Source organism: Cetorhinus maximus, chromosome 23, assembly GCF_964194155.1.
Source record: "Cetorhinus maximus chromosome 23, sCetMax3.hap1.1, whole genome shotgun sequence".
In the NCBI taxonomy this organism is placed as follows: Eukaryota; Metazoa; Chordata; class Chondrichthyes; order Lamniformes; family Cetorhinidae; genus Cetorhinus; species Cetorhinus maximus.
The window spans coordinates 1-1,022,099 of NC_135901.1; the positions used below are offsets into that span (position 1 = coordinate 1).

At 44.2% G+C, this 1,022,099-nt stretch overlaps 22 protein-coding genes, 4 non-coding genes, 2 pseudogenes and 4 gene segments (V, D, J or C); 17 read left to right on the forward strand and 15 right to left on the reverse strand.

The window, feature by feature from the left end:
* Window positions 1-35,406: 35,406 nt before the first annotated feature.
* LOC144697688 (putative G-protein coupled receptor 139) lies at window positions 35,407-37,932 on the reverse strand. Its single transcript, XM_078569702.1, has 2 exons — window positions 37,863-37,932; window positions 35,407-36,308 (listed from the first exon to the last, which is right to left on the reverse strand). Exons 1-2 carry the CDS (start codon window positions 37,930-37,932, stop codon window positions 35,407-35,409), a joined length of 972 nt encoding a protein of 323 aa, XP_078425828.1.
* Window positions 37,933-184,242: 146,310 nt separating this feature from the next.
* Window positions 184,243-184,314, forward strand: trnad-guc (transfer RNA aspartic acid (anticodon GUC)). Its single transcript has one exon. It is a non-coding gene; the product is annotated as a tRNA-Asp (tRNA).
* Window positions 184,315-276,757: 92,443 nt separating this feature from the next.
* Window positions 276,758-277,443, forward strand: LOC144697573 (Ig heavy chain V region-like). The segment is given in 2 exon segments: window positions 276,758-276,850; window positions 276,979-277,443. Coding segments are annotated over 2 exon segments (495 nt in total).
* Window positions 277,444-278,478: 1,035 nt separating this feature from the next.
* On the forward strand, window positions 278,479-297,538 carry LOC144697689 (Ig heavy chain C region-like). The segment is given in 7 exon segments: window positions 278,479-278,568; window positions 290,687-290,986; window positions 291,200-291,514; window positions 292,139-292,447; window positions 293,162-293,491; window positions 296,790-296,917; window positions 297,056-297,538. Coding segments are annotated over 7 exon segments (1,434 nt in total).
* A 20,319-nt stretch (window positions 297,539-317,857) lies between these two features.
* On the forward strand, window positions 317,858-319,593 carry LOC144698130 (uncharacterized). Its single transcript, XM_078570074.1, has one exon. The coding sequence runs from the start codon at window positions 317,960-317,962 to the stop codon at window positions 318,488-318,490; it is 531 nt and encodes a 176-aa protein (XP_078426200.1). The 5' UTR covers window positions 317,858-317,959; the 3' UTR covers window positions 318,491-319,593.
* Window positions 319,594-320,199: 606 nt separating this feature from the next.
* LOC144697690 (uncharacterized) lies at window positions 320,200-351,431 on the forward strand. Its single transcript, XM_078569703.1, has 6 exons — window positions 320,200-320,287; window positions 322,575-323,421; window positions 333,003-333,626; window positions 333,967-334,154; window positions 342,460-343,188; window positions 350,753-351,431. The coding sequence occupies exons 2-6, from the start codon at window positions 322,684-322,686 to the stop codon at window positions 351,378-351,380; spliced, it is 2,907 nt and encodes a 968-aa protein (XP_078425829.1). The 5' UTR covers window positions 320,200-320,287; window positions 322,575-322,683; the 3' UTR covers window positions 351,381-351,431.
* Window positions 351,432-360,789: 9,358 nt separating this feature from the next.
* LOC144697691 (uncharacterized) lies at window positions 360,790-410,955 on the reverse strand. The gene is given in 6 exon segments (XM_078569704.1): window positions 360,790-363,351; window positions 363,520-363,834; window positions 368,662-368,789; window positions 388,402-388,684; window positions 394,781-395,155; window positions 410,285-410,955. Coding segments are annotated over 6 exon segments (2,430 nt in total). The 3' UTR covers window positions 360,790-362,693.
* LOC144698126 (uncharacterized) lies at window positions 397,179-873,633 on the forward strand. Its single transcript, XM_078570065.1, has 2 exons — window positions 397,179-397,209; window positions 872,046-873,633. Exon 2 carries the CDS (start codon window positions 872,411-872,413, stop codon window positions 873,011-873,013), a length of 603 nt encoding a protein of 200 aa, XP_078426191.1. The 5' UTR covers window positions 397,179-397,209; window positions 872,046-872,410; the 3' UTR covers window positions 873,014-873,633.
* LOC144697692 (uncharacterized) lies at window positions 414,350-415,706 on the forward strand. The gene has a single exon (XM_078569705.1). It carries the CDS (start codon window positions 414,350-414,352, stop codon window positions 415,106-415,108), a length of 759 nt encoding a protein of 252 aa, XP_078425831.1. The 3' UTR covers window positions 415,109-415,706.
* Window positions 417,203-421,037, reverse strand: LOC144698116 (uncharacterized). The gene has a single exon (XM_078570049.1). The coding sequence runs from the start codon at window positions 420,663-420,665 to the stop codon at window positions 419,829-419,831; it is 837 nt and encodes a 278-aa protein (XP_078426175.1). The 5' UTR covers window positions 420,666-421,037; the 3' UTR covers window positions 417,203-419,828.
* Window positions 427,603-431,694, reverse strand: LOC144698112 (uncharacterized). Of its 2 annotated transcripts, none has more exons than XM_078570042.1 (3): window positions 431,572-431,694; window positions 430,029-431,003; window positions 427,603-427,884 (listed from the first exon to the last, which is right to left on the reverse strand). In XM_078570042.1, exons 2-3 carry the CDS (start codon window positions 430,892-430,894, stop codon window positions 427,878-427,880), a joined length of 873 nt encoding a protein of 290 aa, XP_078426168.1. In that variant the 5' UTR covers window positions 430,895-431,003; window positions 431,572-431,694; the 3' UTR covers window positions 427,603-427,877. The 2 variants fall into 2 exon arrangements, with proteins under 2 accessions (XP_078426168.1, XP_078426169.1); XM_078570043.1 differs by lacking the exon at window positions 431,572-431,694 and adding an exon at window positions 431,148-431,503.
* Window positions 434,956-871,778, reverse strand: LOC144698113 (uncharacterized). 5 transcript variants are annotated; one of them, XR_013580453.1, is made up of 2 exons: window positions 871,391-871,778; window positions 434,956-435,040 (listed from the first exon to the last, which is right to left on the reverse strand). XR_013580453.1 is itself a non-coding variant. In XM_078570046.1 (2 exons), exon 2 carries the CDS (start codon window positions 842,704-842,706, stop codon window positions 841,912-841,914), a length of 795 nt encoding a protein of 264 aa, XP_078426172.1. In that variant the 5' UTR covers window positions 842,707-842,818; window positions 871,391-871,778; the 3' UTR covers window positions 840,292-841,911. The 5 variants fall into 5 exon arrangements, 4 of the variants coding, with proteins under 4 accessions (XP_078426172.1, XP_078426173.1, XP_078426171.1 ...); XM_078570046.1 differs by lacking the exon at window positions 434,956-435,040 and adding an exon at window positions 840,292-842,818; XM_078570047.1 differs by lacking the exons at window positions 434,956-435,040; window positions 871,391-871,778 and adding exons at window positions 840,292-842,818; window positions 844,789-844,857.
* Window positions 437,005-441,647, forward strand: LOC144698095 (uncharacterized). The gene has a single exon (XM_078570017.1). The coding sequence runs from the start codon at window positions 437,005-437,007 to the stop codon at window positions 438,427-438,429; it is 1,425 nt and encodes a 474-aa protein (XP_078426143.1). The 3' UTR covers window positions 438,430-441,647.
* On the forward strand, window positions 451,097-461,279 carry LOC144697693 (uncharacterized; annotated as a pseudogene).
* On the reverse strand, window positions 473,438-490,814 carry LOC144698146 (uncharacterized). Its single transcript, XM_078570088.1, has 4 exons — window positions 490,722-490,814; window positions 489,068-490,080; window positions 475,840-476,010; window positions 473,438-475,758 (listed from the first exon to the last, which is right to left on the reverse strand). The coding sequence occupies exons 2-4, from the start codon at window positions 489,728-489,730 to the stop codon at window positions 475,273-475,275; spliced, it is 1,320 nt and encodes a 439-aa protein (XP_078426214.1). The 5' UTR covers window positions 489,731-490,080; window positions 490,722-490,814; the 3' UTR covers window positions 473,438-475,272.
* On the forward strand, window positions 492,037-495,187 carry LOC144697694 (uncharacterized). The gene is made up of 2 exons (XM_078569707.1): window positions 492,037-492,153; window positions 494,456-495,187. Exons 1-2 carry the CDS (start codon window positions 492,037-492,039, stop codon window positions 495,185-495,187), a joined length of 849 nt encoding a protein of 282 aa, XP_078425833.1.
* Window positions 504,996-941,762, reverse strand: LOC144698110 (uncharacterized). 3 transcript variants are annotated; one of them, XM_078570037.1, is made up of 3 exons: window positions 941,676-941,762; window positions 511,354-512,328; window positions 504,996-506,069 (listed from the first exon to the last, which is right to left on the reverse strand). In XM_078570037.1, the coding sequence occupies exons 2-3, from the start codon at window positions 512,217-512,219 to the stop codon at window positions 506,039-506,041; spliced, it is 897 nt and encodes a 298-aa protein (XP_078426163.1). In that variant the 5' UTR covers window positions 512,220-512,328; window positions 941,676-941,762; the 3' UTR covers window positions 504,996-506,038. The 3 variants fall into 3 exon arrangements, with proteins under 3 accessions (XP_078426163.1, XP_078426165.1, XP_078426164.1); XM_078570039.1 differs by lacking the exons at window positions 511,354-512,328; window positions 941,676-941,762 and adding an exon at window positions 507,883-508,041; XM_078570038.1 differs by lacking the exons at window positions 504,996-506,069; window positions 941,676-941,762 and adding an exon at window positions 518,397-518,895 and having other exon boundaries at window positions 511,252-512,328.
* On the reverse strand, window positions 528,961-546,704 carry LOC144698108 (Ig heavy chain C region, membrane-bound form-like). The segment is given in 6 exon segments: window positions 528,961-529,436; window positions 529,575-529,702; window positions 532,834-533,160; window positions 534,394-534,705; window positions 535,324-536,134; window positions 546,614-546,704. Coding segments are annotated over 5 exon segments (942 nt in total).
* On the forward strand, window positions 608,003-608,899 carry LOC144697695 (G-protein coupled receptor 15-like). The gene has a single exon (XM_078569708.1). It carries the CDS (start codon window positions 608,003-608,005, stop codon window positions 608,897-608,899), a length of 897 nt encoding a protein of 298 aa, XP_078425834.1.
* On the forward strand, window positions 661,076-661,148 carry trnaf-gaa (transfer RNA phenylalanine (anticodon GAA)). The gene has a single exon. It is a non-coding gene; the product is annotated as a tRNA-Phe (tRNA).
* Window positions 710,867-722,362, forward strand: LOC144697696 (Ig heavy chain C region-like). The segment is given in 7 exon segments: window positions 710,867-711,032; window positions 716,275-716,574; window positions 716,789-717,103; window positions 717,723-718,031; window positions 718,748-718,939; window positions 722,088-722,215; window positions 722,354-722,362. Coding segments are annotated over 7 exon segments (1,419 nt in total).
* LOC144697697 (uncharacterized) lies at window positions 737,821-741,092 on the forward strand (annotated as a pseudogene).
* Window positions 804,858-812,370, reverse strand: LOC144697574 (uncharacterized). The gene is made up of 2 exons (XM_078569613.1): window positions 811,652-812,370; window positions 804,858-805,434 (listed from the first exon to the last, which is right to left on the reverse strand). The coding sequence occupies exons 1-2, from the start codon at window positions 812,290-812,292 to the stop codon at window positions 805,113-805,115; spliced, it is 963 nt and encodes a 320-aa protein (XP_078425739.1). The 5' UTR covers window positions 812,293-812,370; the 3' UTR covers window positions 804,858-805,112.
* On the reverse strand, window positions 818,047-826,161 carry LOC144697575 (uncharacterized). 2 transcript variants are annotated; one of them, XM_078569614.1, is made up of 2 exons: window positions 826,005-826,161; window positions 818,047-819,360 (listed from the first exon to the last, which is right to left on the reverse strand). In XM_078569614.1, exon 2 carries the CDS (start codon window positions 819,030-819,032, stop codon window positions 818,598-818,600), a length of 435 nt encoding a protein of 144 aa, XP_078425740.1. In that variant the 5' UTR covers window positions 819,033-819,360; window positions 826,005-826,161; the 3' UTR covers window positions 818,047-818,597. The 2 variants fall into 2 exon arrangements, with proteins under 2 accessions (XP_078425740.1, XP_078425741.1); XM_078569615.1 differs by lacking the exon at window positions 826,005-826,161 and adding an exon at window positions 824,671-824,865.
* Window positions 831,645-846,884, forward strand: LOC144697698 (uncharacterized). Its single transcript, XM_078569709.1, has 4 exons — window positions 831,645-833,406; window positions 835,645-836,228; window positions 837,733-837,835; window positions 846,092-846,884. The coding sequence occupies exons 1-4, from the start codon at window positions 831,985-831,987 to the stop codon at window positions 846,881-846,883; spliced, it is 2,901 nt and encodes a 966-aa protein (XP_078425835.1). The 5' UTR covers window positions 831,645-831,984; the 3' UTR covers window position 846,884.
* Window positions 881,842-887,988, reverse strand: LOC144698142 (uncharacterized). The gene is given in 4 exon segments (XM_078570085.1): window positions 881,842-882,632; window positions 882,717-882,952; window positions 886,252-886,503; window positions 886,588-887,988. Coding segments are annotated over 4 exon segments (1,851 nt in total). The 5' UTR covers window positions 887,268-887,988; the 3' UTR covers window positions 881,842-881,949.
* On the forward strand, window positions 895,314-920,413 carry LOC144698092 (uncharacterized). Its single transcript, XM_078570014.1, has 5 exons — window positions 895,314-895,565; window positions 896,837-898,016; window positions 918,779-919,008; window positions 919,096-920,048; window positions 920,206-920,413. The coding sequence occupies exons 2-5, from the start codon at window positions 897,201-897,203 to the stop codon at window positions 920,358-920,360; spliced, it is 2,154 nt and encodes a 717-aa protein (XP_078426140.1). The 5' UTR covers window positions 895,314-895,565; window positions 896,837-897,200; the 3' UTR covers window positions 920,361-920,413.
* On the reverse strand, window positions 898,187-930,602 carry LOC144698090 (uncharacterized). The gene is made up of 4 exons (XM_078570013.1): window positions 930,548-930,602; window positions 927,964-928,016; window positions 907,609-908,715; window positions 898,187-898,202 (listed from the first exon to the last, which is right to left on the reverse strand). Exons 3-4 carry the CDS (start codon window positions 908,604-908,606, stop codon window positions 898,187-898,189), a joined length of 1,014 nt encoding a protein of 337 aa, XP_078426139.1. The 5' UTR covers window positions 908,607-908,715; window positions 927,964-928,016; window positions 930,548-930,602.
* LOC144698145 (uncharacterized) lies at window positions 924,061-934,891 on the reverse strand. The gene is made up of 2 exons (XM_078570087.1): window positions 933,712-934,891; window positions 924,061-925,121 (listed from the first exon to the last, which is right to left on the reverse strand). Exons 1-2 carry the CDS (start codon window positions 934,661-934,663, stop codon window positions 924,196-924,198), a joined length of 1,878 nt encoding a protein of 625 aa, XP_078426213.1. The 5' UTR covers window positions 934,664-934,891; the 3' UTR covers window positions 924,061-924,195.
* Window positions 941,763-963,826: 22,064 nt separating the features above from the next.
* Window positions 963,827-970,927, forward strand: LOC144697577 (uncharacterized). Of its 5 annotated transcripts, none has more exons than XM_078569618.1 (3): window positions 963,827-963,867; window positions 964,288-964,486; window positions 970,143-970,927. In XM_078569618.1, exon 3 carries the CDS (start codon window positions 970,252-970,254, stop codon window positions 970,867-970,869), a length of 618 nt encoding a protein of 205 aa, XP_078425744.1. In that variant the 5' UTR covers window positions 963,827-963,867; window positions 964,288-964,486; window positions 970,143-970,251; the 3' UTR covers window positions 970,870-970,927. The 5 variants fall into 5 exon arrangements, with proteins under 5 accessions (XP_078425744.1, XP_078425743.1, XP_078425745.1 ...); XM_078569617.1 differs by lacking the exon at window positions 963,827-963,867 and adding an exon at window positions 968,465-968,545 and having other exon boundaries at window positions 964,040-964,444; XM_078569619.1 differs by lacking the exon at window positions 963,827-963,867 and adding an exon at window positions 968,469-968,545 and having other exon boundaries at window positions 964,040-964,444.
* A 30,388-nt stretch (window positions 970,928-1,001,315) lies between these two features.
* trnas-cga (transfer RNA serine (anticodon CGA)) lies at window positions 1,001,316-1,001,397 on the reverse strand. Its single transcript has one exon. It is a non-coding gene; the product is annotated as a tRNA-Ser (tRNA).
* A 2,227-nt stretch (window positions 1,001,398-1,003,624) lies between these two features.
* Window positions 1,003,625-1,003,706, reverse strand: trnal-uaa (transfer RNA leucine (anticodon UAA)). Its single transcript has one exon. It is a non-coding gene; the product is annotated as a tRNA-Leu (tRNA).
* Between the last annotated feature and the right edge of the window lie 18,393 nt (window positions 1,003,707-1,022,099).

The following is a 1,022,099-nucleotide window of genomic DNA, read 5'->3' on the forward strand; positions in this document are numbered from 1 at the left end:
AACATGAAAATTAATCAATTTGTACCTTTGTAATGCTTCAGAAATCTATTGTTAGTTGTGCGATGTTATTTTCTAAAAGAATGGCCTCTTTCCTCAATTTTATGCAGGACCCATTTATTGTGTGGCCCATTGCAGGGAATGTAACACAGTGGTACTTACAGCCTTGACTACTGGGGACAAGGCACCAAAGTTACAGTTACGGCAGGTAAGAAACATGCACTAGCTTAATAATTATAATTATATTATAATATAATTATAATATTATAATATATATTATATATATATTAATATATTATAATATTAGAAATAATTATATTTCTGTCTTTATCTTAAATTATGTTTTTTTTTAATTAATTATTTTGGCCATCCATTATAATTAGTGGGCTCTCTAAGTTTGAATGCAAAGTTACTTGTGATTGTGCTCAATATGCTGTTAGAATAAAGCAACTGTTCCAGAGTAAGTGCCGGCCCGGGGTTGAACCTCTGACTAAATTGTTGATGTTATACGGACAGAATCTAACAACAGTAAACAAATGTATTCTGTGGCTGTCTATGTCTCTGGCCCTTTTCATAATATATTGATATTCTTTGAGATGATGTGATACCGTATTATTGTGATAGAGTTGAACATTCGCGAGTCTTCACTGCGAAACACAGAACTATTTCAAATAGACCATTGCTAAGTCCATCATTTGAAATGCACTCGGAGAGCAGGTCGGTTTTATGTCATGTTATTATGTTTTACAATGTGGAGAATTTACCGCGAGCATGTAGTGAGAGAAGAATATTAGAATCACAGATCATTTCAATGCGATTTTATTGAAGAAAGAAAGGCATTTGCCGGATGTGCGTATCTTTTGGAACGATACACAATATGTTGATATAAAAGCAAAATACTGTGTATGCTGGAAATCTGAACTAAAAACAGAAAATGCAGGAACAACTCAGCACGTTTGGCAGCATCCATGGAGAATGAAACAGAGTTAACGTTACGAGACCGTATGGCTCTTCTTCAGAGTTCTGACTCGAAACGTTAACTCTGTTTCTCACTCAATTTGTTAATATTGATGAAGTTTATATTGGAAGCTCTAAATTGAACCGATTGATGGAGTGGAGTGTGATAGCCTCTAAAGCACAAAAGTTATCCGACACAAACAGATGCAAATTTTACATTTTTTCATCTTATTAAAATACAGCAAACATTTACAAAGTTCGGAGGTGATTTAAAGAACGATTTAAATTCGTTTATTCCTAACGTGTGAAATACGCCCTGAGAATAGACGGAGTTTATGCTATATCATTTGTTCAAAAACATGTAATGTTTACAAGGGTGCAAGCAGATTGTAAGACTGCTCATTTTAAATCAATGGAGTTGGATTTGTTTAAAATAAAATAACATTAACCAAATATATTCATATATTGATAGGACACTTAATATTTTAATATTGATAAAGTATCCTGTTAATCTGACTCGAACGCTAAAATCTCGCGAATTACCAGGCAGGAACAGGATTGAAATTGATATTAACTAATGTCTTTATAATACAGGATACATGAACGAATGGATATTATCTTGCACGAATATTAACTGACAATAATTCGAGCTTTTTATCGCATCAAACATAAACAACCTTCTACAATTTCGTTGTAAACTAACCAGGATTACCATGAGTGCAAATTCTGAAGATTTGCAGAGATCATTTAATGATATGATAGTGCCCTGGAGTAATCAAGTCGTTGTGGCGCAGGAGGCCATTCGGGGCATCGAGTGCATGCTGGACCTCTGTAGAACAATCCAGTTAGTTACACTCCAATGCTGTACCCTCGTAGCCCTGTAAGTTTTTTTTCCCTGTCGTGTCAATCCAATTTCCTTTTTCAAATCATTGATAGTCTCCACCTTTGCCACCATATTTGGCAACGAGTCATACCATGCGCTTCAAAAAAGTGTCTTCCTCACACTGCCAGTACCTTTTTGTCAAAAACTTTAAACCACGTGTCCCAAAACTCTTGAATTATTAATTAATGGAAACCGCTTTTCTTTGCTTATCTCTGTGACACTTTCATATTTTTGCACATTTTATCAAATCTCCCCTTACTCTCCTTTACTCCAAGAAGGATAACCCACCTTCTCCAATATAACATTGTAGCTAAATTTCCTCAAGCCTAGAAACTTTCTGGTAAATCCCCTCTGCATCCTTTCATGGACAGTCACATCGTTCCTAAAGTGTGGTTACCAGAACTGGATGCAAAGCTCAATTTTCTACCTCACCAGTGATTTATTAAGGATCAGCATAACTTTCCTGCTTTTGTACTCAATTCCTCTATTTATGACGCCCAAGATCCAAATGCATTGCTAAATGATCTCTCAATATGTCCTGCCACATTCAAAGGTCGATGCATATGGACCTCAGGTCCCCCTTCCATCGTGCACTCTTTAGAACGGTACCTTTAAATCTATATTGCCCCTCCCAGGCTCTACTGCGAAAATGCATCACCTCTCAATTCTGTGTTAAATTCCATCAGAACTTGTTTACCCCTATGCTAGCCCATCTAGTTTCTGTCGCAGCCGTTCGGATCACTCTCACTGTTTGTGACACCTCGAGCCTTGGTATCATCCACATATTTTGAAACTTCATTCCGCATTCCAATGTCCAAGGCATAGAATCTCAATTGATTGCATTTGAACTGCTTTTTACTTGAACAATTTTGCTGATATGCATTATGCACCCTCTATTTTGTTTAATCATATTTACTATCTACCCCTTCATCCAAGGAGCACTGACTTTGGTTCTCCTACATTTTGCTCTTATTGGAATGGAACAAGGTTGCACCGAAAATATCTTGTCCTTAAAATCATCCATTGTTCCGTTGCTGCTTTTCCCCTCAGGCTTTGGTTCTATTTTAACTAAATCCCCTCACATTACATTAAATTTAGTCCTCTTCCAAGTTAGAAGTTTTACTTTAGATTGTTACTTGCTGTTCTCTATTACTAGTCAGAACCATATGACACGATGATCACTTCTATTCAAGTGTTTTCCACAGACATTTAGCCCATGTGATCCATGTCATTACGCAGCACCAAATCCAGTAATTCCTCCTTCCTAGTTGGGCCAGAAGCAGGCTGGATAAGGAATTCGCCCTGAACACATGTCTGAAGTTCCTCCCACTCCTTATCCTTCCCTATAACATTATTTCAATCGACATTTGGGTAATCAGAGAGTCCCAAAATAACTACAAGTATTTACAATCTCTGTGATTTCCCTACAGATTCGCTCTCATTTTTTTGTTTCTCTCTCATCCCCACCTCTCTCTCTCCCTTCCCCCGCCCCCCACCTCCCACCCCGCCCCCCCGCCCACCCCCCACCCCGCCCACTCTCTCCCATTCATCCCTCTCTCTATCTCTCTCTTTCGTACTCTCCATTTGGCCAATAGAATACCCTTCACAGCGTGGTCACCACTTTTCTACTTCTCACCTCGAACCAAATTGATTCTTCTCTTGTCGCCTCAGGACATCCTCTCATTCCAACACTGAAATGTCTTTCCCAGTCAACACTGCGACCCCACCTCCTTTTCGCCTTCCCCTATCTTCGTGCTTACCATATCAGAGCCAGATTTCCCTCATTGTTACTACATCATTGTCCAAACGGATATTTGTGATTGCAACTCACCAATTTTATTCACCAGACTCTTTGCACTCACATACCCACATTTCAAACCTATCTTTGGATTGCCCGTCAACCATTTTAGTCCATTCTATCTGATATGATGCTATTTCGTTCTCTATTAATATTCAACACTCTACCTCAATTTGTGTATTTTATTAACCTTTTCTCCTACGATATTTTGATGTCCACCCGCCCCCCACCCCCGCAAATTTAGTTCAAAACATCTCCAGCAACTCTAATGAATGTTTTTCTTCATTCTTTCATGTGGGCGGCGCTAGCTAGACCACCGTTTATTGCCTATTCTTATTGGCCTTAAGAATCTGGTTATTAGCTATCTCCTTGAACCGCTGCAGTCCATGTGGTCTAGATACACAAGCAGTGCTGTGAGAAAGAGAGTTCCAAGGTTTTAACCTGGTGCCAGTGAAGGAATAGTGGTGTAGTACCAAGTCCGGATGGTGTGCCGTTTGCAGGGGAATTCGCAGGTGATGGTGTTCACATGCATTTGCTGCCCATGTCCTTCTAGGTGGCAGAGGTCACTTGTTTGGAAGGTGTTGTCGAAGGAGCCTTGGGGAGTTGCTGCGGTGCATAATTTAGATGGTACACGCTGCTACCACCATGCGTTAGTGGTGGAGGGAGTGACTGCTAAAGGTAGTGGATAGGGGACGGGGGTCGCAATCAAGCGGCCTGCTTTTTCCTAGACGGTGTCGAGCTTCTTGAGTGTTTCAGGGGCTGTACTCATCCAGGAGAGTGGACAGCATGCCATCACACTCCTAACTTGTGTCTTGTAGATGGTGGTCAGGATTTGGACAGTCAGGTACTAAGTATCTCGCTGCCGAATACCCGGCCTCTGAACTGCCTTTGTTGCCAAAGCACTGCTATGCATTGTCCAGTTCTGTTTCGGGTAAATGGCTACACAAAGATGTTGATAGTGGAGGATTCAGCGGTGGTAATGCCATTGAATGTCAAGGGGAGATGGTTGGATAACCTCGTGTTGGATATGGTCGTTGCTTGGCAATTGTGTGGCGAGAATGTTATTTGCCACTTATAAGCTCAAACCAGAATGTTGTTCTTGTCTTGCTGCAGCATTTGGACATGTACTGCTGCAGTGTCTGAGGAGTCGCGTATGGTGTTGAACATTGTGCAATCATCAGCAAACATCCCCACCTTATAATGGAGGGTGGGTCATTGATGATACAGCTGAAGATAATTTGGCCTAGTCCACTACCCTGAGGCACTCCTGCAGTGATGTCCTGGGACTGAGATGGTTGACCTTCAAAAGCAACCATCTTCATTTGTGCTAAGCATGACTCCAGGATGTGGAAAGTTTTCTCCTGATTCCCATTGACTCCACTTTTGCTAGGGCTCCCTGATGACCTAGTCGGTCAAATGCTGCATTATCGTGAAGAGCAGTCATTCTCACTTCATATCTTCCTTTCTGCTATTTTGTCCTTGTTTGAACTAAAGCTGTAATAAGGCCAGGAGCTGAGTGGCCCTAAGGACCTCAAACTGAGCGCCAGTGAACAGGTTATTGCCGAGTTACTGACGCTTGATAGCACTGTCAATGACACTTTCCAACGGTCTGTTAATGATCGAAAGCAGACTGATGGTTCGGTAATTGGCCTGGTTGGTTTTGTCCTGCTTTTTCCGCATAAGACACACTGGGAAATGTTCCACATTGCCGGATAGATGTCACTCTTGTAGCTGTGCTCGAACGGCTTGGCTAGCGGTGTGGCTCGTCCTGGAGCACAAACCTTCAGTACTATTACATGAATCTTGTCAGGCCCCATAGCCTTTGCAGTATCCAGTGCCTTCAGCCGGTTCTTGATATCACGTGGTTTGAATCGAATTGGCTGAAGACTGGCATCTGTGATGCTGGATACCTCAGGACCAGTCCGAGATGGATTACCCACTCGGCACTTCTGGTGTAAGGTTGTTGTAACTGCTTCAGCCTTGCATTTTGCACTGATGTGCTGGGCTGCTCCATCATTGAGGATGGGGATATTTGTGGAGCCTCCTCCCCATATTCCTTGTTGAATTGTCTATCGCCAGTGATGGATAGAAGTGGCAGGATTTAAGGGCTTAGATCAGATCCATTGGTTGTGGGATTGCTTAGCTTTGTCTATAGGATACTGATTCCGCTCATTGGCACACAAGGTGTCCTGTGCTGTAGCTTCACTAGGGTGACGCCTTATTTTTAGGCATGCCTGGTGCTACTCTTGGATTGCCCTCCTGCACTCTTCATTGAACGATGATTTATGCCCCGGTTTGAAGGTAATGGTGGAGTGGGAGATATACCAGGCCATCAGGTTACAAATTGTGTACATTTGTGCTACTTCTGAAGCCCAGTGCCTCATGTTTGCACAGTCTTGAGTAGCTTTATCTGTTTGAAATCTATCCCAATTAGCGCGGTGGTAGTGGCACACAACATGATGGAGGTGTCTTCAATGTGAACACGTGTGCATTAAGTTAAATCGTGAATTAATTGAGAAAACATTTCCTTTGGAAGGCGTTCGAGTTTATTACCTGTGACTCCAGATTTTAATGCATTAACTTTCTGTTATTTCCCTTGATAGTTTTAGAGGTTACATTTTTCAAATTATTTCATGCAATGTGGGTATCACTGGCAAGGCCAGCATTTGCTGCCCATCCCAAATTGTCCTGGACTGAATTGTGTCCCCTCATATTTCAGAGGGCAGTTAAGAGTCAATCACATTGCTGTGGGCCTGGAGTCACATGTAGAGCAGACCAGATCAGGATGGCAGATTCCCTTCCCTAACGGACATTAATAAACCAGATGGCTCTTTACGACAATCGATGGTAGTTTCATGGTCACCATGAATGAGGCTAGCTTTCAGTAGTTGAATAAATTCCACCATTGCCGTGGTCGGATTTGAACCCTTTTTCCCCCGTGTATTACCATGGGCCTCTGGATTACTAGTCCAGTGCCACTAAACCCCCGTCTCACCCTAAAATTGTTTAATTATATAAATATTTAATTATATTATGATAAGCCAGTGGGCAATCTGGTTACAATGTAAAGGTCTCCTAATTTGCTAACTTCTTCCACCTCCAAAAGCCCCTCTTCCAGACAGCAATCCCGCTGACTGTGAATTACCGGATACAATTATTTTTACAGAAACTAGATCTTACTCAGTTTGCAGCAAAATGAATAGGGAAAGAAACGTTATTCGACGTCAAAGGGAGGTTTTGAAATGAATAGCAGCTTAATTTAAGTGCTTGCAAACTTAATATTGTCGGAAATTTACCATTAACTCAATTAAGATAAATTGCCTTGTTTAATTTGACAAACAATAGAGATTTATCTGCTGAGAGCCCGATTGTTGCACCGCTGGTATCTGTTTCTGTGTGTCTGCTCTGTGTGCGGGTCAGGCATCCACCCGGCTGGTTATAAACCTTTTAGCTCATTCTCGTGTATTTCAGAAAGTGCAGTTCGACGAATTTATTCAAGAAGCTTGTATTTCATAGAAAGGTGAAAGCTTGACATAAAGCTTAAGAAGGCGCCTCACAAGCAAGATCAGTAACCTAGTGTCTGATATATAGAAGGAACAACTTAGAAGCACAACATAAAAGGCATAGAAGGATCTCTAATCTGTTCAGAACCAATGCTGTTTCTGACCCACCGTCCCTTGGTGGGCCAGCTTAATGGAAGCATTGAAGAGTAGGGGGAGCTTAACGATCTCCAGCCAACCTTTTGCTAAAGTTGACCTTACAGCGTATGAGAGAACATTGTTAATGGGACGTTACCCTGTCATCTGTCTTGTGTATCGAGGTAAACGCTGTGTTCAAGCACCGTTAATTTGCATCGAAGTAGTAAGGTTGAAGAACTCGAGTCAGCAATATAATATAAATAGTTTCATCTCCCGAAAGAATTAACCAAACGTTAATGAGTTTAAACTTCCATCAAAGACTGTCATTTTTAAATGAAGAGATTCATTTTGAATATCAGATAATTACTTCATAAGATTTGCCTGACCCTGAGCTCAATTTCAGAACAAAAAGTTTCAGCAAGTACCTGTAAAGTCCCAGAAAACAACGCCTGTTAATCGTAAATATTATTCCAGCAATTTAAATAGACAGCATGGTGTTTCATTCAGTATATAACACAGTAAACAATGCTACATCTGCACTGAGATTTTGGAGGGAACATTACTCCGTATTTAACGTATGCTACACAAGCCCTGGGGATATTCAATGGTACAGTGTAAAAGGATCCTTGTTCTGTTTCTAGCCTGTGTTGTGCCTTACCGAGGAATGTTTGATGCAGACAGGTTGATGGGACTTTATTCTGCGTATAATCAGTGTTTTACCTGTCCGAGGCGAGTTTGTTGGGATGGGACTTTACTCTGTATGTAACTGGCACTGTACCTGCCTGAGAATTTTAAATGGGATATTTGAGAGAGAATATTACTCTGCATCCAATCCGTGCCTGTACCCTGCGAATGCTTGACGGGGCACTGTACGAGGATCTTTACTTTGTATCCAAGCCGTGTTATGCCTTCCCTGATAATGTTTGCTGCAGCAGTGCAGCGGCAGCTTCTTTCGATACCTAACCTATTCTTTACAAAGACGTGAGTACTGACAGTGTGGTGTATTATTGCTCTCTCTGAGACTCACAGTGATGTGGAGCAATCTCACCCCCGTACAAAAACTACTTCTGGACTGCCGCTGGGAGCTCCTGTCTCTTTGGGGTTGGGTAGAATCGCGGGCAGATGTCGCCTCAATGTGCAGCCCGCTTTCAGGCGCTGAAACATACATCTAGAGGAAGCCAATTTAACCTCGGATCAAACTGTCACCCAACTGTTTTGAGAAGCGGTTGTGAAAACAAACGGCAGAATACTATCATGCAGATAGGTCGAGCACAGCTTCAGTCTTCTGATCAGTTGTTTATTCGCTTAATATTTCAAATCAGCTGGGAGAGCGAGGCCGCTGGCACTCAAGCGTCACTCAAAGCACGCCACACAGCACAAGGCTAATGAGACTAAGGCTGCCTGAAGCTCAGGGACACACAGAGACAGCAGACTGACGTCACATAGAAACATAGAAACTAGGAGCAGGAGTAGGCCATTTGGCACTTCGAGCCTCCTCCGCCATTCAATATGATCATTGCTGATCCTCTATCTCAAAGCCATATTCCTGCTTTCTTTCCAAACCTAATATCCAAAAATGTATTAAATTCTTCCTTGAATATACTCAGTGGCCCGGCCTCCACAGCCTTCTTTGGTAGAGAATTCGACAGGTTGAACACACTCTGGGTGAAGAAATATTTCCTCATCTCTGTCTTAAATGGCCTGCCCTGCATCCTGAGACAGTGGCCCCTAGTTCTAGACGCCTGAACCAGGGGAAACACCTTCCCTGCATACAGTCTGTCTAGCCATGTTAGAATTTTTATACGTTTCAGTCAGATCCCCTCTCATTCTTGTAACCTCCATTGAAAACAGGCCAGGTTGAACAAATCTCTCCTCATAGAACAGTCCTGCCTTCCCCAGTATCAGCCTAGTGAATCTTCGCTGCACCTCTTCGATGTGAAGTGTATCCTTTCTTAGGTAGGGAGACCAAAACTGCACGCAACACTTCAGGTGTGGTCTCACCCAGGCCTTGTATAACTGTAGTAAGATATCCTCACTTCTGAACTCAAATCCTCTTGCAATAAAGGCCAACATACCATTTGCCTTCCTAATTGCTTGCTGCACCTGCCTGCTTACTTTCATTGACTGGTGCACAAGAGCACCCAGAACCCTTTGAACATCCACATTTGCCGATATATCACCATTTTAATAACACTCTGCCTTTCTGTTTTTCACACCGAAGTGTATAACTTCACATTTATCCACGTTATACTGCATCTGCAATGTGTTTGCCCACACACACTCAACTTCTCTAAATCTCACTGAAGCCTCCTTGCATCCTCCTCACTACTCAAAGGCCCGCCCAGTTTTGTGCCGTTAGCAAACTTAGAAATATTGCATTTGATTCCCTCATCCAAGTTATCTAGATATATCGTGAATAGCTGGGGCCCAAGAACTGATCCCTGCGGTACACCAGTAGTGTGGCACATCACTGGTCACCTCTTGCCACCCGGAAAAAGACCAATTTATTCCCACTCTCTGTTTCTGGTCTGTCAACTAATTCTCAATCCAGGCCAATATATTATCCCCAATCCCATGTACTTAAATTATGCCGACTAGCTTCTTATGTGGGACCTTATAAAAAGTCTTCTTGAAATACAAATACACCATATCCACTGGTTCCCCCTTACAAGTTATGTCCTCAAAAACTCCAGTAGATTAGTTAAGCACGATTTCCCTTTCATAAATACATGCTGACTTTGTCTAATTCGTTAGTGCTTTCCATGTGTTCTGTTACCACATATTTTATAATAGATTCTAGCATTTTCTCCACTACTGATGTGCGGCTAATTAGCCTGTAATTCTCCGTATTTTTCCCCTCGCTCCTTTTTTAAATAGTGGGGTTACATTTGCCACCCTCCAATCTGTAAGAACTGCTCCAGAGTCTATAGAATTTTGGAAGTTGCCCACCAATGCATCCAGCAATGCATAAAGAACACCGCCTTTAGTTCTCTGGGATGCAGATTATCAGGCCCTGGGGATTGTTCAGCCTTTAACCCCATTCATTTCTCGCGCATGACCTTTTTACTAATACTACTTTTCTTCAATTCCTCCCTCTCACTGGACCCTTGGTTCCCTAACATTCCTGGGAAATTATTTGTGTCCTCTCTTGTAAAAGCTTTTACAGTCAATTGTTATGTTCCCTGCAAGTTTACTCTCATGCTCCATTTTTCCCTTCTTGGTCAACCTTTTTCTCCACTTTTGCTGAATTCTAAACTGCTCCCAATCCTCAAGCTTTCTGCTTTTTATGGCAAATTTATATGTCTCCTCTTTGGATCCTTCATTTCTCTTGTAAGCCATGGTTGAACTACTGTTATAATTTTGTGCCAGACAGGAATGAATAATTGTTGTAATTCATGCGTACGCTCCTTAAATATTAACCAATCCCTATCCACTGTCAACCCTTTCAGTAAGGTTCCCCAATCTATCATTGCCAACTCGCACCTTGTACTCTCACAGTTCCCTTTATTTAGATTCAGGACCCTAGTTTAGGATTCAACTTCTTCACTCTCCATTGTACTGAGCAATTCCATCATTTTATGGCCGCTCGTCCCCCAGGGACCACACACAGTAAGATTGTTACTTAATCCTTTCTCATTGCACAATGCCCAATCTAGGATAGCCTGCTCTCTAGTTGGTTCCTCAACGTATTGATCGAAAAACCATCACGTACACACTCCAGGAAATGCTTCTCCACAGTATTATTACTAGTTTGGCTTTTCAAATCTACATGTAGATTAAAGTCACCCATGATTACAGCTGCACCCTTATTTCATTTGTCTCTAATTTCCTGATTAATGCATTCCCTTACGTTCCCATTACTGTTTGGGGGCCTATAGGCGAACCCCCACCAACGTTTTCTGAGCCTTGGTGTTTCTTATCTCTACACAGGGACTGCAGACTGACGTCAAACGGACTGGTGACTGACGTCACAAGGATACCACCGACTGACGTCACAGAGGAAGCGGGCTTCGGTCACGCGGACTTCAGACTGATGTCACATTGACTGCTGACTGATGACACACAGGCAACAAACTGCACTGCTGGCATCAGGGGACATGGGAGTGAGTAGGCTGGGGATTGTGACGGCAATGGGAAAGATAAGGACAATCGAGCAGACAGAGTAGTTACGCAGATCAGAATGAATAGGAATGTATATACAGAGATAACAGAAATAAACATAATGTTTCTGATAAAATAAAACAACAAATTCTGGAAGAGAATCATTGGAGAAATTGAATGAAAGAAATACCTCAGCAAGACTAATGGGGGTTCCTGTAGGTGCATCTGTTCAATGTTTCTATTGCCTCAATGGTGAAATGTTTGGTCAATGGAGTTGCTCAGCCGAGTAAGGCCTGCTCCATAGATCAGCATTATGCCTGTTCTAAATGTTTAATACGGGTTCTGCTGACTATTTCCTCTTTCGGGAGGTCGCTGCTGCTGTGAAGTCGGGGTAACGGAATTAGCATTGTTCTGTGGAACACAAGTGGACAATGAGGGACTGAATGCGCTCAGCGTGATTGAGGTAAAGTGATGTAGACTGATATAAAACTAAAGGTACTAACACTCACTGAGGCTCAAGGACATAAGGACACAGAATTGCGACTGCTGGGTTTCAGCAGGAAAAATGGGATTGGTTGGGCATCTGGGGTTGTAATGGGAAAGAGGAAGATAGGGAGAAGCGAGCAGAACTGATGCGGAAAATTAGCCTAAATAGAGGCATAATGAGACAGGTAAAAGGAAAACAAAAAGCAGGTTGAAATAAAATAAAGTTATGAAACTGGCACATGGAAGAGAATGAATGAAGAGAAATATGAGCAATATTTCTGAGTAGGTAATTGAGACACGCCCTGGTGTATTAGCTCGTTGCCGGTCTGCATTTAAAGAGTCGAACTCTGTTTACATTACAAGAGGCCCTATCTCAGTTATTACTGCATTAGGGCATGTCCATGTTTATATTTCATTAGGTCCTGTAAATTTAACCGAAGTAGGAAAATACTAAATTAAGGCCGAAAGTGAAGGGTTTGGGAGTGTGCTTAGATAAGTCTTTGAAGTTACAATGTTAAGAAAGAACCTAAAAGAGTGTTCGTGATCCTTGTCTTTATTTTTTAAATAGAGGCATCGCGTACAAAGGCAAGGGAGTGCTGCTCGCCATCACAGAATACTCATTAGGCATCAAACGTTTTGTTAAATATTCGGCATTACATTTTAAGGAAGAGAGAAAGGCCTTTCAGATGGATCAGGAGAGATTCATTAGATTGATACCAGAGATGAAATAATTGACTTCTGCAGAGAGATCAAATAAATGTTGATCTTCTTGCAGCTTTGGGGTTTAAGTGGTAATATGACAGTAATGCTCAAATACATGAAATCATTTGGGACAGAAGGGTGGAAAACCGAACAGACACATTTAAAGCAATTTGCAAGAGCACCAAAATCGGCACAAGAGAAAGCGATGACCAGGAATGGTCTGTCTTAAAAGGAGGTGCAAGCCGACTCAATAGGATAGTTTAAAAGTCAGTTGGATAAATCAATGATGTGCAAACAATTGCATGATTAAAAGAGAATTGCAGGAGAACTGGACCGATTTTGGAGCTCTTTCAACGCTCTGGCACAACATGATGAGCTGAAAGGCCTTTCATGTGTTGTATTATGTGCTGCACTATTTTCTGATTCTATGATTACCCGACCAACTCTTTATATTACCTTAAGCCTCTTTGCATTTGTTACTGCACTCGCTCTCTCTCAGTTAATATGATGCTAGTCCCTGTCTCAGTCATTACGAAACAATATCATGACCACGCTGTTAAATTGCATTAAAAACCGTATCTGCTTAATTATGCTGCACAAAATTCTGTTTATTTCGCATGAGACTATGTATCTACTTGTATTGCACAAGCTTCCGTTTCAGTTATGACTGCAATAGACCACAGCACTGAATATGCTGCACGGGACCATGTCCATTTTTTATTATATTCGATAATGCAACTTTTTCTGTTACATTAGGCTCTGTCTTTATTTATATTAAACTCGACCATTTATTTGGCTATGCTATTTTTGACCATGTCTCTCTTTATATTAGACTAGACCACGTCGCTGTTTATATTACACTATACCCTGTTTGTTTATATTACACTAGACCCCGCCTCTGTTTTTATTAAACTATATCCCACCTCTTGTCTGTTTTACATTAGGCTTTATCTCTGTTTATAATATGCAAGGCCATGTCTCTTAAATTGCACTAAACCCTGCCTTTGTTTATGCTGAACTGGACCACGTCTCTGTTAGTATTATACTAAACCCTATAACTGTTTATATTATGCTAGGTCAAATCACAGTTTATATTCCGGCAAGCTTAGTTGTTACTGCACATGTGTATATGTTTTTATGTTAACCTACACCCTACCGCAGTTATTACTGCACAAGGACTTGTCTCAGTTTGCATGACACTCGTTCATGTTTCAGTTAACCTGTCACTGGGACACCCTATGTCTCTTTCTTTTATATTTCACTGGATGTTGCATCAATTTTTATTATATCTGACATTGTTTTTATTCATAATAAACTGGAGAATGTGTTTGTTTATATCACATGACTGTCTTAGCCATTACTAGACTAGACACTGCCTCTGTTTAAATCACAACGCTGGAATTTCTGATTTTGATTTAATAACAGGCTCTGCTGCTGCTTGACTGTATCAGTTTATATCACTCGAGGCAATTTCTCATGTGTAGCTGGACTAAGCTATGCCTCTGTTTGTATCATACTCAGGCCTGTTCTACTTATTACTGCACGAGACAATGGCTTTGTATCTATCACACGAGACAATCTCATGTTGGCTGTTTATATTACACTAGATCATTTCTTTGTTCGACCAAGGTCACCAACTCCCACACCACTACTCACTCTCTCGCCAAACAATGAGCAGATAGATGACCTTCAGTGAGCCGAATAAGACTCGGGATTTTGCACTGTACAAATCAAATGCCCATTCTTTAAAAAAAAAACTTTGTTCACCGTAAAGGGCTTTTGAGGTGGACTGAGGTCCCGAGAAGTGATGTTTATAATGACACAGCACAGAAAGAGGCCAGTCAATCACCACGGCTCTGCCAGATCTCTGAAAGAACTATCGAGATACTTCAACTTTCCTGTTCATTTCGAAATTGCTCCACCCCCATCCCTTCCCATTTGGAATTTATTCATCAATATGCAGCCAACTTCGTATCAAGCAGAACATTTCAGATTACAATTCACTGCTTGAAAAGGATCTTCGCAGGTTATCAAATGCTTTCTGTTAAATGTCATGGATAAACTTCATGGAGAAAGAATATTTGCAAGGCCATAGTACCATAAGACTTAGGAGCAGAAGTAGGCCATTCGGCTCATCGAGTCTGCTCCACCAGTCAATGAGATTATGGCTGATAACTCCAATGTCCTGCTTTTTCCTCATAACTCTTGATTTCTTGACAGGTTAAAGATCTCACTATCTCAGCTTTGAATATATTTAACGGCCCAGCCTCTACAGTCCTCTGTGGTAAATAATTCCACAGATTCACTACCCTCTGAGAGAAGAAATTCCTCCTCATCTCTGTCTCAAATGGCGACTCCTTACTCTGAGATTGTGAGCTCAATGGGGAACAACCTCTCAGCACCTACCCTGTCAAGCCCCCTCAGGATCTTACATGTTTCAATAAGGTCGCCTTTCATTCTTCTAAACTCCAATGATTACAGGCCCAAACTACTCAACCTCTCCTCATAAGAAAATCCCTCCATCCCCGGGATCAAGCTAGTGAACCGTCTTTGGACTGCCTCGAAAGCCAATATATCTTTCCTCAGATAAGGGGACCAAAACTGTTCATAATATTCCAGGTGTGGTCTAACTAGTGCCTTGTATAATTTAAGCAAGACTTGTCTGTTTTTATACTCCTTTCCCTTTGCAATGAAATCAAACATTCCATTTGCCTTCCCTATTACCTGCTGAACTTGAATGCTAGCTTTTTGTGATTTGTGCACGAGGGCAACCAAATCCCTCTGTGCTGCAGCTTTCTGCGGTCTTTCTCCATTTAAATATTATTCAGCTCCTCTATTCTTCATGTCCAAGTGCATAACCTCACATTTTCCCACGTTATATTCCATCTGCCAAGTCTTTGCCCACTCACTTAACCTGTCGCTATCCATTTGCAGACTCTTTGTGTCATCCTCACCACCGGCCTTCCCACCTATTTCTGTGCCATCCACAAACTTGGCGATAGTACATTCGCTTCCTCATCCAAACCATTAATATATATTGTAAATAATTGTGGCCGCAGCACTGATCCCTGTAGCACTCCACTAGTTACAGTTTGCCATCATCAAAATGCCCCTTTTATTCCAAATCTCTGTCTTCTATTAGTTACTCAATCCTCTATCCACGCTAACATACTACCCAAAACACCATGGGCTCTTACCTTATTAAGTAACCTTATGAAAATCCAAATATATTACACCTGCTGGTTGCCCTTTATCTATCCTGCTTGTTACCTCCTCAAAGAATTCTAATAAATTTGTCAGGCATGATTTTCCCTTCATGAAGCCTTGCTAACTCTGCTTGATTATATTATGCACCTTTAAATGCTCTGATATTGCATCACTTATGATAGACTTTAACATTTTCCCAATGGTGAATGTTAAGGTAACTGGCCTGTGGTTAAATATTTATTGACTCCCTCCCTTTTTGAACAAGGGCGTTACATTGACAGTTTTCCAATCCTCTGGGACTTCTCCGGGATCTAAGGATTCTTGGGAGATCTAAGGATTTTTGGAAGACCAGTGTGTCCACTATCTCTGCAGCTATTTCGTTTAATATCCTGGGATGAAACTCATCAGATTCAGGTGGCAGCAGCCTTTCGGCCCACTAGTTTCATTAGCACTTTTGTCTGGTGATAATGATTGTATTTATTTCCTCCCCTCTCCCCGCCATTTTGCCCTTGATAATTTCATATTTTTGGAATGCTGTTAGTGCCTTTTATCGTAAAGACTGATGCAAAGTATTTATTAAACTCCTCTGCCATTTCCTGGCTCCCCATTATTATTTCCAGAGCCTCATTCTCTAAAGGGCCTAGTTTCACTTTGGCCGTTTCCTATTCCAAGTTCCTCTCGGGCCCTGAGGAGATGTACTTAACCCTGGCACCTGGCAGACAACACAGCCTTCGGGACTCACGCTCACGGATGCAGAGAACAGTATCTATCACCCTAATTAAACTGTTTCCTACCACTACACTCATTTTTTTCCTACCACTTTAATGTTTCCCTCTATCACGGTGCCGTGGCCAGTTCCCCCATCCTCCCTGCAGCCCGTGCTCTCGTCCACACAGCCTCGTGACTCTTGAACAATTGCAGGGGCCGAGGTTCCTCGAACGCTACCCTCTGGGCCCACGCAGCTCCCTCACCTGCAGTCACAAACTCCTGTTCCTGATCACAGACCAAATTGGAATTACCTAATCTCATGGGGTGTGACCGACTCCTGGAGTAAAGTGTCCAGTTAGCTGTCCCCCTCCCTGATGTGGCTCAGTTTCTGCAGCTCGGATTCCAGCTCCTCAACTCAGATTCGAAATTCCTGGAGCTCTCGAACACTTAATACAGATGTGCTCTCTTTGAATCAATTTGGTGTCCAGCAGCTCCCATATGCTGCAGCAGCAGCACATCGCCTGCCCTGCGATCAATATTGTATTTTATTTAATTTATTAAACAATTACTCTGGTATCCCTGCTCTTTTCACTTGAAGAATCCCCTGCTCTTTACATTCTATCGGAATTAATTTTGTGGGGTGGAGTGCTGCTGAGAATGAAAAATGAATGATAGAAAGAAAGGAAGGAAAAAGGAAGGAAGGAAGGAGGGGAGGACGAGAGAAAGAAAGAAAGAAAGAAAGAAAGAAAGAAAGAAAGAAAGAAAGAAAGAAAGAAAGAAAGAAAGAAAGAAAGAAAGAAAGAAAGAAAGAAAGAAAGAAAGAAAGAAAGAAAGAAAGAAAGAAAGAAAGAAAGAAAGAAAGAAAGAAAGAAAGAAAGAAAGAAAGAAAGAAAGAAAGAAAGAAAGAAAGAAAGAAAGAAAGAAAGAAAGAAAGAAAGAAAGAAAGAAAGAAAGAAAGAAAGAAAGAAAGAAAGAAAGAAAGAAAGAAAGAAAGAAAGAAAGAAAGAAAGAAAGAAAGAAAGAAAGAATTAATTCACAATCAACAATGGGATAAAATAGTTTTCAGTGGTGTTAATTGAGTGATAAATATCGGGAGAACCCCTCTGGGTTCTCTCTGTGATCGTAACCAGGGGTTCCTTTACTGTCAACGATGAGAAGGTGTTCAGGATAGATTCATTCCAACCGATAGGAATGTATCGCCAGTCCTTCTAAAATCCTACAGTAGCACATTGTTGAAACGTTAGCCCCTGGGTCTCCAAACATTTTTGCTATAAATAATACACATGAGAAAGCTCACAATTGTTTTGCTACGATTCATTTGCTATGGAGTAACTCTAGGTTCAGAGTCAGACTGTATTACGAACATTGCTTCTGAACTAGGTGTTCTGCCTGGAGCGTCTAGATTCCCCCTCGCTCTGTTTTTTTCCTGGGTCCAGCCTTGGTTTCTCTCACCGTGACTGCCTCGCACAGTAATAGGTGGCCGTGTCCTCGGTTTTCAAATTATGCAACTCAACATAGGTTGTGGAAGATTCAGTTGAAAAAGTGATTAGACTTTGAACTCCAGGCGCGTAATAGGTGTTGTACCCTTTCCTATAAGCAAGTATGGATTCCAACCCTTCTCCGGGGACCTCTCTAATCCAGTGCATATGATGTTGGTTGATATCGTACCCACTCACCGCACAAGACAGTTGGACAGAGTCACCAATGTTTTTGGAGACAGAATCCGGTTGGGTTAGCACAATGCTGGCCCGGATACCTACGAGAAAATTATAAAGGAGCAAATCTAGGTGAAAACAGACATTTTAAAATGCAACAAATTAAACCAGAATATTTAAAATCTTAATGACTCTACGATCAATAAGTCCTCAGCACTCACAAGTAAACCTAACTAGGAACGAACAGAGGTACAGGAACCGCGCCATCATTTGCTTTTTAGGTAAAAGTTTCCCCAGCCTTGTAAAGACTCCCCGACACCGCTTCCTGATTGTTAACTTCAAGCTGAACCGTTCACTTTTTAAACTGGCTGGAACCCAATGTCAGGCTGGGGTTCACCATCTTCCCCTTCAGAAACTTGACTCCTCCTTTGTTTCCTGTTTAAACGCCGCTGTTTCCTAAATGGTAAAAAATTAACCATGAATGATCCAAGTAACCCAAACTTATGTTCAACTTTTCCCGCGACAACGGTGATTCACTTGGTGGCGCTGTTGCCTCTCAGTCAGGCGGTTCTGGCTTCAAGACCCAGTCAATCAGGCTGATTCTGAAGTGCAGAACTGAGGGATTACCTCAATTCCGGAGATGCGCCTTTCAGATGGAATGCAGATAAAATACTTGATTAGATCAGAACATCAGAAGCTGTGTTGGCTGTCATGCAGATAGCTGACTGACTAGGCTTCTCTACCTTAATTTCTGACTTCGTTCTTTGATTCTTTTAAACTTCTGTGGCTGTAGGCCAATTTCCTTAACATCCTGTCATAAGGACAAAGTAAGAGATAAATTTCCCATGATCACATTATTGTCATAACACTGCAAACTTTCTGGAGGGCATAAGAATGTGACAGAGAAGGCTGACAACCTGAAGCTTTTCCAGCATAAAGATAAAACTTTCATGGAAAAGCACAATCCAGAATAACTTGACAGGTTTTCTTCTTCCTTGAGAGAACCTGAGCTCCCAATTATCTTCAAGGTGGCAGGGGAAATCCCTGTTTTGTTAGGCTCCACGGATGTGCGCGCGCAAGCCTTTTCTTTGCTGAAATGCAGCAAATCGCACTACAGATCCCAGCTAACTGACCAGCATCACAATTAATTATTGTGCATTTCCAGAACAAGTCTGACACCATATGTTGATGTCTTAGTAATGAGGGGTGACAAACTATGCTGTTCAAATTAAGTCAAGAGAGTGTGAGAAGTGGGTATGTTTGGTTAAATTATTGCAATGCATCGATATAGATTCATAGAGTCGGAAGAGCATAGAAGAAGTCGGTTTGGGCCCTTCGTGCTTTTGCTGGCTCTCTGGAGGATAAATTCGTCCAATCCTATTCCCAGTCTTTTCCTCGTAAGCTGTGTCTTTTTTTTTTGCCTTTTACAGATAACGACCCAGTTCCCTTTTGAAAGTCCCAATCAACCTGCATTCCAGATCCTAACCATTCGCTACGTGGAAAAGTTTTTCCTCGTGTCGCCATTGATTCTGCTGCCAATTACCTCAGAGCTGTCTCCTTTGGTTATCGAACCTTCCACAAATGGAAGGAGTTTCTCCCAATATACCCTATCCAGACTCTTGTGATTTTGAATAACTCTATAAATTCTGTGATGGTTTAACAATTCTAAAAGCAAATGTATAGTGTTTATTTGTACCAAAATCAATACTTGTTTTAATTGTTCAGCAGCATTTTTGGTCCACAAATGATTTCCATACCCAGATGTGGCCCTCGGGCAAGGATGTTTGCTCATCCATGGGTGTACAGTGCGAGATCTACCCCGCACTTCAAGGAGATCTTCAGGGTGCCCTTGAGATGCTTTCTTTGCCCTCCTCTGGGCCGTTGGCCATTGGAAAGTTGAGAGAAAGGAACCTGGTGGGGGAGACGCTTTTGGGCCATCCTGACACAGTGTCCAGACCACTGTAACTGATTTTGCACAAGTTTTTCCTGAATGCTTATGGAGCTGACTTCAAGAAGGTCACAACTGTTTGTTCAATGGTCCTACCATGAAACCAAATGGCGTGGCGAGTCATTGCTGATGGAAATCCTCTCGAGCTGTTAGGTTTCATTGATAACCAGCCCAGTTCTCACCGCGGTATGGGAGCCTGTTGATGGCAACTGCTCTGTACATTCGGACTACTGTTGACTTGTGGAGGTCTTTTTTGTGAACACTCACTGTCGTAGTTTTCAGAAGGCAAAGCTGGTGATGGATCTCCTCGTCAGTGGTAGCCTTTTGAGAGAGCTGGCAGCCGCTTATTCCGCATTCTCTCCTTCAACATTTATGGCAGGTAGAATACTTGACTGGCCAGATGTGAGTTGAAATTTGAGTTTTGTTTTGGAAAATTTCAAGGGCAGGCTGAATCTCCTGTTTGCAGAATTGAAGAAATCAGGAGTGGTTTGTAAGCTCATCAGACAGTGCACAATGACACCGCAGTCCTATTCAAATTGTTGATAATGTGATGGTCAATTTAATTTTGGTGTGGAGGTGACTAAGTTACAGTTTTCCACAGAAGCGGTGTTTAACACTGCCAGCAGAGGGCCGCTGATCTTTGTTTAGGTGAATAGACACTGTCAGGCAGATTGTAAATAGTGAGGGCGCTATCACACAGCTTTGCTTGAGCCGAGTTCGGATTTCCAACATGTCTGTTTTAACTCTCCCACTCAAGACTATTGCAGTGATATGATCATGAAATAATTGCACGGTTTTGCTGAAAATTCTTGTATATCCAAGTCTTTGCAGCATAACTCACCAAGCCTCGCGATACACTTAGACACGAATATATAAACATTTTCACACTCATACACAGACAAACACACAAAAATGCACAAACGCACCGGCATATAAATAGATATGCAAACAATTGCTATTATCCGGTGGAGATTATCGATCCACATTTAGTTGTGAATTATTTTGGCGCGAATGAGAAAGAGACTCGGTGCAAACAACTCAAGAATTAGATTGATTCTGTCGCCCAACAATGCGTTGGGAGACTTTCTCGGCCAGTTCAAAAAATTCGTGAGGACCATTTGGGAGGGCGAATCTGCTCGTCCCTGAGTCACATGTTGTACTTTTGTTCTTTCTCACTTCTCATATTGAATGCAGCCAGCTCAGCGCCTTCATTCCCCCAGTGCGAACTCCCAGTCTTTAAATGATGAATGCAAGTCCCTGGAAGAAACAGATCGCAGGACGCTTGGGCAGTAACTCGATGCCATTGTGTTTATAGCTACAAGAGAATCTGAATGATCTAAATTGCTGCAATCTGGGGATCTGGGACAGTGAAAGGAAATTGTTAATGTTGCTTCAGCATCAGTGCTCGCTGCTCCCGTTGAATAACCTGCTCACTTCTCATTAGGACTATTCACAGCCTATTTTCAGGAGATACAGACATACAATGGGCCCGAAGGGATTTGAACACAACAATGCGATACCTCATTCATCTGACTGGAATGAGGATTGACGAACAGGTTTGAACAGAATGGGATATTTTGTAAAAGTATTAATGTGATTGCACTAGAGAGGATACGGATGCCATTTATAAGGGTCTTTTCTAGACTGATGGGTATTAGTTATGAAGAAATATTGGACAGTCTTGCCTTCTTTTCGTCGGAAAAGAGGAGGCTGAGGGGAGACCCAAAGGAAGCTTATCAAATAATGAAGGCTTTGAAAAGAGTGGATCCGATTATCTAAGCTCTTTGGTTGAGTGGTCAGGAACTAAGGGGGAGTAGATTTCAGTTAACAAGTGGGAGTTATATAAGGGAAAACGAGGAGATTTTTTCTCACCCAGAGGGAGGTGGGCTTCTGTAACTTACAGCCGGAAAGGGTGTCAGAGGCAGAGGCTTTCATAATATATAACACAAAGGATATGCACCTTCAAGTGTCTTAACCTATAAGGCGACTGATCAAACCTTGAGAAGTAAGTTTAGGCTGGATGGCTAATTACCGGCTGCCGCGTAAACAATCAGCCAATGGCCTCCGGCCCTGCTGTACATTTCTATGATAGTTGAGAGTAGATACTGGGTGAACGGCTCTTGGAAAATACTTCCAATATCTCACGGATAATACTTCAATAATTGACAATATCACTATAAAGTAAACACGACTTCCATTTGTAAATGACGCTTTTACTTCCGAATCCGTTTCTTTAATCAGTTTTATTCAAAAAAGTAACCGAATGACGTTCTCCGTCTGCAGCTCCTGCCACACTGAAACCAGCAAGGTGAACATCGCCATCTCGTGGAGGAATCATGTAACTCCAAGGTACAAATGTTCCATGCCGCCTTTTTACAGTTCACATGATCATTAAGAATAAGGGTTGCGTTTCCGCCCGTCTTTGTTCATTTATCTGGCAAGATCCTAAATCCCAACCGCAATAGCAATTTGCAATAATTCCATAAAGGAACCCAATCGATTTCCCTCAGCTACATTGATCAATGTGTGTTTGCGAGTGTCTGCGTTTGTGTGTGTGTCAGTGTGTGTGTGAGCGTATTTGCGTCTGTTTGTGTGTGTCTGTTTGTGTTTGCGTGCGTCTGTGTGTTCGTGTGTCTGTGTGCGTATGTATGTGTCAGCGTTTGTGTGTATGCGCGTCTGTGTGCGTGTGCGTTTGTGTGTGGATGTTTATGTTTGTGTGCCTGTGTGTGTTCGTCTATCTTTGTGCGTGTGTGTGTCTCTGTGTGTGTTTGTGTGTCTGCGTGCGTGTCTGTGTCTGTGACCGTATGTGTGGGGGTGGTGCCTGTGTGCGTCTGTGTGAGTCGAACTCTGGTTTACGCCGCTGATTCAAACAACCCCCAGTGTCCATCCCCGTCATTATTCAGCTTCAAATGAAGATATGATTATGAAGAAAGTGAACATCAGAGGACTAATGCTTTCATTTCTCCTTAATTCTCTCAGGCAGAGCGTGGAAGAACTTGATTGTGTGTTCCCTTTGTAACTGTGCATTCCATTACTTTCTTCAATGTTTTAAAAAAAAACTAAAGCATAATTAAAACAAACAACACTACCATCCAATGTGGGGATGGAGATTTAAATTTCTATTACACATCAGTTGAGTGATCCGGACTTTGTCGGAGCTCCAACCACAAAGTTTTTTTTCAATTCAAGTGGCAGCGCCACAAGTAACCCTTCCGTAGGGAAGCAGAAGTCCGAGAATTAAGACTTTACTCATATTCCAAAATAACGGAGTCTGCGCAAATTGACTTTAATCGTAAATCGACTAAAACTCACTGTCACGCCCCCTGTTAACAATTTTGAAACTCATATAATTCTCCACGTCTTTAACAGCGACACTTCGGAGAGCTTTTCAACTTCACTGATACTACTGCCGCCTACTGGAAAGAAGCCAGGAATAAATGTGAGTCTGTGCCGGCGGCGGGAATGCCGGCAGACCAGTTCCCGCTAATCACTGATGGTGTGATATTGTCCGAAGAGGATATGGCATGGGGCTGACACAGCTCCATTCCTATGTGTGTCTTAGGGTGAAATAGTTCATTTTGCTCCTGTGCTGGTTAAGGTTTTTGCCACAGTAGAGAAGTGGTCGGTCCTCACGTTGGGACCCGCTAACATGGATGTGGTTCCCTGTTTATTTCTATCCGGTTTTAGCGCTCACTGTGATGTTCATGCACATGTGGAATCCGAATTAAAAAATAACTATCAGGTTCGGTTAAGGGACGAATGTTTCTAAATGTTCTAGATTTCTTCCAGCCAACAGTTCCAGCGGGTGTTCTGTGTGTAAACAGTATTCGGACAGGACAATGGGGGAAGGAGAAGGAGAAGGAAAGTGATGCTGGATTGTCATTTTAAAACAGCAGATATTGCCCATTACCTTTTCTTGTGCTGGCAGCTTCCCGGTCGGACTCCAGTCAACCTGTTGCTTATTGTCCAATATGTCGCCTTATGAGCCGATTTCACGAAGAAGGGACTTAGAAAAGAGCTGAGAACAGAGGGCACGGTTCCGCTGGTAGTTTCTAGGTGGAGCTGTCAGAGGTCGCAGTGTATGACTGCGCTCTGAGACCCTCAGATACACAGCTCCGTGTCCACCCCGTAGAAAAACTTTAATTGCTCTGCCATTTCCTTGTTTTCTCTTCTAAATTCTCCCGCTTCGGACTGTAAAAGACCTACATTTGTCCTCACTAATCCTTTCTTTATTTTTGCATATTTAAAGAAGCTTTAAAGCTTTAACAATTACTTTAGTCCTGTCATCTCGGAGGAAGCATAACTAACTTTCAAACCAGACCGGCTGACCTCCGAATGACGTCACAGAGACAAAAAGCTGACGTTACACATGTTCATAGGCTGACGTCACAAGGCAAATGCTCTGAAGCATGCACATTCCCCTCCCCCAAGCCCAATTAATGTCGAAGCTCCCTCGCAGCTTCACTTTGTGATCACAAGTCCCTGAGTTCCAGAGATCAGAGGGCGCCCTCTGCTGGAGAGCACAAGCCTCACCTACAACATTGGAAATCGGAACAGGTGCAGACAGATAAACACACATTTGCACACAAGGGTACACAGACAGATAGCCACAGTAGATCACACCACAAGAGTTGTCGTTTTGTTTTACATTAATCAAATTGCAGAAACCGTGCAAGCGCAATTTACCTCACATCATCACCAGAGACTCATTCGTCATTTTCCTGTTTTCGATGCCTCAGGCCAATTTCAAAGTCAAAAGGTACTGACGGATGACGAAGCCGTTTGTTCCATCTTAATTTTTTCTTCCAGACATCCCAACACCCCTACAAATCCCCCCAGTTATTACTCAGGAAATTCCCTGGATTTGGACTCTGTAATTTAGAGCGAAGACCTGTTCAACCGGCGTTCACTTTCTGTGCGACCAACAATCAGTTGGTAACAGTCCGAAAACACTGTTTTCGTTTTTCCTCTCAACTCAAACACTTCAAACTGAAGAATCAGGAATCACCCCTGCATTCCCGCCAAGCTTCAATGACCTAATTCTTACTTGGCAGCGAGAACTAAAGAAGGTGCTCATGGAGTATGGTCTGACTGCAACTTTCTACGTTTCCTTCAGGGCTCCCTCTGACTTGTGCCCTTGTTGGATCGATGAGAAGGATCCCATTGGTGTTGTTCAGCCCTCGACTGAATTCTCTGCCCACATACGACATGATTTCAGTTGGACGCAACTGATGGGAAACATTATTAAAGTGTCAACAAAGGAGGACAGATGTTGCAAGATTCACTTGCAGATGGACAATAAGGACCAGAATTAACATTGACGCCCAAATTCCGAGAATGCATGTTTTTTGGTTGTCAATTAAACATCATTTTTTTATCATTTACGATCACCGCAATTCAAATAAACAAAATGCAACATCTACAATATTTGTAACCGTGTTCAGCTCATTGCTCCACGAAGCAAATAACCACTGCACAAGTAAAATAAATTGAAAAATAGAACATTTCAGGAAGTGAAACTCAGTTTGACAGATTCGAAAAATCAAATATACCCGAATGCATCAGTAGGTGGCGCGTCTGCCCCGTTGGGTATATTCCGACAGGAAGAAGACGGAAAGGACAATTAGTAATCGTCAGAAGAAGAAATGTCTTTTAGGGAAGGAAATCTGCCGTCCTTCCCCGGTCTGGCCTACATGTGACTGCAGACCCACAGCAATGTGATTGAACCTTAAATGCCCTTTGAAAAGGGGCAATTAAGGATGGGCAATACATACTTGCCTAGCCAGCGGCGCCTACATCCCATGAATGAATAAAAATACGATTTAATGGTCTGAAGTGCCACCAAACTTTTCCGTGCCTATTTGCCTCATGCAAAGCAAAATGCAACGTAGACGAAATGTGGAAGTAACAAAGAAGTAAATATTAACTTAAACGGGAAAGGGGGAGAACGAATTCAGGATTCAGATGCTGAAGGTGAGGAACAAACTGCTGATTGCCTTAAATAAATTAAAAAATCCGAGGTTATAAACAGTCATGTGGATTGTAGAGCACTTAGAGACAAGGATAAAGCTGCTCATGTCATTGTTGAGAACACAGCACAAACACTTGGACCAGCTTTCTGGTCCTGGACATCATCCGCTTTTCCCAGAGGACTGGTCTGTCGAGTGCCTTTCTGTCTCTTGACCAGGAGATGTTCGACAGTGTAGATCATGATTATTTATACGGGACTCTGCGAGCATTCGTGTTCGGGATGCATTTTGTCGCTCGGATCCGACTTCTGTGCGCTGCCGCAGAGTGTCTAGTTAAGGTTAACGGGTCCCTGAAGGTGCCACTTCGCTTTGGGAGAGTAGTGCGTCAGGGCTGCCCCTTGTCTGGCCAATTGTACTCTGTCTGCTGGAGCCTTCCTTGCGCCTCTTGTGGAGGAGGTTGCCGGGATTGGTCCTGCATGGGCCGGGTTTCGGGTCGGTCGTCTCGGCTTACATTGACGTGTTCCTCATGTTTACTAACCCGGCTGACCTGTGGAGGATGGGCGAGTGCCAGGAGGTCTATTCTGCAGTGTCCTCTGCCAGGATGAACTGGGGCAAGAGTTCCGGACTCCTGGTCGGTCAGTGGCAGATGGATCCCCTACCCGAGGAGCTCAGGCCTTTCACCTGGAGCAGGGCCAGCCTCCTCTACCTGGGGTCCACCTCTGCCCCGCTAAGGAATTCTGCTGGCGAACCGGCAGGGGCTGCAGGCCAAAGTCACTACTCGCCTGTGGCGCTGGACAGGACTGCTCCGAGTGCTGTCTTACCGGGGTCGAGTTCTAGTCATAAACCTGCTGAATTCCGCCATGTTGTGGTGCCGGCTGGTCACTTTGACCCCTCTCCCGGATTTTGTCACAAAGCTGCAGAGAATGCTCGTCGACTCCTTCTGGGACAAATTGCTGCACTGGGTCCCTGCTGAATTTCTGAGTCTCCCGCTTAGGGAGGGCAGTCAGGCGCCCTGCAGTGATACCTTTACGTCAAGCCCCTTCCCAAACGGTGTGCCCTGGCGATGTATTTCCTCCGGCAGGTGCACGACCTGAATTCTGACGTTCAACTCCTGTTTGTAGACCGGAGGGGCCTTCGTGGGTCCATGCAGGCGTCGCCCACCTTTTACCAGGACCTGATCAATACCTGGCACATGGTTGCCTTACGACGGAGCTCTCCGCCGTCAGGAGTAGCGGCTATCGTCAGAGGTCCGCTGCTCAGGAAACCGCACTTCCGCCCTTTTCAGTGGCTGACGGAGAGGAGGGCTGTGGATACTAGGGTGACCAGGATCGGGGACGTGTTGGGTGGTGGAGGAGTGAGCTGATTGATTCCCAAGTATTTGATGCAGCGTGCATCGGTGGACGTCCGGCTCGCGGCCAATGCCACCCAAAAACCTTGCACGGCCATGCTCTGCCATGACGTTTTCCTGGGTCTTCAGGCGGCGCAGGTGAGCTGTTCTCCTCCGTCTCAGTGTACCCCTGTTCGGACTGAATTCCACATTGGCCCCAAGCCTCGAACTCTCCTTCGGGAGCCCATGCTCCACAAGCTGACTCTCCTTGCAGAAATGACCCCCGTGACATTTAGCACGGGATGACGGGGTTTCCTGCATCGGCTTTTGCTGCACACCATTTAGTTCCTTGCCCTCGCCCGCTGCCTGTTACCGGCCAGTGGTGAAGGCCCCCAGTGCGGGGCCCTCTACGGGGATATCCTCCCATTTTTCATCGGGGACCTGGGGTGGAGGGTGCTGTACGCAGCAGTCCCATACAACCGTAGGATGTGTCAGTTCACGGACTCCCAAGATGCCTCTGCTTTTTGCGGCCTTTTGGAGTCCATGGACGCATATTTGAGCTGTTGTATTATGCACCCCATTTTTAGTTACTTGGAAACCTTTACTTCTGCTTTATCTGTGCATCAGTCCCACGCTCCTGATCTATGGGCTCCCAGCTGGAGAGGGGACAGGAGGGAGGAGGACCTCCTCGTGAACCTGCCCCTGCGCCTGGCCAAGTTGGCCATTCACAGTCCAGGCAGATGGCGACCGAGGGGGTCGTCCGACCCGACTGTTTGCCTGTTTTCCTTCGCTGTATTTGCGCTGGGTGTCCCTGGAGAGGGAGCACGTGGTTCCTGCCGGCACTGCCGACGCCTTCCATGCTCGGTGGGCACCGTAGTGACTGGGGTGTTGAATTGAACCTCTTAATCACATTTAGGCTCAATGTTTGCAAGTTTCCTTTAAATTTTGTCTTTCTTTTTGCAGCTTCCCTTTAAGGGGCTGCTTTCTATCCCCAATTTTATTAGGTTATTTGGTTGACTGAAAAGTGTTTACAGCTTTCTACGTTTCATTCAGGACTTCCTCTGACTTGTGTCCTTATTAGCTTAATGCTAACCATTCCATAGGTGATGTTCACTTCTCTACTGCATTCCCTGCTCAAATTGGACTTGATGGGGAGGCGTGGTGTTGTTGTCGCTGTACTAGTAATCCAGGAAGCCAGGATAACGCTTTGGGACCCGGGTTCCTATCCCGCCGTGGCAGTTGGTGCAATTTGAATTCAATAAAAATCAGGAATTAAAAACCCATCTGGTTCGTTTAGGGCACGCTATCCTTCATGTGACTCCAGGCTCACAGCAATGTGGTTGACTCTTAAATGCCCCCTGAACAAGGGGCAATTAGGGATGGGCAATAACTGCTGGCCCAACCAGCGACCTCCACATCCAATGAATAAAATAAAAGAGCAAATGGTCCGAAGTACCACTAAAAAATTCCGTGTCTGTTTGTTTCATAGAAAAAGAAATGTTAAGTAGGGGGAAGGAACAAAGAAGTAAATATTAATTTAAACGAGATAAGGTGAGAAAGAATTCAGGACTCAGGTACTGAAAGTGGGGAACAAGCTGCTGATTGCCTTAAATAACTAAATAATCCAAAATTATAAACAGACATGTGGATTGTATAGCACTTAGAGACAAGGGTAAAACTACACGTCATTGTTGAGAACACAGTTCAAACACTTATCGTCCTCTCCACAGATTCTATCTGACCAGAGAGTTTCCAGCAATTTTTGTCTTTGTTTGAAACACTTGGGACCAGTTTTAGGGCTCTTCTTTCATTTTCTGTTAACCTCCTAGTCAGAGTGTAGGACAGTCTGAGAAAGGTGAAGCGGGGGCGGGGGTTTGGCGGGGGGTGGTGGGTGGGGGTGGGGGTTGGTGGGTTGGGTGCTGGTGGGGGGTAGCGGTGTGAGAGACGTTAATCCAAATACATGAGCAACTTTTTATCAGGGGAGGGAATATTAAGAAGCAGTCTAACAGACAGTGCCCAATCAAGGAAGGTTTTCAAAGGTTAAAAAGAAACAGAGTGAAACCGACTGGACGCTCAGTGGGCAACTAGATGGCGTCAATATCGTTATTGTAAAGGAGAGAGAAAGGTTAGAATATTTATGTATTTTGAGCAGGGCACTGTTAGAGGATATGATGGCCCATGAAAAACCTTGATGGAGACAGAATCTATCAGTAATTTTGAAAGACAAGCGGATAAATATTTGAACAGTAAAAGGAAATTTAAAAAGACAAATATGCAGACCCCAGACAGGTAATTAAGAATAAATGGATAACTCTTTAAGAGAGTCAGCACATATTGGGCCTAATTGCCTCTCTTTGGGCTGTAAAACACTCCGATACTAAGATGGCGAATGGTTCTTTATAGTTTTAAAGTCAACAGAGAACAAACCTGATAAAACAATTTAACCCGTTGATACACCAGAAGCAAAGAAATTCGTGAGCAATGACAGTTCAAGTGGTTTCTGGTTTGGGAAACCGCTAATCGCTCAGTGGCACCGTGAGTTACGTCAGGTAACGACATCCTATAACAATCCAATCGCTGAGAATGTCGCCCATCAGTCTCCAACTGCACGAGGAGAATGTAAACCTCTCCGCTCTCCCTTCCCACCGTTGAAAGTCCTGAGGTCGGCAGCAAGTCTCAGCCTGGAAATCAGACCCTGATTGATTTGCTTTATGTCCATCTTCATCGTCATGAACACAAACCCCCGCAAAGACCTGTTTCCAATTGGAGCCCTGTTGCTATTGATATCGTGTCAGTTTATTTATCTAATCAGACGCTTTTTTTCTCCTAATGTTATAATACCATGTGGTTTGTGAGTGATTTTTCTTTGGTTCACATCCTTTCAGTGTGAGGGTCAGAGTTCCCACCTTGAGCAGGTCGTGTCTTGTGAAGGAGAACAGGTTGAAGCGGACTGTTGGCGTTCGGTTGATTTTGGCTATTCCGTAGCCTGGTATAAACATTGACAGGGGCTTCGACATTTACCGCCTCCATTTACCAGGGGAATGTGACTAAAGGACTCTGCACACTGTCCTTTGACAGAGTGAAGAATTCCAATAGTCTACAGATGGGACCGCGGCCCAGGGCGTCAGAGTTAAGCACTGTGCGATAGGGACGCATTGAGCCAACGGCGGATTCGGCCGTACAGTGTCTTGTTCACTGCCGTGTGTCCGCTGCACCGTTAGCCTTTCCCCAACTCAGGACCCTTGGAAATGCTGGGTGATATTCAGAAATGTTACTTTCCCATGTTTAAACTTCCATCTGGAGAAAGTTACAACATCCTATAGCTGGTATTACAGATACAGAGTATAGAAACATGTTCAGTAAAATTCTGTATGTTTGGTTGTTCAACATACAAAACAGAGATGGATGGAAAACTAAATCTGGCTCTCAGATATCTGGATAGATAGAGAGGAGAGAATAAACAGATAAAGAAGAAGTCAGACACACAGAAAGGCAGGCGGATAGACTGATAGATGAATAGATAGAGAGATCAGTATATATTGCTGACATTTGCAAGCACTTTATTTAATTCTGCTCCCATATATCATTAAGATAATTTTATTCTTGTTATGGCAGCTGCTCCTTGTCACTCGGAGACATTTCAGATATCGATATATCGGAGTACTTTCGGACCAGAACTCGTATTCTGGAATTGGCAGTTCTCCAATCAAGTTCTCGAGTATCTTGACTTCGCATGCATAGATGGAAGAGTTGAGGGAAGGTTCAAAGTATCTATGGACCACGAGAAAGGCTCCACCACTCTCACTGTTAACACACTTCAGCCGTCAGGCTGCGGTCTGTTACAATGCAGTGCGACACCGTGAAACAAAGAGATCAGGAGTCTATGTGAGAACTTACTAGGCATGGGGACTGAGGAGGCAATAAGTCACTGGGTTCATAAATGAGAGACACACAAGTTTAAATCTTTAGAAATCTAATTTAGATGTGTAAATTACACCATCAGTGTAATCTGATAGAATAAAATATTATTTATGTTTACTTAGAAGTTACAAGTTCATTCCTTTCACAATTTCTAGCAAAGTCGGCGCTCAGCGAACCAGAATTTCTCTGCATTCATTCTGCTGCAGCTGTACGAGGAGCCTTTAATTATACAATGTAGATGGAGATTCACCCTGCAGTTCATCCCTGTTCTATCTGCCTGGAATTGTTTGGAGCTTTCATTCTGTATGCAACCCGTGCTGCATTGACTCTGAATAAGAGTACAAGTGTAGAAGGAGATTTCTTTTGTGTCATAAATGTGCCGTACCTGTCCTGACTGTGTTTGATTGGGTAGTGTAGAGGAAGCATTTCTCGCTTAGTAACCAGTGATGCCCCTGATTGATACGCTTGGCTGGCAAGCAGTATTCATACACACACACACCCGCACACAAACACACACACAAACAAACAGACACACACTCAGATACACACACGCTAACGTACACACGCACACACACAAACAAAAAGCGAAATAAACATCACCCTTGACTCATGGACCTATCCAATTTGGATCTGTGCCGCCTTTAATGATTAGGGGAGTGGGAAGGTTCCATTTTTATGAAATTTCCATCCAACCTCAACAATGGTGGAATTATTAATGTGAATGCCGATGAACATGCATTAATGTATTGAGCACACTCGAGAACGGAAATAATCTCACAGTTGATGCAAAAAAGCAACTGTAGCAAATGGAAAACACTAAAGAGAGCAGTTAAAGTAAAAATAAAATCAAATTAACAACATTCATAATAATCTGACGTAATAACAATTCAGCAAAATCATGCAGCAATATTCGGGTAGAAATTAAGAGGCTTTGCGTTTATACAAAGTTCCACTGGATGGCGCTCCAGCACTTCAGCTTTGGCCAAAACTTGCAGAATAAGTTTACCGGTGACACAGCTCACAGATGGGGATTACAGGAAATATCTATGTTCCGTGACACGTCACTCCATGCAATGGTACGTTGAGCGCAAGGGCTTGTACATAAATTGTAGGTGTTGTGGCAAAGGAACATTAAACAGTGAGCTCTGGGAATCATTGTATTTCATGGTCCAATGCCACCGGGTAGCCCGAAGAAAAGGAAGGGCATTTTTATTTCATCCAAATTGGTTCCTCAATGTTTCATAACGAGATACCGGGATATGCTGATAATTTTATGACTTAATGACATTGTTATTATTGGCCACAAATTGAAATTTTGCTGAAAGTGCCTGAATCCCGCCATTCCTTTATTCCCATTAAACACAGATTGACAAATCTTTCTGGCAAGTAATTTCACATTGCCGCCTCCCTCTGTGCAAATAATATTCCTGCATTACAATATCGACTATGCTTGAAAACAAGTTCAGACTTAACGCTGTCTGAGACCCCGAGGACGTAATATTTCGTTGAAAAGTTGGGATGAACCTTGTAACTCCGAGGGGGAAGCGGGATTGAAGGACGGTACTAATTGTCAGCACCGTACGTTGCACATTTAGGGGCAAAAAGTGTTGTGTGAAAGTTTACTAATTCATGGTGGAGTTATGCCCTACCAATTCCGTGAGCGTGTGTATATGTAAGTAAACTATGTACTACGTTGTATTATGCATGTTTGCGTATTTCGTTTGTGGAGCACATGTGCATGCAAAGCACATAACACATCATTCTGAATATTTGTAAATGCATGTTCCTCGCAATACCACACTAGATCTTTACTTATTTCATACTGAACAAGGCAATGATTTTGTTGACGTCACACCAAATCCGTTTTCAATTATTATTGTATTTGAGTTTGAACGTGTTTACGTAATACAAGTCCCTGTAGCAGCCACCATAATATAATTGAATTGTACATGCGGTTTGAGGGAGAGAGGAGAGGACCTGAGACGAAGTTTTTAAACTTAAATAAGGTCAATTATGTAGTCATGAAAGCTGAGCTAGATAAAGTGAATTGGCAAATTAGGTTATGCGATAGGTCAATAGAGATGCAATGGCTAATATTTAAGTGGTCATTTCAGAATGCACAGAATAGATACATTCAAACGAGTAGGAAAAATCCCAGGAGACGGACACACCATCCATGGTTAACTAGAAAGGTTAAATATAGCATCAAACTCAAAGAAAAAACATAGAATTGTGCCAAGATAGGTGGGAGACCAGAAGATTGGACAAAATGCAATGAACAGCAAGGAATGACTAAAATATTACTAGAAAATTAGAGTATGAGGGAAAGCTAGCCAGAAATATAAAAACAGCGTTTAAAATTGTTATAAAAAGTGTATAAAACTTGTTTTATAAATACTTAAAAGAGAGAAGAGTTAACAAAGTGAGCTTTGGTCGCATAGAAAGTGAATCTGGGGAATTGATAATGGAAATCACGGAGAAGGCAGATGAATTAAACAGGTGTTTTGCATCAGTGTTCACTACAGAGGATAAAAGTAACATCACAGAAGCAGCTATAAACCAGGAAATGGAAGTGGCGAAGGAAGTCAAGAACATTACAGTCACAAGAGAAGTGGCACCGAGTAAATTGTTGGAGCTGCGGTCTGAGAGGAGCCCGGGTCCTGATGGACTTCATTCTGGCGTCTTAAAAGAAGCGCCTAGCGAGATAATTCATGCATTGGTTGAAGTTTTCCAAACTCGCTAAATTCAGGGAAGGTCCATTCGATTGCAAGATAGCAAATGTAACTCCATTATTCAAAAAGGGAGGGAGACAGAAGGCGGGGAACCACAGGGAAATTAACTTAACATTTGTCGTAGGGAAAATGTTAGAAGCTTTTATTAAAGAAGTTATAGCAGAGCTCTTGGATAAGCTAAAGTTTATCAGGCAGATTCAACATGGTTTTGTGAAAGTGAAATCGTGCTTAACCAATTTATTGGAGTTATTTGAGGAAGTAACGTGTAGTGTGGATCAAGAGGAACCGGTGGATGTGCTGTACTTAGATTTGCAAAAGGTATTTGATAAAGTGCCGCATCAAAGGTTATTGCAGAAAACGAAAGCTCACGGTATCTCGGGTAACATTTTGGCATGGATAGAAGGTTGGCTGGCTAACAGCAATCAAAGAATAAGCATAAATGGATTGTTTTCAGGTTAGCAGGATGTAACGATTGGTGTGCCACGGGGATCATTGCTGGGACCTCAACTGTTTATAATTTATATAAATGACTTGGATGAAGCGATTGAAGGGATGGTTGCCAAATTTGCTGATGACTCAGATGTCAGTAAGAAAGTAAGTTGCAAAGAGGACATATGGAGGCATCAAACAGATATAGATAGGTTAAGTGAGTGGGCAAAGATCTGGCAAATGGAATATAATGTGGGAAAAAATCCCATTTCATCAAATACTTTCGTTTAAGTAGAAAGATTAACGTTGATGGGGAGAGGGTCGCAGTGAAGCAGGCGAACGAAAGAACGAGATAAAGAAAGAAAGAAAGAAAAGAAAAAAGAAAGGAATGAAGGAAAGAAAGAAAGGAAGGAAGGAAGAAAGAAAGAAAGAAAGAAAAAAATGGAAAAATGAAAGAAAGAACATCCGTTTATAGAGAGCCTTGAACGACTACAGGATTTTCCCAAAGTGCTTTACTGCCAACTAAGTATTTTCCCATTCTAATGAAGGAAATACTTCCGCAAATGTGCAGAGAGCAATATTCCACAAATGTAATTGAAAAATACTCAGATAGCTGCTTTTAACTGGTTTAAATGAGGGACAGTTATTGTAAGAAGCTGGGGAAAGCTCTTCCTGCTCATTTCTGAAATTCCGACCGTGGGTTGCTACATTCGATCTGAGAGAGCAGATACTCACAGTGGTTTAACATCTCATCTAGAAATGCAGCAATTGTGTTAGTTCGGTATTTCTTCAGGGACACAGGGGGACTATCGGCACTGGAGTATGGGCCTGAAATCTCACAGATCCAGGAGCTAGAAAGCAGCACTTTCTGATTCTGGAGAGAGAGTGTGCTACACATTGAACTACTCTGATGGAAGTGAAGCAACGCGAGGACGTTTTAGCGTTTGTTTACCGTTTAAACCAGCCAGTGAACGTGGTGACGGGCCACATCAAAACCTTTCTCAGTTCCTCTCGGAACTTCTTCTGGGCCACCGCGTAGATGAAGACGTTGTTGCAGGAACTGACTAACTGGAGCATGTTGGCTGTCTCCTGGAGGATGTACTGCGGGTCATTGAAATTTAGGCTCTTGAAGTAGCCCTTACCTGTAATCCGCACGTAGAGGAAATGTCCGACATAGGTGGCCCACAGGAGGAGGAAGCTGAGTGCAATGGAAAAGAGCAGGATAATGGATCGCTTGCGATTGACCATCTCGGGGTCTCTGTGACTCTTGGTGCCCCGGAGCCTCCTGCGGGCTCTGATGGCCGCTAAGATGTGCCTTACGGTCAGGGCATTGAGCAGCAGAATGAGGAAGAAAGGGAGAAATGGGGTTAAGATGCGGTCCAGCCAGTCATAGGCCTGCCAGGCGGGCAAAGTGAAATAGGTGGATTTGCGGTCGCAGAACCAGGGTACCCCGTCCAGGATGTACAAGGGCTGGCAGACGAAGTACAAAGGGGCGTTCTTGACGCAGCTCAGGGTACTGACCAGTCCTATAACAAGCACCGCAGTTTTCCCGGTGCAATACCTGGTCTTCAGGCCCTGGCAGCAGATGGCCACAAAACGGTCGATGGTGAAGGCGACCGTTAGCCAAACTGAGCCATCCCGGGTGGCAAAGACCAGCATGATGCTCACTGCGCTTGCTGGGGTGGTGGACAGGACACTGTCTCGAAAGTAGATCCGGCCGATCCGGTTGAGGATTGCGGCGGTGATAATGACCAGGAAATCGCTCAGCGCTATCGCCACCAGGTAGCAGGTGATGCACCGGGAAAGTCCACACTGTCCTCGGGATAGGATTATGATCGCCACCACGTTAGCTGATAGATGAACGTGAGGGATAAAAAGAGTGAGATATTACCGAGTGAACTGCAAACACCATCTACTGCCTTATCCACTTAGTTACTGATACCCTCCTAATCCGTCCCTTTGCCATCTCTAGACCACAAATCTTCCAAAGCCATTGGTAATTGTAAAACATCCAATGCTGGATTAGACGTGTGTCAATCCAGAAGGCATTGCAATCTGTTCCCACCACAATCTCAGCTCTCTGGTCACTGAGTCAGACCCCGGGGCTATTTATCCAATTTAAGTTCATCTGAGACAGCTGCCGATACCCACATTCATACCAAATCCCGTCGGTCCATCAACCCTACGCTCGCTGATCTACATCGGGCCCCATTCGGCAACGTCTGGGTTTCAATAACCTCGCCCTTCGAATTTCCAACCCCCCCCCCCCCCCACCCCCCCCCCCCACCCCCCCCTCCATAGTATCGCCACGGCCTGCGCTGTAACATTCTACAACTATCTGAGGCCTCAGCGTACCTCCAATTCCGCCCTCTTGTGTGTATCCCTGAAATTATCATTCCTTTAGCCTCGAAAATGCCTTTAGCCACTGAAGCCCTCATCTCTGAAATTCCCGCTCTCAACTTTTCTGTCTCTCCTTCCTTCTTTAGGATGTTCCTCATAACCTAACTCTTTGTTCAAACTTTGGGTCAAAAATCTACTTACGTCATTCGGTATCAAATTTGTTCAAGTTCTTGTGAAGCATCCCCACCATAAGTACTGCAATGGCTGAAGAAACAAGGGCAACTCCACCTCCCAAGTGCAAACTAGAGATGGACAATGCATTTTGGCCTTGCCAGGAGCACCAATGTCAAGCTAATGTTTAAGAAATATAATTATCCAAAGTGTAGGAAACCTACCAGCACAAGCCAAACATAGAATAAATATCTTCAATCTCCACTTATTTCTCTTAAACATTCCCATGATCAATTCCATAACTACATTAACAATGGGGATTGCCCAGCAGGAACTCGCTATATTGTAACTATGACACCCCTCCAGAAGTCGCACTGCACATTCATGTAAAAACTAAATGTATTTTTACATTACGATTCATATAACATCATGATTGCATTGTATTATTTGTTTTCCGACAATAAGAGCAGGACACGAAAATGCATTTGACCACACCATGATACACTATTATTCCACATAACAGTAAAACACTAGGTTGCATTTCACTATATTAGAATAAAACCTAATGTTCAATAATATAACAAAATATTGTTCAGGCAATGTCATAACTTTCAATACATATTTTGGTAATCTAATAAACTATCTCTATAAATGTGCGGCAAAATATTCTGAATAAAATCTTGTAATGATTCAGCATGGAAGTGCAAGTAATTGACATTAATTTACCATAACACTGTATAATATCATATAATGCACCTATATATGTATATATGGCCACCTGGTTTGATTCTCTTACACTCAGTCAAAAAGTCAGCCCGATCCTGAAAGGGAAGGTGTAAAATTTATGGACACTTACAAAAAAATAAATAACTTAATTGTGATCAATTACCTACCTGGGGCACCAATAATAGCGAGAATCGGATAGCAAGTGGCAAAGAAGAGGCCATTCGCTGGTCCGTGCATCCTCTTTCGCAGACTAAAAAAAATCCAGGGAGCTGTAGAATTTAGCACTGCGTCACTTTCAAAGCGTTCCTCCTTTATTCCAAGTGAGAGTCTCTAGAGGGATAATTAAGTTACAACATACACCTTTGATACGGTTCTGTGAACAAACAGATTGACGTCCTGTTTCTTGCATTTGTAGCATTGGGAAGGTGGATGATCCCATTACACTTACAGGCGAGCTGTTGGCTGCAAATTCTGTGGTTTCCCCCTCTCCACAAACGATGCCTTTATGCCGCCACAAAGCAGAGCCCCTGATGGTAGACACTGAGCTGATGTCCTATCTCCAACAGAAAATCTCCTCTTCCCATCTCTATCACGTGCCCAATTATTTCGTGTTTTTAGGTGTCAGATTAGTCCATGTTTTTCTTTATTGATAAATGGTTTAGTGTTTAATGCTTTAATGTTACCTAACTGTTTTAATAGTTTTACAGCTGAGCTATTTGAAACCACTGTTAGCTATCAAGGGATGACATCTAAAGTGGAGACCATCACACGGAACTTCTGGGCCATATGGAAACTGCAGAACTGTTCGTTTTTCCTGATAAACCACAAATATAAGAGGCTCAAACTACAGAGTTTCTGATACAGATGCAGTTGACAAATGGTTTGGTGCAATATAAACAGAGGCATTGTCAGGTGAATTAATAACTGTAAAATAGATTCGAAATATAGAATCAAGTGCGCAGGCAATGCAGACACGGTTAATGTAAAGTAGAAAGATGCATGTTCCAGTGTGATAATAACTGAGATAGAGCCGATTGGAAGGTGAACAGTGACAGGTGTAATGTAATATAAAAAAGAGACATGATTTCCTTTCGGTAACAATTAAGAAAGAGCCTAGTGCAATGTAAACTCACGCATGCCCGAATGGAACATTATACTTTCTACACTCCACCCTGCTCTCAAGCCCATATGTCCGTCCTTGGCCTGCTGCAATGTTCCAGTGAAGCTCAACGCAAACTGGAGGAACAGCACCTCATCTTCCAACTAGGCAATCTACAGCATTCCGGACATAATATTTAGCTCAACAACTTCAGATCATGAACTCTCTCCTCCAACCCAACTCCCTTTCCGATCCCACTTTTTCCAATAATTTATAATTTTTAAAAAACATTTTTCTTTTCCCAACTATTTTTAAATTTATTTCGATCTATAGTTTTATCTCCACCTTATAGCCCATTTCGATCCCTTCCCTCCATCCCACCCCCACTAGGGCCATCTGCCACTAACTTGTCCTGCTTTTTACCCTTAATATCCCCATTAGCACATCCCTTAGATAATATCACCACCGTAAACACCCCTTTGTCCTTTTGTCTATGACATCTTTGGCAATCTCTTCTTTGCCTCCAACTATCACTGGCCCTCTATCCAGCTGTACCTGACCCAACCCTTCAACCAGCTTATATTTCACCACATTTCTATGTTTCTTTAGTTCTGATGAAGAGTCATACGGACTCGAAACGTTAACTGTGTTCCTCTCCGCAGATGCTGTCAGACCTGCTGAGTTTTTCCAGCTCTTTTTGTTTTTGGAACATTACACTTGATGTCTTATAGGAATCTAGACAAGACCTCCTGCAATGAGAACCAAGAGGGGGTCTTGCATAATAGAATGAATGGCGTGGTCTCGTCAAGTCATTACTGGACATGGCTTAGAAGAATGCAACAGTAAATGAAACAGGGTCAATGTGATGTATATGCGTCGCTCAATGCAGTAATAACTTAATAACTGGTAATAACTGGTGCAATCTAAATAAGGACATGGTCTAGCTTAATGTTGGCAGACGCAGGATTGAGTGTAGTGTAAACAGGGATATGATATGTTGTAATATAAGCTGTAACAACGATGAACAATGACATTGTCTAGAGTAGTACTAACTTAAAAAGGGCCGAGTGTAATGGAAACAAACGCATAGACATAGACATAGAAAGGGTCTCCTGTCATATAAACAGAGACAAGATCGAGCGCGATAATAATTGAGACAGGGTCAATTGTTATACAGCCAGAGTTAGAATCTTGTGCAATGATTACTTGGATAGATGGCCGTTTTATTAATCAAGAAGTCATGGACTAGAACAGTCATAATCAGGGCCTGGTGAAACAATAAATGGGACAGAGCCTACTGTAATAATCAAGGATCCAGAGACTAATGAAATAATAGTGAGGGTCTGTAGAAACATAACCACAGGCAGAAGGTAATGTGCTAATCAAGGAGACAGGGACTAATGAAATAATAAACAGGTCTGGCCAAATACTATCAGAGTCACACGGAAGTCTATCTATCAACGACAAAAGGCAGTAAAATAATAATCAGGACCTGGCAAAACACTAACAGGGGCAGAGCCTAGTGCCCCAATCAAGGGCGGGATTAGTCAAATTATAATCCGGACCTGGTAAAACACGAACAGAGGCTCAAATTTCATTGCAAATTTAATCTCACGATTTAGTTTCTGCGCAAATGGCGCCGAAAGCTGTGACTTCTCTTGTAAGTTCCATGCTGATCTGTAAATCGGTCGGCAGGAAAACGGTTATTTAAAATGTGAGATAGGCAGTTCTTTTGCCCAGAGATAAAACAATAGCCAATTTATAACGAACCTGGTGGATATTAGCACAAAATGATAAACAACGGGCACTATGATGAGAGTCATGTATTTAGGTGAATATAATGACATTGCGGATACCCTGTTGTGCTGGAATGTCAATAAGAATATCGAATATGTTTCTGTGAAATGCAGTCGACTAGTTCTGTGTAACTTCCCGTCAGCCTTGCTTGTATGCCGCACAGTCATCCACTTTTGTGCGGCCAGACGCTATCGGGAATTCCCCGTTTTTTCCGTTATTGACATTTCGAGGTCTGCCTGCAATATTGCACAGTCCCTTTCCCATCAACTCTGTCATGTCCTGGAGTCTTTACTCGCAGAGTCTGTCACTGTTAATGATAATTCTGAATATTACAGAACTGGAAATCAGTCCTCACTGAATTGAAACATCATTTTAAATGCAAAATGAGAGAGAGAGGTTTGTTTTTCGCGTATGTTGTATATATCTGCCTGGATATTGTCAATGGGCTGTATCATATTGCACGCTGATCCTCAGCTGCTGGACTGAGAGAAACAGTCCCTCAGGCTCTCTCCTTCAGATCAGGCATTTAACCCAGATCCCGTCAACCCCTTCAGAGTGTTAACGAATTCCCAGCAGTATTGTAATGAGACCACCCAGTAAATACACATGGAACCACCTCCGAGCTCCTTACTACAGGGGGAAGAAGGGCAGCAGCAGCTACTGACAGAACCACGCCCATCTCACACAGCCCTGTTCAACAGAGAAATGTGGAAGGGGATTTAACATCCAGCTCCAATGAAGCGAGAGATAGCTGTCAGCTTCCTTCATTCTGCCTGAGGGTTATTCACACAACACACAACCAGAGACCGTGGATCCGTGCGGCCCACCATTGATCTCGCGGACACTGCCCTCTGCAAGTGAACACTAGCCCACATTAAGCAGGGCATCCTAAACTGTGTGTCGCGCGACATCCAGTGGGGTTACGAGGCCGGATTCGGGTGTCGTGAGTTCCGAAGCAGCAACAGACTGAGTGCAACAGCTCCGCCCCCTTTGAACCCTCGGTTTATTTAAACGGCAGGCGTGACCTAATTTACCGATTTTCGTGCCTGAAATCTTTCAGTCCAGCTCTGAGGTCCGGCCTCCCAGTGCAGCCCAGGGCTGCAGTCTCCAACTCCCCGTCGTATAAACCCTCAGCTCCTGGCAGCAGAACGATGAGAATCCTACTTGTTTTCACACTGTGTGTCTGTTTACCCCGTGAGTACCGATCACACAAACCGACATTGTGTGGATTTCATATTAAGCTGCCCGAGTCCATCCAAATTACAGACACTGTCTGGGGGTTTAACCCGGTTCTCTGATTCGGCTCTGATGGTCCATTAAACTCTCTCTGTTTAATTTCCAGGAGTTTTCAGTCAGTCAGTGACACAAACCCCGGCAGCGGTGACCAGGAAGGAGTGCCAGTCTCTCACCATCACCTGTGTTTTCCATGCTGGTTATTGGGATATTTTCCAAACGGGGTTTTTCATCAGACAAACCCAGACCCGGGCAGAGTGGGAGCGGGTCTCCGACGGTGGGATATTGTTTGTGTCAATGAATAAAACAGAAAATACATTTTCGTTGGAAATGCGGGATGTGAGAGTTGAAGACACTGCCACTTATTAATGTAAATCTCAGTACTACGTTACACAGCAACAGGCCTCGGCTTCCCGCGATACAAAAAACTCTCACTGCAGATTATCACAGAAACAAGTGAAAAAGCGGAATTAATCTGCCGTTAAACGCCCACAGTTCCGCCTCTCACCGTGTACCCCACAGTCTGGTTTAGAATGAGATTGGGTTATAGCCATGAACATCTTGAGTTTTAAAACTACCAAGTGTGTGCGGATGGTGAAGGCTTCCCAGGGGTTGGTGTCGGTGAAACAGAGGAACATAGAAACGTAGAAATAGGAGCAGGAGTAGGCCGTTCGGCCCTTCGATCTTGCTCCGCCATTCAATATTATCATGGTTGATCCTCGATCTAAACACCATATTCCCGCTTTCTGTCCATACCACTTGATGCCACTAATATCCAAAAATGTGTTGATTTTTACTTGAATATACTCAGTGACCCGGCCTCCACGGCCTTCTTTGGTCGAGAATTCCACAGGTTGACCACCCTCTGAGTGAAGGAATTTTCCTCATTTCGGTCCTAAATGGCCTTCCTCGTATCCTGAAACTGTGGCCCCAGGTTCTAGACTCCCCAACCAGGGGAAACATCCACCCTGCATCTAGTCTGTCTAGCGCTGTTAGAATTATATGTGTTTCAATCAGATCCCCTCTCATTCTTCTAAACTCTAGTGAATACAGGCCCTGTCGAACCAATCTCTCCTCATACGACAGTCCTGCCATCCCCAGTATCAGCCTACTGAACATTCGCTGCACTCCCTCTACGGCAAATATCTGCTTTCTTGGGTAGAGAGACCAAAACTGCATGCAATGCTCCAGGTGTGTTCTCACCAAGGCCCTGTGCAACTGCAGTAAAACATTCCTACTTCTGAACTCAAATCCCCTTGAAATGAAGGCCAATATACCATTTGCCTTCCTAATTGCTGCACCTGCCTGGTTAGTTTCATTGGATGTTGTACAACGACACCCAAACTCCTTCGTACATCTATATTTCCCAATTTATCACCATTTAAATAATACTCTGCCTTTCTGTTTTACACACCGAAGCGTATAACTTTATGTTTATCCATGTTATACTACATTTGCCATTTGTTTGCCCACACACACACACAACTCGTCTAAATTGCCCTGAATCCCCCTTGCATGCTCCTCACATCTCACAACCCCGCCCACTTTTGTGTCTTCAGCAAACTTGGAAATATTGCATTTGGTTTCCTCATCCAATTATCTATATATGAATAGCTGGGGCTCAAGCACTGATCCCTGCGGTAAACCACTAGTCACGGCCTGCCACCTGGAAAAAGACTCATTATTCCCACTGCCTGTTTCTGGTCTGTCAACCAATTCTCAATCCAAGCCAGTATCCCTTTTGCCCACTAGCCTCTTATGTGGGACCTTATCAAAGCCTTCTAGAAATCCAAATACACCACATCCACTGGTTCTCCCTTATCTATTCTACTAGTGACATCCTCAAAAAACTCGAGTAGGTTAGTTCAGCATGATTTCCCTTTCATAAACCCATGCTGACTTTGCCTAATCCCGTTGAGGCTTTCCAAGTGTTCAGTTACCACGTCTTTTATAACAGACTCTAGCATTTTCCCCACTACTGATATGAGGCTAACTGGTCTGTAATTATCTGTTTTTTCTCTCCCTCCTTTTTTAAAATAATGGGGTTAAATTTGCCACCCTCAAATATGTAGGAACTGTTCCAGAGTCTATAGAATTTCGGAAGGTGACCACCAGTGCATCCAATATTTCCAGGGCCACTTCCTTTAGAACTCTGGGATGTGGATTATCAGGCCCTGCGGATTTTTCAGACTTTAACCCCATTAATTTCTCCAGCACAATTTTTTTCACTAATACTGATTTCCTTCAATTGCTCGCTCTCACTGGGCCCTTGGTTCCCTAACATTTCTGGGAAATTATTTGTGTCTCCATTTGTGAAGGCAGACCCAGAATATGTCTTTAATTCTTATGCCATTTCTTTGTTCCCAGTTATAGTTTCCCCCGTTTCTGACTGTTTGTTTACTAAACTTTTTCTCTTCGCATATTTATGGAAGCTTTTACAATCAGTTTTTATGTCCCATGCAAGTTTACTCTCATACTCCATTTTCCACTTCTTGATCAATCTTTTTTCCAGTTTTGCTGAATTCTAAATTGCTTCCAACCCTCAAGATTGCAGCTTTTTCTGGAAATTTTTTATGTCTACTCGTTGGATCTAATGCTATCCCTAATTTCTTTTGCAACCCATGGTTGAACCATCTTTCCTATATTATTTTTGCTCCAGACAGGAATGAATAATTGTTGTAATTCATGCATACGTTCCTTAAATATTAACCATTGCCGATCCACTGTCAGCCCTTTTCGTAAGGTTCTCCAATCCATCATTGCCAACTCTCCCCTCATAACCTTGCAGTTCCCTTTATTTAGATTCAGGACACTAGTTTCGGATTCAACTCCTTCACTCTCCATCTTAATGAACAATTCTATCAAGTTATTGTAGCTCTTCCACCAGGGACGCTGCACAACAAGATTGTTAATTAATCCTTTCTCATTGCACAATACCCAGTCTCGGATAACCTGCTCTCCAGTTGGCTCCTCAGTGTATTGGCCTAAAAAACCATCGCGTCCAGACTCCAGAAAATCCTCCTCCACAGTATTATTGCTAGTTTGGTTGTCCAATCAAAATGTAGACTGAAGTCACCCATGATTACAGTTGTATCCTTATTGCAAACGTCTCTAACTCAGTAATTTATTTTCCAATTTCTGAATGGCGATTGGTAATGACTGATCCCAGTTACAAACCCCTAACACCAGATGGGATCCTGTTCTAACAGCTGGAACCGGGAACCGCAGTCCCCGCTGTTTAACTAATGTCCCCACATCTCACCAAGTACCCGCGGGTATTTTATACTAACTTGTAACATAGGCAGTCACAGTGGGAGAGAGCAGGGCAAATATCTTTTTAAACATTAATTCTCCGGGCCCGGATAATGAATTGTCGGGTTGATGTTAATATCCTTGTAATCTGGTTATATTTCATTGTAATTTCCACCATTCAGTTTTCTTTATTTGATATTTTTCTCAGTTTATATGAAGCGAATATCGCATTCCCGGGACCGTTTACTCAGAGCTCAGGGCCTCACAAAGAACAGTTTGAACCGATAGAGACTTTGAAACATTGAATATTTATGATTCATTTAAACCCGCTGTATAATTGTGAGGTGTCTACTGCCTGATCATGATTTCCCGGCAGGTTGAGTTGTCAATGGTTCTTGTACCTGTGAGAGTGGTCTGCTAATTTTGTAGATGGTTCCGGGATGGTGGTGACTGTCACAGCCGGAAAGTGACTCTAAAGCCCGCGTGTTGCAGACTGTGCCAGATAATGTTCACCGTCAGATTATTATTGTGATCAACATCGTGTCAATCACATCGAAGCTTAAAAAAAACGATTTTTAAGGGATCTTTTCCTTTGCAGGCTTCGATTTGGGAACAGGAAATTATTCGACAGTCGGGTCATTTTACCCGCCATTTGCTTCAATTGTCTTCATATACCCAATCACTTTCCTCCTTCTCCATCCTCAGATCGAAATGTGAAAGTTTGGATCTGCAGACACTTCTCTACATTGAATGTCGATGTTTGAGAGATGGGATTGCTGTAATTTATCTGTATCTCTGATTACTGTGAATTAAAAACTCAAAGTGCAGTGAGAGAGTGAGGATGATGCATTAATCTTATAAAAGAGAACAGGGACATAAGGAAACAATTCTAAACTGAGAGAATGTTCATTTAGAACCAGCAAGAAATAATTCATCGAATGGGAAAGAACGATTGGATTATCTCTGGGCCGTTCAAAGTACAATCCGAGCCCAGGGTGGTGGGTGGTGTTTATGGAGAGAAGGACTCCAGTTTGGAATGCTGTGTAAAGTCTGGCCTCTTACTTAGGGAAGGTTCGACATGCTTTGCAACAAATGTTCATCAGGCTGATTCCTGAGGTAAAGGGATTGCCTTATGAGAAGGGATTGAGTAGGCTGGGCCTGTGTTCCCTGGAGTTTACAGGAATGAGGGGCGATCTCATGATATCCTTAAGGGGCTTGAGAGGGAAGATTCTAGGTGGGAGCTTCCTCAGGTTGGAAAGTCTATAACTGGGAGCCACAGTTTCAACATAAGGGGTCGGCCATTAGAACTGTGAAGAGAGAAGTTTCAGTCAATGCTGATTAATCACAATCGCTTTCATTTCGATCATGCTGGGCGCAGTGATGCTGATACTTATTGTCCCGGACAGTCAATTTTGGAAACTGATTACCTCACTGAAAATAAATGTTCACTCGGGGTGTCGCTCACCAAGGAAAATAGAAGCACAAATGTAACATACATCATAGAACCATGCCGAGAAGTAGGATGATATTCGGCCCATCGTAGAGGTGCTATCCCTTTCAAAGCGCAATCCAATTTTTACCAAAACGCATGTATTTCCTCATGAGGCTGTACATTTTTCCTGTTGCAGTAGAGATACATCATCCGTTTGAAAGTTCCCACTGAGTCTGTTCGCACCAACCATTTTGATTGTGCAGTGCAGATTGGAAAAATTCTCGATTCAAAAGAAAATTATCATCTCTGCACTTAATCACATTTGAATGACTGTGAATACGGTTGTAACAGGCTTCAAGTTAAGAAAAACGAACTTTTCATGTCATTGACAAATTCTCCCAGGTAAACAATGGCTAAGCAAACAAATAATGTTCATTTTTCTATTCTCCAGATTCCAGTTCCCTGGTGTCTTGGTGCCCACCTCTACACACCTCTGCTGTCGGTGACACCACTACTTGAAGCTGTGAATGTTCAGGGTTAGATCACGGAGAGAGCTGTACAGAAACTTGAACATGGTGGGATTACAGACACACAGTGATACAGAGCGCGGAGAGAGCTGTACAAAAAACTGAACATGGTGGGATTACAGACACATAGTGATACAGAGCGCGGAGAGAGCTGTACAAAAACCTGAACATGGAGGGATTACAGACACGCAGTGATACAGAGCGCGGAGAGAGCTGTACAAAAACCTGAACAAAATGGGGATACCAGATACACAGTGATACAGTGCACGGAGATTTTCGATGATAGATAGATAGATAGATAGATAGATAGATAGATAGATAGATAGATAGATAGATAGATAGATAGATAGATAGATAGATAGATAGATAGATAGATAGATAGATAGATAGATAGATAGATAGATAGATAGATAGATAGATAGATAGAGAGAGAGAGAGAGAGAGAGAGAGAGAGAAGAGAGAGAGAGAGAGAGAGAGAGAGAGAGAGAGAGAGAGATAGATAGATAGATAGATAGATAGATAGATAGATAGATAGATAGATAGATAGATAGATAGATAGATAGATAGATAGATAGATAGATAGATAGATAGATAGATAGATAGATAGATAGATAGATAGATAGATAGATAGATAGATAGATAGATAGATAGATAGATAGATAGATAGATAGATAGATAGATAGATAGATAGATAGATAGATAGATAGATAGATAGATAGATAGATAGATAGATAGATAGATAGATAGATAGATAGATAGATAGATAGATAGATAGATAGATAGAACGGCTCATCTATGTTGTCATCTCATTCTCCCAGCACCTTTCCTATAACCACCTCTGTCCCTCATTGAGCCCAAATAAAATGCAATAATTACACAGCTTTCGTCTTCTGCTAATCCTGTCTTTTGACAGTACTTGAGTGTGTGTGTGTCGATAATTGTCAGGAATCATTCAGAAGTTCACTACTGTTTACAAACGACTACTTTGAACAAAATAATAACACTGAATAGAGCTCGTTTAGGAGAAAGCACGATTATCTTTAACATTTACGGCTCTGAATTGTTCCTCTGGTGAGGTTTTTGTGTTCAATCCTTTCAGTCATCATGTGCCTCAAGCTGAAGATTTAAACATTGGTTTCGACAAGCTGCCGGGTCCGGCCCTTGCGTGTCTGTGTAAATGGAGAACTGTCGGTAAGAATGAGAGGGAGCAGATTATTTTCTGTTCCTCTGAGAGATGCAGCATTGACCCTGCAGATATCAGTAATCTCTGGAGTCCGCCATGATTGTCTTCCCCTTGGGTATAACAGCTCTCAGTCAGGTGGAGTCAGTCACACGGGCCTCTGTCATGATGTTTCCGCTCCGTTTTTACCACACAAATCCCTGGGTCACTCACTATAACACAGAAGCCTGCGCTAAGGCCCTAAACATCATTGCTTCCTCGCACTTTCACATCCTATAACAGTCAGATGTTTATTAGAACCCCTGCCTCTCTTTATGTAAGATTACCAGCAGCCTCTGTTATTGACACACCGGAGCCGGCCTCTGTGAATATTATTGGACCAGGCCCCAGTCTGGCCCGGGCCCGGCAGTCAGAATTCCCTTTGCAAATCCAAGGAGGGAGATGTTGTTTGTATTTTTGGAGAGGGCGGGAAGGTGAAAGCAGCAACAATGTCCCAGGAACACGTCCTTTGCTGGATGGAGAAACTGTCCAGAGTTTCTCTGTCTTTAATTCCTCCTCCTGAGTGTAAGAAAATAATGGATAAGAGAACAGAAAGGCTAACATAAAAACTATCACCGTGAGCACTGGGAGTTATTAAATGGTCAACTCTCTGGATTGAGGCTTCAACCCACAACCGTTTGACCCAGGGGTAAAAGTGACGCTAATTCGTCAATGCTGACATGATGTATCCCCAGTTCCCATTGCATTAGTACAACGGCAACATATGACAGATGCTAGAAATCTGAAATAAATACCGAATGTGCTGGAAATCCTCAACAGGTCAGACAGCAGGTGTCGAGCCTTTATGTTTTCCGGGTCGTCATATTTTTTGCAGCCTTGGGGAAAGTGTGGAGAGGCGGGAGGATTTTGGAGGCTAATTAAAAACCGGCGTTCTGTCATACGAACACTCTTCCCGTGGTGAACGGAGCCGGGAGAGGAATTTGAAAACGGATCTTACAGCTCAAAAGCAGGAGGACCACCAACTGTACCACTCGGGAGTGCAGTGGCTGTGGAGAGAAGCAGAGTTAAAGTTTCTAATCGATTACCCCGGTTCTGCTGAAGGGTCATCGCCATGAAACGTTCACTCTGTTTATCGCCACAGATTCTGCCTGACCTGCAGAGTAATTCCAGAATGTTATGTTTTATTAGCCATTACACTAGACTGTGTCATTGTTATTGCACCAACTCCATCCCATTCATATTTCAGTGGTGCTTGACTCTGTTATTGGGCATTATGCAAAAGATTTGCTACTGTATCAATTGGCGCTGCCTCACACACACTATTATATCAGACCCAACTTCGATTTGGGTGGATCAGGTGCTGACCGTGTCGTTATCACATTGGACCCAGTGATGTATTCAGTGATGCACTGCAACCTGCTATCCTCTGTGATCATCAAACATTGCACTAATTACACAGAGCTTTACCGTTTTTAATCTGTTCCCTATATTCAATCTCATTGTATAAAACGCTGTCTCTGTAATGGTTGCACGAAGAGCCTACATATCATTCAAATTCTAATGCAAACCTCTCTCTTTATTTCTGAAAACCTTGTGCCGATCAGTTTGCAATAGTAACCTGATTCTGATATTGTTAACGTTGACCCTGTTTCTTCTACTGTTTCGCCATGACCTCTTTCAGTTGTTATTTTATACAAAGTGTTTTTGTTATTATGATCATACAAATATCGGTTCATTCAATGTTATACCAAGTCCTCCCTCTCTCTTATTCCTGAACTCGCCAATTTCTCTGTTTATTTGACTCCTTGGGCCAATTTGTGTTATCACCGCACTAGCACATGCCTCTGTCTGTACTACACTAGGTATTGTGCCTGTTATTACTTGCACTAGCCGATACATATGTTTATATTACACCAGGTCCTGTCTCTGATATTACTGCACGGGCCCATATCCCTGGTTATATAACACCAGGCCTTGTCTCTGTTATTACTTCATTAGCTGATATCTCCTTTTATATTAAACCAGATACTGTCTCTGTTATTAATGCAGTAACCCATATCTCTGCTTATGTTACACCAAGTTCGGTCTCCGTTTATACTCGACTAGGCCCTAGTTTATTTTCGTTAAGATTACATTGAATATACAACCTGCAGTTACACCAATCCCTCCAAACATGATTCGAGCGGTTGTGGTGGAATTTGTGAAGATAACAGTTTAAAAAGTGGAAATAGAAATAGTGAAAGTCTCTGGAGAGCAGCAGGAGTTTCAATCCTTCCCATCAACAGGAATAATAAATCGGAGAATTACAGGTGTATTAGTCTCATGTCAGGTGTAGAAAAAGTTTGATATTTGCCATCACTTGCACAAATCATCACACATTCGAGATTATCAGGAGCTTCTGTGAGATATTGAGGTGATCATTTGTTAATAAACTGCAGGTTATTCTGGATGTGATTTACTCCGCTTTCCAACTGATCACCGGAGACAGATAAAGCACCTTAGAAACGAAATCGTCAGTCTGACATCACTTTATAAACAAATGCTCACAACAGACTGGTTATCAATAAATACTTACAGTATTAAACAATCTACAATTTAAATAAATGCATAGTTTTGGATTTGAACACAATCACTGAAGGCTGGAATGGACTGAAAGTTGTCACTGGGAGGAATGAAGAGAACTTGCGGAAAAAAATCTCCAAAGAGTGTTATTAGACAACAAGAGATTCAAAATGAATAAGGGACTGTCTCAGAGAGAGAGAGAGAGCGGGGGTGTGGGGGCGGGAGTTAGATGGTGGGTGGAGAGAGAGCGTGAGAGAGAGAGAAAGAAAGATTGAGAGAGAGAGAGAGAAGAGGTTCAGTGAGTAAGACGCTGCCTCAGATAGAGAAAGAAGGGACATTCAATGAGTTTGGTGATAAACATGCTGGTCTTAGTGACGGAAGTGTCAGTATGACATCACTTTCTAAGCAAAAGTACACAACGAAACATGCTATCAATAAATGTTTACAGCACTAAATAATCCGCAGTGACAGTTTGAGTAAAAGAAAATTAAATATTGAAACGCTCAGGTAAAGATCATCATTTATCTTTGAGAAACGGCGGTATAAGCAAGAAGCATGTTTTTTTTTTCTATACGGCACACATAACTGACCAGATCTGATCTATAACTTCTTTGACTAAAACTAAATGAAAATAACTATCAGGTGCTGCAAAGAACGGGTCCTCCAATACCGCCCGTTTTAGGGCAACGCCAGGGAACAAATCCCACCTCAACATCTTTGTGTATAATATTATCTCTCCAACTCACAGTTGCAGTAATCACAGAGACATGGCCCAGCGTAGAAATAACTAGGCAGGGTTAGCGCACTAAGTATTGGGTCAATTGATATTAATCCTCTCTCGGGGCTCGAACAATAATGATTGATTCGGCACATGGATTAATAACGCCGTAGAAAGGGTCTTGTGCAATAATATCTCAGATTGCCTAAAGTGTAAGATAAACAAAAACATGATCTAGTGGAATAAAAACAGGGACAGGGCGAGTGTAATAAAAGGAGATGTCTGGATTAGTGCAGCAGCAACTAAGACAGGGTTTAGCGTTGTATATACAGGCGCTGGGCCCAGAGCAGTAATAACTGAGACTTACTGCATGTAATACAAACAAAGCCACGGCCGAATTCAGGAGCAGCTGAGGCGAGGCCGAGCACTGAAATAACTGAGGCAGGAACTGGTGTAATATTATCATAGACATAATCTATTTCAGTAGAAACAAAGTCAGGGTCTGGTGCAGTAATGCTGAGACAGGGCCGAGTGCACCAATTATTGATACAGCATCCACAGTAATACAAACGAAGGCTGGGCCTAGTATCAGCAATTATTGAGCCAGGATTTAGTGCAGTAATAGCAGACTTGGCCTTGTGTAGTATAAATAGAGACATGGCCTACACAGAAATAACAATGACAGGACCTATTTTAATATAAACAGAGGCAATGCCTAGTGTAATATAAGCTGAGACAGGGTCTAGTGTAATATAAACTGAGACAGGATCTAGTGTAATATAAACTGAGACAGGGTCTAGTGTAATATAAACTGAGACAGGGTCTATTGTAATGTAAACACAGACGTGCTCTAGTGTAATATAAACCGAGACGGGCTCCAGTGTAATATTATCTGAGACGGGGTCTAATGTAATAGAAACTGAGACAGGTCGAGTGTTATGTAAACTGAGATAGGATCTAACAGAATATAAGCAAAAAGGTGATCTAGGGTAATATAAACAGAGGCATGATGTAGTGGAGTAAACAGTGAGGCTGTGCCGAGTGCAGTAATAATTGAGACAGTGTCTTGTGTAATATGAACACCGACATGGTCTAGTTCAGTAATAACTGAGGCAGGATCTAGTGAAAGGAAACTGACACGGGGTCTGCTGCAGTTTCAGCTGATATAGGACCTTGTCGAATATAAACTGAGACAGAGCCTAGTGCAATAACTACCAACACAGGACCTGGATTAATATAAACAGAGATGTGGGCAAGTGCAGCAATAAGAGAGAGGCACGGTATTATACAATAATAACAGTGACATGGCATCGTGTGATATAAACAGAAACATAGACTGGTGCAGCGTTCGCCAACACAACCCTTAGTTTAGTATAAATATGGCAGAGTCCAGTAGTGCAATAACTGAGACAGAGCCTCCTGTCATGTAAACAGGAACATGTTCTGGTTTCGTATAAGTAGAGACAAGTACCAGTGCAGTAACAACTGAGACATGGACTATTGTCATATTAGCCAAGACATGGTTTAGTGCAGTGATAACTGAGAGAATGTATAGTGTAACATGGTCTTTGTCCTGTATATTGACTGAGATTGACCTATTATAGAAACAACTGAGACACAACCTGTTGTAATATGATCAGAGACGTCACTGAATGTAATATATATAGTCAAAGGTCAAGTTTAATATGAACTTGGAAAGGGTTCAGTGCAGAAATGATTGAGACAGTGCTTGTTTCATTTTATGTCAGTATTCACTGTTTCACTGCCATCTACTGGACGGACTCTACTATTGCAGATGTTGTGAAAATGTCGATTTTCGTTGCTGCTTCCGACATTAATGATAGAATGATAGAATTCTTACAGCGCAGGAGGATGCCATTCGGCCACTACTGTCCGTGCTAACCCTCTGAAGGAGTAATTGACCTTGCGCCACAGCTTTCCCCGTAGTCCAGCATCTTTATTTTCTTTTCAGATAAGGATCCGGTTTCATTTTGAAAGCATCAATTGTCCCTCAATCCACCACACTGTCAGACAGTGCATTCCAGATCCTAACCACTCACTGCGTGAAATGTTTTTCCTCTTGTCTCTATTGCTTCTTCTCCAGATTATTTTAAACCTGAGCCGTCTGGTTCTCAATCCTTTCACCAATGGGAACAATTTCTCCCTATCTACTCTGCACAGGCCCTTCATGATTTTTAATATCTCTATCAAATCTCATCTAAACTTTCCCTCCTCAAACGAGATTAAAGCCAGCTGCTCCATTCTTTTACATAACTGGAGTTCGTCATCCCTGGAACAATTTCCATGAATCTTTCATGTGCCCTCTCTCATGCCTTCAAATTCTTTCAAAAATGTAGTGCCCGCAATTGGATGCAATTCTCCAGTTGAGGCCTAACCAGTGTGCCACACACGTTTAACATAACCTCTTTGCTTTTATACGCTTTTCCTCTGTTAATAAAGCTCAGGATGTTGCATGCTTTATTAATCGCGCTCTTTCAACTTGTCCTGCCAACTTCAATAATTTATATACATTAACACCCAGGTCACTCGGCTCCAGCAGCCCCTTTGGAATCATATCCTTCCTTTTATATTGTCTCTCTGCGTTCTTCCTACCAAAATTTCATCTGTCACTTGTCCGCCCTTTCGACCAACCTCTCGACGTCTTTTTGAAGTTCTAAACTATCCTCCTCTGCTTGCTTGTCCCTACAACCACCCCACCCCCCCCAACTTCTCTCCCCCCACACCCCCCACCTTAAACCAGCTTATATTTCACCCCTCTCCTAAAATTACTCAGTTCTGTTGAAGGGTCATGAGGACTCGAAACGTCAACTCTTTTCTTCTCTGCCGATGCTGCCAGACCTGCTGAGTTTTTCCAGGTAATTCTGTTTTTGTTTTGGATTTCCAGCATCCGCAGTTTTTTGTTTTTATCTCAGAGATTTTTTCTTCATGGAACCACCTGAAATGTGGTGGCGGTGATTTACTCCGATTCTTCAGGTGCTACAGAGCCTCCGAGGTCGGAAAGATGGGATCTTAAGCTGAAATGTGTGTGTGTGAGCGAACGCATCAGATTTACTTACAAGTGAAGTCCACAAAGATAAATAACCATTGTTACCTATTATGTTCCAGGTTTTATTTTATTGAAAATGTATTTGCTGTTCGTTTAATGTCGTTAACATTGATTGAGAAGACATTGAGCATTCCCTCACCAAGGAATACCTCTGTTCCTAGAATTCTGTTGGCAAAAGGACTAAATTATTCGAAGGATGGTGAGCATATACCCACCAGTCTCTGCGGTTCAGTTTTAAGTGCTTCGCTCAGCATTAAATAGAAGCTCCTGACATAAACGTTGAGAGTGTGATAAGTTGTGCAAGTGATACTACCTATATCTGACCTAAATTTACTCAGTTTTAAAATCCCGATTTATTATTTCCCTTGCTTGGAAAGGACTGAAACATTTGCTGCTCTACAGCAAGTTTTACACTGTTTCTCTTGTCACGTTATTCCTTCTTACCCCGTTACATTCATCATTTCCGCCTCAATGTCTTCCAAATCCTCGGGTATGATGTAGTGAAATAATAGTTAAAAAAGCAGCTTTACATAATATAAAAGGCCCCATGCTCCAGAGCAATATAAGTGGGACAACTGGACAGAGTCTGATCCATTATCAACGAAGACATAATCTCCAATGGGCATAAATTGCTGGACTATGGGGAAACAGCATGGGTGGTGGTGTGGGTGGGGGGTGGGGAGGTGGTGGGGCTGCAGGATGTGTGGTGGGGCTGGTGAGAGTGCATGAGGTAAATTTGATGGTTTTTTTAAAAAATGCTGGTACAATCCTGAGGAACTGAAAGACCTCCTTCCCAGCCGGGAGCACGGGTTCATTCTAGAAGTCTATGAATAATTGGGTCAATCCAACACTTTTCATTTTGCCCCTATACTTCATAAAAAGGAAAAGGAAAAAAAAAGAATATATATATATATTACAGCGCTTTTCACGATCACCGGAAGTCTCCGAGTGTTTTACAACCAAAAATGTATTCACGGTTGTAATGTAGGAAACACCGCAGCCTGTTTGAGCACAGCAAGCTCCCACAAACCGCAATATGATAATGACCAGGTTATCTGCGCCTTTGCGTATTTTAAAATGTTTATTGACTGATAAATGCTAAGGCACCGGGGATAACTCCCTTGCACTTCCAGATGGAATAGTACCATGGGCTCTTTCACATCGACCTGAGAGGGCAGATAACACCCAGTTTAATGTCAGAGGGGAAAGTGCTGCCAACTGAGCCACAGCTGACAACCAAAGTCCCTTGTGAATGAATATGACATAAATAAATATAAATCCAGGCATCCAATGGCTCAACTTTATACATAGGTACATAATTAAATCAGACTGAAGCTGGCCCCAACGGTACCACAAACCCTATCGTAGAGTTCCGCTGGTAGTACAGGCACTGACTGTAGGTGTGATCTTGAACCTGACAACATAATAGCTCCTTCACTGTGTGAGTTGTACTCTAAGATCCAACCAGTTTGTAGGTTAACCAGAACTTCACAGTAATTCAAATGATTTGTGGCCAACTAGCTGATTTCCTTAAACAAAAGAACATTCATTGGGTCTTGAATCGTTACAGAATTGGAGACCATTAATAGATTGTGAAACACCAATCGATAAGGAGTGGCGAAAGGGTTGAGGATTATTGATACAGTGAGAAACATCATTCAGTTGCAAGCCATCGATTGCATGGGAAAGTTGAAGGTTTGGAACTATCAATAGATCAAACCATTCATAGATTGAGGCACAGCTGATGTTTATTAAACACGATCAATGGCAAAAATACCAAGAAATATAAATTGGTTTGCAATATGACAGCCTGGCAACACCTATTGTTACGAAAGTAGAATAATTTAATAATATTTTTCTGGTTTATCGTAAAGTAGGTTTATGGGAGTGAGTATAGTTGGTTCTGCCTGTGTAATTTAAATGCATTTGGAGTCAGATCGACTGCAAGCTTGGAATTATCAAAAGAAGCTAGGTGTAGAAATATGTTTGAAATGCGAATGAATAAATATGGGCGCTGGCTTAGCATGCAAGGAGGGAAGGGAGTTTGCCTTTTTAGATAAATGAAAGGGTTGTATGGATTTTAAGTTCACAAGTAGCCAGCTAAGCAAGGCTAAGGAGTGTGTTTATTTTTCCCAAAGGTTACTGATAATATTGGAACATGAATTTTTCTTTATTATGGGAAAGGTACCACTCCAAAGTCATATGGAACAATAGAATTTACGTAATAAAGACAGATAAAATTACATAAAGGAGAATGAAAGGCTATGTGAGGCGAGGACCATGTAAGATCTAACAGGAGTGTGTGAAACAGCCTTCGAGAAGCCTCCAACTTTTTGTGCATAAGCCGGCTCGGTCCAGTAACTGAAGTTGGAGCAAACCATTTGCAATTCCACTGCCAAGTGAGTACTGGGTTAACTTGCTGGTTTTCTTTGAAATCTAAAATCACTCTGCCTGGGAGGGTGGTGGAGGCGGGTTACCTCACATCCTTTAAAAAGTACCTGGATGAGCACTTGGCACGTCATAACATTCAAGGCTATGGGCCAAGTGCTGGTAAATGGGATTAGGTAGGTAGGTCAGGTGTTTCTCACTTGTGGGTGCAGACTCGATGGGCCGAAGGGCCTCTTCTGCACTGTGTGATTCTGTGATTCTATGATTTTGGACTGCTGCCTTAAAGGGGGTGTGTAACTGAGAGTCAGGTAAATTCAGAATTTTAGGATTTGCTACAGTATTGTGTAATAGCAGTATTATATATGTATTTTAATTTAATTTTTAAAATCTCTAAAAGCCTTAGTGGACTCTTCACCTCTGAAGCCAGTTCATTCATCTTCTCATAATAATTACAAATTGAAAACCTTTGTGATGGCGTGACCACGTTTCCTTTGTGGATTTGGTTGGCCTGGCCACATATCATCTGCTACGCCATAACACATGGATCTGGAACTATCTCTCCATTCGAGTGTCACTGTTTCTGTTAGTTGGCACAACGACAGTTACTCCTGATAGTGGGACATTGAACATGAATGACAATGTGCACAGAGCAGGTAGTTATCCTCGTTAAAGGTAGAGATCATCTTCTGCAATGCGGGAGGATCAATTGTGTATTAAGGAACTCTGTGCTGTTTACCCCAAAACATTTCCCAATACAATATTAATGACTATTAATAACAATATTAATAATTAATTTTGCCGCAGTTTTGAACATTCGCACAGGGTTTCAAGGTATAAATTCGGAGCAGAAATTTGTGTGGAAAGGTAATTACTGAACATTCCCACATTGATTCCTCGTTGGAGGTTTCATATCACAACACCATTTCCCTCCGATCCTAAAACGTCTCACAATACAACTGCAACCGTATGAAAAACATGAGCTTGGATTCATATTGTCCCAGAGAGCACTGACCCTGTATTCATGTTCAAAACTGTGATTGAAATCACTTCAGCCACTTCACCAACTCAGTTCTGTCCAGTTCATGCACCATGTCCGATCTAACCAGAATCTCCATCGCGGCGATCCTGAGCACATCTCAACGGAGTAATGACCTCACCCATCCAACTCGTGAAGAATTGATTCTCTGCACGAATGTACTGAATGGAAAGCTTCTAGGGAGTGTGGTTAAAGGGGTTAAGGGCTTTTGAATTTGCGACAACAATCTGTAATAACCATCGGATATATTTCATTGTGACAGTCGGTTTTCAATCAATATTTTGCCGTAAAGAAAGTCATAGTTCATGCACGTTTTTCACGTGGTGTTCAGAATGTTGTGACTGCACCAGAATCACAGAGCAGCAAGAAATTACCAGGGAAATGTGAAAAAATGTATGTATTCAACCATCTGCTATGTTTCTGCTGCGATTGAAGTAATTTGTTTGAGGATATGCTGAGTGTTGTACATGAAAAGGCCGCATGTTGCACATGTTATAATCCCCGATTCTCATCACAGTCATGAAACCGCTTTCTAACTTTGAGATGAAGATTCAGCACCACCAGAAAAGGATCATCAGTGCCGCAGGGATATCTCCAGGTTGCACTTGGTGACATTCAGTTCGTCAGCTGTCAACAGCCAAGGAATTGGAATGATCCAGAAAATCGGGAAGGTCTGAAAGCACCAGTCCGTCCGTCCGTCCGTCCGTCCGTCTATATATTAATTCATCTATTCGTTATCTGTTGTTCATTACGTTTCCATGGTTAACCATGAAATCATTTCTGCAGGAGTGAGTTCTGGAGGTTCAGCCGGACAGTGGTCAACAGAAGCCCAATAATTGGAAGGAATCTCGATGAGCATAAATTACGTCTATTCAACTTCCGATGTGAATTATTTTTTGCAGCTTCATCGTCAAAACCAGAATCCGGCTCCAGCTTTCGTAATTCGGGCACATTCTTGTGGAAAGAACATTAAAGGTCGATTTTCAGTCATTCGAAAAATACCCAAGAATATAGCTGCTTTCACCTTGTTTGTGATTCAGGTCGCTGACAACCCCGTGTATTACTGTGTGCTGAGACCCTCAGTGAGAAAGGCCTCGGGACAACTCGCACCGTTCCCGTGTTTTGTGAGATCAGTGAAAATAAGATTCATTAAATTCGGCCACCAGGTGGCGCATCAGGCCGTGGATTCCCACCTCCTGACAGATACTTTCTTAAAAATACTTGAGGAGAAATTGCGTTTGATCTCGTATTTATGCCCATTAGTATGAGGTTTACTTAGAGACCCATAATTGGGAACTTTATTTCAATGTTACTCAACAGCCCAGCTCCAGTACATTGGGATGGGATGCCCAGTTGTTCTGTTCCCCACGACAGATTCAGCCCCTTGTTTAAACTGATTTCAACTATGAAGGTATCTGTAATTGCAGAATACAACAATTCCCTAATTCTTGTCGCCAGACTGTTTTCCCCAGATTTGAAATGAGCATGAACGTAACACAGTTCTTACAGACCGGCAGAATTATATAATTTCTGTTGAGCGCATTAGTCTTGAATTCAGCTCACTATAGATAGATTTTACGAGTGACAACAGTGCCCGCGGCCGCCTCCCCCATAGTACTGTTTGTTTCTCTCGCTCTGACCTTCCTTGCCTTTCCTGTGATTTGGAAAGTTGTTTTCCACTGTTCCTGGTTTGACGTTGGTTGGATCAACAGTACAGTGCGCCGGGGATCGGCACTTCTGCCCTGACAGAGGATTTGGCGGACTGTCAAGTTACAGACGCAGGGAGCATCATGGGGAATTACATCACACCCGGTCCTCGTCATTTTATCACTTCTTAGTAAGTACATCCTTCCCAGAAAAAATCCGTTATCCCCCTGACTGTTGTAACCCACATGTTATTAATTGTAAGGTGATGCTGCTGATGATGAAGCTACTTCAAATGATGGTGATGATGATCCTGATATTGATGATATCTACCCAACTACTTTATGTTAGGATGGAGCCATCCAGACACAGTGATCGGGTCGGTTGCTGAAATAATGCCGAAGCTGAAATGATGCCGAAGCTGAAATGATGACGAAGACGGCAGTAACACCACGTGATCTGCATCTTCAAAACAAATCTCCATAACCATACAAAGAGTCATACGCACTCGAAACGTTAACTGTATTCCTCTCCGCAGATGCTGTCAGACCTGCTGAATTTTTCCAGCTATTTTTATTTTTGCTCCATAACCATTTGTTCTGGTATAGTCAGCAGCCCGGGCAACATCCACAGCTCCCGAATAATCTGATCGGTGAGAATGAAAACAAGAAGACAGACATTGTTGGTCAATTCTCTTCTACATTTAACAGATATACCAAGATAACGGAGCTAAGGCTCTGATCTGCGACGCAGCCGAGCATTTCTGTGCACAAGCCCCACGGCAGAGATACGGCGGATCCCTTTCAAAATGCCAGAACGAGCGGCTCAGTTAATGCTCAGCAGAGGGCGCTCGAACACCGGGAAACAAGGGCAAATATTCAGCCTTAGTGTCAGATTCAGGCGGAGCTTCCTTAAAGGAGCAAGAAACCGCAACATTCTGTTGGGCCATGACCTCCGAGCTCCAAGGCCGTGTAAGTGGAGGATACACCAAAGATGCGCCGGGGAACACCCCGCCCGGAGTTCCCAGGCAAGGTTTGCACGGCAATTGTCCGGGATGTGGAAACTTCCCATGGGCAATTGCTCTGTACTGGGAACAAACAGAAAATACAATTTACATTGCAAACCTTGAATGGTTCCGATTGTCCTATACCAAGTCTTGCCCAGGAAAAGTTAGAATTAAAACCACTTCTAGCTTCTGGGTAACTTTGTACAGAGCCACACTGACTCCCACGAGTCTCCTTCCACACCCCCGAACTCCCAGGGAGTCCCCCCACCTCTCAGATTCCAACTCCCCCCACGGGACACCCCCAACCCCCGAACCCCCAGGGGACTCCCCGCACCTCACGACTACTCTCAGCCGCCCAAACCCAGCTCCTTATATAAAGAAAGTCCAGCGAATTCAGTAAATAGACGGAGAATTTCTCACCGCCTAGCAGCGGGGGATCCTGTGGATTGTAAACGGAAGAGGGAGACGGAGAGAAAGGAGCATAAATGAAAGCAGAAATGATATAAATAAATCGAGTTAACAAATCCAAGCAGGAAGTAGAAAAGGACAGAGCGGGTTAAAATTATTGAATCGTGCGATGGCAGTGATTGAAAGGAAGATCTGAACATTGTCCCTGTGCACGCGAGTGCCGCCTGCTCCACATTGGGTCAGTCCCACACTTTATACCGAGTGTTTAAAACCTGAACAATATTCCGGTGTCAGTGAGTGAAACCACCTCCTTCCGCCGCCGCCTCCACCATCACCGTCGTATATCGGCTCAGTGCCTGTCTGGCCTCAATGGTTAAAGGCCTGAGAGATTTAGCTGTGAAGATCAGCGAATGAGGTCCCCATGGTGAATAATTTCAGTGCCGTCTGCTCTCACTAGTCAAAGATTTGAAAGATTGAGCAGTGACAGGCGAATGTGTCCCTCGTCTACGGATTAGCCCTGTGTCCGTCTGTGTGCTTTCAGACACCTACACAATGCCGAATATAAAGATGAGACGAAGAACGATGGGCGATGCATAGGGAGTTTGATAAAAATGAGACTCAGTATGGTGATAATGCAGAGAAACACTAACAGAGGGGCATAAATGAAGGTGAGATTGATTACATTGAGTGATAGAGAGACATATTAACAGAGAGAGATGTATAATGCTGAGGTGAGGACAGAATAGCAAAAGGGTATTGATGCAGAAATGTATGTATAAATATAAATGTACAGAAAGTAAACAGTTGATAATGGCTATTCTCCGATATGACATTTGGTGCTGTGAACTGCGGGAAAGGGATCATCACTGCCCTGTATAATACAAATGGACAAGAGAGACTAACACTGACTGAAGTTCTGGGACGCACACACAGTCTGTAGACTCCTCAGTGACACCAGAAAGCATGAAAATTGGAGAATCCTGGAGATTTTAATCAGGAAAATGGGGATGACGCTAAAGGAAACAATGGGAAACAAAGGCAAACATTAGCACACAGCTAACAGAAAAAAACAGCAAATTAAAATAAAACAAACTTGTGGTATAGGAATCTGAGCACCTTTATTGTGACTTGAGTGACGGCCACCTCAGTGCATGAGCTCAGTGCCTGGTTGTACACAGTTACTCAAGGATGAAGCAATACTCATTTATTAGTGCACGGTACAATCCCTCTGTTTATATTAAACCAGAGGTCACCTCATTTATTACTGCACTGCACTGTTACACTAGATGATGTCTCAGCTATTACTGCATTAGATATGCCTCCACTTATGTTAGACGAGACCCTATTTTTGTTATTACTGACCACAACATTTTAATGCTTATGTTTATATTACACTAGACACTGCCCTAATCGAACTACACGAGACCACATCTCACTTTATATTGCATTCGTTCCTTTTTTCAGTTATTTGCAATAGATTGCATCTTTGTCAATGTGATCCTCGGTCATATCTCAGTTCTTATTGCAAGAGGTCATCTCCATTAGTGTTAAGCAACATCCTGTCTCAGTATTACACAATATAATGTCACTCTTTATATTACAATAGCCTGTGTCTCTGTTGACGGTACATGAGACCCAATCCCATTTATTGCGGCATTACACATGCTTCTGCTTGCATTACGCTGGAGCACGCATGAATTACTACTGCTTAAAAAGACTTTGAAGTGTTCGATCAGCCATGATTGTATTGAATGGCGGAGCAGACTCGACGGGCTGAATGGCCTTCTCCTGTTCGTATGTTCCTATGCTTCCAGATCCCGTACTATTGGCATTATTCCGAAGCAGACACTAGCCACCTAGCCAAGTAAGGTAACGAGCTGCTACTTAGTCTTTGTGTATGTTGTGTATATCTGCCAGGATATTGGTAATGTCACTGCACTCCCTCATATTGTAACCTGGCCCCCAGTTGCCGGGCCAGGAAAGATGCCGAGTCTGAGGCGACGACCTTCAGATCAGGAGTCTAACTGAGGTCCCGCCAGTCCGTTCAGGGCGATGTTAAACAATGTCCAGAATATTGGAATAGGAGCGGGGCGGGGGGATTCTCCTGGTGCCCTGGGCCCACATTCCACCTTTAACAAACACCACCCAATACAAACACATGCACCGACCTCCCAGTCCATCTCTGTGGGGAAAGGAAGGCGGCAGCACAACTGGCAGAAAGAAAAGCTCCCCTCCCCCACCCCTGTACACCAGAGTATTGTGGGAGGGGCTTTCACATCCGGATCACAATCCAAATGTAGAGTCAGAAAATTGCAGCCTCCTTTTATAAAACTGTCTCTTATTCACACAACACTTAGCCAGCGACCCGGGAACCGTGCGGCCCATCAATAATCTCAGCGGATCTGCCCTGTGCAAATCAACTCGATCCCCCTAAAGTATTTCAGTCCAGCTCTGAGGTCCGGTCTCCCAATGCAGTCCAGGGCTGCAGTCTCCTACTCCCCGTCATATAAACCCTCAGCTCCAGGCAGCAGAACGATGGGAATCCTTCTTGTTTTCATCCTGTGTGTCTGTTTACCCCGTGAGTACCGATCAAACAAACCGACATTGTGTGGATTTAATATAAAGCTGCCCGAGCCCATCCCAATTACAGACATTGTCTGGGGTTTTAACCGTTCTGTAGTTCGGCTCTGATGGTCCATTAAACTCTCTCTGTTTAATTTCCAGGCTCTTTCAGTCAGTCAGTAACACAGACCCCGGCAGCGGTGACCAGAAAGGAGTGTCAGTCTCTGACCATCACCTGTGTTTTCTCCGGTGCTTCGCGGAATTATTTCCAAGGGGGACATTTCTTCAAACAAACCCAGACCGGGACAGAGCGGGAGCGGATCTCCAGCGGGGGGAGATTTGTTGTGTCGGTGAATAAACCACAAAAGACATTTTCGCTGGAAATTCGGAATGTGAGAGTTGAGGACACCACCATCTGTAAAGCTCAGTACGGCAGCACACAGTGATGGGTCTCGGCTTCCCGCGATACAAAAACTCTTACTGCAGATTATCACAGAAACAAAAGAAAAAGCGGAGTTAATCTGCAGTTAAACCCCGACAGTTCTGCTTCACACTGTCTGCCCCACAGTCTAGCTTATAATGAGATTGGGTTATTGCCGTTAACATCTTGAGCTTTATAACTGCCGAGTGTGTGCGGATGGTGATGTCTTTCCCGGGATTGGTGTCAGTGAATGGGGATTGGGAATGACTGATCCCGATTACAAGCCCCGAACACCAGATGTGATCCTCGTCTAACAGCTGGAAAGGGGAACCACAGTCCCATCTGTTTAACTAAAGTCCCCACATCTCACCAAGGTCCCAGGGGAGTTTAAACTGACTTGTAACACTGTGTGAGCGTATGGGGAACTCACAACGTGAGAAACCTGAGCAAATACCTCTGTACAATTAAAATATAAATTACTTAGGCAAAGATGGTGAATTGTCGGGTTGATGTTATTATCGCTGGAACCTGGTTACATTTCATTGTAATTTCCACCATTCAGTTATCTTTCTTTGATATTTTTGTTGGTTTATATGAAGCGAACATTTCGTTCCCAGGACCATTTACTCAGAGCTCAGGGCCTCACAAAGAACAGTTTGAACCGACAGAGACTTTCAAACATTGAATATTGTTTATTTATTTAAACCCGCTGAATAATTGAGCAGCTTATACTGTCTGATGATGATTTCCCGGCAGGTTGAGGTGTCGGTGGTTGTTGTACCGGGGAGACTGTGAGCGGTGTCACTGTGGAGGTATACCAAATATGCGGATGGATCCGGGACGGTGGTGACTGTCACAGCCGGTAAGTGACTCCAAACCCCGCCGGGTTACAGCCTGTCCCGGGTAATGTTCACCGACAGTTTATTATTGATATCAGTGGAGTTTGGGTGGGATGTGTGTGTTGACGGAATCGGGACCATTATTGGTTTAACGGGCACATCGGGGACAACATCAACATCACGGACTCTCACACTCTGAATCGCTTTGAATCAGCGCAGATTGTTGACAATCCGGACTCCACTCTCGGTGTTAACTGTGATCGAGGGAGCTCTGTCTGTCCCTTAGAGCCCGGGAGCGGGGTCACAGAGCTCTCTCTTGGGCAGCAGATTGCAGTCCGAGCCGCGCAATGTGAATGAAGCACCGGGTCAATAATCTCAACACAACTGCGACCAGTTCGGATACCTGCAACGGCTCGTTCAGTACCTGACCCGGGAGAGAAACGGGAGGGTGACACAACGGACTCCAGATAAAAGAGATCCTGATGTGGGTCCAGATGGAATTTTATTAATAGACAATCAGTGACTGAAATTAGTGACATTGTCCCCTCCATTTTTTCAATTGCCTTCATATAACCATATTTTCCGCCCTCAGACCGAATGTGAAAGTTTGGAACTGCAGACAATTCTCTATATTGTCTGTCGATGTTTGAGACATGGGATTGCTGTAATTTATCTGTATCCCTGATTACTGTGAATTAAAACAGCACAGTGCAGTGAGACCATCAGCATGATGTATTAAACATATAAAGAAGAATATTAATATATGGAAACAATTATAAACTGGGGGAATGTTCATTTAGAAGCATCAATAAATAATTCATCGAAAGGGAGAGAAGTATTGGATGATCTCTGCGCCATTCAACGTACAATCCAAGCCCAGGGTGTTGGGTGACGTGTATGGAGGAAATGACTGTAATGGACTCCAGTCTGGAATTCTGAGTAAAGTTTTGGTCTCTTTATTTAAGGAAGGATCTACTTGCCTTGGAGGGAGTGCAACAAAGATTCATGGGACTGATTCCTGAGATAAAGGGATTGTCCAAAAAGAAGAGATTGAGTAGTCTGGGCCTATGTTCGCTCGAGTTTAGAGGGATGAGATGTAATTTCATGAGAACATCTAACACCCAGGACAGGATAGATTCCGTGTGGGTGTTTTCCCCGACTGGGAAGCCTATAACTAGGGGTCATAGTTTCAGAATAAGGATTAGGCCATTAGAACGGAGAAGAAGAGATATTTCTTCAGTCAAACCACTGTTGTGAATTGCTGACATTCTCAACCTCAGAGAACTGTGTATGCTCAGTGGTTGAGTGTATGGAAGGAAGTGTTCAGTGGATTTCTGGATGCTAAAAGAATCAAGGGATATGGGGTCATTGCGGCAAAGTGATGTTGAGCTAGGAGATGAGTCAGGATATTATTGAATGGAGGAAAAGATTTGAAAGGTGATATGGCTGCTCCTGCTTCTGTTTGTTATATCAAACTCTTAGATTTTTTACATTTCTGAGAAAAGAAATCAGGAGCAATCCATATCTCTGTGGAGAGGTTGAACAGGCCGGGCCTCTTGTCTCTGGGGAACAGAGAAGCAGGAGGAGTATTCACAGAAATCGTTTAAATAATTAATGGATTTCAATGAGGTGTTTGTGGAATCGCTGTTTATTTGTGGGTGTGTCGAGAGCAATGTACCATAAATATAAGATAGTCACTAAAATAACAAATAAAGACGTTAAGAAGAAGGAATATAAAAAGCAGGCAGGTCAGGCTGTGGAACTTGCTGCCGCAGGGAGTGGTTGGAGCAGATAGTATTGATACATTTATGGAAAGACTTGAAAATGCAGGAGGGAGAACGGGACAGACTGACTCAGGGAGCTGACTGGAATGGTCAATCAGATTTCGGGCGGATGGCAACCCCGAACCAACCCGTCCGCAGCAAATGCACATGGATAAATCATTTGAGCCGAATGGATGATTCTGTGTTAAGTGAAATTTAGCGAAAGCTCCGCCCAGAGAGCTCGCCAATCAGTCAATGTGCGGAAAGAATTGAAATTGTCAGAGAGACGGAAGAGGCAGTTCCCAGTGAGTAACAGTAAAACCAATCCGGAAACTGAACAGACTGAATCCAACCGGCAACTGAGAGAGTTTGGGACAAGTTCCCACGATTGCTACGTTCCCATGCAAGAAGCGCAAACTGTACAAAGGAAATGTCGAAAGAAAATCAAACTAAATGTAAATATATCAAAATAAATGGAATTGGAGAAAAATGAAAACTATTGATAGAAGAAATCATGTTTTTTTCAATCGAATATTGATTGAAAAATGTTCAGTCAATATTTCTCCTTCCGATTACTTTTAAAGAATCGTGGCCTCTTAAAATTAAACTGCTACAATCTGAGTGTTGGTAATCATGATGCCAAAATATAGCCGCGGTCCCACATTGCAGACGGTGATTCGGGTGATCGGCCACATCGGCCTCTCAGAATTCATGTTTCACGAAGATCACTGTCACTACCTGGTGAAGGGACCTTTCATTGTATTAAATGTGCTTTAAAATACAAGTTGTATTTTTGGTAGCTGTGAGGCAAAACATGTTTATGTCATGCGCTGTTCTGCGCTGAATCAGGCCAGTAGCATTCAAAATCAGAAGGAAATTGGACAATATTTAACGTGCAAAACATGTGTATGAAGCAAAGAGGTCTTTTCAGGTTTTTTTTTACTGTTTCGATGAATCAGATGAGATTTATGTCTTTGATTACACATTGGGGATCAGCGGCAGCAACTCAAAGGTCGATTCAACAATCGAGCACGTTTGAGTGACGTACAGTCGACGAAATTAGTGTGAAGTTCTGTGCTTGTGAAGATGTTTCTTGGCCCTTTTCTGCCCTTTGGGTACCTGCCTGGATTACTGAGCAGCCCCATGCCCTTGTCCCCGTCAGTTTCCAGGAGCATTTGACCGCGGCCGGCTCGCAAAGTTTATTTGAACAGAACGTGTTGTTAGATCCGGGACAGTTTATGCACAATGACAAGATTTCACAAGGCATTGAGTGTGATCTTGAAAACAAGTCCCAAACACAGTGTCCACCCCAATTTCACTGTCCCTCTGTGTGCGGCTTCATGTTCTAACACTGCAACTGGAAACTGAATAATTCAAACCTGAAAATCAAACATTGCTTACTGGAATCATCCCCTCAAATGTAAATCACAGAGGAAGGTGTGCAGCAGGCATTTCTTTCAATAATGTGGAGAGTTCATTCTTTGTGGTCATTATGTACTTCTGCCTGAATATTTGCAAAGTCACTGGACTGCCTCAAATTGAAACCTGATCCTCAGTCGCTGGAACCGGCTGATCTAAAGCTCCTTCGCTTGGACCAGACGTTCAACTGAAGTCCCACCAGGCATTTCAGAGAGATATTTAATAATTTCCGGCGCAGCCAGCTCTGAAGAAACGTTAATTCTGTTTCACTCTCCACAGATGCTGACAGACTTACCGAGTTTTTTTCCAGCACATTCTGTTTTTTCATGACAGTTGGAATAATATTGGGGAAGGAGGGAATATCCCACATCCCACCCTCATAAAATACCACTTACCAAACACACATGGACGAATCTACCAGCTCATTACTGTGGGGGAATGAGGGTGGTAGACTTCACTAACGGAAACAACCCCAACTCACCCCTCCAACCCCGCAGGACACTGTACATCAGAAAAATAGGAGAGGGGGCTTCACATCAGGCTTATTGACCCCAATGAAGCAGCATGAAACTGCAGTTTCCATTTCTAAATATGTCACTTTATCACGCAACACAGGACCAGAGAGATGGGAACCGTGTGGCCCGTCAATGCTCCGCGGGACACTGTCCTCTGCAAAGAAACTCTACCCTCTAAGGTCTTTCAGTCCAGCTCTGAGGTCCGGCCTCCCAGACCAGTCTAGAGCTGCAGTCTCCTACTCCCCGTCATATAAACCCTCAGCTCCGGTCAGCATAACGATAAGAATACTCTTTGTTTTCACCCTGTGTGTCTGTTTACCCCGTGAGTACAGATCAAACAAACCGACATTGTGTGGATTTAATATAAAGCTGCCCGAGACCATCCCAATTGCAGACACTATCTAGGGTTTTAACCCCGTTCTGTGGTTCGGCTCTGATGGTACATTAAACTCTCTCTGTTTAATTTCTAGGCTCTTTCAGTCAGTCAGTGACACAGACCCCTGCAGTGGTGACCAGAAAGGAGTGTCAGTCTCTCATCATCACTTGCGTTTTCTATGGTAATTCTCATAGTTTAGAGAACGGCCATTTCTTCAGACAAACCCAGACCGGGACAGAGCGGGAAAGGATCTCCAGCGGAGGGAGATTTGTTGTGTCGGTGAATAAAGCAGAAAATACATTTTCGCTGGAAATTCGAGATTTGACAGTTGAAGACACCGCCACCTATTACTGTAAAGCTCAGTACAGATATAGATGTGGGAGCACCGTTTCGAAAGATGCTTATGAAGATGGATCCGGGACGGTGTTGGCTGTCACTGCCGGTAAGTGACACCAAACCGCCATGTGTTACAGACTATCCAGCGTAATGTTCACATTGGGGAGGGGGTGGTCTAGTTGTTATGCCTTTGGACTAGTATTCCAGAGGCCAAGGCCCAAGAGCTGGGATCTCGGGTTCAAACCCCACCAACAGCAACTGGCCGAATTATAAATCAAATAATATAAACCAGTGCAATTTAAAGCTCGTGATCATGAAACCATTGCTGGTTCACTAATGTCCTTTAGCGAATGGAACCTGGTCTAACCCAAATGCGACTCCAGACACAGAGCAATGTAATTTACTCTTCAATGCTCCCTGAACTGATGGCCTAGTCACTCAGATGAATGAAATCGTTACGAAGCCTGAAATAAAAACTAATGAAACCCGGACCCACCACTCGGCATAGCACCTGCTATCGACCCAGGCACCCGAAATGACCATAGCCAAACCCAGCAATGTCCTCCAAACTCTGGAGGCTTGTGCCAAAATTGGGAGTGCTGTCTCACAGTTTAACAAGCAACAGCCTGATAGGGTCACACTCACGGAATCATTCCTTATAGACAATGCCTTATAGACCACCTTCACTATCCCTGTGTGTGTCCTGTGCCACCAGCAGGACAGGCCCAGAGACAGCGGCACAGTGATATACAGTCTGCAGGGAGTTGCCCCTGGGAGTCCTCAATTTGGCTCCAGGCCCCATGAAGTCTCATGGCATCTGGTCAAAGATGGGCAAGGATACCTCCTGCTGTTTACCATCTATCTCCAGCTGAGCAGATGAATCAGTTTTGTCACTTATTGATCATCAAGATCAATGTGAGCGGCAAAGACTGTAATGGACCCCAGTCTGGATGCTGTGTGAAATTTTGCACTCATTATTAAGAAAGGATCTACACGCTTTGAAGGAAGTGAACAAAGGTTCATCAGACTGCTTCCTGAGTTAAAGGGATTGTCCTATGAGAAGCGATTAAGTAGTCGAAGCATATATTCCCTAGAGTTTAGAGGAATAACTGTTGATATAATTGGAACATAAAGCATTCTTAAGGGACTTGACTGGCAGATTCTGGGTTGGTGTTTCTCCAGGCTGGGCAGCCTATAACTAGGGGTCACAGTTTCAGATTACACTCAGTGTTGAGTGTATTCAAGACAGTGTTCGATAGATGTTTGGACTCTGAAAAGAATCAAGGGATATGGGGACAGTGTGGGAATGTGATGTTGAAGAAGGAGATCAGCCACGATATTATTGAATGGCAGAGAATGTTTGAAAGGTGTCATCGTGGCGCCTGCTTCTATTTCTTATATTATTTGCTTTGATTTCTTGCACTTTTGAGAAAAGAAATAAGGAACAATCGACATTTCACGGGAGAGGGTGAGCAGGCTGGGCATCTATCCTCTGGGAAACATAGAACCCCGAGGAGAATTCGGAGAAATCTTTCAAATTATGAATGAGTTCACTGGGGTTGGATGTTGAGCTACTGTTTATTTGTGGGTTATTCCAGAGCAATGGGCCATCAAATACATGCTCCTCACTAACAGAACAAATCAGGATGTTAAGAAAAATAAATTTAAACAAAGACCCTTCAGAATTTGAAAGTTGCTGCCACCGGGAGCAGATAGTAATGATGTATTTGGGGAAAGGCTTGAAAATACAGGAGGGAGAGCGGGACAGGCGGACACAGGGAGCTGGATAGAAATGGGGAGTCAGTTTTCGGGCGGGGCAGGTTGATCTGAAGTGTACACACAGCCATGACTCAGTTGGACCGAATAGCGTTTTCATCTCCTGCAGAACCTGTACAATGTAAAACTTAGAGAAAACTCCGCTCAGAGAACGCGGAGAGAATCAGTCAATGGACGGAAAGAATTGAAATTGTCAGAGAGCGGGAAGAGGCAGCTCCCAGTGAGTAATAGCAAAACCACAGTGGAAAGTGAACAGACTGAACCCAACCGACAGCTGAGAGAGTTTGGGACAAGTTCCCACGATTGTAAGAAGCGCTAACAGCACAAAGTAAATGTAAAAATAAAGGGGAACGGAATGGAAATATTTCAAATTAAACGGAAATGGAGAAAATTGGATCCTGTTGATGGATGAAAATAGGGAAATGGAACGAACGGCAGATTGAAACTCCAGAGCAGTGTTGAACTGCATGTATTTGACCTTTGACCATTGATGTTCACGATCAGTTTGGCCCAATCGGATCATGAATCTCATCGCTTTTTGTTGGACCTTGCTGTGCGCAGTTATGCAACGCAGCTTTGTCATTCTCGATCAATTATTTTTGGAAGCTGATTACATCATTGATAATAAAACATTCCTTCGGGTTTGTCTCTCACCAAGCAAAATAGAAATAGAAATTTAATGTTCTTCATTGAAACATACTGCACGGAAGGATGGAAGTAGGGCACTTGTGTATGGGCTGCCCTTTTAAAAGACCAACCCAATTGTCCCCACTACCCAGGCATTTTTCCCGTATTTTCCCCGCATTATTTTCCTGTTCCTGCACAGATCCATCATCCTTTTGAAAGTTACTGTTGAATCTGCTCCTACCACCCATTCTCATCTTGCATTAAAGGTCGGAAGAATTTGCTTTGTAAAATAAATGATTATCCTCATGTATCATCTTGACCACATTTAATAACCGTGAATACGGTTCGAACAGCCACAAAGTCAAGACAATTTCCGCAAAATCAAGAGCTATTAACAAATTCCCCCGGGTAAACAGTGGTTAGGCCAACAAATAATATTTATTTTTTACCCTACAGATTCCAGTTCTCTGGTATCCCGGAGTCCGCATCTCCAAACCTCTGCTGCCGGTGACACCGTTACTCTAAGCTGTGAATATTCAGGGCTCCGTCAGTACACAGTACACTGGTACCGTCAGTCCCCAGGACTGGCTCCGGAATATTTGCTTCAGAGACACACTTCAGGAGAGGAGAATAAAGAAAACGCTGCCGGGGGTAGAATTTCTGCTTTTATCGATCCTGCCGAGAAAAGCCGCCGGCTAAAGATCGCCAAACTACAATTGAGCGACTCCGCTGTGTATTACTGTGCACTGAGTCGGCGGAAAGCACAGTGATACAGAGCACGGAGAGAGCTGTACAAAAACCTGAACATGATGGGAATACAGACACACAGTGATACAGAGCACGGACAGAGCTGTACAAAAACCTGAACATGATGGGAATACAGACACACAGTGATACAGAGCACGGACAGAGCTGTACAAAAACCTGAACATGATGGGATTACAGACACACAGTGACACAGAGCATGGAGATAGCTGTACGAAAAGCTGAACAAGGTGGGAATTGCACTGCCTCCATAACTCACCATGATGCTCGGTGGACCCTGAAACACGGGCCCCATCTCTCTCTCTCTCTCTCTCTCTTCCTCTCTCTCTTTGTATTTGTGTCAATCTGAAGCTTTTTTATTTCTATCTCTCTATCACTGAATTGATGTGTGTCTTGAAGGGAGTTGAAAAAAGAAATATGCAGGCAAATTAAAGAATATAGTAGCAAACAGAATATTAATAATAGGGATGCACTACCTAGTATTATTTCCCCAAAAGAAGTAGGTAAAGGGGCGAAGGGAATTGAGTTCCTACAATGTGCACTGTTGTCTTTATAAAGCCAAACGTAAAAAAAAACAGCAAGGTAATGGGGAATGAAACAAATCAGGAAGAGAAGTAAAGGCAGGGGAACAGCTTGGCATTGCTGACCATAACATAATATGCTTTAAGATGAGGATAGGGATGGATAAAGTTTTGGTGGAAACCAACTAACCATCTGGTTGATTGAACGGTGGGTAGGTAATCCCATTGAAGCGGGATGGTCGATTGATTGAGGTAATGAACATGAAATTCAACAAACAAATGCTCACGTGCTTTTGAACTCCATTCCTGGGAGTTTGTTTCCCAGTGCTGCTCCTATTTTTGTTGATTAAGGAAAATGGTAAGTTAATGAAGTTAATGGGCAGACCAACTTTGTAAATGCCGAGCAGGCTCGAGGGGCTGAATGGCCTTCGCCTGTTCCTATACAGAAATCTCATGTCTCCAGATGCTGATGTAGGTTTTGGCCGAAAGAGAGAGATGCAGAGACGGGGAGAGTCAGAGACACAGAAAAAGAGAATGATGGGCTGACAGGGAAATAACGAACAATTTATTTTAAAAAAGACATTTTGGCAGAGTGTGTGACAATGATGGATGAGTTGAGGGGTTTAGAAGACGATCTTGGAAAGCCAGTTATTGATGCTTGAAGACTTGGGATTTAATTGAAGGCAATTAGGATTAAACACATTAAATACTGTAGTATTTAACAAAACAATGTCACACAATGGGCGGGTGGATGAACCCCTCCTATTTCTGTGCTACACCTCCCCATTTTCTTATTGTTCAATAAGAAAAATTAATAAATAAAAGGAGATGAGGGGGGAATGCTAGAGACTGCTGCTCTTAACAACCACATGTTCTAACCTTCTAACCTCAATGCCTGAGAGACGTGCAGCTGTTAACCGTTTTCACTGTTCAGTTTCTTAATTCCACACAGAACAGTTAAACGAGCAGTGCGGTCGCTGACAGTTCGATGTTCGTTGATCAGCAGAACCGGATTTAGTCACATTGAAATCACACAATGGGACAGAATTAAAACACAATTTGCTGGACATCAGAAATTGAACCGGAGGATTTTATAGAATGAACTGCGGGCTCTCTCTTTTTGTCTGCATGTTTCTCTCTGCCTCTATATCTTTCTAAATCTGTCCCCGTCTCTGTCTGTGCCTCTCTCCTTTTGTCAATCGCTATCTCCTCTTTCTAAATTTCTGCCTTTGGCTGTGGCACCCTCCGTTGTCTCTCACAATCTCTCTCGCCCCCTCGCTCTCACTCGCTCTCTCAAAAAAACACACACACACACACAGACTTTCTGTTCTCCTCGTCAATATTTGTCTCCATCCTCTGTATCTTTCTCAGTGTCTCGGCATATTTTCCTCCCTTTCTCTCCCTCTGTCTCTCACTTTCTATCTTTCTTTCTACTTTTCCTTGTCTTTCGCTTTCCCTATAGCAGGCTCTTCTCTCATTGTTTCCAACAGAAAGTTACAGTTCTCCCTTTTTTGTTCAGAATCTGAAACATTCGCAAACTGCCAATTAACCTTTTAAACTCCGGATTCAAATTTACAACCGGAAACCGGCGGTTTCTGATTCTGGTGCTGTCAGAGGTGAAGATTCAGTGTTCACAAACTGAACTCCCACCATTCAGGTTATATTGCAACCCAGCCATAGTTTCCGTACGGGGCCTGAATTAGTTTGTATCACTGAATATTCAGCACACAGTAGTAAATTCCACTGTCACTCAGCTCTACATCTGTCAGGGTTAACCTGAAAAAACGACCAGACATTCGGAGTGTTGAAGAGATTCGGCCTCCCACACGCGCTGCACAAACCTTCGAATAGTTAATGAACAGAAAGCAAATGGATGTTTAGATATTGGAGACATCAATGGATACTCGTTCCCTTCCTTCATCCCACCATTATAAAATGAGGCCATTCAGTACATCGTGTCTGTGCAGTCTCTTTGGCAGAGGTGTAAAATTGCACCCACTCCACTGTTCACTCCCCTTTGCCTTGCAAAAGTTTCCATTTCAAGTAGTTACCCAATTATGTTTTTGACAGTTGATATTGAAAATGCTTCCTCCAACCTATCCGGCAGCGCATTCCACAACACAAAAACTCAATGTGTAAATAAATGGCTGCTCAGGGTGCCTCTGATTCTTTTGCAATTTAATTACAATCCAAGTCCTCTGATTACGGAGCTTTCCGCTGCTGGATGCAACTTCCCTTATTTATTCAACCAAAACAACTCATATTTGTCAATATCTCCATCAAACATTCTCTCAATCTTTTAAGTTCTACACAGAACAGCCGCAGATTCTCCAGTCTCTCCAAAATCTAAAGCCCCTCATCAGTTGTACCTTCCCAATAAATCTCTCCCGCACCTTCTCCAAGACGCTCAAATCATTCATCAAATGTGGTTCCAATATTTGTACACAACAGTCCAACTGAGGCCTTACCAGCTTGGTAGAAATGTTTAGCATAGCATCCTTATCCTCTTGGGAAAAACCAAGAATTTAAAATGTTATTGAGAGAAGTCTCAGCCTTCACTACCAACTTCAAACTATTGTGCACATTACATCATATCCATCTCTCTGTTCCTACAGCGCCGATCAACTTGCAGCATTTAGTTTATATCAGATATCCTCATTCATCCCACCAAAATGCATCACTTCACACTTCTCCAGCTTAAATTCAATCTGGTATGTGCCTGGCAAATTGGAATCTCCACGTCCTCCTGAGGTTTGTTACCGTCTGCCTCATTGTTTATTACAAACTGAGACCCCTGTCATCTGCAAAATCTGAGTAACTATACCAGCGGATAGGTTATTACATTATTATGCTTATATGGCTATAACTTGAGTGGAATGTGCAACGAGACCTTGGTATCCTCGTACACCAGTCGCTGAAGGTAACCATGCAGGTGCAGCAGGCGGCAAAGAAGGCAAATGGTATGTTGGCCTTCATTGCGAGAGGATTCGAGTAGAGGAGCAGGGATGTCTTGCTGCACTTATACAGGACCTTGGTGAGACCACACTTGGAATATTGTGTGCAGTTTTGGTCTCCTTATCTGAGGAAAGGAGTGCAGCGAAGGTTTACCAGGCTGATTCCTGGGAAGGCGGGACTGACATATGAGGAGAGATTGAGTCCGTTAGGATTATATTCACTGGAATTCAGAAGAATTAGGGGGGATCTCATAGAAACCTATAAAATTCTAACAAGACTTGACAGTGTAGATGCAGGGAAGATGTCTCCGATGGTTGGGGAGTCCAGAACCAGGGGTCACAGTCTGAGGATACGGGATAGACCATTTAGGAATGAGATGAGGAGAAATTTATTCACCCAGAGAGTGGTGATCCTGTGGAATTCGCTACCACAGAAAGTAGTTGAGACCAAAGCATTGAATATTTTCAAGAAGGACTTAGATATAGCTCTTGGGGCGAAAGGGATTCAAGGATATGGGGAGAAAGCGGTAGCAGGCTATTGAGTTGGATGATCAGCCATGTTCATCGTGAATGGCGGGGCAGGCTCGAAGGGCCGAATGGGCATCCCCTGCTCCTATTTTTTATGTTTCTATGTTTACTGGATTACGGTTTACATATAATTATTATGCATAAATCACTGGCCCAAGTATCGAAGTTTAAGGAAGGCAGTTGTAAACTTCATCCAAATTAAAATGAGTAATCGATTAGATCCATCCAGCTATCCATCCCTCACTCACTTTCACTCCTGTCCAGTCATCTGCACGTCCAGCCATCCTTTCATGTATCAGGCCGTCCGTCCATCTATCTGTCCGTTCATCCATCCATCCATCCATCCATTCATCCATCCATCCATCCATCTGTCCGTCCCTCCGTCCATCCGTCCATCCGTCCATCCGCCCGCCCCTCCATCCATCGGTCCATCCATCCATCCGCCCATCCTTCCATGCGTCCATCCGCCCATATGTCCAACCGTCCATCCGTTCATCCATCCATCCTTCCATCCATCTGTCCTTCCGTCCATCCGCCCATCCATCCGTCCATCAATCTTCCATCGATCCATCCATCCGTCCATCCAGCCATCCATCCATCCATCCTTCCATTCATCTATCCATTCTTCCGTCCCTCTGTCCATCCGACAACCCATCCATCCGTCCATGCATCCCACATAGTTTATTATTCTCTTCGTCACACCATTACCCTCATTCTGTTCGCACCACTTGCCCTCACTGATCAGACGCATGTCTATTTTATGACATATATATATCTTTTTCTCGGTCTCCCTGCTTCTTTCTCTGTCCCTCACCTCATCTTTTTCTCTCTCTGTCTCATTTTCTCTGTCTCTCTCTTCCTTTCCCACTGCCTCTTTCTTTCTTTCTCTCTGTCTCTCTTTCACGCTGCTGGTATGAATAGAAATTCGGAATGTCTGGCGAGGAACTACAGATTGACACAGCACCCAGGTATCTGGGTGTCCTCGTACATGAGTCACAAAATGTGAGCATTGGAGAGACTGTTTTAGAATATTGCAACTGCACAGAGAGTTGATGAGACCACATTTAAGGTACATTGTACAGTTTTGGTGTCATTATTTAAGGAGTATCATAACGGCATGGAGGTTGTTTAGATAAGGTTCAATAGGATGGCTCCTGGGAACAAGGAGTTGACTGCTGACGAAAAGTTGACCTGGTTGGGCCTATACACATTGGAGTTTTGAAGAATGAGAGGTGATGTTTTGGAAACATATGAGGTTCTCAGCAGAGTCAGAGAATAGATGCTGAGATCGGGGAAGCGAGAACTGGGGCACAAAGTCAAAATAAGAAGTCTCCAACAAAACAGTTTTGAGCAAAAATTACGTCTCTTAGAGGCGTTTATTGATAATTTTCTACGCAGAGAGTAGTAGAGACTGTCATTGAACATACCCAAGGCTGAGTTGGACAGGTTTTTGACCGAAAGGGGATGAAAGGTTATAGGCGGCTGGCAGGAAAACGGCGTTAAGACCACAATCAGACAAGAGTGTGGAAAAGGCAGATTCGAACATGCCTTTCAAAAGCCAATTAGATGAACAGCTGAAGGAAATCAAATATCAAATTTATTGAGGAATGTCTGGGTCGAGGGACTTGTTAAATTGTTATTGCAGAGAGAGAATGACAGACAGGCATGAAGAAAGTCACACAGAGAGATGAGCAGAACATACCCGGAGAGGTGGAGAAAGACTAACTGGCGAGAAACAGAACCAGATATAGATAACTGTCGAGTAACTTTAACAGAATGTACATCACTTAGCTTGTGGGGGGTGGTGGTTGAGAGGTGGGGGGGAGGGGGGGTGGTGGGGGGCGGGGTGTTGTGGGGGGTGGCGGTGGTGGCGAGGCTTCCAAACAACTACATATTGTGTGGAGTCAGGATGTCACATTGGAAAGACAGGGAGAACTTTTTGTACGGGCCTGTTGTGGTCTGGTGACGTTGTGTTTTCTATGACATAGCTATACACAGCGTTGTCAGACAATTTCGCCTAGTGAAAGGTTAAGGTGACCGTTCTTGCAGCTTTATGAAAGGTACCATAGAGCAGACGCTTCCCAAATGCGTTTGTTATGACGTGGCAGGTGATGTGTGACAGACGGACCAAATCTACAAGGGAAACTTGGCCACATGACCACAACTGTTTTGCAATTTGTTTTTATTGTGAGAAGTTTTGTGCACTGAATTCAGAAGTAATGAGTCCACTAGTACCTTTAGAGATTAAAAAAAAACTAAATTTAAGCATTTATTAACAAATGAAAAATTTCAAGCACACACATAAGATTGGAGTCAATTAATACTATAACAAATATCAAACTTCCTAATTTACCTGATTTTCGACTACACATCCCCTTTAGGGAACATTCCTAAATAGATTTTAAATTTAAAAAAACAAGCCAGCAAAGCACCCAGTCGACAATAGAATTCCAAAGGGTTTTACCCAACTTTAGCTACTGGACATAGTAGACTTTTGCTCATGTGGCTGGAGGCTTCCCAAGGCTGTTTCACACACTCCTGTTAGATCTTACATACACCCCGCCCCCAACAAAGCCTTTCAGTCCCTTTTATATATGCTTCTCTCTCCTTGATCTGTAAATTCCATTGTTCCATACGTATTTGCAAATTTACTTTCACCATAATATAAAACATTTCATGTTGCCTATGTGACATCTTTCCTTTTGGGAAAAATAAGCACGCTGCATGTCTTGGTTATCTTGCCAGTTGTAAACATCCGACCATCTCTTTGAAATCCAAACCATTCCTTCACTTATCTAAAATGCAACTTTCCTTCACACCGTATGTGCTAAGACCTCATCCATATTTACTCATTAACATTACACGCACCCTTCTACACCTCACTCATTTCGATAATTTCAAGCTTGCAGTCTATCTGACACCCATTTAACTAAATCATGCAGACAGAATCGTACACACCCACCCCCATAAACCTACTTTACAATAAACCACCATAATATTATAAAAATTGTTATAGTTTTGTGTCATGTTTTTCTGGAACTCAATTTATTTCCAATATATATTGAAGTTTTCGCTCTGGGTACTGAAAATACTTGAGAAAGGAAGGATAAATGTGTGATGTCGAATAATTGCAGTTGAAAGTCACACTGCCTCTGTAACTCACCGTGATGCTCGGTGGATCCTGAAACACGGGCCCCATTTCCTCAGTGGGTTGAATGATTGTGAATATCGGTGTCAAACAGATGAAAGGCAGCATGTTATCAGATTAAGAAAGACACCAGCAACAGAGAGTCAGGCCCACAGCATTAACTTCATAAATCCTAGGCCACATGGTGTTGGGCACAATTCACCCTCCGTGTGAACAGTGGAGATACATGAGGCAGCCGCCTGAAAAATGCACAGGAATTTACATCTCTGCACCCGATGAGTGGAAATGGCAGCTTCGATGACAGACTGACAGGTTGTCCGACATTTGTCATTTTTCGTTACCCCCCGAATCAACATCACTGAAGTAGATAACCTGGTCATTATCACTATGTTGTTTGTGGGAGTTTGACGTGGTAAATTGCCTGTCGTGTTTCCCACATATAGGCGCTCGAAAACCTTCTTTGACTGTAAAGTATTTTGTAAAGTTCTGATGTCATGAAAGACGCTGTATAAATGCTCGTTTTTCCTTCTTTATTGTTCTTGAGAGACAGAGTGAGAATCGGAACCAGAAGATGGGACTGAATTCATTATACTGAGTGCAGTGCTAACCGTTAGAATAAAACTCGCTATCAGGATTCTCTCTCACTCTGTATTTTCCTCGCTCTCTTTGTGTGTCTTTGTGTCACTCTGTAGCTCTTTATTTCCACATCTCTAGCTTTGAATTCATGTGTGTCCTGAAGGGAGTTAAGAAAGAAATTTGCAGACAATTCAAGGGATTTACTAACAAACAGATTTATAATCACGGGGCTTGCACTAACTAATATTACTTCGCTGGAAGTAGTATGTAAAGGCGCTAAGGGAATGAAGTTACCATAATGTACACTGGATGCCTTTATAAAGCAAAATGCAAAAACAAACAGCAAAGTAATGAGGAATGAAACTAATCAGGGTGAGAAGTAAAGGCAGGTGAGCATCTAGGCATTGATGACCATAACACAATATGCTCCAAGATGAGGATAGGGATGGGTAACATTTTGACAGAAACCAACTAACCATCTGGCTGATTGAACACTAGGCAGGTAATTCCAGTGAAGCAGGATGGCCAAGTGATTGAGGTAATGGGCATAAAATTGAATAAACGTATGCTCACGTGCATTTGAACTCCATTCCTGGGAGTTTGTTTTATTTTTGTTGATTAAGGAAAATGGAGGTAAGGTACTGAAGTTGATGGGCAGGCCAACAATCCTCTTAGTAAATGCCGAGCAGGCTCGAGGAGCTGAATGGCCTTCTGTTCGTAAACAGAAATATTATGTCTCCAAATGCAGAGGTAGAGTTTGTCCGATGGAGAGAGATGCAGAGAGGAGGAGAGTCAGATACACAGAAAAGTAGAATGTTGGACTGACAGGGAAATAACGAACAATTTATTTAAAGGAAAAATAAATTTTGGCAGTGTGTGGCAATGACAGATCTGTTGAGGGGTTTAAAAGACGCTCTTGGAAAGTCAGTTGTTGAAGATGATTGGGATTTAATTGGGGCAACTGAAGACAATTGCGATTAAAACCATTAAACACTGTAGTGTTTAACAAAACAATGTTGTAGAATTGGCGGGTGTATGAGCTCCTGGTATTTCTGTATTACATTTCCCCATCTTTTTACAGTTTAATAAAAACAACTAATAAATAAATAGAGGTGACGGGGAACTCTAGAGACTGCCGCTCTCAACAACTATACTTTTCTAACCCTCTAACCTCAATGCCTGAGAGACGTGCAGCTGTTAACCGTTCTCACTGTTCAGTTTCTCAATTCCAAACAGCACAGTTCAACGAGCGGTTTCTGCAGTGCGCTCGCTGACAGTTCGATATCCGTTGATCAGCAGAACCGGATTGAGTCAGATTGAAATCACACAATGGGGCAAACTTAAAACACAATTTGCTGGAAATCAGAAATTGCACCGGAGGATTTTATAGAATGAGCGGCGGGCTCTCTCTCTCTTTGACTGACTCTGTTTCTCTCTGCCTCTATATCTTTCTGTCTCTGTACCCGTTTGCCCCTCTCTCCCTTTGTCTATCGTATTCTCCTTCTCTTTCTAAATTTCTATCTTTGTCTGTGCCTCTCTCTGTTTCCTCTCGCAATCCCTCTTTCTCTCTTTGACACTCACACAGACACTTTCTGTTATCTGCGTCAATTCTTGTCAGAACAAAAATACAACAGAAGATCCGAAACCCTTTGACCTTTTCTTCCCTCAGGTTCTACCGCCCCACAGAATTTGAAAATTTCTTTAAGGCGATCTGCATACAGCCCTAATGTTTCGGCTGTTTGGAAACTAGTATCTGAGTGGTGGATTGTCTACATAATTCTATCAGCCATCATTCCGCTTTCATTCATTAGGAGCGCAGACAGTATATGCTGTTTTGAATCCAGCAGGAAGATAAACAGCCCCAATGTTGCTTTAGCGAAACTACTTTGCACACGGAGAGGAAGGAGGTGGTTAAATCGGAGCGCAGAGGTTCCACGGTGGGATTCTGACTTCCGAGTGACTTGATGCATTAGTGTCGGGATGTTTTTTCCTCTATTGTAAAGTCAGGACCAACCTATTTATAGGAAGTGGATTAATCGCCTCGGCGTGGAGAAAGAAATATGGAGGCTGGTTTTAAACATCGTTGCCAAGACTGTAAATGTAGTTATTCTAATGCCCTTATGATTATCCACCTGACAGTTCATGGGCGCTGATGCTTTAGTCATGGCGATCTGACATTTTCTCCCGGGGATGGGTTCAATTCTTTGCTGCACCTGGAAGAGTTTTGAGATTCCGATAAAAACGGGCTTTGAACGGAACCAGGAGAGAGGCCTACCGCCCAACTACACTGAGGAGGGAGACAGGGAATGGAGCAAGTGTGGTAATGCACCAGCGTCGTACAGCCTTTGCCGAGGACGATAACATGTGAAATAATAACAATTAGAAACTGCAGATTTACATTTATACAGCAATTTATACAACCACATTACGTGCCAAAGATCCGTACAGCCACTGAAGTGCAGACACTGCTGTAGGAAACACAGGATCAATTACCCACAACAACATCCCTCAAGGAGCAAAGTGATAATAGCAGATGATGTTTTATTTTTAGTAATGTTGCACGAGAGATAAACATTAGACATGATACCAGCAAGAACATCCCTGCTCTTCTTAGAAAGAGTGCAACGAATATTGTAAGTCCACTTGAGAGGGCAGACATTCGAATTTGACGTTGTATGTGGAGTACGACACTTCCGAAAGTTCAACACTCCCTCGGTATTGGACTAGAGATTTTGAACTCAATACTCGGGAATGGATCTTGGACCAATGATCACTTGACTCAGTGATGTTAAAATTACCACTGAACCACGTGGTTGAACAATAACAATACCGCAACTGTCACATAGTGCTTATATTACTGGACTAGGCATTTAGGTGTCTGGGCAAATGTTCCAGAAGCATCAGGTGAAACATCACCACCCGGGAAATACAAATTAAGTTAACCAAATGTATCTGAACGTGAAAGAAAGACCATCATGATTGTTAATGATGCCCATGAAATCACTGGTGAGTCGTTAAAACCAACCACCCTTCATTGAAACAAATTTATGACCCATATCCAGTCTGGCGTTTATGTGGCTACAGGAATATAGTTCACTATTAACTGCCCTCTGAAATGCCCTATCAAGCCATTCCCCCATTCAGTTGTCAGAAAGAATATTAGGGGCTAACAATAAATATTGGCCTTACCAACGACATCTACATCTTGTGAATTAATTGAACAAAACACATTAAGCCATAAGCAGAGGTCAGCTGTATGCAGATTGTAACATCACTTACATATTGTCCAGAGAGAGACCCACTCAGTAACAACAGGACAACTTTCTAACTGGACTTAAAATGCCTCACAGATGTTGCTTTTGTTTCGATCAGCATCGATATTGCGCCTTCACAAAATAACATGTGAAGAAAATACGATGACAGCATAACTGAAGAGTTGTCACTATCAGGAAAGGTTGAACAGGCGGGTCTCTTTTCTATAAAAAGATGTGGTTGAACGGGCACACAAGAGAGCCCTTTAAAGTCATGAAAGATTTCGATAATGTTGGAGCAAGGTTTCTGCCTGTGGGAGTCCAAAACCAGAGGTCATAAATGTGAAATTGTCACCAATAAAATCCACCAAAGGATTAAACTTAAATTTATTAAACTGGTTGAAATGGGAACTCGATACACTCAGGTTGGCTGAAGCATTAAGCATGCATGTATTTAAATAGAAGATAAATAAAGACCAAACGGCAAAATGGTAAAAAAAATACGCTGATTGGATTAGATCAGGTAGTGTGGGAGAAGGTTCGTGTGGAGCCTAAACATCAGCAGAAACCAATGGGCCGAATGACATGTTTCTGCAAAACAATGTTACCAATAAGCTGTCGGGGGCAATGATATGTGCAAACCCGCATTATCTAACCTAAAGGGCACACGTATTGTTAAAAATATTGTCATGGATGATCTTTGTAGATCAGAATGACTCTGCCCCTGAGCCAGGTTTTTGTACAGCGGGGTCGCTATTGCTGTCACAGTGAGTGCCTGGATTACACAGAAATAGACCGCGGAGTCCGACATCTTCGTCCTTCTGAAAGCGAAATAGCCTCTCTTCTCGGCGATTTCAAGTACAATCTCCAACCGTCCGACAACAACTTTTCCCTTCCCTGTGCTGCTCATGACCCAGTCCAGCCGCCCATTCGGACTTACCCTGTACCAGTGGAAGGCGGATATCTCCGAGCTGCTGTAGCTACAGTAAAACTGCGCCGGATCTCCCGGCTCGACTGTTCTGGAAACGGGCGACTGCAGCACTTCATCCGCAAGACCGCTCCCTGGGGAAACATGAAGAACACCTTAATAATGCTTTACCAATTTTGTTGGATTGGAAAACAAGAGGTTGGGTTCCAGTCGGTCTGGAAAATTGCAAATCAACAATGGCTCATATGAAGACACAGAATACATTGTTCGGGACCAAGTTCACCACTTAATGTGCGAGATATCATCATAAAATCTTGCAGTGCATCGTTGCAACGCCGTCCCTCTGAAAGACACGCACTAGTTCTCTTTCTCTGCCTCTAGAACAGAAACCACATGGACCCTCTGAAATGCATAACCCCACAGTCTGAAATCATATATATATATATATTGCAGTTATATATAAATATTATATGTAATATGCATATAATAAATATACGTGTACACACATATATATATATATATAATTTACATATTATATATATATATATATGTGCATACTGCAATTTTAAAAACTACTGAAAGTTAAAGACAGCAAGAAATTAAATCAGAAAGGCAGGGAAAAGAAGAGAAAGAAACAGAATGAAAGGAAAAGGGAAAAGAGCAAACTAAATGTGAGATAAAAGGCAATGAATAAAAGCAAGGAAGAACTGGGTTGAACTGATGGTTAATGTATGTTTTTAAACAGTTAATAAAATAATGTAACTCGACACTTTTAACGCCCTTCTTCAACTTCCTTTGAAATCAAGGGCGATTTCCTCTGGTCACTATAATTAGATAAGGAGATGATAAACAGAGCAGGACGATTCATTCTGGTTACAATGACCAATGGTGTCTGAATTTTTTTTGAATTTCAAACCTTCTTTCTGATAACAGAAATAATCGAAGTGGCAATTTAGGCTGCTCTGCTACCTTTGTCGCTGTTACAAAGTCAAAGAGGAAATTTTGCCTCCAAGATTTCGTCATTTGACCAAGGCGGGAAATACACTCTAAGCTACCGGTATAACGGAAGGAAAAATGTATCATTTATGATCCATTGCAATATATCGGAGAGTGGACACATTCCTCCTGAAGTTTACTGAACAGGGTTGCTAAGAAGGTTTCTAATGTTGAAAATCCATCAAATACGAATGAAGTATTTGATTCTCTGGTGACACTTTTTTTAATTCATTGCAAACCTGACTGCAATTCGAAAGTCGTTCGTTGGTTGAAAAATGATTGTGAGAACATCTTCGTTGCTTTCTTCCACGTGTTGCTTTTGCTGTGGCTGTTTGACTGTCACCCAACTTTCCAAGGCTTTTCACAAGGAGGAGATAAGGTATGAAGTCGGACCTGTTCTCAAACATTGTGGTCGATGCAGGGTAATAAACACCCCTTTCACTCATCCTGGTCGGCGTCACGTACGCTGAAATCTGGATGCTGTGGATTTTAAAAACGCTTTGGCGCTGCTCTCCCTTGAATCCACAATGGGTGTATACCAGGAGCTCACACAATCAGTGGATTGTATGAACGAATGTTGGAGCATGCGCTGAACACGGGCTGAATCATGACTGAATTCGCTTGCACTGATAATATTCAGAAAGGTTGAGAATCCTGGGCCAAACACTAAGCATCCTTGGGTGTAATTTGAGAATCTTTATATTCAGACAGTTATGAAAATCCAGTGATTGGAATGAGATATAGAATACTCACAGAATGGTAACAGTAAGAATACGTGAGTTACACCCATGGCTGTTTCTCTTATTGTTGGCCGGTGACGACAGGTTACGGCTCTTTTCTTAACTGATGATGGTTATTTTGGAGACCTCAGCATGTGCAAGCATAAAAGCAGATCCAAAGACTCCGCCTCTTACCAGTTGCATTGCGCACGCTACAGGATCGGAAGGAGATAAACAGGAGATTAATATTCGGTTTACATCAATAAGATATATTTCGTCGTGTAAAGATTATGGAACAGAAACAAATTGCTCCCAAAAAGTAATGAGGGATTTTTATATGTGTATGAAATCTGGATGGAGAAATTTACTCAGTTCTGCGCCTTCTCAGTTAGTTGTAGCCTCTTGACCAAGAGAACATATATTTTCAGGTGTAGTTTATAACCATTCGACTTGGTATTTGAACTGTCTTCACTTTTGTTCAGTTTATAAGTTTAATGTTTACAGATCACTGCTCTGAGGCTGCAACTTTTCAGGAAGCTTATGTATCAATCCTGTGAAATTTATCCACGATAGATGACGATAGGACATCGATTGGGAGGTAGGAGGAAATCTGAAAGCAAAACTCAACGTGAACAAGGTCATATTAAGCAGGTTGTTTGAAGACAGGGAGGCCATTGCCAGTTAAGGGGCTAGGATTTTTCTTGAGCCGACATGCTGGAAGCAATGGAAATGGGTTCAACATGCTGTTCACGAATTCGAGCAGTCGGCAGAAACCTCGCGTTGTACAGATGGTAATAATTCGCCAGTTAGAATATTTTTTATACATATTCCTTCACGGGATATGGGCGTGGCTGCCAAGGCCAGCATTTTTTGCACACCTCTATTTGCCATTGAACTGAATGGCTTGCTAGGCCATTTCAGAGGACAGTTAAGAGTCATTGATGTGCCACTGGAGTCACAAGTAGGCCAAACCGGGTAAGAACGGGTGTACCGGGTGATTTCATTTAAGACAAAAATTTAAATTAATCGCCAACATTACTGAGACTAACTTTCAATTTCAACATTATTGTCAATTGCAATTAAATTCTACTGGCTGTTATTTGAACCCGCGCCCCTGGTGCATAAACCTAGGCTTCCAGCTTATCAGCCCAGTGACTCCTCCACCGTCTCCAATGAAGGTTCTTAGGAGGCATTTCCGAGGTGGAAATTGAGTCCAACTCATCAGTTTCAAGGATGGGAGTTAAGAAGAAAACTAAAAAATGTTTTCATTGCTTTTGATCTGGAAAAAGGGGTCTGGGTGGTGATATTTCAGAAATCTATTGCAAATTAAATGAAGTAGAAATGATTCGTACATTATAGTGTTTTAAATTAAGCAGCAGGGAAAAGAAAAGTGAACATAAATTCAAACTGGTAAAAGGTAATTTTAGGGCTGCTATCAGGATATTGTTTACAGAGAGAGCGATGGAGATTTGGAATGGTTCTCATTTAATTGTACAGGAAATTACAGAGAGTCATAATAGATTTTCATTGTTAATTTCTGTGTCAGGCACAGAGGAAGTAGATGTAAGTCATGATTCTTGTCTCTCCAATGAACTCTGAGAATTTTATATAACTGCTGTCATTTAAACTTTGTTCTGACTAGTTTAGATCGATTGTAAACGCAATTTAAAATTACAATCTATTCTAATTTCACGAGTGGGCCTCACTTCTTGTTATTGAGTACTCTGCTTCGTTGCAATTTTAAGAAAATCCCTGTGAATCTCAGTGGAGGCTGTTACTGTTTCCGTTTATTGGTGTGAGAGCGCCCTCTGGTGAGGGTTAATTGGGACTCTCAGCGTGGGTCTCTCTCCAGGATGTGTGATGTCGCTGCATCAGTTTGGACTCCATGGCACAGAAATCCAGGACAGTGTGAGAGATCAGTGTGTGGCTGATCTTCAGCTCAGTATTCCTGGTAATTTTGTTAACATAGAAGAGAATAGATCAGTGAGTGACGTGTAGGTTCCTGTTTACATTACCCCTGATAAGATGAACTATGCATTATGGAGACTGGTCTTGTTTCTGGTTGTACCAGTTCACGAAAGGGCGAGAATTGTTGGTCTTCAAGATACTACTAGGTGTGAAATGACTTCCCCCTTCAGGCGTTATTTTTGGGAAAGGAACCTTCATCAAAACAGACGCGTGGGGAATGGATTTTTATTGGGGAAAAATAATTCTATTATTTCATTGGACGGGGGCATCACTGGCAAGGCCAGCATCTGTTGTCCATCCCGAACTGCCCTTGACAAGGTGCTGATGAGAGTTCCTGAGCGGAGATACAATGAGCAGTGGAGCAACGCTGTTCAGTTTGATGATCCCTGAGGCTGTAACACTGCAGTTTGGTAAATACTGCAGTCTGGTAAATCCTATTTCGGGGCAGGAATACAGATCCTCGTCCCACTCTGCAGTAAGTCTAAACGATGTCAACCTTGGACAGCGGCAGCAATCTGTCCAATAGAACAGGAAGAGTAAACCGGCTCAGACGGAGAGCAACAAACGGAAGCTGTGGCTGGTAACATTTGCCGTTTCAACCTGTTAGCTGCGGCTATTAAGGGAAATATTTAAACTTGTACTGGCATCAGTGCAGATGTCTTTCAATAAAAGAGCTGCTCACTGACAATTCGAGCTACCCACAGCCGATATAAATGCCACGGGATCCGCAGGGATTCGACACAAGGATAGAATGTTTCCAACAACGACCATTTCCTTTTACATTAGAAGGGAAGTTATTGACAGGCTGAATCAGAATGGTAGAGTTTTAACAGTAGAAGAGTTCAATGGTGCTGAGGTGAGCTGCTCATTCCAAATATTTAGAACATATTGACGTTAAATATAACCATATTCACAATAATGTACTAACGATGAGGACAGAGTTCTGAGACTTCAAGTTCAAGTTAATGGCTGAATTTTAATGCATTTTTCTTAATCCTTTAATAACCATTATTAAAGAACACTGTTGTCAGTCTGCGCCCATCTCTGGCACGCAGACGATCAAACCTAGTCGCCTACTGTAGGTTCAGTTCAGCTCTTTGTCTCTGTAGGTCTCAATGCGCAGTAATAGACCGCGGAGTCTCTCAGTTCTGTTTTAGACACTTTCAGCGGGACGGTGCGATTCACGTAATCCAACTCTGCTGAAAAACGGTCCCCCGGAAACCTTCCGGTGTCCTCGCTGTACTTATTCCTCTGCAGCTGATACTCCATGGATCCGCTGAGATACTGACGGTACCGGAATAGGTAATAATTGCTGGTGTTTGTAGCTGTACAATTAGAGGACAGCTGAACATCGTCTCCTTCACTCACTGTGACTGAAGCCGGTGTCTGTGAAACAGAGTCTCCTCCACAATGTCCTTGACATTGTAAGAGTCCAGAGTGGTATTCAATTAAACGATGTCATTTCACTAAGTCTTCCCCAGAATCGGCCCGTTACCCTGAACAATAACCCGAGAACAGAATCAGGGCAGCTAAACATGTATATGTTTTCCGCAGCTCAGGGAATGCACCGGGAAACTTTTTGGACCGATTAAATAAACCTGCGAACAAACGAACATTTGGCAACTTCTCTGGAGATCAGTTCCTCGCCTTCGTTTCCTGTAATTTGGAGGGAAAACTGAAAACTGCCAATGGGTTAAAAACTCGAGTGTTTGTCAAAGTCCGTGGATACCGATGATTTATTTATCTGGGATCAATCCATTCTTACCTATGTGTTGAGCGAACTGCCCGATTAAACGCAATGTTTCGTGACGATGAGAAACACTGTGCAACTTGTGAAACTACCGATTAAAATAACTGCCGCTGTGAGGAATGAATACAAAGTAACAGGAGACATGTTGGCACAGAACTCGTGGCGGATTTGAGCAGGAGGGGCTGAAGTTGAAATTGCTTTAGTCAAGAATTGGGAAGAGATTGAGTAACTTCCGCCACCCTGCTGATTGGTTTGACCCTGGAAGCGTCATGAGTTGACATCCAATCAGCTTAAAACTCTTGTGTCTTCAAATAAACCGACGATCTCACAACTCATTGGATCTCCAATCCTTCGGGGAGAAATGGACAAAGAGAATTTGTTCACCTCAATTCTGAGTACTGGGCGATGATTAAACCTAATGTTGGCCCTTTAACAGATTCAATCTGTAAGGCAAGGACAGAGAAGAAAAACAGTTGACATTGTTCTGGTAGGGAACCCCAATCAAAGGAGCTGCCTCTCTGACTATGCGTACACCCCGCTCCAGATACAGGCAACCAGTGGGACTTGAGGGATTTAAATACAGCAATGCGGTAAATAGAGAAACGCCGCGTTTGAAATGAATTAAATGGTGAAAGGGAGGGAATTGGCTGTTTGATGGATTTTAGTAGAATGGGAGTGTGCGGAAAACGTATTGGCTCAACAATCTTCGATGAACTGATCTTTAGAAATATTCACAGGAAATGTATATTGAAAATAGCCGCGTTCACGTGAATATATTAATTAATCAACAGTATCACAGACATCCATTGGATATTGATTTCTGAATTCAAATTTAAGTGATTAAACAAACACGTCAAGCCTTCATACCCGTAATCTCTCTCATCTAGAAGGACAAGGGCAGCAGATAGATGGGAACACCACCACATGGAAATTCCCCTCCAAATCACTCACCACCCTGATTTTGAAATATATCGCCGTTCCTTCACTGTCACTGGGTTAAAATCCTGGAAATCCATCCCTAACAGCACTGTGGGTGTACCTACACTGCATGGGCTGCAGCGGTTCAAGGAGGCAGTTCACCACCACCTTCTCAAGGGCAATTAGGGATGGACAACACATGCTGACCTGCCAGCGACGCTGAATCTCAATAAATAATAAAAACTCTCAATCTGTAATCCGTTTTGACCCAAAGCACCAAATGAACCATCCTCCTCCTGCCATCTGGTGGCGAGTGCTTGTAAACTTTATGAAGAGAAAGTGGGCGACTCGGAGTGATGTGCGCCAATCAAAATCAGGCACAGCTGATATCGTTATTTAACAGAAGCAAATGACAGGCTTTCTAAATAAATATTTAGTTGTGATCTTCACAACTGATCAGATTTATTCCTTGCGTTGGCAGGAAGAACCACTGTCGTGCGTAATGGCGGGAGTTTCAGTGCGAGGATTGAGCTGTTATTATCATTGTGAGTCTCAAGGAGCAGAAATGAACCGAGGTGTCGCTCAGCTGTAGCCCAGAGATTGCTGAAGTGTAAATATTGTCAAACTGTCGACTTGTCCAGAAAAACGTGTTTTCGCAAAATCCATTTTATCTTCAGAGCTGCTCCGAAATTTAATAAGAATAAACTGTGTTTCAGGCTGTTGATGGTCCCATAAAAATTCGAGATGCCGCCCCATGCAGTAACATAGATAAAGTTTAAAGTCACCGCTTCTTCTTCTATCTTAACAGCGGCCAAGAGGCAGAATCTCCATGACTCAGACCTACATACAGAAAGTGACGAATGTGTGAAATAACATCCTAGCTGGAATTGAAGACGACTACTCCCCTCACTAGTTTGGGGAAATGATTGGGGGCACATTGGGGGAGGGAGTTAGAACCTCTCCGAATTTTTGAGACAAAATTGGCCGCATGGCCTCCCTCATTCTAAATCATCAAATTAACTTGAACACCATGGGAACTGTATAGTGTCTGAAATGAAAATACAAAATTCTGTAGATGCTCATCAAGACTGACAGCAGCTTTGGAGAGAGAAACAGAGTCAACATTTTGATATATCAGAATTAGAAAATAAAGGTACAGAAAAAAAACGGATTTTAAGCAAGCACAGAGGCAGGTAAAGGCGGAAGAGCATAAAGAGAAAAGCCTGAAATACGGTGCAAGGCAAAGGGGATCGTGTCCCAGGAGGATAGCTGTGGGAATGGGACAAGTAAATAAACAAATGATTGTCCTGGCGAAGAAGTAATTATGAAAAGCAAATCCATCAGCAGCAGGTGCGGTCAAAAATGCAAAGAGGAAACATCAAAAGAAAAAAAAACTGTGCGTGGCTTGGAAATTGTCGAAAGGAATCTGGAGGTCGAAAGCTAACAAGTGCTAGAAACCTGCACCTTGCAGTGCCATGGCACCGCCACCAGAGGGCAGTGGGAGCTTATATTGTGTTCAGTGTTGGGGTGAGTTCCAGACTCTGAAATGTGTTCAGCAACTTTATTGATGAAAAAGTGATTAAAGGAGCAGATGTGGAGACAAAGAATTATTATAACATTGACAAGAATTTTATATTGTTCAGCGTAATTTAGTATTATGAGTTGTCAGTGTTGTATTACCAGCGGTAGTTGCAAATATTCGACAGAACAGTTTGCATTGCATCCATGTCGGGAAGCACATTGGTTTAAACTGTAACATGAGATTTTAGGATCAATATTAGGACATTGCTCTTGTCACACTGTGAATGATCCGTGTACAATAAAGCTTCAGCCAGAATGTGTGAGGAAAATACAATGGAATTGTTGGATGCTACAGTGGAACTCACGATGTAGAGACTCCACGGATAAAGGACCTATACCAGAGAGGAATAGCGATTTTCACTTGCAACTAGCATTTGAACTGCAGCTTGGCGGGAATTCTCATGAATAATTGCAGCATGCAATTACCAGTAGGCACCGCCAGAGAGCAGTGTGAGCCAGTGAGAAATATTGAATGTGGGGGGCCCCGTGTTAGCTCAGAGACTGTGAGCCGATGTCACTATGAAGTAGTGAATGTAGGTGGCCAGACATGAGCTCAGAGTCGATGTGAACCGGTGCTTGTGTGAATCCTGAAGCGGGTAGACCACGGGAATCAGCCTCTTTCGTTAGTTCGGCACCAAGGCACCTCTGAGTCTGACCTGAAGCGGGCGTTTGGCTCCTTGTTGAATCTTAATATCCATCTTCTAGTCCGAACGCGATCTCCGTGGTCAATTGCTTCAGCCGGCATTTCATGTGACCTAATAATGCTCTGGATTTACAGAGTCTGTTTGTTCTTATCCATTCTCATCTACACTGAAGTGACCGGTGAAGATGAGGTGACGCAGCTCCTGGTGCGGATAGTTGTTAGTCAAGCGGGAATCGTATCCATGAACTGCACCGTCACCAATGTGATGAACATGGTGCGTTGGTACAGGCAGCTCCCCAATTAGTGTCCCCAACATCTAGTGATGGCCACAAGAGGAGCTGATCAAAACGGGAGGATCACTGCTTCAATCCGGGGAGACAACAAACTGTGTATCCTGACTGTGAGGGACACACGAGTTACAGACACCGCCACCTATATCTGCACCGTGAGCCACAGTGTAACAAGCAAACTGAGAGCTCGTACAGAAACCTACACAGAGTGGGAATTCTGCTCTACTGTGCTTCCACGATCGGTGTTGTGAGTGGCGCGGCAATAATAATTCAAGGGCCGGGTGTGTGTGTGTGTGTGTTGGCAGGGTGGGGGGTGGGCGGGGGTGCTGCGGGTGCTGAGTGGGGTTGAGCGCAAAAGCAACAAAACATAAATAAAGATTTAAAGTGGATCAGAAATGATGAGACAAAAACAGAAAATGCTGGATAAACTCGGCAGGTCTTAGAGCATCTGTGGGGAGAGAAACAGAGTTAACGGTTCGAGTCAGTTTGACTCTTCCTCAGAACTAAAGAAAAGTAAAAATGTGATGAAATTTATACTGTTTAAGGGGGGTGGAGCAGGTGAAGCTGGCAAGAAGACCAGCAATAGGTGGGAGCAATGGAAATATTGACAAAGATGTCAATTGTGCTAGGTGTGATTCCAATCAGTGGAAAGTTTCCCCCCTGATTCCCATTGACTCCAGTTTTGCTGTGCTCCTTGATGCCACAATCGGTCAAAAGCTGGCTTGATATCCTCAGCTCACCTCTTGAGTTCAGCTCTTTTTCCTACGTTTACACCAAGGTTGTAATGAGGAGCGGACCTGAGTGGCCTTTGTGGTGCCCAAACTGAGAATCAGTGAGCAGGGTATTGCAAGATTAAGTGTACTTGAGAGCACCGGCAATGACATTTTCCATCGCTTTGCTGCTGATCTCGGGAAGACGGATGGGGGCGGCAATTGGCCCGTTTGGATTGTTCTTGACTTTCGCGGACGGGACATCCTAGGGTAATGTTCCACATTGCGGGTAGATGTCGGTGTAGGAGGTGTAAGTCAGCAGCCTGTCTCGAGGTGCAGGCAGTTTTGGAGCACAAACCTACAGTGCCATTGCCGAAATATTGTCAGGGCCCTTAGCTTTTGTAGTATCCATGCCGCATTCCGACTTTCCGTTGAAACTGTCACTCTTCCCCCACAACTGCTTCTTACTCTTGTCTGGCAATCCTTGGACATGTTTTATAATCGTTCCACATACTTCACAGGGATTCTGTGAACCCTCACACATCTCCAGACTCTGTCGTTGGGCACCTAGTCAAGAGCCTTCTCTAGATCAACGATTTTAATCTTCATGTTGCATTGACCTGCCCGATATTTTTCCATGGCTTGTCTCAAATTAAAAATTGTCATTAAGATATGTTTCTGCTAGTGTTAATAAATTCTATCCCAGTTATATGCTTTAATGTTCTGGATAAAAGCCAAATAAACCAGCTTTGTGTTAAGCAGATAGTGTGACAATTCATTTAATGGCTCTAACACAAGGTTCTTCCTTTTGAATGGCTCTAACCAAACCCGTCTCCTCACCTCCAGAAACAATTGTGAGCAGTTCATGGAGATTCTTTGTCACTAAGATTTAGATCATAAGATCAGCTTCGTCTGCTGCTTCCCTCCCTTCCACTAGCCCACCAGAACAAATTGTATCTGAAGTTCCTCCTTGTCCGAGCCCTGAACTCACATCTTCCTCCAATGTCTTTCCAGCCATGCCCTGTCAGAGCTCATCTTGTCCATGAGGCCCACCTTCTGCTCCATTGACCTTATGCTCAATAACGTGACGACCATCCAAATTCTCTATGTGAGGTGATATTGGTAACAATTCTATCTCTCGTGTGGTGCTCTCCCTCTAGTCTTTAAATCTAACATCAGCCATTCTGGAATAAGAAACAGCCATTGTTTCCACCGCCTTTGCTAGCTTCCGTCCAATCTCCAATCTCCCTTTCCTCTCCAAAGTCCTTGAACTTGGTGTCCCCCAAGGACCTATCCTCAGCCTACTCCATTTCATATCTACATGCTGGCACAAGGCGACATCATCCAAAAGCACCGTGTTAGTTTTCACATGTACACTGACAACACCCAGCTCTACCTCACCACCATCCCTCTCCATTTACTCCATATTGGAGAAGCAGAAATTAACTTCAATTTAAAATTAGTTAGGCTAAAACTATTGTCTCCAGTCGCCATTAGAAATTCAGTTCCCTAACTCGAGAGTCCAACTGTCTCGCAAAGGAGCCTGTGAGGCTGAACCACACTGTTCAGAATCGTCGTACCTTCTTAATCCCAAGATGTGCTTCCAACCATATATCCACACGATCACTAATAGCACATATTTCCACCTCCATGGTGTCACCCGTCCTCGCCCCGCCTCAGCTCATCTGCTGCTGAAACCGTGTTCCATGCCCGTCTTACCTTTAGACTTGACATTGGCTCATGCAAGGTGATCAGCGGTAGGAATTCACGGTCTGATGCACCTCCTCGTGGTCAGTTTTGAATAATTTCCTTTTAGCTGATCTCACAAAACATAATAACTGTCTGAGGTCTCCTGACGCCTTTCTCAGCGTAGACCTCCACACATGGGGAGACGGTGGTGTAGTGGTAATGCCACTGGCCATTATTCAAAAGCCCAGGCCAATCCTCTGGAGACACGTGTTCAATTCTCTCTATAGCAGCCGGTGGAACTTAAAATTCTAATAAGAAAATCTGGAAATGGTAACCATGGATCTATCATCAATTGTCATTAAAAATAACCTACCACCCCCGCCACTCATTTGTCAAGACGGCTCCCCACCATCAGCCCTAACAGATTGGCAACAAATGCTGACCTCGTGAAAGAATAAAAAAGAAAAGAAACGGCGCTGGAGCGCACTCAAGGCGGAAGGATCTGTGATAGAAAAGCAATCATTAGCTTCGGTCTTTCCATCGGACTGTATGAAAATGGGAACCTTGTTCTGGTTCTGACGATGAAGATGCACGGGATTACTCACATGGATGTCGGATATGTACAATTTATGCTCATCAAGATTTATTCCAGATATTGGACTTCTGTTCACCGCTGCCCGATTGAACCTCCAGAATTCACTACTGAAGAAAATATTCCTGCTTAACGATGGAGCCAGAATGAAAGAAGGATAGCAGATGGACGAACCAATAGATAGATAGATTAGATAACCTGCTTCTTATTTGTAATGACACTTTGCTCCAGAACCAAAGGGGAAAGCAAAAGTTTATTTGATAGATTGAGAGGGATGAGTGTTATAGCATGAGATATAAATAGACTGGGATAGATAACTAGGCAGAGAAATTGATAGAATTAAGGTTCGATAAATAGAGGAGAGTTGCATCAATAATGGAATGGGCAAGCAGACAGATGTAAACATAAATAAGCAAATCAGATAAAACTCAAAAATTGAAAACACGAAACGTCATATTGGAAGCAGTCTCTCTAAACTGGAACATTGCACTTCATCTAGTGTCTCAGTTGACACTTTCGGACTGAAGGGGCAGGACTTGACGCCAGCACATTGAGCCCCTGAAATTTCCTACTTCAAACCAAGAGCCCATTTGCAATGAACTACCGGTGATCATTTTCGTGGTCCGTGTGAATCATCACTGCCTGCGGCCCCAGCACACGGGCTCCCTCTGCTGTTCTGCTTTGCACCTGCCATTTGAGCCCCCGACCCCAGGAATAGGGGAGGATACTGCCTCATCCTTGCCGGCCCAACAGACACAATGTCGTGCGCACATCTCGAAATTACTTCCACACGGAAATAAACCGTTCAATTAAAGATTATCCTTCAAAGGGATTCTCATTCTAATCGTATTGAGAAGCTAATGCTCCCATTTAATGAGGAATACGTTTCTGGATGCTCTTATTGCTGAAATGGCCCATTGCAAGATAATGAAAATATAAAGCGATACCATTGCTGTGTTTCATTCTCAAAGTGTTTCACTGCAGAATCTTTGCTCTCGGAATTTTCTGTTTCGTCTGTCTATGACTGTTTCTCTGCCTGTGTGTTTATGTTTGTCCTTATCTGCATGTGTTTCTATGTCTGTGTTTATCTGTTTATGTGCCTCTATCTGTGTTTGCCCGTATGTGCGTCTATGTTTGATTATATTTGTATGCCTGCCTCTGACTGTGTTTTTATGTCTCTGTGTCTATGTTTATGTTGATACAAATGTGTCTGCATTTCAGTAGATGTGTCAGTAACATGTCTGCTTGTCTACTTCTCTGTATCGGCATGTCTGATTATGCATTCTGTACGAGGTTTGCAGTGAACAATCTTTGATCACTAATTTTAAGACTTCTGTCGCAAGCAACTCAGCCGAATATATATCAAAAACCTCAAAGACATAACTGGAATTATGTTAGCACATATTTAATTTTATGTCAGCGTGTGTGCATATGCCTGGATGTTTTTAAGTGTAAGTGTGTGTATATGCCTTTATGTGTATATGGTTGTGTGTGTATATGGTTGTGTGTGGATATGTCCCTGAACGTGGCTGTGTGTCCGTTCCATTGTGCTTTTATTGTCCGCATGAGGGCGCTGTCTGACCACTTGCTGAAGATCACGGTCCGCTTCTTCAGGAAGCGACTGTTTGAAACAGTAAGGATGGGCGGGCGAAGAAATCCTAACCAATCGTATAAAATCCTCGAACTATTTTTTAATTCCGCCAATTGCAGCTCTGGTACAGACAGTGATCTCTGTTTCTGGAGTGCGGACTGGAACCATGGGGGTGAAACTCTGTCTGACTCTAATTATTGGCCTGATCACAGGTCGGTCTTATTGAACCTCCCTACTAAATTCCGCAGCCCTCATATTATTTCCCATTTCCAGCTCCAAGTGATTATTCTCTTTTTGTTACCCCATCTAAGCCTCTTTGTGTCTGTTATTTATTTTCAGAGATGAGTAACGGAGACTCAGTGTCACAGTCAGAACAAGGAGTCGAAGCAAAAGAGGGTGAAGATGCAGCAATATCCTGCATTTACTCTGTATCGAGTTCAGCTGCAGGCTATGGCTTGTTCTGGTATCGCCAGTATTCACATCAAGCTGCTCAGTACCTCCTCAGAGCCGATAGTTATGGATTTAACGAGACGGCTCCCAGCTTTGAACACTTCAGCGGGGATCTCAACATGACAAAAAGCACCTTTCACTTGTCCATGAAAGATTTGAAGATCACAGACAGCGCCGTGTATTACTGCGCGCTGAGGCCCACAGTGAATGAGGCTCCCTCGTGCCTCGTACAAAAACTAGGCGCAGGTCGACATCAAGAGTTCGGTATTAGGATAACACAAGGGGAAGAATCCCAGATAAAATGTACAGAGATTAATCTCGACAATACAGGCTGATCCGACCCGGTTTCTTTTCTCTTTGAGGTTAAAGCTTGTCCGTGTTGGGAAATGCGATATTTTAATCCAGAGCCAAATTCAATCATTTCCCGACCCCATTAGCACAACCCTGCAGATCTCCCGGTGAATAACATAATTCCCACTGTCAGAGGGCATTTTCGAAGTCATTGTCTCTCAAAGGTGACACATTTTGAAGTTTCTGGGGTAAAAATATTGACTGACTGAATTGAGAAATGTCCCGGTACAAGGTGATCCCCAATGCTACCGTGCCTGAGTTTGGAGCCGGGTGGCTACTTGTCTAGTCCCTGGTAAACTTAATAAGGTATCTATTAACCGTGAAAATGACTGCACAGTGTTCATTAAGAGACTAATTTTGAATTAGTTCACTTCTCATCTCACTGAGAAAATGAGATCTACCTTTCCAAAAAAAGAGACATTGAGTTGTAAAGAAAGCGCGTTAAAACAAGAAAGAGACAAAACAACTGCTAATGTGAGACAGGGCCAGGCAATGAGAAAGACAAACAAACACGTCCAGGTATGGAATGTGATTGGAGAGAGCGGGCTGTGTTTAACCCTGAACGAAGAGTGATTGGTCCACAGCTGACATCAGATTTGAGAGGCCAGCCAATCGCAGCACTGAGTAACGCCCCTCAATTTCCCAATAATTAAAACCTGCCTCCGGTCTGAGTTTACTCTTTGAGATAAGACTAGAAGCAGCAACATATTTTAAACAGTCTGCTGTTTACTGTCGAGTCGGGGGGACTCTGTTTGCTTGACTGATAATAATGGTCGTGCTGCCGGGTGAGTCTGAGCTAAAATCCGCAGTGTGTGTTTCATGGATTATATTTACTCCCAGATTTTTGACACATTCGTTATGTTGCCACAGGAACGAGTGGCCAAGATTCAGTTTCCCAAGAGCCGCCTGAATATCGGTTCAGGGAGTTTGGACGATAATATATTGAATTGCAGTTAGAGAGAAAATTGCGCTGTGCCAATTCTATTCTGGTATGTGCAATATCCCGGGGAAGCTCCGAGATCTTTACTGAGGAGGTTCGGCAATGGGCAGGGAAATTGTCTCCGGATTTTCCTGACCGGTTTTCTACTGATTTAGAGCAAGACATGAAAACTGCTCCTTTAGATATCGATCAGAGCGCTTGTCTCTGACTCTGCCGTGTAGCACTGTGCGTTGGTCCCACACTGTTACAGAGGCGCAGCCAGTCCGTACAAAAACCAGCAACGCACTCTCACTTCCTCTTACTGAATCAGATCGGTGACCTGGACTGTGAATGTTAATTTAAGATAAATCACTTTATCAAGACCAGCTTGTCCGAATTATCTCTTTCGGTGGTACAGAATTTGTGGCATTCTATGTGAGACCCCTCTTTATATCGCCTGTGAGTCTATTTTATTTTATTTTTTTTTTGTAAAAATATACTTTATTCATAAAATATCTTCAATCACATTCCAAACCATTTCAAAAACACCATTACAAGGGTACAATCCAGGTTAAACTTTTACAAAATGTATCACCAGGTGCATCAGTACAAACAATATTACAATCATTTACAGCCTTTCATTTTGAGCTGTACAGCCCGAGGGGCTCTAAACAGTTCCCAGTCTCTCGGTGCGCTGTGGCAGAAAGGTCTTAGACAGCGACCCTTCCCCATTGCGCCTTTGCGGCAGCTGCACCTGTGAGTCTATTTTATGGTCAACGAGAAGCTCTTTTAATGGGAGATTCGAACACTGGTCACAGAACAACTGTAACTATTACCCATTTTCGCTCCACATCAAAGATTGACTCCCTTAAAGAAACTATATCGGCTTCAATGCACTTCTTATTATTCTCTACTCCAGAGCGTAGTCGCTGAGTTTATTTTAGACTGAGGTTGATAGATCTATGAATATTAAGGGAAACTAAGGATTTGGGGATAATGCAGGAAGGTGGATAAGAGTTAGATAGGTAGATTAGAGATAGGTGGTGCTGCAGGGTCGAGAGACCGAATGCCCGACTCCAGCTCTTGTTTCATATGATCTTATGCTCTCTCTCCTTATTTCGAGCTCCATGGCGTCACAGATTGAAGGAACTGTGAGCTGATTGGGTGAATTGAAGGACAAAGAGCAGTGAGCTCAGTCAGGAATGAACCAATCAGGCGCGGGACCTGATGTTACTCAATATCTTCTTAACTCTTCACTAAAACAATTCTGGTTGAAGTCAATCTAAACAAATCCACCATCGGCTCTGCAAACATGTTGACTGTTCATTCTTCACAGCTGCGATTCTCTTAACCGGGAAATTCCCAAGTTACACAATTATCTTCTTGCAGGTTATATTGGCACAGTGATCTTCCTTTTAACTATGTTTTCCCTTTATTTGTAAAGGGTTCCGTTAACTTGATAACCCTGATTGTAATGGTGATAATAAAAAGTTGAAGTTCTGTACTTTGAATTTTCTGCAGACTCGGTGTTACAGGAGCCGGTTGCGGGGGCACAGTTTTAAGGAGACTCGCTGACCATTAATTTCAGCTATTCTGCCACGATTGCAACTGTAATTCCTTACAACTGTACCATCAGGAGGACGAGAAAGCCCCTACAATATTGACCTATAACCATTCCGCTGGGGGTGTTTTCAGTGCAGAGGGCGCGGGGGCTCGATTATCTGCATCTCTCGACACTTCCAAGAGTGAGGAGAATTTCACCATCTGTGACCTGTGCGGTATAATACTGCGGGCTGAGAGACACAGTGACAGGAACCAGAGGGAGCCTTCCTCGTACAGAAACATTGCAGAAACGTGACCAGGTGAACGGAATGGCGGGTAGAGTGGGGAGAGACAAAAAATTTCAAAACATATAGCCGGAATGTGCACATTGAAAGTAAATCCAAATTAGTAACACGCCAATAGCAACAAATGCGGCATTTTGAAATGTTCCATTTACATCGAATACATTCTGAACATAATGTAAAATGTGTTTAGAGAATTCATCCCATTTTGCAACTTAAAGATACAACGGCAGAAATGTTGAGCAAAATAGTTGACCTTGTGTTCCAGCCGTTACAGGGGGTAAACACAACAAACAAATGCAGCATCAGTTATATATCACTGAAGGGACGCGCAGGAAAAAAGAACAAAGGCTTTGCATTTTCATAAAGCCTTACCTGGTGTGTTCAGATTTCGCAAAGCGCTTCCATTGCTCAAACTTTCTGACATTTTAAAAAACATTAAGCTTTAGTATTCAATCGGTTTTCTGGTCATCCGTTCCGGTGCCTCGAACACAGCAGCCTGTCTTTGCAGATTATTCAGTCTATTAATCATTGTTCATCAGCTTCTAATCATGTCTTGCTAATAACCTCTTTGTGCCTGTTTATGTTATAGATTCTTCATTTCAATATATGGAAGTAATTTTAACTTTGAGAGATGTTTAATCAGATCATTATATTTGTTCGGATTCTCCTCACCTGGTGGCCTTATGTCTACACAATTGGCGATTTCAACCTAAAAAAACACATTTGTTCCTTTCACAACAAAAACAAAAATCAAAATACCTGGAAAAACTCAGCAGGTCTGACAGCATCTGCGGAGAGGAACACAGTTAACGTTTCGAGTCCGTATGACTCTTCAACAGAACTAAGGAAAAATAGAAGAGAGGTGAAACATAAGCTGGTTTAAAGGGGGTTGGGTGAGACAGGTAGAGCTGGATAGAGGGCCAGTGATAGGTGGAGATTGCCAAAAGATGTCATAGACAAAAGGACAAAGTGGTGTTGACAGTGATGATATGAGCTAAGAAATGTGCTAATAGGTGACATTAAGGGTAGAATGCAGGACGAGCAAGGTACAGATAGCCCTAGTGGGGGGAAAGAAATATGGCTGTGAAAACGAGTTTTAGTAAACACCTTGTCAAACACCAGGAGAGAAATGGAAAGCAATGAAGGTGAACAAGACAAAAGAGAGAGGCGGAAATCCTGTCGGAGAGAAGAGCAATATTTCTTCAAGGTAGGCATTCCTTGAAGAGAAGTGGCAGTCAATTAAACACTAAGATAAAAGCAAAAAACTGCGGATGCTGGAAAAAGGATCTTGATCCTTTGCCGTGAGTTCTTTCATGAACAGCAGTGTACTGATATAAATAGACCCCGGCCACGTTCATGTGTTTGTATTCTCAATAGTCGTGGTGAGTTATCAGACATTCCCAAATAAACAGCAGGGTTCTGCCCCACACAGTTAATACAGTAATAAGACTGAATCAATATTCAATGTGAATGATTTTAGATGGTGCTTATGTGGATTGTGCTCCAGGTCTGCGCACAGAAGAATGGAGTCACGTGTCAGTGTCTGCCCGCTGTTATAAACAGCCCTCAGCAGACAGCAGCTGTGACCCAGAAAGTTGCAGCAGTTATTGTACGAGGCTTTCACTCGTTCCCATCACTGTGAGGCTCTGTGCACAGTAATAGACCGCGGTGTCAGACAGCCGCAGCTCCGAGATAGTCAATCGGTACGACTTGTCTGTCTGCTGAACTGTATCAGAAAACCGATTCTGAGCGAAATCCGCCTTAAATTCAGAACCGCCGCCCGTGTGTCTCTGGACTGCAAACTCGGGCTGTCTGCCTGGGTATTGACGGTACCAGAATAAGTAATAACCAGCGTCGGTATAGGTGCAGGTTAAAGTGACATCTTCTCCCTCTGTCTGTGTGAGTGAGGATTCCTGCTGAGTCACAGAATCTCCATCGCTCAGATCTGGACACACGGTTAAAAAAAAAAGCGGAAATCAGCGATTAAACGTTCATCTGAACAGAACTGAGAGTGAGAATTCACAGCCAGTGTGACAAACAGTAAATGTAATTTCGAGCGCACAACAGCTCATTCGGCCCAAATGGTCCATCTTCTTGTTTCCAACCCCGAAGAGCATCCTCCCCCCACTCTTCATCTCACTCTCTCAGCAAACCTTACCACCCTCTTCTCCCTCTTCCGGTTATGTCGCTTCCCTTAGTTACAACTAGACTCTTTGTCTCAACTACTCCTTGTTGCATTGAGCTCCTTATTCTAAAAAGTAAAGGTAATTTTCATGAATCCCCTTTGGAGTATTTTCCGTAACTCTTATATTTATAACCCATACTTTAGGAACCCTCCACAAGTGGAAATATATTTTCCGTCGAAATCTTTCTTCATTTTGAAGACTTCTATTCGGTTCCCCCTCAGTTCCTCTTTACCAGAGGACAGAACCCCAGTCTGTACAGTGCTTGCTTAAGTCTAGTACTATAATTGTAACTCGGTTTCATTTAATTTCCTTTTGTAACTTGTATCCGTCTTATTAAAGACCAGAACATTTCACAATAAATCCAAGTGTGGTCAGATCAAGATCCGAAACATGGTTAACATGAATTTTCCGCTTTTTAAATTTATTGCCCCAGAAAATAAACCCATTTTCAAGTTTTAAACTTCTTACCGACAATGAATGTCACCGAGACCACAGCGAGAACGGAGAGCCGCATTGCTGCTGTTCCGGGGGATGTTTTGTATGTCAGAAACCTGCAGAAGGTCGGACAAGAAAAAGCTGAGTCAATTGGCTGAGGCGGATCTGATGTCGCTTCCTGAGGATATGGGATCGAAAGAGCTGAAATTCTTAGAACTGATTGGTCTGATGTGACTCCAGCAGTCGCGAGTCGGTGTTTATTACAGAGAACTGGGACATTAAGGCCGCATTCTCTTTCTGTGACCATATGAATTGGCAGCGGGTCAGACACTGACTTTCATCCATGTGGGACCTGGGTCAAATCCAGGGCAGGGAGAGGGTGATGGTCTTCAATCTGTGATTGGTTACAGGGTGTGGCAGCGGGTCAAACACTGACCTTTCCCTGTCGATTAATTGGGTTCGAAACCAGTGGTTAGGACAATTATTATTTCTGATGGGCACGAAGAACATCAGTGGGTTTAATGTTCCTATTTCTCCTGTACTTAAATCGAGCTCATAAAATGAGTAAAGTCCGCTTCGGGTTTTGGAAACGAGGGCCTTACTATTTTGCGGGGTGTTTGAAGCCGTTTTTGTGGTTGGGCCCAGATATGAACGACTTGTACTGTTTCCATTGCCTGCACATTATGGACCAGAGCAACACCTGGCTCCCCATTCGCCTAAATATTTGTTTTTAAAGCCGTCTGTGAGGAAGGTTTGGGGAGAAACAAATTGAGGCTCAGGGAGAAAAACTGAGGGAGAGATAGAGTTGAATCGCGATTAAACATCCGCAGTCTATATTTGGCTCATGGTTTTCATAGCAGTTTTCATGAAACGGGTATTATACCGGGTGGTTAAGAGTCGCCCATATTTCTATTGGTAGGCGGAACGGGCAAAGACGCTGGATTGCTTTCCCTCAAAGACATTATGGAATCACCACTTTATGACCATCAAACAGTGTCATGTCACCACCAGTATTAGCTTTAACTCCAGGCGTTTATTTCATTAGCAGAACTTAAATTCCTCAAGTGCCGTGGTCTTAATGCAAATCAGGTAGTCGGATTATTAAACTAGTTATCTCAGATTGCCAGACTGGTAACATAACCACTGAATTAGCGGACCCGTACCTGCTGCAGTGCACAAACACGATGTGTGCGCTCGCTCTTGTGCTGATGTGTGGCAAATGGCCTTTTCCTGACAGTTCACTGAATTCTCAAATTACTGAATGATGCTCTTGCTTGATTATGCCGCGTTCTTCTTGTTCTTCTTACCCCTATTATAATATTATTTAATACAGGTTAACCTATGCATGAAATCAGTACTAACTCCAGTTCGAATTCTAGTGATTGTCTTTGTTTATTTTCAATATGCCATACATACCTGTTAATTGATGCCCGTATTAAACATAATGAAATGACAGAGATCCCGGTAAGTTTCCGACTTTTAAATGTCCACGCAAAGAAATCATGCCAGTTTGACTCCTGATTCACACCTAACCTATATAGTGTGGGATTTAAGTGTAGCTGTTTCCATTTTAAGCATGTTTCTGATCAGTCGTTTTTATATATTGTCTATTATAGCTTCTCCTAACACTTCAGCGCGTTGTTTGGGGAACTATTTGAATGGTCGATTGGGAGATATTTGACTTTCTACGTTCTGCATTTCCAGGAACACGACAGAAGGAGACAGAGCGATAACAAGTGAAAGAGGGGAAGGGGCGCAGAGAGACGGAACGACTGAGAAAGAGGGAGATAAAGAGAGAGAAAGCCAAACATAGGTACGAAGACAGAGCCAGAGAAGCAGAACAACATAGGGATACAGGAAGACAGCCAGATCAATTCGTTGATCTACAATTAACATCAATTGGTGCACAACTGTCGTCAGTACTAAGATACCAGCCAATCCTGTCCCTGTGAATCGCCCCCGAGTTTCCAAATACAGGGTAAGTGAAGCCTCCACATGATATCGGTTTACTCTTTCATGTCAGACTAGAAGTCACTCTGTTAGTCTAAATCAGGCACCATGTGACCCCTATATTCCTAATATTGGTCTTGCTGCCTGGTGAGTTTGTTTTTAATGATCAATATCTCTTCCATGGATTATATTCACCGTCAGATATTTGGTTAGTTCTGTAATGTGTTACAGGGACTGATGGCGAAGATGAATTGTCTCAGGGCCCCTCTGAATTAACAGCTCTGGAAGGGCGGACCATAATACTGAACCGCAATTATTCGACAATTGCTGCTCGAACTCTCTTCTGGTGCATCAAGTATCCCGGGAAGCTCCGGGATAGTTATTGAAGGTATACAGCGCGGGAGATACGCCTCAGGATTGTTCAGACAGGTTCTCATAGAATCGTAGAAAGATAGCGGATCTGAAAGAGATTACTTGATCCATCGTTGTCTGCGCCGGCCTAAAAACGAGTCACCCAGTCTAATCCCACTTTCCACTTTAAACTCCAGCCACTTTAAATTTATCGCTGAGTTACCAGTTGAAATCACCAAAATATAAAAATGTAATTGCACAAGTGAGACTTGCCTGTTCTTGTTGAATGTTGTTTTGTTACTATTTGGGGTTGGGGGCGGGGTGGGGGTTGGGTGGGGGTAGGGGTGGGGGTGGAGGACACCCCAGATATTCCCACTGTCGAGGCTGTTTGGGAGCTTAGTTTTGGCGGTATGACAGCACCCTCTGGCGAGCACCAACTGCAAACCTCAGTGTTGGTTTTTGTACGGAGTCCACTTTTCCCTGCACCAGTGTGGGTCTCATGGCACAGAAATACACGGCGGTGTCAGAGATCACGACCTTACCCATCGTTAGCTCGGTGATCTTGGCTGTTTTATCAAACGCAGAATTGAAGCGGGCAGCCAAACCTGGGTTGCGGTTTATTATCCCTCCAATAATATAAAACATGTACTGTGGTGGCTCCCCGGGGTGCTGACTGTACCAGAGCACTGTAGGATTACCAACGTTTGTTTTTAAGGTGCAGTTTAGGGTGACATTGCTTTCCTCTTCAGCAATCTTTTCAAGAACCGGCTGTTCCACTTTGTCTTGGCGGCTCCATTCTAACACAAAATAATAATAAGAGACATCGTTATTGTTAACATCATCATAATTTCACAAACAGTGACATCTGGGTGAGGGTGTTTCTGGGAATAAGAATTTTTCGTGGGCGTGAACACTTACTGAGAAGGGGTACAAAGATTAGGAGCAGTGTGAGACGGTTCTGCATGATGTTCGCTGTGTCTGTAACTGTGAAGTCAAGGGAAACCCTCTGTCGGAGCAGGAGTACAGAATCCCACCCCGAGTCCCCACTGAATTGCTCATCCAATCAATTCCAAGCAGAGAACAAAGGCAGAAAATTCTCCAATAATAAAGGGCAAGGAAGGGGGGTGATACTGACTACAGCAAACCGATGCTGTGGGCGGGGTTATAGCAGGCAGTGATATCACACAATCGGATTCAACTGCAAGGAGGTGAATTCAGTAGTACTGTCTCCTTCGAAAAGGATGTAACTCTGACTCTCTAGGAGGGTTGTGGTAATTCATATTCATTCCATACTGGATACGAGTAAGTTCGGGACAGGAGTATCAGCATTATTATATTATTCAATAATACGCAAATGTTTCATGAATAACCTCTTGAATCCAGGGCTGAATCTACAGGCATCGGGGTTGGAGTGATTCTGAATTAATGGACAGAGAAGTAGCAAAGGACCATCTCCTTAAATTAAAGACTGAAAGAAGAAACTGTGCACAATTCTGTTTACTGAATGGAGACGGGATGATAAGAAACAAGTCAGCAGGGAAATGCGTTGATAAAGAAAAGTGGAATTCAGGCATTATATTGCCATTTGTGAAGCTCGCTTTAATTATAACTTCAAATTTTAAAGGCAAACTAATCGAAACAGCTGTTCTTGATGAATGTTTAATGATCTTTTAACAAGGTCCACCTGATCTCACGGTGGGAATTCAATCATTCCTTCTGTTTTGACGGTGTGAGTGCGCCCTCTGCTCAGCGCTAACTGAAAAACTCTGTGAGTTTTTGTCTGGGACCCGCTATCTCTCTGCAGCAGTGTTGGGTTCATGGCACATCAAAACAGGGCGGAGTTGGAAATCAGCATGTTGCCGATCGTTAGATCAGCGATCTTGGCAGTTTTATTAAGCGTAGAAGAAAAGCGATCAGTGATATCGCTGCTCCTGTACACATTCTCTCCAATATGATTAAACACGCACTCTGGAGGTTGCCTCACTGTGCCAGTACACATAAAAGCTGTGGTTGCTTGCTTTCAAAGTGCAAGTTTGTGCGAAATTAATTTTCTCTTCATCCATTATTTCATGAGCCAGCTGTTCCATTGTGTCCTGGTGGTCCCATTCTAACATTAAAGAAAAGTAAAAACAATAGTCAGTCAACATAATCATCATGATCGCCGTCGCCATTATTTGAACAACAATGACACGTGGAGCACAGCAATCAGGAGGACAATGGATTTTACCGGGAAGGAGATGCTTACTGAGAAACGATATAACAACGAGGAGCGAGTGAAATTTTTCCCCATGATACGTCCTCAGTCTGCAACCTACGTGCAAAAAATCCTCTGTCAAAGCAGAAAGATAGATCCCCGTCCCACTGCACTGCCCACCCAAACAATGAGAAGAATGAATCAGCGGCAGCAATCTGTCCAATTACACAATCGGGTCAGAGCGGGAGCAGCAAACGGAAGCTGTGGGCGGGGATACCGCAGACTCGATATTAAGTGAAGTGCGCGATGACTCTCAGCTGAACTGAGGGAGCGGAAATAGCGACGGTTGAAATTTCACAACTTTGTGACAATCCTGCACCTGCTCACTGTTCAAGTGACAGAGAACAAATAGAGCAGAAGTGGCATGAAGAAACTTGAATCATAGAATTTTAGACCACTGAATTAGACTATTTGCCATCCGTCCCTGTGTCTGTTTGGAAGAGTCATCAAAACCGTCTTTCAACTCTTGTAATTTCCGCATGAGGGGCAAGTTTTCTCATTTTCAACGTACAAAACATTTCCTTGCGAAGGTTACGATCTTCTTCCATCTTTTGGATCGTGCATTTAAGATTTTGACACGGTGTAATAAGTGAATTTCACCTTTTTCTTATCTTTTTTTCTCTGAAAATGGGACTCATGCGTTATCGAATTTTCTGCTACTAGGCACAATAATGTGTGATTTATTACATCAGATCTTTTATCATTTTGAGTACTTCTTTAAATAGCTGAGGAAGGAATAACGCCAGTTTCCCTCGTCTGTTTACACTTAAGGCCGCCACCCTTGGTACCTGCCTGGTGTATTACTTCTAATGTCTAATATCTAATATCTTGTCATTTTGTATGAATATTGGTCCCCTGATTTTTAAACAGTATCATAGAAAGAATTGCATTACTCTCTGGCATAAACATAAAAAAAGCCTGGGTCTGATCAGCTCCAACTTAAATTTCTGGGAAACAATGTCTGACATGCCTGTTTTAATCTGTACACCAATGAACCCTCCATCTACTCAAAGGCCCCATTCTAAAGTCAATCGAACAGAGCTCCCTGAAGAGGGCACTAAGTTCATTCATGTTGATTAGAAAGTCACGTGTGACCAACACCAGAGCTAATAAGGATGGTAGCCTGAGTGAGGTCACAATGGGCCTGGCCCCCTGCAGTGTGAGGTTGAACAATGAGCTGAACAGAGCCTGGGTTCCCTCCCTCCTTCTCACTCTCTGGCCCATTGCATTCACATTCACTGAGAGAGATTCAGTCAGACATGTTGCTGATAATACTGGCCGAGCTGTTGGACAGTAAGTACTGGATTATGTTCATCAAGGCTGGTTAGCAGGTTTGCACGAGGATTTAATGCGGTTAGCGATCGGGTGCATGCATATTATAGACAGCTTGGTAGGTGGGGATTTGTACATACATACAGATAGGCACAGGTTTAGATTTAAGCTCGTGTTTCTCTACCTCCACAGTCGGACTATTTGCAGATCCAGTAACTTAGTCTCCGCTGACAACAACTGTATGAGATGGGGTAAAAGCAAAAAACTGCGGATGCTGGAAATCCAAAACAAAAATAAAAATACAAATACCTGGAAAAACTCAGCAGGTCTGACAGCATCTGCGGACAGGAACACAGTTAACGTTTCGAGTCCGTATTACTCTTAAACAGAACTAAGGAAAAATAGAAGAGAGGTGAAATATAAGCTGGTTTAAGGGGCGGGGGAGGGGGTGGGGGGTGGGGGGTGGGCCAAGTAGAGCTGGATAGAGGGCCAGTGATAGGTGGAGATTGCCAAAAGATATCATAGACAAAAGGTCAAAGAGATGTTGACGGTGGTGATATTAGCTAAGAAATGTGCTAATAGGTGACATTAAGGGTTGAAAGCAGGACGAGCAAGGTACAGATAGCCCTAGTGGGGGTGGGGTGGGGAGAAGGGATCGAAATAGACTAAAAGGTAGAGATAAAACAATGGATGGAAATACATTAAATACATTTAAAAGTAATGGAAATAGGTGGGAAAAGAAAAATCTATATAAATTATTGGAAAAAACGGGGATCAGAAAGGGGGTGGGGATGGAGGAGAGAGTTCATGATCTAAAATTGTTGAACTCAATATTCAGTCCGGAAGACTGTAAGTGCCTAGTTGGAAGATGAGGTGCTGTTCCTCCAGTTTGCCAAGGAAGGACATGTGAGCATGAGAGCAGGGTGGTGTGTTGAAATGCATGTCCACCATGCTCCCCTGCCCACATGTCCACCCTTGGCCTGCTGCAATGTTCCAGTGAAGCTCAACGCAAACTGGAGGAACAGTAGCTCATCTTCCAAATAGGCACTTTACAGCCTTCCAGACTGAATATTTTAGATCGTGAACTCTCTCCTCCATCCCCACCCCCTTTCTGATCCCCGTTTTTTCCAATAATTTATATAGATTTTTCTTTTCCCACCTATTTCCATTACTTTTAAATGTATTTAATGTATTTCCATCCATTGTTTTATCTCTACCTTTTAGCCTATTTCGATCCCTTCCCCCTAACCCCCCCCCCCCCACCCCACCCCAACCCCACTTGGGCTATCTATACTTTGCTCGTCCTGCTTTCTACCCTTAATGTCACCTGTTAGCACATTTCTTATCTAATATCTCCACCGTCAACATCTCTATGTCATTTTGTCTATGACATCTCCTGGAAATCTCCATCACTGGCCCTCTATCCAGCTCTACCTGTGTCCCCCCTCCACCCGCTCCCCCCCCCTCCCCTCCACGTCACCCCTTAAACCAGCTTATATTTCACCTCTCTTCTATTTTTCCTTAGTTCTGTTGAAGTGTCATACGGACTTGAAACGTTAACTGTGTTCCTCTCCGTAGATGCTGTCAGACCTGCTGAGTTTTTCCAGGTATTTTATTTTCGTATTAGATGAGGGTTCGGTGCAGTTATATTGTGAATATAAAACGGTGCTTATGGACTTCAGGCAATGGTATCGGCAGAAACCGGCACAGCCTGCAGGCTGGATAATCAGCAGAACAGTGGTGCTGAAAGAAGGCAAAATCTCAGGACAATAACTGGCGGCTGCTGACAGGTCTACAAAGTCTGGTTACCGCAACATAAGCTGTCTGAGTGTGAAGGCCAACGCGGTCTATTACGGTGCAGTGAAGCACTGCGTCAGGTAACAGCCAAGTCGCTGTACAAAATCCTGAGCGACTACTCACAACACCATAAAGTGCTCTTTTGCGCTTTTATTGGAGGGGAATTTGATCCCAAGAAAGCCCACAGAGAAAGATTGGTAGGTTTATTTCTCAAATAGTTGTATTACTCTCTTGGTCCTTTCCTACGTCAACAGGGAGCCTGCATGGAAATATTGAGACCTAACTCAATGTTTCGAGTTACACCTCCTCAGTTAATATCTCGGATCTCACCCGGAATATTAATGTGCCAGCAGAGCTAGAGAAAGTTATCAGGTGTGCGGTAACTTCAGCCTAACATTACTATCTTTTCTTCCAGACCGTTAACCCAGAGGGATGCAGGGACTCTCACTCTCTCTCTCTCTCTCCCTCTTGCCTGTAACAAAGCACAGAATGCACCAAAGTTTAGGACTAGATTTAGACATGAAATACCCAATGATTATTTAAACGTTGGCCCACTGAACGCATTTTCAGAAGGAACGTGGGGAACACATGGTGTCTGATTTCCATTTTGGCAGGAAATAAAAATGAATATTAAACGGATGTTGACCCTTCTGGTCTGATTTTATAGTGTGAATCCTGATGACGGCAGTATTCACTTATTAGGTGACTGAGGGCCCTTTTCCAGGGAGATTGTTATCAAACTCCCAGTTCTTTGACGAGGGCAGAGGCTACAAATTGTCACCCTTTCCCTCAGAAGGCTTTTCTATGATCCTTATTGCGAGGTAACACCTTCTATCTCAAACGAACAGAAATAGGTGGCATCGTCTGTCACTGAAGTGTTGCTAACATTCAGAGCACTTCACTATGCTAAATTGGGCCAAGCCTTGATACTTTTCCGATCGCTGGTACTACTCGCCTGGTGCTGCACTGTTCAGTCCGGATATTGTCTGTACCATTGTAGGATCCGCCCTGCTACCATGATAAAACAGGTCAATGATACAATGTCCCCTTCTGCAACAACCGCTGACTGTCATGTTCCATCACTGCCAGTTGCATTAGATATAATGTCACATAATTAGTACAAATAACGCAATTCCTTATAACATACAACAATAAAATACAAAATAACAAAATACAAGTTAATAGAATACAGGAAAATGCAATCCAACAGAATATAGCATAATTATATTTTTATACATATGTACATATATATATACATATAGATATTTCGAACCCCGGCAAATCGTGAAATTTGAATTCAATACAAATCTGGGAATATGACGATGAAACCACTGTCGGTTGTCGTATAAACCCATCTGTTTCATTTATGCTCTATAGAGCAGGAAATCTACCATCCTTACTTGGCCTGGCCAACGTGTGACTCCAGTCCCACAGCAACGTGGTTGACTCTTAAATGCACCCTGAACAAGGTCAACTAGGGAGGGATGGGTAATAAATGGTGGCCCAGCCAGCGACGCCCATACCCCATAAACGAATATTATATATTATGCTGTGGTAATATATATTGCACTATATACGATATTATAGTCATATTGTATCTAATGATGTGTGCCGCAATCACGTGGAGGATAGAGTGAGAAATCCAGAGAGGCCACCAATAAAATGAAGCTTAGCTTCATGGCGTGTCCTATCAACTTCGGTAAATTAACTGTCGGCAGATCCAGGTCAGGGTAGCTGCTTCTGGAGAAGTCAGTGCTCTTGCGCATCAATCTTAACGAACACCAGAACACTGTACCCGCTAGAAACAGGCTTCTAGGGCTTCACCTCACAGAGTGAAGTGTGAGGGAGGTTCTCGCTCAGCTTTCTTGGAAGGTGGGAGGAGCGTCCGATTCATTATCCTGAATCAGACCGAATAATGGAAACAGAGAGGACACAAATCGTGAGCAATGATCTCTGTGATCCTCTCAAAGGTGATCATTTAAATCAGGCCACCAGGTGGCGGTGCCGGGTCGCTGTGTCATGTTGCCCCAAAGAATGCTGACTGGCATTTGCTTCCATCTAAATTCACAAAAAAATTATTTTCAGCCCTTCAGTTTGAATTCATAATATTCTATCTTTGCTAATGCTAAAAATTTCATACCTTACTTGAATACAAATAAGATAGCTACTTCAAGTTGACAGTTTTGAATTCAATACATTTGCCATGACAATGGATTACAATTCGGATTGGGTTGGGATTTTTCTGTCATCCAAAATCTGCTTTCACCCGCATACTTCAACCCGAGCTCAATGGTGAAGGGATTTGCAGCTATATAATAACATTGGAATTCATTTCGTGAACCTGGGACTAACATGGTTCTCATAGAGAGATGGAGTTGTATCATTTTTCAATGGACAGATTATTGTTGAAGCAACTTCCTCCCGCCTGTTTTGACCATGTGCTGTACAGGTAAATGCTGCAATTAAACAGCGACCACAGATATGATATCCTTTTGACCCTGCCAATGTCAAGGTATCATGAAAAGATATCTCTTACTGTCAGTATGCAAGGTATTCTTGACTGCATGCCCTGCAAATCGGAACCCGCTCGACTCTCGGATCTCTTTCACCTTCATCTGCAGTTATTATAGCAAAACTAGCAGGTATGTACGTTCTCCATTCTACCTTCCTACTGTTCAATTATTAAGGCAATTTTACATTTTGTTTCAGCTGCGTTAATTGTTTGTATTGAAAGTTTTGCATGTTTGCCTTGCATTAAGACAGGTCCATGGTGAGGGCCAGATACCCTGTGTTTAATTTTCAATGTATTTTCAAAGTGCATCAATCACAGTCAGCAATCTATCTCTGCTTCTACCTCAACAGCAGCTCTTCCTTAATGATCCTCAGAAAGTCATATCGATGGATTAAAATCTGATATCAATCACTGGGCAAGGCAAGTGAGTGAAAGGTGTGGAGGATAGGGAAAGGGATAGTAAAATATGAAGGAAAGATACACCTGAGTGGGGATTTCTGAAGAGGAGGAAAGGGATATTAAAATATAAAGGATGAATACACCCTGAGATGAGATTTCTGAAGATGGGGAAAGGAATATTAAAATATGAAGAAAAGATCTGATGAAATGTGATTTCTGAAGCCATTCACTGTACCTGCGGTGGGGTCGATGATAAAGGAACGAAAGACAATTCAAAATCCTTTTATTTTGTTTCTCTCTGCACCTCATCTTTTTCTAACCTGATTGACAGTTGTAAGTACAGCTTTTCATGCAAAATGGGCGCTAAATTCTTGTTAATGAGTATTCACCCTGCACCTCACCCTGGGAGCTTTGACTCGCCCGAAGCATTCTGTCTTCTGTAACTGGCTGCACAGAGTCGATCTGACACAATCTCTTTTCTCTCTGTTTGCAAACCCAAAGTCTGAAGATTATGGCTGTTTAAATATATCCTTACTTGCACAAAGATGGGCAGAATCCACGACTGAGTTTTAAACAAAATTTTAAATAAACAAAAGCAGGGGTCAGTGCTCGAAATGCTGTTTAAATTAGAGGGAGAGCTGTTTTTTTATTCATTCACGGGATGTGGGCTTCATTGGCTGGACCAGCATTTATTGCTCATCCCTAATTGTCCTTGAGAATTAGGTGGTGAGCTGCCTTCTTTAACCGCTGTTGTCCATGTGGTGTAGGTACACCCACAGTGTTGTTAGGGATGGAGTTCCAGGATTTTGACCCAGCGACAGTGAAGGAACAGTGACATATTTCCAAGTCAGGATGATGAATGACTCGGAGGGGAATCTCCAGGTGGTGGTGTTCCCATCTATCTGCTGCCCTTGTCCTTCTAGATGGTAGTGATCGTGGGTTTGGAAGTTGCTGTCGAAGGAGCCTTGGTGAATTCCTCTAGGTTTGTTTCTCTAGGTTTGTTCAATTACTTTTTCAGTAACAATAGATATCACCGCTATAATATCACGGATCTCGAAATCACTGAGACAAAACACAGAATCGTCCTTAGCTCAATAGTTAACTGATGCTTGAGGGAAATCTCAGTGGAGTCACTGTTCCAACTCTGCTCCCGGTCAGGTCAGCCTTGTGTTTCCTGGTTACAATAATAAGCCACTGTTACGCTGATCTCTAAAGCTGAACCATTCCCCCTATAAGGACACTAAATTTCGCCCAGCTCTGGGTGATTAAATTCACTGACAGCCAGAACATCAAACGAGGTCTCTAAAGCTGAGCCATTCCCCCTGTAAAAACACTGACCGTAGTCCAGCTCGGTGTGTTTACATTCACTGAGGACCAGCTCACCATCTACCGCTCCCACAGCGCCACTGGGGACCGAAAGAAGTCAGGTGAGAACATCCTGAGACACGAAAGCAGATTAGTGACGTTGGGGTTTTAAAACGGGTGTCTTCAAATATCCAACTCCCCTTTTACAGAGCGGACAACAACAATGCGACTACTCAACATCTGGATTGAGTGGGGAGCACTTCTGACAGGTAATTTTGGACAACGCACATTTCATCTTTATTTTTCTCATTTCCCACACACCTTTTAAATGGTCTGATTTTCTTTCTGTTTCAACATGTTGTTCAGATCTAATTCATGGAAATTCTATAAGAGCCGCTGTCCTCAGATGGAAAGGCAAAAGGAGAAGCGGGGACTTTAAGCTGCAGTTATCATATGACACAAAGCAGCTATTGGCTAGACTGGTACAGGCAGCATCTAGGAGCCCAGCTCCAGTTTCTACTGCTGAAATCTACGAGCAGTTATGAAATAAAAACAGATTTTGCCCAAATCCTTTTCTCAGTCGAGCTCCAGACCTCCATGAAATTCACTAGTTTAACCATCTCGGGTCTGCAGCTGACTGACGCTGCCGTGTATTGCTGCTCTCTCAGACTCATAGCGATGGAAAACAGTCTCACACCTGTACACAAACTGTCTTTGAACTGTGACTCGGAGCTCCTGTCTATTTGGGTTTATGTGTAGAATCTCGGGCAGATGCAACCATAATGTTCAGCCGTGCTGTCAGCCGCTCAAGCACAAACCGAGAGGAAACCACATTCATCTCGGATCAAACAGTCACCCAACAGTTTGCAGCAGCGGCCGAGAGAACAAACTGCAGATTGAGGATTCCCGCTGAGTAACAGAATCTCCATCGCTCAGATCTGCAACACAAGGTTAAAGAAAGCAGAAATTAAAGATTAAAAGTTCAACTGAACTGAACTAACGGTGAATTTTCGTACACAATGCTATATAAAATGATATACAAACTGCACCACAGAAAATGGCACCTTACTCAATATTTCGGTGTTTACAATTCCAACGAGCCTATCCCTCTTTATCTCACTCTCTCAGTATATCCTCCTATTGCATTCACCCTCCTTGTCCCTTAAATGCATCAGTTCGCCTCAACCCCTGCTGGTGATAGTGATTTACATATTCCATCCCATCTCTGGATAAATAAATTTCTCCTGAACTCCATGTTGGATCTTTTGGTAACTTATATACCCACAATTTTGAATTAAGTACAAGTGGAAACATCTCCATGTCTACCCTTTCAAACTCCATCATCATTAAAAGAACTCTGCTTGGTTACCCATCTGTCTTCTCTTTAATATAGGAAAGGAGGCCAGTCTGTGCAGTGTTTCCTTTACCTATCACACCTGGAATCATCACTATAATGCCTTGCTGGATTGTGTCTATGCCTCTTTATATTCCTCCTGTAAGGAAGAGGTCAGAATTGCTCACAATAGCTCAAATGTGCATTTTTAACATGAACTCCCTTATTTTTAAATTCATTCCTCCGAAAATTAAACCCTTTTAAAAATGTTAAACTTCTTACGGGCAGTGAATGTCACCCAGATCACAGCGAGAACGGCGACTCGCATTGCTGCTGCTCCGGGAATTCGAGGGACTTTTTGTGTCTCAGAAACCTGCAGAGCATCGAACAAGAATAATCTGACATCATTGGCTGAGGCTGGTCTGATGTCACTTCCTGCAGAACATACGATTGGAGAAGCTGAGATCACTGGATCTGATTGGACTGATGTTATTTCCGTCACTACATGGTGAAAGTCTTTACTACGGAGAACTGAGACTTCAACGTCGCATTCTGCTGATCAGAGAGAAAGACGGGTGAGTTTACACAGCTTGATCTCTAATTGACCTGAGAGACAGCGTGAACTTTAATGAACCGGCATGAAGGTTTTCTCAAAGAAAGAAATACAAGGGTGTGAATGTAGATGGAGATTTTCAGTTATTTCACTCATTATCACAAATTAGACTGAGCTTGTTGACTGTGATGAAGTCGGGTTTGATCAATATCCTACTGCGTTCACACAACGAGTAGATCTTACCTTGTAATTCTGTGTTAGTGGCACACTAAAGGGAGCGTGAAAATACACGGGCAACAAACAGGAGAAACTTCCTATGTATCAGACATTAACAGGCCGGGTTACCAAAAAGACCTGCGCAGGGTTTCTCCTGCTGAATTATGGAGTGAATAAATTGTGCATTTAAACTCACCTACTCAGAGTTGATGGGAGTTGCCTTGTGAACAGATTGCCTGGTGGCTTTACTTGGAGAAGAACGTGCATTCCCTGTATATCGCTATATAGTCCGCTACTCAATTCACTTTGAAATATTGCAGCACTGTTTTTGTACGGGGCCCCCTCTGGTTCCTGTCACTGTGTCTCTCAGCCCGCAGTAATACACCGCGCTGTCAGACAGCCGCAGGTCACTGATGGTGAAATTCCCCTCACTTTTCGAAGTGTCGAGAGATCCAGAAAATCGAGTCCCCACATCCTTTGCCCTGAAATCATTTCCGTAATTCTGGATGTAGATTAAGAAAATGGGGGCTTTACCCCGGTGCTGACGGTACAACTGTAAGGAATATGCAGTAGCAGTGGTGGAATAGCTGTAATGAATGGTCACCAAGTCTCCTTCAAACTACATCGCTGCATCTGGCCCTGTGAGACCGAGTCTGCACCACTGACACCTGCAGAAATTAAAAATTAAGGAACTTTAAGATTTTATTACTTTATCCCAGCTTATTGGGTTAAGTGAGGGAACACATTCTAAATAGGAATAAAACTGAATTAAAAGAATATTAATGATACCTGCAAGAGAAAGATCGTATAACTTGTAGACTTACCGGGTAAGAGAGCTGCAGTTGTGAGAAATGAATAAAAAATAAAACCCAACATATTTACAGCGAGCTGATCGCGGATTGAAACAGAACAGGTAGAATCTGTAAATGTTTCAGTGAAGGGTTGGGAAGATTTTCATTTGTACCCGGTCTCTTCAGAGATTGGTTAATTTCTGAAAGGCTGAACAAGTGATGTCCAATCAGCTGCATGCATTTTGTTTGCGTCAGAGCGTGGTGCAGCGAATCAGCGAAGTCTTCACCCCCTCCAAGGGGACTGAGCCGAGGATTGAACTGAATTCTGGGACTCTCGCAGAGTCAGTGTGAAGTGGTGGCAGTGAGGGGGAATAGCTAATGTTGTCCTTAATGTTGTCCACCAATGCCGGAAACTCGCATTAAAAGAGCTGCTCACTGACCATGGGAAATTCGCACAGCTGATATTAAGAGGAATATTAAACAGATGGACAATAATGGGGTCTGCAAACCAGAAAGTTCACAAAACTAGGCTTTAGCTTGGTTTCTGTTCCGTTAACAGTTAACAATTCAGGGCCAAAATTGATTCAATGAAAAAAAAGTGAGAGTTTTCTGTCGGTTGTTGTAGGGCCTGACAGCGCCTCTCTAACATCGAGGCTCAGCGCACAGTGATAGACGGTAGAGACAGAGACCAGAGAACCGGGAACTGCTCAGGGTCAGTTTCTCTGTGTGCCCAAAACAGCAGAGAACAGGTCGAAGATATCTGGAGACTTATCTCTCTCTCCCTTGTCCTCTTCATTAAATATCGCGGAACTGCCCCGGGATACTGGACATATCAGTAGAAATAGGAATTACGACAGAATGTGGAGCATCTGCAGCTAATATCAGGGTCTGTCCTTCTTGAACCGTTAATTTTGGCGGTTCATGAACCACTAAACCTTTGCCACTCGTTCCTGTAACAAAAACACAAAAGTTTTCAGAATTTTGCGAGTAAATACATCCAATAGAACAGAAACTGATCATTTAAACATAGATTCAACAGGTAGCACGGCTATTCTTATCGATAACAAATATGGGGAGCACATGATGCCTCATGTATACAATGCTAGAGAATAACAGATTTTTTAAATCAGATGACTCTTCCGATCTGACATTAAATAGTAAATTCAGAGAAAGGAGTATATGTTTATTGTGAGAAAGGTTTTCTATCCTTTCATGGGATGTGGGTGTCGCTGGCTGCGTCCGCCTTTATTGCACATCCCTGCTTGTCCTTGAGAAGGTGATGATGATCTGTCTTCTTGAACCGCTGCAGTCCATGTGGTGTAGGTACACCCATAGTGCTGTTAGGGAGGGAATTCCAGGGTTCTGACCCAGCGACAATAAAGGAACGGCGATATATTTCCAAGTCAGGGTGGTGAGTGACTTGGAAGGAAATTTCCAGGTTCCCTTCAATCTGCTGCCTTTGTCCTTCTAGTTGGCAGTGGTCGTGGATTTGGAAGAGGCTGTCAAATAAGCCTTGGGGAATTTCTGCAACGCATCTTGTAGATGATACACACTGCTGACACTGTGCGTCGGTAGTGGAGGTAGTGAATGTTTGTGCATGTGGTGCCAATCAAGCAGGCTACTTTGTACTGGACGGTGTCAAGCATCTTGAGTGTTGTGGGAGCTGCACTTATCCAGGCAAGTGGGGAGTATTCCATCACACTCCTGACTTGTGACTTTTAAATGATGTACAGACTTTGGGGAGCCAGGAGGTGGGTTACTCGCCGCACAATTCCTAGCCTCTGACCTGCTCTTGTAGCCATTGTAATTATATGGCTAGACCAGTTCAGTTTCTGGGGCTTTTCTCTTTGTCAAGGTTGGCTGGTCTCTCAGAACCGCCTACAAATATAAGCCAACCAGTGCTAGTTGTGGGCCAATTATTGATGTCTCCAGCCCAAACTTCCCCTTGCCTAGCTGCGTGAGTGAGACTATCTGTCTGTCTGTTTGTCTCTCACTCTCTCTGTGTCTGTCGATGCTTCGGTGTCAATCCATCTATTTAACACTTCCTCTATCTCCCTTTGACTTTATGTTTGCAGCTCTCTCTCCCGCTCCCCTCCCCGCCCTCCCCATCGCACTCTCTCTCTATATCTCTTCTCCCTCACTCCCCATCTTTCCATCAGTCGTGCTTTCGCTCATTTTGCTTAACCAGCTGGGTTTCTCTTGAATCTTTCTCTCAGCATATTTCTTTCAATGCTTCTCCCTTTATCTCGGACTTATTCTGTCTGTTTAACATGTAGTTTTTCTTTCTCCCCCTCTCTCTCTATCCCCTGATCCCATCCCCCACCCTCTCTATTTGCTGACATTTGAAGCGGAAAATAATGGCAATCGTTCTGATTCTCTGTCAGCACTGCCACAGCTAATGAGCTCCATTACCAGTCAAAGCGGGAGGAGATGAGGGGCACGATTAAGTGAACATGACTGTGGCCTGGTGAGATATCTTTTAAAATATCACCTGAAGTCTTTGCAGCACACCCAAAAACTGACTCGTGCAGAAACTGATTCTGTTATTCATTCAGAAATCTACAGGTCTCTGCTAACACTACGGTTTGAAATATCCGAACTTGACCGTAATTTAAAACGATTGAGAAATTACACTTTTCCTTATTCTGAAAATAGTGATTTTAGCTAGAGAATCCCGATAGGATCAGGACGTATTTTCTCCTGTATTTTCTATGTTAATTCCTGGGTACTCTTCTGATGCGACTTCTGGCTTTGGGTGGGACACTGAATCCCCGTTACACACCTCTGATAATAAACAGAGGATACACGACGGGTTTGACGAAGCAATCACCTCGGGGTCGAGTTGGGAAATTATACAATTATGGGGAAATATTGTATAGAAGTCCCAATATCACAGACCAGTGGTCAGGGTAAAAACCAAAAATAGGCAGAACTTCACTTCCGTGGTGCCAGCCTGAGCTCCAGAATCTGAAACTTTAATCACCTGGGGGGAAATAAAACTGAAACGTCGCCGAGATCTCATCAAATAAGTGGGAATTTCTTCCCATTTGCATCTCGTTGAACAGCCACTTCCTGTCGCTGGGGATCTTGATCAATATCAAGTGATGAGAGAGCGCCCTCCGCTGGACAGCACAAGCCTCACCGAGAACATTGGAAACCCGCACAGATGCAAACAGATAAACACACATTTACACAAAAGCGCGCACAGAGAGATAGACACAGTCGAGACACAAGAGGTTGCTGTTGCTTTAATTAGTAAAGTGCAGAAACCGTGGAAGGGTAATTTGCCTCACATCATCACGAGAGGCTCATTCGTGATTTTGGCGTTATCACTGCGGCAGACCAATTTCACAGTTATAAGGTACTGGCGAACGAGGCAGCCATTTGACCCATTTTAATTTGTTCTTCCAGGCAACCCAGAACCCCTACATTTTCCCCTGTTATTAATAAAGAAATTCTTTGGTTTTGGACTCTGTAATTTAGAGCGAAGGCCTATTCATCCGGCTTTCACTCTCTGTGCGACCAACAATCAGTTGGTAACAGTGCTAAAAAACTGGTTTTATTTTTCCTCTCAAGTCAAACTCTTCAAACTGAAGAATCAGCCTCCTGCATCACCCCTGCACAACCGCCAAGCTTCAATGACCTCATTGGTACTTGGCAGCGATAACTAAAAACGGTATTCATGGAGTATGGTCTGACTACGCCTTTCTACTTTTCATTCAGGACTTCCTCTAACTTGTATCCTTGTTGACTGGATGTTAAACATCCCATTGGTATTGTTCACTTCCCTACTGAATTCTCTGCCCACTTGGGACATGAGTTCAGTGGGATGCACCAAACAAGGCGGGCGACATTTTTGAAGTGTCACGTAGTGAGGTCCAGACGTTGGAGCGTTCACCTGCAGATGGACAATAAGGACCAGAATTACCATCAACACCCGAATATACCGAGGATCTATGTTTTTATTGTTAGTTAAACATAATTTTTATCATTTACTCGCACTTCAAATGAAATAGATAAAAACGCAATATCTACAATATTTACAATCATGTTCAACTAAGTGCCTCACGTAGCAGCTAATCACTCCACAGTAAAGTAAATTTTAAAAATAGGACATTTCAGGAACTGATATCGAGTTTGACAGATTCGACTTACCAAAGTTACCCGAAAAACCAGTAGGTGGCGCATCTGCCCAATTCGGTATATTCCTGCAAATAGAGGAGAGAAAGGACAATTAGTGAACGTCAGAAGAATAAATGAGGTAATGGTCCAAAGTGCCACCAAACATTTCTGTCTGTCTCATACAAAAAAAACACACAATGTAAAGTAGTTGAAAAGCGAAAGGAACTAAGAAATAAATATTAATCCAAACGAGTAGAGGACGAGAAATAATCCAGGATTCAGATGCTGAACGTGGGGAACAAGCTGCTGATTGCCTTAAAGAGCTAAATAATCCGAGATTGTAAACAGGGATGCGGAATGTAGAACACAAAAAGACAAGGATAAAGCTGCACTTATCATTGCTGAGAACGCAGTTCAAACACTTGGGCCAGTTTTAGAACTCTTCTTTCGCTTGGTGTTAACCCGAAAATCAGAGTGTAGCACTGACTGAGAAAGATAAAGCAAGGCGAGGGATGATAATACAAATACTTGAGCTACTGGCGATCTTTTCACCATGAGAGGGAATGTTAAGAACTGGTCTGACAGACTTCCGTCCAATCCAGGAAGGTTTTATCGAGGCAGAATTTATAAGTATTACTTAAAGAGAAAATGGATAATTATTTGTCCAGTAAAAGGGAATTTAAGAGGACAAAACATGCAGACCACAGGCAGATAATTAAGAATAAATGGATACCTCTTTCAGAGAGACAGCACATGGATGGTGGGCCGAATTTCCCCTCTTTTTGCTGGAAGATCTATGATTCTAAGATGGCGAATGGCTCTTTTCAGTTAGAAAGACAACAGAGAACAAATCTTATGGAACGATTTAACCCGTTGATACACCGGAAGCAGAGAAATTCGTGAGCTGTGACAGCTCAAGTGGTCTCTGGTTTGAGAAAGTGCCAATCACTCAGTGGCACCGTGAGTTCCGTCAGATAATAACATCCCATAACAGTCCAATCGGTGCGAATATCGCCCATCAGTCTCCCGCGGTACGAGGAGAACGTAAAGCTCTCCCCTCTCCTCCACCTCCCCACCATTGAGGGTCCTGGGCTCGGCAGCCAGCCTCACTCTGGAAATCAGACCCTGATTGATCCGCCTTTTGACCATCCTCATCGTCACGAACAGAAACTCCCTCAAAGGCCCGTTTCCAGTTGAAGCCCGGTTGCTGTTGAAATATGTGTCAGTTTATTTATCTCATCATTTTTTTATAATGTCTTAATACCGTTAAGTTTGTGAGTGACTTTTCTTTGTCCACAGTGTTCAGTGTGAGGATCGGAGCTCCCACCCTGAGCAGGTGTTATCTCGGGAAGGAGAACGGATTGAACTGGATTATCGGCTCTCGGTTGGTACAGACGGTACCGTTTCCTGGTACAAACACCGACAGGGGCTGCGAAATTTATCGCCTCTATTTACCAGGGAATATGTCCAAAGGACGCTACACACTGTCCTTTGACCGAGTGAAGACGTTCAATACCATATCTATAGTTAACACTGCGGCCCAGGACGTCAGAGTTTGTTACTGTGCGATGGGGACACAGTGAGACAAAGACGATTCTGCTTTCCAATGCCTTGTTCACTGCCGTGTGTCCGCTGCACCGTTAACCTTTCCAGAACCCAGGACCTTTAGAAATGCTGGTGATATTCAGAAATGTTACGTTCCCATGTTTAAAATTAAAGTTACAACATCCTATAGCTGGTGTTACAGCTGCAGATTATTGAAACATATTAAGTAAACATTTCTATGTGTGGTTGTTCAAGTTAAAAAATGAAAAGACGGACAGAAAAATAACTCTTGCCCTCAGATACTTAGATCGATAGAGATGCGGGAGAGAGTTAGAAAAACAAGGAAATAAATATATAGACAGACAGTTGGATAAGTCGATAGATATACAGGGAGACAGGCAGGCACACAGACAGTAAGGCAGGCGAATAGATTGAAAGATGAATAGTTATGTGGTTAGATAGATTAAAAATAGATAAATCGATAGATAGATAGATAGATAGATAGATAGATAGATAGATAGATAGATAGATAGATAGATAGATAGATAGATAGATAGATAGATAGATAGATAGATAGATAGATAGATAGATAGATAGATAGATAGATAGATAGATAGATAGATAGATAGATAGATAGATAGATAGATAGATAGATAGATAGATAGATAGATAGATAGATAGATAGATAGATAGATAGAAAGATAGATAGACAGACAGACAGACAGACAGACAGACAGACAGACAGACAGACAGACAGACAGACAGACAGACAGATAGATAGACAGATAGATATATCGCTTATCTTGCTGGAATCCGCAAGCACTTTATTTATTTCTGCTTGCATATATAATTAATTTTATGTTACTCTTGTTTTGGCAGCTGCTCTTGTCACTCGGAGACATTTCAGATATCGATGTATCGGAGAACTTTCGGGCCAGAACTCGTATTCTGGTACTGGCAATTCTCCAATTAAGCTCCCGAGTATCTTGTCTTCACATACAGAGATGAATTGGGAGAAGGTTTAAAGTATCTGTGAACCGTGGGGTAGCCTCCACCACTTTCACTGTTAACACGATTCAACTGCCAGACTCTACGTTATGTTACAGTGAAGTGAGATACCGTGAAACGAAGAGCATTTATGAGCATAGTTGAACAAGAAGCATATATGAGAACTTACTGGACATGGGGACTGAGGAGACAACAAGTCACGGGCTTCAGGTGTGAGAGACACACAAGCCTTTAGAAATGTAATTTCGATTTGTAAAGTACACCATCTCAGTAATTCGATAGAATAAAATATTATTTCAGATGAGTTAGAAGTTACAAGTTAATTAATTTCACAATTTCGCGCATAATCGGCGCTCATCGAACCAGAATATCTCTACATTCATTCGTGATGGAGTGGACTAGGAGTCTTTGATGGTAGAGTGAAGAGGGAGATTCACCCTGCAGCTCATCCCTGTTCTATCTGCCCTGTAATTGTTTTTAGGACAGTGCAGAGGTAGATTTTATTCTGTATTTAACCCATGCGGTACTGACTCTGGATAAGAGTGTTTGAGCAGTGTAGAAGGAGATTTGTTTTGTATCATAACCGTGGAGCACCTGTCCTGTCAGTGTTTGATAGGGTAGTGTGGAGGGAGAATTTATCGGTGAGTAACTAATGATGTCCCTGAGTGATATGCTTGGCTGGTGAACAGCACGTACACACGCATACACATACACACACATACATACACACACACACACAGGGGTACACACACAAATACAGAAATAGCAAAATACCCATCTCCCGTAATTCATGGACCTATTCAATTTTGTGTCCGCCTTTGATGCTTAATGAATTGGTCAGGCTGATTTTTTAACCAAATTGCAACCTAACCTTATAATGGTGGAATCATTAAGGAGAATGCAAATGAGCATATATTGTCTTAATTAATTGGACACATAAGAGAACTGAGACAAATAATCTCACAATTGATGTAAAAGAGCAACGGTAGCGAATGGAAAAGAATAAATAGAGAAGTTATATTAATAGTATAAGCAAAGTAATAGCATTCATTACAGTCTCACGTAATAACAATTCAGCAAATTCATGCAGCAATATTCGGGTCGAAATTCAGAGTCATTCTTTTCCGCAGGATGGCACTCCAACATTTCACCTTTGGTCAAAACGTGCCGAAGCATCCGTTCACTGGTGCCAAGGAGATAACAGGAAACATCTTTGTTCCGTGACACTTCACTTCATACAATGGTACATTCAAGGCAAGAGCTTGTACATAATTTGCAGGTGTTATAACAAAGCGTTAGACAATGAGCTCTGGGAATCATTGCATTTCATGGCACCCGGTAGTCCGAAGAAAAGCACCAGCAATTTCTTCATCCAGATTGGTTCCTCAATGATTCATAAACAGATGTTGAGATATGATGATCATTTTGTGACGTAATGGAATTTTTGTTATTGGCCACAAATTGAAATTTTCCAGAAACTACCTGGATTTCGCCATATCTTTATTCCCGATAGGCTCAGATCGACAAAACTTCCTGACAAATAATTGTATATTCCCGCCTCTCCCTGTGTAAATAATATTTCTGCCCTACAATATCGACTATATTTGGAAACAAGTATGAACATGTCACTTTCTGAGATCCTCAGATGTAATATGCGGTGGAGAAGTTGCGGTGAATCTTTGAACAATCTCCGAGAAGGAAGCGGGATTAGTCCCTTATTGTGAGCGCCGTACGTTGCACAATTTAGGGGCAAAATGTGGTGTGTGAAAGTCTACTAATTCACACTGGTGTTGTGCCCAACCAATTCTGTGTGTGTGTGTGTGTACGTAAACCACCTACGCATGTGTTGCATTATGCATGTTTGCATAATTCGTATGTAGGTTAGAAGTGTGTACAAAACACGAAATACATCATTCTGAATGTTTACAAATGCATGTTGCTGGTAATATCGCATTAGACCCTGCCTTATTTCATAGATTGCAAGGAAATACCATTGTTTACGTCACACAAGATCCATTTTCAATTATTATTGTAATTGAGCTTGTCTCTGTTTACGTTATGCAAGTCCCTGCCTCAGTTTTCAGTGAAGTAGAGAATGTCCACTTTTATATTAGTTTAGTTCCTATCTCTGTTATTGACTTATTAGATCTTGTGCCTATTAGATTAAACCAGATCATCTTTTAAGAGATTAGATCTTATCCTGTGATTAGGTGAGGGCACATTTTGGCTCTGTTCATGTTACAATTGACAATTGTTTAGCTCTTATCACACTAGGCTGTCCCGTGTCGCTGTTTATGTTACACTGGGCCATGTCATTGTCACTCTGTGTTTCAGACCACCCGCACCCATCAACACCCTTTTGCCAAACAAATTAATATACGACTATGGGACTTTAAGCAGGAGTGGGCCGTTCAGCCCACAGAACCTGATCCACCATTCCATAGTTCATGGCTGATCTGTTTGTGGTCTCTATTCCATATTCCCGTCTGGCCCCTAACTCCCTTGCCTATCAAAAATCTGTCTAACGCATGGTATTAGCACAACATAACTCACCCTTGAATACATTGAATGACCAGCCGCCACTTTTTTCAAGGAAAGAGAATTCCACATACAAACAACCCTCTGAGAGAAGAACAAATCTCCTAAACCCTGTCCCCTAGTTCTGGTCACTCCCACAAGTGGAAACATCCTCCCGGTATCTACCTTGTCAAGACGCAGCACCAGCCTCCCCCCGCCACCCACCCCCCCCCGCCCCCCCCCCACCCCCTCTCAGGCTCCTATATGTTTCACTAAGTTTACCTCTCATTTTTCTAAATTCCACTGGCCATTGATCCAAACTATTCAAGATTTCTTCATAAGATAAGCCCCTCATCCCAAACAACGATCGATGGTTTTCAGTGATAAGCATGGCATTAGGGACCTGCGGCTGTACAAATTTGATTCAAAAAGCACTTTATTCACCGAGAGAGACGGTTCGTGTGGCCTGAGGTCGCGAATATCGCTGTTTGCAACCATAAAGCAAAAGAGCAGATCAGTTGATCACGGCGTGTATGCGCGGTCTCTGAAAGAGCAAGCCATTTAGTTATAGTTACTTGTTCTTAATCAAATGTCGCCTTAGAATTCACTAAACTGACTTTTGAAACTTGTTATTGAAAGTGCGTCCAGCACCCTTTCATGCAGCAGAAGCCAGATAACAATTCAATGCTCAAAAGTCCCACTTCCCATCCCATCAAATACTTTGTTTTAAGTGTTAACCGTAATGTTAGTGGAACTTGTGTCTGTGAAGTGGGAGGAATAAAACAAGAAAGAAAGAAAAAAGAAAGAAAGAAAGAAAGAAAGAAAGAAAGAAAGAAAGAAAGAAAGAAAGAAAGAAAGAAAGAAAGAAAAAGAGAAAGGAAGGAAGATAGATAGATAGATAGATAGATAAAGAAAAATGGAAATAAAACGACCTCAGGATTTTCTAAGGTGTTTTCCTGCCAATCAAGTGTTCCCCCCAGTGTAATGTGGGAAACACTTCAGCAAATGTGCACAGAGCAAGATCTCACAAATATAATTGGAGAAATAATCATACCGCTGTTTTCAATGGTGTTAAATGAGGGACAATTATTGTAGGAACCTGGGGAAAGCTCTTCCTGCTCCTTTTTGAAATTGCGACCATGGGATGTTCACATTCCACGTGAGAGGGCAGATACTCACAGTGGTTCAGTGTCTCAAACAGGAAGGCAGCAACTGCGATAGTTCAGTGTTCATTCAGGGCCAGAGGGACACTGTCAGTATGAGGCTGATATCTCTCAAGCAAGGGAGATACAGCTGAGGACTTTCTGGTTCTGGAGAAAGAGAGAGAGAGAGGGAGAGAGCGAAGGGGAGAGAGAGAGAGAGAGAGAGAGAGAGAGAGAGCTGCTACATAGTGAACCACTGTGGTGAAAGTGAATTAACGAGAGAACGTTTTACCATGTTTAAAACAACCAGTGACGGTGGTGATGGGGCACATCAGCACCTTCTTCAGCTCCTCCCGGAACCTTTTCTGGGCCACTGCATAGATGAAGACGTTGTTGCAGGAACTGACTAGCTGGAGCATGTTGGCTGTCTCTTGGAGGATGTACCGCGGGTCATTGAAATTCAGGCTGGTCAGGTAGCCCTCGCCTGTAATCCAAATGTAGAGGAAATGTCCAACAAAGGTGACCCACAGCAGGAGGAAGCTGAGGGAGATGGCGAAAAGCAGGACAATGGACCGCTTGCGGTTAGCCATCTCCTGGTCTCCGTGACTCTCGCCGCCCCGGAGCCTCCTGCGGGCTCTGCTGGCCGCTAAGATGTGCCGTACAGTCAGGGCGTTGAGCAGCAGAATGAAGAAGAACGGGAGGAAAGGAGTTAGGATGTGGTCCAGCCAGTCGTAGAACTGCCAGGCGGACAAAGAGTAATAGGTAGGCTTAATCGCACAGAACCAGGGCACCCCATCCTGGATGTACAAAGGCTGGTAGGTGAAGTAATGAGGGATGTTCCTCACGCAGCTCAGGGCACTGACCAGCCCTATAACCAGCGACGCAGTTTTCTCAGTGCAGTATCTGGTCTTCAGGCTCTGACAGCAGATGGCCACGAAACGGTCGATGGTGAAAGCGACCGTCAGCCAGACTGAGCCATCCCGAGTGGCAAAGACCAGCACGGCACTGAGTGCGCATGCGGGAGTGGTGGACAGGACACTGTCCTGAAAGTAGATCCGGCCGATCCGATTGAGGATGACGGCGGTGATGATGACCAGGAAATCGCTCACTGCTATCGCCACCAGGTAGTAGGTGATGCACCAGGACAGTCCGCACCGCCCTTGGGACAGGATTACGATCCCCAGCAAGTTGGCTGTGAATGATAAAAAGAGGGGTCAGACGGACTGGAAACGTTGACTCTGTTTCTCGCTCCACAGATGCTGCTAGACCTGCTGGGTTTTTCCAGCGTTTTCTGATTTAATTTCAGATTTCCACCATCCGCAGTGTTTTGCTTTTATCTGAATGAACGATAAATATTGACCTTGTCATGGACACCCACATCCTGCTAATGATTAAAAATGTAATTAACCAAAATTCACAAGGCCTTTCAGCACAATACAAAATCCATAACACATTAAAAATCTTCAATCTCCACTCACCTTTTTCAAACTTATCCATTATTAATTCCTAAGCCCACATTAACAATGAGGACGGTCCAGTGGGAACTCATTATACCGTAACTTTTACATCATTCTAGAGATCGCATTGTATATTTATGTTATTATTGAAAGTATTTTATATTACAATTTATCTAATATATAAGATAACCCTGTAATTATTCACTTTCTGATACATTGATAGGATCAGGGAATGCAGGTCAGTACATTCAGATACTCGATGATCCCCCGCAACACTCAAAATGCTGGATTGCATTTGAAGGATTAGAATAAAATGCAACGTTCAACTATATAACAGGTTAATGTCCAGGCAATGCCAAACACTGCAATTCATATCTCAGCATTCTAATAAAAGGCATTTCTCTAAATGTGCAGCATAATAAATTGAATAATATTTTGTAATGCCCCATAATGCTTGCACAAATAGAGCAGCATAATCGACCATAACACAGTAAAATACCATCCAGAGCACTTATAAACGTTGGAGCTCGGTTTCAGACCCCAACATTGAGACCCTGAAAGTGAAGAGGCCAAACTTCTGGAGATTTAAATCAACACAAACCTTTATTCGGGATCCATCACTTACCAGGGGCACCAATGAGACCGAGAATTGGATAGAAAATAGCGAAGAAGAGGCCTTTCGCTGGGCCGTGCATCCTCTCTCAGAAACTCAAGGAATTACCGAAGCTGTGCACCATAGTGCCCCTCATTTATTCAAAATGTGAGTCTCCAGAGAGACAATTAAGTAACAATCTGCACCTCAGTTACACACCAGTGAACAAACAGATTGACTCACGGTTTCTCACTCCCATTTGTTCCTTTGAGCGAACTGTTGGCTGAAAATTCTGTGGACCCCCCTCCCCACAAGCCGTGCATTTGGGCCTTCATTAGGAAGAGCTGACGATGACAGATACTGAACTGGTTACCTGATCTCGAAGCAAAGACCGTCTCTTCCAATCACTGCCACGTGCCACATTATTTCGTGCTTTTAGGTGTCAGATTAGTCCACGTAGTTTTTTTTCCCGTTTTTTAAACGCTTTAATGTTCCCTAAATATTTTAAGAGACATACAACTGAACTGTTTGAAATCGCTGTTAGCGCTTAACACCCATTCTCCCACTTTCACGCACAGAGATCACAAAATAGGATTTCAAAGAAATAAGAACTGATTACATAAGAACATAAGAAATAATTAACATATAATTGTATTAGAAACACTTCAAAGAAGGTTCCCTCGACTCATTGATGCGAAAAGAGGCTTATCTTATTAAGAAAGTTTGGGCAGGTTTGGCCTATACCCATTGGAGCTCAGAAGAATGAGAGGTGATCTTACTGAAACTTCTAAGATTCTGGAGGAATTTGAAAGGGTTGGTACCAGAAGATTGTTTCCACTTGTGGGAGACACTAGGACCAGGGGACACGCTTCAGAATAAGAGGTCAACCGTTTAAGGCGCAGATGATGGTTGTTTTTGTCTCGAGTGTAGTTAGGACGTGAAATTTTTCCCCCTAAATATCAGTGGAGGATTGGCCATTGAATTTATTCAAGGCAGAGTTACACCGATTTTTGATAGACAAGGGAGGCAAGAGTTATGGGTGGGTGGGGTGGGGTGGGATGGGGTCTGTGGTGGCAGACGGCATAGCGGAGTTGAGACAAAACCAGGGCTGCAATGGTCTTATTGAATGGTAGAGTAGGGCTGAATGACCTACTCCTGTTCCTAAGTCCCATATTCTTATGTTCACTGGACTGTTCTAGCAGATGATTTCTCACCTGCTACTGCATAAGATATGCCTCTATTTACACTACATTAACCCTTATTTTTGTTATTACTCACTACACTGTTTTTATGCTTATGTGTATATCACACTAGACACTCTCTCAGTCGAACTACACTGTACCGCGTCTCAGTTGATGCTGCATTAGTCACTTTTTCAGTTATTTGTAATAGACTACGTCTCTTTTCATGTTACAATGGACAAGGTGATCCTTCATATTACAATAGCTGGTGCGTCTGTTTACGGGACATGAGGCCCTAGCTTATTTCTTAGGGCAGTAGACATATTTCTCCTTGCATTGCGCTAGCCCTGTCTCAATTATTGATATACTAGACCCTGTAACGGTTTATGTTACACTAGGCTATTTCTATGTTACACTGCATTAGGACATGATTTAAGTTACATTAAACGAGGCCATGTATATGCTGACATTGCGCTAGTGCAGCACTCAGACTATACTAAAATCGTCTATATCTTAGTGCACATTAGACAAGGCCATGTCTTTGGTTATATTATCCTGGGACATATCTGAATTAATGTCGCACTTCCCTTGACTCTGTTTAGATTTCAATAGTTCCTGTCGTTGATCTGACCACTCTAAATGAAACCCCTGTTTACGTTACGCTCGACGCCATCTCTAGTCGTTTTATTCCATGCCTTGCCTCAGTGATTACTGAAATTGCCCCTGCCTCTATTTATATTACACCAGGCCATGCGTTTGTTAATACTGTTTAGACTAATTCCTTATTTATACTAAATAGGTTTATAACTGTACGACACATTTAAATGTTTATTTAAAACGTGTTTTACACTCATTATTATTTTCAAAGCAGCATTCTTTAGTTACATTTAAAAAATTCTCACCAATTAGCTGGACGTGTAGAAAAAGTAACTTTATCGACTGCAGGTCTAATCATCGGCCATGTTTGTGTGACGTGATTCCGTTCTTACTTTCCGTTTCTTCCTTTAATGGCCTTTCGGTGACTGCCCGCAATGTTGAGCGGCATTTTCCCGAACTCCGCTGTCAGTTTTGTGAAGCCTTTGACCTCCGCCTTGTCACGGGGTTTCTTCGGTCGAGTGTTGCTGTTGCTGGGTAAGAGATTGCAGAACAGAAGTTAATGACTGTGAACTTTAAAGCAACCGACAAGCACAGGGTTCCCCCAATGTCTATTGCCCTTCCGAATATCGTTTCATTCTGTGTCCCTGCAAACGGAAGTTCTCAATATCCCCAACCTGGAAATCAACAAGCTTAAACTTAAACACCATTATACATGTACCCTACCACAGAGGTGGTGCGGGAAGCATTTTACCAAATGTCAGGGAGAATTGGTTCTTTGTATTCATTCAGTTGTGCGTTGCGCGAGGGCAGATCATGGGCGGATTTTCTGTGGCTTCTTCGTCTTGAGTTGTTTTCTTGGTAGCTTGGTTTGTGGTGGTTTGTCACTGCCTTCCACTCGCAGGAGCAGACAGGTCCCAGGCATATCTCAGCCAGAACACGAATGGAACCCGTGCTGTTGGCATTATTCCGAACCACAAAATCCCAATCCAGCTAACTGAGCTAACCAGCTCCTAATTAGTTTATGTGAATGGTGTGCATATCTGCCAGGATAATGGTAATGTCACTGGGCTCTCTCATATTGCAACCTGGCCCCCAGTTGCTGGGCCAGAGAAGATGCCGGGCCTGAGGCGCCGACCTTCAGGTCAGAAGATTAAATGAGGTCCCGCCAACCCGTTTAGAGCGATGTTAATCAATGTCCGGAATATTGGAACAAGAGCGGGACGGGGGGATTCTTCTGCTGTTCTGGGCCCACATTCCACCGTAAAAAAACACCACCGAATACAAACAATGCACCGACCTCCCAGTTCATTGCTGTGGGGAAAGGAAGGCGGCAGCACAACTGGCAGAAAGAAAAGCTCTCCTCCCCCACCCCTGAACACCAGAGTATTGTGGGATGGGCTTTCACATCCGGACCACAATCCAAATGAAGAGTCAGAAAATTGCAGTCTCCTTTTCTTGTCTCTTATTCACACAACACCTTATTCACCTGTCTCTTATTCACACAACACTTAGCCAGCGACCCGGGGACCGTGCGGCCCATCAATAATCTCAGCGGAACTGCCCTGTGCAAATTAACTCGATCCCCCTGAAGTATTTCAGTCCAGCTCTGAGGTCCGGTCTCCCAGTACAGTCCAGGACTGCAGTCTCCAGCTCCCCGTCATATAAACCCTCAGCTCCAGGCAGCAGAACGATGGGAATCCTCCTTGTTTTCACCCTATGTGTCTGGTTATCCCGTGAGTACCGATCAAACAAACCGACATTGGGTGGATTCAATATAAAGCTGCCCGAGTCCATCCTAAGTACAGACACTGTCTGGGGTTTAACCCTGTTCTCTGGTTCGGTCCAGTAAACTCTCTCTGTTTAATTTCCAGGCTCCTTCAGTCAATCAGTGACACAGACCCCGGCAGCGGTGACCAGGAAGGAGTGTCAGCCTCTCACCATCACCTGTGTTTTCAATTCGCGGCATTACTTGCAAAGGGGACATTTCTTCAGACAAACCCAGACCGGGCAGAGCGGGACCGGATCTCCAGCGGGGGTAGATTTGTTGTGTCGGTGAATAAAGCAAGAAAGGCATTTTCGCTCGAAATTCGGGATGTGAGAGTTGAAGACACCGCCAACTATTACTGTAAAGCTGAGTACAGATACACACAATGATCGGCCTCGGCTTCCCGCCATACAAAAACTCTCACTGCAGATTACCACAGATACAAATGAAAAAATGGAGTTAATCTGCAGTTAAACCCCCACAGTTCCGCCTCACACCGTCTGCCCCACAGTCTATCTTAAAACGAGATTGGATTATTGCCCTTAACATCTGGAGTTTTATAAATGCCGAATGTGTGCGGATGGTGATGTCTTTCCCGTGATTCCTGTCAATGAATGGGATTGGGAATGACTGATCCCAGTTACAAACCCTTAACACCAGATGTGATCCTGGCCTAACAGGTGGAACTGGGAACCGCAGTCCCCGCAGTTTAACTAATGTCCCCAAATCTCACCAAGTGCCCGGAGGATTTTATATTGACTTGTAACACTGTGTGTGTGGATGGGGCAGTTCGCAATGGGAGAGACCTGAGCAAATACCTCTCTACTGTCTGATGCTGATTTCCCGGCAGGTTAAGGTGTCGTTGGTTGTTGTACCGGGGAGACTGAGAGCGGTGTCACTGTGGTGAGTTACAAAGATGTGGATGGACCCAGAACGGTGGTGACTGTCACAGCCGGGAAGTGACTCCAAACCCCGTCGGGTTACTGACTGTCCCGGGTAATGTTCACCGTCAGCTTATTATTGATATCGGTGGAGTTTGGGTGGGATGTGGGAGTTGACGGAATCGGGACCATTATTGGTTTAACGGACACATGGGGGACACTAACAACATCACGGACTGCCACACTCTGAATCGCTTTTAATGAGCGCAGATTGTCGCCAATTCGGACTCCACTCCCGGTGTTCACTGCGACCGAGGGAGCTCTGTCTGTCCCTTAGAGCCCGGGAGCGGGGTCACAGAGCTCTCTCCTGGGCAGCAGATTGCAGTCCGAGCCGCGCAATGTGACTGAGGAACCGGGTGAATAAACTCAACACAACTGCGGCCAGTTCAGATACCTGCAGCGGCTCGTTCAATACCTGACCCGGAGAAAAGCAGGAACATGACACGACGGATTTCGATATATGAGATACTGATCTGGGTCCAGATGGAATTTTATTTTTGGACAATCAGTGACTGAAATTAGTGACATTGTCCCCGCCATTTCTTTCAATTTACTTCATATAACCAATCACTTTCCTCTTTTTCCATCCTCAGACATAAATGTGAAAGTTTGGAACTGCAGACACTTATCTATATTGCATGTAGGTGCTTGAGAGACGGGATTGCTGTAATTTATCTGTATCCCTGATTACTGTGAATTAAGCAACGCAGTGCAGTGGGAGATTGAGGATGATGCATTAATCTTATAAAGGAAAACAGGAACATAAGGGAACAATTATAAACTGGGGGAATGTTCATTTAGAACCTGCAACAAATAATTAATCGAAAGAGAGAGAAGGATTGGATGATTTCTGGGCGCCTTTCAAAGTCCAATCCGACCCCAGGGTGTCGATTGAGTTTTATGGGGGGAAGGACTGAAATGGACTCCAGTCCGGAATGCTGTGTAAAGCTTTGGTTTCCTTACAGAAGAGAGATCAATCTGCATTGGAAGGAGTGCAAAAAAGGTTCATCAGACTGATTCCTGAGATGAACGTATTGTCCATTGGGAAGAGCTTGAGTCGTCTCGGTCTATATTTCCTAGAGTTTAGAAGAATGAGAGGTGATCTCATGAAAACATGTAATATTCTAAAGGGCTTTGACAGGGCAGATTCTGGGTCAGAGTTTTCCCAGACTGAGGAGTATAGAACTCGGGGTCACAGCTTCAGAATAAAGAGTTATCCATTAGAACTGAGGAGGAAAAATATCTTCAGTAGAACCATTGATATGAATCTGTGGCATTCATTTTGTAACTCAAAGAGCGGTGGGTATTCGGTATCTGTGTGCATTCAAGACAATATTCGATAGGTTTCCGGACACTAAAAGTATCAGCGATATGGGGAGAATGCGGGAATGTGACGTTGAGGTTGTAATCAGCCAGGATGTTACTCAATGGCTGAGCAGGTTTGAAAGGTGACGCGGCGGCTCCTGTTTCTATTGATTGGATTCTCTACTTTGATTTCTTACACTTCTGAACGAGGAAGTCAGCAACAATCCACAACTCTCTGGGAAGATTGAACAGGTTGGGTCTCTTTTTTCTGGAAAACAGAACCACGAGGAGAATCCATAGAAATCTTTTCAAGAATTAACGGTTTCAGTGTGGAAAATTGTTCATTTGTGGCTGAGTCCAAAGCAATAGCCGTCAACATATGACAGTCATTAACAGAACAAATAAAACATTTAAGACAAATGACTTTAAACAAAGGTAGGTCAGGATGTGGAATTTGCTGCCACAGGGAGTGGTTGGAAATAGTATTGATATATTTATTGGAACACTTGAAAATACAGGAGGGAGAACGGAACAGACCGACAGAGGGAGCTGGATGGAAATGGTCAATTAGATTCCGGTTGTGTCAGGTTGGAATTGAGTATATACACAGGTCGAATGGCCCATTCCTCTTCCGCATTCTTCTTCCTCTATAATGGAAAACGAAGAGAAAACTCCACCCAGTGAACCGGGGAGAGAATCAACCAATGGGCGGAAGGAATTGAAATTGTCAGAGAGCCGGAAGAGGCAGTTCCCAGTGAGTAACAGCAAAACCACTGCAGAAACTGAACAGACTGAACCCAACCGACAACTGAGAGACTTTGGGACAAGTTCCCACGATTGCAAAAAGCGCAAACAGTAGAAACAAAATGTGAACTAAAGGGAATGTGAAATTAAAGAAATAAAATTAAATTAATAGTACACGTTTGAACTTAAGCTGAACTGGAGAAAATAGGACCCTGTTGATAGAACATAGAGAAATAGAGCAAAAGGCAGAGAGGAATTCCCGTTTGAAAGTTAGGATGGAATCTATCCCCAACACCAATTCATATAGTGCAGTCCTGATCGGAAGAGTTCGCAATGTAAAATAAATTATCACCTCATTCCCCACTTGATCATAGTTCAATAACAGTGAACACGGTTCAAACAAGCTTCCAGCAAATAAAATTACTGCAAAAAGCAGAGCCATTCACGCGATTGAATTCACCTGAACAAACAGTGGTTAAACAAAACGATAATGTTCATGTTTTTTAATCCTCCAGATTCCAGTTCCATAATTTCCTGGGATCCGCCTCTACAAACCTCTGCTGTCGGTGACACCGTTACTTTAAGCTGTGAATATTCAGGGTTCTGTCAGTACACAGTACACTGGTACCGTCAGTCTCCCGGCCAGGCTCCGGAATATCTGCTTCAGAGACACACTTCAGGAGAGGAGAATAAAGGAAACGCTGCCGGGGGGAGAACTTCTGCTTCTATCGATCCTGCCGAGAAAATCGGGCGGTTAAAGATTTCCAAACTACAACTGAACGACTCCGCTGTGTATTACTGTGCACTGAGTCAGCGCAGAGCACAGTGATACAGAGCACGGAGAGAGTTGTACAAAAACCTGAACGTGGTAGGATTACGGACACAGTGATTCAGAGCACGGAGAAAGCTATACAAAAACCTGAACATGGTTTGATTACAGATAGACAGTGATAGAGAGCAGGGAGAGAGCTGTACAAAAACCTGAACATGGAGGGAATACAGACACACAGTGATACATAGCACGGAGAGAGCTGTACAAAAACCTGAACATGGTGGGATTACAGACACAGTGATACAGAGCACGCGGAGAGCTGTACAAAAACCTGAACATGGAGGGATTACAGAAACACAGTGATAAGGAGCACGGAGAGAGCTGCACATAAACCTGAACATGGCGGGAATACAGACACACAGTGATACATAGCACGGAGAGAGCTGTACAAAAACCTGAACATGGTGGGATTACAGACACAGTGATACAGAGCACGCGGAGAGCTATACAAAAACCTGAACATGGAGGGATTACTGACACACAGTGATACAGAGCACGGAGGGAGCTGCACAAAAACCTGAACATGGTGGGATTACAGACACAGTGATACAGAGCACGCGGAGAGCTGTACAAAACCTCAACATGGAGGGATTGCAGACACATAGTGATACAGGGCACGGAGAGAGTTCAATTTCTTGTCCATTTTCGGGATTAAGTTGAAAGGAGGACACACACACACACACAAAGAAAGGGGGTGGGGTGGGGGGGGGTGGTGGAGGGAATCACCTAATCTCCACGAATGTATTGGTAATTGATCTTATAATTTTGTCGCACAGAATAAAGCCGTTAAACCCATCAAGTTCGCACATTCCTTCTGGCTCCTCGGAGCCTTTAATTTTTTTATACTTCCAGCCGCCTACAATACTCCTGCTAAAATAATTCATTCAATTATCCATTATTCAAAAAGGCGATGTGGAGTATTTGGGCATAAATGGTAGAATGTGCCTGACAGCCTGAGAAAGTGATGCTAAAACATCCGGGATCATCGGCTTCATAACAGCGGAATAGAGTCCAAAAGAAAGGAAATGCTACTGATCCTCTGGAAAGCACTGGTTTCCCCTCAGCTGGAGCATTGTGTCCACTTCCGGGCATCGCACTTTAGGACGGGGGTGAATGGTTTAGAAAGGGCGCAGAGAAGTTTACCAGAATCGTCCCAGGGATGCAGAACTTCAATTAATTGAATTGATCGGGGAAACTGGGCTTGTTCTCCATGGAGAATGGAAGGTTTAGGATAGATCTGATAGAGGTGTTCAAAATCATGTCGGTCTGGGCCGAGTAGATCAAAATAAATTGTTTCTATTGGTGGAAGGGTAGGGAGGAAGAACAGGAGATTGGGTTTCGGTTCATTTCCTTGGTGAATTGGCCGTGTAAAGCTGCGGCTCCAGCAATTCAATGCGGCTGCGAAAGCTCCCTCTCTGCCACACAGGGAGTGCGAGCGGCGCTCTGCGAGAATTGTCCGCACGTTCGCGGCTGTGCAAACCCATCGTTTTTCTCCATTCAGACCGAATGTTTATTTTGAAGTCACCTTTCGTATAAATCGAGTTTTCTTATCCACATACAAGTCAGGTATGCACAGCCTGCTGTGTCACACACACACACACACACACACAAGGCCGACTGTGCGTCACAGAAACCTGGCCACCGGTTTTCAATGGTTCAATGCAAAGTCTTGTCAGCACGAAAACAGCACGGTGATTGGCTCTTTCTCCCATTGATTCGAGGTCAGGAGGTCACGGAGTGTCTTCAGACTCCGCCCAGCATAAAAACACCCAGCTGGAAAATCGCTTGACCCGGACCTTGAAAGAGGGGCCCTGCACATCTCGAGCTGTTTCGCTAAGTTTTAGTATTTAGGAGGAATGAATAGTGGTTGAAATATGGATCGGAAGAAAGTTACATTTTTTAACGCATTGATTCAGTAAGGTGGCTAAAAAGCAATTGTTTATTTTCAATAACTAAAAACGATTTCGTACAGTCAACACGTAAAGTAGAAAAAATAGTTTTCGAGGAGTACGTGCCATAAATTCAATGCAATGTTGTTGTAATAAACACAATCTGGATCTTTTTTATCCCTGTATCCTCATAAAGCAAAGCAGATGGACTTGGGAAAACAATTATAAATAGGGCCTGATGAATGCTAACAGAGACAGAGCGCTGTGTAATATCCAAGGAAGAAGTGGCTAATAATGGGGATGAATTAAAACATTCACAGAAAAAGAACATAGCATCATTATCAAGGAGCCTAGGACTGGTACAAAAATATCCTAATATTTCCTTATGTGATTTAATCCCAATTATGTTTTATTGTCCCCGCGTGAGGCGCTTTGTAACACTTAAAATGTTTTAAAATGCTATATTACATGTTAAACATGTGTAAATGCACGTTGCTGTTGTGAGATTACGCTCTGAGTTGTGTGGATATTCGTTGGCTAATGCTGACATAACTTGCATTGTGTGAGTATAATGTGCGTTGTGTGGGGATCCTATATGTTGTGCGTGAGTCTAACTACTATTATGTCAATACATTCAGCAGTATTTGACTCTCACTGTCATTCTGATTCTTACCTGGTCTCATGTCACTGAGCTATGCTGGCTTTCGGCCTAATGGCTAACAATGTTTCTTTCAGTGTCTCACATAAATGAACGTTCCACATGACTAAGCCTACTTTAGACCTGCCCAAGTATTAACAAGTTACATTCAAAACTACACTGGGCTGCATGTGACACCAAAACTCGATAATCGTCTCCCAAGTGTCTCCCAACATTCTACCACCTCCCAAAAAGAACATGGACAATAATTTCTGAACTTGTTTGTTCAGGTAACTGTAACTAATTATGGAAGCTAATTGTCTCTCTGTAGAATTCCAACAGTGTAAATAAGGGTCTGTTTGAGCTTATCACAGAGAATCTCTGTGATCAACTGTCACCGACAGAGACCATCTCGTCTCATAGAAAATGCACGGCCGAATATCTGATGTAGTTTATGCCATTTACTATCCAAGTCTTGCTGCTATTGGAGTTCTGGGTAAGTCTTTGGGCTAAATCATTGATTGGACAAATCACTGTTTTATGAAGCTGGTTCTGTCATTGACAATTAACAATGTGACATAGTCATCTCCTGGTATTTGTTTAAAATCATTTTCTCAGGGGTATACTAACTTTCCATCGCTTTAATATTTCTTTGTTTCAAACTCAAGCATTAATAATGAAATCTCTCAAACACCCAAAACTCTGCGTCTATTCCTTTACACCATCCCATGCCGAGGCTGTTTAGGTTCATAGATTAATTTCGGAAGGTAATATTCTGGTAACCTTTTCAAAACCTATAGTTCACGGCTATTCTTCTACCAGTGAAGAGCTTGAGGATACATTTCCAACGATGCCAACTTTGGGCAGATTTTGACTTTGTGATAGTCTAAAAATAGCAATTGCCGGCGTTATATCTGTCTTGAATTATGGTTCCGTTGTTTTCAGGTGAATTACAATTCTGGAGGGATGTGGAATGAGCTGCAGGTTCATTATCAGCCATTTCACATTTCCGCTTGAAGTTAAGCTTCACCTGCTTGAAATGATTGAAGGGTGAAATTGGCCTTGAGCTGTTTAGCAAGCTGGCTGCCAGCTTTACACTCGATCCAGTTCTCTGTCCATTGACATCAGGGGAGTAGAAATCGGACCGAGTGTGTAACAGGCGGCTCATTCGATCCAGCCCAAAAACGGTTCCTGCCCCATGGGATATCGGGGGCAGGTGGGAATGTGGAATTGAGGCCATAATCAGATCATCCACAATCTTATTGAATGGCAAAGCAGGCTAGAGGGGTCGAATGACCTGCCTCTACTCCTGATTCATATGTTTTTATGTCCTTGAAACATTCACCCAAGGCTACTGAATTAATAGTTCAGTGGCATAGCCACTATAGTAATCTTCCCTTTGAGTTTGGGCTCCTTTTCATTACACCCATCAATTATTATTTCCCATTCTGCTTTAAAATTGCCCTTTAATTTGCCTCAGTGTGGGTTTTCTGTTATAACGAAAGCCCTGAAGTTATGAACTAAATTCAGTCTAAAAAGCAATGCGGAGATCTGATCAGAAGAATCACTGGTGTTAAATGTTTTTAATTACAAAGTCAATCATTATATTACCGAGTAATTTAACAAAAGTAATTATGTTTCAGCTCTTTGTCACTTTCATGAGAAAGCCAGGTGAATATTTACTTGCTGCAGCGACTCCTACTGAGGTGCGGCAACTCTGTTCTAATGGGTGGTTTTGCTACTCTGTGTCCTGAAACATTTTTTCAGGCCAGAGCTGGTTGAGGGAGGAAGGAAATGCTGTTGTTTTGTTTCATACATGACAAAATTCCCGCTAGATAACCGAGATCAGACGCTTTGCAGAAAAATCGTTGAGGCCGAGCAAAGGAATTTACAGTTTAACATGGATCTCTCATGGGAACCAGGTTATATTCCGCGAACGCAAGCTCATGGTTACATCATTGCATTAATGACCCAGAGGCCTGAACCAATGACCCGGAGACATGAGTTCCAATTCTACTACTTAATTTAAATGGAGATAATAAATAAATTGGGAATAAAGTTGTGGTATCAGGAATAGTGATCAGGAAACTACCAGATCATCGCAATAAACTCTACCAAGTTCACGAATGTCCTTCAGGGAAGGAAATCTCCTCCGGCCCATGTATGATTCCAGATCCACAGGAATGTGGTTGAACATTAACCGCCTTCTTAAATGACCCAGAAAACCACTCAATCGGTAGGTGGCGGCTCGCCACCACCCTCTGAAAGGCAATTAGTGATGGACAATAAATGCTGGTGCTCCAATGTCGCCTAAACCCTTTGAATGAATAAATAAAAACCTGGGCGTAGGAGGGGCTGGAGTGCTCACCGTAGTTCCGGGAAACTGGAAGATAAATTTAATCCGCTGTTAATTTGAGAGTCAGGCATTGTGCTGAGCCGTGCACCACTGGAACATGAGCTGAACACATGCGCAGCTACCTGCGTTTAAATGAACAATGGACAGATTCAATGTGTCTGTCATTATGTGCAGCTCTAACTGAGCATGATAAGGTTTTAGTGATAGGCAATGTTTATATATGTGCCAATAAGCTGCAAAATTTGCATTCCGTTCAGTGCGAGGTGAAACGTGATGAATGGGAAATTTACATAGAACCAAACGTTCCCGATGTTGGCGAGGTATAAAATCGGGGAGCTGCATTGGGATATCCGTTTGATGCCCTGGGGATCTCCAGCCAAAATCGGTTTCTGCCCCATGGGATTGAAAGGATATCGGGGGCAGGGGGTAAGTGGAGTTGAGGTAATAATCAGATCAGCCATGACCTTATTGAATGGCGAAGCAGGCGAGAGTGGCCGAATGGCCTGCTTCTTGCTCCTGATTTGTATATTTGTATGGCTCTGAAACATTCGCCCAAGGTTTCTGAATTAATGGTTTAGTTGCATGGCCACCATAGTAACCTTCTATTCATTGTGGTTGCAGGCCACCAATTGGCGTGCTCCATACTTCAGTCGGTCAAACGCCAGAATTCACCGAGTGAAGGCAAATGTCAGGGATAAAGTTGTTCTTTCCTGTAGCTCAGAGTGAGAGGGATTCCCAGCAAAATTCAAACCATGCCGGATTTTTACTTCATTCAATGTGCATTGACCAAAAGAACAATTTCAGCGGCAATACTTGGTTTGACTTCCTAGAGGCATTGAATTGCCTTTTGGCCGATGGGGGGTGAAGAGTGGGGGAAGAACTACGGACATGATGCTGGTTCCATCTAGGTGCGCAGGCTAACGGCTTTTAATTATCTTAAATAACGATTGCTCTGGGCCTCAAACTGTAGCCCCGCCTCTTCATTGGTGTCACAGGGCCTGAAAATTATCGCTCCTATTTTGATGCCCTCTAAAGGCAAGTGGTATCCATGAATATCGCCCCATTTTTATTAGATTAATGCAAATTATATCAGCTTGAACACCAGCAATAAACCAATTTGTTGATTTAATTAATGTCATTAGAACGTTAAAGTATGTCATGCTTCCACACTTAGAGGTAGCAACCGGGATCTGAGATCTCTGATCCAATCCAAGGGACAGCTCAGCACTGAGCACCAAACAATTACTGAAAGTTACTTGATTTAAATGTCTAGATGGGCGATGTGAGATGACCTGCTCGGATCACTGTAATGCCATATATATATGGCAATGTGCTCTTACAGCTGCAGATTTACTTATGGCTCCATTCTCGCTGCAGTGTTACTGACTTTTTTCGGGAAGATCAGACAGGTTGGTGTACAAGAACACCAGAGATAGAAGCAGCAGAAGACCATGTGGCACGTTGAGCCAGCTCCTCCGTTAAATGCAATCATGGCTGATCCTGGGCTTCAATCCACTTTCCGCCCGGTCCACATATCATTTGATTCCCTGAGACGCCAAAAATCCATCTATTCAAGTCTGAAATATTCTCAACAATGAAATATCCACATACCTCTGAGTATAGAATTCCAAAAATGCACAAACCTTTGGATGAAGAAATTTCTGCTGATCTCCGTCCTAAATGATCGCTCTTTTATCCCGAGGGTGTTCCCTGGTGGCTTAGTTTTTCCAGCCAGCGGGAAAATCCTCCGCATATCTATCCTGTCAAGCTCCTTGAGAATAGTTTTTGTTTCCATGAGATTACCTTCATTTTTCTAAATCCCTGACAATATAAGCCTAAATTATTTAACCTTTCAGCGTAGGGCAATAAAGATCTCACCTCAACAGAATGGGAACTGTGGAAACGTAGACATGTCGTCTCCAAGCTAGCAGTATTTCAGACACAAACCATTTGGTACTTCTCCAATTGCATTCACCCGACACATCCTGCTTCCTAAACATCCTTCCGTGGAATCCTAATGAGCCAACTTAAACAATGTCACAGTATACCTTTCAACAACAGAAAGATAATTAATATGTCTATTGTATTTAGAGGAAATGCCGTTTAATATGGTGCGATATCAAAAAGTTGAGTGCCAAAAATTACAAGTAACCTCGAAGCCTTCAGCTGTTATGTCCTATGCTCTCTGAAATTCCCTCCCTAAAACACTCTGCCTCTCTGCTTCACTCTCTTCCTTTAAGCCGCCCCCTCAACCTATCTCATTCTCATTCTTTTTCGCCATTTGACATAGTATCTCCTTATGTGGCTGGATGTCAAATTTTGCTGTATAACTCAACTGTGACGCGTTTGGGCCACTTTTTTACGTTAAAGGCGCTACATAAATGCAGCCTATCCGTGTTGTTTATGTTGAAACAGAGATGCCATTGAAAAGACATTAATCATTGATTTGGTTGTCTTCGAAAAAAGAGGTTGAAGTATCAAAAGCCTGTAACGTTCACGTCCCTGCTTGAACTTTACAATGTTAATTTTGTTGTTTCTCTCAGTTAACGTGTTGGCGATTGTGATCTTATCCCGCGGAAGGTGTGGTCTCTCCAAATGCATCACTCGGTACCTGGTGTCCATGGCAGTGATGGATCTCCTAGTTGTTGTCAGCGCTGTGATATTCAGTCGGATTATTGGCATTTATTTTCCCGTTTTATGCCCATGACTCCAGCCTGTACTCTCAGTACCGTGCTAATCTACGCAGCCACGGAGAGCTCTGTCTGGTTAACCGTCACTTTCGCCTTTGTTCGATACATAGCCATTTGCTTCCAAAAGCTGAAAACAAATGATTTCACTGAGAGAGTGGCGGCTGTGATTATAGGAACGGTCTGCCCGTTAAGCTGTTTAAAAAGTGTTCCTTGGTACTTTATGTATGAACCACTCTATATAATGAACAATGTGCCGTGGTTTTGTAATATAAAATCAAGCTTCTACACTTCACTCGCATGGACAGCCGATGATTGGTTTGCACGTATTTTAAATCCGGGTCTGCCATTCCTCCTAATTCTGTTGTTCAATGCTCTGACCGTCAGGCACATCCTCGCGGGCAGTCGAGCCCACAGGAGACTCCCGGTTCACAGCAGCGGAAAGAAGCAGAGTGATCCAGAGATGGACAACCGGAGAAAGTCAATCGTTTTAAATCTCTACCATCTCGGGAAGCTTCATCCTGACATACGTTGTAAATTTCCTATATGTAAAGATTACAAACGAACTATATTTCGAAGGTTCCAATTTCAATGACCCCAAATTCATTCGCCAAGAAAGTGGAAACATGCTTCAACTCCTGAGCTGCACCAACACGTGTATTTATTCAGTGACCCAGAGAAAATTCAGAGAGGAGCTGAAGAATGCAGCAAAATATCTTAGGAATCTAATTGTGAAGTTAGTAATGTCGGAAAGTCACAGGTTTTAGTTTTGATTACTAGTCAAAATGTATATTTTTATCTCTTCATTTTTCTCCCTGACATGTGGGGTGAAAATGGTCTGGGACAGCGGTGTAAAACGCGCTCTAAACAACCTGTCACCAGTTTGTATCCTGTTTCACTAATGTGTGAAATGAAGAAAATCGTAGCAGATGTAAAATCGACAGCCGGTTCGTAATCGCCAGTCTTGTGTGACCAGTCCCTCCAATCCTGTCCCGCCTTCCTTTGCAGATTTCTCCTTAAGAACATAAGAAATTGGAGTAGGGAGGGCCATGCAATTCCTCCAGCCTGCACTTCATTTAATACGATCGTGACCAAACTTCTATATCAAAGACAGGATTCTGCTCCGTCCTTTTAACCGCTGATTCCATTAGTGCCCCAAAATCCATCAACCGCAACCTTGAATATGCTCAGTAACTGAATTCCCACAGTCCGCTAGCATAGAGAATTCCAAAAATTGGCAACTCTTTGAATGCATAACTTTCTTATCATCCAAGTCCCGCATTCCTTATCATGAAACTATGACCCTTTGTTTCACATATCCGGATGGAGAAACATTTTCTCGATGTCTGCTTGTCAATTTCCCAAAGAAATTGAAACATTTCAATGAGATCGCTTCTCATGCTCCGAAACTCTGAGACTAGAGGCCCATTCCCCTCAATCTTCACCCTGCCTCCCTGGTAGAAGGCAGCTCTGTCCCAGTTCCTTCCTCTGGATACCGAAGGATAATGTAAAGTGATCTGGTAGATTTGCAGGTCTGTAAAGTTCACAAATGAACTCTTAAAAGTGCAGTACATTACTTGGTGATTTATATTTACATGGGTCATTAAAGTATTTCAAACGAATGGGCGAACAGCTGTGAGGAATCATTTACACACCAATGTTAAGCCTTCAAGAAGGAACTTCACCATTGGCACATCTGCCTTCCTGACTATTCCAAGCTCTCGCCATGTTTCCCGAAACGCCTGATTAAGCTTTGACACTGTCTCACCGATACTGACGACCGTAGGGTATCTTGGAATCTTGCCAGCAAACGCAATAAGACGTACAATTTATTTCATGCCACCTCTTTTACACATATTAAGGGGTTTTAGATACTGGGAATTTCTGCTCACCGAATTGAACAAACATGATTTGAAAGCATTGATCACTCTTCAAATATAACCCTGACATTGCTGAAACCTGGCCCTGGGGAGGAGGATGGTTTGTTTCATTAAGGCGTCTTCAACCCCCCATACAAAAACAACCGGGTCTCTTTAAGCCCCTTTGGGCCCTCAAGAGCAGCAGGATTGTATTCCAGCGCAATCTGCAACCTCATGCCCTGGCCTATCCCTCAATCTATCATTACCATATACCCGCTCTATCCCATTAGCTCTGTATGTTTATTTTTCTCAACCCTCATAACATTTCCTTTTAAAATTAGAGGAATGGTGGAGCTTGAAATCATAATCTGGAACCATTCTGATAATTCTCCTCTGCACTATCTCCAGGAGCCTCACATTTTCCCTAAAGTGCGATGAACAGAGCTGGGCGCAATGCTCTAGTTGTGGCCCAAGCAAATCTATTTAAATGTTCAGCATATTATCTGACTTTTGCATTCAATGCCTTTATTAACGAAGCCCAAGATCGACGGTGCCTTTCTAACTGCTCTCTGGATATGTCCTGCCACATTCAAATATCTATCCATATGAACCCAGAAGAGCCGCTGTTCCTGTGAACTCTTCGACTTAGTATATATTGCCTCTCCCTAACCCTTCTGCTAAGATGCTTCACATTTAATTCCGCCTCTGACTTGTATGCCAACCCTTGCTAACATAACCTATTGTATCATTCTCAGTTGTGACGCATTTCAAAATTTGGTAGCACCGGCCAATTTTGAAATTTTACTCAGTAATGCAATACAATGGAATTTCCATATAACAAGACAGTGGCCTTAGTACTGAACGTTGGGAAACACCACTGTCTACCTTGAGCGTTAGCCAAATATGTGTAAAAGTGAGGTTGTCCACATTGGTGGTATGAATAGAAAATCGGAATGTCTGGCGAGGAACTACAGACTGACAGAGTACAGAGGTATCTGGTTGTTCTCGTACACGAGTCACAAAATGTGAGCAAGGGAGAGGCTGTTGTAGAATGTTGCAACTGCACAAAGCAGTTGATGAGACCATATTCGAAGTACATTGTACATTTTGGTGTCATTATTCAAGGAAGATTATACCTGCATGGAGGCTGTTCAGGTAAGATTCAATAGGGTGGTTCCTGGGATCAAAGGGTTGACTTCTGACGAAACGTTGACCTGGTTGAGCCTATACACACTGGAGTTTAGAAGAGTGCGAGGTGATATTTTGGAAGCATATGCGGTTCTCAGCGGGGCTCAGAGAATAAATGTTGAGATCGGGGAAGCGAGAACCGGGGGCACAACGTCAAAATTAGAAGTCCCCAATTTAACAGATTTGAGCAGAAATCTCCTCTCTCAGAGGCGTTTTTTTGATAATTTCCTACGCAGCGAGGAGTAGAGGCTGTGTTATTGCACATATTCAAGGCTGAGTTGGAAATGTTTTTGATCTGCAAGGGGGTCAAAGGTTATAGGAGGCAGGCAGGAACGTGGCGTTGAGGCCACAATCAGACAAGGGGGTGGAAAAGGCAGATTTAAACATGCCTTTCAAAAGCCAATTACATGAGCAGCTGAAGGAAATCAAATTCCATGATTATTGGGGAGTTTCTGGGTCGCGAGGCTCGTTAAATTGTTATTGCAGAGAGAGAGAGAGAGAGAATGACAGACAGGCATGCAGAACGAAATGAGCAGAAGGAACCTGGAGAGGTGGAGGAAGACTAATTGGCGAGATTCTGAAACAGATATCGATAACTGGTGAGTGTCTTTAACAGAATGTTCATCACTTGCGGAGGGGCGGGGGCGATGGTGGTTGGGGGTTCCAAACAATTGCCTGTTGTGTGGAGTCAGGATGTCACATCGGAAAGATGGGAGAGCTTATTTTCCGGGCCTCTCGTGGTCAGGTGACGTTGTGTTTCCTAGAACATAGCTATACACAGCGTTGTCAGACAACTTCGCTTAGTCAATGGCTAAACGGACCGTTCTTGCAGCTTTATGTAAGGTAGCATACAACAGAAGCGTCCCAAAGGTGTTTGTTATGACGAGGCAGGTGATGTGTGCCAGGCGGGCCAAATGCACAAGGGAAACTTGGCCACGCTACCACAATGATTTTGCAATTTGTTTTTATTACAAGACGTTTTGTGCACTGAATGCTGAAGTAATGAGTCCACTAGCACCTTTAGAGGTTTAAAAAACTATATTTAAGCATGTATTTACAAAATAAAACATTTCAAGCACATGCATAAGATCAGAGTTGCTCAAAACGATAGCAAATCTCAAACTTCCTAATTAACTTGCCTTTCAACTACACACCCCCTTTAGAGCAGCAGTCCAAATAGATTTTAAATTTATAGAAAACAAGCCAGCAAGGTTACCACAGCACCCGCTCGCCAGTAGAATTCTAAAGGCGTTTACCCAACTTTAGTTACTGTACACAGCGTACTTTTGCTAACATGACTGGAGGCTTCCCCAAGGCTGTTTCACACACTCCTGTTAGACCATACATACATCCTGCCCCCCCAACAGAGCCTTTCATTTCCCTTTATGTTTCTCTCTCTCTTTGATCTGTAAATTCTATTGTTCCATATGCATTTGCAAATTTATTTTCCCCATAATGTAAAATATTTCATGTTTCTAAAATGACCTCTTTCCTTTTGGGAAAAATAAACACACTGCATGCCTTGGTTATCTTGCCAGTTGTAAACATCCGACCATTCCTTTGAAATCCGAACCACTCCTTCACTTGTCTAAAAAGCAAGTTTCCTTCACAACTTACGTGCTAAGATCTCATCCATGTTTATTCATTAACATTTCAAGCACCCCTCTACTCCTGACTCCTTTTGACAATTTCAAGCTTGCAGTCTATCTGTCTCCAATTTAACTAAATCAAACAGACAGAATCGTACACACCCACCCAATAAACCTACTTTACAATAAATCACAGCAACATGATAAAGATTGTTAAAGTTTTGTGTCACATTGTTTTTTCCAAACTCGCTTTTTTTTCCAATATATATTGAAGTTTTCTCTCTGGGTATTGAATATACCAGAGAAGGGAAGGATGAAGGTATGATGTCGAATAATTGCAGTTCAAAGTCACACTGCCTCCGTAACTCACCATGATGTACGTTGGATCCTGAACCATGGGCCCCATTTCCTCAGTGGCTTTAATGAAAGTGAATATCGGTGTTAAACAGATGAAAGACAACATGTTATCAAAATAAAAAACATACCAGCAATAGAGGTTCATATCCTCAGCAAGAACTACATAAATCCTGAACCATATAGTATTGGATACAACCCACCATCCGTGTGAACAGGGGAGTTACATGAGGCAGCCACCTGAAAATGCACAGGAATTTAAACCTCTGCGACGCATGAGTGGAAATGGCAGCTTTTATGACAGACTGACAGGTTGCATGATGTATGTCAATTTTAATTGCCCCCCCCACCCCCCCCACCCCCACAACCACCACGCCCTCCCCCCCCCTCCCTTACCCCACCTAATCAACATCACTGTAGACTCGGTCGTTAATATATTCCTTGGTTATTATCACCTTGCTGTTTGTGGGAGCTTGACGTACGTAAATGGCCTGCCAAGTTTCCCCTATAAAGACAGTGAATACAGCCCAAAGCCTTCTTTGGTTGTAAGGTGCTTTGCAAAGTTCTGATTTCGCGAAAGGCGCTATATAAATGCATGTTTTCCTTTCTTGTTTGCTTTTGAGAGACAGAGTGCGAATCAGAGTCAGAAGATGGGATTGAATTCGTTACACTGACTGCAGTGTTAACCGTTACATTAAATCCCACTAACAGGACTCTCCCTCTCACTGAATTTTTCTCACTGTCTTTGTGTGTCTCTGCGTCACTCTGTAGGTCTTTATTTCCATATCTGTCTCTCTGGATTGATCTGTGTCTTGAAGGGATTTGAAGGAAGTAATCGATAGACAAATTAATGAATTTAGTAACAGACAGAGTAATAATAATGGGGCTTGCATTGTCTAGTATTACTTCCCTGGGAGAAGTATGTAAAGGGGCTAAGGGAATGGAGTTCCCACAATGTGCACTGGATGTCTCTCTGAAGCAAAATGCAAATGAAAAAGAACAGCAAACAGAAAAACAACAGAACGGGGAATGAAACAAATCAGGAAGAGAATAAAGCCAGAGGAACATCTAGGCATTGTTGACCATAACATAATAATGCTTTAAGGTGAGGATAGGGTGGATAAAGTTTTGACGGAAACCAACCAACCATCTGGTTGACTGAACGATAGGCAGGTAATTCCAGTGAAGCGGGATGGTCGAGTGATTGAGGTAATAGAGATAAAATTGAACAAACGAATGCTCACGTGAGTTTGAACTCCATTTCTCAGAGTTTATTTACCAGTGCTGCTCCTATTTTTATTGATTGAGGGAAATGGAGGTAAGAGTTTGTCCAATGGAGAGAGATACAGAAATAGAGAGTGTTGGAGTGACCGAGCAATTTATTTAAACATAAAGAAATTTTGACACAGTGTGTGACAATGGCAGATGACTTGAGGAGTTTAAAAGACTATTTTGGAAAGGCAGTTATTGATGCTTGAATACAATTAGGGTTTAATTGGAGACAGTTGAGGACAATTGGAATTAAAAACATTAAATACTGTAGTGTTTAAAAAAACAAGGTCGTAAAATGGACGGGTGTATGAACTCCTCCTATTTCTGTATTACATCTCCTAATTTCCTTTCAGTTCAATAAAAACACCTAATAAATAAAGGGAGGTGAGGGGGAATGCTAGAGACTGTCGCTCTTAACAACTACACTTTTCTAACCTTCTAACCTCAGTGCCTGAGAGACGTGCAGCTGTTAACCGTTTTCACTGTTCAGTTTCCCAATTCCACACTGAACAGTTAAACGAGCGGTTTCTGCATAGCGGTCGCCAAGAGCTCGATGTCCCTTGATCAATAGAACAGAATTTAGTCACATTGAAATCACACAATGGGACAAAATTAAAACGCAATTTGCTGGAAATCAGAAATTGAACCGGAGGATTTTATAGAATGAGCAGCGGGCTCTCTCTCTCTTTGACTGTCTCTGTTTCCCTCTGTCTTTATAACTTTCTGCCCCTGCCCCCGCCTGCACCTCTCCCTCTTTGTCTAACGCATTCTTGTCCTCTTTCTAAATTTCTGTCTTTGTCTGTGTCTCCCTCCGTTGTCTCTCTTACTCTCTCACTCTCTCTCACACACACACACACAGACAAATACACTCACACACAGACGGACACACGCACACACACAAACAGACACACACTCTTTCTGTTCCCTGCGTCAACCCTTATCTCCTTCCTCTGTATCTTTCCCAACGCCTCGGCATATTTTCCTCCCTTTCTCTCTCTCTCTCTCTCTCTCCCGCTCTCTCTCTTTATTTCTACTTTTCCTTGGCTTTCGCTTTCCCTACCGCAGCCTCTTCCCTCATTGTTTCCAATCGAAAGTTAAATTTCTCCCGTTTTTGTTCCGAATCCGAAATGTTCGCAAACTTGACTTTCTGTCAATTAACCTTTTTAACTCCGGATGCAAATTTACAGCCGGAAGGAGTCGGTATCTGATTCTGGTGCTGCCAGAGGTGAAGATTCAATGTTCACAAACTTAACTCCCACCATTCAGGTTATATTGCAATCCAGCGATAGTTTCCGTACGGGGCTTGTATCAGTTTGTATCACTGTGAATATTCAGCACACAATAAAACATCCCACTGTCACTCAGCTGCACATCTGTCAGGGTTAAACTGAAAAAACGATCAGATGCTCGGAGTGTTGAGGAGATTCGGCCTCCCAGACGCTCTGCTTCCTGTCCTTGTTCCTCCGAATTCATTTCGATTAAAAGTACCGGCGCCTCTTCTTTTCTTTGTCGGTACCAGAGCAGATCATATGGGTGGCTGTCTGTGGAGTATGAACAGGGCAACACCATACGTTCTTTCTCCAAACATGATACCGATGATGCAGGTTGCTTAACTGTATTTGAATAGCACAGACCTTCGAATAGTAAATGAACAGAAAACAAATGGGCCTTTAGACACTGGAGACATCAATGAATACACGTTCCCTTGCCTCATCGCACTACCTTCGAATGAGGCCATTCAGCACATCGTGTCTGTGTGGCCTCTTTGGCAGAGGCAACAAATTGTTCCCACTCCACTATTCTTCTCGCGAGCTTTGCCTAGCGAAAGTTTCCATTTCAAGTAGCTACCCAATTATTTTTTGACAGTTGATATTGAATCTGCTTCTACCATCCTTTCAGGCAGCGCATTCCACAACACAACAACACACATTGTAAATAAATGGCTGCTCAGGTTGCCTCTGATTCTTTTGCAAATTAATTTAAATCCAAGTCCTTTGATCACGGCGCTTTCTGCCGCTGGATACAACTTCCCTTATTTATTCAACCAAAACAGCTCATAATTGTTAATATCTCCATCAAATCTCCTCCCAATCTTTTAAGTTCTACACAGAACAGCCACAGATTCTCCGTCGCTCCACAAAGCTAAAGCCCCTCTTCATTTTTACCTTCCTCATAAATCTCTCCCGCACCTTCTCCAAGACCCTCAAATTATCCATCAGGTGTGCTTCGCACATTAGTACACAACACTCCAACTGAGGGCGCCCCAGCTTTGTAGAAATGTTTAGCATAGCATCTTATTCCTATTGATGAAGCCAAGAATCTAAAATGTTCTCTACAGAAGTCTCAGCCTTCACTGCCAACTTCAAAGGTTTCTGCACATTACATCGTATCCATGTCTCTGTTCCTACAGCGCCGATCAAAGTGCATCATTTAGTTTATATCGGATACCCTCATTCTTCCCACCAAAATGCATCACTTCACACTTCTCCAGGTTAAATTCCATCTGGTATGTGCCAGGCAAATTGAAATGTCTACATCCTTCTGAAGTTTGTTACCCTCTGCCTCATTGTTTATTAAAAACATTTCATGTCATCTGCAAAGTCTGAGCCAACTATACCAGCGGATAGGTTGTTACATTGTTATGTTCACTGGATTATGATTTTCTGATAGTTATTGTATAAATCACTGGCGCGAGTATCGAAGTTTAAGGATCGCGCTTGTAAACTCCATCCACATTCAAATGAATAATCGATTAAATCTACCCAGCTGCCCATCCCTCATTCACTTTCACCTCTCTCCATCCGTCTGCACATCCAGCCATCCATTCATGCATCAGCCCATCCGTCCGTCCGCCCACCTATCTGTCTGCCCATGCTTCCGTCCGTCCGTCCGTCCGTCTGTCCCACAAATCTTGTTAGTCCCTTCCTCACACCATAGCTCTCCTGGTGTTCGCACTATAAACCCTCACTCATCAGACGCATTTCTATTTTATGAAACTTGTGTTTTAATGGGGCCTGCACCACTCACCTAGTTTCAGAACAAAAATTATAATGGAAGCTCCGAAATCCTTTGACATTTTCTTCCCTCCGAATCTAATGCTCCACAGACTTTGAAAATGTCGAGAAGGCGATCTGGAACCGGACTGCATTCGGCCCTAATGTTTCCGCTGCTTGGAAACTAATGCCTGAGTGGTGAGTTGCCTACATGGTTCTATCAGCCACAATTTCTCTTTCATCCAATAGGACCGCAGACAGAATATGCTGCTCTGAATCCAACAGGGAGAAAAATGGCCCCCAAGTGGCTTTTGCGAAACTACTTTGCACACGGAGAGGAAGGAGGTGGTTAAATCAGGATGCAGAGATTCCATGGTGGGATTCGGACTTCCGAGTGACTTGATGCATTAGCGTCGGGATGTTTTTCCTCTATTGTAAAGTCAGGGCCAACCTATTTATAGGAAGTGGATTAATCGCCACGGTGTGGAGAAAGAAATATGGAGACAGGTTCTAAACATCGTTTCCAAGATTGTAAATGTTGTTATTCTAATGCCCTTATGGTTATCCGCCTGACAGTGCAGGGGTGCTGATTCTATATTTATGGTAATCTGAGATTCTGTACCGGGAACGGGCTCAATGCTTGGCTGCACTTGGAAGAGTTTCTAGTTTCCGATAAAAACAGACGTTGAACAGGACCAGGAAAGAATTTTGAACTACCGCCCAACCACAGTGAGGAGGGTGATAGGGAAGGGAACAAGAGTGGTAATGCACCAACGTCCTACATTTACTGTGGCTGATATGTGAAACAACAATTAGAAACTGCAGATATAGCAATTTTTACCAGCGCATCACGTATCAGAGATCCGTACAGCCACTGAATTGTAGGCACTCTGTAGGAAGCACAGAACCAAATACCCACAACAACATCCCACAAAAGCAATGTGGTAATGACCGGATGGTGTTTTCTTTATAGTAATGTTGCACGAGAGACAATCATTGGGCGAGACGCCAGCAAGAACAGCGCTGCTCTTCTTCGAAATAGTGCAATGGATATTTTAAATCCACCTGAGTGGGCAGACATTGTAATTTAACGATATATGTGGAAGACGACACTGCCACAGTTCTATACTCCTTCGGTATTGGGCGAGAGATTTTGAACTCAATTCTCGGGACTGGGTCTTTAACCCATGATCACCTGACTCAGTGACGTGATATTACCACTGAACCACGTGGTTGAACAATAACAGTCCCGTCACTGTGACATAGTGCTTATGTTATTGGACTAGGCATTAAGATGCCTGGGCGAATGATCCAGAAGCATGAGGATATACATCACCAACCTGGAAATTCAAATTAAGTTCAGCAAGTGTATCTGAACGTTAAAAAAGATCATCATGATCGTTAACGGTGCCCATGAAAGCATGAGTCAGTCGTGAACGCCAACCACCTTTCAGTGAAAGAAATTTCCGAGCCGCACCCAGTCTGGTGTTTGTGTGACTGCACACCCACAAATTTATGGTTCACTATTGACTGCCCTCTGAAATGCCCAGCATGCAACTCAGGCGTCGGAAGGGGAATTAGGGATGGACAATAAATGTTGGCCCTGCCAACAGCATCCACATCTTGTGAATTAATTTTTAAAAAACAACACATTCGCGGCCATAAGCAGAGGCCAGCGGTAGTGCAGATTGTTACAGCACTTACATATTGCACAGAGTGAAACCCGCTCAATAACAACAGGAAAAGTTTTTAAATAGCCTTAAAATGCCTTACAGATGTTGCTTTTGTATGGATCAACGTCGATATAGCGCCTTCACATGGTCCTGATAAAAAAATACAAGGATGACATCATCACTGAAGGGTTGTAACTATCACGAAACGTTGAACAGGCTGGCCTGTTCTCTATAAAAAGATGTGGCAGAACGGTGACACAAGAGAGCGCTTTAAAGTCATGTGAGATTTCGATAATGTTCACAGAATCACACAGTGCAGAAGAGGCCCTTCGGCCCATCGAGCCAGCACCGACATGTGAGAACCACCTGGCCGACCTACCTAATCCCATTTACCAGCACTTGGCCCATAGCCTTGAATGTTATGGCGTGCCAAGTTCTCATCCTTGTACTTTTTAAAGGATGTGAGGCAACCCGCCTGCACCACCCTCCCAGGCAGCGCATTCCAGACCGTCCCAACGCTCTGGGTAAAATGTTTTCCCTCACATCCCCCCTAAACCTCTTGTCACTCACCTGGAACTTATGTCCCCTCGTGACTGACCCTTCAACTAAGGAGAACAGGTGCGCCCTACTCACCCTGTCCATGCCCCTCATAATCTTGTACACCTCGATCAGGTCTCCCCTCAGTCTTCTCTGCTCCAACGAAAACAACCCAAGTCTATCCAACCTCTCTTCATAATATAAATGTTTGATCCCAGGCAACACCCTTGTGAATCTCCTCTGCAGCCCCTCCATTGCAATCACGTCCTTCCTGTAATGTGGCGACCAGGACTGCACACAGTATTCCAGCTGTGACCTCACCAAGGTTCTATACAACTCCAACATGACCTCCCTACTTTTGTAATCTATGCCTCGATTGATAAAGGCAAATGTCCCATATGCCTTTTTCACCGCCCCACTAACATGTCCCTCCACTTTCAGAGATCTATGGACACACACGCCAAGGTCCCTTTGTTCCTCAGAACTTCCTAGTGTCATGCCGTTCATTGAATACTTCCTTGTCAAATTACTCCGTCCAAAGTGTATCACCGCACACTTTCTAGGGTTAAATTCCATCTGCCACTTATCTGTGAAGTATTCGTTCAACACTCTACCGATGTCCTCTGGCCCCACTCATAGATTGCCCCCTTGGTCTCTAATGGGCCCTACTCTTTCCCTGGTTATCCTCTTCCCATTCATATATTTATAGAATATCTTGGAATTTTCCCTACTTTTACTAGCCAGAGCTTTCTCATATCCTCTCTTTGCTCTCCTAATTGCTTTGATAAGCTCCACCCTGCACTTTCTGTGCTCCACTAATACCTCCGCTGATGTGCTCCCTTTGCACCTGCTAAAAGCCTCTGTTTTCCTTCTCATGGTGTCCTGAATATCTCTGGTCATCCATGGTTCTCTGAGTTTGTTACTACTTCCTATCACCCTAGAGGGAACATGTTGAGCCTGTACCCTCCATATTTCCTTTTTGAACGCCCCCCCCCCACTGCTCCTCCGTAGATTTCCCCAGATGTAGCTGCTCCCATTCTACCTTGGCCAGATCCTGCCTTATTTTACTAAAATCCGCTCTCCCCCAATCCAAATTATTTTTTTGCAACTTGTCTATTTCTTTGTCAGCAACCAGCTTAAGTTGTACCATGATGTGGCCGCTATCACTAAAATGATCCCCCGCCACCACCTCAGCCACCTGTCCGGCTTCATTCCTCAGAATTAGGTCCAGCACTGCGCCGTCCCTTGTTGGGCACTCGACATATTAGCCCAAAAGTTTCTCCTGTACACATTTCAAGAAATCCATTCCATCCAAGCCCTTAACACTATGTCTATCCCTATTAATGTTAGGAAAGTTGAAATCAACTAATATAATTACCCTACTGTTATTGTTTCTACACACAAATTGTGCACATATTTGCTCCTCAATTTTCCGCTGACTATCTGGGGGTCTATAATAAACACCGTAGAATGTGGCTGCCCCTTTTTTATTCCAAAGCTCTACCCACAAAATTTCATTCGATGCCCGCTCCAAGATATCATCTCTCCTTACTGCAATAACTGACTCTTTAACTAATAATGCAATGCCTCCTCCTCTTTTACCCCGTCCCCTGTCTCGCCTGAAGATTCTATATACCGGAATGTTGAGCAGCCAATCCTGCACCTCCCCCAACCACATCACTGTCATGGCAAGTATTTCACAATTCTGCATGTCAGTCCTCACCCTTAACTCATCCATTTTACCTGTAATACTCCTGGCATTAAAGTAGAGGCCATCAAGCCTTGACATACTCCCTTGAAGCTTATTGCAGCTGTATTCCCTCTGAGTTGATTGTTTTACTGTATTATGATGTGTCCCGATTCTGCTAACATTTTGTGCCTCCTCCCCCTGCCGAATTAGTGTAAACTCCTCCCAACAACACCAGCAAACTCGCCCGCAAGGATCTTAGTCCTGTTCTGGTTCAGATGTAGACTGTCCCACTTGGACAAGTCCCACCTTTCCCAGAAACGGTCCCAGTGATCCGGGAACCTAAAATCCTCCCTCCTGCGCCAAATCTTAAGCTGCGTATTCGTCTGCGCTATTCTCCTATACATAAACTCGCTAGCACGTGACACCGGACCGGGAGTAATCCAGAGATTACTAGCTGAGACGTCTTGCTTTTTAGTCTACTGGCTAACTCCCTGAATTCTTGGTGGAAGACCTCATCCCTCTTTCTACCTATGTCATTGGTACCAACATATACCATGATCTCTGCCTTGTCACCCTCCCTCTTCAGGATGCCCTGCAGCCGTTCAGTGACATTCCAGACTCTGGCACCAGGGAGGCAACACACCATCCTGGAGTCACGTTGAAGGCCACAGTAGCGCCTATCTGTTGCCCGGACTATAGATTCCCCTATTACTATTGATCGTCCTCCCTACCTCACCTCCTGTACAGACAGAAGGTGTTGCCAGAAGCTTGGCCCTGTCCGCACTCCCTCGAGGAACCATCAGCCTCCAAAATGGAATACCGATTTGCGAGCAGGACCCCAGGTGGCTCCTGAACTACCTGCCTGTTTCTCTTGGACTGCCTGGTGGTCACCCATTCCCTTCCTTCCTCAAGCCCCTTCAACTGCAGTGTGACCACCTCTCTTAACGTGCTATCCACGATGCTCTCAGACTCGCGGATGCTCCACAGTGTTCCCAGCCACCGTTTCAGTTCTGAAGCCCGAGCTTCCAGGAGCTGCAGCTGGACAAAACTCCTGCACACATGCTGGTCCCGGGCAGTGGAAATGTTCCCGGCTTCCCACACGCAGCACGAGGAGCACACCATGGCTTTGAGCGCTCCTGCCATTATTTATCCCTTTTAATTAAACCTTCTAAATCAATTACTCTGGGGCTCTTCTTTCCTGATCCTCGTTACCACAGAATATACAAACTATAAGCCACAAAAAAATCATAAACTACAAGCGATATAAGTAGTAAATACTTACCCGACCTTACCGACTACTTACCAGTCATTTGTCTCCCTTGTAGCCTCTACTGCTGCAACAGGGCAAGACCGCTCTCTGAAGATTTATCTAGTTGGATTGCAAAGAAAAAATGCAAAGAGAACCTCTTCCCCTCTGCGCCGAATTCCCATTGTGTACCAAATTGCCCATATCCACACTCTGGCTGTGCCTCACTCAGGATGAGTTCTCTCCCCTGCTCGTGTGCAAGCACACTGATCGTGTTCGGGCAAGGATTTTGTCTGTGGGAGTCCAAAACCAGAGGCCTAAATACGAAATTGTCACCAATAAAATCCACAAAAGGATTAAACAGAAATTTATTAAACTAGCGACTTGTTGGAATGGGACCTCGATACACTCGGGTTGGCTGAAGCAATAACATTAGATGTATTTAACTGGAAGCTAAATAAAGGCCAAAGGGTAAAATAAAAAAAAAACGCTGATAGTATTAGATCAGGTCGTGTTGGGAGAGGTTCATGTGAGCTTAAGAATCAGCAGAAACCAATGGACAGAATGATATGTTTCTGCAATACAATATCATCAATATGCTGAAGTGGACAATGATATGTGTAAATCCTCATTGTCTAACCTAATGGCCACATGTATTGTTAACAATAATGTCATGGTTGACCTTTTTAAAGCAGAGTGAGCCTTCCCCGGGGTCAGGCTTTTGTACAGCAGGGTTGTTATTGCTGTCACAGAGAGCGCCAAATTAAAGTAAAAATAGGCAAATATCTCCATTGGAGGATATTGGCTCCCAGTGATGCCAATTATCGCATTTCTACCTGAATCGATGATCAAGTCGGCAATCGATATCTCAATTTGCCAGCTACTGGCAAAGGCGGCTGCATCTTATATGCCTGTTCTTCAGCATCTAACAATCAGGCGGCTGACCTGTCTCTCACAGACACGCCTGATATTCGAACTGGTTTTCATTTCGAAATGTCAAAAAGCGGTTGGTGTCTTTTCACTCTGGCGGGGGAGGCATATCTTGTTCTTGTAATGGGTTCAGAGAAACCATTTTACCCCCTGAGACCCAGTCGTTAAAATCTTGGCCAGAGAAAAGAGATAGAGACCGCTCCTTGTGATGGAGGTGACTGAGGTGAGCAATGCCCCAGGCTGATTAACGGCTAAGGCACCCAGGGTTACCGAACAGCAGAATGGACATGAATGGACTTAAATACCCGAGATGACAGAATATATGCCATACGATTGGTGGAACTTAATCCGGAGGAATGTGAGGTGCAAGGGATGTTCACATAGACAGGGTGAATTGATTTAACATTTTTTTTATCACATTTTGTTTAATTATGGGATTCATCAGCACAGCACAGCGGCCGGACATGTGTGAGGAAATTACTTCATTACTAACACAGCGATAGAAACTGAAATCCCTCATTGCTAATCCTAGATTCAGGAAAGTATTTGCAGATTTGCTTCAATAACTATAAACCTGATCACCACTGATCTGATATTAAGCTCTCCGGTGAACGTAGATAGGGGCATGGGAACAGGATGTTCTATTCTATAAATAGATGTTCATCAATTTCACAAAATCCCAACCAATTGCAATTTTTAAATTAAAGTGAGAAGCGTATTAATTCGAAACTGTAAACTTGAGGTATTAAGCTCATTGGTGCTTAAGCAATATCTGAAAATGTTCGATGATAAGTGGACGATAGAATATTAATGAGCATAGAACTGAAAAGGGATTTTTAGAAACTAATTTTGCTAACACAAATGCCAGTTTGTATTGGTTGGTGCAAAGGAAGTGATATTTGGGAAAAAAAGAGGTGTGCCAGCACTACCTTGGAAATCACTGAATTCTCACATGCGGTACAATTATATCACATGCCGATTCTCATTAGGATGAGTATTACATACTTCAATTAGATAAATATATACACGACATTCATGCAGTCTTCATTTCATAACTCGATACTTTCTTGCGTTTATTTTAACGTCCAAACATATATAACGAAAGAAGTGGATGCAAATCAACATGAAACGTTGCAGATTCGAGCTCCTGGTTACCTTGCCACATGCAGTGGGAAGAGATTTTGTCATCATTCCCGCATGTCACATAAGCATTTCAAGTGTAACTGCTGTTATTTCAAACTTTCCTGTGAGCTAAGGAACGATTTTTTGCTATTATTAACGGGGGCTTTGCATTGGAGAACTTGTTGGAATGAGATTCTGAGGCAAGTTCGATTCTCTAAACTCTGCACTTTCATGGAAAACCGAAAAGAGCGGCAGAGCGAACGACTGATAGTGACAGACACCGAGACAGAGACAAAGAGACCGAGACAGAGGCACTAAGAACGCCAGAAAGTGAAAGAGATCCCATCAGACATTATCATTCTTTACAACTCTCAATGATTGGTGCGAAACTCTCATCACTTCTGACAGAATAGCCAATCGTGTCCCTGAGGAAAGCCCCTCAGTTTCCCACTAGGTGATGCCCCTTTCGGACCTGCGTTACGCTTTAAGATCCGACTAGACGGGTGAAAATATTTAGAACAATCTGTTATTTTCTGTCGAACTAACCCAGACACTATGAATTCCCCCGTGTTTCTTCCTGACCTTACTGCCTGGTGAATTCATGTTTAAATAGTCAGTGTGTTACCCATGCGCTCTATTTACTCTCTGAGTTTTGAAATATTCTGGATTTGTGTTCCAACAACAAATAGTGATGATCCAGTGTGACGGGATCCGTCCGAATTAACGATTCGGGAAAGACAGAACATTATTCTGGACTGTAGGTACTCGGCAAACTACCCTGCCCCCACTCTGTTCCGGTATGTTCAGTGTCGCGGGGAAGTTCCGAGATATTGACGGAAGATATAAATCTTGGGGAATGAAGGAGGTTCTCCAATCTTGCCAGACAGGTTCTCTGCTAATTTGCACAATGGAAACAAAACGTTTCCTCTAAATATCGCAAGGATGATTGTTGCCGACAGCGCCGTCTATTTCTGTGCTATGAAGCCCGCTTTGCTGCAGAGAGATAGCGGATCCCTTACAGAAACCCTCACTGAGAGTTCCATTAAGCTCCCACCAGAGGGCCCTCTCGCACCGATTACGAGAAACAGTAATTGAATTTCCACAATGAGGATCACAGGGACATTCTTGAAAGATCATAACAAAACACAACACTCAACAAGAGGCCAGGAACACTTGCAGAATTATATTAGGTGGGTTCAACTCGCATTTTGGTTATAACCGACCCTCATAGTTTTATTTACTTTAATTTGCATAATGCATTTTGCAGCAGTTTCACTGCCTGACTGTAATATTGAACAGCCCTTTCCCATCTCCCCTGTTAGTGCGCTGCAGCCTTTGACCGCGGCCTGTTCACAGGCTTTATTTGATCAGGGTGTGTTGCCCGGTCAGAACGTGTTTATGCACAATGAACAGGTTTCATAAGATAGTGGCTGTGATCTTTTAAACAAACCCCAATTAAAAATTAAGCTTCAGAATGTTTCCTTAATGCTGGAATGTTTTAGACCATAAGACCATAAGATATAGGAGGAGAAATTAGGCCATTCGGCCCAACGAGTCTGCTCCGCCATTCAATCATGGCTGATAAGTTTCTCAACCCCATTCTCCCGCCTTCTCCCCGTAACCTTTGATCCCCTTACCAATCAAGAACCCATCTATATCGGTCTTAAATACACTGAATGACCTGGCCTCCACAGCCTTCTGTGGCAATGAATTCCATAGATTCACCACTCTCTGGCTAAAGAGGTTTTCCTCATCTCTGTTATAAAAGGTCTTCCCTTTACTCTGAGGCCGTGCCCTCGGGTCCTAGTCTCTCCTACAAATGGAAACATCTTCCCCACGTCCACTCTATCCAGGCCTTTCAGTATTCTGTAAGTTTCAATCAGATCCCCCGTCATCCTTCTAAACTCCATCGAGTACAGACCCAGAGTTATCAAACGTTCCTCATATGTCAAGCCTTTCATTCCTGCGATCGTTCTCGTGAACCTCCTCTGGACCCTATCCAGAGCCAGAACATGATTCCTGAGATATGGGGCCCAAATATGCTCACAATATTCTAAATGTGGTCTGACCAGAGCCTTATTAAGCCTCAGCAGCACATCCCTGCTTTTATATTCTAGTCCTCTCGAAATAAATGCCAACATTGCATTTGCTTTCCTAACTACCGACTCAACCTGCAAGTTAACCTTAAGAGAATCCTGAACTTGGACTCATAAATCCCTTTGCACTCCAGATTTCTGAATTCTCTCCCCATTTAGAAAATAGTCTATGCCTGTATTCTTCCAACCAAAGTGCATGACCTCACACTTCCCCACGTTGTATTGCATCTGCCACTTCTTTGCCCATTCTTCTAAGCTGTCCAAATCCTTCTGCAGCCTCCCCGCCTCCTCAATACTACCTTACCCTCCACCTATCTTTGTGTCATCTGCAAATTAGCCAGGATGCCCTCAGTTCCTTCATCTAGATCATTAATGTATAAAGTGAAAAGTTGTGGTCCCAACACTGACCCCTGCGGAACTCTACTAGTCATCAGCCGCCATCCTGAGAAGGACCCCCTTATCCCCACTCTCTGCCTCCTGCCAGACAGCCAATCTTCTATCCATGGTAGTACCTTGCCTCTAACACCATGGGCTCTTATCTTACTGAGCAGCCTCCTGTGCGGCACCTTGTCAAAGGCCTTCTGGAAGTCCAAGTAGATAATATCAATTGGCTCTCCTTTGTCTAACCTACTCGTTACCTCCTCAAAGAATTCTAAATGAATTGTCAGGTATGACCTCCCCTTCATGAAACCATGCTGACTTTGCCCTATTTTACAATGCACTTCCAAGTATTCTGGAATCTCATTCTTAATAATGGACTCTAAAATCTCACCAGCGACTGAGGTCAGGCTAATCAGCCTGTAATTTCCCGTCTTTTTCCTCACTCCCTTCTTAAACAGGGGGGTTACATTAGCGCTTTTCCAGTCCTCTGGGACCCTCCCTGACGCCAGTGATTCCTGAAAGATCACCACTAACGCCTCCACTATTTCTTCAGCTATCTCCTTCAGAACTCTGGGGTATAATCCATCTGGTCCAGGTGATTTATCCACCTTCAGACCTTTCAGTTTTCCTAGCACCTTCTCCTTGGCAATGGCCACCATACTCACATCTTCCTCCCGACTCTCTTGAACTTTGGGGATGTTACTCGTGTTTTCCACCGTGAAGACTGACGCAAAGTGCCTATTCAGTTCCTCCACCATTTCTTTGTTCCCCAATACTACTTCTCCAGCATCATTTTCCAGCGGCCCAATGTCCAGTCTTGCCTCTCCTTTACCCTTTATATCTCGAAAAAAACTCTTGCAATCTTCTTTTATATTACTGGCTACTTTACCCTCATATTTAATCTTCTCCCTCCTTATTTATTTTTTAGTTGTCCTCTGTTGGTCTTTGTAGGCTTCCCAAACCCTTGGTTTTCCACTACTCTTCGCCGCATTGTATGCTTTCTCTTTAGCTTTTATGCTGTCCCTGATGTCAGCCATGGTTGCCTCGTCCTCCCTTTAGTATACTTCTTCTTCCTAGGGATGAATTTTTGCTGTGTCTCCCAAATTACTCCCAGAAGCTCCTGCCATTACTGTTCCACTGTCTTTCCTGCAAGGCTCATCTCCCAGTCAATTCTGGCCAGCTCCTCCATCATGCCTCTGTAGTTGCCATTATTCAACTGTAATACCGTTACATCTGATTCCAGCTTTTTCCTCTCAAATTGCAGGGTACATTCTATGATTAACAATCCCGAGTTTGCTGGTGACAATGAAGAGGCCAGGGTTTTATTCCCACCACCCTCGCCTCCAGAAGCGCAGCCATTCCCCTATCAGGACATTGACTGCAGTCCAGCTCGGGATGTTTCCATTCAATGTCAGACAGCTCACCACCGACGGATCTCACAGAACCAGAGAGACAGAAGGAAGTGAATTGAAAGCACCTTGAGACACGACAGCAAATTATTGAGGGTGGGGATTAGAACGTGCGTCTTGCAATCTGCTTCCGTGATGATCCGCCGCTCGGGTCGGGTTCTGCAGTTTGTTTCTCTCGGCCGCTGCTGGAAACAGTTGGTGACAGTTTGATGCGAGGTGAATGTGGTTTCCTCTCGGTTTGTGTTTGAGCGGCTGACAGAGCCGCTGACATTGTCGCTGCCTCTGCCGCCGATTCTATGCAACCCGCAAGACGGGAGCTCATATTCACAGTCCAAAGGCAGTTTTTGTACAGGGGTGACACTGTTTTCCATCACTGTGAGCCTCAGAGCGCAGTAATACACGGCAGAGTCGGTCAGCTGCAGACCTGAGATGCTCAAACTGGTGAATTTATTCGAGGTCTGGAGCTCTGCAGAGAAACGGCTTTTGGCAAAATCTGCTTTATCTTCAGGACCGTCCGAGTGTTTCCACAATATAAACTCAGGCTGCGAGTCTGGGTGTTGCCGGTACCAGTATAAATAGTTGTAGCTCTCTGTAGTATCATAGGTAGAGCTTAATGTCACCGTTTCTCCTTCTGTCTTAACATCCGAGGACAGCGGCTGAGTGACAGAATCTCCATGAATCACATCTGAAAAACATGTTCAAACAGAAACAATCAGGTCGAGTATCGTTTAAAATTCACGTTTTATCCATTTGTTTAAAATAGGAGGAAATATTAAATGAGGCTGGTCCACATCTACCTGTCAGAAATGATCCCCACACAACCCAGATGCTGAGTAGCCGCATTGTCGCTGTCCGGTCTGTAAAAGGGGAGTTGGATATTTGAAGATACCTGTTCTAAACCCCGCCCTCAATAATCTGCTGTCGTGTCTCAGGATGTCGTCATCTCACTTTCGTGTGTCCCCAGTGGTGATGTGAGGACGTCAGCTGGTGAGCTGGCTCCCAATGCATTGAAACATCCCGAGGTGGGGTTCAGTCACTGTTCTTGTAGGCGAAATGATTTCGCAGTTAGACACGTGGGACAGGAAACTGAAACCTTTCTTTACTTGTAACCGGAAACACGGGATTGCCAATGGGGGTTGTTTATTCCGGCGTCAATTCTTCAGCTCATGTTCCAGTAGCTTTACCATCAGAGCACAGGTAACCGTGGCTCCAGTGAGATGTCCCTCCTCAACCAGTGAAGCTGTGAACTAACAGTCACTCCGTATTTTTCCAGAGTGGTTTTTAAATCCGTCATTTTAAAAAGATGATCCCTGCTGTTACTGAGCATACAACTGAGTAAACATGTAGGATAAACTCGGGCTGTAATTTAGTCAGCGTTACCAGCACTGTCCTTTTCTGTGGTTTGCATTTAAATGTCTGTTTCAATTTGTTCTGCTGAATTCTGACATCCTTCGTGTTGTGATGGTTAATCTAAACCTCCATAATCTACAGGCTTAGAATTTGCGATGAGAGAGAATTTGGGGTGCGGCGCATCGGTGCTATTTTTAGCAATTTACCTCTGATCGGTTTAAAGCGGGCGGGAACAGAGCGCGGACAGCGGGTTCAAATTCTCCAGGGTGAGGTGTAGAGCTTGTTTTCGTTAACAAGAACTCAACACCAGCCGGACTGTTGTTACAACTTTAGCTAGTGTCAGGAAAAAGCAGTGCAGCAGAATAAGAATTAAACCACAGCCGTTTTTAGCTTGTCTTGCGCTCCTTTAACATCCACTTCCACCATTGGTGCAGTAAGAAATATTGTTATCTTCCGCCTTCTGGTGGCTATTCTGAGAAATGTTCAGGCGCCCTTAGTGAGGTTGCACTAGATTCTTTGTTTAAACAGCGACCTGATGCGACAGTTCATATTTATAGGATGTTCAGTTTCAGCGGCCCTGACTTAATATTCTGAGAAGAAACAAATTTATTAATTTATCATTAATGTAAAGACTGCAACAAGGAAGGGGAGGCGGTGGCATAGTGGTATTGTCACTGGACTGGTAATCTAGAGACCCAGGGTAATGTTTCACCACGGCAGATGGTGGAATTTGAATTCAATAAAAACCAGGAATCAAAAGTCTGTTGATGATGATCATGAAACCATTGTCGATTGTCGTTAAAAAAAACCCATCTGGTTCACTATTGTCCTTTAGGCAAGGAAATCTGCCGTCCTTACCTGGTCTGGCCTACACGTGACTCCAGACCCATTGCAAAGTGGTTGACTCTGAACAAGGGTAATTAGAGATTAGCAGTAAATACTGGCCCAGCCAGCGGCACCCATATCCCATGAACGAAAGAAAAAGAATATGGGTAAAAAGTGAAGAAAGACGATGAGAGGAAACAGACAGGGAAATTATATCGAAAGGCAGAAGGTCAGTTAAGGTTCCACAGATGCATTTTTTTTTGTTATAAATGCGAGTTGTTGATGTAATTTTACAAGTGGCCCTCTCCTGTGCTTGCTGAGTGTTGTGTTTCATTGCAGTTTAAATGAACCACTTGTTAATCTCACGGCGGTGGTTGAATTATTGCTTCTGTTTCAGTACTGCGGCCTGCCCTCTAGTGATTCTAACTGGAACTTTCAGTGTGGGTTTTTGTCCGGGATCCGCTGTATCTCTGCAGCATTGTGGGCTCCATGGTACAGAAATACACGGCGGTGTCGCATAACAGCGCTTTGCTAGCCATTAACTCAGTTGTTTTGGCCGCCTTACTAAACATCGAAAAAAATCACTCTGCAAAGCCTGGGTTCTGCTTTGCTATCCCTCCATAGAGATAAAACACAAACTGTGGAGGCTGCCCGGGCTACTGACTGTACCAGGATACATAAGGGCTGGGATCGCTTGTCTTCAAGGTACAGTTTATGGCAACATCCTTTTCCTCTTTGACTGTCATTTCAGATAGCGACTGCTCCACCGAGTCCAGATTACTCCATAGATAATCACAATGTTTATCGTTACATCATCATTACAAGCATTTTGTTATTAATAGTGTTTGGGATACGGCAAGAAGGGGGAGGGTGATTTTTTACTGGGAAGCATACACTTACTGAGAAGCGGTACAATAACGAGGAGTGATCTAAGATAGTTCCACATGATGTTCCTTCCCTGAGTCTGTAACTCTGCAGCCTGTGAAATCCTCTGGCAGTGTAGAAATATGAATCGCCTCGCCACTGCGCCTCTGATTCAACCAATGACAAACAGGGAAAAACAACAACAATCTTTCCAATAAAACACGGCGGGCAAGGCGGGTCAGGGCCAGAACAGCAAATGGAAGCTGTGGGCGGGGCTACAGCGTGCAATGTTGTCACACGTAGGAGTTATCTGCAAGGAACTGAACTCAATAATAATCACACTTCGAAAATGATATCATTTTTCTTCTCTGTGAGAAAAATAGCTTATTCTTCATTCCATATTGCGGTTTCGCAACAGGGGGGTGGGGGGTGGGGGGTTGGGGGGTGGGTCAGGGTTAATATATTATTCAGTAGTATGCAAAATCTTCATCAGTGATAAGATTTGAAATCAGGGCTGAATACATGAGCAGCCAGGTTGAAGCTCTTCTGAAATAATGTACGATGTAGCAGAAAAATCTTTTATCACTTATATTAAAAACTGGAAAAAGTAAATGTGCACAATTTTCGAGGGAGACTGAAGATACGAGTGGTAAGGAACAAATAGGAACGGAAAGAAGTCGAAAACCAAAATAAAGTTTGAATGAAGGCATCACGGATCGATTTGTCAATCTCATGCCTATTATTATTGCAAGGCGCAATCACAGACTAATGTGACTGTTCAGGTGGACGTCACCTGTTATTGTTATTGGGTGCTGTGTTTTGCTGCAATATTCACTCTCATTGTGGAAACTGAATTACCGGTGTGTGCGCGCCCCCTGGTGAGCACTGGATGAAACTGCCTGTGACGCTTTTGTACGGGATCCGCGAAATCCCTGCAGCAGTGTGGGCTCCATGGCACAGAAATAAACGGCGCTGTCGGGGATCAGTGTGTTGTTGATCGTTCGCTCGACAATCTTGTTATTTTTATCAAATGTGGAAGAGAATCGATCATTGATGTCGGTGCCCCTGTGCACATTCTCACCAATAAGACGAAACATGTACATTGGAGGTTTCCAGTGGGCGCTGGCTGTCCCAGTACACAGTAGGGCTGAGATCGCTTTTTCTCAACGTGCAGGTTAATGTGATATTACTTTATTCGTCAACCGTTATTTCAGGAACTGATTGTTCCACCCTGTCTTGGTAGTTCCATTCTAAGATAAATAACAGTAACAGGCAATCAGCACCAGCCTCCTATTGATTAACATAATCATCATTATCGCCATCACTATTGTTTTACCAACAGTACCATTTGGGTTACAGCATTCAGGAGGGGAATTGAGTTTTACTGGGAAGGAAATACTTACTGAGAAGTGACAGAAGGTGCGGAGTGAGACGGTTCCCCAAGGCACTTCCTGAGTCTGTAACTCTGCAGTGCGAGAAATACCCTGCCGGAGCTGAAATACAGACCCCCGTCCCACTGCACTGCTGATCCAACCAATTACAGGAATGGAGCAGCGGCAGCAATCTCTCCAATAATCGAGTCAGAGCGAGAGCAGCAAATGGAAGCTGTGGGCGGGGATACCGCAGGCCCAATATTGGGTGAAGTGTGCGGTGACTCTCAGCTGCACTCGGAACTGATGGAGCCGAAATATCGACAGTTGAATCTCCAGACGTCAGAGTCCATCCTGCACCTGCTCACTGTTCAAGCGACTGAGAACAAATGCAGCGGGAGGGGAATGAAGATACTGGAATTATAAGATCTTAGAGCAAAGAGAGGCTACTCGACATCTGGCGACGGTGCCTCTTTGAAAGAGTTATCCGATTCGTCTTTCAACCCCTGCATTGCCTACATAACCCTCCACCCTTCTCAAGGCATATTCACTTTCCTTCTGAAAGTTATCCTTGAATCTGCTTCCGACGCCCCTTTAGACACCACATTCCAGAATTTAACAAATTACAATGTATTAAATGAATAATATCTATCAGTGGATGTTTTTAATACCTACATCGGGGCGCTTGTGTTATCCACTGTTCTGTCAGTGGGAACAGTTACGTGTGATGTACTGTAACAAAACCACATAATTCTGAGCGCCTCAATTCAGTCTCACCTTTACCTTCTTTGATATAAGGACAGGAGGTCTTGTGGCGCAATGGGTAGTGACCCTGTCACTGAGCTGGAGGGGGCCTGGCCCCTCCAGAGCTTTATGGCCAAAGAAGATTCATTACCTGGTCAAGCAGGTACCGACTTGCAAATTCTTCTTATATACGCCAATGACAGGTTGTAAGAGTTGGAGAGATTCCTGGCCAACCATGTGATGGAATGACATTGGAGCCGCTACCACCACCATTCACAGCTCCATGTGTGTGTGGTTATGACCGTGTCCAGCAGAGGGTAGATAGCTAAAGGTGAGTGTGTGTGTGTGTGATTATGACAGTGTCCAGCAGAGGGTAGAATGCAAAAGGTGTTTGTGCGCGTGTGTGTGCGTGATTCGGGCAGTATCCAGCAGAGGGTAGATTGCTAAAGGTGTTTGTGTGCGTGTGTGTGGGCGTGATTCGGGCAGTATCCAGCAGAGGGTAGATTGCTAAAGGTGTTTGTGTGTGCGTGTGTGTGTGTGTGTGTGTGTGTGTGATTATGACAGTGTGCAGCAGAGGGTAGATTGCGAAAGATATGTGTGTGTGAATGTGTGTGTGTGTGTGAAGGGAACTCTTGAGGAAGCAGAGAGAGAAGGAGCCCAGGGAAATTGAGTTAAAATATGCAACACCAAGATGTAATAGATTCCACCATTTCAAAAAAAGAAGCAGTCATTCAATTTCCCTATTCTTCTTGGCAAGGAGATATACATTTCTTTAAAAATATGTTCCTATTTAACACCTTCTTGCAAAGACAATTAACCATCCGATATCCTTTGCAGCCTCTTAATAGCTTTTACTTTCCAATATAACTCTGTGTCATCGGAAAGCTTCGGTACATTTAATCTGTTCCTTTTCCATCTTGATAACCTCCAGTTGGACATCAGCGGTCCAGGGAATATGTCTTCACCAATCCTGCTCTGTAAATCCGGGTCATTCCCTCTGTAAGAATAGTGAGTGTAATCCAGGCCAGGGCGCTTCGAGTTACTGTCCGCTCCCTCAAAACCTGCCGGTCTCGCCGCACCACAGGGGACACAGGAAGTGAGGTGTAAACATCCTGAGACACGACAACGGGTTATTGAGGGCGGGGAATAAAAGGGTGTCTTCAAATATCGAGCAGCCTTTGACAGGGCGGACAGCGACAATGCAGCTACTCAGCGTCTGGGATGTTTAGGCAGCAATTCTGACAGGTGATCCTGAAGGGAATACATTTCATATTTCTCTCATTTCCCAGGCATGGGTTCAATCAGATTTGAATCAAATGTCGATCTTAACTTCTCTGTTTTAATATATTTTTTCCAGACGGGACTCATGGAGATTCTGTCACTCAGCCAATCTCATCAGATGTTAAGACAGAAGGAGAAGATGTGACTTTAAACTGTAACTATGACACTACAGGGAGCAGCTATGCGTTATACTGGTACCGACAACACCCAGACACACAGCCTCAGTTTATACTGTTAAAGGATGCTAATAGCTAAGAAGGAAAGGCAGAATTTGCGGGGTGTCGCTTCTCTGTACAGCTTCAGGTCGCCACTAAATTCACCAGTTTAACCATCTCGGGTCTGCAGCTGACGGACGCTGCCGTCTATTACTGCGCTTTCAGACTCACAGTGATGAAAATCAGTCTCACCTCTGTACAAAAACTGCCTTTGCACTGTGAGTGGGAGCTCCTGTCTGTTGGGGTTTGTGTAGAATTGCGGGTAGATGAAGCTACAATGCGAAGCGGCGCTGTCAGCCGCTCAGACACACACAGAGAAAGGAAACCACATGAACCTCGGATCAAACTGTCAGCCAACTGTTCCCAGGAGCGGCCGGGAAAATCAAACAAACTGCAGAATCCGATCGGCCAGACACACATGGAAGGTTATCGTATCTGAAAACACCCTGTCTAATCCTCAGTGGTTGTTCAAGATCACCAGTACATCAAGGCTAATGGAGACGGGATACATTCTAAATTGAGGGAGATATCCGAAAAAATAATACACACTGAGGGCGCTCTATGCTTGGTTTAATCTTCACAGGGCTATACTGGGCCTGCCATATAAATACTATGGCTATAAGGGCAGGTCAGAGGCTAGGAATCCTGCGTCGAGTAACTCAGCCACCACTCCCCAAAGCCTGTCCACCATCTACAAGGCACAAGTCAGGAATGTGATGGAATAGTCTCCACTTGCCTGGATGAGGGAAGCTCGCACAACGCTCAAGAAGCTTGACATCATCCAGGATAAAGCAGGCTCCTTGATTGGCACCACAAACATTCACTCCCTCCATCACCGACGCACAGTAGCAGCAGTGTGCACCATCTAAAAGATGAACTGCAGGAATTCACCAAAGATCCTTAGACAACACCTTCCAAACCCGCGACCTCTACCATCTGGAAGGACAAGGGCAGCAGATAGATGGGAACACCAGCAAAAAATAGGACAGCAAAGGAGGTAAAAAAGACATAGATGCATTTATGAACTTTCCTTTATATTGTGAGTTGAAATAAACTACTATAAATCCAGAACTGAATGTCATCTGCATTCAAAGGTGAAAATATGGATAAAGGAGGGAAGACTGTGTGCAAGAGAAGGCAATCCAAGCCCTAACATGCGTGAAAAACCTTAAACGCCTCACAACTCAGTTTTGCGCTGCTTTCTGATATATCAGGGAGGTCTCCTTGAAACTCACTGTGGAGCCTGAATTCTCCCTCCTGCTCATTGGTGTGAGGGAGATCTCTAGTGGGCACTGACTGGCACTCTCGGTGTGAGGTTTTCTTCAGGCTCCTGGAAGACATGTTCACTGTTATTTGTTATTTATTCATGGGATGTGGGCTTCGCTGGCTGGGCCAGCATTTATTGCCTTTGCGTAATTGACCTTTGAGAAGTTGGTGGTGAGCTATCTTCTTGAAGCGATGTAGTCCATGTGATGCAGATTCTGCCAAAGTACTGTTGGGAACGGAGTTCCAGGATTTTGACCCAGCGACAGACATGGAACTGCATGCAGTAAATACTGCATGTATCACAATTGCAATGAAGCACATCAAAGTGAAACAGTTATGTAGATATCTTAAATAAAATTGCGCTGCCTGACTGTCTGTAAAGATTAGGTTGGACTGTCTGTAATGGCCAGGTTGAAATGTCTGCAATGTTCATTGATTGTATTGAAGCACCTCATGATCCACGTAGAAAACTGGAATATGATTTCACTTTTTCTGATTGCCATTTTGAAACGCATTGCAATATTCTTTCAGATATTTTATGAGTGAAGCATATTTTTCCTAAAATCAACTAGGTCACAGGAGGCAGACTCACTAATGGGTGTGGCATAATTACTGATAGCTTTAGTGACTTAGTTCATTTATTACCATCACCTTAGTAAGATGCGAAGAAGACAATAATTGATACAATAGATAAAAGCTTAGAGATCGCGTAAAATACTATCTGAAATGTGCAGGGACAATAATTGAACCCTGCTCCCAGTGAGAGCGGGTACTGTCACTGATACTGTATCTACTCTTTTAGCTGGGAGGTCTCCTGGAAATCTGGCCTGTTTACTGCACTTTGCCTTGTACAACATGCAACGGTCGAATTACCACCACAGCCGTTTCGGGGCAGTTTCCAACTAAGCGGCTTTGATGAGCAACTCTCGCCCACTGAATGCAAGTAGAAATTGCTGGGTTGAAATTTTGATTTCCTCCACCAGGTGGCAGGCAAAGCCTTGATATCCCCCTGCTCCCTGCCTGGAGCCGGCCTCACCCACTGACCAGCCTTGGAATTGTCTGTCATCCAACATGTGCTTCCAAATCCCATTTCGCTCCTGGAATCCACTCGGACTCAATGGGTGGCATTCATCCGCCTGCAGGGAAACGACAGTCTCTGTCCCACTCGCCGGTCCCTGGGAAAAGCAGTGGAGAGTTCAGTCACATTTACTGATCTCACATCCATTCTGTCAATGCTTCCACAATCCGTTATAAGGGGGATCAGTAGTAGAGTAATTAATGCTGCGGATCCCGCACAATCTCCACCACACCTCTGCTAAAACAACGGCCATCAAAGCCCTCGACCCCCACCTTCCGTTTTGAAGAAAATGTGGCTCTTTCTCATTTTGTGAGCTCTTAAATGGAGATGAATGGTAACGTAAACCCATCTGATATACTCCTGCTCCATCTCAGAAGATGGGTCTCGCTCCTTCAGGCTCCTGGGCTTCAAGGCAAACGCCACAGGTTGAAAGGTCAGTCTCTGCCCCAATGGCCAACTGAAAGCCTCCTCGGCGACAGGAGGCCCTCTTCGAACTCGTCTGAGGCAGAACGGACTCCGGGTCCGTGAGGATCCTAGAACAAGGATCTGACTCACCACATCACAGTTCTGTGCAAGACCGCAGAAAGCATTACAGCATTGAGTCCTGAAATGAGGCGAAATGCCACGAGAGTGTGTGTCAGCGCCAAGTGGGCATCAGCATGGCAGTGTGACCTGAACCTCCGGCAATATGTAAGAGACACTTGCACTCAGACCCGGCAGAAAATGCCATCATCGATTGTAATCGGGAATATCGCAACTGATTGAAACTCAGTGCAGTGTAAACACCATCGGTGCCGAGGCTAAACACTGGTCCAGACAAGGACAAAACCGTGGCCCGGATTCATCATATCTGCGACCGCTACATTGACGGGGCCGTACAGATTCTATCTTCACCGAAGTAGAAGTTATGACAATCTCAGTATTGAGAGCATCGGGGCATCAGCCGTTGGTGTGTTTGGTGTTCAGTGAGACCATGGTGGGACGAGACCGAGCGCGCTCATAGAATACCCACTGCGGATTCCCATCAGCCAGTCCTACACAGGTACCATTATGGGGGTTCCTTTCCACAGGCTTCACCCATTCCATTAAGGGAAGGATAAACAGTTTCCGCTGAATGTGCTGACTCCGTTGGTCGGCTGAGTATCATCGAGCCCGCCCATCCTCCCGGTGAAGGGGTTGATAGACCACGGTGAGCGTGTTAATTGCTTTGTGAGGTACAAGTCCACAAGGGCCACGCATTCTGCCAGGAAATGACTCATTGGGCTGTTCTGATGGTGTTAGCTGTTTCCTGAGGTACAGTCCCTCTAGAGATCACTCATTCTGTAAGGAATGTTTTCCACTGGAGTTGAACACCCAGTGTCAGGTTGGACGCTTACGAAAGTGACTCTCAGAAAGAAATGTGCTTCCTCTGACTTGCCTCCACCCGGGCCAGAAGAAGCTGCTGGTCTTCAACCAAACTGATAGGTTCAGGCGTGAACCACAGGAGAAATGAACAGCGGACCAACAAGCCACCTCCTTGTATCCGGTGAACAATATCAATTTCCAGCCAATGAGGAGCGGGGAAAGTTAACACGTGACCGAGACTTTAGATATCCCATCTTTGACTTTAATCAGCCAACATTTTAATCTCTTCACCCGCTTCATTTTCTTCTGTTGTGAGCTGTGTCCCGTTTTTGTATAGACATTGTCATAGCAAACATGTGTTGTGTTGCACAGTTAAAGCTATTATCCGTCATCCTGGCGATGCGAACAGGTAGGTACAGGACAGGTACCCAATGACCCAGAGTGAGTTTTTAATTATTAACCTCGTTGATCCAGTGTTTCATTCCCTGAATATTATTCCAGGTCGATGTCTCCGGAACCGTGTGCTTCAATCTCCCGCTTCGAAAGCAGTCCAGAGCGGGTATTCGGTACAGATAGACTGCAGCTACGACGTGCCCGGCTTTTACGCGATACATTGGTACAGAAAGAAATCCGGTCAGGGACTGGAGTGGATTGCAAAGCGAGCATCGAATGGCAAGGAGAGAAGTGGGCGATTTGAACTGAAACGCGGAGAACGCGGCCAATTGCTCATGGGGGGCAGTGAGGCCGCCGATGCCGCGGTTTATTACTATGCGGCTGAGCCCCACACTGAGGCAACACGCGGCAGTCACTGTACAAAAACTTCGCTCCTGGTTACAGTTCCAGAAGAGCGGCAGCAATCTCTCTGATAACACAAGGCGGGCCAGGAGGCTCCGAGCGTCAACAGCTAACGGGAGAGACGGGCAGGGCTGCCGCGGGCTGTCTGATAAATCCCATTAGGGAGGGTGTTTCATCAGAGATGCTGACGGTCACAGCAGAGATTGTCGGACTGAGGGGGCAGTTAGTCAGTGCAGTCTTTGCTACGTTGGGAGCTTCATTGTCTGTTTGTGTCTCAGGGAACCGAGAGAGATCCTCAGTGTTTATTTCATGCCGTTGTGTTCTTAAAGAACATTGGCATAATTATACAGTAGAATCCGTGCTTAAACTGAAATGTCCACAATGTGGGCAAATTTACTCTCGTCCCAAATTGTAACCAAATATTTATCTAAAAGAATGCGCCTGTGATTCTCCTGCGGGTGACATTCTCCCGTCCTCTCTTGTGCCCAGCATCATAAAGATAACCAAATTCGACGCACAAACTGAAAATGCTGGAAGTGCAACCAGAAACAGAGTGAAGGCCCCAGTCTGCAACTGGTCAAACTGAGCTCAGATGAAATGTCACAGACATGAAACCTTATATCTGATTCGCTCTGCACCGATCCTTCCTGACCTGCCGACTATGGCAATAACTATCTGTTATTGTACCTCAAAATCCTTTGGATGGGAGCATAAAAGCTGATAATTAGACTCGCTGCTGGTGACAGAGACATACCAAGAGAGAGAGTGAATATCCATTCTCATTTCTAAGTGGCTGTGGGCCTAGTGTCACCTGCTGGACAGACCATTCATGAGCCACATGGGTTTTCATAAAAATCGACAACGGTTTTCTCCTGCAGATAATTCAAGCAAGTTATTGCATTCAAATTGCATTATTTGACGTGGTGGGATTCGATCCCTGAATAATATATTGGATCGTTAAATTGCCAGGGCAGGTACAATACCCCTATGCCAGCGCCTCAGCCTTCGCTGAAAAGAGATCAGAAAGGTGAAGGCATGTATGTGACTCCGGCAGTGTCCAGAAAAGGGTAGATTGCTAAAGGTGTGTGTGCGTGTGTGCGTGCGTGTGTGTGTGTTTGTGTGTGTGTGTGTTTATGTGATTATGACAGTGTCCAGCAGAGGGTAGATTGCTAAAGGTGTGTGTATGTGTTTGTGTGTGTGTGTGTGTGTGTGTTTGTGTGTTTATGTGATAATGACAGTGTCCAGCAGGGGGTTGACTGCTAAAGGTGTTTGTGTGTGTTTAGGACACTGCACAGCAGAGGGTAGATTGCTTAAGGTGTGTGTGTGTGAATGAGTGTGTGTGTGTGTCTGTGTGTGTGTGTGCGAGAGAGAGGATCCGGCAGTGTCCAGCGGAGTGTTGACAGCTAAACGTGTGTGTGTGTGTGTGTGTGTGTGTGTGATTTTGACAGTGTTCAGCCGAGGACAGAATGCTAAAGGCATGTGCGCATCCGTATGTGCTTCTGGCAGTGTCCAAAAGAGGGTTGGTTGCAAAATGTGTGTGTGTGTGTGTGTGTGTGTGTGTTTGTGTGTGTGTGCGTGTGTGTGTGTATATGACAGTGTCCAGCAGAGGGTAGATTTCTAAAGGCCATTGCGCATCTGTGTGTGATTCTGCCAGTGTCTAACAGAGGGTTGGTTGCAAAAGGTGAGTGTGCATGTGTGTGTGTGTGTATGCATGTGTGCGTGTGTGCATGTGTATCTGCGCCTGTATGTGTGTGTCTGTGTGTGATTATGACAGTGTCCAGAAGAGGGTTGATTGCTAAAGGTGTGTCTGTGTGTGTGTGTATGTGTGTGTGTGTGTGTGATTTTGACAGTGTCCAGCAGAGGGTAGATTGCTGAAGGTATGTGTGTGTGCGTGTGTGCGTGTGTGTGTGTGTGTCTATGTGTCTGTGTCTTGTGTGTGTGTGGTGTGTGTCTGTGTGTGTTGTGTGTATGTATTTGTGTGTGCGAGAGAGAGAGAGAGAGGAACTCTTGAGGAAGCAGAGGGAGAGGGAGCCCCGGAAAATTGAGTTAAAACATGTCACAACAACATGTAATAAATTCCACCATTTCAAAAAAATTCATTTCATTTATTCATTTCCTCTATTCTTCTTGGTAATATGTTCCTCTTTACCACTTTCTTGCAAAGACAATTTACCATCCATATCCTTTGCAGGCTCATTATCGCTTACTCTCCAACATAACTCTGCATCATCGGAAAGCTTGGAACATTTTATCTGTTCCTTCTCCATTTTGATAACGTCCAGTTGGACAGCAGCGGGTCAGGGAGGATTTCTTCCCCAATCCTGCTCTGTAAATCCGGATCCATTCCCTCTGTAAGGATAGTGAGTGCAGGGCACTTGTCGTTACTCTCCGCTCTCTCAAATCCTGCCGGTCTCGCCACGCAACAGGGGGCACAGGAAGGGAGGTATAAACATCCTGAGACACGACAACAGATTATTGAGGGCGGAGATTAGAAAGTGTGTGTTCAAATATCGAGCAGCTCTTTGACAGGGTACACAGCGAATATGAGGCTACTCGGCATCTGGTTTCTGTGGGCAGCAATTCTAACAGGTAACCGTGAAGGGAATACATTTCATCTTATATCTCATTTCCCAGGCATGGCTTCAATCAGATTTCAATAAGCTGTCGGTCTTAACTTTTCTGTTCTAATATTTTTTTTTTGCGGACGGGACTCATGGAGATTCTGTCACTCAGCCACTCTCATCAGATGTTAAGACAGAAAGAGAAAAGGTGACTTTAAACTGCAACGATGATACCACATGGGGCAACCATAAGCTATACTGGTACCGGCAACACCCAGGCACACAACCTCGGTTTGTACTCTTCAAGGGTACTAAAAGCTATGAAGGTAAAGCAGAATTTGCGAAAAGTCGTTTCTCTGTAGAGCTCCAGATCTCCACTAAATTCACCAGTCTAACCATCTCGGCTCTGCAGCTGACTGACGCTGTCGTCTATTACTGCGCCCTCTGGGGTCCACAGTGATGTAAATCAGTCTCACCCCTATACAAAAACTGCCTTTGCACGGTTAGTGGGAGTTCCTGTCTGTTGGGGTTTGTGTAGAATCAGGAGTATGTGAAGCGACAATGCGAAGCGGCGCTGTCAGCCGCTCAGACACATACAGCGAGAGGAAACTAAATTAACCTCGGATCAAACTGTCACCCAACTGTTCCCAGGAGCGGCCTGGAAAATCAAACAAACTGCATAATCCGATCGGGCAGACAGAGATGGAATGGAATGATACCTGAAGTCCAATCCTCACTGGTTGTTCATTATCACCAGTAAATCAAGGTTAATGGAGAATGAGGGACATATCCGCAAACAGAATACAAACGAGGGTGATCTATGCTTGGCTCAATCATCATTAGCCATATAAATACTGTGGCTACAAGAGCAGGTCAGAGGCTAGGAATCCTGCGATGAGTAACCCACTTCCCTACTCCCCAAAGCATACCCAGCATCAACAAGGCACAAATCAGGAGTTTTATGGAATAGTCCCCAATTGCCTGGATGAGTGCATCTCCCAAAACACTCCAGAAGCTTGAAACCATCCAGGGCAAAGCAGCCTGCTTAATTGGCACCGCATCAACAAACATTCACTCCCCCCACCACTGACGCACAGTAGCAGCAGTGTGTGCCATGGACAAGATGCACTGCAGGAATTCACCAATGTTCCTTCGACAGAACCTTCCGAATATATGGCCTCTACCATCTAGAAGGACAAGGGCAGCAGATAGATGGGAACACCAGCAAACAAATGACAGCAAAAGGTAAGAAAGGATATAGTTGCATTTCTGAAATTCTGCTTTGGTTTATATTGTGAGTTGCAATAAGTCACTTTAATCCAGAACTGATTGTCACCTGCATTCAAAGGGGCAAATATGGATAAAGGAGAGAAGACTGTGTTTAAAGGAAGGCATTCCGAGATCTAACAAGCATGAAACGCCTTCAGCATTTTACAACTCAGTTTTGTGCTGCTTTCTGATATACCAGGCGGGTCTCCTTGAAATTCACTGAGGAGCATGAATTCTCCCACCTCCTCATTGGTGTGAGGGAGCCCTCTAGTGGGCACAGGCTGAAACTCTCGGTGTGACGTTTGCTGCAGGCTCCTGGAAGACATGTTCACTATTTATTTGTTATTCATTCATGGGATATGTAATTCGCTGGCTAGGACAGCATTTTCGGCCTCTGCATAATTGCCCCGTGAGAAGTTGGTGGTGAGCTATCTTCTTGAACTGCTGCAGTCCATGTGGTGCAGGTCCCACCACAGTGCTGTTCGGTAGGGAGTTCCAGGATTTTGGCCCAGCGACAGAGAAGTAACTGCATGCAGTGAATACGACATGTGTCACAATTGCATTGAAGCATCTCAGGCTGCAACCGTTATGTGGATAACTTAAATACAATTGCGCTGCCTGACTGTCTGTAAAGGCCATGTTGATATGTTTTTATTATTCATTGACTGCATTGAAGCACCTCATGATCTATGTGGAAAACTGGAACATGAATTCACTTTTTGTAATGGCCATTTTGAAAACACTTTGTAACGTTTTTTCAAATATATTATGAATAAAGAATATTTTACCTAACATAAATTGGATCACAGGGGGCAGACTCACTAATGGGAATGGCATAATTACTGATAGCTTTAGTGACTTAGTTCATTTATTACTATCATCTTAGTAAGATGTGTGGAAGACAATAATTGATACAACAGAAAAAAGCTTAGAAATGGTGGAAAATACTATCTGGAATGTGCAGGGCCAAGAACTGAACGCTCCCAGTGGGAGCGGGTACTGTCACTGATGCTGTATCTATTCTTTTAGCTAGGAGGCCTCCTCGAAATCTGACCTGTTCACTGCTCTCTGTCTTGTGCTGCATGCGACTGCCGAATTGCCACCAAAGCCGATGCGACTCAGTGCCCATCTAACCGGCTTTGAGGAGTTACTCTGGCCCGCTGAATGAAAGGAGAAATTGCCGGGGTGAAATTTTGATTTCCCCAACTAGGTGGCAGATGAAGCCGAGAAATCGCCCTGCTCCTTGCCTGGAGCCGGCCTCACCCGCTGACCAGCCTTGGAATTGCCTGTCATACAATCTGTGTTTCAAAATCCCATTTCGCTCCTGGAATCCACTCGGATTCAGCGGTTGGCATTGACCTGTCTGCAGGGAAACGCAGTCGCTGTCCCACTCGCCAGTCCCTGGGAAAAGAAGTAGAGAGTTCAGTCACTTTCACTGATCTGACATGCATTCTGTCAATGCTTCCACAATCCTTTCTGAGGGGTGGGGGGCGGGGACAAAGACAGAGTAATTAATGCTGTGGAGTCCGCACAATCTCCACCACGCCTCTGCTACAACAGCAACCCTCAAACTCCTCCGCCCCCACCTTCCCTTCTGATTCAAATGTTGCTCGTTCTTATTTTGTGGCTCTATTTGAATGGAGAGGAAAGGCACCGTGAAAGCATCTGATGTGTTCCTGCTCCATCTCAGAAGATGGATCTCGCTCCTTCAGAAACCTGGGTTTCAAGGCAAACGCCATAGCCTCTGCCCCAATTAACAACTTAATGCCTCCTCAGAGACAGGAGGCCCTCTTCGATCAGGGCTGAGGCAGAGCAGACTCCGGCTCCGTGAGGATCCTCGAACAAGGATCTGTCTCAACACATCACAATTCTGTGCAAGGTCGCAGAAAGCATGACTGCATTGGGTCCTGAAATGAGACGAAATGCAATCAGAGTGCCTGTCAGTGTCAATTGGATTTCAGCATGGCAGTGTGACCTGAATCTGCGGTTATATGTCAGAGACACTTGCGTTCAGGCCCGGCAGAAAATGGCATCATCGATTGCAATCGGGATTATCCTAACTGATTGAAACTCAATGCAGTGTAAACACCAGCGGTGCCGAGGCTAAACACTGCTACAGAAACCGTGGCCCGAAATCCATCGTACCTGCGAGAAGTTATGACATTCTCAGTATTGAAAGCATCGCTGCATCAGACGTTGGAATGTTTGGTGTGCAGTGAGACATGGTGGGGCCCAGACCGAGCGCGCCCACACAATACCCGCTGCGGGTTCCCATCAGCCAGTCCCTACACAGGTACTGTTATGGGGGTTCATTTCCACAGGCTTCGCCCATCCTATAACGAAAGGATAACCAGATTCCCCTGAATGTTTTGGCCCCCTTGGTAGGCAGAGTATCTTCGTGCCCGCCCATCCTCCCGGGGAAGGGATTCATAGACCATGGTGACTGTGTTAATTGCTTTGCGAGGCACAAGTCCAGAAGCGCCACGCATTCTGCAAGGAAATGGCTCATTGGGCTGTCCTGGTGGTGTTAACTGTTTATTGAGGTATAGTCCCTCGGGAGATCACTCATTCTGTAAGGAACGTTTTCCACTGGATTTGAACACCCAGTGTCAGGTTGGACGCTTACGAAAGTGACTCTCATCAAGAAATGTGCTTCCCCTCACTTCCCACCACCCGGACCAGAAGAAGCTGCTGGTCTTCAGGGAAACTGATAGGTTCAGACGTGAACCGCGGAGGAAATGAGCAGCGGACCAACAAACCACCCTCTTGTATCCGGTGAACAATATCAATTTCCAGCCAATGAGGAGCGGGGAAAGTGAGCACGTGCCCAAGACTTTGGCTATCCATCATTGACTTTAATTAGCCACCATTTAAATCTGTTCACTTCTTCTGTTGCAATGTGTCAGTTCCTCGGTAGTATAGTGGTCAGTATCCCCGCCTGTCACGCGAGAGACCGGGGTTCAATTCCCCGCCGGGGAGGAAGCAATATTTTAACAATTACACCAAAAGTAATCTTCTGTTGTGAGCGGTGTCCCGTTTTTGTATTGACAATCTCATAGCAAACATGTGTTGCGTTGCACAGTTAAAGTTGTTATCCGTCATTCTGGCGATGCGAACAGGTAAGTACAGGACAGATACCCAATAACCCAGAGTGAGTTTTTCATTATTAACCTCGTTGATCCAGTGTTTAATTCCCTGCATATTTTTCCAGGTCGATGTCTCTCGGACCGTGTGCTTCAATCTCCCGCTTCGAAAACAGTCCAGAGCGGGGATTGGGTGCAGATAGATTGCAGCTACGAGGTGTCCGGATTTTACACGATGCATTGGTACAGACAGGAATCCGGTCAGGGACTGGAGTGGATTATAAAGCGAGCATCGAATGGCAAAGAGAGAAGCGGGCGATTTGAACTGAGTCTTTCCAAGTCGGAGAAACGCGGCCAATTGCTCATTGTAGACACGGGGAACGCTGATGCCGCGGTTTATTACTGTGCGGCTGAGCCCCACACTGAGACAAAACACGGCAGTCACTGTACAAAAACATCGCTCCTGGTTACAGTTCCGGAAGATCGGCAGCAATCCCTCTGACAACACAAGGCGGGCCAGGCGGCTCTGAGCGTGAAAAGCTAACAGGAGAGACAGGCAGGCCTGCCGCGGGTTGTCTAGTGAATCCCATTAGCGAGGGTCTTTCATCAGAGATGCTGACGGTCACAACAGAGAGTGTCGGACTGAGGGGGCAGTTAGTCAGTGCGGTCTTTGCTACGTGCGGAGCTTCATTGTCTGATTGTGTCCGAGGGAACCGAGGGAGATCCCGAGTGTTTATTTTATGCCGTTGTGTGATGATTCATAAAGAGCATTAGAACACTTAGAACCATAGAAAAGTTACAGCACAGAAGGACGCCATTCGGATCATCTTGTCCATGCCAGCCCGAGGACACCCATTCTAATCCCACCTTCCTGCACCCGGCCCATTGCCCTGCAGCTTAGAGCACTTTAGGTGCAGATCCAGGTTCTTTTTAAAAGGGTTTAATGTTCCTGCCTCGACTACCCACTTGGACAGCGAATTCCAGACACCCACTACCCTCTGCGTAAAAAAGGTCTTTCCCATGACCCCCCTGCACCTTCTGCCACTTATCTTGAATCAATGTCCCCTGGTTCTAGAATTCTCCATCAAGGGAAACAATTTTATCCTGTCCACTCTATCTGTTCCTCTCATAATTTTGTACACCTCAATCAAGTCACCTCTCAGCCTCCTTTGATCTGAGGAAAATAACCCCAACCTATCCAATCTCTCCTCGTAGCTACTCTTTTCTAACCATGGCAACATTCTTCTGAACCTCCACTGCACTCTCTCCAGAGCTATTACGTCCTTCCTGTAATGTGGTGACCAAAACTGTACACAATACTCCACTTGTGGCCTCACCAGTGTTTTATAGAATTTCAACAATATAACCTTACTTTTATATTCTATACCTCTGCCAATGAAGGAAAGCATTCCATATGCCTTCTTTACAACCTTGTCTACTTGAACTGCTGCCTTCAAGGACCTGTGTACTTGTACGACAAGGTCTCTCACTTCATTAGTATAATTATACAGTAAAATCTGTGCTTAAACTGAAGTGCCCACAATCTGGGCAAATTTACTCTCGTCCCAAATTGTAACCAAATCGTTATCTAAAAGAATGCGCCTGTGGTTGTCCTGCGAGTGACATTCCCCACTCCTCTCTTGAGTCAAGCAGCAGAAAGGGAACCAAATTCGACGCACAAACAGAAAATGCTGGAAATACAACGAGAAACAGAGTGAAGGTCCCAGTCTGTGACCTTTCACCAGAAATCTGCAACTCCTCAAACTGAGCTCAGATGAAATGTCACGGACATGAAACCTCATTTGCGATTCGCTCTCCACCGACGCTTCCTGACGGCAGCGTATGGCCATAATTATCTGTTATTGTACCTCAAAATTCTTTGGATGGGTGCATAAAAGCTGATAGTTAAACTGGCTGCTGGTTACAGAGACATATCAAGAGAGAGTGAATTGCCATTCTCATTTCTAAGTAGCCGTGGGTCAAGTGTCACCTGCAGGATAGACCATTTATGAACCAGGCGGTTTTTCGTAACAATTGACAACGGCTTCCTCCCGCAGATAATTCAAGCGAGTTATTGCATACAAATTGCATTATTGGCCAAGGTGGTATTCGAATCCTGGACATTATATTGTGTCGTTAAATCACTGGTGCAGTTACAACTCCACTATTCCAGCGCCTCAGTCTTCGCTAATAAGGTTTCAGAAATGTGAAGGCGTGTTTGTGACTCTGGCAGCGTCTAGCAGAGAGCAGATTACTAAAGGTGTGTGTGTGTGTGTGCTTGCGTGTGTCTGTGTGTCTGTGTGTGTGTGTGCTCATGACATTGCCCAGCAGAGGGTAGATTGCTAAAGGTGTGTGTGTGTGTTTGTGTCTATGTATGTGTGTGTGGGTGAGAGAGAGAGAGGAACTCTGAGGAAGCATAGAGAGAGGGGGCCCCGGAACATTGAGTTAAAACATATTATAATAGCACGTAATATATTCCACCATTTCAAAACAATAAGCAGTAATTAATTTTCCCCATTCTTCTTGGCAAGGAAAATAACCTTTTCACTTCGAAATATGTTCCTCTTTGCCACTTTCTTGCAAAGACAATTTACCACCCGATATCCTTTGCAGCCTCATTATCGCTTATTCTCCAACATAACTCTGCATCACCGGAAAGCCTGGAACATTTTTTCTGTTCCATTAACTTCTCGATTACGTCCAGTTGGACAGCATCGGCTCAGGATGGGTATCTTCCCTAATCCTGCTCTGTAAACCCGGACCTATTCCCTGTGTAAGGATAGTGAGTGCAGCCCAGGTCAGGGCAATTGTAGTTACTCTCCGCTCTCTCAAAACCTGCCGATCTCGCCACACAACAGGGGACACAGGAAGTGAGGTGTAAACATCCTGAGACACGAAAACGGGTTATTGAGGGCGGGGATTAGAAAGGGCGTCTTCAAATATCGAGCAGCGCTTTGACAGGGCGGACAGCGACAATGAGGCTATTCAGCATCTGGGCTGTGTGGGCAGCAATTCTGACAGGTGATCCTGAAGGGAATACATTTCATCTTTTATATCATTTCCCAGGCATGGTTTCAATCAGATTTCAAACAACTGTCGGTCTTAACTTTTCTGTTTTAATATCTTTTTTTTCCAGACGGGACTCATGGAGATTCCGTCACTCAGCCACTCTCATCGGACGTTAAGACAGAAGGAGGAAAGGTGACTTTAAACTGTAACTATGATACTGCAAGGAGCGGCTATACGTTGTATTGGTACCGACAATACCCAGACACAGAGCCCCAATTTGTACTTTTAAAGAATACCGTTAACTATGAAGAAAAGGCAGAATTTGCGAAAACTCGTTTCTCTGTAGAACTCCAGGCCTCCACTAAATTCACCAGTTTAACCATCTCGGGTCTGCAGCTGACTGACGCTGCCGTTTATTACTGCGCTTTCAGACTCACAGTGATGAAAATCAGTCTCACCCCTGTACAAAAACTGCCTTTGCACTCTTAGTGGGAGCTCCTGTCTGTTGGGGTTTGTGTAGAATCGCGGGTAGATGAAGCTACAATGCGAAGCGGCGCTGTCAGCCGCTCAGATACACACAGCCAGAGGAAACCACAATAACCTCGGATCAAACTGTCACCCAACTGTTCCCAGGAGCGGCCGGGAAAATCAAACAAACTGCAGAATCCGATCGGCCAGACAGACATGGAAGGGAACCATATCCGAAGACAACCTGTCCAATCATCACTTGTTCAGTATCACCAGCTTTGTTGAGCAACAGGTTTGATCCCGAGATCACAGCAGACTAAACTGGCAAGTCTATCTATCGCACAGTTACATTACTGCCGCTGCCTTTGTCCAAATTAACAGTCGCGCCGCTTTTGAAATGTTTGGACTTTTCACCATTCCGCCTTTTTATGCTCACTATGAACCAGGAAGACTGATGTGCCAGCAGAGGTGATTAAAGCTCAGAGATTGGAGTTGCTATAGCTGAAAATTACCGGGAAATATACCCACACTGAGAATTCCAATTAGTTCTCACAGCGGAAAAGAGGAATAGCACAAGTGATTCAACCCCCAGAGTGAGAGTAACCGGGCCCTTGTAAACAGGGCAAAAGAACAAAACACTCAAGGTAAACACACGAGGTGCACCAGCACAAATATATAACCTGACATTTTCAACTTCCATTTCTACTATAAATCAGCTTCCAAAATTCATCAGTAGCGCCTTAGATCATCTAATTTCCATCGATGCTCTTTACATGCTTGAATGTCTCATCTTTTCCCCTGACCCCTCACTTTATCTACAATCCTATACATTCCTTCATTCTAGTCCTTAATGTGACGATGCAAACCCTTTATTTCTGACCCGAATATGAGCTAAGTGCCGTTACAACAGAGCTCCCTTAAAGAGAAAGTGCAGACAGGCGATTGAACACAGAGACAATTTCTCACACCCTGCCCACCGACACCTGATCATTCCTCAGAACGGGCAGCAGAGAGCAAAAGAAGCGAATGTTTGTTCTTTGGATCGGGCCCTGGATGATAAATAAAAAAAATGTTTATCCGCCATTATCTCTGAATTGAGAACTCATGCCTCAAATACATCGGACAACAATCATCACTCGGACGCCTTCATCATATCGAAGGCATTCAGTCCAATATCAGGCAATGGGCAGAGCAGCTGAACTCCTGGTCTGGAAGATAGAGAAAACAGTGTAAGATCTAAACAGCAGACACACACTGATATCTGATATCACAGAATAACAGAAATGTTACGGTGTATAAGGAGGTCATTCGGCCCATCGTGACTACAACGGATCTCTGAGCATTTGAACTTAGAACAATCTGTTGTCTTTTCCCCATAACCCTGCACATTGTTTCCATTTAAATAATCACACAATGCCGTCTTAATTGCCTCAATCGAACCTGCCTCCACCATACTTCCAGGCAATGAACCCTAAACCTTAACTGCTCGCTGTGTGAAAAAGCTTTTTTTTGGCACGTCGCATCAGCCCTGTCTTTGCTGGAGATCAAAGCTAAAAGGGAAAATGATAAACTGGCACCGTCCTGCATTTGGTTTCTTTTCCTGCATCACATTCTTGGCTAATTTGTGTAAAAGCTGCGAGGGCAGACTTTCATGCCCAGCTTTCGCTCCCTTCCTGTTATCTAGAACCGGTCCTATCCCTCGCCCTAGGTGTGAGGGTATGAACCAGCTCCATAGGCAATGCTCCCAGGAGCAGTACACAGATGTATGAATTACCGAAAAGCGCCAACGCGTTTCCTCTTCAATTCTGTCCCGAACCATATTCAGAAATCTTACAGCTATGGGAGTTTGAATGTACAATTCCAGCACGAGAACTGATAAGATCGGATTTTAACAAGGGGCTGCCTTCATTCCTTAAGACAATCTTTGTACAGAGTTTCAAATGGTTACAAAGACCCGGGGGCCAAATTTGTCCCTTTAGAGAGTCAGAGCCACAAAGTTGTTGTGTTCCGCTCAATTCCCACCACAAGGAGTAAAGGAAATTCCTGGCGCTTCGACAATTAACATGATCCGATGTGAACCGATGGCCAAAGGAGCAGGGGATCAAAATCAACATCCTTACGTCACGAGAACAAAAACTATTTCCCACCAATCCAAGAGTAGCAAAACCACGTGACTGCAACATTATCTCTGGCTGTTACATTAACCGACTATTGACGTCGTTCAGATGCTCCGTGCTCTGCTGATGTGAGCTGTGCTTCCTTTTCTTACTGACACTTTAATTGCAAGGATGCATTACGCGGTACAAACGAATTTACTCCCTGTCATTCCAATGCTGCTAACATGCAAATATAAGGGGTTTATTCTATCACCTGCAAAGAGTGTCTATTTATACTCACGTTGCTCCAATGTCTCATTGCCTGAATGTTTTTACAGGTCGGTGTCGCTCGGAACAAGTGTCCCAGTTTCCCACAGCGAAAACAGTCCAGAGCGGGGATTCGGTGCAGATAAACTGCAGCTTTGACAGGTCCAGCATTGACGGAATGTACTGTCACAAACCGAAATCCGGTAATGGGGCTGGGGTGGATAATAAAGCGAATATCGGCTGGTAAAGAGAGAAAGGGCCGATTCGAATTGTAACTTTCCACTGAGGACAAACGGGGCCAATTGGTTGTTACGAAGACGGAGAGCACGGATACCGCTGGGTATTACTGTGCAATAAAGCCCCACATTGAGAGGAAAGGCGGCAGTCGCTGTACAAAAAACTCCTTCCTGTTTACAGTCCCGGAACAGCTGAAGCGACCTCTCCAATAACAAAGGGCAGGCAAGACAGGTCAGATCGATAGCAGCAAACAGAAGCTGTGAGCGGGGCTGCCGCTTGCTTTATAAAACCCTTCAGATAGCGGCTATGATCAGAGATTGTGACAGTCACAGCATAAAGTATCCGATAGGAGAAATAGTCACTCACTGAGTGCAGCCTTCGTTGTGAGAACATCTTCAGCATTGCTTAATTGTAGGATTATGATCAACTGCGTCGTTTCGGACATTTTACTGAATGTGTGTGTATTTGATGCTGCTGATCGGGAATTTTAACCTAATTCTCCCATAAAATTCACGTTTCCTCTGAAATCTAAATACTGCGTTATGGATTTCCTCTTGAAATTAATTCTTACAAGTTAGTCAGTTCGTGAGGCCAGAACGAATTTCAGAGAAAGTTTCCACAGAGGCTGGAGTAATATTTTCCTCTTGTGAATCGCAACATAATGATAATTAACTTCCACCGCGTGTCAATCGCCTCGCTCTGATAGTGACAGTGAGTGAAATGAACTGCAAATCTTCAGCTACATTTGAAATGTTATTTAACCTATTTGAGATATTACCGGCATCATCTCACCATTGGTAATTTCACTGGCTGGTATCTAAGCTCCTCTCCCTCTTATCTGCTGAAATCTGTAATGCCCGCCTGAAACAATCAGGAGGCGCCATTCGACTCTGTTGAGGAAAATCACATGGGGAAAGAAACCATTGTTAGTAACAAGGGAGAAACTGTTTGTCCGATTACAACCGCGTTTCTCCAAGATGTTATGGCTGGGCACTTAGAAAATTCATGGCGATCAGGCACAGTCCACATGGTTTTGTGAAAGGGAAATCAAGTTTGACCAATTTATTGGAGTTTGAGGGGCGAGTGCCTTCCTCCTGCTCCTCATTCGTACGTTCGTATGAATATGACTTCATTCATGATGCCATATTTCAGAATTTAGGTTCGACATATGTCTTTAACATGCCATTAGAGCATTCAATTTTAATTGCGTTGGAACCTTCAGTGTAGTTAGAGAATTATTCACTGTTGTCGGGCGGATTTTCACGGCGACTTTCAGCTAAAATAGACTGAGTTCAAAAACATTTTTTTGAATCCGACAAACACCAGCTGAGTTCTAAATAGGTTTCATAATCTTTTGCTTTCCACAAGCCAGGGAGAACTTTGCTTGATTCCCGAGGGAGGAGTGAGAAGCATGTGACGATGGCGTCCTCTGGCGGAGATGATGAGAAATTGCACACCGTGCGGATCCTGGTGAAAACAGACAGTCAGTGTATCTATGGGGGCGTTTCAGTTTCCCATTTATAGGGAGAAGCGTTGTGACAATGCTGATGGTGAATGTCACAGGGCATAAAAATAATCCGATGAAATGGCGATTGGAAATTTGGAGCTTCTGCACGGCGATTTGAGCCTTAATGAACTGTGCAACCTACAGCGACAACCCCAGCATTTATAAAAGTACCTTATGTGTTCCTTCAATTTAACTGGTGCCGGATAACATAATCGGTGTCTACAAGATCCACAGGGTCAAGATATGCATTTTGTTTTCACTCCAACGTTTCCAATGATTCAGTTCTCTGTGTGGATTCAATTTAAATGGCTTTCCGTCCAAAGATAGGACGATGTTGGGTGACATGCCGATTGACCGAGACAGCAGGTGCCATCCGATCAATTGACCGTTCCGTTGTTCCACCATCCATCCAATCAGCGCCGAGCCCGGTTATTCACTGGTTCTTGAGAGCAGTTCAGGGAGCGGGGGAATCGAGCGAAACCCTTCTGTTCACAGCAGGGAATGGGAACAGCAGTGACGCCAATGTTGACATTTGAAAAGGGGCAGTCTTTGAGGTGGGAGAAACGAAGCATTTAATATTATTCCATTGTCAATGCCGGAGATCCCCATCAAAGAAGCTCGACTCACAGGCGATATAATACGCGGAGGGTGTCGCATAAAATTACTACGAGATAACCGTGTTCTGTGAGATCAGATCAAAAAATATATTTTAAAGCCGGCCACCAGGGGGCAGTGAGAGATCACAGTTTCCCACTTTCGTGACCCGCGCATCCACCTAAATAGACTGAAACTTGCTCAACATCAATTATGGCGAAATTGATTTGAACTCACCTCCCAAATTTGCATAATGTCACATGTGAGCTCTGTGTAAATAAGCTGTGCAGGGTTTTTCTTAGACCCAAAGCTGACTTCAACCCTTGTTTTCAACACAATCCATTGATGCAGTTGAATAATATAATAATTCTTCAATTCCTGTCGCTATCCTGCTTGCCCCGACAGGCAGTCAATACGAAAGTAACGTGACATTTGCAAACATACAGACTTATACAGTATTCAAATGAGATGTTATTACTGAATTCAGTTCCTTACAGATTGAGCATTCGTATGCTCACTCTTCCCGCGGTATCCCCGTTGCTTCTCTCCTTCTGGCCAACGTCGCTTCCTCTTTATTATTTTGGAAATTTCCGCACGCCTGCCTTCTTTGGTTCTGTTTTGAGGAGCAGCGTAGTATGGCGGTGATCTGTATTCTTGCTTCCCACAGAGCATTCCCTGCGCCGCTGACTCTGACTGCATCATAAGGAACAGTTTGGCATCTCTTCTCATCAATATATCACCTTCCAGTGATAACCACTCACTCCCTTCCCAGCAAAAATGCATTTCCCCCTGCCCAAATGTCATTACAGGTAAAACGATGATGATGTTGATTCAGGCTATGAGATGATAGTCACGGTAATAATGATGAGCGATCCCGATACATTCACGGAATCCCAGTACCGTTACAGCACAGGATGAAGCCATTGGCCCCTACATTTGGTAGGAGAAACATGGAAAGACAATATAAAATAAAGGATACCATTCTAAAGGGCGTGCAGGAGCAGAGGGACCTGGCTGTAAAAGTGCATAGATTATTGAAGGTGGAAGGACAGGTATAGAGAGCAGTTAATAAAGCAGACAGTATCCTGGACTTTATTAATACGGGCATTGGGTATAAGAGCAAAGAGGTTTTGATGAGCTTATATAAGACATCAGCTGGAGTATTGGGTACAGTTCTGGACACCACATTATAGGAAGGATGTGACCGCTTTGGAGACAGTGCAGAAGAGGTGTACAAGAATGGTTCCAGGGATGAGAATCGTTAGCCATAAATATAGATTGTAGAGATTGGGACTATTCTCCTTGGAGAGAAGGCTAAGAGGAGTTTTAATAGAGTTGTTCAAAACGATGAGGGGGCTGGACAGAGTAGATAGGGAGAAACTGCCTCCACTCGTAAAAGGGTCAAGGGCGAGAGGGCATCGATTTAAAGTGCGAGCGCTGGAAGACACGGCAGTGTTAGTCAGCGACAGATTAGCGATGGTTAGGATGGTGGATTCAGCTGCTGCCTGAATCTCGGCAGAGAAACGCGTTTTAGCAGAATCTGTTTTGCAATCGTCACCCTAAGAAACCGTCCACGGGATGAAGTCAGGCTGTATGTCTGGCTCATCCTGCTATCGGAATAATGCCCGGACTGTCCATGCAGCGTCCTGATACAGTTTAAAGTTACCCCTTCTCCTCCTGTCTAGACACAAGCGGGCAGCGGCTGTAGAAGTTGTTAAGAAGCGGTTGTTTCGGCCCATCATGTCCGCACTGGCTCACCGAATGAGCATTATGACTTAGTGCTATAACAAACGTTGCTACTGTCCCTCTGATTAGAATGTGTTGAGTCGGTAATCACCTGTCAGAAATGTTGCCCACACAACCCAGATGCTGAGTAACCGCATCCCCTCCAGTCACTCTAGAAAAGGGAGTTCACCCGGTCTAATACTCACCCTCAATCATCTGCTCTCAGTGTCTCAGGTGCTCCCCCCCTGACCTCCTTGCCTCCCCAATGGTGCTGTGAGGCCGTTAGGATCTGAGGTGGCTGCTGGCGCATGGATAGACCTATTGACACCTGGAATCAGCTCTCTGTGTCTTAACCTCAGTGTTTCGGCATTCCAGTTAGAAGGAAGCGTTCACTTATGATATTCCTGGTGGCGTTATGACTGTAACTATTAATGGTGTTCATAGACGGAGAAATTTCATTCATACCAGGTAAAAGGCTAATTGGAATCTCTTCAATTTTCAGGTTTACCATGGGTCGAACAATCTATTCATCAATAGAGAAACTGAGTTTGACAGGAAGACAGGCAAAAAAAAAAGAGGCAGAGAGATATAGAACAAGAGAGCGGGACAGGGGTAAAGGGGGAAAACAGTGAAGGAAAGAGTTCGCAGGGCGACGGAAGTAATTTCTGTGCCAGTTCCTACACTATCACTGCGTCAAAATCTTGGCACTACCTCCCTAACAGCACTGTGGGTGTACCTAGACTACATGGACTGCAGCGGTTCAAGAAGGCAGTTCCCAACAACCATCTCAAGGGCAATTAGGGATGGGCAATAAATGCTAGCCCAGTCAGCAAAACTCACATCCCATGAATGAAGTAAAAAGGTAACAATGATTGGTGTTCAGCTGACGCTAGACTCAGGAACAAGCCAATCATTTCCATGGAAAACGCCTCTCTGTCTCTCATGAAGCGAGGCCTGCCTCTGAGCCGTGTTTACTATTCCATATCTGCCTTGCAGGGTCAGCATATTGAAACCCTTCTCTTATTCTGTTCGGAAGTTTGAAATGTTGTTCCCCTTGTTTAATTCTGATAATAATGACCGCACCCATATTGAAATAAATAGTTTTGTGCTACATGCATTACATTTACTCCTGGACATTTCTCCCCTCCTGTTTTCTTGTTACAGGGACGAATGGAAAAGATTCGGTGTTCCAAGGTCAGCCTGAGTTACCGGTGCAGGAAGGACAGACACACCGTCACAATAAACTGCAATTATTCGACAGCGCGCGGTGTCTCCACTCTCTTCTGGTACATCCAGCATCCCGGAGAACCTCCGAGATATTTACTGAAGAGATATAGCTCGGAATCGGGAGGTCGGTCTCCCGATTTATCACATCGGTTTACTGCTGACTTGAACCAAGGGGAGAAAACGGTGCCTTTAAAATTCGCTGCGTCTTGGCTTCCCGACTCTGACGCCGATCACTGGGCGCTGGGACCCACACTGGTCCGCAAGTACAGACAGCCCGTGCAAAAACCAGCAACGGACTCTCACCTCCTCTCGCTGAATCTGATCTGTGATGTGATAATAGAACGGAAAACAATCAGAAGGATATGCAGGTGGTGGAATAAATGCACGGCGTGATATTTAAGTAAATAGGCCCGGCAACAAATGGATGTTTCGCATCTCTTCACTTCACCTCTCCTTTCCCGAAACTCTCCGAGCCGTGCATGCAGAGCTGAGATTGTGTGAGCTCCGTCAGTCCGCGAGAAACGCGCTGCGCCTCTCGGCTCAGGAACGGGTTTGGTTATGGTTCGTTTGGGAGGGAATGATTAGTTCCGTGGACCGCGAGCGCTATTGTAGTTACACGGGGTCGCCACCATAGGTCAGGCAGAGGCTTTACTCACTAGTTATGAAGGTGTCAGCCGAGTTACAGATTGACAGGATAATTTAGTGAATGTCCCATTTTATTCCTGGAAGAATGGCAATAAATCAACAAATTCGAAAGTAGAGGTATTCATTTGAAGCTGTGCTATATTTTACAAATTCAAAGCACTACTAATGTCAATGCCTCATCAATATTTTAATAAGAATCTCATCCAAGAATAGTTGAGGCCATCTGCTGATCGCAGCCTTTCATTCTTCTCAAGCCTTCCAGTCAGTTCCCATTCATTTCCTCCAAATGGAAGACTTCGGCTTGTTGACAGCAAACTGTGTTAAAATCCGCCAAGTTCCGCTCCACCTCCCCATCCCTCTTTGATATCGCCTGAGGCTCAGTCCCTTGTAACAATCACCGATAGACGAATTAGCTGAATCACCAAAGAGGTGGGTGAATTTGTCAATTCACTGAGTACAGCCAATCCTAATTCTTTCCGAGACTTTATCTGGGCCCCACTAAGCTAACGTTAAACGCGTCCTTTGTGATTAAATTGTTAAGCGGGGGTGAGGTGGGGTGGGACTGGGGAAGGAAATCGTTTACAATGCATCTCGAAATACTGGCGTGGGGCGTCATCCTTAGAACAATTTTGCTGTTGCAGCGCACAATTCCGCCTGCTCCCTGATGATGTGGCACTGTCAAAACCGGACATAACATGGCTGTAGAATCACATTCCTTTCTGTCTCTGACACAGGTTTAGTGTTACAGCACAGGGACTTGCAGGAGGGTCAAGCAGACTGCTCACCACCTGCTTCTCAAGGGTAATTAGGGATGGGCATAAAATGCTGACCGAGCCAGCGACGCCCAGATCCCACGAAAGACTAATAAATTGAAAATACGCCAGCCCGTTGCTGGCGACAGTTTGTCCCCGGCGAGAAGGTCTGGATTCTGACATTGTGGCCCGCAGCCAGCGATGAGTTTTGTTGTTTAGTTCAGCCTGGCTTTGGCCCTATCTCTGCTGTGTAAGTTCATGCGGTATCCAAGTATAGATATCACTTATTGGTGCACCTAATGAGACGGCTATTTTCAATCGCCCAACTTATCTTGCAGCACCCACGGCGTTGGCGCCGATTTTGTGCATCTAGGAAATTCGATCAGAACGGTGCGGGAAGGAGAATCGGTGACGCTAAATTTTAGTTTTCCAACAATAGATACAACCCTTTACCTTAAGTGGTACCGGCAGATTCCCGGGAATGCACCGGCGAACCTCTTGGATATTAATCCATACGGCAACGTCTCAGCCAACTTCGGCCTGGAGCATTTACCATCAGGGCTGGGCAGAGAGCGCTGTTTGGCTGAGAATATCTCGGGCGGAGCTGTCAGATGGAGCTCTGTATCACTGCGCTCTGAGATACACAGCTGCACAGCTGCGGGCCTGCCCCGTACAAAAACAGCAGCACAGAATCTCACGAGAACAATGTGTGGCTGCTCCATCCGCCCTCTTCAAAGTTCGAATAGGGCGGTTGCCCGGCGAGAACAGCCCCACAGGACATTTCCCATTGGCTCAGGACAGAGGCCCCAGATTTCAGACTTCTGTCGCTCAGATCAATTAGAGATAAATCTGTCTCTCTGGTCAATTAGAGATAAATCTGTCTCTGAAGTCAATTAGAGATCAAGCTATCTGTCAGGTCAATTAGAAATCAAGCTGTCTCTCAGATCAATTAGAGATCAAACAGTCTCTGAGGTTAATTAGAAATCAACCTGTCTCTCAGATTAATTAGAGGTCAAACAGTCTCTCGAATAAATTAGAGATGAAACTGTCTCTACGATCAATTAGAGATCACACTGTTTCTTAGAGCAGTTAGAGATCAAACTGTCTCTCAGATCAATTAGAGATCAATCTGTCTCTGAGGTCAATAAGAGGTCAAGCTGTCTCTCAAGTCAATTGGACATCAATCTGTCCCTCAGGGCAATTAGAGATCAAACTGTCTCTCAGGTCGCTTAGAGATCGAACTGCCTCCCGGATTAATTAGAGATCCAACTGTCTCTCAGATTAATTTGAAATCAACAACCTCTCAGAACAACTGGAGTTGAATTTGTCTCCCAGGTCTATGGGAGATTCAGCTGTCTGCATGTAGATATCGTTGTCTCTGATCCGTGGAATGCGGTGTTAATCTTTACATTCCCTTAAATAAAAAAACACTTATTGTTAAGGAAGGTCAGAGCAGTCAGAGTCAAAGCACGGAGCTCTATGTGATATCCAGCATAAAGTGACATCAGACCAGATCCAACTCCTTCCGCTCCGATTTTCTTCAGGAAGTGATATCAGGCCAGTCCAGTCTGAGTTGTCCTGAAGGAGGTGACATCCGCTCTCTTTATGTTGGTTATTCTGCAGGTTTCTGAGATACAAAATCTCTCTCTTGAATCCCGGAGCAACAGCAATGTGGCTTCCCCTTCTCGCGGTGGCCTGGATAACATTCAGTGTCGGTAAGAAGATTAAAACATTTTTTTAAAAATGAATTGTTTGCAGAAGAATAAATTTCAAGCGCAAATGCTTCCTTGTAAATTTGTATCCGACAGTGGTTAGACCGGACTTGGAGTGTTAGGAAAATGATAGAAGGGCAAAAGAGTAAATGGAAAAAGCGATTTTCAAGGATGATAGTAGAATTGAGGAAAAATAGCTATCAGAAATCATTGTCCAAGCTGGGGGTCTACTCTCTGCATCGCAAGGACAACCTGATAGAGGTATTTAACACTGTTGAAGCTGTTGTTCAGAGGATTTTTTCACCTCTGGACGATTTAAAAACGATAAATGTAAAGAAGGGAACTGATGAGAAACTGAACTACCCAGAGAGTGTTTGTGATCTGCAAATCAACTTCACAAGGAGGGAAGAAGTGAATAACCTCGATGGATTTAAGGGGAAGCTAAATGAAAGGATTATATAGAAAGGGGTTGAAGGGTATTCAGATGGAGTGAAATAAAGAGAAGTGGGGGATGCTGTCGCCGAGTAAAACGGTGAAATCCATTGTGTCGAATGCAGTTGTATTCTCGGCTCTAAGCGTTGTCTAATTTAATGGAACACTGACTACGATTTACTCTGTCACGTTCCAGGCCTGAGCGCTGGAGATTCTGTTACGCAGCGGGAATCTTCACTGACACAGACAGAGGGAAAAGATGCCACTTTAACATGCACCTATACCGGCGATAGATTTTTCTTATTCTGGTACCGGCAGTACACAGGCAGCCAGCCCGAGTTTGCAGTCCAGAGGTACACCGACGGCGATCCGGGTTATCAGGCAGATTAAGCTCTGAACCGGTTTTCTGATATAGTCCATAAGTCAGACAAGTCGTACCGATTGACCATCTTGGAGCTGCGATTGCGTGACACCGCGGTCCATTGCTGTTCACTGAGTCTCACAGTGATGGATCCGAGTTGAGCCCTCGTACAATAACTGCTGCAAGTTTCAGGGTCACAGTTGCTGTCTGTTGGGGGCTGTTTATAACAGCGGGTCAGACACTGATACTTGATACCATTCCTCTGAGCGCAGACCCCGAGCACAGTCCACACAAACATCATCTAAAACTGTTCCCTGTAACTACTGGTTCCGCCTTATTTACATTAACGATGTGAAGGCAAAACTGGCTGCTCACCATTCCCATTAGCAAAACAAACTCCAGCCGCTTTACTGGAACTAGCCCTACTGGTTTACCACTGTTTCAGAGACAGCTCATAGCAAACAGAAAAGTAATAATTAGTTTAAAATATCAGTCTGCAGTGTAGACAGACGCACGGCAGGTGGAGAAGATTGTAATCATTACATGAATTTGATTAAATATTCCTCAATGTTCAAAAGACTTGGACTCTAATATCATGACACTGGCCTTCCCTCAGATATCAGTGCACTAAAGTAACATGTGCATGGATTACACGGCGCCAGGCTTTTACTTCCATCACAATAGGCTCTCTCTTTCTTTCTGTTATTGCTTAGTAGAGCATACATATAGGTTTATATTCCGCTCTCCAAGCCGTACATTTTTGCAGTGATGCAAAACCTGGATATGGGCTTCGCTGGCTGGGCCAGCATTCATTGCCCTTGGGAAGATGGTGGTGAGCTGCCTTCTTGAACCGCTGCAGTTCATGTGATGTAGGTACCCACAGTGCTGTTCGGTTTTGTAGCGGTTTGAGACAACTGAGTGGCTTGTTCGGCCATTTAGAGTCAACCGCATTGCTGTGGGTTTGGAATCACATGTAAAGGTCACAAAGGACATTAATGAACCAGATGGGTTTTTACAAAAATCTACATCAGATTTCGAGATTTAAGATTTTTATTGAATTCAAATTCAAACTTATGTGCTGTGTTTCAAACCCAGGTCGCCCGATAACTACCCTGAGTCCCTGTTTTACACGTCTAGCGACAATACCACTACGCCATCGCCATCGTCTACCCTTTCAAAGGTACAAAAATGCATCAACCTCACTCCAGATCTGTGAAGCTCAATTACCCTGATATAGCACGAGTTTATCACAGCAATTTCACTTCTACCTGATCCACAATCCGTCACCCATCAAGTAACAGCTTCCTGTGCCTCAGTCTCCCCTGCCCCGGTGTGGGGGAGACCATGGGGACTTAACTGTGTCCAGGCTCAGTGTGGAGGGAGGGAGCATGGCGTGACTTCTGCCATGTGACAGTGTCCCCAATGGTTTCTTCCTGGGCAGGAATGAGGCGTCTGACGCTGAAATCCGAATGCATGGCCTGCTGCCTGGGGATTCCCAGTTGCGCATGGAATACAGACAAACACTGGTCTGTTACTATCATCAAATAAAAGCAAAATACCGCGGATGCTGGAAATCTGACACAAAACAGGAAATGCTGGAAAACTCAGCAGAGCTGGCAGCATCTGTGGGGAGAGAAACAGAGTTAACGTTGTGTATCTGTGTGACCCTTCTTCAGAGGGGGTCTGTTACTCCTGCACAGGGACATTGACCGGGTCATCCTGTCATTCAATTGCTTACAATCCCCCACTTTTTTTCAGTTGAACCTTCATTTTGTTTGTCTGCTTTCTCCCTATGTTTCTTATACCTCTATTAATTGCATATCTTGAGTAATGTTTGCAGTTTTAGTCCTCTTAAAAATGGTAGGGTGCACTTTCCCGAGATAGAACACAACGAATATTCCCTAAACTGGTAAAGGCTCTGAAAAAGAGTCATACGGACTCGAAACGTGAACTCTGCCTTTCTCTCCACAGATGCTGTCAGACCTGTTGGATTTTTCCAGCACTTTTTGCTTTTGTTCCCTTAACTGGTTCCTGGGATGAGGGTATTGACCTGTGAGGACAAGTTGAGTAGGTGAGGCCATTATTCCAGAGAGTTCAGAAGAATGAGGAGTCATCTAATTGAAACATAAAGTCCTTAAGGCGCTTAAAGGGACAGTTCCTGGGAAAACGCTTCCCCTGGCTGCAGAATTTAGAACGCGTGCTCCCAGTCTCAGAATAACGGGTGGACCATTATGAGAGGGATTTCTTCACTCAAAGGGTTGCGAATCTTTGGAATTCCCCACCTCAGAGAGCTTTGTATACTCAGTCGTTAAGCACATTCAACAGAGATGTCGATAGATATTTGGGTACAAAGGAAAATAAGGAATATGAGGTGGGGGCATTGGGGGTGGAGTTCAGGTTGACGTCAGGCATGCGGGAACGGTTTGGAAGAGCGAAATGGCCCGTTCCTGTTCCTATAATTTATTAGATAATACGCTGTCTACTACCCAGAAATGCAGAAAATTGCAGGATACATCCAGTCCACAAATAAAAACAGGAAAATTCGATCCAGTCAATTACTGCCTCACCAGTCTACAAAATCATCAGGAAAGTAATAGAAAGTGTCGTCAACAGTACGACCATGCGGCACTCACTTTACAATAGCCTGCTCATTAATGCTCTGTTTGGGATCTGTCAGCGCCACTTGGCTCCATATCTCACTAGTCTTAGTCTACACAAAGACAAAAGAGCTCATTTCCAGAGGTGAGGTGAGAGCGACTTCCCTTGACATTATAGTAAAATTTTTATCACGTTTGGCATCACAGAGCAAACTGGAAGTCGGTGGGAAGCATGGTGAAAACCCTTCACTGGTTGAAGTCATACCCGGCTCAGAGGAAGATAGTTGTGGTTGTTGGAGATAAATCATGTCTACCCCGGGACTTGGGTGCAGGATTTCCTCAAGGTGGCGCCCGAGGCCCAAATACATTCAATTCCTTCAGTCATGACCTTCCGTCCTTCATGGGGCTCGAAGTGCGGATGATTCCACAATGTTCTGAAATTGTCGAGACTTTTCAGAAACTGAAGCAGTCAGTTCGGCATTCAGCAAGACCTGGGAAATATTGGTTGGTAAGTGGCAAATAACATCCGCTCCACCAAAGTGTCAGGCAATCATCATTCCGGAGAAGAGAGATTCTAAAAGTCTACCATTCCAGGACAACAGCCTTCTCATCTCTGAATCAGCCACCATCGACCTCCTGGCAATTACCATTAACCAGAAACTTAACTGGATTCACCTTTAAAAGCACTGTGGCTACAAGCTCAGGTCGGAGGCTGGGGATTCTGCATAGAGAAACATGCCTCCTGACTCCCCAAATCCTGTCCAATAACTACAAGGCACAGTGAGGTGTGTGTTGGAATACTCTCCAGTTACCGGGATGAGTGCAGCTCCAACAACACTCCAGAGGCTCGACACCAGCGAGGACAAAACAGCCCGCTTGATTCGCACACTCCATTCGCCACTTTAAAAATTCACTCCTTGGCCTAATGAAGCACTGTGGCAGCAGTGTGTAGCATCTACAACATGCACTGCAGCAACTCGCCAAGTCCACTTCCACAGCACCTTCCAAACCCGCGACACTTGGCGGCCTAGAAGGAGAAGTACAGCAGGCGAATGGGGACAACATCAACTCCAAGTTACGCTCCAAGGCTGCAGCTGCAGAGGGTGGTATCTCAAGAACACTTTCTCAGAGTTCTGTTTGGGGGAATGTTTTGTGTGACTAAGTTTAGTTGTGCAACCGTAACCCTGTGCGTTTAAATTTTATTTTATTCTTGCTAATAAAACATTTACTTTAAATGTTTAAAATCTCAAAAGTGTTGCTGAAGTTCTTACTATTGATATCAGTGCATCATATTCTGGTTTTCAGAATACAAAAAAGATTATGGCCCATAAGATAAGTTTCCCTCTGGGGTTTGGTTTGTTCAGCGATTAACACCAGCTGTGGTCATTAAACATTCACTTGGACAGATGTGGGTTAATTAGTGAAAACCATCAGGGATTTGTTAAGGGTAAATCGTGTTTAACTAACCTCCTTGTGTGATTTGACGAGGTAAGAGGGAGGGTTGATGAGATGTACATTGATTCCGAAAGGCATTTGGTAAAGTTTTCTGAGTGACAAGAAAAAGAGCCTAGTTGCGATGGCGCAAGGTATATGTGGGAGTATCCATGGATCGGTGTCAGGTCCATTCCTTTCTTGATATTTCTATATCGATATCTATGCCCCCTCCAAAATATGCAGACATGGACACGCTGTTGGAAAGAGTGGAGAGGTGGCATATTGCATTATATCCAGAAGATTGTGAACTTATTCGTCTTGCTACGAAGAACGTTGACACACAACATAAAATAAAGTGTGCAATTCTAAAGAACGTGCAGGAATAGAGGAGTTTCGAGGTATATCAGCAGAAATAATTAACGCTGGCACGGCAAGCATGCCTAATACTCGGATTCATAAATAGGGACATTAATTGCAAAAAAACCTGAAATTTATGAAAACCTGTGGAAAGCACTGTTTAGGCTGAAATGTGGCGGCCATTTCTGGGAAGTACACTTTAGGAAGGATGTGAAGGCACTGGAGCAAGTACATAAAAAAATCACGAGACTTGTTCCAGGGAAGAGGAACGTCAGTTACATGTATAAGTTGGAGAATCTGCGCCTTCTCTCCTTGGAGGTGAATATTAAGAGAACATTTGATAACAGTATTAAAAATGCCAATGGGTGTGGAAAGAATAGAGAGAGAGAAACTGTTCCTCTTGGCGGACGCATGGGCAACCAAAGGAAATGGGTTTAACGTGACTGTCAAAGGAAGGAACGGCGATACGTGGTAAAGCGTTTGTACACAGCTAATGGCGAGGATGTGGAATGCACTGCCTGGGAGCGTGGTCGAGGCAGTTTCAACACAGGAATTGTATAATTACCTGAAGCAAAAACGAAAGTGCAGGGCTAAGGGGAAAAGGCGGGTGAGTGGTTCTAGGTGAGCTGCACGTTCAGAGATCCGACACTAACATGAGTTCGAATTGCCTCCTCCTGTGTTGTAACCATTCTGTGACTCTATTCTCAGATTTTAATCAGACTGATGGGGGTCAGATTGGATTCATTTCTGCTGGGGAAGCACATTGAGAAAATTCCCTCTGATCTCTCTATGGAAACATTCACTGAAAGGTGTGGCAGTATCATCGCAAATTCGTTCCAGTAGAATCCGTTTATTGTTTATTACCAATAACGACGATAAACAATCTAACCTACAGGGCGATAGTTCAGGGTGAAGAGGGAACCCACATGACAATGATGTTAACGTCCTTGGTGAGCCGTTACACGTCGGCATAAAAATATACAGCACTCAATATGCCCAAGTGGAGCCGATGAAATAAATCCGCAAACATCAGTAATGCTGCTTCTTCCCTCACACCAGAGGCTACTCACTGAAAGATTGACTGCGCCCTCAGATACTTAACACTGTTGGTCAGAAAGCTTCAGATGATCCCTGAACCTCATTTCAATCTTATCTCAATACGTGACGGGCAGATTGGAGATTGTTTCATTGGGCGGGAACATTGAGACCAGAAAATGACGTTAAGAACAGATCCTGTTCCGGTCCGTGTTTGGGCTTTTAAAGGAGCGACAGTTTCGGTCTCTGCAGCGGCCATGCAGATATTCAGCGCCTGGATTGTGTTCGGGGTGTTTCTTGTCGGAAAGGATGACTCCAATCTGATGAAATTTTATCTCGACCTGAAACGTTATTGCTGCTCTCTCCAGGGATGCTTCCTGACCTGCTGAGTATTTCCAGCTTTTGTGTTTTTATTCCATGACTCCAATCATTTCGGGTTAAATGTAAAGTGTTAACATTATTTCAGGAATGCGTTTAACACTAAGTTTTGTCTCCTTCTTGAACACGTGTTACAGATCCAAGTGATGGAGATTCTGTTACTCAGCCGCAGGCATCTGAGAACGGGAGAGAAGGTGAAGAGGTGACTATACGATGTATCTACAGCACTGCAGCAAGCAACTACGTTTTATATTGGTACCGTCAGCAACCAGAGAAGGGTTTCCAGTTAATTATATGGAAACGGTCCTGGGATGCTCAGGAACAGAGAGGAGAAGGTTTTGGAATCCGTTTCTCTGCAGAGCTCCAGACCTCGAATAAATTAACTAGTTTAACCATCTCGGGGCTTCAGCTGACTGACGCTGCCGTGTATTACTGCGCTTTCAGGCTCAGAGTGAAGGAAAGCAGTCTGACCCCCTTACAAAAACTGCTTTTGAGCTTTAGTTGGGAGCTACAGTCTGTTGCGGTTTGTGTAGAGAATCGCAAAGAGTTACAGCCACAATATGTAGCGCGCTGGCAGTCGCTCAGACACACACTAACCTCACTAACCTCGGATCAAACTGTCACCCAACTGTTTCCACTGGCGGCCGAGAGGACAAATTGCGGAATCCTTTCGACCGACAGATTTATTAGAGAGAGAATCTATCTGCCGGTTAAACAGTCCCTGCTTCTGGTCGAATTTTTATTTCCTCCAAATCAGGGCTTCATGGTCAGTTTAGCTAGGGGGAAGAGGCTGCTCAGACTCAAACGTTCCTCAAAGCTGCCGAGAGCACATTATGGAAAACAGGCTGCAAGGCGTAACCAGGGAATGTGGCAATGAGGAGGGGGAGTAGGGGAGTGGTGAGGGGTTGTTGAAGGCGGGACGGAAGATATTTCATGGGATTGAGGAGGATGGGGTGCAGGTGGCAAACTGTCGGATTAAATGTAGAACAGATGGGAATAAATATAGGTTTAAAAAGTCCAAACAGAGAACAGAAAAAAACAAACAGCAGGTAAAAATGGTGCAACAGCACGAAGAGTTTGACAGAATGAAAGATGAACTGACTTCCCAATGTAAGTTACTGAAAGCCGAAAGGTACGTTTTCCTACCCCTGTATATCCTCCGTGTGGAGAATCTGAGCAATGTACCTGCTCAGGTGAGTGTAGCCCATTCTCTGCATAAGCTCAGTGGCTGCCTGGAATTAACGGTTGGGGATCTAAGGTTTTTCGCCGTGGAGGTGATTTAGACATCGGTCAGTGGATCAGCACTTTCACTGCCTGATCTCAATGGTTTAAATCTGAGCATATTTCCCCGGTAATGTGGCTGATTGAGGCACAACTGTGCATCAGCTCACTGCCTGCCTAATCTCAATGTTTAAAGATTTGATAGACGGCGTTACGTAGGTGAGTAAATCCCGCTGCGCCTCTCCCCGCCACCCCCTCCCCCTGCACACACACACACACACTCACAAGCACATACACAGACAATAACACATACGCATACACAAACACATATACTAGCACATACACATACACACTAACACACACACACACACACGCACACACACACTCTCTCTCTCTCTCTCTCTCTTCGTAAATCAGGCTTGCACCTGTACACTTTGAGGCAACTATAAAAATCAGCAACAGGTAAAACTGAGACTGAGCAGAATAATATTGAGAGACTCTCCAGAGGGAGATCGGTAAAGGTGAGACGGAGGCTGAAGTGTTTTAATTAGGAGTTGATAAGATGTTGAGCAATATCCCGGCCTCGCTAAGGATTGGTTCATTCCTGACAGAGCCAACAGAGCTCACCCCAGAGCTCCTTTGTCCTACATTTTATCCAATTAGCTCATAATTTCTTTGTTCTACAATCCATGACATCAGAGGAAGGAATATGGAATCACTGGAAATTGTTCTGACAACAGCAAACTGGACTGAGGAATATAGGAGATTAAGAAGTAGAAGCTGGAGTGCATTAGTTGGTCCTTCATTTGGTCCTGCTCCGACATTCAATAAGATCATGGTCGGGCTACTTCATATCTACCTTCCTGCAATATGGCAGGAGAACTCAGACCCGTGATATGCTCCACCTGCAGGATGTGGGAAATGAGGGACGCTTCCAGCGTCCCTGTTGACTATGTGTGCGGAAGGTGTGTCCAAATGCAGCTTCTAGCTAACCGGATTTCGGAGCTGGAGCTGCGGGTGGACTCATTGTGGAGCATCCGCGATGCTGAGCAAGTTGTGGATGGCAAGTTTCGCGAGGTGGACACACCGCAGGTGAAGATTACACAGGCAGAAAGGGACTGGGTGACCATCAGGAACAGTAAAAGACTCAGGAAGGGAGTGCATGAGCCCCCTGTGGTCATCCCCTTCTCTAGCAGATATGCCGCTTTGGATACTGTTGGGGGGGATGGCCTCCCAGGGAAAAGCATCAACAGCCAAGTTCACGGCACCGTGGGTGGTCCTGCTGCTCAGAGGGGCGGGAGGAAAACAAGTGGCAGGGCTATAATGATAGGGGATTCAATAGTTAGGGGCACAGACAGACGCTTCTGTGACCGCAAACGTGAGTCAAGGATGGTATGTTACCTCCCCGGTGCCAGGGTCCAGGATGTTACGGAGCGGCTGCAGGACATTGTGGGGAGGTAAGGTAAGCAGTCACTGCTCGTTATACACATTGGTACCAACGGCATAGGTAAACTAAGGGATGAGGCCCTGCAAGCTCAGTACAGCGAGTTAGGAGATAAATTAAAATGCAGGACCTCAAACGTAATAATCTCAGGATTACTCCCAGTTACACGTGCTAGCGAGAGCAGGAATAAGAGGATAGACCAAATGACCACGTGGCTGGAGAGATGGTGTAGCCGGGAGGGGTTAAGATTCTTGAGGCACTGGAACCTGTTCTGGGGAAGGTGGGACCTGTACCAACCGGACGGGCTGCATCCAGGCAGAGCTGGGACCAGTGTCCTTGCGGGGACTTTTGCTAGTTCAGTTGGGGAGTGTTTAAACTTGAGTGGCAGGGGGATGGGATCACAGGTGTAGGATCAGATAGGTCAGATTCAGATAAGAAAAATGGAGGTAGAACATTAGCAAGGGACGTTGTGATAGTCAAGGAATTACAGGAGAAGCAAAGTTTGAAAAGTGTCCAGCAAGGGAAATTGACGGTGTTAATCTTTATACTTCAATGCAAGGAGTATTACAAACAGGGTCGATGAGATAAGGGCACAGGTAGACACATGGCAGCAGGATGTCATTGCTTTAACGGAGACCTGGCTAAAGGAGGGACAAAACTGGCAGCTTAATATCCCTGGTTATAGCGTCTTCAGACACGATAGAGTAGGAGATAACAAAGGATGGGGGTAGCACTAATGGTTAAATAATCAATTCCAGTTGTGAGAAGGGATGATATACTAAATGGGTCAACAAACGAGGCTATATGGATTGAGCTCAGAAATAAAAAAGAGGCAGTCACACTACTGGGAGTATACCACAGACTCCCAAATAGTGAAAGAGAGATAGAAGAACAAATATGTAGGCAAGTTTCTACTTGTAAGAACAAGAGGGCAATAATAGTAGGAGACTTCAACTATCCTAATATGAACTGGGATTCAAACATTATAAGGGGTACTGAGGGAGAAAATTCATGCAGTGTGTCCAGGAAAATATTTTCAACCAATTAGTGACAAACCCAGCGAGAGGATATGCAATTCTAGATCTAGTCTTGGGGAACGAAGAAGGGCAAGTGGGCGAAGTGACAGTTGGCGACCATATCGGGGACAGTGATCACAATTCAATTAGATTTAGCATTACCATGGAAAAGGATAGAGATAAGGCAGGAGTAAAAGTCTTGTACTGGGGAGAGACAAATTTTGCAGAAATGAGAAGGGACTTGGCTGAGGTGGACTGGAAAGTACTGCTGGAGAATAAAACAGTGGAAAACCAGTGGGAAGCACGAAAAAGCGAGATGCTAATTGTACAAAATAGACATGTCCCCTACAAAAATATGAGTGGTACTGCCAAATCTAGACCTCCCTGGTTGTATAGAGGAATACAGTGGAAGATCAAACATTGCATATTTCATGTGTTACATCCAGTCCCCGACTTTGACAAATTCTGTATTTTGTTACAGGAACGAATGGCGGAGAATCTCCCCAGGTTTGTCTGAGTTAGAGGTCTGGAAGACAGGTTCGTAATGTTAGGCTTTAGTTGCTGTACATCCGAAAGCTTTCTCTACCTCTGTTCACATATCGATATTTGGGTGAACTTCGAGACACTTACCGAGGAGAGAGAGCTGTGGACATAAATAAATGGCTCAAGATTTCCCAGACCGGTTCTCTTTGATGTGGACAAGGGCAACAACAGCAATAAAACTGCTTGAAAAGCCAACCTGCCAATATTTGATCTCCGTTGGCTTGGGGTCAGGATTCCCGCACGTAAAAGAGCCAAAGAGCACTGAATAGAGCCTGGAACACTCACTCAGGTTTTTGTACGGGGTCTTGGCTCTTATCTGACGCTCTGCCTCACTGCACAGTAATTGACCGGCCCGCCCACCACACTCAGGCCGTTTATATTGAGGTAACCGGACTGTTTAGACTTGTCAGCAGCCATCAGATATCGTCCTGAGATTTCGAATCACTTTAGTGTTGTTGCTTTGCTAATGATCCAACTGGGAGGCTTTTTTTTTTTGCCGATGCTAGGGTATATATCCATGGTTTTGTATTCGCAATATAACTTCACCAAACCCCTTCTGACACGTTTATTGCCACTGGAGATTGTGTTACTGGATCTGCACATTGTCCGTCTGTGATAGAAAGAGGAACAAAAGAGCAGGAGGTTAAACAGGATCGATCTAATTCTGTGTTTAGCTCTGTGAATTTGTATTAATTCCCACCTCCCAACTATCCATAATATGCATATATAGAATCGCTAACAGCATTAAATTCCTCTACAAGCTGCAATTGCATCAATCTGCTAACGTGTCTTGATTACCATAATCGAGTGCTTACTGTCCCAGACAGCGGCTAGTATTATCAGAAACATGTCTGATTGAATCTCTGTCAGTGAATGTGAATGGAATGAGTCAGAGGTTGAGAAGGAGTTCCCTCACCCGCAATCTGTTCAGCTCATTGTTCCACACACATACTGCAGGGGGCCAGGCCCATTGTGACCTCACTCAGGAAACCATCCCTATTGGTTTTACCGTTGGTGACACATGAATTGGTGATGCCCTTGGCGCCCTCTGCTGGTGAATTCTGTTCACTCCGGTTTAGAATGGGGTCATTGACTAGATTTTGGATTTCTTGATTTATATGTTAAAGCGCGAATGTCAGACAATGTCTCTCAGAAGTCTAATTTGGGCCTGATTAAACACGGTCAGTATTGTTTCTCATGCTAATGCCAGAAAGTGATGACAAATGTGGGGACATGGTGGAGTATTAATAATATCACTGGACTAACAATTCAGAGGCCCAGGAAAATGCTGTGGGGACATGGGTTCAAGTCCCACCATGGCGGCGGCTGGAATTTAAATTCAATTAATTAATCTGGAATATAAACACAATCTCAGTAATGGTGATAATGAAAATATCATCCGTTGTTGTAAGGAATGTAGGGAAGGAAATTTGCCATCCTTAACTGGTCTGGCCTACATGTGACTCCAGACCCACAGCAATGTGGTTGACTCCGAAATATGCAGTTTGAGGACAGTTAGGCTTGGGCAGCAAATCCTGGCTTTGCCAGGGTCGCCCCATTGCAGTGTCAATCCTGGGCATCACAAATTAGAAAAGAATGTAAGGCCTTTGGAGAAAGTGTGAAAGCGATACATCAGAATAGTACCATGGGTGAGGGCTCAGAGAAACCGGGATTGTTCTCCGTAAATCCTCTTCTTCAGCTGTCTAGCCGAAAGCAGGTCCAACTCACACAACATACTCTACATCCAAGGACGCAGGTTTCCATCAGCCGTTGCTTGCTCTAAGATTCTATGGTTCGAGTCTCTTCCTGTCCCTCCCACTATTTTTTCTCAGTCACTTGAACAGTGAGCAGGTGCAGGATGGTCAGGGAATTTTGGAGTCTCAACCGTCACTATTTCTGCTCCATGAGTTCCGAGTGCAGCTGAGAATCACCGCACATTTCGCTCAGTTTTGAGTCTACAGTATCACCGCCCACAGCTTCCGTTTGCTGCTGTCTCTCTGACCTCATTGTGTTATTGGAGAGGTTGCTGCTGCTGGTCCATTCCTGTCATTGGCTGGATCAGCAGTGTAGTGGGACGGGGATCTGTATTTCTGCTCCGACAGGGGACTTCTCGCACTGCAGAGTTACTGACTCAGGAAGCATCATGGGGAACAGTCTCGCTCCTATCCCCATCATTATGTCACTTCTCAGTAAGTATTTCCTTCCCAGTAAAACTCCATTCTCCACCTGACTGCTATAACCCAGATGTTATTGTTGGTAAAATAATAATGATGGTGTTGATGACGATAATGTTGATTAACATGGGGCTGATACTGATTGTCGTTTTTATTATTATTTCTGTTCGAATGGATTCATCCACGCACAGTGGAGCAGCCGGTTTCCGAAATAACTGCTGAAGAGGAAAGTAATGTCACACTAACTTGCACCTTCACAACAAGTGATTCTAACCTTATGTGTACTGGTACAGACAGCGCCCCGGGAAACCTCCAATGTACATGTTTCGTCTTATTGGCCAGAGTGTGCAAAGGGACAACGACCTCAATGAGCGGTTTTCTTCCACGTTTAATAAAAATAACAAGATTACCGAGCTAACGATCAGTAACACATTGACCCCCGAAAGCGCCGTGTATTTCTGTGCCATGGAGCCCACACTGCTGCAGAGATATAGCGGATCCCGTACAAAAACCCTCACTAGCAGTTCCAGTCAATGCTCACCAGAGGGCGCGCACACACCGGTAATTCAGTTTCCACAGTGAGAGTGACAGGGAGATTCTGAAAATTGCAACAAAACACAGGACTCAATAGCAGCAGCAGGTGAGGTCCACTTGCACAGTGATATTGGTTTGTGATTGCACCTTGTACTTTTAATAGATATGAGGTTGAAAAATCGGTCTGTGATGCCTTATTTCTCCTTTTTGGTTTTCGACACCTTTCCCTTCCTAAATGTTTCTTACCATTCGTATCTTCAGTCTTTTCTGAAAATTGCGTACATTTCCTTTTTCCCTCATTAATATAAACGTTTAAAAGCTTTTTCTACTATCTTATACATTAATTCAGAACAACTCCGAATCCTGTTGCTCATGTATTCGGCCCTGGTTTCAATCCGCATCGCTGATGAAGATTACGCCTACTATTAAATAATTAATTAACTCTGACACTGCTTTTGCGAGCCTGCTGTCCAGCAATATGGAATGAAGATTAAGCTACAGTTCTTACAGAGAAGAAAAGTTATATAATTTTCGATGGTGTGAATATTATTGAGTTCAGTTCCTTGTAAATAATTCCAACGTGTGACAACACTGGCTGCATTAGCCCGCCCACAACTTCCCTTTGCTTGTTCTCGCACTGACCTGCCTTGTCTGCCCTGTTTCATTGGAGAGATTATTGCCGCTTTTCCCTGTTTGACATTGGTTGGATCAGGAGTCCAGTGGGGAGGAGACCTCCATTTCTACCCTGACAGAGGATTCGCGGAGAACAGAGTAACAGACGCAGGGAGCATCATGTGGGACTATCTCAGTCCACTCGTTATTATATCACTTCTCAGTAAGTATAGTTCCCAGCACAAATTCATTCTCCCCCTGGCTGCCGTATCGCAAGCATTATTTATGGCAAAATGCTTGTCCGGATGATGCAACGTTAAATATCGTCATTGCCTATGTTAGAATGGAGTCTTGACGATTCAGTGGAGCAGTCGGTACCTGAAATGACTGTTAAAGAGGAAGGGAATGACGCCATAAACTGCACCTTGAAAACAAGCGATCCTAGCCCAGTGTTACAGTCAGCAGCCCGGGCATCCCCCACAGTTTGTGTTTTACCCTGTGGGGAGATAGTAAAGCGGAAGCCAAACTTAACAGACCGATTCTCTTCTACGTTTAGTAAAGCTGCCAAAACTACTGAGTTAACGACTAGCAATGCCCTGTTCTCCGACACCGCCATGTATTTCTGTGCCATGAGCCCCACAATGCTGCAGAGGTACAGCGGATACTGCACAAAAACCCACACTGGGTGGGGGGCGGGGGGGGGGTGTTCCAGTTAGAGTCACTAGAGGGCGCTGCCGCACCAATAAAACGGATGCACTAAATCAGCCACCACGTGAAATTCACAGGGATTTTTAAAAACTGAAATGAAACACAACACTGAACAAGAACAGGCGAGTTCCACTTGTAAAATTATTTCAACAGCTCACATCTATAACAAAAATAAAATTTACAGATACACCTGTCGAACCTGAACTGGCCTTCTGCCTTTTAATGTATTTTGCCTTTCCCTTGCCTTTCATCGCCTGTCTTCACTTTTTACTCATAACACTTCCCCCTTTCTTGTTGCAGCCTTTAGTTTAATTATATAAAACCTTTGCTTCTGCTCAGAATATTAAGTCAGGACCGCTCAAACGAACAACCTACAAAAATGAATTGTCACATCAGGTCAGTGCTGAAACACAGAATCTCTTGCAACCTGATGAGCGGCGCCCGAAAATTTCTCCGAGTGCCCAAAAGAGGGCGTCAGATCGCAATAATTCTAACTGCACCAATGGTGGAAATGGATGTTAAAGGAGCACAAGACAAACTAAAAACGTCTGTGGTTTATTTCTTTTTCTGCTCCACTGCTTTTTTCTAACCCTGCTAAAGTTGTAAAAACAGTCCTGCTGGTGTTGTGTTCCTGTTGATGAAAACCCGCTCGACACCTCACTCTGGAAGCTTTGAATCCGCTCCCTGCGCTCTGTTCCCACCCACTTTAAACTGATGAGAGGCAAATTACAAAAAACAAACCACAAATGAGCCGGACCCCAAATTCTCTCTCGTCACAAATTCAAATCCTGTAGGTTATGGATGCTTAGATTAATCATCACGAACAAAACGAATGTCAGAATTGAATAGAACAAACTGAAACAGAATTTTAAATGCAAACTTTAAAGAAGAGGGCAGTTCTGCTAACATTGATTAAATTACAGCCAGAGTTTATTATTTATTTTACTCAGTTGTATGTTCAGTAACAGCAGATATCATCCTTTCAACATGACGGATCTAAAAACCACTCTGGAAAAATGCGAAATGATTGTTAGTTCACTATTTTACTGATTGAGGAGGGAAACGTCACTGGAGTCATGGTTACCTGTGTCCTGTTGGTAAGACTACTGGAACTGGAGCTGAAGAATTCACGCCAGAATAACAAAAACAATCAGCAATCTTATGTTCCCAGTTACAGTAACTAAACAAGGGTTTCAGTCTCCTGTCTCACGTGTCTAACTGCGAAACCATTTCGCCTATAAGAACACTGACTGTAGCCCAGCTCGGGATGTTTCAATGCATTGGGAGCCAGCTCACCAACTGGCGTCCAGACCTCACCACTGGGGACACAGGTAGTGAGGTGAGAACATCCTGAGACACGACAGCAGATTATTGAGGGTGGGGTTTAGAACGGGTGTCTTCAAATAACCAATTCCCCTTTTACAGAGCGGACAGCGACAATGCGGCTACTCAGCATCTGGGTTGTTTGGGGAGCATTTCTGACAGGTAATTATGGACCACACATCTTTTATATTTACTCTCAATTTTCAAGAATTATTTAAACGTGAATTTTAAACAGTCCTCGACCTGATCTTTTTCAGCTTGAACATGTTTTTCAGATCTGAGTCATGGAGATTCTGCCACTCAGCTGCTGTCCTCAGGTGTAAAGACAGAAGGAGATGCGGTGACTTTAAGCTGTACCTATGACACTACAACGAGCGGCTATTATTTATACTGGCACCGGAAACACCCAGATTCGCAGCCCGAGTTTATATTGTGGAAACATTCGGCCGGTGCTGAAAATAAAGCTGATTTTGCCAAAAGCCGTTTCTCAGTCAAGCTCCAAACCGCTTTTCACCAGCAAATTCACCAGCTTGACCATCTCGGGTCTGCGGCTGACTGAAGCTGCCATGTATTACTGCGCTCTTAGACTCACGGTGATGGAAAACAGTCTCACCCCTGTACAAAAACCGCCTTCAGGCTGTGGAAAGGAGTTCCAGTCTGTTAGGGCTGGTGTGGAATCGCAGCTGCAAGGCGCACCGACGCTGTCAGCCGCTCAAACACACAGCGAGAGGAAACCAAATTAACCTCGGATCAAACTATCATCAATTGTTTCCAGGAGCGGCCGAGAAAACAAACTGTAGAATCCGATTCGACCTAGAGACCATCACAGAATCAGATTCGAAGACACGCGTTCTAATCCCCACACCCAATAATTTGCTGTCGTGTCTCAGGATGCTCTCTCTTCACTTCCTTGTGTGTCCGTGGGCCTGGGAGATCCATCGGTCGTGAGCTGACTGACACTGACTGGAAACACCGCGAGACGGACTACAGTCAGTGGCCTAATAGGGGAATGTCTGCACTTGTGGAGACGGGGCTGGGGGGAGGGGGGCTGTAATCCTGGTCTGTTCGTTGTCGCCAGCAAACTATGGATTGTTAATTGTGACAGAAAACATTCCAGCATTAAGGAAATACTCTAAAGATCATCTATATCTGGGGTTTGCTTTAAAGATAACAGGCACTATCTTGTGAAATCTGTTCATTTTGTATAAATACTCTCTGCCTCAGCAACACACCCTGCTTAAATAGGAATATACTTAGAGGGGTAGATGAAGTAAGAGATATTGGCGTACAAGCACACAGGTCCCTGAAGGCAGCAGTTCAAGTAGACAAGGTTGTAAAGAAGGCATATGGAATGCTCTCCTTCATTGGCAGAGGTATAGAATATAAAAGTAAAGATATAATGTTGGAATTGTATAAAACACTGGTGAGGCCACAACTGGAGTATTGTGTGCAGTTCCGGTCACCACATTACAGGAAGCACATAGTAGCTCTGGAGAGAGTGAAGAGGAGGTTTACAAGAATGTTGCCAGGGTTAGAAAAGTGTAGCTACGAGGAGAGATTGGATAGGTTGGGTTTATTTTCCTTAGAACAAAGAAGGCTGAGAGGTGACTTGATTGAGGTGTACAAAATTATGAGGGGAATAGATAGAGTGGATAGGATAACATTGTTTCCCTTGGTGGAGAATACTAGAACCAGGGAACATATATTCAAGATAAGTGGCAGAAGGTGTAGGGGGGACATGAGGAAGAACTTTTTTTACGCAGAGGGTAGTGGGTGTCTGGAATTCGCTGCCCAAGTTGCTGGTAGAGGCAGAAACTCTAAACTCTTTTTAAAAGTACCTGGATCTGCACCTTTAGTGCAGGGCTATGGGCTGGGTGCAGGGAGGTAGGATTAGAAAGGGCACCTGGGTGTCCTCGGGCTGGAATGGACAAGATGGGCCGAATGTCCTCCTTCTGTGCTGTAATTTTCCTATAGTTCTATGGTTCTAAATGAAGTCCGTGAACAGGCCACGGCCAAAGGATGCAGGACACTGACAGGGGAGGTGGGGAAGGGTTGCTCAATATTACAGTCAGGCACAGAAACTGCAGTAAAATACATTATGTAAATTGAAGTAAATAAACTTATAAAGGTCGGTTATATTATAAATGCGAATTGAAATCATCTAATATAATTCTGCAAGTCTTCCTGACCTCTTCTTGTTGAGTGTTGTGTTATATTGTGATCATTCAGGAATGTCCCTGTGACTCTCAATGTAGCGATGAATGGATTTAAATTGAATTGGATTTAAACTAAATTGGCAGGGTGATGGGATCCTGAAACGTAGTTCAACGGGGAGAGAAGCTGAGATGGAATTAGAAGTTAAAACGCTAGTAAGTGAGTCTGGAAGGCAGAGAGATCATAGGCTAGATAAGAAAGAAGAGAGTTTAGCAAGGCTAAATGGAATATATTTTAATGCAGGGAGCCTAATGAATAAGACAGACGAGCTGAGGGCACAGATGGGTACGTGGGAGTACGATATCATAGTTATGATCGAGACTTGGCTAAAAGAAGGGCAGGATTCGCAGCTCAACATTCTTGGATCTCGGGTATTCAGACGAGATCGAGAGAGGGATAAAAGAGGATGGCGGGTCGCAATACTGATCAAGAAATCAATTATAGCAGTGAGGAGGGATAATATCCTGGAAGGATCATCAAATGAGGCCATCTGGGTAAAATTAAAAAAACACAAAAGGGGCAAACACGCTGTTGGGTGTGTACTATAGGCTCCCAAACAGTTAGGGAGAGATAGAGGATCAAGTATTTAATCAAATTTCAGAGCAGTGTAAGAATAATAAGGCAGCAATCGTAGAGGATTTTTACTACCCAAATTTTAACTGGGAGTGTTTTGGTGTGCAAGTTAGGGAGGGAGCAAAATTCTTAAGTTGCATCCAGGGGAACATTTTTTAGCCAGTATGTAAAAAACCCTAACAAGGAAAGGAGGCAGTTCTGGAGCTAATGTTCCTAAATGAGCCCGGGAAGGCGGAAAGCTAATCATTAGGGGAGCATTTTGGGGATAATGATCATAGCTCAGTTAGATTTAGGATATATATGGAAAAGTATAAGGTTGGGCCGGGAATAAAAGTTCGAAACTGGAGAAAGGCTAACTTTACAAAGATGAGATACGATTTCGCCCAGGTGGAGTGGAAGCAGCTACGAGCAGGGAAAACTGTCAGAGCAGTGGGGGACATCCAAGGAGGGAATAGCGGGAGTACAGGGCAAATATGTTCCCGCAAAGAGAACTTGGATTATTCACAGGAAGACAGATCTGCCGATGGTGAATTTCCTTCTTGAAGGCTTAACATTGGGGTGTAAATGATTCCTTACAGCTGTTAGCATATTCGTTTGAAATACTTTAATGGCCAATGTAAATTTGCATCACCAAGTAATGTATTGCACTTTCAGGAGTTCATTTGTGAACTTTACTGACCTGCAAATCCACCAGGTCAATTTACGCTATCCTTCGGTATCCGGAGGGAGGAACTGGGACAGAGCTGTTTTGTGCCAGAGAGACAGGGTGAAGATTGAGTAGAATGGGCCTCCAGTCTCAGAGTTTCGGAGCATGACAAATTATCTCATTGAAATGTTTCAATTTCTTTGGGAACTTGACAAGCAGACACCGAGCAGATGTTTCTTCATCTAGATAGTGTGTAACTAAGGGTCATAGTTTCAGGATAAGGAATGTGGAAAATGGATGATGAGAAATTTAAGAGTCGCCAATTTTTGGACTCTCTATGAGAGCGGACTGTGGGCATTCAGTTACTGAGCATATTCAAGGTTAAGACTGATGGGTTTTGGGGCACTAAGGGAACCAGTGGATAAAGGGACGGAACAGAATCGTGGCTTTGATATAGAAGTTCGGTCACGATTATATTAAATGAAGTGCAGGCTGGAGGAATTACTTGGCCCTCCCTATTCCCATTTCTTATGTTCTTAAGGAGAAATCTCTAAAGGATGGCGGGACAGGATTGGAGGGGCTGGTCACACAAGCCTGGCGATCACGAACCGGCTGTAGATTTTACATCCAGTCCGATTTTCTTCTCTTGACACGTCAGTGAAACAGAATGCAAACTGGTAGCAGGTTGTTTAGAGCACGTTTTACACGGCTGTGCAAGACCAATTTCACCCCACATGTCAGGGAGAAAAACGCAGAGATTAAAAATATACATTTTGACGAGTATCCGAAACTCAAGCCTGTGACTTTCCTAGTTTACTAACTTCACAATTAGATTCCCCAGATATTTTGCTGCATTCTTCACCTCCTCTCGGAATTTTCTCTGGGTCACCGCATAAATACACGTGTTGGTGCAGCAGCTCAGGAGCTGAAGCATGTTTCCACTTTCTTGGCGAATGAATTTGGGGCCATTGAAATTGGAACCTGTGAAATAAGGTTCGTTTGTAATTTTCACATACAGGAAATCTACAACGTACGTCATCCACAACAGGATGAAGCTTCCCGAGATGGTAAAGAGTAAAACAATTGACTTTCTCCGGTTCTCCATCTCTGGATCACTCTGCTTCTCTCCGCTGCTGTGAGCCCGGAGTCTCCTGCGGGCTATACTGGCCGTGAGTATGTGCCTGACGGTCAGAGCATTGAACAACAGAAACAGGAGGAATGGCAGACACGGATTTAAAATACGTGCAAACCAATCATAGGCTGTCCATGCGAGTGAAGTGTAGAAGCTTGATTTTACATTACAAAACCACGGTACACTGTTCATTATATAGAGTGGTTCATACATAAAGTACCAGGGAACACTCTTTAAACAGCTTAACAGACAGACCGTTCCTATAACCACAGCCGCCACTCTCTCGGTGCAATAACTTGTCTTCAGCTTCTGGAAACAAATGGCTATGTATCGATCAAAGGTGAAAGCGACGGTTAACCAAACAGAACTCTCCGTGGCTGCGTAGATTAGCACGGTACTGAGGGTACAGGCTGGAGTCATGGTCATAAAACTAACGGGAAAATAAATGCCAATGATCCGATTGAATATCACAGCGCTCACAACAACTAGGAGATCCGTCACTGCCATGGACACCAGGTACCGAGTGATGCATTTGGAGAGACTACACCTTCCTCGGGATAGGATCACAATCGCCACCAAGTTAACTGAGAGGAACAACAGAATTAATATTGTAAAGTTCAAGAAGGGGCGTGATTGCTACAGGCTTCTGATACTTCATCCTCGTTTATAGAAGACAACCAAATCAATGATTAATAGTTTTTCAATGTCATCTCTGTTTCAGCATAAACAACACGGATAGGCTGCATTTATGTAGCGCCTTTAACGTAAAAAAGTGACCCAAACGCGTCACAGGAGAGTGATACAGCAAAATTTGACATCCAAACACATAAGGAGATATTATGTCAAATGACGAAAAAGAATGAGAATGAGATAGGTTTAAGGGATGGTTTAAAGGAAGAGTGTGAAGGAGAGAGGCGGAATGTTTTAGGGAGGGAATTTCAGAGAGCTTAGGACATAACAGCTGAAGGATTCGAGGTTATTTGGAATATTTTTAGATATTGGATCATATTACAGGACATTTCCTCTAAATACAGTAGACATATTAATTATTCTGTTATTGAAATGTACACTGTGACATCGTTTAAGTTGGCTCGTTAGGATTCCACGGGAGGATATTTAGGAAGCAGGATGTGTCGGGTGAATGCAATTGGACAATTACCAAATGATTTATGTCTGAAATACTGCTAGTTTGGAGGCGACATGTCTACGTTCCCACAGTTCCCATTCTGCTGAGGTGTGATGTTTATTGCCCGACGATGAAAGGCTAAATAACTTCGGCTTATATTTTCAGGGATTTATAAGAATGAGAGACAACCTCATGGAAACAAACACTATTCTCAAGGGACTTGACGGGATAGATATGAGGAGGTTTTTCCCGCTGGCTGGAAAATCTAAAGACCCCGGAAACAGCCTCGGGATAAGAGAGCGATCATTTAGGATGGAGATCAGCAGAAATTTCTTCACTTAAAGATTTGTACATTTTTGGAATTCTATACCCAGAGGTCTGTGGATATTTCATTGTTGAGAATATTTCAGACTTGGATAGACAGATCTTTGGCGTCTCAGGGAATCAACTGATATGTGGACCGGGCGGAAAGTGGATTGAAGCCCAGGATCAGCCATGATTGCATTTAACGGAGGAGCTGGCTCGACGTGCCACATGGTGTTCTACTGCTTCTATCTCTGGTGTTCATGTACACCAACCTGTCTGATCTTCCCCAAAGTCATCAATCACACCGCAGCGAGAATGGAGCACATGTGGTGCCTTATGTAAATCTGCAGCTGTCACAGCGCATGACCACATATATATAGCATGACGATGATCCGACGAGGTCATTTCCCATCGTCCATCTACGTACATAAACAAGATAACTTTCAGTAAATTTTTGGTACTCAGTACTGAGCCCTCTCCTAGATTGGATCACGCATCTCAGAGCCCGGTGGCCACGCTACCTGTAAGTGTGGATGGATGACATACTTTAACGTTCTAATGGCATTAATTAAATCAACAAGTTGGATTATTGCTGGTGTCCAAGCTGATATAATTTGGATTAATCTAATTTTCATGGATGCCATTTACCTTTAGAGGGCCTCAAAATGGGACCGATAGTTTTTAGGCCCTGTGACACCAATAGAAGAGGTGGAGCTACAATTCGAGGCCCAGAGCAATCCTTGTTTAAAATAATTAAAAGCCGTTAGTCTGCAAACCTAGATGTAACCAGCATCATGTCCGTAGTTCTTCTCCCACTCTTCACCCCCATTGGCCAAAAGGCAATTCAATACCCCAAGGGAGTCAAACTAAATACTGGCGCTGAAATTCTTCTTTGGGACAGTGCACAATGAATGAAGTAAAAATCCGGCATGGCTTGAATTTTGCTTGGAATCTCTCTCACTCTGAGCTACAGGAAAAAACAATTTTACCCCTAACATTTGTCTTCATTCCCAGGTGAGTTCTGACGTTTGAGCGGCTGAAGTATGGAGCGTGCCGATCTGTGCCCTGTAACCGCAATGAATAGAAGATTCTAATACCTCTAAACTATTAATTCAGTAGCCTTGGGCGAATATGTCAGGGACATACCATCAAACGAATCAGGGGCAGAGACAAGTCCATTCGACACCTCTAGCCTTCTTCGCCATTCTATAAGATCATGGCTGACCTGATTACGGCCTCAACGCCACATTCCCACCTGCCGCCGATATCCTTTGATTCCCATGGGGCAGAAACCGTTTTTGGGCCGGATCGAATGGAAGAATCTGTCTCATTAACACCAGTCTGGAGATTCCCAGGGCATCAAACGGATATCCCAATGCAGCTCCCCGATTTTATGCCTCCCCAATATCGGGTACGCTTGGTTCTATGTGAATTTCCCATTTGTCACGTTTCATCTCGCACTGAGCGGAATGCAAATTTTGCAGCCTATTGGTACCTATTTAAGCGTTGCCTATCACTAGACCTTATCATGCTCAGTTAGAGCTGCACATAATGACAGAAACATGGAACTTGCCCATTTTTCATTTACACGCAGGTAGTTGCTCATGTGTTCAGGTGTATGTTTGGTCCAGTGGTGCACGGCTCGGCACAATGCCTGACTCTTAAGTTATCAGCGGTTTCGACTTACCTTCCAGCTTTCCAGATGTCGGGTTAGCGCTCTAGCCCCTCCTACACCCAGGCCCTTTTTATTCATTCATTCACTCGATTTGGGCGACATTGGAGCAACAGCATTTATTGTCCATCACTAATTGCCTTTCAGAGGGGGATGGCGAGCCGCCACTGACCGGTTGAGTGGTTTTCTGGGTCATTTAAGAAGGCGGTTAATGTTCAACCTACATGGGCCGGAGTAGATGTCCTTCCCTGAAGGACGTTAGTGAACCGGGTAGAGTTTATTGCGATGATCTTGTAGTTACTTGATCACTATTTCTGGTACTACAACTTTATTCCAGAGTTATTTATTATCTCCATTTAAATTAATTAGTATAATTAGAATTGGAACTCATGTCATTGGCTCAGGCCTCTGGATTATTAATCCGTTCCCGGAACATAACATGATTCCCTTGAAAGGTCTATGTTAAATTGTAAATTCCTTTGGCTCAGCCTCAACGATTTTTCTGCAAACATGTCTGATCTCGGTTATCTACCGGGGATTTTGTCATGTATGAAACAAAACAACAGCATTTCCATTCTCGCTCAACCAGCTGTGGCCAGAGAAAAATGTTTTAGAACACTGAGTAGCAAAACTATTAGAACAAAGCAGTGGCACCTCAACAAGAGACACTCCAAAAATTAAATATTCACCTGGTTTTCTCATGAAAGTGAGAAAGAACTGAAACATAACTACTTATGTTAACTTACTCGGTAAATATAATGATTGACTTTGTAATTAAAAACATTTGACACCAGTGATTATTTTGATCAGATTTCCGCATTGATTTTTAGACTGCATTTAGTTCATAACTTCATGGCTTTCGTTATAACAGCAAACCCACAATGAAACAAATTAAAGGACAATTTTAGCGCAGAATGGGAAATAGTGATTGATTGGCGTAATGTAAAGGGGCCCAAACTCAAAGGGAAGATTACTATAGTGGCAATGCCACTAAACTATTAAATGAGTAACCTTGGCGAGTGTTTCAATGACATACAAACATACGAATCAGGAGCAGAGACAGGCCATTCGGCGACTCTAGCCTGCTTCGTCACTCAGTAAGATCATGGCTAACCTGATCATGGCCACAACTCCACATTCCCACCTGCACCCGATACCCTTTGACTTCCATGGGACAGGAACAGTTTTTCGGCTGGATCGAATGAGCTAACAGTTTTACACTTGGTCCGATTTCTACGCCTCTGATGTCAAAGGGACAGAGAACTGGATCGAGTATAAAACTGGCAGCCGGCTTGCTTAACAGCTCAAGCCAATTTCACCCCTCAACCATTTCAAGCAGGTGAAGCTTAACTTCAGGTGGAAATGTGAAATGGCTGTTAATGAACCTGCAGCTCATTCCACATCCCTCCAGAATTATAATTCACCTGAAAACAATGGAACCATAATTCAAGGCAGATATAACACCGGCAATTGCCATTTTTAGACTAACACAAAATCAAAATTTACCCAAAGTTGGTATCGTTGGAAATGTATTCTCAAGTTCTTCACTTGTAGAAGAATATCCGTGAACTATAGGTTTCGAAAAGATTACCAGAATATTACCTTTTAGAAATCAATCTAGCGACCTGAGCATGGTGTAATGGAATTGGCGCAGAGTTTTGGGTGTCTCGGAGACTTAATTATTAATGCTTGAGTTTAAAACAAAGAAATATTAAAACGACGGAAAGTTTGTATACCCCTGATCAAATGAGTTTAAAGAAATGCCTGAAGATGACTATATCACAATTTTTAATTGTCATTGACAGAACCAGCTTCATAAAACAATGCTTTGTCCAGTCGATGGTTCAGCCTAAAGACTTACCCGGAACTCCAATAGCAGCAAGAATTGGATAGTAAATGGTATAAACTACACCAGATATTCGGCCGTGCATTTTCTATGAGAAGAGATGTTCTGTGCCAGTGATAATTTAGTGATGACAGATATCCTCTGTGATAAGCTCAAACAGATCCTTATTTATACTGTTGGAATTCTACAGAGAGACAATTAGCTTCCATAATTATTTACAGTTACTTGAACAAATAGATTCAGCAATTATTGTCCCTGTTATTTTTGGGAGGTGGTAGAATGTTGGGAGACACTTGGGAGACGATTATCGCGTCTTGGTACCTCATGCAGCCCAGTGTAGCTTTGAATGTAACTTATTAGTGCTTGCGCAGATCTAAAGTACGCTTAGTCAAGTGGAACGTTCATTTATGGGAGACACTGAAAGAAATATTGTTAGCCATCAGGCCGAAGCCAGCATGGCTCAGTGAAATGAGACCAGGTAAGAATCAGAATGACAGTGAGAGTCTAAATGCTGCCGAATGTACTGACATGATAGAAGTTAGACTCACACACAACACATAAGGTCCCCAGAAATTGCAATTTATACTTTATAGGCTCTTTCTCTGTGAATGTTTTAATGGATCCCCATTATTGTCCACTTCCTCTTTGGTTATTACACTAGGCTCTGTCTCTGTTTGCATTCACCAGGCCCTAATTATTTTTGTCTTCCCAAGTCCGTATGCTGTACTTTAAGAGGATACAGCAATAAACAAGATCCGATTGTGTTTATTACAATAACATCGTATTGAATTGATGGCATGTACTCCTCGAAAACTATTGTTTGTACTTTACGTGTTGATTGTACGAAATCGTTTTTAGTTATTAAAAATAAGCAATTGATGTTCAGCCACCTGACTGAATGAATGCATTAAAAAATGTCACTTTCTTCCGATCCATATTTCAACCACTAATCGTCCCTCCTAAATACTAAAACTTAGCCAAACAACTCGAGCTGTGCAGAGCCCCTTTAAGAACTGCGGTTTTACCCCTCTTCCAAGGTCCCGGTCAAAAGTTACACGATTTACAAGCGGGGTGTTTTAATGCTGGGCGGAGTCTGAAAATACGCCGTGACCTCCTGACCCCGGATCAATGGGAGAAAGAGCCAAACACCGTGCTGTTATCCTGCTGACAATATTTTTCCCTGAGCCATTGAAAACCGGAGACCAGGTTTCTGTGACACACAGTCGGCCCTGTGTGTGTGTGTGTGTGTGTGTATGTGATACAGCAGGCTGTGCATATCTGACGTGTATGCGGGTAAAAAGGCTCGATTTATACGAAAAGTGACTTCAATATAAACATTCGGTCTTAGTGGACAAAAGCGATGGTTTGAACAGCCGCGAATTTGAGGACAATTCTCGCAGAGTGCCGCCCGCACTCCCTGTACCACAGATAGGGGCCCTTCCCAGCCGCATTGAATTGTTGGAGCCGCTTCCTTCCACGGCCCATTCACCAAGGAAGAGAATCAAAAACCAACCTCCTGCTCTTCTTCTCTATCCTCCCACCTATAGAAACAGTTTATTTTGATCTACTGAGCCCAAGGCCACATGATTTTGAGCACCTCTATCAGATCTATCCTGAACCTTCCATTCTCCATGGAGAACAAGCCCAGTTTCCCCAATCTTTTCAATTAACTGAAGTCCTGCATCCCTGGGATGATTCTGGTAAACTTATCTGCGCCCTTTCTAAACCATTCACATCCCTCCTAAAGTGCGATGCCCGGAAGTGGACACAATGTTCCAGTTGAGGAGGAACCAGTGCTTTCCAGGGGAACAGTAGTATTCCCTTGCTTTTAGACTCTATGCCGCTGTTATGATGTCGATAATCCCGGATGTTTTAGCACCACTTTCTCAGGCTGTCAGGCCACCTTCAACCATATATGCCCAAAAAGTGCATATCGCTTGTTGAAGAATGGATAATTGAATGAATTATTTTGGCGGGAGTATTGTAGGCGGCTCGAAGTATAAAAATATTAAAGGCTCTGCGGAGCCAGAAAGAACGTGCGAACTTGACGTGTTTAAGGGTTTTATTCTGTGACACAAAATTGTAAGGTCAATTGAAAATACATTCGTGGAGTGATTCCTTAACTCCAGCCCCCTTCTGTGTGTGTGTGTGTGTGTGTGTGTATGCTCCTTACAACTTAAACCCGAAAACGGACAATTATTTGAACTCTTTCCGTGCCTTGTATCACTGTGTGTCTGCAATCCCACCCTGTTCAGGTTTTTTTACAGCCCTCTCCGTGCTCTGTATCACTGTGTATCTGTAATCCCCACCATGTTCAGGTTTTTGTACAGCCCTCTCCGTGCTCTGTTTCACTGTGTGTCTGTAATCCCCACCATGTTCAGGTTTTTGTACAGCTCTCTCCGTGCTCTGTATCACTGTGTGTCTGTAATCTCACCATGTTCAGGATTTTGTACAGCTCTCTCAGTGCTCTGTACCGCTGTGTGTCTGTAATCTCACCATGGTCAGGTTTTTGTACAGCTCTCTTAGTGCTCTCAATCACAGTCTGTCTGTAATCCCACCATGTTAAGTTTTTGTACAGTGCCCTCCGGTTTCTGTATCACTGTGCACCATGTTGAGGTTTTTGTACAGCTCTCTCCGTGCTCTGTATCACTGTGCTGTGCGCCGACTCAGTGCACAGTAATACACAGCGGAGTCGCTCAGTTGTAGTTTGGAGATCGTTAACCGGCTGATTTTCTCGGTAGAATGGATAGAAGCAGAAATTCTCCCCCCGGCAGCGTTTTCTTTATTCTCCTCTCCTGAAGTGTGTCTCTGAAGCAGATATTCCGGAGCCTGTCCTGGGGACTGACGGTACCAGTGTACTGTGTACTGACAGATACCTGAATACTCACAGCTTAACGTAACGGTGTCACCGGCAGCAGACGTTTGTAGAGGCGAAATCCGGGAAATCATGGAACTGGAATCTGTAGGATAAAAAAATGAACACTATCTTTTTGTTCAACCACTGTTTGTCCAGGAGAATCTGTCAATCGAGTGAATAGCTCTGCTTTTTGCAGTAAGTTTATTTGCTGGAAGCATGTTTGAACCGTGTTCACTCTTATGAAAATATGACCAAGTGGGGAATGAGGTGATGACTTATTTTACATCGCGAATTCTTCCGATCAGGACTGCATTGTCTGAATTGGTGTTGGGGATAGATTCAATAGTGACTTTCAAACGGATAAAAGATCTGTGCTGGAAATGTAAATACAAATATAGAGCTATAGAGAAAATTCATGGGCAGTGGGAACAATTGGATTGCACTTTTAAATGGTCAGCGCCTTCACGATGGGCCGAATATCATCCTTTCGTGCTGGACAATTCTATGAATTACATTACATTCCCGTTTCTATTTTCTTTGGTGAGAGGCAAACTCGAGGGAGCATTTTATGTTCAGCGAGGCAACCAGTTTCCTAAAAAACATGTTTGTTGGAGAGGAACACAGCTGTGTGGAATCAATGTGCACAGCAAGATCCAACACAAACCGATGGGGTTCATCAGCACCAATTGGGCCAAACTGAGAGTGAGCATCTCTCGTGGTGAAAGGTCAATCATTTACTGCGGTTTAAAACTGCTCGGGAATTTCTATCTGCCTTTGGCTCTAAATCTTTATGTTCTATCAATAGGGTCCAATTTTCTCCAGTTCAGCTTAATTTCAAATAGGTGCAATTAATTTCATTTTATTTCTTTAATTTCATATTCCCTTTATTTCACATTTATTTTGTGCTGTTTGCACTTTTTGCAACCGTGGGAACTTGTCCCAATCTCTCTCAGTTGTCGGTTGGGTTCAGTCTGTTCAGTTTCCGCAGTGGTTTTACTGTTACTCACTGGGAACTGCCTCTTCCGGCTGTCTGACAATTTCAATTCTTTCCTCCCATTGACTGATTCTCTCCCGGGCTCACGGGGCGGAGTTTTCTCTCAATGTTACATTATCGAGGAAGAAGAATGCGGAAGAGGAATGAGCCATTCAGCCTGTGTATACATTCAATTCCAGCCTGACCCCACCCGAAATCTAATTGACCATTTCCATCCAGCTCCCTCTGTCGGTGTGTTCCGTTCTCCCTCCTGTATTTTCAAGTGTTCCAATAAATATATCAATACTCTCTCCAACCACTCCCTGAGGCAGCAAGTTCCACATTCTGAACTGCCTTTGTTTAAATTCATTTGTCTTAAATCTGTTCTGTTAGTGACTGTCATATGTTGACGGTTATTGCTTCGGACTCAGCCACAAATGAACAATTTATCCACACTAAAACCGTTCATTATTGATGAGATTTCTATGGATTCTCCTCGTGGTTCTGTTTTTCAGAAAGAAGAGACCCAGCCTGTTCAATCTTCCCAGATAGATGTGGACTGTTGCTGATTTCTTTCCTCAGGAGTGTAAGAAATCAAAGCAGAGAATCCATTCAATAGAAGCAGGAGCAGCCATAACACCTTTCAAATCTGCTCAGCCATTCAGTAATATCCTGGCTGATTTACAACCTCAACGTCACATTCCCGCACTCTCCCCATATCCCTGATATTTTTGTGTCCGCAAGCCTATGGAAGTTTGTCTTGAAAGCAAACAGATACTGAACACCCACCGCTCTCTGAGTGACAGAATGCCACAGATTCACAACAATGGTTCTAGTCAAGATATTTTTTCCTTCCCAGTTCTTTATTCTGAAACTGTGACCCCGAGTTCTATACTCCTCAGTCTGGGGAAACTCCGAGCCAGAATCAGCCCTGTCAAAACCCTTCAGTATATCATATGTTTTCATGAAATCACCTCTCTTTATTCTAAACTCTGGGAAATATAGACCGAGACGACTAAACCTCTTCCCATTGGACAATCCCTTCATCTCAGGAATCAGTCTGATGAACCTTTGTTGCACTTCTTCCAATGCAGATTGATCTCTCTTCTGTAAGGGGAACAAAACTTTACATAGCATTCTGGACTGGAGTCTATTTCAGTCCTTCCCTCCACAAACCTCACCCAACACCCTGGGGTCGGATTGTACTTTGAAAGGCGCCCAGAAATCATCCAATCCTTCTCTCCCTTTAGATTAATTATTTCTTGCTGGTTATCAACGAACGGTCCCCCAGTTTATAAATGTTTCCTTCTGTCCCTGTTCTCCTTTATAAGATTAATGCATTACCCTCACTCGCTCACTGCACTGTGTTGTTTCGGTTCATAGTAATCAGGGATACAGATGAATTACAGCAATCCCATCTCTCAAACATCAACATTCAATATAGAGAAGTGTCTGCAGTCCCAAACATTCACATTTCGGTCTGAAGGCGGAAAAGGAGGAAACTGATTGGTTATATGGAGGCATCTGAAAGAAATGGCGGGGACAATGTCACTAATTTCAGTCACTGATTGTCCAATAATAAAATTCCATCTGGACCCACATCAGGAACTCTTATATCTGGAGTCCGTTGTGTCACTGTCCCGTTTTTCTCCCGGGTCAGGTATTGAACGAGCCGCTGCAGGTACCCGAACTGGCCGCAGTTGTGTTGAGTTTGTCACCCGGTACCTCATTCACATTGCGCGACTGCAATCTGCTGCCCAGGAGAGAGCTCTGTGACCCCGCTCCCGGGCTCTAAGTGACAGACAGTTCCCTCGGTCACAGTTAACACCGGGAGTGGAGTCCGGATTGCCGACAATCTGCGCTCATTAAAAGCGATTCAGAGTGTGTGAGTCCGTGATGTTGATGTTGTCCCCGATGTGCCCGTTAAACCAATAATGGTCCCGATTCCGTCAACTCCCACATCCCACCCAAACTCTTCTGATATCAATAATAAACTGATGGTGAACATTACCCGGGACAGGCTGTAACCCGGCGGGGTTTGGAGTTACTTACCGGCTGTGACAGTCACCACTGTCCCGGATCCATCCAAATATTTAGTCTCCCACCACAGTGACAGGGCTCTCTGTCTCCCCGGTACAACAACCACCGACACCCCAACCTGCCAGGAAATCGTCATCAGACAGTAGAAACTGCCCAATTATTCAGCGGATTTAAATAAATAAACAATATTCAATGTTTCAAAGTCTCTTTCGGTTCAAACTGTTCTTTGTGAGGCCCTGAGCTCTGAGTAAATGGTCCCGGGAACGAGATGTTCGCTTCATATAAAGCGAGAAAAATATCAAAGAAAGATATCTGAATGGTGGAAATTACAATGAAATGTAACCAGGTGACAGCGCTAATAACATCAACCCGACAATTCACTATCCGGGCCCCGAGAATTTATATTTAAATTATACAGAGGTATTTGTTAAGTTCTCTCCCACTGTGACTCCCCCTTCCATCCACACAGTGTTACAAGTCAGTATAAAATCCCCCGGGTACTTGGTGAGCTGTGGGGACATTAGTTAAACAGCGGGGACAGCGGCTCCCGGTTCCAGCTGTTAGACCAGAATCACATCTGGTGTTAGGGGTTTGTAACTGGGATCAGTCATTCCAAATCCCCATTCACTGACACCGATCCTGGGAAAGACATCACCATCCGCGCACACTCGGCATTTATAAAACTCAAGATGTTAACGGCAATAATCAAATCTCATTATAAACTAGACAGTGGGGCAGACGGTGTGAGGCGGAACTGTGGGGGTTTAACTGCAGATTAACTCCGCTTTTTCATTTGTTTCTGTGATAATCTGCAGTGAGAGTTTTTGTATCGCGGGAAGCCGAGGCCCATCACTGTGTGTGTGTTGTACTCGTACTGAGCTTTACAGTAATAGGTGGCGGTGTCTTCAACTCTCACATCTCGAATTTCCAGCGAAAATGTGTTTTCTGCTTTATTCACCGACACAACAAATCTCCCCCCGCTGGAGATCCGCTCCCGCTCTGTCCCGGTCTGGGTTTGTTTGAAGAAATGTCCCCTTTGGTAATAAGACCGCGAAGCACCGGAGAAAACACAGGTGATGGTGAGAGACTGACACTCCTTTCTGGTCACCGCTGCCGGGGTCTGTGTCACTGACTGACTGAAAGAGCCTGGAAATTAAGCAGAGAAAGTTTAATGGACCATCAGAGCCGAACCACAGAACGGGGTTAAAAACCCCAGACAGTGTCTGTAATTGGGATGGACTCGGGCAGCTTGATATTAAATCCACACAATGTCGGTTTGTTTGATCGGTACTCACGGGGTAAACAGACACACAGGATGAAAACAAGGAGGATTCCCATCGTTCTGCTGCCTGGAGCTGAGGGTTTATATGACGGGGAGTTGGAGACTGCAGCCCTGGGCTGCACTGGGAGACAGGACCTCAGAGCTGGACTGAAATACTTTCGCGGGGCCGAGTTGATTTGCACAGCGCAGTGTTTTTGAGAACATTGATGGGCCGCACGGTTCCCGGGTCGCTGGCTAAGTGTTGTGTGAATAAGATAAAAGGAGACTGCAATTTTCTGCCTCTTCATTTGGATTGTGATCCGGATGTGAAAGCCCCTCCCACAATACTCTGGTGTACAGGGGTGGGGGAGGAGAGCTTTTCTTTCTGCCAGTTGTGCTGCCGCCTTCCTTTCCCCACAGCAATGAACTGGGAGGTTGATGCATGTGTTTGTATTGGGTGGTGTTTGTTTAAGGTGGATTGTTGGCCCAGGACACCAGGAGAATCCGCCCGCCCCACTCTTTTCCCAGTATTCCGGAGATTGTTTAACATCGCCCTGAACGGACTGGCGGGACCTCAATTAGACTTCTGATCTGAAGGCCGGCACCTCAGACTCGGCATCTTTCCTGGCCCAGCAACTGGGGGCCAGGTTACAATATGAGGAGTCCAGTGACATTGCCAATATCCTGGCAGATGTACACAACATACACAAAGACTAAGTAGCAGCTCGTTACCTTACTTGGCTATGTGGCTAGTGTCTGCTTCGGAATAATGCCAATAGTACGGGATCTGGAAGCATAGGAACATTCGAACAGGAGAAGGCCATTCAGCCCGTCGAGTCTGCTCCGCCATTCAATACAATCATGGCTCATCGAACACTTCAAAGCCTTTTGAAGCAGTAGTAATTCAGGCATGCTCCAGCGTAATGCAAGCAGACATGTGTAATGCCGCAATAAATGAGATTGGGTCTCATGTACGTAAACAGAGACACAGGCTATTGTAATATAAAGAGTGACATTATCTTGTGTAATACTGAGACAGGATGTTGCCTAACACTAATGGAGATGACCTCTTGCAATAATAACTGAGATATGACCTAGGATCACATTGACAAAGATGCAATCTATTGCAAATAACTGAAAAAAGGAACGAATGCAATATAAAGTGAGATGTGGTCTAGTGTAGTTCGATTGGGGCCGTGTCTAGTGTAATATAAACATAAGCATTAAAATGTTGTGGTCAGTAATAACAAAAATAGGGCCTCGTCTAACATAAGTGGAGGCATATCTAATGCAGTAATAGCTAAGACATCATCTAGTGTAACAGTGCAGTGCAGTATTAAATGAGGTGACCTCTGGTTTAATATTAACAGAGGGATTGTACAGTGCACTAATAATTGAGTATTGCTTAATTCTTGAGTAACTGTGTACGACCAGGCACTGAGCTCATGCACTGAGGAGGCCCTCACTCAAGTCACAGTAAAGGTGCTCAGATTCCTATACCACGAGTTTGTTTTATTTTAACTTACTGTTATTTTCTGTTAGCTGTGTGCTAATGTTTGCCTTTGTTTCCCATTGTTTCCTTTAGCGTCATGCCCATTTTCCTGATTAAAACGCCCAAGATTCTCAAATTTTCATGTTTCCTGTGGAGGAGTCTACAGACTGTGTGTGTCCCAGAACTTCAGTCAGTGTTAGTCTCTCTTGTCCATTTGTTTTACACAGAGCAGTGATGATCCCTTTCCCGCAGTTCACTGCACCAAGTGTCATATGGGAGAATAGCCATTATCAACTGTTTATTTTCTGTGCCTTTATATTTATAAATACATTTCTGCATCAATACCCTTCTGCTATTCTCCCCTTGTACTACTAACTGTCATCACCTCAGCATTAAAAATCTCTCTCTGTTAATATGTCTCTCTACCACTCAATGTAATCAATCTCACCTTCATTTATGTCCCTCTGTTAGTGTTTCTCTGCATTATCACCATACTGATTCTCATTTTTATCAAACTCCCTATGCATCGCCCATCGTTCTTCGTCTCAACTTTATATTCGGCATTGTGTAGGTGTCTGAAAGCACAGACAGACACAGGGATAATCTGTAGACGAGGTGCACACTCGCCTGTCACAGTTCAATGTTTCAAATCTTTAACTAGTGAGAGCAGACGGCACTGAAATTATTCACCATGGGGACCTCATTCGCTGATCTTCACAGGTAAATCTCTCAGGTTTTAAACACTCGGTATAAAGTGTGGGGCTGATGTACCGTGGAGCAGGCGGCACTCGCGTGCACAGGGACAATGTTCAGATCCTCCTTTCAATCACTGCCATCGCACGATTCAATAATTTTAACCCGCTCTCTCCTTTTCTGCTTCCTGCCTGGATTTGGTAACTCGATTTATTTATATCACTTCTGCTTTTATTTAAGCTTCTTTCTCTCCGTCTCACTTTTCCGTTTACAATCCACAGGGTCCCCCGCTGCCAGGCGGTGAGAAATTCTCCGTCTATTTACTGAATTCGCTGGACTTTCTTTATATAAGGAGCTGGGTTTGGGCGGCTGAGAGCAGTCGTGAGGTGCGGCGAGTCCCCTGGGGGCTCGGGGCTTGGGGGTGTCCCGTGGGGGGAGTTGGAGTCTGAGAGGCGGGGGTAGCCCCTGGGAGTTCGGCGGTGTGGAAGGAGACTCGTGGGCGTCGATGTTGCTCTGTACAAAGTTACCCAGAAGCTAGAAATGGTTTTAATTATAACTTTTCCTATGCAACTCTTGACGTAAGACAGTCGGAACTATCCGAGGTTTGCAATGTAAATTGTATTTTCTGTTTGTTCCCAGTACAGAGCAATTGCCCATGGGAAGTTTCCACTTCCCGGACAATTGCCGTGTAAACCTTGCCTGGGAACTCCGGGCGGGGTGTTCCCCGGCGCATCTTTGGTGTATCCTCCACTTACACGGCCTTGGAGCTCGGAGGTCATGGCCCAACAGAATGTTGCGGTTTCTTGCTCCTTTAAGGAAGCTCCGCCTGAATCTGACACTAAGGCTGAATATTTGCCCTTGTTTCCCGGTGTTCGAGCGCCCTCTGCTGAGCATTAACTGAGCCGCTCGTTCTGGCATTTTGCCCGGGATCCGCCGTATCTCTGTCGTCGGGCTTGTGCACAGAAATACTCGGCTGCGTCGCAGTTCAGAGCCTCAGCTCCGTTATCTTGGTATATCTGTTAAATGTAGAAGAGAATTGACCAACGATGTCTGTCTTCTTGTTTTCATTCTCACCGATCAGATTATTCTGGAGCTGTGGATGTTGCCCGGGCTGCTGACTATACCAGAACAAATGGTTATGGAGCAAAATTAAAAATAGCTGGAAAAACTCAGCAGGTCTGACAGCATCTGCGGAGAGGAATACAGTTAACGTTTCGAGTCCGTATGACTCTTTGTATGGTTATGGAGATTTGTTTTGAAGGTGCAGATCACGTGGTGTTAATGCCGTCTTCGGCATCATTTCAGCTTCGGCATCATTTCAGCAACCGACCCGATCACTGTGTCTGGATGGCTCCATCCTAACATAAAGTAGTTGGGTAGATGTCATCATTATCAGGAGCATCATCACCATTATTTCAAGTAGCTTCATCATCAGCAGCATCACCTTACAAATAATAACATGTGGGTTACAGCAGTCAGGGGGAGAACGGGTTTTTTCTGGGATGGAAATACTTACTAAGAAGTGATATAATGACGAGGACTGGGTGTGATGTAATTCCCCATGATACTCCCTGAGTCTGTAACTCTACAGTCCGCCAAATCCTCTGTCAGGGCAGAAGTGCAGATCCCCGACGCACTGTACTGTTGATCCAACCAACGTCAAACCAGGAACAGTGGAAAACAACTTTCCAAATCACAGGAAAGGCAAGGAAGGTCAGAACGAGAGAAACAAACATAACTACGGGGGAGGCGGCCGCAGGCACTGTTGTCATTCGTAAAATCTATCTATAATGAGCTGAATTCAAGACTAATGCGCTCAACAGAAATTATATAATTCTGCCGGTCTGTAAGGACTGCGTTACGTTCATAGTCATTTCAAATCTGGGGAAAACAGTCTGACGACAGGGATTAGGGAATTGTTGTATTATTCTGTAATTACAGATACCTTCATAGTTGAAATCAGTTAAAACAAGGGGCCGAATCTGTCGTGGCGAACAGAATAACTGGGCATCCCATCCCAATGTACTGGAGCTGGGCTGTTGATTAACATTGAACTAAAACTTCCCAATTATGGGTCTCTAAGGAAACGTCACACTAATGGGCATAAATACGAGATCAAACGCCATTTCTCCTCAAGTATTTTTAAGAAAGTATCTGTCAGGAGGTGGGAATCCACGGCCTGATGCGCCACCTGGTTGCCGAACTTAATTAATCTTATTTTCACTGATCTCACAAAACACGGGAACGGTGCGAGTTGCCCCGAGGCCTTTCTCACTGAGGGTCTCAGCACACAGTAATACACGGGGTTGTCAGCGACCTGAAGCGCAAACAAGGTGAAAGCAGCTATATTCTTGGGTATTTTTCGAATGACTGAAAAGCGACCATTAATGTTCTTTCCATGAGATTGTGCCCGAATTACGAAAGCTGGAGCCGGGTTCTGGTTTTGACGATGAAGCGGCAAAAAAATAATTCAAATCGGAAGTTGAATAGATGCAATTTATGCTCATCGAGATTCCTTCCAGTTATTGGGCTTCTGTTGACCACTGTCCGACTGAACCTCCAGAACTCACTCCTGCAGTAATTATTTCATGGTTAACCATGGAAACATAATGAACAACAGATAACGAATAGATGAATTAATAGATAGATAGATAGATAGATAGATAGATAGATAGATAGATAGATAGATAGATAGATAGATAGATAGATAGATAGATAGATAGATAGATAGATAGATAGATAGATAGATAGATAGATAGATAGATAGATAGATAGATAGATAGATAGATAGATAGATAGATAGATAGATAGATAGATAGATAGATAGATAGATAGATAGATAGATAGATAGATAGATAGATAGATAGATAGATAGATAGATAGATAGATAGATAGATAGATAGATAGATAGATAGATAGATAGATAGATAGATAGATAGATAGATAGATAGATAGATAGATAGATAGATAGATAGATAGATAGATAGATAGATAAACGGATGGAGGGATGGACAGGTGGAGTGATGGAAAGATGGGCAGATCGGGGGTTGGAAAGATGGATGGATGGGCGGATGTAAAAACAGAAAATGCTGGAAAAGCTCATCAGGTCTGACAGCATTTGTGGAGAGAGAACCAGTGTTAACGGTTTAGAGTCCGTATGACTCTTCTTCATTTGGATGGATGGATCGGTGGAGTGTGGGTGGATGTGCCTGAAAAATGCTGTTCCACATTTTAATCTTTACGATTGACTGCTCCATAACTTACAGCAGGCCCTTTATTCCATTTGTGTCTGTCTGGTGCTTTCAGTCCTTCCCGATTTTCTGGATCATTCCAATTCTTTGGCTGTTGACAACTGACGAGCTGAACGTCACCAAGTGCAACCTGGAGATATCCCTGCGGTGCTGATGATCCTATCCTGGTGATGCTGAATCTTCATCTCAAAGTTAGAAAGCGGTTTCATGACTGTGATGAGAAACGGGGATTATAACATATGGAACATGCGGCCTTTTCACGTACAACAAAGCACTCAGCATATCCTCAACCAAATTACTTCAATCGCAGCAGAAACATAGCAGATGGTTGAATACATACATTTTTTCACATTTCCCTGGTAATTTCTTGCTGCTCTGTGATTCTGGTGCAGTCACAACATTCTGAACACCACGGGAAAAACGTGCATGAACTATGACTTTCTTTATGGCAAAATATTGATTGAAAACCTATTGTCACAATGAAATATATCCGATGGGTATTACAGATTGTTGTCGCAAATTCAAAAGCCCTTAGCCCTTTAACCACACTCCCGAGAGGCTTTCCATTCAGTACATTCGTGCAGAGAATCAATTCTTCACGAGTTGGATGGGTGAGGTCATTACTCCAATGAGATGTGCTCAGGATCGCCGCGATGGAGATTCTGGTTAGATCGGACATGGTGCATGAACTGGACAGAACTGAGTCGGTGAAGTGGCTGAAGTGATTTGAATCACATTTTTGAACATGAATATAGGGTCAGTGCTCTATGGGACGATATGAATCCAAGCTCATGTTTTTCATACGGTTGCAGTTGCATTGTGAGACATTTTAGGATCGGAGGGAAATGGTATTGTGATATGAAGCCTCCAACGAGGAATCAATGTGGGAATATTCAGTAATTACCAGTCCACACAAATTTCTGCTCTGAATTTATACCTTTAAACCCCTTGCGAATGTTAAAAACTACGGCAAAATGAATTATTAACATTGTTATTAATATAGTCATTAATATTATGTTGGGGAAATATTTTTTAGGTAAATAGCACAGAGTTCCTTAATACACAATTGATTCTCCCTCATTGCAGAAGAGGATCTCTACCTTTAACGAGGATAACTACCTGCTCTGTGCACATTGCCATTCATGTTCAATGTCCCACTATCAGGAGTAACTGTCGCTGTGCCAACTAACAGAAACAGTGACAGGCGAATGGAGAGATAGTTCCAGATCCATGTGTTATGGCGTAGCAGATGATATGTGGCCAGGCGGACCAAATCCACAAGGGAAACATGGTCACGCCATCACAAAGGTTTTCAATTTGTAATTATTAAGAGAAGATGAGTGAACTGGCTTCAGAGGTGAAGAGTCCACTAAGGCTTTTAGAGATTTTAAAAATTAAATTATAATATATCTATTGACAAAATAAAAGATTTCAAAAACATACATAACACTGCTATTACACGATGCTGTAGCAAATCCTAAAATTCTGAATTAACCTGGCTCTCAGTTACACACCCCCTTTAAGGCAGTAGTCCAAAATCAGAGAATCACAGAATCTCAGAATCACACAGTGCAGAAGAGGCCCTTGGGTTTCAAAGAAAACCAGCAAGTTAACCCAGTACTCACTTGGCAGTGGAATTGCAAATGGTTTGCTCCAAATTCAGTTACTGGACAGAGCCGGCTTATGCACAAAAGGCTGGAGGCTTCTTGAAGGCTGTTTCACACACTGCTGTTAGATCTTACATGGCCCTCGCTTCACATAGCCTTTCATTCTCCTTTATATAATTTTATCTCTCCTTAATTTGTAAATTCTATTGTTCCATATGACTTTGGAGCGGTACCTTTCCCATAATAAAGAAAAAGTCATGTTCCAATATTATCAGTAACCTTCGGGAAAAATAAACACATTCCTTAGCCTTGCTTAGCTGGCTACTTGTGAACTTAAAATCCATACAATCCTTTCATTTATCTAAAAAGGCAAACTCCCATCCCACCTTGCATGCTAAGCCAACACCCATGTTTATCCATTAGCATTTCAAACACATTTCTACACCTAGCTTCTTTTGATGATTCCAAGCTTGCAGTCTATCTGACTCCAAATGTATTTTAATCTCACAGACAGAACCAACTATACTCACTCCCATAAACCTACTTTACTATAATCCAAAAAAATATTATGAAATTATTATACTTTCGTAACAATAGGTGTTCCCAGGCTGTCATATTGCAAAACAATTTATATTTCTTAGTATTTTTGCCATTGATCGTGTTTAATAAACATCAGCTGTGCCTCAATCTATTAATGGTTTGATCTATTGATAGTTCCAAACCTTCAACTTTCCCATACAATCGATGGCTTGCAACTGAATGATGTTTCTTGCTGTATCAATAATCCTCAACCATTTCAGCACTCCTAATCGATTGGTGTTTCACAATCTATTAATGATCTCCAAACCTGTAACGATTCATGACCCAATGAATATTATTTTGTTTAAGGAAATGAGCCAGTTGGTCCACAAATTATTTGAATTACCGTGAAGTTCTAGCTAACCTACAAACTGGTTGGATCTTAGAGCACAACTCACACAGTGAAGGAGCTATTCTGTTGTCAGGTTCAAGATCACACCTACAGTCAGTGCCTGTTCTACCAGCGGAACTCCACGATAGGGTTTGTGGTACCGTTGGGGCCAGGTTCAGTCTGATTTAACTATGTACCTATGTGTATAGTTGAGCCATTGGATGCCTGGATTTATATTTATTTATGTCATATTCATTCACAAGGGACTTTGGTTGTCAGCTGTGGCTCAGTTGGCAGCACTTTCCCCTCTGACATTAAACTGGGGGCTATCTGCCCCCTCAGGTCGATGTGAAAGAGCCCATGGTACTATTCCATCTGGAAGTGCAGGGGAGTTATCCCCGGTGCCTTAGCATTTATCAGTCAATAAACATTTTAAAATACGCAAAGGGGCAGATTACTTGGTCATTATCATATTGCGGTTTGTGGGAGCTTGATGTGCTCAAACAGGCTGCGGTGTTTCCTACATTACAACTGTGAATACACATCATAAGTGCATTTTTGGTTGTAAAACACTCGGAGACTTCCGGTGATCGTGAAAAGCGCTGTTATATATATATATATATATATATATATTCTTTATTTTCCTTTTCCTTTTTATGAAGTATAGGTGCAAAATGAAAAGTGTTGGATTGAGCCAATAAGTCATAGACTTCTAGAATGAACCCGTGCTCCCGGCTGGGAAGGAGGTCATTCAGTTCCTCAGGATTGTACCAGCATTTAAAAAAAAACTATCGAATTTATCTCATGCACTCGCACCAGCCCCACCACACATCCCGCAGCCCCACCCCCCCCACCCCGCCCTCGGAGGCTCTGTAGCACCTGAAGAATCGGAGAAAATCACCGCCACCACATTTCAGGTGGTTCCATGAAGAAAAAATCTCTCCCCATTTCACACCGGTTGAGTTGGTCATTAAAGTTCCCATCATTCCCACAATGCGCGCCTTGGTCAGCTGTGGCTCAGTTCATAGCACCCTCGCCTTTGAATCAGAGGGTTGTGGGTTCATGTCTCACTCCCGGAAACCAAGAACTGTGATTGTACTCGAAAAGAGTTGCAATCTGTGACTATTGATAACTCGAAAGAGTTTCATGTATGGAGGTGTCAGCTGTGGCTCAGTTCATAGCACCCTCGCCTTTGAATCAGAGGGTTGTGGGTTCATGTCCCACTCCCGGAAACTACGAACTGTGATTGTACTTGAAAGAGTTGCAATCTGTGACTGTTGATAACTCGAAAGAGTTTCTTCGGTTGAAACAAGATCGTCAAGAATTAATCAATATGAATTGAGACACTTTGCTCTTCTCGTGACCTTTAAATGCGCAAATCAGCCACGTTATTCTGCCACAGTTGCACCATAAGTATTAGGAGTTCGCACAGGAGGTCATGAGCCGATACATCAGTAGAAGTGGTTTCTTGATACATTAAGCCAGCGTGGATCTGTTAAGGGAAAATCATATTTAACAACTTGCTTGAGTTTTTTGATGACAGAGCAGCGATGGTTGATGAGGGTAATTTTTTTGGTTTACATGGTCTCCGAAAGACATTTGATGAAATGTCGCACAACAGACTTGTGAGCAAAGTTGGAGCTCACTGGAATAAAATGGACGGAAACATCATGGATTGGGAACTGGCTGAGTGCCAGGAAACAAAGAGTAGTTTTGAACGTTTGTTTTTCGGACTCGGGGAAGGGTTATAATGAAGTTCCCCAACGGTCAGTGCTACAACGCCTACTTTTCATAATATTTATTCATAAACTGGGCCTTGGTGGACAGGGCACAATGTCAAAATATACGGACGATGCGAAATGTGGAAGCATTGCGGGCCATGAGGAGCATAGTTTAGAACTTCAAACAGACATCGAGAGGTTGGTGGAAAGGGCGGACAAGTCACAGATGAAATTTAACGCAGAAAAGGCGAGAAGTGGTTCAGTTTGGTCGGAAGAACGCAGAGAGACAATATAAAAGAAAGGGTACGATTCCAAAGGGGCTGCAGGAGCCGAGTGACCTGGATGTTTATGTGTATAAATTATTGAAGGTGTTAGGACAAGTCGAAGGAGCGCGGTGAATAAAGCATGCAACATCCTGAGCTTTATTAATAGAGGAAAAGCGTATAAAAGCAAAGAGGTTATGTTAAACGTGTGTGACACACTGGTTAGGCCTCAACTGGAGAATTGCATCCAATTGCGGGCACCACACTTTAGGAAGAATTTGAAGGCATGAGAGAGAGGACACAGGAAAGATTCATGGAAATTCTTCCAGGGATGACGAACTCCAGTTATAAATAAAGAGTGGAGCAGTTGGCTTTAATCTAGTTTGAGGAGAAAAAGTTTAGAGGAGATTTGATCGGGATATTAAAAACCATGAAGGGTCTGGGCAGAGTAGATAGGGAGAAATTGTTCTCATTGGTGGAAGGATTGAGAACCAGGCAGCTCATGTTTAAAGTAACCTGGAGAAGAAGCAATGGAGATAAGAGGAAAAACTTTACACGAATTGAGTGGTTAGCATCTGGAATGCACTGCCTGACAGTGTGGTGGATTGAGAGACAATTGATGCTTTCAAAACGAAATTGGACCCTTATCTGAAAAGAAAAAAAATGCTGGACTACGGAGGAAGCAGTGGCACTAGGTCAATTACTCCTTCAGAGGGTTAGCACGGACAGGACTGGCTGAATGGCATCCTCCTGAGCTGTAAGAATTCGATGATTCTATCGTTAATGTCGGAAGCAGCAACAAAAAGCGACATTTTCACAACATCTGCATTAGTAGAGTCCGTCCAGTAGATGGCAGTGAATCAGTGAATACTGACACAAGCACTGTCTCAATCATTTCGACACTGAACCCTTTCCCTGTTCATATTAAACTTGACCTTTGTCTGTATATATTACGCTAAGTGATGTCTCTGATCATATTACAACAGGTTGTGTCTCAGTTGTTTCTATAATAGCTCAATCTCAGTCAATGTACTGACAAAGGCCATATTACACTATACATTCTCTCAGCTATCACTAAACTAAACCATGTCTTGGCTAATATGATAATAGTCCATGTCTCAGTTGTTACTGCACTAGTGCTTGTCTCTGCTTATACGAAACCAGAATACGTTCCTGTTTACATGACACGAGGCTCTCATATTGCACGACTAGACTTTGTCACGTTTATACTAAACTAGGGGATGCCTTGGCTAATGTTGCACCAGTCTATGTCTCTGTTTATATCACACGATGCCCTGTCACTGTTATTATTGTATAATACCGTGCCTCTATCTTATTGCTGCACTTGCCCACATCTCTGTTTATATTAATCCAGTCCCTGTGTTGTAATTATTGCTCTGGCTCTTTCTCAGTTTATTTTAGACAAGGCCCTGTGTCAGGTGAAACTGCAGTAGACCCCGTGTCAGTTTCCTTTCACTAGATTCTGCCTCAGTTATTACTGAACTAGACCATGTCGGTGTTCATATTACACAAGACACTGTCTCAATCATTATTGCACTCGGCACTGCCTCACTTTTTACTCCACGACATCATGCCCCTGTTTATCTTACACTTGATCACGTTTTTGCTTATATTCTGTTAGATCCTATCTCAGTTTATACAAAACTACGCCCTGTCTCAGTTTATATTACATTAGACCCCGTCTCGGGTAATATTACACTGGAGCCCGTCTCAATTTATATTGCACGAGAACACGTCTATGTTTACATTACAATCGACCCTGTTTCAGTTTATACTAAATTAGATCCCGTCTCAGTTTATATCACACTAGACCCTGTCTCAGTTTATATTAAACTAGACTCTGTCTCAGTTTATATTACACTAGGCTCCGCCTCCGTTTATATTTCATTAGACTTTGCCTTTGTTTATATTAATATTGGCCCTGTCATTGTTATTTCTGTGTAGACCATGTCTCTGTTTATACTACACAAGGCCAAGTCTGTTATTACTGCACTAAATCCTGCCCAATAATTGCTGATACTAGGCACAGCCTTCGTTTGTATTACTGTAGATGCTGTATCAATAATTGGTGCCCTCGGCCCTGTCTCAGCATTCCTGCACCAGAGCCTGACTTTATTTATATTGAAATGGAGTATGTCTATGATAATATTACACCAGTTCCTGCCTCAGTTATTTCAGTGCTCGGCCTCGTCTCAGCTGTTCCTGAATTCGGCTGTGGCTCTGGTTGTATTACATGCCGAAATGTTTCAGTTATTACTGCTCTGGACCCAGTGTCTGTATATACAACGCTAAACCCTGTCTTAGTTGCTGATGCACGAGTCCATACATCTCCTTCTATTACACTCGCCCTGTCCCTGTCTTTATTCCAATAGATCATGTTTCTGTTTATCTTACATTGTAGGCAATCTGAGTTATTTCTGCACCAGGCCCTGTCTAGGATGTTATTAATCCATGTGCCGGATCAATCATTACTGTTCTAGCCCCGAGAGAGGATTAATATCAATTGACCCAGTGCTTAGTGCGCTAACCCTGCCTCAGTTATTTCTACGCTAGGCCATGTCTCTGTGATTCCTGCAGTGGTCTTTGTCTCCAACTGTCAGTTGGAGAGATACTATTTACCGCAAAGATGTTGAGGTGGGAATTGTTCCCTGGCGTTGGCCTAAAACGGGCGGTATTGAATGGCCCGTTCTTTGCAGTACCTGATAGTTATTTTCATTTAGCTTTAGTCAAAGAAATTATAGATCAGATATGGTCAGTTATTTGTGCCGTACAGAAAAAAAATCATGCCTCTTGCTTATACCGCCGTTTCTCAAAGATAAATGATGATCTTTACCACAATGTTTCAGTATTTAATTTTCTTTTACTCAACCTGTCACTGCGGACGATGTAACATTGTAAGCATTTATTGTTAACATGTTTCGTTCTGTACTTTTGCTTAGAAAGTGATGTCATACTGACCATTTAGTTACTAAGGCGAGCATGTCTATCACCAAATTCACTGAATATCTCTTCTCTCTCTGTCTGAGGCAGCATCTAACTCACTGAACCTCTTGTCTCTTTCTCTCCTCTCTCTCTCTCTCTCACCCTTTCTTTCTCTCTCTTTCTCTCTCTCGCTCTCTCTCCATCCACCATCTAACTCCCGCCCCCCACCACCCCCGCTCTCTCTCTCTGAGACAGTCCCCTTATTCATTTTGAATCTCCCATTATCTAATAACACTCTTTGGAGAATTTTTTGCTCGTAATTTCCCTTCATTCCTCCCAGTGACAACTTTCAGTCCACTCCTGCCTTCAGTGATTATGTTCAAATCCAAAACTATGCATTTATTTAAGTTGTAGATTGTTTAATACTGTAAGTATTTATTGATAACCAGTCTGTTGTGTGCATTTGTTTATAAAGTGATGTCAGACTGACGATTTCGTTTCTAAGGTGCTTTATCTGTCTCCGGTGATCAGTTGGAAAGCGGAGCAAATCACATCCAGAATAACCTGCAGTTTATTAACAATGATCACCTCAATATCTCACAGAAGCTCCTGATAATCTCGAATGTATGATGATTTGTGCAAGTGATGGCAAAAATCAAACTTTACCTACACCTGACATGAGACTAATACACCTGTAATTCCCCGATGTATTATTCCGGTTGATGGGAAGGATTGAAACTCCTGTTGCTCTCCAGAGACTTTCACTATTTCTATTTCCACTTTTTTAACTGTTATCTTCACAAATGCCACCACAACCACTCGAATAATGTTTGGACGGATTGGTTTAACTGCAGGTTGTATATACAATGTAATCTTAACGAAAATAAACTAGGGCCTATTCGAGCATAAACAGAGACCGAACTTGATGTATCATAAGCAGAGATATGGGTTACTGCATTAATAACAGAGACAGTATCTGGTTTAATATAAAAGGAGATATCGACTAATGAAATAATAACAGAGACAAGACCTGGTGTTATATAACCAAGGATATGGGCTCGTGCAGTAATATCAGACACCGGACCTGGTGTAACATAAGCAGAGATATGGACTACTGCATTAATAACAGAGACAGTATCTGGCTTAATATAAGAGGAGATATCGGCTAATGATGTAATAACAGAGACAAGACCTGGTGTTATATAACCAGGGATATGGGCTTGTGCAGTAATATCAGAGACAGGACCTGGTGTAATGTAAACATAGGTATCATCTAGTGTAAGTAATAACAGGCACAATACCTAGTATAATACAGACAGAGGCATGTGCTAGTGCGGTGATAACACAAATTGGCCCAAGGAGTCATATAAACAGGGAAATTGGCTAGTTCAGGAATAAGAGAGAGGGAGGACTTGGTATAACATTGAATGAACCGATATTTGTGTGATCATAATAACAAAAACACTTTGTATAAAACAACAACTGAAAGAGGTCATGGCGAAACACTAACAGAAACTGGGTCAACGTTAACAATATCAGAATCAGGTTACTATTGAAAACTGATCGGCACAAGGTTTTCAGAAATAATGAGGGAGGTTTGCATTAGAATTTGAATGACATGTAGGCTCTTCGTGCAACAATTACAGAGACAGCGTTTTATACAATGAGATTGGACATAGGGAACAGATTAAAAACGGTAAAGCTCTGTGTAGTTAGTGCAATGTTTGATGATAACAGAAGATAGCGGGTTGCAGTGAATCACTGAATACATCACTGGATCCAGTGTGATAACAACACAGTCAGCACCTGATCCACCCAAATCGAAGTTGGGTCTGATATAATGGTGTGTGTGAGACAGCGCCAATTGATACAATAGCAAATCTTTTGTCTAATGCCCAATAACAGAGTCAATCACCACTGCAATATGAATGGGATGGAGTTGGTGCAATAACACTGACACGGTCTAGTGTAATAGAAAATACAACATAACATTCTGGAATGACTCTGCAGGTCAGGCAGAATCTGTGGCGATAACCATAGTGAATGTTTCATGGCGATGACCCTTTGCAGAGCCGGGGTCATCGATTAGAAACATTGACGCTACTTCTCTCCACAGCCACTGCACTCCCGAGTGGTACAGTTGGTAGTCCTTCTGCTTTTGAGCTGTAAGATCTGTGTTCAAATCCCACTCCCGGCTCCGTTGACCACGGGAAGTGTGTTAGTGTGACAGACGCCGGTTTTTAATTAGCCTCCAAAATCCTCCCGCCTCTCCACACTTTCCCCAAGGCTGCAAAGAATATGACGATCCGGAAAACAAACAGGCTCGACACCTGCTGTCTGACCTGTTGAGGATTTCCAGCACATTCGGTTTTTATTTTAGATTTCTAGCATCTGTCATGTGTTGTCGTTGCACGAATGCAATGGGAACTGGGGATACATCATGTCAGCATTGACGAATTAGCATCACTCTTAACCCTGGGTCAAACGGTTGTGGGTTGAAGCCTCGATCCAGAGAGCTGACCATTTAATAACGCCCAGTGCTCACGGTGAGAGTTTATATGTTAGTCTTTCTGTTCTTTTATCCATTATTTTCTTACACTCAGGAGGAGGAATTAAAGACAGAGAAACTCAGGACAGTTTCTCCATCCAGAAAAGGACTGGTTCCTGGGATATTGTGGCTGCTTTGACCTTCCCGCCCTCTCCAAAAATACAAACAACATCTCCCTCCTTGGATTCGCAAAGGGAGTTCTGACTGCCGGGCCCGGGCCAGACTGGGGCCTGGTCCAATAATAATCACAGAGGCCGGCTCCAGTGTGTCAATAACAGAGGCTGCTGGTAATCTTACATAAAGAGAGGCAGGCGTTCTAATAAACATCTGACTGTAATAGGGTGTGAAAGTGTGAGGAAACAATGATGTTTAGGGCCTTAGCGCAGGCTTCGGTGTTATGGTGAGTGACCCAGGGATTTGTGTGGTAAAAACGGAGCGGAAACATCATGACAGAGGCCCGTGTGACTGACTCCACCTGACTGAGAGATGTTATACCCAAGGGGAGGACAATCATGGCGGACTCCACAGATTTCTGATATCTGCAGGGTCAATGCTGCATCTGTCAGAGGAACAGAAAATAATCTGCTCCCTCTCATTCTTACCGACAGTTCTCCATTTACACAGACACGCAAGGACCGGACCCGGCAGCTTGTCGAAACCAATGTTTAAATCTTCAGCTTGAGGCACATGGTGACTGAAAGGATTAAACACCAAAATCTCACCAGAGGAAAAATCAGAGCCGTAAATGTTAAAGATAATCGTGCTTTCTACTAAACAAACTCTATTCAGTGTTATTATTTTGTTCAAAGTAGTGGTTTGTAAACACTAGTGAACTTCTGAATGATTCCTGGCAATTATCGACACACACACACTCAAGCGCTGTCAAAAGACAGGATTAGCAGAAGACGAAAGCTGTATAATTATTGCATTTTATTTGGGCTCAATGAGGGACAGAGGTAGATTTAGGGAAGGTGCTGGGACAATGATATAGATGAGCCGTTCAGTTGGCCCCATTCCCTGTAATCCTTCAAATTTTAACCCCTTTAAGTATTTATCGAATTCATTTTACAAAGTTACTATTGATCTGATTCCATCAGCCTTTCAAGCTGTGCATTCCAGTTCAGAACAACTCGCCGTGTTAAAAAAATAAACAAATATCCTCCTGCCTTCCTGTTCAAAAATGTAAAATTGCGTCTGCTGGTTACCGACCCTCCTATCAGTTAAAATAGTCTCTCTTTATTCACACTATCCAAATTTTCATGATTTTGAACGCTTCTATTTAATAGGCACACCGAGAGGTTGAGAGATATATACTAGAGAGATAAACAGAGATAAAACTAGGAAAGGAGACTTCAAATGAAAAAGGGGGACGGAATGTTTCAGAGAAACAGAGGAAACAAGTTTCGAGGGAAAGTGTATGTGCAGGGAGTGTGTGCGCGTGGCGGGTGGCGGAGGGTGGTGGTGGGATGCGGTGTTGGTGGGGTGTGGAGGGGGAGTTAGAGTGGGGGCGGGCGTTGGAGCATGACAACGTCAAATGAAAGATAGCAAGATCTCATTTTCCCGTTTCAGGGACTTGAGAGCACAGTGACTGACCATTCGGTTAAATCCTGGAAATGGAAGCTCAAAACGGATCACACAGGCTCATTTGTAAATGTCACCGCAATGTGATCTGTGTGACTCTGCCCTGACTCTGTGGCCAGATATAGGCCGCCTTGACAGATGTTCTCACCAGATTGTGGCCCCTGGATTTATTTTCTGCTCAGAAGTGAGATGTGCGGTTTGGAACCGGCAGCAGAAAAACAGGAAGTTGTGTTACCTGAGAATGAAACAGCAGGCGTCAGTTTCATGTTATCACCGTGAACAGTCTTCCTGCCTGTGAGGGTGAACTCACTCTGACAGCATCAAGAACAACCACACAGATTGCTGCCGGTCTCAGTATTGCATTCACCTCCATTCCCAATTTAAACAATTAAATAAATGAGGTTATTTTGGTTATAACATATTAACCGAAGACGAGATGGACTGAAGGTTATCACTGGGAGAAAAGAGGGGAAATTAAAACAATAATACCGCTCACAGGGGATTATTCTGAAATGGAAAGTTTTAAGAGGGTTTGGTGCCACCTGAGAGAAAAAGAGGAGAGAGGTTAAGTGAGTGAGCTGGTGCCTTTATGGCACTGAATTTTCCTCTGATGAGGCTTTGGCGCTTAATCTTTTCAGTGATAATGTGCCTTCAGCAAAAGATTCAAACATTGGTTGCTCGTAGCTGCCAGATCCGGCCATTGTGAGTCTGTGTAAGTGAGTTAAGTGAAGTCTGAGAGAGGGAATAGAGGATAACTGATTTAGGTGTAGTCTGAGACAGAGGAAGAGAGGGAAGAAGTTCAGTGAGTCATTTGAAAGATGTATTTTCCTTGACAACGGAATGGCCAGCTTGGCATTACTTTCCAGAGCACGCAAGACAATGCATTACCGATAAATATTAATGACAGCATAGGCAGCATATAGATATATGCTCAATAAACTATCGTAACGTGCTAAAAAAAAAATTATGTCTTTTGCAAGCAATGAAGCATGATATGTTCTAGACGTAGCCGCATCCACAACCACAAATACAGCTGCACACATTCACACACACAGCCACACACACAGACAAATGCACACACACAGCCACGCAGGCACACAAACAGTGACACAGACACACACACACAGACACACAGTGACACACACATATGCACACACACACCTTTCACACACAAGAACATTGGTTGTTCGGAGCCTGCGGCCGCCCATTCGCCGGAGGTTGCGGCTTCAGACCCTATCTCTGACAATCAGTGGCCACGCCAAAAGCAAACAGCAATTCCTATTGGAAAAGTGATAAGTATCTGGAAATTAACGAAAACTGTGAGCAATTGCCACTGATCAACTCAAGTATGAATTAGTCATCTCCAACACAATGCAGTTTGTGACTAAGTTGTGCAATGTGCAGTGCAACGTGGTTCACTTTTATTTCTATTCCTCAATCTCATTGATGAAGGGAATGGTACAAGATTCACCCCAACCTTTCAACACAAACATTACACACATCACACTAGAGAATTAGAAATTGCACACAACATCTCATAGTTAGTAACAAGACTAAATGTATTCTTCCAAAACCTTTTTACCGACAGGATGTTATTATTAATGTTACATTTTAAAAAGCAATATCCACCTATCCATCTGGCTCTCTCTCCAGCTCTATCCAGTTAGCAGAGACCTGTTATAGTGCAGTAATAACTGAGACTTGGTGTAGTGTATTAATAAATGGTATAGGACCTTTGCAATATAAGGTGAGACATAGAAGAGTGTAGTAATGAATAAAGCAGCCTAGTACAGTAATATCACAGGATCATAGAATCACAGAACTTTAACGGCACAGAAAGAGGCCATTCGACCCATCTTGTCTGCATCGGTTCTCCAAATGAGCATTCTGACCTAGTGCCATTGCCCTGGCTTTTCCCCGCACCCTTGCACTTTGTTTCTGTTCAAATAATCATTTAATGCCCTCTTGAATGCCTCAATTAAACCTGTCTCCCTCACACTTCCAAGCAGTGTATTCCAGACCTGAACCACTCGTTGTGTGAAAAAGTTTTTTTCTCACATCACATTTGCTTCTTTTGCAAATCACTTTAAACCTGTGCCCTCTCGTTCTTTATTCTTTTACGAGTGGGAACAGTTTCTTCCTCTCTACTCTGTCCAGCCCACTCACGATTTTGAAAGCTTCAATCAAATCTCCTCTCAGCCTTCTCGTCTCCATGGAACACAGTCCCAACTTCTCCAATCTATCCTCATAACTGAAGTTTCTCATCCCTGGGAACATTCTTGTAAACCTCTTCAGCACTCTCTCCAATATCTTCACATCCTTCCTATAATACGGTACCAAGGACGGTACACAATATTCCAGCTGAGGTCTAACGAGGGCCTTATATAAATTCCGCATAACCTCCCTGCTCTTGTACTCTATGCCCCTATTAATAGAGCCCAGGATATTATATGCTTTATTAACTGCTCTCTCCACCTGTCCAGCCACTTCGATGATCTATGCATATATACACCCAAGTCTTTCTGCTCCTGCACTCCTTTCAAAACTCCACCCCTTATTTTATATTGTCTGTCCATGTTCCTCCTCCCAAAATGCATCACCTCACACTTCCCCACATTGAACTTTATCTGCCACTTATCTGCCCACTCCACCAACTTGTCTGTGTCCTCTTGAAGTTCCACTCCGTTCTCCTAGCAGTTTACAACACTCCCAACCTTCGTATCATCCGCAAACTTTCAAATTGTCCCCTGCAGACCAAGGCTTAGATCGTTAATATATATCAGGAAAAGCAAGGGTCCAAATACCGACCCATGGGAAACTCCACAACAAACCTTCCTCCAGCCTGAAAAACATCCATTGACCGTTACTCCCTGCTTCCTTTTTTTTCAGCTAATTTTGTATCCACATTGCTTCTGTCCCTTTAATTCCATGAGCAATAACTTTTCTCACAAGTTAGTTGTCAGGTAAATCCTAATATAATACAAACGGAGACTTTGTGCAATGCAACAGCAGCTCAGAAATTGTCACTTGCAGTATATATAGGGGCACGGCTATGTGCATTAATAAATGAAGCATCATATAATGTAATAGAAGTAGAGACATAGTCTAGTGCAGTAATAACTGAGAAAGGGTCAATTGTAGTGTATATAGAGGCATGGTCCAGTGCATTAATAAGTTAAACTGCAGATAGCGTTATATACACAGATACAGTGCTGAGAGAAAGATAAAAGGAGAAATAGTAAGTAATTGGGAAAACTAAGAGAATTTTATCATTTATTACGAGGGGAATAGAATACAAATGTATGGAAGTTATGCTTCAGTTATACAGGGCACCAATGAGATCATGTTTGGTGTACTGTGTACAGTATTGTTCACCTTATTTAAGGAAGGATGTAAATGTGTTGTAAGAGGTTCAGAGAAGGTTTATTAGACTAATACTTGGAATGGGTGGGTTGTCTATTGAGGAATGGTTGGACAGGCTAGGCTTATATCTTCTGGGGTTTAGAATTGTAAGAGGCGACTTGACTGAAACATATAAGATCCTGAGGGGTGTTGATAGGGTGGATGTGGAGAGGATGTTTCCTCTTGTGGTAGAATCTAGAACTAGGGGTCACTGTTTAAAATAAGGGGTCGCCCATGTAAAACGGAGATGAGGCGAATTTTTTTTTCATTCTCAGGGTCGTGATTCTTTGGGATTCTCTTCCTAAAAAGACAGTGGAAGCAGAGCCTTTGAATATTTTTAAGGCAGATGTGGATAGATTCTTGCTAAGCAAGGGGGCGATAGGTTATCAGGGGTCGGTGGGATGCAGATTTCATGTTACTATCAGATCAGCCATGATCTTATTAAATGGCAGAGCAGGCTCGAGGGCCTGAATGACTTACTCCTGTTCCTTGTTCGTATGCTCGTATGTTCGTATGGCCCAGTACAGTCATCACTGAGACAAGGTCAACAGGTCACGGACAGTGATCACTGAAGCATAGTTCAGTGTAATATAATGAAACACAAGGTGCAGTGAAATATAAATTAAAACATGGTTGTACTACAGTGCAAACTGGAAAAGGGTTAATTGGAGTGTCCACAAAAGCATGGCCTAATGTAGTAGTAACTGGCGCAAGATCTAATGATATAAACAGGAGCAGGGTTAGGTGCAGTGGTAACTGGGAAAGGACCAATTGCACCACATGTAGAGATATGGACGGCTGCAGTAATAAACAAGATAGGGCCCATTGTACTATTAACAGTGACGTTCACCCAGACAACAATAACTAAAGCAAAGTGTAATCTAGCATTTACAGTTACAAATGAGGGCGTGAAACAAATTGAACAGGGAATGTATAGGAATTATTAAAACAGGGCCTTGATTGACATAAACTGAGGCAGGGACTAGCGCAGTGATTCCTGATGCAGGGCCTGGATTATTATATGCTGAGACAGGACCTAGTGCAGTGATTACTGATACAGGGTTTAGATTGATATAAACTGGGACAGGGTCTAGTGAAGTGATTACTTATGCAGGGCCGAGATTAATGTCAATGGAGGCAGGGTCCAATGCAGTAATTACTGATACAGGGTCTAGGCTGATATAGAAACAGAAAATGCTGGAAAGATGCCATCCCATCCTCTCAGTCCCCTCGCCTCCTTCACATCTGTTCTGATGATGCCACTATCCAAAACGATGCGTCTGACATGTCTTCCTTCTTCCTTAACCAAGGTTTCCCACCCACTGTGGTTGACAGGGCCCTCAACCGTGTCCGACCCATCTCCCATGTCTCTGCTTTCACACATTCCTCTCCCTCCCAGAATCATGATAGGGTCCCTCTTCTGATCACATTTCACCCCACCATCCCCGCATCCAAAGGATCATCCTCCGCCATTTCCGCTAACTCCAACATGATGCCACAACCAAACACATCTTCCCTTCAACACCCCACCCCCATCCACCCACCCCTGTCAGCATTCCACAGGGACCGTTCCCTCCGAGACACCCGAGTCCACTCCTCCATCACCCCCAACACCTCATCCCTTCCCATGGCACCTTCCCAAGCAATCAGAGAAGATGCCACTCCTGTCCCTTTCCCTCCTCCCTCCTCACCATCCAAGGGCCCAAATACTCCTTTCAGGTGAAGTACCGCTTCATTGCACCTCCTTCAATTTGGTCTACTGCATTCGCTGCTCCCAATGCAGTGTCCTCTAGATTGGGGACACCAAACACAGACTGGCAGACGGCTTTGTGGGACACCTTCAGTCTGTCTGCAAACATGACCTAGGCCTTCCTGTCCCTTACAATTTCAACACACCATCCTGCTCTGATACCCACATACCCCTCTTTGACCTGTTGCATTGTCCCAGTGAAGTCCAACGCAAACTGGAGGAACAGAAACTCATCTTCTGATTATGCACTTTATAGCCTTAATCATTTATTCATTGTTTTATCCTCTTTTTTATCCCCTTTTTTATTCCCTTTTATATTGTTTTTCCCCAAACACTGCCCCCCCCCCCCACCACACCCCCAAAAGGGCCATCAGTTACTTGTTCCATGTTGTTCTTTCACAGTGTGCTGATTCTGGCTCTACTGTTAACACATTCTGCTTTCTTACCTTTATGACCCTATTAGCACCTACTTTAGCTTTATCACTGCCATTGACACTCACTTTTTCCTTTTACCTATGATATGTTTGGCAGTGTCACCTTACCCCCACCTATTGCTTGCCTTCTATCCAGCCTGACCTGCTCCATCCTGCTTAAACAGCAAATGTCATCACATTTTGAATTCTCTTTAGCTCTGAGGAAGGTCATACGGTCTCAGAAAGTTAGTTCTGCTTCTCTCACCACAGGTGCTGTCAGACCTGGTGTGATTTTCCAGGATTTTATGCTTTTCTTTCAGATTTCCAGCATCCGCACTATTTCGCTTTTATCCAGATTGATATAAACTGAGACAGTGTCTAGTGCAGTGCTTACTAATGGAGGGTCTAGATTATCATGAACTGAGACAGGGCCTAGTGCAGTGCTTACTGATACAGGGTCTAGATTAATGTAAACTGAGACAGGCTCACGTGCAGTGATGACTGATACAGGATCTAGATTAATATGAACCGAGACAAGCTCGAGTGCGGTGATTACAGACACAGGATCTAGATTAATATAAACTAAGACAGGGTCTAGTCCAGTGTTTACTGATACAGGGTCTCGATCAATATAAATTCAGACAATGTCCAGTGCAGTGATTACTGATACAGGATCTAGGTTGATATACACTGAGGCAGGCCATAGTGCAGTGATTACTCATACAGGGCTGAGATAAAAATAAACTAGGACAGGGGCTAGTGCAATGATTACTGATACAGGGTGTAGATCAATATAAACAGAGGCAGTGTCCTTTGCACTGATTATGATATAGGGTCTAGATCAATATAAACTGAAGCAGTGTGCAGTGCAGTAATTACTGATACAGGGTCTAGATTAATAAAACTTGAGATGGGGCCAAGTGCAGTGATTACTGTTACCGGGTCTAGGTTGATATAAACTGATGCAGGGGCTAGTGCAGTGGTTACTCATCAAGGATCTAGACTAATATAAACTGAGACAGGACCAAGTGCAGCGATTAATGACACATGGTCTAGATCAATATAAACTGAGGCAGTGTCCAGTTGAGTGATTACTGATACAGGGTCTTGATTAATATGAACTGAGACAGGGTATAGTACTGTGATTACTGATACAGGCTCTAGCTTGATATAAACTGAGACAGGGTGTTGTGCAGTGATTATTGATACAGGGTCTAGATAAACATAAACTGGGACAGGGGCTAGTGCAATGATTACTGTTACAGTGTCTGGACTAAAATAAACTGAGTCATTCCCTAGTTCTGTCATTACTGATACAAGTTCTGGACCAATATAAATTGAGTTAAGGCCTAGTGCCTTACTGATACAGGATATAGATTGAGATAAACTGAGGCATGGCATAGTGCAGTGATTACTCATACAGGGCCTAGATCAATATAAACTGAGTTAGGGTCTAGTGCAGTGATTACTGATACAGGGTCTAGATTAATAGAACTTGAGACAGGCCAAGTACAGTGATTACTGCTATAGGGTTTAGATTGATATAAACTGATGCTGGGTCTAGTGCAGTGATTACTGACACAGGGTCTAGATCAATATAAACAGAGACAGGGGCGAGTGCAGTGATTACTGATCCAGGGTCTATATAAATATATACTGGGATGGGGGCCAGTTCAGTGATTACTGATACAGGGTCTGGACTCTTATAAACTGAGGCATTTTCTAGCTCTGTCATTATTCATACAGGGTGTGGACTAATATAAACTGAGACAGGGTCGAGCGAAGTGATTACTGATACAGGATCTGGATTGATATAAGCAGAGGCAGGCCATAGTGCAGTGATTACTGATATAGGGTCTAGATCAATATAAACTGAAACAGAACATAGTGCAATGATGACTGATACAAGGTCTAGATGATAAAGACTGAGGCAGGGCATAGTGCAGAGATTACTGATACAGGGTCTAGATTAATGTAGACTGAGACAGAGTCTAGTGCAGTGATTACTGCTACAGGGCCGAAGTGAATATAAAGTAGGACAGAGGATAGTGCAGTGGTTAATGATACAGGATCAGGATCAATTTAAACTGAGGCAGTGCCCATTGCAATGATTACTGAAACAGGGTCTAAATTAATATGAACTGAGGCAGGGCCTAGTGCAGTGATTACTGATTTAGGGACCAGATTAATAGGAACTGAGGCAGGCCATAGTGCAGTGATTACTGATACAGGGTGTAGATCAATATAAACTGAGACAGGGCCCAGTGCAGTGATTACTGATAGACAGTCTAGGTTGATATAAAGTGAGGCAGGGCCTATTGCAGTGATTACCGACACAGGGACTAGAGTAATATAAACTAGGTCAGGGGCTAGTGCAGTGATTAATGATACAGGATGAGGATCAATATAAACTGAGACAGTGTCCATTGAAGTGATTACGGTTACAGGGTGTATATCAGTATAAACTGGGATAAGGTCCAGTGCAGTGATTAATGATGCAGGGTCTGGATTAATATAACATGAGACAGTGTCTTGTGCAGTGATTACTGATCCAATGTCTTGAAACTTATAAAACTGTGATAGTGTCTAGTGCAGTGATTACTGATACATGGTCTAGATTAATATGAACTGAGGCACGGCCTAGTGCAGCGATTACTGATTTAGGGTCTAGATTGATATAAACTAAGACAGGGCATATCAATTGATTGCTGATACAGGGTCTAAATTAATATAGGCGGGGGCAGGGCATATTGAAGTGATTACTGATACAGGGTCTAGGTTAATAGAAACTGAGAGAGGGCAAAGTGCAGTGATTATAGATTCAGGGTGCAGATTATTATAACCAGAACAGGGACGAGTGCAGAGATTACTGAAACAGAGCCTTGATTAATATAAATTGAGACAGGCTCTTGTACAGTAATTACTGATACAGGGTCTGAACTAACATAAACTGAGACAGGGCCTAGTGCAGTGTTCATTGATATAGGGCCTAGATACATATAACTGGGATAGGGGCTCGGGCAGTGATTACTGATACAGGGTCTAGGTTAATATATATTGAGACGGACCTAGTGCAGTGATAACTGAAACAGGGTCTAGATTCATAAAAAAAGCTGAGGCAGGGCATAGTGCAGGGATTACTGATACCGGGCCGAGATTAATATAAACTCAGAGAGGCTCAAGTGCTGTTATTACTGATATAGGGTCCAAATTGATATAAAATGGCATAGGGTCTAGTGCAGTGATTACTGATACAGTGCCTAGATTGATATAAACTGAGACAAGGTCCAGTGCCGTGGTTTGTGTTACAGGGTTGGATGCATATAAAATGGGACAGGGTCTAGTGCAGTGATTACAGATACAGGGTCCAGGTTAATTGAAACTGAGAAACAGTCCAGTGCAGTGCTTTTAGGTTCAGGGTGAAAATTATAATCACCAGAACAGGGTCAAGTGCAGTGATTACTGAAACAGGGTCTTGATTAATATAAACTGAGACAGGCTCTTGTGCAGTAATTACTGATACAGGGTCTGAACCAACATAAAATGTGACAGGCCCTGGTGAAGTGTTCACTGATACAGGGCCTAGATAAATATAACTGGGACAGGAGCTCTTGCAGTGATGACTGCTGCAGGGACTAAATTAATATAAACTGAGACTGGATCTAGTGCAGTGATTACTGATAGAGGGACTAGGCTAATATAAAGTGAGACAGAGTCTAGAGCAGAGATAACAGATGTGGGACCAAGATCAATATAAACTGAGACAGGGTCTAGATCAATATCGACTGAGACAGTTTCTACTGCAGTGAATACTGATACAGGGTCTTGATTAATAAAAACTGAGACAGGGCCTAGTGCAGCGATCCCTGATTTAGGGCCTAGGTTAATATGAACTGAGACAGGCCATATTGCAGTGATTACTGAACAAGGCTCTAGGCTAATATAAACTGAGACAGGACCTAGTGCAGTGATTACTGATACATGGCCTAGATCAATAGAAACTGAGGCAGTGTCCAGTCGAGTGATTACTGATACAGGGTCTTGATTAATATAAACTGGGCAGGGGCTAGTGCAGTGATTACTGTTACAGTGTCTGGACTAAAATAAGCAGAGGCATTCTCTAGTTCTGTCAGTACTGATACAGGTTCTGGACTCATTTAAACTGAGATAAGGTCTAGTGCAGTGATTACTGCCATAGGGTTTAGATTGATATAAACTGATGCTGGGTCTAGTGCAGTGATTACTGGCACAGCGTACAGATCAATATAAACAGAGACAGGGGCTAGTGCAGTGGTCTGGACTCATATAAATGGAGACAGGGTCCAGCGAAGTTATTACTGATATAGGACCTGAATTGATATAAACTGAGGCAGACCATAGTGCAGTGACTAGTGATGCAGGGCCGAGATAAATAAAAGCGAGGACAGCGGTTAGTGCAGTGATTACTGATATGGGGTCTAGATCAATATAAAGTGAGGGTGTCCATTGCACTGATTATTATACAGGGTTTGATTTATATAAAATGAGACAGGCTCTAATGCCAGGATTACTGATGCAGGGTCTGGATCAATATAAAATGAGACAGTGTCCAGTGCAGTGATTACTGATACAGTGTCTAGATTAATATAAACTGAGACAGAGCCTAGTGCGATGATTACTAATACAGGGTCTAGATGATAAAAACTGAGAGAGAGCCTAGTGCAGTGATTACTGATTCAGGGCCAAAGGTAAATATAAAGTAGGACAGAGGTTGGTGCATTGATTAATGATACAGGATCAATATCAATATAAACTGAGAAAGTGTCCATTGCACTGATTACTGATGCATGGCCTAAATTAATATGAACTGAGTCAGGGCCCACTGCAGCGGTTGCTGATTTAGGGTCTGGATTAATATGAACTGAGGCAGGCCATATTGCAGTGATTACTGACACAAGGACTAGATTAACATAAACTAGGACAGTGGATAGTGCAGTGATTAATGATACAGGACCAGGATCAATATAAACTGAGACAGTGTCCGTTGAAGTGATTACAGTTACAGGGTGTACATCAATATAAAATGAGACAGTGTCTAGAGCAGTGATTACTGATCCTAGGTCTTGGTAAAAATAAAACTGAGATAGTGTTTAGTGCAGTGATTACTGATACGTGGTCTTGATTAATATGAACTGAGGCATGGCCTAGTGCAGCGATTACTGATTTAGGGTCTAGATTGATACAAACTAAAGTAGGGAAAATTGCAGTAATTGCTGATGCAGGGTCTAGATTGAAATAACCTGAGGCAGTACATATTGCAGTGATTACTGATACAGGGTCTAGGTTAATAGAACTGAGAGAGGGCCAAGTACAGTGATTATAGATTCAGGGTGCAGATTATTATAACCAGAACAGGGACGAATGCAGTGATTACTGAAACAGGGCCTTGATTAATAGAAACTGAGACAGACTCTTGTACAGTAATTACTGATACACGGTCTAAACTAACATAACCTGAGACAGGGCCTGGTGCACTGTTCAATGACACATGGCCCAGATAAATATAACTGGGACAGGGACTCGGGCAGTGATTACTGCTGCTGGGACTAAATTAATGTAAACTGAGATAGGGCCTAGTGCAGTGATTACTGATACAGGGCCTAGATTGATAAACAAAATGATGCCTGGCATATTGCACAGATTCTAGCTTAATATAAACTGTGGCAGGGCCGAGTGCAGTGATTACTGACACATGGTCTCAATCAATATGAACTTAGACAATGTCCAGTGCAGCGATTACTGATGCAGAGCCTAGATTAATATAAACTGAGGCAGGGCCTCATGCAGTGATAATTGATACAGGGTCTAGATTAATAGAAACAGAGAGAGGGCCAAGTCCAGTGATTACTGATAGAGGGTCTAAATTGATATAAACTGAGGCAGGGCATATTGCAGTAGTTACTGATACACTGTCCCAATCAATATAAACTGAGATAGGTTCAAGTGCAGCATTTACTGATACAGGGTCTGGATTAATATAAAGTGAGACAGGGCCTCGTGCAGTCATTACTGGTACAGGATCTAGATTAATATAACCTGAGACGGGGCTTAATGCAATTATTACTGATAGATGGTCTGGACTAATATAAACTGAGGCAGGCCATAGTGCAGTGATGACTGATACAGGATCTAGATTAATATAAACTGAGACAGAGTCTAGCACAGTGTTTATTAATACAATGTCTCAATCAACATAAACTCAGACAATGTTGAGTGCAGTGATTATTAATACAGGATCTAGGTTAATGTAAACTGAGGCATGCTCTAGTGCAGTGATTCCAGGCACAGGATCTAGCTTAATATAAACTGAGACAGGTTCATGTGCAGTAATTACTGATACAGGGTCTCAATGAATATAAACTCAGACAATGTCCAATGCTGTGATTACTGATACAGGGCCGAGATAAATATGAACTGAGGCAGGGCCTACTGCAGTGATTACTGATACAGGGTCTAGGTTAATAGAAACTGAGAGAGGGCCAAGTGCAGTGATTATAGATTCAGGGTGCAGATTATTATAACCAGAACAGGGACGAGTGCAGTGATTACTGAAAAAGGGGCTTTATTAATATAAACTGAGACAGGCTCTTGTACAATAATTACTGACACACGGTCTGAACTAACATAAACTGAGACAGGGCCTGGTGAAGTGTTCATTGATATAGGGCCTAGATAAATATAACTGGGACGAGGCTCGGGCAGTGATTACTGCTACAGGGTCTAGATTGACAAAAAAAAACCTGAGGCAGGACATAGTGCAGGGATTACTGATACCGGGTCGAGATTAATATAAACGGAGAGAGGCTCAAGTGCAGTGATTACTGATATAGGGTCCAAATTGATATAAAATGACATAGGGTCTAGTGCAGTGATTACTGATACAGGGTCTAGATTGATATAAACTGAGACAAGATCTCGTACCGTGATTTGTGTTGCAAGCTTGGATGCATATAAAATGAGACAGGGTCTAGTGCAGTGATTACAGGTACTCCAGTGCAGTGCTTTTAGGTTCAGGGTGCAAATTATTATTACCAGAACAGGGTCAAGTGGAGTGATTACTGAAATGGGGTCTTGATTAATATAAACTGAGACAGGCTCTTGTGTGGTAATATCTGATACAGGGTCTGAACCAACATAAACTGAGACAGGGCCTGGTGAAATGTTCACTGGTACAGGGCCTAGATAAATACAACTGGGACAGGAGTCTTGCAGTGATGACTGCTGCAGGGACTAAATTAATATAAAATGAGACTAGATCTTGTGCAGTGATTACTGATAAAGGGACTAGGCTAATATAAAGTGAGACAGAGTTTAGTGCAGAGATAACTGATGTGGGGTCAAGATCAATATAAACTGAGACAGGGTCTGTTGCAATGATCACTGATACAGGGTGTAGATCAAAGTCAACTGAGACAATGTCCATTGCAGTGATTACTGATCCAGAGTCTTGATTGATAAAAACTGAGACAGGGCCTAGTGCAGTAATTAATGTTACAGGGTCTAGATTCATATAAACTGAGAGAGCCCCAAGTACAGAGATTACAGATACAGGGTCTAGATTATTATATCCTGAGACAGATCTAGTGCGGAGACTACTGATACATGGTCTAGCTCAATATAAACTGCGGCAGGGCACAGTGCAGTGATTACTGATGCAGGCTCTAAAGTAATGTAAGCAAGACAAGGTCTAGTACGGTGATTAATTATACAGGGTCTAGATTGATAAAAACTGAGACAGGGCAGAATATAACTCTAAAATTGGCTTAGTTGTAGGAGACAGAGGGTGATGACAGAAGGACGCTTTAGTTACTGGAAGCCAGTGTCCAGTGGCGTACCAAAGGGATCTGTGCTGCGTCCCCCATTATTTGTTATTTCTATAAACGATATAGATGACTACATGTGGGGCAGGATTAGTAAGTTTGCGGATGACACAAAGATTGGCCAGTTGGTTAACAGTGATGTTGAGTGTTTTGGGCTACAGGAAGATATAGATGGAATGGTCAAATGGGCAGATAAGTGGCAGATGGAATTTAGCACTGAAAAGTGCGAGGTGATACACTTTGGAAGGAGTAATTTGATTGGAAGTATTCAATGAATGGGATGACACTAGGAAGTTCTGAGGAACAAAGGGACCTTGGCGTGTGTGTCCATTGATCTCTGAAGGTGGAGGGGCATGATAGTGGGGTGGTGAAAAAGGCATATGGGACACTTGCCTTTATCAATCGAGGCATAGGTTACAAAAGTAGGGAGGCCATGTTGGAGTTGTATAGAACCTTGGTGAGGTCACAGCTGGAGCACTGTATGCAGTTTTGGTCAACACATTATAGGAAGGATGTGATGCACTGGAGAGGGTGCAGAGGAGATTCACCGGGATGTTGTCTGGTATGAAACATTTAAGTTATGAAGAGAGGTTGGATAGACTTGGGTTGTTTTCATTGGAGCAGAGAAGACTGAGGGGAGACCTGATCGAGGTGTACAAGATTATGAGGGGCGTGGATAGGGAGCAGCTGTTCCCCTTAGTTGAAGGGTCAGTCACGAAGGGACATAAGTTCAAGGTGAGGGGCAGGAGGTTTAGGGGGCTTTTGAGGAAAAACTTTTTTACCCAGAGGGTGGTGACGGTCTGGAATGCGCTGCCTGGGAGGGTGGTGGAGGTGGGTTGCCTTACATCTTTTAAAAAGTACCTGGATGAGCACTTGGCACGTCATAACATTCAAGGCTATGGGCCTAGTGCTGGTAAATGGGATCAGGTAGGGAGGTCAGGTGATTCTCACGTGTCGGTGCAGACTCGATGGGCCGAAGCGCCTCTTCTGCACTGTGTGATTCTGTGATAATATAAACTGATTACTGATACAGGTCTAGATCAATGTCAAGTGAGACAGCGTCTAGTGCAGTGATTACTGGCACAGAATTTAGATTAATATAAACTGTGACAGGGCCTAGTGCAGTGATTACTGACACAGGGACGAGATTATTATAAACTAAGACAGGGGCTAATGCAGTAATTAATGGTACAGGATCAGGATCAACATAAACTGAGACAGCGTCCTTTCCAATCATTACTGATAGAGGGTCTGGACTAATATAAACTGAATCACGGCCTAGAGCAGTCATTACTAATACAGGGTCAAGATTAATAGAAACTGAGACAGGGTCCAGTGCAGTGTTTACTGATACATGGTCCTGATCAATATAAGCTCAGACAATGTCCAGTGCAGTCTTTACTAATACAGGGTCTAGATTAATAGAAACTGAGACAGGGCCTAGTGCAGTGATTACTGATACAGGGTCAGGATTAATAAAAACTGAGACAGGCCTAGTGCAGAGATGACTGACACAGGGTCTAGATTAATGTAAACTGAGACAGAGTCTACTGCAGTGATTAATGATACAGGGTCTAAATTAATATAAACTGAGACAGTGTGTAGTGCAGTGATTCCTGATATATGGTCTGGACTAGAATAAACTGAGACAGGGCCAGGTACAAGAATTACTTCATCATTGACGCCCATATCCCAAGAACAAATTAAAATGCTGCAAAATACTGCGGATTCGGGAAATCTACAGCAGGGCAAAAAATAGCCACTCAGCAGGTCATTGGGCATCAATAGAGAGAGAAACAGGTGAAACGTTCAGGCCGATGACAGGTGCAAAATCTCCCTTGGTACCAATCTATAGAGCAGGACTGTTCTCCCCACTATCCTAGACCTGTATTCATTCTTCAACTAAAACCACATCTTATCTCGTCATTTTTCGCAGCTCTATTCATGGGAGCTTGCTGTGCACAAATCACCGGATGGAGTTCCAACATTTCAGCAGTAACTAAACTTCAACAAATGTACATCAATGAATTTCAAGGGCTTTAGGACGTCCTGGGGTCATAAGCAGCGTTCTATAAATGCAAATTCTTCCTAAATGTTAACATTTTAAAATGCTAGTTGTGATATGTTGAAAACTCTGAGATTAATGTGATTATAGGTCGCTCCTCTGGCTGCTGTTTTAAATTGTCCATTTTTAATCGGTTAAATCTTCCAACAAATTGACATTCAGTGTAATCCCAGCCTGTTCAAATATTCATCATTGATTGTGACAGTAGAACTTTCAGAATTGAATTATTAATTTAAATGTATTTTTAATTATTTGAAATAAATAACATCTGTTCTAATGGACGTTGAAAAAGTTTCTATTAATTTTGTACCAACTGTCAATATTCTTAAAATAAACCCTTGTTTTGAGTTGAAACCAATCAATAAGTGTCTGTGTTTATCTGGTTTTGCTGCCATGAACACTTCATTGAAATCAGTGAGGCGTTTATGTAAATAAACACAGAAATAGAAGTCCCAGATTAGATTCTGGAGACACAAAAACACAACAAATATTTCCCCACCAACACAGCACAGAAATAGAGTCAAACATGCAAATACATCAACCGATTTCAGTAGCAATTGTTTTTTGGGCATTTTTAAAATCAGTTATATGAGAATTATGTCAGGATGATATCTATGTTCAGAATTAAGAAAGATTCCCACTTATCATGAAATATAATGACACGGCAAATGTGTTTGTAAAGATTTCCTGTACCCTCTCTCTCTCTGTCTCTTTCTCCTCTCTGGTTCTGTGTCTTGTCTCTCCACCATGGGTCACTGTCTTTACTCCACAACATGAAGTCAATGTCTAGCCAATGTATTCTCTCAGCCTGATTCATACACTTCAAACTAAATGGATCTAATGAAATGGATTGGAATCCATAGAGGCAACTTTACTCTAAATCTATTTTGAGCATTCAATGACCTGGGAGTGCTTGATGGGAAACTGCAGATGAAACTTTACTCTGTATCTAACCTGTGTTGCAGCCAGTCGCAAAGATTTGATGTGGCCGTGCCGAAGGATCTTTCCCTGTATCTAACCCGTGCTGTTCCTGCCTTTGGAGTGTCTGATGGGACAGTGTAGAGGGAGCTTTACTTTGCACCGAACCTGCACTGTGACTGCCCTCGGAGTGTTTGATACGACTGTGTAGAGGGAGATTTACTCTGTATCTAAACTGTGATATACCTGGCCTGGGAGTAATTGATAGGGCAGTTTAGAGGGAGCTTTACTCTGCATCTAAACCATGCTGTATTTGACATGGCTGTGTTTGATGAGACAGTGTAATGGGAGATTTGCCCCGTATCTAAGCCCTGGGAATGCCTGATGTGACGGTGCAGCGGCATCTTTCCTCTTTACCTGCCCCCAGTGTCGAGCTTCCTGGGAAATGTCTGATGAAGAGTGCAGAGGAAACTTTACACTGCATTGTACCCTTACCCTACACACCTTGACTGTGTTTGAGTGGACAATGTAGAGGAAATTTTACCCTGCATCGAAACTGTGCTGTACCTGTCCTGGGAATGTTTGATAGCGACAGTGTAGAGGGAGTTTCACTCTGAATCTAAGCCGTGCTTTACCTGCCTTGGGAGTTTTTCATGTGACAACATAGAGGGAGCTTTACATCATTAATCTTGCCCCATGCTACACTTGCGGCTGTTTGATGGAGTCGTGGGCCTTGTCTCTGCATTACACTAGGCCGTGTCTCACCGTATCTAACCCGTCCTGTACCTGCCCTGGGAGTGTTTCATGGTGACAGTGTCGAGGGAATTTCACTCACTTTGACCTGTGCTGTACCTTCCCTGGAAGTGTTCAATATGGCAACGCAGAGAGAGTTTTAAATTTTGTGCCTGGCCCCATGCTGCACCTATCCTGGGAGTGCTTGATGTGACAGTGGACCCGGTCTCGATATTGCATTCGAAGGTGGCCCTGTCCCTGTTTATATTACACAGGCCAGACCCTATCTCTGTTTATATTACACTAGAACCTGTCTCTCTTTGTATTACACTAGGCCCTGTCCCTGTTTATATTACACTCAACATGTCTCTGTTTACATTATACTTGACATGTTTCTGTTTATATTGCAACAGACACTGTCTCTGTTTGCATTACTCTTGGCTCTGTCTCTGTTTATATGACACTCAACATGTTTATATTATACTCAACATGCCTCTGTTTATCTTGCACTAGACGGTGCCTCTGTTCATATTGCACTAGGCCCTGTCCCAGTTGATATTACATTCAACATGTCTCTGTTCGCACTGCACTAGACCCTGTTTCTGTTTATATTGCATTAGACCCTGTCTCTGTTTGTATTACACTTGGTACGTCTCTGTTTATATTACACTCGACATGTCTCTGTTAATATTATACTCGACATGTCTCTGTTTTATTTTTGCACTCGATGCTGTCTTTGTTTATATCGCACCACGCCCTGACCCTGTTTATATTAAACTGGACCCTGTATGTTTATAATACACTAGACCCTGTCACTGTTTATAATACACTAGACCCTATTTCTGTTTATATTACACTAGACCCTGTCTCTATTTATATTACACTGGACCCTGTTTCTGTTTATATTACTCTCGACCCTGCCTTTGCTTCTATTAAACAAGGCCCTGTCTCTGATTATATTATACTTGACATGTCTTTTTATATATTGATCTAGAACTGTCTCTGTATTTCAGCAGATGCTGTCTCAATTTTGCGCTAGATCATGTCTGTATTTAAATTACATTATGACCTGCCTCAGTTATTCTTGCACTGCACAAGTGCAATGACGTGGAAATCGGTTGGGGTGGAAACAGTGAAGATAATACAGCAAGATGGTGGGAACAGTAAGGATGCAAAAATTCTTCCGGGAACAATTATCGTGACTTGTCCTCCCTGCATCCCAGATTTGTGTTCATAAACCACAGATCTCTCTTACCTTGCAGCTGTTGAAATTTAACTACTATTTCTAGGGTCTAGTGCAATAAAGTAAGGGAATATATCAATGTAATATAAACAGAGGACAATTACATAAATAACTGAGACAGGATCTCGTGTTACAGAAACAGAAGCATGGACTAGAGCAGTAGCAATATGACAGGCCCAGTGTCGTATGAACAGAGACACAGTGGAGTGCAGCAATAACCGAGATAGTGTCCAATGTTACAGAAACAGAAACATGGACTACAGCAGTAATAATGAGGCTGGCCCAGTGTAATCTGAACAGAGACATGGTGGAGTGCATCAATAACTGAGACAGGGACCAGTGTTACAGAAACAGAAACGTGGACTCAAGCAGTAACAATGAAACAGTGTAATATGAACAGAGACATGGTGGAGTGCAGCAATATTGATAACAGATGTCCTGAAGTCCCACAGAGCCAGATACAATATGCATGGAGATACCTCCTGGTGACTCCCCTCCCTCAGCTGATGAATCTGAACTCCTTCATCTTTAGCACTACTTGGAAGAAACACTGAGGGTAGCAAGGGCAATGAATGTGCTGTGAATTTGCAAAATCAATTACCATTTGACAAGACCACTAATGACTGAGCTGGATGAGCCCTGAATGACATATCTGTTATGTTAAGTATAATATGGCCAGACTGGACCTGTCACAGATGGTTAGAGAGCCAACACGATAGAAAACCCTATCCCATCTCGGGCCCATCACACTATTGATATAGGTGTGATTGACCCCTGCACTGTCCTTGTTTAAACCAAGGCTGGTATTCACACTGAGCACATTCTCTACTGTGTTGTGCTTCACTGCCGCTGTGCTAAACGCGATACATTCAGAACAGATCTAGCATCTCAAAACTTGGCATCAACGAGATGCTGTTGGCCATCAGCAGCAGATTGATTGCATTCAATCCGAACCTGTGATCTCATGGACCAGAATATCCCTCACTCACACTTTGGTGTACCTATCCACAGGTCCCTGAAGGTAGCAGGGCAGGTAAATGAGGTGGTTAAGAAGGCTTACGGGATACTCGCCTTTATTAGCTGAGGTATAGAGTACAAGAGCAGGGAGGTTATGCTGGAACTGCATAAAACGCTGGTTAGGCCACAACTGTAGCCCTGCGTGCAGCTCTGGCCACCACATGATAGGAAGGATTTGAGTGTACTGCAGAGAGTGCAGAGGAGATTTACCAGGATGCTGCCTGGGCTGGAGGGTCTGAGCTGTGAGGAAAGATTGGATAGGCTGGGGTTGTTTTCCTTGGAGCAACGAAGGTTGAAAGGGGACCTGATGGAGGTGTAAAATATAATGAGGGGCATAGATAGGGTGGATAGGAAGGCACTTTTTCCATTAGTAGAGGGGTCAAAAACCAGGAGGCAGAGATTTAAGGTAAGTGATAGAAGGCTAAGAGGAGAATTGAGGAGAACTTTTTTTCACCCAGAGACTGGTAGGAATCTGGAACTTAATGCCTAAAAGGGTGGTTAAGTATGAAACTCTCGTAACGTTTATGGAGTATTTAAATGTTCACTTTAGCTGCCATAGCCTCCTGTGCCATGGGCCAAGCATAGGAAAATGGGATTATTGTCGTCAGATCTTTGTTGACCAGTGTGGAATCAATGGGCTGAATGGCCTCCTTCTGTGCTGTGAACGTCTATGAGTCCATGATTCGAACACCCAGCCTGGGGACAATGAGGAATGTAGAACAGCAGGTCATAAACAAAACTAGGCATACCTGAAAATGACAAACCATAATGTGAAGCTGGAACACTATACATAATGGAAAACAGATCAAATCTGCCCCCTTGCTACTCAATCAGTCTACTCTCGATGATCAGTAAAGTTATGGAAGGTGTAGCCGACTTGCTCACCAAAACTCAGGCTGGATCCACCCGGATCAGCCAGCTTCAAATCTCATTGTAAACTTGGTCTGAACATGGACGGGAGAGCAAACTTCCAGACATTATGTGTGAGTGCTTTAGTACTTAGTGTCAAAGCAGTGTTTGACTGAGTGTGGCATCAAGAAGCCTTGGGAAGAGGCACGTCAATGGGAATCAGGGGGAAGTCTCTCCATTGCTTGGAGTCACACCGAGCGCGTATGAAGATGTTGTGCTTCTTGGAGACCAATGATCTCAGCACCAGGACATCGTTCGAGGAGTCCCTCAAAGAAGTGTCCTTGGCCCAAACATCTTCAGCTGCTTCATGAATGAACTTCCCTTCATCACTAGGTGAGGAGTGGGGATGTTCGCTCATATTTACACAGCGTTCAGTTCCATTTATGACCTCTCAGATAATGAAACCGTCCTTATTGTTGTATCCCAAACTGGACAAAATTCATCTTTCAGCTGATAAGTTGCAAGTGATATGAGCAACACACAAGTGCCAGGCAATGACCAACTCTAACAATAAAGAAACCAATCATCTCTCCTCAAAGCTCAAAAGGCATTCCCTCCGCTGAAACCCACCATCAACGTCGTGTAGGTGCCACTGAACATAAACTGAACTGCACCAGCCATATAAATACTGTGGCTACAAGAGTAGGTCAGAGGCTGGGGATTCTGTGGTGAATAACTCAACTCCGGGCTCCCCGAAGCCTTTCCACCATCTGCAAATCTGCAAGTCAGGTGTCTGTTGGAAGTTGTTTACTTTCCTGGACGAATGTAGCTGCAGCAACACTCAAAATCTCCACGCCAACCAGGGGAAATCAACCCCTTGATAGGCACCTCATCCCGGAGTTAAATATTCACTCCCTACACCACCGACACACAGTGGCTGCAATGTGTACCATCCACAAGATGCTCTGCAGTAACTCGCCAAGGCCTCTTCAACAGCACCTTCCATACCTGTGACCTCCAGCTCCCAGAATAACAAGGGCAACAAGCACATGGGAGCACAATGCCCTGCATCCTCCTACACATACAACTCTATAGGTGAGAAATTGGTCTTTGGCGCTGGAAAAGCAGGGATATCTGAAATCTAATTCTGCTGACTGCGCTGAAAATGAATATCAAGTGCTGCGTAGCATATACGGCCAATCTGTTACCGCCCGTTTCAGGCTATTGCGATATACCGATTTCTAGCCTAACATTTTTATTTATAATATTATCTCTCATCTCACAAAAACATGGAGTAACACAGCCATAATTGAAACAGAGGCATAGATTAAAGCAAAACACTGTGGATGCTGGAAATCTGAAATAAAAACAGAAAATGCGGACAAACTCAGCAGGCCTGACAGCATCTGTGGAGAGAGAAACAAAGTTAATGTTTCGAGTCCGTGTGATTCTTCTTCATAGACGTGGTCTAGCGCCATAGTTAAAATGATCAGGTTTGGGAAATATAGTCATAGTCAAGATCTAATATAATATGAAAAGAGACAGGGCCTCGTTTAATATAAACAAAGACAGGGTTTGATGTAATATAAATGGAGACAGGGTCCAGTGCAATACAAACTGAGATGGCTTCTAGTGGAACATTAACGAGATGGGGTCTATTTTAATACAAACAGAGGCCTGATCCAGCACAATAGAAATAAAGTAATTCCCAGGAAATTAATAACAGAACCAGGATCCTGTATAACATGGGAGGGGCGATCGTGCAGTGGGAGAGTCACTGGATTAGTGACCCAGAGATCCAGGCCTTTTCCCTGGGGATAGGAGTTTGAATCCCATTATGGCAGCAAGTGGAATGCAAATTCAATTAATAAATATGGAATTGAAAGCTCGTCTCAATAAGGGAGACCATGAAACTATAATCGATTATATTAAACATCCATCTGGTCACCGGTGCCCTTTAGGAAAGAAAATCTGCCGTACTTACCCAGTCTGGAATATATTTATTTTCTTCGCTCATGGGAATGTGGGCAGCACTGGCTAGGCCAGCATTTAATGCCCATCCCTAATTGCCCTTGAGAACAGTGTGGCTTGTTAGGCTATTTAAGAGTCAACTACATTGCTGTGGGTCTGGAGTCACATGCAGTTCAGACCAGACGGCATTAGTGTGAACCAGATGGGTTTTTACGGCAATGTTTTCATGGTCATCATCAGATATTTGAATTCAAATTTCATCATCTGCCGTGGTGGGATTCAAACACAGACCCCAAGCAAATTACTGGCCCAGTGAGAATACAACTGCACCACAGCTTCCCATACATATAACTCCAGACCCACAATTTTGTGGAGCCCCATTCTCCTGTTATTTGTTTAATTGCCCACCACCATTAACGACTGGATGTGACAGGACTGCAGAGGTAAAATCCAATCCGTTGGATGTGGGATCTCCGAGAATATGTGATATGAGTATTGGTATTGACTGGTGCAGTATTAATTGAAACAGCGTACAGTGAAAGCTAAACAGAGGCAGTGTTTGGTCTAACATAAAAATAGATGGAGTCCAAATTAAAAAGACAGAGACAGGGTCCAGTGCAGTGTTAATTGAGACAATCCCTGCTTCATAGAATGTATCCTTCAAGATTTCAAATCCATCTGCTGGCCACACTTTGCAATTGCAGCTCCTGTGAAAATTTCGCTGTCAGGTTCGACCTTTGACATTATTGTATCAAGAATCCATTTCTCAAGATGAAATACTACATCGCCTTCTGCGAGAGGTGTCAAAATTTAACAAAATTCAACTAATTGCAGATGAACGTGGTTGATTAGTGCACGTTAAAGTCAGCACCAGAGTAAAACGGCCCAATTCCTGGTGATGTCTCTTTGTTCATCTTGATTAAAGGGAGGGATGTTGACCAGGGCGCTGCATAGAGACGGCGGGGACTTTAATGTCCACCTCAACAAACATAGTGTTGGGGAGAGTTTATTGGTTCATGATACCACCTGAAAAACGGTTAGGGTCATTTTCTTCAATAGTTCAGAGATATGGAGCCTCCCAGGAAGTCAAGGTGGGAACTTAAGTTGAAGCAGAAGATGCCATTTTGGTCTGTGTGTGTGTGAGGGAGAAAGAGAGAGAGAGAGAGGGAGAAGCAGATCATATTGTTTGCAACTGAATTTCACGAAGATCCTGGAAAAACTTCCATCTATGAAAGGTCACAGACACACAATGGAAACAAATCCATTTCAGATGTGCTGATGGCTGAGGGGGGCCAATTGTTGTGAGGCAGGTTCTGCTGGAAGTGCTGCACATGAAGGTGCAAAATGTGGTTGTGGGTTGTTTTTTTCCAGCGATGGCCTCTATTGCCAAACCGCTGTAGCCATTGGACATCGTGGTGGTTCACGCCAACCCACAGGAGGTGTCGCCATTTTCCTCAGTCATCTGTTAGTTACACTCAGTTCTGATAATCGATATTTAGGGCCTTCACTTCAAGCATCCTTGAAGTGGAGCTTTGGGCGTCCCACTGGTTGTCTGGCTCCAGCTCCCTCACCAAACAGAAAGTCCTTGTGTAAGTGACCATCTTCCATCCTGCGGACGTTCCCAAGCCAACAGCACCATCTCTGTTTCATGACCCCCTAGTCTTGGGAGATTTGCCTTTGACAGTACCACTGCATTCGTGACTTTATCCTGCCTGTACATACCCATAATATGCATCAGGCAGCGAACATGGAAATTGTGGAGCTTCTTTTCTTGATAACTGTAAGTCGTCCATATTACACAGCCATACAGCAAGGTGCTGAGAACACAAGCCTTATAAACCATCAGGTTGGCCCTAAGGATCAGTTTGACGTTATTCCAGGGGAGTTTCATGAATCAGCCAAAGGTGGCAGCTGCTTTCCACATGTGGGTATCAAGTTCTGAAGCAAGGAACAGGCTGCCTGTCACCGTGGAACCCAGGAAGCGGAATTTACTTCCATCCTGGTGTTATTTAGTGTGATCAATGACGGAAATGCAACACCTTGTCCCATGACCAGGGTTTCCTTCATGTTTATAGTCAGGGAGAACAAGTTACAGGCATGGGAGAGTCAGTTCATCAGTCTTTGTGGACGAGTTTCCGGTTTGATGACAAAGTTATCAGCTTCGAGCAATTCTTTGATCAGGATTCAATGTGTTTTTTTCTTCGCTATCTGTCTTCTAGATTGTGCGGCTTGCGGTCTGACCAAGTGTGACAGTAGACTCCTTCCATATCTACAGGGAAGGCAAAGATCAGCAGCATGGGGAAGAAGATGTCAAACAGAGTGGGACTAGGAGACATGGCCTGTTTCACTCCATTCTTCACTCCGAATCTGCCGGAAGTGGAATCATCAATCTGTACAGTGCAGGGCATGTTTTCATGCAAGGAGTGAATCGGACTGAGGAGCTTTGGTGGGCAGCCAATTTTCCCCAAAATCTTGCAGAGTCCTGTTCTACTGACGGTGTCGAGCGTATGGAGCAGATCATGTCCAGAGTATACCTTCCGACATCAACACCACACTGTGCTTCGACCTGCGAATCGACGAAGTCTTTAAAGTATGACCCGAGCAAAGGCCTTCCTCGTGACTCTATGAGTGAGATATTCCTGTAGTTGTTGCAGTCTCACCTGTCGGCTTTGTTTTCAGATAGTGCGATGATTATTATGTTATTCATCTCCTGCAGAACGGATCTTATCTTACAGCAGAGGAGGATAAGGTCGTAAAGGCTGAGAAAGATACATAATTATATGTACCAATTATTATCAATTCACGAAGGTAAATAATTATATTCACGAATTACGATCAATTCACAAAGATAAATAATTATATTCACCAATTGGCATCAATTCATGAAGATAAATAATTATATTCACCAATTACCATCCATTCACAAAGGCAAATAATTATTTTCATCAATTATCATCCATTCACAAAGATAAATAATTGCACGAACCAATTATTTTCAGTATTTTATTTCATACAAAATGTAATTGCGGTTCATGTAATATCATTAACATTGATTGAGATCACATTGACCATTCTGTCAGCAATGAATCACATCTGTCCCAGAATTCAGTGGGAAATGGAATTAAATCAAACCGAGGATAATGAGCAGCTACCCAGCAGCATCTGCGCTTTATTGACAAGTAATCACCTCATCATCACACAGAAACTCCTGATATGGAACTGGAGTGTGTGAGGATTTGTAAAGTGATGGTATGAATAAAGCTACCTGGACTTGATGTTAGTTGATAAATATTTAAATCCAGATTTGTTATTTCCCTCGTCTGGACGGTAATGAAACATTTGCGGCCCTCCATTGAGTTTCACACTATTTCTGTTTCCACAGTAATAATGTTTAGTCTGTAACCTTCATTTATTTGGGTGAGGACATGTTGAATGTTTTGTTGTACATGAAAGGACCACAATTTCCAAGTATTACAATCTTCCACCCTAATCCGAATTATGTACCCGCTTTCTGTCTTAAAGATGATGATTCACCATCAGCAGGGGAGAATCACCAGTAGCGCAGGGATATTTCCAGCCTTCTCTTGGTGACGTTCAGCTCGTTAGTTCCCGATAGCCAGGGGATGGAATTCATCCAGAAAATGTGGAAGGACTGAAGATATTAGACTGACACAAATGAAATACAGGACCAGCTTCAAGATATGAAGTGGTCAAGCACAAAGATGAGAATGGAGACCAACATCTATGGATACATCGATCAATGCATTCACTGATTCCTTAATCAAAATATTCATTCCTGCATCACTGCAGTCATCCCTCCTTTCTTTGACAGATGGTGGTGTTGTATTAATTGTAGTAACCCAGAGACCCAAGCTATTCACCTGGGGACATGAATTCAAATCCCACCATGGCAGCTGGTGGAATTTAAATTCAATTAGAAACCTGGGATTGAAAACTGGTCCAATTGAAGGGAACTATGAAACTATCATCGATTGTGGAAAAAAGTCACCTGATTCACTAATGTCCTTTAGGAAAGGAAATCTGCCACTGTACCTTGTCTGGCCTACGTGCTACTCCAGATCCACAGCAATATGGTGGACTCTAGCTGCCCTCTGAAATGGCCCAGCAAGACACTCAGCTCAAAAGCAATTAGGGAAAGGCAACAAATGATGGCCTTGCCAGTGGCTCTCACATCCCGTGAAAGGGTAAAGGGGCCAAAAAATCACACAAACACACATGTTTTTCTATTTCAAAATGTATCCGCTCTCTGAGTCCTCTCTGATAGTCTGTCTGTAATTCTTTCTATCCATCCATCCATCCATCACAATATTATGATGTGTTGGAGAGATCCTCCAATGAGCCATTGATGCTAACAGGGTGTCAGAAAAGCTGGATAACTTTTCTTTCCTGGGAGATTGGAACAGTTCACATAGGCTCACAGTTTAGAAAAATAAAACTGACTCCAGTGTTGTTGCTGGGTAGATTTGTTATAAATAGGCCTTGTTGACAATGTTAAGGGTTTGAAGTTGGCTTGCAGCCAAGCGGTCAGTACTGAGGAAACAGATCTTTCATTTACTGCACAAACCCGCAGATGCTTCCTGTAAATAACATTGGACATTCGAGCCTCCCTGACTGCACCCGGCTGGCTTGCTGCCAAATACTGTGCGGGACAGATTAGCCTGGATATGTATGAACAAAATGGCATTCAGCAATTCAAACAATATTGCTTTCAGTCACACATGGAATACACATTTTAAATGGCATTTCATCCAAGGAAATATTTTAATGAGTGCCGTGTTCACTGAGATTAAACACGATCAGAAAATATTAAATTGACCATATACTAGTTAATTTATATTATTTCTAAGTAAAGAGCATTCCAATTATTAAAGAACTTCATGAAGTGCGAGAGATCGATCTTGATGGTCCCAATGTCCCAGTCAATGGCAAAAATTAAAAATAAATTAAATTGAATGAAAATTGTTGAATTGCCTTAAACCCGCAGGAATTCCTTGAATATTCTCCGAATTGTGCACCTCATTTAACCTGAGGCGCCTCTTATTCTTGATTAGCATCGTGTACTGTACAGTTTAATTTGTACTGATCTCGATTATTTAACAGTCCCTCTCATAGCTGCCAATAAATGGAGAAATGACCAGTTCCTGACCCGCTTCAGTGGAAGATAAAACATTTATTCTTGTGATATTGTGTAATATGCCCCAAAGTCCTGATATCCTGTGTTCCTAATACCAGTGAATGGTCGACAGCCGGTGGCCAATAGAATTATCTGCAATGATTTGGATGCTGAAGGATAACTTTACTGACCTCCGTGTCCGTTCTGATCCATTAACTTCTCCGTCAAAAGTAAATTTTACGTTTCTCTGTAAACTTACTGTTTAATTATCAGGCAGGCGGGCTTCTTTTACCGCTAATTTTCACAGGGCTGTCTTCGGGTCAGGAGCAATTCGAGAAATGCAAGGAGGGACATTGTATAATGTGAGGGGTTTCTTCTTATCTCTGGACCCAAACTGTATGGCCATAGCCACCCATTTTTTTAGATAATATCACTTTGTTCATCCCCCGCATTTAGTTACATAAATCAATAATAATTCCTATGACTAATGATACTTTATTACTGTAATGAGATAGAGACCCGGAGTTGCTGCAAAACAGGCTGACAGTCCCTGTTAATATAACTTATTTTTTTAGATTCAACCCGCTGTGAAGTAGTGTAGAAATAAATGGACTTAATTTACATTTAAATTAGTCATTGTTATGAACTGATCCTCAACTAGAATTTCACCATTAGAATCCCGGGAGACATTACAATGAATCCATTCAGCCAAATATCCCGATACAGGTAAAATGTCCACTCTTAACAATAACCTATTGTAAATATCTGAGTCCATTCTGTTGGGGATGTGGAAGGTGGGGCGTGGATCCAGTCGCCGCCTCCACCAGGGAATCAACAGGCGGCGCCTGGAAACCCGCCCCCTTCTGCCGGGTATTTAAATGCCGCTCACTGGGGTCGGAATCCGACAGTCCGGGAGCTGGTTTGTTCACTGAGTTCTGGACAGAACCATTTTCCCCAAGTGACCAGAAGGATGAGGTCGGCGATTTCTCTCAGTTTGTTGCTGACTTTCTTATCCGGTGAGTAGTTTTTATTGTCCAAGTCTCTCACTGTTACTGTCTCAGTGTTAGTCTCTCTCTGGAATGTTACAGAGTCAGGAATCACTTCACCAGGATTAATCCTCGGGGTTTTTGATATATTTTTACAGGTGTCAAGTCAGATGTTGTGTTGACTCAGCCAGAGGCAGAGACCGGGCGTCCCGGAGGCACCCTGAGACTGACCTGTAAAACCAGCGGCTTCGATCTTGGCAGCTACTACATGCACTGGGTCCGACAGTTTCCCGGGCAGGGGCTGGAGTGGCTGGTTTACTACTATAGTTCATCAAACAACGGCTATGCCCCAGCAATTAAGAATCGATTTACTGCGTCCAAAGACACTTCAAGGAACATCTTCTCCTTGGACATGACGAACCTGAAGACTGAAGACACCGCCATCTATTACTGTGCAAGAGACCACAGCGAGAGGAACCAGGGCTGGACCCGAACAAGAACAGATCGAGAGGGACTCAACAACTTCTATCATAACCTGACGGTCAGTACTTGTTTTAAATGTAATATTAACTGTAATGATCAGAACCCGACAACAAGTCGCTTCTGACAAAAGTAAAACAGCAAATTTAACAGTAAAACCTAACAAACCAATTGATATAATGGGCTGAGCTTTTGGCTGTGTTTATATTTACTGTTAACAGTTTCCGCAATTACAGACCTGGATATAATGTTCATTTTAATATGTCTGATACTTGGAGGGGGTCACTGCTCATTGGGTTTTATAAATTGCTGCATAAATACTAAACTGGATCAGAAGTAAACGTCTATTTGAATTGAATATTGAGAGGCAGCACTGAACAGAGAGTGGGTGCAGTTTTTGTGCGGGTGTATTTCACTGTGATACTACAGCGGGTCACAGTGCTGTGCACAGCGACATCCTCATACAAAAACCTCAGAAGGAGTTTGTTCAAATTGGTGATCACGATCACAACAGGAAAAGTCAAAGAAAATGGGAGCTAAATAAAATAATGGGTATAAGTAATATTGGTTTGTAAAAATGTATAAAAGTCTTCCGCTTTGTTTGTGTTTACGGACACGCTAAATCTGCACAGAGGCTTTTAAAGAACTCCAATCACATTTATAAATATAATGACCAGCACAGGCTGAAATATCTCACTGATTCATTCTTAGGCGAGTCGGGATCAGGTTTTTGGAAAGGGCAGTGAGATTAAATCTCTGTATTTTACAGTGAACAGTCTGCCGCAGTATTTGACATGGTGTGTCTCACTGTGATAACTGGATGGCACAGCAGTTACTGTCAATACAAAAACCCCTCAGCACTAAATGAGTCTGCCTGGGTCAGTGCTCGCTTTTACAATCCTGCTATATTTACAGTGAAGTATTATTTCTGTCCAGCACTGTCCAAAAAACATGGTTTAAGATGGAAAAGCTGTGATAATTATCCATTCATCAATTGGTGAATTCAATAACATGTGCATTTGTTATTCTGTGAATTATAAAACATGAGGATCATTGATGAATAGCTAAAGATATCCACAAACGCAAATATAATTTCGTGAAGATTCATCGTGATCTTATTTTGCCTCTGACTTATGAATATTTAAAATAATGGTGGATTTCTGACTTTTTCGTGCAGGGACAGTTATTGTATGGCACAGCCCAGGGAATGTAACACTGTGACGGTATGGACTACTGGGGACAAGGGACCATGGTGACGGTGACTGCCGGTAAGAACCACACATTTATTTAGTAACTGTTTTATTTGAGTCTTTGTTTTTTTTTGTCTATTTTAATAATTCATTCAGCCAATGAAACCTGAGTTTGGTGGATTCTGAATGCAGAAGTTTTTACAATGTTTCATGTGATTCTGCTGAAATTGAGTTATATAATTCCGCTGTGTTTTGATAAAAAGTGCTGCTGAGGGATTGAGTCCCTGGTTGTTGTGATTTTGTATTTATCTGCTGAGGATACTGTGTGGCCGGGCTACTTGAAATATCTAACGTTTGTAAAAACAGTTTGACGTTTCTGCAATGTTTAATCTCGGTGACATCTAATGGCTGCGGGTTTTACCATCTACCGCACAAGGGTTTAAATAGATTTGAAATCAAACCCAATATTAACAAAGTATGCTTAAGTTTCAATATTAATTTATTGAACATGATCCGCCTACTCAGAATGCCGTTGACATTATTCCATATTTATGTTTAGTTTAATTATTCATTCATTTGGTGACGAGCGGTTGTCTGGATTCGATATTGAGATTTTCTTGCAATGTTACATTGGATTCTGTTGGAAGTGTTTGTACAATTGAGCTGCTTCTCCATGAAACGGATTTCAGCCCCACAGTGATGTGATTTTGGTGTTTTTCTGCTGAGGAGAGTGTGTGTCCGGGTGACTTTAAATTAGTGGAATTTGTGAAACGGTTTAGCGGTTCTGCATTGTTTCTGCATTGTTTAAACTCGGTGACATTGAGCAGTTACACGTTTTGCGATTGAATCGAAGCAGCCTACGCGTTTGTATCTGCTTGAAGCGCGATTGTAGGCAGAAAACAAACAGGCTTCAGAAATGGGCAAAAAAGCATTTACAGATGTGTTAGAACATTTTGTCTTTATTTTAAGTGATAATTGCAGAGTAAACTAAACCATGGATTATGACGCTCATTCAGAACATAATTCGTTACTGCAATCAGAAACTATACAATTACCAAGTTTTCAAATTGTAGAGTAAAATTAATACAATTAAAACAATTATAATGTATTTCTCCATATTGACGGAACAGCTTTCATATTAACCTAATTGATCATTAATCGCCTTTCACAATTCTGCTGTGCTCTGCGCACAATTAACATGATCGGGAAAGTTTTTAGGCTGGAAACATTTTGTGATTATGCATGAAAAAATTTCAGTAATAATATACTGACTCTACAGAATTGTTCAGTTTCAAAAGAGATTTTGAATTACTTTTTTATATCGCTGATAACATTTGCATTGACTTAAAGAGGAGTTTGACATTGCAGTTTGGCAATATGTCTATTCGGTTATTACATTCTTTCTGTGCAGCTGTAACCACATTATTCCTTCAATGTCATTGGGATTTGGATAGCGAGATAATTGTCACTAATCTAATTTTAAACAGTTTACTGGGGGGTGTAATTCGCTGGCAGTAAAGGAATTGTTCTTACATTTTTTTGAACTGCAGGAAGGTGCAGACCGCATATAAATAGAGACTGACAAGTAAAAGCTTGAAATTCGAAAAGATTAATTTAATTGCAAACATTAGTATTAGTTTTGAATTTAATAACAACATCCTGTCTCCCATAGCTGTGCTGTACACAGATAGAATTATAGGAGAAGAACAGATTATATCTGAGTTTCATGCTTAATTCTTATTAAATATTAAATTGAAGAACAAAATCTGGAGTCAATTTGCCGGTTATATTTCAGTGGCGCAGATGATCTGAATGAATTCTTCTCTTCAAATTGTCTACTGATCAATTTGGATCTTCTTTCAGTGAACAATATATTTAACAATTAAATTATAGGGATTGTTATGTAGGAAGCACTTTCATTGATAATAAGTAACTGCCAGGAACATTTGTTTACACATAACTCGGAGTTAAGGCAAGTTTGATTCAGCAAACAGATGATATTACACCTCATCGACAGTTAATGCGATGTGCCCCCGGCCAGATTTGAAAGTGTTTCAAATATTCAACTCATAAATTCGTCGTGTGAATTACTCGATGAGAATAGATGGAATTTATGATTTCTCAATCCGTTTAGAAACGCATAGTTTACAATTTTGTCCATTAAAACAGAGCAGGAGAAGTAAAAATAAAATAGTAAATATTGATCAGATTTAAGTAAAATTGATTTACTTGCCTGGATGTTACCATGTAGTAATTTGAAGTTTATTGTTTAACAATTTTTCAGTGTCAGGTTGATTTAAATAAACCCCAATTATTTCACAAAGTACCAAGGAGAAACAATTTTCAATTATTGAAAACTATTTTTATTATAAAGTAGAAATCAGCTAACAAGAAAATGAATTGACAATAACAAGATAATTAACTTACAATATAATATTAGTGATAATTAATTCAACATAAATGAACTCCAACAATTAAATAGTATACTGGACATTATAGTGGTGCAAAATCTCAAAGGGTGGAGAGAATTTTGAATTGTATCCAAAATGAATTTAGAAAAGAATACCTTTCTTACTCAGCTGTGCTCAGCTCGATAAGGTGTTTCGCCTCAACGTTTTTATTGGTTATATTTATACCTAAAATCAAATCAAATCAGTGGGTAATCGGTTTTCAATGTGAATGTTTCCTGATTTGTTTAATTCTTACCCTGTCATTGAGTCTTTATTACGGACAACCAATTATCCTGAATCTGTAGTATTTGCTGTGTTCATTTTCAGGGTAACTTAAATCATACATTGTTTGGAGATTTGAGTCAGACGGGGAATTAGATGGACTTCAATGGGAGTTTTGAAATGAAAATCAGTTTAATTTCAAAGAAGTTATAGAATAATTGTAGCAAATTGACCATTGATCAATTAGAATCAAACAGCTTGAATGAAATGGACAGATTGAACAGATCTATCTGCTGGGAACTCGATTGTTGCACCATTTGTGTCTGTTCTGTTTCTGTGCGCATGGTCACTGTGCTGGGACCAGGAATTTTCCTGACTGGTTGTTAACCTTCTGGTTCGTTCTCCTGTATTTCAGGAAGTGCAATTTGATTTATTTCTTCAAAAAACTTGTATCTGTGAGAAATGTGAAAGTTTGACTTTTTGACCAGGCGCCTCAGAAATGAGATACCCAACCCATTGTGACAGTCAGAAAGGGCAATTCAGAAACGACAGACAGACTGTCGAAGGAGGTTTGGTCAATTTTAAGCCAGTGATGTATCTGTCTTGGGAGTGTTCGGTTAGGCAATGCAGAGAGAGTTTTATCCTATTTTAATCTGTGCTGCCACAGTCCTTGACCTATTTGGTTGGACAATGTGGAGGAAGAAATTAGCCTGTATCTTATTTTTAATCCTATCATAGGAGGTTGAGGTCGCTGGCAAGGCCAGCATTTGTTGCCCATCCTAATTACCCATCCTTGAGGAAGTGTTGAAATGCCACCTCCTTGAATAGCTGCAGGTACACTCACAGGGCTGTTAGGTCGGGAGTTCCAGGATTTTGACCCATTGACAGTGAAGGAACGGCGATATAGTTCCAAGTCAGGATGTTCAGTGTCTTGGAGGGGAACATACAGGTGTTTCCAAGCACCTGCTGCCCTTGTCCTTCTAGTTAGGAGAGGTTGCGGGTTTTGAAGGAGCCTTGGCGAGTTGCTGCATTGCATCTTGTATATGGTACACACTGCTGTCACTGTGCGTCGGTGGGGGAGGGAGTGAAAGTTTAAGGTAGTGGATGGGGTACCAATTCTGTGGGCTGCTTTGTCCTGGATAGTATCGAGTTCCTTGGGGTTTTTTGAAGTTTCACACATTGAGGCAAGTGGAAACTATTCAATCCCAGTCCTGACTTGCGCCTTGTAGATGGTCAGTTTTCTTTGGGCGATAGGTGTTGAATTACTCGCCACAGAATTCCCAGCCTCTGACCGGCTCCTGCAGCACAGCACTTATATCAAAACCGGTTTGAACCCTCTCCTGGGCATATTTGATGGAACAATGTAGAGAGAGTTTTATTTTATGTCAAACCGATGCTGTACCTGACCCGGAGTGTTTGACAGTTCAGTGGAGAGTTGGCTTTCTGTTGAGTCCCACCCTTGTAGCTGATGACAGGAGTGTACTGGGGGAGGAGTGGGGGCTTTAATCCATATCTTAACTTGTCCTGTGCCTGACCTGAGAGTCTTCTCCCCGCAGAGGTCAAACAAACTGAATCAGCATCGAACTGTGGGTTCTCTAGCCAGATCTGTGAAAATTAGTTGTTCCATTGCTCGGTTGAAATGACGCACGTTAATTGTTTTTAACAATATTTCTGGAGAGAACGTGTATAAATTTTAATGAATTAATTATGTTTAAGCATTTTGAGTATCAGAAAATCATTGAATGTGAGTTACCTGAACTTGAGCACAATTTCAGAACAAACAGAATCAGGGAGTGACAGTGAGGCTCCAGAGAGCAGCGCCTGTTCTGATCTGATCAGAGGCTGCGAGTTATTTAAACGATTGAAATGGACAATGACCAGGCTCCCGCTCCAAATAACCAGCCGCGGGGGATTTGGGGGAAAAGGAGCCGCCATCAAAAACTGAGTCATTGGATTGCCGCCTGCAAGGGGAGGAATGAATGACAGAAATGAGAGCATAAGGAGGACATTCGGCCCTTCGATCCTGCCCTCCATTCAGTAAGATCATGGCTGATCTACCTCGACACACTCAGTCTCTTTACCACACACCATCACTCGCTCACTCTCTCTGTCGCACAGACTCTTTCTCACACACCTGCACACACTCACTAACACGCACTCTCTCTGATAGACACACACTCTCTCTTTCTCTCTCTGTCACACACACACGCACACACACACACTCACTCTTTCTCCCTCTCTCGCTCTCCCTCTCACATTCTCCCTCTCACACTCAAACTCTCTTTAACACGCACACACCCTGCCTCTCACACATTGCCTCACTCTTTCACACACACTCTCACACAGATACTCACATTCTCTCAGACACATACACTCTCTCAACTACACACACTCTCACACACGTGCACCCTCTCTCCCACACACATTCACACTCTCACACATGCACACACTCTCCATTCTCCCTCTCTCACTTACACACAGACACATAACACTCCGACACACACACACATCCTCATTCTCTCTCACGCACACACAGAAACACAAACACATTCCCTCTCACACACACTGTTTCTCTCACACATGCACTCACTCTCACACTCTCTCTCACACACACACTCTCTCTCACACACACACTGGCTCTCTCTCACACACTTTTCTACATATAACTCACACCCCTACACTCTCTCCCTCTCTCTCTCACACACACACACAGACACACACACACAGTTGCTCTCTCAATCACAAACACAGTAGCTCTCCCTCACACACATTTCTCTGTCTCAGTCACTCTCCCACTTATACTCCCTATGACACGCACATAAAAACACACTCTCCCTCTCTCTCACACACTGTCTCTCTCATTCTCTCTCTCTCACACACACACTCTTTCTCTCCCACACACACACATTGTCTATCTCACATATTCTCACACTTATACTCCCTATCTCACTCACACACACACACACACACACACACACTCTCTCTCTCTCTCTCTCTCTCTCTCTTTCTCTGTCTCTCTCTCAAAAACACATACACTTGCACTCTCTCTCTCTTTCTCACGCACACACACACATTCTCACACAGAGAAGTGGGCTGAAAATACCAATTGCAGAATGAAAATCCGTGAAGCTGCATGCATGTTTATTGTTCCATTTCTGAGGACCTGTTGTGTAAAAGGAAATTACACAGGTGACATCACTATATATGTGGAGAATTTCCAAGTGTTGAACCAAACACAAAGGAACAAGGAAAGGGGAGGGATGTGGCGGAGACCATGGCCTCCTGGATCCTCAACATGGTGCACACTTGGTGCAAGATGCCTGCACGGCCCATCCTGGTTTTGCTGTAACCTTCCCCTCCAGCCCCCTCAGTCTGCCTATTCTCGCACTGACACGGGTTTCTCAAAGAAAGGCATCGGCATTAAAGCAGCTGGCCAGCGATCTACACTGCTGCCTGACTTTACACAGCCGGTGTTACAGAAAGCTGATCAATATGGAGAATCAGGACAGGAACGATGGAGAGGAAGAGGAGGAGGTGGAGGTGTTGGAGCCGAATGGAGGAGCCCCCAGCTCGGCTGTGGACAACAGGCAATGGAAAGCTGAGCCGGAGCGGAAAATCATCCAGAGAAACATCGCCTTGATAAGCCTGCAGCACCTGGGCGCCCTCACTACCCACAATCACTCACCCTGACTCACCATCATTCACTCACTCACCCTCAGACCCTCGCCCTCACTCAATCGCCCTCAGTCACTCACCCTCAATCACTCACCCTCACTCCCTCGCTCACCCACCCTCGCTCACCCACGCTCACTCACTCGTCCTCACTCACTCACCCTCACTCCCTCACTCACCCAGCCTCACCCACCTTCACTCACCCTCATTCACTCACCATCAATTACTCACTAATCTTCACTCACTCACCCTCACTCACTCAGCCATCACTCACTCACGCACCCTCACTCGCCCTCACTCACTCACCCCCACTCACTCACCCTCATTCACTCACCATCAATTACTCACTCACCCTCACTCATTCACCCTCACTCGCTCACTCACACTCACTCACTCACTCACTCACCCTCACTCACCCTTACCCACCCAGCCTCATTCAAACTCACTCACCCACCCACACTCACTGACCCTCACTCACCCACCCTCACTCACCCTCACTCGGGGGTACTCACTCACACTCATTCACTCACACTCACTCACCCATCCTTCCTCATCCACCCTCACTCATCCTCACTCAAACTCACTCACCCACCCATCCTCACTCACCTATTTTCACTCACACTAAATAACTCATCCACCCACCCTCACACATCCACTCACCCTCACTCACATACCCACCCTCACATACCAACCAACCCTCACTCATACTCTCATCTACCCTCATTCAACCACCCACCCTCACTCACTCATCCATCCTCACCCACATTCAGACACCCGCCCACGCTCACTCATCACCCACTCTCATTCACTGCTTCACTCACCCACGCACCCTCACTCACTCAGCCACCCAACCTCACTCAGCCACCCTCACTTTGTCAATCATGCACACGCTCACTCACTCAATCACTTTTCAGTGTGTGGGAGGGCAGGTACTGCGGGGAAGAGAGACCTGGAAGCGATGCCTGAGGCCGAGCAGTGCGGGAAAGTGGAGCAAGGCCGAATGTAGCGACGAGCATTGGTGGAAGCGGAGAGAGCCTGAGGGGTTGGGGGGGAATGGCATAGAAACGGGGCAAAGGTCAGCGAACAGGGAAAAAGGTCAGAGGGCCGGGCGAAATCGCAGACACCCGTGGAGTAAGAGCAGAGAGCTGGAGGAGAAAGGGCAGAGAGTCGGGAGGGGGAAAGGGCAGAGAGGCGGGAGGGGGGAAAGGGCAGAGAGGCGGGAGGGGGAAAGGGCAGAGAGGCGGGAGGGGAAAAGGGCAGGGAAGTGGGAGGGGGGAAAGGGCAGATGGGCGGCAGAGAGAAAGGGCAGAGAGGCGGGAGAGGGAAAGGGCAGAGAGGCGGGAGGGGGTAAAGGGCAGAGAGGCGGGTGGGGTAAAGGGCAGAGAGGCGGGTGGGGGAAAGGGCAGAGAGGCGGGTGGGGGAAAGGGCAGAGAGGAGGGAGGGGGAAAGGTCAGAGAGGCGAAGGGGGAATGGGCAGAGAGGTGGGAATGGGAAAGGGCAGAGAGGCGGGTGGGGGAAAGGGCAGAGAGGCGGGAGGGGTAAAGGGCAGAGAGGTGGGAGGGGTAAAGGGCAGAGAGGCGGGAGGGTTAAAGGGCAGAGAGGCGGGAGGGGTAAATGTCAGAGAGGCGGGAGGGGTAAAGGTCATAGAGGAGGGAGGGGAAAAGTCAGAGAGGAGGGAGGGCGAAAGGTCAGAGAGGAGGGAGGGGGAAAGGTCAGAGAGGTGGGAGGGGTAAAGGGCAGAGAGGAGGGAGGGGGAAAGGTCAGAGAGGCGGAGGGGGTAAAGGGCAGAGAGGCGGGAGGGGGAAAGGGCAGAGATGCGGAAGGGGGAAAAGGGCAGAGAGCTGGGGTAATGTTCAGAGAGCCAGTGCAAAAGATCAGAGAGCCATGGAATAAGTGCAGAGAGCTGGGGGAGAAAGGGCAGAGAGGCAGGAGGGGGGAAAGGGCAGAGAGGCGGGAGGGGGAAAGGGCAGAGAGGCGGGAGCGGGAAGGGGCAGAGAGGCGGGAGGGGGAAAGGGCAGAGAGGCGGGAGGGGGAAAGGGCAGAGAGGCGGGAGCGGGAAGGGGCAGAGAGGCAGGAGGGAGAAAGGGCAGAGAGGCAGGAGGGGGGAAAGGGCAGAGAGGCGGGAGCGGGAAGGGGCAGAGAGATGCGGGAGGGGGGAAAGGGCAGAGAGGCGGGAGGGGGGAAAGGGCAGAGAGGCGGGAGGGGGGAAAGGGCAGAGAGGCGGGAGGGGGAAAGGGCAGTGAGGCGGGAGGGCGAAAGGGCAGAGATGCATGAGGGGGAAGGGCAGAGAGGCGGAGGGGGAAAGGGCAGAAAGGCGGGGGGACAGGGAAGAGAGGGGAAAGGGCAGGGAGGCCGGGCTATAGCGGGGAAAGCCTGTCTAAAGTAGTTATGAGCCAAAGCCCCAGGCGCCCAGGGCCCCACACTCTCTATCTCTCCCTCTCTCTCCCTCATTGTCTCTCCTCCTCCTGAAATCTTTTCCATTCCTGGGAAAAGGCGCTAAGTACCTAGGAGAGAAGGGAGACAATGTCTCTGTGCGCTTCCCCCACGGCTCCCTGCGCCTTTCTCCAGCTGGTGTTCGCTGCCCCTCCAATCACAACCTGTTTGTTTCCCAGTTTTACTGCTGATAGGCCCACTGGTCAGCCTATCTGCCGCTAACGGGGTAGAAGACCCGCCTGTGATTGGAGGAGCAATTGAAGATACGGATACCTTCAACTCCACTTATCCGTCTTACCAGCATTTTGAACAACGGCTCCAGAGGCCATATAGAGGGACTTCGGGGGCCACAATCCAGCCACGGGACACGGATTGGACAAGCCTGTAAAAAAAGGAAAATAAGGAAATGGGCAGAAAAGTTGAACACAAAAATAGCAGAAGCATTTGTTCTAATCTTCCAAACTTCCATAGATTCTGGAAAGTCCCATCAGATTGGAAAATAGAGAATGAGGCTTTTATGTTAAATAAAGGAGGGAAAGGGAAAGCAAGAGACTATAGGCCAGTTAGCTTAACATCTGTCAGAGCGAAAGTGCTGGAATCTATTATTAAGGAGCCTCTCACGGGTCACTTAGAAAATCCAAATGCAATTATGTAGATCCATCATGGTTTTGTGAAAGGGAAATCATGTTTGGCTGATCTATTTGAGGCCCTTCGAGGAAGTAACAAGGAACATTAATAAAGGAGAACCTGTGGGTGTGCTGTATTTGGGCTTCCAGAAGGCATTTGACAAAGTGGCACATCAAAGGTTACTACGCATATAATGGTGTCGGCAGTAACATTTCAGCATGGGTAGAAGTTTAGTAAGTTAACAGGAAACAGAGAGTCGGGATAAATTGGTTATTTTAGGTTGACAAGATGTGACACAGGGATCAATACTGCAGCCTCAACTATTTACAATTTATAACAATGATTTGAATGAAAGGACTGAATGAATTTGCTAAATTTGCTGATGACACAAAGATAGATAGGAAAGTAAGTGGTGAAGAGGGGATAAAGGTCAGCAAAAGGATATAGATAGGTTAAGTGAGTGGGCAAAAAATTGACAGATGGTGTATAATGTGGGAAAATATAAACTTGTCCACTTTGGCAGGAAGAATACAAAAGCAGCATATTATTGAAAGGGAGAGAGATTTGCAGAACCCTGAGGTACAGAGGGACCTGGATCCCTTAGTGCATGAATCACAAAAAGTTACAATACAGGAACAGCAAGTGATGAGGAAGGCAAAGGGAATCTTGTCATCTATTACAAGGGGAATAGAATATAAATGGAAGGATATTTTGCTACAGTTTAACGGGGCGTCGATGAGACCTCGTCTGAATTACTGTGTACAGATTTGGTCTCATTTAAGAAAGGATATAAAAGCATTAGAAGCTGTTCAGAGAATGTTCATTCAAATGATACTGGGAGGTGTTGTCTGTTATCTTATGAGGAAAGTTTGGATAGGCTGGGCCTGTTTCCATTGGAGTTTAGAAGAATGAGAGCTGATTCTATTGAAATATATAAGATCCTGAGGGAAATTGACAGGGTGGATGCTGAAAGGATGTTTCCCCTTGTGAGAGAGACTAACGATAGGGAACACAGTTTAAAAATAAGAGGTCTCTCATTTCAGACGGAAATGAGGGGATTTTATTTTTCTCTCAAAGGGTCGTGGAACTTTGGAACTCTCTTCCCCAGAGAGCGATGGAGGAGGAATCATTAATATTTCAAGGCAGAGGTAGAGAGATTCTTCATTGACAAGGGAGTCAAAGGTTAGCGGAGAGTAGGTGGGAATGTGGAGTTAATGCCACAATCAGATCAGCTATAAGACCATAAGACATAGGAGCAAAAATTAGGCCATTCGGCCCATCGAGTCTGCTCCACCATTCAATCATGGCTGATAAGTTTTTCAACCCCTTTCTCCCGCCTTCTCCCGTAACCTTTGATCCCCTTACCAATCAAGAACTATCTATCTCGGTCTTGAATACACTCAATGACCTGGCCTCCACAGTCTTCTGTGGCAATGAATTCCATAGATTCACCACTCTCTGGCTCAAGAAGTTTTTCCTCATCTCTGTTCAAAAAGGTCTTCCCTATACTCTGAGGCTGTGCCCTCGGGTCCTAGTCTCTCCTACTAATGGAAACATCTTCCCCACATCCACTCTATCCAGGCCTTTCAGTATTCTGTAAATTTCAATCAGATCCCCCCTCATCCTTCTAAACTCCATCGAGTATAGACCCAGAGGCCTCAAACGTTCCTCATATGTTAAGCCTTTCATTCCTGGGATCGTTCTCGTGAACCTCCTCTGGACCCTCTCCAGGGCCTGAACATCCTTCCTGAAGTACGGGACCCAAAATTACTCACAATATTCTAAATCTGGTCTGACCAGAGCCTTATAAAGCCTCAGCAGCACATCCCTGCTTTTATATTTTAGTCCTCTCGAAATAAATGCCAACATTGCATTTGCCTTCCTAACTACCGACTCAACCTGCAAGTAAACCTTAAGAGAATCCTGGACTAGAACTCCCAAGTCCCTTTGCACTCCAGATTTCTGAATTCTCTCCCCATTTAGAAAATAGTCTATGCCTCTATTCTTCCGACCAAAGTGCATGACCTCACACTTCCCCACGTTGTATTCCATCTGCCACTTCTTTGCCCATTCTCTTAACCTGTCCAAATCCTTCTGCAGCCTCCCCGCCTCCTCAATACTACCTGTCCCTCCACCTATCTTTGTATCATGATCGGAGCTATCATCGGAGTCAATGGTGGAGGAGGCTTGAGAGGCCGAATGGCCTACTCCTGCTACTAATCCGCATGTTCATATGTACATACGATTGGAAAATGTCGTAATTACTGTAACTGGTATTCAGTTTAGAGTTCTATGGTCATTATATAGTTACCATTACAAAGGTACTTTCGAAGGGCCGTTGCTATTCTTTGTTTTGGGGGGACGTGGAGAGAGGAGGGGGCATCAGTCAATTTGAACAGAACCAATTTCCAAAACTATAATGATATAAATGACGAGACAACTTCTCTATCACCAAGTGTTGTTGACTCAGAAATAAATGGTGGCGAAATAATGGGGGAAATCCTCTGCTCTTCCACTTTAATCCAATGAAAGGTACGTCATTCACATGACATCAAAATGTTCTCTTTTAGTAATGGGATAGAGGCGGGAAAAGAGGTGTGGGTTTCCAAAGAGGGAACCGACAGGTGAGGGTCACCAAATGATGGAAATAATAAATGAACAAATGTGGGTGTGGGTTTTAGTTGGAATATATTAGGATATGTTTATAGTTATAGTCAAATTTTGAATTGTTTAGTTACTTAATGATCACAAATCACAGAGTCTAACTTGTTCAATCGGCCATTCTTTCCCAGTGACACCGTCTTCGCCCACTCTCTACAGCCTGGTCTCCTCCTGTCAGCAACACAACACCGACGGCTCCGTCACCTATGGCTGTTTGGCGATGGACTACTCCCCAGAAATCACCAGCCTGACCTGGAAGAAAGATGGGCAGCAGATCACCACTGGATTTAAGACTTTCCCGTCAGTGAGAAACCAGAAGGGAACCTACAGCCTGAGCAGCCAGTTAACCATCACCGAGTCAGAGGGGGAATGCAGCAAAATCAACTGTGAGGTTCGACACAGCGGCTCAGACAAGAGCATTGGAATGCAATGTAAGTGTTGGGGAACTTGTGAGAAACAGAACGGCTGTGATTACCCTGTATAGGGCCTTGGTTATAACACATTTATAGTGCTCTGCATAGTTCTGATCCCTGGAAAATCTAGGTTAGTGTCTATTAACGGAAAAAGTCTGTTTAAAAATACGATTTCATTGTATCTGTTATCAATTTCTTCTGCAAGAACTGTCTAACCTGTGTTTCTTGAAGGTGTTGGACCTGTCTTCCCTCCAACTGTTCTCCTCACCGTGAGCTCCAGGGAAGAAATCACAACCAACAAATTTGCAACCGCCGTCTGTTCAATCATCGATTTCCGTCCAAGTTCAATGACCGTGAAGTGGCTGAAGAATGGAAAACCCATGGATTCAGGAATTGTCACCTCTCCCGTCTTTGAAGTGAACGGGAACTTCTCGGTGACCAGTCGGCTGAAAGTCTCCGCTGGGGAATGGTTCACCGACGCGGTCTATACCTGTCAGGTCACTCACCAAGAGGTCACCCAAAGTCAAAACGCCACCAAGTGTGAGGGTAAGAAATACAAACCGAGGAAGCAAGAGATCATTCTGCTCTCCGATGTTACTCAAATCAGGAATTTATTGGAGTTAGTAGAAAGCACGGAACAACTTCTAATTTACTGTCATGTAGTTATTGTTTAATTCCGATGTAAGGGCTGCATTCGGATTGTTCACAATTCAGGATTTTATCACATCACGTCTCTACACTGACGTCACAGAATGTGTGAGGTGGACTTGATATCAGATTTACCCTGAGTCAGCTGATCATATTTGGAGAGGCAGAAGGTGTCTGGAACCCTTCACTGGTAACAGCTTCGGGAGAGAGTGTTGGAAAGTGCATCCACCCTATTTATAAAACAGCTTTCAGTACTGCATTCCAGGGCCCAGGAATGGTGTATTTGTATTGGGACTGGGGCAACATAGATTCATGAGAATGTTACCGGCGCTGAAGGACTTAAATTATGAGAACGATTTACACAGACCAAGCTGGTTTTCCATTGTGTAAAGAAGATTAAAGACGATAGTTAGAGGTTGATATGTCCAAGGTGATTTATTTTCGTTAAGAGTGTGAAGACTGAATACTGCTGTCCTGATTCTGAATGTGAAACTTTGGTTGATTTTCATTTCTGTCTCACAGGTGATTCCCACTGCAACGATCCCACAATTACTCTACTGCCACCGCCAATAGAACAGGTCTTACTGGAGGCGACCGTGACCTTAACCTGCATCGTTTCTAATGCTCCTTATGGAGTCCTCGTGTCCTGGACACAAGAGAAGAAGCCTTTGAAATCAGAGATCGCCGTCCAACCGGGAGAGGATCCCGACAGCGTGGTCAGCAACGTAAACATCTCGACACAAGCCTGGCTGAGTGGGGCTGAGTTCTACTGCGTGGTGAGCCATCAGGATCTGCCGACTCCTTTAAGAAGTTCCATCCACAAGGAACCAGGTGAGCGGTGAGATTGAAGCAATAAGTAGTTCAATGTGTCTATTTCCAGTGTAAATGTCAGGATCAATATTTACTCTTCAGTGTATTCATGGTCTACTCTGATTCGCAATTTCGCCAACTAAACGCTCTGGGCCTGTGGAATTTCAGGGGGAAATTGATAAGTAGATGAATGAACAATGAACTGAAGGCTGTGCCATTGGGTTTAGATGAAGAACGGTGGGAGGAGCCTGGTATGGAGCTTAAACACCAACACAGACAAGTTGGGCCGAATGGTCTGTTTCTGTGCTGTAAACTTTGAGAAACTTTCTCGTCCAACCCCATAAGTTCTCAGGGAAAAGGATTGTGTCCACCTCTGCTCCGAGCTGGAAAACCGGGTAGATCCCAAAGATTTTTATTTATTAATTAATGGGATGTGGGCTTCGCTGGCTGGGCCAAAGGTTATTGTCCATCCCTAATTGCCCTTGAGAAGGTGGTGGTGAGCTGCCTTCTTGAACCGCTGCAGTCCCTGTGGTGTAGGTACACGCACAGTGCTGTCAGGGAGGGAGTTCCAGGATTTTGCCTCAGCGACAGTAAAGGAACGGCGATATATTTCCTAGAAGCGGATAATGTAAACCTTTAATATTCAACTGAAAAACACTTCCCTCATCCTAACCAGCGGTTTCATTGTCTCCGAAATTATCCAGTTTATTGACACTTATTGTACATTTTCTGCAGTTAAAAATCCGCAGGAACCGTCCGTGTCTGTCCTCCTGCCCTCGGCAGAAGATGTCTCCGCTCAGAGATTCGTCTCCCTCAGCTGCTTAGTGAGAGGTTTCTCACCCCGAGAGATCTTCGTCAAGTGGACCGTCAATGACAAGCCGGTGAATCCCGGGAACTACAAGAACACCGGGGTGGTGGCGGAGAACGGCAATAGCTCCTTCTTCATGTACAGCCTGTTATCCATCGCAGCGGAGGAGTGGGCCAGCGGCGCTTCTTACTCCTGTGTGGTGGGACATGAAGCGATCCCCTTGAAGATCATCAACAGAACGGTTGATAAATCCAGCGGTAAACCGAGTTTTGTGAATATTTCCCTTGCACTGATGGACACCGTTAATTCATGTCAATGAGAATCTCTCGTTTACATTTCAAACTTCAATAAAAATATAATAAAGTCCTTTTCTCCAATCGTGATTTAAATGCACAGTCGCTTAATTAGTGTTGTTTTCCACTTTTGCTAATGTTAGAGCTGTTTAGTTAAAATCGGATATTTCCAGGGCTCAGAACCAAGTCTTGTACACCCAGTGCTCCCAGCTCAGATACACCCTGGGTTAGAGACACAGTAAAGCTCATTCATTACGGGATTCTGCAAAATAACATCACCAATTCTCCTCCCACTGAGGAGAAATCTGACAATTTCCCATTTCCGGCAAACAAACTCAGCACATTTAGATCTCGGTGTTGCTGCTTCTCTTATGGTCCATTCCTTTAAAATGGATGCCAGCTTTAAGCTGCTGCATCGCACCCACTGGGAACTGAAGTGAGGGTCACACAGAAACATGTCCCAACAATCCGCCATCAGAGAGAGGGGGAAGGAAAATTGTTAACCCACCGTACCCCCCACTTCCCCAACAGAGAGAGGGGGAGGGGAAATTGTTAACCCACTGTACCCCCACTTCCCCAACAGAAAGGGGGGGAAGGGAAATTGTTAACCCACTGTACCCCCACTTCCCCAACAGAGAGAGGGGGAAGGGAAATTGTTAACCCACTGTACACCCACTTCCCCAACAGAGAGAGGGGGAGGGGAAATTATTAACCCACTGTACCTCCACCTCCCCAACAGAGAGAGGGGGAGGGGAAATTGTTAACCGACTGTACCCCCACTTCCCCAACAGAGAGAGGGGGAAGGGAAATTGTTAACCCACTGTACCCCCACTTCCCCAACAGAGAGAGGGGGAAGGGAAATTGTTAACCCACTGTACCCGCACTTCCCAAACAGAGAGAGGGGGAAGGGAAATTGTTAACCCACTGTACCCCCACTTCCCCAACAGAGAGAGGGGGAAGGGAAATTGTTAACCCAATGTACATCCACTTCCCCAACAGAGAGAGGGGGAAGGGAAATTGTTAACCCACTGTACCCCCACTTCACTAACAGAGAAAACTGAAAAGAAAATTTTTAGCCAATTTTACCACCACTAGCTAAACAGAAAGACGAGGAAGGTCATTGGTTAACCCGGTGTGTCTCCACCTTCTCAGCAGAGAGAACCGAAAAGGAAATTGCTTCGCCAACCAGACGGAGCAAAACTATTAACTCACTGGACTCTCAGTCCCCGAGCAGAGAATCTGGAAGGGAACGGGCCTTTGCTGTAAGGACCCAGTTACCAACAGCAGAAGTCGGCTTCTAGCTTACTGGCCACTGGTTTTAAAGTCCCATCATGCTTAAAATGTTGTAAAATATATATTTATGCAACATAATTTTAAGAAGTTTTCACACTCTTGCTCCTGTTAATCTTATGCTAAGATTGATTTCTCATCATCCGATTCTGAACTGGTTATTAAATCCTCCCTGGGTTGTTCACGGTTCTGCCCCTGAATTTTATGAGGCAGATGGTTGATTGTTTGCATTCGTTCACCTGATATCACCTTGCATCTCACAGAAAACACGTTTATACAGAACATTGAAAATATTCACCAAAATTTTCACTATCAGGGTCAGACTCGGTCGTTGGGACCTTGTGAAACTCGGAAAAATAGTAAAAATGCACACAAGGGACACAAATGGACACACAAAAACATACATACATACACACATAGGCACAGACACGCAGACACAAACACACACAGTACAGGCAGACACACACACATACATACATAGGCACACACATACACACACAGAGGCACAGACACACACACAAACACAGGCAGACACACAAACACACACACATAGACAAATACACATACGCGCACACACAAACACATAGGCACAGACGCACAGACAGACACACATGCGCACACACAATCACATACACACACACAATCACACCCAAACACAAATACACACACAAATGCAGGCACAGGAACACACACATACACAATCACACACACACAAACAGATAAAACCAGACAAGCAGATTCTTACAAGGACACAAATATGCATCATCACACATTCACAATGACAGAAATACAGACGAAAAGACACACACTATCATACACATTAAAACAAGTGCATGGATACACATGAACACATGCACACACATGAGCAGACGACACCCAGACAGACAAACACATAGAGGAACAGACTAACACATTCACAGGCACACATGTAGACACAAACATGAAACACGCTTATACACACGAGAACACAAAAACACACGTTAATACGTATGAAAACATAAACACACATTGATACATAGTTCTAAATATCCATCAACACACAAATGCACACATTAAAAACTCTCTCTCACACACACACGCTGTGACACAGACATTAATATGCTGACACATACGTGGAACACAAAAGGAAACATTAACACTTATATTAGCAGACAAGAACGCATAAACACACATTAACACATATAGTAATAAATAAACATAGATATCAATACATAAATACACACAATAACACACTCATACATACACATTGGCAAAAAAGCAAAATATACATGCAGACGCAGACACAAAAATGCACAAGTCAGCACTCATTGGCAAATGAACACACCTCAATACTCATACACACATATGGACACAGAAACAAAGGGTGATGCAAGGCACGATATACTCATGCACACATACACAAAAGCTAAAGCATGACACAAACGCCAGGCTATTGAAGAAGGTATAATTCAAATGCACTTTTTTAACCAATGTATTCTCCGGCAATTGTCCCTATTACATAATGATCCGAAAAGCACACTGAAACAATGTTCTTACTGAGAAACTGATTTAAGTTAATGACGCACCAAACATTCCCATCACAAATAGACAACCAAGATGGGAACTCACATCCGAGATTTTAAAAAGCAACGTTCACAGTTTCAAAATAAGTTGCTCAGTGAATCTTTCTCGATATCCATCATAATATTCTCCAATAATAGATCGTACGAAATTGTTCGAAAATAAACTGATATTGGAGATAATTTTCTATATTTTCCGACTCGGACTATACGAGGATTGTAAAGGAGGAACAGCTGTGGAGATAGTTACAGAGATAGGTTGCTGAAATTCACGAGCTTAACAGTAGATATATATTGAACATTAAATTAGAGAATACATTAATAACTTAGGAAAGAGTAAAGAGTATATTTTTTAAAAGATATCCAAGATTAATAAACAACCTAATTACATTTCCTCGGTTATATCCTCGCAGATTCCACAGATCGCACCTGGATTGAAGACTCTGAGGATGATAACGGCAACATCTGGACAACCGCTTCCACATTCATCATCCTGTTCTTCCTGAGCATTTTCTACAGCACTGCCGTCACTCTGGTGAAGGTCAGAAGATTCAATCCGCTCACACTTCAGACTGACAGAAGCTATTTGAAAAATCTCTCAATGTTTCATTGATTAAAACACTAAGATAAATGTCCCACATTCTAAACATCTGCTTCATTATTTTATCCTCTTTTGCAGATCAAGTGACCGGTTGAATTTTGGACACCGTAGATTTTCCTCAGCCGTTTATTGAGATCTCCGTATTACGAATTTAAAATATGTCCTCTCGGTGAATCTAAAAATGAAATACCTTCAGTTCATGTTTCCGAATTTATAACTAAGACAGTCATGGACGGTATTTCCGTTTCTCTGTTTGAAATGTGCGAGATAATTATGGCTGTATTGTAATTGTAGTTTATAATTCCCCAGTAGTTTGAATTCCATATGTAAATAAGTAGCTTTTCTCATTCCTCATTCACAATTTTTCCCTTCCCTTTATGTTGAGCTCCGGTTTTCTCTTTCTGGTCTCTGTCACAGCTGTACATACAGTTGGCAGTTCAGAGCGAATGTGTTCTGTTCTCAGTGTGACTCAGTCATCATATTCAGTCCAGTTGACTTTAAAATAAACTTTTCTGTAAAATGTTCTCCAAAATTGTTAATAAATCATGAATGTGAAACGAACTGACTTTGCTGAACTCCTTTCCCCCAGGCCCATCGACACCGCTCCATTTCCCCTATTACACTGTTTCCTCCCCTTTCCCAGATTTTTTTTAACCATTCCTGTTTGGGATGTGAATCAAAAACAGAAAATGCTGGAAAAACTCAGCAGGCCCAACAGCATCTGTGGAGAAAAAAAAGAGTTAACGTTTCGAGTCCTCATGACTCTTCTTCAGAGCCCAAGGTCCTTCAGTGAAAGAGTCACTGCGCCACCCAGCGACCCATCGGTGTTAATACACCTTTACCTCTACCTTTTTATGGCAAACCCCAGAGCCAGGATGATTACACAGCGAGGGGAACCTCGGTGATTTCACTCATACTCAGGTCTGTCACAGTCACATGTCAGGTAATTGTAAACAGCAGGGATCTGCTTCATCAGAGGCCCATACAGGACAGTATATGGAGGACGAAAGTTTCCTTTACACTGTCCCATCTAACACTCCCAGGGTCGGTGCAGCAGGGGTTAGATAGGGAATAAAAGTTTTTTTTTATCTCTTTACCCTTTCATGAGGTGTGGGTGTCGCTGGCAAGGCCGCCCAGAACAGCCCGGCTTCCAAGGCCATTTCAGAGGGCAGTTAAGTGTCAGTCAGGTTGCTGTCGACCAGGAATCACATGTCGGCCAGGCTGGGTAAGGATGGCAGATTCCCTTCACTAAAGGATATTAGTGCAGCAGATGGGTTTTTACGACAATCGGTGACAGTTGTCATGGTCACCATTACTGAGGCTAGTTTTCAATCCCAGGTTTTAATAATTGAATTCACATTCCAGCAGCTGCCATGTTGGGATTTGAACCCATGCGCCCAGAGCATTCGCCTGGATTCTCTCTAATTTGTCCAATTAAACACTCACAAGGCAGAGACGTCACAATCCACCTTCTCAATGCAATTAGGGATGTACAATAAATGCTGGCCCAGACAGCCACGCCTATATCGCATGAATAACAAAAAATGCACAAATACCGCAGACTGAACCGTTGACACAAACCATGAGATGATTCCTAGAGACTAGGGCCGATCTGACACAGACATATTATCGAGCAGTAATCCTGCGAAGTATCACCACAGTTTGGGTCTTATCAGGAACAACGGGGAGCACAAATCGTGGAAATTCCCAGGCCCTGCGGCCTGCCTGACGCAACAAACAACTGAACTCACTAAACTTCACCCCAGGGATCCTCTCTCCCTGCTCCATTCCCTCTGATACCATCCTCCTGAACTCACTGAACATCACCCCAGGGATCCTCTCTCCCTGCTCCATTCCCTCTGATACCATCCTCCTGAACTCACTGAACATCACCCCAGGGATCCTCTCTCCCTGCTCCATTCCCTCTGATACCATCCTCCTGAACTCACTGAACATCACCCCAAGTATCCTCTCTCCCTGCTCCATTCCCTCTGATACGATCCTCCTGAACTCACTGAATATCACCCCAGGGATCCTCTCTCCCTGCTCCATTCCCTCTGATACCAGCTCTGATGGGATGCTTCAAACACACACTCCACTGATTCGGCACAGGCTGTTATGCGTTTTCAGTTTTAAATCAATAAAAAAATCGCTCTGTTCGAGCAATGTGGACATGAGCAAAGAACCCTAATTCTCACACGAGAAATTGAACCCGGGCCACGGCAAGTCCCAGCCACCATGCCAGCACGGAGGCTACCCCGGCAGTTTGATAAACGATACTTTTGCCATTTGTTTTCATTTCAGACCACTTTCTCCTGAGACAAAATGACCTATTCAGCCAATTAAAACAACCATTGCCATTGGCAAGAACATGAAATTGACAGTGTGGTGAAATAGTACTAAAAGCTGTGAATTGCAAAATCCAATTTCCAAAAGCCACCAACCTAATCCCTGCGGCTCCTGTGAAACCGTGCAAGGTGATATCAAATTCCTCCACTTTCATGATACATCTTTCAACTTTCAATCTCCGCCTCAGTCATTTCCAGTTCTATTTAATACCCACGTGGAAATTTAACTCTGCTCCTCGTTCCATGGATTTTGGCCGACTTGCTATGCATTTTATATTATGATAAAGCCAGGAATTCGTGCTCTAATAAAAACAGAGGGTCGCTGAATTTCACAGCAGGTCTGACAGCACCTGTGGAGACAGAAACAGAGTTCACGCTTCCAGTCCATATGACTCTTCTTCAGAACTCAAGGGAGGTAGAAATATGATGCGTTTTATGCTGCTGACGAGGGTGGGTGGAGTAGATGGAGCAAAAAAGTTCAGGGATAGGTTTGAGGTCAGGAGAGATTCAGTAACAAAGATATCATGGAACACAAGTCAAAGGCAACGGGAATGATATTATTAATTATGAAAGCAGGCGTTAATATCTAGACAAAGGTCAGCACTGACTGGAAGCAAAATAGCAGAATGTGTTAATAGCAGAAAAAGGGTCAGCGCTGTCTGAAAGCAAAACAGAAGAACAAGATGCAGACTGGCACTTGGGGGTGTGGAGGCTGCAGGGAAATTAAAATGGAGGACAGAGTTCATAATGTGAATTTGTTGACCTCAATGTTGAGTCCAGAAGGCTGTAGAGTGTCTAATGAGAAGATGAGGTGCTGTTCCTCCAGTTTGCGTTGGGCTTCACCGGAACATTGTAGAAGGCTGAAGACAGAAATGTGAGCGTGAGGGCAAGGTGTGAATTGAAATGGCAAGTGAAAGACAGGTCTGGGTCATTCTTGCGGACTGTGTGAAGGTGTTCTGCAAAGCGGACAGTCAGAGAGTGTTTAGTCTCCCCAGTGTGGAGGAGACCACATTGTGAGCAGAGAATACAATAGGCTGAATTGTAAGAAGTGCAAATAAATCTTTGCTTCACCTGGAAGGAGTGTTTGGGGCCTTGGACGGTGAGAAGGGAGAAGGTAAAATGTTACACCTCCTGCGATTGCATGGGAAGGTGCTGTGGGAAGGGGATGAGGTGTTGGGCACGATAGAGTTTTTGAATCAGAAATTGGTTTTTGGTTGTGATATTTTGCACAACAGCGAGACCGGGAATCAAATTTGGGCGATGAGCGCACCGAATCCTAACCATTAGGTCACCAGGGTGTTTCTGTAACATCTTGTTTAGCGAATTCTACTGTCAACTCAAACATTGGCGTTTTACTTCTACTTCTCTTCCCGAGGCAGTTCTGTGTCGTGTCCTTTGGCTTCAAGGAAATGTTGTACAAACTTTGCCAGCCCTGCTGTTATCCAGTAAGTTCCCAGACAAGTAGTTTTATGAATATTCATTTCAAAGAAAATGAGATAAGTTAGATCACACATATGCATAACATCCAACCCATTAGAAATATTGGGTTCAAAGCAACAAATAGAAATTGATTCTATGATTGCACATCTAGAACTGGAACACACCATCGCACCGATTGAATCCACTGGCTGTTTACATGCTGTTCAGTGAAAATTTCAATCTTCTCGACTTTGTGGCAATTGGGCGCTGAGCCGGTAAGCAGTCTGGACTCAAATAACGTGTGAACATACAAACTAGGAGCAGGAGAGTTCACTCGGCCCTTCAAGCCTGCTTCACCATTCAATAAGATCACAGCTGATCTGATTGTAACCTCCCACCTACCCTTGATAGCCTTTCACCCCCTTGTTGATCAAAAATCTATCTAGCTCTGCCTTTAAAATATTCAAAGACTCTGCTTCCACTGCCTTTTGAGGAAGAGTTATGAAGACTCATGACCCTATGAGAGAAAATAATTTCTCCTAATTTCTGCCTTAAATGAGCGACGCCTTATTTTGAAACTGTGAACCCCCAGTTCCAGATTCTCCCACAAGAGGAAACATCCTCTCCACATCAACCTTGTTAATACCCTTCGGGATCTTAAAGATTTCGATCAAGTCACCTCTTACTCTTTCAAACTCCAGTGGATACAAGCCTAACTTGTCCAACCTTTCCTCTTAAAACAATGAACGCCTTCTTGGTAATGGTCTATGTCATGAAGAGATATTAATGTATTTAATGTTATTGGAAATTATTTTTAAATTGGACTTGTAGTGGGGTCTGTGTCTGTGGGTGTGTCTGCGTGTGCCTCAATTGGATTAAAGCCAGCTAGTATGGGTGTGTTAATGTATAGTAGTTATGAGGTGGAAACAGTAAGGTAGAGAGCACATTTGCATTCTGTTGAATAAACCATTCAAAGATTGGGGGCGAAATCTTGCACCTGGCTAGGAAACACCAAACAATATGTTCATATTACTAATAAGATTGGTGCTATGAAAGAGGTTTTTTGTTAGAAGAGGTGGAGTTCAAGGCCCTGGTGATGCAATGAGGTTTTGCGTTCAAAGGGAAGACTAGGTACATCCAGAAAAGTTTTGTGTGTGGAATTCAGAGGCATGGAAGATCTATGCCTCCTGTAAGCTTACCACTGTGTCTGCGAAGGAACAAATTGAAAAGAACCTCATTTTGATTTCGTAAGATATAATGTGCTGTGTCTGGTGTCTGTTTGGAGTGTATGGGTTATTGTTGCCTTGATGAAGATTAACTCAGCCGTTACCAACTGCCGTGTCATAACAGTCCAGTAACCCTTCTCTGAACTATGCTAACGCATTTACATATTTCCTTAAATAAAGAGGCCAGTGCTGTAAACAGGACTCCAGATGTGTTCTTACCAATGTCCTGTACTTTGCATTCAGTTCATCCCATAACTATTGACTGTACTGAAATAGTTCGGCGTTTTCTTATTCTTTTGGACCGACTGAGCAGCTTCACCTATTCTGAAATGATGCGCCATCTGCTATCTTAATTGCCCTGAGCTTTATATATATCTCTTTCAGCCTATCTGCATCCTCCCCCACTCCTTATCATTAGGCTAAGCTAAAGTTTAATTGTAGGCTACAGCCAGGATCGAACGCGGTACGAATTTTAAGGGTTCTGCTCTAATCACTGAGCTACGGAACCAACTACTGACCGAATTCCAGAAATGTCCATCTCCTCTTGCAACTTTTAAACCTACTGTTATTCCTTGTATCGTTTACCATGAAGATACATAACGAAAGTGAGTGAAGTTTGCGATGGCAAAAATGCGTTCACTACCACAAGGAATTGAACCACATTGACACATGGAAAGGAACACACACAGACATAGAAACCAATAGTGACAGAGGCGTCAGGAGAGACAAACGTCCAGAAAGCAAGGACGTCATCAAATTGGCTCCGTTTTTGTTCCATTTCCAACTGCAAATTTGATGAATGCGGATGAACGGAAATGAAAAGTACACGGGAGAATTTGAAAGATTTTTTTAGTCCATTTACTTGATGATTAATTCTCTAACTCATTCTTAAAACAGGAACAGTGAGAAATGTAATCTGGCAGGATCTGAACCTGTATCTGGAAACTCTAAAGGATTCTCAAACCCATTACCTTAACCACTCAGCTCTGTACGCAGAGGCCATTTAAAGTATAATGCTCTGCTCGTAAAATCATAGAATGGTTACAGCAGAGAACGAAGACATGCAGCCCCACCAATCCCTGGCTGCCCTGCAATTTCCTCGATCTTTCCGACAGGATGGAGCACTGTAGACGTCCTGAGCACACACTAAGGGATTTGACTGAAAAGATGAGCCGTCTGAAATTCATGCAGCGGTGGGATTTAAGACCACACCTCCATGGGGGCTAGAATCTAAATCCAGCGCCTTAGACCGCTCGGCCACGCTACCACAGTGAAAACGAAAATTCCCATTGCCTGGATTGAAAATTTCAATCATCCTCCACTTTGTTGCATATGGGGGGCACTCAGTTACTGACCAATCTGCACTGAAATAAAAAAACACAGAAAGAAACAATCTCCGCATGCATCTTTCCAACCTACTTTTTCTCTCTGGACCTTTTTAACATGAAGCCACACAACTAATGTGAATGGAGTTTGGGATGGTAAAAATGCGTTCATCAGCTCGTGGGGCTGAACCACATTGATATATTCCAGATCCGAACCACTTGCTGTGCAACAGAGAAGCCCCTTTAAAATTGTAACCATTATTTCCTGTTTTCTCTTCTCTTCAACCAAAATGAATCACTTCACATTTCCTTCCATCAAATTTCAGCTGCCACTTGTCTGTCCAAATGGATTTGTTGAAGAGCCCGAAAGGAGAACCGACTCAAACTGGGAATGAAAGCGTGAGAATGAAAGAAGAGAAGTGACGTGTTTTGTAGATCCCGGGGGAAAGGGACTCCAGGGTCAATTCAAACAACATTCCCTGATGAGGGCCAACTCCGGGCGGCAGGAGAGGGAGCGCCGAATATACCATAAGAAACCATAAGACATAGAAGCAGAAATTAGGCCATTCGGCCCATCGAGTCTGCTCCGCCATTCAATCATGGCTGATAAGTTTCTCAACCCCATTCTCCCGCCTTCTCCCCGTAACCTTTGATCCCCTTACCAATCAAGAACCTATCATCTCGGTCTTAAATACACTCAATGACCTATGGCCTCCACAGCCTTCTGTGGCAATGAATTCCATAGATTCACCACTCCCTGGCTAAAGCAGTTTCTCCTCATCTCTGTTCTAAAAGGTCTTCCCTTTACTCTGAGGCTGTGCCCTCGGGTCCTAGTCTCGCCTACTAATGGAAACATCTTCCCCACGTCCACTCTATCCAGGCCTTTCAGTATTCTGTAAGTTTCAGTCAGATCCCCCCTCATCCTTCTAATCTCCATCGAGTATAGACCTGGAAGCCTCAAACGTTCCTCATATGTTAAGCCTTTCATTCCTGGGATCATTCTCGTGAACCTCCTCTGGACCCTCTCCAGGGCCAGCACATCCTTCCTGAGATACGGGGCCCAAAATTGCTCACAATATTCTAAATGTGGTCTGACCAGAGCCTTATAAAGCCTCAGCAGCACATCCCTGCTTTTATATTCTAGTCCTCTCGAAATAAATGCCAACATTGCATTTGCCTTCCTAACCACCGACTCAACCTGCAAGTTAACCTTAAGAGAATCCTGGACTAGGACTCCCAAGTCCCTTTTCACTCCAAACTTCTGAATTCTCTCCCCATTTAGAAAATAGTCTATGCCTCTATTCTTCCTACCGAAGTGCATGACCTCACACTTCCCCACGTTGTATTCCATCTGCCACTTCTTTGCCCATTCTCCTAACCTATCCAAATCCTTCTTCAGCCTCCCCGCCTCCTCAATACTACCTGTCCCTCCACCTATCTTTGTATCATCTGCAAACTTAGCCAGGATGCCCTCAGTTCCTTCATCTAGATCATTAATGTATAAAGTGAAAAGTTGTGGTCCCAACACTGACCCCTGCGGAACTCCACTAGTCACCGGCCGCCATCCTGAGAAGGACCCCCTTATTCCCACTCTCTGCCTCCTGCCAGACAGCCAATCTTCTATCAATGCTAGTACCTTGCCTCTAACACCATGGGCTCTTATCTTACTGAGCAGCCTCCTGTGCGGCACCTTGTCAAAGGCCTTCTGGAAGTCCAAGTAGATAACATCCATTGGCTCTCCTTTGTCTAACCTACTCGTTACCTCCTCAAAGAATTCTAACAGATTTGTCAGGCATGACCTCCCCTTGATGAAACCATGCTGACTTTGCCCTATTTTACCATGCACTTCCAAGTATTCTGAAATCTCATCCTTAATAATGGACTCTAAAATCTTACCAACGACCGAGGTCAGGCTAATAATTCAGGCTGTAATTTTCTGTCTTTTGCCTCACTCCCTTCTAAAACAGGGGGGTTACCTTAGCGATTTTCCAGTCCTCTGGGACCCTCCCTGACTCCAGTGATTCCTGAAAGATCGCCACTAACGCCTCCACTATCTCTTCAGCTATCTCCTTCAGAACTCTGGGGTGTAATCCATCTGGTCCAGGTGATTTATCCACCTTCAGACCTTTCAGTTTTCCTAGCACCTTCTTCTTGGTAATGGCCACCATACTCACCTCCGCCCCCCGACTCTCTTGAACGTTGGGGATGACACTCGTGTCTTCCACTGTGAAGACTGATGCAAAGTACCTATTCAGTTCCTCCGCTATTTATTTGTTCCCCACTACTACTTTTCCATCGTCATTTTCCAGCGGCCCAATGTCCACTTTTGCCTCTCTCTTACCCTTTATATATCTAAAAAAAACACTTGCACTCTTCTTTTATATTACTGGCTAGCTTACCCTCATATTTAATCTTTTCCCTCCTTATTTCTTTTTTAGTATCAGCGTGTTTAGTTAAAACACAGAAGACTTGTTCAGTCAATAACAGCATCCGGTGTGTTCGACATGAACATGAATTGAACAGTGAGGGGAAATTGTGCCACAAGCTGCGGATGGACAACTTTCAATTTCCAAACCCACCAACAGGATCAATGCGGCTCCTCTGAAACTTTCAAGGCAAATATTGATCCTTTATAAGGTGCCGTTCCCAGAACTATCCACAGCCCTCCAGGTGTGATCTAACAAGGGCTTTGTATAGCTGCAGCAAACCTTTCCATCTTTTCTATGACAGCCTCTGTAACAGGTTGTACAGCAAGGGGAATTAGATTATATGGAGCGACTGAGAAAAATGAGGACATGCCTGATCTGAATAAATTTCTTTTGGAAGTTCAGTATGAAATCAGCTGCATAAATACATTTTTTGGTTCAAAAACTATATCGGAATCTAAAGTCCAACTCTTGATGTCATTGGGTCAGGGAAACTTTGTTAATGATCACACAGTGCGCATGGGCATTGCAGAAACTCCTGCACCTCTTTCAATATTGTTTCTCTTCACTCAGAGTTTTCAAAAGGGAGTTGGACAATGACTTGAAAGCGAGAAAAATCAGAGTTATGTAAAGCTCTTTGTAAAATGCCATCATAGACATGGTGGGCCGAATTGTCTCCTAATGTATTGTGTAATTTTATGATGACATTGTTAGATCAGTCTGTCCCCAGCATTCCTATTTATAACAGCTGAATCCATTTCTTCAAAACAAAGACCCAAAGTGCTGCTGCATGGCGGCACAGGTTAACATTGTGGACAGGTCCATTGTGATCTCAGCAGTGTGTCGTTTCTGTAGTGTAGTGATTATCATGTGCATCTAACACACAGAAAGTCCCTCATTCGAAACTAGGCAAAAAAGAAGCTTTGCCAAAAGCCCTTTGTTAAGTGTGAGTTCGCTAATTTACTTGTGTTATAAAAGTCAGCATCATACAGCCACGTGACACCTCTTGTCGAGGTGAATAACATCCAACAAAATAAAAACAGCCGCCATTCCACCACACATGAACAACTGGAAGTTATTAAACATTTCCAACCGTCACTCGGCAGGCCGATTAGTAGTTTGTGCAGTCAACAAAAAAGGATTATTGATGCAGGTTAAAATACTTACTCCCCATCTCAAAGAGTGGCTAACAGCAATGTGTGCTCCTGAAGGCAGATGAAAGCGATACTGTAACTGAAACTGAGGAAATGGCAGACATGCTGCAGAATCACTTTGCATCGGTCTTCAGAATAGAGGGAGAGGAAAAACTACCAGGGAGCCGAGGAAATCGAGACTCAGTGTAGGTCTGGTGAAACCCCTCCTTTCCTATTCAGTCGGGAAAGAAGAGACATGAACGGGATTTAGGCACCAGAATATAAAAGGTGCCATGAGCCTATTTGAAAGAAGATCAGGAGAGTTCTCCCCGCTTCCTGGTCAATGTTTATCCCTCAATCAACTGTTTCCATGTATCCACAATGAATGTCCCTCCCTTTTGTTTGGAAGAAGAAAACTTTTTAGAACAATTGCTAATGCGGTAGCGACGATCTGAAGTTTTAAGTGGGTATCTTGCCAGGTTGCTTTGCATCAGCTTGTGTGGTGTACTTGTTCAGTATTTGGCTATTTGGTTGGTGGTTCGAGTCCATCCACCGGTGGAGTTTTCACTTCATCGGCGTTTATTCTCTCACAGCTCTGGATTGTCAGGGTCCACATTACCTGCAAGAAAATATTTCACAATCGAGGCAAGTGTTTCTGTTATTTAGTGAATTCTCACGCAAGCAATTTTTTTCTCATGTATATTCACGTCAAGTTTAATGAGAAAACGATTAGACCAACCATGTACCTATATCTAACCCATTGGAAATCTATGAAGTCATTGGATTCAAACAAACCCATTCACTCCTCCTCCTCCAGCAGCACAGTGAGTGGGACAGGGAAAAGCAGAAAAGCAGCAATATTCCCGCCCCACACTCTCCAATAACCCGCTGCCAGCAGAAAGCGGCGACTGCAGCTTCGATCAGCGGGTTACTGCCCATCCCTGGGACGCAAGATACTCCAATCCGGGCTCCCAATACACCGAGCACAGGTTCAGGGAAACACAGGTAGATTATATCTCGGTCTATGAAACTCCGAGCAGCATTTACAGAATACCCGAGTGAGTGAGTCACAAATAAAAACAACGACAACTTTCGAAATCTTTTCACTACAAAATTCTTTCCTTTGATTTAAAAGCTGACTGTGGTGAATCTGAAAATGAGAACCATGGGATTTGTGTTATCGACTGACTTGTTTTCCATTGTTTGTCCATCAGATTTGCAACTCAACTTGTGTTGGAGATTGAAGCGAATCTGATTTCAAAATGAGGTCACAAAGCAGGTAAATATCAAATCCAGGAACAAATCCTGAGGAAAATGTATCATAATGTTTGGAAGGAGGTGCAGCTGGGAAGCAGAAGCTGTGAATAATGTTATTGATGATTGATGGGAAAGCATTGGAATCTTGGGCTTCTGGTGGTCAATTCCTTTCTCTACCATTGCATTCAGACAGTATTCTCGCTGTGATAAGGGATATGGACATGTCTTCATCATATGTCCCGCTAGCTCAGTAGATGGAGTTTGAGACCTTGAAACGTCCTCGGTTTGAGCTATTCCTCCAAGGTATCACGGGGCTCAAAGTAAGTCAAAGTAAGCACTCCATTATTCATATCACAATTCCAGGTTTATGAGTTAAAACTGTCCCCAGCTTCACTGGAAGCACGGCAGACATATGGCCGAGTGTACAATGAATGATGATATTTGAAGGGGCAATTTCCAGTCAAACCGCTGCACCAGCAAAACTGCTCAGAGTCAAAGGGTTAGAATAGACACTTACTGGGGAACTGAGAGAAGTGGGTGCAGTTCAAATACAATACAGCTGAGAAAGATCAGATTTATATGGTTAGGAGAAAGCATTGGGAAACTCCTGCTGAACCTTATTCACATCAAAATGAGCGAGGAGGAAAGATTGGATAGGATGGGTCTGTTTTCTTTGAACAGAGGAAGCGAAGGAGATTTAACTGAGGAATATAAAATTATAAAATCGAGATGGAGAAGAAAGAAAGGACCTATTTCCGTGAGCAAAGCAATCAATAACCAGGGGCATGGATTGAGAAAGAAACAAATACTCATATTTGTAAAGTGCCTTTCACCACCACCGGAATCCCAAAGGGTTTTATAGACAATTATGTACTTTTGAAGTGTATTCACTGTAATGTATGAAATGAAGCAAGCTCCCACATACAGCAGCGCATTGATGACCAGATAATCTGTTCTTGCGGTGTTGATTAAGGGATAAATATTGGACAAGACAAGGGACACTGTTAGAGAGTCATAGAGTCATAGAGGTCAACAGCAGAGAAAAAGGCCCTTCGGCCCATCGAGTCTGCACCGGTCAAACAAGTACCTAACTATTCTGATCCCATTTTCCAGCACGAGATCCAGATCCTTGTATGCCATGGCATCGCAAGTGCACATCCAAATACTTCTTAAATGTTATGAGGGTTTCTGCCTCTTCCACTCTTTCAGGCAGTGAGTTCCAGGTTCCCACCACCCTCTGAGTGAAAAAATTCTTCCTCACATCCCCTGTAAACCTCCTGCCCCTTACCTTAAATCTATGCCCCCTGGTTATTGATCCCTCCAACAAGGGGAATACTTCCTTCCTGCCTACCCTATCTACGCCTCTCATAATCTTTTACACCTCAATCATGTCCCCCCTCAATCTTCTCTGCTCCAGGGAAAATAATCCCAGTCTATCCAATCTCTCCTCATAACTAAAACTCTCCAGCCCAGGCAACATCCTGGTAAATCTGCTCTGCACTCTCTTTAGTGCAATCAAATCCTTGCAATAATGTGGATTCCAGAACTGCACGCAGTAATATAGCTGTGGCCTAACCAGCATTTTATACAGTTCCAGCATAACCTCCCTGCTCTTATATTCTATGCCTCGGCTATTAAATGCAAGAATTTCATATGCCTTCTTAACCACCTGTTCTTGGTCAAAATTGTGATTTGGGATCTTGTACATCCAAGGGCAGACGAAGCCTCAGTTTAACATCTCGTCAAAAAGGCATATTACACTCGAAAGTGCGGGATTCCCTCCGTATTGCACTGGAATGTCAGCCTATGCGGTTGTGCTCATGTCTGGCAATGGTGTTTGAGCTCACAATTTTCTAAGTTAGAAGCAAGAGTGGTACCAGCTGACCCATGGAAGACTAAACAATTCAACTTAATGTATCTGGTGGAAGAATTAGAGAAAAGCTGTAGAGTAATTAATTTCACACAGGAGGTGGTGGGGGTCTGGAACTCACTGCCTGAGCTGATCATAGAGACGGAAACCACCATTGAAGTAAAGGAACTAACACATGGAAAAGCATTTGTGGTGCTGTAACCTACAAGGCTATGGAGCAAGAGCTAAAACATGGGATTAGACCGGATTGCTCCTTTTGTACTGGCATGGACATGATGGATCGAATGGTCTCCTTCTGGATCATAAATATTTCTGTTTCATTGTTTCAATGCTTCAATTGATGATTTTCTTTCCCCTGTGCCAGTTGTGTATTTGCTCAATTAAATTTTTCCATAAGTCAATGGAAGAGAAGGAATCAGTTTCCAACGTGGAGCAGAAGAGAAATGGATCAACAGTGAAACAACACATTTCCAATCAGAGCGGAAATAGGTAACAGAAACAGAATGATTCTCCACACCTTTAGTTTCTTCACTCGTCCAATTACCATTCCAATCCATTCACATTGTTTTTGTCTGGCATCCTCATCCCTGGTGTTACTTATTCTCTTCTGTCTTCCACCCAATCACAAAACTTCTCTCCTGCTATTAACGTCTTTAATAATAGCTTCTAATGTTTCCCTTAACGTCTGTCAAGGTCACCATGGTTTTCTGAAAGATAAATCATGTTTAACCAAATTATTGGAGTTCTTTGTAAAAGTCACATGTGCTGTGGATAAAGGGGAACCGGTGGATGTACTGTACTGAGATTTCCAGAAGGCATTTGATGAGGTACCACATCAAAGGTTATTGCTGAGAATAAAAGCTCATGGTGGAGGGGGATAACATATTGACATGGATAGATGGTTGGCATGAATGGGTCATTTTCCGGTTGGCAAGATGTAACGAGTGGTGTGCCTCAGGATCAGAGCCGGGGCCTCAATTTTTTACAATTTATACAAATGACTTGAATGAAGGGACGAAAGGTATGGTTGTTGAATTTGCTGATGACACAAAGAAAAGTAGGAAAGTGAGGTGTGAAGAGGACATAAGGAGGCTAAAAAGGGATATAGGCAGGTAACGTGAGTGAGCAAACATCTGGCAAATGGAGCATAATGTGGGCAAATGTGAACTTGCCAAATGTTGGCAGGAGGAATAAAAAAGCAGCTTATTACCTAGATGGTGAGAGATTGCAGAGCACTGAGATGCAGAGGGGTCGTGGTGTCCGAATGCATGAATCACAAAAGGTATAGCAAGTAATTAGGAAAGCTAATAGAATGTTATCGTTCATTGTAAGGGGAACTGAATACAAAAGTTGGGAGACTATGCTTCAGTTACACAGGGCAGTGGTGAGACCATTTCTAGAGTACTGTGTCCAGCGCTGTTCCCCTTGTTTAAGAAAGGATGTAAATGCGTTGGAATCAGTTCAGAAAATGTTTACTAGACTAATACTTTGGATGGGCAGATTGTCTTCTGAGGGAAGGGTGGACAGGCTAAGCTTGTATCTGGAGTTTAGAAGAGTAAGAAGCAACTTACTTGAAACACATAAGGGTCTTGAGAAGGTGGATGTGAAAAAGATGTTTCCTCTTGTGGAAGAATCTTGAATTAGGACTCACTGTTTAAAAATAAGTGTCGCTCATTTAAGACAGAGACGAGAAGTCTTTTTTTTCTCTCAGAGAGCCTTGAGTCTTTGGAACTTCTTTTCCTGAAAAAGTGATGGAAGCAGAGTCTTTGAATATGTTTTTTCCTTTGAAACGGAGGTAGATAGATTCTTGATAAGCAAGGGGATGGAAAGTTATCGGGGGTAGACAGGAATGTGGAATGTGGAGTTGTGGTTACAATCAGATTAGCCATGATCTTATTGAATGGCAGAACAGGCTTGAGGGGCCGAATAGCCTTCTCCTGCTCCTAATTTGTATGTTTCTATGTTCGTATGTTTATATGTTCGTTCCCTCTCCTCCTTTCCCTGTCTGTGTACTTTGTTGAAATTTATAATACCTTTCTTTTTCTACTTCATTTGATAGTTCACGGACCTGCAGAGTGAATGTTTCAGCTTGCTGGCTTTTTATCCAAACTGGAAGAATTCAGAGATTCAATAGTTTAGCAGTAAGGACAGAGTCAGGAGAAAGAGAGAGCGAGAGGAGGGAAGAACAAACGGTCTTGTGATAGGAAGGCTGGAGCGATTAATTGACAAAGGGGGTGATGATTCAAGGTAAGATTTGGTGATAATGAGACAAATAAATAAACTAATAGGACAAATGAAGAAACAGAAAACACGTCCAGAGGGGGTTCAAACGATAACAGCAGAACCATTACCAACACCTACTGTCCGAAAAAATTGGAGTGTGGTTATGATCTGAAATTGTTGAAATGACTATAGAGTCCATAAGGTTGTAAAGTGTCCGATCAAAGATGAGCTGCTGTTCCTCGTGCTTCCATGGAGCTTCACTGGAACAGTGCAGGAGGCCAAGGACAGAGAGGCCAGAGAATGATCAAGAGCTAGGATCACGCTTGAACACTCAATGGTGATGCTCCACAAGTCACCCAAGCCGGATTTAGTATCCTCAGTGCAAAGGAGACTGCATCATGAGCAGTGAAAACATGATAATGAATAACAAAGAGTAGCAATCACTGCGTCACCAAGAAAGTGTGTTTGGGGCCCTGGAATGTGGGAAAGGAGGAGGTGAAAGGGCGGGTTCTGCATCGGCTGTGCTTGCATGGAAATGGTTCACTGTGATGTTCATAAGAACATGAGAAATAGGAGCAGAGGGAGACCATACGACCATCTGAACCTGCTCCACCATTAAATGATCTTGCACATCCATTGAATCGTTTAGTATGCAAAAAGAAATGGATTTATATTTGAATATACTCAGCAAGAGTGATAGATTCAATTTATTTTCATCTGGAAAACGCACAAAGTGCACATGAATTGCAAGTGCTCCCTATTGCTGCTCGGCAATAAGATTAACAACTTAATCTGGCCTTGTGTCACCGCACTGAAATCCTGCCATTCTCAGACACGCTGTTCTTCATGTCATAATTGATGGATAAACAGTCCACTGTTCCAATGTAAGGCAAGTTTGCAGATGCTCCGTAGTGTTACAGACTAGCTCATTGGGTCTGCTCATTCCATCCCATCTTATATTCAGCTAATGGGGAAAATCAATAAAATACTGAAACATACTGTGATTTGTGGACAGTGGTGAGTTCGGTGCTCAGATTAGCTCAGGTCTCCATGTTTAGAAGCGATGCAAGAAGCGAGCGATGGGGGTGATGCAAGAAAGGTTTATTGGACTAATGCTACAACTGACAGGTTATACCTATCAAGAAATATTGAACAGACTGGAGACGTTTTATGTGGAAAAGTGAGTGAGGGGTGACTTGATCGAGGAATTTAAGATCACATAACTGTTTCTACAGGCCAGACAACTGAAAGGTGTTTCCACTTCTACAAGGACGAAAATGAATATAACTTAGTAATAAATCTAATGTGAAGTTCAAGAGCAGCTTCCTTAACCAGAGATAAAAACGGACAATGCTGGAAATACTCAGTATATCTGGCTGTATCTGGGGATTGAGAAACAGACTCAACGTCCGTCTAATGATGCAGTGCAGTTCTAATGAAAAGTCATTGACCTGAAATGTAAGTGATGTTTCCCTTTCCACAAAAACAACAGATCTGCCGAGTGTTTCGATTCAACAATATCAACTCTCAATGGCTGGATCGTTACCCAGCATTCTCCGCGGGGAAGAATGTGTCCTATCCAGACGACAGGGGGCTTGCTGCGCAGGCGTATTACCGAGCTGGAAGTTGAGCATGCGCAATGCGGTCCCTGATTGGGGCATGCGCAGTGCGGGTTGTGCCTGGAGTGAGACGGAGAAGGAAGAAACAGTCGAGTAAGGTTGAGTAATGGGGTCGTTGAGTGGGTGGAGAGGATTAGAGCCAGGGGAGTGGGCGGGGAGGCCTCATAAACACCCGGAGAATACCTCAAACCCCCACTTCGAAGCTCCCGATCCTGCGTTTGCACGGGACGGGGCGACAGTTGTTGGCCTGCTCTGGGTCACAGGCCTGAGTTAACGGCCGCCATCTTTCCCAGGGGCGAGATGCAGCAGGGCGCATGCGCGGTCATCCCTGTCCCTGTCAGCAAGAGGAGAGAATATTGTGCATTTCTATCCTGGACTGACGGATGGATTTTGGAAACTCCTTTTACAGAGGGTGAGAAGGGGTGAATTTCCACACAGCAAACTCAAACGAAGAGTAATGTTTGTCTCTTCTAAATTTCTATCCTGGAAATTTCTATCTTGGACTGACAATAAAGGTCTTTGTAAATTTGTTTTACAGGGATATTAGAAGTGGAGGATTGACAGACGGGAAACTCAAACCAAACGCCACATCAAGATCTGACAGAGTCACTCGATTCATCAGAACCTGAATATCATCAGCATCTGAATGAGTAATGAAAAAGCTTTGTCTGTTCTGTCTGTGGAAAAGCACCAAGACGCACAAACCCTGGGTTAGACCACACCTAGATAATACATTCAGTTTTGTGCAACAAACTAAGGAAGGATAGAATGGTCTTGGAGAGAGTGTAGCACAGATTTACCTGAGTGATACCTGAACTCCAAGGGTTTAATTACAAAATAGGATTACAGGAAATAACCATAGAGTCACAATGGCACAGAAGAGGCCATTTGTACCATTTAGCCCATGCCAGCTCTCCAGAGCAATCCAGTGAGACCAATTCCCCTGCTCCACATCCCTGTATCCTTGCAAGTTTATTTCCCTAAAGTGCCTATTCTCCTTCACATCCCCCTCTATCCCTTCCCCAAAAACTTAAATCTGTACCCCCTTTTACAATCAACTGATGGGAACAGATTTTCTTTGTCCACCTTATCTAAAGCTCATAATATAGTATACCTCTTTAAATCTACCCTCACCTCTTTGCTAGAACCATTCGTTTAAATCTCCTCTGCACCTTCTCAAGGACCTTTACATCTTTCCTGAAGTGTGGTGTTCAGAACTGGACACAAATACTCGGGTTGTGGCCTAACCAGAGCCTAACAAAGATTCAACATAGCTTCCTTGCTTTTGGTACTCAATAGCTCTATTTATGAAGCCCAAGATTGCATATACCTTGCTAACTGCTCTCTTAATCTATCCTGTCACCCTCAAAAAATCTCTGCACATAAAGGGCCAGATCCCTCTGACTCTGTACACTGTTTCGAGCTGTGCTATGAGGCCACTATTGTCTTTCTCTCTCTATCCTTCCTGTCAAAATCCATCACCTCGCTGTGAGGGTTGTAATCTCTGAAATTTAGAAGATGAAGAGGTGATTTGACTAATGTTTTCAGAATGTTAATTGGAATTGACAGGGTAGGTAGACAGAACTATTTCCACTGGTTGGGGAATCTAGGACAAGTGGGTGGAGTCAAACATAGAATCAGGTTCCAGCACCTTTTCAGGGAGAGAAATGTTGGTGCAGAAACTCCTGAACTCGATGTTGAGTCTAAAGGTCGTAAAGTGCCGAATTAAAAAATGAGCTGCTGTTCCTGGAGCTCCCACTGAGCTTCATTGGAACAGTTCAAGAGGCCAAGGACAGAGAGGGCAGAGTGGGAGTGGGGCGGAGAATTAAAATGACAAGTGACTGGAAGCTCAGGGTCAAGCTCACAGACTGAACAGAGGTTGTTCCACAAAGTGATCACACAATCTGTTTTTCATCTTCCCAGTGTAGAGCAGACCAGATCATGAGCAGTTAATACAGTAACTCAGCTGCAAGAAGTACAAGTAAATCACTCTTTGTTTCATCCCACAAAATCTCAAATATAACCTGAAGGAATATACTTTATTTGGAGAGGAAAGGATACAAAGTAAAGCAAACCGACTACCAGAATATTAAATTTCACCCTAGCCATAAAGATTGTTAACATCAGCAGAAATCGGCCCCAATGTCAAAATCAACATGGTTCAGTCCTCGATGTGATTAACAGCAGCAATAACAGCAGAATCCTGCAGTCACTTGACAACTCACTGGTCTGCCTGCAGGTTGGATGAACGACTGAAGCTCTTTTCACATTCAGAGAAGGTGAACAGCCCCTCCCCTGTGTGAACTCACTGGTGTTTCAGCAGATCCTTTGTGCTTTTCAAATTCTTCTCGCAGTCAGAACATTTATACAGTCTCTCATAAGTGTGCACTCCCTGGTGTGCCCGAAGGTGTGATAAAAATCCTTTCCCACATTCAGTGCAGGTGAACAGCCTCTCCTCTGTGTGACTGTGGCATTGAGTTTCCAAATCTCAGTCAAAGAGTCACAGAGATCCACAGCACAGTAAAAGGCCCTTCAGCACATCGAGTCTGCGCCGGTCAAACAAGTACCTAACTATTCTAATCCCATTTTCCAGCACTAGCTTTGTATGCCATGGCATCGCAAGTGCACATCCAAATACTTCTGAAATGTTATGAGGGTTTCTGCCTCTACCACCCTTTCGGGCAGTGAGTTCTAGATCCCCACCACCTTCTGGGTGAAAAAATTCTTCATCACATCCCCTCTAAACCTCCTGCCCCTTACCTTAAATCTATGCCCCCTGGTTATTGATCCCTCCACCAAGGGGAAAAGTTCCTTTCTGTCTACCCTATCTATGCCCTTCATAATTTTATACACCTCAATCATGTCCCCCCTCAATCTCCTCTGCTCCAGGGAAAATAACCCCAGTCTATCCAATCTCCTGTCATAGCAAAAACTCTGCAGCCCAGGCAACATCCTGGTAAATCTTCTCTGCATTCTCTCTAGTGCAATCACATCCTTCCTATAATGCAGATTCCAGAACTGCACACAATACTCTAGCTATGGCCTAATCAAAGTTTATACAGTTCCAGCATAACCTCCCTGCTCTTATATTCTATGCCTCAGCTAATAAAGGCAAGTATCCCATATGCCTTCTTAGCCACCTTATCAACCTGCGCCGCTACCTTAAGGGACCGGTGAACATGCACACCAAGGTCCCTCTGATCCTCGGTACTTCTCAGGGTCCTTCCATTCATTTTGTATTCCCGTGCCTTGTTTGACCTGCCCAAGTGCATCACCTCACTCTTATCAGGATTAAATTCCATTTGCCGCTGATCAGCCCATCTGACCAGCCCGTCTATATCCTCCTGTAATCTCAGGCTTTCCTCCTCACTATTTACCACCCCACCAATTTTTGTGTCATCCGCAAACTTACTGATCAACCCTCCTACATTCAAGTCTAAACCGTTTATAAATACCACATGACAGATAGTTTAATTCCTTTCAAGATCGCCACATTGACACAGCTTCTCCCCAGTGTGATTGCACTTGTGTTTTAACAAAAGAGAGGATCAGTTGAAACCTTGACAACATGCAGAACACATGCATGGTTTCTCCCTGCTGTAAGTGGTGCTGTTTGTGGGGCAGAAGTGAGTCACAGTCCCAGTGACCAGGAGAGAAAATGATTTACGCATTAATTTTATTCTACTAGAGAAGAAAAAATATTCCACAGAAACTGGAATTGTCTGCTCTGAAATTCTATCCTGGACTGACAGGGATGACTTTGTAAACTCCTTTTCCAGGGCATAAGGCGATGAAAATTTACAGACATGAAACTCAAATCAAACATCACGTCAAGGTCTGATGTTCACTTGATTCATCAGGACCTGAATATCATCGGCCTTTGAATGTAGAACGAGAAATTTTTGTCTGTAGGAAAGGATTTCAAACTTCAATGTGACTGGAAAAGCAGCAAGACACACACATACACCCGAGTGAGAATGATCCAGTGAACTGACTGTGAAAAGAGCTTTAACCAGTTACAGAGCCTGAAAAACACCACATCATTCTCAGCAGAGAGAAAGTGTACCCCTTTTTCTGTGTGTGGACGAGGCTTCAACTGATCATTCAACCTGGAGAAGCACAAGGACACCCGCACCATGGAGAAACCATGGAAATGTGGGGACTGTGGGAAGGGATTCAATTATCCATCCAAGACAGAAACTCATCGATGCAGTCACACTGGGGAGAGACCGTTCATCTGTTCTGATTGTGGGAAGGGATTCACTCAGTTATCTACCTTGTTAACACACCAGCGAGTTCACACTGGGGAGAGACCATTCACCTGCTCCATATGTGGAAAGGACTTTATTAAATCATCTACCCTGACTGAACACAAGCGAGTTCACACTGGGGAGAGACCATTCAGTTGCTCTCACTGCGGGAAGAGATTTGGACGGTCATCCAATCTCATTGAACATCTCCGTGTTCACACTGGGGAGAGACCGTTCACCTGCCCCGTGTGTGGGAAGGGATTCACTTGTTTAACCAACCTCACATCACACCAACTTGTTCACACTGATCAGAGACCTTTTCAATGTTCTGTCTGTGATTCTGGCTTCAAAAGCACAAGGGATCTGCTGATACACCAACGCAGTCATGCCGGGGAGAGGCCCTGCTGTCTGTCCTGAATGATTTCATTTCACTAACAAATGTTGAAATGTTTGCTCCACACCCACAGGGTTTCATCTGTTTAAAGCCACAAACAGAAAGGTCCAGTTTTCTCCTGGAGTTTGAGACAAATCAGCTTCTAAAATGATGCAGAGTTTCAGCCAATGAGGGAGATCCAGGCTCAGCTCCGCCCCTCATTCACTCCGATTGGTTGGAGGACCATCCGATTCGCCTCTTGGTCCTCCAGTCCTGTCCCATATTTCTATTGGTCCGGCGCTGCCGTCAATCACTCCCCGGGCATTGTGATCTGGAGCATGCGCAGTGCAGGTGATGTCCATGGACAGACGCTTGTTTGTCTCATCTTCAGGCGGGAAGGAGGCGGATAAGCGGAGGCAGCGTTAGGGGCAGTGGGTGGGAGGGGAGGCTTCACAAACACCCAGTGGAGGCCTCAACACCCCCAGTAAGAAAGTACCGGGCCCGCCTTTGCACCGAACGGAACGGCAGCTGCGGGCTTTCTCCCGGTGCCAGGCCCGAGTGGACAAATGTGGGTTAATGAAGGAAATGCAGCAATGGGTTTGTTAATGAGAAATCACCTTTAACTCACTTTACTGATCCTGGAGCAGGAGGAGAGCATGGTGTGAATTTCTATCCTGGACTGACAGGGATGGATTTTGGAAACACCTTTTACAGGGGGTGAGAAGGGGAGGATTTACAGACGGGAAAGTCAAACCAAACATCACATTCCGAGCAGACCCGATTCATCAGGACCTGGATATTATCAGCCTTTGAGCTTAAGCATTGAGTTCCAGGTCATTACCACTCACTGTATAAAAAAAAGTTATTCCTCACATTCCCTCTTTATCTCTTCCCAAAATCTTAAATCCGTGTCCATAATTTTTTTTTACAATCAAATAATGGGAACAGCTTTTCTTTATCTACCTTATCTAAACCTATTATTAACTTGTGCACCTCTATCAAATCTCCCCTCAATCTCCTTTGCTCCAAGGAGAACAAGCCCAGTTTCTCCAACCTAACATTGCAACTAAAATCCCTCATCCCTGGAACTATTCTGATAAACCTCCTCTGCATCCTCTCAAGGACCCTCACATCCTTCATAATGTGTGGTGATCACTGGTTTGCACAGACCCAGATGTTCTGTGTTCGTGTCTGTGATGTCATCACGCACCGACAATTGCTCAGTGACATCACCCCGCTCCCCGGGTATTTCCTCAACTGGGAGATTTTTCTCTGACTCCAGTGCTTCTGATATCTTTCCAGCTGCAGGCTCCAGCAGGAGATTTTAATATTGAAAAGTGAAATTGTTTCAGATGTGAGCATTTTTGACTATTGCTTTTCGTAAGAGATTCCATGGCTCTGGGGCTGGTCTGATTCCTCTGCTGTGGATCTGAATCCATGTCCATCCATTGCTCTGTTTCAACTCTCTCTTCCCTGATCACCTCTCTGCCATTGTCTAACTTCCTCTGTCTCTAATAATGAATGTATTTTAGTTCTGTTTAGCATTTTACTGTTTCTTCTGCCGACCATGTCTAAATGAGGTTTCCACTGCTGCCCATCCCCTGACCATGTGCTGCTGGCTTCCCAGCTCTTTCGCTTTTGAGCTTATATTGATCATCAAGTTCTGCACCATTTTTATTGCCTGTTCATTCATTCTACAGACCTGAATAATTAACTCTGTTTCTCTCTCCACCAATACCAGTATATATTGCCAGTCAACAGTTGCTTGTGGAGAAGATGATGTTTGACCTTCTTGAATCGCTGCAGTCCATGTGGTGAAGATGCTCCCACAATGCTGTTAGGTAAGGAGTTACAGGATTTTCACCCAATGATGATGTAGGAAAGGTGATGTATGTCCAAATCAACAGAAAGAATTTGTGTTTATCTGGCACCTTTAACATAAAGCATTCAAGGGCATTTCACAAAATTTTACAAAGCTACATTTAACAATGAGCCACACGATGAGATATCAGGACATAAATTTGGTGAAAGAGGTTGGTTTAAGGTGTGTCTTAAAAGAGAAAAGCAAGTTAGAGAGGTTTGGGAGCAATTTCCAAAGCTTAGGCCATCAATGATGGAGCAATTAAAATCGGGAATGCTTAAGAGGGTGGAATTGGATGAGTGCAGATATTTTGGAGGGGTGTGTGGCTGGAGGATATTACAGAGATAGGGATTATCGCAACCATGGAGGAAAACCATGGCTGCTGATCTTAAAATGTTGCTGCCTCTGAATTGGGAGCCTTTGTAGATCAGCAATCACAGGGGTGATGGATGAACAAGACTTGGTCCAAGTAAGCACAAGAGCAGCAGAGTTTTGGATGGTGGAGATTGAATCTGGAAGGATGGCTGGGAGTGCGTTAGGGTTGTTAAGTCCAGAGGTGACAAAGGATTGGATGATGGTTTCAGCAGCAAATGAGCTGAGACTGGGATGCAGTCAGGCGATGTTACTGAGGTGGAAATAGGCAGCCTTGGTGATGATGCGGATATGTAGTTAGAAACTCATCGTGGGGTGAAATATTTCACCATGGGTGTGAACAATCAGATTCAGTGTCAGGCAGTTCCCAGGGAGAGGGATGGAGTCAGTGACTAGGCAGTGGAGTTTGTAGCAGGGACTGAAGACAATGTCTTCAGTCTTCCCAATATTTACTGAGGAAAGCTTATGTATTGGCGAAAGCGGTGATATGGCAGATTTAAAGGAGAAAGGAACAGCACCTAGAGAGAACTGTTAACAGTATTTGTTAACATGGGAACCAAGAGATGAAGTTGAATATTTAGCAGTTCAAGTGACAAAAGTATTGAGGAAGCAAGAGGTGGGTGTCATGGACAAGTTAAGTTCAGAGTGGGTATATAGGAGACAGGAGAGAAACTAGAGAAAGATGTTCGGGGCTTGGGCAGGGGGAAGCTCCAGAGGAACTTTGGCCAGGTGGGCGAGTGGAAGGGAAGGAAGCAGTGGAGGCAGCTGAATGGATGATCTTGATCTTAGTGACAAAAGTCTGTGAGCTCCTCTCTCTTACTATTGGAAGTGAGGGTGGAGGAGACAGTGAAAAAAGGTTTAAGAAAGATGATTTGCATGAGAGAAAAAGCCTGGGGTTATATTTGCATTGGAGGATGATCCTAGAATAGTGAACAGTTATAGCAGGTGAGAAAAGAAACCTATAGTGCGTTAGGTGCTTCAGCAAGATCTGGGGGTGGATGGTTAAACCAGTTGTCCGCCGTTCAAGTCTGCATCCCTTGGAGCTAAACGAACGGACATGAGGGTTGTACTGGGGGGAGTGTCCAGGGTGAGAGAGAGTCAAGGCTTCACTCGGAACTAGAGCATCAAAGGTGGACATGAGGGTGTGGGTCACCGTTTAAAAATAAGGGGCCACTCATTTATGACAGAGAAGAGGATTTTTTTCTTTCAGAAGGTTGTGGAATTCCCTTCCTCAAAGGGCAGTGGAAGCAGAGTCTTTGAATATTTTTGAGGCAGAGTTAGATAGATTCTTGATAAACAAGGGGGTGAAAGGTTATCGGGGGTAGGCGGGAGGTTACAATCAGACCAGCCATGATCTTATTGAATGGCGGAGGAGGCTCGGGGGTCCAAGTGGCCGACTCCTGCTCCTAAATTGTGTGTTTGTATGTTAAATGGAGGAAATTTCTCCTCATGCAGTGCTAGATGTCAGACGTCAGGACGATGTGTGAGTTGGAGAGGAACTTGCAGGTGAAGGCATTTGTATCCACCTGCTACTCTGGTCCTTCTAGGTGTTGGAGGTTGAGAGTTTGGGAGATTCTGTCAAAGTTCTGGTCGAGTTGTAGATATATAAAATCTCTCTCTCCGCCCTTTGCCCCTCTCACCTCGCTCTCTCTCTCTCTCCACCCATAGAGGCCAGAGTCTTGTGCATGCCCAGACCGGGTGACAGGTTCTTTACCCTGAAGGACATTGGTGATCTAGTTGCATTTTTACGACAATCCAGCAGTTTTCATGGTCACTTTCTCCCAGTGCCAGCCCCACAAATGACCAGATTCATTCAACTCAATTTCACAACCTGCCTTTGCGTTTTTGTGGGTTCTCTCTCACTCCCTTTTTTCTGTTTTCAATCAATTTCACAGGATATTAGAAGGGGAGGATTTGCAGTCAGGAAACTGAAATCAAACATCACATCAGGATCTGGCAAAGTTGTCCAATTAATTGTATCCTGAATATTACCGGATTTTGAACATGGAAGGAAAAAGAACCGTTCACGTTGGAGAGGAACCATACACTTGTTCTGTCCTGTCGAGACACAAGCAGAGTCACACTGGGGAGAAACTGTGGAAATGTGGTGATTGTGGGAAGGGATTCAATTATCCAGTTAGGCTGGAAATTCATCGGCGCATTCACACCGGGGAGAGGCCGTTTACCTGCCCCAAGTGTAGAAAGGGATTCACTACCTCATCCCATCTGCTGACGCACCAGCGCACTCACACTGGGGAGAGACCATTCAGCTGCTCCAAGTGTGGGAAGGGATTTACTCAGTCATCCAACCTGCTGACACACCAGCGGATGCACACTGGAGAGAGGCCCTTCACCTGCTCCGAGTGTGGGAAGGGATTCACCATTTCAGCCCACCTGCTGAGACACCAGCGAGTTCACTCTGATGAGAGACCTTTTAAATGCCCAGACTGTGGGAAGTGCTATAAAAGTTCTGGGGAACTGATGTCCCATCAACGTGTTCACACTGACGAGAGACCGTTCAGATGCTCTCACTGTGGGACTGGGTTCAAGCAATCATCTGACCTCACTGTACACCAGCGCACTCACACTGGGGAGAAGCCGTTCCCATGCTCCGTGTGTGGGAAGAGATTCAATCAGACATGCACCCTTCTGCGACACCACCAAGTTCACACTGGGGAGAGACCATTCACCTGTTCCATGTGTGGGAAGAGATTTGGTCGGTCATCCACACTGCTGAGACACCAGCAAGTTCACAAGTGACTATAGTGATTGGATTTTTCTGTTAATCACATCCAGGACTGAATAGAAGAGCAGCAAGTTCAGGAGAGACAGAATCTGACTGGAGAAGCTGTTTCTCACAGATTCTGTCTCTCCCACATTCGGGGGCAACTTTTTTTCAATGGTCACCCCAGTGACTGAATATTCATGGGGTTTTGGGGGCTTTTGTGGGGAGAGTTTTCCTGCCGCCTCTGTGTATTTTGCAGTTGCTCTGATTAGCATCGACAGTTAGAAAGTGCTGATTAATCCTTGCTGACAATTCTTAGTGACTTCCACATTCTTCACAGTGACACCTCCATCATGAAATTAAATTATCAAGGAAGGTTAAACAAAACAGTAAAATATTTTACCGGCACATCAATAAAAGCTTCATCAATCAACATCGATATTGATGATGTTTGGAAGTCGCTGATTCAATCATTTCTGACACAGCAGCAGCAACATTTGGTAAAGGTGGAACCCACAACAAAGGCTGGTTTGAGACCCACTCAGCAGAGATGAATCTGTCATTGAAGCAAAAAGCAAAGCCAACCTGATGCACAACATAAACCCGACAGCTAGAACACTGCATAACTTGAAAGTCTCCTAGACAGTTGTGCAAAAGACAGGGAGGAGCTGTGTAAGTAAACACTAGATCAGCCTGTGTCAAGAAATCCAAACTGCCTGTCACAACGGGAACTATGTGCCATGTATGATGGGATCAAGAGGGCGCTTGGTCCGACCATCATCAAAGTTGCCCCTCCCATGAAATGGGCAGATGGTGAACTGCTGACTGACAGAAGTGAGCAGGTTGTCACTGGGTTTAACACTGGGAGCTGTAATCCCTGTGAGACAGACATCTCCCAGTCTCTGTTTAACTCTCCCCAGCAGCTTCCTGTCAGGGCTGAGTTGGACGAGGAAACCTCATCACTTGAGCTGAAAAAGGCCATTGATTGTTCAGCAAGCAGAAAGGCAACCGGCAAGGATGGAATTCCAGCTGAACTGCTCAAGCACAGAAAGTCCCATCTACTGTCACACCTTCATCATCTCCTCCTCTGTTGGAAGGTAGGATCCGTTCTACAGGACATGTGTGAAGCAAAAATCATCACAGTAAACAAAAACAAAGGTGACAGAGAAGATTGCAACAACTACAGGGGCATCTCACTCCCTAACGTCACTGGGAAGACCTTCACTAGCATCATGCTTAAAGACTTCATCTATTTGCAGACTGTGTGTATCCAGAAGCAGAGTGCAGTTTCTGTGCTGGCAGATCTACAGAGGACATGATCGTCTCCAAACACCAGCTCCAAGAGAAGTGCACGATTAGTATTTAATCTAAAATGCTGCCAGTTCCTGGGCTGAGAAATGTGAAAAGTTATAATTACTGACTGAAAGTAAACCTTTAAGAATGAATCACAATTGACTTGTACAATTGGAAAAGGCACAAAAAATGTGATTCCCTGAAGATAAGCTTCACCCTTGAGGTTATGCTTCGGAGCTCACAAGTTGTGGGAAGCCCCATCCTCTTTAACACTTTTTGGTCTAAGATGGTTGAAGCTCTGTTTACCTGTGAAAGCTCACTTCTTTAGTTTTATTTTTCTTCAGCTTTATTATAGTCATTTGGAAAGACACCTGAAGAAACACCAAAAAAAACACTAACAGAGATTCATAGAGTTATACAGCACAGAAACAGGCCCTTCGGCCCATCATGTCCATACTGGCCGCACCTATCTATTCCAGTCTAGTTTTCCAGCACTTGGCCAGTGTGGGGCCACTGTATGCTCTGGCATTTCAAGAGCTCATCTAAATACTTCTTAAATGTTGCCCGGGCTCCTGCCTCTACCACCCCCTCAGGCAGCGTGTTCCAGATTCCAACCACTCTCTGGGTGAAATTTTTTTTTCCTCAAATCCTCTCTAAAGTTCCCGCTCCTTATCTTAAATCTATGCCTCCTGGTTATTGACACCTCCGCTAAGGGGGAAAGTTTCTTCCTATCTACCCTATCTCTGCCCCTCATAATTTTGTACACCTCTGTCAGGTCCCCCCTCAGCCTTCTCTGCTATAAGGAAAACAACCCTAGCCTATCCAGTCTCTCTTCATAGCTGAAATCCTCCAGCCCAGGCAACATCCTGGTGAATCTCCTCTGCACCCTCTCCAGTGCAATCACATCTTTCCTCTAGTGTGGCAACCAGAACTGCACACAGTACTCCAGCTGTGGGACCCTTGCTGTTTGTAGTGTACATTAATGATTTAGACGTGAATATAGGAGGTATGATCAGTATGTTCACAGGTGACACGAAAATTGGTGGCGTCATAAATAGTGAGGAGGAAAGCCTTAGATTACAGGACGATATAGATGGGCTGGTAAGATGGGCAGAGCAGTGGCAAATGTAATTTAATCCTGAGAAGCCCACTTGCATTTTAAAAAGCTCTAACATAACCTCCCTGCTCTTATATTCCATGCCTCAGCTAATAAAGGCAAGTATCCCATATGCCGTCTTCACCTTATCTACCTGTGCTGCTGCCTTCAGGGATCTATGGACATGTACACCAATGTCCCTCTGATCCTCTGTACTTCCTCGGGTCCTACCAATTATTGTGTATTCCCTTGCCGTGTTAGTCCTCCCAAAAAGCAAGTTTCTCAGGATTAAATTCCATTTGCCACTGCTCTGCCCATCTTACCAGCCCATCTGGTGGTGGTGGGTGTGGGATAATTCAGGAAAGAGTAAATTCAAAAGCAGCAAGGGAAATGTCAAGCTCCAGAGCAATGTTTGGGTAAAAGTAAGCAGAGTGGGTCAGGAAAAGATAATGAGAATAACACAGGGAACAGAGCATAACCGTCAGGTGGATAAGGGGAAAGCAGTTTATATTTTCAAAAAGCTTTTGATAAGGTGTCACAGAAGAGGTCATTACACAAAATTAGGTCTCATGTGATGGAGACAATATCTTAGCATGTATTGAGGGTCAGTTAACAGACATAAAACAGAGGTTCAGAATAAATGGGACATTTTCAGGTTGGCAGACTATAACTGGCAGGCACCACGAGGATCAGTAATTGGGAATCAGCTATTTGCAATCTATATTATTTACCTAGACGGTGGGACTGAGTGTAACATATCCAGATTTGCTGACAATGCAAAGTTAGGTGGGAAAGTAAACAGTGTGGAGGACAGAGTCCACAGAGGGATATAGACAGGTTGGGTGAGTGGGTAACAACATGGCAGATGGAATACAATGTGGTGAAGTGTGAAGTTATCCACTTCACTGGGGAGAAAAAATAAAACAAAAGCAAAATAATTTTCAAATGGTGAAAGACTGGGAAATGGTTGTATTCAGAGAGACCTGGCTGCCCTTGTACATGAATTACGGAAGCTTAACATTCAGGTAGAGCAAGTAATTAGGAAGGCAACTGGTATGTTAGCCTATATTACAAAGGGATTGGAATACAAGTGTAAATAAGTCTTATACAATTATATGTTAAGTTCCAATAGTTGTTTAGAAATGAAGACCAAAGCCAAGACTAACTCCTTCAGACAGAATTTTATTGCTTGTTATAAAACTCTCCACAGAGCCAACTAGTCTCAACTGTTATCCCTTTTGTACAACCGAATGGGTACTTAGTTAAACAACTTAATAATTAGCAATTGGACTTCTTTAACTGTTTCCTTCCCTAACAGATTCCCCTCTTCTTAAAAATAAAATAACCTTTAAGTTTATATAATCACACAAAAAAAAAGTAATAACAAACATCAGTATATAGTTCTGATGAAGAGTCACATGGACTCGAAACGTTAACTGTGTTCCTCTCCGCAGATGCTGTCAGACCTGCTGAGTTTTTCCAGCTATTTTTGTTTTTGTTTCAGATTTCCAGCATCCGCAGTATTTTGCTTTTATTTTTGCTTTTATCAATATATATTGTTTCATTCAATAAATTCACCTTATTCTCCTCCTTAAAAAAAGACCACACATGTACAGATATGTCCACAGAAAAGGAGTATTTTTTTCTTAAAGAGAAAGACATTCCTCTTTGAAGATCTCTAATCACTTCTTGGAGCTTGCTCCTCTTTTGGTGAAGCAGTCAGATAATTGGTAGCTGCTATCAATCCATTCGATCTTGACAACCTTATTCTCGAGCATCTTTTTTAAACTTGCAATGTCAATTCACAATCTCTTCCCATTAACGCACTTCATAGAGTGAACATTTTCCCAAAGTGACTTATTATCTATGAGACATTCGATAGGTACCGTCCCTGAATACCCTTTTCCATTTAAAACGTCTTCCAGTATCTTTGATAGATAGAATGCCATATCTATCACCTCAACAAGGGCAAGAGTCTCCGCTGCTAACGTACTTTTTACAACTCCTTGCATCTTTTTAGATTCCAATGTCAAAGGGAAGCATTTGCCTTTTTCACCATAAGAAATATTATAAATCCTCCCACACTTGAAAACCCATCATATAGATGTGCATAAGACACATCACTAAACACAATCCATTTCATTTTTCTAACATCACCCAGAGATGGAATTTCAAACACACTGTTCCATTTTTAATGTTGTCAATGATTTGTTTTCCAGAATAATCCCTTCAACCTTGGGATCGTTCATTTTAGTGCTTAATTCCAAAATGTCAGAACTGACATCAAGCCTTGTTTGTTTGCCTAGCCAACTGAGTTGCCCAATTAGACTTCTGCATTCCTTTTTTTCAATTTCAGAAGCCGTGGTATCTTTCTGGGAGGCCCTACCATGACTAATTGCAACGGGATTGATGTTCTCTAAGTAGGATTGCTGATGTAAAAGGATATGTGATCCTTCCTGCCTGATTTCCAATCCAATGTACTTAAATGCAACAAAAGGCTGACTTCCAATTTTTAAACTCCGTTCTGAGCCCATCAATGGCAACTGTTTCAAATTCACTACTACTACCCCACACAAATCATCTAGATGCATCATAAAGATGCCTGCAAGTTCCCTCCATGGTACCAATAAAACATTGCCGGGCCTTCCAACCGAACACTAACAAAACTGACCTCACTGAGAAATACCAAACTCTGGAGGCGTCATTTAAACTGTATACACATTTATTTAGCTTCCAGAGAATCCTTTCTGCGTTTGGCACCTCTTTTGGTGGACGGGGAAAAATTTCCCTTTGAAGTTGGTCTCCCTGCAAAAAAGCAGCTTTAATATCAATGGACTTGCATTCCCAAGCATTTGTAGCTAATAGAGCCAAAAGGATCTCCAACATAACTTTCCCTGCTGTCGGTGAATGTACTCGCGCACCCTGGTCACGCAGTTTTTCTTCAAACCCTCATACCACTGGTCTGGCTTTAGTTTTAGAAGTCCCATCAGGAAGCACCTTTTCCATGCATATCCGCCTATGAGACAGAGCTGGTTGTCCCCTATCTGGTATACCCCAAATTCTTTCCAACTCTGTAGTTCTTGCTGTTTGGCATCCTTTATTAATTTATAGTCTAATTTGTTTGAAACTAATAAGGCTTCTCAATCACATGAGCTTCTGCTCCTTGTTACCAGTCTGTGCTATATTCCTTGACCTTGTTAAGCTATACTCTCTATCCTGCCTTCTATCATGCTCCGGATGTTATGTTTGATCTCCCTCCCATTTATAGATGTTCATTCAACAGTTCGCGATCTCCTCCGAGAGGCATGTTCACTCCCAGGCCCACTGTCTGAACTGATACTGCATTTCCATGCCTTCTACTTTTGTACTTCATGTTTCCAATCCATAGGCCTTTATCTCATATATTTAACCAGTTTTAATATTTCCAGTGGCCTTCCCTGCTCTACCTACGATCATTGCATCCCACCATTGACTGGCTCCTTCTGGCAAGCATGTAACTTTAGTGCCAGCTTTCGACATTCATCCTCTGGGACAAATCGCTTCATCTTCTTTGTCCAAAGTACTGTCTCCATCTTCAGATACCCTGTCAACTTTATCTGCCTGGTCCTCACAATCGTGCAACATATGGGTATGAGAAGCACATGGTTCCTCGTCCCTTCCTACACTTTCTGAACCCGCAAATTTGTAGTCTGTGCCAACTAACCTTGATGAGTGCACCCGAATAGTGTAGTTCCCATGTTGTAAATGATTGTTTTACCATCTTTACTGATAATCTTTCCTGGACCTTTCCTCTCATTAAGTCCTTCTCTCTTACAGTATACCATGTCTCCCCGATTGAAAATAGTTTCTGATGGTCATACATTGTGTCTTAGAGCTCGCCGGATTATTTCCGAAACTTCGGCTTTAAAGAACACTCTTCTACCCGTGTGCAGTGCATTTAGATGCTCAGATAAGGTAGAGCTAATCGTAGTTCCCTCCCAAGCTGGGGGCTGACCATTCAGGGCTGAAGGAATTTTTGGGTTTCTACCGAGAAACCAACTGATATGGACTATAGCCCCCAACCATCTGCAGTGAATTCTTGGCATGGACAGCCCATGCTAGAGCTGATGATAATTTACAGCTTGGTCTATCCACCAATATTTTACGAAGCATCTCATTTATTACTGCATGATTCCTTTCACACACTCCGTTACTAAAGGGGCTTTCAGCTGCGGTATTCATAACTATTATATTCATGTTTTTGTACATATCCACAAGCTCGTCATTAGCAAATTTCCCCCATTGTCGGTGAGGAATTTTGCTGGTGGTCCCAATCCAGTCCCTATCCACTTCTCCATTATCTGATCCACAATTATTTTCTCTTTACTGTATATGATTGTCGGCTGGCTAAACCTTGTTGCCAAATCTACGAAATATAAAACAAAAATGTTCTTTTCTTTATCCCATACCTTTAAATCTATTGTCAGAACTTCATTGAAATGCCCCGCTAAAGGTGGACTCACTATCAGCCGTGACAGTGTCCTTCTGTATTTCTTATGTATGCCACATCTATTGCTTATCTGCTCTGTAATTTTAGTGTACTCTCCATCCCTTAGCAAAATCTTTAACCTTTGCAAAGAAGGATGGACAAACTGCTGGTGCAATTTTAACACAATTTGCTTTTCATCTTCTAAATTCCTATCCCCTGACGCTAATAACACTCCTTTAATCTGCTTAATAGAAAAGTTAGGTTTCATTAAAGGAATACAGTAGTGTCCAGATTGCGTAAATCATAAATCCACAGGTTTTCCAAATGCAATGGGGGCAGGGAGGAGGGCGAGAGCAGAGGGTAATAGAATCCCATTCCACAGGCCCCACATTTACATGGTTTTTCCCTGTTGTGGGTGTCCTTGTGTCTCACTATGTTCAACAATCAGTTGAAGCCTCATATAAACGGTCTCTCCCCGTTGTAAATGGTGCAATGCTTTGTCAGGCTGTGTAACTAGCTGCAGCTCTTTCCAAAGTCATTGCACTGGAACACTCTCACTTGGGTGCGTTTGTCTCGATGCTTTGCCAGTCATACTGATGTTAGAAATATTTTCAAACAGACAAATATTTCTCCTTCCACATTCAATGGCTGATGATCATCTGGTCCTGATGAATCAATTAAGTCTATCTAGAGTCCATACCAACTCTGCAGAGGAATCCAGTCAGATCCATTCCTCCTTTATATCCTCCTCACCCTGCAAATTTATTTCCTTCAAGTGTTCATGGGATGTTTGATTTGATTTTCCCATCTGCAAGTCCTCCTTCTCCAATATGCTTGACAAGACGTTTACTAAAGCCATTACAGTACATACACAATAGAAATTAGAAACTGATATTCCAGTTGACATAAAAAATCCTTTTCCCTCTCAAACTAGAATTCTCCTTCCCTGAAGGTGCTGATTCTCGGGTTCAGTTTCAGAGTCACAATTTGCCTCCCCAATATGTCACCCAGGTATCTAAATCTCTACGCCTAAAGTTAACTAACAATTTTGTTCAAGCGATGTCAAAATCAAATCCAGTGACTTCTACATGTACTTTGTGACAAGGTGGGGTCATTGCGCCCCTCACTCCCACTTTTCATGCCAGTCCCATGTATTTGGAGACCGGGCTGTGGCCCAGTAATGGCAGCCGTAACTCCCACAAGTCCCCGCTTCAGGGAAACCGGTCTATCCACCGCGCAGGCGGGACGGCCCGGGAGTGCGCACGGGCAATGAAGAGAGGGGGTACGCATGTGTGGAGAAAAGCATTTCACGGTGGCCAACATTGGAACACGTCATGGGGTCAAAGTGTCTTCATGCGGGGATTGACCAATGGGAAGAATTGGAGGACCGGAAGGACTCTTGTCTTCCAGGCAATCAGAGCGCGGGCTTTGTGTCAATGAAGATTGAGTTTAACACAGACTAAAATTTCCTCATGTCCAAATCTGTGAGTAAAACACTTTCTTTTCTCCCCCTTTCCATTACTTTTCTCATTCTGGGTTTAAATTGTTGACTTGCAGGAACTGAAGGGAAAGGAAGCGAATCCAGTGAGGGTGCAGACTCTGGAAAGGTTGGCCTACTCTCTCTCTCTCTTAAAGACATTGACATCGTTTGCTCACTCATCTTGGCACATTTGTTTGTCTGGCTAATGTTCACATTTAAAGGGGTCGTTTTCCCAGGGAATGGCTGATATTTAAGGGGACAGTAAATTAATATAGGACAGGTTTAAGTGAAGTGATGTTATGTGGTTCATATTAGACATATTATTTATGGTTTTCCAATTAAGTACATTTATTATTATTTCTAGTCTTGTAATATAGTACTGTAGCTATGTTATATATTTTCAGACAGTCGATATGACACAGAAGGAGTCCATTTGGCAACTAGAGTCCATACCAACTCTGCAGAGGAATCCAGTCAGATCCATTCCTCCTTTATATCCTCCTCACCCTGCAAATTTATTTCCTTCAAGTGCCCATCCAATTTTGAAATAATTGATCATCTCTGCTGCCACCATCCCCATAGGCTATAGGCTGCCTAAATAAAGTTCTTCCTCACATCCTGCGTGTATCTCTAATCAAGTAATACATTACTGTATATTACATGCATCTTTAGTCCAAAAAATATATTATATGTATTAGAATCAGTGAGCATGGACCCGTTGATCAGCATGAATTGTCACCTTCAGAAGAATTGGGGCGGTGTATATTAGGTACAGCAGAGTGAGAATGGAGGGAGAGTGTGTGGGATGGAGATTTACAGCTTTTGGGGAATGAGAGAGGAAAGAATGTTTCATAGAAACTAGAATTGTTTGTTTTGAATTTCTAACCAGTACTGACAGTGATGATTTTTGTAAACTCCTTTCACAGGATATCTGGAGGTGAGGATTTGCAGACTGAAATCTCAAAACAAACATCACACCATGATCTGACAGAGTCACTCGATTCATTGGGATGTGGATGTCATTGGCATTTGAATCTAGAAGGAGAAATGTTTATCTGTTCTGTTTGTGGAGAAGATTTCAAACATCAGTGTGACCGGGAAAGCACCAAAACACACACACACACACACCTGAGTGGGAGTGTTACAGTGAACTGACTGTGGAAAGAGCTTTAACCAGTTACACAGCCTGAAAAAACATCACAGCATTCAAACTGGGGAGAAACCGTAAATGTGCTCTGTTTGTAGATGAGTCTTCAACTGATTGTTGAACCTGGAAAGACAGAAGGACACCCACACCATGGAGAAAAGATGGAAGTGTGGGGGCTGTGGGAAGGGATTCCGTTGCCCGTCTGATCTGGAAACTCATCGACGCAGTCACACTGGGGAGAGGCCATTCACCTGCTTTGTGTGTGGGGAAGGATTCAGCAAGTCATCCACTCTGCAGTCACACCAGCGAGTTCACACTGGGGAGAGGCCATTCACCTGCTCCGAGTGTGGGAAGGGATTCACTCAGTCAACCAACCTGCTGACACACAAGCGAGTTCACACCAGGGAGAGGCCGTTCACCTGCTCTGAGTGTGGGAAAGGATTCACTCAGTCATCCAACCTGCTAACTCACCAGCGAGTTCACACTGGGGAGAGGTCATTCATTTGCTCCAAGTGTGGGAAGGGATTCACCCAGTCATCCAACCTACTGACACATCAGCGAGTTCATACAGGGGAGAGGCCGTTCACCTGCTGTGTGTGTGGGAAGGGATTTAATCGGTTATCCAGCCTGCAGGAACACCAGCGCGTTCACACTGGGGAGAGGCCATTCATCTGCCCTGTATGTGGGAAGGCATTCACTTGGTCCTCCCTTCTATTGAGACACCAGCGACTGCACCAGTGATTACAAGGGTTGATTCTGTTGTTATTGCTGCTGCGAATCACATCCAGGACTGAACCATGTTCATCCTCACAGCTGGACTGGCCGGTCTCATGACCTTGCTTCCAGTGGACTGATGCACTTTGAGACTTGTTGCGAATATCCAGTTTCATCTTTCATTTGGATCACAGAATGAAAGGGTGTTTGGAAGGAAAAAGAAATTCAGTTTGCCTTCCATTTTCTCCCAAAGCATAACTCATTGCCATGGAGATGGGCTGTGGGGGTTAGAATATTTTTTAAACATTTATCTGGATGTTTCTCACGGGGGACAATTACAGATTTGGTCTTGTGTAATTTACAGTTTACTTGGAATTCATGTGAGGGGAAAAAGAAGCTGGAAGATTTGCCTAGTTTGAAGCTAGAGGAAGAAATCTCCAGTGGTCCTCACCGTGAAAGGCAGTTGGCCTTGTGTCAGAGAGCAATCAGCTTGGAAAGAGATATGAAGAGGCTGTGGGAGCCAACTGGGAAAAAGCAGTTGGTCTATCCAAAGTGAGCTGAAGAAGGCAGTGGCATCCTCACAGAGAGGAAGAGCTCTGGATATCTAAATCCCAGACTGGGGAGAAATCAAAGTAAATTCCAGAGGGCTGTGGCATACCTTGGGTTGGCCCCAAAGAAAGTGAATGAAGCCTCAAGATTTCGTAAGGTAAGGGAACCATTGGGGAGGGAGTGGTGCTTTCTTCATTTATTCATTGAGATATATATACAACAAAGTTTGTTTTTGTGTAAAAGCATGAAATTTTGTGGTGTAGTTCTTTCAGTTAATCACTGGCTGTTTAGACTTATCTTTAAACATTAACAGTCCCTACCGGGATTGTAACATTCTAGTTTGTTGCCTGGCGAGAATAGTGACCAGAAACGGTCAGTGAGAATCTCCACAGAGAGCGAGGTAGCAGAAGCCAATCAGTGTCAGAAAGAGATGCCAGCATTTATTGTCCATCCTTAATTGCCCATGAGACGGTTGTGATGATCTTCCTTCTCCAACCGCTGCAGCCCACCTTGTCCAACTTATCTGTTGTGGTATGGTGCAGCTGAGTTTCTTTCTCAGCCATTTCCAAGGAAGGTTAAGAGTCAACCACATTGCTGTGGGTCCCGAGTCACATGTAGGCTAGACCAGGGAAGGACAGCAGATTTCCTGCCCTCCAGGGTATTGGTGAACCAGGTGTAAGAGAATTCCAAAGATTCACAAACCTTCTGAGTGAAAACATTTCTCCTCATCTCAGTCTGAAATGATCGGCCCCTTATCCTGAGTCTGTGCTCCTGTGTTGTAGATTCCTCAGCTAGGAGGCAACAACCTCTCAATGTCTACTGTTCATACCCTGACACTGGCTGCACATTGGCTCCGCCAATTGTCAATTGACCGTCTGGCATCAAAGTGAGGGAGCCACATTCATGATGAATAAGTCAAGGCTGGTTGACCTTGGCGGGCTTCCTGCTGCCCCCAGTTGATGCCGCTAAACCCTCCCCTTGTCACCAGGCTTCCTCCCAGCCGTGGGATCACCATGTGGAGCAGGAACACCGGCTTTGCTCCTTGTGGCACTGAAGCCCAGTTTGGTGCCCACCTGTCCCCCCTCCCACCCAGGCAGATACCAGGGACCTGACATTGACCTCCATGGGGCCTAAAGTCAGAAGCATTTTCAAAGTAAATGCCGATGCTCCTTTAAATTGATGCATTTGTCACTGAAAGAAAAATCCAGTAAAAATCTAATTGTAATTTAGTACAGTGGCTACGTTATATATTTCCAGTTGGAGAGTCGTTACGTCACAAGCAATCCACTCAGTAACTCGGGTCCATGCCGACTCTGTAGAACAATCCAGTCAGTTCCATTCCCTCTCTCTATCCCCGTTCCCCTACAAGTTTATTTCCTTCAAATGCCCATCCAATTTCACTTTGAAATCATTTACTGTCTCTGCTTCCACCACCCTCGTAGGCAGCGAGTTCCAGGTCATGACCACACGCTGAAAATCCCCCCATATCTCTATCTTATTGAGTAGTGTATACGACACACATTTTTAGTTCAGTATATGCATGTGTGTGTATATATATATATATGATATATATCACATTCCTCATACATGGTGAAGAATTCCTTCACCTTTGCCAAGACCATACAGGACTTGCACATCGATCGCAATGCCATGTCCATGTGCTTGTTCAACATTGCGAGCCTATTCACTAATACACCGTTCAGGGAAGCCATAGAGATTTGCACCAAGTCACTATGTCATGGCAATCTAACCCTCCACCATTGTCTGAATCTGCATTCATTGAACTTATGAACTCAATAACTCGCACAGTTGACATCTGATTTAATGACCACCATGCCTGCCCAAATGGATAGTGTTGACATGAAATCCCCCCCCAGGCCCAGCTATCACGAACATCTTTCTCAGTTTCCATGAGAAACACGTCTTTGATGGACTAACCCCTAACCTCCTACCCCTTGTGTATTCCCAAGCTGTAGATGATATACTAGTTATATTTGATTCTGCAGCTGCATCTAAGGTTTCCTTATATATCTTAATGGGTTCCAGCCGGTGCTCAAATTCCCCTTTGAAATGGAGCAGTCAAAGGAGCTCCCATTCCTCAATGTGGTGGTTGAGATACCTGCTAATGGGTTCTCTACTACCGTCTACTGCATGCCTGCCTTCACTGGTTAATATATGTGTTGCGATTCCTACATTTCCACGCACCATAAGATTGGCCTAATCAGCAATCTCGTAAACAAGGCCCTGAGCCATTTGCTCACCATGCAAGCTTGATGCCAAATAGGCTGCATCAAAGCTATCCTGCGGGTTAATGGCTACCATGACCAGACCAGGGGGTCGCTGTATAATCGCGCAAACTCATGAATGGGCCTAAGGCCTTGGGTCCTGAAAATGCCCAATCTACCTCAGATTATCCTGGAAGCATAAGGTGTCTCAAAAATTTAAGCAACACTGTTACTATGCAGTGGCAACATTAGTAATATTCTTCACTAACAGAATGCTGATGTGAAACCAAAAGGACATTCTGTCTACCACACAAATGAGTAACGTGGTATATGAATTTCAGTGCTGGGGTGTTGCCAGGTATGTAGCCCGTATGTCTCAATGACTGGCGGATCATATCAAGCAGCACATCTTTTTGGCTGTTCGCAACAGGCAAAGTACTGACTGTAGTTAACCAGACAGAGCTTGCAAAACTCAGAACATAGTGACTAACTGATGTGATTCTGCAATTGGACAACACTTACTAAACGATCCTGATTGTTCTAAGAATGAAACTAACAACCAATTTAAGATTATCAGTCAGACTCACAGTGTGGCTCACCAAGATTCAAACACCGGGCCCCATTTTTTTCAAACAGAAAGAACATTTCCATTCATTGCACCTTTTTCAACTAAACAGAAGCTTCGGGGACAGCCATTCCCTTGTTCATTCCCCAAGGCAATGAATTGACCAGTCAGAGTCAACTTGTCTGGTTTGAATTTTTAAGAAAAGCTTGGCAGTTACTGTTCCCTGGTGCATTCTCCATGGCGACAGCTCTACCAATCACAGTCCACTTGCCAACCAATCAGCACCCCTTTTTCATACCCGTTGTTCCCTTTGAGATTTGGTATTCTTGTGGATCTATCCTGATGAGGGCAAGATGAAAAGCTTCGACATCATGTCTCTTTTCTCGGCAATACTAAAGTTCTGTACTAGCAAGTGACTACCTGTTAATATCATTAATGTAGTTAATATGTTCCGAAGGAGAGTCAAATTGGACTCGAAATGTTAACTCTGTTCCCCTTTCCACAGATGCTGCCAACCTGCAGAATTTTTCCAGCACTTTGTTTTTATTTCAGATCTCCAACATCTGCAGTATTTTGCTTTTATATTAATCTGACCCTTAAGTGATTTATTTATGGCAGTTAATAACATTTATTCAAGTACAGTGCTTACTTTGTTAATTTGTTAATAAAGTGGTGTTAATTCATTGATATTTGTCTGGACTCAATTTCATTACCATTTTTTATTACTGACTGGGGTCTCCCTCTCTCTCTCTGCGCCTCGTGTTTCCCTCAGCACACTAACTGGGCTATCCATCAAATCTTGGGACATGCATGCTTCATACAAACAGTGAGATGGTGAGCAGGTTATTGCTGAGTAAGCGCTGCCTGATAGCACTGTTGATGAACCTTCCACTATTTTATGGCACAGTTCTAAAGAGTGAGCAGGGACAGAGGCTCCTGCGGGTCCATGTGCATTGATGGTGGAAATGGAAACAACAAGTGATTTCAAAAGGAAACTGGATGGGCACTTGTGGGAAATAAACTCACAGGGCTACAGTGACAGAATGGGCAATGGGACTGACTAGTTTGCCGTAGAGTCAGCACCATGGATTCGATGGGCCAAAAAGACCTCCTTCTCGGTCCTACTGAATCTGTGATCTAAAGAGCACAATTTCAGCTGCTCCAGTCTCTCCAACTGACTGGAGTCCTTCATCCCCAGTACCATTCAGATAAATCCTCTCTCCAGCTTCTCAAAGAGCTGCACATCTTTCCTAAAGAGTGGGGCCCGTATACGGGGTTCCGGTCTACAGTAATACAATTGAAAAGCAGGGAGGTTATGTTGAGCTTGTCTAGAACCATGGTTAGACTACACTGAGAGTAATGTCAACATTAGTGATCTCCATTTAGAACCAAAGAACACTACAGCACAGAAAACAGGCCATTCGGCCCTTCTAGTCTGTGCCGAAATATTATTCCGTTAGTCCCATTGACCTGCATCTAGTCCATAACCCTCCAGACCTCTCCCATCCATGTATCTATCTAATTTATTCTTAAAACTTAAGAGTGAGCCCGCATTTACCACGTCAGATGGTAGCTCGTTCCACACTCTCACCACTCTCTGAGTGAAGAAGTTCCCTCTAATGTTCCCCCTAAACCTTTCCCCTTTCACCCTAAAGCCATGTCCTCTCATGTTTATTTCTCCTAATCTAAGTGGAAAGAGCCTACTCGCATTTACTCTGTCTATACCCCTCACATTTTATGAAAAGGAAATAGAAGCACTGGATAAGGGGCGACAAAGATTCACAAGAATAATTCCAAAGCTGAGAGCATTTAACCCTCAGGAAAGGAGAGGGCTGTTTTTCTCCAGAAAAGAGAAGACTGAAGGGTGACCTGATGGAAGTCTTTAAGATTATGAAGGGGTTCAATAATTCAACAGGGATTTCATGAGAAACCTCTTTACCCAGTGAGTGGTGAAAATGTGGAACTCACCACCACAGTGAGTGGTTGAGGTGAACATCATGAATACATTTAAGGGGAAGCTAGATACATATATGAGGGAGAAAGGAATAGAAGGATATGCTGATGGGGGGAGATGAAGAGGGGTGGGTGGAGGCTCATGTGGAGCATAAATACTGACATAGAGCAATTGAACCGACTGGCCTGGCCCTGTGCTATAGACTCAATGGAACAGAAACAAATGTATTTATTTTAGATCTACCTATAGTGGTAGGAAGAACACTATTTACTATCCAGGATAAAATAAATGTCCTTCATCAGCTTTTGTGGATTATTTCAGTGGAAATGTGCCCACTCAGGCTCAAAGAGCATCTGCCCACTGGAAGCAAAGTCGTGAGACCGGCTAGTCCAGCAGAAAGAAACCCTCCGACCCTCCCACTTCACCAACTGTCAGAATGAACATGGTTCAGTCCTGGGTGTGATTAACAGCAGCAATAACAGCAGAATCCAACTCCTGTCATCACTTGTGAACTCGCTGGTGTCTCAGCAAGGTTGGATGACTGAGTGAATACCTTTCCACACTTGGAGCAGGTGAACAGTCTCTCCATGGTGTGAACTCGGTGGTATGCCAGGACAGAGGATGAAACACCAAATCTCCTCCCACACGCAAGGCAGGTGAATGGCCTTTCCCCGGTGTGAACTTGCTGGTGTCTCAGCAGGTGAGATGACTGAGTGAAGCCCATCCCACACACAGGTGAACAACATCTCCCCAGTGTGAACCTGTTGGTGTGTCAGCAGATGCTATGCCTGAATGAATCCCTTCCTACACAGGGAGCAGGTGAACAGCCTCACCCCAGTGTGAACTCGTTGGTGTGTCAGCAGGGTGGATGAATTACTGAATCCGTTCCCGCACTCAGGGCAGGTGAACGGTCTCCCTCCTGTGTGAACTCACAGGCGTGTCAGCAGTTGGGACGAATTACTGAACCCTTTCCCACACATAGAGCAGGTGAATGGCCTCTCCCCAGTGTCAATATAATTCCAGTGCAGGCAGGGAAGGCAATCCCTTCCAACAGTCTTTTCCATGGTTTCTCCAAGGTGCGGTTGTCCTTGTGTCTCTCGAGGGTTGATGATCGGTTGAAGCCTCATCCACATACAGAACACGTGTACAGTTTCTCCCTGCTGTGAATGGTGTGATGTGTTTTCAGGCTGTGTAACTGGTTAAAGGTCTTTCCACAGTCAGTGCACGGGAACACTCTCACTCGGGTATGTAGCCACACTGATGTTTGAAACCTTCTGAAGCAGACAGACCAGAAAACAGTTTTCCTCCTAGATTCAAAACTGATGAAATACATAAGCCAATGATATTCAGGTCCTGATGAATCGAGTGATTCTGTCAGATGTTGACGTGACCTTTCATTTGAGATTTCTGTCTGCAATCTGTCCTGCAAAATGAGTTCACAAAAGTCATCATTGTCAGCGGAGGATAGAAATTCAGAACAGACAATTTTAGATTCCGTGGAAAACTTTTTCCTCTCTTATTCCCCAAAAGCTCTAAATCTCCACCTCACACACTCTCCATTCTCACTCTGCTGTACCTGTTATACACCCTCCCAATTCTCCTGAAGGTGGTGATTCATGCCGATAGATCCATGTCGACTGCTTCTTGTATTGGACCTTAAAATTTTCATACAATGAAAAACAGGTTCCACAAAATCACCAGCATTTCCCCCCTCAGCATATTTGGCACTAATTCCAGTTACAGAGTCCCACAACTCTCTGTATTTCCCAGGGAGGGTGAAGAAAGTGATTTACTCACAGATGTTGGTCAGAGGAGGAAGTTTTAGTGTTTGCGAAGCTAAAAAGAAATGTTGTTATGTTTAAAATCAAACTACATGACTCGGAAGAAAATAAAGCGAAGACACTTCACAAAGTCCCGTCCCCTCCCCCCACCTTGCATCTGGCAACCCAGCGCGCAGGCGCAGAAAGCACTGCTGACCCGAGCTGCCTGGAGCAGGCGCAGTGCGGCTGCCGCCAGCGGTCACGCTCGATCTCTTTTTGGATCAGGCAGCCGCCGTAGACAAGGTGGGGAGTGGGAAGGGCAGTTCGCCGAGCGGCTTCTCGGCCTGTCCGGAGCCGTCAGCCGGTTACCTGGAAACCTTGTCTCGAGGACGAGGAGGGGGAGGGGGGGACAAAGGGCTCCCGTGTCCGCGCGCCTGGCCTGCAAGATTGGAACCCGAGGACGTCACCGCGAAGCAGTGATTCCCATTGGCTGGTTCAGGTCGGGTTCGATTGTGGACGTAACAATGCGGAAGTTTAACAATGAGCTTCAGGCTAAAACTTCTGTGCAACATCTGTGAGGAAATCAATGTATTTATTGTATGTCTATTTATTTTCTAATTCTGGTCTTAAATTGTTGACTTGCAGGAACTAAAAGGAAAAGAGTTAGTCCAGGGAGGGTGCAGTCTAGAAAGGTTGGCGCAATCTCTACTCTCAAAGACATTGACATCCTTTGCTCTCTCAGCTTGACACATTTATTTGTCTGGCTAAAAGAATGGTCTCTTTCCTGATGTACAGAATTAAAGGGATGGTTTTCCCAGAAGGCTAACATTTAAGAGGACATAGTAAGGTAGGACATGTCTTGTGTATAGATAGCGTACATCTAGTGTCATATGTTACATTCTAGATATTGTTGGTTCTCTGATAAAGTACATTATTTATTTCCAATTTTGTAATGTAGCACCGTATATGTCCAGCTATCGAGTCATTATAGCTTAGAAGGAGTCCATTTAAGGGACAGTAACTTAATATCAGACAGAGATATGTCTAGTGCTGTTATATGGTACATATTATTTATGATTCTCTAATTAGGTACATTCAGTTAATTTCTAGTCTTGTATTACAGAAATGTAGTTACGTTATATATTTCCAGTCACAGAGACATTACGGTACAAAAGGGTGTCCATTCAGCAACTCAAGTCCATGCCGACTCTCTGCAAAGCAATCCAATCAGTCCCATTTCCCCTCTATATCCCCGTTCCTCTGCAATTTTATTTCCTTCAAATCAATTTCATACATCCATCCAATTTCATTTTGAAATTATTGATCATCTTTTCTCCCAATACCCTCTGCGGCAGTGAGTTGCTGTATGTGTGTGTGTTCGGGAGAATGGATCTGCTGATCAGCATGAATTGGCACCTTCAGAAGAATTGGGAGGATGTTTATTAGGTCCAGCAGAGTGACAATGGAGGCAGGGTGTGTGGGACAGAGATTTACAACTCCTAGGGGAATGAGAGAAGAAAGAATGTTCCATTGGTTCTGAATTTCTATCCTGTACTGACTGATGACTTTTGTAAACTTCTTTTACAGGATATTTGAAGGGGTGGAATTACGGATGGGAAACTCAACTGAAGCATCACGTTAAGATCTGATACAGCAACTTGATTCACCAAAATCTGAATATCATCAGTCTTTGATTCCATAAGAGAAAGGTTTGTCTGTTCTGTCTGCATCCATAATTTAAAAAAATTAGTATGACTGGAAAAGCACTGAGAGACACACACACACCCAAGTGAGAGTGTTCCAGTAAACTGACTGTGGAAAGAGCCTTAACCAGTTCCACAGCCTGTTTGCACCATTTACACTGGGGAGAGACCATACACATGTTTTGTGTGTGGATGAGGCTTCAGCTGACAGTCAAGCTAGAGAGAAACAAGGACACTTGCATCATGGAGAAACCGTGGAAATGTGAGGACTGTGTGAAGGCATTCAGATCTCCATCTTTGCTGGAGATTCATCGACGCACACACACTGGGGAGAGGCCGTTCACCTGCTCTGAGTGTGGGAAGGGATTCAGCGATTCATCCAATCTGCTGGCACACCAGCGGGTTCACACTGGGGAGAGGCCGTTCACCTGCTGTGTGTGTGGGAATGGATTCAGTCAACTATCCAACCTGTTGCGACATCAGCGAGTTCACACTGGGGAGAGGCCATTCACCTGCTCCCAGTGTAGGAAGGGATTCACTCGGTTATCCAGCCTGCAGACACACCAGCGAGTTCACACTGGGGAGAGGCCATTCACCTGCTCCATCTGTGGGCAGGGATTCAGTGATTCATCCACTCTGCGGCAGCACCAACAACTGCACAGTGGGGAGAGGCCGTTCACCTGCTCTGATTGTGGGATGGGATTCACTCAGTTATCCAGGCTGCTCAGACACCAGCCAATTCACACTGGGGAGAGACCGTTCACCTGCTCCGTGTGTGGGAAGGGGTTCACTCGGTTATCCAGCATGCTCAGACACCAGCGAGTTCACAAGTGATCACAGTCGTTGGATTCTGTTGTTATTCACATCCAGTGGAAAGGTAGACTGTTTCAGAATGAAGATAGCTCTAACTATTGTGGAAAGGATAGTAGAAATTAAAAATAAAGATACTCCCCAGAGTGGTAAAGAGATAGTGTAGAGGATGGAACTGAGTCAAAAAGACTGATATGTTTTCACAGTCATAGAGTTGGACATTTGAAATCAGATTATTGGAGATTAAAAAGTAAACCAGTGGCATTGGTAAAAGTGGCTGATGTTTCTCCAGAGAAAGTTGCACCAAAGGGGGAAGCTTGTGAGAAATCAATACCTTCTAATGTATTTACCATGGGTGAAAATAGAGACTTGAGGGATTATGAAGGATTTATATTTGAAGAGGAAGTCACTCCATTTTTGTCCAAGAAAGAGCCTGGAAAGATTGTTATCCTTAGAGACACTGGCTCATCTCAGAGCTTATTGTTAACAAAAGATTTAGACTTTTCTTCAAGATGTTCGCTGAACAAAAATGTATTGGTTCGGGGTGTTGATGGGGAGTGTGTGCCTATCCCATTGTGTAAAGTCAGTTTAAACTATGCTTTCGTAGAAGGTCTGTTATTGTTGGTGTTATTATGTATGTAGATTTTATATTGGGGAATGATATAGGCTCCTCTGACAGCACCTTCCAAACCCACGACCACTACCATTGAGAAGGACAAGGGCAACAGGTAGATGGGAACACCACCACCTGGAAGTTCCCCTCCAAGTCACACACCGTCCTGACTTGGAAATATATTGCCGTTCCTTCACTGTCGCTGGGTCAAAATCCTGGAACTTCCTTCCTAACAGCACTGTGGGTGTACTTACACCACATGGACTGCAGCAGTACAGGAAGGCAGCTCACCACCACCTTCTCAAGGGCAACTAGGGATCGGCAATAAATGCTGGCCTAGCCAGCGAAGCCCACATCCCGTGAATTAAAAAAAAAAATAGTAGGTGATATTGTTTTTCCACTTTCTGGGACCGTGATCACAGTTCAGAAGATGTTCCTGTGAGTAAAAAAAACCCTTGCCTATTCGTGACCCGGTTAACCAACAAACTGATACAAATAAAGATATTGATGTGTCCACCCTAGTCATGGACAGTGCAGAGTTAGGAAAAGTGCCTGAAACATCTCAAGATAAAAGCCCACCACAGAAGGAACTAAGATCTAAAAGGTACCCTAAAGGATTAATGACACCGAACACTGAATTATATGTAGCTGCCTGTGCTGAGACAGAACAAGATATAACAGCAGCAGGAGTTCAGGCAAAGGGACGGTTCACAGAAAAAACACTTCAAACTCCAAAATGATTGGAATGAAATAGTTTGTGAGTGACGTGGAAGACTCAAAATGTTTGAAAAAAGAATTGAAAGTCCAGAATGAAGAAGCTGTCAACATCACTGGAAAGAAATTAAATTAAACTCGATCTGAATGAGATTAGGTGAACCGAAAGGATTATAAACTGTTCAAAGACCAGACCACACAGGAGTATCAAAAATTTTTGCTTGAACATAAAAAGCATTTTGTGATGAGAGATGTATATTTTTATATTTTTGTGATGATGTTTTGTGTGTAGAAAGCTGGGGGTGTGTGTCCAGGGTTAATTAAGCAAGGGGGAGGTTACTAGAGACAGGTTGTCTGTGAGGTCTAAGAGATGAAAGGTTAAAGGTGTTAGGTTTGTGCATGTGGTGCAGAGGTTATGGTGGGTTTGAGTTACAAGTAAATAGGTTGGTTCTGAAATTTGCGTTGTGATATCAGTGGGAAATGGGTTTTTCAGCTTTGAATTTCAAAAAGGGAGTTCAGAAGTAACAGGGGACATTTGCATCTAACAGGGATTCTATGAGTAATTAGGGGAAGGCATATTAAATTTTATTGACCCAAAAGTAGAGGCAAAACAGAAAACATGAAATATTTTTATATTTGGAGAAGTTGAGTTTCAAAGAGGTGTTTCAGGACAATGGAACCTGAGATGAAAGGGGAAAAAGATATTTAAGGAAAGGGGTGTTTAACTGTTGAGGGTTGCTGTGGGTGAACCCACTGAGGTTCAGCTTCTCTGTGTGTGTGCGGCTAAGAAACTGTAAAAGTTTAGAATTGGAGGCAGCCACCCAGTGTTAAGCCAGGAGTCTTTGTTTTAGGAAACAGTTTGTTTCTGAACCTTCTTTTGGAATCCCATATCAGAGTGGAAGTACCTGAGAAGTCGTGAGGTACACCTTTATTAAAGTGATAATAATTCCTTGACTTGGATAATGTTTACTGGATTTTTATGGTTAAAATCTATAAGGGATTGTTGCCAAAAAGGTAGTGCAGTCGTGTACTTTTGACCAAGCATATTTTTGAGGGTTGTTCTGTAAGGCTGTTCTAACTTTTATCTTGTGCGCTTAAGTTTTCCTTTTTAATAAATCCTTTAATTTTAAAAATTCTAAAGGTATGACTGGAGTTCTGTGTTTTTGAAGTCAGTAGCTCTTCCTCCTTGTTTTCACAAAAAAAGTTTATGATCAGCGAGACAGACTTCACTCGAGTCTGACTTGCTCAGCAATAACATCAGCTGTGGTCGTAACATTTTGAGTGACATTCTTAAAATGGCAAAAGAAGATTTTTACCAGTGACCTACACAGCAGATTAGCTTGGAAGCATTGGAAAAATAACAAGGGACTGAGCAGCCACAGTCAAGAGATGATAAATGAAAGTTTAACCTCTGAGAATAGCTGGAACTGAGGAGAACTCTCCACAGCACTGTGACATACTTGATGTGCCTTATGAGAGAATCATGGGGAAACTAAGATGTAAACCTGAGGGCACAACATATGTAGTTAAAAACCATATTAAGTTATTAGTACTTGCTTTGTTTAATTCTTTTATATACAATAAAGTTTGTTTTGGTAAAAAAAACAAGTGAAATCTTGTTGTGTAGCTTTATTGGCTAAAATGAGGTGTTTGGCTTTCTTTTGAGCGTAGTGACAATGCCAAGGCCGTTTCTTGTTTCCTCCTTGGTTGGGACGTAACATGTGTCCACATGTCCACTTCATTCTTCCACTGGTCATATGGCTCAGACTCCGAGAGCATTCGTGGGTAATCAGACCCTGACAATTTCCACTTGCTTTCAGCCATTTCTCACAAAAGCTGCTAGGATTGTAGGTCTCTGTGTGAAATCTTATTTTCCTTGCGTTTCAAACCTTCACCATTAGACAAACATTCTCTGTTACCATGTTATAATACTGATAGCCTTATGGTAAAAGAAGAAACTGCAGCCAATCTTTACTTGGTATAGATTTATTCACAGAGTGAAACATTACAGCTATAGGCCTCCTGGTTCCACTCTATGTCAGTAAGTGTCTCTTATACGGGCTTATGTAACCATCCAATCAATGCCCTCCACCTGCAGATACTTAACCTCAATTGATACAATTAACACCAACGGTCAGAGCATCTAAAAGGCTCTAATTGGTGTGACTGCCATGGTGTCTCAGCAGCTCGGATGAATGAGTGATTCCTTCCCACAAACTGAGCAGGTGAACAAATCTCTCCATTGTGAATTCGCTGGTGCTTCAGCAGGTTGGATAAATCACTGAATCCTTTCCCACACACGGAGCAAGTGAATGGCCTCTCTCCACTGTGAACTCGCTGATGTGTCTGCAAGTGGGATGACTGAGTGAATCCTTTCCCACACTCAGAGCAGGTGAACAGCTTCTCCTCACTGTGAACTTGCTGATGTCTCTGCAGGTTGGATGAATCACCGAATCCCTTCCCACAGTCAGAACAGGTGAACGGCTTCTCCCTGATGTGAACTCGCTGGTGTTTCAGTAAATCGTACGACATTCTAAAGCTCTTTGCGCAGTGACAGCAGCTGAACGGTCTCTCCTCAGTGTGAGTTCCTACCTGATGGTCCATCAGCGCTTAGTGTGTAAAGCAGCTCCCACAGTCAGAGCATTGAACAGGTTTCCCATTGGTCTGAGTACCTTGGCGCCCCAGCGGACTGGGCTGACTGAATCCCTTCCCACACATGGAGCAGGTGAATCGCCTCTGCCTGGTATGAATGTGCTGGTGTCTCACCAGGCTGGATAACTGAGTGAATCCCTTCCCACACTGAGAGCAGGTGATTGGCTTCTCCCTGGTGTGAATGTGTTGGTGTGTCAGCAGGAGGGATGAGTGAGTGAATCCCTTCCCACACTCAGAGCAAGTGAACAACCCCTCACCAGTGTGAAATCGCTCATGATTCCACAGGGCAGATGACCGTGTGAATCCCTTTCCACACATGGAGCAAGTGAACGGTCTCTCCCCAGTGTGAACTCACTGGTGTATCAGCAGGTTGGATGAATCACTGAATCCCTTCCCACACTCAGAGCAGGTGAATGGTCTCTCCCCGGTGTGAACTCGCTGATGTCTCCGCAGGGTGGATGAATCAATGAATCCCTTTCCACACACGGAGCAGATGAACGGCTTCTCCTCACAGGGGGCACGGAATCCCTTCCCACAGTCCCCACATTTCCATGGTTTCTCCATGGTGTGGGGGTCCTTGTGTCTCTCCAAGTTCTACAATCAGTTGAAGCCTCATCTACACACACAACACGTGTCTGGTTTCTCCCTGCTGTGAATGTTTTTCAGCTCTGTAACTGGTTAAAGCTCCTTTCATAGTCAGTGCAGTGGCACACATTCACGAGGATGTGTGCATCTCAGTGCTTTTCAAGTTAGATTAATGTTTAAAACCTTTTGAAACAGGCAGACATTTCTCTTTCTAAATTCATAGGCTGATGTCACTCACGTCCCAATGCGTTGGGTAGCTCTGTCAAATCTTGACGTGATGTTTGGTTTGATATTTCTGTCTGTAAATCCTCCTCTTCTAATATCCTGTAAAAGGAGTTTACAAAAGTGATCACTGTCAGTACAGGATAGAAATTCAGAATAGACAATTCAAATTTCTATGGAACATTCTTTCCTCCCTCAATCCCCAAAAGCTGTAAACCTCAGTCCCACACTCTCCCTCTATCCTCACTCTGCTGTACCTAAAACACACCCTCCCAATTCTCCTGAAGGTTCTGATTCATGCTGATCGACAGATCCATGCTCACTGCTTCCTGTACTGGACACAGAGACCTGAAAATCTTCATGCAGGCTGTCAGCCTAATATAAATATGTTTATGTTACTAGACTAAAAATTAGTATAATGTACAGTCCCGTATCACTTGGTTAGAGGAAAAGCTCCATTTATGCAGTGAGTGGTCATGACCTGGTGAAAGTGAAGACAATCAATGATTCAAAATGAAATTGGATGTGCAGTTGAAAAAATGAACTTGCCGGGGAACCAAGATATAAAGGGGGAATGGGGCTGACTGGATTGCTATACAGGGAGTCGGCATGGACTTGAGTTGTCAAATAGAATCCTTCTGTGCCACAATGACTCTGTGACTGGAAATATATAACGTAGCTACAGTACTATATTAGAAGATTAAAAATAACAAAATGTGTTATAGAGCCATAAATATTATACCTAATATGTAACATATAACAACACTAGACATATCTTTGTTGTTATGATTCCCATGGAGACCGATAACGTTAAAATAAACACATTCCCAGACAAACCCAATGGAATGAACCGAAGGACAAGGTTTCACTTTTTTAATTTTTCCTGTAACAATCAAACTAAAATCAACACAAATGAAACATGCATTAACAGACAAGCAGGATTTGAATAGACAGGATAAGTTTGACTTTAAACAGTTTGTACAATAAAAAACAGGTTCCACAAAATCACCAGCATTTCCCCCCTCAGCATATTTGGCACTAATTCCAGTTACAGAGTCCCACAACTCTCTGTACTTCCCAGGGGAGGGAAAGATAGTGTTTTATTCACAGATGTTAGACAGAGGAGGAAGTTTTAGTGTCTGTGCGAAGTTAATAACAAACGCTGTGCTGTTTAAAATTTAACTCAGAAATAAATGAAGGGAAGACATTTTGTAAACTCCCCCCCCCCCCCAGCGCGCAGGCGCAGAAAGCGCTGCTGACCCGAGCTGTCCGGAGCAGGCGCAGTGCGGCTGCCGTCAGCGGTCACTCTCGATCTATTTTTGGACCCAGCCAACCGCCGTAGACAGTGGGGGGGAGGGGGAGTTCGCCGAGTGGCTTCTCGCTCTGGCCGGGGACGTCAGCTGGTTACCCGGAAACCTTGGCTCGAGGAGGTGCAGGGGGAGCGGGAACAATGGGTAGGGGTGGGACTCCCGTGTCCGCGCGCCTGGCCTGCAGACTGCAACCCGAAGACGTCACCGCGGGGCAGAGTGATTCCCATTGGCTGATTCAGGCAAGGTTCCATGGTCGACGTCACAATGCGGAAGTTGGACAATGAGCTTCAGACTAAAACGTCCTCCTCTGGGTAACATCTGTGGGGAAATCAATGTTTCCTCATTTTTATTTATTTTCTAATTCTGGGCTTAAATTGTTGAATTGCGGGAACTGAAGGAAGGAAGTGAATCCAGGCAGGGTGGAGACTCTAGAAAGGTTGCCCCAGGACTCAGTAAAAAGGGTGGTTTGTCCAGGTAATGGCTGGTATTTAACGGGACAGTACAGTAATATGAGAAAATGCTGAGCTGGTTAAACCTTAACTCAATGGAGCTCAGAAGAATGAGACGTGATTTTATTGAAACAAATAGGATCCTGAGGCTGTTTGACAGGGTAGATGCTTGGAGAATGCTTCACCTCGCAGGGGATTCTAGAATTAGGGGTCACAGTATAAAAAGTGTTCTCTCATTTAAGGTGGGGAGGAATTTCTTCTCTCAGAGGGGCATTACTCTTTGGAATTCTCTTCCACAGGGAGTACTGCAGGCTGGGCCATTGAATACATTCAAGGCTGAGTTGGACACATTTTTGACCGACAAGGGAGTCAACATTATGGGGACAGGCAGGAATGTGCAGTTAAGGCCACATCAGATCAAGTAGGATCTTATTGAATGGTGGAGCAGGCTTGATGGGATGAATGGCCTTCTCCTTATCCATTTCTTATAATCTCTCCAGGAAAGGAAGCAGTGAGCATGGATCTGTTCAGGAGAATTGCGACGGTGAATTTTTGGCACAGCAGAATGAGAATGGAGCGATTGTGTGTGGGATAGAGATTTACAGGTTTTAGGGAACAAGAGATGAAAGAATGTGCCGTAGAAACGAGAATTGCCTGTTCTGAATTTCCCACCTTTACTGACAGTGATGACTTTTCTAAACTCCTTTTACAGGATATTAGAAGGGGAGGATTTGTAGTCAGAAATCTCAAACCAAACATCACGTCAAGATCTGACGGAGTCACTCAATTCATCGGGACCTGAATATCATCAGCCTTTGAATCTAATGGAGAAATGTTTGTCTGTTCTGATTGCTTCATAAGGTCTTAAAGTTCAATGTGACTGGAAAAGCATCAAGATGCACACGCCCACGTGAGAGTGTTCTCGTGCACTGACTGTGGAAACAATATTAACCATTTACACAGCTTGACAAAAACATCAGACCATTCACAGCATGGAGAGACTGTACACGTGTTCTGTTTGTGGATGAGTCCTCAACTGATCGTCGAACCTGGAGAGTCACAAGGACACCCACACCATGGAGAAACGGTGGAAATGTGGGGACTGCGGGAAGGGATTCCAGTCCCCTTCTGCACTCGAAATTCATCGACGCATTCACACCGGGGAGAGGCCATTCACGTGCTTTCTGTGTGGGAAGGGATTCGCTCGGTCATCCAACCTGCTGACACACCAGCGAGTTCACACTGGGGAGAGGACATTCACTTGCTCTGTGTGTGGGAAGGGATTCACTCGGTCATCCAACCTGCTGACACACCAGCGAGTTCACACCGGGGAGAGGCCATTCACCTGCTCTGAGTGTGGGAAGGGATTCGCTCATTTTTCCGCCCTGCAGACACACCAGCGAATCCACACTGGGGAGAGGCCATTCACCTGCTCTGTGTGTGGGAAAGGATTCACTCAGTTATCTAGCCTGCTGAGACACCAGCGAGTTCACACTGAGGAAAGACCATTCACCTGCTCTGCTTGTGGGAAGGAGTTCAGTAATTCATACAACTTGTTGACACACCAGCGAGTTCACACTGGGGAGAGGCCGTTCACGTGTTCTGACTGTGGGAAAGGATTCACTCAGTTAGCCAACCTGTTGAGACACCAGCGAGTTCACAAGTGATTACAGGGGCTGGATTCTGCTGTTATTGCTACTGGTATAAGCTACTAGTTCGACCTCAGCTGGAGTATTGTGTACAGTTCTGGGCACCACACTATAGGAAGGATGTGAATGGATTAGAGACAGTGCAGAAGAGGTTTACGGGAATGGCTCCAGGGATCAGAAACTTCAGTTATGAGGATAGGTTGGAGAGGTTGGAACTGTTCTCCTTGGAGTAGGGAAGGCTAAGAGGAGAGTTGATAGAGGTGTCCAAAATTATGAGGGGGCTGGACAGAGCACATGGGGAGAAACTGTTCCCACTCAAAGAAGGGTCAAGAATGAGGGGGCAAAGATTTAAAGTGAGTTGCAAAAGAAGCAAATGTGATGTGAGAGAAAAACCTTTTCACGCAGCGAGTGGTTTGAGTCTGGAATGTACAGCCTGGGAGTGTGATGGAGGCAGGTTCAATCGAGGCATTCAAGAGGACATTGGATGATTATTTGAATGGAAAAAATGTGCAAGGATACGGGAAAAAGGCAGGTCAATGGCACTAAGTCATAATGTTCATTCGGAGAGCCAGTGCAGACTGGATGGGCCGAGTGGCCTCTGATGCCATAACAATTCTGTGATTCTGTTAACCACATCCAGGACTGAACAATGTTCATTCTGACAGTTGGTGAAGTGGGAGGGTCAGAGGGTTTCTTTCTGCTGGACTGGCTGGTCTCTCAACTTTGCTTCCAGTGGGCTGATGCTCTTTGAGCCTGGGAGTGCATATTTCCACAGAAATGATCCACAAAAGCTGATGAAGAAAATTTATTTTATCCAGGATAATAAATCGTGTTTTTCCTACCACGACAGGTAGATCTAAAATATATACATTTGTCTCTGTTCCATGGAGTCTATAGGACAGGCCAGGCCAGTCAGCACAATTGGTCTATGTCAGTACTTATGCTCCACATGGGCTTCTACCCACCCTCTTCATCTTCTCCATCAGCATATCCTTCTATTCCTGTCTCCCTCATGTATGTATCTAGCTTCCTCTTCAATGTATTCATGTTATTCAGCTCAACCACTCGCTGCGGTAGTGAGTTCCACTTTCTCACCACTTGCTGGGTAAGGAGGTTTCTCATGAAATCCCTATTGGATTATTGAACCCCTTCATAATCTTAAGGACTTCCATCAGGTCACCCTTCAGCCTTCTCTTTTCTAGAGAAAAGTCCCCCAGCCTTTCCTGAGGGTTAAATGCTCTCAGTTCTAGTATTATTCTTGTGAGTTTTTATTGCCCCTTCTCCAGTGCCTCTATTTCCTTCTTCTAAATGGAAATCACAAATATTGACACTACTCCCAGTGCAGTCTAACATGGTCCTAAACAAGTTGACCTCCCTAGTATCTAGTGAACTAGCATCTTATACCAGTAGCATAACCTCCCTGCTTCTCAATTCTGTCCCTCTAGAAAGGAACCCTATATATGGGCCAACATTTAAGGAAAGATGTGAAATTCTTTGAGAGGCTGGAAACAGGATTTACAAGATGACAGACTTCAGTTAGTTGGAGAGACTGGAGCAGCTGAAATTCCTCTCTTTATGTCATAGAATCATTAAGATAAGGAATGGGACCATTCAGCCAATCAATTGCATGACAGCTGTCCAGAGTAAACTGGTCAGTCCTATTGTCCCATTCCATCCCCACATGCCTGTAGGTTTATTTCCCACAAGTGCCCACCCAATTTCCTTTCAAAATCACTCCATCATCTCTGCTTCTATCACTCTCATTGGAAGCAGATTCCAGGTCTTTGCCACTCACTTTAAATGGCTACAAGACTCAGAGAGCAGAGATGGAGCACATTAGGCCCATCGTGCTCATGCTGGCTCTTTGAAAAACTACCCAATTAATTCAGTCGCCCTGCAGTTTACTTTTGCTTTCAAAAATCTGTCCAGTTCCCTTTTAAAAGATCGAGCTGAATCTGCTTCTCGCAAAGTTTTCAGGGAGTGAATTCTAAATCACAACAACTTACTGTTCTAAAACAAATAATTCAGGATATAGTGTGTTTGAAGTTTCACATAGCATTCGAGATGGTATCAAAGACGTGATTATTACACAAAATTAAGGCTCAATCTTTATCAATGGTTTTGAGGAAGAGATTGAAATATATCCAAGTTTGTGGACAATCAGAAAAAAATGCATTTCTGTAGCACCTCTCAGGACCACAGGACTCCCTAAAGCGTTTTACAGCCAATGCAGCAGTTTTGAAGTGTAGTCAATGGTATAATGTAGGAAACTGTAGGCAGGTCTGCGTAATGAAATTCAGTTTTAAAAATCAATCGCTTTCATAATATATTCACTGTTATAAGTAACAAGGTCAAGGAAGCCATCTTAACCTCTACAAGGATTGTTGCCTTTTCACATTCTGCAACTTCACTTTATTGACAATATGTTCATTTTGTATTAAAGCCCATCATAAAACATATGATTATTCAGTAATGAGTCTTGATTAAGTTATCATTAGTCACTCAATGCAAAAGACAATTATATTGTAGTGGCTGGATCTTTATTTTTAAACATTAAGACTGGAAAAGGAGACACGTCTAAGCTTTTCATCTTGCACTCATCAGGACACTTGCAAGAATATCAATATAAGGGTGTAACAACAATTTATACTGTATGTGAAGTGGCATTGCCATGGGGAATGCACCACTGATGGTGACTGACAGTTAGCTTCCAAGCATTGTTTGAAATTTAAACCAGGCAGCTTGACCCTGATTGGTCAAGACATTGCCCTGAGGAATGAGTCAGCGATTGGCTGTCACTTATTTTGTTTAGCTGAAACAGACACAATGTATGTACTTGTTCTTTCTGCCTGCAAAGAACAGGGACCTATGTATTAATATATGTAGCTTCCTGTACATACAAAAGTGCCACATTTCAAGCCCAACTGACAATCTTAAATTGGCTGTCAGCATAATTCTTAGCACATTGAAGGTAGGCCTGTGGTAGACCGTGGTAGATAACCCCCTGGCAGATTTCTCAACTCGTACGTCAAGGAAAGGGAGTTCATTTGACTGCTCCATTTCAAAGGTGAATTTGAGTACAGGATGGAGCCTTCATTGGTCAATATACACATTGGGATTCTTACAGCTGCACACACTATAAGACTGGCCCTATCGACAACCTTGTAAATAGGGCGCATCAAAGGCATCCTGAGGAATAATGGCCACCCTGATCAAATTGTTTTGTGCTGTATATCATGCAAACTCATGAACGGGCCTAAGGCCATATAGGGAAATTGATGTTTTTTGATTAGTCTTAGTTTAGATCACATGATCAAATTATATTGATCAATTAACTTTATGGTATATTATCCTTTTAAACTGTAACCAATAGAGGACGTCAGCATTTAATATCATGTGACTCTGCTTAGCTTCACTTGACAGATAAAGGCACTACGGACTTTAGACACAATGGAGGTAACATACTAATGAGTTAATTACAGAACAACTGCTGAAGAGGCCCCTGTTGTATGCATTTCCATTTCACAGAGCCACATTGTGAGAACTTGCCACTTTCAAGGTTGAACGGGCAAGCTTACATCCCCCCACATCGTAATACCTTATCGAAACCTGGTGTTATCAGCAAAGGAAAGTTAGGAAAGATTTATTGTAGAGAGGAGGGAAAGAATAACAACAGCTGTGTTCTACATTAAGCTAGTTTTAATTCATAGTGTTTTCGAAGAAAGCAATTACATTTGGCTCAATGTATTCTTTGTATTAATCTTTGTTGTTACTTTTTATAACATTGTGTTTTGTAACTGTATAATCCTTTTAGACTTTTATCACTCAAGACTATGTAATAACTGAATGTAGAAGGAGACTTTACGACCTTACATTTTAAACACTAATTATTGATATGCACTTATATTTTATATGCACTCTTATAACTTTTAAGTATTACCTATTTTGTAATCTTCTGTAATAGGCCTACATAGTTTTAAGCAACTTTTCTATTCTATCCTTTGTTTTAAAAGTAGAGTAACAATTACCAACAGCACAAAAAAGAAACACCTAGCAAATGGCCTCGAAAGTCACTGATAAAGGTTTTGATTTAATAAGGAACCTGCACCAATTCAGCAAAGTTTGAGACAACCATCTCAAGGTATCATTCATGAGGCATGACAGCATATTGAACAAATAGCCAAGGAAGATATCATAAAACCTCATTTTATCTTGGTAAGAAGTTATTAAAATAACAGAAACAAACTTTAATGAGGAGGATGATCCTATAAGTAACTGGAATTTTAAGGAACCAGTCTGGGGATACTGGTAGGTGACATCAATCGATGACAATCACCCTTGGGAACCAATCACAGATTGATCACACACCCCTTGAGCCACTTAGAAAATAGCCTCGCCTTGTTTAGGCCAATCAGAATGCAATATCATTGATCATACTGTGGATTGTGACTTGTAATGAGTTAATAAGCAGCAGCTTTCACCAAGCCGCGCTGAATTTGAAACTGAAAACTGCTTGTTGGCTGAAAGCAGAAAACCAGAAGGCTCCAGAGAGAGAAAGAAGACCAAGTGTCGACCTGCATCCAAAGCTGAACCGGGAAGCAAGAACCGTAGTACGCCTGTAAAGTCACTGCCCTGCTGTGATAAGTATGAACTTAGAACTTATTAAAGTTTCCTGAATCACTTGTTTCCTATTGCCTGAATGGTTAAAGTCTCAAATGAACAAAATTGGAATTTAAGTTCAAATGGTACTGAGAACTTTCTGCTGTCACTTTCGGCCCTGAAAAGTGCCCAGTCTACCTCAGGAAGGGCAAGGTATCTGAAAAATGTATGCAACAGATGAAGCTAGCAGTTTCATGCTGCTACTATGTAGCAGCAACATGAATGGTAGTCACCACTAACAGAATGCTGCCATCAAGCCAAAAAGACATTTTACCTATCACAGAAATGAGTAATGTGGTATATAAATTTCAGTGCCAGTGTGATGCTGGGTATGTAGGCTGTACATCCCAAAGACTGGCAGATCCTATCAAACTGCATGTCCCAGCCGCTGTTCACAACGGGCAGGGTACAGACTGTAGACAACCAGCCCGTGCTTGCAAAACTCAAAACACAGTGGCCAACATTAGATGTGATTCTACAATTGGACATTTGCTAAGTAACTCTCAATGAACTTAGAATTACACTCACAACCAATTTAAGATTGCCAGTCAGGCTTGCAATGTGGTGCATTGCGTCTACTGGAAGCTACATATATTAATACACAAGGCCCTGTTCTTTGCAGACAGAAAGAACATGTACAAAGATTGTGTCTATTTCAATTGAACAGAATAAGTGACAGCCATTTGCTGACTCATTCCTCAGGGCAATGTCTTGACCAATCTGACCCCATCCAATGACTTACTATTCCCTACTCTGATTCTATCAAACTCCCTAAGTATTCTATTTACCTCGGTGCTACTCTCTGATGTATCCCCCTTATCAGTTAATACTTCACTACTTCCCACTGGCAGTTTTTCTGCTCTCCAATCTGATTTTTCCTTCAGGTTCCTACCCCTCTCCCAATCTAGTTTAAACCCTCCCCAACAGCACTAGCAAACCTCCCAACAAAGACATTAGTCCCAGTCCTGTTAAGGTATAACCCGTCCTTCTTGTACAGATCCCACCTGCCACAGAACCAATCCTAATGCCTCAGAAATCGAAAGTCCTCCCTCCTACTCCATTTCTCCAGCCAAATGTTGAACAGCTCAATATTTCTATTGTTATGTTCACGAGCACATGGCACTGGGAATAATCCTGGGATTACTACTCTTGAGGTCCTGCTCTTTAATTCCCTCCCTAACTCCCTAAAATCTGCTTTCAGGACCTCATTCCTTTTCCTACCTATGTCATTGGTCCCAATGTGCATCATGACCTCTGGCTGTTCACCCTCTGCCAAAAGAATGTCCTGCAGCCACTCTGTGACATCCTTGACCCTGGCACCAGGGAGGCAACATACCATCCTGGAGTCAGGCCTATAGCTGTAGAAACAACTGTCTGCTCCCCTAACTATGGAATCCCCTACCACTATACCTTTTCCACACTTTCTGCTCTCTCTTGTGCAGCTGAGCCACAATCTTGGCTCTTGTTACAGTCCTCTGAGGGACCATCTTGCTCAGCAGTATCCAAAATAGAAAAGCGGTTAGAGAGCAAGATAACCTCAGGGGATTTCTGCACTTCCTGCCTGTTTCTCTCAGGTACGATGGAGATCACCCATTCCCTCTCTGCCTGTGTACTTCTTAGCTGTGGTGTGACCACCTTTCTTAACGTGCTATCCACATAATCCTCAGCCTTGTGGATGCACCACAGACTCCAGCCGCTGCTCAAGTTCCGCAACCTGCAGCTCAAGTTTCTCCAGCTGGTGATACTTCCTGCAGATATAGTCATCGATGGCACTTTGTGCCTGCACAAGTTACCACATCTTGCAGGATGCACATTCCACATGGCCAAGCTGCACTCCCATATCTTAAACTTTATATAAACTGTTTACTACAGTATAGTACAATATAATAACCAACCTGTCACTTACCAATTGTCTCTCTTCTCTGTGGTGAGTCCGGAAAGGCCTATACTTACCAACTAATCAACTTATGGGACTCCTGTCATGTCACTTTTGATTTTCTCTGTAAACTCCTGGCTCTCCCTCTCTCTGCCTTTTTGGGCTCTCTCTTTCTCACTGAACTCCTGCTGCTTTACAGGCTTCCACTGTAGCAAAGTAAGAGTCAGCTACTGCAGGCAGAGAAAAGAAAGAAAATGAAAGGATCACCTCCTTCCCTCTTCACTGAACTCCCTCAACTCACCAAACACCAACTTAAGCCCTCTAATGCAGCCCAAAGCAGAACGGCAGATCAACCGATTCCACCTCCTGAGAGATACTGTAACCGGAGTAATTTTGTCAGTTTTGTTGGCTGTCAATGTAACTATTGTGACTTGACTGTCTATTGTAACAACTGTGATTGGGCCATAGATGGAACTAACAGACGTTAGTAAGCTAACAGGTCAAGAAGCCATTTTGAACTAATCCAGGAGACATGGATGACCAGAGATGTTCAGGTTATGATGAGAAGGAAAAGAGAGGCTTTTAGCAGGTACAAGGGAAGCAAATCAGCAGAGGCATTAGTGGCGTACAGACAGTGCAGGGTGGAGCTTAAGAAGGCAATTAGGAGAGCAAAGAGGGGATATGAGAAACCTCTGGCTGGTAAAAGTAGGGAAAATCCCAAGATATTCTATAAGTATATCAATGGGAAGAGGATAACCAGGGAAAGAGTAGGCCCCATTAGGGACAAAGGAGGCAATCTATGGGTGGAGCCAGAGGACATCGCTCGAGTGTTGAATGAATACTTCATATCCGTCTTCACCCAAGAGAGTGAGGATGAAGGTTATTGAACTCGGGGAGAGAGACTGCAAGGTTCTTAAGCAAATTGATATGGGGAGTGACAAGGTATTGGAGGTGTTGGCAGGCTTAAAAGTGAACAAATCTTCAGGTCCGGATGATTTGTGTCCCAGACTGCTGAGGGAGGCAAGGGAGGAGATCGCAGGGGCTCTGACCCAAATTTTTAATTCCTCTCTGGCCAAGGGGGAGGTGCCAGAGGACTGGAGAAGAGCTAATGTGGTTCTACTATTTAAGAAGTGTTGTAGAGGTAAGCCAGGGAACTACAGGCCAGTGAGTCTCACGTCAGGGAAACTATTGGAGAAATTTCTGAAGGAGAGTATCTATCTCCACTTGGAGAGGCAAGGTTTGATCAGGGATAGTCAGCATGGCTTTGTCAGAGGGAGGTCATGCCTAACAAATTTGATTGAATTTTTTGAGGAGGTGACCAGGTGTGTCGATGAGGGTAGTGCAGTTGATGTAGTTTATATGGATTTCAGCAAAGCCTTTGACAAGGTCCCACATGGGAGACTTAGAAAGAAGGCAAATGTACATGGGATACAGGGTGATTTGATGAGGTGGATTCAAAATTGGCTTAGTTGTAGGAGGCAGAGGGTGATGACAGGATGCTTTAGTGACTGGAAGCCAGTGTCCAGTGGCGTACCACAGGGATCTGGGGATCTGTGCTCGGTCCCCTGTTATTTGTCATTTATATAAATGACATAGATGATGATGCGGGGGGGTAGGATTAGTTAGTTTGCGGATGACACAAAGATTGGCTGGGTGGTTAACAGTGAGGTTGAGTGTCTTGGGCTACAGGAAGATATAGACGGGATGGTCAAATGGGCCGATAAGTGGCAGATGGAATTTAACCCTGAAAAGTGTGAGGTGATACACTTTGGAAGGAGTAATTTGACAAGGAAGTATTCAATGAATGGCACGGCACTAGGAAGTTCTGAGGAACAAAGGGACCTTGGCGTGTGTGTCCATAGATCTCTGAAGGTGGAGGGGCATGTTAGTGGGGTGGTGAAAAAGGCATAAGGGACATTTGCCTTTATCAATCGAGGCATAGTTTACAAAAGTAGGGAAGTCATGTTGGAGTGGTATAGAACCTTGGTGAGGCCACAGCTGGAGTACTGTGTGCAGTTCTGGTCGCCACATTACAGGAAGGATGTGATTGCACTGGAGGGGGTGCAGAGGAGATTCACCAGGATGTTGCCTGGGATGAAATATTCACATTATGAAGAGAGGTTGGATAGACTTGGGTTGTTTTCATTGGAGTAGAGAAGACTGAGGGGCGACCTGATCAAGGTGTACAAGATTATGAGGGGCACGGACAGGGTGGATAGGGAGCAGCTGTTCCCCTTAGTTGAAGGGTCAGTCACAAGGGGGCATAAGTTCAAGGTGAGGGGCAGGAGGTTTAGGGGGGATGTGAGGAAAAACCTTTTTACCCAGAGGGTGGTGACGGTCTGGAATGCGCTGCCTGGGAGGGTGGTGGAGGCGGGCTGCCTCACATCCTTTAAAAAGTACCTGGATGAGCACTTGGCACATCATAACATTCAAGGCTATGGGCCAAGTGCTGGTAAATGGGATTAGGTAGGTAGGTCAGGTGTTTCTCATGTGTCGGTGCAGACATGATGGGCCGAAGGGCCTCTTCTGCACTGTGATTCTGTGATAGTAATATAAACCAGTTACTGCATGAATGGAAACCGGCCAGGAATGATTGAACAAAGTAGTGAGACTCAACTGTGAGACAGTTGAAGGATAAGCAATTAATCAATAGATGTATTGGTAAAGACTGGACATATAACCTGGGACAGAAAGTCTGTAATGCTTACACATAATTTTAAATGTACTAAATGTACATTATAAGACAGTGCATTGTAAAATGATCTTTCACAGACCAATCTAGAAAGATGAGTTGTGCTAAGTCGAAGTCTTTATGTCCTTGGGGAGTAACATAAAGATGGGTAAAGAATAAGGCATTATTCAAGAATTATTAAAAATTAGATACTGAAACATAGGGAGTAGCCCCATTTTATTACTGTGTGGAAAGATGCTCACATATGTGAGAAACAAATTATAAATAAGCAGACAGTTAATTATTGTTTGACAGTTAGGCTAATTTGAGATAAGAAAATATGAGTTAAGGGGATCAAATGAAGGTGTGGAGAAGCCATTTTGCTGGCATGTTATCCACGCACTGAGTGTGTGAGACGGGATTCTGAAAGATCGACTGTCGACGGCCGAGCAGAGGGTTAGTATCACTTCACACCTTCAGCTTGATCACCCGAGGAAGGTATAAGAAGTCTGCTTAGTTGTTAAGCTTTTTCCTTTTACTGTTAATTGAAACTTAGTTTTCTAATTTTTTAACTTGTTACCTTTCTACCTTTTAATTGTTAATAAATCTTTTAAATTTACCATCTGAAGTATTCAGTCTTCTCCGATGATTGAGTCTAGTGTGAACCAAATGATTTATTAGATAATATACAATTGGGAACATCAGGTCAAATGAGTTGTACCCCATAAATTAATTGTAATGCCCTTTACACCATGAGCTCTGATTTTGTGCCGTAACCTTTGATGTGGCACTTTGTCAAATGCCTTCTGGAAATCGAAGTACAGCACATCCACAGGTTCCCCTTACCTTGTTGCTTGTTACTTCCCCAAAGAACACTAATAAATCAGTCAGGCATGATTTCTGTTTCACAAAACCATGTTGACACTGCCTGATTACATTGAGACTTTTTAAGTGCCCATTAGAACCTCCTGAATAATAGATTCTAGGATTTTCCCAATGACAGATGTTAAACTAACTGGCCTGTAGTTTCCTGCTTTCTGTCTCCCTCCTTGAATAGAAGAGTCACATTCATTATTTTCCAATCTGATGAGATCTTTCCAGAATCTAGGGAATTTTGGAAAATTAAAACCAATGCATCTACTACTTCATAGCCACTTCTTTTAAGACCTTAGGATGAAGTCCATCAGGACCAGGGGTCTTGTCAGTTTTTAGTTCTAATAATTTTCTCGGTACACTTTCCCTGGTGCCTGTTATAAGTTCCCTGTAATTGTTTTAAGTTCCTCTCTCCCTTTCACCTCCTGATTCACAATCATTTCTGGCATGTTATTTGTATTCTTTGCAGTGAAGACAGGCGCAAAAATCTGTTGTGTTTGTCCGCCATTTCCTTATTTTCCATTATTAATTCCCCAGACTCAGTCTCTCGAGGACCAATGCTCACTTTACTGATTCTTTTCCTTTTTAAATACTTGTCGAAACTCCACCTGTTTTTATATTTCTAGCTAGCTTTCTCTTGCAGTCTAATTTCTCCTTCTTTATTAATATTTTAGTCATTCTTTGCTGTTCCTTATATTATTTATATGGTATTATAAAAACTGCAGCATTCCAATTGTTGTTGACGGTTCCCGTGTGTTCGGCTCTCAGCTGCAGGCAGCGCCTGGTTCAGTTTTACCCAACACATCTATGTCTGTGATGTCGCATTCATCTCACATTTATAAAGCTACTTTCACGCAATGAGAAACATCCCAAGGGGCTTCACAGGAGTGATGACCCTGAGCCACATAAGGAGATGTGAGGATGTCAAACTGAGGGTCCCGTCTGCTCTCTCAGGCGGATGTGAAAGATCCCATGGCTGCTATTTTTAAGGAGAGCAGGGGCGCACTCCCTGGTGAGGGCAATATTTCACCCTCAACCAATCTGACTAAAAACAGGTCATCTCTGGTCACGATCACATTGCTGTTGTGGAGGTTTACTGCGCACAGAGATGTCCTGAGATGGTGAAAGGCACTTTACAATTCTGTCAACTCCAGCCCGGATACTGTGGTTAGCAACAACACTTGCCCAATATCATAATTAACAAAGTTCACTCCTGAATCTGATTAACAGCAGCAGAATTTGAACAGTGCAGTCACGTGTGAATTCGCTGGTGTGTCAGCAGGTTAGAAGATCGATTAAACCTCTTCCCACAGACGGAGCAGGTGAAGGGCCTCTCCCCAGTGTGAACTTGCTGGTGAGTCAGCAGGTTGGATGAATGAGTAAATCCCTTCCCACACACGGGACAGGTGAAGGGTCTCTCCCCAGTGTGAACTCGCTGGTGTCTCAGCAGGTTGGATGATCGATTAAATCCCTTCCCACACACGGAACAGGTGAATGGCCTCTCCCCGGTGTGAACTCGCTGGTGTGTGAGCAAGTGGGATGGTCGTGTGAATCCCTTTCCACATTCAGAGCAGGTGAAGGGCCTCTCCCCAGTGTGAACTAGCTGGTGTGTCAGCAGGTTGGATGACTGGGTGAATCCCTTCCCACATTTGGAGCAGGTGAACGGCCTTTCCCCAGTGTGAACTCGTTCATGTACAGTAAGTTCAGATGATCGTCTGAACCCAGTTGCACAGTGAGAGCACCTGAACGGTCTCTCATCAGTGTGAATGCGTTGATGATATTGCAGATCCCCAGAACCTTTGAAGCACTTTCCACAGTCTGGACATTTAAAAGGTCTCTCGTCAGTGTGAACCCGTTGATGTGTCAGAAGGTGGGGCGATGTCCTGAACCTCTTCCCACACTGTGAGCAGCTGAACGGTGCATACCCGGTGTGAATGCGCTGGTGCTCCCTCAGTCCATGTGGGTTTTTAAAGCTCTTTTCACAGTCAGGGCATTTAAACTCTCTCTTTTCAGCGTGGACTTGCTGGTGTTTCAGCAGGTGGGATGAGAGAGTGAATCCTTTTCCACACACGGAGCACGTGAACGGCCTCTCCCCAGTGTGAAGTCGCTGGTGTCTCTGAAGGCAGACTAACTGAATGAATCCCTTCCCACACACGGAGCAGCTAAATGGCCTCTCCCCGGTGTGACTGCGTCGATGAGTTTCCAGATCAGACGGGGATCTGAATCCCTTCCCACAGTCCCCACATTTCCACGGTTTATCCCTGGTGTGAACGGTGCTTTTTGCTTCCATGTTCAAAGGATGATAATATTCAGGTCCTGATGAATCAAGTGACTCTGGCTGATTTTGATGTGATAGTGGTTTGACTTTCCAAACTGAAAATCCTTCTAATACTCTACAAAATGAATTTAAAACATAAACAAGGAACTGTGAAACAGAACCGACAAAAACACAAGGACAGGCTGTGACACTGAGGTGAATCAATCTGGTAATTTGTGGGACCAGCACGTGGAAAATGTGACCGTGGAAGCTACCAGATTGTCATAAAAACCAAACTGGTTCACTAATGTCCTTAAGGGAAGGGAACCTGCCTCCCAGTCTGGACCTACACAAGATTCTGGCCTCTACGGGAGAAGAGAGAGTGAGAGGTGGAGGAGGGGAAAAGGAGACGGATTTCATAGATCTGCAATTCAACCAGAATTTGGAAATTCCAAACCCATGGCCCCCACCACCTGGAAAGACAAGAGCAGCTGGTGCATGGAGAAAACCATCGGCTTTAAGACGCACAGCATAGAGTTCACACTGGGGAGAGGCCAGACACCTGCTCCACATGTGAGAAGGGGTTTAATCCATCATCCATCCAGCTGACACACCAGCGAGTTCAGCAATGACTCCGGGGGTTGGATTCTGCTGTTCATCACATCCAGGACTGAACCATGTTCATTCTGATAGTGTGGGTTTGTTTCTGCTGATGTTAATAATCTCTGTAACCGGACTGGTGATTTAATATTCTGGAAATTGCCTTGTTTTACTTTGTAACCCTTACTCTTCAAATGAAGCATCTTTCTTCAGCCTACAACAAACAGTAATTTACTTGTAATTTTTTCCATTTAGTTTCTTTATTCAGTGCTCACCATATGGTCTGCTCTACGTTGGGAACATCAAACACAGATTGGGTGATCACTTTGTGGAACAACCTCTGTTCAGTCTGTGAGCTTGACCCTGAGCTTCTGGTCACTTGTCATTTTAATTCTCTGCTCCACTCCCACTCTGACCTCTCTGTCCTTGGCCCCCTGATCTGTTCCAATGAAGCTCAATGGGAGCTTGAGGAAAAGCAGCTCATCTTTCGATTCAACACTTTACAACCTTCCAGAACTCAACATCGAGTTCAGCAGTTTCTGCACCAACAGGGAGTTGTCAGGATCAGGAACTCTTGACCTGAAAAGGTGCTGGAACCTGATTCTACAGGGAATTTTAAAAGGAAGTTGACAGGGACTTGAGAATGAGGAACTTACTGATTACAAACAGAATGCATGTGTGTGGGTCTAAACATGACTGCTCTTTCAAAGAGACAGCAGAAGCACAAAGGGTTGAATGGCCTTTCTGTGCCGTAAGTTTCTATGATTCTAGGGGATGGCTATTTAGTCCCTCGTGCCTGTTCCAACATGAAATGAAAACGTGGCTGATCTGTGATCTAACTCTATACACTTGCCTTTGCTCCACATCCATTAATACCTTTGGTTAACAAAGATTGTTCAATGTCAGATTTAACATTAACATTGATCTTGCATCAACTGCAGTTTGTGGAACAGAGTTCCTCACTTCTACCTACCTTTGTGTGCAGAGGTGTTTGCTAACTTCACTTCTGAAAGGTTCAGCTCTCATGTTTACATTATGCCCACTATTGCGTTGATATCCTCTTTAACCAGCAATGCAATTCCACCACCTTTTCCTTTTTGTCTGACCTTCCTAAACACTGAATACCCCTGGATGTTCAGTTCTCATCCCTGGTTGATGCAAGATCAATGTTGATGTTAAATCTGACATTGAACAATCTTTGTTAACCAAAGGTATTAATGACATTGAACAGTCCCAGATTCCCCAACTGGTGGAAATTGTTTCTCTCTATCTATCCACTCAGTTCCAATTAATATTTTGACAACTTTGATCAAATCACCCCTTAATCTTCTAAATTCCAGTGAATACAACCCAACTTTGTGTCATCTCGCCTCACAATTTAACACTTGGAGTCCAGGTATCGTTCAGGTAAGTCTGTGCTGCACTCCCTCCAAGGAAAATGTATCCTTCCTGCCCAGAACTGAACACCGTTCTCCAGATGTCGTCTGACCAGGGCTTTGTGTATCCAGATGCTTTTCCAGTCACAGTGATACCTGAAATTAATTTATTAGGAGAGATGACTGAAACTCGGATTGTGTTTCCAGGAATTTATCCAAGATAGAGAGAAATTATTTCTGTTAACTGGGGAGTTGTGGACTAGGGGCATAGTCTAAAAATTGTAGCCAGGTCTTTCAGATTGAAATGGGGTAACAATTGTTGACACAAAAACAAAAGTTTGGAATTCTCTCCCACAAATGACAATTCCCTCACCAATATGGCCACCCATTTACACCCCCACCCCCCACCTTCCCCTCCCAAGATGGTGACAGGCAGTTGCCTGCATAAACCAGGCCTCTTACCAGGGTTTCCAGTCCCACAGCCACCATGTTTTTTTTAATTCTATGATGGGTTGTGGGCATTGCCCATTCCTAATAGCCCTGGAACTGAGTGGCTTGCTGGACGGTTTCAGAGTGAACCACTTCACTGTGGGTCTGGAGTCACATGTAGGTTGGCAGATTTCCTTCCCTGAAGGGGCGCTGGTGAACCAGATGAGGTTTTAAAACAACCCATGATAGTTTTATGGTCACTATTTCCGAGACGAGGTTTATATTCCAGATTTATTCGCTGAATTGAATCCATATCCTCAGAACAGGGTCTCTGGGTTTCTAGCCCAGTGACATTACCACTAGGCCACTGTCTCCCCGTCCTCCGAGCTCGCGTGCGGTTTCCAGGCTCCCCCCGGTTCATAATCTCCACCCGCCCTCTGAGCTCGCGCGCGGTTTCCAGGCTCCCCCCGGTTCATAATCTCCACCCGCCCTCTGAGCTCGCGCGCGGTTTCCAGGCTCCCCCCGTTCACAATCTCCAGCCGTCGGCTTCATTTCTCACCCTTTGTGATCTTAACCCGACCGCCTTCTTCCAGCTCCGATTCCAGTTCTGCGCATGCTACAGTCGCAGCCTAGCCCCGCCCCTCCATCACTCCGATTGGCTCGAGAACCAACAGCAGCCGCGGACACGCCCCCTCCTGCTATTGGCCTGTCGCTGCTGTCAATCAGCCGGGCATTGTGAGCTGACAGGTGGGAGGTCACTGTCGGGAGCGGGTTAATAAACCCCGGGCGGGGGGGGCGGGGTTTACAAATCCCGAATGCGGCGCCAGTTAAACAATGAACATTCTCCACTCTCACTATCCGCCGCTTCCGGCTTCTCTCTGAATCCTCCCAATATACTGAACACCAATGTGTTCACTCTGTTCCAATATTCTGAATGTGAGAATACCTTTACAAAAAGCAATGACCTGCTGAGACACCAGCGTATTCACACTGCACTCTCACTGAGACTCACAGTGATGGAAAACTGTCTCACCCCTGTACACAAACTGCCTTTGGACTGTGGCTGGGAGCTCCTGTCTGTTGGGTGTCAGATAGAAACTCGGCTTAAACTGTCACCCAACTGTCTCCAGGAGCAGCTGAGAAAACAAACTGTAGAATCCAATCGGACAGAATGACCCATCAGACAATCAATGTACAGGTTAAACCTTCCTTCCAGCCTCTGATCAAACACTTCTCCCTTTAAAACCAGGGTTCAATGTTCAGATACACACCGAGACAGAGATTGCTGACACTCAAGAACACTTCCCAGTGTCAAATAATCAGTCTGTTGTGAGTCCTTCACACAAGGGGCTGCTTCCTGGCTCCGTCTCCATGTGTGTCAGCTCACAAGGGCGTGACTCAGCACCGTGTCAGCATCTGACCGCCCCTATATCACGCTTCAGCAGCTGGGGCCCAGGCATCCAGAGTGGGGGAAGTTCTGTATGAGAGTTTCACTGTTTTCTGTCACTGTGAGCCTCAGGGAGCAGCAGTACACTGCAGCGTCGGTCGGCTGCAGCCCCCACATAGTTAATGTGGTTAATTTAGTCCGATTTCGAGCTCTGCAATTTGGCAAATTGGATCCAAAATTGGCTTAGTGGCAGGAGGCAGAGGGTGATGGTCCAAAGTTGTTTTTGTGATTGGAAGGCTGTGATGAGTGGTATACCTCAGGGATACTTGCCTTTTTTAGTCGAGGCATAGAATATAAGAGCAGGGGGGTTATGTTGGAGCTGTATAAAACACTAGTTGGGCCACATCTGGAGTAATCTGTGCAATTCTGGGCGCCACACTATAGAAAGGATGTGATTGCACTGGAGAGGGTGCAGAGGAGATTCACCAGGATGTTGCCTAGGCTAGAGTGTTTCAGCTATAAAGGGAGACTGGATCGGCTAGGGCTGTTTTCCTTAGAGCAGAGAAGGCTGAGTGGGGACCTGATAGAGGTGTACAAAATTATGAGGGGCATAGATAGGGTAGATAAGAAGAAACTTTTCCCCTCAGCGGAGGTGTCAATAACCAGGGGGCGGAGATTTAAGGTAAGGGGCAGGATCTTTAGAGGGGATTTGAGGATAAATATTTTCACACAGGGGATGGTTGGGATCTGCAACACACTGCCTGAGGGGGTGGTAGAGGCAGGAACCCTGACAACATTTAAGAAGTATTTTGGTGAGTACTTAAAACGCCATTACATACAGGGCTGCGGGCCAAGTGCTGGAAATAGGATTAGAATAGATAGGTGCTTGATGGCCAGCATGGACGCAATGGGCCGAAGGGCCTTTTTCTGTGCTGTATAATTCTATGACTCTCTGACCCCGAGCCTGCTCACAGGAGGGATGGTTCCACTGTTACAGACCGAGTGGGAATGACATTCTATTGTGACATTGTGAAAGTTTAATGACATTCTGACGATGCCGGCACACATGAGGTCTACGATTTTAAGGTGCAAGATGGTGTGGCATTACTTTCCTCATCATCTGTCATAAGAGGATCCCCTCCACTATCCACTTTGTCTTGGTTATGTTGACATGAAATAATAGTAATGATCGCCATCATCATCATCATTGAAACCTCTGATGAGTCTCTGGAAAGTCAGCGAGCTCTCTGCAACAGAGAAGATTCCCCACATGTCAAACTTGAAGGTGGATGTTTGAATCTTGAAGCAAAACATGATAAACAACATTAAGTTCACAACCATCATGTTACCGGATATCCGTAATCACAGACAAGTGATATGTCAGTAGCACGTGTATCACTGAGCCCTCAGTGAACCACTGGGTGCATGGGCTGAAACCAAGTTCAAATAATCCCAAAGCATCTCTCTTACCGTGTTCAGTTAATGCTGAGCAGATAGACACATTCTCAGTTATAATACTGAGAGGAACTTTTCAGTCATTTCAAATTGGAGACTGATGAAAATAGAATGAAGGAACATTTGAGAAAAAGAAACTCATCGTGACCATTGGAATGTGTTCTGTCTCGTTCACTGAAAGGCCGAGTGAGTGGTCAGCAAAAGGTTCCAATGCAGCAGGTTGGTCGAGTGATTATGGTGTTGGACTTAGGTTCAGTCAACGAATGCTCAAGTGGAATTGAGCCTCCCACACCCAACCTCCTCCTGGGAGTTTTTTTGCCAGGGTTGTTCCTGCTTTTGTTGAGCGAGGATGATGGAAGTAAGGGAACGATGCTGCTAGGCAGATCAGCAATTCTCTTAGTGAATTCAGAGTAGCGTCAAGGGGTTGAATGACACCCTCCTGTTTCTATTGAAGGACAATATATTTTCCAAAGACTGTAAAGAGTGGGATTGATGGAGAATGGAGAATGATGCAGAATGAGAAAGACAGATATATAGAAAGAGAGAAAGTTAGGTTGGCAGAGAGAAGTAATGATCAATTTATTTCCTAAAAAAGGCAGGTTGGGCACAGAGAGCTTTTGTAAGAATATTTTGTATCTGTCTTTACCAAGGAAGAAGATGCTATATGGCCACGGTGAAAGAGGAGGTAAGTAAAACACTAGAAGTATTTAAAATTGATAGGAAGAAGAGACTAGATAGACAGTCAATATTTAAAGTTAATAATGCACCAGGACTGGATGAGTTGCATCCATGGATAATGAGGGAAGTGAGAGTGGAAATTTCAGAGGCACTGGCCATAATTTTCCAATTTCACTTAGACTCAGAGGTGGTTCCAGAGGACTGGAGGATTGCAAACGTTATAACTTTGTTGAAAAAAAGTAAAGATAAGCCCAATAACTACAGGCCAGTCAGTTTAACCTCCGTGGTGGGGAAAATTCTAGAAGCAATGATTCGGGATAAAATCAATAATCACATCGATAAATGTGGGTTAATTGAGGAAAACCAGCACGAATTTAATCTTATTTATTGGCCATCCGACCCCAGTGTGAAAGCAAAGAAAAACCTGTTCATAATTGGGGTTCTCTATGGCAGCATTTTTACCCAGCATCCCCCGCGGTGGAGAATGTCCCCTGTCCATTACCACAGAGGAGCAGTGCGCAGGCGCAGTGCTGCCCAGTGTTGGGAGCATGCGCAGTGTCAGATGACCAGGGACAGACGCTTCTCTCCCGGATCCACAATGGGTAGAGGGGGGGATGGCGGGGGCGGAAAGAGCGATGGATCCGGCGGGTGGACGGAGAGGCTCCGGAAACATGTTGTGTAAACTGCAAACCCCAAATGAGAAGCTACCGGTTCTCCGTTTGCACAGAGCGGAGCCGAGAGGAAATGTCCCGGTGACAAACCCAGAGCAGGAGGGGAGAATGTTGTGAATTTCTATCCTGGACTGACAGGGATGGGTTTTGGAAACTCCTTTCACAGGGGGTTAGAAGAGGAGGATTTACACACAGCAAACTCAAACCGAGAGAAATGTGTGTCTCTTCTCAATTTCTATCCTGGGCCAACTGATGAATTTTGTAAACCAAAAAAAAAATTACAGGTGTTGGGAAGGTTTGGGTTGGGGCATTTTTTCTTTAGAAAAAGGGAGAGGGAGGAGCTGATAGAGGGCTTTACAATGATCAATGGGTTGGACGGGGTAGATATGGAGACAATGTTTCCACTTGAAATGTCTTCACTCAGAGAGTGGTGAGAATATGGAACTCACAGGAAACCATTGAGGGAGAAAAATTGTGATAGTTTCAACAGGAGACTAGATGAGTACATGGAAGAAAAGGGATTAGAAAGATAAGCTGAAAGGCTGAGATGATTTGCATGAAATGGGGGGAGAAGCATAAAACTAGCAGAACAGTTGGACAGAATGGCCTGTTTGTCTGTTGCATATTTTGAGTATTTCAATTTAAACTTCATTTACAGGGTATTCGGAGGGTTGGATTTGCAGATGGGAAATTCAAACCAAACATCACATCAAGATCTGACAGAGTCACTTGATTCATCAGGATCCGAATATCATTGGCCTTTGAATGTGCAAGGAGAAATGTTTGGCTGTTCTATCTGTGGGAAAATGTTTCAAACATCAGTGTGACTGGAAAAGCACGAAGACAGACACACACACCCCGAGTGAGAGTTTTCCAGTGAACTGACTGTGGAAAGAGCTTTAACCAGTTACACAGCCTGAAAAAACATCACACTGTTCACAGCGGGAAGGGACTGTACACGTGTTGTGTGTGGGTGTGGGGCTGGGCTTCAACTGGTCGTCCAACCTGGGGAGACACAAGGACACCCGCACTATGGGGAAACCATGGAAATGTGGGGACTGTGGGAAGGGTTTCAATTCCCCATCTGAGGTGGAAACTCATCGACGCAGTCACACTGGGGAGAGACCGTTCACTTGCTCCGTGTGTGGGAAGGGATTCACTCAGTCATCCAGTCTCTACACACACCAGCATGTTCATACTGGCAAGAGGCCATTCACCTGCCTTGAATGTGGAAAGGGATTTAATGCTTTGTCAAACCTCCGGACTCACCATCGTGCTCACTCTGATGAGAGACCGTTTAAATGTTCTGACTGTGAGAAGAGATTTATAAGCAGAAAGGATCTACTGACACACCAACACACTCACACTGGGGAGAGGCCATTCACCTGCAATGTGTGTAGGAAAGGATTCACTCAGTCATCCCACGTCCTGACACACCAACTTGTTCACACTGATAAGAGACCTTTTAAATGTTCTGACTGTGAGAAGAGCTTTAAAAGTAAAAAGGATTTACTGAACCATGAACACATTCACACTGGCGAGAGGCCATTCACCTGCTCCGTGTGTGGGAAGAGATTCATTTCTTCATCCCACCTTCTGACACACCAATTTGTTCACACCGAGCAGAGACCTTTTAATTGTCCTGACTGTGAGAAAAAATTTAAAAGCAGAAAGGATCTTCTGAAACACCAACACACTCACACTGGGGAGAGGCCATTCATCTGCTCTATCTGTGGGAAGGGATTCACTCGGTTAGCCCACCTGCTGAGACACCATCGAGTTCACACTGGGGAGAGGCCATTCACCTGCAGTGAATGTGAACAGGAATTCATTGATTCATCTGACCTTCTGATACACCAGCGAGTTCATACTGGGGAGAGACCATATACTTGCCTTGAGTGTGGCAAAAGATTCACTCAGTCATCTCATCTCACTACACATCAACTTGTTCACACTGATCAGAGACCTTTTAAACGTTCTGACTGTGAGAAGAGATTTAAAAGTAAACAGAATCTGCTGACACACCAGCGAGTTCATACTGGGGAGAGGCTGTTCACCTGCTCCGTGTGTGGGAAGAGATTCGCTCAGTCAAGCAACCTGCTGAGACACCAGCAAGTTCATATGCGACAGCAGGGGTTGGATTCTGATGTAATTGCTACATTTATTCACATGCAGGACTGAATCATGTCTGGATGCCTGTTTTCAGTTTTCAGTGGGGTTCCACAATTTGTAGTTTATATCAATGATTTAGACTTAAATGTAGGGGCAATGAGCAAGAAGATTGCAGATGATGTCAACATTGCTGGTGTGGTTGACAATGAGGAAGAAAGCTGTGGACTGCAGGAAAACATCAATGGACTGGTCAGATGACCAGAGCAGAAAATTGGTAAATGTAAATCAATCTGGAGCAGTGTGTGATAATGAAATTGGGGAGGGCAAACAAGAGAAGGGAATGAAAATAAAAGGGATGACGCTGAGAACTACAGAGGAACAGAGAGACCTCGGAGTGCACATCCACAGATCCCTGAATGTGGCTGGACAGGTAGATCAGGTGGTCAGGAAGGCATTTGGGACACTTTCTTGCCTGAGGCCTAGAATATAAGAGCAGGGAGATTATGTTAGAATTGTGTAAAACACTTGTTAGAGCACAGCTAGAGTACTGAGTATGGCCTTGGTCACTGCATTAATCAACTATAAAGTAATCAATTAGCCTAAAACTAAAGACAAATTGATAATTTATCATAGAATTGCAGTCAGTATTCAATTAATCAAATCTAGGGGATAATGATAAAGCTAACTAACAATGGGTTGAAACAGTGAAGAAGTCTGATTTTTTCAGTAAATTAAACTCTGAGGTGTTTAGATGATAAGAGTTAAGAAAAACATTTTTGTTAATTCCCTCTAAAAAAATAAGGTGACTTTAGCACAATGGAAGAAGCTGATTGGTGGGTAGCTGATGAATCTTTATTTATTTTAATGATTAGCTTATTTTGTTTAAATGAGTTAATAATCAGATAAATAAAGGCATGGCAGGGCATCTAATTCCTGTAGAGTGCGCATCCAGTTCCATGTGGGAAAATCAGGATGCATCTCTGTGCTGGACAATCACAAGTGCAGGAAGTGTCATCAGCTGGAGCAGCGGGAGGCAAAGGGGAATGGTCAAGAGGTGGTTTTGGGACCACAAGGCTGTTTCCAGTGGAGTTCTGGATGGCTCAGCACAGGATTCCATGCTTCTGTGGTATATATCACTGCTTTAGACTTTAACATGGGGACATGATTAAGACATTTTCAACCTTGTCATTAACAGTGAGAAAGAAAGCTGTAGACTGTCGGAAGGTGTCAATAGAATGATCAGGTGGGCAGAAAAGTAGCAAATGGAGATCATCCTCGAGAAGTGTGAGGTAATAAATACATTTGGGGAGGGCAAACATGGCAAAGGGAAAGAATATTACTGGTATGATGGTGAGAAGTGTAGGTGAACAGAGGGACATTGGAGTGCATGTCCACAGATCCCTGAAGGGGACAGGCGAGGTAGATAAGGTGTTTAAAAAGGCAGACAGGATACTTTCTGTTATTAACTGAGACATAGAATACAAGAACAGGGAATATTTCTAGCATTTTCGGTTGATGAAAGATCACAGACCTGAAACTCCTCTCTCTCCATAGATGCTGCCAGAGCTGCTGAGTATTTCCAGCGTTTTCTGTTTTTATTATATGATCAGGGAGGTTATACTAGAGCTGAATAAACAACTAGTTGGACCACAGCTGGACTACTGAGTACAGTTCTGGTCAGTGCATTACAGGAAGGATGTGTTCACACCAGAGAGGGTACGGAGGAGATTTATGAGGATATTGACAGGAATGGCGAATTTTAACGATAAGGTTGGGGTTGTTTTCTTTGGAACAGAGGAGGCTGAGGGGAGATTTAACTGAGGTGTATAAAATTATGAGGGGCACAGATAGAGTGGATAGGAAGGACTTATTTCTGTTAACAGAGATATCAATGACTAGAGGGCTTAGATTTAAACTAATTAGCAGATGGTAACCCCCAGGATGTTGATAGTGGGGGATACAGCGGTGGGCGATGGTTGGATTCTCTATTTTTGGAGATGGTCATTGCCTGACACTTGTGTGGCGTGAATGTTACTTGCCATTTGTCAGCCAAAACCTGGATATTGTCCAGGTCTTGCTGCATTTGGACATGGACTGTTTCAGTATCTGAGGAGTCACGAGTGGTGCTGAACATTGTGAATTGTCCTGATGAGTGCAAGACAAAAAGCTTAGTCATGTCTCTTTTTTCACCAATCTTCTGTAATGTGGCTGGTGTTTACTATTTTAATACATCAAATAAATCAGCTTTGTTTCAAATATACAGCGCGTCGTGTGTTTGGTCTCTCTGAGATATCACGAGCGTGTTCCCTTAAATCCACTCAGGAAATGTCTTTAACAGGAAACCAACAATTAAACACATCACATCAAATAATTGGCAAAAATCAGGAACCATTTTTTATTCAATAAGTTATGACCTGAGACGTTCTGCCTGAAAGGGGATAGGAGCAGATTCAATAACAACTTTCCAAAGTGAGTTAGATCTCCAGTTAAAAGGTAAAGTCTGCAGGGCTCTGGGGAAAGGGCAGGGGAGTGTGGGCTAATTGTCAGCTCTTTCAAAGGTGATCACAACCCTATAAGGCAGCTCTATGTCGACAGGAGAAAGGCTGGTGTTCAACTCTCTGAGATAACAAGGAAGTTATGAGAAATCAGAACAAAACACTGGTTCAACCTCAACTGGAGTATTGTGTCCAATTCTGGATACCACACTTTAGGAAGGATGTGAAGGTATTGAAGAGGATGCAGAACAGATTATTGAGAATGGATCCAGGGATGAGAAACTGCAGTTATGAGGATAGATTGGAAAAGATGGGGCTGATCTGTTTAGAGAAAAGAAGATTCATAGGAGATTTGATAGAAAGGCTCAAAATCATGAGGGATCTGGACAGAGTAGACAGGGAGAAACGATTCCTAGTGGCAGAAGGGCTGAGGACCAGAGGACATGGGTTAAAGATGAATTGAAAAAGAAGCAATGGTGACATGAGGAAAACCCTGTTTATGCAGTGAGTGGTTAGAATCTGGAGTGCACTGACTGAGAGTGTGGTGGAGGAAGGTTCAATCATGCCTTTCAAACAGAATTGGATAATTATCTGAACAGAAAAAATGTGCAGGGCCGGGGAGTGGGACTGGCTGAGTAGCTCTTTCGGAAAGCTGGCATGGGCAAGGACATGATGGGCCGAATGACCTCCTTCTATGCTGTAACCATTCTATGATTCTAATGAAGGCTGTGGGGAAAGGGCAGGGGAGTGGGACTCATTGGCAGCTCCTTCAAAGGTGGTCCCAGCCCTACAATGCAGCTCCATATTGAAAAGAGGCAGTCTGATGTCCAACTCTCCAAGAATAAAGAAAGATCTCAACTCTTAGCAGGAATAGGCAATTCAGCCTCTCGAGCCTGCCCCACCATTCAATACGATCTTAATTGATCTCATTTCGGCCTGAACTCCAATTTCCCGCCCTCCCCCCATAACCTTTCAACTCTTTACTAATTAAAAATCTGTCTATCTCCTCCTTAAATTTATTCAGTGTCCCGGCATCCCCTGCACTCTGAGGTAGTGAATTCCACAGATTCACGACCCTTTGAGAAAAGTAATTCCTCCTCATCTCTGATTTAAATCTACCACCCTTTAGCCTAAAACTATGGCCTCTTGTTCTACAATGCCCCACAAGGGGAAACATCTGCTCATGTCTACTTTGTCTATCCCCTTTAGCATCTTATATACCCCAATTAGATCTCCTCTCATCCTTCTACACTCTAGCGAGTATAGGCCTAAACTGCTCAATCTCTCCTCATAAGACAAGCCCCGCATCTCTGGAATCAATCTAGTGAACCTCCTCTGACCTGCCTCCAATGCAACAACATCCTTCCGCAAGTAAAGGGACCAAAACTGTGCACAATACTCCAGGTGCGGTCTCACCAATGCCTTGTACAGTTGCAACAATACTTCCCTATTTTTATACTCTATTCCTTTAGCAATAAATGCCAAAATTCCATTTGTCTTCCTTATTACCTGCTGTACCTGCATACTAGCTTTCAACGATTCATGCACGAGGACACCCAGATCCCTCTGCACTGAAGCATTCTGAAGTTTCTCTCCATTTAAATAATAAGTCGACTTTTTATTCTTCTGACCAAAGTGGATAACCTCACACTTATCCACATTCAACTCCATCTGCCAAATTTTGGCCCATTCACCTAACCTGTCCATATCCATTTGTAAATTTTTTATTTCTTCATTGCAACTTACTTTCCCACCTATTTTTGGTGTCATCTGCAAAGTTAGCTATTGTACCTTCTATCCCTGAATCCAAATCATTAATATAGATTGTAAATAGTTGGGGCCCAAGGACTGAACCCTGTGGCACCCTACTAGTTACAGCTTGCCATCCAAGGAGCCCTTCAATTCTCTGTGAATGTCTTTCAAATGCTGACAAATTCCTTCCTTCTTTTGAAATTCCATTTCCTTATGCCTGGGATGCAGACAGTGCTGGACACAGAGGGAGCAGCAAACCTGGTTCAGAGTGGACACGCTGGGTATATCCCTCCTTAAGTAAGGAGACCAAAACTGTACACAGTACTCTAGGTGTGGTTTCACCAATGCCCAGTACAGCTGTAGCAAAACTTCCCTACTTTTATACTCCAACCCTCTTGCAATAAATGCCAACATTCCAGTTACCTTCCTAATTTCTTGCTGTACCTGCATGCTAACTTTTTGAGATTTATGTGCCAGGACCCCAAGGTCCCTCTGTACTACAGCATTCTGCAATCTCTCTCTACTTAAATAATTTCTGATTTTCTATTCTTCTTGTCAAAGTGAAAACCCTCACATTTTCCCAAATAATGCACCATCTGCAAGTGTTTTCCCATTCACTTAATCTAGCTCTTTGTTTCCTCACAATTTGATTTCCTACCCATCTTTGTATTGTCAGCAAATGTGGCTGCAATACACTCGGCCCATTCAACCACGTCATTAGTATAGGTTGTAAATGGTTGAGGTGACAGCACTGATCCCATAATACCATAAGACTTAGGAGTAGAAATTAGGCCATTCGGCCCATCGAGTCTGCTCCGCCATTCAATCATGGCTGTTAAGTTTCTCAACCCCATTCTCCCGCCTTCACCCCATAACCTTTGATCCCCTTACCACCCAAGAACCTATCTATCTCGGTCTTAAATACACTCAATGACCTGGCCTCCACAGCCTTCTGTGGCAATGAATTCCAGATTCACCACTCTCTGGCTAAAGAAGTTTCTCCTCATCTCTGTTCTAAAAGGTCTTCCCTTTACTCTGAGGCTGTGCCCTCGGGTCCTAGTCTCTCCTACTAATGGAAACATCTTCCCCACGTCCACTCTATCCAGGCCTTTCAGTATTCTGTAAGTTTCCGTACAGTTCTGTTGAAGGGTCATGAGGACTCAAAACGTCAACTGTACTCTTCTCTGCCGATGCTGCCAGACCTGCTGAGTTTTTCCAGGTATTTCTGTTTCTGTTTTGAATTTCCAGCATCCACAGTTTTTTGTTTTTATCTCTATGTATTTAATTTCTTGTTAAATTAATAAACATTTATGTTAGTTTAGATTAAAAAAAACCTTTTGAGACTGTGGTTTTATTTCTGAATTCAGAGCTGCATCTCAAAACATACCAATTGAAAATATAGGTTATGACATTTGTTCAAGTTTCTATCTGGGATTTAAACAACTCAGCCTTTACCAACTGCTGTGTCATAACATCGCTGCAGTACTACATTACACGACTAGAAATAATAATAAATGTACTTTATTACAGAAGCATAAATAATATATCTAATTTGTACAATATTACACCACTAGACATATCTATGTTGTTACAATCCCCTTAAAAGAAACAAATTCCCAGACAATCCTCAACGGAATAAATCGAAGGACAAGGTTAACTTTTAAAACTTATACTGTAACAATCAAACTAAAATCAACAAAAATGAAGCATGCATTAAAAGACAAATATTATTTGAATAGATAGGATAAATTTGACTTTAAACAGTTTATACAATAAAAAACAGGCTCCACAAAATCACCAGCATTTCCCCCCTCAGCATATTTGGCACTAATTCCAGTTACAGAGTCCCACAACTCTCTGTACTTCCCAGGGGAGGGAAAGAAAGTGTTTTATTCACAGATGTTGGACAGAGGAGGAAGGTTAAGTGTCTGTGTGAAGTTAATAACAAACGCTGTGCTGTTTAAAACCAAACTCTGGAGAAAATGAGGGGAAGATGCATAGTAAACTCCCCTCCCCCCACTCCCTCAGCTGGCAGCCCAGCGCGCAGGCGCAGAAAGCGCTGCTGACTGTGTTGTCCGGAGCAGCCGCTCTCAGTAGCTTTTTGTTTTTATCTTTCCACCGATGCTGCCAGACCTGCTGAGTTTTTCCAGGTAATTCTGTTTTTGTTCTCGATCTCCTTTTGGGCCGCCGTAGACAGCAGCCATGGCCGTGGGGGTTCGCTCCGCGGCTTCTCGCTCTGGCCGGAGCCGCCAGCCGGTTGCCTGGAAACCTTGGCTCGAGAAGGTGCAGGAGGAAGGGGAACAATGGGTGGGGGTGGGGCTCTCGTGTCCGCGCGCCTGGCCTGCCCTGCCGCCTGGAACCCCAGCACGTCACCGCGGAGCAGAGTGATTCCTAATTGGCTGATTCAGGCAGGGTTCCATTGTGGACATCACAATGCGGAAGTTGGACAATGAGCTTCAGACTGAAACTTCCTCCTCTGGGCAACATCTGTGAGGAAATCAGTGTTTCTCCCTTTCTAATCTAATTCTGGTCTTAAATTGTTGACTTGCAGGAACTGAAGGAAATGAAGTTAATCCCGGGAGGGTGCAGACTCTGGAAAGGTTGCCCCAGTTCTCTCAATGAAAGGGGTGGTTTGCCCAGTAGTTGGCCGGTATTTAATGAGACAGTACAGTAATATAGACATTGAGTATTGCTGTAAAAAGAGAGAATCTGTCGAAGCTTTCCATTTGCACGCATCAAAATAGATGTGAGAATGTCAAATTTTAAAGGGAACAATAATTCATATTGTAAAACAGTGAGCGGATTGTTTTGCAAGTGTACTCAGGTCAAGTTGTTGCTTTGGGGTATGCACCAGGGAACAATCATGGCTAGCTTTTATTTAAATTCAGAAAATCCGAATCAAATCCAGTTGGTTGAGAGATGCCACTGGGGGAAACGACAAGGAATAGTTGTCCATGTAGCTTTTGTTCAATTGAAAAGGCACAATGCCTAGACAAATTTTCCCAGCTGAGGTCCAGGCCCAATAAAAGATTATCAGTTGGGCTCACAATGTGGCTCACTTACACTTGCTAGAAGCTCCATTTATCCCTATTCCAGGTCCGGTCCACTGCACATAAAGAAATTTTTTAGGAAGTCTTACTATAGCTGCACAGGGCATTGTTGAGGCCACACATTGAGTATTCTGCACAGTTTTGGATTCCTTCCTTAAGGAGGGATATACTGGCTTGGAAGCCATTTGTAGAAGGTTCACTAGGCTGATTCCTGGGATGAAAGATTGTCATCTGAGAAATGCTGAGCAGGTTGAGCCTTAACTCATTGGAGTTTAGAAGAATGAGAGGTGATCTTTTTGAAACAAATGGCATTCTGAGGAAGCTGGACAGAGTAGGTGCTGGGAGAATGTTCCCTCTCATGGGGAAATCTAGAACAAGGGGACACAGTTTAAAAAAGGGGTCTCCTATTTAAGATGGAGATGGGGAGGAATTTATTCTCTCAGAGGAGCGTTAGCCTTTGGAATTCTCTTCCACAGAGAGCAGTGGAGGCCGGGTCATTGAATATATTCAAGGCCGAGTTAGACAGATTTTTGATCAACAAGTGAGTCAATGATTATGGTGGACAGGCAGGAAAGTGCAGTTAAGGCCACATCAGATCAAACATGATCTTATTGAATGGCGGAGCAGGCTTGATGGTATGAATGGCCTACTGCTGTTCCCATTTCTTATAATCTCCGTTTCCAGGACAGGAAGCGGTGAACATGAATCTGTCGATCAGCTTGAATCGGCACCTTTAGGAAAATTGGGAGGGTGTATAGTCGGTACAGCAGAATGAGAATGTAGGGAAAGTGTGCGGGATGGAGATTCAGAGATTTTGGGGAATGAAAGAGGAAAGAATGTTCCATCAAAATTACAATTGTTTGTTCTGAATTTCTCCCCTGTACTGACAGCAATGACTTTTGTAAACTCCTTTTACAGGACATTAGAGGGGGAGGATTTGCAAATTGAAATCTCAAACCAAACGTCACGTCAACAGTCACTCGGTTCATCACGATGTGAGTATCATCGGCCTTTGAATCTAGAAGGAGAACTGTTTGTCTGTTTTGTCTGCTTCAAAAGGTTTTTAACATCAGTGTGACTGGAAAAGCACCGAGACACACAGGCCCAAGTGAGAGTGTTCCAGTGCATTGACTGTGGAGAAAGCTTTAACAGGTTACACAGCTTGACAAAAACATGAGACCATTAACAGCAGGGAGAGACTGTACATGTGTTCTGTTTGTAGAAGTGTTTTCAACTGATTGTTGAAACTGGAGAGACACAAGGACACCCACACAATGGAGAAACCATGGAAGTGTAGGGACTGTGGGAAGGGATTCCAGAACCCATCTGCACTGGAAAATCATCGACGCAGTCACACCAGGGAGAGACCATTCACCTGCCCTGTTTGTGGGAAGGGATTCACTCTCTCAGGCAACCTGCAGATACACCAGCGAATTCACACCGGGAAGAGACCATTCACCTGCTCTGAGTGTGGGAAGGGATTCACTCAGTCATCTTCCCTGCAGAGACACCAGCGAGTTCATACTGGGCAGAGGCCGTTCACCTGCTCTGATTGTGGGAAGGCATTTACTCAGTTATCCAGCCTGCTGACACACCAGCGACTTCACACTGGGGAGCGGCCATTCACCTGCTCCGAGTGTGGGAAGGAATTCACTCAGTCATCCGCCCTGTGGATACACCAGCGAGTTCACACTGGGCAGAGGCCGTTCACCTGCTCTGACTGTGGGAAGGCATTTATTCAGTTATCCAGCCTGCTGACACACCAGCGAGTTCACACTGGGGAGAGGCCATTCACCTGCTCTGACTGTGGGAAAGGATTCACTCAGTCATCCAGCCTACTGACACACCAGCGACTTCATACCGGGGAGAGACCTTTCACTTGCTCTGAGTGTGGGAAGGGATTCAATCAGTCAACTAACTTGCTGACCCACTGGCGAGTTCACACAGGGGAGAGGCCGTTCACCTGCTCCAAGTGTAGGAAGGGATTCACTCATTTATCCACCCTGCGGAGACACCAGCGAGTTCACACTGGGGAGAGGCCGTTCACCTGCTCCAAGTGTGGGAAGGGATTCACTCAGTCAACCGCCCTGCAGGCACATCAGCGAGTTCACACCGGGGAGAGACCATTCACCTGCTCTGAGTGTGGGAAGGGATTCAGTGATTCATCCCACCTGCTGATGCACCAGCGAATTCACACTGGGGAGAGGCCGTTCACCTGCTGTAACTGCGCGAAGAGATTCAGACTTTCATCCACCCTGCTGAAGCACCAGCAAGTGCATGCTGAGGAGAGGCCATTCACCTGCTCCGCTTGTGGGAAGGGATTCACTCAGTCATCCAGCTTGATGAGACACCAGCGAGTTCACAGATGATTGCAGGGATTCCGCTGTTATTGCTGTTGTTAATCACATCCAGGACTGAACCATGTTCATTCTGACTGTTGGTGAAGTAGGAGGGTCAGAGGGCTTCTTTCCGCTGGGCTGGCTGGTCTCACGGCTTTGCTTCCAGTGAGCTGATGCTCTTTGAGCCTGGGAGTGCACATTCCCACTGAAATGAGCCACAAAGCTGATTAAGTACATTCATTATATCCTAAATAGTAAATAGTGTTTTTCCTACCACTACAGATAGATCACAAATAAATACATTTGTCTCTGTTCCATTGAGTCTACAGCACGGGGCCAGGCCAGTCGACTCAATTGGTCTATGTCAGTATTTATGCTCCACATGAGCCTCCGCTTCATCTCCCTCCATCAGCATATCTTTCTATTCCTATCTCCCTCGTGTATGTATCTAACCTCTGCTTAAATGTCTTCATGTTTTTCACCTCCACCACTCGCTGTGGGAGCAAGTTCCACATTCTCACCACTCACTGGGTAAAGAGGTTTGTCATGAAATCCCTATTGGATTATTGAATCCCTTCATAATCTTAAAGGCTCCCACCAGGTCACCCTTCAGTCTTCTCTCTTTTTTTCTGAAAAGTGTCAGTGAAGAAAATGCTTTCGGTTCTGGTATTGTTCTTTTTCTAAATGGAGATCACTAATGTTGACAGTACTCCCAGTTAGTCTAACCAAACAAGTTGAACAGAAACTCCTTGCTTTTCAATTCTATCCCTCTATAATGGAACCCTACATATGGACCATACATTAAAGGAAAGATGTGAATTCTTTGAGAGGCTGGAGACAGGATTTATGAGAACGGCACCAGGGGTGAGGGACTTCAGTTAGTTGGAGAGACTGGAGTAGATGAAATTGCTCTCTTTAGATCATAGAATTATGCATTCGGCCCATCAATTGCATGCCAGCTCTCCAGAGTGAATCAGTTAGTTCCATTGCCCCGTTCCATCCTCACGTACCTATAGGTTTATTTGTCCACCCAATTATCCCCGCTTCTCTTACCCTCGAGTGGAAGCAGATTCCAGGTCATGACCACTCACTTTAAATGCCTACGAGGCTCACAGAGCAAAGAGGGAGGCCATTATGCCCATCATGCTCATGGTGGCTCTTTGAAAAACAACCCAATTAATCCAGTCGCCCTGCAGTTTTCTTTTCCTTTCAAGAATCTGTCCAGATCCCTTTTTAAAGATAGAAGTGAATCTGCTTCTCGCACCATTTTCAGGCAGTGCGTTCCAAATCACAACAACTTGCTGTGTTTTAAAACAAATAATTCAGGATATTGTGTGTTTGAAGTTTCACATAGTATTCAAAATGGTGGCAAAGATGTGGTTATTACACAAAATTAAGGTTCAATCTTTATCAGTGATCTTGACGAGGGGATTGTGTGTAATATATCCAATTTTCTGGACAATTACGAAACAATACGTTTCTATAGCACCTCTCAGGACCACAGGACCTCTTAAAGTGTTCTGCAGCCAATGAAGTAGTTTTGAAGTTTCATCATTGTAATGTATGAAACTATAGACAGGGCGGGATAGTCAAATTTCATTTTAAAATTCAATCACTTTCATCCTCTATTCACTGTTATAAGTAACAAGGTCAAGGAAGCCATTTTAAACTCTTAACATGTGGCTTCTTGAAACTTTTGTCCATTGTATAACTTTTCTTTATTAAATACCTATTGGTTTTGTATTAATAGCCAGTCATGAACCAGATGATTATTCAGTAATGAACCTTGAATAAGTTACCACTTAGTGAATCAATGTAATAGATAATTATATTATAAAGGGTGCATCTGCATTTTAAAAATGAACACCATATAAACTTATTTTTTCTAGAAACTGCAGAGCTAGCAGAAATTGTTTAAACAAATAAATTATTTTCTAATTTTGATAAGCTATAGGACATCATATTCTGCCAAAATCCAGTTTAAGAATAAGGCTCATGTTTAATCCAATCAAGATTAGTAAAAAATAAAGCTATTGTTTTCCATAATCTGTTGTTTTGAACCACTGTATCTTGTATTAACCAAATGTATTAATTAAATATTACTGTATTAACTATCAGTCAGTAACAGATGTTTAAGTAGTGAGCCTTAATTGAGTTACAATTAATGAATCAATAATGAATCAGTAGTTATAGTAAAAGACTGAGTTTTATTCACTGTAAAGATGTGAAATCTTCATTGCTGTGTATGTAAAGAATGTGCAATGAAGATAAATGTACTGGCAAGAGAGACCTTCAAGCTCTGATTAGCCTCAACATTTGAAACTGTCTGAAAACCTGTCATTGTATAGAATCAGATAAAGGGATAGTATGAAACAGTTCTATTGTCTTCCTGTCGATGATAATGAGAGAAGGTCGTGTAAGTAATTGTGAATACAATTAACCTAGCAACTAAATTGACCAATTGTCATGTTACAACAAGCCCCACTCTGATGTGAGGTAATGGTCACTTTGGGGATAAAAGTAGAGGTTCCAAAGGTCTTCCTTGCTAGCCAAGTACTGGAGATTCCCAAGGCTGAGTTCCAAGGAAATTACTGTCAAAGAAGGAGCCAGAGAGGGTGACGCTTCTACAGACTGATCACCCACATGAAGTTGTAAAAGTTAATGTCTTAAAATCGTTAAGTAAACCTTTATCTTATAATGTCTGGGGGAGGCAATGGTGTAGTGGTATTGTCGCTGGACTAGTAATCCAGAGACCCAGGGTAATGCTTTGGGGACCAGGGTTCAAATCCCACCATGGCAGATGATGGAATTTGAATTCAATAGGAATCTGAGATTAAAAGGCTGGTGATGACTCATGAAACCATTGTCAGGGAAGGAAATCTGCTGCCCTTACCTGATCTGGCCTGCATGTGACTCCAGACTCTTAAATGCCCCTCTGAACAAGGGCAGTTAGGGATGGGCAATAAATGCTGGCCTAGCCAGCGACGCCCACATCCCATGAATGAATAAAAAAAGTTTTTTTTTAAGTTTACAATCCAGAGAAGTCTGCCTTTGCCTTAATTGGTTAAAATCTTGTTTGGACCAAAGTGAATTTATTAAGTGGCAGGCTGAAATCAATTAAGTTACAGATCGCAAGATCAGATAATATAAATCTTAAATTTAAGATATTACATTTATATAGTGTCTTTCACAACCACAATACATCACAAAATGAAGTACCTTTGAAGTGTAGTCACTGTTGTAAAGTTGGAAACATGGCAGCCAGTTTACACACAGCAAGACCCCACAAACATCAAGGTGATAATGAGCAGATGATCTGTTTTTAGTGATGTTGAATGATAAATATTGGCCGGGACACCTGGGATAGCTCCCCTGCTCTTCTTTATTGGCCATGGGAACTTCCATCTCCGCCCAAAGGGGTAGACAGGGCCCTTGAGTTAGCAATTCATCCAAAGAACAGCAGCTCCAACAGTGCAGCACTCCCTCAGTGCTCGCACTTGGAATATTGACTTTGCTTTTTGTCCTCAGGTCCCTGGAGTGAGTCTTCAGCCCTCAGCCTTCTAACTCAGAGATATGAGTGTGATCCACTAAGCCATGGCTGACAGTATAGACAATACAAAGTTAGGAAGGGAAAGTTATCCTTTAAATTCCCCACATTTTGCCTCTAGTGCCTAAATCTAATAATCAAAACTCCAATATAAATAACATGTATTTGACTGACAAATGTTAGTGTTGGCTTACAGCCACAAGTTTTGAGCTCCCATTTGAGCCTCTGGCTCCTTTCTGTCTCTTGCTCATGTCAATGATGGAGCTGAGGGCTGAATTTAGCTGAGAATAACAGGGTCTGCATCGCATTTCAGAAATTGCCATGGGTGTTGACTAATAGGAAGATGCTGGAAGGCTGATTGGGAAGTGGGCCTCCAACCAATTGAGGAAGGAGTGGGGGGGGGGGGCGACCGGGGCTGATAGTCACGTGACCCCCGGGGTTCAGTTCCCCTGTGAGCAAAGCGGGGAGTGATGGGAACAGCGTACAGAGGAGCTGTAGAGAAACCATTTGGGTCCAGAACATTGTGCACATCCTTTTACTCTGGTTGTCTTTGATCCTTAAGTAATTTTCTTCTTTTTAACCATGTTCTGTTTCATGAATAAACTTTTATCAGAAAAAGTATTTGATTTTGCTGGGCTTTACATGATTAGATTTATGCACTTTAGAGAAGAGTGGGAGGCTCTTTAACAGAAAATGAGTCCCTCTAAGGTAAAGGAGCCACAGGGGGAGATGAGATTTTATTTTTGACACAGCGATGTTAGAAAATGGGGTTCAGGGAGTTAATTAACCCTTTATCCCCCTTTCCCAAACTCTTAAATGATTCACAGTGATAACAATTATTGGTGACAGTGGCTAGATATTATTCAACTAAGAGCTGACACTTGCTCATGTCTGAGCAGTAGTATCAAAGTGCAGCAGCATTACTATTACACTCTGGATAGAAGCGCAATCTCCACTTAAATGCTCCCTGGTCTGTCCCAGACGCCATGGTTCCCACATAGAACCATAGAAAAGTTATAGCACAGAAGGAGGCCATTCGGCCCATCTTGTCCATGCCAGCCCGAAGACACCCAGCAAGTCATTTCTTCTCAGGTTCGGGGAGATTTGATAGAGGTGTACAAGATTATGACAAGTTTACATAAAGTGGACAAAGAACAGCTGTTCCCATTAACTGATGGTACAAGGATTGGGGGACACGGATTTAAGCTTTTGGGGAGGAGATGCAGGGGGATGTGAGGAAGAATATTTTACACAGTGAGTGGGAATGACCTGGAACTCACCGCTTATAAGGGCAGTGGAAAAGGAGACAATGAATAATTTCAAAAGGAAATTGGATGGACACTTGAGGGAAATAAACATTCAGGGTAACAGGGATAGAACAGGGCAATGGGACTGACTAGTTTGCTCTGTCGAGTCGACATAGACTCGATGGACTGAATGGCCTCCTTCTCTGCCCTAATGACTCTGTGATCGAAAGACAGAAATTTCAGCTGCTCCCGTCTCTCCGACTAACTGAAGACCCTTATCTCTGGTGCATTCTCACGATTCTCCTCTGCGCCCTCTCGCACAATTTCACATCTTGTCTAAAGTGCGGGGCTCAGATGTCGGGTTCCTTTCTAGAGGGACAGAATTGAAAAGCAGGGAGGTTATGTTCAACTTGTTTCGAACCGTGGTTAGACTACACTGGGAGGACTGTTAACATTTTTGATGTCCATTTAGAAAAGGGAAATAAAGGCACTGGAGAAGTGGCAACAAATATTCACAAGAATAATACCAGAAACGAGAGCATTTCAACCCTCGCGAAAGTCTGGGGCTGCTTTTCTCTAGAAAAGAGAAGTCTGAAGGGTGACCTGATGGGAGTCTTTAAGATTATGAAGGGGTTTAATAATCCAATGGGGATTTCATGAGAAACCTCTTTATCCAGTGAGTGGTGAGAATGTGGAACTCGCTATCACAGTGAGTGGTTGAGGTGAACAGCATGAATACATTTAAGGGGAAGCTAGATACAAACAAGAGGGAGAAAGGAATAGAAGGATATGCTGATGGGGGAGATGAAGAGGGGTGGGTGGAGGCTGATGTGGAGCACAAATACTGACATATACCAATGGAGCCGACTGGCCTGGCCATGTGCTGTAGACTCAATGGGAGAAAAACAAATTTATTTATTTTAGATCGACCTGGTAGGAACAACACTATTTACTATCCAGGATAAATAAATGTACTTCATCAGCTTTTGTGGATCATTTCAGTGGAAATGTGCTCTCCCACATTCAAAGAGCATCAGCCCACTGGAAGCAAAGTCATGAGACTGACCAGTCCATCAGAAAGAAACCCTCTGGCCCTACCAACTTTCAGAATGAACATGGTTCAGTTCTGGATGTGATTAACAGCAGCAATAGCAGCAGGATCCAATCTCTGGAAGCACTGGTGAGCTCGCTGATGTCTCAGCAGGTGTTGTGACTGTGTGAATTCCTTCCCACACTCGGAGCAGATGAATAGCTTCTCCCCACTGTGAACTCGCTGGTGTGTCACCAGTTGGATAACTGAGTGAATCCCTTCCCGCACTGAGAGCAGGGGAACGGCCTCTCCCCAGTGCGAATTCGCTGGTGTGTCTGCAGGCTGGATGACTGAGTAAATCCCTTCCCACACACAAAGCACATGAACGGCCTCTCCCCAGTGTGAACCCGCTGGTGTGAAAATAGGTTGGATGAATCACTGAATCCCTTCCCACACTGAGAACAGGTGAAGGCCCCCTCCCCACTGTGAACCTGCTGGTGTCTCAGCAGGTTGGATGATGAGGGAACCTCTTCCCACACACAGAGCAAGTGAATGGCCTCTCCGCAGTGTGAACTCGCTGGTGTGTCTGCAGGGTAGATGAATCACTGAAACCCTTCTCACACGAAGAGCAGGTGAACGGCCTCTCCCTGGTGTGAACTCGCTGGTGTATCAGTAGGTGGGATGACTGAGTGAATCCCTTCCCACACTCAGATCAGGTGAATGGCCTCTCCCCGGTGTGAACTCGCTGGTGTGTCAGCAGTGTGGATGATCGTGTGAATCCCTTCCCACACTCGGAGCAGGCGAACGGCCTCTCCCCAGTGTGATTGTGTCGATGAATTTCCAGCACAGACGGGGAACGGAATCCTTTCCCACAATACCCACATTTCCACGGTTTCTCCATGGTTCAGGTGTCCCTGTGTTTCTTCAGGTTATTCCACAGTCAGTACACTGGAAAATTCTCACTTGGGTGTGTGTGTCTCAATGCTTTTCCAGTCACACTGATGTTTAAAACGTTTTGAAGCAATCAGAACAGACAAACATTTCTCCTTCTAGATTCAAAAGCTGATGATATTCAGCTCCCATGAATTGAATGACTGTCAGATCTTGACGTGATTTTTGTATGCCGATTTCTGTTTGCAAATCCTCCCCTTCTAATATCCTGTAAAAGGAGTTCACACATGTCATCAGTCTAGAATAAAAATTCAGAACAGACAATTCTAATTTCTAAGGAACATTCTTCCCTCCTACGCTCCAAAATGTGTAAATCTCCATCCCACACACTCTCCCTCCTTTCTAACTCTGCATTACCTAATGTTCACCCTCCCAATTCTCCTGAATGTGGCAAATCATGCTAATTGACAGTTCCACACTCACCGCTTCCTGTTCTGGACAGGGAGGCATGAAAATCTATCACAGGACTAAAAATGTGTGTAATATTCAGTACTCCAATACTGATATAGAGATACTGCACTCTATTGTGGAGCTGGAGGTACAGTACTCTATTGCTGAGTGATACAGTGCTCTACTACTGAGTTAGAGATACAGTACTCTATTACTGAGCTAGAGATACTATACTCTGATGTTGAGTTAGAGATACATGACCCTAAAGCTGAGTTAGAGAGACAGTACTCTGCTGAGTTACAGACACAGTACTCTGATGCTGAGTTACAGACACAGTACTCTGATGCTGAGTTACAGATACAGTACTCTGATGCTGAGTTACAGATACAGTACTCTGATGCTGAGTTACAGATACAGTACTCTGATGCTGAGTTACAGATACAGTACTCTGATGTTGAGTTAGAGATACAGTACCCTAAAGCTGAGTTACAGATACAGTACTCTGATGCTGAGTTACAGATACAGTACTCTGATGCTGAGTTACAGATACAGTACTCTTAGATTTACTTGGAACTTGCTGCCTACGATGCTGGTAGAAGCAGATATTAACAATGATTTGAGGATGAAATGAGTAGGCATTTGAAGGAAATAAACTTGCAAGACTATGAGAATCTACAGGGTGAATGGAACTGCCTGGATTTCTTTATGGAGAGTGAGTGAGGACTAAGCTTGCCAACTGTGATGAAATGTATTCCTGGAGGTTTCACCGCATGATTTACCTCCATGTTCCAGCTGTTAATCAACCAACACAGCCAACCTTGTGGCACACTGCCTTCCTATACCAACTGGAAAGCAAAAAGACTCATTACCCACTTGGATAATGCTCAACTGTCAGCCAAGCAGCCTTCCACGCCCTCCCAAGCTGCCCACCACCCCACCTCCATCCCCACACACATTTTCAATATTTTTATATCTGGCAAAGTGAAATGTTCTAAGAAAATTACAAAAAAATACAATCTTTATTAATTTCCTGATGAATTTTCTCCAGGGTTGCACACAGCAGTGAACTGGAGAATGGTCTTCAATTCCTGGAGACTCCAGGCTAATCTTGGAGAATTGGCATGGACTCAAGTCACTGAATGCCAAAATGACTCTATGGTTGGAAATGTAAAATGCTACCACCTCATATATTACAAGAATAGAAATAATAATAAATGTACATGATTAAAGAACCATAAATAATATCTCTAATATGTATCATATAACAACACTCGACATAACTCTTCCAATATTAATTTACTGTCCCTTAAATGTCAGCCATCTCCTGGGGAAACCATCCCCTTAATTATGAACATTAAGAAAGAGACCATCCTTTTAGCCAGACAAATAAATGTGTCGAGCTGAGGGAGCAAAGGATCTCAATGTCTTTAAGAGTGAGAGATGGGCTAACCTTTCCAGAGTCTGCACCCTCCCTGGATTCACTTCATTTCCCTTCAGTTCCTGCAAATCAACAATTTAAACCCAGAATTAGAAAAGAAATGGAAAGGGGGAGAAAAGAAAGTGTTTTACTCACAGATGTTGGACACAGGAGGAAGTTTTCGTCTCTGTGAAGCTCAAGCGCTGGAGACACAAAGCCTGCGCTCTGATTGACTGGAGCACCAGAGTACTTCCGGTCCTCCCAGTCTTCCCATTGGTCAACATCTCAACATAATAAAAATTGGGGGGGAGATATGGGCTCTCCTCCACACATGCGCAGCTTCTCTCTCCCTTGGTCATGCGCAGTCCCGGGTCGCCTGCCGCGTGACGGATGGAGCGGTTTCACCAGCGCGGAGGATTGTGGGAGCTATGGCTGCCATTACTCATCCGGATCCCAATCTCGAAGCTCGTCAGACCTGGATGAAATGTGGGGGTGGGAGGGCGCACTGACAGAAAGTATGTGGGTAGTTACTGTATTTTATTGTGACGCCCCCTTAGCCAATCAGTTTGTTAACTTCAAGCGTAAGGATATAGATTTAAATACAAGCGGAAAGTGCTGGAGATACGCAGGCCTCGGCTATTAAAGAAAAATATTCCAAGTGCTTTTTTAACCACCTTATCTACCTGTGCTGTTACCTTCAGGAGTCTGTAGGCATACACTCCAGGGTCCTTCTGTTCCTCTACATTTCTCACTATTCTACCATTTGTTCTGTATTCCCTTGCTTTGTTAGCCTTCCTCAAATTAATTACCTCAAAATTCTCTGGGATTGAACTCGGGGTTTCCCTCTTTAAACCTTTCCACCCCTCTAAATCAATGTCAGTACTGAGAGAATGCTGCACTGTCGGAGGTTCTGTATTTCAAATGAGAGGTTAAACTGGGGTCCCATCTGCCCTCTCATAGGTACATAATATATTTACAGCAGAGAAGGCCATTCGGTCCATCATGTCTGTGGCAGCCAAAAAAGAACAATCCAGTCTAACACCACCTTTCAGCTCCTGGTCTGTATCCCTGTAGGTTACATCACCTCAAGTTCATATCCAAGATTTTTTTTTAAATTATGATGAGGATTTCTGCATCTACCAACCTTTCAGGCAGTGAGTTCCAAACCTCCACACCTTCTGGGTGAAAAAATTACTCAACTCCCCTCTAATCCTTCCAGCAATGACTGTAAATCAATGCTCCCTGCTTACTGGCCTCTCTGCTATGGGAAATATTCACTCTATGTGGGCCCCTCAGAAATACATACAAATCTTCCTTCAGCCTCTTCTGTTCCAAAGGAAAAAAACCCAGCCTCTCCAATCCTTCCTCATTGTTAAAATTCTCCATTCTTGGTAACATCATCATAAATGTCCTCTGTACCCTCTCTGGTGCGATCACACTCTTCCTGTAATTTGGTAACCAGAACTGTACACAGTACTCCAGCTGTGGTCCAACTAGTGTTTTATACAATTCTAGCATAACCTCCCTGCTCTTATATTCTAGACCTCGGTTATTAAAGGAAAGTATCTCTGTGCTTTCTTAACCACCTTATCTACCTGTGCTGCTACCTTCAGGGATGGTCGGAGATAAACTCCAAGGTCCCTCTGTTCCTCTACATTTTTCACTATCCTACCATATATTGTGGTAAATCCATTGCCTTGTTAGCCTTCACCAAATTCATTACCTCACTCTTCTCCGGGCTTGAATTCCATTTGTCACTTCTCTGCCCACCTGACCAGTCCATTGATATCTTCCTGTAGTCTAAAGCTTTCTTCCTCACTATCAAACCCACAGCCAATTTGTGCATCATCTGCAAACTTCTTAATCATAACTCCTATGTTTAAGTCTAAATCATTGATATATATCACAAACAGTAAGTGACGGGTATTGTTACCTGTGGAGCCCCACTGGAAACAATCTTCCAATCACAAAAACATCTATTGAACATTACCTTTTGTTTCCTGCCACTGAGCCAGTATTGGATCAAACTTGCTACTTCCACTTGGATCCCATGAATGTTTAATTGACTGATCAGTTTGCCATATGGATCCTTATCAAAAGCCTTGCTAAAATCCATATCGGCCACAGCAAATGCAGTACCCTCATCAACCCTTCTTGTTATGTCCTCAAAAAATTAAATTGATTTAGTCAGACACAGCCTTCCCTTGACAAATCCATGCTGACTGTCCTTGAGTAATCCGTGCCTTTTCAAATCAGGATTTATACTGACAGTAACAAGGATTGGGAGAGACCTCAGTCAGTGTACTGAGAGAAACGCAGGGTGAGGGAGAGAGATAGTGAGAGGGAGAGACAGAGAGAGTGAGAGAGAGAACCCAGTTAGTGTACTGAGAGAAACACAGTGTGAGAGGGAGAGAAAGATAGCCCAGTTGGTGCACTGAGAGAAACAGTGTGAGAGAGAGAGAAAGACTTCAGTCAGTGAACTGAGAGAAACACAGTGTGAGGGAGAGGCAGAGAGAAACCCCAATTAGTGTACTGGGAGAAATACAAAGTGAAGGAAAGAGAGAGTGCAAATGTATGTCATCTTCCAGGCAATTTATCATTGTTTATGATAAATTGTTGGAGAGAGAAAAAAAATATTATTTCACCCAACCTCCCAATGTTGACAAATTATTTAAACAATTTGAATGTTCCTGGAAAAAAAAGAGACATGTCAAAGCTTTTCACCTAGCACTCATCAGGATAGATGCAAGAATACCATATCTCAAAGGGAACAATTAATACTGAGAAACAGGGTGCTGGTTGGATGGCAAGTCGAATCTGATTGGTCAAGATGTTGCCCTGGCGAATGCATCAGGGAACAATTGTCCCCCATGTTTTTGTTTAATTGAAAAGGTGCAATGCCTAGACAAATTCCTTTTGCCTGCAGAGGACCAGGCCATGCATATGAATATTAAAAAATCCAGGACAAAAACAGAATTACCTGGAAAAACTCAGCAGGTCTGGCAGCATCGGTGGAGAAGAAAAGAGTTGACGTTTCAGGTTCACATGACCCTTCAACAGAACTGAAGTATAGTTAGGAGAGGGGTGAAATATAAGCTGGTTTAAGGTGGGGGGCGGGGGGAGAGAAATTGAGGGTGGGGTGGTTGTAGGGACAAGCAAGCAGTGATAGGAGCAGATAATCAAAAGATGTCACAGACAAAAGGATCAAAGAGGTGTTGAATTTTTCCTGGTAATTCTGTTTTTGTTTTGGATTTCCAGCATCCGCAGTAGTTTTTTGTTTTTAAAAAATCCAGGATCTGGTTCCAGTCCACATGTTCACCAAATCTAATCATTTCTTCCTTCAGCCATATCTTATTTGTGTAGCACATTTTGTTCAAATCCATCCATTAGTTTTTTAGACATATTGTTACAGACAGACAAACAAACAGGGTTGAAAACAAACTCTGTAACTCCAAAGCTGAAAGAATAAATGTTCTTATTAAGAGTGTCCATCTCATTGAAGAGGCTTCAGGCAAATCCACATCCGGCAACCTGCTCTGAAAACTGTTGACATTTTGACAGCTGTGACAAATTCCACCCCAGCAGCAGAAACAATCCACAGCATTGTAAAACAATCACCATTCGAAATAAAACAAATCACAAAAATCGAAAAGAAAAAGTCAATCCTACCGATCTGCCAATGTGAGCGGATCCTTGAAAAAAATTCCAGGATCCCGATCTTCACCAAAAATAAATCAGTTCTTCTGTGGTTCATACCCTGTCAGTGTACCAGGTTCCGGTAAAATCTGCCATTAGTTTGTGAGATAAATTGCTTACAGACAAACAGAATAACAGGGATGAGAACATTACCTCCACCCATCTTCAGTGGCAGAGGTACTGTCAGTACATTGAGCCCCGATGTCTATTCTCAGCCAGCATTATACAGGGGGAAAGGAGTGGATTCTCAGACCAGAAAGATGATCCCACAATGTACTCAGTGGCCTCTGAAGGGAAGCAGCCTCAGTCCACAAGAAGTTCTTGCACCAGCCCCCACCACCCCCTCAGTCAGCTGGCTTGTGCTGGCTCCTGCTGGATGATCCCACATGGAATGAACATGGTTCTGTGCTGGATATAATTAACAGCAGCAATGACAGAAGAATCTAACCCATGCAGTCATTTATGAATTCGTCGGTGTCTCAGAAGGTTAGATATCCGAGTGAATGCCTTCCCACACAGGGAGCAAATGAACGGTCTCTCCCCAGTGTGAACTCGCTGATGTGTCAGCAGGGTGGATGAATCTCTGAATCCCTTCCCACACTCATAATAGGTGAATGGCCTCTCCCCAGTGTGCACTCGCTGGTGTTTCTGCAGGGTGGAAGAATCACTGAATCCCTTCCCACATTCAGCGCAGGTGAATGGCCTCTCCCCAGTGTGAACTCGCTGGTGTGTCAGCAGCGCAGATGAATGACTGAATCCCTTCCCACACTCACAGCAGGTGAACCGTCTCTCTCCAGTGTGACTGCGTCGATGAATCTCCAGTTTAGATGGGCATCTGAAATCTTTCCCACATTCCCCGCATTTCCACGGTTTCTCCATGGTGCCGGTGTCCTTGTGTCTCTCCAGGTTGGACAATCAGTTGAAGCCTCGCCCTCACACAGAACACATGTACAGTCCCTCCCCACTGTGAATGACGTGATGTTTTTTTCAGGCTGTTTAAACGGGTTGAACTGGTTAAAATCTGTGCATTAGAACACCCTCACTCAGGTATTTGTGTGTCTCGGTGCTTTTCCAGTCACACTGATGTTTAAAACCTTTTGAAGCAGACATAACAGGCAAACATTTTACCCTCTAGGTTCAAAGGCTGATGATATTCAGGTCCTGATAAATCGAGTGACTGTCAGATCTTGAGGAAACATTTGGTTTGAGATTTCTGTCTACAAACCCTCTCCTTCCTAATATCCTGTAAAAGGAGTTTACAAAAATCATCACTGTCAGTACAGGATAGAAATTCAGAACAGACAATTCTAGTTTCTATGGAACGTTCATTCTTCTTTCATCCAAAAGTCATCCCAGACACCTCCTCCCCATTCTTACTTTGCCGCACATAACTTTGAACCTCCCAATTGTCCTGAAGGAGCGATTCATGCTGATCGACAGACCATGGTCAGTGCTGCATGTCCTGGAACCAGAGACCGAAAATGTTTATGGAGGCTGCTGGTATGTACATATAAGTGGACTAAAAATGTGACATATAGCACTGTATTTCTTAATGAGGGATACAGTAGGAAGGGGTGTGACGTCCACAATGGAATTCCGCCTGAATCAGCCAATAGGAATCACTCTGCTCCGCGGTGACGTCCTCGGGTTCCAGTCTGCAGGCCAGGCGCGCGGACACGGGAGCCCCACCCCCACCCATTGTTCCCCGACTCCTCGAGCCAAGGTTTCCAGGTAACCGGCTGACGGCTCCAGCCAGAACGAGACGCCGCTCGGCGAACTCCTCCTCCCCCACACTGTCTACGGCGGCTGGCTGGTCCGAAAAGAGATCGAGCGCGACCGATGGCGGCAACTGCACTGCGCCTGCTCCGGACAGCGAAGGTCAGGTCAGCACCTCTTTCTGCGCCTGCGCGCTGGACTGTCAGCTGAGGGAGTGGAGGAGGGGAGTTTATAATCTGTGCTCCTTTATTTTCTTCCACGTCATGTAGTTTGACTTTAAACAGCACCGGATTTGTTCTTAGCTTCACAAACGAGGGTAGGTCAGGTGGGCAGAGCAGTGGCAAATGGAATTCAACCCGGAAAAGTGTGAGTTAATGCACTTGGGGAGGGCTAACAAGGCGAGGATGACACTGTGAATGGCAGGACCACGGAAAGAACTGAAGATCAGAGGGACCTTGGTGCGCATATCCACAGATCCCTGAGGGTAGCAGGGCAGGTAGATAAGGTGGTTAAGAAGGCATATGGGATACTTGCCTTTATTAGCCGAGGCATCGAATACAAGAACAGGGAGGTTATGCTGGAACCGTATAAAACGCTGGTTAGGCTACAGCGAGAGTACTGTGTGCAGTTCTGGTCACCACATTATAGGAAGGATGTGATTGCACTGGAGAGGGTGCAGAGGGAGATTTACCAGGATGCTGCCTAGGCTGGAGGGTCTGAGCTGTGAGGAGAGATTGGATAGGCTGGGGTTGTTTTCCTTGGAGCAGCGAAGGTTGAGAGGGGGCCTGAAAGAGGTGCATAAGATTATGAGGGGCATAGATAGGGTGGATATGAAGATACTTTTTCCATCAGCAGAGGGGTCAATAAGGCAAGAGGTAGAAGGCTAAGAACAGAGTTGAGAAATTTTTTCACCCAGAGTCTAGTGAGGGTCTGGAACTCACTGCCTGAAAGGGTGGTTGAGTCAGAAACTCTGGTAACATTTAAGAGGTATTTAGATATTCACTTGCATTGCCATGGCCTCCAGGGCTATGGACCAAGTGCTGGAAAATGCGATTAGTGTAGCCAGATCTTTGTTGACCGGCGCGGACATGATGGGCTGAATGGCCTTCTTCTGTGCTGTAGACGTCTATGAGTCTATAAACACAGTAAAACTTCCTCCTCTGTCCAACATCTGTGGGTAAAACACTTTCTTTCTTCCCCCTGGGAAATACAGAGATATGTGGGACTCTGTAACTGGAATTAGTGCCATAAATGCTGAGGAGTGAAATGCTTTGATTTTGTTGAACCTGTTTGAATTATATGAGCTATTTTAAGTCAAATTTATCCTGTCTATTCAAATACTATTTGCCTTTTAGTTTGAGAATTACGGTAAATTTTTTTAAAAAGTGAAGCCTTGTCCTTCGGTTTATTCTGTTGGGGTTGTCTGGGAAATTGCTTATTTTAAGGGGATTGTAACGAGATCAATATGTCAGTGTTGTTATATGATACATAGTAGATATATTGTTTATAGTTCTGTAATTTATTATTATTTCTAGTTTTGTAAAATAGTACGATAGCTACATTATTTATTTCCAGCCATAGAGTCCTTATGGCACAGCGGGATTCCAGTCGGCAGCTCAAGTCCATGCTGAATCTCTGTAGGGCAATCCAGTCTGTCCCATTCCCCCTCTATATCCTGTTCCCTTGCAAGTTTATTTCCTTCAAGTGTTCATCCAGTTTCATTTGGAAATCGTTAATCATCACTGTTTCCATCACTCTCATAGGCAGCGAGTCCCAGGTCATGACCACTCGCTGTCTAAATAAAGTTCTTCCTCACATCCCACCATATCTTACCTAAGTAATACAGAACTTTATATCACACAAATTTTTTGACCAAGATACACAAATACATATATAGGCTAGCAGCCTGCATGAAGATTTTCAGGTCTCTTGTGTACAGGACAGGAAGTGGTGAGCGTCAATCTGCTGATCAGCCTGGAATGACACCTTCATGAGAACTAGATGGATGTATATTATTTACAGAGGAGTGAGAATGGAGAGAGATTGTTGGGGTCAGATATTTACAGGTTTTGGGGAATGAGAGAGGAAAGAATGTTCCACAGAAACTAGATTTTTCTTTTCTGAATTTCTACCCTGTACTGAAAGTGATGACTTTTGTAAACTCCATTTACAGAATATTAGAAGGGGAGGATTTGGAGACAGATACCAAACAAAGCGTCAAGGCCTGACAGAGTCACTCGATTGATTGGGACGTGAATACCATCAGCCTTTAAATCTAGATGGAGAAACATTTGTCTAGTCTGTCTCCTTCAAAAGGTTTTGAACATCAGTGCAACTAGAAAGGTACCAAGACACACACACACACTTGAGTGAGAGTGTTCCAGTGAACTGACTGTGGAAAGAGCTTTAACCAGTCACACATCCTGAAAAAACATTGCATCATTCACAGTGGGGAGAACCGTACAGATGTTCTTTTTGTGGGCAAGGCTTCAACTGATCATTGAATCTAGAGAGTCACAAGGACACCCTCACCATGGAGAAACCATGGAAATGTGGTGTCTGTGGGAAGGCATTCCAGTTCCCATCTGGGCTGGAAACTCATCGACGCGTTCACACAGGGGAGAGGCCTTTCACCTGCTCTGAGTGTGGGAAGGGGTTCAGTCAGTCATCCCATCCGCAGACACACCAGAGAGTTCATGCTGGGGAGAGACCATTCACCTGCTCTGACTGTGGGAAGGGATTCAGTCAGTCATCCAATCTGGTGACACACCAGAGAGTTCACGCTGGGGAGAGGTCATTCACCTGCTCTGATTGTGGGAAAGGATTCATTGATTCATCCGCCCTGCTGTTACACCAGCGAGTTCACACTGGGGAGAGGCCATTCACCTGCTCTGAGTGTGGGAAGGGATATATTGATTCATCCACCCTGCTCGTACACCAGCGAGTTCACACTGGGGAGAGGCCGTTCACCTGCTCTGAGTGTGGCAAGGGATTCAATCAGTTATCCAGCCTTAAGACACACCTGTGCCTTCACACCAGTGAGAGACCATTCACATGCTCCGTATGTGGGAAGAGATTCACTCATTCATTCAGCCTGCTGACACATCAACGCATTCACAATGGGGAGAGGCCATTCACCTGCTCTGAGTGTGGGAAAAAATTCACTACTTCATCCAACCTGCAGAGACACCGGCGTGTTCACACTGAAGAGAGACCATTCGCCTGTTTTGAGTGTGGGAAAAGATTCACTCAGTTATCCAGCCTGCTGAGACACCAGCGGGTTCACACTGGGGAGAGGCCATTCATTTGCTCTGAGTGTGGGAAGGGATTCAGTGATTCATCTCACCTGCTGAGACACCAGTGAGTTCACAAGTGATTACAGGGGTTGGATTCTGCTGTTATTGCTGCTGTTAATCACATCCAGGACTGAACCATGTTCACTCTGACGGTTGGTGAAGTGGGAGGGTCAGAGGTTTCTTTCTGCTGGACAGGCCTCACAGCTTTGCTTCCAGTGGGCTGATGCTCTTTCAGCCTGTGAGTGCACGTTTCCACCGAAATGATCCACAAAAGCTGGTGAAGTATATTTATTTTATCCTGGGTAGTAAATAGTGTTTTGCCCACCACTACAGGTATATCTAAAATAAATACATTTGTCTCTGTTCCATTGAGTCTACAGCACAGGGACCAGGCCAGTCAGCTCAATCGGTCTATGTCAGTATTTATGTTCCAGATGAGCCTCCACTCCCCCCATCAGCATATCCTTCTATTCCTTTCTCCCTAATGTGTGTATCTAGCTTCCTCTTAAATATATTCATGCTATTCACCTCAACCACTCGCTGTGGTCGCAAGCTTCACATTCTCACCACTTGCTGGGTAGAGAGGTTTCTCATGAAATGCCTATTGGATTATTGAGCCTCTTTATAATCTTAAAGACTTCCATCAGGTCACCCTTCAGTCTTCTCTTTTCTAGAGGAAGGCAGCCCAGCCTTTCCTGAGGGTTAAACGCTCTCAGTTCTGGTCTGATCCTTCTGAATATTTTTGCCACCTTCTCCGGTGTGTCTGTCTCCTTTCTCTAAATGGAGATCACAAATATTGACTGTCCTCCCAGTGTCGTCTAACCATGGTTCCAAACCAGTGGAAGATAACCTTCCTGCTTCTCAATTCTATCCATAGAACCATAGAAAAGTTACGGTGCAGAAAGAGGCCATTCATCCCATCGTGTCTGCACCAGCCAAAAAAGAGAAATAAGAAACTAGCCGCTCATTTTAACCCAAACTTTCTAGCACCTGGTCCGTAGCCTTGCAGGTTACAGCACTTCAGATGCAGGTCCAGGTAGCTTTTAAGTGAGTTGAGTGTTTCAGCCTCAACCACAAACTTAGGCAGTGAATTACAAACTACAATTTTATACATCATTACATCCCTGCTTTTGTATTCAATATTTCGCCCAATAAATGAAAGCATTCCATATGCTTTCTTGACCATCTTGTCCACCTGTCTTGCCACCTTCAAGGCACTGTGGACATGCACTCCAGGGTCTCTCACTTCCTCAATCCCTCTCAATAGCTTCCCGATTATTGAACATTCCCTTGTTTTTTTTGCCCTCCCCAAATGCATTACTTCACGCTTTTCAGGATTGAATTCCATTTGCCACTTTTCCACCCATTCAACCAAACCATTGATATAATTCTGGAGTCAACAGCTATCCTCTTCAACTATCAACTACATGGCCAATTTTTGTGTCATCTACAAATTTCCCAATCATGCCTCCCACATTTAAGTCTAAATCATTAATATTTACAGCAAGGGCCCCAATACTGAGCCCTGTGGAACATCACTGGAAACCGTTTTCCATTCGCAAAAACATTCATTGACCATTACCTTTAGTTTCCTGTTGCTGAACCAATTTTGGACCCAACCTGTCACTTTCCTGACAAGTCTGCTATGTGGGACCTTGTCAAATCCCTTACTGAAATCCTTGTAGACAACATCCACTGCACTATCCTCATAAATCTTCCTTGTTACTTCCTCAAAAAATTCTATTAAGTTAGTAACACAGGATCTTCCCCTAACAAAACCAGGCTGACTATCCCTGATCTATCCGTGTCTTTGCAAATGATAGTTTATTCTGCTCCTCAGAATTGTTTTCAATAATTTTCCCATCACTGAAGTCATACTGACTTGCCTATAATTTTCTGGCCTATCCCTCGCATCCTTTTCAACTAATGGTACAACGTTCACAGACCTCCAATCCTCTGGGACTTCACCGGTATCTAGTGAGGATTGGAAAATGGTACTCAGAGCATCTGTTATTTCTTCCCTGGCTTCTTTCAACAGATTGGGATACAGTCCATCTGCCCTAGTGATTTATCCACCTTCAAGGATGTCAGTCCCTCCATTACGTCCTCTCTCACTATGCTTATTGCATCCAATATTTCACTCTTCCCCTTTAACTACAATGTCTGCATCATCCCTCTCCTTAGTGAAGACAGAGACAAAATACTCATTGAGAACCCTGCCCACATCTTCTACATCAACTCACAAGTTACCATGTACATCTCTGATAGGCCCTACCTTTTCCTTAGTTATTCTCTTGCTCTTAATGTACTGGTAAAACATCTTGGGATTTTCTTTGATTTTACCTGTCGACATTTTTTCTTATCCCCTCTCTGCTATCCTAATTTCCATTTTTACTTCACTCCTGTATTTTTTATACTCCTCTAGGCTTTCTACAGTATTAACTCTTTTGTGACTGTCAGAAGCTTTCTTTTTCTGCTTTATCTTGGCCTGTATGCTTCTGGATAATCAGGGGGCTCTATATTTGGCAGTACCACCCTTTTTCTTTGTGGGGACATGTCTACACTGTGCCCGTAGAATCTCACCTTTGAATGCCTCCCACTGATTTGACACAGTTCTTCCTTCTGCTAGCTGTATCCTGTCCACTCTCGCCAGCTCACCTCTGAGCTTTGTAAAATTTGTCTTCCCCCAATTTAGTACTTTTACTCCTGTTCCATCTTTGTCCTTTTCCATAATGATGCTAAGTCTAACTGTATCCCTCTAAAAAGGAACCCTATATATGGGCCCCACACTTTAGGAAAGATGTGATGTTCTCGGAGAGGGTGTCGAGGAGATTTTCGAGAACGGCACCAAGGATGAGGGACTTCAATTAGCTGGAGAGACTGGAGCAGCTGAAATTGTTCTCTTCAGATCATAGAGTCATTTAGGCATAGAAGGAGGCCGTTCAGCCCGTCGAGTCCATGCCAGCTCTCTGTTGAGCAAACCAGCCAGTCCCATTGCGCTGTTCTACCCCGTAGCCCTGCAGGTTTATTTCCCTCGAATGTTCATCCAATTTCCTTTTGAAATCATTCATCATTTCCACTTCCAACACCCTCGTAGGCAGTGAGTTCCAGATCAATACCACTTGCTGTGTAAAAATGTTCTTCCTCACATCTCCTGCCCAAAACCTTAAATGTGTGTCCCTTCATCCCTGTACATCAGCTAATGGGAACAGCTTTTCTTTCTCCACCTTATCTAAACCTGTCATATTCCTGTACACCTCTATCAAATCTTCCCTCAAACTCCCTTGCTCCAAGAAGAACAACCCAGGCCTGACATCTAAAAAAAAGGACAAACAAAATATGTTAATAGCTGAAATCAAATGGGACTGTTTGTTTTCTGTTTCAAAAGTATTATGAAAATATTGTACTGGACAGTGAAGGAACTGGAATAACTCATCAAGGGTGCAGTTCAATGGAATATATCAATCTGGTGCCCATATACATTGCCATGAATTCAGGGAAGTGTAGAGACAAAATAAGTGAGATATTTGTATCCTTTGCCTGTGAACATTTTTAAAAATAGAAAACCGCATTTGAAAGCCTGGCCACTACCTGAAATATCAGGACCATACTGGGGGAGATAATAGAAGATCTCGAGACTGTTACCCACTTTGATCTTTTCATGAGGTCACCTGAAAGTCAATAATATGTCATGATTTTGGGATAGCAGTGTGAGTGTACAGCTGTGATTTGTTACGTGTGAGACAACTAACAGCGGGAAATGCATGGTGAACGTGCGCTGAAGAACTGGTCCCAACCATGCACAGCTACCTGACACCCAGAATGACATTAAATGGTGATTGTGACCAGGGGAATGAGACAACATTTTGACATCATCAAGGATTTGACACATACTCCATAGTGAAACTGACTTTAAAACAACCAGGACAGAATTAAGTACACTGGTCATGGTCAATAAGTGAGTAACATTAAATTAAAAAGGGATAAGAACTTGGACTGAACAATTAGAGGCTTAGCAGAAATAATACTCAGTAAGAACTAGCCACAAGTTGGATAGGGATAAAGAGAGAGCTGGAGAAACTTGTACATCTATGCTTGACTTGTTGCTCAAAGCATATGTCCTTATGTACTTGTAACTTAGAACTCATGATGCTCCTTCAGGAGGAGTAAAGATCAGGTCAATGTTACCCCAGCGGGGGCCAGAACAGAACTGGAAAATAACAGAGTGAAATTGAGTGAGGAGTCGGAGAGAGAGTTCTCTTCCCCTCAAGGTGTGGACTGTAAGAATGCTGGGGTACCCCTAATTTGGCATTTCTTGCTAATTAGCAAACGTTAAATTAAATTCTATGACTAGTTATGCATTTATTTTTAATTTGATTGTTACATTTCTCCTGCTTCTACTCCTGTTGTGATTACGCTTTGGGTAAAGATGGTTGACAAGTGACAGGATGGGAAATTGTGCTTTGGGTCTTCATTGACCGAATGTTTTATTGATCCAAAAGGTTTAAAAGGGGCCAAAGTTCAGCAGTAAATATAGCATAGCTGAGAACAGATGACTTGCTATATGCAGGGAGATAAACAGCTCCCAGAGGACTGAGTGTTAAGGCCACCATGTTTTCACTGGTTGGCCTGGGAACGCTGACTCCCTGTCCTGGGGATGGACCGTAGGGAAGCCAATTGTTTGAGAGTTTGACATGGCTGGACGGGTGTAGATGATTCAATGACGGGTTTTGTAATCGGTCCATTCAAATGATGGCTCGGCAATGATTGGGTTAAGTCAATCTGCATAGACTTTGCGATGTAACAAAGTATAAGAAGGAATTCTACAAGAACGGAGATTTTTAGAGACAAGAACAAAAATTGCTGGAAAAACTCAGCAGGTTTGACACTATCTGTGGCAAGGAAGACAGAGTTAACATTTTGAGTCTGTAATACTCTTCATCAGAACTAAAGAGAAATAGAAATGTGGTGAAATATAAGCTGTTTAAGGGGGGTTGGACAGGTGGAGCTGGATAGAGGGCCAGTGATAGGTGGAGGCAAAGGAGAGATTGCCAAAGATGTCATAAACAAAAGGTCAAAGGGGTGTTGACAGTGTTGACATTAGCTAAAGGATGTGCTAATGGTGACATTAAGGGTAGAAAGCAGGATGAGCAAGGTACAGATAGCCCTAGTGGGGGTGCGGTGGGGGGATACCATAAGATCATAAGACATAGGAGCAGAAATTAGGCCATTCGGCCCATCGAGTCTGCTCCGCCATTCAATCATGGCTGATAAGTTTCTCAACCCCATTCTCCCGCCTTCTCCACGTAACCTTTGATCCCCTTACCAATCAAGAACCTATCTATCTCGCTCTTAAATACACTCAATGACTTGGCCTCCACAGCCTTCTGTGGCAATGAATTCCATAGATTCACCACTCTCTGGCTAAAGAAGTTTCTCCTCATCTCTGTTCTAAAAGGTCTTCCCTTTACTCTGAGGCTGTGCCCTCGGGTCCTAGTCTCTCCTACTAATGGGAACATCTTCTGCACGTCCACTCTATCAGTATTCTGTAAGTTTCAATCAGATCTCCCCCCTCATCCTTCTAAACACCATCGAGTATAGACCCAGAGTCCTCAAACGTTCCTCATATGTTAAGCCTTTCATTCCTGGGATCATTCTCTTGAACCTCCTCTGGACCCTCTCCAAGGCTAGCACATCCTTCCTGAGATACAGGGCCCAAAATTGCTCACAATATTCTAAATGTGGTCTGACAAGAGCCTTATAAAGCCTCAGCAGCACATCCCTGCTTTTATATTCTAGTCCTCTCGAAATAAATGCCAACGTTGCATTTGCCTTCCTAACTACCGCGTCAACCTGCAAGTTAACCTTAAGAGAATCCTGGACTAGGACTCCCAAGTCCCTTTGCACTCCAGATTTCTGAATTCTCTCCCCATTTAGAAAATAGTCTATGCCTCTATTCTTCCTACCAAAGTGCATGACCTCACACTTCCCCACGTTGTATTCCATCTGCCACTTCTTTTCCCATTCTCCTAACCTGTCCAAATCCTTCTGCAGCCTCCCTGCCTCCTCAATACTACCTGTCCCTCCACCTATCTTTGTATCATCTGCAAACTTAGTCAGGATGCCCTCAGTTCCTTCATCTAGATCATTAACGTATAAAGTGAAAAGTTGTGGTCCCAACACTGCCCCCTGCGGAACTCCACTAGTCACCGGCTGCCATCCTGAGAAGGACCCCCTTATCCCCACTCTCTGCCTCCTGCCAGACAGCCAATCTTCTATCCATGCTAGTACCTTGCCTCTAACACCATGGGCTCTTATCTTACTGAGCAGCCTCCTGTGCGGCACTTTGTCAAAGGCCTTCTGGAAGTCCAAGTAGATAACATCCATTGGCTCTCGTTTGTCTAACCTACTCGTTACCTCCTCAAAGAATTCTAACTGATTTGTCAGGCATGACCTCCCCTTGATGAAACCATGCTCACTTTGCCCTAATTTACCATGCACTTCCAAGTATTCTGAAATCACATCCTTAATAATGGACTCTAAAATCTTACCACTAGGGAACAGGCAATTCTAGATTTAGTGATGTGTAATGAGGCAGATTTGATAAGGGAGCTTAAGGTGAAGGAGCCCTTAGGAGGGAATCGAAATAGGCTAAAAGGTGGGGCTAAAACAATGTTGTCACCATTGTCACCTTAATGTCACCATTAGCACATCCTTTACCTAATATCACCACCGTCAACACCCCTTTGATCTTTTGTTTATGACATCTTTGGCAATCTCTCCTTTGCCTCCACCTATCACTGGCCCTCTATCCAGCTCTACCTGTCCCAACACCACCCGTCCCAACCCCCCTCACCCTTAAACTGCTTATATTTCACCACATTTTTATTTCTCTTTAGTTCTGATGAGGAGTCATACGGACTCGAAACATTAACTCTGCCTTCCTCGCCACAGATGCTGTCAGACCTGCTGAATTTTTCCAGCAATTTTTGTTTCAGATATCCAGCATCCGCAGTATCTTGCTTTTATCTTAGAGATTTTTTAGAAGTTTTACATATTACATTGACTGGTGCCATGGCATCTGGGACAGACCAGGGAGCATTTACGTGGAGATGGTGCTTCTACCCAGAGTGTAATGGTAATGCTGCTGCACTTTGATACTACTGCTCAGACATGAGCAATTGTCAGGTCTCATTTATACTGACTAAAATCTAATCATTGTCGCCAATCAATGTTATCACTGTGAATCATTTAAGAGTTTGGGAAAGGGGGACAAAGAGTTAATTAACTCCCTGAACCCCATTTTCTAACATCGCTGTGTCAAAAATAAAATCACATTCCCCCTCTCTGGCTCCTTTGCCAATTACCTTGGAGGGACTTACTTGCTGTTAAAGAGCCTGCCAACCCCTCTCACCCACTTTCCCTAAAGTGCATGAAGCTAATCATGAAAGGTCCAGAAAAATCAAATATTTTTATTGATAAAAGTTCATTAATGAAACAGAACTTTTTTTTAAAACGTAAATTACTTGAGGATCAAAGACAACCAGAGGTAAAAGGATTTGCACAATGTTCTGAACCCAAATGGTTTCTCTTTAGCTCCTCTGTACGCTGTTCCTGTGACTCCCCGCTTTGGACACAGGGCCACTGAACCCTGAGGGGTCCCATCACCAGCAGCCCCGGTCACCCCCCACTTCTTCCCCAATTGGCTAGAAGCCCATTTCCCAGTCAGCCAATCAGCATCTTCCCGTCTATTAGTCGACACCCATTGCAATTTCTTAACTGGGACGTAGGCCCCGTTATTCTCGGCTAAATTCAGCCCTCAGCTCCGTCGCCTGGCTGTCATTGACATGAGCAATAGAGACAGAAAGAAAGGTCAAATGGGAATTGAAAACTTGTGCAAGTTGAAGCTTGAGGGAGTGCTGGACTGTTGGAACTGCTCTCTTCTGGATGAGAAGCCAACCCAAGGGCCCCGTCTGCCCCTTTGGGTGGACTTGGACGTTCCCCTGGCTACAATTTCAGAGAAGAGCAGGGACTGCTGTGTTTCCTAAATTACAACAGTGACTACACTTCAAAAAGTACTTCATTGGCTGTAAAGCACTTTGGGATGTATTGTGGTTGTGAACGGCCCTTACAAATGCAAGTTTTTAAATTCAAGTTTTGTGTTACCTCATCTTATGATCTGTAACTTAATCGATTTCAGCCACCCCCAACTTGCCAATTAATGAATTCACTTTGGTTCAGACAAGAATTTTGACAATTAAGGCAAAGGCAGAATTCTCTGGATTGTAAGTTTAAAAAAAGGTTTATTAAAAGAGAAAGGTTTACTTCACAACTTTAAAATAATGACTTTACAACCTCATGTGGTGATCAGTGCATAAAAGTATAACCCTCTCTGGCTCCTTCTTTGACAGCAATTCTTATAGAATTCAGCCTCGGGAGTCTGGCTCCTTCTTTGACAGTAATTTTCTTGGAACTCAGCCTGGGGAATCTTCATACTTGGCTAACAAGGAAGACCTTCAGAACCTCTACTTTTATGTCCAATGTGACAATTACCCCGTGTCAGAGTGGGGCTTGTTGTAACATGACAATTGGTTAATTTAATTGGATCCCAAATTACTTACACCACCTTCTCTCATTATCTTAGACAGGAATACAATAGAACTGTTTCATATGATCCCTTTATCTGATTCTATGTGATCCCTTATACAGTTCCAAATGTTGAGGCTAATCAGAATTTGAAGGTCTCTCTTGCCAGTACATTTATCTTCATTGCACATTCTTTACATACACAGCAATTAAAGTATTATATTTTTACAGCAAATAAAACTCAGTCTTTTACTATAACTACTGATTCAGAATTGATTTATTAATTATAATTCAATTAAGGCTCACTACTTATTCAATCAGCTGTTACTGACTGGTAGCTAATTAATACAGTAATATTTAATTCATAGATTTGGTTGACACAAGAATGAGTGGTTCAAAAAGACAGTTTGCAGAAGACAATAGTTTCTTATTAATCTTGATTGGATTGAACAATGAGCCTTCTTGAACTGAACTTTGGTAGAATATGATGTCCTATAACTTATCAAAATTAGAAAATAGTTTCTTTGTTTAAACAATTTGCATTGGGCCTGCAGGTTCTGGAAACATTTATGTTGATGCAGTTTTTATGATAAAAAAATAAAGATCCAGCCACGTTAGAGTTTAAAATGGCTTCCTTAACCTTGTTGCCTATAACAGTGAATACAGTGTGAAAGTGATTGATTTTTAAAACTAAATTTAGCTACCCAGGCCTACCTACAGTTTCATGCATTACAACAGTGACTAGACTTCAGAAGTACTTCATTGGCTGTAAAAAGCTGTAGGAGGTCATGTGGTGGTGCAAGGTGCAAAGAAATGCAATTTTTTCCAATTGTCCACAAATTTGGATATATTACGTTTTGTCTGCACATCAAAATAACATGGATTGAGTCTTAATTTTGTGCAATAACCTTGTCTTTGACAACATTTCAAACACTCTTGTGAAAATCCAAACATGCTGCATCCTGAATTATTTGTGTTGAAACACAGCGAGTTTTGTGATGTGGAACGCACTGCCTGAAAATGGTGCAGAGAGCAGATTGGACTCTATCTGTCAAAACAGAATTGGGCAGATTCTTGAAAGGAAAATAAAATTGCAGGATTCTGGGATTAACTGGGTAGTTTCTCAAATATCTGACATGAACACGATGGGCCAAATGGCCTCCTTCTGTGCTCTGTGAGCCTTGTGTGCATTTAAAGTGAGTGGCAATGACCGAGAACCCACTTCCTATGAGTGTGCTAGAAGCAGAGATGATGGCATGATTTCTGAAGGAAATTGGATGGGCACTTCAGGGAAATGGAGCACTACAGGGATAGGACTGGGCAATGGGACTGACAGGTTTTCTCTACAGACAGTCAGCATGGACTCAAAGGGTCGAATGGCCCCATTCCCTACACTAATGACTCAATGATCTAATGAGAGAGATTTCAGCTGCTCCAGTCTTTCCAACTAACTGAAGTCCCTCATCCCTGGTGGCAATATCGTAAATCCTCGCTCCAGACTCCCTAGAACTTCGCAAATTTCCTTGAATGTGGGGCCCATGTGTAGGGCATTCTAGAGGGATAGAATGAAAAACACGGAGTTTATGTTCAACTAGTTCAGAACCATGGTTAGACTACACTGGGAGGATGGTCAACATTTGTGATCTCCATTTAGAGAAAGGAAATAAGGCACTGGAGGAGGGGAAACAAAGATTCACAAGAATAACACCTGAACTGAGAGTATTTAACCCTCAGGAAAGGCTGGGGCGCTATTCTCTAGAAAAGAGAAGACTGAAGGGTGACCTGGTGGAAGTCTTTAAGATTATAAAGGGGTTCAATAATTCAATAGGGATTTCATGAGAAGCATCTTCATCCAACGAGTGGTGAGAATGTGGGACTCACTACCACAGTGAGTGGTTGAGGTGAATAGTATGAATTCTTTTAAGGTGAAGCTTGATACATACATTAGGGAGAAAGGAATAGAAGGATATGCTGATGAGGGGAGATGAAGAGGGTGAGTGGAGGCTCATGTGAAGCATAAATACTGACAAAGACCAACTGATCCGACTGGCCTGGCCCCTGTGCTGTAGACTAATGGAATAGAGACAAATGTATTTATTTCAAATCTACCTGTAGTGGCAGGAAATACACTATTTACTATTCAGGATAAAATAAATATACTTCAACAGCTTTTGTGGATCATTTCAGTGGAAATGTGCACTCCCAGGCTCAAAGAGCATCAGCTCACTGGAAGCAAAGTTGTGAGACCGGCCAGTCCAGTAGAAAGAAACCCTCTAACCCTCCCACTTCACCAATTGTCAGAATGAACATGGATCAGTCCTGGATTAACAGCAGCAATAACAGCAGAATCCAACCCCTGCATTCACTTGTGAACTCGCTGGTGTCTCGGTAAGTGTGATGAACGAGTGAATCCCTTCCCACACACGGAGCAAGTGAACGGCCTTTCCCCAGTGTGAATTCGCTGGTGTGCCCGCAGGTTGGAGGACTGAATAAATTCCTTCCCACACTCAGGGCAGGCAAATGGTTTCTCCCTGGTGTGAACTCGCTGGTGTGCCCGCAAGTTGGAAGACTGAGTGAATCCCTTCCCACACTCAGAGCAGATGAACGGCCTCTCCCCGGTGTGAACGCGTTGGTGAGTCCAAAGGTTGGATGACGTTGTAAACCTCTTTGTGCAGTGAGAGCAGCTGAACGGTCTCTCCTCAGTGTGAATGCGTTGGTGGACCCTCAGATCTGCCGCACTTTTGAAGCTACTCAAACAGTCAGAGCATTTAAAGGGTCTCTCATCGGTGTGAGTGATGTGGTGTGCCATCAGGCTGGATGACTGAGTGAATCGCTTCCCACACTCAGAGCAGGTGAACGGCCTCTCCCCAGTGTGAACTCGCTGGTGCTTCTGCAGGGTGGATGACTGAGTGAATCCCTTCCCACATTCAGAGCAGGTGAATGGCCTCTCCCCAGTGTGACTGCGTAGATGAATCTCCAGCTCTGATGGAGCTTTGCATCCCTTCCCACAGTCTCCACATTTCCATGGTTTCTCCATGGTGCGTCGCCGTGTGTCTCTCCAGATTCAACGATGAGTTGAAGTCTCGTCCCCACACAGATAATGTGACAGACAACAGTCTCTCACTGCTGTGAATGGTGCGATGTTTGTTCAGATTGTATAACTGGTTAAGTCTCTTTCCACAGTCAGTACACTGGAACACATCCAGTCACACTGATGTTTAAAACCTTTTGAAGCAGACAGAACAGACAAACATTTCTCCTTCCAGATTCAAAGGCCAGTGTTTTACACGTCCCAATTAATCAAGTGACTTTGTGAAGTTACGATGTGATGTTTTCAGATTTCTGTCTGCAAATCCTCTCCTAAAATACTGTAAAAAGAATTTACAAAAGCCATCATTGTCAGTATAGGACAGAAATTCAGAACAGCCAATTCTAGTTGCTTTGGCTTATTCTTTCCTCTCTTGATATACGGGTGGAATGGGGCTCTACAGAGAGTCAGCATGGACTCATGTTGCTGAATGGACAACTTCTGTGCCTTAATGACTGGAAATATATACAGTACTATATAGGAAAACTAGAAATAATAATAAATGTACTTTATTAAAGAACTATAAAAATCTAGCATTTACTGTATTAACACTAGACATACACAATCTATATTCAAAAATAGAGTCATAGAGTTTTATAGCATGGAAAGAGGCCCTTCAGCCCATCGTGACTGCGCTGGTCATCAAGCCTCTATCTACTCTAATCCTATTTTCCAGCACTTGGCCCATAGCCTTGTGTGCTATGGCATTTCAAGCGTTCATCTAAATACTTCTTACATGTTGTGATGGTTCCTGCCTCTACCACCCTCTCAGGCAGTGAGTTCCAAAAACCCCCCACCCTCTGGGTGAAAAAATCTTTCCCCAAATCCCTTCCAAACCTCCTGCTCCTTACCTTAAATCTATGCCCCCTGGTTACTGACCCCTCCACTAAGGGGAAAGGTTACTTCCTATCTACACTATCTGTGCCCCTCAAAATTTTGCACACCTCAATCAGGTCCCCCCTCAGCCTTCTCTGCTCTAAGGAAAACAACCCCAGCCTACCTACCCCTTTTTGATCCCTTTTTTTTACTATCATTTTTATTTCTTAATTTTTATTTATCTTTTTCCAACTTATTTTCATTATTATTATTTTTAAAATTTATTTCAATTTTTATTCATTGTTTTATCCCCAGCTTTTAGCCTTTTCAATCTTTTTTCCCACCACCATCCCCTCCCCCTACCCCATCCCACCCCACCCCACCCCACCCCACCCCCACCCCCACTAGGGCCATCTGTCACTTTCAAGAGTGCTTACCCTGGTCCTGCCAATATCACATTCTGCTTTCCACTCTTCATGTCTCCATTAGCACCTCCTTTAGCCAGTACCACCACTATTAACAGCCCTTTGACCTTTTGTTTATGACATCTTTCGCAATCTCTCCTTTGCCTCCACCTGTTACACCTCCTTTAAACAGTATATATTTCACAATATTTCTACTTCCCTTTAGCTCTGAAGAAGTCATATGGACTCAAAACGTTAACTCTGTCTTTTTCTCCACAGATGCTGTCAGATCTGCTGAGTTTTTCCAGCACTTTTTGTTTTTGTTCCAGCCTATCTAGTCTCTCTTCATAGCTGAAATGATCCAGCCCAGGCAACACCCTGGAAAATTTCCTCTGCACCCTCTCCAGTGCAATCACATCCTTCCTACAGTGTGGTGACCAGAATTTCACACAGTACTCCAGATGTGGCCTAACACTTTTTACAACTCCATCATGACCTCTCTGCTCTTGTATTCAGTGCCTTGTCGAATAAAGGTAAGTATCCCATATGCCTTCTTAACCACGTTATCTACCTGTCCTGCTGCCATCAAAGATTGATGGACATACACACCAAGGTCCCTCTGACCCTCTGTACTTCCAAGGGTCCTACCGCTCTCGTGTATTCCCTTGCCTTGTTAGTCCTCCCAAAATGCATCACCTCACTCTTTAATGTCCTACCTTACTAGCTTGTCATCTTAAATGTCAGCCATCTCCTGGGGAAATCACCCCTTTAATTGTGAACATTAGGAAAGAGACCAACCTTTCAACCAGACAAATTAATGTGTCAAGTTGAGGGAACAAAGCATGGCAATGATTTTAAGAGAAAGAGACCTGGGCCAACCTTTCCAGAGTCTGCACCCTCCCTGGATTCACTTCCTCTCCCTTCAGTTCCTGCAAGTCCATAATTAAAAACTCCAGAATTAAAAAACAAATAGAAGTAAAAACATTGATTTCCTCACAGAAGTTGCCCAGAAGAGGAAGTTTTGGTCTGAAACTGATTGTCCACCTTTCGCATTGTGACGTCACCGAATCAGCCAATAGGAATCCCTTTGTTCCGCGGTGACGTCCTCGGGTTCCAGTCTGCAGGCCAGGCGCGCGGACACGGGAGCCCCGCCCCCACCCGTTTTTCCCCCTCCCCCTGCAACTCCTCGAGACAAGGTTTCCAGGTAACCGGCTGACGGCTCCGGCCAGAGGGAGAAGTCGCTCGGCGAACTCCCCATCCCCCACTCTGTCTACGGTGGTTGGTTGGTTCAAGAAGAGATCGAACAACCGCTGGCGGCAACTGCACTGCGCCTGCTCCGGACAGCAGCGCTTTCTGCGCCTGCGCTGCCAGCTGAGGGAGTGGGGGAAGGGAGTTTACAATATGTCTTCCCCTCATTTTCTTCCAAGTCCTGTAGTTTGATTTTAAACAACACAACATTTGTTTTAGCTTCACATACTCTAAAAATAGAGGCCGAGTTTCCTCAATTTCTCCTCATAGGAAAATCCTACCCTGCAGGCATTAGTCTGGTGAACTCTTGCTGAACTCCCCCTGTGACAAGTATATTCTCCCTTAGGTAAGGAGACCAAAACTGTACTAAACACTCCAGCTAATGGAGGGAGTGTGTGTGGAGGCAGCTACTTACAGCGCTTGGGGAGTAAGAAAGGAAATAATGTTCCAGAGAAATTAAGAACAGGCAATTCCAGTTTCTATCCTGGACTGAGGGCGCTGACTTTTATAAACTCCTTTGAGAGGATATTAGAAGAGGAGGATTTACAGAGATGAAAATCGAACCAAACATCAAGTGAAGAATCGGCAGTCACTCAATTATTGCGCGACCTGAACATCATCGGCCTTTGAATCTTGAAGGAGAAAACTTTGTCTGTTCTGTGCGCTTCAGAAGATTTTAAAATCAGTGTGACTGAGAAAGGACGAAGACACACACCCGAGTGAGCGTGTTCCAGTGCACTGACTGTGGCAAGAGCTTTAACCAGTTACACAGCCTGTAAGAACATCACTATTTACAGCTGGGAGAGACTGTACATGTGCTATATGTGTACGCCTCAGCTGATCAACGAACCTGAAGAGACTAGGAGGCCCACACCATGGAAAAACCATGGAAGTGTGGGGACTGTGGGAATGGATTCAGATCCCCATCTCAGCTGGAAATTCATCAACGCAGCCACACTGGAGAGAGACCATTCACCTGCTGTGAGTGTGGGAAGGGGTTCACTCATTCATCTCATCTACTCAGACACCAGCGAATTCACACCAGGGAGAGGCCGTTCACCTGCTCTGAGTGTGGAAAGGCATTCACTACTTCATCCGACCTGCTGACACACCAGCGAATTCATACCAGGGAGAGGCCATTCACCTGTTCTGATTGCAGGAAGGGATTTAGTCGGTTATCTCACATGCAGGCACACCAGCGAGTTCACACTGGGGAGAAGCCGTTCACTTGCTCTGATTATGGAAAGGGATTCTCTCACTCCTCCAACCTGCGGATACACCAGCGAGTTCACACTGGGGAGAGGCCGTTCAGCTGCTCCGAGTGTGGTAAGGCATTCATTGATTCATCAAGCCTGCAGATACACCTACGAGTTCACACCAGGGAGAGGCCATTCACCTGCTCTGAGTGTGGGAAGGGATTCAGTCGGTCATCCTTCCTGAAGGCACACCAGCGGATTCACACCGGGGAGTGGCCACCCACCTGCTCTGAGTGTGGGAAAGCATTCATTGATTCATCCAGCCTGCTGAGACACCAGCATCTTCACACTGGGGAGAGACCGTTCACCTGCTCTGAGTGTGGGAAGAAATTCAGTCGATCAACCTACCTTCAGAAACATCAGCGAGTTCACAAGTGATAACAGGGGTTGGATTCTGCTGTTATTGCTGCCGTCAGTCACATCCCGGAGAGAACCATGTTCATTCTGACGATTGATGAATTGGGAGGGCCGGAGTGTTTCTTTCTGCTGGACTGGCCGGTCTCATGACTTTGTTTCCAGTGGGCTGATGCTCTTTTAGCCTGGGAGTGCATGTTTCCACTGAACTGACCCACAAAAGCTGATGTAGAACATCTATTTTATCCTGGACAGTAAATAGTATTTTTTCTACCACTACAGATAGGTCTCAAATAAATACATTTGTCTCCGTTCCATTGGGTCTACAGCACAGGGCTTGGCCAGCATTTATTGCCCATCCCTAATTGCCCTTGTTCAGAGGACATTTAAGAGTCAACCACATTGCTGTGGGTCTGGAGTCACATGTAGACCAGGTAAGGACAGCAGATTTCCTTTCCTAAGGGACATTAGTGAACCAGATGTTGTCATCATCAGACTTTTAATTCCAGATTTTTGTTTGATTTAATTTTCACCATCTGCTGTGTTGGGATTCAAACCCAGGTCCCCAGAGCATTACCCTGGGTGTCTGGAATACTAGTCCAGTGACAATACCACTATGCTCCACATGAGCCTCCACCCATCCTTATCTAAACCTGCAATAATCTTGTTCACCTCTATCAAAACTCCCCTCAGCCTCCTTTACTCCAAGAAGAACAATCCCAGCTTCTCCAACTTAAATTGTAAAAATCCTTCATCCCTGGAACCGTTCTGGTAAATCTCCTCTACACCCTCCGGGAACCCTCCGGTTCCACACCTCCATCATCTCCTCCACCTCAACCCCCTCCCACGGCACCTTCCCATGCAACCTTAGAAGGTGCAACACCTGCCCCTTTGCTTCCCCCCTCCTCATCGTCCAAGGGCGCTTCACTTGCACTTCCCTAAATTTAGTCTACTGCATTCGCTGCTCCCAAAGTGCTCTCCTCTACATTGGAGAGACCAAACGCAGACTGGGTGACCGCTTTGCAGAACACCTTCAGTCTGTCCGCAAGCATGACCCAGACCTCCCTGTCGCTTGCCATTTCAACACACCACCTTGTTCTCATGCCCACATGTCCGTCCTTGGCCTGATGCAATGTTCCAGTGAAGCTTAATGCAAACTGGAGGAACAGCACCTCATCTCCCAACTAGGCACTTTACAGTCTTCTGGAGTTAATATTGAGTTCAACAATTTCAGATCATGAACTCTCTCCTCCATCCCCACCCCCTTTCCGATCCCCCCTTTTCCAATAATTTATAATTTTTTTACAAATATATTTTTCTTTTCCCACCTATTTTTAAATTTATTTCGATCTATTGTTTCATCTCCACCTTTTAGCCCATTTCGACCCCTTCCCCCCACCCCACCCCCACTAGGGCCATCTGCTGCTAGCTTGTCCTGCTTTCTACCCTTAATATCTGCATTAGCACATTCCTTAGATAATATCACCACTGTCAATGCCCCTTTGTCTATGACATCTTTGGCAGTCTCTTCTTGGCGTCCACCTATCACTGCCCCCCTATCGAGCTCTACCTGTCCCACCCCCCTCTACCAGCTTATATTTCACCTCATTTCTATATTTCTTAGTTTGATGAAGGGTCATACAGACTCGAAACGTCAACTGTATCCCTCTCCGCAGATGCTGTCAGACCTGCTGAGCTTTTCCAGATATTTTTGTTTTTGTTCTAGATTTCCAGCATCTGCAGTATTTTGCTTTTATCTTAATTATTATCCTGTCTTTGTTGGAGAGGTGAATTCTTTATGCAGACCTCAGGGAAAAAAGCTTTGGTTTTGAAGCTAAAAGTTAATTAATTTAAATATCAATTGGACATCCCAACTGGTCTCTGTTACCATGGGGATAAGTGATTCAGGGTGGAGCCTTGGTTGGAATTCTGCGTGTTTGTCACAGAAAGCAGGCAGTCTGCAGTTCGCTTGGAAGCAGCCAGCTGTGGGACCAGGAGCTGTGAACCAGCTGGAAACTTATAGGGCCATTAGGAACTAGGGGTGTTCCTAATGTTTAAATCCCTCAGCAAAAAGGCGGTGAATCCCACGCTTGGACTGAGGAGTCCACAGTTTTGAGGTCTTAAAGGAAAGTTGGAGGGTTGTTTAGCCAAAAGCTAATGGAAGGACCACCATAAAATCTTGGAACTTGGAGAACAGCTGGAATACTGAGGAGAATTAAAGAGAATTCTGGAGAGCTTTGACATATCTTTGGGATGGTCCCAGGAACAGAAGTGAATGAAACTTCAAAATATCGTTAAATATAAATGAATTCATGTGTTAGGGGTGGGGGGAATTTAAAAAAGTAGAACTGGGTTAATAGTATAAGTCTTTATTAACTATCGTGTTAAGTTCATTGTGCTGGTTTTTAATTTTCTTTTCTCTTATATTCATAGTAAAGTTTGTTTTCGTTTAAAAATATGGAATCTTGTGGCGTAATTCTTTCAGTTAATCACTGGGTATTCGAATTTCTCTTTAAAAGTTAATGGTCTCGACTGGGATCCTAACAATAGCCACAAACAATATTTTGAAACAGAAAGAATATGATTTTCCTTATTTTGTACAAAGCATTACATGATGAGACACCCATAGCTAGGATTCCCAATAATTTCTGAGTTCAAGCACTTCTTTTCATGAAATAATCTGATAATTGATGACTAAAATTGGAACTAATTGTTGTGCTTTCTAAAGCAGGAGGGCTATCGCCCAGCACAGAGGGTAATTTGGGATTTCTCCCATAGACCAATTGATAGGGACTATACCCTCCAACCATCTGAAGTGAATTCTTTACATGAATCATCCATGCCAGTGCAGTGGTCAACTCGCAGTTTGGCTGATCAGCTAAGATTTTATGCATTTCATTGATCACCGCGTGATTCCTTTCACAGAGTCCATTGCTGAATGGACTTTCAGCTGTGATGCTCATGAACATAATGTTCATGTTTTCACACACGTCTCTAAACTCATTAGCAAATTCCCCTCCATTATCAGTCAGAAACTTAGCTGGTGCCCCAGGTCTAGTCCCTATCCATTTCTCCATGACTTGGTCTATAATCACCCTTTTGTCCTTGCCATGTATTATGAGAGAAAGACTGAATCGAGTTACTATGTCCATAAAGTGTAGAATGAAAATATTTCTGACTTTGACCCATACCTTTAGATCCATGGCAACTAACTTGATCAAGTCACGTGCCGAGGGAAGGTTTACAATAGGATGTGACGGTGTCCTCCAATACTTTTTACAGATTTCACACCTTGCATTAATCTCTTCTACGAGCCTCGTATACTCTTCATTAACCACCCTGCAGGAGTTTTAATCTTTGACAAGAAGGGTGAGCAAACTGTCGTTGTAGCTTTAAGACAATTTGCTTTTCTTCTCGCTGATTCTTATCATTGATTCCATTAATCCTTCTCAAACACTCTGATTCGAAACAGCAGGTATTGTTAAAGGGATACGATAATGTCCTGATTGAGTAAACTGCAGACTCACTGACTTTCCAAAAAACAGCTGTGTTATCTTGATTCATGTCCAGTTGCAATTGTGCCTTTTATCTAAGGTTTACTCAACAGTGAGGGGATCTCATGAAAGACTACACCAGTCCTGATAAAGTGGCTGAATCCAGATATTTTGCATGGAATCACCACTCTTTTTAGTGGCTTCAATGTGTGACATCACCCAAACCTAAACAAGTTGAACCCTCCTTAACCTTGTGCCTATCTTCACCATGAGGTGAATCTGGGTAACATCTTCACCAATCTGATCCACATACTGTCGAGGTGCAGCCACTATCTAACACAGCACAGTTGAAAGTGTCTGTGAACAATATACTCATCAATGGACCAAAACTCTATGTGATGAGTACAATTCCTTCAGAGTGATAATTGTCATGATCTTCAGCCTCAGAATTCTCTGTGTCACGAGTCACTTTGAAGACCCTGATTTTCCACTTTGGGCAGTTTGGCTCATAATCATATTTTGAGTTAGTCCTGAAACACTTGTTAATTGTTCCCATTCACCTATTAGTGCTGTTCCAATCCAGATCTGCTAAAGGTGCTTTCATCCTCATTCAAAACCTGTCAAAGTCCGATTATGCTCACAGGCTTTCTTGTAAATCTCATCAATGAACCCGAATAGAAGATCCAAACATTCATCGATATCCAACTGACAGGCATCCAGCTCACAAAATACTTCTGTTCTGATTTTACTTTTGTTAGGAAGTGACAGTGCCAAGGACAGACCTTGTTCCCTCCTTGGTTGGGACATAACCCGTGTCCACATATCCACTTCATTCTTCCACTGGTCGTATGGCTCAGACTCCAAGAACAGAGGCTGGGTATCAAACCCTGACAATTGCTTTCAGCCATTTCTCACAAAAATTACTGGGACTGTAAGCTTTTGTCCAAAATTTTATTTCTGTTTAGTTTCCATTCTTCGCCATTAGGCAAGCAATCTGTTACCATGACAGCCTTATGGTGAAGAAAGAAACTGGAGCCAATCTTTTCTTGGTATAGACTTATTCACAGAGTGAAACTTTAGTTATATAACTCCTGACTCCACTCCATGCCAGTAAGTTTCTTTTTATTTGTGCTCAAGTAACCATCCAAGCAATTCCCTTCACCTATGTATATGTAACCACAGCTGATACAATTAACACCCACAGTCAGAGCTTCGAAAGGGTCTCTAATCAGTGTGACTGCAATGGTGTCTCAGCAGGTTGGATGACTCCGTGAATCCTTTCGCACACTCAGAGCAAGTGAACGGTCTCTCTCCTCTGTGTGAATTCGGCGGTGCTTCCGCAGGCTGGATGTATCAGCAAATTCCTTCTCACACTCAGAACAAGTGAAAGGCCTCTCCCCAGTGTGAACACGCTGGTGTCTCAGCTGGTTGGATCCTTTCCCACACAGAGAGCAGGAGAATGGCCTCTCTCCGGTGTGAACTCGCCGGTGCTTCCATAGGCTGGATGAATTTGGGAATCCCTTCCCACAGTCAGAGCAGGAGAATGGCCTCTCTCCAGTATGAACATGTCGGTGTGCCCGCAGGCTGGTTGACCGAGTGAATCCCTTCCCACACACGGAGCAAGTGAATGGTCTCTCTCCGGTGTGCGCTATCTGGTGCCGCAGAAGGTTGGTTAACCGAGTGAATCCCTTCTCACACACGGGGCAAGTGAATGGCCTCTCCCCAGTGTGAACAACACTGTGGTTCTGCAGGGTGGATGATTCACTGAATCCCTTCCCACAGACGGAGCAGATGAACGGCCTCTCCCCAGTGTGAACGCGTTGGTGCAACCGCAGGTGTGATGACTGAGTGAATCCCTTGCCACACACGGAGCAGGTGAACGGCCTCTCCCCGGTGTGAACTCGCTTGTGTGTAACCAGATGTGATGCGTGATTGAATCCCTTGCCACACTGAGAGCAGGTGAATGGCCTCTCCCCCGTGTGAATGCGTCGATGAATTTCAAGTGCAGATGGGGAACGGAATCTCTTCCCACAGTCCTCACATCTCCACGGTTTCTCTATGGTGCAGGTGTCCTTGTGTCTCTGCATGTTCGCCAATCAGCTGAAGCCTCATCTGTACACAGAATATGTGTACGGCCTCTCTCCGCTGTGAATGGTGCAATGTTTTTTCAGGCTGTGTAACTGGTTAGATCTCTCCCAACAGTCAGTCCACTGAAACACTCACACTCAGGGGTGCGTGTCTCTGTGTTTTTCCATTCACATTGATGTTTAAAAATGTCAGAAAGAGGCAGAGCGTCGATGAGTTTCTAGCTATGATGGGGAAATCAATCCCTTCCCACAGTCCCCATATTTCCACGGTTTCTCAGAGGACCTGATGTGCTTGTGTCTCTCCAGGCTGGACAATCAGTTGAAGCCTTGTTCACAAGCAGACCACCCGGATGATTTTTCCCTGCTGTGAATGGTGTGATTTTTATTCAGTCTGTGTAACTGATTAAAACTCTTTCCACAGTCAGTGCACTGAAACACTCTCATTCGGGTGTGTGAATGTCTTGGTGCTTTATCAGTCACAGTGATGTTTGAAATCTTTTTCCACAGACAGAATAGACAAACGTTTACCCTTCCTCATTCAAAGGCCAGTGATATTCTGGTTCTGCTGAATCAAGTGACAGTGAGATCCTCCCCTTCTAACCTGTAAAATGAGTTTACAGAAGTTATCACTGTAAATACAGGATATTTTCTTTTATTCATTCATGGGAAGTGGGCTTTGCTGGCTGGGCCAGCATTTATTGCCCATCCCTAGTTGCTCTTGAGAAGATGGTGGTGAGCTGCCTTCTTCAGCCGCTGCAGTCCATGTGGTATTAAATATATAAATTCAGAACAGAGAATTCTAGTTTCTATGGAACATTTTTCCCTCTCATTCCTCCAAATCTATAAATCTCTGTCCCACACACTCCTCTCCCTCTCTGCTCATTGTTCCAGACTCAGTGTCCAGTCTCCAACTTATTCTTTTCTCCTCTCCAGATTCTCTCTCCTCCTGTCCTCAAACTGGTGACTCAGGCTGTGGATCAATCCCACTCCTTCACTCTGATTCCACCAAATACTTTGCCTCAAAACAACAAATTACCTTCTTTGACTTTAGCAGTGATGTTAAATGAACGCAAATAACCACCTTTTCCCAATTGGGCCTCTGGTTCAGTTTGGTGCCGCAGAGAAGCTGGAAGCGGCGGATGGTGATTCCGGACCAATAGGAAGAGAGGGGGTGGGACTGGAGGACGAGTTGGAGTTGGGGCTGCTGGTCCTCCAACCAATCGGAGTGAATGAGGGGCGGGGCCCTAACCGCCTCCCCGGCGCATGCGTGTTGTGGGGCAGAGATTGGAGCATGCGCAGTGCGGGTGCTGGACGATGTCCTGTTGAATCCGTGGGGGAGAGATGACTTGAGGCAGGATCCGTGAGGGAGAGATGACTTGAGGCAGGAGAGGAATAGAGGCGGCGGGTGGACTTGGAGGCTTCAGAAACACCTCATGTAGGCTCCCATATCCCGTGTTTTCAACAAGCGGAACAGCAGTTGAGGTGTTTCTGATGACAGGCCCGAGGGTACCGACCGCACCGCCATCTTGAGAAGGGAGGGTGTGCAGCCGGGCGCATGCGCGGCGACAGGGCTGATGGGATTTGGAACCAGGAAATTCAAACCAAAGATCCTATCAGGATCTGAGCAAGTCAGAAACAGAAATACCTGGCAAAACTCAGCAGGTCTGACAGCATCGGCGGAGAAGAGCACAGTTGACGTTTCGAGTCCTCATGACCCTTCAACAGAACTAAGTAAAAATAGGAAAGAGGTGAAACATAAGCTGGTTTAAGGGTAGCGGGGGGAGAAGGGGGTGTTGTTGGGACAAGCAAGCAGTGACAAGAGGAGATAACTAAAAGATGTCACAGACAAAAGAACAAAGAGGTGTTGGTGGTGATATTATCTAAAAGAATGTGCTAATTAAGAGTGGAGAACAGGACAAGCAAGGTACAGATAGCTCTAGTGGGGGTGGGGTGAAATAAGACTAAAAGGGCATAAAAGGTATAGATAAACGATGGGTGCAAATACATTTAAAAATAATGGAAATAGGTGGGAAAAGAAAAATCTATATAAATTATTGGAAAAAAAGAGGGGTAAGAAACGGAAAGGGGGTGGGGATGGAGGAGGGAGTTCAAGATCTAAAATTGTTGAACTCAATATTCAGTCCGGAAGGCTGTGAAGTGCCTAGTCGGAAGATGAGGTGCTGTTCCTCCAGTTTGCGGAACAATGCAGCAAGCCAAGGACAGACATGTATCTGCAGTTTTTTGTTTTTATCTCAATGTTTTTCTCTCCTGGTCACCGGGACCCTGAAGCCTCGCCCATTACGTTACGTCACCGAGATGGCCGCGCATGCGCTCTTCTCCCCGCCACCCTCCCCAATCACCTCTCTGCTATTGTGTAACGTCCTGAGCCTCTAATAATGGTTCACCTGGGCCTGTTCCCAGGAAAAAAGCCCCAGGGCTGTAAACACGGGACCTGCAGGCCCTGATTCTGCCCTTAAGGCCTACATCGGGTGTTTATGAAGCCTCCCCTCACTCCACTCCCCTCCCCGGCTTCATTCCTCCCTCAGCCCCGCCCGCTCTCACCCATTTCCAAAAGCCTCTCCCGCACTCGCTGGGCTCCGATCAAAGTGGCACTGCGCATGCTCCAGATAGGTCAGCACGGCGCCTGCGCACTGGGCTCCTGTGGCGTGTATAGAGCACATTCACACCCGCAGGGCATGTTGGGTATCAGCAGCGCCAATGACACTCGAAATACAGAATATAAAACAATTTTGTTACCCAACTGAAATAAACTAATTTAAAAACACATATAAATTCTGTACGTCGCTATGTTCTATTTCTCAAAGTGATTTAAATTTCTGCTATCCTGTGAGAATACGCTGAGCTTTTAAAGCTTTTTCACTGGTGCCCATCTTCCTCCTCCCCTCTAGGTGCTGACCCTGGCTGGGTTAAACCTCAAAGTCACTGGTTCCTCCCTCCTTCCGTTTCGACCTCTGATAATGAATGTTCATTCTTTTATGGAATGATACATCACAGATAGAATTTAATTCAGCTTATCACACCTGTGCTTTTTTGAAGATCCATCCAATTAATTCCACAGCCCTGCTGGCAGGGTCAGAACAATGTATATCTACTGTAGTAATGCAAGTGGTGAATGGAAAAGGCTTTCTAGTTGGATGCTTCTTAGACACACCCACCCCTGTGGAAAGATCTGTTTATTTAACAAGTATAAAGGATTCACTGAAATAAAAACAGAAAGTTCTGGAAAAACTCAACAGGTTTGGCAGCATCATTGGAGAGAGAAACAGAGTTAACATTCTGAGTCTAATACGACTCTCCTTCAGAAATGAAATGGACAGATTTTCATCCTTTATTCCAACATTAAAACGTACTGTGTTTTGTTTGTTTATCACAACCATTACCACTCCCTTTACCTTTCATTCAATTACATCTTTGTTATTTAATCTCTCCCTCCCTCTAACCTATCCCTGACCTTCTCTTTTGTTCGACCTGACACAATTTTTTGAACAGCATAAAACCCACCCCATTTCTACCTCTCTTCAGTTCCAAAGAAGACTCATATTTCACCCGAAACATTAACTCTGTTTCTCTCTCCACAGATGCTGCCAGACCTGTTGAGTTTTTCCAGAACCTTCTGTTTTTATTTCAGATCTCCAGCATCCACAGGTATAATGCTTTCAAATAATAGTTAAGCACACAGAGTACTGGTAGAGTTTAATTGAATAATTCTGCACGCCCCATATACCAGTGACATTACTAAGAAAGGGCTAAATTAAGAGAATATTCCTGGAATGACAGAGTTAATGAATTATGGAGTTACAAAGCAAAGGTATTAATATCCTGTAATCTCACAAATACCAATTGGCTCGGATGTTGCAGTATGAAAGAACCCCACATAGTTGTCACATGAAAGAGGCAGTGTCCAATGGACGTGTTAAGGCCACACTACTGTTAAACTCCAGTGGAGTTTATGTGGATGGGCCTCGGTTTTATAAATAAGGACTGTATCAGACTCGTGTTGTGGCTTTGCTTCTTGACAGCCATAGTACCTTTATTAAATACCCACCGCAATATTTAGCCCAGAAGTCCGAGGTTATTGTGATCACAGCCCTTCAATCTGTTACTGATGGAATCTCCAACTATTCTGAAAATATCCTTTGGTTGTAACTCCCTCGGAAAAAACCTACGTCTCTAGCAAAAAAAAAAACACAGCTTCTCCACAACAGAAAGGAAATCGCTCACCCACCACTCCAAACTTCGAATGATTTGGGATCTTGCTGGTAAGTGACTGGGACAAGTTGCCATTTGTAAGGTGAATGTAGTTCAGCAGCAGGAGTTAGTGAAGAGGGTGGTGGTAATAACCAGGACGACTAACTCACCAGGAAAGCTGCTCCAGAGGCGTTTCCTTGGGATCCACTCAAAACACAATCATTGGCACTGGTAGGACAGTCTCCAGTAAAACCTGATTTAAAAACTTGTCAGGACCCTGACCCTGATGTGACTGTGGTCAAAGAGGATGTACACCATAGCAAAGACTTTCCCTCATCTCTCACAGCAAGTAAGGATTCACTCATCCTCCACAATGAGGTTTGCTATCACAAGGATGGCTCTAATTTTGATTTAGGTCACACCTAGATGGCTTAGAAAAGAATGAATTTTGTTTATGAATCAAATTAGGGGAGTGTTTCTCTGTTTCAAGTCCTCAATATGTTACATAATTACTCTTGGTGGCTGAGGATGCACCAGGATGTCCATTATCACCTGAATCTGTGTCTCATCTGTATCCAAACTAATCCAGCCCTGCGAAATGTAAGGTCCCAATGGGCACATCCCATCTGAATTATATCGCTGGGAAACATAGGCAGGCCCACGACCCACAGTAAAGGAGGGGACCAGTATATCCTGGTAGTTTATAGGTATGTTTACCTGGTGGATTGAAGCTTTCCCTGTCTGTAAAAATGATGCAGTCGCAACAGCTAAAACCTTGTGGGAACAAATCTTTACCAGACGTGGCTTTCGGAAAAGGATAGAGAGTGATAATGGTTCTCATTTCACAGCAGTAGTAATGCAGCAGCTGGGTCATCTTGTGGGTGTGGAACAACATTTCCACATCCCCTACCACCCAGAGTCCAGTGGGATGGTCGGGAGCTTTAATCACTCGGGAGAAAAGACACTGAAAAGACACTGAAAAAAGCTGTCATGGGGGGAGCTAATGATCTGGTCGAGGCCAATGACTGGGTCACTGCCTTGCCTGGTGTCCTAATGACCATTCACTCCACTCCTGTTCACTCCCTGGTTCAGCTCATGACAAGTCGGCCAATCCAGATTGTGAATCCCCCCCCGGGTCGCACTCCCCATTGCTACTCGACAGGCTCAGGACCAGTATTTCCAGAACCTCCAACAAACTTCAACATCCTCCCTGCTACAGGCAGTGGAGAAGATGGTGCTGCCCATCTCAACACCTCCAGGGAGAACCAACCCACCCATTACATTAACTGTTCAATGAGAGATGAAGTCATGTTAAAAACATTGTGAAACGGGGTTGGTCTGGGGGGCGGGGGTGGGGGGGGGGGCTACCTTGGAAAATCCATTTGATGATCTAAATAGATTGGAGAAATGAATCTTATATTAGCAAATTGGAAACGAGGGAAGGAAATACAATATCTGTGTTACCATGGAGATCAGTGTAAACTGTACAAAATGAAAAGGTCAGATAACAAGATGGAGAATAAACGCTGTGTTTGATTTTATCAACAGGGACAAGATGTGGATGGTCATCGTGCTCCTGGACAGTGTCCAGGCTGAAGTTCTGTTCCTGCCGTATGATCCTCCCCCAGATTATCCTTTCTGAGCTCCAGCCAGGTGATGTTAAACACTCAGGTGGGAAAGACAAAATTGTACAACAATATATTTAAAACAATGCTGATTTATTTAATATATAACCATAATACTAAACTTCAGTTCAATTATTAACATCAGAAGAAAGAAACACCAACTCTCAGAATGAACATGGTTCAGTCCTGGGTGTGATTAACAGCAGCAATAACAGCAGAATCTAACCCCTGCTGTCACTTGTGAACTCGCTGGTGTCTCACCAGGTTGGATAACTGAGTGAATTCTTTCCCACACTCGGAGCAAGTAAACAACCTCGCCCCCCCCGCCAGTGTGAACTCGCTGGTGTCTCAGGAGGTTGGATAAATGGACGAATCCCTTCCCACACTCAGAGCAGGTGAACGGCCTCTCCCGTGTGTGTACATTGGCGTGCGAGCAATTCACGCCTGCTTTTAAAGTTCTTCTCACAGTCAGAACATTTAAAGGACCTCTGATCAGTGTGAACCAGTTGGTGTGCAGTGAAGCAGGATAATCATGAGAATTTCTTACCTCACACAGAGCAGGCGAATCCCTCCCCGTGTGAAATCGCTGGTGTATCAGAAAGTCAGATGAATGAACGAATCCCTTCCCACACTCGCAGCAGGTGAGCTGCCTCTCCCTGCTGTTGGTGTGTCAGCAACTTGTACCTGCTTTTAAAGATCTTCTCACAGTCAGGACATTTGAAAGGTCTCTTATCTGTGTGAACCAGTTGGTAAAAGTGAGGTGGGATGACCGAGAGAATCCATTCCCACAATCAGAGCAGGTGAACGGCCTCCCCACCAATGTGAACTCCCTGGTGGGCCAGCAGGTGGGCTGACTGAATCAATTCCTCCCACAGGTACAGCAGGTGAGTGGCCTCTCTCCTGTGTGAACTCTCTGGTGTACCCGAAGGTCAGATGAATTAATGAATTCATTGCCACACAAGAAGCAGGGGAATGGTCTCTCCCCAGTATGAGTGTGTCGATGGATTTCCAACTGCAATTGGCATTTGAATTCCTTCCCACAGTCTCCACATTTCCATGGTTTCTCCATGGTGCTGGTGACCTTCTGCCTCTCCAATCAGTTGAAGCTTCGTCCACACACACAACACATGTACATTTTCTCCTCGCTGTGAGTGGTGTGATTCTTTTCAGGCTGTGTACCGGAACACTGGAACACTCGCACTCAGGTGTGTGTGTCTCGGTGCTTTTCCGGTCACACTGATGTTTGAAATCTCTTCCCATGGACAAATATTTCTCCTTCCATGTTCAAAGGCCGATGATATTCAGGCCCTGATGAATCGAGTGACTCTGTCAGATCTTGATAATTGGTTTTAGTTTCACAGCTGTAAATCCTCTCCTCCTAATACCTTGTAAAAAGAGTTTACACAGAATTACACAGAATGTACAGAATAGACACAGGCCATTCTTCCCAACTAGTCACTGCTGGTCTTTACACTCCACAAGCTTCACCTTCCATTCCATCTACCTCAGTTCAGTCTTTAAGTTTATCTTTTTATTCCTTTTTCTCTTGTCTACTTTCCTTTTGAAATTATCTCAGCTTTTTGCCACAACCACTTCCTGTGGTAGTGAGTTCGCTTTATAACCGCTCTCTGAGTAAACACATATCTCCTTATTTCCCTACCGGATTTATCAGTAACTATCTTGTATTTCTGGCTCCTAGTTTTGGATTCTCCCACAAATGGAAACATTCTCTCCACATCTACAAGGTCCCACATGGCAGACTGGGCAGAAAAATAAAACCTCATGGGACCCCAGGGCAAGGTACAAGTTGGATGCAAAGTTGACTCAATGGTAGGAAGTGATGAATGATGGTTGATGGGTGTTTTTTTTTGTGACTGGAAGGCTGTTTCCAGTGGGGTTTCACAGGGCTCAGTACTGGGTCCATCATTCCTGGTTTATATCACTGATTCAGACTTAAATGTAGGGACATGAATAAGAAGTTTGCGCATGATACAAAAAACAAATGAATGTGTGCTTGGTAGTGAGATAGAAAGCTGGAGACTACAGGGAGATAAGAATGTACTGGTCAGGTAGGCAAGACCATAAGAGATAGGCCATTCAGCCCATCGAGGCTGCACCATGGCTGATCTGATTGTGGTCTTAACGCCACGTTCCAGTCTGTCCCCAATCCCATTAACCTTTGATTCCCTTATAGGTCAAAAATCTGTCGAACTCAGTCTTGAAATATTCAATGACTCAGCCTCCACACGCTCTGTGAAAGAGAATTCCAGAGACTAATGCCCCTCTGAGAGAAAAATATTCCTCCTCATCACCGTCTTAAATGGGAGACCCCTTATTTTTAAACAGTGTCCCTTACTTAACAATTCCCCCATGAGAGGAAACAAATTCTTAGCATTTACCCTGCAAATCCCCTCAGAATCTTGTATGTTTCAGTAAGATCACCTCTCATTCTTCTAAACTCCAATGGGTACAGGCCCAATCTTTCCTCATAAGACAACCCCTTCATCCCGGGAATCAGCCTAGTAAACCTTCTCTGAACTGTTTCTGATGCAAGTATAACTCTCCTTAAGTCAGGAGACCAAAATTGTTCACAGCACTCTAGATGCAGTCTCACCAATGCCCTGTACAATTACAGCAAGATTCTCCTACTTTTATACACCATCCCCATTGCAATAATGGTCAACACTCCATTTGCCTTCCTAATCACTTCCTGTACATGAATGCTAACTTTATGTGATTCATGTACAAGGACACCCAGATTTCTCTGAGCTGCAGCATTCTGCAGTCTTTCTCTCGCTATTTCAATAATATTCTGCTTTTCTATTCTTCCTGCCAAAGTGGACATCCTCATATTTTACCACATTATACACCATCTGCCTACTTAACTTAACTTATCTATATCGGATTGCAGACTCTTTATATCCTCCTCACAACTTGCCTTCCTACCTATCTTTACATCATTAGAAAATTTAGCTACAATACAATTGGTCCCTTCATCCAAGTCATGAGTATAGATCAGAAATAGTTGAGGCCCCAACACTGACCCTGTGGCACTCCACTAGTTACAGTTTGCTAACCTCAAAATGACCCATTTATCCCAACTCACTCTTTCCTGTTAGTCAGCCAATCCTCTATCCATGCTAATATATCACCCTCAACATCATGAGCTCTTATCTTGTGCAGTCACCTTTAATGTGGGAGTTCATTGAAGGCCTTTTGGAAATCCAAACACACTACATCTACTGGTTCCCCTTTATCCACCCTGCTTATTATATCCTCAAAGAACTCAAGGCTCCTCCATCATTTTGGAGGTGAGGATGGGGCAGACAGGGGGGAGGGAGAGTCCTTCAAAAGAAACTAACTTAAGTTAGAAATATTAAAAGATCCAACACACTGTGTGTTTAACACAAATCTGATTTGACTTTTGTCCAGAATATTAATCACTGTAACTGGGCTGGACTTCATGAACATCAGAAACAGACCCAAATGGACAAATGGATTAACAGCAAAATCCAATCAGATTAGTTACTTGTGAACTCGCTGGTGTCTCAGCAGGGTGGCTGAGTGAGAAAACCTCTTCTTACACACGGAGCAGGTGAATGGCTTCTCCCCAGTGTGAACTCGCTGGTGTGTCAGCAAGGTTGACGACTGAGTGAATCTCTTCCCACAGTAAGAGCAGGTGAACGGTCTCTCCCCAGTATGAACTCGCTGGTGCTCCAGCAGGTCAGTTGACTGAGTGAATCCCTTCCCACACTTGGAGCAGGTGAATGGCCTCTCCCCAGTGTGAACTCGCTGGTGTTTCAATAGGGTGGATGAATTAGTGAATCCCTTCCCACACTCGGGGCAGGTGAATGGTCTCTCCCCAGTGTGAAGTCGCTGGTGTGTCAGCAGGCGTGATGACCAAGTGAATTCCTTCCCACACTTCATGCAGGTGAACGGACTCTCTCCAGTGTGAACTCGTTTGTGCACAGTGAGGTCAGATAATTGCCTGAACCCATTCCCACAGTGAGAGCACCTGAACGGTCTCTCATCAGTGTGAACACGTTGATGGCGCATCAATTCCCCTGAACTTTTATAGCACTTCCCGCAGTCTGGGCATTTAAAAGGTCTCTCGTCAGTGTGAACTCGCTGGTGAGCCAACAGGTTGCATGACAGAGTGAATCCCTTCCCACACTTGGAGCAAGTGAATGGTCTCTCCCCAGTGTGAATGCGACGATGAATTTCCAGTTCAACTGGATAATTGAATCCCTTCCCACAGTCCCCACATTTCCATGGTTTCTCCCCATTGTGACTGCATTTATGTTCTGACAGGTTAGATAATTGGTTGAAGCCTCGTCCACACACACAACACGTGTACGGTTTCTCTTCATTATGGACGGTGCTTTCTCCTTCCATGTTCAAATTCCAATGATATTCAGGTTATGATAAATTGGGCGACTCTGTCAGATCCTGATGTGATATTTAGTTGGGGTTTTCCGGATGCAAATCCTCGCCTTCTAATACCCTATGAAATTGATTTAAAACAGAAAAAAAGGAGTGAGAGACAACTCACAGAAACAAACACAGGTTGTGAAATTAAGCTGAATGTATCTGGTAATTTGTGGGGACAGCATGAGGAAAAAGCTGCTTTATTCTTGTAAAAACGCACCTGATTCACTAATGTCCTTCAGGGAAGCGAACCTGCCAGACAGTCTGGAACTAACCAAGACTCTGACCTCTATGGGAGGAGGGTAAGGGAAACAGGGCGAGAAGAAGGAGGGAGATTTTATGTGCCTTCAACCCGACCAGAACTTTGACAAACCTCCCAAACCCTCAATCTCCACCACCTAAAAATAAATCCTTCCCTTCGAACCCTCTGTAAAAGGAGTTTCCAAAATCCATCCCTGTCAGTCCAGGATAGAAATGCACAATATTCTCTCCTCCTGCTGACAGGGACATGGATTACTGCGCATGCGCCCTGCTGAACATTGCCCCCTATAAAGATGGCGGCCATTAACTCGGGCCTGTGATCAAGTTCAGTTCTGCGGCTGTTGCCCTACCTGGAGTCAATGCGGGACTGGTAGATTCTTAACCTTGGTCCGAGTCCTCCACTAGGTGTTTACGAGGCCTCTCCGCCCATTCCGCCGCCTCCGTTACGCCCCGATAATCAGCCGTAATTCACTGATTGCAGAGTCCAGGTGACCTCCTCACTGCGGTTGCAGCACCCAAACTGCACATGCGCCAGTTCCAACCCGCGATGCGCATGCTCCGGTCACAACCCATCACTGCGCATGCGCCAGGGTATCCTATAATGAGTATACGGCACAGCCTGCATCGTCGAGAATGCTGGGTAAAGTCCGCGCCATTGAACGATGACATTGTTCAATAGAAAATTATGATTTGTGACCTGATGACGATGCAGCCATAGGGCCAAGATATAGCATTATTAAAATAATTGATACAGCAATCAAAGTGGTCCTCCACCTTAATTCTGTCCTGGGTATAATTCACAGCAGAACAAGCCACTAAGGTTAAGTGTGAACTCACTGGAGTCTCTGCAACTGGGGTGAACAAGTGATTTTTTCACCCATATGCAGAACATTTAAAACATGCCTTCTCTGTAAGAGTGTACCCATTGTGGATAAAATCCTTTGAACTTTCAAAGCTGAAGTGTGAACAGGTGGGCAAACTGAATTAAAACTCTAATAATGACCATGAAATCATTGTTGATTGTCATAATAACCCATCTGGTTGATTGATGTCCTTTAGGGAAGGAAATCTGCTGTTCTCGCCTGGTCTGGCCTACATGTGACGCGAGGACACAGCAATGTGGCTGACTCTTTAAAAAATGTCCTCTGAACAAGGGCAATTAAGGATGGGCAATAAATGCTGGCCTAGCCAGCGACATTCACATCCTACAATGAATTAAAATACCACGTGTGTAGTATCTGAGATGCCTCTGTGTGATGTGACTGTGCTGCTGTGTCAGTAAATGGGATAACTGAGTGAATTCATTTCCACATTCAGCTGGTGAACGACTTATTCATAGGTGTGAATTTACCCGAGTTTCCAGTTCAGATGGGGATCTCAAACCCTTCCGGTGATGAATTCCAGATTCTCAACATTCTCCTTGTAAAAAAAATACTGCAGGTGCTGTAAATCTGAAATAAAAACACAAAATTCTGGAATTTTCTGCAGAGCTGGGAGTGTCTGCAGAGGGGAAATATAATTTACATTTCAGGTCTGCAACCTTTCGTCAGAACTGCACTGTGTCAGTGCACAAAGCTGAAATGTTAACCATGTTTCCCAATCCACAGATGCTGCCAGACATGGTGAGGATTGAAGCATTTTCTGGTTTTATCTCCTGTTATCTCCAGAATTGCACATTAGATTTGTTGGTGATGAACTTACGTTTATTCTCGTCCATCTGAAACTGGAACCATCCTCAACTTGTCTACTTTGTCAGCCCCTTTTATAATCTGAAAAGCTCGATCAGGTCACCTCTCACTCTCTTTAGCAGAGAAAACATCTCTAACTTGTTCAATCTTTCTTGATAGGCATAATGTTGTAGCTCTGGCATCGTTCCAGTACATTTGATACAAGCACAGCAGATGCAGCAACCACCTTTTCACCTCCTCCGTTCCCATGTTCCAGGGCCACAAATATACTTTCTGAGTGATACAGCAAATTATTTATACTACTTTCACTTTAGGATCGTGTATTCACTGCTCATGATGTGATCCCTTCCATACTGAGGTGACTAAATCAAGATTGGATAACTGCTTTGTGGAACATCACCATTCAATCTTCAAGCATGTTCCTGAGCATCCAGTCGTTTGCTATTTTAATTCTCCACCTCATTCCCAGTCTGACCTCTCTGTCCTCAGCTTCCTGCACTGATCATAATCACTACTCCCATTATTTCAGACAGTAGTTGCTGGTAATGGTTCTGCTGATATCATTTATACTCCCTCTGGATCTGAATTGTATTTGTTCACTTGTCTCATTCGTTTATTTACTTGTCTCATTATCACACAATTTTGTCTGACATTATCTTCCCCTTTGTCATTTAATCACTACTGCCTTCCATTAACAATATTCTTTCTTCTCTTCCCCTCTCCTTTCCCTGGCTCTGTACTTGTTTGTGAACAATTACGTCTCTAAATTCTTCAAGCTTTGATAAAGGCTCACTCACCTTAAACATTGATGCTGCTGCCCTCTCCATAGAGGCTCTTTGACCTGCTGAGTGTTTCCAGCATTATCTGTTTTAAGTTCAGATCTGCAGCATCTGCAGTATTTTGTTTTTGGGTCATTGTGGAACAGTATGACTGATCATACAACTCTCAGTCTAATTCACAAAAAGGAAATGCTGTGAATACTGAGCAGGTCAGACTAAAGGAAATACAGGGAATACTGTGCAGGTCAGACTGAGAGTCTGTGGAGAGAGAGACACAGTTAATGGCCCAAGACACTGAACGTCCATCAGGACAAGTTCACAGATGGGGAACGGGGAGGATGGGGAAATAATAAAAGTGAAGGTGTGATTGGGGGAGATTAAATAACAAAGGGGATGAGGATGCAAGGCAAAAGCGATTATAACGGAACTCGTGATGAAACTACAGTTGAAAGAGCCGTTATGTATCTGTCATCTATTTCTGCTCTGATTGAAAATGTGTTGCTTCTCTATTGACCCATTTCACTTCTGTCCTACACGAAAAACGCTCAATCTTTCTCCACCATTACCTTTTACAAACATTTAATTGAACAAACACACAGTCACATAGGAAAACAGCAATCATTTTGAAGTGTTGAAACAATGAAACAAATATTTTCATAAACATCTTGTTCATGATTCATATCAATATTTTAGAGATAATTTTTAGCTTGGGGAAGATTAAAGTTGTAAGGATAAGGTTATTAACATTCTAGACTTTTGAAATTGCCAGGACACCTCAAGAAATGATCGTTCAAAGGGTGACACGTGTTTGTTTAACATGGTCTGCATAGAAGAGGGAGAGAGAGAAAAAGCTATAAAATGGCAGGTGAACTCATTTAGCGAGAAATCTGGAGACAGAGTGTGTGTGAGCTGTATTGTCTAGTCTTTGTTAAAGAGATGAATTATATAAGCAGACTTCAGGGTTAAGAGGTTTGGTTAATTCACGTAATTATCTATTGGTACATGGGCTCTCTTTTGAAATACCATCATGTATTGTACATTAGGCCACTCCTACAAACTTGTCCCTTGTACTTCCAGTGAAGTCGAGGGCAGTTTTCAATGGCTGTTTCAGTGGATTGAAAATCAGAGTGATGCACAGACACAGTGTGGTTCTGATGAAAGGCCACAGGCTGAAATACATGTAAACTGTGTTTCTTTCTCCACAGACACAATCAGATCTGCTAAAAATTCTAGCACTTTCTGTTTTTCATTCAGGTTTCCAGCATCCGCAGTAGTTTTCTTTTCCTGAACTGGAGAATGTGGAGCTCATTGCAAGAAGGATTTGAGATCCCCGTCTCAGCTGGAAACTGATGAGTAAAATCACAGCGTGAAAAGATCATCACCATCTGGAAGTGGAAAGGGATTCAGTCGGTCATCCCATTTACTGACACAATAGCAGTCAGACTGCAGGGAGACCTTTCAAGTATTTCACGAGTGAGAGAAGATTTGCTTAGTTTTCTCACCTCCCAATCCACCAATTTAGAAAGTTCAAAGGATTTGATTCACAAGCAGCGCTTTCTTACTGGAAAGAGACATCTTAAGTGTTCTGAGCCTTGGGAAAAAAAATCATGTTTCCCCCACGTTCTGAGACTCCAGTGAGTTTGAAGTTAACTGTTGAATTGTTAATTTCTATTAATTACACCCAGGACAGAACTATGTTGGAGGACCTGTGCACTTTGGTTGCTGTATCAATTGATGTAATAATTTCATATCTTGGCCCTATGACTCCAATCGATCACAAAACATGATTTTCTATTCAACTATATCGCTGCTCAATGGCCGAGGATTTACCCAGCATTCGCAGCGGGGCAGAATATGCCCTATCCTCGCTGCAGGAAGGCTTTGCGCAGGCGCAATACCAAGTGTGTGTCGAGCATTGTGGGTGCGTTTAGGGGAGCATGCGCAGTTGCTTCCTGCAGCAAGAGCTAGTCGAAAGAGTTGACACTTTCCGAGTGCAGACGAGTCAATGAAGCCGGTAGATGGGGTGGATTGGAGGCGGTGGAGTGGGCAGTGAGATGTTATACAGGTGCACTGGAGGCTTCGACACCCGAGTAAATTGCAGTGGCCCCGTGGTCGCAGCGAACGGTCGTGGGGGGAGCTGCGGGCCGCAGTTCTCAGTAAAATGGCGGAGTTAACGGCCGCCATCTTGAGCGGGGTCAATATGCTGCAGTACGCATGCGCAGACATCCCTGTCCCTGTCAGCAGGAGGAGAGAATGTTGTGAATTTCTATAAAAACAAAAAACTGCGGATGCTGGAAATCCAAAACAAAAATAGAAATACCTGGAAAAACTCAGCTGGTCCGGCAGCATCGTCGGAGAAGAGCAAAGTCGACGCTTCGAGTCCTCATGACCCTTCAGAAGGGTTTCTGTTTTTGTTGTGAATTTCTATCCTGGACTGACAGGGATGGGTTTTGGAAACTCCTTTTACAGGGGAGGATTTATACACAGCAAACTCAAACCAAGAGGAATGTTTGTGTCCTCTGATATAGGTCATTAAAATAAAAACAAAAATTGCTGGAAAAACTCAGCAGGTCTGACAGCATCAATGGAGAGAAAGACGGAGTTAACGTTTTGAGTCCGTATGACTTCTTCAGAACTCGAGAGTCATACGGACTCGAAACGTTAACTCTGTCTTTCTCTCCACAGATGCTGTCAGACCTACTGAGTTTTTTTCCAGCAATTTTTGTTTTTGTTTCAGATTTCCAGCATCCGCAGTATTTTGCTTTTATCTAGGTCTTTAAAATCCTCATTAGGATGGGCAGGTCGATGCGGACAGAATGTTTCCACTTGTTGGTCTGTCCAATGCTGGAGGTCTTGTGTACACAATAGTTACAAATAAATCCAACAGGAAAACTGGAGATATTTCTTTCCTCAGGCAGTAATTAAAATGTGGAACTCGGTACTACAGTAAGTGGCTGAGAAAAATACCTGGGACTCTTTCAAAAAGAAATTAGATGAGAACATGAGAGAAAAGGGATTAGAAAGATCAGCTGAAAGGCTGAGATTAGGTTGGCAGAATGGGAGGAGATTCATGTGGCATAGAAACTCCAATACAGACTAGATAAACCGAATGGCCTGTTTGTGTAATGTATACAGTGTAATTCTTTGTAAACTTATTTTACAGGGTAATAGAAGAGGAGGATCTGCAGACAGGAATATCAAATCAAACCTCACGTCTGACAGAGTCAGCTGGGTCATTGCGATCTGAAGATTTGTACATCTGAAGGGATTTAATCGACTGTCTCAGTTGGAAACTGGTGAGAGGCTGTTCACCTGCTCTTTTGTGAAGGGATTGATACAGCTGGTAAACATGCTGACACGACAGCGAGCTCAAAATAGTGAGAGGCTGTTCACCTGCTCTGCATGTGGGAAGAAATTCATGTGTTCATCCAACCTGCTGGCACATCAGCTCGATCACTTTGATGAGAAGCCTCTTCAATGCTCTGACTCTGGGAAAAATTTTGAAACCTCTGAGGAACTGGTCCAACAGCAGCGAGTTCACACTGATGAGAGACCGTTCAGTTGCTCCCACTGCAGGAAGAGGTTCAGGCTGTCCTCCCGCCTCGCGGAGCACCAGCTCCTTCACACACACGAGAGGCCGTTCAGCTGCTCTCTCTGTGGGGAGTCGTTCAGTGAGTCAGGGCATCTCACTGAGCACCAGCGAGTTCACACCAAGGACAGGCCGTTCAGCTGCTCCCAGTGTGGGAAGGCATTCACTCAGTTTTCAAGCTACACTAAGCACCAACTGGTTCACTCAGATGAGAGACCTTTTAAATGCTCTGAGTGTGAGAAAACCTTTAAAAGAAGCATTGATCTGCTGAGGCACCAGTGCATTCACACTGGGGAGAGACCGTTCCCCTGCTCTGTGTGTGGAAAAAGATTCATTCATTCTTTCCACCTTCTGACACATAAGCGTGGTCACACCGGGGAGAGACCATTCATCTGCTCTGTGTGTGGGAAGGGTTTCATTCGGTCATCCAGCCTTCTGATGCACCAACGGGTTCACACCGGGGAGAGACCATTCACCTGCTCCATATGTGGCAAGGGATTCACTCGTTCAAACCAACTTCTGATACACAAGCGAGTTCATACTGGAGAGAGACCGTTCACCTGCTCCGTGTGTGGGAAGAGATTCTCTCAGTCAGCTAACCTGCGGACACATCAGTGGGTTCACACTGGGGAGAGGCCGTTCATCTGCTCCATATGTGGCAAGAGTTTCTCTCGTTTGTCCTACCTTGAGGTACATGAGCGAGTTCACACCGGTGTGAGGCCGTTCACCTGCTCCACGTGTGGGAAGAGATTCGCTCATTCGTCCCATCTGGTGAGACACCAGCGCAGTCACACTGGAGAGAGGCCGTTCACCTGCACAGTGTGTGGGAAGGGATTCACTTGTTCATCTTATCTGGTGAGACACCAGCGCATTCACACTAGGGAGAGGCCGTTCACCTGCTCTGTGTGTGGGAAGGGATTCACTGATTCAACCCACCTGCTGAGACACCACCGCATTCATATGGGGTTGAGGCCGTTCTCCTGTTCTTTGTGTGAGAAGGGATTCACTAATTCATCCAACCTGCTGAGACACCAACGAATTCACACTGGGGAGAGGCCGTTCACCTGCTCCGTGTGTGAGAAGAGATTTACTCGGTCATCCGACCTGCTGAGACATAAGCGAGTTCACATGTTACCAGAAAAGTTGGATTCAGTTGTTGATGCTGAGAATCACGTCCAGAACTGAACCTTTTCTCCTTTCTAACTCTAGATTATTTCAGTTTTCATACTTTAAGTTACTCTCATGGACAAGTCCCAGCTCCCTGTACCTCCCAGAGTGTCTCAACTTTTTACGATTTACATCAATGACTTAGATGAGGGGAGTGAAGACATGGCAGCTAAATTTGCAGAGGACACAAAGATAGATAGGAAAGTATGTTGTGAAGAGGACATGAGGAGGTTGCAGATGGATATAGGTAGGTTGAGTGAGTGGACAAAGATCTGGCAAATGGAATTTAATGTGGGAAAATGTGAAGTTCACTTTGGCAGGGAGAACGAAAAAGCAGAGTATTACTTAAATGGAGAACGGCTGCATAATTCTGAGGTGCAGAGGGATCTAGGTATTCTCGTACATGAGTCACAAAAAGTTAGTATGCAGGTACAGCAAGTAATTAAGAAGGCTAATGGAATGCGATCCTTTATTACGAGAGGGCATGAACATAAATGTAAGAGCTTCATGCTTCAGTTGTACAGGGCATTGGTGAGATTGCACCTCGAATACTGTATACAGTTTTAGTCTCCTTATTTAAGGAAGGATAGCAATACATTGGAGGCGGTTCAAAGGAGGTTTACTAGATTGATACCTGTAATGAGTGGGTTGTCTTATGAGGAAAGGTTGGACAGACTGAGCTTGTTTCCACTGGAATTTAGAAGAGTGAGGGGTGATTTGATTGAAGTATACAAGATCTTGAACGGCCTTGACAAGGTGGATGTCAAAAGGATGTTTCCTCTTGTGGGTGAGTCCAGAACTAGGGGTCACTGTTTTAAAATCAGGGTCGCCCGTTTAGGACAGAAATGAAAATTTTTTTCTCTCTCAGAGCGTTGTGCAACTTTGGAACTCTGCCTCAGAAGGCGGTGGAGGCAGGGTCACTAAATATTTTTAAAGCAGAGGTAAATAGATTCTTGTTAGGTAAGGGAATCAAAGGTTATCAGGATTGAAACACAAGAAGATCAGCCATGATCTTATTGAATGGTGGAACAGGCTCAAGGGGCCGAATGGTCTACTCCTGTTCCTGTTTCTTATGTTATTATGTCTCTCCTAGCCTTAGCATCCAGGGAAGGATAACACACCCAGGATCATTATTGGTGAAATTTTGCTGAACATTTGTGAAAAAAGAGACATCCTGTTGAAGTTTTTCATCCTGCACTCATCAGGACAGATTTGTAAGAATACCAATTGTAAATGGAACAATGATTTATACAACATGAGAAGAGGGGCTGATTGGTTGGCAAGAGGACTCTGATTGGTAGAGGTGTTACCATGGAAAATGCACCAGGCAGTAGTTAACTGCCAAGCTTTTGTTTAAATTCAAACCAGGCAGTTCGACTCTGATTGGTCATGGGAAATGAACCAGGGAATGACTGTCCCTAAGCTTTTGTTTTGTTGAAAAAGCGCAGTGTGTGAACATGCTCTTTCTGTTTGCAAAGGATGGGACCCTGTGTGTGAATACATGAGTTTCTAGCATGTGTAAGTGAGCTATACCGTGAGCATGACTGATAATTTTAAATTGTTTGTCAGTGTCATTCTTAGCACAATCAGATTTGTTTAGCAAGTGCTGTCCAATTGCAGAGTCACTTATCATGTTGGACACTTTGTTCTGAGATTTGCAAGGCTGGGCCGGTTGAGTATGGTCAGCACTTTACCTGTTGTGAACAGCCGAAGGGACGCGCTGTTTGACAAGAATGATACCAGAAATGTGTGTGTTTACATATGAGGAAAGGATTGACAGGCTGGGTCTCTTTTCTCTTGGATAAAGGAGACTGAGAGGCCTTTAAAATGATGAAAGTTTTTGATAGAGAGGATACAGAGAGAATGCTTCCTCTTGTGGGGAAGGGAGACCATCAATATAAGATAGTCACCAAGAATCCAATAGGGAATTCAGAAGAAACTTCTTCACCCAGAGAGTGGTGAGAATGTGGAACTCGCTACCACAGGAAGTGGGTGAAGTGAATAGTATGGATGTATTTAAGGGGAAACGAGATAAGCACAAGAGGGAGAAGGGAGTAGAGGGTTACAGTGATAGATTTAGATGAGGAAAGATGGGAGGAGGCTCGAGTGGATCATAAACACCAGCATGGACTGGTTAGGCTGAATAGCCTGTTTTTGTGCCTTATAACCTCTGTAATCCTATGTAATCGAGCTCTGAATCCACTGTATTATTTGTGTTTGTGTCTGGAAGCAGCATGGCATTAACCTGAAGACTAAACTCAGACTCTCCCAGGCCATTGTCCTTACCACCCTGCTGTATGGAGCAGAATCCTGGGTCTGCTATCGGAGCCACGTCAAAGCTCTGGAACACTTCCACCAAAGACACCTGAGGTCCATCATGAGAATTCGATGGCAGGACAAAATCACAAAACAACGAGGTCTCCATCATGCTGGGCTCAACAGCACGGAGACCACCCTCCAGAAAATTCCACTTGGATGGCCAGGCCATGTCCCCCACATGGATGATGACAGAATCCCCAAGCAGATCGTCAATGGGGAACTGTCTCAGGGTAAACAACATCAAGGTGGTCAGTACAAACGGTACAAGGACACCCTTAAAAAAGAGCCTTACAAACTTGTGCATTGCAGACCACCTCTCCGGGGAAAACACTGCAGCTGATCAGTCCATGTGGAGGCAAACACCGAAATTTGGTTCAGCATGTTTCAAGGACCATCTACGACAGACTCGCAACATCCGATGTGCCCAGAGGAAGACCAGTGGTGGAGCAGCTGCAGAAGTTCCCCCAGGCACCAACAACGACAACATGAACTGCCAGTTCTGTGGACGTCCATGTCGATCCCACATCAGACTCTTCAGTCATGACAGGAGCCACAGAAAACAATGCAATCATTGACAGCTTGGACATACTCGAACAACGAGGCGTCTACCCCAACATTACCCCTGTTCCCCGGATCAGGGAACTATACTCTGTCTGTATGATTGCAGTGCTGTTAATAAAGTCAGGAAAAGACAATCTATTGTTGTGAGTTTGATTATCTGATGTCTGAAATCACAAGATTCAACATTTAGAGCCAACAAGATGAACAAGGAAACACATCACGGCCCAATACTCCAGCTCGATATTCCCAGGAGAAAGTCTGTTATCTAACACCTCGAGTGGACAGAACAGAGAAAGATCCCATCTGTAAGAAACCCTCGAATCATTTGTAAATATCTTTCAAATGTTGACAGGTTCCATCTGTCAGTTTCCATTACATTGAAGTCAATGGGAGGTGAGAGAGCGCTTATTCTAAAACTATAAAGAACACTAGTTAGACCACAGCTAGAGTACTGAGTACAGTTCAGGTCACCACATTACAGGATGTGATTGTACTGGAGAGGATAGAGAAGAGATTTATCTAAAGATGCCCAGATTGGGGAATTTTAACTGTGAGGAAAGATCGGATAGACTGGGATTGTTTTCTGTGGAACAGAGGAGGCTGAGGGGAGATTTAATTGAGATGTATAAAATTATGAGGGGCCCAGATAGAGCAGACAGCACCTATTTCATTAACAGAGAGATCAGTAACCAGGGGGCAAAGATTTAAACTAATTAATGGAGGATTAGAGGGGAGCTGAGTAATGTTTTCACCCAGAGAGTGGTTGGGGATCTGGAACTCACTGTCTGAAAGGGTGGTAGAGACAGAAACTCTCATCACATTTAAGAAACACTCCAATATACAGCTGGAGGTGCTGTAACCTCCAGGGCTACAGACCAAGAGCTGGAAAGTGGGATTAGACTGGATAACTAATTTTCAGCCAGCACATGCATGATGGGCTCAATGGCCTCCTCTGTGCTGTAAATTTCTGTGATGACAAGTGGTCCTCGTGTTTTTATCCGAGACAGGCCTCAGCCCAGTCATTTGCTCCAAATTTTGATGTGGTGGTTGAAGCTAAGAGGTGTCAGGTGTCAGGAGCAGCAGGAGCAGTAAATAAATGGAAATGTCAGTAAATACTGATATAGTTTATCTGTATCTAGTTCCATTTTAATAACTTCTGCTGAATGTGACCCTCACCCAGTGCCAGGATACCAGATCAGAGCCACCATGGAAAATGAGTTTGACACTCCTGAGTCTCTGTAACTTCCTCCAGCTCCACAACCCTCTGTGTAAATACAAGGTCGTGTTGTTGGATTACACCCTGAGATGGACAATGTCAACCTGATTCCCCTCATCCACTAGCACAACAACTTCTCCACAAAACACAAACAGGTTTGTAAATTGTGACCTCATTTTCCAGAAGCTGTGTTGAGGATCTCTAATGGCTCCTTTTCTTCCCCAGTGATCAGAAACAGCATCTCTTCGGATCCCTTCAAGCATCTTCCCTGTGATCGACATCACACTGATGGGCCTGTCATTCCCTGGCTCTGATTTGTCTCCAATTCGGAAAGTGGGAACTAAGTGAGCTGCCTTCCAATCTCAGGGAACAATCCCCGACTCTATTGAGCTGTTGAAGGTTCGGCCAAGGGGCTCAAAGAGCAGCCGTCCCATCTCTTTAAGCAGCCTTGGGTGGGTATCATCTGGACCTGGAGCACCATCTAGTTTGAGATTTCCTATTTTATCCAGGATGACAATCACTTTCTACTTTAATATTGATGATGTTACTGTCAACAGCACATCCCACAGCTGGAATCTGAACACCATCCACAGGAGTGCAGACTGATGTGAAATTGTCACTTAACAGCTCTGTCAGAGCCTGGCAATCTGCTTCAAGCCGTCCTGAACTGACTGTCAGTGACTCAAAACCATCTTTAACCATCTTCTCACTCCTGATGGAGCTGGAAAAGTTGTCACTATTATTCCTATAATTGTTCACCACCTTCTTTTCCAAAGATCGCTTCACTTCTCTAACAATTCTCCCTCAATTGTGGGTGAAATTTGTCCCTATTCTCCTGGACACTGAATCCATCTTGTTCTAAACTGGGTTCAATGTCAGACAGTTCAGGGAGTCGGGAATCATTCACCCCTGGACCTACACTGACAGGTAAAACCCCAGACAGCTCTTCAGTCAGGATTCCTCTGGTTTGTTACCATGTATTAGTCAGGATACTGAAATCCAGTGTTTTTTTACAGTCCACTCCTGGAGACCCCACAACCTTCAGCAGGGTCAGTGGTGGAGCTCCACAGCGGGAGTGATCCCAGAGTAACTGTCGGGATCACACTGCCCTGGGTGTTCCGAGTTGGGTATTTTTAGTTATCCTGATGTCTCTCACACACACATCAATAAAACAGGGAATTCCTGGAAACACACTGCAGCTCCTTCTTTATCTGGAGATCAAGTATCTGTTTTTTTTTTATTCAGGGGTTGTGGGCTTCATTGGCTGGGCCAGCATTTATTGCCCATTCCTAGTTGCCCTTGAGAAGGTGGTGGTGAGCTCCCTTCTTGAACCACTGTAGTCCATGTGGTGTAGGTACACCTAGTGCTGTTAGGGAGGGAATTCTAGGATTTTGACCCAGCGACAGTGAAGGAGCGGTGATATTGTTCCGAATCAGGATGGTGAGTGACTTGGAGGGGAACTTCCAGGTGGTGGTGTTCCCATCTATCTGCTGCCCTTGTCCTTCTAGGTGGTAGTGGTCATGGGTTTGGAAGGTGCTGTCAAAGGAGCCTTGGTGAATTCCTACATTGTTTGTGGATGTGGTCCCAATCAAGTGGGTTGTTTTGTCCTGGATGGTGTCAAGCTTCTTGAGTGTTGAGGGAGCTGCACTCATCCAGGCAAGTGGGGAGTATTCCATCACACCCCTGATTTGTGCCTTGTAGATGGTGGACAGGCTTTGGGGAGTCTGGAGATGAGTTACTCGTCACAGAATTCCTAGCCTCTGAACTGCTCTTGTAGCCACAGTATTTATATGGCTGGTCCACTTCAGTTTCTGGTCAATGGTAACCCGCAGAATGTTGATAGTGGGGGATTCAGCAATGGTAATGCCATTGAATGTCAAGGGGCAATGGTTAGATTCTCCCTTGTTGGAGATGGTCATTGCCTGGCACTTGGGTGACGCGAATGTTACTTGTCAGCCTAAACCTGGATATTATCCAGGTCTTGCTGCATTTGGACATGGACTGCTTCAGTATCTGAGGAGTTGCGAATGGTGCTGAACATCGTGCAATCATCAGTGAACATCTCCACTTCTGACCTTAAGATGGAAGGAAGATCTGAAGCAGCTGAAGATGGTTGGGCCTAGGACACTACCCTGAGGAACTCCTGCAGTGTTGTCCTCAAGCTGAGATGACTGACCTCCAACAACCTCAACCATCTTTCTTTGCGCTAGGTATGACTCTGACCAGTGGAGAGTTTTCCCCCTGATTCTCATTGACTCCAGTTTTGCTCAGGCTCCATGATGCCACACTCTGTCAAATACGGCCTTGATGTCAAGGGCAGTCACTCTCATCTCACTTTGAGAGTTCAGTTGTTTTGACCATGTTTGAACAAAAGCTTTAATGAGGTCAGGAGCTGAGTGGCCCTGCGGAACAAAACTGGGCGTCAATGAGCAAGTTCTTGCTCAGCGAGTGCTGCTTGATAGTATTGTTGATGACCCCTTCCATTCATTTATTTATGTTCGAGAGCGGACTGATGGGGTGGTAATTGGCCGGGTTGGATTTGTCCTGCTCCTTGTGTACAAGACATAAGTGGGTACAGGCATAATTATCCCAGCAGTTAAGCGGCTCCTATGAACTCTTCCATCTGTTATTTTAATGCAGACTTTCCCAAATTACTTAAAATGGGTTTATTTTAAACGAGTAACACCAGCCCTCAAGTCATAGATTCAGGACTGTCACACAAACACATTCAATCATCATGGAATAATTACCACAATCATTTTCAGACTGGAAACTTAAACCTGCCGTTTCACTCTCAGTCAGGAACAGATCAATGTTTTACACCAATCTCTGATTTGACAGCACGTTTCCAGCATTCACCGTTGTTCTTACTGACTCTAAACCCAATTGTAAAGGAGCCTTCTGTTCCGTGTCTAGGAGCTCTGAACCATGGAAGAGAGCGGCTGGGACACATTTCTTACACACCTCAGGATTAACCCACACACGGACTTTGCTGTCAGTGAAGAGAGATGAGAAAGACCAAAGTGCCGCTTGTCCCTCTCAGTGTGAACCTGAAGGACTGTGTCCAGGCTGAAGTTCTGTTCCTGCCGTATGATCCTCCCCCAGATTGTCCTTTCTGAGTTCCAGCCAGGTGATGTTAAACACTCAGGTGGGAAAGAGAAACATCTACAACAATGTGTTTCAAACAACATTGATTTATTTGACAAAAATAGCTGAAAAACTCAGCAGGTCTGACAGCTTCTGCGGAGAGGAGCACAGTTAACGTTTCGAGTCCATATGACTCTTTATCAGAACTGTTGGAGTTGAGGCTGAAAAGAGATCAGCCATGATTGTATTGAATGGTGGGGCAGGTTCGAGGGGCTGAATTACCTACTCCTGCTCCTTGTTCTTATGTTTTGTTAACATGATTCAGTCATGGATGTGATTAACAGCAGCAATAAGAGCAGAATACAACCTCTGCTGTCACTTGTGAACTCACTGGTTTCTCAGCAGGGTGGATGACCGATTGAATCTCTTCACACATACGGAGCAGGTGAATGGTCTCTCCCCAGTGTGGGTGCAATGGTGGACACTGAGTTCATATGATCACCTGAACCCAGTCCCGTAGTGAGAGAACCTGATCAGTCTCCTGTCAGTGTGAACATGTTGATGACATGTCAGCTCCACAGATCTTTCATAACATATCCAGCAATCCAGACATTTAAAAGATCTTCCGTCGGTGTGAACTCGCTGGTAGGTCAAGAGGTTGAATGAATTGGGAATCCCTCCCCACACACGGAGCAGGTGAATGACCTCTCCCCAGTGTGAACTCACCAGTGTTGCTGCAGGACAGACAATCACCTGAACCTCTGCCCACACTGAGAGCAGGTGAATGGAGTGGATCCGGAGTGAATGCACTGGTGCATCATCAGTGAATGTGGGTTTTTAAAGCTCTTGTCACAGTCTAAATATTTAAACCCTCCCTCTCCAGTGTGAACTCACTGGTGTGTGTGTGGAGGCTGGATAGGGAAAGATGGGAGTTCAGGGCTCAGACAAGGAGGAACTTTAGACACAGTTTGGCCAAGTGGGCTAGTGGAAAGGAGGGGAGCAGCAGAGGCAGCTGATTGGATTGTCTCAATCTTAGTGACAAAGAAGCTCCATGAGCTCCTCGTGCTTGTTGTTGGTGAGGATGGAGGAGACGGGGGAGAGGGAGAGCCCTTCAAAAGGAACTAACTTGTGTTAGAAATACTTAAAGATTCACCACACCGTGTGTTAACACAAAACTGATTTTTCTTTTACATTTATCAACTATATTAACACCTATAGCTGGGATGGAGTTTATTAACATCAGCAGAAACAGACCCCAATTCCAGTTCCAAATGTGATTTACAGAAAAGTCCAATCACTGTAGTGACTTGTGAACTCGCTGGTGTTTCAGCTGGCCGGATGAGGTAGTGAATCCCTTCCCACACTCAGAGCAGGTGAACGGCCTCTCCCCAGTGTGAATTCGCTGGTGTGTAAGGAGGTTGGATGATTGAGTGAAACCCTTCCCACACTGGGGACAGGTGAATGGCCTCTCCCCCGTGTGGATTCGCTGGTGTACAGAGAGTTGAGATGAGTTCCTGAACCCAGTCCCGCAGTGAGAGCACCTGAATGGTTTCTCATCAGTGTGAATACGTTGATGGGACATCAGGTCCACAGAACTTTTATAGCACTTCCCACAGTCTGTGCATTTAAAAGGTCTCTCGTCAGTGTGAACTCGTTGGTGTGTCTGCAGGGTGGATGAATAAGTGAATCCCTTCCCACACTGGGAGCAGGTGAATGGCCTCTCCCCAGTGTGAACTCGTTGGTGTAACGCTAGGTTGGATGACTGATTGAATCCCTTCCCACACTTGGAGCAGGTGAATGGTCTCTCCACAGTGTGAACTCGCTGGTGTCTCACCAGGTGGGATGAGGTAGCGAATCCCTTCCCGCACTCGGAGCAGGTGAATGGCTTCTCCCGGGTGTGACTGCGCCGATGAGTTTCCAGCTTCGATGGGTAATCGAATCCCTTCCCACAGTCTCCACATTTCAATGGTTTCTGCCCATTGAGACTGCATTTATGTTCTGACAGGTCAGATGATTGGCTGAAGTCCCGTCCACACACACAGCACGTGTACAGTTTCTCCCCACTATCAATGGTGCTTTTTCCTTCCATATTCAAAATCCAGTGATGATATTCACATTACAATAAATTGGCTGACTCTGTCAGATCCTGATGTGATGTTTGGTTTGAGTTTACCGACTGCAAATCCTCCCCTTCTAATACCCTGTAAAATTAATTGAAAACAGAAAAAAAGGGAGTGAGAGAGAACTCACAAAAACACAAAGGCAGGTTGTGAAACTGAGCTAAATGAATCTGGCAATTTATGGGGCCGGCACCAGGAAAAAGTGACCATGAAAACTGCTGGATTGTCATAAAAACCCAACTGGCTCACTAATGTCCTTCAGGGAAGGCAACCTGCTACCCAGTCTGGGCCTACACAAGGTCCAGCATCTATGCACAGAGACAGTGGGAGAGAGAGACAGAGGGAGAGACAGAAGGAGAGAGACAGACAGACAGGTAGAGATGGAGGGAGAGAGAAAGAGGGAGGGAGAGACAAAGGGAGAGAGATGGAGGGAGAAAGAGAGACGCACAGAGAGATAGAGACAGAGAGAGCGAGAAACAGAGATGGTGGACAGAGGGTGAAGGAGAGGGATTTTATATATCTACAATTCAACCAGAACTATGACAGCATCTCCCAAACGTTCAACCTCCACTTCCCGGAAGAACCAGGATAGCAAGTGTATGTGAAAACTATCAACTCCAGGTTCCCCTTGTTAATTCCAATAACTGTATGCTGAGGAAGAATGAGTCTGAAGCTAGACTGTATCTTAAAACAGGTTTATTTCCAAGACAGCAGAGTTAAGTAACAGAGTCTCCCAGACACCCAGAGTAAACTAGTTTATATACGATTGCAAAGATTCCCTAATCCTTCCCCTACTGGGGATAGCTGTGCTTAATTACCCACCTAAAGCTTGTATTCCACTGCAGCACAATTTCAACATTAACGTTTTGGAGCAGATGGAATCTCTGCTGAAACTCTGAAACGCCACAGAGTTACACTCCTGGCACAGCTGCACAACCTCATATCCCTCACCTGGGAAGAGGGATGCATGACAGGGGATCTCTGGGACACTGTGACTGTATTCAAGAGGGGAGATAAGTCCCATTGCGATAATTACAGAGGAGTCTCCCTGCTGTCTGTTACAGCGAAGATCATTGCAAAGATCCTCCTCAAATGCGTCCTCCCAATGGCTGAAGAACTGCTTCCAGAGTCACAGTGCAGTTTTCCCCATCGAAAAGCACCACCTTCACTACAGGGAAAACCGAAGAAATTGCAAGGAACTGCACCAACTTAGACTCTTTCGACCTCACAAAAGCCTTTTACACTGTCAAACATGAAGTTTTAAGCAGGATCCGCCTCAAATTTAGCTGCGCTCAGAAATTTGCCACCAACCTCCACCTACTCCACAATGTCATGAAAGCCGTGATCCTCATCAATGGAACCACCACAGACCCTATCTCAGTCAAGACTGGGATCAGGCAAGGCTGTGTCATTGCACCAACCCTCCTCCAATTTCCTCTCTGCATCTCACTTGGAGAAAATTACCCACAGGCTTGGAGATAAGTTACAGAACAGACGGGAAACCTACACCACCTTCAAAACAAAAGCAGAATCAGTCCAACCTCAGATACTCAGCTCCAGTATGTAGCTGCCTGATTTCTACACTAAATCCATCCATCTCCCTTGATTCCATGACTCTAAATACTCTCTTGCCTCACAAACGTCCAGCAATCTCAGTTTTTTAATTTTCAATTGACCAAATCTCAGCAGAATTCCAGATTTCCGCTATATTTTCTGTCAAGTGATTTCTGACATTGTTCCTGAACAGCCTCGTCTCAGTTACACAAATAAATGTCACTGATTTGTACATTTAAATGGTAACAATTATTTTACACTTAATTATGCAACAAAATTGCAAAGAAATATAATTTTAGTAAAATACGGTGGATGCTGGAAATCTGAAATAAAAACAGAAAGTTCTGGAAATCCTCAGCAGGTTTGGCAGCTTCTGTGAAGAGAGAGAAACAGATTTAACATTTCCAATCCAATATGATTCTTCTTCAGAACTGAGTATTTCCAGCATTCTGATTTCATTTTAAACACATAATTGATGTAAACTTTATTGTCCTTACTGGTATCTGGATGTAAATCTGATTTCAGACCTTCCTCTGAACAGTTTTCAAACTGACTCCAGCTCATTGTCCATTCCTTCACTAAAGACCCGGATGGAAAACCCTCATCACAAGATGGCGGCGGCCGGTTGCCCGGGTAACCCGGGCCGGTCACCGGGGAGAAAGCCCCGCCTTCTCCAAGATGGTCGCCCATGCGCCTGGCACTCTGAACAAGACCCGTCTTCCTCTCCCAAGATGGCGGCGGCCGGTGAGGCAACTCCCAGTGCGCAGGTGCAGTGTGGGTGAGCGCTCTGAGCATGCTCAGTGTCAGTCATGGTGACAGAGTGAGGAGGAGCGGACGGTTCGGGAGGCGGGAGGAGATTGTGAGCACAGGGTAGGAATGGAAACCGCGGCTGGACTGGGAACTGGAGCAACTTCTGGGGTAGGCCCCAGGCCCCGTGTTTACCCCGCGGTGACAGGCCCGGGGGGAGGGAGCGATGGAGCCGGCGGCTGGACGGGGAGGATTTGGAAACACTTTGTGGATCCGCAAACCCTGAGGAATAATTATCAGCTCCTGGTTTGCAGCTGCAGGGCTTCTCCCTCCCGGGAACAGGCCCAGGTTAACGGCCGCCATCCTGGCTCAGCGAGTGGAGGATGGTTCACATCAGAGGATGGGGGAGGGGGGACAATAAATAAGAGGTTACACTTTGGGCTCAAATCAATGAGGATCTGATCTGTGGGAAGGAAGGAAACCCTGGGAGGTGGGCGGGGAGGATTCAGAAACACACGCTGGAGGCCCCAAACTCCCAATAAGACTCATTGATTTTATTGTCAGTCTGCAGACAGGAGCTGGAGAACTGAACCCAGGCAGAGGAGAGGGAGGGAGAAAACTGGGAGTGGAGGAAAGAAATGGTGGAGATGGTGAGATGGGTTTGGATTTCAGCCCAGGGAGGAGGGAGAGTGTGTGGGACGGGGATTTACAGCTTTGGGGGAACAAGACAGGAAAACAAGTTCCATAGAAACTAGAATTGTCTGTTTTGATGACTTTTGTAAACTCCCTTTACAGAATATTGGAAGGATTTGCAGATGTAAAACTCAAACCAAACATCATATCACAATCTGGATGACTCACTTAATTCATTTGGACCTGAATATCGTTGGCCTTTGAATGTGGAAAGATAAATGTTTATCTGTTCAGTCTGTTGGAAAAGATTTCAAACATTAGTGTGGCTGGAAAAGCACCGAGAAACACACACCCAAGTGAGTGTTCCAGTGAACTGACTGGAAATAACTGCAACCAGTTACACAGTCTGAAAAAACATCACACCATTCAAAGTGAGGAGAAACTGTACAAGTGTTGTATGTGGATGAGGCTTCACTGAATGTCCAACCTGGAGAGACACAAGCACATTGGTACCATGGAGAAACCATGGAAATGTCGGGACTGTGGTAAAGGATTCAATTATCCATCCCTTCTGGAAATTCATCAACACAGTCACACTGGGGCCAGCACCCAAGAGAAACTATGGAAATGTGAAGATTGTGGTAAAGGATTCAATTATCCATCCCAGCTGAAAAACCATCAACACATTCACACTGTGGAAAAGCCATTCACCTGTTCAGTTTGTGGGAAGGGATTCACTGGGTCATCCCACCTGCTGACACACCAGCTTATTCACACTGAGGAGAAGCCATTCATCTGCACTTACTGTGGAAAGAGATTCAGATCTTCTTCCAACCTCACTGCACACCAGCGAATTCACACTGGGGAGAGGCTGTTCGCCTGCTCGGTGTGTGGGAAGAGGTTCACTGGGTCATCCCACCTGCTGACACACCAGCTTATTCACACTGAGGAGAAGCCATTCATCTGCACTTACTGTGGAAAGCGGTTCAGATCTTCATCCAACCTCACTGCACACCAGCAAATTCACACTGAGGAGAGGCCGTTCACCTGCTCCTTGTGTGAGAAGGAATTTGCTCGGTTATCCAGCCTCCAGAACCACCAGCAGGCTCACACTGAGCAGAAGCTATTCACCTGCAGCTCCTGTGGAAAAAGGTTCAGGTGTTCATCCAGCCTTGTTAAACATCAGCGAGTTCACACTGGGGAGAAGCCATTCATCTGCTCTGTGTGTGGGAAAGGATTCACAAAGTCCTCCAACTTGGTGATACACCAGAGAATTCACACTGGCGAGAGACCGTTCATTTGCTCCGTGTGTGGGAAGAGATTCACTCAGTCACAACACCTGCTGAGACACCAGCAAATTCATAAATGACTGCGGGGATTGGTTTCTGCTGTTTTTGCTGCTGTGAATCAGGTCCAGCATTGGCATTCTGATGTTATTAACAACCCCATAACTGGCTGGAGTTGAATGTTCCGGAGATGTCACTGATTTTCGGGTCTGCAATGTCCCGTTTTAAAAGCACCATCTGTGATCTTTCCCCTTAGTTTAAGAAATCTCAACAAGAACCCGCTTACAATAAAATTATGAACTTTTACTTCAATCCTAAATTGATCTTTGATGAAAAATCTACAATTCAGTGTCTGAAGGGTTCCTCCGATTAACATCTCCAATTAGAAAGTGCTAATTAATCCTTGCTGACAATTCTTAATGACTTCCACATTTTTCATAGTGACACCTCCATTATGAAATTAAATTAAGGAACATAAACAAAACAGTAAAATATTTTACAGGCACATCAATAAAAGCTTCATCAATCAACATTGATATTGATGAAGTTTGGAAGTCACTGATTCAATCATTTCTGACACAGCAGCAGCAACTTTTGGTAAAGGTGGAACCCACAACAAAGACTAGTTTGAGACCCACTCAGCAGAGATGGCATCTGTCATTGAAGCAAAAAGCAAAGCCCACCAGATGCACAGCATAGAACACTCAATCACTTAAAAGTATCAAGACAGTTGTGCAAAAAGAACAGGGTGATGATGTGCAAATAAACTCTGGATCAACTTACATGAAATCCAAACCACCTGTGACAATGGTAATCTGCGTGCTATGTATGATGGGATCAAGAGCACACTTGGTCCTACCATCACCAAAGTTGCCCCCCTGAAATTGAAATTGACAGATGGTGAAGTACTCACCAACTGATGTAAACATATGTCCTGCTGGGTTGAACACTACTGTCAGCTGTACACCCATGAGATGGACATCTCCCAGTTTCCGTTTGACACTTTCCCACAGCTTCCTGTCAGGGTTGAGTTGGATGAGCTCAAAAAGACCATCGATTTCTTAGCAAACAGGAAGGCACCCGGCTCTTGCAGCCAAACTGCTCAAGCACAGAAAGTCCCATCTCCTGCCACACTTTCACGACCTCTGTCTCTATTGGAAGGTATGATCCCTTCGACCCGATATGTGTGATTCAAAAATCATCACAATATACAAAAGCAAAGACTACAGGGGCATCTCACTTCTCAGTGTCACAGGGAAGACCTTCGGTAGGGTTTTGCTTAAAAGACTACATCTACATGCAGACCAGTTGGGGATGGGGTGTGGGGAAGCAGCAGAGTCGAGCCTGAGACAGAAGTCTTTTGTTCTCTGGAACATTTGGAAACAGCAGCTTATTGTGAATAGTATAATTCAATAAATAAAGTACTTGTAGAAAATAGACTCTGAACAACCTTCATTAGATTAATTAGTCTTCTAAAATTAATTTAACAACTGGCTATTTCAGACTGGTACATTCTTTGTTTATAATATGAGTTGTTCATTGAATCAAGTTCGAATGAGAGTCCCTGACCTGTGAAGGGATTTGCTTTGACACAGAACTAGCTAGCGGGCTGGGAGCAGTGGAACCCAAGTCTTGGCTGATTATAGTGAATCAGTGCCAGTTTTCAGTCACAGTGACCTGCTCACGAAGGGTTCGATGGGGCCCCACGATGGCTCTGTATTGCTGTCAGGCTCTTGGAAAGCCGAGTGAGTGAGTGGGGGCATTGGGAAGAGGGGCTGCTGAATGAGTTGGGGTAGGGGTGTAGGTTGGGAAGAATTGGGGGGGTGGGGGGGGCGGGGGGCAGGGTTGAGAAGAGAAACTGCTAAATGGATGGGGTTGGTGAATGGGACTGCCGAGTGAGTGAGTGGGTGGGATTTGGAAAGAAGGGCGTGTGTGTGTGTGTAATGGGCGGGGGGGGGGGGGGGGGGGGGGGGCGGTGTGAGGGAGCAGCTGATTACAAAGTGTGTGTGGGAGGATGGAGGTGTGAGGAGTTTCACTGAGTTGGCTTAACCTACGAATGTGTAAAATAATATTTTTAGCAAGTTCTTTAAAAATACAGACTTTCATATTGATATGTTGATCTATGATGTGGATTTTAACAATTATTTGCTGAATGTTACTGTGCTGCTTTATTGCTTTGTTCTTACTGGCGTCTGGGATCACGTTAATTTTCAAGAGTTTTGTTGTATAGATGTTTGTTTATGCAATGTGGGCATCACTGGCAAGACCAACATCTGTTGCCCATCCCTAATTGCCCTCGAAGGTATTGGTGAGTTAAAATGGTGGCACATTGGAAAATAGCTGGTGACACACTGACATAACCCTTTGCTTCACTTCGCATGTACATAACCCAGCAAGCTCATGTTGTTGTTAGTATGCACTTCATCCTGTATTACAGGCACTAACTGCATTGAATGCTCATCTCACTCTGGTGACTTGATACAAAGGCATTGGTCACAGTTTTGATGGTAATAGAAGGTAAACAAAAGGAAAACTCAGGTTTTACCCACTTGAAGTTGAATAATTCCACCCATTTGAAGTGGGCTAGAAGAATTTGAATTTATTTCACATCATAAAAACTGCTAAATTACATGATTCCTTATCACCAAAAGATTTTCAGACCTTTCTGTCTTTGGCTATTCTCATCCCTGGTGACTGCAGCCACTTGGCAACAGGCGCCAACACTGAAAACAACAACCCACAACCCCACCTGAGAACCACTTCACATCTGACACTTGTGGCAGAACCTGCCTCCCACAGATTGGTCTCTTCAGCCATCAGTAAAAGTGAACCATATGAGGCTCCCCCATCCCCAACAGTTTGATTTGCTGTACGTCCATCATGTCATGTAGATGGAAGGATGACGATTCCGTTGCAGTACCAAGGGAGCACTGCACTGTCAGATGAGATCTTCAGCCGATGGGTATACAAGATCCATTGCTGCTATTTTGACGAGCAGGGAAGCTCTGCCCAGTGTCATGACCAATGTTGATCCCTTGATCAACATCACTCAAACAGCTTTTCTGGGTCTGATCATGTTGCTTCCATGGGATCTTGCTGTGCATAAATGAGCTGCTGTATTTCCTACATTACAACATGTGCTGCACTTCATAGAAATTTCATTAGCTGTTAAATGCTTTGAGATATCCTGGTGTCACGAAAGGCTCTACAGAAATACAAATCTTTCTTGAACGGAGGAGAAAAGGCCCAGAAATGGAACAGTTGACAACAAGATTTCAATTAGTCTCCTCTTATCCTGGAGAAAACAAATACTCCACACAGTGTGTTTGACACCAAGCTGATTAATTTAACATTTATCCAGAATTAAACACCAGCCCAGTTATAGGGATCATTATCAGCAGAAACAAACACCTCGTATCAAAATGAACATTGTCCAGTCCTGGAGGTGATTAACTACGGTAATAACAATGGAATTCAAACCCCTGCAGTCACTTGTGAACATCCTGGTGTCTCTGCAGATTGGATGACACACTGAATCCCTTCCCCCACACAGAGCAGATGAACAGCCTCTCCCTGACGTGAACTCGCTGGAGTGTCAGCAGAAGGAATGGATATTTGAATTCCTTCCCCCACACAGGATAGGTGTAAGGCCTCTCCCCAGTGTGTGAGCACTGGTGTTGCATCATTTGATTTCTGCTTTTAAATATCTTCCCACAGTCAGAACATTTAAAATGTTTCTTAATGGAGTGAACTTGCTGGTGTTTCTGAAGGTGGGATGTTCATGTGAATCCCTACCCACACTCTGAGCAGGTGAATAGCCTCTCCCCAGTGTGAATTCGCTGGTATTTCAGCAGATCTGTTAGGCCTTTAAAGCTCCTCTCACAGTCAGAACATTTGAACAGTCTCTGAGCACTGTGAACAAGTTGGTGTGTCAGCAGAACAGATGATTGAGTGAATCCTTTCCCACAAATCGAACAAGTGAATGGCCTCTCGCTGGTGGGTATTAAGATTGGATGAACTCCTGAATCTTTTCCCACAGTCAGAGCAGGTGAACGGCCTCTCCCCAGTGTGAAGGAGTTGGTGTGTCAGATCCATTTTTCTTTTGAAGCTTTTCTCATGGTCAGAACATTTAAAATGTTTGTCATCGGAATGACCAAGTTGATGTGTCAGAAGGCGGGATTACTGAGATTCACTTCCCACACACACAGCAGGTGAATGGCCTCTCCCCAGTGTGAATGCGCCAATGCATTTCCAGCAGGGATGGGGAAATGGATCCGGTTCCACAGTCCCCATATTTCCATGGTTTCTCCATGGTGTTAGTGTCCCTGTGTCTCTCCAACGGACAATCAGTTGAAACCTCATTCATACTCAGAACACCTGTACAGTTTAGTTTCTGTCTGCTGTGAATGGTGTGATGTTTATTCAAGCCGTGTAACTGGTTAAAGCTCTTTCCATAGTCAGTGCATTGGAACCCTCTCACTTGGATGTGTGTCCCAGTGCTTTTCCAGTCACACTGATCTTTGTAATATTTTTCCATAGACAGACGAGACAAACATTTCTTCCTCTCCATCCAAAGGCTGATGATACTCAGATCTTGATGACTGAGGTGACTCTGTCTACTCTTGACTTGATGTTTGAGTTTCCTGTATACAAATCCTCCATTTTAATGACCAGGAAAAGAAGTTTACAATAGTCATCGCTGTAAGTCCAGGATAGAAATTCAGAAGACAATTCTAGATTCTTTGGAAGATATTTTTCCCTTTTGTTCCCCAAAAGCTGTAAGTCCCCATTCCACACAGTCTCCCTCCCCTTGAGCTTAAATCGAAACCCGTCTCACCATCTGCACCATTTCTTTATTCCACTCCCAGTTTCTCCCTTCCCCTCCTCTGCCTGGGTTCAGTTCTCCAGCCCCTGTGAGCAGGATGAGAATAAAATCAATGATTTTATTATTTATTAATGATTTTTCTCTTGGTCACTGAGACCCTGAACACCCGCCCTCCCTTTGTTGCGTCACCAAGATTGCAGCGCATGCGCTCTCCTACCTACTAAAACAAGATGGCGGCCGTTGATCTGGGCCTTTCCCCGGGAAAAAAGACTCGGAGCCTCAAACGCTGGACTGCAGGTCCTCATTCGGTGCTGGCAGCCGACACTGGGTGTTATTGATACCTCCCTGCCCACCCGCCGGGTGCATATCTCCCTTTGCCGCTTTCCGGCTGCAAATGCGGCAAACAAGGGTTTATCCGTCATCATCATCACTGCGCCTGCGTATTGCTCTCCCGGGGTGTGGAGAGGGGGCATTCTCCACCGCGGCGGATGCTGGGTAAAGGCCCCGCCATTCAAAGTCCCGATTAGTTTATAGTTATTTATTTACGGATGGTTGAAGGGAAGGACTCAATTCACCCCCATCCATCTGCAGGAACATTGAGTTGCAAAAGTATTGCACTGAATTGAATTCCTACCCCTAGAGCTTTACAGCCCTGTCAACTGTTAAGTTTAGTGCAAAAACAAAAATACCTGGAAAAACTCAGGTCTGGCAGCATCTGCGGAGAGGAACACAGTTAACATTTCGCGTTCGAATGACCGTTCAACAGAACTAAGTAAAAATAGAAGAAAGGTGAAATATAAGCTGGTTTAAGGGGCGGGGGGGGGGGGGGGGTGGGGGGAGACAAGTAGAGCTGGATAAAGGGCCAGTGATAGGTGGAGATAACCAAAAGATGTCACAAACAAAAGGACAAAGAAGTGTTGAAGGTGGTGATATTATCGAAGGAATGTGCTAATTAAGGGTAGAAAGCAGTACAAGCAAGGTACAGATAGCCCTAGTGGGGGTGGGGTGGGGTGAAGGAATCGAAAAAGGCTAAAAGGTAGAGATAAAAAAATGGATGGAAATACATTTAAAAATAATGGAAATAGGTGGGAAAAGAAAAATCTGAGTAAATTATTGGAAAAAAAGGGGGGGATCGGAAAGGGGTGGGGATGGAGGAAATAGTTCATGATCTAAAATTGTTTAACTCAATATTCAGAACGGAAGGCTGTAAAGTGCCTAGTCGGAAGATGAGGTGCTGTTCCTCCAGTTTGCGTTGAGCTTCACTGGAACAATGCAGCAGGCCAAGGACAGACATGTGGGCATGAGAGCAGGGTGGAGTGTGGAAATGACAAGCGACAGCGAGGTCTGGGTCATGTTTGCGGACAGACCGAAAGTGCTCTGAAAAGCGGTCACCCAGTCTGCGTTTGGTCTCTCCAATGTAGAGGAAACTGCATTGGGAGCAACGAATCCAGTAGACTAAATTGAGGGAAGTGCAAGTGAAATGCTGCTTCACTTGAAAGGAGTGTTTGGGCCCTTGGACGGCGAGGAGAGGGGAAGTAAAGGGGCAGGTGTTGCACGTTCTGCGGTTGGGAGGGGATTGAGGTGAAGGTGGTGATGGAGGAGTGGACCAAGTTGTCCCAGAGGGAATGATCCCTGCGGAATGCCGCAAGGGGGGATGAAGGGAAGATGTGTTTGGTGGTGGCATCATGCTGGAGTTGGCAGAAATGGCAGAAGATGATCCTTTGAATGCGGAGGCTGGTGGGGTGATAAGTGAGGACAAGGGGGACCCTATCATGTTTCTGGGAGGGAGAGGAAGGTGTGAGGGCCGATGCGCGGGAGATGGGCCAGACATGGTTGAAGGCCCTGTCAACCACCGTGGGTGGAAAACCTCGGTTCAGGAAGAAGGAAGACATGTCAGAGGAACTTTTTTTGAAAGTGGCATCATCAGAACAGATGCGACGGAGGCGAAGGAACTGAGAGAATGGGATGGAGTCCTTACAGGAAGCGGGGTGTGAGGAGCTGGAGTCGAGGTAGCTGTGGGAGTCGGTAGGCTTGTAATGGATTTTGGTGGACAGTCTATCACCAGAAATTGAGACAGAGAGGTCAAGGAAGGGAAGGGAAGTGTCAGAGATGGACCATGTGAAAATGATGGAGGGGTGGAAATTGGAAGCAAAATTAATAAGTTTTTCCAGGTCCAGACGAGAGCATGAAGCAGCACCGAAGTAATCATCTACGTACCGGAGAAAGAGTTGTGGGAGGGGGCCGGAGTAGGACTGGAACAAGGAATGTTCCACATACCCAATAAAGGGACAGGCATAGCTGGGGCCCATGCAGGTACCCATAGCCACACCTTTTATTTGGAGGAAGTGAGAGGAGTTTAAGGAGAAATTGTTCAGTGTGAGAACAAGTTCAGCCAGATGGAGGAGAGTAGTGGTGGATGGGGATTGTTCGGGTCTCTGTTAAGTTTAGTGGTTGGCACAAAAGCTTAATGGTGCTACAAAATCTTTTAGATTGTCCATGGACTAAGCAGTCCCTTTTATTGTTCTTAGACATGTGCAGTGGTACTTTTAGGCTTTTAATATATCTGTTAGTAGATGTTGATAAAATGTTTCCCCTACAATTATTTCTTAATTTTCCCAACCGCTCCCGCTGTCCGAGAGAGAAGCCGATTGGTGTATCTGGGTCACGTGTGTGGCCAAAGGGGCGGAGCTTTGTAGCAGTAACGTACAGGACGCATGCGCAGTTATCCTGGACCCGGAAGCAGAAAGAGAATGTTGTGACTTTCTGTCCAGGGCTGACAGTGATGGATTTAACAAACTCCTTTCACAGGGATTAGGAGGGAAGAGTCACGAAAACAAACACGTAGGTTTCATATTTGTGGTTTCTTTTAAGTCAGTCATGAGATGTATGCATTGCTGGCAAGGACAGCAGTTGTTACCCATTCCTAATTTCCCTTGTGGTGGTGGTGCTGAGCCACCTTCTTGCACTGATGAAGGTAATTTGATGTCGGTACGCCCATAGAGTTTTTCTCTGTCGTGTGTTTTGACACAACTGAGTGGCTGGCTAGGCCATTTCAGAGGGCAGTTGCAATCAAGCACAATTCTATGGAAATTGAGAGACAAAAGAATGTTCCATGGTAACTAGAATAGTCGATTCTGAATATCTGTCCTGTATTTACAATAATAAACTTTATAAATTTAATTTACAGAGTATTAGAAGGGGAGGATTTACAGAGTATGCAAACCGAAGTACCAAGACACACACACAAACCTGAGTGAGAGTATCCCAGTGAACTGACTGTGGAAACAGCATGAACCAGTTACACAGCCTGAAAAAAACATTGAACCCTTCACAGCAGGGAGCAACTGGACACGTGTTCTGAATATAAATGAGGCTTCAACTGATCATCCAACCTGGAGAGAAACAAAGACACCCGCACCATGGAGAAACCATGGAAATGTGGGGACTGTGGGAAGGGATTCATTTGCCCATCCCAGCTGGAAGCTCATCGACGCACTCACACTGGGGAGAGACCATAGACCTGCTCCACATGTGGGAAGGGATTCACTCTGATGTCCAGCCTTCAGTTACACCAGTAAGTTCACACTGACGAGAGGCCTTTTAAATGTTCTAAATGTGGGAAAGGCTTTAAAATCCCACCGGATCTAATTAAACACCAGCTTGTTCACACTGACGAGAGACCATTTGGTTGTTCTCAATGTGAGAAGAGATTCAGACATTCATCTCACCTCATTCAACACCAGCGAGTTCACACCGGAGAGCGACAACTTACCTGCTCCATGTGTGGGAAGGGATTCACTACTTCATCCAACCTGGTGAGACACCAACGGGTTCACACAGGGGAGAAGATATTCACCTGCTCTGTATGTGGGAAGCACTTTTCTCAGTCTTCCAACCTGCTGAGACACCAGCAAGTTCACACCGGGGAGAGGCCATTCACCTGCTCTGTCTGTGGGAAGAGATTTGCTCGTTCGTCTCACTTGCTGACATACCAGCGAGTTCACAAGTGATTGCAGAGGTTGGATATTGCTGTTAATCAAGTCCTTTGTTTGTTTTTGCTGATGTTAATACCTCCTATAACTGGGCTGGAGTTTAATATTCTGGACATTGGTCAAATGTATCAGTTTTGGGGGAAGCAGACTGCATGTCATAAAATCATAAGAGAGGAGCAGGAGCAGACCATATGGCCCATCGTGCCTGCTCTGCCATTCAATACAATCACGGCTGATCGTTGGCTTCAATTGCACTTTTTCGCCCACTCCCCATTTCCTTGATTCCCTGAGAGGCCAAAAATCTGTCTATCTCAGTCTTAAATATGTTCAACAATGGAGCATGTACAACCCTCTGGGGAAAGAGAATTCCAAACATTCACATGTCTTCATGTGAATAAATGTCTCCTCACCTCAATTCTAAATTAACCGGAGTGTGTGCCCCCATCTCCTAGATTCCCCAGCCAGGGGAAACAACCTCCCAGTGTTTACCCTATCAATTCCATTCAGAATCTTGTATGTTTCAGTGAGATCACCTCTCGCTCCCCTGAACTCCAGAGAATATAGGCCTCTCATCGTAAGACAACCCTCTCGTCCCAGGAACCAATATCGTGTTGGAGCGCCTCCCAGTGCACCTATATCCTTCACTAAATCTTCATCTTCTTCAGTTCTCTGCCTGAAAGCAGGTCTGACTCACAGCACCCTGATCTCCACCCTGCAAAGGGCAAGGAGGCGGGTCCCAAATCCACCCCAGCTGGAACAGGGATCAAACTCCATGCTGTTTGTACCAATCGGATCCACACTAGCCATCGAGCAAACTGCCCCTCTCCCTAAGGAGTCCAAGTTGCTATGACAACATACACTTTAACATACATATTGTAGTACGGAGCTAGAAATAGTGATGGAAGAGACTCCAATCTTCTTTCCACCACATGGGTGACACAGACTCCCTCCCTCTCTTTCCATCTGCCATCGGAGTGAGTTGGGAGCGTTTATAAGTTAATACCCGAGCTGTTTGGCTGTGCGATGAACACAGCTTCCGTGGCCAAGTCCTGGAGTGCGACTTGAACCCAGAGCTTCCGGCTCAGAGACAGGGGCGTTTCCCACTGCACCACAAGACGACCTCCTTCCTTAAATACGGAGACCAAAACTGCACTCAGTGCTCCAGTTATCCTCTTAAATTCTCCAGGATAGAAGGAAAGTAATTTATGTCCTTTTACTGACGCTTCCATCTTTGGACCTTTCCCCCTTTGTAACTCTAGATTATTTCAGCTCTCCTACCTTCAGTTCCTCTCATGGACAAGTCCCAGCTCCCCATACCTTCCAGACTGTCTCTCCTAGTCTTGGCATCCAGGAAAGACATCAGTAACACATCCAGGATCACTAAACCTAAAGTTCAGTTTGTTAAACACTTTCAGCTACTGAACACAGTGTGTGTCCCACAGCATCTCCCGCACCTTTGATGTATGAATAGAGCATCATGTCTTTAAACCTGGTTTAAATTGAAATTGACTCAGCAAATGTATTAACAGCCTTGTGCTCACAGTCAGAAAAATGCACAGATATCCTTGTGGTTATAGTTTGAAGATGGTCAGATCACGAATGTAGTGAACAAGTTAAAATATAAATATCTCCAGTTTAGCCACAGCTTGTTCGACCAGAGCTGGAAAGAAAGCTCTGAATCCATTGAATTATCCTCTGTTCCCCATATTGGGTAAGTATTTTTTTGATACAATATTTTATTCAAGAAATATGTTCACAGCCCAAAGGCTGAATTGCAGTGTAACTTATGTCAAAAAACTCATAAAATTCATTTATAGACTAAGTAATCAAGTTAAAAATATGGAAATGTGACAATCACATAATAATATGAAGTAGACAAACAAATTCAGCAGGGAAGTGGTAGGTGGGATATAAAAAGAAGGAATATTGAATTAAAATTACAGACCAATACACTTTTCCTATATTACAGTTCCTGAAGTACATATAAGTTTCATCGTTCAAGTGCTTCTCAGAGGACTGGAACCATGTAAGGAATTACTCTGTCTTTATGATTGCAGTGCTGTTAATAAAGTCAGGAAAAGACAATCTGTTGTTGTGAGCTTGATTATCTGGTGTCTGAAACTATAAGATTCAATATTTAGCGTCAACAAGATGAACAAGGAAACACATCATGGCCCAATACTCTAGCTCGATATTCACGGGAGGAAGTCTGTTATCTAACGCCTCGAGTGGACAGAACAGAGAAAGATCCCAACTGTAAGAAACCTTTGAATCATTTGTAAATACCTTTCAAGTGCTGACAGGTTCCAACAGTCAGTTTCCAATACATTGAAGTCAATGGAAGGTGAGAAAGCGCTTATAAACGTTCCATACACAAATGCAACTTGTTATTGCCTTAAAATGGTGGACTCAGGAATATCACACAAATTTTAAGTCCTTGTACCATAATAATCATCAGACTGGAAACTTAAACCTGCTGTTTCACTCTCAGTCAGGAACAGATCACAATTTTACACCAATCTCTGATTTGACAGCATGTTTCCAGCATTCACCGTTGTTCTTCCTGACTCTAAACACAGTTGTAAAGGAGTCTTCTGTTCTGTGTCTACGAGCTCTGAACCATGGAAGTGAGCGGCTGTGACACATTTCTTACACACCTCACGATTAACCCACAAGTTCAAACCTGGATGTGATTAGCAGCAACAATAACAGAATTCAACTCCTGCAGTCATTTGTGTACTCGCTGGGGTATCAGCAGGCTGGATGACTGCGTGAATCCCTTCCCACACAAAGAGCAGATGAACAGCGTCTCTCCAGTGTGAACTGGCTGGTATGTCAGAAACTGGTCTGACTGAGTGAATCCCTTCCCACACACACAGCAGGGGAATGGAATCTCCTCAGTGTGAACTTGCTCATCGCCAGCTTGTCAGATGAGGAGGCAAATTTCTTCTCACACACAGAGCACCTGAATGATCTTTCTCCGGTGTGAATGCGCTGGTGTGTCAACACACTGGATAGCTGAGTCAATCCATTTCCACACACAGAGCAGGTGAATGGTCTCTCCCCATTCTGACTGTGTTGATCAGTTTCCAGTTCAAATGGGGAAATGAATCCCAACCCACTGTCCCTCAATTCCACAGATTCGCCAAGGTGCCAGTGTCCTTGTATCTCTCCAGGTTGGACGATCAGTTGAAGCCTTACACACACAAAACAACATGTGTACAGTCTCTCCCCAGTGTGAATGGTGCGATTCTTTTTTCAGGCTGTGTACCTGGTTAAAGCTCTTTCCATAGACAGTTCACTCTCACTCGGGTGTGTGTGTGTCTCAGTGCTTTTCCGGTCAGGCTGATGCTTGAAATCTTCTCCCATGGACAGAACAAACATTTCTCCTTCTACATTCAAAGACAGATGATATTCAGGTCCTGATGAATCGAGTTATTCTGTCAGATCTCAACATGATGTTTGTTATGACTTTCCCGTCTGGAACTCCTCCCCATGTAACCCCTTGTAAAAGGTTACAGAAATTATCACTGTAAACACAGGATAGAAATTCAGAACTAACAATTCTAGTTTCTATGGAACATTTCCCCCCCCTTTCTTTCACCCAAATCTATAAATCTCTGTCCCACACACTCCTCTCCCTCTCTGCTCATTGTTCCAGATTCAGTGTCCAGTCTCCTACTTATTCTTTTCTCCTCCCTAGATTCTCTCTCCTCCTGTCCTTAAACACTGACTCAGACTGTGGGCCAGTCCCACTCGCTGATTCTAATTCTGCCAAAGAATTTGGCTCAGAACTGTTTATGAGGTTGCACATAAGGCCAATGTTATAGGGCATGGAAATGTCAGAATCGCAACACGTATATTGACCAGTGAAGGTAGACATGCAGTAGACGGTAGTAGAGAACCCATTAGCAAGTATCTCAACCACCATGATGAGGAATGGGAGCTCATTTGACTGCTCCATTTCAAAGGTAAATTCGAGCACTGGCTGGAACCCACTAAGGTGTGTAAGGAAAATCTTACATGCAGCTGCAAATTTAAGTATAGCAAATGTATCATCTATGCCTTGGGAATACGCAAGGGGTAGGGGTTCTCTCCAACAGGATTTCCATTGGTCTCTTTCACCATGTTCACCTGAAGAAGAGTCACACAGACTCGAAGCATTAACCCTGTTTCTCTCTTCATAAATGCTGCCAGACCTGCTGAGTTTTACCAGCGTGTAAAATTAAAGCATATGGGATTGGGGGTAATGTATTGAGATGGATAGAAAACTGGTTGGCAGACAGGAAACAAAGAGTAGGAATAAACGGGTCTTTTTCCAAATGGGAGGCAGTGACTAGTGGGGTACCTCAGGGATTGGTGCTGGGACCCCAGCTATTCACAATATATATTAATGATTTAGATGAGGGAGCTAAATGTAATATCTCCAAATTTGCAGATGACACAAAGCTGGGTGGGAGGGTGAGCTGTGGGGAGGATGCAGAGATGCTTCAGGGTGATTTGGACAAGCTATGTGAGTGCACAAATGCATGACAGATGCAATATAATGTGGGTAAATGTGAGGTTATTATTACTTTGGTAGCAAAAACAGGAAGGCAGATTATTATCTGAATGGCTATAAATTGAGAGAGGAGAATGTGCAATGAGGCCTGGGTGTCCTCGTACACCAGTCGTTGAAGGTAAGCATGCAGGTGTAGCAGGCGGTAAAGAAAGCAAATGGTATGTTGGCCTTCATTGCAAGAGGATTCGAGTCCAGGAGCAGGGATATCTTGCTGCAATTACACAGGGCCTTGGTGAGACCACACTTGGAATATTATGTGCAGTTTTGGCCTCCTTATCTGAGGAAGGATGTTCTTGCTATAGAGGGAGTGCAGCGAATGTTTACCAGACTGATTCCTGGGATGGCGGGACTGACATATGAGGAGGAATTGAGTCGGTTAGGATTATATTGTCTAGATTTCAGAAGAATGAAGGGGGGATCTCATAGGAACCTATAAAATTCTAACAGGACTAGACAGGGTAGATGTAGGAAGGATGTTCCCGATGGTGGGGGAGTCCAGAACCAGGGGTCACAGTCTGAGAATACGGGGTAGACTATTTAGGACTGAGATGAGGAGAAATTTCTTCACCAGAGAGGTGGTGAGCCTGTGGAATTCGTTACCACAGGAAGTAGCTGAGGCCAAAACATTGTATGTTTTCAAGAAGGAGTTAGATATAGCTCTTGGGGTGAAAGGGATCAAAGGATATGGAGAGAAAGCGGGAGCAGGCTATTGAATTGGATGATCAGCCATGATCATAATGAATGGCAGAGCAGGCTCGAAGGGCCGAATGGCCTACTCCTACTCCTATTTTCTATGTTTCTATGTTTCTGTTTTTGTATTTGATGTCCAGCATCTGCAGCATTTTGCTTTTATTTTCCCATCATTACCTTGTATTAATACATTTTTACTCAGTGAATGTTTCAAACAAAAGTCTAAATCTTTTGCTAACAATAAGCTCTGAATCGAGCCAGTGTCTCTCAGGATAACAAGCTTTCCAGGCCCTTTCTTGGACAAAAATGTAGTGACTTCCCCTTCAAATATAAACCCTTCTTAATCCCTCATGTCTCTATTTTCACCCATGGTAAATACATTAAAAGATTAGAAGGAATGAATCCTGTTCATTCTCATGTCCTTTCACTTTCCAGCTCTTATGGGTTTGCAACCAGTGGTTTGTTGTCACTAAGGTGTCTGTGAGTCAAATCATAGCTATCAGCTAAAACAGCAGCTTCCTTTATAGTAAAAATGTACAGTGCACCAGGTGTGTAATAATGCTGTTTTTAAATTCTTCCATTTCGATTATTTAATCCACATTCTCAAAACTGTAAAATTTTCATTGCTCAAAATCACCTGTCAAACATCATTTCTTTTTTACGTAGCAAATTTTATGAAGGTTTGGGTTTGTCTTTTCACAAGGTCCAAAATTTTAATAGATACGATTTGGGAACGAGCTAATATGCATTAAGCACCACAGTTTGAACAGTCTCATAATTTGAAACTGAACTTGAATAAACATCCATTGCCTTTCCCAATAACCCCTTTGCAAAATAAAAGCCCATGCCTTCTTTGGCCACCCTAACTTTGCAACAGATTTTTCAAACAAGGCAAAATCTCTCCAATGCCTTCTTCAGTGAAATTTAGGCACGAGGCAAATATTCCTTGCAAAATGATAACTCACAGTGGGACTCGACTCATTGTCTGAACGGTTAGTTCCTCTTTCACCACTTAACTTAGGATTTTCTTTAGCCAGTTCATAATGTTTAATTTTTTTCTCTCTTTGAAGCTCTCTGTTTCTTTCCTTATCTTTCTTCCCTTTCTATTTTTTCCATTTGGAATTCTAGTTCAAGCCTCAGCATTTCCATTTTTTTCCTCTTTCTTTTTCCTTTTCCTCTGCTTCATGTTCGAGATTTTGATTTTCTCTATCCCATTGGAATTCTCACTCAAGTTTTTGATCTGCAATTGAATTCTCGGTAACTCATCTGGATTGTTATCTGAGTGAAGCTTTTCTTCTTCCAATTCCAAACGTGGTGCTATTGCATCAACTATTTCTGGTTTTTAAGACCCTGCTTTGAAATCCAAAAACCACTGTTTTGCGAATTCCACCAACCTCACCTTTACTCATTGTTTCAAAACACCCAGGGATAAATCATCTCCCTGAAGACGTCTTAGCAATTAACAAAACCATTCTGCTTCTCAATGAACATGGTAAGGTTCATCCTGAAATATTGTTAGCCTAAACCTTAGCAAAACATAGCGCATCCTTACCAGTCTGTGGATTCGCAATCCCAAATGGGCCCCCAATATTGTTACAATCCTGACAGGGACCGTTAATGTTTAAAGAAAAATCTGAACACCCACTAATTAGCTGAATGAATTATGACATAATATTTGACATTTTGAAAAAAATAAACTTTCCTGTATGTAAAAGAATTAAACGCAGTAAGCACTACCACTTAACACCATGTTATATAAATACTAAAGTTATAAACCCGGTTCTAATTTTTAGTTCCACCGAGAGTTCCTTTATACGTTATGAGATCCTGCAGGTTCATTCACTTCTCCTGAAACCAACCCATGTGCCACAGCCCTCTGGAATTCACTTTGATTCCTCCTCAGTATTCCACCTACTCTTCCAAGCTACAAGATTTCCTGGGCATCTTTCCAGCAGCTTTTTGCCAATCTACCTGTCAAAATTTCTTTAAGACCTCACAACTGTGGATTCCTCCACTCAGGCTTGAGCCTCACTGCCTTCTTGCCCTGACTTTGGACAGACTGCTTTTCCCCATGCTGCTCCCACAGCTTCTTCACAGCTCTCTCAAAGCTCACTGTTCAAGCTGACTCCTTTCTGCCACAAGGCTAACTGCCTTTCACTATCAGGATCATTCAAGGTTTCTTCCTCTAGCTCCAAGCTCGGCAAATCTTCCAGCTTCTTTTCCCCTCACCAACTCCAAGTGAACTGCAACATACACAAGACCAAATCTGTAACTGTCTTCTAAGGACATAGGAACTAGGAGCAGGAATAGGCCATTCGGCCCATTGAGCCAGCTCTGCCATTCAATTAGATCATGGCTGACCATCTATCTCAACACCATTTTCCTGCACTCTCCCCATATCCCCTGATGCCTTCAATATCTAAAAATCTATCAATCTCTGTCTTAAATGTACTCAATGACTGAGCTCCACAGCCCTCGGAGGTAGAGAATTCCAGAGGTTCTCCACCCTCTAAGTGAATAAATTCCTCCTCATCTGAGTTCTAAATGGCCTTCCCCTTATTCTGAGACTGTGTCCCTGTTTCTAGACAACCCCAGCCAGGGGATACATCCTTCCTGCATCGACCCTGTAAGAATTTTGTAAGTTTCAATGAGACCACCTCTCATTCTTCTAAGCTTTAAAGAATATAGGCACAGTCTCCTCAATCCCTCCTCACAGGACAATCCTTACATCTCAGGAATCGATCTGATGAATCTCTGTTGCATTCTCTCTATGGCAAGTATAACCTTCCTTAGGTAAGGAGACAAAAACTGGACACAATGCTCCAGGTGCGGTCTCACCAAGGTTCTATGCAATCACAGCAATACCTCCTTCCTCCCCTACTCAAATCCTCTTGCAATGAAGGCCACCGTTTGCCTTCCTAATTGCTTGCTGCAACTGCATGTTAGTTTTCATGAACAATGAGACCCAGGTCCCTTTGGATAGCTTCACATGTTTTCACATTATAATCCATCTGCTATGTTCTTGCCCACTCACTCAACTTGTCTAAATCCCCTTGAAAGCCTCTTTGCATCCTCCTCACAACTCACATTTCCACTTGTGCCATCAACAAACTTAGAAATATTACAATTGATTCCCACATCCAAATCATTGATGTAGATTGTGAATAGCTGGGGCCCAATCACTGATCCTTACAATACCCCACTAGCCACAGCCTGGCAATCTGAGACCTATTTTCTGTCTGTTAACCAATTCTCAATCCGTGCCAGTAAAGATCCCCCAATCCCATGTGCTCTAATTCTGTTTACTAACCTCTTGTGTGGGACCTTATCGAAAGCCTTCTGAAAATCCAAAAGCTCCAATCCACTGGTTCCCCCTTTGTCTGTTCTGCTAGTTACATCTTCAAAAAACTCCAACAGGTTTCAACATGATTTCCATTCATGAATCCGTGTTGATTCTGCCCAATCGGATCATTATTTTTTAAGCAACCAGCTATCACATCCTTTGAAATAAATTCCAATATTTCCCAAACCACTGATGTCAGACTAACAGATCTGTAATTCCCCATTTTCTCCCTCCTTTCGTAAATAGTGGAGTTATATTTGCCACCTTCAAATCTGCAGGAGCTGTTCCAGAAACTATAGAATTTTGAAAGATGACCACCAATGTATCCATTATTTCTACAGCCACCTGCTTCAACACTCTGGGATGCAAATCATTGGATCCTGGGAATTTATCAACTTTCAGTCCCATTAATTTCCCTGTTGCTGTTTTACTAATACTAATCTCTTTCGGTTCCTATGCTCACTAGTCCCTTGGTTCTCTAGTATTTTTGGGGCAATTTCCGTATCTTCCTCCGTGTAGACAGACAAACATTTGTTTCGTTTCTCTGCCATTTCCTCATTCCCCATTTAAATTCCCCTGTCTCCACCAGCAATGGACCCATATTTGTCTTTGCTAATCCTTTCCTTTTCACAAAACTAAAGAAGATTTTTATGGTCAGTTTTTATGTTTCTCACCAGTGTGTTCTATTTTCTCTTTATTTATCTGTTTCTTGGTCCTCCTTTGCTGAATTTTAAATATCTCCCAATCCTCAGGCTTACTACTTTATAGACCACTTCCTTTGATCTAATGCAATCTTTAATTTCTATTATTAACCACTGTTGCATCAACTTTCCTGCTGGGTTTTTGTTCTGTGTGTTAATTCCTTAAATGCCAGCCATTGCCTGTCTGCCATCATACCTTTTAATGTAGTTTCTCAATCTACCACAGCCAACTTGCCCCTCATACCTTTGTAGTTTCCTTCTGTGAGAAACACCAGATAAACAAAACAAAAGAACCTCCTAACCACGACAGCCCATTTCTATAACAACAGGGCATGCGTTTGGGGGATTCTAAACAGAAATGCAAACTAGATATCTTTTACCTTCCAAACACCCTTTCATTCTGTGATCCATGTGAAATATCAACTAGATTTTCACAAGGCTCAAAGACCAACAGTCTACTGGAAGCAAAGTCGTGAAACCGGCCAGTTCAGCAGAAAGAAACCCTCCCACTTCACCAACTGTCAGAATGAACATGGTTCAGTCCTGGATGTGATGAACAGCAGCAATAATAGCAGAATCCAATCCCTTTATTTTTGATTCGAGGGTTTCTTACAGTTGGGATCTTTCTCTGTTCTGTCCACTTGAGATGTTAGATAACAGACTTTCTCCTGTGAATATCGAGCTGGAATATTGGGCTGTGGTGTGTTTCCTTGTTCATCTTGTTGACTCTAAATGTTGAATCTTGTGGTTTCAGACACCAGATAATCAAGCTCACAACAACAAATTGTCTTTTCCTGATTTTATTAACAGCACTGCAATCATACAGACAGATTCATTCCTTACGTGGTTCCGGTCCTCAATGAAGTACTTATAAATGTCATCATTTATATACTTCAGAGCCTGTAATATCGGAATGGTGTATTGGTCTGTAATTTTAATTTAATTTTAATTCAATATTCCTTCCTCTAATATCCCGTCCACTGCTTTTGTTTGCTGATTTTTGTTAATACAGATTGTCACATATTCCCATGTTTTTAACTTGATTATTTAGCCTATATATTAAATTTTATGAATTCTTTTGATGTAACTTACAATTCAGTCTTTGAGCTGTGAATGTATTCCTTGAATAAAACACCATTATATTGAAAAAATGTAGTTACCCGATCCAGAGAACAGAGGTAATATAGTGGATTTAGAGCTCCCTTCTCCCCAGCTCTGATCTAACAAGCTGCAGCTACACTGGGGATATTTACATTGAATTTGTTCACTACATTCGTGATCTGACCCTGCTCAAACCATAACCACAAGGATATCTGTGCATTACTCTGATTGTGAGCACAAGGCTGTGTCACTATCACACACAGATACTGTTTCCTTGGTTCACATCTGCATCCAAATACCAGCTCTTTACACATGCCCTTTCTATACAATTGCAGCAGACATGAGCAAGGATGTGAGGCTCATTAATATTCACCCACATTTCATAACAGCAAAGGTTCTACTGGGACAAAGGTTCAGTCATTTTCCATCACAGGCAAAATACAGAGCAGTACAGGAGCACACTGACAGTTTAACAGAGTCTCATAAGCCTGCAGGCTCCTGTTAAATACAGGGCAGGACAGGAGCACAGTGACAGTTTAACACAGTCTCATCAGCCTGCAGGCTCCTGCTAAATACAGAGTAATACAGGCGCACAGTGACAGTTTAACAGAGACTTCTCAGCCTACAGGTTCCTGTTACGTACAGAGCAGCACAAGAGCACAGTGACGGTTTAACATAGCCTCATCAGCCTGTAGGCTCCTGCTAAATAGACAAGGGAATGGCGGTAGAGTGTTAATTCTACTGGACTAGTAATCCAGAGACCTGGATGATTGTCTGGAGACATGAGTTTGAATCCACTGAGGGTATCTGGGGAAATTTAAATTTAATTAATTCATAAACCTGGAATAAATCTAAAAAGGCTGGTCATGATGATCATAAAACCATCAGATTTTGATAAACATAGAAACTAGGAGCAGGAGTAGGCAACTCGGCCCTTCGAGCCTGCTCCGTCATTCATTATGATCATGGCTGATCATCCAACTCAATGGCCTGCTCCCGCTTTCTCCCCATACCCTTCGATCCCTTTCGCCCCAAGAGCTATATCTAACTCCTTCTCGAAAACATACAATGTTTTGGTCTCATCTACTTTCTGTGGTAACGAATTCCACAGGCTCACCACTCTCTGGGTGAAGAAATTTCTCCTCATCTCAGTCCTAAATGGTCTCCCCCTATCCTCAGACTGTGACCCCTGGTTCTGGACTCCCCCACCATCGGGAACATCCTTCCTGCATCTACTCTGTCTAGTCCTGTGAGAATTTTATAGGTTTCTATGAGATCCCCCCTCATTCTTCTGAACTCCAGCGAATATAATCCTAATCGACTCAATCTCTCCTCATATGTCAGTCCCGCCATCCCAGGAAATCAGTCGAGTAAACCTTCACTGCACTCCCTCTAGAGCAAGTACACCCTTCCTCAGATAAGGAGACCAAAACTGCACACAATATTCCAGGTGTGGTCTCACCAAGGCCCCGTACAATTGCAGCAAGACATCCCTGTTCCTGTACTCAAATCCTCTGGCTATGAAGGCCAACATACCATTTGACTTCTTTACCACCTGCTGCACCTGCATGTTCACTTACCTTCATGTGGTTCCCTAATGCCCTTTAGGGAAGGAAATTGGCCATCCTTACCTGGCCTGGCCGACATGTGACTCCAGAGCCACAGCAATGAAGCGGACTCTCAAATGGCCGAGCATGCCATTCAGTTGTGTCAAAGTTCTACAGAAATTAAGAATAAAACCGGACAATCCACCCTGCATTGACCCAGGTCTTGGAAACAACAACAGCGCACCATGCCCAGTGGACCCTGCAAAGTCCTCCATACAACAGCTGGACTTTGTGTCAATGTTGGCAGAGCTTTTCTGTCAGATCTAGGGTTTGCTTTAACTTAATTGTAAAACTTAAGTCAATTACAATTATGAGACTTGAGTTGGGGGAGCTGATATAAAAGGGATTTTCAGTTCCGACTCGCTACAGGATCACGCTGCTCACAAGGAGCTTCACAGAATTTACTAAGTTAATCACAATAAGTACAAAATGCTAAACTTACCAAAGGCAGTGGAAACAGTCAGTTCACTTTGGAACACTTGCTCACGACTTCTGGCCAAATGCGGTGCTGTCTGATGGACATAGCTGCTAGCCTGGGTCTGCGGTAGGTGGTGAGGGAACCAAGAGGGAAAAACCTACTTGACCTCGTCCTCACCAATCTACCTGTTGCAGATCCATCTGTCCATGACAGTATTGGGAGGAGCATAGTACTTATCTATTTTCAGGCTGACAAACTGTAACTGGTGGAGTGTCACAGGGATCAGTGCTGGGGCCTCAACTAGTTACCATCTGACTAGGATGAAAGAACCAACTGTGTTATATCCAAATTTGCTGATGATACAAAGAGGTAGGAAAGCAAGTTGTGAGGAGGATAAAAAGATATAGATAGGTTAATTGAGTGTGCAAAAATTGTGGCAGATACAATGTGGAAAAATGTGAGGTTGTCTACTTTGGCAGGAACAGTACAAAAACCATAAGATTTACATGAGGAGAGACTGCAAAAAGCTGCAGTACAGAGGGATCTGGGTGTCCTGGTACATGAATGTCAGAAAGGTAGCAATCAGGAACAGCAAGTAATTACAAAGGTATTTTTGAAAGGGGGCTGAAGTATAAAAGTAAGGAAGTCTTGCAATAACTGTACAGATCATTGGAGAGAGTACAGTGAGGGGAGAGAGCACAGTGAGGGAACTGGGCACAGGTTTGGGCCCCTTACTGAATGAAAGATATACTTGCATTGGAAACAGTTCAGAGAAGATTCACTATACTGATTCCTGGAATGAAGGGATTGTCCTGAGGAAAGGTTGAGCAGGTTGGGCCTAAACTTGTTGGAGTTTAGAAAAATTAGAGGTGATCTTATTGAACCATATAAGATCCTGAGGGGGCTTGACAGGGAGAATTTTAGGAGGATGTTTCCTTTCGTGGGTGAATCTAGAACTAGGAGACAGCACAGTTTAAAGATAAGGGGTCTCCCATTTAGGATGGACATGAGAAGGAATTTCTTCTCTGAGGGTCAATAGTCTTTCGAATTCTCTTCCGCTGAGAGCCATGAAGGCTAGATCACTGAATATATTCAAGGCTGAGTTGGACATGTTTTTGATTGACAAGAGAGTCAAGAGTTATGGGGGCAGACAGGAAAGTGGGAGTTAAGGTCACAGTCAGATCAGCCATGATTTTATTGAATGGTGGAGCAGGCTCAAGGGGCCAAATGGCCTGCTCCTGCTCCTAATTCTTGTGATCTTATGAGGTAAAGTCCCATCTTCACACTGAGGATACCCTCCATCGTGTTGTGAGGCACTATCACTATGGGATAGATTCAGAATAGGTTGAGATATAAACTGGGCATCCATGAGGTGCTGTGGATCATCAGCAGCAGCAGAATTGTATTCAGCCACAATCTGTAACCACATGGCTCACATATCCCTCATCTACCATTACCATCAAGCCAAGGGACCAACCCTGGTTCAACACAGAGTATAGGAGAAAATGTCAGGAGCAACACCAGGCAATCCTAAAACTGAGATTCTGGGACAATATGCATTATAATCAGTGGAAGCAGCATGCTCAAGGTAGGGTTAAGCGATCCCACAAACAACGGATCAGATCAAAGCTCTGCAGTCCTGCCACATCCAGTCAAGAAAGGTGCTGGACAAGTAAACAACTAACAGGAAAAGTAGGCCCTACAATCATCACCATCCTCAATGATGGCGGAGCCCAGCACATCAGTATAAAAGACTGGGTTTTGTGTTTAGTGATCCCGGGAGTGTTATCAATACCTTCCCCAAGGCTAGGAGGGACACTCTCAAAGGTATGGGGAGCTGGAACTTGTCCATGAGAGTAACTGGAGGTTTGAGAACTGGAATAATCTAGAGTTAGAAAGGAGAAATGACTCCAAAAATGGAGCAGTCAACAACAGGATATCAATTAATCTCCTCTTATGTTGGAGAAATAAAGGTCTCAAAAGTGTGCCTGAAACAATCTTAGTTCATTTGACATTTATCCAGAATATTAAATTCCAGCTCAGTTTTCGGGATTACTTACATCAGCAGAAACAAAACCCAACTATCAGAATGAACACGGTTCATTCCTGTTTGTGATTAACAGCAGCAATAACAGCAGAATCCAGCCCCTGCAGACTATTGTGAACTTGCTGGTGTCTCAGCAGATGGGCTGACCGAGTGAATCCCTTCCCACATTCAGAGCAGATGAATGGCCTCTCCCCAGTGTGAGTGCGCTGGTGTGTCAGCAGGTGGGATGAGCGAGTGAATCTCTTCCCACACTCAGAGCAGATGAATGGTCTCTCCCCAGTGTGAATTTGCTGGTGTCTCAGCAGAACACTTGTGGTTTTAAAGCTCTTCTCACATTCAGAACATTTGAAAGTTTTCTTATCAGAGTGAACAAGTTGGTGTGATCTGAGGCTGGTTAAATAAATGAATCCCTTCCCACACACGGAGCAAGTAAATGGCCTCTCCCCAGTATGAGTGCGCTCGTGTTCAATGAGATTTGGTGATCGTTTAAACACCTTCCCGCAGAGAGAGCAACTGAACTGTTTCTTGGTGTGAACAACCTGATGCCTGACCGAGTCCTTTGAGCTTTGAAAGCTGCTCTCAGTGTCCGAGGGGTTACGCAGCCTCTCATCAATGTGAACTTGCTGGTGGGTCAGCAGGTGGGATGACTGAGTGAATCCCTTCCCACACACGGAACAAGTGAATGGCCTCTCCCCAGTGTGACTACGTCGATGCATTTCCAGCAGGGATGGATAATTGAATCCCTTCCCACAGTCCCCACATTTCCATGGTTTCTCCATGGTGTGGGTGTCCTGGTCTCCCTAGGTTGGTCGATCAGTTGAAGCCTCATCCACACACAGAGCATGTGTACAGATCTCTCCACTGTGAACAGTGTAATGTTTTTTCAGCCGTGTAACTGGTTAAAGCTCTTTCCCACAGTCAGTTCACTGGAACACTCTCACTCGGACGTGTGTATGTCTTGGTGCTTTTCCAGTCACACCGATAGTTGAATTCTTCTCCCGCAGACAGAACAAACATTTCTCCTTCCACCTTTCAAATGTTCAAAGGCTGATGATATTCAGGTCCTGATGACTCGAGTGGCTCTGTCAGATCTTGATCTGATGTTTGGTTTGAGTTTCCCATCAGCAAGTCCTCTCCTTCTAATTCCCTGTAAATGAAGTTGACAGAGTCAGTATCACTATCAGTGCAGGATAGAAATTCAGAACAGACTATTCTTGTTTCTATGGAACATTCTTTTCCACTTGTTTCCCCAAACATGTGATCCAATCAAAGTAAAAGAAACTAAAAGTAGCAACAAAGTTCCATTAAAAGCTAAGGGAACCTTTCCAACTAAACCAGAATATTGTTTCCAGTGTCTACAAGACATTCTGTAACCTGAGGTGCCCATCGGTTGTGGAAGGTATCGAGTGTAGTGGTGGACACCGCATGTTCCCTCTCCAAGGCTAGGGCACAAAATCACAGCAGATAGGCCAGCAGCCAGTAGAACCACCCATCCTCTCCACAGATGCTGTCAGACCTGCTGAGTTTTTCCAGCAATTTTTCTTTTTGGTTCTCGATTTACAAAATGTTGTCTTAACCAAGAATAGCTCCAGGAGAAAATCCTCCGACTTATCCGCCTCCCCCTGGGTAGCAAGATTAGGTGCTGACGTATAAACAAACGTGGAGAAGCCCCTTCAGGTACAAGGGCTGCAACCTCTCCCGCTGAAAAAATACATGATCCATGGACTCTTCTAGGCTGCAATCATCACCTCCAGCCCGGGAGTGGGTGAAGTTGTTAATGATCCTCTTGACCCAAATAGAAACTCTCGGGCAATAGGACCCAGTGGGAACAGAAATTCTGAAGCCCCGCCCACTCTGCAAACCCCTCCCCCCACCCCCAAAGACCAAAGTGCCAGCGCATGCGCTCCGCTCCTCCCTGAGCCAAGATGGCGGCTGTGAACCTGGGCCAATTCACGAGAAAAAGACCTGACGCTGCAAACTCGAGACCTGCAGGGTCTAATTCAAGGTTTGAGGCCTTCACCAGGTATTTAGAAACCCTCCCTGTCCGCCCACCAGCTCCATCGATCCCTCCGTGTTTCCATTTCCTTACTGGCTGCAGATGAGACAAACGAACGTCGGCCCCGATCGCCATCACTCGCACTGCGCATGCTCCAAACATCGATCGGCATTGCGCCTGCGCACTAAGCTCCTGTGGTTTGGATAGGGGACATTCACCACCGCTGGGAATGCTGGGTAAAGACACCGCCATTGAATGTACTAATTAGTGTTTCTTTTAATATGATGTACAGATTCAGGCAGGAGACAAGCAATTTAGAAACAAAACGATACGTGAACTCAAGTGCACTCGACTAGAAAGAAGGGTAGTGGGAATTGGTGAGGCATTGTCCGTCTAAACATTGGAAATTGAAACATAATGAGGGGCAAATTAATTTCTGTTCTTTTAACAAACTTCGGCATGCAAAGAGAGAGATGCATGACCTTTAAACCCTCATCCACTTGGCACAGAAAGTGTCTGAAACTCATAATAGGAGCTTCAGGGACTCAAAATAATGACAAAAGTTAAACTACTCTGTTGGTAAAAGATTTTTTTTCAGATAACTTGCTGACCAGGGGTTCATACTGACTCACTTGACTGACCAATTCAGGCTCCAGGCCTTAATCCCACCGATTGGTGACTGAACTCGCTGGTCCCTTGCTCTTCCGGCGTCTGAGCTGCTCTTGCTGTTGTTTCCCAGGACAGTCAAAATGACCCTGTCAGATGGAGTTCAGGTGCTCAGAGGAAGAAAAGAAAATAAGCGGTGAATTTGAGTTGGGAAAAGCAAAGAGTAACAGGATTCATCTGAGCGGGGGGCGAGTGCGGCTCTCAGAGGACCAATGAGAGCGGCCGGCCCCGGCGTCCGTGCGGTGATCTCCCCGGGTTGGGGGGCTGGGGGTCGAGGCTGCGCATTAAAGTTATGCTGCAGCGCCTCCCCGATCCTCGCCGCCGTTTCCCGGTTTCTTCTCCCGTTTCCACCGAGTCCGACTCACAACAAAGGAGACGCCCAGAATGCCCCGCGTCTGGCCCTGGGGAGCATGCGCACGCAGCACCTGGTGAAAGGGGCGAGTTGGATAGAGCGGTTTCTGGGGCGCGAGGGGTTGTGGGAACTGCGGCCGCCATTGGTCAGCGACTGTTTTATTCGAGGCTGAGTAAAGGTCGACGAGCTGAAGCATTCACTCTGTTTCTCTCTTTCCACAGATACTGCTTGGCCCGTTGGGCATTTCCAGCATGTTCCCTTTTTGCATTTCAGATTTCTAGAATCTGCTGTATTTTGCTTTTTTATTGCAGGCTGAATGCAGAAACACAGACAGACCAGATTTAAATTAGGATGGGTGTTGGATGCAGAAGCACATTGAGCTGGTATGGAGATGGAGGAGAAGCTGCTGGGTTTAACCCATAGGACTAGGACTGAGGAGTAGGACATTCAGCCCTTCAGGCTCGCCCCACCATTCAATAAGATCATGGCTGATCTGGTTGTGGTCTCAACTTCAATTTCCTGTCTGCCCCCGCCCACGGAACACTTGGCTCCCTTGCCCATCAAAAATCTGTCCAACTCTGCCTTGAATAAATTCAATGACCCAGCCTCCACTACGCTCTCAGAAAGTAAATTCTACACGTTAATGAACCTCTCCTCACCTCAGTCTTAAATTTCTGCTCATCTCTTATTCTTAAACTGTCTCCAGGTTCTAGTCTCCTCCACTGGGCCAAAACCCAGAGGACTTGTTGAGCCCAGCAATTTCCAATGTGGGAAGCTAATGGGAGATATATTCTAGGAGAAATTAGTTTGTTAAATGGACCCTGTTCCTACGTTGCAACAGAAAACAGTATTGTTTAATTAAGAAGTATGTCTGCAGAGTCTTTTAATCCATTTTGCAAGTACAGAAATGTTTTACTTCATTCATGGGATCTGGGCATCACCAGCAAGACCAGCACATGTTGTCAATTCCCAGTTTCCCATTGAGAAGGTGACGGTGGGCCTTCTTGTTAAACGACTGTAGTCCATGTGGTGAAAGTGCTGCCACAATTCTCCTTAGTAAGGAATTACAGGATTTTCACCCAGTGACAATGAGGGAACAGGGCTACATGTCCGACTAGAATGGTGTGTGACTTGAAGAGGATTTGGAGGTGACGGTGTCTGCTGCACCTGCTGCTCTTGTCTTTGTAGATGGTGGAGGTGACAGGTTCTGTTAAACTTCTGGTAGAGGTGCAGATGTATCAAATCTTCACTGCTGCCACCTCCCAACTCTCTCTCTCTTGTGCAGATCCAAACCTGATGGCAGGTTCCCTTCCCTGAAGGACAACAGTATACAGTTGGGTCTTTACAATAATACGGCCACTTTCATGATCTCTTTTCTAATGCTGGCCCCATGAATTCTGCTCAATTTCACAACGTATCTTTTTGTTTTTGTGGGTTCTCTCTCAGGCTCCCTTTTCCCTTTTTTCAATTTGATTTACCAGATATTAAAAGGAGAGGGTGTACAGGTGGGAAACCCAAACCAAACATCACATCCAGGATCTGACAGAGCTACTCAATTCCTCTGGATGTGAATATCATCGGCCTTTGAACATGGAAAGAAAAAGCACCCTTCACGGTGGTGATAAACTGCATACATGTTCTGTGTGTGGACGGGCTTTCAGTCGATCATGCGGCCTGTCAAAACACAGTCGGAGTCACACTGGGGAGAAACTGTGGAAATGTGGGGACTGTGGGAAAGGATTCAATTATCCCTCTGAGCTGAAAGGTCACCGAAGCAGTCATACTGGAGAGAGGCCGTTCATCTGTACTGAGTGTGGGAAGGAATTTATTCATTCATCCACCCTGGTGACACACCAGCGAGTTCACACTGGGGAAAGGCCATTCACCTGTTCCCTGTGTAGGAAGAGATGTATGTTTCTTTCTCGGCTGCTGAGACACCAGCAAGTTCACAATGACAAGAGACAGTTTCATTGCTCTAACTGTGATAGGAGCTTTAAATGTCCGTATGGACTGAGGGAGCACCAGCGAATTCACACTGGCTACTCACCATTCAGCTGCTCTCACTGCAGGAAGAGCTTCAGGCAATCATGAAGCCTGTTGATACATCAGTGAGTTCACACCGGGGAGAGGCCATTCACTTGCTCTGTGTGGGAAGGGATTCATTAATTCATCCAATCTGCTGATACACCGGCGAGTTCACACTGGGGAGAGAGCTTTTAAATGCTCAGACTGCAGTAAATGCTATAAAAGTTCTGGAGACCTGGCACACCATCAACCAGTTCACACTGATGAGAAACTGTTCAGGTGCTCTGACTGTGGGACTGGGTTCAGGCGATCATCTGACCTCACTGTACATCTGCGAGTTCACACTGGGGAGAAACTGTGTACCTGCTCAAAATGTGTGAAGAGCTTTGCTCGTTCATGCAACCTGTGGAGGCACCAGCAAGTTCACACTAGGGAGGAGCCTTTCACCTGCTCTGTGTGTGGGAAGGGATTCACTCGTTCATTCACTCTGCTGATGCACCAGCGAGCTCACAAGTGACTGCAGGGGTTGGACTCTGCTGTTATTGCTGCTGTTAACCACATCCAGGACAGAACCAGGTTCATTCTGAGAGTTGGGATCTGTTTCTGATGATTTTGTTAAACTCTTGTCCAGTTACAATTGTTCAAATTCTGGATAAGTGTCAAATCAGCTTTGTATTAAACACAGTGTGCCATGTCTTTTTAAAATCATGAAGACAAGTTAGTTCCTTTTGAAATGCTCTCTTTGTTCTTTCACAGCAGCCAGTTTGTGCACAGCAAGATCCCAAAATCAGTAATGAGACAAATGACCAATTAATCCAGATTTCTTTTTGTTGGTGTTAATTAAAACATGAATTTTGGTCCCACTGCACCAGGAGAACTCCCCTGTGGACAGTATGTGGAGCTGTTGAGATCTTCTGAGCTGAGCGTGGATCTGATTGAGCTGCCGGGCCTGCAGTGTACCTTGAAGAACCACTGTCTGGGATCTTTCCTCTCAATTCACTGACTGCCAGCTGAAGTTGTTTCTGCAGCAAAATAGGTAACTTTGAACATCAATCTCAATTTAATCTTTGGAGTAAAATCTACAACTTTTAATCAGTTGTAAAACAGAAAGAAAGTTATTGTGTTCATTTAGCACTTTTCATATTCTCAGAACATCCCAAAGTGATTCACAGTCAATGATACATTTTCGAAGGAAGAATGAGGAGAGGCAGTATAAACTAAATGGTACAATTTTAAACAGAGTGCAGGATCAAGAACACCTTCTATGCAGAGAAATCTCTGGAGACAACATGACTATTTGATCAGGCTTTAATAAAGCACAAAGGGTCCTGTCTTCATTGAAATAGGCTCAGAGTACAAAAGCAAGGAAGTTATAGTAAACTTTTATTAAACCACTGGTGAGACCTCAAGTGGATATCATGTCCAATTCTGGACACCTCAATTTAGAAAGGACGTCACTACCTCAGAGAGGGTGCAGGAGAGATTCAACAGGATTATACCAAGCATGAGTGATTTCAGTTCTGTGGAGGGACTGGAGAAGTTGCGATTTCTCTCCTTCGAGCAAGGAGGTTGGGGGGAAATTTAATGGTGGTGTTCAAAATGCTTTGAGGTTTTGACAGGTAGATAGGAAGAAAATGTTTCCACTGTAGGAGAGTCAGTCAGCTCTGGAATCCCTTCCCTAAACATCTCCACCTCACTTTCCTCCTTTAAGATACTCCTTAAATCCTACCTATTTGACGAAGTTTTTGGTCTCATCTGCCCTGTTAATCCTTACATGGATCATTGTCAAATGGTGATTGATAACTCTCCTGTGAAATGCGTTGGGATGTTTCACAATGTTAAAGGTGCTACATAAATACAGGCTGTGGATGTGAGAGTCACACTGGATTATGGATTATAAATTGTACAAACATTAAAAAAGGAAAAGAGGATTTAAATCTGTCTGGTCTTTGATTACCTCTCCTCCAGATCCAAACAAATGTATTAAACAACAATACTGAAGCAGTCCATGTCCAAATGCAGCAAGATCTGGGCAATATCCAGGCTTTGGCTGACAAGTGGCAAGTAACATTCGTGCCTCACAAGTGCGGGACAATGACCATTTCCAACAAGAGAGAATCTAACCATCGCCCCTTGACATACAATGACATTACCATCACTGAATCCCCCACTATCAACATCCTGGAGGCTACCATTGACCAGAAACTGAACTGGACGAGCCATATAAATACTGTGGCTACAAGAGCAGTCAGAGGTTAGAGATCCTGGGGCGATTAGCTCAGCTCCTGACTCCCCAAAGTTGTCCATCTGCAAGGCACAAGTCAGGAGTGTGATGGAATGCTCTCCGCTTGTCTGGGTGAGTGCAGCTCCAACAACACTCAAGAAGCTTGACACCATCCAGATCAAAGCAGCCTGCTTGATTAGCACCCCATCCACAAACATTCACTCCCTCCACCATGACGAACAGTGGCAGCAGTGTGTATCATCTCCAAGATGCACTGCAGAAACTTGCCAAGGCTCCTTAGACAGCACCTTCCAAACCCACGACTGCTACTATTTAGAAGGACAAGGGCAGCAGATACATGGGAACACCACCAACTGGAGGATCTCCTCCAAGCCACTCAGCATCTTGATTTGGAAATATATCACCGTTCCTTCACTGTCACTGGGTCAAAATCCTGGAACTCCCTCCCTCACAGCATTGGGTGTACCTACACGCAGGGACTGCAGTGGTTCAAGAAGGTAGCTCACCGCCACCACCTCAAGGGCAATGAGGGATGGGCAATAAATGGTGGCCGAGCCAGTGATGCCCACATCCCGTAAATGAATAAAAAAAGGGCATGGTGGCACATAAGTAAAATATTGCAGATGCTGAAAATCTGAATTCAGAAACAAACAGAAAATGCTGACATCCAGTGGTTATCTGCTTTTATTTCAGGGAATAGTGGGACTCGGTTCCAGTGGGACTAAATCCCTGTCTCCTTGTACCAGTGGTATTCGACCCTGGTCTCCATGGGATTGAAACCTCAGCCACCAGCTCTTGTTGTCCTAAACTCTGCGCCCCTACGTTGTGATTGTTTTTGACCGAGTGGGCCCCGGACTCTTGTGCTTCAGTTTTTTGTTACCCTTCCTCCACTCTTCTGAAACAGCTTTTGGCCCTCAGATCTCCGTGCTGCCAGAGAAAACCAATGTTTCAATAGGAGAGTCGCTGCTTCGATGGTGTGTGTCTGTACCCAGAATGCACAGTGGGACAGAAATTCTGCCATTTGGTCTGTAGGAGGAACTCTCCTCAGTCATGTGCAGCGTTGTTTGTCTCTTTCCACAAGTGGATAAGGGGTTTGTACTGAGGTCCCAGTGGTGTAGTTTGGCTGCACAGGGGCCTCCCCTGTCCTGAGCCTGTTCAGCAAGGACCACTCTCATTGTGGCAGTTCAAACCATTCAACAGATGGGGTTTGTCACGAGGAACTTGTCAGTGACTTTCTGTGGTTCCATTGCTTGATCCAAAGGATATCTGGTAGATCTTGCTCAGGAAGGGTGCTCCATATGGGGCGGCGAGATGGACGGCGGGCAGTAGATAGGTTGAACAGGTCATCATGGAGTGGTTAGTGAGGAGCAGCATGAATGGTTTCAACCAGCGTCTGCATTTTAATCAGTTGGTGGATAGGTGGGGGAGTGATGTTTGCAAGGACAGGAAGCCAGGGGAAGGGTGTTGAGTGGAGAGTTCCAGTTATGATGTGCATTGACAGTGAGATAACAGTAAACAACAATATAAACCTCCAATAACAGCCTCCACCGCTTCCCTCTGAGCCGAATCACAACAAAAACCTGAGAGCAGAGACAGTCCCAAAATTCAGGAGATGCAGAGAGTGTCTGTAAATGGAGGAGACAGGTCAGGGAGAGTCTGTAAATGGGGAAGAAATGGACACTGGCCAGGGAGTGTCTGTAAATGGAGGAGGAATGGAGACTGGCCAGGGAGTGTCTGTAAATGGAGGAGGAATGGAGACTGGCCAGGGAGTGTCTGTAAATGGAGGAGGGATGGAGACTGGCCAGGGAGTGTCTGTAAATGGAGGAGGGATGGAGACTGGCCAGGGAGTGTCTGTAAATGGAGGAGGAATGGAGACTGGCCAGGGAGTGTCTGTAAATGGAGGAGGAATGGAGACTGGCCAGGGAGTGTCTGTAAATGGAGGAGAGTGGTCAGGGAGAGTCTGTAAATGGAGAAGAAATGGAGATTGGTCAGGGAGCATCTGTAAATGGATGAGAAATGGGGACTGGTCAGAGACCGTCTGTGATTGGTGATGACAGTTCTCTTATCTCAACTTTCAAATGCCTGACATTCTAGGGGAGTACAAAGAAAATGTTTCAAAGACACTCTGAATGTCTCCTTGAAGCACAGTGACTTTGACCTTCATGACTGGGAGGAGCTTGTTACCAATTGTTCAGAATGGCAACAACTTGTCAATCAAGCTGCCTCAAGCTCTGAGTCCCAACAGCTTAATGAAGAGGTAGAACAGTGGCAGAAATGGAGAAAAAAGGAAGCAATCCTGCACTCTGGATCCCACTACCTCGTAGAACATCCGCCCCTTGTGCCCAACAATCTGTGGGTTAAGAATTGGCCTGTTCAGTCACATGAAGACCCGTGGCAGAAACTCGTGACCCTGAGTAGGCATTTTCCTCAAAATGAGGGAATGCTGATGACCTTCCAGAGGAGGAGGTCATGAAGGTGTGACAGGAGATGGGAATTCCTGTGCGTCAACAGTTCACCTGGAATTCCATCTTTGCCTGGAGCCTTTGTGCTTGCTACGCAATCAATGGACTTTTCCAGCTCAAATGAAGAAGATATCTGGTCCAACTCAATCATGACAGGAAGCTGTATGAGAGTCAAACAGAGACTGGGAGATGTCCGTTTCACGGGAGTACAGCTCACAGTAATGTTCAACCCAACCCAGCAGGACATCTGTTTACTTCTGTCAGTGAGTAATTCATCTGCCAATTTCAAAGGGGCAACTTTGGTTGTGGTTGGACCAAGCGCCCTCTTGATCCCATCATACATAGCATGTAGATTTCCTTTGTCACAGGCAGTTTGGATTTCTTGATGTAGGCTGTTCCAATGTTCATTTGGACAGTATCTCCCTGTCTTTTGCACAACTATCTTGGATAATTTCAAGTTACGCAGCATTCTAGCTGTTGGGTTTATGTTGTGTATCAGGTAGACTTTGCTTTTTGCTTCAATGATAGATGTCATTGTGGATTGTGGCTGCTCACTTAACTATTTTTGGGAAATCTATGTTGGTAGCTCTATGTCACAAACACTATAGGTGGTGCTTGGTAGGTCAGTCTATTTTGTTTAAAGTTAAGGACTTTAGGCAAGATTGTTCCAAATAATTGAGGGTTCTAGATCATCTTAATCAGATTAATCTTCATTTCATGGTGAGTATGGAGACATAACTAGTCTGAAGGAGTAAGGTAGTTTATGCAGGAATAATAGTAGTTCTCCAAAAAGATGCTAGTATTTTGTCAGGGGGCATATCTGAAAACAGGTGATCAATCGAAGTAAAAGGTAAAATGTAGACACTTGTTTCGCATTTGGAGAAGTTAAAACAATTGAAAATTTGATTTAGTTTTAATTTTAAATCTGCTTTGTAGTGAAGTTGATGTTTAGTGGTTTTAAGACTTGATTAAATGTTTTTGTATCAAATATGACACTGACATAACGTGATTATTTTAGCCTGCCGTATTTACAATAGGTTAAGCTTCCTGCTAATGCACTCAGAAAACATGCTGGAAGGCCATATCATGAAATAGTGCACACTAACCTAAGATTTTCCATCTATTGAAATCATAAACATAAAAGATCACAATTTATGCTACGAGCAATTCAGCAGAAATTTACACCTAACAGTATTTGAAGGCAGCTTTTTAAAGTTTTCTCAGGTGACAGTGGTATCTACCTCCAATGTATCAATTTAGGTGTACCCCTTTGGCTGTTGCTGCCTTTACATGTCCCAACCTAGTGTTTACAGAATGAGATACTCTTCAATTTGACCTTGTGTGTGTGTGTGTGTGTGTGTGTGTATATATATATATGTATATACACACATATATTTTATATATTATTTTATATTTGTTCCTAAAGGGTAAACTGTGCATCAAAAGTCCCTATTTGAGAAGGAAAGAGTTTATAGCAGCAACAATACTTGGGTATATTAGCCTAATTATGGGTCATCTAATGAAATGTGTAGGTTTACATTTGCCTATCACTTTTTTTTATATATTAGCAATTCTAATTCCCGATTGCCTATCTCACACATTTCATTGTCCCTATTGTTGTCTTCCTACCACATTTTCTAGAGTGCTCTGCTGCTGAAAATAATGGAAGGATGATATTGGCTTAGTTGTAGGAGACAGAGGGTGATGACAGAAGGCTGCTTTAGTGACTGGAAGCCAATGCCAGTGGCGTACCATAGGGATCTGTGCTGGGTCCCCTATTATTTGTCATTTATATAAACGACATAGATGACTATGTGGGGGGTAGGATTAGTAAGTTTACGGATGACACAAAGATTGGCTGGGTGGTTAACAGTGAGGTTGAGTGTCTTGGGCTACAGGAAGATATAGACGGGATGGTCAAATGGGCAGATAAGTGGCAGATGGAATTTAACGCTGAAAAGTGAGAGGTGATATACTTTTGAAGGAGTAATTTAACAAGTAAGTATTCAATGAATGACATGACACCAGGAAGCTCTGAGGAACAAAGGGGCCTTGGCATGTGTGTCCATAGATCTCTGAAGGCGGAGGGGTATGTTAGTGGGGTGGTGAAAAAGGCATATGGGACACTTGCCTTAATCAATCGAGGCATAGATTACAAAAATAGGGAGGTCATGTTGGAGTTGTATAGAACCTTGGTGAGGCCACAGCTGGAGTACTGTATGCAGCTCTGGTCGCCACATTATAGGAAGGGTGTGATTGCACTGGAGGGGGTGCAGAGGAGATTCACCAGGATGTTGCCTGGGATGAAGCATTTAAGTTATGAAGAGAGTTTGGATAGACTTGGGTTGTTTTTGTTGGAGCAGAGAAGACTGAGGGGCGACCTGATTGAGGTGTACAAGATTATGAGAGGCATGGACAGGGTGGATAGGCAGCAGCTGTTCCCCTTAGTTGAAGGGTCAGTCACAAGGGGGCATAAGTTCAAGGTGAGGGGCAGGAGGTTTAGGGGGTAATGTGAGGAAAAACATTTTTACCCAAAGGGTGGTGACGGTCTGGAATGCACTGCCTGGGAGGGTGGTGGAGGCGGGTTGCCTCACATCCTTTAAAAAGTACCTGGATAAGCACTTGGCACTTCATAACATTCAAGGCTATGGGCCAAGTGCTGGTAAATGGGATTAGGTAGGTAGGTCAGGTGTTTCTCACGTGTCAGTGCAGACCCGATGGGCTGAAGGGCCTCTTCTGCACTGTGTGATTCTGTGATCTCTGCTGAGTAGGTCTCAAACCAGCCTTTGTTGTGTGTTCCACCTTTACCAAATGTTGCTGCTGCTGCTGTGTCAGAAATAGAAACATAGCAAATAGGAGTAGGTCATTCGGCCCTTCAAACCTGCTCTGCTAGTCAATATGATCATGGCTGATCCTCTATCTCAACACCATAAACCTGCTCTTTCCCCACACCCCTTGATGCCTTTAGAGTCTAGAAATCCATCTATTTCCTTCTTAAATATATTCAGTGACTTGACCTCCACAAGCTTCTGTGGTAGAGAATTCCACAGGTTCACCAACCTCTGAGTGAAGAAGTTTCTCCTCATTTCAGTCCGAAATAACCTACCCCATATCCTGAGATTGTGACCCCTTGTTCTAGACTTCCTAGCCAGAGGAAACATTATCTCTGCATCCAGTCTGTCCAGCCCCGACCCCAGTCAGAGTTTTATATATTTCAATGAGATCCCCTCTCATTCTTCCAAATTCCAGTGAATACAGGCCTAGTCGACCCAATCTCTCCTCATACGACAATCCTGCCATCCCAGGAATCAGCCTGGTAAATGATTGAAATCAGTGACTTCAAAGCTTCACCAATATCAATGCTGATTGATGAAACTTTTATTGATGTGCCTGTAAAATGTTTCACTATTCTGTTTCATGATGAAACTATTTTGTTTCATTTGATTTCATAATGAAGCTGCCTCTATGAAAAATGTGCAAGTTAGTCAGGATTAATCAGCCATTTCTCATTGAAGATGTTAATTGGAGTTAGAACCTAAGAGGGGAGTTGAGGAGAATTCTTTTCACCCAGAGGGTATTGGGAGTCTGGAACTCACTGCCTAAAAGGATGGTTCAGTTAGAAACTCTCGTAACATTAAAGAAGTATTTAGATATTCACTTGTATTGCCATAGCCTCCAGGGCTATGGGCCAAGTGCTGGAAAAAAGGGACTGGTGCAGTCAGATCTTTGTTGAGTGGTGTGGACACGATGGGCCAAATGGCCTCCTTCTGTGCTGTAGACGTCAATAAGTCTATCACCTTATAGACACCAAATGTAGATTTGCAAAGATCAATTTAGGATGAAGTAAAAGTTCATTTTATATTTTATAAAAAGGTTCCTATAGAGAGCTCTTGTATTAAGGGGAGAGATCGCAGATGGTGCTTTTAAAAAGGGACACTGCAGCCCCAAAAATCAGTAGCAAATCCAGTATGTTAAACTCCATCCAGTTATAGGGATTGTTAACATCAGCAGAAATAAACATAATATTGTCAGACTAGCAATCCTTGACGTGATTAACAGCAAAGGTAACAACAGAATCCAGCCCCTGCAGTCACTTGTGAACTTGCTGATGTCTCAGCAGGTCTCGTGACTGAGCAAATCCCTTTCCACACAGGGAGCAAGTGAAAGGCTTCTCTCCAGTGTGAGTGTGTTGGTGTATCAGCAGGTTGGAGGATGTGGTAAATCCCTTCCCACACACTAAACAGGTAAACGGTTTCTCGCCAGTGTGAACTCGCTGGTGTGAAATGAGATCGTTCGACTGTCTAAAATGCTTTCCACAGTCAGTGCAGCTGAATGGCTTCTCCCCAGTGTGAACTCGCTGGTGTACAATGAGATGGCCTGACTGCCTGAAACTCTTCCCACAGGAAGTGCAGCTGAATGGCTTCTCCTCAGAGTGAATTCGCTGGTGAGTCACCAGGTTGGATGACTTTGTGAATCCCTTCCCACACATGGAGCAGGTGAACGGCCACTCCCCAGTGTGAACTTGTTGGTGTGCAATCAGGCTGGATGAAGACCTGAACCTCTTTCCACAGGAAGTGCAGCTAAACGGCCTCTCTTCAGTGTGAGCTCGCTGGTGTGACATGAGATTGGTTGTCTGAGTAAATCCCTTCCCACACACGGAACAGATGAATGGCTTCTCCCCAGTGTGACCACGTCGATGGTTTTCCAGCAGGGATGGATAATTGAATCCCTTCCCACAGTCCTCACATTTCCATGGTTTCTCCATTGTGCCAGTGTCCTTGTGTCTGTCCAGGTTGGATGATCAGTTGAAGCCTGATCCACACACAAAACATGTATACAGTTTCTTCCTGCTGTGAAAGGTGTGATGTTTTTCTAAGACTATGTAACTGGTTAAAGCTCAGTCAGTTTACTGGAACATAATCTCTCGGTCTGTGTCTCTTGGTGATTTTCCAGTCACACTGCTGTTTGAAATCAATTCTCTCAGACAGAACAGAGAATCAATTCTCCTTCTGCATTCAAAGGCTAATGATATTAAGGCCTTGATGAATCAAATTACTCAACCAGATCTTAACACGAAGTTTCGTTTGAGCTTCTGCAGATCCTCCTTCTTAATATCTGTAAAAAGAGATTACAAGTGCTATCACTGTCAGTACAGGGGAGACATTGGGAACAGACATTTCTCGTTTCTAAAAAATACATTTTTAAATCTCTTGTTCCACCAAAGCTGTAAATGCCTGTCCCATACAAACACCCTCTCCCTGGGCTGAAATCCAAACCCATCTCACCATCTCTTTCCTCCACTCCCAGTTTTCTCCCTCCCTCTCCTCTGCCTGGGTTCAGTTCCCCAGCTCCTGTCTGCAGACTGACAATAAAATCAATGAGTCTTATTGGGGGTTTGGGGCCTCCAGCGGGTGTTTCTGAATCCTCCCCGCCCACCTCCCAGGGTTTCCTTCCTTCCCACAGATCAGATCCTCATTGATTTGAGCCCAAAGTGTAACCTCTTATTTCTTGTCCCCCCTCCCCCATCCTTTGATGTGAACCATCCTCCACTCGCTGACCCAGGATGGCGGCCGTTAACCTGGGCCTGTTCCCGGGAGGGAGAAGCCCCGCAGCTGCAAACCAGGAGCTGATAATTATTCCTCAGGGTTTGCGGATCCACAAAGTGTTTCCAAATCCTCTCCGTCCAGCCGCCGGCTCCATCGCTCCCTCCCCCCCGGGCCTGTCACCGCGGGGTAAACACGGGGCCTGGGGCCTACCCCAGAAGTTGATCCAGTTCCCGGTCCAGCCGCGGTTTCCATTCCTACCCCGTGCTCACAATCTCCTCCCGCCTCCCGAACCGTCCGCTCCTCCTCACTGTCACCATGACTGACACTGAGCATGCTCAGAGCGCACACCCACACTGCACCTGAACACTGGGAGCGGCCTCACCGGCCGCCGCCATCTTGGGAGAGGAAAGCGGGACTGTTCAGGGAGCCGGGCGCATTGGCGGCCATATTCGTGAGGGAAGGGAGGTTGAGGGCGGGGCTTTCCCCCTGGTGACAGGCCCGGGCTACCCAGGCAACCGGCCGCCGCCATCTTGTGCTGAGGGTTTTCCATCCGGGTCTTTAGTGAAGGAATGGAGAATGAGCTGGAGTCAGTTTGAAAACTGTTCAGAGGAAGGTCTGAAATCAGATTTACATCCAGATACCAGTAAGGACAATAAAGTTTACATCAATTATGTGTTTGAAATGAAATCAGAATGCTGGAAATACTCAGTTCTGAAGAAGAATCATATTGGATTGGAAATGTTAAATCTGTTTCTCTCTCTTCACAGAAGCTGCCAAACCTGCTGAGGATTTCCAGAACTTTCTGTTTTTATTTCAGATTTCCAGCATTCACCGTATTTTACTAAAATTATTATGTTTTTTAAATTTTGTTGTACAACTTAGTTAAAAGCAAAATAGTTGTTACCAATCAAATGTACAAATCAGCGATAAAGGCAAAATACTGCGGATGCTGGAAATCTGAAACAAAAACAAAAAGTGCTGGAAAAACTCAGTAGGTTTGACAACATCTTCAGAAGAGTCAGCTGGATTCGAAATGTTAACTCTGCCTTTCTCTCCACAGATGCTGAGTTTTTCCAGCACTTTTTGTTTTTGGTACAAATCAGCGATATTTATTTGTGTAACTGAGACGAGGCTGTTCAGGACAATGTCAGAAATCACTTCACAGAAAATATGGTGGAAATCTGGAATTCTGAGATTTTGTCAATTGAAAATTTTTAAAAACTGAGATTGTTGGACGTTTGTGAGGCAAGGGTATTAAGGGTTATGAAACGGAGGCAGTTGGATGGATTTAAAATAAAAATCAGGTGTCGGCATACTGGAGTTCAGGGGTCTGAGGTTGGACTGATTCTGATTTTGTTTTCAAGGTGGTGTTGGTTTCCTGTCTGTTCTGTAGATTATCTCCACGCCTGTTGGTAATTTGCTTGAGGTGAAATGCAGAGAGGAAAATGCCTTTTCTGATCTCAGTCTTCGCTGAGATAGGGTCTGTGGTCGTTCCATTGATGAGGATCATGGCTTTCATGATATCATGGAGGAGGCGGAGGATGGTGACAAATTTCAGAGGGCAGCTAAATTTGAGGGGGATACTGCACAAAACTTCACGAGTGACAGTGTAAAAGGCTTCTGGGAGGTTGAGAAAGGCCAAGTACATAGGTTGATGCTGTTCCTTGCATTTTTCTTGGGTTTTCCACACAGTGAAGATCATGTCTGTGATGTCTCCCAATGGGGGAAAACCGCACTGTGACTCTGGAAGGAGCTCTTTGGCCACTAAGAGAAGGTGATTGAAGAGGATCCTTGCAATGATCTTCCCTATGGCAGACAACAGGAAGACTCCTCTGTAATTACTGCAGTCAGATTTGTCTCCCTTCTTGAATATAATCACAGTCACAGTGTCCCAAAGATCCCCCGGCATTCACCCCTCTTCTCAATGAGGAATGTAACAGCAGCAGCAAACCCCACATCACGTAAATTAATTAAAAAAGTGGAAGACAGAGTCTAGATTGAGGAGTTCTTCAAAATATTCTCTCCAGTGAGCACTGAGTGCCTCCATGTCCTTGATGAATTCCCTCCATGCTTGGCTTTTAGTGGGGTTGGTCCTTGAGTGTTTGGGTCATAGATGGTCTTGACAGCGCTGAGGTGTTGGTGTCCACGAGTTGTTGGACCTCCTGCTCACCATTTGTTAAATATCATGTGCGTTTTAACACCTCCCCTCATCGATTATTATCAACGACAAGATCCAGGAAAATGTGGATCATTTTCCATATCTTGGTAGCTTCTTTTGTCGAAGGCAGACTAGATGATGAAATTCATCATCACCGCTAATATTCCAGCTCAGCCTTCAGCCAAATGAAGAACAGAGTATTTGAGGACCAGGATGTCAAACCCGAGACTAAGATCATGGTTTACTGGGCAGCAGTGATCCCCACACTCCTAAAGTCCTCAGATACTTGGACAACCTAGAGCAGGTACCTCAGAGCACTGGAGAAGTCCCACCAGCGGTGCCTTCACAAGATCCTCCAAATCTGGTGGCAAGAAAAGTGGTCAGCCAGCAGCATCCTCTCCCAAGCCAACGTGACCAGCATTAAGGCACTAACCACTCAAAACCAGCTCCACTGGGCAGGACCTGTCGTTCGTGTGCCTGACACCAGGCTCCTGGATCAACTGTTCTTCTTGGGACCTCGGTCACAGCAGGAGACTCTCAGGAGGATAATGGGAACATTCAGGGATGTCCTCAAAGCATCCCTGGAGTGAACAACCGACCCCACAGACTCATAGGAAACACTGGGTTGCAGCTGACTAAACTGGAGGTTTATTTCTGAAGGCACCAAACACATTGAAATACTTCATGAGGAGTATGCAGGGGTGAAGTTGAGACTTCAGAGAGCACACAAACCACCAAACACCTCATCTACCCAACCCTTCAAACACCACTTGCCCACATGTGACAGAGTCTGCCGAATACACACTGGACTTATCAGCCATCTCCGAGTGCAATGAGCGAGAATGGAAGCAAGTCATCCTCAATCCAGAGGAACTGCTTAAGTAAGAGAGTCAGGATGAATCAGAAGGATGGGGTTTCCTTGGTGACAGGCCAGGTTACCCAGGTGACTGCCACCATCTTGGTAGAGGCATGTTCAGCAGGCAGGGTGCATTCGTGTCCATCTTGGTGAGGTAACAGAGAGTGGGCAGGGCTTCAGGGTTCCAGTGAGCAGGAGAGAAATTATTGACTCATTCTTTTTACTCTTACTTTGCACACAACGGCTGGAGAGCTGAATCCAGTCAGAGTAAAGGGAGAGAGAAAACTGGGAGTTGAGGAAAGAAATGCTGGAGATGGTGAGATGGGTTTGGATTTTAGCATAGGGATGAGAGAGTGTGTGGGTTGGAGATTTACAGCTTCAAGGGAAATACTGTTCCATAGAAACTAGATTTCTCTGTTCTGAATTTCTGTTCTTACAGTGGTGACTTTTATAAACTTATTTTACAGGGCATTAGAAGGGGAGGATTTACAGATGGGAAACTCAAATCAAACTTTACATCAGGTTCTGTTAGAGTCACTCACTTCATCAGGACCGGAATATTATCAGATTTTGAATGTGGAGGGAGAAATGTTTGTCTGTTCTGTCAGTGGGAAAAGGTTTCAAACATCAGTGTGACTGGAAAAACACCAAGACACATACACACCCGAGTGAGAGTATTCAGTGCACTGACTGTGGAAAGAGCTTTAACCAGTTACGCAGCCAGGAAAAACATCACACCATTCACAGTGGGGAGAGACTGTACACGAGTTCTGTGTGTGTACAAGACTTCAACTGATCATCCAACTTGGGGAGACAGAAGGACACCAGCAACACGGAGAAACCATGGAAATGTGGGGACTGTGGGAAAGGATTTAATTACCTGTCCCTACTGGAGATTCATCGACGCACTCACCGTTCACCTGTTCCAAGTGTGGGAAGGGATTCACTCAGTCCTGCCACCTGCTCACACATCAGCAAATTCACATTGGGAAAGGACCTTTTAAATGTCCAGACTGCGGGAAGTGCTATAAAAGTTCCAGGAAACTGTTGTGCCTTCAACATGTTCACGCTGACGAGAGACCGTTCAGGTGCTCTCATTGTGGGACTGGGTTCAGGAAATCATCTCAACTCACTGTACACCAACAAATTCACACTGGGGAGAGACCATTCACCTGCTCCGAGTGTGGGAAGGGATTCACTCATTCATCTAAGCTGCTGAAACACCAGCGTATTCACTCTGATTTGAGACCATTTAAATGTCCTGACTGTGAGGCGAGCTTTAAAAACAGCAGTGATCTGCTGAGACACCAACAGAGTCACACTGGAGAGAGGCCGTTCACCTGCTTTGAGTGTGGGCAGGGATTCACTCGGTTATTCACCCTGCTGGAACACCAGCGAGTTCACATGGGGGAGAGACCATTCACCTGCTCTATGTGTGGGAAGGGATTCACTCAGTTATCCCACTTGCAGAGACACCAACGCACTCACACTGGGGAGAGGCCGTTCAACTGTTCCATGTGTGGGAAGGCATTCACTCAGTTATCCCACTTGCAGAGACACCAACGCACTCACACTGGGGAGAGGCCATTCACCTGCTCCGTGTGTGGGAAAGGATTCACTCGGTCATCCCATCTGTTGACACATCAGCGAGTTCATGAGTGACAGCATGGATTGAATTGTGCTGTTTCTGCTGTTAATCACATCCAGATCTGAATGTGTGGTGTGTAAGAAATGTGCCCCAGCTGCTCTCTTCCGTGGTTCAGAGCTCCCAGACACGGAACAGAAGGCTCCTTTACAACTGTGTTTAGAGTCAGGAAGAACAATGGTGAATGCTGGAAACATTCTGTCAAGCCAGAGATTGGTGTAAAACTGTGATCTGTTCCTGACTGAAAGTGAAACGGCAGGTTTAAGTTTCCAGTCAGGAACTGATTGTGGTAATTATGCTACAAGGATTTAAAATGTTTGTGTGACATTCTTGATTCTACCAATGTAAGGCAATAACAACAAGTTGCATTGATATAGAATCTATAACATAGTAAAACATCCCAAGGTGCTTCACAGATGTTCAAAAGCCTGGTCAAAGAGGTAGATTTTAAGGAGGAGAGAGTTTTAGGAGGGAATTCAAAACCTGGGGCATCCGCAGCCAGTGGAGTGATGTGGGTGGTGGATGTGCAAGTGGTCAGAATTGGAGGAGTGGAGGGAGCTTGGAAGATCGTGGAGCAGGGGGAAGTTCCAGAGACTGTCTGTCATGGAGAGAATGGCTGCCTCCATGAAGCTTCAAGCTTCTAAAATGGGTCCCTGCAGGTCATGACCATTGCCGTGCAGGAGATGTCTGCTGCCTTAAACAGGATGACAGACATTGTATCTGTGACCTTTCAACAGGTCACTGATCTCCACCAAGCTGGTCTGCAGCAGAGTGGGAGGAATGATGTGGCGCTGGTCCAGGAGAGAGATGATGGAGAAAGGAGACATGGAAGTGGGAACTCCGATCAAAGTGTTCCCAACCTCTCACCCATTAACCACCCCCCCAACCTCAAGCCGCACATGGCCCTGGCTGACAACACGCCGCCCTGTCTCCCACCAGCTGAATCTGCCCCTGCACAGACACAGGTCGATCAGTCTTTGCCGGGACCCTGAGGGGCTCTGAAACCCGGAGGGTGGAGACCACAAGCCTCTCGGCAGTGAGAGTAGGGATGTGAGCAGCCTGTCTCTCCCTCTGCTGAAACCACACAGGATGTACCATGTAGAAGCAATAGGAAGGGTCTGGGCTGGAAATTGTAATTCACCAAGGGTGTGCACATGGGGGTTTGACAAAATATTAATTTCCTTTTTAAATAATGACAGAAAATGTATTGATTGGAACCACTTGGAAGCTCTTGTCCATTCTGACATCCCGACGGCCAGCTCACCCTCTCACTGGGTTCGTGCTGAATGTCAGTCCAGGCTGGGAGCCATTGGGTGGATGTGCAATGGGTGGATGAGTGGGTGAAGGAATGTTCAGTGAACAGGGAGGGAGGGGGAGGAGGGGGTGGGGAGTGTGTGCTGCTGGTGGGAAGTGTTCATTCTGAAGGAGTCCCACCTGAAACAGTGACCATTCATTTGTCACTTTGAAATGATTGAGCTGCTGTGCATTTGCCCATTTTTGTTCTTTTAGTTTTCCAGGATTTATATATATATTTTCTTTTTACAAAAACATTCTTGTTGTAACACTGAAATCCAGAGCATTTTAAATCTGTCAAACTCAATCCCCATCGAGTACACAGGAAGACACAACTGATTCTAACTTTTTCTGTTATCAATAAACAAAGATCTTACAAGATGTTTATATGGGGAATTGTTTTTCTTTGAGACCAGGGATGGTCAAACTATGTCCCAAAATTCAGATCTGGGCCTTGAGCCTGGGCTATCGGGCCCACATACATGGAGCACCATTACCCGATGTCCTCCATTCCCGATTTTAATCTCTCCACCATTGGTGGCTGTGCATTCAACTGCTTGGACCCTAAGCTCTGGAATTTCTTCCCTAAACCTCTCCACCTTTCTACTTCACTTTCCTCCTTTAAGACACTCCTTATAACCGATCTCTTTGACCAAGCTTTTAGTCATCTGACCTAATATGTCCTTATGTTCATGTGAAACTCCTTGGGATGTTTTATTATGTTAAAAGCTCCATTTAAATATAAGTTGTTGCAGATGTTGTTGTATCTCAGTCAGACCCGATCACTTACTGAGTGAGTGAGTCTGTATAAATGTAACTCAGATAGTCACAGCTTGTTGGAACAGACCTGGGGAGAAGGAAGCTCTGAACTAACCACTGGACTTCCTGTTCTCCACAATTGGGAAAAGGTGATCCTTTCCATACATTCAAAATGACTAATAAAGTCATTAATGCTGATGTGCTGTTGTGAGATGCATTATTTGTTAGAATTAGAGTGAAGGAGTGGGTGCCTGAGTCATCAGTTTAAGAACCTAGACCTTGGTGTACAGGGCACAGTTTCAAAGTTTGCAGACGATACAAAACTTGGAAGAATTGTGAACTGAGTGCAGAATTTCAAAAGGACATAGTTGATGGAACTATAGAAAAGTTACAGTGCAGAAAGAGACTATTCAGCCCGTCACATCTGCACCAGCCAAAAAAAAGTAAAGAAAGTAACTGCCCAATTTAATCCCACTTTCCAGCACCTGGTCGGTAGCGTTGCAGGTTACAGTGCTTCAGATGCAGATCCATGTAGCTTATAAATGACTTGAGCTTTTCAGCCTCAACCACTAATTTAGGCAGTGAATTCCAGATGCCCACCACCCCCTGGGTGATAACGATTTTCCTTAATCTTTCTACCAATCACCTGAAATCTGTGCCCCCTGGTAATTGACCCCTCAGCTAAGGGAAACAAGTCTTTCCTGTCTACCCTATCTTGGCCCCTCATAATTTTGTACACCTCAACTAGGTCACCCCTTAGTCTCCTCTGTTCAAAGGAAAACAACCCTAGCCTATCCAATCTCTCCTCATAGCTGCAATTTTCAAGGCCTGGAAATATTCTTGTAAATCTACTCTGTACTCTCTCCAGAGCAATTGTGTCCTTCCTGTAATGTGACCAGAACTGTACACAAAGTTCCAGCTGTGGCCTAACCAACGTTTGATACAGTTTCATCATTACATCCTGTTTTGGTGTTCAACAACTCACCCAATAAAGGAAAGCATTCCATATGCTCTCTTTACCACCATATCCACCTGTCCTGCCAACTTCAAGGACCTATGGACATGCACTCCAAGGTCTCTCAGTTCCTCAACCCCTCTCAATAACTTCCCATTTATTAAGAATTCCCTTGCTTTATTTGCCCACCCCAAATGCATTACATCATACTTTCAGGATTGAATTCCATTTGCCACTTCTCCGCCCGCTCGACCAAACCATTGATATCATTCTGGAGTCGACAGCTATCCTCTTCACTATCAACTACATGGCCACTTTTTATGTCATATGCAAATTTCCCAATCATGCCTCCAAGATTTCAGTCTAAATCATTAATATACACAACAAACAGCAAGGGCCCCAATACTGAGCCCTGTGGAACACCACAGGAAACTATTTTCCATTCACAAAAACAGCCATTGACCATTACCCTTTGTTTCCTGTCATCGAGCCAACTTTGGATTCAACCTGCCACTTTCCCTGTATCCCATGAGATCTCACTTTCCTGACTAGTCAGCCATGTGGGACCTTGTCAAATGCCTTACTGAAATCAATGTAGACAACATCCAGTGCACTATCCTCATCAATCCTCCTTGTCACTTCCTCAAAAAATTCTGTTAAGTTAGTAAGACATGATCTCCCCCTAACAAAACCATGCTGACTATCCCTGATCAATCCGTGCTTTTCTAAGGGACAGATTATCCTGTCTCTCAGAATTGTTTCTAATAATTTGCCCACCACAGAAGTCAGACTGACTGGCTTATAATTTTCTGGCCTATCCCTCGAACCCGTTTTAAACAGTGGTACAATGTTCACAGACCTCCAATTCTCTGGGACCTCGTCTGTATCTAGTGAGGATTGGAAAATGATCTTCAGAGCATCTGCTATTTCCTCCCTGGCTTCGTTCAACAGCCTGGGATACAATCCATCTGGCCCTGGTGATTTATCCGTCTTCAAGGCTGCCAGCCCCTCCAGTACTTCCTCTCTCACTATGTTTATTGTATCTAATAATTCACACTCCTCTTTAACTGGAATGTCTGTATCATCCATCTCGTTGAGAACCCTGCATCTGTACCACAAGTTACCTTGTACATCTCTGATAGGCCCTACCTTTTCCTTAGTTATTCTCTTGCTCTTAATGTACTGGTAAAACATCTTAGGATTTTCTTTGATTTTACCTGCCAATATTTTTTTAAATCCTCTTTACTTTCCTAATTTCCATTTTTACTTCACCCCCGTACTTTCTATACTCCTCTAGGCTTCCTACAGTATAAGTCTTTTGTGACTGTCATAAGCTTTCTTTTTATGCTTTATCTTGGCTTGTATTCTTCTGGACAACCAGGGAGATCTAGATTTGGCAGTACCACCCTTTTTCTTTGTAAGGACATGTCTACACTGTGCCTGTAGAATCTTGCCTTTGAATGCCTCCCACTGGTTTGACAGTTTTTCCTTCTAATAGCCGTATCTAGTCCACTCTCGCCAGCTCACCTCTCAGCTTAGTAAAATTTGTCTTCCCCTAATTTAGAACTTTTACTCTTGTTCTATCTTTGTCCTTTTCTACAGTGATGCTAAATCTAACCAGATTATGGTCACTATCTCCAAAGTGGTCCCTACTGCTACTTCATTCACTTGCCCAGCTTCATTTCCTAAGACTAATTCTAGAATTGCACCCAGTCTCACTGGGCTTGTTACGTGCTGGCCAGAAAGGTTCTCTTGAATGCAGTTCAAGAATTATGTGCCCTCTGTACCCTTCACACTGTGTTCATATCCCAATTGATATTAGGGTAGTTGAAGTCCCCAACTATTACTGCCCTATTGTTTTTGCACTCAGAAATGTGTCCACATATTTGCTCTTCTAACTCCGTTCCACAATTTGGGGGTCGATAGTACACTCCTAGCAGTGTGGCTGCCCTTTTTTATTTCTGAGGTCAATTCATATGGCCTCATTTGATGCTTCATTTAGTATATAATCCCTCTTCACAGCTGTAATTGATCCTTTAATCGATAATGCTGCATCCCCAACTTCTTTATCCCCCTCCCCATCCTGCTTGAAAACTCTATATCCAGGTATGTTGAGCTGCCATTTTTGCCCATCCTTAAGCCAGATTTCCATTATACCAATGATATCATGCTGCCATGTGCCTATCTGTGCCCTCAGCTCATCGGCTTTATTTACTATGTTCCTTGCCTTTACGTATACACTTTTTAACACTGCCAAGTTCCTGTGCTGTACATTTTTTAACCTGTGCTGCTTCTGTCTTTCAGAGTCACTCATTAATTCTCCATCTCCCGTTCCCTGCTCTGAATTTTCCCTCAGGTTCCCATTCCCCTGCCAATGTAGTTTAAACCAAACCCGTCTGCCCCATCCCCTGCACCTCCAACAGCACTAGCAATTCTCCTTGTGAGGATATTTGTCCCTGAATCACAGTGCAGAAGAGGCCCTTCAGCCCATCGAGTGTGCACCAACACATCAGAAACACCTGACCTACCTATCTATCTAATCCCATTTACCAGCACTTGGCCCATAGCCTTGAATGTTATGACGTGCCAAGTGCTCATCCAGGTACTTTTAAAGGATGTGAGGCAACCTGCCTCCACCACCCTCCCAGGCAGTGCATTCCAGACCGTCACCACCCTCTGGGTAAAAAAGTTTTTCCCTGTGCCCCTGTGCCTTCAGAGATCTATGGACACACACGCCAAGGTCCCTTTGTTCCTCAGAACTTCCTCATGCCATGCCGTTCATTGAATATTTCCTTGTCAAATTACTCCTTCCAAAGTGTATCACCTGCCACTTATCTGCCCATTTGACCATCCCATTTATATCTTCCTGTAGCCCAAGACACTCAACCTCACTGTTAACCACCCGGCCAATCTTTGTGTCATCCGCAAACTTACTAATCCTACCCCCCACATAGTCATCTATGTCGTTTATATAAATGATAAATAATAGGGGACCGAGCACAGATCCCTGTTCAGGTGTAGACCTTGTATAGGTCCCATGTTCCCTAGAACCGATCCCAATGCCTCAGAAATCTGAGGCCCTCCCTCCTACACCAACTTTCCCGCCATGTGTTTATTCTCTCAGTTCTCCTATTTCTATACTCGCTTGTCAAAGTGTCATAGAGGTCTACAGTAAAGAAAAAGGCCCTTCGGCCCATCAAGTCTGCGCAGGTCAAACGAGTACCTAATTATTCTAATCCCATTTTTCAGCACTAGGCCCATAGCCTTGTATACCATGGCATCGCAAGTGCACATCCAAATACTTCTTAAATGTTATGAGGCTTTCTGCCTCTACCACCCTTTCAGGCAGTGAGTTCCAGATTCTTACCACCCTCTGGGTGAGAAAATTCTTCCTCACATCCCCTCTAAACCTCCTGCCCCTTACCTTAAATCTATGCCCCCTGGTTATTGATCCCTCCACCAAGGGGAAAAGTTCCTTCCTCTCTACCCTATCTATACCCTTCATAACTTTATACACCTCAATCATGTCCCTCTTCAATTTCCTCTGCTCCAGGGAAAATAACCCCAGTCTATCCAATCTCTCCTCACAACTAAAACTCTCCAGCCCAGGCAACATCCTGGTAAATCTCCTCTGCTCTCTCTCTAGTGCAATCACATCCTTAAAATGTGACTCTGGTGGGACTTGAACCCACAACCTTTGAATACCTGACCTATCACTGATGAGAAGGCCAACATGCTGTCCATTGCACCACAGAGCCACATTTGCATGTGGGACTGGGAATAATCCTGAGATTACTGCTTTAGAGGCCCTGCTTATCAGTCCCCTTCCTAGCTCCCTAAAGTCTGCTTGCAGAACCTCATCCCCTTTCCTACCTAAGTCATTGGTACCAACGTGGACCACAATCTCTGGCTGATCACCCTCCCCCATGGAGTGTCCTGCAGCCGCTCCATGACATCCTTGACCCTGGCACCAGAGAGGCAACATACCATCCTGGAGTCATGTATACAGCCACAGAAGCACCTGTCTGTTCCCCTAAATAACGAATCTCCAATTATTATAGCTCTTCCTCTCTTCTTCCTCCCCTCCTGTACAGCAGAGCCGTTCGTGGTGCCACAAACCTGGCTCTGACTGCACTTCTCTGAGGAACCAATGTCCTCACCAGTGAACAAAACAGAAAACCGATCGATGAGCATGACCCCAGTGGCTCCTGCAATTCCTGCGTAGTTCTCTTGGACTGTCTGGCGGTCACCCATTTCATAGAGTCAGAGTTAGTTATACATCACAGAAACAGGTCCTTCAGCCCATCGTGTCTGTGCCAGCCATCAAACCCTGATCTATTCTAATCCCATTTTCCAGCACTTGGCCCATAGCCTTATATGCTGTGGCGTTTCAAGTGCTCATCTAAATACTTCTTCCTTTCTGCCTCCAGGCTCCTAAGCTGCGATGTGGCCACCTCTCTGGTGGAATGGGCGGACAGGTGGCAGATGAAGTTCAATGCAGAGAAATGTGAAGTGATTCATTTTGGTACGAAGAGCATGGAGAGACAATATAGAAATAAAGGGTACAATTCTAAAGAGTGTACAGGAGCAACTCACCGAGTTCCATTCTCCTGCCTTCTTCCCCTAACCCTGCACATTCTTCGTTTTCAGGTAACAGTCTAATTCCCTTTTGAATGCTTCAATTGAACCTGCCTTCACCACACCCTCAGGCAGTGCATTCCAGACCCTAACCACTCGCTGCGTAAAAATGCATTTCTGCTCATATCACTTTTGCTTCTTTGACTAATTACTTTGAATCTGTGCCCTCTTGTTCTGGATCCTTTCACGAGTAGGAACAATTTCTCCCTATCTACTCTGTCTGGACCCCTCATGACTGAATAGTTTTATCAAATCAAACAACTCCTTCTCAAGTACCGTATGGTCAGGTGATTTCTTGGAAGAGGCCTGCTTGTTGACAGTCCCAAAGTGAACTTATAACCTTTTTAAAAAAAAAAATCCCAGGTTAGCATCATGTCCAGATCATGCCAAATCCTTCCATTTTGTAAAAGAAAACTTCAGTCATGAGAGATGTGAGTCCAACAGAATGGCAATATATTTCTAAGTCAGGATGGTGAGTGACATGGAGGGGAACTTTCAAGTGGTGGTGTTCCCATGTGTCTGCTGACCTTGTCCTTCTAGATGGTAGTGGTCATGGGTTTGGAAGGTGCTGTCTAAGGAGCCTTGGTGAATTCCTGCAGTTCATCTCTTAGATGGTACACTCTGTTGCTGCTGTGTGTCGGTGGTGGAGGGAGTGAATGTTTGTGGATAGGAGTCCTGGACCAAGGGAGCCAACTGACAACAACATTTTAATTGGCTCCTGACCAGGTGACCGGGGTTTATGTAGCTGAAAGTGCAGCAGGAAGCTCCTGGCCTGCAAAGAGAAAACGCCTAAAATCTCTTTTCCTCATATCTCTATAACCTGCTCTAAGGAAACCCCTGTAAAAAGGAAATGGGGAAAACCACTGTTAGAGACATTGAAAAGCAAGTTCTCAACCAGAGAAATAAAAACTGAAAGTGTGGAAGACCACCTCGTGCCATTAACAAAGAACTGAAAGGAATTTGGAAGACATTGATCAAAATCAACCATCAAATCCTGTACTCCGGACTGGTGCTATTGAACTGTTTTATCCTACCCTTAAAATCCATGTTTTGCGTGTCTGATGTGTGTGAATAAGGATTTAAGAAGAGGGTAGAGTTTAAGTTATAGTGTTAGAAGTTAGCAGTTCATATTTCCTATTTTTGCCACTGGTTAAAGACAATTTGTTCAATAAACAGCTATTTACTTATTAAATTTACAAACCTGGTGCTCCTATTCTCTTAACCTAAGTTAAACAGTTAGGTAGAATTGGGGCAATTTGGTGGTTTGGTCAAACTTTTCACATTTGTCACGGCTCAGGGAACAGTGGGGCTTGATATTACAGCGCACTATCCCCAGTGAGGCATGGCAACAGTGAGAGCACCTGAATGGTCTCTCGTCGGTGTGAACATATTGATGGTAGGTCACTTGGCCCAAAGATTTATCGTACTTCCCACAATTTGGACACTTAAAAGGTCTCTCCTTCGTGTAAATTCGCTGGTGTGTCAACATGTTGGATAACTGAATGAATCCCCTCCCACATGGAGCAGGTGAACGACCTTTCCTCTGTGTGAATGCGCCGATGAGCTTCCAGCTCAGGTGGATAATTGAATCCCTCTCCACAGTCCCCACATTTCCACGGTTTCTCCATGGTGTGGATGATGTTCCTCTCCAGATTGGATGATCAGCTGAAGCCTCGTCCACACACAGTACACGTGCATGGTTTTTCCTTGCTATGAATGGTGTGGCGCTTATTCAGGCTGTATAACTGGTTAAAGCTCTTTCCACAGCGAGTTCACTGGAACACTCTCACTCGGGTGTGTGTGTCTCCTTTTCCAGTCACACTGATGTTTGAAATCTTTTCCCACAGACAAAACAAACAGGGAAAGATGGAAGAGAAACCAGAGAAAGATGTGGATTGGGGGTCAGTGAGGGGGATGTTCAGAGGCAATTTATCCTGGTAGACAAGTGGAAGGGAGGGAAGAAGCAGAGGCAGCTGATCAGATTCTCTCAATCTTAGTGACAAAGAAGTTCCATGAGCAACTCAAATGTGTTGTTGGAGGTGAGAATGGCAGAGACAGGGAGAGGGAAAGCCCTTCAAAAGGAACTAACTTGTTAGTGAGATATTAAAAAGACTCAACACACTGTGCATGTTTAACACAAAGCTGATTTACTTGACTTTTATCCAGAATATTAACCCCAGTAATGCGAATAGAGTTTATTAACATCGGCAGAAACAGACACCAATGAACATGGGTCAGTCCTGGGTGAAATTAACAGAAAAATCCAATGACTGTAGTTACTTGTGAATTTGCAGGTGTCTCAGCAGATAGGACGACTGAGTGAATCCCTTCCCACACTTGGAACAGGCGAATGGTCTCTACCCAGAGTGAATTCGCTGGTGTATAGTGAGTTGAGATGATCTCCTGAAGCCACTCCCACAGTCAGAGCATCTGAATGGTCTCTCATCAGTGTGAATACGTTGATGATATGCCAGGTCACCAGAACATTTATAGCATTTTCCACAGTCTGGGCATTTAAAAGGTCTCTCCCCAGTGTGAACTCGATGGTGCCTCAGCAGGTGGGATGACTGAGTGAATCCCTTCCCGCACTCGGAGCAGGTGAATGGTCTTTCCCCGGTGTGAACGCGCTGGTGTTTCAGCTGATCAGATATCTGAGTGAATCCCTTCCCACACTCGGAGCAGGTGAATGGTCTCACCCCAGTGTGGATTCGTTGGTGTGACAGTAGGTTGGATGACTGAGTGAATCCCTTCCCACACTCAGAGCAGGTGAATGGCTTCTCCCCACTGTGTACTCGCTGGTGTTTCAGCAGGGTGGATGATCGAGCAAATGTCTTCCCACACTTGGAGCAGCTGAATGGCCTCTCCCCAGTGTGAACTTGTTTGTGTTTCAGCAGGCTGGATAACTGAGTGAATCCCTTCCCGCACTCAGAGCAGTTGAACGGCTTGTCCCCGGTGTGAATGCGTCGATGAATGTCCAGCTGGGATGGGTAACTGAATCCCTTCTCACAGTCCCCACATTTCCACAGTTTCTCCCCAGTGTGACTGCGCTTGTGTCTCAACAAGTCAGATGATCGATTGAAGCCTTGTCCACACATAGAACACGTGTACGATTTCTCTCCACTGTGAATGGTGCTTTTTCCTTCCATGTTTAAAATCCAATCATATTCAGGTTAGGAGAAAATTGGGTGACTCTGTCAGATCCTGATGTGATTTCTTTTGAGCTTCATGAATGTAAATCCTCCCTCTCTAATACCCTGTGAAATTGATTTAAAACAGGTAAAAGGGAGTGACAAAGAACCCACAAAAACACAAAGACAAGTTGTGAAATTGAGCTGCATGAATCTGGTAATTTGTAGAGCCAGCACTAGGAAAAGGTGACCATGAAGGCTGCCGGGTTGTCATAAAATCCCTACTTCTTGGATTAACAGTGAGGTTGAGTGACTTGGGCTACAGGAAGATATAGACGGGATGGTCAAATGGGCAGATAAGTGGCAGATGGAATTTAACCCTGAAAAGTGTGAGGTGATTCACTTTGGAAGTAGTAATTTGACAAGGAAGTATTCAATGAACGGCATGACACTAGGAAGTTCTGAGGAACAAAGGGACCTTGGTGTGTGTGTCCATAGATCTCTGAAGGCAGAGGGGCATGTTAGTGGGGCGGTGTAAAAAGCATATGGGACCCTTTCCTTTATCAATCGAGGCATAGTTTACAAAAGTAGGGAGGTCACGTTGGAGTTGTACAGAACCTTGGTGAGGCCACAACTGGAGTACTGTGTGCAGTTCTGGTCGCCACATTTCAGGAAGGATGTGATTGCACTGGAGGTGGTGCAGAGGAGATTCACCAGGATGTTGACTGGGATAAAACATTTAAATTGTGAAGAGGTTAGATAGACTTGGGTTGTTTTCGTTGGAGCAGAGAAGACTGAGGGGCAATCTGATCGAGGTGTACAAGATTATGAGGGGCACGGACAGGGTGGATAGGGAGCAGCTGTTCCCCTTAGTTGAAGGGTCAGTCACGAGGGGTCATAAGTTCAAGGTGAGGGGCAGGAGGTTTAGGGGGGGATGTGAGGAAAAACTTTTTTACCCAGAGGGTGGTGATGGTCTGCAATGTGCTGCCTGGGAGGGTGGTGGAGGCGGGTTGCCTCACATCCTTTAAAAAGTACCTGGATGAGCACTTGGCACGTCATAACATTCAAGGCTATGGGCCAAGTGCTGGTAAATGGGATTAGGTAGGTAGGTCAGTTGTTTCTCATGTGTTGGTGCAGGCTCAATGGACTGAAGGGCCTCTTCTGCACTGTGTGATTCTTCACTGATGTCACTCAGGGAATGGAACCTGCCACCCTTACTTGGACCTACACTGAATCTGGCCTCTATGGGAGGAGGGAGAGAGGCAGAGAGAGAGAGATTGGCAGGGTAGTAGCGGGCTAAGGAGAGGGATTTTATATATGTATAACTCAACCAGTACTTTCACAGAGTCTCCCAAACCCTGAGCCTCCACCGCCCAGTACCATCAGGGCAGCAAGCTCCAAGTTCCCCTCCGAGTCACATGGTCCTGACTTGTCAGGATGTACTGGATGTACCACATGCAGTACTTTCCTCCATTTAAATATTTGATGAATTCAGTGACAATGTCAGATCTGAATGTTATGTTTAGTTGAGTTTTCTGTCTTGAAACCGTATTCTAACCTCCGATAAAAGGAGTTTCCAAAATCCATCCCTGTCAGTCCAGGACAGAAATGCACATCATTCTGTCCTCCTGGTGACAGGGACAGGGATGGCCGCGCATGCGCTCCGCTGCATATTGACCCCGATAAAGATGGCGGCCGTTAACCCGGACCTGTTTCCGAGGGGAGACTCGGGCCACAGCTGCAACCGGACCACTCGGTGCAACCCCGCGACCGGTAGCTTGTTATTCGCGGTCTCAGGCCTCCACTGAGTGATTTTCAAGCTTCCCGCCTACTCCATTCCTCCCACTCTCCGGTTCCATTGACTCCAGTTGGAGCCCACGTCGCCCTGTGACCGAGAAAAGTCCCAAAGCTCGCGCCACGATTGGTGCAAACGCGGTACCTGTGGCTCCTTCTTTGGCGTTTGAAGCCTCCACTGGGTGTTTGTGAAGCCTCCCCTCCCACCCACTGCCCCTAACGCTGCCTCCGCTTATCCGCCTCCTTCCCGCCTGAAGATGAGACAAACAAGCGTCTGTCCATGGACATCACCCGCATTGCACATGCTCCAAGTAAGAATGCCCGGCGAGTGATTGACGGCAGCTCCGGACCAATAGGATGAAGGGGCGGGACTGCAGGAACGAGCGGGAATGGCTGGTCCTCCAACCAATTGGAGTGAATGAGGGGCGGAGCTGAGCCCGGATCTCCCTCATTGGCTGAAACTCTGATTTGTCTCAAACTCCTGGAGAAAGCTGCCCCCCTCCCCCGCCCCCTCCCCCCCTTAAACCAGCTTATATTTCACCCCTCTCCTATTTTTACTTAGTTCTGTTGAAGGGTCATGAGGACTCGAAACGTCAACTTTGTTCTTCACCACCGATGCTGCCAGACCTGAGTTTTTCCAGGTATTTCTGTTTTTGTTTTGGATTTCCACCATCCGCAGTTTTTTTGTTTTTATATTTTGGATCTTTCTGTTTGTGGCTTTAAACAGATGAAACCTTGTGGGTGTGGAGCAAACATTTCAACATTTGTTGCTGAAATGTGGGAACATGATGAAACAATGCACAAACAATTCAAGGGCTGAGTTAAAGGAATAACTGGGCAGACAGGGGATGACACCATTAGAACAAAGAGAGTCCCTGGTTTCAATAAATGAAGTGGTAGAAGGTTTAGGACAGGTTAGGGGGTAGGTTAATACTGTCATCATTCAGAACAATACAGAATGTAAAGGAAAAACTGATCTCAAAGACATCTCCTTGCAGTATGTACGGATCAGATGCATACATCATTTAATGCCTTTAAATTTTGTATGTTTTCTCAATCGAACAATTATATTGTGTTCTATGGTTACCGACCATCCTCCAAATGAAAACAATTTCTCTCTGTGTAGATGAAAATTCCTCAAAACCTCAACATCTGTATTAAATCACTCCTTAATCCCATCTTCTCCAGTCTATCCACAAAACTGAAATCCCTCATCCTTGAGATTATCCCAGTAATTCTTCCCGAGATCCTTTCCAATTTCTTGACAGCTTTCCGAATGTATCGTACTCAGAATTGGACATAATAGTTCAGTTTAGAATTAACCATAGATTTATAAAGATTCATTGTATCTTCCTTGAATTGTACTCCATGCCTCCGTTAATAAAACAAAGGTCTCCATTAGCTTTTATCAATCGCTTTGATCAACTAGTCCTGTCACATTCCAAGATTTTTTTTTTGCTTACACACCCAGGTCACTCTGTTCCTGCACTCTGTTTAAAATTGTACCACTTAGTTTATACTGCCTCTCCTCATTCATCCTTCCAAAATACATCATTGACTGTGAATCACTTTGGGATGCTTTGAGGGTGTGAAAGATTCTAAATTAACAAATAACTTTCTTTTTTACAACTGATTTAAAATTCTCGATTTTGCTCCAAAGATTAAATTGAGATTGATGTTCAAAGTTAACTATTTTGCTGCAGAAACAAGTTCAACTGGGTGTCAGTGAATAAAGAGGAAAGATCCCAGACAGCTGTTCTTCAAGGTACGCTGCAGGCCTTACAGCTCAGTCAGCTCCACTCTCAGCTCAGGAGAACTCAACACCTCCACATACTGTCCACAGGGGAGTTCTCCTGGTGCAGTGGGACCAACATTCGTGTTTTAACTAATACCACCAGAAAACTGGATCGGTCACTTGCTTGCCACTTGTGGAATCTTACTTTGCTCAAACTGGCTGTTGTGAAACAATAACAACTTGGTATTTATGTAACACATTTAATGTAATAAAATGTCCTAAGGTGCTTTAGAGGAGTTTCATAAAGAAAATTTGATACTGAGTCACATAGGGTGATATAAGGGTAGATAGTCAAAACCTGGATTGGAGAGCCAGATTGGAACAAGCATTTTTAATCAGGGGAGAGGTTTAGGGGGGGAATTTCAGAGCTTCGCACTGAGGCATGGCAACCAATGGTGGAGTAATTAAAATCAGAGATGCTAAAGAGTCCAGGGTAAGGAGTGCGTATATCTCAGAGGTTCTGTGACTGGAGATTACAGAGATAGGGAGGGAAACGGCCATGGAGGGATTTGAAATCAAGAATGTGAATTTTAAAATCGAGGCATTGTTTGACCAGGAGCCGATGTAGGTCAGTGAGCACAGGGGTGATGGATGAACAGGACTTAGTGTGAGAAAGCACATGGGCAGCAGAGTTTTGGATGATCTCACGTTTCCATGTAGGGGTGGGGTGAATGTGAGAGGCAGGTCAGGAATGTATTGGAATTGTCAAGTCTAAAGGTAACATGGGCATGGATGAGGGTTTCAGCAGCAGATGAGCTGGGGTGGGGCGGAGGCAGGTGACGTTATGGAGATTGAACTATCTGGTATTCGTGATGGTGTGGATATGTGGTCAGAATCTCATCTTGGGGTCAAATATGATACCGAGATTGTGAAGAGTGTGGTTCAGCCTCAGACAGTTCCCAGGGAGAGGGATGGACTTGGTAGTTAGGGAACAGAATTTATTGTGGTGACTGAAGACAATGGCTTTGGTCTTCCAAATTGTTAATTGGAGGAAATTTCTGCTCATTTCAGTACTGGATGTCAGATAAGCAGTTTTATAATTTAGTAACAGTGGAGGAATGGAGAGAGATGGTGGTGAGGTAGAGCTGGGCATTGTCAGTGAACATGTGAAACCTTATGTGGTGCTTTTGGATGGTGTCACCTAGTGGCAGGGGGTAGATGAGAAATAGGAGGGGCCAAGGATAGATCCTTGGGGGACACCAAGTACAAGGACATTGGAGAGGAAAGGGAGCTTGGAGATGGGGTTAAAGATTTTTTTTTATAGAATGGGTGATGACGGTGGATTAAAAGATAGAGGGATAGTTCCAGGAGAGAGCGAGAGTTGAATGGTCAGCAGCTTAGTGGGAATAGGGTCAGTGGAGCAGAAGGTGGGTCTCATGGATAAGATGAGCACTGAAGGGAATGAGGGAGAGATAGAAGAGAAACTGGGGAAAGATGCGAGTTCAGGGCTCGGACAAGGAGCAGCTTTAAAGGCAGTTTTGCCCGATGGGCCAGTGGAAGGGAGGGAAGCAGCAGAGTGAGCAGATGGGATTGTCTCAATCTTAGTGACAAAGAAGCTCCATGAGCTCCTCACACTTGTTGGGGGTGAGTATGGAGAAGACAGAGGAGAGGGAGAGCCCTTCAAAAGGAACTTCATGAGTTAGAGAGATTAAAAAGATTCGCCTCACTGTGTACTTTACACAAAACTAATCTTTTTTAAATTTCAACAATACTAAAACCTACAACTGGTTTGGAGTTTATTAACATCAGCAGAAACAGACCCCGAAGAACATGGTTCAGTCCTGAATGTGATTAACAGCTAAATCCAATCACTGTAGTTACTTGTGAACTTGCTGATGTCTCATCAGGATGGATGACCGAGTGAATCTCTTCCCACACTCGGAGCAGGTGAACGGTGTCTCCCCAGTGTGAACTCGCTGGTGTACAGTGAGTTCAGATGATCGCCTGAACCCAGTCCCACAGTGAGAGCACCTGAATGGTCTCTCGTCAGTGTGAACACGTTGATGGAACATTAGTTCCCAGAACCTTTTATAGCACTTCCCACATTCTGGACAATTAAAAGGTCTCTCGTCAGTGTGAACACGTTGATGGGACATCAGATCCCCAGAACTTTTAAAGCACTTCCCACAGTCTGGGCATTTAAAAGGTCTCTTGTCAGTGTGAACTCGCTGGTGTCGCAACAGGTTGGATGCATCAGTGAATCCTATCCCACATGCAGAGCAGGTGAATGGTCTCTCTCCAGTGTGAACTCGCTGATGTTTCAGCAGGTTGGATGAATCAGTGAATCCTTTCCCACATGCAGAGCAGGTGAATGGCCTCTCTCCAGTGTGAACTCGCTGGTGTCTCAGCAAGGACGATAAATGAGTGAATCCCTTCCCACACTCGGAGCAGGTGAACGGTCTCTCCCCAGTGTGAACGCGCTGGTGTGTCAGCAGGTTTGCTGACCAAATGAATCCCTTCCCACATATGGAGCAGATGAACGGCTTCTCCCCAGTGTGAGTGCGTTGATGAGTATCCAACTCAGAAGGGGATCTGAATCCCTTCCCACAGTCTCCACATTTCCATGGTTTCTCCCCTGCAGGACTGCACTTGTGTTTCGACAGGCCAGATGATCGGCTGAAGCCTCGTCCACACACAGGACACATATGCGGTTTCTCTCTGCTGTGAACGGTGCTTTCTCCTTCCATGTTCAAAATCCGATGATATTCAGGTTACGATAAATTGGGTGACTCTGTCAGATCCTGATGTGATGCTTGGTTTGAGTTTCCGGATTCGAAATCCTCCCCTTCTAAAAACCTGTCAAAATGATTTAAAACAGAAAAAAGTGAGAGAGACCCCACAAAAACAGGTTGTGAAATTGAGCTGAATGAATCTGGCGATTTGTGGGGCCGACACTAGGAAAAAGTGACCATGAAAACTGCTAGGTGGTCGTAAAACCCCAGCTGGTTCACTAATGTGCTTCAGGAAAGGAAACATGCCACCCAGTCTGGTCCTATACAAGTCTCTGGAATATGGGAGCAGAAGCAGAGAAGGAGAGGAATATTATTTATATTTGTGCAAATCGACCAGAACTTTGACAGAATCTCATGAATCCTCAATCTCCACCATCTAGAAGGACCAGGGTAGCGGGTGTATGTGAACACCATCACCTCCAGGTTCCCCTCCAAGTCACACACCATCCTGACCTGCCCAACACCCAGCACTGGATGAGGAGAATTTTCCTCCATTTAAATATTGAGAAGGCTGAAGCCGTTGTCTTCAGTCCCTACTACAAACTTCACTCCCAAGGCACCGACTCCAGCCCCCTCCCTGTCAACTGCCTGAGGCCGAAAGAGATTGTTCAAAACATTGGTGTCATATTTGACCCCAAGACAAGCTCCAACCACATGCCTGCATCATCACGAAGACTGGATTCCACCTTAGTAACATCACCAGACTCCACCCCAGTCTCAGCTCATCTGCTGCTAAAACCATCATCCATTCCTTTGTTACCTCTGAGATATCTGCATTCCTCTAATTCTGACTTCCTGACAATTCCTGATTTCATTTGCTCCACATTTGGTACCTGTAGCTGCCAAGGCCATAAACTCTGGGATTTCATTACTAATCCTGTCCACCTCTCTATCTTCCATTCCTCCTTTAAGATTCTCCTTAAAAAAGACCTCTGCTTCTGGTACCCCATGAGTTTATAGAAGCAATCACTATCAGTCCAGGATGGAAATTCAGAGCAGACAAATAGTTTTCTTGCTTTGAGTTTGCTGTGCATAAATCCTCCCCTTCTAACCCCCTGTAAAAGGAGTTTCCAAAATCCATCCCAGGATAGAAATTCACAACATTCTCTCCTCCTCCTTCCTGGTCCAGGATGACCTCACATGTGTCCTCTGCACATTGTCCCTCGTTGTCGTCAGCAGTCCCTCGATTAGAGGGTGATGTCTACTCAGGGTTGTGAGTTTCTGCCGTTGGTCTTCATGTGACTGAACAGACACACAGATCTTTGGACACATGGGGCAGGTCGTCTATGAGGTAGTGAGATCAGGAGAGCAGGATTTTCTTCCTTTTCTTGCCTTCTCTGCTGCTGCTTTGCCTCATCAATAAGACGTTATTGATCAGCTCAAAGGTTAATACAGCTTGATGGACAAGTTGTCATCATTTTGAACAATGGGTAACAAGCTCCTCCCAGTCATTAAAACATTGCCCCCTACACGTGCCCATTGTGGTGGCATAGTGGCATTGTGATGTACTCGTATTCAAGAGACCCAGGGTAATGCTCTGGGGATGTGGGACCAATTCCCACCACAACAGATGGTGAAATTTGAATTCAATAAAAATCTGGAATTAAAAGTCTAAAGATGACCATGAAACCATTGTCGATTGTTATCAAAACCCTTACCTGGTCTGGCCTATCTGTGACCCCAGACCCCACTGCAATGCGATGATCCTTAACTGCCCTCTGAACAAGGGCGCTTAGGAATGGCCAGTAACTACTGGCCCCAGCCACTGACACCCACATCCCAGGAATGAATAAAAAATGATGGGACCTTTAGCCCGAGTCGAACACGGCTGCGGGTTTACACAACATGTCTTCGTCCATCGCTCCCTCCGCCCCGCCGTCCCCCCTCTTTAACCATTGTGGACCCCCATTATCCGCACTGCATCTGCTTCAGTCAGCCCCGCCTCCTCATTGGTTGCAGGCCAGCCTCTCGCACACGCATGCCCCCCAGTCCCGCCCCCTTTTCCTATTAGTCCGGAGCAACCGTCAATTGTGACGGTTTCAGACGCTGAGAGCGGCCACAGCCTCAGCCTGACTTGCTGATTCTTGGCGGCATTTTCTGTTTGGGAATTAGAGCTAGAGATGGATGGTCAGTTCCCCTCTGTCTGGGGGGATTCACACTCATTTCCCCAGTGCAGTGATTATCACGTTTACATGAGAGAATCCCCGGTTCAATCCCGGCCGAAACTTTGTGTTTAAAATTATTACCGATGAGGAATTAATAATTAGTTTAGTTTCATGTCGAACAGGGTGACAATTACGAAAACAAAAACAAAAATACCTGGAAAAACTCAGCAGGTCTGGCAGCATCTATGGAGAGGAACACAGTTAACGTTTCGAGTCTGAATGACCCTTCAAGACAATTACTGCTGTCTCATTCTTTAAAATCTCTTCTTCACCTTTAAACAGGTAACGATAAGTGAGAGAAAACACAGTGACCCCAAAAAAAATACTGCTGATGCTAGAAATCGACCTCAAAACAGAAAATGTTGGAAACACTCAGCAGGTCAAACAGTATCTATGGAGAGGTAAACAGAGTGAATGTTTCACATCGGTGACCCTTTATCCAAACAGGAAAGAGTGAAAGATTTAATACTTTTCCAGCAAATATAGGGTCATGAAAAAGAGAGGGGGGGAGGAGGAAAGAACAAACGGTCTTGTGATAGGATGGAAGACTGAGTAAATGATCAAGGGGACGATGATTCAAGGCAAAATTGAAGACTGTGGTTGAGTACAATTCTGCTGCTGCCGATGGCTCACAGCACCTCATGGTTGCATGATCTGTTTGAGATCTAGGGTTGTAGTACCAGACAACATAACGGAGGGTATCCTGAATGTGAAGACGGGACTTTGTCTCCACAAGAACTATGGTTCCGTGAATATGAGTATGTCAGGCTGTTGCTTAACTCCTCTGTGAGACAGCTCTCTCATTCTTGGCACCAGCCTGCAGATGTTAGTATGGAGGACTTCATTGGGTTTACAGGGCTGAGTTTGCCTTTGTCGCTTCTGGTACCTGGGCCGATGCCGGGTGGTCTGGTTTAATTCCTTAATCATTTTCTGGTCGTGGTTTGATACAACTGAGGGCATTTCAGAGTCAACCACATTCTTGTGGGTCTGGAGTCACACGTAGGCCAGACCAGGTAAGGATGGCAGATTTCCTCCCCTAAAGGACATTAATGAACTAGATGGGTTTTTACGACTATCGACAATGGTTTTGTTGCCAACATTAGACCTTTCATTGAAATTAAATTCCACCATCTGTCTTGTAATTTTTTTTTTTTATTCACTCATGGGCTTCGCTGGCTGGGCCAGCGTTTATTCCCCATTCCTAGTTTCCCTTGAGAAGATGGGGTGAGCTGCCTTCTTGAACTGCTGCAGTCCATGTGGTGTAGGTACACCTACAGTGCTGTTAGGAAGGGAGTTCCAGGATTTTGACCCAGTGACAGTGAAGAAACGGCAATATATTTCCAAGTCAGGATGGTGAGTTACTTGGAGGGGAACTTCCAGGTGGCAGTGTTCCCATCTATCTGCTGCCCTTGTCCTCCTAGGTTGTAGTGGCTGTGGGTTTGGAAGCTGCTGTGTAAGGTGTCTTGGTGAAAGCCTGAAGTTGTGGCGGGATTTGAACCTGGGTCCAATCAAGCATTACCCTGATCTCTGGATTACTTGTCCAGTGACAATACCACTATGCCAAAGTCTCCCCTATAACTGAAACCATTGTCTTCAGTCCCTTCTCCACTCCACAGCCACTGACTCCATCATCTCCCCAGCAACTGTCTGAGGCTGAACCAGACTGTTCACAACATCGGTGTCATGGTTCACCCCAAACTGACCTTCAAACCACATACCCGCATCATGCGAACATGCAAAATAGGAGACTAAGTAGGTCATTCAGCCCCTCGAGCCCACTCCGCCATTCAATATAATCATGACTGATTACTTGCATTTCAAATTCCACATTCCCATCTACCCCCGATAAACTTTGATTCCTGTGCCTAACAAGAATCTATCTACCTCTGCCTTAAAAATATTTAATGACTCCACCACCACTGACTTCTGAGGCAGGGAGTTCCAGAGTCCTCAGAGAAAAAAATTCTCCTCATCTCTGTCCTAAAAGGGCGACTCCTAATTTCAAAACAATGCCCCTAGTTCTGGACTCACCCACAAAAGGAAACATCCTTTGCATATCCACCTTGTCAAGACCATTCAGGATCTTATATACTTCGATCAAGTCACCCCTCACTTTTCTAAACTCCAGTGGAAACAAGCCCAGCCTGTCCAACCTATCCTCAAAAGACAACCCGCTCATCCAGGTATCAATCTAGTAAACCTCCTTTGAACCACCTCCAATGCATTTACATCTTTCTTTAAATAAGGAGACCGAAAACTGCACACAGTATTCGATATGTGGTCTCACCAATGCCCTGTATAACTGAAGCATAACATCCTTGCTTTGATGTTCAATTCCTCTCGTAATAAAGAAAAGCATTCCCTTAGCTTTCTTAACTACTTGCTGTACCTGCATACTAACTTTTTGTGCCTTATGCACTAAAACACCTAGATCCCTCTGCACCTTGGAATTCTGCAGTCATTCTCCATTTAAGTAACACTCTGCTTTTTTATTCCTCCTGCCAAAGTGAACAACTTCACATTTTCCCACATTATACTCCATTTGCCAGATCTCTGCCCAATCACTCAGCCTATCTATATGCGTCTGCAACCTCCTTATGTCCCCTTCACAACATACATTCCTACATATCTTCATGTCATCTGCAAATTTAGCTACAATGGCTTCTCTCCCCTCATCTAAGTCATTGATATAAATTGTAAAAAGATGAAGTGCCAGCACAGATCCTGTGGGACTGCCAATCAGACAAAGACCAATTTATGCATACTCTCTGTTTTCTGCCAGCCAGCCAATATTCTATCCATACTAACATGTTACATCCTACACCATGAGCTTTTATTTGTCGCGATAACCTTTGATGTGGCATCTTATCAAATGCCTTCTGGAAATCCAAGTACAGTATGTCTACAGGCTTCCCTTTATCATCACCAAGACTGCCCATTTCCACTTCAGTATCATCCAACTCCATCCTAGTCTCAGTTGCTCTGCAGCTGAAATTCTTATCTATTCATTTGTTACCTATAGACTTAACTATCCTAACGCAATCTCAGCCGGCCTCCCACATTAAACCTCCCTGTGATCTTGAGGTCATTCAAAACTCTGCTGCCCATGTGCTTACTCCACCAAGTCTTGTTCACTCATCACCATCGTGCTCGCTGAGGTACAAAGTTTCCAGGCTAAGAAGCACTTAAATTTTAAATTTATTATTTTTGCTTTCAAATCTCTTCATGATATCGCTCCTTCCTATCTCTGTGATCTTCTCCAGCCTCATACCCTCCAAGATAATTCTTAAAACCTATCTCTGACCAAACTTTTGGTCATCTGCCCAAACATCTCCTTCTGTGGGCTCAGTGGCAAAAGTTGCTTCATAAAACTCCTGTGAAACACTTTGGAGTTTTCTATTACACGAAAGGCGCCATATAAACACACATTGTTGTTGTTGATTTGGACATGTCACCATTCCTTCATCATCACTGAGTGAAATTCCTGTAACTCCTTATCTCACAGAAATGTGGGAGCAGTTTCACCACACAGACTGCAAAGGTTCAAGGTCAAACATCATCTTCTTCACTGGTAACAGTGTTATACAATTCTATGACTCAATTATTCTTTCCAGACATTCCCTGTTCATCAGCATGTTCCCTTGCTTTTTAAGCACTCCATGCTCAGTCATCATTTCCTTCATTTGCAGACATTTCCTGACAATCACCATTTTTAGAGACGCTCCCTAACCTTCTCTCCATTTACAGACGCTTCCTGAATGAGCTGACATTGCGCATGCGCTGGGGCCTAGCCGGTCTCACTCCAAAGTCAGACCTGAGCGGGAGAAACCGGGGAGTCAGGGATAATGTTTACGGTTTCTAGTCGCGTCCTAAGTAGAAAATGTTGCCGGTTTTATTTTGGGCTCTGGATCTGCACTCGGTCTTTGTAAACCCTCCATTTTAAACCCGCTCGCTCGAGCTCTCTTACCGTCCTTCGCCATGGCCTGCGCATGCTCAGATCACAATGCCCTGAGACTGATTGACGGCAACTCGGGACCAATAGGAAGACGGGGCGGGTCTGGAGGACCCAGCGAAAGTGGCTGGTCCTCCAATCAATTGGAGTGACTGAGGGGCGGGGCTGAGTCCGGATCTCCCTCATTGCCAGAAACTGCATCATTTTGAAAGCTGATTTGTCTCAAACTCCAGGAGAAAACTGGACCTTTCTGTTTGTGGCTTTAAACAGACGAACCTGTCCACACCTGTGGGTGTGGAGCAAACATTTCAACATTTGTTGCTGAAATGGATTCAGTCAGGACAGGCAGCAGGAATTATTTCGGGAAATTACACAGTGTTGTGATTGTTTCTCTTTGAATTCATCCCTTGGAGAACAGTGTGAATTAGTGGAAGAATTCGCAGGCTGCTTAACCCCCCTTCCGTGTCTGGAACCATTTAATTCCAGCGGATTTGTTGTTCCGGCATCAGCCGGGAGAGTTTGATCAGCTCATACAATGGGAGAGAACAGCCAGACCCGCCGGATACACCTATCCTGCCTGATGTCAACCCAGAATGAGCTGGAGAGCCGTCTTCACTCACCAGGACTGTTTGCAGAGGAGTTTCTGGCTCAGAGGCGGGAATGTTTCATTTTTATTAATAACCCTAAATCCCTCAAGTTCCATTGAACTGACAGGGCCTCTTCACTCCTATATCCATTTCATTGCTTAAATAAAGCCTTGATTTTATGTTTGCAGCTTAATGGTGACACTTACATAATCTAACCACCTCCTTCCTTGTGAGAGTGCAGAACTACAGTAGCTGCAGAAGCCACACCCTTTGTCTATCCTCTACCAAGCCCCTCCTCAACCCCTCAGAATCAAACTATTCCTATCTTTGTCCAGTATTTTCATTATCCTTCAATGAAAGGCCTCTGTTTATTATGCTTAGTTATTGTGAATCTAATAAAGCTGCTCCAATGGTGATTCTAATTCAGTTTGCATTATGTTTAATCTCGGGCTATCATGTCTGCCTCTATTTCTGCCTCATCTTCATGTTCAGTCTGGCTTCACTGGAATGAACTTTCTGTGGTCAGAATTCTGTTAAACAACCTGTTGGTCTGCGTGTATTCTCTCAGTGCCCAAGTGCCTGTGTTAGTTGTTGTTTAATACTTCGTCAGCAGCCTCTCGATTCGAGGATGACATCTACTCAGGGTGATGAGTTTCTGCCATGGGTCTTCTTTTGACTGAACAGACTGATTCTTGACCTGCAGATAATTGGACTCATGGGGCAGGACATCCATGAAGTATTGGGACCTGGAGCGCAGCATTTGATTCCACTTCTCTGCTGCTGCTGTGCCTCATCATGAAGACACTGTGACTCAAAGTGTGATGCAGCTTGAAGGGTAAGTTGTCGCCATTCTGAATGGTTGGTAGAAAGCTCCTCCAGGTCATTAAAGTCAATGCTGCTGCACTTCAAGGTGAACAAGCTGCAGAAAATTGGTTTGTATTTACTGAAATATTGAAGTTTCAGGGGTGATATGATTCTGGTTTTTAAAAATGATCAATGTGTTTGTGAGGGTAGATACAGAAAAAACATTTGCTCTGCTGGGGAATCGAGAACAAGGGGGCAGAATCAAAACAGTAGAACCTGGAGTGAAATCAGGAACAACGTATTCAGACAAGGGTTGTGGGAATCAGGACAAACCTCCCCAAAAAGCTGGTGAATGCTGGGGGTCAATTGAATTTTTCAAGACATGAATAGATTGAATTTTGTTAAGCAAAGATATAAAAGTAATTTGATCAAAGATGGGAAAAGGGAGTTGTGGTACAGATCAGCATTAATCGAATAGAATGGTGGAGCAGGTTTGAGGGGCTGAATGGCCTGCTTCTGTTCCTATGTGCTGGTTGCTACGCCTCCAGCAATGAGTACCCAAGAAAGGGGGCAGTTTGTGATGTCCGTGTGGGCTCCAGTGTGTTCAGCATCTGACTTTGAGCTGCCTTCTCTCATCCAGCTCTCGGGAGCAGTCACTTTCCTCTCAGATGGAGTTTAAAGGAAGGACCGCCCCATCTGACACAGGCGCTCCTTGGGATTTCAGTGCCACTAACAAGACCTGCAGCGGATATTGCCCATCCCCAGTTACCTGTGGGGAAGATAATGTTTGACCTTCTTGAACCTCTGCAACCCGTGTGAAGGTGCTCCCACAATGTTGTTAGATAGGGAGTTACAGAAATTTTCACCCTGTGGTGATGAAGGAACAGTACTATATATCCAAACCAACAATAATTTGTATTTATATAGCATCTTTCATGTCATTGAATGTTCCAAAGCATTTTGTCGAAATATTACAAAGCAACATATGACACCGAGCCACATAAAGAGATATTAGGGCAGGTGACCAAAAGCTTTGTGAAAGAGTAAGGCTGAGGAGTATCTTAAAGGAAGAAAGTGAATAGAGATGTGAGGAGGTTTAGGCAGGAAATTTTAGAGCTTGGGGCCTCAGAAACTTAAAGAACGGCAACCAGTGGTGGAGTGATTAATTGAGAATGATCGAGAGATCAGGATTAGATCAGCGCAGAGATCCTGAAGGGTTGTGGGCCTGGAGGAGATCACAGAGAAAGGGGTGATTGCAGCCACAGAGGGATTTGAAAACAAGGATGAGAATTAAAAAATTTTGGTGCTTCTTAAACGTGAGCCTTCTTACGTCAGCGAGCACAGAGGTGATGTGTGAACAAGACTTACTGCAAACAAACACATGGGTAGCAGTGTGTTGCATCACCTCAAGTTTACTGGGAGGTGAATGAGGGATGCTGGCCTGGGGTGTGTTAGGGTAGTTTAAGTCTAGAGATAATAAAGGAATGGATGAGAGTTTCAGAATTGGGTGAGCTGAGACTAGGACAGGGTTCGGTGATGTTACTGAGGTGGGAATCGGCGGTCTTGGTGATGATGCAGATATGTTTGAAGCATGACATCAAGTTTGAGAAGAATCTGGTTCAGGCTCAGACAATTGCCGGGGAGACGGAAGGAGCCAGTGGCTAAGGAGTGACGTTTGTAGGGGGGACTAAAGACAATGGCTTTAATTTTTCCAATATTTAATTGGAGGACATTTCTGTTGATGCAGCACTGGATGCCAGACAAGTCAGGATGGTGTGTGCGTTCGCATACACCTGTTACCCTGCTCCTTCTAGATGGTGTAGATTCAGGGTTCGGGACGTTCTGTCAAAGTTCTGGTCGAGTTGATATGAAATCCCTCTCTTTCATCCCTGCCACTCTCACCTCTCTCTCTCTCTCTGTCTCTCTCTCTCTATCTCTCTCTCCCTCTCTCTCTCTCTCTGAACCTTACCCTCTCACGTCACTCTCTGTCTCTCCTTTTGCATATCTCCCTCATTTTCTCTGTCTTTCTCCATCTTTATCTCCCCCTCCCTCCTCCTATAGAGGCCTTGTGTAGGCCCAGACTGGGTGGTAGGTTCCCTTCCCTGATGAACATTAATGAACCAGCTGAATTGTTATGACAATCCAGCAGCTTTGAATGTCATTTTCCCTAGTGTCTGTCCCACAAATTTCCAAATTTTCAGTTCAATTTCACAACCTGCCTTTGTGTTTTTGTGGGTTCTCCCTCACTCCCTTTTTTCTGTTTTAAGTCATTTTCACAGGGTATTAGGAGGGGAAAATTTGCAGTCAGGAAACTCAAATCAAACATCACACTAGGATCTGACTGAGTCGCCCAATTTATCGTAGCCTGAATATCATCAGAGTTTGAACATGGAAGGAAAAAGCACCGTTCACAGTGGGGAGAAACTGTACACGTGTTCTGTGTGTGGATGAGGATTCAAGGGATCATCTGGCCTGTTGAAATACAAGCATGGTTATACTGACGAGAATCTGTGGAAATGTTGGGAATGTGAGGAAGGATTGAGCCACCCATCTGAGCTGGAAATTCACCAAAGCAGTCACACTGGTGGGAAGTTATTAACCTGCTCCATGTGTGGGAAGTAATTCACTCATACATCCATCGGCTGAGACACCAGCAAGTTCACACTGGGAAGAGGCAACTAACCTGCTCCGAGTGTGGGAAGGGAAAACATCACAGCGAGTTAACTGTCTGAATACAATGGGAGAGAAGGGAATTGACTACCAGAAGCCCAAGGGTCCAATGCTTTCCCATCAATCGTCAATAACATCATTCACAGATTCCACTTCTTAGCTGCACCTCCTTCCAAACATTGTGATCCATTTTCCTCAGGATTTGTTCCTGGATTTAATATTTACCTGCTTTGTGACCTCATTTTCAGACCAGATTCGCTTCAATATCCGACACAAATTAAGTTGCAAACCTGACAGACAAACAATGGAAAACAAGTCAGTCGGTAACATGAATCCCATGGTGCTCATTTTCAGATTCACAACAGTCAACTTTTAAATAAAAAGATGGAATTTCACAGTAAAAAGATTTAGAAAGTTGTTGTTGTTTTTATTTGTGACTCCCTCACTCGGGTATTCTGTGAATGCTGCTCGGAGGTTTAGTGACCGGGATATAATCTACCTGTGTTTTCCTGAGCCTGTGCTCGGTGCAAAGGGAGGTTTAGCCCGTGTTGGCGTATCTTGCATCCCAGGGATGGACAGTAACCCGCTGATTGAAGCTGCTGTCGCTGCTTTCTGCTGGCAGCGGGTGATTGGAGAGTGTGGGGCCGGAATATTGCTGTTTCTCCACTCTTCCCTGTCCCACTCACTGTGGAGCCGAGGAAAAGAGAATCACTGATGGGTTTGTTTGAATCTCATAACTTCATATCTTTCCAATGGGTTATATATAGGTGCATGGCAGGTCTGATCATTTTCTCTTTACATTTGAAATATTCATAAGAAAGCAACTGTTCGTGTGGGATCACTGAATAACAGAAGCATGAGCCTCGATTGTGGATTATTTTCTTGAAGCCAATTATGCACCTTGTCAACCCAGAGCTGTGGGGAGATGAATGTGATGGGCTGACAAACAGTGAAAGCTTCGTCCCCGGGTGGTCTCGAATCACCAACCTTCCGGTTAACAGCCGGACACGCTGATCAATTGCGCCACAGAAAAACTCGCAAGGTGTGTACTTAAAGATTCAGATGCCGCTATCAGAATGATCATTGTTCTCTACGAGTTTTACTTTTCCAAAATAAAGGGTGAGGCATTGATTTGGATACATGGAAACAGCCTGATCCCACCCACTGCAGGCACATACATGTCACCCGGAACCAGCTCTCCTACAGTCTCCCTTCGAGCCTTTTGGTGCCTTGTCTGTCACCAAGTGTTCTGATTGTCCCGAAACCAATATTCGGTTTAAATTGCTGATGTGTAGTGAGGAGAATCCTTTCAATGTCTCAGATCAGTTAATTTCAATGATAACATCAGAGTCAATGTTCCAGTGCCTTATAGAAGGGAACGGTACCTTGAACGGTCAGTCGGACAGTTCACACTTCATTCTCCTCTGATCCCGGTTCCCAAAGAGTTTCGAAAGATTCGCAAAGCCGGAGACTGGGTTTTCTGCTTTGGTTCCTTTTCCATCTTCCCAAATGCCAGCTGGCAATATTTTCTAAAATCTCATTGCAATTTTCCACCTTACATCAAGTCCATAGATGAGGAAATTCAGTTTTGTGGAGAGATTATAGAGACCGCGATTGTTCCCTTTCGAGCAAAGGAGGTTAAACAGAGATTTCATGGAGCTTTTGAAAGATATGGAACAATATTAAAAGAGGTGCAGGAGTTTCTGCAGTGCCCATGCGCACTGTGTGATCATTAACAAAGTTTCCCTGACCAAATGACATCAAGAGTTGGACTTTAGATTCCGATATAGTTTTTGAACCATAAATGTATTTATGCAGCTGATTTCATACCGAACTTTCCAAAGAGATTGATTCAGATCAAGCATGTCCTCGTTTTTCTCAGTCGCCCATTACAATCTAATTCCTCTTGCTGTACAACCTGTTACAGGGACTGTTATAGAAAAGATGGAAAGATTTGCTGCAGTGATACAAAGCCCTGGTTAGATCACACCTGGAGGACTGTGGATCGTTCTGGGAACGGCACCTTATAAAGGATCAATATTTGCCTTGAAAGTTTCAGAGGAGCCGCATTGATTCTGTTGGTGGGTTTGGAAATTGAAAGTTGTACATCCGCAGCTTGTGGCACTATTTCCCCTCACTGTTCACTTCATGCTCATGTCGAACACATTCGATGCTGTTATTGGCTGAACAAGTCTTCTGTGTTGTAACTAAACGCTGTTTTTCGGCGCTCCCGCTCCTGCCGCCCAGGTTTGGCCCTCATCAGGGAATGTTGTTTTCTTGTTGCTGTGTGAACTGTCACAATGAACTGATCCCGGAGTCTCTTTCCCCTGGGATCGACAAAACCCGTCACGTCTCTTCTTCTTTCATTCTCACTCTTTCATTCCCAGTTTGAGTCGGTTCTCCTTTCGGGCCCTTCAACAAATCCATTTGGACGGACAAGTGGCTGAAATTTGATGTCCGGAAGTGTGAAGTGATTCACTTTGGTCGGAGAGGAAACTGAAAATAATAGTTACAGTTTTAAAGGGGCTTCTGTGTTGCACAGTGAGTGGTTCGGATCAGAAATGTATCAATTCGGTTCAGTTCCACGAGGCGATGGACGCATTTTTACCATCCCAAACTTCATTCACATTAGTTGTGTAGCTTCACGTTAAAAAGGTACAGATAGAAAAAGCAGGTTGGGAAGATGTAAGAGGAGATTGTTTCTTTCTGTATGTTTTTACATTGGAGGCCGTTCAGTTACTGAGCGTTACAAAGTGGACGGCGATTGAAATTTCCAGTCAAGGCAATGACATTTTAGACGTCGCAGTGGCCGAGCGGTCTAGGGCGCTGCATTAAAGTTTCAGTCTGTATGGAGGCGTGGGTTGAAATCTTATCGCTGCCAGAGTTTCAGACTGTCCGTATTTTCAATCAATTTTGCCATACCCTTCAGTCATTGAGTTGGAGAGGGCTGCAGCACAGAAAAAGGCCCTTCGGCCCATCGAGTCTGCGCCGGTCAAACAAATACCTAACTATTCCAATCCAAATACTTCTTAAATGTTATGAGGGTTTCTGCCTCTACCACCCTTTCAGGCAGTGAGTTCCAGATTACCACCACCCCCTGGGTGAGAAAATGCTCCCTCGAATCCCCTCTAAACTTCCTACCTTTTACCTTAAAATCCGTCCACCAAGGGGAAAAGTTCGTTCTTGTGTGCCCTATTATGCCCCTCATAATTTTATGCACCTCAATCATGTCCCCCCTGTGTGCGCTCGGTGTGCAGTGCTCCATTCTGGCGGAAAGATCGAGGAGAGGCAGCAGAAATTGCAGGACAGCCAGGAATAGATGGGGCTGCATTTCTTCGTTCCCTTCTGTAACCCCTCTGTCGTTTTACGTACAGAACATTAAAAGGTACATGGCGACGATGTACGGAACTGACTTGCTTATGTAATGGGTTTGAAACCCTTTAGAGTTTCCTGATACAGGTGAAAATCCGACATTTTGAACCTGCAATCTACATTTAGTAGTTTACATTTCTCACTGTTCCTGTTTTAAGAATGAATTACAGAATTGCTTATCTATTAAATGGACTAAAAAACCTTTCAAACGCTTCCCTGTATTTTTCATTTCTGTTCATCTGTCGGCATTCACCAAATTTGCAGTTGGAAATGGAACAAAAACGGAGCCAATTTGGTGACATCCTTGATTTCTGGATGTTTGTCTCCCCTTAGGCCGCTGTTTCTATCGGTGTCTATGTCTGTGTGTGTTCCTCTGCGTGTGTCAATGTGATTCAGTTCCCTGAGGGGGATGAATGCATTTTTACCATCATAAACTTTACTCACTTTCGTTGTGCATCCACATGGTAAATCGCACAGAGAATAACAGTAGGTTTAAAAGTTGGAAGAGGATCTTAACCTTTCTGGCGCTGTTGGCGTAACTCATGGTTAAAATAGTGGACTTATCAAACCAGATGCTGTGAGTTCGATCCCTGCTGGTGCCTGTGGATAAAGTTTAGCTGATGGAAGCAGTGGAAATGTAAACTATGGGGAGGAATATCTCGGCTGTGAAGAGATTTAGACACGTCAGGGTTACCAGGATAGAACATGGGAGAATACTTTACAGATGTGCAAAGCTATTAAGAAGGTCTGACAGAAATTGAAAAATGCTGAACCATTTAGGCACAAGTAATTAGGAAAGCTAATAGAATGTTATCATTTGCTGTGAGGGGGAATTGAAATAAGAAGGTTATACTTCAGTTGTACAGGGCAATGATATCAGGAGTACAGTGTAGAGTATTAGCCTCCTTATTTAAGGAAAATGTAAATGCGTTAGAAGCAGTTCAGAGAAGGCTTACTGAACTAATACCAAAAATGGGCGGCTTGTCTTATGAGGAAAGGTGGCAGGCTAGGCCTGCATCCGCTGGAGCTTAGAAGGCTAAGAGGCGACTTGATCGAAATCTTTCAGATCCTGAGGGGTCTTGACAGGGTGGATGTGGAGAGGATCTTTCGTCTTGTGGGAGAATTTAGAACCATGGGTCACTGTTTCAAAGTAAGGGGTCGCTCATTTAAGACAGAGATGAGAGAAGTTTTTTTCTCAGAGGGTCGTGAGTACTTGTAACTCTCTCCTTCAAAAGGCAGTGGAAGCAGTGCCTTTGAATATTTTTAAGGCAAAGCTAGATTGATTCTTGATCAACAAGGGGGTGAAAGGTGATCGGGGTAAGCAGCAGGTTTCAATCAGATCAGCCGTGATCTTATTGAATGGCGGAGAAGGCTTGAAGGGCCGAGTGGCCTACTCCTGCTCCGAGTTCATATGTTCACATGTTCTTTGAGTCCAGACTGCTTCCCGGCTCAGTGCGCAAATGCCAAAAAGTCAAGGATGATTGAAATTTTCACTGAGCAACATGTAAACTGACAGTGGATTCACTCGGTGCGATGGTGTGTTCCAGTTCTATATGTGCAATCATAGAATCAATTTCTATTTGTTGTTTTGAACCCAATATTTCTGATGGGTTGGATGTTATGCACATGTTTGATCTAATTTATCCCATTTACAAAAATAAATATTCGAAAACTATTTGTGTGGGAGGTTACTAGATAACAGCAGGCCTGGAAATGGAGCAGAGAGAGAGGATCCCTGGAGTGATGTTCAGTCAGTTCAGGAGGATGGTATCAGAGGGAATGGAGCAGGGAGAGAGGATCCCTGGGGTGATCTTCAGTGAGTTCAGGAGGATGGTTTCAGAGTGAATGGAGAAGGGAGAGAATATCCCTTGGGTGATGTTCAGTGAGTTCAGAAGAAAGGCATGAGAGAGAATGGAGCAGGGAGAGAGGATCCCTGGGGTGCTGTTCCGTGAATTCAGTTGTTTGTTGTGCCTGGCAGGCCGCAGGGCCTGGGAATTTCCACGATTTGTGCTCCCTGGTGTTCCTAATAAGCCCCAAACTGTGGTAATAATTTGCAGGATTACTGCTCGATAATGTGTTTGTGTCAGATCGGCCCTAGTCTCTAGGAATCTCCCATGGTTTGTGTCAACGGTTCAGTCTGCGGTATTTGTGTATTTTTTGTTATTCATTTATGCGATGTGGGCGTGGCCCTCTGGGCCAGCATTTATTGCCCATCCCTAATTGCATTGAGAAGGTGGATTGTGACGTCTCTGCCTTGTGAGTGTTTAATTGGACAAGGTGGAGAGAGTCCAGGCGAATGCTCTGGGCGCATGGGTTCAAATCCCAACATGGCAGCTGCTGGAATGTGAATTCAATTATTAAAACCTGGGATTGAAAACTAGCCTCAGTAAAGGTGACCATGACAACTATCACCGATTGTCGTAAAAACCCATCTGCTGCACTAATGTCCTTTAGTGAAGGAAATCTGCCATCCTTACCCAGCCTGGTCGACATGTGATTCCAGGTCGACAGCAACCTGACTGACACTTAACTGCCCTCTGAAATGGCCTCGGAAGCCGGGCTGTTCTGGGCGGCCTTGCCAGCGACACCCACACCTCATGAAAGGATAATGAGATAAAAAAACGTTTACTCCCTATCTAACCCCTGCTGCACCGACCTTGGGAGTGTTTGATGGGACAGTGTAAAGGAAACTTTCGTCCTCCATATACTGTCCTGTATGGGCCTCTGATGAAGCAGATCCCTGCTGTTTACAATTACCTGACATGTGACTGTGACAGGCCTGAGTATGAGTGAAATCACTGAGGTTCCCCTCGCTGTGCAATCATCCTGGCTCTGAAGTTTGCCATAAAAAGGTAGAGGTAAAGGTGTATTAACACCGATGGGTCGCTGGGTGGCGCAGTGACTCTTTCACTGAAGGACCTTGGGCTCTGAAGAAGAGTCATGAGGACTCGAAACGTTAACTCTTTTTTTACTCCACAGATGCTGTTGGGCCTGCTGAGTTTTTCCAGCATTTTCTGTTTTTGATTCACATCCCAAACAGGAATGGTTAAAAAAAATCTGGGAAAGGGGAGGAAACAGTGTAATAGGGGAAATGGAGCGGTGTCAATGGGCCTGGGGGAAAGGAGATCAGCAAAGTCAGTTCGTTTCACATTCATGATTTATTAACAATTTCGGAGAACATTTTACAGAAAAGTTTATTTTAAAGTCAACTGGACTGAATATGATGACTGAGTCACACTGAGAACAGAACACATTCGCTCTGAGCTGCCAACTGTACGTCCAGCTGTGACAGAGACCAGAAAGAGAAAACCGGAGCTCAACATAAAGGGAAGGGAATAATTGTGAATGAGGAATAAGGAAAGCTACTTATTTACACATGGAATTCAAACTACTGGGGAATTATAAGCTACAATTACAACATAGCCATAATTATCTCGCACATTTCAAACAGAGAAGCGGAAATACCGTCCATGACTGTCTTAGTTACAAATTCGGAAACATGAACTGAAGGTATTTCATTTTTAGATTCACCGAGAGGACATATTTTAAATTCGTAATACAGAGATCTCAATAAACGGCTGAGGATAATCTACGGTGTCCAAAATTCAACCGGTCACTTGATCTGCAAAAGAGGATAAAATAATGAAGCAGATGTTTAGAATGTGGGACATTTATGTTCGTGTTTTAATCAATGAAACATTGAGAGATTTTTCAAACCGCTTCTGTCAATTTGAAGTGTGAGTGGATTGAATCTTCTGACCTTCACCAGAGTGACGGCAGTGCTGTAGAAAATGCTCAGGAAGAACAGGATGATGAATGTGGAAGCGGTTGTCCAGATGTTGCCGTTATCATCCTCAGAGTCTTCAATCCAGGTGCGATCTGTGGAATCTGCGAGGATATAACCGAGGAAATATAATTAGGTTACTTATTAATCTAGGATATTTTTAAAAAATATACTCTTTACTCTTTCCTAAGTTATTAATGTATTCTCTAATTTAATGTTCAATATGTATCTACTGTTAAGCTCGTGAATTTCAGCAACCTATCTCTGTAACTATCTCTACAGCTGTTCTTGCTTTACAATCCTCGTATAGTCCGAGTCGGAAAATATAGAAAATTATCTCCAATATCATTTTATTTTCGAACAATTTCGTACGATCTATTATTGGAGAATATTATGATGGATATCAAGAGAGATTCACTGAGCAACTTATTTGGAAACTGTGAACGTTGCTTTTTTAAATCTCGGATGTGAGTTCCCATCTTGTTTGTCTATTTGTGATGGGAATGTTTGGTGCGTCATTAACTTAAATCAGATTCTCAGTAAGAACATTGTTTCAGTGTGCTTTTCGGATCATTATGTAATAGGGACAATTGCCGGAGGATACGTCGGTTAAAAAAGTGCATTTGAATTAAACCTTCTTCAATAGCCTGGCGTTTGTGTCATGCTTTAGCTTTTATGTATGTGTGCATGAGTATATCGTGCCTCGCATCACTCTTTGTTTCTGTGTCCATATGTGTGTATGAGTATTGAGGTGTGTTCATTTGCCAATGAGTGCTGACTTGTGCATTTTTGTGTCTGCGTCTGCATGTATATTTTGTTTTTTTTGCCAATGTGTATGTATGAGTGTGTTATTGTGTGTGTTTATGTATTGATATCTATGTTTATTTATTACTATCTGTGTTAATGTGTGTTTATGCGTTCTTGTCTGCTAATATGTGTTAATGTTTCTTTTTGTGTTCCACGTATGTGTCAGCATATTAATGTCTGTGTCACAGCGTGTGTGTGTGAGAGAGAGAGAGAGAATTTTTAATGTGTGCATTTGTGTGTTGATGGATATTTAAAACTATGTATCAATGTGTGTTTAATTTTTAAACGTACTAACGTGTGTTTTTTGTGTTCTCGTGTGTATAAGCGTGTTTCATGTTTGTGTCTACATGTGTGCCTGTGAATGTGTTAGTCTGTTCCTCTATGTTTTTGTCTGTCTGGGTGTCGTCTGCTCATGTGTGTGCATGTGTTCATGTGTATCCATGTACTTGTTTTAATGTGTATGATAGTGTGTGTCTTTTTGTCTGTATTTCTGTCATTGTGAATGTGTGATAATGCATATTTGTGTCCTTGTATGAGTCTGCTTGTCTGGTTTTATCTGTTTGTGTGCGTGAGATTGTGCATATGTGTGTGAGTGTGTGTTTATGTGTGTGTGCACGTGTGTATTTGTGTGTGTGTGTGATTGTGTATATGTGTGTTCCTGTGCCTGCATTTGTGTGTGTATTTGTGTTTATGTGTGATTGTGTGTGCGTGTGTGTCTGTCTGTGCCTGTGTTTGTGTGTGTGCAAATGTGTATTTGTCTATGTGTGTGTGTTTGTGTGTCTGCCCGTGTTTGTGTGTGTGTCTGTGCCTGTGTGTGTGTGTGTGTGCCTATGTATGTATGTGTGTGTGTCTGCCTGTACTGTGTGTGTTTGTGTCTGCGTGTCTGTGCCTATGTGTGTATGTATGTATGTTTGTGTGCGTCCATTTGTGTCCCTTGTGTGCATTTTTACTATTTTTCAGTGTTTCACCAGGTCCCAACGATCGAGTCTGACCCTGATAGTGAAAATTTTGGTGAATATTTTCAATGTTCTGTATAAACGTGTTTTCTGTGAGGTGCAAGGTGATATCAGGTGAACGAATGCAAACAATCAATCATCTGCCTCATAAAATTCAGGGGCAGAACCGTGAACAACCCAGGGAGGATTTAATAACCAGTTTAGATTCGGATGATGGGAAATCAATCTTAGCATAAGATTAACAGGAACAAGAGTGTGAAAACTTCTTAAAATTATGTTGCATAAATATATATTTTACAACACTTTAAGCATGATGGGACTTTAAAACCTGTGGCCAGTAAGCTAGAAGCCGACTTCTGCTGTTGGTAACTGGGTCCTGACAGTAGAGGCCCGTTCCCTTCCAGATTCTCTGCTCGGGGACTGAGAGTCCAGTGAGTTAATAGTTTTGCTCCGTCTGCTTGGCTAAGCTATTTCCCTTTCGGTTCTCTCTGCTGAGAAGGCGGAGACACACCGGGTTAACTAATGGCCTTCCTCGTCTTTCTGTTCAGCAAGTGGAGGTAAAATTGGCTAAAAATTTTCCTTTCAGTTTTCTCTGTTGGGGAAGCGGAGGTACAGGGGATTAATAATTTCCCTTCCCCCTCTCTCTGTTGGGGAAGTAGAGGTATAGTGGGTTAACAATTTCCATTCCCCCTCTCTCTGTCGGGGAAATGGGGGTACAGTGGGTTAACAATTTCCCTTCCCCCTCTCTCTGTTGGAGAAGTGGGGGTACAGTGGGTTAATAATTTCTCCTCCCCCTCTCATTGTTGGGGAAGTGAGGGGGTGCAGTGGGTTAACAATTTCCCTTCCCCTGCTCTCTGTTGGGGAAGTGGGGGTACAGTGGGTTAACAATTTCCCCTCCCCCTCTCTCTGTTGAGGAAGTGGGGGGTACAGTGGGTTAACAATTTTTCTTCCCCCTCTCTCTGATGGGGCATTGTTGGGACATGTTTCTGTGTGACCCTCACTTCAATTCCCAGTGGGTGCAATGCAGCAACTTAAAGCTGATATCCATTTTAAAGGATTGGACAATAAGAGAAACAGCAACACCGAGATCTAAATGTGCTGAGTTTGTTTGCCGGAAATGGGAAATTGTCAGATTTCTCTTCAGTGGGAGGAGAGTTGGTGGTGTTATTTTGCAGAATCCCGTTATTAATGAGCTTTACTCTGTCTCTAACCCAGGATGCATCTGAGCTGGGAGCACTGGGTGTACAAGACTTGGTTCTGAGCCCTGGAAATATCCGATTTTAACTAAACAGCTCTAACATTAGCAAAAGTGGAAAACAAAATTAATTAAGCGACTGTGCATTTAAATCACGATTGGAGAAAAGGACTTTATTTTTTTTTATTGAAGTTTGAAATGTAACCGAGAGATTCTCATTGACATGAATTAACGGTGTCCATCAGTGCAAGGGAAATATTCACAAAACTCGGTTTACCGCTGGATTTATCAACCGTTCTGTTGATGATCTTCAAGGGGATCGCTTCATGTCCCACCACACAGGAGTAAGAAGCGCCGCTGGCCCACTCCTCCGCTGCAATGGATAACAGGCTGTACATGAAGAAGGAGCTATTGCCGTTCTCCGCCACCACCCCGGTGTTCTTGTAGTTCCCGGGATTCACCGGCTTGTCATTGACGGTCCACTTGACGAAAATCTCTCGTGGGGAGAAACCTCTCACTAAGCAGCTGAGGGAGACGAATCTCTGAGCGGAGACATCTTCTGCCGAGGGCAGCAGGACAGACACGGACGGTTCTCGCAGAAAACCTGCATAAAAATTACAATAACAGTTAATAAACTGGACAATTTCAGAGCCAAAAAAAACGCTGCTTAGATGTGAGAGAAATGCGATTTGTTAAAAGTTTCCATTTTCCATTTTGGGATCTATCTGGTTTTCCAGCTCGGAGCAGGGTTGGATGTCTAAGAAATTGGGGTCTTCAAAAGCTGCTATTTTCTGGATAATAATGAACCTTTAAAGGGTTGCTAAATAGTATGGATTCTCTCTGGAAACAGGATTTATAAACACTTTGACCTCTAAACAGTCTCAGTTCAGGCTGCCATGTTGACACTCCTGAGTTGGGAGGCTGTAGTCTTGTGCACCCCCTCATCTATGCAAATGTTTAGAAAGGACCAGGATGTGAGCATCAGCATGATGTAAACTTAAAATCTGACCTCGAGCAGGGGGGCGAACAGGAAGTTGGGGATGTGGTAGCCACCCTGGCAGTTTGGGTATCTGTCCTGTAACCTTTGGTGAGAAGAGTTTGCATTGGTAATTGACACTGGATAAGTTAATAGCCCCAAAAGAAAGGTTATATTAACAAGTGCTCAGGCAAAGGGCCTAGGTCCTGGTCGGGTCATATGCTGGTGAGGTGCCGTGGTGAGGCTGCAGTGCCCGGTGGCAGCTGCCTTCCTCAAAACGGCCAAGGAGGAGGAGGAAGGTGAGATCAATTCACTTTGTGCCAACCATTTGTCCGCCGCCTGGGACCAGTAAACTGCTGTCAGCTGTCACCCGTCGTATACTTTTCCGGTCCAATGAATTCCTGCATCAGCCTAAACTGTTGTTTCCTAATAAACTTTTAAAAAATCTTAAATTTCCTGATGACCAGCTGACTGTCCTTTTCGGGATTTTGGCCCCCGAATCCAACATCTTACAGATACAATCCTTTTATCTGAGAACTTAAGGAGTTGGATTGGAAAGCTGCTTAAAGTTTACAGCACAGAAACAGGTCATTCGGTCCACCTGGTCTGTGCTGGTGTTTAAGCTCCACACCAAGCTCCTTTCACCTTTCTTCATCTAAATCCAATAGCACAGCCTTCAATTCATTGTTCCTACATTTACTTATCAATTTTCCCCTTAAAGTCTACAGGCCCAGAACGTTTAATTAGTGAAATTGCCAATCATATGAGACCATTAATACACTGGATTCTAAATGTTGACCCTAGCACTTAGCCTGGAAATAGACACAATGGCTCACTTATTGCTTCAATCTCACCGCTCACCTTGTTCCTTGTGGATGGAACTTCTTAAAGGAGTCGGCAGATCCTGATGGCTCACCACGCAGTAGAACTCAGCCCCACTCAGCCAGGCTTGTGTCGAGATGTTTACGTTGCTGACCACGCTGTCAGGATCCTCTCCCGGTTGGACGGCGATCTCTGATTTCAAAGGCTTCTTCTCTTGTGTCCAGGACACGAGGACTCCATAAGGAGCATTAGCAACGATGCAGGTTAATGTCACGGTCGCCTCCAGTAAGACCTGTTCTATTGGCGGTGGCAGTAGAGTAATTGTGGGATCATTGCGGCAGTCGTGATCACCTGTGAGACAGAAATGAAAATCAACCAAAGTTTCACCTTCAGAAGCAGGACAGCAGTATTCAGCCTTCACTCCCTGAAGGAGAATAAATCACCTTGGACATATCAACCTCTAACTATCGTCTTTAATCTTCTTTACACAATGGAAAACCAGCTTGGTCTGTGTAAATCGTTCTCATAATTTAAGTCCTTCAGCCCCGGTAACATTCTCATGAATCTATGTTGCCCCAGTCCCATTACAAATGTACCATTCCTGGGCCCTGGAATGCAGTACTGAAAGCCGTTTTATAAATAGGGTGGATGCACTTTCAAACACTCTATCCCGAAGCTGTTACCAGTGAAGGGTTCCAGACACCTTCTGCCTCTCCAAATGTGATCAGCTGACTCAGGGTAAAGCTAATGTCAAGTCCACCTCACTCACTCTGTGACGTCAATGTAGAGACGTGACGTGATAAAATCCTGAATGGTGAACAATCCGAATGCAGCCCTTACATCGGAATTAAACAATAACTACATGATAGTAAATTAGAAGTTGTTCGTCTACTAACTCCAATAAATTCCTGATTTGATTAACATCGGAGAGCAGAATGATCTATTGCTTCCTCGGTTTGTATTTCTTACCCTCACACTTGGTGGCGTTTCGACTTTGGGTGACCCCTTGGTGAGTGACCTGACAGGTATAGACCGCGTCGCTGAACCATTCCCCAGCGGAGACATTCAGCCGACTGGTCGCCGAGAAGGTCCCCTTCACTTCAAAGGCGGGAGAGGTGACAATTCCTGAATCCATGGGTTGTCCATTCTTCAGCCACTTCACGGTGATTGACTTTGACTGGAGATCGATGATTGAACAGACGGCGGTTGCAAATTTATTGGTTGTGATTTCTTCCCGGGAACTCACGGTGAGGAGAATAGTTGGAGGGAAGTCAGGAGGACCTTCAAAAAACACAGGTTAGCCATTTCTTGCAGAAGAAATTGATAACAGATACAATGAGTTCTTATATTTTAACCATGGACACTAACCTGGAATTTCCAGGGATCAGAACTATGCAGAGTACTATAAATGCGTTATAACCAAGGCCCTATACAGGTCAATCACAGCCTTTCTGTTTCTCACAGGTTCCCCAACACTTACAGTGCATTCCAATGCTCTTGTCTGAGCCGCTGTGTCGAACCTCACACTTGATTTTGCTGCATTCCCCCTCTGACTCGGTGATGGTTAACTGGCTGCTCAGGGTGAAGGTTCCCTTCTGGTTTCTCACTGACGGGTAAGTCTTAAATCCAGATCTGAGCGGCTGCCCATCTTTCTTCCAGGTCAGGCTGGTGATTTCCGGGGAGTAGTCCATCGCCAAACAGCCGTAGGTGACGGAGCCGTCGGTGTTGTGTTGCTGACAGGAGGAGACCAGGCTGTAGAGAGTGGGCGAAGACGGTGTCACTGGGAAAGAATGGCCGATTAAACAAGTTAGACTCTGTGATTTGTGATCATTAAGTAACCAAACAACTCAAAATTTGACTATAACTATAAACATATCCAAATATATTCCAACTAAAACCTACATCCACATTTGATCATTTATTATTTCCATCATTTGGTGATCCTCATCTGTCGGTTCCCTCTTTAGAAACCCACACCTCTTTTTCTGCCTCTATCCCATTACTAAAAGAGAACATTTTGATGTCATCTGAATGACGTACGTTTCATTGGATTAAAGTGGAAGAGCAGAGGATTTTCCCATTATTTCGCCACCATTTATTTCTCAATCAACAGCACTTGGTGATAGAGAAATTTTTTCGTCACTTATATCATTGCAGTTTGGAAATTGGCTTTGTTCAAATTGACTGATGCCCCCTCCCCTCTCCACGTCCCGTCAAAACAAAGAATTGCAAAAACCCTTCGAAAGTACCTTTGTGATGCTAACTGTATAATGACCATAGAACCCTAAATTGAATACTAGTGACAGTAAGAACGACATTTCCATTCGTATGTACATGTGAACATGCGGATCTGTAGCAGGAGTCGTCCATTCGGCCTCTCGAGCCTCCTCCGCCATTCAATACGAACATAGCTGACCTGATTGTGGCGTTAACTCCACATTCCCGCCTGCTCTCCGCTAACCTTTGGCTCCCTTGTCAATGAAAAATCTCTACCTCTGCCTTGAAATATTTATGACTCCTCATCCATCGCTCTCTGGGGAAGAGAGTTCCAAAGTTTCACGACCCTTTGAGAGAAAAATAAAATCCCCTCATTTCCGCCTGAAATGAGAGACCTCTTATTTTTAAACTGTGTTCCCTATCGTTAGTCTCTCTCACAAGGGGAAACATCCTTTCAGCATCCACCCTGTCAATTTCTCTCAGGATCTTATATGTTTCAATAAAATCTGCTCTCATTCTTCTAAACTCCAATGGAAACAGGCCCAGCCTATCCACACTTTCCTCATAAGATAATCGACGACACCTCCCAGTATCATTTGAATGATCATTCTCTGAATAGCTTCTAATGCTTTTCTATCCTTTCTGAAATGAGACCAAATCTGTACACAATAATTCAGACGAGGTCTCATCGACGCCCCGTTTAACTGTAGCAAAATATCCTTCCATTTATATTCTATTCCCTTTGTAATAAATGACAAGATTCCCTTTGCCTTCCTCATCACTTGCTGATCCTGTATTTTAACTTTTTGTGATTCATGCACCAAGGGATCCACATTCCTCTGCACCTCAGGATTCTGCAATCTCTCTCCCTTTCAATAATATGCTGCTTTTGTATCCTTCCTGCCAAAGTGGACAAGTTTATATTTTCCCACATTATACTCCATCTGTCAATTTTTTTCCCACTCACTTAACCTATCTATATCTCTTTGCTGACCTTTATCCCCTCTTCACCACTTACTTTCCTATCTATCTTTGTGTCATCAGCAAATTTAGCAAATTCATTCAGTCCTTTCATTCAAGTCATTGATATAAATTGTAAATAGTTGAGGCCGCAGCATTGATCCCTGTGGCACTCCACTTGTCACATCTTGCCAATTTAAAATAACCAATTTATCCCTACTTTATGTTTCCTGTTAGCTAACCAAACTTCTACCCATGCTGAAATGTTACAGCCGACACCATTATTTTGTGCAGTAACCTTTGATGTGCCACTTTGTCAAGTGCCTTCTGGAAGCCCAAGTACAGCACATCCACAGGTTCTCCTTTATTCATGTTCCTTGTTACTTCCTCGAGAGGCCTCAAATAAGTCAGCCAAACATGATTTCCCTTTCACAAAACCATGATGGGTATGCATAATTGCATTTGAATTTTCTAAGTGACCCATGATAGACTTCTTTATAATAGATTCCCGCATTTTCGCTCGGACAGATGTTAAGCTCACTGGCCGGTAGATTCTTGCTTTCCCTCTCCCTCCTTTACTTAATATAAAAGCCTTATTCTCTATTTTCAAATCCGAAAAGACCTTTCCAGAATTAGGGAAGTTTGGAAAATTAAAACCAATGCCTCTGCTATTTTACTAAACGCCTCGTTAAGGCCAAAATATATGTCTAACTTCTCTGCCCATTTCCTTATTTTCTTTTATTACAGGCTTGTGCGATCCGGGTCCCGTGGCTGGATTGTGGCCCCCGAAGCCTCTCTATCTGCCCCCCGGAGCTGTTGTTCAAAATGCAGGTAAGGTGGGTAAGTGGAGTTGAAGATTTCTGTAAGGAGCTGCTCCTCCAATCACAGGCCAGTCTTCTACCCCGTTAGCGGCTGATAGGCTGGCCAGTTGGCCTATCAGCAGTAAAAGTGGGAGACAGACAGGTTGTGATTGGAGGGGCAGCGAACACCAGCTGGAGAAAGGCGCAGGGAGCCGGGTGGAAGTGAACAGAGACATTGTCTCCCTTCGATCCCAGATTCTTAGCGCCTTTCTCCTGGAATGGAAAGGATTTCAGGAGGAGGAGAGACAATGAGGGATAGAGAGAGAGAGTTAGAGAGAGTGGGGCCCAGGGCGCATGGGGCCTCGGCTCGCAACTGCTTTCGCCTGGCTCTCCTCGCTGTAGCCCGGCTCCCAGCCCTACCCCCATCCCCCGCCTCTCTGCCCCGTCCGCCCCCCCCCCTCTCTGCCCTTTGCCCCTCCCGCTCTCTTCCCTTTGCCCCTCCCACCTCTCTGCCCCGTCCCCCACCGCCTTTCTGCCCTTTCCCAACCCGGCTCTCAGCCCTTTCCCCCTCCCGCCTCTCTGCCCTTTCCCCCTCCCGCCTCTCTGCCCTTGCCCCCCTCTGCATCTCTGCCCTCCCGTCTCTCTGCCCTTTCCCCCTCCCGCCTCTCTGCCCTTGCCCCCCTCTGCATCTCTGCCCTCCCGTCTCTCTGCCCTTTCCCCCTCCCGCCTCTCTGCCCTTTCCCCCTCCCGCCTCTCTGCCCTTTCTCCCTCCCGCCTCTCTGCTCTTTCCCCCTCCCGCCTCTCTGCCCTTTCCCCCTCCCGCCTCTCTGCCCTTTCTCCCCCAGCTCTCTGCACTTTCGCCCGGCTCTTCTCTGACTTTTTCCACTGGCTCTCTGCCCTTTCCCATCCCGGCTCTCTGCCCTTGCCCCCCTCTGCATCTCTGCCCTCCTGTCTCTCTGCCCTTTCCCCCTCCCGCCTCTCTGCCCTTTCCCCCTCCCGCCTCTCAGCCCTTTCCCCCTCCCGCCTCTCTGCCCTTGCCCCCCTCTGCATCTCTGCCCTCTCGTCTCTCTGCCCATTCCCCCTCCCGCCTCTCTGCCCTTTCCCCCTCCCGCCTCTCTGCCCTTTCCCCCTCCCGCCTCTCTGCCCTTTCCCCCTCCCGCCTCTCTGCCTTTTCCCCTTCCCGCCTCTCTGCCCTTTCCCCCTCCCCCCTCTCTGCCCTTTCCCCTCCAGCCTCTCTGCCCTTTCCCCCTCCAACCTCTCTGCCCTTTCCGCCACCTGCCTCTCTGCCCTTTCCCCCTGCCACATCTCTGATCTCTCCCCCTCTCCTCTGTGCCCTTTCCCCCTCACCTCTCTCCCCTATCGCCCCCGTCTCTTTGCCCTTTCTCCTTCAGCTCTCTTTACTTTCGCCCGGCTCTCTTACCTTTTCCCCCCGCCGCCTTTCTGTACGTCCTACCCTCCACCTCTCTGCCCTGTCCCCGCCCCCGCCTCTTTGCCCTCTCGCCTCTCCAGCCTCTCTGCCCTTTCCCCCTCCCGCCTCTTTGTCCTTTGGTGGGTATGTGAGTGAGGATGAGTGGGTGTGTGAGGGTGGGTATGTGAGTGAGGGTGAGTGGGTGTGTGAGGGTGGGTATGTGAGTGAGGGTGAGTGGGTGTGTGAGGGTGGGTAGATGAGTTATTGAGTGTCAGTGAAGGTAGGTGAGTGAGGATGGGATGGTGAGTGATGGTGAGTGAGTGAGGGTGAGTGAGTGAAGGTTAGAGTAATTGAAGTTAAGTGAATGAGGGTGAGTGAAGGTGGGTGAGTTAGTGAGGTTGAGGATGAGTGAGGGTGGGTGAGGGAGTGAGGGCGAGTGAGTGAGGGTGAGTGAGTGAACGAGCGTTGGTGAGAGTGGGTGAGGGAGTGAGGACGGGTGGCTGAGGGCGATTGAGTGAGGGCGATTGAGTGAGGGTTGGTGAGTGAGGGTGAGTGAATGAGGATGAGTGAATGAGTGAAGGTGAGTGAGGGTCAGTGATTGTGGGCAGTGAGGGTGCCCAGTGCAGGCGGCTCATCAAGGTGATGTTTCTCTGGATGATTTTCCGCTCCGGCTCAGCTTTCCATTGCCTGTTGCCCACAGCCGAGCTGGGGGCTCCTCCATTCGGCTCCACCACCTCCACCTCCTTCTCTTCCTCTCCATCGATCCTGTCCCGATTCTCCATATTGATCAGCTTTCAGTAACACCGGCTGTGTAAACTCAGGCAGCAGTGTAGATCGCTGGCCAGCTGTTTTAATGCTGATGCCTTTCTTTGAGAAACCCGTGTCAGTGCGCGAATAGGCAGACTGAGGCAGGGCTGGAGGAGAAGGTTACAGCAAAACCAGGATGTGCCGTGCAGGCACCTTGCACCAAGTGTGCACCAGTATTCGGGATCCAGGCGGCCGTGGTCTCCGTCACATCCCTCCCGTTGTCTTGTTTCTTTGTGTTTGGTTCAAAACTTGGAAATTCTCCACATATATAGTGATGTCACCTGTGTAATTTCATCTCACACAAAAATACATCAGAAATGGAACAATGAACATGCCTGCAGCTTAACGGATTTTCATTCTGCAATTAGCATTTTCAGTCCATTTCTGTGTGTGAGAATGTGTGTCTATGTGCATGTGAATGAGAGAGAGAGCGCATGCAAGTCTGTGTGTTTTTGAGAGAGAGAGAGAGAGAGAGAGAAAGTGTGTGTGTGAGAGAGAGAGTGTGTGTGTGTGTGTAAGTGTGTGTGAGAGAGGGAGAGTGTGTTTTTACGTGCGTGTCATAGGGAGTATAAGTGTGAGAGTGTCTGAGATAGAGAAATGTGTGTGTGAGAGAGAGTGTATGTTTGTGAGAGAGAGAAAGTGACTGTGTGTGTATGAGAGAGAGAGGGTGTGTGTAGGGATGTGAGTGATAGGTTGTATAAGTATGTGAGATAGAGTGTGTGAGAGAGAGAACGTGTGTGTGTGTGGGAGAGAAAGAGTGTGTGAAAGAGAGTGCCAGTGTGTGTGTCAGGGAGAGAGAGAATGAGAGAGAGTGCATATGTGAGAGGAACAGTGGGTGTGTGTGTGAGAGGGAATGTGTTTGTGTTTCTGTGTGCGTGAGAGAGAGAATAAGGATGTGTGTGTGAAAGAGAGTATTATGTGTGTGAGAGAGAGGGAGAATTGAGAGTGTGTATGTGTGTGGGAGAGAGGGCGCATGCATATGAGAGAGACAGTGGGTGTGCATAAAAGAGAGGGAGTGTGCATGTGTGCGTGTGTGTGTGTGTGTGTGTGTGAGAGAGAGAGAGAGAATGCATGTGTGAGAAAGAAAGAGTGCATGTATGTGTGAGAGAGATAGTGTGCACGTGTGTGCGCAGTTGAGAGAGTATGTGTATGAGAGAATGTGAGTGTCTGTGTGAGAGTGAGTGTGAAAGAGAGGCAATGTGTGAGAGACAGAGTGTGTGCGTGTTAAAGTGAGTTTGTGTGTGTGAGAGAGAATGTGAGTGTGTGTGTGTATGTGTGTGACAGAGAGATAAAGAGAGAGTGTGTGTCTGTCAGACAGAGTGCGTGAGAGAGTGTGTGTGCACGTGTGTGAGAGAGAGCGTGTGTGACAGATAGAGTGAGCGAGTGAGGGTGTGTGGTAAAGACTGAGTGTCGAGGTAGATCAGCCATGATCTTACTGAATGAAGGGCAGGATTGAAGGGCCGAATGTCCTCCTCAGGCTCTCATTTCTGTAATTCATTCCTCCCCCTGCAGGCGGCAGTCCAATGACTCAGTTTTTGATGGTGGCTCCTTTTCCCCAAATCCCCCGCGGCTGGTTGTTGGGAGTGAGAGTCTGGTCATTGTCCATTTCAATCATTTAAATAACTCGCAGCCTCTGATCAGATCAGAACAGGCGCTGCTCTCTGGAGCCTCACTGTCACTCCCTGATTCTGTTTGTTCTGAAATTGTGCTCAAGTTCAGGTCACTCACATTCAATGATTTTCTGATACTCAAAATGTAAAACATAATTAATTCATTAAAATTTATACATGTTCTCTCCAGAAATATTATTAAAAACAATTAACGTGCATCATTTCAACCGAGCCATGGAGCAACTTATTTTCACAGATCTGGTCTAGGACTCACAGCCAGTTAGTTCGATGCTGATTCAGTTTGTTTGACCTCTGCGGGAGAAGGCTCTCAGGTCAGTAACAGGACAAGTTAAGATATGGATTAAAGCCCCCACTCCTCCCCCAGTACACTCCTGTCATCAGCTGCAAGGGTGGGGGTCAACTCTCCACTGAACGGTCAAACACTCCGGGGCAGGTACAGCACTGGTTTGATATAAAATAAAACTCCCCCTACATTGTCCCATCAAATATGCCCAGGAGAGGGTTCAAACCGGTTTTGATATAAATTCTGTGCTGCAAGAGCCGGTCAGAGGCTGGGAATTCTGTGGCGAGTAATTCAACTCCTATCGCCCAAAGACAACTCACTATCTACGAGGCACAAGTCAGGACTGGAATTGAATAGTTTCCACTTGCCTCAATGAGTGAAACTTCAAAAAACCCCAAGAAACTGAATACTATCCAGGGCAAAGCAGCCCACAGAATTGGTACCCCATCCACTGACTTAAACATTCTCTCCCTCCTGCACCGACGCACAGTGACAGCAGTGTGTACCATATACAAGATGAACTGCAGCAATTCGCCAAGGCTCCTTCAAAACCTGCAACCTCTCCTAACTAGAAGGACAAGGGCAGCAGGTGCGTGGAAATACCGCCACCTGTACGTTCCCCTCCAAGACACCGAACATCCTGACTTGGAACTATATCGCCGTTCCTTCACTGTCAATGGGTCAAAATCCTGGAACTCACGACCTAACAGCACTGTGAGTGAACCTGCAGCTATTCAAGGAGGCGGCATTTCAACATTTCCTCAAGGGGTAATTAGGGATGGGCAACAAATGCTGGCCTTGCCAGCGACCCCAACATCCTATGATAGGACTAAAAATAAGACACAGGTTAATGTCTTCCTCCGCATTTTCCAACCAAATAGGTCAAGGACTGCTACAGCACGGATTAAAATAAAATAAAGCTCTCTCTCCATTGCCTGAACGAACACTCCCAAGACACATACATCACTGGTTGAAAATCGACCAAATCTCCTTCAACAGTCTGTCTGCCGTTTCTGAATTGTCCTTTCTGACTGTCACAATGGGTTGGGTATCTCATTTCTGAGGCGCCTGGTCAGAAAGTCAAACTTTCACATTTCTCACAGATACAAGTTTTCTTTAAAGAAATAGATCAAATTGCTCTTCCTGAAATACAGGAGAGTGAAACAGAAGGTTAACAACCAGCCAGGAAGATTCCTGGTCCCAGCACAGTGGCCACGCACACAGAAACAGAACAGACACAAATGGTGCAACAATCGAGTTCCCAGCAGATAGATCTGTTCAATCTGTCCATTTCATTCAAGCTGTTTGATTCTAATTGATCAATAGTCAATTTACTACAATTATTCTATAACTTCTTTCAAATTAATCTGATTTTCATCACAAAACTCCCTTTGAAGCACATCTAATTCTCCCTGTCTGTCTCAAATCTCCAAACAATGCAAGATTCAAGTTACCCTGAAATGAGCACATCAAATATTACAGATTCAGGATAATTTGATGTCCGTAACAGAAACTCAATGACAGGGTAAGAATTAAACAAATCAGGAAATACCGATGACCCACTGATTTGATTCGATTTTAGACGTAAATATAACCAATAAAATCACCGAGGCGAAACACCTTATCGAGCTGAGCACAGCTGAGTAAGAAAAGTATTCTTTTCTCAATTCATTTTGGATACAATTAACAACTCTCTCCACCCTTTGACATTTTGCATTCACTATAATGACCAGAATACTACTCAATTGTTGGAGTTCATTTATGTTGAATTAATTATCCCTAATATTATATTGTAAGTTAATTATCTTGATATTGTCAATTTATTTTCTTGTTAGCTGATTTCTACTCTAAAATATGGAAAATTTGGTTTTCAAAAATTGAAAACTTGTTTCTCCCAGGTACTTTGTGAAATAATTGTTTTTTTTAAATCAACCTGACACTGAAACAATATTAAACAATAAACTTCAAATTACTCGATGGAAACATTCAGGCAAGTATAACAATGTTACTTAATTCTAATCACTATTTACTATTTAACTTTTACTCCTACTGTTCTGTTTAACCAACAAATTTGTGAACTATGCGTGTTTCTGAACGCATTGAGAAATCATAAATTCCATCTACTCTCATCGAGTAATTCATAGGACGAATTTATGAGTGGAATACTTTAAATACTTTCAAATCTGGCCGGGGTCACATCACATTCGCTGTCGATGCACTGTAACATCATCTGTTTGCTAAAGCAAACTTGTCTTAACTCAAAACTACATGTAAAAAAAATGTTCCTCGCAGTTACTTATTATCAATAAAAGTGCTTCCTAGATAACAATACCTATAATTTAATTGTTAAATATATTGCTGATTGAAAGAAGATCCAAATTGATCAGTATACAATTTGATGAGAAAAAATCATTCAGATCATCTGCGCCACTGAAATATAACCAGCAAATTGATTAGAGATTTTGCTCCTCAATTTAATATTTAATAAGAATTAAGCTTGAATCTCAGATATAATCTGTTCTTCTCCTATGATTCTATCCTGTGTACAGCACAGCTATGGAAGACAGGATGTTGTTTTTAAGTTCAAAACTAATATTAATGTTTGCAATTAAATTAATCTGTTCGAATTTCAAGCGTTTACTTGTCAATCTCTATCCATACGCAGTCTGCACCTTCCTACAGTTCAAAAAAAATAAGAACAATTCCTTGACTGCCAGCGAATTCCAGCCCCCAGAAAGCAGTTTAAAATTAGATTAGTGACAATTATCTCGCTATCCAAATCCCAATGACATTGAAGGAATAATATGTTTACGGCTGCACAGAAAGAATGTAATAACCGGATAGACATATTGCCAAACTGCAATGTCAAACTCCTCTTTAAATCAATGCAAACGTTATCAGGGATTAAAAAAAAAATCAAAATCTCTTGTGTAAATGAACAATTCTGTAGAATCAATATATTCTTATTGAAATTTTTTCATACATAATCACAAAATGATTCCACCCTAAAAATTTTCCTGATCAAGTTAATTGTGCGCAGTGCACAGCAGAATTGTGAAAGGCGATTAATGATCAATTAGGTTAACATGAAAGCTGTTCAGTCAATATGGATAAATATTTCCGCATTATAATTGCTTGAATTATATTAATTTTATTCTACAATTTGAAAACTTGTTAATTATATAGTTTCTGATTGCAGTAACGAATTATGTTCTGACTGAGCGTCTTAATCCATGGTTTAGTTTAATCTGCAGTTATGACTTAAAATAAAAACAAAATGCTCTAACACATCTTTAAACGTTTTTCCCCCATTTCTGAAGCCTACCCGTTTTCTGCTGACAATCGCGCTTCAAGCAGATACAAACGCATAGACTGTTTCCATTCAATCACAAAACGTGCAACCGCTCAATATCACCGAGTTTAAACAACGCAGAAACAATGCAGAACCGCCAAACTGTTTCACAAATTCTACTTATTCAAAGACACCCAGACACACAATCTCCTCAGGAGAAAAACACTGAATCACATCACTGAGGGACTGAAACCCATTTCATGGAGAAGCAGCTCAATTCTACAAACACTTCCAACAGAATCCAATGTAACATTGCAAGAAAATCTCAATATCGAAACCAGACAACCCGCTCGTCACCAAATTAATGAATAATTAAACTAAACAGAAATATGGAATAATGTCAACAGCATTGTGAGTAGGCGGAACATGTTCAATAAATTAATATTGAAACTTAAGCATATTTTGTTGATATTGGGTTTGATTTCAAACATATTTAAACCCTTGTGCAACAGATGGTAAAACCCGAAGCCATCAGATGTCACCGAGATTAAACATTGCAGAAACGTCAAACTGTTTTCATAAATGTTAGATATTTCACGTAGACCGGCCACACAATATCTTCAGCAGATAAACACCAAATCACAACAACCAGGGACTGAATCCCTCAGCAGCACCTTTTTGTAGAGACACAGCCGAATTATATAACTCAATTTCAGCAGAATCACATGAAACATTGTAAAATATCTCCATACAGAATCCACCAAACCCAAGTTTCAGTGAATGAATCAGTTATTAAAATAGACAAAAATATAAAGCAAAGACTCAAATAAAACAGTTACTAAGTAAGTGAATGGTTCTTACCTGCAGTCACCGTCACCATGGTCCCTTATCCCCAGTAGCCCATACCGTCACAGTGTTACACTCCCTGGGCTGTGCCATACAATAACTGTCCCTGCACGAAAAAGACAGAAATCCACCATTATTTTAAATATTCATTAGTCAGAGGCAAAGTAAGGTCACGATGAATCTTCACGAAATTATATTTGCGTTTGTAGATATCTTTAGGTATCCATCAATGATCCTCATGTTTTATAATTCACAGAGTAACACATGAACATGTTCTTGAAATCACCAACTGATGAATGGATAATTATCACAGTTTTTCCATTTTAAACCATGTTTTTTGGGCAGCGCTGGACATAAATAATACTTCATTGTAAATATAGCAGGATTTTAAAAGCGAGCACTGACCCAGGCAGACTCAATTAATGCTGAGGGGTTTTTGTATTGACAGTAACTGCTGTGCCATCCAGTTATCACAGTGAGACACACCATGTCAAATACTGCGGCAGACTGTTCACTGTAAATACAGAGATTTAATTTCACTGCGCTCTCAAAAACCTGATTCCGACTCACTTAAGAGTGAATCAGGGAGATATTTCAGCTTGTGCTGGTCACTATATTTATAAATGTGATTGGAGTTCTTTAAAAGCCTCCGTGAAGATTTAGCGTGTCCGTAAACACAAACAAAGCGGAAGATTTTTATATATTTTTACAAACCAATATTACTTATACCCATTATTTTATTTAGCTCCCATTTTCTTTGACTTTTCCTGTTGTGATCGTGATCACCAATTTGAACAAACTCCTTCTCTGAGGTTTTTGTATGAGGATGTCGCTGTGCACAGCACTGTGACCCACTGCTGTAGTATCACAGTGAAATACACCCGCACAAAAACTGCACCCAATCTCTGATCAGTGCTGCCTCTCAATATCCACTTCAAATAGACGTTTACTTCTGATCTAGTTTAGTATTTATGCAGCAATTTACAAAACTCAATGAACAGAGATCCTCTCCAAGTATCAGACATACTAAAATGAACATTATATTCAGGTCTGTAATTGCGGAAACTGTTAACAGTAAATATAAACACAACCAAAAGCTCAGCCCATTATATCAATTGGTTTGTTAGGTTTTACTGTTAAATTTGCTGTGTTACTTTTGCCAGCAGCGGCTTGTTGTCTGGTTCTGATCATTACAGTTAATATTACCTTTAAAACATTTAAAACTGACCGTCAGGTTACGATGGAAGTTGCTGAGTCCCTCTCGATCTGTTCTTGTTCGGGTCCAGCCCTGGTCCCTCTCGCTGTGGTCGCTTGCACAGTAATAGATGGCGGTGTCTTCAGTCTTCAGGCTCGTCATGTCCAAGGAGAAGATGCTCCTTGAAGTGTCTTTGGACGTAGTAAATCGATTCTTAATTGCTGGGGCATAGCCGTTGTTTGATGAACTATAGTAGTAAACTAGCCACTCCAGCCCCTGTCCGGGAACCTGTCGGACCCAGAACATGTCAGCACTGCCAAGACTGAACCCGCTGGTTTTACAGGTCAGTCTCAGGGTGCCTCCGGGACGCCCGGTCTCTGCCTCTGGCTGAGTCAACACAACATCCGACTTGACACCTGTAAAAATATATCAAAAACCCCGAGGATTAATCCTGGTGAAGTGATTCCTGACTCTGTAACATTCCAGAGAGAGACTGACACAGACAGTAACAGTGAGAGGCTTGGACAATAAAAACTACTCACGGGATAAGAAAGTCAGCAACAAACTGAGAGAAATCGCCGACCTCATCCTTCTGGTCACTTGGGGAAAATGGTTCTGTCCAGAACTCAGTGAACAAACCAGCTCCCGGACTGTTGGATTCCGGCCCCAGTGAGCGGCATTTAAATACCCGACAGAAGGGGGCGGGTTTCCAGGCGCCGCCTGTTGATTCCCTGGTGGAGGCGGCGACTGGATCCACGCCCCACCTTCCACATCCCCAACAGAATGGACTCAGATATTTACAATAGGTTATTGTTAAAAGTGGACATTTTACCTGTATCGGGATATTTGGCTGAATGGATTCACTGTAATGTCTCCATTGGCTCTAATTGGAAATTGTAGCTGAGAATCAGTTCATAAAAATGACTAATTCAAATGTAAATTAAGTCCATTTATTTCTACACTACTTCACAGCGGGTTGAATCTAAAAAAATAAGTTATATTAACAGGGACTGTCAGCCTGTTTTGCAGCAACTCCGGGTCTCTATCTCATTACAGTAATAAAGTATCATTAGTCATATGAATTATTATTGATTTATGTAACTAAATGCGGGGGATGAACAAAGTGATATTATCTACAAAATGGGTGGCTATGGCCATACAGTTTGGGTCCAGAGATAAGAAGAAACCCCTCGCATTATACAATGTCCCTCCTTGCATTTCTCGAATTGCTCCTGACCCGAAGACAGCCCTGTGAAAATTAGCGGAAAAAGTACCCCGCCTGCCTGATAATTAAACAGTAAGTTTACAGAGAAACGTAAAATTTACTTTTGACAGAGAAGTTAATGAATCAGAATGGACACGGAGATCAGTAAAGTTATCCTTTAGCATCCAAATCATTGCAGGTAATTCTATTGGCCACCGGCTGTCTACCATTCACTGGTATTAGGAACACAGGATATCAGGACTTTGCGGCATATTACACAATATCACAAGAATAAATGTTTTATCTTCCACTGAAGCGGGTCATGAACTGATCATTTCTCCATTTATTAGCAGCTATGAGAGGGACTATTAAATAATCAAGATCAGCACAAATTAAACTGCACAGTACACGGTGCTAATTGGGTATAAGAGGCGCCTCAGGTTAAATGAGGTGCACAATTCGGAGAATATTCAAGGAATTCCTGCGGGTTTAAGGCAATTCAACAATTTTCATTCAATTTAATTTCTTTTTAATTTTTGCCATTGACTGGGACATTGGGACCATCAAGATCGATCTCTCGCACTTCATGAAGTTCTTTAATAATTGGAATGCTCTTTACTTAGAAATAATATAAATTAAATAGTATATGGTCAATTTAATATTTTCTGATCGTGTTTAATCTCAGTGAACACGGCACTCATTAAAATATTTCCTTGGATGAAATGCCATTTAAAATGTGTATTCCATGTGTGACTGAAAGCAATATTGTTTGAATTGCTGAATGCCATTTTGTTCATTCATATCCGGGCTAATCTGTCCCGCACAGTATTTGGCAGCAAGCCAGCCGGCTGCAGTCAGGGACGCTCGAATGTCCAATGTTATTTACAGGAAGCATCTGCGGGTTTGTGCAGTAAATCAAAGATCTGTTTCCTCAGTACTGACCGCTTGGCTGCAAGCCAACTTCAAACCCTTAACGTTGTCAACAAGGCCTATTTATAACAAATCTACCCAGCAACAACACTGGAGTCAGTTTTATTTTTCTAAACTGTGAGCCTATGTGAACTATTCCAATCTCCCAGGAAAGAAAAGTTATCCAGCTTCTCTGACACCCTGTTAGCATCAATGGATCATTGGAGGATCTCTCCAACACATCATGATATTGTGATGGATGGATGGATGGATAGAAAGAATTACAGACAGACTATCAGAGAGGACTCAGAGAGCGGCTACATTTTGAAATAGAAAAACATGTGTGTTTGTGTGATTTTTTGGCCCCTTTACCCTTTCACGGGATGTGAGAGCCACTGGCAAGGCTATCATTTGTTGCCTTTCCCTAATTGCTTTTGAGCTGAGTGTCTTGCTAGGCCATTTCAGAGGGCAGCTAGAGTCCACCATGTTGCTCTGGATCTGGAGTAGCACGTAGGCCAGACAAGGTACAGTGGCAGATTTCCTTTCCTAAAGGGCATTAGTGAATCAGGTGACTTTTTTCCACAATCGATGATAGTTTCATGGTTCCCTTCAATTGGACCAGTTTTCAATCCCAGGTTTCTAATTGAATTTAAATTCCACCAGCTGCCATGGTGGGATTTGAATTCATGTTCCCCAGGTGAATAGCTTGGGTCTCTGGGTTACTATAATTAATACAACACCACCGTCTGTCAAAGAAAGGAGGGATGACTGCAGTGATGCAGGAATGAATATTTTGATTAAGGAATCAGTGAATGCATTGATCGATGTATCCATAGATGTTGGTCTCCATTCTCATCTTTGTGCTTGACCACTTCATATCTTGAAGCTGGTCCTGTATTTCATTTGTGTCAGTCTAATATCTTCAGTCCTTCCACATTTTCTGGATGAATTCCATCCCCTGGCTATCGGGAACTAACGAGCTGAACGTCACCAAGAGAAGGCATGAAATGTCCCTGCGCTACTGGTGATTCTCCCCTGCTGATGGTGAATCATCATCTTTAAGACAGAAAGCGGGTACATAATTCGGATTAGGGTGGAAGATTGTAATACTTGGAAATTGTGGTCCTTTCATGTACAACAAAACATTCAACATGTCCTCACCCAAATAAATGAAGGTTACAGGCTAAACATTATTACTGTGGAAACAGAAATAGTGTGAAACTCAATGGAGGGCCGCAAATGTTTCATTACCGTCCAGACGAGGGAAATAACAAATCTGGATTTAAATATTTATCAACTAACATCAAGTCCAGGTAGCTTTATTCATACCATCACTTTACAAATCCTCACACACTCCAGTTACATATCAGGAGTTTCTGTGTGATGATGAGGTGATTACTTGTCAATAAAGCGCAGATGCTGCTGGGTCGCTGCTCATTATCCTCGGTTTGATTTAATTCCATTTCCCACTGAATTCTGGGACAGATGTGATTCATTGCTGACAAAATGGTCAATGTGATCTCAATCAATGTTAATGATATTACATGAACCGCAATTACATTTTGTATGAAATAAAATACTGAAAATAATTGGTTCATGCAATTATTTATCTTTGTGAATGGATGATAATTGATGAAAATAATTATTTGCCTTTGTGAATGGATGGTAATTGGTGAATATAATTATTTATCTTCATGAATTGATGCCAATTGGTGAATATAATTATTTATCTTTGTGAATTGATCGTAATTCGTGAATATAATTATTTACCTTCGTGAATTGATAATAATTGGTACATATAATTATGTATCTTTCTCAGCCTTTACGACCTTATCCTCCTCTGCTGTAAGATAAGATCCGTTCTGCAGGAGATGAATAACATAATAATCATCGCACTATCTGAAAACAAAGCCGACAGGTGAGACTGCAACAACTACAGGAATATCTCACTCATAGAGTCACGAGGAAGGCCTTTGCTCGGGTCATACTTTAAAGACTTCGTCGACTCGCAGGTCGAAGCACAGTGTGGTGTTGATGTCGGAAGGTATACTCTGGACATGATCTGCTCCATACGCTCGACACCGTCAGCAGAACAGGACTCTGCAAGATTTTGGGGAAAATTGGCTGCCCACCAAAGCTCCTCAGTCCGATTCACTCCTTGCATGAAAACATGCCCTGCACTGTACAGATTGATGATTCCACTTCCGGCAGATTCGGAGTGAAGAATGGAGTGAAACAGGCCATGTCTCCTAGTCCCACTCTGTTTGACATCTTCTTCCCCATGCTGCTGATCTTTGCCTTCCCTGTAGATATGGAAGGAGTCTACGGTCACACTTGGTCAGACCGCAAGCCGCACAATCTAGAAGACAGATAGCGAAGAAAAAAACACATTGAATCCTGATCAAAGAATTGCTCGAAGCTGATAACTTTGTCATCAAACCGGAAACTCGTCCACAAAGACTGATGAACTGACTCTCCCATGCCTGTAACTTGTTCTCCCTGACTATAAACATGAAGGAAACCCTGGTCATGGGACAAGGTGTTGCATTTCCGTCATTGATCACACTAAATAACACCAGGATGGAAGTAAATTCCGCTTCCTGGGTTCCACGGTGACAGGCAGCCTGTTCCTTGCTTCAGAACTTGATACCCACATGTGGAAAGCAGCTGCCACCTTTGGCTGATTCATGAAACGCCCCTGGAATAACGTCAAACTGATCCTTAGGGCCAACCTGATGGTTTATAAGGCTTGTGTTCTCAGCACCTTGCTGTATGGCTGTGTAATATGGACGACTTACAGTTATCAAGAAAAGAAGCTCCACAATTTCCATGTTCGCTGCCTGATGCATATTATGGGTATGTACAGGCAGGATAAAGTCACGAATGCAGTGGTACTGTCAAAGGCAAATCTCCCAAGACTAGGGGGTCATGAAACAGAGATGGTGCTGTTGGCTTGGGAACGTCCGCAGGATGGAAGATGGTCACTTACACAAGGACTTTCTGTTTGGTGAGGGAGCTGGAGCCAGACAACCAGTGGGACGCCCAAAGCTCCACTTCAAGGATGCTTGAAGTGAAGGCCCTAAATATCGATTATCAGAACTGAGTGTAACTAACAGACGACTGAGGAAAATGGCGACACCTCCTGTGGGTTGGCGTGAACCACCACGATGTCCAATGGCTACAGCGGTTTGGCAATAGAGGCCATCGCTGGAAAAAAACAACCCACAACCACATTTTGCACCTTCATGTGCAGCACTTCCAGCAGAACCTGCCTCACAACAATTGGCCCCCCTCAGCCATCAGCACATCTGAAATGGATTTGTTTCCATTGTGTGTCTGTGACCTTTCATAGATGGAAGTTTTTCCAGGATCTTCGTGAAATTCAGTTGCAAACAATATGATCTGCTTCTCCCTCTCTCTCTCTCTCTTTCTCCCTCACACACACACAGACCAAAATGGCATCTTCTGCTTCAACTTAAGTTCCCACCTTGACTTCCTGGGAGGCTCCATATCTCCGAACTATTGAAGAAAATGACCCTAACCGTTTTTCAGGTGGTATCATGAACCAATAAACTCTCCCCAACACTATGTTTGTTGAGGTGGACATTAAAGTCCCCGCCGTCTCTATGCAGCGCCCTGGTCAACATCCCTCCCTTTAATCAAGATGAACAAAGAGACATCACCAGGAATTGGGCCGTTTTACTCTGGTGCTGACTTTAACGTGCACTAATCAACCACGTTCATCTGCAATTAGTTGAATTTTGTTAAATTTTGACACCTCTCGCAGAAGGCGATGTAGTATTTCATCTTGAGAAATGGATTCTTGATACAATAATGTCAAAGGTCTAACCTGACAGCGAAATTTTCACAGGAGCTGCAATTGCAAAGTGTGGCCAGCAGATGGATTTGAAATCTTGAAGGATACATTCTATGAAGCAGGGATTGTCTCAATTAACACTGCACTGGACCCTGTCTCTGTCTTTTTAATTTGGACTCCATCTATTTTTATGTTAGACCAAACACTGCCTCTGTTTAGCTTTCACTGTACGCTGTTTCAATTAATACTGCACCAGTCAATACCAATACTCATATCACATATTCTTGGAGATCCCACATCCAATGGATTTGATTTTACCTCTGCAGTCCTGTCACATCCAGTCGTTAATGGTGGTGGGCAATTAAACAAATAACAGGAGAATGGGGCTCCACAAAATTGTGGGTCTGGAGTTATATGTATGGGAAGCTGTGGTGCAGTTGTATTCTCACTGGGCCAGTAATTTGCTTGGGGTCTGTGTTTGAATCCCACCACGGCAGATGATGAAATTTGAATTCAAATATCTGATGATGACCATGAAAACATTGCCGTAAAAACCCATCTGGTTCACACTAATGCCGTCTGGTCTGAACTGCATGTGACTCCAGACCCACAGCAATGTAGTTGACTCTTAAATAGCCTAACAAGCCACACTGTTCTCAAGGGCAATTAGGGATGGGCATTAAATGCTGGCCTAGCCAGTGCTGCCCACATTCCCATGAGCGAAGAAAATAAATATATTCCAGACTGGGTAAGTACGGCAGATTTTCTTTCCTAAAGGGCACCGGTGAACCAGATGGATGTTTAATATAATCGATTATAGTTTCATGGTCTCCCTTATTGAGACGAGCTTTCAATTCCATATTTATTAATTGAATTTGCATTCCACTTGCTGCCATAATGGGATTCAAACTCCTATCCCCAGGGAAAAGGCCTGGATCTCTGGGTCACTAATCCAGTGACTCTCCCACTGCACGATCGCCCCTCCCATGTTATACAGGATCCTGGTTCTGTTATTAATTTCCTGGGAATTACTTTATTTCTATTGTGCTGGATCAGGCCTCTGTTTGTATTAAAATAGACCCCATCTCGTTAATGTTCCACTAGAAGCCATCTCAGTTTGTATTGCACTGGACCCTGTCTCCATTTATATTACATCAAACCCTGTCTCTGTTTATATTAAACGAGGCCCTGTCTCTTTTCATATTATATTAGATCTTGACTATGACTATATTTTGCAGACCTGATCATTTTAACTACGGCGCTAGACCACGCCTCTGAAGAAGAATCACACGGACTCGAAACATTAACTTTGTTTCTCTCTCCACAGATGCTGTCAGGCCTGCTGAGTTTGTCCGCATTTTCTGTTTTTATTTCAGATTTCCAGCATCCACAGTGTTTTGCTTTAATCTATGCCTCTGTTTCAATTATGGCTGTGTTACTCCATGTTTTTGTGAGATGAGAGATAATATTATAAATAAAAATGTTAGGCTAGAAATCGGTATATCGCAGTAGCCTGAAATGGGCGGTAACGGATTGGCCGTATATGCTACGCAGCACTTGGTATTCATTTTCAGCCCAGTCAGCAGAATTAGATTTCAGATATCCCTGCTTTTCCAGCGCCAAAGACCAATTTCTCACCTATAGAGTTGTATGTGTAGGAGGATGCAGGGCATTGTGTTCCCATGTGCTTGTTGCCCTTGTTATTCTGGGAGCTGGAGGTCACAGGTATGGAAGGTGCTGTTGAAGAGGCCTTGGCGAGTTACTGCAGTGCATCTTGTGGATGGTACACATTGCAGCCACTGTGTGTCGGTGGTGTAGGGAGTGAATATTTAACTCCGGGATGAGGTGCCTATCAAGGGGTTGATTTCCCCTGGTTGGCGTGGAGATTTTGAGTGTTGCTGCAGCTACATTCATCCAGGAAAGTAAACAACTTCCAACAGACACCTGACTTGCAGATTTGCAGATGGTGGAAAGGCTTCGGGGAGCCCGGAGGTGAGTTATTCACCACAGAATCCCCAGCCTCTGACCTACTCTTGTAGCCACAGTATTTATATGGCTGGTGCAGTTCAGTTTATGTTCAGTGGCACCTACACGACGTTGATGGTGGGTTTCAGCGGCGGGAATGCCTTTTGAACTTTGAGGAGAGATGATTGGTTTCTTTATTGTTAGAGTTGGTCATTGCCTGGCACTTGTGTGTTGCTCATATCACTTGCAACTTATCAGCTGAAAGATGAATTTTGTCCAGTTTGGGATACAACAATAAGGACGGTTTCATTATCTGAGAGGTCATAAATGGAACTGAACGCTGTGTAAATATGAGCGAACATCCCCACTCCTCTCCTAGTGATGAAGGGAAGTTCATTCATGAAGCAGTTGAAGATGTTTGGGCCAAGGACACTTCTTTGAGGGACTCCTTGAACGATGTCCTGGTGCTGAGATCATTGGTCTCCAAGAAGCACAACATCTTCATACGCGCTCGGTGTGACTCCAAGCAATGGAGAGACTTCCCCCTGATTCCCATTGACATGCCTCTTCCCAAGGCTTCTTGATGCCACACTCAGTCAAACACTGCTTTGACACTAAGTACTAAAGCACTCACACATAATGTCTGGAAGTTTGCTCTCCCGTCCATGTTCAGACCAAGTTTACAATGAGATTTGAAGCTGGCTGATCCGGGTGGATCCAGCCTGAGTTTTGGTGAGCAAGTCGGCTACACCTTCCATAACTTTACTGATCATCGAGAGTAGACTGATTGAGTAGCAAGGGGGCAGATTTGATCTGTTTTCCATTATGTATAGTGTTCCAGCTTCACATTATGGTTTGTCATTTTCAGGTATGCCTAGTTTTGTTTATGACCTGCTGTTCTACATTCCTCATTGTCCCCAGGCTGGGTGTTCGAATCATGGACTCATAGACGTTCACAGCACAGAAGGAGGCCATTCAGCCCATTGATTCCACACTGGTCAACAAAGATCTGACGACAATAATGCCATTTTCCTATGCTTGGCCCATGGCACAGGAGGCTATGGCAGCTAAAGTGAACATTTAAATACTCCATAAACGTTGCGAGAGTTTCATACTCAACCACCCTTTTAGGCATTAAGTTCCAGATTCCTACCAGTCTCTGGGTGAAAAAAAGTTCTCCTCAATTCTCCTCTTAGCCTTCTATCACTTACCTTAAATCTCTGCCTCCTGGTTTTTGACCCCTCTACTAATGGAAAAAGTTCCTTCCTATCCACCCTATCTATGCCCCTCATTATATTTTACACCTCCATCAGGTCCCCTTTCAACCTTCGTTGCTCCAAGGAAAACAACCCCAGCCTATCCAATCTTTCCTCACAGCTCAGACCCTCCAGCCCAGGCAGCATCCTGGTAAATCTCCTCTGCACTCTCTGCAGTACACTCACATCCTTCCTATCATGTGGTGGCCAGAGCTGCACGCAGGGCTACAGTTGTGGCCTAACCAGCGTTTTATGCAGTTCCAGCATAACCTCCCTGCTCTTGTACTCTATGCCTCAGCTAATAAAGGCGAGTATCCCGTAAGCCTTCTTAACCACCTCATTTACCTGCCCTGCTACCTTCAGGGACCTGTGGATAGGTACACCAAAGTGTGAGTGAGGGATATTCTGGTCCATGAGATCACAGGTTCGGATTGAATGCAATTATTCTGCTGCTGATGGCCAACAGCATCTCGTTGATGCCAAGTTTTGAGATGCTAGATCTGTTCTGAATGTATCGCGTTTAGCACAGCGGCAGTGAAGCACAACACAGTAGAGAATGTGCTCAGTGTGAATACCAGCCTTGGTTTAAACAAGGACAGTGCAGGGGTCAATCACACCTATATCAATAGTGTGATGGGCCCGAGATGGGATAGGGTTTTCTATCGTGTTGGCTCTCTAACCATCTGTGACAGGTCCAGTCTGGCCATATTATACTTAACATAACAGATATGTCATTCAGGGCTCATCCAGCTCAGTCATTAGTGGTCTTGTCAAATGGTAATTGATTTTGCAAATTCACAGCACATTCATTGCCCTTGCTACCCTCAGTGTTTCTTCCAAGTAGTGCTAAAGATGAAGGAGTTCAGATTCATCAGCTGAGGGAGGGGAATCACCAGGAGGTATCTCCACGCATATTGTATCTGGCTCTGTGGGACTTCAGGACATCTGTTATCAATATTGCTGCACTCCACCATGTCTCTGTTCATATTACACTGTTTCATTGTTACTGCTTGAGTCCACGTTTCTGTTTCTGTAACACTGGTCCCTGTCTCAGTTATTGATGCACTCCACCATGTCTCTGTTCAGATTACACTGGGCCAGCCTCATTATTACTGCTGTAGTCCATGTTTCTGTTTCTGTAACATTGGACACTATCTCGGTTATTGCTGCACTCCACTGTGTCTCTGTTCATACGACACTGGGCCTGTCATATTGTTACTGCTCTAGTCCATGCTTCTGTTTCTGTAACACGAGATCCTGTCTCAGTTATTTATGTAATTGTCCTCTGTTTATATTACATTAATATATTCCCTTACTTTATTGCACTAGACCCTAGAAATAGGAGTTAAATTTCAACAGCTGCAAGGTAAGAGAGATCTGTGGTTTATAAACACAAATCTGGGATGCAGGGAGGACAAGTCATGACATCTAAATAGGCACCCATGATAATTGTCCCCGGAAGAATTTTTGCATCCTTACTGTTCCCACCATCTTGCTGTATTATCTTCACTATTTCCTCCCCAACCAATTTCCACGTTATTGCACTTGTGCAGTGCAAGAATAACTGAGGCAGGTCATAATGTAATTTAAATACAGACATGATATAGCGCAGAATTGAGACAGCATCTGCTGAAATACAGAGACAGTTCTAGATCAATATATAAAGAGACATGTCAAGTATAATATAAACAGAGACAGGGCCTTGTTTAATAGAAGCAAAGGCAGGGTCGAGAGTAATATAAACAGAAACAGGGTCCAGTGTAATATAAATAAAGACAGGGTCTAGTGTAATATAAACAGAAATAGGGTCTATTGTATTATAAACAGTGACAGGGTCTAGTGTATTATAAACATACAGGGTCCAGTTTAATATAAACAGGGTCAGGGCATGGTGCAATATAAACAAAGACAGCATCGAGTGCAAAAATAAAACAGAGACATGTCGAGTATAATATTAACAGAGACATGTCGAGTGTAATATAAACAGAGACAGGGCCTAGTGTAATACAAACAGAGACAGGGTCTAATGCAATATAAACAGAAACAGGGTCTAGTGCAGTGTGAACAGAGACATGTTGAATGTAATATCAACTGGGACAGGGCCTAGTGCAATATGAACAGAGGCACCATCTAGTGCAAGATACACAGAGGCATGTCGAGTATAATATAAACAGGGGCATGTTGAGTGTCATATAAACAGAGACAGGGCCAAGAGTAATGCAAACAGAGACAGTGTCTGTTGCAATATAAACAGAAACATGTCAAGTATAATGTAAACAAAGACATGTCGAGTGTAATATAAACAGGGACAGGGCCTAGTGTAATACAAACAGAGACAGGTTCTAGTGTAATATAAACAGAGACAGGGTCTGGCCTGTGTAATATAAACAGGGACAGGGCCACGGTCGAATGCAATATCAAGACCGGGTCCACTGTCCCATCAAGCACTCCCAGGATAGGTGCAGCATGGGGCCAGGCACAAAATTTAAAACTCCTTCTACATTGTCATATTGAACACTCCCAGGGAAGGTATAGCACGGGTCAAAGTGAGTGAAACTCCCTCGACACTGTCACCATGAAACACTCCCAGGGCAGGTACAGGACGGGTTAGATACGGTGAGACACGGCCTAGTGTAATGCAGAGACAAGGCCCACGGCTCCATCAAACAGCCACAGGTGTAGCATGGGGCAAGATTAATGATGTAAAGCTCCCTCTATGTTGTCACATGAAAAACTCCCAAGGCAGGTAAAGCACGGCTTAGATTCAGAGCGAAACTCCCTCTACACTGTCGCCATCAAACATTCCCAGGACAGGTACAGCACAGCTTCGATGCAGGGTAAAACTTCCTCTACATTGTCCGCTCAAACACAGTCAAGGTGTGTAGGGTAAGGGTACGATGCAGTGTAAAGTTTCCTCTGCACTCTTCATCAGACATTTCCCAGGCTGCTCGACGCTGGGGGCAGGTAAAGAGGAAAGATGCCTCTGCACCGTCACATCAGGCATTCACAGGGCTTAGATATGGGGCAAATCTCCCTCTATACTGTCTCATCAAACACAGCCATGTCAAATACAGCGTGGTTTAGATGCAGAGTAAAGCTCCCTCTAAACTGCTCGATTACCCCGGTTCTGCTGAAGGGTCATCGCCATGAAACGTTCACTCTGTTTATCGCCACAGATTCTGCCTGACCTGCAGAGTCATTCCAGAATGTTATGTTTTATTAGCCATTACACTAGACTGTGTCAGTGTTATTGCACCAACTCCATCCCATTCATAATTCAGTGGTGCTTGACTCTGTTATTGGGCATTATGCAAAAGATTTGCTACTGTATCAATTGGCGCTGCCTCACACACACTATTATATCAGACCCAACTTCGATTTGGGTGGATCAGGTGCTGACCGTGTTGTTATCACATTGGACCCAGTGATGTATTCAGTGATGCACTGCAACCTGCTATCCTCTGTGATCATCAAACATTGCACTAATTACACAGAGCTTTACCGTTTTTAATCTGTTCCCTATATTCAATCTCATTGTATAAAACGCTGTCTCTGTAATGGTTGCACGAAGAGCCTACATGTCATTCAAATTCTAATGCAAACCTCTCTCTTTATTTCTGAAAACCTTGTGCCGATCAGTTTTCAATAGTAACCTGATTCTGATATTGTTAACGTTGACCCTGTTTCTTCTAGTGTTTCGCCATGACCTCTTTCAGTTGTTATTTTATACAAAGTGTTTTTGTTATTATGATCATACAAATATCGGTTCATTCAATGTTATACCAAGTCCTCCCTCTCTCTTATTCCTGAACTCGCCAATTTCTCTGTTTATTTGACTCCTTGGGCCAATTTGTGTTATCACCGCACTAGCACATGCCTCTGTCTGTACTACACTAGGTATTGTGCCTGTTATTACTTGCACTAGCCGATACATATGTTTATATTACACCAGGTCCTGTCTCTGATATTACTGCACGGGCCCATATCCCTGGTTATATAACACCAGGCCTTGTCTCTGTTATTACTTCATTAGCTGATATCTCCTTTTATATTAAACCAGATACTGTCTCTGTTATTAATGCAGTGACCCATATCTCTGCTTATGTTACACCAAGTTCGGTCTCCGTTTATACTCGACTAGGCCCTAGTTTATTTTCGTTAAGATTACATTGAATATACAACCTGCAGTTACACCAATCCCTCCAAACATGATTCGAGCGGTTGTGGTGGAATTTGTGAAGATAACAGTTAAAAAAGTGGAAATAGAAATAGTGAAAGTCTCTGGAGAGCAGCAGGAGTTTCAATCCTTCCCATCAACAGGAATAATAAATCGGAGAATTACAGGTGTATTAGTCTCATGTCAGGTGTAGAAAAAGTTTGATATTTGCCATCACTTGCACAAATCATCACACATTCGAGATTATCAGGAGCTTCTGTGAGATATTGAGGTGATCATTTGTTAATAAACTGCAGGTTATTCTGGATGTGATTTACTCCGCTTTCCAACTGATCACCGGAGACAGATAAAGCACCTTAGAAACGAAATCGTCAGTCTGACATCACTTTATAAACAAATGCTCACAACAGACTGGTTATCAATAAATACTTACAGTATTAAACAATCTACAATTTAAATAAATGCATAGTTTTGGATTTGAACACAATCACTGAAGGCTGGAATGGACTGAAAGTTGTCACTGGGAGGAATGAAGAGAACTTGCGGAAAAAAATCTCCAAAGAGTGTTATTAGACAACAAGAGATTCAAAATGAATAAGGGACTGTCTCAGAGAGAGAGAGAGAGCGGGGGTGTGGGGGCGGGAGTTAGATGGTGGGTGGAGAGAGAGCGTGAGAGAGAGAGAAAGAAAGATTGAGAGAGAGAGAGAGAAGAGGTTCAGTGAGTAAGACGCTGCCTCAGATAGAGAAAGAAGGGACATTCAGTGAGTTTGGTGATAAACATGCTGGTCTTAGTGACGGAAGTGTCAGTATGACATCACTTTCTAAGCAAAAGTACACAACGAAACATGCTATCAATAAATGTTTACAGCACTAAATAATCCGCAGTGACAGTTTGAGTAAAAGAAAATTAAATATTGAAACGCTCAGGTAAAGATCATCATTTATCTTTGAGAAACGGCGGTATAAGCAAGAAGCATGTTTTTTTTTTTCTATACGGCACACATAACTGACCAGATCTGATCTATAACTTCTTTGACTAAAACTAAATGAAAATAACTATCAGGTGCTGCAAAGAACGGGTCCTCCAATACCGCCCGTTTTAGGGCAACGCCAGGGAACAAATCCCACCTCAACATCTTTGTGTATAATATTATCTCTCCAACTCACAGTTGCAGTAATCACAGAGACATGGCCCAGCGTAGAAATAACTAGGCAGGGTTAGCGCACTAAGTATTGGGTCAATTGATATTAATCCTCTCTCGGGGCTCGAACAATAATGATTGATTCGGCACATGGATTAATAACGCCGTAGAAAGGGTCTTGTGCAATAATATCTCAGATCGCCTAAAGTGTAAGATAAACAAAAACATGATCTAGTGGAATAAAAACAGGGACAGGGCGAGTGTAATAAAAGGAGATGTCTGGATTAGTGCAGCAGCAACTAAGACAGGGTTTAGCGTTGTATATACAGGCGCTGGGCCCAGAGCAGTAATAACTGAGACTTACCGCATGTAATACAAACAAAGCCACGGCCGAATTCAGGAGCAGCTGAGGCGAGGCCGAGCACTGAAATAACTGAGGCAGGAACTGGTGTAATATTATCATAGACATAATCTATTTCAGTAGAAACAAAGTCAGGGTCTGGTGCAGTAATGCTGAGACAGGGCCGAGTGCACCAATTATTGATACAGCATCCACAGTAATACAAACGAAGGCTGGGCCTAGTATCAGCAATTATTGAGCCAGGATTTAGTGCAGTAATAGCAGACTTGGCCTTGTGTAGTATAAATAGAGACATGGCCTACACAGAAATAACAATGACAGGACCTATTTTAATATAAACAGAGGCAATGCCTAGTGTAATATAAACTGAGACAGGATCTAGTGTAATATAAACTGAGACAGGGTCTAGTGTAATATAAACTGAGACAGGGTCTATTGTAATGTAAACACAGACGTGCTCTAGTGTAATATAAACCGAGACGGGCTCCAGTGTAATATTATCTGAGACGGGGTCTAATGTAATATAAACTGAGACAGGTCGAGTGTTATATAAACTGAGATAGGATCTAACAGAATATAAGCAAAAAGGTGATCTAGGGTCATATAAACAGAGGCATGATGTAGTGGAGTAAACAGTGAGGCTGTGCCGAGTGCAGTAATAATTGAGACAGTGTCTTGTGTAATATGAACACCGACATGGTCTAGTTCAGTAATAACTGAGGCAGGATCTAGTGAAAGGAAACTGACACGGGGTCTGCTGCAGTTTCAGCTGATATAGGACCTTGTCGAATATAAACTGAGACAGAGCCTAGTGCAATAACTACCAACACAGGACCTGGATTAATATAAACAGAGATGTGGGCAAGTGCAGCAATAAGAGAGAGGCACGGTATTATACAATAATAACAGTGACATGGCATCGTGTGATATAAACAGAGACATAGACTGGTGCAGCGTTCGCCAACACAACCCTTAGTTTAGTATAAATATGGCAGAGTCCAGTAGTGCAATAACTGAGACAGAGCCTCCTGTCATGTAAACAGGAACATGTTCTGGTTTCGTATAAGTAGAGACAGGTACCAGTGCAGTAACAACTGAGACATGGACTATTGCCATATTAGCCAAGACATGGTTTAGTGCAGTGATAACTGAGAGAATGTATAGTGTAACATGGTCTTTGTCCCGTATATTGACTGAGATTGACCTATTATAGAAACAACTGAGACACAACCTGTTGTAATATGATCAGAGACGTCACTGCATGTAATATATATAGTCAAAGGTCAAGTTTAATATGAACTTGGAAAGGGTTCAGTGCAGAAATGATTGAGACAGTGCTTGTTTCATTTTATGTCAGTATTCACTGTTTCACTGCCATCTACTGGACGGACTCTACTATTGCAGATGTTGTGAAAATGTCGATTTTCGTTGCTGCTTCCGACATTAATGATAGAATGATAGAATTCTTACAGCGCAGGAGGATGCCATTCGGCCACTACTGTCCGTGCTAACCCTCTGAAGGAGTAATTGACCTTGTGCCACAGCGTTCCCCGTAGTCCAGCATCTTTATTTTCTTTTCAGATAAGGATCCGGTTTCATTTTGAAAGCATCAATTGTCCCTCAATCCACCACACTGTCAGACAGTGCATTCCAGATCCTAACCACTCACTGCGTGAAATGTTTTTCCTCTTGTCTCTATTGTTTCTTCTCCAGATTATTTTAAACCTGAGCCGTCTGGTTCTCAATCCTTTCACCAATGGGAACAATTTCTCCCTATCTACTCTGCACAGGCCCTTCATGATTTTTAATACCTCTATCAAATCTCATCTAAACTTTCCCTCCTCAAACGAGATTAAAGCCAACTGCTCCATTCTTTTACATAACTGGAATTCGTCATCCCTGGAACAATTTCCATGAATCTTTCATGTGCCCTCTCTCATGCCTTCAAATTCTTTCAAAAATGTAGTGCCCGCAATTGGATGCAATTCTCCAGTTGAGGCCTAACCAGTGTGCCACACACGTTTAACATAACCTCTTTGCTTTTATACGCTTTTCCTCTGTTAATAAAGCTCAGGATGTTGCATGCTTTATTAATCGCGCTCTTTCAACTTGTCCTGCCAACTTCAATAATTTATATACATTAACACCCAGGTCACTCGGCTCCAGCAGCCCCTTTGGAATCATACCCTTTCTTTTATATTGTCTCTCTGCGTTCTTCCTACCAAAATTTCATCTGTCACTTGTCCGCCCTTTCGACCAACCTCTCGACGTCTTTTTGAAGTTCTAAACTATCCTCCTCTGCTTGCTTGTCCCTACAACCACCCCACCCCCCCCCAACTTCTCTCCCCCCACACCCCCCACCTTAAACCAGCTTATATTTCACCCCTCTCCTAAAATTACTCAGTTCTGTTGAAGGGTCATGAGGACTCGAAACGTCAACTCTTTTCTTCTCTGCCGATGCTGCCAGACCTGCTGAGTTTTTCCAGGTAATTCTGTTTTTGTTTTGGATTTCCAGCATCTGCAGTTTTTTGTTTTTATCTCAGAGATTTTTTCTTCATGGAACCACCTGAAATGTGGTGGCGGTGATTTACTCCGATTCTTCAGGTGCTACAGAGCCTCCGAGGTCAGAAAGATGGGATCTTAAGCTGAAATGTGTGTGTGTGAGCGAACGCATCAGATTTACTTACAAGTGAAGTCCACAAAGATAAATAACCATTGTTACCTATTATGTTCCAGGTTTTATTTTATTGAAAATGTATTTGCTGTTCGTTTAATGTCGTTAACATTGATTGAGAAGACATTGAGCATTCCCTCACCAAGGAATACCTCTGTTCCTAGAATTCTGTTGGCAAAAGGACTAAATTATTCCAAGGATGGTGAGCATATACCCACCAGTCTCTGCGGTTCAGTTTTAAGTGCTTCGCTCAGCATTAAATAGAAGCTCCTGACATAAACGTTGAGAGTGTGATAAGTTGTGCAAGTGATACTACCTATATCTGACCTAAATTTACTCAGTTTTAAAATCCCGATTTATTATTTCCCTTGCTTGGAAAGGACTGAAACATTTGCTGCTCTACAGCAAGTTTTACACTGTTTCTCTTGTCACGTTATTCCTTCTTACCCCGTTACATTCATCATTTCCGCCTCAATGTCTTCCAAATCCTCGGGTATGATGTAGTGAAATAATAGTTAAAAAAGCAGCTTTACATAATATAAAAGGCCCCATGCTCCAGAGCAATATAAGTGGGACAACTGGACAGAGTCTGATCCATTATCAACGAAGACATAATCTCCAATGGGCATAAATTGCTGGACTATGGGGAAACAGCATGGGTGGTGGTGTGGGTGGGGGGTGGGGAGGTGGCGGGGCTGCAGGATGTGTGGTGGGGCTGGTGAGAGTGCATGAGGTAAATTTGATAGTTTTTTAAAAAAATGCTGGTACAATCCTGAGGAACTGAAAGACCTCCTTCCCAGCCGGGAGCTCGGGTTCATTCTAGAAGTCTATGAATAATTGGGTCAATCCAACACTTTTCATTTTGCCCCTATACTTCATAAAAAGGAAAAGGAAAAAAAAAGAATATATATATATATATTACAGCGCTTTTGACGATCACCGGAAGTCTCCGAGTGTTTTACAACCAAAAATGTATTCACGGTTGTAATGTAGGAAACACCGCAGCCTGTTTGAGCACAGCAAGCTCCCACAAACCGCAATATGATAATGACCAGGTTATCTGCGCCTTTGCGTATTTTAAAATGTTTATTGACTGATAAATGCTAAGGCACCGGGGATAACTCCCTTGCACTTCCAGATGGAATAGTACCATGGGCTCTTTCACATCGACCTGAGAGGGCAGATAGCCCCCAGTTTAATGTCAGAGGGGAAAGTGCTGCCAACTGAGCCACAGCTGACAACCAAAGTCCCTTGTGAATGAATATGACATAAATAAATATAAATCCAGGCATCCAATGGCTCAACTTTATACATAGGTACATAATTAAATCAGACTGAAGCTGGCCCCAACGGTACCACAAACCCTATCGTAGAGTTCCGCTGGTAGTACAGGCACTGACTGTAGGTGTGATCTTGAACCTGACAACATAATAGCTCCTTCACTGTGTGAGTTGTACTCTAAGATCCAACCAGTTTGTAGGTTAACCAGAACTTCACAGTAATTCAAATGATTTGTGGCCAACTAGCTGATTTCCTTAAACAAAAGAACATTCATTGGGTCTTGAATCGTTACAGAATTGGAGACCATTAATAGATTGTGAAACACCAATCGATAAGGAGTGGCGAAAGGGTTGAGGATTATTGATACAGTGAGAAACATCATTCAGTTGCAAGCCATCGATTGCATGGGAAAGTTGAAGGTTTGGAACTATCAATAGATCAAACCATTCATAGATTGAGGCACAGCTGATGTTTATTAAACACGATCAATGGCAAAAATACCAAGAAATATAAATTGGTTTGCAATATGACAGCCTGGGAACACCTATTGTTACGAAAGTAGAATAATTTAATAATATTTTTCTGGTTTATCGTAAAGTAGGTTTATGGGAGTGAGTATAGTTGGTTCTGCCTGTGTAATTTAAATGCATTTGGAGTCAGATCGACTGCAAGCTTGGAATTATCAAAAGAAGCTAGGTGTAGAAATATGTTTGAAATGCGAATGAATAAATATGGGCGCTGGCTTAGCATGCAAGGAGGGAAGGGAGTTTGCCTTTTTAGATAAATGAAAGGGTTGTATGGATTTTAAGTTCACAAGTAGCCAGCTAAGCAAGGCTAAGGAGTGTGTTTATTTTTCCCAAAGGTTACTGATAATATTGGAACATGAATTTTTCTTTATTATGGGAAAGGTACCACTCCAAAGTCATATGGAACAATAGAATTTACGTAATAAAGACAGATAAAATTACATAAAGGAGAATGAAAGGCTATGTGAGGCGAGGACCATGTAAGATCTAACAGGAGTGTGTGAAACAGCCTTCGAGAAGCCTCCAACTTATTGTGCATAAGCCAGCTATGTCCAGTAACTGAAGCTGGAGCAAACCATTTGCAATTCCACTGCCAAGTGAGCACTGGGTTAACTTGCTGGTTTTCTTTGAAATCTAAAATCACCCTGCCTGGGAGGGTGGTGGAGGCGGGTTACCTCACATCCTTTAAAAAGTACCTGGATGAGCACTTGGCACGTCATAACATTCAAGGCTATGGGCCAAGTGCTGGTAAATGGGATTAGGTAGGTAGGTCAGGTGTTTCTCACTTGTGGGTGCAGACTCGATGGGCCGAAGGGCCTCTTCTGCACTGTGTGATTCTGTGATTCTATGATTTTGGACTGCTGCCTTAAAGGGGATGTGTAACTGAGAGTCAGGTAAATTCAGAATTTTAGGATTTGCTACAGTATTGTGTAATAGCAGTATTATATATGTATTTTAATTTAATTTTTAAAATCTCTAAAAGCCTTAGTGGACTCTTCACCTCTGAAGCCAGTTCACTCATCTTCTCATAATAATTACAAATTGAAAACCTTTGTGATGGCGTGACCACGTTTCCTTTGTGGATTTGGTTGGCCTGGCCACATATCATCTGCTACGCCATAACACATGGATCTGGAACTATCTCTCATTTCGAGTGTCACTGTTTCTGTTAGTTGGCACAACGACAGTTACTCCTGATAGTGGGACATTGAACATGAATGACAATGTGCACAGAGCAGGTAGTTATCCTCGTTAAAGGTAGAGATCATCTTCTGCAATGCGGGAGGATCAATTGTGTATTAAGGAACTCTGTGCTGTTTACCCAAAAACATTTCCCAATACAATATTAATGACTATTAATAACAATATTAATAATTAATTTTGCCGCAGTTTTGAACATTCGCACAGGGTTTCAAGGTATAAATTCAGAGCAGAAATTTGTGTGGAAAGGTAATTACTGAACATTCCCACATTGATTCCTCGTTGGAGGTTTCATATCACAACACCATTTCCCTCCGATCCTAAAACGTCTCACAATACAACTGCAACCGTATGAAAAACATGAGCTTGGATTCATATTGTCCCAGAGAGTACTGACCCTGTATTCATGTTCAAAACTGTGATTGAAATCACTTCAGCCACTTCACCAACTCAGTTCTGTCCAGTTCATGCACCATGTCCGATCTAACCAGAATCTCCATCGCGGCGATCCTGAGCACATCTCAACGGAGTAATGACCTCACCCATCCAACTCGTGAAGAATTGATTCTCTGCACGAATGTACTGAATGGAAAGCTTCTAGGGAGTGTGGTTAAAGGGGTTAAGGGCTTTTGAATTTGCGACAACAATCTGTAATACCCATCGGATATATTTCATTGTGACAGTCGGTTTTCAATCAATATTTTGCTGTAAAGAAAGTCATAGTTCATGCACGTTTTTCCCGTGGTGTTCAGAATGTTGTGACTGCACCAGAATCACAGAGCAGCAAGAAATTACCAGGGAAATGTGAAAAAATGTATGTATTCAACCATCTGCTATGTTTCTGCTGCGATTGAAGTAATTTGTTTGAGGATATGCTGAGTGTTGTACATGAAAAGGCCGCATGTTGCACATGTTATAATCCCCGATTCTCATCACAGTCATGAAACCGCTTTCTAACTTTGAGATGAAGATTCAGCATCACCAGAAAAGGATCATCAGTGCCGCAGGGATATCTCCAGGTTGCACTTGGTGACGTTCAGTTCGTCAGCTGTCAACAGCCAAGGAATTGGAATGATCCAGAAAATCGGGAAGGACTGAAAGCACCAGTCCGTCCGTCCGTCCGTCCGTCCGTCTATATATTAATTCATCTATTCGTTATCTGTTGTTCATTACGTTTCCATGGTTAACCATGAAATCATTTCTGCAGGAGTGAGTTCTGGAGGTTCAGCCGGACAGTGGTCAACAGAAGCCCAATAATTGGAAGGAATCTCGATGAGCATAAATTACGTCTATTCAACTTCCGATGTGAATTATTTTTTGCAGCTTCATCGTCAAAACCAGAATCCGGCTCCAGCTTTCGTAATTCGGGCACATTCTTGTGGAAAGAACATTAAAGGTCGATTTTCAGTCATTCGAAAAATAACCAAGAATATAGCTGCTTTCACCTTGTTTGTGATTCAGGTCGCAGACAACCCCGTGTATTACTGTGTGCTGAGACCCTCAGTGAGAAAGGCCTCGGGGCAACTCGCACCGTTCTCGTGTTTTGTGAGATCAGTGAAAATAAGATTCATTAAATTCGGCCACCAGGTGGCGCATCAGGCCGTGGATTCCCATCAACTGACAGATACTTTCTTAAAAATACTTGAGGAGAAATTGCGTTTGATCTCGTATTTATGCCCATTAGTATGAGGTTTACTTAGAGACCCATAATTGGGAACTTTATTTCAATGTTACTCAACAGCCCAGCTCCAGTACATTGGGATGGGATGCCCAGTTGTTCTGTTCCCCACGACAGATTCAGCCCCTTGTTTAAACTGATTTCAACTATGAAGGTATCTGTAATTACAGAATAATACGACAATTCCCTAATTCTTGTCGCCAGACTGTTTTCCCCAGATTTGAAATGAGCATGAACGTAACACAGTTCTTACAGACCGGCAGAATTATATAATTTCTGTTGAGCGCATTAGTCTTGAATTCAGCTCACTATAGATAGATTTTACGAGTGACAACAGTGCCCGCGGCCGCCTCCCCCATAGTACTGTTTGTTTCTCTCGCTCTGACCTTCCTTGCCTTTCCTGTGATTTGGAAAGTTGTTTTCCACTGTTCCTGGTTTGACGTTGGTTGGATCAACAGTACAGTGCGCCGGGGATCGGCACTTCTGCCCTGACAGAGGATTTGGCGGACTGTCAAGTTACAGACTCAGGGAGCATCATGGGGAATTACATCACACCCGGTCCTCGTCATTATATCACTTCTTAGTAAGTACTTCCTTCCCAGAAAAAATCCGTTATCCCCCTGACTGTTGTAACCTACATGTTATTAATTGTAAGGTGATGCTGCTGATGATGAAGCGACTTGAAATGATGGTGATGATGATCCTGATATTGATGACATCTACCCAACTACTTTATGTTAGGATGGAGCCATCCAGACACAGTTATCGGGTCGGTTGCTGAAATGATGCCGAAGCTGAAATGATGCCGAAGACGGCAGTAACACCACGTGATCTGCATCTTCAAAACAAATCTCCATAACCATACAAAGAGTCATACGCACTCGAAACGTTAACTGTATTCCTCTCCGCAGATGCTGTCAGACCTGCTGAGTTTTTCCAGCTATTTTTATTTTTGCTCCATAACCATTTGTTCTGGAATAGTCAGCAGCCCGGGCAACATCCACAGCTCCCGAATAATCTGATCGGTGAGAATGAAAACAAGAAGACAGACATTGTTGGTCAATTCTCTTCTACATTTAACAGAACTACCAAGATAACGGAGCTGAGGCTCTGATCTGCGACGCAGCCGAGTATTTCTGTGCACAAGCCCCACGGCAGAGATACGGCGGATCCCGGTCAAAATGCCAGAACGAGCGGCTCAGTTCATGCTCAGCAGAGGGCGCTCGAACACCGGGAAACAAGGGCAAATATTCAGCCTTAGTGTCAGATTCAGGCGGAGCTTCCTTAAAGGAGCAAGAAAACCGTAACATTCTGTTGGGTCATGACCTCCGAGTTCCAAGGCCGTGTAAGTGGAGGATACACCAAAGATGCGCCAGGGAACACCCCGCCTGGAGTTCCCAGGCAAGATTTGCACGGCAATTGTCCGTGAAGTGGAAACTGCCCATGGGCAATTGCTCTGAACTGGGAACAAACAGAAAATACAATTTACATTGCAAACCTCGAATGGTTCCGACTGTCCTACACCAAGAGTTGCCCAGGAAACGTTAGAATTAAAACCACTTCTAGCTTCTGGGTAACTTTGTACAGAGCCACACCGACGCCCACGAGTCTCCTTCCACACCCCCGAACTCCCAGGGAGTCCCCCCACCTCTCAGACTCCAACTCCCCCCACGGGAGACCCCCAACCCCCGAACCCCCAGGGGAATCCCCGCACCTCACGACTACTCTCAGCCGCCCAAACCCAGCTCCTTATATAAAGAAAGTCCAGCGAATTCAGTAAATAGACGGAGAATTTCTCACCGCCTGGCAGCGGGGGATCCTGTGGATTGTAAACAGAAGAGGGAGACGGAGAGAAAGAAGCATAAATAAAAGCAGAAATGATATAAATAAATAGAGTTAACAAATCCAGTCAGGAAGCAGAAAAGGAGAGAGTGGGTTAAAGTTATTGAATCGTGCGTTGGCAGTGATTGAAAGGAAGATCTGAACATTGTCCCTGTGCACGCGAGTGCCGCCTGCTCCACGGTACATCAGTCCCACACTTTATACCGAGTGTTTAAAACCTGAACAATGTTCTGGTGACGGTGAGTGAAACCCCCTCCTTCCGCCTCCGCCTCCACCATCACCGTCGTATATCGGCTCAGTGCCTGTCTGGCCTCAGTGGTTAAAGACCTGAGATATTTACCTGTGAAGATCAGCGAATGAGGTCCCCATTGTGAATAATTTCAGTGCCGTCTGCTCTCACTAGTTAAAGATTTGAAACATTGAACTGTGACAGGCGAATGTATACTTCGTTTACGGATTAGCCCTGTGTCTGTCTGTTTGCTTTAAGACACCTACACAATGCCGAATATAAAGTTGAGACTAAGAACGATGGGCGATGCATAGGGAGTTTGATAAAAATGAGTCTCAGTAAGGTGATAATGCAGAGAAACACTAACAGAGGGACATAAATGAAGGTGAGATTGATTACATTGAGTGGTAGAAGGACATATTAACAGAGAGAGGTGTATAATGCTGAGGTGAGGACAGTTAGTGGTACAAAGCGAGAATAGCAGAAGGGTATTGATGCAGAAATGTATTTATAAATATAAAGGCACAGAAAGTAAACAGTTGATAATGGCTATTCTCCCATATGACACTTGGTGCAGTGAACTGCGGGAAGGGGATCATCACTGCTCTTTATAATACAAATGGACAAGAGAGACTAACACTGACTGAAGTTCTGGGACGCACACACAGTCTGTAGACTCCTCAGTGACACCAGGAAACATGTAAATTGGAGAATCCTGGAGATTTTAATCTGGAAAATGGGGATGATGCTAAAGGAAACAATGGAAAACAAAGGCAAACATTAGCACACAGCTAACAGGAAAAAATCAGCAAGTTAAAATAAAACAAACTCGTGGTATAGGAATCTGAGCACCTTTACTGTGACTTGAGTGACGGCCACCTTAGTGCATAAACGCAGTGCCTGGTCGTACACGGTTACGCAAGGATTAAGCAATACTCATTTATTAGTGCACTGTACAATCCCTCTGTTTATATTAAACCAGAGGTCACCTCATTTATTACTGCACTACACTGTTACACGAGATGATGTCTTAGCTATTACTGCATTAGATATGCCTCCACTTAAGTTAAACGAGGCCCTATTTTTGTTAATACTGACTACATTTTAATGCTTATGTTTATATTACACTAGACACCGCCCCAATCGAACTACACTAGACCACATCTCACTTTATATTGCATTCGTCCCTTTTTTCAGTTATTTGCAATAGATTGCATCCTTGTCAATGTGATCCTAGGTCATATCTCAGTTATTATTGCAAGAGGTCATCTCCATTAGTGTTAGGCAACATCCTGTCTCAGTATTACACAAGATAATGTCACTCTTTATATTACAATAGCCTGTGTCTCTGTTGACGGTACATGAGACCCAATCTCATTTATTGCGGCATTACACATGTCTGCTTGCATCACGTTCGGCCATGTCTGAATTACTACTGCTTTAAAAAGGCTTTTAAGTATTCGATCAGCCATGATTGTATTGAATGGCGGAGTAGGCCCGACGGGCTGAATGGCCTTCTCCTGTTCGAATGTTCCTATGCTTCCAGATCCCGCACTATTGACATTATTCCGAAGCAGACATTAGCCACATAGCCAAGTAAGGTAACGAGCTGCTACTTAGTATTTGTATATGTTGTGTACATCTGCCAGGATATTGGCAATGTCACTGGACTCCTTATTTGTAACCTGGTCCCCAGTTGCTGGGCCAGGAAAGATGCCGAGTCTGAGGCGCTGGCCTTCAGATCAGAAGTCTAATTGATGTTCCGCCAGTCCGTTCAGGGGGATGTTAAACAATCTCCGGAATATTGGAATAAGAATGGGGCGGGGGGATTCTCCTGGTGTTCTGGGCCCACATTCCACCTTTAACAAACACCACCCAATACAAACACATGCACCGACCTCCCATCGCTTCACTGTGGGGAAAGGAAGGCGGCAGCACAACTGGCAGAAAGAAAAGCTCCCCTCCCCCACCCCTGTACACCAGAGTATTGTGGGAGGGGCTTTCACATCCGGATCACAATCCAAATGTAGAGTCAGAAAATTGCAGCCTCCTTTTATAAACCTGTCTCTTGTTCACACAACACTTAGCCAGCGACCCGGGACCCGTGCGGCCCATCAATTATCTCAACAACACTGCCCTGTGCAAATCAACTCGGCCCCGCGAAAGTATTTTAGTCCAGCTCTGAGGTCCGGTCTCCCACTGCAGCCCAGGGCTGCAGTCTCCAGCTCCCCGTCATATAAAGCCCCAGCTCCAGGCAGCAGAACGATGGGAATCCTCCTTGTTTTCACCCTGTGTGTCTGTTTACCCCGTGAGTACCGATGAAACAAACCGACATTGTGTGGGTTTAATATAAAGCTGCCCGAGTCCATCCCAATTACAGACACTGTCTGGGGTTTTAACCCCGTTCTGTGGTTCGGCCCTGATGGCCCATTAAACTCTCTCTGTTTAATTTCCAGGCTCTTTCAGTCAGTCAGTGACACAGACCCCGGCAGCGGTGACCAGGAAGGAGTGTCAGTCTCTCACCATCACCTGTGTTTTCTCCGGTTCTTCGTGGTATTATTTGCAAACGGGACATTTCTTCAAACAAACCCAGACTGGGACAGAGTGGGAGCGGATCTCCAGCGGGGGGAGATTTGTTGTGTCAGTGAATAAAGCACAAAAGACATTTTCGCTGGAAATTCGGGATGTGAGAGTTGAAGACACCGCCACCTATTACTGTAAAGCTCAGTACGAGTACAACACACAGTGATGGGCCTCGGCTTCCCGCGATACAAAAACTCTCACTGCAGATTATCACAGAAACAAATGAAAAAGCGGAGTTAATCTGCAGTTAAACCCCCACAGTTCCGCCTCACACCGTCTGCCCCACAGTCTAGTTTATAATGAGATTTGATTATTGCCGTTAAGATCTTGAGTTTTATAAGTGCCGAGTGTGCGCGGATGGTGATGTCTTTCCCGGGATTGGTGTCAGTGAATGGGGATTGGGAATGACTGATCCCAGTTACAAACCCCTAACACCAGATGTGATCCTGGTCGCACAGCTGGAACCGGGAACCGCTGACCCCGCTGTTTAACTAATGTCCCCAAATCTCAGCAAGTACCCGGGGGATTTTATACTGACTTGTAACACTGTGTAGATGGGGTATGGGGGAGTCACAGTAGGTGAGACCTTAACAAATACCTCTGTCCAATCACAATATAAATTCTCCGGGCCCGGATAGTGAATTGTCGGGTTGATGTTATTATCGCTGGAATCTTGTTTCATTTCATTGTAATTTCCACCATTCAGTAATCTTTCTTTGTTATTTTGCTCGGTTTATATGAAGCGAATATCTCGTTCCCGGGACCATTTAATCTGAGCTCAGGGCCTCACGAAGAACAGTTTGAACAGACAGAGACTTTGAAACACTGAATATTGTTTATTTATTTAATTACGCTGAATAATTGAGCAGTTTCTACTGTCTGATGATGATTTCCCGGCAGTTTGAGCTGTCGGTGGTTGTTGTAGCGGGGAGACTGAGAGCGGTGTCACTGGGGTGATATACTAGATATGTGGATGGATCCGGGACGGTGGTGACTGTCACAGCCGGTAAGTAACTTCAAACCCCGGTGGGTTACAGCCTGTCCCGGGTAATGTTCACCGTCAGTTTATTATTGATATCAGTGGAGTTTGGGTGGGTTGTGGGAGTTGACGGAATCTGGACCATTATTGGTTTAACGGGCACATCGGGGACAACATTAACATCACGGACTCTCACACTCTGAATCGCTTTTAATGAGCGGAGATTGTCGGCAATCCGGACTCCACTCCCGGTGTTAACTGTGGCCGACGGAGCTCTGTCTGTCCCTTAGAGCCCAGGAGCGGGGTAACAGAGCTCTCTCCTGGGCAGCAGATTGCAGTCCGAGCCGCGCAATGTGAGTGAGGTACCGCATGCATAAACTCAACACAAGTGCGGCCAGTTCGGATACCTGCAGCGGCTCGTTCAATACCTGACCCGGGAGAAAAACGGGAGAGTGAAACAATGGGCTTCAGATATAAGAGATCCTGATGTGGGACCTGATGGAATTTTATTATTGGACAATCAGTGACTGAAATTAACGACATTGTCCCCGCCATTTCTTTCATATAACCAAACACTTTCCTACTTTTCCGCCCTCAGACTGAAATGTGAAAGTTTGGAACTGCAGACACTTCTCTATATTGAATGTAGATGTTGGAGAGATGGGATTGCTGTAATTTATCTGTATCCCTGATTACTGTGAATTGAAACAACACAGTGCAGTGAGAAAGTGGGGATGATGCATTAATCTTATAAAGGAGAGCAGGAACATAAGGAAACAATTGTAAGTTGTAAATTGGGGGAATGTTCATTAGAAGCAGCAATAAATAATTCATCGAAAGGGAGAGAAGGATTGGAGGGTCTCTGGCCCATTCAAAGTACAATCCGAGCCCAGGGCGGGTGGGTGAGGCTTATGGACGGAAGGACTGAAATAGGCTCCAGTCTGGAATGCTGTGTAAAGTTTTGGTCTCCTTACTTAAGGAAGGATCTACATGCCTTGGAGGGCGTGCAGCAAAGGTTCATCAGACTGATCCCTGAGATAAAGGGATTGTCGTATAAGAAGAGATTGAGTTGTCTGGGCCTATGTTCCGTGGAGCTTAGATGAATGAGATGTAATTTCATTAGAACATCTAACATTCAGGACACGATAGATTCCCGGTGGGTGTCTCCCCAGGCTGAGAAGCCTATAACTAGGGGTCACAGTTTCAGAATAAGGACTCAACCATGAGAAATGAGAAGAAGCGAAATTTCTTCAGCGAAGCCATTGTTGTGAATCTCTGACATTCTCTTCCTCAGAGAGCTGTGGATGCTCAGTGGTTGAGTGTATTAAAGAAAGTGTTCAATGGATTTCGGGATGCTAAAAGAATTAAGGGATATGGGGACATTGCAGCAAAGTGATGTTGAGATAGGAGATGAGTCGGGATATTATTGAATGGCGGAAAAGGTTTGAAAGGTAATATGGCCGCTCCTGCTTCTGTTTGTTACATTAACTGCTTTGATCTGTTACACTTCTGAGAAAAGAAATCAGGGAGAATCTGCTCTCGTTGGAGAGGTTGAACAGGCCGAGACTCTTGTCTCTGGAGAACATGGAAAGAGGAGGAGAATTCATGGAAATTGTTTAAATAGCGAATGGGTTCATTGGGGTATTTGTGGAATAGCTGCTTATTTGTGGGTGAGCCTAGAGCCATTAGAATAAGACAGTCACTAACAGAACAAATAATGACATGAAGAAGAAGAAGTGTAAAAACAGGCAGGTCAGAATGTGGAACTTGCTGCCGCAGGGAGTAGTTGGAGCAGAGAGTATTGATACATTTATGGGAAGACTTGAAAATACAGGAGGGAGAACGGAACAGACTGACTCAGGGAGCTGACTGGAAATGGTCAATTAGATTTCGGGCGGATGGGGGCTGGTCCGCAGTAAATACACAGGCATAAATCATTTGAGCGGAATGGATTATTCCTCTTCTGGCAGATACTGTGTAAAGTAAAACATCCAGATAACTTGAACCAGTAAATGGACGGAAAAAAATTGAAATTGTCAGAGAGGGGGAAGAGGCAGTTCCCAGTGAGTAACAGTAAAACCACTGTGGAAACTGAACAGACTGACCCCAACAGACAACTGAGAGATCTTGGGACAAGTTCCCACGATTGCTACGTTCCCATGCAAGAAGCGCAAACTGTACAAAGGAAACGGAGAAATAAACTGAAACTAAATGTAAATTTATCAAAGTAAATGGAATTGGAGAAAAATTAAACCTATTGAAAAAATAAATTATGTTTTTTTTCCCAAATAAATGCTGATTGAAAAACATTCAGATAATATTTCTCCTTCCGGTTACTTTTAAAGAATCGTGGTCTCTTAAAATGAGACTGCTACAATCTGAATGTTGGTAATCATGATGCCAAAATGTATCCGCGGTCCCACATTGCAGACGATGTCTCGGGTGATCGGCCACATCGGCCTCTCAGGATTCATGCTTCACGTAGATCACTGTCACTACCTGCTGAAGGGACCTTTCATTGTACTGAATGTGCTTTAAAATACAAGTTGTATTTGTGGAGCTCTGAGGCAAAACATGATTATGTCATGCGCTGTTCTGGTCTGTTTCAGGCCAGTAGCATTCAAAATCAGAGGGAAATTGGGCAAAATTTAATGTGCAAAACTTGTGGATGAAGCAAAAAGGCTTTTTCAGGTTTTTATTTTAGTTTTCGATGAATCAGATGATGTTTATGTCCTTTGCATGCCTGCCTGGATTACTGAGTAGCTCCATGTCCTTGTCCCTGTCAGTTTCCAGGAGCATTTGACCGCGGCCGGTTTACAAGGTTCACTTCAACAGAACGTGTTGTTAGATCCAGGACAGTTTAAACACAACTAACAGATTTCACCAAGGTGGTGAGTGTGATATTTTAAACAAGTCCCAAACACAGTGTCCGCTCCCATTTCAACTGTCTCTCTGAGTGTGGCTTCCTTTTCTAACACTACAACTGGAAACTCTGAATAATCCAGACCTGGAAATCAAACATTGCTTTCTGGAAACATCATTTTAAGTGCAAGTCACAGGGGAAGGTGTGCAGCAAGCATTTGTTTCAATGAAGTGGAGAGTTTATTCTTTGTGATGTTTCTGTACTTCCGCCTGAATATTGGCAAAGTCACTGGACTGTCTCACATTGTAATCTGATACTCAGTTGCTGGACTAAGGCGAGTGTAAGGCTCCTTCCCTTGGAACAGACTTTCAACTGAAGACCAACCAGCCAGTTCAGGGAGATGTTTAATAATTTCAGGCACAGGCAGCTCTGAAGAAGTGTCATTGTCGCGGAAAACGGAGTGAACACTCAGACCCAGGAGGTTTGTCTCAGAAGTCTTTATTGAATCATGATATCACGGAGAGCCCAGCAGCATACAACAGAGCTAGCCGGCACTCTGAAGAAACATCAGAGTACACACATAGTTATAGTAAAAGCGTGCGTAATTAATAACATTGAAATTTTATCTTTGGCATGCATACAATTGTTCTGTCTTAGTTTATAAATACGCAAAAACCTTGAGTAGTTACACAAAACCTTGAGTAGCCCATCTGGCGACTAGTCATCTGGACAGACAACAGATAGCGTGACTAGGCCCTGTCTCATGTGCTGATAACAGACATCCTAACTTTGTTTCAAGGACTCTTGGTAGTTTGTTTATGATACTTGTTTTTCTTCCTTCACAATAGCTGACAGCGCAGGTTTGTCTGCTACTGGTGCAAGGAGACTTCGTTGTAGTATTCCACTATGGTTTAACCACTTAACCCTTTGTTATCCTGTAGATGTATTTTATTCTCCCACAGTCATACAAACTCGAAACGTTAATTCTGTTTCACTCTTCACAGATGCTGCCAGACCTGCCGAGTTCTTTCCAGCATTTTCTGTTTTTTCATGACAGTTACAATAATATTGGGGAAGGAGGGATTCTCCCACACCCCACTCTCATAAAATACCATTTGCCAAACACACATGGACAGACTTGCCAGCTCATTACTTAGGGAGAATGAGGGCGGCAGACTTCACTAACGGAAACAACTCCACCTCCCTTTCCCCATTACGCAGAGCACTGTACATCAGACAACTGGGAGAGGGGACTTCAAATCAGGCTTACAGACCCAATGAAGCAAAATGAAACTGCAGGTTCCGTTTTTAAATCTGTAACCCATTCACACAACACACAACCAGAGAGATGGGAACCGTGTGGCCCGTCAATGCGCCGCGGGACACCGTCCTCTGCAAAGGAACTCTACCCTCTAAAGTATTTCAGTCTAGCTCTGAGGCCCAGTCTCCAAGAGCTGTCCCGGTCTGCAGTCTCCTGCTCCCTGCCAAATAAACCACCAGCTCCAGGCAGCAGAACGATGTGAACCCTCCTTGATTTCACCCTTTGTGTTTTTTTACCCCGTGAGCACTGGTCAAACAAACAGACATTGTGTGGACTTAAAATAAAGCTGCCCGAGTCCATCCCAATTACAGACACTGTCTGGAGTTTTAATCATGTTCTGTGGTTCGGCTCTGATGGTCCATTAAAATCTCTCTGTTTAATTTCCAGGCTCTTTCAGTCAGTCAGTGACACAGACCCCGGCATCGGTGACCAGGAAGGAGTGTCAGTCTCTCACCATCACCTGTGTTTTATCTGGTAATTCTCAAAGTTTAGAGGGCGGACGTTTCTTCAGACAAACCCAGACCGGGACAGAGTGGGAGCGGATCTCCAGCGGGGGGAGATTTGTTGTGTCTGTGAATAAAGCAGAAAAGACATTTTCGCTGGAAATTCGAGATTTGAGAGTTGAAGACACCGCCACCTATTACTGTAAGGCTCAGTACAGATATAGATGTGGGAGCACCGTTTCGAAAGATGCTTATGAAGACGGATCCGGGACGGTGTTGACTGTCACTGCCGGTAAGTGACACCAAACCGCCGTGTGTTACAGACTATCCAGGTTAATGCTCACATTGGGGAGGGGGTGGTCTACCTGTAATGTCATTGGACTCGTAATCCAGAGGCCAAGGCCCATGGGCTGGGAAACCAGGTTTAAATCCCACCAACAGGAACTGGTGGAATTAAAAATCACATAATATAAGCAACTGGAATTTAACCTAGTGATCATGAAATCATTGCTGGAAGCTATCTGATTCACTAATGTCCTCTAGGGAAGGAAATATTCTGTTTAAACATGGTCTAACGCGCATGCGACTCCACACGCAAAGCAATGTGGTTTACTCTTAAATGTTCCCTGAAATGATGGCCTAGTCACTGAGATGAATGAAATCGGTACGAAAATGTACTCTGAGACGCGTCAGAATGTTAAATTGATGCCACACTGAGTGGTTGGAGCAGATAGCATTGATGGACTTATGGGAGGGCTGAAAATAGAGGAGGGAGAACGGAATAGACCGGCACTGAGAACTGGATGGAAATCGTGAATTTGATTTCGGGTAGGGGAGGCTGGCACGGAGTATACCCATAGCATAAATCAGTTGGGCCGAATGGCCGGACCCTCACGTACAGATTGCGTACAATGAAAAAATTAGAGAAAACTCCGCCCAGAGAACGCGGAGAGAATCAGTCAATGGGTGGGAAGAATTAAAATTGTCAGAGAGCCGGAAGAGGCAGTTCACAGTGAGTAACAGTAAAACCACTGCGGAAACTAAGCAGACTGAACCCAACCGACAACTGAGAGACTTTGGGGCAAGTTCCCACGATTGCTACATTCCCATGCAAGAAGCGCAAACTGTACAAGGGAAATGTAGAAATAAAATGGATCTAAATGAAACTATATCAAAATAAATGGAATTGGAGAAAACTAAATTCTATTGATAGAAAAAAAATATGCTTTGTTCTAAAGAAAACTGACAGGAAAATATTCGGTCAATATTTCTCCTTTGGATTACTTTGATAGAATCGGGGTCTCTTAAAATTAAGCTGCTACAATCTAAGTATTAGTAATTATGATGCCAAAATGTATCCCACATTACAGACGATGACTCGGGTGATCGGCCACATCTGCCTCTCACAATTCATGTTTCACAAAGATCACTGTCACGACCTGCTGAAGGGACCTTTCATTGTATGAAACGTGCTTTAAAATACAAGTTGTACTTATGGTAGCTCTGAGGCAAAACATGTTTATGTCATGCGGTATTCTACGCTGTTTCGGGCCAGTAGAATTCAAAATAGAAGGAAATTGGACTATATTTAATGTGCAAAACTTGTGTATAAAGCAAACAGGTCTTTATTTTCTTTTTCGGTGTATCAGACGAGGTTTATATCTTTGATTGCACATTGGGGATCAGCGGAGCCCATCCGGGGCTACTCATAGGTCGAATCTGTTTTTCATGACAGCTAGAATACAATTGGGGAAGGAGGGATTCTCCCACATCCCTCTCATAACATACAGCTCACTAAAAACACATGGAGGCACCTGCCAGCTCATTAGTGTAGGAGAATGAGGGCGGCAGACTTAACTAACGTAGACAACCCTGCCTCCCTTCACCCACCCCGCCGGGCACCGTACATCAGACAAATGGGAGAGGGGTCTTCACAACAGGCTGATAGGCCCAATGAAGCAACATGAAACTGCAGATTCCGTTTTTAAATCTGTCACTTATTCGCACAACACACAACCAGAGAGATAGGATCCGTGTGGCCCGTCAATGCTCAGCGGGACACCTCCCTCTGCAAAGCAACTCTACCCCCTAAGGTGTTACAGTCCAGCTCTGAGGTGCAGTCTCAAGAGCAGTCCCGGGTTGCAGTCTCCTGCTCCCCGTCATATAAACGATCAGTTGGAATCAGCTCCTCCTTGAATTCACCCTGTGTGCCTGTTTATCCCGTGAGTACCGATCAAACAAACCGACATAGAGTACACTTAATATAAAGTTGCTCGTGACAATCCCAATTACAGACACTGTCTGGGGGTCTAGTACCGTTCGATGTTAAGGCTCTGATGCTACATTAAACACTCTCTGTTTAATTTCCAGGCTCTGTCAGTCAGTCAGTGACACAGACCCCGGCAGCAGTGACAAGGAAGGAGTGTCAGTCTCTCACCATCACCTGTGGTTTATCTGGAAATTCTCACAGTTTAGAGGGCGGAGGTTTCTTTAGAGAAATCCAGACCGGGACTGAGCGGGATAAGATCTCCACTGGAGGGAGATTTGTTGTGTCGATGAATGAAGCAGAAAAGACATTTTCGCTGGAAATTCGAGATTTGAGTGTTGAAGACACCGCCACCTATTACTGTAAGGCTCAGTACAGGTATAGATGTGGGAGCACCGTTTCGAAAAATATTTATGAAGACGGATCCGGGACTGTGTTGGCTGTCACTGCCGGTAAGTGACACCAAACCGCCATGTGTTACAGACTATCCAGGTTAATGTTCATATTGGGGAGGAGGTGGTCTAGTTGTAATGTCATTGGACGAATAATCCAGAGGCCAAGACCAATAAACTGGGAACACGGGTTCAAATCCCACCAGCAGCAACTGGTGGAATTAAAAATCTAAAAATATAAATAACTGGAATTTAAAGCTAGTGATCATGAAACCATTGCTGGAAGCTGTCTGGTTCACTCATGTCCTTTAGGAAATGAAATCTTCCGTTTTAACCCTGGTCTAATCTACAAGCGACTCCAGACACAAAGCAATGTGGTTTACTCTTCAATGCTCCCTGAAATGATGGCCTTGTCACTCCGTTGAATGAATTCGTGACGAAGCCTGAAATTAAAAGGAATGAAACCTGGACCCACCATTCGGCATAGAACCTGTGATCGACCCAGGCACCAGAAATGACCATGGCTAAACCCAGCCCTGCCGGCCCTGCATTGTCCTCCTAATCCTGGAGGCATGTCCCAAAATTGGGAGAGCTGTCTCACAGGTTTATCAAGCAACAGCCTGACAGAGTCATGCTAACGGAAGCATAACTTACAGGCAATGCCGTACAGCCTGTCAGCTGTGGCTCAGTTCATAGCACCCTCGGCTTTGAACCAGAGGGTTGTGGGTTCATGTCCCACTCCCGGAAACCAAGAACTGTGATTGTACTCGAAAAGAGTTGCAATCTGTGACTGTTGATAACTCGAAAGAGTATCACTATCCCTGTGTATGTCCTGTGCCACCAGCAGGACAGAGCACTACCTGAGCACTACAAGCTGTTTGCAAAAGCTGTCCAGAAAACAGCCAGAAGGAAAATCCCCCGATGTTGTAGAGCACATTACATCTCTGGTCTCGCCAAGGAGAATGCTGAACACTACTGGGAGTATGCCTCAATGTTTGAATCTGACCCCTTCTCAGAGGAAACATTATCTACCGGTGAGAGGGTGATGCTAAGTATCTGTCAAGAGCATCAAAACACCTGGGACACCTTGATAGAGACAACAGATCTTACAAAAAACAGCAAGAAGGCATGGTCTCTCATACGCAAACTTGGAGGTGATCCCTAGAAAGCTGCCCAACATCCAAACGTGTCTGCAAACCAAGTTGCACACCAGTTGCTCCTAAATGGAAAAATCAACAAGAAACAAGAAAGAGCACAACTAGATAGGAAGAAGTACAGCGATGACCCTGGCTTCACTGGACCATGCACCATGGAAGAGCTGGAGACTGGTATATCTAGTCTAAAACACGGGAAAGCAATTGGTCTTGATAACATAGCAACGGAGCAGTTAAAGCATTTTGGACAGCAAGCAAAGAAATGGCTCCTACAATTGTTCAACCACCGTCTGGCAACACACAAGCTACCTAATATTTGGCAGAAGGCACATGTAATAGCACGATTAAAGCCCGGAAAGGATCCCTCAGATCCTAAGAGCTTTCGGCCAATTTCAATGCTTTACCACACTAATAAGCTGTTTGAACGCCTGGTACTCAACAGGATAGCACCAACTGTAGATGAGATGATTATTCCAGAGCAAGCAGTTTTCTGCCCCGGCAAATCAACAACAAGCCAACTGCTCAACATCACACAACATATTGAAGATGGTTTTGAGCAAGGGATGATAACAGGTGCTGTTTTTGTAGACCTGTCAGCAGCATGCGATACAGTGTACCATAGACGTCTCCTCTGCAAGATCCTAGAGATGACAAAAGATATTCATTTCACAGAGCTGTTATAAAGCATGCTTCAGAATCGCCGGTTCTATGTTGAACGAGGTGGCAGCAGGTGGCGTATTCAGAAGAATGCTCTTCCTCAGGGAAGCGTGCTTGTATCGCTGCTGTACAACATCTACATGAATGACCAACCTATAGTTGGTGTCACACGCCGTTTTATATATGCTGATGACTTATGTGTCACTGCCCAAAGCACTGATTTTAACACCGTGGAGAAAACGCTTTCTGAGGCCTTGGCGGGACTAACATCCTACTATGAAGAAATCCACCTTCGCGCAAACCCATCAAAGACGCAAGTTTGTGTATTCCACCTCAGAAACCGTGAAGCCAAACGCCAGCTTAAAGTAACCTGGTGTGGAGCAACACTGACGCATTGCGACCACCATATCTACTTAGCAGTCACCCTTGACAGATGCCTCACCTTCAAGAACCATATCGAAAAGACAAAGGTAAAAGTGAGCGCACGAAACACCATCCTGAATAAGCTCAGTAACACAAACTGGGGAGCAAGCTCGAAAACATTGCGAACCAGTGCACTTGCTCTTTGCTATTCCACTGTCGAATACGCCTGCCCTGCATGGGAAAGATCTACTCGTGCTAAGAAGGCGGATGCCGTTCTGAATGCAAGCTGCCAACTTATCACAGGTTGTTTAAAACCAACAAACACCAACAGCTTATATATCCTGGCGGGTATCGCTCCCCCTGATAATAAGAAGAACGGTAGCCAGCAAGAAAGAGCGACTCCGTCAAACATCAGATGAGAGGCACCCTCTACATGGTCATACACCTACACCCAGCCGCCTGAAGTCAAGGAAGAGCTTCAGGAACAGTGTTACTCCATTAAAATCAACCCCATCTGAAGCCCGCATCGCCTTGTGGAAAGATTGGCTCGCCAGTCTCGAACAACCCCCAGCGATGGAAATTCTACCGGATGAAAGCCTTCCCCAGGAGCTAAGTGCAACTGGGCAACCTGGAAGTGCTTTAACAGACTTAGGACTGGTGTAGGTCGTTCAAAGGTGTCATTAGGCAAATGGGGATATACAACCTGCCCGACAACTTGTGAATGTGGAACTGAGCTTCGGACTATGCAACCTCTCCTGCAATGTCTATCGCTAGAGGAACCCTGCACTGTTGCAGATCTTGCCGAATTCAACAACAAGGCGCAAAAATGTGTCCAGTTCTGGCTGGGCCATGTATAGACTGTCCCTGGACACGATAAGAAGAAGAGCAGGACAGACCTAGAGGTAGTTTCACGGTGATAGAGTCTGCAAGGAGTGTCCCTGGGAGTTCTCAACGTTGAATCCAGACCCCATGAAGTCTCATGGCATCAGGTCAAAGATGGGCAAGGTAACCTCCTGCTGATTACCATCCATCTCCAGCTTAGCTGATTAATCAGTTCTCCCCCTTATTGAGCATCAATTGGAGGAAGCATTGAAAGCGACAAGGATGTAATGGACTCCAGTCTGGGTGTTGTGTTAAGTTTTGCAATCATTATTAAGAAAGGATCTACACGCTTTGAAGGAAGTGAACAAAGGTTAATCAGACTGCTTCCTGAGTTAAATGGATTGTCCTATGATAAGAGGTTAAGTAGTCAAAGCATATATTCCCTAGAATTTAAAGGAATAACAGCTGATGCCATTGGAGCATAAAATATTCTCAGGGGGCTTGACAGGCAGATTCTGGTTTGGTGTTTCTCCAGGCTGTGCAGTCTATAACTAGTGGTCACAGTTTCAGATTACACTCAGTGATGAGCATATTCGATTCAGTGTTCGATAGATGTTTGGACTCTCAAAGAATCAAGGGATATGGGGACAGTTTGGGAATGTGATGTTGAAGAAGGAGATCAGCCACGATATTATTGAATGGCAGAGCAGGCTTGCAATGTGTTATGGTGGCGCCTGCTTCTACTGCTTCTATTTCTTATGTTATCTACTTTGATTTCTTCCGCTTTTGAAAAAAAACAATAAGCAGCAATCGACATGTCTCGGGAGAGGGTGAGCAGGCTGGGTCTGTTTTCTCTGGAAATCATATGTCCCCGAGGAAAATTCGGAGAAATCTTTTAAATTATGAATGGTTTCACTCGGATGGATGTTGAACTATTTGATTTGTGGGTGTGTCCAGAGCAATGGGCCATCCAATATACGATCCTCACTACCAGAACAAATAAGTGCTTTAAGAAAAATAAATCTCAACAAAGATGTGTCAGAATTTGAAAGTTGCTGCCACCGGGATTGGTTGGAGCAGATAGCAATGATGTATTTCGGGAAAGGCTTGAAAATACAGGAGGGAGAGCGGAACAGACGGACACAGGGAGCTGGATGGAAATGGGCGGTTAGATTTCGGGCGGGGGCAGGTTGGTCTGGAGTGTACACACAGCCATAACTCAGTTGGACCGATCAGCGTTTTAATCTTCTGCAGATCCTGTACAATGTAAAACTTAGAGACAACTCCGCCCAGAGAACCAGGGACGGAATCAGTCAATGGGCAGAAAGAATTGAAGTTGTCAGAGAGCTGGAAGGGGCAATCCCCAGTGTGTAACAGTAAACCACCGTGGAAACTGAACAGACTGAACCCAACCGAAAACTGAGAGACTTTGGGGCAAGTTCCCAAGATTGCTACGTTCCCATGCAAGAAGCGCAAACTGCACAAAGGAAATGTAGAAATAAAATGGAACTAAATGTAAATATTCAAAATGCATGAAATTAGAGAAAACTAAATACTATTGATCGAAGAAAGTATGTTTTTTAAATCAAATTTTAATTGAAAAATATTCAGTCAATATTTCTCCTTCCGATTACTTTTAAAGAATCGTGCACTCTTAAAATTAAACTGCTACAATCTGAGTATTAGTAATTATGATATCAAAATGTATCCGTGTCCCCACATTGCAGACGATGACTCGGGTGATTGGCCACATCGGCCTCTCAGAATTTATGTTTCACGAAGGTCACTGTCACTACCCGCTGAAGGAACCTTTCATTGTACTAAACGTGTTTTAAAATACAAGTTGTATTTGTGGTAGCTCTGAGGCAAAACATCTTTATGTCATGCGCTGTTTCAGGCCAGTAGCATCCAAAATCGGAAGGAAATTGGGCCATATTTAACGTGCAGAAAAGTCTTTTCAGGTCTTCATTTTCATTTTCGATGAATCTAGCACGTTTGAGTGACGTATGACCGGCCATGGTTGTGTGACGTACTGTCGATCAAATTAGTATGAATTTCTGTTCTCCTGAACTCGTTTCATGGCCATTTTATGCCCTTGGCATGCCTGCCTGGATTATTGAGGTGTCCTTGTCCCCGTCAGTTTCCAGGAGCATTTGACCGCGGCCGTTTCACAAGGTTAATTTCAACAGAACATGTTGCTAGATCCGAAACAGTTTATACACAGTGACCAGATTTCATAAGATAGTGGATGTGATATTTTGAACAATTCCCAAACACAGCGTCCACCACCATTTCAACTGTACCTCTGAGTGTGGCTTCATGTTCTAACATTGAAATTGGAAACCCTGAATAATCCACACTTGGAAATCAAACATTGCTTCATTTCAAATGAAAATCACAGAGATTGGAGTGCAGCAAGCATTTGTTTCAATGATGTGGAGAGTTTATTCTTTGTGGCCATTATGTGTTTTAGTCTGCGTATTGGCAAAGTCATTGGACTGTCTCTTATTGCAACCAGGTTTTCAGTTGCTGGACTCAGGCGAGACTAATGCTCCTTCTCTTGGATCAGGCGTTCAACTGAAGTCCCGCCAGCCAGTTCAGAGAGATGTTTAATAATTTCCGGCACGGTCCACTGTGAAGAAGTGTCATATGGACTCGAAACGTTAATTCTGTTTCACACTCCACAGACGCTGCCAGAACTGATACGATTTCCATCATTTTCTGTTTCTCATGAGTTAGAATATTATTGGGGAAGAAGGGACTCTCCCACATCCCACATCCTTTGCGTTTGTTTACCCCGTGAGAACTGATGAAACAAACTGACATAGTGTGGATTTTATATCAAATTGCCCGAGTCCATCCCAATTACAGACACTGTCTGGGGGTTTAACTCCGTTCTGTGGTTCGGCTCTGATTGTCCATTAATCTCTCTCTTTAATTTCCAGGCTCTTTCAGTCAGTCAGTGACTCAGACCCCGGCAGCGGTGACAAGGAAGGAGTGTCAGTCTCTCACCATCACCTGTGTTTTATCTGGCAATTCTCATAGTTTAGAGGGCGGACGTTTCTTCAGACAAACCCAGACTGGGACTGAGCGGAAGCGGATCTCCAGCAGAGGGAGATTTGTTGTGTCGGTGAATGAAGCAACAAATACATTTTCGCTGAAAATTCGAGATTTGAGAGTTGAAGACACGGCCACCTATTACTGTAAAGCTCAGTATAGGTATAGATGTGGGAGCACCATTTCGAAAGATGCTTATGAAGACGGATCCGGGACGGTGTTGACTGTCATAGCCGGTAAGTGATATCAAACCGCCATGTGCTACAGTCTATCCAGGGTAATGTTCGCATTGGGGAGGGCGTGGTCTAGTTGTAATGTAATTGGACTAATAATCCTGAGGCCAAGGGCGAAGAGCTGGGAACACGGGTTCAAATCCCACCAACAGCAACTGGTGGAATTAAAAATGAAATAATATAAACAACTGGAATTTAAAGATAGTGATCATGAATCCATTGCTGGAAGCTGTCTGGTTCACTAATGTATTTTAGGGAATGAAATATTCCGTTTAAACATGGTCTAACCTACATGCGACTCCAGACACAAAGCAATGTGGTTCACTCTTAAATGCTCCCTGAAATGATGGCCTTGTCACTCCGTTGAATGTAATCGCTACGAAGCCTGAAATAAAAATGAATCAAGCCTGTGCCCACCACTCAGCATAGCACCTGCCATCGGCCCATGCACCCGAAATGACCATGGCTGAACCCAACCCTGTCGGCACTGCAATGCCCTCCTAATCCTGGATGCATGGTGCCAAAAATTGGGAGTGCTGTCTCACATGTTTGTCAAGCAACAGCCTGACAGGGTCAGACTCACGGAATCATACCTTAATGTCTTAGGCACCACAACCACTATCCCTGTGTATGTCCTGTGCCACCAGCAGGACAGACCCAGAGGCAGTTGCATGGTGATATGCAGTCTGCAGGGAGTTGCCCCTGGGAGTCCTCAACCCGACCGCAGACAACATCAGGTCTCATGGCATCAGGTCAAACGTGGGCAAGGAAACATCCTGCTGATTACCACCTGCCGCCATCTGATGAATCAGTTTTCCTCCGTATTGATCATGAATTGGAAGAAGCATTGAGTGTGGCAAGGACTGCAATGGACTCCAGTCTGAAATGCTGTGTAATGTTTCGGGCTCATTCTTCAGAAAGGATCTACTTTGCTTTGGAGGAAGTAAACATGGGTTCGCCTTGCTGATTCCAGAGACAAAGGGATTGTCCTAAGAGGAGAAGTTACGTAGTCAAAGCATAGACTCCCGAGAACCTGAAGGAATAACAGCTGATATCATTGGAACATGAAGTGTTCTTAAGGGGCCTAACAGGGCACGGTCTGGGTTGGTGTTTCTCCAGGCTGGGCAGTCTATAACCAGTGTCAGAGTTTCAGAATATGGGGTCGGCCATTAGAACTGAGAAGAGAAGTTTCTTCAGCCAAAATATTGTTGTGAATCATCCGTGACATTCTATACCTGAGAGATCTGTGGATACTCAATAGTGAGTATATTCAAGACAGTGTTCCATTGACTTTTTGACTCTGAAAGAATCGCGGGATATGGGGACAGTGCGGGAATGTGATATTGAGGACAGGGATCTGCCACCATATTATTGAATGGCGGAGCAGGTTTGAAAGGTGACGGCAGCTTCTACTTCTTATGTTACCTGCTTTGATTTCTTCCACTTTTGAGAAAAGGAATGAGCAACATTCGACATCTCTCTAGACAGGCTAAACGAGCCGGGTTTCTTTTCTCTGGAAAACAGAGAAACACGAGGCGAATTCAGAGAAATCTTCTAAATAATGAAGGCATTCAATGAGGTGGATATGGAGCAAAAGTTTATTTGTGGCGAGTCCAGAGCAATGGGCCACCAATGAATGATCCTCACTAACAAAACAAATAAAGACATTAAGAAAGGTAAACTTAAACAAAGGCGGGCCAGGATTTGAAACTTGCTGCCACAGGGAAATGTTGGAGCATATCGTATTTTTTATTCACTAACGGAATGTGGGCTTCGCTTTCTGGGCCAACATTTATTGCCCATTGCTAATTGCCCTTGAGAAGGTGGTTGTGAACTGCCTCCTTGAACCACTGCAGTCCATCTGGTGTAGGCACACCCACAGTGCTGTTAGGAAGGGAGTTCCAGGATTTTGCCCCAATACTGCTCACGAGGTATGTTTTAACAGTGTTGTTGGATCAGGGACAGTTTATCCACAATGAATAGATTTCACAAGGGACTAACTGTGGTCTTTGAAGAAAATCCAGAAAAAAGCAGTGTTCCCCATTTCCATTGCCCTTCCAAGTGTTGCTTCATGCAACTGGAAACTCTAAATAATCCGGACCTGGAAATCAAATATTATTTACTGGATAGATCATTTCAAATGCAAATAATACCGGAAGGAGTGAAACAAGCTTGTGCTCAAATGATGTGGAGAGTTGATTCTTTCTGCCTGAATATTGGAAAGTCACTGGGCTGACTCAGATTGCAACCTGATCCTCAGTTGCTGTCCTAAGGCGGGTGTAAGGCTCCCTCCCTTTGATCAAGCGTTCAGGTGAAGTGCCACCAGCCAGTTCAGGGAGATTTTTAACAATTTCCGGCACAGGCAGTTCTGAAGAAGAGTCATAGGGGCTCGAAACGTTAACTCTGTTTCACCCGCGGTAGATGCTGTCAGACATCCTGAGATTTTCCAATTTTTTTCTGCTTTTAACTGCAGTTAGAACAATACTGGAGACAGCGGAAGTCTCCCACATCCCACCCTCAAAAAATACAACTTATTAAAAGCACATGGACGCACCTGCCAGCTCATTATTGTGCGAGAATGAGGGAGGCAGTCTTTCCTAACGGAATCAATTCCACCTCCCTCACCCCATCCCGCCAGCAACTGTACATCAGACAAATGGGAGCGGGGATTTCACATCAGGCTTCCAGACCCAATGAAGCAACAAGAAACTGCTGGTTCCGTTATTAAACCTGTCACTTCTTCAGGCAACACACAAGCAGAGAGATGGGAATGGGGCGGCTCATCAATCATCCGCGGGACACCGTCCTCTGCAAATCAACTGTACTGTCTAAAATATTTCAATCCAGCTCTGAGTTGCAGACTCCCTGAGCAGTTCAGAGCTGCAGTCTCCTACTGAAAAGCAAAATACTGCGGATGCTGGAAACCTGAAATAAAAACAGAAAATGCTGGAAAAACTCAGCAGGTCTAACAACATCTTTTACTTTATTTATTGGATATGGGCGTTACTGGCAATGCCAGCATTTATTGGCTATGCGGGGATTTCAGAGACAACCACTTTACTGTGGGCCTGGAGTCATATGTAGGCCGGACTAGGTAAAATTGGCAGATTTCCTTCCCTAAAAGGCATGTGTGATCGGAATAGGTTTTTTACAACAATCGACAATGGTTTTATGGTAATCATTATGCTTTTGTTCACATACTTTTATTCAATTCAAATTCCACCATCTGCCTTGGCTAAACTCGAACCCGGGTCCTCAAAATATTACCCTGCGCCCCTGGACTACGAGCCTAGCAACAGCACCGCTCCAGAGTCACGGGAGCTGTTAACGCTTTCACTATCTCCACAGACGCTGCCTAACTTGCTGAGCATTTCCAACATTCACTCTTTTTATTGCTGCAATCCCCTGCTCCCCGTCATACAAACTATCAGCTCCAGGAAGCCGAAGGATGAGAATTTAGCTTGTTTTTGCTCTGTTTGCCTGTTTACCCCTTGGCAACCGATCAAACAAACTGACATTGTGTGGATTTAATATAAAGCTGCCGGAGTCCATCCCAATTACAATTCAAACTTGTCTGGAGTTTGAGCCCCGTTCTGCAGTTCGGCTCAGATGGCCCATTAAACTTTCTCTGTTTAATTTCCAGGCTCTTTCAGTCAGTCAGTGACACAGACCCCAGCAGCGGTGACCAGGAAGGAATGTCAGTCTCTCACCATCACCTGTGTTTTCGATGGTAATTCTCACAGTTTACAGGATGGACATTTCTTCAGACAAACCCAGACAGGAACGGAGCGGGAGCGGATCTCCAGCGGAGGGAGATTTGTTGTGTCGATGAATAAAGCAGAAAATAAATTTTCTCTGGAAATTTCTGGTGTGCGAGTTGATGACACGGCCACCTATTACTGTAAAGCTCAGTATAAATATGGATGTATTTCCGTTTGGAAAGATGGTTATGCAGACGGATCCGGGACAGAGGTGATTGTCACAGCAGGTAAGAGACTCCAAACCACGATGTGTTGCTAACAATCCAGATAAATGCTCGCAATGGGGAAGGGTAGCCTAGCAGTAATATCATTGGACTAGTGATCCAGACGCCCTGCCAATACCCTGTTTGTTAACCCTGCCTCAAATTCCACCTCAGCAGCTGGTGGAATTTAAACTCAATTAATTAAAGCCGGAATTAAAAGTAAGGTGATCATGAAACTGTTGCCGGTAGTTCCATACTGTCCAGCACACTATTGTCCTTTAAGTAAGGAAATCTGCCATTCTTACACATGGCAATGTGATTTCCTCTGAAATGCCCGGTGAAATTATGGCCTAGCAAGTCACTTAATTGAATCAAATTTTAAAAGAAATGTCATGAAGATATTAACGTATCTAATGTTATTGGAAATTATTTTAAATTGGACTTGAAGTAGGGTCTGTGCCTGTGGTTGTGAGTGGGTGTGTATTAATTGGATTAAAACCAGCTAGTCGGTGTGCCTTGATGCTTATAGCTTTGAGGTGTAAACAGTAGGTAGAGGACACATTTGGATTTTGTTGAATAAACCATTCAAAGAAAGAAGGTGAAACCTTGCACCTAGCTTGGAGACACAAAGCAATATGTTTATATTACAAAAAAGTTGGTATAACGAAAGAGGTTTTGTTTTTAGAAGAGGTGGAGTTCAAATGGCCTGGTGAGACGATGAGAATTTGCATTCAAAGGGGACGCTAGGTATATACAGAAGAGTTGTGTATGTTGAGGTCAGAGGCATGGAAGGTCTAAGCAGCCTTTAAGCCTACAGCTGTGTCTGCGAAGGAAAATAGTTGAGGGAAACATCGTTTTGAATTAATAAGAGAAAATGTACTTTGCCTGGTATCTGTTTAAGTCTGTGGGATATTGTTTCCTTGTGCGAGATTACTTGCAAGTGTTTAATAAGGGAATTTGTTCAATAGTTATTATGGTAGTAATTTTTGGACGTGTATGTGTTTAATTTCTTATTAAAATTAATAAGTGTGTAATTTAATTGATAAAAAAAGACCTCTGGAGGCTTGGTGGTTTCATTTCTAAATTCAGAGTTGCATCTCAAACATACCAATTGAAAATAAAAGTTATGGCAGTTGTTTAAAGTTTTCCCCTGGGGTTCTAAATAACTCAGCCTTTACCAGCTGTCGTGTCATAACAGAAAATAATTAAGCATGAAGGACACCAATCGTCAAACCACCTGCCACCGACCTAGGCTACGAAAATGACAAAGCAAACCCAGGTCTATCCACCCTGCACGGTCCCCCTCTCTAACATCTGAAGGCTTGTGCCAAAATTGGGAGAACTTTCCCACAGGTTTGTGAAGCAACAGCCTTAAGAGTCATACTCACGGAATCATAACTGACAGACAATGTCTTAGACATGACCAGCACTATCCCTGTGTATGTCCTGTGCCACCGGCAGGACAGACCAAGAGGTGGCGGCATAGTGATATACACTCAGCAGGGAGTTGCCCCAGGGAGTCCTCAACATCGACTCCAGATCCCATGAAGCCTCATGGCATCAGCCCAATCATGGCAAGTAACCCTCCTGATGGATACCACCTATCTCCAAATCGCCATCTCAGCTGATGAATCAGTAATCTTCGGTATTAAAAACCAATTGGAAGATGCATTGTGTATGCCAAGGACTGCACTGGACTCAAGTCTGGATGCTGTTTTGGATTCATATTTAAGAAAGGATCGACATCCGTTGAAGGAGGTGAAGAAAGGTTCATAACAACGATTCATGAGGTAAAGGGATTGTTTTATGACAAGAAATTAAGTGGTCAAAGCCTTCATTACATGCAATTTAAAGGAATGAGGGGTGGCCTCATTAGAACATATATTCTCAAGGGGCTGACAGGGCAGATTCTGGGTGCGTGTCAGCATGGCTTTGTCAGAGGGAGGTCATGCCTAACAAATTTGATTGAACTTTTTGAGGAGGTGACCAGGTGTGCAGATGAGAGCAGTGCATTTGATGTAGTTGATATGGATTTGAGCAAAGCCTTTGACAAGGTCCCACATGGGAGACTTCTTATAAAGAAGGCCAATGCACATGGGATACAGGGTAATTTGATAAGGTGGATTCAAAATTGGCTTAGTTGTCGGAGGCAGAGGGTGATGACAGGTGGCTGCTTTAGTGACTGGAAGCCAGTGTCCAGTGGCGTACCACAAGGATCTGTTCAGATTCCACTGTTATTCGTCATTTATATAAATGAGATAGATGACAATGTGGGGGTAGGGTTAGTAAGTTTGCAGACGACACAAAGATTGGCCGGTGGTTGGCAGTGAGGTTGAGTGTCTTGGGCTACAGGAAGATAAAGACGGGATGGTCAAATGGGCAGATAAGTGGCAGATGGAATTTAACCCTGAAAAGTGTGAGGTGATACATTTTGGTAGGAATAATTTGACAAGGAAGTATTCAGTGAACGGCATGACACTAGGAAGTTCTGAGGAACAAAGAGACCTTGGCGTATGTGTCCATAGATCTCTGAAGGCGGAGGGCCATGATGGTGGAGTGATGAAAAAGGCATATGGGACACTTGCCTTTATCGATCGAGGCATAGATTACAAAAGTAGGGAGGTCATGTTGAAGTTGTATAGAACCTTGGTGAGGCCACAGCTGGAGCACTGTGTGCAGTTCTGGTCGTTATAGGAAGGATGTCATTGCACTGGAGAGGGTGCACAGGATATTCACCAGAATTCTCCTTGGATGAAACATTTAATTTATGAAGAGAGGTTGGATAGACTTGGGTTGTTTTCATTGGAGCAGAGAAGACTGAGGGGCGACCTGATCGAGGTGTGCAAGATTATGAGGGTCATGGAGAGGGTGGATAGGGAGGAACTGTTCCCTTTAGTCGAATGGTCAGTCACGATGGAGCACAAGGTGAGGGGGAGGAGGTTTAGGGGGGATGTGAGGAATAGTTTTTTTACCCAGAGGGTGGTGACGGCCTGGAATGCGCTGCCTGGGAGGGTGGTGGAGGCGGGTTGCCTCACATCCTTTAAAAAGTACCTGGATGAGCACTTGGCACGTCATAACATTCAAGGTTATGGGCCAAGCGCTGGTAAATGGGATTAAGTCGGTAGGTCAGGTGTTTCCCACGAGTCGGTGCAGACTTGATCGACCGAAGGCCTTTTTCTGCACTGTGTGGTTCTGTGATTCTAATTCTGTTTCCCCGGGCCGGGAAGCCTATAACTAGAGGTCACATTTTCATGATAAGGGTTCGGCCAAGTGAAATGAGAAGAGGAGTTTCTTCAGTCAAACTGTTGTTGTGAACCTGTGGCATTCTATACCTCAGAGAGCTGTGAATACTCAGTGGGCTTGAAGCCCTGTTCTCGTGAACGATGTTTTAACCCTTTTCTGCCCTTTCCATGCCTGCCTGGATTATTGAGCAGACCCATGTCTTTCCCCCCACACAGTTTCCCGGAACATTTGACCGTGGCCAGTTCAAGAATATTTATTTGAACAGAATGTCTTGATTAGTCTGGGACAGCTTATGCATAATGACCAGGTTTCACAAGGTCGTGACTGTGATCTTTTAAACAATCCCAAACACAGTGTCCACCACCCATTTCACTGTCCCTCTGAGTGTTGTTTCATCTTCTGTCACCGGAACTGCAGACTCTGAATCAGCCAGGCCTGAAAGTCAAACACGACTGACTAGAAACATCATTTCAATTGTAAATCACAGAGGAAAGAGTGCAGTAGGCCTTTGTTTCAATGATATGGTGAGATCATTCTTTGTGGGTATTATCGACTCCTGCCTGAATATCGGCAAAGTCACTGGACTGTCTCATGTTGCAACCTGATCCTCAGTTGCTGGACGTAGGGAAGCTGTCGGGTCAATAGCGACCGCCCTTAGATCAAACGGCCAAGCGAGTTTCCAACAGTCAGTTCAGGGAAATGTTGAATAATTTCCGGCACAGCCTGCTCTGAAGAAGAGTCATACAAACTCGAAACGTTAACCCTGTTCCACTCTCCAGAGATGCTGCCAGAAATCCAGAGTCTCTCCAGCATTTTCTGTTATTCATGACAGTTAGAATTATTTTGGGGAAGGAAGGGGCTCTCCCACATCTCACCCTCAGAATATACCACTGATTAAAAGCACATGGACGGACCTGCCAGCTCATTGCTGTGGGAGAATGAGGGCGGCAGACTTCGCTAACGGAAACAACCCTACCTCCCTCCTCCAACTCCGCCGGACACTGTGCATCAGACAAATGGGAGAGGGAACTTCACATCAGGCTTATGGGCCCAATGAAGCAATATGAAACTGCAGGTTCCGTTTTTGAACCTGTCACTTATTCACACAACACACAACCAGAGAGATGGAAACCGTGTGGCCCATCAATGCTCCTCGGACACCGTCTTCTGCAAAGCAACTCCACTCCCTGAGGTATTTCAGTCCAGCTCTGAGGTCCAGACTCCTGAAGCAATCCAGAGCTGCAATCTCCTATATAAAAGCCAAATACGGCGGGTGCTGGAAATCTGAAATGTAAACAGAAAATGCTGGCAAAAGTCAGCAGGCCTGGCAGAATCTGTGGAGAGAGAAACAGAGTTAACGTTTCAAATCCAACATGACTGTGCTTCGCAGCTCTGAAGAAGAGTCAGGCGGACTTGAAACGTTAACTCTGTTCATCTCTTCACAGATGTCGCAAGGCCTGCTGAGTTTTTCCAGCATTTTATGTTGTATTGTTGCAATCTCCTGTTCACGTCATGTAGCCATCAGCTCCAGGCAGCAGAACGATTAGAATCCTGCTTGTTTTCACCCCGTGTGCCTGTTTACCCCGTGAGTACCGATCAAACAAATCGACATTGTGTGGATTTAATATAAAGCTGCCCGAGTCCATCCCAATTACAGACACTGTCTGGGGTTTTAACCCCGTTCTGTGGATCGGCTCTGATGGTCCATTAAACTCTCTCTCTTTAATTTCCAGGCTCTTTCAGTCAGTCAGTGACACAGACCCCGGCAGCGGTGACCAGGAAGGAGTGTCAATCCCTCATTATCACCTGTGTTTTCCATGGTAATTCTCATAGTTTAGAGGACGGAGATTTCTTCAGACAAACCCAGACCGGGACAGAGCGGGAGCGGATCTCCAGCGGAGGGAGATTTATTGTGTCGACGAATAAAGCAGAAAATATTTTTTCACTGGAAATTAGGGATGTGAGAGTTGAAGACACGGCCACCTATTACTGTAAAGCTCAGTACAAATATGGATGTGGTTCCGTTTGGGAAGATGGTTATGCAGACGGATCCGGGACAGAGGTGACTGTCACAGCTGGTAAGTGACTGCAAACCGCGACGTGTTGCAAAGTGTCCAGGCAAATAATCGGAATGGGGAGGGGTGGGCTCGTGGTATTGTCATTAGACTAGTAACCCAGAAGCCCTGCCAATCCTCTGTGTGTTAACCATGGTTCAAATCCTTCTGCAGCAGCTGGTGAAATTCAATTTCAATTAATAAAAGCACCAGGAGTTAAAAGCTGCTCTTAGTATGGTGATTATGAAACTATTGCAGATTGTTGCGAACTGCCTAGCACCCTACTGTCCTTAATAGAAGAAATCTGCCCTTCTTACCTGGTCTAACCTACAAATGACTTCACGCCCAAAGCATTGTGGTTCAATCTTAAGTGCTTTGTGAAATGATGGCCGAGCAAGACACTTAATTGAATCAAGTGGCTACTAAATCTAAAGAAAAGGATGAAACATGGACCACAACAGTCAGCATACCACTTGCAATCGACCTAGGCTTCGGAAATGACAATGGCAAACCCAGGCCTGTCCATTCTGCAGTGTCCTCCTTACTAACATCTGGAGGTATGTGCTAAAACTGGGAAAGCTATTCCACATGTTTGTCAAGCAACAATCTGGCAGAGTCAAGGTCACGGAATCATAACTTAAAGACAATATCTTATACAGCACCATCACTATCCCTGTGTATGTCCTGGGCCACTGGCAGAAAAGACCAAGAAGTGGCAGCACGGTGATATACAGTCAGCGGGGAGTTGCCCTGGGAGTCCTCAACATTAACTCCAGCCCGCAAGACGTGTCTTAGCATCAGCTCACTCATAGGAAGGAAACTTCCTGCTGGTTACCGCGTCTGCATGAACCACCAGCTCACCTGATGAATCAATACTCCTCGGTATTAACATCCAATTTGGAGAAGTATTGTGTATGGGAAGGATTGTACTGGACTCCAGTCTGGGCGCTGTGTAAAGTTTTAGATTCATAATTGAGAAAAGATCTACATTCGTTGAAGGAAGTGATCAAATGTTCTTCAGGCAGCGTCCTGAATTAAATAATTTATCCTATGAGAAGAGATGAAGTAGTGACAGCCTGCATTCCCTCGTGTTATGACGTGGCAGATGATGTGTGCCATGGATACAGCCATTTTTACACTCTCGCCTCTTTAAAATCCCTCACACCAACTCCTGGATTCAATGTTCTTCTGGTACTTGTAGCCTTAAGATTGACCAACTCCAAACTAATCAAGGAATTTCCAATACCCCGCAAAGAGCCCCCAGTAATGTTATCACGTGGCAGGTGATGTGTGCCAGGCGGGTCAAATCCACAAGGGAAACTTCGCCGCTCTGTCACAATGGTTTTGCAATCTATATTTACTACGGGAAGATGTATGCACTGATTCTAGAGTAATGAATCCAAGAAGACTTTTAGAGACTTTGAAGAAATTAAATTCGAATATTTATTAACAAAATAAAATATTTCAAACACATACATAAGACGACAAATTACTTACTACTATAACAATTCCTAAAGTTTTGAATTAACTTGACTCCCAGTTAAACACCCCTTTAAGGCAACAGTCTAAATATATTTTCGATTTAAAACAGAACCAACAAGTTAACATAATATCCCCTTGACAGTGGAATTCCAAATGGCTTCCCCAATTTCACGAACTTTACATAGCAGACATATGCAAAAATGTTTGGAGGCTTCATGAAGGGTGTTTCACAGACTCCTGTTAGATCTTACATGGCCCTCTCCTCACAAAAGCTTTCATTCTCCTGTATGTATGCTTCTCCCTCTCTTTAATATGTAAATTCTACTGTCCCATATGTCTTTAAAACTCCACCTTCCTCATAATATAAAAACTTTCATGTTGCCAATATTGTCAGCACTCTTAGGAACAAATTAAAACTAACTCCTTAGCCTTGTTTTTTTGGCTGATTGTAAACAGGCTAACATCCCTTTGAAACCCAAAATCCCTTCACACCTTACATGCTAAGCCAGCATCCACTTTTACGTATTAACATTTCAAGCATGTATCCACACATAGCTTCATTTGATCATTTCAAACATGCAGTGTACTTGACTCCAAATGCAATGAAATCACACGGACAGAACGAGCTATACTTATACCCATTAACATACTGCACAATAAACCAAAAATATTATAAAACTCATTATACTTTCGTAACAGTAGTTACGAAACAGGAATGTGAGGTGATCTCATTGGAACATATCATATTCTCAACGGGCTGACAGGGCAGATACTGCTGGGTGTTTCCACAGGCTATTGTTGTGAACCTGTTGCATTCTATAGCTCAGAGAGCTGTGGATACTCAGTGGATGAGTGTATTCAAGGTAGTGTTCCAAAGATCTTTGGTTATTAAAAGAATCTAGGAATATGGGAATGCAATGCTGAAGTAAAAGATTAGCCACGATATTATTGAATGTCCGAGCAGGTTAGAAAGTTGCTTCTACTTGTAAGATTCTTTGCATTGCTTCCTTAAATTGCTGAGAAAGTAAATCAGCAAAAATGCACATCTCCATGGGAAGATTGAACAGGCTGGTTTACTTTTCTTTGGAAAACAAAGAACCAAGAGGAGAATTCAGCGAACTGTTTTAAATTATGAACGGGTTTATTGGAGTGCATGAGGTGCAGCTGTATATTTGTGGATGACTCCAGATCAGTACGACATTATTATCAGATGGCCACTAACAGAACAAAGACATAAAGAAGAAAAATGTGCGCTAAGACGTGTCAGAATGTGGAACTTGATGCCACATTCGGTGGTTGGAGCAGACATTATTGATGTATTTATGGGAAGGCTGAAAATACGGGAGGGAGAACGGAACAGGTCGACACAGGGAGCTGGATGGAAATGGTCAATTAGATTTCGGATGGGAGAGACTGGTCTGGAGTATACCCACTACATCAGTCAGTTGGGCCGAATGGCCGGTCTCTCTCCTGCAGATTGAGTACAAAGAAATTAGAGAAAACTCTGCCCAGAGAACGCGGAGAGAATCAGTTAATGGGCGGAAAGAATTGAAATTGTCAGAGAGCCAGAAGAGGCAGTTCCCAGTCAGTAACAGTAAAACCACTGCGGAAACTGAACAGACTGAACCCAACCGACAACTGAGAGATTGGGACAAGTTCCCACGATTGCAAAACACACATACAGAGCAAAGTAAATGCAGAAATAATATAAAACTAACTTTAAATATTTCAAATTAAAGAGAAATGGGGAAACATAGATTGATCAAAGAAAATAAACTAATAGACCCAAAGGTAGATGGTAACACATGAGAAGTTTTAAACTGAAACTAATAGTTGACATTTCACCATCGATATTCACTCTCTGTTTGACCCGATTGGCGCTGACGAATCGTAATCGCTTTCTGTTGGATCTTGCTGTGCGCAGTGATGCAACGTATCTGGGTTTCTGTCGGAGAAATAGTTTTTGAAACTGACTGTGTTAATAAAAAGTTCCCTCGGGTTTGTCTCTCACCGGGAAAATAAAAACAAATCTAATATACAGAATAGAACCATGCAGCGCGGAAGGATGACATCCGGCCCATCGTGTAGGTGCTGTCCCTTTAAAAGTGTAATCCAATTGTTCCCACCACTCATGCATATTCCCCATAGTCCTGTAGTTTTTCAGTTTCAGGACAGATCCATTACCCGTTTGAAAGTTACGACTGAATCTGTTCCCAAAACCTATTCAGATAGTGACGTCCTGATCGGAGGAATTCGCTATGGAAGAGAAAATATCAGCTCATTCCCCAGTTGATCATATTTCAGTAACAATGAGCAGCGTTCGAACAGGCTTAAAATCAATATAAAAAAAACACAAAGCTGTTCGCGCGATTGACAAATTCCCCATGTAAGCAGTAGCTAAACAAACACATAATGTCCATTTTTCACCATCCAGATTCCAGTTTTCTGATGTCCCGGAGTTCGCCTCTACAAACCTATCCTGCCGGTGACTCCGTTACTTTAAGCTGTGAATATTCAGGTATCTGTCGGTACACAGTACACTGGCACCGTCAGTGCCCAGGACAGGCCCCGGAATATCTGCTTCAGAGACACACTTCAGGAGAGGAGAATAAAGAAAACGCTGCCGGGGGGAGAATTTCTGCTTCCATCGATCCTGCCGAGAAAATCAGCCGGTTAGATATCTCCAAACTACAACTGAGCGACTCCGCTGTGTATTACTGTGCACTGAGTCGGCGCACAGCACAGTGATACAGAACACGGAGAGAGCCGTACAAAAACCTGAACGTTGTGGGATTACAGACACACAGTGATACTGAGCACGGAGACAGCTGGACAAAAACCTGAACATGGTGGGATTGCAGACACATGGAAATACAATGTGCTTGAAAATTTGGAGTACAAATATTGTTAATGAATATATTTTCAGCGACTCTTAAAATTTTACAGTACAGAATAAAGTGATTAATCGCATTAAGTCTGCATTTCCTTCTCGCTCCTTATAAATCTTAATATCATCTTCTGTCCAATTAGTCTTCAAAGTTCATGAAATTATTCCACATTCTCATTTCCCTTTTCCTGGAAAAATTCATAATGTGCCGATTTATAATTTAGGGTGAATTTATTGCCGCCTTTTCCCTCAGGTATCAGCAAATTCGTTTCTTAGCCTTTTGTTGTTCAATCCGTGTTTCCTCGTTTGAGTTGATAAACCTTCACCATCTCCTGTGATTTCCAGCATTCGGGCTACAATCGGGTGAGAGATTCCCTCCGCTCAAGAGAACCCGCAGCCTCTTGCACCAAGAGACTGGTCAGCTTACAGTTGAAGGAAGTTTGGGTGTGGATTCACTCCACCAATGATCTTTCCATGGAGGTCAGCATCTCCCACAATTACCGCAGGTGGGAAATGACCCTATGGGTTCACGGGCCGCGCTGCACTGGGTGAGAACATGCGCACCTCCACAGCACTCCCTCTTAAAATAGGGCCGTTCTATCTAAATATACATCCGCACTTATGTCGCGGTTACGACCAACAAACATTGTTGAATGCACGTTCCACAAAGATGATGGAAGTTTGCCCCTGGATCGACGGTCCCCCAACACTTTCCATCAGTCACAGCACCATGATTGGTCGATTCCACCATTGAATCAGGGGCAGGACAGAGCCACAGCAATATGGTTGACTCTTAAATTCCCTCTCAAATGGCCCAAGAAACAGCTCAATTCAATGGCAATTAGGCATAGGCAACAAATGCTGGCCCTGCTAGCAACGCCCACATGCCATGAAAGAGTAAATTTCATGTTTCCTGTCCATTTATCCTGTTATAGGCATTCCTTCAGTTCTTCCATTTTCTCACCTCCTTCCTATTTAAGGATTTTTTTGTTTCTCAAGTAGAAAATATATAGAATTATTAAATCACTGAATCGCCGCATGATTATATCTCAGATAGAGGCCATTCACCCCGTAGTGTCCGTGCTAGCCCATTTCAAGTGCAACTCTCCCAGTCCCACTATCCGTCTTTTCTCTCGAGCTCTGCAATGTTTTGCTCTTCAGGTTATTATTTAATTCCCTATTGAAAGCCACGATTGGATGTGCTGCCCCCACACACTCAGGCTGTGCATTCCAGGTGTGAATTACTCAGTCCATGGAAAAATATTTCCATCATGTCGCCGTTACATCTTTTGCCAACTGCCTTGTATCGGAGCCCTTTCATTCTCAATCCTTCCCTATATATATTGTCCATTTCCCGCATCATTTTGCACACCCCTAACAAATCTATGAAATCTCCACTTAATCTTCTCCTCTCCATAGAGAGCAACCATCCACGTAACAGAAATTCATTTTCATTGGAATCATTGCCATGAGTCTTTTCTGCACCCGCTCTCAAGTCTTCACTTCCATCTGAAAGTGCGATGGCCAAAACGACACATAATACTCCAGCTGAGGCTAAGCCTTTTGCACAGATTTATCATAATTTCCTTGTTTGTATCCTTTATACCCTATTTATAAAGCCCGGCAAGCTATATATTTAGTAACCATTTTCTCAATCTGCCCTGCGCTATGCAATTATTTATGCACATAGACCCAACGGCTCCTCTACTCCTGCATCCCCGTTGCAATTGAAACCTTGATTACTTATTGCTTCTTTTCGCTTTTAGTACTAAAATGAACCAGTTCATACTTTTCTGCATTTACTTCCACGTGCCACTTGACTCGGGGTCACAGCTTCAGAATAAAGAGTCATCCATTAGAACGGAGAAGGAAAAATGATCTTTAGTAGAACCATTGTTGTGAATCTGTGGCATTCTGTAACTCAGAGAGCGATTTATGTGTGTATGCAAGGCAATATTCGATAGATATTTGATGCTAAAAGAATCGGGATATGGGGAAAGTGCGGGAATGTGACGTTGAGGTTTGAAATCAGCCTCGATATTACTGAATGGCAGAGCAGCTTTGAAATATGATATGGCCACTGTACCGTGTTTCAGTGATCACTGCCCTTGACCTGATGACCTTGTCTCAATTATGACTGCACTGGACCTTACGAACATACGAGCATACGAAAAGGAGCAAGAGTAGGCCATTCAGTTCCTCGAGACTGCTGCGCCATTTAATAAGATCATGAATGATCTGATATTAACCTGAAATCTGCATCCCACCTATCCTTCTTGAGTGTTGTGGGAGCTGCACTCATCCAGGCAAGTCGGGAGTATTCCATCACACTCCTGACGTGTGCCTTTTAGATGGTGTACAGGCTTTGGGGAGTCCGGAGTTGAGTTACTCGTCGCAGGATTCCTAGCCTCTGACCTGCTCTTGTAGCCACAGTATTTATATGGCTAGTTCCGCTCAGTTTTTGATCAATAGTAGCCCCCAGGATGTTGACAGTGGGGGATTCAGTGATGGTGATGCTATTGAACGTCAAGGGGACGATGGTTGGATTCTCTCTTGTTGGAGATGGTCATTGCCTGTTATTTGCCACTTATCAGCCCAAGCCTGGTTATTGTCCAGGCCTTATTGCATTTGGACATGGACTGCTTCAGTATCTGAGGAGTCGCGAATGGTGCTAAATATTGTGCAATCATCGGCGAATATCCCCATTTCTTACCTTATGATGGAAGGAAGGTCATTTACGAAGCAGCTGAAGATGGTTGGGCCTAGGACACTACCCTGAGGAACACCTGCAGTACAGTCCTGGAGCTGAGACGACTGCCCTGCAACAACCACAACCACCTTCCTTTGTGCTAGGTATGACTCCAACCAGCGGAGAGTTTTCCCCCTGATGCCTACTGATTGCAGTTTTGCTAGGGCTCCTTGATGCCACACTCGGGAAAATGCTGCCTTGATGTCAAGGGCAGTCGCTCTAACATTGTTCAGCTAAAAGTCAATTTAATGATCTGATTGCACTAAATGATTAAGTGCTAAAATACTTGCCAATCAATCAAACACATGATCTAACCCGACTCTTAAAAACACGAACTATTTGGGAACATGATAGAGATGGGAAGAAACGGTTTTAGCTTAGAGATCGGATCTCAGTACCATATCGACAATTATTGACTGCTTAATGGAGACTCCAAGAAATGGTTTGGCGGGAAGGAGTGGTAGTTGTGCCGCAGAATTGGCAACCAGCAGCTCGCCCAAAAAGATATGGAACCATCCACCTAGCCGATGTTACAAGTGGAAGGCATGAAACCGTGAGTTCTTCTGTTTGTTCACCGAACTGTAACTAAGGTGCATGTTCTAACCTAATTGTCACTTTGGAGAGTTTCAGCCAGTTTAAGTTGAAAGCGTTGCAGAGCTAAGGTTTACAGCTTGCAGAATTCCCTTAGTTTCTGAAAGGAGATGCACGGCCCAGCGAATGGACCTGTCTATGCTATTTACAATCCTGTTCTTGCTGTTATTGGTGTCCCGGGTAAGTTATAGACTCCAAATAAATTATTTACTTTCTTTTTAAATCGCCAGAACATTTGTGCCTTAGATTTCGGGAAGGGGCTTTTTTTTTTAATATTCAGCGTTGTTTGAGTTGAAGGAACGTTAACTGTGTTCCTATATAGAGGGGCAATATATGATATTGTACTGCATTACGGTGACTTATAGTTTATTAATTCCACTTGCATTATGTAGCAGTACAAGATATTATTCAATGTTCTATGGTGCAAGTTTATAGAAACAGCGGCTGTTGGGTTGCTGAATTATGAAGTATAATGTATGAAATTGTATGTACAGTATTATGTTACATTGTTAAACATTAGATTTCATTCCAATGTAATAAAATGCATTATAGCGTTTTTAACATTGTATGGAACAATGGCGTATCACAGAGCATTAAAAATAAATGTCGTGCATTTATTTTATTACAATGATTTACACTGTTTCTTTACAGTGCAATAATTACATTAGATGTATTGTGATTATAAAATGTACACTCACTAATTGCAGGAATCAGCAGTGCCACCTCTGGAAGGAGGTAGTATTTTTCATTTATTATTATACAGTAGAATATAATATTTATTTATTACTGTCGTTGGCAAGTTCACAATTTATTGCCCATCGCTCGTTTCTACTTGAGAAGTTAGAGTTGAGCTTTTTACTTCAACCACTGCAGACCGTGTGGTGAGGATGCTTCGCAGCAGATTTAACAAACAAAATTTGATATCAACTACATAAGGAGAAATAAGGACCGATAACCAAAAGCTTCATCGAAGGAGTCGGATTTAAGAATAGTCTGGTAGAAGGAAAGAAAGGCGAAGGATTTGAGGGAGGGATATCCAGACATTAAGGCCACGGCAGCAAAAGGTACCTTCGCCACCGGTGTAACATTTAATTTCTGGGGTACACAAGAGAATAGATATTGGCTGTGAGCAAAACGATTTCAGGGGGTTACTGGAGTAAGTAATGGCGAGGCTATGGGTGGATTTGAAAGAAAGGACGAGGGTACTAAATTCAAGGTGTTGCCAGGCTGGGAGCCAATGTAAGTGGGCAAACACAGGGGTGATGGATGACTGGGACTTCCTGTGAATAGGAACATTCCCACCAAGTGCTTCAGATGAGTTTAAGATCACTGATGATCCAAAGTGGGAGAACGCCAAGAGACTATTCCAATTGTTGGTATCTAGATGTTACAAAGGCATGGGGAAACCTTTAGCAGCTGCTAACCTAAGGCAGGTTTTGAGATGTGTGACATTATGGTCGATATTAGAAATGTGGAAGTAACGAGTCTTGGTGCTGGATGATCATCATAGGGAGGAGGACGTTTGGAAGCGCAGCTCTGGCTCAAACAGGTCGCCAAATCGTAAAGGGCCTCAAGCCTCGGAGGATGGACTCAGTTGTGAGAGAACAGAGTTTTTGGTGGGAACTGAAGGCAATGTCATCTGACTCACAAATATTTAATTACATCAAATATGCACTTATCCAGAATTGGATGCCAAACAAGAAGTTCCGGCTTTGGAATGGTTGGAGTCAGGAGGTGGCACAGGCACGGGTGAGGACGGTTTTAGTAACGGGTTGCATGAGGCAGCAGCTGGTGTTTGGAGTTCGCTCGGTAACATATCTCTCTTTTCCTCTCTCACAGCCAACATGGTGGCGATCATAATCTTATCCCGTGGCCAGTGCGGGCTCTCCCAATGCATCACCGACTACCTGGTGGCGCTAGCGGTGACATATTTCCTGGTGATCATCACTGCCGTCATATTCAACCGGATCGGTGGCATCTACTTTCGTGAGAGTGTCCTCTCCACCACCGCTGGGTGCGCTGTCAGCACCGTGCTCGTCTATGCCACACGAGATGGCTCAGTCTGGCTGACGGTCGCCTTCACCATCGACCGTTTCGTGGCCATCTGTTGTCAGAGCCTGAAGACCAGATACTGCACGGAGAAAACTGCGGTGCTGGTTATAGGACTGGTCAGTGCCCTGAGCTGCGCCAAGAACGTCCCTTTCTACTTCAGCTACCAGCCGTTGTATATTCTGGATGGGGTGCCCTGGTTTTGCAACATCAAGTCCACCTATTACACTTTGCCCGTCTGGCAGGCCTACTACTGGCTTGACCGCATCTTAACCCCCTTCCTCCGGTTCCTCCTCATTCTGCTGCTCAATGCACTGACCGTAAGGCACATCTTAGCCGCCAGCAGAGCCCGCAGGAGGCTCCGGGGAGCCGGGAGTCACAGAGATCCAGAAATGGACAACCGTAAAAGGTCCATTGTCCTGCTCTTCGCCATCCCTCTCAGCTTTCTCCTCCTGTGGGTCACCTATGTCGGACATTTCCTCTACGTGCAGATTACGGGTGAGGCATATTTCACTGGCTTGGATTTCAATGACCCGCAATTCATCCTTCAAGAGACGACCAACATGCTCCAGCTTCTCAGCTCCTGCACCAATGTTTTCATCTATGCGGTGACCCAGACCAAGTTCCGAGAGCAGCTGAAGAATATGCTGAAGTGCCCTTTCGCCACCTTCACTGCTTCATTTAACTGGTGAAAGAGCAATAAAATATTTGTATCCTCCCTTTAAGGTTCATCTTCTGTCTCCTTCTCATGTTGTTTCCTCTCCATTAGAGTGGTTCAGTGTGTGCCACTTTATCTCTCGCAACCGAATCGGAAAGTCCAAGGCTCAAGCCCCGCACTCCAAAAGTGCAAGGCCTATCTCCAGTGCTGACAGCCCAGGGTTTCCTGTACTGAAGAAGTGCTGCACTGCCAGTGGTGATGTCTTCCCTGATAAAACTTTGAACTGAATCCACGACTGTCCTCTGAGATGGAAGACAAATGATCCCCTGGAATATTCTCCCAATATCCCAATATTTATCACTCAATTAACACCACTGAAAACTATTTTATCCCATTGTTGTTTGTGAATTGTTTCTTTCTTTCTTTCTTTCTTTCTTTCTTTCTTTCTTTCTTTCTTTCTTTCTTTCTTTCTTTCTTTCTTTCTTTCTTTCTTTCTTTCTTTCTTTCTTTCTTTCTTTCTTTCTTTCTTTCTTTCGTTCTTTCTTTCTTTCGTTCTTTCTTTCTTTCTTTCTTTCTTTCTTTCTTTCTTTCTTTCTTTCTTTCTTTCTTTCTTTCTTTCTTTCTTTCTTTCTTTCTCTCTCTTTCTTTCTTTCTCTCTTTCTTTCTCTCTCTTTCTTTCTTTCTCTCTTCTTCCTCTCATTCCTTCCTTCCTTTTTCCTTCCTTTCTTTCTGTCATTCATTTTTCATTCTCAGCAGCATTCCACCCCACAAAATTAATTCCGATAGAATGTAAAGAGTGGGGGATTCTTCAAGTGAAAAGAGCAGGGATACCAGAGTAATTGTTTAATAAATTAAATAAAATACAATATTGATCGCAGGGCAGGCGATGTGCTGCTGCTGCAGCATATGGGAGCTGCTGGACACCAAATTGATTCAAAGAGAGCACATCTGTATTAAGTGTTCGAGAGCTCCAGGAATTTCGAATCTGAGTTGAGGAGCTGGAATCCGAACTGCAGAAACTGAGCCACATCAGGGAGGGGGACAGCTAACTGGACACTTTACTCCAGGAGTCGGTCACACCCCATGAGATTAGGTAATTCCAATTTGGTCTGTGATCAGGAGCAGGAGTTTGTGACTGCAGGTGAGGGAGCTGCGTGGACCCAGAGGGTAGCGTTCGAGGAACCTCTGCCCCTGCAATTGTTCAAGAGTCACGAGGCTGTGTGGACGAGAGCACGGGCTGCAGGGAGGATGGGGGAACTGGCCACGGCACCGTGGTAGAGGGAAACATTAAAGTGGTGGGAAAAAAATGAATGTAGTGGTAGGAAACAGTTTAATTAGGGTGATAGATACTGTTCTCTGCATCCGTGAGCGTAAGTCCCGAAGGCTGTGTTGTCTGCCAGGTGCCAGGGTTAAGTACATCTCCTCAGGGCTCGAGAGGAACTTGGAATAGGAAACGGCCAAAGTGAAACTAGGCCCTTTAGAGAATGAGGCTCTGGAAATAATAATGGGGAGCCAGGAAATGGCAGAGGAGTTTAATAAATACTTTGCATCAGTCTTCACGATAAAAGGCACTAACAGCATTCCAAAAATATGAAATTATCAAGGGCAAAATGGCGGGGAGAGGGGAGGAAATAAATACAATCATTATCACCAGACAAAAGTGCTAATGAAACTAGTGGGCCGAAAGGCTGCTACCTCCTGAATCTGATGAGTTTCATCCCAGGATATTAAAGGAAATAGCTGCAGAGATAGTGGACACACTGGTCTTCCAAGAATCCTTAGATCTCCCAAGAATCCTTAGATCCCGGAGAAGTCCCAGAGGATTGGAAAACTGTCAATGTAACGCCCTTGTTCAAAAAGGGAGGGAGACAATAAACATTTAACCACAGGCCAGTTAGCTTAATATTCACCATTGGGAAAATGTTAAAGTCTATCATAAGTGATGCAATATCAGAGCATTTAAAGGTGCATAATATAATCAAGCAGAGTTAGCAAGGCTTCATGAAGGGGAAATCATGCCTGACAAATTTATTAGAATTCTTTGAGGAGGTAACAAGCAGGATAGAAAAAGGGCAACCAGCAGGTGTAATATATTTGGATTTTCATAAGGTACCACACATAAGGTTACTTAATAAGTTAAGAGCCCATGGTGTTGTGGGTAGTATGTTAGCGTGGATAGAGGATTGACTAACTAATAGAAGACAGAGATTTGGAATAAAAGGGGCATTTTGATGATGGCAAACTGTAACTAGTGGAGTGCCACAGGGATCAGTGCTGCGGTCACAATTATTTGCAATATATATTAATGGTTTGGATGAGGAAGCGAATGTACTATCGCCAAGTTTGCGAGTGGCACAGAAATGGATGGGAAGGCCGGTGGTGAGGATGACACAGTAGTCTGCAAATGGATAGCGACAGGTTAAGTGAGTGGGCAAAGACTTGGCAGATGGAATATAAAGTGGGAAAATGTGAGGTTATGCACTTTGACATGAAGAATAGAGGAGCTGAATATTATTTAAATGGAGAAAGACTGCAGAAAACTGCAGCACCGAGGGATTTGGTGGCCCTCGTGCACAAATCACAAAAAGCTAGCATTCAAGTTCAGCAGGTAATAGGGAAGGCAAATGGAATGTTTGTCTTCATTACAAAGGGAAAGGAGTATAAAAACAGGGATGTCTTGCTTAAATTATACAAGGCACTAGTTAGACCACACCTGGAATATTATGAACAGTTTTGGTCCCCTTATCTGAGGAAAGATATATTGGCTTTCGAGGCAGTCCAAAGAAGGTTCACTAGGTTGATCCGGGGAATGGAGGGATTTTCTTATGAGGAGAGGTTGAGTAGGTTGGGCCTGTACTCATTGGAGTTTAGAAGAATGAGAGGCGACCTTATTGAAACATGTAAGATCCTGAGGGGGCTTGATAGGGTAGGTGCTGAGACGTTGTTCCCCATTGTGGGGAGTTCAGGACCAGAGGTCACAATCTCAGAGTAAGGGGTCGCCATTTGAGGCAGAGATGAGGAGGAATTTCTTCTCTCAGTGGGTAGTGAATCTGTGGACTTATTTACCACAGAGGCCTGCCGAGGCTGGGCCGTTAAATATATTCAAAGCTGAGATAGAGAGATCTTTAACCTGTCAATAAATCAAGAGTGATGAGGAAAAAGCAGGACATTGGAGTTGATGATTATCAGATCAGCATAATCTCATTGACTGGCGGAGCAGACTCGATGGGCCGAATGGCCTACTTCTGCTCCTAAGTCTTATGATACTATGGCCTGACAAATATTCTTTCTCCATGAAGTTTATCCATCACATTTAACAGAAAGCATTTGATAACCTGCAAAGATCCTTTTCAAGCAGTGAATTGTAATCTGAAATGTTCTGCTTCATACGAAGTTGGCTGCAGATTGACGAATAAATTCCAAATGGGAAGGGATGGGGGTGGAGCAATTTCGAAATGAACAGGAAAATTGAAGTATCTCGATAGTTCTTTCAGAGATCTGGCAGAGCCCTGGTGATTGACTGGCCTCTTTCTGTGCTGTGTGATTATAAACATCACTTCTCGCGACCTCAGTCCACCTCAAAAGCCTTTGACGGTGAACAAAGCATTTTTTTTAAAGAATGGGCATTTGATTTGTGCAGTGCAAAATCCCCAGTCTTATTCGGCTCGCTGAAGGTCATCTATCTGCTCATTGTTTGGCGAGAGAATGCATAGTGGTGTGGGAGTTGGTGACCTTGGTCTAACAAAGAAATGATCTAGTGTAATATAAAAAGCCAACATGAGATTGTCTCGTGTGATAGAAACAAAGCCATTGTCTCGTGCAGTAATAACTAGAACAGGCCTGAGTATCATATAAACGGAGGCATAACCTAGCCCAGTTACACATGAGGAATTGCTTCGAGTGATATAAATTGATACAGTCAAGCAGCAGCAGGATCATTTATTAAATGAAAATCAGAAATTCCAGCGTTGTGATTTAAACAGAGGCAGTGTTTAGTCTAGTAATGGCTAAGACAGTCATGTGATATAAACATATACATTCTTCAGTTTATTATGAAAAAAAAACAATGTCGGATATAATAAAAATGGTTCCAAGATCCGGTGAAATATAAAAGAAAGAGACGTAGTGTGTCCCAGTGTCAGGTTAACTGAAACATGAACGAGTGTCCTGCAAACTGACACAAGTCCTAGTGCAGTAATAACCGCGGTAGGGTGTAGGTTAATATAAAAACATATAGACAGGTGCAGTAACAACTAAGCTTGCTGGAATATAAACTGAGACATGACCTAGTATAATATAAACAGTTATAGGGTTTAGTATAATACTAACAGAGACGTGGTCCAGTTCAACATAAACAAAGACACGGTTTCGTGCAATTTAAGAGAGAGATGGCCTTGCATATTATAAACAGAGATAAAGCCTAGTGTAATACAGACATGAGGTGGGATATAGTTTAATAAAAACAGAGGCCGGGTCTAGTGTAATATAAACAAACAGGATATAGTGTAATATAAACAGCGACGTGGTCTAGTCTAATATAAAGAGAGACATGATCAAAAATAGCATAGCCAAATAAATGTTCGAGTTTAATATAAATAAAGACAGAGTCTAATGTGACAGAAAAAGTTGCATTATCGAATATAATTTTAAAAATGGACATGGTCCCGTGCAGCATATTCAGTGCTGTGGTCACTTGCAGTCATAACTGAGACGGATGTTTATGTAATATAAGTAGATACGTAGTCTCATGTGAAATAAAGATAATTTTGTGCAGCATAATTAAGCAGATACGGTTTCTAATGCAATTTAACAGCGTGGTCATGGTATTGTTTCATAATGACTGAGACAGGGACTAGCATCATATTAACTGAGAGAGGGTGAGTGCAGTAACAAATCCAAAGAGGCTTAAGATAATATAAAGAGTTGATCGCCTAATCATAGAATCAGAAAATAGTGCACCACATAATACAACACATGAAAGGCCTTTCAGCTCATCATGTTGTGCCAGGTCGTTGAAAGAGCTACAAAATCGGTCCAGTTCATCTGCAATTCTCTTTTAATCATGCAAATGTTTGCACATCATTGATTTATCTAATTGACTTTTAAACAATCCTATTGAGTCGGCTTGCACCGCCTTTTGAGACAGAGCATTCCTGGTCATCGCTTTCTCTTGTGCCGATTTTGGTGCTGTTGCAAATTGCTTTAAATGTGTCTGTTCGGTTTTCCACCCTTCTGTCCCAAATGATTTCATGTATTTGAGCATTACTGTCATATTACCACTTAAACCCCAAAGCTGCAAGAAGATCAACATTTCTTTGATCTCTCCGCAGAAGTCAATTATTTCATCTCTGGTATCAATCTAATGAATCTCTCCTGATCCATCTGAAAGGCCTTTCTCTCTTCCTTAAAATGTAATGCCGAATATTTAACAAAACGTTTGATGCCTAATGAGTATTCTGTGATGGCGAGCAGCACTCCCTTGCCTTTGTACGCGATGCCTCTATTTAAAAAATAAATACAAGGATCACGAACACTCTTTTAGGTTCTTTCTTAACATTGCAACTTCAAAGACTTATCTAAGCACACTCCCAAACCCGTCACTTTCAGCCTTAATTTAGTATTTTCCTACTTCGGTTATATTTACAGGACCTAGTGAAATATAAACATGGACATGCCCTAATGCAGTAATAACAGAGATAGGGCCCTTTGTAATATAAACAGAGTTCGACTCTTTAAATGCAGACCGGCAATGAGCTAATACACCAGGGCGTGACTCACTTACCTACTCAGAAATATTGCTCATATTTCCTTTCATTCATTCTCGTCCATGTGCCAGTTTCATAACTTTATTTTATTTCAACCTGCTTTTTGTTTTTCTTTTACCTGTCTCATTATACCTCTATTTAGGCTAATTTTCCGCATCGGTTCTGCTCGCTTCTCCCTATCTTCCTCCTTCCCATTACAACCCCAGATGCCCAACCAATCCCATTTTTCCTGCTGAAACCCAGCAGTCGCAATTCTGTGTCCTTATGTCCTTGAGCCTCAGTGAGTGTTAGTACCTTTAGTTCTATATCAGTCTACATCACTTTACCTCAGTCACGCTGAGCGCATTCAGTCCCTCATTGTCCACTTGTGTTCCACAGAACAATGCCAATTCCGTTACCCCGGTTTCACAGCAGCAGCGAACTTCCTAATGAGGAAATAGTCAGCAGAACCCTTATTAAACATTTAGAACAGGCATAATGCTGATCCATGGAGCAGGCCTTACTCAGCTGAGGAACTCCATTGACCAAACATTTCACCATTGAGGCAATGGAAACATTGAACGGATGCACCCACAGGAGACCCTATTAGTCTTGCTCAGATCTTTCTTTCATTCAATTTCTCCAATGATTCTCTTCCAGAATTTGTTGTTTTATTTTATCAGAAACATTATGTTTATTTCTGTTATCTCTGTATATACATCCCTCTTCATTGCGATCTGCGTAACTACTCTTTCTGCTCGATTGTCCTTATCTTTCCCTTTACCGTCACAATCCCCAGCCTACTCATTCCCATGTCTCCTGATGCCAGCAGTGCAGTTTGTTGTCTGTGTGTTATCAGTCAGCAATCTATGTGACGCCAGTCTGAAGTCCGCGTGACCGAAGCCCGCTTCCTCTGTGACGTCAGTCGGTGGTATCCTTGTGACGTCAGTCATCAGTCCGTTTGACGTCAGTCTGCAGTCCCTGTGTAGAGAGAAGAAACACCAAGGCTCAGAAAACGTTGGTGGGGGTTGCCTATAGGCCCCCAAACAGTAATGGGAACGTAAGGGAGTGCATTAATCAGGAAATTAGAGACAAATGAAATAAGGGTGCAGCTGTAATCATGGGAGACTTTAATCTACATGTAGATTTGAAAAGCCAAACTAGTAATAATACGTGGAGAAGCATTTCCTGGAGTGTGTACGTGATGGTTTTTCGATCAATACGTTGAGGAACCAGCTAGAGAGCAGGCTATCCTAGACTGGGCATTGTGCAATGAGAAATGATTAATTAACAATCTTACTGTGTGTGGTCCCTGGGGGACGAGCGGCCATAAAATGATGGAATTGCTCAGTACGATGGAGATTGAAGAAGCTGAATCCTAAACTAGGGTCCTGAATCTAAATAAAGGGAACTGCGAGAGTACAAGGTGCGAGTTGGCAATGATGGATTGGGGAACCTTACTGAAAGGGTTGACAGTGGATAGGGAATGGCTAATATTTAAGGAGCATATGCATGAATTACAACAATTATTCATTCCTGTCTGGCGCAAAATTATAACAATAGTTCAACCATGGCTTACAAGAGAAATGAAGGATCCAAAGAAGAGACATATAAATTTGCCATAAAAAAGCAGAAAGCTTGAGGATTGGGAGCAGTTTAGAATTCAGCAAAAGTGGAGAAAAAAGGTTGACCAAGAAGGTAAAAATGGAGCATGAGAGTAAACTTGCAGGGAACATAACAACTGACTCTAAAAGCTTTTACGAAAGAGGACACAAATAATTTCCCAGAAATGTTAGGGAACCAAGGGTCCAGTGAGAGGGAGGAATTGAAGAAAAGTAGTATTAGTAAAAAGGTCGTGCGCGAGAAATGAATAGGGTTAAAGGCTGAAAAATCCACAGGGCCTGATAATCTGCATCCCAGAGAACTAAAGGAAGTGTTCTTTGTACATTGCTGGATGCATTGGTGGGCAACTTCCAAAATTCTATACACTCTGGAGCAGTTCTTACAGATTGGAGGGTGGCAAATGTAACCCCACTATTTAAAAAAGGAGGGAGGGGGAAAAAAACGGAGAATTACAGGCTAATTAGCCGCACATCAGTAGTGGAGAAAATGCTAGAATCTATTATAAAATATGTGGTAACAGAACACTTGGAAAGCACTAACGAATTAGACAAAGTCAGCATGGATTTATGAAAGGGAAATCGTGCTTAACTAATCTACTGGAGTTTTTGAGGACGTAACTTGTAAGGGGGAACCAGTGGATATGGTGTATTTGTATTTCAAGAAGACTTTTTATAAGGTCCCACATAAGAGGCTAGTCGGCATAATTTAAGTACATGGGATTGGGGATAATATACAGTCCTGGATTGAGAATTAGTTGACAGACCAGAAACAGAGAGTGGGAATAAATTGGCCTTTTTCCGGGTGGCAAGAGGTGACCAGTGATGTGCCACACTAGTGGTGTACCACAGGGATCAGTTCTTGGGCCCCAGCTATTTACGATATATCTAGATAACTTGGATGAGGGAATCAAATGCAATATTTCTAAGTTTGCTAACGGCACAAAACTGGGCGGGCCTTTGAGTTGTGAGGAGGATGCAAGGAGACTTCAGGGAGATTTAGAAAAGTTGAGTGTGTGTGGGCAAACACATTGCAGATGCAGTATAACGTGGATAAATGTGAAGTTATACACTTCGGTGTGAAAAACAGAAAGGCAGAGTATTACTAAAATGGTGATATATCGGCAAATGTGGATGTTCAAAGTGTTCTGGGTGCTCTTGTGCACCAGTCAATGAAAGTAAGCAGGCAGGTGCAGCAAGCAATTAGGAAGGCAAATGGTATGTTGGCCTTTATTGCAAGAGGATTTGAGTTCAGAAGTGAGGATGTCTTACTACAGTTATACAAGGCCTTGGTGAGACCACACCTGAAGTGTTGCGTGCAGTTTTGGTCTCCCTACCTAAGAAAGGATACACTTCACATCGAAGGGGTGCAGCGAAGATTCACTAGGCTGATACTGGGGAAGGCAGGACTGTAGTATGAGGAGAGATTTGTTCAACCTGGCCTGTATTCAATGGAGGTTACAAAAATGAGAGAGGATCTGATTGAAACGTATAAAAATTCTAACATGGATAGACAAACTGTATGCAGGGAGGGTGTTTCACCTGGATCAGGCGTCTACAACCAGGGGCCACTGTCTCAGGATGCAGGGCAGGCCATTTAGGACCGAGATGAGGAAATATTTCTTCACTCAGAGGGTGTTCAACCTGTCGAATTCTCTACCAAAGAAGGCTGTGGAGGCCGGGCCACGGAGTTTTGAAGAAGAAATAAATTGAAGGAATTTGATAATTTTTTTGATATTAGGTTTGGAGAGAAAGCAGGAATATGGCTTTGAGATAGAGGATCAACCATGATCATATTGAATGGCGGAGGCGTCTCGAAGTGCCAAATGGCCGACTCCTGCTCCTAGTTTCTATGTTTCTATGTGACGTCAGTCTGCTGTCTCTGTGCATCCCTGAGCTTCAGGCAGCCTTAGTCTCATTAGCCTTGTGCTGAGTGGCGGGCTTTGAGTGACGCTTGAGTGCCAGCGGCCTCGCTCTCCCAGCTGATTTGAAATATTACACGAAGAAACAACTGATCAGAAGACTGAAGCTGTGCTCGACCTATCGGCATGATAGGATTCTGCAGTTTGTTTTCACAACCGCTTCTCAAAACAGTTGGGTGACAGTTTGATCCGAGGTTAAATTGGCTTCCTCTAGATGTGTTTCAGCGCCTGAAAGCGGGCTGCACATTGAGGCGACATCTGCCCGCGATTCTACACAACCCCAAAGAGACAGGAGCTCCCAGCGACAGTCCAGAGGTAGTTTTTGTACGGGGGTGAGATTGCTCCACATCACTGTGAGTCTCAGAGAGAGCAATAATACACCACACTGTCAGTACTCACGTCTTTGTAAAGAATAGGTTAGGTATCGAAAGAAGCTGCCGCTGCACTGCTGCAGCAAACATTATCAGGGAAGGCATAACACGGCTTGGATACAAAGTAAAGATCCTCGTACAGTGCCCCGTCAAGCATTCGCAGGGCAGGTACAGGCACGGATTGGATGCAGAGTAATATTCCCTCTCAAATATCTCATGTAAAATTCTCAGGCAGGTACAGTGCCAGTTACATACAGAGTAAAGTCCCATCCCAAAAAACTCGCCTCGGACAGGTGAAGCACTGATTATACGCAGAATAAAGTCCCATCAACCTGTCTGCATCAAACATTCCTCGGTAAGGCACAACACAGGCTAGAAACAGAACAAGGATCCCTTTACACTGTACCATTGAATATTCCCAGGGTTTGTGTAGCACACGTTAAATACAGAGTAATGTTCCCTCCAAAATCTCAGGGCATATGTAGCATTGTTTACTGTGTTATATACTGAGTGAAACACCATGCTGTCTATTTAAATTGCTGGAATAATATCTACGATTAACAGGCGCTGTTTTCTGGGACTTTACAGGTACTTGTTGAAACTTTTTGTTCTGAAATTGAGCTCAGGGTCAGGCAAATCTTATGAAGTAATTATCTGATATTCAAAATGAATCTCTTCATTTAAAAATGACAGTCTTTGATGGAAGTTTAAACTCATTAACGTTTGGTTATTTCTTCCGAGATATGAAACCATTTATATTATATTGCTGACTCGAGTTCTTCAGCCTTATTACTTCGATGCACATCAACGGTGCTTGAACACTGCGTTTGCCTCGATACACAAGACAGATGACAGGGTAATGCCCCATTAACAATGTTCTCTCATACGCTGTAAGGTCAACTTTAGCAAAGGTTGGCTGGAGATCGTTAAGCTCCCCCTACTCTTTAATGCTTCTATTAAGCTGGCCCACCAAGGGACGGTGGGTCAGAAACAGCATTGGTTCTGAACAGATTAGAGATCCTTCTGTGCCTTTTATGTAGTGCTTATAAGTTGTTCCTTCTATATATCAGACACTAGGTTACTGATCTTGCTTGTGAGGCGCCTTCTTAATCTTTTTGTCAAGCTTTCACCTTTCTATGAAATACAAGCTTCTTGAATCAATATGTCGAACTGCACTTTCTGAAATACACGAGAATGAGCCACAAGGTTTATAACCAGCCGGGTGGATTCCTGACCCGCACACAGAGCAGACACACAGAAACAGACACCAGCGGTGCAACAATCGGGCTCTCAGCAGATAAGCCTCTATTGTTTGTCAAATTAAGCAAGGCAATTTATCTTAATTGGGTAATGGTAAATTTCTGACAATATTAAGTTTGAAAGCACTTAAATTAAGCTGTTGTTCATTTCAAAACCTCCCTTCGACGTCGAATAACGTTTCCTTCCCCATTCATAATGTTGCAAATCGAGTAAGATCTAGTTTCTCTAAAAACTATTGTATCCAGTAATTCACAGTCAGCGGGATTGCTGTCTGGAAGAGGGGCTTGCTGAGGTGGAAGAAGTTAGCAAATTAGCAGACCTTTACATTGTAACCAGATTGCCCACTGGCTTATCATAATATAATTAAATATTTCAATAATTAAACAATTTTAGGGTGAGATGGGGGCTTAGTGGCACTGGACTAGTAATCCAGAGGCCCATGGTAATACACTGGGATCAAGAGTTCAAATCCCACTACGGCAATGGTGGAATTAATTCAACTACTGAAAGCTAGCCTCAGTCATGGTGACCATAAAACTACCATCGATTGTCGTAAAGAGCCAGCTGGTTTATTACTGTCTGTTAGGGAAGCGAATCTGCCAGCCTGATCTGGTCTGGTCTACATGTGACTCCAGACCCACAGCAATGTGGTTGACTCTTAACTGCCCTCTGAAATGATAGGGGACATAATTCAGTCCAAGACAATTTGGGGTAGGCAGAAAATGCTGACCTTGCCAGTGATACACACATTGCATGAAATAATTTTTAAAATGCAACCTCTAAAACTATGAAGGGAAATAACAGAAAGTTAATGCAATAAAATCTGGAGTCACAGGTTATAAACTCGAACGCCTTCCAAGGGAAATGTTTTCTCAATTAATTCATGATTTAACTTAATGCACACGTGTTCACATGAAAGACACCTCCATCGTGTTGTGTGCCATTACCACCGCGCTAATTGGGACAGATTTCAAACAGATCAAGCAACCCATGAGGCACTGGGCCATCAGAAGCAGCACAAAGGTACACAATCACAATTTGTAACCTCATGGCCTGGTATATCTCCCACTCCACCATTACCTTCAAACCGGGGCATAAACCCTCGTTCAATGAAGAGTGCTGTAGGGCAAGAGTAGCAACAGGCATACCTAAAAATAAGGCGTCACCCTGGTGAAGCTACAACGCAGGACTATTTGTGTGCCAATGAGCGGAATCAGTATGTTATAGACAAAGCTAAGCAATCCCACAACCAATGGATCAGATCTAAGCTCTTCAGTCCTGCCACTTCTAGCCATGACTGGCGATAGACAATTCAACAACGAATATGGGGAGGAGGCTCCACAAATATCCCCATCCTCAATGGTGGAGCAGCCCAGCACATCAGTGCAAAATGCTAGGCTGAAGCATTTACAACAACCTTACACCAGAAGTGCCGAGTGGGTAATCCATCTCGGCCTGGTCCTGAGGTATCCAGCATCACAGATGCCAGTCTTCAGCCAATTCGATTCAAACCACGTGATATCAAGAAACGGCTGAAGGCACTGGATACTGCAAAGGCTATGGGGCCTGACAAGATTCAGGTAATAATACTGAAGATTTGTGCCCCAGGATGAGCCACACCGCTAGCCAAGCCGTTCCTGCACAGCTACAACAGTGGCATCTATCCGGCAATGTGGATTATGCGGAAAAAGCAGGATAAAACCAACCAGATCAATTACCGAACCATCAGTCTGCTTTCGATCATTAGCAGACCGTTGGGAAGTGTCATTGACAGCGCTATCAAGCGTCAGTAACTCAGCAATAACCTGTTCACTGGCGCTCAGTTTGAGCTCCTTCAGGGCCACTCAGCTCCTGACCTTATTACAGCTTTAGTTCAAACAAGGACAAAATAGCAGAAAGGAAGATATGAAGTGAGAATGACTGCTCTTGACGATAAGGCAGCATTTGACCGACTAGGTCATCAGGGAGCCCTAGCAAAAGTGGAGTCAATGGGAATCAGGAGAAAACTTTCCACTGACTGGAGCCATGCCTAGCACAAATGAAGATGGTTGCTTTTGAAGGTCAACCATCTCAGTCCCAGGACGTCACTGCAGGAGTTCCTCAGGGTTGTGGCCTAGACCAAACTATCTTCAGCTGCATCATCAATGAACCGCCCTCCATTATAAGGTGGGGATGTTTGCTGATGATTGCACAATGCTCAACACCATCCACGAATCCTCAGACACTGCAGCAGTACATGTTCAAATGCTGCAGCAAGACATGAACAACATTCTGGCTTGAGCTTATAAGTGGCAAATAACATTCTCACCACGCAATTGCCAAGCAACGGCCATATCCAACAAGAGGTTATCCAATCATCTCCCCTTGACATTCAATTGCATTACCACCGCAGAATCCTCCACTATCAACATCGTTGGGGTAGCCATTTCCCCGAAACAGAACTGGACAATGCATAGCAGTGCTTTGGCGACAAAGGCAGTTCAGAGGCTGGTAATTCGGCAGCGAGACACTTACCACCTGACTGCCCAAACCCTGTCACAAATCTATAAGACACAAGTCAGGAGTGTGATGGCATGCTGTCCACTCGCCTGGATAAGTACAGCCCCTGAAACACTCAAGAAGCTGGACACTGTCCAGGAAAAAGCAGCCCGCCCCCTATCCACTACCTTTAGCCTTCACTCCCTCCACCACTGACGCATGGTGGTAGCAGCGTGTATCATCTAAATTATGCACTGGAGCCACTCACCAAGTCTCCTTCGACAATACCTTCCAAACAAGTGACCTCTGCCACCTAGAAGGACATGGGCAGCAAATGCATGTGAACACCATCACCTGCAAATTCCCCTGCAAACGGCACACCATCCGGACTTGGTACTACACCACTATTCCTTCACTGGCACCAAGTTAAAACCTTGGAACTCTCTTTCTTGCAGCACTGCTTGTGTATCTAGACCACATGGACTACAGCGGTTCAAGGAGATAGCTAATAACCAGGTTCTTAAGGCTAATAAGAATAGGAAATAAACGGTGGTCTAGCTAGCGCCGCCCACATGAAAGAATGAAGAAAAACATTCACTAGAGTTGCTGGAGATGTTTTAAACTAAATTTGCGTGGGTTGGGGGGCGGGAGGGGGGAGCGTTACGGGTGTGTGGCGGGAGGACATCAGCATATCATAGGAGAAAAGGTTAACAAAATACACAAATAAAGGTAGAGTGTTGAATATTAATAGAGAATGAAATAGCATCATATCAGATAGAATAGACTAAAATAGTTGACGGGAGATCCAACGATAGGTTTGAAATGTCGGAATGTGAGAGCACAGAGTCTGGTGAATAAAATTGGTGAGTTGCAATCACAAATATCCGTTTGGACAATGATGTTGTAACAATGAGGGAAACCTGGCTTAGATATGGAAGGCACGAAGATAGGGGAGGGCGAATTGGAGGTGGGGTCGCAGTGTTGACTGGGAAAGACATTTCAGTGTTGGAACGAGAGGATGTCCTTGAGGCTACAAGAGAAAAATCAATTTGGTTCGAGCTGAGAAGTAGAAAAGGGATGACCACGCTGCGAAGGGTATTCTATTGGCCGAATGGAGAGTCCGAAAGAGAGAGAGAGAAAGGGATGAGTGGGAAAGAGTGGGGGGCGGGGTTTGTGGGGGGTGGTGGTTGGGGGGTGTGGGTGGTGGGTGAGAAAGAGAGAGAGAGAGAGAGAGAGAGGTGGAGGTGAGAGAGAAAGAAAAAAAAGGAGAGCGAATCTGTAGGGAAATCACAGAGATGTAAATACTTGTAGTTATTTTACTTCTCTTTACTTTACTTCTATAATCTCTGATTACCCAAATGTCGATTGAAATAATGTTATAGAGAAGGATAAGGAGTGGGAGGAACTTCAGAAATGTGTTTAGGGCGAATTCCTTACCCAGTCTGCTTCCGGCCCAACTAGGAAGGAGGAATTACTGGAGTTGGTGCTGCGGAATGACGTGGATCACATGGGCTAAATGTCTGTGGAAAACACTTGAATAGAAGTGATCATCGTGTCATATGGTTCTGACTAGTAATAGAGAACAGCAAGTAACAATCTAAAGTAAAACTTCTAAATTGGAAAAGGACTAAATTTAATGTAATGTGAGGGGATTTAGTTAAAATAGAACCAAAGACTCAGAGGAAAAGCAGCAACGGAACAATGGATGATTCTAAGGACAAGATATTTGCGGTGCAACCTTGTTACCTTCCAATAAGAGCAAAACGTAGGGGAACCAAAGTCAGTGCTCCTTGGATAAAGGGGGAGATAGTAAATATGATTAAACAAAATAAAGGGTGCATAATGCATATTAGCAAAATTGTTCAAGTAAAAAGCAGTTCAAATGCAATCAATTGAGATTCTATGCCTTGAACATTGGAATGCGGAATGAAGTTTCAAAATTTGTGGATGATACCAAGGCTCGAGGTGTCACAACCAGTGAGAGTGATACGAACGGCTGCAACAGAAACTAGATGGGCTAGCAAAGGGGTAAACAAGTTCTGATGGAATTTAATTCAGAATTGATAGGTGATGCATTTTCGCAGTAGAGCCTGGGAGGGGCAATATAGATTTAAAGGTACCATTCTAAAGAATGCACGATGGAAGGGGGTCCTGAGATCCATATGTATCGACCTTTGAATGTGGCAGGACATATTGAGAGATCATTTAGCAATGCATTTGGATCTTGGGCGTTATAAATAGAGAAATTGAGTACAAACGCAGTAAAGTTATGCTGATCCTTAATAAATCACTGGTGAGGTAGAAATTTGAGTTTTGCATCCAGTTCTGATAACCACACTTTAGGAACGACGTGACTGTCCATGAAAGGATGCAGGTGGGATTTACCAGAATGCTTCTAGGCTTCAGGAAATTTAGCTACAATGTTATATTGGAGAATCTGGGTTGTCCTTCTTGGAGTAAAGGAGAGTAAGGGGAGATTTGATAAGATGCACAAAAATATGAAAGTGTCACAGAGATAGGCCAATTTAAGCTGTTTTCATTAAGTAATAGTTCAAGAGTTTTGGGACAGGTGGTTTAAAGTTTTTGACAAAAAGGTACTGGCAGTGTGAGGAAGAGACTTTTGTGAAGCGCATGGTACGACTCGTTGCCAAATATGGTGGCAAAGGTGGAGACTATCAATGATTTGAAAAAGGAAATTGGATTGTCACAACAGGGGAAAAAAAAACTTCCAGGGCTACGAGGGTACAGTTTTGGAGTACGACTAACTGAATTGTTCTACAGAGGTCCAGCATGCACTCGATACCCCGAATGGCCTCCTGCGCCACAATGACTCTATTACTCCAGGGCTCTATCATATCATTAAATATTCTCTGCAACCCTTCGGAATTTGCACTCATGGTAATCCTGGTCATTTTAAAACGAAATTGTAGAAGGTTGGTTATGTTTGATGCAATAAAAAGTTCCAATTATTGTCAGTTAATATTCGTGCAAGATAATATCCATTCGTTCATGTATCCTGTATTATAAAGGCATTAGTTAATATCAATTTCAATCCTGTTTCTGCTTGGTAATTCGCAAGATTTTAGCGTTTGAGTTAGATTAACAGGATACTTTATCAATATTAAAATATTAAGTGTCCTATCAATATATGAATATATTTGGTTAATGTTATTTTACTTGAAGCAAATCCCACTTTATTGATTTAAAATGAGCAGTCTTACTATCTGCTTGCACCCTTGTAAACATTACATATTTTTGAACAAAATGATATAGCATAAACTCCATCTATTCTCAGGGCGCATTTCACACGTTAGGAATAAACGAATTTAAATCGTTCTCTACATCACTTCCGAACTTTGTAAATGTTTGCTGTATTTTAATAAGATGAAAAGATGTTAAATTTGCATCTGCTTGTGTCTGATAACTTTTGTGTTTTAGAGGCTATCACACTCCACTCCATCACTCGGTTCAATTTAGAGCTTCCAATATAAACTTAATCAATATTAGCAAATTGAGTGAGAAACAGAGTAAACATTTCCAGTCAGAACTCTGAAGAAGAGCCATACGGTCTCGTAACGTTAATTCTGTTTCATTCTCCATAGATGCTGCCAAACGTGCTGAGTTGTTCCTGCATTTTCTGTTTTTAGTTCAGATTTCCAGCATCCACAGTATTTTGCTTTTATATCAACATATCGTGTATCATTCCAAAAGTTACGCACATCCGGCAAATGCCTTTCTTTCTTCAATAAAATCACATTGAAATGATCTGTGATTCTAGTATTCTTCTCTCACTACATGCTCGCGGTAAATTATCCACATTGTAAAACATAATAACATGACATAAAACCGACCTGCTGTCGGAGTGTATTTCAAATGATGGACTTAGCAATGGTCTATTTGAAATAGTTCTGTTTTTCACAGTGAAGATCCGCGAATGTTCAACTCTATCACAATAATACAGTATCTCAAAGAATATCAATATATCATAAAAAGCGCCAGAGACATAGACAGTCACAGAACACATTTGTTTACTCTTGTTAGATTTTGTCTGTTTCATATCAACAATTTAGTCAGAGGTTCAACCCCAGGCCGACACTTATTCTGGAACAGTCGCTTTATTCTAACAGCATCTTGAGCACAATCGCAAGTAACATTGCATTCAAACTTAGAGAGCCCACTAATTATAATGGATGGCCAAAATAATTAATTTAAAATAAAACATAATTTAAGATAAAGACAGAAATATAACCTAATTATTAAGCTAGTGCATGTTTCTTACCTGCCGTCACTGTAACTTTGGTGCCTTGTCCCCAGTAGTCAAGGCTGTCAGTACCACTGTGTTACATTCCCTACAATCGGCCTCACAATAAATGGCTCCTGCATAAAATTGAGGAAAGAGGCCATTCTTTTACAAAGTAACATCGCACAACTAACAATAGATTTCTGAAGCATTACAAAGGTACAAATTGATTAATTTTCATGTTTATACATCAGTCTTTCCTCATTTGATTGCTCAAATTGAATGTTTCTTCCAATCACCAACTGATTCCTGAATAATTATCTAGCATTTCTCTCTCTCTTAAACCCGGCGAGGGTTTCAGTTCTGGATTACAATATCAACACTGCTTCACCACATGTATAGCGAACTCATACTCGCGGCCAGTGATCCACGCTGAGCCTATAAGTTCTGTCGGGTTTTTTGTATTGACAGTTAGTAATGTGATACTCCAGCCCATAGTATCACAGTGACACACGCCCGCATAAATACTGCATTCCCTTTCTGATCAAATCCTGACTTTCAGACTCCATTTCACGAGCGTTTGCTTTACTGTCAACGATGAGAAGGTGTTCAGGATAGATTCATTCCAACCGATAGGAATGTATCGCCAGTCCTTCTAAAATCCTTCAATAGCACATTGTTGAAACGTTAGCCCCTGGGTCTCCAAACATTTTTGCTATAAATAATACACATGAGAAAGCTCACAATTGTTTTGCTACGATTCATTTGCTATGGGGTAACTCTAGGTTCAGAGTCAGACTGTATTACGGACATTGCTTCTGAACGAGGTGTTCTGCCTGGAGCGTCTAGATTCCCCCTCGCTCTGTTTTTTCCTGGGTCCAGCCTTGGTTTCTCTCACCGTGACTGCCTCGCACAGTAATAGATGGCCGTGTCCTCGGTTTTCAAATTATTCAACTCAACATAGGTTATGGAAGATTCAGTTGAAAAAGTGATTCGACTTTGAACTCCAGGCGCGTAATAGGTGTTGTACCCTTTCCTATAAGCAAGTATGGATTCCAACCCTTCCCCGGGGACCTCTCTAATCCAGTGCATATGATGTTGGTTGATATCGTAGCCACTCACCGCACAAGACAGTTTTAGAGAGTCACCAATGTTTTTGGAGACGGCATCCGGTTGGGTTAGCACAATGCTGGCCCGGATACCTACGAGCAAATTATAAAGATGAAAAGAGACATTTTAAAATGCAACAAATTAAACCAGAATATTTAAAATCTTAATGACTCTACGATCAATAAATCCTCAGCACTCACAAGTAAAGCTAACTAGGAACAAACAGAGGTACAGGAAGCGCACCATCATTTGCTTTCTCGGTAGAAGATTCCCCCGCCTTGTACTCCCCGACACCGCTTCCTGATTGTTAACTTCAAGCTGAACCGTTCACTTTTTAAACTGGCTGGAACCCAATCTCAGGCTGGGGTTCACCATCTTCCTCTTCAGAAACTTGACTCCTCCTTCGTTTCCTGTTTAAACGCCGCTGTTTCCTAAATGGTAAAAAATTAACCATGAATGATTCAAGTTACCCGAACTTATGTTCAACTTTTCCCGCGACAACGGTGATTCACTTGGTGGCGCTGTTGCCTCTAAGTCAGGCGGTGCTGGCTACAAGACCCAGTCAATCAGGCTGATTCTGCAGTGCAGAATTGAGGGATTACCGCAGTTCCGGAGATGCGGCTTTCAGATGGGATGCAAATAAAATACTTGATTAGATCAGAACATCAGAAGCTGTGTTGGCTGTCATGCAGATAGCTGACTGACTAGGCTTCACTCCCTTAATTTCTGACTTCGTTCTTTGATTCGTTTAAACTTTTGTGGCCGTAGGCATGTTTCCTTAACATCCTGTCATTAGGACAAAGTAAGAGATAAATTTCCCATAATCACATTATTTGCATAACACTGCAAACTTTTTGGAGGGCAGAAGAATGTGACAGAGAAGGCTGCCAACCTGAAGCATAAAGATAAAACTTTCATTAAAAACAACAATCCAGAATAACTTTACAGGTTTTCTGCTTCCTTGAGAGAATCTGAGCTCCCAATTATCTTCAGGGTGGCAGAGAAAATCCCTGTTTTGTTAGGCTCCACCGATGTGCACTCACAAACCTTTTCTTTGCTGAAATGCAGCAAATCGCACTACAGATCCCAGCTAACTGACCAGCATCCGCAATTACTTATTGTGTATTTCGAGAACAAGTCTGACACTATACGTTGATGTCATAGTAATGAGGGGTGACAAACTATACATTAAGTCAAGAAAGTGTGAGAAGCGGGTACGTTTGGTTCAACTATTGTAATGCATCGTTATAGATTCATAGAGTTGGAAGAGCATAGAAGAAGACCGTTGAGCCCTTCGTGCTTTTGCTGGCCCTCTGGAGGATTAATTCATCCAATCCTAATCCCAATCTTTTCCCCGTAACCTGTGTCTTTTTTTTACCTTTTACAGATAACGACCCAGTTCCCTTTTGAAAGTCCCAATCAAACTGCATTCCAGATCCTAACCATCCGCTACGTGGAAAAGTTTTTCCTCATGTCGCCATTGCTTCTTCTGCCAATTATCTTAGAACTGTTTCCTTTGGTTATCCTTCCTTCCACAAATGGGAGGAGCTTCTTCCAATATACCTTATCCAGGCTCTTGTGATTTTGAATACTTCTATAAATTCTGTGATGGTTTAACAATTCTACTAGCAAATGTATAATGTTTATTTGTACCAAAATCAATATTTGTTTTAATTGTTCAGCAGTATTTACAGTCCACAAACGATTTCCATACCCAGATGTGGCCCTCGGGCAAGGAAGTTAGCTCATCCTTGAGTTTACAGTGCGACATCTACTCCGCACTTCAAGGAGATCTTCAGGATGCTCTTGAGATGCTTTCTTTGCCCTCTTTTGGGGTGCTGGAAAGTTGAGAGAAAGGAACTTGGTGGGGGAGACGCTTTTAGGCCTTCCTGACACAGTGTCCAGACCACTGTAACTGATTTTGCACAAGTTTTTCCTGAATGCTTATGGAGCTGACTTCAAGAAGGACGCGACTGTTTGTTCAATGGTCCTACCATGAAACCAAATGGCGTGGCGAGTCATTGCTGATGGAAATCCTCTCGCGCTGCTAGGTTTCATTGATAACCATCCCAGGTCTTACTGTGGTGCGGGAGCCTGTTGATGGCAACTGCTCTGTACATTCGGACCTCCGTTGACTTGCAGAGGTCTTTTTTGTGAAAACTCACTGTCGTAGTTTTCAGAAAGCGAAAGGATCTGGTGTTGGGTCTCCTCGTCAGTGTTGGCCTTTTGAGAGGGCTGGCTGCCGCTTATTCCGGATTCTCTCCTTCAACATTTATGGCAGGTAGAATACTTGACTGGCTAGATGTGAGTTGAAACTTGAGTTTTGTTTTGGAAAATTCCAAGGGCAGGCCGAATCTCTTTTTTTCAGAATTGAAGAAATCAAGAGTGGTTTGTAAACTCACTGCACAGTGCACAATGACACCGCAGTCCTCTTCAAACTGTAGATAATGTGATGGTCAATTTAATTTTGGTGCGAAGGTGATTGAGTTACAGTTTTCCACAGAAGCGGTGCTTAACAGTGCCACCAGAGGGCCGTTGATCTTTGTTTATGTGAATAGACACTGTCAGGCAAATTGTAAATAGTGAGGGCGCTATCGCACAGCTTTGCTTGAGCCGAGTCCGGATTTCCAAGGTGTCTCTTTTAACTCTCCCACTCAAGACTATTGCAGCGATATGATCATGAAATAATTGCAGGGTTTTGCTGAAATTTCTTGTATATCCAAATCTTTGCAGCGTAATTCACCAAGCCTCGCGATACACTTAGACACGAATATATAAACATTTTCACACTCATACACAGACAAACACACAAAAATGCACAAATGCACCGACATATAAATAGATATGCAAACAATTGCTGTTATCCGATGGAGATTATCGATGCACATTTAGTTGTAAATTATTTGGGCGTGAATGAGAAAGAGACTCGATGCAAACAATTCTAGAATTAGATTCATTCTGTCGCCCAACAAAGCGTTGGGAGACTTTCTCGGCCATTAAAAAAAATTCGTGAGCACCATTTGTGAGGCTGAATCAGCTCGTCCCTGAGTCACATGTTGTACTTTTGTTCTTTCTTACTTCTCATACTGAATACAGTCAGCTCAGCGCCATCATTCCCCCAGTGCGAACTCCCAGTCTTTAAATGATGAATGCAAGTCGCTGGAAGAAACAGATCGCAGGACGCTTGGGCAGCAATTCGACGCCATTGTGTTTTCAGCTACAAGAGAATCTAAATTCTCTAAACTGGTGCAACCTGGAAAACTGGAACAGTGAAGGAAGATAGTAAATGTTGCTTCAGCATCAGTGCCCGCTGCTCCCGTTAAAGAACCTTCTCACTTCTCATTAGAGCTATTTACAGCCTATTTGCATGGGATACAGACAGACAATGGCCCCGAAGGGATTTGAACACAACAAAGCGATACCTCATTCATCTGACTGAAATTAGGATTGACGAACAGGTTTGAACAGAATGAGATATTTTATAAAAGTATTAATGTGATTGCACTAGAGAGGATACGGAGGACATTTCTAAGGGTCTTTCCTCGACTGAATGGTATTAGTTATGAGGAAATATTGGACAGTCTTGCCTTCTTTTCGTAGGAAAAGAGGAGGCTGTGGGGAGACTCAAAGGAAGCTTATCAAATAATGAGGGCTTTGAAAAGATTGGATCTGATGATCTAAGCTCTTTGCTTGAGTGGTCCGCAACTAAGAGGGAATAGATTTCGGTTAACAAGTGGGAGTTGTAAAAGGGAAAACGAGGAGATTTTTTCTCACCCAGAGGGCGGTGGGCTTCTGTAACTCACAGCCGGAAAGGATGTCAGAGGCAGAAGCTTTCATAATATTTAACAAAAATGATATGCACCTTCAAGTGTCTTAACCTATAAGGCGACTGATCAAACCTTGAGAAGTAAGTTTAGGCTGGATGGCTAATTACCGGCTGCCGCGTAAACAATCAGCCAATGGCCTCCGGCCCTGCTGTACATTTCTGTGATAGTTGGAAGTAGATACTGGGTGAACCGCTTATGGACAATATTTCCAATATCTCACGGATAATAATTCAATAATTGACAATATCATTATAGACTAAACACGACTTCCATTTGTAAATGACGCTTTTGCTTCCGAATCGGTTTCTTTAATCAATTTTATTCTAAAAAGTAACTGAACGACATTCTCCGTCTGCAGCTCCTCCTACGCTGAAACCAGCAAGGTGAACACCGCCATCTCTTGGAGACTTCACGTAACTCCAACGTGCAAAGGTACAATGCCTTTTTACAGATCACATGATCATTAAGAATAAGGGTTGCCTTTCCGCCTGTCTTTGTTCATTTATCTGGCAAGATCCTAACTCCCACCCGCAATAGCGACTTGCAACAATCCCATAAAGGAACCCAGTCTATTTCCCTGAGCTACATTGATCAATGTGTGTTTGCGACTGTGTGCGTTTGTGTGTATGTCAGTGTGTGTGGGCGTTTGCGCGTCTGTGTGTGTGTCTGTTTGTGTGTGTGTGCGTCAGTGTGTGTGTGTGCGCGTCTGTGTGCGTTTGTGTGTGTATGTTTATGTTTGTGTGCGTGTGTGTGGTCGTGAGTCTGTGTGCGTGTGTGTGTCTCTGTGTGTGTTCGTGTGTCTGTGTGTGTGTGTGTGGGGGTCGTGCCTGTGTGCGTCTGCGTGAGTGCGTGTGTAACTGCACCTGTATGCCTGTGAAGAATTTCCTGTTCTCAGTCCTAAAATGAGCTGCTATACTTTCAATCCATCTCCCAACTTCTATTTGAAAAGTTTAATTTTAATAAATTGCCGGTTGCGTTTTAAATGCATTCACAAGCTCATACTTCTATCAGAGTATTTGTAGTCGAACTCTGGTTGCTGATTCAAGCAACCTCCAGTGCCCATTCCCGTCTTCATTCAGCGCCAAAGGAAGATATGATTATGAAGAAAGTGAACATTAGAGGACTGATGTTTTAATTTCTTCTTAATTCTCTCTTCGACAGAGCGTGGAAGAACTTGAACGTGTGTTCCCTTCGTAACTGTGCATTCTATTAACATACTTTTCTTCAATGTTTTAAATAAAAATAAAACGTAATTAAAACTAAAATCATTATCATCCAATGTGGGGATCGAGATTTAAAGTTCTATTACACATCATTCGAGTGAGCCGGACTTTGTCGGAGCTCCCACCACAAAGTCTTTTTTTCAGTTCAGGGGGCAGCGCCGCAAGTAACCCTTCCATCAGGAAGCAGGACTCCGAGGATTAAAACTTTACTCATTTTCCAAAATAACGGACTCTGCGCAAATTGACTTCATCCTAAACCCACTAAAACTCACTGTCACGCCCCCTGTTAGCATTTTTAAAACTCACACGCCCTCTCGGAATTAGAAACCTCCGGGTCTTTAACAGCTGCACTTCGGAGAGTTTTTAAACTTCACTAATACTACTGCCGCCTACTGGAAAGACGCCAGGAATAAATGCGCGTGCGTCTGTGCCGGCGGCGGGAATGTCGGCCGAGTGAACTCACAGTGGCCAGACCAGTTCCCTCTAATCACTGATGGTGTGATATTGTCCGAAGCGGATACTACATGGAGCAGAGATAGCTCCATTTCTATGTGTGTCTTAGGGTCAAATGGTAATTTTGCTCCTGTACTGGTGGAACTTTTTGTCACAGTAGAGAAGGGGTCGGTCCTCACGTTGCGACCCACGAACAGCGATGCGATTATTTCAGTCTGGTTTTAGCGCTCTCTGTGCTGTGTATGCCCATGTGGGATTCGAGTGACAAATAACTACTAGGTTCGGTTAAGGGACGAATGTTTCTAAGTGTTCAATTTTTCTTCCCGACAACAGTTCCAGCGGCGATTCTGTGTGTAAACAGTATTCGAACAGGATAATGGGGGAAGGAGAAACGATTATACGAGATTGTCATTTTAAAACAGCGGGTATTGCCCATTTCCTTTTCTGACGATGACAGCTTCCCGGTCGGGCTCCAGTCAACCTGTTGCTTATTGCCCACTTCACCAAGCTAGGACTTATAGAAGAGCTGAGGACAGAGAGCGCGGTTCAGCTGGGAGTTTCTGGGTGGAGCTGCCAGAGGCCGTGCATGACTGCGCTCTGAGAGCTACAGATGCACAGCTCCGTGTCCACCCTGTCGAAAAATTTTAATTGCTCTGCCATTTCCTAGTTTGTTATTCTAAATTCTCCCGTTTCGGACTGTAAAAGACGTACATTTACCTTTACTAATCTTTTTTTCTTTTTGCATATTTATAGACGCTTTAAAGTTTTAACAATTACTTTAGTCCTGTCTTCTCGGAGGAAGAACAAATAACTTTCAAACCAGGCCGACTGACGTCACACTGACTTCAGAGTGACGCCACAGAGACGATATGCTGACGTTACACACGTTCACAGACTGACGTCACAGGCAAATGCTCTGACGCAAGCGCATTTCCGTCCCCCGTGCCCAACCAATGCTGAAGCTCCCTCGCAGCTTCATTTTGTGATCATCAGTCCCAGAGATCAGCGGGCGCCCTCTGCTGGACAGCACAAGCCTCACCTCCAACACTGAAAATCCGAACAGATGCAGACAGATCAACACACCTTTGCGCACAAGGGTACACAGACTGATAGCCACAGCAGGTCACAACACAAGAGTTGTCGCTTTGTTTTATATTAGTCAAGTTGCAGAAACCGTTGAAGCGCAATTTACCTCACATCATCACTGGAGGCTCATTCGTCATTTTCGTGTTTTCACTGCCACAGGCCAATTTCAAACTCATAAGGTACTGACGGATGACGTAGCCGTTTCTCTCATGCTGATTTGTCCTTCCAGACATCTCGACATCCCTACTATACCCCCTAGTTATTACTAAGGAAATTCCTTGGTTTTGGTCTCAGTAATTTAGAGCGAAGACCTGTTCATCCGGCGTTCACTCAGTTGGTAATAGTCCGAACACGCTGTTTTCGTTTTTCTTCTCAACTCAAACACCTCAAACTGAAGAATCAGCCTAGAGAGGGAGCAAGCGGAGTCTACCGACACTGTCAAGGCCCTCCGTGCTCAGTGGGCACCGCAGTGACTGGTGTGTTTTATTGAACCTCTTAGTCACATTTTGGTTTAATGTTTGTAAGTTTCATTTAAATTTTGTTTTTGCTTTTGCAGTTTCCCTTTAAGGTGCTGCTTTTTTAAAAAACTGCCCACAATTTTGTTAGTTTAGTTTATTTGGTTGACTCAAAAGAGCTTACAGCTTTCTAAGTTTCATTCAGGAGTTCCCCTGACTTGTGTCCTTGTTAGCTTAATGCTAAGCATTCCATTGGTGTTGTTCACTTCGCTACTGCATACTCTACCCACATGGGACATGGTGAGGAGGGGTAGTGTTGTTTTCGCTGGATTAGAAGTCCAGAAACCCACGGTAATGTTTGGGGACCCGGGTTAGTATCCTGCCATGGCAGATGGTCGAATTTGAATTCAATAAAAACCTGGAATTAAAAGCCTAATGATGATCATGAAACTATTGCCGATTGTTGTAAAAACCCATTTGGTTCCTTTAGGGAAGGAAATCCTTCATGTGACTCCAGACCCACGGCAATGTGGTTGACTCTTAAATGCCCCCTGGAAAATAGGTAATTAGCGATGGACAATAAATGCTGACCCAGCCAGCGACACCCACACCCAAAGAATAATAAAATGAGCTAATGGTCCAAAGTACCACTAAAAATTTCCGTGTCTGTTTTTCTCATTAAAAAATTGTAAAGCATGCAGAAGGAACAAAGATGTAAATATTAATTTAAACGAGAAAAGGGGAGAAAGAATACAAGATTCAGATGCTGAAAGTGGGGAAAAAGCTGCCGAATGCCTTAAATAACTAAATAATCCGACTTTGTAAACAGACATGAGGGTTGTACAGCAGTTAGGGACAAGGATAACGCTGCACATAACATTGCTGAGAACACAGTTCAACCATTTGGACCAGTTTTAGGACTCTTCTTTCGTTTGGTGTTAACCTCCAAGTCTGAGTGTAGGACAGACTGAGAAAGATGAAGCAGGGGATGAGGGATGATAACCCAAATACTTGAGCAACTTTTCATCAGGGGAGGGAATATTAGGAAGTGTTCAGACAGACTTGTGCCCAATCAAGGAAGGATTTAAAAGGATAAAAAGAAACAGAATTAATCCGACTGGTCGCTCAGTGGGTAACTGGATGGCGTCGTTTCAGGTTATCGTAATTGTATCGGAGGGGGTCAAATATTTTTGTATTTTGAGCAGTGGACAGTAAGAGGATATGATTGTCCATGAGAAACGGTGATGGAGGCAGAATCTATAAGTAATTTTGAAAGACAAGTGGATAAATATTTGTCCAGTAAAAGGAAATTTAAGAAGACAAAACATGCAGACCCCAGACAGATAATTAAGAATAAATGGATAACTCTTTCAGATATTCAGCACATAGGTAGTGGGCCTAATTGCCTCTCTTTGTGCTATAAAACCCTATGATTCTAAGATGGCGAATGGCTCTTTTCAGTTAGAAAGACAACAGAAAACAAATCTTACAAAATGATTTAACCCGTTGATACACCGGAAGCAAAGAAATTCATGAGTTGCAACAGATTAAGTGGTCTCTGGTTTGAGAAACTGCTAATTGCTCAATGAGTTACGTTAGATAACGACATCCCAGAACAGTCCAATCGGTGAGACAGTCGCTCATCAGTTTCTCACTGTAGGAGGAGAATGTAAACCTCTCCCCTCTCCTCCCCCTCCCCAGAATTGAGGGTCCCGGAGTCAGCAGCAAGCCCCAGCCTAGAAATCAGAGCCTGATTGATCCGCCTTTTGTCCATCTTCATCGTCATGAACAGAAACCCCCACAGAGAAGGGGAAAGGGTTGAAGTGGACTCTCAGCACTCGGTTGATTTTGGTTATTCCGTGGCCTTGTACGAATACTGACAGTGACTCCAAAATTTATCGCCTCCATTTACCTGGGGAAATGCGATCAAAGGACGCTACACACTGTCCTTTGACAGAGCGAGGAATTCCATTAGCCTATAGATAACACCGCGGCCTAAGGCGTCCGAGTTTATCACTGTGCGATAAGGGCACATTGAGACAAAGGCGGATTCAGCTGTACAATATGTTGCTCACTGTCGTGTGTCCGCTGCTCTGTTAACCTTTTCCCAACCCAGGACCTTTAGAAATGGTGGTGATATTCTGAAATGTTAATTTCCCATGTTTAAACTGCCATCTGGAGAAAGTTACAACATCCTATATCTGGTATTACAGATACAGAGCATAGACACATAGTCAGTCAAATTCTGTATGTTTGATTGTTCAACATACAACACAAAGATATGGGCAGAAAACTAACTCTGGCTCTCAGATACCTAGATAGGCGAGAGAAAATACATAAACAAGAAGTCAGACAGCCAAACGGATCGATTGACAGATGGATAGAGAGATGGATAGACAGACGGACGGACGGACGGACGGATATATTGCTGATATTTGCAAGCACTATTACAGAATCACAGCGCAGAAGAGGCACTTCGGCCCTTCGAGTCTGCACCAACACGTGAGAAACATCTGACCTACCTACCTAATCTAATTTACCAGCACTTGGCACATAGCCTTGAATGTTATATCGTGCTAAGTGCTCACCCAGGTGCTTTTTAAAGGATGTGAGGCAACCCGCCTCCACCACCCTCCGAGGCAGTGCATTGCAGACCGTCACCACCCTCTGGGTAAAAACACTTTATCCCCCAGAAACCTCCTACCCCTCACCTTGAACTTATGCCCCCTCGTGTCTGACCCTTCAACTACCGGGAACAGCTGCTCCCTATCCACCCTTTCCATGCCCCTCGATCGGGTCGCCCCTCAATCTTCTCTGCTCCAACGAAAACAACCCAAGTCTATCCAACCTCTCTTCATAACTGAAATGTTTAATCTCAGGCAACATCCTGTTGAATCTCCTCTGCACCCCCTCCAGTGCAATCACATCCTTCCTATAATGTGGCGACCAGAACTGCACACAGTGCTCCAGCTGTGGCCTCAGCAAGATTCTATATAACTCCAACATGACCTCCCTACTTTTGTAATCTATGCCTCGATTGATAAAGGCAAGTGTCCCATATGACTTTTTCACCACCCCACTAACGTGCCCCTCCGCCTTTAATCCTGCTTCCATATATCATTATGTTAATGTTATTCTTGTTTTGGCAGCTGCTCTTGTCACGCGGAGACATTTCAGATATCGATGTATCGGACAACTTTCGGACCAGAACTCGTATTCTGGTATTGGCAGTTCTCCAAATAAGCTCCCGAGTATCTTATCTTCACATACAGAGATGAAAGAGTTGAGAGAAGCTTTAAAGTATCTGTGGACCGCGAGAAACGCTCCACCGCTCTCACTGTTAACACGGTCCAGCTGTCAGACTCTGCGGTGTGCTACAGTGCAGTGAGACACGTGAAACGAAGAGATCAGGAACATATATGACAACTTCTTAAGCATAGAGACTGAAGAGGCAACAAGCCACGGGCTTCAGAAGTCAGAGGCACACAAGTAAAAATATTTAGAAATGTGATTTAGATGTAAAAATTGCACCATCTGTGTAATCTGAGGGAACAAAATATTATTTCCGTTTATTTAGAAGTTACAAGTTCATTCCTTTCACAACTTCTTGCATAGTCTGCGCTCATCGAACCAGAATCTCTCTGCATTCATTCGTGTTGCAACTGCATGAGGAGTCTTTGATGGGACAGTGTAGAGGGAGATTCACCCTGCAGTTCATCACTGTTCTATCTGTCTGGGATTGTTTGTGTATTTAACCCGTGCAGTATTCAATCTGGATAGGAGTGACATTGAAGGAGATATGTTTTGCATCACAACTGCGTTGCACCTGTCCTGACAGTGTTTGATAGGGTGTGTGGGAGGAGCATTTCACGGTTATTTACCAATGATATCCCTGATTGATACGGTTGGCAGCACACACATAGAAACACACACAAACAAACAAACAGACACACACTCAGATACACACACAAACACAAACACACATTCACTCACACACACACAAACACACACAAACTGACACACACACATATGCACAAACACACACACACATTCACACACAAACAAACACACACACACACACAGACATAGGCGAATAATCATCACACTTGATAGATGGACCTATTCAGTTTTGATCTGTGCCGCCTTGGATGATTATTGAGGTGGGAAGACTCAATTTTTACGAAATTTCAATCCAACCTCATGAATGGTGGAATTATTAATGCCAATGTAAATGAGCATGTATTAATGAATTGTGCACACACGAGAACTGAGAGAAATAACCTTACAGTTGATGCAACAGAGCAACTGTGACAAACAGAAAACACTAAAGTGGTCAGCTATAGTAAAAATAAAATCAAGGTAATAAGATTCATAATAGTGTAACGTAATAATAATTCAGTAAAATTATGCACCAAATTCGGGTAGAAATTAAGTCATCGTTTTTCACAGGTATAGCGCTCAGCTTCAGCTTTGGCCAAGACTTGCAGTACCGTCAGTTTACCGGTGTCAAGTCTCACAGATGGAGATTACAGGAAATATCTTCCTTCCGCGACACTTCAATCCATACAATGGTACATTGAGGGCAAAAGGCTTGTGCATAAATTGCAGGTGCGATATCAAAGGAGAGTTTGAAAGTGAGCTCTGGGAATCATTGTATTTCATGGTCCAATGGCACCGGGTAGCCCAAAGAAAAGGACGAGTAATTTCTTCATCCAAATTAGTTCCTCAATGATTCATAATCAGATGCTGAGATATTTTGAAATCTTGTGACTTAATGACATTATTAATGTTAGACACAAATTGAAATTTTGCAGAAACTGCCTGAATCTCGCCATTCCATTCCATTAAACTTAGATTGATAAATCTTTTTGCCGAATAATTGCACATTCCCGCACACCTATGTGTAACTAACATTTCCTGCACTCCTTATCGACTATGCGTTGAAACAAGTTCAGACTTAACGCCTTCTGAGATCCTGAGGACGTGATATTTGGTTGAAAAGTTGGGTGGATCTTGCAACAACTTCCGAGAGGGATGCGGGATTGAAGGACGGGACTAATTGTCAGCACCGTATGTTGCATTTTTTCCGGGCAAATTGTGTTGTATGAAAGTTTACTAATTCATGCTGGAGTTGTGCCTTACCAATTCTGTGCGTGTGCACGTGCGGATGTGAAAGTAATCCATATATGCATGTGTAGAGTACATGTGTGTACAAAGCACAAAACACATCACTCTGAATATTTGGAAATGCATGTTATTGGTAATATCACACCAGACCCTGCCTTACTTCATACTGTGCAAGCCAATGACTTTGCTTGAGTCACACAAGATCCGTTGTTAATTATTGTTGTAAGTGAGCGTGTCCCTGTTTATATAATGCAAGCCCCTTTCTCGGCTTTCTATGAAGTAGAAAATGTCCATGTTTATATCAGATTAGTTCCTGTCTCTGCTATCAATTGATTCAATTACATTAAATCACATTACCTTTCATGAGATTAGATCCTGTTCTGTGATGAGGGGAAGACATTTTGGCTCGGTGTTCATGTTACACTAGGCAATTGTTTCGTTTCTGTCACACTAGACCATCCTGTGTCGCTGTTTATATTACACCAGAACATATCATTGTCATTCTGTATTTCAGTCCTCCCATACCCATCCGCACTCTCTCGCCAAGCATATAAATATACGACCATGAGACTTAGAAGTAAGAGTAGGCAATTCAGCCCCTAGAACCTGATCCACCATTCGATACGTTCAAGGCTGATCTGCTTGTGGTCTCAACTCTACTTTCTCGTCTGCCTCTTGACTCCCTTGCCGATCAAAAATCTGTCTAGCTCATGGTATTAGGACAACTTAACGCACCCTTGAATAAATTCATTGCCCAGCCTCCACTGCTTTCTGGGAAAGTGAATTCCACACACTAACGAACACCTGAGAGAAAAAAAAATATAATCTGTCTTAAAGGTAGGCCTCTTATTCCGAAACTGTGTGCCCCAGGAGAGACATGTGGAATAATTCCCCAGGCATCACTCTGTCAAGCCCCCCTCAGGCTTCAATATGCTTCAGTAATTTCACCTCCTATTCTTCGAAAATCTACTGGCTATTGATCCAAACTATTAAAGATTTCTTCTTAAAAAAAATCCCTCATCCCAAACAACGATAAACAGATGGATGCTTTTCAGTGATAAGAATGAGATTAGGGATCTGCCGCAGCACAAATTTGTTTCAGCGTTTCTCAGAAAGCACTTTATTCACCGAGAAAGACGGTTCGGGTGGCCTAAGGTCGCGAATAACGCTGTCTATAACTATAAGACAAAGGAACAGACCTATTGCTCACGGCCTGTATGACGGAGCTCTGAAAGAGAAACCCGTCATTTATAGTTATTTGCTTTTAACAAAATGTCCCCTTAGTATTTATTAAATTAACCTTTCAAATTTACTATTCAACGTGCATTCAGCTCCCTTTCAGGCAGCGCAATTCAGTTCACAATTCACTACTTAAAACATAACTCCCCATTCAATCAAATACTTTGTTTTACGCTCGTGGAGAATGAGTCTCAGCGAAGTAAGAGAACAAATGGAAGAAAGGAGGGAAGAAATGAGGAAAGAAAGAAAGAAAAAAGAAAGAAAAAAGAAAGAAAGAAAGAAAGAAAGAAAGAAAGAAAGAAAGAAAGAAAGAAAGAAAGAAAGAAAGAAAGAAAGAAAGAAAGAAAGAAAGAAAGAAGAAAGAAAGAAAGAAAGAAAGAAAGAAAGAAAGAAAGAAAGAAAGAAAGAAAGGAAGGAAGAAAGAAAGAAAGAAAGGAAGAAAGAAAGAAAGAAAGAAAGAAAGAAAGAAAGAAAGAAAGAAAGAAAGAAAGAAAGAAAGAAAGAAAGAATTGAACACAGGATTTCCCAAAGTGCTTTGCTGCCAATTAAGCATTTTCCCATCACAATGCAGGAAACACTTCAGCAAATGAGCACAGCGCAATTAATGGGAAACAATAATCAAATGGCTGGTTTCAGTGGTGTTAAATGAGGGACAATTATTGTAGGAACCTGCGGAAAGTTTTTCCTTCTTATTTTTTGAAATTGGGGTATTGACATTCCATCTGAGAGGGCAGATACTCACTGTGATTTAGTATCTCAAACAGGAAAGCAGCGAGTGCGATAGTTCTATATTCATTCAGGCCCATAGGGGCACTGCTGGCACTGGAATATGGGCCTGACATCTCTGGAGTAAGGAAGCTACAGCTCAGGACTTTCTGGTCCTGGAGAAAGAGAGGTAGAAAGAGTGAGTGAGAGAGAGAGAGAGAGAGAGAGTGCTGCTACATACTGAACCGCTGTGTTGGAAGTGAATTAGTGCGAGGATGTTTTACGGTGTTTTAACTGTTTGAAACAACCAGTGGCCACGGTGAAAGGACACTTCAGCACCTTCTTCAGCTCTTCCCGGAACTTGCTCTGGGCCACTGCGTAGATGAAGATGTTGTTGGAGGAACTGACTAACTGGAGCATGTTGGTTGTCTCCTGGAGGATGTACTGCGGGTCATTGAAATCCAGGCTGGTGATGTAGCCCTCGCCTGTAATCCGAACGTAGAGGAAATGTCCGAGATAGATGGCCCACAGGAGGAGGAAGCTGAGCGAGATGGCGAAAAGCAGAACAATGGACCTCTTGCGGTTGGCGATCTCTGCGTCTCCGTGACTCTCGGCGCCCCGGAGCCTCCTGCGGGCTCTGCTGGCCAATAAGATGTGCCTTACGGTCAGGGCGTTGAGCAGCAGAATGAGGAGGAACGGGAGAAATGGGGTTAAGATGTGGTCCAGCCAGTCGTAGGCCTGCCAGATGGGCAAAGTGTAAAAGGTGGACTTGGGGTCACAGAACCAGGGCACTCCGCCCAGGATGTACAAAGGCTGGTAGGTGAAGTAGTAAGGGATGTTCCTCACGCAGCTCAGGGCACTGACCAGCCCTATAACCAGCAACGCAGTTTTCTCAGTGCAGTATCTGGCTTTCAGGCTCTGACAGCAGATGGCCACGAAACGGTCGATGGTGAAGGCGACCGTCAGCCAGACTGAGCCATCCCGGGTGGCAAAGACCAGCAAGTTGCTGAGTGCGCATGCGGGAGTGGTGGACAGGACACGCCCTGAAAGTAGATGCGGCCGATCCGATTGAGGATGACGGCGGTGATGATGACCAGGAAATCGCTCACTGCTATCGCCACTAGGTAGTAGCTAATGCACCGGGAAAGTCCGCACCGTCCTCGGGATAAGATTACGATCCCCAGCAAGTTGGCTGTGAGAGACCAGGAGAGAGAGATGTTACTGAGCGGACTCCAAACACCAGCTACTGCCTCATCCAAACAGTTACTGAATGCCCCCTGGTCCGTCCCTCTGCCATCCTCAGACTCCAGCTGTCCCAAACCTTTGGTCAGTGTTCGGTATCCAATGCTACACCAATCACTTGTCAATTCAGATGGCATTTCAATCGGTCCCCGCCACAAATTCTGCTCTCTGGCCACTGAGTCAATCCCAGGACCTCGCTATCCAAATTAAGATCATCCGAAACATGTGCTGCCCATGGCCTAAGTCAAAGCAATACTCGTCCATCCATTAAGCCTATGCTCACTAACGAAGTTTGATTATCAGGCAAAGTCTCAGTTTTAATTTTGGAATCCCTCCGTTTCCTCGCCCCTCCCAATCCCTGTACAGCTACAACTATCTGATATCTCAGTGTCCGTCCTATTCTGCTCTCTCGTGTATCCCTGAAGTTAACTGTTCAACCGTCGTAGCTGCTGAGGCCCTCATCTCTCTAATTCCCTCTCTCAACGGCTCCCCCTCTCATTCCTTTAGGACGTTCCTTGTAACCAAAATCTTTGATCAAACTTTGGGATAAATATCTCTTCCTGGTGTTTGGTATTAAATGTATTTGTTCAGGCTCTTGTGAAGCATCCCCACCATATGCACTGCAGTGACTGAAGAAACAAGCGCAACTCCACCTTTCAAGTGAGAAATAAAGATGAATGATAAACGTTGACCTTGCCGGTTACACCCACACCCCGTGGATGATTAAAACATATCATTATTCAAAATGTGCAAAACCAACTAGCAACAAGAAAATACGGGATAGATAAAAAATTTCGAATCTGCACGATCATCTTTGAAACGTTTCCACAATGAATTGCTAAGGCTACATTAACAATCGGGATTGTCCAGTGGGAACTCACTGTACAGTAACTATTACATTCTTTCACAGGTTGAAAAGTACATTGGTGTAATTACTAAACTTATTTTTATATTGCAATTCATCTAATAAAATGATTTCACTGTAATTCGTTTTCTGATGCTGTAGAGCACGAAAATATATGTTACTACACTGTGATATGCTATTATTCCGCACAACACTTAAAACACTAGATTGTATTTGACGACCTTAAAATAAGTGTTCAACGATAGAACAAGTTAATATTCATGCAAAGCCACACATTGCAATTCATATTTCAGCAATCCAATAAACGGTATTCCTAAAAATCAGTTGAACGGTACCTTGTAATGCTGCACAATGCAAGTACAAGTTATGCTGTATAATTCACCAGAACACAGTATTATCCCATATAAGGCATCGGAACCCGGTTGAGGTTTTTAACACTCTGACAGCACTGACTATTAGAGAAAAACATCATCCCGATCCTGAACGGGGCGAGACAAACTTTCTGGGCAAAAAATCATAAATAACTTATTTGAGATCCATCACTTACCAGGCGCACCAATAACAGCGAGGATGGGATAGCAAATGGCAAAGAATAGGCCTTTCGCTGGCCCGTGCATCGTCTCTCAGAAACGAAATGGATTCCCGAAGCTGTATACTTCAGTTCTGTGAGACATTCAAAGTGTCCCTCATTTATTCCGAATGAGAGTCTCCTGAGAGACAATTAAGTTACAACATGCGCCTTAGCTACAGTTCAGTAAACAAACAGATTAACCCAGTTTTTTGCACCCCCCCCCCCCCCCCCCCCCCCCACCCCACACCATTCGTAACATTGGCAAGGTGGATGATGCCATTAGACACTTGGGCGAAGAGCTGGCTGCAAATTCTGCGTTGTCCCCTCTCCACAAAGCATGCCTTTGCGTCTACATCAAGTGGAGCTGCTGATGGAACATACTGACTTGGGTCCTATCTCTAACCAAAACACGACTCTTCCCATAACTGCCACTACGCTGGGCGGGGTTTGTGTGTGATAATTTACCCCATCATCACTGCCTCATCCCTCTTGCTCAAACAATAATACTCGTGTCATGCAAGACAACTGTTGAAAACCATTCATATTGCAAAATCAGAAAGATAATTAACGTATGAGAGTGCACAAGAGAAAGTGGGAGATAAAAGAGAAAGACTGACATAGAGAAAGAACAAAAACGAAAGGGAAGAGTACAAATATGGAGTATAAGTGAACGAAAGAACGAATGACAGAAATCAAGTAAGAAAGCACCTGGCGTTTGTCATTCTGTGCCCGCTGTTTCTCGCATTACTACACAATAATTCTCGGATGTGGGAATCGCGAACAAGGCCGGCATTTGGTGTAAATTTCTCCTTGCCATTGAGAAGGTGGTGGTGAGCAGCCTTCACGATTCACAGCAGCTAAAGGTGTACCCACAGTGTCTTTAGCACGGGTATTACAAAATTAGACCCCAGGGACAATGAAGGACCAGCAACATATTTACAAGTTGGAATGGGATATGGTTTGGAGGGGATAGCGGATACTTCCCCAGGCACGCTGCCCTTCTGAGTGATTGAGATCATTGGTTTGGGAGATACTTCCAAAGAAGGCTTGGTGTGTTCCTGCAGCCCATCCTCCAGGCTCCACATACTCCAGCCACGATTGGAGGTGGGCCATTCGATGCAGAACATCGAGGTGTGGCGTGCTGTTGTGGGAGGCTCAGTTCAGGATGTTAATGGTGGAGAATTCACGGTACGTCATGCCATTGAATGTCAAGTGGACGTGGCCGTGCTGCCCCTAATCGAGATAATCACTGTCACCTCAGATAATTGTATTTTTCTAGAATGTTGATAAATGGGGTGATTCGATGGGTCAGGCAAATGTAAACCTTATCTCGGACCAGATTCTGGCGGAATTAGGCCGGAGAATATACTGAGTTATATTTACTGTTCCCGATTAGTTATCAGATTAATATAAGAATTAAGTTTATACTGGCCTGGGCGTTCCATTTGTTATCAATACACTGCACCATTCTTCTGTTTATATTTCACGAGATTCTGTCTCACTTATTAATGCACTAGGCCAGCTTTGCTTATAATACGTATTTCCCTGTCGCAGTTATTTCTGCATTACTCTCTGTATACAACACGGGCCTCTTTCTCCGTTAATATAATACGAAGCACGGCTTCCGTTATTACTGCTGTGGATGAATCATTTGTTTCTATCACAGAAGAGCTGGTCTAAATTATTCCAGCATTGAGCTCGTTTCACTTTTGGCGGCACCAGATCCTGCCTGAGTTATTTCTGCTGCAGGATATTGCTCGGTTTAGATCATTGACGAGTTTGCCTTTAATTTTGCCGTAAAATTCGATTCTGGTGGAATTCGAACTCACAACCTTTGAATGTCTTAATCATCAAAGACTAGAAGTGCAACGCGCTGTCCATTGCACCACAGAGACACAACTCATAGGCTGTTGAACGATAGTCGATTATATAAGAGTATCTTTATTTTCTTTAGAATATTTTATATTACATGAGGCCCTGCGCCAGATTTACTGCATAAAAACATGTCATTATTTACATGACATCAGATGCTGTGTCGAGATTTATAATACGTTATATTACACCAGACCATTCCCCTGATTCGATCACACGAGTGTCTGTCTCGTGCAATGGAAATATGTGTAAAAGGGGAAATTCGGTCTCTTGGCGAAGAAAGTCGCCATATTGCAATCGTGCATTGAAAATATCTGTCGAATGTGATCCATTTCGATTCACTTAGCGTTCATTATAGCAATTTTTAATATGGCATCAGCAAGTGGATCGCCGCCACAAGAAACTTCAATATAGCTGTGCACCCCTCTCCACCAGCAGAGGCATATTGGTTTCTTCCTTCATTGCCAGTTTCTTGTTAAATAAGTTAACAATTTCCCATTGAAAGCTTCCCAGAATTTTTAACTTTAATATTGGCTCTACCGCACTTAATTCCGCTTGACCTCTTACCCCTCGTGGTTTGCTCTGAGACACTCCTCTGAGTGAAATTCACTCGGTGAGTGGACAAGGTTGCGGATAGAATTCTGAGTCATTTTCGAGAAATTCCGCGGCCTGTAGCAGAAGATGTTCATCAGGTGGCGACAGTGATCTTACTGACATTTGAATTAGAGAGAAATCAATTTGTTCAGCACACAGGAGAACGTAATATCATATTGCTACTGCTCATCTTAATTGGAACTGAGTATGTTTCGTCCAAAATCATGTGTAGGAGATATACATTTTGAATTAATTTGAATCGACACTTTCCAAACAATGTCACAATCTTGGAACAGGTTGAGAAGAAATTTACGGGAATTGTACCAGGGATGAGGGGCCTCAATTATATGGAGAGATTAGAGAAACTGGGATTGGCTTTCTCGGAGCAGAGAATGTCAAAGGGTGATATAATAGAGGCGTTTAAATTTACGAAGGCTTTTGACAGAGTTAGACCATAAGACATAGGAGCAGAAATTAGGCCATTCGGCCCATCGCGTCTGCTCCGCCATTCAATCATGGCTGATAAGTTTCTCAACCCCATTCTCCCGCCTTCTCCCCGTAACCGTTGATCCCCCTTACCAATCAAGAACCTATCTATCAGTTTTTGGTGAGGTATTAATTCCACTGGCAGGAGGATCTGTAGGCAGAAGAAACAGAGTTGTCGATAATTCGTAAGCGAATATAGAGTGATATTAGATCTTTTCATGGAGCGATTGGTATGAGCTAGAGTGCACTTCTGGAAAGGGAGATAGAAGCATTTTCATTTGTAACTTTTATAAGGGAAGCTTATATATACTTGAAATTGAAAAGAATGTGCAGGGCTTCACAGAAAGAGTAGGAGAGCGGAGCTAATTGGAGAGCATTTCATGGAGAGCGGGCACAGTTCTGATGGAATGAACAGTCTCTATCTTTGCTGTAAGCTTCTCATGATTTTATGCATTGAAATTGCATTAATCATTGACCTTGACGTTGTTATTTTTCTTATTGAAAGCAACTGCATTACCGAATGTCATGGTAAAATTGTAGGTATTACGTATTACATGAACCCTTTAAGCAGTTTAGTAACTAAAGTGAATTGACTCTGATTTCAAAATCAGCAGATTGTGGATCGGAACTCAACTTCAGAATCTGAACATAATTACCAGACTTGTAACCGGGGTACTGAAAGGCCTGTCAGCATCTGTGGAGAGAGAAACAGAGTTAACATTTCGAGTCCATAGAGTTTCGAGACCTGCAGAGTTTTCCCACTATTTTCTGTCTTTATTTATTATTAAAGCCTCCGATAATTTCAGGGCAGGCCATGCTTCTGGTAATATAGCACTGAGTCCTCTGGTATTACAGCACGAGACTCGGATTCTACTTATATCACACTCGGCCCGGTCTCATTTGCTACTGCACCAGGTTATAGCTCTGTTTAATTTACATCCTGCCTTTGTTAGTTGTAAACTAAAGGAATGTCTCTTTGCAGATTATTCCAAGCTTTGTCTCAGTTATTTTTACACTGGATGCTCTCTCTGTCCATTTTACCCAACGCCTTTGTCTCACCTCATATCACGCTAGATCACGTTTCTGTTTATATTACTTGACAATATGGCATTGTTTTATTTCTACAGACCGTGTCTCAGTTTTGTATTGCACTAAGTCCTCGTTCGGTTATTACTGCACTAGATGACATATCAGTGCATATTTCACCGGACCCCGTCTCTGGCTCTTTGCACTAGCGTATATCTCATTTCCTTCTGCTCTAGAACATGTGTCTATGTGAATTCAGACAGGCCCTCTCTAAGTTATTACTCCGCTCGACTATGTCTCTGTGTGCATGAGAGGAGAAACGGCATCAATTATTACTCCAGCTGAACATATACCTGTTGACATTACAGTAGGCCAGGTCTTAGATATTAAGGCGTTAAATTATGCTTCGGCCATATTACACTGGTGGCTGATTCAGTTACTCGTGCAGTCGGCCATCTCTTGTTTTATGTTAAAGAAGACGCTGTTCCGGTTTATATTATGCGAGAACATGACTCTTTGTATGTTACTCTTGGCCCCGTGTTCGTTATTATTTGACTGGATCAAGCCAGTCATTATAATACTTGATACCCTGCCTAGTTACTGCTTTAGTAGAATCTATCGCTGTTCATACTACACAAGATCCCGTCTCTGCTTATGTTACACTTGATGCTGATCTGTATATTATATTCTTTTTATTCATTTTTGGGATGTACGCGTCGCTGGATAGGCCAGCATTTATTACCCATCCCTAATTGCCCTTGTTCAGAGGGCATTTAAGAGCCAACCACATTGCTGTGGGTCTGGAGTCACATGTAGGCCAGTCCAGGTGAGGACAGCAGATTTCCATCCGTAAAGAAAGGAAAGGGCAGTATTGAACCAGATGGGTTTTTACAACAATCTACAATGGTTTCATGAGAGCGATTTAAAAAAAAAGCAGTTCATCATTCGAGTAATTTCATTGAATGAAAATATTTTTTATTATTTCATAATAATATAACACAGATTAACCAATTGCATAAAAAATAAATCACACATGGAAAGGATCTTTCCTCTTGTGGGAGAATCTAGAACTAGGAGTCACTGTTTAAAAATTACGGGTTTCCCATTTAAAACAGGGATGAGAAGAATTTTTTTCTCTCAGAATGTAATGGGTCTTTGGAACTCCCTTCCTCAAAGGGCAGGGGAAGCAGAGTCTTTGAATGTTTTCAAGGCAGAGGTAGATCGATTTTTGATAAACAAGGGAGTGAAAGGTAACCGGAGGTACGTAGCAGGTTACAGCCAGATCAGACATCAGCATATTGAATGCCATTGCACTGTCTGACTGTCTGTAATAACCATGTTCAAATGTATGTAGTGTCCATTGATTGTATGGAAGCACCTCATGATCTATGTGGAAAACTGGAATATGATTGCACTTTTTGTGATGGCCATTTTGAAATGTTTTGTAATGTTCTTTCAGCTATTTTATGAATAAAGTATCTTTTTTCCAAAAAATGCAATAATCCGCTTCCTCTCAACTGGCTTTGGAAACCTTTACAACGAGTCGCCTCTCGAGGGCAGTACCAGTTTGCGGTATAAAAACAGAAAATTCTGGACATACTCGGCAGGCCGGGAAGCATCGGTGCAGAGCGAATCAGAGTGAAAGTTTCATGTCCGCGACATTTCACCTGAACTCAGTCTGAGGAGCTGCTGATTTTTAGTGAAATGTCACAGACTGGAACCTTCACTCTGTTTCTGGTTGTATTTCCAGCATTTTCTGCTTGTGTTTCGAATTTGGTTAACTTCCTGCTAAGAGACACAAGAGGGGAGAGGAAAATATCACCCGCAGGACGATCGCAGGCGCATTCTTTTAGATAACTATTTGGTCACAACTTGGGACGAGAGTAAATATGCCCACATTGTGGACACTTCAGTTTAAGGGCGGATTTTGCTTTATAATTATACTAATGTTCTTTAAGAATCGTCACACAAGGGCATAAAATAAACACTCAGGATCCCTCTCGGTTGCCTGGGACACAATCAGACAATGAAGCTCCCCACGTAGCAAAGACCGCACTGACTAACTGCCTCCTCAGTCCGACACTCTCTGCCGTGACCATCAGTATCTCTGATGAAAGATCCTCTCGATTAGTATTTACTAGACAACCCGCGGCAGCCCTGCCCGTCTCTCCCGTTAGCTGTTCATGCTCCGAGCCGCCTGGCCGGCCTTGTGCTATCAGAGAGATTGCTGCAGCTCTCCCGGAACTGTAACCAGAAGCGAGGATTTTGTACAGTGAATGCCGCGTTTTGTCTCAGTGTGGATCTCCGCCGCACAGTAATAAACCGCGGCATCGGCGTTCCCCGTGTCTGCAATGAGCAAATTGGCCGCGTTTCTCCGACTCGGAAAGATTCTGTTCAAATCGCCCGCTTCTCTCTTTGCCAGTCGATATCTTACCCTGACCGGATTTCTGTCTGTACCAATGCATCAGGTAGAAGTCGGACAACTCGTATCTGCAGTCCATCTGCACCGAAGCCCCGCTCTGGAAAGTTTCCGAAGCGGGAGATTGAAGCACACGGTCCGAGAGACATCGACCTGGAAAAATATTAAGGTATGAAACATTGGAACAACGAGAATAATAATGAAAAACTCACTCTGGGTCATTGGGTCACTGTCCGGTGCCTACCTGTTTGCATCGCCAGGATGACGGATAATAGCTTTAACTGTGCAACACAATACATGTTTGCTATGAGAATGTCAATACAAAAACGGGACACAACTCACAAAAGAAGAAAACGAATCGTGTGAAGAGATTAAAATGTTGGTTGATTAAAGTCAATGATGGTTACTCAATGCCTCCGCCACGTGTTTATTTTTCCCGCTCCTAATTGGCTGGAAATTGATATTGTTCGCCGGATATAAGGAGGCGGATTGTTGGTCCGCTGCACATTTCCCCCGCGGTTCACGTCTGAACCGATCAGTTGTCCGAAGACCAGCAGCTTCTTCCGCTCCGGATGGAGGGAAGTGAGGGGAAGCACATCTCTTTATGAGAGTCACTCTCGTAGGCGACCAACCCGACACTATTTCTATTTCTTTGTCCATAACAAGCTTAAGTTGTACCATGTTGTGGTCGCAATCACTAAAATGCTCCCCCACCACCACCTTAGGCACCTGTCCGGCTTCATTCCCTAGAATTAGGTCCAGCACTGCACCGTCCCTTGTAGGGTCCTCTACGTATTGACCTAAAAAGCTCTCCTGTACACATTTCAAGAAATCCACTCCATCCAAGCCCTTAACACTATTTCTATCCCAATAAATGTTGGGGAAGTTGAAATCACCTAATATAATTACCCTATTGTTATAGTTTTTACACACCTCCGCAAATTGCGCACATATTTGCTCCTCAATGTCCCGCCGACTATCTGGGGTCTATAATAAACACTTAACAATGTGGCTTCCCCTTCTTTATTCCTAAACTCTACCCAAAATGCTTCATTCAATGCCCCCCTCCAAGATATCATCTCTCCTTACTGCAGTAATTGACTCCTTAACTAATAATGCAATGCCTCCTCTTCTTTTACCCCCTCCCCTGTCTCGCCCGAAGATTCTATATCCCGGAATGTTGAGCTTCCAATCCTGCCTCTCCCTCAACCACGTCTCTGTGATGGCTACTATATCACAATTCCACGTGTCAATGCTCACCCTTAATTCATCCGTTTTACCTGTAATACTCCTGGCATTAAAGTAGAGGTCATCCAGCCGTGCCTTACTCCCTTGAAGCTTAATGCAGTTGTTCTCCCTCTGACTTGATTGTTTTACTGTATTGTGATGCGTCCCTATTCTTCTAACATTGTGTGTCCCCTCCCCCTGTCGCATTAGTTTAAACTCCTCCCAACAGCACTAGCAAACCCGCCCGCAAGGATGTTAGTTCATCTCTGTTTCAGATGTAGACCGTTCTGCGTGCCAAGGCCCCACCTTCCCCAGAAACGTTCCCAGTGATCCAGGAATATAAAACCCTCCCTCCTGCACCAACTCTTTAGCCACATATTCATCCGCGCTATTCTCCTATTTCTGAGCTCGCTCGCACGTGGCACTGGGAGTAATACAGAGATTACAACTCGAGAGGTCTTGCTTTTTAGTCCACTGCCTAACTCCCTGAATTCTTGATGCAAGATATCATCGCTCCTTCTACCGATGTCATTGGTACCACCATGCACCATCGCCACTGCCTTATCCTCCTTCCCTTTCAGGATGCCCAACAGCCGCTCAGTGACATCTCGGACCCTGGCACTAGGGAGGCTACACACCATCCTGGAGTCACGTTAACGGCTACAGTAGCACCTATCTGTTCCCCTGATGACAGAATCCCCTATTACTATTGCTCTTCCTCCCTTCCTCCCCTCCTGTACAGACAGGCTGCTTGTGGTGCCAGAACCTTGGCTCTGTCTGCACTCCCTGGAGGAACCAGCACCCTCATCAGTCTCCAAAATGGAATACTGATGTGCGAGTGGAAGCCCAGGGGACTCCTGAACTACCTGCCTGTTTCTCTTGGACTGCCTGGTGGTCACCCATTCCCTTCCTTCCTCGAGTCCCTTCAGCTGTGGTGTGACCACCTCTGTAAACGTGCTATCCACGATGCTCTCAGACACGCGGATGCTCCAGTGTCCCCAGCCGCCGTTTCAGCTCTGAAACCCGAGATTCCAGGAGCTGCAGCTGGATACAATTCCTGCACACATGCTGGTCCCAGGCACTGGAAATGTTCCCGGCTTCCCACACGAAGAACGAGGAGCACATCACGGCTTTGAGCTCTCCTGCCATGTTATATCCCTTTAAATTAAACCTTTTAAATAAATTACTCTAGGGCACTTCTTTCCTGATCCTCGTTACTACATAATATACAAACTACAAACCACAAAAAGACCCTAAACTATAAGCGATAAAAATAGTAAATACTTACCCGACCTTACCCACTACTTACCAGCCATTACTTTCCCTTGTAGTCTGTACTGCTGCAGCAGGGTAAGGCCACACTCTGAAGATTTAAGAAGTTGGGTAGCAAAGATAAAATGCAAAGAGCACCTCTTCCCCTCTGCGCCAAATTCCCACTGTGCCAATACCCACACTCACTCTGGCTGTGTCTCCCTCAGGATGAGGTCTCTCCCCTGCTCTTGTGCAAGCACACTGTCGTGTGCTTCTAAATAGTCCCTTTCTTAATTAGAGCTGAAGTGAGCTGAAATGACTCACACTAGTTAAGCTTCAAATAGCAATCAATACCTATTAAGTCCCTAACAGGCATCAGGTGATTGTCAGTTAACTGTCATACAGTCAATTGAATCAGCTCCCTTACCAAACTTTTAACTAGACTACTGTGGTTACAAAAATTAAAGAGAAATTAAAGAGAAAGATTTACCAGTTCAATTCCCACTGTGCACCAAATTGCCAATACTCACACTCACTCTGGCTGTGTCTCACTCAGGCCAAGGTCTCTCACCTGTTTGTGTGCAACCACCATGTTCAGGTTTTTGGACAGCTCTCTCCGTGCTCTGTATCACCGTGTGTCTGTAATCCCACCATGTGCAGGTTTTTGTACGGGTCTCTCCGTGCTCTGTATCACTGTGTGTCTGTAATCCCACCATGTGCAGGTTTTTGTACAGCTCTCCCCGTGCTCTGTATCACTGTGTGTCTGTAACCCCACCATGTTCAGGTTTTTGTACAGCTCTCCCCGTGCTCTGTATCACTGTGTGCCTGTAACCCCACCATGTTCAGGTTTTTGTACAGCTCTCTCCGTGCTCTGTATCACTGTGCTGTGCGCCGACTCAGGTCAGAGTAATACACAGCGGAATCGCTCAGTTGTAGTTTGGAGATATTTAACCATCCGATTTTCTTGGCAGGATCGATAGAAGCAGAAATTCTCCCCCCAGCAGCGTTTCCTTTATTCTCCTCTCCTGAAGTGTGTCTCTGAAGCAGATATTCCGGAGCCTGTCCGGGAGACTGACGGTACCAGTGTACTGTGTACTGACAGAACCCTGAATATTCACATCTTAAAGTAACGGTGTCACCGGCAGGAGAGGTTTGTAGAGGCGGATTCCGGGAAATTATGGAACTGGAATCTGGAGGACAAAAAAAATGAACATTTTATTTTTGTTTAACCTCTGTTTGTCCAGGTAAATATGTCATCCACGTGAATAGCTCTGCTTTTTGAAGTAATTTTATTTGCTGGAAGCCTGTTTGAACCGTGTTCACTCTTATGAAAATATGATCAAGTGGGGAATGAGGTGATATTTCATTTTACATGGCGAACTCTTCCGATTAGGACTGCACTGTCTGAATCGGTGTTGGGAACAGATTCCATTGTAACTTTCAAACGGGTAATGGATCTGTGCTGGAAATGTAAATAAAAATATAGAGCGATGGAGAAAATTCATGGGCAGTGGGAACAATTGGATTGCACTTTTAAAGGGTCAGCACCTACACGAGGGGCCGAATGCCGTGCTGGATAATTCTATGAATTATATTACATTCCCGTTTCTATTTTCCTTGGTGAGACACAACCCCGAGGGAGCATTTTATGTTCAGCGAGGCAACCAGTTTCCAAAAATAAAACATGTTTGTTGGAGAGAAACACAGCTGTGTGGAATCACTGTGCACAGCAAGATCCAACACAAATTGATGGGAATCATCAGCACCGATTGGGCAAAACCGAGAAGTGAGCACCAGTGGTCAAAGGTCAATCATTTCCTGCGGTTTAAAACTACCCGGGAATTTCTCTCTGCCTTTTGCTGTATTTCTCTATGTTCTATCAATAGGGTCCTATTTGCTCCAGTTCACCTTTATTTCAAATATGTACATTAATTTCATCTTATTTCTTTAATTTCACATTCCCTTTATTTCACATTTTCTTTGTGCTGTTTGGGCTTCTTGCAATCGTGGGAACTTGCCTCAAAGTCTCTTAGTTGTCGGTTGGATTCAGTCTGTTCAGTTTCCGCAGTGGTTTTACTGTTATTCACTGGGAACTGCCTCTTCTGGCTCTCTGACAATTTCAATTCTTTCCGCACGTTAACTGATTCTCTCCCGGGTTCACTGGGTGGAGTTTTCTCACAATTTTACAGAATCGAGGAAGAAGAATGCGGAAGAGGTATGGGCCATTCAACCTGTGTATATAATCAATTCCAGCCTGACCCCACCCGAAATCTAATTAACCATTTACATCCAGCTCCCTGTGTCGGTCTGTTCCGTTCTCCCTCCTGTATTTTCAAGTGTTTCAATAAATACATCAATACTATCTCCAGCCACTCCCTGTGGCAGCAAGTTCCACATTCTGACCTGCCTTTGTTTAAATTCAATTGTCTTAAATGTTTTATTTGTTCTGTTAGTTACTGTCATATGTTGACGGCTATTGCTTTGGACTCAGCCACAAATGAACAATTTATCCACAATAAAACCGTTCATTATTGAAAAACATTCTATGGATTCTCCTTGTGGTTCTTTTTTCCAGAAAAAAGAGACCCAGCCTGTTCAATCTTCCCAAGAGATGTGGATTGTTGCTGATTTCTTATTTCATCAAAGTAGAGAATCGAATCAACAGAAGCTGGAGCCCCGATATCACCATTCAAACCCGTTCAGCCATTCAGTAATATCCTGGCTGATTTACAACTTCAACAACACATTCCCGCATTCTCCCCATATCCCCTGTTCCGTTTAGTGTCCGAAAACCTATCGAATATTGTCTTGAATGGACATAGATTATGAACATCCACCGCACTCTGAGTTACAGAATGCCACAGATTAACAACAATGGTTCTACAGAAGATATTTTTTCCTTCTCAGTTCTAATGGATGACACTTTATTCTGAAGCTGTGACCCCGAGTTCTATACTCCTCAGTCTGGGGAAACTCCGACCCAGAATCTGCCCTGTCAAAGCCCTTCAGAATATTATATGTTTTCATGAGTTCACCTCTCATTCTTCTAAACTCGAGGAAATATAGACCGAGACGACTAAATCTCTTCCCATTGGACAATCCCTCCATCTCAGGAATCAGTCTGATAAACCTTTGCTGCACTCCTTCCAATGCAGATTGATCTCTCTTCAGTAAGGAGGCCAAAACTTTACACAGAATTCCAGACTGGAGTCCATTTCAGTCCTTCCCTCATAAACCTCACGCATCCTGGGGTCAGAAATCATCCAATCCTTCTCTCCCTTTCGATTTTTTTTTCTTGCTGGTTCTAAATGAACATTCTCCTAGTTAATAATTGTTTCCTTATGTTTCTGTTCTCCTTCATAAGATTAATGCATCATCCTCACTCTCTCACTGCACTGTATTGCTTATTCCACAGTAATCAGGGATGCAGATAAATTACAGCCATCCCATCTCTCAAACATTTACAGTCAATATAGAGAAGTGTCTGCAGTTCCAAACTTTCACATCTCGGTCTGAGGGCGGGAAAGGAGGAAAGTGATTGGTTGAAGACAATTGAAAGAAATGGGGAGGGGGGCAATGTCACTAATTTCAGTCACCGATTGTCCAATAATAAAATTCCATCTGGACCCACATCAGGATCTCTTATATCTGAAGTCCCTTGTGTCACTCGCCCGTTTTTCTCCCGGGTCAGGTATTGAACGAGCCGCTGCAGGTATCCGAACTGGCCGCAGTTGTGTTGAGTTTATTCACTCGGTTTCTGATTCACATTGCGCGGCTCGGACTGCAATCTGCTGCCCAGGAGAGAGCTCTGTGACCCCGCTCCCGGGCTCCAAGGGACAGACAGAGCTCCCTCGGTCACAGTTAACACCGGGAGTGGAGTCCGGATTGCCGACCATCTCCGCTCATTAAAAGCGATTCAGAGTGTGAGAGTCCGTGATGTTGATGTTGTCCCCCATGTACCCGTTAAACCAATAATGGTCCAGATTCCGTCAACTCCCACATTCCCCCAAACTCCACTGGTATCAATAATAAACAGACGATGAACATTACCCGAGATAGTCTGTAACCCGGCGAGGTTTGGAGCTACTTACCGGCTGTGACAGTCACCACCGTCCCGGATCCATCCGCATAATCAGTAAACCACCACAGTGACACCGCTCTCAGTCTCCCAGGTACAACAACCACCGACTCTTCAACCTGCCGGGAAATCATCATCAGACAGTAGAGACTGCCCAATTATTCAGAGGGTTTAAATAAATAAAAATTATTGAATGTTTCAAAGTCTCTGTCGGTTCAAACTGTTCTTTGTGAGGCCCTGAGCTCAGAGTAAATGGTTCCCGGAACGAGATGTTCGCTTCATATAAACCGAGAAAAATATCAAAGAAAAATAACTGAATGGTGGAAATTACAATGAAATTTAACCAGATTCCAGCGACAATAACATGAACCCGACAATTCATTATCTGGGTCCCGAGAATTTATATTGTGATCGGACAGAAGTATTTGCTCGGGTCTCTCCTACTGTGACTGTCCCAAAATAACACAGTGTTACAAGTCAGTATAAAATCCCCCGGGTACTTGGTGAGATGTGGGGACATTAGTTAAACAGCGGGAACTGCGGTTCCCGGTTCCAGCTATTAGACCGGGGTCACATCTGGTGTTAGGGGTTTGTAACTGGGATCAGTCATTCCCAATCCCCATTCACTGACACCAATCCCGGGAAAGACATCACCATCCGCACACACTGGGCATTTATAAAACTCAAGATGTTAACGGCAATAATCCAATCTCATTCTAAACTAGACTGTGGGGCAGACGGTGTGAGGCAGAACTGATGGGGGTTTAACTGCAGATTAACTCCGCTTTTTCATTTGTTTCTGTGATAATCTGCAGTGAGAGTTTTTGTATCGCGGGAAGCCGAGGCCCATCACTGTGTGTGTATCATACTCAGCTTTACAGTAATAGGTGGCGGTGTCTTCAACTCTCACATCCCGAATTTCCAGCGAAAATGTATTTTCTGCTTTATTCACCGATACAACAAATCTCCCCCCGCTGGAGATCCGCTCCCACTCTGTCCCGGTCTGGGGTTGTTTGAAGAAATGTCCCGTTTGGAAATAATACCACGAAGCACCGGAGAAAACACAGGTGATGGTGAGTGACTAACACTCCTTCCTGGTCACCGCTGCCGGGGTCTGTGTCACTGACTGACTGAAGGAGCCTGGAAATTAAACAGAGAGAGTTTAATGGACCATCGGAGCCGAACCACAGAACGGGGTTAAAACCCCAGACAGTGTCTGTAATTGGGATGGACTCGGGCAGCTTTGTATTAAATCCACACAATGTCGGTTTGTTTGATCGGTACTCACGGGGTAAACAGACACACAGGATGAAAACAAGAAGGATTCCCATCGTTCTGCTGCCTGGAGCTGAGGGTTTATATGACGGGGAGTAGGAGACTGCAGCCCTGGACTGCATTGGGAGACCGGACCTCAGAGCTGGACTGAAATACTTTAGGGGGATCGAGTTGATTTGCACAGGGCAGATCCGCTGAGATTATTGATGGGCAGCACGGTTCCCGGGTCGCTGGCTAAGTGTTGTGTGAATAAGAGACAGTTTTATAAAAGGAGGCTGCAATTTTCTGACTCTCCATTTGGATTGTGATCCGGATGTGAAAGCCCCTCCCAAAATACTCTGGTGTACAGGGGTGGGGGAGGGGAGCTTTTCTTTCTGCCAGTTGTGCTGCCGCCTTCCTTTCCCCACAGTAATGAACTGGGAGGTTGGTGCATGTGTTTGTATTGGGTGGTGTTTGTTAAAGGTGGAATGTGGGCCCAGGGCACCAGGAGAATCCCCCCGCCCCGCTCCTATTCCAATATTCCGGACATTGTTTAACATCGCCCTGAACGGACTGCCGGGACCTCAGTTAGACTTCTGATCTGAAGGTCGGCGCCTCAGACTCGGCAACTTTCCTGGCCCAGCAACTGGGGGCCAGGTTACAATATGAGGGAGTCCAGTGACATTACCAATATCCTGGCAGATGTACACAACATACACAAAGACTAAGTAGCAGCTCGTTACATTACTTGGCCAGGTGGCTAGTGTCTGCTTCGGAATAATGTCAATAGTACGGGATCTGGAAGCATAGGAACATTCGAACAGGAGAAGGCCATTCAGCCCGTCGAGCCTGTTCCGCCATTCAATACAATCATGGCTGATCGAACACTTCAAAGCATTTTTAAGCAGTAGTAATTCAGGCATGCTCCAGCGTAATGCAAGCAGAGGCATGTGTAATGCCGCAGTAAATGAGATTGGGTCTCATGTACCGTCAACAGAGACACAGGCTATTGTAATATAAAGAGTGACATTATCTTGTGTAATACTGGGACAAGATGTTGCCTAACACTAATGGAGAAGACCTCTTGCAGTAAGAACTGAGATATGACCGAGGATCACATTGACAGAGATGCAATCTATTGCAAATAACTGAAAAAAGGAACGAATGCAATATAAAGTGAGATGTGGTCTCGTGTAGTTCGATTAGGGCAGTGTCTAGTGTAATATAAACATAAGCATTAAAATGTTGTAGTCAGTAATAACAAAAATAGGGTCTCGTCTAACATAAGTGTAGGCATATCTAATGCAGTAATAGCTGAGACATCATCTAGTGTAACAGTGCAGTGCAGTAATAAATGAGGTGACCTCTGGTTTAATATAAACAGAGGGATTGTACCGTGCACTAATAAATGAGTATTGCTTCATCCTTGAGTAACTGTGTACAACCAGGCACTGAGCTCATGCACTGAGGTGGCCGACACTCAAGTCACAATAAAGGTGCTCAGATTCCTATACCACAAGTTTGTTTTATTTTAACTTGCAGTTTTTTTCTGTTAGCTGTGTGCTAATGTTTGCCTTTGTTTCCCATTGTTTCCTTTAGCGTCATCCCCATTTTCCTGATTAAAATCTCCAGGATTCTCCAATTTTCATGCTTTCTGGTTTCACTGAGGAGGCTACAGACTGTGTGTGCGTCCCAGAACTTCAGTCAGTGTTAGTCCCTCTTGTCCATTTGTATTATACAGGGCAGTGATGATCCCTTTCCCGCAGTTCACTGCACCAAGTGTCATATCGGAGAATAGCCATTATCAACTGTTTACTTTCTGTGCCTTTATATTTATAAATACATTTCTGCATCAATAACCTTCTGCTACTCTCGATTTGTACCACTAACTGTCCTCACCTCAGCATTAAACACCTCTATCTGTTAATATGTCTCTCTACCACTCAATGTAATCAATCTCACCTTCATTTATGTCCCTCTGTTAGTGTTTCTCTGCATTATCACCATACTGAGTCTCATTTTTATTAAACTCCCTATGCATCGCCCATCGTTCTTCGTCTCAACTTTATATTCGGCATTGTGTAGGTGTCTGAGAGCATACAGACAGACACAGGGATAATCTGTAGACGAGGTACACATTCGCCTGTCACAGCTCAATGTTTCAAATCTTTAACTAGTGAGAGCAGACGGCACTGAAATTATTCACCATGGGGACCTCATTCGCTGATCTTCACAGGTAAATCTTTCAGGTCTTTAACCATTGAGGCCAGACAGGTACTGAGCCGATATACCACGGTGATGGTGGAGGCGGAGGCGGAAGGAGGGGGTTTCACTCACCGACACCGGAATATTGTTCAGGTTTTAAACACTCGGTATAAAGTGTGAGGCTGATGTACTGTGGAGCAGGCGGCACTCGAGTGCACAGGGACATTGTTCAGATCTTCCTTTCAATCACTGCCATTGTCAGCTGAAATAGCTCAGTTAGGAGAGCGTTAGACTGAAGATTTAAAGGTCCCTGGTTCAATCCCGGGTTTCGGCAACAAATTGCATTGCACGATTCAATAATTTTAACCCGCTCTCTCCTTTTCTGCTTTCTGCCTGGATTTGTAAACTCGATTTATTTATATCACTTCTGCTTTTATTCATGCTTCTTTCTCCCTGTCTCCCTCTTCTGTTTACAATCCACAGGATCCCCCGCTGCGAGGCGGTGAGAAATTCTCCGTCTATTTACTGAATTCGCTGGACTTTCTTTATATAAGGAGCTGGGTTTGGGCGGCTGAGAGTAGTCGTGAGGTGCGGGGAGTCCCCTGGGGTTTCGGGGGTTGGGGGTGTCCCGTGGGGGGAGCTGGAGTCTGAGAGGCGGGGGGAGTCCCTGGGAATTCGGGTTGTGGAAGGAGACTCGTGGGCGTCGATGTGGCTCTGTACAAAGTTACCCAGAAGCTAGAAGTGGTTTTAATTCTAACTTTTTCTGTGCAACTCTTGATGTAGGACAGTCGGAACCATTCGAAGTTTGCAATGTAAATTGTATTTTCTGTTTGTTCCCAGTTCAGTGCAATTGCCCATGGGAAGTTTCCACTTCACGGACAATTGTCGTGCAACTCTTGCCTGGGAACTCCGGGCGGGGTGTTTCCCGGCGCATCTTTGGTGTATCCTCCACTTACACGGCCTTGGAGCTCGGAGGTCATGGCCCAACAGAATGTTGCGGTTTTCTTGCTCCTTTAAGGAAGCTCTGCCTGAATCTGACACTAAGGCTGAATATTTGCCCTTGTTTCCCGGTGTTCGAGCGCCCTCTGCTGAGCATGAACTGAGCCGCTCGTTCTGGCATTTTGACCGGGATCCGCCGTATCTCTGCCGTGGGGCTTGTGCACAGAAATACTCGGCTGTGTCGCAGTTCAGAGCCTCAGCTCCGTTATCTAGGTAGTTCTGTTAAATATAGAAGAGAATTGACCAACAATGTCTGTCTTCTTGTTTTCATTTTCACCGATCAGATTAATCGGGAGCTGAGGATGTTGCCCGGGCTGCTGACTATTCCAAAAGAAATGGTCATGGAGCAAAAATAAAAATTGCTGGAAAAGCGCAGCAGGTCTGACAGCATCTGCGGAGAGGAATACAGCTAACGTTTCGAGTCCGTATGACTCTTGTATGGTTATGGAGATATGGTTTCAAGATGCAGATCACGTGGTGTTACTGCCGTCTTCGGCATCATTTCAGCTTCGGCATCATTTCAGCAACCGACTCGACCACTGTGTCTGGATGGCTCCATCCTAACATAAAGTAGTTGGGTAGATGTCATCATTATCATCATCACCATCATTTCAAGTAGCTTCATCATCAGCAGCATCACCTTACAATTAATAACATGTGGGTTACAACAGTCAGGGGGAGAACGGATTTTTTCTGGGAAGGAAATACTTACTAAGAAGTGATATAATGACGAGGACCGGGTATGATGCAATTCCCCATGATGCTCACTGAGTCTGTAACTCTACAGTCCGCCAAATCCTCTGTCAGGGCAGAAGTGCAGATCCCCGGCGCACTGTACTGTTGATCCAACCAACGTCAAACCAGGAACAGTGGAAAACAACTTTCCAAATCACAGGAAAGGCAAGGAAGGTCAGAACGAGAGAAACAAACAGAACTACGGGGGAGGCGGCCGCGGGCACTGTTGTCACTCGTAAAATCTATCTATAATGAGCTGAATTCAAGACTAATGCGCTCAACAGAAATTATATAATTCTGCCGGTCTGTCAGGACTGCGTTACGTTCATAGTCATTTCAAATCTGGGGAAAACAGTCTGGCGACAGGAATTAGGGAATTGTTGTATTAGTCTGTAATTACAGATACCTTCATAGTTGAAATCAGTTAAAACAAGGGGCTGAATCTGTCGTGGGGAACAGAACAACTGGGCATCCCATCCCAATGTACTGGAGCTGGGCTGTTGATTAACACTGAAATAAACTTCCCAATTATGGGTCTCTAAGGAAACGTCACACTAATGGGCGTAAATTCGAGATCAAACGCCATTTCTCCTCAAGTATTTTTAAGGAAGTATGTCAGGAGGTGGGAATCCACGGCCTGATGCGCCACCTGGTGGCCGAACTTAATGAATCTTATTTTCACTGATCTCACAAAACACGGGAACGGTGCGAGTTGCCCCGAGGCCTTTCTCACTGAAGGTCTCAGCACACAGTAATACACGGGGTTGTCAGCGACCTGAAGCGCAAACAAGGTGAAAGCAGGTATAGTCTTGGGTATTGTTCGAATGACTGAAAATCGACCTTTAATGTTCTTTCCACAAGAATGTGCCCGAATTACGAAAGCTGCAGCCGGGTTCTGGTTTTGACGATGAAGCTGCAAAAAATAATTCACATCGGAAGTTGAATAGATGCAATTTATGCTCATCGAGATTCCTTCCAGTTATTGGGCTTCTGTTGACCACTGTCCGACTGAACCTCCAGTACTCACTCCTGCAGAAATTATTTCATGGTTAACCATGGAAACGTAATGAACAACAGATAACGAATAGACGAATTAATATATAGATGGCGGGATAGATAGATAGATAGATAGATAGATAGATAGATAGATAGATAGATAGATAGATAGATAGATAGATAGATAGATAGATAGATAGATAGATAGATAGATAGATAGATAGATAGATAGATAGATAGATAGATAGATAGATAGATAGATAGATAGATAGATAGATAGATAGATAGATAGATAGATAGATATATAGATAGATAGATAAATTGGCAGATGGGTGTGTGGGTGGATGGATAGATAGGTGGATGGAGGAATGGACGGATGGAGTGATGGACAGATCGGGGGTTGGAGAGATGGATGCATGGGCGGATGTAAAAACAGAAAATGCTGGAAAAGCTCAGCAGGTCTGACAGTATTTGTGGAGAGAGAACGAGTGTTAACGGTTTAGAGTCTGTATGACTCTTCTTCAGCTGGATGAATGGATCGGTGGAGTGTGGATGGATGTGCCTGACATTTTCACCTTTACGATTGACTGCTCCATAACTTACAGCAGGTCCTTTATTCCATTTGTGTCTGTCTGGTGCTTTCAGTCCTTCCCGATTTTCTGGATCATTCCAATTCCTTGGCTGTTGACAGCTGACGAGCTGAACGTCACCAAGTGCAACCTGGAGATATCCCTACCTGATCAGTGCCTGATGATCCTTTTCTGGTGATGCTGAATCTTCATCTCAAAGTTAGAAAGCGGTTTCATGACTGTGATGAGAAACAGGAATTATAACATGTGCAACCTGCGGCCTTTTCACCTACAACACTCAGCATATCCTCAAACGAATTACTTCAATCGCAGCAGAAACATAGCAGATGGTTGAATACATACATTTTTTTTCACATTTCCCTGGTAATTTCTTGCTGCTCTGTGATCCTGGTGCAGTCACACCATTCTGAACACCACGGGAAAAACGTGCATGAACTGTGACTTTCTTTACGCAAAATATTGATTGAAAACCATTTTCACAATGAAACATATCCGATGGGTATTACAGATTGTTGTCGCAAATTCAAAAGCCCTTAACCCCTTTAACCACACTCCCGAGAAGCTTTCCATTCAGTACATTCGTGCAGAGAATCAATTCTTCACGAGTTGGATGGGTGATGTCATTACTCCGATGAGATGTGCTCAGGATCGCCGCGATGGAGATTCTGGTTAGATCGGACATGGTGCATGAACTGGACAGAACTGAGTCGGTGAAGTGGCTGAAGTGATTTGAATCACAGTTTTGAACATGAACACAGGGTCAGTGCTCTATGGGACAATATGAATCCAAGCTCATGTTTTTCATACGGTTGCAGTTGCATTGTGAGACGTTTTAGGATCGGAGGGAAATGGTGTTGTGATATGAAGCCTCCAACGTGGAATCAAAGTGGGAATATTCAGTAATTACCTTTCCACCCAAATTTCTGCTCTGAATTTAGACCTTGAAACCCTTTGCGAATGTTCAAAACTACGGCAAAATGAATTATTAATATTGTTATTAATATAGTCATTAATATTATATTGGGGAAATGTTTTTAGGTAAACAGCACAGAGTTCCTTAATACACAATTGATCCTCCCTCATTGCAGAAGAGGATCTCTACCTTTAACGAGGATAACTACCTGCTCTGTGCACATTGCCGTTCATGTTCAATGTCCCACTATCAGGAGTAACTGTCGCTGTGCCAACTAACAGAAACAGTGACAGACAAATGGAGAGATAGTTCCAGATCCATGTGTTATGGCGTAGCAGATGATATGTGGCCATGTGGACCAAATCCACAAGGGAAACGTGGTCACGCCATCACAAAGGTTTTCAATTTGTAATAATTATGAGAAGATGAGTGAACTGTCTTCAGAGGTGAAGAGTCCACTAAGGCTTTTAGAGATTTTTAAAATTAAATTATAATATATATTGGCAAAATAAAAGATTTGTTCAAACAGGCTGCGGTGTTTCCTACATTACAACTGTGAATACACATCATAAGTGCATTTTTGGTTGTAAAACACTCGGAGAGTTCCGGTGATCGTGAAAAGCGCTGTAATATATATATATATTATTTTTTTTTCCTTTTCCTTTTTATGAAGTATAGGTGCAAAATGAAAAGTGTTGGATTGAGCCAATAAGTCATAGACTTCTAGAATGAACCCGTGCTCCCGGCTGGGAAGGAGGTCATTCAGTCCCTCAGGATTGTACCAGCATTTAAAAAAAAACTATCGAATTTATCTCATGCACTCGCACCAGCCCCACCACACATCCCGCAGCACCCCCCCACCCCGCCCTCGGAGGCTCTGGAGCACCTGAAGAATCGGAGAAAATCACCGCCACCACATTTCAGGTGGTTCCATGAAGAAAAAAATCTCTCCCCACTTCACACTGGTTGAGTTGGTCATTAAAGTTCCCATCATTCCCACAATGTGCGCCTTGGTCAGCTGTGGCTCAGTTCATAGCACCCTCGCCTTTGAATCAGAGGGTTGTGGGTTCATGTCCCACTCCCGGAAACCAAGAACTGTGATTGTACTCGAAAGAGTTGCAATCTGTGACTGTTGATAACTCGAAAGAGTTTCTTCGGTTGAAACAAGATCGTCAAGAGTTAATCAATATGAACTGAGATACTTTGCTCTTCTCGTGACCTTTAAGTGCGCAAATCAGCCACGTTAATCTGCCACAGTTGCACCATAAGTATTAGGAGTTCTCACAGGAGGTAATGAGCCGATACATCAGTAGAAGTGGTTTCTTGATACATTATGCCAGCGTGGATCTGTTAAGGGAAAATCATATTTAACTAACTTGTTTGAGTTTTTTGATGACAGAGCAGCGATGGTTGATGAGGGTAATGCTTTTGACGTGGTTTACATGGTCTCCGAAAGACATTTGATGAAATGTCGCATAACAGACTTGTGAGCAAAGTTGGAGCTCACTGGAATAAAATGGACGGGAACATCATGGATTGGGAACTGGCTGAGTGCCAGGAAACAAAGAGTAGTTTTGAACGTTTGAGTTTCGGACTCGGGGAAGGGTTATAATGAAGTTCCCCAACGGTCAGTGCTACAACGCCTACTTTTCATAATATTTATTCATAAACTGGGCCTTGGTGGACAGGGCACAATGTCAAAATATACGGACGATGCGAAATGTGGAAGCATTGCGGGCCACGAGGAGCATAGTTTAGAACTTCAAACAGACATCGAGAGGTTGGTGGAAAGGGCGGACAAGTCACAGATGAAATTTAACGCAGAGAAGGCGAGAAGTGGTTCAGTTTGGTCGGAAGAACGCAGAGAGACAATATAAAAGAAAGGGTACGATTTCAAAGGGGCTGAAGGAGCCGAGTGACCTGGATGTTTATGTGTATAAATTATTGAAGGTGTCAGGACAAGTCGAAGGAGCGCGGTGAATAAAGCATGCAACGTCCTGAGCTTTATTAATGGAGGAAAAGAATATAAAAGCAAAGATAACATAACGTTAAACGTGTGTGACACACTGGTTAGGCCTCAACTGGAGAATTGCATCCAATTGCAGGCACCACACTTTAGGAAGAATTTGAAGGCATGAGAGAGAGGACACAGGAAAGATTCATGGAAATTCTTCCAGGGATGACGAACTCCAGTTATGTATAAAGAGTGGAGCAGTTGGCTTTAATCTCGTTTAAGGAGAGAATGTTTAGAGTAGATTTGATAGAGATATTAAAAACCATGAAGGGTCTAGGCAGAGTAGATAGGGAGAAATTGTTCTCATTGGTGGAAGGATTGAGAACCAGGCAGCTCAGGTTTAAAGTAACCTGGAGAAGAAGCAATGGAGATAAGAGGAAAAACTTTACACGAACTGAATGGTTAGCATCTGGAATGCACCGTCTGACAGTGTGGTGGATTGAGGGACAATTGATGCTTTCAAAACGAAACTGGATCCTTATCTGAAAAGAAAAAAAATGCTGGACTACGGAGAAAGCAGTGGCACTAGGTCAATTACTCCTTCAGAGGGTTAGCATGGACAGGACTGGCCGAATGGCATCCTCCTGCGCTGTAAGAATTCTATGATTCTATCGTTAAAGTCGGAAGCAGCAACAAAAAGCGACATTTTCACAACATCTGCAATAGTAGAGTCCGTCCAGTAGATGGCAGTGAAACAGTGAATACTGACACAAGCACTGTCTCAATCATTTCTACACTGAACCCTTTCCCAGTTCATATTAAACTTGACCTTTGTCTGTATATATTACAATAAGTGATGTATCTGATCATATTACAACAGGTTGTGTCTCAGTTGTTTCTATAATAGCTCAATCTCAGTCAATGTACTGACAAAGGCCATATTACACTATACATTCTCTCAGTTATCACTGAACTAAATCATGTCTTGGCTAATATGATAATAGTCCATGTTTCAGTTGTTACTGCACTAGTGCCTGTCTCTGCTTATACGGAACCAGAATACGTTCCTGTTTACATGACACGAGGCTCTCTTATTGCACGACTAGACTTTGTCACGTTTATACTAAACTAGGGGATGCCTTGGCTAATGATGCACCAGTCTATGTCTCTGTTTATATCACACGATGCCCTGTCACTGTTATTATTGTATAATACCGTGCCTCTCTCTTATTGCTGCACTTGCCCACATCTCTATTGATATTAATCCAGTCCCTGTGTTGGTAATTATTGCACTGGCTCTTTCTCAGTTTATTTTAGACAAGGCCCTGTATCAGGTGAAACTGCAGTAGACCCCGTGTCAGTTTCCTTTCACGAGATTCTGCCTCAGTTATTACTGAACTAGACCATGTCGGTGTTCATATTACACAAGACACTGTCTCAATCATTACTGCACTCGGCACTGACTCACATTTTACTCCACGACATTATGCCCCCGTTTATCTTACACTAGATCACGTTTTTGCTTATATTCTGTTAGACCCTATCTCAGTTTATATAAAACTACGCCCTGTCTCAGTTTATATTACATTAGACTCCGTCTCAGGTAATATTACACTGGAGCCCGTCTCAGTTTATATTACAAGAGAACACGTCTATGTTTACATTACAATCGACCCTGTTTCAGTTTATATTACACTAGACCCTGCCTCATTTTATATTAAATTAGATCACGTCTCAGTTTATATCACACTAGACCCTGTCTCAGTTTATATTAAACTAGACTCTGTCTCAGTTTATATTACACTAGGCTCCACCTCCGTTTATATTTCATTAGACATTGCCTTTGTTTATATTAAAATAGGTCCTGTCATTGTTATTTCTGTGTAGACCATGTCTCTGTTTATACTACACAAGGCCAAGTCTGTTATTACTGCATTAAATCCTGCTCAATAATTGTTGATACTAGGCACAGCCTTCGTTTGTATTACTGTCGATGCTGTATCAATAATTGGTGCACTCGGCCCTGTCTCAGTATTACTGCACCAGACCCTGACTTTATTTATATTGAAATGGATTATGTCTATGATAATATTACACCAGTTCCTGCCTCAGTTATTTCAGTGCTCGGCCTCGTCTCAACTGTTCCTGAATTCGGCCGTATCTCTGGTTATATTACATGCGGAAAAGTCTCAGTTATTACTGCTCTGGACCCAGTGTCTGTATATACAACGCTAAACCCTGTCTTGGTTGCTGATGCACGAGTCCATACATCTCCTTCTATTACACTCGCCCTGTCCCTGTCTTTATTCCAATAGATCATGTTTCTGTTTACCTTACATTGTAGGCAATCTGAGTTATTTCTGCACCAGGCCCTGTCTAAGATGTTATTAATCCATGCACCGGATCAATCATTACTGTTTTAGCCCCGAGAGATGATTAATATCAATTGACCCAGTGCTTAGTGCGCTAACCCTGCCTCAGTTATTTCTACGCTAGGCCATGTCTCTATGATTACTGCAGTGGTCAATGTCTCCAACTGTCAGTTGGAGAGATACTATTTACCGCAAAGATGTTGAGGTGGGAATTGTTCCCTGGCGTTGGCCTAAAACGGGCGGTATTGAATGGCCCGTTCTTTGCAGTACTTGATAGTTATTTTCATTTAGCTTTAGTCAAAGAAATTATAGATCAGATATGGTCAGTTATGTGTGCCGTATGGAAAAAAATCATGCCTCTTGCTTATACCGCCGTTTCTCAAAGATAAATGATGATCTTTACCACAATGTTTCAGTATTTAATTTTCTTTTACTCAACCTGTCACTGCGGACGATGTAACATTGTAAGCATTTATTGTTAACATGTTTCGTTGTGTACTTTTGCTTAGAAAGTGATGTCATACTGACCATTTAGTTACTAAGGTGAGCATGTCTATCACCAAATTCACTGAATATCCCTTCTCTCTCTGTCTGAGGCAGCATCTAACTCACTGAACTTCTTCTCTCTTTCTCTCCTTCGCTCTCTCTCTCTCTCACCCTTTCTTTCTCTCTCTTTCTCTCTCTCGCTCTCTCTCCATCCACCATCTAACTCCCGCCCCCAACCACCCCCGCTCTCTCTCTCTCTCTCTGAGACAGTCCCTTATTCATTTTGAATCTCCAATTATCTAATAACACTCTTTGGAGAATTTTTTTTCAGTAATTTCCCTTCATTCCTCCCAGTGCTAACTTCCAGTCCATTCCTGCCTTCAGTGATTGTGTTCAAATCCAAAACTATGCATTTATTTAAATTGTAGATTGTTTAATACTGTAAGTATTTATTGATAACCAGTCTGTTGTGTGCATTTGTTTATAAAGTGATATCAGACTGACGATTTCGTTTCTAAGGTGCTTTATCTGTCTCCGGTGATCAGCTGGAAAGCGGAGTAAATCACATCGAGAATAACCTGCAGTTTATTAACAAATGATCACCTCAATATCTCACAGAAGCTCCTGATAATCTCGAATGTATGATGATTTGTGCAAGTGATGGCAAATATCAAAATTTACCTACACCTGACATGAGACTAATACACCTGTAATTCTCCGATTTATTATTCCTGTTGATGGGAAGGATTGAAACTCCTGTTGCTCTCCAGAGACTTTCACTATTTCTATTTCCACTTTTTCAACTGTTACCTTCACAAATTCCACCACAACCACTCGAATCATGTTTGGACGGATTGGTTTAACTGCAGGTTGTATAATCAATGTAATCTTAACGAAAATAAACCAGGGCCTAGTCGAGCAAAAACAGAGACCGAACTTGGTGTAACATAAGCAGAGATACGGGTTACTGCATTAATAACAGAGACAGTATCTGGTTTAATATAAAAGGAGATATCGACTAATGAAGTAATAACAGAGACAAGACCTGGTGTTATATAACCAAGGATATGGGCTCGTGCAGTAATATCAGAGACAGGACATGGTGTAATATAAACATAGGTATCGGCTAGTGTAAGTAATAACAGGCACATTACCTAGTATAGTACAGACAGAGGCATGAGCTAGTGCGGTGATAACACAAATTGGCCCAAGGAGTCAAATAAACAGAAATTGGCTAGTTCAGGAATAAGAGAGAGGGAGGACTTGGTATAACATTGAATGAACCGATATTTGTGTGATCATAATAACAAAAACACTTTGTAAAATAACAACTGAAAGAGGTCATGGCGAAACACTAGCAGAAACAGGGTCAACATTAACAATGTGAGAATCAGATTATTATTGAAAACTGATCGGCACAAGGTTTTCAGAAATGATGAGAGAGGTTTGCATTAGAATTTGAATGACATGTAGGCCCTTCGGGCAACCATTACAGAGACAGCGTTTTATACAATAAGATTGGACATAGGGAATAGATTAAAAACGGTAAAGCTCTGTGTAATTAGTGCAATGTTTGATGATCACAGAGGACAGCAGGTTGCAGTGAATCACTGAATACATCACTGGGTCCAGTGTGATAACGGCACAGTGAGCACCTGATCCACCCAAATCGAAGTTGGGTCTGATATAATAGTGTGTGTGAGGCAGCGCCAATTGATACAATAGCAAATCTTTTGCCTAATGCCCAATAACAGAGTCAAGCACCACTGTAATACGAATGGGATGGAGTTGGTGCATTAACACAGACATCGTCTAGTGTAATGGCTCCGTTGGCCACGGGAAGAGTGTCCGTGTGACAGAACGCCGGTTTTTAATTAGCATCCAAAATCCTCCCGCCTCTCCACACTTTCCCCAAGGCTGCAAAGAATATGACGCGATCCGGAAAACAAACAGACTCGACACCTGTTGTCTGACCTGTTGAGGATTTCCAGCACATTCGGATTTTGTTTTAGATTTCTAGCATCTGTCATATGTTGCCGTTGTACTAATGCAATGGGAACTGGGGATACATCATGTCAGCATTGACGAACTAGCGTCACTTTTACCCCTGGGTCAAACGGTTGTGGGTTGAAGCCTCAATCCAGAGAGTTGACCATTTAATAACCGCCAGTGCTCACGGTGATAGTTTATATGTCAGCCTTTCTGTTCTTTTATCCATTATTTTCTTACACTCAGGAGGAGGAATTAAAGACAGAGAAACTCAGGACAGTTTCTCCATCCAGCAAAGGACGGGTTCCTGGGACATCGTTGCTGCTTTGACCTTCCCGCCCTCTCCAAAAATACAAACAACATCTCCCTCCTTGGATTTGCAAAGGGAGTTCTGACTGCCGGGCCCGGGCCAGACTGGGGCCTGGTCCAATAATAATCAGAGGCCGGCTCCAGTGTGTCAGTAACAGAGGCTGCTGGTAATCTTACATAAAGAGAGGCAGGGGATCTAATAAACATCTGACTGTTATAGGGTGTGAAAGTGTGAGGAAGCAATGATGTTTAGGGCCTCAGCGCAGGCTTCTGTGTTATGGTGAGTGACCCAGGGATTTGTGTGGTAAAAGCGGAGCGGAAACATCATGACAGAGGCCCGTGTGACTGACTCCACCTGACTGAGAGCTGTTAAACCCAAGGGGAGGACAATCATGGCGGACTCCAGAGATTTCTGATATCTGTAGGGTCAATGCTGCATCTACCAGAGGAACAGAAAATAATCTGCTCCCTCTCATTCTTACCGACAGTTCTCCATTTACACAGACACGCAAGGGCCGGACCCGGCAGCTGGTCGAAACCAATGTTTAAATCTTAAGCTTGAGGTACATGATGACTGAAAAGATTAAACACCAAAACCTCACCAGAGGAAAACTCAGAGCCGAAAATGTTAAAGATAATCGTGCTTTCTACTAAACGAGCTCTATTCAGTGTTATTATTTTGTTCAAAGTAGTGGTTTGTAAACACTAGTGAACTTCTGAATGATCTCTGGCAATTATCGACACACACACACTCAAGCGCTGTCAAAAGACAGGATTAGCAGAAGACGAAAGCTGTATAATTATTGCATTTTATTTAGGCTCAATGAGGGACAGACGTAGATACAGGAAAGGTGCTGGGACAATGATATAGATGAGCCGTTCAATTCGCCCCATTCCCTGTAACCCTTCAAGTATTTATCGAATTCATTTTACAAAGTTACTATTAATCTGATTCAATCACCCTTTCAAGCTGTGCATTCCAGTTCAGAACAACTCGCCGTTAAAAAAAATAAACAATTACCCCCTGTCTTCCTGTTCAATAAAATAAAATTGCGTCCCCTGGTTACTGAGCCTCCTACCAGTTGAAATAGTCTTTCTTTATTCACACTATCGAAACTTTCATGATTTTGAACGCTTCTATTTAATGACACGCAGAGAGGTGGAGAGAGATACATTAGAGAGATAGGCAGAGATACAACTAAGGGAAGGAGACTTAAAATGAAAAAGGGAGATGGAATGTTGCAGAGAAGCAGAGGAAACAAGTTTGGAGGGAAAGTGTAAGTGCAGGGAGTGTGTGTGCGTGGCGGGTGGCGGGGCGGGGGGGGTGCGGTGTTGGTGGGCTGTGGAGGGGGAGTTAGAGTGGGGGCGGGTGGTGGAGCATGACAACGTAAAATTTAAGGTAGCAAGATCTCATTTCCCCGCTTCAGGGACTCGAGGGAGCTCAGTGACTGACCATCCGGTTATCTCCTGGAAATGGAAGCTCTAAACGGATCACACAGGCTCATTTGTAAATGTCACCGCAATGTGATCTGTGTGACTCTGCCCTGACTCTGTGGCCAGATATAGGCCGCCTTGACAGATGTTCTCACCAGATTGTGGCCCCTGGATTTATTTTCTGCTCAGAAGTGAGATGTGCGGTTTGGAACCGGCAGCAGACAAACAGGAAGTTGTGTTACCTGAGAATGAAACAGCAGGCGTCAGTTTCATGTTATCACCGTGAACAGTCTTCCTGCCTGTGAGGGTGAACTCACTCTGACAGCATCAAGAACAACCACACAGATTGCTGCCGGTCTCAGCATTACATTCACCTCCATTCCCAATTTAAACAATTAAATAAATGAGATTATTTTGATTATAACATATTAACTGAAAGCGAGATGGATTGAAGGTTATCACTGGGAGAAAATAGCGGAAATTAAAACAATAATACCGCTCACAGGGGGTTATTCTAAAATGGAAAGTTTTAAGAGGGTTTGGTGCTGCCTGAGAGAAAGTGAGGAGAGAGGTTAAGTGAGTGAGCTGGTCTCTTTATGGCACTGAATTTTCCTCTGATGAGGTTTTTCCGCTTAATCTTTTCAGTGATAATGTGCCTTAAGCAAAAGATTTAAACATTGGTTCCTCATAGCTGCCAGATCCGGCCCTTGTGAGTCTGTGTAAGTGAGTTAAGTGAAGTCTGAGAGAGGGAATAGAGGTTAACTGATTTAGGTGTAGTCTGAGACAGAGGAAGAGAGGGAAGAAGTTCAGTGAGTCATTTGAAAGATGTATTTTCCTTGACAACGGAATGGCCAGTTTGGCATTACTTTCCAGAGCACTCAAGGCAATGCATTACCGATAAATATTAATGACAGCATAGGCAGCCTATAGATATATTCTCAATAAACTATCGTAACGTGCTAAATATAATTATAATGTCTTTTGCAAGCAATGAAGCATGATATGATCTAGACGTACCCGCATCCACAACCATACATACAGCTGCACACATTCACACACACAGCCACACACAGACACACAGTGACACAGACACACACAGACACACAGACACACACACAGTGACACACACATGTGCACACACACACACACACACACCTTTCACGCACAAGAACATTGGTTATTCGGAGCCTGTGGCCGCCCATTCGCTTGAGGTTGCGGCTTCAGACGTTGTCTCTCACAATCAGTGGCCACGCCAAAAGCAAACAGAAATTCCTATTGGAAAAGTGAAAAATATCTGGAAATTAAAGGAAACTGTGAGCAATTGCCACTGATCAACTCAAGTATGAATTATTCATCTCCAACACAATGCAGTTTGTGACTAAGTTGTGCAATGTGCAGTGCAATGTGGTTCACCTTTATTTCTATTCCTCAATCTCATTGATCAGGGAATGTTACAAGATTCACCCCAACCTTTCAACACAAACATTACACACATCACACTAGAGCAATTAGAAATTGCACACAACGTCTCATAGTTAGTAACAAGACTAAATGTATTCTTCCAAAACCTTTTTACCAACAGGATATTATAACATTTTAAAAATTAACACCCACCTATCCACCTCTCCAGCTCTATCCAGTTAACTGAGACCTGTTATAGAGCAGTAATAATTGAGACTTGGTGCAGTGTATTAATAAATGATATAGGACCTTTATAATATAAGGTGAGACATAGAAGAGTACAGTAATGAATGAAACAGCTTAAACAGTAATATGATAGGATCATAGAATCACAGAACTTTAACGGCACCGAATGAGGCCATTCGGCCCATCTTGTCTGCATCGGCTCTCCAAATGAGCATTCTGACCTAGTGCCATTGTCCTGGCTTTTCCCCGCACCCTTGCACTTTGTTTCTATTCAAATAATCATTTAATGCCCTCTTGAATGCCTCAATTGAACCTGCCTCCACCACACTTCCAGGCAGTATATTCCAGACCCGAACCACTCGTTGGGTGAAAAAGAAGTTTTTCTCACATCACATTTGCTTCTTTTGCAAATCATTTTAAACCTGTGCCCTCTCGTTCTTTATCCTTTTACGAATGGGAACAGCTTCTTCCTCTCTACTCTGTCCAGCCCACTCATGATTTTGAAAACTTCAATCAAATCTCCTCTCAGCCTTCTCTTCTCCATGGAACACAGTCCCAACTTCTCCAATCAATCCTCATAACTGAAGTTTCTCATCCCTGGGAATATTCTTGTCAACCTCTTCAGCACTCTCTCCAATATCTTCACATCCTTCCTATAATATGGTACCAAGGACGGTACACAAAATTCCAGCTGAGGTCTAACGAGGGCCTTTTATAAATTCTGCATAACCTCCCTGCTCTTGTACTCTATGCCCCTATTAATAGAGCCCAAGATACTATATACTTTATTAACTGCTCTCTCCACCTGTCCTGCCACTTTCAATGATCTATGCAAATATACACCCATGTCTTTCTGCTCCTGCACTCCTTTCAAAACTCCACCCCTTATTTTATATTGTCTGTCCATGTTCTTCCTACCAAAGTGCATCACCTCACACTTCCCACATTGAACTTCACCTGCCACCTATCTGCCCACTCCACCAACTTGTCTGTGTCCTATTGAAGTTCCACACCGTTCTCCTGGCAGATTACAACACTCCCAAGCTTCGTATCATCCACAAACATTCAAATTGTCCCCTGCACACCAAGGCCTAGATCGTTAATATATATCAGGAAAAGCAAGGGTCCCAATACCGACCCCTGGAGAACTGCACGACAAACCTTCCTCCAGCCTGAAAAACATCCATTGGCCATTACTCCCTGCTTCCTTTTTTTCAGCCAATTTTGTATCCACGTTGCTTCTGTCCCTTTTATTCCATGAGCGATAACTTTTCTCACAAGTCGGTTGTGAGATGAATCCTAATATAATACAAATGGAGACTTTGTGCAATGCAACAGCAGCTCAGGATTTGTCACTTGCAATATATATAGAGGCACGACTCTGTGCATTAATAAATGAAGCATCATATAATGTAATATAAACATAAACATAGTCTAGCGCATTAATAACTGAGAAAAGGTCAATTGTAGTGTATATAGAGGCATGGTCCAGTGCATTAATAAGTTAACCTGCAGATAACGTTATATACACAGATACAGTGCTGAGAGAAAGATAAAAGGAGAAATGGTAAGTAATTGAGAAAGCTAATAGAATGTTATCATTTATTGCGAGGGGAATTGAATACAAATGTATGGAAGTTATGCTTCAGCTATACAGGGCACCAGTGAGATCATGTTTGGTGTACTGTGTACAGTATTGGTCACCTTATTTAAGGAAGGATGTAAATGGTAAGAGGTTCAGAGAAGGTTTATTAGGCTAATACTTGGAATGGGTGGGTTGTTTAATAAGGAATGGTTGGACAGGCTAGGCTTATAGCTTCTGGAGTTTAGAAGAGTAAGTGGCGACTTGACTGAAACATATAGGATCCTGAGTGGTCTTGACAGGGTGGATGTGGAGAAGATGTTTCCTTTTGTGGTAGAATCTAGAACTAGGGGTCACTGTTTAAAAATAGGGGGTCACCCATGTGAAACGGAGATGAGGCGAAATCTTTCACTCTCAGGATCGTGAGTCTTTGGGACTCTCTTCCTAAAAAGGCAGTGGAAGCAGAGCCTTTGAATATTTTTAAGGCAGAAGTGGATAGATTCTTGGTAAGCAAGGGGGTGATGGGTTATCAGGGGTCAGCGGGATGCAGATTTCATGTTACTGTCAGATCAGCCATGATCTTATTAAATGGCGGAGCAGGCTCGATGGCCTGAATGGTCTACTCCTGTTCCTTGTTCGTATGCTCGTATGTTCGTATGGTCCAGTACAGTCATCACTGAGACAAGGTCATCGGGTCAAGGGCAGTGGTCACTGAAGCATGGTTCAGTGTAAAATAACGAAACACAAGGTGCAGTGAAATATAAATTCAAAAATGGTTGTACTACAGTGCGAACTGGAAAAGGGTTAATTTGAGTGTCCACAGAGGCATGGCCTAATGTAGTAATAACTGGCACAAGACCTAATGATAAAAACAGCAGCAGGGTCAGGTGCAGTGATAACTGGGAAAGGACCAATTGCAACACAAGTAGAGATATGGACGGCTACAGCAATAAACAAGATAGGGCCCATTGTACTATTAACAGTAACAATCACCTGTACAACAATAACTAAAGCAAAGTGTAATCTAGCGTTTACAGTTACAAATGAGGGCGTGAAATAAATTGAACAGGGAATGTATAGGAATTATTAAAATAAGGCTTTGATTAACATTAGCTGAGACTGGGCCTACTGCAGTGATTACTGATACAGGGTTTAGATTGATATAAACTGAGACAGGGTCTAGTGAAGTGATTACTTATACAGGGCCGAGATTGATGTCAACGAAGGAGGGGTCCAATGCAGTAATTACTGATAAAGGGTCTAGGTTGATATAGAAACAGAAAATGCTGGAAAAACGCCATCCCATTCTCTCATTTCGTTTGCCTCCTTCACATCTGTTCCGATGATGCCACTTTCCAAAATGATGCTTCTGACATGCCTTCCTTCTTCCTTAAACAAGGTTTCCCACCCACTGTGGTTGACAGGGCTCTCATCCGTGTCCGACCCATCTCCTGTGTCTCTGCTTTCACACATTCCTCTCTCTCCCAGAATCATGATAGTATCCCCCTTTTCCTCACATTTCATCCCACCACCCCCGCATTCAAAGGATCATCCTCCGTCATTTCCGCTAACTCCAACATGATGCCACCATCAAACACACCTTCCCCTCATCACTCCACCCCGCCCCCACCCCTGTCAGCATTCCACAGGGACCGTTCCCTCTGGGACACCCTGGTCCACTCCTCCATCACCCCCAACACCTCATCCCTTCCCATGGCACCTTCCCAAGCAATCAGAGAAGATGAAACACCTGTCCCTTTTCCTTCTCCCTCCTCACCGTCCAAGGGCCCAAACACTCGTTTCAGCTGAAGTCCCGCTTCACTGCACCTCCTTCAATTTGGTCTACTGCATTCGATGCTCCCAATGCAGTGTCCTCTAGATTGGGGACATCAAACACAGACTGGCAGGCGGGCTTTGTGGAACACCTTTGGTCTATCTGCAAGCATGACCTAGACCTTCCTGTAGCTTGCAGTTTCAACATACCATCCTTCTCTGATACCCACATGTCCCTCTTTGACCTGCTGCATTGTCCCAGTGAAGCCCAACGCAAACTAAAGGAACAGAAGCTCATCTTCCGATTATGCACTTTACAGCCTTATTCATTTATTCATTGTTTTATCCTCTTTTTATCCCCTTTTTTATTCCTTTTTATAACGGTTTTCCCCAACCACCGCCCCCTCCCCCTACCACACCCCCAAAAGGGCCATCAGTTACTTGTTCCATGTTGTTCTTTCACAGTGTGCTGATTCTGGCTCTGCTGTTAACACATTCTGCTTTCTTACCTTGATGACTGCATTAGCACCTACTTTGTCATTACCACTGCCATTAACGCTCCCTTTTTCTTTTTGCCTATGATATGTTTGTCAGTGTCACCGTACCCCCACCTATTGCTTGCCTTCAATCCAGCCTGACCTGCTCCATCCTGCTTAAACAGCAAATGTCATCACATTTTGACTTCTCTTTAGCTCTGAGGAAGGTCATACGGTCTCAGAAAGTTAGCTCTGCTTCTTTCACCACAGGTGCTGTCTGACCTGCTGCGATTTTCCAGTATTTTATGCTTTTCTTTCAGATTTCCAGCATCCGCACTATTTTGCTTTTATCCAGATTGATAGAAACTGAGACAGTGCCTAGTGCAGTGCTTACTAATGGAGGGTCTAGATTATCATGAACTGAGTCAGGGCCTAGTGCAATGCCTACTGATACAGGGTCTAGATTAATGTAAACTGAGAAAGGCTCACGTGCAGTGATGACTGATACAGGATCTAGATTAATATGAACTGAGACATGCTCGAGTGCGGTGATTACAGACACAGGATCTCGATTAATATAAACTGAGACAGGGTCTAGTCCAGTGTTTACTGATACAGGGTGTCGATCAATATAAATTCAGACAATGTCCAGTGCAGTGATTACTCATACGGGGTCTAGGTTGATATACACTGAGGCAGGCCATAGTGCAGTGATTACTTATACAGGGCTGAGATAAAAATAAACTAGGACAGGGGCAAGTGCAATGATTACTGATACAGGGTGTAGATCAATATAAACAGAGGCAGTGCCCTTTGCACTGATTATGATATAGGGTCAAGATCAATATAAACCGAAGCAGTGTCCAGTGCAGTAATTACTGATACAGGGTCTAGATTAATAAAACTTGAGATGGGGCCAAGTGCAGTGATTACTGTTGCCGGGTCTGGGTTGACATAAACTGATGCAGGGGCTAGTGCCTCTCATCAAGGATCTAGACTAATATAAGCTGAGACAGGACCAAGTGCAGTGATTAATGATACATGGTCTAGATCAATATAAACTGAGGCAGTGTCCAGTCGAGTGATTACTGATACAGGGTCTTGATTAATATGAACTGAGACAGGGTACAGTGCTGTGATTACTGATACAGGCTCTAGCTTGATATAAACTGAGACAGGGTGTTGTGCAGTGATTATTGATACAGGGTCTAGATAAACATAAACTGGGACAGGGGCTAGTGCAATGATTACTGTTACAGTGTCTGGACTAAAATAAACTGAGTCATTCCCTAGTTCTGTCATTACTGATACAGGTTCTGGACTAATATAAATTGAGTTAAGTTCCTAGTGCAGTGATTACTGATACAGGATATAGATTGATATAAACTGAGGCCTGGCATAGTGCAGTGATTACTGATACAGGGCTTTGATTAATATAAAATGAGACAGTGTCTATTGCACTGATTATCATGCAGGGCCTAGATCAATATAAACTGAGATAGGGTCTAGTGCAGTGATTACTGATACAGGGTCTAGATTAATAGAACTTGAGACAGGCCAAGTACAGTGATTACTGCTATAGGGTTTAGATTGATATAAACTGATGCTGGGTCAAGTGCAGTGATTACTAACACAGGGTCTAGATCAATATAAACAGAGACAGGGCCGAGTGCAGTGATTACTGATCCAGGGTCTATATAAATATATACTTGGATGGGGGCCAGTGCAGTGATTACAGCTACAGGATCTGGACTCTTATAAACTGAGGCATTTTCTAGCTCTGCCATTATTCATACAGGGTGTGGACTAATATAAACTGAAACAGGGTCGAGCAAAGTGATTACTGATACAGGATCTTGATTGATATAAGCAGAGGCAGGCCATAGTGCAGTGATTAATGATATGGGATCTAGATCAATATAAACTGAGACAGAACATAGTACAATGATGACTGATACAGAGTCTAGATGATAAAGACTGAGGCAGGGCATAGTGCAGTGATTACTGATACAGGGTCTAGATTAATGTAGACTGAGACAGAGCCTAGTGCAGTGATTACTGATACAGGGCCGAAGTGAATATAAAGTAGGACAGAGGCTAGTGCAGTGATTAATGATACAGGATCAGGATCAATATAAACTGAAGCAGTGCCCATTGCAGTGATTACTGATACAGGGCCTAAATTAATATGAACTGAGTCAGGGCCTAGTGCAGTGATTACTGATTTAGGGACTAGATTAATATGAACTGAGGCAGGCCATAGTGCAGTGATTACTGACACAGGGTGTAGATCAATATAAACTGAGACAGGGCCTAGTGCAGTGATTACTGATAGACGGTCTAGGTTGATATAAAGTGAGGCAAGGCCTAGTGCAGTGATTACCGACACACAGACTAGAGAAATATAAACTAGGTCAGGGGCAAGTGCAGTGATTAATGATACAGGATGAGGATCAATATAAACTGAGACAGTGTCCATGGAAGTGATTACGGTTACAGGGTGTACATCAGTATAAACTGAGATAAGGTCCAGTGCAGTGATTAATGATGCAGGGTCTGGATTAATATAACACGAGACAGTGTCTTGTGCAGTGATTACTGATCCAATGTCTTGAAACTTATAAAACTGAGATAGTGTCTAGTGCAGTGATTACTATTACATGGTCTAGATTAATATGAACTGAGGCACGGCCTAGTGCAGAGATTACTGATTTAGGGTCTAGATTGATATAAACTAAGACAGGGCATATCAAGTGATTGCTGATAGAGGGTCTAAATTAATATAGGCGGGGGCAGGGCATATTGAAGTGATTACTGATACAGGGTCGAGGTTAATAGAAACTGAGAGAGGGCAAAGTGCAGTGATTATAGATTCAGGGTGCAGATTATTATAACCAGAACAGGGACGAGTGCAGTGATTACTGAAACAGGGCCTTGATTAATATAAACTGAATCAGGCTCTTGTACAGTAATCACCGACACACGGACTGAACTAACATAACCTGAGACAGGCCCTGTCTCAGGTGCAATATTCACTGACACAGGGCCCAGATAAATATAACTGGGACAGGAACTCGGGCAGTGATTACTGCTGCAGGGGCTAAATTAATATAAACTTTGATGGGGCCTAGTGCAGTGATTACTGATACAGGGCCTAGACTGATTTAAATAAAACTGAGGCAGGGCATAATGCAGTGATTACTGACACAAGGTCTAGCTTATTATAAACTGTGGCAGGGCTGAGTGCAGTGATTACTGACACAAGGTCTCAATCAATATTAACTCAGACAATGTCCAGTGCAGTGATTACTGACACAGAGCCTAGATTAATATAAACTGAGGCAGGGTCTAGTGCAGGGATAACTGATACAGTGTCCAGATCAATATAAACTGAGATAGGTCCAAGTGCAGCGATTACTGATACAGGGCCTGGATTAATATAAACTGCGACAGGGTCCAGTGCAGTCATTACTGATACAGGATCTAAATTAATATAAACTGAGACAGGGTCTCGTCCAGTGTTTAGTGATACAGGGTCTCAATCAATATAAACTCAGACAATGTCGAGTGCACTGATTACTGATACAGGATCTAGATTTATAAAAACTGAGGTATGCTCTAGTGCAGTGATTACAGGCACAGGATCTAGCTTAATATAAACTGAGGCAGGTTCTTGTGCAGTAATTGCTGATACAGGGTCTCAATCAATATAAACTCAGACAATGTCCAATGCAGTGATTACTGATACAGGGTCGAGATAAATATAAATTGAGGCAGGGCCTACTGCAGTGATTAGTGATACAGGGTCTAGATTAATAGAAACTGAGAGAGGGCCAAGTGCAGTGATTATAGATTCAGGGTGCAGATTATTATAACCAGAACAGGAACGAGTGCAGAGATTACTGAAACAGGGCCTTGATTAATATAAACTGAGACAGGCTCTTGTACAGTAATTACTGATACAGGGTCTGAACTAACATAAACTGAGACAGGGCCTGGTGCAGTGTTCATTGATATAGGGCCTAGATAAATATAACTGGGATAGGGGCTCGGGCAGTGATTACTGATACAGGGTCTAGGTTAATATATATTGAGACAGACCTAGTGCAGTGATAACTGAAACAGGGTCTAGATTCATAAAAAAAGCTGAGGCAGGGCATAGTGCAGGGATTACTGATACCGGGCCGAGATTTACATAAACTCAGAGAGGCTCAAGTGCTGTGATTACTGATATAGGGTCCAAATTGATATAAAATGACATAGGGTCTAGTGCAGTGATTACTCATACAGGGCCTAGATTGATATAAACTGAGACAAGGCCCAGTACAGTGGTTTGTGTTACAGGGTTGGATGCATATAAAATGGGACAGGGTCTAGTGCAGTGATTACAGATACAGGGTCCAGATTAATTGAAACTGAGGAACAGTCCATTGCAGTGCTTTTAGGTTCAGGGTGCAAATTATTATTACCAGAACACGGTTAAGTGCAGTGATTACTGAAACAGTGTCTTAATTAATATAAAATTAGACAGGCTCTTGTGCAGTAATTACTGATACAGGGTTTGAACCAACATAAAATGTGACAGGCCCTGGTGAAGTGTTCACTGATACAGGGCCTAGATAAATATAACTGGGACAGGAGCTCTTGCAGTGATTACTGCTGCAGGGACTAAATTAATATAAACTGAGACTGGATCTAGTGCAGTGATTACTGATAGAGGGACTAGGCTAATATAAAGGGAGACAGAGTCTAGAGCAGAGATAACAGATGTGGGACCAAGATCAATATAAACTGACTCAGGGTCTAGATCAATATCGACTGAGACAGTTTCTACTGCAGTGAATACTGATACAGGGTCTTGATTAATAAAAACTGAGACAGGGCCTAGTGCAGCGATTAATGTTACAGGGGCTAGATTAACATAAACTGAGAGAGCCTCAAGTACAGAGATTACAGATACAGAGTCTAGATTAATATAATCTGAGACAGGTCTAGTGCAGAAATCACTGATACATGGCCTAGCTCAGTATAAATTGAGACAGTGTCCAGTGCAGTGCTTACTGACACGGGGTCTTGATTGATAGAAAATGCGGCAGAGAACAGTGCAGTGATTACTGATGCAGGCTCTAAATTAATTTAAACTGAGACAAGGTCTAGTATGGTGATTACTGATACAGGGTCTAGATTGATAAAAACTGGGGCAGGGCAGAATATAATTCTAAAATTGGCTTTGTTGTAGGAGACAGAGGATGATGACAGAAGGATGCTTTAGTTACTGGAAGCCAGTGTCCAGTGGCATAGCACAGGGATCTGTGCTGGGTCCCCTATTATTTGTCATTTATATAAACGACATAGATGACTAGATTAATAGAAACTGAGACAGGTTCTAGTGCAGTGTTTACTGATACATGGTCCTGATCAAAATAAACTCAGACAATGTCCAGTGCAGACTTTACTAATGCAGGGTCTAGATCAATAGAATCTGAGACAGGGTCCAGTGCAGTGAAAACTGATGCAGGGTCAAGATTAATATAAACTCAGACAATGTCCAGTGCAGAGATTACTGATACAGGGCCGAGACAAATATAAACTGAGAGTGGGCCTACTGCAGTGATTGCTGATACAGGGTCTAGATCAATATAAACTGAGACAGTGTCCAGTGCAGTGATAACCGATACAGGGTCTAGATTAATATAAACTGAGACAGAGCCTAATGTGATGATTACTGATACAGGGTCGAGACGATAAAAACAGAGGCAGGGCATAGTGTAGTAATTACTGATACAGGGTCTAGGTTAATATATATTGAGACAGACCTAGTGCAGTGATAACTGAAACAGGGTCTAGATTCATAAAAAAAGCTGAGGCAGGGCATAGTGCAGTGATTACTGATACAGGGCCTAGATTAACGTAAACTGAGACAGAGCCTAGTGCAGTGTTTACTGATGCAGGGCCGAGGTAAATATAAAGCAGGACAGAGGCTAGTGCATTGATTAATGATACAGGATCAAGGTCAATATAAACTGAGATAGTGTCCATTGAAGTGATTACTGATACAGGGCCTAAATTAATATGAACTGAGGCAGGGCCTAGTGCAGCGATCCCTGATTTAGGGCCTAGATTAATATGAACTGAGGCAGGCCATATTGCAGTGATAACTGAACAAGGCTCTAGGCTAATATAAACTGAGACAGGGCCTAGTGCAGTGATTACTGATACATAATCTATATCAATATAAACTGAGACAGTGTCCAGTAGAGTTATTACTGATACAGGGTCTTGATTAATATAAAGTGAGACGGCGTCTAGCGCAGTGATTACTGTTTCAGTGTCTGGACTAACATAAGCGGAGGCATTCTCTAGTTCTGTCATTACTGATACAGGTTCTGGTCTCATTTAAACTGAGATAAGGTCTAGTGCAGTGATTACTGCCATAGGGTTTAGATTGATATAAACTGATGCTGGGTCTAGTGCAGTGATTACTGGCACAGCGTCCAGATCAATATAAACAGAGACAGGGGCTAGTGCAGTAATGACTGATACAGGGTCTGGACTCATATAAATGGAGACAGGGTCCATTGAGGTTATTACTGTTACAGGACCTGGATTGATATAAACTGAGGCAGGCCATAATGCAGTGATTAGTGATGCAGGGCCAAGATAAATAAAAGCGAGGACAGCGGCTAGTGCAGTGATTACTGATACGGGGTCTAGATCAATATAAAGTGAGGGTGTCCAATGCACTGATTATTATACAGGGTTTGATTTATATAAAATGAGATAGGCTCTAATGCCAGGATTACTAATACAGGGTCTGGATCAATATAAACTGAGACAGTGTCCAATGCAGTGATTATTGATATAGGGTCTAGATTAATATAAACTGAGACAGAGCCTAGTGCGATGATTACTAATACAGGGTCTAGATGATAAAAACTGAGGCAGGGCATAGTGCAGTGACTACTGATACAGGGCCGAGGTAAATATAAAGTAGGACAGAGGCTAGTGCATTGATTAATGATACAGGATCAATATCAATATAAACTGAGAACGTGTCCATTTCACTGATTACTGATGCATGGCCTAAATTAATATGAACTGAGTCAGGGCCTAGTGCAGCGGTTACTGATCTAGGGTCTAGATTAATATGAACTGAGGCAGGCCATATTGCAGTGATTACTGACACAGGGACTAGAATAACATAAACTAGGACAGGGGATAGTGCAGTGATTAATGATACAGGACCAGGATCAATATAAACTGAGACAGTGTCCATTGAAGTGATTACAGTTACAGGGTGTACATCAATATAAAATGAGACAGTGTCTAAGGCAGTGATTACTGATCCTAGGTCTTGATAAAAATAAAACTGAGATAGTGTTTAGTGCAGTGATTACTGATACATGGTCTTGATTAATATGAATTGAGGCACAGCCTAGTGCAGCGATTACTGATTTAGGGTCTAGATTGATATAAAATAAAGTAGGGAAAATTGCAGTAATTGCTGATACAGGGTCTAGATTGAAATAAACTGAGGCAGGACCTACTGCAGTGATTACTGATACAGGGTCTAGGTTAATAGAATCTGAGAGAGGGCCAAGTGTAGTGATTATAGATTCAGGGTGCAGATTATTATAACCAGAACAGGGATGAGTGCAGTGATTACTGAAACAGGGCCTTGATTAATAGAAACTGAGATAGGCTCTTGTACAGTAATTACTGATAGACGGTCTGAACTAACATAACCTGAGACAGGGCCTGGTGCAGTGTTCAATGACACAGGGCCTAGATAAATATAACTGGGACAGGGGCTCGGGCAGTGATTACTGCTGCAGGGACTAAATTAATATAAACTGAGATAGGGCCTAGTGCAGTGATTACTGATACAGGGCCTAGATTGATTATCAAAATGATGCCTGGCATATTACACAGCATCTAGCTTAATATAAACTGCGGCAGGGCCGAGTGCAGTGATTACTGACACATGGTTTCAATCAATATGAACTTAGACAATGTCCAGTGCAGCGATTACTGATGCAGAGCCTAGATTAATATAAACTGAGGCAGGGCCTCATGCAGTGATAATTGATACAGGGTCTAGATTAATAGAAACAGAGAGAGTGCCAAGTCCAGTGATTACTGATAGAGGGTCTAAATTGATATAAACTGAGGCAGGGCATATTGCAGTAGTTACTGATACAGTGTCCCAATCAATATAAACTGAGATAGGTCCAAGTGCAGCATTTACTGATACAGGGTCTGGATTAATATAAAGTGAGACAGGGCCTCGTGCAGTCATTACTGGTACAGGATCTAGATTAATATAACCTGAGACGGGGCTTAATGCAATTATTACTGATAGATGGTCTGGACTAATATAAACTGAGGCAGGCCATAGTGCAGTGATGACTGATACAGGATCTAGATTAATATAAACTGAGACAGGGTCTAGCACAGTGTTTAATAATACAGTGTCTCAATCAACATAAACTCAGACAATGTTGAGTGCAGTGATTACTGATACAGGATCTAGATTAATGTAAACTGAGGTATGCTCTAGTGCAGTGATTCCAGGCACAGGATCTAGCTTAATATAAACTGAGACAGGTTCATGTGCAGTAATTACTGATACAGGGTCTCAATCAATATAAACTCAGACAATGTCCAATGCAGTGATTACTGATACAGGGCCAAGATAAATATGAACTGAGGCAGGGCCTACTGCAGTGATTACTGATACAGGGTCTAGGTTAATAGAAACTGAGAGAGGGCCAAGTGCAGTGATTATAGATTCAGGGTGCAGATTATTATAACCAGAACAGGGACGAGTGCAGTGATTACTGAAAAAGGGGCTTGATTAATATAAACTGAGACAGGCTCTTGTACAGTAATTACTGACACATGGTCTGAACTAACATAAACTGAGACAGGGCCTGCTGAAGTGTTCATTGATATAGGGCCTAGATAAATATAACTGGGACGAGGCTCGGGCAGTGATTACTGCTACAGGGTCTAGATTGACAAAAAAAAACCTGAGGCAGGACATAGTGCAGGGATTACTGATACCGGGTCGAGATTAATATAAATGGAGAGAGGCTCAGGTGCAGTGATTACTGATATAGGGTCCAAATTGATATAAAATGACATAGGGTCTAGTGCAGTGATTACTGATACAGGGTCTAGATTGATATAAACTGAGACAAGACCTGGTGCCATGATTTGTGTTGCAGGGTTGGATGCATATAAAATGAGACAGGGTCTAGTGCAGTGATTACAGATACAGGCTTTAGATTAATATAAACTGAGAAACAGTCCAGTGCAGTGCTTTTAGGTTCAGGGTGCAAATTATTATTACCAGAACAGGGTCAAGTGGAGTGATTACTGAAATGGGATCTTGATTAATATAAACTGAGACAGGCTCTTGTGTGGTAATTACTGATACAGGGTCTGAACCAACATAAACTGAGACAGGGCCTGGTGAAATGTTCACTGGTACAAGGCCTGGATAAATACAACTGGGACAGGAGCTCTTGCAGTGATGACTGCTGCAGGGACTAAATTAATATAAAATGAGACTAGATCTAGCGCAGTGATTACTGATAAAGGGACTAGGCTAATATAAAGTGAGACAGAGTTTAGTGCAGAGATAACTGATGTGGGGTCAAGATCAATATAAACTGAGACAGGGTCTGTTGCAATGATCACTGATACAGGGTCTAGATCAAAGTCAACTGAGACAATGTCCATTGCAGTGATTACTGATCCAGGGTCTTGATTGATAAAAAATGGGACAGGGCCTAGTGCAGTAATTAATGTTACAGGGTCTAGATTAATATAAACTGAGAGAGCCTCAAGTACAGGGGTTACAGATACAGGGTCTAGATTATTATATTCTGAGACAGATCTAGTGCAGAGACTACTGATACATGGTCTAGCTCAATATAAACAGCGGCAGGGCACAGTGCAGTGATTACTGATGCAGGCGCTAAAGTAATGTAAGCAAGACAAGGTCTAGTATGGTGATTACTTATACAGGGTCTAGATTGATAAAAACTGAGACAGGGCAGAATATAACTCTAAAATTGGCTTAGTTGTAGGAGACAGAGGGTGATGACAGAAGGACGCTTTAGTTACTGGAAGCCAGTGTCCAATGGCGTACCAAAGGGATCTGTGCTGCGTCCCCCATTATTTGTTATTTATATAAACGATATAGATGACTACATGTGGGGCAGGATTAGTAAGTTTGCGGATGACACAAAGATTGGCCGGTTGGTTAACAGTGATGTTGAGTGTTTTGGGCTACAGGAAGATATAGATGGAATGGTCAAATGGGCAGATAAGTGGCAGATGGAATTTAGCACTGAAAAGTGCGAGGTGATACACTTTGGAAGGAGTAATTTGACTAGGAAGTATTCAATGAATGGGATGACACTAGGAAGTTCTGAGGAACAAAGGGACCTTGGCGTGTGTGTCCATTGATCTCTGAAGGTGGACGGGCATGTTAGTGGGGTGGTGAAAAAGGCATATGGGACACTTGCCTTTATCAATCAAGGTATAGGTTACAAAAGTAGGGAGGCCATGTTGGAGTTGTATAGAACCTTGGTGAGGTCACAGCTGGAGTACTGTATGCAGTTTTGGTCAACACATTATAGGAAGGATGTGATGCACTGGAGAGGGTGCAGAGGAGATTCACTGGGATGTTGTCTAGTATGAAACATTTAAGTTATGAAGAGAGGTTGGATAGACTTGGGTTGTTTTCATTGGAGCAGAGAAGACTGAGGGGAGACCTGATCGAGGTGTACAAGATTATGAGGGGCGTGGACAGGGTGGATAGGGAGCAACTGCTCCCCTTAGTTGAAGGGTCAGTCACAAGGGGACATAAGTTCAAGGTGAGGGGAAGGAGGTTTAGGGGGCTTTTAAGGAAAAGCTTTTTTACCCAGAGGGTGGTGACGGTCTGGAATGCGCTGCCTGGGAGGGTGGTGGATGTGGGTTGCCTTACATCCTTTAAAAAGTACCTGGATGAGCACTTGGCACGTCATAACATTCAAGGCTATGGGCCAAGTGCTGGTAAATGGGATTAGGCATGTAGGTCAGGTGTTTCTCACATGTTGGTGCAGACTCGATGGGCTGAAGGGCCTCTTCTGCAATGTGTGATTCTGTGATTCTGTGATAATATAAACTGATTACTGATACAGGTCTAGATCAATATCAAGTGAGACAGCATCTAGTGCCGTGATTACTGGCACAGATTCTAGATTAATATAAACCGTGACAGGGCCTAGTGCAGTGATTACTGACACAGGGACGAGATTATTATAAACTAGGACAGGGGCTGGTGCAGTAATTAATGATACAGGATCAGGATCAATATAAACTGAGACAGTGTCCTTTCCAATCATTACTGATAGAGGGTCTGGACTAATATAAACTGAATCAGGGGCTAGAGCAGTCATTACTAATACAGGGTCAAGATTAATAGAAACTGAGACAGGGTCCAGTGCAGTGTTTACTGATACATGGTCCTGATCAATATAAACTCAGACAATGTCCAGTGCAGTCTTTATTAATACAGGGTCTAGATTAACAGAAACTGAGACAGGGCCTAGTGTAGTGATTACTGATACAGGGTCTGGATAAATAAAAATTGAGACAGGCCTAGTGCAGTGGTTACTGATGCAGGGTGTAGATTAATATAAATTCAGACAATGTCCAGTGCAGAGATGACTGACACAGGGTCTAGATTAATGTAAACTGAGACAGGGACTACTGCAGTGATTAATGATACAGGGTCTAAATTAATATAAACTGAGACAGTGTCTAGTGCAGTCATTCCTGATTTTTGGTCTGGACTAGTATAAACTGAGACAGGGCCAAGTACATGAATTACTTCATCATTGACGGCCATATCCCAAGAAGGAATTAAAACGCTTCAAAATACTGCGGATTCAGGAAATCTAAAGCAGGGCAAAAAATAACCACTCAGCAGGTCAGTGGGCATCAATAGAGAGATAAACAGGTCAAACGTTCAGGCTGATGACAGGTGCAAAATCTCCCTTGGTACCAATCTATAGTGCAGGACTGTTCTCCCCACTATCCTAGACCAGTATTCATTCTTCAACTGAAATCACATATTATCTCATCATTTTTCGCAGCTCTATTCGTTGGAATTTGCTGTGCACAAATCACCGGATGAATTTCCAACATTACAGCAGTGACTAAACTTCAACAAATGTACATCAACGAATTTTAAGGGCTTTAGGATGTCCTGGGGTCGTAAGCAGCGTTCTATAAATGCAAATTCTTCCCAAATGTTAACATTTTTAAATGCTTGTTGTGATATGTTGAAAACTCTGAGATTAATACAATTAGGTCGCTCCTCTGGCTGCTGTTTTAAATTGTCCATTTTTAATCGGTTAAATCTTCCAACAAATTGACATTCAGTATAATCCCAGCCTGTTCAAATATTCATCATTGATTGTGACAGTAGAACTTTCAGAATTGAATTATTAATTTAAATGTATTTTTAATTATTTGAAATAAATAACATCTGTTCTAATGGATGTTGAAAATGTTTCTATTAATTTTGTACCAACTGTCAATATTCTTAAAATAAACCCTTGTTTTGAGTTGAAACTAATCAATAAGTGCCTGTGTTTATCTGGTTTTGCTGCAATGAACACTTCATTGAAATCAGTGAGGCGTTTATGTAAATAAACACAGAAATAGAAGTCCCAGATTAGATTCTGGAGACACAAAAACACAGCAAATATTTCCCCATCAACACAGCACAGAAATAGAGTCAAACATGCAAATACATCAACCGATTTCAGTAGCAATTGTTTTTTGGGCATTTTTAAAATCAGTTATATGAGAATTATGTCACGATGATATCCATGTTCAGAATTAAGAAAGATTCCCACTTATCATGAAATATAATGTCATGGCAAATGTGTTTGTAGAGATTTCCTCTATCCTCTCTCTCTCTCTGTCTCTTTTTCCTCTCTAGTTCTTTGTCTTGTCTCTCCACCATGGGTCACTGTCTTTACTCCACAACATGAAGTCAATGTCTAGTCAATGTAATCTCTCAGCCCGATTCATATACTTCAAACTAAATTGATCTAATGAAGTGGATTATAATCTGTAGGGGGAACTTTACTCTAAATCTGTTTTGAGCATTCACTGACCTGAGAGTGCTTGATGGGAAACTGCAGGTGAAACTTTACTCTCTATCTAACCTGTGTTGTAGCCAGTTGCGAAGATTTGATGTGGCAGTGCCGAAGGATCTTTCCCTGTATCTAACCCGTGCTGTTCCTGCCTTTGGAGTGTCTGATGGGACAGTGTAGAGGGAGCTTTACTTTGCACCTAACCTGCACTGTGACTGCCCTGGGAGTGTTTGATACCACTGTGTAGAGGGAGATTTACTCTGTATCAAAACTGTGCTATACCTGACCTGGGAGTAATTGATAGGGCAGTTTAGAGGGAACTTTACTCTGCATCTAAACCACGCTATATTTGACATGGCTGTAGACACTGTAGAGGGGGATTTGCCCCATATCTAAGCCCTGATGTGACGGTGCAGAGGCAGCTTTCCTCTTTACCTGCCCCCAGTGTCGAGCTGCCTGGGAAATGCCTGATGAAGTGTGCAGAGGAAACTTTACACTGCATAGAACCCTACATGCCTCAACTGTGTTTGAGCAGACAATGTAGAGGAAGTTTTACCCTGTATCTGAATGGTGCTGCACCTGTCCTGGAAATATTTGATGGCGACAGTGTCGAGGGAGATTCACTCTGAATCTAACCTGTGCTTTGCCTGCCTTGGGAGTTTTTCATGTGGCAATGTAGAGGGAACTTTACATTATTAACGTAGCCCCATGCTACACCTGTCCTGGGGCTGTTTGATGGAGCCGTGGGCCTTGTCTATGCATTACACTAGACTGTGTCCAACCGTATCTAACCCGTGCTGCTCCTGCCCTGGGAGTGTTTCATGGTGACAGTGTCGAGGGAGTTTCCCACTCTCTAACCCGTGCTGCATCTTCCCTGGGAGTGTTCAATGTGACAATGTAGAGGTAGCTTTAAATTCTGTGCCTAACCCCATGCTGCACCTGTCCTGGGAGTGTTTGATGGGACAGTAGACCCTGTCTCGATATTGCGTTCGACCGTGACCCTGTCACTGTTTATATTACACAGACCAGACCCTGCCTCTGTTTATATTACAGTCGACCCTGCCTCTGTTTGTATTACACAAGGCCCTGTCCCTGTTCTCTATTTATATTATACTCGACATGTCTCTGTTTATATTACACTAGACGGTGTCTCTGTTTGTATTGCACTAGGCCCTGCCCCTGTTTATATGACACTCAACATGTCCCTTTATATTATATTTGACATACCTCTGTTTATATTGCATGAGACGCTGTCTCTGTTTATATTGCACTAGGCCCTGCCCCGGTTTATTTTACACTAGAACCTGTTTCTGTTTATGTTACACTGATCCCTGTCTCAGTTTACATTACATTAGACCATGTCTCTGTTTATATTATACTAGGATCTGCCCCTGTTTGTATTACACTTGATATGTCGCTGTTTAGATTACACTCGGCATGTCTCTATTAATATTATACTCGACGTGTCTGTTTATTTTGCACTTGACGCTGTCTCTGTTTATATTACATTAGATTCGGTCTCTGTATATATTGCACTAGACCCTCTCTCTATTTATATTACACTGGACCCTGTTTCTGTTTATATTACTCTAGACCCTGTCTTTGCTCCTATTAAACAAGGCCCTGTCTCTGTTTATATTATAATTGACCTGTCTCTGTATATATTAATCTAGAACTGTCTCTGTATTTTAGTAGATGCTATCTCAGTTCTGTGCAAGATCATATCTGTATTTAAATTACATTAGACCCTGCCTCGGTTATTACTGCACTGCACAAGTACAATAAGGTTGAAATTGGCTGGGGTGGATATAGTGAAGATAAGGCAGCAAGATGGTGGGAACAATTATCATGGGTGCCTATTTAGATGTTATGACTTGTCCTTCCTGCATCCCAGATTTGTGTTCATGATCCGCAGACCTCTCATATCTTGCAGCTGTTTAAATTAAACCATTTAACTCCTATTTCCAGGGTCTACTGCAATAAATTAAGGTAAAATACAAATGTAATATAAACAGAGGACAATTACATAAATAACTGAGACAGGACCTAATGTTACAGAAACAGAAACATGGACTAGAACAGTGACAATGAGGCAGGCCCAGTATAATATGAACAGAGACATGGTGGAGAGCAGCAATAACTGAGACAGGGTCCTGTGTTACAGAAACATGGACTAGAGCAGTAACAATGAGACAGGCCCAGTGTAGTATGAACAGAGACATGGTGGAGTGCAGCAATATTGACACCAGGTTGAAGTCCCACAGAACCAGATAAGATATGGGTGGAGATACCTCCTGGTGATTACCACCTATTGCCCTCCCTCAGCTAATGAATCTGTACTCTTTCAACTTTAGCACTGCGTGGAAGAAACACTGAGGGTAGCAAGGGCAACGAATGTGCTGCGAATTTGCAAAATCAATTACCATTTGACAAGACCAAGAATGCCGGAGCTGGATGAGTCCTGAATGACCTGTCTGACAGAATGGACCTGCCACAGATGATTAGAGAGCCAACACGAGGGAAACCCTTACCTGATCTCCAGCCCACCACACTATTGATATAGATGTGATTGACCCCTGCACTGTCCTTGCGGAAACCAAGGCCGGTATTCACACTGAGCACATTCTCCATTGTGTTGTGCGGCACTGCCACTTTGCTAAACGGGATACATTCAGAACAGATCTAGCAGCTCAAAACTTAGCATCAATGAGATACTGTTGATCATTAACAGCAGGATAGTTGCATTCAATCACACCCTGTAATCTCATGGACTAAAATATCCCTCACTCAAACCTTAGTGTGCCTATCCACAGATTCCCGAAGTTAGCAGAGCAGGTAGATGAGGCGGTTAAGAAGGCATATGGGTTACTTGCCTTTATTAGCTGAGACATAAAACACAAGAGCAGGGAGGTTATGCTGGAACTGTATAAAACGTTGGTTAGGCCACAACTGGAGCACTGCGTGCAGTTCTGGTCACCACATTTCTAGGAAGTATGTTACTGCACTGGAGACAGTGCAGAGGAGATTTACCTGGATGCTGTCTGGGCTGGAGGGTCTGAGCTATGAGGAAAAATGGATAGGCTGGGGCTGTTTTCCTTGGAGCAACGATGGTTGAGGGGGTGCTGAGGGGCATAGGTAGGGTGGATAGGAAGGCACCTTTTCCATTAGTAGACGGGTCAAAAACTAGAGAGCAGAGATTTTAGATAAGAGGTAGAAGGCGAAGAGGGGAGTTGAGGAGAATCTTTTTCACCCAGAGGTTGGTAGGAATTTGGAACTCACTGCCCGAAAGGGTGGTTGAGTTAGAAACTCTAGTAACATTTAAGAAGGATTTAAATGTTCACTTAAGCTGCCATAGCCTCCAGGGCTATGGGCCAAGCACGGGAAAATGGGATTAGTGTAGTCAGATCTTTGTTTACCAGGGCGGAAACGATGGGCCGAATGGCCTCCACCTGTGCTGTAAACGTCTCTGAGTCTATGAGTCTAACATCCAGCCTAGGAACAATGAGGAATGTAGGCCAGCAGGTCAGAAGCAAGACCAGGCATACCTGAAAATGATGAACCTTAGCTTGAAGCTAGAACACTGTACGTAATGGACAACAGATCAGGTCTGTCCCCTAGCAGCTCAATCAGTCTACTCTCAATCATCAGTAAAGTGACTGAAGGTGTCGCCGACCTGCTCACCAAAGCTCAGACTGGATCCACCAGGATCAGCCAGCATCAAAGCTCATTGTAAACTTGGTCTGAACATGGACAAGAGAGCGAACTTCCAATCATGATGTATGAGTGCTTCATTACTTGATTTCAAAGTAGCTATTAACTGAGTGTGGCATCAGGAAGCCTTGGAAAGTGTCAGGTCAACGGGAATCAGGGGCAAGTCTTTCCACTGGCTGGAGTCACACCTAGCAAATATAAAGATGTTGTGTTGTTGGAGACCAATCACCTCAGCACCAGGACATCATTCCAGGAGTCTCTCAGAGAAGTGTCCTTGGTCCAACCATCTTCAGCAGCTTAATCAATGACCTTCCCTTCATCACCTGGTCAGGAGTGGGGATGTTCACTCATACTTGCACAGTGTTCAGTTCCATTTATAACCTATCAGATAATGAAACCGTCCTTACTTATTGCATCTCAAACTGGACAAGTTTGCACTGATAAGTTGCAAGTGATATAAGCAGCACTCAAATGCCAGGCAATGACCAACTCCAACAATAAAGAAACCAAACATCTCCCCTTGACGTTCAAAAAACATTACCGTCGCTGAAACCCACCATCAACGTTGTGCAGGTGCCATTGAACAGAAACTGAACTGGACCAGCCATATAAATACTGTAGCTACAAGAGTAGGTCAGAGGCTGGGAACCCTGTGGTGAATAACTCAGCGCCGGATTCCCCCAAGCTTTTCCACCATCTGCAAATCTGCAAGTCAGATGCCTGTTGGAAATTGTTTACTTTCCTTGACAAATGTAACTGCAGCAACACTCAAGAACCTCCACACCAACCAGGGGAAATCAACCCCTTGATAGGCTCTTCATCCAGGAGTTAAACATTCACTCCCTTCGTCACTGATACACAGTAGCTGCAGTGTGTGTCATCCACAAGATGCACTACAGCAACTCGCCAAGGCCTCTTCAACAACACCTTCCATACCTGTGACCTCCACCTCCCAGCATAACAAGGGCAACAAGCACATGGGAACACAATGCCCTGCATCTTCCTACGCATACCACTCCATAGCTGGGAAGTTGGCCTTTGGCGCCGGGAAAGAAGGGATATCTGAAATCTAATTCTGCTGTCTGCACTGAAAATGAATATCAAGTGCTGCGTAGCATATACGGCCGATCCGATACCGTCCTTTCAGGCTACTGCCAGATACCGATTTCTAGCCTAACGTCTTTATTTATAATATTATCTCTCCATCTCACAGAAACATGGAGTAATGCAGCCATAATTTAAACAGAGGCATAGATAAAAGCAAAATACTGCAAATGCTGGAAATCTGAAATAAAGACAGAAAATGCTGGACAAACTCAGCATGTTGGACAGCATCTGTGGAGAGAGAAACAGAGTAAATGTTTCGAGTCCATATGACTCTTCTTCAGAAACATAGCCTAGTGCCGTAGTTACAATGACCACTATAATGTAGACATAGTCAAGATTTAATATAACATAAACAGAGACAGGGCCTAGTGTAATATAAACAGAGAAAGAATCCAGTGCAATACAAACTGAGATGGCTTCCAGTGGAACATTAATGAGATAGGGTCTATTTTAATACAAACAGAGGCCTGATCCAGCACAATAGAAATAATGTAGTTCCCAGGAATTAATAATCGAACAAGGATCCTGTATAACATGGGAGGGACAATCGTGCAGTGGGAACGTCACTGGATCAGTAACCCAGAGATCCAGGCCTGTTCCCTGGGGATAGGGGTTTGAATCCCGTTATGGCAGCATGTGGAATCCAAATTCAATTAATAAATCTGGAATTGAAAGCTCATCTCAATAATGGTGACCATGAAACCATATTCGATTATATTAAACATCCAAAACAAAAACAGAAACAGAAACACCTGGAAAAACTCAGCAGGTCTGGCAGCATCGGCGGAGAAGAGCACAGTTGACGTTTCGAGTCCTCATGACCCTTCAACAGAACTAAGTAAAAATAGGAAAGGGGTGAAATATAAGCTGGTTAAGGCGGAGGGGGGGGGAGGGTGGGGGGGGGGGGGGAGTGCGGGGTGGTTTGTTGGGACAAGAAGCTAGTAATAGGTGGAGATAACCAAAAGATGTCACAGACAAAAGGTCAAAGAGGTGTTGAATGTGGTGATATTATCTAAAGGAATGTGCTAATTAAGAGTAGACAGCAGGACAAACAACATCCACCTGGTTCACCGATGTCCTTTAGGGAAGGAAACCTGCCGCCCTTACCCAGTCTGGCCTAATTTTTCTATGTTCGTTCATGAGAATGGGGGCGGCGCTGGCTAGGCCAGCATTTATTGCCCGTCCCTAATTGCCCCCTTGAGAACAGCGTGCCTTGTTTGGCTGGGTTTTTATGACAATGGTTTCATGGTCATCATTAGATTTTTCGATTCAAATTTCACCATCTGCCGTGGTGGGATTCAAACCCAGACCCCCAGCGATTTACTAGCCCAGTGAGAATACCAGCACATCACCACCTCCCATACATATAACTCCAGACCCACAGCTTTGTGGAGCCCCATTCTCCAGTTATTTGTTTATTTGTCCACCACCATTTACGACTGGATGTGACAGGACTGCAGAGGTAAATCCGATCGGTTTGAATTGGGAACTTCCAGGCTGTGTGATATAAATATTGGTGTTGACTGATGCAGTATTAATTGAAACAGGGTACATTGAAATATAAAGAGAGACAGTGTTTGGCCTAACATAAAAATAGATGGAGTCCAATTTAAAAAGACAGAGACAGGGTCCAGTGCAGTATTAATTGAGACAATGCCTGCTTCATAGAATGTGGTCATCAAGATTTCACATCCATCTGCTGGCCAAACTTTGCAATTGCAGCTACAGTGAAAATGTCGCTGTCAGGTTCGATCTTTGATATTGTTGCATCAAAAATCCACTTCCCCAGATGTAGTCGTCCACATCGCCTTCTGCGGGACGTGTCAAAATTTAACAAAATTCAACTAATTTCAGAAGAACCTGGTTGATTAGCGCACATTAAAGTCAGCACCAGAGTAAAGCGGCCCAATTCCTGGTGATATAACTTTGTTCATCTTGATTAAAGGGAGGGATGTTGACCAGGGAGCTGTATAGAGACGGCGGGAGCTTTAAGGTCCACCTCAACAAACATAGTGTTGGGAAGAGTTTATTGGTTCATGATACCACCTCTTAGATAGTTAGGGTCATTTTCTTCAATAGTTAAGGCCTAAGGAGCCTCCCAGGAAGTCAAGGTGGCATCTTAAGTTGAAGCACAAGATGCCATTTTGGTCTGTGTGTGTGTGAGGGAGATTGGGAGGGAGAGAAAGAGCGAGAAGCATATCGCATTGTTTGCAAGTGAATTTCACGATGATCCTGGACAACCTTCCATCTATGAAAGGTCACAGACACACAATGGAAACAAACCCATTTCAGATGTGCTGATTGCTAAGGAGGCCAATTGTTGTGAGGCAGGCTCTGCCACAAGTGCTGCACATGAAGCTACAAAGTGTCGTTGTGGCTTGGTTGTTTTTCCCGGTGTTGGCCTCGATTTCCAAGCCGCTTTAGCCGCTGGTCATCGTGGTGATTCACGCCAACCCACAGGAGGTGTCGCCATTTTCCTCAGTTGTCAGTTAGTTACACTCAATTGTGATAATCGATATTTAGAGCCTTCACTTCAAGCATCCTTGAAGCGGAGTTTTGGGTGTCCCACTGGTTGCCTGCCTCCAGCTCCCTCACCAAACAGAAAGTCCTTGTGTATGTGACCATCTTCCATCCTGCGAACGTTCCCAAGCCACCAAAACCGCTTCTGTTTGATGAGTTCTTTAGCCTTGGGAGCTCTGCCTTTGAGAGTATCACTGCATTCGTGACTTTATCCTGCCAGTACATACCCATAATGCGCAGCAGGTATTGAAGATGGAAATTGTGGAGCTTCTTTACTTGATAACTGTAAGTCGCCCATGTTTCACAGCCATTCAACAAGGTGCTGAGAACACAGGCCTTATAAATCATCAGCTTGGTCCTAAGGGTCAGTTTGATGTTATTCCAGGGGCATTTCATGAATCAGGCAAAGGTGGAAGCTGCTTTCCCCATGCGGGTATCAAGTTGTTCATCAAGGAACAGGCTGCCTGTCACCTTGGAACCCAGGGAGCGGAATTTACTTCCATCTGTTTGTTATTTAGTGTGATCAATGACGGAAATGCAACACCTTTTCCCATGACCACTGTTTTCTCCATGCTTATAGTCAGGGAGAACAAGTTACAGGCATGGGAGAGTCAGTTCATCAGCCTTTGTGGATGAGTTTCCGGTTTGATGACAGAGTTATCAGCGTGGAGCAATTCTTTGATCAGGATTCAATTTGTTTATGTCTCCGCTTTCTGTCTTATAGATTGTGGATCTTGCGGTCTGATCGAGTGTGTAAGTCGACTCCTTCCATATCGACAGGGAAGACAAAGATCAGCTGCATGGAGAAGGTGCCCAACAGAGTGGGGGTTGGACACAGGCCTGTTTCACTCCATTCTTCACTCCGAATCTGTTGGAAGTGGAATCATCAATCTGTACAGCGCAGGGTATGTTGTCATGGAAGGAGTGGATGAGACTGGGGAGCTTTGGTGAACAGCCAATTCTCCCAAAAATCTTCTAGAGTCGTGCCCTGTTGACGGTGTTGAGCGTATGGAACAAATCATGTCCAGAGTATATCTTCTGACACAAACATCACACTGTGCTTCAGCCTGCAACCAGATGAAATCTTTAAAGCATGACCCGAGCAACGGCCTTCTCCGTGACTCTATGAGTGAGATATCCCTGTAGTTGTTGCAGTCTCACCTGTCGGCTTTGTTTTCAGATAGTGTGGTGATTTTTGCATCATTCACCTCCTGTGGAACGGATCTTATCTTTCAGCAGAGAAGAAGAAGGTCGTAAAGGCGAAGAAAGATAAATAATTATGAACACCAACCATTATCAATTCACGAAGGTAAATAATTATATTCAAGAATTATCATCAAAACACAAAGATAAATAATTATATTCACCAATTATCATCAATCCACAAAGATAAATAATTATATTCACCAATTACCATCAATTCACAAGACAAATAATTATAATCAGCAAATATCATCCATTCACAAAGATTAATAATTGTTTGAATCAAGCATTTTCAGCATTTGATTCCATACAAAATGAAATTGCGATTCATTTAATATCATTAACATTGATTGAGACCACACTGACCATTCTGTCAGCAAGGAATCACATCTGTCCCAGAATTCAGTGGGAAATGGAATTAAATCAGACCGAGGATAATGAGCAGCTACCCAGCAGCCTCTGCGCTTTATTGACAAGTAATCACCTCATCATCACACAGAAACTCCTGATATGTAACTGGAGTGTGTGAGGATTTGTAAAGCGATGGTATAAATAAAACTACCTGGACCTGACTGTAAGTTAATGCGGCTCTCCAGTGAGTAATGTCTGTTACCTTCACTAATTTGGGTGAGGATGTGTTGAATGTTTTGTTGTACATGCAAGGACCACATATTTCAAATATTACAATCCTCCATCCGAAACAGAATTATGTACCCGCTTTCTGTCTGAAAGATGATGATTCACCATCAGCAGGGAAGAATCATCAGTACCGCAGGGACATCACCAGCCTTCGCTTGTGACGTTCAGCTCGTTAGACTGGGGATGGAAAACATCCAGAAAATCTGGAGGGACTGAAGGTATTAGACTGACACAAATGAAATACTGAACCTGCTTCAAGACATAAAGTAGTCATGCACCAAGATGGGAAGGTGGAACAGCGTTTTTCAGGCCCGCCGATCGATATATCGGTCAACCCATTCATTGATTCCTTAATCAAGATAGCCAGACATCCAATTACCATTCATTCCTGCATCACTGCAGTCATCCCTCCATTATTTGGCAGATGGTTGTGTTGTATTAATGTCACTGGATAAGTAACAAAGACACGAATTCAAATCCCACCATGGCAGCTAGTGGAATGTAAATTCAATAATAAATCTGGGATTGAAAGCTGGTCCTGAGGAGGAAACCGTGAAACTACCATCGATTGTGCAAAAAAAAATCATCTGATTCACTAATGCCCTTCAGGAAAGGAAATCTGCCACTGTACCTAGTCTGGCCGACATGTGACTCCAGATCCGCAGCAACATGATGGACTCTAACTGCCCTCTGAAATGGCCGAGCAAGGCACTCAGCTCAAAGGCAATTAGGGACAGGCAAAAAATGCTGGCCTTGCCAATGACTCCCACATCCCGTGAAGGAGTAAAGAGGCAAAAAAATCACACAAATGTATATGTTTGACTGTTATAAAATGTATCCTCTCTCTGAGTCCTCTCTAATAGTCTGTCTGTAATTCTTCCCATCCATCCAACCATCAGAATTTTATGATGTGTTGGAGAGATCCTCCAATGAGCTATTGTTGCTAACAGGGTGTCAGAGAAGCTGGATAACTTTTCTTCTCTGAGAGATGGGAACAGTTCACATAGGTTCACAACTTAAAAAAGAAAACTGACTCCAGTGTTGTTGCTGGGTAGATTTGTTATAAATAGGCCTTGTTGACAATGTTAAGAGTTTGAAGTTGGCTTGCCAGTACTGAGGAAACAGATCTTTGATTAGCTGCACAAACTCCCTGATGCTTCCTGTAAACAGCATCGGACATTCGAGCCTCCCTGACTGCAGCCGGCTGGCTTGCTGCCAAATACTGTGTGGGGCAGATTAGCCTGGATATGAATGAACAAAATGGTTTTAGCCATTCAAACAATAAATGTTTCTGTCGCACACGAAAGACACATTTTTGAATGGTATTTCATCTAAGGAAATATTTGAATGAATGCCGTGTTCACTGTGAGATTAAACTCGATCAGAAAATATTAAATTCACCACATGTTACTTAATTTATATTATTTCTAAGTAAAGGGCATTCCAGTTATTAAAGCCGATTTGTTAAGAACTTCATGGAGTGCGAGAGAGCGATGTTGATGGTCCCAATCCCCCAGTCTAATAAGCTGAGTTGAATGGCAAAAAATTAAAAGAAATTAAATTAAAAGAAAATCGTAGAATTGTCTTGAACCTGCAGGAATTCCTTGAATATTCTCCCAGTTGTGCACCTCATTTAGCCTGAGGGGTCTCTTACACCTCATTAGCATCGTGTACTGTACAGTTTAATTTGTGCTGATTTCGATTATTTAACAGTCCCTCTCATAGCTGCCAATGAGTGGAGAAATGACCAGTTCATGACCCGCTGGAAGATAAAACATTTATTCTTGTGATATTGTGTAATATGCCGCAAAGCTCTGATATCCTGTGTTCCCAATACCAGTGAATGGTAGACAGCGGGAGGCCAATAAAATTAGCTGCAATGATTTGGATGCTGAAGGATAACTTTTCTGATCTCTGTGTCTGTTCTGATTCATTAACTTCTTTGTCAACAGGTGATGTAAATTTTACGTTTCTCTGTAAACTTACTGTTGAATTATCAGGCAGGCGGGCTTCTTTGATCGCTAATTTTCACAGGGCTGTCTTCGGGTCAGGGGCAGATCGAGAAATGCAAGGAGAGGCATTGTATAATGTGAGGAGATTCTTCTTATCTTCGGTCCCAAATTATACAGCGATAGCCACCCTGGCTGTAAATAGAATCACTTTGTTCATCCCCTGCATTTAGTTACATAAATCAATAATAATTCCTATGACTGATGATGCTTAATTATTGTAATGAGACCCGGGGTTGCTGCAAAACAGACTGACCTTTATTCCCTGATAATGTAATTTATTTTTTTAGGTTCAACCCCTTGGGAAGTAATGTAGAAATAGATGGATTTAATTTACAATGGAATTATATTTTTATTAACAGATGCTCAACTGTAATTTCACCATTAGAACCACTGGAGTCAGTACAATGAATCCATTCAGCCAAATATCCCGATACAGATAAAATGTCCACTTTTAACAATAACCTATTGTAAATATCTGAGTCCATTCTGTTGGGGGTGTGGAAGGTGGGGCGTGGATCCAGTCGCCGCCTCCACCAGGGAATCAACAGGCGGCGCCTGGAAACCCGCCCCCTTCTGCCGGGTATTTAAATGCCGCTCACTGGGACTGGAATCCAACAGTCCGGGAGCTGGTTTGTTCACTGAGTTCTGGACAGAACCATTTTCCCCAAGTGACCAGAAGAATGAGGTCGGCGATTTCTCTCAGTTTGTTGCTGACTTTCTTATCCCGTGAGTAGTTTTTATTGTCCAAGTCTCTCACTGTTACCGTCTCAGTGTTAATCTCTCTCTGGAATGTTACAGAGTCAGGAATCATTTCACCAGGATTAATCCTCGGGGTTTTTGATATATTTTTACAGGTGTCCAGTCGGATGTTGTGTTGACTCAGCCAGAGGCAGAGACCGGGCGTCCCGGAGGCTCCCTGAAACTGACCTGTAAAACCAGCGGCTTCGACCTTGGTAGTACCTGGATGTACTGGGTCCGACAGGTTCCCGGACAGGGGCTGGAATGGCTCCTTGAGTACAAAAGTTCATCAAGCAACAACTACGCCCCAGGAATTAAGAATCGATTTACTGCGTCCAAAGACACTTCAAGGAACATCTTCTCCTTGGACATGACGAGCCTGAAGACTGAAGACACCGCCACCTATTACTGCGCAAGATACAGTGGGTCACAGTGCTGTGCACAGCGACATCCTCATACAAAAACCTCAGAGAAGGAGTTTGTTCAAATTAGTGATCACTATCACAGCAGGAACGTCAAAGAAAATGATATTTAAATAAAACAATGGATAGAGATAATATTGGTTTGTAAAAAGAAATTGAAGTCTTCCACTTTGCTAGTGTTGACGGACACGCTAAATCTGCACAGAGGCTTTTAAAGAACTCCAACCACATTTATAAATATAATGACCAGCACAGGCTGAAATATCTCACTGATTCGCTCTTAAACGAGTCGGAATCAGGTCTTTGGAAAGCGCAGTGAGATTAAATCTCTGTATTTTACAGTGAACAGTCTGTTGCAGTATTTGACATGATGTGTCTCACTGACCATGGTGACGGTGACTGCAGGTAAGAACCATGCACTTATTTAGTAACTGTTTTATTTGAGTCTTTGCTTTATATTTTTCTCTATTTTAATAATTCATTCGTTCAATGAAACTTGGGTTTGGTGGATTCTGTATGGAGATATTTTACAATGTTTCATGTGATTCTGCTGAAATTGAGTTATATAATTGCGCTGTGCCTCAACAAAAAAGTGCTGCTGAGGGATTCAGTCCCTGGTTGTTGTGATTTGGTGTTCATCTGCTGAGGATACTCTGTGGCCGGGCAACTTGAAATATCTAACGTTTGTTGAAACAGTTTGACGTTTCTGCAATGTTTAATCTCGGTAACATCTAATGGCTGCGTGTTTTACCATCTGCTGCACAAGGGTTTAAGTATCTTTGAAATCAAACCCAATATTAACAAATTATGCTTAAGTTTCAATATTAATTTATTGAACATGCTCCGCCTACCCACAATGCATGTTGATATTATTCCACATTTCTGTTTAGCTTAATTATTCATTTAGTGACGAGCGGGTTATTTGGATTCGATATTGAGATTTTCTTGCAATATTACATTTGACTCTGTTGGAAGTGTTTGTAGGATTGCGCTGCTTCTCCATGAACCGGGTTTCAGCCCCGCAGATTGGTGTGTTTCTCCTGAGGAGAGTGTGTGTCTGAGTGACTTTGAATAAGTAGAATTTCTGGAATGTTTTGGCGGTTTTGCATTGTTTCTGCATTGTTTAAACTCGGTGACATTGAGCAGTTACACGTTTTGTGATCGAATGGAACAGTCTACGCGTTTGTATCTGCTTGAAGCGCGATTGTAGGCAGAAAACAGTCAGGGTTCAGAAATGGGGGGAAAGCATTTAAAGATGTGTTAGAACATTTTGTTTTTATTTTAAGTGATATTAGCAGATTAAACTAAACCATGGATTATGACGCTCATTCAGAACATAATTTCTTACTGCAATCAGTAACTATATAATTAACAAAAACAGAATTACCTGGAAAAACTCAGCAGGTCTGGCTGCATGGGCGGAGAAGAAATCAGTTAACGTTTCGAGCCTTCATGGCCCTTCGGCAGAACTGAAGCATAGTTAGGAGAAGGGAGAAATATAAACTGGTTTAAGGTATATAATTACCAAGTTTTCAAACTGTAGAGTAAAATTTATATAATTCAAACAATTATAATGTGGTAATATTTCTCCAAATTGACTGAACAGCTTTTATATTAACATAATTGATCATTAATCACCTTTTACAATTCTGCTGTGCACTGCGCACAATTGACATGATCGGAAAAGTGTTTAGGCTGGAAACATTTTGTGATTATGCATGAAAACATTTCAATAAGAATATAGTGATTCTACAGGATTGTTCAGTTTCACAAGAGATTTTGAATTATTTATTTTATCCCTGATAACATTTGCATTTACTTACAGAGGAGTTTGATATTGCAGTTTGGCAATATGTCTATCCGGTTATTACATTCTTTCTGTGCAGCCGTAACCATATTATTCCTTCAATGTCATTGGGATTTGGACACCGAGATAATTCTTATTAAATGCTTAATTCTTATTAAATATTAAATTGAAGAACAAAATCTCGAATCAATTTGCTGATTATATTTCAGTATCGCAGATGATCTGAATGAATTGTTCTCATCAAGTTTTATATTGATCAATTTGGATCTTCTTTCAATGAACAATATATTTAACAATTAAAGAATAGGGATTGTTATCTAGGAAGCACTTTTATTGATAAGTAACTGCTGGGAACATTTTTGTACATTTAGCTTGGAGTTAAGACAATTTGCTTTAGCAAACAGATGATGTTACACCTCATCGACAGTTAATGCGATGTGACCCCGGCCAGATTTGAAGTATTTAAAATATTCCACTCATAAATTCGTCGTGTGAATTGCTCGATGAGAATAGATGGAATTTATGATTTTTCAATGCGTTCAGAAACACGTACAGTTTATAATTTTGTACATTAAAACAGAGCAGTAGAAATAAAAGTAAAATAGTAAATAGTGATTAGATTTAAGCAAAATTGATATACTTGCCTGAATGTTACCACCTAGTAATTTTAAGTTTATTGTTTAACATTATTTCAGTGTCGGGTTGATTTAAATAAACCCCAATTATTTCATAAAGTACCAGGGAGAAACAAGTTTTCAATTATTGAAAACCATTTTTTAATATTATAGAGTAGAAATCAGCTAACAAGAAAATGAATTGACAATAACAAGATAATTCACTTACAATATAATATCAGTGATAATTGATTCAACATAAATGAACTCCAACAATTGAGTAGTTTACTGGTCATTATAGTGAATTCAAAATCTCAAAGGGTGGAGAGAATTTTTAATTGTATCCAAATGAATTTAGAAAAGAATACTTTTCTTACTCAGCTGTGCTCAGCTCGATAAGGTGTTTCGCCTCGATGATTTTATTGGTTCTATTTATATCTACAATCAAATCAAATCAATGGGTAATCGATTTTCAATGTGAATGTTTCCTGATTTGTTTAATTCTTGCCCTGTCATTGAGTCTCTGTTATGGACAATAAATTATCCTGAATCTGTCATATTTAGTGCGCTCATTTTCAGGGTAAATTAAATCTCACACTGTTTGGAGTTTTGAGACAGACAGAGAGAATTAGATAGACTTCAAAGGGAGTTTTGAAATGGAAATCAGATTAATTTCAAAGAAGTTATAGAATAATTGTAGTAAATTGACCATTGATCAATTAGAATCAAATAGCTTGAATGAAATGGACAGATTGAACAGATCTATCTGCTGGGAACTCGATTGTTGCACCATTTGTGTCTGTTCTGTTTCTGTGCGCGTGCTCACTGTGCTGGGACCAGGAATCTTCCTGACTGGTTGTAAACCTTCTGGTTCCCCCTCCTGTATTTCAGGAAGTGTAATTTGATTTATTTCTTCAAAAAACTTGTATTTGTGAGAAATGTGAAAGTTTGACTTTTTGACCAGGCGCCTCAGAAATGAGATACCCAACCCATTGTGACAGTCAGAAAGGACAATTCAGAAACGACAGACAGACTGTCGAAGGAGATTTGATCGATTTTAAATCAGTGATGTCCCTTTCTTGGGAGTGTTCGGTTAGGCAATGCAGAGAGAGCTTTATTCTATTTTAATCCGTGCTGTAGCAGTCCTTGACCTATTTGGGTGGACAGTGTGGACGAAGAAATTAGCCTGTATCTTATTTTTAATCCTGTCATAGGATGTTGGGGTCACTGGCTAGGCCAGCATTTGTTGCCCATCCCTAATTACCCCTTGAAGTGTTGAAATGCCGCCTCCTTGAACAGCTGCAGGTACACTCACAGTGCTGTTGGGTCGGGAGTTCCAGGATGTTGACCCATTTACAGTGAAGGAACAGCGATATAGTTCCAAGTCAGGATGTTCGGTGTCTTGGAGGGGAACATACAGGTGGTGGTGTTTCCAAGCATACGCTGCCCTTGTCCTTCTAGTTAAAAGAGGTCGTGGGTTTTGATGGTGCTGTCGAAGGAATCTTGGTGAGTTTCTGCTGTGCAGCTTGTATATGGTACACACTGCTGTCACTGTGCATCGGTGGAGGAGGGAGTGAATGTTTAAGGCAGTGGATGGGGTACCAATTGTGTGGGCTACTTTGTCCTGGATAGTATCGAGTTTCTTGGGGTTTTTTGAAGTTTCACACATTGAGGCAAGTGGAAACTATTCAATCCTAGTCCTGACTTGTGCCTTGTAGATGGCGAGTTGTCTTTGGGTGATAGGACAGTGATTCGCCACAGAATTCCCAGCCTCTGACCGGCTCTTGCAGCCACAGCATTTATATCAAAACCGGATTGAACTCTCTCCTGGGCATATTTGATGGGACAATGTAGAGGGAGTTTTATTTGATATCCATCCGGTGCTGTACCTGACCCGGAGTGTTTGACAGATCAGTGGAGAGTTGGCTTCCTGTTGAATCCCACCCTTGCAGCTGATGACAGGAGTGTACTGGGGGAGGAGTGGGGGAATTAATCCATATCTTAACTTGTCCTGTTACTGACCTGAGAGTCTTTTCCCCGCAGAGATCAAACAAATTGAATCAGCATCGAACTAACTGGCTGTGAGTTCTCGAGCCAGATCTGTGAGAATAAATTGTTCCATTGCTCGGTTGAAATGACGCACATTAATTGTTTTAACAATATTTCTGGAGAGAACATATATAAATTTTAATGAATTAATTATGTTTAAGTATTTTGAATATCAGAAAATCATTGAATGTGAGTGACCTGAACTTGAGCACAATTTCAGAACAAACAGAATCAGGGAGTGACAGTGAGGCTCCAGAGAGCAGCGCCTGTTCTGATCTGATCAGAGGCTGCGAGTTATTTAAATGATTGAAATGGACAATGACCAGGCTCCCGCTCCCAACAACCAGCCGCGGGGGATTTGGGGAAAAGGAGCCGCCATCAAAAACGGAGTCATTGGATTGCCGCCTGCAGGGGGAGGAATGAATTACAGAAATTGAGCATGAGGAGGACATTGGGCCCTTCGATCCTGCCCTTCATTCAGTAAGATCATGGCTGATCTACCTCGACACTCAGTCTCTTTACCACACACCATCACTCGCTCACTCTCTCTGTCACACACGCTCTCTCTCACACACGTGCACTCTCTCACACGCACTCTCTCTGACAGACACACAGTCTCTTTCTCTCTCTGTCACACACAGACACACACACACATACTCTCACATTCTCTCTCTCACACTTTAACACGCACGCACTCTGTCTCACACATTTCCTCTCTCTTTCACACACCCTCTCACACATACTCTCTCAACTACACACACTCTAACACATACTCTCTCAACTACATACACTCACACATGTGCACACTCTCTCCAACACACACATGCACTCTTTCTCACACATGCACTCTCACACACTCATTCTCTCTCTCTCTCACAAACACACACACACACACTCCCTCTCTTTTACGCACACCTATTCTCTCTCACATACATGCACCCTCTCTCTCACACACATACAAACTCTCACACATGCGCACACTCTCCATTCTCTCTCACACACACACGTTCTCTCTCTCACACACTCACTCTCACACACTTTTACTACCTGTCACTCACATCCCTACACTCTCTCTCTCTCCCTCTCTCTCTCTCACACACATACACACACACAGTCGCTCTCTCTCACACACACACATTTCTCCATCTCAGACAATCTCACACTCACACACACTCTCTCTCACTCTCTCTCACACACAAACTCTTTCTCTCCCACACACGCAGATTCTCTATTTCACAAACTCTCACACTTATACTCCCTGTCTCACACACGCATACTCTCTCACACACACACTTTCTGTCTCTCTCTGTCTCTATCTCTGTCTCTCTCTCTCAAAAACACACATACACTTGCATGCACTCTCTCTCTCTTTCTCACGCACACACACACATATTCTCACATACAGAAGTGGGCTGAAAATACTAATTGCAGAATGAAAATCCGTTAAGCTGCATGCATGTTCATTGTTCCATTTCTGATGTCTTTTTGTGTAAAATGAAATTACGCAGGTGACATCACTATATATGTGGAGAATTTCCAAGTGTGGAACCAAACACAAAGAAACAAGGAAAGGGGAGGGATGTGGCGGAGACCATGGCCTCCTGGATCCACAACACTGGTGCACACTTGGTGCAAGTTGCCTGCATGGCCCATCCTGGTTTTGCTGTAACCGTCTCCTCCAGCCCCCTCAGTTTGCCTATTCGCATACTGACACGGGTTTCTTAAAGAAAGGCATTGGCATTAAAGCAGCTGGCCAGCGATCTACACTGCTGCCTGACTTTACACAGCTGGTGTTACTGAAAGCTGATCAATATGGAGAATCGGGACAGGATCGATGGAGAGGAAGAGGAGGAGGTGGAGGTGGTGGAGCCAAATGGAGGAGCCCCCGGCTCGGCTGTGGACAACAGGCAACGGAAAGCTGAGCCGGAGCAGAAAATCATCCGGAGAAACATCGCCTTGATGAGCCTGCAGCACCTGGGCACCCTCACAACCCACAATCACTCACCCTCACTCACCATCACTCACTCACTCACCCTCACTCACTCACTCACCCTCACTCCCTCACCCACCCTCATTCACTCGCCCTCACTCACTCAACCTCACTCACACGCCCTCACTCACTCGCCCTCACTCCCTGCCTCACCCACCCTCGCTCACTCACCCTCTCTCACTCAACCTCACTCACTCACCCGTCACTCACGCACCCTCACTCACTCACCCGTCACTCACGCACCCTCACTCACCCACCTTCAATCAACCTCATTCACTCACCATCAATTACTCACTCACACTCACTCACCCTCACTCACCCCCACTCACTCACCCTCATTCACTCGCCATCAATCACTCACTCACCCTCACTCACTCACTCTCACTCACCCTCACTCACCCTTACCTACCAGCCTCATTCACACTCACTCACCCACACTCACTCACACTCACACTCACTCACACTCACTCATCCTCAGTCATCCTTACCTACCCAGCCTCATTCACACTCACTCACCCTCACTCACTCACCCTCACTCACTCACCCATCCTCACTCACCCACCCTCACTCACCCAGCCTCATTCACACTCATTCACCCACCCTCACTCATCCTCACTCAAACTCACTCATCCACCCATCCTTACTCACCTATCTGCACTCACAATCAATAACTCATTCTCCCCACCCTTACACACCCACTAACCCTCACTCACATACCCACCCTCACATACCCACCAACCCTCACTCACCCACTCATCTACCCTCATTCAATCACCCACCCTCACTCACTCATCCATTCTCACTCACCCACATTCAGGCACCCACCCACGCTCACTCACCACCCACCCTCACTCACTCCTTCACTCACCCACGCACCCTCACTCACACAGCCACCCTCACTCACTCTGTCACTAAGCCACCCTCACTTTGTCAATTAAGCACACTCTCACTCATTCGATCACTTTTCCTAAATCGGTGTGTGGGAGGGCGGGAACTGCCGGGAAGAGGGACCTGGAAGCGAGGCCTGAGGCCGAGCAGTTCCAGAAAGTGGAGCATGGCCCAAGGGGGTGACGAGCGTCGGTGTAAAGGGCAGAGAGGCGGGGCTAAAGGGCAGGGAGGCGGGGGGAAGGGAAGAGAGTCGGGGAATGGGGCAGCGATCCAGCGGAAAGTGCATAGAGATGAGGCAAAGGTCAGCGAGCCGGTGAACGGGCAGAGACCCGTGGAGTAAGTGCAGAGAGCTGGGGGGGATAGGGCAGAGAGGCGGGAGGAAAAAGGCAGAGAGGCGGGAGGGGGAAAGGGCAGAGATGTGGGAGGGGGGGAAAGGGCAGAGAGGCGGGAGGGGGGAAAGGGCAGAGAGGCAGGAGGGGGGAAAGGGCAGAGAGGCGGGGGGGAGAAAGGGCAGAGAGGCGGGAGGGGGAAAGGGCAGAGAGGCGGGAGGGGGGAAAAGGCAGAGAGGCGGAGGGGGAAAGGGCAGAGAAGCGGGAGGGGGAAAGGGCAGAGAGGCGGGAGGGGGGAATGGGCAGAGAGACGGGAGGGGGAAAGGGCAGAGAGGCGGGGGTAAGGGCAGAGAGGCAGGAGGGGGATAGGGCAGAGAGGCGGGAGGGGGAAAGGGCAGAGAGGCAGGAGGGGGATAGGGCAGAGAAGCGGGACGGGGAAAGGGCAGAGAGGTGGGAGGGTGAAAGGGCAGAGAGGCGGGAGGGGGAAAGGGCAGAGAGGCGGGGGGAAGGGCAGAGAGGCAGGAGGGGGATAGGGCAGAGAAGCGGGACGGGGAAAGGGCAGAGAGGTGGGAGGGGGAAAGGGCAGAGAGGCGGGAGGGGGAAAGGGCAGAGAGGCGGGAGGGGGAAAGGGCAGAGAGGCGGGAGGGGGAAAGGGCAGAGAGGCGGGAGGGGAGAAAGGGCAGAGAGGCGGGAGGGGGAAACGGCAGAGAGGCGGGAGGGGGAAAGGGCAGAGAGGCGGGAGGGGCGGAGGGCAAAGAGGCGTGGGGGGAAGGACAGAGAGACGATGGAAAGGGCAGAGAGATGGGGGAAAGAGCATAGAGCCTTGGAGTAAGTGCAGAGACCTGGAGGAGAAAAAGCAGACAGGTGGGGGGTGAAGGGCAGTGAGGTGACGGAAAGGTTAGCGAACCGGGGAAAAGGTCAGAGACCCAGGCGACAGCGCAGAGAGCTGTGGAGTAAATGAAGAGAGCTGGGGGAGAAAGGGCAGAGAGGCAGGAGGGGGAAAGGGCAGAGAGGCGGGAGGGGGAAAGGGCAGAGAGGCGGGAGGGGGAAAGGGCAGAGAGGCGGGAGGGGGAAAGGGCAGTGAGGCAGGAGGGAAATGGCAGAGAAGCGGGGGAGTCAGGGCAGGGAGGCGGGAGGGGGAAAGAGCATAGAGGCGGGGGGGAAATGGCAGAGATGTGGGAGGGGGAAAGGGCAGAGAGGCGGGAGGGGGAAAGGGCAGAGAAGCGAGGGGTGGGACGGGGAAAGAGGCGTGGGGGGAAGGACAGAGAGGCGATGGAAAGGGCAGAGAAATGGGGGAAAGGTCAGAGAGCCGGGCAAAAGTGCAGCAAACCTTGGATTAAGTGCAGAGAACTGGGGGAGAAAGGGCAGAGAGGCGGGGGGGAAGGGCAGAGGGGAGGGGGGGAATGGGCAGAGGGGAGGGGGGAAAGGGCAGAGAGGATGGAAGGTAAAGGGCAGAGCGGCGGAGCAGGAAAAGGGCAAAGGGGGGGGAAGGGCAGGGAGACGGGGGTGTGAGAAGGGCAGAGAGTCAGGCGAAAGTGCATAAACCCGAGCAGAGAGCTGGGGGGGAGGGAGATGGCAGAGAAGAGGGGGAAGAAATAGCTGAGAGGCGGGAAGGGGAAGGGGCTGGGAGCTGGGGGGAACAGGCAGGGAGGCTCGGAGGAAAGAGCAGAGAGGCGGGGGGTGGGGGAAGGGCAGAGAGGCTGGAAGGGGAAGGGGAAGGGGCAGGGAGCCAGGGGGGGAAACGGCAGGGAGGCTGGGAGGAAAGGGCAGAGAGGCGGTGGGGGAAGGGCAGAGAGGCCGGGGGGAAGCGCAGAGAGCCGGGCTATAGCGGGGAGAGCCGGGCGATGGCAGTTGCGAGCCGAGGCCCCAGGTGCCCTGGGCCCCACTCTCTCTAACTCTCCCTCTCTCTCTCTCCCTCATTGTCTCTCCTCCTCCTGAAATCCTTTCCATTCCCGGGGAAAGGTGCTAAGTGCCTGGGAGAGAAGGGAGACAATGTGCGCTTCCCCCTGGCTCCCTGCACCTTTCTTCAGCGGTTGTTCACTGATGCTCCAATCACAAACTGTTTGTCTCCCACTTTACTGCTGAAAGAGCGAAAATGCTGGAATCTATTATTATGGAGTCGATCACGGGTCAATTAGAAAATCCAAATGCAATTATGTAGATCCACCAAGGTTTTGTGAAAGGGAAATCATGTTTGGCTGATTTATTTGAGGCCTTTCGAGGAAGTAACAAGGAACATGAATAAAGGAGAACCTGTGGATGTGCTGTACTTGGGCTTCCAGAAGGCATTTGACAAAGTGGCACATCAAAGGTTACTACACATAATAATGGTGTCGGCAGTAATATTTCAGCACGGGTAGAAGTTTAGTTAGCTAACAGGAAACAGAGAGTAGGGATAAATTGGTTATTTTAGATTGGCAAGATGTGACAAGTGGAGTGCCACAGGGATCAATGCTGCAGCCTCAACTATTTACAATTTATATCAATGACTTAACGAAAGGACTGAATGAATTTGCTAAATTTTCTGATAACACAAAGATAGATACAAACGTAAGTGGTGAAGAGGGGATAAAGGGTCAACAAAGGGATATAGATTGGTTAAGTAAGTGGGCAAAAAAATGAAGATGCCGTATAATGTGGGAAAATATAAACTTGTCCACTTTGGCAGGAAGAATACAAAAGCAGCATATTATTGAAAGGGAGAGAGATTGCAGAACCCTGAGGTACAGAGGGATGTGGATCCCTTCGTGCATGAATCACAAAATGTTATAATACAGGAACAGCAAGTGATGAGGAAGGCAAAGGGAGTGTTGTCATTTATTACAAGGGGAATAGAATATAAAAATAAGGATGTTTTGCTGCAGTTTAATAGGGCGTTGATGAGACCTTGTCTGAATTACTGTGTACAGATTTGGTCTTCTTTAAGAAAGGATATAAAAGTATTAGAAGCTGTTCGGAGAATGTTCGTTCAAATGATACTGGGAGGTGTTGTCGGTTATCTCATGAGGAAAGTTTCGATAGGCTGGGCCTGTATCCATTGGAGTTTAGAAGAATGAGAGCTGATTTTATTGAAACATATAAGTTCCTGAGGGGAATTCACAGGGTGGATGCTGAAAGGATGTTTCCCCTTGTGAGAGAGACTAACGATAGGGAACACAGTTTAAAAATAAGAGGTCTCTCATTTCAGACGGAAATGAGGAGATTTTATTTTTCTCTCAAAAGAGTCGTGGAACTTTGGAACTCTCTTCCCCAGAGAGCGATGGAGGAGGAGTCATTAATATTTCAAGGCAGAGGTAGAGAGATTCTTCATTGACAAGGGAGTCAAAGGTTAGCCGAGAGTAGGCGGGAATGTGGAGTTAACACCACAGCTATCAGATCAGCTATGATCGGAGTGAATCGTGGAGGAGGCCCCAGAGGCCGAATGGCCGACTTCTGTTACTGATCAGCATGTTCACATGTACATACGATTAGAAAATGTCGTAATTACTATAACTGGTATTCAATTTAGTGTTCACTGGTCATTATAAAGGTACCATTGCAAAGGTACTTTCGAAGGGCCGTTGCTATTCTTTGTTTTGGGGGACGTGGAGAGGGGAGGGGGCATCACTCAATTTGAACAGAGCCAATTTACAAAGCTTCAATGATATAAATGACGAGACAATTTCTCTATCACCAAGTGCTGTTGTTTGAGAAATAAATGGTGGCGAAATAATGGGGAAAATCCTCTGCTCTTCCACTTTAATCCAGTGAAAGGTACGTCATTCAGATGACATCAAAATGTTCTCTTTTAGTAATGGGATAGAAGCGGAAAAGTTGGTGTGGGTTTCTAAAGAGGGAACCGACAGGTGAGGGTCACCAAATGATGGAAATAATAAATGATCAAATGTGGGTGTGGGTTTTAGTTGGAATATATTTGGATATGTTTACAGTTATAGTCAAATTTTGAGTTGTTTGGTTACTTGATGATCACAAATCACAGAGTCTAACTTGTTCAATGGGCCATTCTTTCCCAGCGACACCGTCTTCGCCCACTCTCTACAAACTGGTCTCCTCCTGTCAGCAACACAACACCGAGGGCTCCGTCACCTACGGCTGTTTGGCGATAGACTACTCCCCAGAAATCACCAGCCTGACCTGGAAGAAAGATGGGCAGCCTCTCAGATCTGGATTTAAGACATACCCGTCAGTGAGAAACCAGAAGGGAACCTTCACCCTGACCAGCCAGTTAACCATCACCGAGTCAGAGGGGAAATGCAGCAATATCAACTGTGAGGTTCGATACAGCGGCTCAGACAAGAGCATTGAATGGAAATGTAAGTGTTGGGGAACCTGTGAGAAACAGAAAGGCTGTGATTGACCTGTATAGGGCCATGGTTATAACGCATTTATAGTACTCTGCACAGTTTTGATCCCTGGAAGTTCCAGGTTAGTGTCCATTGACAGCAAAGAGCCTGTTAAAATATAAGAACTCATTGTATCTGTTATCAATTTCTTCTGCAAGAAATGGCTAACCTGTGTTTTTTGAAGGCCCTGCTTCTGGCTTACTTCCAACTGTTCTCCTCACCGTGAGTTCCCGGGAAGAAATCACAACCAACAAATTTGCCACCGCCGTCTGTTCAATCGTCGATTTCCGTCCAAAGTCAATGACCGTGAAGTGGCTGAAGAATGGACAACCCATGGATTCAGGAATTGTCACCTCTCCCGCCTTTGAAGTGAAGGGGACCTTCTCGGCGACCAGTCGGCTGAATGTCTCCGCTGGGGAATGGTTCACCGACGCGGTCTATACCTGTCAGGTCACTCACCAAGGAGTCACCCAAAGTCGAAACGCCACCAAGTGTGAGGGTAAGAAATACAAACCGAGGAAGCAATAGATCATTCTGCTCTCCGATGTTAATCAACTCAGGAATTTATTGCAGTTAGTAGACGGAACAACTTCTAATTTACTATCATGTAGTTATTGTTTAATTCCGATGTAAGGGCTGCATTCGGATTGTTCACCATTCAGGATTTTATCACGTCACGTCTCTGCATTGACTTCATAGAGTGAGTGAGGTGGACTTGACATTAGCTTTACCCTGAGTCAGCTGATCATATTTGGAGAGGCAGAAGGTGTCTGGAACCCTTCACTGGTAACAGCTTCGGGATAGAGTGTTTGAAAGTGCATCCACCCTATTTATAAAACGGCTTTCAGTACTGCATTCCAGGGCCCAGGAATGGTATATTTGTATTGGGACTGGGGCAACGCAGATTCATGAGAATGTTACCGGGGCTGAACGACTTAAATTATGAGAACAATTTACACAGACCAAGCTGGTTTTCCATTGTGTAAAGAAAATTAAAGACGATATTTAGAGGTTGATATGTCCAAGGTGATTTATTCTCCTTCAGGGAGTGAAGGCTGAATACTGCTGTCCTGATTCTGAATGTGAAACTTTGGTTGATTTTCATTTCTGTCTCACAGGTGATTCCCACTGCAACGATCCCACAATTACTCTACTGCCACCGCCAATAGAACAGGTCTTACTGGAGGCGACCGTGACCTTAACCTGCATCGTTTCTAATGCTCCTTATGGAGTCCTCGTGTCCTGGACACAAGAGAAGAAGCCTTTGAAATCAGAGATCGCCGTCCAACCGGGAGAGGATCCCGACAGTGTGGTCAGCAACGTAAACATCTCGACACAAGCCTGGCTGAGTGGGGCTGAGTTCTACTGCGTGGTGAGCCATCAGGATCTGCCGACTCCTTTAAGAAGTTCCATCCACAAGGAACCAGGTGAGCGGTGAGATTGAAGCAATAAGTAGTTCAATGTGTCTATTTCCAGTGTAAGTGTAAGAATCAATATTTACTATTCAGTGTATTTATGGTCTACTCTGATTAGCAATTTCGCCAACTAAACGCTCTGGGCCTGTGGACTTTCAGGGGGAAATTGATAAGTAGATGAATGAACAATGAACTGAAGGCTGTGCCATTGGGTTTAGATGAAGCAAGATGGGAGGAGCCTGGTGCGAAGCTGAAACACCAACACAGACCAGTTGGGCCGAATGGCCTGTTTCTGTGCTGTAAACTTTGAGAAACTTTCTCGTCCAACCCCATAAGTTCTCAGGGAAAAGGATTGTATCCACCTCTGCCCCGAGCTGGAAAACCGGACAGATCCCAAAGATTTTTATTTATTAATTCATGGCATGTGGGCGTCGCTGGCTGGGCCAGCGTTTATTGCCCACCCCTAATTGCCCTTGACAAGGTGGTGTTGAGCTGCCTTCTTGAACCGCTGCAGTCCATGTGATGTAGATACACCCACAGTGCTGTTAGGGAGGGAGTTCCAGGATTTTGATTCAGCTATAGTGAAGGATCGGTGATACATTTCCAAGAAGTGGATAATGAAACCCCTTAATATTCATCACAAAACACGTTTCTCTCACATCTAACCAGCGGTTTCATTGTCTACGAAATTATCCAGTTTATTGACATTTATTGTACATTTTCTGCAGGTAAAAATCTGCGGGAACCGTCCGTGTCTGTCCTCCTGCCCTCGGCAGAAGATGTCTCCGCTCAGAGATTCGTCTCCCTCAGCTGCTTGGTGAGAGGTTTCTCCCCCCGAGAGATCTTCGTCAAGTGGACCGTCAATGACAAGCCGGTGAATCCCGGGAACTACCAGAACACCGAGGTGGTGGCGGAGAACGGCAATAGCTCCTTCTTCATGTGCAGCCTGTTATCCATTGCAGCGGAGGAGTGGGCCAGCGGCGCTTCTTACTCCTGTGTGGTGGGACATGAAGCGATCCCCTTGAAGATCATCAACAGAACGGTTGATAAATCCAGCGGTAAACCGAGTTTTGTGAATATTTCCCTTGCACTGATGGACACCGTTAATTCATGTCAATGAGAATCTCTCGGTTACGTTTCAAACTTCAATAAAAAAATAATAAAGTCCTTTTCTCCAATTGTGATTTAAATGCACAATCGCTTAATTAATGTTGTTTTCCACTTTTGCTAATGTTAGAGCTGTTTAGTTAAAATCGGATATTTCCAGGGCTCAGAACCAAGTCTTGTACACCCAGTGCTCCCAGCTCAGATACACCCTGGGTTAGAGACAGAGTAAAGCTCATTCATCACGGGATTCTGCAAAATAACATCACCAACTCTCCTCCCACTGAGGGGAAATCTAACAATTTCCTATTTCCGGCAAACAAACTCAGCACATTTAGATCTCGGTGTTGCTGCTTCTCTTATTGTCCATTCCTTTAAAATGGATGCCAGCTTTAAGTTGCTGCATCGCACCCACTGGGAATTGAAGTGAGGGTCACACAGAAACATGTCTCAACAATTCCCCATCAGAGAGAGGGGAAAATTGTTAACCCACTGTACCCCCCACTTCCCCAATAGAAAGAGGGGGAGGGGAAATTGTTAACCGACTGTACCCCCACTTCCCCAACAGAGAGAGGGGGAGCGGAAATTGTTAACCCACTGTACCCCCACTTCCCCAACAGAGAGAGGGGGAAGGGAAATTGTTAACCCACTGTACCTCCACTTCCCCAACAGAGAGTGGGGAAGGGAAATTGTTAACCCACTGTACCTCCACTTCCCCAACAGAGAAAACTGAAAGGAAAATTTTTAGCCAATTTTACTTCCACTTCCTAAACAGAAAGACGAGGAAGGTCATTGGTTAACCCGGTGTGTCTCCACCTTCTCAGCAGAGAGAACCGAAAGGGAAATTGCTTAGCCAACCAGACGGAGCAAAACTATTAACTCACTGGACTCTCAGTCCCCGAGCAGAGAATCTGGAAGGGAACGGGCCTCTACTGTAAGGACCCAGTTACCAACAGCAGAAGTCGGCTTCTAGCTTACTGGCCACAAGTTTTAAAGTCCCATCATGCTTAAAATGTTGTAAAATATATATTTATGCAACATAATTTTAAGAAGTTTTCACACTCTTGTTCCTGTTAATCTTATGCTAAGATTGATTTCCCATAATCCGAATCTAAACTGGTTATTAAATCCTCCCTAGGTTGTTCACGGTTCTGCCCCTGAATTTTATGAGGCAGATGGTTGATTGTCTGCATTCGTTCACCTGATATCACCTTGCATCTCACAGAAAACACGTTTATACAGAATATTAAAAATATTCACCAAACTTTTCACTATCAGGGTCAGACTCGATCGTTGGGACCTGGTGAAACTCTGAAAAATAGTAAAAATGCACACAAGGGACACAAGTGGACGCACACAAACATACATACATACACACATAGGCACAGACACGCAGACACAAACACACACAGTACAGGCAGACACACACATACATACATAGGCACACACACACACAGGCACAGACACACACACAAACACACACACATAGACAAATACACATATGCGCACACACAAACACAGGCACAGACGCACAGACAGACACACACACACGCACACACAATCACACATAAACACAAATACACACACACATGCAGGCACAGGAACACATATATACACAATCACACACACACACAAATACACACGTGCACACACACATACACACACTAACACACATATACACAATCTCACACACACAAACAAATAAAACCAGACAAGCAGACTCATACATGGACACAAATATGCATCATCACACATTCACAATAACAGAAATACAGACAAAAAGGCACACACTATCATATACATTAAAACAAGTACATGGATACACATGAACACATGCACACACATGAGTAGACGACACCCAGACAGTCAAACACATAGAGGAACAGACTAACACATTCACAGGCACACATGTAGACACAAACATGAAACACGCATATACACACGAGAACACAAAAAGCACACGTTAGTACGTATGAAAACATAAACACACATTGATACATAGTTTTAAATATCCATCAACACACAAATGCACACATTAAAAACTCTCCCTCTCTCACACACACACACACACACACGCTGTGACACAGACATTAATATGCTGACACATACGTGGAACACAAAAAGAAACATTAACACATATTAGCAGACAAGCGTGTAAACACACATTAACACAGATAGTGATAAATAAACATAGATATCAATACATAAACACACACAATAACACACTCATACATACACATTGGCAAAAAAACAAAATATACATGCAGACGCAGACACAGAAATGCACAAGACAGCACTCATTGGCAAATGAACACACCTCAATACTCATACACACATATGGACATAGAAACAAAGGGTGATTCAAGGCACGATATACTCATGCACACATATATAAAAGCTAAAGCATGACACAAACGCCAGGCTATTGTAGAAGGTAGAATTCAAATGCACTTTTTTAACCGATGTATTATCCGGCAATTGTCCCTATTACATAATGATCCGAAAAGCACACTGAAACAATGTTCTTACTGAGAATCTGATTTAAGTTAATGACGCACCAAACATTCCCATCACAAATAGACAACCAAGATGGGAACTCACATCCGAGATTTTAAAAAGCAACGTTCATAGTTTCCAAATAAGTTGCTCAGTGAATCTCTCTCGATATCCATCATAATATTCTCCAATAATAGATCGTACGAAATTGTTCGAAAATAAACTGATATTGGAGATAATTTTCTATATTTTCCGACTCGGACTATACGAGGATTGTAAAGGAAGAACAGCTGTGGAGATAGTTACAGAGATAGGTTGCTGAAATTCACGAGCTTAACAGTAGATATATATTGAACATTAAATTAGAGAATACATTAATGACTTAGGAAAGAGTAAAGAGTATATTTTTTAAAAGATATCCAAGATTAATAAACAACCTAATTATATTTCCTCGGTTACATCTCGCAGATTCCACAGATAGCACCTGGATTGAAGACTCTGAGGATGATAACGGCAACATCTGGACAACCGCTTCCACATTCATCATCCTGTTCTTCCTGAGCATTCTCTACAGCACTGCCGTCACTCTGGTGAAGGTCAGAAGATTCAATCCACTCACACTTCAAACTGACAGAAGCGGTTTGAAAAATCTCTCAATGTTTCATTGATTAAAACACTAACATAAATGTCCCACATTCTAAACATCTGCTTCATTATTTTATCCTCTTTTGCAGAGCAAGTGACCAGTTGAATTTTGGACACCATAGATTTTCCTCAGCCGTTTATTGAGATCTCTGTATTACGAATTTAAAATATGTCCTCTCGGTGAATCTAAAAATGAAATACCTTCAGTTCATGTTTCCGAATTTGTAACTAAGACAGTCATGGACGGTATTTCCGCTTCTCTGTTTGAAATGTGCGAGATAATTATGGCTGTGTTGTAATTGTAGCTTATAATTCCCCAGTAGTTTGAATTCCATGTGTAAATAAGTAGCTTTCCTCATTCCTCATTCACAATTATTCCCTTCCCTTTATGTTGAGCTCCGGTTTTCTCTTTCTGGTCTCTGTCACAGCTGTACATACAGTTGGCAGCTCAGAGCGAATGTGTTCTGTTCTCAGTGTGACTCAGTCATCATATTCAGTCCAGTTGACTTTAAAATAAACTTTTCTGTAAAATGTTCTCCGAAATTGTTAATAAATCATGAATGTGAAACAAACTGACTTTGCTGAACTCCTTTCCCCCAGGCCCATCGACACCGCTCCATTTCCCCTATTACACTGTTTCCTCCCCTTTCCCAGATTTTTTTTAACCATTCCTGTTTGGGATGTGAATCAAAAACAGAAAATGCTGGAAAAACTCAGCAGGCCCAACAGCATCTGTGGAGAAAAAAAAGAGTTCACGTTTCGAGTCCTCATGACTCTTCTTCAGAGCCCAAGGTCCTTCAGTGAAAGAGTCACTGCGACATCCAGCGACCCATTGGTGTTAATACACCTTTATCTCTACCTTTTTATGGCAAACTTCAGAGCCAGGATGATTGCACAGCGAGAGGAACCTCGGTGATTTCACTCATATTCAGGCCTGTCACAGTCACATGTCAGGTAATTGTAAACAGCAGGGATCTGCTTCATCAGAGGCCCATACAGGACAGTATATGGAGGACGAAAGTTTCCTTTACACTGTCCCATCTAACACTCCCAGGGTCGGTGCAGCAGGGGTTAGATAGGGAATAAAAGTTTTTTTTTATCTCTTTACCCTTTCATGAGGTGTGGGTGTAGCTGGCAAGGCCGCCCAGAACAGCCCGGCTTCCAAGGCCATTTCAGAGGGCAGTTAAGTGTCAGTCAGGTTGCTGTAGACCTGGAATCCCATGTTGGCCAGGCTGGGTAAGGGTAGCAGATTTCCTTCACTAAAGGACATTAGTGCAGCAGATGGGTTTTTACGACAATCGGTGATAGTTGTCATGGTCACCATTACTGAGGCTAGTTTTCAATCCCAGGTTTTAATAATTGAATTCACATTCAGTTCATAGCACCCTCGCCTTTGAATCAGAGGGTTGTGGGTTCATGTCCCACTCCTAGAAACCAAGAACTGTGATTGTACTCGAAAAGAGTTGCAATCTGTGACTGTTGGTAACTCAAAAGAGTTTCCAGCAGCTGCCATGTTGGGATTTGAACCCATGCGCCCAGAGCATTCGCCTGGACTCTCTCCACCTTGTCCAATTAAACACTCACAAGGCAGAGACGTCACAATCCACCTTCTCAATGCAATTAGGGATGGGCAATAAATGCTGTCCCAGAGGGCCACGCCCACATCGCATAAATGAATAACAAAAAATACACAAATACCGCAGACTTAACCGTTGACACAAACCATGGGAGATTCCTAGAGACTAGGGCCGATCTGACACAAACACATTATCGAGCAGTAATCCTGCAAATTATTACCACAGTTTGGGGCTTATTAGGAACACCAGGGAGCACAAATCGTGGAAATTCCCAGGCCCTGCGGCCTGCCAGGCACAACAAACAACTGAATTCACGGAACATCACCCCAGGGATCCTCTCTCCCTGCTCCATTCTCTCTCATGCCTTTCTTCTGAAGTCACTGAACATCACCCTAGGGATACTCTCTCCCTTCTCCATTCACTCTGAAACCATCCTGCTGAACTCACTGAAGATCACCCCAGGGATCCTCTCTCCCTACTCCATTCCCTCTGATACCATCCTCCTGAACTGACTGAACATCACTCCAGGGATCCTCTCTCTCTGCTCCATTTCCAGGCCTGCTGTTATCCAGTAACCTCCCACACAAATAGTTTTCGAATATTTATTTTTGTAAATGGGATAAATTAGAACAAACATGTGCATAACAGCCAGCCCATTAGAAATATTGGGTTCAAAACAACAATTGGAAATTGATTCTATGATTGCACATATAGAACTGGAACACACCATTGCACCGAGTGAATCCACTATCAGTTTACATGTTGCTCAGTGAAAATTTCAATCATCCTTGACTTTTTGGCATTTGCGCACTGAGCCGGGAAGCAGTCTGGACTCAAAGAACATGTGAACATATGAACTCGGAGCAGGAGTAGGACACTCGGGCTTTCAAGCCTTCTCCGCCATTCAATAAGATCACGGCTGATCTGATTGAAACCTGCTGCTTACCCCGATCACCTTTCACCCCCTTGTTGATCAAGAATCAACCTAGCTCTACCTTAAAAATATTCAAAGACTCTGCTTCCACTGCCTTTTGAAGGAGAGAGTTACAAGTACTCACAACCCTCTGAGAAAAAAACTTCTCTCATCTCTGTCTTAAATGAGCGACCCCTTATTTTTAAAGTGACCCCTAGTTCTAAATTTTCCCACAAGACGAAAGATCCTCTCCACATCCACCCTGTCAAGACCCCTCAGGATCTGAAAGATTTCGATCAAGTCGCCTCTTAGCCTTCTAAACTCCAGCGGATGCAGGCCTAGCCTGCCACCTTTCCTCATAAGACAAGCCGCCCATTTTTGGTATTAGTTCAATAAGCCTTCTCTGAACTGCTTCTAACGCATTTACATTTTCCTTAAATAAGGAGACCAATACTCTACACTGTACTCCTGATATCACTGTCCTGTACAACTGAAGTATAACCTTCTTACTTCAATTCCCCCTCACAGCAAATGATAACGTTCTATTAGCTTTCCTAACTTTCCGCCGATGCTGCCAGACCTGCTGAGTTTTTCCAGGTAATTCTGTTTTTGTTTTCCTAATTACTTGTTGTACCTAAATGGTTCAGTATTTTTTCAATTTCTGTCAGACCTTCTTAATAGCTTTGCACATCTGGAAAGTATTCTCCCATGCTCTATCCTTGTTACCCTGACGTGTCTAAATCTCTTCACAGCCGAGATATTCCTCCCCATAGTTTACATTTCCACTGCTTCCATCAGCTAAACTTTATCCACAGGCACCAGCAGGGATCGAACTCACATCATCTGGTTTGATAAGTCCACTATTTTAACCACGAGTTACGCCAACAGCGCCAGAAAGGTTAAGATCCTCTTCCAACTTTTAAACCTACTGTTATTCTCTGTGCGATTTACCATGAAGATGCACAACGAAAGTGAGTAAAGTTTATGATAGTAAAAATGCATTCATCCCCCTCGGGGAACTGAATCACATTGACACACGCAGAGGAACACACACAGACATAGACACCGATAGTGACAGCGGCCAAAGGAGAGACAAACATCCAGAAAGCAAGGATGTCACCAAATTGGCTCCGTTTTTGTTCCATTTCCAACTGCAAATTTGGTGAATGGCGACAGATGAACGGAAATGAAAAATACAGGGAAGCGTTTGAAAGGTTTTTTAGTCCATTTAATAGATAAGCAATTCTGTAACTCATTCTTAAAACAGAAACAGTGAGAAATGTAAACTACTAAATGTAGATTGCAGGTTCAAAATGTCGGAGTTTCACCTGTATCAGGAAACTCTAAAGGGTTTCAAACCCATTACATAAGCAAGTCGGTTCCGTACATCGTCGCCATGTACCTTTTAATGTTTTGTACATAAAACGACAGAGGGTTTACAGAAGGGAATGAATAAATGCAGCCCCATCTATTCCTGGCTGTCCTGCAATTTCTGCTGCCTCTCCTCGATCTTTCCGCCAGAATGGAGCACTGCACACCGAGTGCACACAGGGGGGACATGATTGAGGTGCATAAAATTATGAGGGGCATAATAGGGCACACAGGAACGAACTTTTCCCCTTGGTGGACGGATTTTAAGGTAAAGGGTAGGAAGTTTAGAGGGGATGCGAGGGAGCATTTTCTCACCCAGGGGGTGGTGAGAATCTGGAACTCACTGCCTGAAAGGGTGGTAGAGGCAGAAACCCTCATAACATTTAAGAAGTATTTGGATTGGAATAGTTAAGTATTTGTTTGACCGGCGCAGACTCGATGGGCCGAAGGGCCTTTTTCTGTGCTGCAGCCCTTTCCAACTCAATGACTGAAGGGTATGGCAAAATTGATTGAAAATACGGACAGTCTGAAACTCTGGCAGCGATAGGATTTCAACCCACGCCTCCATACAGACTGAAACTTAAATCCAGCGCCTTAGACCGCTCGGCCACTGCGATGTCTAAAATTTTCATTGCCTTGACTGGAAATTTCAATCGCCGTCCACTTTGTAACGCTCAGTAACTGAACGGCATCCAATGCAAAAACATACAGAAAGAAACAATCTCCTCTTGCATCTTCCCAACCTGCTTTTTCTCCCTGAACCTTTTTAATATGAAGCTACACAACTAATGTGAATGAAGTTTGCGATGGTAAAATGCGTCCACCCCCTCGTGGAACTGAACCGAATTGATATATTCCAGATCCGAACCACTCACTGTGCAACATAGAAGCCCCTTTAAAATTGTAACCTTAATTTTCTGTTTCCTCTCCTCTCCGACCAAAATGAGTCACTTCACACTTCCGGACATTAAATTTCAGCTGCCACTTGTCCGTCCAAATGGATTTGTTGAAGAACCCGAAAGGAGAACCGACTCAAACTGGGAATGAAAGAATGAGAATGAAGGAAGAGAAGTGACGGGTTTTGTCGATCCCGGGGGAAAGAGACTCCGGGATCAGTTCATTGTGACAGTTCACACAGCAACAAGAAAACGACATTCCCTGATGAGGGCCGAACCCAGGCGGCAGGAGCGGGAGCGCCGAATAACAGCCTGTTTAGTTATAACACAGAAGACTTGTTCAGCCAATAACAGCATCGAGTGTGTTCGACATGAACATGAAGTGAACAGTGAGGGGAAATTGTGCCACAAGCTGCGGATGGACAACTTTCAATTTCCAAACCCACCAACAGAATCAATGCGGCTCCTCTGAAACTTTCAAGGCAAATATTGATCCTTCATAAGGTGCCGTTCCCAGAACTATCCACAGTCCTCCAGGTGTGATCTAACCAGAGCTTTGTGTAGCTGCAGCAAACCTTTCCCTCTTTTCTATAACAGTCCCTGTAACAGGTTGTACAGCAAGAGGAATTAGATTGTAATAGGCGACTGAGAAAAACGAGGACATGCTTGATCTGACTCAATCTCTTTGGAAAGTTCGGTATGAAATCAGCTGCATAAATACATTTATGGTTCAAAAACTATATCGGAATCTAAAGTCCAACTCTTGATGTCATTGGGTCTGGGAAACTTTGTTAATGATCACACAGTGCGCATGGGCACTGCAGAAACTCCTGCACCTCTTCCAATATTGTTCCATATCTTTCAAAAGCTCCATGAAATCTCTGTTAACCTCCTTTGCTCGAAAGGGAACAATCGCGGTCTCTATAATCTCTCCACACAACTGAATTTCCTCATCTATGGACATGATGCAAGGTGGAAAATTGCAATGAGATTTTAGAAAATATTGCCAGCTGGCAGTTGGGAAGATGGAAAAGGAACCAAAGCAGAAAACCCAGTCTCCAGCTTTGCGAATCTTTCGAAAATCTTTGGGGACCGGGATCAGAGGAGAATGAAGTGTGAACTGTCCGACTGACCGTTCAAGGTACCATTCCCTTCTATCAGGTACTGGACCAATGACTCTGATGTATCATTGAAATTAACTGATCCGAAACATTGAAAGGATTCTCCTCACTACAGCAATTTAAACCGAATATTGGTTTCGGGACAATCAGAATACTTGCTGACAGACAAGACACCAAAAAGCTCGAAGGGAGACTGTAGGAGAGCTGGTTCCGGGTGACGTGGATGTGTCTGCAGTGGGTGGGATCAGGCTGTTTCCATGTATCCAAATCAATGCCTCACCCTTTATTTTGGAAAAGTAAAACTCGTAGAGAACAATGATCATTCTGATAGCGGCATCTGAAGCTTTAAGTACACATCTTGCGAGTTTTTCTGTGGCGCAATTGGTCAGCGTGTCCGGCTGTTAACCGGAAGGTTGGTGATTCGAGACCACCCGGGGACGAAGCTTTCACTGTTTGTCAGCCCATCACATTCATCACCCCACAGTTCTGGGTAATCAAGGTGCATATTGGCTTCAAGAAATTAGTCCACAATCGAGGCTCGTGCTTCTGTTATTCAGTGATCCCAGACAAAGAGGCGCTTTCTTATGAATATTTCAAATGTAAAGAGAAAAGGATCAGACCTGCCATGCACCTATATCTAACCCATTGAAAAGATATGAAGTTATGAGATTCAAACAAACCCATCAGTGATTCTCTCTTCCTCGGCTCCACAGTGAGTGGGACAGGGAAAAGCGGAGAAGCAGCAATATTCCGGCCCCACACTCTCCAATCACCCGCTGCCAGCAGAAAGCAGCGACAGCAGCTTCAATCAGCGGGTTACTGTCCATCCCTGGGATGCAAGATACTCCAACACGGGCTAAACCTCCCTATACACCGAGCACAGGCTCAGGAAAACACAGGTAGCTTATATCCCGGTCACTAAACCTCCGAGCAGCATTTACAGAATACCCGAGTGAGGGAGTCACAAATAAACAACAACTTTCTAAAACGAAAACAAAAATAGCTGGAAAAACTCAGCAGGTCTGACAGCATCTGTGGAGAGGAACACAGTTAACGTTTTGAGTCCGAATGACACTTCATCAGAACTTTCTAAAAAAAACAACTTTCTAATCCTTTTCACTGTGAAATTCCGTCTTTTTATTTAGAAACTGGCTGTTGTGAATCTGAAAATGAGCACCATGGGATTTGTGTCACTGACTGACTTTTTTTCCATTGTTTGTCTGTCAGGTTTGCAACTCAATTTGTGTTGGAGATGGAAGCGAATCTGATTTCAGAATGAGGTCACAAAGCAGGAAAATATTAAACCCAGGAACACAGCCTGAGGAAAATGGATCACAATGTTTGGAAGGAGGTGCAGCTAAGAAATGGAAGCTGTGAATGATGTTATTGATTGATGGGAAAGCATTGGACCCTTCGGCTTCTGGTTGTCAATTCCTTTCTCTACCATTGCATTCAGACAGTTATCTCGCTGTGATGTTTTCCCTTCCCACACTCGGAGCAGGTGAATGGCCTCTCCCCGGTGTGAACTTGCTGGTGTTTTCAGCAGGGTAGATGTACGAGTGAATCCCTTCCCACACATTGAGCAGGTGAATGGCCCCTCCCCAGTGTGAACTTGCTGGTGTTTTCAGCAGGGTAGATGTACGAGTGAATCCCTTCCCACACATTGAGCAGGTGAATGGCCCCTCCCCAGTGTGAACTTGCTGGTGTTTTCAGCAGGGTGGATGTACGAGTGAATCCCTTCCCACACATTGAGCAGGTGAATGGCCTCTCCCCGATCTGACTGCATTGGTGAATTTCCAGCTCAGATGGGTAGCTCAATCCTTCCTCACATTCCCCACATTTCCACACATTCTACCCAGTGTAACTGCACTTGTATTTCAACAGGCCAGATGATCCCCTGAATCCTCATCCACACACAGAACACGTATACAGTTTCTCCCCACTGTGAACGGTGCCTTTTCCTTCCATGTTCAATGTCCGATGATAAATTAGGCAACTCCATCAGATCCCCTGGTATGACGTTCGTTTCAGTTTCCTGATTGTAAATCCTCCCCTTCTAATACGCTATGAAACTGATTTAAAACAGAAAAGATGAAGTGGTAGAGAGCCCACAAAAACACAAGGGCAGGTTGTGAAATTGAACTGAAAATTTGTGAATTTGTAGGACCAACACTAGGGAAAAATGACATTGAAAGTTGCTGGATTGCCCTAACAGATCAATTGGTTCACTAATGTTCATCAGAGAAGGGAACCTGCCACCCAGTCTGGGCCTACACAAGACTCTGGCCTCTACGGTAGGAGAGAGGGAGAGATAAAGATAGAGATAGTGAGAGAGATAAAGATAAAGATAGTGTGAGAGAGAGAGACACACAGAGAGAGAGAGAGAGAGAGAGAGAGAGAGAATGAGATGGTGAAATGCAGAGAGAGCGGGAGAGAGAGATGAGATGGTGAAATGCAGAGAGAGGGAGAGAGTGAGCGAGACCCAGCATCCATAGCCTTTTGGGGAGATTGGTCCTGATTTCCACGTTTCTCTGAACACACTGTTCATGATTTCACTCCATATTCTATAGGCTTGATTCTGCCTCCTTGTTCTGGATTCCCCAGCAGAGCAAATATTTTCCCTGTATCTACCCTCACAAGCACAGTGATCATTTTAAAAACCAGCATCATATCACCACTGAAATTTCAATATTCAATGAAATACAGACCAATTTTCTGCAGCCTGCTCACCTTGTAGTGCAGAAGCATTGACCTTCATGACCTGGAGGAGCTTTCTCCCAATTGTTCAGAATGGCAACAACTTTTCCATCAAGCTGCATCACACTTTGAGTCACAACATGTTAATGATGAGCAGCAGCAGAGAAAGAAAGAAATGGAAGCAAATGATGCGCTCCAGTTCCCAATACTTCATGGATGTCCTGCCCCATGAGTCCAAAGATCTGCAGGTCAAGAATCAGTCTGTTCAGTCACAAGAAGACCCACAACAGAAACTCACCACCTGAAGTAGATGTCATCCTTGAATCGGAAGACTGCTGACGAAGTATTAAACAATGTCCAAATAAATAACACAGGCACCAGGGCACTGAGAGAATACATGCAGCTGAACAGGTCGTTTAACTGAATTCTGACCACAGAAAGCTCACTCCAGTGAAAGCAGGCTGAACAAGAAGATAAGGCAGAAACAGAAGCAAATATGATAGACCAAGAGTAAACATAATGCAAACTGAATTAAAATGAACATTGGAGCAGCTTGGTCAGATTCACAATAAATAAGCAATAATAAACAGAGACGTTTCATTGTAGGATAATGAAAATACTGGGCAAAGATAGGAATAGTTTGATTCTGAGGGGATGAGGAGAGGCTTGATAGAGGATAGAGAAAGGTGTGATTTCTGCAGCTACTGTAGTTCTGCACTCTCACATGAAGGAGGTGGTTAGATGATGTAAGTGCCACAATTAAGCTGCAAAGTAAAATCAATACGTCATTTAAACAATTAAGTGGATTTAGAAAAGAGACCCTGTCAGTTCAATGGAGCTTGAGGGATTTAGGGTTATTAATAAAAAAAGAACATTGCCGCCTCTGAGTCAGAAACCCCTCTGCAGGCAGTCCTGGTGATTGGAGACGGCTCTCGAGCTCATTCTGGGTTGATATCAGGCAGGATAGGTCCATCCGGTGGGTCTGGCTGTCCACTCCCATTGGGTGAGTTGTGAGAGCTCAACAAACTCTTCCGGTTGAAGCCGGACCAGCAAATCGGCTGGAATTGAATAATTCCAGATAGGGAAGGAGCTTTGAACAGCCTGTGAATTCTTCCATGAATCACACTGTTCTCCAAGGGATGAGTTCAAAGAGAAACAATCGCTACACTCTGTCATTTCCTGAAATAATCCCTGCTGTCTGTCCTGAATAAATCCATTTCACGATCAAATGTAGAACCATAGAACCATAGAACACTACAGCACAGAAAACAGGCCATTCGGCCCTTCTAGTCTGTGCCGAAATATTTTTTTTTTTTGTAAAAATATACTTTATTCATAAAATATCTTCAATCACATTCCAAACCATTTCAAACACAACATTACAAGGGTACAATCCAGGTTAAACTTTTACAAAATGTATCACCAGGTGCATCAGTACAAACAGTATTACAATCATTTACAGCCTTTCATTTTGATCTGTACAGCCCGAGGGGCTCTAAACAGTTCCCAGTCTCTCGGTGCGCTGTGGTAGAAAGGTCTTAGACAGCGACCCTTCCCCATTGCGCCTTTGCGGCAGCTGCCCCAAGCTTTAGTGCGTCCCTCAGCACGTAGTCCTGGACTTTGGATTGTGCCAGTCCGCAACAATCGGTCGGGGACAACTCTTTGTGCTGGAAGACCAACAAGTTTCGGGCAGACCAAAGCGCGTCTTTCACCGAGTTGATGATCCTCCAGCTGCAGTCGATGTTTGTCTCGGTGTGTGTCCCTGGGAACAGCCCGTAGAGCACAGAGTCCTGTGTCACCGAACTGCTCGGGATGAACCTCGACAGCAACCACTGCATCTCTCTCCAGACTTTCTTTGCAAAGGCACAATCCACAAGGAGGTGAACAACGGTCTCTTCCCCACCACAGCCACCTCGAGGGCAACGTGCAGAGGGGGTGAGCCTCCTGGCGTGTAGGAAGGATCTGACGGGGAGGGCCTTTCTCACCACCAGCCAAGCTACGTCTTGGTGCTTGTTGGAAAGTTCTGGCGCTGAGGCATTCTGCCAAATGACTTTGACAGTCTGCTCGGGGAACCATCCCACAGGGTCCACCCTCTCCTTTTCCCTCAGGGCCTCTAGGACGTTACGTGCTGACCACTGCCTGATGGACTTGTGGTCAAAGGTGTTTTTCTGCATAAATTTTTCCACCAGGGACAGGTGGTACGGCACGGTCCAACTACTTGGAGCGTTCCGCGGCAGCGTGGCCAGACCCATCCTTCGCAACACCGGGGACAGGTAGAACCTCAGCACGTAGTGACACTTGGTGTTTGCGTACTGAGGGTCTACGCACCGCTTGATGCAGCCACACACAAAGGTGGCCATCAGTATGAGGGCGATGTTGGGCACGTTTTTTCCCCCTTTATCTAGAGGCTTGTACATCGCGTCCCTGCGGACACGATCCATTTTCGACCTCCAGATAAAGCAGAAGATGGCTCGAGTGATCGCCATCGCGCAGGAGTCTGGAATGGGCCAGACCTGCGCCACGTACAACAACAGCGAGAGTACCTCACACCTGATGACCAGGTTCTTACCCGCAATGGAGAGGGAGCGTCGCTCCCACATGCCCAGTTTCCTTTTCACCATAGCCACTCGCTCCTTCCAGTTTCTAACGCATGCCCCGGTCCCTCCGAACCATATCCCCAGCACCTTCAGGCCGGCCTTTTGGCTAAGATCAAGTGTTGCAGGGGCGACACCATGGTCCTGCCAAGGCAAGGTCGGGATGGAAGGGCTATAACCAATCGCAATCCAAATCCATACCGAGGGTTACCTATCACCGTCCGAGTCACGGTGAACCACAGCGAGGGAGGATCACCTATGGATCGGGGCTTCTTCACCAGGAGGATCCTGTTGAAGGCGTGCGGCTTCGAAGCTCCGGAGATCTTCACCCTGCATGACTCCCGCAAAGGCGGTTATTTTGACGTGACGTTCAAGCGGGTGGCAGACTGCGTCCGGCTCCTGAGGGTGTTCGAGGAGAAGAGAGACCTGCCGGAGATGAAGATCCTGACGGCGGAGCCGCACTTTTCTCTGCCGTTGCAACGGGAACGTGTGGTGATGGTGCATGTGTACAACCCCTTCGTCCCTGTCGCCGACGTGGTCACCTTCCTCACCAGGTACTTCGATAAGGTGGGGAGCGGCACCGAGATTCGAGACGACTTGGGGATCTGGACAGGCAAACGCCTGTTTAAGGTCATGCTAAAGACCGATGGTAAGGGAGCCATTTTCCACCCTCCTTCCAGTTTCGCTATCGGGGGAAACCGTGGCTACCTGGTCTACGCTGGGCAACCCAAGCATTGTCGCTCATGCGGCAAGGCTGGTCATGTGGCGGCCAACTGCAGCGCCTCCCTCTGCAAGATCTGCAAACAGGAAGGGCACCAGACAAAAGACTGCAAACAGGCCAAGTGCTGCAACCTGTGTGGCGAGGCAGGTCACCTCTACAGGACCTGCCCCAAATGCTGCCGTACTTACGCACAGGCAGCCAAAGCCGACCAGGGGGAAGCAGAAGAAATGTTTCGTGTCACTCCAACCACCAAGGCCCCCAGGGAGCTTAACGGGACAAAGGAGGACACAGAGAGAGACAAGGTGGAGAAAGAGATCGAGGCAACAGAGAGCCAATCAGCAGCACTACCCCCTGTACCTCCCAGTCCTCAGGACAGCGAATCAAAGGAGGAGGAGGCAGCAGTGGAAAAGCAGCAGGGGGAGTGGCGGACGGTGAAGAACAAGAAAAGTAAGAGGGAGCGAAGAAGAAGCAAAGGCGTTTCCCAGAGAAGCGGCAAGAGGCGTCTCCCATCCGACACGGATGACAAGGGCAGCAGCTCTTCGGATGATGAAGTGCCAGGGCGGCACCGACAGAAGAGGCGGCAAAGCTACAGGGCGTTGGAGGACGAGACACCCGAGCTCCAGAAAATTGGAGACAACAAGGAGACCAGCGCACCCCAACTTTGCCTGCAACCTGAGGAGGCCAGTGCACCACAGCCCCTGGAATCTGGGAGCAGTGAGGCAATCATCGCACCCCAGCTCCAGGAAGCCGGGAACAGCAACACCCCAGAGGGGGTGAGTTTTGGAGAAGCTTCTCCAGCAAAGGTCATCTCAAAACCCACTCTCTACGTGAACCTCCAGATGCCACCGGAGCAGAACACGGCCAAGGAGATCTACCTCAGCCCATCCAAAGTGAAGGAATTTGAGCTCACTACGGGTATGAAGGAGCAGACTAAAGGTCTGGGACTCTCAGAGACAGTGGGTTTGGTAGGAGAATAAATGCTTTAAAATGGGTTTAAAGATTGTATCCATAAATGTGCGTAGCATTAAATCTACTACGCGATGTGTTGCGACCTTGGACTACCTAGCCAAGGTCAAAGCTGACCTGTTGTTTCTGCAGGAGTGTGCGATACCGCACCTCAGCTCCTACAGGCAATGGTCACGATGGTGGTCCCATGGGCCATCGATCTGGTCGGGCGGAAACGACTCTCGTTCCTCCGGCCTGGGTATTCTGCTGCGGGGAGGCAACTTCACCGTCTCCAAGGTCAAGGAGGTGGTGGGCGGGCGACTCCTCGTAGCAGACGTAATGTACAAGAACGCTCCACTCCGGTTAATTAACGTGTATGGCCCGGCACAAGGGGCTGAGCGGCTGGAGGTTTTTCAGCAGCTCCCACTGCTGCTGGCGACCTCCAGGCCGGTCATTCTGGGCGGGGACTTCAACTGCATCATTGATGCGGCTGGACGATCCGGCAGGGCCGGCAGCAGATTGGACGCTACGTCCAGATCCCTGATGGAAACAGTTAAGGATGCCAAGCTGCACGACATCTTCAGCAACCCTGCAGACGGAGCGCAGCGTAGATACACCTGGTCGCGGCCAGACGGGTCCATTCGTTCCAGGATAGACTTCCTGTTTGTGTCCCGTGCATTCACAGTCAGATCCACCGAGGTCAAGCCGGTGTTCTTCTCTGACCACTGCCTCCTTCTGGCGGACTGCCACTTGGAGAAGGACCTGAGGGTGGGCAGGGGGGCATGGAAGCTAAATGTGCAACTGCTGACCCCAGAGAACATTGAGGAGCTCAAGAGGGATTACAAAGGTTGGAGAACCGTGAAACCCCTCTTTGAGTCCCTGACACACTGGTGGGAAGCGATCAAGGGAAGCATCAAGAGGTTTTTCATCCTCAAAGGCACCCAGAAAGCTAGAAAGGAACAGAGGGAAATGTCCCGACTCCAGAAAAACATGCAGAACCTGCTCCGGCTGCAGTCGATGGGGGTCGATGTCAAGGAGGAGCTCCAAGAGGTGAAGGGCCAGCAAGCCTCGCACTTTGCCTCGGAGGCCTCCAAGATCATCTTCCGTTCCAGAGTCCGCTCCGTGGAGCAGGATGAGACGTGCTCACGTTTCTTCTTCCAAAAGGTACACAGAGAGCGCTCTGTGATCAGCAGCCTGAAGGAAGAAGACGGCTCAGTAAAGTCATCACGGTCCGACATTCTGAGGATCAGCAAATCCTTTTATGCCGGATTGTATGACGTGAAGCCCACGGACAGCACGGCCTCCCAGTCCTTCCTGTCCTCTATCACGGAGGTCTTAGACGACAGTACGCGGGAGAGCCTGGACAAACCGCTAACTCCTGATGAACTGACTAAGGCCCTCGAGTCCTTCGAGAAGAGTAAAACCCCCGGAAGCGACGGCTTGCCGGCGGAGTTGTATTCGGCTCTGTGGGACTTGATCGGCCCAGACCTGCTAGGAGTGTACGAGAGTATGCTCCTGGCCGGTAGTATGTCAGAATCCATGAGGAAAGGCATCATCACCCTCATCTACAAGCACAAGGGGGAAAGGGAGGAAATTAGAAATTGGCGACCCATTTCACTGTTGAATGTGGACTATAAGATTCTGTCCAAGGTCATCGCCAACCGGGTCAAATCCGCTCTGGAATTGGTGATTCACCCTGACCAGACCTGCTCTGTGCCAGGCAGGAAGATCTCTGACAGCCTGGCGCTGCTCAGGGATACGATTGCCTATGTACAGGACAGGGGTGTGGATACCTGCCTCATCAGCTTGGATCAGGAGAAGGCCTTTGACAGAATATCGCACACCTACATGGGGGATGTGCTCTCCAAAATGGGCTTTGGGGAGGGAATTCGAAATTGGATCCAACTGCTCTACACTAACATCAGTAGCGCAGTCTCAATCAATGGGTGGGAAACAGATAGCTTTCCGATTAAATCTGGAGTCAGGCAGGGCTGTCCTCTCTCGCCTGTCCTTTTCGTGTGTTGCATAGAACCCTTTGCCGAGTCCATCAGGAAGGATCCGGGCATAAGAGGAGTGACGATCCCAGGCAGTGGAGGCACTCAGGTAAAAGCCTCCCTGTACATGGACGACGTCGCCGTCTTCTGCTCGGATCCGCTGTCGGTGCGCAGACTGATGCACATCTGCGACCAGTTCGAACTGGCCTCGGGAGCCAAGGTAAATCGTGGGAAGAGCGAGGCCATGTTCTTTGGGAACTGGGCTGACCGATCCTTTGTCCCCTTCACTGTCTGTGCCGAAATATTATTCCGCTAGTCCCATTGACTATGAAGAAATGTTTGCTCCTCGCTCACAGGATTTCATCTGTTTAAAACCACAAACAGAAAGGTCCAGCTTTCTCCTGGAGTTTGACAAATCAGCTTTCAAAATGATGCAGAGTTTCAGCCAATGAGGGAGATCCGGGCACAGCCCCGCCCCTCGTTCAATCTGATTGGTTGGCGGATCAGCCGCTCCGGCGCTGTCCTCCAGTCCCGCCCCCTTTTCCTATTGGCCTGGAACTGCCGTCAATCATACATTGTAATCTGAGCATACGCAGGCCCAGGCGACAGACGGTAAGAGAACTCGAGCGAGCGGGTTTAAAAGGGAGGTTTTTACAAAGACCGAGTATGGATCCAGAAACCAAAATAAAACCGGCAACATTTTCCACCTAAGACGCGACTAGAAACCATGAACATTATGCCCGACTCTCCAGTTTCTCCTGTTTCGCTCGGGTCTGACTCTGGGGAAGAGGCCGGCGAGGCCATTGCGCACGCGCAGTGTCAGCCCGTTCAGAAAGCGTCTGTAAATGGAGGGTAAATGATAACGGTTAGGGAGCGTCTCTAAAAATAATAATTGTCAGGAAATGTCTGCATATGAAGGAAAAATTATGACTGAGCATGGAGTGCTTAAAAAGTAAAGGAACATGCTGATGAACAGGGAATGTCTATAAAGAATCGTTGAGTCATCGAACAAAAATAAAAATACCTGGAAAAACTCAGCAGGTCTGGCAGCATCTGCGGAGAGGAACACAGTTAACGGTTCGAGTCCGTGTGACTCTTCAATAGAACTAAGTAAAAATAGAAGAGAGGTGAAATATAAGTTGGTTTAAGGGGGGTGGGACAAGTAGAGCTGGATAGAGGGCCAGTGATAGGTGGAGATAGCCAAAAGATGTCATAGACAAAATGACAAAGAGGTGTTGAAGGTGGTCATATTACCTAAGGAATGTGCTAATTAAGGGTGGAAAGCAGGACGAGCAAGGTACAGATAGTCCTTGTGGGGGTGGGGTGGGGTGAAGGAATCGAAAAAGGCTAAAAGGTAGAGATAAAACAATGGATGGAAATACATTTAAAAATAATGGAAATAGGTGGGAAAAGAAAAATCGTTGAGTCATTGAATTGCACAGCACTGTTACCTGTGGAGAAGATGATGTTTGACCTTGAACCGTTGCAGTCCATGTGGCGAAGGTGCTCCCACAATGCTGTGAGATAAGGAGTTACAGGATTTTCACTCAGTCATGATAAAGGAATGGTGACATATGTCCAAATCAACAACGATGTGTGTTTATATAGTGCTTTCCATGTTTCACAGGAGTCTTATAAAGCAACATTTGACACTGAGCCCACATACAGAGATGTTAGGGCAGATGACCAAAAGTTTGGTCAGAAAGGTGGATTTTAAAAATTATCTTGGCGGGTTTGATGCTGGAGGAGGTTACAAAGAGAGGGAGGGGTGAGATCATGGAGGGACTTGCAAACAGGAATGAGAATTTTAAAATTTAGGTGCTTCTTAACCTGGAGCCTTCGTAGATCAGCAACCATAGGGGTGATGGGCGAACAAGACTTGGTGGAGTAAGCACATGGGCAGCAGAGTTTTGGATGACCTTAAGATTACAGGAGGTTGAATGTGGGAAGTTGGCCAGGAGAGCGTTAGGATAGTTAAGTCTAGAGGCAACGAAGGATTGGATGATGGTTTCAGCAGCGGATGAGCTGAGACTAGGTTGGAATCGGGTGATGTTACTGAATTGGAAATAGGCAGTCTTGGTGATGATGTGGTTGGAGGCTCAGTCTGGGACGAAAAATAACACTGATGTTGTGAACAGTCTGGTTCAGCCGCAGAATAGTTGCTCAGGAGAGGGATGAGTCAGTGGCTACGGGGTGGAGCAGGGACTGAAGGCAACGGTTTCAATCTTCCCAGTATTTATATGAAATGTATTTCTATTCATCCAGTACAGGATGTCAGACAAGTCAGGATGGTGTGTGAGTTGGAGAGGAACTTGGAGGTGATGTTGTGCACTTACACCTGCTAACTTGGTCCTTCTAGGTGATGGAGATTGAGGGTTTGGGAAATTCTGCCAAAGTTCTGGTCAATCTGTAAACAGATAAGATGTCTCTCCTTCACATCATGACCCCCTGCCTCTCCCATGCCTCTGTCTCTGTGTCTCTCTCGCTCTCTGTGCCTCTCTCGCTCTGTCTCTATCGGTCTGTCTCTCTCTCTCTTTCTGTGTCCCTCCGCACATTATGTCTAGTATCTTGTTAGACCCAGACTGGGTATCCGGTTCCCTTCCCTAAAGGACATTAGTGAACCAGTTGGGTTTTTACAACAACCTAGCAGCTTCAGTTCAATTTCACAACTTGCTTTTATGATTTTTTTCGGTTCTCTTTCATTTACAGTCAGGAAACACAAACCCAACACTGCGTCAATATTTGACGGAGTCGCTCAATTTACTGTAATCTGACCCTCATCAGATTTTAAGCATGAAAGGTAAAAGCACCGTTCACAGTGGAGAGGAACTATACACATGTTCTGCGTGTGGATAAGGCTTCAGCTGATCATCTGGCCTGTTGAAACATAAAAGCAGTCACAACAGGAAAAAGCTGTGGAAATGTAGGGATTGTGGGAAGGTATTCGCTCATTCATCCACCCTGCTGATACACCAGCGAGTTCACACTGGGGAGAGACCATTCACCAGCTCCGAGTGTGGGAAGGGATTTACTCAGTCATCTGCCCTGCTGATACACCAGCGAGTTCACACTGGGGAGAGACCGTTCACCTGCTCCAAGTGTGGGAAGAGATTCACTCAGTCATCCCACCTATTTACGCACCAGCGGGCTCACATTGATGAGAAACCTTTTAGATGCCCAGACTGCAGGAAGTGCTACAAAAGTCCTGGGGAACTGATGTCCCATCAACATGTTCACACTGATGAGAGACCATTCAGATGCTCTCACTGTGGGAGTGGGTTCAGGCGATCATCTGAACTCACTGTACACCAGCGAATTCACACTGGGTAGAGACTGTTCACCTGTTCCATTTGTGGAAAGGGATTCACCCAGTAATCCCATCGGCTGATACACCAGCGAGTGCACACTGGGGAGAGACCTTTTAAATGCCCAGATTGCGACAAGTGCTATAAAAGCTCCGGAGAACTGATGTCCCATCAACGTGACCACACCGACGAGAGACCGTTCAGGTGCCCTGACTGTGGGAGGGGGTTCAAAACATCATCTAACCTCACTGTACACCAGCTAATTCACGCCGGGGAAAGGCCATTCACCTGCTCTAAATGTGGGAAGGGATTCACTCGGTCATCCCACCTACTGACACACCTGCGAGTTCACACTGGGGAGAGACCATTCACCTGCTCCGAATGTGGGAAAGGATTTGCTGAATTAGCCAACCTGCTGAAACACCAGCGCACTCACACTGGGGAGAGACCATTCACCTGCTCTGAGTGTGGGAGGGGATTCACTCAGTAATCATACTTGCTGAGACACCAGCGAGTTCACAGTGGGGAGAGACCATTCACCTGCTCTGAGTGTGGGAGGGGATTCACTCAGTAATCATACTTGCTGAGACACCAGCGAGTTCACACTGGGGAGAGACCATTCACCTGCTCTGAGTGTGGGAAGGGATTCACTCAATCATCCCACCTGCTGATACACCAGCGAGTTCACGAGTAGCTGCTGTGATTTTGTTTTGCTGTTAACCTCCAGGACTGAACCATGTTTTTTGGGAGCTTTTATATTCTTCAAAGGAAGATGGTTGTGATTGTTGGAGATCAATCATCTCAATCCCAGGACATAGCTGCAGGATTTCCTCAGGTGAGTGTCCAATGCCAAACCATCTTCAGCCGCTTCAGCAATGACCTTCCCTCTATCGTAAGATCAGAAGTGAGAATGTTCGCTGATGATTGCACAATGTTCAGCATCATTTTCAACTTCTCAGATACTGAAGCAGTCCATGTCTAAATGCAGTAAGAGCTAGACAACATTGATGCTTGGGCTGCTAAGTAAGAGGTTACTTTTGCACCACACAAATGCCAGGCAATGACCATCTCCAACAAGGGAGAATCTAACCATCGACCCATGACATTCAATAGCATTGCCATCGCTGAATCCCCCACTTTCAACATCCAGGGGATTATCAGTGACCAGAAACTGGGCTGGACCAGCCACATATATAGCGTGATGAGAAGGGCAGGTCAAGACTGGGAATTCTGCAGCGCGTTTCTCACTTCCAAACTCCCCAAAGCCTTTCCACCATCTGCAAGAGTGTGACGGAATATTCTCCACTTCCCTGGATGGGTGCAGCTCCAACAACACTCAAGAAGTTCCACAAGATCCAGCACAGAGCAGCTCGCTTGATTGCTGCCCCATCCACCATCTTGAACACTCAGTCCCTCCTCAACCAACTCACAGTGGCATCATCTACAAGATGCACTGCAGACACTCACAAAGGCTCCTTCAACAGCACCTTCCAAGCCCACGGCCTCTACCACCTAGAAGGACGAGGGCAGCAGACACATGGGAACATGATCCCCTTCAAGTCACTCACCATCCTGACTTGGAAATATATCGCTGTTCCGTCACTGTCACCGGGTCAAAATCCTGGAACTTTCTCCCTTACAGCACTGTGGGTGTACCTATGCCACATGGACTGCAGCAGTTCAAGAAGGCAGCTCACCGCCACCTTCTCAAGGGCAACTAAGGATGGGCAATAAATGCTGACCCAGTCAGCGACGCCCACGTCCAATGAAAGAAGAAAAAAATCTTCTTGTTCTTGTTCTTCCCATTTTACTTGTGGTCACCACAATGCTGCTTGATCACCTTCCCCATCTCCTCCTGCCACTCACGCACTCCTCTTCCAATCCCACTGCATTTCCCTCTCTGATCACCACATCTTTCCATCTTGTCTTAGACCTTCCTCTTCTCCTTCTTCCTGACAGTCCCATGTCCATCACTCACCTCACCACAATTCCTCTCTCTCTCCACAGTGGATGACCAGACTATTTCAATCTCTTCTCAGCTACTTTCTTTGATGTTTCCACCATCTCCACTGACCCCCTGATGTACTGGTTTCTGATCTTGCCCTTTCTTGTCACTCCACACGTCCATCTCAGCCTCTGTGTCTAATTGTATCCAGTCATTGTTCCTCTCTTCTTGATGTTGTCCAAGTTTCTGCTCTATATAACAAGGCCGGTCTCACAGCTGTCCTGTAGATTCTTACTTTTCAATTTCAGTGACAATTTTCTATCACATCACACTACACCGCACTTCTTCCAATTACTCCAACCAGAGCTAATCCGCTTCTTAATTTCCATACTTCCATCTTCTGCCACCTCTGACCCCAGGTACTTGAAGCTACTCACATTCTGCATGTCTTTGGCCATAATCTTTACACCTTCACTCTGATTCTCTTCCCAAGGCTCAAACTGACAGCCCATGGATTGGATCTTTGGTTCACTAATCTCCTTTAGGGAAGGAAATCTCCTTCCTTACCCAGTCTGGCCTACATGTGACTCCAGCCCCGCAGCGATGTGGTTGACTTTTAACAGCCCTTTGCAGCGGCCTAGCAAGTCAGTCAGTTCAAAGGCAATTAGGGATGGGCAACATAATGGCCTTGCCAGCGGCTCCCACATCCCATGAAAGAATAAAAACTAAATAATCTTCATACCCGTATCTTCCAGTGCTCTTGTCCAGTTCTGCAGATACTGATATGAACCTATAGATTAGGAACAGGAGTAAGCCACTCAGCCCCTCAAGCCTGCACCGCCATTCAATAAGATCATGGCTGCTCTGATTGTAACCACAACCCAACATCCCTGCCTACCCTGTTAACTTTTCACTCCCTTGCTTACCAAGAATCTATCTAGCTCCGTCTTAAAAATATTCAAAGACTCCGCTTCTTCCACTGCCATTTGAGGAAGAGACTTCCAAAGACTCACTCCCTTCTGAGAGAAAATAATTCTCCTCATCTCTGTCTTAAATGAGCGACCCCTTATTTTTAAACTGTGACCCCCTAGTTCTAGATTCTCCCACAATAGGAAACATCCCCTCCACATCCACCCTGTCAAGACTCCTCAGGAACCTCTATGTTTCAATAAAGTCGCCTCTTACTCTTCTAAACTCTAGTGGATACAAGCCTAGTCTGCCCAATCTTTCCTTACAAGACAACCTGCTCATTCCAGGTGTTCGTCCAGTAAACTTTTTATGAACTGCTTCTAATGCATTTACATCCGTCCTTAAAAAAGGAGACCAGTCCTATACACAGTACTCCAGATGTGGTATCACCAGTGCCCTGTATAACTGGACCATAACCTCCCTACTTTTGTATGTAATTCCCCAGGCAATAAACGATAACATTCTATTCGCTTCCCTAATTGCTGGCTGTTCCTGCTTATTAACCTTATGTGATTCATGCACAAGGATGCCCAGATTCCTCTGCATCTGTGCAACCTCTCACCATTTAGATAACATGCTGATTTTTTACTCTTCCTGCCAAAAGGGACAATTTCATATTTTCCCACATTATACTCCTTTTGCCAGATTGTTGCCCACCAACTTAACCTGTCTATATCTCTTCGTAGCCTCCTGATGTCCCCTTCACAGCTTACTTTCCTACCTGCTCAGTCATATTCTCATCAGACCCACCACATTGTTCAATGTCATCTGCGAATATCATTGACCATGGCATTTCCTGTCACACTTGCTGAGTTAGAACATCCGTGACCAGCAGGCAGAGGAAGGGGTTCAGTGTCGATCCTTGATGCAATTCAACTTTGACTTTGAAACTCTCTCTCTGCCCCATACTGCTTCTGACTCTCGCCTGGCACTCCTTGGACATGTCCTGTCATACATACTTCTCAGGGACTCCATGAATTCTAACATGAATGAATCTCCAGACTTCCTCACTGGGCACCCTGTCATAAGCCTTCTCTAGATCAGTGAAACCAATCTTCATGTTGCATTGACCTCCCCAATATTTCTCCATTACTTGTCTCAAAACAAAAATAGCATTGGGATCTGTTCTACTGATGTTAACAAACTCTAGCCCAGTTATACCTGTTAATATTCTGGACAAAAGTCAAGTAAATCAGCTTTGTGTTGAACAGATGCTGTGACGAGTCATTTTAATATCCCTAACACAAGTTTGTTCCTTTTGAAGTGCTCTCCCTCTCCCCTGTCTCCTCCATCCTCACCTCCAACAACAGAGGAGCATATCAACTTTTTTGTCTCTAAGATTGAGACAATCCGATCAGCGGTCTCTGCTGCTTCCCTCCATTCCATTAGTCCACCGGGCTAAACTTCCTGTAAAGACCTGACCATCCCGAGCCCTGAACTCACATCGTTCTTTAGCTTCTTTCCCATCTCCCCTTATCATCTCACAAGCTTATCTTGTTCATGATGGAGAGGATATGTCATCGGGAGCTCAGCCGTCAGCTCAGGGTCAGTTTGGAAACTGAAGTTGCAATGGGTCTGGTTCAGTCTCAGACTGTGGCAGGGAGGAGGATGGAGTTGGCGATGAGGGTAACTGAGTTTATGATGGTGGGTTTTTATGGACCTGATTATTAATGAACCTCCTGGGCTGCAGCTCTACAGACCTGTGCATTAATCAACCTCTGCCGTGTGGGATTATGTAACAGAAATAGGCCATTAAGTCCAACCTCGATCTGTTGATAAAAATTTCTGTTCACCAATTGGTCTTTCAAAAACACTGTTACAATCCATAATTTTCCATGTGCCACATCAATGACGACAGGATCCCAGTGTGATTACTCAGCACCAGGTTGTACTCTGAGCGTGTGCAGTACAAGTGATAGATGTGGAACATGCTGATCAGGAGCTGGTAGGAGATGACATTGAATTACAGAGAATATCGAACGAGGAACAGACCATTTGATTTAACTCATTTATTTTCATGGTAATCTTCAATGAATCTCCTTCCATTCCACCTCCCTCAGCCTTTCAGCTTTTCTTTCTCACCTCCTTTCTCTCATGTACTCATCTAGTTTTCTTTTGAAAGCATCTAAGTTATTTCACTCAACCACTCCCTGTGGTAGTCAATTTCACATTCTAACCACACTCTGAGTAAAGACATTTCTCCTTATTTTCCTGTTGGACTTATGAGGAACTATCTTGTACATATGGTCCTGGTTTTTGATTCTCCCCTACGTGGAAACATTGGCTCCACTTCTACACCGTACACCCATTCATAGTTTAAAGAAACCTCTGGCAGGTCATCTCTAAGTCTTCGCTTTTCTCAAGAACAGAGCCCTGTCCTGTTAATTTTTTTCCAAATAACTGTAATTGCTTGGTTATGATATTATCCTTGAAAATCCTTTTTGCACAAGTTCCAATGCTTCTTTGACTTTTTTATTGTATAGAGATCAGAACTGTCAACAGGGTCCATAACAAATTGAACATTATTTCTGAATTATGTTTTTCATTATTCATCTGTTTCCAGAGATTGCATTTCTCTTCTCCCCATTCATTTTCTTCTTCTCTAAGGTCTAGGTAATGTTTGTATTTTTGCTCCCCAAGTATATCATTGCATATTATACCAACATATGGACAAGGAGCAGGAGTCGGCCACTCAGCCCCTCGTTGTTAAAGTTCATTTGTCTCTGAACTGCCCGTCTGCAGGTGTTCTAATGTCTTCTTGTATTATGTTGCATTCTTCCTCAGTCTAAGAAATGCTGTTTGGTATCAGCTACAAATATTTTCAATGTTCCCAAGTCCTGCGAGTAGGAGTCAGGGTGGATCAGGGAGGAGGGGCTTCCTCCCTGGTGACAGACCCAGATCACCCGGGCAAGGGGTCGCCGCCATCTTGGAAGAGGAAGGCGGGTTTCCTCAGAGAACGCGGCTCATGGGCAGTCATCTTGGTGAGGGAAACGGCAGTGGGCGGGGTTTTGGAGACCCACTGGTCTGTGCAGCATTGCAAGATGGAATTCACTCCCCCAGAGAGCAGTGAAGGCTGGGTCATTGCACATTTTCGAGGCTGAGTTGGTTGCGCTGATTTTTGATCACAAGACAGTCATGGGTTATGGGTGCGAGGAGAAAAGTGGAGTGAAGACCAGAATTAGATCAGCCATGGTCTTATTGAGCAGGCTCGATGGGCTGAATGGCCTCTGCCGCTCTTATTTATTACGATCTTATGAAGGCTGCTTCAGCGAGCTGAGTGCATGTATGGTCATTTTGTTGGGGAACAGAGGGTGGGTGAAACTTTAGCATCCCAATGACCAGGAGAGGAGATGATTAAGGAGGGCCAGTATGTGGGACAGGGAGTTAAACCTTCGGGGAAACAAGAGAGGAAAAAAGGCTGCATAGAAACTAGAATTGTCTGCTCTGAATTACTGTTCTTTAGTGACAGTGGTCACTTTTGTAAACTCCTTTTACAAGGTATCAGAAAAGGAGGATTTGCAAATGAAAAGCTCAAACCAAACATCGCATCAAGATCTGACAGTCACTTGTTTCATCAGGACCTGAATATTACCCGCCTTTAAATGTAGAAGGAGAAATGTTTGTCTGTTCTGTTTGTGGGAAAACATTTCAAGCATCAGGGTTACTGGAAAAGCACTGAGACACACACACCCGAGTGAGAGTGTTCCAGTGAACTGACTGTGGAAAGAGTCTTAACCAGTTAAACAACCTGTAAAACATTAGCCCGTTCACAGTGGAGAGAAACCACACACACATTCTGTATGTGGATGAGGCTTCAACTGATCATCCAATCTGGAGAGACACAAAGACACCTGCACTATGGAGAAACCGTGGAAATGTGGGGACTGTGGGAAGGGTTTCAGTTACCCTTCTGAGCTGGAAATTCATCGACGCACTCACACTGGGGAGAGACCATTTACCTGCTCCACTTGTGGGAAAGGATTCACTCAGTCGTCCAGCCTGCTGACACATCAGTATGTTCACGCTGATCAGAGACCTTTTGAATGTTCTGACTGTGAGAAGAAATTTAAAAGCAAGAAGTATCTGCTGAGACACCAACACATTCACAGTGAGGAGATCTAACCTGCAGAAACACCAGCGAGTTCACACTAATGAAAGACCCTTTAAATGCCCAGACTGTGGAAAGTGCTTTAAAAGTTCTGGGGAAGTGACATGCCATCAACGTGTTCACACTGACTAGAGACCGTTCAGGTGCTCTCACTGTGGGAGTGGGTTCAGGCGATCATCTGAACTCACTGTACACCAGCGAATTCACACTGGGGAGAGACCATTCACCTGCTCCATGTGTGGGAAGGGATTCACTCAGTCTTACAACCTGCTGAAACACCAGTGTATTCACTCTGCTCTGAAACCTTTTAAATGTTCTGACTGTGAGGAAAGCTTTAAAAGCAGCAATGATCTGCTGAGACACCAACAAATTCACACCGGGCAGAGACCGTTCACCTGCTCCAAGTTTGGGAAGGGATTCACGGATCTACAACATCTGCTGAGACACCAGCGAGTTCACAAATGTCTGCAGGAGTTGGATTCTGCAGTTTTCTCTGCTGTTAATCACATCCAGGACTGAACGTATATGTTAATCCTGATGTGTGTAAGAAATATGTCCCAGCCGCTCTCTTCCATAGTTCAGAGCTCCTGGAAATGGAACAGAAGGCTCCTTTACAACTGTGTTTAGGGTCAAGAAGAACAACAGTGAATGCTGGAAACTGTAAGATTTTAGTCCGGGAATCAGAGATTACCCAAAAAGGGAGTTGAAGTCATAAGTGATTTTTCAGCATTTTATTAAGAGGTAACAGTTTAGATATGATAGATCATAGGAAAGGCACACAACCCATCACAGCTGAAAATGGTTTACTGATCCTGATTTCCGTGCCTGGATGTGACAGTCTCCTTGGAATAGTTTACTGGCCCTGGATCAGGGGAATGCTGATCTCCGTGGCTGGAGTTGACAGTCTCCTCAGAATGGTTTACTGGTCCTGGATCAGGGGGACGCTGATCTCCGTGGCTGGAGGTGACAGTCTCCTCAGAATGGTTTACTGGTCCCAGATCAAGAGGAAGCTGAGCTCCCTGGCTGGAGGTGGAATCTCCTCAGAATGGTTTACTGGTCCTGGATAGTGGACAGGCTTTGGGGAGTCCGGAGGTGAGTTACTTGTCACACAATTCCTAGCCTCTGACCTGCTCTTGTAGCCACAGTGTTTATATGGCTGGTCCAGTTCAGTTTCTGGTCAATGGTAACCCCCAGGATGTTGATCATTGGGGATTCAGTGATGGTAATGCCTTTGAACATCAAGGGGCGATGATTAGAATCTCTTTTGTTGGAGATGGTCATTGCCTGACACTTGTGTGGCGTGAATGTTACTTGCCACTTGTCAGCCCAAGCCCAGATTGCCTAGGTCTTGCTGCATTTGGACATGGACTGCTTCAGTATCTGAGGAGTCACAAATGGTTCTGAACACTGTGCAATCATCAGTGAACACCCGCACTTCTGACCTTATGATAGAAAAAAGGTCATTGATGAAGCAGCTGAAGATGGTTGGGCCTAGGACACTACCCTGAGGAACTCCTGCAGTGATGTCCTGGAGCTGAGATGACTTGACCAGCAACAACCACAACTATCTTCCTTTGTGCTAGGTATGACTCCAACCAGCAGAGGGTTTTCTCCCTGATTCCCATTGACTCCAGTTTTGCTAGGGCTCCTTGATGCCACACTCTTGTCAAATGCTGCCTTGATGTCAAGGGCAGTCACTCTCACCGCACCTCGGGAGTTCAGCTCTTTTGTCCATGTTTGAACCAAGGCTGTAATGAGTTCAGGAGTTGAGTGGCCCTGGCAGAACCCAAACTGGGCATCAGTGAGCAGGTTATTGCTAAGCAAATGCCACTTGATAGCACTGTTGATGATCCCTTCCACTATTTTACTGATGATGGAGAGTAGACTGATGGGGTGGTAATTGGCCAGTTTTGGTTTGTCCTGCTTTTCGTGTACAGGACATAGATAGGCAATTTTCCACATATCCAGGATGCCAGTGTTGTAGCTGTACTGGAATATGTTGGCTAGGGGTACGGCAAGTTCTGGAGCATGTCTTCAGTATTATTGCCGGAATATTGTCAGGGCCCATAGTCTTTGTAGCATCCAGTGTGCCTTCAGCCATTTTTTGATATTATTTGGAGTGAATCGAATTGGCTGAAGACTGGCATCTGTGATGCTGGGGAACTCCGGAGTTAAAAATGGAGTTAAAAATAAATAGTTTAGAATCTGTATTAAAATAACACACTGGGGAGTTCACAAGGTCCTTTTAACTGCTGGGACAATTATACAACAGACATTTGTTCTTGGGATAAAAGAGGAACTGCAGTGTGTTTGCAAGAATTCCCTGTTTTATTGATGTGTGTGTGTGTGTTAGACACCAGGAATTTGTTGTGGTCTTCCTCAGTATTAATTGTACCTCCCAATTTGGTAATCAATTAATTCATAAATAAATCAGTTCACTATTTCCTCATGTTATTGTTCAGTCTGCCACTGAATTAAAGATTTAATGAACTGTGCAACAAAGTTTTGTTAATTGGGAATTCTTATCTGTGATTTACTGTAATTCTGGTCCCAAGTCTTAAAATTGGAGTTCTGATTTCTGAGTCCAAGTCATTTCTGTAAATTATGAATAACAGTGGCCCCAGCATTGATCCCTGTGGAACACCATTTCCCACCTTTTACCAGTCTGAGTAGCTACTCTTATCCCCTTCTCTCTGTTTTCTGTTTTATAACCAGCTTGTTATCCATAACAGTTTGTACAATCTACCAGGTGACCAAGATCAGCCTGTGTGGAGTGAAGGACCAGGCAGCAGAATAGATGGAAAGATGGTTACAAAACAGAAATCAGAGGATCGGATTTATAGGGAGTTTATAGCCGTCTTTGCATCCATTCTGTTATGTGGCCTGACCTTCAACCAGACCATAAATATAAGGGGAATTAGCATCATCTGTAATGCCAAGAGGAAAATAGAGGCTGCAATTACCCAACGGTCTTGTGTTTCGTGTACTATCTCCCCGTGGAACTGATTACCCAGGATGGCAATAGACCTCTCACTGTTATTGTTTTGTTATTGCTTCTGTCTCAGATGATGTTAAAAATGGATTTAAGGTTCAGAGAAAGGGGTGGAATTGGATGGTCAGTCCCTTCAGCGTAATATTTATTTGAATTTCTGGAACATTGTGGCCCTTAACCCCAGTATTAGTTGGGTTGATTGGTGTGAGGCAAAATGTTGTCCACCTGATCGGACAGGAGATGTCCCCATTTATGTCTGTGGGTATGTATATGAGTGTGTGTGTGTGTTTCTGTGTCTGTTTGTGAGTGCAGTGTAAAACCTGACATCTACACAACCAGATAAAGGCAAAATACTGCAGATTCTGGAAATCTGAAACAAAAACAAAAAATGCTGGAAAACGCAGCAAGTCTGACAGCATCTGTGGAGAGAAAGACAGAGTTGACAGCATCTGTGGAGAGGAAGACAGAGTTAACGTTTCGGGTCCATATGACTTGTTCAGAGCTAAAGAAAAGTAAAAATGTGGTTAAATTTATACTGTTTAAGGGGGCGGAGCAGGTGAAGCTGGATAGAAGGCCAGCGATAGGTGGAGGCAAAGGAGATATTGCCAAAGATGAAATCTCCCCTGCACCCTCTCAAGGACCCTCACATCATTCATAATGTGTGGTGACCACTGGTTTGCACAGACCCAAATGTTCTGTGTTCATGTCTGTGATGTCATCACACATCCACAATTGCGCGGTGACATCACCCCGCTCCCCGGGTATTTCCTCAACTGGGAGATTTTTCTCTGACTCCAGTGCTTCTGATATCTTTCCAGCTGCTGGCTCCAGCAGGAGATTTTAAAATTGAAAACTGAAATTGTTTCAGATGTGAGTATTTTTGAGCATTCATCTACAATTTGGATCTTTCAGTTCTATGCTATGTTACCTGTGAGAGGTTCCATGGCTCTGGTTCTGGTGTGGCTCCTTTACTGTGGATCTGAATCCATGTCCCTCGATTGCTCTGTTTCACCTCTGCCCTCCCTGATCACCTCTGCCATTGTCTGACTTCCTCTGTCTCTAATAATGGGTGTATTTTAACTCTGGTTAGTATTTTGCTGTTACTTCTGCCCACCGTGTTTAAATGAGGTTTAAATGTGGACTGCTGCCCGTCCCCTGACCATTATGCTGCTGGCTTTCCAGCTTTATCTTCCCACAGTATCTTTCATAGTCGGGAATTGCTTTTCCTGTGCTATAATCCATTTCTCTTCTGCTTCTGAGCCTATATTGACCATCAAACTCTGTACCATTTTTATTCCCCATAATTCATTCTGTACATCCTGAAATGTTCACTCTGTTTCTCTCCCGACAGATACTGCCTGACCTGCTCAGTATTTCCAGCATTTTCTTATTTTATTTCAGATTTCCAGCAGCTGCAATATTTTGCTATTATTTTATTTCAAGCGTCACTCAAAGAACCAAGTCTAGATACACAGTCGGACCGATTAAGAGCCGGTTTGTAGAAGTGTGGCCATGGCAGAACTTCCTTCACTACAGGTCTTTTTAATAGAATATCAGTGTGATAACAATAAAACAGAAGGCCTTTTAGCCCATTGTGTCCACGCTTGCTCTCTGCAAGAGCAAATCAGTTAGTCTCACTCCCCTGCCCTTTCCTTGTAGTCCAGCAATTGTAATTTTCTCTTCGGGTGATTTATCCAATTTCCTTTTGAAAGCCTTTGCTGCATCAGTTTGAGCTGCAGTGGAGATGACGGAGAAGCTGCTGAGTTTATCCTGGAAGACTTTGGAACCCAGTCGGACCCAGCAATTCCAATGTGAAATTGTCAAAAGGAGATAGATTCTAGGAGAGATCAGGTTGTTAAAAGGACACTGTGCAATGTAACAGCATATTGTTTTGGGAACAAGTATCTCTGGAGATGCTTTCAATCTACTTTACATATGCTTGGGATTTGGGCATCAATAACAAGAGCAGCAGCAGATATTACCAATCACCAGTTACCTGTGGGGAAGATGATGTTTGACCTTCTGGAACTGCTGCAGTCTGGGTGGTGACAGTGCTCCCACAATGCTGTTAGCTAAGGAGTTACAGGATTTTCACCCAGCGATGATGAAGGAACAGCGATATATGTCCAAATCAACAACAACCATGTGTATTTATAGAGTGCATTTCATGTAATAGAATGTTCCAAGGCATTTCACAGAAACGTTTCAAAGCAACATTTGACACCGAGACATATTGGGAAATATTGGGGAACGTGACCAAAAGTTTGGCTAAATAGGTAGAAGGATGTTAAAGGAGGAAAGCAAGATCGAGAGGCAGAGAGGTTTAGAGAGGAAATTCCACAGCTTATGGCCTTGGAAGCTGAAGGTGTGGGAACAGTTAAAATCAGGAATGCTCAGGAGGTCAGAATTAGATGAGTGCAGATGGTTCAGAGGGTTGTGAGGCAGGAGATTTGAATGACCTCAAGATTACAGGGAGGTTGAATGTGGGAGGCCAGACCGGATTGTGTTAGGATGGTTAAGTCTTGAGGTAACAAAGGAAGAGCCACCTAAAGTCAAGGAAGAGCTTCATGAACAGTGTTGTTCCATTACAATCAACCCCATCTGAAGCCCGCATCGCCTTGTGGAAAGACCGGCTCGGCAGTCTCGAACAACCCCCAGCGATGGAAATTCTACCAGATAAAAGCCTTCCCCCAGGAGCTAACTGCAACTGGGCAACCTGGAAGTGCCTTAACAAACTTAGGACTGGTGTAGGTCGTTCAAAGGTATCACTAAGCAAATGAGGATATACAACCAGCCCGACAACTTGTGAATGTGGAACTGAGCCACAGACCTTGCAACATCTCCTGCAATGCCTATTGCTAGAGAAACCCTGTACTGTTGCAGATCTTGCCGAATTCAACAACAAGGCGCAAAAATGTGTCCAGTTCTGGCTGGGCCATGCATAGACTGTCCGTGGACACGATAAGAAGACAAAGGAATGGATGACTTTCAGCAGCGGATGAGCTGAGACTAGAGTGGAGTCAGGCGACGGTACTGAGGTGAAATAGGTTGTCTTGGTGGTCACATAGATTTGTGGTTGTAAGTTCATCTCGGGGTCAGATATTACATCAAAGTTGTGAACAGTCTGGTTCAGCCTCAGACAGTTTCCAAGGAGAGGGATGGAGTCGGTGGTAAAGGAGTAGAGTTTGTAGCAGGGACTGAAGACAGTGGCTTCAGTATCTGAATATTTAAATGAAGGAAATTTCTGTCCATCCAAACTGGATATGAGACAAGTCAGGATGGTGTGTGACTTGGAGGGGAAACTTGTTCACATACATTGCTACCCTGGTCCTTCCAGGTGGTGGAGGTTGAGGGTTTGGGAGTTTCTGTCAAAGTTATGGTTGAGTTGTAGACATATAAAATCTCTCGTTTACTGCCTGCCTCTCCCACTTCTCTCATTCTCTCTCTCTATCTCTTTCTATCTCTCTCATTCCACCCATGGAGGCCAGAGTCTTGTGTTGGACCAGACTGAGTGGCAGGTTCCGTTCCCTGAAGGACATTAAAGTACCAGCTGGGTTTTTACGACAATCCAGCAGTTTTCATGATCACTTTTCCCTAGTGCCGGCCCACAAATTACCGGTTTCATTCAGCTCAATTTCACAATCGGCCTGTGTGTTTTTGTGGGTTTTCTCTCACTTCCTCTTTTTCTGTTTTAAATCAATTTCACAGGGTATTAGAAGGGGAGGATTTGCAGTCGGGGACCTGAAACCAAACATCACATCAAAATATGACAGAGGCTCTCAATTCATCAAGACCTGATAATGATCAGCCTTTGAACATGGAAGGAAAAAGCACCGTTCACTCTGGGGAGAAACCATGGAAATGCGTGGACTGTGGGAAGGGATTCAATTACCCATCTGAGCTGGAAACTCATCTGCGCACTCACACTGGGGAGAGACCATTCACCTGCTCTGTGTGTGGGAAGGGATTCACTAACTCATTCAACCTGATGAGACACCAGCGAGTTCACACTGATGAAAGACCTTTTAAATGCCCAGACTGCGGGAAGTGCTATAAAAGTTTCGGGGAACTGATGTCCCATCAACGTGTTCACACTGACGAGAGACCGTTCAAGTGCTCTCACTGCGGGACTGGGTTTAAACGATCATCTGAACTCACTGTACACCAGCGAATTCACACTGGGGAGAGGCCATTCACCTGCTCCGAGTGTGGGAAGAGATTTGCTCATGCATTCCACCTTCTGACACACAAGCGAGTTCACACTGACGAGAGACCTTTTAAATGCATGGACTGTGAGAAGTGTTTTAAAAGCTCCGGGGAACTGATGTTCCATCAACGTGTTCACACTGATGAGAAACCATTCAGGTGCTCTCAATGCGGGACTGGGTTCAAACGATCATCTGAACTCACTGTACACCAGCGAATTCACACTGGAGAGAGGCCATTCACCTGCTCTGTGTGTGGGAAGGGATTCACTCAGTCAGCTCATCGGCTGACACACCAGCGGATTCACAGGTGGAGAGGCCATTCACTTTCTCCAAGTGTGGGAAGGAATTTGCTCATTTATCCCACTTGCTGAGACACCACCAAGTTCACACTGACGAGAAACCATTAGGTACTGTCACTGCCGGGCTGGGTTCAGGCGATCATCTCAACTCATTGTCACCAACAAATTCAAATGGAGGAGAGGGCGCTCAACCGCACTGAGTATGGGAAGAAATTTACTTGGTTACCCACCCTGCTGAGACACCATCGAGTTCATGAACAAGTACAGTGATTGGATTTTCCTGCTAATCACATTCAGGACTGAACCATGTTCATTGGGATCTGTTCTGCTGCTGTTAATAAACTCCAGCCCTGTTTTTCTGATTAATATTGTGGATGATAATCAAATCAATTAGCTTTGTTTTAAACATAGTGTGTTGAATCTTTTTAACATCTCTAACACAAGTTAATTCCTTTTGAAGGGCTCTCCCTCTCCCCTGTCTCCTCCATCCTCACCTCCAACAACAAGTGTGAGGAGCTCATGGAGCTTCTTTGTCACTAAGATTCAGACAATCTGATCAGCTGCTTCCCTCCCTTCCACTAACCCACTAGACAAAACTGCCTCCAAAATTACCCCCTTGTCTAAGCCTTGAACTCTGACCTTTCTCCAATTCCTCTCCTGTCTCTCAACATGCCCTGTCAGAGCTCACCTTGACCATGGGACCCACCTTCTCCCTATTCTCAATCAATTGCTGACCATCCATCTTCCCCGTGTTAGCTGATATCCTCTTTCTCTTAAATTCACTGTCATTACCCATCCTAAAAAAAAACCTCCCAACTGTCTTTGCAAACGACCACCCTATCTCCAACCTCCCTTTCCTCTCCAAAGTCCTTGTAATCGGTGTCTCCCTTGTCTATCCTTGGCCCCTCCTATTTCTCATCTACAGGCTGTCACTAGTTGACATCATCCAAAAGCACCGTGTTAGTTTTCATATGTACACTGACAATGCCCAGCTCTACCTCACCACCATCCCTCTCCATTCCTCCACTATAACTAAATTATCAAACTGCTTATCCGACATCCAGTACTGGATGAGCAGAAATTTCCTCCAATTAAAAATTTGGAAGACCAAAGCCATTGTCTTTGGTCACCACTACAAATTCCGTTCTCTAACTACCGAGTCCATCCCTCTCCCTGGGAACTGTCTGAGGCTGAATCACACTCTTGAATCTTGGTGTCATATTTGACCTCCAGATGAGTTTCTGACCACATATCCACACCATCACTAATACCAGATATTTCAATCTGCATAACGTCACCTGTCTCCACCCCACCCCAGCTCATCTGCTGCTGATACCCTCATCCATGCCCGAGTTACCCTTAGACTTGACAATTCCAATAGACCTCTCACATTCACCCCGCCCCAACACGGAAACGTTAGAGTGTCCAAAACTCTGCTGCCCATGTGCTTTCTCACACCAAAACCTGTTCACCCATCAACCCTGTGCTCACTGACCTATGTTGGCTCCTGGTCAAACAATGCTTCAATTTTAAAATTCACATTTTTGTTTTCAAGTCCCTCCATGGTCTCATTCCTATCTCTGTAATCTCCAGTCGCGCACTCTGTGAGATATCTGCGCTCTGCTCATTTTGGCCTCTTTAGCATCCCAGATTTTAATTACTCCTCCAACAGCGGCAGGGCCTAGGCATGAAACTCTGAAATTCCCTCCCTAAACCTCTCCACATCTCTCCTGATCAAAGATGTTTGTTAAAATCTGCCTCTCCAATCAAGCTTTTGGCCATATACGCTAATATTGCCCTGTGAGACCCGGTATCAATTTTTCTAATTAAAACTCCTCCAAAGCACCTTGGGACGATTTATTTAATTAATCATGTTATACAAGTACAAGTTGTTATTGTTTCACGACAGCCAGTTTGCACAAAGTAAGATTCCACAAAGAGCAATCAGACGAGTGACCAATTAATCCAGTTTTTTTGGTGGTGTTAGTTAAAACACGAATGTTGGTCCCACTGCACCAGGAGAACTCTCCTGTGGACAGTATGTGGAGCTGAAAGTTCTTGTGTTCATTTAGATACTTTCACACCCTCAGAACATCCCAAAGTGATTCACAGTCAGTGATGCATTTTGGAAGGAAGAATGAGGAGAGGCGGGATAAACTAAATGGTACAATTTTAAATAGAGTGCAGGAACAGAGTGACCTGGGAGTGTATGGGCACAAATCTTTGAAGGTAGCAGGAAAAGTTGATCAAACTGTTTTAAAAAAATCTAATGGGGTCCCCCATTTATTAATGGAGACATGAAGTACAAAAGCAAGGAAGTCACACTGAATCTTTATAAATCACTTTTTAATCCTCAGCTCAACACTGTGTTCAGTTCTGAGCACCACACTTCAGGAAAGATGTCAAGGCCTTGGAGAGAGTACATGGAAAATTGACCAGAATAGTATCAGGGATGAGGGGTTTCCATTATGTGGAGAGACTGGCGAAGCTGAGATTGTTCCCTTTAGAGCAGAGAAGGTTAAAGAGTGATTTCACAGAGGTGTGGACATTTTTAAAGAATTTCAACAAATAGGAAGAAATTGTTTCAATTGACAGGATGGTTGGTAACTGCAGAACACAGATTTTAAGAAGTTGGCAGAAAATTCAGGGTGAAAATGAGGAGAGATTATTTTACTCAATAAATTCTGATGATCTGGAACACTTTGTCTGAATGGCTGGTGGAAACAGATCCAATAGTAACTTTCAAAAGTGATTTGGACTTTTACTTAATAAGGAAAGATCTTCAGGGCTTGAGAGAAGGGTCAGGGGAGTGGGACAGAATGGTAACATTTTCAGAGACAGGACAGACATGAGGGGCTGAATGGCCACCTGAGCTCTATGATTCGATCGTATGGTGTTTATTATGAATCATTATCCTGTTCTAGAATCATGGCATCTCATCATAGTACAGCACAGAAAGAGGCCACTCGGTTCATCGAATCTGCACTGGCTCTATCAAAGAACAATCCAGTTAATCCCATTTCTCCCACTCTTTCCCCATATCCCTGGAGGAGGTTTCAGCCGATCATCTGGCCTGTCAAGAAACAGGCACAGTCACATTGGGAGAAACCGTGTTAATGTGGGGACAGTGGGATGGGATTCAATTACTCATTTGAGTTGGAAAGTCATCAGCACATATACACTGGGGAGAGGACGTTGACCTGCTCCATGTGTGGGAAGGGATTCACTCAGTCATCCAGCCTCCAAACACACCAATGAGTTCAAACTGGAGAGAGCGTGGGTTTAAATGCTTAGACTGTGACAAAAGCTTTAAAAGCCTGTTCCCATTTTATAGTCTCAGTGTAAGTTAGGGCTTCCCAAACTGAAGGTCATGACCCAAGTGGAGTGTGATACTAGATTTTGGGCTTGTGAGCTCCGAGGCAGCAATGGCTGCCGTGGGGCTCCAACTGTTTCCTGACAGCTGCGAGGCCCCTTTAAATCCTCACGGTTTTTGTTTTGTTAGTGGATGTGGCCTAATGGACGACTCTCTGAGGCGCAATTGTTGCTGCAAAAAACGCTTGTGAAAAGGTTGGTGTTCATTTTTTTCTGGAAAGCCGATTTCTTCAATAATCAGGATCATAATGTATTAATAATCAGGATAATATATTATTAATCAGGACTATAATGTATTAATAATCAAAGTGATAATGTGTTAATAATCAGGATCATAACATATTAATAAACAGGATCATAATGTATTTAATAATCAGGATACTGTTACATTAATGACAGAATCCTATTACATTAATGATCAGAGTTCAAATACATTAAGATTCAGGATCTCAACACATTAATAATCAGGATGTTATTACATTAATACTCTGGTGCCTATTCCATCAACAATCAGGATCTTATTGTATAAATAATCATTGTCCTATTACATTAATAATCAGGATTAATTACATTAAATACACTTCTCTTGTAGCTGGCGTATGGAGAAGATCATGTTCACTGTAGATCTGGCAGCACAGAAACTGCACTGTACTTCTGGATACACTCAGTCTGCAAGCAGATGAAATCTTTAAGCATGGCCCCAGTGAAGTCCTCCACCCTGATGTCTATACCTGCATCATCCTTTTCCATTGTGAAGAGCGACGCAAAGTATTCATTGAGGACGGTACCCACATCTTCTGGGTCCACATTAAGATTACCTCTATGATCCCTAATTGGCCCCACTCTTTCCCGAGTTATTCTCTTGCTCTTTATATGTTTTAAAAACAGCTTTGGATTTTCCTTTATTCTACCCACCAATGCTTTCTCATGCTTTCCTAATTTCCTTTTTAAGTTCCGCCCTGCACTTTTGATACTCCTCGAGAAACTCTGCCTTACTGAGCCCTCGGTATCTTCCATAAGCTTCTCTTTTTTTCTTAATCCTAACTTTTATGTTTCTTGACATCCAGGGTTCTCCAGACTTTGTCTTTACAGGAACATATTTGCCCTGTACGCTCGCTACTTCCTCCTTTGATGCCTCCCACTGCTCTGAGATAGTTTTATCTGCAAGTAGCTGCTCCCAGTCCACTTGGGCCAAATCATATCGCAGCTTAGTAAAATTAGTCTTTCCCCAGTTTAGAATTTAGATTCCTGGCGCAACCTTATCCTTTTCCATAACTGTAAATGGGATTAGGTAGGAAGGTCAGGTGTTTCTCACATGTCGGTGCAGACTCGATGGGCCAAAGGGCCTCTTCTGCACTGTGTGATTCTGTGAACTGTCCTAAATCTAACTGAGTTATGATCACAAGATGCTCCCCTACTGATATGCCTTCCACCTGCCCCGGCTCATTTCCAAACACTAGGTCCAGAACTGCCCCCTCTCTTGTTCGGCTTTCTATGTACTGGCTAAAAAAGTTCTCCTGGGTGCAACTAAGAATTTTGCTCCCTCCCTACCTTGCACACTAAAACTATCCCAGTTAATATTTGGGGAGTTAAAATCTCCTACTATTACTGCCTTATTATTCTTACACTGCTCTGAAATTTGATTACATATTTGATCCTCGATCTCTCCCTGACTGTTTGGGGGCCTATAGTACACACCCAATAGCGTGTTTGCCCCTTTTGTGTTTTTTACTTATACCCATATGGACTCATTTGATGATCCTTCCAAGATATCATCCCTCCTCACTGCTATAATTGATTTCTTGATCAATATTGCGACCCACCCTCCTCTTCTATACCCCTCTCTAACTCGTCTGAATACCCTATAACCAGGAATGTTGAGCTGCTAATCCTGCCCTTTTAGCCAAGTCTCGGTCATAGCTATGATATCGTACTCCCATGTGCCTAACTGTGTCCTCAACGCGCCTGTCTTATTCCTCAGGCTCCTTGCATTAAAATATATTCCATTTAGCCTCGCTAAACTCATTTCTTTCTTATCTAGCCTTTGTTTCCTCTGCCTTCCAGACTCGCTTACTAGCATTTTAAGTTCTAATTCCACCTCAGCTTCTCTCCCTCTGAACTACTTTACAGGATCCCATTCCCCTGCCAATTTCATTTAAATCTGCCCCAACAGCATTAGCAAACCTCCCAGTGAGGATGTTGGTCCCATTCCTGTTCAGATGTAACCCATCCAACTTGTACAGGTCCCATTTCCCCCAGAAACGGTCCTAATGCCCCAGGAGTCTAAAGCCCTCCCTCCTGCATCATCTCTCCAGCCACGCAGTCATCTGCTCTATCCTTCTGTTCCTATACTAACTATTGCATGGCACCTGGAGTGATCTGGAGGTTACTGCCTTTGAAGTCCTGCATTTCAATTTCCGACCTAACTCCCTAAAGTCTGCTTAAAGGACCTCATTTCTCTTTCTTCCTACGTCATTGGTCCCAACGTGGACCACGACCTCTGGCTGTTCACCCTCTCCCTTCAGGATCCTGCAGCTGTTCCATGACATCCTTGATCCTGGCATCGGGGAGGCATCATACCATCCTGGAGTCACGTCTTCAGCCGCAGAGGCGCCTGTTTACTCCTCTCATTGCAGAATCCCCTACCACTATTGCCCTTCTACACTTCTTCCTCCCCTCACCAAGCAGCTGGACCAACCACAATGCCATAGCCTTGCCTCTAGTTGGCCTCCACAGAGGAACTGTCACTCTCACCATTTTCCAAGGCCGTAAAACAGTTTGCGAGCGATTTGGAGAATCTTGTGAAGGCACTGCTGTTGGTAGCTCTCCAGTAGCTTGAGGTGCCTGCTGTAGATTGTCCAAGTATCAGAAGCCTTTAGGAGCAGGGGGATCACTGCTGCCCAGTGAACCGTGACCTGAGTCTCGGGTTTGACATCCTGGTTGTCAAATACTCTGTTCATCGTTCAGCTGAAGGCTGAGCTGGAACATTAGAGGCGATGAGGAATGTTGTCATCTATGTCTGCCTTCATCGAGAGGAGGCTCCCAAGATACAGAAAATGGTCCACATTTCGAGGATATTAGCATTATTCTTAATCAATGGGGGGGGGGGGGGGGGGGGCGGCACTGGTGGGTGGTAAAAAGATAAATAGCAAATGGTAGGGAGAAAGTGCATACGAGATCCAACAACTCGTGGACACCAACAACATGTGTGGTTTCCTCAGCGCTGTCAAGACAATCTGTGACCCAAACACTGAAGGGCCCACCCCACTGCACGCCAAGCATAGAGGGAGCTCATCAAGGTCAGGGAGGCAGTCAGTGCTCACTGGAGAGAACTCTTCAACTGAGACTCGGTCTTTGACTTCAATGTCCTGAACTCCATTGCTCAATACCCCATCTGGCTCAGTCTCAGTGCTACCACAGTCCAGAGTGAAAATGAAAAAGCCATTTGACAGCTGAAAAACAACAAGACGTCTGGAACAGATGGAATCCCTGTTGAAGTTCTGAAACATGGTGGAGTTACACTCCTGGCCCGACTGCACAACCTCATGTTCCTCATTGGGAAGAGGGATCTCTGGGACACTCTGATTGTGACTGTATTCAACAAGGGAGACAAGTCCAAATGCAGTACTTAGAGAGCAGTCTCTCTGTTGCCTGCCACAGGGAAGATCATTGCAAGGGTCCTCCTCAATTACCTTCTCTTAGTGGCCAAAGAGATCCTTCCAGATTCACAGTGCGGTGTTCCCCCATCAAAAGGCACCACAAACATGATCTTCGCTGTGTGGCAAACCCAAGAAAAATCGAAGGAACAGCACCAACCGCTGTACTTGGCCTTTTCTGATCTCACAAAAGCCTTTCACACAATCAAACGTGACGTTATATCCTGTATCCTCCCCAAATTTGGCTATCCTCAAAAATTTGCCACCATCCTCCGCCTACCCCACGATGACATGAAAGCCGTGAACCTCATCAACAAAATCACCACAGGCCCGATCTCAGTGGAAACTGGGATCAGCCAAGGCTGTGTCATTGCACCAACCCTCTTCTCCAATCTCCTCTCTGCATCTCACCTCAAGCAAATGACCCATGGGTGTGGAGATAATCTACGGCACAGACAGGGAACCTTCGCCAACTTCAAAACAGTACCAGAATCAGTCCAGTTTCAGACACTGTGTTCCAATATGCAGAAGCCTGATTTCCATGTTAAAACTATCCATTTGCCTTGATTCCATAACCCTTAATACTCTTGCCTCACAAACATCTAGAAATCTCAGTTTTTAAATTTCAATTGACCAAATCTCAGCAGAATTCCAGATTTCCACTATATTTTCTGTGAAGTGATTTCTGACATTGTTCCTGAACAGTCGATTCTCAGTTACACAAATAAATATCACTGATTTGTACATTTAAATGGTCACAATTATTTTACTCTTTATGCAACAAAATTGCAAAGAAACATAATAATTTTAGTAAAATACGGTGAATGCTGGAAATCTGAAATTAAAACAGAAAGTTCTGGAAATCCTCAGCAGGTTTGGCAGCTTCTGTGAAGAGAGAGAAACAGATTTAACATTTCCAATCCAATATCATTCTTCTTCAGAACTGAGTGTTTCCAGCTTTCTGATTTCATTTTAAACACATAATTGATGTAAACTTTATTGTCCTTACAGGTATCTGGATGTAAATCTGATTTCAGACCTTCCTCTGAACAGTTTTCAAACTGACTCCAGTTTATTGTCCATTCCTTCACTAAAGACCCGGATGGAAAACACTCAGCACAAGATGGCGGCGGCCGGTTGCTCGGGTAACCCGGGCCTGTTACCGTGGACGAAGACCCATCCTCACTACACTATTCCCTCACCAAGGTGGCCGCCCATGCTCCCTGAACAAGACCCGCTTTCCTCTCCCAAGATGGCGGCGGCCGGTGAACCTGTCCCCAGTGCGCAGGTGCAGTGTGGGTGTGCGCTCTGAGCATGCTCAGTGTCAGTCATGGTGACAGAGTGAGGAGGAGCGGACGGTTCGGGAGGCGGGAGGAGATTGTGAGCATAGGGTAGGAATGGAAACCGCGGCTGGACTGGGAACTGGATCAACTTCTGGGGTAGGCCCCAGGCCCCGTGTTTACCCCGCGGTGACAGGCCCGGGGGGGAGGGAGCGATGGAGCCGGCGGCTGGACGGGGAGGATTTGGAAACACTTTGTGGATCCGCAAACCCTGAGGAATAATTAACAGCTCCTGGTTTGCAGCTGCGGGGCTTCTCCCTCCCGGGAACAGGCCCAGGTTAACGGCCGCCATCCTGGGTCAGCGAGTGGAGGATGGTTCACATCAGAGGATGGGGGAGGGGGGACAATAAATAAGAGGTTACACTTTGGGCTCAAATCAATGAGGATCTGATCTGTGGGAAGGAAGGAAACCCTGGGAGGTGGGCGGGGAGGATTCAGAAACACCCGCTGGAGGCCCCAAACCCCCAATAAGACTCATTGATTTTATTGTCAGTCTGCAGACAGGAGCTGGAGAACTGAACCCAGGCAGGGGAGAGGGAGTGTGTGTGAGACGGGGATTTACAGTTTTGGTGGAACAAGAGATTTAAAAATGTATTTTTTAGAAACGAGAAATGTCTGTTCCCAATGTCTCCTCTGTACTGACAGTGATAGCACTTGTGATCTCTTTTTACAGATATTAAGGAGGATCTGCAGAAGCTCAAACGAAACTTTGCGTCAAGATCTGATTGAGTCATTTGATTCATCAAGGCCTGAATATCATTAGCCTTTGAATGCAGAAGGAGAAATGATTCTCTGTTCTGTCTGAGAGAATTGATTTCAAACTGCAGTGTGACTGGAAAATCACCAAGAGACACAGACCGAGAGATTATGTTCCAGTGAACTGACTGACCTTTAACCAGTTACACAGTCTTAGAAAAACATCACACCTTTCACAGCAGGAATAAACTGTATACATGTTTTGTGTGTGGATCAGGCTTCAACTGATCATCCAACTTGGACAGACACAAGGACACTGGCACAATGGAGAAACCATGGAAATGTGAGGACTGTGGGAAGGGATTCAATTATCCATCCCTGCTGGAAAACCATTGATGTGGTCACACTGGGGAGAAGCCATTCATCTGTTCCGTGTGTGGGAAGGGATTTACTCAGACAACCAATCTCATGTCACACCAGCGAGCTCACACTGAGGAGAGGCCGGTCAGCTGCACTTCCCCTGGAAAGAGGTTCAGGTCTTCATCCAGCCTGATTGCACACCAGCAAGTTCACACTGGGGAGTGGCCGTTCACCTGCTCCACGTGTGGGAAGGGATTCACAAAGTCATCCAACCTGGTGACTCACCAGCGAATTCACTCTGAGGAGAAGCCATTCAGCTGCACTTCCTGTGGGAAGAGTTTCAGGCAGTCAGGCCATCTCATTGTACATCAGCGAGTTCACACAGGGGAAAAGCCATTCAGCTGCACTGACTGTGGAAAGCATTTTAGACAGTCGAACGATCTCATTTCACACCAGCGAGTTCACACTGGGGAGAAACCGTTTACCTGTTTAGTGTGTGGGAAGGGATTTACCACATCCTCCAACCTGCTGATACACCAACACACTCACACTGGAGAGAAGCCTTTCACTTGCTCCCTGTGTGGAAAAGGATTTGCTCAGTCACAAGACCTGCTGAGACATCAGCAAGTTCACAAGTGAATGCAGGGTTTGGATTCTGTTGTTATGTTGCTGTTAATCACGTCAAGGATTGATAGTCTGACAATATTATGTTTGTTTCTGCTGATGTTAACAATCCCTATAACTGGATGGAGTTTAACATACTGGATTTGCCACTGATTTTTGGGGCTGCAGTGTCACTTTTTAAAAGCACCGTATGCGATCTCTCCCCTTAATACAAGAGCTCTCTACAGGAACCTTTTTATAAAATATAAAATGAACTTTACTTCATCCTAAATTGATCTTTGCAAATCTACATTTGGTGTATGTAAGGTGATAGGCTCATAGACGTCTACAGCACAGAAGGAAGCCATTTGGTCCATCGTGTCTGACTGCACCAGTCCCTTTTTTCCAGCACTTGGCCCATAGCCCTGGAGGCTATGGCAACACAAGGGAATATCTAAATACTTCTTTAATGTTACGAGAGTTTCTGACTCAACCATCCTTTTAGGCAGTGAGTTCCAGACTCCCGCCACCATCTGGGTGAAAAAAATTCTCCTCAACTCCCCTGTTAGGTTCTATCTCCAATTAACATCTTCAATTAGAAAAGGCTAATTAAGCCTTACTAACTTGCACATTTTTCATAGAGGCAGCTTCATTATGAAATCAAATGAAACAAAATAGTTTCATCATGAAACAAAATAGTGAAACATTTTACAGGAACGTCAATAAAAGTTTCATTAATCAGCATTGATATTGGTGAAGCTTTGAAGTTGCTGATTTCAATCATTTACCAGATTGATTCCTGGGATGGCAGGATTGTGGTATGAGGAGACATTGGGTCATCTAGGCCTGTATTCACTGGAGTTTGGAAGAATGAGAGGGGATCGCATTGAAACATATAAAATTCTGACAGGGCTGGACAGACTGGATGCAGGGGTAATGTTTCCTCTGGCTGGGAGGTCTAGAACAAGGGGTCACAATCTCAGGCTACGGGGCAGGTTATTTAGCACTGAAATGAGGAGAAACTTCACACACACGGTGGAATTCTCTACCACAGAAGCTTGTGGAGGTCAAGTCATTGAATATAGTTAAGAAGAAAATAGATAGATTTCTAGATTCTAAAGGCATCAAGGGGTGTGGGGAGAGAGTGGGTTTATGGTGTTGAGATAGAGGATCAGCCATGATCATATTGAATGGCAGAGCAGGTTTCCAGGGCCGAATGACCTACTCCTATTTGCTATGTTTCTATTTCTGATGCAGCAGCAGTAACATTTGATAAAGGTGGAACCCACAACAAAGGCTGGTTTGAGACCTACTCAGCAGAGATCACAGAATCTCACAGTACAGAAGAGGCCCTTCGGCCCATCGAGTCTGCACCAACACCTGACCAACCTACCTAATCCCATTTACCAGCACTTGGCCCATAGCTTTGAATGTTACGATGTGCCAAGTGCTCATCCAGGTACTTTTTAAAGGATGTGAGGCAACCCGCCTCCACCACCCTCCCAGGCAGCTCATTCCAGACCGTCACCACCATCTGGGTAAAAAAGGTTTTTCCTCACATCCCCCCAAACCTCCTGCCCCTCACCTTGAACTTATGTCCCCTCGTGACTGACCCTTCAATGAAGCGGAACAGCTGCTCCCTATCCACCCTGTCCATGCCCCTCACAATCTTGTACACCTCGATCAGGTCTCCCCTCAGTCTTCTCTGCTCCAACAAAAACAACCCAAGTCTATCCAACCTCTCTTCATAACTTAAATGTTTCATCCCAGGCAACATCCTGGTGAATCTCCTCTGAACCCCCTCCAGTGAAATCACATCCTTCCTATAATGTGGCAACTAGAACTGCACACAGTACTCCAGCTGTGGCCTCACCAAGGCCACTCCATACAACTCCAACATGACCTCCCTACTTTTGTAATCTATGCCTTGATTGATAAAGGCACCACCCCACTAACATGCCCCTCCACCTTCAGAGATCTATGGACACACACACCAAGGTCCCTTTGTTCCTCAGAACTTCCTAGTGTCATGTCGTTCATTGAATATTTCCTTGTCAAATTACTCCTTCCAAAGTGTATCACCTCACACTTTTCAGGGTTAAATTCCATCTGCCACTTATCTGCCCATTTGACCATCCGTCTATATCTTCCTGTAGCCCAAGACACTCAACCTCGCTGTTAACCACCCAGCCAATCTTTGTGTCATCCGTAAACTTACTAATCCTACCCTTCACATAGTCATCTATGTCATTTATATAAATGATGAATAATAGGGGACCCAGCACAGATCCCTGTGGTACGCCACTGGACACTGGCTTCCAGTCACTAAAGCAGCCTTCTGTCATCACCCTCTGTCTCCTACAACTAAGCCAATATCATCCCTCCATTATTTTCAGCAGCAGAGCACTCTAGAAAATGTGGTAGGAAGACAACAATAGGGACAATGAAATGTGTGAGATAGGTAATTGGGAATTAGATTTGCTAATATATAAAAACAAGTGACAGGCAAATGTAAACCTACACATTTCATTACATAACCCATAATTAGGCTAATATACCCAAATATTGTTGCTGATATAAACCCTTGCCTTCCCAAATAGGGACTTTTGATGCAAAGTTTACCTTTTTGGAACAAATATAAAATAATATATAAAATACATATATACACAGAAGGTAAAATTGAAGAGTATCTCATTCTGTAAACACTAGGTTGGGACATGTAAAGGCAGCAACAGCCAACGGGGTACACCTAAATTGATACATTGGAGGAAGATACCACTGTCACCTGAGAAAACTTTAAAAAGCTGTCTTCAAATACTGTTAGGTGTAAATTTCTGCTGAATTGCTCGTAGCATAAATTGTGATCTTTTATGTTTATAATTTCAATAGATGGAAAATCTTAGGTTAGTGTGCACTATTTCATGATATGGCCTTCCAGCATGTTTTCTGAGTGCATTAGCAGGAAGCTTAACCTATTGTAAATACAGCAGGCTAAAATAATCACGTTATGTCAGTGTCATATTTGATACAAAAGCATTTAATCAAGTCTTAAAACCACTAAACATCAACTTCACCACAAAGCAGATTTAAAATTAAAACTAGATCAAATTTTCAATTGTTTTAGCTTCTCCAAATGCGAAACAAGTGTCTGCATTTTACCTTTTACTTCGATTGATCACCTGTTTTCAGATATGCCCCCTGACAAAATACTAGCATCTTTTTGGAGAACGACTATTATTCTTGCATAAACTACCTTACTCCTTCAGACTAGTTATGTCTCCATACTCACCATGAAATGAAGATGAATATGATTAAGATGATCTAGAACCCTCAATTATTTGGAACAATCTTGCCTAAAGTCCTTAACTTTAAACAAAATAGACTGATCTACCAAGCACCACCTTTGGTGTTTGTGACATAGAGCTACCAACATAGATTTCCCAAAAATAGTTCAGTGAGCAGCCACAATCCACAATGACATCTATCATTGAAGCAAAAAGCAAAGTCTACCTGATACACAACATAAACCCAACAGCTATAATGCTGCGTAACTTGAAATTATCCAAGATAGTTGTGCAAAAGACAGGGAGATACTGTGCAAATAAACACTGGAACAGCCTACATCAAGAAATCCAAACTGCCTGTGACAAAGGAAATCTACGTGCTATGTATGATGGGATCAAGAGGGCGCTTGGTCCAACCATCACCAAAGTTGCCCCTTTGAAATTGGCAGATGAATTACTCACTGACAGAAGTAAACAGATGTCCTGCTGGATTGGGTTGAACATTACTGTGAGCTGTACTCCCGTGAAACGGACAATTCCCAGTCTCTGTTTGACTCACATACAGCTTCCTGTCATGATTGAGTTGGACCAGATATCTTCTTCATTTGAGCTGGAAAAGTCCATTGATTGCGTAGCAAGCAGAAAGGCTCCCGGCAAAGATGGAATTCCAGGTGAACTGTTGAAGCACAGGAATTCCCATCTCCTGTCACACCTTCATGACCTCCTCCTCTGGAAGGTCATCAGCACTCCCTCATTTTGAAGAAAATGCCTACTCAGGGTCACGAGTTTCTGCCACGGGTCTTCATGTGACTGAACAGGCCGATTCTTAACCCACAGATTGTTGGGCACATGGGGGCGGATGTTCTACGAGGTAGTGGGATCCAGAGTGCAGGATTGCTTCCTTTTTTCTCCATTTCTGCCACTGTTCTGCCTCTTCATTAAGCTGTTGGGACTCAGAGCTTGAGGCAGCTTGATTGACAAGTTGTTGCCATTCTGAACAATTGGTAACAAACTCCTCCCAGTCACGAAGGCCAAAGTCACTGTGTTTCAAGGAGACATTCAGAGTGTCTTTGAAACATTTTCTTTGTACTCTCCTAGAATGTCAGGCATTTGAAAGTTGAGATAAGAGAACTGTCATCACCAATCACAGACGGTCTCTGACCAGTCCTCATTTCTCATCCATTTACAGATGCTCCCTGACCAATCTCCATTTCTTCTCCATTTACAGACTCTCCCTGGCCACTCTCCTCCATTTACAGACACTCCCTGGCCAGTCTCCATTCCTCCTCCATTTACACACTCCCTGGCCAGTCTCCATTCCTCCTCCATTTACAGACACTCCCTGGCCAGTCTCCATTCCTCCTCCATTTACAGACACTCCCTGGCCAGTCTCCATTCCTCCTCCATTTACAGACACTCCCTGGCCAGTCTCCATTCCTCCTCCATTTACAGACACTCCCTGGCCAGTCTCCATTTCTTCCCCATTTACAGACTCTCCCTGACCTGTCTCCTCCATTTACAGACACTCTCTGCCTCTCCTGGATTTTGGGACTGTCTCTGCTCTCAGGTTTTTGTTGTGATTCGGCTCAGAGGGAAGCGGTGGAGGCTGTTATTGGAGGTTTATATTGTTGTTTGCTGTTATCTCACTGTCAATGCACATCATAACTGGAACTCTCCACTCAACACCCTTCCCCTGGCTTCCTGTCCTTGCAAACATCACTTCCCCACATATCTGCCAACTGATTAAAATGCAGACGCTGGTTGAAACCATTTGTGCTGCTCCTCACTAACCACTCCATGATGACCTGTTCAACCTATCTACTGCCCGCCGCCCCATATGGAGCACCCTTCCTGAGCAAGATCTACCAGATATCCTTTGGATCAAGCAATGGAACCACAGAAAGTCACTGACAAGTTCCTCGTGACAAACCCCATCAGTTGAATGGTTTGAACTGCCACGATGAGAATGGTCCTTGCTGAACAGGTTCAGTATAGGGAAGGCCCCTGTGCAGCCAAACTACACCACTGGGACCTCAGTACAAACTCCTTATCCACTTGTGGAAAGAGACAAACAACGCTGCACATGACTGAGGAGAGTTCCTCCTACAGACCAAATGGCAGAATTTCTGTCCCACTGTGCATTCTGGGTACAGACACACACCATCGAAGCAGCAACTCTCCTATTGAAACATTGGTTTTCTCTGGCAACATGGAGATCTGAGGGCCAAAAGCTGTTTCAGAAGAGTGGAGGAAGGGTAACAAAAAACTGAAGCACAAGAGTCCAGGGCCCACTCGGTCAAAAACAATCACAACGTGGGGGTGCGGAGTTTAGGACAACAAGAGCTGGTGGCTGAGGTTTCAATCCCATGGAGACCAGGGTCGAATACCACTGGTACAAGGAGACAGGGATTTAGTCCCACTGGAACCGAGTCCCACTATTCCCTGAAGTAAAAGCAGATACCACTGGATGTCAGCATTTTCTGTTTGTTTCTGAATTCAGATTTTCAGCATCTGCAATATTTTACTTATGTGCCACTATGCCCTTTTTTTATTCATTTACGGGATGTGGGCACCACTGGCTCGGCCACCATTTATTGCCATCCCTCATTGCCCTTGAGGTGGTGGCGGTGAGCTACCTTCTTGAACCACTGCAGTCCCTGCGTGTAGGTACACCCAATGCTGTTAGGGAGGGAGTTCCAGGATTTTGACCCAGTGACAGTGAAGGAACCGCCATATATTTCCAAATCAAGATGGTGAGTGGCTTGGAGGAGAACCTCCAGTTGGTGGTGTTCCCATGTATCTGCTGCCCTTGTCCTTCTAAATAGTAGCAGTCGTGAGTTTGGAAGGTGCTGTCTGAGGAGCCTTGGCAAGTTTCTGCAGTGCATCTTGGAGGTGGTACACACTGCTGCCACTGTTCATCAGTGGTGGAGGGAGTGAATGTTTGTGGATGGGGTGCCAATCAAGCAGGCTGCTTTGACCTGGATGGTGTCAAGCTTCTTGAGTATTGTTGGAGCTGCACTCATCCAGACAAGCGGACAGCATTCCACCACACACCTGACTTGTGCCTTGTAGATGGTGGACAACTTTGGGGAGTCAGGAAGTGAGCTAATCACCCCTGGATCTCTAACCTCTGACTGCTCTTGTAGCCACAGTATTTATATGGCTCGTCCAGTTCAGTTTCTGGTCAATGGTAGCCTCCAGGGTGTTGATAGTGGGGGATTCAGTGATGGTAATGCCATTGAATGTCAAGGGGCGATAGTTAGATTCTCTCTTGTTGGAGATGGTCATTGCCACGCACTTGTGAGGCACGAATGTTACTTGCCACTTGTCAGCCAAAGCCTGATATTGCCCAGGTCTTGCTGCGTTTGGACATGGACTGCTTCAGTATTGTTGTTTAATACATTTGTTTGGATCTGGAGGAGAGGTAATCAAAGACCAGACAGATTTAAATCCTCTTTTCCTTTTTTAATGTTTGTACAATTTATAATCCATAATCCAGTATGACTCTCACATCCACAGCTTGTATTTATGTAGCACCTTTAGCATTGTGAAACATCCCAAAGTATTTAACAGGAGAGTTATCAATCACTATTTGACAATGAGCCATGTAAGGATTAACAGGGCAGATGAGACCAAAAACTTCGTCAAATAGGTAGGATTTAAGGAGTATCTTAAAGGAGGAAAGTGAGGTGGAGATGTTTAGGGAAGGAATTCCAGAGCTGACTGACTCTCCTACAGTGGAAACATTTTCTTACTATCTACCTGTCAAAACCTCAAAGCATTTTGAACACCACCGTTAAATTTCCCCCCAACCTCCTTGCTCCAAGGAGAGAAATCGCAACTTCTCCAGTCCCTCCACAGAACTGAAATCACTCATGCTTGGTATAATCCTGTTGAATCTCTCCTGCACCCTCTCTGAGATAGTGACGTCCTTTCTAAATTGAGGTGTCCAGAATTGGACATGATATCCACTTGAGGTCTCAACAGTGGTTTAATAAAAGTTTACTATAACTTCCTTGCTTTTGTACTCTGAGCCTATTTCAATGAAGACAGGAGCTTTTGTGCTTTATTAAAGCCTGATCAAATAGTCCTGCTGTCTCCAAAGATTTCTCTGCATAGAAGGTGTTCTTGTTCCTGCACTCTGTTTAAAATTGTACCATTTAGTTTATACTGCCTCTCCTCATTCTTCCTTCCAAAATGTATCATTGACTGTGAATCACTTTGGGATGTTCTGAGGATATGAAAAGTGCTAAATGAACACAAGAACTTTCTTTCTGTTTTACAGCTGATTAAAAGTTGTAAATTTTACTCCAAAGATTAAATTGAGATTGATGTTCAAAGTTACCTATTTTGCTGCAGAAACAACTTCAGCTGGCAGTCAGTGAATTGAGAGGAAAGATCCCAGACAGCGGTTCTTCAAGGTACACTGCAGGCCCGGCAGCTCAATCAGCTCCAAGCTCAGCTCAGAAGATCTCAAGAGCTCCACATACTGTCCACAGGGGAGTTCTCCTGGTGCAGTGGGACCAAAATTCATGTTTTAATTAACACCAACAAAAAGAAATCTGGATTAATTGGTCATTTGTGTCATTACTGTCTGTGGGATCTTGCTGTGCACAGACTGGCTGTTGTGAAAGAACAAAGAGAGCATTTCAAAAGGAACTAACTTGTCTTCATGATTTTAAAAAGACATGGCACACTGTGTTTAATACAAAGCTGATTTGACACTTATCCAGAATTTGAACAATTGTAACTGGACAAGAGTTTATCAAAATCATCAGAAACAGATCCCAACTCTCAGAATGAACCTGGTTCTGTCCTGGATGTGGTTAACAGCAACAATAACAGCAGAGTCCAACCCCTGCAGTCACTTGTGAACTCGCTGGTGCATCAGCAGAGTGAATGAACGAGTGAATCCCTTCACACACACAGAGCAGGTGAAAGGCTCCTCCCCGGTGTGAACTTGCTGGTGCCTCCACAGGTTGCATGAATGAGCAAAGCTCTTCCCACATTTTGAGCAGGTACACGGTCTCTCCCCAGTGTGAACTCGCAGATGTACAGTGAGGTCAGATGATCGCCTGAACCCAGTCCCACAGTCAGAGCACCTGAACTGTTTCTCATCAGTATGAACTGGTTGATAGTGCGCCAGGTCTCCAGAACTTTTATAGCATTTACCACAGTCTGAGCATTTAAAAGGTCTCTCCCCAGTGTGAACTCGCCGGTGTATCAGCAGATTGGATGAATTAATGAATCCCTTCCCACACACAGAGCAAGTGAATGGCATCTCCCCGGTGTGAACTCACTGATGTATCAACAGGCTGGACGATTGCCTGAAGCTCTTCCCGCAGTGAGAGCAGCTGAATGGTGAGTAGCCAGTGTGAATTCGCTGGTGCTCCCTCAGTCCATACGGACATTTAAAGCTCCTATCACAGTCAAAACAATGAAACTGTCTCTTGTCATTGTGAACTTGCTGGTGTCTCAGCAGCCTAGAAAGAAACATACATGTCTTCCCACACAGAACAGGTGAATGGCCTTTCCCCAGTATGAACTCGCTGGTGTGTCACCAGGGTGGATGAATGAACAAATTCCTTCCCACACTCAGTACAGATGAACGGCCTCTCTCCAGTATGACTGCTTCACTGACCTTTCAGCTCAGAGGGATAATTGACTCCTTTCCCACAGTCCCCACATTTCCACAGTTTCTCCCCAGTGTGACCCTGACTGTGTTTTGACAGGCCGCATGATCATCTGAAAGCCCGTCCACACACAGAACATGCATGCAGTTTATCACCACTGTGAAGGGTGCTTTTTCCTTCCATGTTCAAAGGCCGATGATATTCACATCCAGAGGAATTGAGTAGCTCTGTCAGATCCTGGATGTGATGTTTGGTTTGGATTTCCCACCTGTACACCCTCTCCTTTTAATATCTGGTAAATCAAATTGAAAAAAAAGAAAAGGGAGCGTGAGAGAGAACCCACAAAAACAAAAAGATACGTTGTGAAATTGAGCAGAATTCATGGGGCCAGCATTAGAAAAGAGACCATGAAAGTGGCCGGATTGTTGTAAAGACTCAACTGTATACTGTTGTCCTTCAGGGAATGGAACCTGCCATCAGGTTTGGACCTGCACAAGAGAGAGAGAGTTGGGAGATGGATGCAGTGAAGATTTTATACATCTGCACCTCTACCAGAAGTTTAATAGAACCTGTCACCTCCACCATCTACAAAGACAAGGACAGCAGGTGCATGCAGGTACCATCACCTCCAAATCCTCTTCAAGTCACACACCATTCTAGTCGGACATGTAGCCCTGTTCCCTCATTGTCACTGGGTGAAAATCCTGTAATTCCTTACTAGGGAGAATTGTGGCAGCACTTTCACCATATGGACTACAGTCGTTTAACAAGAAGGCCCACCGTCACCTTCTCAATGGGAAACTGGGAATTGACAACATGTGCTGGTCTTGCTGGTGATGCCCAAATCCCACGAATGAAGTAAAAAAAATTCTGTACTTGCAAAATGGATTAAAAGCCTCTGCAGACATACTTCTTAATAAAACAATGCTGTTTTCTGTTGCAACGTAGGAACAGGGTCCATTTAACAAACTAATTTCTCCTAGAATCTACCTCCCTTTAGCTTTCCACATTGGAAATTGCTGGGCTGAACAAGTCCTCTGGGTTTTGGCCCAGTGGAGGAGACTAGAACCTGGAGATAGTTTAAGAATAAGAGATGAGCAGAAATTTAAGACTGAGGTGAGGAGAGGTTCATTAACCTGTAGAATTTACTTTCTGAGAGCGTAGTGGAGGCTGGGTCATTGAATTTATTCAAGGCAGAGTTTGACAGATTTTTGATGGGCAAGGGAGCCAAGTGTCACGGGGGCGGGGACAGACAGGAAATTGAAGTTGAGACCACAACCAGATCAGCCATGATCTTATTGAATGGTGGGGCGGGCCTGAAGGGCTGAATGTCCTACTCCTAAGTCCTAGTCCTATGGGTTAAACCCAGCAGCTTCTCCTCCATCTCCACTCCAGCTCAATGTGCTTCTGCATCCAACACCCATCCTAATTCAAATCTGGTCTGTCTGTGTTTCTGCATTCAGCCTGCAATAAAAAAGCAAAATACAGCAGATTCTAGAAATCTGAAATGCAAAAAGGGAACATGCTGGAAATACCCAACGGGCCAAGCAGTACCTGTGGAAAGAGAGAAACAGAGTTAATGCTTCAGCTCGTCGACCTTTACTCAGTCGCTAATAAATCAGTCGCTGACCAATGGCGGCTGCAGTTCCCACAACCCCTCGCGCCCCAGAAACCGCTCTATCCAACTCGCCCCTTTCACCAGGCGCTGAGAGTGCGCATGCTCACCAGGGCCAGCCGCGGGGCATTCTGGGCGGCTCCTTTGTTGTGAGTCGGACTCAGTGGAAACGGGAGAAGAAACTGGGAAACGGCGGCGAGGATCGGGGAGGCGCTACAGCATCGCTTTAATGCCCCGACCCCCAGCCCCCCCAGCCCGGGGAGATCACCGCACGGCCGCCGGGGCCGGCCGCTCTCATTGGCCCTCTGAGAGCCGCACTCGCCCCCCGCTCAGTTTCTCCATTGAAACCTGTTTCTCTTTGCTTTTCCCAACTCAAATTCACCGCCTCATTTTCTTTTCTTCCTCTGAGCACCTGAACTCCATCTGACAGGGTCATGTTGGAGAGTGGGCATTTTGACTGTCCTAGGAAACAACAGCAAGAGCAGCTCAGAGGCCGGAAAAGCAAGGGAGCAGCGAGTTCAGTCACCAATCGGAGGGATTAAAGCCTGGAGCCTGAATTGGCCAGTCAACTGAGTCAGTATGAACCCCTGGTAAGCAAGTTATCTGAAAAAAATCTTTTACCAACAGAGTAGTTTAACTTTTGTCGTTATTTTGAGTCCCTGAAGCTCCTATTATGAGTTTCAGACACTTTCTGTGCCAAGTGGATGAGGTGTTAAAGGTCATGTATCTCTCTCTTTGCATGCCGAAGTTTGTTAAAAGAACAGAAATTAATTTGCCCCTCATTATGTTTCAATTTCCAATGTTTAGATGGACAATGCCTCACCAATTCCCACTACCTTTCTTTCTAGTGGATAATAGAGTGCACTTGAGCTCACGTATCATTTTGTTTCTAAATTTCTTGTCTCCTGCCTGAATCTGTACATCATATTAAAAGAAACACTAATTAGTACATGCAATGGCGGGGTCTATACCCAGCATTCCCCGCGGTGGTGAATGTCCCCTATCCAAACCACAGGAGATTATTGCGCAGGCGCAATGCTGATCGATGTTTGGAGCATGCGCAGTGCGAGTGATGGCGATCGGGGCAGAAGTTTGTTTGTCTCGTCTGCAGCCAGTAAGGAAATGGAAACACGGAGGGAGCGATGGAGCCAGTGGGTGGACAGGGAGGGTTTCTAAATACCTGGTGAAGGCCTCAAACCTTGAATTAGACCCTGCAGGTCTCGGGTTTGCAGCTTCAGGTCTTTTTCTCGTGAATTGGCCCAGTTTCACAGCCGCCATCTTGGCTCAGCGAGGAGCGGAGCGCATGCGCTGGCATTTTGGTCTTTTGGGGTGGGGGAGGGGTTTGCAGAGTGGGCGGGGCTTCAGAATTTCTGTTCCCCACTGGGTCCTAGTGCCCGAGAGGTTAACTTAGGGTCAAGAGGATCTCTAACATCTTCACCCACTCCCGGGCTGGAGGTGATGATTGCAGCCTAGAGGAGTCCATGGACCATGTATTTTTTCAGTGGGAGAGGTTGCAGCCCCTGTACCTGAAGGGGCTTCTCCTCCATGTTTGTTTATATGTCAGCACCTAATCTTGCTACCCAGGGGGAGGCGGATAAGTCGAAGGATTTTCCCCTGGAGCTGCTCTTGGTTAAGACAGCATTTTGTAGATAGAGAACCAAAAAGAAAAATTGCTGGAAAAACTCAGCAGGTCTGACAGCATCTGTGGAGAGGATGGGTGGCTCTACTGGCTGCTGGCCTCTCTTCTGTGATTTTGTCTATGCCCTAGCCTTGGAGAGGGAACATGCGGTGTCCACCGATCCACTCGATACCTTCCACAACCGATGGGCACCTCAGGTTACAGAATGTCTTGTAGATATTGGAAACAATATTCTGGTTTAGTTGGGAAGGTTCCCTTAGCTTTTAATGGAACTTTGTTGCTACTTTTAGTTTCTTTTACTTTGATTGGATCACATGTTTGAGGAAACAAGTGGAAAAGAATGTTCCATAGAAACAAGAATAGTCCGTTCTCAATTTCTATCCTACACTGATAGTGATACTGACACTGTCAACTTCATTTACAGGGGATTAGAAGGAGAGGACTTGCTGATGGGAAACTCAAATCAAACATCAGATCAAGATCTGACAGAGCCACTCAAGTCATCAGGACTTGAATATCATCAGCCTTTGAACATTTGAAAGGTGGAAGGAGGAAGGTGGAAGGTGTCTGTGGGAGAAGAATTCAACCATCGGTGTGACTGGAAAAGCACCAAGACACACACACGTCCGAGTGAGAGTGTTCCAGTGAACTGACTGTGGGAAAGAGCTTTAACCAGTTACACAGCCTGAAAAAACATTACACTGTTCACAGTGGAGAGATCTGTCCACATGCTCTGTGTGTGGATGAGGCTTCAACTGATCGACCAAGCTAGAGAGACACAAGGACACCCACATCATGGAGAAACCATGGAAATGTGGGGACTGTGGGAAGGGATTCAATTATCCATCCCTGCTGGAAATGCATCGACGTAGTCACACTGGGGAGAGGCCATTCACCTGCTCCGTGTGTGGGAAGGGATTCACTCAGTCATCCCACCTGCTGACCCACCAGCAAGTTCACATTGATGAGAGGCTGTGTAACCCCTCAGACACTGAGAGCAGCTTTCAAAGCTCCAAGGACTCGGTCAGGCATCAGGTTGTTCACACCAAGAAACAGTTCAGTTGCTCTCACTGCGGGAAGGTGTTTAAACGATCACCAAATCTCATTGAACATGAACGCACTCACACTGGGGAGAGGCCATTTACTTGCTCCGTGTGTGGGAAGGGATTCATTTATTTAACCAGTCTCAGATCACACCAACTTGTTCACTCCGATAAGAAAACTTTCAAATGTTCTGAATGTGAGAAGAGCTTTAAAACCACAAGTGTTCTGCTGAGACACCAGCAAATTCACACTGGGGAGAGACCATTCATCTGCTCTGAGTGTGGGAAGAGATTCACTCGCTCATCCCACCTGCTGACACACCAGCGCACTCACACTGGGGAGAGGCCATTCATCTGCTCTGAGTGTGGGAAGGGATTCACTCGGTCAGCCCATCTGCTGAGACACCAGCGAGTTCACAATAGTCTGCAGGGGCTGGATTCTGCTGTTATTGCTGCTATTAATCACATCCAGGAATGAACCGTGTTCATTCTGATAGTTGGGTTTTGTTTCTGCTGATGTAAGTAATCCCGAAAACTGAGCTGGAACTTAATTTTCTGGATAAATGTCAAATGAACTAATATTGTTTCAGGCACACTTTTGAGACCTTCATTTCTCCAGCATAAGAGGAGATTAATTGATATCCTGTTGCTGACTGCTCCATTTTTGGAGCCATTTCTCCTTTCTAGCTCTAGATTATTCCAGTTCTCAAACCTCCAGGTACACTCATGGACAAGTTCCAGCTCCCCATACCTTCGAGAGTGTCCCTCCTAGCCTTGGTGCCCAGGGAAGGTATTGATAACACTCCCAGGATCACTAAACACAAAACCCAGTCTTTTATACTGATGTGCTGGGCTCCGCCATCATTGAGGATGATGATGATTGTGGGGCCTACTTTTCCTGTTAGTTGTTTACTTGTCCAGCACCTTTCTTGACTGGATGTGGCAGGACTGCAGAGCTTTGATCTGATCCATTGTTTGTGGGATCGTTTAACCCTACCTTGAGCATGCTGCTTCCACTGATTAGAATGCATATTTTCCCAGAATCTCAGTTTTAGGATTGTCTGGTGTTGCTCCTGACATGTTCTCCTACACTTCGTGTTGAACCAGGGTTGGTCCCTTGGCTTGATGGTAATGGTAGAGTGAGGGATACGTGAGCCATGTGGTTACAGATTGCGGCTGAATACAATTCTGCTGCTGCTGATGATCCACAGCACCTCATGGATGCCCAGTTTATATCTCAACCTATTCTGAATCTAACCCATTTAGCATGGTGATAGTGCCTCACAACATGATGGAGGGTATCCTCAGTGTAAGATCACAAGAATTAGGAGCAGGAACAGGCCATTTGGCCCCTTGAGCCTGCTCCACCATTCAATAAAATCATGGCTGATCCGATTGTGACCTTAACTCCCACTTTCCTGTCTGCCCCCATAACTCTTGACTCTCTTGTCAATCAAAAACATGTCCAACTCAGCCTTGAATATATTCAGTGATCTAGCCTTCATGGCTCTCAGCGGAAGAGAATTCGAAAGACTATTGACCCTCAGAGAAGAAATTCCTTCTCATGTCCATCCTAAATGGGAGACCCCTTATCTTTAAACTGTGCCGTCTCCTAGTTCTAGATTCACCCACGAAAGGAAACATCCTCCCAACATTTTCCCTGTCAAGCCCCCTCAGGATCTTATATGGTTCAATAAGATCACCTCTAATTTTTCTAAACTCCAATGAGTTTAGGCCCAACCTGCTCAACCTTTCCTCAGGACAATCCCTTCATTCCAGGAATCAGTATAGTAAATCTTCTCTGAACTGTTTCCAATGCAAGTATATCCTTCATTCAGTAAGGGGCCCAAACCTGTGCCCAGTTCTCACGCTGTGCTCTCACCAATGCTCTGTACAGTTATTGCAAGACTTCCTTACTTTTATACTTCAGCCTCCTTTCAAAAATACCTTTGTAATTACTTGCTGTTTCTGATTACTACCTTTCTGACATTCATGTACCAGGACACCCAGATCCCTCTGTACTGCAGCTTTTTGCAGTCTCTCCTCATGTAAATCTTATGGTTTTTGTACTGTTCCTGCCAAAGTAGACAACCTCACATTTTTCCACATTGTATCTGCCACAATTTTTGCACACTCAATTAACCTATCTATATCTTTTTATCCTCCTCACAACTTGCTTTCCTACCTCTTTGTATCATCAGCAAATTTGGATATAACACAGTTGGTTCTTTCATCCTAGTCAGATGGTAAATAGTTGAGGCCCCAGCACTGATCCCTGTGACACTCCACTAGTTACAGTTTGTCAGCCTGAAAATGGATAAGTACTATGCGTTGGTCACTCCTCCCAATACTGTCATGGACAGATGGATCTGCAACAGGTAGATTGGTGAGGATGAGGTCAAGTAGGTTTTTCCCTCTTGGTTCCCTCACCACCTACCGCAGACCCAGGCTAGCAGCTATGTCCATCAGGATTCAGCCAGCTCATCCAATATTGGTGGTACTGAACCAGTCTTGGTGATGGACATTCCCCCACCCACTGTACATTCAATGCCCTTGCCACCCTCGGTGCTTCTTCCAAGTGGTGTTCAACATGGAGGAGCACTGATTCATCAGCTGAGGGAAGGCAGTAATCAGCATGAGATTTCCATGTCCATGTTTGACCTGATGCCGTGAGACTTCATGGGGACTGGAGACAATGTGGAGGACTCTCAGGGCCACTCTCTCACCCTGTATACCTCTGTGCTGCCATCTCCGCTAGGGTCTGTTCCTGAGTATGATTGTGTCAGGCTGTTGCTTGACTAGTCTGTGAGACTGTAACAAGGGTCATGTTTAATAATTAGTTTCTAGTTTAGTTATGTGTAATGACCAAGTAATTGAAGTGTATTAATCAAATAACCTAATATGCTGTTCTGCTTAATTGTAATCAATGTAGGACACCAGTACCACGTGACTGGCTCTTTGTCTGTAGCTGCATCCTTACTTGACAAGTGAAATACAGCACATGGCCCTAGGCTGGTGCAAAGCTACACTTTTATGGTTTAATTGCAGAGTAAGTGCTGCAAACCCCATCCTGGTTGGATGAGCTTAGGTCTGGAACTGTTAACTCCCCAGCCATTGACACTCAGTTATTCTTGAGTTAGAAGGCCCTATTGTGTGAAGAAAACAGCTGAGGGGTTTTAAATCTTCAGCTTTATGTCTTAAATCAGTTTAGCCTTTTAACTTGTAGTGTCTTCAAAGAAACAGTCACTTTCCTGAACAATACAGAACCATCTTTGGTTCTTTAAGCTTAAAATTAAGTTCTCCAATCAGTTTTTGTAGTTTTTTCGACTCATATTAGTTATGAACATGTATCAATTAAATGTATTAATTGAATGTATTTTTACGTGTATCTTGCTATCTCAGCTTTGACACACTGATCACCTTTATGCACTGATTTTAAACACACCATCTATTGATTTTAGGTCTGAAGTAACTTTGTAATTTCTGTATTAGTTTCAGGCTATGTGCCGCTTTGTACCCTTTTTATTAACTGTTCCAATCTCTGGCAGCTACTACGAAAACATATACCAGCAGCAGTTTCCTTAAACATATTGATAGGCGCCTGCCCTAATGAGAACTCTACAGGATTTCTATACATCAATTAGGCATTTGGGACAATGAGCCCAAGTTTTTTTTTTATTCGTTCATGGGATGTGGACGTCACTGGCTAGGCCAGCATTTATTACCCATCCCTAATTGCCCTTGTTCAGAGCCAACCACATTGCTGTGGGTCTGGAGTCACATGTAGGCCAGACCAGGTAAGGACGGTAGATTTCCTTCCCTAAAGGAAGTCATCATCAGACTTTCACCATCTGCCGTGGTGAGATTCGAATCCAGGTTCCCAGAACATTACCCTGGGTCACTGGAATTTAAGTCCAGTGACAATACCGCTTTGCCACCACCTCCCTCTATGTGTTAACCGTTAGGGCTTGACTCCACGTGCTTTCTTATCTCAAATAAGCAGACAAAGAAAACATCTTAAGTCGCCCAATTATCTCAGTAGAATGCCATAAAATTTAATGAAATGACAGGAAAATCTATAATGAGGGGCACAGTCCCACAATTAACTGACACATTAGAGTGTGGAGACTCAGGAGATTAAAGGAAATGGCATCAGTAGATGACCAATCAAAAACTGATCACGTACCAACGAAACCAATCGGACTGGTCATGCATCGTCTGAACCAGAGTTCAGGAACACTATTGATCGTGCAAAGGGGCTGTGTCTAGAAAAAGTTTAATAAGCACCAGCTTTCAGCAGCATAGCGGCAGCTCCAGGAAGATGAGCAGGAAGAAGATAGATTACAGTCAACAGAACAAGAGACAGCACCGCAGTTGGCCAGAAGTCGTGAGCAAGTGTTCCAAAGTGAACTGACTGTTTCCACCGCCTTTGGTAAGTTTAGCATTTTGTACTTATTGTGATTAACTTAGTAAATTCTGTGAAGCTCCTTGTGAGCAGCATGATCCTGTAGCGAGTCGGAACTGAAAGTCCCTTTTATATCAGCTCCCCCAACTCAAGTCTCATAATTGTAATTGACTGAAGTTTTACAATTAAGTTAAAGCAAACTCTATATCTGACAGAAAAGCTCTGCCAACGTTGACACAAAGTCCAGCTGTTATAGGGAGGACTTTGCAGGGTCAACGGGGCATGGTGCGCTGTTGTTGTTTCTAAGACCTGGGTCAATGCAGGGTGGTTTGTCCGGTTTTATTCTTAATTTCTGTAGAACTTTGACACAACTGAATGGCATGCTCGGCCATTTGAGAGTCCGCTTCATTGCTGTGGTTCTGGAGTCACATGTCGGCCAGGCCAGGTAAGGATGGCCAATTTCCTTCCCTAAAGGGCATTAGGGAACCACATGAAGGTAAGCATGCAGGTGCAGCAGGCGGTAAAGAAGTCAAATGGTATGTTGGCCTTCATAGCCAGAGGATTTGAGTACAGGAACAGGGATGTCTTGCTGCAATTGTACAGGGCCTTGGTGAGACCACACCTGGAATATTGTGTGCAGTTTTGGTCTCCTTATCTGAGGAAGGATGTACTTGCTCTAGAGAGAGTGCAGTGAAGGTTTACTCGACTGATTTCCTGGGATGGCGGGACTGACATATGAGGAGAGATTGAGTCGATTAGGATTATATTCGCTGGAGTTCAGAAGAATGAGGGGGGATCTCATAGAAACCTATAAAATTCTAACAGGACTAGACAGAGTAGATGCAGGAAGGATGTTCCCGATGGTGGGGGAGTCCGGAACCAGGGGTCACAGTCTGAGGATATGGGGTAGACCATTTAGGACTGAGATGAGGAGAAATTTCTTCACCCAGAGAGTGGTGAGCCTGTGGAATTCGTTACCACAGAAAGTAGATGAGACCAAAATATTGTATGTTTTCGAAAAGGAGTTAGATATAGCTCTTGGGGCGAAAGGGATCAAAGGTTATGGGGAGAAAGCGGGAGCAGGCTATTGAGTTGGATGATCAGCCATGATCATAATGAATGGCGGAGCAGGCTCGAAGGGCCGAATGGCCTACTCCTGCTCCTAGTTTCTATGTTTATAAAAACTGATGGTTTTATGATCATCATGACCAGCCTTTTTAGATTTATTCCAGGTTTATGAATTAATTAAATTTAAATTTCCCCAGATACCCTCGATGGGATTCAAACTCATGTCTCCAGACAATCATCCAGGTCTCTGGATTACTAGTCCAGTAGAATTAACACTCTACCACCATTCCCTTGTCTATGTATTTAGCAGGAGCCTGCAGGCTGATGAGACTATGTTAAACCGTCACTGTGCTCCGGTGCTGCTCTGTACTTAACAGGAGCCTGTAGGCTGAGAAGCCTCTGTTAAACTGCCACTGTGCGCCTGTATTACTCTGTATTTAGCAGGAGCCTGCAGGCTGATGAGACTGTGTTAAACTGTCACTGTGCTCCTGTACTGCTCTGTATTTAACAGGAGCCTGCAGGCTGATGAGACTGTGTTAAACTGTCACTGTGCTCCTGTCCTGCTCTGTATTTAACAGGAGCCTGCAGGCTGATGAGACTCTGTTAAACTGTCACTGTGCTCCTGTCCTGCCCTGTATTTAACAGGAGCCGGCAGGCTTATGAGACTCTGTTAAACTGTCAGTGTGCTCCTGTACTGCTCTGTATTTTGCCTGTGATGGAAAATGACTGAACCTGTGACCCAGTAGAACCTTTGCTGTTATGAAATGTGGGTGAATATTAATGAGCCTCACATCCTACTGCAATTGTGTAGAAAGGGGATGTGTAAAGAGCTGGTATTTGGATGGAGATGTGAACCAAGGAAACAGTATCTGTGTGTGATAGTGACACAGCCTTGTGCTCACACTCAGAGTAATGCACACATATCCTTGCGGTTATGGTTTGAACAGGGTCAGATCACGAATGTAGTGAACAAATTCAATGTAAATATCCCCAGTGTAGCTGCAGCTGTTTAGATCAGAGCTGGGGAGAAGGGAGCTCTGAATCCACTATATTACCTCAGTTCTCTGGATTGGATAACTACATTTTTTCAATATAATGGTGTTTTATTCAAGGATTACATTCACAGTTCAAAGACTGAATTGTAACTTACAACAAGAACATTCATAAAATTTAATGCAGAGACTATATAATCTACTTAAAAGTATGGGAGTATGCGACAATCTGTAATAACAAAAATCGGCAAACAAATTCAGCAGGTAACAGGGAAGCGATGGATGAGATATAAGAGGAAGGAATATTGAATTAAAATTATATTAAAATTACAGACCAATCGACCATTCCTATATTACAGGCTCTGAAGTATATAAATGATGACATTTATAATTACTTCATTGAGGACCGGAACCATGTAAGGAATTACTCTGTCTGTATGATTGCAGTGCTGTTAATAAAGTCAGGAAAAGACAATCTGCTGTTGTGAGCTTGATTATCTTGTGTCTGAAACCACAAGATTCAATATTTAAAGTCAACAAGATGAACAAGGAAATACGGCACAGCCCAATACTTCAGCTCGATATTCACAGGAGAAAGTCTGTTATCTAACACCTCGAGTGGACAGAACAGAGGAAGATCCCAACTTGGAAGAAACCCTCGAATCGTTTGTAAATATCTTTCAAATGTCGACAGGTTCCAACTGTCAGTTTCCATTACATTGAAGTCAATGGAAGGTGAGAGAGGTTAAAATTTCCATATTGAAATACAACTTATTGTTGCTATTGCCTTACAATTGTAAACTCAGGATTGTCACACAAACATTTTAAATCCTCCTACCATAATTACCACAGTCATTTGCAGACTGGAAACTTAAACCTGCCGTTTCACTTTCACTCAGGAACAGATCACAGTTTTACACCAATCTCTGATCTGACAGCACGTTTCCAGCATTCACCGATGTTCTTCCTGACTCTAAACACAGTTGTAAAGGAGCCTCCTGTTCCATGTCTAGGAGCTCTGAACCATGGAAGAGCGAGACTCAGCCACGTTTCTTACACACCTCAGGGTTAACCCACTCGTTCAGTCCTGGATGTGATTAATAGCAGCAATAACAGCAGAATCCAACCCCCACAGTCACTCGTGAACTTGTTGGTGTCTCAGCAGGTGGGTTAAATGAGTGAATCCTTCCCCACACGTGGAGCAGGTGAACGGTCTCTTCCCTGTGTGAACTCGCTGGTGTTACAGCAGAGTGAATGCCCAAGAGAATCATTCCCACACACGGAGCTGGTAAACGCACTGGTGTCTCAGCAGATCACTGCTGCTTTTAAAGCCCTCCTCACAGTCAGAACATTTAAAAGTTCTCGTATCAGAGTGAACTCGCTGGTGTCTCAGGATGAATGAGTGAACTCCTTCCCGCACACTGTGCAGATGAACGGTCTCTCCCCAGTGTGAACACATTGATTGGACATCAGTTCCCTGGAACTTTTATAGCACTTCCCGCAATCTGGACATTTAAAAGGTCTCTCCCCAGTGTGAACTCGCTGGTGTCAGCAGTGGGGTGGATGAATCCGCAAATCCCTTCCCACATTTGTGGCAGGTGAACAGCCTCTCCCCAGTGTGAATCGGCTGATGTGAGAGCGGTTGTGATGACTGAATTCCCACATTCAGAGCAAGTGAACGGTCTCTCCGCAGTGTGATTTCCCTGGTGGGTATGTAAGCTGGATAACTGAGTGAATCCCTTTCAACACTCTGAACACATGAATGGTTTTCCCCAGTGTGAATGCGTCAATGGATTTCCAGGCCAGACGGGTAATTGAATCTATTCCCACAGTCCTGACATTTACAGGGTTTCTCCATGGTGTCGGTGTCCTTGTGTCTGTCCAGGTTGGTGATTGGTTGAAGCCTCGTTCAAACAGAACACGTGTACGGTTTCTCCTCACTGCGAATAGTGTGATGTTTTTATCAGGCTGTGTAACTGGTTAAAGCTTTTTCCACAGTCAGTGCGCTGGAACACTCTCACTCTGGTGTGTGTGTCTCTGTGATTTTCCAGTCACACTGATGCTTGAGATCTTTTCCCACAAACAGAACAGACAAACATTTCACTTTTCACGTTAAAGGCCGATGATATCCGGGTGCTGATGAATCGAATGACTGTTAGATCTTGACATGATGTTTAGTTTGAGTTTCCTGTCTGCCAATCCTCACCTACCAATGCCCTATAAAAAAGGTTCACAAAAGTCATCATGTCAGTCCAGGATAGAAATTCAGAACAGATGACTTGAGTTTCTGTGGAACATGTTTTCCCTCAAAGCTGTAAGTCCCAATCCCACACACTCCCCCTCTTCCCTGTGCAGATTCCAATTATGTTTCTGTCCTCAATTCCCAGTTCTCCAGCTCCTGTGTGCAGACTGAGAATAAAATTGATACGTCAATCATTTTCTCTCCTGGTCACTGGGATCCTGAAGCCTTGATTACCCGATGGCCCCTCGCCAAGATGGCCAGGCATGCGCCCTGCTGGCTGGACAAGCCCCGCCCTCCACCGGTAGCCTGGATAACTTGGGCCTGTCACTGGGAAGGGAGCCCCACCTCCCTGATCTGACCAAACTGCCTATATATTAGGCAATCCCTCGGGATCGAGGATGACTTGTTTCCACTCTGGTTTGAGGGGTTCTGGGATGGCTGATAAGTTGAATGCCTGATCTGCCGACTGTGCCACATGCGGGGCAGATTGTGCCTGAAAGGTTGGGTAGGTGGGTTGTTTGGAGGTTTATGTGCTCTCTCAAATGCCTGTGTGTTCCCCTCTGCATGTTCCAAACCAAGTCTCTCGATGTATTTGGTGCCTTCCCGAATGAACCTTCTCCATTTTGACGTTTCACAAACCAGGGTCTCCCATGAATGGGTGGGGATATCTGATCTCTTCAGGGTGTGCATTGAGGAGTGTCTGCCGTCCTCCTGATCATCTCCTGCTGAGACTGAGTTCCAAGCAGAACAGTTGCTTCGGGAGTCTGATGTCAGTAATAGAAACATGACCCACCCAATGGAGCTTGTTTTGAGTGATTCATGCCTCGATGCTGGTCAGGTTGGCCTGGGAGTGGACACTGCTGTTGGACCATAGAAAATAGCAGGAGTAGGTCATTCAGCCCTTCGACAGGCTCCACCATTCAATATGATCATGGATGATCCTCTATCTCAATGACATACACCCACTCTCCCCATACCCCTTGATGCCTTTAGAGTCCAGAAAACTATCTATTTCCTTCTTAAATATATTAAGTGACTTGGCATCCACAGCCCTCTGTGGTCGAGAATTCCACAGGTTCACCACCCTCTGGGTGAAGAAGTTTCTCTTCATCTCAGTCCTAAATGGCCTACCCCGTATCCTGAGATTGTGACTCCTTGTTCTAGACACCCAGCCAGCGGAAACATCATCCCTGCATCCAGACTGTCCATCCCTGTCAGAATTTTATACATTTCAGTGAGATTCCCCCTCACTGCTCTAAACTCCAGTGAATACAGGCCTAGTCGGCCCAATCTATCCTCATACGACAATCGTACCATCCCAGGAATTAGTCTGGTCAAACTTTGCTGCACTCCCTCTATGGCAAGTATATCCTTTCGTAGGTAAGGAGACCAAAACTGCACATAATATACCAGGTGTGATCTCACCAAGGCCCTGTACAGCTGCAGTAAGACATCCTTGATCCTGTACTCAAGTCCTCTCGCAATGAACATACCATCTGCCTTCCTAACTGCTTGCTCCACTGCATGCTTGCTTTCAGTCACTGGTGTACAAGGACACCCAGGTCCCTTTGTACATCAACATTTCCCAATCTATCACCATGTAAATAATACTCTGCCATTTTGTTTTTCCTACTGAAGTGGATAACTTCACACTTATCTACATTATACTGCATCTGCCACGCATTTGTCCACTCGCTCAACTTGTCGAAATCGCCTTAAAACCTCTTAACATCCTCCTCATTGCTCTCATTCCCACCAAATTCTGCATCATCAGAAAACTTGGAAATATTACATTTGGTTCCCTCATCCAAATCATTGATGTATATTGTGAATAGCTGAGGCCCCAGCTCTCAGAGGCTGAATGAGAGCGGCCGGGAGCTGGGTGAACGGGAGGGACCATTAAAGCGATGGTGCAGCGTCTCCCCCATCCGCAGCATTTTAATTTGTTTTATTGCAGGCGTTGCTCGTAGAACCGAGTCTGGAAACACATTCGGAGCAGTGAAAGAGCCGGTTTATTTCAGGGCGGGTGTTGATGAGGAATTCAGTCCCTGGTCTCCTGTCCAGGCCTTTTTGTTGCATCAGTTTGAACTGGAGATGGAGGGGAATCTCAAATAAAAACAGAATACTCCTGGAGATTGGAAATGAAAACAGAAAGTGCTGGAAAAGCTCAGCAAGTCTGGCAGCATCTGTGGAAAGAGAAACAGAGTTAACGATTCGAGTCCAATATGAATCTCCCTCAGCACAACAATTTCTGGTGTGAGACTGTCAGGGAGGGAGAGACTAGGGGAGGTTTGGTTGTCCAACAGACATTGTCCGGACAGTGTCAAAGAGTATTGTTTTTGGAACAAGGATTTTAGTGAAGATTTTTAATCCGCTTGACAATTATAGAGTCTTAAATTCATTCTGGGGATGTGAGCATCGTTAACAAGGCTAACATTGATTGTTAGTCCCCAACATTATGGTTTGGACAGCTTCTTGAACTGCTGCAGCCTGTGTAATGATGGTGCTCCTACAATGGTGTTAGGCAATGAGTTACAGGATATTCATCCAGCATCAGGAAGGAACAGTGATATATACCCAAGTCAGGATAGTGTGTGACTGGGAGGGCAACTGGAGGCAATGGTTTCCCAGGTACGTGCTTCACTTGTCTTTCTAGGTGCTGGAAGTTGTGGATTGGGAGATTCTGTCAAAGTTCTGGTTGAGATGTAGGTATATAAAATCCCTCCGAATCTCCTGCTTCCCCTTTCCGCCTCTGTCTCTCCTGTTATACAGGCCAAAGACTCGTGTAGGTTCAGACTGGGTGGTGGGTTCCCTTTCCTGAAGGACATTAGTGAACCAGTCAGGTTTCTATGACAATCCGGCAGCTTTCATGGTCACTTTTTCCTGGTGCTGACCTCACAAAGTCCCAGGTTCATTCAGCTCAATTTCACAACCTGCCTTTGTGTTTTTGTGGGTTCTCTCACACTCTCTATTTCCTGTTTTAAATTCATTTTGCAGGTTATTACAAGGGGAGGATTTACAAACAGGAAGATCAAATCATACACCACATCACAATCACCACAGAATTACATGATTCATTGGCACCTGAGTCGGATTTTGAATATGGAAGCAAAAAGCACCGTTCACAGTGGAGAGAAACCGTACACATGCTCTGTGTGTGGATGAAGCTTCAGTGGATCATCCAGTCTGTCGAGACACAAGCGGAGTCACATTGATGAGAAACCATGTCAATGTACAGACTGTAGAAAGAGCTTCAATTACCCGTATGAGCTGGAGATTCATCAACGCAGCCACACTGGGGAGAGACCATTCACTTGCTCCATGTGTGGGAAAGGATTCACTCGGTCATCCACCCTACTGGAACACCAGAGAATTAACACTGTGGAGAGGCCGTTCACCTGCTCGGTGTGTGGGAAGGGATTAACTGATTTCTCTTTCGTGCTGAGACACCAACTGGTTCATACCGATGAGAGAAAGTTTAAATGTTATGACTGTGAAAAAAGCTTCAAACACCCTTCGACACTGAGGGAGCACCAGCACATTCACATTGGTTCCACACCGTTCAGCTGCTCTCACTGTGAGACGAGGTTCTGGGGACCTTCCAACCTGCTGAAACACCAGCGAGTTCACACCGGGGAGAGGCCATTCACTTGCTCTGAGTGTGGGAAGGGATTCATTAATTTATCTGCCCTGCTGAAACACCAACAAGTTCACACTGGTGAGAGGCCGTTCACCTGCCCCAAGAGTGGGAAGGGATTCACTGATTCAGCCAACCTGCAGAAACACTAGCGAATTCACACCTTTTAAATTCCCAGACTGCGAGAAGTGCTATAAAAATTCTGGGGAACTGATGTCTCATCAACGTGTCCACACTGATGAGAGACCTTTCAGATGTTCTCACTTTGGGAGTGGGTTCAGACGATCATCTGATCTCTCTGTACATCAGCGAGTTCACACTGGGGAGAGGCCATGCACCTGCTCCATGTGTGGGAAGGGATTCACTCAGTCATCACAGCTCAGTAAACATCAGCTTATTCACACTGATCAGAGACCTTTTCAATGTTCTGGCTGTGAGAAGAGCTTTAAAAGCAAAACGGATCTGCTGAGGCACAAAGCCACTTACACTGGGGAGAGGCCATTCATCTGCTCTGAGTGTGGGAAGGGATTCACTCAGTCATCCGACCTGCTGACACACCAGCGAGGTCACAAGAGACTGCAGGAATTGCATTCTGCTGTTATTGATGGTGTTAATCCCATCCAGGGATGAACCATGTTCACTCTGGCAGTTGTGGTTTGTTTCTGTTGATGTCATACTCCAGCCCCGTTGTAATGTTATTAATTTTCTGGATACATGTCAAATAAATCAGCTTTGTTTAAAACACATTGTTGTTTATTTTTGTCTTTCCCACCTGAGTGTTTAACATCACCTGGCTGGAGCTCAGAAAGGACAATCTGGGGGAGGATCATATGGCAGAAACAGAACTTCAGCCTGGACACAGTCCCTCAGGGTCACACTGAGAGGGACAAACGGCATTTTTGTCTTTTTCATCTCTCTTCACTGACAATAACCTCCCCAGGTGAGTGAATCCTGAGGTGTGTAAAAAATGTGTCCCAGCCTCTCTCTTCTATGGTTCAGAGCTCCTAGACACGGAACAGAAGGCTCCTTTACAACTGGGTTTAGAGTCAGGAAGAAAAACAGTGCTGGAAACGTGCTGTCAAATCATAGATTGGTATTGTTGTGGTTTGCTTCGACAAACCAGGAGACTCACATACATGTTTTGATCATTTATTATTCAAGTGTACACAGGGAGAGACATCCTTAAGCAGTCCAAGACCATACTCTAAAAAGTTACCAGTGTTCTCTCCTTATTTACACCTTGAGTCATGTACACATGTTCTAATCTTGTCAATTTACAATCACACGCTTCTCCGGTCTCAGTTACATGTTTCTGGTGTGTACATACATTAAACATTGTTCTAATCCATGCAAGACCACCATATCTTGCTGATTGTGTTGGAGTCTGGGCCTCCTTGATTTCAATACCCACTTCCTGGCCTTGTCCTTTGTTCTACTAGCTTGTTTATCTCTTTCTTAACCTGCCCAAACCTGCTACTCTCCCGCTCTGCTTTTCTGATTATATTTTATTTTTACTAAAAGACACTTATAAAACCGTTTAACCCTTTCAGTGTAAAATTGTGATCTGTTCCTCACTGAAAGTGAAACGGCAGCTTTAAGTTCCCAGTCTAAAAAATGGCTCTTAATTCTGTAAAGATTTAACATGTTTGTATGACAGTCCAGAGACTAACATTTTTAGACAGATGTAAATTCACTTAATAGAAACCCACTTCAAATAAATTGGTTAAAGTTTGTAATAAAATATCAGTTGGAGGAAATTACAGGAACCTGTCCATTGCTGTTACAATTACACAACATTTAGACCGCCAGATTAAGGATCTGCAGCGTGTTTCTAAGAATCCCCTAATTAACTGATGTGTTCAAATATCCACCTCACTTTTATAAGCCTTTAACTGCCAAAAATATAATGTAGGGAAAGGTGAAGCTGTGTCTGCTACTCTAACTGAAAAATAACTAGTGTCAGATCCTCTGTACTGTCCCTTTAAGAATGAGTGATGTCTCTGTTAATAGTTTTCTGGGCGCTCTTCTTATTTTGATCATTAGTTGTGTGTTGCCATGACCCAGTGAGCCTGGGTATGTGGACCCGCTCTATGCGGTGTTGGGCCGCGGACTCTTGTGTTTCTCTCCATTTCATTTATGGAGCTGGCTCCTGCTGGCACATTCATCTGATAGGAGAGGTGTCAGCTGTGGCTCAGTTCATAGCACCCTCGCCTTTGAATCAGAGGGTTGTGGGTTCATGTCCCACTCCCAGAAACCAAGAACTGTGATTGTACTCGAAAGAGTTGCAATCTGTGACTGTTAATTTTTTTTTTTGTAAAAATATACTTTATTCATAAAAATCTTCAATCACATTCAAAACCATTTCAAAAACAACATTACAAGGGTACAATCCAGGTTAAACTTTTACAAATGTATCACCAGGTGCATCAGTACAAACAATATTACAATCATTTACAGCCTTTCATTTTGATCTGTACAGCCCGAGGGGCTCTAAACAGTTCCCAGTCTCTCGGTGCGCTGTGGTAGAAAGGTCTTAGACAGCGACCCTTCCCCATTGCGCCTTTGCGGCAGCTGCCCCAAGCTTTAGTGCGTCCCTCAGCACGTAGTCCTGGACTTTGGATTGTGCCAGTCCGCAACAATCGGTCGGGGACAACTCTTTGTGCTGGAAGACCAACAAGTTTCGGGCAGACCAAAGCGCCTCTTTCACCGAGTTGATGATCCTCCAGCTGCAGTTGATGTTTGTCTCGGTGTGTGTCCCTGGGAACAGCCCGTAGAGCACAGAGTCCTGTGTCACAGAACTGCTCGGGATGAACCTCGACAGCAACCACTGCATCTCTCTCCAGACTTTCTTTGCAAAGGCACAATCCACAAGGAGGTGAACAACGGTCTCTTCCCCACCACAGCCACCTCGAGGGCATCGTGCAGAGGGGGTGAGACTCCTGGCGTGTAGGAAGGATCTGACGGGGAGGGCCTTTCTCACCACCAGCCAAGCTACGTCTTGGTGCTTGTTGGAAAGTTCTGGCGATGAGGCATTCTGCCAAATGACTTTGACAGTCTGCTCGGGGAACCATCCCACAGGGTCCACCCTCTCCTTATCCCTCAGGGCCTCTAGGACGTTACGTGCTGACCACTGCCTGATGGACTTGTGGTCAAAGGTGTTTTTCTGCATAAATTTTTCCACCAGGGACAGGTGGTACGGCACGGTCCAACTACTTGGAGCGTTCCGCGGCAGCGTGGCCAGACCCATCCTTCGCAACACCGGGGACAGGTAGAACCTCAGCACGTAGTGACACTTGGTGTTTGCGTACTGAGGGTCTACGCACCGCTTGATGCAGCCGCACACAAAGGTGGCCATCAGTATGAGGGCGATGTTGGGCACGTTTTTTCCCCCTTTATCTAGAGGCTTGTACATCGCGTCCCTGCAGACACGATCCATTTTCGACCTCCAGATAAAGCGGAAGATGGCTCGAGTGATCGCCATCGCGCAGGAGTGTGGAATGGGCCAGACCTGCGCCACGTACAGCAACAGCGAGAGTACCTCACACCTGATGACCAGGTTCTTACCCGCAATGGAGAGGGAGCGTCGCTCCCACATGCCCAGTTTCCTTTTCACCATAGCCACTCGCTCCTTCCAGTTTCTAACGCATGCCCCGGTCCCTCCGAACCATATCCCCAGCACCTTCAGGCCGTCAGCCCTGACAGTGAAGGGGACAAAGGATCGGTCAGCCCAGTTCCCAAAGAACATGGCCTCGCTCTTCCCACGATTTACCTTGGCTCCCGAGGCCAGTTCGAACTGGTCGCAGACGTGCATCAGTCTGCGCACCGACAGCGGATCCGAGCAGAAGACGGCGACGTCGTCCATGTACAGGGAGGCTTTTACCTGAGTGCCTCCACTGCCTGGGATCGTCACTCCTCTTATGCCCGGATCCTTCCTGATGGACTCGGCAAAGGGTTCTATGCAGCACACAAAAAGGACAGGCGAGAGAGGGCAGCCCTGCCTGACTCCAGATTTAATCGGAAAGCTATCTGTTTCCCACCCATTGATTGAGACTGCGCTACTGATGTTAGTGTAGAGCAGTTGGATCCAATTTCGAATTCCCTCCCCAAAGCCCATTTTGGAGAGCACATCCCCCATGTAGGTGTGCGATATTCTGTCAAAGGCCTTCTCCTGATCCAAGCTGATGAGGCAGGTATCCACACCCCTGTCCTGTACATAGGCAATCGTATCCCTGAGCAGCGCCAGGCTGTCAGAGATCTTCCTGCCTGGCACAGAGCAGGTCTGGTCAGGGTGGATCACCAATTCCAGAGCGGATTTGACCCGGTTGGCGATGACCTTGGACAGAATCTTATAGTCCATATTCAACAGTGAAATGGGTCGCCAATTTCTAATTTCCTCCCTTTCCCCCTTGTGCTTGTAGATGAGGGTGATGATGCCTTTCCTCATGGATTCTGACATGCTGCCGGCCAGGAGCATACTCTCGTACACTTCTAGCAGGTCTGGGCCGATCAAGTCCCACAGAGCCGAATACAACTCCGCCGGCAGGCCGTCGCTTCCGGGGGTTTTACTCTTCTCGAAGGACTCGAGGGCCTTAGTCAGTTCGTCAGGAGTTAGCGGTTTGTCTAGGCTCTCCCGCGTACTGTGGTCTAGGACCTCCGTGATAGAGGACAGGAAGGACTGGGAGGCCGTGCTGTCCGTGGGCTTCACGTCATACAGTCCGGCATAAAAGGATTTGCTGATCCTCAGAATGTCGGACCGTGATGACTTTACTGAGCCGTCTTCTTCCTTCAGGCTGCTGATCACAGAGCGCTCTCTGTGTACCTTTTGGAAGAAGAAACGTGAGCACGTCTCATCCTGCTCCACGGAGCGGACTCTGGAACGGAAGATGATCTTGGAGGCCTCCGAGGCAAAGTGCGAGGCTTGCTGGCCCTTCACCTCTTGGAGCTCCTCCTTGACATCGACCCCCATCGACCGCAGCCGGAGCAGATTCTGCATCTTTTCCTGGAGTCGGGACATTTCCCTCTGTTCCTTTCTAGCTTTCTGGGTGCCTTTGAGGATGAAAAACCTCTTGATGCTTCCCTTGATCACTTCCCACCAGTGTGTCAGGGACTCAAAGAGGGGTTTCACGGTTCTCCAACCTTTGTAATCCCTCTTGAGCTCCTCAATGTTCTCTGGGGTCAGCAGTTGCACATTTAGCTTCCATGCCCCCCTGCCCACCCTCAGGTCTTCCTCCAAGTGGCAGTCCGCCAGTAGGAGGCAGTGGTCAGAGAAGAACACCGGCTTGACGTCGGTGGATCTGACTGTGAATGCACGGGACACAAACAGGAAGTCTATCCTGGAACGAATGGACCCGTCTGGCCGCGACCAGGTGTATCTACGCTGCGCTCCGTCTGCAGGGTTGCTGAAGACGTCGTGCAGCTTGGCATCCTTAACTGTTTCCATCAGGGATCTGGACGTAGCGTCCAATCTGCTTCCGGCCCTGCCGGATCGTCCAGCCGCATCGATGATGCAGTTGAAGTCCCCGCCCAGAATGACCGGCCTGGAGGTCGCCAGCAGCAGTGGGAGCTGCTGAAAAACCTCCAGCCGCTCAGCCCCTTGTGCCGGGCCGTACACGTTAATTAACCGGAGTGGAGCGTTCTTGTACATTACGTCTGCTACCAGGAGTCGCCCGCCCACCACCTCCTTGACCTCGGAGACGGTGAAGTTGCCTCCCCGCAGCAGAATACCCAGGCCGGAGGAACGAGAGTCGTTTCCGCCCGACCAGATCGATGGCCCGTGGGACCACCATCGTGACCATTGCCTGTAGGAGCTGAGGTGCGGTATCGCACACTCCTGCAGAAACAACAGGTCAGCTTTGACCTTGGCTAGGTAGTCCAAGGTCGCAACACATCGCGTAGTAGATTTAATGCTACGCACATTTATGGATACAATCTTTAAACCCATATTAAAGCATTTATTCTCCTACCAAACCCACTGTCTCTGAGAGTCCCAGACCTTTAGTCTGCTCCTTCATACCCGTAGTGAGCTCAAATTCCTTCACTTTGGATGGGCTGAGGTAGATCTCCTTGGCCGTGTTCTGCTCCGGTGGCATCTGGAGGTTCACGTAGTGAGCGGATTTTGAGATGACCTTTGCTGGAGAAGCTTCTCCAAAACTCACCCCCTCTGGGGGGTTGCTGTTCCCGGCTTCCTGGAGCTGGGGTGCGATGATTGCCTCACTGCTCCCAGATTCCAGGGGCTGTGGTGCACTGGCCTCCTCAGGTTGCAGGCAAAGTTGGGGTGCGTTGGTCTCCTTGTTGTCTCCAATTTTCTGGAGCTCGGGTGTCTCGTCCTCCAACGCCCTGGAGCTTTGCCGCCTCTTCTGTCGGTGCCGCTCTGGCACTTCCTCATCCGAAGAGCTGCTGCCCTTGTCATCCGTGTCGGATGGGAGACGCCGCTTGCCGCTTCTCTGGGAAACGCCTTTGCTTCTTCTTCGCTCCCTCTTACTTTTCTTGTTCTTCACCGTCCGCCACTCCCCCTGCTGCTTTTCCACTGCTGCCTCCTCCTCCATTGATTCGCTGTCCTGAGGACTGGAAGGTTCAGGGGGTGGTGCTGTTGATTGGCTCTCTGTTGCCTCAATCTCTTTCTCCACCTTGTCTCTCTCTGTGTCCTCCTTTGTCCCGTTGAGCTCCCTGGGGGCCTTGGTGGTTGGAGTGACACGGAACATTTCTTCTGCTTCCCCGTGGTCGGCTTTGGCTGCCTGTGCGTAAGTACGGCAGCGTTTGGGGCAGGTCCTGTAGAGGTGACTTGCCTCGCCACACAGGTTGCAGCACTTGGCCTGTTTGCAGTCTTTTGTCTGGTGCCCTTCCTGTTTGCAGATCTTGCAGAGGGAGGCGCTGCAGTTGGCCGCCACATGACCAGCCTTGCCGCATGAGCGGCAATGCTTGGGTTGCCCAGCGTAGACCAGGTAGCCACGGTTTCCCCCGATTGCGAAACTGGAAGGAGGGTGGAAAATGGCTCCCTTACCATCGGTCTTTAGCGTGACCTTAAACAGGCGTTTGCCTGTCCAGATCCCCAAGTCGTCTCGAATCTCGGTGCCGCTCCCCACCTTATCGAAGTACCTGGTGAGGAAGGTGACCACGTCGGCGACAGGGACGAAGGGGTTGTACACATGCACCATCACCTCACGTTCCCGTTGCAACGGCAGAGAAAAGTGCGGCTCCGCCGTCAGGATCTTCATCTCCGGCAGGTCTCTCTTCTCCTCGAACACCCTCAGGAGCCGGACGCAGTCTGCCACTTGCTTGAACGTGACGTCGAAATAACCACCTTTGCGGGAGTCGTGCAGGGTGAAGATCTCCGTAGCTTGGAAGCCGCACGCCTTCAACAGGATCCTCCTGGTGAAGAAGCCCCGATCCATAGGTGATCCTCCTTCGTCGCTGTGGTTCACCGTGACTCGGACGGCAATCTGTGACTGTTAATAACTCGAAAGAGTTTAATCTGATAGGAGATCACTAACACCCGAGTAATCAGTGGTGTGAAGCCTCCTGAGAGTCCAGCCCCTTTCCAGTCAGTATCCAAAGGAGCTGGGACACAGAAAAGAGTCTCGGTAAAATCAGGGAGACATTTGTTCACACAAACCTACCTCCCAAAGATACTGATTTATTTCACCTTCATTCATAAGCACTCCGAATCCCCGGGTACCTCTGGACCAATAGGGAAAAGGGGTGGGGCTGGAGGACCGAGTGGAAGCGGCTGGCCCTCTGACCAATCAGAGTGAACGAGGGGCGTGGCTGAATTGTATATCTCCCACCAGGGCTGATCACCCAAGGTGGCAATGGACAGCTCATTTTTCAAGGTTTGCTGTTGTCTCTGTCTCAGATGTTGTTCAATGTCGGCTTAAAGGTCAGAGAAAGGGTGGAATTGGATGGTCAAAACTGCTCGCAGTTTCTGCAGGGTAATTTCTTTTGTGGAAAATATACTTTCTTCATAAAATATCTGGAAGAACATTCCAAAACATTTGAAAATCGCGATCACAGAAAGTACAATCAGATTCAACTTTTACACATGGATCACGAGGTGCATCAATACAGTCAATGAATATTACAATCATTTCAACATGGTCATTTCAGACAATCAGACAATGGTTTTGGAGTTATCAACATAAATCATGTTTCACTCTGAGGTGCTTCAATACAATTATAATACAATTAGTATTCAATGTATACATTCATTGTGAGCTGTAAAGCCCGAGGGGCTCTAAAAAATTCTCAGCTCCTCGGTGTACTATGGCAGAAAGGTCTTAGACAGCAACCTTTCCCTATTGTGCCTTTGCGGCAGCTGCCCCAAGCTTTAGTGCATCCCTCAGCACATAGTCCTGGACCTTGGAATGTGCCAGTCTGCAACACTCGGTCGGGGACAACTCTTTGTATTGGAAGACCAACAAATTTCGGGCAGACCCAAGAGTGTCTTTCACCGAGTTGCTGATCCTCCAGCTGCAGTTGATGTTTGTCTCGGTGTGTGTCCCTAAGAAAAGCCCATAGAGCACAGAGTCCTGTGTCACAGCTCGGGATGAACCTTGACAGAAACCACTGCATCTCTCTCTAGACCTTCTTTGCAAAGGCACAATCTACAAGGAGGTGAACAACGGTCTCGTCCACACTAAGCCACCTCGAGGGCAACGTGCAGAGAGAGTGAGACTCCTGCCGTGTTGGAAGGATCTGATGGGGAGGGCCTTTCTCACCACCAGCCAAGCTACATCTTGGTGCTTGTTGGAAAGTTCTGGCGATGAGGCATTCTCCCAAGTGACTTTGACAATCTGCTCAGGGAACCATCCGACAAGGTTCCACCATCTCCTTTTCCCAAAGGGCCTCTAAGACATTACGTGCCAACCACTGCCTGATGGACTTGTGGTCAAAGGTGTTTGTCTTCATAAATTTTTCCACGAGGGACAGGTGGTATGGCACGGTCTAACTGCTTGGAGCGTTCTGCAGCAGCGTGGCCAGACCAATCCTTCACAACACTGGGGACAGGTAGAACCTCAGCACGTAGAGACACTTGGTGTTTGCGCACCGAGGGTCTACGCACAGCTTGATGCAGCCGCACACAAAGGTGGCCCATCAGGATGAGGGCGATGTTGGGCATGTTTTTCCCCCCCTTATCTAGAAGCTTGTACATCGTGTCCCTGTGGACATAATCCACTTTCGACCTCCAGATAAAGCGAAAGATGGCTCGGGTGATCGCCATCGTGCAGGAGTGTGGAATGGGCCAGACCTGCGCCACGTACAGCATGAAGCTCTGAAATACCTTCCCTAAACCTCTCGGCCACTCTCCTGATTAAAGGTGCTTGCTACAATCTGCCTCTCGTATCCAGCTTTTGGCCATCTTACCTTAATATCGCCCTTAGTGACTCAGTCTCTAATTTTGCTTTCTGAAACTCCTCTGAAGCACCTTGTGAAGTTTCATTGCAATAAACGTGTTCGATAAATACAAGTTTTTACTCTTTCATGACAATCAGTTTGCACAAAGTAAGATTCTGAAAAAAGCAATTAGATGAATAACCAATAAGTCCAGTTTTTTTTGGTGGTGTCAGTTAAAACACGAATGTTGGTCCCACTGCACCAGGAGAACTCCCCTGCGGACAGTATGTGGAGGTCTCCTGAGCTGAGAATGGAGCTGATTGAGCTGTCAGGCCTGCAGTGTACCTTGAAGAGCCACTGTCTGGGATCTTTCCGCTTAATTCACTGACTCCCAACTGAAGTTCTTTATGCAGTAAACTAGTTAAGTTTGAATATCCATCCCCATTTCATCTTTGGAGCAAAATCTACAGCTTTAAATTAGCTGTAAAAGAGAAAGGTTTAGAGTTCATATAGCACCTATCATGCCCTCAAAACATCCCAAAGCGATTCACAGTCAATGATGCATTTTGGAAGGAAGAATGAGAAGAGGCAGCATAAACTAAATGGTACCATTTTAAACAGAGTGCAGGAACAGAGTGACCTAGGCGTGTAAGTGAACAAATCCTAGAATACGACAGGACAAGTTGATCAAACTGTTTGAAAAAAGCTAATGGGGACCTTGGATTTATCAATAGAGGTATGGAGTACAAAAGCAAGTCAGTTATCCTCAAACTTTATAGATCTGTGGCTAATTCTAAACTGAAATATTTTGTTCAATTCTGTGTACCACACTTTAGGAAAGATGTCAAGGCTTTGGAGAGGGTGCAGGGAAAATTTACCAGAATAGTATCAGGATGAGAGGTTTCAGCTATGTGGAGGGGCTGGAGAAGCTGGGATTGTTCTCTTTGGAGTAGAGAAGGTTAAGGAACGATTGAATAGAGGTGTGGACATTTTTGAAGACTTTTCATATACATGGGGATAAATTGTTTTCATTGGCAGGATGGTTGGTAACCGCAGGATACAGATTTAAAACAATTGGCAAAAATCCAGGGTGAAGATGAGTAGAGATTATTTTACTCGGTGGGTTACGATGTTCTGGAACCCATTGTCTGAATGACTGGTGGAAGCAGTTTCTGTTGTAACTTTCAAAACTGATTTGGACCTTGATTTAATAAGGAAAGATTTGGAGGGCTCTCGGGAAAAAACATGAGAGTGGGGCGGATTGATCACATTTTCAGAGACAATGCAGGCACAATGGGCTGAATGGTCACCATCCGTGATCTATGATTCCATCATATGATGTTTACTATGAATCATATTGTTAAAGATCATTGAATCTCCTAATACAACAGCAGAGAAGGAGGCTCCATCCAATGACCTCTCACCTGACAGCTCACAATACACAGGGAATTGACTGCAGCTCTGGACCAAGAGGAAGAGGGTGCGGGACAGAAGGACTGAGTAGCAGCCCCTGATCCTCCAGCTAGGGGAGGCAGTGGCGTAGTGGTATTGTCACTTGACTAGTATTTCAGAGACCCAGGGTAAGGTTCTCGGGGCCTGGGATTGAATCCTGCCACGGTAGCTGGTGAAATTTGAATTCAATATGTGGGCGTTGCTGACGAGGTCAGCATTTGTTGCCCATCCCTAATTGTTCTTAAGAAGGGACTGGTGAACCACTTTCTTGAATGCAACTGAGTGGCTTGTTCAGACAACTCAGAAGGCAGTTAAGAGTCAACCACATTGCAGTGGGTCTGGAGTCACATGTAGGCCAGACCAGATAAGGATGGCAGATTTCCTTCCCTGAAGGACATTAGTGAACCAGAGGGGGTTTTTAGAACAATTTTTGATAGTTGTCATGGTCACCATTACTGAGACTAGCTTTATTATCCAGATATAGTCCTTCAGAGCTGAGGAAGAAAAGTCATATTGGACTCGAAACATTAACTCTGTTTCTCTCTCCACTGATACTCCCAGACCTGCTGAGCTTTTCCTGCACTTTCTGTAGATGAAGCTGGATACACAAGTGATGCAGATGAACAGAAAGTCTGAGGTGTAAACTCGCTGTGTATCCAGAGACTGGATAACTGAGTGAATGTCTTCCCACATGCACAGCACGTTTTACTGCTTCACCCCAATGTCAACTCGCTGGAGTCTGGATGATTTGATGAATCATTTCCCACACATGGAGCTGATAAATGGCCTCTCCCCCGTGTGGCAGTATCGATGTGGCTCTAGCAGGAACGGACAACTGAATCTTTTCCCAAAGTCCCCACATTTCCAAGGTTTCTCCATACAGCGGGTGTCCTTGTGTCTCTACAGGTTGGACAATCAGTTGAAGCCTTACATAGGATTAACAGGATATACAGCATAGAAATAGGCCATTTGGCCCAACCAGTCCATATTGGTGTTTATGTTCCACTCGAGCCTCCTCCCATATTTGTAGATCTAAACCTACCGTTGTAACCCGGTATTCTCTTCTCTGTTAAATGCTTGTCCAGCTTCCCCTTAAATACATCCAAGCTATTCACTTCACCCACTCCCGGTGGTAGTGAAATACACATTCTCACCACTCTCTGGATGAAGTTTCTTCTGAATTCCCTGTTGGATTTCTTGGTGACTATCTTATATTGATGGTCTCTAGTTATGTTCTTCCCCACAAGAGGAAACATCCTCTCTATCAAAACCTTTCATCATTTTAAAGACCTCAATTAGGTCACCCCTGAGCCTTCATTTCCCAAGAGAGATGAGACTCAGCCTGTCAATCCTTTCTTGATATGTAAACCTACACATTTCTGGTATCATCTTTGCAAATCTTCTCCTCTCCCTCTCCAGTGTCTCTAAATCCTTTTTATAATATGAGAACCAGAGAAATGGAAAGCTCAGTTTGCTGAGAAGAGGGTTCAGAGAAAACAGAGACCAGTGAATCCTGCACCTTCTCAGCAATTACAGCAGATACTGTCCTTGTAGAGTGAGGCTCCTGAACTACACCAGGTGATGTTTAAAACAGAATTGAACACTTGGGATTCAAACCAAATGAGACTGAGGGATCCTATGCCAAACGGAACTGCACACAGTAGTGTGGTCTAACCACGGTCCGATAAAGATTTAGCACAATCTACTTTAAAGCCTATTCCTTGATTTCTTTTTTTTACAGCCTTGCTAACCTGGGGGATAACTTTTAGTGATTAATGTATTTTGTACTTCGAGTTCCATTTGTTTCTCTACCCCACCCAGGATCACACCTTCCGAATAACTGACTCTTACTCTTCCTACCAAACGTACTACCTCGCATTTCACTGTGTTGAATTTCATTTGTCAATTATGTGTCCATTCTGTAAGTTTATTACTATCCTCCTATAATTTATTGCAGTGCTCCTCAGTACTGACTAACCCCCCCCCCAATTTGGTGCAATCCACAAATTTAGAGATTGTGTATTAGATTCCAAAGTCCAAATGGTTAATGTAAATTGTGTACAGCCGTGGTCCCAGCACTGTTTAACATAGTGTTGGATGCTTAAGATGCAAACCATCGTTACACAAGACAGAAGGATGAGGATGACAGAGGTAAGCTGAACAGAATTGCATGCAGTGTGGTCTAACCAAGGTCCAATAAAAAATGCATAACTTCCCTGTGTTTCAATTCTGTCCCTCGAGAAATAAAGCCGAGTTCTTGGTTTATTTTATTTATGGCTCTGAGATTTTTCTGTTTCTCCCCCCATCTATAATTGCAACTTTCAAGTGATGTGTCCTCCCTATTCTTCCTCCAAAAATGTACTGCCTCACAGTTCTCTGAGTTGAACGTAATTTGCCAATTATTTGCCCATTATGCATTTCCTAAATACCCTGTAATTTATTGCAGTCCTCCTCAATACTGACCACCCATCCCACCCCCCACCACCCCCATTTGGTGCCATCTGCAGATTTTGAGATTGTGTAATTGATTCCCAAGTCCAAATAGTTAATGTAAATTGTGAACAGCCGTGGTCCCAGCACTGATCCTTGTGGAACATCACTTCCCACCTTCTGTCACTCAGAATAACTCCCCTTTACTCTCACTCTCTGCTTTCTGTCTTGAAGCCTGCTGGCAATCCATTCTGTCCCTTGTCCCCTGATTCCACATTCTCTGACCCTATTCATTAGTCTAATATGGGGCATCTTATCGAAATCCAGATGAATTACATTGACAGCACTGTCATTGTCTATTCTCTTCATTACCTCCTCAAAACATTCAATAGGGTTGGTTGGACAAGACTTTCCCTTTTGAAATCCATTCTGAATATTCATTCTCATTTCTAGATGTTCTTCGATTCCTTCCTTTCATAAGGTTTACATTATCTTTCCTGTGTTAAGCTGATTGACCTGACATTCCATGGGCATGTTCTGTCCCCCGTCTTAAATACAGGAATAACATTAGCTATCCACCAGTCCTCTGGATGTATGTTCATATGTTCCTCTGGTGCTACACCTTTGTGAATGAATTATGAGCAGTACTGCCTGAACTATCTCTTCCCTAGATTCTTTTAAAGTTTCTGAAGTCAATCCATCTGGACCACTGTATCTCCTTTGCATTTTATTAGTTTAATAAACACATCCTTTCTTGGCTTTAAATGAACTTATCTCATTACTCATCTCATCATTAAAATTATGTTTCTTTGTTCTCTCTTCCTGGGAAACAAGGCAAAACAATTATTGAATATTTCTGCCATCTCTCTATCATCACCAGTGGTATTATCCTGTCTGTCCCTTAATGGTCCAATTCACGTCATTGGCTTCCTCTTTTATTGATGTGCCTGAAAAATATTTTACTGTTTTATTTCATGGTCCTTGATAATTTAATTTCATAATGGAGGTGTCACTGTGAAGAATATGTAAGTCAGTAAGAATTGTCATCAAGGGTTAATCAGCACTTTCTAATTGGGGATGTTCATCAGTGGAACCTTTCAGACACTGAATTGTAGATTTTCCATCAAAGATCAATTTAGGATTGAAGTAAAAGTTCATAATTTTATTTTAAATGAGTTCCTGGTGAAAGACAATGAATTAAGGTGAAAGGTCACAGATGGTGCTTTTGAAAAGAGACACTGCAGCCGCGAAAATCAGTGGCATCTCCAGGATATTAAACTCCAGCCAGTTAGTGAGAGGGAATATTAACATCAGCAGAAAAAAACTTAATATTGTCAGACAATCAGTCCTGGACGTGATTAACAGCAGCAATAACAGCAGAATCCAACCCTTGTAATCACTTATGGACGCGCTGGTGTTTCATCAGGTTAGATGACTGGGTGAATCCCTTCCCACACACGGAGCAGGAGAATGGCCTCTCCCCAGTGTGAACGCGCTGGTGTGACAGCAGGTTGTTTGACTGAGCGAATCCTTTCCCACACTCGAAGCAGGTGAATGGCCTCTCCCCAGTGTGAACTCGCTGGTGTGTCAGTAGGTGGGATGAATTAATGAATCCCTTTCCACACTTGGAGCAGGTGAATGGCCGCTCCCCAGTATGAATTCTCTGGTGTACAGTGAGGTTAGATGAACACCTGAACCTCTTTCCACAGTCAGTGCAGCTGAATGGTCTCTCGTCTGTGTGAGCTTGCTGGTGTGACTGGAGGGCAGAGAACTGAGTGAATCCCTTCCCACACTTGGAGCAGGTGAACGGCCTCTCCTCAGTGTGAGTGCGTTGATGACTTTTCAGCTTAGTTGGACAAGTGAATCCCTTCCCACATTGCCCGCATTTGCATGGTTTCTCCATGCTGTGGACGTCCTTGTGATTCTCCAGGTTGGATGATCAGCTGAACACACTGGACACTCATCCACACGCACAACACATGTAAAATTTCTCCCCACTGTGAATACTGAGATGCTTTTTCAGGCTGTGTAACTGGTGAAAGCTCTTTCCACAGTCAGTGCACTGGGACAGGCTCACTCGGGAGTGTATGTGTCTCGGTGTTCTTCCAGTCACGCTGATGTTTGAAATATTTTCCCTTAGACAGAACAGACAAACATCACTCCTTCCACATTCAAAGGCTGATGATATTCAGGTCCTGATGAATCGAGTGACTCTGTCAGATTGTGACGTCATGTTTGTTTTGAGTTTCGTGTCTGTAAATTGTCCCCTTCAAAAAGCATGTAAAAAGAGATTACAAAAGTTATGTCAGTCAGGATATAAATTTATCAAATAAACTAATATCTATGGAATATTTTTTCTTGATCCCTCAAAGATGCAAATCCCTTTCCCGCACACTCTCCCACCTCAATGTATGGACACAATGGGCCGAATAGCCTCCTCTGTGCCATTATGATTCTGTGGCTGTTTTATGTCATCTCACCTTGTAATTTAACACTTGGGTCATCACTGTAAATACAGGACAGAAATTCAGAACAGACAATTCTCGTTTCTATGCAACATTTCTTCCTCTCTTGTTGCCCCAAAGCTGTAAATCCCCGTCCCACACACTCTCCCTCCTCCCTGGGCTGAAATCCAAACCCATCTCACCATCTCCACCATTTCTTTCCTCCACTCCCAGTTTTCTCCCTCCCTCTCCTCTGCCTGGGTTCACTTCAATCCTGCATTGAATGTGGGGACAAATTTAATGCTTCTGTCATCGTGCGGATGTCCCGCAGCTCGGACCGGGAGCTCCTTATTCGGGGCTGCAGGCCTCCAGCGGGTGTTTCTGGAAGCTCCCTGCCCAGTCCGCTGGCTCTATTCCTCCCACAGCCAGTGGCTCTATTACTCTGCAGCACGCGCCGCCTCCAGCCCTTCCGTCTGTCCCCGGGAACAGCCCCAACTGCGCATGCGCCAGTCACTGCCCAGCACTGCGCCGGCTCCACTCTGCCCGTGCTCCACTCACTGCCCGGCACTGCGCCTGCTCCACTCATTGCCCGTGCTCCACTCACTGCGCCTGCTCCACGCACTGCCCGTGCTCCACTCACTGCGCCTGCTCCACTCACTGCCCGTGCTCCGCTCACTGCGCCTGCTCCACTCACTGCCCGGCACTGCGCCTGCTCCACTCACTGCTCGGCACTGCGCCTGCTCCACTCACTGCCCGGCACTGCGCCGGCTCCACTCACTGCCCGTGCTCCACTCACTGCGCCTGCTCCACTCACTGCCCAGCACTGCGCCGGCTCCACTCATTGCGCCTGCTCCACTCACTGCCCGGCACTGCGCCGGCTCCACTCACTGCCCGCGCTCCACTCACTGCGCCTGCTCCACTCACTGCCCGGCACTGCGCCGGCTCCACTCACTGCGCCTGCTCCACTCACTGCCCGTGCTCCACTCACTGCGCCTGCTCCACTCACTGCCCGGCACTGCGCCTGCTCCACTCACTGCGCCTGCTCCACTCACTGCCCGTGCTCCACTCACTGCGCCTGCTTCGCTCACTGCCCGGCACTGCGCCTGCTCCAGTCACTGCCCGTGCTCCACTCACTGCCCGGCACTGCGCCTGCTCCACTCACTGCCCGGCACTGCGCCTGCTTCGCTCACTGCCCGGCACTGCGCCTGCTCCACTCACTGCCCGTGCTCCACTCACTGCCCGGCACTGCGCCTGCTTCGCTCACTGCCCGGCACTGCGCCTGCTCCACTCACTGCCCGTGCTCCATTCACTGCCCGGCACTGCGCCTGCTTCGCTCACTGCCCGTGCTCCACTCACTGCCCAGCACTGCGCCGGCTCCACTCACTGCGCCTGCTCCACTCACTGCCGGTGCTCCACTCACTGCCCGTGCTCCACTCACTGCCCGGCACTGCGCCTGCTCCACTCACTGCCCGTGCTCCACTCACTGCCCGGCACTGCGCCTGCTCCACTCACTGCCCAGCACTGCGCCTGCTCCACTCACTGCCCGTGCTCCACTCACTGCCCGGCACTGCGCCTGCTTCGCTCACTGCCCGTGCTCCACTCACTGCCCAGCACTGCGCCTGCTCCACTCACTGCCCGTGCTCCACTCACTGCCCGGCACCACTCACTGCCCGGCACTGCGCCTGCTTCGCTCACTGCGCCTGCTTCGCTCACTGCGTCTGCTCCACTCACTGCCCAGCACTGCCCAGCACTGCCCGTGCTCCACTCACTGCGCCTGCTCCACTCAATGCCCGGCACTGCGCCGGCTCCACTCACTGCCCGTGCTCCACTCACTGCCCGGCACTGCGCCTGCGTGGGGAGTTCCTGTAGTGAAAATAGGGCACATTCTGATCCGCTGCGAATTCTGGGTAAGGTCCCTGCCATATTGCAGGGTGATTTTGTTGAGTCGAAAATTTTATTTTGTGACCCGATTACAATTGGAGCCAAACGACCAAGCTATAAAATCCATTGCTACAACAACCAACGTGCACTGCCCTCCAGCAAGAGTTCAGTCCTGGCTGTATTAAACAACTGAGCAAACCTCTACAGTTAGGTGCGAACTTAACCCCCTACAGTTAGGAGCCTCAGCAGATGGGATGAAGAAGTGATTTTTTTCCCATCCATGGAACACTTAAACCGCATTAAGAATGCACTGATGGTGGATCAAATCCTTTGAACCTTTAAAGCTGGAATATTGGCACGTGGGGAAACCGAGTAAATCCCTTCAGTAAATCTCCAGTGTGACTGTGCTGCTGTGTTATTTCCACATTCAGCTGGCAAACAATCTTTTGCCAACCAAATGCTTTCATATTGGAAGGAGCAGTACTGCAGTGGGAGGGAGGTCTGTGTTTCCAGCTATTATTCACCATCCTCCATTTCAGACATTATCCCATTAGCTGAATTTTTTTTATTCGTTAATAGGATGTGGGCCAGCATTTATTAACCATCCTTAATTGCCCTTGTTAAGAGAGCATTTAAGAGTAAACCACATTGCTGTGGGTCTGGAGTCACATGTAGGCCACACCAGGTCAGGGCAGCAGATTACCTTCTTAAAGGGCATGAGTAAACCAGATGGGTTTTTACAACAATCCAGAAGGGTTTCATGGTTATCATTAGGCTTTTAATTCCAATTCCAATTGAATTCAAATTCCACCATCTGCCATGGTGGGGTTCAGACCTGGGTCCCCAGAGCCTTACCCCGGGTCTCCAGATTTCTAGTCCAGTGACAATACCACTATGCCATCGCCTCCAAGCAGCTGGTCTGTAACACTATGGAGCATCTGCAAAGTTGTCTCTTGCCCTTACGGTGAAGGCCGGGCAATTTTCACTCTTAATCCATCAATGCGACATTAAACATAACATGTTGGAGAATGACTGGATTTCAGTGCAGTGACACCAGGCCAGGATACAGTTCCATTCATAAGATTGACAAGAGCAAGAGGACAGAATTTCAAACTGTGTCTGCCTCCTCTCTGCATTTTCTAGATTAAAATTTGACTTGAATCGATTACTTTTTGTCTTGAATATATTCCAAGATGGAAATCCAAGAATATTTGGATACTGGGGGAATCAATGGATTTGGGAATAGGGCAGGAAACTAGAGTTGAGGCGTAAGATCATTTAATGATGGAGCAGGCTCAAAAGCTGGATAGTATATCCCTGCTCCTATTTCTTGTGTTCTTATGAACATCACTGTGAATCATTTCCATGTGAGCACCGCAGATGCAGCACCTGCCCTTTCACCTCCTCCCTTCCCGTGTTCCTGGGCCACAAACACACTTTCCAAGTGACTCAGTGATTTACTTGTACTCCTTGCAATTCGCTGTTTTGTATTCACCCCTCACAATTTGGTCTTCTCTAAATTGAAGAGACTAAATCCAGATTGGGCGATTGCCTTGCAAAACATCATCATTCCATCTGCAAGTGTGATCCTGAGCTTTTGGTCTTTTACCCTTTTAATTCTCCACCTCACTCTGACCTCTCTCTCCTCAGCTTCTTGTGCTGTTCCAATGAAGCTCAATGGAAACTCAAGGAACAGCGGCTCATCTTTGATCAGGCACTTTACAACCTTCCCGACTCCACATTCATTTCACCAATTTCAGATCATCACCACCACTCCTATCTTTTCCGAGAGTAGGTGCTGGTATTGGTTCTGCTGTTTCCATTTATACCTCCTCTGGACCAGTCTATTGTTTCTTCACTTGTCCCATTAGTTTATTTACTTGTCTCCTTATCACCCAATTTTGCTTTGAATCATCATTCCCTTTGTCATTTAATCACTCCATCCTTCAATGCTATCATGAGACTGTTTGTTCCTTTATAAAAACAAAAAGCTAAAAGCTACTGCAGATGCTGGAAATCCAAAACAAAAACAGAATTACCTGGAAAAACTCAGCAGGTCTGGCAGCATCGGCGGAGAAGAAATCAGTTAACGTTTCGAGCCTTCATGGCCCTTCGGCAGAACTGAAGCATAGTTAGGAGAAGGGAGAAATATAAACTGGTTCAAGGTGGGGGGGGGGTGGAAGAGGGAAGTTGAGGGTGTGGTGATTGTGGAGATAAGCAGTGACATCTTTTGATTATCTGCTCCTATCACTGCTTATCTCCACAATCACCACACCCTCAAATTCCCTCTTCCCCCACCCCCCCCACCCCCCCCACCTTAAACCAGTTTATATTTCTCCCTTCTCCTAACTATGCTTCAGTTCTGCCGAAGGGCCATGAAGGCTCGAAACATTAACTGATTTCTTCTCCGCCGATGCTGCCAGACCTGCTGAGTTTTTCCAGGTAATTCTGTTTTTGTTCTGTTTGTTCCTTTCTCCTCTCCACCTCTATTTTTCCTGACTCTGTACTTGCCTTGTAAACTATTAAATCTCTAAATTCTTCTGGTTTGGATAAAAGGTTATCAGCGGCTTTTGTGTGGAAAGATAATGTGATAACCACGACACTACAGATATCAGTGTCATAAAGTTCAGACAGAGGCCATAAATCTCTCGTTCTATTTCACAAACAGGAAATGCTGGGCATACTCTGTGGTCAAACCGAGTCTGTGGACAGTGAAACATTTAACGGTTCAGGTCGCTGAACTTTCATAGAACCGGAAAAAAGTTAGAGGTGTTACTGATTTTGAGAAAGTTCACGGACAGGGAAAGGGGGAGGGGAAAGAACTGAAGAGAAGGTTTATGATTTCGTGGAAGGCAGGAGAGATTAAATAACAAAAGGATGGTGATGCAAGGTAAAAAGTGATAGTAATGGAGATAGTGAAGAAACAGAAGGTGGAAGAGCCATTCTGTATCTGTCATCTATTTCTACTCTGATTGGAAATGTGTTGCTTCTCCGTTGATCCATTTCACTTCTGTCCCACACTGAAAACTCTCAATATTTCTCCACTATTACCTTTTACAAACATCTCATTGAACAAATCCACAGATCAACAAAGGAAGTTTTGTTTTTAAACATTGCAACAATGAAGCAATAAGAAATATTTATGTTCCAGAATGAGGCCACTGGATCCATCATGTCATTGGATCCATGAAGCAGGTTCAAGGCTCAGACAAGGGGGAAACTCTAGTTACCATTTGTGCCAGTGGACTAATGGAAGAGATGGAAGCAGCAGAGGCAGCTGATCGGATTGTCTCAATCTTAGTGACAAAGAAGCTCCATGAGATGAGGATGGAGAGGAAAAGGGAGAGCACTTCAAAAGGAACTAACTTGTGTCAGAGATATTAAAATGACCCGATGCACTGTGTTTAACAGAAGGCTGATTTATTTGACTTTATCCAGAATATCACCACCTATAACTGGTCTGGAGTTTATTAACATCCGCAGAAACAGACCCCAATAAACAGGGTTCAGTCCTGGATGTAATTAGCAGCAAAATCCAATCACTGTAGTTACTTGTGAACCTGCTGGTGCTTCAGCAAGTGGGATGACTCAGTGAATTCCCTTCTCACACTCTGAGCAGGTGAACGGTTTCTCCCCAGTGTGAATTCGCTGGTGTACAGTGAGGATAGATGATCGTCTGAACCCAGTCCCACAGTGAGAGCACCTGAATGGTCTCTCGTCATTGTGAACACGTTGATGGTACAACAGTCCACTGGAATTTTTATAACACTTCCCACACTCTGGGCATTGAAAAGGTCTCGTGTCAGTGTGGACTCGCTGGTGTTTCAACAAATTTGATGACTGAGTGAATCTCTTCCCACAGTTGGAGCAGGTGAACGGCCTCTCTCCAGTGTGAACTCGCTGATGTGTCAGCAAAGTGGATAACTGAGTGAATTCCTTCCCACAGTCAGAGCAGGGGAACAGCCTCTCCCCAGTGTGAACTCGCTTGTGAGTCGACAGGTGTGAAGACTTAGTGAATCCCTTCTCACACATGGAGCAGGAGAACAGCCTCTCCCTGGTGTGACTGCACTGATGAGTTTCCAGCCTGGATGGGTAACTGAATCCCTTCCCACAGTCCCCGCATTTCCACAGTTTCTCCCCGGTGTGGCAGTGTTTTTGTTTTGACAGCCCAGGTGATTGGCTGAAGCCTTGTCCACACACAGAACCCGTGTACGGTTTCTCCCCACTATGAATGGTGCTATTTCCTTCCATGTTCAAACTCCAATTATGCGCAGGTTAGAATAAATTAGGTGACTTCATCAGGTCCTGATATGATGTTGGGTGTGAGTTTATGAATGCAAAGCCTCCCCTTCCAATACCTTGTGAAATTGATTAAAAACAGAAAAAAAGGAGTGAGAGAGAATCAGAAAAAATACAAAAGCAGGTTGTGAAATGCAGCTGAATGAATCTGGTAATTTGCAGTGCCAGCACCAGGAGAAAGTGACCATGAAAACTGGTGGGCTGCCATAAAATCCCAACTGGTTCACAAATATCCTTCAGTGAAGGGGATCTGCCACCCAGACTGGCTCTACACAAGACCCTTTGGAAGGAGAGAGAGAGAGATAGAGATGGGAGAGGCAGGAGATGAAGTTGAGGGGTTATATTTACCTACAACTTAACCAGAACTTTGACAGAACATCCCAAACCACCAAACTCCTCTAGCTAGAAGGACCAGAGTAGCAGGTGTACACCATCACCTCTAAGTCACACATCACTCTGACTTGGCTGACATCCAGTACTGGATGAATGGAAATTTCTTCTAACTAAATATTGGGAAGAGGGAGGCCATATTCTTCAGTCCCCACACAACCTCCACTCCCTAGCAACCCAGTCGATCCCTCTCCTTAACAATTGGAGTTGAACCAGACTTTTTACAGCTTTGGTCTAATATTTGACCCTGAGATGTGCTTCTAACCACATATCTGCATCATCACCAAAGCTGCCTATTTCTATCTCAGTAACATTGCCCAACTCCACCCCAGTCTCAGCTCCTCTGCTGCTGAAACTCTCAACCATTCCTTTGTTCCCTCTTGACTTAACTACCCTAACACACGCCCGGGCAACTTCCCACATTCAACCTCCCTGTAATTTTGAGGTCATCAACACTCTGCTGCCCATGTCCTCATTCACACCAAATCGTGTTCACCCATCACCCCTGTGCTCACTGACCTACAAAGGCTCCTGTTCAAGAAGCACAAAAATTTGAAAGCTGTCATCCTTGATTTAAAATCCTTCCATGGCTGGGATCATCCCGATCTCTGTAATCTCCTCCAGCGACACAACCCTCTGAGAGCTCTGCACTCATCCAATTCCAGTGTTCTTTTTGTTCATGGGATGTGGGTGTCATTGGCTAGGCCAGCATTTATTGCCCACCCCTAACTGCCATCATTCAGAGGGCATTTAAAAGGATTCTCAATTTTAATCATTCTGCCATTGATGGCTGCTCTTTCAGTTGTCCAGACTTCAAGCTCCGCAACTCCCAGGATGAAAACGGGACAGAATTTGATGGTCAATATAAACTCAGAAGTGGAAGGGGAATTATCTCGAATGAAAGATAAACAATTCCTGACCATAGAAAGATAAAGCTGGTAAATCAGGAGTGAATGGCCGGGGGATGGGCAGCAGCGGAAACCTCATTTAGAAACAGTTGGTGGAAATCACAGTTAAATAACAAATATGGTTCAAATACACCCATTATTAGAGGTGGAGGAAGTTTGACAATGATACAGAGATGATTAGGGAGGGCAGTGCTCAAACAGAGCAATGGACAGACATGGATTCAGATCCACAGTAAAGAACCACACCAGCCCCGGAGCCATGGAACCACAGCACAGCATTAAAATTTCTGTATTGTAAATCAATGTTCAAAAATACTCACCTCTGAAACAATTTCACTGTTTTGACATTTAAAATCTGCTGGAGCCTGCAGCTGGAACGATTTCGGGAGCATTGGAGTCAGAGAAAAATCTGGCAATCTTCATATCTTCTAACCCTCTGTAAAAGAATAGAAGTTCAGAAGAGACAAATATTTCTCTTGATTTGAGTTTTCTGTCTTCAAACCCTCCTCCAAACCACTGTAAAAGGAGTTTCCAAAATCCATCCCGATCAGGCAAAGATAGAAATTCACAACATAGACATGGATTCAGATCCACAGTAAAGAACCACAGCATAGCACTAAAATCTCTGTATTGGAAATACAGGCATCAGGCATCCTGCTGCCTGAACCAGGATGGCCACGCATGCACCCGCAGCACATTGCCCCTGTAAAGATGGTGACCATGGGGCCAGGCCAGCTCCTCTGTGCAGAGCGAAAATTAAATCAATGAGTCAATTATTTTCTCTCCGGGTCACCGGAACCCTGAAGCCCCGCCCACTCCCTTTGCTCGACTCCCGGCTGAACCAACATGGCGGCCGTTAACCTGGGCCTGTTTCCCGGGAAAAATCCCCGGAGCTGCAAACGCGGGTCCTGCAAGATCTTATTCCGGTCTTGCGGCCTACACCAGGTGTTTATGAAGCCCCCTGACCCCGACTCCCGGCTCCATTCCTCCCTCCGCCCCGCGACTCTCACCCGCTGAAAAAAGCGTCATCAAAACTCGTTCTGCTCTGATCGAAGTGACACTGCGCATGCTCCAGTACTACGCCTGCGCAATGGGCTCCTGTAGAGTACATAGGGCGCATTCACATCCGCAGGGAATGTTGGGTAACTGCAGCGCCATTGAAACACCAGACAAGGAATCGAAAATAATTGTTTCCCAATTAAGATAAGTTAATTTTAAAAATCACAGATAAATCCTACTGGATGGGTGCTCAGCAATGCTCCACTTCGCGAATTGATTTAAATCACTGCTCTCCTCTGGGAAAACACCGAACTTTTAAAGTTTTTCTTGCTGTCCCTCCTCCCCCTCCGCCTCCCCTCTTCCCCCTCCGCCTCCCCTCCTCCCCCTCCGCCTCTCCTCCTCCCCTCCTCCCCCTCCGCCTCTCCTCCTTCTCTCCCTCCCCCTCTCCCCCCGCCCCCTCCACCCTCTCCCCTCCTCACCTCCCCTCCCCCTCCTCCGCTCCTCCCCTCCCCCTCCTCTGCTCCTCCCCTCCCCCTCCCCTCCTCCTCCCCCTCCCCTCCTCCCCCTCCCCTCCTCTCCTCCCCCTCCCCTCCTCTCCTCCCCCCGCCCCCTCCTCCCCCTCCCCTCCCCCCCCTCCTCCCCCTCCCCTCCCCCCCCCTCCCCCTCCCCTCCCCCCCCTCCTCCCCCTCCCCTCCCCCCCCTCCTCCCCCTCCCCTCCCCCCCCTCCTCCCCCTCCCCTCCCCCCCTCCCGTGAAGATGTTGAGACTGGCTGGGTTCAACCCCAGAGCCACTGGTTCCTCTCTCTCTCTCTCCATTCCCTGATACTGAATATTTACAGTTGTATGGAATGATACAGCACAGATAGAAGTAATTCGGCCCATTATGCCTGTGCTGCCTCTTTGGAATATCTATTCAGTTAATTCCACAGCCCTGCTGGCAGAGTCAGGATAATGTATATCAGCTGTGGTAATCCGTGAGATGAATGGAAAAGGCTTTCCAGTTGGATACTTCTCAGACACACTCGTCCATGTGAAAATATTGATTGCTGAGTGTATTAAGCAGATATCATGGGTTCATTCAGCTCTGAAGAAGAGTCATATGGATTTGAAATGCTAACTCTGTTTCTCTCTCCACAGATGCTGCCAGACCTGCTGAGATTCTCCAGCATTTTCTGATTTTCTTTCAGATTTGAATCATCCTCAATATTTTGCATCTATCAAAGGTTCATTGGTTAGTTAAGCACACAGAGTAACTGGCAAAGTTTATTCAAAAATTCTACACATCCCACATACCACAGTGGCATTATTAATAAAAAGGCCAAGTTAAGGGAGTATCGCTGGTGTGGTAGGGTACATGAGTTATGAAGTTACAAAGCAAAGGTATTAATATCCCGCAATTCACAATCGCCAATTGGCTGGCTTGTTGCAGTGTGAAAGAAGCCCACTTACTTGTCAGGTGAAAGAGGCCATGTCCAAAGGATCTGTTAAAGTCAGACCACTGGCAGTCTCAACTGGGACTTATGTGGATGGGTCTCAGTTTTCTGAACAAGGTCCATATCAGACTGGGTGCTGCGCCTTCTCTTCTCTGTGACATCCTTTTTAAATACCCACAATATTGAGCCCAGAAAGCTGAGGGCAGCTTCATCACAGCCCTTCAAACTGTTACTGAGAATCACCATCTATTCTCAAAGCTCCTTTGGTTGTAATTCCCTCACGGGAAACCTGGCAAAAAAAAACACACAGCTTCTCCACAGCAGAAAGGAAACCACTCACCCACCATTCCAAACAATTTGGGATATTGCTGGCAAGTGTGCAGGACAAATTGTTATTTTGAAGGTGAAGGTACATCAGCAGCAGGAGTTAGTGATGAAGGTGATGGTAATAACCAGGCAGACTGACTCACCAGGAAAGCTGCTCCAGAGGGGATTCCATGGGATTCACCCACAAACACAATCATTGGCACTGATACAACAGACTCCAGTTAACTGATTTAAAAACGTGTCAGGACCCTGACCCTGATGTGACTGTGTTCAAAGAGGTCATACACCATCAGAAAGACTTTCCCTCATCCCTCGCAGCAAGAAAGGACTCATCCTACATGATGAGGATTTCTATCACAAGGATGCCTCTGATTTGAATTAAATCACACCTCGATGCCTTAGGAAAGAATCAATTTTGTTCATGCATGAAATTTGAGACGTTTCTCTTTTTCAAGTCCGTGATATGTTACACAATTATTATTGGCATCCAATGATGCACTAAGATGTCCATCACCACCTGAACCTGTGTCTCATCTGCGCCCAGATTAATCCAGCCCTGTGAAATGAAAGGTCCTAATGGACACATACCATCTGAATGATGTTCCCTGGGAAACATTGCAGGTTGATTATACAGGCCCACTACCCAAAGCTGGTATATCCTGGTAACTATTGAGATGTTCACCTGGTGGATTGAAGGTTTCCCTGTCTATAAAAATGATGCAGTCATACAGCTAAAATCTTGTGGGAACAGATATTTACCAGATGGGGCTTTCTGAAAAGGATAGAGAGTGATAATGGTTCTCATTTCACAGCTGAAGTAATGCAGCAGCTCTGTCATCTTGTGGGTGTGGAACAATATTTCCACCTTCACAACCATCCAGAATCTAGTCGGATGCTCGAGATCATTAATCACTCTGGAGAAACAACACTGAAAAAAGCTATAATGGAGGGGCATAATAATCTGGTTAAGGCAAATGACTGGATCACTGTCTTGCCTGGTATCTTACTGACCATTCACTCCAATCCTGTTCACTCCCTGGTCACAGCCCATTTCAGCTCAAGACAGGTTGGCCCATCCAGATTGTGAATCCCCCGTTGTCCCACTCTCCAATGCTACTCAATAAACTCATGACCAGTTTCTCCAGAAGCTCCAATAAACCTCAGCATCCTTCCTGCTACAGGCAGTGGAGAAGATGGTGCTGCCCATCTCAACACCTCCAGGGAGAACCACCCCACCCATTACATTAACTGTTCAATGGGAGATGAAGTCATGTTAAAAACATTTTTAAACAGGGTGGGTCTGAGGAGACCAATTGGAAAAGTCCATATGATCTTCTAGATAGATCAGGAGAAACAAATCTTATATTGACTATTCAGAAACGAGAGAAGAAAACACAATATCTGTGTTATCATGGAGATCAGTGTAAACTGTACAAAATGTAAAGGTCAGATAACTACATGGGGAATAAATGCTGATTTTATCCAACAGGGACAAGATGTGGTGGCCATCGTGCTTCTGGACTGTGTCCAGGTTGAAGTTCTGTTCCGGCCGTATGATCCTCCCCTAGATTGTCCTTTCTGAGCTCCAGCCAGGTGATGTTAAACACTCAGGTGGGAAAGACAAAAATCAACAACAATGTGTTTAAAACAAAGCTGATTTATTTTCTATATAACCAGAATACTAAACTTCAGTTCAATTATTAACATCAGCAGAAACAAACTCCAACTGTCAGAATGAACATGGTCCAGTCCTGGATGTGATTAACAGCAGCAATAACAGTAGAATCCAACCCCTGCAGTCACTAGTGTACTCGCTGGTGCCTCACCAGATGAGATGACTGAGTGAATCCTTTCCCACACTCGGAGCAGGTAAACCCCTTCCCAGTGTGAACTCGCTGGTGTCTCAGCAGGTTGAAGGAATGGACAAATCCTTTTCCACACTCAGAGCAGGTGAATGGCCTCTTCCCAGTGTGTGTACGTTGGTCTGCCAGCACTTCACGCCTGCTTTTAAAGCTATTCTCACAGTCAGAACATTTAAAAGGTCTCTGATCAGTGTGAACAAGTTGGTGTTCAGTGAGCTGGGATAATCGGGAGAATTTGTTCCCACACTCGAAGCAGGTGAACAGCCTCGCCCCAGTGTGAATGTGTTGGTGTGTCAGTAACTGGTACCTGCATTTATAGCCTTTTTCACAGTCAGAACATTAGAAAGGTTTCTTATCAGTGTGAACCAGTTGGTGTGCAGTGAGGTGGGATGACCAAGAGAATCCGTTCCCACACTCAGAGCAAGTGAATGGCCTCTCCCCAGTGTGAACTCTCTGGTGGGCCAGCAGGTGGGCTGACTGAGTGAATCCCTTCCCACAGGCAGAGCAGGTGAATGGCCTCTCTCCAGTGTGAACTCGCTGATGTGTCCGAAGGTCTGATGAATTAATGAATCTCTTCCCACACATGGAGCAGGTGAATGGCCACCCCTCAGCATGAGTGAGTTGGTGTCTCAAAACGTCGGATGATTGAGTGAATCCCTTCCCACACAAGGAGCAGGGGAACGGTCTCTCCCCAGTGTGAATGTGTCGATGAGTTTCCAGCCGCTGGTATTTGAATCCCTTCCCACAGACCCCACATTTCCATGATTTCTCCATGGTGCTGGTGACCTTCTGCCTCTCCAACTTGGAAGATCAGTTGAAGCTTCGTCCACACACACACAACACGTGTACATTTTCTCCTCGCTGTGAGTGGTGTGATTCTTTTCAGGCTGTGTACCAGAACACTGGAACACTCACACTCAGGTGTGTGTGTCTCGGTGCTTTTCCAGTCACACTGATGTTTGAAGTCTCTTCCCATGGACAAACATTTCTCCTTCCATGTTCAGAGACCAATGATTTTCAGGCGCTGATGAATCGAGTGACTCTGTCAGATCTTGATAATTGGTTTTAGTTTCCCATCTGTAAATCTTCCCCTCCTAATACCCTGGAAAAAAAGCTTAGAGAATTACACAGAATCTCCAGGATAGAAATAGGTCATTTGGCCCAACTAGTCTCTGCTGGTCTTTATACTCCACATGCTTCTCATTCCATTCCATCTACCTCAGCTCAGTCTTTCACTTTATCTTTCTATTCCTTTTTCTCTCATCGAGATTCCTTTTGAAATTATCTCAGCCTTTTGCCACAACCACTTCCTGTGGTAGTGAGTTCACTTTCTAACCGCTCTCTGTGTAAACACATTTCTCCTTATTTCCTTATTGGATTTATCAGTAACTATCTTGTATTTCTGTCCCCTGGTTTTGGATTCACCCACAAATGGAAACATTCTCTCCACATCTACAAGGTCTCACATGGCAGAAAAATAAAAAACTCATAGGACCCCAGAGCAAGATACAAGTTAGATCCAAATTAGGCTCAATGGCTGGAAGTGATGAATGATGATTGATGGGTGTTTTATTGTGATTGGAAGGCTGTTTCCAATGGGGTTTCACAGGGCTCAATACTGAGTCCTTCTTTCCTGGTTTATTTCATTCGTTCAAACTTACATATAGGGATATGAATAACAAGTTTGCAGATGATACAAAAAATGGCTGTGCGCTTGGTCGTGAAATAGAAAGCTGGAGACTGTAGGAAGATAACAATGTACTGTTCAGGTATGCAAGATCATAGGAAATAGGAGGAGTAGCCCATTCAGCCCTTTGAGGCTGCACCACCAGTTAATAAGACCATGGCTGATTTGATTGTGGTTTCAACTCCACTTTCCTGTCTGTCCCCAATCCCATTAACCTTTGATTCCCTTGAAGCTCAAAAATCTGTCGAACTCAGCCCTGAAATATTCAAAGACTCAGCCTCCACACTCTCTGCGAAAAATATTCCTCCTCCTCTCCATCTTAATTGAGAGCCTCCTTACTTTTGAACAGGAAAGGTATATACATTTTTTATTCATTCATGGGATGCGGGCGCCGCTGGCTAGGCCAGCATTAATTGGTTCAGAGGGTATTTCAGAGTCACTCACATTGCTGTGGGTCTGGATCATAGCAGATTTCCTTCCCTAAAGGACATTAGTGAACCAGATGGGCTTTTGCAACAATCAACAAAGGTTTCATGATGTTCATTATACTTTTAATTCCAATTTTTATTGAATTTAAATTCCACTGTGGCAGAATTCGAACCTGGGTCTCCTGAGCAATACCCTGGGTATCGGGATTACTGGTCCAGAGACAATACCACTACGCCATTGCCTCCCCTTCTCAGCACCTACCCTGTCAGGACCCTTCAGAATCTTGTATGTTTCAAAAAGATTACCTCTCATTCTCATAGAGTCAGAGAGGTCTACAGCACAGAAAAAGGCCATTCGGCCCATCGAGTCTGCACCGGTCTAACAAGTACCCATTTTCCAGCACTAGGCCCATAGCCTAGGATGCCATGGCATCGCAAGTGCACATCCAGATACTTCTTAAATGTTATGAGGGTATCTGCCTCTACCACTCTTTCAGGCAGTGAGTTCCAGATTCCCACCACCCTCTGGGCAAAAAAATTCTTCCTCACATCTACTCTAAACCTCCTGCCCCTTACCTTAAATCTATGCCCCCTGGTTATTGATTCCTCCACCCAGGGGAAAAGTTCCTACCTGTCAGCCCTGTCTATGCCCCTCATAATTTTATACACCTCAATCATGTCCCCCCTCAATCTCCTCTGCTCCAAGGTAAATAACCTCAGTCTATCCAGTCTCTCCTCATAACTAAAACTCTCCAGCTTAGGCAATATCCTGCTAAATCTCCTCTGCACTCTCTCTGTTGCAATCACATCCTTCCTATAATGCAGATTCCAGAACTGCACGCAATACTCTCGCTGTGGCCTAACCACCATTTTATACAGTTCCAGCATAATGTCCCTGCTCTTATATTCTATGCCTCGGCTAATGAAGGCAATATCCCATATGTCTTCTTAACCACCTTATCTACCTGCGCTGCTACCTTAAGGGACCGGTGGACATGTACAACAAGGTCTCTCTGATCATCAGTACTTTCCAGTACATTCATCGTGTATTCCTGTGCCTAAGTGCATCACCTTACACTTACCCAGATTAAATTCCATTTTTGTCTCTGATCAGCCCATCTGACCAGCCCATCTATATCCTCCTGTAATCTAAGGCTATCCTCCACACTTTATACCACCCCACTAATTTTCATGTCATCCACGAACTTACTGATCAACCCTCCTACATTCAAGTCTAAATAGTTTATTTATACCTCAAACAACAAGGGACCCAACACCGATACCTGTAGAACCCACTGGAAACAGGCGTCCAGCATTAAAAACACCCCTCGACCATCAACCTCTGCTTCCTAGCACTCAGCCAATTCTGCATCCAATTTGCCAAATTGCCTTGGATCCCATGGACTCTTACCTTCATTAACAATCTCCCATGCAGGGCCTTATCAAAAGCCTTGCTGAACATCAAGTAAACTATGTCAAATGCATTGCCCTCATCTACACACCTGGTCACCTCTTCGAAAAATTCAATCAAATTGGTCAGACATGACCTCCCCTTAACAAAACCAGGCTGACTGTCCTTGATTAATCCCTTCCTCTCCAAGTGTAGATTAATTCTATCCCTCAGAATTACTTCCAATATTTTCCCCACCACTGAGGTTAGACTGACTGGCCTGTAGTTCCCTGGTTTATCACTTCCTCTCTTTTTGAGTAACAGTACCACATTGGCTGTCCTCCAGTCCACTGGCATCTCTTCCTGTGGCCAGAGAGGTATTGAAAAATTATTGCCAGCACCCCTGCTATCTCTTCCCTTGCCTCACTCTGTTGCCTGGGATACATTTCATCCCGGCCTGGAGATTTATCTACTTTTAAGCCTGCCAGACACTTTCTATGCTAATTTCTTTAATTATATCACAGTCCTTCTGTCTGATTTCCATACCCACGTCGTCCCTCTCACTTGTGAACACTGACACAAAGTATTCATTTAGAAAACCTACCTATGTCTTCCAGCTCCACACACAAATTACCACCATAGTCCTTAATGGGCCCTACACTTTCCCTAGTTATCCTTTTACTCCTGATACACTTTGTAAAATAACTTTGAATTTTCCTTTATTTTACCTGCCAATGTTTTTTCATGACTCCTTTTTGCTCTATTTAAGTTCCCCCCCTGCACATTCTATACTCCTCTAGGGCTTCCGCTGTTTTACGCCCTCAGTATCTGCCATAAGCCTCCCTTTTTCTCTTTATCTAATCCTGTATATCCCTCAACATCCAGGGTTCCCTGGATTTGTTGGTCCCATCCTTTGCCTTTATTGGAATATGTTGGCACTGTACTCTCCCTATTTCCTTCTTGAATGAGTCCCACTGCTCTAGCACAGACTTACCCAAAAGTAGCTGTTCCCAGTCCACTTTGGCCAAATCATATCTGATCTTATTAAAATCAGCCTTCCCCCAATTTAGAACTCTGATTTCTGGCCCATCCTTGTCCTTTTCCATGACAACCTTGAATCTAATGGAGTTATGATCACTGTCCGCAAAATGCTCCCCCACTGATACCTCTACCACTTGCCCAGCTTCATTTCCTAAAATTAAGTCCAGGACTGCCCCCTCTCTTGTAGGACCTTCTACGTACTAGCTTAAAAAACTCTCCTGGATGCATTTTAAGAATTCTGTTCCCTCTAAACCTATCACACTATGACTAACCCAGTTAATGTTGGGGAAGTTGAAACCCTCACTATTACTACCCTATTATTTTTACACTTCTCTGAAATTTGCCTACATATCTGCTCTTCTATTTCTCTCTGACTGTTTGGGGGCCCGTAGTACACTTCCAGCAATATGATTGCTCCTTTTTTGTTTTTAAGTTCTACCCATATGGCTTTATTTGAGGAGCCTTCTAAGATGTCATCCCTCCTTACTGCTGTAATTGATTCCTTGATCAATATTGCGATACCCCCCTCCTTTTACCTCCTTCCCTGTCTCGCCTGAAGACCCTATATCCTGGAATATTGAGCTGCTAATCCTGCCCCTCTTTCAACCATACCTCTGTAACAGCAATGACATCATACTTCCATGTGTTAATTTGTGCCGTCAACTCATCTGTCTTATTTGTCAGACTCCTTGCATTAAAATAAATACCATCCAACCTTACCAAACTCCCTTGTGCCTTAACTGGCCTATAACTTATATGCCTTCTAGACTCAGTTACTCTCTCTTCTAATTTTGGCTTCTAATTCTTCTAAACTCCAATGAATACAGGCCCAGCCTTTCATCATAAGACAACACCTTCATCCCAGGAATCAGCGTAGTGAACCTTCTCTGAACTGCTTCCAGTGCAAGCATATCCCTCCTTAAGTAAGGAGACCAAAACTGTACACAGTATTCCACGTGTGGTCTCACCAATTTCCTGTACAGTTGTAGCAAGACATCCCTACCTTTATACTCCATCCTCTTTGCCTTCCTAATCACTTGCAGTACCTGAATGCTGACTTTTTGTAATTCATGGCCAAGGACACCCAGATCCCTCTGTTCTGCAGCATTCTGCAGTCTCTCTCTATTTCAATAATATTCTGTTTTTTCATTCTTCCTGCCAAACTGGACATCCTCACATTTTATCACATTATACTCTATCTGCCAATTTCTTGCCACTCACTTAACCTATCTATATCTGTTTTCAGACTCTTTGTATCCTCCTCACAACTTGCTTTCATACCTATCTTTCTATCATTAGCAAATATAGCTACAATACAATTGGTCCCTTCAGTCAAGTCATTTGTATAGATCATAAATATTTGAGGCCCCAATACTGATCCCTCTGGCACTCCACTAGTTACAGTTTGCCAACCAGAAAATTACCCATTTATCCCAACTCACTCTTTCCTGTTAGTTAGCCAATCCTCTATCCATGCTAATATATCACCTCCAACACCATGAGCTCTTATCTTGTGCACTAACCTTTAATGTGACAGTTCATTGAAGGCCTTTTGTAAATTTAAACACAGTACATCTCCAGGTTCCCCTTTATCGACACTGCTTATTACATCCTCAAAGAATTCAAGGCTCCTCCATCATTTTGGAGGTGACGATGGGAGAGGCAGGGGAGAGGGAGCACCCTTCAAAAGAAACTAACATGAATTAGAGATATTAAAGAGATCCAACACACTGTGTGTTTAACACAAGGCTGATTTGACTTTTGTCCAGAATATTAATCACTGTAACTGAGCATGACTTCTTTAACATCAGAAACAGACTCCAATGAACAAATGGATTAACAGCAAAATTCAATCAGAGTAGTTACTTGTGAACTCGCTGGTGTCTCAGCAGGGTGGATGAGTGAGAAAATCCCTTTTTACACACGGAGCAGGTGAATGGCTTATCCCCTGTGTGAACTCGCTGGTGTGTCAGCAAGGTTGACGACTGAGTGAATCTCTTCCCACATTTGGAGCAGCTGAATGGTCTCTCCCCAGTGTGAACTCGCTGGTGCATCAGCAGGCATGATGACCGAGTGAATCCCTTCCCACACTCTGTGCAGGTGAATGGATTCTCTCCAGTGTGAACTCGTTCGTGCACAATGAGGTCAGATAATTGCCTGAACCCAGTCCCACAGTGAGAGCACCTGAACAGTCTCTCATCCGTATGAACACGTTGATGGCGCATCAGTTCCCTGGAACTTTTATAGCACATCACGCAGTCTGGACACCTAAAAGGTCTCTCGTCAGTGTGAAGTCGCTGGTGAGCCAACAGGTTGCATGACAGAGTGAATCCCTTCCCACATTCAGAGTATATGGTCTCTCCCCAGTGTGACTGCGACGATGAGTTTCCAGCTCAACTGGATAATTGAATCCCTTCCCACAGTCCCCACATTTCCATCGTTTCTCCCCATTGTGACTGCATTTATGTTCTGACAGGTCAGATGATTGGTTGAAGCCTCGTCCACACACAGAACACATGTACAGTTTCTCTTCACTGTGAACGGTGCTTTCTCCCTTCATGTTCAAAATCCGATGATATTAAGGTTATGATAAATTGGGCGACTGCATCAGGTCCTGATGTGATATTTGGTTGGGGTTGTCTGGATGCAAATCCTCACCTTCTAATACTCTGTGAAATTGATTTAAAACAGAAAAAAGGGAGTGAAAGGCTGCTCACAAAAACAAAAGGCAGGTTGTGAAATTGAGCTGAATGTATCTGGTAATTTGTGGGGACAGCATGAGGAAAAAACTGTTTGATTCTTGTAAAAACGCATCTGTTTCACTAATGTCCTTCAGGGAAGGGAACCTGCCAGACAGTCTGGACTTACTGAAGACTCTGACCTCTGTGGGAGGAGGGTGAGGGAAACAGGGCGAGAAGGAGGGAGATTTTATATGCCTTAAACCCGACCAGAACTTTGACAAAACCTCCGAAATCCTCAACCTCCACCACCTAAATGTAAATCCTCCCCTTCTAACCCCCTGTAAAAGGAGTTTCCAAAATCCAACCCTGTCAGTCCAGGATAGAAATGCACAATATTCTCTCCTCCTCCTGACAGGGACGAGGATGATCGCGCATGCGCCCTGGTGAATATTGCCCCCTATAAAGATGGCGGCCGTTAACTCGGGCCTGTCAGGTTCAGTTCCGCGGCTGTTGCCCTACCTGGACTCAATGCAGGATTGGTAGATTTTTAATCTTGGTCCGAGGCCTCCACTGGGTGTTTATGAAGCCTCTGCGCCCATTCCGCCGCCTCCGTTATGCCCGTATAATCAGCCGTAATTCACTGATTTCGGAGTCCAGATGACCACCTCATTGCAGTTCCAGCACCTAAACTGCACATGCGCCAGTTCCAACCCGCAGTGCGCATGCTCCATTCACAGTCCACCACTACGCCTGCGCAAGGGTTTCCTGTAGTGAGTATAGGGTACATTCTGTATCGTCGAGGATGCTGGGTAACAGCCACGCCATTGAACGATGACATTGTTCAATAGAACATTATGATTTGTGATCTGATGACGATGCAGCCATAGGGCCAATATATAAAATTATTAAATTAATTGACACAGCAAACAAAGTGGCCCTCCACCATAATTCTGTCTGGGTGTAATTCACAGCATAACAAACCACTACGGTTAAGTGTGAACTCACTGGAGTCTCAGCAGCTGGGGTGAACAAGTGATTTTTTTCCCCATACACGGAACATTTAAACCATGCCTTCCCTGTAAGAGTATACCTATTGTGGATAAAATCGTTTGAATTTATGAAGCTGAGGTGTGAATAGGTGAGCAAACTGAATAAGTCCCTGGAATTAAAACTCGAATGATGACCATGAAACCATTGTTAATTTTCGTAAAAACCCATCTGGTTCACGAATGTCGTTTAGGGAAGGAAATCTACTGTCTCACCTGGTCTGACCTACATGTGATTCCAGACCCACAGCAATGTGGTTGACTCTTTAAAAATGCCCTCTGAACAACGGCAATTAGGGATGTGCAATAAATGCTGGCCTAGCCAGCGACACCCACATCCCACAAACGAATAAAAAGAAACACGTGCGTAGTATCTGCGTGGTCACTCTCTGGTGTGACTGTCCTGCTGTGTCAGAAAATGGGATAACTGAGTGAATCCATTTCCACATTCAGCTGGTGAACGATCTATTCATGTGAATTTACCTGTGAGTCTCCAGCTCAGACGGGGATCTCAAACCTTTCCGGTGTTGAATTCCAGATTCTCAACATTCTCCTGGTAAAAAAAAACTTCAAGTGCTGTAAATCTGAAATAAAAACAGAAAATTCTGCAATTTTCTGCAGAACTGGGAGCATCCACAGAGAGGAAATATAATTTACGTTTCAGATCTGCAACCTTTCATCAGAAATGTACTGTGTCAGTGCACAAAGCTGAAATGTTAACTATGTTTCCGAATCCACAGACGTTGCCAGACATAGAACCATAGAAAAGTTATAGCACAGAAGGAGGCCATTTGGCCCATCTTGTCCATGCCAGCCCGAGGACACCTAGGTGCCTAATCCCACCTTCCTGCACCCGGCCCATAGCCCTGCATCTTACAGTACTTTAGGTGAGGATTTGAAGCATTTTCTGATTGTATCTCCTGTTAAAGGAGTTTCTCCCGAATTGCACATTAGATTTGTTGGTAATAAACTTATATTTATTTTCATCCATCTCAAACTGGAACCATTTTCAACTTGCCTACCCTGTCAACCCATTTATAATCTTAAAAACTCGATCAGGTCATCTGTCACTCTCTTTGCCAGAGAAAACATCTCCAGCTTGTTCAATCTTTCTTGATAGGTATAACCTGCCAGTTCTGGCATTATTCCAGTACATTTGATACAAGCACAGCAGATATAACAACCAGCTTTTCACCTCCGTTCCCGCGTTTCAGGGCCACAAATACACTTTCTGAGTGATACAGCAATTTACTTGTACTTCTTCCAATTTAGGATCACGTATTCACTGCTCATGATGTGATCCCCTCCATACTGAGGTGACTAAATCAAGATTGGGTAACTGCTTTGTGGAATATCACCATTCAATCTTCAAATGTATTCCTGAGCATCCAGTCATTTGCTATTTTAATTCTCCACCCCATTCCTGGTCTGACCTCTCTGTCCTCAGCCTCCTGCACTGGTCATAATCACCACTCCCATTATTTCAGACTGCAGGTGCTAGTAATGATTCTGCTGATGCTATTCATACACCCTCTGGATCTGAATTTTATTTGTTCGTCATATTAGTGTATTGTCTCATTATCACACAATTGTGTCTGATATTATCCTCCCCTTTGTCATTTAATCACTCCTGCCGTCCATTAACAATGCTTTTTTCCTTCTCTTCCCCTCTCTTTTTCCTGACTCTGTACTTGTTTGTGAACAATTACATCTCTAAATTCTTCAAGTTCGATAAAGGTTCACTCACCTTAAACATTAATTCTGCTGCCCTCTCCATAGAGGCTATTTGGCCTGCTGAGTGTTTCCAACTATATCTCTTTGAAATTCAGATTTGCAGCATCGCAGTGTTTTGTTTTTGGGTCACTGTGGAACAGTTTTCTCTCGCTTAATGTGACCTGTTTAAAGAAGTTAAAGAAGGAGCTATTAAGGAATGAGGCAACAGTTACTGTCACCCTGTTCCAAAACAAATGGAACAAAATGCACTTCTTAAACTATTGTTTCATGGGATGTAGGGTCGCTGTCAAGACCAGCATTTATGACCAAAACCTAATTTCCATTGAACTTTATGGCTTGATCAGCCATTTTAAAAAGTAGTAAAAAGTCAACCACATCACCATGGGCCGGGAGTCACATGTAGGTCAGACCAGGTATGGACAGGAGATTTCACCCCCTGTAGGAACTTAGAGAACCAGGTGGGTTTTCATGACAATCGATGATAGTTTCATGGTCACCATTACAGAGGCTAGTTTTGAAATTCAGACTTATTGATTAAATTTCTCCCACTGCCATAATGGGATTTAACCTGTGCCCACGCGTCTGGGTTATTAGTCCAGTGGCCTGATCACCTGCCCTTTGCAATTGAAACACAACATTTCCACGTCGGATGAAACCAGGAATTTCACTTGTAAATCAAATATTATGATCACTGCACTATGGAAATCAGTGTCAAACATCCCTGACCAAGGGGAACTGTCCATACATCTCTCAGTCTAATTCACAAAAAGGAAATGCTGGGAATACTGAGCAGGTCAGATCGAGTCTGTGGAGAGAGAAACAGTTAATGGTCCAAGACATTGAACTTCCAGCAGGACAAGTTCACAGACACGGAAAGTGGGGGATGGGGAAATAATAAAAGAGAAGTTTGTGATTGGGATAGATTAAATTACAAAGGGGATGAGGATGCATGGCAAAAGCGATGGTAATGGAACTCGTGATGAAACTACAGGTGGAAGAACGTTATGTATCTGTCATCTATTTCTGCTCTGATTGGAAATGTGTTGCTTCTCTGTTGACCCATTCACTTCACTAAAAACTCTCATTCTTTCTCCACCATTATCTTTTATAAACATTTCATTGAACAAACATAGGCAGTTACATAGGAAAACAATCATCATTTTGAAGTGTTGAAACAATGAAACACATAGTTTCATAACCATTTTGTTCATGGTTCATCTTAATATTTTACAGATAATCTTTAGTTTGGGGAAGATTAAGGTTGTGAGGAAAAGGTTATTAACATTCTAGGCTTTTGAAATTGCCACAACACCTCAAGAAATGGTAGTTCAAAGAGTAACACATGTTTGTTTAACATGGTCTGCAGAAGAGGGAGAGAGAGAGAAAGCTATAAAATGTCAGGTGCACTCATTTGGCTAGAAATCTGGAGACAGAGTGTGTATGAGCTGTATTGTCCTGACTTTGTTAAAAAGGTAAATTTTTAAAGCAGACTTCAAGGTTAAGAAGTTTGGTTAATTAATGTAAATATCTATTGGTACATAGGCTCTCTTTTGAAATACCATCATGCATTGTACATTAGACCACACCTACAAACTTGTCCCTTGTACTTCCAGTGAAGTCGAGGGCAGTTTTCAGTGGCTGCTTCAGTGGACTGAAAATCAGAGTGATGCACAGAAACAATGTGGTTCTGATGAAAGGTCACAGACTGAAATACATGTAAATTATGTTTCTTTCTCCACAGACGCAATCAGATCTGCTGAAAATTCCAGCACTTTCTGTTTTTCATTCAGATTTCCAGCATCCGCAGTATTTTTCTTTTCCTGAACTGGAGAGTGCTGAGAAGGTGGAGCTCATTGCAAGAAGGGTTTGAGATCCCCGTCTGAGCTGGAAACTATGAGTAAAATCACAGCATGAAAAGATCATCACCATCTGGAAGCGGAAGGGGATTCAGTTGGTCATCCCATTTACTGACACAATAGCAGTCAGACTGCAGAGAGACCTTTCAGATATTTCACGAGTGAGAAAGGATTTGCTTAGTTTTCTTACCAATTTAGAAAGTTCAAAGGATTTGATTCATAAATCAGCGCTTTCTTTCTAGAAAGAGACATCTTAAGTGTTCTGAGCCTTGGGGAAAAAACAATTTCTTTCCCCCACGTTCTGAGACTCCAGTGAGTTTGAATTTAATTGTTGAAGTGTTAATTTCTATTAATTACACCCAGGACGGAACTATGGTGGAGGACCCGTGTACTTTGGCTGCTGTTTCAATTGATGTGATAATGTCATATCTTGCCCCTATGACTCCAATCGATCACAAAACACGGTTTTCTACTCAACAATATCGCTGCTCAATGGCCGGGGCTTTACCCAGCATTCGCGGCGGTGCAGAATGTGCCTGATCCTCGCTGCAGGCGCAATACTGGGTGTGAGTCGAGCATTGTGGGTGCTTTTAGGGGAGCATGCGCAGTTGCTTCCTGCAGCAAGAGCTGGTCGAAGGAGATGACAATTTCCGAGTATAGGCGAGTAACTGAAGCCGGTAGATGGGGAGGATCGGAGGCGGTGGAGTGGGCAGTGAGATTTTATACAGATCCACTGGCAGTTCGACACCCGAATAAATTGCAGTGGTCCCGCGGTCGCAGCGAACGGTCGTGGGGGCAGCTGCGGGCCGCGGTTCTCAGTAAAATGGCGGAGTTAACGGCCGCCATCTTTACTGGGATCAATGTGCAGCGGGGCGCATGCGCGGTCATCCCTGTCCCTGTCAGCAGGAGGAGAGAATATTGTGCATTTCCTGGACTGACAGGAATGGATTTTCGAAACTCCTTTTACAGGGGGTTAGAAGGGGAGGATTTACACACAGCAAACTCAAACCAAGAGAAATATTTGTCTCGTCTGACATAGGTCTTTAAAATAAAAACAAAAATTGCTGGAAAAACTCAGCAGGTCTGACAGCATCAACGGACAGAAAGACAGAGTTAATGTTTCGAGTCCATATGACTTCTTCAGAACTCAAGAGTCATACGGACTCGAAATGTTAACTCTGTCTTTCTCTCCACAGTTTCTGTCAGACCTGCTGAGTTTTTCCTGCAATTTTTGTTTTTGTTTCAGATTTCCAGCATCCGCAGTATTTTGATTTTATCTAGGTCTTTAAAATTCTCATTAGGATGGGCAGGTCGATGCGGACAGAATGTTTCCACTTGTTGGTCTGTCCAATGCTGGAGGTCTTCTGTACACAATAGTTACAAATAAATCCAACAGGAAAACTGGAGATGCTTCTTTCCTGAGGCAGTAATTAAAATGTGGAACTCACTACTACAGTAAGTGGCTGAGAAAAATACCTGAGACTCTTTCAAAAAGAAACTGGATGAGAACATGAGAGAAAAGGGATTAGAAAGATCAACTGAACGGCTGAGATTAGGTTGGCAGAATGGGAGGAAATTCATGTGGATTAGAAACTCCAGTACAGACTAGATAAACCGAATGGCCTGTTTGTGTAATGTATACTCCGTGTAATTCTTTGTAAACTTATTTTACAGGGTAATAGAAGAGGAGGATTTGCAGACAGGAATATCAAACCAAACCTCACGTCTGACAGAATCAACTGGTTCATTGGGACCTGAAGATTTGTACATCTGAAGGGAATTAATCGACCGTCTCAGCTGGAAACCGGTGAGAGGCTGTTCACCTGCTCCTCCTGTGTGAAGGGATTAATACAGCTGGTAAACATGCTGACACGACAGCGAACTCACAACAGTGAGAGGCTATTCACTTGCTCTGCATGTGGGAAGAAATTCATGTGTTCATCCAACCTGCTGGCACACCAGCTTGATCACTTTGATGAGAAGCCTCTTCAATGCTCTGACTCTGGGAAAAGCATTAAAATCTCTGAGGAACTAGTCCAACAGCAGCGAGTTCACACTGATGAAAGACCGTTCAGCTGCTCCCACTGCGGGAAGAGGTTCAGGCTGTTCTCCCGCCTTGCAGAGCACCAGCTCCTTCACACTCATGAGAGGCCGTTCAGCTGCTCTCACTGTGGGGAGTCGTTCAGCGAGTCAGGGCGTCTCACTGAGCACCAGCGAGTTCACACCAAGGACAGGCCATTCAGCTCCTCCCAGTGTGGGAAGGCATTCACTCAGTTTTCAAGCTACACTAAGCACCAACTGGTTCACTCAGATGAGAGACCTTTTAAATGCTCCGAATGTGAGAAAACCTTTAAAAGAAGCATTGATCTGCTGAGGCACCAGTGCATTCACACTGGGGAGAGACCGTTCCCCTGCTCTGTGTGTGGAAAGAGATTCACTCATTCTTTCCACCTTCTGACACATAAGCGTGGTCACACCGGGGAGAGACCATTCATCTGCTCCGTGTGTGGAAAGAGTTTCATTCGGTCATCCAGCCTTCTGATACACCAACGGATTCACACCGGGGAGAGACCATTCACCTGCTCCATATGTGGCAAGGGATTCACTCGTTCAAACCAACTTCTGATACACAAGCGAGTTCATACTGGAGAGAGACCGTTCACCTGCTCCGTGTGTGGGAAGAGATTCACTCAGTCAGCCAACTTGTGGACACATCAGCGGGTTTACACTGGGGAGAGGCCGTTCATCTGCTCCGTGTGTGGCAAGAGTTTCTCTCGTTTGTCCTACCTTGAGGTACATGAGCGAGTTCACACCGGTGTGAGGCCGTTCACCTGCTCAACGTGTGGGAAGAGATTCGCTCATTCATCCCATCTGGTGAGACACCAGCGCAGTCACACTGGAGAGAGGCCATTCACCTGCACAGTATGTGGGAAGGGTTTCACTTGTTCATCTTATCTGGTGAGACACCAGCGCATTCACAATAGGGAGAGGCCGTACACCTGCTCCTTGTGTGGGAAGGGATTCAATGATTCAACCCACCTGCTGAGACACCACTGCATTCATATGGGGTTGAGGCCGTTCTCCTGTTCTGTGTGTGAGAAGGGATTCACTAATTCATCCAACCTGCTGAGACACCAACGTGTTCACACTGGGGAGAGGCCATTCACCTGCTCCGTGTGTGAGAAGAGATTTACTCGGTCATCCGACCTGCTGAAACATAAGAGAGTTCACATGTTACCAGAAAAGTTGGATTCAGTTGTTGATGCTGAGAATCACATCCAGAACTGAACCTTTTCTCCTTTCTAACTCTAGATTATTTCAGTTCTCATACCTTCAGTTACTCTCATGGACAAGTCCCAGCTCCCCGTACCTCCCAGGGCATCTCAACATTTTATGATTTACATCAATGTCTTAGATGAGGGGAGTGAAGAAGTAGCTAAATTTGCAGAGGACACAAAGATAGGTAGGAAAGTATGTTGTGAAGAGGACATGAGGAGATTGCAGATGGATATAGGTAGGTTGAGTGAGTGGACAAAGATCTGGCAAATGGAGTTTAATGTGGGAAAATGTGAAGTTCACTTTGGCAGGAAGAACGAAAAAGCAGAGCATTACTGAAATGGAGAACGGCTGCATAATTCTGAGGTGCAGAGGGATCTAGGTATTCTAGTACATGAGTCACAAAAAGTTAGTATGCAGGTACAGCAAGTAATTAAGAAGGCTAATGGAATGCGATCCTTTATTTCGAGAGGGATTGAACATAAATGTAAGGGTTTCACGCTTCAGTTGTACAGGGCATTGGTGAGATTGCACCTCGAATACTGTATACAGTTTTGGTCTCCTTATTTAAGGAAGGATATAAATGCATTGGAGGTGGTTCAAAGGAGGTTTACTGGATTGATACCTGGAATGAGTGGGTTGTCATATGAAAGGTTGGACAGACTGAGCTTGTTTCCACTGGAGTTTGGAAGAGTGAGGGGTGATTTGATTGAAGTATACAAGATCCTGAACGGCCTTGACAAGGTGGACGTCGAAAGGATGTTTCCTCTTGTGTGTGAGTCCAGAACCAGGGGGCACTGTTTTAAAATCTGGGTCACCCTTTTTGGACAGAAATTAGAACTTTTTCTCTCTCAGAGCGTTCTGCAACTTTGGAACTCTGCCTCTGAAGGCGGTGGTGGCGGGGTCACTGAAAATTTTTAAAGCAGATGTAAATAGATTCTTGTTAGGCAAGGGAATCAAATGTTATCAGGATTGAAACACAAGAAGATCAGCCATGACCTTCTTGAATAGTGGATCAGGCTCAAGGGGCCAAATGGTCTACTCCTGTTCCTATTTCTTATGTTATTATGTCTCTCCTAGCCTTAGCATCCAGGGAAGCATAACACATCCAGGATCATTATTGGTGAAATTTTGCTGAACAATTGTGAAAAGAGAGACACCCTGTTGAAGTTTTTCATCCTGCACTCATCAGGACAGATTTGTAAGAATACCAATTGTAAATGGAACAATGATTTATACTACATGAGAAGATGGGCTGATTGGTTGGCAAGAGGACTCTGATTGGTAGAGGTGTTACCACGGAAAATGCACCAGGCAATAGTTAACTGCCAAGCTTTTGTTTAAATTCAAACCAGGCAGGTTGACTCTGATTGGTCATGGGAAATGAACCAGGGAATGACTGTCCCTTAGCTTTTGTTTTGTTGAGAAAGCGCAAAGAAAGTGTGTGGACATACTCTTTCTGTTTGCAAAGGACAGGACCCTGTGTGTGAATACATGAGTTTCTAGCATGTGTAAGTGAGCTATACCGTGAGCATGACTGACAATTTTAAATTGTTTGTCAGTGTCATTCTTAGCACAATCAGATTTGTTTAGTAAGTGCTGTCCAATTGCAGAGTCACTTATCATGTTGGACACTTTGTTCTGAGATTTGCAAGCATGGGCCGGTTGATTATGGTCAGTACTTTGCCTGTTGCGAACAGCCAAAGGGATGTTCTGTTTATCAAAAATGATACCAGAAATGTGTGTGTTTACATATGAGGAAAGGATTGACAGGCTGGGTCTCTTCTCTCTTGGATAAAGGAGACTGAGAGGTGACCTAATCGAGGCCTTTAAAATGATGAAAGGTTTTGATAGAGAGGATACAGAGAGAATGTTTCCTCTTGTGGGGAAGAGAGACCATCAATATAAGATAGTCACCAAGAAATCCAGCAGGGAATTCAGAAGAAACTTCCTAACCCAGAGAGTGATGAGAATGTGGAACTCGCTACCACAGGGAGTGGGTGAAGTGAATAGTATGGATGTATTTAAGGGGAAACGAGATAAGCACAAGAGATAAGCACAAGAGAAGGGAGTAGAGGGTTACAGTGATAGATTTAGATGAGGAAAGATGGGAGGAGGCTCGAGTGGATCATAAACACCAGCATGGACTGGTTAGGCTGAATGGCCTGTTTCTGTGCCTTATATCCTCTGTAATCCTATGTAATCGAGCTCTGAATCCACTGTATTATTTGTGTTTGTGTTGGGAAGCAGCATGGCATTAACCTGAAGACTAAACTCAGACTCTCCCAGGCCATTGTCCTTACCACCCTGCTGTATGGAGCAGAATCCTGGGTCTGCTATCGGAGCCACGTCAAAGCTCTGGAACGCTTCCACCAAAGACACCTGAGGTCCATCATGAGAATTCGATGGCAGGACAAAATCACAAAACAACGAGGTCTCCGTCGTGCTGGACTCAACAGCACAGAGACCACCCTCCAGAAAATTCCACTTGGATGGCCAGGCCATGTCCCCCACATGGATGAGGACAGAATCCCCAAGCAGATCGTCAATGGGGAACTGCCTCAGGGTAAACAACATCAAGGTGGTCAGTACAAACGGTACAAGGACACCCTAAAAAAGAGCCTTACAAACTTGTGCATTGCAGACCACCTCTCTGGGGAAAACATTGCAGCCGACCGGCCCATGTGGAGGCAAACACTGAAATTTGGTTCAGCATGTTTCAAGGACCATCTACTCCAGACTCACAACATCCGATGTGCCCAGAGGAAGACCAGTGGTGGAGCAGCTGCAGAAGTTCCCCCAGGCACCAACAACGACAACATGAACTGCCAGTTCTGTGGGTGTCCATGTCGATCCCATATCAGACTCTTTAGTCATGAGAGGAGCCACAGAAAATGATGCAATCATTGACAGCTTGGACATATTCGAACAACGAGGCGTCTACCCCAACATTACCCGTGTTCCCCGGATCGGGGAACTATACTCTGTCTGTATGATTGCAGTGCTGTTAATAAAGTCAGGAAAAGACAACCTGTTGTTGTGAGTTTGATTATCTGGTGTCTGAAATCACAAGATTCAATATTTAGAGTCAACAAGATGAACAAGGAAACACATCACGGCCCAATATTCCAGCTCAATATTCCCAGGAGAAAGTCTGTTATCTAACACCTCGAGTGGACAGAACAGAGAAAGATCCCATCTGTAAGAAACCCTCGAATCATTTGTAAATATCTTTCAAATGTTGACAGGTTCCAACTGTCAGTTTCCATTACACTGAAGTTAATGGGAGGTGATAGATCGGTTATTCCAGAACTGTAAAGAACACTAGTTAGACCACAGCTAGAGTACTGAGTACAGTTCAGGTCACCACATTACAGGATGTGATTGCACTGGAGAGGGTAGAGAAGAGGTTTATCTATATGTTGCCCAGATTGGGGAACTTTGACTGTGAGGAAATATCGGATAGACTGGGATTGTTTTCTGTGGAACAGAGGAGGCTGAGGGGAGATTTAATTGAGATGTATAAAATTATGAGGGGCCCAGATAGAGCGGACAGGACCTATTTCATTAACAGAGAGATCAGTAACCAGGGGGCAAAGATTTAAACTAATTGATGGAGGATTAGAGGGGAGCTGAGTAATGTTTTCACCCAGAGGGTGGTTGGGGATCTGGAACTCACTGTCAGAAAGGGTGGTAGAGGCAGAAACTCTCATCACATTTAAGAAACACTCCAATATACAGCTGGAGGTGCTGTAACCTCCAGGGCTACAGACCAAGAGCTGGAAAGTGGGATTAGACTGGATAACTAATTTTCGGCCAGCACACGCATGATGGGCTCAATGGCCTCCTCTGTGCTCTAAATTTCTGTGATGACAAGTGGTCCTCGTGTTTTTATCTGAGACAGGCCTCAGCCGAGTCATTTGCTCCAAGTGTTGATGTGATGGTTGAAGCTAAGAGGTGTCAGGTGTCAGGAGCAGCAAGAGCAGTAAATAAATGGAGATGTCAGTAAATACTGATGTAGTTTATCTGTATCTAGTTCCATTTTAATAACTTCTGCTGAATGTGGCCCTCACCCAGTGCCAGGATACCAGATCAGAGCCACCATGGAAAATTAGTTTGACACTCCTGAGTCTCTGTAATCTCCTCCAGCCCGACAACCCTCTGTGTAAATACAAGGTGTTGTTGGATTACACCCAGAGATAGACAATGTCAATCTGATTCCCCTCATCCACAAACACAACAACTTCTCCACAAAACACAAACAGGTTTGTAAGTTGTGACCTTCTTTTCTGGAAGCCATGTTGAGGATCTCTAATGGCTCCTTCTCTTTCCCAGTGATCAGAAACGGCATCTCTTAGGATCCCTTCAAGATCCTGTGATCGACATCACACTCATGGGCCTGTCGTTCCCTGTTTCTGATTTGTCTCCAATTCGTAAAGTGGGAACTAAGTGAGGTGCCTTCCAATCTCAGGGAACAATCCTCAACTCTCTTGAGCTGTTGAAGATTCAGCCAAGGGGCTCAAAGAGTAGCCGTCCCATCTCCTTAAACACCCTTGGGTGGGTATCATCTGGACCTGGAGCACCATCTAGTTTGAGATTTCCTATTTTATCCAGGATGACAATCACTTTCTACTTTAATATTGATGATGTTACTGTCAACAGCACATCCCACAGCTGGAATCTGAACATCATCCACAGGAGTGCAGACTGATGTGAAATAGTCATTTAACAGCTCTGTTATATCCTGGCAATCTGTTTCAATCTGTCCTGAACTGACTGTGACTCAAAACCATCTTTAACCATCTTCTCACTCCTGATGGAGCTGGAAAAGTTGTCACTATTATTCCTATAATTGTTCACCACCTTCTTTTCCAAAGATTGCTTCACTTCTCTAAAGGCTGCTTTTGTCTCCCTCAATTGTGGGTGATATTTGTCCCTATTCTCCTGGATACTGAATCCATCTTGTTCTAAACTGGGTTCAATGTCAGACAGTTCAGGGAGTCGGGAATCATTCACCCCTAGACCTACACTGACAGGTAAAACCCCAGAGAGCTCTTCAGTCAGGATTCCTCTGGTTTGTTACCATGTATTAGTCAGGATACTGAAATCCAGTTTTTTTACAGTCCACTCCTGGAGACCCCACAACCTTCAGCAGGGTCAGTGGTGGAGCTCCACAGCGGAAGTGATCCCAGAGTAACTGTCGGGATCACACTGCCATGGGTGTTCCAAGTTGGGTATTTTTAGTTATCCTGATGTCTCTCACACACACATCAATAAAACAGGGAATTCCTGGAAACACACTGCAGCTCCTGCTTTATCTGGAGATCAAGTGTCTGTTTTTTTTTATTCATTCAGAGGATGTGGGCTTCATTGGCTGGGCCAGCATTTGTTGCCCATCCCTAGTTGCCCTTGAGAAGGTGGTGATGAGCTGCCTTCTTAAACCACTGCAGTCCATGTGGTGTAGGTACACCCACAGTGCTGTTAGGGAGGGAATTCTAGGATTTTGACCCAGCCACAGTGAAGGAACGGCAATATTGTTCTGAATCAGGATGGTGAGTGACTTGGAGGGGAACTTCCAGGTGGTGGTGTTCCCATCTTTCTGCTGCCCTTGTCCTTCTAGGTGGTAGTGGTCGTGGGTTTGGAAGGTGCTGTCAAAGGAGCCTTGGTGAATTCCTACAGTGCATCTTGTAGATGCTACACACTGCTGCTACTGTATGTCAGTGCTGGAGGGAGTGATTGTTGGTGGATGTGGTCCTAATCAAGTGGGTTGCTTTATCCTGGATGGTGTCAAGTTTCTTGAGTGTTGTTGAAGCTGCACTCATCCAGGCAAGTGGGGAGTATTCCATCACACCCCTGACTTGTGCCTTGTAGATAGTGGACAGGTTTTGGGGAGTCTGGAGGTGAGTTACTCGTCACAGGATTCCTAGCCTCTGAACTGCTCTTGTAGCCACAGTATTTATATGGCTGGACCACTTCAGTTTCTGGTCAATGGTAACCCGCAGATTGTTGATAGTGGGGGATTCAGTGATGGTAATGCCATTGAATGTCAAGGGGCGATGGTTAGATTCTCCCTTGTTGGAGATGGTCATTGCCTGGCACTTGGGCGACGCGAATGTTACTTGTCAGCCCAAACCTGGATATTATCCAGGTCTTGCTGCATTTGGACATGGACTGCTTCAGTATTTGAGGAGTTGCGAATAGTGCTGAACATCGTGCAATCATCAGCGAACATCTCTGACCTTAAGATGGAAGGAAGGTCTGAAGCAGCTGAAGATGGTTGGGCCTAGGACACTACCCTGAGGAACTCCTGCAGTGTTGTCCTCAAGCTGAGATGACTGACCTCCAACAACCTCAACGATCTTCCTTTGTGCTAGGTATGACTCTGACCAGTGGAGAATTTTCCCCCTGATTCTCATTGACTCCAGTTTTGCTCGGGCTCCTTGATGCTACACTCTGTCAAATACGGCCTTGATGTCAAGGGCAGTCACTCTCATCTCACTTTGAGAGTTCAGTTGTTTTGACCATGTTTGAACAAAAGCTTTAATGAGGTCAGGAGCTGAGTGGCCCTGGCGGAACAAAACTGGGCGTCAATGAGCAAGTTCTTGCTCAGCGAGTGCTGCTTGATAGTATCGTTTATTTATGTTCGAGAGCGGACTGATGGGGCGGTAATTGGCCGGGTTGGATTTGTCCTGCTCCTTGTGTGCAGGACATAAGTGGGTACAGGCATAATTATCCCAGCAGTTAACTGGCTCCTATGAACTCTTCCATCTGTTATTTTAATGCAGACTTTCACAAAATTACTTAAAATGGGTTTATTTTAAACTAGTAACACCAGCCCTCAAGTTGTAGTTTCAGGACTGTCACACAAACACATTCAATCATCATGGAATAATTACCACAATCATTTTCAGACTGGAAACTTAAACCTGCCGTTTCACTCTCAGTCAGGAACAGATCACAGTTTTACACCAATCACTGATTTGACAGCACGTTTCCAGCATTCACCGTTGTTCTTCCTGACTCTAAACCCAGTTGTAAAGGAGCCTTCTGTTCCGTGTCTAGGAGCCCTGAACCATGAAAGAGAGCGGCTGGGACACATTTCATCCACACCTCAGGGTTAACCCACACACGGACTTTGCTGTCAGTGAAGAGAGATGAGAAAGACCAAAGTGCCGCTTGTCCCTCTCAGTGTGACCCTGAAGGACTGTGTCCAGGCTGAAGTTCTGTTCCTGCCGTATGATCCTACCCCAGATTGTCCTTTCTGAGTTCCAGCCAGGTGATGTTAAACACTCAGGTGGGAAAGAGAAACATCTACAACAATGTGTTTCAAACAACATTGATTTATTTGACAAAAATAGCTGGAAAAACTCAGCAGGTCTGACAGCTTCTGCGGAGTTAACGTTTCGAGTCCATATGACTCTTTATCAGAACTGTTGGAGTTGAGGCTGAAAAGAGATCAGCCATGATTGTATTGAATGGTAGGGCAGGTTCGAGGGGCTGAATTACCCACTCCTGCTCCTTGTTCTTATGTTTTGTTAACATGATTCAGTCATGGATGTGATTAACAGCAGCAATAAGAGCAGAATACAACCTCTGCTGTCACTTGTGAACTCACTGGTTTCTCAGCAGGGTGGATGACCGATTGAATCTCTTCACACATACGGAGCAGGTGAATGGTCTCTCCCCAGTGTGGGTGCAATGGTGGACACTGAGTTCATATGATCATCTGAACCCAGTCCCGCAGTGAGAGAACCTGATCAGTCTCTTGTCAGTGTGAACATGTTGATGACATGTCAGCTCCATAGATCTTTCATAACATATCCAGCAATCCAGACATTTAAAAGATCTTCCGTCAGTGTGAACTCGCTGGTAGGTCAAGAGGTTGAATGAATTGGGAATCCCTCCCCACACACGGAGCAGGTGAATGACCTCTCCCCAGTGTGAACTCACCGGTGTTGTTGCAGGACAGACAATCACCCGAACCTCTGCCCACACTGAGAGCAGGTGAATGGAGTGGATCCGGAGTGAATGCACTGGTGCATCATCAGTGAATGTGGGTTTTTAAAGCTCTTGTCACAGTCTAAATATTTAAACCCTCTCTCTCCAATATGAACTCACTGGTGTGTGTGTGGAGGCTGGATGGAGAAAGATGGGAGTTCAGGGCTCAGACAAGGAGGAACTTTAGACACAGTTTGGCCCAGTGGGCTAGTGGAAAGTAGGGGAGCAGCAGAGGCAGCTGATTGGATTGTCTCAATCTTAGTGACAAAGAAGCTCCATGAGCTCCTCATGCTTGTTGTTGGCGGTGAGGTTGGAGGATACGGGGAGAGCCCTTCAAAAGGAACTAACTTGTGTTAGAAATACTATAAAGATTCACCACACTGTGTGTTAACACAAAACTGATTTTTTTTTACATTTATCAACTATATTAACACCTATAGCTGGGATGGAGTTTATTAACATCAGCAGAAACAGACCCCAATTCCAGTTCCAAATGTGATTAACAGAAAAATCCAATCACTGTAGTGACTTGTGAACTCGCTGGTGTTTCAGCTGGCCGGATGAGGTAGTGAATCCCTTCCCACACTCAGAGCAGGTGAACGGCCTCTCCCCAGTGTGAATTCGCTGGTGTGTCAGGAGGTTGGATGATTGAGTGAAACCCTTCCCACACTGGGGACAGGTGAATGGCCTCTCCCCCGTGTGAACTTGCTGGTGTACAGTGAGTTGAGATGAGTTCCTGAACCCAGTCCCGCAGCGAGAGCACCTGAATGGTTTCTCATCAGTGTGAATACGTTGATGGGACATCAGGTCCACGGAACTTTTATAGCACTTCCCGCAGTCTGTGCATTTAAAAGGTCTCTCGTCAGTGTGAACTCGTTGGTGTGTCTGCAGGGTGGATGAATAAGTGAATCCCTTCCCACACTGGGAGCAGGTGAATCGCCTCTCCCCAGTGTGAACCCGTTGGTGTAACGCTAGGTTGGATGACTGATTGAATCCCTTCCCACACTTGGAGCAGGTGAATGGTCTCTCCACAGTGTGAACTCGCTGGTGTCTCACCAGGTGGGATGAGGTAGCAAATCCCTTCCCACACTCGGAGCAGGTGAATGGCTTCTCCCGGGTGTGACTGCGCCGATGAGTTTCCAGCTTCGATGGGTAATCGAATCCTTTCCCACAGTCCCCACATTTCAATGGTTTCTGCCCATTGAGACTGCATTTATGTTCTGACAGGTCAGATGATTGGCTGAAGTCCTGTCCACACACACAACACGTGTACAGTTTCTCCCCACTGTGAATGGTGCTTTTTCCTTCCATATTCAAAATCCAATGATGATATTCACATTACAATAAATTGGGTGACTCTGTCAGATTTTGATGTGATGTTTGGTTTGAGTTTACCGACTGCAAATCCTCCCCTTCTAATACCCTGTAAAATTAATTGAAAACAGAAAAAAGGGAGTGAGAGAGAACCCACAAAAACACAAAGGCAGGTTGTGAAACTGAGCTGAATGAATCTGGTAATTTGTGGGGTTGGCATTAAGAAAAAGTGAACATGAAAACTGCTGGATTGTCATAAAAACCCAACTGGTTCACTAATGACCTTCAGGGAAGGCAACCTGCCACCCAGTCTGGACCTACACAAGATCCAGCATCTATGCGCAGAGAGAGTGGGAGAGAGAGACAGAGACAGAGGGAGAAAGAGGAGAGAGACAGACAGACAGATAGAGACGGAGGGAGAGAGAAAGAGGGAGGGAGAGACAAAGGGAGAGAGATGGAGGGAGAAAGAGAGACGCGCAGAGAGACAGAGACAGAGAGAGGTAGAAACAGAGAGGGAGGGCAGAGGGTGAAGGAGAGGGATTTTATATATCTACAATTCAACCAGAACTATGACAGCATCTCCCAAACGTTCAACCTCCACTTCCCGGAAGAACCAGGATAGGTGTATGTGAAAACTATCAACTCCAGGTTCCCCTTGTTAATTCCAATAACTATGCTGAGGAAGAATGAGTCTGAAACTAGCCTGTACCTTAAAACAGGTTTATTTCCAAGACAGCAGAGTCAAGTAACAGAGTCTCCCAGACACCCAGAGTAAACTAGTTTATATACAGTTGCAAAGATTCCCTAATCCTTCCCCTACTGGGGATAGCTGTGCTTAATTACCCACCTAAAGCTTGTATTCCATTGCAGCACAATTTCAACATTAACGTTTTGGAGCAGATGGAATTTCTGCTGAAATTCTGAAATGCCACAGAGTTACACTCCTGGCACAGCTGCACAACCTCATATCCCTCACCTGGGAAGGGGGAAGCATGACAGGGAATCTCTGGGACACTGTGACTGTGTTCAAGAGGGGAGATGAGTCCTATTGCGATAATTACAGAGGAGTCTCCCTGCTGTCTGCTATGGCAAAGATCATCCTCAATTGCGTCCTCCCAATGGCTGAAGAGCTCCTTCCAGAGTCGCAAGGCAGTTTTCCCCCATCGAAAGGCATCACCTTCACTGCAGGGAAAGCCCAAGAAATTGCAAGGAACTGCACCAACTGCTGAACTTGAATTCTTTCGACCTCACAAAAGCCTTTTACACTGTCAAACATGAAGTTTAAGCAGTATCTGCCTCAAATTTAGCTGCGCTCAGAAATTTGCCACCAACCTCCACCTACTCCACAATGTCATGAAAGCCGTGATCCTCATCAACAGAACCACCACAGACTGTATCACAGTGAAGACTGGGATCAGGCAAGGCTGTGCCTTTGCACCAACCCTCCTCCAATTTCCTCTCTGCATCTCACTTTGAGAAAATTACCCACAGGTGTGGAGATAATTTACAGAACAGACGGGAAACCTACACCACCTTCAAAACAAAAGCAGAATCAGTCCAACCTCAGATACTGAGCTCCAGTATGTAGGTGCCTGATTTCTACATTAAATCCATCCATCTCCCTTGATTCCATGACTCTAAATACTCACTTGCCTCACAAACGTCCAGCAATCTCAGTTTTTTAATTTTGAATTGACCAAATCTCAACAGAATTCCAGATTTCCACTATATTTTCTGTGAAGTGATTTCTGACATTGTTCCTGAACAGCCGAGTCTCAGTTACACAAATAAATATCACTGATTTGTACATTTAAATGGTCACAATTATTTTACTATTAATTAGATATTCAACAAAATTGCAAAGAAACATAATAATTTTAGTAAAATAAGGTGAATGCTGGAAATCTGAAATAAAAACAGAAAGTTCTGGAAATCCTCAGCAGGTTTGGCAGCTTCTGTGAAGAGAGAGAAACAGATTTAACATTTCCAATCCAATATGATTCTTCTTCAGAACTGAGTATTTCCAGCATTCTGATTTCATTTTAAACACATAATTGATGTAAAGTTTATTGTCCTTACAGGTATCTGGATGTAAATCTGATTTCAGACCTTCCTCTGAACAGTTTGCAAACTGACTCCAGCTCATTGTCCATTCCTTCACTAAAGACCCGGATGGAAAACACTCAGCGCAAGATGGCGGCGGCTGGTTGTCCAGGTAACCCGGGCGTGTCACCGGGGAGGAAGCCCCGCCTTCTCACCCCCCCCACCCCTGCCTTCACCAAGATGGCCGCCCATGCGCCCGGCTCCCTGAGGAAGACCTGCCTTCCTCTTCCAAGATGGCGGCATCCGGCGAGCCCGCTCCCAGTGCGCAGGTGCAGTGTGGGTGTGCGCTCTGAGCATGCTCAGTGTCAGTCATGGTGACAGAGTGAGGAGGAGCGGACGGTTCGTGAGGAGATTGTGAGCACAGGGTAGGAATGGAAACCGCGGCTGGACTGGGAACTGGATCAACTTCTGGGGTAGGCCCCAGGCCCCGTGTTTACCCCGCGGTGACAGGCCCGGGGGTGGGGGGAGGGAGCGATGGAGCCGGCGGCTGGACGGGGAGAATTTGGAAACACTTTGTGGATCCGCAAACCCTGAGGAATAATTGTCAGCTCCTGGTTTGCAGCTGCGGGGCTTCTCCCTCCCGGGAACAGGCCCAGGTTAACGGCCGCCATCCTGGGTCAGCGAGTGGAGGATGGTTCACATCAGAGGATGGGGGAGGGGGGACAATAAATAAGAGGTTACACTTTGGGCTCCAATCAATGAGGAATCTGATCTGTGGGAAGGAAGGAAACCCTGGGAGGTGGGCGGGGAGGATTCAGAAACACCCGCTGGAGGCCCCAAACCCCCAATAAGACTCATTGATTTTATTGTCAGTCTGCAGACAGGAGCTGGAGAACTGAACCCAGGCAGAGGAGAGGGAGGGAGAAAACTGGGAGTGGAGGAAAGAGATGGTGAGATGGGTTTGGATATCAGCCCAGGGAGGAGGGAGTGTGTGTGAGACGGGGATTTACAGCTTTGGTGGAACAAGAGATTTAAAAATGTATTTTTTAGAAACGAGAAATGTCTGTTCCCAATTTCTCCTCTGTACTGACAGTGATAGCACTTGTGATCTCTTTTTATTAGGAAGGAGGATCTACAGAAGCTCAAACGAAACTTCATGTCAAGATCTGGTTGAGTCATTTGATTCATCAAGGCCTGAATATCATTAGCCTTTGAATGCAGAAGGAGAAATGATTCTCTGTCCTGTCTGAGAGAATTGATTTCAAACAGCAGTGTGACTAGAAAATCACCAAGAGACACAGGCCAAGAGATTATGTTCCAGTGAACTGACTGAGTTTTAACCAGTTACACAGTATTAAAAAAACATCACACCATTCACATCAGTGTATACTGTATACATGTTTTGTGTATGGATCAGGCTTCAACTGATCATCCAACCTGGACGGACACTGGTACAATGGAGAAACCGTGGAAATGTGAGGACTGTGGGAAGGGATTCTATTATCCATCCCTGCTGGAAAACCATCGACGTGGTCACACTGGGGAGAAGCCATTCATCTGTTCCGTGTGTGGGAAGGGATTTACTCAGACAACCAACCTCATGTCACACCAGCGAGCTCACACTGAGGAGAGGCCATTCAGCTGCACTTCCTGTGGAAAGAGGTTCAGGTCTTCATCCAGCCTGATTGCACACCAACAAGTTCATACTGAGGAGTGGCCGTTCACCTGCTCCATGTGTGGGAAGGGATTCACAAAGTCATCCAACCTGGTGACTCACCAGCGAATTCACTCTGAGGAGAAGCCATTCAGTTGCACTTCCTGTGGGAAGAGTTTCAGGCAGTCAGGCCATCTCATTGTACACCAGCGAGTTCACACTGGGGAAAAGCCATTCAGCTGCACTGACTGTGGAAAGCATTTTAGACAGTCGAACGATCTCATTTCACACCAGCGAGTTCACACTGGGGAGAAACCGTTTACCTGTTTAGTGTGTGAGAAGGGATTTACCACATCCTCCAACCTGCTGATACACCAACACACTCACACTGGAGAGAAGCCTTTCACTTGCTCCCTGTGTGGAAAGGGATTTGCTCAGTCACGAGACCTGCTGAGACATCAGCAAGTTCACAAGTGACTGCAGGGGCTGGATTCTGTTGTTACTTTTGCTGTTAATCACGTCAAGGATTGCTAGTCTGACAATATTTGGTTTGTTTCTGCTGATGTTAACAATCCCTGTAACTGGATGGAGTTTAACATACTGGATTTGCCACTGATTTTTGGGGCTGCAGTGTCCCTTTTTAAAAGCACCATCTGTGATCTCTCCCCTTATTACAAGAACTCTCTACAGGAACCTTTTTATAAAATATAAAATTAACTTTTACTTCATCCTAAATTGACCTTTGCAAATCTACATTTGGTGTCTGTAAGGTGATAGACTCATAGACGTCGACAGCACAGAAGGAGGCCACTTGGCACATCTCAGCCACCCAGGTCAACAAAGATTTGACTGCACTAGTCCCTTTTTTCCAGCACTTGGCCCATAGCCCTGGAGGCTATGGCTACACAAGTGAATATCTAAATACTTCTCAAATGTTACAAGAGTTTCTGACTCAACCATCCTTTTAGGCAGAGAGTTCCAGACTCCCAACACCCTCTGGGTGAAAAAAATTCTCCTCAACTCCCGTCTTAGATTCTATCTCCAATTAACATCTTCAATTCTAAAAGGGTGATTAATCCTTACTGACTTGCACATTTTTAATAGAGGCAGCTTCATTATGAAATCAAATGAAACAAATTAGTTTCATCATGAAACAAAATAGTGAAACATTTTACAGGCACATCAATAAAAGTTTTATCAATCAGCATTGATATTGGTGAAGCTTTGAAATCGCTGACTTCAATCATTTACCAGACTGATTCCTGGGATGGCAGGATTGTCATATAAGGAGAGATTGGGTCGACTAGGCCTGTATTCACAGGAGTTTGGAAGAATGAGAGGGGACCTCATTGAAACATATAAAATTCTGACAGGGCTAGACACACTGGATGCAGGGATAATGTTTCCTCTGGCTGGGAGGTCTAGAACAAGGAGTCACAATCTCAGGATAAGGGGTAGATTATTTAGGACTGAGATGAGGACAAACTTCTTTACTCAGAGGGTGGTGAACCTGTGGAATTCTCTACCTCAGAAGCTTGTGGAGGTCAAGTCACTGAATATATTTAAGAAGGATGTAGATGGATTTCTAGACTCTAAAGGCATCAAGGTGTGTGGGGGGGAGAGCAAGTGTATGGTGTTGAGATAGAGGATCAGCCATGATCATATTGAATGTTAGAGCAGGTTTGAAGGATTGAATAACCTACTCCTTCTATTTGCTATGTTTCTATTTCTGACACAGCAGCAACATTTGGTAAAGGTGGAACCCACAACAAAGACTGCTTTGAGACCTACTCAGCAGAGATGACATCTGTCATTGAAGCAAAAAGCAAAGTCTACCTGATACACAACATAAACCCAACAGCTAGAACGCTGCGTAACTTAAAATTATCCAAGACAGTTGTGTAAAAGACAGGGAGATACTGTGCAAATAAACACTAGAACAGTCTACATCAAGAAATCCAAACTGCCTGTGACAAAGGAAATCTACATACTGTACATGATCGGATCAAGAGGGTGCTTGGTCCAACCATCACCAAAGTTAAAAACAAAAAACTGCGGATGCTGGAAATCCAAAACAGAAACAGAAATACCTGGAAAAACTCAACAGGTCTGGCAGCATCGGCGGAGAATAGTACAGTTGACGTTTCGAGTCCTCGTGACCCTTCAACAGAACTAAGTAAAATTAGGAAAGGGGTGAAATATAAGCTGGTTTAAGGGGGGAGGGGGGTTTTGTTGGGACAAGCAGCCAGTGATAGGTGGAGATAACCAAAAGATGTCACAGACAAAAGAACAAAGAGGTGTCGAAGGTGGTGATATTCATCACCAAAGTTGCCCATTTGAAATTGGCAGATGATGTACTCATTGACAGAAGTAAACAGATGTCCTGCTGGGTTGAACATTACTGTGAGCTGCACTCCCGTGAGACAGACATCTCCCAGTCTCTGTTTGACTCTCATACAGCTTCCTGTCATGATTGAGCTGGACCAGAAAACTCCATCATTTGAGCTGGAAAAATCCATTGATTGCGTAGCAAGCAGAAAGGCTCCCAGCAAGGAAGTAATTCCAGGTGAACTGTTCAAGCACAGGAATTCCCATCTCCTGTCACACCTTCATGACCTCCTCCTCTGGAAGGTCATCAGCATTCCCTCATTTTGAGGATAATGCCTACTCAGGGTCACGAGTTTCTGTCATGGGTCATCATGTGACTGAACAGGCTGATTCTTAACCCACAAATTGTTGGGAACATGGGGTGGATGATCTACGAGGTAGTGGGATCCAGAGTGCAGGATTGCTTCCTTTTTTCTCCATTTCTGCCACTGCTCTGCCTCTTCATTAAGCTTTTGGGACTCAGAGCGTGAGGCAGCTGGATGGACAAGTTGTTGCTATTCTGAACAATTGGTAACAAACTCCTTCAAATCACGAAGGCCAAAGTCACTGTGCTTCAAGGAGACATTCAGAGTGTCTTTGAAGCATTTTCTTTGTACTCCCCTAGAATGTCAGGCATTTGAGAGTTGAGATAAGAGAACTGTCATCAACAATCACAGACGGTCTCTGACCAGCCTCCATTTCTCTTCCATTTACAGATGCTCCCTCACTGGTCTCCATCTCTGCTCCACCGACAGATGCTCCCTGACCAGTCTCCATTTCGCTTTCATTTATAGATGATCCCTGACCAGTCTCCATTTCTTCTCCATTTACAGACACTCCCTGACCAGTCTCCATTTCTCCTCCATTCATAGACGCTCCCTGACCAGTCTTCTCCATTTACAGACACTCCCTGACCAGTCTCCATTTCTCCTACATTTACAGACACTCCCTGACCAGTCTCCATTTCTCCTCCATTCATAGACGCTCCCTGACCAGTCTTCTCCATTTACAGACACTCCCTGACCAGTCTCCATTTCTCCTACATTTACAGACGCTCCCTGACCAGTCTCCATTTCTCCTACATTTACAGACACTCTCTGCCTCTCCTGGATTTTGGGACTGTCTCTGCTCTCAGGTTTTTGTTGTGATCTGGCTCGGAGGGAAGTAGTGGAGGCTGTTATTGGAGGTTTATATTGTTGTTTGCTGTTATCTCACTGTCAATGCACATCATAACTGGAACTCTCCACTCAACACCCTTCCCCTGGCTTCCTGTCCTTGCAAACATCACTCCCCCACATATCCGCCAGCTGATTAAAATGCAGACGCTGGTTGAAACCATTCGTGCTGCTCCTCACTAACCACTCCATGATGACCTGTTCAACCTATCTACTGCCTGCCGTCCATCTCGCCGCCCCATATGGAGCACCCTTCCTGAGCAAGATCGACCAGCAGACATCCTTTGGATCAAGCAATGGAACCACAGAGAGTCACTGACAAGTTCCTCGTGACAAGCCCCATCTGTTGAATGGTTTGAACTGCCACGACGAGAGTGGTCCTTGCTGAAGAGGCTCAGGACAGGGGAGGGCCCCGATGCAGCCAAACTCCACCACTGGGACCACAGCACAAACCCCTTATCCACTTGAGGAAAAGTACAAACAATGCTGCACGTGACCAAGGAGAGTTCCCCCGACAGACTAAGTGGCAGACTTTCTGTCCTGCTGTACATTCTGGGAACAGACACACACCATTGAAGCAGCGAATCTCCTATTGAAACTTTGGTTTTCTCTGGCAGCATGGAGATTTGAGGGGCAAAAGCTGTTTCAGAACAGTGGAAGGAGGGTAACAAAAAACTGATGCAAAAGAGTCTGGGGTCCACTTGGTCAAAAACAATCACAACGCAGGGGTGCGGAGTTTAGGACAACAAGAGCTGATGGCTGAGGTTCCAATCCCATGGAGACCAGGGTCTAGTACCACTGGTACAAGGGGTTCAGTACCAAGGAGACAGGGATTTAGTCCCACTGGAACAAAGTCCCACTATTCCCTGAAATTAAAGCAGATACTACTGGATTTTCTGTTTGTTTCTGAATTCAGATTTTCAGCATCTGCACTATTTTACTTTTATGCCACCATGCCCTTTTTTTATTCGTTTACGGGATGTGGACATCACTGGCTCGGCCACCATTTATTGCCCACCCCTCATTGCCCTTGAGGTGGTGGGGGTGAGCTACCTTCTTGAACCACTACAGGCCATTTGGTGTAGGTACACCCAGTGCTGTTAGGGAGGGAGTTCCAGGATTTTGACCCAGCGACAGAGAGGGAACGGTGGTATATTTCCAAATCAAGATGGTGAGTGGCTTGGAGGAGAACTTCCAGTTGGTGGTGTTCCCATGTATCTGCTGCCCTTGTCCTTCGAAGTAGTAGTAGTCATGGGTTTGGAACGTCCTGTCTAAGGAGCCTTGGCAAGTTTCTGCAGTGCATCTTCGAGATGGTACACCCTGCTGCTACTGTTTGTCAGTGGTGGAGGGAGTGAATGTTTATGGATAGGGTGCCAACCAAGCAGGCTGCTTTGACCTGGATGGTGTCAAGCTTCTTGAGTGTTGTTGAAGCTGCACTCACCCAGAGTGCATTCTGGGTGGAGAGCATTTGATCACACTCCTGACTTGTGCCTTGTAGGTGGACAACTTTGGGGAGTCAGAAAGTGAGCTAATCGCCCCAGGATCTCTAACCTCTGACTGCTGTTGTAGCCACAGTATTTATATGGCTCGTCCAGTTCAGTTTCTGGTCAATGGTAGCATCCAGGATGTTGATAGTGGGGGATTCAGTGATGGTAATGCCATTGAATGTCAAGGGGCGATGGTTAGACTCTCTCTTGTTGGAGATGGTCATTGCCCAGCACTTGTGAGGCACGAATGTTACTTGCCACTTGTCAGCCAAAGCCTGGATATTGCCCAGGTCTTGCTACATTTGGACATGGACTGCTTCAGTACTGTTGTTTAATACATTTGTTTGGATCTGGAGGAGAGACAATCAAAGACCAGACAGATTTAAATCCTCTTTTCCTTTTTTAATGTTTGTACAATTTATAATCCATAATCCAGTCTGATTCTCACATCCACAGCTTGTATTTATGTAGCACCTTTAACATTGTGAAACATCCCAAAGCATTTCACAGGAGAGTTATCAATCACCATTTGCCAATGAGCCATGTAAGGATTAACAGGGCAGATGAGACCAAAAACATTGTCAAAGAGGTAGGATTTAAGGAGTATCTTAAAGGAGGAAAGTGAGGTGGAGATGTTTAGGGAAGGAATTCCAGAGCTTACTGACTGTCCTACAGTGGAAACATTTTCTTCCTATCTACCTGTCGAAACCTCTCAGCATTTTGAACACCACCATTAAGTTTCCTCCTAACCTCCTTGCTTTAAGGAGGGAAATCCCAACTTCTCCAGTCCGTCCACAGAAATGAAATCCCTCATCCTTGGTATTATTCTGTTGAATCTCTCCTGCACCCTCTCTGAGATAGTGACGTTCTTTCTAAATTGGGGTGCCCAGAATTGGTCATGATAGCCACTTGAGGTCTCACCAGTGGTTTAATAAAGGTTTACTGTAACTTCCTTGCTTTTGCACTCTGAGCCCATTTCAATGAAGACTTTGTGCTTTATTAAAGCCTTATCAAATAGTCCTGCTACCTCCAAAGATATCTCTGCATACAAAGTGTTCTTGTTCCTGCACTCTGTTTAAAATTGTACCATTTCGTTTACACTGCCTCTCCTCATTCTTCCTTCCAAAATGTGTCATTGACTGTGAATCACTTTGGGATGTTCTGAGGGCGTGAAAGGTGCGAAATGAACACAAGAACTTTCTTTCTCTTTTCCAGCTGATTTAAAGTTGTAGATTTTACTCCAAAGATTAAATTGTGATTGACATTCAAAGTTACCTGTTTTGCTGCAGAAACAACTTCAGCTGGGAGTCAGTGAATTAAGAGGAAAGATCCCAGACAGAGGTTCTTCAAGGTACAGTGCAGGCCCAGCAGCTCAATCAGCTCCACTATCAGCTCAGGAGATCTCAACAACTCCACATACTGTCCACAGTGGAGTTCTCCTGGTGCCGTGGGAGCAACATTCGTGTTTTAACGAACACCAACAAAATAAAATCTGGATTTATTGGTCATTTGTCTCATTACTGTTTGTGGGATCTTGCTGTACACAAACTGGCTGTTGTGAAAGAACAAAGAGAGCATTTCAAAAGGAACTAACTTGTCTTCGTGCTTTTAAAAAGACACGGCACACAGTGTTTAATACAAAGCTGATTTGACACTTATCCAGAATTTGAACAATTGTAACTGGACTGGAGTTTATCAAAATCATCAGAAACAGATCCCAACTCTCAGAATGTACATGGTTCTGTCCTGGATGTGGTTAACAGCAGCAATAACAGCGGAGTCCAACCCCTGCAATCACTTGTGAATTCGCTGGTGCATCAGCAGGGTGAATGAACGAGTGAATCCCTTCCCACAGACAAAGCAGGTGAATGGCTTCTCCCCAGTGTGAACTTGCTGGTGCCTCCACAGGTTGCATGAACGAGCAAAGCTGTTCCCACATTTTGAGCAGGTAAACGGTCTCTCCCCAGTGTGAACTCGCTGATGTACAGTGAGGTCAGATGATCACCTGAACCCAGTCCCACAGTGAGAGCACCTGAATGGTTTCTCGTCAGTGTGAACTGGTTGATGGTGCGCCAGGTCTCCAGAACTTTTATAACACTTACCGCATTCTGAGCATTTAACAAGTCTCTCCCCAGTGTGAATTCGCCGGTGTATCAGCAGGTTGGATGAATTAATGAATCCCTTCCCACACACAGAGCAAGTGAACGGCCTCTCCCTGGTGTGAACTCGCTGATGTATCAACAGACTGGACGATCGCCTGAAGCTCTTTCCGCAGTGAGAGCAGCTGAATGATGAGTAGCCAGTGTGAATGTGCTGGTGCTCCCTCAGTCCATACAGACATTTAAAGCTCCTATCACAGTCAGAGCAATGAAACTGACTCTTATCATTGTGAACTTGCTGGTGTCTCAGCAGCCCAGATAAAAACAAACATCGCTTCCCACACAGGGAACAGGTGAATGGCCTTTCCCCAGTGTGAACTCGCTGGTGTGTCACCAAGGTGGATGAATGAGTGAATGCCTTCCCACACTCAGTACAAGTGAAAGGCTTCTCCCCTGTATGACTGCGTCGATGACCTTTCAGCTCAGAAGGATAATGGAATCCTTTCCCACAATCCCCACATTTCCATGGTTTCTCCCCAGTGTGACTCCGCTTGTGTTTTGACAGACCACATGATCAACTGAAACCTCGTCCACACACAAAACATGTGTACGGTTTATCCCCACTGTGAACAGTGCTATTTCCTTCCATGTTCAAAGGCCGATGATATTCAGATCCAAAGGAATTGAGCAGCTCTGTCAGATCCCAATGTGATGTTTGGTTTGGGTTTCCCATCTGTACATTCTCTCCTTTTAATATCTGGTAAAACAAATAGAAAAAAGGAAAAAGAGAGTGTGAGAGAGAACGCACAAAAACAAAAAGACAGGTTGTGAAATTGAGCAGAATTCATGGGGCAGCATTAGAAAAGAGACCATGAAAGCTGCCGGATTATTGTAAAGCCCAACTGTATACTGTTGTCCTCCAGGGAAGGGAACCTGCTATCAGGTTTGGACCTACAGAACAGAGAGAGAATTAGGAGGTGGCAGCAATGGAGGTTTTCTACACCTGCACCTCTACCAGAAGTTTGACAGAACTTGTTACCTCCACCATCTACAAAGACAAGGGCAGCAGGTGCATGCAGATATCATCATCCTTTTCAAGTCACACACCATTCTGAGTCGGACATATATCTCTGTTCCTTCATCGTCACTGGGTGAAAATCTGGTAACTCCTTACTAAGAAGAATTGTGACAGGACCTTCACCACACTGATTGCAGTCGTTCAACAAGAAGGCCCACCGTCACCTTCTCAATGGGAAACTGGGAATTGACAATATGTGCTGGTCTCGCTGGTGATGCCAGAATCCCACGAATGAAGTAAAAATTTTCTGGATTTGCAAACTGGATTAAAAGACTCTACAGATAAACTTGTTAATAAAACAATACTGTTTTCTGTTGCAGTGTAGGAACCGTGTCAGTTTAACAAACTAATTTCTCCTAGAATGTACCTCCCTTTAGCTTCCCACATTGGAAATTGTTAGACTCAACAAGTCCTCTGGGTGTCGGACAAGCGGAGGAGACTAGAACCTGAGACACAGTTTAAGAATAAGAGATGAGAAATTTAAGACTGAGATGAGGAGGTTCATTAGCCTGTGGGATTCACTTCCTGAGAGCGCAATGGAGGCTGGGTCATTGTTCAAGGCAGAGTTAGACAGATTGTTGATAGACAAGGGAGTCAAGTGTTGCAGGGGCAGACAGGAAATTGAAGTTGAGACCACAACCAGATTAGCCATGATCTTATTGAATGGTGGAGCAGGCTTGAAGGGCCAAATGTCCTACTCCTGCTGCTAAGTTCTAGTCCTACCTGGTCTGCCTGGATTCAGCCTGCAATAAAACAAAAGCAAAATACAGTGGATTCTAGCAATCTGAAATGTGAAAAGAGAAAATGCAGTGAAATTCAACAAGTCAAGCAGTATCTGTGGAAAGAGAGAAACAGAGTTAACATTTCAGGACGTTGACCTTTCCTCAGCCTCGAATAAAACAATTACCGACAGTTCCCACAATCCACCGCGCCCCAGAAACTGCTCTATCCAACTCGCTCCTTTCCCCAGACGGTGAGAGTGCGCATGCTTCCCAGGGATAGCCGTGGGGCATTCTGGGCGGCTCCTTTGTTGTGAGTCAGACTCAGTGGAAACGGGAGAAGAAACCGGGAAGCGGCGGCGAGGATGGGGGAGGCGCTGCAGCATCGGTTTAATGGGCAACCCCGACCCCCCAGAACCCCTGCCTCCCAGCCCGGGGAGATCACCGCACGTCCGCCGGGCCCGACCGCTCTCATTCGGCCTCTGAGAACTGCACTTGCTGTTCCTGAGGCTCCACTCGCTCCCCGCTCAGTTTCTCCATTGAATCCTGTTTCTCTCATTGTTTTTCCCAACTCAGATTCACCGCCTCATTTTCTTTTCTTCCTCTGAGCCCTTGAACTCCATCTGACAGGGTCATGTTGGAGACCGGATATTGACTGTCCTGGGAAACAACAGCATTAGGAGCTCAGAGGCCAGGGGAGCAAGGAAGCAGCGAGTTCACCAATTGGAGCAATTGAGGCCTGGAACCTGAGTTGGCCAGTCAAGTGAGTCAGTGTGAACTCCTGGTAATCAAGTTATTGTAAAAAAAATCATTTATTTGGGGATCTGAGCGTCGCTGGCTAAGCCAGCAATTATTTCCCATCCCTAATTGCCCTTGTTCAGAGGGTATTAAAAGTCAATCACATTGCTGTGGACCTGGAGTCACATGTTGGCCAGACCAGGTAAGGATGGCAGATTTCCTGACCTGAAGGGGATTAGTGAACCAGCTGGGTTTTTATGACAATCAGCAATGATTTCATGATCATCATCAGACTTTTAATTCCAGATTTTTATTAAATTTAAATTTCATCATCTGCCGTGGTCCGGCCTCCTGGGTCACTGGAAAGCAACTGAGTAGTTAAAATGTTGTCAGTATTTTGATTTCTTGAGGCTCCGACTATGAGTTTCAGACATTCTGTGCCACGTGGATGAGGGTTTAAAGGTCTCTCTTTGCATGTCGATGTTTGTAAAAAATATATAAATTGATTTCCCCCTCATGTTTCTGTTTCCAATGCTTAGATGGACAATGCCTCACCAATTCCCACTCCTTCTTTCTCGTGGTTAATGGAGGGTCCGTGCACTTATTTTGATGCATAATTTTGTTCCAAATTTTACTGATTGCCTCCCGCCTCAATCTGCCCATCAGTTGTAAAAAAGCGAATTAGGATATGCAATGGCGGGGTCATTTCCCAGCATTCCCCGCGGTGATGAATGTCCCCCATACAAACCACAGGAGTAGTGCGCAGGCGCAGTGCCGATCACTGTTTGGAGCATGCGCCGTGAGATGGCGGTGGGGAGAGACGCTCTTTTCTCTCAGCTGCAGCCGGTAAGGAAATAGAAATGCGGAGGGAGCGATAGAGCCGGAGGGTAGACGGGGAGGGTTTCTAAACACCTGATGAAGGCCTCACCTCGAATAAGAACTTGCAGGTCTCGGGTTTGCAGCTTCGAGTCCTTTTCTCGAGAACTGACCTCGATGAACCGCCGCCATCTTGGTTCAGCGAGGTGTAGAGCGCATGCGTTGGCGACTGAGGACGTGGTAGAGTGAGCGGGGCTTCAGATTCTCTGTTCCCCACCGGATCCTAGTGCTCGAGAAGTGACAACATCTGCCCCCAGGTTTTTAAACAGCTTCACCTATTCCCAGACTGCAGATGATGATTGCAGCCCAGAGGAGACCATGTATATATTCAGTATGAGAGGTAGCAGCCCCTGTATTATCTGAGGGGGCTGCTCTTCCATGTTAGTTTACGCTTCAGCCCCAGGCTCCTGATCTTGTTGCCCAGTGGGAAGTGGCTAAAATGGAGGATCCTATCCCGGAGTTGTTCTTGGTTAAGACAGCATTTTGTAGATCAAGGGTGGATGGGATCCATGGCTGCTGGCCTCTCTTCCGTGGTTTTGTCTGTGCCCGAGTGGCCTTGGACAGGGAACATGTGGTGTCCACCGATAGATTTGATACCTTTCACAACCGGTAGTACCTCAGGGTCCAAAGTGTCTTGTAGACACTGGAAACAATATTCTGGTTTAGTTGGGAAGGCTCCCTTTGCTTTTGATGGAACTTTGTTGCTAATTTTAGTTTCTTTTACTTTGATTGGATCACGTGTTTGAGGAAACAAGTGGAAAGAATGTTCCATAGAAACAAGAATAGTCTGTTCTGAATTTCTATCCTGCACTGATAATGATACTGACTCTGTCAACTCCATTTACAGGGGATTAGAAGGAGAAGACTTGCTGATGGGAAACTCAAACCAAACATCAGATCAAGATCTGACAGAGCCACTCGATTCATCAGGACCTGAATATAAACAGCCTTTGAACATTTAAAATGTGGAAGGAGAAATGTTTGTCTGTTCTGTCTGTGGGAGAAGAATTCAACCATCGGTGTGACTGGAAAAGCATCGAGACACCCACACACCCAAGTGAGAGTGTTCCAGTGAGCTGACTGTGGGAAAGAGCTTTAACCAGTTACACAGCCTGAAAAAACATTACACTGTCCACAGTGGGGAGATCTGTACCTATGCTCTGTGTGTGGATGAGGCTTCAACTGATCGACCAACCTGAAGAGACACAAGGACACCCATACCATGGAGAAACCGTGGAAATGTGGGGACTGTGGGAAGGGATTCAATTACCCATCCCTGCTGGAAATGCATCGACGCAGTCACAGTGGGGAGAGGCCATTCACCTGCTCCGTGTGTGGGAAGGGATTCATTCAGTCATCCCACCTGCAGACCCACCAGCAAGTTCACATTGATGAGAGGCTGTGTAACCCCTCGGACAGTGAGCACAACTTTCAAAGCTCCGGTCAGGCACCAGGTTGTTCACACCGAGAAACAGTTCAGTTGCTCTCACTGCGGGAAGGTGTTTAAAAGATCACAGAACCTCATTGAACACGAACGCACTCACACTGGGGAGAGGCCATTCATCTGCTCTGTGTGTGGGAAGGGATTCACTCGGTCATCCCACCTCGCTACACACCAACTAGTTCACACAGATAAAAGACCTTTCAAATGTTCTGACTGTGAGAAGAGTTATAAAACCACAAGTGATCTGCTGATCCACCAGCGGGTTCACAATGAGGAGAGGCCATTCAGATGCACAGTGTGTGGGAAGGGATTCACTCTGTCATCCAGCCTCCAGAAACACCAGCGAGTTCACACTGGGGAGAAGTCATTCACCTGCTCCCTGTGTGGAAAAGGATTCATTTATTTAACCAGCCTCAGAACACACCAACTTGTTCACTCTGATAAGAAACCTTTCAAATGTTCTGAATGTGAGAAGAGCTTTAAAACCACAAGTGTTCTGCTCAGACACCAGCGAATTCACACTGGGGAGAGACCGTTCATCTGCTCCGACTGTGGGAAGGGATACACTCGCTCATCCCACCTGCTGACACACCAGCGAGTTCACAATAGTCTGCAGGGACTGGATTCTGCTGTTATTGCTGCTGTTAATCAGATCCAGGAATGAACCGTGTTCATTCTGACAGCTGGGCTTTGTTTCAGCTGATGTAAGTAACCCGTATAACTGAGCTGGAATTTAATATTCTGGATAAATGTCAAGTGAACTAATATTGTTACAGGCACACTTTCGAGACCTTGATTTCTCCAACATGAGATTAATTGATGTCCAGTTGCTAACTGCTCCATTTTGGGAGCCTTTTCTCCTTTGTGACTCTAGATTATTTCAGTTCTCATGCCTTTAATTACTCTCACGGACAAGTCCCATATCTTCCAAACTGTCTCTCCTAGCCTTGGTGTCCAGGAAAGGTATTGGTAACACTCCCGGGATCACTAAACACAAAACCCAGTCTTTTATACTGATGTGCTGGGCTCCGCCATCATTGAGGATGGTGATGATTGTGAGGCCTACTTTTCCAGTAAGTTGTTTACTTGTCCAGCACCTTTCTTGACTGGATGTGGTAGGTTGATCTGTGATCTGATCCATTGTTTGTGGGATCGCTTAACCCTGCCTTGAGCATGCTGCTGCCACTGTTTAGAATGCACATTGTTCCATCGTGTAGGGTCACCAGATGGGAATATCAGTTTTAGGAATGCCTGGTGCTGCTCCTACACTCTGTGTTGAACCAGGGTTGGTCCCTTGGCTTGATGGTAATGGTAGAGTGAGGGATATGTGGACCATGTGGTTACAGATTGTGGCTGAATACAATTCTGCTGCTGCTGATGACCCACAGCACTTCATGGATGCCCAGTTTATATCTCAACCTATTCTGAATCTATCCCATTTAGCATGGTGATCATGCCTCACAACATGATGGACGGCATCCTCAGTGTGAAGACGGGACTTTGTCTTATAAGATCACAAGAATTAGAAGCAGGAGTAGGTCATTTGGCCCCTCGAGCCTGCTTCAATCATGACTGATCTGATTGTTGCATTAACTCCCACTTTCCTGTCTGCCCCCATAACTCTTGACTCTCTTGTCAATCAAAAACATGTCCAACTTAGCCTTGAATATATTCAGTGATCTAGCCTTCATTGCTCTCTGGGGAGGAGAATTCGAAAGACTAATGACCCTCAGCAAAGAAATTCCTTCTTGTGTCTGTCCTAAATAGGAGACCCCTTATCTTTAAACTGTGTCTCCTAGTTCTAGATTCACCCACGAAAGGAAACATCCTCCCAACATTTTCCCTGTCAAGCCCCCTCAGGATCTTGTTTCAATAAGATCACCTCTCATTTTTCTAAACTCCAACAAGTATAGGCCCAACCTGCTCAACCTTTCCTCATAGGACAATCCCTTCATTCCAGGAATCAGTATAGTGAACCTTCTCTGAACTGTTTCCAATGCAAGTATATCTCTCATTCAGTAAGGGGATGAAAATTGTGCCCAGTTCCATCGCTGTGCTCTCTCCAATGATCTGTACAGTCATTGCAAGACTTCCTTACTTTTATACTTCAGCCCCCTTTCAAAAATGCCTCCCTAATTACTTTCTATTCCTGAATGCTACCTTTCTGTCATTCATGTACCAGGACACCCAGATCCCTCCGTACCGCAGCATTCTGCAGTCTCTCCCCATTTAAATCATATGGTTTTACTATTGTTCCTGCCAAAGTAGACAGCCTCACATTTTACCACATTATACCTGCCACAATTTTTGCCCACTCAATTAACCTATCTATATCTTTGTATCCTCCTCACAACTTGCTTTCCTACCTCTTTGTATCATCAGCAAATTTGATTATAACACAATTGATTCCTTCATCCTAGTCAGATGGTAATAGTTGAGGCCCCAGCACTGATCCCTGTGACACTCCACCAGTTACAGTTTGTCAACCTGAAAGTGGATGAGCACTGTGCAGTGGTCACTCCTATCAATACTGTCATGGATAGATGGATCTGCAACAGGTAGATTGATGAGGACGAGGTCAAGTAGGTTTTTCCCTCTTGGTTCCCTCACCACTGACCGCAGACCCAGTCTAGCAGCTGTGTCCTTTAGGACTCAGCCAGCTCAGTCGATATTGGTGCGAGCGAGCCAGTCTTGGTGATGGACATTCCCCCACCCACTGTACATTCAATGCCGTTGCCACCCTTGGTGTTTCTTCCAAGTGGTGTTCAACATGAAGGAGCACTGATTCATCAGCTGAGGGAAAGCAGTAATCAGCATGAGATTTCCATGCCCATGTTTGACCTGATGCCATGAGACTTCATGGGGACTGGAGTCAATGTGGAGGACTCCCAGGGCCACTCTCTCACCCTGTATACCTCTGTGCTGCCATCTCTGTTAGGGCCTGTCTCTGAGTGTGACTGTGTCAGGCTGTTGCTTGACTAGTCTGTGAGACTGCAGCCAAGGTCATGTTTAATAATTAGTTTCTATTTTGGTTATGTGTAATGATCAAGGAATTGAAGTGTATTAATAAAATAACCTAATATGATATTCTGTTTAATTGTAATAAATGTAGAACACTAGTAGCACGTGACTGGCTCTTTGTCTGTAGCTGCATCCTTACTTGACAAGTGAAATACAGCACGTGGCCCTAGGCTGGTACAAAGCTACACTTTTATGGCTTAATTACAGAGTAAATGCTGCAAACCCCATCCTGGTTGGATGAGCTAAGGTCTGGAACCGTTAACTCCCCAGCCATTGACACTGATAAGCTATTCTTGAGTTAGAAGACCCTATTGTGTGAAGAAAACAGCTGTGGGGTTTCAAACCTTCAGCCTTATGTCTTAAATCAGTTTATCCTTTTAACTTGTCGTGTTTTCAAAGAAGCAGTCACTTTCCTGAACAATATATAACCTGGTTCTGAAAACTTAAAGAATTAAGTGCTCCAATCACTTTTTGTAGCTCTGTAGTTCTTTTGACTCATATTACTTATGAACATGTATCAATTAAATGTATCAATTGTATGCACTTTTATGTGTATCTTGCTATCTCAACTTTGACACACTGATCACCTTTATGCACTGATTTTATGCACACTACCTGTCGATTTTAGGTGTGAAGTAACTTTGTATTTTCGGTATCAGTTTAAGGCTGTGTGCCACTTTGTACCTTTTTAATTAACTGTGTTCCAATCCCTGGCAGCCACTACGAAAACATACACCAGCAAGCAGTTTCTTTAACCAAAACATATTGATAGGCGCCTGCCCTAATGAGAACTCTACAGGATTTCTATACATCAATTAGGCATTTGGGACAATGAGCCCAAGTTTTTTTTCTATTCATTCATGGGATGTGAGTGTTGCTGGCTAGGCCAGCATTTATTGCCCATCCCTAATTCCCCTTGTTCAGAGGGCATTAAGAGCCAACCACATTGCTGTGGGTCTGGAGCCACATATAGGCCAGACCAGGTAAGGATGGGAGATTTCCTTCCCTTAAGGACATTAGTGAACCAGATGGGTTTTTACAACAATGGATTTGCAGTCGTCATCAGACTTTTAATTCAAATTTCACCATCTGCCGTGGTGAGATTTGAACCTGGGTCCCTAAAGCATTACCCTGGGTCTCTGGAATACTAGTCCAGTAACAATACTACTATGCCACCGCCTCCCTCGAAGTGCTAACCATTAGGACTTGACTCCACATGCTTTCTTATCTCAAATAAGCGGACGAAGAAAACATCTTAAGGCATCTGATTATCTCAGTAGAAAGCTACAAAATTTCATGAAATGACAAGAAAATCTATAATGGGGGGCACAGTCCCACAAGTTATTGACACATTAGAGTGTGGAGAGTCAGGAGATTAAAGGAAATGGCATCAGTAGATGACCCATCAGAAACTAATCATGCACCACCTAAACCAATCGGACTGATCATGCATCGTCTGAACCAGAGTTCAGGAACACGACTGATCATGCACAGGGGCTGTGTCTAGAAAGGGTTCATAAGCACCAGCTTTCAGGAGCATAGCGGCAGCTCCAGGAAGATGAGCAGGAAGAAGATAGATTACAGTCAACAGAACAAGAGACAACATGACAGTTGGCCAGAAGTCATGAACGAGTGTTCCAAAGTGAACTGACTGTTTCCACTGCCTTTGGTAAGTTTAGCATTTTGTACTTATTGTGATTAACTTAGTAAATTCTGTGAAGCTCATGACAGCACACTTGTAAGAAGCATGATCCTGTAGTGAGTCAGAACTGAAAGTCCTTTTATATCAGCTCCCCCAACTCAAGTCTAATAATTGAAATTGACTAAAGTTTTACAATTAAGTTAAAGCAAACCCTAGATCTGACAGAAATTGACACAAAGTCCAGCTGTTATAGGGAGGACTTTGCAGGGTCATTGAGGGTGATCTGTCTGGTTTTATTAATTTCTGTGGAACTTTGATACAACTGAATGGCTCGGCCATTTAAGGGTCCGCTTCATTGCTGTGGTCCTGGAGTCACATGTCGGCCAGGCCAGGTGAGGACAGCGGATTTCCTTCCCTAAAGGGCATTCGGAACCACATGAGGCTTTAGTTGATAGTTTTATGATCATCATGACCAGCCTTTTTAGATTTATTCCAGGTTTATGAATTAATTAAATTTAAATTTCCCCAGATATCCTCGGTGGGATTCAAACTCATGTCTCCAGACAATCATCCAGGTCTCTGGATCACTAGTCCAGTAGAATTAACACTTTACTGCCATTCCCTTGTGTATGTATTTAGCTGGAGCCTGCTGATGAGACTCTGTAAAATTGCTAGTGTGCTCCTGTACTGCTCTGTTCTAACATGAGCCTGCAGGCTCATGAGACTCTGTTAAACTATCAGTGTGGTTCTGTATTCTGCCTGTAATGGAAAATGACTGAACCTTTTGTTCCTGTTATGAAATGAGGGTGTATATTAATGAGTCTCACATCCTTGCCCATGTCTGCTGCAATTGTGTAGAAAGGGGATGTGTAGAAGAGCTGGTCTTTGTAGGAGATGTGAACCAAGGAAATGGTATCTGTGTGTGATAGTGACACAGCCTTGTGCTCACACTCAGAACAATGCACAGATATCCTTGTGGTTATATGTTGAGCAGAGTCAGATCACGAATGTAGTGAACAAGTTAAATTTAAATATCTCCTGTGTAACCACAGTTTGTTAGATCACAGCTGAGAAGAAGAGAGTTCTGTATTATCCCTGTTATAAAGAAAAAGTAACTATACTCTATTATTCCCAGGATGTTAATAAAGTCGGTAAAAAAACAATCTGTTGTAGCTTAATTATCTGGTGTCTGAAACCACAAATTTCAACATTTAGAGTCAACAAGATGAGCAATTAAACACATTAGGGCCCAATAATGCAGATCAATATTCCCAGGGGAAAGTCTGTATCCAACACCTCGAGTGGATGGAACAGAGAAAGATCCCAAATATATGAAACCCTTGAATCATTTGTAAATATCTTTCAAATGCCGATAGGATCCAGCTGTCAGTTTCCGTTACATGGAAGGTGAGAGAGAGGCTGGAGAGTCAGGTTGAAAGCAGAGTTGGGGCCACTTACACCTAGACACCAAATCCAGGAACCATGAACACGGAGTATAAAATGGGAATCAGAGAATCTCAGTCTGGGGAATGGTCCTGGTTGTGAAACCAGCTCTAGTGAGGGTGAAAGGTGAGGAATAGCTGAAGCGATGATGATGGAATCAGATGGTGACCAGTGGGGCTGCTGATTGGTTATTGTCAAAATCTCTTTTCAGGCAGGATGATGATTGGCTGTAAGCAGCTCAACATCTGGATCCTTCTGCTCTTGACCCGCAGTCTAATGTCCCTGATGTTTGTTTCTGTGCGAAATGTCAAGATGTGAAAGGAGGGAGGAAATCGGGCTCGAGCCAGAAGCAAGGGTTCTCGAACAATTCATGAAGCTGTTTTGTGATTCGTCTGTATGAGGTTCAAATACAAGAAATGGAAAAGGACATGTCAAGTGATACTGGTGTTATCAATTGTGGTTTCTAACTCTCATCACTAACTCCCAAACCTAACATCCTATTGGCCAGCCCAAACCATTAATCTCAATCCCAACCACTGACCCCAATCCCAATCGATAACCGCGAACGCACAAATACTGACCCCAAACCCAACCAATAACCACTACCTGCAAACATTGATCCCAAACCCAATCAATAACCCCGAACACTGACCCCAATCTGAACCAATAACAACTAACCCCAAACACTGACACCACCCTAACCAATAACCACTGCTGCAAACACTGACCCTAATTCTAACCAATAACTACTAACAACACCCGAACCCTAGCCCAAACCCTAGCCCCAATCACTAAGACCAGCACCTAACCTTAACCAAGGATCATTGACAGCTATGGAGGGGCTAAAGGGCTGCCACAGGAAGAATTTGAAACAATTCTCTCAATTAAGGTAATAGTACAAGGTATGTTCGTAACAAGAGATTAAATCAATGAGACCATCAAAATCAGCAATGAAAATTACAAAGATCAGAACATTTCAAAGGTTCTCACACACAGTACACGTGGAGGAGTTTTACTAAATCAGATTCCAAAAGGGTAAAATAACACAGAAAATAACAGATTTCAAATCTCATACAAGATTGTTCCATACAGGGTTGTGCAAATGAAACCAGATGTGTGTAAAGTGAAACATTACAGTTCAGCCTGTAACCCACAAGCAGCACAATCAAACGGAACAAGCTTGGGGTTTCTTTTCTTCTGCTGTTGGGGAGTAGAAGCAAAAACCACCTTAAATATCAATATCTAAGTCAGACACCCAGGCCAAAGCTTCTGGTATAACAGTGTGGATATCTGATAAGCTGCCTGTGAATTTCCTCTGAGGACAATGTTTGACCATGTGCTGCAGGGTCTGTTTAGGAGCTCCACAGTCCCATGATAGGAACAGGAGAAGGCCACTCAGCCCATCGAGCCTGGTCTGCCATTCAATACGATCATGGCTGATCGAACACTTCAATGCCTTTTACCCCACACTATCCCCATAACCTTTTATGTTATTGTTAATCAGAAATCTATCAATCTCTCATGATGGAGATGTTTTAATCTTCCAGCTATTGAGAAGGTGGCAGCATCCACCATGACCCGGTCTGAGGCTCTTCAGGGGTGGATGATCACAGCCTTCTCAGGGCCCATCCTGTTACATGATCTTAGATCACAACTAACATCATCACAAAGGACTCTGAACTTGTCATTGAATCAACCTCCGGGTGAGAGCAGCAAATCAAATGAAACTGTCCTCTTCAGGACCAAAGAAAACCACACATTAGACCGGCCATCCCAATATGTCAACTTAACATCCAAAGCATCTCTCACTCAAAATGCCAGTCTCTCCAAAGGTTACTCAGGAAACACAGCATTGATGCCCTGGTTCCTCAGGAAACACATATCGAACACGTTTACCAGTTCAACACAAGAGGACGTATTACAGGTTTGACCTAATCGCTTGCAATGACCATCCCAATATGGTCAGAGGCACAAACATACTCGGCCACGTGAGCCTGCTCCACCATTCAATAAGATCATGGTTCCACCTACCCCCAATAACATTTCACCCCCTGGTCAGGTGTGTTACATCAAATAAAGTATCGAGAGCTGCACCAAACTGAAGCAGACCAGTGTTTCTGGACTTTTCACTACGGCAATAAGTGTGGGAGAGTTAACAATCTACAGATGACTATAAGCCAACAATTGTACAGTGACCTGACCCACTGCTTCCTCCTCATCAATGTCCATCCATCCATCTCAGAGTCTTCAATATCTACCACACAATGTGAGGCTATGTAGATGTCAACTACAGTGGAGAAGCAATTGTACAGTGAGCTTCACTAGAGAATAACTTCCTCCTTTTTGTTGTCAAGGTTCAAGGTACATTCCATTAATCAAGGTGGCAGAGAGAATATAACTTGCATCTATCTTCTCCAACTAAAGCAAAGGAAACCCAATCATCACCTCCAGAACCATTCCTGACAAATTCCTATCAGTCAGCACAGGTTTTCCCATCATCCCATCATTGGCAATGAAAATCCTGTCATCACATCAACAGCGGAAACACGATGGAATTTCAAAAAAGAAAACCGGGAAATCTTCAAAAAGGCAATTGACACCAACATCAGGTGGATTTCACCAATGTCTTCAACAGATTTATGGGATTGATGAAAGTTCGGACCTTAATATGGAGAAGATGGACTCGATGAGAACAGAAGTAACATTGAGTTAGAAATGGCCCAGTCAGGAACAGAAGATCAATCAGTCTCCTCTTATCATTGGGGAAATCAAATCTTCAAAACACCATGTGTCTGAAGCACAGCTGATTGAGTCAATGTTTACACAGAACATCAATGTGCAGCCCAGCTATCAGGCTTATTAATGTCAGCAGCAACAAACTCTGACTGTCAGAATGAACATGGTTCAGTCCTGGATGTGATTAACTGCAGCAATAACAACAGAATCCAAATCCCACCCCTGCAGTCACTTGTGACCTCGCTGGTGCCTCAGCAGTGTGGATGAACGACTGAATCTCTTTCCACACACATGGCAGGTGAATGGCCTCTTGCCACTGTGGACTTGCTGGTGGGTCAGCAGGGTGGATGATTGAGTGAATCCCTTCCCACACACTGAGCAGATGAATGGCCTCTCCCCAGTGTGACTCCGCTGGTGATTAAGTAGGTTGGACATCCAAATGAAACCTTTCCCACAGAAAGAGCAGATGAACGGTCTCTCCCTGGTGTGAGTGTGTTGGTGCATCAGCAGATCCTTTGGGTTTTTATAGCTCTTCTCACAGTCAGAGCATTTAAATGGTCTGTTATCAGTATGAACAAGTTGGTGTGTCAGAAGGTCGAATGAACGGGTGAATCCCTTCCTGCACACAGAGCAGGTGAATGGCCTCTCCCCAGTGTGAGTGCATTTATGGTTCAATAGATCATTCTTCCTTTTATACTTTTTCTCACAGTCAGAACATTGAAAAGGTCTCGCCTCACTATGAATACAATGGTGTGACAGAAGGTGGGATGAGTTCGTGAAGCCTTTCCCACACACAGAGCAGGCGAACAGTCTCTCCCCTGTGTGAACTCGCTGGTGTCTCAGAAGGTGGGATGATTTAGTGAATCCCTTCCCACACACAGAGCAAGTGAATGGCCTCTCCCCAGTGTGACTGCGGCGATGAATATGCAGCTCAGATGGGTAATTGAATCTCTTCTCACAGTCCCCACATTTCCACGGTTTCTCCCCGGTTGGATAACACTTGTGGTTTGACAGGTTAGATGATCGTCTGAAGCCTCGTCCACACAGAGAACACATGAAAGGCTTCTTCCCATTGTAAACAGTGCTTTCTGATTCCATGTTCAAAAGCTGACCTTGTTCATGTCCCAATGAATTGAGTGACTGTCAGATTCTGATGCGATGATTGATTTGAGGTTCCCATCCACAAATCATCTCCTAATATCCTGTAAAATTAATTCAAATGGGAGAAAGAGAAGTGATAAACACAGTAGCAGGTTGTGAAATTGAGCTGAATGAGTCTGGTAACTTGTGGGGAGGGCACTAAGAAAAAGTGACCATGAAAGCTGCCATTGTCATTAAAAACTCAACTGTTCCTTCAGTGAAGGGAATCTGGCCTGGACCTACACAAGAATCCAGCCTCGATGGGAGGAGAAAGACTGAGGTGGGAGAGGGATGGAGTGAATGAGAACGTTTACCATCCCAAAGGACACGGGAACAATATCTACCGCAAATTCCCCTTCCAATCGCAAACCAAGCTGACTCACACTTACAGTGCCATTACCTCATTGTTGCTGGGTGAAAATCCTGTAACTCCTTAACTCACAGCACTGTGGCAGTACCTTCACCACACAGACTGCAGCGATTGATCAAGCATCACCTTCTCAAGGGGAAACTGCTGATTGTCAATATTTTTTTGAATTCATTCACAGATGTGGGTGTCGTTGATTAAGCCAGCATTTAATATCCATCCCCAACTGCCCTTGAGATGATAGAGGTGAGTCACCTTCTGGAAAGGCTGAAGTGCATGTGGTATAGGTACACCCACAGTGTTGTTAGGAAGGGAGTTCCACGATTTTGATCCAGCAACAGTGAAGGAATGGGGATATAGTTCCAAATCAGGATGGTGTGTAGCTTGGAGGGAAACTTGCAGGAGGCGATATTCCCATGCATCTGCTGCCCTTGTCCTTCGAGGTGGTAAAGGTCGTGGGTTTGGAAGGTGCTGTTGAAGGAGGCTTAGCGAGTTGCCGGTCATGCTCGTGTTGCCCATGTCCCAATGACTAATTTTAAAAGGTTGTGTATTTAAAATATAAAGCGTAGACAGAAATACTTTCTCCCACTTGAAACATGGCTTTTAATTGGTCCGTCTGTGTTTCTATACTTGGATTTGTCAGCAATGCGTACAATTAAACAAAAGCAAAACATGCACATGCAGGATATCTGAATTTTTTTTAAAAGTGCTGGTTAAGGCAGCATCTGTGGAGAAGGAAACAGAGTTTGCAACATAACACTCACCGATAGGCACTGACTCATGGTGGCTGTTATTCCCACAATCCCCCGCACCCCAGAAACTGCTCCTTTCCCCAGGCGCTGAGAGTGCGCATGCTCCCTACGGCCAGTCGCGGGTCATTCTGGGCGGCTCCTTTGTTGTGAGTCGGACTCGGTGGAAACGGGAGAAGAAACCGGGAAGCGGCGGCGAGGATGGGGGAGACGCTGCAGCATCGCTTTAATGGGCAGCGCCGACCCCCAGCCCGGGGAGATCACCGCACTTCCGCCGGGCCCAGTCGCTCTCATTCGGTCACTGTTCCTGAGGCTGCCACATCGCGCATGCTCTGTGCATGCAGGCCGACACAGGGGGCGGGGCCTTTCCGCACCTGCGCGTTACGGCCCTTCTGATGGGGTGGGACATGTCTCAGGCTTTGACATCCCGTTTCAAGTGTGATGCCCAGAACTGAAGACAGCATTCCCACTGAGGTCTAACCAGTGCTTTATAAAATCAAGCGTTAACTTATTTAACATAAACACACTCAAAATAAATTGTTCAAGTTATGCACTAAAATACCACATGGAGTTCACATCAGGTTGCTAACTGCTACAACAATTGTACATCAAGCATTTGATCTCCAGGTAAAGAACATTGTGGTTGTCCATTGGTTATCCCTTATGTCGGGGATGATTCTTTCTTTTGGATGACTGTGTGGCAGTGAGATGTCAGTGGGTTCACAGGTGACTAATGAGCCCTATCTTAGCCTTGCAAGCTCTTCCTACAGTCAGGACATAGGGGTTGTCAGCCAGTCGAGTTGGTGGTGGATTGTTGGCTCGAGCAACTGCCCTCTCTGGTCATCTCTTGTTGGATATTTTTGTTGATTGGAAAGTTTTGACACCATTTTTGATGATGAGTCACCACTTGGGTCGTGATTGTGCATCTGCTTCCCAAGTGTTTATATTCATAGAGCAGACCATCATGGAGGCTTTGATATTGTCTTTGAAACATTTGCTTTGGCTCCAAGTGAAGGAGTGCCTTGGTGTAGCTCTGAGCACAGCACCTGTTTGTGCAATCTGAATTCGGGCATTCTGATCACATATCCAGACATAGTGGTTACATCAATGAATTAGTAATCTGGAGACTGGAATAATAATCTGGAGTTCAAATCCCACGACAGCAGTTAGAGATTTTAAATTCAGTTAGTTAAGTAAATCTGGGATAAACATCTACAATAAAAGCTGGTATCAGTGACCATAAAACTACCGGATTTTCCAACTGGGCGTCCATTGGATATCCTTTAGGACAAGAAACCTGCCATTCCAACCTCATGGGTCTGCAGGTTACTCCAGAACAACAGCAATGTGCTTGACCCTTTGAAATGGCCTAAAAGCCACTTGGTTGTATCAAAACTGCTCAGAGAAACTAAAATCCTCATGGACTGCAGTAGTTCTAGAAGATGGGTTGCCAAGGGCAGTGATCTTGAGGGCAGTGAGGGATAGCAATAAATGTTCGCCTTGCCAGTGACACCCGCATACAGTGATGAATGAAAAATAATTCCCTGTGTTATAGATGTGTGGCAGCATAACTGAAAATACATGACCAGGAGTATCCACGAGAATGAGCCCTATTTTAGTCTTGCAGGCTCTTCCTCCTGATCTCCTGAGATCACGTTTGATTGGGAGGGTTTGGATTCTTCTGTCATTGCTGTTGTTTTGGGAAACATTTGAGGGATTCGCGATTCTCCATCAATTGCTACTCCCCTTCTTTCTGGTGGATAATGGAAGGTCTGTGCACTTGGGTTTCTGTACAATTTGCTTCTTAAATTTATCCATTTCCCGACCCGCGCACCAATCTCCACATCATTGTAAAAGACAATCACTATCCACTAATTAGGACTTTTGATGGCGGGAATCTTACCCAGCATTCCTCGCGATGGTTAATGTCCCCTATCTACACCACAGGAGAGCCGTGCGCAGGGGCAGTACCGATCACTGTTTGGAGCATGCGTGATGTGATGGAGATGGGGCGAGAAGCTCCTTCTCCGCATCTGCAGCCGGTAATGATCCTGAAACGCGGAGGGAGCGATGAAGCAGTTGGACGGGGAGGGTTTCTAAACGCCTGATAAAGATCTCAAACCTCGAATAAAACCCTGGGGATCCCGCGTTTGCAGCTCCGGCGCTTTTCTCCTGAGAAGAGGCCCACATTAACAGCCGCCATCTTGGTTCATCTGGGAGCAGAGGGCATGCGCAGCCGTTCTGTGACGTAACGGTAGGCGGGGCTTCTGGATCCAGTGACCGGGAGAGAAAATGATTGTCACTCTGTGGATAGGAGCTGGAGAACTGAACCCAGGCAGTGGAGAGGGAGAGAGGGAATTGGGAGCGGAGGAAAGAAATGATGGAGATGGTGAGATGAGTTTGAATTTCAGCACAGGGAGGAGGGAGAGTGTGTGGGACAGGAATTTACAGCTTTAGGGGAACAAGAAAGGAAAAAATGATCCATGGAAATTAGAATTGTCTGTTCCGAATTTCTATCTGGGACTTAAAGTAATGATTTTTGTAAACTCCTTTTACAGGATATTAGAATGGGAGGATTTGCAGATGAAAAATTCAAACCAAACATCACATCAAGATCTGATGGAGTCACTCGATTCACCAGGACCTGAACATCATCAGCCTTTCGAATGTAGAAGGAAAAATGATTGACTGTTCTGGTTGAGGGAAAAAAAAATAACATCAGTGTGACTGGAAAATCACTGAGACACACACACACTCAAGTGAGAGTGTTCCAGTGCACTGACTGTGGAAAGAGCTTTAACCAGTTACAGAGCCTGAAAAAAAAACACACCTTTCACAGCAGCAATAAACTGTACACTTGTTCAGTGTGGGGTAAGGCTTCAATCAATCATCCAAACTAGACAGACACAAGAGTAACCAAAGCATGGAGAAACCATGGAAATGTGGGGACTGTGGTAAAGGATTCAATTATCCATCCCGGCTGGAACACCATCGACGCAGTCACATTGGGGCCAGCACCATGGAGAAACCATGGAAATGTGAGGACTGTGGTAAAGGATTTGATTATCCGTGCCTGCTGGAAATCCATCGACGCAGTCACACTGGGGAGAAGCCGTTCATCTGCTCTGAGTGTGGGAGAGGATTTAGAAAGACAGCCTTCCTCATGTCACACCAGCAAATTCACACTGAAGAGAGGCCGTTCAGATGCTCTTCTTGTGGAAAGAGGTTCAGGCAGTCATCGACCCTCACTGCACACCAACGTGTTCACACTGGGGAGAAGCCATTCATCTGCTCTGTATGTGGGAAAGGATTCACTCATTCATCTGGCCTTTGGTCACACCAGCGAATTCACACAGAAAACAAGCCATTCGGCTGTATTGTTTGTGAAAAGCGGTTCAGGCATTCATCTGATCTCAGTGTACACAAGCGAGTTCACACTGGGGAGAGACCATTCACTTGCTCCTTGTGTGGGAAGGGATTTACTCAGTCATCCAATCTTCTGACACACCAGCGAGCTCATAAGTGACTGCAGGGGTTGGATTCTGCTGTTGTTGCTGCCGTTAATCACATCCAGGATTGATTGTCTGACAATATTTAGTTTGTTTCTGTTGATGTTAGCAACACTATAACTGGCTGGAGTTTAATATTATGAAGGTGTTGCTGACTTTCACAGTTGCAATGTCCCTTTGTAAAAGCACCATCTGTGATATTTCCCTTTGATTCAAGAACTCTTACCAGGAATTAGCTTACAATAAAATTATGAACTTTTATTTCAATCCTAAATTGATATTTGATGCAAAATCTACAATTCAGTGTCTGAAAGGTTCCATGATTAACATCTCCAATTAGAAAGTGCTGATTAATCCTTGCTGACAATTCTTACTGACTTGCACATTCTTCACATTGGCACCTCCATGATGAAATTAAATTATCAAGGAACATGAAACAAAGCAGTAAAATGTTTTATAAGCACATCAATAAAAGCTTTATCAATCAACATTGATATTGATGAAGTTTGGAAGTCGCTGAGTTCAATCATTTCTGACACAGCAGCAGCAACTTTTGGTAAAGGTAGGACAAAGATTGGTTTGTGACCCACTCAGCAAAGATGACATCTGTCATTGAAGCAAAAAGCAAAGCCTACCTGATGCACAACATAAACCCAAAAGCTAGAACGCTGCATAGCTTGAAAGTAGCCAAGATAGTCATGTAAAAGACAGGGAGACACTCTGTAAATAAACATTGGATCAACCTACAAGAAATCCAAACTCTTGGTGTCAACGGAAATCGATGTGTTATGTATGATGGGATCAAGAGGGCGCTTGGTTCGACCATCACCAAAGTTGACCCACTGAAATCAGCAGCTGGTGGAGTATTCACCATTCGAAGTAAACATATGTCCTGCTGGGTTGAACATTACTGTGAGCTGTACTCCCGTGAGACAGACATCTCCCAGATCTCCCAGTCTCTGTTTGACTCTCTCCAGCAGTTTCATGGTTGAATTGGATGATGAAACCTCACCACTTGAACTCACAAAGGCTATTGATTGCTTAGCAAGCAGAAAGGCACCCGGCAAGGATGGAATTCCAGCTGAACTGCTCAAGCAAGGAATGTCTCATCTACTGTCACACCTTCATGAGCTCCTCCTTCTCTGTCGGAAGGTAGGATCTGTTCCACAGGACATGGGTGATGGAAAAATCATCATAATGTTGAAAAATAAAAGTGACAGAGGAGATTGCAACAACTACAGGGACATTTCACTCCTTAAAGTCACTGGGAAGGTCTTCACTGGGGTCTTGCTTAAAGACTTCATCTACTTGCAGACTGAGTGTATCCAGAAGCACAGTGCGGTTTCTGTGCTGTCAGATCTACAGTGAACATGATCTTCTCCATACAACAACTACAAGAGAAGTGTAGGGAACAGGATATACCTCTTTACCTTACTATCGTAGATCTCAGTAAAGCATTCAACACCGTTAGCAGGGCAGGACTCTACAAGATTTGGGAGAAAATTGACTGTCCCCCAAAGCTGCTCAGTCTCATCCACTCCTTTCATGACAACATGCAGTGACTGTACAGTTTGACGGCACCACTTCCGACAGGTTCGGGGTGAAGAATGGAGTGAAACAGACGCCTACACCGAAAACAACAGTCCACAACGACACCTGATAACCCCGAATAATAATAACTTCTATCAGGGAGATAGAACAGGGAGATGTGACATTGATAATGAGATGAGTCATGAGATAAGTGCATTTAAAGTCCAGATAGCTGTTGTTTAAATCAGTGCCTCCCAAACTTTTTCCCAGTGTGACCACATTTTAATTCCTCAGACTTCATGTGACCCCCAAGTGAAAATTTGAGTGGACGAGAGTTGTTGTGCGGAGTGGGGAGGGGGCTTCAGCGGTTGAGCAGGGGGGATTATTAAACTGTTTTAACTCTGATTATTACTGTAATAGCATCCTGATCATTCACCTTATAGGATCCTGATTATTGAAACAATTGGCAAATGGGCAAGATTCTAAAAATAATTATTTGGGATAGAATTAGCAGTCAAATGGAAATATATGGGTTCATAAGGAAGAGCCAACATGGATTTCTATACGGGAAATTGTGTTTAACTAATTGGCTGGAGTTTTTTGAAGAGGTAACAGAAAAGGTTGATGAGGGTAATGCTGTCGATGTGGTGTACATGGACTTTCAAAAGGCATTTGATACAGTGCCACACAACAGACTTGTGAGAAAAGTCATTGCTCATGGAATAAAAGGAACAGTAGAAATGTGGATACAAAATTGGATGAGGAATAGGAAGCAGAGAGCAGTGGTCAATGGCTATTTTTCAGAGTAGAGGAAGTTTTGTAGTGGAGTTCCCAGGGAAGTATTGGGACCTTTGCTTTTCTTGATATATATTAATGATTGAGATCTTGGTATGCAGGGGATAATTTCAAAGTTTGCAGATGATACAAAGCTGGGAATGGGCAGATAGGTGGCAGATGAAGTTCAATGTGGAGAAGTGTGAGGTGATGGATTTTGGGAGGAAAAATATGGACAGACAATATAAAATAAGTAAACAGTGTTGTTCAGCCTCAGACAGTTTCCAGGGAGGGGGATGGACTTGGTAGTTAGGGAACAGAATTTGTAGTGGTGACTGAAGACAATGGCTTTGGTCTTCCCAATTTTTAATTGGAGGAAATTTCTGCTCATCCAGTACTGGGTGTTGGATAAGCAGTTTCATAATTTAGTAACAGTGGAGGAATGGAGAGGGATGTTGGTGAGGTAGAGCTGGGTGTTGTCAGTGTACATGTAAAACTAACACGGTGCTTTTGGATGATGTCATCTCGTAGCAGCATGTAGATGGGAAGTAGGAGGTGCCGAGGATTGGATGGTCAGCAGTTTAGTGAGAATCAAGAGAGTAGAAGGCAGGTCTCATGGACAAGGTGATCTCTGAGGGAAATAGAAGATAGAAGCAAAACTGGAGAAAGATGCAAGTTCAGGGCTTGGACAATGGGAGACTTCAGAGACAGTTTTGCCCAGTGCGCTAGTGGAAGGGAGGCAAGCAGCAGGGGCAGCTGATCAGATTGTCTCAATCTTAGTGACAAAGAAGCTCCATGAGATCCTCACACTTGGTGGGGGTGAGGATGGAGGAGACAGGGGAGAGGGAGAGCCCTTCAAAAGGAACTAACTTATGTTAGAGATATTAAAAAGATTCAATACACCGTGTTTCACACAAAGCTGATTTATTTGACTTTTATCCAGAGTATTAGTTCATATGACTGGGCTGGATTTTATGAACATCAGCAGCGACAGACACCAATGAAAATGGTTCAGTCCTGGATATGATTAACAGCAATATCCCATCACCATCGTTACCTGTGAACTCGCTGGTGTTTCAGCAGGTGGATGAGGTGGTGAATCCCTTCCCACAGTCAGGGCAGCTGAACGGTCTTTCCCCAGTGTGAAAGCGCTGGTGTGTCGGCAGGGTGGATGACTGAGTGAATCCCTTCCCACACATGATGCAGGTGAATGGCCTCTCCCCAGTGTGAGCTCTCTGGTGTTGCAGCAGGTTGGATGGCTGAATGAATCCCTTCCCACACTCAGGCAGGAGAACGGCCTCTCCCCAGTGTGACTGCGCCAATGAGCTTCCAGTTCAGACGGAGATCTGAATCCCTCCTCACAGTTTCCACATTTCCACGGTTTCTCCCCACTCTGAATGGTGCTTTTTCCTTCCATGTTCAAAATGTGATGATATTCAGGTTATGGCAAATTGGGCGACTCTGTCAGGTCCCGATGTGATGTTTGGTTTGAATTTCAGGACTGCAAACCCTGCCCTTCTAATACCCTGTGAAATTGATTTCAAACAGAAAATAAACGAGTGAGAGAGAACCCACAAAAACACAAAGGCAGCTTGTGAAATTAAGCTGAGTGAACCTGGAAATTTGTATGGTTGGCACTAGGAAGAAGTGACCATTAAAGCTGCTGCATTTTTTGTAAATAACCAACTGGTTCACTAACTTCCTTTAGGGAAGGGAATCTGCCACCCAGTCTGGCCTAGACAAGACTCTCACCTCTATAGGAACAAACACCCTGTGGAACCTGCTCCACCGTTCAACATGATCATGGCTGATCTTGGTCTTCAACTCCACTTTCCCACCCACTCCCCATATCCCTCGATTACCTGAGACCAAAGATCTCTCCAACTCAGCCTTAAATATATTTAAAGATGGAGCATCCAGAGACCTCTGGGCTAGAGAATTCTCTGTACCAAGAAAGACAGAGAGAAGGAAAGGAAAGGAGTGGGAGAGAGAGAAAAAAAACATTGAGAGGAATCAGATAGAGAGAGAGGGTGGGGCAGGGAGTGGGAGAGGCAGAGGGAAATGGAGAGGCATTTTATAGACCTACAAATGTTCCACAACTTGACAGAATCTCCCAAACCCTCAACCTCCACCAGCTAGAAGGGCCAGGGTAGCAGGTATATGTGAACACCATCACCTCCATGTTCCCCTCCAAGTCACACACCATCCTGACTTGACTGACGTCCAGTACTGGATGAGCAGAAATTTACTCTATTTATATATTGGGAAGACCAAAGCAATTGTCTTCAGTCCCCTCTGTAAACTCCACTCCCGAGCCACCAACTCCCTCTACCTGCCATTTGTCTGAGGATGAACCAGACTGTTCAAAACCATGGCAAAATATTTCACTCCAAGAGGAACTTTCAAACACATATACACATCATTACCAAGACCGCCTATTTCCACCTCAGTAACATCTCTTGACTCCACCCTAGTCTCATTTCATCTGCTGCAGAAACTGTCAACCATTCCCTTGTTACTTGTTATTTCTAGACTTAACTCTAGCTGGAGGTTCTGGAGCCAGGGGAGAGAGTCTCAGAATAAAGGGCAGGCCATTTGGGACTGAGACAAGGAGGATTTTTTTTCACTCAGATGGTGGTGGATCTTTGGAATTCACTGCCCCACAGGGCTGTGGAGGATCAGTCATTGATTATGTTCAAGACTGAGATCGATAGATTTCTACATCTCAGAAACATAAAGGGATACGGGGATAGTGCAGGAAAATGGTATTGAAGTAGAAATGATCTCATTGAATGGATGAGCAGGCTCAAAGGGCTGAATGGCCGACTCCTGTTCCTATTTCTTATGTTCTTAGGCTCTCTCCCAACATTCAACCTCCCTGTAATCTTGAGGTGATCCAAAATTCTGCCGCCTGTGTGCTTACTCACACCAAGATGTGTTCACCCATTACCCCTGTGCTCACTGACCTACAAAGGTTCCTTTTGAAAAGCAATAAAACTTTAATTTCTCATCCTTGTTTTTAAATCCCTCCATGGTCTTGCCTCTCTCTATCTCTCTAATCTCCTCCAGTCTCACAACCCTCCAAGATCTCTGCACTCCTCCATCTGTATTGTAACCATTCAATGATTTAATGATAAAGAACTGACACTGGAGACCAGGGACCAGCCTCTGGAGCCAATGCCTAACCTGATACAATCTAGTAACATCCCCAATGTTCAAGAGAGTCGGGGGGCGGAGGTGAGTATGGTGGCCATTACCAAGGAGAAGGTGCTAGGAAAACTGAAAGGTCTGAAGGTGGATAAATCACCTGGACCAGATGAATTACAGGCCAGAGTTCTGAAGGAGATAGCTGAAGAGATAGTGGAGGCGTTAGTGGTGATCTTTCAGGAATCACTCGAGTCAGGGAGGGTCCCAGAGGACTGGAAAATCGCTAATGTAACCCCCCTGTTTAAGAAGGGAGTGAGGCAAAAGACAGGAAATTCCAGGCCGATTAGCCTGACCTCGGTCATTGGTAACATTTTAGAGTCCATTATTAAGGATGAGATTTCAGAATACTTGGAAGTGCATGTTAAAATAGGGCAAAGTCAGCATGGTTTCATCAAGGGGAGGTCATGCCTGACAAATCTGTTAGAATTCTTTGAGGAGGTAACGAGTAGGTTAGACAAAGGAGAGCCAATGGATGTTATCTACTTGGACTTCCAGAAGGCCTTTGACAAGGTGCCGCACAGGAGGCTGCTCAGTAAGATAAGAGCCCATGGTGTTAGAGGCAAGGTACTAGCATGGATAGAAGATTGGCTGTCTGGCAGGAGGCAGAGAGTGGGGATAAGGGGGTCCTTCTCAGGATGGCGACCGGTGACTAGTGGAGTTCCGCAGGGGTCAGTATTGGGACCACAACTTTTCACTTTATACATTAATGACCCAGATGAAGGAACTGAGGGCATCCTGGCTAAGTTTGCAGATGATACAAAGATAGGTGGAGGGACATGTAGTATTGAGGAGGCAGGGAGGCTGCAGAAGGATTTGGACAGTCTAGGAGAATGGGCAAAGAAGTGGCAGATGGAATACAACGTGGGCAAGTGTGAGGTCATGCACTTTGGTAGGAAGAATAGATGCATAGACTATTTTCTAAATGGGGAGAGAATTCAGAAATCTGGAGCGCAAAGGGATTTGGGAGTCTTAGTCCAGGATTCTCTTAAGGTTAACTTGCAGGTTGAGTCAGTAGTTAGGAAGGCAAATGCAATGTTGGCATTTATTTCGAGAGGACTAGAATATAAAAGCAGGGATGTGCTGCTGAGGTTTTATAAGGCTCTGATCAGACCACATTTAGAATATTGTGAGCAATTTTGGGCCCTGTATCTCAGGAAGGATGTTCTGGCCCTGGAGAGGGTCCAGAGGAGGTTCACGAGTACGATCCCAGGAATGAAAGGCTTAACATATGAGGAACGTTTGAGGACTCTGGGTCTATACTCAATGGAGTTTAGAAGGATGAGGGGGGGATCTGATTGAAACTTACAGAACACTGAAAGGCCTGGATAGAGTGGACGTGGGGTAGATGTTTCCATTAGTAGGAGAGACTAGGACCCGAGGGCACAGCCTCAAGAGTAAAGGGAAGACCTTTTAGAACAGAGATGAGGAGAAACTTCTTTAGCCAGAGAGTGGTGAATCTATGGAATTCATTACCACAGAAGGCTGTGGAGGCCAGGTCATTGAGTGTATTTAAGAGCGAGATAGATAGGTTCTTGATTGGTAAGGGGATCAAAGGTTACAGGGAGAAGGCGGGAGAATGGGGTTGAGAAACTTATCAGCCATGATTGAATGGCGGAGCAGACTCGATGGGCCGAATGGCCTAATTTCTGCTCCTATGTCTTCTGGTCTAAACCGGCTCTTCATTGATCTGGGAGCTGCGGCCCCGCTCGATGCAAACGGGGGAGGGGGACCGGTCAGTTTATTTCCGGGGTTTGCGGTTTACACAACATGTTTCCGGAGCCTCTCCGTCCACCCGCCGAATCCATCGCTCCCTCCGCCCCGCCATCCCCCCCTTTACCCATTGTGGACCCGTCTCCCTATCGCCGTTACCCGCACTGCGCATGCTCAAGTCACAGCCCGGCCCCACCCCTTCATTCACTCCGATTGGTTGGAGGACCAGTCCCGCCTTCTAGGTCCTCCAGTCCTGCCCTCTCTTCCTATTGGTCCGGAGCTGCCGTCAATCACCCGGGCATTGTGACGGTTTCAAACGCTGAGAGCGGCCACAGACTCAGCCTGACTTGCTGATTCTTGGCAGCATTTTCTATTTGGGAATTAGAGCTAGAGATGGATGGTCAGTTCCCCTCTGTCCGGGGGGGATTCACACTCATTTCCCCAGTGCAGTGATTATCACGTTTACTTTACATGAGAAAGTCCCCGGTTCAATCCCGGCTGGAAACTTTGTGTTTAACATTGTTACTGATGAGGAATTAACAGTGAGTTTGGTTTCATGTCGAACAGGGTGACAGTTACTGTTGTCTCATTCCAGAGAAAACTGATCCTCTCTGACCCAAAAACAAAATACTGTAACACTCTAGGTGGAAATCCAACCTAGAACTAGGGGGTCACTGTTTAAAAATAAGGGGTGGCCCATTTAAGACAGAATTGAAGGGAATATTTTTCACTCAAAGGGTCATGAGTCTTTGGAATTGTCTTCCTCAAAAGGTGGTGGAGGCAGAGTCTTTGAATATTTTTAAGGCAGAGCTCGGTAGATTCTTGATAAGCAAGGAGGTGAAAGGTTATCAGGGATGGGCAGGAATTTGGAGTTAAGGTTACAATTAGATCAGCTCAGTTAGATCAGGCTCAAGGGGCCGAGTGGCCCACTCCTCCTCCTAATTCATATATTTGTTTGACCTCAAAACAGAAAATATTGGAAACTCTGAGCAGGTCAAACAGCATCTGCAGAGAGGGAAACAGAGTGAATGCTTCACGTCAGGAACCTTTGATCCAAACTGGAAAAAAATTAGAGATCAAACAGTTTACCAGCAAGTACAAAGTTAGAGAAAAGAGAGTGGAGGAGGATGGTGGGGTCGAAGGATTTTCTTATGATGAGAGACAACAGTGGGTTTAAAGGTGAGAGGGACAGTACGAAAAGAGAGAGAACCGTTAAGTATATTGTCTAAAATGTGGAAGTTGGATGGTCAGCAGTTTAGTGGGAATAGTGTCAAGGAAGCCGAAGGCAGGTCTCATGGACAAGATGAACTGAGGGAGATAGAAGATAGGAGAGAAACTGGAGAAAGATGCAAGTGCAGAGCTTGGACAAGAAGGTGCTTCAGATACAGTTTGGCCTGGTGGGCTAGTGGAAGGGAGGGAAGCAGCAGAGGCAGCTGATTGGATTGTCTCAATCTTAGTGACAAAGAAGCTTCATGAGCTTCTCATACTTGTTGTTTGAGGTGAGGAGGAGGATACGGGGAAAGGGAGAGCACTTCAAAAGAAACTAACTTCTGTTAGAGAATTTAGAAGATTCACCACACTGTGCGTTTAGAACAAAGCTGATTTATTTGATTTTTATCCAAAATATTAACCATTATAACTAGGCTGGAGTTTATTAACATCAGCAGAAACAGACCCTAATGAACATGGTTCAGTCTTGGGCATGATTAACAGCAAAATCCAATCACTGTAATTATTTGTGAACTCGCTGGTGACTCATCAGGGTGGATGACCGAGCGAATCTCTTCCCACACAGGAAACAGGTGAAAGGTCTCTCCACACTGTGAACTCGTTGGTGTGTCTGCAGATGGGATGACTGAGTAAATCCCTTCCCACACTCGGAGCAGGTGAACGGCCTCTCTCCAGTGTGAATTCGCTGGTGTTCAGTGAGCTGAGACAATTGCCTGAACCCAATCTCACAGTGAGAGCATCTGAATGGTCTCTCGTCAGTGTGAATATGTTGATGGGACATCAGATCCCCAGACCTTTTATAGCACTTCCCACAGTCTGGGCATTTAAAAGGTCTCTCATCAGTGTGGACTCGTTGATGGTGCATCAGTTCTCCAGAACGTTTAAAACATTTCCTGCAGTCTATGCATTTAAAAGGTCTCTCGTCAGTGTGAACTCGCTGGTGTGACAGCAGATTGGCTGATTGAGTGAATCCCATCCCACACTCAGAGCAGAGGAATGGTCTCTCCCCAATGTGAATTCGCTGGTGTACAGTGAGTTCAGATGATCGCCTGAACCCACTTCCGCAGTGAGAGCACCTGAACGGTCTCTCGTCAGTGTGAATATGTTGATGGGACATAAGTTTATCTAAAGTTTGATAGCACTTCCCGCAGTCTGGGCATTTAAAAGGTCTCTTGTCAGTGTGAACTCACTGGTGTCTCATCAAGTTGGATGAACAAGTGAATCCCTTCCCACACTCAAAGCAGGTGAATGGTTTCTTCCCAGTGTGACCTCGCTGGTGTATCAGCAGGGTGGATGACTGAGCAAATCCCTTCCCACACTTGGGGCAGATGAACGGCCTCTCCCCAGTGTGAACTCTTCGGTGTGTCAGCAGGTCAGATGAATTAATGAATCCCTTCCCACACTCGGAGCAGGTGAATGGTCTCTCCCCTGAGTGAACTCGCTGATGTTTCAGCAGGTGGTTTGACTTTGTGAATCACTTCCCACACTCGGAGCAGATGAACGGCCTCTCCTCAGTGTGAACTCGCTGGTGTGTCAGCAAGTTGGTTGAATCAATGGTGAAGGCATTGCCCTGAGAAACGAGTCAGCAAATGGCTGTCAGTTATATTGTTTAGCTGAGAAAGGCGCAATGTATGCTCAGCTAAACAAAATAAATGACAGCCATTGGCTGATTCATTCCTCAGATAATGCCTTGACCAATCAGGGACAAGCTGCCTGGTTTAAATTTCAAACAATGCTTGGCAGTTAACTGCCAGTCACCATCAATGGTGCATTCTCCATGGCAATGCCACTTGCCAACCAATCCGCACTCTCTTCACATGCAGTAAAAATTGTTGTTATTGGTATTCTTTGGACAGATTTTTAATCAGTAAGGAAATCAAGGGGTATGGGGACAAGGCAAGAAAGTGGAGTTGAGGGTTATCAGGTGAGCCAAGATCTCATCATGGTGGAGCAGATTCGATGGGCCGAATGGCCTACTTCTGCTCCTATGTCTTATGGTCTTATTCTTGCTAAGTGTCCTGATGAGTGTAAGCTGAAAAGCATAGACCAGTCTCTTTTTTCAGCAATACTTATGTCCTGTTCTACCAAATGACTATTACAGGTGTTATTAACATCAGCAAAAACCAGAATTAATATGGTTCAATGTTGAATGAGACTAACAGCAGGCATAACAGCAGAATACAGCTCCTTTAGTGACTTGTGGACCCACTGGCATCTCAGCAGGGTGGATAACTGAGTGAATCCCATCCCACACTCAGAGCAGGTGAACGGCCTCCCCTAGTGTGAATTCACTGGTGTCTCAGCAGGGTCGATAACTGAGTGAATCCCCTCTTGCACTCAGAGCAGGTGGATAGCCTCTCCCCAGTGTGAACTGGCTGGTGTCTCAGGAGGTGGGATGATTCAGTGAATCCATCCCATTCCTAGACATTTGCTAATTTGTTTAAATCTAAGCCCTCTGGTCATTGACATCTCTGTTAATGGAAGTAGGTCCTTCCTATCGACTCCATCTGGCCCCTCATAATTTTATACATCTCAGCTAAATCTCCGCTCAGCCTCCTCTGATCCAAAGAAAACAACCCCAGCCAATGCAATCTTTCCTCACAGTTAAAATTCTCCAGCCCTGTCAACATCCTCATAAATCTCCTCTGTACCCTCTCTGTTGTGAACACATCCTTCCTGTAATGCAGTGATCAGAACTTTAGTCAGTAATCTAGCTGTGGTATAACTAGTGTTTTATACTGCTTTAGTATAAACCCCCCTGAGTTTGGAATAAAAACAGAAAATGCTAGAAATACTCAGCAGCTCTGGCAGCATCTGAGGAGAGAAAGGGGCTTCAGGTCTGTGATACTTCATCAACAGAACATGCTGGAAATATTTCCTGCTCTTGTATTCTATGTCTCAGTTAATAACAAAAAGTATCCTGTCTGCCTTTTTAATCACCTTATCTACCTCTCCTGTCACCTTCAGGGATCTGTGGACATGCACTCCAATGTCCCTCTGTTCCTCTACACTTCTCACCATCATACCAGTAATATTCTTTCCCTTTGCCTTGGTTTTCCTCCCCAAATGTATTTATTACCTCACACTTCTCCAGGCTGATCTCCATTTGCTACTTTTTTGCCCACCTGATCAGTCTATTGATATCTTTCTGCAGCCTATAGCTTTCTTCCTTACTGTTAACCACAAGGCTCCCAATATCCTAATCATGGCCCATATGTTAAAGTCTAAATCAGTGATTTATACCATAAAGCATGGGATCCTGCAGTAAGCCATCCAGAGCTCCACTGGAAACAGCCCTCTTGTCCCAAAAACACCTCTCAACCATTCCCCTTCATGATCGTCCAGCACATAGGATGCATCCTGGTTTTCCCACATGGAACCGGATGCGAAATTCACAGGACTTGTATGCCCTGCCATCCCTTTGTTTATCCAATTATTAATTCATTTAAGCAAAATAAACTAATGATTAAAATAATTAAGGATTCATCGGCTACTCTCCAATTAGCTTCTTCCATCGTGTTGAAGTCAGCTTATTTTTATAGGAAATTAACAGAAATGTTTGAGTTGATTAGGATTATATTCGCTGGAGTTCAGAAGAACGAGGGGGGATCTCATAGAAACCTATAAAATTTTAACAGGACTAGACAGGGTCGATGCAGGATAAATGTTCCCGATGGTGGGTGAGTCCAGAACCAGGGGTCACAGTCTGAGCATATGGGGTAGACCATTTAGGACTGAGATGAGGAGAAATTTCTTCACCCAGAGAGTGGTGAGCCTGTGGAATTCGTTACCACAGAAAGAAGTTGAGACCAAAACATTGTATGTTTTCAAGAAGGAGTTAGATATAGCTCTTGGGGTGAAAGGGATCAAAGGGTATGGGGAGAAAGCAGGAGCAGGCTATTGAGTTGGATGATCAGTCATGATCATAATGAATGGCAGAGCAGGCTCGAAGGGCCGAATGGCCTACTCCTGCTCCTAGTTTTTTATGTTTTTCTTAACTCCGAATACCTAAACACCTCAGAGTTTAATTTCCTGAAAAATTCAGACTTCTTCACTATTTCAATTCCTGGTTAGTTAGCTTTATCATTATCCCCTAGATTTGATTAATTACTGACTCTAATTATATGATAAATTATCAATTTGTCTTTAGTTTTAGGCTGTGATTACTTTATAGTTGATCAATGCAGTGACCAGAGCTGTACTCAGTACTCTAGCTGTGCTCTAACTAGTGTTTCACACAATTCTAACATAATCTCCCTGCTCTTACATTCTAGTCCTCAGACAAGAAAGTGTCCCAAATGCCTTTTTGACCACCTGATCTACCTGTCCAGCCACATTCAGGGATCTGTGGATCTGCACTCCAAGGTCTCTTTGTTCCACAAAACGGGATGCTGCTGAGAAGTATATTGTTCATTCTCTTGTCTTGTTTACCCTCCCAAATTCTTTATCTCACACTGCTCCAGATTGAATTCCATTTGCCATTTTTCTGCCCATCTGACCAGTCCTTTGATATCTTCCTGCAGTCCACAGCTTTCTGCCTCATTGTCAGCCACACCAGCAACTATTGTATCGTCTGTAAACTTCTTAAATGTAGGGGCAATGAGTAAGTCCAAATCATTGATATAAACCACAAACTGCGGAACACCATTGGAAACAGGCGCCCAGACATGATTCAGTGCTGGATGTGATTAACAGCAGCAATAACAACAGAACCCAACCCCTGCTGTTGCATGTGAACTTGCTGGTGTCTTAGCAGGTTGTTTGACTGAGCAAATCCTTCCCACACATTGAGCAGGTGAACGGCCTCTCCCCAGTGTGAACTCGCCGGTGTGTCAGCAGATTCCTTTTACTTTTAAATCTCTTCTCACAGTGAGAACACTTAAAAGGTCTATGATCAGTGTGAACAAGTTGGTGTGTAGTAAGATGAGATGTCTGAGTGAATCTCTTGCTGCACACAAGGCAGGTGTATGGTTTCTCCCCAGAGTGAACTCGCTGGTGTATCACAAGGTCAGATGAATCAATGAATTCCTGTCCACATTGACTGCAGGTGAATGGCCTCTCCCCAGTGTGAACTCGATGGTGTCTCACCAGGTGGGCTAACCGAGTGAATCTCTTCCCACAGATAGAGCAGGTGAATGGCCTCTCCCCAGTGTGAGTTTGTTGGTGTTTCAGAAGATCCTTTTTGCTTTTAAATGTCTTCTCACAGTCAGAACAATGAAAAGGTCTCTGATCAGTGTGAACAAATTGGTGTGTCAGAAGGTGGGATGAACAATTGAATCTCTTACTACACACGGAGCAGGTGAATGGCCTCTCCCCAGTGTGAGTGCGTTCGTGGTTCAGTAAATCCTTTTTGCTTTTAAAGCTCTTCTCACAGTCACAACATTCAAAAGGTCTCTTGTCAGTGTGAACAAGTTTGTGTGTCAGGAGGTGGGATGACTGAGTGAATCCCTTCCCACACACTGAGCAGGTGAATGGCCTCTCCCCAGTGTGAGTGCGTTGGTGTGTCAGTAGATCCTTTCTGCTTTTAAAGCTCTTCTCACAGTCAGAACATTTAAGTGGTCTCTCATCAGAGTGAGCCCGATGGTGAGTCTGGAGGTTTGATAAAGCATTAAATCCCTTCCCACATTCAAGGCAGGTGAATGACCTCTCACCAGTATGAACATGCTGGTGTGTGTAGAGGCTGGATGACTGAGTGAATCCCTTCCCACACACAGAGCAGGTGAACGGTCTCTCCCCAGTGTGACTGCGTCGATGAGTTTCCACCTCAGATGGGGAATTGAATCCCTTCCCACAGTCCCCACATTTCCACGGTTTCCCCATGGTGCGGGTGTCCTTGTGTCTCTCCAGGTTGCGTGGTTAGTTGTACCCAGGCCACACACATACAATATGTGTACAGTCTCTCCCCACTGTGATGTTTTTTCAGGCTGTGTAACTGGTTAAAACTCTTTCCACAGTCAATTCACTGCAACACTGTCACTCGGGTGTGTGTCTGTCTTCATGCTTTTCCAGTCACATTTATGTTTGAAATCTTTTCTCACAGACAAACATTCCTCCTTCCACATTCAAAGGCCGATGACATTCAGGCCCTGGTGGAGCAATTGTCTCTGTCAGATCTTGATGTGATGTTTGGTTTGAATTTCCCATCTGCAAATCAAACCCTCCGAATACCCTGTAAAAAGAGTTTAATTTGAAATACTCAAAATATGCAATGCACAAACAGGCCATTCTGTCCAACTATTCTGCTAGTTTTATGCTTCTCCTCCCATTCCATCCAAATTATCTCAGCCTTTCAGTTTATCTTTCTAATCCCTTTTCTCTCACGTACTCATCTAGTTTCCTGTTGAAATTATCAGTTTTCGTCCCTCAATGGTTTCCTGTGAGTTCCACATCCTCACCACTCTCTGAGTAAAGAAATTTCAAGTGGAAACATTGTCTCCATATCTACTCCATCCAACCCATTGATCATTGTAAAGACCTCCATCAGCTCACTGTTCACTCTTCCTTTTCTCAAGAAAAAAAGCCCCAATCCAAACTTTCCCAACGCCTGTAATTTTTTTTTGGTTTCCAAAACCCATCCCCCTGTCAGTTCAGGATAGAAATTCACAACATTCTCTCCTCCTGCACCGGGTTTGTCACCGGGACATTTCCTCTCGGGTCCACTCGGTGCAAACGGGGGGTCGGTAGCTACTCATTCGAGGTTTGCGGTTTACACAACATGTTTCCGGAGCCTCCCCGTCCACCTGCCGGATCCCTCGCTCCCTCCACCCCGCCATCCACCCCTTTACCCATAGTGGATCCGGGAAGCAAGCGTCTGTCCCTGGTCATGACTGACACTGCGCATGCTCCCAGCACTGGGTGGCACCGCGCCTGCGCACTGCTCCGCTGCGGTATGGATAGGGGACATTTTCCACCCGCGGGATATGCTGGGTAAAAGCGACGCCATTGTAAACAGAAATTTTTTATTGCTTTCACACTGGGATCGGACGGCAAATTGGTAAGATGAAATCCGTGCTGGCTTTCCTTTCCATATTTGTCGGCGTGATTATTAATTTTATCCCGAATCATTGTTTCAAGAAGTTTCCCCACCGCTGAAGTTAAACTGACTGATCTGTAGTTACTGGACTTATCTTTACCCTTTTTCAACAAAATTGTAACGTTTGCAATTCTCCAGTCCTCTGAACCACCTCTGAGTCTAAGTAAGATTGGAAAATTATGTCCTTTGCCTCCACAATTTCCACTCTCACTTCCCTCATTATCCTTGGATGCAACTCATTCAGTCCTGGTGCTTTATCAACTTTGAGCATAGACAGCCTACCTAATATCTCCTTCTTATCAATTTTAAATACTCCTAGTGTTTTAATTACCTCCTATTTCACCGTAGCCTGGTAGCATCTTCCTTGGTAAAGACAGATGCAAAATATTCTTTCTCTGTGAAATATTATTCTCTCATTTATTCTCTCTCCAGGAAGAATGAGTCCATTGCCATTTGTTGTTTCATTGGCCTTTATTGCCTTTCATCATCCTTATTTGGCCTTTAATGCGAGGGGATTGGAGTACCAGAATGAAGTTGTCTTGCTACAATTATACAGGGCTTTGCTGAGACCACAATTGCGACCCTGTGTGCAGTTTTGATTTCCAGATTTAAGAATACATTAGAGGTAGTACAGTGAAGGTTCACCACCTTGGTCCCTGGGATGAAATGGTTGTCCTATGGTGAGTGACTGAGTAAATTGGTCTTATAATCTCAGGAGCTAAAAGATGAGAGGTGATCCCATTGAAACATATAAGATTCTGGAGGAGCTTGACAGGGCAGGCATGGAGAGGTTGTCTCCCTGGCTGAAGAATCAAAAACACGGGGCGCAGACTCAGGATTAGGAGCCAATCATTTAGGACTGAGAAGAGGAGAAATTTATTCACTCATGCTGTTGTGAGGCTTTGGAACTCTGTACTCCAAAGGGTTTCGGATGCTCCATTGTTGAATACATTTAAGGCTGAGATAGACAAATTTTTGCTCTCTTGGTGAATCAATGGAAATGGGGAACAGGAAGAAAAGTGGAGTTGAAGCCAACGATCGGCCATGATCATATTCAATGATGGAGCAGGCTGGAGGGGCCCAATTATCTATTCTGCTGCTATTTCTCATGAACTTAGATCCAGGAAATCCTTTTAACTTGTGAAACTGATTCTATTTCTGATTCCCAGCTGTTTGTGTTTTAATCTTGTCCCATTAAGTAATTTTAACGTGACTGAAGACGGTTTTACTGATCAATGGACATTGAGCTCTCAGTGACTGCAGTGCAGAAACCACTCGTTTAACTGTTCTGTGTGAAAATGGGAAACTGAATAGGAAACGGTTAACAGGTGCACTTCTCTCCAATACTGAGGTTAGAGAGGGGAAATGTGTTGTTGACAGCAAGCAGTCTCAGGCATTCCATGTCTGATTGGTTGTTTTTACTTAATTGGAAAAAATAGGGAAGTGTAACACAGAAATAGGAGGAGTTCATATACCACCACCCCCCCACTCCCCCAACATTTTACATCATTATTTTGTTAAACACTCCAATATTTAGTCTTTTTAATCCCATTTGTCTTCAATACTCGACTTTCCAAGAGCTTCTTTTAAATTCTTCAACTCATCTGTGATGGGCCACACTCTGTGCCAAGCCTGCCTTTTTAGGAAATAAATTGATTGTAATTTCTCTCTGTCAGACTAACTTTCTCTCTTTCTATGTATCTGTCTTTCTCACTCTGCATCATTCTCCATCAATCCCACTCTCCACCGTATTTGTAATATATATTGTTCTTCAATAGAAACAGGGGGAGGTCATTCAGCCATTGACACTACTTTGAATTCACTAAGAGAATTACTGATCTGCCTATCAGCATCATTCCCTTACCTCCATATTCCTCGCTCAACAAAAACGGAAACAACTCTGGCAAACCTCCAGGAGGAGGCTGGGTGGGGGGTGTTCAACTCACTTGAGCATTTGTTTATTGAACCCAAGTCCAACACCTTAATCACTCGACGATCCTGCTGCATTGGAACCATTTGCTGACCGCTCATTGAACCAGACAGTTCACATTCCAATTGTCATGATGGGTTTCTTTTCCTCAAATGTTTCTTAGTTCTATTTTCATCAGAATGATGAATATTATTTCCGATTTGACATGACTGACAAGTTTCTCTCGGTATTATAACGAGACTGTTTCCATTTGCTCAGCATTAACTGCATCTGGTAAGAGATACTTTGGAATTATTTGAACTTGGCTTCAACCCATGAACCCAATGGTTCACTGAGGGCTCGGTGATACATGTGATCCCGACAAATTCACGATGTGGGAAAGAGACTGTGATGAGAATCTGTGTATCTACATATGTATCATTATTACACAGACAGAGATAAAAAGGAGGAAAACTGAAATGAATGGGGTATATGAAGGCAGACATAAAGACAGAAGAATACATGATGGATGTACACTGCTTATAATGTACCTTTACTCTTCTGTGATTACAGATATCCTGTAACATGATAGTTCTGAACTTGATGTTGTTTATCATATTTTGATTCAAGATTCAAACATCCACCTTCAAATTTGACATGTGGAGAATCTTCTCTGTTGCAGAGAGCTAGCTGCCTTTTCAGAGACTCATCAGAGGTTTCAATGATGATGATGATGATGGTGATGGCGATCATTACTATTATTTTATGTCTATATAACAAAGAAACAGTGGAAAGTGGGAGGGATCCTCTTGTGACAGTTAATGAGGAAAGTAATGCCACACTAACCTGCACCTTTAAATTGAGGAATCGTAGACCTCAACGATATAGTCAGAAGGTCAGTAAACCTCCACCATGTCACACAGGAATGTTATTCCCACTCGGTCTGTAACAGTGGAACCATTCCCCCTGTAAGCAGACTGACTGTAGCCCAGTTCGGGGTGTTTCCATTCACTGATATAAGGAGGTGAGAACATCCTGAGACACGACAGCAGATTATTGAGGGTGGGGTTTAGAACGGTTGTCTTCAAATATCCAGCTCTCCTTTCACAGAGCAGATAGAGACAATGCGGCTCCTCAGCATCTGAATTGTGCGGGGTGCGTTTCTGACAGGTAATTATGGGTTAAACACATTTACTTCTTTAATTAGTTTTCTGAACATTATTTGAGCTAGAATTTTTAAAACCCGCAGGACTGAGTTTTTCCTGTTCGAACATTTTCTTCAGATCTGAGCCTTGGAGATTCTGTCACTCAACCTCTGTCCTCGGGAAGTTACATTAGAAGGAAAAGTGGTGACTTTGCACTGTCTCTATGGGGGCACACGGAGCATCAATTATTTATACTGGTCCCGGCATCCTCCAGACACACAGCCCAAGTTTATTCTGATGAAATACACCAGCGGTTATGCAGATAAAGCAGATTTTACAACAGCTCGTTTCTCAGCAGAGCTTAAGTTCACCATGTTGACTCTTTGAGGGCTACAACTGACAGACATTGCAGAGTGTTACTGCTCCCCGAGGCTCTCAGTGACAGAAACCAGTGAAACTCTCAAACAGAAACTCCCCTCGCTCTAGATACCTGGGCTCCAGCTGCTGACGCCTGATATAAGGGCGATCAGATGCTGACACGGTGCTGAGTCACGCTGCTGTGAGCTGACACACACTGAGATGGAGACAGGAAGCAGCCCCTTGTGTGAAGGGCTCACAACAGACTGATTCTGTGACACTGAGGAATGTTCTTGAGTGTCAGAAATCGTTGTCTCTGTGCTGATCTGAATATTGAGCCATGATTTTAAGGAGATAAATATTTGATCAGAAGCAGGAAGGAAGGTTTAACTTGTACATTTTTTCTCTGATGGGTCTGTCTATCCGATTGGATTCTTCAATTTGTTTTCTTGGCTGCTCCTGGAGACAGTTGTGTGATAGTTTGACCCGAGGTTAATTTGATTTCCTCTAGATCTGTGTCTGAGCGCCTGACAGCCACATTATGGCTGTATCTGCCGAGATTCTATCTGACACCCAACAGACAGGAGCGCCCAGCCACAGTCCAAAGGTAGGTTTTGTACAGAGGTGAGACAGTTTTCCATCATTATGAGTCTGAGAAAGAGCGCAGTAATACACGGCACATTCAGCCAGCTGCAGCCCCGAAACAGTTAAACTGGTGAATTTAGTTGTGGCCTGGAGCTCAGATGAGAAACGAATTCCGAAGTCATCTTCTGTCTGTTGTTGTTCATCCCAAGACCATCTCCACACAACAAACTGGAGTTCCTTGTCTGGTTGTTGCCAGCACCAATATAAATAATACAAGTTTTATGCAGTGCTATGGGTACATATTGAAGTGATTGTTCCACCTTCTCTCACGCTCTTTGATGCCTTGGGCTGAGTAACTGAATCTCCAATGTAACATGCGTTCAGGAAGAAGACAAGACCGAGTATTAAAAAGTGAAACAATATTAACACTTTAGTTTGAATACAGTACGACTGGAGTCATCCTTATCGAATATAAACATCCTAAGCACAACCCAGATGCTCAATATCTCCCTGGCCGCTGCCGAGCCCGAACCTGCCGGTCCCTTTATGAGGTCAAACCCAGACTAGAACAGACCCCATCAGAGGATTCTGTAGATTCATCATCACTTCCTCCTCCCACTGTTCTCCTACAATGACGCCATATATTTAAATCAGATTGAAATGATGGCCCTGGGTCACTTGCAGCCCTTTGGTCCACAGCATAAAATCTCTGCCGATGGGGGTCAGTCATTCAGTGAGTACAGTCTATGGTGTGAGGTTAACTGCAGCCTTACTGAGGTTTGGAGATTTAGTTCCTAGGCTCGAATCGGTCAGTTTGCTGATTGTTTAGTTCTGCCCGTGTATGATGACCTACAAAGAGCATAAACTTCATTGTCATGTCCATTCCATGTTTACACTCTGTATGATAGATTTCCACTGATCACTTATATCACTGCCATGCACCTGCTTTCCAGGTGACCTAGTGGTTAGAATTTAGTACTTTCTGCACTGTGACCTGTGTTCAATTCCCAGGTGATGCTGGGAATCTGAAGGAAAGAAAGAAATTGCTGCAGATACTCAGCAAGCCCAGCATTTATGGAAAGAGAAAATGAGTTAACATTTCCAGTTATGACCTTATACGAAAAGAAATAAAACAAAATGGGAAATCAGAGATTACAGTCTGAAATTGTTGAGTCCAGGAGATAGTAAAGTGCTTAATGCAAAGATGAGGTGCTGTTGAGATTGTATTGAGCTCCATTGGAACATGACAGTAAACCATGGACAGAGATATCAGCGTGAGAGGAAGGTGGAGAATTAAAATGGCAGGTTATTGGAAGCTCGGGGTCATGATTGCAGACTGAGCAGAGATCTCTGCAAAGCAGTCACCCAACCAGTGTTTGGTTTCCTCAATGTAGAGGAGGCAACATTGACAACAGCAAATGTAGTATATTAAATTGAAGGAAGTACTTATAAACCGCTGCTTCACCTGGAAGGAGAGTTTGGGGCCTTGGATGGTGAGGAGGGGATAAAAGGGTAGGTGATACATTGCCTTTGTTCACTTGGAAAGATGCTGTGAGCAGGGGATTGATTGTAGGGGGTGAGAGAGAAGTGGATCGGGGATCACAGAGGGAATAGTCCCTTTGAAATTTTGAAAGGAGAGGGGGAAGGGGAACATAAGTTTGCTGGCAGCATCACACTGGAGATGACCTGTTGAATATGGGGGCTGGTGGGGTGGAAAGTGAGGATAATGGGAAACCCATCGGGCTTCTGTAAGGGAGTGGAAGATGTGAGGGAATTGGTTCGAGCATGGTCGAAGGACCTGTCAAACACAATATCTGGGGGTTGGGGGTGGGGATGGGAGATCTTCAGTTGAGGAAAAAGGAGGCTATATCTGAGGTGCTGTTACAGGAGGTTGCAACATCAGAACAGATGTGGTTTTGATGGAGAAGCTAAGGGAATGAAATTGAATCCCTACAGGGTGTATGGATTAAGGAACTATAGTTGTGGTAGCTCTGGGGAATGCTGGGCTTATGATGAATATTTGTTGATAGCCTGTCCCCAGTGATTCATTCACTCGACTCGCTAAGACACGACTGAGTTCACATGTAAATGCACGGGTTGGATTCTGCTGTTATTGTTGCTGTTTTAGGGACTGTCGATTGTTCATCAATTTCCAATTCCCTTCTTTCTCCTGGATAATGGAGAGTCCGTTCACTTCAGTTTCAGTCCAATTTATTTCCTAATTTTATCAATTTCCCCAAGTGTCCACTCCATTACAACAAAAAACCACTATGAACTAAGTGGAATGTTCAATGGCGGATCATTCACCCAGCATTCCCCGCGGTGCAGAATACCCCCTATCCACACCACAGGAGACTATTGCGCAGGCGCAGTATGGAACAGTCTTGGCGCATGCCGACTGACACAGGCTTGTTTTTCACATCTGCAGCTGGGAAGCAGCGGCCACTTGGTGGGATCGATGAGCCCGGAGATGTGCGGGGAGGCGTCATAAAAATCAGGTGTAGGCCTGAAGGTCCGACCAAGGATCTATCGGAATCTATCGGTGCGTTTGCACCGAGCGATTCGACAGCTGTAGCGCTTCTAATTACAACCATGTTAACGACTGCTATCTTTATTGGGGTCAATGTACAATAGGCCGCATGCGCAGCCTCCATCTTTATCGGTGCCAATAGGCACTAGGTCGCATGCGCAGTCGCCATCTTTATCGGGGGTGAATACACACTAGGCCGCATGCGCCGTCGCGATCTTTATGCAGGGGGCATTGTGTAGACGGCGCAAGCGTGATCGTTCTGCGGCCTGGAGCTGGAGGAGAGATTTCTATGCTGTGCCGGCAGTGATGGCTTTTGAAAATTCCTTTTAGAGGGGATTAGAAGCCGTGGGGCACGAGGTGGAATTATAGACAGCAAACTCTTTGTTACTTCTGAATATTTATTCTGCACTGATATTGGTGGCTTTTGAAGCTCTTTTTCCAGGGTATTAGAAGAGGAAGGATTTACAGATGAGAAACTCAAACCAAACATCACAATAAGATCTGACAGAGTCACTCGATTCATCAGAACCTGAATATCATCAGCATCTTAATGTGGAAGGTAAAAAGCTGCAAATGCAACTTGTCTTTTGCACTGACATGCTGGGCATCATCATTGAGGTTGGAGTTGTTTGTGGAGCCTCCTCCTCCAGTGAGTTGTTTAATTGTCCACCGCCATTCACCACTGGATGTGGCAGGACAGCAAAGCTTAGATCTAACCTATTGGGATCATTTAGCTCTGTCTGTTGCATTCTGCTTCCGCTGTTTGACATGTCTGTAGTCCTGTGTTGTATCTTCACCAGGCGGATGCCTCATTTCTCAATATGCCTGGCGCTGCCACACATTTTTTAAATTCATTCATGGGATGTGAGAATCACTGGCTAAGCCAACATTTATTGCCCATCCCTAATTGCCCTTGAGGAGATGGTGATGAGCTGCCTTCATGAACCGCTGCAGTCCATCACTGTTTCTTGAACTACTGCAGTCCGCTGCTCTCCTACACTCCTCATTGAACCAGGGTTAATTCCTAAGCTTGATGGTAATGGCAGAAATGAGGGATAGGCTGGGCCATGAGCTTACACATTGTGGTTGAATACAATTCTGCTGCTGCTGATGGCTCACAGCGCCTCATGGATGTCTAATTTTGAGCTGCTGGATCCTCTTTGAATCTATTTCATTCAGCACAGCGGTAGTGCCACAGAACATGATGGAGGGTATCCATAGTGTGTGAAGACAGCACTTGGCCCACCTGACTAGTCCAGTGATATCTTTCTGCACTCTTACAGCTTTTATTTTTATTGTTAACCAGTACTGAGGCCTGCAGAACATCACTGGAAACAGCCTTCCATTCACAAAAACACACATTGACCATGCACCACCGCTTCCTGCCATTAGCCAATTTTGCATCCAATTTGCCACTCCTTCTAGGGTGCTATGAGCTTTTACTTTCCTGCCCAGTCTGCCATGTGGGATCTTGGTCAATGTGGAGAAAATGTTTCCACGTGTGAGAGAATCCAAAACTCGGGGCCAGAAATACAAGACAGTTACTGAGGAATCCAATAAGGAGAAATGTGTTCACTCTGAGATTGGTTAGAATGTGAAACTCGTTGACACAGGAAGTGATTGAGGCAAAATGCTTAGATGTTTCAAAAGGAAACTAACTGATTACATGAGAGAAAAGGGAATAGAAAGATAAGCTGAAAGGCTGACTTGAAGCAGATGGAATGGAAGGGGATGAGTTTGGAGCATAAATATGGGCACAAACTTGCTGGACTGAATGGTCTGTTTCTGTGCTCTATATTCTAAGTAATTCTGTGTGAACTCCTTTTACAGGGGATTAGAACGGGAGGATTTACAGACAGGAAACTCAAGTCAAATATCACATCAGGATCTGACAGAGTCATTCGATTCATCAGGACCTGAATATCATCGGTCTTTGATTGTGAAAGGGGAAATGTTTGCGTGTTCGGTCTGCGGGAAAATATTTCAAACATCAGTGTGACTGGAAAAGCATTGAGACACACACACCCGAGTGAGAGTGTTCCAGTGAACTGACTGTGGAAAGATCTTTAACCAGTTACAGATCCTGAAAAAACATCACACCATTCACAGTGGGGAGAGACCGTACACGTGTTCTGTGTGTGGATGAGGCTTCAACTGATCGTCCAACCTGGAGAGACACAAGGACACTCACACCATGGAGAAACCGTGGAAATGTGGGGACTGTGGGAAGGGATTCAATTACCCGTCTGAGCTGGACACTCATCAACGCAATCACACTGGAGAGAAACCCTGTAAATGCGGGGACTGTGGGAAGGGATTCAATTATCCATCCCAACTGGAGATTCATCGGCGCAGTCACACCGGGGAGAAACCATTCACCTGCTCCATGTGCAGGAAGGGATTCACAGAGTTATCCAAGCTGCACATGCACATGCGAGTTCACACCGGGGAGAGGCCATTTTCCTGCTTGGTGTGTGGGAAGGAATTTGCACAGTTATCCACCCTGCTGACACACCGACGTGTTCACACTGACATGAGACCTTTTAAATGTTCAGAATGTGAGAAGAGTTTTAAAAGCAGAAGTGAGGTGGTAACACACCAACGCACTCACACTGGGGAGAGGCCATTCACCTGTTCTCTGTGTGGGAAGGGATTCACTCAGTCTTCCACGTTGCAGAAGCACCAGAGAGTTCACACTGGGGAGAGGCCGTTCATCTGCTCCATGTGTGAGAAGGGATTCACTCAGTCTTCCAGTCTCATGGAGCACCAGAGAGTTCACACTGGCGAGAAGCCATTCACCTGCTCGGAATGCGGTAAGGGATTCACCCATTCATCCCACCTGCTGACACACCAGCGAATTCATACTGGAGAGAAGCCATTCACCTGCTCTGTGTGTGGGAAGGGATTCACTCAAAAATCAAGCCTGCTGGGACACCAGCGACTTCACACTGGGGAGAGACCGTTCACCTGCTCTGAGTGTGGGAAGGGATTCACTCGGTCATCCAACCTGGTGACTCACAAGCGAATTCACAAGTGACTGCAGAGGTTGGATTCTGCTGTTGTTGCTGCTGTTAATTACATCCAGGATTGAACAGTGTTCATTCTAACAGCTGGTGTTTCTTTCTGCTGATGTTTATAATCCCTGTAACTGGGCTGGAGTTTAATATTCTGTGAAATAAATCAGGCCTCGCAGTATCTGTGGAGAGAGAAACAGAGTTAATGTTTTGAGTCCATATAACTCTCGTCCTTCGAGGAAGAGTTATACTGGACTCAAAACATTCAATCTGTTTCTCTATCCACAGAAGTTGACAGACCTGCTGAGTTTTTCTGGCATTTCCTGTTTATATTTCAGAATTCCAGCATCTGCAGTTTTAAAAACATTGTTGTTGATTTTTGTCCTGAGTGTTTAACATCACCTGGCTGGAGGTCAGAAAGGACAATCTGGGGGAAGATCGTACGGCAGGAACAGAACTTCAGCCTGGACACAGTCCTTCAGGGTCACACTGAGAGGGACAAACGGCACTTTGGTCTTTCTCATCTCTCTCCACTGACCAAAGTCTCCGTGTGGGTTAATCCTGAGGTGTGTAAGAAATAAGTCCCAGCCGCTCATGGTTCAGAGCTCCTAGACTCGGAACAGAAGGCTCCTTTACAACTATGTTTAGAGTCAGGAAGAACAACAGTGAATGCTGGAAACGTGCTGTCAAATCAGAGATTGGTGTAAAACTGTGACCTGTTCCTGACTGACAGTGAAATGGCAGGTTTAAGTTTCCAGTCTGGAAATGATTGTGGTAATTATTCTAGAATATTTAATGTGACAGTCCTGAATCTACCATTTTGAGGCAGGTGTTACTTTGTTTTCAAGAAACCTTTTGAAAGTAAGTTGGTTAAAGTCTGCAATTAAATTAGGAGGAGTTTACATGAGCCTGTTAACTGTTGCTATAATTAAACAACAGGCATTTGATCTTAATATAAAGAAGGGTACAGTAGCTTAATGGTTATCTTACTGGGTTAGTAACACAGAAGCTGACCTGATAATCTGGTAGATGTGAGTTCAAATCCCACCACAGAAGTTGGGGAATTTAAATTCTATTAACTGAATAAAAAGCTGGTATCACATGAAACTACTGTGTGGTTGTAAAAGTCTAACTGGTTCACTGACATCCTTTAGGAAAGGAACCTGTACTCCTAACCTCACCTAGTGACTCCAGAATCAGAGTAACGTGGCTGACTCTGAAATGCTCTCTGAGCCACTCAGTTATACCAGAACCATGTCCTAAAAGGCATCTCATCACCACCTTCTCAAGGACAATGATGGATGGGCAATAATTGGTGACCTTGCCAATGACACCTGCGAGAGCTTGCCCTTGTTGACCTGATCTAAACCTGTCATAACATCCCAGAAATAGCTGCAAATCAAGAAATGGAAGGGAGGAAGTAACTCAAGAAAATTACAATCAGCCATGATCTGATTGAATGGCGGAGGAGGCTCGAGGGACCGAGTGGCCTTCTCCTGTTCCTAATTCGTATGTTTGTATGTACATCTATCAATCTCCTTTCAATCTCTTTTGCTCCAAGGAGAACAATCCCAGCCTTTCCAACCCAACTTTATAACTAAAACCCCAATTCCTGGAACCATTCTGGTAAATCTCCTTTGCATCGTCTCAAGGACCTTCTCATCTTTTCTAAAGTGTGGTGAACAGAACTGGACTCTAATTTGGCCCAAACCAGATCTTTATAAAACTTCAGCATAACTTTCCTGCTTTTGTGCTCAATATCTCTATTTATTGAAGTCCAGGCTCCCATCTGGTTTGCTAATCACTCTCTCAATATGAACTGCCTCCAAAGATCAGTGGACATGCACCCTCCCTTTGTCCCTCCACACTCTTTAGAATGGGCCATTAAGTTCATATTGCCTCTTCCAATCCCTTCAACTCCATCTGCCACTTGCCTGCCCATTCTGCTAGCCTATCATGCCCTGTTGCAGGCGATTTGTATCATCGTCACTCTTTGCCACTCCTTCAAGTTTGGCATCATCGGCATATTTAGAAATTTTATTCTGCCTTCCAAAATTCTAGTCATTTATATATAGTAAACAAAGAGTGGTCCCAGCACTGACCCTTGGGGAACATCACTGTACCAGCCTCAAATGATAGAAGAATAGAGCAGGAATGGTGGCCATTTGGCTCTTTGTCCCTGTCTCTGAAAATGTTACCATTCTGTCCCACTCCCCTGCTGTTCCGGTATCGACAAGGTGGATGTGGAAAGGATGTTTCCTCTTGTGGGTGAGTCCAGAACTAGGGGGCACTGTTTGAAAATTAGGGGTCGCCCTTTTAGGACAGAGATGAGGAGAAATGTTTTCTCTCAGAGGGTTGTGTGACTTTGGAACTCCCTGCCTCAGATGGAGGTAGAGGTGGGGTCACTGAATATTTTTAAGGCAGAGGTAGATAGATTCTGGTTAGACAAGGGAATCAAAGACTATTGGGGATAGATGGGAAGGCGGAATTCGAATCACAAACAGATCAACCATGATCTTATTGAATGGCGGAGAAGGCTTGAGAGGCCGAGTGACCTACGTATGCTCCTATTTCATATGTTCATATAAATCTTTCCTTATTAAGTAAAAGCCGAAATCACTTTTGAAAGTTACCTTTGGATCTGCTTCCACCAGTCATTCAGACAATGTGTTCCAGATCATCAGAACTCACTGAATAAAATAATCTCTTCTCATCTTCACCCTGGATTTTTTGCCAATTATTTTAAATCTGTGTTCTGCAGCTACCAACCATCCTGCCAATGAAAACAATTTCTCCCTTTGTAGATGATAACTCCTCAAAATGTCCACACCTCTATTAAATCGCTTGGTAACCTTCTCTGCTCTAAAGAGAACAATCTCAGCTTCTCCAGTCTCTCCTCAAAACTGAAACTGCTCATTCCCAATTCCATTCTAGTAAATCTCCCATGCTCCCTCTGCAAGGGCTTGACATCTTTCCTAAAGTGTGGTGCTCAGAACTGAACACCCGACTTAAAATTGAGGATGAATCAGTGATTTATAAAGATTCAGGATAAGTTCCTTACTTTTGTTCTCCATGTCTCCATTGATAAAGCCAAGGGTTATCTGTAAAACAAAACAGCTGGATAAACCTTTCCTGCTCCCTTCAAAGATTTGTGTCTATACACTCCCAGGTCACTCTGTTCTTGCACTCTGTTTAAAATTGTACCATTTAGTTTATTCTGCCTCTCATTCGTCCTCCCAAAATTCAGCATTGACTGTGAATCACTTTGGGATGTTCTGAGGGTGTGAACGGTTCTAAAGGAACACAAAAACTTTCTTTCTCTTTTAAAGCTGATTAAAAGTTGTAGATTTTGAATCAAAGATTAAATTCAGATTGATCTTCAAAGTTAACTATTTTACTGCAGAGACAAGTCCAACTGGGAGTCAGTGAATTAAGAGGAAAGGTCCCAGACAGCGGTTCTTCAAGGTACACTGCAGGCCCGACAGCTCAATCAGCCCCACTCTCAGCTCAGGAGACCTCAACAACTCCACATACTGTCCACAGGGGAGCTCTCCTGGTGCAGTGGGACCAACATTTGTGTTTTAACTAACACCACCTAAAGAAACTGGATTAATCGGTCACTGGTCTGATTGCTACTTATAGAAACTAACTGTGCACAACTGGCTGTTGTGAAACAGTAACAACTTGTATTTATATAACACGATTAATGTGCTTCAGACAAGTTTCATAAAACAAAAGTTGACACCGAGTCACATAGGGGTTATTTTGGTAAATGGCCAAAGTTTGATTGGAGAGGCAGATTGTAACAAGAATCTCGAATAGGAGAGAGGTTAAGAGGTTTAGGGAGGGAATTTCGGAGCTTCACACCTGGGCCTGGTGACCAATGCAGTAATTAAAATCAGGGGTGCTAAAGAGGTCAGAATGTGAAGAGTGCAGATATCTCAGAGGGTGTGTGATTGGAGATTACAGAGATAGGGAGGGAAGAGGCCATGGAACAATTTGCAAACAAGGATGCAAATTTTAAAACTGAATCATTGCTTCACCAGGAGCCAATCACACACGACATCAACATTATCATTGACCAGAAACTAAACTGAAACAGCCATATAAATACTGTGGCTACAAGAACAGGTCAGAAACTAGGAATTATATGGCAAGAAACTCAGCTCCCGACATCCCAAAGCCTGTCCACCATCTACAAGACACAAGTCAGGTGTGTGATGGAATACTGCCCACTTGCCTGGATGAGTTCAACTTCAATAACACTCAGGAATCTCGACACCATCCAGGCCAAAGCATCCTTTGGCACCTCGCTTGCTTGGCACCCCATCCACTAGCTTAAACATTCACACCCTCCACCAGTGACAGCAGTGTGTACCATCTACAAGATGCACTGCAGCAATTCACTAAGGCTCCTTCGACAGCACCTTCAAAACCTGCAACCTCTACCACCTAGAAGGTCAGCAGAAACATGGGAACACCACCACCTGCAAGTCCCCCTCCAAGAAACACTCCATCCTAACTTGGAACTCTATGGTCATTCCTTCACTATCACTGGATCAAAATCCTTAAACTCCCTTCCTAACAGCACTGTGGGTGTACCTACACCACATGGACTGCAGCAGTTCAAGAAGGCAGCTCACCACCACCTTCTCAAGGGCAACTAGGGATGGGCAACAGATGCTGGCCTAGCCGGGTCACCCATATCCTGTAAAAGAATAAATCAAAAATGGTGAGGAATGGATGAACGGGACTTGGTGTGAAAAAGCACAGGGGCAGAGTTTTGGATGATTACATGTTTCCACGTGGGGGTGGGATGAATATGAGAGTCTGGCCTGGAATGTATTGGAATCGTCAAGTCTAAAGGTAACACGGGCGTGGATTAGGGTTTCAGCATCAGATGGTCTAGGGTGGGGTTGAGACAGGCGACGTTATGGAGGTTGAAATATCTGGTATTAGTGATGGTGTAGATATGTGGTCAGAAACTCATCTTGGGGTTAAATCTGACACCATGATTGTGAAGAGTGTTGTTCAGCCTCAGACAGTTCCCAGGGAGAGGGATGGACTCAGTGGTTAGGGAACGGAATTTGTAGTGGTGACTGAAGACAATGGCTTTGGTCTTCGAGGTGGTGGGCGGGCGACTCCTCGTAGCAGACGTAATGTACAAGAACGCTCCACTCCGGTTAATTAACGTGTATGGCCCGGCACAAGGGGCTGAGCGGCTGGAGGTTTTTCAGCAGCTCCCACTGCTGCTGGCGACCTCCAGGCCGGTCATTCTGGGCGGGGACTTCAACTGCATCATCGATGCGGCTGGACGATCCGGCAGGGCCGGAAGCAGATTGGACGCTACGTCCAGATCCCTGATGGAAACAGTTAAGGATGCCAAGCTGCACGACGTCTTCAGCAACCCTGCAGACGGAGCGCAGCGTAGATACACCGGGTCGCGGCCAGACGGGTCCATTCGTTCCAGGATAGACTTCCTGTTTGTGTCCCGTGCATTCACAGTCAGATCCACCGAGGTCAAGCCGGTGTTCTTCTCTGACCACTGCCTCCTACTGGCGGACTGCCACTTGGAGAAGGACCTGAGGGTGGGCAGGGGGGCATGGAAGCTAAATGTGCAACTGCTGACCCCAGAGAACATTGAGGAGCTCAAGAGGGATTACAAAGGTTGGAGAACCGTGAAACCCCTCTTTGAGTCCCTGACACACTGGTGGGAAGTGATCAAGGGAAGCATCAAGAGGTTTTTCATCCGCAAAGGCACCCAGAAAGCTAGAAAGGAACAGAGGGAAATGTCCCGACTCCAGAAAAAGATGCAGAATCTGCTCCGGCTGCAGTCGATGGGGGTCGATGTCAAGGAGGAGCTCCAAGAGGTGAAGGGCCAGCAAGCCTCGCACTTTGCCTCGGAGGCCTCCAAGATCATCTTCCGTTCCAGGGTCCGCTCCGTGGAGCAGGATGAGACGTGCTCACGTTTCTTCTTCCAAAAGGTACACAGAGAGCGCTCTGTGATCAGCAGCCTGAAGGAAGAAGACGGCTCAGTAAAGTCATCACGGTCCGACATTCTGAGGATCAGCAAATCCTTTTATGCCGGACTGTATGACGTGAAGCCCACGGACATAACGGCCTCCCAGTCCTTCCTGTCCTCTATCACGGAGGTCTTAGACCACAGTACACGGGAGAGCCTAGACAAACCGCTAACTCCTGATGAACTGACTAAGGCCCTCGAGTCCTTCGAGAAGAGTAAAACTCCCGGAAGCGACGGCTTGCCGGCGGAGTTGTATTCGGCTCTGTGGGACTTGATCGGCCCAGACCTGCTAGGAGTGTACGAGAGTATGCTCCTGGCCGGTAGTATGTCAGAATCCATGAGGAAAGGCATCATCACCCTCATCTACAAGCACAAGGGGGAAAGGGAGGAAATTAGAAATTGGCGACCCATTTCACTGTTGAATATGGACTATAAGATTCTGTCCAAGGTCATCGCCAATCGGGTCAAATCCGCTCTGGAATTGGTGATTCACCCTGACCAGACCTGCTCTGTGCCAGGCAGGAAGATCTCTGACAGCCTGGCGCTGCTCAGGGATACGATTGCCTATGTACAGGACAGGGGTGTGGATACCTGCCTCATCAGCTTGGATCAGGAGAAGGCCTTTGACAGAATATCGCACACCTACATGGGGGATGTGCTCTCCAAAATGGGGTTTGGGGAGGGAATTCGAAATTGAATCCAACTGCTCTACACTAACATCAGTAGCGCAGTCTCAATCAATGGGTGGGAAACAGATAGCTTTCTGATTAAATCTGGAGTCAGGCAGGGCTGTCCTCTCTCGCCTGTCCTTTTCGTGTGTTGCATAGAACCCTTTGCCGAGTCCATCAGGAAGGATCCGGGCATAAGAGGAGTGACGATCCCAGGCAGTGGAGGCACTCAGGTAAAAGCCTCCCTGTACATGGACGACGTCGCCGTCTTCTGCTCGGATCCGCTGTCGGTGCGCAGACTGATGCACGTCTGCGACCAGTTCGAACTGGCCTCGGGAGCCAAGGTAAATCGTGGGAAGAGCGAGGCCATGTTCTTTGGGAACTGGGCTGACCGATCCTTTGTCCCCTTCACTGTCAGGGCTGACGGCCTGAAGGTGCTGGGGATATGGTTCGGAGGGACCGGGGCATGCGTTAGAAACTGGAAGGAGCGAGTGGCTATGGTGAAAAGGAAACTGGGCATGTGGGAGCGACGCTCCCTCTCCATTGCGGGTAAGAACCTGGTCATCAGGTGTGAGGTACTCTCGCTGTTGCTGTACGTGGCGCAGGTCTGGCCCATTCCAGACTCCTGCGCGATGGCGATCACTCGAGCCATCTTCCGCTTTATCTGGAGGTCGAAAATGGATCGTGTCCGCAGGGACGCGATGTACAAGCCTCTAGATAAAGGGGGAAAAAACGTGCCCAACATCGCCCTCATACTGATGGCCACCTTTGTGTGTGGCTGCATCAAGCGGTGCGTAGACCCTCAGTACGCAAACACCAAGTGTCACTACGTGCTGAGGTTCTACCTGTCCCCGGTGTTGCGAAGGATGGGTCTGGCCACGCTGCCGCGGAACGCTCCAAGTAGTTGGACCGTGCCGTACCACCTGTCCCTGGTGGAAAAGTTTATGCAGAAAAACACCTTGGACCACAGGTCCATCAGGCAGTGGTCAGCACGTAACGTCCTAGAGGCCCTGAGGGAAAAGGAGAGGGTGGACCCTGTGGGATGGTTCCCCGAGCAGACTGTCAAAGTCATTTGGCAGAATGCCTCATCGCCAGAACTTTCCAACAAGCACCAAGACGTAGCTTGGCTGGTGGTGAGAAAGGCCCTCCCCGTTAGATCCTTCCTACACGCCAGGAGGCTCACCCCCTCTGCACGTTGCCCTCGAGGTGGCTGTGGTGGGGAAGAGACCGTTGTTCACCTCCTTGTGGATTGTGCCTTTGCAAAGAAAGTCTGGAGAGAGATGCAGTGGTTGCTGTCGAGGTTCATCCCGAGCAGTTCTGTGACACAGGACTCTGTGCTCTACGGGCTGTTCCCAGGGACACACACCGAGACAAACATCAACTGCAGCTGGAGGATCATCAACTCGGTGAAAGAGGCGCTTTGGTCTGCCCGAAACTTGTTGGTCTTCCAGCACAAAGAGTTGTCCCCGACCGATTGTTGCGGACTGGCACAATCCAAAGTCCAGGACTACGTGCTGAGGGACGCACTAAAGCTTGGGGCAGCTGCCGCAAAGGCGCAATGGGGAAGGGTCGCTGTCTAAGACCTTTCTACCACAGCGCACCGAGAGACTGGGAACTGTTTAGAGCCCCTCGGGCTGTACAGATCAAAATGAAAGGCTGTAAATGATTGTAATATTGTTTGTACTGATGCACCTGGTGATACATTTTGTAAAAGTTTAACCTGGATTGTACCCTTGTAATGTTGTTTTTGAAATGGTTTTGAATGTGATTGAAGATAATTTATGAATAAAGTATATTTTTACAAAAAAAAAAAAAAATGGCTTTGGTCTTCCCAATTTTTAATTGGAGGAAATTTCTGCTCCAGTACCGGGTGTTAGATAAGCAGTTTGATAATTTAGTAACAGTGGAGGAATGGAGAGGGATGGTGGTGAGGTAGAGCTGGGCATTGTCAGTGTACATGTGAAAACTAACACGGTGCTTTTGGATGATGTCACCTACTGGCAGCATGTAGATGAGAAATAGGAGGGGCCAAGGATAGATCCTTGAGGGACACCAAGTTCAAGGGCTTTGGAGAGGAAAGGAAATTGGAGATGGGGAGTAGGTTGCAACGACAGTGGAGTGAAGGGTTATTTTAGGATGTATGGTGATGGTGCAGTTAAAGATGAGGACAATATCAAGAGGAGAGAAAACTGTTAACAATATCAGCTAACATGGGGAAGATAGATGGTCTAGTGTATTGAGAATAGGGTGAATGGAGCAGAAAGTGGGTCTCAGAGACAAGATGAGCACTGAGAGGGAGATAGAAGAGAAACTGGAGAAAGATGTGAGTTCAGGGCCCGGACAAACGGGAACTTTAGAGACAATTTGGCCCGGTGGGCTAGTGGAAGGGAGGGAAGCAGCAGAGACAGCTGATCAGAGGGTCTGAATCTTTGTGATAGAGAAGATCCATGAGCTTGTTGTTGGAGGTGAGGATGGAGGAGAGAGCACTTCAAAAGTAACAAACTTATGTTTGAGATATTAAAAAGATTCAACACACTGTGTTTAGTGCAAAACTGATTTATTTGACTTTTATCCATAACCTTAACCCCTAAAATTGGGCTGGAGTTTATTAACATCAGCAGAAACAGAATCCAATGAATATGGTTCAGTCCTGAATGTGGTTAGCAGCAAAATCCCATCACTGTGGAAACTTGTGAACTTGCTGGTGTTTCAGCAGGGTGGATGACTGAGTAAACCTCTTCCCACACTGAGAGCAGCTGAAAGACCTCACCCCTGAGTGGACTCACTCATGAACAGTGAGTTCAGATGATTGCATGAACCCAGTCCCATACTGAGAACACCTGAACGGTTTCTCATCAGTTTAAATGAACTTGTTGGTGTCTCAGCAGGTGGGATAACTGAGTGAATCCCTTCCCACACTTGGAGCAGGTGAACAGCCTCTCCCCTGTGTGGACTCGCTGGTGATTCAGCAGGTGGGATGTTTGAGTGAAGCCCTTCCCACATTCAGAGCAGGTGAATGATCTCTCCCCAGTGTGAACTCGCTGGTGTACGGTGAGTTCAGATGATCGCCTGAACCCAGTCCCACAGTGACAGCACCTGAACGGTCTCTCATCAGTGTGAACACGTTGATGGGACATCAGTTCCCCAGAACTTTTATAGCACTTCCCGCAGTCTGGGCATTTGAAAGGTCTCTCAGCAGTGTGAACTCGCTGGTGTGTAAGCAAGTGGGATGAATAAGCAAATCCCTTCCCACAGTCAGAGCACGTGAACTGTCTCTCCCCAATGTGAATTCGCTGGTGAACAATGAGTTGCGATAATCGCCTGAACCCAGTCCCACAGTGACAGCATCTGAATGGTCTCTTGTCAGTGTGAACACGTTGATGATGCATCAGGTCCAGGGAACTTTTATAGCACTTCCCGCAGTCTGAGCATTTAAAAGGTCTCTTGTCAATATGAACTCGCTGGTGTCTCATCAGGTTGGATGAATTAGAGAATCCCTTCCCACACTCAGAGCAGGTGAGTGGTCTCTCCCTAGTGTGAACTCGCTGGTGTCTCAGCAGGTGGGATGACCAAGTGAATCCTTTCCCACACTTGGAGCATGTGAATGGCTTTTCCCCAGTGTGTATTTGCTGGTGAGTCAGCAGGTCGGATGATTGAGCGAATCCCTTCCCACACTCGGAGCAGAGGAATGGTCTCTCCCCAGTATGAATTCGCTGGTGTGTCAGCAGGTTGGATGACTTAGTGAATCCCTTCCCACACTCGGAGCAGGTGAACGGCCTCTCCGCAGTATGAACTCGCTGATGAATTTCTAGCTCAGATGGGTAATTGAATCCCTTCCCACAGTCCCCACATTTCCATGGTTTCTCCCCGGAGTGAACAGCGCTTTTTGCTTCCATGTTCAAAGGCTGATAATATTCAGGTCAGAGTGAATCGAGTGACCCCGTGAGATCCAGATGAGATGTTTGGTTTCAGTTTTCTGACTGCAAATCCTACCCTTCTAATACCCTGTGAAATTGATTTAAAACCGAAAAAAGGGAGTGAGAGAGAACCCACAAAAACACAAAGGCAGGTTGTGACATTGAACTGAATGAATCTGGTAATTTGTGGGGCTGGCACTAGGAAAAAGTGACCATGAAAACTGCTCGATTGTCCTAAAAACGTGACTGGTTCACTAATGTCCTTCAGGGAAGGGAACCTGCCACTCAGTCTGGGCCTACACAAGACTCTGGTCTGTATGGGAAGAGAGGAGGAAGAAGGCAGGGAGCAAAGGAGAGGGATAGGAGGGGGATTTTATATATATATACAGCTTGACCAAAACTCTGACAGAATCTCCAAAACCTTCAACCTACACACCAAGTAGAAAGACCAGGGTAGCAGGTGTATGTGAACACCTTCACCTCCAAATTCCCCTCCAAGTCACACACCATCCTGACTTATCTGACATCCACTACTGGATGAGCAGAAATTTACTTCATTTAAATATTGGGAAGACTGAAGCCATTGTCTTCAGTCCCTGCTACAATGTCCACTCTCTAACCAACTCCATCGCTCTCCACAGCAACTGAACCAGACTGTTCACAATCACAGTGAAATATTTCACCCCAAGATAAAGTTCCAACCACATATCCACATCATCACCAAAACCACCTATTTCCACCTCAATAACATTGTCCAACTCCGCCCAGTCTCGGTTCACCAGCTCCTCAAACCATCATCCATCCCTTTGTTACCTCTAGACTTAACAACCCGAACGCACTCCCGGCCGGCCTCCCACATTCAACCTCTCTGTAATCTTGAGGTCATCCAAAACTCTGCTGCTCGTGTGCTACTCACACCAAGGGCAGAGTTTTGCCCTCGCTGGGTGGGCTCGGCAGGGGCGATTGGGAAGCTGACCGCTGCCCGCGATTGGGGCCCCGAGCACAATTTCATGCTAGCAGGCCAATTAAGGCGTGTGATGCAGCACTGCCTGTGTGGAGGAGGGCGAGCGCACGTGTGGAAAATTTCCCTGAGGCACAGAGCTGCCTGACCTCATCGAGCGTCATTTTACACTCATTCCAGTCGGGCACACGCCCACCTGATGAGTGGAAATTCTGCACCAAGTCATCTTTTTATTCATTCATAGGATGTGGTCATCGCTGGCTGGGCCAGCATTCATTGCCCATCCCTAATTGCCCTCGAGAAGGTGGTGCTGAGCTGCCTTCTTGAACCACTGCAGTCCATGTGGTGTAGGAACACCCACAGTGCTGTTAGAAAGGGAATTCCAGGATTTTGACTCACTGACAGTGAAGGAACAGTGATATATTTCCAAGTCAGGATGGTGAGTGACTTGGATGGGAGCTTACAGGTGGTGTATCTGCTGCCCTTGTCCTTCTAGATGGCAGAGTTCGTGTGCTTGGAAGATGCTCTCGAAGGAGGCTTGGTGAGTTGCTGCAGTGCAGTGTAGGTGGTACACACTGCTGCTACTATGCGTCAGTGGTGGAGGGAGTGAATGATTAAGGCGGTAAATGTGGTGTCAATCAAACAGGCTGCTTTGTCCTGGATGGAGTCGAGCATCTTGAGTGTTGTTGGAGCTGAACTCATCCAGGCAGGTGGAGAGTATTCCATCACACTCCTGACCTGTGTCTTGTAGATGGTGGGCGGGCTTTGGAGAGTCAGAAAATGAGTTGCTCCTCACAGGATTCCGAGCCTCTGACCTGCTCTTTTAGCCACAGTACTTTTGTAGCTAGTCCGGTTCAGTTTCCGGTCAATGGTAACTGCGCCCCCTCCTCCCCCGGATGTTGACAGTTGGGGCTACAGCGATGGTAACATTGAATGTCAAGAGGAGATGGTTAGATTCTCCCTTATTGGAGATGGTTATTGCCTGGCACTTGTGTGGCACGAATGTTCACCCATCTTCCCTGTGCCCACTGACCTACAAAAGCTCTAGGTATGAAATATCAAAATTTAAAAATTCTCACCCTTATTTTCAAATCATTTTGCCCTCCCTATCCCTATAATCTCCTTCAGCCCAACCAACACCACCCCCCTCCATCCCCACACACAGATCTGCGCTTATCTAATTCCAACATCCTGAGCATTCCTGATTTTAATCGCTCCGTCTTTGGTTGCTACACCTTCAGCTTCCAAGGCCATAAGCTGTGGAATTTCCTCCCTCAACCTCTCCATCTCTCTGCCTCACATTCCTCCTTTAAGATACTTCTTCAAACTTGCCACTTTGACCAAACAATTGGCCATCTACCCTCATATCTCCTTATGTGGGTCAGTGTCAAATGTTATTTATAGCATTTCTGTGAAACACCTTGAAAATTTCTCTTCCATGAAAGACGCTATATAAATACAAATTGTTGTTGTTGATTTGGACATAAATCACTTCCTTCATCATTGCTGGGTGAATAACCTGTAACTTCTTACCTAATAGCATTGTGGGAGCACCTTCACCACAGACTGCAGCAGTTCAAGAAGGTCAAACATCATCTTCTCCACAGGTAACTGGGGATTGGTCATATCTACTACTGGTCTTGTGTTTGTGAAAGGGCAGGGGAGTGGGACCAGCTGATTTACTCTTGCAGACAGCCAGCACAGGCAGGACAGGTTGAATAGCCTCCGTCTGTATTGTAATCATTCAATGATTCTATGACTTGATGAAAAGGGACCCAGACTGGAGTCAAGGAATTAACATCTGCAACAAAAAGGCCACTGTCCTATAAACTGGCTCTTAACTGGTCTGTCGGTGATTCTAGTCTCGGTTCTGTGAGCAACACCTGCAATAAAATATGTCAGAAAGATATAATAATTCTCATTATATTGTTGGAATTTATTGTAAAATAGAGTATTAGTAAGATGTGTCTATATGTGGCTCTGTGTGTGTGTGTAGGACTTGATTGAATAAGAGGCAGCTAGTCTGGGTGCTTTGATGTAAGGAGGAGTTAGGTTTGAAATGTTAATTAGGTAAACATGGAGAAGTTTAGAAACATAGGTGTCAAGGGAACATTTGCATTTTTAAATAAGCCAGGCTGGATTGTTTTCAAAAGAGGGAGTGAAATGTGTCACCTAGCCAGCTGAAGTTTAGAAAGAGTGTGTTTATTTTTCCCAAAGATGCATAGTAAAACTTAGTTATATGAGAGGTTTTTATTATCAGGGAGATAAAGTCCAAAGACATAGTGAAACAATGGGTATTTGCATTCAAAGAGGGAAAGATGTATAAAGGAGAGAAGACTGTTTGTAAGGGAAGGCATTTTTAAGAGCTTACAAGTGTGAAAAAGCCTTCAGCATCTATGCCTCAAGTTGCTGTCTTCAAAGGACTGAAGGTAAGAAAATTCACTTTGAATTCGACTTGTTCAGGGTATTATCTTTCTTTGCCTTGGTCTTTTAAAATCTATGTATCTTACTGTTGCCTTAACGAGTTAGGTTGATTAGGGGATTTAGAAGTTATCATAGTAATTTATAGATCTATGTATGTATTTAAAAATCATTTCTCTTGTTAATAAATGTTTAATTTAGTTTTATAAAAACCTATAAGACTTGCTGGTCTTATTACTACTAAATTCAAGGCACACATCTCAAAATTTACACAGACTGCAAAACAAGTTGTGGCAGTTGTTTCAAGGTTCCCTTTGGGATTTGAACAACTCAGCATTTATCATCAACTGTGTCATAACAAATAATAGCAAAATACCACAGCTGATGGAAATCTGAAATAAAAGGAGAAAATGCTGGAAATACTTAGCAGATCAGGCAGTGTCTGTGAAGAATGAAAGAGTTAACATTTCAGGGTGTGTGGAATGAATTATGGAGAATAAAAATGGTGCAGAATTTGACGGTCAATAATAGCTCAGAAGCAGAAGAGAAATGGCCTATAGTGCAGAAAAAAACAATTCTTGACTATGAAAGGTACTGTGGGAAGATAAGCTGGGAAGCCAGCAGCACATGGTCGGGGGAATGGGCAGCAGTGGAAACCACATTTAGGCATGGTCGGCAGAAGTAATAATAAAATACTAAACATAGCTAAGATACACCCAATATTAGAGACAGAGGAAGTTAGACAGTAGCAGAGAGGTGATCAGGAGGGCAGAGGTGAAACAGAGCAATGGATGCACATGGATTCAGATCCACAATAAAGGAGCCACACCAGCCCCAGGGCCATGGAACCAGAGCACAGATAACAGAGCAGAGCAGTAAAAACTCTAACTTGTAGACGAATGCTCAAAAATACTCACCTCTGAAACAATTTCACACTTTTCAATTTTAAAATCTCCTGCTGCAGCCTGCAGCTAAGAGATATCAGAAGCACTGGAGTCAGAGAAAAATCTCCCAGTTGAGTAAATACCCAGGTAGCGGGGTGATGTCACTGAGCAATTGTCAGTGCGTGATGACATCACAGACACGAACACAGAACATCTGGGTCTGTGCAAACCAGTGATCACCACACATTATGAAGGATGTGAGGGTCCTTGAGAAGGTGCAGAGAAGGTTTACGAGGATGGTTCCAGGGATGAGGAATTTTAGTTGCAATGTTAGGTTGGAGAAACTGGGGTTGAGAGAAGATTAGATGGAGGTGTACAAGTTTATGACAGGTTTAGAGAAAGTAGATAAAGAAAAGCTGTCCACATTCGCTGATTATAAAAAGATTTCAGGACACAGATTAAGATTTTGGACAGGATCTACAGGATGGATGTGAGGAAGAACAGACACATGCAGTGAGTGGTAATGATCTAGAACTCAATGCTTACACTCAAAAGACGATTATATCCAGGTTCTGATGAATTGAGTGCCGCTGTTAGATTTTGATGTGATATTTGGTTTGAGTTTCCTTTCTGGAAGTCCTCTTCTAATACACTGTAAAAGAAGTTTACAAGTCATCACGGACAGACCAGGATAGAACTTTAGAAGAGACAAACATTTCCCTTGGTTTGAGTTTGCTCTGTATTAATCCTCCCCTTCCAACCCCCTGCAAAAGGAGTTTCCAAAATGCATCCCTGACAGCCCAGGATATAAATTCACAGCATCCTCTCCTCCTGCTACCTGGCCTAGGATGACCGCACATGCACCCTGCTGCAGATTGCCCCTCATTGTCATCAGCAGTCCCTCGGTTTGAGGATGGCGTCTACTCTGGGTCATGAGTTTCTGCCGTGGGTCTTCATGTGACTGGACAGACTCGCAGATCATTGGACACATGGGGCAGGACATCCCATGATATAGTGGGATCAGGAGAGCAGGATTTGCTTCCTTTTCTTTGCTGCTCTGCCTCATTAATAAGACATTGGGACTCAAAGCGTGATGCAGCTTGATGGACAAGTTGTCCCCATTCTGAACTATTGGCCACAGGCTCACCCCGGTCATTGAAAACATTGCCCAGGGCGGTTAACCCGCGCCAAGCCCTGGAATCTGCGGCCACGCTCGGTCTAAACGGGGACCGTTAAGTTCTTTTTCGGGGTTTGCGGATTACACATCCTTACGAAGCCTCTCCGCCCACCCGCCGGGTCCACCGGTCCCTCCAAATGCGGACCCGAGAGAAAAAGTCTCTCCATCGCCAGTACCCTCACTGCGCATGCTTCAGTCATTGTCCCGCCCCCTCACTCAATCCGATTGGTTGGAGGAGCAGCCACTCCAGGTCGGTCCTCCAGTCCCGCCCTCTCTTCCTATTGGTCAGGAGCTGCCGTCAATCACCCGTGCATTGTGACGGTTTCCAAAGCTGAGAGCGGCCACAGACTCAGCCTGGCTTGCTGATTCTTGGCAGCATTTTCTGTTTGGGAATTAGAGCTAGAGATGGATGGTCAGTTCCCCTCTGTCCGGGGGGGATTCACACTCATTTCCCCAGTGCAGTGATTATCACGTTTACTTTACATGAGAAAGTGTCCGGTTCAATCCCGGCTGGAAACTTTGTGTTTAAAGTTGTTATTGATGATGAATAAACAGTGAGTTTAGTTTCATGTTGAACATAGTGGAAGTTACTGTTGTCTCAATCTTTCAAATTTATTTCTCTTATTTATTTAAACACTAATGTTAAGTGATTTAGATCTGATCCACCGTGATCCAAGAACAAGATACCGCAGATGCTGAAAATTCTACCTCAAACTTAAGAAATAGAAGCAGCATTAAGCCATCTGGCCCATCGAGGCCGCTCTGCTATTCATTTAGATCATTGCTGATCATCTTGCTCAACACCACTTTCTCACCCTCTCCCCATATCCCCTGATGACATTAATATCCAGAAATCTATCGATTTCTGTCTTGAACATGCTCAATGATTGAGCTTCCACAGCCCTCTGGGGTAGAGAATCCCAAAGATTCCCCACCCTCTGAGTGAAAAAAAATCCTCCTCATCTCATCCTTAAATGGCCTGTCCCTTATTCTGAGACCGTGTTCCATGGTTCTAGACTCGCCAGCCAGATGAAACATCCTATCTACATCGATCCTGTATGAGTTTTGTAAGTTTCAATGAGATCACTTCTCATTTTTCGAAACTCTAGAGAAGAAAGACCCAGTTTCCTCAATCCCTCCTCATAAATCAATCCCGCCATCCCAGGGATTAGTCTGGTGAGCTTCTGTTGCACTCCCTCTATGGAAAGTATATCGTTCCTTAGATAAGGAGAACAAAACTGTACACAATACTCCAGGTGTGGTCTCACCAAGGCTGTTACAAGTCATCAAATCCCATTGCAATGAAGGTCAACATACCATTTGCCTTCTTAATTGTTGCTCCACCTGTATGATAGCTTTTAGTGACTCATCAACAAGGACACGCAGGTTCCTTCGGACATCAACACTTCCCAATCTCTCAGCATTTAAGAAATAATCTGTCTTTCTGTTTTTTTCCACCAAAGTAGATAACTTCATACTTATTCACATTATATTCCATCAGCCATGTTCTTGCCCATTCACTTAACCTGTCCAAATCTGCTTGAAGCCTCCTTGCATCCTCCTCACAACTTACATTCACACCTAGCTGTGTGTCATCAGCAAATTTGGAAACATTATATTTGGTCCTACATCCAACTCATTTATATAGATTGTGAACAATTGTGGCCCCAACACTGATCCTTCAGGTACCCCACTTGTAACAGCCTGCCACACTGAACATGACATGTTTTTAATTGAATGAATTTAATTTATCTTTTAATCAGGAAAATGCACAAACAAGGTGCACACAAATTTCAAATCCACCATCTCGCTGCTCAGCAATCATATTAATTTAGTCTGTCCTAGTGTCATCATGCTGAAATCCAGTCATTCTCCAACATTGTTCTTCATGGCATAATTGCTGAACTAAGAGTGAAAATGGACCTCTACTTCATTATAATTGTAACAGACAAATTTGTAGATGCTCCATAATGTCACAGAGTGGCTCATTGGATTTGTTCATTTAAACTGGTCTTATTTTCTGCTAATGCGAAAAATGGCGGAATAGGGGATGTTGAATCACAGCTGGAAACCACAGTCCTCTCTCCTACTGATCCTTCCAACAAACAGGCATTTGTGAGTTGTGAGCAAACGGTGAGTTGGATACTCAGATTAGCTCGGTCTCCATATTATATAATAGATCTAGGAACACTGAAGAAAGCGTAAGAAAGATCTACTGGAATGATGCCGAAAATGAAAAGTTGTATCAATCACAAAAACTGAGCATGTTAAATAGGTTTTCTCTAGAAAAGAAAGTGAGGAATGCCTGATCGAGGAATTTAAGATTATACAGGGATTTGACAGGGTTGACAAGTGGAAGATGTTTTCACTTGCATATAGATGAGAATAAATAGAAGTTAATCATGAATAAATGTAATGTCCAACTTCTTTAACCAGAGATAAGAGCATAAAATGCCAGAAATACTCAGAATATCTGACACATCAATGGATTGAGAAACAAAGGTAAATTTTCAGGTCTGTGCACTGACACAGTGCAGTTTTGAGAAAAGGTCATAGACCTGAAATGTAAACTTTGTTTCTCTATTCATATACACAATCAGGTCTGCTGATAATCCCCGTATTTTCTGTTTTTGTTTCAGATTTACAGCACCTGCTTTTCTCTATCTGGAACTCCCTCCCTAACAGCACTGTGGGTGTACCTACATGACGTGGACTGCAACGGTTCAATAAGGCAGCTCACCACCACCTCAAAGGTAATTAAGAGTGGGCAATAAATGCTGTCCTAGCCAGCGACGCCCACATCCAGCGAATGAATAATAAAAAAATGGCTGAGAATGTAGAACTCATTTCTGCAATGGTTTGAGATTCCACCGTGAAAAAAATCATTCAACAGGTGAAAGTGGAAGTGGATTCACTCGATCATCACATTTGCTGACATTGCAGCATAGTCACACCTGAGGGAGATCATTCAGACACTTTGTGTGTTCAAAGGGATTCACTTAGTCTGCCCAGCTGTTAATACCCTTACTTTAAATGTTCAAAACATTTCATCCACCATCGAAACATTCTTACTGACAAGATTAAGTTGAAATGTTCTTTGTATGGGGGGAGAAAAATCATTTGTTCACCCCAGCTGCTGAGGCTCCAGCAAGTTCAAATCCAATTGTACGGGATTGTTCTGCTGTCAATGGCATCCAGGATGGAACTGTGGAAGAGCCCGTGCATTTTGCCGTATTTATGCAGGCTTTAATAATTTTATCCCATGGCTCCAATCGTAATCGGAGCAAAAAACATAATATTTTCTTCAAAAATTAAACCACTCAATGGCGGAGTGCTTACCCAGCATGCACAGCGGAGCTGAATGTGCCCTATCTTCACTACAGGAGCGCCTTGCGCAGTCGCAGCACCGGGCTATGGTTCGAGCATGCGCCTTAGTGGCTCTAACTAGAGCATGCGTAGTATTAGCTGTACTAAGAGCTGAGAAATGGCGAGTGAATGGAGCCGGTGGGCGGGGAGGTTTCATAAATACCAGATGGAGGTTTAAACTCCAGCAGATTATCATATTAAAAACTGAAATTGTTTCAGAGGTGAGTACTTTTGACCATTCACCTGCAATTTAGAGCTTTTCGTGCTATGCTCAGTGATTGAACAATGAGTGTATTTTAAATGCGTTCAGTATTTCATTGTTATGTCTGCTGACTGTGTCTCAATGAGGTTCCCACCGCTGCCTGTCCCCTGACCATGTGCTGCTGGCTTTCCAGCTTCATCTTCCCACAGCATCTTTCACAATCAGGAATTGTTTTTCCTGCACTATAGTCCATTTCTCTTCTGCTTCTGAGCTTATATTGACCGTCAGATTCTGCATCATTTTTATACCCCGTAATTCATTCTGTACACCCTGAAAAATTAACACAGTTTCTCGCTCCACAGATGCTGCCAAACCTGCTGAGTTTTTCAAACGCTTCCTGTTTTATTTCAGATCTCCAGCCTCGACAGTATTTTGCTTTCATTGAAGTCAGGATGGTGTGTGACTTGGAGGGGAACTTGGAGGTGATGGTGTTCACATACACCTGCTACCCTTGTCCATCTAGGTGGTGGAAGTTGAGGGCTTGGAAGATCCTGTCAAAGTTCTGGTTGAGTTGTAGGTATTTGAAATCCCTCACCTTCTCTCCCCCCCCCCCCCCCCCCGCCTCCACCTCTCCCATCTCTCTCTCTCTGCTCCAATAGAGGTCAGAGTCCTGTGTAGACCCGGATCAGGTGGTCAGTTCCTTCCCTGAAGGACATTAGTGAACCAGTCAGGTTTTTACGACAATCCAGCAGCTTTCACAGTCATGTTTTCCTAGTGCCAGCCCCTCAAATTACCAGATTCATTCAGTTCAATTTCACAACCTGCCTTTGTGTTTTCACTCCCTTTATTCTGTTTTAAATCAATTTCACAGGGTATTAGAAGGTGATGATTTGCAAACATCAAACTAAACATCACATCAGGATCTGACAGTCGCCCAATTTATCGTACCCTGAATATCATTGGATTTTGAACGTGGAAGGAGAAAGCAGCTTTCACAGTGGGGAGACACCGTACGCGTGTTCTGTCTGTGGACGGGGTTTCAGCTAATCATCTGGCCTGTCAGAACATAAATGCAGTCACAACAGGGAGAAACCATGGAAGTGTGGGGAGGATGGTAAAAGATTCAGTTACTCATTCAAGATGGAATTTCATCGGGGCACTCACACTGGGGAGAGGCCATTTACCTGCTCCAACTGTGGGAAGGGATTCACTTCCTTGTCACACCTTCTCACACACCAGCGAATTCACACTGGGGAGAGGCCGTTCACCTGCTCCAAGTGTGGGAAGGGATTTGCTTGTTCATCCAACCTGTTAAGACACCAGCGAGTTCACACTGACGAGAGACCTTTTAAATGCCTGAACTGCGGGAAGTGCTATAAGAGTTCCCAGGAACTGGTGTCCCATCAACATGTTCACACTGACGACAGACCATTCAGCTGCTCTCACTGTGCGACTAGGTTCAAGCAATCATCTGACCTCACTAAACACCAGCGAGTTCACACTGGGGAGAGGCCGTTCACCTGCACCAGGTGTGGGAAGGGATTTGTTCACTCCTCCAACCTGCGAAGACACCAGCGAGTTCACACAGGAGAGAGACCTTTTAAATGCTCGGATTGCGGGAAGTGCTATAAAAGTTCTGGGGAACTGATGTCCCATCAACGTGTCCACACTGACGAGAGACCGTTCAGGTGTTCTCACTGTGGGACTGGGTTCAGGCAATCATCTACCCTGCTGAGACACCAGCGAGTTCACACGGGGGAGAGGCCGTTCACCTGCTCCAGATGTGGGAAGGGATTTTCTCACTCCTCCAACCTGCTGATACACCAGCGAGTTCACACTGGGGAGAGACCTTTTAAATGCCCAGACTGCGGGAAGTGCTATAAAAGTTCTGGGGAGCTGATGTCCCATCAACGTGTTCACACTGATGAGAGACCGTTTAGGTGCTCTCACTGCGGGACTGGGTTCAGGCGATCAGCTGACCTCACTGTACACAAGTGCATGCACACTGGGGAGAGGCCGTTCACCTGCTTTGAGTGTGGGAAGGGATTCACCACCTCATCCCACCTCCTAACACACCAGCGAATTCACACTGGGGAGAGGCCATTCACCTGCTCCGACTGTGGGAAGAGATTCACTCAGACATCCCACCTGCTGACACACCAGCGAGTTCACACTGGGGAGAGGCCATTTATCTGCTCCGAGTGTGGGAAAGGATTCACTACCTTATCAGAATTGCTGACACACCGGCGCACTCACACTGGGGAGAGGCCATTTACCTGCTCCGAGTGCAGGAAGGGATTTACTTGTTTATCCCACATGCTGACACACCAGCGAATTCACACTGGGGAGAGGCCATTCATCTGCTCCAAGTGTGGGAAAGGATTTGCTCACTCATCCAACCTGCTGAGACATCAGCGAGTTCACACTGATTAAATGCCCAGACTGTGGGAAGTGCTATAAAAGATCGGAGGAACTGATGTCCCATCAACATGTTCACACTGACTAGAGACCGTTCAGGAGCTCTCACTATGGGACTGGGTTCAGGAGATCATCAGATCTCATTACACACCAGCGAGTTCACACTGGGGAGAGATCGTTCACCTGTTCCGCATGTGGGAAGATATTCTCTCAGTCACCCCAACTACTGAGACACCAGTGTGTTCACACTGGGGAGCCTGTTCCGTGTGTGGGAAGAAATTCGGTCATTTATTCACTCGGCTGAATCACCAGGAAGTTTAGAAGTAACGACGGTGATTAAATTTTGCTGTTAATTGCATCCAGGACTGAATCATGTTCATTAGGTCTGTTTCTGCTGATGTAAATAAACTCCGGCCCAGTTACAGGTGTTAATATTCTGGACAAAAGTCAAATAGATCAGCTTTGCATTAAACATAGCGTGTTGACTCTTTTTAGTTTCTCTAACACAGTTGAGTTCTTTTGAAAGGCTCTTGCTCTCCCCTATCTTCTCCATCCTCAGCTCCAGCAAAAAAGTATGAGGAGCTCATGGAGCTTCTTTGTATTAAGATTGAGACAATCTGATCTGCTGCTTCCCTCTCTTCCATGAACCCATCGGGCCAAACTGCCTTTGAAGCTGCCCCTTCTCCAAGCCCTGAACCATAATCTTTCTCCACCTTTTCCCTATCTACCCTAATGCCCTCTCAGAGCTCATCTTGTCCATGAGACCCACCCCTTCCCTCAATCCTATTCCCACTAAACTGCTGAACACCCCACTTGCCCATGTTCACTGATATTTTTCACAGTTCCCTTTTCTCGGATATGGGGAACAAAAGAACATAAAAAACAGGAGCAGGAGGAGGCCATTCGGTCCATTGAGCCTACCCTGTCATTCAATAAGATCTGATCTGATTGTGGCCTTAATTCCACTTTCTCACCGACCTACATAATAACCCTTGACTCCCTTGAAGATCAAAAATCTCTCTAACTCAGCCTTGAATCTATTCAATGACCCGGTCCCCACTGCTCTCTGTGGGAGAGAAGTCCGAAACTAACGACCCTCTGAGAGGAGAAATTCCTCATATCCTCCTTGTATCTTCCTCTCATCAACAGGCAAATGCTGTTCACATGAACACACCTGTGATTGGACAAAAGCCACATGATTGTGTAGTGAAATGTACGTGGACAGTTCTGATTGGTAGCCTCAGGGGAGTGAGTTAGGGGGGTTTCCAGCATATGAACAGCCCTCTCAAGGGGTTTGATGCAGTGGAGAAAAGAACAAAGAGAAGACGATGAAGAAATAATAAAGAAGCAAGAAAGCTGGAAACTCCACAAGAAAACCAGAAGCTATGGGGAAAGAAGTGCGCTCTGCTGTCCAGATACAACACGGGAAGTATAGAGTTCACATTGTTCTGTAAATCACTGTCTGAACTTTACCTTTAGTCTAGGAGTTTGTCCTGCCTTTCTCTTAATAAAGCTGCTCAATAACTGAACTCTATTGTCACGTCCGATCCTGTTGTAAGTAAGGAGTTCAATCCCTACGACCTGTGAGTTCACACCAGGGAGGTGCTGTTCATCTACTCCATATGTTAGGAAAGGATTCACTTGTGTGTCCAGCCTCACTGCCCATCAAGTTGTTCACTCTGATAAGAGACCTTTTAATTGTTCTCACTGTCTGAAGAGTTTTAAAAGCTCTAAAGATCTGATGAAATACTGACTCACTCGTACCGGAGAGAAACCATTCACCTGTACTGAGTGTGGGAAGAGAGTCACTCAGTCAGTTGACACACCAACCATCCTGCCAATGGAAACAATTTCTCCCTATGTAAACAAAAATTCCTAAAAATAAATATTACCACACTTCTATTAAATCACTCCTTAACCTTCCCTGCTGTAAAGAGAACAATCCCAGCTTCTCCAGTCTCTCCACAACTGAAACCCCTCATACCTGATACTATTCTGGTCAATTTTCTCTGCACCCTCTCCAAGGCCTTGACATCTTTCCCAAAGTGTGGTGCTCAGAATTAAGCACAAGATTTCAGATGAGGATTAATTGTGATTTATAAAGATTCAGTATAATTGTCTTGCTTTTCCACTCCATACCTCCATTAGGAAACCAAGGGCTCCATGAGATTTTTATAAACAATTTGATCAACCTGTCCTGATGGATTCAAAGGTTTGTGTCTATACACTCCCAGGTCACTCTGTTCCTGCACTCTGTTTAAAACTGTACCATTTAGTCTATTCTGCCTCTCCTCATTCTTCCTTCCAAAATGCATCATTGACTGTGAAACGCGTTGTAATGTTCTGAGGATTTGGAAGGTGCTAAATGGACACAAGAATTTTCTTTCCCTTTGATGGATGATTTAAAATTGTAGATTTTGCTTCAATGAATATTAATCCAATTTAATCTACGTTAACTATTTTACTGCAGAAACAATTTCACCTGGAAGTCAGCAAATCTTACTTTGCACAAACTGCCTGTCATGAAACAGTAACATGGTGAATTTATACAACACGATTAATGTAATAAAACATCCCGAGGTGCTTCAGAGCAGTTTCAGGAAGAAAATGTTGATACCGAGTCACAGGGCAATATTTGAGTCGATGGCTGAAACCTTGATTGGAGAGGCAGATTTTAACAAGCATCTTTCATCAGGACAGAGAGGTGGAGGGGTTCAGGGAGGGAATTTCAAAGTTTCACGCCTGGACATGGCCAAGAATGGTGGAGTGATTAAAATCAGGGATACTAAAGAGGCCAGAATGGGAGAAGTGCAGATATATCAGTGGGTGTGTGACTGGAGATGACAGACACAGGGAGGGACAAGGCCAGGGAAGGGTTTATAAACAGAATGTAAATTTCAAAGTCTTGGTATTGCTTGACCAGGAGTCAATGTAGTGAGCATAGGGGTGATGGGCGAACGGGACTTGGTGTGAGAAAGCACACGGGCAGCAGAGTTTAGGGTGATCTCACATTTCCACGTGGGGGTGGGATGAATGTGAGAGGCTGGTCAGGAATGTATTGGAATCGTCAAGTCTAAAGGTAACATGGGCATGGATGAGGGTTTCAGCAGCAGATGAGCTGGGGCAGAGTAGAGACGGGCGACGTTATGGAGATTGAAATATCTGGTATTAGTGATGATGTGGATATGTGGTCAGAAACTCATCTTGGGGTCAAATCTGACAAGATTGTGAAGAGTGTGGTTCAGCCTCAGACAGTTCCCAGGGAGAGGGATGGACTCGGTAGTTAGGGAACGGAATTTGTAGTGGTGACCGAAGACAATGGCTTTGGTCTTCCCAATTTTTAATTGGAGGAAATTTCTGCTCAGTGAGGTAGAGCTGGGCGTTGTCAGTGTACATGTGAAAACTAACACGGTGCTTTTGGATGATGTCACCTAGTGGCAGCTTGTAGATGAGAAATAGGAGGGGCCAAGGATAGATCCTTGGGGGGACACCAAGTTTGGAGAGGAAAGGGAGGTTGGAGATGGGGCAGCAGTTTGCAAGGACAGTGGGGCCAAGGGTGGTTTTTTTTCAGGAAGGGTGAGAATGGTGTATTTAAAGGTGAGAGGGACAAAACCATAAGAGAGAGAGAGAGAACTGTTAACGATATCAGCAACATGGGGAAGATGGATGGTCAGCAGTTTAGTGGAAATGGCATCATGGACAAGATGAAGTCTGACAGGGATTGACAGGCAATAGAAGAGAAACTGGGGAAAGATGTGAGTTCAGGGCTCAGACAAAAGGGAACTTTAGACACAGTTTGGTCCGGTGGGTTAGTGAAAGGGAGGGAAGCAGCAGAGGCAGCTGATCAGATTGTCTCAATCTTAGTGACAAAGAAGCTCCATGAGCTCCTCACACTTGTTGTTGGTGAGGATGGAGGAGACAGGGGAGAGGGAGACCACTTCAAAAGGAACTAACTTATGTCAGGGATATCAACAAGATTCAACAGACTGTGTGTTTAACAAAAAGCTGATTTATTTTACTTTTATCCAGAATAATAACACATGTAATTGGGCTGGAATTTGCAAACATCAGCATAAAAAGACCCCAATGAACATGGTTGCATCCTGGATGTGATTAACAGCAAAATCCAACTACTGCAGTCACTTGTGAACTCGCTGGTGACTCAGCAAGTTGGATTTCTGAGTGAATCTCTTCTCACACTTGGAGCAGGTGAATGGCCTCTCCCCAGTGTGAATACGCTCATGTACAGTGAGTTGAGATGATCGTTTGAACCCAGTCCCACAGTGAGAGCACCTGAACGGTCTCTCATCAGTGTGGATACGTTGATGGCACATCAGATCGCTGGAACTTTTAAAGCACTTTCCACAGTCTGTGCATTTAAAAGGTTTCTCCTCAGTGTGAACACGTTGATGGGACATCAAATTGCTGGAACTTTTGCAGCACTTCCCGCAGTCTGGGCATTTAAAAGGTCTCTCATTAGTGTGAACTTGCTGGTGAGTCATGAGGTGGGATGACCGAGTAAATCCCTTCCCACACTCAGTGCAGGTGAACGGTCTCTCCCCAGTGTGAATTCGCTGGTGTTCAGTGAGCTGAGATGGCCACCTGAACCCAGTCCCACAGTGAGAGCACCTGAACGGTCTCTCGTCAGTGTGAACACGTTGATGAAACATCAGTTCCCTGGAACCTTTATAGCACTTATCACAGTCTGGGCATTTAAAAGGTCTCTCCTCACTGTGAACACGTTGATGGAACATCAGTTCCTTTAAACTTTTATAGCACTTCCTGCATTCTGGACATTTAAAAGATCTCTCCTCAGTGTGAACTCGCTGGTGTGTCTGCAGGGTGGATAACTGACTGAATCCCTTCCCACACTCGGAGCAGGTGAACGGTCTCTCCCCAGTGTGAACTCGCTGGTGTCTCAGCAGGTTGAAAGACTGAGTGAATCCCATCCCACATTTGGAGCAGGTGAAGGGCCTCTCCCCAGTGTGAACTCGCTGATGTGTCAGCAGGGTGGATAACTGAGTGAATCTCTTCCCACATACAGAGCAGACTAATGGCCTCTCCCTGCTGTGGCTGCGTTGGTGAATTTCCAGTTCAGACGGGTAGTTGATTCTTTCCTCACAGTCTCCACATTTCCCTGGTTCTTCCCCACTGGAACTGCACTTGTGTCTCGACAGGCCAGATGATTGACTGAAGCCTCGTCCACACACAGAACACGTGTACGGTTTCTCCCCACTGTGAACGGTGCTTTTTCCTTCCATGTTCAAAATCCAATGACATTCAGGTTTCAATAAATTAGTCAACTCTGTCAGATACTGATTTGTTGTTTCATTTTGCAAATGCTCCCCTTCTAATACCCTGTGAAACTGATTTAAAACAGACAAAAGTGAGTGAGAGAGAACCCACAAAAACACAAAGTCAGGTTGTGAAACTGAGCTGAATAAATCTGGTAATTTGTGAGGCCGGCACTAGGAATAAGTGACCGTGAAAACTGCCGGATTGTCCTAAAAACCCAACTGGTTCACTAATGTCCTTCAGGGAAGGGAACCTGCCTCCTAGTCTGGGCCTACACAAGACTCTGGCCTCTATATGCAGAGACAGAGAGAGAGATACAAAAAGATAAAAACCCTCAACCTCCACCATCTAGAAGGACCAGGGTAGCAGGTGTGTGTGAACACCATCACCTCTGAATTGCCCTGCAACTCACAGACCATCCTAATTGTCTGAAAACCGTGCTGGATGAGGAGAAATTTCCTTTAATTAAATATTGGGAATTTAAAAGCCATAGTCTTCAGTCTCCACAACAAATTTCACATCCTAGCCACCGACTCCATCTGTCTCCCTGGCAACTGTCTGGGGTTGAACCAGAGTATTCACAACCTCAGTAACATGCTTCATCCCAAACTGAGCATCCGACCACATATCCACATCATCACCAAGACCGTCCATTTCCACCTCAGTAATATCGCCCCACTGCACCCGAGTCTCAGCTCATCTGCTTCTGAAACTCTTGTCCATTCCTTTCTTACCTCTAGACTTAACTATCCTAACACACTCCTGACCAACCTCCGACATACAAGCTCTCTGTAATCTTGAGGTCATCCAAAACTCTGCTACCCGTGTGCTTGCCCACACCAAGTCTTGTTCACCCATCGCCCCTGTGCTCGCTGACCTAAGAGGTTCCAATTTAAGAAGCACCAAAATTTAAAAATTCTCCTCCTCGTTTTCAAATCCCTCCATGCCTCTTCTCTTCCCTATCCCTGTAATCTCCTCCAGCTACAACCCTCTGAGATCTTCGCGCTCATCTAATTCCTGCCTCTTGAACATTCCTGATTTTAACTGCTCTGCCATTGGTGGCCGTTCTTTCAGTTGCCTAAACTCCAGGCTCTGGAATTTCCTCCTTAAACCTCTCCATCTCTCTACCTCACTTTCCTCCTTCATGATACACCTTAAAACCCAGCTCTTTGGCCAAGCTTTTGGTCTCTCTCTCTCTCTCTCTTCTGGTTTTGCCCCTGCCCTAATATCTCCTCATGTGGCTCAGTGTCAAATGTTGCTTTGTAATATTTCTGTGAAATGCCTTAGAACATTTTATTGATTTGGACATATATCACTGTTCCTTCATCATCGCTGGGTGAATAACCTGTAACTCCTTATCTAACATCATTGTGGGAGCACCTTCACCACACGGACTGCAGCGGTTCAAGAAGGTCAAACATCATCTTCTCCACAGGTAACTGGGGATGGGTGATATCTGCTGCTGGTCTTGTTAGTGACCCCCAAATCCCAAGGATATTGTAAAAATATGTATAAGTAAAATAGATAAAAAACATCTGCAAGAACACCTAATCCTTAAACGATCCCTTTTTACATTGTACAGACAGTGTCCGTTTAACAACCTGATCTCCCCTAGAATCTGCCTTCCCTGACATTGGAAATTGCCAAGCCTGACTGGGTTCCACCATCTCGGGGTTAAACCCAGCAGCTTCTCCTCCATCTCCCCTCCAGCTCAAACTGATGCAACAAAGGCCTTCAAAAGAAATTGGACAAAGACCCTGGAGAGATAAAAAAAATCCTGCTGGGCTATGAGGAAAGGGCAGGGGAGTGGGACTCGCTGATTTTCTCTTGCAGAGAGCCAGCATGGGCAGGATGGGCTAAGTGGCCTCCGACTGTATTGTAATCATTCTATGACTGCATGGAAACGGTGCTACACAGGAGGACAGGGATCAACCTCTGCAACCATCCGACATAAACCAACTCTCAATTGGTTCATCTCTGTTTCTAGACTCAATTCTGTGAGAAACGCCTGCAATAAAACAAAAGCAAAATACTGCAGCTGCTGGAAATCTGAAATAAAAAGAGAAAATGCTGGAAATACTCAGCATGTCAGGCAGTAACTGCAAAAAGAGAAAGAGAGTTGACGTTTCAGGATGTGCAGGATGAACTACGAAGAGTAAAAATGGTGCAATAAAAACGGTCGATATAAGCACAGAAGCAGAAGAGAAATGGACTATAGTGCAGGAAAATCAATTCCTGACTATGGAAGATAAAGCTGGTAAATCAGCAGTGAGTAGGCCACGGGATGGACAGCAGTGGAAACCTCATTTAGACGGTTTGTGGAAATAACAGTAAAATACCAAACATGGTTAAATACACCTATGATTAGAGGCAGAGGAAGTTAAACAATGGCAGAGAGGTGATCAGGGAGGGCAGAGATGAAACAGAACAATGGATGGACATGAATTCAGATCCACAGTAATGGATCCACACCAGCCCCAGAGCCATAGAACCAGAGCACAGCATGAAGAGCTCTAAATTGTAGATGGATGCTCAATAACACTCACCCCTGAAATAATTTCACTGTTTTTAAATTTAAAATCTCCTGCTGGAGTCTGCAACTGTAAAGTTACCAGAAGTGCTGGAGTCAGAGAAAGGTCTCACAGTCTTCATATCTTCTAACTCCCTGTAAAAGGAGATTACAAAAGTCATAAGTGCCAGTTGAGGTTAGAAATTCAGAAGAGACAAACATTTCTCTTGATTTGAGTTTGCTGTGTGTAAATCCTCCACTTCTAACCACCTGTAAAAGGAGTTTCCAAAACCCAGTATAGAATTCACAACATTCTCTCCCCCTGCCTGCTGATCCAAGATAACTTGAGCAGGGACATAGTTGCATTGAAGCAGTTCAGAGAAGGTTCACTGAGCTGATTCTTGGAATGAGGATGTTTGTATCATGAGGAAAGGTTGAGCAGATTGGGCCCATACACATTGGAGTTCAAAAGAATGAGAGGTGATCTTATTGAAACATGTAAGATTCTGAAAATGCAGGAAAAACTCAGCTCTGAAGTAGGGTCAAACAGACTCGAAACGTTAACTCTGTTTCTCTCTCCATAGATGCTGTCAGACCTGCTGAGATTTTCCAGCATTTTCTGTCTTTATTTCAGATTTCCAACATCAGCAGTATTTTGCTTTTAATTATGTAAGATTCTGAGGTAGCTTAACAGGGTAGATGCCGAGAGGATGGTTCCCCTCATAGAGGAATCTAGAACTAGGAGGCTCAGATAAAAAATAAAGTGACTCTCATTTGGCTCTGAGAGAAAGAGAAATTTCTTCTCTCTGAGGGTCATTAGTCTTTGGAATTCCCTTTTCCAGTGAGCAGTGGAGGCTGAGACATTGAATAAATTCAAGGCTGAGTTCAACAGATTTTTGATCCATAGGGGAGTCAAAGGTTTGGGAGGGGTTGGTTGCAGGAAAGTGAAGGCCACAATCAGATCAGGCATGATCCATTAAGTGGGGAACCAAAATTGATGGGCCAAATGGCCTGCTCCTAATTCTGATGTTCTTGTTTTTATGTTCTTCAGAAGGTCACACATGCGCCCTACAGCACATTGTCCATCTGTTAACCTGGACCTGTCTCCAGCTCCTGTGTGTGGAGTGGAAGTAAAACCAATGAGTCACCGATTTTCTCTCCCGGTCACTGGAACCCTGAAGTCACGCCCACTCCGTTACATCACCAAGATGGTCACACAAAAGAATTCTGAGGGACAGAATATATTTGCACTTGGAGAGACATGGATTAATCAGGGATAGTCAGCATAGATTTATTAAAAAAAGGTCGTGTTTGACAAATTTGATCGAATTTTTTGAGGAGGTAACCAGGAATGTTGATGAGGGTAATGCATTTTATGTGGTCTGCAAGGGCTTTAGCAAGGCTATTGATAAGGTCCCTCATGGCAGACTGGTAAAGAAAGTAAGAGCCCATGGGATCCAAGGCAATGTGGCATGTTGGATCCAAAATTGGCTGAGAGGCAGGAAGCAGAGGGTGATAGTAGAGGGATGTTTCTGTGTCTGTTTCCAGTGGGGTTCCGCAGGGCTTGGTGTTAGGGCTCTTGCCGTTTATTGGGTTCATAAATGATTTGGACTTAAATGTAAGGGGTATGATCAAGAAATTCGCGGATGACACGAAAATTGGTAGGGTGGAAAATAGTGAGGAGGATAGCTGTAAACTGCAGGAGGATATCAATGGACTGCTTAGGTGGGCGGAGCGGTGGCAAATGGAATTCAACCCGGAAAAGTGTGAGGTAAGGCACTTGGGGAGGGCTAACAAGGCAAGGGATTATACTATGAATGGTATGACATAGAAAGTACGGAAGATCTTAGGGACCTTGGTGTGCATATCCATAGATCCCTGAAGGTATCAGGATAAGTAGGTAAGGTGGCTAAGAATGCATATGGGATACTTGCCTTTACTAGCCAAGGAATAGAATACAAGAGCAGGGAGGTTACGCTGGAACTGGTTAGGATACAACTGGAGTACTGTGGACAGTTCTGGTCACCACATTATAGGAAGGATGTGATTGCACTGGAGTGGGTGGAGAGATTTACCAGGATGCTGCCTGGGCTGAAGGGTCTGAGTTATGAGGAAAGATTGGATAGGCTGGGGTTGTTTTCCTTGGAGCAGCAAAAGTTGAGAGGGGACCTGAAAGAGGTGTATAAGATTATGAGGGGCATAGATAAAGTGGTTAGGAAGGCACTTTTTTCATTAGTAGAGGAGTCAATAACCAGGGGGGCATAGATTTAAGGTAAGAGATAGAAGGCTAAGAGGGGAGTTGAGGAGAAATGTTTTTACCCAGAGGATGGTGGGAATCTTGAACTTAGTGCCTGAAAGGATGATTGAGTTAGAAACTCTCGTAACATTTAAGTATTTAGATATTCACTTGCGTCGCCATAGCCTCCAGAGCTGGAAAATTGGATGAATGACGTCAGATCCTTGTTGACCATCACAGACGCGATGGGCCGAATGTATTGTAAACGTCGATGAGTCTGAAGTCGCGCATGCGCATTGCTGCCTCTGAAACAAGATGGCAGCCGCTAACCTGGGCCTGTTGCCCGGAAACAAAGCCTCCGAGCTGTAAACGCGGGACCTACAATGTCTTATTCGGGGCTTGAGGCCTCCACTGGGTTTTTATGAAGCTTCCCCTCCCTACCCACTCTCACCTTTGGGCTCCATTCCTCCCTCCGCCCCGCCCGCTCTCACCCATTTCCAAAACCCCCGCACTCGCACGGCCGCTCCGAAACAGGTGACACTGCGCATGCTCATGGTAGTTCAGCACCACCGCGCCTGCGCACTGAGTTCCTGTAGTGTTAATTGAGCACATTCACAGCCGCAGGGAATGTTGGGTATCAGCAGCGCCATTGAAATATCCAATACTCGAAAATAATTTTGTTCCGCAATTAAGATTTCTAAAAGTGATTTAAACTGCTGCTCTCTGGTGGGAGCTTTTAAAACTTTTCCCACTGGTTTCCCTCCCTCTCCTCCCCTGAAGGTGCTGACTCTAGCTGGGTTCAATGCCACAGTCACTGGTTTCTCGCTCTTCCTCTCTTTATCCTGACACTGAATGTTCGCTGTTTTGTAGATGACACAGCACAGATGGCTTTTTGGAATATCTATCCAATTAATTCCATATCCCTGCTGACACTGTCAGAACATTGTCTGTCTGCTGTAGAAATGGAAGAGGTGAATAGAAAAGGTTTTCTGGCTGGGTATCTCTCAGACTCGCTGACCCCTGTGGAAAGATCAATTGACCAGTGTACTGAGCAGATATTAAGGGTTCACTGAAATAAAAACGAAAGTGTGGAAAAACTCAACAGGTCTGGCAACACCATTGGAGGGAGTAACAGAGTTAATGTTTCAAGTCCAATATGACTCTTCTTCAGAACAGAACTGGACAATCTTTTGTTCTTTATTCTGATTTTAAAACTGACTGTGCTTTGTTTATTATAACCATTACCATTCTCTTTGCCTTTCGTTCAATCACACCATTGTTATTTAATTTCTCCCAACTTCCTCGTCCTCTCTTTTGTTCTACTTGACCCTCCCCACACACTTTCAATGCCAAAAAACCCATCCTATTTCTCCCTCTCTTCAGTTCTGAAGAAAATAATTTTGCACTCGAAACATTAGCTCCGTTTCTTTTTCCACAATAATACCTTTATTTCAGATCTCCAGCATCCGCAGCATATTGCTTTTATTTAAGGGTTCAGTGGTTAGTTAAGCATAGAGTACCTGGTAGAGTTTAATTCAATAATTCTACGTGCCCCCACATACCACAGTGACATTATTAATAAAGGGTCAAGTGAAGGGAGTATCCCCAGTGTGATAGAGTAGATGAATTATGGAGTTACAAATCAAGGGTATTAAAATGCTGTAACCTCACAAATACCATTTGTCTGGGACGTTACAGTATGAAAGAAACCCACATACTTGTCAGGTGAAAGAGGCCGTGTTCAATGAATGTATTAAATCCACACCACTATCCAATTCCACTGGTGTTTATGTGGATGGGTCTTGGTTTTATGAACAAAGGCTGCATCAGACTGGAGCTGCATCCTTGCTTCCCCTTGACAATGAGGACAATATTTTTACCTCATTCTGGGATGTGGGCGTCACTGGCTAAACCAGCATTTATTTCCCATCCCTGATTGGCCTTGAGAAGGCTGTGATGAGTTGCCTTCTTGAACAACAGCAGCCTATGTAATGTGGGTACACCCACAGTGCTGTTAGGTGGGGGGGGTGGGGGGAGTTCAGCATTTTGACCCAGCGACAGTGAAGGAATGGCGATATATTTCCAAGTCAGGTTGGTGAGTAGCTTGGAGGGGAACTTCTAGGTGGTGGTGTTCCCATGTGTCTGCTGCCCTTGTCCTTCCAGATGGTAGATGTTGCAGGTTTGGAAGGAGCTGTCAAAGGAGCCTTGGTGAGTTACTGTAGTGCATCTTATAAGATGATGTCACTGCGGGTCATTTGAGGAGGGTATGAATGTTTAAGGTAGTGGACGGGGCACCAATTAAGCTCGCTGCTCTGTGATGGATGTTGTTGAGCTTCTTGCGTGTTATTAAAATGCACTCATCCAGGAAAGTGGAGAATATTCCATCACACTCCTCACTTGTGCCTTGTAGATGATGGGGACGCTTTGGGGAGTGTCATGATGTGGCAGGAAATGCTTGCCAGGTGCACCAAATCCACAAGGGAAACTTGGCGACGCTATCACAATGGTTTTGCAATTTGTATATATTTCAAAGAGCTTCATGCACTGTTCAGAAGTAATGAGTCAACTAATACCTTTAGAGACTTAAGCTAAGTTGAAACATTTATTAACAAAAGAAAAGATTTCAAGCACATACATAAGATTACAGTTACTTAATACTATAACAAATCTCAAAATTCCTAATTAACCTGACTCCCAAGTACACACCCACTTTAAGGCAACAGTCCAAATAGATTTTAAATTTAAATAGCAAGCCAGCAAGTCTACCACAGCACATACTCGACTGAATTCCAAAGGCTTTTCTCCAAATTTAGTTACTAGACACAGCAGAGTTCTGCAAAAATGGCCGGAGGCTTCTATAAGGCTGTTTCACATACTCCTCTTAGATCTTACATGGCCCCACAACAAAGCTTTTCATTCCTCTTTACATATATTTCTCGCTCTTTAATCTGTAAATTCCACTGTTCTATATGTCTTTGGAAATTTAGCTTTCCCATAATATAAAAATCTTTCATGTTGCCAATATGGTCAGTACCTTTTGGAAAAATAAACACACTGCTTGGCCTTGCTTATCTTGCTAGTTGTAAACATCCTATCATCCCTTTGAAACCAAACAACTCATTCATTTATCTAAAAATTCAAATTTCCTTCACATCTTATATGCTAAGCCCTTGTACATGTTTACTCATTAGCATTTATAATACCGTTTGTACACCTAACTTCTTTTGATAGCTTCAACCTAACAGTCTACATGACTCGAATTAAATCTCTCAAACAGAACCATGTACATTCACATCCATAAACCTACTTTACAATAAACCACAATAATATTATGAAAATTATTATAGTTTTGTGACAGGAGACACGAGGTGCGAAACACGCCACAGAATTCCCAGTGTCAACCTGTTCTTGTTGCCACACTATATATAAATATATATGGCCAGTCCAGCTCGGTTTCTGGTCAATGGTGACCCCCATGATGTTGATGTTGATCGTGGGGGTTTCAGTGATGGTAATGCCATTGAATGTCAAGGGGAGATGATCATTGCCTGGCACTAGTGTGAAGCAAAAGTAACTTGCCACCTGTCAGCCCAAGCCTGAAAATTGTCCTCGCCCCAGTGTGAACTCTCTGGTGTCTCAGCAGGCTGGATGACAGCGTGAATCCCCTCCCACACTCGGAGCAGGTGAATGGTCTCTCCCCAGTGTGAACTCGCTGGTGTATAAGCAAGGTGGATGAGAGAGTGAATCTCCTCCCACAGTCAGAACAGGTAAATGGTCTCTCCCCACTGTGGACTTGCTGGTGTTTCAGCAGGTCGGATGACAGGGTGAATCCCCTCCCACACTCAGAGCACGTGAACGGTCTCTCCCCAGTGTGAATTCGCTGGTGTGTCACTAGGTGGCATGAGTGAGCAAATCGCCTCCCACATTCAGAGCAGGTGAATGGTCTCTCCCCAGTGTGAACTCGCTGGTGTGCCAGTAGGTGGGATGACTGAGTGAATCCCTTCCCACACTCGGAGCAGGTGAATGGCCTCTCCCCAGTGTGAGTGCGCTGATGTGCCAGGAGGTGGGATGACGAAGTGAATCCCTTCCCACACTCGGAGCAGGTGAATGGTTTCTCCCCAGTGTGAACTCGCTGATGTGTCAGCAAGAGAGATGACGCAGTGAATCCCTTCCCACAGTCAGAGCAGGTGAACGGCCTCTCCCCTGTATGAAGTTTCTGGTGTGTCAGCAGGCTGGATGACCAAGTGAATCCCTTACCACACTCAAGGCAGGTGAACGGCCTCTCCCCTGTATGAACTTTCTGGTGTGTCAGCAGGTTGGATGCCTGAGTGAATCCCTTACCACACTCAGGGCAAGTGAATGGTCTCTCCCCAGTGTGTACTCGCTGGTGTATCTGCAGGTAGGATGACTGAGTGAATCCCTTTCCACAGTCTCCACATTTCCATGGCTTCTCCCTGTTGTGACTATGCTTGTGTCTCGACAGGCCAGATGAACGGCTGAAACCTCGTCCACACACAGAACACGTGTACGGTTTCTCCCCACTGTGAATGGTGCTTTTCCCTTCCATGTTCAAATTCCAATGATATTCAGGTGACAATAAATTGAGCAACTCTGTCAGATTCTGATGTGAGATTTGATTTGAGTTTCCTGACTGCTAATCCTCCACTTCTAATATCCTGTGAAATTGATTTAAAACAGATAAAAAGGGAATGAGACAGACCCCACAAAAACACAGAGACAGGTTGTATAATTGAGCTGAATGAATCTAGTAATTTGTGGGGCTGGCACAAGGAAAAAGTCACCACAAAAGCTGCTGGATTGTCATCAAAACCCAACTGATTCACTAATATCCTTCAGGGAAGGGAACTTGCCACCTATTCTGGGTCTGGGTGTACACAATATTCTGGAAACTAGGTGAGGAGAGAGGGAGATGTGGGAGAGGGGGTGAAGGACAGGGATTTTATATGTTTACAGCTTGACCAGAACTTTGACAGAATCTCCCAACCCCTCAAACTCAACCATCTAGAAGGACCAAGGTGGTAGGTGCACGTGAATATCATCACCTCTAAGTTCCCTTCCAAGTCACACACCATCCTTATTTGTCTGACATCCAGTACTGGATGAGCAACAATGTCTTTCATATAAATACTGCAAAAACTTTCCTTTCTTTCTTTCATTCATTCATGCAATGTAGCCGTCTCTGGCTTGGCCAACATTTATTGCCCATCCCTAATTGCATTTGAGAAGGTGGTGGTGAGCTGCCTTCTTGAACTGCTGCAGTCCCTGTGGTGTAGGTACACCCACAGTGCTGTTCAGGAGGGAGTTCCAGGAGTTTGACCCAGCGACAGTGAAGGAACAGCGATATATTTTCAAGTCAGGATGGTGAGTGGCTTGGAGAGGAACTTCCAGGTGGTGGTGTTCCCATCTATCTGTTGCCTTCTAGATTTGAAACATGCTGTCTAAAGAGCCTTAGTGAGTTCCAGCAGTGCATTTTGTAGATGGTACACACTGCTGCTACTCTGTGTCAGTGGTGGGAGGGAGTGAATGTTTGTGGATGTGGTGCCAATCAAGCAGCTGCTTTGTCCTGGATGGCGTCAAACCTCTTGAGTGTTGTTGGAGCTGCACTCATCCAGGCAAAGGGGGAGTATTCCATCACACTCCTGACTTGTGCCTTGTAGATGTTGGACTGGCTTTGGGGAGTCAGAAGGTGAGTTACTCGCTGGAGCATTCCTAGCCTCTGACCTGCTCGTGTAGCCGCAGTATTTATATGGCTGGTCCAGTTCAGTTTCTGGTCACTGGTGACCCCCAGGATGTTGATAGAGGGGGATTCAGCAATGGTAATGCTATTGAATGTCAAGGGAAGATGGTTAGATACTCTCTCGTAGAGATGGTCATTGTCTGACACTTGTGCGGCATGAATGTTACTTGCTACTTGTCAGCCCAAGCCTGGATATCGTCCAGGTCTTAGAAACATAGAAAAGTTACAGCACAGAAGGAGGCCATTTGGCCCATCCTGTCCATGCCAGCCCAAGGACACCCAGGTGTCCTTTCTAATCCCACCTTCCTGCACCTGGCCCATAGCCCTGCAGCTTACAGCACTGAAAAGTTGCAAATCCAGGTACTTTTTAAAAGAGTTTAGAGTTTCTGGCTCTACCACCAACTTGGGCAGCGAATTCCAGACACCCACTACCCTCTGCGTAAAAAAGTTCTTCCTCATGTCCCCCCTACACCTTCTGCCACTTATCTTGAATCTATGTCCCCTGGTTCTAGAATTCTCCACCAAGGGAAACAATTTTATCCTGTCCACTCAATCTATTCCCCTCATCATTTTGTACACCTCAATCAAGTCACCTCTCAGCCTTCCTTGTTCAGAGGAAAATAACCCCAACCTATCCAATCTCTCCTCGTAGCTACACTTTTCTAACTCTGGCAACATTCTTGTAAACCTCCTCTGCACTCTCTCCAGAGCTATTACGTCCTTCCTGTAATGTGGTGACCAGAACTGCACACAATACTCCAGTTGTGGCCTCACCAGTGTTTTATACAATTCCAACATTATATCCTTACTTTTATATTCTATACCTCTGCCAATGAAGGAGAGCATTCCATATGCCTTCTTTACAACCTTGTCCACTTGAACTGCTGCCTTCAGGTACCTGTGTACTTGTACGCCAAGATCTCTCACTTCATCTACACCTCTTAGTATATTCCCGTTTATTTTGTAATCCCTGTAACTGTTTGACCTCCCTAAATGTATGACCTCATACTTCTCTATGTTAAAATCCATCTGCCACTTTACCGCCCACTCCACCAACCCATCTATATCTTTTTGGAGATTTTGGCTATCCTCTACACTATCCACTACTCGGCCAATCTTTGTGTCATCTGCAAATTTCCCAATCGTATCCCCCACATGCACATCCAAATCGTTAATATATAACACAAACAGCAAGGGTCCCAACACCGAGCCCTGTGGAACACCACTTGAGACAACTTTCCATTCGCAAGGGCATCCATCAACCATTACCCTTTGTTTCCTGTTACAAAGCCAACCTTTTATCCAGTTCGCCACATTATCCTGAATCCCATGGGCTTTTACTTTCCTGACCAATCTGCCATGTGGGACCTCGTCAAATGCCTTGCTAAAATCCATGTACACAACATCCACTGCACTACCTTCATCAACCCTTCTTGTCACTTCTTCAAAGAATTCAATCAAATTTGAGAGGCAAGACCTTCCTTTAACAAATCCATGCTGACCATCCCTGACTAGTCTTGCTGCATTTGGACATGGACTGCTTCAGTAACTGAGGAATCGTGAATGGTGCTGAACATTGTGCAATCATCAGCGAAAATCCCCACTTCTGACCTTATGGTGGAAGGAAGGTCATTGATGAAGCAGCTGAAGATGGTTGGGTCTTGGACACTGCCCTGAGGAACTCCTGCAGTGATGTCCTGGAACTCAGATGATTGATCTCCAACAACTATAATCTTCTTTTGTGCTAGCTATGACTCCAACCAGTAGAGAGTTCCCCCCTGATTCCCATTGACTCCAGTTTTGCTAGGGCTCCTTGATGCCACACTCAGTCAAATGCTGCCTTGATGTCAAGGGCAGTCACTCTCACCCCACCTCTGGAGTTCAGTTCTTTTGTTCATGTTTGAACCAAAGCTTTAATGAGGTCAGGAGCTGAGTGGCCCTGGCGAAACACAGACTCAGTGTCATTGCTCTGCAAGTGCTGCTTGATAGCACTGTTGATGAACCCTTCCCTCACTTTACTGATTATCAAGATTAGACTGATGGGTCTGCAATTGGCCAGGTTGGACAAATCTAAGCAATTTTCCACATTGCCAGGTACATGCCAGTGTTGCAGCTGTATTGGAACAGCTTGGCCAGAGGCGTGGCAAGTTCTGGAGCACAAGTATTCAGTACGATTGCCGGAATATTGTCAGGGCCCATAGCCTTTACATTATCCACTGCCTTCAGCCATTTCTTGATATCATATGGAGTGAATCGAATTGGCTGAAGACTAGCATCTGTGAAGACGGGGACCTCTGGAGGAGGCAGAGCTGGATCACCCACTCAGCACTTCTGGCTAAAGATTGTTGCCCATCATTGAGGGTGGGGATATTTGTGGAGCATCCTCCTCTGGTGATGGTTAATTGTCTACCACCATTCACGACTGGATGTGGTAGGACTGAGAGCTTAGATATGATCCGTTGGTTGTGGAATGGCTTAGCTCTGTCTATCGCTTGCTGCTTATGCTATTTGGCACTCAAGTAGCCTGTGTTGTAGCTTCATTTTTACGTTTACCTCATGTTGCCCTGGTATGCTACCTGCACTCTTGATTGAACCAGGCTTGGTGGTAGTGGTAGGGTAGGTGATATGTTGGGCCATGAGGTTACAGACTGTGGTTGAGTACAATTCCGGTGGTTCTGTCTTGAGTTGCTAGTGTTGTGCCACACAACACGATGGAGGGTATCCTCAATGTGAAGGTGGGACTTCGTCTCCACGAGGGCTATGATTCCTTGAGTATGAGCATGTCAGGCTGTTGCTTAACTCATCTGTGAGACAGCTCTCCCAATTTTGGCAGCAGATGATCGTAAGGAGGACTTTGCAAGGTCGACAGGGCTGAGTTTGCTGTTGCTGCTTCTGGCCTAGGTCAATGCCAGGTGGTCCGTCTGTTTTCATTCCTCATCCAATTTCTGGCAGTTGTTTGATAGAGTCAACCACATTGCTGTGGGTCTGGAGTCACATGTAGGCCAGTCCAGGTAAGGACAGCAGATTTCCATCCCGAAAGGGCATTAGTGAGCCAGATGGGTTTTTACAACAATCGACAATGGCTTCATGGTTATCATTAGACTTTTAGTTCCACCATCTGCCGTGGTGGGATTCAAACCTGGGTCCCTAGGGCATTACCCTGATCTCTGGATTACTTGTCCAGTGACAATACCGCTATGCCACCGCCTCCCCTATCACTGAAACCATTGTCTTCAGTCCCTTCTCCACTCGATAGCCATTGACTCCATCCCTCTCCCCAGCAACTGTCTGAGGCTGAACCAGACTGTTCACAACATCGGTGTCATGTTTCACTCCAAACTGACCTTCCGACCACATATCCGCATCATGTGAACATGCAAAGTTGGAGCATAAGTAGGCCATTCGGCTCCTCGAGCCTGCTTCGCCATTCAATATAATCTTGACTGATCTACTTGTATTTCAAATTCCACAGTCCTATCTATCCCCAATAATCCTTGATTCCCTTGCCTAACAAAAATCTATCTACAATAAAAGCAAAATGCTGCGAATGCTGGAAATCTAGAACAAAAACAAAATACCTGGAAAACTCAGCAGGTCTGACAGCATCTGTGGAGAGGGATACAGTTGATGTTTCGAGTCCGTACGACCCTTCATCAGAACTAAGACATATAGAAATGAGATGAAATATAAGCTGGTAGAAGGGGGTGGGACAGGAGAGCTCGATCGGAGGCCAGTGATAGGTGGAGGCTAAGGAGAGACTGCCAAAGATGTCATAGACAAAAGGACAAAGGGGTGTTGACGGTGGTGATATTATCTAAAGAATGTGCTAATGGGGACATTAAGAGAAGCAAGCAGGACAAGCTAGTGGCAGATGGCCCTAGTGCGGGTGGGGTGGGGGGAAGGAATTGAAATGGGCTAAAAGGTGGAGATGAAACAATAGATTGAAATAAATCTAAAAATAGGAGGGAAAAGAAAAAAATATAGCTGTAAAATAATTATAAAGTATTGGAAAAGTGGGGATCGGAAAGGGGGTGGGGATGGAGGAGAAAGTTCATGATCTGAAGTTGTTGAACTCAATATTAAGTCCGGAAGACTGTAAAGTGCCTAGTTGGAAGATGAGGTGCTGTTCCTCCAGTTTGCGTTGAGCTTCACTGGAACATTGCAGCAGGCCAAGGACGGACATGTGGGTATGAGAGCAGGGTGGTGTGTTGAAATGGCAAGCGACAGGGAGGTCTGCGTCATGCTTGCGGACAGGCCAAAGGTCTATCTACCTCTGCCTTAGAAGTATTTAATGAAGCTGCTACCACCGACTTCTAAGGCAGAGAGTTCCAGAGTCGCACAACCCTCAGAGAAAAAAATTCTCTTCATCTTTGACGAAAAGGTCGACTCCTAATTTTCAAACAATGTCCCAAGTTCTGGATTCACCAACAAGAGGAAATATCTTTTGCACGTCCACCTTGTCAAGACCATTCAGGATCATATATACTTCAATCAAGTCACCCCTCATTCTTCTAATCTCCAGTGGAATCAAGCCCAGCCTGACCAACCTTTCCTCATAAGACAACGCACTCATTCCAGGTATCAATCTAGTAAACCTCCTTTGAACCGCCTCCAATGCATTTATATCCTTCCTTAAATAAGGAGACCAAAAACTGCGCACAGTATTTGAGATGTGGTCACACCAATGCCTTGCATAACATCCTTACTCTTATGTTCAATTCCTCTTGTAATAAAGAAAAACATTCCATTAGCCTTCTAAATTACTTGCTGTACTTGTATAATAACTTTTTGTGACTTATGCACTAGAACACCTAGATCCCTCAGCACCTCAGAATTCTGCAGTCATTCTCCATTTAAGTAATACTCTGCTTTTTTATTCTTCCTTCCAAAGTGAACTTCACATTTTCCCACATTATACTCCATTTGCCAGATCTTTGCCCGCCCACTCAACCTATCTATATGCGTCTGCAATCTTCTCATGTCATTTTCACAACATGCTTTCCTACCTATCTTTGTGTCATCAGCAAATTTAGCTCCCATGACTTCGCTGCCCTCATCTAAGTTATTGATATAAATTGTAAAATGTTCATCACATTGTGACAATCAGAAAAACAAGGATGAGGTCGAGCGTGTTCATATGGCTGCCAGACCTGCTGAGTTTTTCCAGGTAATTCTGTTTTTGAATCAGAAAAACACCCATTTCTGCACACTCTCTGTTTTCTGCCATCCAGCCAATCTTCTTTCCATGCTAATATGTTGCCCACTACACCAGGAGCTTTTATTTTCCGCAATAACCTTTGATGTGGCACCTTATCAAATGCCTTCTGGAAATCCAAGTATAGTATGTCTACAGGCTCCCCTTTATCATCACCATGACCACCCATTTCCACCTCAGTGACATCGTCCAACTCCATCCTTGTCTCAGATCTTCTGCTGTTGAAACCCTCATCTATTCCTTTGTTACCTTTAGATTTAACTATCCTAACAAAATCCTGGCTGGAACAATATAAATACACATTGTTGTTGTTGACTTAGACACATGTCACTGTTCCTTCATCATCACTGAGTGAAAATCCTGCAACTCCTTATCTCACAACATTATGGGAGCACCTTCACCACTCGGACTGCAAAAATTCAAGATTAAACATCATCATCTCCACAGGTAACTGTGCTGTACAATTCTAGGACTCAACGATTCTTTACAGGCATTCCCTGTTCATCAGCATGTCCCCTTCCTTTTTAAGCACTCCATGCTCAGTCATCATTTCCTTCATTTGCAGACATTTCCTGACAATCACCATTTTTAGAGACGCTCCCTAACATTTATCACTTTCTCTCCATTTAGAGACTCTTCCTGAACGAGCTGACATTGCGCATGCGCTGAGGCCTCGCCGAACTCACCCCAAAGTCAGACCCGAGCGGGAGAAACCAAAAACCAGGGAATCGGGGAGAATTTTCACGCTTTCTAGTCGCGTCTTACATGGAAAATGTTGCCGGTTTTATTTTGGGATCTGGATTCACACTCGGTCATTGTAAAAACCTCCATTTTAAACCCGCTCGCTCGAGCTCTCTTCCCGTCCGTCGCCATCGCCCGCGCATGCTCAGATCACATTGCCCGGGGTGTGATTGACGGCAACTTGGGACCAATAGGAAGACGGGGCGGGACTGGAGGATCCATCAGAAGTGGCTGGCCCTCCAACCAATCGGAGTGAATGAGGGGCGGGGCTGAGCCCGGATCTCCCTCATTGGCTGAAACTCGGCATCATTTTGAAAGCTGATTTGTCTCAAACTCCAGGAGAAAACTGGGTCTTTCTGTTTGTGGCTTTAAACAGATGAAACCCTGTGGATGTGGAGCAAACATTTCAACATTTGTTAGTGAAATGGATTCATTCAGGACAGAGAGCAGGGATTATTTCTGGAAACTACACAGTGTAGCGATTGTTTCTCTTTGAACTCATCCCTTGGAGAACAGTGTGAATTAGTGGAAGAATTCACAGGCTGCTTCACCCTCCTTCCGTGTCTGGAACCATTTAATTCCAGCCGATTTGTTGATCCGGCTTCAGCAGAGAGTTTAATGAGCTCCCACAACTCATAATGGGAGTGTTCAGCCAGACCCGCCGGACACACCTATCCTGATGTCAACCCAGAATGAGCTGGAGAGCCGTCTCCACTCGCTAGGACTGTCTGCAGAGGGGTTTCTGGCTCAGAGGCGGGAATGTTTCATTTTTATCAACAACCCTAAACCCCTCAAGTTCCATTGAACTGACAGGGCCTCTTCATTTCTAAATACACTTCATTGTTTAAATAAAGTCTTGATTTTATGTTTGCAGCTTAATGGTGACACTTACATCATCTAACCACCTACTTCCTTGTGAGAGTGCACAACTACAGTAAGCTGCAGAAGCCACACCCTTGTGTATCCTCTACCAAGCCTCTCCTCATTCCCTTAGAATCAAACTATTCCTAACTTTGTCCAGTATTTTCATTATCCTAAAATGAAAGGTCTCTGTTTATTATGCTTAGTTATTGTGAATCTAATAAAGCTGCTCCAATGGTCATTCTAATTCAGTTTGTATTATGTTTAATCTTGGGCTATCATGTCTGCTTCTGTTTCTGCCTCATCTTCATGTTCAGTCTGGGTTCACTGGAATGAGCTTTCTATGGTCAGAATTCAGTTAAACAACCTGTTCATCTGCATGTATTCTCTCAGTGCCCTGGTGCCTGTGTTAGTTATTCAGTCATTGTTTAATACTTCGTCAGCAGCCTCTCAATTCAAGGATGACATCTATTCAGCGTGGTGAATTTCTGCCATTGGTCTTCTTTTGACTGAACAGACTGATTCTTGGCCTGCAGATCTTTTGGCTCATGGGGCAGGACATCCATGAAGTATTGGGATCTGGAGCGCAGCACTTGCTTCCATTTCTTTCCTTCTCTGCTGCTGCTCTGCCTCATCATTAACATGTTGTGACTCAAAGTGTGATGCAGCTTGATGGAAAAGTTGTCGCCATTCTGAACAATTGGGAGAAAGCTCCTCCAGGTCATTAAGGTCAATGCTGCTGCACTACAAGGTGAGCAGGCTGCAGAAAATTAGTTTGCATTTAATTAAATATTGAAGTTTCAGGGTTGATATGATGCCAATTTTTAAAATGATCAATGTGCTTGTGAGAGTAGATACAGGGAAACTATTTGCTCTGCTGGGGAATTGAGAACAAGGAGACAGAATCAAAATAATAAAACCTGGTGTGAAATCAGGAACAACGTGTTCAGACAGAGGTGATGGAAATCAGGACCAACCTCCCCAAAAAGCTGTGGATGCTGGGGGGTCAAATGAATTTTTCAAGACATGAATCGGTCGAATTTTGTTAATTAAAGATAGCAAAGTAATTTGATCAAAGATGGGAAAAGGGAGTTGTGGTTGTCACATGGCTGTAAGACATAATATTTAACAACACAAGTGAATTATCGAACTTCTCTTCAAATTTAAATGTAAATGTTTTGATAATATTTCTGCTCAATTTCAAACCGGGGCCCTTTTGCATGTTGGTGAACATGATAACCACTACAGCACAGAAACACTGCGCTGCCGAAACCCGATGGACCTGTCCACAGTGTTGACCTGTGTGGTCATGAAGCAGCACTTTGGGTCTTTGATTTGAAGAAAGAAATTCAGCTGCTATAATCAGTAATGCTGGAATCAGACTGATTTAGCAATGTCATCATAAAATTACATAGCACATTAGGAGACAATTTGGCCCATCGTGTTTATGTCAGTTTTTGCAATGAGCTTTCTGATCAGTCCCAATTTCCTTCTCTTTTTCAATTACCCTGATTTTTCTCCCTTTCAAGTCATTGTCCAATTCCCTTTTGAAAACTCGGTGTGAAGGGAAGCAATATTGAAAGAGGTGCAGGAGTTTCTGCAGTGTCCATGCGCACTGTGTGATCATTAACAAAGTCTCCCTGACTCAATGACATGAAGAGTTGGACTCGAGATTCTTCTATAGTTTTTGAACAAAAAAAAAGTATTTATGCAGCTGATTTCATACCGAACTTTCCAAAGAAGTTTAATCAGACAAAGCATGTCCTCATTTTTCTCAGTCACTATATACAATCCAATTCCCCTTTTTGTATAACCTTGAACAGATGCCATTATAGGAAAGGGGTAGTGTGGCCGAGCGGTCTAAGGCTCCAGTCTCTATGGAGACATGGGTTTGAATCCCACCGCTGCAGGAGTTTCGGACGGTTCATCTTTTCAGTCAGTTTAGCCAAATTCTTCCATGTGTGTCCAGGGCGTGTGCAGTGCTCCATTCTGGTGGAAAGATCGAGGAGAGGCAGCAGAAATTGCAGGACAGCCAGAAATAGGTGGGGCTGCATTTCTTCATTCGCTGCTGTAACCATTGTATGCTCTTAGGTACAGAACATTAAAAGGTACATGACGCGTGTGTACAGAGCTGAGCGGTTAAGGTAATTGGGTTTGAAATTCTTTAGAGTTTTCTGATACAAGTTCACATCCTGCCAGACTACATTTCTCACTGCTCCTGATTTAAGAATGATTTATCGAATTAATTATCTATTAAATGGACGAAAAGGTTTTCCAAATGCTCCTGTGTATTTTTCATTTCCCTTCATCTGCAAGCATTCACCAAAGTTGCAGGTGGAAATGGAACAAAAATGGAGCCAATTTGGTGACATTCATACTTTCTGGATGTTTGTCTTCCCTGGCACCTCTGTCACTCTTGGTGTCTATGTCTGTGTGTGTTTCTCACCTTGTGTCAATGTGGTTCAGTTCCCTGAGCGGGGAAACGCATTTTTACCATCGCAACTTTGACTCACTTTCGTTATGTATCTTCATGGAAATGGCACAGAGAATAACAGTCAGTTTAAAAGTTGCAAGAGGAGATTGATCTTTCTGTATTCTTTCAGCAGTTGGCTCTGTAGCAGAGTGATTAGCGCACTGGCCTTGTAAACCGGGGATCATGAGTTTAATCCTTGCTGGACCTCCAGTTGAATTTAGCTTCTGCTGATGTTAGCTGTGGGGAAGAAAACAGATTGGCTTTAAAGAGATTTGGGCAACAAAGATAGCAGATAAAGCATAATTTCATAATAGGTGAAGGTGTTTGATTAAAAAATTGGTAAAATGATTAGTTATGTGACGAACTGAAAAAAGCAGGGAGGTTATGCTTCAGTTGTACTGCACACTGGTGAGACCACATGTGCAGTAGTGGTCTCCTTCTTTAAGGAAAGATGCAAAGTTAGAGTAGTAAAGTTAGTAGTTCAGAGAAGGTTTACGAGACTAATATCAGGAATGGGTGGGTTGCCCAAGCAGATTCTCTCTATTCCTACATATATTACCGACATAGTTATGCATTGTAAGTGGGACAGATTAGGCTTGTATCCACTGGAGTTTCGAACAGTAAGAGGTGACTTGATCAAAACCTTTAAGATCCTGAGGGGTCTTGAAAAGGTGGGTGTGGAGAGGAAGTTTCCTCTTGTGGGATAATCTAGAACTGGGGGGTCACTGTTTAAAAATAAGGGGTCGCTCATTTAAGACAAGAATGAGGAGGATTTTTTCTCTCTCAGAGAGCCAGGAGTGTTTGTAACTTCTTTCCTCCAAAGGCATTGGAAGCAGAGTCCTTGAATATTTTAAAGGCAGAGCTAGATTTTTGGTTAACAAGGGGGTGAAAGGTTATTGGGTGTAGGAAGGAGGTTACCATCAGATCAGCCATGGTCTTATTGAATGGTGGAACAGGCTTGATGGGTCGAGTGGCCTACTTCTGTTCCTAGTTCGTATTTTTACATGTTCTTTGAGTCCAGGCTGTTTACTAACTCAGTGCTCGTATGTCACAAAGTCGAGAATGTTTGAAATTTTCACTGAGCAACATGTCAACAAACAGTGGATTCACTCAGTGCGATGGTGCGTACCAGTTCTATATGTGCAATCACAGAATAAATTTCTATTTGTTGCTTTCAACCCAATATTTCTAAAGGTTTGGATGTGAGGCACATGTTTGATCTAACTTATCTCATTTTCTTTGAAATAAATATTCGTAAAACTATTTGCCTGGGAACTTACTGGATAACAGCAGGGCTGGCAAAGTCTGGACATTTCCTCGTAGCCAAAGGACTCAAAGCAGAACTGTGTCGGTAATATAAGTAGAAGCAGGAATAGAGAGAACCTACTTGGCCCTAGATAGTGTCAAACCACCAATGTTTGGGTTAACAGCTGAATTCGCTAAACAAGATGTTACACAAACACCCTGTGACCTGATGGTTAGGATTCGGTGCTCTCATCACCCAGATCTGATTCCCGGTCTTGCTGTTGTGCAAAATATCACAACCAGAAACTAATTACTGATTCAAAAAAAATCTATCATCCCCAACACCTCATCCCCTTCCCACGGCACCTTCCCATACAATCGCAGGAGATGTAACACCTGCTCCTTTACCTCCTCCTTCCTCACTGTTCAAGGGCCCAAACACTCCTTCCAGGTGAAGCAGAGATTTATTTGCATTTCTTTCAATTCTGTGTACTGTATTCGCTGCTCCCAATGTGGTCTCCTCTACGTTGAGGAGACTAAACGCAGACTGGCTGCCTGCTTTGGGGAACACCTTCACACAGTCCACAAGCATGACCCAGACCGGCCTGTCATTTGACATTTCAATTCACCATCTCGCTTTCATGTTCACATTTCTGTCTTCTGCCCTCTACAATGTTCCAGTGAAGCCCAGTGCAAGCTGGAGTAACAGCACCTGATCATCTGATTAGGCATTTTACAGCCTTGTGGGCTCAGCATTAAGTTCAACAAATTCACACCATGAACTCTGTCCTCCATGTTGTATTTTTCCACCCACCACCATCCCCCCGCCCAAGAGTCAGTCTGTATCTTGTTCTCAGACAGAGCTGTCCCTTTGGGCGGGATTTTCCGGCCCCGCTCGCCGCCAGGATCATCAGGTCCCGCCATGACGGGGCCGCAAATTCCAGAGCTTTTAGTGCAATTAGCACATTCAGCTACTTTGCTTTCAGACAGTGCTGACATTTATTCTGCGATCAACACCTGCTTTAGTCATGAATACTATCATTATCATTCCCTTTGTCTTGTGTTCCATGACATCTTTGTCATTTATTCTCTCCTGGCCTCCAACATATGCCTGACCTTTCATTTTGCTCCACCTGCTCCCTCCCTCACCCCTGCAACAGCATTAAAACCATCACATTCCTAGTTCTAAGAAGAGTCACATGGACTCGAAACTTTAACCACGTCCCTGTCTCCACAGGTGCTGCCAAACCTTCTGAGTTTTTCCAGCATTTTCTGTTTCTTTTGTCAGATTTCCAGCATCTGCAGCATTTTGCTTCTATTACAGATTTAAAAAAGAATCATTTTCGACACAAACATTAACTCTGTTTCTGTCTCCACAGATGCGAACAGACCTGTCGATAACTTTAGTGCCCTCTGTTTTTATTAGAGCACGAATTACTGGCTTTATCATAACATAAAATACATAGCAAGTTGGCGAAATCAGTGAAATGATGGGCAGAGTTAAAATTCCACGTGGATGATATTAGATAGAACTGGAAATGTCTGAGATGGAGAGTGGGAGTTAAAAGGTGTAACATGAAAGTGGAAGAATTTGATGTCAGTCAAATACTTTTCATGGTGAAAGTCTGCCATGCATTACCTTGTAAGTTTCACAGGAGCTGCAATGATTAGGTTGGTGGGTTTTGGATGTGGAAATTTGCATTTCTACAGCTTCTGGTACTATTTCGCCACACTGTCGATTTCATATTCCAGCCAATAGCAAAGGTTATTTTAATTGTCTGAAGAAGTAATTTGTGTTCTATTTGAACATGTCATTTTGTAGGAGGTCTCTGTTGAAAGTGGTCTGGAATGAAAAAACAATGGCAGAAGTAACCTCGATAAATTCTATTTCAGGGCATTTTCCATGATGGTCTAGTGGATAGGGTTCTCCACTCTCAGCACCATAACCTAGGCTCGATTGTCAGTCAGGGAATAAAGATTTATTGCTCCTAAAAAGATATGCTTTAATTCCTGATTGAAAACAAAAAACACAACAGCTTTTTCAGAATCAGTGGAGTGAGTTGAAGTTTCGCATCAGAAATGGAAATGTCACACCTGCTTCAGGTCAAGAACAAATACAGATGCTGAGCTGGGAAGTGAAAGAAATAAAAAGGAGGGCTGCGATAGGTTGCAATGCATTGGCTGTGGAGATGTTGGTGCAAGGCAGAATATGAGTGGGAATGGGGCAGATTTTACTGAAGCGTTGTGTGTAGTTCTGAGAATGGCACCTTAAAAAGGATCAATATTGATCATGGAAACAGCGCTGTGCCGATCCACCAGGACATCAGTTCTGGGATGTAAGTGGACATTTTACCCTCCATAAGATTGAGGTCATTCAAAACTGCTGCCTGTATCTAAATTCGCAGCAAGTCCCATTTCCCTATCATCTCTGTGCTTGCTAACATACATTGGCTCCTGGTCAAGCATTATCTTTAGTTAAAATTCTCCTCCTTGTTTTCAAATGCCTCCATAAACTTGCTCATCCCTATCTCTAATCGCCCAGAATCTCAAAACCCTCTGGGATATCTGCGCTGCACTAATTCTGGCCTCATTCCTCATCACAATTGCACCACTATTAGTGACTGTGGTTTCAGTTGCGCAAGCTCCAAGCTCTGGAATTCCCTCCAATCATCTCTCCGTCTCTCTACCTCACTCTCTACCTCATTCTTCTCCTTTTAGACACTCCTGAGAAACTTACCTCTTTGGTCAAGCTTTTGGTCATCTGATCCAATATCTTCTAATGTGGGCCAGTGTCATGCTTTGTTATATAATGCTCCTGTGGGACGTTTTGCTGTGTTAAAGGTGCTATATAAATAAAAGTTGTTGCAGCTGTATTGGTTAAGGAGAGCATTGCAGTGCTGGAGAAAGAGGATGCCCCAGAGGGTTCAAGGGCAGAATCAATTTGGCTAGAGCTAAGGAACAAAAAGGGTGCAATTACATTGCTCGGTGTAGTCTATAGACCACCAACTAGTGGGATGAATGTAGAGGAACAGATCTGCAGGAAAATTACAGATAGGTGCAAAAATCATAGAGTAATTATAATGAGGACTTTAATTACCTCAATATTGACTGGGATAGTGGTAGTGTAAACAGCGGAGATGGGAAAGAGTTCCTAGTGTGTTTTCAGGAGAACTTTCTACAGCAGTATGTGTCCAATCCAACAAGAAAGGAGGCACTTCCAGACCTCGTTCTTGGAAATGAGGTGGGCGAAGTAGATCAGGTGTCAGTGGGGGAACATTTAGGAGACAGGGATCATTGTATCATAAGGTTCAGGATGACTGTAGAAAAGGACAATGGGCACCAAAGCAAAATACTGTGGGTGCTGGAAATCCGAAATAAAAACATGAAATGCTGGAAAACCTCAGCAGGTCTGACAGCAACTGTGGAGAGGGAAACAGAGTTAACATTTCGAGTCCATATGGTTCTTTTTCAGAGCTAAGGAGAAGTAGAAATTTGATGAAATTTATACTGTTCAAGGGGGTGGAGAACGTGAAGCTGGATAGAAGGTCAGCGATAGGTGGGGGCTAAGGAGAGATTGACAAAGATATAATGGACAATAGTCAATCCAGAGTAAGGATAATTAACTGGGGAGAGCCGACTTCAATGGGACAAGAAGGGAGCTGGACCGGATATACAGGGACCAAAGGTTGGCAGGAAAAACTGCAACAGAGCAATGGGCTACCTTCAAAGAAGAATTGGTTCGGGCAGTCAAGCTATATCCCCTCAAAAGGGAAAGGTAGGGCAAACAAATACAGATCTCCCTGGACGAAAAATGAGATCGAAATTAAGATTAAAAAGGAAAAAGTGTGATTATCACAGGTGTCAGGTGGAAAATACAACTGAGAACCAAACAGAATACATAAGGTTCAGAGGAGGTGAAGAAGCAAATAAGAGAAGCGAAGAGGGATTATGAGACAAGACTCTCAGTCAGGGAATGAAGCTTACAGCAAAATTCAGTTAATGCTGGGAATCTGAATTAAAACAGAAAATTCTGCAAATACTCAGCAGGCCCAGCATATATGGAGAGAGAAATTGAGTTATATTATGGTCCCAGCTGATGTTACTACTGGGCAAGTCATATATTAGGGTGGAACACGTCTTGATAGATCCTAACTTTTATTTTTTGTTTAGAAACGAGGAGGGCAGCGATTGAACTGAGTCACAGGAGTCATCTGATGAACTTTGAATAAAAGAATAAAGCATTTATTAAACAAGAAAAGATTAACAATATTAAAATACTCCTTCACCCACAACTATATATTTACAGATATATACAGATTTGTAAGGATGACACAAGTAACAAAAGCTATCTTATACTGTAATGTTCACAGTTAGTACACATTCCATGTAAACCAATAGGCAACTTGTGGTCAGACACACCACACTCTGAAACCAAGTGACAGATGCCACCCCAAACAGATGCAATGGATCTTTCATCAAATCCCCCTTCCCCAGACACTTATCACACCATGAGCCAACCGGTCTCAATGAACCCAATCTTTGACATGAGGGTTTATAATCTCCACTCTCAAGAAACCTGCATGGAATCTTCTCCCAAATGACACGTTTTCTCAGATGCCATCCACAAGGGTCCACCTCCAGGGTTTCAAACTCTCCATCTGATGTCCCTATCCCCTGGATCGCCACGTGCATTCAAGCCTTCTTCCACACACTCTCTCTCTGGTTCAGCAATGCCAACAGAACACCACTGCTTCACATGCCATGGTGAAGAGTTACAGACATTCAACTGTCTACTTGGATCGTCTGTCTTCTTGCAAGCCTATTTTGCTTTAAGTCTGCTTCCTGCAGCTTTCTCCCCTTTTAGCTTGGAGTCTTCCTTCCTGCTCCTTGCTTTCACTTGCACTGAACAGGATCTTTTCCAGATTCATGTCCTTGTCCTTAGACTTAACTATCCTCTTGGGACCTTTCCTGTTCCACTCCCTGGTTTTTGGGGCTTTCTTCTTTAGTTTTTGGAACCTGCTCTTGAGTTTTCCACCTCCTGTGTCCAGCTTCTCCCGTCACCTGACTCAAACTGAACTCAAACTGCTTTCAATTTCTCCGTGTCTCTCTGTCTGAGCCCCCTGTTGCTAGACAACAGCACAGTTTTTTCTACCTTGTGTTTGTTTAACTCCCCTTCAAGAGTCGTAAAACCTAATTAAAATGCAGGCATCTTTTAAAGTGAAACTGAAACTCAAGCTCCACCCTTTCTTAACACACAAATACAGAAATAGAAATCAAACTTAAACTTAAAGATAAAACTAATAAAACACCTGCAAATACAAATACAACTTACTTAAACTATCTACAGTTCATAACACTTTATCCTTTGAAAGAAAGAAAGTTTCACAACAGTGAATGTGTTTTTACAATGGCCTTACATCCGCCAAACACAAACTTAACATCATAAACCTCTAACAATAGCTTATTACATACTATATTAATAAATCTACCATCTATTTGCACAACTACACGTGTTATGTTGTACAACTACAAAAATTTAAGCAAAACAAAGTCTATAAATGTAACAAAACTGGCAGAATTTGTCCACCATAACATTATCATAACTCAACCCCTGTGGTTCTTTTTTCTCTTATTCCAGGTGCAATTCCATCCTCAAGCTCATTTTCCGAACTCACATGTGATAAATTCTCATTTCGATTTAGCAAAGTCAAAATGCCAGTTTTGCACATTAACATCTCATTTCTTCTTTGATCAAAACCTCTTTTCATCATTTCATGGATGGTGTTGAGATGCCTTTTATGTTTACACAAACGGGTTTCCTACTCCTGCTTGGTTTAATCTTTAATTTTTTAATGATCTTGTTTCTCCCAATCCCATTTTAAACAGGTCTTCTCCACTTCTCTTTCAGCAGCATCAATTGTTTTCTCCCTTTGCAATTTCATTGTTTGTTCTAACTCTTCAACTCTTTTGCACAATCCATGAACCATATCATGCCAGTGCTCACTCAGCAGGCTTTGAATGGTCATTTGCAAACTGTTGAATTGCCTGAATTCCAACTTCTGTATCTTGTATATTAGCACTGACAAGCACCTGTAAATCAGTGTCTCTAGTGAATGAACTGAAAGGGTAATTTTGCATTTTCAGGCCTTTTTGTTGATGCTTCTTAGTTTCCAATTCTGTAGGCACTTCAGTTTTTTCTGCACAGCCCATTACTGAAGTTGATACATGTTACTTGGATCAGTTTTTTTGCTCAATTGGACCACAATTCAGCAATAAATGTTTACTCACAGAACAACTTCAGAACGGTGACACTCCATACCACACACTTTCTCCTTCATTTCCTCCAGTTTGCATTGAAGTTCGAGGACCTCATTATTCTTTTCCTGATGAAGCTCTAACCGTTCGTTAGTTTTGGCTTTAAATTCTGCATTCAACCAATTATTCTGTTTTACCAACAATTCCTTTTCTTGTTGAAGGCATTTTCCACGATACTTCATAACAACTTCTGATGCGTGAAGCTCATCAAGTTTTAACTGAAGATTGAACTTTGTTAAATTTGCTTCTACAAATAAATCATTTAGGTATTTCAAGTCCTCCGTCAAATGCCCTACTCTCCATGGCTGATTCTCAATTGTTCTCACTAATTCTCATTTTTCATTAGCCAACTCCTCTCTTGTACGTGAAAGTTGGTTTCCTGCATTAATAAGGTTTTCCTTCAATGTTTGCTTCATTTCTGGCCACAGTAATTTTCTGAAATTTGTTAAGATCAGCATGATCAACTACCTGCTGCCTGCTGCAGTACAGTTATCACCACATCACTGTCTCCACTAGCCAAATCATTACCCAGAACAAAACCTACCCCCTCAATAGATGATTTAGGAATAATTCCCACCGTAACAATTCCATTTACAAAGTGACTTTACAAGTTGACTTTACACAAAGAAACAGGTTAATAAATTCCATTAATACCTCGTATTGATACTTCTTCCTTCATAAAACTGCCTGGAACACAAATTGTATCATCAGCCACCATCAATGGCTGATCTGCTCCAGTGTCTCTAAAAATTTTGACTATTTACTTATTTTGCTGGAGGAGTAATGGAACACTTCTCCCTTCCAGACTAAACATCCAGAACCTCTAATAGCCTGCCTTCCTTCAGCAGTAATCAAAGAAGAATTCTCTGGACTACCCTGAACCATACCCCCCTTTCCTGTGGGTTCTAAGGGCACACGTTTCACCTGGACTACTGCTACAGTTTTAACAACCATTTCCTTTTCTGATGCAACCTTTCCTGAGGATTCCTTGGACCTTTCTTTGTATCTTGTCCCAAATGATGCTTTCGCTCAGACACCTTCCACAAAGGTCCACCTCCAGGGTTTCAAACTCTCCATCTGATGTTCCTCTCCCCAGATCACCACGTGCATTCAAGCTTCCTTCCACGCATTCTCTCTCTAACTCAGCTGTGCCAACACAACACCGCTGCTCATGTGCCCAGAGTAAAGAGTTACAGGCCAGCTGTCTCCTTGGATCTTCTTACTTCTCGCAAGCCTATTTTGCTTTAAGCCTGCTTCCTTCAGCTTTCTCCCTTTTAAGCTCGGAGCCCTCCTCTCTGCCCCTTGCTTCCACTTCCAGGTTCCTATCCTTGTTCTTGACTTAACTGCCCTCTGGTACCTTTCCAGTTCCACTGCTTGGTTTTGCTGATTTTCTTCTTCAGTTTTTGGAACTTGCTCCTGCAGTTCCCACTCCTGTGTCCAGCTGCTCCTGGCACCTGGCTTCAACTGAATTCAAACTGCTTTCGGTCTCTCTGTGTCTCTCTATGTGGGCCTCCTTTTGGCAGACAACAGCAGATTTTTTCTACCTTGTGTTTGGCTCCCCTTCAAGAGCTATGAAACCTAATTGAAATGCAGGCATCTTTTAAAGTGAAACTGAAACTCTAGCTCCCCCTTTCTTAACACACAAATACAGAAATACAAAACAAATTTAAACATAAAGCTAAAACTCATTCCTAACATCCACAAATACAAATATATCTTACTTAAACTACCTCTACTTCCTAACAGTTGCAGCAGCAAGTAAATGAGGTGGGGTGAAGACAGGTAGCATTATGGAGATTGAACTATCTGGTATTAGTGATGGTGTGGATATGTGGTCAGAAGCTCATCTTGGGGTCAAATCTGAACCAAGATTGTGAACAGTGTGGTTCAACCTCAGACAGTTCCCAGGGAGCGGGATGGACTCAGTAATTAAGGAACAGTATTTATAGTGGTGACCGAATGGTTTTGGTCTTCCCAATTTTTAACCGAAGGAAATTTCTGCTCATCCAGTACTGGGTGTCGGATAAGCAGATTGATAATTTAGCTACAGTAGCGGAATGGAGAGGGATGGTGCTGAGGTAGAGCTGGGCATTGTCAGTGTACATGTGAAAACTAACACGGTGCTTTTGGATGGTGTCACCTAGTGGCAGCTTGTAGATAAGAAATAGGAGGGACCAAGGATAGATCCTTGAGGGACACCAAGAGCAGGAACTTTGGAGAGGAAAGGACGGTTGAGATTGAGTGGTAGTTTGCAAAGATGATGGGGGTCAAAGGTTGATTTTTAGGATGGGCGATGTCAGTGGATTTAAAGGTGAGAGAAACAGTACCAAAAGAGAGAGAGAACTGCTAACAGTATCAGCTAATGTGGGGAAGATGAATAATCAGCAGCTTAGTGAGAATAGGGCCAAAGAAGTAAAAGGTCAGGGACAAGATGAGCTCTGAGAGGCCATAACAGGAGACAGGAGCAAAACTGGAAAAAGATGTGAGTTCAGGGCTCAGATATGAGGGAACTTTAGAGACAGTTTGTCCCGGTGGGCTAGTGGATGGGAGGGAAGCAGCAGAGGCAGCTGATTGGATTGTCTCAATCTTAGTGACAAAGAAGCTCCATGAGCTCCTCACGTTTGTTGTTGAAGATGAAGATAGAGGAGATGGGGAGAGGGAGAGCCCTTCAAAAGTAACTAACTTACGTTTGAGATATTAAGAAGACTTAGCACACTGTATTTAACACAAAGATGATTTATTTTACTTTTATCTTCAATATCAGCAGACACAGACCACAATGAACATGGTTCAGTCCTGAATGTGATTAGCAGCAAAATCCAATCACTTGTGAACTCGCTGGTGTTTCAGAAGGTGGGACATCTGAGTGAATCCCTTCCCACACTTGGAGCAAATGAATGGTTTCTCCCCAGTGTGAAGTCGCTGGTGCGTCAACAGGTGGGATGACTGAGTGAATTCCTTCCCACACTCAAAGCAAGTGAATGGCCTCTCCCCAGTGTGAACTCGCTGGTGCATCAGCAGGTTGGATGACTGAGTGAATCCCTTCCCACACTCGAAGCAGGTGAACGGACTCTCCCTAGTGTGAACTCGCTGGTGTCTCAGCAGTGTGGATGACTGACTGAATCCCTTCCCACATTCAGAGCAGGTGAACGGTCTTTCCCCTGTATGAGTGCGCTGGTGTACACTGAGTTGAGATGATTGCCTGAACCTAGTTCCACAATGAAAGCACCTGAACGGTCTCTCATCAGTATGAACACGTTGATGGAACATCAGCTCCTGAGAGCTTTTATAGCACTTCCCACAGTCTAAGCATTTAAAAGGTCTCTTGTCGGTGTGAACTCTTTAATGTGCCATCAGGCTGGATGAATTAATGAATCCCTTTCCACACTCAAGGCAGGTGAACGGCCTCTCCCCAGTGTGAACTCGCTGGTGTGTCAGCAGGTGGGATGAACAAGTGAATCCCTTTCCACACTCGGAGCAGATAAATGGCTTCTCCCCAGTGTGAGTTCGCTGGTGTGCACTGAGGTCAAATAAATGCCTGAAACCAGTCCCACAGTGAGAGCACCTGAATAGTCTCCCATCAGTGAGAACTCTTTGGTATGTCAACAGGTTACATGAATGAGTGTCTCCTTTCCCGCATTCGGAGCAGATGAATGGCCTCTCCCCGGTGTGACTGTGCAGACGAGTTTTCAGTTCAGATGGGTGATTGAATCCCTTCCCACAGTCCCCACATTTCCACTCTTTCTCCCCATTCTGGCTGCATTTATGTCTCGACAGGTCAGATGATCTGCTGAAGCCTCGTCCACACACAGAGCACGTGTACTGTTTCTCTCTGCTGCAAACTGAGCTTTTTCCTTCCATGTTCAAAATCCAACGATATTCAGGTTACAATAAATTGGGCGACTCCATCAGATTCTGAAGTGATATTTGGTTTCAGTTTCCTGACTGAATCCTCTCCTTCTAATACCCTGTAAATTTAATTTAAAACAGAGAAAAGAGAGTGAGAGAGAACCCACTAAAACACAAAGGCAGATTGTGAAATTGAGCGGAATGAATCTAGTAATTTGTGGGGCCGGCACTAGGAAAAAGTGACCATGAAAACTGCTGGATTGTCATAAAAACCTAACTGGTTCACTGATGTCCTTCAGGGAAGTGAACTTTCCAACTAGCCTGGGCCTATGCAAGACTCTGGCCTCCATGGTAGGAGAGACAGAGAGAGGTGATAAAGACAGTGGGTGAAGGAGAGGGATTTTATATACCTACAGTTTGACCATAACTCTAACAAAATCTCCCAAACCACTAACTTCCCACCACCTAGAAGGACCAGGGAAGCATATGTATGTGCATACCATCACCTCCAAGTCACACACTATCCTGACTTGTCTGATATCCAGTATTGGATGAACAGAAATTTCTTGCATATAAATACTGGGAAACTCTTTCGAGTTACCAACAGTCACAGATTGCAACTTCTTTCGAGTACAATCACAATTCTTGGTTTTCCAGGAGTGGGACATGAACCCACAACCCTCTGATTCAAAGGCGAGGGTGCTATGGACTGAGCTACAAACTCCATTTCCCAGCCACTGACTCCATCCTTCTCACTGGCAACTGTCTGAAGCTGAACCAGACTGTTCAAAACTTCAGTGTAATATTTCACCCCAAGATGAGCTTGCAACACGCATCCACATCATCAGACAGACTGCCTATTTCCACCTCAGTAACATCACCCGGCTCCATCCTAGTCTCAGCTCACCTGCTGCTGAAACTCTCAACCATTCCTCTGTCACCTCTAGACTTAACTATTCTAATGGACTCCCAGCTGGGCTCCCAGATTCAACTCCACCATCCAAAACTCTGCTTTCCACTTCCATACTCGCACCAAGTCTTGTTCACCCATCGCCATTGTGCTTGATGACCTACAAAGGTTTCCGGTTAAGAAGAACCTAAATGCTCAAATTCTCATCCTTATTTTCAATTTCCTTCATGGCCCCTCCCTATCTCTGTAATCTGCTCCAGTCTCACAACGCTCCACAATATCTGCATTCATCTAATTCCCACCTCCTGAGCATTCCTGATTTTAACTGTGCCACTTTGGTGGTTGCACCTTCAGATTCCAAGGCCATGAGCTCTGGAATTTCCTCCAAAAACCTCCCTGCCTCTCCATCTCAATTTTCTACTTTAAGACACTCCTTAAAACCTATTTAACCCAACCTTTCGCCACCTGCCCTAATATCCACTTATGTGGTTCGATGTCAAATGTTGCTTTCTAACATTTCTGTGAAATGCCTTGGAAATTTTATTTTGTTAAAGATGCGATAGAAATACAGTTTGTTGTTGCTGATTTGGACATTTATCACTGTTCCTTCATCATTACTGGGTGAATCACCTGTAACTCCTGACCTAACAGCATTATGGCAGCACCTTCACCACACAGACTGCAGCGGTTCAAGAAGGTCAAACATCATCTCCTCCACAGGTAACTGGGGATGGGTAATATCTGCTGCTGGTCTTGTTAATGACACCAAATGACACCAAAATCCCATTTAAACTTTTAAAATATATATATTTGCAAAGCAGGTTAAAAACATCCATGGAAATATTTGTTTCTTAAACAATACGTTTTTATGTTGTACAGAGTCTGTTCAATAACCCGATTTCCCTAGAAACTACCTCCTTTGACAATTTCACATTGGAATTTTCTGGGCCTGACTGGGTTCCATTGTCCTCAGGGTCAAACCCAGGTATCTCTTCTCCTCTATCTCTGCAACAGCTCAAACTGATGCAACAAAGGCTTTGAAAAGAAAATTGGATAAGCACCTGGAGAGAAAAAGTTGGGCTGCGAAGAAAGGGCAGGGGAGTGGGACTGGTTGATTTGCTCTTGCAAAGAGCCAGCACAATGGGTGAAATGGCCTCCTTCTGTTTTGTAATCATTCTTGGACTGCATGAAAAAAGACCAACACTGGAGGCCAGAGGCCAAGCTCTGGAACAAACACTCACCCCAATACAATTCAGTTCCTAATTAGTTCATCTCTGTTTCTAGACTCGATTCTGTGAGCAACACCTACAATCAAACAAAAACAAAATAATGCAGTTGCTGGAAATCTCAAAAATGATGAGCAAGTGCTGGAAATACTCATAAGAGTAGGCAGTAACTAAAGGAAGGCAAAGAGAGTTAATGTTTCAGGATGTGCAGAATGAATTAAGGGGAATAAAACTGGAGCAGAATTTGATGGTCAATTTAAGCTCAGAAGAAGATAAATGATCTCTAATGCAGGAAAAACAATTCCTGACCATGGGAAGATAAAACTGGTAAATCAGCAGTGAATAGACAGGGGATGAGCAGCAGTGGAAACCTCATTTAGACACAGCTGGTAGGAATAGCAGTAAAGCACCAAACATGGTTAAAAGATATCCATTGCTCAAGGCAGAGGAAATTACACAATGGCAGGGATTGAGGACAGTAGAGGTGAAACAGAAGGATAGATGGGCATGGATTCAGATCCACAGAAAAGGAGCCACACCAGCTCCAGAGCAATGTAACCACAGCACAGCACTAAAAGTTCTAAATTGTCAATGAATGTTCAATAATACACACCTCTGAAACAATTTCAGTTTTCAATATTAAAATATCCTGCTGGAGTCTGCAGCTGGAAAGATATCAGAAGCACCGGAGTCAGAGAAAAATCTGGCAGTTTTGAAATCTTCTAACTCCCTGTAAAGGGAGATTACAAAAGATATAAGCAACAGTCGAGGTTAGAAAATCAGAAGAGACAAACATTTCTCTTGGTTTGAGTTTGCTGTGTGTAAATCCTCCCCTTCTAACCCGCTGGAAAAGGAGTGTCCAAAATCCATCACTGTCAGTCTAGGATAGAAATTCACAACAATTCAAGGGACCCCTCTCTTGCCCAGGATTACTTAAACAAGGGCATAGGTGCATTGGAAGCAATTCTGAGAAGGTTTGGAATGAGGATATTTATCTTCTGAGGGAAAGTTGAGCAGGTTGTGCCTATACTCATTGGAGTTTAAAAGAATGAGAGGTGATCTTATTGAAGCATGCAAGATTCCGAGGTAGCTTGACAGGATAGACACTGAGAAGATGTTTTCCCTCACAGAAGGATCTAGAATCAGGGGCCACAGTTTAAAAACAAAGGATCTCCCATTTAACACTGAGGAGGAGAAATTCCTTCCCTCTGAGGATTGTCAGTCTTTTGAATTCTCTTCCCCAGTGAGCAGTGGAGGCTGGTCATTGAACATATTCAAGGCTAAACAGCCATGACATTACTAAGAGGGGAAGCAACCTTGATGGGCCGAATGGGTGCTCCTAATTCTGATGCTCTCATTTTTCTTCAGACATCCACCCATGCATCCTGCAGCATATTGCCCATCCTCTAATCTGGGCCTGTCATTAGCTCTTGTGCACAAAGTGGGCGTAAAATCAACGAGGGAATGATTTTCTCTCCTGGCCACTGGGACCCTGAAGCCCCGTTACGTCACTAATATGATCCCGCCCCGTTACGTCACTAATATGATCCCGCATGCGCACTGCTGCCGCTGAAGCAAGATGTTCGCGGAGAAACGCCTCGGAGCTGTAGACTCGGGACCAGCAAGATTTTATTTGGGGCTTGATACCTACATCGGGTTTTGCATTTCCTTACATCTCCCTCCCCACCCTCACTTCCAGGCTGTGTTCCTTCCACCCGCACTCGCCCATCGCCAAAATCCTCCCGCATTCGCACGGCTCCGAGCAAAGTGAGACTGCGCATGCTCCAGATAAGTCAGCTCTGCGCCTGCGTATTAGCCTCCTGCAGAGAGAATAGAGCACATTCACACCCGCAGGGAATCCTGGGTAATAGCAGCGCCTTTGTAATATCCAAACACAGAAAAGAAAATCATTTTGTTGCGCAATTGAGATAAATTAATTTTAAAAATCCCTTGAATCTGTGCGCTGCTATGTTCCATTTCTAAAAGTGATTTAAACATCTGCTCTCCTGTGGAAACGCCCTGAGATTTTAGAACGTTTCCCATTGGTTTCCCTCTCTCTATCACCTCTGAAGGTTCTCACTTTGCCTGGCTTCAATCCTACAGTCACTGGTTGCTCTAGCTTTCCCTCGCTATCTCCTGATACTGAATATTCGCCGTTTTATAGAATGATACAGCACAGATGGAAACCATTCTGTCCACCATGCCTGTGCTGGCTCTTTGAATGATAGAAACATAGAAAGTAGGAGCAGGAGAAGAGGCTGTACACCATAGGAAAGACTTTCCTTCATCCCTCGCAGCTAATAAGGACTCACCCATCCTACATGATTAGGTTTTCTATCACAAGGGTGGCCTCAATTTGAATAGGGTCTCAGAAAATAATTAGTTTTGTTCAGGGATCAAATAGGGAGCATGTTTCCCTTTAGAGCCCTTGGAGAATAAATACTGTGTTTGATTTTATCCAACTGGAACACGATGTGAATGGTGCTCGTGCTCCTGGACTGTGTCCAGGGTGAAGTTCTGTTCCTGCCATATGATCCTCCCCCAAGGTTGTCCTTTCAGAGCTATTTACGATTGGTGGCTGAGCATGCACCCAGACCTGTGTTTCTCAACTCTGTCCAAATTAATCCGGCCCTGCAAAATGAAAGGTCCCAATGGCCATATCCTATCTGAATGATGGCCCTGAGGAACATTGCAGATTTATGATACAGGCCCACTACCCACAGTAAAAGGATGAGACCAGTATATCCTCGTAGCTAATGGAATGTTTACCTAGTGGATTGAAGGATTCCCTTTCTGTAAAAATGATGCAGTCACTACAGCTAAAATCTTCTGGAAACAGATCTTTACCAGATAGGACTTTCTGAAAAGGATAAAGAATGATAATGGTTTGCATTTCACAGCAGAAGTAATGCAGAAGCTCTGTGATCTTATGGGTGTGCAATAACATTTCCACATCCCCTACCACCCAGAGTCCAGTGGGATCGTCGAGAATTATAGAAATGACACTGAAAAATCTGTCATGAATGGAGCTGATGATCTAGTCAAGGTCAATAACTGGGTCACTGCCTTGCCTGGTGTCTTAACCATTCACTCCCCTCTTGTTCAGTCCTGGTCACGGCCCATGATAGGTTGGCCAATCCAGATTGTGAATCCTCCCGGGGTCCCACTCCTCATTGCTACTCGACAGGCTCTGGACCAGTTTCTCCAGAACCTCCAACAAACCTCAGCATTCTCCCTGCTAAAGGCAGTGGAGAAGATGGTGCTGCCCGTCTCAACACCTCCAGGGAGAACCACCCCACCCATTACTTTAATTATTCAATGTGAGATGAAGTTATGTTAAAAGCATTGTGAAAAGGGGTGGGATTAGAAAGCTAATTGGGAAAGTCCATTTGATGTTCTGGATAGATTGGGAAAAGCAAATCTTATATTAGCGAATTGGAAACGAGAGAAGGGAACACAATATCTGAGTTACCATGAAGATCAGTGCAAACTGTACAAAATGAAAAAGTCAGATAACCAGATGGAGAATAAATACTGTGTTTGATTTTATCCAACAGGGACAAGATGTGAATGGTGATCGTGCTCCTGGACTGTGTCCAGGCTGAAGTTCTGTTCCTGCCGTATGGAGCTCCAGCCAGGTGATGTTAAACACTCAGGTGGGAAAGACAAAAATCCAGAACAATAGTTTCAAAACAAAGCTGATTGATTTCATATTTACCCAGAATATTAAACTCCAGCCAAGTTAGAGAGGCTATTACTATCAGAAACAAGCACTGACTCTCAGGATGAACATGGTTCTGCCCTGGGTGTGATGAACAGAAACAATGATAGCAGAAGCCAGTCCTTGCAGTCACTTGTGAATGCGTTGGTGTCTCATCCAGTTGGATGTCTGAGTGAATCCCTTCCCACACCCACAGCAGGTGAATTTTATCCCGCACTGATTGTGACACTGACACTGTAAGCTCCTTTTACAGGCTAGCAGTGAGGGATGATTTACAGACAGAAACCTCAAACCAAACATCACATCAAAATCTGACAGGGTCACTCAGTTCATCAGGACCTGAATATCATCAGCCTTTAAATGTGGAAGGAGCAACGTTCTGCCAGTGGAAAAAGATCTTAAAAATAAGTGTGATTGAAAAATCCTGAGGCACACACACCCGAGTGAGAGTGTTCCAGTGAACTGACTGTGGAAAGAGAACCAGCTACACAGCCTGAAAAAACACCATCCAATTCACAGTGTCGGGGTGCAGGGGTAAACTGTACACGTGTTTGTTGTGTGTGAACAAGGCTTCATCTTGTCATCCAACCTGGGGAGACACAAGGAAACCACACCACAGAGAAACCATGGAAATGTTGGGACTGTGGGAGGGGATTCAGAACTCCGTCTGTGATGGAAATTCATCGACACAGTCACACTGGGGAGAGGTCATCCGAATATGGGAAGGGATTCACTCCACTATCCCACCTCACTGCATACCAACGTGTTCACTCAGATAAGAGAGTTTTTAACTGTTCCAATTGTGAGAGGAGCTTTAAAAGCAAAATTAATCTGCTGACTCACCAGCGAGTTCATACTGGGGAGGGGCCATTCATCTGCCCTTAGTGTGGGAAGGGATTCACTCAACTAACCCACCTCACCTCACACCAACATGTTCACTCTGACACAAGGCTTTTTAGATGTTCCAACTGTGAGAAGAGCTTTAAAAGCAAAATAGATCTGCTGACTCACCAGCGCATTCACAATGCTCCAAGTGTGGGGGGGATTCACTCTGTCCTCCAGCCTGCTGACACACCAGTGAGTTCACACGAGGGAGAGGCCATTCATCTGCTCTGGGTATGAAAAGGGATTAAGACAGAAATATGGTGGAGGGCCCGTGCAGTTTGGTTGTTGTGTGATTTGATTTTAATAAGTTATCTCTTGGCCCTAATGGCTCCAATTTAAATCGGAAGACGAAATAAAGCATGATTTTCAACAGCGATGTCTTTCAATGGCGGGGCGTTTACCCAGCATTCTCCGCGGAGAAGAATGTGACCTATCCAGACCACAGCCGCTTTCTGCGCAGGTGTATTGCTGGGCTGTAACCGGAGCCTGCGCAGTGCGGTCACTGACTGGGGCATGCGCAGTGCGGGTTGTGCCTGGAGTTAGGCGGAGAAGGGAGAAACAATCGCGTGAGGGTGAGTTATGGAGCCAGTGGGTGGGTGGAGAGGATTAGAGCCAGCGGAGTGGACGGGGAGGCTTCATAAACACCCGGTGGAGGCCTCAAATCCCGACTAAAAACCTACCGATCCTATTTACACGGGACGGGGCGCGAGAGCTCGTGAACTCCTTTGGGTTAGAGGTCCGGCTGAACGGCCGCCATCTTGAGCGGGGTCAATGTGCAGCAGGGCGCATGCGCGGACATCCCTGTCCCTGTCAGCAGGAGGAGAGAATGTTGTGATTTTTCTATCCTGGACTGACAGGGGTGGGCTTTGGAAAGTCCTTTTACAGGGGATTAGAAGGGGAGGATTTACACACAGCAAATTCCAACCAAGAGAAATGTTTCTCTCTTCAATTTCTATCCTGGAATTACAGTGATGGTTTCCATAAACATACAGGTTACTGGAAGTGGAAGATTGACAGACGGGAAACTCAAATCAAGCATCACATCAAGATCTGACAGACTCACCCGATTCATCAGGACCTGAATATCATCGCCCTTTGAATGTGGAAAGGAAAATGATTGTCTCAACTGTCTGTGGGAGAAGATTTCAGGTATCAGTGTGACTGGAAAAGCACCGAGACACACAAACCCTGGTTAGAGCACACATCAGTCGTCTCAATTTCTCTGCTCCTCTCACCCACTCTAACCTGTCTTTCTCTGAACTTGCCGCACTCCTTCTCTCATGTCCAACCCTGATGTTGTCAGCAAACCTGCTGACAAGGGTGGTGCTGTTGTTGTCTGGTGCACTGAACTCTACCTCGCAGAGGCTCAGCGTCAACTCGCAGACACTTCCTCCTACCTCCCCCTGGACCATGACCCCACCACTGAACATCAAGCCATTGTTTCCAGGACTGTTACTGACCTCATCTCCTCTGGAGATCTTCCTTCCACAGCTTCCAACCTCATAGTTTCCCAACCTCGGACAGCCCGCTTCTACCTCCTATCCAAAATCCACAAACAGGACTGTCCCAGCAGACCGATCGTGTCAGCCTGTTCCTGCCCCATGGAACTCATTTCTTGCTATCTTGACTCCATTCTCTCTCCCCTTGTCCAGTCCATTCCCACCTACATCCGCGATTCCTCTGACACCCTACATCATATCAACAATTTCCAGTTCCCTGGCTCCAACCGCCTCCTCTTCACCATGGACGTCCAATCCCTCTACACCTCCATCCCCCACCAGGATGGTCTGAGGGCTCTCCACTTCTCCCTCGAACAGAGGCCCGAACAATCCCCATCCACCACTACTCTCCTCCATCTGGCTGAACTTGTTCCCTCACTGAACAATTTCTCCTTAAACTCTTCTCTCTTCCTCCAAATAAAAGGTGTGGCTATGGGTACCCACATGGGCCCCAGTTATGCCTGTCTCTTTATGGGGTATGTGGAACATTCCTTGTTCCAGTCCTACTCCGGCCCCCTCCCACAACTCTTTCTCTGGTACATCGATGACTGCTTTGCTGCTGCTTCATGCTCTCGTCTGGACCTGGAAAAATTTATTAATTTTGCTTCCAATTTCCACCCCTCTATCATTTTCACATGGTTGATCTCTGACACTTCCCTTCCCTTCCTTGACCTCTCTGTCTCAATTTCTGGTGATAGACTGTCCACCAATATCCATTACAAGCCTACCGACTCCCACAGCTACCTTGACTACAGCTCCTGACACCCTGCTTCCTATAAGGACTCCATCCTATTCTCTCAGTTCCTTTGCCTCCGTCGCATCTGTTCTGATGATGCCACTTTCAAAAACAGTTCCTCTGACATGTCTTCCTTCTTCCTTAACCGAGGTTTTCCACCCATGGTGGTTGAAAGGGCCCTCAACCGTGTCCGGCCCATCTCCCGCGCATCCACCCTCACGCCTTCTCCTCCCTCCCAGAACCATGATAGTGTCCCCTTTGTCCTCACTTATCACCCCACCAGCCTCCGCATTCAAAGGATCATCCTCCGCCATTTCCGCCAACTCCAGCATGATGCCACCACCAAACACATCTTCCCTTCACCCCCCCGGCGGCATTCTGCAGGGATCGTTCCCTCTGTGACACCCTGGTCCACTCCTCCATCACCCCCTACACCTCAACCCCCTCCCACGGCACCTTCCCATGCAACCGCAGAAGGTGCAACACCTGCCCCTTTACTTCCCCTCTCCTCACCGTCCAAGGGCCCAAGCACTCCTTTCAAGTGAAGCAGCATTTCACTTGCACTTACCTCAATTTAGTCTAGTGCATTCGCTGCTCCCAATGCGGTTTCCTCTACATTGGAGAGACCAAACACAGACTGGGTGACCTCTTTGCGGAACACCTTCGGTCTGTCTGTAAGCATGACCCAGACCTCCCTGTCGCTTGCCATTTCAACACTCCACCCTGCTCTCATGCCCACATGTCCGTCCTTGGCCTGCTGCATTGTTCCAGTTAAGCTCAACGCAAACTGGAGGAACAGCACCTCTTCTTCCGACTAGGCACTTTACAGCCTTCTGGACTGAACATTGAGTTCAACAACTTAAGATTATGAACACTCTCCTCCATCCCCACCCCCTTTCCAATCCCCCTTTTTTCCAATAATTTATATAGATTTTCCTTTTCCCACCTATTTCCATTATTTTTAAATGTATTTCCATCCATTGTTTTATCTCTACTTTTTAGCCTATTTCGATCCCTTCCCCCCCACCCCACCCCCACTAGGGCTATCTGTACCTTGCTTGTCCTGCTTTCTACCCTTAATGTCACCTATTAGCACATTTCTTAGCTAATATCACCACCGTCAACACCTCTTTGTCCTTTTGTCTATGACATCTTTTGGCAATCTCCACCTATCAGTGGCCCTCTATTCAGCTCTACCTGTCCCATTCCCACCCCTTAAACCAACTTATATTTCACCTCTCTTCTATTTTTCCTTAGTTCTGTTGAAGAGTCATACGGACTCAGAACGTTAACTGTGTTCCTCTCCGCAGATGCTGCCAGTCCTGCTGAGTTTTTCCAGGTATTTTTATTTTTGTTTTTGTCCTGGAGAACTGCGTTCAGTTCTGGGCAACAAACACCAGGAAGGATAGAATGGCCTTAGAGGGAGTGTAGCACAGATTTATCTGAGTGATCTGAGCACCAAGGGTTAAGTTACAGAATGAGATTACATAAAAGAGTCACAGAGTCATTATGACACAGAGGAGGCCATTAGGCCCATTGAGTCCATGCCAGCTATGTAGAGCAATCCAATCAGTCCCTTTCCCCTGCTCTATCCCTGTATCCTTGCAAGTTTATTTCCCTCATGCTTCTGTCCAATTTCCTTTTGAAAACATTCATCATGTCCATTTCCACCCCTTCGTAGGCAGTAAGCTCCAGGTCATTCCCACTCACTGTGTAAAAATATTCTTCCTCATATATCCCATACCTTTTAACCAAAACCTTAAATCTCTGTCCTTGAGTCCTTGTATGATCAGCTGATGAGAACAGCTTTTCTTTGTCCACCTTATCTAAACCTGCCACAACCTTGTACACCTCTATCAATCTCCCCTCAGCCTCCTTTGCAGGAACCATTCTGGTAAATCTCCTCTGCACCTTCTCAAGGACCTTCACATCCTTCCTGAAGTGAGGTGACCAGAACTGGATGCAATTCTCAAATTGTGGCCTAACCAGAGCTTTATAAAAATTCAGCATAACTTCCCTGTTTTTGCTCTCAAAACCACCACTTATGAAGCTCAAGATCCAATCTGCTGTGCTAACCACTCTCGTAATACATTCTGTCACCTTCAGAGATCAAAGCCATGAACACCCAGGTCCCTCTGTCCCTGCACACTCTTTAGAGCTGCGCCATGAATTATATCTTCCCTCTCCCTATCCCTCCTGCTAAAATACATCACCTCACTGTGAGGGCTGTAATCCCTGGAATTTAGAAGATTAAGACCTGATTTGATCAAAGTTTTCGGGATATTAATTGGAACTGACAGGGTAGATAGGATGAGTGGGCGGAGTCTACACACAGAATCAGGTTCCAGCATCGTTTCAGGGAGAGAGTTCCAGATCCTGACAACTCTCTGTTGGTGCACTTCCCTGTTTTTGTACTCAGTGCCTCTATATCTGATGCCCAAGACCCAATATGCTTCACTGACTACCCCTCAATCTGCCCTGCCATAAGAAATCGATCCCACAAATGGTTTAATCATCACCCGTACTCACAAAGCCTATATGATGATACAAGATGTAAAATAGTTCCTGAACACCACACACCCATCCCCAAGGTTATGTCATCCCATCTACAAGGACCTTGATGTTTGGATGATAAGGGAATTATCCAGGGATTTCATAAGTCAGAATGCAGGGAGAGAGATGGGTGGACTATGACCACCCAGTAGCCAAGATCCCGGTGTTAAGGCAGTTTTGGGAAAACACCACGATCGTCCCTGTGATAGTGACACCAGTAAAAAGGGTGGAGGGAAGAGAGGGATCAGTGACTGGGCTGGAATAGGGGCCACGGCTGGCACGGCCGCTGGGAAGCACTTAGACATGGAGAATATGTGGGAACAGGACGAGGCTGTGAGGCAGCAATGGACAGGAATCTTCAGTAAAAGAAATAAAAGGCAGAGAGATGAAATCCTGGAACAACAAGAAGGAGTGAAATCCAGAAAAGAGATGGTGGACGGACTGACCGAGAGAAAGGGAATGGTCAGTGAGATCATTCAGCAGAATAAGATTGAGGTGAAAGGTCAGAACATGTCTAAAGCTGTTCCCTGTGTGATGTAAGGAGGGTTTTTATTGGATCAGGTACAACAAGGCCAGGAGGACATTGAAAAACAATAGAGAGCCCAACAATAGAGAGCCCAAAGGGTCTGGAGGGGGAGGGTTAATAAACCCAGGGAGTCACAGGACCAGGAGGACTTAGGAAAACAATCGAGAGCCCAAAGGGTCGGGAAGGGGTGTGTTAATAAACTCAGGGAATCACAGGCTGCACAAACTTCAAATGTGAGCCCAGACCCATTGTAAAGCACTGAACAAATAAATCCTGGATTTTACTGAGCCTCTTTTCTGTGTCCCAGCTCCTGGAAATACTGACTGGAAAGGGACCGGAATATCAGGAGGCTTCACACCGCTGGCTGCTCGTGAGGAAGTGATCTCCGATCAGATTAATGTGCTTCTGCTGTGAGTATTTAATAAAGTGTCTGAACCTCTCATTGTGCTTCCTGTCCAATATCCCCCTCATCCATGGATCTTCCATTTTACCAACTGGGAAAATAATTGCCTGTCCACTAATTGGTCTTGATGGCAGCTGGTTTACCCAGAGTGCTCCATGTGTCAGAAAATCCCCCACCAATGAGAACAGGCACTCAGAGTGCCAGCGTGGGGGCCGGGCTGTGCTAGGAGCATGCTCAGTGCGGCTGGTGGAGACAGACTAGGGTGGAACAGGCAGCTCAGGAGGCTGGAGGAGATTGTGGACGCAAGGGAGGAATTGGAGCCGGGGGTGGGTCATGATTAGATGATCGCAGATAATTCTGGAGGGTTGTAGGGCTGGAGATCCCCACAATGTCGGTCAGCGAGCACAGGGGTGATGGTGAACAAGACTTGGTGCCAGTAAGAACATGAGCAGCTGAGTTTTGGGTGACCTCCAGTTTCTCTGGAGTTGCATCTGGGAGCCAAAATGTTGCACATTCGAATAGTCCAGTTTAGAGGGAACTAAGGAATGGATGAGTTTCAGCAGCAGATGAACTGAGGCAGGGGCACAGTTGGGCGATGTTACTGAGGTGGAAATGGGTGGTTTTAGTGATTTGTAGTCAGAAACTCAGCTTGGGCTGAAATATGACAACAAGATTGTGAACAGCCTAGTTCAGCCTTAGAGAACTGCAAGAGGAATGGAGCTGGTGTCTGAGGAGTGGATTTTGTAGTAGGAACTGAAGATAATGGCTTCCCTCTTCCCAATATTTCAATGGAGGAAATTTCTGCTCATCCAGTACTGGATGTCCAACAAGTCAGGAGAGTGTGCGAGTTGGAGGGGAACTTGGAGGTGATGGTGTTCACATACACCCTCTACCCTGCTGCTTCTCGGTAGGGGAGGCTGAAGGTTTGGCAGATTCTGTCAAAGTTCTGGTTGACTTGAAGATGCATTAAATGCTCCTTCACCTTTCATGAAACAGCTTTTCATGGTCACTCTTTCCTAGTGTCAGCCCCACAAATTACCAGATTGATTCAGCTCAATTTCACAACCTGCCTTTGTGTTTTTGTGGGTTTTCTCTCACTCCCTCTTTTATAATCTACATCAGTTTCACAGGGTTTAGAAGGGGAGGATTTGCAGTTGGGAAACTGGAAACCAAACATCATATCAGAATCTGACGCAGTCACGCAATTTATCGTAACCTGGATATCATCGGATTTTGAACATGGAAGGAGAAAGCACCGTCCGCAGTGGAGAGAAACTGTACATGTGCTCTGTGTGTGGACGAGGTTTCAGCCAATCGTCTTGTCTGTCAGAACATAAATGCAGTCACAACAGGGAGAAGCCGTGGAAATGTGGGGACTGTGAGAAGGGATTCAGATGCCCGTCTGACCTGGAAAAGCATCGGCGCATTCACACTGGGGAAAGACCATTCACCTGCTCCACGTGTGGGAAGGGATTCACTATTTTAACCCACCTGCTGGCACACCAGCGAGTTCACAGTGAAGAGAGACCTTTTGGGTGCCCAGACTGTGGGAAGTGCTATAAAAGTTTTGGGGAACTGATGTCCCATCAACGTGTTCACACTGACGAGAGACCGTTCAGATGCTCCCACTGTGGGACTGGGTTCAGGCGATCATCTCAACTCATTGTACACCAGCGAATTCACACTGGGGAGAGACCATTCACCTGCTCTGAGTGTGGGAAGGGATTTACTCAATCATCCAACCTGCTGACACACCAGCGAGTTCACACTGGGGAGAGGCCGTTCACCTGCCCCAAGTGTGGGAAGGGATTCACTACCTCATCCAGTCTCCTAAGACACCAGCGAGTTCATAAATAATTACCAGGACTGAAGGATGTTCATTGGGGTCTGTTTTTACTGATGTTAATATTCTCCAGCCCAGTTATAGGGGTTAATATTCTGGCTAAAAGTCAAATAAATCAGTTTTGTGTTAAACACAGTGTTTTGAATCTTTTTAATATCTCTAACATAAGTTAGTTCCTTCTGAAGGGCTCTCCCTCTCCCCTGTCTCCTTCATCCTCACCTCCAACAACAAGTGTGAGGAGCTCATGGATCTTTTCTATCACCAAGATTGAGACAATCCAATTAGCTGCCTCTGCTGCTTCTCTCCCTTCCACTAGTCTACTAGGCCAAACTGCCTCTAAAGTTCCCCCTTGTCCCAGCCGTGCACTCGCATCTTTCTCTACTTTCTCTCTAATCTCCTCTCATGTCCTCTGAGGTCTCATCCTGTCCATGAGACCCACCTGGTCTATCGATCCTGTTCCCACTAAATTGTTGATCAATCAACTTCCCCATATTAACTGAGTTTGTTAACAGTTCTCTCTCTTCAGGCACTGTCTCTCACTCCTTCAAAAAACAAACCCTTGACCCCATCATCCTTGCAAATTACTTCCCAATCTCCAACCTCCCTTTCCTCTCCAAAGTCCGAGAACATTTTTTCGCCTCCCATATCTGTGTCCATGATTCCTCCTCCAATCAGATTTCTGCCCTGCCACAGTACTGAAACAGCTCTTACCAAAGTTACAAATGACGAGGAACTCACCTCCTGACTCCACAAAGCCTGTCCACCATCTACAAGTACAAGTCAGGAGTGTGTTGGAATACTCCCCACTTGCCTGGATGAGTGCAGCTCCCACAACACTCAAGAAGCTGGACACCATCCAGGACAAAGCGGCCCACTTGATTGGCACCACATCCACAGACATTCACTCCCTCCCCCACTGATGTACAATAGCAGCTGCGTGTACCATCGACAAGATGCACTGCAGGAATTCACCAGGGCTCCTTAGACAGCACCTTCCAACCCACGACCACTACCACCTAGAAGGACAAGGGCAGCAGACACATGGGAACACCACCACCTGGAACTTCTCCAAGTCACTCACCGTCCTGACTTGGAAATATATCACCGTTCCTTCACTGTTGCTGGGTCAAAATCTTGGAATTCCCTCACTAACAGCACTGTGGGTGTACCTACACCACATGGACTGCAGTGGTTCAAGAAGGCAGCTCACCACCACCTTCTCCAGGGCAACTAGGGATGGGCAATAAATACTGGCCCAGCCAGTGAAGCCCACATCCCGTGAATGAATAAAAAAAACATCCGATGTGACTGTGACAAGGATAAACTCTCCCTCTCGACCTGTCTGCAGCCTTTGACAAGGTTGACCACATCATTCCGTTCCATCACCTCTCCACTGTCATCCAGCTGGGTGGGGCTGCTCTCTCCTGGTTCTGTTCTTCTCTATGTAATCAGAGTCAGAGAATCACTGGTAATGTCTTCCCTTCCCACTCCCACAGATGCTTCTGGTTTCCCCAAAAGATCCTCTTATTTCTCATTAACATACTCCACACAACGACATTAACTGAAAACATTTTGTGTGTCTCGACGATTTTCCAGTCACAGTGATGATTTAAATCTTTCCCATAAACAGAACAAACATTTATCCCTCCATAACCAGAAGCCAATTACGCATGAATTCTCTGGAGAAGAATCATACGGACTCAAAACATTACCTCCGTTTCTCTCTCCACAGATACTGCCAGGCCTGCTGAGCTTTTCCAGCATTTTCTGTTTTTATTTCAGATTTCCAGTATTCACAGTATTTTGCTTTAATCATACATGAATTCAGTGATTCCTCAAGATCTTGTCGAGATTTTTGGTTTGCGTTTCCCATCTGCAAATACTCATCAAAAGCCATCACTGTCCAAACAGGATAGAAATCCACAGCAGATAATTCTCGTTTCTATGAAAGATTTTTCCCTCTCATTCCCACTAAATCTATAAATCTCTGTCCCACACACTCCTCTCCCTCTCAGCTCATTGTTCCAGATTCAGTGTCCATTCTCCTACTTATTCTTTTCTCCTCTCCATATTCTCTCTCCTCCTGTCCTTAAACTGGTGACTCAGGCTGTGAATCAATCCCACTCCTTCACTCTAATTTTACCAGATAGTGCAGCTCACAACAACAAACCATCTTTAATGACTTTATTAGTAATTTTCAATATTTGGAAACATTCACCTTTTCCCAATTGTGCAGAACAGGAAGTCCAGTAGTCAGTTCAGAGCTTCCTTCTCCCGAGATCTGTTCCAACAAGCTGTGTCTGTCTGAGTTACATTGATACAGACTCACTCACTCAGAAAATGATCAGGTCTGACTGAACTATAACAAATGCAACAACTTATATTCATATCGAGGTTTTAACATGATAAAATGTCCTATAGAGTTTCACAGGAGCATAAGGACATATTAGGCCAGATGACCAAAGCTTGGTCAAAGAGGTCGGTTATAAGGAGTGTCTTAAAGGAGGAAAGTGAAGTAGAAAGGTGGAGGAAATTCCAGAGCTTAGGGTCTAGGCAGCTGAAGGCATGGCCACTAATGGTGGAGACATTAAAACTGGGGATGAAGGACATCTGGTAATGGTGCTCCATGTGTGTGGGCCCGATAGCCCAGGCTCAAGGCCCAAATCTGAACTTTGGGACATAGTTTGACCGTCCCTCATCTCAGAGAAAATCAATTCCCCATATGGACATCTTGTAAGATCTTTGTTTATTGATACCATAAAAAGTTCGGACCAGTTGAGTCCTCCTGGGTACTCAATGGGGATTGACTTTAACAGACTTCAAACTCTCTGGATTTCAGTGTTACAAGAATATGTTTCAGTAGAAATAAAAAATATATAAATCCTGGAAAACTGAAAGAACAAAATGGGGAAATACACAGCGGCTCAATCATTTCAAAGTGATAAATGAATGGTCACTGTTTCAGGTGGGACTCCTTCAGAATGAACACTTACCACCAGCAGCACCAACACCCCCTCCTCCGCCTCCCTGTTCACTGAACATTCCTTCACCCACTCATCCACCCATTGCACATCCACCCAATGGCTCCCAGCCCGGACCGACATTCAGCATGGTATGATTTTGGAAGTTTTCCTCCTTTTCTGTCAGGAACAGACTTGGCAGCAGTGCTTAGTTGGGAATCAACCTCATTGAGAAAAAAGTCAGGACAAGTTTATTGAATTTCAAGCAAACTCCAGTGACAAACCCAGGCAGTGCTTTACAGTTTAATGCAGGTTATACCACCCATGTCGAGAACCAGACAGTTAAGCGCACCAAGGACTTCTCACAGTGTTGATCTTTGAGCTTTTCCTATCTCTCTCGGGTTTTAATCTTCTTATTCTGGTTCCTCTCCCCCACACAGCCTTGTCTCGGAGGATCTCATTTATCCCACCTGATCAACCCCTCCCTGCTTCTGGTCATATCCATGTGAGCAAAATTAGCTTCACTGAGTTATGTTAGTTTACCATATTCACAGTTCATGTGCGCAATGCGAGCTTCACTGAGTCACATTAGTTTATCGTATTCAAAGTTCACATAAACAATACTAACCACTTAAATCACGTAAAAATGTTCTGCTTATTCCTCATTGTTCTGTTTTCCACTTATCTCAAAGCTGCTAAATCCTGTTGTCATTTATTTCACTGATGTCATGTATTAACTTACATAAACAGCTTCGAGGCATTTTTTAACTTTACTTGCACTGAGCTTTTTAAAATTTGACATAACTTCCCAGGATCCCTCGAACTTGGCATCTTTTCTATACCATGTCCTATTTCCTACCTTTGCCCACTGCACTATTCTACAAAGGAGTATTTCAGGTGAAGTTAGATGTTAGATTCTAATTATCAAAAGTTAAATGTTAACATTTTTTAATTCATTCATGGGAGGTGGGCCTTGCTAGATAGGCTGATATTTATTGCCCATTCCTAATTACAATAGAGGAGGTGGTGCTGAGTTGCCTTCTTTAACTGCTGCAGTCCCTGTGGTGTGGTACACACACAGTGCTGTTAGGGAGGGAGTTCCAGGACCTTCACCTAGTGACAGTGAAGGAACAGCGATATATTTCCAAGTCAGGATGATGAGTGGCTTCGAGGGGAACTTCCAGGTAGTGGTGTTCCCATGTGCACAGCCCTTGTCCTTCTCGATGGTAGTGGTCATGGGCTTGGAAAGTGCTGTCCAGGGAAGATTGGTGAGTTCCTGCAGTGCATCGTGTAGATGGTACACACTGCTGCCACTGAGCGTTGGTGGTGGAGGGAGTGAATGTTTGTGGATGGTGTGCCAATCAATGGGGTGTCAATCTGGATGGTATTGAACTTCTTGAGTGTTGCAGGAGCTGCACTCATCCAGGCAAGTGGAGAGTATCCCATCACACTCCTGACTTGTGCCTTGTAAATGGTGCACAGGTTTTGGGGAGTCAGGAGGCGAGTTGCTTACCACAGGATTCCTAGCCTCTGACCTGCTCTTGTAGCCACAGTATTTACTGGCTAGTCCAGCTCAGTTCCTGGTCAATCGTAACTCCCCGAATGTTGATAGTGGGGGAATTCAGTGACTGTGATGCCATTGAATGTCAAGGGGGCGATAGTTAGATTTTCTCATGTTGGAGGTGGTCATTGCCTGGCACTTGTGTGGCACAAATGTTACTTGCCACCCCAAGCCTGGATGTTGTCCAGGTCTTACTGCATTTGGACAGGGACTGCTTCAATATCTGAGGAGTCGTGAATGTTGCTAACCACTGTGCAATCAACTGCGAACATTCCCACTTCTGACCTTATGATGGAAGGAAGACCACAGATGAAGCAGCTAAAGATGGTTGGGCCTAGGACACTACCCTGAGGAACTCCTGTAGTGATGTCCTGGAACTCAATGATTGACCTCCAACAACCACAACCATCTTCCTTTATGCTAGGTATGACTCCAACCAGTGGAGGGCTTTCCCCCGATTTTCATTAACTCCAGTTTTGCTAGGGCTCCTTGATACCACACTCGGTCAAATGCTGCCTTGATATCGAGGGCAGTCACTCTCACTTCACCTCTAGATTTCAGCTCTTTTGTCCATGTTTGAACCAAGGCTGTAGTGAGGTCAGGAGCTGAGTGGCCCTGGTGGAACCTAAACTGGACGTCAATGAGCAGGTTATTGCTAAGCAAGTGCCGCTTGATAGCACTGTCAATGACCCCTTCCATCACTTTACTGATGATTGAGAGTCGACTGATGGGCCAGTAATTGGCTGGGTTGGATTTGTCCTGCTTTTTGTGTACAGAACATACCTGGGCAATTTTCCACAGAGCTGGGTAGATGCCAGTGTTGAAGCTGTACTGGAGCAGCTTGGAATTATCTTGTTAATAACCTAATAATCTTACAGCATGAATCCAGTGAGAGGGTGAGCTAGTCCTCAGGATGTAAAAACAGACAAGAGCTGGAAGTGGTTCCCATCAATACATTTTCTGTGTTGTTATTTAAATGGAAATTAATATTTTGTCAAACCCCCATGTGCACACCCTTGGTGAATTACAACTTCTCGCCCAGATCCTTCCTATTGCTTCTACCCGGTGCATCTGTGTGGTTTCAGCAGAGGGAGAGACAGGCTCCTCTCATCCCTGCTCTCACTGCTGAGAGGCTTGTGGTCTCCATCCTCCGGATTTCTGAGCCCCCAGGATCCCGGCAAAGACTGATCCACCTGTATCTGTACAGGGGCAGATTCAGCTGGTGGGAGACGGGGCAGGAGATGGGTCTGCATGTCGAGAGCTGGGGCCATCTCAGGTGCTGCTTGAGATTGGGGGGTGCTTAATGGGTGAGAGGCTGGAAGACTTTGATTGGAGTTCCCACTTCCATGTCTCCTTTCTCCATCGTCCCTCTCCTGGACCAGAGTCATATCATTCCTTCCAATCTGCTGCAGACTAGCTTGGCGGAAATCAGTGATGTGTTGTCAGGTCACGGATACAGTGTCTGTCATCCTGTTTAAGGCAGCAGATATCTCCTGCACGGCCATGGTCATGACCTACATGGACCCATTTCAGAGCCGTGCTTGAAGCTCCATGGAGGCAGCCACTCTCTCCATGACGGACAGTCTCTGGAACCTTCTCCAGCTCAACGACCCTCTGAGCTCCCTGTGCTCCTCCAATTCTGCCCCCTTCATCACACCCCCACCTACATCACTCCACCATTGGAGGCTGTGCTTTCAGATCCTGCGGTCCCGCGCTCTGGAATTCCCTCCCTAAACTGCCTCTTCTCCTTTAAGAGGCTTCTTAAAATCCACCTCTTTGACAAAGCTTTTGATCATCTGTGAAGTACTTTGGGATGTTTTACTATGTTAAAGGTTCTAGATAAATGCTAGCTGTTGTTGCCATTGCCTTATATTGGTAGCCTCAGGAAAGTCACACAAACATTTTAAATCCTTGTACCATAACTACCACAGTCATTTCTTAGTCTGGAAACTTAAACCTGCTGTTTCATTTTCAGCCAGGAGCAGGTCACAGTTTTACACCAGTCTCTGATTTGACAGCACGTTTCCAGCATTCACTGTTGTTCTTCCTGACTCTAAACCCAGTTGTAAAGGAACCTTCTGTTCCATGTCCAGGAGCTCTGAACCATGGGAGAGAGCGGCTGGGACACATTTCTTACACACCTCAGTCTTGGATGTGATTAACAGCAATGAAAACAGCTGAATCCAACTCCTACAGTCATTCATGAACTTGCTGGTGTTTCAGCAGGTTAGATGGTTGAGTGAATCCCTTCCCACAGCCAGAGCAGGTGAACAGCATCTCCTCAGTGTGAACTTGCTGGTGTGTCAGCAGATTACCGAACCTACTGAATTCCTTCCTGCACACAGAGCAGGTGAATGGCCTCTCCCCAGTGTGAATTCGCTGGTGTGTCAGCAGGTTAACTGACTGAGTGAATCCCTTCCCACACACACAGCAGGTAAAAGGCCTCTCCCCAGTGTGAGTGCGTTCATGTGTCTGCAGGTGTTGTGACCGAGTGAATCCCTTCCCACAATCTGAGCAGGTAAATAGTGTCTCCCTTGTGTGAGTGCGTCGATGTCTCTGCAAGTGCCATGAGTCAGTGAATCCTTTGCCACACTCGGAGCAGGTCAATGGCCTCTCCCAGGTGTGACTGCATTGATGAATTTCCAGCTCAGACGGGGTTCTGAATCCCTTCCCGCAGTCCCCGCATTTCCAGGGTTTCTCCACGGTGTAAGTGTCTTTGTGTCGCTCCAGCTTGGACGATCTGTTGAAACCTGATCCACACAGAACACATGCATGGTATCTCTCTTCTGTGAACGATGTGATTTTCTTTTCAGGCTGTGTAACTGGCTCAAACTCTTTACACAGTCAGTGCGCTGGAACACCCTCACTCAGCTGTGTGTGTGTTTCGGTGATTTTCCAACTACACTGATGCTTGAAGCTGTTTCCCACAGATAGAACAGACAGACATTTCTCCTTCCACATTCAAAGACTGATTATATTCAGGTCTTGATGAATTGAATGACTCTGTCAGATCAGGCCATGATGTTCGATCTCAGCTTCCCATCTGTAAATCCTCTCCTTCTAACATCCTGTAAAGGGAGTTTAAAAACGTCATCATGATAAGTATAAGATACAAATTCAGAACAGATAGTTCTAGTTTCTATGGAATACTTTTTACCCATAGATATTTACAGCACAGGAGGCCACCATTTGGCCCATCGTGTCCTCGCTGGTCAACAAAGATCTGACTACACGAATCACATTTTCCAGTGCTTGGTCCGTAGCCCTGGAGCCTCTGGCAATGCAAGTGAATATCTAAATACTTAAATGTTATGAGAGTTTCTGACTCAACCTCCCTTTCAGGCAGTGAGTTCCAGACTCCCAACACCATCTGGGTGAAAAAATTTCTCCTTCATTCCCCTCTTAGCCTTCTACCTCTTACCTTACATCTATGCCCCCTGGTTATTGAATTCCATTTGCCACTGCTCTGCCCACTTGACGCGTCTAATGATGTCCTCCTGCAGTTTACAGCTATCCTTCTCACTATTTACCACCCTACCAATTTTCACATCATCTGCAAACTTCTTGATCATACTCCCTACATTTAAGCCCAAATCATTTATGTATACCACAAACAGCAAGGGCCCCAGCACTGAGTCCTGCAGAAACCTACTGGAAACAGACTTCCAGTCACAGAAACATCCCTCTATCATCACTCTCTGCTTCCTGCCTCTCAGCCAATTTTGGATCCAACGTGCCAATTTGCATTGGATCCCATGGGCTCTTATTTTCTTGATCAGTCTGCCATGAGGGACTTTATCAAAAGCCTTGTTAAAGTCCATGTAGACCACATCAAATGCATTAACCTCATCAACATTCCTGGTTACCTCCTCAAAAAATTCGATCAAATTTGTCAAACACGACCTTCCCTTAACAAATCCGAATATCCCTGATTAATCCGTGTCGCTCCAAGTGCAGATATATTCTGTCCCCGCACTTATTGCCCATCCCTAGTTGCCCTTGAGGTGGTGATAACTGAGTGGCTTGCGAGGCCACTTAAAAGCCAACCACATTGCTGCGAGTCTGGAGGAGAGACCAAGTAAGGATAACAGATTTCCTTCCCTAAAGGGCATTACTGAACCAGATGGGTTTTTACAACAATCGACAATGGTTTCACGGTCATCATTCAACTTTTAATTCCAGATTTTTATTGAATTCAAATTTCACCCTCTGCCGTGGTGGGATTTGAACCCAGGTCCCTGCATTACTCGTCCAGCGACAACACCACTACGCCATTGCCTTCCCTAAATGGACAAGATGAGCTCTGATAGGGAGATAGGAGAGAAACTGGAGAAATATGAGAGTACAGAACTTGGAAAAAAAGGGTCTTTAGAGGCAGTTTGGCCCAATGGACAAGTGGAAGGGAGGGAAGCAGCAGAGGCAGCTGATCGGATTCTCTCAATCTTAGTGACAAAGAAGCTCCATGAGCGCCTCACACTTGTTGGAGGGGAGAGGGAGAGCACTTCAAAATGAATGAACTTGTGTTACAGACATTAAAAAGACTCGACACAATGTATGTTTAACACAAAGCTGATTTGATTTATATCCAGAATATTCTCCCTTATAACTGGGCTGCAGTTTATGAACATCAGCAACAACTGACCCCAATGAACATGGTTCAGTCCTGAATGTGATTCACAGCAGAATTCAATAATTGCCATTTCTTGTGAACTTGCCGGTGTCTAAGCAGGGTGGATGACTGAGTGAATCCCACCCCACATTCGGAGCAGGTGAACAGTTTCTCTCCGCTGTGAGTGCGCTGGTGTGCAGTGAGATGAGATGATCGCCTGAACCCAGTCCCACAGTGAGAGCACCTGAATGGTCTCTCGTCAGTGTGAACACGTTGATGGTACATCAGTTCCTGGGGAGTTTTATAGCACTTCTCGCAGTCTGGACATGTGAAAGGTCTCTCGTCAGTGTGAACTCGCTGGTGTGTCAGCAGGTTGGCTGAAAAAATGAACCCCTTCCCACACTCAGAACAGATGAACGGTCTCTCCCGAGTGTGAACCCGCTGATGTGTCAGTAGGTTGGATGACTGCGTGAATTCCTTCCCACAATCGGAGCAGGTGAAGGGCCTCTCACCAGTGTGAGTGCGCTGGTGTGTCAGCAGGGTGGATGACTTACTAAATCCCTTCCCACAGTGGGAGCAGGTGAATGGCTTCTCCCCGGTGTGAGTGCGTCGATGAATTTCCAGCTCTGATGGGTAATCAAATCCCTTCCCACAGTCACCGCATTTCCACGGTTTCTCCCTGTTGTGATGGCATTTATGTTTTGACAGGCCAGATGATTGGTTGAAGCCTCGTCCACACACAGAACACGTGTACAGTTTCTCCCCACTGTGAACCGTGCTTTTTCCTTCCATGTTCAAATTCAGATGATATTCAGGTTACGATAAATTTGGTAATTCTGTCAGATCCTGAAGTGATGTTTGGTTTCCAGTTTCCCATCTGCAAATCCTTCCCTTTGAATACTCTGTGAAATTGATTTAAAACAGAAAAAAGGGAGTGAGAAAGAACCCACAAAAACACTAAGGCAGGTTGTGAAATTGAGCTGAATGAATCTGGTCATTTGTGGGGCCGGCACTGGGAAAAGTGACTTCGGAAGTGACTGGATTGTCATAAAAACCCAACTGGTTCACTAATGTCCTTAAGGGAAGAGAACCTGCCACCCAGTCCAGGCCTACACAAGGCTTTGGGCTCTAAGGGAGGAGAAGGATGGAGCAAGGGACAGAGAAGTGGGAGATGCAGGAGGTAAAGGAGAGGGATTTTATATATCTACAACTCAGCCATATCTTTGACAGAACCGCCCAAACCCTTAAGCTCCACCGCCTAGAAGGTAACAGGTGTATGTGAACACAATCAACTCCAAGTTCCCCGCCATCTCAAACTGACTCAACAAAGGAAGGGGAATTGGACAAGCACCTGAAGAGAAAGAAAATGCTGGGCTACGAGGAAAGAGCAGGGGAGTGGGACTAACTGATTTGTCCTTGCAGAGAACCAGCACGAGCTCAATGGGCTAAAGGCCTCCTTCTGTATTGTAATCAGTCAATGACTCTATGATTCAGTGACAAAGGACCAACACAGGAGGCCAGGGACCAATCTCTGCAGCCAACACCCACTCCGACACAAATAGCTCTTAATTGGTCCATCTCTGTTTCCAGACTCAGTTCTGTGAGGAACATCTGCAATAAAACAAAAGCAAAATACTGCAGATGCTGAAAATCTGAAATAAATGAGCTAATGCTGGAAATATTCAGCAGGTCAGGCATTATCTGTGTAGAGAGAAACAGAGTTAATGTTTCAGTGTGTGCAGAATGAATTATGGGGAAGAAAATAGTGCAGAATTTGATGGTCATTATAACTCAGAAACTGAAGAGAAATTGACTATAGCGCTAAAAATAATTCCTGACTATGAAAGATACTGTGGGAAGATAAAGCTGGGAAGCCAGCAGCCCATGGTCAGGGGATGGGCAGCTGTGGGAGCCTCATTTAGACATGGTCAGCAGAAGTAACAGTAAATGTTAAACAGAGTTAAAATACACCCATTATTAGAGACAGAGAAAGTTAGATAATGAAAGAGAGGTGAATAGGGAGGGCAGAAACAGAGCAATGGATGGGCATGAATTCAGATCCACAATAAAGGAATCCCAGAGCCATAGAACCTGTCACAGATAACTGAGTTTAGCAAGAAAAGCTCTAAATTGTAGATGAATGGTCAAAAATACTCACCTCTGAAATAATTTCAGTATTCAATATTAAAATCTCCTGCTGGAGCCTGCAGTTGGAAAGATATCAGAAGCACTGGAGTCAGAGAAAAATCTCCCAGTTGAGGAAATACCCGGGGAGCGGGGGTGATGTCACTGAGGAATTGTCGGTGTGTGATAACATCACAGCCACGAACACAGAACATCTGGGTCTGTGCAAAGCAGTGATTACCACACATTATGAGGGATGTGAGGGTCCTTGAGAGGGTGCAGAGGAGGTTTATCAGAATGGTTCCAGAAATGAGGGATTTTAGTTGCAATGTTAGGTTGGAGAAACTGAGTTTGTTCTCCTTGAAGCAGAAGAGGTTGAGGGGAGATTTCATAGACGTGTACTGTACAAGTTTGTGGCAAGACATTAGCTAATCATGAAAGTATCGCAGCGGCAGATTTAAGATTTTGGGCAGAATCTACATGTAAGGAAGAAAGGTGATACAGAACTCAATGCTTACACTCAAAGGCCAATAATATCCAGGTCCTGATGAATCGAGTGACTCGAGTCAGGTCTTTGTGTTGAGTTTGCTGTGTGTAAATCTTTTCTAACCCACTGTAAAAGGAGTTTCCAAAATCCATCCCTGTCAGTCCAGGATAGAAATTCACAACATTCTCTCCTCCTGCTGCCAGGGACAGGGATGACAGCGCATGCGCCCTGCTGCACATTGACCCCAATAAAGATGGCGGTCGTTAACCCAGACCCTTTCGTTGGAGCCATGATCCCACAACATTCCCGCCACAGATGCAAACTCGGCACCGGTAAACTCTTATTCTGGGTTCAGAGCCGCATCGGGTACTTACGAACCCGCCCCGTCGACCCACTGGCTTCATCTCTCCCTCCACTCCGCCATTTCTTTCACCGCCTGAAGATGAGACAAACAAGCATCTGTCCATGGACATCACCCACACTGCGCATGCTCTGGATCACAATGCCCAGAGAGTGATTGACGGCAGCAAAAGGAAGAAGGGGCGGGGCTCGAGGACCGGGCGGGACTGGAGGACCGAGCGGGAGCGGTTGGTCCTCCAACCAATCGGAGTGAATGAGGGGCGGTGCTGAGCCCTGATCTCTCTCATTGGCTGAAACCCTGCATTATTTTGAAAGCTGATTTGTCTCAAACTCCAGAAGAAAACTGGACCTTTCTGTTTGTGGCTTTAAACAGATGAAATCCTGTGGGTGTGGAGCAAACATTTCAACATTTGTTAGTGAAATGTGGGAATATGATGAAACAATGCACAAACAATTCAAGGGCTGACTTCAGGGAATCACTGGGCAGACAGGGATTATCACCGTTAGAACAAGGAGAATGCCTGGTTTCAATAAATGAACCAGCAGAAGCTTAGGGAGAAGGTAAATATTGTCATCATTCAGAACAACTTTTGTATGTGGCTGCATCAAGCTGTGCATAGACCCTCGGTACGCAAACACCAAGTGTCACTATGTGCTGAGGTTCTACCTGTCCCCTGTATTGTGAAGGATGGGTCTGGCTACGCTGCTGAGGAACGCTACAAGTAGTTGGACCTATTCCTCGTGGATAAATTTAGGCAGAGAAACACCTTTGACCACAAGCCCATCAGGCAGGTTTCTGTCACTGTGAGCCTCGGGGAGCAGTAATACCCTGCAGTGTCTGTCAGTTGCAGCCCCCATATAGTTAACATGGTGAACTGAGTCCCGATTTCGAGCTCTGAAGAGAAATGGGCTGTTGTAAAATCTGTTTTATCTGCATAACCGCTGGTGTATTTCATTCGAATAAACTCGGGCTGTGTGTCTGGGTGTTGCCGGGACCAGTATAAATAATTGATGCTCCATGTCCTCTCATAGAGACAGCGTAAAGTCACCACTTTTCCTTCTAATCTAACCTGTCCTAACCCTTCTGCTGGTTCATTTATTGAAACCAGGGACGGGTTGAGTGACAGAATCTCCAAAGCTCAGATCTGAAGAAAATGTTCGAACAGGAAAAGCTCAGTCCTGTGGGTTTTAAAAATCCTGGCTCGAATAATGTTCATAAAACTAACTAAAGGATTAAATTTGTTTAATCCATTAGTACCTGTCAGAAATGCTCCCCTCACAACCCAGATGCTGAGGAGCCGCATTGTCAGTGTCCACTCTGTAAAAGGGGAGTTGGATATTTGAAGATATCCATTCTAAACCCCTCCCTCAATAATCTGAAATCGTGTCTCGGATGTTCTCACCCCTTTATGTCAGTGAATGGAAACACCCCGAGCTGGGCTACAGTCAGTCTGCTTACAGGGGGAATGACCTTCTTCTGTGACATTGTGGAGGTTTACTGACCTTCTGACTATGTCAGCACACATGAGGTCTACGATTTCTTAATTTAAAGATGCAAGTTAGTGTGGCATTATTTTCCTCATTAAATGTCACAAGAGAATCCCCTCTACTTTCCACTGTTTCTTGGTTATATAGACATAAAATGATAGTAATGATCGCCATCACCACCTTCATCATCATCATTGAAACCTCTGATGAATCTCTGGAAAGGCAGCTAGCTCTCTGCAACAGAGAAGATTCTCCTCATGTCAAACTTGAAGGTGGATGTTTGAATTTAAGCAAAATATGATTAAAAAAAACATCAAGTTCACAACCATCATGTTACAGGATATCTGAAATCACAGGAGAGTAAAGGTACATTATACACAGTGCACATCCATTCTTCTGTCTTTGTGTCTGCTTTCATACACCCCATTCATTTCAGTTTCCCTCCTTTCTATCTCCTTGTCTATGCAATATTGATACATATATAGATACACAGATTCTCTTCACAGTCTTCCCCACGCCGTGAATATGTCGGTATCATGTGTATCACCAAGCCCTCAGTGAACCATTGAGTTCATGGGCTGAAACCAAGTTCAAATAGTCCCAAAGCATCTCTATTACCAGGTGCAGTTAATGCTGAGCAAATAGACACATTCTCAGTTATAATGCAGAGAGGAACTTGTCAGTCATTTCAAATTGGAAATAATATTCATCATTCTGATGAAAATAGAACTGAGAAACATTTGAGGAAAAGAAACTCATCAAGACAATTGGAATGTGTTCTGTCTGGTTCAATGAGCGGTCAGAAAATGGTTCCAATGCAGCAGGATCATTGAGTGATTAAGGTGTTGGACTTAGGTTCAATAAACGAATGCTCAAGTGGAGTTGAGCACCTCCGCAACGCCACCTGCCCCCAACCCTGGCCCAGCTTCCTCCTGGGGGTTTGCTTGCCTGAGTTTTTTCCGTTTTTGTTGAGTGAGGAATATGGAGGTAAGGGAAAGATGCTGATAGGCAGATCAACAATTCTCTTAGTGAATTCTGAGCAGCGTCAATGGCTGAATGGCCTCCTCCTGTTTCTATTGAAGAACAATATATATTCCAAATACTGTGGGAGTGGGATTGATGGAGAATGATGCAGAGTGAGAAAGACATACATAAAAAGGGAGAAAGTTAGGCTGGCAGAGAGAAGTAATGATCAATTTATTTCCTAAAAAGGCCGGTTTGGCACAGAAAGTGACCATCACAGATGAGTTGAAGAGTTTAAAAGAAGCTCTTGGAAAGCCGAGTATTGAAGACAAATAGAATTTAAAAGACTAAATCTTGGAGCGTTTATCAAAATAATGATGTAAACTGTGTGGGGCGGTGGTGTATGAACTCTTCTTATTTCTGTGTTACACTTCCCTATTTTCTTACAATTAAATAAAAACAACTAATCAGAAATGGAGTGCCTGAGACTGCTTGCTGTCAACAACATATTTCCCTTCTCTAGTCTCAGTATTTGAGAGAAGTGTACCTGTTAAACATTTTCTGCTCAGTTTCTCATTTCCACGCAGAACAGTTAAACGAATTGTTTCTGCAGTGCAGTCACTGACAGCTAAATGTCCATTGATCAGTAAAACCATATTCAGTCACAGTGAAATCACTCAATGGGACAAGATTAAAACACAAACAGCTGGGAATCAGAAATCGAATCAGTTTCACAAGTTAAAATGATTTTCTGGACATAAGTTCATGAGAAATAGCAGCAGAATAGTCCATAGAGCCCCTCGAGCCTGCTCCATCATTGAATATGATCATGGCTGATCTTTGGCTTCAACTCCACTTTTCCACCTGTTCCCCATTTATGTTGATTCACCGAGAGACCAAATATTTTTCTGTCTCAGCCTGTAATGTATTCAACAATGGACCACCCACAATCCTCTGGAGTACAGAATTCCAAAGCCTCACAACAGCATGAGTGAAGAAATTTCTCCTCATCTCAGTCCTAAATAATCAGATCCTTATTCTGAGACTGTGCCCCATGTTTTTGATTCTTCAGCCGGTGAGACAAACTCTCCAGGTCTGCCTTGTCAAGCTCCTTAGAATCTTAAATGTTTCAATGAGATCACCTCTCACCTTTTAAACTCCTGAGATTGTAGACCCAATTTACTCAGTCACTCACCATCGGACAACCATTTCACCCCAGGGGCCAATGTCGTGAATCTTCACTCTACTACCTCCAATGCAAGTACAACCTTTCTTAAATGTGGAAGTCAGAACTGCACACAGGGTTGCAGTTGTGGCCTCAGCAAAGCCGTGTATAATTGTAGCAAGACAACTTCATTCTTGTACTCCAATCCTCTTGCATTAAAGGCCAAATAAGGCTGATGAAAGGCAATAAAGGCCAATGAAACAACAAAGGGCAATGGGCACATTCTGACTGGAGAGAGAATGAATGAGAGAATAATATTGCAGAGAGAAAGAATACTTTGCATCTGTCTTTACCAAGGAAGATACTGCCAGGCTACGGTGAAATAGGAGGTAATTAAAACAATAGAAGTATTTTAAATTGGTAAGAAGGAGACATTAGGTAGGCTGTCTATGCTTAAAGTTGCTAAAGCACCAGGACTGGATGAGTTGCATCCAAGGATAATGAGGGAAGTAAGAGTGGAAAATGTGGGCGCTGGCCATAATTTTCCAATCATACTTAGACTCAGAGGTGGTTCCAGAGGACTGGAGAAATGCAAACATTACAACTTTGTTGAAAAGGGGTAAAGATAAGCCCAGTAACTACAGGCCAGTCAGCTTAACTTCAGTGGTGGGGAAACTCCTAGAAACAATGATTCGGGATAAAATTAATATTTATGACAAATATGGGTTAATTAAAGAAAACCTAGCAGGAATTTAATCTTATTTATTGGCCGTCCGACCCCAGTGAGAAAACAAAAATAAATCTGTTTACAATTGGGATTCGCTATGGCGGCGATTTTACCCAGCATGCACGGCGGTGAAGAATGTCCCCTATCAACGCTACAGGAGAGCAGTGCGCAGGCGCTGTGCCGCCAGTGTTGGGAGCATGCGCAGTGTCACTCATGACCAGGACGGATGTTTGTTTCCCGCATCCACAATGGGTAAAGGGGGGGATGGCGGGGTGGAGGGAGCGAGGGATCCGGCGGGTGGGCGGAGAGGCTCCGGAAACATGTTGTGTAAACCGTGAAGCCCGAATGAGAAGCAACCGACTCTCCGTTTGCACCGAGTGGACCCGAGAAGAAATGTCCCGGTGACAAACCCGGAGCAGGAGGAGAGAATGTTGTGAATTTCTATCCTGGACTGACAGGGGGTTAGAAGGGGGGGATTTACACACAGCAAACTCAAACCAAGAGAAATATCTGTCTCTTTTCAATTTCTATCCTCGACTGACAGGGATGGGCTTTGTAAACAAACAGAAAAATTACAGGTGTTGGGAAAGTTTGGATTGGGGATTTTTTTCTTTAGAAAAAGGAAGCGTGAGCAGTGAGCTGATAGATGTCTTCACAATGATCAACGGGTTGGACGGGGTAGATATGGAGACAATGTTTCCACTTGAAATTTCTTTACTCAGAGAGTGGTGAGAGGATGTGGAACTCACAGAAACCATTGAGGGAAGAAAACTGATAATTTCAACAGGAAACTAGATGAGTATGTGAGAGAAAAGGGATTAGAAAGATAAACTGAAAGGCTGAGATAATTTGCATGGAATGGGAGGAGAAGCATAAAACTAGCAGAATAGTTGGACAGAATGGCCTATTTGTTTATTGCATATTTTGAGTATTTCAAATTAAACTCTTTTTACAGGGCATTCAGAGGGTTTGATTTGCAGATGGGAGATTCAAACCAAACATCACATCAAGATCTGACAGAGACAATTGCTTCACCAGGACCTGAATATCATCGGCCTTTGAATGTGGAAGGAGGAATGTTTGTCTGTGAGAAAAGATTTCAAACATCAATGTGACTGGAAAAGCACGAAGACAGACACACGCCCAAGTGACAGTGTTGCAGTGAATTGACTGTGGAAAGAGTTAACCAGTTACACAGCCTGAAAAAACATCACAGTGAGGGAGAGACTGTACACATATTGTATGTGTGTGGCCTGGGTTCAACTGACCACGCAACCTGGAGAGGCACAAGGACACCCGCTCCACGGGGAAACCGTGGAAATGTGGGGACTGTGGGAAGGGATTCAATTCCCCATCTGAAGTGGAAACTCATCGACGCAGTCACACTGGGGAGAGACCGTTCACCTGCTCTGTGTGTGGGAAGGGATTCACTCAGTCATCCAGCCTCTACACACACCAGCATGTTCATACTGGTGAGAGGCCATTCACCTGCCTTGAATGTGGGAAGGGATTTAATGCTTTATCAAACCTCCGGACTCACCATCGTGCTCATTCTGATGAGAGACCATTTAAATGTTCTGACTGTGAGAAGAGCTTTAAAAGCAGAAAGGATCTACTGACACACCAACGCACTCACACTGGGGAGAGGCCATTCACCTGCTCAGTGTGTGGGAAGGGATTCACTCAGTCATCCCACCTCCTGACACACAAACTTGTTCACACTGACAAGAGACCTTTTGAATGTTGTGACTGTGAGAAGAGCTTTAAAAGCAAAAAGGATTTACTGAACCACGAACGCACTCACACTGGGGAGAGGCCATTTACCTGCTCCGTGTGTAGTAAGAGATTCACTTGTTCATCCCACCTTCTGACACACCAATTTGTTCACACTGATCAGAGACCTTTCCATTGTTCTGACTGTGAGAAGACATTTAAAAGCAAAAAGGATCTTCTGAAACACCAACACACTCACACTGGGGAGAGGTTATTCACCTGCTCTATCTGTGGGAAGGGATTCACTCGGTTAGCCCACCTGGTGAGACACAATCGAGTTCACACTGGGGAGAGGCCATTCACCTGCAGTCAATGTGGGCAGGAATTCATTGATTCATCTGACCTTCTGATACACCAGCGAGTTCATTTTGGGGAGAAACCATACACCTGCCTTGTGTGCGGCAAGAGATTCACTCAGTCATCTCATCTCACTACACACCAACTTGTTCACACTGATCATAGGCCTTTTAAGTGTTCTGACTGTGAGAAGAGATTTAAAAGTAAAAGGAATCTGCTGACACACCAGCGAGTTCACACTGGGGAGAGGCCGTTCACCTGCTCAATGTGTGGGAAGGGGTTCGCTCAGTCAAACAACCTGCTGAGACACCAGCAAGTTCACATGCGACAGCGGGGGTTGGGTTCTGTTGTTATTGCTGCTGTTAATCACATCCAGGACTGAATCATGTCTGGGCGCCTGTTTCCAGTGGGGTTCCACAGTTTGTGGTTTATAACAATGATTTGGACTTACTCATTGCCCCTACATTTAAGAAGTTTACGGATGTTACAATAGTTGCTGGTGTGGCTGAGAATGAGGAAGAAAGCTGTGGACTGCAGGAAGATATCAAAGGACTGGTCAGATGGGCAGAAAAATGGCAAATGGAATTCAATCTGGAGCAGTGTGAGATAATGAATTTGGGAGGGTAAACAAGACAAGGGAATGAACAATATACTTCTCAGCATCATCCCGTTTTGTGGAACAAAGAGACCTTGGAGTGCAGATCCACAGATCCCTGAATGTGGCTGGACAGGTAGATCAGGTGGTCAAAAAGGCATTTGGGACACATTCTTGTCTGAGGACTAGAATGTAAGAGCAGGGAGATTGTGTTAGAATTGTGTGAAACACTAGTTAGAGCGCAGCTAGAGTACTGAGTACAGCTCTGGTCACTGCATTGATCAACTATAAAGTAATCACAGCCTAAAACTAAAGACAAATTGATAATTTAACATATAATTAGAGTCAGTAATTAATCAAATCTAGGGGATAATGATAAAGCTAACTAACCAGGGATTGAAATCGTGAAGAAGTCTGAATTTTTCAGGAAATTAAACTCTGAGGTGTTTAGGTATTCGGAGTTAAGAAAAACATAGAAACTAGGAGCAGGAGTAGGCCATTCGGCCCTTCGAGCCTGCTCTGCCATTCATTATGATCATGACTGATCATCCAACTCAATAGCCTGCTCCTGCTTTCTCCCCATACCCTTTGATCCCTTTCACCCCAAGAGTATATCTAACTCCTTCTTGAAAACATACAATGGTTTGGTCTCAACTACTTTCTGTGGTAACGTATTCCACAGGCTCACCATTCTCTGGGTGAAGAAATTTCTCCTCATCTCAGTCCTAAATGGTCTACCCCGTATGCTCAGACTGTGACCCCTGGTTCTGGACTGACCAACCATTGGGAACATTTATCCTGCATCGACCCTATCTAGTCCTGTTAAAATTTTATAGGTTTCTATGAGATCCCCCCTCATTCTTCTGAACTCCAGCGAATATAATCCCAATCAACTCAAACATTTCTGTTAAGTTCCTATAAAAGTAAGCTGACTTCAACACAATGGAAGAAGCTGATTGGAGATTAGCTGATGAATCCTTAATTATTTTAATCATTAGTTTATTTTGTTTAAGTGAATTAATAATTGGATAAACAAAGGGATGGCAGGGCATCCAAGTCCTGTGAGTTGCGCATCCGGTTCCATGTCGGAAAACCAGGATGCATCCTATGCATTCTATATATCATGCTCCTGGGGCCAAACTCTAGTTCAAATAGGGTTTGAAGACACTTATAGCAGAGCTAGATAGATTCTTGATTAACAAAGAGGTGTAAGGTTATTGGGGGTAGGTGAAAGGTTAAAATCAGATCAGCCAAGATCTTATTGAATGGCGGAGCAGGCTTGAAGGGCCAAGTGGCCTACTCTTGCTCCTAGATCATACATTCGTATGTTTGTACGTATTAAACAATGTGCTGGACGATCACAAAGGGGAATGGTTGAGAGGTGTTTTTGGGACAAGAAGGCTGTTTCCAGTGGAGCCCTGGATGGCTTACTGCAGGATCCCATGCTTTTATGATATAAATCACTGAATTAGACTTTAACATAGGGGCCATGATTAAGATATTGGCAGCTTTGTGGTTAACAGTGAGGAATAAAGCTATAGGCTGCAGAAAGATATCAATAGGCTGATCAGGTGGGCAAAAAAAGTAGCAAATGGAGATCAGCCTGGAGAAGTGTGAGGTAATAAATACATTTGGGGAGGAAAACCAAGGCAAAGGGAAAGAATATTACTGGTATGATGGTGAGAAGTGTAGAGGAACAGAGGGACATTGGAGTGCATGTCTACAGATCCCTGAAGGTGCCAGGAGAGGTAGATAAGGTGTTTAAAAAGGCAGACAGGATACTTTTTGTTATTAACTGAGACATAGAATACAAGAGCAGGAAATATTTCCAGCATTTTCTGTTGATGAAAGATCACATACCTGAAACCCCTTTCTCTCCTCAGATGTTGCCAGAGCTGCTGAGTATTTCTAGCATTTTCTGTTTTTATTCCAAACTCAGGGGGGTTTATACCAAAGCTGTATAAATCACTAGTTAGACCACAGCTAGATTACTGACTAAAGTTCTGGTCACTGCATTACAGGAAGGATGTGTTCACAACAGGGAGGGTACAGAGGAGATTTACAAGGATGTTGACAGGGCTGGAGAATTTTAACTGTGAGGAAAGATTGCATTGGCTGGGGTTGTTTTCTTTGGAACAGAGGAGGCTGAGCGGAGATTTAGCTGAGATGTATAAAATTATGAGGGGCCAGATGGAGTTGATAGGAAGGACCTACTTCCATTAACAGAGATGTCAATGACCAGAGGGCTTAGATTTAAACTAATTAGCAAATGACTAGGAATGGGATGGATTCACTGAATCATCCCACCTCCTGAGACACCAGCCAGTTCACACTGGGGAGAGGCTATTCACCTGCTCTGAGTGCAAGAGGGGATTCACTCAGTTATCGACCCTGCTGAGACACCAGTGAATTCACACTAGGGGAGGCCATTCACCTGCTCTGAGTGTGGGATGGGATTTACTCAGTTATCCACCCTGCTGAGATGCCAGTGGGTCCACAAGTCACTAAAGGAGCTGTATTCTGCTGTTATGCCTGCTGTTAGTCTCATTCAACATTGAACCATATTAATTCTGGTTTTTGCTGATGTTAATAACACCTGTAATAGTCATTTGATAGAACAGGACATAAGTATTGCTGAAAAAAGAGACTGGTCTATGCTTTTCATCTTACACTCATCAGGACACTTCGCAAGAATACGACCATAAGACATAGGAGCATAAGTAGGCCATTCGGCCCATCGAATCTGCTCCACCATGATGAGATCTTGGCTCATTTGATAATCCTCAACTCCACTTTCTTGCCTTGTCCCCATACCCCTTACTGATTAAAAATCTGTCCAAAGAATACCAATAACAACAAGTTTTACTGTGTGTGAAGAGAGTGCGGATTGGTTGGCAAGTGGCATTGCCATGGAGAATGCACCATTGATGGTGACTGGCAGTTAACTGCCAAGCATTGTTTGAAATTTAAACCAGGCAGCTTGTCCCTGATTGGTCAAGGCATTATCTGAGGAATGAATCAGCCAATGGCTGTCATTTATTTTGTTTAGCTGAGCATACATTGTGCCTTTCTCAGCTAAACAATATAACTGACAGCCATTTGCTGACTCGTTTCTCAGGGCAATGCCTTCACCATTGATTCAACCAACCTGCTGACACACCAGCGAGTTCACACTGAGGAGAGGCCGTTCATCTGCTCCAAGTGTGGGAAGGGATTCACAAAGTCAAACCACCTGCTGAAACATCAGCGAGTTCACTCAGGAGAGAGACCATTCACCTGCTCCGAGTGTGGGAAGGGATTCATTAATTCATCTGACCTGCTGACACACCGAAGAGTTCACACTGGGGAGAGGCCGTTCTTCTGCCCCAAGTGTGGAAGGGATTTGCTCAGTCATCCACCCTGCTGATACACGAGCGAGGTCACACTGGGGAGAAACCATTCACCTGCTTCGAGTGTGGGAAGGGATTCACTTGTTCATCCAACTTGATGAGACACCAGCGAGTTCACACTGACAAGAGACCTTTTAAATGCCCGGACTGTGGGAAGTGCTATCAAACTTTAGATAAACTTATGTCCCAAACTTATGTCCCATCAACATATTCACACTGACGAGAGACCGTTCAGCTGCTCTCACTGCGGAAGTGGTTTCAGGCGATCATCTGAACTCACTGTACACCAGCGAATTCACACTGGGGAGAGACCATTCCTCTGCTCCGAGTGTGGGATGGGATTCACTCAATCAGCCAATCTGCTGTCACACCAGCGAGTTCACACTGACAAGAGACCTTTTAAATGCATAGACTGCAGGAAATGTTTTAAAAGTTCTGGAGAACTGATGCGCCATCAACGAGTCCACACTGATGAGAGACCTTTTAAATGCCCAGACTGTGGGAAGTGCTATAAAAGATCTGGGGATCTGATGTCCCATCAATGTATTCACACTGATGAGAGACCATTCAGATGCTCTCACTGTGAGATTGGGTTCAGGCAATCGGCTCAGCTCACTGAACACCAGCGAATTCACACTGGAGAGAGGCCATTCACCTGCTCCAAGTGTGGGAAGGGATTTACTCGGTCATCCCATCTGCAGACACACCAACGAGCTCACAGTGTGGAGAGACCATTCACTTGTTTCGTGGGTGGGAAGAGATTCACTTGGTCATCCACCCTGATGAGTCACCAGCGAGTTCACAAATAATTACAGTGATTTTATTTTGCTGTTAATCATGCCCAGGACTGAACCATGTTCATTGGGGTCTGTTTCTGCTGATATTAATGAACTCCAGCCCAGTTATAATGGTTAATATTTTGGATAAAAATCAAATAAATCAGCTTTGTTCTGAACGCACAGTGTGGTGAATCTTCTAATATCTCTAACAGAAGTTAGTTTCTTTTGAAGTGCTCTCCCTTTCCCCGTATCCTCCTCCTCACCTCAAACAACAAGTATGAGAAGCTCATGAAGGTTCTTTGTCACTAAAATTGAGACAATCCGATCAGCTGCCTCTGCTTCTTCCCTCCCTTCCACTAGCCCACCTGGCCAAACTGTATCTGAAGCACCTTCTTGTCCAAGCTCTGCACTTGCATCTTTCTCCAGTTTCTCTCCTATCTTCTATCTCCTTCAGCTCATCTTGTCTCTGAGACGTGCCTTCGGCTTCCTTGACACTATTCTCACTAAACTGCTGACCATCCAACTTCCACATTTTAGACAATATACTTAACGGTTCTCTCTCTTTTCGTACTGTCCCTCTCACCTTTAAATCCACTATTGTCTCTCATCATAAGAAAATCCTTCGACCCCACCATCCTCCTCCACTCTTTTCTCTAACTTTGTACTTGCCGGTAAACTGTTCAATCTCTAATTCTTTTCCAGTTTGGATCAAAGGTTCCTGACCTGAAGCATTCACTCTGTTTCCCTCTCTGTAGATGCTGTTTGACCTGCTCAGAGTTTCCAATATTTTTTGTTTTGAGGTCAAACAAATATACGAATTAGGGGCAGGACGAGGCCACTCGGCCCCTCGAGTCTGATCTAATTGAACTGATTTAATTGTAACCTTAACTCCACATTCCTGCCTATCCCTGATAACCTTTCACCTCCTTGCTTATCAAGAATCTACCGAGCTCTGCCTTAAAAATATTGAAAGACTGTGCCTCCACCGCCTTTTGAGGAAGACAATTCCAAAGACTCATGACCCTCTGAGTGAAAAATATTCTCTTCAATTCTGTCTTAAATGGGCCACCCCTTATTTTTAAACAGTGACCCCCTAGTTCTAGGTTGGATTTCCACCTAGGGTGTTACAGTATTTTGTTTTTGGGTCAGAGTGGATCAGTTTTCTCTGGAATGAGACAACAGTAACTGTCACCCTGTTCGACATGAAACTAAACTCACTGTTAATTCCTCATCAGTAACAATGTTAAACACAAAGTTTCCAGCCGGGATTGAACCGGGGACTTTCTCATATAAAGTAAACGTGAGAATCACTGCACTGGGGAAATGAGTGTGAATCCCCCCGGACAGAGGGGAACAGACCATCCATCTCTAGCTCTAATTCCCAAACAGAAAATGCTGCCAAGAATCAGCAAGTCAGGCTGAGTCTGTGGCCGCTCTCAGCGTTTGAAACCGTCACAATGCCCGGGTGATTGACGGCAGCTCAGGACCAATAGGAAGAGAGGGCGGGACTGGTCCTCCATCCAATCGGAGTGAATGGAGGGGCGGGGCCAGGCTGTGACTGAAGCATGCGCAGTGCGGGTAATGGCGATGGGGAGACGGGTCCACAATGGGTAAAGGTGGAGATAGCGGGGCGGAGGGAGCGATGGATCCGGCGCGTGGACCGAGAGGCTCCGGAAACATGTGTAAACCGCAAACCCCGGAAATAAACTGACCGGTCCCCCTCCCCAGTTTGCATCGAGCGGGGCTGCAGCTCCCAGATCAATGAAGAGCCGGTTTAAACCAGAAGACATAGAAGCAGAAATTAGGCCATTCGGCCCATCGAGTCTGCTCCGCCATTCAATCATGGCTGATAAGTTTCTCAACCCTATTCTCCCGCCTTCTCCCCGTAACCTTTGATCCCCTTACCAATCAAGAACCTATTTATCTCGGTCTTAAATACACTCAATGACCTGGCCACCACAGCCTTCTGTGGCAATGAATTCCATAGATTCACCACTCTCTGGTTAAAGACGTTTCTCCTCATCTCTGTTCTAAAAGGTCTTCCCTTTACTCTGAGGCTGTGCCCTCGGGTCCTAGTCTCTCCTACTAATGGAAACATCTTCCCCACGCCCACTCTATCCAGGCCTTTCAGTATTCTGTAAGTTTCAATCAGATCCCCCCTCATCCTTCTAAACTCCATCGAGTATAGACCCAGAGTCCTCAAACGTTCCTCATATGTTAAGCCTTTCATTCCTGGGTTCATTCTCGTGAACCTCCTCTAAACCCTCTCCAGGGACAGCACATCCTTCCTGAGATACGGGGCTCAAAATTGCTCACAATATTCTAAATGTGGTCTGACCAGAGCCTTAGAAAGCCTCAGCAGCACATCCCTGCTTTTATATTCAAGTCCTCTAAAAATAAATGCCAACATTGCATTTGCCTTCCTAACTACCGACTCAACCTGCAAGTTAACCTTAAGAGAATCCTGGACTAGGACTCCCAAGTCCATTTGCACTCCAGATTTCTGAATCCTCTCCCCATTTACAGAAGAGTCTATGTCTCTATTCTTCCTACCAAAGTGCATGACCTCACACTTCCCCACGTTGTATTCCATCTGCCACTTCTTTGCCCATTCTCCTAACCTGTCCAAATCATTCTGCCGCCTCCCCGCCTCCTCAATACTACGTGTCCCTCCACCTATCTTTGTATCATCTGCAAACTTAGCCAGGATGCCCTCAGTTCCTTCATCTAGATCATTAATGTATAAAGTGAAAAGTTGTGGTCCCAACACTGACCCCTGCGGAACTCCACTAGTCACCGGCCACCATCCTGAGAAGGACCCCCTTATCCCCACTCTCTGCCTCCTGCCAGACAGCCAATCTTCTATCCATGCTAGTACCTTGCCACTAACACCATGGGCTCTTATCTTACTAAGCAGCCTCCTGTGCGGCACCTTGTCAAAGGCCTTCTGGAAGTCCAAGTAGATAACATCCATTGGCTTTCCTTTGTCTAACAGACCCATATCAAATGCATTACCTGGTGCCTGGCATTCTTTTGCTTGCCAGTCAAGTTTGCAATTCGATGTTGTCTATTTCAGAGAGCCTCAAGTTAACCAAGGGCATCAATATCAAATACATTAATACTGAATGTTAAATAAGGTAAAGAATTGCTGAGAAAAGTTTGTTTAATTTCTTCTGCTGAGGAGAAGTGTGTTCATAATGATTGAGCAGAAAGCATTGCTGCCTAAGACATTCTGTAGTTTGAAATTCAAACAAACTGAGGCACCAGGCGGAAACCAAGAGTTGTCTTCCTGTAACAAGTGACATGACCTCTCAGTCTAACCATTGGAATCCTCCAAACATTCTGGCAGATCAACACTTTTTCCTAAACAAATATGTATTCTGTAAGATTGCCTTCCCAGAACAAATGCATTTTAAACCAAATGAAAGAAACAAACTATGCCAGCTTTTGATCTTGGCAGGGCTCTGTTGAACTGTAACATTGATTTCCCACTGTGATATAACACCCTTGATTAGCTCCACCCTTGTGGAGCAAATGTAATTAGATTCTGTAAATCAAGTCAGAAATAATGAGGTGTTTGATCAGAAAAATGAGCACTTTTGTCAATTCGATATGAAATCAATAGAAAAAGTAAATAATGTTCATATGCATAACTATGTAAGAAGCACTAGTCTAAATCTTCATGGCATTGGGTGAGGGAAACAGTGTTACTTAAGGTAAACTAGGCATGGAATATGCAGAATCTCCTTTTTCAAAAGGGAATTGTGCAATTAATTGATATTCAGAATAATAACAGGTTTACTAAAAGAGGGATGGAAACTGAGATTAATTCGTTTGCTCTTATAAAAAGCTGATCGGGACAAGATTATGGAAGGGCCCCTTATGCCATTGAATAGATACATGGTGCTTTGCCGTTTTATGATTACATTGTTATATGAGTCTGTCTGCAGCATTCCTGACAATACCAGCTGAATTCTATTTCTCCGAAACAGAGACCCAGAGTGCTGCTGCATGACAGAATGGCTTAACATTCCAGATAGGCCTTGGTCAGTCGGACAGCTCACCCTTCATTCTCCCCTGATTCCGTTTCCTAAAGAGTTTGTAAATATTCACAGAACTGGAGACTGGGTTTCCTGTTTTGGTTCCTCCTCCATTTTTCCACCTGCCAATGAACAACATTTTCCAAAATCTCGTCACAATGTTCCGCCTTGCACCATGTTCAGGGGTGAACACATTCAGTTTTGTAGAGACTATAAAGGCCGGGATCGTTTTCTTTAGAGCAAAGCAGGTTAAACTGAGTTTTCATGGTGTTGTTTAAAATTACTGTGCTAAGGAAGGGATCGGCGGCGGGCGGTTTGATAGAGCAGTTAGGGAGAAACTGTTTCCACTCTCAAGGGTCAGTCACCAGAGCACTGGCGTTTTTGATATTTAAATAAAGACAGGCTTGCATTTATATAGCACCTTTCCCGACCAGCGGACGTCTCAAATCGCTTTCCAGTCAATGAAGGACATTGTGAAGTGTCGTCATTGTGATGTAGGAAACCCGGTAGCCAATCACCGCTCAGCAAACTCCCACAAACAATAATGTCATAATGAGCGGAGAATGTGTCTTTGTGACGTTGATTGAGGGATAAATTTGACCAGGAAGCGGGGAGAACTCCCCTGCTCTTCTTTCAAATAGGCTCATGGCATCTTTTACATTCTGGCGCCTAAATCCCGTTCATGTCTCTTCTTTCCAGGCTGAATAAGAAAGGAGGGATTTCACCATGCCTGCACTGAGCCTCGGTTTCCTCGGACATTTTATCGCACCCTGGCAGTTTTTCCTCTTCCTCTGCTGAAGACCGATACAAAGTGATGATGTAGCGTGTCTGCTATTTCTTCTGTTTCAATTACAATATCGCTTTCGTCTGTCTTTTGGAGCACACATTACTACTGTTCTTCATCTTTGAGACGATGAGTAAGTATGTTAACCTACAGCAATAAACAGATTCATTTATTTTGCTAACTGAACGAACTGTTAATATGTCTGTCGAGTGACAGTAGAAAGTGTTTTACAACCTTTACTACATCGGGTGCGATAAAATGTCACTTTTGTTTTATTTGTGGGATGTTCTTTAGTATTTCGAGAAGACCAATTGTCACGTGACCGTATTACGCAAGTGCACTCAAACGTGCGGATTTCGGTAACATTTTCCCGGGTTTCGAACCGGGAGACTATTTGCGTGTTAGGGCCACGACGCTAGAGAAACCCTGCACTGCCGAATCCTCAATGGTCTTAGCTGAAACGGTAACCTGTGCGGCCATGCAGCAGCACTTTGGGTTTTTGTTTTGAAGAAATGGAATTCAGCTGCTATCATTAGGAATGCTGGAGACAGACTGATTTAATAATGTTGCCATAAAATGGTACAGCACATGAGGAGACAATTCGGCCCATCGTGTCTATGGCAGCTTTTTGCAAAGAGCATTCCAATCAGTCCCAATGACCCAAAAATACAGACTCGAAACGTTAACTCTGTTTCTTTCTCCACAGCTGCTGACAGATCGGCTGAGTTTTTCCAGCATTTTCTGTTTTTGTTTCAGATTTGCAGCATCCGCAGTATTTTGATTTATTTTGATCCTGGAGTCTCTTTACTCCGGGATCTACAAAACCCGTCACTTCTCTTCTTTCATTCTCACGCTTCCATTTCTAGTTTGAGTTGGTTTCCCTTTCGGGCTCTTAAACAAATCCATTTGGACGGACAAGTGGCAGCTGAAATTTAACGTAAGGAAGTGTGAAGTGATTCATTTTGGTCGGAGAGGAGAGGCAACAGGAAATAAAGCGTACAGATTTATGTTGCACAGCGAGTGGTTAGGATCCGGAATGTATCAATGCGGCTCAGTTCCACACGCAGGTGAACGAATTTTTACCATCGCATTCACTTCACGCTTTACAACTACATTCACTTTAGTTTTGTAGCTTCATATTAAAATGGTTCAGAGAGAAAAAGCAGATTGGAAAGATTCCTTTTGTATCTTTTTGAACTGGAAATGTCTGAGATGGAGAATACGAGTTAAAAAATGTGACGTGAAAGTGAAGAATTTGATGTCTATCAGTTGCTTTTAGTGATGAATATCTGCCGTGCGCTGCCTTGTCAGTTTCACAGGAGCCGCAGTGATTAGATTGGTGGGTTTTGGAAATGGAATTTTGTAATTCACAGCTTAGGGACTATTTCACCACGCTGTCGATTTCATGTTCCAGCCAAGGCTACGTTGATTTTCATTGGCTGAAGAAATAATTTGTGTCCTATCTCAACATGACATTTTGTCGGAGAAACTTCGCCCACGTGAAAATGGTCCAGAATGAAGAAAATGGCAAAAGCCGCGTGGATATCCCGAGATGCAAGCGCAGCAAGCAGCTTCCTTGGTAGTCCAGTGGTTAGGATTCGGCGATCTCACCGCTGCGGCCTGGGTTTGCATCCCGGCCAGAAGCTAGCCGCTTAATTCTCTTGTTAAAACGACTTTATTAAGTTACTGATTGAAAACAGAAAATGTGTTACAGCTTGCCCGAGTCAGTGGAGTTGGAACTGAAGCTCCGTATCAGAAATGAAAATGTCACATGTGCAACAGGTCGAGAACAAATGTAGATATCGGGCTGGAAAGTAAAAGAATAAAAGAGAAAGGCTGAGATCGGTTGCAAAGCACTGGCTACAACGATATTGGTACAAGGCAGAATATGGGTGAGAATGGGGCTGCTTTTACTGGAGCACTGTGTATAGTTCTGAGAATGGCACCTGATAAGGGTCAGCATTGATTTTGGAAACACGGCAGCGCGGATCCACCAGGATGTGAGTTCTGGAATGTGAGTGGACATTCTACCCGCTGTAAACTTGAGGTCATTCAAAACTCTGCTGCCCGTGTCTAAACTCGCAGCAAGTCCCATTCCCCTATCACCCCTGTGCTTTCTGACCTACATTGGCTCCTGGACAAGTGCTATCTTTAGTTTAAAATTCTCCTGTTTGTTTTCAAATCCCTCCATGTCCTTGACCCTCTCTTTCTCTTTAGTCTCCCAGAACCCCAAAACCTTCTGAGATGTCCACACACCTTGAGATGTGGCAGATGAACGGAAATAGGAAAACGCTGGAGAGTTTATTTTCTACAATTGACCAATAGTTTTATTTGGTTGAAATCGGGAATAATGAGGAAACGTAGTCGGCAGGATTCGAACCTATGTAGGAAGACCCTAATGGATTTCGAATCCATCGCCTTAACCACTCGGCCACGACTACGAGTGTGCTTAGATCATTCATATAAAATAATAGGTGGCTACAGCAGAGCAGGAAGACATTCGCCAGGTCATATTCGTGCCAGATCTTTGGAAGATCCAATCAGCTGGTTCCACACAGGCTCCTTTTCCCCCACAGAAATTCATATTTGTATTGTCTCTCCTTGTTCTTCCCATCAAAATAAAACACCGCACACTCCACTTCAACTGAAGCTTCCCCGTCTAAAGATTTCGTAACACGGCGCGAATACCAGCTCATTGAAACAGTGGGATTCGTGCCCACCCCCAACAAAAGGGTGGTTTTTAAACACAGCATTTAAGACCGCTCGGCCACAATAACATAATGGACGCCTTTTACCTTACCTGGTATTTCCATTGAAATATAGATAGTAAGGAAAAGAGCAGGAAGCAGCTTTCAGGTGCCTCGAACCTGCTCCGCCACTTATTTAGATCATGGCGGATTGCCAACCTCAACACTAATTTCTACCCCATCGATCTATCCCTTTATTTCCTTAGAATCAAAAAATCAATCCATCTTAACCTTCAATGTACTCGCCGACTGAGGATCTGCAGATGTCTGGGCTACAGTACTCCAAAGATTCACAACCCTTTGAGTGAAGAAATGTCTCCTCAACTCAGTCCTAAATGGCTGACACATTATCCGCAGAATGTGAGCCCAGTTCTAGGCGCTCCAGCCGGGGGGAAAACAGCCTCTCACCATGAACACTCACAAACTGTCTCAGAATTTCACACTTTGCAAAGAGGTAAAGGAGACCGAGACAGAGACAGGGAGACTGTGGGGGCGAAAACAGATATACGGAGACAAAGAGAGACAGATAGAAACAGAGTTGGCTCGACACTGAAAGGAACAGATACACGTCACCATTGATAACTTAGATTGAAAGACGGAAAAGAAGAAGAGAATAAAAGACTTACATTTAAACAGAGCCTTTCACGAACTCAGGGCAACAGAAAGTGCTGTACAGCCGATGGAATGCTTTTGAAGTGTAGTCAGTGTTGTAATTTAATGACACAGAGAGACAGTTCGACAAAAATGCTGATCGAGCAAATGACAAAATGTGATCTTAAGAACTACACCTCAATGTAAACATTTCATTCTATGTTTCTAAACTTTTCATTATTTGTTTGATCAGATTCAGCAGGTAGAATCCTTGACAAAACAGGGACAAAGCATTCCATTTCTATAAGGCCCGCGTTCAGCCTTCCCTTTTCTAGAGTAAAGAGCTTCAGACTGTTCAGCCTTTCCAGGTGATTATAACATTTGGAATTGAACTTTAATTTTCCTATTCCTTCAGAGATATGGCCGCAGTAGAAACAGTTCCTAAGGTCTGAGGGATTTCAGTTTGGACTATTTATATTTACAAATTCATTCTCTCGGTGTGTCCATTGCCTTAACTCCTCCACCACAAGGACTCGGTTTCTGTCTGATTTAATGTTGCTCAGTGTAAATGTCAATCATCCCCCACTTTGTAACATACGGGCACTTAGGCGCTGAGCAGTCTCCATTCAAAAACAAATAGAGCCGGAATTCCCCTCTTGCATGTTTTAAAGCTGCTCTTTTTTGTTTGTCCGATTTTAATATGAAGCTACTCAACTAATATAAATAAAGTTTTGATTGGTAAAAGTGGGGAACTGAAGCGCATTGACACACACACAGGAACACATACATACATATAAGACCGAGAGTGACAGAGACCACAAAGATATCACAAATTGGTTAAGTTTTGTTTTCACAAATCCGACAGCAAATTCCGTAAGTGCTTGTAGATGAACGGCAATAGGAAAAAACCAAAGTGTTTGGCTGTGTTTTTTATTCCATTGAACAGATAATTAGTTCTGTATCTGCAGGCGCCTGGTTAAAATCAGGAATGAGAAGTATGGTCGGCAGGATGGTACCCTGGGTGGGGACAATCCATCACCTTAACCACTCCGCTTTCGCCTACAGACCCTATGCGCTCACCAGTCGGGGTCATATAAAATCACAGAATGATTACAGAAGAGAAGGAGGTCATTCGGCCCGTCATGTTGGCTCTTTGGAGGAGCAACTCAACTAGTCTCACAATGCCGGCCTTTTCCCAGCCGCCCTGTAATTTATATTCACATTCACATTTTCTCTCCTCGGAATTCCGACCCATCGGAAACACCGCTCACTTTCCTGCTATTAATTTTAGCAGGAAAGCGATTTGCACAAAGTCCCCAGAATTATCGTCTGGTAGTGGTGGGATTCGAAACCACGTCTCGTTAGAGACTGGAACTTAAGTCCAGCGCCTTAGACCGCTCGGCCACACTACCACGGTGCTTACAGCCAATCATCGTCATGACTGGTATCGGCACTGAATGAGAACATAAGAAATCAGACCAGGAGTCTGCCAAAAGGCCCCTGGAGCTTGCTCAGCTACTTCATAAGATCACGGAGGATCCTGGGCCTCAACACCAATTTCCCAGCCGATCCCTTTAGCCCTTGATTCCTCTGCTGTACCTCGTCTTTGTGGCATAAGTGGTGAGTGTGTTCCGATATTAACTGAAAACTTGGTGGTTTGACATCATCCGGCAACGACAAAAGTCTCTTCCTCACCCTCTTCCCTTCCTACTTCCATTGTCGTCACAATTCCGGATTGTGCGCTTTGATCTGATGAAAATATTCCCCAAACTTTGTCAGCCATCTGTTGTCCAGTATGTTCTCACACAAACAGACGTTTAAATATTAATGTCAAACACAATGAGAATAAAAATTGTTCAACTGCGTGCACACATCCAATTCATGAGAAAATATAGGATTCAAAGCTGCGAATAGAAATTAATTCTCTGAATATATTAAGAGAACTGGAGCACACCATTGCACCGTGTGAAGTTCCATTTAATTTGTGGAAGTGACACAACTGGTATCAAGATAACCGGTATTAAAATAATCTTAGAATCAATATAAAGAAACGGTACAAAAAGGGAAACAGTTACAATAATAATGCAATCAATACAATAAAAACATATTAATCTGCCATAATGACAATCCAGAGATATTCGCGAATATTTTCATTTAGAGTCGATATTTCACAGACAGAATTCCACCTGGAGTCGCTCAAGGGCTCCACCTTTGACCAAACTTACAGAGCAGACAGTTCAGCGGTGTCACAGGTCAGAGCTGTGTCGGGAAACTAACAGATCTTTTCATTATGTTATTGTGGTCTATTGTAAAGTAGGTTTATGGTGGTGAGTGTATGGTTCTGTCTGTGTGATTTAATTGAATTAGGGCCAGATAGACTGCAAGCTTCAAATTATATAAATAAAATTAGGGGCAAAGGGTATTTTAAATGCTATTGAGTGAACATGGATGAGGTCTTAGCACGTATAGTGTGAAGGAAATTCGCATTTTTAGATAAGTGAAGCAAGGTAAGAAAGGCCAAGTAGTGTATTTATTTTCCCAAAGGTACTGAGCATGTTAGCAACATGAAAATTTTTTGTATCCATGGGAAAAGTAAATTTCCACATTTACGGATTAAAGAGAGAGAAACATATATGAAGAGGAATGGAAGGCGATGTTGGGGGGCCATGTAAGATCTAATAGGACTGTGCAAAACAACCTTGGGGAAGCCTCCAGCCACTTTAGCAGACGCCTGCTGTGTCCAGTAACCAAAGGTGGAGGATAGCCTTTGGAATTCCACTGTCGAGTAGGCGCTGTGGTAAATATGCTTGCTTGCTATTTAAATTTTAAAGCTATTTTGGACTGCTGCCCTAAAGAGGGTGAATAGTTGGGAGTGAGGTTAATTAGGGGTTTTGGGATTTGTTATAGTATTAAGTAACTGTAATCTTATGCATGTGTTTGAAATCATTCCTTTTGTCAATAAATGTTTTAACTTTGTTTTAAAATCTCTAAAGGTGTTAGTGGACTCATTACTTCTGAATTCAGTGCACAAATCTTCTCGTAATTAATACAAATTGTAAAACCGTTGTGATAGCGTGGCCACGTTTCCTTGGTGGATTTGGTCCGCCTGGCCTACATCATCGGCTAGGACAGCTCAGCTGGGGATTGAAGGAAACTTTACTGTGTCATGACACTGCATCGCACATGATGCTACATTTATAACCATAAACTGACGCTGTTATGGAACAGAAGATTAAATAGTGGACTCTCGGAATCATTGCATTTCATGGTCCAATGAGCGATCAGGTTGGCTGATTGTTCTGAAAAGAACTGACGTCATTTTTCTTATCAATTAACCGCAGATATGAGCAAGGTGCGACGAAACACAAACATGGCTGACGCCAATTGGCCCGGCAGTGGATGACGCCACAATGCTTTCCGCACGCCATTGGACGGTGATTGGTTATTACCCGCATTGATTCAGGTGCGGGAGATCATGGGCTATCTCCAGTCTCTGCTGAGCAGTGAAGTTTGAGCCGCCTGTGATCCTGACTCAGCACTGTGACCCCTTGGCACCTTAATGGTGCCGTGCGCCCACTGAGAATGTCCGAGACTGGGGAAAGGACCGAGAAACTGGGAAGTGCAGCGGTGGAGGTTAATTATAAATGCAGCATAGAGTGGAGAGATGTCCTGAACAGTCGAGTGGGAGAGAGTGGGAGAGAGAAACAGATTAAACACTAACACTACCCTTTCTTAAATATCATTCCGAGCCCTTCAGGTGAGCCAGCAATTTTTCCCTCCCTTAATCTTACAATGTTCATCAACAAGCGCCTGAACTCCAGGATTTTAAAGGAAAAACGGCTCTGCATCAGAAGGAAAATGTTGGAAGATATGGGGGCTGACCAGAAATCTCTGTTGATATTCCCGTCAGGGGTGGGGGTGGGGGGTGGGGGGTGGGGGTGGGGGGTGGGGGGTGGGGGGTGGGGGGGGGTGGTGGTGGGTGCTAATGAACGGGTCTCTGAGGAGATGCAGCGAAATCCCGGGGTGATGTTCAGTGATCAGGAGGATGGCATCAGAGGGAATGGAGCAGGGAAAGAGGGTACCTGGGGTGATGTTCAGTGAGAGTTCAGGGAGATGGTATCAGAGGAAATTGAGCAGGGAGCGAGGATCCCTGGGGTGATGTTCAGTGAGTTCAGGAGGATGGTATCAGGGGGAATGGAGCAGGGAGAGAGAATCCCTGAGGTGATGTTCAGTGAGTTCAGGAGGATGGTATCAGAGGGAATGGAGCAGGGAGAGAGGAATCCTGGGGTGCTGGTCAGTGAGTTCAGGAGGATGATATCAGAGTGAATGGAGCAGGGAGAGAGGATCCCTGGGGTGATGGTCAGTGAGCTCAGGGGGATGGTATTAGAGGGAGTGCAGCAGGGAGAGAGGATCCATGGGGTGATGGTCAGTGAGTTCAGGAAGATGGTATCAGAGGGAATGGAGCAGGGAGAGAGGATCCCTGGGGTGATGGTCAGTGAGTTCAGGAGGATGGTCACAGAGGGAATGGAGCAATGAGAGAGGATCCCTGGGGTGATGGTCTGTGAGTTCAGTTGTTTGTTGCATCAGGCAGGCCGCAGGGTGTTCCTATTAAACCCCAAACTGTGGTAATAACTTCAGGATTACTGCTTGAAAATGTGTCTGTGTCAGATCGGCTCCAGCCTCTCGGAATCATCCCTGGGTTTGTACTAAATGCTCTCTGTGCGGTATGTGTGTATTTCTTGTTATTCATTTATACGATGTGGAAGTGGCTGCCTGGGTCAGCATATATTGCCCATCCCTAATTGTCTTGAGAAGATGGACTGTGACGTCTCTGCCTTGTGAGTGTTTAATTGGACAAGGTACAGAGAGTCCAGGCGAATGCTCTGGGGGCTTGGGTTCAAATCCCAACATAGCAGCTGCTGGCATGTGAATTCAATTAATAAATACCATCCATGATTGTCTCAGTTACAAACTCGGAAACAAACTGAAGGTATTTCATTTTTAGAGTCACCAAGAGGACACATTTTAAATTCGGAATACAGAGATTTCAATAAAGAGCTGATGAAAATCTACAGTGTCCAAAATTAACCACAGTGTGGTTTTCTAATGTGTAACTGAAGTAGCGGCTAGCATTCTGTGACGGCATCACTTCCGCTGGGCTCCCAGTTGTCATCGACATTTCTCCACATTGAAAACTGGACTCAGTAATGGTGGCCATGGCAATAATCACCAATTGTCGTAAAAACCCAACTGCTTCACTACTGTCCTTTAGTGAAGGAAATCTGCCACCTTCACCCAGCCTGGCCGACATGTGATTCCAGGTCCACAGCAATGTGACTTCACTGCCCTCTGAAATGGCCTCGGAAGCCGGGCTGTTCAGGGCGGTGGGCAGTGACACCCACATTTCATTAAAGGATAAAGAGAAAAAAACTTTTATTCTCTATCTAACCCCTACTGCACAGACCCTGGGAGTGCTTGATGGGACAGTGTAAAGGAAGCTTTCTTTCTCCACGTACTGCCCTGCATCGGCCTCTGATGAAGCAGAGTCCTGCTGTTTACAATTAGCTGACAGACCAGAATATGACTGAGGCTCCCCTCGCTCTTAGGGAAAGATGTACTAACACGAATGAGTCGCTGGGTGGCGGAGTGACTCTTTCACGGACGGGTCTTCAATTCAAACACACCCCCACATCCCAGACAGGACTGGTGAAAAATACCTGTCTGGAAATGGGGGCGGTGGTGGTGGTGGTGGTGGTGGGGTGGGGTGGGGGAGAGGGGGAAACCGTGTAATAGGGAAGGTGGAGTGGTGTCAATGGGCCTTGGAGAAAGGATTTCGTCAGAACCATAGTTCGTTTCACAGTAATGATTTATTAACAATTTCAGAGAACGTTTTACAGAACAGTTTATTTTAAAGTTAACTGAAGTGAATATGAGCGTCACATTCAGAACAGAACACATTCCCTCTGAGCTGCCAACTGTATGTATAATAGTAACAGACACCAGAAAGAGAAAACAGGAGCTCAACATTAAGGGAAGGGGATAATTGTGAATGAGGAATGAGAAAAGTTATTTATTTACACGGGGAATTCAAACTACAGGGCAATTATAAGCTACAATTAGAATACAGCCATAGTTATCTCGAAAATTTCAAACAGGAAGCCAGAAATACCATCCATGATTGTCTCAGTTACAAACTCGGAAACATACTGAAGGTATTTCATTTTTAGAGTCACCAAGAGGACACATTTTAAATTCGGAATACAGAGATTTCAATAAAGAGCTGATGAAAATCTACAGTGCCCAAAATTCAACCGATCACTTGGTCTGTAAAATAGGATAAAATAATGAAACAGATGTTTAAGATCATGTAGAAGACAGGAGGGAAGCCAGCAGATCTGCACTGCGCCTCGGTTTCCACACCTCGCCGGGTCGTTTTTCCTGATACTCTATTCTGAAGACCGATTATTTAAAGGAGTGATAATGTCATTTCCTCTGGTTCAATTACAGCATCGCTTGCGCCTGTCCTTATGAGCGCACTTTAGTATGAAACACTCCTTTCAAGTGAAGCAGCATTTCACTTGCACTTCCCTCAATTTAGTCTACTGCATTCGCTGCTCCCAATGCGGTTTCCTCTACATTGGAGAGACCTAACGCAGACTGGGTGGCCGCTTTGCAGAACACCTTTGGTCGGTCCGCAATCATGACCCAGAGCTCCCTGTCGCTTGCCATTTTGACATACCACCCTGCTCTCATGCCCACATGTCCGTCCTTGGCCTGCTGCAATGTTCCAGTGAAGCTCAACGCAAACTGGAGGAACAGCACCTCATCTTCCGACTAGGCATTTTACAGCCTTCCGGACTGAATATTGAGTTCAACAATTTTAGATCATGAACTCGCTCCTCCATCCCACCCCCTTTCCGATACGCCTTTTATCAATAATTTATATAGATTTTTCTTTTCCCACCTATTTCCATTATTTTTAAATGTATTTCCATCCATTGTTTTATCTCTACCTTTTAGTCTTTTTCGATCCCCCCCACCACCCCCACCCCCACTAGGGCTATATGTACCTTGCTCGTCCTGCTTTCTATCCTTAATGTCCCCATCATCACATTTCTTTCCTAATATCACCACCATCAACACCTGTTTGTCCTTTTGTCTATGACATCTTTTGGCTATCTCCACCTATCACTGGCCCTCTATCCAGCTCTGCCTGTCCCACCCCCCCTTCAACCAGCTTATATTTCACCTCTTTTCTATTTTTCCTTAGTTCTGTTGAAGAGTCATAGGGAATCGAAACGTTAACTGTTTCCCTCTCCGCAGATGCTGCCAGACCTGCTGAGTTTTTCCAGGTATTTTTGTTTTTGTTCGAGATTTCCAGAATCCGCAGTATTTTGCTTTTATCTTAGTATGAGACATCTTTGAGACGGTGAGTAACAATGTAAATCTGCATCGAAACCCACTAAATTCTGTTGCTGCTTGGACGAACTGCTAAAATGCATGCCGAGTCAAAAAACGAACACCTATTTCTACTCAGTGTGTCATGAAATTTCAGCGTTTCTGATTTTACTGCATTCATTTTAAGGCCAGGGTAAGAGCAAGAGAACCATGCCTGGAGCATGCGAGATTCAGGTAACATTAATCAACAAACCTGAATTGCGCAAATTTCCCTCTCACAAAATTAGCGAGCTTGGATAATGTTTCTGCCTGATTTCGAACGGGGGCCCGTTCACATGTGAGGCGAACGTGATAACCACTACACTACAGAAACATGGCATGACTTTGGCGGCAGTGAGCCTATGTGGAATGGTAAACTGTGCTGTCACGCAGCAGCTTTCTGGCTCTTTGGGAGAAATGGAATTCAGCTGCTAGAATTTGGAATGCTGCAGACAGACTCATATAACAAGGTCATCATAAAATGGCAAAACACCACGTATCCATACCATGGCCCTTCCAACATCCTGTCTCTGTCAGCTTTTTTAAAGAGCAAACCAATTAATCACAGTTTCCTTCTCTCTTTTAGGAAACCTGTTATTTTTCTGAATATCAATTAATTGCACAATTCCCTTTAGAAAAAGGAGTTTCTACAGATTCCATGCCTAGTTTGCCTTAAATAATACTGTTTCCCTCACTCAATGCCATGAAGATTTAGACCTGGGTCCCCTACATAGCTATGCATATGAACATTATTTACCTTTTCTCTTGATTTCATGTCGAATTGACGAAAGTGCTCATTTTTCTGATCAAACATCTCATTATTTCTAAGGTATTTACACAATCTAATTACATTTGCTCCACAACTCGTTAATCGAGGGTGTTATATCACAGAAGAAAATGATTGTTACAGTTAAACAGAGCCCTGCCAGGATCACATGCTGAAATAGTTCGTTTCGTTCATTTGGTTTGCAATAATTTTGTCCTGGGAATGAAACCTTACAGAATACATATTTGCTTAGGGAACAGGGCATGGTTGATCTACCAGAATGCTTGGAGGATTCCAATGGTTAGGCTGAGAGGTCACGACTCTTGTTCAAGGCAGACAACTGTTGGTTTCCACCTGATGCCTCAATTTGTTTGAATTTCAGAACGCAAAAGGTTCGACCCAGCAAATGTCTCAGGCAGCAATGCTTTCTGCTCAATCGTTAGGAACACCCTTCTCCTCCTCAGAAGACGAACTTCAACACACTTGACTCAGCATTTTTTTCCGTTATTCAACATTCAGTTTTAATATTTTTGTTTTGATATTGATTCCCTCGCTTGACTTGAGACTCTCTGAAATATACAACAACATCGAATTGCAAACGTGACTGGCAAACAAATGAATGCCAGACATCAGGTAATGCATTTGATATGGGTCTGATTTGAGATTCAGCACAACAGTCAGCATTTCAACAAAATCAAAGAATTTTACAGGGAACAGCTTTGAGAATGATGCGTTAATTATAATTGGTCCCGCTTTGCCTGTCTTTAGGAGCACACGTTGCTTTGAGACATCTTTGACACGGTGAGTCACTGTGTTTATCTGCATCGAAAGACCCATTCATTGGCAGTAAGCCTGTCTGCAATGTTAAATTGCGCTGTAACGCAGCAGCACCCTGGGTCTCCGCTGCAGAGAAATGGAATTCATCTGCTCTTATCAGGGATGATGCAGCGAGACTGATATAACAATGTAATAATAAAATGGCAGAGCACCATGTATCCATACAATGGCATAAGAGGCCCTACCATCATCCGACCTATTTCCCCGTTTTAAACGAGCAAACTAATTAATCACAATTTGCTTCTCTCTTTTAATAAACCTGTTTCTTTTCCCCCTTTCATTAAATTGCTGAATTCCCTTTTGAAAAAGTCTACAGAATCCATACCTGGTTTGCCTTAATTCACAAGTTTGCCCTGACCCAAGGACATGACGATTTGGGCTTGGTTTCCTAATGTACTTTACCATATGAGCATGGCATAATTATGCAATGGATCTCATATCGAATTTACGAACGTGTTATTTTTTCTGATCATTATATCCGAGTTGTTTTATACAATCTTATTACTTTTGCTCCACAACTCTTCAATCGAGGGTATTATATGACAGAGGAAAATGTTTGTTAGAGTTTAACAGCCTGGATTCCAATGGTTTGGCTGAGAGGTTATGACTCTTGTTACAGGAAGACAACTGTTGGTTTCCACCTGGTGAAACAGTTTTGAGAATGATTTGTTCATTCTATTTCATCCCTCTTTGTTCCAGCTGAGAAGCTTTCTGGCACATAAATCGCGTCCATGTGGAAGACAGGAGGGAAACCAGCAGATCTGCACTGCGCCTCAGTTTCCACATCTTCCTGGGTTGTTTTTCCTGATACTCTATGCTGAAGACCAATTAGTTAAATGAGTGATTCTGTACCAGCTCTGTCATTTCCTCTGGTTCAATTACGGCATCGCTTGCGCCTGTCTCTATGAGCACCCTTTACTATGAGACATCTTAGAGGTGGTGGGTAACGATGTAAATCTGCATTAAAAACCCACTGAATTCTGTCGCTGCTCGGACAAACCGCTAAAATGTGTGCCGAGTCAATAAAAAAACATCTATTTCTACTCAAGAATAAAAATAGCTGGAAAAACTCAGCAGGCCTGACAGCATCTGCGGAGAGGAATTCAGTTAACGTTTCGAGTTCGTATGACTCTTCATCAGAGCTATTTTGACTGAGGTTGTCATGAAATTTCAGCGCTTCTGATTTTGCTGTATTAATTTTAAGGCCCAGGTAAGAGCAAAAGCACCATACCTGTAGCATGAGACATTCAGGTAACATTCAACACCAACCCTGACATACGCAAATTTTCTCCTCAAAATTCTCTCAAAATTAGCAAGCTTGGATAATGTTTCCACGCGATTTCGAACCGGGGACTTTTCGAATGTGTGGCGAACGTGACAACCACTAGACTTCAGAAACTGCCGTGCTTTTAATGAGCCTGGCGGGAATGTTAAACTGCACTCTAACACAGCAGCAGTCTGGGTGTTTGTTTCAGAGAAATGGAATTCAGCTGCTATTATCAGGAATGCTGCAGCGAGACTGATATAACAATGTATTCATAATATGGCCTATCACCATGTATCCATATAATGGCATAAGAGGCCCTTCCACCATCCGACCTCTGTCCCCTTTTTGAACGAGCAAACTAATTAATCACAATTTGCTTCTCTCTCTTAAAAATACAGTTTTTTTCTCCCTTTCATTAAATTGCTCAATTCCCTTTTGAAAAAGCAATTTCTGCAGAATCCATGCCTAGTTTGCCTTAATTCACAAGGTTCACATGACGATTTGGACTTGGGTTCCTAATGTACTTTACCATATGAATATGATGTAATTGTGCACTTGATCTCATATCGAATTTACGAAAGTGTTTTTTTTTCTGATCAAACATCTCATTATATCCGAGTTGGTTTATACAATCTTATTACTTTTGCTCCACAACCCTTCAATCTAGGGTGAAATATTATAGAGGAAAATGTTTGTTAAGGAGATCAACAGAGCCCTGCCAAGGTCACGTGCTTCAGTTGTTCGTTTACTTCATTGAGTTTGATATAATTTTGTTCCTGCACCGGAATCTTACAGAGGATAAATATTTGTTTAGGAAACAGGGCAGTGCTGAGCTACCAGAATGTTTGGAGGTTTCCAATGGTTAGACTGAGACGTCATGACTCTTGTTACAGGAAGGGAACTGTTGGTTTCCACCTGGTGCCTTAATTTGTTTGAATTTCAAAATGCAGAAGGCTCGGTCCAGCAAATGTCTCAGGCAGCAATCCTTTCTGCTCAATTATTAGGAACGCCCTTCTCCTCCTCAGAAGACGAAATTCAACAAACTTTTTTCAGCAATTTTTTACCTCATTCAACATTCAGTATTAATATATTTCTATTTGATATTAATGCCCTCGGTTGACTTGAGACTCTCTGAAATATACAACATCGAATTGCAAACGTGACTGGCAAACAAAAGAATGCCAGACACCAGGTAATGCACTTGATATGGGTCTGATTTGAAATTTAGCACAACAGTCAGCATTTCAACAAAATCAAAGAATTTTACAAGGAGCAGCTTTGAGAATGATGCGTTAATTATAATTGATCCCTCTTTGCCTGTCTTTGGGAGCACACATTGCTTTGAGACATCTTTGACACGGTGAGTCACTGTGTTTATCTGCATCGAAAGACCCATTCATTTCTGTTGTTAACTGAACGAACTGCTCACATGTGGGACGATGGAAATACGAACTTGTATTTCCACTCAAGTGTGTCATGAAATCTCAGCACGTCTGATTTTGCTGCATTCATTTTATGACCTCGGTGAGAACAAATGCAAGATGCCTGCAAATGGGAGACTCAAGTAAGCGTCAATGGTGCAAATCACCCTCACTATTGAATGAGTAAGTTTTAATAAAGTTTTTAATGCATTAAAGCTGTTGTATAAATGCAAGCTATTGTTGTCTACTTTGAGGAGCGATTTCATTACCAGTCTCAGTTGAAAAACCAGGGGCGCTGTGGCACCAGGGAGAGGATTTGTACTGGCTGAGAGTGAAAAGGGATTCACTCAGTCATCCCATTTACTGACACAGCAGCACAGTCACTCTAGAGAGAGACCATCCAGGTAATTCACGATTACGGGAGCGTTTACTCAGTTTTCCCGCCAACTTTGAAAGTTCAAAGCATTTGATGCATGTTCAGCACTTTCACACAGTAGTGAGGCTGTTTAAATGTTGTGTGCGTGGGCGGTGATTCACCTGTTCTTCCCACCCGCTGTGATGCTAATGAGTTCACATGCGACTGTAGTGGTTGGAATTCTGTTTTTGCTGCTGTTTTGGGGATTCTCGATTCGCCATTAATTCCAATTCTCTTTTTTTCTGGTGGGTAATGGAGGGTCCATGCAGTTGGCTTTCGGTATAATTTGTTTCTTAACTTTAGTATTGGACCCTCCGACCCAGCTTCCACTCCGCAACAGGAAAGCAAATCAGGATATCCTAATTTGGACTTTCAATGGGGGAAGGGGTTACCCAGCATTCCCCGCGGTAGAGAATGTCCCCTATACACACAACAGGAGTAAGCGCGCATGCGTAGTGTCGAACAGTGTTTGAGCATGCGCGGAGTGAGCACTGGCGAAGGAGAGAAGCTTCTTTCTCTGATCCGCAATCGGTGAGGGAGGGATGAAGGGTCTGAGGGAGCGAACGATCCGGTGGGTGGACGGGAGATCTTCGTAAACATGTTGTGTAAGCTGCAGGTTCCCGAATGAGAAGCTACTGGAGCAGAGCAGAGCGACAGCTGAGGGGCTCCTGCTGCTGCAGAGCGGGGTGAACGGAGGAGGAATTTCCAAAGCTTGTGGTCTTGGTAACGGAAAGATCGGCACCAATGGTGGGGTGATTAATATGGGGAATGTTCAAGAGGCCGGTGAGAGATGAACACATGTTTCAGAGGGTTATGTGGGTGGAGGAGATTACAGAGATAGAGATGATCGCAGCCAGAGAGGAAATCCATTGAGTGGAGGGTTGTGTGGGTGGAGGAGATTACAGAGATAGAGAAGATCGCAGCCAGAGAGGAAATCCACTGAGTGGAGGGTTGTGTGGGTGGAGGAGATTACAGAGATAGGAATGATCGCAGCCAGAGAGGAAAACAAGGATGAGAATTTTAAAATTTTGCTGCTTCTTAACCGGGAACCTTTGTAGGTCAGTGAACACAGGAGCAGCAGAGTTTTGGATGACCTCAAGATTACAGGGAGGCTGAATGTGGGAGATTGGCTGGGATTGTGTTAGGATAGTTAAGTCTAGAGGTAACAAAGGAATGGATGATGGTTACAGCAGGGGCTGAGCTGAGACGAGGGTGGATTGGCGACGTTACTGGGGTGGAAATTGGCGGTCTTGGTGATGATGTGGATATATGTTTGGAAGCTCATCTTCCGGTGAAATATTTTTCCATGGTTGTGAACAGCCTGGTTCAGCCTCAGACAGTTACCAGGGAGAGGGATGGAGTCGGTGGCTGGCAGTGGAGTTTGTAGTGGGGACTGAAGAGAACGGCTTCTGTTTTCCCAATATTTAAATAGAGGAAATTTCTGCTCATCCAGGACTGGATGTCAAACAAGTCAGGACGTTGTGTGACTTGGAGGGGAATTTGGAGGTGATGCTACCCTAGTCCTAGGTGGTGGAAGTTGAGGGTTTTGGGGATTCCTTCACAGTTCTGGTCAAGCTGTAGATATATAAAACATATAAAATCTCTCTCTACCCTCTGTTTTTTTTTCTCTCTCTCTCTTCATTCAGCTCAATTTCACAACCTGCCTTTGTGTTTTTCTGTGTTCTCTCCACCCCCTTTTTCTGTTTTAAATCAGCTTCACAGGATATTAGAAGGGGAGGATCTGCAGTCAGAAAACAGCATCTGAAGGAGTTGCCCAATACATCGTAACCTGAATAGCATAGCATCTTGAACATGGAAGGAAAAAGCACTGTTCAGTGTAGAGAAACCGTGGAAATGTGGGGACTGTGAGGAGAGATTCAGTTACCATGTGAGCTGGAAACTCATCGGTGCAGTCATACTGGGGAGCGACCGTTCGCCTGCTCCATGTGTGGGAAGGGATTCTCTCGATTATCCCAGCTGATTACGCACCAATGAGTTCACACTGGGGAGAAACCATTCACCTGCTTCGAGTGTGGGAAGGGATTCACTCAGTCATCCAACCTGCTCAGACACCAGCGAGTTCACACTGGGGAGAGACCTTTTAAGTGCCCAGATTGTGGGAAGTGCTATAAAAGTTCATGGGAACTGCTGCTCCATCAACGTGTTCACACTGACGAGAGACCGTTCAGGTGCTCTCACTGTGGGACTGGGTTCAAGCGATCATCTCAACTCACAGTACACCAGCGAATTCACACTGGGGAGATGCCATTCACCTGCCCCATGTGTGGGAAGGGATTCTCTCGATCATCCCAGCTGATTGCACACCAACGAGTTCACACTGGGGTGAAACCATTCACCTGCTCCGAGTGTGGGGAGGGATTCACTCAGTCATCCCACCTGCTGAGACACCAGCGAATTCACACTGCTGAGAGACCTTTTAAATGTTCAGACTGCGGGAAGTGCGATAGAAGTTCTGGGGAACTGATGTCCCATCAACGTGTTCACACTGAGGAGAGGCCATTCAGGTGCTCTCAGTGTGGAACTGGGTTCAAGGCATCATTTCAACTCACTGCACACCAACGAGTTCACACTGGGGAGAAACTGTTCACCTGCTCCGAGTGCGGGAAGGGATTTAATTGGTTAGCCAACCTGCTGAGACACCAGCGAGTTCACACTAGGGAGAAACCTTTCAAATGCTCAGACTGTGGGAAGTGCTATAAAAGCTCCGGGGGACTGATATCCCATAAACGTTTTCACATTGATGAAATCCAGTTCAGGTGCTCTTACTGTGGCACTGGGTTCAAGCGATCATCTCAACTCACTGTACACCAGCGAGTTCACACCAGGAGATGCCATTCACCTGCTACTTGTGTGGGAAGGGATTCGCTCAGTTATCCCACATGTTGAGACACGAGAGAGTTCACACTGGGGCGAGGCCGTTCACCTGCTCCGAGTGTGGGAGGAGATTCACTCAGTCATTCACTCTGCTGAGTCACCAGCGAGTTTACAAGTCACGACAGTGATTGTATTTTTCTGCCAATCACATCCAGGACTGAACCATGTTCATTGGGGTCTGTTTCTGCTGATGTTAATAAACTCCAGCCCAGTTGTAGGTGCTAATATTCTGGATATAATTAAAATAAATCAGCTTTGTGTTTAACTCACAGTGTGCGGAGTCTTTTTAATATCTATAACACAAGTTAATTCCTTTGAAGTGCTTTCCCTCTCCCGTTTCCATACTCACCGAGGGTCCTTAGACAGCACCTTCCAAACCCACGACCACTACCATCTAGAAGGACAAGGGCAGCAGACACCATTGACCAATCCATCCTCCTCCAATGCCCCTCCACTGGTGTCCAGCTGGGTGAGATTGCACGCTCCTGATTTGTTTCTTACCGGCTTGTAGCCAGAGAATCACCTGCAGTAGCTGTGATCATTTGAGTTACATTGTTACAAACTCACTCACTCGATAGGTGATCAGGTATTATTGCCCTTTGATATACAAATGTTCCATTATCACGTTCACAGTGACTGTAATTTACAGACCAAGCCTTCTTACCACACCAGCCCTCCTGGATAGATCAACAGAGAAATGCGAGGACACTATAGTCCACCAGCCAAGATCATAGTGGTAAAAACATTTGACAATTCCCATTAAAATATAAAGCACAGCAGAACAACTGTGCATTGGCCTGTTACAAACTTATTGAAACAGATTCATTGCCACCTCCTCCCTTTCCACGTTCCAGGTCCCCAAGCACACTTTCCCGGTGACACAGTGATCTATTTGTACTTCTTACAATTTACAATGTGGTCTCCTCTATGCTGTGGAGATTAAATCCAGATTGGGTGACTGCTTCATGTAAAATCACCATTCTCTTTGCAAGTGTGATCCTGAGCTTCTTCTCATTTACTATTTTAATTCTCAGCCTCACTTCAAGTCTGACCTCTTAGCCCTCGGCCTCCTGTACTGCCGCATGAAGCCCAACCGAAGCTCAAGGAACAGCTACTCGTCTCGTCAGACTCAACGGTAATTTCAATAATTTCATATCATAATCATCACTCCCATTTTTAGGGCAGCAGATGCTGGTAATGGCTCTGCTGTTACCATTTATCCCTCCTCTGAACCTGTCTTATATGTTTACTTGTCCCATTAGTTTCTTTAATTGTCTCATTGTCACCCAATGTTGCCTTGCACCATTGTCCCCTTTATCATTTACTCTCTCCAGCCTTCCATCCTGTCACAAGACCGTTTGTTGTTTCCTTCTGTCTGCCCATTTTCTCTGACTCTGGACTTGTTTATAAACTGTTAAATCTGGGAAATTTTCCAATTTGGATAAAAGTTCAACGACCTGAAACATTCACTGTGAATGATGCTGTTTGACCTGCTGAGTGTTTCCAACATTTTCTGTTTTGAGGTCGGATTTGCAGCATCTGCAGTATCTTGTTTTTGGGGTCAGAGTGGATCAGTTTTCTCTCACTTATCGTTACCTGTATAAAGGTGAAGAAGGAGCTTTTAAAGAATGAGACAAGAGGAACTGTCACCCTGTTCGACATGAAACTAAACTCACTGCTAATTCCTCATCAGTAGCAATTTTAAACACAAAGTTTCCAGCCGGGATTGAAGAGGGGACTTTCTCATGTAAAGTAAACATGATAATTACTGCACTGGGGAAATGAGTGTGAATCCCCCCCGGACAGAGGGGAACTGACCATCCATCTCTAGCTCTAATTCCCAAACAGAAAATGCTGCCAAGAATCAGCAAGTCAGGCTGAGTCTGTGGCCGCTCTCAGCGTCTGATACCGTCACAATGCCCGGGTGATTGACGGCAGCTCCGGACCAATAGGAAGAGGGAGCGGGACTGGAGGACCGAGCGGGTGCGGCTGGTGCTCCAACCAATCGGAGTGAATGAAGGGGCGGGGCCGGGCAGTGACTGGAGCATGCGCAGTGCGGGTAATGGCGATGAGGAGACGGGTCCACAATGGGTAAAGTGGGGGACGGCGGGGCGGAGGGAGCGATGGATCCGGCGGGTGGACGGAGAGGCTCCGGAAACATGTTGTGTAAACCGCAAACCCCGGAAATAAACTGACCGGTCACCCTCCCCCGTTTACACCGAGCGGGGCCGCAGCTCCCAGATCAATGAAGAGCCGGTTTGTATCAGGCTGGGCATTGGTTCCAGAGGTTGGTCCCTGGTCTCCAGTGTCGGTTCTTCATCATTGAATAGTTACAATGCGGACGGAGGCCATTCAGCCCGTCCTGTCTGTGCTGGCTCTCTGCAAGCGCAAATCAGCTAGTCCCACTCCTCTGCCCTTTCACTAACAAGACCAGCAGCAGATATTACCCATCCCCAGTTACATGTGGAGAAGATGATGTTTGACCTTTTTGAACCGCTGCAGTCCATGTGGTGAAGGTGCTCCTACAATGATGTGAGGTAAGGAGTTACAGGTTATTCACCCAACAATGATGAAGGAACGGTGATATATGTTCAAATCAACAACAACAATGTGTATTTATATCATGCCTTTCATGTAATAGACCTTTCCAGGGTATTTCACAGGAATGTTATAGAGCAACACTAGACACAGTCATGTAAGGAGATATGAGAGCAGATGGCCAAAGGTTTGGTCAAAGAGGTAGGTTTTAAGGAGAATCTTAAAGGCAGAAGGAACAATAGAGAGGGGGAGAGGTTTAGGGAGGAAATTCAACAGTTTATGGCCTTGGCAGCTCAGAGCGTGGACACCAAGGATGGAGGAATTAAAATTGGGAATGCTCAGGAAGACGGAATGAGAGGAGTGCAGAGAGCTTGGAGGGTTGTGAGGCTGGAGGAGATTACAGAGATAGTGGGGGTGAGACCATGGAGAGATTTGAAAACAAGGATGAGAAATTTAAAATTTTGGTGGTGCTTACCTGGAGCCTTTGTTGGTCAGTGAGCACAGGGGTGATGGGTAATCAAGATTCAGTGTGAGTCAGCACATGGGCAGCAGAGTTTTGGATCACCTCAAGATTAGAGGGAAGTTGAATGTGGGAGGCTGGCTGGGAGTGCATTAGGAGAGAATATAAGAAATAGGAGTGGAATAGGCCATTCAGCCCTTAAAGCCTGCTCCGTCATTCAATAAGATTTTCTATTTCAACAACATTTTCTAACAACATTTTCCTGCACTTATCCCCATGTACTTTGATGTTTTTAATATGAGAAATCCAGCAAACATACAAATTAGGAGTAGAAGTAGGCCACTCGGCCCCTTGAGCCTGCTCCGCTATTCAATATGATCATGGCTGATCTGATTGTAACCTCAACACCACATTCCTGCCTACTCCCAATAACTTTTCACCCTCTTGCTTATCAAGAATCTATCTACCTCTGCCTTAAAGATATTCAAAGACTCTGCTGCCACTACTTTTTGAATCAATCTCAAAAATATCGATTTCAGTCTTGAACATGTTCAATGACTGAGCCTCCGCAGCCCTCTGAGGCAGAGAAGTCCAAAGATTCGCCACCCTCTGAGAGAAGAAACTCCTCCTCATCTCAGTCCCAAATGGCCGGCCCCCTATTCTGAGACTGTGGCCCTTAGTTCTAGAACCTCCAGCCAGAGTTAAGTCCAGAGATAACAAAGGAATAGATGACGGTTTCAGCAGCAGATGAGCTGAGCCTTGGCTGGAGTCGGGCAATGAGGTCTTAGTGATGATGTGGATATGTGTTTGGAAGTTCATCTTGGGGTGAAATATTTCACCATGGTTGTGAACAGTCTGGTTCAGCGTCAGATAGTTGTTGGGGAGAGGGATGGAGTTGGTGGCCAGGGAATGGAGTTTGTATGAGGGACTGATGACAATGGCTTTCATCTTTCCAATATTTAAATGAAGGAAATTTCTGCTCATCCAGTACTGGATGTCAGATGTCAGAATATGTATGGCTTGGAGCGGAACCTGGAGGTGATGGTGTTCACATACACCTGCTACCCTGGTCCTTCGAGGTTGAGGACTTGGGAGATTTTGTCAAATTGTGGTTTAAGTTGTAGGTCTATAAAATGCCTTCCCATTGCCCTCTGTCTCTCGCACAGCCCTCTCTCTCTCTCCCACTTGTCTCATGCCCTCTCTCTGTCTCTCCCACTTCTCTCTCTTTTTCTCTCTCTCCATCTCTCTTGTCAAAATAGAATTCTCTACCCCAGAGGGTTGTGGATGCTCCATCCTTGAATATATTTAACGCTGAGATGCGGAGATTTTTGGTCTCTCAGGCAGTCGAGAGATATGGGGAGCAGGCAGGAAAGTGGAGCGAATACCAAGATCAGCCACGATCGTGTTGAATCGTGGAGCAGGCTCAACAGGCCGTATTTCTTGTGTTCTTATAGAAGCCAGAGTCTTGTGTAGTCCAGATTGGGTGTCAGGTTCCCTTCCCTGAAGGACATTAGTGAACCAGTTGGGTTTTTTTTGACAATCCAGCAGTTTTCATGGTCACTTTTTCCTAGTGTCAGCCCCACAAAATGACAGGAAAAACTCAGCAGGTCTGACAGCATCTGTGGAGAGGAATACAGTTAACGTTTCAAGTCCGAATGACTCTTCATCAGAACTAAGGAAAAATACAAAAGAGGTGAAATATAAGCTGGTTTAAGGGGGGGGGGGGTGGGACAGGTAGAGCTGGATAGAGGGCCCTTGATAGGTGGAGA

What these genes read in the sequence shown, in the direction of transcription:
- LOC144697688 (XM_078569702.1), bottom strand. Translation starts at nt 37,932, where the DNA reads ATGCACGGACCAGCGAATGGCCTCTTCTTTGCCACTTGCTATCCGATT. An exon ending in CGCTATTATTGGTGCCCCAG is followed by an intron (nt 36,309 to 37,862) that starts GTAGGTAATTGA and finishes TTCATCTATCAG; the next exon opens with CTAACGTGGTGGCGATCATA.
- LOC144698130 (XM_078570074.1), top strand. Translation starts at nt 317,960, where the DNA reads ATGGAGAAACCATGGAAATGTGGGGACTGTGGGAAGGGATTCAATTAT.
- LOC144697690 (XM_078569703.1), top strand. Translation starts at nt 322,684, where the DNA reads ATGGAAGGAAAAAGAACCGTTCACGTTGGAGAGGAACCATACACTTGT. An exon ending in CATCCACACTGCTGAGACAC is followed by an intron (nt 323,422 to 333,002) that starts CAGCAAGTTCAC and finishes GTCTTCAACTGA; the next exon opens with TTGTTGAACCTGGAAAGACA. An exon ending in AGACACCAGCGAGTTCACAA is followed by an intron (nt 343,189 to 350,752) that starts GTGATCACAGTC and finishes AGTCCTCAACTG; the next exon opens with ATCGTCGAACCTGGAGAGTC.
- LOC144697692 (XM_078569705.1), top strand. Translation starts at nt 414,350, where the DNA reads ATGGAAAAACCATGGAAGTGTGGGGACTGTGGGAATGGATTCAGATCC.
- LOC144698116 (XM_078570049.1), bottom strand. Translation starts at nt 420,665, where the DNA reads ATGCAGAGACACAAGGACACCTGCACCATAGAGAAACCGTGGAGATGT.
- LOC144698112 (XM_078570042.1), bottom strand. Translation starts at nt 430,894, where the DNA reads ATGGAAGGAGAAAGCACCGTCCATAATGAAGAGAAACCGTACACGTGT.
- LOC144698095 (XM_078570017.1), top strand. Translation starts at nt 437,005, where the DNA reads ATGCTGACACGACAGCGAGCTCAAAATAGTGAGAGGCTGTTCACCTGC.
- LOC144698146 (XM_078570088.1), bottom strand. Translation starts at nt 489,730, where the DNA reads ATGGAGAAACCATGGAAATGTGAGGACTGTGGGAAGGGATTCAATTAT. An exon ending in ACCTGCTGAGACATCAGCAA is followed by an intron (nt 476,011 to 489,067) that starts GTTCACAAGTGA and finishes TAGGGAGACCAG; the next exon opens with GACACCCACACCATGGAGAA. An exon ending in ACCTGCTGACCCACCAGCAA is followed by an intron (nt 475,759 to 475,839) that starts GTTCACATTGAT and finishes GTCAGGCATCAG; the next exon opens with GTTGTTCACACCAAGAAACA.
- LOC144697694 (XM_078569707.1), top strand. Translation starts at nt 492,037, where the DNA reads ATGGAGGAGGCGGAGGATGGTGACAAATTTCAGAGGGCAGCTAAATTT. An exon ending in GGGAGGTTGAGAAAGGCCAA is followed by an intron (nt 492,154 to 494,455) that starts GTACATAGGTTG and finishes ACCTGTTCCAAG; the next exon opens with TGTGGGAAGGGATTCACTCA.
- LOC144698110 (XM_078570037.1), bottom strand. Translation starts at nt 512,219, where the DNA reads ATGGAAGGAGAAAGCACCGTTCACAGCAGAGAGAAACCGCATATGTGT. An exon ending in AGACATCAGCAAGTTCACAA is followed by an intron (nt 506,070 to 511,353) that starts GTAACTACAGTG and finishes TCAATTTCACAG; the next exon opens with GGTATTAGAGAGGGAGGATT.
- LOC144697695 (XM_078569708.1), top strand. Translation starts at nt 608,003, where the DNA reads ATGGTGGCGATCATAATCTTATCCCGTGGCCAGTGCGGGCTCTCCCAA.
- LOC144697574 (XM_078569613.1), bottom strand. Translation starts at nt 812,292, where the DNA reads ATGGAAGGAAATAGCACCATTCATAGTGGGGAGAAACCGTACACGGGT. An exon ending in AAACCGTTCACCTGCTCAGA is followed by an intron (nt 805,435 to 811,651) that starts GTGTGAGAAGGG and finishes GAGACCATTCAG; the next exon opens with CTGCACTGACTGTGGAAAGA.
- LOC144697575 (XM_078569614.1), bottom strand. Translation starts at nt 819,032, where the DNA reads ATGGAGAAATCATGGAAATGTGGGGTCTGTGGGAAGGGATTCAAATAC.
- LOC144697698 (XM_078569709.1), top strand. Translation starts at nt 831,985, where the DNA reads ATGCTGACACGACAGCGAACTCACAACAGTGAGAGGCTATTCACTTGC. An exon ending in CTGAGAATCACATCCAGAAC is followed by an intron (nt 833,407 to 835,644) that starts TGAACCTTTTCT and finishes TGTGTTGGGAAG; the next exon opens with CAGCATGGCATTAACCTGAA. An exon ending in AACGACAACATGAACTGCCA is followed by an intron (nt 836,229 to 837,732) that starts GTTCTGTGGGTG and finishes TCTCTTTCCCAG; the next exon opens with TGATCAGAAACGGCATCTCT.
- LOC144698113 (XM_078570045.1), bottom strand. Translation starts at nt 868,329, where the DNA reads ATGGAATCAGAAAGCACTGTTTACAATGGGAAGAAGCCTTTCATGTGT.
- LOC144698126 (XM_078570065.1), top strand. Translation starts at nt 872,411, where the DNA reads ATGGAGAAACCATGGAAATGTGGGGACTGTGGTAAAGGATTCAATTAT.
- LOC144698092 (XM_078570014.1), top strand. Translation starts at nt 897,201, where the DNA reads ATGGAGAAACCGTGGAAATGTGGGGACTGTGGGAAGGGATTCAATTAC. An exon ending in AAATGCCTGAACTGCGGGAA is followed by an intron (nt 919,009 to 919,095) that starts GTGCTATAAGAG and finishes CTGTGCGACTAG; the next exon opens with GTTCAAGCAATCATCTGACC. An exon ending in CTCATCCAACCTGCTGAGAC is followed by an intron (nt 920,049 to 920,205) that starts ATCAGCGAGTTC and finishes ATCTCATTACAC; the next exon opens with ACCAGCGAGTTCACACTGGG.
- LOC144698090 (XM_078570013.1), bottom strand. Translation starts at nt 908,606, where the DNA reads ATGGAAGCAAAAAGCGCTGTTCACTCCGGGGAGAAACCATGGAAATGT.
- LOC144698145 (XM_078570087.1), bottom strand. Translation starts at nt 934,663, where the DNA reads ATGGAAGGGAAAAGCACCATTCACAGTGGGGAGAAACCGTACACGTGT. An exon ending in ACACCAGAGAGTTCACACTG is followed by an intron (nt 925,122 to 933,711) that starts GGGCGAGGACAA and finishes GCAGCCACAGCA; the next exon opens with GGGAGAGGCCATTAGTCTGC.
- LOC144697577 (XM_078569618.1), top strand. Translation starts at nt 970,252, where the DNA reads ATGGAAGGAGAAAGCACCGTCCGCAGTGGAGAGAAACTGTACATGTGC.